Below are 1,152,984 nucleotides of genomic sequence, written 5' to 3' on the forward strand. Positions count from 1 at the left end.
AACATTTTGTAGAAGCATTTAAAACTGCGGACAATGATAATGTTTTGAGAAAACTTAAATTACGCATCATTTTGCGAATATTGGAATAATTTATAGATAATAATAATGGATGTGTATCCGAAAATTTCAGTCAAGCGCTCATTTTTTTGATAATAGTGTTGTATGTTTCATGCAAAATTACCTAAATTATTAAATTATTGAAATCGATTTAAAAATCGATTATGTTGAAGTAACAATGGACTTTATTATTACCAATAGAAGTAATGCAGATTTAGTACATCAAAAAGTGAGGTAAAACAAACAAAAATAGTTTAGTAAGGTTCCAAAACATACACATAAGTGATAAAAAAGTGCTAATATCATATTTTTTATTGTTATAATAAAATTAAATTATAGCCAAGAAAAAATATTTACTTAATTGGTGAGTAATTTCGGACCCAAATATAATAAGAAAATATAATTATATCTATTGATAGTAGTTTAATTTTTTATTTATATTTTCCTACTAAAAGTCATTTAATAAAGTTTACTTTTACATTTTTGGACATTCTGAGCAATACTTTAACTTTAATAAGTTCAAAAATTCTGAGTTACCAATCTTCCATACCAAAATTTTGATTTATAAATTTAAATTACAAAATCTTATCATTAAAAATGTTAAAGAAAGAAAAAAATGTAAATCGATGTTAATCGATGTTCATATTTAAGAAGATGGACGTCACTTCACTCAAACTCTGTCTATCCATGTGTGCACATATTTTATGTATCGTAGCTGTATGTTGTGTTGTGTGTGCGTGGTGATTTGTGTTAATGCTGATAGAAAGAAAAGAAATTAAATAAATCAGGTATAATTTGACGATGAAACTAACATAAATGTGAAGAAACAAAGTGTTTTGTGTTATCAAGTGCAAGTGAATCCGTCGGGAGGCGGTAATCGTGTACGTTTATTCGCTATTTGTGGATTCTGGATCTCGTCGATGTACCATAAACAAAAATGTCAGCGATCCCGATTTTTTGTTTCTTGCTGCATACCCATCGTTAAACCTTAATTAGATCACACGAATGATATAAAATAATGTTAGACGCTTTCTCCGGCGATGTCATCTCGACTCGCCAGCGTTACCAAAGCAATAAATCGGCCATAGTAAGCGTGCGTTTCGTGTGCTCGCGCCCGTCTACACCCGACCCATCTCATTGTTTATGTATGGATAATAAGCCAGGAATTTTTATGGGGTTTCGCAGCGTTTTCTCGTTCTAATTGAATATCTGGCCACGATCAGGGTTTTGTGTCGACGGAAGGTTGTGACGGGTCCGCTCATCGCCGCGAGCGTCCTCACCACACTCAAGGATTTCAGTGATCTCTATTTATAATATTCTCTCGATCATTTGCTGCAGTATAATGACATTCTTGTAATGAAGTGCCGTTCAGTGGATTCGCGGGACATGTGCCAATTATCGCGGACTTGACGAAAGCGCGCCGATATTGTATGTATACAAATATGATAATGTTTGTGGAGCTGATGGATGATCCTTCATGATCACGCAACATTCCCCTTAGTGCAGAAAGAGTTTGTTATGTCAGCCATAACCTTGATTATTCCACCCAAGTAGATGTAGGTTAGTTGAGGTTTTAATTACTTTGCTGGAATAATAAACAACGGTCTAAATACAAGATCTAGTGTTTGATGTAGTTGCAATTGAAATCATGGCAAATCTTTACTACTCAAAGTGTTAATTTCGTCTTATCTACCTGCATCTTTATTTTGGACATGTTTGAAACAGTAACCTTTACATCAGTGTCGTTAAGAGATCAAAAGGTTGCATTTTATATCAATTTGAAGTGTTCTTTATTTTGATTGGCTGTACATGACATCTCATATTATACTGATGAAGGAATTTGGTTGGTTGGAAAACTATATGGTTTGTTGTAGGATTGTATTATGAGAACTTCCTGGTTAATATACAAGATTTGAAATTAATATTGTTACTCATGAAGAATATTATAATTTAGTTATAATTCTAGGAAATATCCCATACAGTTTCTAAATGGCAATCCCCGCTACTCATTGATAAATGAATAATTCAACTTAATATTGTAAACAAACAAGTAAGTATCACTTTACTATTGTTTTGTTTACTTATTATGCTTCTTTGTTTTTGAATATTCAGTTTGGAATAACATCTAAATTATTGCATAGTTAATTAGAATTAATCGTTGAAAATTTAAATGGTTGTGGTGCTAACAACTATCTGATTATTATGAGGCTTTTAATATATTATTTTAATTAAATAAATAGCCTAATATTTGTATTCCTCTTTTCCTTGTGAATCACCATCATTTAACTAGGTCTATTTCTGTACAATCTGTTCATGTATTTACTATGAATAACTAATATTTAGGAATCTATTACTGTATATTTAAATTGTTTCCTAATTACCTATAGCTATAATACAATTAATAAACTAAGTAATGCCAAAATATCCTTAAAAGTTATTAAACCTTAACGCTGACTTAACCATTGTTTAATCTATTTTTTTCAAGGTTTACAGTAAACTGCTGAAACACATTCAGCCTGACAATTATTACTTTCTTGTGATAAAGTTTTCAATAAATATTTTTAAATAGTCTGCACCCATAATAATTTGGAATATCTTAATAGTAGCACACTACAGACTAAGTTCATATTATTTAGAATACTCAATTCATATTATCCAGTACAGGGACCCTGTGTGTAGGCCTACTTTCGATCCCACTTCTCACTGTGCGTTTCCATATTGATATTTTACCTACTACTACTACCTACTACCACCATTTACTAACCTTCCCCCCCTCCAATATTTCCCTGATTTTCAAATTTCATTTTCATCTGTCTTGGGTTTTGAATGTTGTCCATATTTTTGAAATATCTTCTACTGTAATTAACATTCAGGAAAATATTTCTCATAAGGAAACACTTGTTTGATTTAAAATCTGTTAAATTGTGTACTATTTTTAGTTTTATTTTTCACATAAAAAGTAACCGCTGACTAAATGAATGAAAAAAAAATATAATTTACTATTAACTTTATAAAAAATTACATATTGTTAGCACCACATATCATCAAGATTTGCTTAGATTCAATTAAATAAAATCATAATCGGCAAACAAAATGTAAAATAATAGTTACATTTTGGAACATACTGAAATATAATATTTTACATTTTGATTGCTTGACAAGCTCTTTTAAAAATGTTATTTTGAATCTTTTTCCATTTATTAAACAAGATAGCCAGTATTAGTTAAATTACAATAAAACATTGCTATTCTATTCTTAATACTGCTTTTTACACAAACACATAATAATAATACATGAGGTAGCGTGCGGTTAGGGAAGAAACTGCTCCGCCATTGGCCAGTGGTCACGTGACCACCCCCTCCCGCACTTAGCCGCAAGATGTCCTTATTTTTTGCTCTACCGTGCCAAAAGAACCTGGCAATTTTAAAGATACATGACGCCAAACAGCGCAAATTAATGTAGAAAATGATGTTGGAAAGTAAAAATGCTATGAATACTGAATTTTTTAAACTTTTTGTTCAACTAAATTTTTCCCTAAAGCCACTTCCTCTGTGCATTTAGTTTTTTTAAACTACAACCTCTTTTCCTTCCGATTGTAGAAAAAGATTTAGATCGTATAAATAAAATAATTACATTGCACCCATGCAATGCGCCTGGCCGGATTGGTTGCCAGTTTCTACTGGCGCGAACTATATCTGTCTCTCTCACTTATTACATGTAATTATTATTTATTTTTGTATGTGCAGTCAAGTTGGCGAAGGCACGCAGGGGTATGATAAAGGAGAAGGAGAAGGGAGGAGGCGCCCGCCTCAAAGACGAGCCCAGCGATCCGGCTGAGCCTGGTAAGAAATAGTTACAAGTCTTTTTTATCGTCAGGAAAATGCATGAATTTACATACTTTTAAAGGCCGGTCGATCTATTCTCATAAATAAAACACTAGATACTCAACTTTCACATTATATTGCCTTATTTTAATTACATTCATCACTTAGCACAAAAGCGCGCGGAGTCGTCTCCGCGCGTCCCTCTATTCTCACGTTTGATTCTCGTGTGACATTGACGTATTGTCAATGTCACTATGACAGCAACTCATTGGCCACAACTATACCGTTATTTTAACGTTTTAGATTTTTCATAATTAACAATACCCACCAACCGCAGGGGCAGCTAGTGGGTAATGTGGGGCTCTCCCTACCACAGGGGTTCACAAAGTGGGGGCGTGCCCACGATGGGAGGCGCTAAGACCTTTAAAGGGGAGCGCGGGCCATCTGTATAGCTAACGCCCGTATTGACAAACATTACTATGAGGTCTCACAGTGCGCGTGGACGCACAGGGTCACACACGAACCAATCACAGAGCTCTATTCAACGCTGTGCGCTCGGTTTGCTGCTTCACTTTAGCAAGCATTGTTTGTGAATACGGGCGTAAGTATTTAAAACCCTGCGATCGCAGAGAGAATACATTCCAGATTGCTCGATACCACCATCTTCTGACCACCATCTGGACTGGGGGATGGGGACGCAAATTTTTTTTTATGGTCGGAAGGGGGCGCATCTCAAATAAGTTAGGGAACCCCTGTCCTACCAGAAGGGTAGGGCCTACCCACTAAAACCGGGCTGTTTCCGCCATGAGCCATATGAGTAGAGAACGCGGGACATCGCCATTGGCTGTAGCATTCGTCCGCGTTCAAACTATGTATATGTCACCGTAAAATTGTGAATTCCGTCAGATTATAATCTGACGTAGTTAAATTACAATCTAACCTAACCTAACCCACTGTTAGTTTACAATCTAACGCGTTATATTATAAACTGACAGAGTTCACAGTTTCACGTTGACATATACAATCTAGGTTCAGTTGACAGCACTCCAGACAACATTACCACTACTTAAGATGCGATAGACTTTATTTTGATGTGCTGTCATCTGTACATTTACACAAATATCTTTGTTATAATATTCGTATGAATATGCATCCAGACAGTAATTAAATACTTACATTATTATTTATTTTATTGAATTGCAGTAGGTATGCAAAAGATACTTTTTGTTATTTTTGATTCCGTAGTTATGTCGTCGTCTGGTGTGTGATTGGTGAAATTAAAATATTTACACCATCCACACACACTCCACAGGTTTGAAACTGTTCTTCAGATGTTTTAGAATTCAACCTCCCTTAATAAACTAAGCCTCCCCTAATAATCGAGCTATCCCCTAGTAATTGACCAACCAAGCAACAAACGGGGCCTCCCACAGTCATAAAACACAAATTCACACAGCAAAAATGGGTGGATGATTCTTGCCAACCCCCCTATTGAAAATCATTTATTGCCTAGGCCTAAGACAGTTGTTGGTTAATTGTTTTGGAATCTAGAGCAGTAAAATACTCGTAAATAAATAATGCTCCACTGGCAATAGATCCCTGAAATAGTAAACAAGATTCTTTAATCGATTTCTCAATAGAAATAACAGTGATGGTGAAAGTTTTGCATTGGTACCAGCGATGCATGTAATCAATTCAACTCATTTATTGTTATTGCCAATAATCTTTAGAGACTATTGGCATAATTCTTAAATCAAGTGTACATGCATCATTTTAATAATAACTAATAACAATTACGTCTTCGCATGCGACCAATCAGCTCCTCATTAAAGTTGGTTTCAATAAAACATTTTGTTGAAAAAGTTGAGCGGGGATCATGGCGGACTTAGGGTTATCAACCCGGTTGGTCACTGCGAAGTAACTTTAGGTCTGATGTTTGACTTACAAGCAAAAGACACTGCTTCATTATCTGTGTATGGTGTATGTACCATGGGCCACAATTCTAGCTACCCATTTCAGTTTTTTATCTCGCTCTCATCAAATGGTGATTCTTTGCGATAGAACGAGACGACATGACCAGGAACTGTGGCCGATAGCACATCCATGGTATTCCATTGTCTGACTAGAAGTGGGTTCCTTATTATTTTGTTTGCCCCTGTTTGTGACGTACCCACATTTGTCACGGGCTCCTGTGTGGGGGCTGAAGTATATTCTGTACTGACCACCTTATCTGGTTGTAGCAGGCACCTTTAGAAACTCTTCTCAGAGGCTACATGTTGAGATTGATACATGAATGAGAAAAAGACCGGATAGGCAGCACTTACTTCGTCTCCCTTACTCCTGACCTGAAGCTTCGTGTCGAAGCGATAACTAAGAAGCGTTATTGCGTAACGGCAACATATTGGTCTCAGCTAAAAAAGGCCGATACTATAGGAGCGAGAGAGAGGCAAACACCGCTGATCCGGTCGACTTGACGAGGCTATGAAGCCTGAAAAATCCCATTAATAAATCTGTATGCGTAAGTTTTTTGAGAGCGTTCTCGTAAATTCGAAATAATGATCGACGGTCTGGCCGTAATAAGAATAAATTCACTACCAAAGTCCTTAATTAGGATTAATTAACGTTAATAAAGTTATGGGCGCCGATGCTTCACCCTTATAATCAACCATTGTGAAATCATTAAATATAGGAGAAGTTGGCGTTGTATAAAGTTAACATGCTAAGGGCAACGGACTTGTCACATTTGCTAAAGCAAGGATAACAGCTCCAATAGAAGTGTTCTAGTATTTATCAGCTCTAAGATACCGTATTAAGGATTGACATTCAAATCACTGAAAATGCGTCTGCGTCTTTTCTATGATCCTCAGCTTTTTATAATAATCCTTTGCTATGAATAAATTTCCCAGGTAAGGAATAGCAAATAAAATTATCCTTTATTTGTTTGCAATACTCTATTCTACATCATTCTGTTAAGATGTATGATGTTAAGTTTTGCGTTATATGAGTGTTTTATGGGATAATTGGCCTTTTATCATTTTCAACACTTTCTTAATGGTTGTTTATGTGCATAAATTATATGTACCGAATATACAGGGTGACAGGTACTCGACCTATTCCTTGAACGGGGTAATATTAGAGATCATTAGCAATAAATTATATGCAGTAAACATTTTCAAAAAAGTTAAAAGCTTACAGTAAATAAAAATATTTTTACTTTAGACCTTTTATTTCTGAGATTATGTTATATCAAGCGCTTTTTTTCAAAATGATCACAATTTTTTCAGCTTCAGAAACGTATCAACATTGAGTTTAGAATGGAGTAGTTTATTCACAATTGAAATTTTCTAATAATCGTAGAACCGTCATAGCTCAATAACCATCCAGTTTCGACCCCTGGTTCACTGGACTTAATTTGTTACTGACCTCTAGAATAATCCCTTTTAAGGAATAGGTCGAGTATCCCAATCACCCTGTATTACGGATGGCCGACGTTTACTCGATCACCGCTGTCTCTTATATTCAAATTCAGGGTCATTACACTGGCATGTGGAGGAAAACATATTTTTAATACAATAAATTATAAAATATAAATAACTTGCAGAACCTCTCGGGTTTGTTTCGGACTACAAAATATATAAAATTCGTGAGACAGTGTAGATAAATCACTGTATTTTTGCAATTCTGAATTTTATATTCAAATAGGCGCAGACGCATGCAAAAATCTAAAATTTAAATGCAAAAAATCGTAGTCTATCGGTGCTCCGCTTTAAAAGTATTTTAGATTCAATATAGCCCATCAAAATATTACTAAATCGTTGCTTTTTTTTCCTATACCACTATGTAACACTTGAAGGACCTGCCCCCTTAGACAAAACGCACTTTTTGATCGAATCGAAAATCGAATCCGTCAAAACTCCATACAAAAAAGGGGCTTTTCGACCACTTTTCGACTGGTTTGCGAATATAATTTGCACTTTGTCTAGACCCACTTTTTATATGATTACGTTTGATTGATGATTTTTCCAATTTAAAAGTTTATATTAAAAAAATAATTGTGCCCAACCTGCCGAAGCCAGGGCAGGTCAGTAGTTTTTAATACAGTTTCCTTCTGCTATTTATAAAATTGATGCGACATCTCTTGAGGCGGGAACCGGTTTCTTTCTAGTCCAGTGTATTCGTACTCGTATCATTCGCACTTCGAAACGTCGTGTGTGAGGACCTTATTAGAATCATACGTCGATCTCAATTTTGAGATTCGATTCAAATGTATCTGAGATATAAACGGTTGAATTATGCCGGTTTTCTATAATCAATCCCAACCCAAATCCGTCCCTCAAATATTTATTGGTCAAAATGTCCTCGGTTTCGATGTTTCACGTTTTCATATTGTTTTTATATCTATTTAAACATTATGAAGGTGTAATAGCATCGAAAATTGTGGATATTTGATCGAAAACACGTTGTAATTGTCAGTTGACGGACGCATTTGGAAAGAGATTGATTGTAGCAAACGGGCGTTAGGGTTAAACTTAACCCACTTGTTACTAGCGTTTGATATACGGATCAACATAAAAATTAAATTATTATAAACAATGAGGGTGGTTTCTGATAACATTGCTTATGTTAAACGATTCCTGTGGGGTCCCTTTGTCCATCAGAAGTGTTCTGTTCTCCATTGGGTGTCACATTTCAATAGTAAGCGTTTTGTAGTTTTTGTAAATTTTACGATGGCTTTTTCAAGGTGAATACAAACATGATAAGTATTTATTGTAAAGTATTTTTTGCCGAAATATGAAAGTTTGTAGCCAACTTTTTGTAAATCGATAACAAAATTATAAACATTTTTATAGTAACTGTTACTAATTCAACGTTAAACTTAGTGATCCGTATAAGGAACGCTAGTAATATGAACTGCGGTATTTTGTTGTTTTAGCGCCTGCCTTTGAGGCCCTTTCCTTTAAATGAAATCATTGAAGAATTGGAGAAAAATGAAGATGAGTGTATCCCTAACTAAATCACAATTTTCCCGCCGGAAAATCCGGAAAATTGTAATAGTAACTTAACCAAAGAGAACTCTGGTGATGAAAATAAAGTGTCAATAGATTTTCCTGGATTACAAATGAGAGCCCTCGTAGAAATCACTAGAGAATTCTTCATCCAGTGATGATGAAGAAGACTGCATCCTGTTAGCTTAGATAGCCAATTATGCCCTAGACAGGGTCAGTCATGTTTGAAGATATGAAGAAATTATTGTTTGTAAATGAGATGATTTAGTGTGGTTACAGTTGCTTCAAATGCATTGAAAATTGCGCCAACTGTCAAAACCAAGAGATTTTCTCCGCCACATAAACAGAGAAGAAGTATTTTAACATCTCAAATTCAGTCACAACACACAAGTTTTATTAAACTCACGCTTTGATACAAATGCAATGTTTTTTGCAAGAAATAAAATATTATCCTTGATCCCAGAAAATGTTTTGGGCATAATATACAGTTCACACTACTGGAATTAAATTTGAAAAATAATAAATCTAACTCTGAATATTTTTTTATTAATGAATATTCCATATTTTATGCAAATACTTTAATAACTTACGCAAGTCGCAAAGAGTAGGTATTATCTCTAAGTTCATACAAGTGGCCGTACATATTACTAGCGTTCCGTATATCAAACACCATTTTCCAGCGTTTCCGTAAGACCAATATTTTTTTTTGTATTTTTCCTGTTGCCTTGATGCATTAAATAGCCGATATATGTAAAATCACAGGAATCGTAAGAAAAAAGGGATATCCGTAACAACTGGGTTAAGTTGCAGTACCCGTTTTTATTGTGTTTTAGTTTACCCTATTTACTACTTTCTGATGTTATCATTTTCAGTAGGCGAGATTCGAACCGCTAAAGTTAAATTCTACGTTTTATTATTTATGCATGCTAATGATAAAAATGTCAATTACTTAACTTCCAGACAAGCAATTTATCGGTATGACCTATGATTGGAGTATCGGACAATGCTTGAAATTGTATTCTATAATAATTATACAATCGTTAGCCTGGCTGATAATCTAAGAACATACAACCAAAATGACTTACAAAAAATGAAATTGGATTGTGGGTTTATTTTTTACGAAATAATATTTTCAAAAGCTAAAGTTTGTATAATAACCCGAAATAATTGTAATATGAAATATTAAAATAACGATGCATGCAAAGCCGCGGTCAAGAGCTGCTAGTTAGAGATAAATTAGAGACTGTAAAAAATATAAGTTAACATCCACATTGAAAGCTTTATAAAATATACTGTTTCTTATACTGTCTCTCTCTCTTACATACTACAATCTAGGTTGATGAAGAGAGACGTAAGAAATAAAATATCAGACATCCGTATTCAGTAACACACCTCTGACATACATAGCAAACATTTTAACGTTTTAATATCTAAACTAAAGAATGTGTCCCTAATAGCGATTGCAACAGCTTATACCCGTTGAAAAGCTGCATTAGAGTGGAATAACATAGAATTATGTAACGTTTAATGAGTAGTGCAATTAAATTGCCGGCCAACTACGTAAATGTGACCCCTCTGACCGATATCTGATTTTGCATCGGGTACTTAATCGATTTGTGACGTCAATTTTTTTATCAAGAATTCTCTGACTGTATCATATACTTTATAACTATGTACTACATGTCTGACTATATGACACAAATGAGGGGTTTTGGGCCATTTCTATAGAATCAGACTTAAGGTTTACGTTTAACCGAGTCAGTGCCTGCTGAGGTATGGGATTAGCACGTGAGGGTGTTTTTGTGACTGTCAAACGGCAGCGAGACTTCATAACTTCAGATTTGTATGCTCTGTCACGTCATAATATGTCAATGTCACCCGTCCCGTGCCGCTTCCATACCTCAGACACTGACTGAGTTTAGTGCTAGAACTATAAATTGTTTTTTCAGGGCTAGAATTAAGTGTCCTATGTGTTAACTACCCTAAACCTACCCACTAATCATTGATTAACTTAACATCAATTCAATCACATCAGCTTAGAGTAGGCGCACACCGTTGATTTTTCGTCGGCCGATAGTTTAGTCGGGCAGTTGATCAGTATGGGCATGTATGGGAGTGCGCACACTACGCCGATTCGATTTGGCCGATTCTTCATACAATTTAAAATCGGGCACAACTATCGGCCAACTAAAAATCAACGGTGTGCGCCTACTCTTATTGTACAGTCAGTATCAAATATTTCGTAAAACCCAAAGTGGCCATAACTTAATTGGGGTGTCACTAATTGACTCTGACTGTAGTAGAACTGCCACATAACATCGTCGCCATGTCCCCAGGTCATGGATCGCGGCCGCCTTCAGCGTCGCTGCCGACGCCGGCTGCGCTGAAGAAGGAGCCTGACGAGCCCCCGCACAGGGTAAAAATGGAGCCCCACAGCCAGCCGGGCGGCGAGGACTCCGCCGCCGATATGGGCGTCGATGGCATCAAGACTGAAATTGACGGCCTCATGGATAGCGACGGTATGTTATGACCACTAACTACTAGAAAAAAAAAACAATAAAAGGGAAAAAATACAATAATATGCCTAAAAAAATAACTGTAAAATGTTAACTACATTTGTAAATTTAAAACCTTGTACATAAATAAACGTCTATAGAGAATGGAGACTACAAGTTTTCTCGTAGACATTAGCGAGAAACTATCACCACTTGCTATAAAAATACATTATTGACTTAATATTCAAGAAATTGTTTTGTTTGAAACCGAACTCCGGCAATTTCAGCCGGAGATTAAAAAAAAAACTTACAAGACTGTATGTCGGCCTACATTTTGTGTGGTAAAATTACACCTATTACAAACACATAACTCATAGAATTATTCTTCGTTGCCCTCGTCAATACCCATTACGCAAGTTCAGCTTTCCTTGCCGGGACTATTCCCACCTCTCGTTCCCACCGCTGCAACTCCTGTGTAGCCAGGATCTACAGCTTGACCGCCATAAAAACTCAACCAATGAAGGCTCAGCTTTCCCTAACACGCGGCTCCATCTGTTTCTGGTAAAATCGTTTGGTTGGGCCTCATGTGTCTTTAGAACTGTTTAGAACGGATTGCGATTGTGGCGGAAAAGTTTTCGAGTGGTTAAGATGTAGGCAGACAATTCCACTTGTTGAACCAACGATCTTGTGAAGGTTGGGTGCGAGCAGCGCCGGACAAAAAACTACATAAGATGCTACAGAGTTTCATTAAACTTGCCGTCACCACTACATTCATATCTGGTTCATAAGAAAGATTGTTTATATGCATTTTTGTTTACCCAGGTGACCCCACAAAATCCCCACAGTGTGAGCTGGGAGGACCAGGCTCACTCAAGTCAGAAAGGCTTTCCTCAGACTCAAACGACATATTGGACCCACAGACTGGCCTAAGAGGCTCTTCAAGTAACCTCCAGGTAAGATCTTTAAATTCAAATATATAAGTACGAGTATATGTCATAAATGGAAATACATAATACAAATAATCATCCTTTCATCAAACCGAGATTTTTGTTTGTTTATAAAACTTGTTTCATCTCTTTCTTGAATACGTATTTCTAGTTACAGTTAGTATATTATGCAAAATACCGACTATTAACCATGAAAGTGAAACGCAATTTTACAAACGTTTACCTCAAATAGCTGCAATTTCTCGAAAGCGTGAATGCATAATGATCGAAGATCCGGCTCGAAGGACCAATTATAGGAATAACCAGCGATATCTCTTGCAGGATGGCAACCAAAACTGCCGCAACCCAAACATGGGTCCAGAGAATATGGGGTCGTGTAGGATGGGTGGCGGCGGGGGTCCCATGGGCCCCGGCGTGTCTATGGGCCCCATGTCGGCAAGTGAGGCGCAAACTTTGCCGTCCAATGTCATCAGCAAACAGGCCGGCAGTATGGAGGTAACATTAACACATCTTATATCGTGTTAGCAACTACAGGCTCTATTAACAGCCTTGAACTGTATTTGAGATATTTATTATGAGACAGATAGACTTAAAACTTAATATAAAAACTTATATCCCACCATAAAATTAAATGTTGTCATATAAAATATTGCCAAAACGAGACCTCATGGCTTGCACTGTAAAAAGTTTTCAGATCTCATATAGAATAGAGCCAAGTTTTTAATACTAAAGCCTGGTCCGTGAGCACATACAATTTTGTCCAATGACCCCAAGCTACCCGTAATTATGTTGCTGTCGCGCTCGCACACTCACTGCGGGCGCCCGTCGCACAGTCGCGACAGCAATATAATTACGCGCGAGCGATAAGGATGGGTAGCTTGGGGTCATTGGACAAAATTCTACGTGCTCACGGACCAGGCTTTACTAGCCTTAATTCTACACTTAAGTCAAAATATTTTGGCCGCTTCGCTTCCATCAAATGGGCGTAAGGTGAATATTCGTTCATTACCTACTAACAGAAGAACTAGTTCTTGTAGTAAAGCGAAATCTTGTAAAATATTTCCAAAAGAAACTCTGATACTTCAAAACTTGTAGAATACTTACTAAAACCGTCATATCCTCCAGCAGCAGAGCCAAATCTTCGTGTTCTCAACACTACTGGCCAACAAAGGCGCCGAGGCCGTGCTGTCCGGGCAGCATCACTCCATCATAGCGTACCACTGTGCGCAGCCGGGGACTAAGAAGTATTTGGAGGTAAGCATTTTGTACCTTATGGGTAGATAGTAGAGTTGGGATTTGGTTAGAGTACGACTGTGCGCAGCCGGGGACTAAAACGTATTTGGAGGTAGGCATTTTGTGTCCTATGGGTAGGTAATAGAGTTGGAATTTGGTTTAGGGATCTCCCACAGTAGCGTCTTGAGCGCTGTCGTCTTGGCAGCGCCCGCGCAACGACGACGTCGAGTTTTTCAGTATAAGGCTGCGTTTCCACTGAAGTGGAGCTGCGCGGACTTGAGTGGAGCAGAGCCGTGTAAATAGGTAGGTGTTTCCACTAAAGCTGCCCAGAGATGAGCGGCGCAGGGCTGAGTTGTGTAGCTGGCTGAAGTGGAGCCGAGCAGTGTGATTGGTCAAGTTTTATAAGTCTATGCTCAGCTCCGCGCAGCTCTCAGCTTCTGTGGAAACGCAGCCTAAAGAGCGTTGGTGCGCCACGCCGAAGCTGGCGAAACGACGCTGTTCGGAGACGCTAGTGTGGAGAAGTCTTATCTATCACCAATCATTAGTTTAAATTAAAATGAGTTTGTTTCGGACCGTAATCCATTTAGTGTTAGTAGCAATTTTGTTTTAGAACTTCAATGAAACACTTCTTCTGAACAGTAATTAAGACTCTCTTTAATTATAGCTACTCGTTATAAATCTTAAAAATGTATTTCTTCCAGAAACACCCCCTAAAAATGGGCCAATTCAACAAACAGAACCCCGCACAGTGGTTAAACAACCTCGCCATGGCGAAAACCAGGGGCGGCATGCGTGGGGGGCCCAATATGATGGGCGGGCCCAACCAGATGGGCCACATGATGGCCGGGCCCATGGGCGGGATGGGCCCCATGCCCCACGGCATGGGCCACATGATGGGCCCCAGTCGCATGGGCGCGCCCGGCAACCAGATGATGATGATGAAGGGTGGGCCCGGGCAGATGGGCCAAATGGGACCCATGGCCCCCATGGATGGGTTTCCAGGGGGCACCCCGTCCTGTGGTGTCATGGACGGCCTCGGTGCTGATGGTGAAATGCCCTGGGACACCGTAAGTTTATCATTTGTTTCATTATTTATTTCTTAACCTTCCACTATCCTTTACAATAACAGAGCGTCCTTCAAAATAACAGCAAGTTCAGACGTAACTTACTTGACTTTGGGATCGCCCTTACCCGCGGAATAACAGCGTCATTTTTATCTAAACTTTACTGTTGTGTGTTGAGTGTAGTAACTAATCAGTCTCCGTTTCTGTCTCACTATCCTTCTCTGACTTTAAACGACCTAAGAGCAAAAACGACAATCTAATGACATTTCCAACGTCCTCTTTATAGAAAAACCCCTCAGTGATGTCGAACGGCATGTCAAACGGTCCCGGTCAGATGCCCGCGTGCTCGGAGGCAGGCCAGAGTGACACCGTGCCCTCCTCCGGTGCCGACGCCTCCTCCACAGACGCGCCCTGCCAGTCCGGACCTAAAGGTACCATACGAGTTATTAACTACAGGCAGCATCATCATCAGATCTGCCAGTCCGGGCCCAAAGGTAAATAATGTAAAAGTGTCAACTACAGGCTTCATCAGATCTGGTCTCCACCGCACGTGCCCTGCCAGTCCGGGCCCAAAGGTAAATAATGTAAAAGTGTCAACTACAGGCTTCATCATCATCATCAGGACTAGTCTCCACTGCAGGAGGAATCAAATCAAATCATTTATTCAGTCATCATTATCTCAGCCATAGGACGTCCACTGCTGAACATAGGCCTCCCCCAATGCTTACCATGTTGCCCGGTTGGTAGCGGCCTGCGTCCAGCGCTTTCCTGCTACCTTTATGATGACGTCGGTCCACCTTGTGGATGGACGTCCCACGCTGCGTTTTCCGGTACGCATTTATTGAGTACTTAGGCCCTTTCCTGGGCGCTTATCCACGTCCCATATAGCTTGCTCTACCACTACTTTGGGACAACATGGGCCGGTGCTGAAAATAAGTGTAATCCTCGTTTTCACCATCAATCCCTAATTTGTAAGTGACCCCTATGAAAACAAAATTTCTGTGTTGTGTTACCATAGGGGTCACTTAAAAATTAGGGATTGATGGTGAAAACGGGCATAAGACTCCCTAATTTACCAGGAGCAAATGGAGGCAACTACAAGCATAATACAAATAGATCAACTGAATATTTTCCATCTATAGGTTTGATAAACCAAAGAAATGTTTCCTGGAAACGTTCCCCATTTTCTCCGCTTCTCCGGGAAATTTTCCGATAAATTTCTCACATAAATTGATCGATCTCATACCTATCTCTTTTCCACAGGTGTTAAAATCCCCGACGAAAACCTAACACCTCAGCAGCGCGCACACAGAGAAGAACAATTAGCCACGATCCGCAAAATGCAACAAATGCTGTTCCCAGAAAGTGGGGGTAACGGGAACCCAAACAACGGGGACCAGCAGCAGCAAGACATCAACCCGCCCACGTCAGCACCCATGAACATGCCCTTCCCGCCCATGTCAATGGGGCCCAACGGACCCATGGGCTCAAACGGCCCCATGGTCTCCATGTCCGGCCCAAACAGCATGAACTCAGGCCCCAGCTGTACTATGTCCGGCCCCATGGGACCTAACGGCCCTATGGGTCCCAATGGCCCTATGGGTGGACCTATGGGCGGCCCCATGGGACCAAACGGCCCCATGGGAGGCATGGGTGGGCCACCTGGAATGATGGGCGGGCATGGATCTATGGGCCCCAACGGGATGATGGGGCCAAATGGACCTATGATGGGTGGGATGGGGCCAAACGGACCTATGGGGCCGATGGGTCCGTGCGGGATGAAGGGGATCAGAGGCCCGTGCGGGGGACCAGACATGAAAGGAGGGATGTGTACAGATATGCATATGGGGAGGGGGTGTGGGGGTCCTATGGGGGTGAGTGACCTTTTGTTTTTATGCATATTCATTGTTGTTTATATGTGCTTCGTACGCGTGGATCCCGTTTTATCCCCTTAGGGATGGAGTTTTGTAAAATCCAGTCTTAGTGAGCAACTACGTTCTAAAAGGAACCCTTATGCAAAATTAGAGACTCCTAGCACTTGTAGTTTCTGAGATTTCGTGATGAGTGAGTCAGTCAATCAGTGACCTTTCGCTTTTATAAATATAGATTTATTGTGGTTTTGTGTTTGCAGCGGATGCCAAACCCAATGGGCGGAATGGGCGGGCCTAAACCGTGTATGATGGGTGGACCACACATGGGGCCCAGGATGATGCCGGGGCCTAATATAAATGCAATGAATGGTATGTTATTTTATTCAACATTTATTGTACACGTTAATTTATTGATTGAAAGTAGGAAAAAGTTAACCCAATGTCCATATGAAGTTATATGTTTTTTGTGCATTTACATGAATGTAGGCATTTTAGACACCTTACTTATACAGGGTGTTGATTTCAATCCTCGCCATATTTATTTAGGTGATCTATTATGACTTATATAAACGCATTATCCACCAAAAAAAAAAATTACAAACTAAAGTAGAATTTTTAGCGAATATTTTCCGTGCGACATCAACTGTACTGTGGCTCGTAATACTGCAATACGTTTCAACTGCGGCGCGGCACCCATCGAGCTACGCGGATCGCTCGCTTATCATGTCTGATAGTCTACTGAAGGAAGCCACGTAAAATAGGTAGTGTAAATAGGTATTTTTGTTTGACTAACTAAAGTTAAAGTTCGTTTTAAATTAGTTTGCTGTTTCCTATGTGTGTGTGTGTATTGGAGCGTACCTACGCGCTTTCCGCCACTACCTACCGCAATCGCGGGAGTATTTTGTACACAAAATTACCAGATTATTTACTCCCTACATTAAAAAAAACACATTCCTTTAAGTTTAGAACTAGGTACCTACTCACCGATGCGACTTCAGATGCGTTTCCACGTGCCCTCCCGTAACAGTAAACCATGTTTACGTACTCACGAGCACTGTACGTATGGTTTGGCATCTTCCTAACACTCACTCACTATTATTACACTCACTATCACACTTTCACTCACTAAATACTCAAAACCGCACGAGAAAACAATCAAAAATCGCAAATTTGCAATTAGAAAAGTGCATTCGATGAAATACGTCCATCGAATGTCGTCGTGAATCGGTAGTTATCGTTATTCTTCATTTTCAACTAGGTACTTTACGTAATTTTTAACATCAGAAAAGTTTAATTTCGTCAGTTTAGTACAGGAAGTCTATCAACGAATGAGAATGTAAAAGCGGCGGGAAAAATACTTTGTTTAATCTTTGTGAACTAAAGATTCGTCCTATCATTAATGCTCTTAAAGCAAGCTTTCAAAACACTCAAATGCAAATGATTTGTAGATCTTTAATTACTAATCGACGTTATTATTAAAACGATAAGAATATCAATAAATTTTGGTAGTTATTTCGTGTAATGAAATTACATTCATTTAAAATAATCCCGAACATGATGATGAATTATTTTATGTAAGTTATGAAGAATGGAAGTCTAACCTGAACCTAACTAACATTCGTTCAGGGTATTTAAATTAAACGCCGATAGAAATGAAATTACGTTATTACGGTAGTAGGAAGTAATAAGTACTAGAAAACAGTTATCAAGCAGAGAGGAAGAGAAAAGTTGAAGTTACAAGGCAAGAAATAAGAAAATAGCGATTGAGTACTAGGTATTCTAAATACGAGCTAGATTTCGCGGAGCGTGCGCGCGGCCTCTCTGCGTGGATAGCAAAATCGGACTGATGAACAGAGAAAATCGATGATCCACGATTGAGCGCCGGCCGCCCGATGACGCCCGAAACACGAAGATGGGGAAGTACCTATTCCGTGCGAGCCCGATGTCCGTGCCGCGCGCAAGGCGGTGGTATTATTGTATTCAATTACAAGTCACCGCTCCAAATGAAAGATATGAAATTTTCTTTTAAGATATGAAATTTTGTTTAGGTACTGAAATCAATCGAGTTTAAAAACAAAATCTTGTCTTATCTCCTATCGAAAGTGAAGGAACAAGAGTTTGCCAGTGTGTTATTTCTAGGTGTTCAGTTTGCGGTATTAAGTAAGTTAAGTTTTATTTTAATAATTACTATCGTAAAGACGTAAAAGTTATTAAGGTAGAGAGCTGGAAATGTAAGGAATAACGAACCTGTATGAAAGAGCATTATTGTCACCTGTTTACAGTACTTTTGAATGATAAGTAGGTACAAGCTTATCACACACATAAAAACATGGTTCAATTAAAAAATAATAATAATGTAGGTTCTGTAAAAAAATTATTTTGCGGAAGGAAGCAAATTCGTGTAAAAGGTTTTTTTATTAATTAAAGAGTACTTAATTAATTTGTTTTTAGAACAACAAATAAACTCGTAACATGATAAGGTGTAAGTAACTAATTTACTCATTACATTTTTAGGGTAGATTTGGATTAAGCTCTGTCCAGTAGTCGTCTTTGAACTCACAGCTGATTGTGGCTGATAGTTGACTGACTCATGGGCGAGCGCGGGTAGTGGGGCGCGGGACGGGGGGCGCAGCGCTTGCCCGGGTCACCGGGTGAGCGCCGCGCGCCGTTTGCGTTGGGGGACTATTCTGCACTGTAGTGGTCGATTATGGAAATCGTAGATATTTAAAAAATAATAATAAAAAATTTGGAAGTCAGTTTTTTTGCTGATTCGTGATCAGAATAAGCTACTTAATCTACTCCCTAAATATGGCGGGTATTGAAATCAACACCCTGTATAGAAAGAAAAAGTGTCTAAAATTCCTTGTCAATAAATATACAGTATTTGACCCTCTGATTTGTACAGTCGCTATTACAAAAATCTACTACAAAATAGCCGGCAATACACGGACCGCTTGAAGCAGTCAGGGTCGACAGCTTCAAGCTGCGACTGCACAGTGAACTGCAGAGTTCTATGGACGCACATACACGAACCGCTCGAGCAGTTGCAACTGATTCGGGCGGTCGACAGCATGGTGAATTTTCATCGTGCGGTCAAGCAGTCGCCAGCCATACACTGACTGCTCGAGCTGCCGACAGCTCTCGCAGCAGTTATCATCGGCAGCTTCAAGCTGTTGACTCTTGACTACAAGAGTGGTCCGTGTATGTTGATCACTGACTAACTGCTCGAGCTGTCCGTGTATGGCGGGCCTTAGGCAGTTATTTTAGTTGAACAGAGTTCTATCGCCGATATTGTACAATTCGCCTGGAGGTCTTTATTATTTTATTTTATTTTTCTTTCTATGGTGGGTCTCAGATCAAACTCATACAATTAAGGGTTAATAAAATTGTTGCAGGAGGTATAATGATGGACGGAGGCATGATGGGGGGCATGGTGGGGCACGGCGAGTGCGGGCCCGAGCACCACGGCATGCCCGTCAACGGGCCCATGTGCGACGAGTATGGCCGCGGGAGGAATGTGAGTACACCTGCCATCACCAGGTCACTAGGGGGGCCTGGGGGGCCCGGCGAGTGCGGGCCCGAGCACCACGGCATGCCCGTCAACGGGCCCATGTGCGACGAGTATGGCCGCGGGAGGAATGTAAGTACACCTGCCATCACCAGGTCACTAGGGGGGCCTGGGGGGCCCGGCGAGTGCGGGCCCGAGCACCACGGCATGCCCGTCAACGGGCCCATGTGCGACGAGTATGGCCGCGGGAGGAATGTAAGTACACCTGCCATCACCAGGTCACTAGGGGGGCCTGGGGGGCCCGGCGAGTGCGGGCCCGAGCACCACGGCATGCCCGTCAACGGGCCCATGTGCGACGAGTATGGCCGCGGGAGGAATGTGAGTACACCTGCCATCACCAGGTCACTAGGGGGGCCTGGGGGGCCCGGCGAGTGCGGGCCCGAGCACCACGGCATGCCCGTCAACGGGCCCATGTGCGACGAGTATGGCCGCGGGAGGAATGTAAGTACACCTGCCATCACCAGGTCACTAGGGGGGCCTGGGGGGCCCGGCGAGTGCGGGCCCGAGCACCACGGCATGCCCGTCAACGGGCCCATGTGCGACGAGTATGGCCGCGGGAGGAATGTGAGTACACCTGCCATCACCAGGTCACTAGGGGGGCCTGGGGGGCCCGGCGAGTGCGGGCCCGAGCACCACGGCATGCCCGTCAACGGGCCCATGTGCGACGAGTATGGCCGCGGGAGGAATGTAAGTACACCTGCCATCACCAGGTCACTAGGGGGGCCTGGGGGGCCCGGCGAGTGCGGGCCCGAGCACCACGGCATGCCCGTCAACGGGCCCATGTGCGACGAGTATGGCCGCGGGAGGAATGTAAGTACACCTGCCATCACCAGGTCACTAGGGGGGCCTGGGGGGCCCGGCGAGTGCGGGCCCGAGCACCACGGCATGCCCGTCAACGGGCCCATGTGCGACGAGTATGGCCGCGGGAGGAATGTGAGTACACCTGCCATCACCAGGTCACTAGGGGGGCCTGGGGGGCCCGGCGAGTGCGGGCCCGAGCACCACGGCATGCCCGTCAACGGGCCCATGTGCGACGAGTATGGCCGCGGGAGGAATGTAAGTACACCTGCCATCACCAGGTCACTAGGGGGGCCTGGGGGGCCCGGCGAGTGCGGGCCCGAGCACCACGGCATGCCCGTCAACGGGCCCATGTGCGACGAGTATGGCCGCGGGAGGAATGTAAGTACACCTGCCATCACCAGGTCACTAGGGGGGCCTGGGGGGCCCGGCGAGTGCGGGCCCGAGCACCACGGCATGCCCGTCAACGGGCCCATGTGCGACGAGTATGGCCGCGGGAGGAATGTAAGTACACCTGCCATCACCAGGTCACTAGGGGGGCCTGGGGGGCCCGGCGAGTGCGGGCCCGAGCACCACGGCATGCCCGTCAACGGGCCCATGTGCGACGAGTATGGCCGCGGGAGGAATGTGAGTACACCTGCCATCACCAGGTCACTAGGGGGGCCTGGGGGGCCCGGCGAGTGCGGGCCCGAGCACCACGGCATGCCCGTCAACGGGCCCATGTGCGACGAGTATGGCCGCGGGAGGAATGTAAGTACACCTGCCATCACCAGGTCACTAGGGGGGCCTGGGGGGCCCGGCGAGTGCGGGCCCGAGCACCACGGCATGCCCGTCAACGGGCCCATGTGCGACGAGTATGGCCGCGGGAGGAATGTAAGTACACCTGCCATCACCAGGTCACTAGGGGGGCCTGGGGGGCCCGGCGAGTGCGGGCCCGAGCACCACGGCATGCCCGTCAACGGGCCCATGTGCGACGAGTATGGCCGCGGGAGGAATGTAAGTACACCTGCCATCACCAGGTCACTAGGGGGGCCTGGGGGGCCCGGCGAGTGCGGGCCCGAGCACCACGGCATGCCCGTCAACGGGCCCATGTGCGACGAGTATGGCCGCGGGAGGAATGTAAGTACACCTGCCATCACCAGGTCACTAGGGGGGCCTGGGGGGCCCGGCGAGTGCGGGCCCGAGCACCACGGCATGCCCGTCAACGGGCCCATGTGCGACGAGTATGGCCGCGGGAGGAATGTGAGTACACCTGCCATCACCAGGTCACTAGGGGGGCCTGGGGGGCCCGGCGAGTGCGGGCCCGAGCACCACGGCATGCCCGTCAACGGGCCCATGTGCGACGAGTATGGCCGCGGGAGGAATGTGAGTACACCTGCCATCACCAGGTCACTAGGGGGGCCTGGGGGGCCCGGCGAGTGCGGGCCCGAGCACCACGGCATGCCCGTCAACGGGCCCATGTGCGACGAGTATGGCCGCGGGAGGAATGTAAGTCTACCTCTACACCAGCGGTTCCCAAACTTATTTTGTCTGCTGCCCACTTTGAGAATAAATTCTTTTTAGCGCCCCCATTTGTAGTCGATTGTCGAGTGCTCAGTCGGTGTCTAAGAGTCCTCCTAGTAAATGACGCCTCCCAAGCCTCTACACAACGTCCCGAATTTTTTTTCTGGGTCTCTTACCGCCCCCCCTTTTAGCCTGCAGCGCCCACAAGGGGGCGTTATCGCCCACTTTGGGAAAGACTGCTCTACACCATAAAGTTAATATACCTAGCGGAATAAACCAACAAAGAACCGAGCGAGCGAGATGTCACTAGCAGCAACACTGTGATAAAAAGAGATGCGTAATGCCATCGCCGTCGCGCATGCTATCATCTTTGCGTGAGAGGGATGGCAACATATGAAACTTCGGAGAACGTTTTTCGGGGTAACCCCGCTAATTATCGTCATCATCAGGTCATTGCACTACAGGTTATTAAAAGAAATACCATTAGCCATACCTTTTTGTAAAAGTTGCATACTTCTCGAGTTCAGATGTCCAAGACGCTTATGCCACAAATCATGGGATGTCGTGTCTACTGCTGGCGACGCCACTATGGTACACTCCTGTTCCACAGTACTGGCGTTGTCTGACACCGTGTCGAGTTGATAAACACCGTTAATTTGAGTACCAGTAGCTAGAATTTCATCACCATTGTAAATAATACAAGAATTTCTGTCAAATTTGACAACATAACCCTTTTTTGTCAAAGCACTGACAGATAATAGATTAGTACTTAAGTTAGGTACGTAATGAGTTTCACTTAGTGTCCTTACACAGTCTTTTAAACGAACCTGAACTTCACCTAAGCCCGCGGTCGATAGCATTTCACCGTTTGCAATGCTCACTTTAAAAACCTTATTACGATCGCACTTCACCATCACTTTTTCACTATTACACATGTGGTTTGTGGCCCCAGAGTCTATGTACCACACGTCACTTTTCACCTTCACGGAGAGTGCCGACAGATTAGCCTTGTTCTTCTTCCATGGCTTCTTCTGCTGTTTCTGACTCTTTGGCTCGTCCCCGGAGGTCTGCTCTTTGGACGTTGAACTCCTTTTTGGACAGTCCCTCAGCTTGTGTCCTCTGGCACCACACCCGAAGCACATCTCATGTAGATGTCTTTGTGTGCTTGGGTTCTTCTTTGGGTTCTTCTGTGTAATCAGTGCCGTTTCTTCAGCTTTCTCTTCCCGTCTTTGGGTTTCCTGAAGTAACTTAGTCGAGATGGCTTCCGTACTTAGCTTGGAAGATGAGTGCTCAATCGCCATGATGAGCGGGTCGTAATCATCTGTGAGCCCACTCAGTATGATCACCGCAACGAGTTCGTCGTCCAGCGGCGATTCAATTTCACTCAGTTGATGTGAAATTTCTTTTATTTTGTTCAGGTAAACTTCCATTGAGCTACTATCAGATAATTTTGTATTGAAGAGACTCCGCAGCAAGCCCAATCTCCTGCTCAGACCACGTCCCTCATACGTTTTCTGTAGTATTGTCCACGCTTCGTGGGCACTTTTGGCAGTGCGTATATGCGGGATTATGGTCGGCGCCACGGACAGCGCGATGCGCGCTAAGGCCTTACCATCCTTCTTCTTGTTGTCCTCGTCGGCCACCGCTTCTACGCAGTCCCACAACTCTTCATGGATTAGCACCATTCGCATCGAGAACTTCCACGTGGAGTAATTTTCTGCCCCCTTTAGTCTCTCAATGCAATTCTGACCGATTCCCATCGAAGCCATCTTGAATACCGTTCGCCGCTTCCGGTACGGTAATAATTCCAAGTGCGCGATGTATGACCAATCTCGCGGAAATATGAGTGCTTTTCACTTCTTGCAACTACGCTCTGCTACCATGTTGGAGTTTGGAGCGTAAGAAGGAAAAGACCACGAAGATTACCACGGATTTATTTTAGAACATACAGCACACAGAGACTACATGAGATCGAGTGACTGATCCAGAAGTCTGGAAACCTTACATTGACAGCGGAGTGCCAAATTCAAATATTCAAATATGCTTGCGTTTAACCAAAAAGTTTCTAACTTTCCAACAAGGAGCACGTTTGTTTGTTTCAACAAAAGGACGTCTACTTCTAGACAAAGACTTCCTCCAAAGATTTCCACGACCGGTCGTGCGCTACCCGCACCCACTAGATTATTAGATCATCGATCCACCGACGCTGCTTACATTTTCTAGCGGCTGACAGTTTTATGATGTGCGAGCAAAAGCATGACCCTCTCTAATTCACCAGAGACCAAAGAAGGCCTATACTCTCCACGCTGGCCAATAGGTTGAGAAGGCCTGAGGTCATACAAAAGCTTTGAATATGAATATCCCTTTATCCTCTATAAACTTACTAAAGTTTTCATTGTTTGTTTCACAGATGGGTCCAGGTGACCCCGGCGGGTTAGGTCCAGGTGTGAACGTCGGCCAAAAAATGGGACTCCGGAGTCCCAAGAGTCCCGCAAACGCAGACATCGACTGGCAGAAAATACACCATCAGTTTTTTGATGACCCCAAATCTATGGATACAGAATTAAGTGAGTATTGTATAATAATACATATCATCCTTACACCGTTTAAAATCAGCTGTATTTTTGATTTAGAGACAAAAAGGCCGTAAAAAAGCAGACGGGAATGGTTTTTAAATCAAATACTAGCATATGCTTTGTATACTGCACTATAGAGACTATCTATCTGTCTGTTTAATGCCCGTTTTCACCATCAATCCCTAATTTTTAAGTGACCCCTATGAAAACAAAATTCCTGTTATATGTTATCATAGGGGTCACTCACTTAAAAATTAAGGATTGATGGTGAAAACGGGCAAGAATAACGCTGTAATTCGTACTTGCTACGTTTATAAATTGCGCGGCAGTATTTCCTGGCAAGCGAATGATCGTGGGTTCCAGTCACACCTTAGGCAGCCACTTTTTTCCCAAAACGATCGATCACCTAATGACGTAATATTGCAGGTACACAAGTGAAATCTCCCTGTTCAGAACGGGGCGGCTGCCTCCCGCCCCCTCCCTACGGGGCGTCTCCTCTACACCGGTCCGCCTCTGTGCCTATTGGTAAGTTTACTAACATCACAGTTAATCACTTCTTTATCTTCAAAAATAGAGTGGAGATAACGCTCCATGGAACAGCTAAACTGAAGAGGAGCGCGCGTTGTAGTGTGACGTCACGCATGCCTGTAGTCTGAAGAGTCCTTATACCACAGCTACACTACTCACTTCGATTAAAATTAAGTTCGAAGCGCATATGCACACACTCGTGCAACCTCGCGAGGAACCCATTCTCTCCGAGTCCGCAAACGTACTCATGGATGTTCAAATGGCAGCTGCCATTTCAGTGTGAGCCCAATCAATGTGCACTCTCACTTATAATGATAAAGTTCAAATACTAAGGACGATGTCTCGACGAGCTAGCAGAGTAGTATAGTCAGACGGTTTGTGCTTAAACTTCGGAACGCTTCGAGTCTTGATTCGGCCGCAAAACTGACAACGTTCGGAAGTCGGGCGAGATTGCTCGAAACGAAGTGAAAAGCGCGTCTACACTACTTCGATGAAGCTAGTGTAGCTGACCCGTTTTCCTAGGTGAACGACAACGCAACGTGATGCGAAAATATGAAGTAGTCGTTGTTAGTGTCACGTGTCATGACATGTGTCAACGTCACAAAGTATTGGTAACATTTCGCCGCGTCGCTTCATGTCGCGTTCCTTCGCTTACCTAGGACAACGGGTGAAGGGACATATTGAACAGGTGAAATCAGCATCAATTTCTCCCTCCAGCGACGCAGTCCCCTGGCCACGGGTCGGTACAAATGCCGATGTCTGCGGAGGGCTCGCGAGCGGGGTCAGGCCTCAGTTCGCCGCATCACGCGCTCACGCACCCGCCGCATTGCAAGCCCGCGCCCAAGGACGCGCCAGGTGGGTCACAGTCCTCCTCAATACAATGGGATGAACTCGGCACGCGTGAGCTAAAACGACAGTCGGGACGCTTGATAGCGCGTATTCAAATTCCTTCTTTTTTTTTCAGTAGTCATTCAATAACTTCATAGATGTAGATTTATTTTCTATTTTTTTTATTTTGTGTTGCACAAATTACGTTAGCCCGTAGTGCTCTGGTGGATTATCATTGTGTTACGAGTGGCCTCACCACAAGAGTTGCACGGTGACGGGGTTTGAACCCGTGTTCCTGTTGGCCAGTCCGACCCCGTCCCCATTCGGCTATCGTGGCTTCGAAATTGCAAGGAAATATCTAAGTGCCCGTAATATACATAATATTTATTCATTACGTTTAGGTGTGTGTCTCAACTTTAGGCGGACTGTCGACAAGATCGATTTAATCGTAAGAAGGCTAGAGCGCGACCTCGTATTTTGGAAAGGGTGCAAAGTTCCATCTTTGATTACTTGTATAAACACATTAATAAGATGCTTATTTATTTCCGGAAACCCTTTATTTTACTGTCCTTTTAGCTCATGGGTTAATTAGGTAAGTGTGAAATAAAACGCATGATTTTCTTAGTCACTTAGAAGCCATAGAAGTAAGCCAGCATGATTTGTGTTAGACATTTTCCCAACCACGGCAGATATTCCAACGTCTGTTGATGTTATTTATTTAGCGTTTTATTTTGTTTTAAATTTTGTTTTTTCTGTAGTTGTAATGCGTATTTTTTGTTTTCCCCCTCCCCCGCAAAACGCTTGACGCTTGAAATCCCGTGTGATCTCTCGGATGTTAATGTTGGATGGAACATTGGACCAAACGTTGGGCGAGTAGAGATACTAGAGAAGTTGGACGACGGCGTGTTTGTGCGAACACTCCAATGCCTGGCCGCGGCGCAGAAGGGACACAAGGAGCCCAGCCTCATGCCTGTCCCGTCGCCGCAGCAGATATCCTACCTCAACCAATTCGAAGGTAACGCTCAAGACGCAGAAATAACGGTTCTCATGTTATGCGACCATACGCGATTCGCGACTCATTTCAAAAAACTCCCAATTAGGATTCGTGTCAGTTTGGATTCTGAATAGCCTCACAGAACGATTACAAATTATTGGGAAAAACCTCTCAAGCTTAATACCGTCATACAGATATAACTATCCTTCTAGCGTAGTCGAGTAAAAAGACGCTGGAACGAAGTTATTTCAGAATTGAAACTGACTCGAATATTATATTCTCTAGGTAGGCAGGATTAAGGTACATACACATCGCTACGTGGCGAGTGTAGTCGGATCGCTTTTTTGAGATCTTTTTAGATATTCCGAGCTTAGTGCGTATTCATGTACACACGGGGTCCTCAAAAAGACATCATCTGAGGTGTTAAGTCTTCAAAAACATTATTTTATTTGAATTTTTACAAAAAGTTTCTTGAAACTCAACGTCTGTATGAATGCGAACTAACCATACAAAGTATTCAAAGGCATAGATGTAGTTTAATTTTGAGTGTAGTAAGCAGTTAATTAAATAATATTAACAGGTAAGTAATTCACATAATATGTAAATAATCGGATGAAAAAATAATACCAATAAGCATCTCTCGTTCTTACAGTGTGACGTGCGAGGGGTCGTATAGAGAAAGTCGTCACACATAGTTGGAAATGTAAATAGACCCATTACGTAATGGTTGCATAAATAGTCGTTATATTGCACAATCAATCTACATTGTAAACAAGAGATAACAGTTATTTCTGTTCGTCACTAATCGAGTGGAAAATTGCTTTAGTTTCAATGTTGTATTTTATAAATACTGAAAAGTGGCCATTGAAAAATATTTTGATTTCTATAAATTGCTACCTTTCTGTATCGTTCATTTAAATATTTATTTAAGTCATGATGTGCTTACATAAATATGTTACTGTAAATATATTAATCTTTAATATTTATGTGCGCACACGCATTTGTATTTAGTCAGCCTGATGTGTGTTTTAGAATTTTTATTTGTGTTTTTGATGTTATACTTTCCATTTTGGTGGTGGTTGGTGAAAATGTGCTAACATACGTACCTTCATACTCTATGGCTAATTCGTTCTATCACTCTGTCGTGTCTATGGTCGGTCGAGAGGCTAACGTGTTTGTCTGTGGTCTAGGTCAAGAGCTGACGATACAAAAGCAGCCGAACACGTCGTTGAAAGACAACGGGCCGCCGTCAAACAGCGGGGGGCAGACGCCACAGTCCAGTTCAAACCAGAAATCACCGGCGAGGTGAGCTTACAAAATCATGAACATCTAATAAGGTTGCTAAAAATCAGATAGGACTACTTGGTAAAAGCATTGCAACTCCTTTTACTTGTTATAAAGTGCGTGAGAGAGTTATGCAAAGTTTATTTAAGTGGTTGTTGTCTATAAATATTTGTGATTGTGTGAGCATGACCTAAGGAGAAGTCTGAATGTGTTCAGGACTTATTTAGGATCAATAGAGTTCAATCAAATTGTCATGTTTTATGTACATCTGAAGTCAATACTCTGAAATGTAGGTTCTGAAACGTATCTTACCCTACGGGAGACAGTAGAAACTTGATAAATTAAAGTCACCGTGAATTGAGAAGTCCATTCGTTTCATACAAACAAAGTACACATATTTATCATTAACACACACTGTTATGATTGTCAGTATGATGCCGGGAACGCCAGAGCCTCACTCGTCGCTATCGGAACAGAGGGCAGGCAGGTTTTCACTGGAACAGAGTCCAGGGTTCAACAACCCACAAACGCCTACGTCAGCCGCGAGTACCAAATGTGGTAAGTGGTGATATAGTGACACGTGAAATGTAGTGTAATCAAAAATTCTTCCTGCATCTTGAAACAAAACCCAGTGTGATCTAAAAGGGGTTGATTCTGGTGTTTATTACATTACATAGCATTTTACTATACCAAACTCTCATACAAGAAAGAAAATACTTGAGCACCAAAATTACCCTATTATTCATCGCATTGTATAAAACTTGTGTATTTTTTAAAAGTAAAAGCCGATTAATTTTGACACACATTTAAACTTGTCACGAAACTAACCCACCTAATTTCCAGATGAAAAATCAAGGCCAAGTCCGTCGTCAAACCGGTCGAGTCAAGACAGCGCGTCCAAAACGCCCCAACGGGAGTCGAACCTGAGTCAAGGACCCTACGCGCCCGCGTCATCTGCTGCGGCTTGCGCCAATAAGAGTAGCTGCTCGCGCACCACCGCGCCGTCGATGGACGACTCTATGGCCAGCACGGAGGTAGGCATAGATTACAGTCACAGAACCCTGCGGAGTAGAACCTAAGCCCACTCCTGCGCCGCCACCGTCGCTAACAAAAGCAGAAGTGTCCAAAAAACTTCTGCAAAACTTTTGGAAGTTGTATTTACAAAACTCTACTGACTTCCAAAAAAGTTTGTCCAAAAATCTCGGCACGTGTCTGAAACCGGAATCTGTCACGCTTGCAGGTTGTTGCCATTCGAGCCAGCTGCTACAAATTATTTAAAAAATATTGACGAATTTATAATGTTGCAGTTTATAACATTACTTATTTAGATGCTAACCATTTTTCTTGCTAGACAAACTGAATCTTACAATGCAACTTGCCTCATTCCAGACGACGTTATCAGGCGGGCCGAACAGCACGAGTTTACCGGGCCCCTTCCCGGGCTCCTGCGGGATGCGGCCCGACAACATGCCCATCAACCCCAACCAGGGCCCCAACGGGCCCATGACGTCGACCGCCTCCTTCGACCCCATCTCATCTCTCGCGCAGGTTCATATATTATTTACTTAACATCCAAAGAATGCACGCAAATTCACGCATACACATTACACATACATTATAGTCTGGTCTGCAAGCACGTAGAATTTTGTCCAATGATCCCAAGCTACCCATTCGCAAGCTACATCGCACAGTCGCGACAGCAATATAATTACGCCCGAGCGATAAGGATGGGTAGCTTGGGGTCATTGGACAAAATTCTACGTGCTCGCAAACCGGGCTTTACACAAACACACACTACACACACACACACACACCTATTTCTTGTAATTCTGATACGAGTAAGTATTAATATTAAAGTGAAAAGTGAAAGCTGATTGTATGGCACATAGAAGATACTTAGTGACCTAAGGTGGTGGGAGCCTGATGACCTGTAATACAGGTATACTAAATACCTAGCATAGGCAACAGATTCGCACAAGAATGAACATCAAACGTATCTTATACATTCACTGTTACATTTTTGTGTGAGTAAAATAAAGATTTATTATTTACTAGCTGCCCCCCGCAACGTGGATCCTGTTTTACCCCCTTAGGGGTAGAGTTTCGTAATATCCTTTCTTAGCGGATACCTACGTCATAAGACAAGATATACCTACCTTAAATTTCTTAACATAACAATTAACAATCAACTTAGACAGTGGCACGGCACTAAATATAAGTATATACAATTTATTTAAAACTACCACACGGTTTTGTTATGGTGCCTTGCTTTTCTCTCTAGAGTTTTCTTGCCTTGTCTCCTAAATAGTTTTATATCTGGCACTTAGCCAGAAGGATATCTTAGACTTGTCATGCTCACTAAAATGTCTCTGGGGTAGTGGCGTGTGAGGCGGGTCGTTACATTCCCTATAATATGGTCGAGTGAAGCGATGGCTGGTTCACACGTCATGTCTGTGAACAGGCGCTGCCTTCGGGGACTGGTCAAGGAAAGATATACCTGACATAAAATATATGTATCAAAACGCAACAATTAACCTAGAAATTAGCACGGCACTAAAGAAATATATTCAAAACTGCCACGCGGTCTCGTGCTAGATGGGCGTCTTAAAGGCCACCTTCTATCAACGGGAGCGCGTGGTAAGTTAACTTGCTTCTGAATGTATGTAACTTCCTACTTTTTTATATTTTTTTTATATTTTTAAACCGGCAGACAGTGGTGACTGAGTTTGTTGCGGCGCTTCTTCTCAGCACTTGCCAAATGTTTGTCTCGAAGCGCTGGTAGGGCAAAAAAAGAATGAGACATGTATAGGCTCCTTAAGAGCATTTGACGATTTGCAAGAACTAATTTAATTAGTCTAAACAAATAAAGATAATTTTGATTTTGATTTTTTTGATAACATCTACCTACATGCCAAATTTCAGCCCGATCCGTCCAGTGATTTGGGCTGTGCGTTGATAGATCACATGTCAGTCAGTCAGCTTTGAGCTATATATATTTAGACTTATTATTATTGCGCAGATGTCTCAGCAGCTGACGTCAGCAGTGGGAGCGCCGCCACAGGGCGCCATGCCCAGCGGTGGGCCCATGGGGCCCTTCCCGCACCATATGCAGCACCATCACAATATGCATCCGCATCAACATCCGCATATGATGATGAACGAGCTAGGTCAGTTGGTTTTCATATTCGTTTCAGCCAATGAGGGCTATCGTTTTTATACTTAACAGTTGGCACCCCTGGCGATTGACAGGACCTTACTCTACAGTGGCGCCATCTTGATAAGTGCAAATGCGATAGTCCTCCTACCACTTTAGCGCTCACCAGTTGGTGCCACTGTCTTCGCTACTAGCAAGTGACAGGACCTTACTCTACAGTGGCGCTAACTGGTGAGCGCTAAAACGATAGCCCTCATTGACGTCCACTGCTGGACAAAGGCCTCCCCAAGGCCTTCCATAAAGCCTATCCTGCGCTGCCCGCATTCAGGTTCCTCCCGCGACCTTTACCAGATCGCCGGTCCACCTAGTAGGAGTTTTCTTATATTTAATTGCTATTTGAGTGCAAACACACCTGATGTTTTTTGTTTGTGGCAACCAAACTTCTTTATGAGTCCTCGATGTTTCTAGTGAGAAATATTGTTGCACTACTTACAGTAGAACATGAATGTTTTAGTTCTATCTACCCTCTCTAATTTACCAGAAGCAAATTGACTGGCTTAGTCGCTTTTTACAACCACGCACAGTGTGTTATGGGACTGTATAAACGGACATTCTCATTGATTTGATGAAACGTATAGAGCTCAGTTATACAAATATGATAGTAAAACTCCCGTTTGAAAATTCCAAGTAGTTTTCACGGTATAAAAATTCAAAGTTACCTATTTTTTTACTTCAAAATTATGCAAAAATATTCTCACTCGTTAACTAATAACATTTAATTCAGAATTGTTATAATACTTCATAGAGCTCTTAAAACTACATGTAATAAGCATATTAACCCATTATAGACTGAGTTTTCTTAAAGTGTCAGATTTTTGTTTTTTTGAAATATGTTCATAATTATGGTCTACATAATGCTATACAAGCATTAAAAAAATGATCCGACCTGTAATCTAGAAAAAAAATGCTGGTACCATATGGTACCGCTAGCCTCTTACCGTGTCAGTCTGTTAAAACATAACTTTATCATGGGCTTTATAAAAATAGGGTTAATTATATATTTTATTATTATTATTATATGTATTAATATACAAGCAAATAACAGAAGTGATATTAAATGTAAAAAACTGTATATTGGGTAAGGAATATTCATTTTTATCTTTGAATATTCAAAAATTTGGAATGGAGCTTGGCATTGCACACTGCTCTTAGCTCCATGTAACATTTCCTATACTCTATATTGTTCGAGAGTTGCAATTATCTCAAGTTCGTTCTATAAATATCTGCTTCGTTTTGGGACCTTCATCGTCCTCCAAAACTGCCAATGTTTCGTATAAGTTACATCTAAAATAAATAAAAACCCATGGTTTTGTAAAGTATAGGAAACTATTTTACTTTATCTTCCTGCATACCTTATATACCATTGAATATATCACATACTTCCCAATAAATACAGTAAAAACTAAAAATCATAAAATAATTAAAAAGACACGGTAAGCGGCTAGCGGTACCGTACGGTACCAGTAATTTTGACATACAATATTTCCCATTATTATTATTTATCGACGTAATTTTACACCATTTCACAATAAGAGCACTTATGGAGAATACAAGATTGTAACAAAATCAGTATTTCACTATCACACAAAAAAAATATGATCACTTACTTGAATGGCGCGTCAATTTTTAAGAGAAAATTTTGATGCGCTCACTTCAATCATTAATTACACACAACTGAAAAGAATAACTGTAAATTTTTATTCCTAGAAGCATAGACCATATCTATTGGCTACGACTTGCATCAATCAGAGCACTGCATCTTTTCACGTGTTAATGTATAGAGCCAAATTAAAACACACATAAAAGTGGTACCATATGGGACCGCTAGTCTATAATGGGTTAAGTGCTTCGTAAACGCATTCAGTTAATTAGGAAAAATGATTTTAGTGATTTTTGTTTTTATTTTTTTTCTCAATTATACCTTAATATATGCAAACATTTTTAATTGCAAGATATAGTCTGATATTTAATCTAATTGTATTAATAAAATCAGCTTTAAACTCCGTGATATATTTGAGAAAAAACATAAAACGTCTTAATAAAATTTTTACGCGTCTAGAGTCGACAATTTTGGAAGGAATAATTCATGTCTAAAAAGTTTCAAATCCCGCCTCTTATGTGCATAGTGTTGAAGGTTCTAAAAAGTCACATTCACATTGTTTTTAACCGACTTCAAAAAAGGAGGAGGTTCTCAAGTCGAGTCTTTTTTCTTTTTTAACACTCTTATATTAACTTAAGTTGTATGTAAGTAACTAACTAAAAAAGTATGTAAACAAATCTAGGAAGTCGAATTTAGCCTACCTTTAATAATTTTCTCATCGATTTGAAATCTGTGTAAATCGGATGTCAATACAATAATTTCGTACAATCGAGCTGATGATATTTAAACATACAAAAGAAATATTGCTATTAAAAAGTGACGGGAAATTTACAATTCTCTATGGCGCATATTTTCAATTTGATTTTCCTCAAATATATCACGGAATTTAAAGCTGTTTGTTTTTATACAATTAGATTAAATATCAGACTATATCTTGCAATTAAAAATGTTTGCATATATTAAGGTATAATTGTCAAAAAAAATAAAAACAAAAATCACAAAAATCATTTTTCCTAATTAACTGAATGCGTTTACGAAGCACTTAATACGCTTATTACATGTAGTTTTAAGAGCTCTATGAAGTATTATAACAATTCTGAATTAAATGTTATTAGTTAACGAGTGAGAATATTTTTGCATAATTTTGAAGTAAAAAAATAGGTAACTTTGAATTTTTATACCGCGAAAACTACTTGGAATTTTCAAACGGGAGTTTTACTATCATGTTTGTATAACTGAGCTCTATACGGTTCATCAAATAAATGAGAATGTCCGATTATACAGTCTCATAACATACTGTGCCACGGGAGAAGAGTGAGGGTGGTCCTATTCAAATTCAAACTCTATTGCACATTGTTTTACATGAGATGTTATTATGTTCTACTCTGACGGAACCACAACCCACACTGAGGCCTCCCCAATGCATGGGTAGTGCAGGCCAAATCCTTCATTAGCCTCTGATAAATTAGAGACAGAGTAAATACAAATGAGTAGGTCATCTTCATAGAAACGCACCGAGCGCGGTTTATATGTGAAAAAACAACAAACCGCGCTCGGGCGTTTCTATGAAGATGACCTACTCATTTGTATTTACTCTGTTAGAGACTTGTGTTCCTGCAGAGGACACTGAATGACGATGATTTATTATGAAAGTGTATTGTATACCACATAGGACACAAAAGTGTCTTTTTTTATGCATAACAAGGCAGGTATTTGACCACAATTGCACCTGATGTTAAGTGGGATGCAGTCTAGGATGGTACATATCTGCCCTGTAAGTGCCTGTAAGTGTCTACATTTGCGCAGCTTCTTAATTAATAATTTCCGTTACATTAACCACTAACCTTGTATGTTTGGCAGGCTGCCACATGGACGCGCTGGGCGGCATGGAAGGTGTATTAGGCGGCGAGTTCGCGCCCGACAGCCTCAGCCCGAAGTTACACGACGCCTGCATGCCGCGTGCCAAGATGCCGCCCTTCAACGGCGCCAGTGTACAGGTACCTACTAAGGCCGTCCCTACGGGGCCCTGGGGCTCCTTGTACATTCATTTCAGCCAAATGACGTACACTTCACAATTCTGCCCCAAGTTGCACGACGCCTGCATGCCGCGCGCCAAGATGCCGCCCTTCAATGGCGCCAGTGTACAGGTACCTACTAAGGCCGTCCCTACAGGGCCCCGGGGCTCCCAGCCAAATAATGACGTACAATCCACAACTCAGTCTCAATGGTGCCAGTGTACAGGTACCAACTAAGGCCGTCTAATAGGGCCCCGGGGTTCCCAGTTAGTTAATTTCAGCCAGCAGTTCACAACTGGATAAAGGCTTTCGCCAAGGATTGACAGCCTCAGCCCTAATTTACACGACGCCTGCATGCCGCGCGCCAAGATACCGCGCTTCAACGGCACCAGTGTACAGGTACCTATTAAGGCCGTCCCTACAGGGCCCCTGGGACTCCCTGTTCTTTAGAAGTTTACAACTGGATAAAGGATTGACAGCCTCAGCCCGAAGTTGCACGACGCCTGCATGCCGCGCGCCAAGATGCCGCCCTTCAATGGCGCCAGTGTACAGGTACCTACTAAGGCTATTTTATGGGGCCCCGGGGCTCCCTATTTATCAGCAGTCCACAACTGGATAAAGGATTGACAGCCTCAGCCCGAAGTTGTACGACGCCTGCATGCCGCGCGCCAAGATGCCGCCCTTCAATGGCGCCAGTGTACAGGTACCTACTAAGGCCGCCTTATGGGGCCCCGGGACACCCTTTTCGTTCTTTTCAGTCAGTAATTCACAACTTGATAAAGGCTTCCACCAAGGATCGATAGCCTCAGCTCCAAGCTGCACGACGCCTGCATGCCGCGCGCCAAGATCCCGCCCTTCAATGGCGCCAGTGTACAGGTACCAACTAAGGCCGTCTTATGGGGCCCCGGGGCTCCTTGTACAGTCGCGGAATGAAAAGGTTCGTCACCTTAGTGTCGGTTTTCGCTTGCACTAGGTACTGTAAGAGTCAAACCTGCCAACATAACAGTGCAAGAAACAGTGCTGCTAACATTTAAATAAATATGACGTTTGCTTATGAATAAGGTTTTGCTTGTTTATTTTTCTATCCCATCAGTGCAATGCATTGATGACATTGACCAATTGACATTAAGTTTTTTTTATTTTATAAGAAATAATAATGGCAGGTTGAACCAACAAGAAGGTTTTAGTTTATGAATCATAATAATCTTCTTGACAAGATAAATCGTCAAACAACTTTGATCTGAATAATTTTGAACTTTACCGACGAACAGTTAAAGATTATTTTCTCTAACTCGAGATTATTCTGTAACATAGTTTCAAAAGGTAATATGTGCTCGCGATTCTTTGAAGGAATCAATTTGAAAACTGACGAACCTTTTCATTCCACTCCAACCAATTCTGCGCTGCCCGCATTCAGGTATCCCCAGATCGTTGATCCACAGACATCCAGCGACCTCCTAGATCACGGGGCCCTAGTCACGTGCCCAATATGAATGTAAACTGTCTCACTAAAACCTTTTTTCTATATTGTAAATTCAACGTAAACTTATTACGGAGCCCTTGGCGTGCCTCATATGGATGTAAATTGTTTTATACCTTTTTTTGTGTACACTTAATGTGAACCGTGTATGGTGTCAGGTGAAAGCGAGCGCGCCGAACACGATTCAGTACCTGCCGACGCGGCCGGCGGCGCCGTGCCACGCGCGCGCGCCGCCCAGCCTCGACTTCCTTCAACGCGTCACCAGCCCCATGCAGGTCGACGCCTCCAAGGTACAGCCACACACCACTCTAAAGTCCGGTCGCCGAGCAGATACAGTTTCGTCCAATGATCCCAAGCTACCCGGCCTTGTCACTCGCGCGTAATGAGGGCTATCGTTTTTATACTTAACAGTTGGCACCCCTGGCGATTGACAGGACCTTACTCTACAGTGGCGCCATCTAGATGAGTGCAAATGCGATAGTCCTCCTACCACTTTAGCACTCACAAGTTGGCGCCACTGTCTTCGCTACTAGCAAGTGACAGGACCTTACTCTACAGTGGCGCTAACTGGTGAGCGCTAAAACGATAGCCCTCATTATATTGATGTCGCGACTGTGCGACGGGCGGCCGCAGTTAGTGTGCGAGCGCGACAGCAATATAATTACGCGCGAGTGGGTAGCTTGGGGTCATTGGACGAAATTCTATGTGTTCGACGGCCGGACTTTACAGCACCAAATTTCCGCCCTACACCTATGCATTAGGTTGCGTTTCCACCAGAGTTGCACTGCCTCGGAAGCGATGAAGAAGATTAATGAAGCGATTCTATTGGTTCTGTACAAATACATACCTCGCTACGCATTAAGCATCCTTGCACACTGGTCTCTCTCACATGCCACTTGGGCAACATTTACGAACCAAATTTTTTAGTGAAATGTATTTTAATCATTGAAATAAAATAGTTGTGTATACTACCGCTATATTAAACCAATAATAATAATAATAATAATAAATCATTTATTTGCCAGAATACGGTTACAAATGGTTTTAAAAAGAGAAGTTTCCAACATATTCTATCGTACATACGATGTGCAAATATTACAAAAAATACGGTTATGTTTTTAATATTAAAAAGTAGTATCATTATTAATTGAATGTCATGCAAATGTCAGAAAATGATTATGAATTATTGAAATAGCACAAACATATTATTACATTAGATTCATACAATGTCAATGATACACAATGTCATATTTTAAGAAATTTTTAGATGTCAAGTACAAAATGTCAAAAAGATTTTTCTGTCAGGAATTCATTGACTGTGTAATACATCTTTTGTTTTAAGAATTCTAATAAATTATTTCTAAATTTAGTAAATGTCAATGTTTTAATATCTTCGGGTAATTTATTAAATATTTTTATTGCCATACAATACACATTCCTTGAGTAGAGGGTCAATCTTTGTGGAGGAATTCTCAAATTTTCAGTTTTCCTGCCTCTGTACCTATCAAAGTCTTTGTTTTTATCGAAGAGATGAATGTATCTTTTAACAAAAATCGAAATTTCCAATATATATAGGCAGGGAAGTGGCAAAATGTTTAGAGCCTTGAATAGAGGTTTACAACTATCCAAATAATGTACCCCACAGATTGATCGAATACATTTCTTTTGCACTTTAAAAGCTCTTGGCATATCCACAGAGTTTCCCCATAATATGAGACCATATCGTAGCACAGATCCCACATATCCATGATAAGCCATGACTGCTGCATCTTTAGATGCTACTTGTCTAACTCTGCGGAGGGCGTAAACAAATCTGTCAATTTTGCTAACTATATAGTCAATATGGTCTTTCCAATTACAAAATTGATCTATTTTTAATCCTAAAAACTTTGTCGAATTTATATGTTCTATTTTACGATTGTCACAATATATGTCAAGTAGTTTTATGTCATTGTTGAATTTTGCTTCAAATTTAATATATTTGGTTTTATTAACATTAAGATTCAAATTATTACATTCAAGCCATTTTATTATTTTACATAATTCAGTACTTGCAATACGATCTAACTCTTCTTTATTTTTACATTTAACGGTAAGAGTGGTATCGTCGGCAAAAAGTAAACATCGTTGGTTAGTGACATTTGGCAAGTCATTAATGTACAAAAGAAATAACAACGGTCCTAATACGCTACCCTGGGGAACACCGCATCTATTATAGCAGTATGAAGATGAGTATGTTTTCTTAACATTCTCAGATATTCTTGTGATTTCTACGCACTGTTGACGGTCCGTTAGATAGCTTTCTATCCAGGATAGAGCGTTTCCCCTTATACCATATCTATCCAGTTTGTTAAGTAGCAGCTTATGAGAGACAAAATCAAAAGCTTTGCTCATGTCTAAAAATATGGCTAATGTGTGCATTGCGTCATTTAGATTTTGTGTTACTTCCCTTATCAAATGAAAACAAGCAAGCGTCGTTGAGCTATTCTTACGGAACCCAAACTGTTCATCCTTTAATAGCTTTTCAGATGAAATGAATGTTGTTATCTTATTATGCATAACCTTTTCAAATATTTTAGACAATATAGGTATCAAGGTAATGGGTCGGTAATTACCTAGCTCATCATCAGCACCATTCTTGTAAAGGGGTTTCACAATGGATCGTTTTAGTTCTACCGGAAACCGACCCTGTTCGAGAGAAAGATTTACTAAATAGGCTAAGGGGATCGATACAAATTCAGCACATTTTTTTATGATTTCTGTGTTGATGTTGTCGTAACCTGCAGAATTAGTGTTTCTTAGACCTTTTATTATCTTAAATATATCATTTTCATTAACAGGAGTTAAAAATATGGTATTAGGGTGAAATGGTATATTGTTTAATGCTTGTTTGAGTTGCGTTTCCCTGTCATTTTTATTATTTTTCGTCAATTCTATATAATATTTATTAAATTCGTCACATATATCTTTAGGATTGTCAATTAATTTATTATTGTCAAGTTTTATATTTTGAATGTCTTTTCTAAAGTCTGTATTTTGTGTGTATTTTTTTAGGACATCCCATGATGTTTTGCAAACGTTTTTTGAATTAGCAATATAATGTGTATTTGTATTTTTTTGTGCTTGATGTATACATTTTTTTAGTATTCTAGTGTAGTTTAAGTATCTTTTTTTTGTTATATTTTTATTTCCTTTGGATAATCGATATTTGAGGTATAGCTGTCTTTTATGAATACAGCAACGCTTCAAACCTTTAGTAAGCCAATTATTTTTCAAAGGTTTATTTTTTACCTTTACTTTTATGATTGGAAAGCATAGATTAAAAAATAGGATGATGATATCATGGAAGTACTTAAATGCTTTGTTAATATCACTTTCCTGAATAACTTCCATAAATGATAGTGCAGATATACAGTCGATAAATTTTTTTACGTTCTCCTTGCACATATCACGCCTATATTCAAACCAAAACTTTATCTTTTTTTTATATTTAGGGTCTGTGTCAAGTTCAAAGGTTATACTTTGCCCCGTTTCATGATCCGACAAACATAAACAATGTATTTTTGAGGTCACGTTAACATTTAAATTACTTGTGATCAGGTCTAAGCAAGCGTTTTTACGGGTAGGAGAATTAATATGATTATTTATATTATAATTACTCAACAGACTTTTTAAATCTTTGCTGTGTTTATTATTTTGCAACATATCTACATTCCAATCTCCGCAAAGTATTATTTTCTTATTGCGTTTTTTTGATAACATGCTAAGAAGAGCCTGAAGCTGTTGGAAAAAGATATCTAATTTAGAATTTGGAGTTCTGTATATGCAGACAATTATAAGATTATATTGTATAATCTCTACTGCACAACATTCAAATGTGTATGGTAATGCCTGAGTTATGTCTAAGGTCTTGTACTCTAAATTATTTTTTACTAAAATACAAGTGCCACCACGTCGTTCCCCTCTGCAAAAAGAAGCGACCATTTTAAAGTTACTAATGTTGAGATTTTTCTCAGAGCCTTTTTTGATAAATGTCTCTGAAAGGCAAATAAAATCAACACCATTCAGTTCATTGTTTAGTTCATCCAATGTTACCATAAATAGGTCTTGTTTGCTAAGGATGCTGGCTATATTTTGGTGAAATAGTGTTAGTTTTGTCACCGGAACGAAAAAACTCAATGTCATTATTTTGGTTATTCTTTTTCACTATTTTAGGAAAATAATTTGTTATCAATGTTTGTGTCTTATTAATATTATCTCTCATAGTCATATCATTAGGAATATTTAATTTTGTGTGTGTAATGTTATTTTGGTATAGTCGATTTTTTACTTTCTGCGGTGCGAGATACTCATGTTTATAATGTAAATAGTCTATTTCAATATTTAATTTGAAGCATAATTCCTGTAAATACATCTTATTATTTTTAGTATCTATAAATTTACATTTTTCATAATTCCTTACTAATAATTTAATATTATAGTTCAATAAGCCTATGTTAAGATGTGTACTATTTAATACATTTACTATAAACACATTAAAGTTTCTTAGTTTATACAACGCTGCCCCTAATTCCGAGAGAAGGATGTAGGGATTTTTATCGTTTGAACCTATTGCTAAGATCACAACATCGTCTTTTCTAAGAGTTTCTTGAATGCTGTCACATGAATTCAGAACCTGGGTCGACGTTGCTCCTGTCTTCATCATGGTAGTGATTGTGTAAGGATCGTTTACTACATGATTGCGACTGACTGACCAAATTATGTATTAACAAAAATAATAACTGGTGGAGCTTTTATATGAATTTAGAATATAATAATAGGTATTTATTTCAGTAAAATCTTAACGTGTGATCTTTCTTTAGGGCGGCGTGCAATACTTCGGCGGCGGCATGGGCGGGCCGGGGGGCCCGGGCGCGCGCGGCATGGACATGGAGGGGGCCATGCGCGGGCCCATGCGGCCGCCCGCGCCCGGTCTACTACGCATGCCGCACTACCCCGCCGGCTTCAACTCCCCCCCCAAAATGGACCCCTTCGGACCCCCCGGGCCCATGTGCGGCCCGACCTTCCGCGGCGTCAAGGGCCCCATGGGCCCGGGCCCGCAGGTGCGCATGGGCGCCGGCCAGCCGCTGCCCCCGTCCATGGGCGGGCCCGGCGCCGGCTTCAAGGGCCAGGGCTTCGCGGTGCCGTCCACCGCCGACCCCAACTATGCGGCGCAGTTCCACAACTTCCAACAACAGTTGTACGCCACAAATTCGCGCGCTGCGCCGCCGCACGCCTACCCCTACCCGCCCAAGTGATGGCCGCCCGCCGTCGCCGCGCCCGCGCGCCCGGTGCGACTGTACAATTTGTACAAAAATATTCTAAACGTGTTGACTCGTACTCTACACGATCTAAAAGTACAGTTTTTTAGTTATTTTCTCGCTCACGGCGGCAAACTTAGTTTTAGACGATTTTTTACACGGACATGCCGGAATTTCAGTGTATCGGTTCCTTTTACTTAGCTACTTTATGTACGATTCCTATGCACGCAGATATCTAGTCAATTTTGAAATTAACGGAGCCCGATCCCGTGTTATATGTAAACCTCGACGATTGAATCCGCCGTTCGGTCACTTTTATATGCAGAAGTACACGACGTTGTAGATGTCCATTTTTTAGTTGTAGCTTAATTGAAACTGTTTAGTTGAATTGGTTTAATGTAATTTTTGGCTGACGGCCAGTATGACTCTTGAACTAGTGCCGGTCTGTTGTTGACTACATTCGTTTTGATCTGATAGCAATGTTTTTTCTGTCTTCCAGTACCTTTATAGGCTCTTAAAATAATGCAATACGATTGTTGAGAGTATGATGTGTGTACTCCTCTGATGCGCTTCGAAACTTACCAGACTGTAAGTTCGCGTAGTCTATACTTTAAAATAATGAAAAAGTACTTAAAATCTGATGCCATATTATTTGCCACATGAATTTAATTTCGTGATATTTTTTTACTATCTTAATTTATTGTTGTCTACGAAATCTGTATGAACAATGCGAATATTTTCCAAACGCAACACAATGTTATCGTTTCGTCGTAGGACTTAGGGCATTTTAATATGCTAGGCTAGTAGTCGCACATTGTGGATGTCACAGTGGCCTTCGATTTGTAATGCCTTGTTTGGAAAGCAATGAACCCCTCGGGACGCGGCGTCCCGGCAGCCGGGCCCGGGCCCCGCGGCTCCGGTGGGCGCGGGGCCCGTGGGCTCCGGCGGGGGCCCCGGGGACCGGGCCCCGTCGGCCCGAGTCCGCCCCCGCCGACATGAAGCGAGTGGCAGTTTCGTGAATAACAGCACAAAGTCCAGAATAAAAACACCCGCTAGCGATTAGATAGACTTAATTTAAATGTAATTATAATATAAGGTAAAGAATGGTTCTTGTTTTAGAATAAGCGAAGAGCAATGATATAAAATAGTTTGTGTAATATTGATAAGAAATGAAATTAAGATGCAAACTATTGGTTGTGATTCTGACACAATTTGTTAAGTTGTTCGTAGATTTGTCACACAGAGAATTGTGGAAACTTACTGACTCACGATAAGGCCCTTTTTATTTTTAATTATTTTGTTTTTGGATATTTTTACTTGTCGTTCTCGTTTGTACATCGCTAACAATAATTGTACAGAGTACTTTTGGACTTAATTTAAGGCAATAAATGTATTTATTTTATAACTCGTGATGTAAGAATTTATTCTTAATTATTATAAAAAAATATATGATATGCTTGTACATAATGTTTTATTTCTTTATTTTACCTAGACAACATGATGGATACATGAATAACATTAGGTACATCATCTCATCCATGCTTTTATTATGCATGCCAGATGCTAGGACAAATTATCAGACAGAATGTAGCTATTCTAAGCAAATCGAGACAGTTATATAGTGTGTAGAGAGGAGAATTTAAAACCAACAAGCAATCGCTGATCCACCAAGAACTATTTTATATCAGTAATTAAAAATACAATAGTACTTGATGAAGGCTTATGAAGAAGAACACTTTTCGCCACATTTGTTAGCAAGTCTACAAGATAATAGAAAGACTGGTGGTGAAGACCAAAAAAAGGCTATCTCCTAAAAAAACCTAAGGAGCCTGTAGTAGTGTTCCCGAGGCCTATAGGCTTTTAGGCTTTTTTTTAAGGCTAGCCTATGAATTAGGGGCTACAGCGGGAAAAAAGCCTAAAAAGGTCTTTTAGGCCTTTAGGCTGGGCCTTTTTTCATAGCCTTTTTTTTGTCCACCCGATGACTTTAGGCTTTTAGCCTTTTTGTAGGCTAGAAAGGCTAAAAACCTATAAAGATTTTTCGTCCTTTAGGCTAGGTCAGGGGTCGGCAACCTTTTGATTCGGAAGAGCCAAAAATTACTATTTACAAAATTTCAAGTTTTTAAAGAACCACAAAAATTTTTCTTGCCAACAATAAATAGCCTCTATACTTTCATAAAGTTTGTTGATAAAAAACAGTAATCTATTTATTCATAAGAAAAATATCTATTTAAGAAAAGCGAGTATAAGTAGCTGAGAGATAGAAGCAATGCCTAAACCTGGTTAATCGTTTCAGAACATTTTTTTTTATAAAATAAATAATATTTGCGAATGGAACTAAAGAGCCGCAGCCTCACATCCAAAGAGCCGCATGTGGCTCGCGAGCCGCAGGTTGCCGACCCCTGGGCTAGGTCTATTTTATTTATTTGTAAACACCTAATTGTACAACAGGATGCAATAAATTAATATGAATATGAATATTTATTTTTAACCGACTTCAAAAAAGGAGCAGCCTAGGTTATATGTTCGACTGTATGTTTTTTTTTCTATGTATGTTCACCGATTACTCCGTCAATTGTGGACCGATTTTCAAAATTCTTTTTTTTGTTCGATAGGGTACACTTCTGAGGTGGTCCCATTGCCATTGTCACCAAGTCAGGATCTGATGATGGGATCCTAGAAATATATAATAATAATAATGTATAACAATTAGGTACTTAATTACTTCCAATTTCAAATAATATTCGTTTTTATTTAATTTGAAAATAAATGCAATACAAAAATACTTGTTTAATTCATACTAAGCCATAACCTGAATAATGGCTATAGCCTTATAATAAGCCTACTACTCGAAAAAGACTAGTCTGAAATAAAGCCTAAAAGGCTATTTAGGCCTATAGGTTTTTTTTAAACCTATAGGCTTTTTTTTTATAATGAGTAGCCTTTTAAAAGCCTAGTCTAGTAGTCTATCATGGCCAAAAAAAGAACTAAATTTTAGGCCTAAAACCTAAAACACTAGCCTGTAGTACCTACACAAAATTTTGTACCATTATTGTTTTAGTTTAGATTGTTAAAAAACCTAATGAGTAGTACAGACGACAGCCCATCAAGCTAAACACTGGCATCGTATTTCGAAGTCATAGGTGTTTTATTTATTTTACAACAAAAAATTCTGTGTTGGTATTTGGTTCAAGCAATCTTAGAGAGTGCTGCCATCTAGAAGTGATAAAGCAAACTATTTCGTGCTAACATCGCCATCTGTTGACGGTGATTTGTACTTATTAACGCCATCTAGCGAAATTACTAAGTAACACCATCTCAGCAAAGCAGCCATAGACAATTGGGTCTCTAATCATACTCCACAAAAAACCTAAATTCTTGGATTAGATTTTTATTTTATTGTAAAATTATTTGGAAAATCATAACAATTTTTTATTGTAATTATTGAAATAAACATAATAATTAAATAAAAGAGAAAGCGGCTTCTTGACGAAAGTGGAAAATTACTCATTCAGTATTCGAAATTAAAAAGTATGAAGATTTGTCTATGGAAACACAGAACGGAATCTTGTAAAAGATTAGGCCATTTCATAAAACAAATGTATAGTAACTCGCAGAAAATATCTTCGGGACAGTTGTATTTATTTCAGCTTTGCATTTTATTTTAAATTGAATCGTGAGCCGTATTGTAGGTCCACTGGAAAGGATTCATCTTCGACTCTCGCGGAAGGGTTAGCAGTCTCGATTCTGCAATAGAAAAGATTTGCATTAGAGGAGACGTAAGGTAAACATCGATTTTAATTTTTTCTCCTAAAATGGGATCAGGTGATGAAACTAAAGTTTAGATGTTTCTGTACATAATAGGTTGTGTCTTGAGTGTTTATAGTGTATTTTTAGTGCATCCTTGTACGAAATGAAAGTTTGACTTTTGCCACATATTCTTTTGAATGGCAGCTGACGGACGTAGGTACATCTAGTTACGGATAGTACGTACGATAGATGCAACGTAAACTGTTTTCTATAGATTTATTGATGTTATTTTGGTTGTTGTGACGTTGATGAAGTGGTTATGATAGCTTTTACACACCCATTCAGGTGGAAGAACAAATTGTTTTTCCCTGCCTAAAATGTCAAACTGTGAACTTGTCAAAAGTAGGGTTGACTCATTGTTGCAAGTGTAATAGCGCCCAAACTATTCTATAATTATTTCTATTTACCTGAAAGACTGGAATAGTGCCTTGAGACAATACCTAACATATTGTGATCATGTTTTCTAGCTTATTGTAAAATTCTTACATGAATCTCTAATAGTGAATGTGTAATAGTAACAAAGACACCAATTGCTTTGTTTTGTAGTGATTAATGTAGAGAAATAATATTGCCAAGATAGCATTATTTGTTATTATAATCTACTCACATTCCCAGTATCTTGCATTATCTTGTTCCCAAAACAATTAAGAATTTAGGTATGTATTGGTTTTATAATGTATTCTGAATTTTACACATTCTGATAAGCTTCTGTGTATTTTTGAAATTATTCAAATGACCGGTGTGATTGTTCTGTGAAGTATTTTGTAGAAATTCATTCAACTTTAGACAATTTGCATAAGAATGAGTTGTATTAGAATCTTTAATGTAGTAACTTTCATATTGTTTTCTAATTATATTTTCTGTTCACAGGTTCATTTAATGTACTGCTTTTGAACATTTAATCAATGCATGTTAGATGTAGTTACTAATTTAATCTAAAATGATTAATGTTGGCAGTTTGGCACTCTGTTATAATGATACATACAATCCATCATTTTAAGTGCATAAAATCCAGAGTAAGTCTGATTATTCGTGAACACATCATTAACTTTTAAAATAATGGGGATGAAAAATAAATATGTTGTCACAAACTACAGCTTCACAGAATCTATCATTTAAAAACTACGGCATTACAAGTCTTGCTCATGATTTCAGGCGAAGATCTATTGTAATTCCTAGAGACCATACTCTATGAGGATTTGCATGCTTTTAATCTAAAACTACCATGATTTTATTTATCTTATGAGTGAGAATAGTAAAAATAAGCCTTGCAAACGATATCAGTAAAAACTGTGTAGATACTATTACTTGACACCAATTTATTTAGTTATGTGTTATTGAGATAGCTCTTTTTGTTCATAGAGATGTTAAAGCTTTTCTGAAATAGTCCTGTGACATAATATAATAATATCAGAAGCTTACTAAAGATTTCAATAGTATAATTAGTGAGATATGTATTAATTTGCATATTTCACTAACTAAAGTAGTTATCAGCTATAAATTTTGTATAATGAACTTAGCGGCTTCACCTACGTGAAATTTAGTTTGTCACAGATCGTCATAAATTATAGCCTATATGTTATTCTGGGATATAAAAAATAATACTGTAAAGTTTCATTAAAATCCGTTCAGTAGTTTTTGCGTGAAAGAGTAACAAACATGTTGACATCCAAACTTCCATACAAACTTTCGCATTTATAATATTAGTAGGATAACTTGCAGATTAGGAGAGAAGGAATAGCATTCTCAGAGCTAAATCTATTGGACCATTAAACATTTCATTTGTACATAAACAATGGTTCAAGTTTCTCACATTAGTCAGCTAAAATCTAAAGCAATTAATTAACATTTTTAAGACAACCAACAACAAATGTGTGACAAAACAGAACTACACTTGCGAACAAAAGTAATATTAAATACATTAAATTGATACCATAGATACATAAATAGTCATTTAGTTGGAAAGGTCCGGAACAAAACACAACGGGGTGATTCCATACTTTTGCTTGTTAGTATATTATGTTCAGTCATAGGGAGTTACAATCATTATTTCATTTTAATTTAAAATATAAATGACAAGACTATAATTGCATGAAGCTTTATTTTAATCCCTAAATTGAAGATATAAGGCAATTAACATAACTCTGAATCTTAAATCACTATGATGGACCACATCCAGTGATAGCAAATTCTAAGATGATCTCATAAAAAGTTACAATGTAAGTTAAGTCATAAAAAGATTTTTTTTACTCTTGACTTATAGTATTTTTTATAGTCAAAAGACTTCCAGTCCGGTAGCTGATAAGAAAACATCACAACTCTCATAGGTCAAATGCTATAAGTGTTTTGTCTACAGGTGTCATAAATTGTTGAACACCTGGATACCTAGCTTCTGTTAGATAATAATAAATAATCTTGCGCTTCATTTATGTTGACTCTTAAGGCATACTGTAGAATATTATTTTACTAGTGCCACTAATAGTCTTTGTACAAATTACAATTATGTATTTGCCATAATCACATAGGTATTTGTTTGTTGGTGTTGATACCTAAAGAGTTAATTCTTAGCTATTTTTATATCATGCAAATTACATTTTATTTTATTCAACGTCGCGTCACCGTCGTCGGCAGTGGCCAATTGATTTTCCGTTCCTTTAGTATGAACGTTGAAGTATGTTATTGTCACTTATCGCGATTTAATTCAAAAGTTCACATTTATCACTTTTCGCCTTATCATTTGACAATTCGATACGTAATGCTATCACCAAAATAAAAATAAAAAGCGGTTTTATTTGGTATCCTCAGTACATAATCGGTGCGTGGAAATAAACATATTTTTTCTTTTTTCTTTATTTACTTATTCAAATTAGAGAAAAGAAATAGCACATTACAAAACACTTGCTATTTTTTATCGTACAATGAACTTTTTTCATTGTTTCCTACATATTTCAGTTATTTTTAAGAATTTCTATCAACACAAATTACTTATAGCCATTTGTAAGTGTTTTTCATGATTATTCTTTATTTTATTAATTTAAATTATTTTATAAAGTAGATAAAGACTAACTTAGAATAATTTTAAATTGATTTCAATGTTTAATTTTTCCTAATATTCAAAGTAATCCAAAGTAAATAAGATTTTATCAGCCTAACATGCACAATTTCTAATTTTACAAATTCAAAATAAATATTTATTTGCACAATTTAAAAATTTTAATATGTTTTTAAATATTAATGTAAAACATGAATTTTAATTGTTTTTTTATTCTCATATTAGTAATTTGTGATAGGTCATGGTTATTTACATGCCTTATAAAACTGGTTGTTTGAGTTTGATTTGATATAAAAACTTATCGACACATGTGTATCTTAAAAACAACAATATCTCACTTTCTTTATCAACTCCTTTGCGTTCTTTTAATTTTTTTTTATTCGATTAGTCTCACATACGTCTAGTGAAAATTTATATTCTATATTAGGAATTTGAGGTCTAAAATTCAATGTACTACCTACTAACTGTGGATACTGGATACATAATGTGTACATTAAGTTTTTTACATTATATGTACCTAGTAATGTTAAGTTGTAATAATTAACCTGCCAGTGAACTCGTCCCCCTTTTTCTGAGACTATGCTGACCTCTGCAAGCCTTTCTAATGGTTGCATAATGCTCATCTTCGAATGGCGACTGTAGCTCCAAACAACATACAAAGATTGTTACTTTTATCATAATCATAAAGCTCTTTTTGAGTGACCTTGATCATCAAAAACATTGTCCTCCTTTTCGCAGTCGGGTAAAGGCCCTCGAATGAACCAATCATACTTGAACACTCCTGCGCATCGTCAGCGCTATTTCCTAAATGTACAAGAGAAAATAGAATATTGTTTATTTGATAATGTGTAATTAATTGGGATGTAGACAGCAAACAATCCAATTAATTAACCGTATGTATAAAATAAACATTACGATCTATTTAGATATTAATTAAATGTTTTTACAAGTTTGAAATCAAAGTAAAATCAGGTCAATATGTATTAGAGATGAATGAGCTAAAACATGTTATAGTAAGTTTTTTTATCCAATAAAAGTATCCAAAAACTTAACGACTGAGTAGTTTCAGGCTGACCCAGTCGCGGTGGTTCGATTCCAATTGGAAACGGTATAGCGAAAAGAGTCATGAATATTTCAGTATTTAAGTTGTCAGACTGATGACTTACTGTGACCCATTTTTACTATTGTCTACTTTTGGTAACTGACTAAATAGTAATTAGGATAATTTAGACACGCAATTACGGAAACACATTTGCACATGACTTGTCTTTATTATTTTATTACCCGACTACGCCAGAAGGAGGGTTATGTTTTTTAATCATAACTTTTTCCCACGGCTTCGTCCGCGTTAAATTCAGTATAAATTGTAGCCGTTAAGTTCCAATAATATTGTAAAGTTTTATCAAACTCCGTTCAGTAGTTTTTCCGTGAGGAAGTAGCACGCATATTGTACATCCTCACAAATATTTGTATTTACAATATTAGTGTGATTGTTATTGTTATTTCTTCTGAACTAAGAATAGCCCACACAATAATTATGTAGATAGGTACTTTTACTAGAGGGTATCAAATAGTCAACTAGGTATCAATGTTGTAAAGTAATTATTATGTCAATTTCCGATTAAGACTATTAATTTTACTGATTGATTGGTTTTGTTTTTATTAGATTAATCACACTTTTACAACTTTTCTCTTGTTATCGTGTATTATAATTGTTCCTATGGACTTCGAACTGTAGCAATTTTTAATTATACATTGTGTTGCAATTCACGAAGGCGAGTGAGCTTTACATGTGTGGTGGCTCGCTACTGTTTGGTTTTGATGATATTACACTATCGTTATGTGCATGTACACGTACACACACAATAAGCTCACTCGTCTTCGTGAATTGCTAGAACCATAACCACGCGGATTGTTGGATTCTCGAGCTGTGTAAGGTCTAAGTTTGATTCTTTGACGTGTCACATCAGTTAGTGGTGAAATCAAACGTAATTTCCAGTGGGCATGATTCATTATTTCTTATCAATTGTCAGTAAAGATGCTTCTTCTAAGGAAACCATAAGCGTTTGTGTTATTGTTTTGAGTAGGTATTCTATACATAAATTCACATCAAGCCTAACGCAAATAACAGCGAGTTTTACAGGTGTAGCTGTCTAAATACGCCTATAAATATTTTTTTTTGTTTGGAATAGTACTTCTTACAGCTGCATAAATTTGTTTAGCATCATGTGCAGTTGTCTTTATTTTTATTTTATTTATTTAACAGGACAACCAACAAGACATACACTAGAATAGAAGACAATAATAAATTAACAGCGTATTTAAACTTAATCTAAGTGCTCCCTTAATTATAGGTTGCCACGGCATGCAATAGTGGACTTATACATTTAAACAGTGTCTACACTAAAAGAAAAGAGGTTTTCTTCAGTGAGAATTATATAGCTGGAATAACATTTCTCCAGTGACCCGATGCAAATCAAATCAAATTTCTTTATTTGCGTAATAATTAATTTAGTTTAAGACTAATTTGTGTTTAAAGCATTGTATATTTACAGGATTGGTTTACATTGTCTTTTTAGTTCCTGTTTCTGTCTAAACTTTTGAACTAAATGAAAATAAATTATTTCTTTGCAATAAACGTACAACTTGTATTGTCCACAGGAGCGGATAGGGGGCGCTAGTTGTCTGGTTCACTGTTGGCTGGGAAACACTGAACCCTTGACTCAGGAATAGGATGTCAGTGCTGAATCAGAGTGGAGAAGAGCAGGTAAATCAAAACAAATCAAGTCTTTATTTGCACAATTAAATCACATGCAATAATAATTAAGGCACACATCATCAGTAGGCCTAGAATACGCGCCGGGATAGCTTTTACCGCACCATTTTATCGATTCTACGCGATAAGCCCATACATTTGTCGTCTAAAGTCATCTATTAGATTTTATCACGACGCGCATCCTAGCCCAGATGATAAAAAAAATGAATAGCGTTTTCGATCTTTAAGACCATCCACGGAAATGGTGGGGGGTCAAATTATCCAGTGCTTTTATTTTCAAAAATTTTTGTAGCAAAATCTGTCTTCTTCTTTCTTTGTTATTTCGCTCTCTCGTGACGTCACTTGATACGTGTATCGACGCTCATGCTAGTCTAGTAATTGCGCATGCTGCATGTAATGTGACGTCATGGTCATTCCACACATTTTTTATTTCCAGTACAATTTTAATACTGTTTTACAATAATCATGTAGGTTTTAACTGTTTCTTTTTGGCCTGTGCCACATTCCCAAGAAATAAATGTACATTTTTGATAAATTGATCATTTATAAAAATTTTAATGAATGGAAACGCAATCTGATACCGATTTATCGTATGATTACATAATATGTACACAACCTGTATACATATTATTTAGCGATTAGTTACTTATTAACAATATTACCAATGTTCTCTATTACTAATTTTATCACTGATTAAAACTTTATACTGTAGTGGAATAGTGGTTACTGATTTTCAAGCTTACAGACTTGACTTAAGGTCGAAAACAAACAAAGAAAACAATATAAAAAATAATATCTGCCTGCGTTAAAAAAATCCCGGTGGGGGCTCAATCAACAAGTCTTCCCCACCATATTACCTACTAGTTTCGCATTCCCGAATTTTTTGGAATCCCGGGATTTACATTTTAAAAATATGTGTTAAAAAGTCGCTTCCTCCCTTTCCTAGCCAAAAATTTACTTTAGGTAAATATGCATCCAATCACTGTTTATAACTCTATGGTACTAAAAATCCTAATAAGTATATTTTAATATTTTAAGTTTTTAATTATGTACTAATTCTGTTGTTTCAGGTGGAATGTCCCCTGTGTATGGAACCGCTCGAGGTGGACGATCTCCACTTCTACCCGTGCACATGTGGATACCAAGTGAGTAGAGCACACAAAACACGATCAGCCCGAGGTTCGATTCCTGGTCGGGTCAAATTGCCTTCACCAGATCACGTTAGAGAACTGTTAGACTGAAGGCAATACACCTATTTAAAGGGATTTATGTGAAAGAATCGATTCAGTAGCTCCAGAGGTTACTTCCTATAAACAAACTCACAACCTACGACAAATAGGGTGAAAATATCCCTAATATTTACTCACAAACTACGACAAATCTGGTGAAAATAGCCCCAATATTTACTCGCGACAAATGGGGTGAAAATGGCCCTAATATGTATTTACTCACAAATTACAACAAATCGGGTGAAAATGGTTCTAATATTTACTCACAAACTACGACAAATGGGGTGAATGGGGTGAAAATAGTCCCAATATTTACTCAGAAACTACGACAAATGTGGTGAAAATAGCCCCAATATTTACTCAGAAACTGCGACACATGGGGTGAAAATGCCCCCAATATTTAGTTGTTTTTCTATTGGCGTTGACTGTCAGTTAACTATAAATTGTTATTGCAAAGTAGCGCCTATAAGAATGATATACGATGCCACATGCCTTGTCCATACATGTCAAAACCACTATGAATATTACAAAGTGTGCAAACCACAATCCTCAATTCATGAAAAGGGTAACTGAGTTTTAATGGACTTGGTATCAATAATTCAGTCAGTTGATACGAGAGTCTGACGTCATATCTCGGTATTAACATACGAAAAATATCGTTCACATAAAAAGTATGCAAATTCATCGGTGAATGAATGCAGGGATTGCAAAAAAGAAACTGCTTTGACTGTTGCTGTATCTTAGCATGAAATTCATAGATGAAAATCATGCACTGTCATGCTTTTAACTAAGGGGATATACCTGCTATAGTTCTAGGGCTTAAATCAGTCAGTGCCTTAGGTATGTGGAGCGGCGCGTGAGGGTGTTTTTGAGTCGTCAACCGTCAGCGAAACGTCAGATATGCTTCAGATTGATATGCTCTGTCACGTCATAAATGTCAGTGACCCCTCCCGTGCTGCCATACCTCAGGATCTACGTGACATTGGCGGAACAGTGGCAAAAAAGCACAAGTTCATCGCCATCAACAAAAGAAGAAGAAGACTGAGTCTAAGCCCTAGGGCTTTTTTAAAAGATACTTTTTTTCCTCGTCAAAATAATAATTTTAATAAGGAACAATACATAAGAGCTAAATAAAGATTTGTCTTTGTCTTCCTTGTTATTTATGATGAGTCACATTTTCAAATGTTGAACTCACAAAGGATATCTTGAGAAAATGTTCCTTGGTTTTCAATGGCATACTTTTTAAAATTATATTTTTATTTATTTCAAAGGAGGTTTAAAATATGGAAATTAAATGTAATTCTTATCGACTTCATCACTTACTTTTCACTCACTTATGTCCTTTCTTATTTATTGTTCCCTCCGCTGCAACTATTGTGTAGCCGAGACCTATCGTCGAACTTAATAAAGTAATAAGGCACAGATTCAAAGTGAATTGCAGCTTCTCTTGATAGTTCCTTTGTTGGGCTGTTAACGAATGCAATGTACTAGCTGTGCCCGCGACTTACGCTTGAAAATAGTTTGAATAATATTTCCCGTTTTTTGCAACATTTTTCTTTGCTGCTCCGCCCCTATTGGCTGTAGGGTGATGCTATAATATATCTTCGACAAATGGGCTATCCGACACAAAAAAATCGGACTAGTAGTTTCTGAGATTAGCTAATAAACAAACTTGTTCAGGGAATTTAGTCGAACAATAAAAGATTTGGATTTTAGAATATTAGGTTTATAGATTTACCAAGTTTGAATATAAATACAATGCAATCAAGTTAATAGTTCGGGAGGCGAAAGAGGTCTGTCGTTGGAGTGCGAATTTGACAGCTCGGCGCGGGAGCGCCCACGTTACGCGCTGTGATTGGTCCATAGATCAGCAGCGACATTATGGCGTAGACATCTTGCCGGCCCTTGGAAGCTCTAACTAAATAGAGCTTTCAAAACTGGTTCTCTGATGTTGGTAAAAGGCAGAGGCGATTGAGTGCTCTCCTGATCGTTCCTTGCGAAGTGGTGACGTCAGCGACGCGAGGCACGCAGTCGGTTCCAGGATATATCTTGGCAATTCTGCCTAATCGCCAGCACAGGGGTGGGGTGCTGTCATCCTTGACGAGCACTAGATCATCTAGTTTCAAGTTAGTACAATTGGTTCGCCATTTTGTGCGTTGTTGTAGCTCAGCAACATATTCGGTGGCCCACCGCTTCCAGAAGTGTTGTCTGTGTTGTTCGAGGCGTTTGAAGCGGTCGAGGCGATTGCTGTTGTGGTCCATGAGGCTCGGCGACGGCAGCGATGTCAGCGACCTACCGATCAAAAAGTGAGCCGGGGTAAGGGACTGATAGTCATTAGGTGAGGAGCTGAGGGGACAAAGGGGGCGGCTGTTGAGGATTGCTTCAACTTGTGCAAATAGAGAACTGAGTTCCTCGAATGTCAAGTGAGTGTGTCCTTTTTTTTTTTTTTTTTTTTTTTTTAGAATAATAGGTTTCGTTTTGTTCAGGGAATTTAGTCGAACAATAAAAGATTTGGATTTTAGAATATTAGGTTTATAGATTTACCAAGTTTGAATATAAATACAATGCAATCAAGTTAATAGTTCGGGAGGCGAAAGAGGTCTGTCGTTGGAGTGCGAATTTGACAGCTCGGCGCGGGAGCGCCCACGTTACGCGCTGTGATTGGTCCATAGATCAGCAGCGACATTATGGCGTAGACATCTTGCCGGCCCTTGGAAGCTCTAACTAAATAGAGCTTTCAAAACTGGTTCTCTGATGTTGGTAAAAGGCAGAGGCGATTGAGTGCTCTCCTGATCGTTCCTTGCGAAGTGGTGACGTCAGCGACGCGAGGCACGCAGTCGGTTCCAGGATATATCTTGGCAATTCTGCCTAATCGCCAGCACAGGGGTGGGGTGCTGTCATCCTTGACGAGCACTAGATCATCTAGTTTCAAGTTAGTACAATTGGTTCGCCATTTTGTGCGTTGTTGTAGCTCAGCAACATATTCGGTGGCCCACCGCTTCCAGAAGTGTTGTCTGTGTTGTTCGAGGCGTTTGAAGCGGTCGAGGCGATTGCTGTTGTGGTCCATGAGGCTCGGCGACGGCAGCGATGTCAGCGACCTACCGATCAAAAAGTGAGCCGGGGTAAGGGACTGATAGTCATTAGGTGAGGAGCTGAGGGGACAAAGGGGGCGGCTGTTGAGGATTGCTTCAACTTGTGCAAATAGAGAACTGAGTTCCTCGAATGTCAAGTGAGTGTGTCCGAGAACTCTAGAAATGTGATGTTTAGCTGATTTGACCCCTGCCTCAGCCAGACCATTGAAATGAGGAGCGTATGCCGGAGAAAATTTAAATTCGATGCCCCGACGAGCTCCAAAGTCTAAAATAGTGTCTTTGTTGGACTCTACAAAATTAAAAATTTCCTTGGCTGCGGCAACAAAATTTCTACCGTTGTCACAATATACAATTTTTGGCATACCTCTACGTGCAATGAATCTATTTAAAGTTAAAATAAATGCATCCTTACTTAGTTCACTTACTGCTTCTAAATGAACACATTTGTACCGAAAACACACAAAAATACATAAGTAACATTTTGTGATTTTGCAGCCTCTCCCCTTTCTATCTGTAATGTAAAATGGTCCAGCAAAGTCAGTGGCCACTGTGTTAAATGGATAGTCAGGCTCAACGCGTTCATTGGGTAGATTTCCCATGATATTAGACATAGTCTTGCCCGTAAAGCGTCGACATACATGACAATTACGAACTGTTTTTCGTGCCAAGTTACGACCACCTATAGGCCAATACTGGTCTCTTATAGAGGCTAACAAATGCTGGGGACCGCAGTGTAGGAGTCGCAGGTGTTCCTGTTGAAACATCATTTTTGTTAGAGGGTGGTTTGCGTTTAAAACTACAGGATGCCGTTTTTCATAGGCATAATTTGAATTGTCTATGCGACCTCCCACACGCAGGGTTCCAGTTTGATCTAAAAATGGATTGAGGGATGAGAGATGCTTTTCAACCGACTTCAAAAAAAGGAGGAGGTTCTCAATTCGACCCGTATGTTTTTTTTTTTTTTTTTTTTCTATGTTTGTTACGCGATAACTCCGCCAATTATGAACCGATTTGAACAAATCTTTTTTCAGCGTATAGGTAATACCTCAAGGGTGGTCCCATTTAAATTTAATAATAAAAAAAACAACCCCCAAGGGTGGAAAATTGGGGATTAACTTTTTTATACGCAATATCTCCGCCGATTATGAACCAATTTGAACGATTATTTTTTTGTTGAATAGGTATTATCAAAAGGGTGGTTTCATGCGAATTTGAAGAAAATATTTCACCCCCAAGGGTGGAAAATTGGGGATGAACTTTTTTATAATAGGTATACATTAAGAATATGGTCTCAATGTACTGCCTACCTTCAGTGGTAACATCAAGGTAATAATTAGTTAACTAAAAAGCAAGAAATAAGTAAAATTTTATAAAAAAAAAATAAAACCGACTCCAAAAAACCTACACTAAAAAGTAGAAAAATAATTACTAATTACCTACTTATTTATTAGGACGAATTATTAATATTTATGTAGGTATACCATGATTGATATTTTTGGAGTCGGTGCAGGCAAACTTTACATGTTTCATAATCTTGGCACCGACTCCAGAAGTATCAATCATGGTATACCTACATAAATATTAATAATTCGTCCTAATAAATAACTAGGTAATTAGTAATTATTTTTCTACTTTTTAGTGTAGGTTTTTTGGAGTCGGTTTTATTTTTTTTTTATAAAATTTTACTTATTGGGTGAAAGAGACTTATTTAATTTGAGACGATTTATTTCGTCATGAAAGCATTCGTTTTGAGCTATAATTGTGAGCATTTCTTTTGATTTAGTTAATTCATTTACTTGGAGTTCCTTAACAAATTTATTTTTAGGATTTTTGCAATTGTGAATGAATCTGAATACCCAAGCATAGACTCTTTGTAGAGTAGAGAGTTTAGAGAATCTATTAAAATCGACCACCTGTTCCACAGGTGTCACTTCCGCCGCCAGAACGGTAACGGGAACAGTAAATGTAGGCCAGGAAGATTCTGGCTGAAGAAGGAATTTAGGCCCGTGCCACCATAAAGAACAATCTTTTAGATTTTGAGGATCTATGCCTCTAGAGGCCAGGTCTGCTGGATTGTCGGCAGTGGGTACGTGTCGCCACATAGAGACATCGGTGAGTTCTCCTATAATAGCTACTCTGTTAGCTACAAAGGTTTTTGCTTTACCTTCGGACTTGAGCCAACCTAGGGCAATACTAGAGTCAGTCCAGTAGAACTGCCTATCGATTTTGCACCTTAAGGCCTTTGTTACTGACGAGCTAAGCTGTGCACCTAGGAGACAAGCACACAGTTCCAATTTTGGGATAGTGATGGTCTTTATGGGAGCGACGCGCGCCTTGGCGGTAAGCAAATGAACTTGACTGTTACCTGATGTGTTGGTTGACTTTAAATAGACACAAGCGCCATACGCTTGTTCTGAAGCATCACAGAAGCAATGCAGCTCGATTGTCGATCGATCTTGCATTAGAACAAGCCTGGGAACATTTAAAGCTGAAATGTAATGTACATTTTGAGCAAACTTTAACCAAGTTGTTTGAATGTCATCAGGGACAGGTGCATCCCAATCTAATTTTAGAGACCACAGTTTTTGCAATATTATCTTGGGTTTTATAGTGCATAATGAGAGCAATCCCAGTGGGTCGAATATTTTAAAGGTAGCGGAGAGAATAGATCGTTTAGAGATCTTTTCGATGGGATGAACTTCGATTTCGAAGTTAATTTTGTCTAAACTAGGCGACCAGCCGATACCTAATGTACTAGTGGCATGACTGATTATTAGGTTATCTTTTTCAGTTTGCAATTCATTTGTAGGAAATAAATCAGGAAGGTTAGATCTGTATTTCCTGAGGTTAAAACAGCCTTTGGATAGTTCATCTGACACTGAGCGCTGAATATGACGAAGTTCTGAAGCCGAATCGCTTCCTGTAAGCAAATCATCACAATAGAAATCTCTTTGGATAATAGTTTTAACATTTGGATCATCACATTCCTCCCCCAATTGCCAGATACACCTTGTAGAAAGAAAACTTGCACTCGAGAACCCATAGGTTACTGTATTTAATTGAAATGTTTTTAAAGTTTCGCCTTCATTGTTACGCCATATAATTATTTGAAGGCTACGATCTGATTCTCTAACATTGATTTGGCGGTACATTTTCTCAATGTCCCCCGATAAAATATATTTGTGTTGGCGAAAACGAAGAAGAATATTAAATAAAGAATCCTGTACTATAGGTCCTACCATTTGCAAATTATTAATAGAGAAACCAGAGGAAGTGCGAGCTGATGCATCGAACACAACCCTTAATTTTGTGGATTCACTCTTTTCTCTAATAACCGGGTGATGAGGTAGAAAATAACAATTTGTAGGTAATAGTGAACTCTTAGTTTCAGAGAGATGACCGAGTTCAGCATACTCTTCAATAAATTCTGAATAGGCCTTTTTGAGTTCTGGTTGCCTTTTGAAACGACTTTCTAAGCTAATAAATCTTTTCTTTGCTAATTGATAGGAATTACCTAAACAATCTCTATCGTCTCGTAAGGGTATAGCCACACAAAAACGGCCACTGTCCTCACGAGTGGTGTTGGCAATGAAATGTTGCTCACAAAGTCTTTCCTCGCGTGTATAAGGCTTAGTGGGTGGAAGGCTCTCTAGCTCCCAAAAAACTGACATTTGTTTTTCTAGATTAGGGAAATCTTGATCATTTTGTGTGAAATTACATATGATTTGCTTATTAGGAATAGGTTTGGTAAAACTTGGCAGAGGACCTGCAATTAGCCAACCTAATTTTGAATCACGAAGTATAGGCATATTTTTCCCTAGAGTTATTTGTTTGGACCCTATTAGTTGCCAAAATAGATCAGCACCAATCAACATGTCAATAGTTGAAGGATTGTGAAAATTAGGGTCTGCTAGCTTGACATTAGGCAGATTTAGGACTTTTGAATCAATAGATATTTTAGGTAAGTTGTCTGCAATTTTAGGTATGACTAAGCATGATATGGATACTTTGAATGAACTTTGCTTGGATTTTAGACGAAGAGCACATCTCTCCGTAGTTTGCTTGAGTGGAGTTTGACCGATACCAATTACATTGACATTTGATGGCTGAGAAGTCAGTTTTAATTGTTGCATAACTGCTGAACTTATAAAGGATGACTGGCTTCCGCTGTCAAGTAAGGCTCGTATTGTCAAAGATTTGTTAGTGATAGGATTGGATATTATGACTTGAGCTGTACACAGCATAACTTCAGGGGCTGAAATAACAGACATTGAAAGCGAATAATTAGTGCTGGTATTTTCATTGCTTTTGGAAATGTGTAATAATGAATTGTGGCGCTTTTTACAGACACGACAAGAACCTGAAAGTTTACAGTTGTCAGTATTGTGTCCGGGCCGAAAACAATTTTTACACAAATTTAGTGACGTTACAATGGAGTTCCTATCTTCTGGAGATTTAGATTTGAATGTGGGGCACTCATAGAGGCGATGATTTGCCTGGCACACTGCACACACAAAATTTTTGTTATAATTAGGAATAGACTCCTTAGACGTAACGACAAGAGACCTTGTTTGAGTTTTAGGCTGAATTGGAGAAACTATAGGCTTCGTTCGGTCTTGCTTGTTAAGAAAAACAGTTTCCAAAACGTCAGCACGACTTTTCAAAAAGCAAAAAAAATCATTGAGAGTAGGTATGTCTGAGATAGAATTCCTATGTTCTTCCCATTTAAAACAAGTAATGCCATCTAACTTTGCTGTAACCATGTAGATTATTAGGACGTCCCATTTATCGGTGGGTAGTCCTAGCGTACAGAGGGCACGCAGATTTTTAGTTACATGATCAATTACATAACGCAAAGACTTGTCTGACTCACGCATTGGTTCAAAACTAAATAAAGATTTTAAGTGATTATTAATTAATTGTCTTTTGTTGTCAAAGCGCTCGCACAGAAGTTGCCAAGCCTCTGGGTAGTTTTTGGCTGTAACTTCTAAATTACAAAGTACTCGAGCTGCTTCACCTTCCAAGTAAGAATTTAAATAGTGAAATTTATGTATATTGTTTATTTTATGATTGTCATGAACCAATGAACAAAAAGTTTCTTTAAACTCTAACCATTTGTAATAGGTGCCATCAAAGCTGGGTATTTTGATAGTAGGTAATTTAAACCCGAGTGGACTATGGCCCTCGTCATGGCAATGGTGATGAGTGGCATGAGTTGAGGTATTTGAAGTTATTTCATCTTGAGAAGATTTGGAAGGTGAGTACTTTTTTATAGTTTGTTGAGCCAATGAAATGTAAGTATCAAAATCTTGTTCAAAAATATCACGAGTTGTTAGTTCGACACTTAAATCTGACACATTCATTAGTTCGATTTGGCTTTGCAGCTCGTCGAACTCAATGTATAATGACTCCATTCTAGATAATTTCATTGAAAGTTTACTAATTTCTAGTTCAGATACAGTTTCTAGCGTTAATAAATTATCAACGTGATTTTTAAACTTTGTTAGACGTCCCTTGGCTATTCCACGCCTAGAATTAAGCGAAGAATACCCTTCGGGGGTCTTTGAGTCATTAGACATTGTGGCAAAATAAGTTACGTTAATGGAAAACTACAAAAAATAATGAATTTGAATACGATACGCTCCTCACTTCGTGTTCTGGCTGAGATGCACGATGAATGCGCAGCGGGTCGATCAGCTGATGCGCTCGAGTCGTAGGTAGCAGCTGGCCGCGAGAACAATAGGCGCCGAGTGCACGTTCGTAGCGCGTGGTCGGTCGATGACCGCACCCGATCGAAGCACACTGGAATGTTATTTTTGTGCACTTATTATGCGGAAATTTAATTAAATTAAGAAGCGGGGCGATATTTATGCACGCGTAGTAGCTTAATAATATGCTAAAATCGTGATTTTGTCAATTTAAATATGCAAAATGAGTGCAAAATGTTTAAAATAAATGCAATTGTAGCACAGAATTTAGCGTAGGCGAGCAAATTATTAAGCTAGTGCGCAGTATGAAAGAAGAAGTGATGGAAAATAATTAAATTTGAAATGAAGGTAGGAATATAGTGCCAAAAAAAATCGAAAGTTCTTAAAATAATGGAATGTGGGCGATTTAAAGCGTGAAATTGCGAATGAGAAGAGTTAATTTGAATAGTTAGGCACAGAATATTGATTTGAAACTGCGAATTTAACGGTAAAACACCACTTGAATGCAAGTTACAAAGTTCACTAATATGCACAAGTCAAAGGGGACGAAATTAGGATAGAAGAAAAGGAACGGGCTCACAGTTAGAAGGGCAGGAAGCAATGCTGGGAAGAGTAGTCCCGGCCGTTGGCTGCTGTCTGTCCACCTCGTACGTAGGCGTGATCCGTTTTCGGTAATTTCTTCGACACTTCTGTTATGGGGCGATGCGGGGCGCGAACTGGCTGCGTGTGCGCTCCGTTGTAGTCACCGCTGATGGTTTCCGTCCTTGGTTAGGCTTGACTTGGCTGCAAATTGTTCCGCGCGCAGGCGATGACCTTTGTCCTCCACGCGTTCGGTTGACCGTTGGATTGAGACTTCGTGTTTTAGGCGGAATATTAGTCCTGTCACGGTTTTGTTCAGGGAATTTAGTCGAACAATAAAAGATTTGGATTTTAGAATATTAGGTTTATAGATTTACCAAGTTTGAATATAAATACAATGCAATCAAGTTAATAGTTCGGGAGGCGAAAGAGGTCTGTCGTTGGAGTGCGAATTTGACAGCTCGGCGCGGGAGCGCCCACGTTACGCGCTGTGATTGGTCCATAGATCAGCAGCGACATTATGGCGTAGACAAAACTCTTTAGCTTGATATAGATTTCCGTGTCATTCAAAGTGTAACGTTGCAGATATGCCGTTTCACATACAAATTGTAGACAAAACTACCTGCCTAGGGGAACATTGGGAAAATATCCCATTTTCCCCATGGAATTTCAAAGTATAATCTTGCAGATATGCCGTTTCTGTTGGAACCGCATACGGGAGGGCGAGAACGGCCTGTGTCCCGCGTGTCGGAAGGCGTATCCGGAGAACCCTGCAGACTTCACCCCGCTCAGTCAAGAGCAGGTAAGTACACTCTATTATAACTTCCACTCGATGGCCCGATGATCTAGTGAATGTCACGGGAAGCACCTGGATACGGCCAGTTTGGTTATTGTGGAAATCCTTGGCCTAGAAAAGATGCCTTTGACCAGCTATTGACGTCATTTAGCTGACACAAACCCAAATGACAGCCACTGTTGGATAAAAATTAAAAACCTCTCTCAAGGATTTTAACAACGACCGGTCCTACACTGCCCGCATTTAGGTGCTTCTCGCGGCCTTCACTAGATCGTTGATCCACCGAGTGGGAGACCTGCCTTCAACTATGTTTTCCTGTCTGTGATCGTCACTCGAGAATTTTTCTGCTCCAACGGCTCTAGTTCTACGAGCTATATGCCCCGCCCACTTAAGTTTGGTAGTTCGGCTATGTTTATTACTTTAAATCCTAATGATCTTCCCTTTCTGATTCGATCACGTAGGGAAACTATTATATTAAAGTGCACGAGCAATTTACTTACACATGACTTTTGATAATTTGAAAACTAAGTAATATTAATTTTATTAATTGTCTATGGCGATTGTCAGGTGGCAGCCATAAAGACGGAGAAGAAGGCACGCGAGCAGAAGCGGCGGAACAAGACGCTGGAGTCGCGGCGAGCGCTCGCGAACGTTCGCGTCGTGCAGAACAACCTCGTGTTCGTCGTGGGGCTGCCGGTGCGGCTCGCCGATCCCGAGGTGAGATGATAATTCAAAATGGCGGATAAAATTGCGTAGGGGGACATTGTGGACGTGATAACCCAATGTCCCCTTGGAATTTTGAAGGGGAATCAGGGTTATTGAGCGCCCCATAAGATAAAAAGCATCGAGTGAGTACAAATTTGTTGACCAAAGCCACCTAAGAGGACATTAAGAAAATATAACCCATTTTCCCCTTGGTATTTCGAAGAGAAGTTAGAGATATTGAGACCCCAATAAGATACAAATCAAAGTGGAATCCTAAGCTTCTAATATTATTCAGTGAGGACTTGTTACCTCTAATTTTTCAACATGATTAAATCGTAATCAACATATTTTTATTTTCAGATCCTCAAACGTCAGGAGTACTTTGGCAAATATGGCAAAATTCACAAAGTAGTTATAAACCAAAGTACCGCGTATGCGGGGTCACAGGTAAGATTCATCTTTTCTCCTTGTTTTGGTCAAAATAGTAAGGGACTAATTAGTTATTCTCAAATTGAAACTATCGAAAATTAATTATAACTCTTTTAGATAAATACGAGCTTACTAATTGTATGCAGGAGACTTTACTCAAATAAATGTACAAATTGTGCGTATATTTAAATACATTTCCTCCCTTATCAACATAGGATAATGAGAATATAATTTTTCCTTTAAACATTAGGCCACAATCGACGTTTTATTGCAGAAAAGATCAAAACTATTTATTGAGGCAACTCAATACAATTTACCTCAAGTTTTACAGAAACTTTTTATCAAGTGATTGACAAAACAGAAAACATTATTCAAAAGCGTTCAGTGTGCAATATGTCCTCTAAAACTGAATTGCAAATCTGAATCAATGATATTCATGCAAAACACACGTGCGCTTGCAACGAGACGAATGCCCCAGGTTTTTGTGAATTTAAGAGTATCGGGAAACGTTATTTTCATATTCAGTTGTATTCCAAACTAGCGGCCACCCGCGCTTCGTACGCGTGGATCCCGTTTTACCCCCTTAGGGGTGGAGTTTCGTAAAAACCTTTCTTAGCGGATGCCTACGTCATAACATCTACCTGCATGCCAAATTTCAGCCCGATCCGTCTCGGCCTGAAGTTCTTGTGCTTCTCTGTGATTAATATAATAAAAATATCTCACAGATGTCTTTAATCCCCATAAAATCTCATGGACATCTCAGCGCATCTCATCGTCCCTCAATTCTTTCGCTTCCCAAAAAATCACCGATTTAAATGAGCTTAAAGAAAATAAATTGCATTGGGGTGGTCTATGTTCAGCAATAGATGTTCTGTGGCTAAAATAATGATGATGAAATAAAGAAAAAAAAAAGATACCAACCGAATTGAGTAAAGTTAAGTCCTGGATCTACAATGAGTTCTTGGATCACTGATTGCTTGTCACAATGACGTACAAGGTTCGTTTAACATCCGCCAGGGTCCGTCAGCGTCGGCGTACGTGACATACGTGTCGCCGGCGGACGCGCTGCGAGCGATCCAGGGCGTCAACAACGTGTCGCTGGACGGCCGCGTGCTCAAGGGCTCGCTCGGCACCACCAAGTACTGCGCCAACTTCATGAAGAACCAGCCCTGCCCCAAGCCCGACTGCATGTACCTGCACGAGCTAGGTGAGCCATCTTGTGCCTTATGCGCTCGTGATAAGAGGCTACCCCGCGTGTCGCTGCGGCCGCGTGCTCAAGGGCTCGCTCGGCACCACCAACTGCTCCAACTTCATGAAGAACCAGCCCTGCCCCAAGCCCGACTGCATGTACCTGCACGAGCTAGGTGAGCCATCTTGTGCCTTATGCGCTCGTGATAAGAGGCTACCCCGCGTGTCGCTGCGGCCGCGTGCTCAAGGGCTCGCTCGGCACCACCAAGTACTGCGCCAACTTCATGAAGAACCAGCCCTGCCCGAAGCCCGACTGCATGTACCTGCACGAGCTAGGTGAGCCATCTTGTGCCTTATGCGCTTGTGATAGAGGCTACCCCGCGTGTCGCTGCGGCCGCGTGCTCAAGGGCTCGCTCGGCACCACCAAGTACTGCGCCAACTTCATGAAGAACCAGCCCTGCCCCAAGCCCGACTGCATGTACCTGCACGAGCTAGGTGAGCCATCTTGTGCCTTATGCGCTCGTGATAAGAGGCTACCCCGCGTGTCGCTGCGGCCGCGTCCTCAAGGGCTCGCTCGGCACCACCAAGTACTGCGCCAACTTCATGAAGAACCAGCCCTGCCCCAAGCCCGACTGCATGTACCTGCACGAGCTAGGTGAGCCATCTTGTGCCTTATGCGCTCGTGATAGAGGCTACGCCGCGTGTCGCTGCGGCCGCGTGCTCAAGGGCTCGCTCGGCACCACCAACTGCTCCAACTTCATGAAGAACCAGCCATGCCCCAAGCCCGACTGCATGTACCTGCACGAGCTAGGTGAGCCATCTTGTGCCTTATGCGCTCGTGATAAGAGGCTACCCCGCGTGTCGCTGCGGCCGCGTCCTCAAGGGCTCGCTCGGCACCACCAAGTACTGCGCCAACTTCATGAAGAACCAGCCCTGCCCCAAGCCCGACTGCATGTACCTGCACGAGCTAGGTGAGCCATCTTGTGCCTTATGCGCTCGCGATAGAGGCTACCCCGCGTGTCGCTGCGGCCGCGTGCTCAAGGGCTCGCTCGGCACCACCAAGTTTTGCTCCAACATCATGAAGAACCAGCCCTTTTTTTCGGGAAAAAACATCATGAAATTGCATACCTTCTATGCGAGGACAGGGTAAGTTATGTAGGGCTCCCTTCTTCAGAAGAATGAGGCATACGCACTAAAATAACCCCGGTGCTCCGTCGATGGAAGAACCATGGGAATCCGGACAAAGCCTTCAATTACCACAGGCAATGATAAACCAGCCCTGCCCCAAACACTGGACAGGCGGAACACTGGTATCGCATGTAGTTGTAATGAAGATATTTGCTTCAAATCTAGAAACTTGTTTCGATTGCTCCTACCATTCGACAGCCCCGCTAGCCTAGCGGCAGAATAAGTGAGAGGAGCAGCAGATTTGCGCATATTCTTTAAAGGCTTCCACAGACCAAACGCAGGTCAGAAGCAGTGCGGGTCAGTTGCAGCGCGGCTGAGGCACACTGAAAGCAGCGCAGTTTCAAAGCAGTTGCAACGCGGGCGGTTGTCAAAAATTTAAATATTCGAAAACCGCTTTCAACGCGCTGCTACCGCCCTGCGTCCGGTGTGTCATGCTAAATATGGCCGCCATAGTAATACAACAGCGCGGGCCCGCGTTCGCGCCGCTTCTGTCCCGCACCCGCGCCTCCTCGTTTGTATTTCGGCAGTTTCAGCGCGGCGCGGTTGGAGCGCGGGCCCGCGTTCAAATTTGGTGTGACATACTTCAAAGAGTTTCTTGTATTACAACTTGCGCGGGCCCGCATTCAAACTGCGCTGCTACTGCCCCGCGTTTGGTCTGCCCAAGGCTTAAGTGATAAGTGTGAGTCCCCGCTGTGACACAATCAAGTGTGATTTATGCTTCAGAAGAATTTCCAGCATAGATTACCATCCTAATCAGATTTTTGTCGGCAGGTGATCCGAAGGCGTCGTTTACGAAGGAAGAGATGCACGCGGGCCTACACCAAGTGTACGAGCGCAAGCTGCACCACCAACTCCTACAGCAGCAGCGGGACAAGCCCGCCCCCACCCCAGGTACAACCCCCACCCCCTTCCCCTTGCCCCTAACCCCTCTCCAGCGAAATCTATACTCGCGATCAGAAGTATGGAATCACACTCTTGTGTTCTAAGCGATTTTAAGAACTCGCTGGTTTCCGTCTAGTCACACTGTGTCTGTAACTCGTTGGAAAAAAACCCATCAAGTCACACTGTTACTCATTAAGACATCTGTTGACCTATCTTCCTAACGGGTCACACGTTTAGTACCTTTACTTTCATTGAGTCACAGTGATACACGTTACGGTGTGACTAAAGCCTGGTCTCTGAACACGTAGAATTTTGTCCAATGACCCCAAGCTACCCATCCTTATCGCTCGCGAGTAATTATGTTGCTATCGCGCTCGCACACTCACTGCGGGCGCGCGTCGCACAGTCGCGACAGCAATATAATTACGGGCGAGCGATAAGGATGGGTAGCTTGGGGTCATTGGACAAAATTCTACGTGCTCAGAGACCGGGCTTTAGTCACACTGTAACTCGTTGGGAAAAAACCCATCATGTCACATTGTTACTCAGACATATAAAGGGTCACGCGTTAAGTACCTCTAATTTCATTGAGTCACAGTGTTACTCGTTACAGTGTGACTAGATGGGAACAAGCCCAAAAACTAATGGTTAACTTAACTTTGGTTCTAGTCAAAAGTTTTTTTAAATGTGTCTCAATAATTTCGCTCGGACCAAATAGAGTGATTCCACACTTTGGCTCGTAAATGTACACAGGCTAGTCCTTTGACCACGCCTGCACAGAGGGCAAATAACTTTACTACACGGGCTAGTGACGTCAATCTTTTGTGCATTGCTGAGAAGTGTGGGAAAATAAAATGGTATCGGAGATCAATGCAGCAAGAGAAGTGGAACGAGGAAGAACGATCTTAGGGCTCTGTCATACCACTGAAAAAACAGGGAGACAATATTAAGACTTGTTATGTAATATGTTTTAAACTTTGTTTTAATCGTACTAATATTTTCAATATCACACAGGTAACTCTAGTACGAATGCAGAAAAAGGCAGTTCAAAAGATGGTAAGTCACACACAAATGAACTACTTTAATTTCTATTTTTTTACGTATATAACTAACGTAATTATTTGTTTTTAGGTAATCAATCGAACTTTATTCCGACAACAGTGGTCACATCGTCTCATATAAACGTAGTCAATTCAACTAAGTGAGTATCGTTTGACATTCGCTCCTACTTCAAATGCTACCAGAGTTAAAAATGTTTAACTAAAGCGGACGCAAAATTTTCAACTGGTAACACTTGAGGTATACTTTTTGCCTTTAATTTTGAACATTTCGAATCGGTTCATAGCATAAAGTTGATATACCTAGCGGAATAGAGCAACAAAGGACTGAGCGAGCGAGATGTCACTAGCAGCAATACTGTGTGATAAAAAGAGATGCGTGATGCGACGTAACAGAACCGTTGTTTGCAACTAAAGCCTGGTCCGTGAGCACGTAGAATTTTGTCCAATGACCCCAAGCTACCCATCCTTATCGCTCGCGCGTAATTATGTTGCTGTCGCGCTCGCACAGTCACTGCGGGCGCGCGTCGCACAGTCGCGACAGCAATATAATTACGCGCGAGCGATAAGGATGGGTAGCTTGGGGTCATTGGACAAAATTCTACGTGCTCACGGACCAGGCTTTACATATTTGACAGTTCGTTAGTACTCGTTGAAATCACACGCTGAAAATTTAAGCTTTGAGCTTTTTTCAGATTTAACGTGAGTGAAATCGTGGATGTTCATGAGAAATGTGCTTCAGAAACGTGGTGACTGGTTCAGTGATTGATTGTACCAAACAGTGAAATATTCCAGAAAACTGACATCCAGTGACATCCTAAAATCGGTTTCGTTTGACAGCTCGTGGTTGCTCTATTCCTAAGGAATATAAACTTTATGGTTCATAGATGAAATCTATTAGGCAACCTTCGCTCTTCATTTACTTTTATCTTTATAGATGTTTTAATATAACGTGGTTAATGTTGCTGTGTTGTCCTGTGGTGTCTTCTCTCTTCACTCAGTTTTTCTTGATCATATTTATTTACTTTTAATATTTGTATCAAGAAACACGACACAGACAAATTACCCGTCACATCTGTTGAATTACCTTTTCCATGTGGCTTTGACTGGCATTTATATGACCTCTAGAGATACATAATGTGTTGAGATTCAAGCTACTCGGTAGGGCAGTAAAATATTGGGCAAATGAGGTCAATCGCTCTTGACTTGCTATTCCGAACCATATGATAAAGCACTTTGGTTTAAATACATAAGAATGTCATATAATTTATTCTGAATCGACTTCCTGGCAGCAGTCGTACTTTAAGGTATTGAAATAATTACTAGATTTGCAGATGGTTTTGACCTTTTGCCATATTAATTTCTACTATGACCGATATCAATGTTGCTTTAATGGCAACACTGTTTTCGTTTCATGCAGAAACATTAAAAACCGGAACTTTAACTCTTAAACATCGACCCTTTACCGGTTTTTAGGTCACAGATTACGTGTAACGGAACGCAAATTAAAAAATCTATATGTCAGCATCGATGCTTTCCTGTCATATCCTTCATTTGTCAACGTCATTTTCACTTCGGTGTCGATGCCATTCGACGCTTTCATGATTAATTTCTACTATTTAGTAGAATTTTAATGGAAATACGGATAGGTTGACAACTTTTAGAAGAATTTTAGTTGAGTGTGAAAATAAATCCGTATGCTAATCAGAAATCCAAAGCTTCAAAAATACGTTATAAATGAATATTTTCAATACATGTGGCTCGTTTACTACTAGCTAGATGAACTATGCACCTTATGCGTACGTAAAACGAACCATATTACGACCTCTGCCCTGCCTCGCCTGTATCCGAGTAAACACAAGTTAAGTTAAAATGTCACTCAAAATCTCAAATCACAGACCTCACCCTCTACACACCAGGCATTACAAGTTTTAACGACTCGCGCGGTTTTCAGATCAAATAAAAAGGACCCGGCGAATAGCAATAGTAACGGCCACGGTAACGGTAACGGGCACGGTAACGGTAGCGGTAGCGGCAGCAGCAGCGGCAGTAACGGCGACGCGAGCAGTAGTGCGAGCAGCAGTAACGGGAAGGAGGCGTGGCCAAGCCTCGGATCGTCGCCACCGTCCGAAAGCCCAGCCAGAAAACAGCCGAGTCCGAAGCCACAACAGTCTACAGGTCAGTGGATTTGACTTTATAAAATACTAGCTTGGCCGATGTTTTCGTTTTGCACTTTAGCACTGAAATGGTTTTAAAAACTAACTTTTTGATCAAACAGAGCAGTCGTCTACTAAGCGAATGGTTGTCCCACCTGAGGCAATCGACTTTTTGATGGTTTTAAAATAAGTGATGCAATACAAATACAAAAATTCTAATACCTTTAAAATAATAATTCTTGCGTTTAAACTCCCTGCTGACCATCGACTTCTTGTCGGTCAATAGTGTGGTCAAGCTGTTATTCAGTATGAACCTGCATGGAAGTGCGCATATTACACCGAATTGGTATCGGCTGATTCCTCATAGCAATTTAAGCCGACCAAACTATCGGCTTACTGAAAGTTGAAACGACGAGGAGTCTTTTTCTTACCAAGTTTGTTTAAAAAATACTGGGTGGCGCAAAAGTACTGGCACTAAAGAAAATACTTTTTTTTTTTTATATGACATTTTCTGTCATTTTGTTGTTGAAAATTGTGTAGTGAACAAAATGTAAAATACACTGAAAATAAACATGGACCGTTTAACTCCCCAAGAACGTGGAATAATTGTGTCAATGTTCTTACGGAATAATTCATCAGTGATAAGAACACAACGTGAATTTCGTCGACGATTTCCCCACCGTCCGGCAAGATCACCCGATCTGACCAGTCCAGACTTCTTTCTTTGGGGTTTTTTGAAATCTCGGGTGTATGTGAACAAGCCACAGACTCTCGCAGCTCTAAAAGAAAACATTCGTCAAGAAATAACGAACATATCGCAGGAAGTGTTACGGCAAGTTATGCAAAATGTCATAAATAGGGCTCAAATGTGTATCAACTCTGGAGGTCACCATTTAAAAGACATCATCTTTAAATCCTAATGGTACGAAATTTAATGGCACAAATATACATTTAAAAAAACCTAAATCTAGTTTTCTAATTTAGAAAAAATGTTATAGCTGAACCAAATAGGGTCTTTACTTTTGCGCCACCCAGTATGTCTCTCCGTAATGCCTAAACGGGTTATGTTCTTTTTTACAGTTAAGTCACAAGAAAACGGCACATCAGAATCCTCAAGTCCCACACTTTTACAACAGCAGTCTCAAACAAAAAGCAAAGATCACACGGCGGACAAATCCAGGAGCAAAGAGAACGGCACAGCGGTACCGGCGAAGAGGAGCAAAAGCGATAAAAAACACAAAAACAACGACACAGACGACTCAGACAAATACACAAACACAAATATGAACACTAGCACACAACAGCAACAGTCTTTATTCGAGAACGACACACAGAGTTTCCTATCAAACGAATTGGACGAGTTAGAATCAGATAGACACAGCCTTTTAGAGAATCATGACTTATTAGACAATAGTGACCACAGTTTGTTGGAAGACGACAACACGCATAACCTTCTGAATGATGGGAACAACGAGGCGCTGATGATGCAGAGGCATAGAGAAATGCTCGCGGGCCTGGTCGAGCCCAACCATATACTGCCGCATATGAAGACTCCTTTAGTGAATGGTTATGGACTGTTAGACAGAGATGTGAGCTATTTAGGTAAGAATTACGTAATGTATTCTAATTTATTTTACGTAACTGTAACCTAGAGCTGTTTAAACAGTTTTAAAGGAATCTGCATCAGCTCATCACAGATCTTTATTCGTATTCTGGTGTTCAAAATTCATTCAAGTCACCTATCACCTGGAACTACTCGCTCAACCTTCATTGATTGCGTTTAATTAAATTAGTGCTCAAGCTAAAGTTCTTGACTATACCTGAGTTACACTTTGGCTACACAGTCCCGAATTCGTAATCTGTGTTCTTTGCAGAAATGAATTGCATTGCATATCTGTAATAATGTTCATCACCTTCGGTTTAGTCCTTTCAGCTGTCAAGTAAATAATTCCATTAGTCGAACTAATTTGACGATAAAGATAAAGTTGCCACTAAATCCTTGTGTCCACAGGTTGTTTATAAAAAAGGATAGGGTGTTTCGAGACTTATAGAGTAAAGGTGACGTGATCTCCCCAGGTAACGAAAGAGGGGTTAGTGAAATGAGCCAAGGCCTGCTAGAGCAACAGAAGGAACTGGCGATGCGTGCGCGCCGCGACCTGCTGCGGCCCGACGCGCGCCGCGACCGACGCTTCCTGCCGCTCGCCGGCCTGCCGCACGACTCCGCTAGTGAATTATTAGGTGAGCCCCCAGCGACCCAGTGAGATAGCTAGGCGGCCCATCGGCCTGCCGCACGACTCCGCTAGTGAATTATTAGGTGAGCCCCCAGCGACCCAGTGAGATAGCTAGGCGGCCCATCGGCCTGCCGCACGACTCCGCTAGTGAATTATTAGGTGAGCCCCCAGCGACCCAGTGAGATAGCTAGGCGGCCCATCGGCCTGCCGCACGACTCCGCTAGTGAATTATTAGGTGAGCCCCCAGCGACCCAGTGAGATAGCTAGGCGGCCCATCGGCCTGCCGCACGACTCCGCTAGTGAATTATTAGGTGAGCCCCCAGCGACCCAGTGAGATAGCTAGGCGGCCCATCGGCCTGCCGCACGACTCCGCTAGTGAATTATTAGGTGAGCCCCCAGCGACCCAGTGAGATAGCTAGGCGGCCCATCGGCCTGCCGCACGACTCCGCTAGTGAATTATTAGGTGAGCCCCCAGCGACCCAGTGAGATAGCTAGGCGGCCCATCGGCCTGCCGCACGACTCCGCTAGTGAATTATTAGGTGAGCCCCCAGCGACCCAGTGAGATAGCTAGGCGGCCCATCGGCCTGCCGCACTACTCCGCTAGTGAATTATTAGGTGAGATAGGTCAGTGAGCGCCGCGGGTCACTGCGGCCCGACGCGCCGCGACCGACGCTTCCTGCCGCTCGCCGGCCTGCCGCACGACTCCGCTAGTGAATTATTAGGTGAGCCCCCAGCAGTCCAGTGAGATAGCCAGGCGGCCCGTCGGCCTGCCGCACGACTCCGCTAGTGAATTATTAGGTGAGCCCCCAGCAGTCCAGTGAGATAGCCAGGCGGCCCGCCGGCCTGCCGCACGACTCCGCTAGTGAATTATTAGGTGAGATAGATCAGTGAGATGCAGGCAGAGAGAGACAGAGAGAGAGCATAGAAAATTCCATGCAAAGTTCATAGTCTTTACTAAACATAAGGGTATCTGATTCCCTTTATGTCTCGTGGACTCCCATTTACATCTCATCGACCCTCACTACATCTCATCGACCTTACATTTAATGGAAACCGGAATACATCGTATCGACCACCAATTACCATCTTATTGACCACCAATTACTTCTTATTGACCACCAATTACTTCTTATTGACTACCAATTACATTTTATTGACCCCCAATTACATCTTATTGACCACCAATTACATCTTATTGACGACCAATTACATCTTATTGACCGCCAATTACATCTTATTGACCCCCATTTATATCTTATTGACCACCTTATTGACATCTTATTGACGACCAATTACATCTTATTGACCACCAATTACATCTTATTGACCCCCATTTATATCTTATTGACCACCTTATTGACATCTTATTGACGACCAATTACATCTTATTGACCACCAATTACATCTTATTGACCACCTTATTGACATCTTATTGACGACCAATTACATCTTATTGACCCCCATTTATATCTTATTGACCACTGTTTCGACGTTTAATTAAATGAAGAACGCTGACTGAAGAAATAATTCGTATATTTCGATTACTTTTAAGATAAATTTTACAACCGTTGTTCGTTCGTGTTTTCTTGCTGGTAATCGAGTGAAGTTGACGCGGGCCGCCCCCGCGCTCCCCTCCAGGCTCCTTGCTCGTATACAACTTCAGACGTATTATGTGCGTGCGCTGATGCGCCGATAGATGGCGTTAACATGCCGCCGGCCTTGGAAGCTCCAAGCTTCCAAAATGATGATGATCGAATCTTCATGCGTGTGTCATCGAAGAGCTCCCCGATGATGCCGCAGGTCTCGACGAGGTCGCAGGCGTCGACGAGATTGCAGGCGTCGACGTTTCAGCTGCAGTGGGCAGTGGTAGTGGGCAGATCTTTGAAAAGGCCCGCTGTACTGTCCCCGTCGCGGTGCGAATGTCAGCGACTCGTGAAACTCCGTCTCTGCCAGGGAAGACGCGTATGATTCTCCCCAGGCACCACTTGAGAGGCGATCGATGATCATCTTTGATGAGGACGAGACTATCTAGTTTTATGTCGTCCTTCTGCGTTTTCCATTTTGTTCTTAGTTGAAGCTCTGCCACGTATTCTGTCGACCAGCGCCTCCAGAAATGTTGCCGTAGTTGCTCGACTCGGTCGTAGCGTGCCAGGCGACTGCTCGGCACCTCGGTGATGTCTTCACAGGCTGGAGCGGTCAACGGTCGGCCGATGAGAAAGTGGGCAGGAGTTAAGGGTAAGAGGTCGGAAGGATCTGTAGACATAGCTGATAGAGGACGGGAATTCAGGATGGCTTCAATTAGTACTAAAACAGTGCTAAATTCCTCATATGTTAGGTGAGCATTGCCTACTATACGTCTAAGATGATGCTTGCATGATCGAACTCCTGCCTCCCAAAGTCCCCCAAAATGAGCAGCGTATACTGGAATATGTTTAAATTTTATGCCATCGTTGGCAGTAAAATCTATAATTTTATCGATATTATCTTGAATTAATAATGGAAACTCTTTTTCTGCTCCAACGAAATTTTTTCCGTTGTCAGAGTGTATTTCTGCGGGTTTTCCGCGTCTTGAAATAAATCTCTTTAACGCTAAAATATAATCATTAGTGGATAAGCCACTTACTAATTCTAAATGAATGCATCTAGTTGTAAAACAAACGAATAAACAAATGTATGCCTTTATTAATTTTGACCCCCGACCTTTGCGGTTCAATATGAAAACTGGTCCCGCGTAATCTACGCCAGTGTACATAAAAGGAAAACCTGCCTCTAAACGTTCTTTAGGTAAATTACCCATTATTGGAGTTAAAGTTTTACCTTTCAGGCGTGAACACCTTACGCATTCATGCACTATTTTTCTGGCGAGATTCCTACCAGAAAGCGGCCACCAACTTTCGCGTATAGTGCACAATAGGTGCTGGGGTCCAGCGTGTAATAAATGTTTATGATAATATTTAAATAAAAGACCGGTAAAATGATGTTTGCTACACAACAATGCAGGATGCCGTTTATCATAATTAAACCTGGACGAATCGCATAACCTACCTCCCACACGAATTAATTTATTATCGTCAAGAAATACATTTAAACTTAAAATACCATTCGCTTCTTTACATTTTGTTAGTGGTATTTCGTTTAATAAGCTGTTGTATACAGTCGGAAACATCTGGGCTTGCGCGCAGCGTGTCACAACAACTTCTGCATCGTGTAACTCGGCGACTGATAAGGGACCGGTGCGCCGCGCCTGCTTATTGCGTGTATTGTGAATGAACCTCAGTAGGTACGCTCCAGTCCGCTTCATTCTATTAAACTGTGAATACCTTTTGAAGTCGAATAAGCTATCTGCATTTGTACAAACTGCACTAACTATTTTAAGTTTTAACTCTGGTAGATCTTCACGGATAGGTATCGCTTGATTATCCCTTGACCAGTCTGCACAATGTAAGAAGGTAGGCCCGTGCCACCACAGGTTATTGTTCTTTAGTGCATCGATGTAAAGGCCCCTTGACACTAGATCGGCTGGGTTTTTATCGCCGTCTATATGCAACCACAGTGAATCGCCTGTCAACTCGTTTACTTCTGTTATTCGATTTTGTACAAAAGTTTTTAATAAATGTGGGGACATACGTAACCACCCCATCACGATTGTTGAGTCCGTCCAAAAGCAAACAGAATCGAATTTTAATCTAAGTGACTCAACAATCTTTTTGTACAATCTCGCACCAATTAAAGCACCACAAAGTTCTAATTTTGGGATACTGATCGTTTTCAATGGAGCAACCTTACTTTTTGCACATAGTAGATTAAGCGAGACTACTGAATTCTCATCTATTGTACGAATATATGCACAAGCGCCGTATGCATCTTGTGATGCGTCTGAAAAAATATGTAGTTCCGTACGATGAGTGTGAGCTGCCCTAACACATCGTGGAATTTTAATGTCGTGTAAATGTTTTTGAATCGAATCTATGAATTTATGGAATTTTTCTGTGACGTCACTCGGTACTAGGTCATCCCAGTCGATTTTACATAGCCACAGCTTTTGTAAAATGATCTTAGAAATTATGACAACAGGCCCTAGGAGACCTAAAGGGTCATAAATTTGAGAAATGATTGACAACATCTTTCGTTTAGTTAATTGAGTGTTATCGCAGTTCTTACCTAACTCGGACGTAAAATGAAGTAGGTCATTTTTATTATGCCATCCTAAACCGAGTGTTTTTGTTTGTGTATGCTCGCCTATTGCCAACTCTTTTGACGAGTTTGTCGAGGTTACGTCACAGTTAAATGTCCATTTACGTAATGGGTAACAATATTGCCTTAAAATTTGTGATATTTTTTCGCAAATATTTATTAATTCAGCAGGATCATCGCATCCTGTAATTAGATCATCAACGTAAAAGTCCTCTTTGATAATGCGCGATATTATTTCATCGTCGCATTCCTGTGCTACCTGTTGTAGGCATCGCATACTAAGGTACGGCGCTGACGCAGTGCCATACGTCACGGTATTTAACCTATACACGTCTATCGGATCCGAAGAGCTTTCTCTCCAAAGTATAAGCTGTAAATTACGCTGGTCTTCATGAATGAGCGTCTGTCGAAACATCTTCTCGACGTCCGCGCTTGCTACCCAATAATATTGCCTAAAGCGTAATAAAATCGAGAAAATATCGTTTTGAAGCCTAGGTCCGATAAACTGTAAATCGTTTAAGGATTTATCAGAGGTAGTGGCGCAGCTGGCGTCAAATACTACCCTTAATTTAGTTGTAGTACTACTCTCGCGAAATACGCCGTGATGCGGTAAAAAATAGTGTGGATCACTGTACTCGTTTATTTTTGTCATGTGACCTAAATCCCTATATTCTCGTATAAAATCCGCATACATACGTTTATATTGAGGCATACGTTCTAACTTCCGTTCTAACGAGAGAAATCGTTTATAGGCAACCGAATATGAGTCACCCAACAAATCAGCTGACTCCTTTAGAGGTATTCGAACTGAAAACCTACCATCTATTTCCCGTTTTGTCGTATTTTTAAATATTTCCTCGCATTTACGTTCATCACAGGTAAGTATATTTTCGCGAGGGCTACTATCCTCCAATTCCCAAAATTGACGTAGTTGTAAATCGATAGTTTGTGTAAAATTGCATTGAATGTTTTGTTTACAACGCATTTTATTCGTATGAATTGGTCCGGAAATCAACCAGCCCAATTTCGTATCTTGAAGGTACGGACCACTTTTTAATCGTATTTTATTATCGTTTAAAATTTCCCAAAATAAGTCCGCACCTATTAATAAATCGACTTCCGAAGGTAGATAATAAGTAGGATCAGCAAGCTCGATGTTGTTTGGAATTCGTATAGTCTCAACATCGATACTCACGGGCGGTAAGAATGACGTGATACGCGGTAAAACAAAACATTGAACGCTCGTAGAAAAATCGTTTAACTTTGAGTGAATAATCAAATCGCATAATTTATTAGAGTGTGACACCGATTGTCCCACACCTGATATTCGAACAGTGGACTGTAAAAACTTCGTATACTTAATTCGTTTACAAAATGTTTCCGAAACGAAACAATGTTGGCTCCCGTTATCTAGGAGCGCTCGTGCCGTGTGTCGCTTATTATTATCGTCCAGTACCTCGATTAGCGCTGTAGATAATAGAACTGGTCGCGTCAACACCGGCAGAGGTGTATTTTGTGTTTGATTCAATGATGAATGCAATACAGTTGATTTTAATTGTGACGTACTGGATGCAGTATGTGATGACGTATTAACACAGTTGAGGGAATCTTTATGTAGTAAGCTGTTATGTTTTTGTTTACATTGCTGACAAGGGCCGAAAAAACAGTCTTTAATCAAGTGACCTGGACGTAAACAATTGGGACAAAGGTTGTTATCATTGACTAATTTATGTCGATCCTCAACAGACAAATTTAAAAACATACTACATATGTATAACGCGTGATTCCCACGACATAATACACAAACACGATTACGTTTAGCTGATTTATTGTTTTCCGATTTCGCAGCCACATAACTATAACTATGTGCTTGCACTGCTGGAGATTTCACATTTTGAGACTGTTTATTACTATTATTGAATTTATTAAAGTTGCTGTTATTAGAATTGCTATTATTATTATTCACGTTTATCATTTCTAATAAATCAGCTCGGTTCTTGAGAAAGGTCAGCAAATCGTCCAGTTTCAACTTACGGTTAGAACTATTTGTAATTAACGCGCCCTTGTGATTCTCCCACTCACGTTCAGTGGATGAATCGAGTTTACATACGATTAAATACATAATCAGAGTGTCCCATGACTTGGTGGGTTCTCCTAATGATTCTAGGGCACGTAAATTACGCAAAATAGTGTCAATTAGTTTTCTAATAAGTAAAGGTGATTCCCTATTCATATTTGGCAAAGAAAACAACGACTTTACATGGTTGTGTATCAAAAGACGATCGTTTTGGAATCTATTGACTAATAGTTCCCACGCATGAACATAATTTGCATCTGTTAATTCCAATGCGCCTATGACCTGAAGTGCACTACCGCTAAGCGATGACCGCAAATAATGGAACTTTTGAATCGCATCTAAATCGGTACGGCAATGAATCATAGTACAATAGGAATTTTTGAATTCTAGCCAGTTGTCATAAGAACCGCCAAAGGTGGGTAATTTAATATCAGGTAATTTAATTTGCATCGACTGACCTTTTTTGCATAAATTACCGCTATTCGTAACAATATCATCACTATTGTCTTCCAAAATCGATTTAGCAAGAGAAATACATCCGTAATACTGTTCCTCAAAACTTTCTCGATATTCAATAAGACTTACAAGATCATTTTCATCAGAGATTTCCTCTATTTTACTTTGTAATGCATTAAATTCATCAAATACAGACTCCAATTGAGAAATTCTTAATTTTAATTCAATTAATTGAGGCTTTGTCAAATCGATATTTTGTAATTTTGAAATATATTTATCGAAAGACGTTAATCGAGCTTTGAGTACTCCTCTTTGCCTTTTTAGGTCTGTAACGGATGTTTTTAAAGAAGTAGAACGTTCTTTGGAGGCTGACCGACTACCCTCCCTAGAAGATGTTTTAGGAATTCTAAGCTTAGGATTTGCAGAAACATATTCCTCATCGCTCATTATGGGAAGAAATTAGAAAGCAAGGAGTACGTACGGTTTTTTGCAGGATCACCTTATTCGCTTACGGCGCACAGTAGGCTGTGACGTTGCAGTTGTCACGAACACCACAAACGGCTGGAATTTTGAAAAATAACACTGTTTCAGCACTAATCGATTAGGATGGGACGTGAAAAGGAAGGATAACACCTGACCGTTGATCCGATTGATGTGTCTTGGCCTGGTTCCTCGTCTTTGGCTTCAGTTTCAGGATACGCGCCGGGCAACGACTTCCGTGCAATATCTTGAGTCCAAGGCTCCGTCCGACTCGTAGGACCAATGTTTCGACGTTTAATTAAATGAAGAACGCTGACTGAAGAAATAATTCGTGTATTTTGATTACTTTTCAGATTAATTTACAACCGTTGTTCGTTCGTGTTTTCTTGCTGGTAATCGAGTGAAGTTGACGCGGGCCGCCCCCGCGCTCCCCTCCAGGCTCCTTGCTCGTATACAACTTCAGACGTATTATGTGCGCTGATGCGCCGATAGATGGCGTTAACAACCACCTTATTGACATCTTATTGACCCCTATTACGTCACCTCATCGACCCCATTCACATCTTATTGACCCCTATTTACATCTCATCGATCCCCATTCGCACCTTATTGTCCTCTCGTTTACATCTTATCGACCTTCGTCCGTCCACAATGAGGGAGTGTAAAATGGCTTACAAAAATGTGATAGGAATTGAATTTCATTTGGATGAAATATGATTGGTTATTTAAAAATATTTCTCCGTAACGCTCCGCCTCGGTGGAAACCGAGCCTTAGAGGCTTGGACTTTTTTATCGACTTTTTAGACACGGATCAATGGATGCTTCATCATCATCATTTCAGCCACAGGACGTCCACTGCTGAACATAGGCCTCCCCTAATGCTTTCCACGTTGATCGATTGGTAGCGGCCTGCGTCCAGCGCTTCCCTGCTACCTTTACGCAATGGATGCTTATCGTTTACCAAATCGATTAAAATTGTTTATTATTTGTTTCCAGGTGCTAATTATCATCCAAATCCCAATATGCTTCCACCGTTCGGTATGCGGGTAGATAATTCAATGGGCTCGAGTGGGCTGACATCCGGGGCGCTGCCCGGGGGCCTCCCGTCCGGGGGCCTGGCGTCCGGGGTGATGTCCGGGGGCCTCCCGTCCGGAGGCCTGGCGTCCGGAGGACTTTCCGGGGGCCTGTCGTCTAGTGGGCTGTCCGGTGGCCTGTCGTCTAGTGGGCTGTCCGGCGGCATCCCGTCCGGGCCGCTGTCCGGGGGCATGCCGTCGATGACGGCCATGCCAGGCATGAACTATATGCTGAGCCACCAACAGATGATGCAGAATCAACAAGTGCAGCAACAGGCACTTGTGAACGGATTCGATGCGCCACAGTCGGCTGTGAGTTTGTATTCATATTTTACCTTTCAATGTTTTTTTTATGTTTGAATAGTATTATTCGTTAAGTTATTAGTATCAGAAAAGCTTACAATTCGTTTACTTTTAATATGTTGTCTCTTAAAAGAGCACTTTTGCACGTACTTATCATAAATGTTCTGCTTAGTTATGCATGCATGTTTCACCAGTGATTTCCCATGACAGAAAAAAGTTCATTTCCATTGGTGCCACGCGCCACTGTAAGGAGAGGGAGTAAAGTCCGTCTCTCATACAGTGGTGCCAACTACAAATACGTAGTCTTAATTATATGTATTATGAAATACACAATTTATGTTAGAATCTTATTTGGGCAAACTTAAAATGTATGCCAATTCATCTGTAAATGTAATATGTTGCTTGTGTGATGTGAAACAAAGTGTTTATCTGTCTATCTCTTTATCTTTTGCAGAGCGAAGGAAGGTACCTCGCAGAGAACATGGACAAGTTCTTCACAGACTTCCACAAGGCGCAACAGCTCCGAATCCTCTCGCGCGGCGCTGACGACTTCCGCCCGCGCGCGCCGCACAATATGCTGTCTGCTTCTAGCCTCGAGCGCGAACACAAGCACAGGTAATGACTTGTTAATACTGCAAGCACAGGTAATCCTGTGGCGAGTAAAAGTACAGCTGAAATAAGCACAGGTACTGTTGCGACTAGCACAGGTGCTGCGGTGACTAGCACAGGTGCTGCGGTGACTAGCACAGGTGCTGCGGTGACTTGCACAGGTGCTGCGGTGACTAGCACAGGTACTGCGGTGACTAGCACAGGTACTGCGGTGACTTGCACAGGTGCTGCGGTGACTAGCACATAAAATGCCTTGCTACTATGGCAAGCACAGCCTCTCCAAATACAGGCACTGACTCGCAGCTGTGGTGGGCACAGGTGATGTTGCGGTGAGCACAGGTACTGCCTCGCTGCTGCGGCGAGCACAGGTCCTACAGGTCCAGGCATCCAGTATCAGTGCCTCGTTCGGGGCACTGACACTGGACCCCAGAATAGTCCAGCGGTCGATGAGGATCGAACTTGCGTTCTAATGTCATATTGGCAGTCTGATGCCACCTTTAAGCTATGTATTTTATACCTTTACAACTGTCGATTTTTTTCTGAATTTTAAAGCTGTATGTATGTATTGCAAAGAAATTATAGCTCACATAACTTCTTGTCCGTTCCAGAATGAACAATTTAAGAAGCACAGAAGCCAACGGCGGCCGCGCCGCGGGTGACGGGGACGACGACTTAGACTTCGACCCCTTCAAGGAAACACAGAAAGCGCTCGCGGAAATGATGGAGTCGGAAATGATGCAGAACACAGTTTCTAGCGGGTATGTATGCAATATGAGGTGTGTGCATGTTGGCCTTATTTGAAATAATGGGGTTACTTAAGGAGTACCTTACCAGAATATCGTATATTCATTGCTATCGTGATTAGATTCTAGAATACTTTGAACCTCTTATTAATAACAGTTACACCCTAGTTGAACTCTGGTTTAAGTCGTCATTTAGTATGGAAATGTCATTTTAATTCAGTGTTCATTCCGGGTGTAAATTTTTATTTATAAGGGGGTGAGAGCGTTGACGTGCTTATAAGCTCGCCATGTCCAACAAGGACGGTAGCGGTTTCATACCAACATTTTAAATGTGCGAGCATGTTGGTGCGGCGTCTTTCCGTTCTATACATAGCCAGAACGCAAGGGTGTGAAACTAATCGAGTATAGTTTGGAGATGACTTTTTTTACTAAGCTCCTCCAAACTATACACGACCAGTACGCATATGCTGCGTACTGCTCGCGTATACTTTGTAGTGACTCAGGTCAATTATCTTACTCCAAAATATACATCGCCAGTACGCATACGGACTAATCATGTACAGTCGTGGTCAACTAATTAGGGACGTTATATGACTAAAACACAAGACCGTCTCTCCAGTCCAAAAAAAAATCTTCACGAGGCTTTGTAGCTTGTGCCTTTTAATAACAAGTAATTTGGCTAGTATTCTAAATATTTACAGGCCAGAAGAGAAACTAGATAGTTGCGATCAATATTTTTAAAATAAATAAATCATTGCCACCTACACATTTATTGACCTAGGGATGGACAACTAATTAGGGACACGTAACACTTTCACTGTAAATGTAAATAAATTGGAAATTATTTAAGTGTTTATTACATAAAAAGTTTTCATTAATAAATATAGAATACAAAACAAAATCATCAAACGTATTTTTATAACCAATATGGTTGGTTTTGTTGGTTATAACCATTTGACATTGGCGCGGCATGGATGCAATCAAATCATTACAGGTTTCTAAAGAAATATTATTCCAAACACCATGGAATGCCATGAAAAGCTTATTTTTAGTGCCAGTACGTTGAGCTGCAACTTTTTCCTTCGTTTCATACCATAAGCTCTAATAGGGCCTAAGTCTGAGTTGTTTTCGGGCCTATCTAGTACCGTCACTGACTGTTGCGCTAGGAACGATTAAACAGAGAACGCTGTATGTTTTGGGTCGTTATCGTGTTAAAATGTTCATGAGACTGGTAAGACTTCTTCAGCATACGATAGCATCGTTTTCTCCAATATTTATTTGAATTGGAATTGCTCAAGTTTAACTTCAGTTCTTTTTATAGGTTACACTCTATGTCCAGAAAAACAGCCCCAGATTTTAATATTGCCGCCACTATGTTTCAACTGCTTCTTCGTTTACTTTGGTATCATTTCGGACTTTACAGGTCGTCGCACGTATTGTCTGTCATCGGATGAAATAAGATTTATCTTGGTCTCATCAGAAAACAGCACATTTATCCATTGAGCAAAAGCCTAATGTCCATACTTTCTTGCAAACGCCAATCTTGCTTCTTTGTGATCCATCTTCAGTAGTGGAACTTTTCGAGGAACTCTTCCTACAAGCTTTGCCTCCACCAGTCGCCTTCTGACGGTCCTCGCAGATACTTCAGCAGTCGGTTCCGGTCCAAAAATCTCGCTCTTGATCAGAACGGAACCCTTAAAGGGGTCTCTCTTTGCGAGAGTGACCATTCTGCGATCATCTTGTGGGGTTTTTTTTATTGGCCTTTTCCTTCTAGGCATACTTTCTGTGGTTTCATGATTTTGAAATAAGCCACTGCATCGTACATTCATGATTTTGGAACATTTCAGATGATCTGCAATTTACCGGTATGGCCATCCACACTGATGAAGATTGATTATAACTTAGCGCATTGTTGCTTTTCTTTCAGCCCATTACCTTTAATAATTTGATGAGTTTTTAACTCGCAAGATAAGAATAACACTTTTCAAATTGACGTCGAAATTACAAATGAACAGAATAAAAGTTATTACTTTTTTTTTTTTAATTTAGAAGGAAAAACTTAAGCGTCCCTAATTAGGTGGCCAGACCGTCTGTACCATAATTACCGATTCATGTGATTTGATTAAGATTTTTTATTAAGTTAGTAAGTTTTTTTTTGTTGTTATTGTATTCTATAAATAGAGTACTTGATAGTCAATATGTGTACAAAGTAACAGTCAGTAATATCGAATGAAGCTCACAATAATAGGATATGAACACTTAGTATTGCTTAGTATTCTATCTGTCCCTAATTAGTTGACCACGACTGTATGTATTGTAATAAGTGCGTGATTACAATTTATACGCGAGTAGTTGCATGCTAGTCATTTTGTCTTATTGACCTCTCTTTCTATTACATATTAATTCATATCTGCGTGTCTATTTTAAACATTGAATCATCTTTCGACACGTATTCTGCCATAGAAAAGATATTTGTTTTTGGGGCTGATATTTAATTTTCACCAATTCTCGAATAACTCTTAAATTAAGAATTATGTAGGTATGGAAATATGTCAAAATGATTTTGTTCTTGAGATAAAAGTTAATAAATAAAATAAATAATAAATAAATATCCTTAGACATTTTACATTGCGCTTCTAGTCCCAAACTAAGCAAAGCTTGTACATAATACTAAGTATTAAACATACATACTTATTTTTTTTTGTAAATACATACTTACTATACATAGAAAACACCCAGTCCAATACAAACAAATATGTTCATGCACACAAATGTTTGTACTGTGCGGGAATCGAACCCGCTACCTCCGGAATAGTAGTCCGTTTCGAACCACTACACCAAACGGCCGATAATACAAACCTAGCATTTAAAGTCTCGCATAATGTATAATAATGCACGTTGAACTTTCTTCTCTCACTCTCTCTCATTTTAAATTAATTTATGATTACACTAATAATTGTTATTTAATTTGAAATCTACCTAATCAATTTAATTTCAAAAACCACTTACAATAGTGTTAAAAATCTAGATTTATTATAGATTCAGTAAAATAATAATATTTTATGTAATAATATCGAATAAATGTAATTTTAAATATAATTCCATATTTTACTAAATCAATATCAACTAAACACACTCTAGTCAAGTGTAAGTGGTGTAGTAGAAACTAATCGAGTATAGTTTGGATATGACTTTTTTTACTGAGCTCTTCCAAACTATACACGATCAGTACGCAAAATTCGTGTATAGTTTGGAGTCACAGATTTACAAACGGGCACTACAAAATATACACGAGCAGTTTCCTATGGGTGCGTTCTGGTCATGTATAGAACGGAAAGACGCGTTGGTGCGTGTAGACGTACCTTTTGCCACACGCGCAACCCGTATAAACGTGAGCCGCGGAGTTACCACTACCGGTTCAAGCGAACACGCCGAAATACGCCCGTGTACGAGAATTCCGGTTTTTTGAAGAGCGCGTGTAAGGTCCTGCATCAGACAGCGATAATCGCGCGGTTGCTGGACAGCTCTCATACATTTGCATCAAACCGTAACCGCACGGTTACCGCTTCAGTGCATCGCTAATGTGAACCACCCAGAAACCACGCGGTTATCGTGCGTGTGAACAAGCGCTAAACATGTTTACTGAAACCGCATATGCCCAGAAAAATACGCTACGCACGCGTATTCTTGTGTATGATGGAAGAAAATAAAGAAAATGGTGTACTAAATACTGTGCAGTATTTAACTGCCTAAATAATAATAAAAACACAGAATGTACTTTTTTAAGTTGCCTCAAGACACTGAGAGGTAAATAAGTAGTTAATATTATTCATGATAATTCATGCTAAATCATGTATTTCCTCCGCCATTTTCCGCAGTTTGGCACCTCACGTCACATCATTTTACCGAAGTCAGCCCTATAGCTTCGGCGCAGTGCCGATCACTGACGTTTGTCAACAAAATGGTGCTTGACTCTTGAGACAGGCTAAATTATACCATATTGTTAATGACATTCAGCACACATTTTTTTAAATACCTTCGCGAAGTAAAACTTTAGAAGTTTTTGTGTGAAAATAGCCTCTAACCGTAAGTAATAAGTGCGCTATCCGCTTGCAGGGACAGCATGGAGCGCATGCGGCGCGCGCGGCTGCCGCCGCCGGGCTTCGCCGCGCGCGCGCCGCTCCACCACGCCCACCACAACCACCACAACCACGCCCACAACCAGGGTTAGAACAAACACATTTTATTATCACTAAGGCTCAGTTGCACCATCATACTTTAACAGTAACTAAACAATTACCGGTGTTCTTTGTATGGAGTTTGGCAGACTTTTGACGTTTGTTAAATTTAAAGTAAGATGGTACAACCCAACCTAAGGCGGTTATCACACTGCGCCGCGCTCCGCCGCGGTACGCGGAACGACAGATTTAATCATTGTATGCAAGTACCTCAGTTTGTATAGAAAACACGCGCGACACAACACACTGACAACGCGTCTGCGCGCAGCATTTTTTATATGAAATCACGCGCTCCGCGGCGGAGCGCGGCGCAGTGTGATAACTGCCTAATAGTACGAGAAGGGACCGTAAGATACCCTACGTCACTTAATACTAAGATAAGCTCCATGGCACACGTTCAGAAAAGTTGTGATAAGCTTGGAACAATTAATGAATAAACTCCGATTTGGCCGAAAGTAACGTTCACCCACCCATAAGGTAGACGGATGGCGAAATGAAGATAGCATAGCAGTCAGCCCTATCGTATCGGCACAGTACCGATCACTGACGTATGTAAACGAAATCGTGCTCGAAGCTAAATTACACCATATTGGTGACAACATTGAATAGACATTTTTTTTAATACCTTCGCGAAGAAAACTTTTTACTAACTTTCTGTTAAAACTTTTTGTTTATACATATTATTATTCTGTGCCCGTATTTCAGCCGCGGCCATTACCGCCCACACACAGTTCTTTAAAGATAATGTTTCCCCGCAGGTTACAACACAAACAGCGCAATGTTCGCGGACTGGACGCAGATGGACCCCGCCATCATGTCGACGTCGGTGGCGGGCGCCGGGGGCCACGCGGGCGCGGGGGGCCACGCGGGGGGCCACTCGGGGGGCCAGCAGGAGCTGCTGGCGCGCTTCAGCCAGCTGGGGCTGGGCGGGCGCGCGGCGTGGGCGGCGCCCAAGCTGCCGTGGGCGGGGGTCCCGCTGCCCCCCGGCTTTGCCCCCTCCAAGCCCCCCCAACGGCCCGCCGAATGTGTCGACGCCAACTAAGTCGCCCCCCGATAATGTATTTTCCGTTCGGCCCTGTCGTCTCTTTCCGTTGGTGATGTGATCGATAAATCTTTGTATTGAGAGGAGCGTATTTTAAACGAGAGAAATATGATAACAAAGGAATTTGTAAAATAAATTAACCTATTTGTTTTATTTAAAGTTTGATTTTTCTTTTCTTTTTCGTTCGGTCCTCGGCTCGGCCTTTTCTATTATCATATTTCTTCTTCCGATTTCGTTCTTTCCGTGTCTCGGAGCGCGTTGTATGTATATTCGTTATATGTTATATATTTACTAGAATCATATCCCTGTTACGACAGATTATATTTTCTATATTAAAATGAGATGCCAATTTACTCGCTGTTCCATTTGTACCTTATTGAGCCAATACCATGAAAAGGATCATTAAAATTAAAACGAGATTATTATAACGCTCTCTTTTAATGACACCTGAACCTTTGATTACGAAAGGAATGATGAAAACGTGTTAAATTACAAATTAATTACAAGAGACAAAAATCAAACATGTTCATTTACCTATACAAAGATAAATTTATTATTTTAGCTTCATTCACTACACTATCATCAATGATAGATGTGCTCAAGTACATCTAAAAGTTACGCGTATGCTGAGATGCAAGATGCAAATAGACCCAAACAAGAGCTTAACAACTTTCTTTTTAACGCTGTGGATACCCGATACATTTTTCGAAATGCATACTAATACGTGTTGGTCTAACTGTGCCGGCTCGTCTGCATCTCAGTTTACGAGTACCTGCACATTTTGTAGATGAGTCATAACATTTCCCATGTGCATACACATTTTTACAGAAGATTACGTTTTAGATGACGTCAAGGAACGTCTATTGTGGTCTATATCACTGCCTTTAAGGGGCGCACATCAGTTGGCGCCACTAGCGAGTAAGGTCATGTCGCTTGTGACAGACAGTGGCGCCTTCTGGTGACCGCTGAAGCGGTAAGAGGTCTATCGCATTTGCAATCGCCACTGGCGATTGATAGGACCTTACTCGCCAGCGTTTCCACCAGAGATGTGCGAGGATGCGTAGCGAGGGATGTGTTTGTAAAGAACCAATAGCGAAGTAAATGAAGCTAGAATAGCTTCAATACTCAATACTTTTTGCATTCACAGTGTAGATAAGGTCTTACAGAAGGAGTCTTCCTTACAAACACATCCCTCGCTACGCATCCTCGCACATCTCTGGTGAAAACAGAGCCTGAGGAAACCCTCAATATACTCGCGGTCCTAGAGTTACATCTTCTTGTCAATAAAACCCCTCGGGTCCGGGCCGTCCCAAGGAACCACGGTGCCGTCGTGCCACACATAGAGACCGGTACCTGGGGGGTCCAAGACCAGCTTCAGAGCCAGTTGGGCCCCCTGTTCTGGAGTCACGGACCCCGCGCCGCGTGTCATGTCTGATATCACGTAGCCGGGGTGCATGCAGTTCACCGTGATGCCTGAAATGAAATTGGAAGATTATACAGGAGTTTTTGAGTAAAATTATTAACGCTGTTTTAAGTGAGATCTCGGTAATAATTTGCTGACATGCGTAAGTTTTTTAAAAAAACGTGAGCGTCGTTAGAGGCTGTTGATTTCAATATACGAGTATTTTAATATTTGGGGGTAAGTGCGCTACGACCTTACTAATTTTGTTTTGCATTTAATATTTTGCTTAAAGATTTATGCGCGTTTCTAGCCTATAGAATAGATACGTATTTTTTTCTTGAGAGCTATAGTCTGGTCCGTGAGCACGTAGAATTTTGTCCAATGACCCCAAGCTACCCATCCTTATTGCTCGCGCGCAATTATGTTGCTATCGCGCTCGCACACTCATTGCGGGTGCCAGTCGCACAGTCGCGACAGCAATATAATTACGCGCGAGCGATAAGGATGGGTAGCTAGGGGTCATTGGACAAAATTCTACGTGCTCACGGACCGGGCTTTAGAATATTTGAAGCAATTAAGTACTAATAAATATTACATTATTATACTTACCTTTATCAGCTAATTGTCTACTAAGCATAAAGGTATACGCGTTCACTCCTATCTTAGAGATCACATACGGCGAGTCACCCCATCCATCTTCTATTTCCCTTCCCTCCTTCACGGATTCCACGTAACCGTTCATCAGTTCCTTCAATTGTGGCAAAGATAACTCCTCCGATATAAATTTCTGTCTCAACACCTCTGAAGGGATCCGAGAGAGATGACCAGATGAGCTCGAAATGTTCAAAATTTTCCCGCCATTTTTGATCAGTGGCAACATTGCTTCAGTAAAGTTTGCCAATGCGAAAAAGTTGACTGAAACGGTCTGTTCGGCTTGGAACTCCTTCGGCTCTATAGCGTCTTTTAAGAATAAAATACCAGCGTTGTTAACGAGAATATCTATTTGTTGATGATTCTCTTCTATGTAGTCGCGGAAATTTTTGATGCTGCTTTCGTCTGTGACATCCAGCTGGTGGAAAACTGGTGATAGTCCCAGATTCTTTAACTCCTCACACGCAGACTGTCCCCTCCTTTGGTCTCTTGATGTCAAATAGACGGTGCCATTCCAATTAGAACACAGTGCCTTGACTATTGCGAATCCTAGGCCTTTATTAGATCCTGTCACTACAGCCACTTTTGTAGACATTTTTGAAGGAATATTGCTGGGAATCTAAAGTATGGAAATTAATACTTAAGTATGAGACAAATAACTGTCTTACTTTTGAGAAGTAGGCATTTAACCTGCTTATCTCATATTGTAACACAAATATTCCACATTGTTAGATAAGAAAACATAAATGTATATTTTCTCGATTTCTAAGTGGGTCTCTTTTACTCGTACAAAGTATCAATGTTAACCTGAAAATATATCTGCTTTTTAGTCTACTTATGTATTTATGGGCTCTACCAATAAGTAATGTGTTTGGTGTTTATAAGACGAAGGCCACTTCCAACCTACGCTATTGTGCGTACGCGCAGCGATTGCGTCATCTTCGAAGTTGTTTTGCCCCTACTATTTTATTCGAAGTCACTGAATTCTCACGGATCCATGAACAACAGACGGATGTTGAGACATCCACTTAATCCTTTTTATTAATGTATTGCTTTGATAAAGCAAGAAATACCTATTTACTTAATAAAGTTAGAAAAAACTATGCGCTTTTGTTAATCTAAGACTACGGTATTCGTTCATGCAAGTTCTCCAGATAAAATAAAATAAAATTCGTTTTAAATATTTATGTAGATTCATCTTCGTCATTTATTTAAACTTATTTACACAATGAGCAGGGTGCAAATGGCTAACTTAATACCATGACGCATTTTCCTCCAGTCAAAATGGTTCGATCGAGTTCTTGCAGTAGTGGTTTGAATCCGTCAATACCACAGACAAAGTAGAGGATCCTTAATACCACCCGAGACGTCGACGATTTTAATTTGCTTATCTCCGTGTAGGTGTAGGTATTATAAAAGAAAATTCTCTCAGTAGACCGACGATCTTATTACTACACTATATGCACGATAATGATTGTTCTGACTTTATTTCTCCCTTTATCCAACGATATTTTTTTTTATATCAATAAAAAGATCAGTAACCACATCGTAACTTGTAAACCAACCTTTTAACAAGACACTATCGAAAAAGCGCCATCTACATTAATCACAACACAACGCTTATCAACAAAGTAACAAAAACATTCTCGAATTGTTCATCGAAGTAGAACCACCAAGTTTGTGAAGATTCTAGAATAAATAGACAAGAAAATGACCCGTGATTTGTTCAGTCCTTTCGGAGATGAGGTGGTTTTGCGCTCGATAGACTGGCTGGAAAATTTTCCATGGAGACAGGAAAATTTAGCCACCAAAAAGGATTCTTATGAGGTTCACTTCAACGTGAAAGGGTTTGCCCCAGAAGAAATATCAGTGAAGACTGCTGACGGGTATATCGTGCTGAAAGCCTTCCATGATGAGAAGAAAGATGAATTTGGGTATATTTCCAGAAAGTTGATTAGAAGATACCCTTTGCCAGATGACTGTGTGAAGGAAGATGTGCTGTGCAAACTGTCTTCTGATGGGATTCTGACTGTGAAGGCGCCTCGGAAGCTGGTGAAGAATAATACAGTGATACCGGTGACAGTGAAGGCGAAATTATAAAGTGGTCGTCTTCAAATGTTGTTAGTAATGTGGTGAAGTTAGCTAGGTACTTGAAATCGATTTGTTTTGGACTGTGGACTCGATGCGTTAAACGTTACAATATTGATAGATATCGTGATCGGATCGTAACAGGTGATATTTTGCATTAAAAAAATTGTAAGGATAATGTGCTCTCGACTATTTAATAAAGAATTGTAAATATAGATATTAAAAAAATATTTTAAATATTTGCGTCCTGTTTTAATTTTCTATTTTAAAATTTATCAGTTCCTTTGTACACATAGTCGCAGGTTCGAATCCCGCGAATATTTTGTTTCAGTAGTAGGTACATACTTTAGTACCTACATAGGTATTCCATTGGGATGGGAAACATAATAATTTGATGAAAGACTATTACTGTCTGGTAATATTCATTGTAAAAATCAGCTTTTTTATTAAGCGTGTAAAAGATTAATATGGTCGAAAGAGATTACCTTATCGTTCAGATCGCCCTTATCTTAACACTTCACACCATGATACCTACATAATTATAACTTTAAGTTACGGTAGCTATCGAATCTTGAATTTTTTCCTCCAACTCGGCCTATATAAAAATGATCGACAAAAATTAACACTTATTGGTATGATCATGTTTTATGTAGCATGTGAAACAGGAGTCAAGAATGAAGCGAGAGAACGAAAAAAACATGGAATTCAAGGAGCCTTCTATAGGGTCATTGAGTGCATTTACTTACCCGCGACAGGTAAGTATGGCATATGAGACATACTCGTAAATGCAAGTAGGTATAATGCAATACAACGCCTTGAGTGTCATGTTTAATCTATCTATAGGATATTATACAGGGTGGTCACTTTAGGTACTGTTCAAACAAAAAGCTTTATCACTACAACTTCTTATCCAAATTCTCAGAAAAAATAAAAACATCCCCTAATTGGCTGAAACTGGTGACATTTTGTATGGAAAGGTTAATTAAAAAAAAATTTATACTTATTTCTATTGGGGAAACTGCATTTGAGCACTAGAATAATTTGTTTGTGTGATCCATCTTAAAGGACGCAGCACACTTATTATCTATCAACCCGGAAAGGACATTATGACAAGCAGCGACACCCTGTATCAACACAGTGGACTGGAAGTTCTTGGTAAATTATAAGGTTTAACACTCTTTGTGTACTTAGTTATCTTCATCAGCATGACGTCTTTAATTTCTTAACGAGTTCCGCAAAGTGAAGAGTTGTTTCTATGTTATTTTCGTTGCACGGGTCAATTACCATCCAGGCAAGCGAATCTCACCACTATCTTCAGATTTTTACAGTTGAAAATGCCCTTGTTACATAAAAACTGTAATCATGGATGGATCCTAAGTCGTGATAATTCAGTATGAGGGCAGCGATGGTTTGAAATACTCGTGTGTGTATTTTATAACGATATCTCTTGGACGAACGTTGACACGCAAAGGTAAGATCGATAAAAGTTTGTGTAAGTTTTGTATAGTTTTTTAAGGTTTTCTTTCATGCCTTATTAAGTACCGAAAAGTTTATATTTTACTCAAAGATTGCTGCCTTGAACTTTTATAAAAATAAAGTGGCCAGAGAAGTGTTTTAAACTGGTAAATTAGAACCGATTAATAAGACTGAATTTGTAAGAAACTAAAGGCTGTTAATTGAAAGAGTTAAGAAATAGGTATTCAGTAAAGCTCTTACTTAAATAACGTAGAATTTATTAAAAATAGAACTATAAATAATTACTTCCTTCGAGCTAAAGGCCGTTCGGTCGTTCACATCAATGAACGCTCTGTGAGTGGTCCAATAAGAAGATTCCTTGCTTCGAGCACGTTATGTTAATAAGGTCCCATCGAAGCATTTGGGATACTGAGAACTTACTTAATTGTTTTTTTTTTTCAAGTTTAACTGACTTAAACAAAAAGTTTTCGCTCGCTCTGAAAGTTACCTATCATAACTCATGTAGAGCCAAGCATCTAATTCCACTACACGTCCTAACTCTACTAAACCTTAACCAAAATAATATGGCAATTACCTACTATACAATTAACTCCACCTCTCTCTTCTTTGTCGCTACACTCTTACCAGAGTGGTCGTGGTCGTCACACCCGGTTCGGTGGCAATCCTCACAATCCATCGCCATTCCTCTACCTACTTATAAACTCCACCTACTTAGCATGAGCTTGACCTTATGCTGAAAAATACTAATAAAGTTCGAATATTAGCATTAACATCAGCGGTTCATTCGTCAATAAATTTTTGAAGGCAAAATGACTTCGATTCCAACCGAATCGCTGGCGGAGTACATCGTGGTGGAGTACCGATGGGTGATCGTGATCCTGGCGCTGCTGCCGCTTTCTTTGGCCTGGAAGGTGTGGTCCACCCTCAGGAACTACGTGGTCTTCAAGATGAACAGCGCCCCGAAGATGCACGATAAGAAAGTCAAGAGTGTGCAGAAACAGGTATGGCTACACATTAATATCAATAACTTATCTCTCCTTCACCCATCGAAGCTAAACGCTTGAGATGTGCTCATTTTAAGTCAGATTTTGCAACTAATGTACTGAAGTTGAAGTTTACTAGAGAATATAGGTAAAAGTCGATGAGAGGAGTTCCATTAAGTTCTTCCATCAGGCATTACTTTTCCTAAATTAAGTTAAGTTAAATTGTTTATAAGTACTTAAATGTTATTCTGAGCTTTGTTACGTCTTGTTTGAATAGTGTAATTGGTACTGCCGTTCTATTCATGAATAAATAAATAAATTTTATTAGTTTCTTTAAAAAACATTTTCACTTAAAACAGAAACAGTAAAAAGGCTAACTTACCTGGCATTCTCCTCCAGTGGCTCCAGTTAACCTTTGTTCTTTCTTTTTATTTACCTCAAGAGTCTAGAGGGTTAACTACTTACCTAGAGTTATTCTCTTTTGACCCTTTACATTCAGGCTAGACTCCTGAAAGGGACATCGAAGGTTTAGGATTTATTTCCGGTTTAAGTTGCTTAATTAACTTTTCAAATTTAATAAATAGAAGATGAGCACGTTCACACTGGAAATCTGGTCTCAATTCAGAAACCGGGTGTAAATCAATTTGATTGTTTGATAACAAAGAATTAATCTGAGATTGGTAGACACCTGTGTGTAGTACCAACAATGACTACTTCCTTAAGTAGGTACCTACCCATTTTTATGAGTCTTGTTTTTGGAGATGGTTTACTGGATTTGCTTTGGCCAGACATTGAATCCATAACCAGCAGAGTAGGTACCTAAGGTTAATCCATGCTATTAAACAAAAATATGGATTCTCGTTTTGGAGTCTCTATATTTTTTTATCCGCCTCTGTGGTCTAGTGGTAATTAAGACCACCTGCTTCAGACGCAGAGGTCCCGGGTTCGATTTCCAGTGGGGGCAGATTTTTCTGTTCGGTTTGGTTGGTGGTAGGGCTTGTTCTAAGTCCGCCTGGCTAGCTACCACCATCTTACCTAAGTCTGTCGCCATAACAACAATGTTAACAGCATTGTTGTGTTCCGGCAGTTAGAGGTAAGATAGCCAGTTCCTCCGTGTTTGAGGATTCCGAGTGAACCTTGCTTCCACCTTCGGCCTGATCATCACCTACCATCAGGTGAGATACAGGCTAAGAGCTTCCTCGTTGTGGATAAAAAAAAAAATTAAGCGAATCGAATGTTGCATTAGGTAACTTATTTATATTTATGTATTGAGGCCATGCAAGTAAAGTACCTGAATGGGTCATAGGTGCAGATAATCTTCCAATAAAGACATTGCTTTATTGGAATATTCCTAGATATTACCTCTTTTTAATGGTCCATTTACAATACCTATTGTGATAAGGGTGAATCGAGCCAAGTAATGTAAGAAATGCAATAAAAAATTATATGTGCAAAACGATTAAGGTACCTACTTAGTGACAAGTCGTGTGATGTTATCGTTTTATTTGGCCTTCTGATTTTTTGTCCAGACATCAGCAATTTACCGTAATACTTTTAAAAAGTGCGTGATACCGATTACTTAGCTATGCCACCTGTGAGATACGAACACGATAATTAATTAATAAGTCGATAGCAACGGAAGAAACTTGAGCTGCGATTATCATAATTTTTGACATTGTTTCTATATTTGATCACATAATTTTTCGATAAGGTATAATTAATTTGTAGGCATGACAATTAATGACGCTAAGTTAGCTCTTTGTTTTAATTAAATTTTTTGTAGGTACTCGTTTAAATTCGGAAATGAAAGCCTCGAAAACAAGATGAATTAAAAACGTACCTCCACAAAATTACAGCTCTCTTAGAGCTAATAATTTCTAAGCAAAACCTCGGACAGACAGACAGACGGGCATAACGAAACTATAAGGGTTCCTTGTCAGGACTACGGAACCCTAGAAACGGGTGTTTTTCTAAGTCTCAGACGGAAACTTCAGTTTTTTTCACCCTTCAGCTCAATGAGAGTTGATTTCAGTCAGAGCGAGAGAGCGAATGTGCTTTACCTATTGTCACCCCACCATGCATGTTAAACAGGGTGTTCATAGGGTCGACATTTTTCGTCGAAAACTTTTCTACGTCCTGCGTAACCTATGCGACACTTTGAACCTTTTTCCCGATGTCCGCGGTGGAAATGGTGGTCCCTCCTAGATGAAAATTTCCTATTCCAATATCATTTGCATTCCAGATCAAAGCCTGGCTCTCAGGCGATCGCAGCACGCAGCTGTGTACAGCTCGACCCACGTGGCAGACCATGTCCTTCCGGCAGGGCGTCTACAAGAAGACATTCACCAACATCAACATCAATCTCGTCGATGTGCTGGAGGTCGACACCAAAAACATGGTAACTACTGAGATATTTCCAGCAATGTTTTCGCTAGGTAACATTTCTTTAGTAAAGAGAAAATCTGCAGTTCTGTAGCAAGTGGTAACATTTCTATTTTAACAGAGAAATCTGGTAAATCTGCACCAGAAATGGGTAGATCTTGGGAATAAATCAGGCTGCCTGACACTACACTTCAAGTTATGTGCATAAAATAGCTGATTTCAAAGTGAAATAATCTTGAGGTGACTGTATAACACATTTTATACCTACTTCAGTCTATGTTTCAACAGATTTCTATCGTATTCTATTGAGTATTGACTGACATAATATTTCTGTCCTTGGTTTCCTAATATCGGAACGGACATAAGATCGGGTATCCTTCTGGATCATTCTTTCGCATATTCCAATGTTAGTAAAAGACAGTTAAGTCCTACGGGGCTATTCCCACCTCTCTTTCCCACCGCTGCAACTCTTTTGTAGCCAGGATCTACAGCTTGATCACCAATAAAAAAAACTCAACTAGTGGAGGTCATAGCCAGGTACACATAGGCCAGGTATACATACGGAAGCACGCTTAGCTAATGCACTAATATCATTATTATTTTTCCAGACTGTCCGCTGCGAGCCTCTAGTGACCATGGGCCAGCTGTCCCGAAGCTTGGAGCCCCTGGGCCTGGCCTTGGCGGTGGTTCCTGAGTTAGACCAGCTGACCGTGGGCGGGCTCGTCATGGGCACCGGCGTGGAGACCTCCTCGCACGTCTACGGGCTGTTCCAGCACATCTGCCTGCAGTATGAACTGGTGCTGGCTGATGGATCAGTTGTCACTTGTAGCAAGGTGAGCATTTTAAAAAAGGAGTTTGGATTGAAATCATCATCATATCATCATCTGCCTATAGCAGTCTACTGCTGGAGATAGGCCTTCCCCAATACCTGCTACTTTACCCTGGCACATCCAGCTTTTCGCAAATAGTCATTTCACCTAGCTAGACATCCTACATCCTTATCAAAAAACCTAACTTAACTTCCTAAATACAAATAAATAAATAAAAACCATTTGCTGGCCAGGATCTACTTCTGCATCTGTTTCCAGTCCAGGCAGTATTAGATAGGTACTAGGTATTCTTATGTACCTAGTTAGGTACAATATGTCCGAACCATCAGCTGAATGGTCACCACTTAAGAACTCATTGACCCATCGGTCATCGCTTCTTCTCAATTACGATTAATGTTTATCACGAGAATTGGTTTGCAGCCTTTTTTCGATTCGATCAATGAGTATTGGAGCCTGTTAGGTTATAATGTAGTTTCATGTATCGATCTCCTACTACTTACCTACCTCTTTATGTACTCAAAGGTAACGTTTTTTATTTCAGGATGAAAACCCAGATCTTTTCTATGCTGTTCCATGGTCTTATGGTACTTTAGGGTTCCTCACTTCAGTTGTCATCAAAGTAGTTCCAGCTAAAAAGTAAGAACCTATACCTACTTTTTATAAATTTTACTTACGGAATATTCTCAACTCCCGTTCCCACCGCTGTTACTCCTGTGAAGTCCTGTGTAGCCAGGATCTAAACTTGACAGCCAATAAAACCCATACTTAATATTTACTTATTACCTAACGCCAACTGCACTACTTACAAGGTAAAAGTTATTAATCCAATTATTAATTTTTCAGATACGTTCGTCTCGAATACCACCCTTACACCAATCTGGCGGAGCTATCACAGCGGTTCAGCAAAGAGTCTCTGGCACAGAAGCCTCACCAGTTCATCGAAGCCCTAGTCTACACCAAAAACACGGGGGTAGTCATGCTGGGCGACATGGTGGACGACGTCGGCTCTGATGGGAAGGTAGACAGAGATAAACATACCACAGAAACTGACAAATTGAGAAAAAATAAAATTGAAACGGCACAATTTACCCAAATAAATACCGGGTGCCCTCTTAGACGCATAACATTTTTCATCATAATTTAGTTTGGTATAACAGTATTTGCATAAAGTTTTTTTGCATAAACTTTGATATGCATAGTTTTCTAAATGCATAATGGTTTCTTAGGCATAATAATAACTTTCTCTAATTTTCAATACCATAATTTAAATAATCATAAATGTAAAGAACATAATTTTTATATACATAAAGTTTGTTTTTAATAAAATACTATAAACATAATTTAATTATTTATAACATTTAAAGTCATAAATATTGTCTATAAGAGCAACCAACATTGAAGAGTAAATAATTATGTATTTGTGATGTTGCGAACGATCCTCCTTCCACCTTTATACTCTTTCGGCCTATAGATTTGCAAAAACTAAATTCTCTGTATCATTGTCATTTTTGTTCTTAATTTTTGACCTGTTTCTTAGAAAACTTAAGCTCGTGAAACTACATTCTGTTTGATCTTGAATCCCTCTTATCTATTATAACGCACATATTATACAGTCCACATTTCTTTTACAACATTAAGCTTGCCTGGTCTGAAATTATGTTGATCCCGACTGGCCGTGGTCTCTTCCACGTGGTACTAGTCTGCCCTATACTAGAGTGTAATTTAAAAGCCGGAGGCGCGGAGGGAGTGCGGTCCTCGCTCGCTGTAACATATATCCGGCAGCCGTGCGAGCTGGAGCGGCTGAGGCTGGTCGCCGAAGGCGACCAGCAAGCCGAAGCTGCCGAAGCGAGCATGGCATGCCGGGTATATGTTACGCCAGAGCGGAAGGACCGCACTTCCCGCAGCGCCGGAGATAAGGCAATCCTAATGCTTGCTTGCATGCTTGCTTGCTTGCATGCATGCTTCCTTGCTGCTTGCTTGCATGCTTGCTTGCTGCTTGCTTGCATGCTTGCGTGCTTGCTGCTTGCTTGCATGCTTGCTTGCATGCTTGCTTGCATGCTTGCTTGCTGCTTGCTTGCTGCTTGCTTGCTGCTTGCTTGCTGCTTGCTTGCTGCTTGCTTGCTGCTTGCTTGCAGGCTTGCTTGTTTGCATCCTTGCTTGCATGCATGCTTACATGCTTCCTTGCAGCTTGCTTGCATGCTTGCTGTTTGATTGCATGCTTGCTGTTTGATTGCATGCTTGCTGCTTGCTTGCATGCTTGTTTGCATGCTTGCTTGTCTATTTATATTTGTTAACTTATAACATTTTTATATTTCATATTTGTTAAAATTATGGTATTTTGTATATTATGAATGATAATATTTATGGCATTGGTTTAGATGCCAATAAATGTTATGCCTAGAAATCGTTATTAAAAAAACAAGTATACAGAAAAAATATATACTAAAATATTATTATAATAATAGTGGTTATGGCAAAAAAAATATGCCTTATGAATTATTCTGTATGAACGTTATGCGAAATGATGAGTATGCCAAAAAACTTTATGCACTCTTAAATTATGACAATATTTTTTATGCAACCGAATATGGACCCATAAATACCTATAGTTTATTGTGGTTAACAACGCAATTCATTTACTAGTTAGTAGGTATGTTTTTGCTGATAGTTCTAGTGCCACTTGTTGAGACAAGTCTAAAAATATCTTAAGGATTTGAATTCAATTTCAAGAATGGCTTTTCAGTTTGGACTAACTTTTGAGGACGGAATCTATTTATAAGTACAGTATGATTTCAGCATTTAAATGCAGTGTCGAAATGCAGTGTATCTAGGTCTATTTTGTTAGGCGAAATAAAGGAATACCTACTTAATGATTGCGGCATTTTTGAACGTCCATTGTCTTCGAAGTGTCTTATAACGGTTTCTTGTATTTCCAGTTTAACCCGATCGGGAAATGGTACTCCGAGTGGTTCTACCTGCAAGTTGAGAAGCATCTGAAAAGCTACATGAATGGCAGCAACAAGACATCCGTGGAGTATATCCCACTGAGAGACTACTACCATAGACACACTAGGAGTCTCTTCTGGGAGTTGAAGGTTAGTCCTAGTTTGTCTTATATAGTCATTCTTGTCAAATAGCCCTCAGATACTAGGTACTCCGTCACAATTCGTCTGATCATAATGAAATCTACGAATATCAACGGCTTTTTAGGAAAACCAGAATGGAATGGAACTGCTTTCAGGAACGGATCATGGTAAACTGATAGTCTTATGTTTTTCCGAGATTTGCTATCTGATGTCTTTTGATCAAAAATCTGAAACCAACACAGCGCGATTTCTGTATTACAAAACACGCTATGATATCTCAAAATAGGTAAAAGAGACAAGTAGATAATGCAAAAAGTTACCGTTATTAATTTCACTGTGAGATCCTGATTGACAAATCCTTATTCCAGGACATAGTTCCCTTTGGCAACAACGTGATCTTCCGCTACCTGTTCGGCTGGCTGATGCCGCCCGAGGTGGCGCTGCTGAAGCTGACGCAGCCCGAGGCCGTCACCAAGCTGTACAACAAGGCGCACGTCATCCAGGACATGCTGGTGCCCATCGAGTGCCTGGAGAAGGCGGTGCTGAAGTTCCACGAGGAGATTGAGGTCAGTCATTTGATGGTCTTGTGATTTTTCGCCTTTCTCTAGGTATCAATGTGGGTCGCTGGTTTTGGGCAGACTTGGTATGAGCCGTCATAAGGGTTGATGATTAGACCTAATCGGAACGATGGCTACATACCCTCTGAGGCACGAGATTTTGCTCCTTTTCGGAATACCAGGTAGATGAATCCAGCAAGAGCTAGTGTCTAGTCCCATTCGAAAACGACGTGATGTTCCGCTCCTGCGGGGTTACTCCGAAAACGTTTTCCAAAGTTATGTTGCCATCCCTCTCACGCATATCGAGGTGCCAGCATGAGCGACAGTGACAGATAGACCCGAAACTACGTAAACAGCGTTTCGGAGTAGCTCTGCTGGTCGGCTGGCTGATGTTGCCCGAGGTGGCGCTGCTGAAGCTGACGCAGCCCGAGGCCGTCACCAAGCTGTACAACAAGGCGCACGTCATCCAGGACATGCTGGTGCCTATAGAGTGCCTGGAGAAGGCGGTGCTGAAGTTCCACGAGGAGATTGAGGTTAGTCATATGATTAACCTTGTGATTTGTCGCCTTTCTCTAGGTATCAATGTGGGTCGCTGGTTTTGGGCAGACTTGGTATGAGCCGTCATAAGCGTTGATGATTAGACCTAATCGGAACGATGGCTACATACCCTCTGAGGCACGAGAATTTGCTCCTCATCGGAATACAGGTAGATGAATCCAACAAAAGCTAGTGTCTAGTCTCCTTCGAAAACAACGTGATGTTCCGCTCCTTCGTGGTTACTCCGAAAACGTTTTCCAAAGTTATGTTGCTATCCCTCTCACGCATATCGAGGTGCCAGCATGAGCGACGGTGACAGATAGACCCGAAACTACGTAAACAGCGTTTCGGAGTAGCTCTGCTGGTCTGCTGGCTGATGCCGCCCGAGGTGGCGCTGCTGAAGCTGACGCAGCCCGAGGCCGTCACTAAGCTGTACAACAAGGCGCACGTCATCCAGGACATGCTGGTGCCTATCGAGTGCCTGGAGAAGGCGGTGATGAAGTTCCACGAAGAGATTGAGGTTAGTAGAATGGTCTTTCGATGTGTCGCCTTTCTCTATCATAGGTATGTGGGTCGTACTTGCAACAATTGGAGCACTGGTTTCGGGCAGACTTGGTATGAGCCGTCATAAGTGTTGATGATTATGACCTAATCGGAACGTTGGCTACATGCCCTCTGAGGCACGAGAATTTGCTCCTTTTCGGAATACCAGGTAGATGAATCTAGCAAAAGCTAGTGTCTAGTCTCCTTCGAAAACAACGTGATGTTCCGCTCCTGCGGGGTTACTCCGAAAACGTTTTCCAAAGTTATGTTGCCATCCCTCTCACGCATATCGAGGTGCCAGCATGAGCGACGGTGACAGATAGACCCGAAACTACGTAAACAGCGTTTCGGAGTAGCTCTGCTGGTCTGCTGGCTGATGCCGCCCGAGGTGGCGCTGCTGAAGCTGACGCAGCCCGAGGCCGTCACTAAGCTGTACAACAAGGCGCACGTCATCCAGGACATGCTGGTGCCTATCGAGTGCCTGGAGAAGGCGGTGATGAAGTTCCACGAAGAGATTGAGGTTAGTAGAATGGTCTTTCGATGTGTCGCCTTTCTCTATCATAGGTATGTGGGTCGTACTTGCAACAATTGGAGCACTGGTTTCGGGCAGACTTGGTATGAGCCGTCATAAGTGTTGATGATTATGACCTAATCGGAACGTTGGCTACATGCCCTCTGAGGCACGAGAATTTGCTCCTTTTCGGAATACCAGGTAGATGAATCTAGCAAAAGCTAGTGTCTAGTCTCCTTCGAAAACAACGTGATGTTCCGCTCCTGCGGGGTTACTCCGAAAACGTTTTCCAAAGTTATGTTGCCATCCCTCTCACGCATATCGAGGTGCCAGCATGAGCGACGGTGACAGATAGACCCGAAACTACGTAAACAGCGTTTCGGAGTAGCTCTGCTGGTCTGCTGGCTGATGCCGCCCGAGGTGGCGCTGCTGAAGCTGACGCAGCCCGAGGCCGTCACTAAGCTGTACAACAAGGCGCACGTCATCCAGGACATGCTGGTGCCTATCGAGTGCCTGGAGAAGGCGGTGATGAAGTTCCACGAAGAGATTGAGGTCAGTCATTTGACCTTTACTTGTTAGGTTTGGGTTGTTTTATTGACGGTAAAGCTGTAGATGCTGGTGGGAATAGACCGATAACCTTTTGAAATAGGATCTTGTAATTCGTAGTCTTCTTCTGCTGTAGGTTGCACTCGCAACTGGTATCAGTCTATTAGTGACATGTACGACTGAATCGGAACGATGGCTGAATCACGCTCTGAAGCACGAAATCTTACTCCTTTTCGGAAAACCAGGTTCATTAAATATCCAGGCCTATAAATGTCCAGGGAAAAATAGTTAGAAACTAAACTAAGCTAAGCCTACTCAAATTCTCTGTTTTGCCGTTGCGTTTTCAGGTGTACCCCATCTGGCTGTGCCCGTTCAAGGTGTTCAACGACCCTGGCCAGCTGCGGGTGAAGTCGGGGGATTGGCAGATGTTTGTTGACATCGGCGTCTACGGCGTGCCCAAAGCGAAAGGATATGAGACGGTAAACGAGTATCATTAAAAAATAGAGACTAAGGCTTAGTTGCACCACCTAACTTTAAAAACCGTGACTGTAACGATAACCGGTGATTGTATGGAGCTTGACGGATTTTTGACGTTTGTTAAAGTCAAAGTAAGATGGTGCAACCCAGCCTAAGTAGTTATTACATATAACCTTACATTGTGAAAAACTTCACTTCCCAAAAACTAAATTCTCTTTTTCGAAAACCTAACATTTCGAAAATAATTGTTAGAACACCTAACTTACCAGTAACCCAACTTTTCGAAACTTACCTTCCTGAAAACCCAACTTTATAAAGCCTCATTTTCCGGCAACCCAACTTTCTGAAAGCCTTTCCTGCAACTAAGAACTTTCCGGAAAATCAACTTTTCGAAAACCTAACTTTAGAAAAAGTATATTTTCGAAACCTTGCTTTCCGGAAACCCTAACTTTTCGTATAATACCTAACCTAACTTCATTTCGATATCCTTAAAGGTCATAGCAAGTAACTACTTACATAAGTACTTACATAAGTAAGTAATCAACACCGTATCGCCTTTCGCGAGCTGTCATCGCCTTTCGTGCGCTGTAAACGCGAGGCGAGGTGTATACGTTACGGTGGAGTGTCATACAAAGAAGACTGACCGCCTCAAGTTGATACGGTTACGATCCCTTTCCGGGATAATAAACAAGTGTGCTACGTTCTTAATTCTCTCTGAAACCCTTTGAAAAAACTTCCAGGTGCCATCAACTCGCCGCATCGAAAGCTTCGTGAGCGAGCACAGTGGCTTCCAGATGTTATACGCTGATACGTACACCACCCGCGAAGAGTTCCGCCAGATGTTCGACCACACGCTCTACGACAAAGTGAGGGACAGCCTGCCGCACTGCAAGGAGGCCTTCCCAGAGATCTATGGAAAAGTTAATAGGAGTGTTAGGAAATAGTCTTAGAAATAAACACTTTATTACTTTACTTTATCATTCAATCATTCGGTGCCTTCTTATATAAGTAGTATTATTAAAAAGAATATAAATACGTAAACCACCCGCGAAGAGTTCCGCCAGATGTTCGACCACACGCTCTACGACAAAGTGAGGGACAGCCTGCCGCACTGCAAGGAGGCCTTCCCAGAGATCTATGGGAAAGTTAATAGGAGTGTTAGGAAATAGTCTTAGAAATAAATACTTTATTACTTTACTTATCATCATTCAGTCATTTGGTGCTTTCTTAGTATTATTATAAAGAAATATAAATACGTACACCACCTGCGAAGAGTTCCGCCAGATGTTCGACCACACGCTCTACGACAAAGTGAGGGACAGCCTGCCGCACTGCAAGGAGGCCTTCCCAGAGATCTATGGCAAAGTTAATAGGAGTGTTAGGAAATAGTCTTAGAAATAAATACTTTATTACTTTACTTATCATCATTCAGTCATTTGGTGCTTTCTTAGTATTATTATAAAGAAATATAAATACGTACACCACCTGCGAAGAGTTCCGCCAGATGTTCGACCACACGCTCTACGACAAAGTGAGGGACAGCCTGCCGCACTGCAAGGAGGCCTTCCCAGAGATCTATGGCAAAGTTAATAGGAGTGTTAGGAAATAAGTCTTAGAAATAAATACTTTATTACTTTACTTTATCATTCAATCATTCGGTGCCTTCTTATATAGTATTATTAAAAAGAATAAATACGTAAACCACCCGCGAAGAGTTCCGCCAGATGTTCGACCACACGCTCTACGACAAAGTGAGGGACAGCCTGCCGCACTGCAAGGAGGCCTTCCCAGAGATCTATGGAAAAGGTAATAGGAGTGTTAGGAAATAAGTCTTAGAAATAAATACTTTATTACTTTACTTTATCATTCAATCCTCTGGTGCCTTCTTAGTACCTATTATTATAAAGAAAAGATAGCTGACACGTACTTATTACACCCGCGAAGAGTTCCGCCAGATGTTCGACCACACGCTCTACGACAAAGTGAGGGACAGCCTGCCGCACTGCAAGGAGGCCTTCCCAGAGATCTATGGCAAAGTTAATAGGAGTGTTAGGAAATAGTCTTAGAAATAAACACTTTATTACTTTACTTATCATTCAATCGTCTGGTGCCTTCTTAGTATTATTATAGAGAAATATAAATACGTACACCACCCGCGAGGAGTTTCGCCAGATGTTCGACCACACGCTCTACGACAAAGTGAGGGACAGCCTGCCGCACTGCAAGGAAGCCTTCCCAGAGATCTATGGCAAAGTTAATAGGAGTGTTAGGAAATAAGTCTTAGAAATAAATATTTTTTTGCTTTACCTACTTCATTCGGTCCAGCGCTGGACATTTGGCTTGTACCTATTAACTAGTATTACAATTTTCATCATCATTCAGTCATCTGGACGTACCTAATGTGCCTTTTTGTATTAACTTATTAGTAAGTATGTACTTACCTAAAATAGTAGAATACGAAAGAAGTGAAAATAATAAACTGATCAGAATCAATATAAGAATCGTCGTTCTGTACCTAAGTATTTATTCCCTGTTTCCCACCCCAGCGTATTCTTTCAATTCGAAAGTTTGATTCATATTATTGTAAGTTTAACCCATCAAAAACAATACTTGTCAAAAAAACCAAGTCTCGCAACTCAGTTGTTCTACGGTAAAAATTTGTGAGATCCATGTAATACCAAGTCCAGGCCAGGAAATCTTTAACGTTTTACATAAATATATTGACTTGGCCATCGCACTAAATAATTTAATTTACACGTGTTTTCATGCGATGGCCAAGTCAATATATTTATGTAAAACGTTAAAGATTTCCTGGCCTGGACTTGGTATTACATGGATCTCACAAATTTTTACCGTAGAACAACTGAGTTGCGAGACTTGGTTTTTTTGACAAGTATTGTTTTTGATGGGATCTCATTTCTTTTTGTATTTTGTAGATAGCAGTTATGTATCTAGAAAACTGGACCGAAATTGAAAAATTTTACTCGACTTGGCGGTTGCACTACCGTGCCCCCAAATCTCATTTCTTTTTGTATTTTGTAGACAGCAGTTATGTATCTAGAAAACTGGACCGAAATTGAAAAATTTTACTCGACTTGGCGGTTGCACTACCGTGCCCCCAAATATTTTAGTTTTTCCTTGATTCATACACCAAACACTACTTATATTCCAAATTTGAAGCTTCTAGGTCTGCTAGAAGTGCCTTAGAATTTTGATGATCGGTGAGTCAGTCAGTGAGTCAGTGAGTCAGTGAGTGACAAAATTAAGTAACTTTGACCCGTTATAATTCTTAAACTACTGGTTCAAATTGAATGAAATTTTAAATATACCGTGTCTTTACAATGCCTGCATAGCTAATGAAAATTCAGCCTTCTAGTTTTATCCACAACGAAGTTACAGGCGGTCGAAAATGGCCTGAATTGCTTCGAGAAAAGGATGGTACGGCCGTGCCGCTTTTTTGCTCGACTTGGTGGGGGCACTGCCGTGCCCCCAGATAAGTTATTTTTTTGTACTACTAGCAATAAAAGTTGTGTAGCCTAAACCGATTGTTATTTCTTTCTGCTACGCGATTATTTTTCAGACACCACAGGAATCGACCTTACAGCCCTCTAATCAGCAGTTCGTTGCCTGAAAGCCAGAGGGCTTAGTGTGTCTACATCAAACGTCGTCACAGCGTCGGCCGTTTGGTGTAGTGGTTCAGAACGGACTACTATGCCGAGAGGTCCCGGGTTCGATTCCCGGTCGGGCAGAAATTGAAATGATGAATTTTAATTTCTGTAACGGGTCTGGGTGTTTTCTATGTATAATATGTATGTTTTACAAAAAAATATATTTAAGTATGTTTATATCCGTTGTCTAGTACCCATAGTACAAGTTTTACTTAGTTTGGGACTAGCGGCGCAGTGTAAAATGTCAAAAAAAAAGAAAAAACTAGTGAGCGCGTAAGCGCCCCTAGCGGAAACTTTAAGGAACTAAATTTTCATATTTGTTTAACGCGCTCACTAGTGAGGACGTTTGATGTAAACTCACACTAAACCCTCTGAAGGCGTAATTGGGCTATTGTTAACTTGAAGAACGCTTTGATAGTGCTAAAGTCACACGCAGACTGAGCATAAAGCAAATAGAAACAATAATGCCACCTCGCTAAGGCAGTTATTCCTAATGTTTCCATTGGCATTCCTTCAGACCTTAACATTCACAAAGGGCGTGGGTGGTAATGATAAGTATCGTGCCTTATTAGACGCCATTTGTAAATGCTCTGCAGTCGACTACATTGTCTTCTAGGCATGTAATGCGTGACCCTACATAAAGTAATTGGCATAGCTGGGCACCGTTAATCAAATAGTTAACTTCGTTAATCGTTAAACCGTTAATAAAAAAATTAACTTCGTTAAACGTTAAAACGTTACATTTCGCAAGATTTAACGCAAGTTAACGTTAATCGGTAATCCGTTAACACATGATAATAAAACGAAAAAAATAATTGTATGCAAGGTTCAAATAATTTCGAAAGCTTGTATCGCGCATGGAATTTATTCTTCTTTTATGTTTGCGCTACAAGCTTTCGAAATTATTTGAACCTTGCATAAGTACCTACCTACAATTATTTTTTTCGTTTTAGTACAACTGCATTTCGGAATAAAAGCTTGTTTTTAAACAGTTTTTTAATAGGCTAGATGACAAAATTTCAATTATTTGTCCGTCAGACAGATAATTAGAAAATATTAGACTCATATTTTTTATTTTCTTTCATAATTAAATAATAACAGTGCTACATCGAGTTGAAATGGCGCGATACGTCACGCTTGAGTAGAATTTTTACTCAAAAGTGACGTCACGCGACATTTCAACTCAATATAATACTTAATTATTGGATTTGAAAAAAAAATTAAAAATAATATGAGTCTAATATTTTCTAATTATCTGTCTGACGGACTAAATAGAATTTCGATTTAATTACCCAGTCATCATCCCTATTATTATAATTTTATTTTACACTTTTTAGTAGTATCTCAATCTCAGAGCCTTGGTTCAATTACAATATAATTTAGCACCAAAGTGCTCGAAAAGACAAATCCAGCAAACCCAAACTCGATAAGTTTCCACCGTTTCGTTTAGGAATTCCTATGGCCACCTCCTGACTCCATTATCAGGACCCTGGACATCATCTAGTACTAAAGTGCTCGAAAAGACAAATCCAACGAACCCAAATTCGATGCGATGCCGCCGTTTCATTTAGGAGTTCCTATGGCCACCTCATGACTCCATCATCAGACCAGCTCAATGGTACCATAACATTGCATTGTCATCGTACTTACATACAAGTATACAAAATTTCAGCTCAATCGGTTGAGGAAAACTGGTCTTAAATTCAATTGCAAGAGTTGTCCCACACATACTAACAAGTGTCGTTAGTGATCTGGTCACAAAAACTGTTGTTTTGGGTTCTGGAAGCCCGAACGTACTTGTTAGAACGCGTTTTTCTAGCGTTTTTCAGCGTGCCTGCTGTATCTTTTTGGTAAATAGTAGGTACTGGATTAACGATTAACGGACTTAGGATATTTTAACGGAAGTTAACGAGTCCGTTAACATTTTTTAAAGTTAACTTAAAAGTTAATCCGTTAATAGAAATGTTAACTTCGTTAATTAACGATTAACGGATTAACGAGTTAATGCCCAGCTATGGTAATTGGAAGTATCTAAAGGAGAAGAATATAATAGAAAAAAAAATAGGGAATGAAGTTTGTGTGCATTACCCCAGCAAAATTTTTATAAATGTTGTGCTTTAGAGAGTCGAGAGTATAGCAGATAATTAGTCCATCGTGAGCAGAAATTTGTCCACTAATAGCTATACCAGAGTAAATACAAATGGACCTACTCATTTGTATTTACTTTGGCTATACTCTCGACTCTCAAGGCACAACATATAAAAATTTTGCTGGGGTAATGCACACACGTAGTAAGTTTCCGTGATTTTAAAAAATGTCCTGAAAATGGCTGAATCTAAAAACAAATTACTACAAACATTACGCACTACGTAATAATTCTAGGTTGTCTAAAAGAGATCACAATATAGCGATAAGACCGTTAAAATTGTGCCGTATCTTTTGTATAGTTCTTTCTCTTTCTTTTCTTGTCTTGTGACCTGGCCTGTGGACCAAGCTAAAAGTGGACCAAGTCACTGGAAGACTACAATAAAGTGTGTATCAATTCTATCTACATATAACATAATGGGTTTTCCAAATGTAATATATTTTTAGTGTCATCGTCACTGTTCCCTTAATCGTTTGAGAGGCTAATGTGCTTTTGTTGTACTTTGTATGGAAATAGGTCACCTGCTTTCAGTTTTTAGGGTTCGAAAAACAGATGGCTTTTAAGGTCACTTCACATGTTTCTGGCCGTCTAGTCTATCGCATTGGCGATAGTAGTAGTTTTACTAATTTGGTGTTATAAAAAGACCAGTCAGTCCCTATATATAGGTGTACCTATCTCTAGATACCTACCTACTCGTATGTATTTATTTTATTCATGATAATTTAACGATACATAGTTCGTAGAGCTGATGGCCGTTGGGGCAGAAAAGTTGTTTGTCGAGTGGCGGAAGACATAGTGTGGGCACTGGGCAGGTCCCCTACTTATTTAAGGTGGCCCGACGATCTCGTGCAGGTCGCGGGAAGTAGGACCAATCGTTAGGGAAATCTTTGGAGAAGGCCTCTGTGGTTAAGTAGCGGACGTCATTTGGCGGCGAGTGATAATTTAAGGGAGCAAAGATAAAAATCGTAAAATTTTAAGTAAGTAGGTACAGTCAGATTAATTTCTTGATTTATTTAACAACCAACTAGTTTTAATTAATTCCGGCTAGACTTATTACGTCACTTGCAGGATTGAGACGCTGTGATTGGTGCGTGATCATAAGGAATGTGTTTGTATGGATTTTATCTCTACGGAGTTTTGTAATCGTCTCCTATCACTCGCACTTGACCTATTGCCCGATTAACTTGTACATACATTGGTTTTGCCAATGGACATTAGTAGGTACTTATTTACTATCTTTTTAGCTACGCTAGTAATAGGTTTCTACTGAGATCGAGTTTTGAGACTCAATACTCAATAGTTTATTGCTTCCATAATGTTTACAAAAGATGTTATTGGTAAGTATAATCATCATCATCATCATCATCACCATTTCAGGCATAGGACATCCACTGTTGAACATAGGCCTCCCCCAATGATTTCCACAATGACCGGTTGGTCTTGGTGGCGGCCTGCATCCAGCGCTACCTTTATTAGGTCGTCGGTCCACCTTGTGGGTGGACGCCCTAAGTTGCGCTTTCCGGTACGTGGCCTCCACTCCAGAACCTTGCTGCCCCATCGGCCGTCAGTTCACCGTACTATAATCGAAAGGGAATGGAAAATTGGTTTTCGATAAATAAAACGAGCACACTAAACCGTGTAAGTATATCTAACTAGATTGTATGATATAACTACCTACTTCTAATACCATTGCAATTAGTTGTTTTGCTAAAGGGTGACGTAACGTATTCTGAGAATATGTTATCTTTTCAAGAGCTCAACATAATAAGCATTTTTGGACCACCAAGTGTAGGTTAGTGTTGTACAGCATCATAATATGATAAGTACCTGTGATTTAAGTGCTAATCTTCTGGACTTATTGTTAGGTACTTACTTATTACTATAAATGTAAACAATAGCTAGGTTGTATTCTAAAAAGGCGGAAACTTCTTCAAAGTCAATGCAATGAAATTGCAGCTATTAACATAGCTAATTACATATATGACAAAACGCACTCTTTCATATCAGCAATAATGATAAGATGTGCGATACGAAACAAACAATAGTGCGCTACCTTTCTAATGCTTAAGCGCTAAATAAGTTAAGTACAATCGATGTTAGTGAACTTCAACTACTAGGGTAAAGACCCCCTTTATGGTCACAGTACTATTTTTGGTAATTTAAGGTTTATTTAAAACTAGCGACCCGTCCCTGCTTCACACAGGTACAAACTAAGTACTTACCTACTTAAAAACCTTCCTCTTGAAAATGAAAATTATTTATTTGCAGAATGTGGTACATTAGATGTTACATAATGAAATAGAGGAGAACACATTCCCCAGATTTAAACCAGCATGCAAATGTTTTACACAAGTCAATTTTGTTATTAATTAAAATTTAAATAACATCTACCTAATTTGCTTACAGTCAGAATAATAGAATCAGTCCATCTAATAAAAAAACCGCATCAAAATCCGTTGCGTAGTTTTAAAAATATAAGCATACATAGGGACAGACAGCGGAAAACCAATTTGTTTTATACTACGAGTATGTACCTACCTAATTATTTCATAAATAGTTACAACTGGAGATTAATATAAAGATACACTAAGAAAATACATAATTTTGCAATTTCATAATGTTAGTAAATATTAATGGCCATGGATGAAAAAATAAAGATGCCGGAAACCAGTACTTCTGCCCTGCCAATTAACACCCCCTGGACGTTTCAAACAATTACAGATTGTTAATTGCAAATAGCAGTCTTTCTTCACGTTCGTCTTTATACATTCTTTAAGAAAACTTAAGTAACTACACATTATTTGGAAATAGGAAACGCATACAGGTTGGTATGTTTTTTTTTCTTAAGTTAAGGCGATACATTACCTCGCGAATAAGTACATTTAAGTATTTGAAAGAAAGAAAAAGTATTTATTCGATGCAAGTACAAAATTTAGCGTTTTAAAGAAGCGCAGAATTACTTAGTTTCGTGGTAAATATTCGTGGCAGAAAAGTATAAAATCTACTTTTTACCCGAGTAGGTAGGTTAAAAACGAGATGTTTTAATTAAAAATGTAATATCCACGGCACATCTAGGCGGGAGCGAAAATATACAATTATGCGAAGATTCGCGCAAAGCTGTTTCAAAATGAAGTCTCGGCGCGCTAGACATATTTTTAAATATTTAACCTCCCTGCGGCTACGTTAGGGTGCAAATAACGTGGCACCATGATTTAGGATGGAATATTAAAATATTAAACTTGAAAATGCGTTTTCCTTTGCACTTTCCCTGATGCCAAATTGCCAATGTTAGAGATGCCTCTCTCAGATGATCTTTCCTGTAAAATTACCAAAGCAGATTCAATAATGTTTTTGTATAAGTACCTAATTACGTGGCCTAAAAAATAATTTCCATATTCTTGACTAAGCACATAAGAAGGCTGATTTAATGCCATAGGTAAGCCATTTTCTGCCAGTTAGCCTTTGAGCTACATTATAGTTACACTATCCAGCAGTTAGAACTATCACATAAATAGGTAACAGTTACTATTTTATTTATGGATGTGTCTGAAATCTCAAGCAAGTAAATACGAATCTTCCTAAGCTGAACTATGGCCTGGCTCGCTACATGCGCGAATGTTATCAATCCTGACCTGTCTAGATTCATACAGAACAGCCACCACAGCCATCTTACATTGACTTTAACCAACGTCAAAAATCTGTCAAACTCAATTTAAAAGCACCGGTTATTATTATTAAAGTTACGGTTAAAGTAAATTAGTGCAACTCAGCCTTTTATTCGTAAGTAAAAGACATCCACCACTGTCGTCAATTTATTACAATTTTTATGATTGTCATCAATGTAATAATTATGAAACAATTTATTTATTAATTTATTTTATGTTTAGTTTAGTTGCTTTCCGTTTAATTATACAATTAAAAGTATGTCAATTGACTAAGAGCGAACAGACGTTTTAGATGGCGCCACCACTCTTTTGGTGGGGGTGGTGGTACTAGGTAGTTGCTCAGTTCTCTCTCGGTCGTTGAAAAGGTCGTGGTGCTTAGCAGTGCTCTTTGTACAGTCACAGTGTTTAATTAAACGTGTCATACTTGCCGTGTGTGGATTATAGTGTGTATGTTATAGAATTACATTATGAAACCTACTCTGCAAACAAGTAAGTTATCCTGTGTTTATTTCTTTTTTTGATAACTCGACCTCTATTTATTTTGCAGTTGAACTATAAAAATAGTGGAAGTCGTCACAAGAATATCCTGCCCGCATACAAGTGCTTCTCGCGATCTTTAATAGATCGTCGGTCCACCGAGTGATTAAAATTCATAAAATTCATAAAAATTCATAAAATTAAAAATTCATTTATTTTTGCAAATAGGCTTTTAGAAAGCACTTTTACACGTCCCAATATTAACCCTACCACTGCTTCGGGACAATAAATGGGCCAGTGCTGAGAAGAAGCAGCGCAAGAATTGAGAGGCCTTATTCTACTTTATAGTTATCCCCCAAAAATATTTTGATGTAAAATTTTAACAAGACGATATCAGAATGGCCTGTAAAAATGGTATCAAAATTCAAAGCTCATGTAGGACAAAGCTTCTAACTCTACACGCTCAAACTCCACAATCTCTACACCTTTTAATCAAAATATGTGGCTGGGAAGTTTTTTTACTACATATCCTGCCAAAAACCTGTAGAGCCAAGCTTCTAGTTCTAACTCTATCTACTACACATCCTAACGAAGTGCAACCGGGCTAGGATGCGCGCCATTATAAAATCTTATCGATGATTTTAGACAACAAATGTATGACTATAGGCTTATCGCGTAAATCGATAAAATGGCGTGATAAACGCTTATCGCGGTGCGCATCCTAGGCCTACATGGTAAATACGAGGACACTACATTAGTTGAAGGACGTGAACTATTATTAAGTATAACGTATCGTTTCGCATAGGTCGTTTGAAGCCACAAGGAAAATAAAAATATGTGACCTTACGCATCATCAGTAAATCAACAGAGTGGTCTGGCTTTTCTTTCCTAGCTACGTAGGGGCTCACATCGAGCTACCACTACAGAGCAAACCGTAGCAAAGGTAACCCGCGCGCCACCGGCAGAGATGAACAACTGTTTTTGTACTTAAAATTAATATTTTGGTCAACAAGTAACATTTTTGAACAAAAGTAAGATTACATTTTGTAACATGAGTGTGACAGTGAACTGTTTTATTTAATTTTTTAAAGGTTTTAGTGCACAAAATAGTGTTTTCGGCCTTAAAATGGGAAATATTTATTTATTCGTGTTGTTGTGTGCGTTAAACAATTTTGCGAATGGTGAGTAACTTTTTGGGCATCATCTGTTCAAATATTATTAAAAGCTGGTTCTCTTAAAATGCAACTGTTAAAAATAAAGATTAACATTTTTGTCTTTATTAATTTTGACCTCGACATATTATTAATTGAATTAAATTTTAATAAACTATTGTTGAGTCTTAAGTGGCAGTTAATAATTGAGTTAAGCGACTTACTGCGACAGTGTTAAGAACTGGGGCAAAACTTTAAGACGAGCGCTGGATTAAAAACAAGGTTAAAATTATCTATCAGATAAGTTATTTACCTGAACTCGCATTTAGCTAGCAGATCCATGTTTAGTTCATTTCAATAAAAATTACTTCAAATCGATTAATCTGAACTTTATTGTACCTAATTAGATTCCGTGTCCCATCTTCATTGATCATACCTACCTAGATATATGTAAATTGGAGACTCTACACAAAATACAAGTTGGAATCGCACTATTTAGGCGGTCTTAATGTTCGGAAGCGTTTACTTCTAGTAACCTTCTCGTAAGAGGAAAGCTTTTTCACATAAAAAGATCATAAGAAAATAAGCTAGAAAAAAGAACCCGCTTTAGTTGGTCTTATTTTATACTTTACTAAGTATCTATTACATCATTATTATCGTAGAATTGGGTCAGTAAGATGTTGACGCAACGAAACCCAAGATAGTTCGAGTTCGAGGCTCGGTGCAGCCAACCTCCCGTGTGTTTACTACTTACAACTTTATTGCCCATCATGGTAAACATTGTGGTATCTTATCTGGTTGTAATAAGGGTTATTTTGGAATAAAAATGTACAGTCTGATGTGCTGTTGACGGCACACGTGATCGATGACATCACAGGCTGACTGACGGCATTACAAAAAGTTAAGAATACCAGTCGCCTTATTTTTTGCTAATTAATTCCTAATTTAAATAGAACTCTTTTTAAAATCTTTTAATTTTTCCTAATTACCCACCAGGTTTCCATGGTATTTGTCACCTTACCAAATGACTAACCTAAGTTTGTAGGTGTTACTTAATGTTTTTCTTATTTTTTGGCCTCTTTGGCCATAAATATTACGATTTTCCTAAAAAAACACACTCGAATTGAGAACATCCTCCTTTTTTGAAGTCGGTTAAAAATATTGGGCAAAAGTATTTCAAATTAATGTAAATAATAGCAACCATTGCATACCAGTTGCTATCACCTTACGATATGTGCCCACGTCAATCTTGAACCCGCTACCGTACGTATTAAGTGTTCACTAATCTATGAATGGACGCTTAATCGAAACTTAAGGAGATTAGGCGGTTAGCTAAATGATGTAGGTCACAAGGCGAAGTAAGAATACGGTCTATAAAAACTTCTTAACCTTTTTAAAAAAGGAGGTTGACTGATAGTGATAGTTTAGTGCGATTATTATTATTCTGTACTAGCTGACCCGGCGAACTTCGTACCGCCTTAGCGTAGAGATTTTCTTTATATTTTTTCCGTAAAAACCTTGTACAGAGTATTAGAAAACTACAAAAAAAAAATCAGCCAAATCAGTCACGCGTTTTCATGTTATGTCGTGACAACGCAAAACGGGTTTCATTTTTATATATATAGACTAGCGATCCGCCCCTGCTTCACACAGGTAGATAGATACTTAAAAGCCTTCCTCTTGAATCACTTCACAAAAAAACCGCATCAAAATCCGTTGCGTTGCGTAGTTTTAAAGATAGTGCATACAGTATATTAATAATTTAATACCTGTACAAAATTGCTATATTGGGGACAGGGTAAATGGTAAACAAACGTTCTCTCTGAACCTACGAGTCTGTGTCAGTATTTTTTGTCGTTCATCATTGTTTTTTTATATATAATCAAGGAACAAGATAGTTTTATGAGAATCTGTGAGTTTATCACAAACATTCATAAGTATAATTTACTTAGTTCAGTCAGTGCATCAAGTAAGGTCGCCGGGATTATCAGGCCGCTTGCGATTTACGTCTTGTATGAACGGAACAGGAATCATTGATACAATACAATATCAAAATACATTCATTATTTTCATTTAAGTGCATCCTAATTCTTTTTTAATTGAAAAATCCAACTGTGAATTTAACCCAAGAACAGTCGCTTGTCGGGCGACTCATCTAACGGTAGAGTCTAAATAGTGAAGCATTTCTTTCAGACTCAAGCAAATATACTTTCATATTCATAGGTACGTTAGATCCTATTCGTTATTTATTTATAATCTTATTAAATAGTTTATTAATCTATAATTTTGTACCGCCTACGTTATTCTCAGTCTGGCCCTAAGTTAGTTAGTTAGTTGATTGGAGGAGAATGCCGAATGGCATTAAGTCCGCCTCAGGATTATGTACTGTGTTTTATGTGCATGTAATATTTGCTTATCCATGGAGGTTTAAAGTAACTATACGAGTACTTGGTTAGTTTCTCATTGCTCGGTGATACCACAAAAGTTAGGAACTCTACCTACAGTCAAACATCCATCGGAAGGACGCTAGTGGCTTTACATTAATGATGATTCATATGGGTCATTGAGTATTTCATAACTTTTTTTGTTTATCACAACTTCTCAATACATTGATTTAAGATTTTCCTCATACCGGCCTACATTCGTGGAATCTGTTGATTTTTTATCCCAACACTTACATTTAGTGACGTCCGCCATATGAAGGATAATTTACAATTATCTAAAAATAAATAAGTAGATAGATGAGCAAGTACGCACTCAATGACAATCAAGTATTATCATTTCTACTGTGACTGAAAGAAAATACCGTGGCATTGATTCAGCCTTTGGTATTATTTGTAATGTGCGATAAACTTTAATAAATTACATCTCCTAGAGTGATTCTAATAAATGATAATTTAAACTAAGTATTACGTATTAACTATAACGTTAAAGTATGTGGTAGAGTTAAGTGAGACGATGACATCATGAAATTGATTGTTATTGACTGCACGTATCATTTAAAATGAGATCAGTCTAAGGATTTACTGCCACATAATAGGTACTTAAAAGTACGCTAAACTACATAATTGTTGATAAAAAAAAGGTAGCGACTAGCGTAGTAAGTCAATTAGGTACTTATATTTATTACTAGCGGCCGCCCGCGACTTCGTACGCGTCGCGTGGATCCCGTTTTACCCCCTTTATCTTCTTACGCGGTTTAGATTTTTTCACACAAATGTTTTTTCCCGCTAACTCCCGTTGGGAATTTTAATATCCTATTGTAACTAAGCTTTAAGTTTACTAAGATACCTGCATGTCAAATTTCAAGCGTCTAACTTAAGCGGTTTAGATTTTTCATACAAAAGGACTTTCCCGCTAATTCCCGTTCCCATGGGAGTGTTGCAATATCCTGTTGTTACTAAGCTTTAAGTTTACTAAGGTACCTGCATGCCAAATTTCAAGCGTCTAACTTAAGCGGTTTAGATTCTTCATACAAAAGGATTTTCCCGCTAATTCCCGTTCCCTTGGGAATTCCTAAGTATCCTATAACCTGCCCAGGAGTATGAAGAATAATTGTACCAAGTTTCGTTAAAATCCGTCGAGTAGTTTTTGTTTCACAGACAGACAGACAAAAATTTTACTGACTGCATTTTTGGCATCAGTATCGATCACTAATCACCCCCTGATAGTTATTTTGAAAATATATTTCATGTACAGAATTGACCTCTCTACAGATTTATTATAAGTATAGATTTTATATTCACAAGATCGTTGCCGCTCAAGCTAACTTATCTAACTACCTACCTACCGAACTAGAAGTTCTTCGGAAATAAACTCACGTGTTGATTACTTACTCAGCTTTGACAGATAATATAAACAAAACACGGCGCTATGACATGTTCAAGTACGAGGATGTCGTTATTCACGTGATTTGTTTATTTAAAGCTCATCATCATCAATGCATTGGAAATTATCTTGAGATTTTCCTTAATTATAATGTCATTTTACGATGAAGATTTAATTAAATTGGTTTGTTTACTTAATCATTTTGCATAATGCAATTATTATTATTAATTCGCTCATTAAAGCAACTCCGGCAACCAGGTCGACTCTACAATCTTAGAAATGAAATCCGGAAGGATGATCCGGCTTCGTTATTATCTTCGAATGGTTAAGTACCTACATGGTACCTACCTACTACTAACACAAAACCTGAAAAAGTACCTCGTGGGAAGACAGACCTCATTTTGGTTAAGATTAATCGAAAGCAGGACATTTTGAATAGTGTGCCATGGCGTAAGCTCGCAAGGTGATTTACAGAAACTGAAATGACGATCCATTACCAGATATCTTTCAAAATAGATATTAATTATGTAGTTATAGTGCCGCAGTTATGGCAAGTGTTTATAATGTTAATTATTGAAAATTCAAGGCTAATTCCGTGTAGTCAGGTGCTGCATTAAAATTACTTAACTATGAAAATCATTGTCATAAGTAAACTCTTGAATACTTTTTAGGGTTCCGTAGTCCTGATAAGGAACCCTTATTAGTGGATAATGGCACTTTTTAAGACAGAAATCTCGGAAAAATCTTATTTATTTTAATACGTAGTTTACTCTCTACAGTTTAGTAAACTAGATAAGTAGTTATTCATAAAGTATGTAATTTTAAACCAAGTTCGCGTTTAAGGTCTCGCCCCCGCGCTTGCGCTGTCTAGACGATTGGATAATTCATATCACAATAACCGTAAGGTACTCTGGAATATGCCAAGAATGTTGCAGTGACCTGGAGATAAAAATGTCAATAAAAATTAAGAAGTTAATTTCTGTAGACATAGTTAATTTTCATCTAACGAAAAATGGTCAAGCCAAATACGCGCAACTGTAGACGATTCTGTGTCTCTACTTATAATGTACCTACTTACTAAATATCTTAACAATTTATATACATAAATACATACCTAGCTAGGTATGAACTAAGCTGAGGTACTTGAAACATAAGAAATGATGATGTAAGACTCTGATGCCCGTTTTCACCATCAATCACTAATTTTTGAGTGATCCATTTGAAAAAAAAAATCCTGTTATGTGTTACCATAGGGGTCACTTAAAAATTAGGGATTGATGGTGCAAACGGGCAAGAGACTCTTTAAAAATCTCAATGAAACACACAAAAGTTTATATTTAAAATCACTCTTCATCCTGACTGAGAATTTTCTAAGACCGCCATCTTCTTCTCAGGTCAATACTCAAACGAAGACGTAGACATACAAGATAAATGCTGCACACACGGCCAGACTTTCGCATTGACAGCAGCGTCTGCCGCTGCCTGCGCCGGAGCATCAGTACCTGATGAAATATCACCAGAACATCGAGAAGAGTGCACTACCGAGGCCACTAGCTGTTGTCGGGAGCATTTCAAGTAAGTATACCTAGGAACTAGCACTCACATAATAGCCCAATCAAGAGGCTAAGTACGGTTTGGTTGCTCTTCAAAAACTTAGGTACTTACTAGATAGACAGAAGAGAGTCTAATGAAATGCAATCCTGTAAAAATTATCCATGTTCCAACGAAACAAAATTCCCATTTTCAGGAACAAAGATGAATGTGTTGCTGGAATGAAGCATGCAGTGGAAAAAGGATGTGATGTTCCTAATACGGAGACTGGAAAGGTGAGAAATGTATCTATGATCTATGATAGATTGATTTCATTCAACAATTAACATAGAAAGCTAACTATGCAAACATTCTCCACCGAATTCACAAATTGGTAACGTGAGCTTTTTATTCCAGACTTGCTGTGAGGAGTGCTCCTTTGGACGATGGACAGGAGAGTCACAGGGTCGTGAAGGCTGCAAGGAACCGTCTGAAGAGGACAATATACCCTCACTGGCTCTAAGGAGTTACGCTTACTACAAGTGTTGCTTGGTAAGAATATGCCTACTCAATCTTTTGGCAAAGCACCTGCTTTGCCAAACCTTGAACCTTCAAGGCGTTGCTCTAAAGATACAAATTACCTATGATCTTTCAAAATAAAGAACAAGTCGGAACGGCTAAAAGGCAGTAAAGAGACATTTTGGTAAATTGTGTTACAGGAAGCCGCAGAAGAACAAGAAAAGACCACAACAGAAGCAGCTGTAGAAGAAACCACGACTGAGAAGAAAGTAGTAAAACAAAAATGTAGAGCGGACTCCTGCGATCAAATATGCAATGATGAAAGTGGAAAAGTTAGGTGCCAGTGCCACGAGGGGTACAGATTGCAAGACGATCAGAAAACATGTAAAGGTGAACAGGAGTTTGGTCCATTTAATAAAAAGTATTATTACGTACCTAGTTATATCGGAGAACAAAAAAAAAAGTAAACTACAGTACAATGCAGCACTACCGTTAGACATGTGGTTTTGGGAGAGTAGAATAGGATATGACCACCTCCACTCTTGTCATAGATGTTCAAGAGGCATTTAACATTCGTAGATGCAATTTTTCTATGGTTACATATGATTTGGATTAATTTTCAGATATAAACGAATGTAGAGAATCTGTTGATGATGTTTGCACAGAAGAAGACACTGTCTGCCACAACACGGCTGGGTCTTTCAAATGCGTCCCGATCAAAAAGAGGGAGGTAGGCGCCCTAACCTGCCCTCCTGGCTTTAAGAGGAACGTTCTGAACCAAGTATGTGATGGTAAGTAATAATACTCCACTCATTTCAGAAAGTTTACCCCAGAAGTAGAGTATTTACCGAATTCCTGGTTAATGAGGTTAATTTTTACACAGATGATATTTCGCTTCCTGATTAAAGTCAGTTAAAAGTATTTAGTTATTAAGATTTAATTTTCTTTTCGCAGACATAAACGAGTGCCAACTACCACGTCCTCCTTGTCCCAAGTACCTTTGCAAGAACACCATAGGAGGCTTCACGTGTGGAGGCAAGCCTGGGAAGCCGTTTGAAGAAACACCCCCAGGAGCTCCCACGCCACCACCATCGCCTAATCTAGAGCCGACCTCACCGAAGAACGACATCTGCCCCCCAGGGTTCAGGGGTGGAGATGATGATGAATGTGTAGGTACGTTTCAGTTGAGTTAAATCCTTTTATTACAAAAATTAAAAAAAAATGTCTAGGATATAAAAACATAAAGAGAGTAAACATGGAAATTATTACGCATGACACAGACTAAGTACAATGTAACAAGAAAATGTGCTTGCCAAAAGCCGTGCATTTCGATTGTAAATGTATGTTTAGAAATTAATTAATTAACATTTACAGTAGGCCTAAAGGCCTATTCAAACCTGAGCGATATTAGATAGATATATACAAGTATCGCGGCTAGAGCGACCTGAGCGATATTCGCTGCCGCTGTGGGTAGAGGTACATACCGCGCGGGTTTCGCTCAGGTATTTAGTATCAAGTATCGCGGCTTGAGCGGTATGGACAGTAATATTACCGCATACCCACTGGGTTTTCTCTGCCGCAGACGGTAGCGAATACCGCTTAGGTCTGAACAGTATTATTACCGCATACTTACCCACTGGGTTTTCTCTGCCGCAGACGGTAGCGAATACCGCTTAGGTCTGAATAGGCCTTAAAGCAATTGCCGTTTAGAAATTCTCACCACCTTATAAATTGTTTGTCTCATTGTGAGTTTTGTTGTACTTTTCATGGCTATCAGATTTGCTACTTCATATTCTCTTCTGGTTTCCAGACGTGGACGAATGCGAGGAGCATGCTGACGACTGCCAGCGCCTCTCGCAGCACTGCATCAACACCCACGGCGGGTTCTTCTGCCAGGACCACGTGTCCAAGCGCTGCGCTCCAGGGTTCAAGGTCAACGTCATCACTGGGAAGTGCGAAGGTAAGAAAACACCTACTAAACTGAACGAGGGAGAAGTAATAATTAGTTATCGTGTGGTGTGTTGTTATGCAAGACAAAGACGGCCGAAAGGGTAGCAAGGTACTGAAATAGAAGCTACGTACTGGATGTTCAGCGTGCGACTATGGTGAACAGATGACCTCATAATGGCTGCGGGAAAGCGGTCAATCTGGAAATCATTAGGAGTTGCCTATGTCCTTCAGTGAATTCCTGTGACTGATATGATAGTTGCCTGTCAGCTATCATCAGGATCAGTAAAATCAAAATTAAAAGCTGAAGACTCGTTATTTGTAAAAATGGTAACCAATAATTTTACATCTTTCAGATATCGACGAGTGCTTAGAAGAAGGTGAATCGATATGCAAGCGCACAGAGGTGTGCATCAATTTGGCCGGCGCCTACAACTGCAAGTCCAAAGTCAACACCCTACCCAAGTAAGAATCTCATGCACAATAATACTAGTTTACTAAGAATTTGTCGATTACGAAGGGCACGAGAAGAACAAGAAGTGGCCAAAGCTCATTCTGTCATAGCTATTCCTTTTAACTATCAGCACTAGTTCTTTTTATAGTAAAGTAATATTAAAAAAGAAAATCTAACTTTTTTAATTCCAATTTAGATACATGGCATTTTATTGTTATTGCTTCCAGGCTAACTACAAAGGCCTGTCAAGAAGGGACGAGGATGAGAGCCGGAGGAACAGTTTGTGAAGGTATGTTAACATACCGTTTTCAGTTTACGAATTTGAGGACCTCAATTTCCAATCCCAACAGACAAATTCCATGGACCAGCATGCTTACTTGGCTATTAAAAAATTCCAGACATCGACGAATGCCGAGAAGGCACGCACCTGTGCGACCAGTTCCAAAACTGCGTGAACACGTACGGCGGCCACGAGTGCCGCTGCAAGAACGGCTTCGAGCTGGACTCATCCTCTGGGTCCTGTGTTGGTAAGTGGAGTTACATTCTGCAAGTAGGCCAGAATATCAGCCAACAACTCATTGATTTTTTTTACCCACGACGGAGCTCCTACCCTGCTGGAAAGTAATCATCAGACTGCAGGTGAAAACGAGCATGATGTTTGAACAGAATTCAAATGGTAAACGTAGTCTACAGCTATTAAAAAGGCAACCAAATAATAAAACTTACATAACTGCCATGTACGAGCATGTAAGTTAAGCAAAAAAGTTACGAGTAAGTAGGTAAGTAATATGAAACCAAACATTTCTTAGCTCAATCAATAGCGTAAGTACCTACCTACTTAGGAGAGGCACAACTGATGTTTAATGCAGGCAGGGATCAGGCAGGTCTACTTCAGGATCGGGAATCTAATTACCATAGCATGGTCCACGAATCTATGATAGATTCGTAAATTACGAATCACGAATAGAAACTCCATTAATCATAATCATTTTAACGCCAATTTCCAGACGTCGACGAGTGCGCCCTAAAGCTGGACAACTGTGCCCCCGGACTGCACTGCCTCAATGTCCTGGGCGCGTACACGTGCACGCGGCAGCCGCCCGCCCCCGCCCGCACGCCCGCCCCAGTCACTACCACACTCCCGCCCTACGAGTATGACTATTACGATTCCAGGTAAGGCAAATCTTAACTAAGTAAGCAACAGGTAAGACTTTTTTCTTCTACACTATATTTGAGGCATACTGAAAACCAGGGACGTGGCTTTCCTCACCATGGGCCACGTAATATGCTGTGTAGTAGTAGTAGTGGGTGGTAGGGATACGCATCGACGCAGGGTGGCACTGCTCAGTTCACTTTCTCTTCCATTCTTATGTTTTGTATTATGTTACCTCTGTCATTTTTTTATTTACCTTTGTGGTCTTTGTGTGATGTCTATAGCAAAAAATGTTCCTTTCTATCTTTCTTTCAATTTTAATGCACACGCAAATGTTTTTGTTGTAACTTAGATTCGATGCATATTGATAAATATGATATTTTTCAGTGAAAATGACTCTAACACGGACTACAGAAATCCAGAACCAGTACCCACCACATCCACCAGTACGACTACACCTAAACCGACCCCACGACCTAGGCCCACGGAAACTCCCCGACCCCGACCCACTTACTACTACCCACCAAGGCAAACGACAACAAGAAGAACCCCGTACCCAGAAAGACCAGAACGCCCGAGGTACCTGCGCCCTACTACAACCAGTACAACAGAAGCCACGACTACAGAAGAAGTGTCAACTGAACCGACCACTGAAGAAACTTCAAGTACACCAGAGGAGCCACCGACCACAACTGAGCCACCGACCACGCCTGAGCTACCACCCAGGCCAGAACTTCCGCCAAGGCCAGAATCTCCAACAAGGCCAGATTATCCCCGTTATCCTCCTCACAGAAGAACTGAAGATAATTATCCTAGAAGACCCCACTACCCAAGTTACCCTCGCCCAACTGATCCTCCAAGACCGAGGCCTACTGAGCCAAGTCGACGTCCAAGTTTTACAGAGGTGACGCTTCCAGAACCGGAAGATCCAGTATTAATCGTGAAGGATAAAGACAAGGATGGAAGCTATGGGCTGAATACGAGCGACATACCTAAAAACTCGTGGACCTCTGTGACTGGAAGAGACAAACCTGAGGAACCCGATTTTGACATCAACAACCTTCACTGTCTGAACGGCTTCGAACGAGATGTGTATGGAAATTGCGTAGGTAAGTAAAATCATCAAAGCTATCCTGGACAAAGGTATTCCGCAATAATTTGCACAAGGACTGGTCTGCGTTGCCCGCATCCAGGTGCTTCCCACGATCTTCACTAGATTGTCGTTCCGCCGAGTGGGAGGCCTGCTTACCCTACTTCAGGGATGGCGAAACTTTAGGTATGCAGAAGTGCCATCAAATACCTTGGTCTGCTTAATACCCTTTCAGCGCTCTTCGGTTGACGCATTGTGACGCTTCTAGCGAGTGACTGGACCTTATTTTGCAATAGCTCCAACCTCATTCAAAACACATTATTTACTATTTAGTTTCATAGTGAATTTTGTGATTTGTGGCTTGCCCTAAGTAAATATTGTGACGCGTGCCATCAGTTACACGTGTGCCATTCGTTCGCCATCTCTGCCCTACTTACTTCTTCTGGTCTATTCTATTATTATTATTTTAGTACTATATTACTGACCCTTTATATTGATATAACGGTCAAACTATATTACTTACTACCTCTTTATCCAGATATCAACGAATGCGAGGGCAACCGCCACATCTGCAGCACCCTCGAGCAGTGCGTTAACATGGAGGGAGGGTACCGCTGCGAGTGCGTGGCGGGCTTCGTGCGCGAGCCCTCCGGCTGGTGCATCCCGGTCAGGCCCTCCACCACGCCTGAACCCACCACTCCTAGCACCACTACTTCCACGAGCACCACTGAGAGAACTACTACTGAAGGTATGTTTTATGAAGGCTCTATTTGCTGCGATAAGAGTATGATGTAGATCTTATTGTGGTAAACCCGATCGTAATATTGTCACATGTATCTTTGGCTCTTTGCAAACCTAAGGGCCTGTTTAAAACAGCTCTCTTTTTTTCATTCTTCTGTTTTCGTCTTCTTGTGCGTTACGTTATTAACTCCATAATACTATTTTGTGTCAGGAATGTATTAATAGTTCATCATCATCATCTCAGCCATAGGACGTCCACTGCTGAACAAAGGCCTCCACCAATTTCCATGTTGCCCGGTTGGTAGCGGCCTACGTCCAGCGCCTTCCTGTTATCTTTATGATGTCGTCGGTCCACCTAGTGGGTGGACGTCCAGAACTTTGCTGCCCCATCGACCGTCAGTTCTGCGTACTATGTGCCCTGCCCTGTACTGATCTGTCTTCTTTTATAGTGTCCACCACCGCAAGATGGCGACCATACCAGCCTCGTAGACCATACTATCCACCATACACTCCGCCGCCTGCGTCCTGTGAACTAGGATACACGTTTGATTCCAATGAAGGGCGATGTGTAGGTAAGTACAGTTCATCATCATTATCATCATTTCAGCCACAGGACGTCCACTGCTGAACATAAGCCTCCCCCAATGACCTTTATCAGGTCGCCGGTCCACCTTGTGGGTGGACGCCCCACGCTGCGTTTTCCGGTACGTGGCCTCCGCTCCAGAACCTTGCTGTCCCATCGGCCGTCAAGTACAGTTTAATTACATAGTTATTCAGTCATTTACAAAAATTCAAGGTAAAATCATGAATTACTTAAAATGTAACTATAACTTTCTTACAGATATCGATGAGTGTGCGAGAAACGAATACATCTGCGCACCCAAAGAAGAATGCGTGAACCAAGATGGCGGCTACTATTGCATGTGTGGTGCAAGGTGTCGTGGTACCACTGACAGGTCACCTTACGGTAAACATCAATTTCATCATTATCTAGAACAGAAACCCTTTGGTTTCAAGACAAAATATTTGTCAATATAATCCGTAAGTCATTGGGGAGGCCTATGTTCAGCAGTGGGTGGACGTCCTGTGGCTGAAATGAGATGATGATGATGATCCGCAAGTAAATTACCATCCATCCACGACGCTCTCTTCAGTTGTATCTCACCTGATGGAAAGTGGTGACTAGGCCGAGGATGGTGTGGGTAGCATCTAGAAGAGTAAATTTGGTAATCCTGATATTCCCTAATAGAAAATACACATGCACAATTACAACGTCTAATCGAATAATAACTATGAAGTAATGTCATCGTTCGTTCTTTCGTCTCAGCTAAATTACGTCCACTGCCGGTCAAAGGCCTCCCTTCAAAGGATTTCCATAACGACCGGTCCTGCGGCCCGCATCCAGGTTCTTCCCGCGACCTTCACCAGATCGTCATATTATCATCGGTCGTCGAAGTAATGTCATAACAGTTGTAAATCAATGTGTTTTCTTCTAGAACCCCCATCGCTACCACCATCAGACCCTTACCAACCTTCGGGAGGAGACAGCGACCCCAACATCATCACCGTGGGCGCCCAGTACGGCCAGAGGGGACCCAGATACTTGCGGCCCACCTTCACCAGGCTGCCCAACTCCGGGGCTATTGTTACATCTTGCCCCTGGGGATACAAACTGACTCCTGACAAGATGTGTCATGGTAAGTCGCTTATGCATGGAAAACGCCGCCAATAAATCTAAATTCTGCTTAGCCCAAAGCATAACCACGGCTTAACTGGCAGAAGATAATGCCTTGGGGCATAAGGTCTCATTCTCTCATAATGTGACATTAAAGTTTATGGCCGGGTTGCACCATCTTACTTTAACTGCAACAAACGTCAAAAGTCTGTCTGACTCCATAAAAAAACACCAGTTATCGTTATATTTACTCTCAAAGTTAGGTGGTACAACTCAGCCTAAAATAAAAGTAAAGATAAAATCTCTATTGCGCAGTTGCATCACACAAAACTGTCAAAAGGAACATATAAAATTGAAACGGCTCACTTTAAGTGGTCGGTCTTATCGTTAGGAAGCGATATCTTCCAGACAACAGGTATAACTTGTAATTTTTCCAGACGTTGACGAGTGCACGAAGAACGTCTCCCAGTGCGGCCCGATGCAACGCTGTGAGAACTTCTACGGAGGGTACTCCTGCCAGTGTCCGGCCGGACACCGGCTGTCCGGCAAAGACGGCTGCGAGGACGTAGACGAGTGCGCGTACGGCACGGTAAGTGTACCCGTTCTTTTTCTCAGCCCAAGACAGGCCTCCCACAAGAATTGGCATTACCTACGTCATAAAATCTACTGTACTCACCACTTTTTAAAACTCAATATGGGCACACTCGACGGACCGACGATCGTTGTGAAAGTCGCGGTAATGCATGCTGGCAGCGGCTGCGCAGGACCGGTCGCTGTGGGAATATTAGTCCATTTTCCAACAGTAGACGTCGTTGTTACCTGCACAAAGTATTCGTTATTTCGTGTGAAATCAAACCCAAGTTCAGATCAAGAAACTCAAACGTAACCACTGGAACACGGATGCATTTAACTAAAAAGATATTTGAAAGTTAGAACATAATAATACCTAGTAAGTAAGTTAGTAAGGATTAAAATGGAAACTCGTGAATTTTAAACTTGATATCTTCGCTATTCCCACCACTACAACTCCTGTGTTAGCCAGCTACAGCTTGACCGCCAATAAATACCCAACCAGTGAAGGTCAAGTTTGTCCTAGGGGAAATCCTCGAGTGAGTTAAATCAATTTCATGAAAAAATATTCCTTTTAATTTCCCAGCCATGCCCATACAACGCGAAGTGCGTCAACTCAGTCGGCTCATACCGCTGCGAGTGCGGCGCCGGCTTCCGCAACTCGCCGTCCAACGACAAGGTGTGCGTGGACGTCGACGAGTGCTCCGAAACGCCGCACGTGTGCCACCAGAGCTGCTCCAACGCCTGGGGCTCCTACCGCTGCTACTGCAAGCGGGGGTACCGCCTGGACAACGATAACAGGTGAATACATAAGTAGGGGTGCAGACTAAATCCTCCATTTGCAACGACAAGGTGTGCGTGTCAAAACTACTTACCTACTTAGTCCTCGAAACTCGTTCACAACTGGTTTGGAAACTGTCTAACGACAAGGTGTGCGTCGACGTCGACGAGTGCTCCGAGACGCCGCACGTGTGCCACCAGAGCTGCTCCAACGCCTGGGGGTCGTACCGCTGCTACTGCAAGCGGGGGTACCGCCTGGACAACGATAACAGGTGAATACAAACAAAAAATATTGGTCTTACGGAAACGCTGGAAAATGGTGCTTGATATACGGAACGCTAGTAATATGAACGGCCACTTGTATGAACTTAGAGATAATACCTACTCTTTGCGACTTGGGTAAGTTATTAAAGTATTTGCATAAAATATGGAATATTCATTATTAAAATAATATTCAGAGTTAAATTGATTATTTTTCAAATTTAATTCCAGTAGTGTGAACTGTATAATTATGCCCAAAACATTTTCTATGATAAAGGGTTATATTACATTTCTTGCAAAAAACATTGCATTTGTATCAAAGCGTGTGTTTCATAAAAACTGTGTGTTGTGACTGAATTTGAAATGTGAAAATAGTTACTTCTCTGTTTATGTGGCAGAGAAAATCTCTTGGTTTTGACAGTTGGCGCAATTTTCAATGCATTTGAAACAACGGTAATCACACTAAATCATCTCATTTACAAACAATAATTTCTTCATATCTTCAAACATGACTGACCCTATCTAGGGCATAATTGGCAATCTCAGTTAACGGGATGCAGTCTTCTTCATCATCACTGGATGAAGAATTCTCTAGTGATTTCTATGTGGGCTCTCATTTGTAATCCAGGAAAATCTATTGGCACTTTATTTTCATCACCAGAGTTTTCTTTGGTTAACACGTTGAGTGCGAAACCAGGTCTATAGACCTTGTGTACGTCTCGCTTACCGTGCGGCTAAGAAAATTATAGTCTTCCTTGTCGTGCGAAAGGCATAACTTCAATTGGGTCCGGTGTAGGAAAGTGATGAATATATATCTATGATGTATTCTTAAAATAGAATCCAATGATGTACCTACCTTAATACCAGGTTTTTAGACCTGGTACCGCACGGAAGTAATAAAATGTCTTCACAATGCGAAACCAGGTCGAAGCACCTTGTACCCTGCGCACCTGGTACCGCACCCCACGCTAGCTTCGTGCAGCCAGTGTTGCCTCGCATTCGTAAGAAACGCACATGTCGACATGGCGTCAAGAGAAACAAACAAAATCAAAACTGCAAATTGATTATAATTTAATTTGCTACACGATTTATTGCTAATTTAAATAATGTTTTTCGTGACAAACATTTGAAGTTGTAACTAAATGTTATTAAATAATATGTTTTCTTTAAATATAGCTTATTTAAGTATTTATGCACGTATGTCTTATTTGTAAAATGTTTAGACTAAATTATTAAAACATCTTTGTTTGTTACTTTTTTAAATTTTTATTAAAACTTAATTTAAACTATCGATATTTGTATTTCACATCCCTAGAATACCCACCAGACTTCCCTACTTCAGTGCGGCACAGGGTGCATAAGCCTTGTATTTTGAATATAGCTATAATTTTTATACTAAACAAGTTATTCACGAACGCCTTCAGGTGTATGTCAATAAATGCATTATTATTAATATTCAAAGAAAAAAAACACAATATCTATTAACATGAAGCCAAAAATAAAATTAATATATCTTAAATATTACAAGGTCTTTAAGCCTTGTGCCGCCACAATGTAAGTTTTAATACCAGGTTTACTGACCTTGTACCGAAGGAATGGAAAGTATTAGAAAGTTACTGCCGCAGCAAAGGTGTTAAGTCACCATTACAATTTTCCGGATTTTCCGGCGGGAAAATTGTGATTGAGTTAGGGATACACTCATCTTCATTTTTCTTCAATTCTTCAATGATTTTATTTAAAGGAAAGGGCCTCGAATGCAGGCGCTAAAACAACAAAATACCGCAGTTCATATTACTAGCGTTCCTTATACGGATCACTAAGTTTAACGTTGAATTAGTAACAGTTACTATAAAATACATTTACATTTTGTTATCGATTTACAAAAAGTGGGCTACAAACTTTCATATTTCGGCAAGAAATACTTTAGAATAAATACTTATCATGTTTGTATTCACCTTGAAAAAGTCATCATAAAATTTACGAAAACAACAAAACGCTTACGATTGAAATGTGACACCCAATGGAGAACAGAACACGTCTGATGGACAAAGGGACCCCACAGGAATCGTTTAACATAAACAATGTTATCAGAAACCACCCTCATTGTTTATAATAATTTAATTTTTATGTTGATCCGTATATCAAACGCTAGTAACAAGTGGGTTAACGACAAGGTGTGCGCCGACGTCATGAATACATAGGAGAGGAGGCCAAATCCTTCATCTGCATGACCCAATGATACTCATTGGACTCGCACTGCTGCGAGAATTGGCTACAATCGTGCACAAGTTGTGCGTGGACGTCGACGAGTGCTCCGAGACGCCGCACGTGTGCCACCAGAGCTGCTCCAACGCCTGGGGCTCCTACCGCTGCTACTGCAAGAGAGGCTACCGCCTGGACAACGATAACAGGTGAATACATAGGAGAGGAGGTAAAATCCTCCATTTGCAACGACAAGGTGTGCGTGTCAAAACTACTTACTCAGTCCTCGAAACTCGTTCACAACTGGTTTGGAAACTGTCCAACGACAAGGTGTGCGTGGACGTGGACGAGTGCTCCGAGACGCCGCACGTGTGCCTCCAGAGTTGCTCCAACGCCTGGGGCTCCTACCGCAGCTACTGCAAGCGGGGCTACCGTCTGGACAATGATAACAGGTGAATACGTAGGACAGGAGGCTAGGCCCTTCATTTGCCTTAGGTAAGTAAGACGTAGCCGTTTTTTGAGAAACGAGTCCTCAGAAATGTTCTTGTTCGCAACTGGTTTGGAGACTGTTTAACGACAAGGTGTGCGCCGACGTCATGGATACATAGGAGAGGAGGCCAAATCCTTCATTTGTATGACCCAACGATACTCATTGGACTCGAACTGCTGCAAGTATTGGCTACACTCGTGTACAAGGTGTGCGTGGACAAGGACGAGTGCTCCGAGACGCCGCACGTGTGCCACCAGAGCTGCTCCAACGCCTGGGGCTCCTACCGCTGCTACTGCAAGCGGGGGTACCGCCTGGACAACGATAACAGGTGAATCCTAAGAGTATATGCCAAATCCTTCATTTACCTACTTCTGGTAAATTAGATAGGGTCGTGCTCTTGCAGAAGAGACTAATGCCCGTTTTCACCATCAATCCCTAGTTTATAAGTGATCCCTATGACCTAACAAATAACATGAATTTTGATTTCAAAGGGGTCACTTAAAAATTAGGAATTGATAGTGAAAATGGGCATAAATTACCTGATGATTATGACGTGGTAAGGATTTTGATAACGTGGCTTGTGATCCTGCTATGGACACTAAGGCATGGTTTCCATCAAAGCGGAGAGTGGAGGAGACGAGAGCAGAATCAGATGACGTGTTTGCAATCAATCAAATTTTCATATTATTTCCACAACTTCTCTACGCTCATCTTCGGTCAAAAATCTGATTGGTTATTAAAAACACATCTCTCGTCTCTTGTCTCCTCCTCCCTTCGGTGGTAACCAGGCCTATATTAGCTGATGATGAATCGATACGATAGCTGATGATGTGTACGTAGACTGCGTGGACGTAGACGAGTGCGCGTAGTGGACGGTTGTCCGTCTAGCACAGTGGTTGGGACCATTTTACCAAATTTCTGTCTTGTCAAGGACCATTTTTTTTTTTCAAAATCCTACGAAAGGGGAGGTCGATTTCTCGCCCACTGTGCGCCGTGTTGACTCGACTCATCACGTCACGTCACATGTTTATTACGATGTCTTCGCGGACCACTTGGAATGCCTCCAGGGACCACCAGTGGTCCCCGGACCACCGGTTAAGAACCACTGGTCTAGCAGATAATAACTAACCGCCAAATCACGGCGAGCGCTGTCGTCCTCGTGCAGTTACATTACACTTAACACACGAGAATAATGAACCGTATTGCTAAATTACCTGGTGAATTATTCTTCCAGGACATGCGTGGACGTGGACGAGTGCGCAGAGTGGGCGGCGGTGCGTCTGCGCGGACGGCTGTGCGGCGGCCAGTGCGTCAACGAGCCCGGCTCCTATCGCTGCGCCTGCCCTGCTGGCTACCGGCTGTCGGACGACGGGAAGAGCTGCATAGGTCAGACAATTAAGTTATATTTTTTTTACAATTAGGTTTTTAAAAGTCGCTTTTACAATTATCACTGCTTCAGGACAAATCCCACCACCAGCCACCACCCATGGTTCTTCCTGCCTCTCGAAGTACGAACCGAATCTTGGAAGAGCGCGCAGGTACTTGCTCTGGCTGGGCTCCTTTCCCTGGGCGCTATGCTTGACTCCCTACAAATTTCTCTGATCCATATCCCTTCTCATAGTCAATTCTCCCCCATCTGGGGCTTGACACCACAAAAACGGTACTTACCTACTTCGCGTCGGGCTGCTATCGTTTATAATACTTATGTCATCACTTCTTCTCAAAACTTCGCCTGATAAGAGCGAGAGAAAAAACGGAAATGGGCAGCTGGAACTGTGACCGACGCGATAGTACCTATAAATGGACAACACCCACTCATTCAACGATGATCTTAGTGTAGTGTAGTGAAGGTCGCGGAGAACACCTAGATGCGGGCAGAACCAGCCTTTGTTTTTTGGGGGTCTTATAGGTACTTAGTCCAGCAGTGGATCTTTGGTCAAATCAAGCTCAGCAGCACTTCATCCTTATTAGCTTTCTTGATATTTGTTTATTCTTCCAGACATCGACGAGTGCGAGACGGGCGAGGCGACGTGCGCCGCGTCACGTGATCCCGGCTCCGTGTGCCAGAACACGCGTGGAGGGTACCACTGCCACCGCATCCAGTGCCCGTCCGGGTACCAGCTGGAGGCCAAGCAGTAAGTAATAGATAGATAGAAAAAAGTAAGAGTTCTTTCAAGTCACAATGATAGCCATCTGTGAACCTCGATAGTGGGGTGAAGAGGAAAATATGTATGAATGAATTCAAAATTGCGAATCATGAATATGATTCGATGGCGAGAGAATGCTCGCGAGCAAAATATTGTTCGCGTTCGTTCGGAGACATTTCCGCTACCACAGAGCCTGTGGTAGTGCCACGGCCGTTGGCAGTTCGATGTCCGTGCACAGATAGCGTCTGCTGGTAGCTATAAAAAAAAATCTCTAAAATCATATTAATTATCTACCCACATAAGTAGAGGTCCACATAGAGGTTAACACTTAGGCTGAGTTGCACCATCCTATTTTAACTTTGACTAACGTCAAAAATCTGTCAAACTCCATTACAAAAAGCACCGGTTATTGTCAAAGTTACGGTCAAAGGAAGTTGGTGCAACTCAGCCTTAGTGTATAATTTTATTCATAACAGCAGCTGCAGCATGATTCTCCAAGCTTAATTTTCGTTTGTCTTTCCAGCCGCTGCACGCGCATCCAGCGCTCGTGCCCGATCTCGGACTGGGGCTGCCTGCAGCGGCCCAGCGCCTACAGCTACAACTTCATCACATTCGTCGCTAACATCTACATGCCGGCTGGCAGCGTGAGTGGGAAATATTTAATTATTTACCTAACTGCTTTTATGTTGTTGGGCCAATTGATCTACTTATAATAGGTAGAAGTTGTGGTAGAAGTCATGTGATAAATAGCTGCGATTCGTATGTGAATTGAATTTCTATGCTTCAAACATAAACGTCTCCTCCAGTCCTTGTAGATAAATTGCCGGAATCTTAATACCTACACATACAAAGTATGAGAGCAACAAAACTTTCTTGAAAACGAATTGTTGTTCCGTACAAAACCTAACCTAGCGTGGGCAGGCCTCCCACTAGTTGGACCGACGATCTGGTGAAGGTCGCGTTGTGCCTGGATGCGAGCGGCGCAGGACCGGTCTTTGTGGAAATCCTTGGGGGAGGCCTTTGTTCAGCAGTCTTTCGGCTAAAACGAACGAACGAACGCGAACGAACAAAACCTAAATGTAACAAATCAAGTTTGGTTCAGATTAAGAAGATTCGCATTATGAATTACAAAAATTAGCTTACGAAAAATCAAAGAAATCGGGAGTAGGTAGTAGAACCCTAAAAAAAGTCTAAAGCGTAATAACTATGACATCGTGTCAAATATTCCAGGTGGACCTGTTCACGATGCACGGCCCGTCGTGGCGGGACTCGGTGGTGAGCTTCGAGCTGCGCATGATTGATGTCCAGGCCGGGCCGGGGGTCAAGCCCGCCGACCTTAGGTGTTTCGAGTAAGTTCCCAAGGACTATTTTAATGTCCCTCCCATAACACACAGACTGTTCGTCTGCGAACAGTAATACGTGGGGGCCCTTTTATAAAACCACTAAGATCATCTTAGTAAGATGACTGGACGTGCAAGGGCACGTCTCGTGTACCCTGCATTAGGTAGGTTATTTTCAGGTAACATAGGCACTAATCGTAGCGAACCATTGTAAGCTGATCAAACGTTTACAGTCCTCTAGTTAAAATAAGTAACATTTCTGATACATTAAATTTCGCACGATCCGTTCACGCAGCGAAGTATGTAGGTAACATAAAACTGACACGTGTTATTTTATCTAAGGAGGGTAGGCTTTCCCAACCCTTCTGGCCGATGTGGGAAGTGAGTCCAATTCCATTTGCCTTTGTAACAGAGTCGTGCTTCTGCATTCTGCAGTGGATACTAAATGAGGATTCTCCCACCCTTCTGGTCACCAAATCTTCCATTTGCCCCTGGTAAATTAAGAGAATAGTGCTTCTGCACTAGAATCTAAATAATCTAATGATTCTTTTGTTCCAGTATGAGACCAATGGACAACGTGTGCGTCATCTCCCTTCTATGCTCGCTGGGTGGACCCCAAGTAGCCGAGTTGGAACTGACGATGTCTCTGCACCAGCGCGGGCAATTCGCGGGCAACGCGGTCGCTCGGCTCATCATCATCGTCTCGCAATACGAGTTCTAGCCGCCTAACTTACCACGGTTTACTTAATTACTTTTGTACCTTGTTATAGCTGATCATACTTGTTTGCAAGAAAGAGTGCATGCGTTGCATGTTATAATAGGTACTTATCCTTGGATATTTTAACCAGTTCCAAATTTTCTAATAATGCTGTTTTTCGAAAAGGGCAAATTATCTAATAATACCCATTCGAAAACAATAGATGCAGCTCTTAGCTTCCTGACAGGAAGCATAATTACTTTACCTACATAAAAATGAGCGAGTCAAAACATGACTATTAGCTGCCCTTTTGAAAAATTACTTCTGATAAAAATACCTAAACAAAGGAAATAGCATACCTATTCCCTTGTTTCTATTATGACTCGCTTTGATGAACCTATATCATAGTATAAAAATGCACCCGGTAGATTTTTTGTGGGGAATAATATGTACATCGTTCTACTCAGTGTAGATGTAATTTATCAACAAATAAAAACAAATATCGGTAACAAATTAAAACTTTTGATTGCAAACAAGTATAATGTTCTTCGGATAATTCAATATGATCTGATATTGAGACAATAGTCTATTTATTTTGAAGATAGTGTTAGTGTATGGTCTTTGTTGTTCCTTGTCATTCCTAAAGGCCAGTATGTAAATAAAACGAATACTTTAAATTGGAATATATCTTTTTAATTTTATTTAAGCACAAGCGTTTTTCGCGCCACGACCGAAGCCGGGCTCCCAACGATTATATACATATACCTAAAGTAATGTGCACTTTACATTAGTAACTGATTAGATCTCCAGATCACAACATAATTAATATTTAAAATGATACCTAAACAACAGCGGCAAAACAACGTTCTTGTTATCACTACGCTCTGGTCCCTGAATCCTTTCCTATCATACCAACACATTAAAACATACACAAACAGCGTAAAATAATTGAAAAACATTCGTATGAAATTATACTCATTCTTAATGATAAAATTATCCCTTACCAAAAAACGCTGCAGCAAGTAAAATTACAGTGTTTCGTCTTCACCTATTAAATGATAAAATATCACTTTTAGAAGATAAAGAAATACATAAAAATCAACAGTATTTTTTGGTAAAGAATATTGTGATAACTCTGGAAGAACATTCCCTAAAATGTATAGACTATATTTCTACTGAATACAGTTTGTTGGCAGTCTCCAGAAACAATACTGAGCAAAACGTCTATACATTTTAGTTTCTGAACAATAAAATATATAATACTATAAAAGTATAGGCACTTATAAACCTACACTATTTAAACATCATGTTCTAAAAATACAATAAATGACAATATTATAAAATAATGACAATATAAATCTCATGGTGTAATAATTGTGGATTACAAAAATGCAATTTACCACAAAGTTAATGTTGCTTAAGTAAAGAGTTTAAACAATATTTGAAATATTTCTGCCATAGCTGATTTAATATAAAAAGAAAACAAATAACAATTTTAAGATAAGTATTGATTAGAAAGTAGTAAAAATAGAAGATATAGCTCATATAATCTGTGATATACATAAATATAAAAATATAGCTCCACGGCAAATAAAAACAAGCGAACGAAGACCAAATAACTACAACCTATGTTTCTGTAAATTGCATTTTCATAACGAGCCCAACAGAGGTCAACAACCAATGAATGTTAAAACGAAGGAACTCCGCTCGAGCTGCCCACCTAAGCGTATAGATACCAATGTGTGCGTGGCTTCAAAGTGGCGACGAGGATTCAAAATTATTTTGCTACGTAAAATCTCATTGTATTCTATTGAACTGCTTTAACAGATTAAATTCTATAGATGTCTCCACGAAATTGAGTGAGTTTTTATGTAAAAACATCATTATTAAATCTCTGAAATGAGGTAGCAACGTGAAATATCTTAAAATGACAAAATTACTTTTTCTTTGAACGTTTCAGTTGTAACTGATTTCATTAAATATTTTATTTTGTAGGTAAAGTTGCTAATACACTAACAAACGTTTAAAAAACACGCACACAATAACGCGCTAACCAGATGCACACAAAGAGCTAAGCTACAACTTGTAGTTCGTTTATCTTAGCTTACATTGCCAAGCTTAATCATACATGTTACAGTCACACGCCTATTTTTTTTTTTTTTTAAAAAAAAAAGATTATTAGTAATTTGTTATTACACAAATTACTAATACTCCCGTTAGCCCCTCGTACTAAGCTAAATATGCTTGTGTCACGAGTGAGCTCACCACAATAGTCGAGCGGCGGCGGGGACCGAACCCGCGTTCCCCGGATCACGAGTCGGCCAGTCCGACCCCTTCACCGTTCGGCTATCGTGGATTAAATGAAGAACACCATAATCTATGTGAACCAAATTAAACTAACTTAGCTTAGTTCTTCGTGTGCAATCACCTTAAGATTCTCGCCGTCACTTCAAAGCCACGCACCGTGTACTAAACATTAAAACACTGTACTTAAACAAATTTGTATTTTCTCTAATCTAAAATCTCCTACGTCCAAGTTTTGTATAGGATTTTTACAGATCTACAAAAGTCGAGGAACGATACTGCAGATAGGCGCAGTGGACATTACGTACCTAACACTTAGCTTTACAACTATATAGCAAGTATAGTCTGAAAACAACAACAACTTTACAATAAAATGGCATAGACAACAGTCTTCACAACATCCATAGATGACAACTAGATCATTTACAATAGACATGCGCACGCGGCGATACCAACGTACGCGCGTATAATCTGATATGATACTGTAAATTCGTACAATTACGGAGTTTCTGATAGGCTCTATAGTATAAAATACAGTCATGGTTAATAGTCATAACAGAAAAAGTGCATAGAAAGAATAAATATTAGATAAGAAAAGTATATGATTGATACCGCGACTGTACGATTTGTGACTCTTATTACACACAGCTGTTTGGTTTTATAATATACCATATTTAAAGCTAAACACGAAATTAGGTAGTTGCAAAACTTAACGAGATTTACTGCTGGTTTCTCAACAAGATTAATCTGTCACCATATCTACTGAAGATGTTTTTAAGCAAAACCCACTAAGGCTATGATCATACATTTCAATGCCGCATACTTATAGTGTATACTATACTATAGGCATTAAGTCCGCCTTATGTACACCGTTCTATGTGCATATAAGTTTTAAATAAATAAATAAATAAATATCTGCTCACTAGGTCAGTCAATCAACACTACATGGGTCTTAGCACCAACAAACCGTGTGACCTAGGCCTTAACATGTTTTTGCTCTCCAAAAATACAATACGTAATGAATTCTATATCACATTGCTTGATTTTGTGACTTTTTGCGTTCAAAATTACTTATATGGTTGTCATAATAAAACACCATTTGAAACAGTTGATATGACAACAGATATCAACATAATATAGAGAATGGATGAACCGATTTTGAGACAATCTGTATATTCCCTACAAACATCTGTATATTTAATACAACAAGCTGAAAACATAGATAGATGCACATATAAAACAGGTAATATTATAGTTTTTGAACTGTGTCTTGTTAACAACGTTCCATCAGTGAAACCATACAAAATGAATATTACATAATAACCCAAAATAAGTATTTTTCAAACGATTGCATATGGAAATACTCCTTTTACTCGAATATATGCGAACAGGTTGCATCCAACAAAAAAACTTAAGGTTAAACAACCACAAAATATATCATAATTTGATTTCATTTACAGTTAATGCATTTATTTATAACGTAATTATTAGTTATGAAAATTAAATCATTAAACAACAAATTGTCAACATAATAATAATCATATCCTTAAACAACGAAGCTCAATAAAAGCTAATGAAAATGGCATATTCATAATCACTTTAGTAATTTATTAAACTACAAAAATATTTCTTCTTATTTCCACTAAGAGGATCAATTGATTGTCTAATATATGACTTTATGTATAAGTAGGGCCACTCAATTCACTATAGTATAATATTGTTATTCATTTCATTTATTACTCTGTAACATCGGTAATATATTGTAGTTTAAAACACCATTTACATTACTACGATGATTGCACATATAACGAAATACTATGTAACTAGAATATAATATGATAAAATTATAATACTTTGATTAGTCAATCAATCGATCTGACCGCGGGCCATTCGCGGCAAGACTGCGTTAGTTTGTCAATAAGGTCAGCTTCAAAATTATAACTCGAGCACCATTTTATAGCCACACACAAAGTGTAGAAACTGCGAGGTCTAGCGATTTAGGACGACTCTCTATATTCAATTCTAATCCAAATGCGTCCTTCAGCTGTCAAACATTCAGTTTTAGATTAAATATCCACAATTTTCGATGCGTTCACACTTTAATATTGTTTAAAAAAATTGTCTTATAAACAATACGAAAATGTACAAAAAAAATAGAAAAATGTAAATATTTTGACCAAAAACCTATTGAAATTTGACAGTTGACGGACGGATTTGGATTAGGATTGAATATAGAAAACCAGCATTAGTCTTACCGCGAGTGGGCCGCGCGCACAAATCTACCACAAACGGCTTATCCGTCGAGATTACAACATTTAGGCTTGTCTTTTAATGGGGTTTCACGACACCTATACAACACTAATGTCGGCGGACTCGCTAGAACAATTTGTATGCAGAGTAGTTACTTGATATGAGTTCAATAGAAAATTCAGTCGATCGAGTTAAAAAATTTGTTAGGAAGCTTCCGGACGAACCCACCGACGGAGATAGGACAGTAGTGCTACGCACATGTTTACGACTACGGTATCTCTATGTACATACACTATGTACATACACTACACACACAAAATATGCCGGAGCGGGCTTGGCGATGGGCTTTGACACTTCTTTTAAGGCCAGGATTATAGCAAATCCTCCATCACGTCATCGATAAAGACAAAACTTAGTAAGGAGCGGCAAACATAGCAGCGTTCATGACAAAACTTAATAAGGAGCGGGATCAATAGCTTATAGATCCTGATACCTAGAGGATCTAAAGGTCTCAGACCTTTTCCCAGCAATGGGACAATAGATTGAAGAAAAAAAATGCACATTAACTTATTATACGACTATTTAGTTAACAACTTATTTTAATTTGGTATAACGTTGTCATTGTTCGTGTTGATTAAGACACTATTACTGTTACTGTTAGCTGCTTTGAACTTATCCAAACGAATACCAATTAAATTCCTTATTACATTTTGTCCTGATGCTTGTAAAACACGATGAAACCAGCATCGTTTCATAAAAACTACTCCTCAAAATTGCCCGTACCCGCGCCCGCTCCGGTCGACCGCATCACGTGCGAAGCGATTCACAGAGATCATTTCTTCTTCACGGTCGAGTTACTAGTACAACTACTCGAGCGAGTCTGCACACCGTCTTTCTTCAGTAAACTGACCCCGAAAGCGGGGCACTTTTTCCTTAGAGCCTTAATTTTGTAGAGTTTGTTCCCCTGGGAGTTATTCGTCTCCTCAAAGTTATCAGGCGTCACGTCGGCGGTTATGACCGAATTCGACAAGCAATCCATCGGTTCCGGGCTACTGGACTTGTCCCGTTTCCGCCTAAACCTGAACGGGGTTTCGAGCGAGTCCGCGGATATATTCGTAACGTTAGTGTCGCTGGAAGACAGATCCTGAGTGGCCTCGAGGTTGCTTTTCGGAAGATTACTCTTTGGCAGCTTCTTGCGCGAGTTGGAATTGGATCGGACGATGAGTTTTTTGCGGGCGGTCGCGTTTGGGGCCGTTTTGTTTTGCGCGACCGCTTTCAGATTCGGTTCGGAGGGTAGTCTGTTTTTGCCGTTGAGGTGGCAGTTTTCGGTTAAAGCGGAGAGCGTCGAAGTGACGTTGCTTAGTGAGTTGGCGACGGAGGTGTCACTGGCTGTGATTTTGGTGACTGTTTTTCTTGTGAGGGTTTTGAGGGGGCTAGCGCCGTGGGTGTAGCCTAAAGTGGGACGGGCGAGGTTCGCGCGTTGCCCGTGGAAACTGCTCTTACCTGTGAAGGGTTTGACCGCGGAGAGTTTGTTGGCTTGCGAGTTGGCACTTCTGGTGGGGGGGAAGGTGGAAGTCTTGGCAGCATAGGCTTTCAGCGTGGAGTTGATCCGCGGCTGGGGCTTGAGGTTGGTAGAATGCGCGTTGCGGACGTTATTAGTTGGCGTCATGTAGCCAGGCTTGGGCGCGAACACGGTCTTGGTTGGCAGCATTGGAGTGGGCGTGGTCTTGTACTTGCCGATGACGGATGTGACGTTATTCTCGTAGTCGGTCTCGTTGGCGTTTAAGACATTGGCGTTGTCCAACTGGAAAGAAAGGATGAATTATTACATTAAATTGTAAATAATAGTCATTAATCGCGGGAACAGGCAGCAATTATGTACACATTTTAAATAAAACATGTAAAATATTTAAGGACATGTCACATTGCATGCGATCTACGATCAGGTCAAAGATATCATACATGATGCAGGCTGCGTTTAATTTGACCTGATCGCGAAGCACATTCAGTGTGGCAAATCCTTTAAATTTAGCTCAACAAAAGACACTTTATAATGGACACGAGACGTCACACGCTCTTGCGTTCACCACTTTTTCATCCAGATGCAAGCTACGCTTGGGTCAAAGTTCCGTAGTCCGTGAGAAGATGTGTAGTGGCGTTTCATCCGCCTCATATGATCATATCACATCCTGCACGTTCTTGTTTTGAACACTCCCATTGTGGATAAGTACATGTCAAGGGCTCGAAGTAGGATGCGCATTTTGGTCCTACCCAGTTCTATGATTTCTTAGCCTTAGAGCTTTGCGCTTACCTTATCAGTGGGCTACACGTGACGTCAAACGCTTACCTTATCAGTGGGCTTGTTGAGAATAGCCTGGAGGGTAACAGGCCGGTCCGCCGGCGGTCGAACAGGTGGTAAGTCGCAGTAGATGCCTCTGGTGAATACCGGCAGCGACGTGATGTTGTGCCGCCGTCTGTACGCCTCACCCTCGGCGAGCATTCGCGGCTGGATACTGGGAACACGTATAAGAAAATATTTAGTATCTAAAGTGTGTTTATAATTATCCCTTTTAGATGTCAGGCAAAGGCTTATCAAGCTTTGAGACCAGGGTGGCTCACCCCTGGGTAAAGTGGGGATTAATTTACTTACAGAGAGTGAAACAAGAGGCTGGACAAGGCCAGTGAATACCTACTGTGAGGAGATGAAGGTCAGGTATGGTTATGTTCATTACACATCAGTACTCTGGAGAGGCGATTCTCTTTCCTAACCACTGCTGCTGCCCTTCTCAACTGCCCTTGCTTTCCAGGTGAGGGGTTGGTGTAGGCATGGAAGATGAGAAGGAATCCCTTACTTGAGATTGAAGAGCTCTTCAGTCTCAAGTAAATGATGCATGTTCTAATACTGCCAGGCGATGGCCTCGCGCGCCGTGAAGCGTGGTGCTTCATGTGGCAGCGACAGACCGGCTGCGACAGTGACGTCACTCTACTAACTTCTGCCGTGAAGCGTGGTGCTGACGTGGCAGCGACAGACCGGCTGCGAGTGACGTCACTCTACTCACTTCTCCAGGAACCACTGCTGGTGGCCGATGACGGAGCCGGGGCGGCAGACGCGCAGCCAGGCGATGGCCTCGCGCGCCGTGAAGCGTGGTGCTGACGTAGCAGCGACAGGCCGGCTGCGAGTGACGTCACTCTACTCACTTCTCCAGGAACCACTGCTGGTGGCCGATGACGGAGCCGGGGCGGCAGACGCGCAGCCAGGCGATGGCCTCGCGCGCCGTGAAGCGTGGTGCTGACGTAGCAGCGACAGGCCGGCTGCGAGTGACGTCACTCTACTCACTTCTCCAGGAACCACTGCTGGTGGCCGATGACGGAGCCGGGGCGGCAGACGCGCAGCCAGGCGATGGCCTCGCGCGCCGTGAAGCGTGGTGCTGACGTAGCAGCGACAGGCCGGCTGCGAGTGACGTCACTCTACTCACTTCTCCAGGAACCACTGCTGGTGGCCGATGACGGAGCCGGGGCGGCAGACGCGCAGCCAGGCGATGGCCTCGCGGGCCGTGAAGCCGTGATGCTTCATCATGTAGCACGCGATCAGGGTGCCTGTCCTGCCGAGACCGGCTGTAGACAATAATAATAATATAAGCTTTATTAGAATCGCTAAAATCAAGTGGCAGTGGGCGGGGCACATAGCTCGGAGAGCTGATGGCCGCTGGGGCAGAAAAGTTCTTGAGTGGCGACCACGAGCCGGAAGACGTAGCGTGGGCAGGCCTCCCACTAGGTGGACCGACGATCTGGTGAAGGTCGCGGGAGGTGCCTGGATGCGAGCGGCGCAGGACCGGTCTTTGTGGAAATCCTTGGGGGAGGCCTTTGTCCAGCAGTGGACGTCTTTCGGCTGAAACGAACGAAGCTTTATTTGACATCTCCGACTTTTGATTGGAAAATCCGACCCCGCGTAACGGGATAAGGCGAGGCTGAAGAACTTGAGCCCCTTCCTCCAAAAAGGGCTCGCTCTTTGACAGAACAGCAAAAAACACTGATTTTCAGCAGAACTTTTTTGATTACTGTGCATCTCTGCCAATGGAAAACATTGTACAATGACATCACGGTTGCTTTATTTCGCTGTTTACAAGGGTTTGGCAGGAAATATAACGATTTCTGGAGTTTGATAATGGCAAATAAGTCACGATACGATTTCAGAAGAAAGATACAAAAATTTTCTTAGTTAAACATTTTTAATTGTTGCACTTTGTTTAAGGTCTCATATTGTTTTAATTTTACATGGAGAAGCGGTAATGGTGAAGGAAACCTATTCAAAAACTGTTTTAACTAGTAAAACTGAACTAAGTTAAATAAGTTTTTACTGAACATAATTCGACAAAACAATTACATAATTTACTTTATAGTTTATGTAATAGACGCTCAAAATCAACGCGCTTTTGTTCAATACTGAATTTATCAACCACAGTCACGCAAGAAATAGCAGCACATAATTTTCATTAGTTAACAATTTGTAAGGATAAGTTGTAGTACATAACTATGTAAGTTTTATAACGTAAGATTTTTGGCAATTAAATGTTAGTATAACGCGAAGCACCACTCATGTAATCGCATTATGATGGTCACGTGGTGCGCTCGGGGGCGTGGTCACTATCAGAAGTCGGTAGCAATAATTATTACCCTAATGACTGGCAATAAGGTCCATTTAAGCCTGCTGTTATCTTCGTTCGTTTTAGCCAAATAATGTCCACAACTGGACAAAGGCCTCCTCCAAGGGGCTATATCCGTCTCTCTCTCACATTGCGAGAAAGTGATTTGGGTAGCAACTCTCATGTAAAACCTAGTAACCAAAATAAAATGAGCCGTACCTTTACAATGGACAGCCACTGCGCCCTTAGCAGCCTCAGAGATCCGTATAAACCGGTTCACTATGAGATCCGACGGCACAGGTCCATCCACGAAGAACAACTCCCGATGCTCGAACCCGTGGGCGGTGAACTGACGCGCGTCATACTTCTTGTTGAGCCGCACTATGGTGGTCACGAGGGAGCGTGGTCACTACATAGGCCGGTAACTATACGTGCCACCCTAAACACTACTTTAATGGCCGGCAATAAGGTCGATTTGAGCCTGCCAATATCTAACTAATATATTTCTGGACTAGCTCTTGTGTTCTGCAATCAACTCTCTGGCTAGGCGCCACACTCATATCCATATCTTCAGCTACATTAATATCTCTTACACATACCGAGGTGCTGTCATGAGCGAAAGCGACAAATACAAATGAATGTCTTACCTTTACAATGAACCGCCACTGCGCCCTTAGCAGCCTCAGAGATCCGTATAAACCGGTTCACAATCAGATCCGACGGCACAGATCCATCCACGAAGAACAACTCTCGATGCTCGAACCCGTGCGCGGTGAACTGACGCGCGTCATACGACTTCTTGTTGAGCCGCACTATGGTGGTCACGTGGTCACTAAATAGGCCGGTTTCTTAACGTGCCACCCTAAATACTACTTTAACAGCCGGCAATAAGGTCGATTTGAGCCTGCCAATATCCAACTAATAGATTTCTCGACTAGCTCTTGTGTTCTGCAATCAACTCTCTGGCTAGGACACCACACTCCATCTCATCATCAGCTATATTCATCTCTCTTACACATACCGAGATGCTGTCAAGAGCGAAAGCGACAAATACAAATAATTGTCCTACCTTTACAATGAACCGCCACTGCGCCCTTAGCCGCCTCAGAGATCCGTATAAACCGGTTCACAATCAGATCCGACGGCACAGATCCATCCACGAAGAACAACTCCCGATGCTCGAACCCGTGCGCGGTGAACTGACGCGCGTCATATGACTTCTTATTGAGCCGCACTATGGTGGTCACGTGGTGCGTCCTGAAGTATTCATGGTAGTGTTCCGGGCTGTGCAGGTGGTAGCCCCGGTCCACCCGGGACCGGTGGTGCGGCCCGGAGAAAGCCAGCATTTTGCCGGGGACTATCCAGTTGAGGTCGCCGTTTTCCACTTTCTGGAACGGAGATGGATAAAGGTTATAGTAGCTCATTTTTCAATCATATGCCTGTAGTATCTTCCAGTAAATAAATGAAAACGAACGAGATCAGAATCGTAATGATATCAGATGATTAGTTTTAATAACTTGAATATTCAAGTTCAGTTTAAAACAACCCTTTCTATTACTTAGGGTGTGACAGTTGACTCTTAGGCCGCTCTGGATAGATTGAAAACAAATAAAATCATATATCAATAATTAATGTAGTGGCAGGAAGAACACTAGACTATAACCCGTCAGCTAAGAGCGTCCCAGGACCACCTTCATGCCGTGCAAGACTTCCAGCAGAGATATGTCTGTCAACGGCGACAGGAAGGATACTAGACTACATCTCGTCAAATAAATAGCATGACAGAGTACTGATTATTCTCTTACCTCATAGAACAGGTACTGATCAGCGTCGAAGTGCTCGAAGTCGAAGAAGCGCGCGTCGTGAGCCACCTTCATGCCGTGTAGCACGTCCAGTAGAGATATGTCGAACAGCGGCGTCAATAAGAACCCTTGGCTAATACCCTGTCAGCTAATAGCGTGCGAAGACATTGGTTTTTAATCTCCTACCTCATAGAACAGGTACTGATCAGCGTCGAAGTGCTCAAAGTCGAAGAAGCGCGCGTCGTGAGCCACCTTCATGCCATGCAAGACATCCGGCAGAGATATGTCGAACAGTGGCGTCAATAAGAACGCTCGACTAAATACCCTGTCAGTCATGGCAGGACAGGACACTAATCATCCTCTCTTACCTCATAGAACAGGTACTGATCAGCGTCGAAGTGCTCGAAGTCGAAGAAGCGCGCGTCGTGAGCCACCTTCATGCCATGCAGCACGTCCAGTAGAGATATGTCGAACAGCGGCGTCAATAAGAACCCTTGGCTAATACCCTGTCAGCTAATAGCGTGCGAAGACATTGGTTTTTAATCTCCTACCTCATAGAACAGGTACTGATCAGCGTCGAAATGCTCGAAGTCAAAGAAGCGCGCGTCGTGGGCCACCTTCATGCCATGCAGGACGTCTAGCAGAGATATGTCGAACAGCGGCGGCCCGCCCGACGCGTCGCGGAAACTTAGAAGGGACCAGTCCGAGCCATCGGTCAGGTTTTTGCACACTACTGCGGAATATAGTGCCAAAAAGGACACTAGACTATTTCCTGGCAGCTAAAAACATGCCAGGTTTTTGCTCTCCTACCTCATAGAACAGGTACTGATCAGCGTCGAAGTGCTCGAAGTCGAAAAAACGCGCGTCGTGAGCCACCTTAATGCCATGCAGGACGTCTAGTAAAGATATGTCAAACAGCGGCGGCCCGCCCGACGCGTCACGGAAACTTAGGAGAGACCAGTCAGAGCCATCGGTCAGGTTCTTGTACACCGCTGCCGGACTGCCGTCCAGGTAGATTATCTGGAACAATAATTGCATGGGATATAAACTCAGAAGTCATTAAATTTGACCACCATATTGTACTCAATAAAATTTTAAACTTTCAAGTTCTACTACATTTGAGTCTGCTTGTGACCACGGCTGTGGCTATACGAAACGTCAAGCAGTAACTGACACCTGTATTCACAAACGATACTTGCTTAGGTAAGTGAAGCAGTAACGCTATGCGAAGTCGAAGGCACAGCGTTGAATAGAGCTCTGTGATTGGTTCGTGTGCCACTCAAGTATTGTCTATGAATAGGTTTTGGGACTCTGTGCGTCCACGCGCACTGTGAGATCTCATAGTAATATTTGAGAATACGGGTGTAAATGTCACGATTGAAAACCATTGTTCTCAGTCTCAAAAGAAAAGATCTCTACGTTGTTTTACTATCTCACAATTTAAGTTCACCAAGTGTTTTAATCCTTCTCTAACCAACAACAATGCTATGGGATTTTGGGCTGACATTATCATATCTTTATCTTTCACACAGCTACACTGCTGCTGCGCTTGCCAAAACACTCAAGAATTGTCATTAGGTTGCAGATTCTGCTTAAGAAGCTAAAGTTGCAGCGTTGGTCGAAATATCTCTATGTAAAATTCATTTACAAAGCACAGCACCTACGTAACATTATGAGTAAGTTTTTGAATGTTATTAATTAGATTATTTATAAATAAATCCTGTTTAAAGGCTGAATTCACTCATTCATTCATTCAGCCTTTAAGAGTGGATTCACCAAAATAGTTCAGCCATCTAACTCAACAACAGACCCTATGAATGCAATACATTACTGTCGCCTTCATAATAAGTAATGATATGCTAAAAAAAAAGAAAAAAGTGGATTTCGAAAGTAAAAAAATGGTATCAACTAGTTACCACAAAATCACATTACAACAAAGAAAACACAAAAAAGGCGATTGTCTCCACGTGGGTAGACGTGTAACGACAGCCGTCGTGGGAGGACTATGCCACAGCTTGTAGAGAACAGACCCTCTAATCAGTATAAAATCAAATCAAATAATTTTATTTGCAGAACAATCTTGAGTTTAGGTCACCAAAATTGGTTCACAAACTATTCTGAGATTAAATAAAAAAATACTTAAATTAATAATGGAAAATAGTCGTGCTTAGTTCAGGGTCTCAATTTTGGCATGGTTAAAATTATACTCTGCGCTGCTTTTACTGTTATAACAAAAGGGTAAATATGAAGTTAATTGACATATCAACCCTCAAATTTATTTGAGCCCCAAGACCTTAACACTGATGTCAGCAATTATCATCTTATTATAAAGCTACATAGAGTAATTACAGGCTTTGTTTGCAGTGAACTGGCTGTTCTAGTCGTCGTGCAAGTTAATATGCAAAAATAATGCGATCCAATTAACCCAGCCGACAAAACTGCACAGCAACAATGTACCCACTCCTCTGAATTGCAGTTTATTGCCCCACATTGAGTAATCTCGTATGCATGCGGCTCTGCAAATTTTTATTACGTCACGTCTCCATAAATGTAATTACGTTATGCTGTAATTTCTTTATTAACATTGTTTGAAATTTTCGTACATACTACTTTTTCATTAGTCCTTAACTTATTTTAACACACTCGCCCAAATTGTTCATTGAAACCAACCATCAATGGACATCCTTTTAATTTTCTGAGTTGTCACACATAAAATCTATGAGGAAAATGCCTCGTAGATTTTATACAGCAATCGTATGAAAACGGTGTCAACTACCAAATTAAGCAGGTAATAGCGTAGAATGAGAAAGTCTCCGTAGTCTCCAAATTAAGTTTTAGCCATAAAAGTGATTTGTGTTCCCGAATCGCATTGTATTCGCGTGAAGAGTAGGACCATCTACACAAATTGCGCTACTTCACACGCAAAACTGAATTGCGGTGCAAAATGCGTAAAATCACAAACTTTGTCCTCAAAATAAGGTGCGATATGATATTTGTCTTCAAATTAGGGCTTGTTCACACTGAGACATCTCGATTTTGCAGGATTCCGTATAGTACACACACGTGCTTTAATATTAACGTTCACACGAACAAATGTTTCGAAAAAAAACCGACCCCGTTCGAATTTGTAAGTCTAATTTCAAACACAAATAATTATGTGTGTTCACACGACAGTGTCCAGTTTTGCGGGATCCTGCATTACTGCATCTCGCAAAACTGGATTGCCGTGGGAGGGAATAAACCCTTACCTCTTTATTACAAAAAGTTAAACTCTAGAGTTTAAACTAGTTTAAATTGACATTATGGAAATGTCATTTTAAACTAGTGTTTATCCCGGATTTGACTTTTTTGTAGTAAGGCCGTTAAGGTGCCAAAACCAACAAACCGCTTGTCAAGCGCTCCCCAAGACATTTTTTGACGCACAGCGGCATAAACAACATAAAAGGCCGGCAGAATTACCATTTCTAGCAAAAAAGTTGCCCCACATTTCTCAAGCAAAGTCGGTTCGTTAACTCTCCTTGCGGTATACTGAATTAATAAGTTTCCAAGTCTGTGTCAGCTATTGCCAGGTGGAGTGTGAATCGGTTCGGAACGGAACACGAATGCAACTTAATTAAACGGTAAAGTTTGATCCGCCCTTGAAACTGCAGCCTTCGATTGACGTGCTCGAAACAGGCAATTTCAGAGTTCAATTTCAAGAGAGAGAATTTCAGCAAGGAAACCAATTTGTTCAACTATGCTATCAAACTAAGTCAGTTTCAGACTATTAGGTACTCCTGTGGGAGAAGCGTAAAGGTCAAGGTGTTATGTGACTTACGCTCGTTTTCACAAACATCACTGAGGTCTCACAGTGCGCGTGGACGCACAGGGTGACACACGAACCAATCACAGAGCTCTATTCAGTGCAGAGTCAGTGGCTGAAGTAAGGGATCGGCACGGGATGGTGCTTTTGTGACGTCAAATGTTAGCGAGACTTCAGATCATTACGCCCGTATTCACAAACATTACTATGAGGTCTCACAGTACGCGTGGACGCATAAGGTGACACACGAACCAATCACAGAGCTCTATTCAACGCTGTTCGATTTGCTGTTTCACTAAGCAAGCATCGTTTGTGAATACGGGCGTTAATCCCTTTGGTACGAGGGCCGGCTGATAATTTCGCGGCCTAAGGTACTTAATGAAATAAAATAAATGGTTTCTATTTTTTATTTTGTAATATAATCTCCCTCAAAAGAAATACATTTCTTAAATCTCGCATACAATGCCTTTTACCCACCCAAAAAATTTTTTTTCAAAATGACGACCAACCGCAGCTTTAATTTCGTTGTCATCTGCATATCTCCGGCCCCGTAAGTCCTTTTTCAAATCGAAAAACCGGTGTCTTTCAGGGCTTGGCCTCGCAACACGTGCGGCGTGAACGGGCGCGTTGTCTTGCGGAAAGAGCAATCCGCGTGTCAGTTTCCCCCGTCATTTCTGTACAATAGCCTCGCGAACATAAATAAATATTCTTCAGCTATCTGCCACGATTTAATTCTTTGGTCAGCCGGAACGATTTTTTCGACTTTTGAACGTTTCCTTCACTCAGTATCGTGACAGGGCGGGGGTCGTTTTCACAGGTCTCTCGTCCGTGTTGAAATAGTCGGGCCCATTTTTTAACCATAGTATATGAAGGTCCAGAATCCTGAAGAACCAATGACATCTCTTCAAAAATGTCTTTCGGTCTATTTTCCTTCTTTACGAGGAATTATGTCCGCGGCGCGCGGTGTCGAAATTCCGCAAATCTCCAGATTCGGCGGACATGGTGATGTCATTTGTTCGATAGAAATTGAACTATCAGTGCAAACTTAATTAGTGATTGCTTTTTAAAATACTACTGAGTGTCGCAACTAGTGATATGAGTAACAAGCTAATTACTCATCGCTAAGTACCTAAGGCCGCGAAATTTTCAGCCGCCTCTCGTAGATCTACCAGGATGCATTCTTCTTCTGTCAGCTAGACTTCAGATCTTTAGATTTGTATGCTCTGTCACGTCAAAATATGTCAATGTCACCCCTCCCGTGCTGCTTCAATACCTCAGGCTCTGACTCAGTAAAGCGCTATAAGTTTATTGTCTATTCTAACAGTTAAAAAATAAATAAAAAAGGATATATCATTGTGGGATCTTGTGAACGAATTATGAACACTTGATTTTGGAAAATATCGTCTTTTATTTGAAAAACCACACGCTCGTCTTTGCAGTAAAAATCAGAGTCTCGCCATCTTAGATTATTTGAATTTATATCCATTCATTCCATTCTTTCATTCATTCAAACCTTTCACTCACTCATCAACGTTCCGTTTCCCACATTCGGCCATCCTGCTAGCTGACTGTCCTCAGTCATACCAGGTCATTCATCATCGTCTTTCACACTTAAAACAATTACAGAATGCTTATGAAGCTATAATGCAATTATACAATATTAAACACTTATTATACTAAACTTTACTTTCAAGTGCTACTACTGCGCACTGTTACATTATACTTTGATTAACTAAAATTAGTAAGTTCATACAATAACTTTGGTAAATTACCATCTTTCAAATCGAAAACGACTTTAATTCAGTATACAATACTAAACAACAACATTTTATCAAATGTAGAAATGTTACAAGATAAGTATCACTTGACACATCATTATGCTATTTTGTTAAATTATACAAACATAGATATTTTACTCTTACCACTGTTGTTATGGAGAAATATATAAATAACGCTTTAGTTTAACATAAAATAATTTTAAGTCTTGTTTAAGTTAAGTTAAATCAAAAAGATACCTGTGAATATGAAAAAAAGAATCAATCAAGGTTCTGGCCACGGTTTCATAAAGTCTGCTGAACTAGAAGTCTTGTGGGGACCCTCCACCATGCTATGCAACTTTGAGACATCATAACGATCCCTACCCTTGATACTTACCACCTTGTAAGGTCCTAAAAACTTGGACTTTAATTTAGAATGCGTACCAAACTGGGTTCTCTTAATAGCAACTAGGTCTCCTACCTGATACTTCTTGCTCTGCTTCCTCTTTCTATTGTAGCTTCGCATATTTTCTTCCTGAATTTTCAAAATTTGTATCTTCGCAGCATCTCTTAAGTCTTCTCTTTGCTTGATAAATTCTTCATGATTTTCTTTTTCCAACAATTCTATTATCTGTGCATCTTCTTTCATCTTCATTTTCGTGCCAATCATCAGTTCAAATGGGGTGGTGGAAATACTTCTCTGGTAAGTACAGTTCAATGCTCTTTGCAACTTACTAACATGCTTGTACCAATGCCCTGGCTCTTCAATGCACAGTTTGGTAAGTACAGACACCATTACTCGGTGTACCCTCTCTACTTGCCCATTTCCTCGTGGAACTCCTGTTGTGATGGTCACATGTTGAATGTTCTCTGCATCACAGTAGTCCTTGAAGTCATTGCTCGTAAAGGCGGTACCTCTGTCGCTAATAATTCTCGAGGGGTTGCCAAAACATTGCTGGTGAATCTTGAGCTTGTCTAAAGTTTCTTTTGTTGTCGTACTTTTTACAGGATAGATCCATACAAACTTCGTGAAAGCGTCGATGACTGTCAAAATGTAGTTGTACTGCTTCTTTGTTTCAGTGAACGGTCCTATGTGATCTATGTGCAATGTAGACAATGGTATACCTTCTTTGTGGATAGGATTAAGGAAACCTTCTTGTTTACCTTCCTTCTTCGTAGCTAAAATGCATGGTATGCAAGTTAAAATAAAGTCTTCTATCTTTTTTGTCAAGTCTTTTATGTAGTAGTCTTTGCTTATGTAATCAATCATCTTTCTTTTGCCAAAATGTCCAATACTATGTGCTTTGCTGATAATTTCAGTTTCCATATCTTTTGGTATAACTAGCAGCTTTTGTTGAGTTTTATAGAGTAAGTCATTCTCTATAAAATAGTCTAAGTAAGGTTCCTTCTTCGATACTTCAATGATGGCCTTCAGCCCTTCATCATTTTCTTGTGCTCTCTTGATTCGCTCGTGTAGTTGTCTTGTTATCATTCCTGTGAAGTACTGCACTCTACTCAATGCGTCCACATGCCTCATTTTAGTTCCAGGTCGGTGCTCCACTGTGTAATCGTACTCTTGTAGCAGCAGTACCCAGCGCGCGACTCTAGTGACCAGATCTTTCTTCTTTAGGGTCATCTCGAAAGCAGCACAGTCGGTGACAATCTTGAATGGAATCCCAAGCAAGTATTTGCGGAACTTCTTCACTCCTTGAACAACTGCCAATGCTTCCAACTCGTAACTGGTGTACTTCTTCTCACTGTCAGTAGTCTTGCAGCTGGAATAATAAACTGGATGCATCTTTCCGTCGTCTGGGCATAGTTGCATTAGTATGGCTGCATGTGCATGCATTGATGCATCTGTATGCAGTTCTGTTGGTGCTTCTGGGTTGTAGATCTTCAGTACTGGCTTCTCACACAACTTTTGTTTCAGGATATGAAATGCTTCTCTTTCCTTTTCAGTAAATTCAAAATGTTGGTCTTTCCGGAGTAACGTCGTCAGTGGTGCAGCAATTAATGCGAAGTTCTCGATGTACTTTCTGAAATAAGAGGTAAGTCCTATAAAAGAATGCAATTGTTTCAGCGTCTTTGGTTCGGGGTAGTTAGCTACGGCTTTAATCTTGTCAGGTGTTGGTGTGACTTGACCATTCTCAATCACATGACCTAAGTACTCGACTTTAGTGGTAAGTAACTCACATTTCTTCCAATTAATTACCAATCCATACTCGCTAGCAACTTTCAAAACTTCTCTTAAGCGCTCTAATCCCTGCTGATAGCTGTCAGATAAAATCAGCAAATCGTCGATAAATATTAAAAGAAATCCTTTAGATATGAGGTCTCTGAAGATTATATTGATAAAACGGGTGAAATATTTTGGACATATCGATAAACCGAAGGGAGCTTTCAAAAATTCGTATTGGCCAGATGGTGTTACAAAAGATGTGTACTTAATTGAGTCTTCACTAATGTTCAAATGAAAAAATGCGTTTTTTAAATCTATTTTGCTAAATACTTTAGTGTGGGCCAACTTATCGATGTGATCCTCTATCACAGGTAAAGGGAATTCATCTTTTACAATTTTACTGTTAATTTTACGATAATCTACGCAAACTCTTACCCCACCATCTTTCTTCTTTACCAAAACAAGCGGGCTAGCATATTCTGAAAAACTAGGTCTTATTATCCCATCGTTGAGCCACTCACCTATTTGGTTGTCCACTTCCTTGGTCTCCATCACAGATAATCGTCTTGGTCGCTGAGCAACTGGAATGTCGTCCTTAAGTATGATCTTCATCTCGATGGGTGCCTCCTTGGATTGCACTGGGACATAACTGTTTACCAAATCATCAACTTCCTGTCTGACCTGTGGGTTAGAAGCATAGCATGGGGATTCGTAGCCTACAACACACGATATTTGCCCTAACCAATCGTCAGAGTTACTTTCAGCTGGGGAAAAAACCTTGATTGACCCCTTATTCATAACCACTATAACGTCTCTCAAGAACTCTTGCCCTAAAATTACATCGTAGGGTATTACGTCATCGGGAATAATGTGAAATAAGCATTGAAATTTATGATCGTCTACCTCAATTGGTGCAGTGAATTTGCCAAAAGAACTTACTTGTTTCTTTCCGAGCCCAGTAAACATTACATTTTCTTGGGTAAACTTCGTAATTCCTAAAGTGAAAAATACTTTACATGTTATTAAATTTACATCACTACCACTATCAACCAAACTTTGAAAAGTTAAACCTTGAATAACTAGAGTCTTTAAATTGTTGTTTACTTTTTCGACACAATTTTGGGTGCCGGACGCCATCTTCCTGTCATCTGTCAATGTAGCCGTCATTCCGTCATAGACAATCGCGCCCGCGCCGCCATTGGTCGATACGCAATACTGCTTTGCCGACATTTCTCGACCGTCACGAAGATGGCTGCGGTTTCCGCCGTCATCAGCGCCACCTGCCGGACGTTTAACTTTGGCACTTGCACTTATGTTCACGTCGTTGCTATTACACTGCGCAGCAATATGTCCGTACGAATTACAACGGAAACACTTGAGTCCTTTTGAACGATGAGGACACGCACTCGATGTATGATCCCACTCGCCACAGTTGAAACAGCGTACACTCGGCCCTCTTCTTGGTGTTGCGTTCCTATTTCGCTCTTCTTGACGTCTATTTGCCGCGTAGTTGTTTCGAGACTTCTCCTTGAAGGCTTCGTACATCTGTAGCTTCTCTTTCAGCTCTGAGTACGTCTTGACTCCGTATAGCATGATTTTGTTCGACTCTGAATCTACTATACCTTCGATTATGTACTGGATTGCAACATAATCGGCCAGCTTGCCTTTTTTCCCAATAGCTTTCATGTCAAGCATGTAATCGTAGCACTTTTCATCCTTCCTCTTCTTTCTACTCGCCATTAATTCGTGGATCTCTTTAGTGTTCGTGGTGTCTGGAAATTCTCTGGTTAGCGCCGTTTTCAGGTCATCGTAGGTTTTGAAGGGTTTTTCTGATCGTAGCCACGTTGCCGCCGTGCCAGTGAGCGACCTTCTAGCAATCAGAAGCTGCTGTGTTGACGTCAATCCGAATATTTCGGTATTGTCTTCAATCTCCTGCGCCCATCTTGAGACAGAGTAGGTTTTGTCGGTGCCACAGAATTTCGGAATGGCTTCTTCCACGAACATTAGATTTACTGCACCTGAATTCATTTTGCTTGGCGTCGTCGTCTGCTTACTAATCGTCGTCTGGTGATCGTTGTAATCGTCGTAACCGTCGTGCGCGTGGTCGTACTCGTGGTCGGTTTCACTGCTCCGACTTGAAACAGGTTCCTCCTTGCATTCGTCGTCGTCGTCGTCGTCTTTAATCGTAAGGAAGTCGCCGGATACCCGTCGCAGCAGAAAATCGAGCGTCCTCTTGGTAGCCACGGTGAAAATCTCGCGATGACTCGCGCCACGTGCCGGCCGTCGTCGTCGTGCACAAGTTGTTCACGTATTTTTCGTTCACGCTCAAGGAATACCGTCGCCAATATTCTTGAGAGATCCCGGACGAGCCCCCAAAAATGTTGTGGGATCTTGTGAACGAATTATGAACACTTGATTTTGGAAAATATCGTCTTTTATTTGAAAAACCACACGCTCGTCTTTGCAGTAAAAATCAGAGTCTCGCCATCTTAGATTATTTGAATTTATATCCATTCATTCCATTCTTTCATTCATTCAAACCTTTCACTCACTCATCAACGTTCCGTTTCCCACATCATCATCAACTAGAACATGTTAATTAAATGTTATATCCAAATACAAATACAAAATCGAGTGAACTGTAACACCGACGCGGAAGTAGCGACTAGCGACATCGCGCGGTAGACACGGTACGAATTCTTCCGCTAGCGACGTCCGCGTGGAATTGTATTCGGTACTGAATCATTTAATTCAGCATACATTTGCAGTTTATCCATTACTAGCTTCTACCCACGGCTTCACACGGTCTGTCACAGAATCTTTCATGTTTCATGAGATCTAAATCTGTTGATTTCTTACCGAAAACATTATCATGTTTTATTGAAGATCCACTGAAAAGGATCGATACACTCATTTTCAAGGTTTGTTTTTGGGATAAAATGTACCTCCTGATGCCCTTCTCCTATTCATCAAAACATTTAATCAATGGCTTCGATGTGAAGGGTAACAGAGAAAAAATTCTAAAAATGTTTAGCTTTTTTCCTGTATCCTGGCCCGTAAAAAATCCCCTTCAGCTATAAGACCAAAATTGTACATCTTATTGCCTAATTTTAGGCTTTTAGTAGATAAGTTAACGACGTGAAAGAAATACAAATGAACGTTCTTTCGCGATTTGAGTTTTTGCGTCCGTAATTGGGGAGTGCATAATGTGTTCCCACGCGGTTAATTGTCCAATAAATAACCGCACGAGAACCAGTGAAACTAAAGTACCTACTAGTGTATATGCTAGGGTTACCAGGTCTGCGAATCGACCTAGGAATCCTAATGCCTTATTATCGAGTCTATCTTTCACTGTAGCTCATGCTGGCATGTAAAGCGTATGAATGAGATGACGATTCAAATACTTGCATAGATTCAGTCCCGTAATATGTCATAAAATATTCTTTAACGTTTCATCAGTTTTTCCCATCTTCCCAGACAGGAGAAAGGGAATCTTCGTTTCATATTCACACAGAAAGTAAGACAAGGTAAAAAATGTCCGGGTTAATCCAGAATTTCAGCGCTTGGCAACCCTAAGTGCATTAGACACACGGTATTGTCATTTAGCTTCAATTCCGTGAAATAATAGAAATGTCATCCGCTCCCAGCTAAAACAATAACACGTATAGAGCATGCGTTTTAGTTTTAGCAAGAAACGACAGAAAATAAACAGCATGTGAAAGCTAGAAGACTGAAACTTTTTTCATTACCACTAACTTAGAATGTTAAAAGATTCCAAAATACACTGAATCTACCTCCCTTGAGTAAGAAACTAAATAAAATAACTGTCACAAACAGTATCCAATGAAGAGTGAATTGTAATGCAGTGCTTTGTACAAAGCATTGAAATGCAGACTCCATTTTAGTTTATGACTCAACAGTTCTTCAGATATTTCATCTGTTACCGTGAAAAATAATCTCTTTGTGTGACTTCATTCATAGCAATTTGCAACGACTTGCTATTCAAAAAGATTAAAGAGCATTCCGGTCTATATCTAGCACTAGCTGTGCCCGCGACTTCGTACGCGTGAAAAATATTATAGTTTAAATATTTCCCGTTTTTGCAACATTTTTCTTTACTGCTCCGCCCATAAGAGCCAAAACCAAAGCCTTTCTCGATAAATGGGCTATCCAACGCAACATTTTTCTAATCGGATCAGTAGTTCCTGAAATTTATGAACAAACAAACTCTTCAGCTTTATAATATTAGTATAGATAGTCTCACGTGTCACCAAGATGACTATCATTCATGGTCTACATTTAATACTAAATTGGAAATTATGTCACCGCATCGCGATTGGCGGGCACATACACTCGGCAATTGAGAATGTTACTAGGTATGCAAAATCACTTGAAACCTATGTTACAGTTAAGCTTTTACATTTACAAATACATTAGTTTTTATTTCATTCAAAAATACCCAGTAGTTATGATTTTATAGGCATTCAAAGTTCGCTTAAATATTGAGTCCCGCCGACGGTCACGTGACCCCGTGTGACGTACATTCACAGCGTCCGCTCACTAGAAAACGGATATAAACATACTTAAATTTTTTTTTTTTTTTAAATACAAACTTATTATACATATTAACACCCAGACCCATCACAGAAATCAAAATTGAACCAAACCCAAACTTGATGCGATTGTGTCGTTTTATTGCGAATTACCTTCCAGCTCCATCATTAGACCCCGATTACTATATAGAATTAAAATACTCATCAATACAAAACGAACGAGCCCAAACTCGATGCATTTAAGTCGTTTTATTATAGAGTTCCTATGGCCACCTACCAGCTCCATCATCAGATCAGCTCCATGTCATCATAATATTGCATGGTCATCCAAATCACATGTGTTTGCGAAATTTCAGCTTAATCGGTTGCCTGGAAGTGGGTCTTAATTCAGTTTGCAAGATTCCACCCATACAAATATGAGCCAGTCGTTGTAATATGACGTCACGCGCATAAAATGGCGGGCCGGCCGCCGCCCGCACTTTTAAAATTCAATATCTTGGAAACTAATTAACGTATCGAAATAATTCTTTCACGTGTATTTTTTATTTTTAACAGAGAATACAGAAAGCTAAAAAACAAAATTAGTGAACATTCTTCATTGTCGGTAACGCTATACGGGCAGACCCACGCGGTAAGGCTAGCTCGATTGCTAACCAAGGCCGAGGATCGATTAACAGATCAATCGATTTAATGTGAGAACTACAAATTGGAACAGCTAAAGTGGTGAACGAAATAATTCGTAATTGAAACGAATGATATAATTGCGATTGGGTTGTATCGGTTTGTTTTCGAGTAGGTTTAAAGATCGAAGGGTCTCCATTGTTGGCTCACTCAAAACACAAAACAATGATTGCTACGTCATTCATCTTGAATTCTTTTTAAGGTTTCGGGCACTTTCGGGTTTGCCATATTGTTTCACTCGGAGGAATGGTGAAAAATTTTTAGCTAAAAATTTCCCTAACTCCTCTCAAACGGTCAACTTTTAAGACCTGATTGGTTTTATTTTCTTTCTGCGAAGATAACTATGCAAAGGTGATAAGCAGATAAATACAAAAATATATTTAAAAATACTAAAAGTTTAACAGGTATCGCCAGTTCAGAGCAGAAAATTCCGCTTGAAATATGAGAGCTCCATTTCAGAAAGTTAAATTGGACGTTGTCAGTTCTCGGAAAAAAGTTACTTGTTCACGTATTTTCCGACTCATCCAGTTTTACCCACACTCATGCAAGCCTGTATGATTTATTTATCATATCATGTATAATTATGATGTATAGAAGAAGCATAGCATAACGTCATGTTTTTCTGCATTAGCACCTACCTTACATTTTATGTTTCTATTTATGACAAACGGTAATAAAACAAAGAATCAATTCATAAAACGCAGAGGACAATAAAAATAAACACTAATGGAACTGTTTGAAACCATATACTCTTCACAATTTAGAATGCCCAAAAGTAGGTGCTATCGTAGATTCTAAACTCGATGTGATTTAAAATTTGCATTGTGCCCTGTGTTTGGTCTACTTAAATGTCAAAAAGGCTCAATGTATGCTTGAAATTGTATCGAGTTTTGGCTTAGAACTGAATCTGTCTGTAGATCTCTGTAGATTTTCATGCTCTTGGGAACTGACAGATATTATGTATAATGTACAACTAACATGATGACAATAGTCGCATATGATCAGTGTTTACGGTCCATTGCTTTAGGTATTTTATGCAACGCATCGTCCGAAACGACTTTGCATTGTAGCGTGCCGGCTCAAGTTAGGGTTGTTGAGGATCGGATATTTCGGATATACATACAGAATGTTAGGAAGTTTAGTCCAAAGTTTTCATACCCTTCGAACTTTAATAGCTTTGCTTTGATTTGATTTAATTTTGTATTAAGATATTATTTTCTATAACACCGGATTTTAACAAAATTTCGTTAACTGTATCCTGTTTAAGGACTGGAAACCATATTATGATTTTTTTTAAATAATTGCTCTCGAGGAATTCATAGAATAAGTATCCTAGTAGAGCACAAACTTCTAGGACAGACGATGTTTTTAGATTTAACAAACTGATTCAGTAGAAGTTTTCGAATCTCAAGCCTTCAAGCATTCTTTGAGACATTTCTGCTTGAATCCACATTTTCGGATATTTTTAAATATGTATAACCGATAGATTCTGCCATCCCTGTACTCAATGCACCTCAGTGACAGGTGATAAAGCCGACGCGATACGGCCCTGCAGCGGTTCGGAAACAGATTAGATATGCAGTACTGATTGGGAAATTTGTAAATAGGAATCGATAATGTGTACAATGTACATAGACTTGGTACTTAAACTTTAATCTTTATTAATCCAGTTTAAGGTAATGCCATTACTTCTATCTTTGTAAGCGTTTTGCGGACTTGCGGTGTAATAGAGATGTGTATCTGTTACGGTCAAAGTGATAAATATGAAAATTATGAATAATAAATCGCCGGTTATTATGAATAATTACCGCATGAGTTGGTAAATGTGATTAATATAAGATCATTTATGTGTGTATAAAACGAAATAGGCGGCTTAGGGGTGGCCCAAGGGCCACCCCCGCCGCACCTTAACCTATTTTTCACTTTAAATCAAAACAATGTGTTATAGGCATTATGGCAAAGTAATGTTATGCAAAAAACATTCCAAACTCATTTTGCCAAATTATATTAATATATGATATCAAAACGTTCAAAATGTGAGGCTGTACATGAGCGCTGTACACGAGCCGGTGTTCTCTTTTATGGTATTTGTTAGTATTAAGGTTACATTATGAAATAATCACTGATAAATGTGATAAATTTATCACTTTTACCAAGCCTGTCGGTAATTGAGAATGTTACTAGGTATGCAAAATCACTTGAAATCTATGTTACAGTTAAGCTTTTACATTTACAAATACATTAGTTTTTATTTCATTCAAAAATACCCAGTAGTTATGATTTTATAGGCATTCAAAGTTCGCTTAAATATTGAGTCCCGCCGACGGTCACGTGACCCCGTGTGACGTACATTCACAGCGTCCGCTCACTAGAAAACGGATATAAATATACTTAAATAATTTTTTTTTGTAAATACAAACTTATTATACATATTAACACCCAGACCCATCACAGAAATTAAAATTGAACCAAACACAAACTTGATGCGATTGTGTCGTTTTATTGCGAATTACCTTCCAGCTCCATCATTAGACCCCGATTACTATATAGAATTAAAATACTCATCAATACAAAACGAACGAGCCCAAACTCGATGCTTTTAAGTCGTTTTATTATAGAGTTCCTATGGCCACCTTCCAGCTCCATCATCAGATCAGCTCCATGTCATCATAATATTGCATGGTCATCCAAATCACATGTGTTTGCGAAATTTCAGCTTAATCGGTTGCCTGGAAGTGGGTCTTAATTCAGTTTGCAAGATTCCACCCATACAAATATGAGCCAGTCGTTGTAATATGACGTCACGCGCATAAAATGGCGGGCCGGCCGCCGCACGGTGGGCTGATATTAGAGCTTCATAGACTTAGCGTCGCTCAAAAATCAAGTGCCTAATTTTGAAAAAAATAATATGCCAATGTGTTCCTTTACCAAAAAGGAATATTTTATGTTATGTAACGTTTCTTGATAAAGTTATTATTTAATAAGTTATTGACAATTTCCTTTTTTTTTGTATGGAGCTCAACATTTATTTTTATTTTATTCGTTATTCTTAAGCTTTCTTAAGAAATTGACTTTTGTATTATGTAATGCATCATATAAGCTATGTTATCACCAAGTGTCGCATTTCGGAAATCTTCGGAACATTGTCATTTTGGACTTTAAAATAAAAAAAATAAAAAAATTAAATAACCGCCAAATTTTGTAAAAATAACTACGCCAATGTGTTCCTTTGCCAAAAAGAAATATTTTATGTTATGTAACTTTTCTTGATAAAGTTATTATTTAATAAGTTATTGACAATAATTACTTTTTTTTTGTATGGAGCTCGACATTTATTTTTATTTTATTCATTATTCTTAAGCTTTCTTAAGAAATTGCTTTTTTATTATGTAATGCATCATATAAGCTATATTATCACCAAGGGACGAATCCCGGAAACCCTCGGAACATTGTCATTTTCGACTTTAAAATAAAAAAAACGAAAAAGAAAACTGCTATGTTATGTACTTTCTTCCGTACTACCCTAACGAGGTGAAGAACTAAGCGCGTTTTTTATAATGGTGTTCCCAGGAGGCCTAATCCACATGATTACTAAGGTTACTAAAATATAATACCTATTTGTTTTATGGAAATTAAGCCAGTTTGAAGTTAAGTTTATTGGTTAGACTCAAGAGCCACTTTCTGAATCTACAAAAGTAAAGCTTTCTATCTCAGTATCAGCCTAGACATCAAATTGATCATTTATAGTGGACTTTTTGGTGGTGTTGAAAACCTTTCTTGATGGCAATTACGTCTAAATTATTCATTTATTTTGATATGACTTTACAAATATCACATCGCTGGTTGTGTAGAGCTGCCATTTATCAACATTGAGTTATAATGTAATATTACTTCAATGTTTATCAACGATATTATTTTTCTATCTATCAAGTGAGAATCAGTTATTACGAGATTGTTTTGCTTCCAGAATTACGATCTATTAAATTTTCAAATTCCGCGTCCATTAAGTTTTTTTCATTGATAACATTAGGTCGACAATAACTAAATGCAGCTTATTTTGAATAAAAAAAATGGGTCTCCTTCATAAATTTGAAAAAGAAATGAGTCGATAGTAAAAAGTGGAGCTAGAAACCTTATTTTCCCTTATCCATTTTATCTGGAGACATCAAACCGAACGTTCATTTGGGCACTTACAAGTTGCCCTAAAACGCTAGAATCATCATTTTCGCAATTTTTGTTTCGCAGACAAACTATACTATAGATGACCCACGCTGAACTGTCCCACCAAACTCAATGACAGGGGAGCGCTACCATCGTTCAACTATATGGTTTCCAACATGGCAAAAATCGGAATCAGCGATCCGGTATTGACGGTGGCGCCCCACTGTCAATGTCATGCATAGGACAGTTCAGTATTTTGGAACTATACGTACAGTCGCGGAATGAAAAGGTTCGTCACCTTAGTGTCGGTTTTCGCTTGCACTAGGTACTGTAAGAGTCAAACCTGCCAACATAACAGTGCAAGAAACAGTGCTGCTAACATTTAAATAAATATAACGTTTGCTAACGAATAAGGTTTTGATTGTTTATTTTTCTATCCCATCAGTGCAATGCAATGATGACATTGACCAATTGACAATAGTTTTTTTTAATTTAATAGAAATAATAATGGCAGGTTGAACCAACAAGAAGGTTTTAGTTTATCAATCATAATAATCTTCTTGACAAGATAAATCGTCAAACAACTTTGATCTGAATTAATAATTTTGAACTTTACTGACGAACAGTTAAAGATTATTTTCTCTAACTCGAGATTATTCTGTAACATAGTTTCAAAAGGTAATATGTGCTCGCGATTCGTTGAAGGAATCTATTTGAAAACTGACGAACCTTTTCATTCCGTGACTGTACATGGAGCTCTACATACGTATATGCCTGCAAGCATACAAAATTATTGCTCACGGAAAAGATATTTACTTCCAATCAGAAAGTACTACACCACCTCGTTAGGGTAGAACGGAAGAAAGTACATAACATTGCAGTTATTTTTTTCGTTTTTTTTATTATTTTAAAGTCGAAAATGACAATGTTCCGAGGGTTTCCGGGAATCGTCCCTTGGTGATAATATAGCTTATATGATGCATTACATAATAAAAAAAGCAATTTCTTAAGAAAGCTTAAGAATAATGAATAAAATAAAAATAAATGTTGAGCTCCATACAAAAAAAAAGTAATTATTGTCAATAACTTATTAAATAATAACTTTATCAAGAAAAGTTACATAACATAAAATATTTCTTTTTGGCAAAGGAACACATTGGCGTAGTTATTTTTACAAAATTTGGCGGTTATTTAAATTTTTTATTTTTTTTATTTTAAAGTCCAAAATGACAATGTTCCGAAGATTTCCGAAATGCGACACTTGGTGATAACATAGCTTATATGATGCATTACATAATACAAAAGTCAATTTCTTAAGAAAGCTTAAGAATAACGAATAAAATAAAAATAAATGTTGAGCTCCATACAAAAAAAAAGGAAATTGTCAATAACTTATTAAATAATAACTTTATCAAGAAACGTTACATAACATAAAATATTCCTTTTTGGTAAAGGAACACATTGGCATATTAATTTTTTCAAAATTAGGCACTTGATTTTTGAGCGACGCTAAGTCTATGAAGCTCTAATATCAGCCCACCGTGCGCCGCCCGCACTTTTAAAATTCAATATCTTGGAAACTAATTGACGTATCGATAATATTCTTTCACGTGTAAATTTTATTTTTAACAGAGAATACAGAAAGCTAAAAAACAAAATTAGTGAACATTCTTCATTATTCATAATAACCGGCGATTATTCATAATTTTCAATTTATCACATTAACCGTAACATATCCATCGGATTTAAGTGATTACATTAGTTAAAAACCCTTATTTCCTGTTTTCTTGGGTTTAGAAATAAGGAAACGGAATACATAAGTTTTTGCATGTACCATGCATTTTTGGCAGGTCAGGTCAAAAGTCACCTCTACGAGTACGTTCTCAACCTATGTATAAAAAATGTTCAAAATTAAATTCATTTATTTTCTGTAAGAAGGCTTTTAAAGATCAGTTTTAGATGTCCCAACCCTACCATTGTTGCATTTAAGTACATACTATCTAAATAAAAGAATTTTAGGTTTATTCGTGTCTTCAACACTTTCCGAAGTGCAAATCGAATCCGACAATCGAGCGGCCTTGTACTTAATAAAAATACACAGTCTCGAACACAAATCGTAGTTGCAAAAATTACTGAACGTTGTATTTATTTAGAGAAGATATCAGACTTGACAGCTTTAAGGGCGCATAAGAATATCACGTCAAACATCTAGGCATGCGAAGCCAATCGGTAAAGGTATATTCGATAAATGGATTGGATTTCGAAGGAAAATAGGAAGGAATAAATGACAGATGAAAAATAGACCAAAGTTCCCATCAAATACAAAAAATGTTAGTCTGCTGAATCGTAGATTGAAGTTAGTCTGTAAAATAGACAGGCGTTTTTATTTTAGCTCACCCCTGGATTAATTTAGATGTTAAGGTAAAAAACAAAACTTATAAACTGAAGAAATAGGAAAAGGGCGTTAGGCAACTTGGCCAAGATTCCTTTGGCTGAATTGTCATTTCGGTCATTAAGTTACGTTTCTTACAGCTTAAAAACCAATCAAAGAAAGTTGCATGGTAAATAGAAGATAAATAACTTTAGTAAAAGAAAGAGGCAAAATCTTTACCTGATAACACCCGATGAGATACGCCGCATTGAGCCTGAGGGTTTCATTGTTGCTCGTGTAGTAAACGATTTTCTTCTTCGGGTTTTTCTCCAACTCCTCGTTGAGCTTCTTGCAGAATTGATACAAATGGCACAGGTGATAAGGTCCAAAGTCGAAGTAGAAGTTCTCGTAGACGATGTCATCCTCGATGTGGAAATACTTGCTGTTCCGCGTAGGCTTCGGTTTGTACCCGGTCTTGAGCGTCGCGAAGTAAAGTCTGTCTGGGAAAAACGAAACCATTATTTGAGTGGTCTATATGGATGATGTTATAATGTTATTTGAGAGTGTAACAGGACATAATTATTATTTAAAAAATATCTTATTATTGTAACAGGACATTTGAACTTTGAAGCAACTTCATTCTAAAGAGAAGTTCAGACTAGCATAAAAACTTACAGAAGTTGACCTCCGTAAGCTGTTTACCACCATGCAAATGATGATGAAAGCTTGCGGAAGTAAACTTCTGCGAATTTTATTGCTAGTCTAAACGTTGCTTATGACCCATTTGCTTGTCAAATAAGGAAATGTTGGTATGAAGGGTATATCAAGGTATTATTATCGCAGTCGACATAAAATAAAAAAAACTCTTAAACACTAAAAAGACGACACCTAAATAATTCCGAAATTGGTTAATTTATAGAAACCATTAAAAGTTTTAAGGATGTTTGAGTTTTGTTAGCAAATACTCAGAATTCACCATGACCTCGGGCAGCTCAGGAACGAGTAAATAACGAGCAGACATTACACAAGCTTTATAGCCAGATTTTTATTAGTGCCTACCACAATCGAACGGATGATTTGTGTGAAAATGTAAAGTGGACTCTTAACACGCACAACTTAAGAATAGCCTCATGAAAAATTAAAATAGCGAATTTATTTGCTTGAAACTAAATGATATGCATGAATAAAAAGCAGTGGGGTAGACGTGTACGTTATCGCATGACTGCCAGCAATATGCCGATGCATCGTCTAGACTTTTGGATACCCTCACATTTTAGGGGAAAACTTTATTTACCCTACTGCAGTTAATTGGGTCTGAAATCAATTTGGAGGGGTAGAATAACGTGTTGTTTTGATTGCTAGGGTGGATTTTCCGTTTTCGATTCAGTTTCTTAGTAACAATAAGCTATGTGTCCAAAATTATTGACAAAGTAAAGTCCGAAAGTGATCTATCTTCGTTCAATGTCTTTAGATTTTCTAATTAATCTCGATGACCTGATCCAATGCTTCCGATTTAGCGTACGATTTCTATTTGTTACATAGTTGAGTACACATCAGCCATGTTGCAAACCTACACGAGCACACTCGCGTGGATTCCCCACTTAAAAGTTATTTCTGTATTTCTGCCGGCGATAACTTCCGCGGATGACCCATGAAGTAATGGCTGGTGCACACAACCCTGAACTTTAAATGCCGTGTGCACACAGTGCAGCACGGTAGTGCTTACGTCAAGTGGCTATAATTGTTGTACAGTTTCGTGCTTATATGAACATCTTGAGGATGGCACAAGGCATGGCAATCAGCGAAATACGCTCTAAGATGGCATCAACCAAAAGAGGATCAAATGACACATCTACCCCTAGAGCTGACTGATTAACACAATATTTTAGCAATATGGTTTTGTCTGTCACTTCCAGAGCGTTTACCTCCCAAAGATACAACTAACATAGCGAGTCATCCACGAGAAAAACGTGTTTGAGAATTGAAAAACATTTTCATTGAAGAAGTGCTACGATTACTCGCCACAGTTGTAAAAATAGCAGCACATCAAGCTTAACGTTGTTGCCTAACCTTATGAAGCTGTAATACGTGCCTTTTCGCAACAAAAATGTATAGTCTGATTTGCCATCGACTTTATAAATTAAATTATCATGCATGAACGAAAGAACTGCCTTGAAAACAATACTATTGATCCAAACGTGTGCTTAAGAGTAATTTAGAGGTATTATTCAACAAGGTTCATATTCTGACACAGATATAACGTCCTTCGACTTCGAAACCATCCAACAATCCAGGCTACTCCGGAACGCTGTTTGCGAAGTTTTTGGTCTGTCACCGTCGCTCATGCTGGCATATCGCTTTGTGTGAGAGGGATAGCAACATCGAAACTTCGGATAACATTTTTCGGAGTAACCCCACAGTTCAAGCGAACGCCTACAAAGTACAAAGAACATCAAAATTGTAAGTCTTCCTAAGACGTAGGTACCAATTACCAAGGTTATCACATGATTAGTAATCAGAAACAGGTGTGACAGTATTCGACACGGTTCGTCGACCTGTCCTGCGCTCAGCACTTGTCGCCAGTTGCGCAATGGACCATGCAGATCAGTTCACCTTCAGGGCACGCCCGCGATTGTTTCCATGTTTTTATCAAACGATGAGGCCCCTACAACTAATTCGACCTTGGTGACGGTGATCTGCCTTTATCCAATTTACTGCTGCATAGACCAATCAATCTGTTGTTTCGAGTTTTTTAAATGGGGACCGTATTCACAAACTTTTCAAGTCGAATATGCATCGTTTCAAAGGATACAAATCCAGAAAATATTCTTTAGAGTAATCTTTTAGAATTCTATTGCATTTATGTCTCAGAGAAAATAATTCACTTGTGGTCTCTTTCATTACTTTTGTTTAATTAGCAATAATAAACAAATTACCTAAATCATTAGGCTCTTAGTATTCGAGACCAAGGGCGTAAACTAAAATGTTTAACAAGACCACAATGGTAACCTTGTTAATGGGGTTTTAGTTCAATGGCACCCTAATGGCGTGGAATATGATATTTTAAGGGCACTTTCCACAACCAGTCTATATTCGACTGTATTTTCGTCATCTCTCTTTTTATCCGACTGTGCCAGAAGGAGGGTTATTATTGTATGATACTTGAGAAAGAACATTAGTCCTGACACTGCTGGTACAAGCATCCGCTTCTCCTCACTCGGTGATGAAGATGATACACCAGAATGGCATCTAAGAGAGCGGGTTTAATGATGAAGATAGAGGTAACATAGCCAGTTTGTTTGCTTTCTCGTTGTGGATAAAAAAAGATGATACGAAAATGACATCTACAGAGCAGATTTAAGTTTGAGACCCGTGTTTCTCTATTTTAATTGAAATGGAACGCAAAAGTTTAAAATCTTGGTTTTAAGGACGTTTACAATAGACCCAACGGGTCAGCTCGCGCCCTTGGGCCGCACCTGGTTTGCATATTACGTAAGCAAGGTCGCGGACATAGCCACGCCTGCATGCACGAAGCCAGGTGAAATTGGAACCATTTCAGCACTGAACGATTCTTTGAGCTGGTAATTTCCGATAGCTAAGTGCCGGCCGTGAAGAAATTCGAAGGCAACTATCAATTTACCCGTAAGGAGGGTAAAGTGGAATGGGTGATCGAGTACTGTATCAAGGATGGGCGGAGTTGGTGTTTAGAAGGAAATATAAGGGTTAACCACTGAAATGCAGTAACAAACTTTTTGAAAGAGCCGTCCTGACATATCAGTGTATTTTAGGTGAAAAAATATTTTTTAAAGTCAAAGGAAAATGTTCGCAGGATTTTTCTATAAAAAAATCTTGTTTCGACCTTATACACACTACACACCTTTCGTTCGACACTCACGCATTAGACCAAAACATGATGTCATGTCCTTAGTTTCAATTAGATAATTTAATAAGACAAATTGTCTTGAATAACAGTCTCTTTTAATCAAAAATAAGATACTACAACAAAGCTTGCATACAAAGTATGTCTAGACCAGACTATTTGCGTTAGATATTAGCGTTTCCCACACATATATTTGGCATTAGCATAAGCACAGGAAACCTAGTACCTATGATTTACGCGACGCGAGACGAATAAGAAATAAATATCGTGCATCCATTTTATTTATGGCTCATAAATCGGTGAAGCGCGATATTCGAGATTCATCCGATAAAGTATCCATCGGCAGACATATCGAATTTGGGAATACGCTCGCAAATGTTTTTATATCACAGTAAGGTTTTACGAGACGTACCTAAACTTAGGGTTATCATTTGGTCATTTCTACGTCTTTATCTATGCTTTTTGTAGCATTAAAAATATCCAAAATAAATTAACTTTGCTCTGGTCTATAATAAGTAGATAGGTAGATTTTTACTCTCTGTCCGAAAATTCTTTTGGCGATTATCTTGTGATAAACCTACGTAATTAATAAATATTAAATTATTGTGCCAACAAAGAAAGTCCCGCTAGAAATACAAATAAAAATAATCATAAAATACAGGGTGTTTCCGTCTTTTGTTGGATTATCAACTTCGTTCCCCTAAGTATAGTTACTTATTAGTAATCTGTGGTATAGCTGTGTAATATTCCGTGTCTTACAACCATACCTATGCTATGGCTACGTCGGGCACTAAAATCAACACATAATGCGAAGCCTTAAAAGTGCCACACGTTTAACGTGTAACGGAGTGACGCAAACGGCGGGGGCTGTGTACACCCAGAAATGAGTATTCCCTGGCGACCACAAAGAAGGCACCACACAGTAGACCTACACTCAGTTTTTCAGTTAAGATTTTTAGCTTGAGCGTGCATGCATTTTTCATATTGAGTTCAGAAAATTAGCACTTATTTCAATTCGATGAGGTGTCACAGTTTTCATCCTGATTGTCGTCGTCTGATTACTTGCATTTACTCCGAAAAAAATAACAAAGAACAAGAATTTTAACACCGACTTTGTTTTAATATTTCTATAAGTAATGCTGTGATAAGTGGACGGACAAACAAAGTAGCCTTATTACAAAATAACCTTTAGATACGGATCCCTAGAATGTTTTCTTGTGACAGTTTTCGGCTTCTCCTTAGCGTTAAATAAGTAGGTACCTACTGTACCACAATTCAATTGTATGAATTTAAAGCTTTAAAACATGAAACGGAATTCTTTACGACTTGTAAATTTTCGCTTGCAAATACATATTGATTTTCCGTACTTCAGTTTTGTAGCACCTAGGCACGGCCTTAACTTGAACATTTCAATGTCGTTACCGTGCTTTTTACGTATAATAAATATGCTAACGGTTATTGTTTATTGTTGTTACATCTGCGACGTGCGAGAAATAAGAATGCCTTAATATACATATAGGGTGTCTTCAATTAATTATTTATAAAGGTACTTAAATATTATTACGCAAACGTTATAAAACTTACGTTAATTTTGTCGCAAAATAGTACTTATCACAAATAAATAAGATGCCAGGTTATTTATAACTTGATGATGAGTCGTCTTTACAAAATTCTAAAGTTTTAAGGGCGACAACCATTTTGTGTCGGTCGGAAACGACAACAAAACAAAAAATAGTTAATCTAAGACTTAAGTGAAACCCAAAGCAATCTGAGTAAATCTTAGAAAAACCAACCGAATTGAGAACCTCCTCCCTTTGTAGCAGTCGGTTAAAAAAGTTTTACACGTATCATTGTATTGTAAACTTGTAATTTGTCTCTTGAAAAGCGAATCTTGCCTTTCATTGAATCCACCTACGCTGTCGTACGTTATTGAATGAATAAGAAATGTCAATGTAAAATGTTTATCAATGAACTGTATTTAATGGTCGCGTATTTAATAACGGTGTAATTATAGCTATTAACCACAGCCTGTAGAGTAATTAAGTAATACATTAATTACCCATTGAATAAGGTTAACATTTGTGGTTTGGTTACTCTTCTTATCAGTGTTAATAAACCACAGGTAAAGATGTTTGTTTTTGTGTTTTCAAATAGGTTGTCTCTGGAACTTCTAAAGTAAATGTGTACCTTTATTCTATGAAATTTACTTGTATTTACTCTCGATTTTACGGGTCAAAGTGCAATATTATCAAAAAATGTAATGATAATGAAACTTTAGGGCTTCGAAAACCTTCATTGGATATTTTAATATCGTCGGCATAACCGACTATGATTGTTCAAAAGGCGAACATAATGGCATTTTCGTCCAGTTAATATTTTTTTAATTGTCAATCAAACAAATAATAATAATATAATAATATAATAATAATAATAAATATTTATTTCATTACCAGCGGAATTGCTTATAATTAATAATGATCGATGCCTCCTTTTAAGCTTAAAGAAGCCTGTGCCAGGAGACATCGCTCTTCCTTGGAATATAATGTGTGCGTAAATACAATTCAATAGGTACTTATACAAAAATAAAAGTAAGCACTAATACTACATAATATCAACTAGGTATACTAAGTAACAAACAAAGTAAGGGGGATGGCGCGCGCGGAGTGAGTGAGTGTATGTGTGAGTGAGTGTATGTGTGTGTGTGTGTGTGTGTGTGTGTGTGTGTGTGTGTGTGTGTGTGTGTGTGTGTGTGTGTGTGTGTGTGTGTGTGTGAGTGTGTATGTGAGTGAGTGAGTGTATGTGTGAATGTGTACATGTGTGTTTTATTTTTATTTATATTTTATTAGTTTAGTTTAAGATTGTCTCAATGTCGTCATAAGATTTTGGCTTCAGCCATTTCATTAAAAGTTTCTTGCACTCGAAGTAATTTTTGTCATAAATATTAATCTCCTTATTAAGTAAGTTATAGAGATACACAGAACGCCTATCATATTGCTTTTTTGCAAAGAAGGTTTTAAATCTAGGAGCATGTGCAACAATATCTTTCCTCCTCCTATTGGTGAAGTCAGGGTTATAAGGCATGGATTTGTGCTTTCTCAAAACTGTATGAAGCACATACAACTTCCTAACTGAAAGAAGGCCACTAATTTGATAAAGAATTTGTGTTGGAAATCTAATCTTTTTAAAATACATAACCTTAATTAGGCTACGTTGGGCCCGTTCTACATCAATGAAGCGGGTTTTAGCTGCACCACCCCATATTGGTACACAATATGTTAAGACAGACTGAACCAACGAAATATAGATCTCTGTGAAAAGATCTCTGTTTGAGCTCAGTAGATCAACAGCCGTTCCAGGCACCACATATCTCAAGGTCTTAAATATCCATGTCAGCTTCCTGACTCTTGAGATGACATGTTCTAGATGCGGATACCAAGACAGTCGCTGATCCACATAAACACCTAAGTATTTCGTCTGCTCGACCCTTTGAATTTTCGGGCAGCTGCAGTTCAGCCTATCAGCATCAACAGCATTGCAGTTGTGAATTTTTATGCTTAGATCGTCAGAAGGCTGTTTATTGCTGTAGATGCTATAACAGATATAGTTGGTTTTTGCGGTGTTTAATGTCAATAGATTATTACGTAACCACCTACTTATTAGTTCAAGTCCACTCTCAGCATTAGACTTAACAGCGTCCCAGGAATCAGCACTAAAAACCACGGCAGTGTCATCGGCGTATGAGAAGATATTGGCATGTTTTATGTTCATAGTGCAGAGATCGTTAATATAAACGAGAAAGAGTGTTGGCCCAAGTACACTCCCTTGTGGTACGCCGTACGACACAACAACATCTCCGCTAGTATAAGTGTCCAGTTTCACTCTCTGACGCCTATCAGACAGATAGTCCTTAAACAGATCAAGTGATGTTCCCTTTAGGCCAACAGCTTCCAACTTACGTACAAGTATGGGAATAGAGACAGTGTCAAACGCTTTTTGTAAATCAAGGAATACAGTTATGCATTTCTTGTTATTATCTAGTTGCTCTACCACTAACGAACTCATTGCAGAAACTGCATCTTCAGTGGATTTTCCCGGTCTAAAGCCGTACTGACAAGAGGATAGGATGTTGTATTTGTTAAGGTAGTTAAGCAGTCTAGAGTTAAGTAATTTTTCTATAATCTTTGAAATAGCTGGCAAGACGGATATAGGTCTATAGTTAGTTACACTGTCTCTATTCCCAGCCTTGTAAACTGGAGTTATAATTGACTTTTTAAGTGAAGACGGGAAAATTCCCTTGTTAAAACAGAGGTTTGCAAAGTGGGTTATAATCGGTACAACATGAGACCTTATGTGTTTGAGAAAGTTAGTAGGAATATTGTCCCAGCCAGGTGCACTGCTTGACTTAAGCGACATCAGAATACTACTAACCTCATCCTGATCTGTGTCCAATAGGACAAAAGAGTTAGGCTGACTTGGTAAGTCGCGTAAGTAAGTGTTCCGTTCATCATCAGACGTCTGCACGCGTTTAGCCAACTGCTCACCAATATGCGCAAAAAAGTCGTTAACAAAATCTGCAGATGCAGTTGGAGATGATTTGACATTAATTAGTTCCGAATTATTACTGTTACATTTGCTAGTGTGAGTGATATTTTTTATGTTCTTCCAAAGTAACTTGTTATTGTTTATAGATTTACTAAGTAATTCTCGTTCATATTGTCTTTTAAGTTTTTTGATAAGGTTGTTACAATAATTTCTGTATCTAATGTATGTTATTTTATGTATGTCGTTGTGTGGTTCGTCTTTTGTTTTTTTTTGCAGTTTGTTTCGGTTACGTATACAGCGAAGAATTCCAGGTGTGATCCATGGCTTAATATTACGTTGTTTTTTAGGTATCTTTTTAATAATTGTATTGTCCTTTATTGTCTCTGTTAATTTAAATATTAGGCCGTCAATCACTAAATTTGGATCGGTACAGTAAAGCAGTTCTGTGAGATTTTTAGATTTAAGGTCCTTTATGGCAGCCTCATAATTTATAATTGAAGTAGTTTTACTTGCAGTTTGGTGATTTTTAATTTTGCCTATAGTGAGAAAGGTCGTGTAATGATCAGTAATACTAGTCTGTAATACAGCTATAGTTGCACAGAAATTGGTTCTATCAATTTTTACCATAAAGTGGTCTAAGCAATTCTTTTCTCGTGTAGGTATTGTGTGACCAGCTAATATGCCGTAGACAGACAGCATATTCATGTAACTCATGCGGTTTTTTTGTTCATGTGGTGGTTCAATAGACTTAGATGCAATGTTAATATTGATGTCTCCCGCAATTATGATACATTTGCTAGAATTGATAGTCTCTAGATGAGCACCAAGAGAGTCTACAAAACCATCTGCATTAACATTAGAAGGCGATCGATAAATGCACAATATAGTCTGATTTAATATTTGAAGCTGGAGACAGGACGCCTGAGCTAGTTGTATCTCAGTGACTTTATGCTTCAGGTTATTATTTATATAAACAACAACACCGTCATTCTGGTTAAGTTGCGACTTCGTAAAAGTTAACCTTTGGACAAAACAAAAATGAACCTAAATTAGCACCTATTAATACGAATATCGAACTTTAAGTCGAGTGCTCATCTTGCAAAGTGCACAGTCTGTATCAGATCCTTACAATCTTACAAACTACATAAAGCAGGTACAGTTAAGTGTGAAATAGTTCGTGGCGTCCAAGTAGCTAAAAAGTTTCGCAACACGTCTTTGTTACAATAATAGGGATGTTTCCTGGGTCAAAAAGCAAGAGTTTTAATTAGTCCGTCAGTTAACTTATCAAAAAATACTCTACACGTATTTTTCACTTTTTCAAACTAATGAAAATTTAAAGAGATAAAGCGCGCCAAAGTTCATAAGAAGAGGCCCGTAACGTCAATGCGTGCATAAAAGTGCGGAACTTCAACGCACCATAACTATGTAATTATTTGTTAGATTGACAAATAAAAATATACGTGTCCAATATTTTTTGATATTAAACATGACGGACTAAAAAATTTTTTTTAGGAAACTAGCCAACTTTTTGGCCACTGGGTGTCACGAACTATTTGGCGCTGACTGTACCACGGTGTAGCTTGATATACTGGCGACTGTAATGAGTAGTAGGAAAAATACAATAAATTACAGCATCTTAAAGCCCATTCTGATGTCACTACCACGTTGGTCATTCAGCAGCGCCTACGCGCCTTAGGACTTGGCGGTCACCACAGCAGACAACAATAGCAGAAAATAAAGCCTTTTTCTATTTTCATTAAATTTAATTTAAAACTGCCTCTTTCCGAAATGTTAGTTTATCTCATGCAGGGTCACGATTAGGCCTAGGCATAGTGCACATCGACCCATTGGGATTTTAAATGCTTCACTTTACCTTCATTCCCAATCGTCCGCAAAAATCCTACCCATTATTTAATTTAAATCCCTGGGTGAGAAGGACCTATTCTTCTGGTACCAGATAAGTCGACCCCAGAAGACCCATCCTTGTTCATAACGTCATGCTCCGAAATGTTAATCGAAATAATTTCAAAGTTCTATGATACACAAACGTCGGCGCAGCAAAGTAAATAAGCTTCTTATCTAGCTGTTGCAACATCAATATGTTGTTTATTGTTCTGTCTACATGTGATAAAAATATGTTTCAAGTAGCATGCATCTTAATCTTCCTTTTCTAAAAATAAATATCTACGTAAATACTTAATCTATACTAATATTATAAATGCGAAAGTAACTCCAGTCTGTCTGTCTGTCTCTCTTTCACGCCTAAACCACTGAACCGATTTTGATGAAATTTGGCAGGGACATAGTTTGAGTCCCGGGAAAGGACATAGGATAGTTTTTATCCCGGTTTTTGAAACAGGGACGCGCGCGATAAAGTTTTTCTGTGACACAAAATTCCACGCGGGCGAAGCCGCGGGCGGAAAGCTAGTAGGGAATAATATCAAAACAGTATAAATGGCATAGAATTAGTTTACTCTATGTGTAAGTTTTAAAATCTCAATATTTCTTATAAGAATGCATTTCTACAAGCCCATAATAGCAAACGTTATGACCTACTAATACTAATGAGCACTGAAAACATGCAACTAGCTACCCCTGGGACGTTAAATTGTAATACTCAAGACTTTACAGGCAATTTTAATGTTAGTATAAATTCATTTAGATCAAAATCAACAGGGGGATTTAAAAATATGTCCTTTTACTTACCTTTAATTATCTCAGTGGACGATATTATAACATCGTTGTCATCCATTCTCGCTTTGTAGCACAGGAATGCTGATGATTTCTTTATTTTGACGGTTTTTAAAAAGTGTCTCGAACTTTGGTTTCGATGCTCACTTTAATTTGATTTTGAAATCGTTCTTATTACTGCAACCATGTTGATTAATTTTGGATAACTTCTGAGGGCTTGAGTTAAGTACCTGGAACATATTTTTGCGTAAATCAAAATTTTATTCATGATCACAATGTTATCAGTGATTAAATTAAGTCATTAAACTTTTTATCAATGACAAACCACTTTATTAATATTCTTAAATACAAGAAATTCTAGTAAATCAGTAAACACACTTGAGTGACTTTGATTTTACTTTTTATTTTGAAAACATCGTACTGCAGTAATAAATAGTAAGTTATATTTAATGCCAGAGTTCAGAAACCTGTGCTATTACTGCAAAGTTTATTGTGCTGTAAACAATTTCCTTTATATTTTACAAAAAGTTTGTATCATTATTACATTCTTACATGATTCTTAAATATTTCTAATTAGATTCTATCATGAATGAACAAAATGGTTCCATTTAAAAATAAATTTGCTTGTTACATTCTGATGTAGGAGATGTAATGTTAGTCGTTGAAAAGGTATATATTTATTCACAATCAGTTAAACTGTTCAGTTGGACCAACATAAATCCAACAACTGTGTAAGTTACACAGTTTTTGTATGTATGTTAGTCCAACTTAAATTGAAATTCCTTGCACATGGTCAATTTTTAGATGCATGCGAGTTCAACTGACGGTGAATGTCTAGCTTTACAGTGATAAACTTTAATAATTGTCAGACCATGCATTTTATAGAAACACATGTGACTAACTTGAGTCAGCAATCATAATATTATCAATGTTTTAGGTTTATTTACTGAGCAAAGTGTTGTGAGTTAAACAGTTAAGTGTGACCACATGGGTAACATTCCTAATATGCACACCTGTTAGAAAGTGGACATAATCCTGCAAGACTTGCTCAGATATTTTAATTACTTCTGTCAGACTTTAGACTTAATGTAGCTAAGGCATTTCAGTTAAAATTTTATTATAAAATTTTTTCAATGTAGCAAAAGAAGTTGCCTAAGTTTTTTATTTATAAATAAATAAAAAGGACTCACCAGAAAGACAGATTGAATGAAGAACTCCAAATGTTGATTGAAATACAGTAACCTTGACTCTTAGTGCAAACAACCAATTTAATAGCAAATTACACGGTAACACTTCTCAGCACCCACTAAGTTTGATAAAACTACACAGTTTTAATAAAAAGTAACTTTTACTTGTGAACAGACATGCACAGCATTGAATAACAAGTCGGAAGTGTTAGGATTTCGTCTAGTTTCGTTCTCATCGTAGTGTTTTGTGTCCGACGACGCAATTCGAAGTGGCGGCGCGTAGGAGTCTCTTTATTAACGGCGTGGGTCGATTTCTTTACTTGAAGATAAGGTCAGCTCTCCTCATACCGAAACTGTGAAGCCTCCGTCGCACGAAATGGAATTTGCATTCTACTTCAGCGCTTCCAATAAGCATCTGCGGCACTCAACGCGCGGGCACGGCACAGGCTTCAAGGAGACTCGAATTCAGTAAAATGTAAACAGAAGCACCGGGTGTGACAATGCATCACAAATCAAAGTCCCATTTGTTGCAAAGATACAAGGTCGCCGAACCACTTTCAGCCTGAATGCATTGTATCTCCTCTCCATTTACAGTATGACGTTTCGCTTTATTTTATTCACCGGAGCCGTTGGGAAGTCAAACACGAAGGCAAACTCGTTTTCTTTCAAGTTGGATTTTCACAGATTTACTCAGATTTGCGCACAATAAACTGTCACTCAAATGTCAGTCACAGAGCGACATCTATAATAAAATGCGACCAACATAGTCGAAGGAGGGCGCTGGTCTACGCCTTTCTTCCATTTATCTTAATTTTTAAAGCAATACCTTATTATTCAAGTGGTTTGAGTCTCTTTTAATAAAATGAAAATGAGTATTTCTCAAAAAAAATGTACGTAACGAAACGGTAGTAACGAAATAGTAAGGCCATAAGGCTTGTTATACATTGGCGAAATATTGTGAATGCTCTTCATTTATTCAATTCGAAATATTTGTAAGTATGCACCCAAATACGGGGTAATATTAAGGGGTTAGAAATAAAATAAGGGAGTAATCATTCATACTATTTTAATAAAATTATTTTTGTTCCATCATGTTTATCCATTTTGAGTCGTTCTCTGTAAGCTTTTTGCCTTTCGGCATTGGTTTTTGGCGGCATTCCTAAAAAAACAGAAGAAGTAATCACATAAAAACGTAATCTAAATGATTTGATAATTTTTTGCTGGTGGCACTTCTGTAAAGCAGATAGTATCCAATCCTTTTGTTATTAACGCTCTATATTTTTTGAAATAAATTAAGTAGTGAATATTACTATGCTTAGTCAGGTAATAACAGTATACACTCAGCATTATGTTGTACTTTTTCGTAACGTAACGAAATTCGTAAAAAACGTAACGAAATATTAGACAAAATGAGATCAGAAACAAGTATTTTTTTGATAAAATTTGTTACAGCAAATATAAAAGCTTACTAAATGTTCGTACCACACGTATTACAAAAAATGGTTAAACGAAGACTTACCGTTCTATATAAAATCGCTGATTTTACTGCCTGTTACGAAAAAGTAATCCCACAAAACACACACGTTTTCACTAATTTTCGCGATAGATGTAATGGCGGAGACGTCAGGCCAACAGCCATTCAGAGTGCAGCTATTGTTGTCCGTGTAAAATAAATACGAAATTGTTCAGAAACCATGGGAAAGTAGAAATAAATCGTAACTAAAGAGTAAATAACGAAATAGTAAATGAGAGCGACTCATTTTGTTTTTTTGCTTTAAATTGCCAATTCATTATGACACCCCATAGAAAATCAATTTGATACAGAAACTGCGATTACTGTAGAACGATAATACAAAGAAATTTACAATAATTTAGTTACGTATCGCATTTTATGAAACAAAAATACATGAAAAAGCTAGGGTGGCAAACAGGTTTTTGTATGAAAGGTAAAAAAGGACTATTTTTAAAATATCTAAATATTTGGTAATAAGTAGGATTATAGCTATAATTCTTCGTTATCTTAAAGATTAATATTCATACTTCAAAATTGTGTGTGTGTTTTTTTTGTGTGATGATTTATAAATATAAAACTTTTGAACTGTTTCAAAGCACACTTTTTTTTTCAAAATGTACATTTTTTTTGAGAAATACTCAAATGAGAAAACAAATTTTTTAACGTTCAAATTGCATGTTTATTCATTTATTTAGCAAAAAAAATATTTAGTTCCATTTTCTGCCATAAGTTGGTCGCGGTCATAATGTTCATTATTTCAGACCGAAAAAAGTCTATATTGTCTATCGATGATGTGGGTGAAAGTTTCAGTTTCTGTAACTAGATGGCGCTGTATAACTAGCTAGTTTTACGATAGATGGCGTTGTATAATTGAATTAGAAAATGGAAATAAAATAAAAACGCCTTAAAATGTAGATAAATGAATTAGATTATATTTATTTATAAGTAATATATTACATTCAGTAAAATAACGAATTAATTAATTGACAGTGACAATTGTTTATTAACTTCTTTACATCTTTCTTCAGCCGCCTTTACAGCACCAATTACAGCTGCTCGGAACCCTGAAATTAAAACATAAATATTGTAAAACCAAGAACTGTTAAATAACTTTCCTTAGTACACTTGCCAGTGTTTATTTTAAATAAGGTAGCCAACAAGATATTATATAGTTTTACGCACCGTTCTTTTCCAAATGATAAGTGCCTTCAGCTGTAGATCCTGCTGGGCTTGTCACATTGTCTTTCATGGCAGCTGGGTGTCCTCCACTCTTGAGCATGGTTGCTGAGCCCAGGGTCGTCTGAGTAGCCAATCTTAACGCCAGGTCACGTGGTAAGCCACACCTTACTCCACCATCAGCTAGAGATTCTATTAGCATGTACACCTGTAATACATAATTGAAGGAGTTTGACTATTATTAGAAATATATTCAAAGCAGAAAATGTTTAGCCACACTTCAACTTCATCGACTTTCGCTTCAGATAATCAAATAGAAATGCTTACATAAGCTGGTCCGCTACCACTAAGGGCTGTAACAGCATCCATCTGGTATTCTGGTACTTCATCACAAGTGCCCACAGCTTGGAACAGTTTCCTAGCCAGTTTAACATCTTCATCGGTAGTGATAGAGCCCCGGCATAGAGCTGCAGCACCTTCTTTGACCAACGCTGGAGTATTTGGCATGACGCGAATCACTCGCGCTGTTGGTGGAAGGACCTAGAATTAAAGTTGAGTTGGATTAGATTAAAGTATTAAACAGAACCATTGTATTTTACCCGTAAGGCAACATTGACTGTGGAATTATCTTATCTATTTATTAGGCCCCAATGATAAATTTTATGGGTTCATTGACATAACCATCACAATTTTTTAAAAATAGGACACACCAATGAGCAGTACAAAAGTTTTGGTATATAACATGGTGAACCCTGCAAAAAATTGACCTACCTTTTCTATACTGGCAGTAGATACCCCCATAGCAACAGATATGAAAAGTTTGTTGTTTGAGGCCTTCAGGTCCTTGACTTCCTTTAAGGCTTTGCCCACCACGTCTGGTTTCACAGAGACGATCACCACATCAGACCGTTCTACTACTGGCTTGTTGTCAGTTACTGCTGTTGCTCCAAGACCCTAGAAAATTAAGAAGCACGAAAAACTTTTTATAAGTGTTGCAGTAGAAATATTTTTTCTGTATTTTATTTGCTTGGTCCGACTGATTTCATTCGTGAAAGTGCTTTTTTTTAACTTAGCTTGAAGATAAAATGAGATAGAGGAATGTTGTTGTTTGTCTGTAACTATAGCTACAATGCTTGCTTTGATGTGATGCCATTAGTGGTACCTACATGGATAAGACAGTGCTTGTTGGGTTGGGTATAGCTGCGAAGTAAAGCAATGTTTCTCTAGATTCCATAATATCTCAGAGCAATATAAGTAACTTAAACTTATGAAGCTGCACCGCTGCAACTCCTGTGTGGCCAGGATCTACAGCTTGACAATAAAAACTCAACCATTGAAGGTTAAGTTTGTCCCGGGGGAAACTTAAACTGTCATTGAGCTCGCAACGAAATTAATCAGAAAAAAAATAGGAGTTCGAAGTCATGAGTAAGAGATAGGTCGTTTGTGTAATAATACACTATTATTTTGCTCAGACTCTCCGTATCTATCTTTATTGTAAGACGGACAAAGTCAAGGTTGTGTGACGCGCGAACTAAGTCCTCAGTTTGTTCGTTGATGATTGACTTAATATGTAGTTTATAAATAAATTACTGTATCTTTCGTGCATATATTTTTACATAAACTATCTACACATTAAAACTACATAGAAACAATAACAAGTCTTGCTCAACAAATTAATATAAAGTGACCAATAAATGGTTATTCATTAAGTTACCCAAGTAAAGAGTTATAAAATTAGGTGCCTATTACCATATTTAAACCTAATAATATGATGATAATATTATGATGCATAAACAGCTTGGTATTTAATTTTTCTCCAAATTATTTACCTTAAATGCCTCAGCACTAGTCACATCAGCAGGGTGGACACTGGCGGTGATTTCATCGGGTTTTGCTAAACCTGTAATATTGAGTAAAAGTTATAGTTGTGTAGGTAATTTTAAATCACGTAAAAGCTACCTACTACATTTCAATAGTTAAATTCTTGATGAAGTAATTTGCTAATGAAACCATTTTTAATTACTAAATTGTTTTAACTTTTGTATGAAATTGTTTTAATGATTCTTCATTACTTACCAGCTGATATGAATCCATTTGCTAAGGCGAAGGCTAGCCTTCCACCCCCGATAAATCCGATCTTCATTACTTCTTGAAGGGATACTGGAATAAAATTTTTATTAAATAGGTACCCAAGTAAACACTCATAATGTTGCTATAATGAACACCCACCGGTTCATCATAAATTTTAAATTGTAACTCTTGATAAGATCTGTCCGATACAATAAAGGTTTAAAAAGTTAAAACTGCTCTATTCAAGTAAGTAATGGCTGTACAAATTAAACAATAAGTGGCATTATCAGTTCGTTTCATTATGACATAACTACGAACCTACGTAAAGTCAAAGAAGTGACCCAGCAAGTGGTGCGTATTGATTTTTCTGGAGAGAGCGGTCACAATCATAAGAGTGTGTCATGAAATTTGTTCAACAATTTTGTAACTAGTGAACTGTCGTTTGAGTATGATACGGAACTATCTAAAAATAGAATCATTATGAAACTCACGAAGTTTGCTGAATAAACCGCACGTGTAGTCTGGGCCAAGATCTGAGCGCAACTAAGATGGGGTTACGTTTTATCATCACTATCAGTTTTTGTTTTTATTGCGCAATATAACAATGTTCATTAAATAGGCTTCAGCGATCGATGGACGAAATCTTCCACTTCAGTTTGTTAAGTGCATGCGGTTTTTGATAACATTCAATTAGCAATTCAACAATTGATAGGTCGTTATGCCGAAAGAACAAGAGTCTTACATTATATTTGTTATCATACATAATGTAGCGCTTTGAACTGAAAAATAATACCCTAATGCTTTGTCATACTTAGGTAAGTCTTTGTTAATTTCACGTAATTATCATAGTAGCAATGATATTATATAAAAACAAAAGCAGATATGTTATAAACGCTCGCGCTGTGAATACTCAAATACGTCCCAATTGGGACGTCTTGTGTTTAGTCTTCGTGTGGCCTGCGTCGTGCGCAATCGCGTGCGTACCACACCGTAAGTTCCTGTGTTCTTACCAAAATAAATAAAAAATGCCATCGTGTGTGTTTCGAAAGTGTACCAACGTGACTCTTAAAGTAAACAAAATACAAGGGATCTCTTACCACATGTGATTATGCAAAATTATTTAGTATTTATATTTTTAATTATTTATGCAAACAATCAAGACGCCATGCGCCATGTTCAAGTTAAGAAAGAGAAAGCGATCTTGTTTTGACGTTAGAGCGATAAGGATGCGTGCGCTGCGGACATAGATTAGTTAGTGCAGAATCGTTAAAACTATAGCTATCTCTTTCATTTGCGTGCTATTTCGTATCTTTTGTTTCACTTATCAGTTACATTTGTCAATGTGTGCAATTTGGAATAGCTCGGCACGGATTAAAATCGTAATTTCTATGAACGTAACATATCTATAGTTCTGTAATATCATTGCATAGTAGAGTCTATTTTTGTTAGAAAAGTATACAACTGTTGATGACTTGCATGACGTTTGACCAAACGTTTGTTGTTAGAGATAATATTTGGCTAATTTAAATAAGATATACCTACATTTAAGAAGTTTATCAGCAACTGGTATTTAGGTAATGATAGGAGAACCCCACCTGAGTAGTCCAGGATATGGGTGCACAGTGTGTTACATACATAATGAGAAAGTATGAAATTTCAAATAGGTACAACTATTAAACATGGACGCTTACAACTAGTACAAGTAATATAACCTTGTGAACAATGCAAGCAATAAACGCTAATAGAATAGTAAAATATTTGCTGATTGCACTTTGCTCCACACACGATGCATCGTATTCGTAAGGCAACGGAATCATGCAAACTATTTCAATTCCAAATGTTTGTTAATCTCACGCGAGACTTATTTGTAACTGTTTCAATGCTGTTTGTAAATTATTAATCAGACATATTCTGCAAGGATTGTTGTAGAGTAAAATTGATTAAATGAGTTAGAGGAAATCTATTGAGGTAATATAATTAATAGTAAAAAAGATACCTTGAGTGGATCCTGAAAAACTATCAAAAGCAAGAGTTTAGTTCATCATGAGAAATATCTTCGATAAAATAGACGTTTTTGATTCCGGACACTATAATAAATGCAGTACTCTGAAGATCTAAGCTAGTTGACGCTACAAATATCCGTCCTTATGTAGAGTCAAGGTATAATGTAAATACCTAGGTATCTAATAGATATGCAAGACCGCAACTAGTGGACCCTGATCTTTGATAGGTACGTTTATCGCTAGATGTTTATTTTTACATAATAACTATGTTTATATCACGTCTTTAATAGTAAATAGTGAGTTTTATGCAACCTACTTAGCTAGAAATAAACTTTAATCATTCGAAATCATTATTATCAGTCAAATTTTTTTTTTTTTTTTTTTTTTTTTTTTTTTTTTTTTTTTTTTTTTAAAAGATTATTACCAATTTGTATTGCCCAAATTACTAATAGTCCCATTAGCCCCTCGTGGTAAGCTAAATAAGCTTGTGTTACGAGTGGGCTCACCACAATAGTCGAGCGGCGGTGGGATTTTATTCGCCTTTTTATTATTGCTTAAAATTAAATAAATGGTCGGAGGTGCACAATGATCAACAAATATTATCTGTGTTTTTACGAATCTAAGGAGTCACACAATCTTTTATTATTTACCATTTTGCGTCGTTTGTTATCTTCAGTGTTCTTTATTTTTTGATATGTACCTATTAGAAATTAATTCTCTTAGTTTCGACTGATAAGTAATGTAAACTAACTAAATAAAGAATCGTTACATGTACCTATGTAATGTAGGGCAAGTGACCCGGTTGTGGCCACCGACCCCTTTGTGGCCATTTAGAACTTCAAATCGTTATAACTAAGGCAAAGACTAATATATTACTCTATGGTTTACGGGAATAAAAATATCTAATATTAGCCACACTGATAGCGTTAACAGCTTTGATGTGTCAAGCTTCACTTCAATCCAACAAGTCATTATTTTTTGAGCAGCGTTAATTGTTTTAAGTCTTAGCAAAAAGGCTAAGGCGAGCGGGTGAGTAAACAATCATTATTTTCTAAATCCTTCTTATTTTTTTAAATGTTTATGTTAATCCTTAATAAAGAATACACTGTCTAAGTGGTACTAATGATATTTTATCGCTATTTGTTTATTAAGGGGTTTATGAGAGGTGGCCACTAATGGAGCCAGAATTAATGAATTTTCCCATCTTTGGCCACATGAATGGCCAAAAGTGGTGCACGAAGAACCCCACTTTTGGCCATTTAGTTTTTATCGTGATTTTCCAATTTAATTACTTAGCTATTTTGATATAAGTAATCGATTCATTTTCAGAGTTACGATTATAATGCCTCCATCGAAACCAAATACTAAAAAAATAGGTTTTGTGAAAAGAAAATTGTTCCAGTACTAACCGCATAAACTTATACTATAGGTTAATGTTGATTTCAATTCAAGCTGAGATATTATATTTCGTACTAGCGGCCGCCCACGACTTCGTACGCGTGGATCCTGTTTTACCCCCTTCATCTATCTTACGCGGTTTAGATTTTTTCGTACAAATGTTTTTTCCCGCTAACTCCCGTTCCCGTGGGAATTTTGCAATATCCTGTTGTAACTAAGCTTTAAGTTATTTTATATTTAATAATGTTGTATTTTATATTTAATAATGTTGTTATTTTATATTTAATAATGTTGTTATAAAATTGTAATGTTGTAATTGAAATAAGTTGTAATTATACAGATCTCTAATATTATTATTTAAATTATAATACTTATTAGATTTAATCTCATGTTGCAATACCCTAGCAGGGTCCATGTTTTGGGTCTATGTCTATATGTAAGAACTTTTATATACCAACATTGGAGCAATAAAGAATTTGAATTTGAAAAAAAAAAAAAAAAAAAAAAAGTTTCCTAAGGTACCTGCATGCAAAATTTCAAGCGTCTAACTTAAGCGGTTTAGATTTTTCATACAAAAGGATTTTCCCGCTAATTCCCGTTCCCGTGGGAATTTCGGGAATTCTTTGTAACTAAGCTCTAAGTTTACTAAGGTACCTACATACCAAATTTCAAGCGTCTAACTTAAGCAGTTTAGATTTTTCATACAAAAGGATTTTCCCGCGAATTCCCGTTCCAGTGGGAATTTCGGGAATTCCCGTTCCCGTGGGAATTTCGGGAATTCCCGTTCCCGTGGGAATTTCGGGAATTCCCGTTCCCGTGGGAATTTCGGGAATTCCCGTTCCCGTGTGAATTTCGGGAATTCCTTGTAACTAAGCTTTAAGTTTACTAAGGTACCTACATACCAAATTTCAAGCGTCTAACTTAAGCAGTTTAGATTTTTCATACAAAAGGATTTTCCCGCTAATTCCCGTTCCCGTGTGAAATTCGGGAATTCCTTGTTGTAACTAAGCTTTAAGTTTACTAAGGTACCTACATGCCAAATTTCAAGCGTCTTAACTTAAGCAGTTTAGATTTTTCATACAAAAGGATTTTCCCGCTAATTCCTGTTCCCGTGGGAATTCCTAAGTATACTATAACCTGCCCAGGAGTATGAAAAATAATTGTACCAAGTTTCGTTAAAATCCGTCGAGTAGTTTTTGTTTTTTTTTTATGAATTTTGATGGCCAGAACTGGCACATGACTGTGGCCAGAAACGGGGTAAAGCTGGCCAAAAATGGCACAAATTCCCATTTCTTTTTCTTTTCTACAGGATTATTTTTCCATTGAATCATTATGAAAAAAAATGTATCCTTAGGCTAGATCTAAATATATTTAATCACTTTTTACAAGAAATAAGTCCGTGATAACAAAAACTGTAAAATGATATAGCCTCAAAGTCTAAAAAATTCTTAAAATGACCAAAACCGGGTCACCTGCCCTATTTACTACGTTTTGAATTTATTAAATTAATAAATTACTTTTGTTAAAATGTAACTTACTTACAATACCATTTGATTTATGTAGGTACTTAGGTACTTTGTACCTATTTGTTTTAATCTCATGTCCTAAAATTTTTAAACGCACATAAGAGTGCATCATGAAATATTGTTAAAGTAATAGAGCTTTTTGTAAATAGGTAGGTTATTTATAATTACTACAAAAAATATCAAACACGTAATACTTACATTTCAGCATGTTTATGGAATAAATATCTATTTTTAATATATGATAAAGTTTATCACTTTTATTTTACAACATAAAATATAACGACCACAGCCGTTAAAATTTCACAAAGTCCGAAGAAAAATCACTAACACTGGGTCATAAAATTGTATATTTACAATAATTTATAACAAACGTGTTTATCAAGTCGTTCCTATGCATCACACTGAGCGTAGTGCGAGCTTGTCCAACGCACCTAAACTGGGTACTGATAGGGAAAAAGGTCCATTAGTAATATAGCTGATAAAATATAACGGACATACGCTTCGTAAACACTGGGATGTATTTCACCTAATTAGTTGATTGATGTCATTTATTTAGCAAAATAAAACGCGCGCTACTATGATAATTATGATTCACGATGGCATCGTATTTACAAAAGTTTGAATTGTTTTACATTACGAGCTACATTTGAAATTATTAAATAGTATAAAATTAACGTTGAAGAATGCTGAAATCTGGACTGGCAACGTAATTATGGGTCAAGAGGCTACCTTGATATCTCCTTACCTACTACCTACATGCATAATCTATTGTTTTGATGTATTGTTTAGATAACGTAATCAATATTGTTGTACTTAATGTCGGTATACCAGTTAGTACCTACTTATTAGATAAAGTTATTCAAACTTAACTATTTAAATACAAAATTATATAAATCTTCATTTGTGAAGCATAGGTAAAAAGTGACAAGTTAGTGATATCACTATGTTCCACACAAAGAACTTACTTAATATTGTATTAATTTGTCATACAATAATAAAAGAAACATTAAAATCTATTACTAATTTTATTTTGTCTTTTGTTGTTCAATATTAAGTATATAAGTATGAGAACAATGCATTTTTTAAACTTACTAATAATTCAAAATAATTCTTGTTTACATTTGAAATACTATGAAACTGTAAAATAACGCCATCTACACAAAACTAAACGAACTATTAACTCCTTGAAGTGTTTGCTTTTGGGTGTTTCATAATGCACATTCTAGCTTGATAAAAAAAATATTAAGATAAATTACATAAATTTTATTATTTTAATTGATTTAAATATTCATTGGTTTAATCTAAAAAATATATAGGTATTTCCATGCTAATTACTTTTTGTTAATTTTAGCCATTGCGTGAAACTATACCACGACTATACCATTGTTTGTGATGTGGTCTATTCCAAATGAGCGGCAAAAAATAAAAGAAAACTGAAACTAATAAAAACAAACGTTTTATCATTATTTAGATGTTGTCTCTTTTCTATTTTATTTTTATTTTTAACTACATTACCATCGTTTTAAAATGGAATGAGATGTTTACTCTTCAATCAATGAAAAATAGCAAGTACGGAGACGCGCATGAAATAAACATTTAAATGTGAGTATACCTACATAAAATGTATGGTTGATTTTAGGTGAAAGCTGCTGTTGCTAAGTAGGTAACATAATTTATTTAGAATTTCTTAAAATAAAATCATAAATTATAAGTTTCGTTTGTGAATTAATAGTTGATTAAATTAAGTAGTCTTCTAAGTAGTAAGTATGATCATTAGATATTTATTTATTGTACTTTTATGGGAACCAGCAAGGGCAGCAAGGGAGCCCGTGAGTGAGCCCGGACTGATTCCTCTCTAGCTCGCTCGCTCCCTCTGCCTTATAGTTTCATTTTTCGTTTTTCTTTTCATTCGCGCTCAAGGCGTCGTCCATAGCGTCGTGTTTCTCGCGGTAGTGAATGACAGTTCGTTGATTGTCTATGGGAGTGCTCGCTCGTGTGCTCGCTCGTATCGAATTTGTGACAAAATATTCTATGTCCAGTGAAAAGGGCGAAATTATTGTTTATTTCGCATGACAGTGAATAAAATAATCACTTGAATATGGCGCTGGAGGGTGTGAAAAGTGAAAAAAGTGAGGAAAACAACGGCAATGTGCCGGACGGCAAAGCGAACGGGATCGACAACAAAAGTAAACAGGTATGGATAGAGCTTGTGTTTTTCACCTTTTTCCTTTGGTTTTCCGCGTTGCAATCATTTGAAACTCTAATGTATAGTTGCGGAAAACTGTATATCATCTGGAGTATTTTTCCTAATGTTATTTGTCAGTTTTCAGTGAAGAATTTGATGTTTTAATCATAATGCCGCATAGCAGTGAAAAGGTGATTCCGCGCAGTACAGTGGATCCGGGATACTTTGGGTAGAATCTAAACGGGGATATGACCTATTTTGGGCGTATGCGGTTCTGTGTGTACTGCAGATTTTTTCAGATATGATGTCATACTTTTTTCAGAGCGTGTTTTGTTTCAATTTTGTTTGTTTGCAATAGACGACGTAGACGGTAACAAATTCATTTGCGCGGTATTGTTTTTTTTGTAGTCTTCTCTAACAAATGGAATCACTTGCAATGCCAAAAACAAATGAATAAAATGTGAAGCTGAATAAGATGCTTGTTGTCTTAGGTTTGTCACACAAATCACTGGTGGGATCTGTGATCTGAGGTATTGTCACATGGGTTTCATTAGTCAATGCTATCTGGTATAGATATAACTGATAAGCTTTGACACTATCTTTCCTTTTACCGTCCGTGACTGATTACGCTGGATATTGTTTAGGGAAAGCCTTCAACCTACTTAAATCTCCATAATCCTGCCCTAAATAGCTAATTAAAAACATGTCATTACTCTATTGTGGTAATGAACATGATCTTATGTTTATCATTGATCTATAGGGCGTAAATTAAACGAGGTAAATAAAACAAAAGGATTCCTTATTAAAACTTCATTCATATATTGCAATTATAAAATCAATAATAATAGTGATAATTATCTAATCTATTGATTAGATAATTGTTTCAAATATTATCATCTTCCTTATTATTCTTTTTTAACCTTTTTCAACCATCTTCAGGCATTTCAATCTTCTGCGATCTTGCATAAATAATGAAATTCTTGCCAATTCATAACACATCAATGCTTTAATAATGCTGAAGCTAGTGTTAATAAGGCCATTTCAATTGACCCAGTCTAGTGACCCAATTAATGGCTCTGACTCTTGACGAGGATTGACTTGCCAATGTCCGTAGTAGGTGTCATAATATCATTAAAAATGACCTTGAATGAGTAGGTACCTACTTGAGATGCAAATGGAAAAAACATGTTTTGCATTCTATTGAATAGAATATAAAGGATGGGGTATCTGTATTCTTATCTCAGTTAACTTATTCATGATAGGTGGTACAAATTGTTTTGGAAAAATGAAAATATCTTTGAAGTAGGACCTATTACCTACCTACTCCTCTGAATTTTCTAGTTTTTCCAAATGGCATATTAGTAACTCCAGTCACTACTCCAGCTAAGGTACCTACCTACCTTATTTTCTATCTGCTAAATGGTTATCTGATAAATCAACCTAATATAAAGTAGTTGTGAATTTAATAGCATGACTATGACTTTATTATTAGAGGTTTACTTGCAGCAGTCTGATGCAGTAATGACATCATACGTAACCCTTGCCAGCATTGAATGTGCGATTTAGCCAGTAAAAATGATTTAATATTATCATATTAATCCACTATTGAAAATGACTAAGCTCACGTGACCAACAAAGTATTATTTACTAATATTGATTAATGACGACTACGAAAATCACGCACGGGAGCTCCTCGTAGTCTGACCGAGGGATGATGGATTGCTGTCTTATAAACTAAGTAGGTCACTTGCTTGAATCTGGAATCTTATTCCACATAAAGAAGGTAAAGTTCTGTGAACAAGCACCCAACCAGGCTAGCAGGTAGGTAAGAAGTACCCCAAATCATCAGATTTATTCGCTAAACGTCCTTGTCCTGTTCCTCTCTTTTATTTTAGCATCCTCTACTTCGTTCGATAACTGTGATAAAGTGTGATGCCTGCAATCTCGAAATTATCCAATTGGGCATGAGAACCTGACTTCAATCTGTTAAATGTCTCAATTGTAATAGCGGACTCCGATAATAATCGAGTTAGTGCGCTGAAAATTGCAGTCAATTCCGACGCCCATGTTATCACAAGTGTAGGCTACATAACAGGTTTCGATTTCACGTATCAGTGAATATCCTGCAGAAAAAGTCGTCCAACTAGCGAAGTAGATTTATATAAACAGCGGAAATTCATGAAAATGGTCCTTCTATTAGCCGATTTAATACGAACATCGCGGAAAGGTTTTTGTAGGCATGATGACGCGCATTAAATTGACATAATTCAACTGTACGGCCAAGGTCGATGCCGTAGATACGGTGACGTTATGGCACAGTACTGTACACGGGGCGTGGCTTGCCAACCTTGCGGTTTACCCATTGAAAAGCCCATAATCGTTACTGCGAGCTAGTTAGCTTACTTGCAATAAAATTTGAACTTTTATAACAGCTACAACTACATACAGTATTAACCTGTAATTGATTTCAGTTCTTTCACTTTGGCAACAAAAGTCGTAAAAATAAAATGGAATCGAAGAAATTCAAAACTCTGCGTAACCTTCAAGAGGCTCTCAACCAAACATGACGTCAGCCAGTAGGGAGAGGTAGTAAACCCCTCTATATTAGCAAACGAAGCAGACCAGTAAACAAGGGACTGTGAGTTATGAGTGGAAACGGAGAAAATACTCCGAGTCTTTGTCAAGGACAGACCAGATAAGATTGGTCGATATTTCGTTAGTCAGAAGAAGGAAAAATACTTTAGAATCTAACAAAAATATCCATGAGGAAATGTGTAAAGTTTCAGTTCGTAAATGAAGAACATAATGAAATAACAAATGAACTCTGACTGGGTGGTGCCGATCGGAAACAGTATTTCCTTTCCTGACATTTGATCTGTCTAATTCTTGAAAGGAAACCTTAAAACGCTTCGTAGCTTCTTAACAAAAGTTACACAGTTATTGGAGACGAAGTACTTTATTTCCATTTCGTTTTTAGGTCACCCCAGTCGCCACCAACTCCAACAAGACAACATTAGAATGTGATTTCGTTGCCCGTTTTAAAAGATTGATGGCTGTTGCAAAGTAGAATACTATTACTCGTTTCCATTTGAAGTTAGTGGTACATTTGCAATTCCAAGAAGATCAGAACATAAAGTAATAAATAAATAAAGATCACTCATACATAAATCTTATTGTTGGATTAACAAAACTATTATTTTATTTACTCCAACGTTATCATAGCGTGCAGATGACAGGAACGTCGTGTTTATGACTCGAAGAAGGGGAGGGAGAGCGTGTGCAAATTTGATTATCTCGCAACAGTGACTGGCACCCTCCAGGCCTGTGATACCCAGGAAAGGATATTAATACCGAGACGTCAAAGCGCTAAGTAATAGAATAACATTCAATCCCCTCGAGGAGACCTTTTACCTTGTTAACTTACTCAATATACCTAATTAGTTTTATAATAATGAAAATAAAGCCAAACTAACATCATCATGCTCCAGAATCTCAGTAAAAGTATGCTAAATGCCGTTAATCAAAACGCTTCATCTCCAATAAGCACGGTTAAACATGAGGGTTGCATGTAAGAACGACCAGTAACAACGCATATTTTCTAATCGTTAATTGGAGAGCGGCTACGCATATCAATTGATCCATTGAATCTGTAACAAGTTGCTGGCTTAACGATACAATTGTTAAGGAGTCCCTGCTGGCCGACTTGTCAATTGGAGACGAGAGATCCAATAGAGTACAAAGAGCTACGTTAATCTCGTTTATAAATTACTCAGTAATTGCCATAACTTCGGAAATTGAATGTCTATTGTATTATAGTTTTCTGCGCTTTTTAACGGTATGAAAGGCATGCTTTTCAAAACTTTTTGTATTGATAACAATAAGCAATCGACTTTCTCGTGTTACGAATGAGGTCGCATTGGATAACACTGCTTTATTATAAAAGCTAATCATTACAACAGTGAACCGTAATGTTTTGTTTAATATTCTTGTTTTGTTTTCGTATTCATCTCTTGTGTTTATTGAACGTACAGTGAAAGTGGTTCTGACATTTCGCTATTGTTGGTTCACTAGAGCTTTATTTATAGAACTTAATGAAAGTAAAACGGTGCAGTTAGATGACATTTTCTAAATGTCAAGATGATAGCAGCGTTTATAGACTGAGCAACATGCGGTTGCATATTGCTTGCTCTCATTCTTATGAGTGCTTTCTAGTTTTCTCTGAGGTGGTCAAACAGGAACCAATATAGAACGATGCGATTTTGGATTTGTGCCCTTGTGGAATTATGGAATAATGTTCAAATGTAAAATTCAGCGGAGAACCACAGGCACCGAGCCCTGATAATGTGCGTAAGTGTGGCATTACCAAAATAATCGATCGGTTTGCTATGGGGGCACGCACCGCAGACAACAGGTGGACGGTATTCTCGGTATATTTGCCTACAAACTATAGTATATTCTTGCATCCTATTAAGGACTTTTTGTCTTCTCGGCTGCTGTACTATTAAAAGTAAGATTATGCCTAGAAAGAGAAGATATTACTTTACAAAGACAAACTGCTGCAGTAGAAAAATAGAGTCAACTTCGGAAAGAAGTGACGACTAAAAACTTCAGATTTCAAATAAAATTGAAAGATATTTCTGGCGATCATCTAACTAAATTGCAGTCCTTGACAAATATATGGTTATGAAATCTGAAAACCATTAAAACTTTTACGAAATACTACATGGTAGTTACTTCATTAGCTACCGGCGCATCAATATGGCCGGCTGCGCGTAATGGCGGGCCTGGCTAATTTCGTTTGTTTTACGACCGGTCTGTTTACACTTGGCGCTGGAAAATTGTTCCTTGTCTACTGACCTACAATCGATCGCGCGTTTCTTTGTCCATTTGCTATGCCCAACTACGTTAGCTACACTCTGTTTATCTTTCACGGGATATCCAAATAACTGTTCAAAGGGAAAGTTACCTATATTCAAGTCTTTATTAGTTCAGAAAACCTTGGTGGATATTGAGGGCATTAAGCAAGTTACAGTTCACCAAAAGCTCAAATTTTGCATAGCGGTTATTGTATAAACAAAGGCTTAAAGAGACTGATAGACGATTAGTGAAGCAGTTCTTGGTTACAACCTTTTTAAAATGTCGTTTGTCAGCTTAAGTGCATCAGCCTTGCTGTTGTCCTAGACAGGCATAAATTTAGACAACATACGTTCGGGTCTAGTCTAGAATGGATATTCGTATTTGTACACGCAACGCCAAACGAGGACGTTGGCTCGAGCTACACAGCTGCAATGTCATTCATCATTTACTCATTTATTTATTCTTTCATAAATATTTTAAATGTTGGTCCAGGTTATATGGGACTAGGCATTGAGAGCTTGAGTGTTCGAGTTATAATATTTTTTTACTAAAAGTTTTTTGCCAAATCTTGTTTGGTGCATTGCTCATTGATATTCAAAGTGGTTCTTGACCGGATCAAGCCTTATGCGCTATATTTTCCTCAACCGTATTGCGTAGCTTCGCATACAAAATACTACTGGTACTTGATGGTTTTCCTTTCGCCGGGCAATCGTGGAGCCCCATCCACTTGTTCCATGCGAAGGTGGCGGGCCGTGACGTCATCAGATGGGCGGCCAAGTGGAAACAAAATAATGCTCCATGCCTCTGCAGCTCCGTGGCTTCGGGCGTTGGTCTTTATGGCTGTGTAAATGGTAATTTACGGCTTTGAATCGAATGACAGCAACACTGGCAACAGTTAGTAGTTAAGGAAGTTAAGTAATGATTCTGATTCAGGAATAGCTTAACCTAAACTCAACTGAGTCTCAAACAATTACACTGCTTGCTTCACAAATCCTTCATAAATAGACACATGTCTGTATCTTACGATATAAATGGACTAGCCAATCTGTAATCCTACTCTGTTATTAAGCCTTCAGCTGAGAGGAGCTTCATAAATATTTCATGTAGCTGCATTTCAAGTACGGATGTCTATTACGATAAATGAGCTCAACAATAATACTAGTATCACTTGAATCCCACCTCCATTACCCTGGATATGTCTAGCTGTCTCGTTTGTTGCCCAGAGATGGATTAAGGTCTCTGGAGAAACTGTAATACTTAACGCAACTTATGTAGTTTAGAATACAGTAATTTTTATTAAATCCCTAGCTATTTTGTGTTCTCGATTTTGTCTAATAACTTTGTTGAATATTTTAATGAAGTTTATTCACTATTTTAGGTCTTGAACCGAATCAAGATGAAAACGAATGAAAAGAAGTTAAAGATAAATTATCTTAGTGGAAGAGACGAAGTCTAGCAAGGAGTCAAGTCTGGATGTTGGAGGCCCTGAAGTCATTTAGTTCTTTGCGTTACTAGCAATCAAGACAGAAAAAAACTACCCAAAATTGTAAACGTATCAAAAAATTTAGATAGAGTATCAGAAGTTAGGTTTTGAGTAGGCTAGCGGAGATGTCTAACGCGTGACTGCTTCATCATGACTTGAGGGTAGGATGGGTTTGGCAAAATTTTGATAATGATTTAATGGTATACTAAACTTGGATCGCTGCAGTAGGTCGTGTACTTTGAGCCGCTCCTATTGTGATGTAAAGTAATACCGCGATATCCTCAGAGAGTGCACCGAGACAGCTACCGGTCTCCGGTCACGTAATGCCTTCCGGCGATTGCTTTGCCAGCTAATACAGCGCCGTTTCAGATACATAATATTATCTTCTTTTGTTGTTTATTCGATTTTACAAATTATATAATAATGCCGAATAAACCGATGACTTCTCCAAATTCAAATGTGTTGCATGTATAAAAGACTAGCTTTCCGCCCGCGGCTTCGCCCGCGTGGAATTTTGTCTGTCACAGAAAAACTTTATCGCGCGCGTCCCTGTTTCAAAAACCGGGATAAAAACTATCCTATGTTCTTTCCCGGGACTCAAACTATCTCTATGCCAAATTTCATCAAAATCGGTTGCGAGGTTTAAGCGGGAAAGCGTAACAGACAGACAGACAGACAGACAGAGTTACTTTCGCATTTATAATATTAGTTGGGATTAGTCATTTCGTTATTTGTTTGTTTAATTAATTTACTGAGGGGACTAACAATATTTGTTCCAAAACGTCCATAAATATTATAAAAATGTCAACGTTAAAAAAGGTTAGGCATTTAGGTTTGTCGTATTATGCCAAAAAGCTCAAGACTTGTTATTGTGTCCGTGATGAGATTATACTTTACGAGTGTTTTCTTCACATTTCATAAGTAGTAAGTACCTACGTACTTGAATCAATAATTTGCGTAATTCAGGTCCTATTAACAGATTTGTGATAAAGATAATGCAGCTTTTGCACTCATAAAAGAACACCATTTGCGAGCGAAAATGTACTTTGCTAGATACGGTCATGTGATGTTTGTCACTTACGTAATTTAATCAGCCTAATTGCAGTAAATTAGATGGCACGCCCATTGCGTGCGCAAAATGAGATTTGTGACCACTAGACACGTCCATGTCAAACTATTCCTGTTAATAATTTACGGTAACATTTTCTACAGAGGTGACTTACGTGAGAACATCGACTCTAACATTGTCAACAAGATTATAATTATTATTGTCTGGTAGGTATAATAATTGTAGTCTTCTTACTCAGAAAAGCGAGGAGATGAGTGGACTGATTGATGACATACTTAAACAGAAACGCGTTATTCTTAAAATGTCATTATTTATTAGTTAGTGCAAAACACTTAGCATTATCAGCATCGTTATTACTTACCCATTTTTTGTTTTTGCAAGCGTTTGTGCCATCCATGACCTTATTTTTGTTGAATAGCCCTCTGTTTGGTCGGCTGGTTATTTTTGCCTCTACCTATTTGTTTACTCCCTTTCGCGGAGATTAATGGTGCGTGTATAAAGATCCTTTATGCTGCTGTTTCACGAGAACCGACCTCTACTTTGTATTTTATCACCACTTTGTATTACATATTTGGGAGCGATTTTTACTTAAAGAAAAAGCTTTATTCAGTTATCATTGGATAGGAGTATTTTATAAGGAGACTGTTCGTGCCCTTTCGTTTTATGAACAACTTATTCCCAATCGTTAGTTAAACGCTAAACTCTATGCAACAGCACGTTGCGACAAAATCCGAACGAAAAGTTTAATTTATACCGATACTGCGGCAAATGAAATCGTCGGTTTGTTCAATTTGCATAACAACAACGGCGTACACATTTCAATTTAAAAAGTCTCAGCGAGTCTGACAATGCATTCAGATAGAGAGCGATTTGAATCGGTGTAGTTATTCAGAATAAATTGCTCTAAAACTGGCCGGAAATTAACGAAAAGCATCGAGTGGGAGGATACTGGCTGGATCGACCCCATCGTGCGTATGATCATAAGAATGGAATTATATCATCCTGTCGCACTGTCTGGCTCGGTGCATAATTTTTTCATTTGTTTTATCGCCCCATTCGGATTTTGTTTTGCCACATCGTTGCTTTTGGAATGCGGTGGGTGACCTTTTAAAGCGTATTATTCCGAACTTTTAGAACGTATCCAAATTCTACGGTTGCAATTCGTATAAATAAAAAAAAACAAGTTTTAAAATACCAAGTCGAAGCCAAAAAGGATAGGCCTTAATAGAGGCAAGAGAACATAAAAACATTATTGAAAAGTATCAAGTCCCATCGAGTTACTTGCATCGTCATTTACAGCGAGGTTATTTTTCCAAGCCGGTTTTATATGCATTTGACAGCTCGTAACGAGCATGCGCTGAATAATTTGACTTTGACCGAGCAGCGACGAGAGGGAAGCAAGTTTGTTGGAAGTTAGTTTATGGATGGATAATTGCGGGGAGTAATCAATAATGTCTAAGATTTCACAGACTACCCGCAGTTAAACTGGTTTATGGCGCCAGAGTCTCGGAGTTATGGCGCACGTTGGTGAATGCAAGCGTCCGTAAACGTCAATCAGGATTTCGACCTATATACGAATACGAACGGGTGACTTTAACCCTTTATAGGACGGCCCATACAAAGTGGCCAATAAACTGGACAGTCACTTTACGGCCGATAATTCAATGATTTTTGTAACAATGTCGAACCTTATGATCATAAACGATAGCCAATAAAGCACGCTGGCCTAGAAACGAGCCAGCGCTCAAGGACGTCGCACGCAATCAAAAATTCGCGCTCTTTTTTAAGGTGGCCTGTCAACTGGCCACTGTGCACACCCGTACTAGTATTTGCTGCCATTGCAAGCAGACGATAGATATTTCCGAGTGTAGTTCAATGTAAAAACATTTCTTCGTAAAGAAGATGAGTAAAATAATAATGTTATAGTATATACTTTATCATCACGTGAAAATATAGTCGAAAACCGTAAAATAAACATGTTATTTTTGCAATTAAAAACAGACTAGTGTGTTGAAAAAGCCTTGTGTAGAAATTACACATGTGAATTTGAGGTGGTCTCATATTTATATGTTTTGATTTTTACACACAAATTATATCGTTTTATACTGAGTATATTATTAATTTTTATAATACAATAACATAATAAGCCCAAATATACGGGTTCGGTAGTTATACCCCATTATTATAACTGTTTAGGTATTTTTTCGTACAAAATTATGTATATTTGTGGATAATGTATAAAATAATCCTGGGTTTATTGAGTTTTCATTCACGTTTTTTTATTTTATAACATAATATTGTCTCTAAATTATTAAATAATGTTTACTTTAGTTGACAAAACTTTCAATTTTGATTTTTTCATGTTATTTTTGGCTCAGAAGAAGAAATACAATCATTTTATTTGATACTTTGTTGAATATTATGTTTTTAGCCTAATTAAAGATTGATAACTAAATACGCAATTATTTTATTTAGTTTAATATGTAATTTACATAAAAATAACCGTTTTTTTTTATAAGTGTCCAGTTTACTGGCCAGTGATTTCACATGAATATTGGTGATTTTAGTGATGCAGAACGGTCAGTGGTCAGTATACTGACCACTAGTTTTTTTGTATTTTCTCGTAAAATATCTAGTTTCTGATAATTTTATTACTACATGTTGTTATAAATAACGCTATAGAATATATATCCACTTAGAAATATAGCGAATTCAAAAAAAAGTTAGGGTGTGCGTTAAAGGGTTAAACTCTATCAAGGTTCTCAAAGCGTGCCAATCTTTATTTTTAAAGTAGGTACGTGTCACTTTGTGATGAGTGTATTAAAACTTTGAATTTAAAATAAGCTGAGAGCTTCGATCTACGTTTAATCAGTGACTTCATATAGAAACATGACCGATAGACCTTGCTCCAGATCAGATCTGAATTTCAATTTGTTTATTTAGCACGCCATCATGTGTGCGAACACATCGACGCTGCTAACGTTTTAGCCATGTCAAGTCCACAAATAAAACTATGAGGTAACGTTCCTCTACCACTAATTCGAGCAATAAATTCTTGTAATAATCTATTTTAGGTGAGCTGGCGAATTCTCATAGGTCTTGGGTCATGGTCACTTTAGTCAACTGCGAATTATCATGATATTAAATCGTATATAAAATAATTCCGCATCGCACTTACTCGTAGGTATAAAAATAATTTCATCAATCACCAATACGGAGAAAGAATTTGAATAAAAATAGCCGTTCTAAGCTTTTCTAGCGAGTAGGTATGATAAACAAAGAATGTTTAAGCATTAAAATGTTAAAAATGCAAATTATTTGAGTAAACAAAAGAAACTTGAAAGAAAAGCAGAAACCGAAGAATCAAAGCCTAGCCTTAATTTTGACTCGCAAACTTTTGCTAACAAAGAAAAGAGGACGAAGCTTTGAAAATTTAATGTGTTGTCTTTAAGAATGGTATGATTTGTAAATAGAAAGTTCCAACTTTTACTTCAAAGTTGTAATTGTTGAATGTAAAAAGCACCTACCTATATTGTATTAAAAACTACATTTGTAGGAGGAGCTGCTACCGAAGTTCGGTTACCAGGCGCGTAATCTATCAAAATTTAGAGATCCACTTGCGATAACCTAATGCTGTAGATAAGTGGTATTTTTGCCGCAACATTGTGTACCGGTCTCGACGGACGACAATGCAGATTTGAATAAATTAAGATAAAAATACAAGGTCGCCGATTCCAGTTGCCTGATTGGGGCACCACTTGTTTGCAATTGTACTCCAATCGACCGGATCAAACGTTCGAGCACAGATTGGTAAACACTTTGGTCTGAGTGCACTTATTTGACCTCAAACATCGGTATTTTGCGTGTATATTTCGAGCTGGTAATGTAAATTTAAGAAAACCGGTTTGTTCTCAGCCACCATAACGTAATAAGATTATGCTACGCTCTCATGTGGAAAGGATTGCTTTAAGATGTTCTGCTCTGAATTTCAATGTAGTGCCAAGTGCACGACATTTTAGAGGAGATACGAATTTGTAATATTGGTCTATGGAGTAAACAATAACTATACGTTAGCTTTAAATAGTGTATTTGTTCAAAGCCTTACGCGTCTCCCCAAAGTTGCAACGAAAAGAAAGCTCTACCTACCTAATGGTTTCGAAAGGTTATTCGGACAGTTAAATGTAAGCTTCAGTAATTTAATGAATTTCTTTTTTTATTGTTACTAGCTTTATAACACATGAGTGTAAACAAAAATGTTCTACTGCTAATAGTAATCAAATATTTTACCCTGCCATTTTCCTCACATTTATCTTAACCATTCACAACAATCTTAGCTTATGCAAAGCTTAAATAAATATTTAATCTGTTTAATTCTGGCCAAGCGAAAATATGCTCATGGATTTCATTTCCCATACGCAGATTAACGGAGCGCGACAGCTGCCAGGCATCGACTTCATTGTCCCGCTGAAAAGAATATTGAATTTATGTTGTCACAGTCTAATGCTCTTATTATTGGCGATGGTTCGATTCATTCGGTCAAACTCCGAAAGTAGGGCGATGATTCGGTATGTGAGAATTCCCTTCATCGTTGCGTACCTACTCATTGTACACCCTTGCATACTCCCCGGAACTTCCAATCTGCTACACTATTAATCTAAACCTATTTATCGCATTCATGTCAATGTCACGTTTACTCTGACTCAGGGTGGATAAAAATCACGATTTTTTTATTTTAATCAAAAAAATCAGATTTTTTTGATTAATTTGATTTTTATTAGGTTCTGCGATCATTTCTTTAGTTTTTCTTACGGAATACATTTTTATTTACGTAGAATTGATGTATGGAGCAGGCAACACCGCCAAAAAAAAATAATTATGTGGTTATCTGAAAAACGCAAATGTGATTGTATGGAAAAATTAAATTTTTCAGATTCTCCATACAAAACGACAATTTCATACATTAACACCTAATATTAACATTGTTTTCGAACATTACAGTTGATTAATATTAACTCCCAGCCTTTCATTAATTCCATTTTCGGTCATTAATTTAAATCAATGATTTTTATTAAAAAAATCATGTAATAAAAATCGTGATTTAAATCAACTTGATTTAAATCATGCAACCCTGCTCTGACTACATTCAAAAGAATGCGTGATGATATATTGAGGTAATGCTGACATACACTTGTGCCACACACATAAATAATGCACAATCAACAGCTAAGAATGCCTTCGTAAATTATCGTCACGCTATGTCCGGAAATTGGTTTTTGGAATCGTGTAATTTCCTTTATTAAGGGATAGGTTTGACTTGTGATGGAAATTGTGTTATTTTACTGTTTTGCAAGTTCTCCTTCGAAACTTTTTCTTCAATAGGTTAGTTTTAAAAGTTGTCGACTAAAGCTGACTCTCCTGAATATTTTTGTCGCAACTTTGAAAGCTTCTGTCCATATTTGGTTTAGCGACATCCCTGTTTGCTTTCACAAATATGTTAATACACTTTCCACCTTTTTAGTCATGTTATTTTTTCCACGCTTCCTTCGCACTACTAAGAACTTTCCTCAGACATGACGTTAGGTCCAGATATGCAGCGGATCATCCACTTTTTCTAGTTTTACTGGTGTCTGGTCTGAATCCACATTACAGCAGTTATGGGAAGATGTACGCAGGTGTCTAGTTTTTGTTTGGTCTAGTTTAGAAGCTGTCTAGTTTAACAGGAATCTACCGGTTCTTGATCTTAGAATTACGCCTTACCATTTTGCTCTATGTCCTAATTTACTCAATCTTACTCGTTGGCGTTGGTTTTAGGAATAATTCCTGTAAGATATTAATCGTATTATCCAATGTTTGTTATGATTTGGGCCGTATAATCAAACATTACGTCAGTGGCCTCCGTTATCTCGTCCCTTGCACCATGTTACTTAATTGCCACGTCGGCTGCGGTCGTGGGAAGATCCCGATCATTGTTCCATTCTATAGTGCTGTCTGCGCATGCGTGATCTCATCCGTGTCTTGGCTAGCATCATACGTGTATAGGAGGAGAGATGAAAGCTTCTTTTAACCTACTTTGTCATTGGCGATGGCGACCTTCGTCTCTGAGCTGCCAGGCTCTCGACTCGATGGTCCTTCGTCTCGAGCATCTAACAAAGATAAAAAATCGCATCGCTTTCAATGTTCAGAACCAACATAACTAATATCGAGAAAATCGTGATGTTTATTTATCGATTCTGATCGAATTACTCGTGATTGCTTCTATTTCCATTTCAATTGAGTTCTATCGGATATGAACATCATAATCGTGCTCTAATCATTATGTTTCTCGAGTAACAAATAAGTATTCGTAGACAGATATAGTATTGTATCTATTTAATGTTATATTCCTGTTTTAATAGTCATTCATTATCTTAGTCATGCTTTATAACAGCAAGTAAGTAGTCAATATTATTGTAATAACATAGGGTTATTTGTAACTCCGATGGATTGATCCACATTATTTATGATCCAAAAATTGATGAAATGTCGCTAAAAGCTTTTTTTATGTCGTACTTAGTACATCATTAATTTCTGAGATTGCGACCCAAATGGTTCATTTCAATGAAATTATTTCCAAGATGATTATCAGTACTTCTATATTGATTTGATAATCTTAAATATCTATTGACAACTCCAAATTTTCAAACATGCATACAGTGTCCGTCCATCCATATGTTACTCTTTCCTATTTTAGTTTCCATTATAGTCCAGTCTTGGTTGTATTTTTGGCTTTTGTTCACCACACATGGTCGTGATGTCATCAACATACATTACGCTAAGCTCGCGTTTTAAGTGAGAATTAAAAACAACTTTCCAGTGCTTTGTTTTAGAGATTATTTAACTTGTGCAGCTTTATAATGTATCCTTTTTACTTTGTTTATTTTGTGTGGTGAAGAAAGTAAACATTAGGATATTTAAAGGAGTTAAACGCTAAAAGGTGTAAGTTTGCATATTATGGTATGCATCCAATAAACTTACAAAGTGTTTATACTCTATTCTGTGGAATTTCTTCTAGAAAACAAGAAATACTTTAAAATCGTGTAATAGCACTTACATGAATGCTTCTGGAGCTTCAATCCCAACAGGATTCAATTTAATATTCCATTTTCTTTAGTGCACCGTCCGAGTGCGCTGCTTTATTGTTAAGGGTAACTCGGTTGCGCCACAGATTTGTTTTGTCTGCAGTTTTGTTTACGGTGCACTTTGGTTGGTGAATGTGCAAACATTCAAGTCTACGTTTTGTTCTTTTACTATGTGTGACTTCAAGATATTTGAACCTTTATACTAATGGTAGCAGTTAAAAGGGCATTTTCAGACGTGAAAGCATGATTTTGGTAACCATAAATTATATTGTAGTCTGTTTTTGTTTAAGTTTGTGGAAAGATACTTTTACGAGTAAGCCGCTGCGAGCATAGTGTTCGTCGTTTAAGAGTGTACTTGCCATATTGTTAGATCAAAAATTAAGATATCCCTAATCTTGTACACTGGCAATTAAGCATGCATTGCATTGATCCCACTTACTGGAAAGTTTTTCGCTTCCACTTCCTTATATGGATAGGCGGTGTGTTGCTATCAGCTGCAACGATCAAATTAATAATAAATCGGTTAATAATATGTGCTCGGTACTTTGCTGTTTATGGCCATAGCACTGCGCATGCGTGACAACCTGACAAGTACAACGAATGTAGGTTGATGCGCGAAACCTTGCCGCAATATGCCGTTTATATTTTGCCCATGATTTTGATATCTAACCAAGGAGAATGTAGTTTCTTTGACTTTAATAGAGCCTACTATAACACGCGGGAGATGATGAAGATATGACGTATCTAACGACTCGTGCGTCACATTCAAAAATATATAAAAAGTACCCAAAAAGTTAAAGTTTAAGTGCGTAAGTCATGACGAGAGGTCACTGGTATTCTGGTATCTAAATGCCGTGCAAAAATAAGGAAATCAGTTAAAACACTTAACATCACCGAAGTTTTACGTCTTTTTTATGTACGTGATGCCCTACATGTTTTGCGAGATCGTATATTTTACTTTCACTAACTAAACGACGCAGTTACCCCTTATCTGTATTTGCCTGTGCTTATCATGGAAATATGGTGAAAAGTTGCTGTACCAACGTGTGTTGTCTAGATATGCGGAATGCATATCGTCGACAGTTCACTTTACACCTCACTTTGCATTCAAATGGGTCTCTTCACCTTGTGATGAAATACGTGTTTGTTTTGCATCGCAGAGTATCCTAGCTTAGAATAAACTGTCGTGTCTTGTCAGTATTAAATAACGTTAACGGTTGCAGTTCATGCTAAGAAGTCTGAATGTGTTAAAGATTTACTATGTAGGTATACGAGTACATACATTAAAGCCCTTTTCTCACAGGAAATAATCCGCCTGGTAGCATAATTTACGTCTTCATAATCCGACAAGCGAATAACGTCCACTATGTAACTTGATAAGCTCAAAAGAAATAGTCTATCTGGCTGGGAATTCAATTACTGTATAGTAGTCAAAGGGGAGATCCCGTGGGAAATATAATATCTAGACTTCTTTGAACCGAGCCCTCTTTGACTGTGGGACAGGCAAATCTGATTACGGCATTACGGATTAGTCGGGACAAAAGGGTCATCATGCTACTAATTTAGGTAAATTAGTAGGTAGGAAGGTTTTTGGAAAAATATGGTGTGTTTTTACAGCTTTCTCATTATAGCCAGTAGAATAGACAGGATTATTTTCACATGAAAACATAGAATTTTATAGAGAAACGTTTGATCCTTAGAACTGATATCTTTTAGGAGTTCTAATTTATCGGCAGCCAATTCTCGGCAAAGCTTTCTAAACCTACCTCTCATTAACTAGGAGAAGCTCGCCATCAGATAAACATGATAGATTATTATTGCAAACCCTAGTCGTGGACTTTCGAGCTGTCCGAGACCTTTCTCTTTGTTGTCTTACTTTATCTCCCGCCATCTGCTGATAAGACAATGAAAATGTCTTATAAGGATTCGCTAGACATGCATTTCTATAGTGTTAACTTACTATAGAAAACAGTTAACTTTCCCCCGGGACAAACGACCTTCACTGGTTGGGTTTTTATTGGCGGTCAAGCTGTAGAGTCCTGGCTACACAGGAGTTGCAGCGGTGGGAACGAGAGGTGGGAATAGTCCCGTTATTATAGAAATCTAATAAAATTATAATCGTGGATAGTTTTACACGTGTATTTGGAGAAATTGATGTAGGAATCTTGAGGAAACTACAAAAACAAAACGTAACGGTTCTAAATTGATAGCTCCGATAGTTTGACTAGAGAAATTGTTAATGGAGGATTTAATTTTAGTGCGGCAGTTTTTGTTCGCTGAACCAAAATGTCAGTGAAACTGTGAAATTCGACCTTTTCAAGCCTGTCAGTCGCATACCTATCACACGGAGTTGTGATCGAGCATGTAAACCGGCAAGTACTTTCGCTGTCCATACACTTTCGCCTTCGTCCGATGGTACAAGGGTGACTCATGCTCTTTGTAAGAATAAGATTGGTGTTACGTAAATGTTATGGTACAAATCGTAATCATAGTACATATCTACATTTATATGTAATAGTAAACGGTAAGTGGTAGATACGAGTATAAGCAGTAACAAAAACTTGATCTCCATAATAAAATTGGTTAAATCCTCCCACCTCTCGTTCCCACCGCTGCAAGTCCTGTGTATCCAGGATCTACAGCTTGACCGCCAATATAAACCCAACCAGTGAAGGTTTAAATCCTAAGTAGGGATTACTCGTGCGTACTAGTCTAAATCTTGTGTGGATGAAGAAATTAAGGGACCTTCACTTCGATCGAATTCCCTGATAAGTTATTCGCTCTGAAAACCACAAAAATTTAAACGAGGACAAACAAATGACCTCCAAAATATTGTGATAATTTTGAAATGCCGCGTATTTAATGGAATAGTGCCTTACTTCTCGTTAAAGCACAATCGAAGACCGCCTCAAACGACCACAACTATTTGAGAAACTGGAATGTGCAAGTTACCTAAGTTCTTGGTGTTGCTCCTTGCTCTCTAGAAAGCTGACAGTACTTTATTTATTACCTTTTCAATAATGTTCTGAATCATCTTGAAGTGAACCGTTAACACAACAGACGTTCACAATTTACTGTGACTGCAATGGGGCCAAATATCGGTCTTCCATCGCCATAGCCGTTTAAAAGTTGCAAGACCCACGTTCCCAATAAGGAGCTTGGTTTAACCATTTTGGACGACACACTAGTTTTATTCATCACAGTTGTTAAATTTATTCGCTGTCGCAGCCGTTACTTAGAAGAAAAATGTCACTTGAACTGGAGATATATTGTGAGTTGAAGTTTAAATAATTCAACAGCAAACTCTACGGTCACACTTCCCCGTTATTGCAAAATTATTCGTTCCATACCCGACAGTTGTACCGGTGAATACAGAACCAGACAACCAGTAAAGAAAGGCATGGTATGAAATACAGTTACTGTGACATGTGTTGACAGGACCCAAGGTAGGGCGGCACACTTGGTGATAGACATTTCCTATTTGCGACGTGATAATTCAATAAATGTCCTACAAATTGTGTAGGAGGCAATGTTAAATGTATTCTGGCGATCGTATCGGTTTGTTTTGGCAGTAAAGCTTGTTCCAAGTTGTCTTGTCTCGGCGTGATTTCCATGTCGTTGGGCACGAAATTTACTCGCGAAGTAAAAACAAAAGAAGTGAACTTTTGATAAGCTTGTTATTACTTTGTACTTTACGAGATCTGTTGTATTTGGTTGTAACTTTACTAAATTAATTATTTACCATTTTACCCCTTCTTTTTCATCCGTAGCAATCATATCTTTTAATTGTTTTATTAATTAATTTTCCCCAATATTTTACGTCTCACATTTTTTTTCATTCCTGGCCTGATCATTATTGTCGAAAATTGTATAGGAATCATTATGAAAAATTAAACGACAACCAGGCAACTAGCTCATCATGACACACATGTATAATTTGTAATTAAAAACACCATTATGAGAGTTTTCCATCCACTCCATATTCATGAAAAGTCATCGCGTGAGTTACTACTGCAATTTCAAACGACGCATATTAGGTCATGGTCACTTACGATTGTTATAATTATAACACAACGTGGAATTCTATAACTTCCTGAAATATCGCGAGACACGTCAATGAAATTAATTTACTTTTAGCTTTCTAGTAAGTACATTCAGGGATAAATGGAAATAGAATTAATTGACACTAATTCAATAAATGGCGCTTTTATAAATAGCGCTATATCAGTACTATCATGACATAATATCAGAATGAATAAGGCGGAAGATGTATTCATACGCATTGCGTGCTACTCCTACGTTCAAAACTAATGTAATTTGCCTCTTCAATATAATGACGTCAATTCGTCATCACATCCTAAGAAAAAAACGACGTATAGCAGAGTTTTTTTGACAATACAAACTACTACTAAGGAAGTAAATGTTGAATCTTCGAAGTAAGACGCACGTCCCTTTCTTTCATTTGCTCTGCATAAACTGTCTTCCGGTGGGCTCTCCCGTCTCGTCATCTGGACGACAGCTTTTGCAGATATGGATTTAACTTGCACATTGACAATGAACGATGGCAATTTGCCTAAAGTTACTCCGCTCTTTTTATGAATTACTCTTATGCTACGGCTTGTAGGACCTTTGTTTAACTCTCTATATTTGTTTGACGGGCTTAACATGATGCAAATATTTTTTTTTGTACACTTCTTATTCTCATAGCATTAATTGCGTAGAAAATTTTGCCTATTACATTAATTAATTGCCTATTACATAGAAAATTCAATAAAACCTTAGCGAGTAATATTGCTCATTGAGTAAATGTTGTTTTGCCTTTAATTTGTAACATTTCCAATGCTTTCAGCTAAATTTTAATCATGATTGAGTCGGTTTATTGGTCGATTGATACCCGATGGAAAATTCATCATGTTTTCAAACGTTAAAATTTAATGTCAAACATTGCCGGTTCGCGGGCAATTTGGCTTGAAGCCATTAAAAGGGATGTTCGTCACGAACCCTTTCAATTTCAACCTGGGGTGTGTAATCACGCGGTTTTATGGACTCGTCTCTGATGAAGTGCGTGCGTGTGACCTCATAAAGGATGAAATGTGAATTCTGGAAAAGAATGTGTTATTTTCCCATGCTATGGAAAACTAGACTTTAACTCTTCTGTTGCTTACATCACTATAATTACCTTAATAAATTGGCGTTAATAAGATAGCATGTTAAACACCTTTGTAGACTCAGGTAATCGGTAGGTAATGAAGACGTTAATTTTAATTCAGTCATGAATAATCATGATAAGTTTGTGGTAGGTAGCTACGATTCTTAATGCTTATCTTTATTCATGAAGATCCCTTTAGAAGTCAATTTTCAACTATGTCAAGTCAAGAGTACGACACTATTCACACTATTCATGATGGCAAAGAAGAAAAGCAAATGAACTACTAAATGACAGTCGGTAGCAGGCAACTCTAAAGTGTATCTCTATGTTACTGTTACTTATGTGGGAAACAATAAATTCATCACTTTCACAGAGAATAAACAGCATGATGGAGGACGTCCCAAAGGAACGGAACGGTATTGGAAAATGCCAGTCAATATGTTTTATGTGTGGAATACGTAAGGCCTTTTTGAAATTATAATTTGTAAAGTAGCTTGTGAAGTTGACTCGTGCTTAGAATAAAATTCGAATTGACTTAACAGCAATTTCTTACATCAACTACTTATACAACTATCCAAGTCTTTTCTGTTTTAAGTAGACGATCCCAACAGGTACTATGCAAATACAGTAAAGTTAGAGTCATCTTTGCCTAGAGCTGCGCGTGGGCAGACCAGTTGGGGAGACGGAGTAGACTGCCGGCGCTGACTCACTTGCTTGTTTTGTCAAAAACCACTTAAGTAAGACTTGTTTTTGTCGGAGTTTTATCTGAAGTGTTTAGATACAACGATTTGACATCATCAAACAACATTGTACCTTTGAACAGTAGCAAAAAATAAATCAAAACGTAATTTACGTACAATTTACCTCTATTATTTACCTTAAAACTACTTAGTGACTTCAAGACCACGATGTTCTACAATGCCAGTGCCTAGTTCTAGAACTAAAAAAATAACTTTAACTTAACTTTCAATAATGAGTTAAACATTGGTTCCGCCCTTAACTTTACTTTATTCTATACTTAGTTTGTTTTATCCAATCAAAATTCTGTGGTGTAAAGTGTAAGTAAACCAACATGAGAGTCCAAAGTTCATCCGGCCCTTTTGTGTAATTCCGATTAACCAAATAATCGGGTCCGTGCCCGTTAAATCAACCCTAAATGAAAGTGTGCTTTGATTATCACATGAATGGCTCGGCGTGTGGGAGGAAGGTGAAAAGAGAACCGGTTCTCATGCGCCTGCGCACGCGCTTTAAGGATTACTTTGGGCACCATAAGATGGTTGCAATCAACTTGTTCTCGCTTTTTTGGTGACTCGACAAATTCAAAGTGAAGGTTTTTATTCGTGTACAAAGCCTGTTCTAGTTAGTTCAAAGGAGTGAGCATCGCTGTAACTGGTTTCGATTCTGATCATGGCTATGTTCTATCTAATCCGCATGTATGATAAAAAATCCGTAAGGGAATAAAACTGTTTTCGTCGTTGTGAAATAGTGAAACCAAGAACTCATACGATTCGAACCACTAAAATATAATGCATTACCTATGCCAAAAGTTACTTTGAAGCTCTTAAAATTTTTAAAAATCGTGAATATACGAGTACTTATTCATGATTTATGAAGTTAATAAGTTAATTTTGAGTCAGACATCCTAATATCTGTGAACGTCAGAATGGCGGGTGTATGATCACAGAAATGAATAAAATAAATATGATTAATTAATACCTGAGGTGTACCTTGGTGTACCTTTAGTTATTTATTTTGTACTTCCCTAAGACGGGAACAATTACGATTACAAAATGAGCCGCCAACCTGATATCAGGTTGGCGGGTGTATGCTGAAATTGGACGAAACAGGTAAGTTATGGTATTCTAATATTTATCATTATTTAGTACCTGAGATGTACCTCACAAATATATTAATACGAACCAAATGCGACGAATAATTAACGAGAAAATCGATACGAAAAATTTGATATCCACCATTTTCTTGATGGCCACCATTTTTATAAGAAGTTAGAAAGTTTATACAGACACAGATAATACATACCGTAGTATTTTTAAAGGGGAACTATCATATTTTCTGTCAACAAAATTTATATTTGTCATCAAGTTGTATCACCAAATAATTAGATCTATCGCCACGAAACATTTTCGTTCTCAGATAAACAAATGTGTTCCTATTTATGAATTCCCTTTAATTTGTTATTTTGTCACCAATACACTGGTAACATTTTATTTCAATGTTGATTATTTCACGTAAACTATGTGTTTTATTTACTATCCTGTTAGATATTTCATATGTAAATACTGCTTTTACCTGTGGGAATTAAGATCCTTGGGGGAGGCATTATATGTCCAGTAAAGTAGCAGGTAGACTGTATTCGTGATGATAACTCCTAATTTTAGTGAAACTTTTTGAAATTTTCTAGCGACAAAAATATGATTTTTATATAATTGGTGATCACTTTAAATTAATTTGCTTCGATACTTATTAGGACAAACCTATTAAAATACACTCAAAAATATTTATTTGGTACTAGACCCTATATTATTATCTCCATGATTTTAGGTGTTTTTTCGTGGAACTGATTTTATATTGTTTGGTGACTTGATTTGGGTGACAAATCTATTATTTTGGGGACAAACTGTATTATTAAGGAAACAGAAAACGACTTTAATTGGTGACAGCTTAAATCATACCCTTTTAAAAAAAGTCTGTTTTTTATGACACGCACACTTGTGAATTTGCCAATACCATTAATTTGCACCTTGGACAACCTTATTTATGACATTTACACGTTAATTCCTCTACTATGCATTTACAGGTGGGCGCTGCTATCAATACTTTTTGATTTTAGCAAATTAATGGTATTGGCAAATTCACAAGTGTGCGTGTCATAAAAAACAGACTTTAAAAATACTACGGTATGTATTATCTGTGTCGGTATCAACTTTCTAACTTCTTATAAAAAATGGTGGCCATCAAGAAAATGGTGGATATCAAATTTTTCGTATCGATTTTCTCGTTAATTATTCGTCGCATTTGGTTCGTATTAAAATATTTGTGAGGTACATCTCAGGTACTAAATAATGATAAATATTAGAATACCATAACTTACCTGTTTCGTCCAATTTCAGCATACACCCGCCAACCTGATATCAGGTTGGCGGCTCATTTTGTAATCGTAATTATTCCCGTCTTAGGGAAGTACGAAATAAATAACTAAAGGTACACCAAGGTACACCTGAGGTATTAATTAATCATATTTATTTTATTAATTTCTGTGATCATACACCCGCCATTCTGACGTTCACTAATATCTAGGTCATAAAATTACAAACAGTTTTTATGAAAGTTTACCTAACTACTTACCTACTATCAGTGTTGTTCCTGACAAAGGACAATGACCAAAAGTGGTCCAAATGTCCACCATTAATGAGACCTATATTGGCTTATAGTCTATTAAATAGAGATTAACTTTCAGTATGGGACGAAAATAAAATAAGCTGTCAGTAAAAAGTTATGACCGTATGAAAAATTGTAGTAGTTTACGCGCTAATCTCAGGAACTACTGGTCCGATTTGAAAAATTATTTTGGGTATGGATAGCCCATTTATCAAGGATGGTTTTAGGTTATATAACATCACCCTACAACCAATAGGGGCGGAGCAGCGACCACCCGACCATAATTCCAATAATGTTGTCCTTCTTCTGAGCTTATTTTTTTTTTCTTTTAGCGATAATCTAACACGGCACACTAAGCGACATGACATAACATGCATAGATTAATCCAAAATGTGCGATGGATAGAATGATATCAAGAACATTTTTTGGATGAATAGGTTAAAAACATGACTTTTCATTCAGTCATAACTTTTTACTGACAGCATATTTTTGATTGCGGTTTGGTTATAATGAATCAGTATTTAGTAGACTATTTTACTACATAGGTCGCGTTAGTGGTGGACATTTGGACCACACTCCATACATTTTTGGTCATTGTCCTTTAGGGTTGCCGTATTCTAATTCTAAAATTGCCGGATTTTTAAGGAAAACTAAGAAAATTGCCGTATTGTATAAAATGTTTGTTTGGAAGGTTTAAATTTAAAAAAATACAAGTGATGTATTATGTATAGCCTGACCAGGAACATAAAAACCCTGGCATAGAGGCGCGTCAATTGCATTTGATAGTGCAACACTGAGTACAGTCGTACATGTGTTAAATTAATAGGCTAAATTTATGTATCAGGATTCAGGATTACGGGCTAATCTGATATTTTCATAAATTAACGAAAAAATATTATTAAAGGTAACCTGGTTTAAATAAATTAAATGAAACCATCAATCTAGCTAGTAGGATTTATTTTATTATTCATCAATAATCAAATTCAGAACTTGAATATTCAACTGCAATGTTTGCTCATTAACGCTTCAAACTCGGTACTTCTTTCCCAATTCCATAAAATTCAAAACTTAGAAAGTGACAAAAAACTAAAATAGGTAGTTGAAACAGACTACAGCTAATTTTCATAGTGGACTGTACTATACGATAAAAATGTCAGTCAATTTGACAACCTTTGTCGGAAACATTATTCAATGAAAATATTGTCCGAACCCTTAGTATTTCTCTTCGACAAATACATTAACACATTGTGAACCACTTTTCTTTCACGACTATAAAAATATTTTAGCAATTTAATTCACAAAATCAATTGCACACATTTAAAATAAAGTTTGTTTACACTTTGACAACAATAGACTGACATGCAAGGTGACATGTCAATGAAGTTTTCAGTTACTGTTGCCATTAAAAGAAATTAGTACCATTAGTTTTCCGCAACATGGCGAGGGTTTTTATGTTCCTGGTCAGGCTATACTATGCGTATACTACTTTTAAACTTACTTATTTTATTCTTCACTTTTTAAGGTTTTGAATAATTCAGTCCAAGAACCTACCCGAATAAAAGTGAAGAATCTACCAAAATGAGGAAATAACGATTTTAGACATTAAAATCTCGGAGATATGGTTGCATTTTTGGCGTTTCTTTTCGTGGCGCTTCTACTTCATCTATGGTTTACAAGTTTTTGCGTTCCATTAGACGAAATATTTATTTTTTGTTTACTAAAACTCATGAAAATCTCTAAAAACTCTACTTTACTCAATTGCCGTATATTTTGATACGGTAATCAAAGTGCTGCCGTATACCGTATTTATGGTGCCTAAGATGCCTGAATGCCGTATATTATGGCAATTGCCGTATCAAGAACAACACTGCCTACTATTTGGATTAAACGTTTGGGTTCCTTTGAAATGCGTTTTAATACCGCTATTTGCAAGTAATATAATAAGGTTTTCTCGTCGTAAAAAGCCCGTAAATGCTTTCATAATGTTTCCTAAGAAAGACTTGGCTCCAGTTAATGTTGTTCCACAAATGTCTTCTGGAGCTGGATGAAATGAAATCGGCTTTATGATGTATTTTATAGCATTCGAAGGTTCTTGGGAAGTAACTGTATCTAACAGTTTTAAATGTTGGTACGACGTCAGAGACAGATTTATTACTCGTAGTTTGATGCGTTGAGTGTTTAGGTGTTAGGTATTTAAAGTTTGCAATGTCCTATTGTATGCAAGTGATCTTGAGCTAATGTAGCTCATACCTCAGAGAGTTAGGTATTTGTTTTAGTTGAAGGTCGAGTGGCCTTGTTTCTGTGTAACATACAAAGGAACATTAGAAAACGTAGTGCATAAACGTTAACTTTGTACTTAGCTATAATACTTACCTACCTAGATAATAAATTAAGTGCCCTCACTTCTCTGCCATACCTTTTTCCATATACTAATGTGCTAGCAAAGTGCACGAAAGTGATTTATCAAAAACCTGCCTCCATCCATTACGTAATTTAACATTTTCGAGGAGTAACCACATTAATTAATAAGCCTTTGAAAGCAATTAACCAGATTAAAGTCCTCATTGTTCAGTGCAGTCGGCTTGTGCCAGAGTGCGGCGGCAGCATCCATTAACAAAAAGGAATGCGCCAGACTTTAATGTTTTACGGACCTTCAGAGTTACAAACCTGTTTTGGGACAATGCTCCCCGAAATCACTGAGTTTAAAACGTAAAACAAAGAATAGGAAATTGTGTTACGGACTGAGGAGTGCCGGTGATGGATGATAGTTAATGATAGATCGCCCGGAGTCCTGCCAGCAGGACTTAAAGTACTTCCGGTAGGACGCAAAATTAAAAGATCACAGTTTCGTAAGTATATATTGTAGAAATTTCAAATTTACACGAAAAAATAGAGTGTTTCTCTCTCTTTCACCCAATAGTGCCCAAGATCGAAAAACGCGACTAACCGTTAGTCGGAGCCCGATGGCGCACGAGTATACACGGGGGCAGCGCGTTCGCGCTCGCGCTACACATTTTGACGCGCCGGGCGTGGAGTCGGCAACATTTTGGCGATAATATTATAATGAATGTGAAGTATTCCAGCCTAATCAAACATTTATAATTTATTTCTTGTTTTTGTTTTTAATTTGTAGTGTATTTGTAAGTGATAGGTGTAATTTCTAATACAAAGTGATGTACCAAAGTAATTAATTTAAAGTTCCTTATTATAGTTCCTATTAGTTAAGTTGAAAGAAGATAAACAAGTTTATAATATATTAAGAAAAGTAAAATACTGGTTAAACAAAATGATTCTACGACATGACTTTTTATTTAATAAACACTAACCAAGTGTTTACTACTTCTGGTGAGGATGAGTTCAAATTTGAAGGTCACCGTACTGCTGGAAGGACCAGCAAGCAAACACGTACAAATTGCGTACTGCGGGCAGGACTTGCGATAATCTTCTGGCAGGACGTTTAGAACAAAAGACCAGTCCTTCCAGAAGAGCTTCCAGCAGGACAAAGCACCGGGCGATCTATCATTAAGAGTTAAAAAAAATTGGATTTACGAAACTCTATACTTTTTGTAGCAACTAACGTTACGCTAACAAGATCATTAGCTACATGTGCGTGTTATGTCTTTCTTTGATGGTAGTTTACTAACAGTAACAAACGTAGGTACTAACAGCTCATTTAGCCATTTATTATAATGTCCTGCTACCCATTTAGAAAATAGGTAGCTTACCTAGCTACTATTTTTCCTTGTTGTATTTTCCAGCTATTAAAATGGCGCTGTTATTAAAATCCACAAGAGCTTTTGTTCGACTTTCCAGCACAAAAGTAGGACGGAACGTAATCTTTTTACTGCGGACTGAAGAAGTTAAGCATTTGATTGTTTACGACGTAGATAAAACTTTTGCAGGCTGAGTTCGCGCTTATCAGGATCAAGAGTTCTTCGTACAATCTAGGATGTCCTGGAATTAAAAAAATCTAGTTTCGCTTTTGGAATCCTGCTTTGGGAGTGTACTAACTGGACATGTTTTGCAACATTGAGGAGATGAAAGGTTTAGGAAAAACAAACATTTATTTCCTCTTATCTTTATTTCCAATGCCATACATCCAAGCCACACCTATTAATTTAAAAGTTAACAGTTTCACGGCAAATCTAAACTTCCTTGAGCTCGTTAAAGTTTGGAAACTGCATCAGTGTATCTTCTGGAAATTTTCTAACTAGCGCACAATAGTTGAGCTGTAGTAAGTAGGTACCTATCTACCCAAGGCTTCATACGGAAAGTTGGTAAATTAGAAGGATCTGTTGGATGTAGCATAAGATGATTCTGCTGATATCATGCGACACCTGATAAATTACCTATAGAAATATGTAGTGCTATGAAAGAGTTAAGTAAATATAAACTTTATGTTTACGACACGGATAAAGCTTTCATTGCTTGAGTTCTTCCATTATCAGGATCACAACTTCCCACAATCTTAGATCGCCTTTATAAATTACAATCTTGTTCCACCTTTTGGAGCCGTCCAATAGAACGATAGACGCCATTACATTGCTATCTTCATTTTAAACTTAACATTGAAATACCAACTCTATATTCTGCTATTTTCATTATAGAAGTTGGAACTTGTCACAGTTGCGAACTGCATTTAGCACGTTCTAACTCTAGTTTACCTACAATAGTACCAAGTACCAACTAAGTCTTCATACGTAAAGTTGGCTAACTTAGAAGTAGGTTTCAAGGGAAGTGGCGTTTGATGTTTGCGGTTCTGTCGTTGTTATTCTTTTTATGTCTGTCTAGGATCTAACTGTCTAAGTTCGCAAGAATGTGGTGCTTTCATAAACTTTCTGATAGACTTACTAGTCAATAAAACTTTATGGAAACGAAGCAACGAGCTTTAACAAAAACCTTAACTCTACGAACGAATACCTACAGCTTTTCAATTTGTTTAGTTCACAAAATTTTATTAAACGAAATCAAACTCAAGTCAGCGTCTTTTTGGTGCACCCACAGATTAGCAATTAAATTTATTGGCCCGTACGTGTGTAAGGACTGGTTTAGACTGTTGCTAAGCTGCCTTTGAGCCCGCGACGTGCGAGGATTGTCGATGGTCGACTTTTATGTTTTTTTAATCGCACTCGGATATAAAAAGCTAACACAATTTCTTCCAATGCGATTACTATTTTAGGCAGCGTGTAGCGTTGGGTGTTTTATAGCTCATGCAGACCATAATAACACACCTTCATCATTTTTTTGTCATGTTTGATAGGTAGTTGCATTGCGTGTGTGGTGCTGTTACTAATTAATACTTAATTAAAATTCACAGTTAAAATGAGTTAACAGTTGTGTTTCCTATAATAATTACCTATTATAGATACTGCTAGGCCTATACATTATTCACGCTCATAAACTTAAATGAATACCGAAACCTACACTATGATCAGCTACCGAGCAGATTATCTCAGTGGCTATTAATCCACTTTAATCGTTCATTAGCGATCACCAGTTCAAAATAACGACATAATTGCTTCATACGCTCGATCGGACGAGATCAATCTGCCAATCATAACGTCCACCATAATTTTCACAAACAAGTAAAAGCAAAGATTGCTGAATGAAGATAAGGCTCAATCAACGAAGAAATACTTAGTGATTATTTCTGGTCTGCGTTGAATAGGTCCTCCTAACAACGACGCAAAGGTTTCCTTCAGCGATATTAGACTTGATTTGGGGATAAAAAACGCATATTTTTTCAGTGGCATCGAATACCTAAGCCATCCTGTTGAATGACAGCCTTAAGGAATTTACAGGATTTTCAGTTGAATTAAAATTAATTCTGATAAACTGTTTTGCTGAATAAAGTTGTAAGTGTTAGCTACCAGAACACGATAGTCTCATAATATGCGTGGTAGATGAATGCTCAAATGCTGCACCAAAAGTAAATATCGATGCCACTGTGCAGTCAAAAAAGAAAAAGAGAGCATCAACATAAAAAGCATAGGTAGGTAACCTACGCCTAGGCCAGAAATTGGATCCGCCAAAAATGGAACGGAATGAAATTGCTTGCTTTTTAACGGACACTGGACCAGAAAAACAAACAAGCTTCCTGCATTCACTTGTTTGTTTACTATCACTGACGCTCAGCGTAAACAGTGCTGTCGTGCTGACGTACATGCGACGTTAATTAATATCTATTACACAGGTTCTGCTTTGTTGTAATTACTGGATAGCTGATAATTGCATTCAGCACGGATGTTGGATTTGATATATTGTTTAATTTCATTAAATGTGACTTATTTTATTTGTTTCCATTTTCAAAATTAACTTGAAACATCACGAAACGTTTTTCAGGCAGACAGCGACTGAAGTTTGAAAATGTGTTCGAAAATTACTTCCTCAATGCAGTTTATGCAGCCCTGAATCTTGATTTAGTTTTCTTACAAGAATGGAAAACCTAGTACCACCATATTTGTAGGAAGTAAGAGTCAAACACCTCTAAGCTCCTCTTTATCTTACCACATTATCTAAACATTACATAATGTATTATTCAGGGGATTAGGTAGCTTACGAGTGTGGAAGGTATTTTCCAGCCACAACCACAGACCCTCGCCTACTGAGATTGTAGCTAAACCCTTTTTATGCTAGCGGCCGCCCGCGACTTCGTACGCGTGGATCCCGTTTTACCCCCTTCATCTATCTTACGCGGTTTAGATTTTTTCATACAAAAGGATTTTCCCGCTAATTCCCGTTCCCGTGGGAATTCCTAAGTATACTATAACCTGCCCAGGAGTATGAATAATAAGTGTACCAAGTTTCGTTAAAATCCGTCGAGTAGTTTTTGTTTCTATAAGGAACATATTACAGACAGACAGAAAGACAGACAGACAGACAAAAATTTTACTGATTGCATTTTTGGCATCAGTATCGATCACTAATCACCCCCTGATAGTTTTTTTGAAAATATATTTCATGTACAGAATTGACCTCTCTACAGATTTATTATAAGTATAGATATAGATAACAGTAAGTTTTCTGCAGTAATGTATATGATAAGAGTCCGTAAAATGACAGCTTATAGGTAATCATCGACCAATAAGAAACGCCGAAATTCAATTTGGTCATTTAATTTGATCTGTACATCTACTCTTAAATTCGGTTAATACAAAATCTAGCCTTCCCCCTGTGCCCCACATCCCACTTGTACGAGTAACGTCGCATTCCAATTGACTGCAGTGATTGGCGGCCATTACGCATCGTTACACAATCATTAAACGTTTGAGGACTGTACTGCCAGTGACACAGTGCACGTCATTTCTCCACAAGGTCTATGTCATGTCACTGGCACGCTGGTAAACAATACGCGGCCTTGAGCGAATTATGTCAAAGTACGAGAAACGTGGTTGTGTAACCGCATTGAATAGTGTTATGGCTGAAGCGTAATTCGAAGCTGATAAGTTTATGAATGAGTCAGATTTGCGGGTTTAATCAATCAAAATTTACGTCGGAGTTAAACTTGATTGCGCCCCTATATTGATAGGCATGCATTTACCTACTCGGCATTAATTAGTCACCATTTCACCAACCAAATGTTTAAGTTCAATGTCAGAAAACGTGGTATCGCTATATTATTCGCGACAGAATTAGCACTTTTTTTGCGAATTTAAATGCAAATTAACATTCTTATGAATCCAATAACGCTTCCAAGAAAGCCTGTTTCTATTTTGTGTTTTTTAAACTATATTATTGCATCAAACTTTCTGAATTTACAATATTAGATGTAGATACAATAATAATATGTGGTTCGTACAGTCTGACTACAATCCATATTTCCATTTGCTTGATTCGCGGTTGACGTTTGATGATGCGTCCACTTTCGTTGCAGCAGATAATGTCGCTTGCAATTAAGGTCAATGTGTCTTTAGTTAAGAGTTAAGAAAGCGATATATCTCTACACATAAGCTTAGTCATCTAAGAGCTGTTTAATGGTGGTACGAATGACCTAGTGTTGACCAGCTTGAGATAACACTTTAACCTGGTGGTAAGAGATTGAAACTCTCTTGACTCGGAGAGTCTTTGGGTTTTTTTCACACTGTCTAAAAAAGAAACCGTTCGGTGAATTCAGAGGGCAAGATGGCAGTGTTGCTACAATTAAATTCTCATCTTCCTCATCGATCAATCTCAGGTGTTTTTACAAAACATTAAAGAAGAAGAACATAAAAGTTATTATTTCTGACGTAAAAAAAATATAACAATTCTGGAAAATGTAGTCCATAAACCGTGTGAAAACATTACATAACACGAGTGATCTACAAAATCCGACAAAGTGCTCTAATCGACGTGAGACATCGCTTTGCTAGGTGTGTCGACAATTTAGAAAAGTGCAGAAGATTCTGTAAAGAATCATAGTCATTATCTGTATTTTATTATGTAGCTAGGTTACCATGTCTCAATCCTGTTTGAACATTCTAAAACATTACCCCTTAAGATCTCCTCGTGCAAATATTATATTTGCACGAGGAGATCTTAAGAGGTAGGGGTAGTCGCAATTCTGCAAATATAATAGTCTAAATTAAGAACTTCCTTCAAATTGAAACTTATTGGATAGAGTAATTAAAAAGTTGATAAGACAAAAAAATTATATAACGTATTCTTATAAAGAAGATTTATAGCTGGAGGTGCTTTAACCCGGCGCCAATGACGTGAAAATAATTTCAAAGACGATGACCTCGGGTCATATTGACCCTAATTTCATCGATCACTTTTTAGGAAATTGAACAAGTAATCTTAATTTTAATTACTGTCCATGTATATAGGGTTCATTACTGAGCTAATAAAACAAAAATAAAACGAATACATTACATAAATCATTTTTTTGAAAATTTTTAAACAAAACATGAAAAAATCGTGTATAGAAACACAATGAGTCTATATTTTTGGTTTTTGATAAAGATTTTTAGTATTAATAGGAATTAACAATGTTAAATAGTGAAAAAGAGATAAAAATCAACTTTTTTTATGCAGATACAATGAGATAAGTCTTCTACTTCATCATTCAGAGCCATGGAACTGCTGCAACTGGTGCAGTATGTAATCAAATGGTCTGGACATGTAAATGCGGCATGACGCACTTGCCGGCGTCGTACTAATGCAAGGTCGAGATTATTCAAAGACTGAGTCCACATCACTTGCGTCTTTTCACTTTTGTTGTCATTTTAACGTTCTGGCTATTACAGTCTGAAATTCTTCACTTTCGGAATCCGACTCTTCTAGCAACGTTTTATTCTTGCTGGGTCATTTAACAGACATTTTGACTAAAAACTTAAAAAAAGAACAACATAAACTAGCACTAAACACAAAATAAGCGAATAAAAGTAAGCCACAAAATCACCGCGCCACCGATGACGCCGGGTCATAATGACCCGTTTTAATTTGAAGCCTGTGTATCTCGTTATGCAAGCGGAGTCACACTGAGCTAACTAACGGAATGGACTTAGGGAGGTTGTATCTCCAGCTATACGAACGCTTGAACCACAAAATGGACGCAAAAAAAAATTATGAACGTTTGAAAATGCCTCGGGTCAATATGACCCAGCGTCATTGACGCCGGGTTAAATAAATTAAATCGACTAAAGCTCGGAGCTTGTAGAGTCCGAAGCCTTCTATACTCCTGTGTATTATGTTCCTAGGTGTCAGACGAAGTTATGGCTGCGCGGCGAAAATTGATCAATTTGCGGATAATGGACCGTGGCAGTAATTAATCGTAGTTAGTAGCATCATCGGCAATATCTATTCGATGCTCAATCAGTATTATTATCAGGAACTTTGAATAGATATTGATCTTCTTACGTCCATGAAAAAGTGTTTATTATTTTAGAAAGTAATAATACTTAATATGTTTGTTTTTACATTGCTAAGGGAAAAATCTTTACTATTGCTAAGTCTATCTTACTTATCTATTCAGTTTGATTACACTATGGTACAAGAATTCGCTACCGATCGGCCAATCTAGAAATCATTTAAGAAGTCATAGTTCATTCAGTTCAGTCGTGGTCCGTGTACGTCCTGAGGCCGAAATGATAATATGATGATCATTGAAACCTTTAAGACGTATGATCACTTTATTATGTTCATATTCCAATTAGACCTGAACTAATAACTATCTGAGACCAGCAATATTAGAAACGGTACACGATACCCAAGCGCTCCTTATAGTGGCAATGAAGATGATCTAATTTGGGCTATTTTGGTCAACAGCTTCAAGTCTTATGAGTTTATGAATTAAACCCGTCGAGCACCGTTTTGAACCTTTAAGATGTTCTATTTCAGGTCCTATAGGGGCGTGTTTATAAACATACATTACTGTAACTCCTCACTATGCTCTTTAATCCTACCACGTGCGTTTTATGATGTGTTGGTTTGCCGGCTTCCTGGTTATACCACAAAATAAGTACCTACATTATACTTAAAACCTGTGACTCTATACTTTAAGTTATACCTATTACTCGGACTTTCCACGGCGTTCATTGTTTCTAGATGAGTGATATTTTAGTGGCTCTAGAAAATAAAATTACCATCTGGGATTTTCAGGAGGCAGAGTTCTCTAGCTTCCTGAAATGTCAAATCATTCGTTGTGATTTAAGTTCACGTTGAGTAAGACCTTAGTGTTTAAGGGCACTAACTTTCTACTAAATGTAAATGACAACGTTTACGTACTGGATACAGTTAATAAATCCCAATAGATTGGATCATAAACCCGTGGTGAAGTCTAAACGCATGACCTGACCCAATTACTGGCTTTCCTCAAGAATAAGGAGCTTTTTCATTAACTGGACAGACTTCAGCGATGTGTCGCGTCCCTCGTAAACCTTTGTGTTTTAGATCGTTTTGAAATTCTAATTGATATCGTAAAGATTTAACGCGGTTTGTTTATGTATGTCTTGTTTTAAGTAAACTTAGAGTATAAAACCTGAAATCCAGTTAAAATTACCATAATTCAGTGTGCTAGAGTCTTAAACTCCGCCGTCTCGGACGCCATTGCAGTTTAATGAAACTTTCACAATGCATCGATCGACATGTATTCCAGTAGGCCGGCGCCCTTTACGTAAGTAGACCTAACAAAAGTATCGATCTTCAAAAAAATTGGGCTAGTGATGCTACGCACGGACTAACCAGCATCTTTATTGGCATCCCGCTGGTATTAAGAAATTGGGAATGTTTTTATTATCTACTAAATACGCCGTCTGATAGTTAATTCGAGTAACAGACTGGCTAAGTATATCAAAAAGAAAGTACGTTGATTGAATGTAATAATATTTTACTTAAAAGTCGATTTGTTTTTTGGAAACAAATACTTAACCAGTTTACTTTTATGGTAAATTAAAACATTAATAATAGTTAAATGCCCTGTCCAGTACGTTTATTTGACCAGTTATCACCAAACAAGTAACTACATTAAAGCTTGTTTGTACTTCTAACACAATTTGCTTGCGGCGCCTGCAAGCGTTTTGCCGGCAAACACACGTGCACTCAATTAATGTTGCGGTGTATTCCTGAAGAGGTTTTAGAATGCAAGCCGTTTGCCTACGCTACGCCAATTAAAGTTGGAGTACTTGTTAGTTAATGCATAAAATATGCTATGCAGGTCAATTGACTGTATTTCAGCGCGGAAACTAGGTGATGCATTAATATTTAAACACCAGCCATTTGCCCTTTTCATGTTATTTGTAGGTACTATACTCGTTAAACGTTATTTAAGAGTATTTAATCGTTACGGCGACAAACTGTAAATTATTTTTTTGTACCTAAAAAGTACTCCTAATTACCCTCCTCGTCCGCTCTGTGGCTTAGTTTTTGCGGGATGTCCTTCCTAAACTTTCCAGCAAAAAGAAAACGAGAGGTGTCGACTCGGTACGTGTATTCGTTGCAAAAGTGGACCTTAAGGCGATTAGAGTCCTCAATGACCTTGGGCGTTTGACCTTCACGCCGCGAGCAACACCCGCGTACCCCGCACCAAAAACTCCGATTTGACACCGATCAAAATTACACGGGCATAGGTAGATACAGAATAGAAGCTCTTTCTTCATACATTACTGCCTATTATTTTAAACTTAAATTGGTGAACCTTGATGTCGGTGTCATTTAACTCAGGCGTAAAGGTATTTAATAAAAATAACAAAATCCATGAACATTTTGTACGGGATAAAATTTTATTTTATTTTTCGTAAATTTTCTAATGCTTTTGTCGGTTCAGTCGTTCTCGAAATTTGAACAAACCCGACTTTATTACAAGCTTTTATTTAGCTTGCAATTTATGATGTATGTAGGTAATTACATAAATGTTTGTTCGGGTGGAATCTTGCAAGCTGAATTAGTTAGACCAACTTCCTGACGACAACTAGGCTAGATGACAAAATTTCAATTATTTGTCCGTCAGACAGATAATTAGAAAATATTAGACTCATATTTTTTATTTTCTTTCATAATTAAATAATAACAGTGCTACATCGAGTTGAAATGGCGCGATACGCCACGCTTGAGTAGAAGTTTTACTCAAATGTGACGTCACGCGAGATTTCAACTCAATAATATAATACTGTAATTATTCGATTATGGAAAAAATTAAAAAATATGAGTCTAATATTTTCTAATTATCTGACGGACTAAATAGAATTTCGATTTCATTACCCAGTCATCATCCCTATTGGAACGCATTAGTACCTAGTATTGTCTATGGCGTAAAAAAGCAAATGCTTTATCTTAATTTTTGAATGTGACAGGAGGCAAACGAGCAAACGGATCACCTGTTGGTAAATGATTACCGTCGCCCATAGACACCCGCAGACCCAGGGGCGTTACAGGTGTTATTTTTAATTGTGGTATTTTCGCGAAGAAACACATTGAAAATATAAATTGTTTTCTTCACGTAAATCGATTAAGTTACAGATTCTGACTAGCTCCTAATTTGGATACTAATTGCAAAGGCCTAGTAAATAAATAACGTAATAATTTTTCTACTTGTATTTATCTAGTGCAGTTGTTTTGGAGTCAATTATAGTTTTTTTACACTAATAGATTCTATTCAGGTAGAAAATAGCGTCTGAGCGCGTCATAATTCAATTGTATCGTCTGACTGCACGTACTCTATGAACAATTCTGACATAAAATCTATTGTCGAACGAAAGCTGGGTTGCACCATCTTACTTCAACTTTGACAAGCGTCAAAAGTCTGTCTAACTCCATACAAAAAACACCGGTTATCGCCAAAGCTACGGTCAAAGTTAGGTCACGTCAGGTGGTGCAACTCAGCCAAAGAAAAAATTCATTTTGATCGCTAATGTCAGTTTGCAGCGAGTGACACAACCTCCCCGTCTGAAGGCCAGCGGCCGACTGCCCACGGGGTGGAAACGCCATAGAGTTTGACAGCTCCATAGAGAGTGAATTTTTTTGACAGTTCCGAGAGGAAGTGACTTTTTTTATAGTTGTCGTTTGTATGCGACAATGGTCTTTTGCGTGTCTGGAATCAAGCTAGTAAACATTTTCGAATTACAACTCAACTTTTATTTATAAATTATTTTATTGAATCTATTTGCATTCTATAAATTAAATGATTACCTATATAAAAGTATATTAATTCAAAGTCGTAATTTTCACTTTAATCACTTTAGTTCCGTCTCAAGTCTACAACTGTGACATTATTAAAAAAAATAAACGTCAAAAATTTTCATCGAAAAAACGTGTTTGTCTTTAAACGAATTTTATCTAATTAAAATCAATAATTTCTCAATCATTATTAATAAGAACTACATGTGCATGGATTGCCTGTTGGATTGATGTTTGTTTAAGAAGGAATTTCTCTCTCAAGTAAGATATCCACTCGAGAAAGGTGGTTATTGCAGCTTGTAGCAACATCATGTTTTATCAAGTATTGAACCACACAAAGGATTAAATCTTCATTACAACATCATTCATAACTCCATTTAAATCAATGGAAACTAAATATGGATCGTTTCACGGAGTAACAACATACTTTGGAGTTTGGACCCAAAATACAATACACGTAGGTACATTGCAGGCATAAATTGCAGGACACAGTGAATGTTACGTGTTTTCTACAGTGAATCTAAGTATCTATTTGTTTCAGGTTAATATCGAACTTCGAACTTATAGTAAGGTGTTAAGCTGCAATTACAATAAAAGTGCTTGCTATGGAATCACCGGTGCTGCTCATTATTGTCAACTGTTACTTTTTTTTTTTTTTTTTTTTTGTTTTATGGTTTAATCATGCGATCAGTCCTCAAAAACTATAAGCAGATGGGGTGGATTCTTTTCGTCATTTAGAGCACTGCTCCCAGCGGAAACAGGCCTTTATTTTTCTTAATCTCAGGTTTATTTTCAGACTAATTGTCGAAGATATCCCGCCGCTTCTTAAGCCGCCGTATGGTTTCTGGGATAGTGAGCTGCCCAGCCAACTGGTTCGGGTGCTTTGACAGTCTTAGCTTGTAGCTGTTTCCATGGGTGTCTATCTCTTGCTTCACCATAGGCACGTTCAATAACTCGTGCAGCTCTGTTGTTCTTATAAACCATGGTGCATTCGATATTTGTTTCAGGATGTAGTTTTGCACTCTCTGAATTATCATGATGTTAGAGGCACTTGCAGAGCCCCACAACTGGATGCCGTAGGTCCAAATGGGCTTCAGAATCATTTTGTATATGAGCAGCTTGTTATCCAAACATAGTTTTGAATTCCGCCCCAGCAGCCAATAGAGACCCTTGTATTTTAGGTTAATTTCGTCTCGTTTGGTTTGTACATGTTTACTCCACGTAAGTCTACGGTCCAAGTACATGCCCAGGTATCTTACAGTTTCTTGGTGTGGTAATTGGACGCCGTTTAGGGTAACTGCAGGACAGTCTCCTTTACGGAGGGTAAAGGTTATGTGCACCGATTTGGATGCACTGACTGCTATTCTCCATTTGGCCAGCCATTTTTGAACTTCATTCAGGATGTTTTGCAGGATTCGAGAAGCTTCGATAGGACATTTGGAGGATGTCAGTAAAGCCGTGTCATCAGCGAAGGTTGCGACGGTGACTTCTGGGCTCTGCGGTAGGTCGTATGTGTACAGGGTGTATAGGATTGGTCCCAATACAGAACCCTGGGGGACTCCTGCCGATATTTGATAGAAGTTGGAGGTGCAGTCATTCTCATTCACTTGAAAGATTCTGTCAGACAAATACGATTTCAGGATTCCGTAGAATGTGTGTGGCAATATTGATTTGATCTTACACAATAGGCCTTTGTGCCAGACTCGATCGAAGGCTTGTTGGATATCAAGAAAAACAGATGAGCAGTATTCTTTTTTCTCCATTGAAGATCTGATTACTCTGCACACTCTATGTACCTGTTCAATAGTTGCGTGTTCTTCTCTGAAGCCAAATTGATGTTCCGGGATTATTGATCTTTCCGTTATCACTTTCATCATTCTTTGAAGTATAGACTTTTCAAGTAGCTTTGACATGATCGGCAAGAGGCTGATTGGTCTGTATGATGTGACTTCGTGAATAGGTTTCCCAGGTTTATGGATCATTATGATACTCGATACCTTCCACAGGTCTGGGAAGTATCCAATCCTTATTATGGCGTTAAATACCATTGTTAGGTACACAGCCACTTTACGAGGGGACTCTTGTAGGACCTTTTTGTCTATGAGGTCATACCCCGGAGCTTTATTGTTTTTGAGCGACCTAAGGTTTCTATGTATTTCTCTTGGTGTCACCAGTCTCAGGGGTAGATCAAGTTGGAAATCTTGATTCAGTACTGATGCGATTTCAGTTTCATCCATGTTCATTACAGCGTCATTTGGCGTGAACACTCGGCTGAGATGTTTTGCGAAGGTTTCCGCTTTATCCTGAGTCGTTCTTATCCACTGACCGTCACTTGTTCGTAAAGGTGGTTTTTGATGTTTCGGTTTATCAATGTTTTTGCATGCTTTCCATAGTGAATAATTGGTCGTTTTCGTGGCTGACAGGCCCTCCAAGTACTTATCCAGTGCAGCATCGTTAGCGTCTTTTATGAGTGTCTTAAGTTCTCGAATGGCTCTGTTTAACTTCTTTTTGTCGCTTGGATGTCTACTAGTGTGCCATACTCGACGTAGCCTTCTTTTTTCAAGTATCTTCTGCCTTATCAAATCAGAGTACGTTTTACTCTGTGGATGTCTGTTTGAATCTTCAGGCGTGGATAACCAACAACATTCCTGAATGACTGATGTTATTTTACGAACAGCATTATCAACATCTGATTTGGTTTTCAGATCTATTTTCATATCCAGTTTTTCGTGAACCAATTCCCGATAAGAGTTCCAGTCGGTACGCTTGTTGTAGAGTTTTGCTTTATGTTCTATGTTTAGAACTGTATTGCCGATAGTCAGGATTACCGGAACGTGATTAGTGTTAGAGTCCAAACAAGTTTGTATGTCATGAGAGAATCTTGATAGCCCTTTGACGATGAAGAAGTCTATGACGTCAGGAAGGCGATTAGGGTCAGTCGGCCAATTGGTCGGTTCAGTGGGCGAGATTACAGTCAAGTTGTTCTTGTCTATAGATTTCTTGAGCTCTCTTCCTCTCGTGCTGGTGAGTCTAGAGGCCCAGTGTACATGTTTTGCATTCCAGTCACCACCAGCTATAAAGCGCTTTCCAAGTGTGTTGAACAGTTCATTATAAAGCTCTTCCTTTATAGTATGTTTGGGGGGGCAGTATATGGCTGCCACATTAAATGTTCCATCCTGGTCATCCACTGCAACCGATGCTGCTTGTATATGTGGTTTTTTAAATTGTGGCAATTCATAATGTTTAATATTTGACTTTATAATTAGGGCAGCACCTGCATGTGCTGTGCCGTCTGGATGGTTTGTAGTGTAAATGTTATAATTCTGTATACGGATACTACTTTTATCAGTTAAGTGGGATTCAGACACCAGTAAGATGTCTATGTTGTGTGAATGTAAAAGAACCTCTACCTCAGCTAAGTTTGGAGATAGCCCGTCTAGGTTCCACGCAGCCATCTTTAACGAAGTCATTGTGAAATTTTAGCTACCAAGGTTGTTATGAGGTTAATTAACGTGCTCATTTGTTGTAATATGATGTCAAACTTTTCTGCTTGTTTGAGGAGCATTTCTTCGATTTTATTTGATGTTGTTGTTTCTTCGTTCTTATTCCTTCTCAATGCATCTGCGTAACTTACTCTCTCATTTTTGTTGCTGTCTGTTAGTTCTTGAGGTTGTGTTTTTTGCTTTCTGTCGGTTTTAGCACCAAGTGTCCGATTTACTAACACTTGCTGGTTATCTGTGTTTTCCGATTGTATTATTCTTCCTCTAGCCTTTATGTGTGCCTGTTTGTTTGACTTCCTGGATAGTATTTCCTTGTATACCTCGCAACCCTTGAAGTTGGCTGGATGTGCACCAAAGCATAGGGCGCATTTTGCAGGAGTATTCCGATCGGTTTTAGGACAGTCTGCTGTTCTATGTCCTTGAGCACATTTTACGCAGCGGTATGGTCGCATACAATAGTTTTTGGAGTGTCCATATTGCTGGCATTTTTGGCACTGAATAATTGTGTTTCGTTTTCGTGGTTGTTCTATGACAACTGATTGATGATTAATGTATTTGATGCTCCTAACGGCTTCGTTGTTGGGGTTTTGTTGTAGGGTAGCAAAAAATGTGGAGGTGGGTTTCTTTTCAGGTCCATATTTTGCATTTATTATCTCTCCAATAACTGTGTTTCCTGTTTCTTCAAGAGCTTCTATTATACTGCTAATAGGCGTTGAGTGATGAAGATTCTTAATAACAACTCTAAAAGGTCTGGTGTCTTTTCTGTTGAATGTGTGTCCAATGAGTCCTTTCTCTCGGATAACATTTAATATGGATTTATATACTTCTACATCAGCACAATTCAAGCGAAGTTGGTTTTTGTTAATTATTTTGTATATAAAGTCGCTTTTGCTGGCAACATTTTCTAGTAGCTCAGTGAGCTTAGAGAGATCTTCAATTCCATAAAGGATTATAGGAGGTGGTTTCGAGATCTTGGGAGGGTTTTCACTTTCGTTATTTTCCTCTGGGTCTACAGGAAGCGAGCTGAATTGATTTGTGACTATAATTCTTTCTGGCGATGGTGAAGAAACCGCTTTTCTTTTTTTGGCATTGTGTAGCACTGGAACTCTCTGCCACTTGGGGGGATTCGAGTTTTCGGATTCGGTATCCTCATTGTTGGAGATGGTAATCTGGCTTTGAGTATCTGCTATGGAGCTCAGGGATACACTTCTGGGTCTGGCCAGGAATAGGCCAGGGTGGAAGACTCGCTGTACTAGCTCCTTGTGGCTTTCTTTTAGACCAGTAGCATTTACTGGTAAGGGGGCCTGGGTACCCACCCTCTTACAGTCTTCGGTAACCAATTTCTCACTTGCAGGCCCGGGTACCTGCAAGCGCCGGGTGCTAACCGGTTCGCAAGGCAAAACATTCTCATTATTAGTACTCATTCTCATTTTTAGTAGTTGGGAGAATAGTGCAGTGCTTTCCCAAGGCACTACACATCAGGATATCGGGGTGACGCCCTAGCCTTTGATGAACCAACATCTTTCCACAAGGCAGCGGTTACTTTATTTTCGGAGTATGTATCTCCTAGACCAATTGCCGTTCCAGGGCTAACGAGGTAGGTCTCCCCGGGTCAGAGCTTTGATTTGAGTGGCGGCTCCTGCTCGCCACTGTCATCCTCCGTCATTGGGTTTCGTGCCTTTTTATAGAAAAATCCTCGCCACGAGTATTTCCCAGCACCCCTCGAGATAGATCGCCCAATTGTCCGCGACTGCCAAAGCAGCTAGCCTCCATATCTGGAGACCGATTCGCTATCCGCAACCTGCGACGCGGCGGGTGGCATAGGGCCATGCCCCTGGGAATTTTCCCCAGAACCCACTGTTACTTGAAATCCAGATGAACCAACCTTTACTTCCTGTTCAAATAAGTTTAGAAGAAACCTACATAAGCAATAAAACCAGACCAAGAATGCTCGATTACAAACGATGAACTCATTTCATTTGCAGGTTAAGCCATGACATAAATGCATTAAATTAGGAAGATTTGTATTGGATGAATTACCCAGATAACAATTAAAACAACTTCTGTTGATTAGTACATTTGGTAAGTACCTTTAAAATTTAAAACACCCTCAAAATGATTCTAACCCTATCCTCTGAGGCTTTTCGACTAGGATCAAATAAAAAGACCTAAAAGTTAATTATTTAATTACAAATGGTGGAATCCAGATTCTGTGAATGTACATGTAATTGATTGACAAGTACACATTTGACAAGGTAAATTAATTTTATTTAACAAAATAGTGCAAATCTAGAAACAAAACAGACAGTAAGTAGGTATGGTAGATAAGACAGATCACTTGTTTATCTGCTGTACTCTATATAATATTAGTGTGGAATATAGATGAAGTAGGAGATTACAGTCTTACGGTGACATGTGCATCTTTTTGCTCTATATTTACAAATACTTCATATTATTATATTTTACAGGTGGTGAGAAACGTGTAGATCTGGCCTGCTTACAGTGGCTATTGGATTGGACAGAACCAAAGTGAGAGTGAACGTGTGAATTTATGGAGAACATTAAACTATTTTACTATAAGTCATAACGCAACTTATTTTGTATGAGTTACATACAAATGTCAAGCCGTGAGTACATTATGTAAAAACTAAAACAATGTACTGTAATCACAATAGTAACTGTAATCTTTTAAAATCCAATAGTTTTAAAGCTTATTGATTTTCGTAAACAAGATATTTCATGTTATATTTCATCAATAAAGTTTCGTTTGATACTTCAATAGTTTTATTTTTAACCGCAATACATGAAAAGGAACGGATCTTAAAAAAGTATGACAGGTATATTTAATCTGTGGGCGGCAGACGCCATATTGTATTCAGCGCCACCTACTGGACAATCTAGCTCGGTACCAGTTTGTTTATCGTTTAACCAATACTAGGGCCGTTTCCTATCTGTCTTTAGACATACTCTCTAATCTGTGCGACTGCCGCCCGCACCCCGCGAAGGCCCCCTCAACAGCAAAATGTTCGGAATTTATCAAAAGTAAAATTTATGAATGAAAGTAATGTTCGATTGAAAAACGCAACGTGTCATTTAAAGATTAAAGAATTCCTAATCTATTCGTGTAAAAATCTTTTAAATTAACATAGCCGTTTTGGAGGAGTAGGGAATTTAAGTAAAAAATCGATGTCCCGTATTTATTTTTTTAATCCAAAACAAAGAGACGTAGCGAAAATTCAAACGTCACAAATGTAGTCCTTGAACTGTTGTATAACATATATTTTTTTCAACTATTTCTATTCAGCAGTAAAAGAGGAGTAGGCTTTACAAAATGCCCATTTGGCGCGGATTGAGGACTCTAATCGCCTTAAGCCGTAACGTTACCAGATACGCGCAGGTGGCAATCGATACCCATGGGACGTAACCCGACGCCGACCGGACCAAGGCCCGTTTAGCAGTCCATATCCTCAATGCTCAAGTGATTTGCGATTAGAGGTCTTATTGCTGAAGAGGCAAGGGTCCCCGTAAAAGAGGTGGAAAGGCTCGGATTGCGTTCGATTGTTCTAGAGGTGACAGTGCGGTGTAAAGCGAAGATCAGTAGCTAACGACTGAAGCTTTTTGTTTTTGTTTGATGCGACCGGACTTTTTTGTCGCTAACAGAGCGGCACGGAGCATGATTATCAAATTTCTTCAACAGTAACGAGATATTTACCCTAACTCTACCATAATTAAAAGACTTAAATACAAGGCTGCTTAATTTAAGACTTTTCAGAGGTATTTTAAACAATTATGACTTATAAAGTCAAGATATTTCTCCTTTGATCCTCTCATTTCTTTAGGCATACTAATTTTGTTTGTATTTTTTCAGGTAAGATGCAGTTCAAAACACCAAGTTGAGCCTTGAACCTGTGACAGGTTTGTTTGTTTGTTAAGATAAAGTTGGACACAGAAGTCAGACACTAATATGTACTCAGTCTCTAGTACTTATTATATGTAAATTAAAATCTTGCTCTTAAAATAAAAAAGAAGAAGAAATAATACTTTTATACCACTAATACATCTTTTACTTACTCAATGAAGTATTTACGAAATGATTTTTGTTAATGCATTAAAAATACTTACATATTTCTTAATATTATTTGGAAGCTATATTTTGGTATTACTCAACACTTTCCTTCTTTTAAATCACAAAAGTTAACTGGGTAGGTATTAAGAAGAAACTAATGAAATACTTGTAAGAATACCTAGTCGTTATTTTATGAAAGGTCACGGTCATAGACGTCCGCAAATAAACAAAAAAATATCCTACATACTTTTAATAGAAATTTGCGACAAAATTGTAGTAGCCTGAGTTTTATTAGGGCTTATACCGCCGACTCTACATCGAGTATTGCGTAACGAGTTCGCAGATTCTCCAACGCCTTAGATAGGTCAATTCGCGACAATTGGCCGATTGTTTCCTTGAACCGCAGTTCATTGGGTGCTATCGTCTAAATCTGAGCGTGGGTGGTTTGTCACGTTGTATGTCACTCAATAAGTAATTGAAGATTCTCTTTAGTTAGGTTACACTCTCCTAATAAAAGCTATACGAGGTGTCAGACGTCATCGTCAAACGTTCCTTCCTATAGATGTCCATACGCCGACGTCTGAAAGAGATCACAACAGTGCATTTGCACTTAAGTACAAGCATTGTGACGCATCCTACGGCGTTTAATCACAGAATAATAATAAGTACTGTTTAATACACATTCCTTAGGAATCATTTTAAAGTAAAATCATTCGGTTTTGGTTAGTCTCTGTTTTTGATCATTCAAACAGATTGATACAGGGCCCAATCTCTCTTAATTTAATCAACATTCAGGCTAATCTCCACGACCCAAGTTCATATTAGATTATTTTCCATCTCAATTGTTGAATTAACTTTGAGCATAGCTCTAACAGGCGAATCTAAATTCAGATACGTAGTAAAAACCAATTCTCCACATTTCGTTTAACTAGAAATGTTTATCTACCGAATTGCCTTTCTGCTTCTCTCAGTTTAGCGTTGATTGTTTCAATTCAATCAAGGTTTCACTTGAAAATGGACGACCTTCGTAACTCCTGTCCAATCAATCTTTGTGTTGTCCACACAACTCTTGCTCTAATATTCATAGGTCCACCACAACAAAGGGTATTGTTTGTAGTCCGTCGTCCTTCATCGTTTCTTCTAAAATTCAGGAGCACTAATTGGGTTTGGGGACCCTTGCTAGGGCTACCATCTAGATATGAAGTCCTGACTAAAAAGTTAGGAATTTCTGAAGGGTTTACAACTTGGTCAGTGAATGATTAACGCTGTCCGTTTTTCACTGATAGTGGCGCTGGTTTATTTTCCGTCTAATTAAGGATTATTATTTTATCATTTCTAAAAATTATAATGACGCTCAAGAATCGCTTCAAAGCTAAATCGCGCTTCATTGTATTCAGCCCATATCAGCTACGATTTAGTGGTTGTTAGTTCATCAAGCAGTCCGTCCTCCACTACGTTTGGGGACACCAATAGACATATCTAGATACAAGGCCAAATTCGGGATGTGTCCTTACAAATCCGGAACCATTGTAACCCGATCCTCACCGTACTTAGCGTGAGGGATGACAAAATTCGGGAGGAGTGACACCCTTTGCAAAGGTCGCCTAAGATCGGCGGCTAATGTGCCATGAGTGGGCTTTTTACGAAGCTCGTCGAGTGGAAAATCTTATTCATGATAATAATAAGATAATTTCTCATAAGATATTAAAGCGATAAATCAAAATTAACGAGATAAGATACGATCGGCTGAAAGCTACCCTGCTTTAATCAGATCTATGATATAGAATAAGTAGGCTATGTCCATTATGCATTGAAGTAACTTAGGTAAAGAAAGACTTAATTATTTAACCCTTAAATGCATGATTTTTAATTTAGTTATGAAAAAAATATTTCAATTATATTTTTAGTCACAGATAGGGGGAAAAATAATAAGAAAAATCTTAGTACGAAAAAAAAGTATGTTTTTGAAAATTAACAGTGTGCTTACCATGAGTTTACGTTAGGTGTGCTCGCTAGCGACTGCGTAAAAAAATGACATTAATTGTATGACATATCGTGCAGCGCCCCTAGCGGCTACTTTCAAGAAACAAAATCTTCATAGAGATTTTTGACGTACTCGCTAGCGAGCACACCTAACGTAAACTCATGGTAAGTACACAGTATGTAGCCAAATGTCTACACCATGCGTTTGTATGCCGTAAAATTGTTTTATGGTTTGTTTATTTGGCTTTTCTTTTCAGCATGTTTGGCTCGCTATCGGAAAAGGAAATTGAGGCAGCTCTTGCTGCTTTAAATGATGGTGCAGTCTCAGAAGATGATGAAAATTTAGATGATGATAACATCGATTATTACCCAAACGTACGGGATTTGTTGCATGATCGGGATGAGGAGTCCGTAGATCATAATCTACCCTTGGAACATAACGAAGACCCTGGAACATAACCCTCCCATAGTCTATGAAGAGGAGCATATATTAGATTTTATTAGCGTACGTTCAGAAACGCTTATAAAATGTGTTACTTTTTATAATTAAAAAAGTACTTCGTAGACATATGGCAACACTATGCATTTAAGGGTTAAACGGTTAAACTTTTTTTTAACTATCTCACTTAAAATAGAGCATAAAATTCTTCATAAATACTTCCAATACTTCATAAATCCAAAGCTCTGATCTGATTCAATTTAAGGCACTCAATTGTGAGTTTTCGTTGAACTTCTGCATAGCGGCCATCGGCAATGTGCAGCGCTGAGGTGACCCACATTCTGCAGGCCTGCAGCTGCATCCACGTGAATATTCTAGTATTGACGTTTGAAGTACGGCGTCTTATGTGCTGTTTTATTTAAAGTGTACTACTTATATGCAATTTAGTTTATTTATAGCGCTGGCAATCGATTTCGAATAAATACTTGATTTGAGTCGTTCTCTAGTTGTGTACGTTGCAGGATTCGAAAATATCCTTATGATAATTATATATCCGATACATATCGGATATATATCATAAATATCGGATATCCTTATGATATATATCAGATATATATCCGATATATATCATAAATATCGGATATTTTCGAACCCTGGTACGCTGTTTGTATTGTCATGCTTGGTGTTAGGCCGCTATAACTTTGTAAGATGCATTAAAATAATACTGATTAGTTAAGTAATAGTTTATCCGAGTAAAACTTTCAGTTAATTCAGCGGTTTTTATAGTTTTGTAAGAAATTAAGCTTTTAAAGCGTTTAAGCAAAGAATCATTTAATCATAATTTGTAACTTAGTAGGTGCGTTACTTAGTAGGTCGCCATGTCATATTATTATGCGCAATTAAAACAGTTTTATTCCATTCTCTACCCAAACTATCAGCGAGGCAGGAATACTGGCAATTTGTAAGGCAATTAGGTGCATTTTAAACCACAATTTCCCCTGACAGATCAGGCGCAAGTTCATAAACTTACCGGCATGTCTGATTTCTAACGGCACACGATAATCATACTTAGTGTACAAATTATACGTTACTGCTTCGCGTCAAATTCTTCAGTATTAGATTAGCTTTTGTTTTTTTGAATCAAAAATGATTTATTAACACTTTCTCTGCTATAGGTTACAAGTTCATTCGGTTATTAGTTATTTCTTATGATTAATAGATATCACTTTTAACCACCTGACTTGAGAAGTAATTAAGTGCGCGTTTTAAATAAACTAGAAGAATAAATCAATCTGCTGGAAGAAATAATGGCATGTCAAAATCTCACGTTTTACTTTGCAAGTGAAAAATATTTGTTAAACAAACGTTTTTTAAACTTATTGGCATAAAGTGGTACTCAATCATAAAATCTGCTTTCGCTAAACCAAATCAATTACATAATTATTTCAATATTTTTAGCTTTTCGTGTGACAATAATGATGTGTAGTTGTTGTTACTAAAAATATTTAAGTATCATTATATTTAGGTACGTACCTACTGGTCTCATTATAGTAATCTTCTGACTTTTTAATTAATATACTTTCAGGTTGACCCAAAGCCTGTGAAATGCGGATGGTATTACGGAACTTTAGGGAGTTTGCTAATGAAATAACTTCCTTAAATAACGGCTATGTCGCCTCTCCTGTCATACATTTTAAAAACGCATATTATACTAGCTTAAAATACAAAGATTTATCTAACTTTAAATAGATACGAGTTAAATAAAAAACTCTGATAAATTCAGCCGACTTCGCCATATGGAGGGTTATGTTTTTTTAATAACAATTATCACACGTAAGTTCTATGAAAGTCCTGAAAACTTTTCTTAACTTGGCAGGTTTAAATCCGACTTTCATCAGTAAACGCTACCTGAAACGACTAAAAATCTCATCTAATAATATTGTAAATTATTATTTAAGTCGACTGACGTCGTTTATGTGATATTTATAAAACCAGAATTGCCTTGAAAGGTGGTCTAATAGAACTTACATAAAAATAGAAATGGTATACATTGTATTGTTGAATCTACAATTTCAGTCAGTTAGTACGATTTCCTTTGTAACCCAGACAGAATAATGATACAGTCTGAGATTCAATTGTTGTTGTTATTTAGAATGTCGATATCGAAAAGGTGTTTTAGAAAGTAACCCGTGTTATTTGCCTTTTATTCTGTCGTAAAATAAAGGTGAAGCATTCACCGTCTGGTCTGGTCCTGATAAAATGGCGGATAAAAACTTTGCGAAAGAAACGTGGAGATGAAAACAGTATTGTGACGTTATCGTTTTACTTTAATGAAAGCATTTTTTTTTTATTATTTGTTTGTGCTCCTTGAAAAAAGATTCATTTAGTTAGTGGGTTCATAAAATCCTAACATGTTATTAAAATTTCTTAGCGAATAGAGTCGATTCTCAAACTAAATTTTAATTTTATAAAGTTTTTTTTTAATTCCTAACCTGTAATAAAATTTACTGATCAAAAATGCTTAGGATGCAGCTTAATCACTCTCTAGCATTTTGCACAGCTACCCCAATAGGTTCAAGTCAAGTAGTATACATAGATCGTCTCTGCCGAAAGTATCTAGTTTATAAATTCATCTCGTATTTTACAAGTATAAAACTATTTTGCTAGCTAGTTCTTGAGGGGCGGTATTCCATAAACGCCTTTGTTAGAGGTCTACTCACGTTTCGTAGCATTCCACTGTTTGTGAAACTTCACGAACTTTAAAAAAATCCTAGCTAGTTGAGAACTTGAGAATGAGATAGGTAAAAAATAAAAATCATAAACTAGTGTAATATGCAGAACAAACATAAGTAATCTTATGTAATTAAATATGGACGAATATTTTATTTTATGCTTTTAGATGAGATGTATTTTGTATAAATAGCAGGGTTGAGTGACAAAGTTTACATTAATACACGTAAGTATAGCCGCAGGAAACTTATAACTTATCTAAAAGTTTTGTATCTTATCTCCAGACCTTAGTAGATGACATAATGACTTAGAACAGAGTCCCGATGGAGTCGTCTATTTATGAAAATGTCGGAACTCGAGTCCTAACTTATAATTGACTTAAGACTAACTTTGCTCGCAAGTTATCGGATAAGACGTTCAAGTGAAACAAAATGGGCATTTAATGAGTTATTTGTGCCAATCACTGTACCACCAATAAGAGCAATAAAAGTCAATCAGTAAACTTTATTGTACGGTTATAGAAACAAAAGTATTGAATAAGAATTAAGTGAGAGACCTAATTTGTAACAACGACGATTTTTTTATACTTCAGCATCGCAAACTTCGAAATTTCAGCTCCAAAAACTTCATTGAGGGTTAGGTATTAAGTTTTTCAGCGACTTCGGAAAAGGCTCTTGGGCCATTTCTAATGGTTGGCGTAAATTCATAGTCCTGGGGGTCAGTCTTTAAAAAAGGTTTTAGTTACGATTAATTTAATTTAAATATCCTTAACAGCATTTTTTATGCTTAGGTATTGGTCAAAAGATATCGTTGCGACGCTAGATGAGGAAAATGAAAAAGTCCTAACTTTAGGTAGGTAATATGCGAGTATTTTCTGAATTTACTTCGCTTGTTTTTTTGCATCACGTGCCGTCTATTTCGGTCGACGGTCGAGTTGACGTTTCCTCATCCTTCGCCATTGTTCTGGTGGATTCTCCCATAACCTATTCAAAGTTGTTCATTACTCGAAGCGAAAACGCGGTAGGGCCAGAAAATCTAATTACTTGAGATGTTTTATAATCAGTCATGTGCTACTATTTTCTTTCTACTACTGTAAAGCACCTAGAACTAATGAAAAATCTTTTAATTTTGCCTTTTTTTCTGCCTTGAAAATTAAAGAAACCTAGAATAATTGATTGGCAAATCAAAACAACAGCACTTATCTGTCCACTTAACCTTTTTGCATTAATTTGTCTCCTCTATGCCTGGTTTCCAACTAGGGCAAGCCCTGTAAAAACTGTTACTATCGTGTATGGAACATGGGTAGAAAATTGCACGCGCGTGCTGTAATGCAATGTTAATAATATCTCGATGCTTATCGTATCACACATCTACAAGTAAAACTATCTGACTGTCATCTATACTTTAATACAGGACGTAAGGGTAAATTCAGAGCATGTTTTTAAGTTGGAAATCATTTCAATTTTCTCTTTGGAAATTCACAAACATCCTGTTTTTTATGTATCTTGTGACGTACTTTTAAACTCTCTAATAAAACATAGGTTGGATTTTATGTGAACCCGATCTAATACCAACATCTACATATAATACCTTCCGTTTGACTTATTAAAAAATCTAGGTACCTACCTACTTCTTTTTAATTGCGCTGCTATACGTTAAGGTTTAATAAAGGAATGGATGAAAATATACTCGTAACTAAAGCAACTTTTAGCAGAAAGCCAGCATAAAGCCAGTGACAGCATTTCACCGAGTATACGAGTACTCGTATACACTCGCTGGCTTGCTATTGACAGAATCGATTTTGATGTTTCAACTTGTGTGACACAAATAGGTTGTGCCTTAGATGTGTTCAGTCCTCAGTAATATTCATCCAAGGCTTAGATTTACTAGAAAGATAATATATTTCGCATTTAAGGACAATTTTGTAGCTTAAGTCCGCCAAGTAATAAATATTTGTCTCTATCCCAAATCAAGACATTACAGAAAAGAGTTTAGACCGACCCTTTCTTGAGACCCTTATTACAAAATGACGCAAAAAATTTATATTCGATCTCAGTCGTAGATTCTGTCCTACAATTATTGGTCTAAATAATGTGGTAGGTAGTTGTAGTTAGAAAGCTGCTTGAAATTGCACCAATGTTTAAGCTTCGTTCCTGAAAAGGCCGCTTATAACTCAATCTCAATGACAACTGATTCGTGGGGTTTTAGTGTTTGAATCGATCACAAGGCTAAATCTAAGTATAGCATTTGAATAGATTTTTTATTCCCGTTTTGAGTTTCCTTTTATAATAGGTCTAAGGTCAATAGATGTCGAAGATGACGGCGGGCAGGCGGATCCTACAAAACCACAAGATGAAAACCACTGAGTAATTGATGCGAAATGTCAGGTTTAAAGTAATGCTTTGAATGCTCCTGATGTGCACTTGTGCATATCTCTAGCTACATTTTTATGAGATTTTGTAGTAACTTTTTGCTTAGAGAGAGACATTTTCATCAATTTCTCCCATGCGATCTTATCCATTGTTAGAGTCTAGTTAGTAAGGTGTAAAATATGTTTATAATTTTTAATGATGAATAAAAACTTTCGTTTATCGTGAAAATTAACAGTATTTTATAGCGACATGGATTAAACTTACTGCAATGCAGCAGTTTATTACAATGCCACTGGTTTTGAATTTCAGACAATCGCAGCATTAAATGTATTTTTCGTACTAATAAGCGAGGTTTCAGTATATTTTGTTAGTGAACTGTAGTAAATAGGTTTCTTACTTTGTTTATTAATTTAAACTAGGTTCCTATTCTATATTCAATTGCTTCAGTTTAATTCTTTCAAATTCCCTATAACTGAAGGTCTTGACTTGATGTTGGTACGATAATGGGTCTTCAGCATTCTCACAAACTTCCCATATTTATGCTTAACTGGTTCAGTTACTTATTAATTTGAAATTTTCATTCAAGCATATCCAAGCGTAGTTAGATTGAAGAGTATTTTCTTCTCAGAAATCAAGTCAGTTATCGTGAATTCAGTCTGAATATTATAGATATTGTTCCAACTGAACTCGAATCCAAAAAATATTGATCTGTTTTTTTCTCTCAGCACAATATTCGGCATAATTACCTTACTACGTGCTTAAAGTCGCTCCGTCACGGAAGCACGACCGTAAAAACTGGTCAAGCGTGAAACGGGCTTGCATCTGCAGAGTTCCGTACAGTGTAATATTTAACTCTACATATTCTTGTCCGGCAATGCTGCTTGCCGTGCGGTTAGTTTGGTTTTTCTACATAACTCCTTGCAGGTTGCAGGAAGCACCCGAAAACTTGCAGGGCAGGACCAGTCATGTAAATCCTTGGGGAGGCTTTTGCCTATCTGTGGAACATCTTTTGGTTAAAATGACGATATATTCTTGTAATTTATAGAAGTTGTTGATATTATACTGGCCGTAGACAATCATATGACCTTAACTCCCTGACTGGGAGTGTGCCTTTGGTGCATGCAGAAATTAGAGCGGTGCAAGGCAGAGAAATAAACCACCTGAAAAATTCAAAAATGTCTAGTTTCGTCTACATAATGCGGTACAAAAATGCAGCTCATTGATAGACACAGCTTTTATGGGGTCCTGTTGACACTTTCACGGAACCCTATGAAGCTAGATCGCTCGCTAGCTGCAGCGGCCTGCGCTCGCGCAGCCAGTGCTGCGATGGCTGTGTGGTGCGGCGCGCGTATCCTGCCTCTAGAGCGGAGGGTCTACTCCATCACGCTCGTGGTGTGTGCATTGTGATTGTGTTGTGATAGTGCTGTGATTGAAAAGGATGCGATATTGATTAAAAAGTTCATAAAATTACAAACGAATTTAAAAAAAAAATTCTTCAAACAAGTTTTCTGCCTGGCTCAAGGGTTGCCTGGAAGAGAATGCTATGGCATTAAGTTCGCCTTTTGTAGTACGATATTTTGTGCTATTAAGTTTTTAAATAAATAAAAGAAAAGTGTCGGAAGGGCGCCTGCCCGCTCAGTTTTAGCCAGGACAAGTAGATGTCTATGAATTTCAGCAGTTATAAATCTTTAGTATCTACCAATCTATGTTTATAACATCAAAATTAGTTCGCTCTAATTAAAATAAACGTGGGAATCTGATTTTAAGTGAATTCCGATTTCATCCATGTAAATACTGACTTGGCGTTTTCGTGAGAAAATCGCTTCAACAATGCATGAGCGTTTTGTTAGACGTTTTGTTGTCGCTTGTATCACACTTGTATCGTGGTTAACAAATAAGTAGGTAGTTACCTACTCACTGTCAAATTGTTATTTTTGTGACGCCTACTTATTTTGCTCTACCTAATTTATTTTTTATCTACAACGAGGAATTTATTTAGTTATTTAATTTTTACTACAAACTAATTTGAAAATTATAAATAACTTGAAAAAATCGAACTGCCTAAGGCGGGAATTGAACCCACGACCACGAGGAATTTATTGTCCTGAATCTCACCTGGTGGTAAGTGATGATCAGGCCGAAGGTGGAAGCGAGCTTCACCCGGAATCCTCAACCACAGAGGAACTGGCTATTTTACGTCTAACTGCCGGAACACAACAATGCTGTTCACAAACAATATGAAAACCAAAAAAGCTACTTAGCTTGAGGCACGAAATAATATTTTCTCTAATTGAATGCGACTGAACATTTATAAAATGGACTTCGCGTGTTTCGTAAATTTCAGCCTGCTATAGTTTAGGGATAAGAAATAAATGTATCATTCTAATGTAGATTTTTTTGAAATCGGTATTTACAGTGGTTTTTGAGTTAATTCGTTACAAACATAAACGAGAAACCTTTCCACTTTATAATATTAGAATGATAATAAGTTCAGAGGACTGTTTTCGTCCCAAATAAGATTCGTATCAGGCGACCCTTTAATTGAACGCATAAATCGTTTAAAGTAAGCAAGATTAAAGTTCCGAGCCCTCGTTTATTTGTAGGCGGGATTGGACTTTGACGAGATTTTCATTTACTTTGTTTATTGTTTTCCACTTGAAAATTAATTTTGATTATGTCTTGCTTAGGCAAGAGTTCAATCCTGTTTAACTCTGTTTACTTAAGAGTAAAAATACAGGCTTGCTCTGCAAACGATTCTGAGTCGCTCCTAAAATTTTGACAACTGTTTTTTTCACCCTGTATAAACAGAAGAACATGTTACTACGATAGTAACAACCCACAGTAAAACGATATTCAAAGATAAGGTTCTTCAAACTATTACGTAGCCTGTGCTTTAGATTGTATAATTAATTGAATCGAATCTCTATGATAACAAAGATTGAGCAATATTTAGCTCAGACGTTAGCTGAACTACTATTGGGGAAAAGTACTACGAGTATTTAGGATAAAGTTGTAGCAAAGTATGATTTATTTATATCTTCATTCAAACAAGATCAGAATTCTTCTGCAACACAGATCGGATGGAAAAACATAAACTCTAAAAATATCGTGCCGTAGTCGGTATAGCGTTGGCCTATACTTTTTGCTGTCTGAAAAACTGAATTTACAGTTTTGCAGCACTGCGGGCATTTAGGTACAGCATCGAGCGTAGCGTAGTGTTGACCCGTCGATAATCTTTCGAATCGATTGATTCCGATGGCCTACCGTTCAGATTCCAACTCGACTCGGCTCCGTTTACTCAAGAATCAAGATGCTATCGCGATTTATAGTCTTTGTTGTACTAACTGTTGTTTTATCTGATTTGTCATGATGGCTAATGGAGATTGAGATGTTCGTTGCGGTTCGTCTAGAGAAATAGAACTAGAATATCAAAGCTAATTGATTATTATTTTTCATAAATAATATGGGTATTTGATTTGTCATTGTATTTTTTCTCAATCAATCGTGCGAGTCAGCTGCAGTAAAAGATAAATTGATGTTATATTACAAATCCTAACGTAGGTACGGTTACCTATTGATCAAAGATAAACTAAATTAAAGAGATTAATAATTGTTTACGCATCTAGTTTTTCATTATGACTTCTTTCAGACAGATCTTGATGATTTTTATATGAACAGCTTCTTGCATCAACTCGTGCATCATTTTTTTCTAATCCCGGAAAATTTTAAGCTCATGAGATAAAACTGGTATTTTAACGTACTCTTCGAATTGTGGCCTTTATCCAAGACTTCCAGTAAGTTTAGTATTATTTGTCTCTAAGAGTAGGAAATCCTAAATACAACTTGCCAAGAAAAACAATGCAGTAATCCCGATTCTTTCTGTCGCGTTTAATCCGGAATGCGTGCATGCCTTCCTGGTCGACAAATTATAGGTATCCCACGGCGCATGCTCATTATATGCCGAGTTTCCTTCTGGCTTTTTGTAGGAACGCCCTGACACGCATATTTGTGTAGTGCGATTAATACGGAATTAGGTCTGCGGATTATCGACATACAGGGTGAAATTTAAATCATTGGCATCTTTTTAATATAATACTACTCATGATACATGGTAAAATTCCCCAAATAACATATGAGACAAATTCAATGAGTGTTTTTGCCTTTACTATTAGTAGTCCTGTAGTTTTACAGATGTAAAATATTTGAAAAAGAAAATGTTTTGCACATCCTACCCAGTGTTTTGTTAAATGTGAATCATCATACTTACCATAAACAGACCCGTATGAAATACATTTATCATTTTTGTGCCTGAATTCTGCGTATGAATAACAAATGGAAAGGTTAGCTGAAATAAAAAGAAAACATTTTTCATCAGACGAATTCCATTTCAATTTGAAGCCGCTACAAAATTCTGGCAAAACGTTAGCTCTCATCATAGTCAACAGTCAGCTTTTTTAATTAATTTATAAAATAGAGACGCCCAGATTTAATAACGTATACATTTAAAAACGTCATTTCTTTGTATTGTAAATGACGAACTTCTGAAACGACGTTCAAATGTGAAATAAAAATTTCACTAGTTCGTTCAATTATTAAAATCAAACCAATCACATGCCATCTAAATCGAATTTTTTGCGTCTATAATAAATAAGTAAATTAAAATATTCCTCCAGTATAGAGTAGATAGCTAATGAGGCTATTGAGCGAAGGTAGCTTGCAGACTCAGTGCTTTCATTTTATAGAAAAGATCAATGCAAGTTTACTCAATACAAAGAGTAGCTTTAGCAAACGTTTGTGAGCCTTTGTTGATCGACCAGCCTAATCTGTCTTTAAAAAAAGATGAAATAAAATGATAACAAGGTTGTAATCGCAGCTGCTGCACTAAGCTGTGCTTGTGTCGTAGCAGGCAGCCAATTAAATTGTTATTTTAAATATTTCACATATCGATACCCAAAATACAAATAGTAATTATGGACATCTCTATTAGAGAAATAAAAGCTTCATCTGTGCGGTTTGAATCTATTTGCCGCTTTTGATACACGCATGTTTTGTGGTGAGGATAATACAACGGTATGTATTTCGTTATTGTTATGTTTATCTACCTAGATACTGAACATTGTGAACAATTTTGGCCTTAGTCTGTGGCGAATATTCAAATATGGTGAATTAATAAAATAATTTTAGTAGGCTACTGAAACAAACTGCGCTTATCTGGCACATAAAATCAACAATTTGAACGTGAACGTATGAATAATCAGCAGTTAGGCCTTTTAGCTAGACTAAAGAAAATAGAATTCTCTTAGAAACATTTCAATTTGAAATTAGATTTTGTTAAGATAAAAGTAAAGATTTCGGCTCCGTCTTTGTATTTAAAGCTTCAATTGAATTCAAATCAACTCTGATAAGCTTCGTAAATGGCGCCAGCTTTGATGAAATCAACCTGTCATTTTCATTGTATTGAATTTATAATACCTAACCTAAGACTACTTAGTTATGTAATTTATTTTATATTTTACAGATGTTCATAATATTTTACGTCCAAACTAGAACGAATGCTTTGTACAATGTGTATTGCGTAATATAGTGTCGCATTGTTTATATCTTTCCTAATAAAACGTGTCTAAATACCTACTTCTCGTTCCCATTTACGTAACCCCTGTGTAGCCAGGACTTAAGTATGACCGGAAAAAAATTATACATGCGACTTTATTGAGAATTTAATCTTATCCACTGAAAGATGACAAGCAAATATTTTTTTTCCGAATCGGTAACCCTATGGCGTTTCTCATTTTTTTCTCGACTCGACTAGCCTTCAAAGGTCATCGTGCGACGCGTGAAATCGCAGGGCACGTTTGTCGCCGGTTGTGGAAATTGGACTCTTTCGAGATGTGGTGAACTTCAATGGTCATCTAGTTGACGCCATGACTGATTTGGTATTGATCTGAATTCTGTAATTTTGAGAGTAAATAAAAATAGTTGCTTTTCTGCTTAAACGTTTAGTTGTAAAACACAGTAACAATTAACTAACTACGAAGTTTAAATAAAGAAAATTTTAGTATAATTTAGTACTCATAATTTGTAAACAAACAACCGAAATCTGTCATATTATCTGCTTTGGAGACGATACATCCTCAAACTAGCAATATTGCCACGATTTTCGTATTAATCAGAGACATACCTGTCTACATTTTCAAGAGACATTTCATCACATATTTTTAAAAATTGTGTTCGTCAATTAAAAGAAAAGACTTCCTGCCCAAATTGATTTCCTAGTACATAGTAGCCAATCACGCACTACAGCTAATGAACACATGTTTTTGATCGCGTGTATCACTAATTATCTTGTAATAATGACAGCCAATTACGAAACATTCCTGTTTACAAACAAAATGCTTAATTACGACCCAGGTTATGAATGAAGTAAGTCTTTATTAGTAAATGAATATCTAAAATTAGATACAAGCAAGATGGTTGAGACAGCGTGGGACGTCCACCCATAAGGTGGACCGACGACCTGATAAAGGTAGCAGGAAGGCGCTGGATGCAGGCCGCTACCAACCGTGGATGTGGAAGTCAATGAGGGAGGCCTATGTTCAGCAGTGGACGTCCTGTGGCTGAAAATGATGATGATTGACTACATAATGTTACATAACAATATTTGTCTCTACAATTTCTTTAAATGCTATTTAATCTTTTATAACTCACTATATTCGCAATTTTACCCATCCAATGTAGGTTATCACTTCACGGGATTTGAAAAATATAACATAATAGTTTAAAATATTATATCCAATGTAGGTGTACGTAATTTAACGTGATGGGTGACAAGACAAGTAGGCCTCTTGTTTTTCTATATTATTGTAAAAGTGCAGTATTGAATCTAATACTGTAGCACAGTAACGTTTCTATACCGGATCAAATTCTTCCGTGATTCAATGTAGTAGCAGTAAAAACATGTGTTGATCCATTTACTCACCATCATAAAATACTGGCAATTATTGATTGCAATACTTTAGTTAGTTGCGGTAATTAATGTGGGGTATCCTGTTGCATTATTTATAAACCTTTACAATTTGATGTTTATGTTGTATGAAATGGTTACAAGTTAATAAGTTATTAATACTTTTAAAAGTTTTTTAAAGGACCATGCCACATATTTTGGCTAAGGAGTTTGTGAAGTTAGGGCGAATAGAGTTAATAGCTTGGCTCTACATGAGGTCTGATATATTTTCCACGGTGCGAACCAATAAGGTCTCGTTTTGACAGTATTATACATCAAAATGTTTTGGTGGGATAATCAATACAGTGTAGGAGTATATTGCTATTTTTTCGTGATAGCGTCAATTTCAGTTTCTTACAGAAGTCTCAGAAAGACTTGGGCACGTATCCCCTTTTCCTAAACTGGAAAAAAATCCTAAGATGTTGTATAATTTTTCCTGATAGACAGGCAAAGTTAGGTACTACATTTATGGCATTTTTGAGTTACTACATATTATGGCACAAAGAATTTGATAACTATTCATGTCAATACTTTTATGGTTATTATGGTTAACTGTTGTAGATTGTAGAGTATGCAATTTTTGTGTGCAATAAAGATTTTAAATAAATAAATAAATGAGTATGGGTACAATACTGACATTTGTCCTCGTTGCCGGCAGATAGACCCCAACACAGCGTTCCTGCGGGCAGCGCGCGCCGGTCAGCTGGACACCGTCGTCGACCTGCTCGACTCCGGCGCCGTCAAGGACATCAACACATGCAACTCGGTGAGTCACACGATACAGTACGATACGATACGATACGATACGATACAATGTGAGCTCGACACCGTCGTCGACCTGCTCGACTCCGGCGCCGTCAAGGACATCAACACATGCAACTCGGTGAGTCACACGATACAGTACGATACGATACGATACGATACGATACAATGTGAGCTCGACACCGTCGTCGACCTGCTCGACTCCGGCGCCGTCAAGGACATCAACACATGCAACTCGGTGAGTCACACGATACAGTACGATACCATACGATACAATGTGAGCTCGACACCGTCGTCGATCTGCTCGACTCCGGCGCCGTCAAGGACATCAACACATGCAACTCGGTGAGTCACACGATACAGTACGATACGATACAATGTGAGCTCGACACCGTCGTCGACCTGCTCGACTCCGGCGCCGTCAAGGACATCAACACATGCAACTCGGTGAGTCACACGATACAGTACGATACGATACAATGTGAGCTCGACACCGTCGTCGACCTGCTCGACTCCGGCGCCGTCAAGGACATCAACACATGCAACTCGGTGAGTCACACGATACAGTACGATACGATACAATGTGAGCTCGACACCGTCGTCGACCTGCTCGACTCCGGCGCCGTCAAGGACATCAACACATGCAACTCGGTGAGTCATACGATACAGTACGATACAATGCGATACAGTACGACGATGCAACACCATACAGTACGATATAATACGATACAGTACGATACAAAACGATACAGTACAATACAACACGCTACGATATGATACAATACTCACCCAGCCACGAGGCTTGCTCTGACCAGGTCTCACAATTTTAAGGAATTACGCTCTGGGAGATAGGAAGGCTACAAAGTAGATAACATCCTGAGCTTAGTTTAGGAATATACGAGTAGATACCTAATCTCCGGAACAGTGATATTCTGATTCAAGACCCGAAGCATGGACGGGTATAATACCTATATTTATGTATTTAATCGTAGTTGTCTCATAATTTGGCTAGGTAAATGGTTTGAGAGTTAAAACCATTAATTAATTGCGAATATAAAACTATTAAGTAAAGAATTAAAAACAACAAATTCGTCATATACAATTTGTTTCCGAATCAATCCATTTTAACGAGGATTGTGTCAAACTACGTGTCCCGACAAATTAATTAACGTTGATACGATATTAATGAGCGTGACACTGCAATTACAAGTCCAGCTGACTTAATTGGAATTTCAGACATGGAATGATAAATAAAAATTATAAGAGGACTGAATTGATACCAAATTTTTTCCTTTCACTTTCAGGCTTTTGCGAATTCTCAGCAAATAACCTTATTCTTCTACGAAATATACGAAAACTTCATGCATTAGCCGCCGAGGCATCTGGCATTGACCATCTTAACCTGCCTTCCGAAACATGAAATCAACTGAATAACATAAAGCGTAAAAACTCCTATGTGCATCCAACTTGGAAATAGGACATAGAATTAAGCCGAGAAAGACTTTTAAGTTCTGGCTGGAACACGCGTCTCGGCCATAGGAGTGAGGGAAAGAAAATGTTTATTATTATTTCAACTTATTATTATACAGACAACTCATCAAGCTTTAGCATTAAATTAAATGTTTAGTCTGATCATGGCGACTGTTTCTTATAACGGAATTGTTGTGATAGAGGTCGAAGTAATAAAATTCTCACCCTACTTACCTATTATTTCAATAGATCAATAGTTTTATATAGTTCACAGTCAGTCAAAGCGAGTCCGTTCTAAAACAAAAGAAGTAGGTTGGTCAAGTCTCCAATGAGTCGTACCTCTTACCTTATTTTAAACCACGGGGGAGAAACGTTGCGGTATTGCGCATCGAATGTGCGCAATTCAGAGAGAATTTTACTAACCTAAAGTTATAGTAGATATCTATTTGTATTTATTTATAAGAGAAACATCTATAGCAGTGTTCCATATGAGTGACAAGTTACTTTAGCGAAATCTGCGCAGAAAAGAATTGCTATGAGATTAAGTATAGCCAGGACGTACACTGCAAAGAATCCTACTAAGAAGTATTATAAATGCGAAAGTTAGGTTGTCTGGATGTTTGTTACCGCGGGCAAAAGCTATAATGAAATAAAACTAATCCAACTTCATCAACGGTACTCGAGAAAAGTACGTTAAAATTAACCCTCTACAAACGAACCAGCGCTTTGAGACAAATATATTACAAGTGCTTCTTCTTCTTTTCGTGTCGACAACAAACCTACACAGTGTCAGCCCAAAACTCCGCCACAAGAGTGGCGTTGTCAGTAGCACTCATCAAATCCTCCTGAGTGCAGTTGCTTGGGCACTCAGGGCACCCACTTTTCAATTACGACCCTGTGCCTCAAAGGCTAAAAAGCCGAAGCAATTTCGTAAAAAGTGTGTCCCCTCTCCTTCATGATGATCGGTCAAAAGAGAGATGCAGGTTATGGCGCGAGAGAGCTGATCTCCCCTGCCCTTTTGTCCCTATGTCTGAGAGTCCTCCACCTGGACATGAGCTCCCCTGGCTTACCTGGAAGTCTTTAAATAGACTTCGGACGCAGGTTGGCCGTAGTAAGGACAATCTGGCCAGGTGGGGATTCTTGGATGGCTTGAACATGGAGTGCGGGTGCGGTTTTGTTCCCCAGTCGATGAGGCACCTGATTACAAGTGCTGAAATGTAATAAATATCTATCTTACACACGTAAATTCAAAGTAACGAAATGGCAATTGTGTTCAGGAAACAAAATGTATTAAAAAGACATCAACGAGTTCTGCCTATGAATTATGGATGGTATGGAGTTAAAGTGGACAAATTAACTTATTGTTTCTTTAACGATAGTGAAACGATTAACATCGATAAAGTGAAATCCGAAAATCTATCAAGTACTTATTATTCTAGATAGGATTTGCAACTGAATAATTCCAAAGTTACAATAATTAATTGATATGAAATTGCACGCGGCAGTTAGAATCATGAAAACTGATTCCCCATACAAGTTTTACCCCTCACCCCCTTATCGCCCATTAAGGGATGAGTTAAGGGATTAAAATTATCAAATCTTCTTCCCAGGGTGTGTTAAAAAGTTGCAGGCGGCGTTTCTCTCGCAATTTTAATAAAATCAGTATGGATATTTGATTAGATAACACTTATAAAAGTTATTTCCATCGCCGGAGGGAGATCACCGTCATGGCCGGTCCATGCGCTCGCGCATCATCAGATAATGCCCCACAATGAGCGCATCCTGACAGGTGTCGCGGGCTGTCAGGAAACTGACGCCATTTTTGCTGCGCTCGCGCTCGTTACTACACTACATTGTTTACTTTTTGTGTCACGGTGAAATGTCCAAACGTAATGGACAGCACTTTAGATTAAATAATTTTGTTGAAAAATCGTACTTATTATTACAACATAAGAGGTTATAGTGTTTCCAATGATGTGATGTCGTCTTCACAAAGCAATTTGTTTTCATTTTTGGTTATTCATTGACATAATAGGCTTACCTATTAAAAATTCGACACAACAAACTGACATTTAAAAAAATCAAGAACCATTAGATTTCCTATGAATGTTAATAAATAAATAGTTTGCCAATAATTGGTAAGATAATGTAGTAGGTATTTATTTATTTACGTAACTTATTTATAGGTACTGTGAGACGATAAGTAAAGAAACCTATGAAAGTAAGATTCTGTCGCAACACTAGTTCACCATCGCAATTTATTTCCTTCGTTAATTAATCGAAGATTTCCTTAGAAAAATGAATGCCTATTTGTTGTTATTATTAATTGCGCCTATTAAGGGCCTGGCCTTATCTGGGGTCCATTTAGCTAAGACTGAAACACATTAATATTTCTTAGTACTCATTCAGCTGGTCTGCGGGGGTTCGAGGAAAGTGCGACCCAATTGCGGACTCCCAGCGTAATTAGCTAGAAAACCAGAAAGAAAACGCTGTGCTGCGGAAAGAAAGTCTATTAATATTTGAAGCAAAAAAGAACTTGGTTTTTAAGAAACTTTTATTTATCAAAATTAATTAAATAAAAAACCTTTATTTAATTAATTTTGATAAAGTCTTTAGTTTAGTTGATGGTAGTTTCAGAACCGATATTTAGACTTGGCAAAGTCCGATTCTCACGAGTCTCATGAGAAATTCAGGTGGCGGTAAATGATTTATGACACCTAACTTAGAATTCAATGGTTTGGTTTGGTTGGTGGTTTGTTGTAGTCGTGAAAAAAAAAGGTCAAGTTAAGCAGACGTTCGCATTGATTATTCGCGTTTGGCTTTTCATCAAATAAGACTTTTTATTTATGTAGTAACTGATTTTCCTCAGGTTTTCCCCGTGTTTTTTTTTGATATTTTACTACGTATTCTGCTATTTGGAGCAGAGACGAATCCCACAAATCAGAGATCATTAAAATCAGTATAGCCGTTCTTCACGATCGTTTGTAAGTAATAACTTTGTTTCATATTAAAGTATTATTGTAGAAGTATGGATGGCTAAATAGACCGTGGCTATCGGCACGCGCCACTATACCTATTACCCCACAATGGTCAGCCATAACTGCGCAGTGGCGCCCCCAATGGACATTTTTTATCGCCACTGACACTCATAAACAGTTCCAAAGCTTTTAGATTGACTGTGGGAAGTTTTATTACCTAGAAAACGTTTTTAGTAGGGATGTACGAGTATTTTGTTAAGGTATCTATGTAGGTTTAAAGAACATTTATTTCTCATTAAAAACATTACAGTCACTTCAATAAAAAATTAACAAATTTTATGTAGGTAGGTAGGTAGATAATTTACAAGTTGTCCAATAGCCAATACAAATTAAGAATAAACACATTGAGCTCAAGTAATTTCTGGAAGTGAAGAAGACCTAAAGACAACTAAAAGCTCTGAAAGATGCTTTGGTTCAATTTCTGAAACATGCAATTTGCAACCCATACGAAAACAAGAATAATAATTCTGAGTTCGGTTGCTCGACTTTATTGCGAATATGCATTCAATTTACATCTAAAATAAGATATAATTATTTACTATACCTTTTGGAAATGTAATAAGTAGGTATATGCGAGTGTAATAATTACTGCGAAGATAAATAATACCTACTTATAAATGATGATGTTTATTACAATTTGATTGAACGCAGTTTCAATTTCAATTATTTCCGCGGTGTTTAGTCACGGCGTTTTTTCTCCTTCCATTGAAATATTGAACGCAGTAGGTATTCTATTAATATCAATAATAGACATATTAATTTCGCTATGCAATATCAGTATCGCGTATTGCAAGTGTGGTCGGCCTTGGACGTTCCGGATGGCAGAAGATATCAAGTTACAGGTGCGATATTAACACTGGCGCTACCTAGTATTAAGTACTAGGTACTGTCATGTAGTATAAATATTAATTATGTAATGCATTTGTTTAATTAATATCGTGTAAGAGCTCTTACAAAAATGACAATTACTTATGTTACAAGTAGTCAACAATATAAATTAACTAACTAGTGAACTACGAGTATTTATTCTTTATTATGCTTAATTTTTAACTAATAAGACAGATTTAGTGTTTCATACATCAATAAATTTTGTTTCAAATAATATTTACAACAAAAAAGTAGCAGATCCAAATCTATCTTTATAACTATGCCCCTTGATTGAGGCGTTATCAGACAAACTGACAGAGTTACTCGTACTTTTTCATTTAGTTACCATCTTAGGTTACCATAGGTTAAACAAAACAAAAACAATATACCTACCTAGGTAAATCCTAGCGCCAAAGAGATTCCGCTCTGAGGGCTGAGTGTGAGGTCTAGGCCCTCTGATGACAAAATCAATTCATGATATAACACATGCATCAATCCATTTGGCTTGGCATGTATTGAATGAAAATGCTTCATATAGGTACCGAGCTAGGTCAGGTAATTGATTGTAGAACTATTGGGCATACTTCGCATGTACACGCTGAGATTGGTATTTTAATTAAAAACCAGTCAAGTGCGAGTTCTACTTGAATATGACAGGATCCGTACCTACCTCTATATATATAAAAGAAAGTCGTGTTAGTTACATCACTTATAACTCAAGAACGGCTGAACCGATTTAGCTGAAAATTGTCAGGGAGGTAGTTTAGAGCCAGGAGAAGGACATAGAATACTTTTTATCCCGTTCGAAATTAAAAAAAAAGTCTGCTTATTTATTGCCATTAAGGCGGAACAAAGTTCGCCGGGTCAGCTAGTTTTTAATATAAAAACTGCTAAATGTTACCTGCCATTCAATTTTTGAGTTTTTAATGGTACACCACAGTTTAAGCTCGATTTTCTTGAGATAGACTGCATTTTTTTTATTTATGCGGTTGTGTAACAAAGGGACAGATAACATAGGTATGGGTCTTAGGGACCCTTCAAATACGGAACCTTAACAGCGACTCCCGTGCAATTTCTAGGCACATTATAGGCACATTGTTCCCGAGATTATTTCCTGATGAACTTTAGGTATGGGCTATTGGTTTGAATGGTTGTGAATAAAGCTTTATTGTCCTTGTGCTTCCACATCAAGTAGTTAATATCCGAGGGGTACTATCCGTTCGCTTTAAGTTTGCCGCTGGCGATATGAAGTCACTCGAAGGGAAGGGTCTATAACTTTAACAAACTATATTTAAAATATTTATTATTTATTAATATAGGTAAAAATTGTCTATTTGCGTAAAATAAGACACATTAATTGCGTTTAATCGCGGTTGGGAGAGGGGACCGGCAAACTTAGCGCGAACGGGTAGTAACCTAAGCTGTGTACCTTGTACGACTATGATCTCAGCAAAATGAGTTTGAAAAATATCAATCGGGATCGGGGATAGTCCAATAACGAGGGGGTTTATGCAACCATTTTAAAACTACATAATTGCTACTTAGAAAAACGTTCTTATTAAGATAGGTGATTTGGTGAGATGAGGTATGCCAATTTCAAATTTTACTAGTACTACGGGTAGTACCCCTTACTTGCGTAGTTACTAGGCCAGTAACCCCTCCAAGTAAACTTAAATGCTCCTAACAGTGACCATTGTGATATTGTCGCCCAAAAATGTTCTTAATTCAGATATAGAATGGTGACTAGGAGTTTCCTACTCTGTCGTTGCTTCAATGCTATTTCTCACAGCTACTGTACGACTATGACCAGTACTACAGCAATAAATATAGCTGTATTAACGACTGAGTTCCATGAAAAGCCGGGACAAAGCGCGGCCCGTTATAATAACGGCAATCATGGGCTGCTTTACTTCTGTTATAAAACTGCTACCTATATTTTCTACACTTTCACTATATGTTTACAATTGGAACATTTAGGGCGAGTCTAATAGTGGTTTAGTTAGAACTAAGAATAAATATGCGTGTTTATGTAGTGTAGATTACCTAGTCGCCAGATTAACTAGCTTAATTTGATTCTAGGTTATTAGGATGTTGTATGATAGTTGGAATAAAACAATCTCTCATAAACTTTTTGTATTTTTTAAACTCATAAAATTATTATCGTTTTTCAGAACGGACTCAACGCATTGCACCTCGCCGCTAAAGACGGCCACATATCGGTCGTAGAGGAGCTGCTAAAAAGAGGCGCCACCGTCGACGCCGCCACAAAAAAAGGTAACATAATATTCTGTACCTAGTTCTTTCTCTGATTTGCAAATTGTCCGAATCTCATGGTAAACTTAAAACAGCTACAACTACCTGTGGTACCTAATTTTGTGAAGTGTTGTGTGAAGAATAAGAAAAACAAGTGAGGACTGAGGATATAATGTCACCTTCTCTGCGTCATGGAATACTTATAACCTACTATTGAGTAGGTCACTATTGAGTGACTTGAACAGTCCCCATGGTTAAGCTTCAATGACGTATAGGCTCGGACTAGTACCTACTTAACGCGTAACCGATCCTCTTCATTCCTATGATTTGCCTCAAATATTTGCGACCATATTATTGTCCATAACGTTGATAAGTAACCAAATCTTTTGCAGGCAACACAGCACTCCACATAGCATGTCTCGCGGGGCAAGAATCAGTGGCGAAGGCGCTACTGGGGGCGGGAGCGAAGGCCGACGCGCAGTCAGCCGCCGGGTTCACTCCTCTATACATGGCAGCGCAGGAGAACCACGCGGGCTGTGTCAAGATGCTGTTAGCAGCGGGGGCTAGCCAGACCCTCGCCACAGAGGTGAGAATGTAACATTTAGATACTCTGACTATTTATTAATTTGAGATCTGGCTTGTGTGGAAAGCGTCTAAATGCAGGCAACATCTGTCCCTCGCTACAGAAGTGATTATTTGTTGAACTTGCTCCTGCGGAAAGCACCTAGATGCAGGCAGCATAGGCTGTGAAAATATTCTGCTGGCATCGGGGGCTAGCTAGACCTTCGCCATGGAAGTGAGAATCCGACATTTGGATACCAATTTTTACACGCTTTTATTTAGTTTCACATGTTCTTGGGAAGTGCTTGGATACGGGCTGCGCATAATCTGCGGAGGCTTTGTCCAGTTGTGGACTTGTTTTAGTTGAAAGAAAGATTATTGTTCTCAACCACTCACGGTTAGGTTAGGTAGGTGTCTCTACGAGTAAAGTTTTTCTTTTTTGTTATCTTTTGTGGAAAGGGAAGAAGACCAGCATTAATTGATTGTTCGCGATAAACAACGCTTTTTACCTAAATACTATAAGGAGCTCAGAAGATATTACTTACATAATAACTTAAATTATTTTTGTTTCGTCTCCAGGATGGATTCACACCGCTAGCAGTGGCCATGCAGCAAGGCCACGACCGAGTGGTGGCCGAGTTATTGGAGTCAGACACCCGCGGCAAGGTGCGGCTCCCGGCGCTCCACATCGCTGCCAAGAAAAACGACGTCAAGGCCGCCACGCTGCTGCTAGAAGTAAGTATAGACACAGAATAATAATAAGTACTACGTACAGAAGTTTTACTTCGCTAAGGTATTTAAAAAAATGTATGCTCAATGTCATTAACAATATGGTGTAATTTAGCCTGTCTCAAGAGTCAAGCACCATTTTGTTGACAAACGTCAGTGATCGGTACTGCGCCGAAGCTATAGGGCTGACATCGGTAAAATGATGTGACGTGAGGTGCCAAACTGCGGAAAATGGCGGAGGAAATACATGATTTAGCATGAATTATCATGAATAATATTAACTACTTATTTACCTCTCAGTGTCTTGAGGAAACTTAAAAAGTACATTCTGTGTTTTTATTATTATTTAGGCAGTTAACTGCACAATATTTAGTACACCATTTTCTTTATTTTCTTCCATCATTCACAAGAATACGCGTGCATGAGTCAATGTTCGCTCGTATGTGAGGCCTTGTCGAATAGTATCCTGTAGGTGGGCCATCGTGCGTGTTTTGTTTTCGATGTAAACTCGCGGAGATGAACAGGCCTGGTATAGATGTAATTTCTAATGTGGGCTTACTATTAAATATCGAATGAGGCACATAACTCGTAGAAGTACTGTCCATTAGTACAAAAGAACCAAGGGAGAATCCCTTAGCGATCACAGATCGGAATACATAATGTAGGCGGGGCTTCTGCTCAGTATAGGGAAGCGCCGGGATGCGGGCAGCGCAGGATCAGTAGTTGTGAAAATCGAACGATACCGCCTGAGCAAATGTGTCACTTTTTATGAAACAAAAGATGGGTATGCAATCTAATATGCAAGGGTGATAGCAGTGATCTCTACATACAGTATGTGCAAACCTAGGCTGCATCTACATTGGTGTGATGAAATTGACATACCTGCCCACTAGTCTTATCTTGAAGAAGCCATTTTGCTTTGGAAAACACAAATGATCTTTTGTCGATTAATTCACTTTTAAATACGTATTAAATAAACCTCTTATTTATTCCTCTTTCAGAACGAACACAACCCAGACGCCTGCTCCAAGTCGGGCTTCACTCCCCTCCACATAGCGGCTCATTACGGCAACGTGGGCGTGGCGCGGGCGCTGCTGGCGGCCGGCGCCGACCCGGGCCGCGCCGCCAAGCACAACATCACGCCGCTGCACGTGGCCAGCAAGTGGGGGCAGCTGGCCATGGCCGACCTGCTCGTGGAGAACGGTGGGTGGAGATGGGGACGAGCTGATAAAGATCTTGAGATGCGCGCAACGTTTTTGAGACGCCCGCTTACGTTCTTTAGACGCTCGCTCCGAACTTTCTTGAAACGCCCGCACACAAGGTTCTTAGGACGCCCGCTCACGCGTTCTTTGGACGCCCGCTCACGCGTTACTTGGACACCCGCTCATGCCCGCTCACGCGTTCTTTGGACACCCGTTCACGCGTTCTTTGGACGCCCACTCACAAGGTTCTTAGGACGCCCTTTCACGCGTTCTTTGGATGCCCACTCACGCGTTCTTTGGACTCCCGCTCACGCGTTTTTTGGACGCCCGCTCACGCGTTCTTTAGACGCCCGCTCACAAGGTTCTTAGGACGCCCGCTCACCACGTGGTGAACGTTCTCTAGACACTCGCTTACAATATTCTTTAGATACTAGCCTAAATGGGAACTAGAGCTCTATATTGTCTTAGTAACTTAGCTGCTAGAGCGGTCGCCATTAAATCACACTCGCGTCCCATCAGTCCGGCGTAGTGGGCGTGGCGCGGGCGCTGCTGGCGGCCGGCGCCGACCCGGGCCGCGCCGCCAAGCACAACATCACGCCGCTGCACGTGGCCAGCAAGTGGGGGCAGCTGGCCATGGCCGACCTGCTCGTGGAGAACGGTGGGTGGAGATGAGACAAGAGCTGATAAAGATCTTGAGACGCCCGCTCAGAAGGTTCTTAGGACGCCCGCTCACGCGTTCTTTGGACGCCCGCTCACAAGGTTCTTAGGACGCCCGCTCACGCGGTTCTTTGGACGCCCATTCACGGACGTTCCCATTCACATTAGGACGGCCCATTCACATTAGGACGCTCGCTCACAACATCCTTTAGGTAATATCCTCAATGGGAACTAAGAGCTCTGTATTGTCTTAGTAACTTAGCTGCTAGAGCAGTAGCCATCGAATCACACTCGCGTGACATCAGTCCGGCGACGTTGGCGTGGCGCGGGCGCTGCTAGCGGCCGGCGCCGACCCGGGCCGCGCCGCCAAGCACAACATCACGCCGCTGCACGTGGCCAGCAAGTGGGGGCAGCTGGCCATGGCCGACCTGCTCGTGGAGAACGGTGGGTGGAGATGGAGACAAGCTGATAAAGATCTTGAGACGCGCTGAAGTTCTTCCACTGCGCGCGCTAAAGACGCCCGCTCACATCGTTCTTAAAACGCTTGCTCTGAACTTTCTTAGGACGCCCGCTCACGCGTTCTTTGGACGCCCGCTCACGCGTTCTTTGGACGCCCGCTCACAAGGTACTTAGGACGCCCGCTCACGCGTTCTTTGGACGCCCGCTCACGCGTTCTCTGGACTCCCGCTCACGCGTTCTTTGGACGCCCGCTCACAAGGTTCTTAGGACGCCCGCTCACAAGGTTCTTAGGACGCCCGCTCACATTGCTCTTAAAACGCCCACTAACAACGTTCTTTAGATACTACCCTCAATGGGAAAAAGAGCTCAATATTGTCTTAGTAACTTCACTCAGAGCAGTGGCTATTGAATCACACTCGCGTGACATCAGTCCGGCGCAGTGGGCGTGGCGCGGGCGCTGCTGGCGGCCGGCGCCGACCCGGGCCGCGCCGCCAAGCACAACATCACGCCGCTGCACGTGGCCAGCAAGTGGGGGCAGCTGGCCATGGCCGACCTGCTCGTGGAGAACGGTGGGTGGAGATGAGACGCGCTGATAAAGATCTTGAGACGCGTGGTTGGTTTGCGCGCGCTAAAGACGCTCGCTCACATCGTTCTTAAAACGCTCGCTCTGAACTTTCTTAAAACGCCCGCTCACGCGTTCTTTGGACTCCCGCTCACGCGTTCTTTAGACGCCCGCTCACGCGTTCTTTGGACGCCCGCTCACAAGATTCTTTAGACGCCCGCTCACAAGGTTTTTAGGACATCCTCTCACAACGTTCGGAAAACGCCCGCTCACAAGGTTCTTAGGACGCCCCTTCACAAGGTTCTTAGGACGCCCGCTCACGCGTTCTTTGGACGCCCGCTCACGCGTTCTTTGGACGCCCGCTCATGCGTTCTTTGGACTCCCACTCACAAGGTTCTTAGGACTCCCGCTCACCACTTACTTTAGACGCTCGCTCACAATATTCTTTAGATACTAGCCTCAATGTGAGCTCTGTATTGTCTTAGTAACTTAGCTGCTAGAGCAGTAGCCATCGAATCACACTCGCGTGACATCAGTCCGGCGACGTTGGCGTGGCGCGGGCGCTGCTAGCGGCCGGCGCCGACCCGGGCCGCGCCGCCAAGCACAACATCACGCCGCTGCACGTGGCCAGCAAGTGGGGGCAGCTGGCCATGGCCGACCTGCTCGTGGAGAACGGTGGGTGGAGATGGAGACAAGCTGATAAAGATCTTGAGACGCGCTGAAGTTCTTCCACTGCGCGCGCTAAAGACGCCCGCTCACATCGTTCTTAAAACGCTTGCTCTGAACTTTCTTAGGACGCCCGCTCACGCGTTCTTTGGACGCCCGCTCACGCGTTCTTTGGACGCCCGCTCACAAGGTACTTAGGACGCCCGCTCACGCGTTCTTTGGACGCCCGCTCACGCGTTCTCTGGACTCCCGCTCACGCGTTCTTTGGACGCCCGCTCACAAGGTTCTTAGGACGCCCGCTCACAAGGTTCTTAGGACGCCCGCTCACATTGCTCTTAAAACGCCCACTAACAACGTTCTTTAGATACTACCCTCAATGGGAAAAAGAGCTCAATATTGTCTTAGTAACTTCACTCAGAGCAGTGGCTATTGAATCACACTCGCGTGACATCAGTCCGGCGCAGTGGGCGTGGCGCGGGCGCTGCTGGCGGCCGGCGCCGACCCGGGCCGCGCCGCCAAGCACAACATCACGCCGCTGCACGTGGCCAGCAAGTGGGGGCAGCTGGCCATGGCCGACCTGCTCGTGGAGAACGGTGGGTGGAGATGAGACGCGCTGATAAAGATCTTGAGACGCGTGGTTGGTTTGCGCGCGCTAAAGACGCTCGCTCACATCGTTCTTAAAACGCTCGCTCTGAACTTTCTTAAAACGCCCGCTCACGCGTTCTTTGGACTCCCGCTCACGCGTTCTTTAGACGCCCGCTCACGCGTTCTTTGGACGCCCGCTCACAAGATTCTTTAGACGCCCGCTCACAAGGTTTTTAGGACATCCTCTCACAACGTTCGGAAAACGCCCGCTCACAAGGTTCTTAGGACGCCCCTTCACAAGGTTCTTAGGACGCCCGCTCACGCGTTCTTTGGACGCCCGCTCACGCGTTCTTTGGACGCCCGCTCATGCGTTCTTTGGACTCCCACTCACAAGGTTCTTAGGACTCCCGCTCACCACTTACTTTAGACGCTCGCTCACAATATTCTTTAGATACTAGCCTCAATGTGAGCTCTGTATTGTCTTAGTAACTTAGCTGCTAGAGCAGTAGCCATCGAATCACACTCGCGTCCCATCAGTCCGGCGTAGTGGGCGTGGCGCGGGCGCTGCTGGCGGCCGGCGCCGACCCGGGCCGCGCCGCCAAGCACAACATCACGCCGCTGCACGTGGCCAGCAAGTGGGGGCAGCTGGCCATGGCCGACCTGCTCGTGGAGAACGGTGGGTGGAGATGGGGACAAGAGCTGATAAAGATTTTGAGCAACATTGTTCTTAGGACGCCCGCTCACGCGTTCTTTGGACTCCCGCTCACGCGTTCTTTGAACGCCCGCTCACAAGGTTCTTAGGACGCTCGCTCACAAGGTTCTTAGGACGCCCGCTCACAAGCTTCTTAGGACGCCCGCTCACAAGGTCCTTTAGATACTAGCCTCAATGGGAATTAGAGCTCTGTATTGTCTTAGTAACTTAGCTGTTAGAGCAGTCGCCATTGAATCACACTCGCGTCCCATCAGTCCGGCGTAGTGGGCGTGGCGCGGGCGCTGCTGGCGGCCGGCGCCGACCCGGGCCGCGCCGCCAAGCACAACATCACGCCGCTGCACGTGGCCAGCAAGTGGGGGCAGCTGGCCATGGCCGACCTGCTCGTGGAGAACGGTGGGTGGAGATGGAGACGAGCTGATAAAGAACTTGAGACGGGCGTAACGTTCTTGAGACGCCCGCTCACGCGTTCTTTGGACGCCCGCTCACAAGGTTCTTAGGACACTCGCTCACAAGTTTCTTAGAACGCCCGCTCACAAGGTTCTCAAGACGTCCGCTCACATCGTTCTTAAAACGCTCGCTCTGAACTTTCTTAAAACGCCCGCTCACGCGTTCTTTGGACTCCCGCTCACGCGTTCTTTAGACGCCCGCTCACGCGTTCTTTGGACGCCCGCTCACAAGATTCTTTAGACGCCCGCTCACAAGGTTTTTAGGACGTCCTCTCACAACGTTCGGAAAACGCCCGCTCACTAGGTTCTTAGGACGCCCCTTCACAAGGTTCTTAGGACGCCCGCTCACGCGTTCTTTGGACGCCCGCTCACAAGGTTCCTAGGACGCCCGCTCACAAGGTTCTTAGGACGCCCGCTCACAACGCTCTTTAGACACTCGCTCACTGGGCTCTTAAGGCTGCTTATAATATTCTTTAGATACTAGCCTCAATGGGAACTAGAGCTATGATTTATTGTCTTAGTAACTTAGCTGCTAGAGCAGTCGCCATTGAATCCCACTCGCGTCCCATCAGTCCGGCGACGTGGGTGTGGCGCGGGCGCTGCTGGCGGCCGGCGCCGACCCGGGCCGCGCCGCCAAGCACAACATCACGCCGCTGCACGTGGCCAGCAAGTGGGGGCAGGTGGCCATGGCCGACCTGCTCGTGGAGAACGGTGGGTGGAGATGGAGACGAGCTGATAATGTTTTTAAGACGCGCCGCTCAAGTTCATCTGCTTCGCGCGCTAAAAACGCCCGCTGACGTTCTTTAGACGCTCGCTCCGAACTTTCTAAAAACGCCCGCTCACAAGGTTCTTAGGACGCCCGCTCACGCGTCCTTTGGATGCCCGCTCACGCGTTCTTAGGACGCCCGCTCACGCGTTTTTTGGACGCCCGCTCACGCGGTCTTTGGACGCCCGCTCACGCGTTCTTTGGACTCCCGCTCACGCATTCTTTGGACGCCCGCTCACGCATACTTTGGACGCCCGCTCACGTTCTTTAGACGCTCGCTCCGAAATTTCTTGAAACGCCCGCTCACAAGGTTTTTAGGACGCCCTTTCACAAGATTCTTAGGACGCCGTCTCACGAGGTTCTAAGGACGCCTGTTCACAAGGTTCTTCAGACGCCCGCTCACAAGTTTCTTAGGACGCCCGTTCACGCGTTCTTTGGAAGCCCACTCACGCGTTCTTTAGACGCTCGCTCACAATATCCTTTAGGTAATATCCTCAATGGGAACTAAGAGCTCTGTATTGTCTTAGTAATTTAGCTGTTAGAGCAGTCGCCATTGAATCCCACTCGCGTGACATCAGTCCGGCAACGTGGGCGTAGCGCGGGCGCTGCTGGCGGCCGGCGCCGACCCGGGCCGCGCCGCCAAGCACAACATCACGCCGCTGCACGTGGCCAGCAAGTGGGGGCAGCTGGCCATGGCCGACCTGCTCGTGGAGAACGGTGCGTGGAGATGGGGACGAGCTGATAAAGATCTTGAGCAACATTGTTCTTGAGACGCCTGCACGCACTGTTCTTTGAACGCCCTCTCACGTTCTTCAAACGCCCGCTCATGCGTTCTTTGGACGCCCGCACACGCGTTCTTTGGACGCCCGCTCACAAGGTTCTTAGGACGCCCGCTCACAAGGTTCTTAGGACGCCCGCTCACGCGTTCTTTGGACGCCCGCTTACAAGGTTATTAGGACGCCCGCTCACGCGTTCTTTAAACGCCCGCTCACGCGTTCTTTGGACGCCCGCTCACATGGTTCTTACGACGCCCGCTCACAAGGTTCTTTAGATACTAGACTTCATGGAAACTAGAGTATTGTATTGTCTTAGTAGTAGCTGCTAGAGCAGTCGCTATTAAATCACACTCGCGTCCCATCAGTCCGGCGTAGTGGGCGTGGCGCGGGCGCTGCTGGCGGCCGGCGCCGACCCGGGCCGCGCCGCCAAGCACAACATCACGCCGCTGCACGTGGCCAGCAAGTGGGGGCAGCTGGCCATGGCCGACCTGCTCGTGGAGAACGGTGGGTGGAGATGGAGACAAGCTGATAAAGATCTTGAGACGCCCGCTCACAAGGTTCTTAGGACGCCCGCTCACAAGGTTCTTTAGATACCCGCTCACAACAGTGAGCGTAGTTTCAAGTCGTTCTTGAGACGCAAGCGGGTTGTTTCCGAGAAGCTTGCTCACATCTTGACAATCACTCAAATGACCGCTTCTTTACTTACGCTAGAGGAAAGTCGATATTGTATTTCAACCTCCTCCTATATTCTTCTGATTAAGGGTCTGGTGGATTCCAAAACATTCAGGTATCCCCATAGGACTACTCAACCTTCATTGGATGGTTTCATCGTCAAAAATGTGTGTAATTTAATGTACTATGTATGTAAGTATGTGTACGCGGAATTCTAATCAAGAACATGGTCAAAATACTTCAAATATCTGTGTTTCCTATTCTATGTATTCAAGACTTAACCCTAAACTATATTAACCAATTTGTCCCCAGGCGCCAACATAGCGGCAGTGACGCGGGACGGACTCACGCCCCTGCACTGCGCGGCGCGGTCGGGACACAGCAACGTGGTGTCCCGCCTCCTACAGCATGGGGCCCCCATCACTAGCAAAACAAAGGTACCTACTTTCTTCTATCGTAATACTAGAAGTTTTCTCACATTCCTTTAAAAATTTGTTGACTAGATAGGTTCCAGCCATAAGTGGATTTAAGATTGCTTGATTTGTGCAAAGCGGAGAGGCGTAGTATCAGAATACTGTCCCGAAGCAGTGGTAGGTATGTCAAAGCGCTTTAAATCCTTACGAGTTCTAAAGTTATGATTGTACCTATCTAACTAAAATTCTGCGTACTATGTGCCCTGCCCATTGCCACTTCAGCTTGCTAATCCGTCGGGCTATGTCAGCGACAGCGACTTTAGTTCGTTTACGGATCTTCTCATTTCTGATTCGATCTCGTAAAGGAACACTTAGCAGGGCAGGGCACATAGCACGCAGAACTGACGGCCGATGGGGCAGCAAGGTTTTGGAGTGGAGGCCGCGTACCGGAAAACGCAGCGTGGGACGGCCACCCACAAAGTGGACCAACGACATCATAAAGGTAGCAGGAAGGTGCTGGACGCAGGCCGCTACCAACCGGGCAACAAGGAAAGCATTGGGGGAGTTAAGCAGTGGACGTCGACGGACGAAAGATTTTTACATTCCTCTCTTTGTTTTGCTATCATGCGAGTAAACCCCTTTCCTTTCATCTTTTCCAGAACGGCCTTACCCCTCTCCACATGTCCGTTCAAGGCGAACACGTGGAGACGGCCAAGGTACTTCTCACAGAGGGCGCCCCCATCGATGACGTCACTGTCGACTACCTCACAGCGTTGCACGTCGCGGCCCATTGTGGACACGTCAAGGTAAAGTGAACTCTATTTTGTATGGTGTAAAGATGATTATGGCTTGGTGAATAAGTGGAGACGGCCAAGGTGCTGCTCATAGAGAGCGCCCCCATCGATGACGTCACCGTTGACTACGTCACAGCGTTGCACGTCGCGGCACATTGTGGACACGTCAAGGTAAAGTGAACTCTATTTTGTATGGTGTAAAGATGATTATGGCTTGGTGTATAAGTGGAGACGGCCAAGGTGCTGCTCACAGAGGGCGCCCCCATCGATGACGTCACTGTTGACTACCTCACAGCGTGGCACGTCGCGGCACATTGTGGACACGTCAAGGTAAAGTGAACTCTATTTTGTATGGTGTAAAGATGATTGTGGCTTGGCAAATAAGTGGAGACGGCCAAGGTACTTCTCACAGAGGGCGCCCCCATCGATGACGTCACCGTTGACTACCTCACAGCGTTGCACGTCGCGGCACATTGTGGACACGTCAAGGTAAAGTGAACTCTATTTTGTATGGTGCAAAGATAATTATGGCTTGACGAATAAGTGGAGACGGCCAAGGTACTGCTCACAGAGGGCGCCCCCATCGATGACGTCACCTTTGACTACCTCACAGCGTTGCACGTCGCGGCACATTGTGGACACGTCAAGGTAAAGTTAACTCTATTTTGTATGGTGTAAAGATGATTATAGCTTGGTGTATAAGTGGAGACGGCCAAGGTACTTCTCACAGAGGGCGCCCCCATCGATGACGTCACCGTTGATTACCTCACAGCGTTGCACGTCGTGGCACATTGTGGACACGTCAAGGTAAAGTGAACTCTATTTCGAATCACAAAGTTGATTGTGGCATGATGGCTCACAAAAGGTGCTCCCATTTATGACGTCACTGTCGAGTCTGTCGACTATCTTACTGCGTTATATCTCGCAGTTCATCTACATATGTAGTGAACTCTATAAATGACAAAGAGCATAATTTTGGCGATTGGCGAACTGCCTCCCAATCCAACCCTATAGCGTTTTGTTTGAGAGACTGGTACCTAAGATAAGTTTTATAGAAACCCCTAAGTTGGAAAAATAAGTAAATGCTCGAAATTTTCAGGTTGCAAAGCTTCTTCTAGACCGAAACGCAGACGCGAACGCGCGAGCACTAAACGGCTTCACGCCACTTCACATCGCCTGCAAGAAGAACCGGCTGAAAGTCGTCGAGCTTCTGCTCAAATATGGAGCTAGTGAGTACCTACTTACTTACGACCTGTAATTGAAATGTAACTGAACAGCTTAATTATTTAAAACCCTTTTATATACCTATGTATATGCTGAAATAAGAGATCTGAATCTGTACAATTTTATTTTATAAAATGACCGTAGTTAAGCTCTTTAAAATACATGGTAACTAAAAAAACGACGCCGCGACGTCTACTTACGGCTTATGTTGTTAGCTATACTAAATTTTCAAAAACAAACGGCGAACAAACCTCTTTTCCACAGTGCCAGCCGCGTGCTCAACCGGGCCCGGCGTATCTCCGAAATGCAGTTTGCTTGTGAAGTATTAGCACATATTGATGAGAAAGACCATAGTTCCATAGGGGCTGGATCCCGCACTCATTAGATTCACTTGATTTTGGAAATTGACAAACGCTTATGTGGTTGCCGAATTAAAGAACACACCGCTGTTGCGCACGGGCGTCCTTCCGAACTCAAAACTCTTGCGTCACTGGGGGGCGTCGCAATCGCAATCGCGAGCCTCGCTCCATAGGATTGGAAAGAATGTTGCCAGTTTGTGATTAAAAAATGCAATTAAGAAAAGAGCAAATTCCTTCCAGTTTGTGTTGTTTTATCTTAAAAACTAAAATTAAGAAACTAATAAATATATTTCGGTACGAAACATACCGCTCACCTTAAAAGTACCGAGTATCTTTTAACAAGACAAAACCTATGATAAGAAACTTACAAGTATCTAAGCTATTTGTAGAGTGAAACCTAACTATAAACCTAAAACTACTCTAGCTTAACTTAGATGCAAAACGTACCTACTCCCTACTCAACAGGAAGAGGACAAATCTTAACTACAGCTCGTTTGAAGAACGACTGTCCAATTTGTAAAGTAACGACCCGACAGATCCCGTCAGGACCTGGGTGTAAGGCGTGAACACGCGCAAGTCTCCACTGCAAGGGAGGAACGTTGTCTTCGCGTAACACCACAATCATGCCCTCACGTATCGGGGCACCGCGATTACTAAACCACTTGGTTGCTTGTTGAATATGATGTAAATACTCAAGACTCCATCTCTTCCAAAAATGTTGAGTGGACTGTTGGATGAGACGCCATCTTACTAAGCGGCTAGGATTCTCATCCACTAAAGAAATGTCAGGAATTGACGTTAAGGGCTCACCTATTAAAAAATGTGATGGAGTCAAAGGGAGAGGATCCCTTGAGTCTGCACTTAAAACACAAAGTGGGCGCGAATTGAGAATCGCCTCTATTTGACATAAGAGCGTATGCATCTCGTCATATGTCAAAGTTCGTGTGCCGACCACACGATGAAAATGATGCTTAAAGCTTTTAACACCCGCTTCGAATAGTCCACCAAAATGACTAGCGTATGGGGGTTGAAAATGCCAAGTGATGCCTTGACCAAGAACCTTTGAATTGAGCGTAGTTTGTACTACGTCATTACGCAAGAAACTATACAATTCCGTAAGATACCTATCGCATCCCACGAAATTCTTTCCACAGTCTGAATAAATATCGGTACACAAACCGCGTCGCGAAACAAAACGCCTAAGTGTAGCTAAAAACGCTTCTGTGGAAAGCTCCGAAACAATCTCTAAATGTATAGCCTTAACGCTCATACATACGAAAACTGCTACATAACATTTAACTATTTTAGCGTTACGAACCTTATTTGCCCGAACGTAAAATGGACCTGCGAAATCTACCGAAGTTTTTATGAATGGTCTGGCCGGTCGCAAGCGAGCTACGGGCAACAAACCCATTGACGGCTGCGTGTGCGCGGGGCGCGTACGAACACAACGGACGCATCGATGAATGCGTTGGCGGATGACGTCACGACTTGATAATATCCAATACTTTTGTAAAAGTGTATATTGGGTGCTTTGAGCCCCACTGTGCAAGTTTGAAACGTGAATAAAGTCAATTAGTAAATAAGTTAAAGGATGTTTTTTAGGTAAAATCAATTGATGTTTTGACTCAAAAGATAAAAGCGATTTATGAATTCTACCGCCAACGCGAAGCAACTTGTTTGAATCTATAAAAGGATTAAGACGTTTTAATTGATTTGATGGTGATTGCCCATTACAAATCTTCAAAATATCATCATTGAAAACTGAATGTTGAACAACTCGTATAAGTCGATTCAAAGCGAAATTATACTCTGATACAGTAATGTGTTTTGAACTAGAAATATTGACCTTTCTACACTTGTGATAGAAACGAAATATCAAAGCCGTAACACGAACAAGTCTACCGAGTGAAGAAAAACGTGAAATAATTTCTACGTCCTCGTTTGGAGTAGAAGAACTCGAACACAACACAACATTACGCTTTTCTTCATCAGTAGGAAGAACAGGCTTTGGAACAGGCCACATACTTTCATCCTCGCTCAACCAGCGAGGCCCATGAAACCACATCTCATGGTGCAAGAAAGCAGCGGGTAACATGCCGCGCGAAGCAGCGTCCGCGGGGTTGTCGGCCGACGGGACGTGCCGCCAACAATCCGCGGGGACAATATTCAATATCTCCGTAGTACGGTTTGAAACAAATGTTTTCCATTCATGGGGCGGTGAACGCAACCATGCTAAAACAATACTTGAATCCGACCAAGTATAAATTTGATCACTTTGTATTTTATCACTATAATTTTGTAACACCTTTTTAATAAGTTGTGATAACAAAACACCTCCCATCAGTTCGAGACGGGGAATAGATACGCGACGCGTAGGCGCGACGCGTGTCTTCGCTAACAATAAGGACACGCACACACTACCATCCTCGCGCTGCGCGCGGAGATAAACACATGCTGCGTATGCCTTTTCGGAGGCGTCTGAAAAGCCGTGAAGCTGTAATTTACAATTTTGAGGGAAAACATGACGCGGAAAGCTAATTTTAGATAACAGTGGAAGCTGACTTGTAAAGCTAGCCCACGAATCGACTATGTCTTGTGGTGGGGTTTCGTCCCAGTCCACAGAAGAAATCCACAATAATTGAATTAAATGTTTTGCAAATAAAGTCACTGGAGATAAAAGACCGAGAGGGTCGTAAATACGTGCAATTTCTGAAAGAATGGACCTCTTTGTACATTTTTCGGAGTAACTTTTCACACTGAAACCAAAAGTATCTAAGTTAGGGTCCCACTGCATACCTAGGACCTTAGTGGATGAGTCATTCTCCATGTGTGCGAAGGGCACACTTTCGCACCGCTCACCATGAGAAACTGTCGGCTGAGAACCGAGAAGTAAGGCGGGAGAATTACTATGCCACTTGTGCAACTCAAAACCTGCGGATTGACAAATACCTATCAACTCTTGTTGTAGGGCGAGAGCCCGTGACTCATCACTTTCACCCGATACGACATCGTCTACAAATACGTCGCGCATGAGGACCTGCGATGCGCGCGGGAAGCGTGCGGCCTCGTCATGAGCGAGCTGCTGAATGGTGCGAAGAGCAAGATAGGGCGATGAGCTAACTCCAAAGGTCACAGTGCAAAGTCTATAATCGCGTAGGGGCTCCTCGGGCGAGGTGCGCCACACTATACGCTGAAAATCCCTATCCGATTCACGAATCATAATGTTACGATACATTTGTTTGATATCAGCTGTGAAAGCAATTAAATGAATGCGAAATTTTAATAACACATCAACAATATCTAAATGAAGCTTTGGACCAATTAACAAATTGTCGTTTAGAGAAAAACCGTTTGTAGTCTTAGAGCTTGCGTCGTAAACTACTCTGGTTTTGGTGGTTTCACTAGATTCTTTGACCACGGCGTGGTGCGGTATATAATAGTTACCACCTGCAGCTGCTGGACTATCGACGGGCTCCATGTGGCCGAGCTCTAAGTACTCCTGGAGGCACGCGTGATAATCATGTTTGAGCTGCGAATTGCGCTCGAGTTTGTACTCTAATTTACGAAATCTAGAAATAGCAATATCCCGCGACTCGCCGAGGGGCGGTGCGTCAGGTTTGAAGGGAAGAGCGACCACGTATCGCCCACACTCATTACGCGTATGCGTGTTATCAAAAAAAGATTGACACAAAAGTTCATCAGGAGTGAGAGACTTTTGTTCAGAAATTGTTTCTAATTCCCAAAATCGCTGGAGGTCAAAGTCGTCGTTAACAGAGCTGTGACACACCTGGACCGGAAGAGAAACCTCAGTCGATGAATTCAAATCGAGTTTACCCAACAATAAATAACCAAAAATACTATTCATAGCAATTGGTGAACCTGGTAGACCCGTGATTGTGTTATGTAATAAAATTTGCGGAATAATGTCAGCACCTAAAAGCATTTCCACTGGTTGTGGTGTATGAAAACTCGGATCAGCTAAAGTTAAGTTTTGAATATGAGACCACCCTGTATAAGGTAATTGACAAGTAGGCATTTGTGTTGTAATTAATTTGGGCAAAATCAATGCATCAACATGAATCGAAGGTTGCGATTGATTTCTAGGCGCAATGAAGAAAGAAGCCACTCCCTTAGGATAAACCGGTTTGTTATTATTTATTCCATAAACTTGCGGAACGTTCACACGTCTACGTGAAATACCTAAACGTTGTGCACACGCTTCCGAAATGAAAGTAGCCTGGCTGCCCGTATCAATTAAACAGCGCACGGTTGATAACTTGTGATCATCAATATAAACATCGACAAGTGCCGTAGACAATAACACCGTACTCGTACGCACAATAGAATCGTTTTCCTTATCTCGAGTTGACGTTAAAGTTAGCTGGGCATCAGTCGTAGAAACAGAGACAACATTATTACACTCCGCCGTGATCGGGAGCGGGACGGACTGATTAGTACCGCTACTCGGATCGAACGCTTTGTTTACATTATTGTCAAAATGAATTAATGTGTGATGGCGCTTCTGACAATTCCTACACGAAAAATTGGATTTACATTGGCTCACGTTATGGCCGAGATGTAAACAATTGTAACAAACACTTTTGTTTTTAATAAAAGAAAATCGATCTTTTATTGAAAGATTCAAAAACTTAGAACATTTCGTCAACGTATGTTGAGCATCACATAACGAACAATGTGCCTTATCGCTATGCCGATTAGGCTGAGTATTGCCTGACACGTCAGAGGATTGCGGCGCGAAGTTCGCCGCGAAGGCTTGTCGATGACCGGCGGCCATATTGCCGCTAGGGGGCGCCGCTCGCGAGCTAGACTGTGAGCTAAATCTACCGCCTTTATTGTTAATAATTTTACTCGACTGCCCGAAATTATCGTTAGAAAACTCCTCAGCGACAAGTTCACGCTCTAAAAATGAAATGAATGTGTTGACCTCTGGAATGTCTGAAGGTGAACACAATGATAACTCGAATTGCTTACGAACAGATGCGGGAATTTTACGTAGTAAAATGTGTAACAAAACGAAACTCCATTCACTGGTGGGAAACTTCATTACTTCAAGAGGTTTAATGTTTTCTTGGAATGTATTTAATAAGTTACGTAAATCACTCGTTGATTTTACGTTACAAGATGGAATGTTGAGTATTTTATCAAGATGATTCGAAGCTATGATTCTTTTGTTTTCATAACGTGAAGTTAATATTTGTATTGCTACGAAATAATTAGCATCAGTGATTGGAATGGACTTTATAAGGTTGAATGGTTCATTTTTTAACGTAAGAAGCAAATACCTAAACTTTTCCGCATCCGTGTAGGCAGTATTGTGGTGAACGAGAGAACAAAACAAATCGAAATATGAATTCCATTCTGTGCTTTCGCCAGAGAAACTGGGCAAAGGCAAAGTAGGTAATTTAGCATTACTAGAAAATTCTGAATTAGCAAAGGGACGACTCATTCGTCTGCTTTGCTCCTGACATTGTTTTAATTTATCTACTTGAGTGACAATTGCATAATATGAATCGTCGAAGTCGTTCCTAATTTTGATTTGTTCCTCTTTATTGAATGATTTAGATTTAATGAGAGACTTTTCGACTTTAGTTTGCAATTTGCTAAACTTTCTTTGAAGAGCTGACAAATCTTTGGTACGTGAAATGAATTTTTGAATATCTGTAGTTGCAAACTGTAATGTTCTCTTTAAATCGTCTAAAATTAAATCTCGCTCGAAAATATCCTGAACACATGAACTACTACTCTCGCTATTGGAATCTAATGAGGTCTTGGAATCATTTTCCACTTTCGATTGCGCCATTTTGCGTTACAAAGATGGTCGCACGTGGAATGAAAAATGTGGTACGTATGTACGCTAAAATTACGATAAAACTACACAATTGGAAGGAAAATGAAAATTCGGGTCGTAGGACCAACAAATAATATGTTAGCTATACTAAATTTTCAAAAACAAACGGCGAACAAACCTCTTTTCCACAGTGCCAGCCGCGTGCTCAACCGGGCCCGGCGTATCTCCGAAATGCAGTTTGCTTGTGAAGTATTAGCACATATTGATGAGAAAGACCATAGTTCCATAGGGGCTGGATCCCGCACTCATTAGATTCACTTGATTTTGGAAATTGACAAACGCTTATGTGGTTGCCGAATTAAAGAACACACCGCTGTTGCGCACGGGCGTCCTTCCGAACTCAAAACTCTTGCGTCACTGGGGGGCGTCGCAATCGCAATCGCGAGCCTCGCTCCATAGGATTGGAAAGAATGTTGCCAGTTTGTGATTAAAAAATGCAATTAAGAAAAGAGCAAATTCCTTCCAGTTTGTGTTGTTTTATCTTAAAAACTAAAATTAAGAAACTAATAAATATATTTCGGTACGAAACATATGTTTATACCTACTACTAATGCCCGTTTTCACCATTAATCCCTAATTTTTAAGTGACCCCTATGGTAACACATGACAGGAATTTTGTTTGCATAGGGGTTGTGCCGGTATGCACAATACTTAATCTCTTCATATCTTATCTTGATCACGTTGTGTCAGCAAATTTATCACGTATAGTGCTGATGCTGTGACGTCATTTACCTTTAATATATATCGTATAAATAGTCACGCAGTTCGCGTTAATAAACAGACATATAGCAGAGACTAATACCAACTGTTGTATCATTCATACGGTCCCCCAACATGGCACGTTGTTTCGTATGTGCATACCGGCGCATACCGGCACAGGGGTCACTTAAGAATTAAGGATTGATGGTGAAAATGGGCATAATACTCCTAGAACTTTCAAAGCGGGCTTCGACAAGCTTATCAAGAGCTGTCCGTTTAAGCAAGAGCTTTGGCTCTTATTAGTCTTGTGTTTCTTGCACCTTTTCAGTAAACCACGACAAGTAATTTCTGCATTCGTGGCAAGATTTCTGTGGGAGATTATTGAGACGAGATAACTTCTATGCAAAATAAGCTAAGATTTCTGGAAGGTCTTTGCAAGATTGGGGTCTCTAAGTAAAATAACTATTTACACTATTTAATTCTCCAGGCAAATCAGCGACCACGGAATCAGGCTTAACACCGCTCCACGTAGCAGCATTCATGGGTTGCATGAACGTGGCGCTGGTATTAGTTGGCGCGGGCGCGGCGGCCGACGCGGCCACGGCGCGCGGGGAGACGCCGCTGCACCTCGCGGCGCGCGCGCACCAGACCGACCTAGTGCGGGTGTTACTAAGAAACGGGGCTAAGGTAAGCTAGAGATAAGAACAGCTCAAGCTAGGTCCAACGCCATGCTAGTTCTAGCAAGCTAGCGCCATGCTAGTTCTAGCAAGCTAGCGCCATGCTAGTTCTAGCAAGCTAGCGCCATGCTAGTTCTAGCAAGCCAGCGCCATGCTAGTTCTAGCAAGCCAGCGCCATGCTAGTTCTAGCTAGCTAGCGCCATGCTAGTTTTAGCAAGCTAGCGCCATGCTAGTTTCAGCAAGCTAGCGCTTTATTAGTTCCAGCAAGCTAGGTCCATCGCCAAGCTACAACCGGCGCCAAGCTACTTAGTTACTTCTCAAACCAAGTTAGGTTCAGGACCTAGACCTAGGTCCAGGGATAGGCTAGATCCTTGCACGCTGCACGTGGCCTTCATGGGCTGGAGCAAGAAGCTAGATCCCTGCAAGCTGCACGTGGCAGCTGCTAGGTTTAGGATCAAACTAGGTCTAGCTCCAAGGTAGGTCCAGCCGGATGCTGATCCAGCGCTGCTCTTGTTCCAACGCTAAGCTACTATGACTAGGTTTGGCGTCAAGTTAGGTTTAGGACGAAGCTAGGTCTAGCTCCAAGGTAGTAGCTTCCAGCGTCCATGGGCTGCATGAACGTGGCGCTGGTATTAGTTGGCGCGGGCGCGGCGGCCGACGCGGCCACGGCGCGCGGGGAGACGCCGCTGCACCTCGCGGCGCGCGCGCACCAGACCGACCTAGTGCGCGTGCTGCTGAGGAACGGGGCTAAGGTGGGTCTAGTGTCAAGCTAGGTCCAACGCCACGCTAGGTCCAACGCCACGCTATGTCCAACGCCACGCTAGGTCCAACGCCATGCTAGCTCCAGCAAAAGCTGGGTCTAACTAGATCCAGTGTCAAGCTGCGTTTAGGTCCGACGTCAAGCTAGATGCAACGCTTACCAAGGTCTAGGTACATCAACAAGCTCGGTCCAGTATTAAGCTACGACCAGTGCCAAGCTAGCTCCAGGTCTGGCACCAAGCTAGGTCCACCCCGATGTTGATCCAGCGCTAATCTTCCTCCAACGCCAAGCTACTATAACTAGGTTTGGCGTCAAGATAGGTCCAACGCCACGCTGGGTCTAGCTCAAGCTGGGTCTAGATCCAGCGTCAAGCTAGGTCTGGGTCCGGCGTCAAACTAGATGCAACGCCTAGCATGGTCTAGGTCCAGCAACAAGCTAGGACCAGCACCAAGCTAGCTCTAGGTCTGGCAGCTATGTCAGCCCCGTGCTAGATCCAGCGCAAATCTTGCTCCAACGCCAAGCTACTATAACTAGGCTCGGCGTTAAGCTAGGTCTAGCTCCAAGATAGGTCCATGGCTGCATGTAGCAGCGTTCATGGGCTGCATGAACGTGGCGCTGGTGCTAGTTGGCGCGCACCAGACCGACCTGGTGCGGGTGTTGCTGAGGAACAGGGTTAAGGTGGGTCCAGTGCTAAGGTAGATGAAATGTCAAGCTAAGTTCAGCATTTAGTCAGACGGAACGCCAATATAGACTAAGCTAGGTCTAGGTTTAGAACTATGCTTGGTCTAGTGCCAAGCCTTGTCTTGGTCTGGCGTCAATCTAGATGCACATGGTGCGAGCGCATCAACTCGATCTCGAAGAATAAATGGCACCGTGGACTCATCTAAATATGTTGTCTTTTAGTCAAAATCAACAAGCTCTTAAGACTTTTAACAATCTCCTATAATCTGATCTACTTGTTACCAGGTGGAGGCACGAGCCCGCGAAGAACAGACACCGCTACACGTCGCAGCGAGACTCGGTCACGGCGACATCGCAGCGTTGTTGCTGCAACACGGCGCCGACGTCGCAGCTGCCACCAAGGACCACTACACGCCGTTGCACATCGCTGCTAAAGAAGGTACCATCATCATCATCATCATCACGAGCTGGTGGACTTAGTCGTCTATTAGACATTGTACCAAATATTCCATTACTTCTTGGTTGTCTTGATTTACACAATACAGCTGTCAAAAAAGGTATCATCATCAGTTCTTGGACATAGATATTTGGTAGGATTTTCGAGAGATTAGCTGAATATTCTGACGCTTATATTTCAGTGCAAATGCTCCTGCTCGCACCGCTAGATTCTCGTCTCGTCTAGGTTCAAAACAATAGGGGATTGGACTCTGTTCATACCACGAAAAGTTGTTTTATCACGTATCCATTATTGTGATTAAACTTAATCATTATTTATCTTCTCCCCAGGCAAAGAAGAAGTCGCCTCCATCCTGCTCGATCACAACGCGCCAATCGAAGCAGAGACTCGTAAAGGCTTCACTCCACTACATCTAGCGGCTAAGTACGGAGATATGGGCGTGGCCAGACTACTCTTAGCGCGAGGAGCGCAGCCCGACGCGCCAGGCAAATCTCACATCACTCCGCTACACATGGCCACGTATTACGGACACCCGGATATAGCGCTGCTTTTGCTGGACAAAGGTATTTAGATTTATTGACTGTCAATTTTTTTAAGTTAGAAAAACATTTGGTGCGATTACGCGAATTAGAATTTTTATGTTTTAGTAGTTTTTGTTTGTAGTTAAGTCACGTTACTTAAACGTAACGTAAACTTAACCCTGGGTTCACAAGTAAAAATTGTGGAAGAAGTTTTGTATTAGGTCAAAAAATTTGAACCAAGGTTCAAAATAAGAAAAAATTCTTGAACAATTTCCAATGCACATTTATTTCTTAAACTTTATCACTCAAACACTAATATGCTAGACTAGATTTTACGCACTTATAACGTAGAAATGGAGAAGTTTCATGGTGATGTAACTTTCATACTTAACAAAGCAACGATTGAGAGATCAATGAGTGAAAGTTTTTTTTTATTTAAATACTGAGTATTTCATTGCGCAAAGATTTTTTGAGACAAAAAAAAATTAGCTAAGCACCAGAAGCACTACTTTCCTGAAAACTTTTATCGATGCTGCGCGATAAGCAAAATCATCGACAATATTTTATCATGGCGCGCATCCTAGTCCGGCTGATCAGTAAGGGTTGTTACATGTTGAGCCATTGAATCTTCTCCATTAACCGTAGCAATGTGCCATGTTTTATGTTTGTGTAAGCTAGCGGTTGTGTTGTAGGAGCGTCGCCGCACTCCTTGGCCAAGAACGGCCACTCGGCGCTGCACATCGCTTGCCGGCACAACCACCCAGATATCGCGTTCGCTCTGCTAGAGCACGGTGAGTTTATCAACCGACTTCAAAAAAGGAGGAGGTTCTCAATTCGACCCGTATGTTTTTTTTTTTTTTTTTTTCTATGTTTGTTACGCGATAACTCCGCCAATTATGAACCGATTTGAACAAATCTTTTTTCGGCGTATAGGTAATACCTCAAGGGTGGTCCCATTTAAATTTAATAATAGAAAAAACAACCCCCAAGGGTGGAAAATTGGGGATGAACTTTTTTATACGCAATATCTCCGCCGATTATAAATCAATTTGAACGATAATTTTTTTGTTGAATCGGTATTATCAAAAGGGTGGTTTCATGAGAATTTGAAGAAAATATTTCACCCCCAAGGGTGGAAAATTGGGGATGAACTTTTTGATACGCAATATTTTTAATTTTTAGTTTTTTTTTGTGTTCACGCATTTGAAGTCGGTTTTATTTTTTTAAAAAGTTAATTATTACATTACACTCACACTATAATGCTTCAACCACACCAACGCGTACAGATCGCCATCGCCGGCTTGATCATTTAAGCCAGTGGTTCCTAACCTTTTCAATGTCACTACCCCTGTGAACAAGTATGAGAATTGAGTTTACCCCCTAGCTAATTTAAAATAGTTGAAACCACAATAATCTCGGCGGTCTCCTGCGGCTCTACAGAATCTAAGAATTTCGTGGTGGAAGTAAATTTGCCCATCGTAAAATGTCTCTGTAACCGAAGGCAATTTTTTGCTAAATAAGTTTGGCACGGCCTATAACGTACTATTATTTTGTTTATTGATTGACGGAGCCACTGATTTAAGCCAATGACAGGTCGCGCGACCCATGACAATCCGCGCGACCTGTCATTGGCCTATGATCGCGCCGGCGATGGCGATCTGCACGCGTTGGTTTGGTTAAAGCATTAATTCATTGTAAATAGTTTTGTCACTCGACGAATGTGGACTCCATTCGACACACACACAAACACGGCATCACACACCTGCCCTAAAGTAGTTGTAAATATAGTATACCCCGACGATACACTACCGATATATGTACATACATAATTATATCGTTAATCTGTACCTACATTCTGACTTTGTATGAACCGAATAAACTATTTTTCTTTCTTTCTTATGAAACCAGTGGCATCGATAGCTCAGTAATTTTAGTTTTATCAAAACAGTATTCGAGAATACCTACGCTAAAAATATTTTCTACAGCCAGGCTGTACAATAGTAGACAACTGATCCACACTCCTACGGCAGAAGTTTCAATTAACTTTTTTCCGTCACAATCAGTTTAATTTGAAAAACAATCTACACCTCGCCTCCCTATCTGCACGACACGGCAGGCTTTTGTGTATGTGTTACATGTTTAAACTTAATCTTCAAGCCTTATAAACTGAAAATTCTAATAAATAAATATTCTGGAAATCAAGACAAGTTACTGAATATCGCGCAATATAGTCTGGCTAAAACCCATGAGGTCTAATGAAGGTCATCCCAAATCACTACACACGATTTAAAAGACTTCAAGATTGAGAAAGTAGCTGAACTAAACCTTTCTTCTCTGTTCTCTTAGATGCCGACCCTGGAGTTAAGTCAAAGGCAGGGTTCACACCACTGCACATGGCAGCCCAGGAAGGTCATGAGGACTGCGTGGAGATGCTCATCGAGCGAGGGGCTGATGTCAACGTACCTGCCAATAACGGTAAACAATATTGCGCACTATATCAACTATATTGCGTAGATATAAAATTAGGCTGAGTTGCACCGACTTCTTTAACATGACAGATTTTTGACGTTTGTTTAAAGTTAAATTAAGATAGTGCAACTCAGTAATTTTGTTTTTATCTACTCAGTAACTCTGGCGCAGTTCTTTGAATACTTTTTGAAGAATATAACGGTCAATGCCGAGATAATTGTGAAAGAAAACCAATTGTAGTTACGCAATAAACCATAAAAATTATGGCACTCGGTCATTAAACAGGATAATGATTTTACCATTGAACTAGTTGCATTAAAATAAAACTTATTATGTTATTTATATCACTAATCAGATTGGAAAACTGACTGGCTTTAAGAGACTCATTAAACATAACCAGACAAGTTTATTATCATATAATTTTATTGTCATTAAAGTGTCCTTTTATCATATTATATTTTTAATTTATAATCCAGGGGAATTATGCAGTGTACAGTGGCACTACAGTAGAAATTAACTTTCCGATCAGTCAATAATAGCAGCTTTTTTCAGGTCTAACACCCGTACACCTAGCAGCCTCCGAAGGTCGCACAGCAGTTCTGAAGTCTCTATTAGCTGCTGGCGGTCACTGCAACGCGCGAACTAGAGATGGCTACACTCCTTTACATGCTGCAGCTCATCATGGTCACCATGCCGCGGCCAGGGCGCTTATAGAGGCAGAGGCTGACGTCACTGCGAGGGCAGCTCACGGGTAAGTTGGGAGTAATAGCTGTATAAGTGACCAGTAGCAGGATGGCTGTATATGCAGCTAGTAACTGCTGGTGGTCTCTGCAACGCGCGGACTAGAGATTGCTACACTCCTTTACATGCTGCAACTCACCATGGGCACCATGCCGCGGCCAGGGCGCTTATAGAAGCAGATGCTGACGTCACTGCGAGGGCAGCTCACGGGTAAGTTAAGATAAGACTGTATATCAGTCCCTAGTAACTGCACTAGCTAGTAACGTGTTGTTTCTCAGAACCAAGAAAGTACCGGTAATCATCGTAGAGTTTTCTATCATGCTGCAGCATCGCCAAGAGCAGTTTTTAATTAAATTAGAAATAAATGCAGTATAAGAGCTATATATCAGGTGGCTGAAGCCAGCAGTAAAACTAAATACGCCCTATTTGTAAGAGCAAAGGCTACAAACTGAAAACTAAAGTAAAAGAGGGAAATAACACGCCTCTTTCGTTTCATGACACCGTTACTATTATGAATGATATCGTGATAACCGTCTGTCTTCCTTTTCTAACAGCTGATTATCATAGAATTTAAAAAATATTTTTTATTGTTTTGTTCAGGTTCACGCCTCTGCACCAAGCCGCTCAGCAAGGACATACGCTCATCATCCAGCTGCTACTCAAGAACAATGCAGACCCGAATGCGTTGTCAGCTGTGAGTATCATCTTAAAATACTATTTTGTAATATTATTATTATAAAAAATATAGTAATAACAACATTATTACTATAAATAGTGACTTGTAACTTAACACTGTTTTTGTCTCGTAGGCTGGGTTGCTCCATCTTAATTTGACTTTAACAAGCGTCAAAAATCTGTCAAACTCCATACAAAAAGCACCGGTTATCGTTATAGTTACCGTTGAAGTTAGGTGGTGCAACTGGTGACTGAGAGAGAGAGAGTGTATGAATGGTTAGACATTTTCGCGATGAGACATCACAATGATATTAAACAGATGGCCGCCTAATCTCATTGTTCGCTTACGGAATACAAATTCAAAACAAGTAAACGTTTTAAAGAAAGAAATATTATTTAATTACCTAACTTATCACTTTCGGATTAAAATGAAGCTTTTTTGTGTCTTGAATGTTTGGTTTTATATTATTCAATACTTTACCCAATTATTTATCTCTACTACTTGTTTCCCAACAGAACGGCCAAACAGCGTGCGCTATCGCCGATCGTCTAGGCTACATTAGCGCGGTGGAGGCGCTACGACCTGTCACCGAGAACACGCTCAGCCAAGCTGTTGGTGATACTGGTAAGTCTTATTTACATCTTCTAGTGCTTATTTATTACCTTTTTGAACCGTGTTTTGCCAGAGAAGAATAAGATTTCTTCAACTCTTCCCGTGGATGACGTAAGAGAGAGATAAATATCAAGCCTTTTGGGGAGTGTAGCCCATATCCTTTATTTACCTCCAGTAAATGACCTGGTGATGACAGGTGGAATTGAACTGTAAAGTTAACATGATTTGGAATCAATCACATTATATCGGTAGAAAATACTCAAAGACAAATAAAGTCGATGTTCTCCGATGTTAGTGAGCAACTTTTTTATTTGTTATTATGAAATCAGCGCGGACGAGTTGAGAGATTGAAATAGTTTCTACGTATTACATTACATTATGTTGCAAAGCATTCTAAATAATCATAATTTGAACAATCCTTTACAATATTGCACTTGAACGTGCAATACCAGTCTCACAAATAAGCCCGATGTTTGATGTGCGCGAGTTTGTTCGGTTGCGCAACTAAATATAATGATATCCCTCAAAGCGAGCATAAATTGGCCTCTGGAAGTGTGCCAGCGAGTCAGTACAGTCGGCTACATAAGTACGTGTATTTTATATGATTTTTAATTTGTTTAAGGATACACATTTGGCAGTGTGTGTTAGAGGCAAAGGAACTAATTGTTGTCTGTCTACATTGATCAGACAAAATACTGACTTATAAAGTATGTGGATCGTTTTACGATTTTCTAAGCCTATAATTTTATAGACTTGAAACCCGCCTAAATCTACCAAAATACCTACAAGATATTGATAAGAAGATAATTTCCTAAAACTTGTGAGTTAAGTTTTTATAACTTGTATTTCGGGTAGGTATTTTCGAGACAACAGGAATAGTTCTATATTCATTTTATAGTATATCTCATGAGAGGCACTGTACATATTGTTATTTAAAGTCAGTATTGCAATAGCAACATTGATATTTCTCAGAACTTTAGAGAAACTGCAGACATTTTTGTACACCACTGTACGTCTCCCGAGCTCAACTATTTTTAGTCACGGATATCGGGAGAAATAAAACACAAATTCGGAAATAGATGGCGGCTAGCTCCTTGTTATGACTGACTGTATTTATCGTCAGAAGGGTGAAAGGTGACTTGACGAAATCATTGATAATTTTAGTAGAGAAACAAGGAAGTAGGGACAAAAATTTTAGGTATGCCGATTACCCGAATGGTTGAAATTCTCTTACCATTTCGAAATTGTTTTTAAGAATAGGTTTCTAAGATTGTTTTATAAACAACATAGATAGATAGAGGGTCATTTCTTTTGCGTCAATCTCACAATCTCGACAGGGCATTTAGTAGGTTTAATGAATAAACCTACTCTATGTTTCATTCCATCTTAGAATCCTTCCTATATTATCTTACTATCACGATTGATATTGATATCAAACTCAAGTTTGGAAAAAATTATGAACAGCTCACGAGGATTATACTATTATCACCTTGGTGTAGTCCTTCAAGCACACCATAAAAATCAATTGTTACCATGGTCTCATGCACCATGGGTTCCACGGGACGCCATACTATTTTCTTTCTAAATAATTGCCTCCATAATAATTGGAAAGCTTGTTTATTCGGTTGCACCGTCATATATCAGCCTAATTTCCATTTCCCTAGCCAAAAACCCTTACAAACGAAACGAAACTTAAACAACAAACCACAGAGTCGGTTTTTAAACAATAACAGTTTCAATTAACTGCTTTCTCGTGTGGGCTACGTTTAACTTGGGAGATTATCTGATTTCGGCTTTGTTTACAATGTATTGTAACCTTGACACCGAGCACGACAAAAGGTTTCTGGGGCAGATGTTGAACGATATTGACCTTTAAGATCAAGGTGCTAAAGCGGGGCTTGTTACGTATTACGCGAGTGCGTGATACGGTTTGATCTTATCGGATTAAGGTGAGAAATGAAATTCCAAATTGGGGTTAATCTTTTAGAGTTTGTTTAATTTTATAACTTTAAAAGAACAAGTAAATAAGTCTAGTGTACTTTTACTGTATCTAGAGCGCTACGGACTTTCATATAAAAGCCATACATTTTCTGTAAATAGGCTCTTATAAAGCGCTTTTAAAGGTAAACCAACGACTTCATAAAGGTAGCAGGAAGGCGCTGGATGCAGGCCGCTACCAACCGGCCTTTGTGGAAATCACTCGGGGAGAAATATGTTCAGCAGTGGACGTTCTATGGCTGAAATGATGATGATGAAAGCGCTTTAAACCGTCCCAGTATTAATTTACCCATCTAAACTTCCGCACTATATTGCTTTCAGCGCTATTTCATCTACTGTGCGCTGAATCTCAATATCGGAAGTAAATAAATGTAGAGATATCCTAATGTTAAGACAACCTTGACTTAACAAACCGACCATTTATTTAAAATGGCTAGATGACTAATCGACTATCCTTCAGACGCACTAGAGTGATCAGCAGAGCAAGACCTTGTTGAATTATCGTGGCGGAAGTTCATAATTAATCTTAAAACTTAAAAGTGTAAAATAAATGATCCAATGATCTAACTTTTCAATTCATTTTGTTTGTATAATTTTTGCAACCATCCTGTATAAGTATTATGTCACTACATAATAATATATAGGATTACACTATATGAATGAGCAATAGTAATTTCCATGTAAATCAATAGCTGATGTTGACCTGTGTTTATGCAATAGATTCGTCATTCGCGCGTCATTTTACAAAATTTTATTGCTAACTACAAACTACGAGTAATTAGGTCTAACTGGAGGTTAAAGATAATAAAATTATTGACGTTTTTCTATCTTCTTGTGAATTTTATATGATATCATTATCTCTGGAATTATATCATCTCCAGGTTTTGAAATAAGACCACGTTATAAACTTACGATGAGTAATATGATGTGTCCAACAAAACGGAAGGCGTAATGCCATCTTCGTCGAACCGTTAAAATTTATTAGTATGTAAAATAACACTTTTTATAGCATTTGAGCTCACATTTGCTATTGTGAATCGAAAGTTATGTCAATAATACATACTTTTGCGACCACCCAAAGCAAATATATTTTGCATTAGAATAAATATAGTAAGGCTGAGTTGCACCACCTAACTTTAACCACAACGTTAACGATAACCGGTGTTTTTTGTATGGAGTTTGACAGATTTTGACGTTTGTTATTAGTAGGATGGTGCAACCCAGCCTAAGTGGGCATTTGATAATGTTTATTTTTGACTCATCTCCGATTGACAATTCTAATGTTAATCACAATGTTCAAAATTGAATTTAAACAAGTCTCATCAAAAGGGGTGTACCGTAGTTATCCGACCATTTTGTATGACCATTGTAAGCAAATCGATCAATATTGGCCCATACAATGGCCAAGCCGCCATGCATAATTCATTACTTAATCTAACATAGTACATTCGGTCTGTATGATTGATGCTATTTGGTTCATGACGAGTCTATGGAATCATAGACAAATTCCTTATTATTGTAGGGTGGCCATGGTTAAGGGAAAATGACAGACTGAATATATTCAAAATCCCTGAAACAACATATTAATTCGTGGAACCATAAGTGGTATCATGAGACCGCAGTAACAATTGGTTAATATTGTGTTTCAATTCGCTAGTACCTACTTGAAAAGTTGAGCCAATTAGGTAGAAAACTAGGTAATTTTAGGGAAATAAAACAGACTTGGACATGACGACAGTCAGATTTAAAACAGACTTTAGGTATGTCCTTCTTTTCAGCGCCGTCTCTTCATGCCAAGTATGTAGCAAATGCAATTAATAGTATTCTATAAAGTCTGTAATTATTACAAAGAAACAACAATGTTACATCAAGGATTGTTGACTATTTATTTACAGTTATTAGTTAATTTACAATGAACTAAAAATTTTAACATCAATGATAAAAGACAATGCCGGAAATTGGCGTCTTTTTTTTTTCGCGCGGCCATCGACCAAACTTTGTTTTTTGATTACAAAATAGTGTAATAAACCAAACTTACTATACCATGTATACCTCTAAACTCAGTCTGAACTGAGTTACGAGCATTAGAAGTTTGATGATTTTCATACTAGATTTGCTTTTTGCGCGCAAAGTTTTGTAAGAAATTGCAACAAAATAGTAAGATTGTATGTGTAAACAAACAATATCATCCATTAAAGGCTCCAGACATCAGTATGGAGCAGAATCAGCGCAATAAAAAAATAGCGCAATATTTTGTTGCAATTTCTTACAAAACTTGCGCACAAAAAGCAAATCTAGTATGAAAATCATCAAACTTCTAATGCTCGTAACTCAGTTCAGACTGAGTTTAGTTAGAGGTATACATGCCATAGTAAGGTTGGTTTATTACACTATTTTGTAATCAAAAAACAAAGTTTGGTCGATGGCCGCGCGAAAAAAAAAAGACGCCACTTTCCATACAAAATCTGGCATTGCCATTTTAGGCCTGAAAATGTTCCCATTTTAGAATCGTTAATGGTCACAGCATCTCCATTAGATGCTATTAGCATGATTTCATTAAAGCGACGCAGGCGCAGTCGTTATCTAATCTGTCAATGGATGTCACGAGTCACTGTGCCAGGGGTGCATGTTACTATTGTCTATTTTCGTAAGGCGAGGTTGAATTCATTCACAACTACGAGTACTACTCTTGTAGCAGTTTGTAGTATATGTTCGTGATTTTGAAGTTGTAGGATGATATCGTAATTTGAATGATGCTTGTAGTAATCATTAGCCTTCAGTTCTTCAGACCATCATCACTGAAAACTTAGGTATTTAGTATCTTGAAATCTGTACATCTGTATCAAGCGTTTTCGAGCTTTTATCTAAGAATGAGCGACAACAAAAAGGATATCTTAGGGAAAACCCCCAAAACCCCTTTAAACTTTCTTTAAATTTGTAGCTAATTAAGCGTACCTACCTAGCATATTCATAGCAAGTAACATTTAGATCTAAATACTCTCTCAAAGATAATTTCTGTGGAAAACGCATCAGGTTTAAACCCAACCCAGCCCAGATCGGCTTTCTCTCAGCAGGTGCGAGGACACACACAGTTCTTGCTAAACTTCGGAATTTCATAAACTACTAACTTACTGCCTTGACTTTGCCTTTGATTCGTACTGTGTTATAACTGAGTAAAAACAATGAAAAAGTGACTCTCGTTTTCTGTGAATCGCTGAAAAGTTAATTTTGGTAGAGATAGGCACATTGGACTAATATTAAAGCACACTTCTCAACGTGGAAATTCGGTCTATTCCACTATGATCACCTGGATTTGATCACCCAGGTAATCAAAAGCCGAACATTCACTCTAGACTGCGTACTTATCGTGAGATATGAGAATATGCGTCGTTAGATGGATCGAAATCTACCTGGCCCCTTGCCTTTTGCGTATAAAAGTCTCTAACTTCGCACAAACACAATGACCTTTAAGCCAAGGTGTTTCAAGGACAAACATTGCAAAAATTATACCTAAATTAAAATTAATTCCAGGGTTTATAATTATCTGCGTGTACTAGACATATTCACGCGGCGTTGGCTCTCTGCCATTGTTTTCAGGAGTTCGGAAACCAACGCGAAACTCGTAACATTTAAAATTAGCTAAGAAACGGTATTTCTGAACGGATTGCAGTTGATTATTTTCGGGGAACCATTTGGTTTGCAACTTCTACATAATCTGTTGATAAATATTAATTAACTGTGATTATTAAATTTTAGTGATGTCATTAGTAATTATTCAGTATGAAAATAGAAGCGATCAAACAAACACAGTCGTTAAATCTAGATGATTCTGTAGTCTGTACACTTGTGTATTATTTTCAAGCTCCTAAAATGGAGAAAAATATGAATATACAATTATTTGTAAAAAGTGATTTTAGGGAAAAATTTGCTTTTCTTTGGCCTCTGATGACTTCATTCCATGTTCATAAGATATTGAAAGTTATTATAATGTTTAAAAGATGAGCGGATGACCTACACGGTTACACAGATGACTGAAGTGCATCGCCCCAGATCACTGAAGTATGAAGAGAAAGGGACCCATTTGCCCTGCAGTGGGTCACGCAGCTAATAATAATATTATATTTATACTTTATACTTACCTATCAACTTCAAATGTGCATAAAACTAGACAAAAAATGCAAACAAAGATCATGTGTTTGACAAAATACGGTCAGCTGTTATTGTTTAAAATCAGCTAAATACTTTTTGTGTTAAATCTACAAAATTCTCATAATTATGTCATACGTTAGGAATTCCACGTTGGGTTATGAGTTATGAATAATATTATGTTAGAAATAATAACGTGTGTGACGTCACTTTCCTTGAATTAACATAGCTATAATATGCTTCGAATCGTTTTCGAAGCATATTGTTTTGTATTTTGTCTGTTTGCCAGAGTCACAAAATGTTTAGAATTGGCAAAAGTATTTCAAGATTTATTAATTTTATCTTGCAATTATTTTATCTATGGCATTTTATCTGATACTACTTGGATTAATGGATATTTAAGCCGAGTTTCTGATTTCTTGTTGACGGTTTTTTTTATTTTTAACTTTGACAGTGAAGTGTGGACTAATTCTGTGCAAGTTTATAGCTTTAAGCTCACCCTAGCGGGCCACGTGTCCACATTCCTAGTCGATGACGGCTCCCAGCGTGGGCTTAGCATTCTGTGAGAGTTCGAGTTCTGTGTAAAAGTTTTTGCATGCGGACGCACGTGAGCCGGCGTCAATGATACAGCGACCAGTCGCGCCGCGACCTCTCTACGCTTATCACGGCACAACACTACTCAATTCAATTAACCAATCAACTTAATCCAATTCGAATATAGAACAAATCAATTCGAAAAAGGAACTTCGAGTTCGCGCGTTCTTTTTTTTCGCCGTGCAGTGCTAACTGGCCATTACGGAACAACTGTTTTGTGTGTTTATGATAATTGTTGTGAAGTGTTTGAAAACTTCGCCGATTCCCGCGAATGTTCGGTGATGTAACTGTGAATCGCTGAATGGTTCCTTTGTTTAACCTCAAACTCAGTGCCCCATACAGTGTTCTTGGAAACTGAAAGTGTTTTAGGTGCTAAATCAGGAAAGCTCCCTGTTGCTGCCGAACTTTTTGGTACGTATTTCATAAAAACTCAAGCAAAGACATAAATCGTGGGCGGCCTAAGTTTGTTTACCATTTTGGTAGCGGTAGATTTTGTGTTTATTTATTAGTTTTGTTGTATGCAAATGGTTTGGTGCGCTTGCGTCGATGGCGTATTGCCAAAATTTATTAATAAACGACTGTCAAGAATTTTAATTTTGTTCACCGTGAATACGGCAAATGACGTTATTTTTGTGGCGATTCAAAGAATGATTCAGTCGAGTGTTAGTCATTCATAATTTCAATTGTAAATAAGTTTTTGCAGTAATTGTTCTATTTTAAATTACATTATGATCGTTTTGCTTTAATATAGGTACATGGAATTTCGACTCAGTCTATAAAACAAAGGCTTAAGTTTTAGGGGTCTTTAATGAACAAAGATATAAGTTTTCGTTTACAGATGATTGGCCTTCGTAGTTTTTGATACAGTGATGTAATCCGGCTGACCTCACAGTTATCTCCCGCACAGGAACCTGTTTCGCTATAGAGTTACCGACTGATTGTGCTGTTTGGATGTATGGCCAGATAGTTATATGATCGTAAAACTTAAAACATTTGGGTACAGACGATGGTGATGCTAAACACTGTAGCTTATGACTTATGTGGTTGTAATAGGAATTCTTTTGCAATAAATTATAGTAAAATGGCTGTTGCTGTTCTTTTAGAAATCTTCTGTACAAACTCTCGAAATCCAGGGTTAAGTTAACTGAGACAAGTTCTAAAGAATTTATGTGGATAATGAGGTTCTAATTAATCATTCTAATTACTAATTCTAAAACAAGAAGATTTCAAGTGATGTAATGTTTTCGATGCCATTATTTTTTATTTGACAGTTACAGACTTCCATAACTTTATCGACACCGAAGATAGAGTCTGTGTAATTTCATGGTTATTATTATGTAAAACGGTATTTAGTTTCACATTAAATAATACGCGTGAAGATCATACGCCTGTTCATCTGTTATTGAAAATGCAATGGCCTGTCATAAGTTGTTTACAATATTTGTAATTATTCTAACTTCTCTCCCATATATTCCTTTCTCCTTTAATTTTTGACCTAAACAGGTTCTGTCTGATATCAAAACTGCAATCGAAATCCTCTGGGAATGGCGTCAAATTTAGCATTTTTCGCGGTCATTACCATACGAGAGTGTCACAAGCCACTGGCCACCCTCCCTAAATAATTTATAGGTATCCCCTCTCAGTCCATGTACCGTGACGAGTGGTTATTTTCAACTGTTTCCAATGTCAATTAAATCCTCTTTTGTTGTGGCATTATGCTGGCTGGTTTTTAAGAAAAAAAATCTTCTATTTTATACACAGACAAAGTGAAAAAGTATTTATGTCTGATTTATACCTCTTTGGTTTGTGGCCTTTACGGATGACGTGGAAGGAAAATTTTTTCAAAAACCCAGGCAGCTTTTTTCCTACACGCGATGAATAAAAAGTTTCTACGTCAAACTAGTTAGGGATTTCCTAATAATGTTCCTGTTTTTGAATGATTGTAGGGTTGTATAATTTTAGTGTATGAAATAAGTTTTTGTAATAAACCGGTTAAAACCTGTAGATTCTTTAACTCCGAAATTAACTATTACCTCTTTCAAAAATACCTCTTTAGATCGTCATACTTCGAAACTAAATTCAGGTTTTGGCTACCAACTGGAAGTATGTCTCACTACATCCGATGGAGGTACGAAATTACTCGTAATTATTATAATAGATAGCAGACATACAAGTAGTGTTTTTTGCTCTCGGCTTAAACATAGAGTACCGACATAATGGTTCTTTTGACCCTGTACCTGGTTTTTTAAAGTTTAAAATGTGTTGAAATCTATATTTTGCTGTTTACAATGAGATAAACATTAAAGTGTTCAGGTTACTTCTTACGTAGTCAGTATTCATGTTAAATACAATATTTTAGCATGTATCAAGAAAAGAGCATTAGAATTATGTACAAATATGTAATACAAGTTTTCAAATGAATCATTGTTATCCTCGAGGAAAAGGTACATGTTAATTAGATAATCATTTGACTCGTAAGTACATTGATGTACTCGTAATAACGTACGGTATACGATGTGTAAACAACATTTACTAATCTGTCCTAGACTTGCAGACTGTTTATATCTATAAAACATTGCAAATATGTTTTATCTTGTATCAATAAAATGATTCACATTTCAGCCGCCAGTTACATTTCTGGGCGTAAGCACAGATTAACTAACGCCACAGCAGAACACGATTTCCCGCCTTTTTCACCTTTTCTGACAGTTAACTGCGGGCTCTTTTCTGGGTCATTCCATAAAAATCTGTATATTTTCGACGTCATTTTGTCCGTAACTTTTTTAAGATGCTTTTGAATACTTTATTAGTGTAAATTATAGTTTATTAATTAATTATGTTATGTCTAAAAGGGCCAGTCACTTTATGCTTTATTCTAGGAGAAATTATAATTTTCAATTTTTTCATACTACATTACTCCTATATGGGTCATTCCACAAAAATATGTCAACTCTTAGTCCGCGCCACATTTCACATGAAATATTTGTTAATATTTTATTCCAAAATTGTTAAATAACAGCTCGCAATGTGCTTTATTCATCACCCATTTATATTTTTTGAAACTATTTTTAAAACATCTTAAATTCCTTTTGAATGACCCAAAACGTCATTCCCTAGGCATGTCCGTACTCCAAAAGTTTGTGTTTTGGGACCCACATTTATAAAAACATCAACTTTATCCTTTGTTTTAATTAACGAATAATCTATTTAAATGTATATTACACCAAATTCTATTAATATTTTGCGGTTTCAATAAACAATAATTTGATTTTCTATAGTTGAAAAAGAGTCTACAGTTTTTAGCGTCATTCCCTCGCCACGCACTGATTTTATAATTTTGCGCTTTAATATGTATTTAGAGTGAATGACATTTAGTTGAGTTTAAAGTACGATACGAAGTTATCCTCAGACCATACTGGCTTTGCGGTAGCCGTTTTTTGAATTAGTGCAAACGTGACAGTTGTTACCGAAACATGTGTTAATCCAGTCACTTCGTCAGTCCCTAGTTGAGTAGCTGTATTGATTATAATAGGAAATTGTATATAATTTAATAGTATTTACGTGTAGTTTTTTGGCTATTTTCGGCACATGGTATTAAGCATCTTATAATATAAAGTTAATCTGCATTTGTGTTAAGTTTTACTCCAAATCGTCAGTCCCTAGAGCGTCAGGCCCTAACTTTAAATGGCACTTGGGACTAAATTACTAGTTAGGGAATGATGTTTTTTATATAGTGATAATAACAAAACAACTACATTATGTGTATTAACTTATCTATAAATGTTAAGGTTAAAAGTTTTATACTTTATTAGAAGTCATATAGGAGTAATGTAGTATGAAAAAATTGAAAATTATAATTTCTCCTAAAATAAAGCATAAAATGACTGGCCCTTTTAGACATAACATAATTAATTAATAAACAATAATTTACACTAATAAAGTATTCAAAAGCATCTTAAAAAAGTTACGGACAAAATGACGTCGAAAATATACAGATTTTTATGGAATGACCCATATGACTTCTAATAAAGTATAAAACTTATAACCTTAACATTTATAGATAAGTTAATGTACATAATGTAGTTGTTTTGTTATTATCACCATATAAAAAACATCATTCCCTAACTAGTAATTTAGTCCCAAGTGCCGTTTAAAGCTAGGGCCTGACGCTCTAGGGACTGACGATTTGGAGTAAAACTTAACACAAATGCAGATTAACTTTATATTATAAGATGCTTTATACGATGTGCCGAAAATAGCCAAAAAACCACACGTAAATACTAATTAAATTATATACAATTTCTTATTGTTATCAATAAAGCTACTCAACTAGGGACTGACGAAGTGACTGGATTAACACATGTTTCCGCAACAACTGGCACGTTTGCACTAATTCAAAAAACGGCTACCGCAAAGCCAGTATGGTCTGAGGATAACTTCGTATCGTACTTTAAACTCAACTAAATGTCATTCAATCTAAATACATATTAAAGCGCAAAATTATAAAATCAGTGCGTGGCGAGGGAATGACGCTAAAAGCTGTAGACTCTTTTTCAACTAAAGAAAATCAAATTATTGTTTATTGAAACCGCAAAATATTAATAGAATTTGGTGTAATATACATTTAAATAGATTATTCGTTAATTAAAACAAAGGATAAAGTTGATGTTTTTATAAATGTGGGTCCCAAAACACAAACTTTTGGAGTACGGACATGCCTAGGGAATGACGTTTTGGGTCATTCAAAAGGAATTTAAGATGTTTTAAAAATAGTTTCAAAAAATATAAATGGGTGATGAATAAAACACATTGCGAGCTGTTATTTAACAATTTTGGAATAAAATATTAACAAATATTTCATGTGAAATGTGGCGCGGACTAAGAGTTGACATATTTTTGTGGAATGACCCTTTCTAGAGATCGTCAGCCATTTCTTTATAATTTGAATTTTGTCAACAATAATAATCAGCTCTGAATAATCATACCTACAACAATTTCAGGCCCCCCAACCGATCTGGCCAGCTTGGAGGATGCAAGCCATCCTCCATTGAATTCTGGTAAATTAGAGAGGGTATAATGTACTCCTTCGTACAAGAATCTGTCAAAAAATTAACTTACGCGAATCCGAAGATGCTCAAAAGTATAAGTTAAGATTATAAATACATAGGAACACGCGGACTTTGCCTGCCATTAATTTCATATTGATCGACACCATATTGCCGTATACCGCATGGTGGCCATAAACTGCATAGCATACGATGTCTTGATTGCGTCACGCCATTGTTATGATGTTTGGCGAAAACATAGTTATTGGATGTCATTGGAGCAGTAAGTTATGTGCCAGTAGAGCCAGTAAACAATATACATGATAACATAACATAATCGTACAGATTGACACATAGCTGGGGCAGGAAAGTTCTCGAGTGGTGACCACGGGCCGGAAAACGTAGCGTGGCCCCTCACTAGGACCGACGATCTGGTAAAGGTCGCGGGAGGTGCCTGGATGCGGGCAGTGCAGGTCCGGTCGTAATGGAAATCCTTGAGGGAGGCCTTTGTCCAGCTGCGACGTCATTTGGCTGAAACGAACGAACAGATTAACATAACCTTTTCATATTGAAAAGCCTACCTACTCAGTTCTATGATAGTTTAACGTAAAGATCCAGCAGTAGAGTTCTAGTGATTGACAATGATGATGATGATGATTACCTAGTACAGTCAGCGTCAAATAATTCGTGACACCCAAAGTAGCCAAAAAGTTCGCAACACATCTTTGATACTTTTTGGCTACTTTGGGTGTCACGAACTATTTAACGCTGACTGCTTGAATGAATAAATATAAGAATTTTTTACAAGCAATATTTTCATGTTGCTTAAACGATGGTTTTACAGTGCGGCATTTAGAGATTTCATTATCAAACGATTAAATGATCACGTGAGTACCTTACAGTTCAAATAATGAAGTCATGGAGGTTATTACGAGTTATCAAGCTAGTTTAAACAGCTTTAAATAGTTTTTACAACCGTACCACACCAGAATATCTACTAACTACATAATGGTTAAATAAGTAATGTGACTATACTTTTATGATTCACATTTCACAACAACAACTGGCCATAAAAAACAACGAAGACCATTGACTGTACTGAATTAGTTCCGGAAAATTCCGCACAAACAAAGTGACGCTGCTGTAGCGAGTAGCGAATTGTATAGAGTTGCTATTATTGCAATATTTAAACTTGCAATAATACTATTCATATTTTTTTAAATAAACAACGTGTAAAAATCGAACTGCGTAAGGCAAGACTTGAACCCACGAATTATTTAGTTTGAGAAGCGACTCTATTCGCTAAGAAATTTTAAAATAGGTACTATTCATATTTTGGACTTCAATACTATGTTCTCTAATAAATTGGAAATCAATCTCTTCTTACTTAGCTCACCTTGTTCGTAATGTTTAAGTTAGATCATTTACTTTTACGGTATTATCTCGTTACCTAAAACAAAATACTCTATGTAGTTTGACCTACTATGTTCGTATTTAGTATGTAGGTAGGCATAACCGGTTTTAAGACTTATGTCATAATACAGATTTTTTATGACTACTATGGTATAATGTGTAGGAAAAATGTTACTTATCTATTTGCACTGTGACAAACAATCTGTTTGTGCATAGGATCTATTTATTGATTGAATTGTGTACTTATTTTCGATTTACAATAAACCCAAACGCTCGTAGTGACGGCAACTCTATATTATTTACTATCGGAATTGCATTGCAATGGATATTTATAAACAAACCATAGACACATGAAAGTGTAAACATGCTCGTATGTTAACATATCGATTATGTGCTTTCCCTCATTTACATTTACGACGGGCCCTTAGAAATGATGCTTAATGAGTTACGTCAAAGATTTCACGTTTTAATTTGTTAAACAAATACTGGTGACAAATCAAAATATTCAAGATTCTTTATTCATCATCATTATTTCAGCCACATGACGTCCACTGCTGATACATATGCCTCCAACAATGACTTCCACATCGCACTGTTGGTAGCGGCCTGCATCCAGCGCCTTCCTCTCTCTCTTTATTATTATTTGTTTTACATTGCAGCACTGTCCTAGGTATTATAAATATAAAAAAATATAACCCTCCTTCTGGCGCAGTCGGGTAATTAAGAAAAAGTACTTAGGCTGAGTTACACCACCTAACTTTGACGAGCGATTTTTTTTGTATGGAGTTTGACAGATTTTTGACGTTTGTTAAAGTTAAAGTAAGATGGTGCAACCCAGCCTTAATCCTTCAAGCTCCGCGAATCTAGACACAATATATAATCAATTATTATGACATTAATTAATGCCGTCTGGGACTCAATCGATTAATCACATAGCATTTTACAAAAACAAAGTATATAAACAAGGATGTAACTATTGAGATTTAGTAAGTACCTACCTTTAATCTTATGTCTTAAAAAAGCAAAACATTTACCTTATGTTGTAAAGATACTTAGTACATTATATGTATGTATATGAATATGAGCATGGTCATGTCCGTATAACCTTAACATTGTATTGGTCACGAAGTCGATAGCCTCAAAACGTTAAGTGTGCACTAAAAATAAATATTCTGCAGAAACATTGAGAATCAAAAGCATTAAGTTTAATAGGGTAACAAGTTAAGAAAAACAGTATGGTATGAGGTCATTTCTAATATGAACTCTACCAGCCGACCATATAAAAAATATTTTAAAAGTTTAATTTATGAAATAAATATTAAAATTAAAGTATCTATACGAATATATTTAACGTAAGTACCTAACTAACATTTGTCACACAACGAAAACCTGTAATCTCCCTGGGTAGCAGTTGACAGTTAGAGATCGCTTCATAGAAATAAGATTGACTAAATAAATAGTGCCGTTTCGATTTGTATTTGTTTTGTGTAGTTTACAATAAAGTACTTATTTCGATAAAGTGAATCTTGAATAAGACTAAACTTCGCCAACAAACTATTATTTGGCATAAGTGTAAGGAATAACATTGAAATCTACTTTTACTAGAAACACTCTAGTACACTCATCCCATGGCTAATGTTTTTTGGACAGTGGCCATTTTATCCCCACTACATATTGCAGGCCCCCCAAAATAATACCCCATTAATGTCCGCTTCTACGATTATACGACGTTTTTACTGCCCCTCTGAGTGTCCTATGTACTTAAAATTTATTACGAAAGGACACTAGAAGCAGCCAAAAACTAAAATAAAGTTTTAATTTGCATTGTTTTGTAAATAAATGACGTCAGTGACGCATGCAAAGGGAACTTCATTCCACTTTTCCCGCCAATGCGCGCCATTGAATATTTAGTTCGGCCGCTCTTCGATAGATGGCGCTATGCGACTCCAATATGCGCACGGTGGAAATCAGTGGAAATATTTTTCCTTTTTCTAAGCTATAAGCAGGTATTGAGTATTTATGTAATTTAATTATTATTCTGCAATTAAAAAATCGTCAATAATTATGACGAATAAATAAGCACTTTCTTCAAGACATGGTGTTTCTCTGGTTCCATTAATTTTTTTTAGTAAGGTGCTCAGCTTTAGAAGTTTCACATCAGGATTTTGTCTTCAGTTTTAACTAAGGTTTTAATTTTAACCCACACGACAAAAAGAAGTCCATATAGCCAGTGAAAAAAAAGAAGTAAACCTTGTCTTTTTTCCATTATCAACCAAATAAGTACGAGTAGTTATGTCCAAAGTACCAAACCTCAATCTGTCAGTGTTATTCTCATAAATGAGTAGTATAAATCACATGAATGTGCGACATTGAGAGGGATCACGGAAGCCTCGGAGTTTGTATGTAATTCATAACACAACTAACCGACCGTGGCTAATAGACTACGGCTACTCACGTGTTTGTATGATCGTATGATGAGAATTGAGTTTCAATCGCTGGTACAGTCAGCCCTCAAAAGATTTGCAGGAATATATCTTAGTAACTCATGGTTAAGTACTATGTGAGTTTACATAACTTTCAGTTTTATTAAGTGCCTGCACACTTTAAAATTCTATTTTCTTGAGTCCAAAAATAGAGCTGAAACTACCAAATCATATTAAGAATCACTTAATTTTTTGTAAAAACTAAATGTATGGAAGCTGGAAACATTTAATTTTTGGATAGATCTAGTTTATTCTGTAATCTATTTTGATACCGTTTGATAGAGTTCGTGAAGCACTTTCAGGATCAGTAACCAGTAACCATAGCTGGGCACCGTTAATCAAATAGTTAACTTCGTTAATCGTTAAACCGTTAATAAAAAAATTAACTTCGTTAAACATTAAAACGTTACATTTCGCAAGATTTAACGGAAGTTAACGTTAATCGTTAATCCGTTAACACATTTTCATGATAATAAAACGAAAGAAATAATTAAGCAAGGTTCTAATAATTTCGAAAGCTTGTATCGCGCTTGGAATTTATTCCTCTTTTTATGTTTGCGCTACAAGCTTTCGAAATTATTTGAACCATGCATAATGTACAATTATTTTTTTCGTTTTAGTACAACTGCATTTCAAAATAAAAGCTTGTTTTTAAAAAAGTTTTTTAATTATTATAATTTTATTTTACACTTTTTAGTAGTATCTCAATCTCAGAGCCTTGGTTCAATTACAATACAATTTAGCACTAAAATGCTCGAAAAGACAAATCCAGCAAACCCAAACTCGATAAGTTTCCACCGTTTCGTCTAGGAATTCCTATGGCCACCTCCTGACTCCATCATCAGGACCCTGGACATCATCTAGTACTAAAGTGCTCGAAAAGACAAATCCAACGAACTCAAATTGGATGCGATGCTGCCGTTTCATTTAAAAGTTCCTATGGCCACCTCATGACTCCATCATCAGACCAGCTCAATGGTACCATAACATTGCTTTGTCTTCGTACTTACATAAGTATACCAAATTTCAGCTCAATCGGTTCAGGAAAACTGGTCTTAAATTCAGTTGCAAGAGTTGTTGTCCCACACATACTAACAAAGTGTCGTTAGTGATCTGTGTGCCTACCATGAGTTTACGTTCAGTGGGTCTAGACAAAGTGCAATTTATTATCGCAAACCAGTCGAAAAGTGGTCGAAAAGCCCCTTTTTTGTATGGAGTTTTGACGGATTCGATTTTCGATTCGATCAAAAAGTGCGATTTGTCTAGGAGGTCAGGTGTGCTCGCTAGCGAGTACGTCAAAAATCTCTATGAAGATTTTGTTTCTTGAAAGTAGCCGCTAGGGGCGCTGCACAATATGTCATACAATAGTGCTGATGACCAAATTTCAATTAATAATAATTACGGACAAATAATAATATTTGTCCGTCAGACAGATAATAATTAGAAAATATTCGACTCATATTTTTTATTTTCTTTCATAATTAAATAATAACAGTGCTACATCGAGTTGAAATGGCGCGATACGTCATGCTTGAGTAGAATTTTTACTCAAAAGTGACGTCACGCGACATTTCAACTCAATATAATAAATACTGTAATTATTCGATTTTGGAAAAATTAAAAATATGAGTCTAATATTTTCTAATTATCTGTCTGAGGGACTAAATAGAATTTCGATTCCATTACCCAGTCATCATCCCTATTAATGTCATTTTCTTACGCAGTCGCTAGCGAGCACGCCTAACGTAAACTCATGGTAAGCACACTGGTTACAAAAACTGTTGTTTTGGCTTCTGGAAGTTCTGGAACCTCGAGCTTACTTGTCAGAACGCGTTTTTCTAACGTTTTTCAGCGTGCCTGCTGTATCTTTTTGGTAAATAGTAGGTACTGGATTAACGATTAACGGACTTAGGATAATTTAACGGAAGTTAACGAGTCCGTTAACATTTTTCAAAGTTAACTTAAAAGTTAATCCGTTAATAGAAATGTTAACTTCGTTAATTAACGATTAACGGATTAACGAGTTAACGCCCAGCTATGCCAGTAACCATCAATTTATGTAGACCTAACCTATACGTAGAGAATCATTACAATAACCAATTCGACTATAATAACCAACTTACCAAACACGTATAACATACTCACTTTGATCTGACTGTACTTTAAGTTATATTTGTATGTTGTCAGATTCTATTTGCAGATAAGTACTTGAACCACTTAGTTGGTACTTAGCAACTTTTTGAAGCGCAAAAAACAGGTCTGCGCCGGCGCGTATGTAGAACTAATAGTTAGTTATAGCAATCTATACTTTTGATGACATAACCTTAAACTTTAAAACATATATAACATAAGCACAGTTTTGTGCAGAAACCGCTAGAACAACCTCTTCTATGAACCCTATTCTTGGCAATAAAAGACTTAATTTTTACTTTACTACTATAAATTCTATCTACATTTTACTTAGCTACGAATCTAAAATTTTCTCCAAAAATCTATTCTAATACAAACAAAATTAAATGGCGTATAATATCTTAACACACGGATCTTATTTCATAACTAGCGGCCGCCCGCGACTTCGTACGCGTGGATCCCGTTTTACCCCCTTCATCTATCTTACACGGTTAAGATTTTTTCATACAAATGTTTTTTCCCGCTAACTCCCGTTCCCGTGGGAATTTTACAATATCCTGTTGTAACTAAGCTTTAAGTTTACTAAGGTACCTGCATGCCAAATTTCAAGCGTCTATCTTACGCGGTTTAGATTTTTTCATACAAATGTTTTTTCCCGCTAACTCCCGTTCCCGTGGGAATTTTGCAATATCCTGTTGTAACTAAGCTTTAAGTTTACTAAGGTACCTGCATGCCAAATTTCAAGCGTCTAACTTAAGCAGTTTAGATTTTTCATACAAAAAGATTTTCCCGCTAATTCCCGGTCCCGTGGGAATTCCTAAGTATCCTATAACCTGCCCAGGAGTATGAAGAATAATTGTACCAAGTTTCGTTAAAATCCGTCGAGTAGTTTTTGTTTCTATAAGGAACATACAGACAGACAGACAGACAGACAAAAATTTTACTGATTGCATTTTTGGCATCAGTATCGATCACTAATCACCCCCTGATAGTTATTTTGAAAATATATTTCATGTACAGAATTGACCTCTCTACAGATTTATTATAAGTATAGACTTAATCGTTGACAATTTGTTCTCAGATAAAATTTTTTGTCAGCTAGAAAAAAATAGTCATTAAACGCTATTTCGAACGCAGTTCATTTGTTTGTGCTCACTAATGATCAACAAAAGAAACGCTATTAGCGACGGATTTCCTTGAGTCATAGATAATTTCCTTATGGTTTTGTACGCAAACCTTTAGCTGAAAGCTGAAAACGTTAACCTAATCACTTTTTCAGATAACACGTTCTTCCTTTCAATTTTTTTACAAGAGAAAGAGGAAGATGGTAAAGCCAGCATTTTATATTTGAAACATGTAGAGTTTAAATTTGGAAAGCCTGGCCATAATGATAAATTAAAAGAAATATCATGAATTACTTAACACCTCAGATCATAGAAAGAGAATAGATATGAAGTCGCGCGTAACTACAACGAGAACCAGTGTCCCCACATTTCCCCCACCACAGCTCCCACACACACATTCAACTGTGTAAAAACAAAGCGACTGAGAGTCTACGACAACATGTGCAACCGGCTTAAAAGTGCTGTGATTGGCCAGAAGGCGTGCCTTATGGCCAATCAATGGCCGCGTGACGTGACGCACACTTTGAAAAAAGCAATTAGAGAGAAGAAAGATAAAATGGAGTCGATACGATATCGATACTTTAAATCCTGGGGGCAAGGCTCGAAATTGGTTTAAAAAATGCTTGTATGAAAACCTTTTTATTAATAATTATACGTTATTATTATGTTCTTTAACGATTTTTGCATAAAGGAGTCAGTTCCATTTTGTATGGACGAAAAACTCAGAATCAATTATTGGGACTAAATGAAGTTACCTTATATTAATTTACCCCAACCAAAGCTCAATGTCGTTATCGATGGAGTATAGAAGTTATAGACTGACAAAGTTTGTATGAAAAGTCATGGGTTAAGTAGGTACTTGCGATTTTTACCAGTATTTACAATATTGGTAATATATTATTATTTACTTTAATAATAATAACAGGATCACTGTAATTATTATTAACTACTATCGCGCATTAACTTTTTAATTATGGCGAAATTCGTACCGCCTATGTTTATCAAAAAAAATGCCTAGTAGTAGTAGGCTTTCAACTAGCTCTTATAGTAATTACATAGTTGACAGTTACTAATCCCTTCTACTATTGTTATTGTTTTTGTAAAAACTTAAAAATCGCAAGCAACTCATGATTTTTTCATTCAAAATTAGAAAATAGAAAATAATAATTTACTTCTATTTATCGATAATAGGAAACCGTATTAGAACACGAGCCCTGCACTATGTTACGACCGGCACATGCGGCCGTACTGTGTATTTTCACGCGTCAGTGGATATCGGAAGAAATAAAATACATTGCGCAGTAGTTACGCTTGACATAAAGTGGTTGCTAACTAAATCGTCAATGTACAACGTGTTTGAATTTTTATCACCACTAATTTCGATATCGCAGTAAATGTCACGGCACTGAATTCGTTCGTAAAAATGTTTAGTTTTTTTATTTATAAGCAAAATACCAACGGATTTGCAATACTTACATGTGGTAAATGACTTCATTGTTCCTGTAGTTCTTCGTTTCACTTATGTTATTGCACGTTACGACGCATTATCCAACAATATCGGAGAACATTTCCTCAGTACAGTAGTACACATTTAATAAGGCGCGTCGTGAATCTTCGGCCACGCAGACAAGGACAAAATTTTTCCGATTATGTTCCCCGTCGCACTTGCGCAAGCCCCGCCCATTTCATAATTACACTGCAGGCCAATTGTAACGGAATTACGGGGAATAAAATATTTATCTTTTTGCCAAAAAAAAGATAATAGAGTATTAAATAAATAAATAGACTTCTTAAAAAACTAATTATAAATACACTTCTGGTACCCGTCGTTGTTCCCGATTTCCATAACACAAGTGCTTTTGCTACATACTTTGGGATCGATCGGAGCAATGAACGCGTCTAATATGTATTTATTTATTTACTAGCTTTTGTCCGCGGTTTCACCCGCGTGAGATTTAGTTTGTCATAGATCGTCATAAATTATAGCCTATATTATGTTATTCTGGGTTATAAATAATAATACTGTAAGGTTTCACCAAAATCCGTTCAGTAGTTTTTGCGTGAAAGAGTAACAAACATCCAGACATCCAAACTTTCGCATTTATAATATTATTAGTAGGATTATTTTTGTGGGATGTATTTAATCCATAATTTAGAAATGTTAATATTTGTATGCTACATATTATAATTGTAGCGAATTACGATAATGCACTTTATTTTATTTATCATAACATCTTTAATATACTGTACTCTACTAAATGGCAAATAAATATTTGAATTTCCGAATGTGAGAAGAGTGAATGCTGAATCTATGAATGAATTGTGAATGTGTAGATGTACGGAAATTGGAGGCTCACAAAAATAAAACACTTTTTTTGCCACTAAGTGTACTTTTGTCTGCAACGCGTCTACGCACTCTAGAGTATGGCGGCTGACTAACATGTGTCACAGCGCGCGCAAACATGACGCGGCGACGGACCAATACCGGCACAGGAAGAAGACGCGCCGTGCGTGGAGTATCCCGATTGGTCAATAGCATTTCCCGCGCTACTTAAATTCGTCTTCTGCGCAGGTACATCGGTGAGCCTTATTAATTGTGTACTACTGTACGACTGAATCGCGACTAACCTGGCGTCGCGGGTGATGTTCGTTTCTGGGCATATCGCGGAGACACGCGCCACGCCCCCGTTTCACATCTATTCCCTTCTATGATCTGAGCTTAACACAAATCGCATCATTTCGACGGCTTCACCAACATTAGGTACGGTTTGACCTTTAAATGTGAAGGTTGCCTCCGTCCTTGGGGCTTGAACTATACGAATACTGCAAACCAAACGCATACTCCATACATTTCGTATCTCAACCTACGAGTAACTGTATCGGTTGTACGTCTGGAACTAATCGCAGCTAGTCACGCATCTCCACCGCTTTTGTATACGACTCGACCGCCCTTGTCGAGTAGCCGCTGCCCGTTCTAAAATTACCCTTATCAGCCTTCGAAAAATATCGATCGTGCCACTAATAGGTACCAGTATTAGGTAGTACCCTCCCTTTGATCTTTACCACTCAATGCCATTAGAATTTATACTTTTTATTACTTCCATTTCTAAAATATTAATTAGGAGAAATTAACATTCGGTTTAGGAAGTACAGCCATGAGGAATATTAATCCACTGGCCTTGATTCCAAATCGGGCATCCCATTTTGGCGGACGATGGAGTGAGCTCACTGGGCACGCCTCAGACGCGGTCTGCTCGTGTGCGAGTCGCTTTCGAGTGGCGAGTGACTTTCAGTAGGAAGCCTTATTGTCGACTGCCAGTGTTTCCTTGCTCGCACGCGAATGCAGTTAGCGTTGCTAGTCCCGCCACTAGTTTCCGAACGCGCATCTGCCGCGCGCCGTCGCCCGCGAGTCTGTGGAAAAAAATAAAAAAAGCGCGCGCATTTTCGTGTTATGCCAAAATGGGTGTCGTGAAACATCAAAAAAATAAAACGAAAAAGGAGGAGCTGAAGAATAAAAAAGTTAAGGAGATTGCGAACGGAAAAACTGATGATGGGAAAGTGAAAAAGAAAAAAACAGTGTCGTGTTTACAGTGCATCAAACCTAATAAAAACGATGGTAATAATTATTAAGACATTTTATTGAAACTTTTGCGCGGCATCTATGGCAGTTGATGTTTTTCCTTTTATTTTTATTATCAAGCTAAATAAAATTCGTACAAATATACGGTGTCTGCTGTAGTACAATAGTTTTGACCATTATACCTACTAAACAAACAACGGAAAGGATGTTGCGAACGCCGGTTTTATTGTTCATCAATTCGCTTTAGTGGCTGCATTAATTTGTATTTTCCGTTTTTAACCAAAATATTTCCTCTTTAATTATGTAGTAGAGTGGACCTACTAGAGGAAAATGATCGGAAAACCTTTACTGAACAGACCACAAAAAAGGCTGCTGTTATGAAAATGGTTTCACTTAAAGACTATGTAATACTAACAAAGCTCTTTCATGTTTAAAATTAAGTTTTTCATTAGTAATCAGCATCATCAAGGGTTTTCTTCAGTATATGAAAATTTCGTCCTTCAAAATTCATACAGATTTTTTCAATTCCTTATCAGTGAATGTTTCCTATTGAAAATGTTGTTTTGTGGATGGTTTTACATGTGTACATGTTCTCATAAACTACCCAAGCTAATGGATGTTATTCAAAGTGTACAATGTCACTGCCTAGATAACATTTATCAGCACTGTCAAGAGCAAGGCCTAATGGAAATGAGGCTTTTATTATTTTCAGTGTCTAATGGCTACTTTTCCCTGCGGACTAATACGTTATTGTAATGACGTAAATTTTTGTTTGTGTGTAGTGTTTATGATGAAAATACTTGGTATTATAATACAGGACAAAAAATAAATAATCCAACTACAATAAGCCCTGGATTTTTTATATACCTACATAGTCCCTGAACAAAAATTACTCGAAATCAAAAATGGCGTAGCCGCCGCGGGGATAGAGCTTGTTATTTATAATTAAAATACGTGTAAACCTTTTCTAAACTATACTCTAACGAGCTATACTATTAACGTCAGCTCACGAGAAAAATGTCAAAACATAAGATCCATCCGACAATAACATTTATCATTATATCACGTTAAAAAACACCGTTTTGCTGTTGATGCAATAGCTTTTTTGGTATTATTCTGTCAGATTTTCCACATCACTGGTTTTAACACCACAAGTTGGTGTTTTTGCGCACGCGTCATTAAATGTGTGGCAGCTATCGGCATTATAGGCCTAGCATTACACACTTCACGTGATATAGCTAGATCCATCATTATAGCGTGTTTTCAAACAAAATGTGGAGACAGTCTGATTGCCTTTTTTAGGGAATGTCGTAACTTTTAACGTAAATTGTAAACATAAAACTTTAGTGAGTAATAACAGTCACTAGATTGTGTTAACGTGAACGTGGCGTCAGTTTATAATATAACGCGTTAGACTGAAAACTAACATTGGGTTAGGTTAGATTGTAATCTATGTCAAATTATAATCTGACGGAATTCACAATTTTACGGTGACATATACACCCGTTATGTTTACAAAAAATGCTCTTTTTAGGGATTGTATCACGAAAATAAAAATCTTTATTCAATTCAGCCAATATTTGGCACTGATGAACGTCAAAATAAATAAATTAAAAAAAAAACTAGCTCTCTTCTCATGTGTCCTTATCCTTTGAGCCCTACCAGTATGGGGCATATTATTGGACTTTTAGAAATAAACCCATGCAATTCTAGTTTACATGTTATGGCTATCCAGCGATGCGATTAATCTATATCTGATTATGATCCACAAAACAGGCGTCCCCATCGCGTTCGACCCACATCCCGATGTTTACGTCTCGTTCCCGAATAGCTGAGGTTTCGTAACGCGTGCGTGTTCCATAAAAACCAGTCTAAGGGACCCTTTATTAGTTGGTATAAATAGATTTAAGAGTTTGCGGAGGCTGGGTTAAGGTCTTGAGTGTTATTTGGCCGATTTTCAATCAATGGTAATCTATTATAATAGTTGTTTTTAAATAAAGGTTATAGGGAGTTGAAGAGATGAGTGGAAATTGTATTCACCGACAAGAGAAACGCGAAAAGTCTTCAAAGATTTTAGTTAGAGACGGAAAAGTTTTGCTTGGAAATTGTTCTTCCTAGTCTATAATAATTGAAATTGCAATGAAAGGTTAACAATAAGTTATTATTAATCCACCATCGAATCTCTTTTTCGGTCCTGTAATTGACCTAAATATTGTTTAACTATAAACTCTTACTAATGCTCTAGATTGGATGGTAAATGCATTCTTTACCTATTTGGTTACGTAAACAATACCTTAGTTTGTTGCAATTTCCTTACTGAGTATACCTACTTCTAAACTAAACATAGAATTAATATTAACTACGCATTCTTAGATAATTCTATAATCCATTTTGTATTAGAAAAACCTTTACCGTGCATTAGGTTTGTAAACACCGGGTTTGTAAACAAACCCGCCGGTGTTTACAAAACAGTTACTATAAGTTACACTTATTTTTTATCCTAAAATGTGAGTCATGCATGAATCTAAATATGTATATTGGCCACCTAATATTAAGGTTATAGTTCTGAAGCTAGCGGAAGCGAGCGAATATTTACTTAATTTAGATGGCCAACATGGAGCAATAATTTGAATTTGATCTAAATATTGTCACCACGGCAACCTAAAGTATGCCATTTCTTCAAGTAGGTAACTAAGCTAAAGTTTAATGACCGTCAGGTCATCAGGTGCCATTTTAGAAAAACGTCGAACGTGATCCGACGCTGCTGTTTTTCCGGTGGATCTAATGCTTTTGAGTTGATGTCTGCTGATTTAAATTCCCCTCGTATTTACTGAGGTGACCTATTACTTATCACTAAGAATGCTTCCAAAAAGGTTCCCACCAAAAAGATTTTGCTAAGACGGCTCGCCTATCAAAAACTTATGATCACATTTCGAGCCAAGCTTTAACTCTACAAGCTTAACATCACAAACTAAACCCTAGTCAAAATATGTGACGTTTTTATGGCAAGGATTGAAAATAAGTCTAGGTATACCAGTGTAGGATTGACCGGCCCGCTCCGCTCTCGCCTATAGCCATGCTACCAAATAGTCGCGATGATGTAAAGCAAAACTCGGCCTTCGCACACACGTCACCGGGCCTCCCGCGAAGGCCGCCAATTACCACCAGGTTGATTGTCTGCTTGTTCTGCTGACCTTCCGGGTTATCAATTTATCTTCTGCGAATGTGGACTACTTTAGATGACATTTAGGGTTAGTGTGCGAATCGACTCTTTTTTGAACTAGTAGTATGCGATTACTATATAGTTCTCAAAGGGGTCGATTCGCACCCGTTTTTTAATATTTTTGATACATCCGGGCGAAACGCCTACTAAAAAAAAATATTATTGAAAGAGGACGTTGCGCACATTCGTGCGAAGGAAAATCGTGCGAAACTACTACTAACCCACATTTATAGCCAGTTATCCTAGGATGCGCGCCGACGGCGAGCCTCATGGAGGTAGACGCGGGGGCGTCTGCCTCCTAACATTGAGGCCCGAAGTGCGCGCGGAGTCCCCGCGCGCTTCGGAGAGAGTTGCCCTTCTAAGGGCGACAGTTTGAGTGAGGCTGCGGCCAAAGCGTGGGGGTACGCACGTGAACGACTTAACGGCGCCTTACGTGCTACCCCACTAAGCGCCACCCGAGGGACCCGTCAGGTTTTTAGTGGGTAGGCCCTGCCCTTCTGGCAGGGAGAGCCCCACATAACCCACCGGAACCCCCGGACCGGTGGGTATGCATTTCAATACATTTTCCTGACGCAAAAAAAAAAAAAAAAAAAAAAAAAAAAAAGGATGCGCGCCCTTATATAGTCTCATCGAGAGTTTTATCGATCTTAGACGATATGCCCATACATTTGTCGCATAGGGACGATAAAATGATATCGTGGTGCGCATCCTAGGCTGGCAGGTACCTAATTATTATCCTAATTATCACTTTTCTTCTGATTAATTTCGTTGCGGTTTCAATGACAGTACACTAGTATCTAGAACTGACTCAGCCTTCGCTAAAGTAGTCGAGTAAGTAGCAATTATGGTAGTTAAACTGTAGATCCTGCATCCTACAAAGTTGACGGAAACTAGAGGTGGGAACTATACTATTCCCACCTCCATTTGAAGAAGTGCATTATAGTCTCAGTTAGAACTTCAGATTTTGGTGATGTAGCAGTTGCAGACTCTAGATTTGTGTTGTAATGCCTATTTTAACTGAATAACACAATAATTAACGTGACGTACCATCACAAAAGTTAAAACCAAACGGTGCAACGTACTTTTACGATTCAAATCCACAAATTATTGCGACTGTTTTGTCTCTCGTGCCCTCTGAAAGTTAATGAGTGACATGACAATACTGTACTATTTTTGTTTGGCTTTTACACGATAACCAGTAATTATGAAACATTGAGCTTGAAGAGGCAAAGTCATCCCCTTGAAGTATCTTATTTATTGCTGTTACGTATCAACTCTATTTTTTCCTCCTATTTTCCCCATGATAAATTCGTGGAATCAATCCTCTTCCCTGAGGGGAAAGTTGCGTGTAGAATACCAAATTACAAAATACATAAATATTTCCGAATAAATGTAATTTTACCGGAGGAAAAATCAAAGGGAAATCTTGGGAAATTTCTCAGAACATAACATACTCGTAGTTATTTATTAACATAAGAGTGAACCACAAAATAAAATTCATAAACAAAACCAACATCTATTACTAGCATTTCTACCTACTTCTAACGGCACAAGGGCGTTGGAATCCACTTTGGCTCTAATATTGACATGCTGCGGGCAAATTAGAAGAGTCAACAAGGATGTTATACAAACGTATAGCTTCCGTATTTTCAAAGGAATATTTCTGACTTCTATCAGATTTCTTTTATTATTAAAATACTTTTACAAAAGAGTTTGTGAAGAGAGAGGAGTAAAGTTGGAAAGACGCACTCAAGACATACTTTTACTTATGATCTAACTAGCGGCCGCCCTCGACTTCGTACGCGTGGGGGATCCATCAGTTTTACCCCATTAGGGGTAGAGTTTCGTAAAATCCTTTCTTAGCGGATGCCTACGTCATAACATCTACCTACATGCCAAATTTCAGCCCGATCCGTCTAGTGGTTTGGGCTGTGCGTTGATAGATCACTATGTCAGTCAGTCAGTCACCTTTGAGTTATATTTAGATCTACGATATTCTATTGACATGACCATGAAAAGTGTAGGATTCCCATACTGTCCTGATATCGCACCTCTGTATGCTCTTAATATTTACTTCAATAAAACCAATGTTTGGCATGACCTAACCAAGTATTCATACTAAAATAACGACGCAAATCTCAGTTTAATAATTAACCACCTCATAAATAATCATGCAAAAAGCAGATGTATCAGCTACTTGTGCTCAGTTATGTGTACCTCAGTGAGATCATCATTCTCGTGCGTAATACTTAATCTGCCCGGAATGTATCCGACCTTTTTTATTGCTGTTGCAATCGTAGATATGACGTTTGCGTAGATAAACATACTTTTATGGAGATAGAAATGTGCATGTAAGCCTTAACATGACATGATATTACGCTCATTTACCTACAATGTTAATTCATATTTCATTTAATTAACTCATTAATTTAATGTGCTTAAGCGTGACCACAGTCGGCATATTATAGTTAACCCAATAAAAACTAACTTTTTTTTTATCAAATATCCAGAAATACCCTTTTAAATACATTCAATTCCTAAGCAAATTGAGTTATAGTAGATGATTTATTCACATGCCCTCTAAAAACATCTTCACAATAATAGTCGGATACTTTCCGGGCAAGCATCTAATTCTTACACGCGTATCTTCTGCATCACAATCACCATTAAAGTACATCCAGAGACAGTTAATTGTAACAACGTGATTTTTATTGGTACACACCACACAATGGTACCATTTTAGTTCAGTGGAACTCTACAGCTATCGTAGGTGGTAAACATCGGTACATTGGACTCTATTGCTGGTCACATAGGATTATTATACGACATTGTATTGATTTCTCACATTTCTTTAACCTTGGAATGAATGAATGAAGGAATGATGGAGTAACCTAGTGAAAGTGAAAATATAAACTTTTGGACAGCAGGTACAGATATTTAAATCTTGTGACGTCACATATTATTATTATTATACAGCACTAGCGGCCGCCCGCGACTTCGTACGCGTGGATCCTGTTTTACCCCCTTTTCCCGAATTTTCTTTGCTATAAACCTCACGGAGCCCGAGACCTTTCCAACGAATGCAAAACCGTGGAAATCGGTTTGTGCGTTCTGGAGTTATAGCGTCAGGGAGGAAAACCCGACTTATTTTTATATAGTAGATGTCTCTATCCATGGTTTTCCGCTACTACTTAAATGTTTTTGGGTGGGAAAACAGAGAAATAGATAAATAAACAGATCATACTCGCTAAAATAGGCCTCTGGGACCAGTGCAAATGTTAATAAATACCTAATTACAATACCATTCTTGTACCTCGATGACGAGTTTAGTGTTGATCAAAACAGGCATAACGAGACAGTTTGGCAGGTAGATAATATTTTATAAGGTAAACTGCACGTGGTGATTCACATAGTTTATTGCACTCCTAAAGCGAGAAGGCCTCTCGTACCCTTAAATGGTTAGGGAAGGTCCTCATTTCATCCCACGTTGGGTTTCAAATAACATTTCTGTTTAGGTAAAGATTATCCTTTTCGAAATCAACTACACCATGTTGCACCAGACCATTCGTCCCCTGGATGTCATAAAAGGCGATTAAAAGACAAATATGTCAAATCTTCTTATTCGTTACGCTCTTGGCAAAGCGGTCGTGGTCACGTTGAGGCGTTGTTCACATCGGTTGTAGAGGCGGATACAACTCTCCGCACGATCTCCCTCCATCTCTCTCTATTGGCAGACTGTCTGGTGCAGTCACATACGCCGTCTCCCACTGCTGATTTCACTTGGTCGGTCCAGCGCAATTGTGACCTGCCACGCGATCGGGTTCCTTCGACTTTTCCTTGGACGACCAGTCGTTCTATGTCAACATCAGGCATCCCCAACTCGTCTGGCCAGGGTGGGGAATGTTGGCCAAATCTTTAAAATTAATTTAGAGGTCATGCTCCTGGAGTGGAGTCAATTTTTTTTATTTTATTTAAAAACTAAAGAGCTTTAAAAACCACTAGGGTTTGAAATAACCTGATGTTTCTGATTGCACTTGTCTATGCCACCCAGTAAATCGAGTCAACCGCGTAAACTTGATTGCTTTCATATTAAACTGCGACTCGTGTCCAATAAATCTAAAATGAGAGCAATTGATTGATAGTTATGGGAATAGAACCCTGGTCCTCATACATATTTTACGGCATACCGTTAATGTACCGTATAATTGAGTCTTGTAGAATCATACCGATTACATTGAATTTAATTAATTTAAATGTGTAAAATGAGCAATGTGAACTGAAATTCTCTACCATAACTTAAATTTTATATGTAGTTACATATTTATTGAATTGCCTCTTCATTTATTATTTTAACGCCACTTAAAAGCGATAGAGGTCAATCAGATTGTGTCCTGTCAAAATAATAATTGTCAACAATGAATGCAAAATTTTTGACATCCATTGCTGCTGCTGTATTATACCTGGCTAGGTCGAAAAAATGCACATTGTAATTTTACATACAAATTACTTTTGTTCAGTACTCTTCCATACAGACCTTATCACATGTGACAATGGAATAATTGTTAAATGCAATACACACGTCAATCATTTGCCATCTGTGTATCATGAACAATCACAAACAAAACCAGGTGTGGAACGAACTACCGTCAAAACAGTTGCGTGACATTGGTGTTTTTATAGTGATCAGACAAGTATGATTGTAGGGAAATAGGTAAATAGTTAAAGCATTACCTGTGTTTCACACGGAATCTAATTGTAGTTAAAATGGACAAATTGATAGCGGAATGGCATTTAGAATTGGCAATTAGTACATCAGCCTACATTTGTGCTGCAAATTGCACTTATTACAATTTTATGGTGTATCTCTATTCCACTTAGAACACCAAGTGGGACTCCAAGCGACAATTTGGTGTCCTTTGATCACTCATGTATAAGATCACCTGGACAAGGGGTCATCCATAAAGTACGTCACACGTAAAGAGGGGGGGAGGGGGTTGACAAAGTGTGACATGGTGTGACAAGGGGTGGGAGGGGTCCTAAGTTTCGTGACATCACATTTCAATTGTTTCAAATATTTGATATAATGTTGATTTCATAAAAAAAGTACTTAATTTAAATGGAAATAAAACTAATTGCTGTTAATTTAATAAGTTTTCGATGATAATTGCAAAACATGTGACGTCACACTAGGGAGGGGGGGGTCTCAGAAATGTGACCACCTGTGACAAGGACGGAGGGGAGGTCAAAAAATCATGAAATTCGTGTGACGTACTTTATGGATGGCCCCCAAGACTTTGATCACCTGGGTGATCAAAGCCAGGTGATCAAAGTGGAATAGACCAAATAAGGCAGCCACAGGGTTGATAAGTTAAGCTTGATTTGCCGTCACACGATACATCTTTTGTACTTCAATTGCATTTTTCCCAAACTTTACTAAACTATTTTTATATTCTCTCTTTCCATTCATTGTGTGAAATGGTAACTCGTATAATAATAATATGTCGATGCTTGAACTTGCTAAAGGGAAAATGAAAATCTAAAAGTTTTTGTGACTCACAAATATTTCTTACATTATGTAGTAAGATAGAAGTGCTGATGTAAGCAGGTTTCCATCCAGTAAACACGGGCATTAACCATATCTATTTCTGCGACTGGCAGCGAAGGTTAAATCCAATTAAATTCTAACAGTCTATGGAGAAATGTACACTGCAGACCACATAACTATGCGACAGTTAACCTCAAAACTGAGATCTATATTGTAGGCATAGAGTTTGGAATCGTTAAGCATTCGTCCAATGATTCGTACGGGATGCTTAATTACTGCTTCCTAACCTAAATAACTTTTAATTACTTCTCTTTACGCTTCATATAGTCGACAGTAATCACCTGTTTATGATATGTATGGTGTTCATTTGAATTATCGCCGGAATCTAAATAATGTATTTACTGTTATATTGCATTTCACTCTTGAATTCAGTATGAAGGAGATCCGAGTAAAATCGATAATAATATCACAATATCACAAAAACAAAACTGTTATTTGAAATGCCAAATATTAAAAACATAATACTAAATCAAAATCGTTTATTATAATATTACAAGTGACCGTCAAAACATGTCCATTGTGTCCTACCACCTACTTCTAGTATATTAAATAGGCACTATTTTAATGTAGACCGCATAAATCTTTCTAGCCAGACTTCAGGATATTGGTGGAGGCGGCATTTCCCTGAACATTACCTCATTCTTACGCAATAGTCATATTTTAACGCATTCCAATATCATTTAGTATTAATTGCAAGAATCTACTGCATATGTTATTAGAATGATTAGATCATCTAGCTGGAATTGGATTAACATAATTCAGAATCTTTTTAAACTCAAATATATTAAAAAATGGTCCTTCGAGCCCGATTTTGAGACACTAAGAACTCTAATTCATATTAGTTATAGAACATGTTTGTTCCTTTTATGCTGCACTGATATTAGTTATTACAAATGGAAAACCCTTTCTCCACACAAACATTCTGCAAATGTGTAACATTTTATCAGCGTTTGCGCAGCTAATTGCCGGTCACAGTTACGGCTGTCAATTAGAATGCACAGCGCGGTAACCAAACATTGGTCAGCCTTCTGATGGTGATCTCACCACCGCGCCTTGGGCAAATAAAACTACCCACGTAACCGCTTACCCTTATTAGTTAGATTAGTTTCTTCCAGTGTGACTACCCGCTTTTGTGGGCTGTTCGTCCACTGTAATGGTCTGTTTGAAACTTATCGTGTGGGTTGTTACTAAGACGTTATGAAACTAACGCGATATTTTAAAGATTATGCAGAAGCAAAGTAATCTTTCAGAGTTACGGTGAAATATTTTTATTCCTGAAGACTATGAAACGACACTCACTCGTACTTATGAATTTACACTCAAAGATAATAATTAAACTTGTGGTTAGTTTGAGTAAATATTGAAATTCAACCAACCAGACTCGAGTCTGTGATTGATTTTGAATCGAAATTATAGAGGGTTAGACTCAATCTTGATAACATATTAAGTATGCTCTGTCAATTTTTATCACTCGTCTTATGACAAAATAGAGAGATCCCAAAAACGCTTTGTAGAATAGTCCTTGGTCTCATCTCTCTCACATCATTCCTCCTTTATAGGTCAAGGCATAGACACAATACTCAGCCTTCTTCCCACCCCTTACATGTCTGGGATTGTCAATAAAGAGAAAGTAATGCTAATAAACGTCCTAAAAAATGTTTCTCCTTCCTTCGAGTTATGTAAGACTTGGTAATAAAATCGTATGCCAAAATTACGTTTTTCTTATTCTTCATCCTTCCGTTCCTTACTCGTAATCATAAAAAGTAAGTATTTTACTTCACTACCACAAAATATTGTGATTGCGAATATAATTATCTTATTCAATTCTTTATAATAAGAAAATAAGTATAATCTCAGCAACCATTAGGTATTATGCTGTAACCATTCATTCATACGTAACAATAACTAAACGAATTCAGCTTTCTCGAAATCTGCCTAGACTTTTTCCGTGCAATTGTGTATCACTTATAGTCGCATATTAAAATGATCTTAGAATATTCTCGAAACTCGGAAGTATATTGCTGTTTTTGCTAAAGCCATCTTTTTCGATTTATTACTATTAAAACACGAATTAAAGTATCTAACTAAGTAACTCTAAAATGGCATTAATTGGTTAGGTTTTTATTGGCGTTCAATCCGTAGATCCTGGCTACATGGGAGTTGCAGCGGTGGGAACAAGAGGTGGAAAATGTGGAAATAGTCCCGTAATAACAATCTCTACCTCTGGTAGAGTTAAGTCAAATGATGCTGATTTCTGTGTTACTGCACTTCAGAGGGTATATTACACCCTCTTTGGTTAATTAGAGAGCAATTTTAATCAAGATTTTCTTAAAAACAAAATCATTCTTGCTTGACCTAATTCACTCGTTTGTAGAACATAGATTCATGTTGTAGATGTCATGTTGTCATCAACAAAAACATTGCCAAAAAATGCGTCACCACTTCACACATGACCTCGAAATTTAATAATAAACGCATCCTTACCTCATTAAAAATAAAGGTGACAACAAAGAGTTGTAAGATGTAGTCATCGACAGCTTACACACAATCACTTTTTGAGCTGATGTCAGCAGACAATTTTAGAGATCTTGTTTTATTGTTAAATAAAAGTAGTCACGAACAAGTTGCTTTTATATTTACGTGTAATTGCATCATTAATGAGTGGTTCCGTAGGGTTGTCGACTAAAAACACAATTAGAGAAGAGAAAAAATTGTTTTTTTGTTTGATCACTTGTGTATCACTCGTCTATGGAGAGAAAGTCGACTTACACTTTCTGTCAGGATATGAAAGTAATCATTCTATAAGATTATAAAAAAGATAATAGTATTTTCTTTTGCTATATCTTTACAAACTTCTTCTACATAGTAATAACATTTCGTAACTTCCTATTTATACCTAATGACTGTCGATCAATTAAGGATTTAGTCTTTCAAAACTTTTTGATTAAGTGTAATGACAACCCTAACCTAAATTAAAAACATCAACACACTCGTTGTATTTTATTTATTGATCGCAAGTTAGTAACGAGTTATATTTTATTTATATGATTACCTACTTTAAAACGTGTGTAGCGTAAAATTAACATTACATTCGTACACTTTACGTATTGTGAGTCGAGAACGATAAAACCTAGTAAATAAGTCAACTAGTTTGAAACTCATCTACGTAGGACGCAAAATTGCAATGACATCATTTTCTAGTTTTATAGATTTAATGATAATGTCCTTTACGTCCACACATTGTTTTCAAATGCCGTCATATTGATCACGAATGTTTAAACGAGATGTTTCCGTGTAGGGTTCACAAACAGTCGACAAAAAACTTTGTTTACAACTTGTCAGTGACAGTGAAACGACCTGTTGTTTAATGAGTAATCGACCAACTAAAAATACTTTTGTCAAACGACTGTAGGTCAATCGAATCACGAGAGTCAAATAAATCAATACTCTAAGGACGAGGCTAATTGTCAAAGATGCTGATGCAAAAATTGGTACAGATTCTTTTAATGAAGGGCAATTCTTTCGTAAGAGTCAAGAGTCGGGTCAGGTGGTCAATTGTCGGCCCACGCGTGCGCTTACATCAGAGGCGTGCGACCGCGCATTTCATAGATCCGCTCGTTAGATCATGAATGGAAACTGCTATTTTTTCCGGCTGATGTTTTTGATGATATGGCAACACGATGAGATGCAAAAGTGGAGCGAAATGCTCCATGATGGCAAAGGTTATGTTTCAATTATTCATCAAACTTTGACACCTAACTGAATTAAGCTGGAGACATTGTTTCAGCAGTGGACTGCTTGAGCTTATGATGATTTATTGTCTTATTTGACCTCGTATAAGTAAAAAATCTAACTATAATTTATATTTATAATAATTTAGTTTGATCAAATACGAGTAATGTGAATGGAAAAAAGCCATATAATGAATTTTAAACTATACCTACTAATTATAAACATAAAAATAAACTAAATAACCACATTAATCATTAGTAATCATATTGTTTCTCAGAAAAAACGATATAAACTATCAAGGTCGGCCAATATTGTAAATAAACAAACAGATTCCGGGATTACAGCAAAGTACGAAGTGTAAATAAACAAATCTATATCGGATTGAACATTGACCTACATATTACAAACATCTAAAAAGTATTTTTCTAAATCATAGAGAAACTGGGTAATACCATCTAATACCATCCAATAACTAAACTGGGTAATACCATCTCTACGACGAACAAACATCCGTGATACATGATCTCAAATCTCGAAAAATAGGTCTATTCCACTTTGGTATCCTTTGATCACCCATAGATAAGATCACTGCAGTAATCTCCTAGGTGATCTTATCCATGGGTGATCAAAGGACACCAATGTGTCGCCTGGAGTCCATTTTGATCCCCTGGGTGATCAAATCCAGCTGATCAAAGTGGAATAGACCGAAAAATTGTTTCTCATAGCAACATGTGACTGAGTTTCAGTCTAGATTTTTCTACAAATGCCTGTGCACAGGATAATCCAATTTGTGGACGCGTTATGCGACATTTATACAGCAGGTGCAAAGTAACCTGCACAATTTAGCTCTATGCCTGCCGCAATAGGGTTCAAAATATGACAGACTGAGGTTTACTGTACGTTACTATTGCGAATAGTGTCAAGGGTGCAGCTATTTGCTGTATGCTAATCGAATATTAAGATATTAAATATGACCGTTGTAATTGATTAATAACATCCTTTTCTTATAAATAAATAGAAAGAGCTTTAAATTTCGGCTTTGGAACGTTAGTAAATGCGTAAAATCTAAATATATAATACTCAAAACTGACTGACTGACTGACATAGTGATCTATCAACGCAAAGCCAAAACCACTGGACGGATCGGGCTGAAATTTGACATGCAGGATTGCAGGTAGATGTTATGACGTAGGCTTCCGCTAAGAAAGGATTTTACGAAACTCCACCCCTAAGGAAGTAAAACGGGATCCACGCGTACGAAGTCGCGGCCGGCCGCTAGTACATCATATAAGACAAGTTTAGAGGTATACATGAATTTAATTCTCGACTGGCAGATTAATACTTGTACCAATAAAATTGAGAGAATTATTGCATTTCAACGAACACTAGCAATTAATGATTGTTGGAGAAATAATAAGTGCCTAATGCAGTATTAAACTCAATATAATAATAAATAACTTTGATAGAAAATATTTTTTTTTTACTTTCATGAGCCTTGATCGAAATAGAATAGATTTTCATTTGAATTTTCAAATAAAACAAAACCCATTTACGTATGAAACGCTGAAGTTGTTATACAAACCTTTTGTGCAACAAAATGTAAATCACCTGTTACATAAAAGTGTCTAACTGTCAACGAACTTAACTGTACTTGACCGGAAAAGCAGACCACACCGAAAAAGCGGGATGGAAACACAAATCACCGAGAAAATGTTATCGCCGTCTCTATCACACGTGTTATTGGTTGTTATGATTTCGTATGCGCAGGGGCATCGTCGCCAAAATTATATTGTAATGTATGCACTTCCTCTACAATATTCGATGGGGACTTTCTCTTGAAAGTTCCTTGTCCTTTTGATGTGGTTTCGCTGTACACGTGTCAGACAATGCTTAGTCCTAATTGGATTTAGAAACTACGTAAGCAGACTAGATTGAATGACCTAGGCGTGTAAATAAACTAATGATCGTGTTATGGAATCACGTTCATGTATGAATTTATACTAATAGATAGGTTATTTAATCCACTGATCCAGTTTACGTAAATAAAAAGTATACGCGCAATGGATACAACCAAATACAATTAGAAACGCAAACCGATGTCGATATGTTCGGCTGTGTATCTATTTCTGTCACTTCCCTGCATCGTTTATGCGCAAAATGTCCAGCGGTCAAAAAATGACCAATTCGCAGTGTTCCAATTCGCAAAATGTCTAATTCGCAGAATGTACGATTCGCAAATGCTCTAGGTATATCCCTAAAAAAGTGAGTTACATGAATGCATCTTGCACTCCAAGACGTGCCCAATCATGGAAGATCATATAACGCAACGTCTTGAATAAGTTGTCTGGCAATTTAATTAACAATATTTTTTATTTGTTGCAGGTGGTTTGGAAGGCAAATATCGCGTGGCGGCGCCCGAACTCATGCAGGACACCTTCATGAGTGATTCGGAGGACGAAGGAGGTAAGGATTCACAAATACATACATAGATCTTCCGAGCAATTAGCACTGTAGAACAATACTTCCATCTTCGTCCTGATCGTCACTTTGCATCAGGTGAGATGCAGGTCAAGGACTTCCTCGTTGTGGATATAAAAAACTAGTGCCTTAACTCGGTAACTAAAGGCAAGGTTCTAGACCGAATAATAAAACCTCCTTGACTTTTCAAACACCTTTTGTGAAAAGGGGAGTAACTACCGATGTAGATGATCGATGTCAATGTCTTCAGTATGTCTCTGAATATAGTTCCTACCATATTTTGGACTCTATTACCTTGTCTTACGATCTAAAAACAATGAAAAATTGGACCTTTTATGCCCGTTAAAGACTTAACATTACCACAGATAACACTATTAAAGTATAAACTTCTTTCTTTTGCAGGAGAGGTGGAGTGTCCCATCCAACAGCAACAGCAATACCGCTACATGAATAGCGAAGCGGGAACACTGCACCGAGCGAAGCCGCTCGAGGACAGCGTGACAGATGGCCACCTGTGGCCCAGCAACAACGACAGCAAGGTGGCCACCATCGACCGCCAGCCACTCGACATCGGGTGAGTCTCACTAATGTTGGACAGCCACCACGCTGCACCGAGCTACCCGCTCGAGGACAGCGTGACAGATGGCCACCTGTGGCCCAGCAACAATGACAGCAAGGTGGCCACCATCGACCGCCAGCCACTCGACATCGGGTGAGTCTCTATACCACTCCGATAGCCACCACGCTGCACCGAGCCACCCGCTCGAGGACAGCGTGACAGATGGCCACCTGTGGCCCAGCAACAACGACAGCAAGGTGGCCACCATCGACCGCCAGCCACTCGACATCGGGTGAGTCTCTGTACCGCTGCGACAGCCACCACGCTGCACCGAGCCACGCCGCTCGAGGACAGCGTGACAGATGGCCACCTGTGGCCCAGTAACAGCGACAGCAAGGTGGCCACCATCGACCGCCAGCCACTCGACATCGGGTGAGTCTCTGTACCGCTGCGACAGCCACCACGCTGCACCGAGCCACGCCGCTCGAGGATGGCCACCTGTGACCCAGTAACAACGACAGCAAGGTGGCCACCATCGACCGCCAGCCACTCGACATCGGGTGAGTCTCACTAACGTTGGACAGCCACCACGCTGCACCGAGCCGCGCCGCTCGAGGATGGCCACCTGTGGCCCAGCAACAACGACAGCAAGGTGGCCACCATCGACCGCCAGCCACTCGACATCGGGTGAGCCCCCTCTCTATATGATAGCCTGGATTCACCACCATTCCATCTCCTTTGGAGTAAGGATCTACAGCTTGATAAAAATCCAACCAGCAAAGTCCACGTGTGTCCGAGTTTCCTCTCGGGTTTAACCACTACAGTGAACTGGTATCTGCTGGGATAGCTCACTCCACCATAATTATGTCACATCTGCATCAATCGGGTAAGACTTTTATCAAAAGTAAGAAAAAAGGCTCGAAGAGCTGATGGCCGCTGGGGCAGGAAAGTTCTTGAGTGGCGACCACGAGCTGGAAGACGTAGTGTGGGCAGGCCTCCCACTAGGTGGACCGACGATCTGGTGAAGGTCGCGGGAGGTACCTGGATGCAAGCGGCGCAGGACCGGTCTTTGTGGAAATCCTTGGGGGAGGCCTTTGTCCAGCAGTGGACGTCTTTCGGCTGAAACGAACGAACGAAGAAAAAAGGCCAGAGTGGGAAGTTGAACCCAAAGTTACATCAGAGAAGGTCGTACTCCTGCAGTGGACGCTAAATGACCAGTGTGCCTACCATGAGTTTACGTTAGGTGTGCTCGCTAGCGACTGCGTAAAAAAATGACATTTAAATGTATGACATATTGTGCAGCGCCCCTAGTGGCTACTTTCAAGAAATAAGATCTTCATAGAATTTTTTGACGTATTCGCTAGCGAGCTCACCTAACGTAAACTCATGGTAGGCACACTGATGATGATGAGCAGTAGATTAAGAGTGCTCAAGAAAGTGTGCGAAAAACACATGTCAGGCATGTCTTCCTGAGATCTCTCTTCACTAATCCTCATAAGTAATGCTTGGTTCACTAAACAAAGGGTATGACTTCTTAACATCCCATTCCTATTCCAGGTTCCTGGTGTCTTTCGTGGTAGACGCGCGCGGTGGCGCCATGAAGGCGAAACGACGAGGTGGCGTGAGAATCATCGTGCCGCCCGCCGCCTGCGCAGCCCCTACAAGGGTTACCTGCCGGTAAATATGGTTCATTTATTTGGTATAGATCAGTGTTTTTCAACCTGTGGGTCGCGACCCCCTGGGGAGTCGCCAAGCCTCAGTAAAAGAATCAGTAAAGTTATAATGATAGATTTATCCGAAATCTAATTTATCCAAATGCATAAATGTTGTATGGATCGAAATATTCGGTCCCTACAACATCTTTGTAACACTATAAAATGCATGAAATAAAAGCGAGCGGTCGGGGGGTCGCGAAATATTTTTTCATACCAGGGGGGTCGCATCATGAAAAAGGTTGAAAACCACTGGTATAGATCATAGAGGTCTATGATATATCAATGATGATGAAAGAGATATTATATCGATGCTAACTAATGCGCTGAGTTCGAAACTCAGTGTCACATTAGAAATTCATTGCTTTCACGAGCAATGTGTTCTGTTTTTGGGCATATTGCTGCGACACCGGCTCCGCCCCCTTGTCACATCTCCCTTTAGTTTCTGTGGTATAGATCGTGTCATCCACGAAGACGCGCCCCACCATTCTTCCGCTAATGTTTGAGTGTTATCGGTACACGCTAAATTATCCATGAGTGCACACGCACTCTACAATGACGCTCGAATTGCTCGGATCAAACTCCCCGCACCCCGCGCTTCCCTCGACCAAAAATTGGTGGGTTGCGTCTTCGTGGATGAAACGATCTTTAACTTGCTGTAGGAAGTACGGTGCTTGTAGACGAAGTATAATTCGTTTTTGTTTTAATTTTAAATACATAGTTCCGCAAAGTTACGTTTGGTAAGTCGTGATCATTTCATTACGGAATGCATGACAAAGTTTTTAAAAATGTTTTTAATTTATATCATTAACCAAACAAAAGCAAAAGAAAGCTAGCGTACACTAAAGTAAATAATGAATCAATTAGTACATCATTATGTTTCAATTAGTACCTTAAAATGAAAAATAAACAGTTTTTATTTCCTCCTGTTAAGTTTTTACAAATTGACATTTCAGTTTGAAAATTAGGCTGACGTAATGTTTTAGTAGTAGAATGTGTTTCTATAATTGGCTTATGTTCAAGTAGTATCTTCCTGCACATGTATGTACTTAAGTGCAATTAACGCTGTTGAAACATTGTTAAACAAATAAAATGAAAATAAATAAAATATTTTGTCAGACAATTAGAAATGGAGTTGCGAATTATTAACCTAACAAAAAATTTAATCAGCAACTAATTTTCATATGCGATTCTTATTGCAGATAGTGAAAGTTTTCGAGTTGTATTGATCTCATAAAGTAAAATCGTCCTTGAATATACATTGCAACGTGTTTTTAAGACCAAAGCAATTTGCTAAGCCGTGAGCGAATGCGCTAGACTATGCGACTACAATGAAACTTGGAGGCATTCAATCAATGTACTATGAATAGCACTTCCCTTGACGTCTATTTTGATGATATGACGTATACATGTATGACTACTGGGTTTCTTGATGAATCAAATCTCTGTTGATTGAAATTGAATGAAATATCCATGTTGTACAAAACAAAATGGCCGAATCGGTATCGTAAACATGCATTACCCGGTTATTATTGAGTTGCATTTAGATATGATATGGCAAATTACATTATTTGCCAACGATATAATGCGTGTTTTCGAATATTACATTCCACATTCTTCTCACTCAAAGTGAGATGCCTATATCAGTCGGTCGACAACAGAATAGACAACATAGAGAGTAAATAAGGCCTTGTAGACACCATACAAGCATACATTATTACATACAAGCATAAATCTAATAAATGTTTTAGGTAACAGTTTCGAATTTAACATCTAGTCATTCAAAAATGATGCCTCTATTATTAAAGATTCTGTGCCAAAAAGTTACTATAATCGTAACCTATAAATATGACCTTTAAACGACTTATATGTTAGTAGCAGGTGAAGTAATACGGCTATAAATCAATACCGAATGTTAAATTGTCTACCTACTACCTATTCTTTATAAAAATAGTCACTGTTTTTTTTTATTTTCTTATTAAATAAATTAACAAGTTGATTATAATTCCAGAGCGGCCACAAGACGAGCGCCGGCGGCCGCGCCCCCTCCACTAATGGAGGGGGAGGCCTTGGCTTCCAGGCTGCTGGAGCTACAGCCCCAAGGAGCCAAGTTCTTGGCGTAAGTACCAAAATTATCGTGGTTGTCATTGAATTTTGTACCTTAACAGACTCGACTAAAAGTCGAAACAATGAAACATTTCGTACAATGACCCTAAGCTACCCATCCTTATCGCTCGCGAGTAATTATATTGCTGTTGCGCTCGCACACTCACTGTGGCCGCCCGTCGCATAGTGCGACAGCAATAATATTACGCGCGAGCGATAAGGTTGGGTAGCTTGGGGTCATTGGACGAAATTCTATCTGCTCGGCGACCGGACTTTATCTATGAACCTATTTACGTTAGATCTTTATCAGCAACTCGCAAAACAGGGTCCTCAAAGCCTTACTTTTCTACAGGCCAGTAATAATCGAAGTGCCGATATTCACGTCGTCGTGCCGCGAGCGGGAGATCGTGATCCTGCGGTCCGACACCGGCGAGACCTGGCAAGACCACTACTTGCACAACAACGACAACCCTATGATACAAGTGAGTGGCACGTACGTTTTAGGATAAGGGGGAATAACGGTAAAGGGAAGCATAAAAGATCCCAATGGATCGACGTGCGTGGCCCTAGATAAGTGGCACGTAAACCACGGGGCACAGCTATCTATGTCTTTACTAGGAAGGCATAACATCATCACCCATCAGGTGCGATTGTGGTCAAATACCTGCCTTGTTATGCATAAAATAAAATAATAATATAATAAATACCCTAAGAATAGAAGCGAAGCTTGAATTAGTTTTTTTCCAAAAATGAGTAAAATTATTTAACCAATTCTACCAGGTAGGCTATAGATTTGTCATTAGACGTAGAATTTCAAAATTATTTCTAGTTACAATAGTTTCTTAAAAAAACTTAAGTACAGGCCTAGCGCATAACTGAGTGGATGCGGCAATGGAAGAGATGTAATATGACGTAACAAAGCTGCATACGTTTGACTGAATTATTGCAGCATTTGATATACCAAAAACATAATCCTGTCCCATCTCTCTACTATCGCAGGAACTTACTCAGCTGTTTAGATAGTTTAATCCACGAAGACGCGCCCCACCAATTTTTGGTCGAGGGAAGCGCGGGGTGCGGGGAGCATGTTCCGAGCAATCCGAGCGTCATTATTGTAGTATGCGTGTGCACTCATGGATAATTTAGGGTGTACCGATAACACTCAAACATTAGCAGAAGAATGGTGGGGCGCGTCTTCGTGAATGACAAGATCTATACGCTATGCCTATGCATGGAATCGGAACACATTATACACTGGCCTTATGACTTTTCAAGGACTTTGTTTTGTGGTATTTATTTCTATTCGTTCAACAGGAAGCCCTCCAACGCGAAAGACAAGAGCACGGCAGCAGCGGCGAAACCCTTGGCGAGAACGGAGAGCGGGTCACTCGCATCGTCACCTGCGACTTCCCTCACTACCTCGCAGTAGTGTCCAGAGTCAGGCAGGAGGTGCACATCATCGGCCCTGAAGGAGGCACCGTCTCCAGTGCTCATATACCACAGGTGATCATCATTTTAGCTCTTTACATCATCATCATCTTCAAGTTGTCACTCGCATCGTCATCTGTGACTTCATCATCACCTCACGATGGTGTTGAAAGTCCGGCAGGAGGTGCACATCATCGGCCCTGAAGGAGGCACCGTCTCCAGTGCCCATATACCACAGGTGATCATCATTAACTGTCCACATCATCATCATCTTTAGGTGGTCGCTCGCATCGTCGCCTGTGACTATATTATCACCTCGCTGTAGTGTCGAGAGTCAGGCGGGAGGTGCACATCATCGGCCCTGAAGGAGGCACCGTCTCCAGTGCCCATATACCACAGGTGATCGTCGCAGCATCGTCATCTGTGACTTCATTATCACCTCACATTGGTGTCGAAAGTCCGGCAGGAGGTCCACATCAACGGCACTAGAGAAGGCACCTTCTCCAGTGCTCATAGTTAGAGGCCTAAGTTTAACAGTTAATTTTCTGTTGCTGTAATGATGATTATGAATAATATTTACCCAAAATCACACATCCCTGGTATTTTTTGACAGATTTCAGCTCTCTACTGATGGAAAACGGAGCCTGATTTTATCATCATGTTAATTAATCAGGGCGTATTGTCCTGCAATAACACAACCTTTTTTTAATGGCAATACCTTTAATTTACTCTTATTAGCTAAGCGCATAGACGTGGGTTTTGGTCTGGTCACTGAAAGATTATATCTTGCGTTTTTACCCAAAAATACCAGGAAAAGTTATGCTTTTCACACTCATTGATTGCCCATAAAGGGTCACGTTTTCACACTATTAATCTGTGCAGGTCCAAGCGCTGTTCCCGCCGGCGGCTCTGACGAAACGCATCCGCGTGGGACTCCAAGCGCACGGCGCCGCACCAGCGCTCGCCCGCCGCCTGCTACCACGTCACGCTGCAGTCTCGCCCGTGTTGACTGTCGAGCCACGCCGCCGCAAGTTCCATCGCAGCATCACGCTCACGGCGCCCCTGCCGCAGGCCCAGGTCAGTAGCGGAGCGGAGAGGACGCTAGCGGAGCGGAGAGGACGTTAGCGGAGCGGAGAGGATGCTCGCCCGCCGCCTGCTACCGCGTCATGCTGCAGTCTCGCCCGTGTTGACTGTCGAGCCACGCCGCCGCAAGTTCCATCGCAGCATCACGCTCACGGCGCCCCTGCCGCAAGCACAGGTCAGTAGCGGAGTGGAGAGGATGCTAGCGGAGCGGAGAGGATGCTAACGGAGCCCTGCTGCCTCGCTATGCTGCAGTGGGAGGGAGAGGATGCTAGCGGAGCGGAGAGGACGCTAGTGGAGCGGAGAGGTCGCTAGCGGAGCCGCCTGCTGCCGCGTCATGCTGCAGTCTCGCCCGTGCTGACTGTCGAGCCACGCCGCCGCAAGTTCCATCGCAGCATCACGCTCACGGCGCCCCTGCCGCAAGCACAGGTCAGTAGCGGAGCGGAGAGGAGGCTAGAGGAGCGGAGAGAACGCTAGCGGAGAGGAGAGGTCGCTATCGGAACCCTGGTAGTGTTCGTCACGCTGCAGTCTCGCCCGTGTTAACTGTCGAGCCGCGCCGCCGCAAGTTCCATCGCAGCATCACGCTCACGGCGCCCCTGCCACAAGCACAGGTCAGTAGCGGAGCGGAGAGAACTCTAGCGGAGCGGAGAGGACATTAGTGGAGCCGCCTGCTACCCCGTCACGCTGCAATCTCGCCCGTGTTGACTGTCGAGCCACGCCGCCGCAAGTTCCATCGCAGCATCACGCTCACGGCGCCCCTGCCGCAGGCACAGGTCAGTAGCGGAGCGGAGAGGACTCTAGCGGAGCGGAGAGGAGAGGACGCTATCGGAGCCCTGATACCACGTCATGCTGCAGTCTCGCCCGTGTTGACTGTCGAGCCACGCCGCCGCAAGTTCCACCGCAGCATCACGCTTACGGCGCCCCTGCCGCAAGCACAGGTCAGTAGCGGAGCGGAGAGGACGCTAACGGAGCCGCTTGCTGCCTCGACACGCAGCAGTCTCGCCTGTGTTGACTGTCGAGCCACGCCGCCGCAAGTTCCACCGCAGCATCACGCTCACGGCGCCTCTGCCGCAGGCCCAGGTCAGTAGCGGAGCGGAGAGGATCCTAGCGGAGCGAAGAGAACGCTAGCGGAGCGAAGAGGACGCTAGCGGAGCGGAGAGGACGCTAGCGGAGCGCTTACTACCGCGTCATGCTGCAGTCTCGCCCGTGTTGACTGTCGAGCCACGCCGCCGCAAGTTCCACCGCAATATTTCGCTCACGGCGCCCCTGCCGCAGGCGCAGGTCAGTAGCGGAGCGGAGAGGAGGCTAGCGGAGCGGAGAGGACGCTAGCGGAGCCGTGCTGCAGTCTCGCCCGTGCTATAACCGTCGAGCCACGCCGCCGCAAGTTTAATCGCAGCATCACGCTCACGGCGCCCCTGCCGCAAGCACAGGTCAGTAGTGGAGCGGAGAGGAAGCTAGCGGAGCGGAGATGACGCTAGCGGAGCCGCCTGCTGCCGCGTCATGCTGCAGTCTCGCCCGTGTTGACTGTCGAGCCACGCCGCCGCAAGTTCCATCGCAGCATCACGCTCACGGCGCCCCTGCCGCAGGCGCAGGTCAGTAGCGGAACGGAGAGGAGGCTAGCGGAGCGGAGAGATGAGAAGAGGGGGCTGTAACCGAAAGTAGCCGAGTGGTTAGGAGAGAAACAGAGAGGAGAACAGCGAAGCAGACAAGACTGTAGCGTAGCAGAGAAGACGCGTAGTAGAGATAACAATCGCAGAGCAGAAATGAGAGTAACAGAGCAGGAGGATAGTAGCGGAGCGAACGCTGTTTAGAACTCCTAGCAGCTCGACTATAGCTTATTTAAAACACCCGTAGTGGTGGTAGAATAACTAAGCTAAGTGCCTTAAGAATGTACACACGCCCACACTGTTAACTATCCATTTCCGTTTTTGCTCTCGCTCTAATCAAATGGCGATTCTTTGCGATAGAACGAGATGACATGACTTTCAATGGGCAGTTAACACTGTTGGCGATAGTACATAATAACAAAGAATGTTCTTCTGCAGGGCATGCCAGCAGACAAGCAGGGCCAATCACTACGTCTCCTATGCTCCATCATGGGAGGACAAGCGCGCGCGGTGTGGGAGGACGTCACCGGCTCCACGCCGCTCACCATCACCGACGACTGTGCCTCATTCACCACCACCGTCTCAGCCAGGTACCACCATCACCAATCCTACTATATAGATCTACGGGGCACCGAACAGAGCAGAGGACTGTCCTGTCCACTGCTGGACAAAGGCCTCTCCCAAGGATTTCCATAAAAATCAGTCCTGGGCTACCACCCAGATGCTCCTTACGACCTTCCCGAGTTCGTCTGTTCACCTAATGGGAGGCCTGCACACACTACGTCTTCCGGCTCGTGGTCGCCCTTGAGTCGATTCGAGAACTTTTCTGCCTAAGCAGCCATCAGCTCTACGAGCTATGTGTCCCGCCCATAGCCACTTAAGTTTTGCAATTAATCCCCCATGATTAATCAGAGACATTAATGAATTATATTTAACCTACACGTCTTACGCTGGCCAGACGGGTCCTCTTAACGCCTCTTATAGCATCCACGGGTGTAGTGGAGATGGAACGAAGTTTGCCACGTCTCCCCAGTTGATATGAAACATGATATCCATCGTAATGAGCACGTCTAAATTATCAAATATATTTCAGATTCTGGCTGATGAACTGCCAAAACGTGAGCGACGCGACCAAACTGGCGACCGAATTATACAGGTATTACTAAAATCAAAATCAAAAATATTTATTCAGTTTAGACCACAAGTGGCACTTATGAACTAACGATCTTTTATTAACGTATTCACCCGTGACTTTGTACGTATTCACATGAATGGTTGTTGCAATGAGGGCTATCGTTTTAGCGCTCACCAGTTTGCGCCACTGTAGAGTAAGGTCCTGTCACTTGCTAGTAGCGAAGACAGTGGCACCAACTGGTGAGCGCTAAAGTGGTAGGAGGACTATCGCATTTACACTCATCAAGATGGCGCCACTGTAGAGTAAGGTCCTGTCAATCGCCAGGGGTGCCAACTGTTAAGTATAAAAATGACAGCCCTCATTCACGAAGGCGAATGAGCTTTACATGTGTAATAATTGTTTATTTCTCACCACATACAATACATATAAAACAATAAGAATATTATTAACAATTAAGAAATTGTGGTGTGTGTGGTGGCTCGCTACTGTTCTTTTGTCAAAAGTTTTGATAGACATTACCACAGACATTACCTTATCATCATGTGCATGTACACGTACACACACAAGTAAAGCTCACTCGCCTTCGTAAGTTACAAGAACTATAATTGAAAGTAAGAAACTATTCTATGTCTTCACAACTCACCTCTTTCCCCAGGGACATGTTACTGGTCCCGTTCGAGGTCCGGATCGTGGTCCTGGGCAAGCGCCTGGACGCTCTGGAGGGAAGACTACTTGTGCTTTACATCACTGACAGATATGCCTACGACACGCTATTGCAACAGGTATGTAATTTTTGTGCTCCTCCTAGTATTACCGACTTAAAAAAGAGAAAGTCACTTTGTCTGTATGATTTTTATTATGGTTGATTTCGTTACGGGACCAATACTATTTTAATTTTCCCGTTCGGATTCTATTAACGATCATGCTGTAGATAGGAGTTGCAGCGGTGAGAACGAGTGGTGTGAGTAGTCTCGTCTCGAACCTAGTTCTGTTTAAACAACGAGTGTCGTCTAATGAGGGCTATCGTTTTAGCGCTCACCAGTTGGCGCCACTGTAGAGTAAGGTCCTGTCACTTGCTAGTAGCGAAGACAGTGGCGCCAGCTGGTGAGCGCTAAAGTGGTAGGAGGACTATCGCATTTGCACTCATCAAGATGACGCCACTGTAGAGTAAGGTCCTGTCAATCGCCAGGGGTGCCAACTGTTAAGTATAAAAACGATAGCCCTCATTGGCTAAGCTTATTTCTATAGTCTAGAACTTTTTTTTTAAGATATAACCTTAAATTGGGTTTATATGTGATCATTAAACTTATTCTCTATTGGGATTGGATTGCTTGAAATATTGGAAAATTGTCTGTTGAGAAATTGTTTCATAAGTCGTGTGTAATAGTGACTGAGTTTCTTGCGCTGCTTCTTCTCAGCACTGGCCCATTTATTGTCCCGAAGCAGTTGTAGGGTTAATACTGGGACGTGTAATGTGCTGTTTAAAAGCCTACTTTCAAAAAATAAATGAGTTTTAATTGCTTAGGAGCTAGCTGTTTGTAAAGCGCCATCTATAATTCATCTTGCTTTAAATATAAGAACTAACAGAACAGTTTACGAAATGATTTAAATAGGGAATCATAGATGGCGCTGCGCACGTCCGTCCGTGCTGTGCACGAGTACGACCATTACTACACACTCTCTAACCAATGTGAAAGCAACATCTACTGCGTGTAGTACAAATACAACTTTACAAAACCGGCTCCAGAGTTTTTCTCCTCAACAGGAGCACTACACAGAGGTGGCACAGTCGACGGCGGTGCGGCTGCTGGACGCGCGGCCCGTGTTCCTGGAGTTCAGCGGCAACCTCGTGCCCGTCACCAAGTCGGGCAGCCAGCCCATGCTCAACTTCGAGGTGAGCTCATCATCATTATCATCATTGAAGCCAAAGGACGACCACTGCCAGACATGAGGTTCCACAACGACCGACACTGCGCCCGTCCTATCTGTCACCAATTCCGGCAGCCAACCCATGCTCAACTTTGAAGTGAGGCGTCCCTTCGTCATCATCAGCCAGAGGACCTTCACTGCTAGACCAGGAGTTCCACAACGACTGATACTGCGCCTGTCGTGCTCGTTACCAAGTCAGCCAGCCCATGCTCAACTTCGAGGTACGGCGTCCCTTCATCATCATCATCATTGCTTCCAAAAAGACGTCCACTGCTGGATAAAACCATTCCTCTGGCAGCCACCCTATGCTCAACTTCGAGGTGAGCTCATCATCATCACCATCATCATCATCACAGTCAAGAGACCCTCCTAAAACCCTCCCTCCGGCAGCCAACCCAGGCTCAACTTCGAGGTAAGGCGTCCCTTCATCAACATCATCATCATCACTGTACCCAAAGGACATCCACTGATGGATAAGACCCTCCCTCCAAGTCACCAAGTCCGGCAGTCAGCCCATGCTCAACTTCGAGGAAAGGCGTCCCTTCATCATCATCATCATTGCAGCCAAGGATATCCACTGCACGAAAGCTTTCCAAGGATATCCAGAAAGGCTGGTCCTGCGCTGCCCGTATCCAGGTCCTTCCCATGACTTTTATCAGATCTTCAGATCATCATTCGACCCTGGTCGCCACTTGAGAACTTTTCTGCCCCAATATTCATTAAATCTACAAGCTATGTGTCCCGCACACTGCCACTTAAGTTTGGTAACTGTGCGGACTATATCGGTTACTGTGTTTCTCCTAAGGATCTTCTAATTTCTGATTCGATGACGTAAGGAAACCCCAAGCATAGCACGACGCTCATACTAAGCGACCATGTCTCCGTTCGGCAAAACATAACGGTTGCCAGGAATGACGACACACTGGTGAAAGAAAAACTTTAGTCTTGAGATACTGCGGCAAGTGAATCGAATCATTAAAGCCCACATGCATACATGATTGCTAAATTAATATTATTGATTTCATTTCAGGCATTCAAAGACAACCGAGTCGAGTTCACGGTACGCGTGAAACACCACGAAGAGAGCCCATCTGGAAGGATTTACTTCATGAACGAACCTAAGGTAAATGGCAATGCCAGGTTTTGTATGGAAGGTGGCGTCTTTTTTTTTTCGCGCGGCCATCGACCAAACTTTGTTTTTTGATTACAGAATAGTGTAATAAACCAAACTTACTATGGCATGTATACCTCTAAACTCAGTCTGAACTGAGTTACGAGCATTAAAAGTTTGATGATTTTCATACTAGATTTGCTTTTTGCGCGCAAGTTTTGTAAGAAATTGCAACAAAATATTGCGCTATTTATTTATTGCGCTGATTCTGCTGCATACTGATGTGTGGAGCCTCTAATGGATGGTATTGTTTGTTTACATATACAATGTCACTATTTTGTTGCAATTTCTTACAAAACTTGCGCGCAAAAAGCAAATCTAGTATGCAAAATCATCAAACTTCTAATGCTCGTAACTCAGTTCAGACTGAGTTTAGAGGTATACATATCATAGTAAGTTCGGTTTATTACACTATTTTGTAATCAAAAAACAAGGTTTGGTCGATGGCCGCGCGAAAAACAAAGACGCCAATTTCCGGCATTGTCTTTTCTTAATGTTTATAAAGCCAGTTTCACTTTTTGCAATCAAAATAACTGTCAAATAAAAGAATTAAAATTTGACATTGGCAAATGCGCAAACCGCGCGAGCCATATATAAAAAAAAAAAAAAAAAAAAAAAAAGAATTAAAACATTAAAATGACACAACATAAGGGGTTTTATTACTAGGATTGGATTTTAAGGAAGTGATCGATCACTTCCTTAAAATTTAAGATAGTTGCCTTGCCTTACTTAGAACTCTATCTTATGTTATGTATAAATGTTGCTGATCATCGATGTCTTTCTTGCTGGATTACCGGATATGTTTATGGAATAAATAACTATTGACTACCGAGATCTGTGAAATCAATAGTAATTCATATACTTTATTTACTATTTTAACAGAGATTTTTTGAGCAAATGGCTCATAATAAACTTGATTATATTTTGTTAGGTGCCCAAAGGCGAACAGTCACAGACGCCGGCGTGCGTGCTGGACGTCGAACTACCGGATAGGATCGCGCCGCGCGCCGGCAAGAGCCAGGTCGACTACCTCAACCTTGACCAATCAGGTACGACATGAGTATACAGGGTGGAAACGATAAGTGATCTCATTCGATTATTTCTTAACTATACAAGATATCGAAAAACTGGTTACTGATCCTGAAAGTGCTTCACGAGCTCTTTCAAACGGCATCAGTAATAGTTTACAGAATTAACTGGATCTATCTGAAAATTCAATGTTTTCAACCTCCATACTAAATGTATGCCAGCCACACAATATTAGAAGTGTTAAATGTTTTTATTAAATAATTGGTTGGGCCTATGTCCAACTTTCTTCTCTTCCTTTTCTTCGGTGGCTCCAACTCTCAAATTATCTAGCTGCATGAGATGGTTTCCCACTAATCTGTTTATCGGATTCGGGGCCAGCACCTTCGCAGGAGCCAACCTTCGCGGAAAACCTCTATAGAAATTAAGAAGAAAAAACTCTATGTTGTCTTGGAACGTCTGTCAACGAAGTCAATGTGAAAAATCCGCTGAATATTTGCTGAAGATATTGAAATAATCAAAACCGCAAGAAATATCGACGGGTCGACCCTCGAAGCCTGGTCTCCGTCTCCTGATCCGCAGGTTGGTGGTTTCCGTTTTATGCAGCTGTATTTTTGAGTTGTTTGGAGTCACCAGCCGACCCCCGCATCATCTTTCTTCCCCGCAATTTTTTTATTCCTGGTGTGGCTATTTACACGCCACACCATTTGTTGGTCCTTTCGAACCTGGATATTCCAGCTTATTTATTTTTCAAATATTTTACTTATTTATTTTTGTTTCAAATAACGTGACGTTCATACACCGCCGGCCATATTTTTCTGCAATTTGTTTATTTTCGCACTAATTTTTTCATAGTATTTTGCTGTTTTGTCATCATGGCAAATACGAAATTAAATTCGAAATTAAAATTATTGCTTTCCAAAAAAGAATCAATATTCGAAAGAATAAATACTTTATTCAATTCATCGAAGAATATTTCCAATTTTGATTCAAGATTGAATCAGAAGTTTTTAGAGGAATCAGAAAGCATTTCTGAATTACATGAAAAGTTTGAACAGATACTAGATGAAATAAACGAAATTCAACTTGAAATTAACCCCAATTTTACCGTTACTTATAGTTCGCTCAGCGCGTTTGAAGATTTATATTCAAGCGTTAAATACGCGCGCAATAAGTTGTTATTGACGTCGCCTTCTACTAATTCGCAAAATGGTTCCTTTCATATTAAGCTGCCACCAATCGAACTGCCTTCGTTCGACGGCAAGGCTGAAAATTGGCCTATTTTCTATGAAATCTTCCGCACTAACGTACATTCTAATAAACAGCTGACGGATTCACAACGTGTGCAATATTTGATGAGTAAATTAACACACAGCGCCCTAAAAATGACCGCAGGTATCGTTCCTACCGGCGATACTTATAATATCTTGTGGGATAGTCTCGTCAAAAAGTACCAAGATAAGCGTAGTCTAGGTGTTCACTACGTCAATAACATCCTGGACATTAAAACATGTGTGGGTACCGCTGCGAGTCTTAATCCATTTGTTGAGAAGTTATCTTCATCTATTGCAGCTCTCAAACAATTAGATATTGAAAACTTAGCAGATTTTATTATTTTGCAATGTAGTTTGAGGAAAATTGATTCTCAAACGCTTCAGAGTTTCGAGATTTCTGTAGGTGATAAAGAAATACCTACGTATGATCAGTTCATATCTTTTATTCAAGACCGCGTTAAAATATTAGAGAGAACTCGCAATAATAGCAGTTCCAACACTACCGCTGCCTCTGAGCCCCGAAAAAATAATTATTATAATAATAATCGGGACGCGCCGCAAAATAATAACACTTATAAATCTTTCGTTTCTAGTAACGATCCGCACCCGCGAACTCAAACGTCCAGTCAGTGTATTCTATGCAAAGCTGACCATAGGTTGTATTCTTGTTCTCAATTTCGAGACAATTTTAACCCGCAAAAACGCTTCGAATTTATAAAATCTAAGGGCGGTTGCGTTAACTGTCTTAGTGTTTCTCATACTGCAAGTAAATGCAATTCACAACACACTTGCAAGAACTGTGGCAAGCAACATCATTCGCTGCTTCATTTTGACGTGCCCGCACCGCGAAAATATTCGCCCGCTACCTCTGCCGCGTCACAAACAATGTCAGCCGTAAACACCGCGCCACAGTGCACAGAGAAGTGCAGTAGTACTACTCCAACTCAACGATTGATGAATGATACTTCTATTACTCTCACTTCGGAGGTGAGACCGAGTTCTACCATATTATTATCCACCGCTCAAGTATTTGCATCGCACCGCGCTAATAAAAATAAACAGATTGTACGCTGTTTGATAGACAATGGTTCACAAAATCATTTGATAACTTTAGATTGTTGTAATAAATTGAACTTGCCCGTTAATAAATTGCATGACTCTTACCTGCAAGGCGTTGGCAAGTCTTCGAGACCTGTTCATGGTTTTACTTATTTTGATATCGAATCTCGTACTGATCCGAATTATAAATATCATATTTACGCTCTTGTGATCGACTGTATCACAGATCGTCTTCCCGCGAATTATGTTGATATAACAGAAGATATGACTTACCTCAATAACTTACCGCTTGCTGATTTATCCTGGAACATTCCTAGTGAAATTGATGTAGTATTGGGTGTTCAATTATTTCCTTATATTTATTTGGGGAATAAGGTGGTATCAGGTTCACGCGCGCCTACTGCTATACTTACTAGTTTTGGCTATGTGCTTATGGGTGACGTACCGGCTCGCTCTAGTCAATTGCCGATGCACTCAACTGCATTTTTTACCGCACTTCCGCATACGGAAATAGAATCAAGTTTACATAAATTCTTTGAATTAGAAGAGGTTCCTTCTAAAAGCTTTCTTAGCCCAGATGAGGCAGAATGCGAAAATATTTTTACCTCCTCGGTGATTTACCAGGATAAACACTTTAGTGTCGACTTACCGTTCTGTAAAGACCCATCTGTATTAGGAGATTCCCGTTCCGTAGCTTATAGACGTTTTCAAATGCTTGAACGAAAGTTTGACAAAGTGGATGGCTTACGTCAAAACTATAATAAAACCATAAATGAATATATTCAACAAGGTTATTTATCTGAAGCCCCCGAGGCAGACTCAGATGAGGGTTACTACATTCCGCACCACGCTGTATTTAAAGCTGGAAAGGACAGCGCTCGCGCCGTGTTGGACGCCAGCTGTAAAACTCAATCTGGTTTGTCACTTAACGATATTCTTTACGTTGGGCCGAACTTACAGTCTGACCTATTCTTACTGCTAATAGACTTCAGAATATTTCCTGTTGCAGTCACTGCTGATGTAAAACAAATGTTTCTTCGCGTAAGTGTGAATGAACACCATCGCAAATATTTGAAAATTCTCTTCCGTTTCGATCCTCAAGAACCTATACGCACTTATCAATTTAGTAGTCTACCCTTTGGACTCAAACCAAGTCCTTATATAGCTATGCGTACGATACGCAAGTTAGCGCACGACCATAGCGACCGCTTCCCTGATGCTGCTAAAGTAGTAAATACTCAATTTTTCATGGACGACTTTGTCTATTCGTTACCCGATGTACCGACCGCAATTAATTTATCCCGCGATTTAATTGATTTGTTCAAGTTAGGGTCCTTTGATCTTATCAAATGGACAAGTAATTCTCCCGCACTGCTTGAGGCTCTTCCAGACTCACACCGCTCACCTGTCAGTTTCTCTGATACAGGTAATAATAATTTTAAAATACTGGGATTGTCCTGGGAACCTGCTGATGATAATTTTTCCTTCACTACTGCCGCAGTCGACGGTAAATGTACAAAACGCAGTATTCTTTCTCTGGTTGCTCGCTTATTTGACGTTCTCGGCTTAGTTGCTCCCGTCGTCCTGTTTGCCAAGATTTTGGTTAAGGAACTTTGGTTAAGCAAGATAGACTGGGATGAAGTGCCTCCGGAATCCATTCAAAATCGTTTTGCTGCTTTCCTATTAGATTTGCCCGCTCTTTCCACCATGAGTATTCCGCGTCATATAGGTGTTAACTTGGATTGCGCAGTAAACATTGTTGCTTTCTGCGATGCTAGTCTCAATGGCTATGGTTCCTGTATTTATTTACACATAACTGACCCTGCAGGTAATATTGTTGTCAGGCTTCTATGTGCTAAATCTAAAGTCTCACCAAGTAAAATCCAAACGCTAGCACGCTTGGAACTCGTCGCTGCTTTACTTCTTTCGAAACTTGTGCGAGTAGTCCGAGAGAGAATATCCGAGCGCATTCCAATTGTAGGAATCTATGCTTTTTCTGACTCTACGATAGCACTTTCTTGGATACATTCGTCTCCTCATAGATGGTCTATTTTCGTTAGTAACAGAGTAGCCAAAATCCAAGAAAATTTACCGCCTCATTGTTTTCATCACGTGTCGGGCAAAGAGAACCCCAGTGATTGTATATCTAGAGGGATGTTACCTTCTCAGCTGATTTCTCATTCATTATGGTGGGATGGTCCAGTCTGGCTTCAAAGACCTGTCAATGAATGGCCTATCGATATATTTACTCCATTAGAGAGTGAAACTCTGCCAGAGTTTAAAGATAAAAGCAATACGCTTATTGTTGCTGCTCCTTCTGAGCCTCCCTTAATTGATCAAATATCGAACCACGTTAATTCCTGGAATAAGCTTCTAAACACGTTTTATTATATTCTGAAATTCACAAAAAGGTTGCCGAGTAATGAGCTCGTAGCCAATAGAAATGCGTCGGAGATTTTTATACTCAAAAGCATTCAGAGCGTTCATTTTAACAAAGAAATTGAATTGTTAAAGGCTGGTGAGTTGCCTTCGAAGCATCTCCGTGGCTTATCACTTTTCTTAGACCCTCACGGTGTAATTCGCATTGGAGGAAGACTGCCTAAATCAGACCTTCCCTATGAAGCCAAACATCCTGCGCTTCTACCCAAACGTGACCGCGTCGTTGAACTTCTTATCGATCATTATCATACCGCTAATTGTCATACTGGACCTGGATTGCTCATGTCTATTCTTCGTCAACGCTATTGGATATTAAATGCCAGATCTACTATACGCGCCCGCTGTAGACAATGTAATGTTTGTTTCCGCTTGAACCCGCAGCATCCATCTCCCAAAATGGCAGATTTACCCGCATTTCGCATTCAAGATGCTAAAGCTTTCGTACATACTGGTACTGATTTTGCAGGTCCTATTAGCTTCATTCCCACTAGACGAAGGGGACAACATTCTCAAAAGGCATACATATGTCTTTTTATTTGTCTAGTTACGAAAGCTATTCATATAGAATTAGTTTCTAATCTTAGCACAGATGCGTTCCTTTCCGCCTTTAAAAGATTTATATCTCGCCGCGGTCCAGTATCTGTTATGTATTCAGATAATGGCACCAATTTCGTCGGTGCTAAAGCCCAGCTCGACGAAATATATAACGTATTAAATAATACTGAATTTCAAGATGACATTAAGCGAATGCTCATTGATCATCACATAGAGTGGAAAATGATCCCTCCCCGCGCCCCACACTTTGGTGGTATATGGGAATCTAATATAAAAAGTATAAAAACGCATATGTACCGTGTTGTAGGTAAACAACTTTTTACTTATGAAGAACTTCTAACAGTTCTTGTGCAAATTGAATGCATTTTAAATTCTCGACCGCTTGTAGCGATATCAGCTGATCCACATCCGGACGTCTTGACACCAGCACATTTTTTAATGTCCACTCCTTTGCGTTACTTGCCTTCAACAGAACTGAAAGATGAAAAATTAACTTTAACCAACCGCAAGAAACTTTTAGACCAGCTTGTTTTATCATATTGGAATAAATGGCGCCTCGAATATTTGCACACGCTGCAAGTTCGTCAGAAATGGTGCACACCTGAACGTTCAATCGAACTAGGTACGGTTGTAATAATAGGCAATGATAATGTACCGCCTTTGCATTGGGTACTTGGTGTAATTACCGAAGTTTTTCCCGGTTCCGATGGTGTGGTCAGAGTCGCTTCTGTTAGAACCAGTACTGGTGTCTATAAGCGCCCAGTAACTAAATTATATCCGTTACCTACACAATAACAACTTATAACGCATGTATTTATTACATTAACTACTCATTTATTGCCTTGTTTCAATTTAAAATTATAATTTTAATTTTATTTCTTGAATATTATTCGCATTATTATTATGCATTAATTTAAATACTTTAAAGCTCTTAGATGTGAGGACTTTATACATTTTGTTTTCTTTAGGGAATTGATTCTTTACGGTTTCCTGGATGTATTTTGAAGTTTTTGTTTCTACTTAGCAAATTGCAATAATACGTCATGTTCCCCCTTTTCTTTCTTTTCTTATTAAAATTTCTTTATTGAAGTCCTAATGAACTTCAAGGCGGGGAGCATGGTTGGGCCTATGTCCAACTTTCTTCTCTTCCTTTTCTTCGGTGGCTCCAACTCTCAAATTATCTAGCTGCATGAGATGGTTTCCCACTAATCTGTTTATCGGATTCGGGGCCAGCACCTTCGCAGGAGCCAACCTTCGCGGAAAACCTCTATAGAAATTAAGAAGAAAAAACTCTATGTTGTCTTGGAACGTCTGTCAACGAAGTCAATGTGAAAAATCCGCTGAATATTTGCTGAAGATATTGAAATAATCAAAACCGCAAGAAATATCGACGGGTCGACCCTCGAAGCCTGGTCTCCGTCTCCTGATCCGCAGGTTGGTGGTTTCCGTTTTATGCAGCTGTATTTTTGAGTTGTTTGGAGTCACCAGCCGACCCCCGCATCATCTTTCTTCCCCGCAATTTTTTTATTCCTGGTGTGGCTATTTACACGCCACACCAATAATAAACACTTAAAATGAACTTTTAATGCATTTTTATTAAAAATTATTTATGAAAAACATTGGTTTCAGGCTTTATTTCCTATAATATTATCAAGACATGAGTGCCATGACTGTGGTAGTACTAAATGTATGGAAGCTGGAAACATTGAATTTTCGGATAGCTCCAGTTTATTTTGTAACTTATTATTGGTACCGTTGGATAGAGCTCGTGAAGCACTTTCAGGATCAATAACCAGTTTTTGGATAACTTGTATAATTTTTAATATTATGTGGTTTTACTAAATGTATGGGAGCTGGAAACATTGAATTTTCGGATGGATCCAGTTTATTTTGTAACCTATTATTGGTACCGTTGGATAGAGCTCGTGAAGCACTTTCAGGATCAGTAACCAGGTTTTGGATATCTTGTATAGTTTAGAAATAATCGAGTGAGATCACTTATCGTTTCCACCCTGTATACAGTAAGGATAGTCATTATTATGTTGGAGGCGTGCTCAGATGCATTCAAAGTGCCAGAGTGCGCCGCCAAGACAGCTAAGAGTCGAAGTGGTCGCCATCGCGAACCATCATCACAATTTGCAAGAACTGCTTGTTATTAATAAAGTATGCTTACTAATATTATGATTATTTAATAACATGCAGTGACTTAAGACACCATTTCCACCCCTGAAGATGCAAGATAAGCGGTTAGTATTAGAAACAAAAATTAAATAGGTACCTACGAGATGCGAAGCGAATGTGTTCCGATCGTTTTGTCGCTGAGCTATAAGCTTATGTCAGCAGACTGACAGCTAGTCAGTCTCAGGGCTCTTTCCCGTGGGATCCGATATTTGAATTCCAAATTCGAAGAGACTGGTTTTTTGCAGACTGTTAACGGGATGTTCGTGTAAATTTTAATGTTAAAACATGCTACAAAAAATGGGATGTCTCTTTGGGAAAGCTGCCTCTCTAAATCTGGCCAGCTGATAGGCCAAATTAAATTAAACCTGTTTTGAGACAAATACTTTCAATCTAAGTCCTCCATCTGCCTCAAGTATCTTAGAGGGTCCTGCAGTGAAAACTAAATGACCTGATGATGGATGATCACAAACATGTTTCCTTAGGCTTCGACGCGCTGAAAGACGAGCTGAGCTTCCACTGGGGCGGCGAGCACCCCAGCCTCGGGCCCGTCTCTGTGCCCGATGTTCCTGCGCATCTCAACGGACACGTAAGTAGCCTGATAGTTACTGTACCGCAAGGAAATCTTCGATATCTTCAAAAGTACCTACCTAAAGTCCGGTTGCCGAGCACATAGAATTTCGTCCAATGATCCCAAGCTACCCATCCTTATCGCTCGCGCATAATTATGTTACTGTCGCGCTCGCACACTCACTGCGGGCGCCCGTCGCACAGTCGCGATAGCAATATAAGGACTTGAGCTTTATGAAACAACATATTGGAAAAACTACGCATTTTTATTTATTAAGAAGAAATCGTATTAATTTCGCTTTTATTTCATAAAAGCTAGGTTAGGTTAGGTACTTTTGAAGATATTGGAGATTTTTAACACTTTTTTTTTACGGTCCAGTGTAGATGTTTATATTACTGTCATATAACTGGTAGTGCACAATAATACGTCTTACTGTGCACCACGCAAAACAGATATTATAAAAGAAATGAAGTCACTCCCCTTCCCCCATCTGTCCTTAAAAACTTTAGTAATACTTACTACTTTTTTAACCAGATACTGTTTGTTTTAATGTTTTCCACAGGTTTTTTCTAATTTAAAGAAAAACTTTTCGTTCGTTTGAATAAAAATTTAAAGACTAATTAGAATATTTATTTTCAGGATAAAATTATCTCCAATGGTGGCGTAAAATACACTGAGACAAAAGATACAAACGATAAAGACAGCAAACCTCAAGGTGAGACAAACAAATTGAAATAAAGTTTGATTGAAAATTAAACAATAACCCTTCTCCCGATGTATTTGTGCTAAATCCACACACTAATACGTATCCAGTGTTCTGTGTCCCAATACACCGATTTGTGTTTCTGCCAGGCATTCTCACAACCTGTTTCAAATACCCACAATAAATTCTTCCCTTTCAGTCAATGGAGACGCGTTGCACGTGGATTCTAACAAAGTGAAAGCCACCTTCGATTCAGACGAAGACAAAACTCCAATGAACACGCTAGAGAAAGGCAAGAAGAAGCCGGAAGGAGGCTTCCTTAGTGGCATCACAGACAAAGTCAAGAATGTGTTCAGTCATAGCGACGAAAAAGATGAAGAAAAAGAATCATCGCCCAAACCCAAGCCCAGAGAATCCAAAGAAAAGAGCCCGCCTAAGCCAGCACCTAGAATCATCAACGAGGAGCTTCTAGGCAAAGTTGATGATATGTTCAGGGATCTCCACTCTAAGCCTCACCAGAAAGAGGATGAGGACTTACAGAGCCAAGTTTACAGCACCAAACTAGTTGTGGACGAAGTAGACAAGCCTCTAAGTGAGGTAACTGCGGAGCTATATGACCAGTACGCCAACATGCAACCGGTTGACACGCCTCTACGTCAGAAAGTACAAGATCCATTCCAATTCCCGAAATGTTGCGACGGCAAATACAAACACAGCCACGACGAAACATCCAACGCGGTTGACATCGTTGAACACGTTAACTTCACAGCGCACGAAAAGTTAAACGAAGCAGGAGACAGGCTACACAGTGATCTGCACGAAGGTCTGGACAAAATCGAGGAAGAAAAGGAACTTATCAAACAGAAATCCAATGATATCAAGGACGATCTGACTCAAGGATTCGAAAATATCAAAGGTGACTTGATAATTAAAGAAGATGAAGTTAAATCTGGAGTGCAGGATAAGATTCGCGATGCTGAAAAGGAAGCTAACAATAAATTAGATGATTTATCTAAATCTGCAGATAAGTTAAGAGATGATTTCAGTGCTGAAGCTTCTGACGTCAAAGAAGACATTGCGTCTGGATTCGACAATATTAAGTTTTCAGGTAACGATGCATTTGGCTTCTTATCAAACAACGCTAGCAGTGCTAAGGATGAGCTAAGAAGTAAAGCCAACGAAATGGACTTTGCTGCTAGAGAAAGAGCCGAACAACTCAGACTCAAAACTGGTGAATTCGTCAAAGATTCCGCCAACGATCTCAAGCAAAAAGCTAAAGATGCCGAAGAAAATGTTAAAAACAAAGCCCAGGAAGGTTCGAATGCTGTTGTCGAATCCGTTCACGAGGTCAAAGAAAATATAAACCAAAAAGCTAAAGACTTAAAGTCAGATCTCAAAGAAACAGCCGACAATGTTGTTGAAACAGTTGAAAAAACTAAAGGAAAAGCCAAAAAGGAAGGCAAAAAGAAGTCTAAGGAAGGAAAGAACTTCTTTACTGGTTTTGTGAGTAACATATTTGGAGAGAAAGATAAGATTGAAGAGGGAGTCAAGGAAAAAATTGCGAAAGGAAAGCAGGCAGCTAACGACCTCGCAGAAGAAGCTGCAGCTAAAAAAGATGAGATCGAAGAAAGTGTGTCGAAAAAACAAGCCGAAATCAAACAAGACGCCGAAAATGTCGCGCAGAGTGTCAAAGATGAGAAAAATAAGCTAGAAAAATCTGTCACAGACAAAGTTGGTGAAATTAAAGAAACTGTACAAAACAAAAAGGAAGAAACCAAGAAAGCTATCCAAGATAAAACACAAGACATTGAGAGTACAATTGAAAAGAAGAAGGATGAGGTTTCAGATGCTGTTCACGCGAAGGCAGAAGAAGCGAAGAAAGCTGCTGAGGCGTCTAAACAAGCCGTTGAAAATAAGGCACATGAAATGAAAGATGCCGTCAATGATAAGAAAGATGAAATTGCAGATGCTGTAAAAAGTAAAGCAGATGAAGCAAAGAATGCTCTTCAAGACTCCAAAAACGCAGCGGTAGACAAGGCACACGAAATTGAATCTTCACTACAGAGTAAGAAAGATGAAATTGTAATAGCTGCTCATGACAAAGCAGATGAAGCCAAGAACGCGCTCCAAGATACCAAAAACGCTGCGGTCGACAAGGCACACGAAATCGAGTCTACACTTCAGAGCAAGAAAGATGAAATTGTAGCAGCTGCTCATGATAAAGCAGATCAAGCCAAGAATGCGCTTCAAGACACCAAAAACGCAGCGGTTGACAAGGCACACGAATTTGAGTCTTCGCTTCAAAGCAAGAAAGATGAGATAGTAACAGCTGCACATGACAAAGCAGATGAAGCGAAGAACGCGCTACAGAGCACTAAAGATGCTGCTTTGGATAAAGCACATGAAATTGAGACTGCTGCGCAAAAGAAAAAAGATGAAATTGCATCAGCTGCCCAAGACAAAGCAGATGAAGCGAAGAACGCGCTACAGAGCACTAAAGATGCTGCTTTGGATAAAGCACATGAAATTGAGACTGCTGCGCAAAAGAAAAAGGATAAAATTGCATCAGCTGCCCAAGACAAAGCTGATGAGGCGAAAAAAGCTTTCCAAGAAAAGAAAAGTCAAGTAATTGATTTCTTACAATATGAGAAAGAATCTATGTTTGATAAAGTTGATGAAGGAAAACAAGTACTTGGTAATAAGAAGGACCAAATTGAGAATGCATTTGTCAATAAGACCGACGAAATTGGAGCTGCTATAAACGATAAGAAGGGTCAAGCTGTAAAGTTTGCTGAAGACAAAACATTCGAATTAGGAAGTGCGATAGATAGCACTAAAGATGCCTTCCATGAGAAAGCAGAAAGTGCAAAGGGCATATTAAAAGATACAAAAGATAATGTTCACGATTTTGTACAGAATAAAACGCATGAAACCGGCAAAACGATCCATGACACAGAAGAAAACTTAGCGAACACATTACACGATACTAAAGAACATTTAGAAGCCAAAGCGGGTGATGTAAAGAGTTCTCTACTAAACAAAACACATGAAATAGGTAGCGTTGTTGAGAGTAAAAAGGATGAAATTCAACAAGGTTTGAGTAATAAGAAAGATGAAGTACAAAACGCCGCGCAATCAGAATTGGATAGGATACGACAAGAGGCAGAATTAACAACCGAACAAATCAAAAAGTCTGCAGAAGACGCCATCAACGCTGCCGCAGAGAAGAAATCAGAAATCCAGTCCAACGTTGCAGACAAAGTAGACGCCGTCAAAGTGTGTGGGAAAGAGCAATTTGAAAACATTCAAAAGGCTGCAAGTGACAAAGCGAACGATCTGCAGAGGTCGTCGAAGCAAGCGTTCGATCACGCACAAGATTCGACCTTAAGTTCTTTCGATAAGATCGAAAGTTCGGCTAAGGACAGAGTGAGCGACGCGAGAGACACCTGGGAGGACTTGCAGAGTTCGACGCGCGATACCTTCGCGGACTTCAGGGACGACTCCCACAGCCTTGCCGGCTCCGCGCAGGACACGCTTCACAGCTTCCAAAGCTCCGCTGGCAACACCTTTGACAGTCTCGACGACTCCGTAAAAGAATTCGCAACCGGAGCACAAGGGTCGATCCAGGAATTCGAAGACGGAACCAAGGGTGTGTTCGGAGACGCCAAACACTCTTTTGAAGGCTTCCAAGTGTCGGCTGACAACAAACTCGAGGATGTCAAGGGCTCGGCGAAGGGCTTAGTCGAAGATGGCAAAGCGAGGCTCGGCGACGCGAGCGAGAGCGCGATAGCTGGCGCGAAAGAGACGGAGCAAGCCGTCGTCGACGCGGTGGCGTCTGAGGCCGACAAATTCACGAGCAGTCTCAACGATTTGGGCAACTCAGTCTTCGGGTCCTCAGGGAAAGGTAAATTTTACCATAACGCTTTTTAATTACCCCTTGGTGTTGCTAGAATATAGCCTGTATTTAGTGTGTCGCAGCTAAATGGTAAGCTAAAATGTATCTTTTCAGGATTCATGAAAGATTCAAGCACCAAATTATTGGAATCGGAAAAATCACAATCCTCGCCATCGCCACACAAAAAGGGATCTGGGTAAGATATTTTTGCAAATTCATACACAATACACACATAATTCATATAAAAGTCATATTTTATGTCACGATTTTGTACAAATGTAAATAACGGCACGCAAGTTCTAGCACAGAACTAAATCACAAAAACGAATGTCAAATATGAAATGAATTATTCATTCAATTTTATACACAATCGACTTTTCACTGTAATTTCCATTATTTTAAAGCTGCGAAACCACATTTTGTTTTCGTAAAACTGCTAAGTTAATTTAAATATTGTTTTAGCTATATGAAAGGTTTTAAAAACTTATTTTTCTTCGTATTTTGGTTTCACAGTTTTCATATTTTGATAGGCGTGTTCCAGGAGTACTCTCATTTTTTATAGTCCTATTTTAATTACACTAGCAATTTGTTGCACAAAAGCTACAGAAAAAGACTACAATGTTTTATAACAGAACAGAATAATTGTAAAAGATTAAGCTTCTTTGAACCATAGACTACAATTAATAGACTCCATTATTTATTGGATAATACTCCTGTATCGCGCCATTTGTAAACTAATGCCTGCCCCTAACTCCACTCGCACGCATTTCAGAATCCCGAAGCTAAAGCGGAAGAAATAGACGCCGAACGAACGCTCCCGACCGATGTATGATATAGTTGTCTAGTTTTACTTGTATTTATTTATTGTTACGAAGCTTTACTACGGAATGGTGGTTTCAATGTCTATCGATGTATTTTCGTTGCGGTTTTTTACCACAAAGTAAAATTCGCTAATGTAGAGTTCATCAAATGTGATGAATCGCTAAAATAATCGAGAGATTATCATGTTTTAATGAAAATAACTACCTACATACTCTTTGCCACTCACTTGCACCACAAAGAGAGGTAGGTGTCTGACATTATGAAATTAATGAATGACACTAATTGACATTATTTTCATTTAATGGGTAGTACAATGAAACGATTATTCCGTGCGCACTTACTTAGGAGCACTGTACATGTTAAGTTCCAGTGATTTTTGATCTAAAGAAGTATCTGTATATCCAATCGGATTTTAGTCAGCCCAGTACTAAGCGTTGAGTACATTTAAGTATTTCACTGTGTCAAATTTGAATGTCTTAACTTTCGATTTCAAAGAAATCATTAAATTACAATGTCTAGTTATTAACTTCGAAAACGAACGATGGTTAATCTTAAATTTTAACAAACGTTTAATAATTTATCACAAATGTTTAACGTCGGTTAACGTCTTTCTTATAAGTTGTAATCTTGCCTGTAACTGATATTATTTTTATATTTTGACGAGATCTATTAATAATGTTGACATTTATATTACAAATCATTTTTGTAGAATTTTAACGCAATTTTAGTGACACCGAATCAGATTTTTTGCATTTTATATTTTATTTTAATTAAGTGTTTTTACAAATTAGATGCCATTTATTGGTGATTTATGTTGCATAATTTATTGTATTTTAATTGTGTTTCATTTATAAAGTTTACATTGCTTTGTACAAACATTTGTCTGCTTAGATCAAAATATATTTAATGTAAGCATGTTGCAACGCTTCGTAGGTAGATGTTAACGGATATCCTATGTACCTACAGTAGTCCTGACTACTAGAATAGATCTGCTAGTTTATTTATTTTCTGTAATAAAGATTACAAACACTATTTTTAATTTTATGTGGAATAAATTATTACAAATAGTGCTTGGAATGCTGTTGATGTCACAAAGCGACTTTCTTGTATTTTGATGTTAAATACACTATCGAAAGAATAAATATTTACTATTTATAACTCGTGTATGATACTTTTCCCTTTATTACACCTTATTTTAAAACGGTTTATATAAAATTCACTAGCTGATAAAGGTAGTTTCTGTAAAAAAATCTTGATTTATACCTAAATATTTACTATCAGTAACATAAAAATAAAAGTCATAATTTTACGAAAGAAATGGACAAATTCACTGTAAATGCACACATCCTATTATTATAATATCCATTGTTTATTATAGTAGCTCGATAATTTCTTTATATGCCTAAAATAAAGGCGAATTTTACATTTTGCAAGGACACATCAAATTAACAAACACATATTATTCATTTTCAACTATCACTGTTTGCGACACATCGCACGCACGTTTCACTTTGGGTAAGTTATATTGCCTCATTTTCTTTTTGTTGCATATTTTTTTGTAAAGTTTTTCGTCATTTTTCATTGCACTTTAGCTTGTTAAATGTAATGCCAATACCATAATTATAGCATTGCTTGCAATTTTAGAGAAAGAGAAAGATTATAATATTGTTTTATCACAAATTCTTACAGCCTTGACTCAAAATAAAGTTATTACATTACTTATGTTCCTCGAAAAACTGGTCATGAAAAAAAACGAAAATTTTACGACTAAATAAATGACCTTTTTGCGAGTATGGCTGTAAAAGTAACATTATATCTTTCCTTTATTGTAATATTAATCATGAAATAATGTTGTATAATAATTTCAGTTTCTTCAAGAAGCTCCGGCGTAACTGATGAAGGGAAGTTCATCGAAGGTCCTGACGCCATTTCTTAGTTATAGCAGTAACCGTAAAGTTGTTCACGTAGCCTAGACGAGTACAGTTCGAATAACATACGAAGAATTGCCTGTTTGTTACCTTTGTTCAAAATTACCTTTAACTTACAACCCTATCGAGGAAACTGCGCATCTCGTTGGAATGCGACTCTCTCTCGCACTTACCTGAGTTTTGCCCCGTCCGTACCAGAGCGTCGATTCACATCGTCACAGCTGTGACGTCACCGTCACAGCTGTTAGGTGCGCAGTTAATTCGACCGGGTTGTAAGTTTAGAACTTTGTTTTTGTAGGTTGCCAGTGCCATTAAAGTCTACTACAAAAGTAGGGTCTTTACAAATATGGCTGGGTTTACCGAAATGTACGTAGAATAGCGAAGTATGAGCAACCAGTGATCAAATTCGATTGTTTTTAATATTGTATTATATCCATCCTTGGCTCATTAAGGCAGTTACTAGTGATTTTATTACCACAGCAATGTAAAATTTAAACTGACATCGATTGCGATAAACTTCGAGTAAATAAATAAGGAATCAGATTCGTTGAGAGATCGTTCACTAAATTGAATGTCAAAGGACATTGTCAGAAACCGCCTAAAAAACCGCCCAAAAACATTAACCCATCATAATTATTTTCTATTTTTTTTAATACATTAAGCACCCTTTCATTCTAATGGACACTTAAGCATTGAAAAATTAAATAAATAAGTCTTTCAACGTTTATTCTATAATACTATTACAACTTCCGGACGTTTTGGTGCGTGGCATGGTCTAAAACCTATCAAGTTCCATAATTTTTGCCGATAAAATCTGTACGAGGCATTACCGTACTTTATTGCTGGGAGTCCATGTATAGTGATGTTCCTGCGGCCATCATAGACAATAAAATATCGATTTTGAAAATAAAATAAATCGATTAAACTGCTTTGAAGACTAGATTTGCGTTAAAAGCTAAAAAGATATTGACACTATTACAAGAAGCTATCTAAAGTGTCCAACTGGTCGAAGGTCGTAAATAAAATAAAAATAATTAGGACCATAAACTGATATTCATGGTATCATAACTGTAAAAGTGTCAGAATCCGATGTTGAATCCAATGCCAGTTGAAGTGTGAGAAACATATATCAACCTAGTATAGTTGCCAGTCTCTCATAATCTATGCCAATGAGGGTTTTCGCGATTGAAAAATCCGCCAGATGGCAATACGTAGACGTGAGGTCCAAATGCTGCATGATTGGTTATTTTTGACATGACATTGACAGATATCCACCAATCATGCAGCATTTGGACCTCGCGTCTACGTATTGCCATCTCGCGGATTTTTCAATCGCGAAAACCCTCATTCATAGCACATGTATAATAATAGACCAAATGAACTTTTATAGATTGTGAAAGAGAAGATAAAGATTTTATTATTTTATTAAAATCTTGCCACGAGGTAGTTTTTCAGTAGAAACCAGGATTGGATAATCGCTACAGGCAAGTATCAGAACATTTTATAAATATTTTTAATCGATTATATCCTTGTGAATCGTTTTAATAAATTGTCATTTTACTTTTTCAATCAAAACTTTTTCAATCCCTAGTCTTGTCAAACTGTCATAATGTCAACAAATTATAAATGTCACGTCAGTTGACTCAATTTCAGTCTTCTGTGCGTTTATTGTATTTTTATTTCAATGAAATAGTGCTAAAGGGTTAGTACTAAAAGTGAAAGCCTTTTTTCAGAAAGAAAACCAATGTGGTGCCCTTATTATTCATACTGTTTGAAAGTAACAAGTCAGTGATACAGAGTTGCCGACATTATAATTCCGTAGTGATACCATACCAAAGAAGAAGTTTTCCTAAACACTTGTGTTATTTTTATACAGTGATCAAATAAAAAGGATTAATTCTACTGCTCAAATGGAATAACTTATCCCAAGAGACCGAATATAAAAAAAAAACCTCTCCATAGAAATTATCACCATCACGAGGATGTGAATTTTTTTGAGAATTTGATATTGGTCCTGTAAGAAAAGTAGTTGTATTTCAGTAGTAGAATCAACCCTTCTTGTTTCATCAGCAAGAGTAACTATAAAAACGCCCTGTAGGTAGGTATTATTAAGCTGAAGAGTATGTTTAGTGTCAAAGACTGTCACACAGTGTAACTTAAATTGGCATATTATGATAATGATCATAAAAACTTAAATAAATATTTATGTTAATATTTTTTCTATTTATTTATTTTCCCAAAGCTTCACAGTGACAGCTGAAACAGCAATACTGTTGTAAAACTAAATTTGGAACAAACTTACAAATATTTTACAAATTAAAATAAAACCGCATGTTGCTTTACTTTCTCGTATAGGTAATAAATGTAATTAATGGCTAGATTATTAATGTTACTTTGTTACCCTCAATAGTGAGGAGATCTTATAAAATGGTAACTCTGATTTTCATTGTCATTCAAGTGCTCTTTCTTCGCATAGGCTTCTGTGATTTGGCCAAGGGCCACACACATTGCGATAACATTATGCGACATTGATTTGACAGCAGCGGAGTGAAGTCTTGCGACTATGCAAAATGATACCCTGTAATCGTAGCGCATATAGACATAGACGGGGCGGGGCACATAGCTCGTAGAGCTGATGGCCGCTGGGGCAGGAAAGTTCTTGAGTGGCGACCACGAGCCGAAAGACGTAGCGTGGGCAGGCCTCCCACTAGGTGGACCGACGATCTGGTGAAGGTCGCGGGAGGTGCCTGTATGCGAGCGGTGCAGGATCGGTCTTCGTGAAAATCCTTGGGGAAGGCCTTTGTCCAGCAGTGGACGTCTTTTCGGCTGAAACGAACAAACGAACGATACGTATTACCACTATTTACCAGACATTACTATTTATTGCATACTCGCCGGATTACACGTAGGAGCACGCGCGTTACAGCTTCGGCCTTGCATTATTATAAGATCTTGTTCCGCCCTTTTACGAACTTCCTCCGTGAGGATATCCCCGCCGAATTCTATGATGAACCTATCAAAAGTCATATTCTGCAATGTCAACCCACCACAAGGTGGACCGACGACCTGATAAAGGTAGCGGGAAGGCGCTGGATGCAGGCCGCTACCAACCGTGCGATGTGGAAGTCATTGGGGGAGGCCTATGTTCAGTAGTGGACGTCCTGTGGCTGAAATGATGATGATGATGATGAAATGAATGAAAATGACAAATCTTCGAACGTGTATAATACCGTGCCAAAGTAATCATATAATTTTGGCACCTTAATAACTATTGCCGTTTTTGTTGTAAAGATCATGCAGCGCTACTTGCGGATATTATTGGAAAGAAAACTATGTGGGCTCTAGATCTGAAGCCGCTTTAACGAACACGAAGTGCTCATACAATGCGGCGTATTTTCTTCCAGTCTTTAGTCAGGACTTTAGTCGAATTAAAACCCCGGTTGAACGTGATATAGCCGCACTAGAATACGATGCTTTTTTGTATAATCGCAAGACTTCGTTCCGGTGTCGACCGAATGTTATCATGATGTATGTGGCCCAGGGGTTACCGTAGCCGCTAAGGTTTGAAACTTCTTGCTTAAAATATTGTAGTCTTTGGCATAGACTACGACGGTAGTCATGGAGATAGGAGTTTGTTATCTCGTGTCAGATGTAAATGGTGAAAAGAAAACTCATGATTCGTGTTATTTTTATGCAATATGTAGGTATTTTATAAAAGTGGAACCCCGAGTGATCTCCAAAACCCATTCTATTATTATATACGATTCGGCTTCGATATCTATAATACAATAGGAGTTTATTTCATGTGTCAGATGACAAGGGTGGAAACAACCTACGATTCATGTTGTTTATTTACGTGCAATATGTGGGCATATTATAAAAGTGGAATGCCGAGTTGTATTTCTAAAACTTGTTCTATTATTTTATACTATTTGGCTGCGACTCGGCGTGACGACAATACAAAACATTTTTCGCGAATCGGTGTTCATACATTCACACAATACATTAGACGCCATGTTGTCATAAACGACATATTATAAAATCGCTGTGATTTAATATTCTTAATCATTAATTTTATGGCAAGTGTCCATCAGGAATCATTGTTCTTACACACAGAATCGTATTATTTCGCTTTCGGGTAGTAATATGTCAAAATTGTTGGTTCTTAGGCGAACAATGTATGGAGAACGAACATTGTCCTTTTTGATTATGTAATAATCTATAATTCACCCTGTATCTGATTTGTGATTAAAATAATGCCTCAATTTAAAGGATTACAAAATTAAACAGTAGGAAATATTATGCTGTTACCATAGGTGACTAAAGTAAGTTTAAAAAACTTTCATAAATTACTAATTAATTAAAGATATGCGATAGTTCTACGAATATTATTACGCTGACGTCTTTTCATAGCTCTTAGTTACTACTATCGATTCGTTTGTTTAATCTTATTAAAAAATTGCCCACCTAATTTGATATTAAAGTTCATAATATCCATATTAAGAATGCAAGTAAAAATTGTGATGAGAAATTCGTCTTTCTAGGCCACTTTGTATGAACCCAAAAATCCTTTTTATTTTTCATATTAATAGCATAGATTAGAGGTGCTTTGTAGTCTTCAATGGCTTAATAAATGGAAGAATGTATGTTTTCGGTCCGAAAATTACCTACCTAATAATTAACCCTTTGTTTGGGGGGGAATATAGTTCCCACCATATTTTTAATTTTTTTATGGTCCAAAAACAATGAAAAAAGGGCCTTTTTTGCCCGCTAAAGGCTTAAATAGGCTACGATATTTGGATCTTTGTCACTTCAGGATTGTAATGGGCGGATTCAGGAAAATGTCTTTAGGTTAGGGTCTAGGTTTGTATGTAACCTTATAATCTGATGTTCTTGTCGCATTACATCACACTATAATAATCCTATCTGCACCAATCTATGTACGTTTACCCTTTAAGAAATGATACACATTTAATCTTAATATACTGGTGAACAAAAAACCAGGTCAACTGCTAAAACAAATAATGAAAAAGTTAAAAATACACAACTGTTATATGTACCGCAATCATGGACTTGATTTTACGGTAAATATTGTAGATTGGTATAGGGTAGACCATTTTTTGTCCATCATTATTATTGATGTTTAACAGATGTTATGTAGAATCTACACCAGTTATATACTATATTATATAAAAGGTAGACTATATCTTAACAGTCTGCGCCAATGGGTATCGTTTCTTAAAGGCTCTATATTACGTATTACATATTTACTAGGTATCGCTATAATTTCAAGTTTTACGCCATGTTTCAAATTAGTTACAATACAAAATATGACTGTTTGATTAAATATGTAAGTAATTTCGGTGTGATTGGAGTTATATTTTAAAAAGTGCATTTTTTTATATTCATATACATGTACGTTAAGATTTTAAATTTTATAAATTTGTTAGATTATACATTATAGGGGTGTAAGTTGATCACAGTTCATTTTTTGGAGGTCAGTCATATAAAATATATTCACTAACATTGTATATTCAATGTTTATATAATTTCTGTTGAATAAATTATATACTTTTTAAGTACTGCAAATTATAAATGTAATGCCTAGTAGTGGTAAGTAAAAGAAACGAAAAGCAAATAATTTGAAATCTGGTAGTACTGTGATGCCAAAGTATATATTATGGAGTTGGTGAGTTGAAAATTTTGTTAATTTATTCATAGAGTCTACGTTCACTCTATTTATTGCTTTTTAGTAAGTAATAAATATTTTAAAAACATCAAGTTGTTTAATTATGTTCTCATAACTATTCTGCACATATACCTACATAGACAGAAAATTAAGCCCCAAAAACATAAGAAATACCTATGCGGGTAGATATAAAATAGTAAAAATAACGCCTGTCGCTGCTAGTATCAGTTTACGATATGGGTAAAATACTCCACTTTTGAACAAAATAATGAAGTTAAAACAATTCAAGGATATAAAGGTCTAGAGACAATAAAAAACGGGAATTTCATGAACATTCAATATATTTTTATGGTCACAGAATAAACTACACAGTGACAAATATCTTACATAAAGTAGGTAATTAAATTATCACAAAAGAGATTGCATCTCTTTTTCTAATTATAACTATTTATTAATCATTTGGAATGTCAAATTAACTTTTACACAAGTAACATAATAGTTATTTAGATCCTAATTTGCAATGGAAAAGAATCTCAATTCCATTAGGAAATAAAACATCGATATCTAAAGATACAGGTTTACGGCCGTTGCTATCGCTCGCACAGTCAGAGTCAAATAGTTAGTGATACCCAGTGTCCAAAAAAGTGACAATGCAACCTTATTCCAATAGGCTAGATGACAAAAATTTCAATTATTTGTCTGTCAGACAGATAAATTAGAAAATATTAGACTCATTTTTTTTATTTTCTTTCATAATTAAATAATAACAGTGCTACATCGAGTTGAAATAGCGCGTTACGTCACGCTTGAGATTTTTTACTCAAAAGTGACGTCACGCGACATTTAAACTCAATATAATACTTGTAATTATTCGATTATGAAAAAAAAAATGTGTCCAAAATTTTTTTATTATCTGTCTGACGGACTAAATAAAATTTCGATTTCATTACAAAGTCATCATTCCTATTGTAACAAAGACTTGTTGCGAACTTTTTGGCTATTGTGGGTGTCATGAAGTATTTGACACTGACTGTACCAGAATAGTCCGCGACATCAGAGACCGACAATCTTGCAAACAAAGCTGCAATCTCAGCAAAACAAATCTCGAAAGCGAATCAATTTATTCGCCAAGTTTTGTTCACATGGGAGCGAAGTAGAGAAGCGATCACAGTCGAATCTTTGAATGATACATAATCTAAATTAGATTGTTACTAGTTGTGCCGAATTATAGAAACAAATTATTACACAATAATATTATTTTAGTGGTTCCTAAATAAAGCTGACACATCATAATGCTTAATATAAATACAAAGTTTAGTAAAACTAACGTATAAGGCACTTATGTATAAATTAATGGCTTACATTTTTGGTTGACAGCACCAAAATAATTGGAATGTTTCAACTTAAAACTAATAAGGCACTTACAATGTACGTTTAGTATGTATCACATTTGTGCTTAGTACATTAGTAAAAACATAAAATCAAAATTTAATTAAATAAGTAGGTATATTATAAAATTGAGTAGATGATAGAAAGAAAGTAGAAGATTTGTAAAAAATAAGCATATTAACCACTTAGTAGTTAATTATTATTATAATTAATTGAAAAAAAAAAGTTATAACTTAGAATTGCATTAATAAGTCCAAAATTGATCATTACTCTGTATTAATAGTCTAAATCTGATATTAACTTATTACACTGCACAACAGCATTTCTGATGATTGGGTTATGTTACATGATATTAGTCCAATTTTTAATGACGATTTCAAATCTGTGATTGAAATGTCTGTATCAGCTCTGGTTAAGAAAATATGACACTTGGGTCTTTTTGTAAAAAAACACTCTTTTTTTAGAGATGATCCTATTTTATGAAGTTGTTAAGTTGAAAAAAAAAATCTTTTATTTGACTTCCTTGCTGATGCTGAAGGCAGACAGCTCTTCTGAATGATTCAACAGCAGTCAGCCATCATGTGTGCATTCCAGTGGCCCTGATAGCGTCCCTCTATCGTATGAAGGCCCTGGTGGATTTGCTCGCCATGTTCTTCACCTAGATCCTTAAGAGTTGTGATAAAATTGTTCAGGTGATTGCGAAGAGAGTGTAATTCGATGTTTATATTACATCCAAACAAAAAAACAAGTTTGTAAGTGACTCATACGTTGTTCGATGTGTAAGAATAGTAAGATTTTTTCGGATTTTCCAAAAAAAAATTAAAATGCCAAAATAACTCATTCCATGTCTTTTCGGAAAACTTGAAGATCCTAAATCTCTAAAACGATCGTTTAAACCATCTTGGCTACATGGTTTTGAAAATTTCGGGTCACATTCAAAGTTTCTACCACACTGACAGTTTTCGCCTCAAAATCCTCATGTGAAGTATCAACATGAGGTTCAGGTGACTTCTTAGGGTTGAAAAGACGTCTACATGCCAAACGTATGCAAGGAATTACCATTTAGTTCAATATTTTTTGGTTAATACCATTTCTGTTCAAAAATAAAAATAACAGTCGTCGCGATGGTTCAAGGGTTCCTTTCAGATCATAGCGGTTTCGTAACTAAATCTACACATATTCTTATTTGTTTATAAACGTAAAATCTCAACGCATCTTTTCCACGCCTTTTGCGGAATTCAAGGCTTATCTTTCATTTCCACTGGGTCCCCAAACTAATTTTTGTAAGCCAATTTTACGAACTCTGTCACATTTAAACGGATTATTTAAACATATCCTCTCCGCAAATGAAACAAAATTGATTTAGATCATTCACACAAACACTTCTTAATGCTACCATATTAAATTATACAAAGAAAACATAGTATTTTTTTAACTGTCGGCGAATTAAGACTGAAATTTAGCAATTTTTGATTGAAAGCTATAACACGTAACCAAGAGCTGCTACGAAAAAATGGACGGCAGATTCAGAATCAGCGACGTCAAATTAGTAAACATCATGTAATGAAAGTCAATCATCAGCCAAAAGTTGCAATTTTGTTGTGCAGTGTTATTAATCAACAATACGGTGTTATGAGGTAACCACGTACGGTAATAATACATTTAATTAAATTCTAATGTAAATAAAAACATTTTGTTGATCACCTAAATTACGTTTCATAAGTTAAGATCGGCTCTATGTCATAATATGACTCATAATTTGAACTATTCTTTCATACTTAATAATAATACATGTGTAATATTAACTCCTTTTAGAAGTCATGAAAAAAACGTAAGTAATGGATTTAAAAAATATTAAGTATAATTATGGAAAAAAATGGTATAATTGACCTAAAACCTAATGCACTGCTAAAATATAGACTGCATTAGATATTCGATTTAAGAAACGATATAAAATTGCGATTCAAAAATATAATAAAAGCTTTTTAGATTTACCAGTAAATCTATTATTACAAAATACAAGAAAAACATTTCATTTAAAATTGTAGAATACTGTAAAAAATCGACAGTAAATAAATAATTTGCCTAGTATATTATACTTTCGTGTATAAAAATAACTTTCTAAAATTGTCATAATAAGGTCGTAAATAAAATACTGAATAGTATAAATTCATTGACCCGTCATTGATATGGTTGAAAAGTAATACAATATACATCAACTATTGATAAATGGTTTGTTCACGTCTTCAAACAAGTTTAAATAGATCAGCTTTCTTTCCCCGAACTAGAATCAGAAGTAATAATAACTTCTTTATCAAAACTGACTGAGCTATCATAATCTAGGTAGTCCATATCTGTCAGTTGCCTTTTGATCATTAGGTGAGGAGTTTTCATCACTTTTTTCTCTTTCAAAAACTTAGGTATAAACTGCTTACTTTCCATCAGGAACTGTATTATAACCCTCTCAAAGAATAAAGCTACTATGAAATTAATTATTGCTAGTATAATAATCATGTAGGATAGCAAAGAATCTTTCGGCATTCGCAGTTCCAAGAACGTGGCCAACCATTGCGCAGGGGAGATCGTTACGTACGCACTTATAGCTGTCATGATGACAGCGCTTATCATGAGCTGTTTGTTTGTAATGACAGATTTTCTGTACGGAGACCCGTGACTGAAAACGATTGCTTGAGTAATGTACTGGAACATAGACACAGTAAAAATGGCGTAGTTCTCCCAACATTCGTTCGCTTCTTCTCCTGCATAAGTGTGTCTTTCGTACCAGGGGAACGTCGTCAGCGCGTAGTAGCTTAAATACTGCGTTATAAATATGAGCCCGAGTTGTCCTATAAGAGAAAATAGAGGGACTAACCCTAGCAAAGATGTTAAAGGTGGTATCTTACATAGTTTTCCGGTATAAGCCTCCGTCATGCCGAAGAAAAACGCGAAATTCACGATCAGAGCGACATCTATGTATAGGAACTGGAAGTCTGTGAGATTCGCGTCGAAATAGTAGAGGAATGCAACGGAGAGAAACTCGGTGAGTGAGTACGCGATCATGAACTTGAACACACCGAAAGATGTGGTGAGAGCGGCCCGGCCCTCCCTGGAAAACAAAATTATGTTTTAGATTCAGAGACAATGTATTAGTTTGAAATAGATTGAGCTATAATTAATTGATTAAGACAAATAAGCCTAATCGTTTATGAGTGAGCAACGGACTGCGAATTTGAAAGTACACTAGTTCGTTAAGGGTTTGACGCAGACACCCATTCGCGAAATGGTCACACTCAGATAAAAGTTAAAGCCTACCATTTTCGACACAATAGTTCAACTTGTAGGTTGAAAATTTTAAATCACTTTTATCCGAGTGTGACCATTTATATTTCAGGGCCAAGCTATTCTCTACCTGTCATACTCGAGTCCCCTAGGACTACACCACTGTCCCCTGGCCATTCATTCATTCAGTACCTGAGGTGAAGGGCGCGGCCACGCTGCTCTCAAGTTGTGGTGCCTAAGGCCCCTTGCTATACCCAAACACTTTGTCCCCTAGCTACACCTCGCCAGTTGTAACTTCACCCCCTGGCTATAGATGAGGGCATGGCTACTTGCCTTCAAGCTGTCATGTCTGAGTACCCTGGCCACACCCTGCCACTGAATCCCCTGGCTATTGGCACTCTTACCTGAGCACCCTGGAGAAGCAGACGATATCCGGATGAGCCAAGGTGAAGGGCGCGGCCACGCTGCTCTCCAGCTGTCATACCTGAGTTCCCTGGCTACATGCCGGAGTTCTCTGAGTACATCGCACTACATATTTTGTCCCCTGGCTACACCACTGTGTCCCCTGGCTATAGCTACTTCTATCGTACCTGAGCACCCTGGAGACACAGACGATGTCAGGATGCGCGGAAGTGAAGGGCTCGGCCACGCTACTCTCCAGCTGTTGTGCCTGAGTTAACTGGCTTCACCCAACCACTTTGTCCCCTGGCTACACCTCGCCAGTAGTAACTTCGCCTCCTGGCTATAGTTAAGGGGCATGGCTACATTGTCTCCAGCTGTCTGTCATGCAGTCATGCCCGAGTCCTCTAGCTACATCGAACCATTTTGTCCCCTGCTACACCAATGTGTCCCCTGACTACACCACTGTATCCCCTGGCCAGTCGTACCTGAGCACCCTGGAGACACAGACGATGTCAGGATGAGCCGAGGTGAAAGGCGCGGCCACGCTGCTCTCGGTCTGCGACAGCGAGATGCCGGTGTGCGCCGTAACACTAGTGTCCCCTGGCTACACCACTTAGTCCTCTGGCTACACCACTTAGTCCCCTGGCTACACCACTTAGTCCCCTGGCTACAGCCACTTACCTGAGCACCCTGGAGACGCAGACGATATCCGGATGAGCCGATGTGAAGGGCGCGGCGACTCTTCTCTCCAGCTGTCGTGCCTAAGTCCCCTAGCAACATACGCCCTGCTACTGTACTCCCTGGTTACACCAGCCACTGTGTCCCCTAGCTACAGTCACCTACCTGAGTACTTTGGCTATAGCTTAGGGCTCGGCTACACTGCTCTCAAGCTACCTTACCTAAGTACCCTGGAGACGCAGACGATGTCAGGATGAGCCGATGTGAAGGGCGCGGCCACGCTGCTCTCGGTCTGCGACAGCGAGATGCCGGTGTGTGCCGCCCGTAGCGCGCCGCAGTCGTTGGCGCCGTCGCCGCACATGCCTAACAAAAATATTACATTAATCATAACGTATACAACGGTGAACGAAAAGCGAGCAGGACCACAAACTAGAATAGAATAGTTATTACTAGCTTTTGTCCGCGGTTTCACCCGCGTGAAATTTAGCTTGTCACAGATCGTCATAAATTATAGCCTATATATTATTCTGGGTTATGAACAATAATACTGTAAGGTTTCATCAAAATCCGATCAGTAGTTTTTGCGTGAAAGAGTAACAAACATACATAAATCCAGACATCCAAACTTTCGCATTTATAATATTAGTAGGATCTAAAGCTTAAAACACAGTACATAAGGCGAACTTAATGCAATTAAATTAAATAAAACATACTAAGATACTTTTTTTGTTGATACATCCATGATCTGAAACAGATGCGTTCACGCACAAAAATATACAGGGTGTTAGGTAAATGGGTATATGAGCCGACACTAGCCCATGTTAACATGGTCATATAAATGGTATGGTGAAGTCAGAAATTTGATATCATAATTATTATTTTATTTTTTTTCATACAAAATAAATTTTATAAAATCCGACTTGTATGAAAATTAAAATAATTAAAATGAAGATATCAATTTTCTGACTTCACCATACCATTTATATGACCATGTTAACATGGGCTAGTGTCGGCTCATATACCCATTTACCTAACACCCTGTATAATCGAACCAGCAATTTCTGAAATAGTAGTCCGATACGCGAATTATTAAACTTATTCTGTCAATAAAACAGTCATGACGTAATTGTCCCAAACGAAAAGCGTGCAAAACTAGATATGAGCTATAAGCAATCCACAAGGTAGAGCGAATGTAGAGCTCTTGGCAAGTGATCAGACCGCAAAGCGATCATCATCAAAAGGACGCTACTTCGATCTTCATCGCTTGCTGGACTAATGTGCAAAATCTTAAAACTAGAACTCACCGACGTAGTACCCCAGCGCCTGGTACTCCAGTATAAGCTGCTGCTTCTGGTCGGACGTCATAGCTACATTAGTTATTAGTTCCCAACACATAGTGAGCCTTATCGCCCGGTACTAAGGTCCACTACTCACCGACATAGTACCCCAGCGCCTGGTACTCCAGTATAAGCTGCTGCTTCTAGTCGGACGTCATAGCTACATTGGCTATTAGTTGCCAACATATTGTGAGCCTTATCGCCCGGTACTAAGGTCCACTACTCACCGACATAGTACCCCAGCGCCTGGTACTCCAGTATAAGCTGCTGCTTCTGGTCGGACGTCATGCGCGTGCGAGTTTATAACAACCTAGTTGCAAACACATTGTGAGCCTTATCGCCCGGTACTAAGGTCCACTACTCACCGACGTAGTAACCCAGCGCCTGGTACTCGAATATAAGTTGCTTTTTCTGGTCTACTTAATAACCTAATTACAAACATATTGTGTAACTTATCGTCCAGTATTAAGGTCCACGCGCTACTTAATGACAACACATAGTGAGCCTTATCGCCCAGTACTAAGGTCCTCTACTCACCGACGTAGTACCCCAGCTCCAGGTATTCCAGTATAAGCTGGTATTCCAGCATAAGCTGCTGCTTTTGGTCGGATGTCATTCGCACGAACACTGCGCTACACGTTATTTTAATGACAACATATTTTGAACCTTATCGCCCGGTACTAAGGTCCACTACTCACCGACATAATACCCCAGCGCCTGGTACTCCAGTATGAGCTGCTGCTTCTGGTCGGACGTCATAGCTACATTAGCTACTAGTTGCCAACATAATGACAACATATTGTGAGCCTTATCGCCCGGTACTAAGGTCCACTACTCACCGACGTAGTACCCCAGCGCCTGGTACTCCAGTATAAGCTGCTGCTTCTAGTCGGACGTCATAGCTACATTAGCTATTAGTTCCCAACATATTTTGAGCCTTATCGCCCGGCACTAAGGTCCACTACTCACCGACGTAGTACCCCAGCGCCTGGTACTCCAGTATGAGCTGCTGCTTCTGGTCGGACGTCATAGCTACATTAGCTACTAGTTCCCAACACATTGTGAACCTTATCGCCCGGTATTAAGGTCCACTACTCACCGACATAATACCCCAGCGCCTGGTACTCCAGTATAAGCTGCTGCTTCTGGTCGGACGTCATCCGCGCGAACACCGCTCCTCGCTCCACTACGCGGCCTACCATGTGAGGGTAGGACGCTCGCAGCACCTGGTTGGGACATATTCCATTACCACAATGACACGAGTAGAGCGTTTACGCACTCAGGATTCAGATCAGAGGGCCTAGTGTGAGTTTACATCAAAAAATGTCATTAAATGTATGACGGATTGTACAGCGCCCCTAGCGGGAAACGTTCAGAAACTAAAATTTTCATAATTTTTTTATTAAACGCGCTCACTAGTGAGCGAGTTTGATGTAAACTCACACTAGTGCGTAGCGTTCTACTCGTGCGTAGGCAAACTAATGTAACAAAACAGTTCTTCATCAAATTCTCACAAGAAGTTAGCGTGTGATCTTTTAAAGTGTCACATTTATATCTTTATGAAACTCAATCAACAACATCATCATCATCATCTATTTATTTATTTGAATACTATAATTTACTTGATATATTTGGACAATTTCACACAGCGCCATCTAGCCCCAAAGTAAGCAATTAATATACTTGAGTTATGGGTCTTAACGGATATACTACTCATATACTTTTTAAATACATTATATTATACATAGTAACACCCAGACCCGTCACAGACATTAAAATTCATCATTTCAATTTCTGTCCGGTCGGGAATCGAACCAGGGACCTCTCGGCATAGTAGTCCGTTCTGAGATAGAATTGTGTAAAGTAATCGTTATCATTTGACAGTTTATAACGTACGATTATTCTGTCAAACGCTTTGTTTAACTGACTTTATCGTATGTTATGAACTGTCAAATGATTACGATTGCTTTACACAATTCCACCTATGAACCACTACACCAAACGGCCGGCTATACTAGCAAGCCGCACAAAGACATAAAGAAGAAATAAACAGTCCACTCACCCGCCAAGTATCGCCGCTCATCACGATCTTGTACTGCGGCTCCCGGGCGCTCGCCTCCACGTCCAGCGACTCAGAGTTGGAGTTGGAGTTAGAAGCTGAGCCGCGCCATGAGCCGTGTCCGCTGTCTACGCTGCGCCACGAGCGTTGTAATGCTGTCTTGCGGCCGACTGGCGCCTATAAAGAATTTGGTGTAAGTTGCACTTTTTTTTTTAAATTATAAATAACTAGCTGACCCGGCGAACTTTGTTCCGCCTTAATGGCAATAAATAAGCACTTTTTTTTTATTTCGAACGGGATAAAAAGTATCCTATGTCCTTCTGGCTCTAAACTACCTCCCTGACAATTTTCAGCTAAATCGGTTCAGCCATTCTTGAGTTATAAGTGGTGTAACTAACACGACTTTCTTTTATATATATAGACTTGAAAAAATCGCACTGCCTAAGGCGGGAATTGAACCCACGACCTTCCACTTAATTACACTTAACTTAATTTAGTTACACTTGCTGGTTTGGCGACTGAGTTTGACAGTAAGTTATTTATTTTGTAAATAAATAAAATAAATTCCTTTGACAGTATAATTTTAGCCTTCATGTTTCAAATCAAAAACGTTGGTTGAGAAAACTCATTCGCTGTTTTAAACTGCCACGGCACTCGAGAACCCATTTACTCCACCTTTTAAAAGTCGTGCGACAGATGAGGCTGGCCCACTGACACTTATAACATTTCTGTAGGAAGTTGACAGGGAATCAAGCAGACCATATCTAAGAAGCGAGTTAGTGCCTAACGTCCGTATTTACAAACATTACTATGAGGTCTCATAGTACGCGTGGACGCACAGGGTGACACACGAACCAATCACAGAGCTCTATTCAACGCTATGCGTTCGATTTGCTGCTACCAAGATTTGGCGCCAACAAGCCTGGTGAGCGTTGAAGCGGTAGGAATATAATTGCACTCCTAGAGTGGACGCCATTGTAAAGTCCTACACTTCAGAATTAGTAGCTACTGACTAGCTGTCTTGTCTGTTATCACCTTGTGCTTTTATGTAGAAAATCATGAGGTGGAGTAAAAAGGACACCATCCGGGCTAGGATGCGCACCGTGATATACTTTATCGACGTCAAAATGTATGGGTCATCAAAATCGATAAAATGGCGTGATAACGGCTTATCGCGGCGCGCATTCTAGGCCAAGGTGATGTTGTAGTACTAGCTTTCCGGCCGCGGCTTCGCCCGCTTCGAATTTTGTCAGTAACAGAAAAACTTTATTGTGCGCGTCCCTGTTTCAAAAACCGGGATAAAAACTATCCTATGTCCTCTCCCGGGACTCAAACTATCTATATGCCAAATTTCATTCATCAAAATCGGTTCAGTGGTTTAGGCGTGAAAGCAAGACAGACAGACAGTTACTTTCGCATTTATAATATTAGTATAGATTACCCCCCGAAGCGTGCTCTCGCAGTAGATGACGGGCGTCTTCCCGCTCGAGTCGTGCGTCAGGTGCACCACGCGCTCGCCGCTGGCCAGGATGAATATCTTAGCTATAATGATGATGATGATGATGATGATACTATTAGTAGGTCAGTATTACCCCCCGAAGCGTGCTCTCGCAGTAGATAACAGGTATTTTTTAGCTCAAATCGTGGATCAGATGCCAGAAGGACTGTCTTATCTGGAATGATGATGATGATGATGATCTGTAAGTCTGTATTACCCCCCGAAGCGTGTTCTCGCAGTAGATAACAGGTATTTTTTAACTCAAGTCGTGGATCAGATGCCAGAAGGACAGTCTTATCTGGAATGATGATGATGATGATAATAGTATCATCATCATACTAATAGTAGTAGGTCAGTATTACCGCCCGAAGCGTGCTCTCGCAGTAGATGGCAGGTGACTTCCCGCTCAAATTATGCCGTAAGATGCACCACTCGCTAGCCAAATGGCTAGTGCCAGGAGGACTGTCTTATCTGGAATATCGATGATGATGATAGTGTCTGTATTACCCCTCGAAGCGTGCTCTCGCAGTATGTAATAGGTGTCTTCCCTCTCAAATGATGAGTTATATGGATAATAATGATGATGATACCAGGCTTGTTCATCTCCGCGAGTTTGCATCGAAAACAAAACACGCGCGACTACCCCTCCTGAGGTACCTAATCGACAGGACAATCACGAGCGAGTATTGACGCACGCACGTATTCTTCACCCATTTGCATTGTAAAGACAATAAACAATTTGTAAAAACGATGGTGTAATTAATACTCTGCAGTATTTTTAATTGCCTGAATAATATTAGAAACACAAAATATAATTCAATCTTATTCATGTATTTCCTCCGCCATTTTCCGCAGTTTGGCACCTCATGTCACACATCATTTTACAGAAGTCAGCCCTATGTCTTCGGCGCAGTACCGATCACTGACGTTTGTCAACAAAATGGTGCTCGACTCTTGAGACAAGCTAAATTACACCATATTGTTAACGACATTGAGCATATATTTTTTTAAATACCTTCGCGAAGAAAATCTTCTGTACGAAGTACTTATTATTATTCTGTGATGATACTAATAATATATCAGTATTACCCCCCGAAGCGTGCTCTCGCAGTAGATGACGGGCGTCTTCCCGCTCGAGTCGTGCGTCAAATGCACCACGCGCTCGCCGCTGGCCAGGATGCCGCACTCGCGCGCCACGCTCACAGCGGTGTGGATGTTGTCACCTGCCAATAAACAGGCCTTATACTATCGACTTATAAGTTTACGAGTACTACAGTCCAGTCGCCGAGCACGTAGAATTTCGCTGACGCAACTGTGCGACGGGCGCCCGCAGTGAGTGTGCGAGCGCGACAGGAATATAATTACGCGCGAGCGATAAGGATGGACAGCTTGGGGTCATTGAACGAAATTCTACGTGCTCGGCGACCGGATTTTTAAGTCTAACATCTGGATTCTATAGTCCACGCCAATAGTAACTGGGAATTCTTAAGTTCTTCCGAACACGAGCATTATATTCCCTTATATTATTTAGCTAATTGGGGGGATTCGTGGAAATATAAGTTATATAATTGTGAAATTGCTTTTAAAAAAAAAAACTCCCAAATGAAGTTGAATAACATTCACATCTACCTATCTGTGTATAGTGATTTTAATAGCTATTTTTAATGCAAAGTGAAATAGTGTAATCGTCAAAGACATTAGGGGAGTTCGATCTAAGTATTTTGATTTGAAGTTAGTGTCGGCTATCTGTATATACTTCAAATCAAAAAGTTCAATCAATATTCTGGGCAATGAGTAGGTATAAAATACCTAAGTACATTCTTCATCAACTCACCAGTGATCATAACTACTTGGATGTTAGCCTCCTTCAGCTCCCGTATGATCCCAGTGGTGGCCGGTTTGAGCCGGTTCTCCATTATCACCAGCCCAAGGAATTCCAGTTCACGTTCAACCTACGATAAAAAAAAATTGACCCAAAAGAAGACATAACACAACTAGGCTAACACTGATTTGCGTCACCTTAACTTTAATCGTAACTATAACTATAAAGATAAACGGTGTTTTGTATGGAATGTAAGAAGGTGCAACCTAGAGTAAATGTTCTTAGGTTTTCACAGATACAGCAGTAAGGCCCAGAACAGACGGTGAAACGCAACTGCAACGAAACTGCAACTGCTAGTTACTTTTGAGTTGCATCTAAGTTTCTGCCATAGCGTCCGTTGAGAGACCACACATGACGCGACCAGTTTGAAACTTTCAGTTTCAGTTTCATTCATCAGAATCATCAGAAAGTTGCAGTTGCGTTTCACCGTCTGTTCTGGGCCTAAGGGTCCCGGTTTCCATATTATATGGAAAGACAAGAGTCATCCTCTTCTTCAGTCAGTCTTGCCAGAAAAATCAGCAATAATATTTTTTTAAAAATATGCCATACATACATGACATATACCTGTTTTTTTGTGTATCTAAAAAGGCATTAAAAAAGTTATTCTTTTTCAGGCAATTTGATGTATTTTCATGATTTTAGGAATCAATATCGGTTGGCATACCTCATCTCTGTGCATTTTCTGAAGCTGTTTGTGCGTAGTTTCCATGAGGCGCGTGGCGAGCGCGATGACGCGATATCCTTTCTCAGCGTACGAGCTTAGCACTTCGTTCAAGTTGTCGGGCACTGAAATATGGTTTGTGGTTAATGAAGTTGTTAATTACAGACGATAGTAAAATTTGATGGTAAAAATATTATTATGCCTGAATGAAGTAAAGCAAACAGCTTTTCAACCCATTCAGGAGTACATATTATGGTGCTTCCACACTGGGCGAATATGCTCGCGCGGTAAACTCGACATCTTGCTCACTCAAGAGCTGGGACGCACCATAACATTAAACTTTAAAGATTAACAAAAAATATAGAAAACAATAAAAAATATTAAAACAAAATCAAAAAGGATTGCTGGTGTAACTGGGCATTGAGTGGGTAACCGAATTGATCTTTAAGGTTAACCACATTGTACTTTATTTTACTGACTATAAATCCATTCCTTTTTTAAAATACTCTGCTAATTCTCTATCAGCTGTCTATTTCGCACCTGTCTCTGGCAAACACAGGGTCCGCAGCATCTCGGGAGCACCCTTGCAAAACACACGAAGGACATCTTCTCCTAACACCCGCGTCACGACGGACGAACGCTGCAGTGACGACACGAACTGGTGATACTAGACTACTAAGAGTATCTACAGAGTAAATACAAATGAGTAGGTCATCTTCATAGAAACGCACCGAGCGCGGTTTGTATGTGAGCGCGCCAATATACGTATGCGGCGCGCACGCACACACTGACAAAATTCGGCGCAACCACGACTGGCCCGCTAATCCACGCTAAATTTTGTCAGTGTGTGCGTGCGCGCCGCATACGTGTTGGCGCGCTCACATACAAACCGCGCCCGTGCGTTCCTAAGAAGATGACCTACTCATTTGTATTTACTCTGGTATCTATCTTCCCTACTAGATATCTGTCCCTTTCGCACCTGTGTAATCTCTCGAATGCTGCAGAAATGACACAAAATGGTGCTGCTGCACTATTTCTTTAATCACTTCCAGCGGCATCTTCTCTGCTAGCTATCTGTCCCTCTCGCACCTGTGTAATATCTAGCTATCTGTCTCTTTCCCACCTGTCTCCGGCAGACACAGAGTCCGCAGCATTTCGGGAGCACCCTTGCAAAACACACGCAGGACATCCTCTCCTAACACTCGCGTCACGACGGACGAACGCTGCAGTGACGACACGATCTGGTGTTGCTGCACTACTAGAGTATCAGATCCTCCCTACTAGATATCTGTCCCTTTCGCACCTGTATAATGTCCGTCTATCTCTCGAATGACACAAAATGGTACTGCTGCACTATCTGTACCCACTTGCAGCGGCATCTTCTCAGCTAGCTATCTGTCCCTCTCGCACCTGTGTAATATCTAGCTATCTGTCTCTTTCGCACCTGTCTCCGGCAGACACAGCGTCCGCAGCATCTCGGGAGCTCCCTTGCAAAACACACGGAGGACATCTTCTCCTAGCACTCGCGTCACGACGGACGAACGCTGCAGTGACGACACGAACTGGTGTTGCTGGACTATGCCGACTTCTAGCGGCATCTGGTGACAAAATCTAAATATATAAAAGGAGAAACTGACTGACTGACTGACAAATCAACGCACAGCCTAAAGGGCTAAACGTAGGCACTTGAAATTTGGAAGGGACGTAGCTTAGGTACCGTAGAGGTGCACTAAGAAAGGAATTCCCGAAATTTCCACGGGAACGGGAATTAGCGGGAAAATCCTTTTGTATGAAAAATTTAAACCGCTTCAGTTAGACGCTTGAAATTTGGCATGCACGTATCTTAGTAAACTTAAAGCTTAGTTACAACAGGATATTGCAAAATTCCCACGGGAACGGGAGTTAGTGGGAAAAAACATTTGTATGAAAAAATCTAAACCGCGTAAAATAGATAAAGGGGGTAAAACGGGATCCACGCGTACGAAGTCGCGGGCGGCCGCTAGTTCAAAATAAATTTATTCAAACTTGTTTACAGTTGATACGTTTCAGCCAAGTGAATATCACAGCTAGACAAAGGCCTCCGCTAAGGATTTTCACACGATCGGTCCTGCGGTGCCCGCATACAGGTACTTCCTGCGACTTTCGCCAGACCGTCGGTCCACTTAGTGCCAGTGGGAGGCCTGCCCACACAACAATACACTGCTTTAAACTATATAAGGTGTTATTTTTTATAGTGATCATACTTTACCAACACATCTAATAAAATCATACAAATACAACCCAAGTGTTTTTAAAAAAAAATTCAGGCTAGTTTTCGAGTAAAACGACAAAGAATGTTTCGAAAAAAATAAAAAATAAATCATCCTTTGAGCGCGGTGAGTACTCGTTTACGCACTATCGTAGTAGCCGGCCGAGGGCGACGACCGCTGCCACGTGCCGCGCCGCGTGAGTCGGCCATATTGATATCGCTGCCAGTCGCTCCGCGCCCACAGCCCGCGCCGAGCCGCCGATCGGCATGCGGGAGCGCAACAACTTACAACATCGTCCCAGTCCGTCCAATGTCCCCTAACGTATTGCAGTGTATGTGCGAGTTATTAAATGCCGCGCTTGATAAATAACAAAACGCAGGTGAAATTATGTTTCGGGCACACTGACTGGCCGACGAGAAACATTGACAAGTCGAAAACCTTCACACCTTGCCGTATCCTGACTTGACGAGATCCCGTGCGCTTCGAGGACGAAGTTCTGGATTTCAATTTCAATCACCGGCACAGTGCTGGCGGTACCCAGATGCGAGCGCCGCAGACGGCGGGTTTTGCGTAAAAATACGGAATGCCTTATCAAGGAGTTGTTGCCAGAGGGCCACGACCGCGACCGTGTTCTATCGATGGATATTGCGGAGTCTACCTAGCCTAGGTAACCTAGGTACATACCTACAGTGTGATTTGGACAGATGAGTGCTTGTTTACGCGAAAGGGACTTTTTCCGTAAAAAAGTTAGTGCGCGAATTGTGAATACAACATCCGACGTGGTGTCTAGTGAACAGCAAGCAAGTGTGCAGCCCGGAAGCATTACCTCAATTCGATCGTGGCTAGATTAGACAGTGCAAGACAGTGTTTACGTGAACAAAGTACAAAAAAGGCTTGACGTTCAAAATGTATTGTGATTAGTGTAATAATAACCTAGGAGCTTTAAATAACAACATTCAAAATCGGTAAATGTGTGAATAAGTAAAATCAATGAATCTAAAGTGTGATGGCAAATCATAATTTAGGAATTAAAACCAGGAAAATTGATCAGTGAGTTTTATTTACAACACCTGTTCATATTCAATATTAGGGTGCATTTCCACTGAAGCGAAGCGAAGTAGTAATAGGTATGTACCTATCAATTTTTTATTACGTCTCTAAATAAATTGCGTAGGCATTACGAAAACGTAGATATTGAATTCCAATTTCTATCCTTTTTTAAATTTCTAATTTAACTCGGATGATTCGCCTCGGTTCGTTGGAAAAATCCCCCGCTATTACACTAATGAAAATACACTTATTTACCTACTTATGTGGCTAGATTTTGTTTCTCCCAGCGCGTAGTACCTATTAACATGACGTAACATCGTACATACTCACGAGTGATAATTTTTGGTAACGTAGGTTTAGTGTAATCTAACCTTAATGTGTGTGAACGTTGAATGAACGCGCGCGGCCATTGTTCGTACTCGTGTGAATGAAATGAGTAAAGAAAGAGAGAGAGGCAGTGAGTGAAGACAGGATGGTTGTAAAAATAATATCTGTTTTTTGTTAGGAAAAGTAAAAACAAAAACTAGCCTGAATTTTTTTTTAAAAACACTTGGGTTGTATTTGTATGATTTTATTAGATGCGTTGGTAAAGTATGATCAGTATAAAAAATGACACCTTATATATTAACATAGGTAGATGGCATGATCTTGGTTGGCTTTGAACTAATGGGGGGGACAGAATTTTATTAACAGAGTTCTTTACTTTTAGACTCTTAAAGCATACAATGTTTAGGGGGTAAGGCCAGTGCCCTCTACTATACTCTGGTCTGTGAGCACGTAGAATTTTGTCCAATGACCCCAAGCTACCCATCCTTATCGCTCGCGCGTAATTATGTTGCTGTCGCGCTCGCACACTCACTGCGGGCGCCCGTCGCACAGTCGCGACAGCAATATAATTACGCGCGGGCGATAAGGATGGGTAGCTTGGGGTCATTGGACAAAATTCTACGTGCTCACAGACCGGGCTTTATAATAAATAGCTGTGAAAAATACTTACATTGACGTCATCAACGTTGATATTAGCAGTTTTCTTCGGCTTGACTATCGTCGGTGTCAGGACTTCGTAGTTGGTGGATTCCGGCACGTCTGGCTCTTCTAGCGTCCATCCAGTTGACTCAAACATCTGCAATCGAAGTAAAATACGATGTAATATAAGTATTGTTCATATTTGATACGACGAACGACGACGATTTGAAATTCGTCATCATCATCATTTCAGCCACATGACGTCCACAGCTGAGGCCAACATGATTTTCAGGTTGGCCGGTTTTAAAGTGGCTTGCATCCGTTATTTATAAATAAATAAATATCCTTGGACATTTTACACTGCGCCGCTAGCCCCAAACTAAGCAAAGCTTGTACTATGGGTACTAGACAACGGATATAAACATACTTAAATACTTTTTTCTTTTTGTAAATACATACATATTATACATAGAAAACACCCAGTCCAATACAAACAAATATGTTCATGTTATAATTTTTCTGCAATCTTTATAAGGTCGCCTTACACACGCTGCGCTTGCCGATCGATCGTTAGTCACTACTGCAATCCCAGAACGTTGCTGCCCCATTGGCCATCAGTTCTGCGTGCTATGTGTACTGCCCATTGCCATTTCAGCTTGCTCATCCGTCGGGCAGTCGGGCTATCTACCTAGAACTCTAGTTTGTGTGTCCTACCTTCAAGTCCAAGGGATCTCCAGTCTGTATTCAGTAGCGTAAGACTGTGTAATCTTCAGAGGGTGCAGGTCGTTAAGAACCTTTGGGTCTCTTAAGCCGCTCGAAGAGTCTACGCCCCATATAACCTGGTGTGTGTCCTACCTTCAAATCCAAAGGGTCTCCAGCTAACTCTGCGTCCAATAGGGTAAGACTGTGGCACGCTTCAGCGAGTGCAAGTCGTTAAGGGCCCACGAGTCTCTTCCACGATCCCATTCCAGAATCTTTCTGCCTCATTGACCGTCAGATTTGGGTGATATACTAGCTGAGCTAGCTGTGAGTTGCCCATTGGTACTTCTTCGGGCTATGACAGCGACCCTAGTTTGTGTGTCCTACATTCAAGTCCAGTGGGTCACTAGCTAACTCCGCATCCAGCAGCGTAAGGCTGTGGTACGCTGCCATGCCAATCTTTAGCGGATGGAGGTCAATAGTCAATAGGTTGTTAAGAGTCCACGCGGGTCTCTTACGCCGCTCGAAGAGTCTACTCCCCATATGACCTGGTTTGTGTTCTACCTTCCAGTCCAGTGGATCTCCCGCCAGTTCAGCATCCAGCAGCGTAAGGCTGTGGCACGCTGCCATGCCAATCTTTAGTGGATGGAGGTCAATAGTCAATAGGTTGTTATGAGTTCGCGCGGGTCTCTTACGCCGCTCGAAGAGTCTACGCTCCATATGACCAGGTGTATGTCCTACCTTCAAATCCAGTGGATCTCCAGCCAGTTCAGCATCCAGCAGGGTAAGACTGTGACACGCCGCCATTCCTATCTTCAGCGGGTTCCCCAAGGTTTTTGTGGTCCCATGATCACCAGATCGTCGGTCCACCAAGTTAAAGGTCTCGGAAACTTTTCAGCCCCAATATCCATCACTCTACAAGCTATGTGCCCATTGCCACTTAAGTTAGTCCTACCTTCAAATCCAGCGGATCTTCAGCCAATTCTGCATCCAGCAACGTAAGACTGTGGCACGCCGCCATGCCGATCTTCAGCGGGTGTAGGTCGTTAAGAGCCCTTGGATCTCTTACGCCGCTCAAAGAGTCTACGCCACATATGACCTGGTGTGTATTCTACCTTCAAGTCTAAGGGGTCTCCTGCTAATTCTGCATCCAGCAGGGTAAGACTCTGGAACGCTGCCATGCCAATCTTCAGTGAGTGGTCGTTTAGAACCCACGGGTCGCTGGTCCCGCTCGAAGAGACTACGCCCCATATGACCTGGTATGTCCTACCTTCAAATCCAGTGGATCTCCAGCCAGTTCAGCATCCAGTAATGCAAGACTGTGACAAGCTGCCATGCCGATCTTCAGCGGGTGTAGATCGTTAAGAGCCCTCGGGTCGCGGAGCGCGCGCCCCAGATGCGCTGGTTGTGTGGCGGTGCTTGATGGGACTACGCCCCACATGTCACAAAGGCCTTCCCCAAGGTTTTTGTGGTCCCATGATCACCAGATCGTCGGTCCACCAAGTTAAAGGTCTCGGAAACTTTTCAGCCCCAATATCCATCACTCTACAAGCTATGTGCCCGCTGCCACTCAAGTCACTCCTACCTTTAAATCCAGTGGATCTCCAGCCAGCTCAGCATCCAACAACGTAAGACTGTGGCAGGCCGCCATGCCGATCTTCAGCGGGTGCAAATCGTTAAGAGCCCTCGGGTCCCGAAGCGCGCGGCCCAGATGAGCTGGTTGTGTTGCGGTGCTTGATGGGACTACGCCCCACATATCACAAAGGCCTTCCCCAAAGTTTTTGTGGTAACAACCGGTCCTGCGCTGCCTGCTTCTAGGTACTTCCTGCGACCTTCGCCAGATCGTCGGTTCAATAAGTAAAAGGCCTCGAAAGTCGAGATCTTTTCTGCCCCAACAGCCAACCTAGGAGCTATGTGCCCCACCCACTGCCACTTAAGAAAATCATATGACCTGGTGTATGTCCTACCTTCAAATCCAGTGGATCTCCAGCCAGCTCAGCATCCAACAACGTAAGACTGTGACACGCCGCCATTCCTATCTTCAGCGGGTGCAAGTCGTTAAGAGCCCTCGGGTCGCGGAGCGCGCGCCCCAGGTGCGCTGGTTGTGTGGCGGTGCTTGATGGGACTACGCCCCACATGTCACAAAGGCCTTCCCCAAGGTTTTTGTGGTCCCATGATCACCAGATCGTCGGTCCACCAAGTGAAAGGTCTCGGGAACTTTTCAGCCCCAATATCCATCACTCCTACAAGCTATGTGCTCACTGCCACTCAAGTCACTCCTACCTTCAAATCCAGTGGATCTCCAGCCAGCTCTGCGTCAACAATGTAAGACTGTGACAAGCTGCCATGCCGATCTTTAATGGGTGCAAGTTGTTAAGAGCCCTAGGGTCGCGGAGCGCGCGCCCCAGATGTGCTGGTTGTGTGGCAGTGCTTGAGGGGACTACGCCCCACATGTCACAAAGGCCTTCCCCAAGGTTTTTGTGGTAACAACCGGTCCTGCGCTGCCTGCTTCTAGGTACTTCCTGCGACCTTCGCCAGATCGTCGGTTCACTAAATAAAAGACCTCGAGAACTATTCTACTCCAACAGCCATCACTACTACGAGTTATATGCCCCGCCTACTGCCAGTTAAGTTAGTCCTAACTTCAAGTCCAGTGGATCTCCAGCCAGTTCAGCATCCAGAAGGGTAAGACTGTGGCACGCCGCCATGCCAATCTTCAGCGGGTGCAAGTCGTTAAGAGCCCTTGGGTCCCTGGCACCGATCGCGAAGTTACTACGCCCCATATGACCTGGTGTATGTCCTACCTTCAAATCCAATGGATCTCCAGCTAACTCTGCATCCAGCAGGGTAAGACTGTGGCACGCCGCCATGCCGATCTTCAGCGGGTGCAAGTCATTAAGAGCCCTTGGGTCCCTAGCACTGATCGCGAAGTGACTTCGCCCCATATGACCTGGTGTATGTCCTACCTTCAAGTCCAATGGATCTCCAGCCAGTTCTGCGTCTAACAACGTAAGACTGTGACAAGCTGCCATGCCAATCTTCAGCGGGTGTAGATCGTTAAGAGCCCTCGGGTCGCGGAGCGCGCGCCCCAGATGTGCTGGTTGTGTTGCGGTGCTTGATGGGACTACGCCCCACATGTCACAAAGGCCTTCCCCAAGGTTTTTGTGGTAACAACCGGTCCTGCGCTGCCTGCTTCTAGGTACTTCCTGCGACCTTCGCCAGATCGTCGGTTCAATAAGTAAAAGGCCTCGAAAGTCAAGATATTTTCTGCCCCAACAGCCAACAGTTCTAGGAGTTATGTGCCCCACCCACTAGTGTATGTCCTACCTTCAAGTCCAGTGGATCTCCAGCTAACTCAGCATCCAGCAGGGTAAGACTGTGGCATGCTGCCGTGCTTATCTTCAACGGGTGCAGGTCGTTAAGAGCCCGTGGGTCTCTCCCAGGATCCCATTCTAGAATCTTGCTGCCTCGACGGCTAGATAGATTAGACTAGATTTGGGTGCTATACTAGCTGTGAGCTACCCATTGCTACTCCGTCGGGGTATGAAATCAGGCTATGAAAAACGTCGGGCGATTCTAGTTTGTGTATCCTACCTTCAAATCCAGTGGATCTTCAGCCAGTTCTGCATCCAGTAGGGTAAGACTGTGACACGCCGCCTTGCCAATCTTCAGCGGGTGCAGGTCGTTAAGTCTCTCCCAGGATCAAATTCCAGAATCTTTCCGGGTGCACACGAGTCTCTCTAGATCCCATTCGAGAATCTTGCTGCCTACTAGCTATGAACTGCTCAATGGCACTCTGTCGGACTATGACAGCGACTAGTTTGTGTGTCCTACCTTAAAATCCAGTGGATCTCCAGCCAGCTCAGCATCTAACAACGTAAGACTGTGGCAGGCCGCCATGCCGATCTTTAATGGGTGCAAGTCTTAAGAGCCCTTGGGTCCCGAAGCGCGCGCCCCAGATGTGCTGGTTGTGTTGCGGTGCTTGATGGGACTACGCCCCACATATCCAAAGACCTTTCCCAAGGTTTTTGTGGTAACAACCGGTTCTTTGCTACTCACTTCCAGATATTTTCCACGACCTTCGCCAGATCATCGGTTCACTAAGTAAAAGGCCTCGAAAGCTATGCGCCCCACCCACTAGTGTACGTCCTACCTTCAAGTCCAGTGGATCTCCAGCCAGTGCAGCATCTAACAGCGTCGCCGCCATGCCGGTCTTCAGCGGGTGCAGGTCATTAAGAGCCTTTGGGTCCCTAGCACTGATCGCGAAGTGACTTCGCCCCATATGACCTGGTTTGTGTCCTACCTTCAAGTCCAGTGGATCTCCAGCCAATTCTGCATCCAGCAACGTAAGACTGTGGCACGCCGCCATTCCTATCTTCAGCGGGTGCAAGTCGTTAAGAGCCCTTGGGTCCCTAGCACCGATCGCGAAGTTACTACGCCCCATATGACCTAGTGTGTTCTACCTTCAAGTCCAGTGGATCTCCAGCCAGTTCAGCATCCAGCAGGGTAAGACTGTGGCACGCCGCCATTCCTATCTTTAGCGGGTGTAGATCGTTAAGAGCCCTCGGGTCGCGGAGCGCGCGCCCCAGATGCGCTGGTTGTGTGGCGGTGCTTGATGGGACTACGCCCCACATATCACAAAGGCTTTCCCCAAGGTTTTTGTGGTAACAACCGGGGCTTTACTACCCACCTCCATGTACCTCCCGCGACTTTCACCAGATCGTCGGTTCACTTAGTAAAAGGCCTCGAGAGTCGAGATATTTTCTGCCCCAACAGCCAACAGTTCTAGGAGTTATGTGCCCCACCCACTAGTGTATGTCCTACCTTCAAGTCCAGTGGATCAGCCAGTTCAGCATCCAGTAATGTAAGACTGTGACATGCCGCCATTCCTATCTTCAGCGGGTGCAAGTCGTTAAGAGCCCCTGGGTCCCGAAGCGCGCGTCCCAGGTGCGCTGGTTGTGTGGCGGTGCTTGATGGGACTACGCCCCACATATCACAAATGCCTTCCCTAAGGTTTTTGTGGTCCCATGATCACCAGATTGTCGGTCCACCAAGTGAAAGGTCTCGGGAACTTTTCGGCCCCAATATCCATCACTCTACAGGCTATGTGCCCACTGCCACTCAAGTCACTCCTACCTTTAAATCCAGTGGATCTCCAGCCAGTTCTGCATCCAGCAGCGTAAGACTGTGACACGCCGCCATTCCTATTTTCAGCGGGTGCAAGTCATTAAGAGCCCTCGGGTCGCGGAGCGCGCGCCCCAGATGCGCTGGTTGTGTGGCGGTGCTTGATGGGACTACGCCCCACATATCCAAACCGTCTTCCGTGAGAGTTCCCGTCTGGGGACAACGTACAGTTGGGTTAGTATTGATGAATCAATTATCAAGTAATCGAACATGCTTCTTCGCTTTCCTTATTTATTTATTTTATTTTAATTACACAGGTTTTATACCTTATTACGTAATTAAATAGTTAAGTAACAATAAACATAATAACAACATCTTAAAGACTAAAGAAAACAAAAGGATTGACAAGTTGACAATATTTTGTGCCAAGGGTCCGCAAATATGTCACAATGAGGGTAATCCTCTTATGATCGATTACAGACTATCGATAGTATGGACAATTTCCATTTCCATGGTTAAACCTTCTTATTTCTTAGGATGAGTTGCACCTTTTATTTTATGATTAACAAACGTCAAAAATCTGTCAAACTCCATACAAAAAACACTGGTAATTGTTAAAGTTATGTTTAAAATAAGTTGGTGCAACTCATCTTTAGTTAGTAGTATAACCTCAATAATTGAAAATAACCAGTCTCGATTATTATTTCCGATAATAATCGATTGTTTCCAAAAATAATCGATTAATGGGTTATTTTCAGACCTCTTCGAACTATCGATATAATTACAGTTCTAGGACAAACTTGCCATTTTTGACCCAGGTATTAATGTCCAGTCTAAAATCACTGTGTGTGTCTTACCTTGTCAAAACAGATGCAGTCCAGCGAGCCGCTGACGTTGACAGCTCTAGTGTTGAGACACGCCACGCGCGCGCGCTTCAGCCGCGTGACAGCGTACAGCCGGCCTACCGTCATGGCCGCCGGCAGTGCCGGAGGAATCACGATCGTAATGATGTCCAGAGCTTTTAAGGTTATGTCGCCGGGGGTCAGGGATCTGTACGCCTGGAGGTGATAATAAATGCTGTATGTTATATAAAAAAAGGCGCAATTTTGCTAGTACAGTACGGCTAGCACGAAAAACTTTCGAGTTTGAATCGTTTGCGTATTCGAATCGCCACCAAAAGATTTAGTACGAAAACTACAACTACACCCTTGTGAACGTGTCGTAAAGTGAACCTAGTATGAGAAATGGTCGCACGAAACTTATTTTGAGAATCAAAATGGTCACATTATCGTTTAATTCGAAGGTTGAGTATCGAGTTTTGTCGAATACGCAAAGTTGTTCATGCTAGAGGTACAGTTGCGCAAGCGCAGAGGGTCAGGGATTGGAAATAAACGCTGTATGATGTATGTAGTAAAGTGCAATTTAGCTTGCCGGCCTACTGTCATGGCGGCCGGCAGTGCGGGAGGAATCACGATCGTGATGATGTCCAGAGCTTTTATGGTTATGTCGCCGGGAGTCAGGGATCTGTAGGCCTGGAGTTTATAAATTTTAATGTTATAAAAAAGGCAGTACAATGTAATTTAGCTTGCCTTCAATCAGCCCACTGTCATGTGTCATGGCTGGGAGTGATAATAGACGCTAAAAAAGACAGACAGCAAAGTGCAATTTCGCTTGTACATCTGCGCAAGCGACGGGATTATAGTTATGATTATCATGGCCTTGATAATGATGCCAGCGGGCGTCAAGGATCGGTACACCTGGAGATAATAGATGCTATAAGAGATATAGGCAGTTAAGTATAATTTAACTTGAACTGCTGCAAATAATGTTAGTCTACACCATTTGGCAATTAAGAGTCACAAGCCACTTGGCAAATAAGAGCAATCACGTGTATACGTATATCGTATTTCGTAGTCCAAAGCTCTGTCATTTTCTCTCATATTTCAGTCAGTCAGTTTAACACACTGATAACAGCTGCCAGTAAATGTGACATATGTTGAAAGATGCTCTCATTAGTTGCCTACATTATGTCACTGCCTATCCTATGGAATATCACTGTAGGCAACTTATTATTATCTACACTATTAAATTTATTTATTTATATTTATTATAATCCACACAATATCTATTTATACTTAACACATTTACTTATAATCACATACACCCTGCGATGCGTACTAGTTTGTCGATATCGGTATCGATACGCGTATCGACCTTTCGGCCGGACTAGTTCCGCGTCGTACATAAGCGTTATATACCTGCCGAGCGCACGGCGGCGCCCGCGCGTCCCCCCGCCAGTCGGATTCCTGCTACGACGCGAAGCGCACGCCGCTCTTACTAACCGCTTTAACTATCGATCTGTTATTTGCTCATATACTCCTACTTTCGCTTATATACTTCCTTCCTATTGACTTTCTGTGCTTTATGGAACTGTTTTCCGCGTGTGTATGTGCTCTTCTTATTCTATTGTGCCTTCTGAACTATATACTTTGTGCTGAGAACATTGTGGATGTACAATATAGCATTTAAACCGTGAGTTGCATTTATTTACGAGCATCACCTATCTCATCACACCTATACTGGTGACCCCGAGTTGGACATGGAGAAAGAATTTCAAGACGCACAAGGTGCCGCGGACTTTGGACCCACCGAACAAAATGGCGCCACGACCCGACCAAACCCAACGGAAATTTACAAAGTCGCCGTTCGAGTACCGCCGTTTTGGCCAGAGGAGCCCGAAATATGGTTTGCTCAGGTGGAAGGACAGTTTTCTATAAGTGGAATAACGGCAGACGCGACCAAGTTCAATTATGTCATAAGCCAGCTCGACAACAAGTACTCCCGTGAGGTGAAAGACATAATAATAAACCCACCAGCCACAGATAAGTACGGAAAATTGAAAGCGGAATTGATCAAACGCCTAACCGCTTCGAACGAAAAAAAATTAAAGCAGTTGATGATGCACGAGGAGCTGGGGGACCGTAAGCCGTCCCAATTCCTCCGCCACCTAAAAAGCCTCGCCGGCGTGGACGTCCCAGATGACTTCCTAAAAACAATCTGGATCAGCAGACTACCACACGGTGTGCAGACAGTGCTGGCAGGTCAACCATCGCACACAAGTATCGATGATCTCGCCGACCTCGCAGACCGCGTGAACGATCTCGCCACTTCAACGCCCAGAGTTGCCGCTGTTAGTGATGTGACACCCAACGTTTTTATCGACCTCAAAAACGAAATTGCGGAACTCAGACGTCAATTCCAAAACATGGCTTCAGGAAGAAACAGCAGAGCTCAAAATCGATCGACGCATAATTCCAACAGCAGATCGTCGTCTAGGCAGCGCTCAGACTCCAGCTACCGGAAGTACCCGCTGTGCTGGTTTCATGGTAAATTCGGAGAAAAGGCGAAGAAATGCGTGCGCCCCTGTGACTACAAGGCGGGAAATGCAACGGGCAGTCGATAATGGCGACTGACGATTGCCCACCAACTTCTGGTCGCCTATTCATCACCGATCGTACTACGAAGACGCAATTCCTGGTCGACACCGGAAGCGACCTCTGTGTCTTCCCTCGATCGGCCCTTCAAGATCGTCGTGCCAAGACCAACTTCAGTTTGTGTGCTGCCAATGGTTCGGACATTGCAACGTATGGTTATATACATTTTAATTTAGATTTTGGCCTACGTAGAATTTTTAATTGGCGTTTTGTAGTAGCTGATGTTTCTAAGCCCATAATAGGAGTAGACTTTTTAAATTTTTATCACCTTATTGTAGATTGTCGCAATAAGCGCTTGATTGATAACACTACTTCAATAGCAACAGTTGCAACTTTTGCCATATGTAAAAATGTGCATTCTGTAAAGGTTTCGACTGGCGAAACTCGATATCACACAATTCTTGCTGAATTCCCTGACATAACTCGACCAGCTGGTACACATCGCACTACACCACACAACACAGTACACCACATACGCACGACTCCAGGCCCACCAGTTTCATCTTCCCCCCGCCGTCTAGCTCCGGACAAACTAAAGATTGCTCGCCAAGAATTTGAAGCTATGCTAGCTAATGGCACAGCTCGACCCTCAGAGAGCCCGTGGTCATCACCCCTGCACCTAGCGCCAAAGAAAGACAACAGCTGGCGCCCCTGCGGCGATTATAGGATGCTGAACGCCCGCACAGTACCTGATAGATATCCAATCAGGCACCTCCACGACTTCGCCCACAGTATAGCAGGTTGTAAAGTCTTCAGTACACTCGATCTCGTCAAGGCTTACAATCAAATCCCAGTCAGCCCTGACGATATCCCAAAGACTGCAATTACCACACCCTTTGGACTCTTCGAATTTCCGTTCATGACGTTCGGTCTTAGGAACGCTGGACAGACATTCCAAAGGTTTGTGGATGAGTTGACCCGGGGACTCGATTTCGTTTACTCGTTCCTTGACGATTTCCTGATCTTCTCTAGAAGTGAAGCCGAACACGAAGAGCACTTGCGCAGAATCTTCTCCAGGCTACAAGAGTACGGCATGCTTGTGAACACGGCGAAGTGCGTCTTCGGGGCATCTGAGGTAACCTTTCTAGGCTATTCTATCTCGGAGAAGGGCACTAGGCCGTTAGACTCAAAAGTGCAGGCCATTAGGGATTTTCCAGCCCCTACCAACGTGAGACAATTAAGGCGATTCCTGGGTATGCTTAATTTTTACCGGAGATTTCTTCCGCAGGCTGCCCAAATACAAGCTCCATTGCATGCTCTTTTAACAGGCTCGTTAAAAGGATCACACCCCATCAACCTGGCGGGAGATACACTAGCCGCATTCGAAGCTTGCAAGGAAAGCCTCTCTCACGCTGCGTTACTAGCCCATCCCAGCTGTTCAGCCAAGCTCGCGCTAGTCACTGACGCATCAGACAAGGCGTTAGGCGCAGTGCTCCAGCAGCGTAATGACGACGGCGAATGGGAACCCTTAGCTTTTTTCTCCCGGAAATTAAGCCCATCACAGGTAAAATACTCGCCCTACGACCGCGAATTATTAGCCATTTACGAGGCGATCAAATATTTTAGACACATGCTCGAGGCCCGACATTTCACTGTGTACACGGACCATAAGCCGATCAGTTTTGCTTTTCACGAAAGGAAAACCAACTGTTCGCCTAGGCAGTTTAGACACCTAGACTTTATCGCTCAATTCACGACCGATATACGACATATATCAGGCAAAGACAATGTCGTCGCCGATACCCTATCGCGTATCGATGAGTTGAGCGAACCAGTCAACCTCGAGTCATTAGCCCAAGCCCAAGCCTCAGATCCGGAACTCCGAACTTTAATAGACGGAGGTTCATCTCTGCGCTTAGAAAAGCGACCAGTACCTGGAAGTTGTAATACCTTGTACTGCGATGTCAGCACACCAACTCCCAGGCCTTTTGTTACATCTTTTTTCCGCAGGCAAGTATTTAATAGCCTCCACTCATTGAGCCACCCTGGCGCCAATGCTTCGGCAAAATTGGTTGCAGAACGTTTCGTCTGGCCGGGCGTCAGAAAGGACTGCAGAGATTGGGCTCGTGCTTGCCTCCAATGTCAACGTGCCAAAGTTACCAGACACGTCAATGCTCCAGTCGGTACGTACCACCTACCACGCGCGAGATTCAAGCACATCCACATAGATCTCGTTGGCCCACTTCCGCTGTCGCAAGGCTATCGGTACTGCTTAACTGCCATTGATCGCTTTACGCGATGGCCAGAGGCAATACCGATAGAAGACATTACAGCGGAGACCGTATCAAAGGCCTTGTTATCAGGCTGGATCTCGAGATTCGGCTGCCCAACAGACATAACGACTGACAGAGGGCGTCAATTCGAGTCTTGCTTGTTTCAATGTCTATCTCGAATGGCAGGATTTGAACACAAGCGAACGACAGCATATCACCCGGCGTGCAACGGCTTAGTCGAGCGTTTCCACAGGCAACTCAAAGCGGCAATAGTCTGCCACGCCGATAGCAGGTGGACTGAATCTCTCCCTTGGGTACTGCTGGGCGTGAGAACAGCATTCAAGGAAGATTTGCAGACTTCATCAGCCGAATTAGTGTACGGTGAGTCCTTAAGGCTTCCCGGCGAATTCTTTGAGCCGACTACTCCTGTGACGACCGATATGTCAGAATTCATCGCTCGAATTCACAATTTCGCTGAAAAGCTACGCCCTGTTCCTACTTCTCGACACGGTGAGCCAAAGGTATTTGTTTATAAAGAATTGGCCACTAGTGACCATATCTTCCTTCGAGAAGATGCCTCACGTGGTTCACTAACTCCAGCATATTCAGGCCCACATAAAGTCCTGACAAGAGGCGACAAAGTTTTTAAAATAATACTCAATGGTAAGGAGGCCACGGTATCAATAAACCGTATCAAACCAGCCTTTTTACTGTCTGATGATAAAAGGGAACCGAATTTCGACAATGAACCCCCAACCATCATTCAACAAAAGGAATTCATTACACGATCTGGACGTCGTGTACAATTTCCGGACTATTATCGACCTTGACGGTCTCTGGAGGGGGGTGGTGTAGGCAACTTATTATTATCTACACTATTAAATTTATTTATTTATATTTATTATAATCCACACAATATCTATTTATACTTAACACATTTACTTATAATCACATACACCCTGCGATGCGTACTAGTTTGTCGATATCGGTATCGATACGCGTATCGACCTTTCGGCCGGACTAGTTCCGCGTCGTACATAAGCGTTATATACCTGCCGAGCGCACGGCGGCGCCCGCGCGTCCCCCCGCCAGTCGGATTCCTGCTACGACGCGAAGCGCACGCCGCTCTTACTAACCGCTTTAACTATCGATCTGTTATTTGCTCATATACTCCTACTTTCGCTTATATACTTCCTTCCTATTGACTTTCTGTGCTTTATGGAACTGTTTTCCGCGTGTGTATGTGCTCTTCTTATTCTATTGTGCCTTCTGAACTATATACTTTGTGCTGAGAACATTGTGGATGTACAATATAGCATTTAAACCGTGAGTTGCATTTATTTACGAGCATCACCTATCTCATCACACCTATATCACCATCATTCATTACCATACCTTAAGCGCCACAGTGTAAGCCAGTCCGATGAGCGCGATGACGGCAAGTATGAAGATGAACTTGTAGGAATCCCGGTCGAATTTGAAGTCTGCCGGTGCAGGGTATAGAATACTGCGTACTAGCTGACCTTTGCTTGTGTTGTATCCGGTTCGAAGGACCAACGCTCTGGGGACATGAAATTAATAAAATCATCATCATGTCATTTATCTACTTAGTAGCTACGAAGCGTGAGGTTAATGGGACTATTATAGATCTGGCGCTTAATTCAGCCAGTACCTGAGGTTTGGAAGGCGCACGGGAGGGTGTTTTTGAGACGTCAAACGTCAGTGAGACTTCAAGCTAGGCTTCTGATTTGTATACTCTGTCACGTCATTATGTCAATGTCACTGGGCCGCTCCCATACCTCAGACACTGACTGAGTTAAGCGCATTTGTGCAATATGCGCAATTTTTAGTCATTTTTATCTGTAAACACCTATGTTTCACAATAAATAATTTTGAATTTGAATAAAAAATTGGATTTGGCTGCCAACCAGTGAAGTCATATAGGCTTAAAATGGGGGCCAAATATATGGGAGTATCGCATATTAACAACAGCTCCAAACAGTATGTCAATGTTTCTATATCTACCCTACCTACAGGTGAACTGGTGTCTTCCCTACTAGACGCAGTGCCATATTAATTAGAGGTCCTTGTGGCTGCCGGACGCCTGATAGTTTTAAAATTGCGTAATACAATTATTTTATTTCTCACTGACCTAACCGGTTCATTATTGTAGTACCGCGTCTGTATGACCTTGGTTCCGCAGAACAGGATGCTGGAAGAGTGTTCCTTCATGTCAAAAGGGCGATCCGTTCGCAGGAGGGCAGTCTTCGTCACTGGGACTGATTCACCTGCGACAATAATAAATATATGAACTCGACTATTATTATAGCTCGATTATATCACTAATGCTGTTAAAAAAACCACCAATGTCACAAAGTCGCCAATGTCATATCGCCACCGCTGTCATGGAGCATCCAATGTCATAGTCTCCTATGTCACAGACCAACCAATGTCATAAAGACTGCTGACCCAGAGCAGCCAATTTCACAGACCTACCAATGTTACGAAGCGAAGCCGCCAATCTTATAGAGCCACTAATGTCATAGAGCCATCGCTGTCACAGAGCAGCCAATGTCACCGACCTGCCATTATTATAAAGTAGCCAATGTCACTTAGTAGCCGTTGTCATTTGTTACCGATCAGCTGCTGTTAAAGAGCCGTCTATTGTCAAAATGCCACCGCTGTCACACAGCCACTAATATCACAGAGTAACCAATGTCACAGAACAGCCACTGTCACAGACCTGCTTCTATCAGAGTTACCACTAACCAGTGAGCATGCTCTCATTGAGAACGGCGGCGCCGGTAAGCAAGACCGCGTCCAGATGCATGGTACACCCATGGCGTGGGATCACGATGACGTCACCCGGCGCCACCGCGCGGCTGTCTACTGTACGCCCGTCCCATAACTCTACGGTGTCATACGCTTCGACGGTCGCTCGGAGGTTTTGCTGGTTCTGGGAAACAAAACAATATATTTTTAATTCAGGGTAGAAAAGTTCTCGAGTGGTGAACACACAGCAGCCATTTTAATTTGTAACATTGCCGCCAATATCACAAAGCAGTTAATGTGACAGAGCAGCCCATGTTATAGAGCAGCCATTGTGACATTGCCGTCAATGTCACAAAGCAGCCAACGTTACAGAGTAGCCATTGTGATATTGCCACCAATGTCAATAACGACCAGCCATTGTGACATTGTCGCTAATGTCACAGAGCAACCATTGTGACACTGCAGCCAATGTCACAGAGCAGTAATGACACACTGCAATCAAATTCACAGTGCAGCCAGTGTCACAGAATAGCCAATGTCACAAAGTAGCCAGTGTGATATTACCGCTAATGTCACAGACCCACCAATATAACATGGCCGCCAATGTCACAGACTCACCAAAGTCTAATAAAAAAACATTTAACCTACCTTCTTAGTCTGTATAACGGACGTGGCCACACCAAACGTGGACATCAGCACCACCGCTATACAGTAGTAGTAGTACGGTTCTGCCAACCACACGGCGATGGTGAACAGTTGGAACACGTAGAAAGGGTTGAAGACTTCCAGCAGGATCAGCGTCAGGATGGACTGGACCGGCACTTTGATCTCGTTGAGCCCGTAGATGTTCAGCCTGGAAAGGTTAAAAATAGGTTATGAACTAAAAGGGAGAAGGGAGTCGTCTAGTGAAGTTCAGTCGGAAATTTAGGTTGAATCGACCAAAGTTTATAATAATACACATTATTATCGACTTCTACTGCTGGCCACAGGCGAAAAAATGTATTCGTCCACCCTCTGTGTGCTGTGGCTCCCAACCTGAAGTTTATAAGCCCCTAGTGGTGGTCTGATCCCTAGATAGGATTGGTATAATATCTACTCACAGGCGGACGCGATACCTACTCTTTAGACGGCCTCCAAGACTTGTAGGTGCGAACACGTGGTCCCACATAGGCCGAGCCTGCCTCTGTGTGGCCCGGCTCGAAGACAGGCGTCCTTTAGAGTGTAGCTATGCAACTCAAAGAGTCTATCTACTCACAGGCGTACGCGGCGCTCGCTAGAAGGCGCACGAACTCTAAAAGGCTAATGATTGTGCGCACCTGGCCCCACACTGGCCCTAAGTCTTCCCCAAAGCCCGCGCTCAGAGCCTAGCGTCATATAGAGTACAGCTAAGCAACACAATGGGTCTATCTACTCACAGGCGGACGCGGCGCTCGCTAGAAGGCGCGCGGGCTCCCATAGCTTGTAGTTGTGCGCACGTGGCCCCACATTCAAGGCCCGCGAGACGGGCCCAGTGCGCGCGCAGTGAGTCCCATATGAGAGACTGCTTCATGAGCCGAAATTAACGGTAGTGTTGAATGTCCGCAACGATATTACTGCCACACGAGGCCAGACCTCCTAAAGAGTGTAGCTTAGTAACTCAAAGGTGAACGCGGCGCTTGCTAGAAGGCGCACGAACTCTAAAAGACTTATGATCGCGCGCACGTGGCTTCTTTCTGGCCCCAAGTTTTCCCATGAGCTCGCGCTCAGTGCCTGTAAAGCGTAGCTATGCATCTCAAAGATTCTATCTACTCACAGACGGACGCGGCGCTCGCTAGAAGGCGCGCGGGCTCCCATAGCTTGTAGTTGTGCGCACGTGGCCTCACATTCAAGGCCCGCGAGACGGGCCCAGTGCGCGCGCAGCGAGTCCCATATGAGTGACTGCTTCTTGTGCCGAAAGTAATTGGACGTATGCAACGATATTAATGCCGCAAGGGGCCAGGGGTCCTGTAGAGTGTAGCTTATCTACTTACAGACGGACGCGGCGCTCGCTAGAAGGCGCTTAGTCTCCTAGTGCCTGTAGAAGCGCGCTAGTGGCCCCACACTGGCCCGTAAACCTCTGTGTGTAACTAAGCGACTTACAGTCGGACGCGGCGCTCGCTAGAAGGCGCGCGGGCTCCCATAGCTTGTAGTTGTGCGCACGAGGCCCCACATTCAAGGCCCGCGAGTCGCGCCCAGTGCGCGCGCAGCGCGTCCCATATAAGAGACTGCTTCTTGTGCCGAAAGTAATTAAACGTATGCAACCATATTAATGCCGCAAGGGGCCAGGTGTCTTGTAGAGTGTAGCTTATCTACTTACAGACGGACGCGGCGCTCGCTAGAAGGCGCACAGTCTCCTAGTGCCTGTAGAAGCACGCAAGTGGCCCCACACTGGCCCGTAAACCTGTGTGTAACTAAGCGACTTACAGACGGACGCGGCGCTCGCTAGAAGGCGCGCGGGCTCCCATAGCTTGTAGTTGTGCGCACGTGGCCCCACATTCAAGGCCCGCGAGACGGGCCCAGTGGGCGCGTAAAGAATCCCATATGAGAGACTGCTTCTTATGCCGAAAGTAGCGGTAGTGTTGGACGCTTCCAAAGATATTAGTGCCACAAGAGGCTAGATGTCCTAAAGAGTGTAGCTATGCATATCAAAGAGTCTATCTACTCACAGGCGGACGCGGCGCTCGCTAGAAGGCGCGCGGGCTCCCATAGCTTGTAGTTGTGCGCACGTGGCCCCACATTCAAGGCCCGCGAGTCACGCCCAGTGCGCGCGCAGCGAGTCCCATATGAGAGACTGCTTCTTGTGCCGAAAGTAATTGGACGTTTGCAACGATATTAATGCCGCAAGGGGCCAGGGGTCCTGTAGAGTGTAGCTTATCTACTTACAGACGGACGCGGCGCTCGCTAGAAGGCGCACAGTCTCCTAGTGCCTGTAGAAGAGCAAGTGGCCCCACACTGGCCCGTAAACCTCTGTGTGTATCTAAGCGACTTACAGACGGACGCGGCGCTCGCTAGAAGGCGTGCGGGCTCCCAAAGCTTGTAGTTGTGTGTACGTGGCCCCACACTGGCCCCAAGTCTTCCTCTAAGCTCGCGCTCAGAGTCTAGCCTCATATAGAGTACAGCTAAGCAACACAAAGGGTCTATCTACTCACAGACGGACGCGGCGCTCGCTAGAAGGCGCACAGTCTCCTAGTGCCTGTAGAAGCACGCAAGTGGCCCCACACTGGCCCGTAAACCTGTGTGTAACTAAGCGACTTACAGACGGACGCGGCGCTCGCTAGAAGGCGCGCGGGCTCCCATAGCTTGTAGTTGTGCGCACGTGGCCCCACATTCAAGGCCCGCGAGACGGGCCCAGTGGGCGCGTAAAGAATCCCATATGAGAGACTGCTTCTTATGCCGAAAGTAGCGGTAGTGTTGGACGCTTCCAAAGATATTAGTGCCACAAGAGGCTAGATGTCCTAAAGAGTGTAGCTATGCATATCAAAGAGTCTATCTACTCACAGGCGGACGCGGCGCTCGCTAGAAGGCGCGCGGGCTCCCATAGCTTGTAGTTGTGCGCACGTGGCCCCACATTCAAGGCCCGCGAGTCACGCCCAGTGCGCGCGCAGCGAGTCCCATATGAGAGACTGCTTCTTGTGCCGAAAGTAATTGGACGTTTGCAACGATATTAATGCCGCAAGGGGCCAGGGGTCCTGTAGAGTGTAGCTTATCTACTTACAGACGGACGCGGCGCTCGCTAGAAGGCGCACAGTCTCCTAGTGCCTGTAGAAGAGCAAGTGGCCCCACACTGGCCCGTAAACCTCTGTGTGTATCTAAGCGACTTACAGACGGACGCGGCGCTCGCTAGAAGGCGTGCGGGCTCCCAAAGCTTGTAGTTGTGTGTACGTGGCCCCACACTGGCCCCAAGTCTTCCTCTAAGCTCGCGCTCAGAGTCTAGCCTCATATAGAGTACAGCTAAGCAACACAAAGGGTCTATCTACTTACAGACGGACGCGGCGCTCGCTAGAAGGCGCGCGGGCTCCCATAGCTTGTAGTTGTGCGCACGTGGCCCCACATTCAAGGCCCGCGAGACGGGCCCAGTGCGCGCGCAAAGAATCCCATATGAGCGACTGTTTCTTATGTCGAAAGTAGCGGTAGTGTTGGACGTCTGCAATGATATTAAATCGTTGTTGTTGCGCCACGATATAATCTTATAGCTAATTTTAAATTACTTTATGGGCTTATGGTCGAAAATCGGTAAAATACCGCGATAAGATATCGTGGCTTACGGTCCTAGCCCTAGGACGTAAAACAAAGTTAAACTTGTGAAGAGCCACCAATTAATTTCGGCGACTCTTGGGTCCTGGAATATTGTACATTACATTAAATCAATCAATATTTGGGCATCTTGACTACAAAACAAAGTTTTTAAGACGGTATTTAAGTACTTAGGTATTACACATAATGCTTGATGTTAAACATAAATGAATCATTTAACACTTACTGAGAGAGGAGCCATCATCCAATATGACTGGGGTATGCAGGACGTCGGGGCTCTCAATTGTAGTTTTTTCACCTTTTTCTTCATCGTGGAAGCCCTCATTAAGTAGACCACTGGAAAAATAATTAAAACTTTAAAGACAACTACAGGGAACAGTACATTATCAAACTACAGGTCTAGCGATTAACTAAGGCCCAGAACAGATGGTGAAACGCAACTGCAACGAAACTGCAACTGCTAGTTACTTTTGAGTTGCATCAAAGTTTCTGCCATTACCGTTGAGAGACCATGACATGACGCGACCAGTTTGAAACTTTCAGTTTCAGTTTTTTTTTTAATACACAACGAGGAAGCTCTTGGCCTGTATCTCACCTGATTATACCTGATAGTTTCATTCATCAGAATCTTCAGATAGTTGCAGTTTCGTTGCAGTTGCGTTTCACCGTCTGTTCTGGGCCTAAGATAGTGCTTGAGGTATGGGAGCGGCATGGGAAGGTGTTTTTGAGACGTCAAATGTCAGCGAGACTTCAAAGGACATCATCCACGTTTCATATATTTTTGGTCCAAAATTAAAAGTGCCGGCCAACAAAAAAAAGTGCTGTATTCTGACAGAATACGTCTGCCTTAGCATTTGTTACTATGGCACCAAAGCCGTAGCTCCACTGTGCGTCGAGTATTTGAGATCTAAAATTCATCGACGATTCATACATTTTTTGTTCAAAATCAAAAATGTCGGCCAATAAAAAAAAAAGTGCTGTATTCTGACAGAATACGTCCGCCTTAGTATTTGTTACTATGACACCAAAGCTGTAGCACCACTGTGCATCGTAGTATTTGAGATCAAAGTCAGTCGTTTCATATATTTTTAGAGCTCAAATACTACGATGCACAGTGGTGCTACAGCTTTGGTGCCATAGTAATAAATGCTAAGGCGGACGTATTCTATCAGAATACAGCACTTTTATTTTTTGGCCGGCACTTTTGATTTTGGACCAAAATGGATGATGTCCTTTGTATGCTCGGTCACATCAATATATCAGTCACCCCTTTTGTGCCGCTTTCACATCCCAGGAACTGACTGAGTGAAACGCACATACAAAGATATACAGGGTGTCCCAAAAACAATGGATAACCCGGATGTTTTAAGGTAATGGGCACGATGGTCTTCCTACATTTTTTTTACACGTTGGCTGATAAAAAGTGCAAGACAATGAATTAATTTTTCCTTCTTCTCTGCAATTTCTTAATATTTTCATACTTTTAAACTAATTTGTTGAACTTTAATCTATTCTTTAGATAGCCCAACTATCCCTTGTGATAAGGGAAAAAACTAGATTGAAAAGTATCCTCATTTGTAGAAATGGCATGAGAAAAAGTAATCGCAGGTGGCAAATTTCTAGAAATGCACAAAAACTTAAAAATCTTGAAAACGGTGATATTTTTACTGGGGTCAAAATTGGACGTTAGGGAGACCATGGCGAGGCCTATCGATGGTTACAGGGTTGTCCATTGTTTTTGGGACATCCTGTATGTATTGCGAAATAAATTTCACTTTGGAGAAGAGGACTCAATAAGAAATAAACCAAACAAACCTTGTATCTGCAATGTTTTTCTCCAATATTTTATGAATAAAATAATCTTTGTGCTTCTTTTGGTAGGTTTCCTGTAAGTAATAAAATATGCATGTAGCTAGCTCATTGTGGGTTTAAACCACACCTGTTAAATATTAGTTAGTACTAAAGATATTATCAGGTTTATGAGTGAACATAAAAATTATCGTAAAGTAAAAAACAAAACACAATATTCTAAGTTACTTAACACATGCATGATAGTGTTAATAAAAAGTTACACCCTAGTTAACACTGTTTCAAAGTGACTTTTAGTATGAAATCAACTTGGGTGTAACTTTTTATGAATACGGCATATTTATATTTTAGGCTCAGTTATCTCCAGTGTCATTGTGACGTGCTAATTTTGGGACATCCTGTACAATATTCTGTTTTTAATTCTGCACGAAAGTAAAATGTTGCCTATGGCTACAATAAAACTAACTCACAACAACCAAAACTTGATCAGCTAACTGGAAGCAGCTCCTCACGGAAGTCAGATACAGGAACCAGGTAGGACACCAGTGGAACAACAGGAACGGGATCCCACACGTCAGGACGGAGCAAAAGTACACCAGCACCGTCCGCCATCGGCTTTTACGGTAACCATACACCACCTGGTAAAAAGTCGAATAGTTAAGGCCAGAGTAACGGAGGATTGAGCTCATTGGAAGGAGCTGGAGGAGGCCTGTGCCTATAGGCACCAGTGGCGTAACTGTAGGGTGACAGGAATGGCAGGGCTGGCAAAATTCAACGGGCCCCCGACCGAGGTAGCCCCGGCCCAAGACCCTAACCGCAACCCCCCACCCCCTCGCGATACTTCAGGGCGATGGTCCCAAGTAGGGTTGCCAGGTGTAAAGTCGAGCCACAGAATAATATGAAGCGCACGCATCAGGATGTTGGGCAACCGCTGATGATTGTTCTCACTTGTGAGCTATGCCACATTAACACCCCCCCCCCCCCGTCACATGTCCGGCTTTTAGGGGGGGTAAAATGTCCGGCCAAATGAAGGCAACCCTGCCTGAAAAATAAACCTTTAGATACGGGCCTCGGATGGTATAGTTACGCCACTGATAGGCACGCCAAATTACGAGACATACTCTAATTCTGAAGAGAAAGGCTTATTATTAGTTCCAGAGTCATCACTTAGTGGCTTTTTTTCTGTGTAGCGAATTTCGGCATGCGTTTAATCCGCATACGGGCTGCTCACATTTTATTATTTCATACATATTTTTCCTATTATGTGGGCTTTACAAAAGGCACTAACAGAAAGTCTGTGCTAGCTGTGGCTTTACTTTATAATAACAGGGAAGTTCTTGTTCATCAAATTTGTAACATTTATCATAACAAAAAACCTTTAAATTTAAATACCTATAAAAATTTAACTTAGGTATAACATTCAGTCATTTGGCTTCAAGCAGGATGTGTTCAGAGATATTAACATAATGCATTTTTAACTTCATTTCATACTATAATGTCACTATAGAGGAATTCCTACATTTTTAACTTCATTTCATACTATAATGTCACTATAGAGGAATTGTAAATTAAAACTAATTGTTATTACTAATAGATTAGGGTTTCAAATTGCATTTTTATATTCATTAGGTACAATAACACTGTTATATCGGCTTATCTTAACTTCAACCGTTGCAGTGACACACAATCGTACATGTGTGACACACTTATTCAGTTGATCCAACTTGTTAAATAATATTATTATCATGTACAAACATTATTTATTTAATCTACTTTTGCATTAATATAGGATGTCCTAAAATAGTACCAAGCATGATATACCTACTTGATTTCAAATTGATTTGATACTAAAAAAAAAAACACCAAAAATTATTTAAAACTATTAAACTTATTTTAAATTTTATTTTTAAACATTTAATTTTATATTGAAATGTTTAAATTTTATTTACATTAAATTAGTGATTTAGGTACTTATTGAAACTCTCCAAAACTAAACTTTAGCTTAAAAATAGTGGTTCGGACAACCTTTCTACATGTGAACCTAAATTTCAATGTTTATAACTTTTTATATCAGATTAAGAAAAAAAAACAAAGAATACACACAATAATTACTTACTTCTTTAGGTAGATAGGTAGGTAATCATTTTTTCAAGGTCATATTGCAACAAGCAGAAATAAATCAAACTTTATTCATCACATCAAACAATATTAAGATTTTTAGCACAAATGAAACATTACCTGCTCATACTCCGGGTCCACATTTATATTCTGGACGTTCAACCCCAGAAATAGGTCCCTGTTTCCATTAGATACATCTTCAATCAGAGGAACAATATCATCCTCCGACTCCATACTTTCAACTGACCAATACAAGCACTACTGAACCAAAACTACTTCTACGTAAGCAAATGCAACTAGCACTAATTTAAAACCTCATTCTAACTTTATTCAACACTTGAACCATTATCTTTTATTGATATCCATTGTATGGCAATAGAAACAGCATGAACTGATATTTTACCAATGGGCTAAGTTATTACCGTCATTCGGTTGAATCACGGTTGCATTGTAGCTTAGCTCTTTGAGGCATTATTGTTATTTATCATCAATCAAAATTACTCAAACAAAGAGAAAAATTACACTTTGAAAACACTTTGGCTAAGGTAAAGGTGGAAACAAATGTCATTTTATTTTAACGTTCCGTGCGATGTCATGTCATACCGTTACGTTATTGCTAAATAGTTGAAATATTTTAGTAAAAAAAAGTTTTAAAAAAATTAGTTTTTTTAACTAAACAAAACTTTAAAATACAAGCGTGTTTACGAGGCTACTATGCTAGCTGCATTTCTTCACTTCCTATTATAGCTATAAATAATTTATTTTGTTCAATAAAAAACTTGAATAAAAGAAGTTGCTAGATTTATGAGTAGAAAAGTTCTCGAGGGGTAAACCACAGGCAGGAACTGCCAGAAGATGTAGTGTGAGCAGATCTCCCACTAGGTGAACTGACGATCTAATGAAGGTCTAAAGAAATACCTGTCGACGCGGTAATCATTGGGGGACATCTTTGTCCAGCAGTGGACGCCATTTGGCTTAATCAATCGAACGAAAGAAAATAAAATTTATTAATAATAAAAATAATAAACTAAATAAAAATATTTTTCTCTCTTTCTTTCTTTTTTTCTAATACTCACAGTTTCAATATCATCCGTGGTTATGTATTGTTCCATGCTCAAAGTCATTTTTGAGATTTTTTAAGTCGTTTTTCAAATCTGAAACAGAAAAATACATAAAAGTTAAACTCAATTCTCAATTATTTATTGCATGGATTGAAATATTAATTTAATGTGCTTCTGATTTGCAGATGCAAATATGCTGCAAAACGTAAATATGATAAGATTATCATATTCGCTTTAAAAGATAATCATCATATGGCTCATTATCATAATTTTACTTAAACACAACATTCCCCAAAAATGTCCATTATACAGTAAAGTTAATTTCTCAAAAATGTATTGCATCGATTTTTTAAATACACGAGCACGAGCATCACTAAAAGTAATACCGATAAACCGTTATTTACCATGACACATACAAAAACGGTCTAGATAATCTGTGGCCGTTTGTTCCATTCAATCGTTAAAATAGCACTGTCAGACAATTGTCAAATTGACTTTTGCGTGTTTGTGTCGTGAGAGGATTTATTGTTTCTTTTCCACATAATAATAGTAAGTCATATTTTGTAGGCATTCATTGCAATATATCAAATAAATACTACACACAAGTCTAAATTACATAGACACCACCAGTAGCGAAATCATGTTTTTCCATAACCTCCAAAGTAGTTGTTGTTACTTTCAGTGCGCAATATTTCAATAATTTTCTTAATATTACAGGTTTATATGCCAAAATGATCATTCCCGTGCGTTGCTTTACCTGTGGGAAAGTTATTGGCAACAAGTGGGAGGCATACCTTGGGCTCCTACAGGCAGAATACACAGAAGGGTGAATATTTACTTTATAATATTTCGTACTTAGCCAAAACACAGTATATAAGTCTGTTTTTGGTTTATAACCACTAAGCGATTTGGCTTAAAAGTCCCAGGAGCAGGATTATTTCAGGTTGTACAATACCAATGTTGTCGGCATTATATTTTGCAAAGTAAAGCTAAATAAGTTTTAACATTTCTCTGAAGAAAACTCTCCTATAAGATTTGAAATTGAAATAAATATTTTATCAATTGCTTCCCAATATTTGTCTTTAACTGTAGTTTTAATGATGGAAGACCATTCGGCAAAATTAAAAGTTCGGAAACTGGACTCAGGCTTGATATAAAATTATGTACAAATGACAAAGAAATAACTATTAAGTAGTCTTTGTTTGCATATGGGCATTTCTCCACTAAATGGAAAATCGCTGTCCCAAGCTAAATTTATGTAGTAAACATTAAAATTTCTCAGGTTTTTGTATCAATACCGACATAGAATTAGGTATTCTTAGCATGACATAGCATATTTAGTAATTTAATCATGGAATATTCGAATAAATAACCTCAAACGTCTCAAATCACAGTCCCCTGGTACGTCCCTTTTCCAGAATTACACATATTGTTACAAATGTTTATTATATTGCTGTTGATATTTGAATAAAAAATATCCAAATACATTAACAATAACAGTTAGCATCTTAATACATCACAAACAATGTTTACAATATAATTTTAATCAAAATATCCTTCTGAGAATGCTGTCTTCAAATTATTAAAACATTCCCCTGTTAAAATTTTAAAACCGGTTTAAAGTCATATTTAGTTTTGGCGCAAAGCACTTAGATCGCGAAACGGAACGCAATAGGTGTTAAGGTTGTTCAGTTGTGTAACTAGTGGACAGCCGCTATTTTGTTTAATGCTACTACTGCGTCATCTGGTGAACCACGCGTCTCGGCCGTCAGTGAAAACATTCCCCTGGTGAGCCTTTTTTTTTACTATTTTAAGAGTTTCAGTAACGACAATTTGTTTAAATTAATAAATCTTCTAGTATGTAGCCACATAAGTTGCGTTTATTTTAATGTTTTTAAATGGTATTGTTTTATGAAGTATTCACGTAAAAATAACATTCCCCTGGCGAACATTCCCCTGTCATTTCATAGCACAGGGTACTGTTCATACCACAGGGGACTGTTCATACTACTGTTTTCCTAGGTTTTGACCACTAAAATAACGTCTTTTTAGTAGGTATTATCTCAAAATTTCACCGAAAAAGAAGCTACGTGAAACATGAGAAGAATTTCTAGAACAAAAACGTATAGCTGCTGCAATTATGATATCATCGACTTGAAACATTACCCTAAAAGAAAAATTGAAAAAAAGAAGAAAAAAGTAAAACTTTAAATAAAATCAGTTAAAGATATGAGTTGTCGTGAGCATAAGGCTGTAAAAAAGGTTTGGAGGGAGCACTGTGCTAAGTTTCGTGCAAAAAAAGAAAGTCATGAAGACATAACAAATAATTTGTGTTTCTTTACGAGATCGAATCAGAAATGAGGAGATCCGTAAACGAACTAAAGTCGGTGACATAGCCCAACGGATTAGCAAGCTGAAGTGGCAATAGGAAGGCACATAGTACGCAGAACTGATGGCCCATCGGCAGCAAGGTTCTGTAGTGGAGGCCGCGTGGACGTCTCACGCTGCGTTTTACGGTACACAAGGTGGACCGACGACATTATAAAGGTAGTAGGAAGGCGCTGGACGCAGGCCGCTACGAATCGATCAACATGGAAGTCTTTGAGGGAGGCCTATGTTCAGCAGTGGACGTCCTATGGCTGAAATGATGATGATGATAATGAACAAATAATTTCGGAAGGGAAAATACCTACATCTGATTCAGAAGATTTCGCAGAAGAACAACAGGCGCCTTTAAGATCATCTGACCCAACACGAAATAACAAGAATAGCGTTTCAATATTACATTCACCAGAAACGGGGTCAAAAAACAAAAATTTGCAGTAATAATGTTTTTTGTTTATTACTCTTTGTATATTTTTGGTTCTGTTTTAAAAGGCAGGATACTACATTTTTGATTATTATAAAGACTGACTTTAGTGTCATACAATTTAAGTCTTAAAACTTAATTGTTCGTTAAGTTTAATGCTACTGTTATTAGGCTTAAGAAAAGTCATTATAAATTAGTAATATTTGTTTTAATAATAATATTTTTTGTTTCAAAAACTTACATATTTTTATAATGGCAAAGAAAAATAAAGAGTTTGTTTACTCAAAGAAAAATACTAATTGTTTTTGTCCATAATACATTCCCCTGGGTGGTTGCAACTGTCCCCTGTCGCAATTTTGCGAAAAATCGCCAATAACTCAAAAACTAAGAAGAAAATGTGTGGGCTTTTTTGAGATATGAATTTAAATTACTATTGCCCTGAATTTCGTTAACAAAATTTCTCAACATTTAATAAAATTACTTCAGGACAGCCTTGTATGGACGATTTTCCAAATAGCAGAGAAACACCCATATAATATGATAATACAGGTCCTTATTTTTATTAGTATCATAAGTAGGTAGTTATAATATTGGTGGTATTTTCACATAATAATGTGTTAAACACAAATTGTTCATGAATTTAAAAAGAAAAATTAATTCATGAATTGATTTTTTATAAACCAAAATGACCAATAGGATGTGTCATGCTATTATTGGTAAATAAATACTTAAATAATAAAATAACTTTATTAAAAAATCTACTTAATAAGTAATACCAATTAGTTTTTGCCTTCAATTAGATTTTTTAAATTTATTGATCTTTAAATGCAATAAATAATTTGAATTAAAATTATGTAAATCTTAAATCAGAGAAAACGAGGCAATGATTGTAACAATGATATTATGTACTACTAGACAAGCATTACAATAACTAATTGATCATCAGTGTGACATCATTATGTGAACCCAATTACATAATTCTTTTGTTTGAATCTAACTAATGTACCTACGTACACACACATACATAAAAATCTGAATAATATGCGTTTACTGACCTTTCAAATGTATGAAGTAGGCTTAGCCTTAGAGCAAGCTGCTTCATCATTTATAATTATCTGTGTTAGTATAATATTCTGGCCAAATGGGTTTTTAATCTCTGTAAATTGTTGTGTATTTATTCATACATCAAGAGAATAGGTTTTTTTGTATCACTTTTAGGTGCACTAGAACAAGATAAAGAGCATAATTTGTCTCAGTTTTTATTAGACCTATTTTACTAATAAATCTTTGTATTACTTTTTGTTTTTACACTGCTTTTTAAATTTAAAAATGCGTCTGTCTCATCCGAGCTTCGAACTCATCATACTCATATACTCACATCTCTTTATTGAGTGACTAGCGGCCGCCCGCGATTTTGTACGCGTAGACCCCGTTTTACCCCTTATGAGTGGAGTTTCGTAAAATCCGTTCTTAGCGGATGTCTACACCCTATAAGGAATCTAACTGTCCAATTTCAAGTTTGTATGTGTAATAGTTTCTGAGATTTCGTGATTAATCAGTAGTATTTCGCTGCACACTTTTTCACCTCACAGTCGTTTATTTCAAGCAAATTATTTGCCCGAGTCAACAAGCATTTAACTTAAACAGTGCCCATTTCTTGCGCATGAGTACAATAATACGCTAGCGCGTCATAAACCGACGCTCTTCAGTTGTAAAACCATCATTACCCTGTGACGCGCCCCGCGACGCATCGACAGCCCTAGCACCGAGCGCAGAGATTTTGACAACCCTACGGCTGCGCGGCCGCACGCCGCACGGACCGAGCTAATATATGAGACGGCGGCGACCGCGGGCGCCTAGCATTCGCTCGGGAGCCATTGCAACAGTCAGACGTTCGCGCGCGCGTCTATTGTTCCCTCGGCTGCATTGCACAGAGTCCCTAGCGAATTGCTACCCACACTGTTCCCACTAACCCTAACTGTTCGGCTCTGGCTTGATTCGATACCTCGTTAACTCGGTCAGGTGATCTAATTGTCGATTCGAGACGTTCTATCGTTGATAGCCTATCGGTTCTCGTCCTTACCGAGTAGTGCATGCGATACTCACTCCCAACCTGCGGCAGCAATCCCGCTGCTACCCTTCCTGAACTTCATACCCCCTCGCCACGTAGGTCCGACGCCCTTTCCCAGTGGTATCATACTCATCAGAGGACTTTGGTCTCTGGCTCGAGCTATTGAACCACGTCCTACCCCCCTAGTTATAAGTATCCAAACTAACACTCGCTAAACCTCGCACAGGGCGCCGCCCCTCTCGCGGATACGTAAACTAGTCTCGGGACGCGAACCGGGCGCGTCGCTATTCCTCTCGTTGTAATAGATTAGTATATTGTGATATAACTTGTAAAGTACTTGTAAACTTGCTCATTATTAAACGATAGTAATTTAGAGTCAGTGAAACTAGAATAAGTAAACTATTGTGGAACCTGAATTACAAAGTGCAATTGTGTTATTAATTGTGCGTTTCCTTGGTCGAATATCCCTGTAGGCATCCTGGATAGGTACACATCCCTCATCGCAGAAAGCGAACTGGGACTTAGTACTAAACAGCGGGGTGTCAGACTGAGCTAGCTAAGACGCCCCGTTGCAATGGCGCCCAACTGAATAACCCACGGAACCTACAGGGACCACCAGATCACTAGAGAAGCGAAAGACCACAAGGAACGCAAAACTTCGTAATAATCACACATGTCAGAACCGACATCTTGGATATACAAACTCAAGAAGACAGAACTTGAGAACGAGTGCAAAAGAAGAAACTTAAAAACGGAGAACAGAACCGTACAAGAACTGAGACAGAACCTCACAGAAGTACTCAGAACCAAGCAGTCCCGTCAACCCGTCCAGTCCGCCAGTAAATCCTCCGAAGAACAGTCTAACAGTGAGTCAGAAACCGATTTTGAAGACACAGAGATGCAGCAAGAACCAAACATGTCGTACACCGTAGATCAGACTGAAAGCATAACGGCCAGATGGAACCTAAGTTTTGACACATACAACGACCCAGTGGAGTTCCTAGAGCAACTGGACGAACTCATGTCATCGGGCGAGGTCAAGCCAGATAAAGTGCTCAAAGTGCTCCCCAGATTCCTGAAAGGAAAGGCCGTACTGTGGTATAGAAATAATAAAAACTCGTTTACTACATGGAACGAATTCATAGAACTCTTCAAGTTGACATTTGTGAGCTGTGACAGTGACCTGTTAGCTAAAATAGTGAATTATAGGCAACATCACCGCCAAAAATTCACAGACTACCTCATTGAAATACAAACACTCATGCGCAGATACGCAAAAATGTCAAAAGAAGAAGAACTAAATAGAATCTACGAAAACATGAACAGAAAATACAAGTTTTATATCAAGAAATCAGAAGTCGACTCGATAAGCAAATTAATACAACTGGCAAACGACTATGAAAATGTCACAGCAGACCGTCAAACTAGCTTCATGCAAAGAGAACCACGAAATGACTACCACGAAACAAGCACAAATTTTAATCAAGAACACAAGGAGACGGCGTCATACATACACAATTACAACACAAATACTTGCTGCTGGAGCTGTGGAAAACAAGGACACTCCATGAAAGATTGCAGAAGTAAGAAAATACTATTTTGTAACGGTTGTGGCAGGATCGGCAAAATGAGTAAACAGTGTTGTAAGAAAACAAGTGAGTACACACAGTCCATGACAATAAACACAAGTCCGCAACTCAAAGATAATCGTCCATTCGTAGATGTATCGATACTAGGCGAAAAATATCAAGCACTCGTAGACACCGGCGCCACAAGATCATACATCAACGACCAAGTGTACAGTAAATTCGTGAAAAGAAACCTGAAACCGAAAACAGTAAGCATAACAGCTAGCATGACAGATGGGCACACAACTCAAATTAAAGAAGCACTCGACTTACAAATTAATATAAAAGGAAAAACAATTAACCACCAAGTGTTATATCATCCACAAATCACGACTATACTGATCGGCATGGACATATTGAACAGAATAGGAGCCAAAATAGAATGGCCCAAAGATAGTACCAAGCAAGAGGAACAAGTGGGAACAAAGTCAAGAAACAATACAGAAGCCAACATCGTACCTACATACGAAATGGCCGAAACACCGACAAGTAAGAAAAAACACAAGATCAAACTCGCACACGAAAAACCAATCAAGAAAAAAGACTATTCACGGAACCCTAAAAGTCAAGAAGTAATAAATAAACACGTAACACACTTAAAACAAGAAACAAAAGAAGACTGGATCCAAAAGAAAATTCAAGAAATACAAAAAACCGGAAACAAGGACTATAAAATGTCAAACAACAGATTATACAAGAAAATAATAAATCACGCATACGGACCAAGAACAGAAACATCATCAGACTGGAAATTATGCATAAACAACAATGAAAAAAACCAGATCCTGAAAGAAAACCACGATACACCGACCGCAGGCCATCTGGGAACAGCAAAAACACTGAACAAAATATCACAGAGATATTATTGGCCCGGTATGTACAGAGATGTGTCAACGTACGTCAAGAACTGCAAAACCTGTCAAGTCAACAACGCACGCAAAAACTGGAGCGTAGTGTCTACAAACCCGAGTAGACCACTACCCATATCATCAAACCGGTCCACAGAGTGGACCGAAATCCTCGATGTCGACACCGTCGACCACCCACAAGACCTGGATCGGCGCGAGTCCGGCCCTGGAGAGGAGCCGACCCGAGCCGAGGACCAGACCAGGAGGCGGCCGGGGAGAAAGAAGAGGCGCGGCCAAATCCAGAACCAGCTGAACAAGGCCAGTAACATTTACTCGTAGCTTAACTTTATACCTAAGTTAGGTTTCCAATAGATAGATAAAAAGTACATAGTAATTGTCTCGTCACTTCTCGTTTAAGTAATTTTCTCAGTATTTAAAGTACATAGCAATTGTCTAGTCCGTTCTCGTTTAAGTAACTTTCTCAGTATTTAAAAACAAGTCAATAATATATAAGTATTAATTAACATTACCTACATAATAACCCTGTATAATCTAGATTAGTCAGTTCTTGAATTTAATCTCGCTAAATACCACATATCAATAACCTATAAGTATTAATTATCATTAGATAATAACCCTGTATAATTTTAATAGTTAAAGTGTTCTATTTAATCTCGTTAAATAACTATTGACGCAAATCGCATTGTTATTTACTCGTAACTCGCAACCTAAACTCACATAAATAACAAACCGGTTTGCTACGCGTCAATAGTACTACCAGTTTCTCGATAACTTTTAAATAGTAAACAAACATTGTAAGAACGATTCACCGAGCGAACTCATTTGCATATTATCAGTGAAACGTATTTTTTCTATACGCCACGGGCGATCAACAGCACTCGCTTGCTAGATGACTCATAACTAGATTTTACCTGCCTAATGTTTGCGCGCCGCGCCAGGCTGCATTCCATTTACATTAAGAAATAATATTATTGTAATTAAAACTTAACCCCTTAACTGCCATTGTCTTGTATAACTTTTAATAATCGTAGAGATTATTAACATTAATCAGATGCCTATTCTGAGTATGCTAATTTAAATAATTAAACTAGTAAACTAGAAATAATAATAACAAGTGCCATGCATACTATTATTGTATTAAAGAAATATTTCAAGTAATAATTGAATACTCGTAATAACAAAGTAAACAATAGACTCGTTTAATTAGTTCATTGGTTAATTGTAAACAAAAGGTCAAAGGTATCTTAATAAAATTGTTTCAAAACTAAGTTAACTAAAATTAGCGTTTAATTAGTTCATTGTAAGCAAAATAAAATTAAAGGTATCTTAATAACATTGTTTCAAAACTAAGTTAGCTAAAATTAGCGTTAAATTAGTTCATTGTAAGCAAAAAAAAATTAAGGATACCTTAATAACATTGTTTCAAGACCAAATTAACTAATATGGTTATAAGTAAATAAATGTACTGTCATGTTTTAAATAAGGAGTTATTATTGGGCTAATGACCAAGTACAAGTTCAGTCATGTTTTATATTTTAATTTTTACTCGTTATGAAGTTACCCAAAAATAACTTATTATTAACATGAATTTTAGTTGTTCTTAAATAACCTTTATGTACCAGACTTGTGATTTTTCCAGGTAAAAATCTCCAAAACAAGGGAGGATGTGACGCGCCCCGCGACGCATCGACAGCCCTAGCACCGAGCGCAGAGATTTTGACAACCCTACGGCTGCGCGGCCGCACGCCGCACGGACCGAGCTAATATATGAGACGGCGGCGACCGCGGGCGCCTAGCATTCGCTCGGGAGCCATTGCAACAGTCAGACGTTCGCGCGCGCGTCTATTGTTCCCTCGGCTGCATTGCACAGAGTCCCTAGCGAATTGCTACCCACACTGTTCCCACTAACCCTAACTGTTCGGCTCTGGCTTGATTCGATACCTCGTTAACTCGGTCAGGTGATCTAATTGTCGATTCGAGACGTTCTATCGTTGATAGCCTATCGGTTCTCGTCCTTACCGAGTAGTGCATGCGATACTCACTCCCAACCTGCGGCAGCAATCCCGCTGCTACCCTTCCTGAACTTCATACCCCCTCGCCACGTAGGTCCGACGCCCTTTCCCAGTGGTATCATACTCATCAGAGGACTTTGGTCTCTGGCTCGAGCTATTGAACCACGTCCTACCCCCCTAGTTATAAGTATCCAAACTAACACTCGCTAAACCTCGCACAGGGCGCCGCCCCTCTCGCGGATACGTAAACTAGTCTCGGGACGCGAACCGGGCGCGTCGCTATTCCTCTCGTTGTAATAGATTAGTATATTGTGATATAACTTGTAAAGTACTTGTAAACTTGCTCATTATTAAACGATAGTAATTTAGAGTCAGTGAAACTAGAATAAGTAAACTATTGTGGAACCTGAATTACAAAGTGCAATTGTGTTATTAATTGTGCGTTTCCTTGGTCGAATATCCCTGTAGGCATCCTGGATAGGTACACATCCCTCATCGCAGAAAGCGAACTGGGACTTAGTACTAAACAGCGGGGTGTCAGACTGAGCTAGCTAAGACGCCCCGTTGCAACCCTTATCTTTACAACTTTGAGAATGTTTGCGTGCTGAGTTTTCTAAGAAATAATATACTTTGCACCTATTCGTATATTTTATATTGCTCTAATTAAGCATGACTTATGTCATTTTAACACTTTGGGATTCCATCCAGTTAAGTACCATTTCATCCTGCAAGAAGTACAAGACAGTCGAACTTTTGGAAGCAGGGCCGGATTAACCATCTCGGGGCCCCTAGGCACAGCTCGTTTTGGGCCCCCCTTTTTTTGTCGCGGAAGAAATGATTTGCGCACCGTCACCACTGCCGGGGGACAGGGTGGTGTGTGGGACTCAAAAGGACGGGGTATACCCACTAAAACCTCCACAGCGTTCCGTCATCGCCCAAGTGGGGGTGTCGCTAGTGTCTGGCCGTAGCCTTAGACTTCTGCCACACCACCGGCGACGGCTCGCCTACACGGCGGACCCTAGACGCCCACCTTGTGGGGGGCCGACGGGAATGGCCCGAAACGCCAAGCCGTTCCCGTCAGACGGAGGTGACAAGGGTGCCCCCGCACCCCCGGCCTGCTGGCCGCCACCTGGAGGGAGAGTAGAATGGTCGTACAACCGCCTTCTCCACCCCCTTCTGCGATGAGGCGAGAGGATCGTACTTCCTCTCACGCTCCGCTGCCTCTTTCTGAAGGATGACCTCTTCGCAAAAGGAGGCGACCGCCATCCAGCATCCCCGCGAGGGTGTGCTGCACCGCCTGCACCGTGTAATCCGCCGCGCCGCATTTGTGGCACAGTGGGGATTCCTCTCGCCCGATCCTATGCAGGTACGAACCGAAGCAGCCATGCCCGGTCAGCACCTGCGCCAGACGGAACGTGAGGAACTCGTGCGGTCGTTCCAACCATTGGTCCAGAACAGGTCCAATGGCGTCCAGATTGCGGCGGCCAAACTGCGCGCGAATCATGTCTTCCTTCCAGCGGTCGGCCATGATCTCGCGCTCTTCCTGCCTGACGGCGCCGCGCCGTTCTGGGACCGGGCGCTTTCCACGCGCCTTCTGATCTGCCATCCAGTGATAAATGATAAATGACAGACAAGACTCCAGCTTCTAGCTCCCAATGAGGAGTACCAGCGAGGACGCACGCCGCAGCGTGCCCTACCGTACGGTAGGTCCTTGCGACTTTGTGCGCTATGAGCCTATGGCCCGCTGGGGCCTGCGCAGAAGGGCGGCATACTCCCTCTTGTTGAGTGCGTCCGCCCAGATTGAGGCGCCATACAGCGCCATGCTCCTCAGAACGCCTGCATAAATTCGACGACACCTCGTTTGTGGCCCTCCCAAATTCGGGAGTATCCAACTCCGTGCGCCGGCTGCCTTGAGGAGGCGTGGCGCTAGCCTGTTGAAGTTCGGGCTAAAATGCCACCTCCCGTCAAGCGTGTGGCCCAGATATTTCAACTTTGACGTCAATCCTAACCTCCTCAACCACAATGTGGGCGTTGGGAGGGCCCAGAAAGAAGAGTGCCTTCTCCAGCGCGACTTTCAGCCGAGGCGTCATATTCTGCGAGCGACTAATGTGCCGCCCGCCGACGCCAGCCGTGCAGCGGGCCCAAATGTCTTTCCCCGGGCAGTGACCAGAGTGTCATCCGCATAGCATATGAAACTCATGCCCGCGAGAAGGACGCCCCCGGAGGAGCCAGTTGAAGCGGTGCAGTCCGGTCGCAGTATTGGCTAACAGACAGGAGTCCAACAACTACAGTGATCCTAAATGTAATCCAGTTATAAAGCCACCCAGAGCTAATGACATTCCGTACACTACCAATCACTACGAAGGCAGAGGAAGTGTCGTAACTGCCGGTGGGCCGGTGGTGGTATCTCCTACAGTATCGGCGAGTATTGACCCCGATCTTATCAATGACACGCGGCCTGACAGCGCTGCGAGGCCAGGTTGGCCCCCCTGGGGGAGCCAACAGGATTTCGAAATTTGTCCCCCCTGGCAAACATTGGGTATTTAGAAGCCAAATGTTTTTGTAACATTTAAGAAGTAGGTACTGGAGTACCTGACTAAATGCCATAGCCATATTGCCAAACTAAATACCTAAACGTATGTCAAATAATAATTAACATTTTGTTAACGAAAAAAATATAAGTTGTTGGTACCGGTAATATTTCTGACTATTCCAAAATCTGCTTTACTTGCTTTTAACAGATTGTTATGAATTATCCCTACTAAATAATTATTATACGAGCAAATGCGAAAGTAACTTTATCTGTCTGTCTGTTACGAATTCATGCATAAACCATTGAACCGATTTTGATTTTTGGTAAAGAGATAGTTTTCAGTCCCGGGAAGGACGTTGGACGGTTTTTATCCCGGTTTTTTAAACAGGAATGCGCCTTATATTTTTTTCTGCGACAGACAAAATTTTACGCGGACAAAGCCGTGGGCAAAAGCTAAGCAAGTATATGCCATGATGCCATTCTCATGTATAAAAAATTTTGTCTTCTGTAAAAGTTGACTAAAAATCCGTTTAGTAGTTTTTACGTGAAAGAGTATCAAACATCTATACTATTCCATACTCACAAATTTTCGCATTTATAATATTAGTAGGTAGGACGCTAAAACTGCATAACCGCAACTTCGTACGCGTGGAGTCCGTTTTACCCCCTTATGTGTGGAATTTAGTAAAATCCTATTACTTATATGCTTCGTATTATTTCCTATCCTCAAATAAATAGATAAATAAAATCCGTTCTTGGCAGATGTCTACACCCTATGGAACCTACCTGCCAAACTTCAAGTTTGTAGGTGTCAGTACCGGCACCAACACCTTACCTTTTATTTTCGTTATCAAAATGGTAATTATTATTTAACAAACGTTTAGGTATTCAGTTTGGGAATTTGGCATTCAGTCAAGTACTTCAGTATTTCACAAATTATGTTATAAAAATACATGGCTTTTAAATAATGTTTTCCAGGGGGGACAACAGTCCTCAAATCATTGATTAAAAATCCAGTCCTGTTGTCTCCCCTAGCCAGGGGGGACAACAGGATTTCGAAATCCTGTTGGCTCCCCCAGGGGGGACAACAGGACTGCACCCCTAGATTATGGTGGAATGAGGGATGGTATCGAATGATACAGCCAACACACCCTCCAGTCACTCCTCTCCCTAGCCTCCGCAGTGAGGTTTTTTAGCCTCTGAAGGGTGTCGACGGTCGACCTGTCATGTAAACCATAGCAGTAATGCCAACGTTACGAAAATAATTTAGCTTCCACAATATCGAAATAATTATGACGATTGAATGTGTAAACCAAAATAAGAAGAAGTTTTAAGGTGGTTTGAGGTTTTTTACATAAAAATAATCTGTAACTTTTTTTTTTTTTCATTTTTTTATCGGGAGTGCTGGGCCCCTGGTTATAGTGGGCCCCTAGGCACTGGCCTAAAGTGCCTTATGGATAATACGGCACTGTTTGGAAGCTCTATTTGGGAGTACCCAGCTACAAGCCCTGCTGGGCATTCTAGCTCAAAGAGGGAAGGGGGTAAATTAGATTTTTAGCCAGGCTCTCCCCTACGCTTAGACACAAATACGAAACAAGGTGGATTGGGATGTAAACTCCTCAGGGAGGACAGCTGCCCATTTTCTCTCTCTCTCGTTTTTCTACAGTGTAGAAGACTAATGATCTGTTCCTCTAGACAAGTGGCAAAACGTGACTGTTGTAATTTCCTTCGCTCCGTTTTTTTGTATGGAGTTACGTCGCCCTGTGAACTATAAAAAAGACGAACTTGTCTAGGAGAACCGATGATAATGAAATGACTTATTGATTACATAAATGACTGATAACTTTTTATTGGTTGCAGTGACGCCCTGGACGCCCTCGGCCTGAAGAGGTACTGCTGCAGACGAATGCTGCTAGGCCACGTGGATCTGATCGAAAAACTTCTCAACTACGCGCCCTTGGAGAAATAGTTTGTTTAATTATGTTATTAGTTTTAAGCAAGTTGATTGTAAGATATGAAATATATTTTTAAGGCAATCCAAATGTGTTTTCAGTTAACATTCTAAATCTGTTAGTAATATGATTAGTTGTGAGTGTGGCCGTTGGGGCAGAAAAGTTCTCGAGTGGCGACCACGGGCTGGAGGATGTAGCGTGGGCAGGCCTCTTACTAGGTGGACCGACGATCTGGTAAAGGTCGCGGGAAGAGCCTGGATGCGGACAGCGCAGGATCGTTCATTGTGAAAAACCTTGGGGGAGGCCTTTGTCCAGCAGTGGACGTCATTTGGCTGGAACGAACGAACGAGTGTAGGACTCTTCAAGGTGTTGTCGGTAACAAATCGTTGCCTTTAGGTAACCTTAAAATCCTTGTAGGCTAACATTGCATTATCGCATAAAACTGCATAGTCAGTTCGGACTTCAAAACCGCAAACGTGCTCAATAAAAAATAAACCTTTTGATTACGTTTTGACACCTTGTGGTTGCTCCAACTAGAGGGAATCCCTCAGAACCACTTCAATGTTTTTATGGTTTGGATTTTGTCGTATAAGGGGACTTACCAATTTCGAAATTAATAACTTCACTTAGGCTTTAAACATGAGAGCTTAAACTAGGCTTGAGGAAAATCGTGAGGCAAGCTGCGCAGGCGTCGCGCCCTTGTAACATTTTTGCTTGTTGCAAATCCTCCGTTGTCTAATAAAACCTTATAAATCATTCCTTTCTTGTACTTTTTTGGCAATTCTCTGACTAGGTACTAATTAATTTATTGTGAATCCATTTACAGCCCAAGTAACATTTTACTCCATTTAAGAGTTCACATTTAGTTCCAATGTGTACTTAAAGCATTAGTACAGTTCACTCGTGATGTATAAGCTGTATTATTGCAATTAATTACACCTATACCTGTCTAAGGGACTTATAGGAGTGTAGACTAGTGTAGAGTTATACTTTTATACGATTGTTGGTGTTATAATACTCTAACAACTATCCTTTAGTCAGCCATCTGACTAAGAGCATTATAGGAGGATAGAGATACGGCAACCGCTGTTTAACGGCCTACTTGTACGATGTTATAGAGCTAGCATTTTAATAGAACACACGTGGTCATTTATAAAGCCAAAGGCTGTTATGTTTACTTGTTTTAGACTGTTATACAGCTAGTAGCTGTAGTAGGACTTGTTTGTGATAATTAAAATAACCTTTTTTTACTATCTGTACAAAAGTGTTTCAATGGTTCGCATGTACACTGTAGGCTGTTAAAAGGACTATATGTGTTGTCCATTAACATCAATAGCAGTTTATTTGTCCACAAGTACTACTCTTATTTGCTTTAAGCTGAACACGAATGTGAATGTGATATTCTATTACACATTTCCCCAAGCCTGTTTTTAGTTGTTCATGGTGGTTCTGTACATGATGCAGAGGAAAATATTATGCCTGAACCTGAAATTTCCCTTCAAAATATACCAGATATCAGAGTGTGATGATTGCAGTTCTTGTGATAGTGAATACCATTTTGATTTGGACAATTATTTAACCTTTCGCAAAAAAAAATAAGAACAGGGGCTATTGAAAATCGTATTCCTCATTCCGCTTTGAATAAATTGTCAAGCATAATAAACGAATTTAAACCGGGAACACTACCGTCTGATGCTTTAGGTATTCATACTTGACTATTAGTACCTGGGCTAGGCGATTTAACGGACATTAATAATTTTTATTGCGGATCTCTAAAATTTCAGTATTTGAAAGAATTAAAGATACACAATTGACCTGAACTAGGTACATCTTAAAGCTGTACATAATTTCACATTAGAATAAATTTATAGACATTAGCGCTGTAGTGGTACAAATGTGGAACTTCATATAGATAACAGCATTCTAACAGAACACATGTGAACCTAATATACGCTCACCGCATTAAATTGGAGTTATAACAGTTCACATAGCCGTATTTCATTTCCACCATTTTGTTCTACATAACCTAAAATATTTACCAAATAAATCTCCAAAATTAATGCAGATTTATCACAAAATTCGCAGATAGAGCGATTGAGTTTTGGTTTCATGTTATAATTAATTACCGTAATATAATTATAATGCCAATCCAATATCAAAAACTGAAAATTGTAGATTTCCTCTCAGCCAGTTTTAAATATTTTAAAATGAATATCGCGTTTTTACAGAGGCGCGTAAATATTTTAGCTGTAAATATGTATACATTTCACGATAAAGTTGCATTCCCAATGGCATTAACATTATTAAGTATTTAAAACCCGTGTTATTATTTGCATAAATGATTATCCGCCCGAGTTGTTTCCCTCTTGGCACTCACGTACAAATACCAAACTAATATTAAAACGTGGAAATAATTTAAGACACACGTGAACTTTAGGTAGCATTGGAGTACTTTTGTCGGACTTTATAACTTTGAAAGCTGTGCATTTAGCCACTTGTTACTCTTTATTGTCCTCACGTACGTTGTATGGTTCACACTGCGTCCCATATAGTGCCGTAAGTCAGCCTTAAGTACGATGTTACTACTTAAACTGCTATTATAATGCTATTATACTGCTAATGTACAGCCATAGTGAACTTAAAGCTGTCTAATTTGTGCCCAAACTGGTTCTATAAAAGCATTATAGCAAGCTATACAGCTCGTATACAGCTGACATACACAGCTTGTGGAGTACATGTGAACGACTATTGAACTCTTAAATGGAATAAAATGTTACTTGGGAGGGGTCTTACTTTTTACTGGTATAGGTGCTGTGCTCTATCTAAACTAGATTTAGTTGGGATGGGGATTATAATATCATCATCATTTCAGCCACAGGATGTCCACTGCTGAACATACGCCTCCCCCAATGATTTCCACAATGGCCGATTGGTGGCGGGTGTGGCGGCCTGCATCCAGCGCCTTCCCGCTACCTTCATGAGGTCGTCGGTACACCTTGCGGGTGGACGTCCTACGCTGCGCTTTCCGGTACGTGGGGATTATAATTAGCTAGTTTCAAGGGGTTCGCTGTCACCTGGAAACTTTCAGGAGTTCGTGTAGCCGAAAGTTTGAGAAACCCTGATCTATACTAATTCTATAGCAACAAAATATTTAAATTCCACAGCTTAGGCGTTACCCATGCGTCTAATATTTATGAAATCTACATCACTGTTTATTCGCGATCTTCTTTTGTAAAACGAAAATATTTTTACGATGAAATGTTAAAGTAACGTAGGCGGGGGTTACCCCTGTCTTTTAAAAATGATTTTGATAACTCATCGAACCGTCCATCGCCATTCAATGTAAATGAAGCAGGAAAGCTAAATTATGCCTGAATAATGCCAATCTTGTTTTGGGTGTCAAGTTTATACAGAAAAACATATCTCATTGAATTGGAATTTTTCAAATCATCACGGTTGTTATTGTCGTTGCTTTTATTTTTCAATTCAGATGAAGTTCAAGACAAGTCCAGGCTATAGTCCAATAAAAAACACAGCATTTAATATGCTAAAATGTGTGGTCGAAGACTATTTTTTATAGAACACATGAACATTATCCGTTTCTTGACATCATCGGTTACAAAAAATGCAATTTGCAATCAAACCTAAAACTGCGTTCCTAGAATCTACCACACACCGGTTCCTAAGCGGTTTCTCTAAAGGTCAAAGATGCATCAGGACTATTTTGAGACTAAAGCCTAGGTACATTTAGTACATTTTGCAAAGTGCTGGATCCAGTCAGAACCTGTAAATCAAGTTGTCTAATACCGATTTATAGCTCTCAACTTGATCGTGGGTGACCTAACGTTAGCTCAGATTCTTATGCAAGAAAGTTTTTTGGGCAATAGGTATAAAAAGAATACCTATTAATCACTTTTTTAGAGTTGTAGGAGCACAGATTTAATAGTAAAATCGGTCTTCATCTTTTGTCGAAGGTCCGACAAAATAATCTAGAATCCTCGGAAAGAGAGGCATCTCCCATTAATACCCGACTTGAATCGTTGAGAGAGAACACTCTCTACTCAAAGAAGAACATGGCGAAAACGGAATACGCCCAAACAGGAATGTGCCGAAACAAGAATATGTCCAATCAGGAATGCGATGAAGATGGAAATAAATCTAACACCCCAGTAGGCCTAGGATGCGCGTAAGCGTTTTGTTCACGCCATTTTATCGATTTTACGCGATAAGCCCATACATTTGTCGTCTAATATCATCGATTAGATTTTATCACGGTGCGTATCCTAGCCCGGCTGGACTAATATTTCGTGGCACTGAGGAAGAAGCCTCTATTTGTTAAGCTGTTGTTACTTATGGGAAGCTAAGTCATGGATGATTCTGCGAAAATCCGTAAAAAATCTGACTTCTTTTCATTTTTTCTTCATTTTCATCTCGTTTCAAAACACCAGTGAATTATGAAGACAAAAGTCCCCTCCATAAATATGTTTTTCTAAAGAAATTATTACACGTCAATTATGTCGGGGACAAATTACCATAATCCTTCCTTGTCCAGTCATATAAAGCCACGTGTTCAAGTTTGTATTACGAGCCAGCAGCGAATGGTTAACCCATGAATGGAGAATTGGAGATAGGTAGATACTCGTATTTTGTTTTATCTGCGATGAACTGAACTTTAAACATTCTATGCCCAACTCCGATACTTTTCATTACACATTCAATGGTGAGCGACAAATGCAGATGGAATACGAAAGAGCGTGAGAGCACCTTTCTTCAATCATTTAGGATTTCATAGCAATGATCATTTGATAGCAATGATGTTAGGTCCTACAGGCTGCTGATATGAGTCACCAGGCCGAACCTCTTTCTACTAATGTGGGACTATACAAAATCATTTTACCATCGTCGTGCGTGGGAACCGAACACAGGACCAATCAGAATGATCAGCCAGTCTATAAAGTGAAGTCAATTTCAGATCGAAAGTTAGAACCAATGTGAACTCTGCTTAATACCGAAGGTTTGCAAATGCGTAAAGACACTATAAATAGCATAGCAAGTTCGAGAATGTTCTAAAGACGTTATTAGGTGACGTTTAAGTCTGTTCTGGGGTAACGATATACAATTAGGTGTAAGTGCTGCCCCCAATGGCGTAATGATCCTTTCAGCTCGATTTTAGCTGTCGAAAATATCTCGATAGTTTAGGCTTAGTAAGCACGTCAATGTCGCCTTTAGACAATTTAATATTCCTTAGCCTAGGCGCAGACCACCGATTTTTAGTTGGCCTAGTTGAATCGGGCTGTTAATCAGTATGGAGATGTATGAAAGTGCGCACATTACACCGATTTGTTATCGGCCGATTCATCATACAAATTGAATCGGAGCCAACTATCGGCCAACCAAAAGTTGGTGGTCTGCGCCTAGGCTTATTCGACAAAGTCGCAACTCCATTTAGTCCAGTCAATAAAGCATTATAGATGGAAATCCATGGAACACAATTTCTGACTTCGGGACTTTATTTAGACTAGTTAGGAGGTGAACATAGCAAAAGTCCCCGCCCTTAGCCCTTGAGCCGGCAGGGAGAGGGGGGTTTAAAGGTACCACTTTTCGGTTTTTCGCTTAATCCTCGGAAACTATGCATCCTAGTGACATGACTACTATGAACCAAAAAAAGCTTATTCAATTTGCTACAGGTGAGATATTCAAGTTTTTCTATATCTTGTATAGTTTTCGCGGCATCTGCTCTAGAAGGTCTGTAATATTGGAAATTTTATTTTTGTTCTACATGTTCCCATCAGGAGAAAATCGACTTAATCAACATTGAGCAAACATTCTAGACATGCGGGAGCATGTTAAGCCTAGTTCCAGGGAGGGGACTGCACCGTGCGTATATTTAGACGAACCACTTGCAGCCACTTTTGACTCCTCATCACTCAAAAACTACTGTGCGTTAACACTTCAAATTTGGCTCATGTGTTGAGACTTACGAGATAAACATCAGCTTCAAATTTCATTAATATACCTCAAACGGTTCTTTAGGTATTGACGTCCAAAAATCTACATGTCTGACCTATAGACCAAATTCTAACCACTTCCAGATGACTTTGAAGGTTCAAATTTGGCATGCAGATAGGTAGATGTGTAAATACAAAGGAAGAAACAAAAAACCAGTAAATTTTAACATTTCACAGGTAATAGATAGATTTTAGTGCCCTAAATGTCGATTTTTGAACGTCAATACCTAAATAACCGTTTGAGGTATATTTATGAAATTTGAAGTTGATGTTTATCTCGTAAGTCTCAACACATGAGCCAAATTTGAAGTTTTAACGCACAGTAGTTTTTGAGTGATGAGGAGTCAAAAGTGGCTGCAAATGGTTCGTCTAAATATACGCACGGTACAGTCCCCTCCCTGGAACTAGGCTTAACATGCTCCCGCATATCTAGAATGTTTGCTCAATGTTGATTAAGTCGATTTTCACCTGATGGGAACATGTAGGACAAAAATAAAATTTCCAATATTACAGACCTTCTAGAGCAGATGCCGCGAAAACTATTCAAGATATAGCAAAACTTGAATATCTCACCTGTAGCAAATTAAATAAGCTTTTTTTGGTTCATAGTAGTCATGTCACTAGGATGCATAGTTTCCGAGGATTAAGCGAAAAACCGAAAAGTGGTACCTTTAAACCCCCCTCTCCCCGCCGGCTCAAGGGCTAAGGGCGGGGACTTTTACTATGTTCTCCTCCTAACTAGTCTAAATAAAGTCCCGAGGTCAGAAATTGTGTTCCACGGATTTCTCTCTACACCGTCGTTAAGGCATTCATTGACTGGACTAATTGGGTTCATAAACATCATGTTGTGTGACCCACCTGTCAATCAAACTTGCAATTCATGGATCTTTAAACCAGAAAAATCCTGACTAAGGCGCTGAGTTCCGAGATATTAGGTTACAGAAGACTAAACCCTATAGAATCTTACATAGTTGTAATAGGGGTGATATTCCGACAAAAATGTGTATCCTGACATGCTCGCCTGTACAATTACATGCTCTCACTGCAGTCACGGTCCAAGCAGCCTGAAAGGTTGAAGGCTGAGCCATAAAGACCACCCATTAGACAGAACCATGACCGGAACGGCAACAACAGAATCGAGACTGCCAATACATGTTCATTATGTTAATTTCTACTTTATGCCCCATGTGATAAGACCAAGGTTTTCCTCGTATCCTTTGAAAAACGTCTGAAAGACTGAAATAATACATTTAAATATGACTCATCTGCATTGATAAAGAACAAGGTTTTGTATTTCATGCTGAAAGCATTTGTTCATTATTTTCGGCTGAAAATTTCTGTAATTTAAAAACAATGCTCCAGTACCTACGAGTTTATATTCAATGAGTATTGAAATTTTAAGCATTCAATAAATGAATCAAGCTGTGAACGTCGTTTCTAAAAATACATAAGAGAAATTATGTAGCCTACATGTACAGTAGGTATGTGCTAGGCCAGAAATTTGCCAGAGATATGCATGCATCGCCAGACTCAAAATAAGAATCAATTTGTTACATATCTGAATGCTTAAAAATTAATCAAGTTCTAAAGGTCATTTCAGAATTAATAAAAGCCACTAATGTGCAGAAAACCAAAGGCACAGATTCAAATGAAAATTAAGTTTTATAAAATGCTTCTTCAACTCCTGAAGTTTCAGCACACCGAACGTCTTTAACAACGCACGTGGAAGTCTCCACCGGTTTCCACGTGTCAACTCGCGTGACTCGGAATAAGAGATAATTTAAAGAAAAAGTTTTCATAAGTGCTTCTTCAAACCCAGAAGCATTTCAGCACTAACACTCGCTCTATTCAACTAAACTGCATTGCAATCCGTGCTCCTTTAGGTAGTACGACTTTGAAATTAATTTTAAGCTTGGTTAGACGACAAAACTAATGCAGCAGCTGCAGCTAACTTTAGATGTACTTCTTTCCAAAATGGAGCAGGAATTTAAAAAAAATCAGGCTTCTCTATCCTTTTTCATCCACGAAGACGCGCCCCACCATTTTTCCGCTAATGTTTGACTATTATCGGTACACGCTAACTAAATTATCCATGAGTGCACACGCATAATGTCGCTTGGATTGCTCGAATCAAATTCCCCGCACCCCGCGTTTCCTTCGACCAAAAATTGGTGAGGCGTGTCTTCGTGAATGAAACGATCTATAACAGCGAACGTCTTCCATACCGCGCGTGGAAGTCTCCGCCGGTTTCCACGTGCCAGCTCTCATGACGCCGGGTCCCGGGATCGTCCCGGGATCTCCCAACTCCGATGCAGACGGTTAATGGGCGCTTCCCCGCGACCTTGTCTCCCCCTCGGCCGCCGCTCTATGATATATGACAAACGTATTGGCAAATTGGCACGCCAGTTGCCAAGTCACATTGACGGGCTGGTTATTGGAATGTCACCCGCGGTGTTGGAGGTGACACCGTGACTAATGGTATTGTTGTTAGTCAACTGCAGTCCTTTACTTTTTATTGATAAGGGTACCTAAGAAGTATCTACTAATTGTGTTGCCAGAATTAGGACATTCTCCCTTAGAAAACTGTTCGCTCCGTTTCAGTCATATCAGAGAAGAAATCTTCTAACTACTTACCTACTTACTTCCTACATTTTCATCTTTTTTGTACGTAGGCTAACTCCTCTCCGTTAAGGTATCGCGGGAAGATTAACTTGCATTTCGTAAAATTGCTAAGAGAATAAGTTCCTAACTTACATAGGTACAGTCAGCGTCAAATAGTTCGTGACACCTAAAGTTACCAATAAGTTCGCAACACGTCTTTGTTACAATTAGGCTGGGTTGCACCATCTTTCTTTAACTTTGACAAACGTCAAAAATCTGTGAAACTCCATACAAAAACCACCGGTGATCGTTAAATTTACTGTCAAAGTTAGGTGGTGCAACTCAGCCTTAGAATATAGTGGTGTTGTCAACTTTTTGGTCACTTTGGGTGTCACGAATCACAAACTATTTGACGCTGACTGTACCTACTTATACCTACATACTGTTTAAGTTATAAATATACCGTCATGTCCATTCTTCCGTGTACGAAGGTTTTCCTAAATTTAAAAATAATTTGACTCTTAAAACTATTCTAAATTACACGTAAATGTTGTGACCTCATTAGTGGAAAAAAATATTACACCGAGAATAGGCGGAAAATTGAGGAAATTTTAATTAAATTGGCTGCTTTGTTTATGTTAATGTAGGTAAGCGATGACTCATTTATTCCTATTGAATTTATTGCAATTATTAGTAAGAATAATTAATGAACAGGGAAAGGGAATCTACTTTCATAGCCTGATAAGCCTATCTATTCAGGTTAACTATATCTTGGACGCCTATTTTAACAGCCCACTCACCTACTTATTTATTAAGTGGACCTGATTTACTATTAAGTAGTTAAAGTTTAAAAATACTTTAAGTTTTATGTTTGCGTTTAGGTAGTTAGGTACTCAATGGGAATGCAGTTTTATATCAACGCCAAGGAAAATTTTATTGAGCCCTTTAGAGAACACGCAGCAATATAATTTTATTCAAAAGCCAAGAACATGATTTTTCAAGCCCCTACCACCTACTTTCTTGAAGTCTTTCCATCAAGCAGGGGATCTTCCCTCAACCATGAGTTTACGTTACGTGTGCTGTGCTCGCTAGCAAGTACCTACTTGCGTCAAAAAAATCTATGAAGATTTTATTTCTTGAACTTTCAAGTATATTGTATTGTATATTCAACATATTGTGCAGCGCTGCACAATAATGTCATTTTTTTACGCAGTCGCTAGCGAACACACATAACGTAAACTCATGGTAAGCACACTAATCGTTTGCCGAAACATTGTCATCCATCGGTTCTGCGACAGACCTTTCCACGTATCGCGTCATTTGTTTTTCTTGGTCGACCCCTTCAATCCATATCTGTCTACGAATGTCCTTTGGGATAATCTGAGTCTAAATTCTCTAGTAAGTAAGAACTCCTTGTATTCAAGAATCAAGCATTTAGAGCACCTAGTACTCGAAAATACTTTAATCTATACTGATTACTGATATTATAAAGAGGTAAAGTTTGTGTGTTTGTATATTTGTTAAATTGTAAGGGGTAATCTCGGCGGGATCTACTGAACCGATTTTAAAAATTCTTTCACCAATAGAAAGCCACATTATTGCTGAGTGTCATAGGTTATAAAAAACCGAAAAATTCCACGCGGGCGAAGCCGCGGCCGGTAAGCTAGTGCTAGATAATAATAGGATAATGGAAATAGTTACATTATCCACTTCTACATATCCATACTGATATTGGGTAGTATAAGGAAATGCGTTACAAATAATGGTGCCATAGATAAATTAGCATTGCATAATCAGATAATGTAAGTAAACTTTTAGCGGGTGACTCACAGCGAAAGTTCGTGTCACCCACCTCTGGTTATGTAACACTGAACGCCGCCATTATGGTACAAGATAATTTGTTTATGTTCAGTGTGAATTATGTTGTTTGTCATTCGGTATAAATAATTATGTAGAGACGGTGCGAGAAGAAGCGTAGAGGCGGACACCCTGTCAAATGGACTGACGATCTTATGGTTGCGAGATGTTTGTGAACGCCGCCATCTTCCATAGAACGTTCGAGAAATCAGTGATACTTACTTAGGTTTTTTCTTTACATATGAAAGACTTATCAACAACTTGATGAGCAATAAGTATGTAAATTAATAAATGACTTGAAAAAATCGAACTGCCTAAGGTGGAAATCGAACCCACGAACTTTCGCTTGCCGGGCGATAAATAATTAAGTAGTAGGTAGAGTTCAGTATACTGTACTGATACAGCCTATACAGTATCAGTACAGCCTATAAAAAACCGTAGTTAATCGTAGCCGTAGGTCTTTAGTTGCCTTGTTTGTCGTTGTATGGTTTGTTTGTCCAGGGATATATGGTCCCGGTTCTTTTCTGGATCTATTACTAGCGAGTAATAAAAAATATTTGTCCATTCTCATACTTACGTGTTTTCTAGATTTACAAATAGGTAGGTAGGTACGTTATTATAATTGAGTTATTCTGTTGTTAATGACATTTAAACAAAAGCTAGGGGGCAGAACTATATAAATTGAAACCGTATAATAAATTCGTCTTGCTTTGTTTCATTCATTGATAAAATGTTTTCTTCTTTACATAAGAAAGAAATATTATTGCCGACTAATTAACAAAAATCTGTTTCCAAATAAGTTACCTACATTGTTTTTTGATTTCTTGTGAAATGACGGACGACTCATGTAAGTACGTCACGTGCTTATTTTAATGTAAATAAAACATCAGTTCTGTACTTAGTTCAAAAGATTTTCACAAAAGAGCCACAAAGGATAAATTCTGTTATAGTAATGTTTAAAAGACTTGTTAAAAAGATCTTCGTTTTACTGCTGCTACCTACTCGTATAGCACATTTGTTTTAGGCGTGAAGGCGACTGTTTTGCCAAATAAAGCAAATCTGAAAGTAACGGAGGATGGCCCCAAATGGCGTCAGACCAATCGTAAGAATTTATGTTTTTGCAATAATGGCTTTTAAAACGTCCTACTTTAAACCCTACAATTTTCGGACAAATGTGGACAAGTACTGAAAAGAAGCAGCCTAAAAACCTGTCACTTTTCTGAGGAATAAACTTCTAGTAAACTATTTATTGCTTGCTATCGTGACTCAGATAGCCAGAGCACCATGTGCGTAAATAACAATATAGTTAGCTTACTTCTGACAGGACAGTTTTTTTCTTATGCATAAGCCACAGAATAAAAGCCCTAAGTACCTATATTGAATTAATTTTCACATACCTAATCCAAACCCGCACAATCACCTTTTCGCTTTCGCATGGTCAATTTTTACTCAAAACCTCAACAAATAACATCGGAACCCTCTTGAATCACTATCTATTGATTAAAATCGCATTGAAATCCAGTCCGAAGTAAAAAGGTCTGAGCGTACTTTGTTTTAGGCGATTATCACACTGCGCCGCGCTCCGCCGCGGTCCGCGTGATTTCATATAAAAAATCCCGCGCGCAGACGCGTTGTCAGTGTGTTGTGCCGCGCGTGTTTTCTATACAAACTGAGGTACTTGCATACAATGATTAAATCTGTCGTCCCGCGTACCGCGGCGGAGCGCGTGGCAGTGTGATAATCGCCTTCTAGTGCTCGTTATATAGAGATTTTCGTAACCTATACGATCTGTCGCTCTCTTCCTCAGATCATCTATAATCTGAGCTCTCTTCTATAGTCTAGTTCCTAGAGTCTGGTAAACAGATTGTTGCATGGTCACCCATCGCATCCCAAATTCAGCGTGGGTAGCTTAACCTTACTTCCAAATCGCTAGAACACCTACGTTTGGGTTTTTACAATAGGTACCTGTAAAGATTACAGGATTTCAGTATATCAGTCTAAATGTAATCTAGTTTTCTCGAGGCATTTATCTCCGAGATAAGAGAACTTTATTTACACCGCTCGATCGTGTCATTGACGGCTACGGAAATAGAGATTTAAAACTATGTAAATTGTATTTAAACTACATGACAAACAGAAAAACAACAAAGTATGAGTGTTACAGAGTAAATACAATGGTGTTGTCGATATTGTATCTATTAAAGTATCTGGATTAGGACTGGATAGTATTTTTGAAAAAATAATATTGATTGATTTTATGACATTGAAATCGACAAAAACCGAAATAAAGATTTTATTTTAGTGCTTAGAGCTAGAGGGGGTTCACCACTAGAGCCTTGTGGTCACCAGGGATCGATCTACCGACCCTCGAATCGGCTGATCGCATTCGAATATAATTTTATGGTTGTAGATAATACTGTTTTAAAACATCGATAGTTTATGAATATTGAATGTGCAGCAACATTATAGTACGGAAATGGAAAGTACCATAATTATGTTATTACTTTGTCATAAATGTTATTTGGTTGGAACTGGAAATAAAAATAGACTAGTAATTCATTCATCTCACGCAAAAACCAAACATGAAACAATCCCTATTTACTCATTTTCTTAAATATTTAAATATTTTCTTGGTTATTAACATTCTACGTACTTATGTAGTTTGTTAAGGTCTATTAGGGTTCTTTTATTCGTGACTAGCTTTCCGCCCGCGGCTTCGCCCGCGTGGAATTTTGTCTGTCACAGAAAAACTTTATCGCGCGCGTCCCTGTTTCAAAAACCGGGATAAAAACTATCCTATGTTCTTTCCCGGGACTCAAACTATCTCTATGCCAAATTTCATCAAAATCGGTTGCGAGGTTTAAGCGGGAAAGCGTAACAGACAGACAGACAGACAGACAGACAGACAGAGTTACTTTCGCATTTATAATATTAGTTGGGATTAGCGACCCACCCTACTTTACCATTTTGACACTAACATCGGGACCTTCCTCTTGAATCACTTACATCACACAATAGATGCAAACTTGAATCCCTTGCATAGTTTAAGTCTCATGAACTGGCCCCGCTAAATTTTTACATTTTCAGGGCTGAAATGCTTTCACTGAAAGAAACCTAATGGTTATGATAATGTATTCAAACTGTGTAACACTATCGCATATTTGAATCGATGAAAAATTATTGGAATTTGTTTTCATAACAATTCATCGAAACTGGACGCGGAATTTCATGTTGGATGCGTGGAGAGCGAGATATCGATTGTTTTAACTGTTTTAAATGCTCGATTAATGTTATGGTGGAATGAACTCGATTCGATATAAATCGCGTGCCATGTTTTAACCGACTTCAAAAAAGGAGGAGGTAATGTTCAGCTGTATGTATTTTTTTTTTCTATGTATGTTCACCGATTACTCCGTCAATTGTGGACCGATTTTCAAAATTATTTTTTTTGTTTGATAGGGTACACTTCTGAGGTGGTCCCATTGTCACCAAGTCAGGATCTGATGATGGGATCCTAGGGAAATCGAGGGTAACCCTCAAATTGTATAGGCACGTATATCGTTTTTCATATTTATTCTAAAAATATTCAAGTATAGCATCTGGTATGCATCTGGTAGTCATCATCTAATGTTGATGAGATGATGATGGAAGGTAAAACTCCTTAACGCTTAGGAGTTGGAGAATAATTCTTTAAATATTTTAGGTACGTATGTACATACAGTTGTATTACTTCAGGTTTTTTAGGTGAGCTGATGATGAAAGGTCAAACTTCGTAAGTTAGGAGTTAGATGATACTTTTTAGTTGCCCATATTTAAAGTAGGTAGCCTGTATTTTTGTGTTGGACAACTATTCCATTGTAAAGTACAGATATTCGTAACCGTAACCGAAACTTTCGGATATCCGAAATAAAAAAATGTCCGTAACCGTATTACCGTATCCATAACCGAAACTTATGTAGTTTAACATCCTTAATCTCCAGTCGATCGGTGGAAGTAGAAGTCTTTAGACCACCTTGAGCGGTGGATTATTGTCGCCTCAACATTTACCTACTTTACCTACCTCTTCCAAGATTTGGATCATTAATAAGAAGCGTGCATTTTAATGGCGGTGTGCATGATACATTCATGATAGATATGCATCTGAGATCACTGAAATTTGCTTTGCTAGATTTGTATCATATCTTAATGTTTAAATGATTATCTAAGTGTTTTGACGCGGAGTTTAAACTTTAAATGAAGTAGGTATTCCGGAAGTGAAAATTCTAAGGAATATTATGATAAACAAAATTGTAGGTATATCTACATTTTCATCAGACAAAGTGATCTTACAAATTCAGCAAAAGTTATTGTCTATTGTCTTATATGTCTTATTATTTCTATAATGGGAAGAATTGAGAATTTAAATAATGTGTTCTGTATAATTCATTGCATACAAGTATAAATAACGATCATACCTACTTAGTTACAGAACAAAAATAGGCACGTTTACGTATTTGCCTGTATTAATTTTTATCTGCGTTTAAAATTTGCTCTCAGTTATATTTTATTTACAAAGACATGTAAGATACATGTCTTAAATAATAAAAACCAGTTTAGGTTTAGAGTCGTGCTTGCAAGATGACACCAAAGTTTGATCAAATCATTATACAGTACCCGTGAAAAGATTGACAAACATTGGCACCAATTCTAACAAGCTTTGCAAATAAGTGGAACATTTTGAAAATAATGTTTTTCTTGGTTCATGAAGATGAATCATTGTTACTTAATCTAAAAATGTAGAGAACTAATAGGTAGGTAATCATTTCATTTAGTGCTTCCAAAAATCCCACCTACTTGCTAAATTTGGTTTAACAATAACAAATGGGTGCCTGTGTTTATCTTATTCTCTGAGCTAATGTTCTGCTAAAAAGCACGAAATTACTATTTTTGAACAATCGGAAAAACTTTTCTTCTCTTCTTAACCAAACTCCATTCCAATTAGCATCGGCTCTGATAGTATAAATCGTGGTCATACTTAAATTTATGAACCTGGATTTTCATAGGTTTATGATTACAGACTCTATCATCTTCGGGTTTGGTCAAAAAGATGTTTATTGTATGTTTAAATCATTTGAATTTGAAACATCTAAAAAGGAAAGTATAGGTATAGCCAAATGTCCGGCTTCGATTTAATTTATTTGGATCTTGGACGAATAAATTTTGATTTAAATAAGTAATTTTAGAGAGTCAAAAATAACACATGTATATTTTTACTTGCCCAATATCAACCCATTGAGAGAAATTAATCTGAAGTATTGAAAAGTAACTTGTTGAAACTACATAACGGTGCCTTCTCCAAGTTTGATGACCTGCATCTTCTACTTACTGACATTTAAGGACTTTATTACAAACCAGAACCGGATTTAGAATGGCAGTTTTGTATCATGCAAAGCCTGCAATTTGAGGTTCATTCAACGAATAAAACCGTACGAAAGTGGTCTAACTTATCGAAATAGAGCACATAGAAATGATTTGCCTACCTTACGGATGTTTTGGAGTTTGTCTCAGGAAGCTTAATACATAGTATAATTTTGTCCTCGAGATTTTACATCTTATTCCTAAGAATTCTAATTAGTAAAGTCCGCGGCAAAAGGATTAAATAATGTTGTTTTTTTTTTTTCAGTTTAGTTCAGTTATTCTGTGGTACAGGCGCGACGAAATGTAACTTTTCATCGAGGAAAGTTGGTCCCGGTACCTACTAAGTATTTGTTTTAAAAAGTTACTGTACTTTGTAATTTTTATAATGGTTGGCTTCAATTAACTTTTTGAATAAGTATTTCATCATTTTCGATAGTTTACGATATGACTGTGTTTGATAATAGGATTTTAATAGTTTATTTTATAGTTGATCCAAATGAAACGAGGAAATACTCATTGCTTACATTTTACTAGACAGCTAAGATAGTAAATTATTATTTATTGGGTTTTGTCGCGGGTTTCTTAAATTTTTATGAGAAAGATTATCCTTATTTATTAGGTGTCAGAAATTAGTTTTGAGTGCATATTTTGAAGTCACGCAACAATATGTACGAAAGGTTTAAGTTTCCCATCCTTTTCTACTTATTAACTATCCTAGACTTTTTCTATGTAGATCGATGCTCTACCAAAAATATATGGTGTCACTTTTTGTATTACGCTCAGTAAACAACATCTTTTGAATATTGTTTTCAAACAATCGTTTGTGCAATAAGAAGTCTGTATTTAAAATTTAAATATCACCAAACACTTAATTGAAATGTCAGACTTACCAGAAAACAATTTACAAACAATTAACTCAGTTCACAAAACCATTTCCCACAAAAACACTTGCACAAACAAAAGCGCGCGCAAATCTATTTTGGCGCGTAAACTGACAGACGGCAGAGAATGGCGGACGGCGCACTGTCACACAGATCCGAACCCGACTGAGTGTCACTGCGTCGCTTGCGCACTCACAGTAACGCAATCGGGGAAGGTTAACACGACGTATCGCCTGAATTATAAGCAAAAGCATTTGCATGAAAATGAAGGCACGTAAACAAACAAAACTAACTTAAGTAATTTTCTTGCAAATGATCCAACCCGGCCGTCGTGGTCCGTTTCTAAGATGAAAGTTCATGAAAGTAGCGAAGCTAATACCAAATACTCAAACATGGAAAAAGTGGTTTATTTCCATCAGTTGAAAAATTTCAGTTGGAAAAACTTGTATGGGTTGGAAAATTACGACATTAAAATACCTACCTAATAGGTCAGTATTACGATGTAAAATTAAATTCATTTGATTTTAGGTAAGAAATGAAAACAGTTAGTAAGAACGACTACCTACGCTTTTTGATTGTGAGAGTTTCCATAAAACTTTCAGCGGGAGACTGAAATTCAGCAAATTCACGTAAGCAAAGTCGCAGGAAAAGCTAGTAAACATTATTTAAATACCTCTTCACATTAACTACATAGATGGCGGAAAATCGGGGTAGCAAAAAATAGTGACGTAGGTACCATATAATGATAATGATGAATTTGTATTCAGGATTTGAACGTCCACAGTGAATACCAGCAGGTGAAAAACCTTTATGACTAAGTTCTTTTCACTCCTCACGAATTCTTTACTGACCTTCCTCGATGACACTAATGCTCAGTAGTATAGGTACATGACATGGGTACTTTTACTGGGTAGGATTAACCAAAGTGACCGTTCATAGCTCGCAGAACTGCTAAAATCAAGTGGCATTGGGCGGGACACATAGCTCGTAGAGACGATGGCCGTTGGGGCAGAAAGTTCTCGAGTGGCAACCACGGGTCGGAAGACGTAGCGTAGGCCTGCCAGGGCTCCTACTAGGTGGACCGACGATCTGGTGAAGGTCGCGGGAAGAACCTGAATGCGGGCAGCGCAAGACCGGTCGTTATGGAAAGCCTTGACGTCAACTTCTGGACAAAGGCCTTCCTTTGTCCAGAAGTTGACGTCATTTGGCTGAAACGAACTATCGAACGAGGATGTCTAATCTTTTCAAGTCGTGGCACATACGAGTTAAGTAGTAGGTACAACGTAATGAATGACAATCCAAGTTCTAAACTGTGACAAGCAGAGATAAATGCAATTAAGATGTCACGTTCATGTATTGTGATTGCAATTTTAGTTACACAGCTTGAGTAGGTAAGGAATTTATTTTGTTATAATCGCATTTGAACAAAAAATACTAGACATGTACCAGACAGAATACTTTATCTAATTTTATTATGAATGTTACGTGAGATAAGTGCAGTTTTATTGATATTATCACAGTTAAATACTAACAGTATTTATATCATAAAGGTGACACCTCACTATAGCATTCTAGGCTCCATGATATAGTCACTCGCCTCGTAGTGTGGATGCACCGTTACGTTATGGGACCTAGGCAAACCACTACTACAATCTTCCATTGTTTGTTAATATTATGGGAACCAGAGACAATAATAATTCGTAACGCATTTCGCACTAGTCAACCAGTCCCAGAGTCCTACATACGAGAGCTAAGTAGTAGGTATCTACTTAGGTAATACCTAAGAATGGATAGCAAAGTCTAGTCAAAAGACTAGGCGCAGACCACCGATTTTTAGTTGACCGATAGTTGTGCCCGATTTTAAATTGTATGAAGAATCGGCCAATTCAAATCGGTGTAATGTGCGCACTTCCATACATGCCCATACTGATCAACTGCCCGACTAAACTATCGGCCGACGAAAAATCGATGGTCTGCGCCTAAACTTAGGCCTACATTTCCCGACCATTGCCATCGATGAGGGAATTTGACGTATTCGTCCTTTTCATCCCTCTACTTTCTAGGAACTAGGAACACTGAAACTAGTAGAAGTGCAGAGTGCTGATGGAATAAAGATTTAAAGAAAAAGAAGAGAGTGATGAGAGATAGACCGTGTATTTCCAAAGAGAGAAGAGAAGTGACAGATATAAACAAACAGAATAAAAGTCATATTTACATACTTTACAAATCACATTTTGTAAGGAGACTTCTCTACCTACAAGATAACGTTTTTAAAGTAGGTATTTACAATATCATCATCATTTCAGCCATAGGAAGTCCACTGCTGAACATAGACATAGGCCTCCCCCCAATGATTTCCACTAAGGCCGGTTGGTGGCGGCACTGGCGGCCTTCCTGTGCTGCTTCCTTTAAGAGGTCGTCGGTCCACCTTGTGGGTGGACTCCACTCCAGAACCTTGCTGCCCCATCGGCCGTCAGTTCTGCGTACTATATGCCCTGCCCATTGCCTCTTCAACTTGCTAATCCGTTGGGCTATGTCATTGGGATATTTACAATATTAGGGTAGACCGGGGACAATAGTACCATTTTTTGGAAATTGTTCAATATTGAGAAATCTAAATGAAATGTAACTTATTCTGTTAGGATGCTGTAAAAACTAGACTCTTAAGCTACAAATTTAAGCATGCAGAGTTGAACTATTATTTCGAATACTTAATGAAAAACGAATTTAAACTGTACGATGTCTCATGTTACAATTGACCCCTACAACGCTGCAACGGGTCAATTGTACCAATAATATATGAGGCAATAAAAGTAGTTATGTTTATCTAATCATCACCTTTATTGGTATTCTGTTCTCTTAATCTCCTACAATCATCAGTCTTTATTAATTGAGATCGAAAATATTTAGGAACAAGTATGAAAAATCAACACTTAAGTTTAAAAACAACACAATAACTTTTCTTCCATAAAAACGAATAAACTAACTGTTTCTACATAATATGCCATCTATTTGGCTCGGATATTGCTTCTGAAACAACAATAAGCATAATAACAATGATAGAAATATCAAAACTGAAAAATCTATTTTTGTATGAGGGTACAATTGACCCCTGGTACAATTGACCCCTGGTACAATTGACCCTGATTATTTATACCTACTACTGCTTCGACCTTTTAAGATTTTTTCATAAGCCTGTTCATAAAGGAATAGATCCGTTGATCCGCGATCCGTACTTTTGACTCTACGCCGAGGCATCTAAAACAAAATGTTCAAATACTTAGTTACTTACTGAATTAAGCTAAAATGTACATATTCAGAAGAGTTTTAGAAACCTATATTAAAACATTTTAAGTAGGCATTTAGGTACTTATATCACCTTTTTATCTACTTATTTAATAAAACACATTAAGTATGTATCTAATTAATGCTTAATGCATGCAACTATGAATGAGCCTAGACTATATTTTCAGTAGGTAGGTATGCCTGTAATTGTAAAAATATAATTGTAAAAATGTAAAATAACCACGTGAATGTTTTATAATAACTTATCTTATTATAAGTATAGTGGAGTACGCATAGCTGGGCATTAACTCGTTAATCCGTTAATCGTTAATTAACGAAGTTAACATTTCTATTAACGGATTAACTTTTTAAGTTAACTTTAAAAAATGTTAACGGACTCGTTAACTTCCGTTAAATTATCCTAAGTCCGTTAATCGTTAATCCAGTACCTACTATTTACCAAAAAGATAAAGCAGGCACGCTGAAAAACACTAGTAAAACGCGTTCTGACAAGTACGTTCGGGCTTCCAGAACCCAAAACAACAGTTTTTGTAACCAGAATGAAACGAAATAAAAATGCATTTTTTTTATTTATTTACAAGCTTTATATTGACTTGTTAGTATGTGTGGGAACTGAATTTAAGACCAGTTCTCAACCGATTGAGCTGAAATTTGGTATACTTATGTAAGTACGATGAAAATGCAATGTTATGGTACCAATAAGCTGGTCTGATGATGGAGTCAGGAGGTGGCCATAGGAATTCCTAAACGAAACGGTGGAAACTTATCGACTTTGGGTTTGTTGGATTTGTCTTTTCGAGCACTTTGGTGCTAAATTGCATTGTAATTGAACCAAGGCTCTGAGATTGAGATACTATAGACTAAGAGCTGGTGAACGCCAGACCTACGTCATTTTGTAAAAGCTGAAAGTTTGTCAGCGTATGCTCCCAATACGTGGGACACTATTTAAGTTGTGAGCCTAACTATGAAAACAAAGTAGTTTATTATAATGGTATTGATTGCGTTTATTGGTATTGTCTTTCATGATTTATGTACTTTTTAATGTGTCCAAAACACTTTTCATAGCATTTTTTCCACTCAGCTTGAGGCACCTCCAAAGCATGGTTTTTGACCGCACCGACAGTTGCTTCTGGCTACATAAATCGCTGTTCACGCGTTTAATTTTAATATATGGGTACCAAAAGAAGTGTTTAGATTCCAAGCAAGAATTTTGTAGCGTTGGACCTGTTTATTTCATATTTTGAGTGTTCAAATAGTCAGTTGTTTGACGAGACGTGTAAAAGCTCACAATTTCGTCACGAATGGCGATTCGACTATGCTGGTCAGTTTCCTTTATTAAACTGAAGACTTTTGGTAAAAAAGTGGCTGTTTACTATTAAGAATTAACCATTCTAAATTTCTCTAGTAACGTTTCTGTCATATAATCGGATATTTTGGAAAAATAGGCGACCGTAAGTTTCAAAGTGTTCCGAGCGCATGGGACTTTTGTTGGAATTGGTTCATCTTAAAACACCTCCATAGTCGATAGCTGTTTATTTTCAGGATCATTATGCATAGATCCTTAATTCGTCAACTGTCACAATTTTAAAAACGGCTTTTACAGCTTTTTAAACCTATTTATCAAACATTTCCAAGGATTAAACGACACAAGCGTCCTATTGAGCGTTAGAAAAATTTTGTGACATTCAGCGAGAAAAAAACGTATTAACCATAATAATATGGTCGTACAATATTTTATTACTGCTAGTGGAATTAATACCTAGGATTATCTCAATCCTACGATATATCACATGACGAGGTTTCTCTTCCATTTTTCTGACAACATCAATGTTTTCCGCCACTATTAGTCATTTTGGACGACTTTCGCAAAGTTGACTGGTGAGCCAATGACATACAATATTATTCTTCTTAAACTAGCGTTTTACAATGGTAAAGGATAGATCTTTATCACCAAAAGTAAAATTTAGCTGACCGCTTCAGTTTTGTATTGATTAACCACGTCGAAAATCATTATAAATCTTCGCGCGAAAATTTCCGCAAGTCAATTCCACGTTTTTGTACTCAAGATAATTTTCTATTCAATGTTTATAATACAAAACGTGCTCAAATGATAAAAAGTTTTGAATAAGGTTTTAGTCAAAAATGTCAAACTTTTCATTAAAAGTATAAGATGTCGTCTAACAACACGTTATGTTGTCGAGGCTCACAACTTAAATAGTGCCCTAGTATAGGTTAGGATGTTGGTGGATTATGAAGTTTGAATCATCGTTGCTTTGGCAGCTATCCTAAAAAACTGTCTGGCAAGGAGTTGGAACTGTCAAAACTGTGTGGCTGATGTCGAAACAACTTCTAATCATTGCCCAAATATTATAATTAAATATCAGGTTTCATGGTATAACGTAAATAGAATTACAGTCTATTGAATATACTTACAGAAAAAGCCACCGTAAAATTTAGGCTTACGTTATACCATAAACGCTGATTTTTACAATAAACGCTAAAATATTAGGGCAATAATTAGAAGTAGTTTCCTCGTCAGCAAGACAGTTTTGACAGTTCCAACTCCTTGCCAGACAGTTTTTTTAGGATAGCTGCTAAAGCCACGAAGACCCAATCATTATGATTCACCAACATTCTATCCTATATTGGGAGCATACGCTAAAAAAACTTTCAGCTTTTATAAAATGACGTAGGTCTGGCGTTCACTAGCTCTTAGTCTACTACTAAAAGTGTAAAATTAAATTATTAAAATACTTTTTTAAAAACAAGCTTTTATTCTGAAATGCAGTTGTTACTAAAACGAAAATAAAAGAGGAATAAATTCCGTGCGCGATACAAGCTTTCGAAATTATTTGAACCTTGCATACAATTACTTTTTTCGTTTTATTATCATGTGTTAACGGATTAACGATTAACGTTAACTTGCGTTAAATCTTGCTAAATGTAACGTTTTAACGTTTAACGAAGTTAATTTTTTTATTAACGGTTTAACGATTAACGAAGTTAACTATTTGATTAACGGTGCCCAGCTATGGGAGTACGTTTGACCAGTAGGTCTAAGAAAACGACGATGATAATATTTGATTTGATACGACGCAGAAAAATTGTATTGAGTTACAGACAAAAGCGAGCTGCGAAGACGTAAAAACAATTTACAGCTTTTTTTCCTTTTTTTCTTTTTTTTATAAAAATTCAAATCAGCCAGGATGCTGAGCATGGAGGTATTAAACGTACTCCATATTTTTTGTGGTCATTTCGAGCACGAATAGCTCTTTGGATTCTACAGTCAATAAAAAACGCTCATCGAAAACTCTAAAATTTCCAGGTAGCACTTTTTAGCACGCCATTGTTAACTTCGTAAGTCGAAAATTCAAACTTTATTGTATTACTTTTACGTTATTTAAACGTTGACTCAAGCAAACACAGTTTTACTTGTCAATTATTTCGTAAAATCGTAATAAATAACTCGTCTTTTCAAACTCATTTTCATCGTTGAAAACTTGAACATTAGGTCGTATTGTCAATATTCATGATCAATTCAATCGTTATTGTATTCGTCGTCGTCGTTTCAGCCGAAAGACGTCCACTGCTGGACAAAGGCCTCCCCCAAGGATTTCCACAAAGACCGGTCCTGCGCCGCTTGCATCCAGGTACTTCCCGCGACCTTCACCAGATCGTCGGTCCACCTAGTGGGAGGCCTGCCCACGCTACGTCTTCCAGCTCGTGGTCGCCACTCAAGAACTTTTCTGCCCCAGCGGCCATCAGCTCTTCGAGCTATGTGCCCCGCCCACTGCCACTTGATTTTAGCGATTCTGCGGGCTATGTCAGTCACTCTGGTTCTCCTACGGATCTCCTCATTTCTGATTCGATCACGCAGGGAAACTCCGAGCATAGCACGCTCCATCGCTCTTTGGGTGACCTTGAGCCTTCTTATTGTATTACTTTTACGTTATTTAAAAGTTGACTCAAGCAAACACAGTTTTACTTGTCAATTATATCGTAAAATCGTAATAATAACTTGTCATTTCACACTAATTTTCATCGTTGAAAACTTGAACATTATGTCGTATTGGCAATATTCATGATCAATTCAATCTTTATTGTTTTACTTTTACGTTATTTAAACGTTGACTCAAGCAAACACAGTTTTACTTGTCAATTATATCGTAAAATCGTAATAATAACTCGTCATTTCACACTCATTTCCATCGTTGATAACTTAACATTTTGTCGTATAGGCAATATCCAAAATGGATGATGATTCAAAGTTAACTTTACTGAATACTCGTCGGGAGTATGTATTTCGTGAGATTCAAATATTGTACGATTTATCTCAACATATTACCACAGACAGGAGCAAACTTGCGATATTTAAAAGTCGTTTCAAGCGCATAGATGCTATTCGAACTGAATTTTTCGAAATTACAGACGAAATAAACCGGTTAATTTTAACAATTAATCCAGACACACAAATTGATTACAAGAAGGTAGAATCATTTGATTTGTTGTATTATTCCGTTGTTTCGGTGGCTGACGAGGTGTTGCCGTCGTTAGCGCCACAATCTGCCGCGGCTGCGAGTAAGGTCAGTGACCCCGCGTCACCAAAACAATGTCCTCAGGTTCGTTTGCCAACTTAGATTAATAAAACCTAGATGGATAGTCTTCATACAAACGCTTCGTCAAGAGTGAGTAAGTACTACAATTCGACGCGTATTTTGCTTGAATTTGGCTTTCAAAAATTAAATACGGGAATGATACCAGTAACAAGAAAATTTATTTCCCAATTGTTCGCCGTACAAATACACTTCCTTTTTTATGAAATCGAGACTTTTTAGTCGATTTATCTTATTGTTATTGGGTAGGTACTTTGAATTCAATAAATAAGTAAGTACATGATGCGTTTTGTTTTTGTTAATTATAAAATAATTAAAAACGTATTAAAATTTCCCTACTTTCGGGAAAATCGCCTTCACTGTCTACACTCCCCAACAAAATTGACACTAATGACATAAGATTTTTGCCTCACTCTTGACGAAGCGTTTGTATGAAGACTATCCATCTAGGTTTTATTAATCTAAGCTTACTTATGAAATGTAACACTAGTCACTTTCTTTAGTTTTTCTGATGTATTAAGACACCCTTTCACAGCACAAACCGTCTTAATTAATTAAAAGTCGTCGGACGTGTTTACCAATTTTTCACTTTGACAGTTCATGTGACGTTTACGAGTAAGCCATTCTGGCTTACTAAAATCTGCCTCACCTTTCGTGCACTGACTATCTATCTAGGTTTTATTAATCTAAGTTTGCCAAAAATCGACCTACCAAAATTCGATGGCAATCTTGAGTTATGGCGAACATTTTATGACACATATCTTTCTTTAATTCATGAAAACGCAAACCTCAGTACTATTGAGAAATATCATTATTTGCTTTCTTGTCTCACTGGATCTGCATTGTCAATAGTTAAAAGCATACCAGTAATTGCTGATAATTATGAAATTGTCTTCAACGCATTGATTGAAAGATATGATAACAAAAGAATTTTAGCTGTCAATTACTTGGAAAAAATATTTAATTTCACTTCTTTGAAAACAAATAGTTTCAGTGAATTGCAAAAGTTAACTAACTTACTAGTAGAATCTGTTAATGCTTTAAAAGCAATGAAAATTTCAAATTTGGGTGAATTTATTTTGTTCTATCTTGCATCCAAGAAATTAGATTCTCAAACCCGTGAGCGTTTTGAGAGTGAGAACTTTAAGGTTGGAAATATAGTACCTGAGTTTGAAGACTTAAAAACCTTTTTGTTAAATTACATGAAAATTTTAGAAGCCTGCGGTCATTCTACTAAAACAAACAATTATCAAAACTCAAATTCTAAGCAGGGTGCAAAACCTAAAACAAATTACAATCAAAAATCTTCTTCTTTTCCTATTGAGTCGGGATCTCAGATCATAGAAGGGAATAGATGTGAAACGGGGGCGTGGCGCGTGTCTCCGCGATATGCCCAGAAACGAACATCGCCCGCGACGCCAGGTTAGTCGCGATTCAGTCGTATTGAGGAAATGTTCTCCGATATTGTTGGATAATGCGTCGTAACGTGCAATAACATAAGTGAAACGAAGAACTACAGGAACAATGAAGTCATTTACCACATGTAAGTATTGCAAATCCATTGGTATTTTGCTTATAAATAAAAAAAACTAAACATTTTTACGAACGAATTCAGTGCCGTGACATTTACTGCGATATCGAAATTAGTGGTGATAAAAATTCAAACACGTTGTACATTGACGATTTAGTTAGCAACCACTTTATGTCATGCGTAACTACTGCGCAATGTATTTTATTTCTTCCGATATCCACTGACGCGTGAAAATACACAGTACGGCCGCATGTGCCGGTCGTAACATAGTGCAGGGCTCGTGTTCTAATACGGTTTCCTATTATCGATAAATAGAAGTAAATTATTATTTTCTATTTTCTAATTTTGAATGAAAAAATCATGAGTTGCTTGCGATTTTTAAGTTTTTACAAAAACAATAACAATAGTAGAAGGGATTAGTAACTGTCAACTATGTAATTACTATAAGAGCTAGTTGAAAGCCTAATATAGGCATTTGTTTCGACGTTTAATTGAATGAATAACGCTGATTGAAGAAATAATTCGTGTATTTTGATTACTTTTCAGATTAATTTACAACCGTTGTTCGTTCGTGTTTTCTTGCTGGTAATCGAGTGAAGTTGACGCGGGCCGCCCCCGCGCCAGGCTCCTTGCTCGTATACAACTTCAGACGTATTATGTGCGCTGATGCGCCGATAGATGGCGTTAACATGCCGCCGGCCTTGGAAGCTCCAAGCTTCCAAAATGATGATGATCGAATCTTCATGCGTGTGTCATCGAAGGGCTCCCCGATGATGCCGCAGGTCTCGACGAGGTCGCAGGCGTCGACGAGATTGCAGGCGTCGACGTTTCAGCTGCAGTGGGCAGTGGTAGTGGGCAGATCTTTGAAAAGGCCCGCTGTACTGTCCCCGTCGCGGTGCGAATGTCAGCGACTCGTGAAACTCCGTCCCTGCCAGGGAAGACGCGTATGATTCTCCCCAGGCACCACTTGAGAGGCGATTGATGATCATCTTTGATGAGGACGAGACTATCTAGTTTTATGTCGTCCTTCTGCGTTTTCCATTTTGTTCTTAGTTGAAGCTCTGCCACGTATTCTGTCGACCAGCGCCTCCAGAAATGTTGCCGTAGTTGCTCGACTCGGTCGTAGCGTGCCAGGCGACTGCTCGGCACCTCGGTGATGTCTTCACAGGCTGGAGCGGTCAACGGTCGGCCGATGAGAAAGTGGGCAGGAGTTAGGGGTAAGAGGTCGGAGGGATCTGTAGACATAGCTGATAGAGGACGGGAATTTAGGATGGCTTCAATTAGTACTAAAACAGTGCTAAATTCCTCATATGTTAGGTGAGCATTGCCTACTATACGTCTAAGATGATGCTTGCATGATCGAACTCCTGCCTCCCAAAGTCCCCCAAAATGAGCAGCGTATACTGGAATATGTTTAAATTTTATGCCATCGTTGGCAGTAAAATCTATAATTTTATCGATATTATCTTGAATTAATAATGGAAACTCTTTTTCTGCTCCAACGAAATTTTTTCCGTTGTCAGAGTGTATTTCTGCGGGTTTTCCGCGTCTTGAAATAAATCTCTTTAACGCTAAAATATAATCATTAGTGGATAAGCCACTTACTAATTCTAAATGAATGCATCTAGTTGTAAAACAAACAAATAAACAAATGTATGCCTTTATTAATTTTGACCCCCGACCCTTGCGGTTCAATATGAAAACTGGTCCCGCGTAATCTACGCCAGTGTACATAAAAGGAAAACCTGCCTCTAAACGTTCTTTAGGTAAATTACCCATTATTGGAGTTAAAGTTTCTCCTTTCAGGCGTGAACACCTTACGCATTCATGCACTATTTTTCTGGCGAGATTCCTACCAGAAAGCGGCCACCAACTTTCGCGTATAGTGCACAATAGGTGCTGGGGTCCAGCGTGTAATAAATTTTTATGATAATATTTAAATAAAAGACCGGTAAAATGATGTTTGCTACACAACAATGCAGGATGCCGTTTATCATAATTAAACCTGGACGAATCGCATAACCTACCTCCCACACGAATTAATTTATTATCGTCAAGAAATACATTTAAACTTAAAATACCATTCGCTTCTTTACATTTTGTTAGTGGTATTTCGTTTAATAAGTTGTTGTATACAGTCGGAAACATCTGGGCTTGCGCGCAGCGTGTCACAACAACTTCTGCATCGTGTAACTCGGCGACTGATAAGGGACCGGTGCGTCGCGCCTGCTTATTGCGTGTATTGTGAATGAACCTCAGTAGGTACGCTCCAGTCCGCTTCAATCTATTAAACTGTGAAAACCTTTTGAAGTCGAATAAGCTATCTGCATTTGTACAAACTGCACTAACTATTTTAAGTTTTAACTCGGGTAGATCTTCACGGATAGGTATCGCTTGAGTATCCCTTGACCAGTCTGCACAATGTAAAAAGGTAGGCCCGTGCCACCACAGGTTATTGTTCTTTAGTGCATCGATGTAAAGGCCCCTTGACACTAGATCGGCTGGGTTTTTATCGCCGTCTATATGCAACCACAGTGAATCGCCTGTCAACTCGTTTACTTCTGTTATTCGATTTTGTACAAAAGTTTTTAATAAATGTGGGGACATACGTAACCACCCCATCACGATTGTTGAGTCCGTCCAAAAGCAAACAGAATCGAATTTTAATCTAAGTGACTCAACAATCTTTTTGTACAATCTCGCACCAATTAAAGCACCACAAAGTTCTAATTTTGGGATACTGATCGTTTTCAAGGGAGCAACTTTACTTTTTGCACATAGTAGATTAAGCGAGACTACTGAATTCTCATCTATTGTACGAATATATGCACAAGCGCCGTATGCATCTTGTGATGCGTCTGAAAAAATATGTAGTTCCGTACGATGAGTGTGAGCTGCCCTAACACATCGTGGAATTTTAATGTCGTGTAAATGTTTTTGAATCGAATCTATGAATTTATGGAATTTTTCTGTGACGTCACTCGGTACTAGGTCATCCCAGTCGATTTTACATAGCCACAGCTTTTGTAAAATGATCTTAGAAATTATGACAACAGGGCCTAGGAGACCTAAAGGGTCATAAATTTGAGAAATGATTGACAACATCTTTCGTTTAGTTAATTGAGTGTTATCGCAGTTCTTACCTAACTCGGACGTAAAATGAAGTAGGTCATTTTTATTATGCCATCCTAAACCGAGTGTTTTTGTTTGTGTATGCTCGCCTATTGCCAACTCTTTTGACGAGTTTGTCGAGGTTACGTCACAGTTAAATGTCCATTTACGTAATGGGTAACAATATTGCCTTAAAATTTGTGATATTTTCTCGCAAATATTTATCAATTCAGCAGGATCATCGCATCCTGTAATTAGATCATCAACGTAAAAGTCCTCTTTGATAATGCGCGATATTATTTCATCGTCGCATTCCTGTGCTACCTGTTGTAGGCATCGCATACTAAGGTACGGCGCTGACGCAGTGCCATACGTCACGGTATTTAACCTATACACGTCTATCGGATCCGAAGAGCTTTCTCTCCAAAGTATAAGCTGTAAATTACGCTGGTCTTCATGAATGAGCGTCTGTCGAAACATCTTCTCGACGTCCGCGCTTGCTACCCAATAATATTGCCTAAAGCGTAATAAAATCGAGAAAATATCGTTTTGAAGCCTAGGTCCGATAAACTGTAAATCGTTTAAGGATTTATCAGAGGTAGTGGCGCAGCTGGCGTCAAATACTACCCTTAATTTAGTTGTAGTACTACTCTCGCGAAATACGCCGTGATGCGGTAAAAAATAGTGTGGATCACTGTACTCGTTTATTTTAGTCATGTGACCTAAATCCCTATATTCTCGTATAAAATCCGCATACATACGTTTATATTGAGGCATACGTTCTAACTTCCGTTCTAAAGAGAGAAATCGTTTATAGGCAACCGAATATGAGTCACCCAACGAATCAGCTGACTCCTTTAGAGGTATTCGAACTGAAAACCTACCATCTATTTCCCGTTTTGTCGTATTTTTAAATATTTCCTCGCATTTACGTTCATCACAGGTAAGTATATTTTCGCGAGGGCCACTATCCTCCAATTCCCAAAATTGACGTAATTGTAAATCGATAGTTTGTGTAAAATTGCATTGAATGTTTTGTTTACAACGCATTTTATTCGTATAAATTGGTCCGGAAATCAACCAGCCCAATTTCGTATCTTGAAGGTACGGACCACTTTTTAATCGTATTTTATTATCGTTTAAAATTTCCCAAAATAAGTCCGCACCTATTAATAAATCGACTTCCGAAGGTAGATAATAAGTAGGATCAGCGAGCTCGATGTTGTTTGGAATTCGTATAGTCTCAACATCGATACTCACGGGCGGTAAGAATGACGTGATACGCGGTAAAACAAAACATTGAACGCTCGTAGAAAAATCGTTTAACTTTGAGTGAATAATCAAGTCGCATAATTTATTAGAGTGTGACACCGATTGTCCCACACCTGATATTCGAACAGTGGACTGTAAAAACTTCGTATACTTAATTCGTTTACAAAATGTTTCCGAAACGAAACAATGTTGGCTCCCGTTATCTAGGAGCGCTCGTGCTGTGTGTCGCTTATTATTATCGTCCAGTACCTCGATTAGCGCTGTAGATAATAGAACTGCACCTCTAGCAGGAAAAACTCTCGAGCTCGCCTCGTTGCGCATTCAAAGCGTCATCGAAAAACCCTGTATGAAAAATTAAACAGCGCCCCCTATATTATAGCCGCCCTAGGGGGCGCTGTTCAATTCCTCACACAAAACTCCTCGACGACACCCTGAATACGCAACGAAACGAACTCGAAAGTCCCTCCCACTAGAGGTACTGGTCGCGTCAACACCGGCAGAGGTGTATTTTGTGTTTGATTCAATGATGAATGCAATACAGTTGATTTTAATTGTGACGTACTGGATGCATTATGTGATGACGTATTAACACAGTTGAGGGAATCTTTATGTAGTAAGCTGTTATGTTTTTGTTTACATTGCTGACAAGGGCCGAAAAAACAGTCTTTAATCAAGTGACCTGGACGTAAACAATTGGGACAAAGGTTGTTATCATTGACTAATTTATGTCGATCCTCAACAGACAAATTTAAAAACATACTACATATGTATAACGCGTGATTCCCACGACATAATACACAAACACGATTACGTTTAGCTGATTTATTGTTTTCCGATTTCGCAGCCACATAACTATAACTATGTGCTTGCACTGCTGGAGATTTCACATTTTGAGACTGTTTATTACTGTTATTGAATTTATTAAAGTTGCTGTTATTAGAATTGCTATTATTATTATTATTCACGTTTATCATTTCTAATAAATCAGCTCGGTTCTTGAGAAAGGTCAGCAAATCGTCCAGTTTCAAGTTACGGTTAGAACCATTTGTAATTAACGCGCCCTTGTGATTCTCCCACTCACGTTCAGTGGATGAATCGAGTTTACATACGATTAAATACATAATCAGAGTGTCCCATGACTTGGTGGGTTCTCCTAATGATTCTAGGGCACGTAAATTACGCAAAATAGTGTCAATTAGTTTTCTAATAAGTAAAGGTGATTCCCTATTCATATTTGGCAAAGAAAACAACGACTTTACATGGTTGTGTATCAAAAGACGATCGTTTTGGAATCTATTGACTAATAGTTCCCACGCATGAACATAATTTGCATCTGTTAATTCCAATGCGCCTATGACCTGAAGTGCACTACCGCTAAGCGATGACCGCAAATAATGGAACTTTTGAATCGCATCTAAATCGGTACGGCAATGAATCATAGTACAATAGGAATTTTTGAATTCTAGCCAGTTGTCATAAGAACCGTCAAAGGTGGGTAATTTAATATCAGGTAATTTAATTTGCATCGACTGACCTTTTTTGCATACATTACCGCTATTCGTAACAATATCCTCACTATTGTCTTCCCAAATCGATTTAGCAAGAGAAATACACCCGTAATACTGTTCCTCAAAACTTTCTCGATATTCAATAAGACTTACAAGATCATTTTCATCAGAGATTTCCTCTATTTTACTTTGTAATGTATTAAATTCATCAAATACAGACTCCAATTGAGAAATTCTTAATTTTAATTCAATTAATTGAGGCTTTGTCAAATCGATATTTTGTAATTTTGAAATATATTTATCGAATGACGTTAATCGAGCTTTGAGTACTCCTCTTTGCCTTTTTAGGTCTGTAACGGATGTTTTTAAAGAAGTAGAACGTTCTTTGGAGGCTGACCGACTACCCTCCCTAGAAGATGTTTTAGGAATTCTAAGCTTAGAATTTGCAGAAACATATTCCTCATCGCTCATTATGGGAAGAAATTAGAAAGCAAAGAGTACGTACGGTTTTTTGCAGGATCACCTTATTCGCTTACGGCGCACAGTAGGCTGTGACGTTGCAGTTGTCACGAACACCACAAACGGCTGGAATTTTGAAAAATAACACTGTTTCAGCACTAATCGATTAGGATGGGACGCGAAAAGGAAGGATAACACCTGACCGTTGATCCGATTGATGTGTCTTGGCCTGGTTCCTCGTCTTTGGCTTCAGTTTCAGGATACGCGCCGGGCAACGACTTCCGTGCAATATCTTGAGTCCAAGGCTCCATCCGGCTCGAAGGACCAATGTTTCGACGTTTAATTGAATGAATAACGCTGATTGAAGAAATAATTCGTGTATTTTGATTACTTTTCAGATTAATTTACAACCGTTGTTCGTTCGTGTTTTCTTGCTGGTAATCGAGTGAAGTTGACGCGGGCCGCCCCCGCGCCAGGCTCCTTGCTCGTATACAACTTCAGACGTATTATGTGCGCTGATGCGCCGATAGATGGCGTTAACAGCATTATTTTTGATAAACATAGGCGGTACGAATTTCGCCATAATTAAAAAGTTAATGCGCGATAGTAGTTAATAATAATTACAGTGATCCTGTTATTATTATTAAAGTAAATAATAATATATTACCAATATTGTAAATACTGGTAAAAATCGCAAGTACCTACTTAACCCATGACTTTTCATACAAACTTTGTCAGTCTATAACTTCTATACTCCATCGATAACGACATTGAGCTTTGGTTGGGGTAAATTAATATAAGGTAACTTCATTTAGTCCCAATAATTGATTCTGAGTTTTTCGTCCATACAAAATGGAACTGACTCCTTTATGCAAAAATCGTTAAAGAACATAATAATAACGTATAATAATAAAAAGGTTTTCATACAAGCATTTTTTAAACCAATTTCGAGCCTTGCCCCCAGGATTTAAAGTATCGATATCTTATCGACTCCATTTTATCTTTCTTCTCTCTAATTGCTTTTTTCAAAGTGTGCGTCACGTCACGCGGCCATTGATTGGCCATAAGGCACGCCTTCTGGCCAATCACAGCACTTTTAAGCCGGTTGCACATGTTGTCGTAGACTCTCAGTCGCTTTGTTTTTACACAGTTGAATGTGTGTGTGGGAGCTGTGGTGGGGGAAATGTGGGGACACTGGTTATCGTTGTAGTTACGCGCGACTTCATATCTATTCTCTTTCTATGATCTGAGGTCGGGATTGTGTTCAGAGACAGGGTCGAACTCGTGCACAGGGCCGTATTTGACTTCCGATGATCACGGGGAGGATTTTAATTCTGAACCAGACTTGAACACAGGGGTGTATTCAGCATCAAATAAATTCCCTGGCTGTTCATGTTGTGGTTATTCTCATCATTCTATTTACAAATGTCCAGTTTTTCATAGAATGTCAACCATTGATAAATTAAGTTACATTAAAAGAAAAAACCTTTGCAGCAATTGTTTACGCCTGAACCATCAGGTAGATAATTGTTTTTCTAAATCAAATTGTTCAAAATGCAAGCAACGTCATCACACACTACTTCATGAGGATGTGACTGCTTGCCCCAGTACCTCTTTGACTGTCAAGCAGTTACCTAACACTGATACTTCAGTGAATGCAGTGAATGCTAGTGCCCATGTAACTCATGGCCAATCGCAAGTGATTTTAGGCACATGTGTTGTTCAAGCTCGTGGTCCCAGCGGTGTGATTAAGGTTCGAGCCCTTATCGATAGTGGAGCCCAAGATTGTTTCATGACTTCTTCGTGCGCTCAGCGGCTTGGCTTGCCATTGCGGCGCTGTAGGATTACAGTTGCTGGACTAGGACAAAATACTGTACACCAGGTGAAAGGTGTGACGTCATGCGTTATCCACCCCTGTTTATCTGAAGAACCTCGGTTTGAAATCTCACCAATCATAATGGATACCATTACAAATAAAATGCCAACAGCGCAAGTACCTTCACACGTTCGAGATTCTTTTAGACACTTGGTGTTAGCAGATAATCAGTTTGATAGACCTGCAGAAATTGATCTGTTGCTTGGAGCAGAGTTATTTCTTAACATCTATGATGGCCAACGTTTGTCTTTTGGCTCTGACTTGCCAGTAGCTCTTCACAGCGTGTTCGGATGGGTGATCAGTGGAAAATTAGATCTTTCTTGTCGACCACCAACTTCAACCACCTCTCTCTTCGCTTCTACACTTGCCCTAGACAATGTAGTCAAGCGTTTCTGGGAAGTTGAAGAACCTCCTATAGTAAAGATTGTTAACCCAGAAGACGTGAAGTGTGAAAACATGTTTTCTGATCTTGTAAGGCGAAACTCAGATGGTCGTTATGTGGTGCCTATAATGCTTAAGGATCCACTTGAAGAATTGGGTGATTCGCATCAAATGTCTATGTCTCGCTTACATAATTTGGAAAAGCGACTTATTCGTCACCAACAGTTGAAAGCTGACTATGTTCAGTTCATGCAAGAGTATTCTGATTTGGGACACATGACTTTAGTGGATTCACCTTCAGGTGCGAATGGAAACATCATACCACATCATTGTGTGATTCGCCCGGAGAGCAGCAGCACAAAACTCCGTGTAGTCTCTGATGCTAGCGCGAAGACTGGAAATGGAAAATCATTAAATGACATTGTTTATACTGGACCGAAACTACAGAATGACATTGTTGATATTATCACAGCACTTCGGCTGGATGGTATAGTTTTTACAGTTGACATATCTAAGATGTACAGAAATATTGATCTGCGTCCCGAGGACAGACAATATCAACATATATTCTGGAGAGACTCACCGGAAGAGACTGTGAGTGAATTTGAATTAAACACTGTGACTTACGGTGTGAGTAGCTCACCTTATTTGGCTATTCGTACACTTCATCAGTTGGCTCAGGATCATGGTGAGCAATGGCCTCGTGCAGCAACTGCATTGCTCAAAGACACCTTTATGGATGATATCGTGGTGACAGCTCCGTCGGTGGACGTTGCCTTAGAAATAAAAGACGAGCTAATAAACTTACTCGATTGTGGAAAATTTGAGCTACGTAAATGGAGCAGTACTAATTCTCTTGATTTTCTTTCACATCTTCCAGCTGATCATCGTCAAACACCTAAAGCGTTTTGTGATAAAGAAAATCAATGTACACTCAAAATTCTGGGCATTCAGTGGGACCCACTCAATGACAAGTTTACTTACACTCATTTAGAAATGAACCCGGCTTGTACCAAGCGGATTGTTCTCTCGAGTGTGGCAAGAATTTATGATCCACTCGGATGGCTAACGCCAGTGGTACTATTGGCTAAGATGTTTATACAAGAACTGTGGCGTCTACAACTAGACTGGGACGAACCAGTTTCTACTGAAATGTTACAGAAATGGCAAGATTTCGTACGAGAACTGACAAATTTATCTAGTATCAGTAATACCTCGGCAAGTAGTTCACTCAACTACTGCTAGATGTGAACTAGTGGGATTCTGTGATGGATCTTCCAAGGCGTATGGATGCTGCGTATATTTACTTACGTTAGATGAGCCCAAAACCTCTCATCTGCTGATAGCCAAGTCTCGCGTTGCTCCAATTAAGCCTGTGACTATTAATCGCTTGGAATTACTAGGTGCCGCACTGCTTTCACGCGTCCTCAAGAACATGTACCAACTACTGGAAAACAAAATTAACATCGTTCAGGTTACGGCGTTTACAGAAAGTAACGTTGTGTTGGCATGGTTGAATACAGCACCACACAAATTGAAAATGTTCGTTGCTCACAGAGTCGTAAAAATTACGGATGATCTCAGTGTTGATAACTGGAAGCACGTAGCAACGCATGATAACCCTGCGGATTTATGCAGCCGTGGATTTCGCTGTTCCCAGCTTGTTTCTCACCAAGTTTGGTGGCACGGTCCTGCTTGGCTTGTGACTGAGAAATCGTTGTGGCCCGTGCAAACTGATATCAGCCCTCCAGATATTGTACCCGAATTGAAACCGGCGGCTTCTCATACCTTAACTGCGTCAAAGGAAACTAATATTGATGCGATTAGAGAGCTCGTGGAAAGATCTTCATCATTTTTACGTTCTCAGCGTGTTCTCGCATGGTGCCTTCGGTTCATCGGCAACTTGAAAAAGAAAAGGGACGACCGTGAACATAACACGGATTTGACTACCACGGAACTTAAGAACTCACTGGTTGTTCTTATTCATAATGAACAGAGACGCCATTTTTCTGAAGTCCTGGATTCTTTTGCTACCAACTCCAGTTCCAGATGTAACAAATCGCTGCTCAAGCTCAGTCCATTCATTGATGAAGCTGGATTACTGCGTGTGGGGGGGCGTTTGCGTAATGCGCAGCTTCCATTAACAGCGATTCACCCATTTCTGCTTCCGAAGCACTGTCATTTGTCGAAGCTAATTATTATTGATCACTACCACCGGGTATACTTACACTGTGGGCCGCGTGTCCTTCAGAATTGGAACAAAGAAAATACTGGATTCTTGGTATTCGCAACATGATAAGATCCAGACTTGCGAAATGTGTCACAATGCTTCAAGGTCAAGCAATTACCAGCACACCCCTTAATGGGAGACCTTCTAGGCCCGAGAGTACAACCAGCTCGTTGTTTTCAAAATATTGGAATAGATTTCGCCGGACCTTTCACTGTCAAAGAAAGCACTAGACATAACGCACTTATAAGGCTTACGTTTGCATTATGGTCTGCTTGGCAGTTAAGGCTGTTCATTTGGAGGTTGTTACTGACTTGTCGACTCCAGCTTTTATAGCAGCCCTTGATAGGTTGTTTCACGCCGTGGACTGTGCAGGCTCATAATCAGTGACTGCGGTAGAAATTTCATAGGAGCGAAACGGTATCTTAACGAAACTCAAAGGTTTTTTTCCCGCTTTGAGGTGTATTATGTATATAGTTCTAGGGAAGTTTTATTTTTGTTTCTTAACTAATTAATTCGTTCATTTGTTAATGCAGGTGCTTATCCTTGCGACTTTTAAGTTGTTGCTAGAGTGCAATATAATTTAATTTTCACTGTCCCTGTAAGAATGCGTGCAGTGTTTTATTATTTCTTCTTTTCCTCTTGAAGAGGTTTAATTTACTTTTTTTTGAAATCCCTAAGTGATTTCAAGTGGGGGGGGGGTATGTTTAATACCTCCATGCTCAGCATCCTGGCTGATTTGAATTTTTAACTTACGAAGTTAACAATGGCGTGCTAAAAAGTGCTACCTGGAAATTTTAGAGTTTTCGATGAGCGTTTTTTATTGACTGTAGAATCCAAAGAGCTATCCGGCTCGAAGGACCACAAAAAATATGGAGTACGTTTGACCAGTAGGTCTAAGAAAACGACGATGATAATATTTGATTTGATACGACGCAGAAAAATTGTATTGAGTTACAGACAAAAGCGAGCTGCGAAGACGTAAAAACAATTTACAGCTTTTTTTCTTTTTTTTATAAAAATTCAAATCAGCCAGGATGCTGAGCATGGAGGTATTAAACATATAGGGACTTTAAAACCAATTTAAAATATTATGTAGTAAGTATAAAATAAGGTTCCGGGGGTTAATTGTACCACGGGGTTGATTGTACCGCTACAATTGACCCCATAGAGACTGGTACAATTGTTCCAAGTAGGTAGTCAAGAGAACTTCACCTAAAATTCAGTCATTTTCACAGTGAATGCCAATAATTCGCTGTCGATAGAAAGTTTAGAGCCTGGATAAACTATTGACAACAATACTTTGGTAACAAATAGCATATTAGGCAACTTATGGGCTCATATATTTGACATAAAAACTTACTGCGGCTGGGCAAAAAACAAAAATCCTTCCTGTACACCTTCGTTTCTCAGCACAAGCGCCGCCGACTGGTGAGCGGATGGAAACACAAAAAGCGCATATTCTGACGCTATGCACACAATCTAACGTCGCTTGTATGAAGAAATATCGCCGATGGTACTATTGACCCGTGGTACTATTGTACCCGGTCTCCCCTACCTTTTATTTTTCATCACTCTTGAAATGGTTAAAAGGGTATCCTTCCGTTTGGCCAAATTACTTTTCGCCAAATTTCACTTCGCAAACAACTTATCGCCAAAGTTTCATTTCCCAAATGAACTTTTAGCAAATGTACTTTTCGCAACTATTTCATTTGGTCAAATTATCATTTGGTCAAATTTTACTTGGCAAATGTTTATATAGCAAATGTTTTATTTTGCCAAATATTATATCCCAAATAATTTATTTGGTCAAATTGAAACTTCACATGCTTACCCACCGTTACCCACAAATCAAAGCACAAGGCAAATGATCATGGTTTTCACAAGAATTTTATGTAAAACAAAGAGATTGCAGAAAATAGTATGGATGCGAAAGTAGGTTTTGCAGAAAATAGTAGGTTAGGTTAGGTTAGAACAGTGACCCTTAACGCGCGAAGGCGAGCGAAGCGTGCCGCGGCAGCGGCCACCGAGCGCTAGAATCACCTCTATTGTTAATTAATCATTTAGTTTCGATAAAAATAATGAAATATGAAAATAAATTTAGAACAAATTTTATATTAACTACCCACTAAACAAAATAATAACCACAAGCTAATTTGTATTCCATTCTATGCACCAATCAAATTATTTTGTAAATAGTTTATCGTGAAATATTTTTGCCAAATGAAACATTTGGAAAAACATACTTTGCCAAACAATAATTTGCTAAACAATAATATGCCAAAAAAGACATTTGCGAATTAAAAGTTTGCAATAAGTTGTTTTGCCAAATGAGAATTTGCCAAATGAAAATTTGCGAAACGTTGTTTGCCATGTGATAATTTGGGAAAACATTAGATTTTTGGCCAAACATTAGTAATCCGGTTAAAAGTTTAACCACGTATTACTTTAAAATAACAAAATGAAAATGAATTCTTGATTTGATGTGCTACAATTTAAATTGGAATGCAATGGAAACAATGTGTTAAATATTATTTGTTACACTTTATTATGTTGTTACATTCAAAACGTGTCAAATTATGTGGTTTCCGATAACTTAGCACAATATTTTAGTTACCTATAGATAAAGATGTTTTTATTTATTTTCCCAAAGGTGTTTCATAGAAATACATAGTACCTGTTGTCATGAATGACGACACTGCTGGAATCAGCTATGAAATCATACTTTTTAAATCGCAATGTAGATTGATGCATTTACATTTATTTTGTTAGATACTCGTATGTATTTCTTATCAGTTTATCACTATACCTAATGTATATGTGCACTTGTGCAGGTTCAACCACTTTGTCAATTACCGCCGGCGCCCACGCGTCAATTCCTGTCCAGGAATAACTACCGCCATATTATTATCAGGAACTGCGCGACGCGAATAAAAATAGTTTGTGTCGACACATCATTTTCAAATCACATTAAACGATCGAAGTAAAGAAAGAAGGTAGACAGATTGATCTTGAATAAAAATAGCCCAATTTAGGTGGTCTTACGGTTGAGAAACAGTCACTTCCAGACAACCTAGAGGGTAAGAGATACCTACGATACCAACCTCGAATTGATGAAGATAAAAGGGGAGTAAGGTCAAATCATCATTTCAGCCACAAGACCCACTGCTGATCGGACTGACTATAAGTAGGCCTCCCCCAATGCTTTCATCATCGCCCGGTTGGTAGCGGCCTGATTTTAATAGGACATACACAGACAGCCATAGGACGTCCACTGCTGAACATCTAATAGGCCTCCCCCAATGCTTTCCGTGTAGCCCGGTTGGTGGCTTCCTGCTACGTCCACCTTGTGGGCGAGTGAGGATTTCTTTGATCCTAGGGGGTCTAGGGTTTATCCTCGTTGTTATTCTACTAAGCCATTATATTAGATTACAGATCTACAAAAATAGCACAACATATATTTTATCTCGCGGTACTTATCTGTCATCTGAAGAAGATTATTTATTATCTTAATTTTACTTAATCGTTATCATCGTTGTAGAGAACAAAGGCATTTCAAGGATTCGCATTTACATTACAGATTTTAATTTATGTATTTACTTAGGTATAATGGAGTTGAATCCAAAATATCTGAGGAATTTTGTAAATAACCAAATCGGTCTAAACACTTAATAATTTTGGTTTTGCGGGCACAACGGTCATATTAAAAATCAAAATATTTTGAAATGAAAAAGGCATTAAGTATGTAAATCAAAAAGTCCTTGGTTCTATTTTTTGTTAAAAACTTCTATCCTCTTTTTTACCTTAAACTTGTTTTGTTTTTATTGAGTCCAGTCTATTTATTTTGATAAAAACTAGTCTATAAAAAGTTAGTTTTCTTCAATGTTGCAGGAACTATCATTGTAATCGTTCTACAATTTTATCTAATGGCGCAACCAATTTCTAAACGCAACGATGATAATGCAATCACGTCGAAGGTTTGTAGACGATTATGTCGTGTACGACATCATTAAATCGGTCATCAACGTCTATTATTACAATTCGATTAGGTTAACTGCGCACCTCGCTGAGCGTCGATGTGACGTCACAGCTGCTAGGTAGGCTGGTAACTCTGTCGGGTTGTAGTACGTAGGTACTGCTTCTGCCCGATTCTCTCTTGTGTGGTTTTACAGACAATATTTAATTTTAGTCACGAACAGTTTTCATCATCATCATTAGATTATGTAGTGTCCACTACATGAGCATGACTCTCTCATAATACTCGTACTTGTAGATTTAGCCTAATATTCCCTAAGAATTACCAAACCCAATTTTATTATGGTTAAGCCTATTCCTCAATAAACTAATCTAATCTAACGATTAACTTAGTTTATTGAGAAATATGTAGGTTTCCTAAGGTAACTTTCACTCTCTTTAAGATTTATTATTAAAACATAAAAAATAGCTCTTTTCCTGTCCGTCTTTGTAGAATATATGTTACGGTTAATGTGATAAATTGAAAATTATTAATAATAACCGGTTATTATGAATAATTACCGACAGTCGCGGTAAAAGTGATAAATTAATCACATTTAACAGTGATTATTTAATAATTCAACCTTAGTACTAACAAATTTCTTAAAAGAGAACAACATCTTGTGTACGTGCTCGTGTACAGCCAAACTTTTGAACGTTTTGATATCATATATTAATTTAATTTGGCATAATGAGTTTGGAATGTTTCTTGCATAATATTACTTTTCCATGATGCCTATAACATAATGTTTTGATTTAAAGTGAAAAATAGGTTAAGGTGCGGCGGGGGTGGCCCTTTGGCCACCCCTAAGCCGCCTATTTAGTTTTATACACACATAAATGACCTCATATTAATCACATTAACCAAATCATGCGGTAATTATTCATAATAACCGGCGATTATTCATAATTTTCACATTTATCACTTTGACCGTAACATATACATATCTATTTATTTACTTATGTAAGCATCACTTTAGGGCTGAAAACTCACTTTAATATTTTAGCCGAAAGACGTCAAAGGACTATTACTTGAATAAAATTTTACAAACTTGTAATTTACTCGACACCGACTATATGCACTAACTGCACGAAGCCACAATACAAATAAAAACTACAGTCCTATCCCAGATAGCAAGCGAACTTGCTGCAAACATGATTTTTATTTGAAATTAGATTGTCACGTCAAATATGACAAATCAAGTTTGTGGCAATATTGCTGTAAGCTTTTTGATTTAGGTATGATGTTTCAAGGCTTTTTTAATTTTGAAGCAAGTTTGCATTTTGCGCTATGTTTCAAAGATGAAGTATCAAGTTTGTTTTTTGTTTGTTACAAACTTGCGTTAAACTGTCATACGCATGGAGCAAATAATCAGTGTTGCCAGAAGGTTACTTTTGTAACCTTTTAGGTTACTTTTGTAACCTTTTAGGTTACTTTTGAACTGCATTGGTTACACTAATGAAAAGGTTACTTTTAGGTGATTTTTCAGAAATTGTAGAATTAACTTTTACAGGTTATTCAGTAAAAATATTAATAGTGACAATTTAAAAATTATGTCATAAACTGCATTTAAACATGAATTTGATTTATTATTTGTTAAAGACAATGAGTTTTAGCAAATGTTTTTTTGATAATAAAACGCAAATCCATGAAACGGTTTTATACGACCGGTCACTTTTCGGTCTTCATGGAATGGTCAAAATTTCGAATTTAGGTAAACATGAACCATCCATGAACAACCTTACACAATCGCTCCGCAACCCCCCCACCCCTCCCGTATGAAGGTTACTTTTTATTCAAAAAGGTTACATTTTATTATATTTCTGGTAATTTCTGACAAGACCCGACTGGCAACACTGCAAATAATCACTAGTGGTCGACGATTGCCGTGGCGGGCTTTTTGAGAGTTGGGCGTAGTTAAATTTTCTCGTATTTTATTTTAATAAATAATTGTGTAGAAAGTTGTAAATATCGCAAAAACTGGCGATTATTCCACCGGGATGTCGTCAGATGACGACGGAGAAAGTTTCAGAGGTTTTTCAGCCGAAATGGTGGCGAACAAAAAACGCAGGATAGTTGAGCCAGGGAGGGAGGATGCAAGAGAGGAAAGCTCGGACGAATCTTCGAGGATGAAATACCAAATGTACACCAAGCCAGGGTACAAGCGTACGTACCCCGACACTATTACTAATGGCGAGTTCCCAGTCTACGTCGAGGGACTGCGCACTGAGGATAAAATCGGTAATAAAAATCCTTTACTTCTCTCAAAGATATTTAAACAAGTGAAAGGTATTCATGAAAGCAGACGATTGAGAGCTAACAAAATAATGTTAGTGTTTAAACAGGCTTCCGCAGCGAACGACTTTCTGAATCACAGCTGCTTAACGGAAAACTCAATGAAAGCATACATTCCTGCCTCATCGGTAGAGACAATTGGTGTGGTCCGATACATTCCGAAGGATCAATCAAACAAAGACTTATTTCTAAAGTTAACATCAGACTCGGAAATCATTTCTGTTCGACGGTTCATGAAGAAGGAACAAGATGAACTTGTTCCACTAACAACGATCACGGTCACGTTTGTAGGAACCATACTTCCTCAATATATTTATTTAGACAATTGGCGTTATAAAGTTTTCAAATACGTGCCTCCTCTAATGCAATGTTTTAAATGCCTCAAATTTAATCATTCAGCAAAAATTTGTCGTAATGAACAGGTCTGCTCTAAGTGCTCTGGTAATCACAGTCATAAGGAATGTACTTCTGAAGTCATTAAGTGTAGTAACTGCCAAGGTTCGCACTTGGCCATTTCAAAACTGTGCCCTTTCAAAACCCAAAAACAGGAATTGCATAAAAATAAAAACTCAAATAGAACTTATGCCTCTTTATTGAGCAAAAATGATTTTCCATCATTACCACAACAACGGTCCCAGGCAACACAAAATGAAATATCTCAAAATAACAAAACAAAGAGCAAACCAACATCAGCAATTGGTGATGTACAGAATATTGTAAATAACTCAAAATTATTAGATGCCATAGTTAAAACTTTAATTACTTTGGGCAATTCAAGCCAAATAAAAACATCGGCGCACATAAAAGAGGAATTAATTAAAAATCTTTCCTCTTCTTGAGAATAATGCAGCATAACATTCAGAGTTTATGTAATAAAAAGTCTCTTTTAAAAAGTACATTAATGAATCACAATATAGATGTGTGCCTACTTAATGAAACATGGCTTAAAAATAATAAACATTTTGCTTTGCCTGGTTATAATTTTATTTTTAAAAATGCAGATAATGAACATGGTGGTGTAGGCATTTTAATAAACAACAAAATTAAGTATTCAATTATTGATACAAATTTCTATCAAGATGTTCAAAATGTTGCAATTTCTGTTTTAACTGAAATGGGTCCTATTTCTATTTTATGTGTTTACTGTCCTCCTAGAACTGATAATAGAAGAAATATTAGATTACAGAAACTTAAGACTATAATCAATAACTTACCTAAACCTTGTTTAATTTCTGGTGATTTTAATGCACACCATGTAGTTTTTGGATGTAATAGTACTCAATCTCGAGGTAGGGAATTACTAGAAATAATTGATGATACAAACCTATGTATTCTAAATACTGGTCAAGTGACGACTGTCGGCAGGCCAAACATAAATCAGTCGGCAATTGATATTTCTTGTGTGAGTCCGGTCCTCGCTCCATTATGCGAGTGGAAAGTTGGTGATGATCCATTGGGTAGCTACCATTATCCGACATTTATTGATATAATAACATCCTCAATAAATTATAAGTATGAAAGTATGGAAAAGAAATATTTATTTCATAAAACAGACTGGAGTAAGTATCAAGCTCTTTCTAAATTATTAATAAAAAATTGTATTTTCAAGAATGACCCACTAGATTATTACAACTCTTTTTGTGATATTTTAACTCAATTAAGGCAGGAATGTGTGCCAGTTTTTAAGGGCAAACAATTAAATAATACTAAGAGTCCAGCTCCATGGTGGAACGAGGACTGTGATAAAGCAGTTAAGGACTCTAAGTTAGCTCTATGTAATTATAGAAATTGCCTTACTATGGAGTCATACATAGAATATAAAAGAATTGATGCTCTTAAAAAGCGTGTATTGAGTGATGCTAAAAGGAATGGGTGGCAAAATCTGTGTGCTTCGTTTAATAGAACAACTCCAATAGCTGTAGTGTGGAATTATATGCGTAGGTTTAAGAGAATCAATTCCTGTAAAAATGTTTATAGAAATGATGAGTGGGTTAATGACTTTATAAATAAGCTTTCTAATAACGTGAACTTAATTGATTTTAATATTAATGATATTTGTGATAATGATAATGTTGATGATAATAATGAATTTCTACTGAATGAATTTAGTATCAAAGAGCTTGATATGGTCTTGAAAACTAGAAAACACACAACTCCTGGTTTAGATAATTATCCTTATTTAATGCTACAACATTTAGATCAGACTGCAAAAGATGTTTTATTAAAGGTTTTCAATACTCTCTGGGTAAATCAAGTTATTCCAGAAACATGGAAAACGCAATGCGTTATACCGATACTGAAACCAGACAAACCTGTAAATGATTTTAATTCATACAGACCTATTTCCTTATCATCCTGTTTAGGCAAATTATTTGAACAAATTATAAAGTTACGATTAGATTATTATGTTGAGAACCAGCATCTGTTACCGGATTATCAATTTGGTTTTCGTAAAGGAAAAGGTTGTACAGAAAGTTTTGTGTCCTTTGTTGAAGATATGAAAAAATGCGTATTAGCTAAGTCTACTGCAGTATGTGCATTTCTCGATGTTCAGGGTGCGTATGATAATGTAAATCTTCAACAGCTAGTACAAGTTCTAAAGGAAATAGGTCTGCCAGGTAAATTAGTAAAATGGATATTTAATTTTTGCTATGATAGGACTCTATACGTTAAACGAAACATTTTACATGGTCCTAAAACAACTAGCAAGGGCTTGATGCAAGGTTCTTCATTGTCCCCTTTACTTTACAACTTATATACTTCTCAAATAAACAAATATGTAACAGGAGATGTAAATTTATTACAATTTGCGGATGATATTCTAGTGTACAGTGTTAATAGAAATGTAAATATAGCATCTAGTAATGTAAATAGTGCTTTGTATAAATTAAATGATTATTACAAAAATAAATTAAAATTAGATATTAATCCTAACAAAAGTTCAGTGTTAGTATTTGGAGATAGCTCTCCGGTAAATATTGTATATAATTGTATGAAAATTCCACAAGAAAAGGAGAAAAAGTTTCTCGGTGTTATCGTTGATGTGAAACTTCAATTTAGAAGTCATATAGATTATATCTGCCGCAACGCTATGAAGGGTATTAATATAATGAGATCTCTTGCTGGTATATCTTGGGGATCAGACCCTAAAATTTTAAATATGTTGTATAAAAGTTTAGTTCGAAGTCATTTTGACTACAGTTGTCTTGCCTATTTTCATGCGAATAGTGTAGTATTAAGAAGATTGGATGTAATTCAAAATATGGCTTTGCGAATAATTAGTGGTGCAATGCGCACTACACCCACCAACTCTTTGGAAGTAGAAACATGTATAGAACCATTGTTTCTGCGTAGACTTTATTTATCAGAAAAGTTTTGCTCAAAAATTTTAGCTAGGAAAGATCCTATAGTTTTAGAAAAATTTCACTTACCAACACCTCTGTATAATACCTTACTAAATTCTGCTTACGTTACAGCAAATGATGTTATAAATGGTAACATACCTGTTATGTTAAAAATAATAACTCATATTAATGATATGACTAAGAATATGTACAGATGTAATTTGTGGCCTATCTACACATGTAAATATGATTCGCTCTTGAATAAAATAAAAGTTGATATAAGTAGTGTAGATTCCAAAGAAGACTTTTTTCAGTTTATGAGTCACAAAACTATGGTGTATAAAATATATTCGGATGGATCAAAAAGTTTAAATGCAGTCAAATCTGCCCTTTATGATCCACAATGTAAATATAGTAAATGTTTTAAAATTAATTCAGAGTGTAGCATATTTACTGCTGAGGCATATGCTATATTACAAGCATTAATTTACATTAAGTCTTTAAGCTATTGTAGTTATAATGAGTTTATGATATTATCTGATTCGAAAAGTGTTTTGATGAGCTTAGACAATAATAATATCGCACCCTTAATAATGAATGGGCACAACTCCAAAATTCAGTTTTTTGGGAAAAGCCAAAAAACCAATCGGCGGATCGCGGTTTTTTACATAATTGGCTCTAAAATCTTTATTTTATCAGCTACAACTTTCAAATTAAGCATACTTCATCACTGGTATCTGTTATATAATTTGACATGAGACATTTTTGAAAATATTGATTATGAGTATGTAAAAATATTGTTTAAAAAAATATTTCAAAGTTAGGCCTTTATTTTACTATTTCTGTTGTTGTGATTTTGGGTATTACTTGTACTTGTGCCCATCTAATCCTTAGGCTGAATTGTTTTATATGGCATATTCCCTAATATTGCTCTCTAATATTTAAAAATAAGTGTATTATTCAATTTTTATATTGATTTACGCCCAATAACATTGGGGACAGTTATTGTGCGGTATAGTAGCTTATAGCCAATTCAGTATAAGAGTAGGGTGCTGAATACTAGAAAATTATTAGATATGTCGAATTAGATTAAAATAAAGACTATTAGCTATTTCTCTGAGAAAACCGACATGAAAATACTAATTTTAATGCATTCAAAATATTTTTACTTAGATAGATAGGGACTCTTACCCTATAAAAAATATGCTTTTTATCAAATAAAGAAAAAACCTACAAAAACTTTTTCTGTAAGGTTTTCTGTTATGGATTTGTTCAGGATAATCACTTATTAAAGTCCAACAGCCAGTACCTTGGTATCTTTTTTCCACTATCCTGCTGTCCTGGTGGAAGGAACCGTTCTCCTTGTCCCTTACTATAATCACCCACATTATGTGGGAATCAGTTCAAATGGCTATTGTAAAAAATACAATTTAATACTCAAATTGGCGTGTGTAATTTTTGAAGGATTTTAGCAACCAATTTTGAACACAAGAATATCTATTCTGGTGTTCTAACATTCCCCAAAAAATATTTTACTACTAAAGCACCTTAGCCATGCTTCAGATTCAATTTGTGTTATATGGTTTACAATTAATACAGTCTTTTATAAGAGCACGGATTTGCAGTCCATCGAAGATAGCTGCTTTTAATTTTTCCGTACTCATCATCATTTTGCTTTTGATCATTTTAGTGATTAGAAAGCTCAATACATATCTTTGGCCCTCCAAATAGAAGCCCTTTACGTCCTGCTTGACTTCAGTATTGCAAAGAGTCTAGGTACACAAGGTTTACGACGATATTGGTCACCCAATATTTATTATTTTGTACAATTTTTATCCCAGAGTATGCTTGGTTTGTTATCACAAACTCCGTGATCTTTTTTCTTTGCTTTTGTGTACAGTATTTGCCACATATTAATAAAAACTGGTGTTAACACAAGATTACATTACGAACTCACATTTTTAAGCCAAAAAGCACTTTAGAACTTAAATTTAGACAAACTGAAAATTTCAAGGTCTAATAGCTGATCAGTAAAATTGTAGTAACTTAATACGTGAAAAGATAATTTTAAAATAAATTCGATGTATCCGTATTTATGTGACCGTAATAAATTAAAGAATATAATTATAAATTATAACACTAACATTATTAAAGTAATTCACCTTTTGGCTGACTAGTGCGTTTATTCATGAAATAAACAAAGAAAAAAGCCAACCCGAGCCCCGAGCGAACGTTAATAGCCTTAACACGTAGGTATGTCTCTTATTTTATAAATCATTAGTTTATTTGTCGGGAAGTATTTCATAACCACCGCTTTATTTCTTAGCATCGCGATAAAACATTCTATAGGCTCCTAATCAACCAATAGGTATGAAAATTAATACCAAGAAGCAAATTACTTTTATAGGAGAGTTATAAATTTAACTACAAACACCCATCCATGGTCCGTCTAACTAAAGTTAAAGTTATATTTTATAATTTTCTATGATTAACGGGACTTTATCAATGTAATAAAAATGAAAATGTAACATATTATTAGAAATATATGGAATTAATTAGACTTAGCTCACTAACACTTACTTAAAAGTTTGTCACACAAAGGCACAACTCCAAATTTGACCACAGTCGCGGGGGCCGGATTCGACAAATATCGGCATGTCTCTGATTCAGCCCTTCTAGCGGGAAGATAGATGAAAGTATGGAAGGGGCACAAAATGTAGAACTCTTTAATCTGATCATTGTTTTCGATTTCTGTGAAAGCCATCTTGTAGAACTGACGAAAATATGCCTCTCTAGTACAAAAAGTAAAAAACCAAAAATTTTGAGTTGTGCCCCTATATTATTAAGGGTGCGAATGCACTTTAAAACAAATTATTTAATTTATAATATAAGAAACATTATTAATGAAATTAAAAAACCAATTTCACTCAAGTGGATTCCGTCTCATCGAGGCATACCAGGGAACGAAATTGTGGATCAAGTTGCCAACTCTGAACCTCATGAAGACCACTCGGAGCATTTTAAGGTCCCCTTCACGGACTTTCACACCATTATGAAAGAAAACTGTAAAGAGATATGGAAAAATTATTGGAAAATATGCTCAGAAACCAAAGGCAGATGGTATGCTGGGATACAAAAAGAAATACCAACGAAACCCTGGTATTATTACAAAGAGTATATAAGCCGTAGATTTGTAACAACAATTAATCGTCTGCGATTTGGACACCTCAGATCTCCCTCCCATCTACAGCGAATGAAAATAGTGAATAGCAGTTCATGCAATTTTTGTGATGAGGCTGATGCCGACCTGGAACATCTGATTATGAAATGCCCAAGATTTGGCCTTGAAAGACTTACACTAGTAGCCGATTTGAACCACTTATCAGAAGCAGATACAGATGTTAATGTAATACCCCGCCACATCCAGGAAATATTATCAAAACCTATTACTTATGAATATTTATATAAATATGTAATCACTACAGTTGGACATTTATAAAAAGGACAAGTTTAAAGTTCAAAACTGTGTAAAGAAGAAGCAAACTGGAAGCAAACATTTTATTTTAACGACATGAAAGAATATATTGACAACTTACAAGTATTCGGCCAATGGTACAAATTTCCAGGCCAGGAAGGATTTAAAAAAAAAAAAAAAAAAAATCACTAGTGGTCATACGCCAACGTCACTCGCCCGAAGCCATAAAAAAGAAAACAAAAACTTCCGGTCACAGATTAGAGAGTATGTCTAAAGACAGATAGGAAACGGCCCTAGTATTGGTTAAACGATAAACAAACTGGTACCGAGCTAGATTGTCCAGTAGGTGGCGCTGAATACAATATGGCGTCTGCCGCCCACAGATTAAATATACCTGTCATACTTTTTTATATTCCGTTCCTTTTCATGTATTGCGGTTAAAAATAAAACTATTGAAGTATCAAATGAAACTTTATTGATGAAATATAACATGAAATATTTTGTTTACGAAAATCAATAAGCATTAAAACTATTGGATTTTAAAAGATTACAGTTACTGTTGTGATTACAGTACATTGTTTTAGTTTTTACATAATGTACTCACGGATTGACATTTGTATGTAACTCATACAAAATAAGTTGCGTTATGACTTATAGTAAAATAGTTTTTAATGTTCTCCATAAATTCACACGTTCACTCTCACTTTGGTTCTGTCCAATCCAATAGCCACTGTAAGCAGGCCAGATCTACACGTTTCTCACCACCTGTAAAATATATGAAATATTTGTAAATTTAGAGCAAAAAGATGCAAATGTCACCGTAAGACTGTAATCTCCTACATCATCTACATTCTACACTAATATTATGAAGAGTACAGCAGATGAACAAGTGATCTGTCTTATCTACCATACCTACTTACTGTCTGTTTTGTTTCTAGATTTGCACTACTTTGTTAAATAACATTAATTTACCTTGTCAAATGGTGTACTTGTCAATCAATTACATGTACATTCACAGAATCTGGATTCCACCAATCTGTAATTAAATAATTAACTTTTATTAATTTGATCCTAGTCGAAAAGCGTCAGAGGATAAGGTTAGAATCATTTTGAGGGTGTTTTAAATTTTAAAGGTACTTACCAAATGTTCTTATCAACAGAAGTTGTTTTAATTGTTATCTGGGTAATTCATCTAATACAAATCTTCCTAATTTAATGCATTTATGTCATGGCATAACTTGCAAATGAAATGAGTTCATCGTTTGTAATCAAGCATTCTTGGTCTGGTTTTATTGCTTATATAGGTTTCTTCTAAACTTATTTGAATAGGAAGTAAAGGTTGGTTCATCTGGATTTTAAGTAACAGTTGACAATAATGATCAGCACCGGTGATTCCCATAGCAAGCACTTTTATTGTAATTGCAGCTTAACACCTTATAAGTTCGATATTAACCTGAAACAAATAGGTACTTAGATTCACTGTATAAAACACGTATCATTCACTGTGTCCTGCAATCTATGCTTGCAATGTACCTACGTGTATTGTATTTTGGGTCCAAACTCCAAAGTATGTTGTTACTCCATGAAACGATCCATATTTAGTTTCCATTGATTTAAATGGAGTTATGAATGATATTGTAATGAAGATTTAATCCTTTGTGTGGTTTAATACTTGATAAAACATGATGTTGCTGCAAGCTGCAATAACCTTTCTCGAGTGGATATCTTACTTGAGAGAAATTTCTTCTTAAAACAAACATCAATCCAACTGGCAATCCATGCACATGTAGTTCTTATTAATATTGATTGAGAAATTATTGATTTTAATTAGATAAAATTTGTTAGAAAAACACGTTTTTTCGATGAAAATTTTTGACGTTTTTTTTTTTAATAATGTCACAGTTGTAGACTTGAGACGGAACTAAATTGATTAAAGTGAAAATTACGACTTTGAATTAATATACTTTTAAATAATCATTTCATTTATAGAATGCAAATAGATTCAATAAAATAATTTATAAATAAAAGTTGAAGTTGTAATTCGAAAATGTTTACTAACTTGATTCCAGAATCCAGACACGCAAAAGACCATTGTCGCATACATACAAACGACAACTATAAAAAAAGTCACTTCCTCTCGGAACTGTCAAAAAAATTCACTCTCTATGGAGCTGTCAAACTCTATGGCGTTTCCACCCCGTGCTTCCGGTTCCGGAAGAAAAAACAGCCAAGTGTTTTGCACTTTTGCAGCATACTCTCTAATTTGTGTTTTGCAGTGCACAAAATCAGTGGTAGAACGTAGAACCTACAAGTTTTTTTGTTTTGCACGGTGTTTTATTTAATAAACGCTTCTGTTGTGCGAATTGGACGCGTGACGTGCTGAAGATTAAAGGTTAGTTCATTTAATTTTTACTTTTACAAACAGAATTAATGATAATAAGTAGTTCATATCTATCCCTTAAACCTTATTTACCTACTTTCAAACCCAGGCAACGTGTTCCAAGTGTTCCTAACCCTAAATAGTTCCTGCATGTTCGATCCTGTTTAGTTAAGCATATTACTCAATATCTATTTCTAATTATCTATGTGTAACAGAAAGGTGTTATTGTAAGTTGTAAATGTACATCGTGGACCCTGTCTTGCACTGCAATTGGAAAATAATACATAAATAGAACGTCTAAAATTAACAAATATCCTCAAATAAAATAAATTAATTGCTGTACAGTGATGGAAAAGTCATAGTTTTTCCTTTCAATAATTATCATGTTGCTATGAAAATGCTACACTCATAGCACTTCAAAATTGTAAATGTAAATATAAAATACCCCCTAAACATCCTATCCACCTTATCATGTACTTTTATCCTACCTCGTTTAATTCTTAAAATTGTTAATGTCTTAGCAAAGGTAACATAAATTTCCTCCTACATACCTATCTATTATTATATAATATAATTATAATTAATAGTGTAATTTGGTTTCAGACTTTGCATAATGGAATCAAAAAAATTTTTTTTGGTTACATTTTTAGATGAAGATGATGCTCCTGGCATAGTTTCATCAAAGTGGTTAAGATACCAACACTTGTTATTACCCTAATGTATGCACTGAAGAAATCAAAAACAAACTTGAAGAAGATGCCTGCACCTGAAGCAACATGGTCACAATATCAAATAAAAATACTTAAAAGTTATGGTAAAATAATTTTCTTTATTTTTGTATTGCTAAGTTATAACTAGATTTTACTATTGTGAGACTTTTTTATTTATTTCAGAAACTTATGGCGAAGCACGATTACATTTAAAAAAAGCGGAAGAAACCTGAAATTTGGACTCAGACGAAGCAGAAAATGATGTTACAAATGAAGTGACAGTGGACATAATGTCTGCTGTAAATTACCCAGTCACCTCCGGTTCTAAAGAGGCCAAGCAAACACAACTCAAAGCTGTTAACTGCCAATCAGGTAACAGGTTTTTATAACATGCAATGAGCTTCTCTCGTCAAAGATGCAATGCGACAAAATTTCATATTTTCACTTGTTTTAGTTATGACTTTTCCATGTTTTTTTATTTGTTACAGAGTGCATTACAAACAAGCAATATGCTATACAGCAGAGTCATATGATTCAGATTGTGTCAGACCTAGCTAACCAAATGGCTGAAATCAATAGAAAATTGGATTTACCGTTAGCTAGGTCCGAAGAAACATTTTCACCAACAGATGACAATGCAGGTCTTTCAGAACTTTTGGCAAGTCTACCAGTAAAGATATTGCAAGTTTTAATAATTTCGATGACCATTTAAAAATAAACAAGAATACAGGCAATAGTATGTATAAATTAAATACTTAAACACAGGGCAAATTTTATTATTCTATGAAAACATTCTAATGCTACTTTAATTAAATTTCAGATGTCATTTTTGTCTGGTATTGGCGGCAGAAATGTAAGAAGCCTTACGACTAATATGTTGAGACGAATAATTCTAGATGATGTAGCCGAGTTGTATTCGTTAACTGGGAAACAGATGAAAAATTCAAATAAAAAGTCATTTATGAGTACAGAAACCTATAAATTAATCTTTCGTAAGTACCTTTATTTTATTACAAACTTATACAGGGTGTAAATGAATTCATAGGCAACCTTGCAGGGGGTGGCTCAGACCATCATTATGAACTTTTCCTATGACCAATTTTTCCTGTTTTCATACAAAAACTGATCACGAAAATAAAGTTGTTCATAATGATGGTCTGAGCTTCCCCCTGCAAGGTTGCCAATGAATTCATTTAGATACACCTGTATATCTCTCAATATACCTACTACTATTATTTTCTGAATCATTCGTGTTTGTTAGTGTTAATTATTTCTATTTTATTTTTCAGAAATATGTAGAAAAATCAACGAAGATGTAACTGAAGACAGTCTAAAAGAAATTATAAGTGATTGGCTAAATCAAGCTAAAGTTAGACTTTCAAGAAGGTAAGATTTAATTTATTTACATTAGATGTATTTTATTTTACACTAGCGACCCGCCCCGGCTTCACACGGGTACATGTATTATACATATGTATAAAACAAAGTTGCTGTCGCTGTCTGTTCCTATATACATATGCTTTAATCTTTAAAACTATGCAACGGATTTTGATGCGGTTTTCAACAATAGTTAGAGGGATTTATGAGAAAGGTTATATAATAGAACCCCATACGAATCCGGGGCGGGTCGCTAGTTATACATATATTACATTATTATTACACAAGGGACAGACAGACAGCGACTTTCTTTTATACTATGTACCTAGTGATTTACAAATTTTAGATGTGCTCCTTTCAGAATTTTAACTAATAACCCCTTACCCTAATAGTAGTTTTTAAGGATTACTATAAATATATTTATTTCAGACATAGTTCATAATTTTGTTAGTAGTACCACAGAATAATTATAAGTACTACGTACAGAAGTTTTACTTCGCGAAGGTATTTAAAAAAATGTATGCTCAATGTCATTAACAATAAGGTGTAATTTAGCCTGTCTCAAGAGTCAAGCACCATTTTGTTGACAAACGTCAGTGATCGGCACTGCGCCGAAGCTATAGGGCTGACTTCGGTAAAATGATGTGACGTGAGGTGCCAAACTGCGGAAAATGGCGGAGGAAATACATGATTTAGCATGACTTATCATGAATAATATTAACTACTTATTTACCTCTCAGTGTCTTGAGGCAACTTAAAAAAGTACATTCTGTGTTTTTATTATTATTTAGGCAGTTAAATACTGCACAGTAAGTATTTAGTACACCATTTTCTTTATTTTCTTCCATCATACACAAGAATACGCGTGCGTGAGTCAATGTTCGCTCGTATGTGAGGCCTTGTCGAATAGTATCCTGTAGGTGGGCCATCGTGCGTGTTTTGTTTTCGATGTAAACTCGCGGAGATGAACAGGCCTGGTAGTACAGAAACTTATACAATTAAATGTAAAATAATGTCTTAACCTGTGGTAAATATACTTGTTTCTTTTTGTTTCAGAGCAGAAACACAAAATAAAGAAAAAAACCAATAGCGGCGACCATGAAACCGATTTTTTCTCATTTAAAGTAAGATAAGATAAAAGTATAAATAATAAAAAAATATATGTTATGTTTGTTGTTTTATTTAATGTCAAACATGCATATTCATTGCAAGTTTGTTAAGGCAAACTTACATATTATTTATACAGGGTGTTAGGTAAATGGGTATATGAGCCGGCAGTAGCCCATGTTAACATGGTCATATAAATGGTATGGTGAAGTCAGAAATTAGATATCATCATTTTATTTTTTTTAATTTTCATACAAAATAAATTTTATAAAATCCGATTTGTATGAAAATTAAAATAATTAAAATGAAGATATCAATTTCCTGACTTCACCATACCATTTATATGACCATGTTAACATGGACTAGTGTCGGCTCATATACCCATTTACCTAACACCCTGTAGAAGCAGACATAATGCAAGTTTGTTAAGGCAAACTTACATATAATTTATAGAAGCAGACATAATGCAAGTTTGTTAAGGCAAACTTACATATAATTTATAGAAGCAGACATAATGCAAGTTTGTTAAGGCAAACTTGCATATACTTTATAGAAACACATTAATGCAAGTTTGTCGCTCGGAAACTAGAAAGTTTGATTTAAACTTGCCTCAAGTTTATATACTTGCCATGGCAAATTTGAAACAAAGCTTCATTTTTGATACATCAAACTTACTGCAAGTCAGATTCAAGTTTAAATTGTTATCTGGGATTGTATTCCAAGGATTTATGTCTTTGCTGTATATACAGGTTGGAATTTTGTAATGCCACCTGGAGGGAAAGTACTCTTAATATTGTAGATAGAAAAAAAATCTCAAAGAAAACATTCCTTTATTTTTGAAAAGAAATAAAGAAAGAAACTGCATTCAAAGATTTCCAAAAATTTGCTTGCCACACCAGGGAATCGAACCAACTAAAATCTGTTACAAATTACACCCTGTATTTTTATTGCATCGATCGTTAGGGTTAAGTTTAAGGATGAAATCTCTCTAACAAACTTAATAAATCAAATGAAAGGAAAACCATGAAATCTTAAATTATTTAAATTATGTACAGAAAATTGTATGGTATGGTAGTGAATTTTCGAAAATTTTTCGAAAATCTATGAATGCAGTTCTCTTTCTTTTCAAAAATAAAGGATTGTTTTCTTTCAGTAAAATGTTCTATCTACAGTATTAAGAGTACTTTCCATCCAGGTGGCATTACAAAATTCCACCCTGTATAGTATATCAACAAAAACTTGGTGTAAGAAAAACAAAACGACTTATTTATATAATTCATTTATTTAAATTGTATAGTATTCACATTGTCGCTACGAGTTTCAAGATTTGAAACACCAGCTTTCACATACAAAATGAGAACACAATATTTCACAAAACTAGGTATAAGAGAAATGCAGCGGTCCAAAGAAAGCTATAATATAACTAGAGCGTCCGCTATATCGCATAGCAAATGACTTACTATAACTAAATGTACTTGGCAGTTACCGAGTTGCAGATTAGTGAGACAATTATAATACTGATCTGTGCCAAGTCCACAATGCGGGAGGATTGTTGTAGGGCACATCAAACTAAACACTGTGGCATCGTTCACGGTTGTATTAGAAGCAATTTTGCCACAAAAATGTGTAGTCTGACATGCTTTCGAGTTCAACAATTTGACAAATCGTACAGTATCAGCAGAGCAACGGATTGGCCTTGCCTTTCTCTTACATCTAGAATATTCTCGAAATGACTATTTGACGCTGAACGCGCCATAATCAAAGAGAAAATAACTAAGGATAAAGAGCAAATCATTATGCCGTTCTGGTGCCTTGTTGAAGTGTATAGCCATACCAATATGAACAAGTTGAAGACCGATGAGCATAGATTACACTAGTTTATGACAAAAAACAAGATGGTTATTTGCGAACAAAAAGCATTTTTCTTGTAAGAAAAGAAAATGTTTGTTACATTATGTCTCTAAACAGAAAAGTTAAAAAATATCAGTCGATGACTCGTATTATATTGTATGGCAATTGCTGAACTCGATATCGATAAAAGCGGGCCCTACTTCGCAAGACGATTACCTCATTTTGGACTCTATCTGTCCCTCAAACTCACGACAGAATCCCTGGATGTGCGAAAGAGACAGATAGTGTCGATAATAAGGACGCCCAACGGTGTAACCCCGCTGATACAACCCCCGCGGGAGGGAGAGAGTCAATATTATGTAAGGGACGTGACTGTCGCAAGGTATCACAATTATTGAAATCCAAAGGCCAAAGAATTGACTCAACTCAGCCCTCATGTTTTCAATGTAAAATAAAAAAAGCTATACAATAATTGACTAAATATCTTAAACCGCTATCAGGGGAGCGCGCCATCATTCATATCGAAATAGACTGAGGTGTACTCACTAATTTATACATTTCATCAAATAAACCATTAATTTACAAATACTTGAGCACCCATACGTACGGTTCGAAAGAAAGTTCATTATAATACAAAGCACTTAATTTAGTAATTCATTTGCGCGATATTTGTTCAGCGATTTACAAATCAACTCATCCGAAGATGCAATCGACTAGATCAACCTAAAGACTAAATTATCGATTATCGATTTCGATATGAATGATCACGCCTTAAAAATAAACAAAAATTAATGTCATCAAAATTTGTCAGTACCTAATCGAGATACGCTGTGGACCTACCGCGAAATGCGAGTGAAACTTACTAAATAGTATACGTTTCACAGCGTAGTTAAGTCTCACGGTAGTTGCACAGTATTAAACTATTGAGCATATTAATAAACAAGGCAGTCAACTTATAAAAATATCAAAATAAAAATGCTATTTTGAGTATAGTGAGATACTGTCAAAGAATAAAATTACTAGCGAAGCTTTACGCGACGAAACCCTTGCGAATTCGTCAAAAAACTAAAATTCGATTAAGTAATAGCTACTTAGGATAATCTAATAATCATAGTGGTAATAATAATAAACAATTACATTGATTTTTGGAAAAATATTGCAAATTCAATCACATTAATTAAAATAAACGTTACACGTTGTTTAAACTAATATGAATTACTAAAAATAAATGTCACACTCTGTCATTTGTTTAAAATTATGATGTTAACAATCGGCGTATTTTGTACAAATTAATAAGTCGCAAGAGTTTTGGGCGCAGCTTCCTCGACGCTGTTCAAAGCCACAACAATACAGTTGCATTTCATTTGCTAATTTATTCGTTACAATTTCTATGTACCACATACATATCAAAAGAAAAATAACTACAAACTAAAAATAAAAATGCTTTAGACGAATACATCGTAGGCCTTTAGTAAATCTTTAAGATAACAGGAAGACAAAATAAGTGATCAAAGAAAAATTTTTTCGTATTGCACCGATATTATACAAGTATAAAGACATGAGAGTCTTCGATGGATACACATTAGTATTATTTTTCAACGGCAAAGCGTCTAGAATGATATGTGTCAACAACCGAAAATAAATTAAAAAGGAACAATCAAATCATGCGCAATGCTCACAATTACTGTACTTCGCGTCAAACATAACAAATACCTATGGTCAGATACAATATAGGTATTCAACTACATAAATGATAATGTATAAACCATATACATCACAACATACACTATGCTATTCACAAAATAAAATATAGCATAGCACTTAAAACTAGCGAAAGGCCATGTATCTATCTACCCTTACATCCTTTAAGAATTCCAATTTTAAGGTCACTGTTTCGTTACAACTTCTATATCACTTGACAATGAACTAACACGATTGTAAACTTAAAGTCGAATTGTAAAATTAAGATTAAAACAAAAAGTAATTTGATTCCGTAGAAAATTGTTACACACATTAATAGTTTCGCTTACACTACTTGTTTTCGAGAGTGAATTTTTCGCTATATTACTTATATAAAAATTCGCTCGTGTGTCGCGCGCCGGCGCACCGGACGGGCTCAGAAACTTGTACTAAATTATATTCATACATTACATTTTATGCGGAAATGTGATTCGAACTTTTCGTCCGAAATACGTATTCCCAGTACAGTCTAAATATAATTCGTAATCGCTTCATTCAGGGGCAAATTCAGTGTAAATCTTGCGCATCGCTCGGCAAGACTCAACGAATTCACATACGATCGCGAGCGTTCAAAATTCATCCCTCGAAAGCTAACATGTCGTTTTTCGGTAAAATGTTCAAAGAGTTCCCTTATCAGTGGTCGAGGTTCCTAATTCTAATCCAGACTCAGTAGGCACTAACACGACACACCCGACTCGAACGTCCTTACGTTTACGTTACATGTATAATACATAGAAAACGGTAAAATACGTTAAGTCACTCGCACAATTCCACTAGACGTCCGTTATACTTATTCATAGTCTTTATTTTATTAACTGAGATCATTTTTGCCTCTATGCACTACATCGAGTCGGTCGCCCGTGAGCCGCCGCGGTAGGAACATGACAAACGATGTGCTGCGGGCCTTCGTCGCGGCTGTGGCCTCTGCCAGGGGTCGTGACCTCTTGCCAGGGGTCGTGACCGCTTGCCAGGGGTCGTGACCGCTTGCCAGGGGTCGTGACCGCTTGCCAAGGGTCGTGACCGCTTGCCAGTGGTCGTAACCTCCTGCCAGACATCGTAAACGCTTGCCAGACACCGTGAACTCTTGCCAGTGGTCATAACTTCTTGCCAGAATTCACGGTCACTGGCCTGAGCTCACAACTTTGAAATAGAAGCCACAGCCGCGAGGAAGCTACCCAGGTTACAAAAGTACGACGGTACATCGACACGAAACGTCAACGAACATTCGGCTACAAGGGGAATGTTCGGTGAATTTCGGTAATAAGGCGCGGGTTTTAAAAAAATGGCGGCGGCGGTCTCATACCATAACGCGAAGCGATGGATGCTACGGAACGGTCAGAAGAGGCTATCGGTACATCATATAACAAAATGGATTATTAATTAGACTATACGCGGTTTAACATTGATTGTTAAGATCTGTTGGCAGTGTTAATCTCACTATCTATTTCAATAAAAAAAACTTCCACGCTAAGCGGAACAACATCTAAAGTACGATTATATATTTATACATATACATATAGGGTCAACAAGCTCTTCTGACCGGGTCCGTAAGGGCACGGGGGCACTCACTCGGGCACAAGTCACTCGCATGTCACTCGCAAGTCACTCGCAAGTCTGTCTGCAGCACCACGGTTCACTCACGCACTATTGTCACCGGGGGGGACTTTTGGGGGTCAGAGACTATCAGGTCCAGTCGATGTCACAATATGAGAAAAGGCTAAGAGAGCTAACTTGGGAAAATCTTTTTTTGAGATATTTGGAGAGGTTTATTTGTAAGGAGTCTTTCATATTTAACTTCTAGATGGATCTACTATTTTCACATCTATATTCTGCTGCCGGTGGCGATGCTAAATAATCTAGATTTATTAGTTTTATTGGTTCTTATCTTCTTCAATAGAGCAGTGATTGCATTTTTTTTCTTTTTTGGGATGATGATCTTCCTTTTTAGTAGACAAGTCAATTCTGATCATTGGTACGAAGGATACTATAAAGTAACACATGAATTTAGGAACTTCTTTGTGGATCAGTTTTCGTCCACGATTTGGATGTCAATGGTTGCAATTCTTCAGCGTTTTCTTTACACTTTTGATTTAGCCTCTTTTGGTTAATTCATTTAAAAGCCTCTGGTTTTTAAAGTAGATTCTCTCCCTTTTTTAATTTGGTTCTTTCTGAAAGGACGCAAATCTTTCGTTTAGGGGTGTAGAGACATTTTGCTATGTCGTTATAGCTCACATTTTTCATTGCTCTTGCATTTATTTTGAATGATTTTGATCTTTTTCATTGTTGTTATAAATTCTTCAGTTTACTTCGCCTCGTTGAGGTTAAAAACCTTTCCATATTTACGAGTACATCTTTAAGGCCTCTAATATTCGTTATACCTCTTCGATTTACAATATCCCTTATAGACTGTATTGAGCTCTAACGAACTCTTAAGCTCTCGTAAAGGCCGTCATAAGTTCTCACAAATGCCTTCTTTTCACAAAGTTAACAACGGTCATCTCAAGCTCTTCTAAAGGGCTTTTCACGTTTCAAGTCACAACGTACCAGTTTGGCATCACCTCCATTTAAGATCACATAATCAATGTTATAGCTCACATCTCCCATTAAAGTCCCAGTATCTCATCTCTCCCATTCAAGGTTACATATCAATGTTATAGCTCTCACATCTAACGTAGTATCTCATTTCTCCCATTCAAGGTTACATATCAATGTTATAGCTCTCACATCTAACGTAATATCTCATCTCTCCCATTCAAGGTAACATATCTGTATTATAGCTCTCATATGTAACGTCCCAGTATCTCATCTCTCCCATTCAATGTTATAGCTCTCATATGTAACTTCCCAGTATCTCATCTCTCCCATTCAAGGTTATAGCCCTCACTTCTCCCATTGAATCTGACACCGTCACAGCCCTCTCCCCCTACCCCCCCTCCCCGGTGATCAGACGAGGTGGTCGCGGTCGTCCAGCGAGGCGTCAGAATGCGCATGCGGCGCCAAGTCGCGCTCCAGGTCAAGCGAGCGCCGCTCGAGTTCTAAGCGCGCGCTGCCCGCGGTACCGGCGCCGGCGCAACGCCGCGGCGCTTCTAGGGACGACACCTGCTGGAGAAAGAACTATTTAGAAAAGAAGTAAAGAGATTACGTTTTCTGGGAAAAAGATCTCAAGACAAAAAGGAATATAAATGTTGACATGATATTCTAGAAACATCTGACGCGAAAAATGTACAGTACGAGTAGTTTGGTATAGTCGAATGCCGGTTGCAGATTAACGCCCATATTCAGAAACATTACTATGATTTCTCACAGTGCGCGTGGACGCACAGGGTGATACACAAGCCAATCACAGAGCTCTATTCAACGCTGTGCGTTCGATTTTCTGCTTTAAGTTAGTTTAGCTTCGCTCGCATAGCTGACATAGTTTTCCATAGTTTGATGCAGATTTTAAGAATCCATTTCTTAAAATAGGATTTTAGTTACTTCAGCTATTCTCGAGAGACAATAACTGGGTGGGAAAGAGAATTTAAAATGGGGGCACTTTGGCACTCTTGACTCAAATCAAATCTAATTTCTAACCTCACAGTCTATCAATAAATATAAGGACCGTATGCTAATGATAGTAGGTCTAGATTACCTTAGCAAGGCGGCGCGGGCAGGTAATGGGGACCCTATGGCGAGGACGTAAGGCTCACCTTGGCGAGGCGGCGCGCGTCGGGCGGGCGCTAGGACGGCGCGGGCAGGTGGGGCAGCTTGGCGGCCCAGTAGGCGCCGCGGCCCCGCAGCCAGTGCAATGGGGACCCTATGGCGAGGACGTAAGGCTCACCTTGGCGAGGCGGCGCGCGTCGGGCGGGCGCTAGGACGGCGCGGGCAGGTGGGGCAGCTTGGCGGCCCAGTAGGCGCCGCGCCCGCAGCCAGTGCAATGGGGACCCTATGGCGAGGACGTAAGGCTCACCTTGGCGAGGCGGCGCGGGCAGGTGGGGCAGCTTGGCGGCCCAGTAGGCGCCGCGGCCCGCAGCCAGTGCAATGGGGACCCTATGGCGAGGACGTAAGGCTCACCTTGGCGAGGCGGCGCGCGTCGGGCGGGCGCTAGGACGGCGCGGGCAGGTGGGGCAGCTTGGCGGCCCAGTAGGCGCCGCGGCCCCGCAGCCAGTGCAATGGGGACCCTATGGCGAGGACGTAAGGCTCACCTTGGCGAGGCGGCGCGCGTCGGGCGGGCGCTAGGACGGCGCGGGCAGGTGGGGCAGCTTGGCGGCCCAGTAGGCGCCGCGCCCGCAGCCAGTGCAATGGGGACCCTATGGCGAGGACGTAAGGCTCACCTTGGCGAGGCGGCGCGGGCAGGTGGGGCAGCTTGGCGGCCCAGTAGGCGCCGCGGCCCGCAGCCAGTGCAATGGGGACCCTATGGCGAGGACGTAAGGCTCACCTTGGCGAGGCGGCGCGGGCAGGTGGGGCAGCTTGGCGGCCCAGTAGGCGCCGCGGCCCGCAGCCAGTGCAATGGGGACCCTATGGCGAGGACGTAAGGCTCACCTTGGCGAGGCGGCGCGGGCAGGTGGGGCAGCTTGGCGGCCCAGTAGGCGCCGCGGCCCGCAGCCAGTGCAATGGGGACCCTATGGCGAGGACGTAAGGCTCACCTTGGCGAGGCGGCGCGGGCAGGTGGGGCAGCTTGGCGGCCCAGTAGGCGCCGCGGCCCGCAGCCAGTGCAATGGGGACCCTATGGCGAGGACGTAAGGCTCACCTTGGCGAGACGGCGCGCGTAGGTGGGGCAGCTTGGCGGCCCAGTAGGCGCCGCGCCCCCGCAGCCAGTGCAATGGGGACCCTATGGCGAGGACGTAAGGCTCACCTTGGCGAGGCGGCGCGCGTCGGGCGGCCGCTAGGACGGCGCGGGCAGGTGGGGCAGCTTGGCGGCCCAGTAGGCGCCGCGCCCCCGCAGCCAGTGCAATGGGGACCCTATGGCGAGGACGTAAGGCTCACCTTGGCGAGGCGGCGCGCGTCGGGCGGCCGCTAGGACGGCGCGGGCAGGTGGGGCAGCTTGGCGGCCCAGTAGGCGCCGCGCCCCCGCAGCCAGTGCAATGGGGACCCTATGGCGAGGACGTAAGGCTCACCTTGGCGAGGCGGCGCGCGTCGGGCGGCCGCTAGGACGGCGCGGGCAGGTGGGGCAGCTTGGCGGCCCAGTAGGCGCCGCGCCCCCGCAGCCAGTGCAATGGGGACCCTATGGCGAGGACGTAAGGCTCACCTTGGCGAGGCGGCGCGCGTCGGGCGGCCGCTAGGACGGCGCGGGCAGGTGGGGCAGCTTGGCGGCCCAGTAGGCGCCGCGCCCCCGCAGCCAGTGCAATGGGGACCCTATGGCGAGGACGTAAGGCTCACCTTGGCGAGGCGGCGCGCGTCGGGCGGCCGCTAGGACGGCGCGGGCAGGTGGGGCAGCTTGGCGGCCCAGTAGGCGCCGCGCCCCCGCAGCCAGTGCAATGGGGACCCTATGGCGAGGACGTAAGGCTCACCTTGGCGAGGCGGCGCGCGTCGGGCGGCCGCTAGGACGGCGCGGGCAGGTGGGGCAGCTTGGCGGCCCAGTAGGCGCCGCGCCCTCCGCAGCCCGCCCCGCTAACCCCGCTGACCCCGCTCGCTGAACCGCTTTCTTCCGATAATGCTGCTTGTAGTTTCGCTTCTGGAAGATGAAGGAAGAGAGTTACAGTATGTTATGTAGATCTTCATTAAGAATATACACCAATTTAATTTCTATAAACAAAGATTTTATTATCAATTGGCAGTTCCCAGTCAGGTTAAACTTAAGTAATTTAGCTGTTGACATCTTCAATCCAGCCAATAGCATCAAGTGATGTACGCCACAAAGTACAATATCTAGTTTTTACATCCAACATATTTAGTTCTGTGAATCAAGAATTAGGAAGAAAAGCGTGTAGGTATTTAACCCTGTTAGATTTCTTCTTTTTATTTTATTTAGTCTCCCACTAAAAACAATTAACGTAATTTAGCCTACATATACAGCGTTTCTTTGTTTCTGTCTATATCTTTTTGTACATAATATCTGTCTACATCTTTTTTCTACCCAACTGTCTATATCTTTTTCCTACCTGACTGTCTACATCTTTTTTCTACCCAACTGTCAATATCTTTTTTCTACCTGACTGTCTACATCTTTTTTCTACCCAACTGTCAATATCTTTTTTCTACCTGACTGTCTACATCTTTTTTCTACCTGACTGTCTACATCTTTTTTCTACCCAACTGTTTATATATTTTTTATACCTAACTGTCTATATCTTTTTTCTACCTGACTGTCTACATCTTTTTTCTACCCAACTGTCTTTTTATACCTAACTGTCTATATCTTTTTTCTACCCAACTGTCTTTTTATACCTAACTGTCTATATCTTTTTTATACCTAACTGTCTACATCTTTTTTTCTACCCAACTATCTATATCTATTTCTAGCTGCTTTATAAATATGTACTCACTTGCGACTTGCGATGCGTTGAAGGTGACGGGCGTGCGAGCGAGAGGGGTGCGGAGAGAGCCGCCCCGCCCGCCGCCGCTGCCGCCCGCGCCCGCCGCGCCCCCCGCCACGCCCCCGCTCGTCTGTGGACAAACAACGAGTATAAACAAATAGATTAATGTTGTGATTTCTTTATTCTATTAAAGCTTCTACCACGCCAAAGCGTGCAGTGTACCTACCATGAGTTTACGTTAGGTGTGCTCGCTAGCGATTAAGTCAAAAATCTCTATGAAGATTTTGTTTCTTGAAAGTAGCCGATAGGGGCGCTGCACAATATGTCATAATAATTAATGTCATTTTTTTACGCAGTCGCTAGCGAGCACACCTAACGTAAACTCATGGTAAGCACACAGGTCGCCATCGCCGGTGCGATGAAAAGCCAATGACAGGTCGCGCGACCGATGACAGTTCACGCGACCTGTCAATTGGCCTTTGATCACGCCGGCGATGGCGATCTGCACGCGTTGGTGTGGTTGAAGCATAACAGACGGATTGTATGCTTCTTCCCATTTTCTTCTTGTTTTCTGGAGCCCGGTCTCTGAGCACGTAGAATTTTGTCCAGTGACCCCAAGCTGCCCATTGCTACGGGCGGCCGCAGAGTGTGCGAGCGCGACAGCAACATAATTACGGCCGAATAAATTCTGCCCTTAGTAATAAGTACTATGTCATCGTAGTTATAAACAGATTTGTTGTGATCTTTCAGCACACGTTGGACGTGGAATTTAGACAAGTTCTTATTCTAAATTGGCCCAATTAGGAATCGAACCTGTATCCCTAAGCACTATGACGACAAAGCGACGATGTAACACCATCACACCGAGTCGCCAACATAATTATGCCAATCTGAACACCTACCTACATACATATTACCATTATTTTGTAGAATTGTAGTTCAATAACGTAGTATCAAAATGGAAAATAGTTCAGTGGTAGAAGATACCAGCAAGTGGAAGGTCGTATATTCTAATCCCTTTTCCTAATATGATATATTTTCCTATTGTTAAAAAAATGTGACATAGTAGTCACTTAGAATGCTGTTTATCTTGCCTTTCTATTCTACATAACATTCTTCATTCAATATTAATACTTATGTTTAGTGTTTAAGTACTATAATGCTACAGCTTGACATAACTTGCAAGTTAATAGCATCAACTCAAAAAAAAAATCAATAACAACAGTTTTATATTTCCAACTACCATTGTTAATAAAAGGAAAACATTGCTTATTTATGGCAAAAAGTAACATCAAACAAAAATCAAACCATGCATGCACAAATTCAAATATTCAAACAAAAACTAATTACGCAGGCTGTTAAAGACATGCGTACGTTACTGTATTAAAACACCGATTAACAAAATACATGCATCCAGCTCCATTTTTTTTTCTAAAAGGCCAAGAAAAAGGAACAAAGGCCAAGCACAAGTTCGTAAAATACAGCTCAAAGGAAAAAACATAGAAATAAGAATAATTTACAGATAGCATGACAGTTTGTTAACGGAATAGAGAAAAATAGAGAAAGAATGGGCATTTCGATTTAAAAGAAAAATCGGTCACGTCCGTCGATCCTGAATGCCTAAAGAAATAAAATTAAATGCAACTTAAAGCAAAATAAACGGGACCGCTTGTGGCTATCGATTATTATAAAGAAATTATAATAATAATTAACAAATTACTAAAACGAATATCGTTGCGATTGGGTTTAGAATCTAAATAACGTAAGGTTAAAATGTGTCTAAAATCTGTCCAGATGGGGTACCATTATGTAATGTGAATGATATTATTAAAATACATAGAACTTTAGATTTGATCCTCAAGTGGGATGATAACAAATTATCCGTATATTCGTTCGCTTGTTCAATTAAGGTTTAGATCAATAATTATTCGTGAGTCGTGTCAGTCTCCTATGGCGGCTATTAAATCTTCTGACATAATTTGTAAAATAAACTAACATATTAGAATAAAGTACATCTTTATGACACTATCATAATAATGAATGGGGTGTCAGTAGCTACAACAACCCCCTTAATAGAAAAAGAACAAGAAGATAATACGAAAAAGATATTTAGCGCCTGCACTGAAAATTATAACCTTTCTTTTTTTTTTTTAAACCTAACCTAACCCAGTCGCAACTCCACAAGCGGCCCCAAAACAAAAAAGAAGCGGTACCAACAAACCTATTTGTCTGTGCATTTAGCGTGGGCGAGTCGTTTGACGTGGTGCGCTATACTAACGTGGTTCTGCTCCTCGTCGTGGGGCGCGCGCGGAAGGCGCCGGCGCAGCCACGCGTGGCGCAGAGCCGCCGCTGGCGTTAGCCGCTTCTCTGGGTCCCACTCGAGGCATCTGGGAATGTAAAGAATGAAGGATCAGTCAATAGAAGTCCACTGATAGATAGAACTCACTTTACATGTACACCATACATAAGAATGAAAGAGAAAAAAATATACAAAAGATACGGCACAATTATGACGGTATGATAGATAAAGATGAATCACCACATCAGCCAGCCACATGGAGTCCACTGCTGGACGTAACACACATCAAGAAGGGCTAGACAGCCAACCAAATCTCAACTACTATACCAACAATAGAAAATGTGGTTTTCTTTTACCGCAGGACGCTTAGCGGTCAAGGCGACTCACCGCGCCACTGCGTCATTGAGTGGTGAAATATTACTGCTTTTCTAAATTTGGAGGACAACTAATAAATATCTAATTGCTACATTAACTTTAAATACTAACCGTCTAATGAAATCAATAAAGAACTTATCTTGACAGCCCTTGAGGGCTGTCACAAAGCTCTTGGATCCTGGCGGACCTCGTGGCTTCCCTCTCCTCGACATTCCTGAAATTATAAAAAGGATACATGTTAATCGTAGACAAAAGTAAAAGTAGACGGGAGAACGATGGGCAAGGGTTCTAGAATCTTTGAGATGTTTTTTTAAACACATTCGTTTTTCGGCCAATATTTTGACATTAGATACTCTACACTACACTGCTGTGTTGCTTTTATTTACGTTATTCACGTAAACATTTCCAGTTTGAATGTAAAAAATAACAGTAGCTTATTTTTTTAGTCTAATTACAGCGCAATTTACTTTTTCAAATCGTCCATATTATAGCGATATAAATCTATTTTCGATTATAGCTTTTTCATAAAACCATAAGACAGCAAGGAAATAAATTTCTCCGCATTAAAAAAAAAAAGATAAATGTATCCATTGTTCTTCAGAGATTTGATTGTAATTACTTCAATTAAATAATTGAATTAATAATAATTAAGATGGAATACAATAGCATCATGAAGTAGGAATAGGAAAAGAGTCTAGAATACGGATGTGTCACTTTTTACCCGACTGCGCAAGAAGGAGGTAATGTTTTTAAGGAATATAATTGCGTTAAATGCGACGCTAACCTTTTGTTTCCCCAGGCTTTGTCATAAAATCGTCTTTTAGTTTATGTTCCTAATCCCTAGATTATTTTAACTCAATTTCTTCTTGTGGTTCAAAACATGTCAATTTGTTAACAAAACCAGAGTTCAGTTTATACTAGAAGTTAATGAATTAAGAGTGAATGTGAGTTTATTTTAGCTAAAAGTAAAAAGCAGAGTAATTTAGAGTGTGGGCATTTTTAATGGGATGACAAACTAGATGGGATTTACCAAACGATTGCGTATCAAATTGGATGGGGCCCAAAAAGATCAGACGGTTTAGCGACAATCGAGTAAACGCTGTATTTTTTACAATGTTTTCACAATCATAGAGGTTGGTAAGATTGGCGTAAATCTATAATATCTGTTTGTTTATTTATTACAAAGATTTGCCAACATAATTAGAATAAGAGTATTTTTTACGTATAATTAAACTATAAGTACTTTTTTGCCGGCATTTGACGAGACCACCATAAGTGAGATGCAGTTAAGTGTCAGTTTACATATAATTAACTATTCTAGATGTCATGTCTTACTATAGATTTATTACATTTCCGCACATAAACAATTTTTATAGAGATAATAAATTGGTCTTTGGATTGGTATTAAGTTCCTAAGACACTTTATCTGGTAAGAAAATTTAAGGGTAAATGAGAGGAAATGATTTTTTACGGAAAGCCCATCATTTCTTATATTATTTATGAAATCAAAATCAAATGTTTAAATTCATTCGATTGCACACCATGCTGAAAAAGTGGTGGGCAGAAGCTTCATTTATAAAAGTATCAAATGCATGACGGGTTTTTTGGAATCTAAAATATTCAGTAGAATTGTCCTATTACGTAGGAAGCTTACGCGTCTGTCTGACAAGCTTTCAAAAAAAGCTTCTGATTCAGATGGCGGGGCGTAGATCCCAGTCTGACGAAAAGTTAAAATTTATAGATATTGCAGCATGTCGTTTGGAATCTCTCTGATTCATACTTTCAGTCATTGCACATTGCAGTGTGACGTTTTGAATGTAGGCGAGTGGTTTTGTAAATATTTTGAAGGGTTATTTATAATGATGAGGGCATGAGGGAAGACTCGCGATAACAGACAAATTCCGATGATTTTAAGCTTAAAATTCTAGACTTTTTCAATTTATAGTTCAAGAGATGTATGAATATAACAGCATGGATTACTGAACACTAGCTACTTACGAATATTTGTAAACTAACCATACGAAACCATAATTAAACAACGAAAAAAGCAGCATTAATATACCTACTCTTCTCTACATAGATTTATTAGAGAGAGATTAGAGATTTAACCACTAGACTCGTAAGATTTATTCTTCAAGTGGTATAGAAGTTATTCTTCGAATTAGTCTGTTACTTTTAAGCAAGTTAATTTCAGCCTTTTCAACCAACTTCATAATCGTCGATCCATCAAGCAAGAGACGTAAGTGTCCACTCGAGCTGTTTACTACCTTCACCTTTCATGGGTTCTATACGGTCTGTTTCAGGTTTGTGTTATTCATTAATTTTGTCTTCTGTCGATCTATTTTTTTTCCATTAATCCTATACATTTATACATACTAGATACGAGTAGTTATTGACCCAATCATTTCCAATCTACCGAGTAGCTAGAATCATTTACGTCTGACTGACATTAATGTATTTTCGAAGTATGTGTACAATGAACCATATGATTTGCATACAATTTCCTAGTTTCCAATCTATAATTTATTGGTTTGCTTCGTAGAAAGATTTTTGGCAAGTTCCTCGAAGGGACACCATATATCTTCACAGATTCACCCACGTCCATGTTAATGTTTTCCTTGTGCGCGATTTTTTGCAGGATTTCAGATGTGAGTTATAATTAATTATTGTTTTGGAAGGCGATTCTTTTGTATGGTAATTTGGGGGTAAAGGACGGGGTTTTGCTTTTATGAGTGAGGTAATTGATCAATTTAGAAGTTTATTTAAATTACATATTTCGATTCGTTTAGTTTTAGCTTCGTAATAATATGGAATGTAACATTATTATTGGGGATTTTCAATGAATTGTTTCTACACAATTTAAAAACAAACTATAAATCTATAGAGCAAATTGATTTTGATTAGATTTAATAATACAATCAATATTGAATGACTTCACTATTTATTTAACCAACTCAATCGACTAACGTTTTAGCAAATTCCAAGCAATTAAAAAATTAAAGGAACTAAAAAAAATTGATTGAGAAGAAATTGAGTTTTAAGACCAGATTAATGTGCATTTCTAGATTTAAAGCGCTTTGGAATTAGTGATGTTGGTCACACCAATTCGCGCGAAAAAGTAAAGTTCCGTCACTCGCCAGTGGAGAGAAAGAAAGAAACATTTATTACGATGAACATCACTTAGTTAAGGACAAAGAAGGTACTTGGAAAAAAAAAACAGAAATTATAGCACATAAAACATTACAAGGAAATAAAAAGTGAACTGAGCAGTGCTACCCTGCCTCAACATGATGCCCATCGCAATGGGACCCCACTCGCATATACCGTGGCCCACTGTAAGGAAGGCCACGACCCTGGTTTTCAGTGTGCCCCATGCCGAGTAGCGCCAACTGGCAAGCGCATAAGGACACCTTCATTGTTGTGATAATAAAGCTTTTCTACCAACCTCCACTTAAAACAGTAGTGCCATCGGCCAGCGTGGTGGCCGTGCAATACCGCGGAAGCCCTTTGCTGCTGATGAAGTTCTTGGAGCGCTTGCCCTGCTCGATCAGCTTCTGAGGAGGCATGCCGAGCAGCTCGATGATGCAGGCCATCTGGTCCGCCTCATCCTCGCCGGGGAGTAGGGGGAAACCTGGAAAACGGGGTGAATTCAAAGGACATCTTCTGTTTTGGGGTAATTTTACCCTTCGGAATGTGTAACCTTAAATCAAATCAAATCATTTATTTACTTTCAGATAAGGTACAATAGATGGTAAAAAAATTAAAAACGTCTCGCCATGGTATGGCATGTAAAATTAATAAGTAGGTAATTTAGTAAAAAGGTGCTAGCTGGTGTAGTGATGGATCAATCAATGATGATGATAAAAGATTTAACGACCTACTATTATCTGATAATTAGGTGAAGTGAGAAAGAAAGTTAATTATATGTAGTACCTAGTCTTACCGATGCTCATGAATTTAAGTATGTGAGTTTGTCTATGCTCCCAATAAGTCACTTCTTCACAGCTGTTTCTATCAAAGTTGTACGGGACCAGCTTCCAGTAAACTGTTATCTCTATGTAGCTAGGATCTACAGCTTGACCGCACTTATAAAACCAATGAAGTGAAGTCTCGAGAAAAGTCAAAGGGTCATAGAATCCACAACGAGATTATTCACAAGTTTATTTCTATTAGGAAGATCCAATAGGATTCATAGGAGCCTGGTTTCGCTTTTGCAAAGGTCCTCATAATCAAGAGCAGTAACCAAATATAAAGATATGTTTACCTGTGAGTAGTTCCGCAAGGATGCATCCCAGGGACCACATGTCGATGGGCATCCCGTAGCGGGCACCCATCATCACCTCGGGCGCGCGGTAGAACCTCGACTGGATGTACGTATACACCCGCTGGTGCTCGTAGCACGAGCTGCCGAAGTCTATGACCTGGAATAGAAGAGGTTGAAGGTCAGATTCTATTACTGGTAAGGCAATAAAAATGAGGAATGGAAAATAAAGTCATGCATCAAGAGAAGAACTTAAAGCACTTTTTAGCAGTGCAGCAGTTACGGTTTTCTTACGAATTAAAGTTTTGACATTACTCTCGCAACTAGACTATTATTATTTTTATCTATCTATACTTATAATAAATCTGTAGAGAGGTCAATTCTGTACATGAAATATATTTTCAAAATAACTATCAGGGGGTGATTAGTGATCGATACTGATGCCAAAAATGCAATCAATAAAATTTTTGTCTGTCTGTCTGTCTGTCTGTCTGTCTGTCTGTCTGTCTGTCTGTCTGTATGTTCCTTATAGAAACAAAAACTACTCGACGAATTTTAACGAAACTTGGTACAATTATTCTTCATACTCCTGGGCAGGTTATAGGATACTTAGGAATTCCCACGGGAACGGGAATTAGCGGGAAAATCCTTTTGTGTGAAAAATCTAAACCGCTTAAGTTAGACGCTTGAAATTTGGCATGCGGGTACCTTAGTAAACTTAAAACTTAGTTACAACAGGATATTGCAAAATTCCCACGGGAACGGGAGTTAGCGGGGAAAAACATTTGTATGATAAAATCTAAACCGCTTAAGTTAGACACTTGAAATTTGGCATGCAGATATCTTAGTAAACTTAAAGCTTAGTTACAACAGGATATTGCAAAATTCCCACGGGCACGGGAGTTAGCGGGAACAAATATTTGTATGAAAAAATCTAAACCGCTTAAGTTAGACGCTTGAAATTTGGCATGCAGGTATCTTAGTAATTTTAAAGCTTAGTTACAACAGGATATTGCAAAATTCCCACGGGAACGGGAGTTAGCGGGAAAAAACATTTGTATGAAAAAATCTAAACCACGTAAGATAGATGAAGGGGGTAAAACGGGATCCACGCGTACGAAGTCGCGGGCGGCCGCTAGTTTATAATAAGAGAGTTACTTCATTTTTGTTTTTTTTTATGGTAGTGACTGCACCAGACAGTCTGCCCACAGAGAGAAACCGTGCGGAGAGCTGTATCCGCCTCTACAAACCGATGTGAAAAACGCCTCAACGTGACCACGACCGCTCTGCCAAGAGCCAAACGAATAATATGAAGATGATGGTAGAGGATCATATTGCAAAAGAGCTTCAATCTACACTTTATTTAGTCCTTACACAGAAACTCTAAAATGAAACAAACGTGCATTCAGAAACGAGTTCTGAGCATCATCGTAAACAATATTTATAGTTAACAAGCCAAGACAAATGTTCTGGAAGATTCTAAATTTCCCCGTAGCAAAACAAAAATGGAGGAAACAAACGTATAAACTGGTACATGAAAGGGCCCGTAAAAGAAAGATGTAGATGATTTGTCTCCGGTTGTTTTAAGTCATTTTGTTAAGTAAAACCGTATTTTTCGTATGTTATGCAACCCATAGTATAATCTGGGAATCATACAACATCGATTCATTTAATCTTCATCAAATTATAATACAGGACCTTTTAATCTTTCAATAAATTAAAATTAATGTAGGCGGCAGCAAGGTTTAAAAAACCGAAAAGATTACATCAATGGCGATTTACAGATAACGATAAAATATCAAGATAAAACACTGATGTATATTTATTGCAACAAAAATGTAAAGGTTGATGTGCCGGCGACTGTATACCTGAAGTAATGATATTCTTACATAACCTTCATTATACTTCGGTCATTATAGTCTTATCTAAAAGTTAAATCATCATCATTCAAGCTTCATTATGCACATCATAATTAAGCTTCTTACTGTCCTTTATTAGAAGGTCATCCGTCCATCGAGCATGAATTAATCTCTTTCAAGTATAATCTCTGTACTTGCTCAAATTGTTTGCGCTATCTTGCTATTTTATTGGGCTTCAGTATATTTCTGGTAATACTGTATGAAACTTCACGACTAGTACAACTATAGTGTCACTAGAAGTAAAGTCTGATACATATCTTCAAAGCCAACAAGTAAGTAGTTAAATCTTACAGTTATAGTTCCCTATTTACAATCATATTTGAAACTTCTTCATTCTGTCTCTAATGCATACTTTGTCACATTTTAATTACGGGCCGGATCCCCTTTTCACTCATAAAGAAAACTTATTTACGCCCGTATTCACAAACTTACCTGCTAGCCCGTATTTACTATGTCTCACAGTACCCGTGGACGCCCAGGGTGAGTGACACACGAACCAATCACAGAGCTCTATTCAACGCTGTGCGTTTGATTTGCCGCTTCACTTAAGCAAGCATCGTCTGTGAATACGTCCGTCTCTAATGCGTCCTTTGACATATTTTAATTACAGGTCGGATCCCCATTTTACTCATAAACATAACTTATTTAATTCTGAAAATACTGTTACGTATTTTTTCGTACTATAACACCTTAACCGTGTTATTCTCGGTGTTTACGAAACCAAAACCGATTTAGATCAACTCGATTAACGTAAACAAATCGATCCCGGCAGGATGTATGTACCTACCCAGGATCTGCTAAAACCCTGGAATATACTAACATAAATAAAGCCAAAGAAAAACAGAAGAGCGTCTTGGTTGTGTCATATAAAGAAATGTTATAAAAAGAAAATCTTGTAAGAACTAGGTAGTATTTACAAACAAATTGTCAGTAAAAGTTGTTGATTTTAAGTTATTTGTGGACGTGTTTTGATATTGAACAATGATAGATATCGCAATTTAAAGATTATTTTTTATTGTTGTAATGAAATAACAAATGATCGTAAGTTTTTGAAGATAATCAAACGTTATAAACAAATAGGACGAAATATAATAAGACAATTCCATAGAAATAAAGCTAAATGATCCTATTACAGCCGATTCAAAATGAACCCTAGAAATATAATTTTTGAAAGAGATGACAATTCTTTTATTTTTTGTCTTTTCCTAGCAAAATATAGCTTAATCTATTCTAAACCTACACTCTCAACCGATTGCCATAGTAACATTTCCCATTGATCCACCATATCAAATCTTAGAACGATACAAGCCATAGTAATGGCTGCCCATTCCCATAGTTCCGAGTACATGACGCACGTCCGTTCCGATGGGCCATTGTGCGCGTGCGCCGGTAACCATAACAAACGGCATTGTCTTAGTCAATCGCAGATTTTACGACTGTTTTTGAAGGTGCAAGGCCTTATCGGAAAAAGGAGGTGACATAAGTAATTGTAGTAAGAAAGATAAGAAAAACTTTATAACAAAAACAAAAGTTGCAGTACACATACTCGTACATACACATAACACACATTTCTTAAAAAATATACTAAAGAGGTCAGCAAAAACCGCGACATGACTTTGGTGTCAAGCTGGTTTTAGTAAGTATTTTTTATGGCGAAATGCATTACTGTTTGACTGTTGAAGGCTTTTTGTTTTAAATATTTTAAAATCTGGACATATTCACCATAAGTCTAAATTCACATAAACTGAACTGAAAATTATTTAATTTAAATGGAAATTAGGTTTAATAAGAACCGTATATTTGGCAATTCTAGAAATGACTCTTTTAAAAAACCCGATTATAAATAAGACACATTTCAACGCATTAATATAGCAATTAGTATTTTTCAACGAAAATCCAACCGACCGGGCCAAGAGGACAACTAATTCGAAAAGTCAACGAACCGCACACCGAATCTGTAATATTGCAAGTTTAAAATTTCCTAAGAAAATCGTCTATTAGAAAAACCAGCCAAATGATTCGGGGAAGCGCCATCATTGGCGTAGACCCAATGACTCGACTCTATGACTTAATAACGTCGTCAATGTAGGATTGTATTTATTATTTTAAGAGTTAAAAGCTCATAAAGTTTGGCAGCGGTTACGATTAATGTGACTAACAATTGAGATATCAACACCTCAACAGGCATCATTTCATTTAATTGCTCAAATGATAGTGGTGACTTATGCTTCAAATTCATAGGAAAAGCATTATGAATTTATACATTAGTCACTTTATTTGGTTGAGCTGACAATCAAAATAATGTACTAATGACTTCTCTATTCTTTTTTATTTACTCGCCATTTACTTTATTGTGTTCCAATCTACATTTTAATAGATTACATTTTAATTTTAAAAACATTCACTTTTTCCAAAAAATAGCAACCACGTAAAATTTTCGACAAAAAAATCGTCGCCAATACGCCAACGTTGGGCTAAACGTCATTCCAGTTGGCAAGTGTCCTCTCCAACTAATTATCCATAACCACTGTATCGAAAGACAGGTTCGAGGAAACTCTCTTGGCAGACATCATTGAGGTAATTAGGTAAATACTTCGACTAAGTCGGTAAATCTTTCTACAACTTTACCGTTAGGTTTAGTACATGACGTCGTGATGGGTACAATGTAACTTTTGTGTTACAATGTAAAAGGCTGAACTGAAGGTGAACTTTATGTCTAAAGCATAACCGGCCATATGCCGAGATTCCAGGCAACAAATCAAAACACATCCCAATTGCATAATTACCTACATAGTTTCCGCCTATGCCAATGCATTGAAATGCAATATCAGTTTGAACGCCAACGCTACAGCACTTGTATTCCACGTCCTTGCACGCTCATCCTATATTTGAAAGAGTTTTAATCAAAGCCAAATCACTACGTGTTGTGCTAGTCCATTCTTGCGGCTAACAAAACATCACATTCCATGCGTCCGTAGTAGTTGTTATGACTGGGTGTTATGATTCAATATCGCTTGCTTGGCACGGACGTGGTAGTACCGTCAGCCTAGGTCACAAATTAGGTGAATGTCACAGCGTCCGACGGGAACGGCGATTTATCGGCCCGTGACGTCACTGGAGTCCAATATCGCGTCGGTCACGTGACAGGGAACGTGTCAGGCACTTCGTTACGTGGAGAGTGTGCATGGCCCGTTATGGTGATTTGTTGGGATGTGGCAAGGTCTGTAGGCTACGTGAATAGTAGAGGATGGATGAAAATGATGTTTGTATACGATGATCCTATTGAGTGTTAAAACTTATTATGTGACCGACACTCAACTATAATCACCTTTTTACAAAATAAAGGCACGGGATGCTGGCCGCAGACCGATCGAGCGATGTGGAAATCATTGGGGGAGGCCTATGTTCCAGTGGACGTCCTGTAGCTGAAACGACGATGATGATTAAGTACAGTTTGGTTTGGATTATTTTTTTCAATACCTAATGAACTTATAATTAAAAATAGATTTGTTTCAGGACTAGACCACAAATTCTTTTATAGACAGGTAAAAAACAAGTTTCATATGAATTAACAAAGTAAATTCACTTTTAAGAACTGTTTAGCATATAGGTAACTACTCGAAAGAAATACCCACGTAAAATAAAAATTATTAGCTTAAATGCGATTTGGGAATTCCACCTGGCTCTTTTCAATTGATCTTAGTACTAATGTGCGTAGGAGAGTTTTAAATAGGTATTCTTTTAATGGTGCATATTTGTATAAAAACTACGAAGAAACTGTAAATACGTTTACAGTATTCAAAGCGATGGGAAAAAACTTGGGAAACCTAAACTTTACTGATTTTATCACTATTTCACGTCTATTTGATATGAGCTTGTGGTACTAACGATTATAATCGAAGGTTCATATTTTAGGACCGAACGTTAGTTTGAAGAATATCTGCAGTCAATAATATTAAAATTAACAAACAAAAAACTCAGCAGTAGTTAGTAAGTTATTCTAATAAGATACCTAGGTTGTATTGTCCTCACTTTTGATAGATAAGGACATTATAAAAGACAAGGACCCAAGAGAGATCTATAATTGATAGGTAGGTACTATTGAAGCCTATTCGTATAGCTGTCTGTCTAGACTCTAGCCAATTTTCTCATAAAACACTTGAAGTCTGGCGGAAAATTATTTTTTATGACCTTAAGAGACGAAATGGACGAAACATTAGGTGGATAATATGTATCTTGATCACAGAGCAGGCAGCGCGGGGATTCCATGCTCTGTGATCTTGACTTATACAAGTATAACGCTTCCACCTTCGGCTTGATCATCACTTTCTATCAGGTGAGATGCAGGCCAAGAGCTTCCTCATTATGGATAAAAATTCTGAAAATAGTAGACAGCAGTAATAATAATAAAAAAAACATACCGTAACAATAAAATTGCCTCAACTGTATATTGATATACGCGATAACATGCAATCAAAAGCGATTTCACGGAGTTTTAGTCAAATCCTCGGCATGTAAATATTTCCCCGGAATTTTGTTATGATCCTAGAGGCGCCATTGCCGTATTTCGAGCGGCATTCCTCCGGGAATCCATCAATGTCTGTGTTTACAATACGAGATACGCGTGCGCGTCGCGTGATATGAGAGTAAACGAATATGAGTGATCATACGAAAAAAAAAAGTGTAAAATGAAAATACTACTATAAATAAACACGAACAAGAAAAAAAATTTGGAACAAAAATACGAGTTTAGATAGCACAAAGACAAAAAAATGTGTCAAACGAAAATACAACTATAAATACAAAAAATAAAAAAATTGTGGAAGAAAATTACGAGTTTTGATACGAAAAAGAAAAAAATTGGCCAGTAATAGTGAAACAACACTAAAACAAAGTTTACAAAAGAAACATTCAATACAATAACGAATTAACAATGAAAGAGAATATCCGATATACGCGAAACCACATGGACAGTTGTGTGATTCGATGAATCAGAATAAAAGGGATTATAGTCCGCAAAATACGCTTTCATTTCATTGATTAAAGTGGTTTATTCATTTATATTCATTCAGTTAAAGAAAATAGTATTTTACCGAATTCATTAATAAAATACATTGGCCTGCAAAAATAAGAGTTAGACTTATCACTTTTAAAAGTGTAATAACTTTTTAAGTACACAAGGTATAATCACAAATTTTCAAATAAAAAGGACTTGAAAAGAGTTTAATTTTGCTGCTATAGTTTCAACGAAAGCTGATGAAATAATATTTTAAATGTTTTTCTTTTAAATCACTGACTTCTTTAGGTTAGAAAAAAATTTTTTTGCAGGCCAGTTGAGTATAAAAGATAGAAACTATGATCCATTAATCATCTCTATATTAATTTAAGCCACAATTTGTTTTAATAACATAAAACATCGCACCTTCCCATTAAATTAATCCACGCAGACAGTTTCGCGGAACCAAAGATAGTTTGTATAATTTTTTTTCGCCTATGTTTAGTTGTTTTAGACAGCCGATGATCAGCTGGAACCATGCCTCCTTAATAAAACTGTTAGTTGTTTGCAAACAACCGAATAGGACGTTGGGAATAGAACTAAATATTCGTTAGAGCTAAAAATAAATGTTCACTCTAATTCCGTTCTAGTGTCTTAGAGAATATACATACACACACTCGAATATTCGTGTAAAAATTGTGTTATAGACTAAGTTTTTTTTTTGTTAAATAGGTATTTGAAATCAAATTCAAGGTGGCGGCGTTTTCTAGCCTGTTACTACATTTACTACGTTATTAAAATACTGTTAATAATTTTAACACGTGATCACCAAACTACAGAATAATTGATTGTTTATGTGTAGCTCTCTAGTTTACTATTTATACAAAGAAAGTATTAAATAAGGAAGAAAAAAATTGACCATCTATTAATTTTCTATAACTCTTTCATGCACGGCAGTGAATGTATAATATTTAATAAAAGGGGCATAAATAGTTAACCGGTAGAATGTTAACAGGTATATAATTTCATTTATTGTTGTTTAAAGACCAATAATTCAATACAAATCACATCCGTGAAAAAGGCAATTAATAAAGATAAATAGTTATTAAATAAATAAATAAAAAATATGTTAGCGGATTTGTTCAGCACTCAATAGGGTAGCACAACCAGTCATCTAACTTATTTCATAGGAATAAAATAATTTTAAACTGTAAAAAAACGCAACCGTCTCATAGATTTTATGTATGTTTGGCCATAAACAAAATAAGAAGAAGATAATGTGCCTATGTTAAACACAAGTTATAATGTTTTTCTTTAAAAGTTCTGTCTTCGAATTAAATAAATGGTGTCAACTGCCTAATTCAGTCGATTCTTTGTTGAAAGAGATGAATCACAAACAACTCGAGTCCCGTAACAAAACAGTTACGCGCTACAGTACACTCACACTCGCACGTCACTCGCAAAAAACCGCGGCCTTCACCGAGTGTACACAATGGATGTGTGTACACGCATGTCACATCATGTAGGTTAGGGGTCGCGGTTCGTGTAACGGAACGTCAAAGGGCAAGAAACTGTAGACACCTAGAGAAATCGATCGATAGGCCTGATCGTCACTTACCATCAGGTGAGATACAGGCCAAGAGCTTCCTCGTTGTGGATAAAAAAAAAAAAAAAAAAAAAATAGATGTCTAAACTGTAGATATTATCAATAAATAATAAAAAAAGTAAATCTAGAATTACACAGGTAAGTAAATAACTGAAAAGAATGTGATCTATTTTTTTAAGTTGCTCATGTAGCTGTATCGATTTACATGCATATTTACAATGGTTAATCATGCGTGAAAGAACAATCCCATTTTCATGTGAACTGCGATTGTTTTCGAACTCACAATAAGAATCATATCGTGTTGAAACTCAACCCGAGCATTGCCATAGCGTTTTCTCATGTAACAAGTTTAATGTAAACGAACATTAAACGCTGGAACAAACTATTTTTGCAACGGACAAATAATTTCGCGGTCCCAAATTACGAAACTGCAGACTAATTAATCTATTACAACATTAAGAAACCGGGTCAAGAAAAACAAAACCGCAACAGAAAAACGACTTGCAACCTTCACCAGCGATCCGCGAAAAGAAATCGCGTATGAAAACATTAGAACAACAAGTTTACTTCCCTAGACAATAAAGTGTACAATGGCGCGGACGATTTAAGAAAAATAATGTCAAAGTTTCCCGCGTAACGGACAGATGTGGGCTACGGCCCCGTTGCTGGCTTGTAACGAAACTCGCGTAATTAAGACATGTCACTAGAAAAAGAAATTAAAACTTCCCGCCTACAGTCTGCCGCAGATATTGTATAATACACATTTTTCTTTAAAAAGTGGGGTGTAACGGGGGCATGCTCTTTGGCCATTTGCCCGGGGTGAATACTAGTTTGCGAAAAGGCGATTTGTCTTGGCCATTTCCATATAAAACGAATTCATATGAAATTGCGCCTGAGTAGCATTACGTGTTGCTGTCATTAAAGTGGGATACTTGGACAAATTGAGAAAAGTGTGACATAACTTCGCAGAATTAGCTTTTAGTTTGTTAAATTATCCTTCAGAGAAAGTGGAAAGAAACGTGTCAGCGCGCTAAATTAAACATTAACTCTCACTTCTGTCATTTTATAACCGTTTCAAGTCACGATCATGGTTTTACAATTATAATTTTAAGACACATAAAAACTACACATTATCTAAACCATTATAGGGTTTCATAAGAACATCAATATAACCGGAGAAGAGGCAAGAGGTAATGGATAAAAAAGGGACTTACAGAAAGCCTAGGTATTACCAGGCTGGACTGAATGTACCTACATTAAACTGGAACACAAATGGGTTTTGGTTGATCTATGAAGGACTTTCATCAAGGACACGGACCTTCAATAAATAAGAAGTAAAGAAGAAAACTTCCTACAACGACAGTTTTATTTAAAATAAAAATATCACTAGGAAAAGTTTACAATCCGCCATATTCGTGATCTATAGTTAAAACGAATCCAGCTGACCCAGTAATTAGGTCTCTGTTTGTTTACATGCGCGCGCGCACGCCGCCATTGCACTTTACACACGTGTTGACAGATTACGCTGATGATGTAACGTGCTGTAACGACCATGTAAATATTGTGACTGTTTGACACTGTTTCAGTATCCGAACTGTTACATAAAGAATAATCACTAAGAAACACCTAGGGATCTTTCATTGGAGGGTTTTGGTTAAGCCACATTGTCATACTATCGTTGTTTGAATGTTTTTTTCATTCACTAACAAGTCTTTCGTTTCTAAACGTATTTGGCAACAACGTGCCAATCATTGTTTGAAGAAACCATTTTTTCGTTCGCTAACAAAAGTCATTCAATATATTTTCTCGTGTCGTTTCTAAACGTATATCTCTAAATGTCAGATGCATGTAAACAGTCTAAATAACAGAAATGATAATAATCAGATTTCAGTCACTGTAAGCTAAGGCTGGTTTTAGTGTCACGCGGACCGTTAGGGAGTTAGTTGTCTGCTAGGGAGCGGAGCGGTTCCTCCGGACCGCATTAGCATTACTCTAAAACGCTCCCTAGAAGCTAGAAGTTCATACAGATCGGCTGTGCGGAGCGATCCGCACTGACAGTCCGCGTGACACTAAAACCAGCCTAAGTGACTAAGCAGATACGATTTTTAGCCAAGCCAATTATTTCCCACTGTTAAAGATAAAATGCACAAAGTGTGTACTTAAATTTTTATTGATCCGAACGTTTCCAACGAAGCTGAAAGCCGCTACATTTTAATTATAATTACACGTATCACCGGCAAACACACCGCAAAATAAAATAAAAATAAAGCACATCAGAGTATACATTTTTGTTCCAAAATAGCACTTATCACAACGGCATAAGAGCTCGATGATCGTCCATACAAACACGTTCCAGCTAAGGTCCGTCTGCGGCGACTTTTTAAATGTTTTTCGGTCAATGGTTTAAGGAATGTTCACACAATATGTATAATATTTTTGCTACAGAAATATCACCTGACAAATATACCTGACGGTATTATGAGGTCTCACAGTGAGACCTCATAATAATGTTTGTGAATACGGGCGTAAGACTTCTGCGACAAGACGAACCAACACCTGTCGCAAAGTCCTCCAAAAATGTAACATTCGTGACAAATTCAATTTCACGATTGCTTGACGAAGTGAAGCAAACAAGCAGTTCTGTGTAAAAAAAAAAACAGCGAAACAACTAAGGAATTCGCAATCAAAGGCTTACCTAAATTAGTAGTATCATATTAAGCTCAATGTCTTCCTATCTAGTTTGCAAGATTGTCGATGTTATATTGGCGCTGTATAACGCAGGAAATTACAGTCGTAATCATGGCACAAAATAGGTGAAATAGCAATTTTGTTGAACTAATGAGGTACACAATAATTGCAGTATACATCAAACACTTTATTTTATTAGATCTCTATTTATTTAATAATCTGGTCGCAGTAAGGAAACTGTAGAACGCAATATCCGATAGGAAATCAACTATAAATATATCCTTTTTCATATTTATTAGAACTACAGTTATGATACAGCTGATTAAATTGTCGAGAAACTAACTGTAAATATTTATAGATCTTTGTTAAAAGATAAAATCAATAAATATTTACAGTTAATGATTCTGTGTGAAGAAATAATGATTCTGTATTGAAAATTAGTCTCACGGATGTTTCATGCATCAGTTAGTTTTTTTTAGTTTAAGCCAAAGTTGTTCAACAGCGACAACGAATGAAAAAAAATTACGGGACCTACACCACCTCCTGAATAGTCAGGATCTTCAGTTTAACCATTAATGAAACCCAAATTGTGAATAGTAAGTAGTAAGGGATAAGTAACTCTTAAAACTTACATGGTTTACGGGACTATTTCCACCTCTCGTTCCCACCGCTGCAACTCTAGTGTAGCCAGTATCTACAGCTTGAACGCCAATAAAAACCCAACCAGTGAAGGTCAAGTTTATCCGGGGGGAAAGTTAAACCATGGTTGTAATGTATATTATTGAGAATATATAAATAAATACCGGAAAACGCAGTGTGGGACCTCCAAGGTGGACCGATGACATCATAAAGGTGGCAGGAAGGCGCTGGACGCAGACCGCTACGCCCGCTACCAATCGATCAACATGGAAATCATTGGGGGAGGCCTATGTTCAGCAGTGGACGTCCTACATTTGAAATGATGATGATGATGATGACATAAATATCACATATCACTCGCTTCGCATCACCGAAGCCAGTGGCCTAAAACCCCAATTTTCCTGCCCACCTTCCAAGAAACGCATCCCAAACACTGCCGGAACCGAACCCGCGAAACATAAAATCAACATTCCATATTTACGACTGGGATATGGGTTAACACATTCGCGCAACACGTTATTATAGCTTTACTTTTAAAATTAATTAATTTAACACATTGAGGTTAAATCTAAAACGACAAGCTTTCGTATTACAAATGAGTACATCAAAGAGTTTGTGTTTAGACATTTTTGTAGTTTAAACTTATTAGTTTGGCAATAAATTTTTCGAGGAACATTTTTATGAGTGTAATTATGTTATGTACAAGGCAGTACATCAAGCTTAACACTGTGACATTTATTTTAGTGGTAATAGTTACAATTTTACAAAAAAAGTAATGTAAAGTTGTGATGTCACTTTACCGCATAATACTGTCATTTGTGCTAGAATTTATTTCTAAACAACATTCATTTTGCGATAATACTAGCATTAATCATAACTAATTCTAACTTAATACTACTAATATTGATATGAAAATATTTTAGTGACAGAATATAACTTTTGCGACACACTAAAAATGGTTCATCTATAAATTTTTTTACAAAATTTTAGTACTTAATTAACTGTGTTTAAAAAAAACCTACCGATTTTTTCAATGTTTTTGAACGAAATTAAATAAACTTTTTTACATATTTTTTCTTGTAATCATTGACTAAACATCTTTAATGCCAATGCCCCTTGCATAGGGAAACTGGTACGTCAAAAATAAATACACGAACAAACGCAAAGCAAACAAACAGCTTTGCACTTAATTGCATAAGGCCGAGGGTCAGATTTCACAACAATCTTCAAACCAGAGTGACAGATAAAACGAGATATTTTTAGAATCCTCGTGAATCAACCTTAAGAAGTCAATTTCAAGGAAAAGATAATAAAGCTCTACTACTCAGAGTTCACTAACGGTAAGCAATATGAGGGAAGTACAGTCAACACACAGACTATTTACTGTTGCAAAATAACATCTATTGCAAGTACATGAGATGTCACAGGGTTAACTTTAATCGTAGTTCGTAGTTTCAGTTTTCGCACATGTATTGACTTTTGTTTTTTCTTGGGATAAGGCAAAGGCATAAAGTCTTGCAGCCGAGCAATGACATGTAAATCTTTTTCGAGCATTTAAATTTCGAATAAAACAAATAACAATCGACAAGGAGGCGCGCCGTCAAACCTTCTTATGGCGACCATTCCAAATAATTTTTATGTCATCCCAAATTGGATGCAGCCAATCAAAGATTTAATAAAATTGGCATTTCTCAACACCTCAGTGCCCAGATTAAGCCCGCTGCCCATATCGGATTAAGGGCAAGCGTTCATACAGATTGCGTTGATATTTTGGTTTTATTTCACATTGGCCGAAAAAAGTTCATTTACATAAGCACCTGCATGGTCAGAGAAATAAAAATCAACTCACTTTTTCCGTGAAAATAGCAAGTTTGGTTTTAATTTTCCACAACACCGCAAATAACAAAATGTAGAGTTGAGAGCCGAACTTTAGTATTTAGCTCTACTATAGTAATAACTAAGTAAACTAATTCTTATTCCATCCAGCTCTTAAAAACTCCACTGATCGCAAGATTTGTAGCATTTTTCAAGCTCCTCAAATAACTTTACCGCCAAAGACTGCGAATGAATTCTGCACATCACTAAAAACTTCTTTCCGCATTTTGAATTCAAAAATCGAATGCCACAGAACGTGAGAAAGGTTCCAATGTCCCAATGTCTTGTTGTCGTTAAAAAACGGTAATGTGATTAAATGGGGGCAGACACGATGCGCGCCGGCGCTTAGTAATACAAACAGATCGCGTGAATCACCCTTAAGGGCTGCCAACATCACAAAACCACCTTGGGATCATTAAGAACTACCGAATAGTTAAAAATGGTGATGAGCGAGATGATTGTTGTGTCTGCAAAATATCATCGTCTTTTTTTACAGTTATAAATACATAACGTATTATGTCTGAAACAGTTTATAGTTGTACATCTTGCTGTTATACAGATTATGCTTATTCTGTGACACAGAGAACTAACATATAATAACATTACTCGTTTTATTTCATTTCATCACTTTTCTGGCAATATCAACTGTTTTATCTGTTATAAGAAAAATTTAATACATTGAATTACTTTTAAAATATTTTCTCTAAATAAGGTAATAAATAAATTAAATCCCGAAGCTAATTAATGAGCCATTTCCAAGAAACGGGAAAACGTGACATATTTAAATAAACGGTCCAATTAAGATATCGCGAGAATGAATTATGCCCTCCAAAAGTAGGAAGTTAATTATTAAATTTTAAAAGGAATGCTCTTTTATACTATTATGGTTCTTGACAGTTATTTGAGCAATAAAAATTTTTTTTAAGCAAATTACAAATCATAACCTAGTGAAAAATAGTAGTAGTAATATATTTTCAAGAAACAACGAATCTTTTTGAGGTCGCCGAAAAATACCGTTTTATCTTGTAAAAAAAATATTGTTTATGTAAAGTCTATTAAAATCTGCGCATAGAATAAAGCGTGCATCATTTATTTATTAAATTAATTATAGAAACAAAACTTTAGATTAAATCGAAAAGTTAAAAAAAGAGCACCGAATTCCCGCGAAGCCTTTTAACCCGGCCAAATTAAGAAGTTTTCCATTTGCAGGATGAGCAGGGGTGATGGATGGTCTTTCAACAAAACGGTCGCCGTTGTAACAAACAAACATACTCAGAAAGTCAGAGAAGTCTATGAATGTAATGAAGATAAAATTATCAAGCCTACCCCGAACTTTTCTTTATTTCAGTAGGACTAAATATTATTTAGACTCAACTATCGCTGTAAAAAAAATATCAAACATATTTTTTCGATGTCTAACTGGTACATACGTAGGTACCAACTTTAAAATACAAAGAAATATACGCCAATAGATACCTGTCGATAACGAATGTCACTTTGTCTATAGGCTCTATAATTTTCCAAAGCAAACCTACCGGTACTGCACCACCTGTGATTACGTCGTATGTGGATTTTTCCTGCTCGCTTCATTAGAAGCGCCATGTCAGTGCCAAGCGACGTTCCCCGAAACGTGATCGCATCGTTCTGGCAACTGCAGGTGAGAAAAAAATCGTCGAAATATATTTCCGACGATTGCGAATAAAGAAACGAAAACTGAACTGAGTCTAGTTATGAAAGTGGTTATAGGACAATCCATTGAGTCACTTCAAAATAAACTTCAGTCTGGATTTTTAAATATTTTTTTCCAAAAACTACAAAATGCACTTGACACGATGATATTGTTAAGTAACTCAGAGAAGGAACTGTTGTGACAATAAAGAAAAGTTAAAAGAGTTAATTAATAACATCAGTGCAGCAGTGGTTTAACTGAATAGAGAGCACCGGATACATTCTCCCAAACCTAACAATTAAGTGTGCTTTTTGCATACGTATAACATTATATGCCTTTGCCTGCAAGCTTTAATTAAAAAAAATAAAAAGATCATAAGAAAAGAAAGGCAAGGAAATAAAAACGCAAGTGGTGGTTACCGGTCTAATAGCGCAGGCGCGGCAAGAGAGCGTGACGTCTCGAACGCGACTCGATCGAATTTGAATCGAGAACGGTCGCACTGGCTGGCGATAATGAATTCATTTTAATTTTCAGCTAGTGCGATTATTCAACCAGTGTTCCTGAATAATTTCAGGAAAGTGTTTTTAATTCGAAGTTTAAACTTTTTTGAATCGGAAAAATAATTCAAAATTGGAATGCCAATTTTGAAATTTTATTCTTAAAGGGGGCATCTGTTGATACAAAAGAAAGATGCTTAGGTACTATCTTTATTAAACAAAACTCTGGTATATTTTTGTTATCAATTGATATTACATTATCAAATTAGGCTTAGTAATGATCTTAGTAGTCTAGACAGACAGATGATAGACTGTAACAACAAATGTTTCAGTAACGTTAGACAGTAAATTGCTCAAAAAAGAAACTAAACCGCTAAGATATCTAATTTAAAACCAATTACCGAACCATTCAAGTCCGTGTAAAAACAATTAACAATTATAAACAATTCATTAGTAACTAGTACTACGTGGTTGCTATCACTGAATCAATAAACCTTGTTATTGTTTTGCAAGCAGTTATCTAACAAGAATGTATTTACTACTGGCCTACTCATCGTTAATGTCTTGGCAAAACACCAATCAATATGAAAGAAACAAGCTACGTGATGAAACGCATGCGGTATTTTTTCATCAAAGGATTCTGATGGAATTTAATATTGCTACGTTTAATTTGAAGTAATAAAAAGTTTAGAGATTGATGCTCTTGACTCCAGCAATTTCTCTAACAGAAGTCAGAAATCCAGGCTGTAAGTAGGGCACCGTTGATATTCCAGGTAAAGCAGACAGATGATATTTTATTGGTTACGCGGATTCAACAAGAGCAAGACTCTTGTGGGACCGACGACATCTTAAAGGTAGCAGGAAGGCGCTGGATGCAGGCCGCTACTAATCAGGCAACATGGAAAGCATTGGGGGAGGCCTATGTTTAGCAGTGGACGTCCTATAGCTGAGACGATGATGTTGATGAAGACTCTTGGGACGTTCAAGATTGAATGTGCACTCAATACGTCTTGAATCAATTCTTCAGTTTGAGTCAAGCTTTGAGCGTCATTTCAGATGACTCTATGTATCTTAGTCATAAATTCTGTCCTGTGATTAGTCCAAATGTTACTTCAACCAATCCAAATCCTCAATCTATGTATGCTTGAGATTGGATTGAATTTCCTACTCACTGATTAACCACGAAATCTCAGAAACTGTAACACCTACAAACTTGAAATTTGACAGATGTTCCTTATAGGGTGTAGACATCCGTTAAGAATGGATTTTACTAAACTCCACCCCTAAGGGGGTAAAACGGTGTCCACGCGTACAAAGTCGCGGGCGATCGCTAGTGTTTAATAATGAAGTCGATTAAAAACTGTATAATTAGTCTAGGTACACACTATTACAGACTGTAAATACAGCCGTAATAAGCCAATTATTTCGCGAAATCATCCATGGCAGTTCAATCCATAGAGATTAATGTTAATGACGTGCAGCGGACATGTTTGAATGGCATGCAAAGCAGCGGCGTTATGCTAACAGGCTATGCCGATGTAATGAGCTGTGTTCAGTATCCATCCTGATTGCTTTGGGTGATATATTTATGGATTTGGGATTACGTTGAAATCGCATTGTCCCTTTATTAAGGCTGGGTTGCACCATCTTACTCTGACTTTGACAAACGTCAAAAATCTATCAAACTCCATACAAAATGCACCGGTTATTGTCATAGTTACCGTTAGTTAGGTGGTGCAACTCGGCCTAAGTCTCCCCTCTCTAACTCTCGTTTGTTTTAGCCAAATGACGTCACAGCTGGACAAAGCCCTCCCCCAAAGATATCTACAACGACCGGTCGCACTCTCTCTTTATTTAGGCTTGATAGTTTACACGTTGGTCTAGTTACTTCTTCTTTTTTGCAACTGAAGAATTAACTCAATTCATACCAATTGCATAGAGAGCAATAAGTTATGTGGAGACCTTGCTAGAGCTTTTTGAGACAGCACGCGAGTGAGAGAGTCGTTCGCATAGTGCCCCCAACAGCCTTTTTCAGCGGGTAGCTCTCTGCAGGAAACCTTTAGTTGACCTCCCATGCCAAAAAATTAAGGCTAACCGTAAATAATATTATAAATGCGAAAGTAACTCTGTCTGTCTCTCTTTCACGCCAAAACCACTGAACCGATTTTGATAAAATTTGGATAGAGATAATTTGAGGACATAGGATAGTTTTTATCCCGGTTTTTGAAACAGGGACGCGCGCGATAAAGTTTTTCTGTGACAGACAAAATTCCACGCGGGCGAAGCCGCGGGCGGAAAGCCAGTTTTTAATATAATAAGAAAGTAAACGGGCTAGGGGCTGTAATCATAATATAACAGAACTCCTCATCCTTGCATTCCAATTCCGAACCTATTTGAGTTTGGAACTCCCGCGAGCATCCCCAATTTCCCAATCGCTCGAAACAATCACACATCGACAATTATCGAGCAAACAATTACAGTCAGTTTAAGCCGGCTGCACACGATACCTACAAAATAGTGTCGGCAATTACTTTGTTAAAAACCTTAGATTAATAAAACCTAGATGGATAGTCTTCATACAAACGCTTCGTCAAGAGTGAGGCAAAAATCTTATGTCATTAGTGTCAATTTTGTTGGGGAGTGTAGACAGTGAAGGCGATTTTCCCGAAAGTAGGGAAATTTTTAATACGTTTTTAATTATTTTATAATTAACAAAAACAAAACGCATCATGTACTTACTTATTTATTGAATTCAAAGTACCTACCTAATAACAATAAGATAAATCGACTTAAAAGTCTCGATTTCATAAAAAAGGAAGTGTATTTGTACGGCGAACAATTGGGAAATAAATTTTCTTGTTACTGGTATCATTCCCGTATTTAATTTTTGAAAGCCAAATTCAAGCAAAATACGCGTCGAATTGTAGTACTTACTTATGAAATGTAACACTGGTCACTTTCTTTCGTTTTTCTGATGTATTTTAGACACCCTTTCACAGCACAAACCGTTTTAATTAATTAAAATTCGTCGGACGTGTTTACCATTTTTTCACTTTGACAGTTCATGTGACGTTTACGGGTAAGCCGTGCCGGCTCCCTAAAAACTGCCTCACCTTTCTTGCACTGACTATCTATCTAGGCTTTATTAATCTAAGTTAAAAACTATCTAGATCCACACGGTCTTCGATCAACAGTACCAGCCAGATATCGAGTCCGCGCAAAAATTACGTCTCCGGAAATAAGAGCGCACTTGAGAAGTGATTTCTTTTACTGTAATGAATCTCTTTTTTCATCTGGCATCAATTTAATTTCATATTTTGTAGTCTTTAAAATTCCCATTTTCATCCCGCGAACTATGAGTTGGCGTTATTTAAATAAGAATACCTCTCAAGTGCGCTGTTATTTCGCGAGACGTAATTTTTGCCAACCAATATCTGAGGTGGGATTGTGTAAAGCAATCGTAATCATTTGACAGTTCATAACGTACGATAAAGTCAGTTAAACAAAGCGTTTGACAGAATAATTGGTTGTAATAACTGGTTGGTATTGTTAATCGAAGTACACGGTGGTTTCAGGAGTATTGGGACCAACGTTTGTACCAACGTGTGGCGCCGGCCTTAAAGCACACTGGCGAATTGCCGCGGTACGGAACACGTGTCGCCCACAAGTGGGTCAATACATTATTTATAGGCCTCACACGTCATCGCCACGTAATACGTCGGCCGGACAGGTCGTGATCTTTCCCAGTGACGTGGAAGAGTTAAAACGAGAGTTTAAGCGAGAAAAAGAGGTTAAAGTTCGTAAAACCCTTAAATCCTCTTTTCTAATTTTATTTTTTAGTCCGGTAAGCGCTGACACTGCTAAACAATGAATGAAACTCGTCACTATTGAAGTTAGGAAATGTGCAGTCCACGCCGAAAACTGCCGTAGCGATCGTCATTTTGCTTACAAACGCTTCCAAGCGCTTTTTCCCGCCAAACACACCCATTGTCTCGTCCATCCGTTCCATAACGTTTTTTAAATTAAATTCACATGCACAATCACTTCTAAAATATAAAGAAGGCTATATATATAAGTCTACTAAAACTCCCTCAGTTCTATTTATTTGTAACATCAAGAAGAAAGAAATAAATGCAAGAATCATACACAAGACCGCGTCTGAAGTCTGGACTGAAGAATCCATTAGTTCTCATAAATAAAACCTACAACATTATACAGTATTAGAAATTGGAAATTTGATCGAATCGAAAGTGAAGTGTTTACAATTCAAACAGCTGTATTGCTGCAGAATTATTTTTGTAAATATATTCCTAGTATTCGCTACCACAACTAGTAACTTCTGTCCAAAATTTGTTACAATACCTACATCATCATCAGTTCATTAAGTCTTTACTGCAGGAGCACGACCCTCTCTAATTCACAAGAACCAAATTGGGGATTTGGCCTGTATGTACTCCCCACGCTGGCCAGACGGGCTGGGGAGGCCTACATCTTAATACAAAACGGTCCCCACACACTGATTTAACTAGCTACTGATCTAGGAAGAGAAACAAAACAACGAAATAATTTGCAACTTCATTCACAACTTCAGTTTGTTGATTACTTTAGCTGTCTCAAACAAAAAGATCTTCAAAACAAAAGAAATTTAGAACCAAAACTGCAACAACAACAATGCAAACTATGTTTCAGCCAAACAGACAATACAGCACGTTATACTTACACATTTTTGTTGAAAAATCGCACTTATTACCATAAAATAAAATACTCTAAAGCTGCTTTATCCTAAGTCCGTAGACAAGACAAGATAGATCATTCTGGAACTAACAAAGTCGTTATGAATAAAACTAGTGTTCCATCCACGCCTTCTAATTACGTTTACATACAAAGCGGCTATTTATTATAATGTGTCTTGCTTGAGTCAGCCTTCTCTCCTAGTCTTTAATTTTACTCGTAGTATAATTTCTAAATTGTAATAATGCGAAAAAGATTTTGATTTAAATTTAAGTACCTAAAACAGTACCTTCTTATACCCAAGATAGCATAAGACATAGGACTCTTCATTTTGTGACACCTACATAACATGCTTCAGTATTTACCTTGATGTGCTGTCTTTAACTCTTTAGTACCTATCACAGACGAACACAGGGGATATCTTAAGGACAATAAAACCCTAAATCAAGAATTAGGTAACTCACAAGAAATTGGAGCAGACCCAAAAGATATAAACAAGGATTATTTAACAAAAGCGTAAATCACAGTTCTTTATGATTATAGGTGTACCAGAATCTCATGGCAAATAGGGAAAATAAACTTTGTTGAGAGCAATACTGGGGAAATTGGAATAAACGATCTTGATACTGTTTAATTTTTTACTTTTATGACTTTAATATTAATGAACATGAAGTACGAATATAGGTACATTTTAGGTAGGTATGTGATACCGTGTATGAAGAATGTTGTTATACATCGGGTTTTTAACATAGGAAAATGTATTGAAAAATAAATAAATCGTATATTACTTTAAGTAACTAATTTTATTATGCATCGTATTTTTAACTTATCACTTCATTCAGAACTAGAAAACGATTCTAAGAACTCCACTCGCATTTCTTGTTCTTCAATAGATGATCAAGATAAAGAGGTAGGTATTGTAAATAAATTTCTCTTGCAGCATTTCAATGCAGAAGTTTCCTGATGTTAAAAACACTATATTTCTCTGAATGGGATTAAAATGTATACCAAAACTAAAAAGAAGGTGAAGTTTTTTTTTAAATCGATCAAGAAATGTCTGGAAAATTAATTATTTAAATTACCTACATATTTTCGCGTGGAATTGAAACAGGCAGTGCCGTTTTTTTTTATAAAAGGCCAGGTCTGGGATATTTAAAAAAAGAGTTACAAAATTTTACTAAGAAAGAATCTTGAGTGACCCCAGCTGAAAAATTAAAAACTGCTAGATTTAAAAAAATATGGATCTGTCAACAGCACTGGATCAGGGGTGATTTACTGTTTGTACTCCGAATGACTGTCGTGAATACACCGATCAAAATGGCGCGAATAGTTATGCGCAACTTTAGGGCCCTGTAACTTCTTTATTTGTAGAGATATTTTCATGATTCTTTTACAATTATAAGTTTTATAGCCTGACCAGGAACATAAAAACCCTCGCCATGTTGCGGAAAACTAATGGTACTAATTTCTTTTAATGGCAACAGTAACTGAAAACTTCATTGACATGTCACCTTGCATGTCAGTCTATTGCTGTCAAAGTGTAAACAAACTTTATTTTAAATGTGCGCAATTGGTTTTATGAATTAAATTGCTAAAATATTTTTATAGTCGTGAAAGAAAAGTGGTTCACAATGTGTTAAAGTATTTGTCGAAGAGAAATACTAAGGGTTCGGACAATATTTTCATTGAATAATGTTTCCGACAAAGGTTGTCAAATTGAGTGACATGTTTATCGTATAGTACAGTCCACTATGAAAATTAGCTGTGGTTTGTTTCAACTACCTATTTTAAAATTTTTTGTCACTTTCTAACTGTTGAATTTTATGGGATTGGGAAAGAAGTACCGAGTTTGAAACGTTCATGAGCAGACATTGCAGTTGAATATTCAAGTTCTGAATTTGATTATTGATGAATAATAAAATAAATTCTACTAGCTCGATTGATGATTTCATTTAATTTATTTAAATCAGGTTACCTATAATAATATTTTTTCGTTAATTTATGAAAATATCAAATTAGCCCGTAATCCTGAATCCTGATACATAAAGTTAGCCTATTAATTTAACACAGGTACGACTGTACTCAGTGTTGCACTATCAAATGCAATTGACGCGCCTCTATGCCAGGGTTTTTATGTTCCTGGTCAGGCTATACTTATATTTATTTCAAGTTTATTTAAAAGAAAAAAAATGGAAACTTCTCCATTATTCAATCTTGCTTGATGAAATCTTTTTCAATTTTCTTTACCTGGTCATAACATTTTGACCATTCCTCTGCACCAATTATTGAGATATACCTGAAAACCCCGATAAAGCAGCTAAGTAAGAATAATATAAAACATAACCCTCCTTCTGACTCAGTTGGGTAATAAACTAAATGTATCAAAACATTTCAGTCCAACTTACTGTCAACTCGACGACGCGCTTTAGAATCAAAGATTGACTTTGAATTATGCCTTATTTTACAATTCACATTGAAAACAATATGACTTGCTTGAGCTTTTTCGACTTTTTCACAAAAATAACAAATAGTCAAGAAGAGATTACAAAATTTTTGCAGCGGCTGACAGATTTCATAATTTTCTTTGACAGGTGACAATTAAACCATAGACAATTGCCATATGAAAAACACACTTTTCCAATATTTTTGTTTGCCATGAGATTCTGGTACACCTATACTCTAATTGCTCGCGTGTCATAGACAACGGAGTTTTTGTGGTTTGTTTATGGTTGTTGTAAAAGTGACACGATGCAGTAAAATTCGATCCATTTGCAGTCATATTTAGGAGTAGCTCGGACATAAATCAGTAAGCAGCTAGTAATTTTAGATCATAAAATCATAATGTTTAAATCGATCTAGGTATTGATATTGATCCACCTAATCTCAAACTAAGGCTAAGCAATGAACTAAAAGTGGTGGTATGGCATAGTTAGACCAATCCCCATGAGACCCGATAAAATTCTCATGTACATCACTAATATTTGCTGCAGAATTCGAACCACAAGTTTGAAGCCTCACACTCCGGTCATCTTCCTCCAATTTCTAAGTTGTAACATGACGTTATTTTCAATGCCAACGCCAAGCCACGCCCATTCGATTATGTGAATGACACAAAAATCAAAACAAATCGAGGTTTACACACCTCTCGGCGATGTCCCGCGAAAAGCATTGTTTTTGTTGGTTACATCATTTTCGTTGACAACAGGCCAACTGTCGTGCGCGAAAATTACAAACAATTTGTGAAGACCGATGAATGGTCATGAATTCAGCCACAACACTAATTAGTACTTAGTACAGTAGGTCTAGAGAGGCCTTAGTAACCAACATTCAGATAATGGGCAGTCCACTATGCTGTTGTTGCGGACCGACGACCTCATAAAGGTAGCAGGAAGGTGCTGGATGCAGGCCGGTACCAACCGGTCAATATGGGCATCATTGGAGGAGGCTTAAGTTCAGTGGCCATCTTATTGCTGATATGATTATGATGATGACTGATGTTATACGTTGGGTCTCAGGTTTTTTTTTTATTCAGCTACTGCCATCTACCTTCTTAAGGGTCTTGATTCTTCTCAAATCACTATGACCATTCTGTCACATTTTACAGTTGGAGAAATACACCTACCAAACCTATCATCAGTAGGTGATATTTCGCAAGCCTAGAAAAGTATAGTAATGACAATAGCAAACCTTATCTTTGACTACTGCCATAGATGTCAGCCACTACGGTTCACGTTACAATGATTAAAATCAGCAGTTATCAGTAAGATCACCTCTGTCAAGGAAAGACAGGCGTCACGACTAGCTGACGACATGATAAATCAATAAATCATAGTATCGTTTTGGGAGATAGTGCGTAACTTATAGGGTTCCTCAAAAAATTAATGATATTTTGATGATACGAAGAGATTTTAAATTGAAACTCAAATATTTTCTGAACGCCGAAGTAAAAATCAATAAACAAGTTTCCCTCTTTGCAGAAGTAATCACAGTTCCACACACAGGGCATCACGTTCGTAACATCTGGTCCACACGATATATTTGAATGCAAACTTTCTGTTCACTCTAGCGTGCGAACATAATTGAGTCAACAAACAAAAACTATGCGAAAGCCGAAAATATCGGTGAACAACTAGAGGCAACAATTTAACGAATGAGTGCCGAATTCGGTTTTCGGAGAAATTCCGTTGGGTTTTGCGAATGTCACTTTTGACTTTCCACCTTGACTTTGAGGTAACCCTTGATCTAAAGTTGGTGTTACTTACGTACATGGTTACTTAAATGTACAAATAAGCTCACAGTTGGTAAGTCAAAGTCAAAATTTCTTGAACTCGGAGTAAATGAGATACAGTAAATGAAACTACATGAAATATACAGTAAATGAGAACTCTAAAAGCGAGAATATCAAAAAAAGTATTAATTTGCTATTGGATTGCAATTACAAATCAGTGTCCCTTAATAATTATGTCAGTCTGTAAAACGCCTAATCCCAGCGACCATAGTCATGATTTAAAGATAAAGAAATTTAAAGTGGACCACACTTCAGCATTTTTCATTGAGTGATAAATTAAAGCAGTCAGTATTGTTACGAAAGACGTTACACAATACTCCAAAACTAGATCAGTGTGAATCCTTTACACATTCTTTGATTTTAGTTACGCGAGTAAATATAGAACGCTTGTGTATACTGTGAATCAATTTATCGCCCCAACTTCGCGGTCAAAGACACAGTCCAATACTTTAATAGACCATTTGGAGTTATTATTAAACCAAACTATTTGTGTACCAGCATAAGTCCTTGTAACGATCTGGTCTTTTGAGTCCTACTTCTTGGCGATAAAGTTCCAAATTATGGGGACGTGAAATTTGAGGTTATTTACGATCAAGAAATTGTACAACATTTTAGACCTTAAGATGACGGTGGTAAGGCAGTTGAAGAGGCCGTTGTTGCAACAAACGCTGCGTTCGCGCATGACGTCAATGCAGTGAGTGCATCCGCTTGGATTCGAGTTGCACTTAACGACTAAACAACATTAAGGAGGTTGTAAAACGTGTAGTTGAAACTTGTTGGTTTGCATGCGATTTTCAACGACGAAGTATTGTAAAAATGATATTAGTTCTATAACAAACATGTGAAAAAATTACGATTATTTAATATACCCAGGATTCGTACCTAAATCTCATTGGCATAATAATATCTTACTATAAATTCTACCAGAGTCTGAAGATAAACATGAATCTACACATAGAAATAGATTTAAATCTGCGATTAAATTAACTGTAGTCGATAATTTGGTATTAAAACAAAAATGTATAGGATTTTAAACAAAATCATTAAAATAAAGACCAGTTTTCTCAGAAGAGAAGGCACAAAGGGGATGAATACACTGCGATCAAGAATGGTCGAATTTCTTAGGATTCTTATTTCAGTATAACCTGTTATTAAGAGGAAAATTATTATGCCAATATTTTATGCAACCATAAAGCAATTAAATGATTACTGGAACAAATAATTAAAACACAGAATTTAATTAACTACCTAGTGTTTATGGGATTTACCTAATCTCTTTGGGATTTTAGATTTCTTGTCTTCATCCTTCCTTATTACTTGCTGTCCCTGCAAACTTATCCTCTTTACCATTATTTCTTGAAATTATAAACAGTTTCATATAGTTCTAGCTATTGACTGGTTTTTAATCAATATTAATTTCGCTAGTTCTAGGTAATAATGCTTTGTTAGTTAATCAATGTTCATTTCGCTTCGATGAAAGAAAGAATCAGTGTTTAAAACTGTAATATGACTAACATTATCCCCTGTAATATTACGAGTACTTTAAACAGTGTTTGAACTAAAACTGAAGCACTATTAATCTCCTGTATCAGGTATCCATAATTCCGCACAAGTTTAAAGTTAAACAACAGTTTAACTGGAAGTTCAACACGTTCAAACTCACCTATATTACCAAGTTTCTAGTGAACTCCGCAAACGCTTCCCAGTGTATATTTATACCTGAATCATATACGACTCACGCACCTTTTGATGTAACATAGATTGATTCACGGACTATTCTGCTGAGTATCTTCAGCAGTTATGGTCGAATAATGGTTCTGAAATAGCCTAAAATAGCACAAAGATGTAAAACGCGAATGGATAAGCTCTCTTTTGTAAAAGCTGTAAATTCGCAAATCAAGACCATGGACGCCAAATTGATGAATTACTTGAAATTGATCAATTTTGATGCCAAATCAAATCAAATAATTTATTTTCCATTATTTTTAGTTTACTGTGAAAATTGTTATAAATTATCGTCAAATATTTCTTCCAGTCTTCTAATGCGCCTTAATTTCATAATTTAATAACGTAAACCTTAAAAAATTATGACATCAATTGTCTACAATTTTCACCTACCGTTTATCCTCTCTCTAAGTCTGGAAGAGATAGCTTCCTAGCGATAAGACCGCCTAAATTGTCCCACTTACCGAAAATGAGGTCAAAGTCAAATTCAGTTTCAAATGAAATTAAAACTAACAAAATCATAGACGTCATTTCGGAACAAACTACTATCATTTCACGGCTGTCGATTTAAGACGGCGCGGGCATCATACTAATCATTGCATCTTATGTACTAGGTATTAGGGGCTATTTTACAACAAAAATGAGTCTTATGAGCTGTCGATTATACCAATTACTAGTTATAAGTACACTTTCTAGATGCAAGATTGACGACCACTAAGATGGAATCTTGTGCGTAACTGCGTACTTACTAAATGAGTACGCGTCGCATTGCTCTTGATGTTCAGGACCGTGGATTATGGCATTAGACTCATTGATATTATCTGGGTCACTAATACTCTATTGAAAGAAAGAAAGAATGACACCTTTTCACGATCTAACTACCTGGCCAATAGTTTTTGTAAATCAGAGAAATTCATAAGTCTATCTCAAACTCTCTCAGTTAATTCTATTTTATATACTCATATCTCTTCATTGATAAATAAATATATTATTCAAATCCAAACTAGTACACATATGGGCCCTTTTTAGGGCACTTACTACACGTCCCGAATAAAGCTTACCCTAACGTGCATAAATACTCGTACTATAGCCATAATTAAAATGCCATGGCAGTAATATTTAAAAAACCTCAATAGGTACCTAAGTATGTTGCTAGTGAGCTCCATACATTATGTCAGTTTAGAGATCCCTTGTTACTGCTTTTCAAGTGAATTAGATGTCCTAATGGCCTGAAACGCCTAAATGGTCAAACCCAGTCGACACGAAACCGAAACGAGAATTAAGCTGAACACACTAGACCGTTTTAGACGGTGTTCCCCGAACTATGTTACGCGCCCCTCAAAATACTGCTAAGTGGAAGAGGTGAGCTTCCTCAAGCGCCCTCTTTGCCATCCTATAAATATGAAGCTGAAACACGTAAGCTTCAGTCGTGCAGGAACGCCCGGGAAGACAACCGTGCCAATTCCGAACGCTACAGAGTGACAACGTGTTACGATACGCTACGCGATCTTTGATTTGTAATTTGTGACTTGTGTTGTGCAGTGCAAGATTCAATAATGTTGGACCGGTCCATCCTTGGTGGCAGTTGGGAGAGCGTGGTAGGTTCCTTTTTTAAATTTCAAATTTAAACTTTTTTTATAGTTTGTATAAATGGCCAGTGCTAGAAGTTAAAATTTTAAATTAACTCATTAGGTAATCAAAAACAAGGGCCATTGTTCGCTCCAAACATAAATAATACGAGCAACTACATAATTAAAATACAGATTAAGAAAATAGGCGTGAGAAACGTCATAAACAAGCCGATCCCACCCATTTAATATGGTCACAGTGTTACGCAAAGTGCATGGCCAGTAATACGCTTAAAAGGCAAGTGACTTGTCTATGGTCGCTGTCATTGAACTGTGGCGCGTGCGTGCTGTTTGAATATGGAACGTTCTTTTTGTGGTAAAGCTCTTGACATTGCGTTCCGATTCACGGTTAAGACTTACATGTAATACCTTCCTTATAAGAAGTCGTAGGAGAATTTTATTTCGTAACCGACTGAGAGTCACGATAGTTAATAACTAAGCTAAGCCTGCTTTAATGCGGCTAATCAAAAGGTCACTAGACAGATATTGTGAAAGAGGTTCTAATTGCAACCTTGAATCAGCATAATGCATTTTTTCTGCAGATCATTATTAAAAACTATTGATTCAATAAAATGTTAAAATCCTGATTTAAAAATTTAACTTCGAATATTGTATTTGGTTAAGAAAAAAAATTAGAAAGTGTCAGCTTATCTTTTAAAAAAACTAATCGTCACAAGCCGATAATGGTATATCGATTTGATGATTTACCGGTTTCACAACTTGTCATATTCGCGTACCGGTTTGACGCGATGTCGTACTTTCACCACATAATGACAGGCGTATAAAGGGATTACAGATTTCAAATTGGTTTATTTAGTGTTGCTTAATGTAGATTTAAATTGCTTTTAAACATTTTCAAAGAATGGAGGTTACTTCCTTTAAAAAATCTATTAAAATTTTTACTCGTCTTATGCCCAAAATGATATTTACTGTTAAAAGGTTATTTACAGTTACATGCATTAACTAAACAAAAGCTTTTGCTGTTTATATCGACAAAGAACTGCTTTGAATCTATGTAAATTTCAATCACTGCTTCTATGTTTAAATTACGAAAAAAATGTTCGATCAATGGCGTCAATTCTTTCCGTACCCGTTGCTAACCGATTCATTTTAGTTCCAAACCGTCAAAAAAGGTTTCATGCCCTTTTTGTTCGAAAATTCGAAATTTAAACTGTTCAAAACTTTTTGGAGTGCGTTAAAAAGTCAAGAGATGAGGTAACCAAGTTCACGACACGTCCGATGTTGCAACAGGCGTCTGTCATTCCGGTTTATTTCGAAAGCCGACTCCGACCGGTATCTGATAAAGACAAATGACGTATTAAAACCGAAACAGATTATAAACGGTACAGCTTTAGATGGATTATTCGATTTTAAAGAGCTGTTATAATTTCTATTTAGAACTAGTAGTGTTGTCTTTTAAAAAACATAAATCATCAGTAATTTTTTAACTTCATTTTTTGTTTCCGCATGATCATTAAATAGTAGAAATGACAAATATTTACAAATAGCATGAATCAAAAACATAATTCACAGACTGCTTTCTCTACAGTGATGAATGCCACCCTTCCCTGCTATTTACAATGTCGTCAAAAGAAAAAATTTGACATTTATATTGTAAATGCTCACATTAACATCAATTTGTCAAGTTGCGAAATTGTGTCTTTTAAATCGTACCTTATTCATCACCGTTTGTACGGTGTGTGAGATTCACGATGTTTTATATTAAAACACATAATTTGATATGTTTACGGTGTTGAGGTATTACGAATGTGGGTCAGTGTTTTTAAAACAGGAGTTACCGTCTTTTATTGTGATGCTGTCAGCTGTTATTAAAGTGACATAACATTTACCCCAAAATAACATAGTAGCAACATCGCGTACTTTATTGAATTCTTAATTAAATTTTAACTTAAAATTTCATCATAATTGAACTTTAGAACAACACGTCACAGTTCATTACCCGAAAAAAAATATAGCGATGTGCAATACATTAAAAAAAAAGATTACTCATTGAGAAAAAACTGAGAAGTTAGGAAAAAATTCGCGTGGGATAATGTGAGTCACCACAAAGGTCGCGTTCACTAACCATACGTAGAGTTTATAAATAAACGGTTTTTAATTGTCACAGATTTCCAATCGGTTATCAACCTCCGGACCGAATGTCACATCCCTAAATAGGACGCTATATTTGAATTGGGTATAGACAATCGATTGACAGCTGATATAAATAAACACGTTATTTATTTATTTAACCTCACTGACTTTTATAGAGCTCTTTTACGCTCCAAAGTCAACCCTTCTAGTACTTTCTTTTGTAAAATAAAATTTCCTGTGTGAAGGGAAACTTCTAGTCTAACCATTATAATTAATTACTTCGGAACTGAGCAGGACGTGTGGACTAATGCCATAGCTGTAAATTCATTTTAAAAAGTGTGCCACAGTAACTGTGTGACTGAGTACCTAAGTAATATTTTTTGCGCGGGTCTCGCACATTATGAGCTAACGGTAAACTAAGCAATATAATCGAAAATAAACTTTGCCTCAATGACAGACAGTTCTCTTAAAAAGCTAGGTAAAAATCAATATCATAATTAATGTTGGCATTTCTGACCTTACCCCATCTGTAGGTCGCGGTATACTTTCAGCACGAAAACTATCGTTAAACCGTAATAGAATTGCATTGAGTCTTCTAGGTATTGTCCGAAATAGCCGCGACAAATTTAACCGTTGTTATCACCTTCATTCTATAATAACGTCCAGGAGTAACGCAAAGTATGCATAGAGACAGAAATACTATACGCATCTTAGTGTTACAACATGGTGTAGGGTTGCCATGGTTGACTTTTTACGGACTTGTAAGGCCAAATATTGTCTTGTCCGGCCTGTCCGGCTTTTGTTAGGCTTTTTATGTGGCTGGCGCGTGGCGTGCCAATCGAAAGTCGAGAGAGAATTCGAAGATGATAGTTCTCACTAATCGCACCCCCTGTTAAAAACCACTAGCTATTAAAAAAGGTATGTCCGGTTTTAATAGTAAAATGTCTGACCAAATGAAGCACAGAGTCCGGCTTTTGTTTTTGGACCTGGCAACCCTAACATGGTGGTCTGAAATAGGACACGGAGCGGGCGCATCGTGAGAATAGTATGGACTCACCAAGACCAACCGGCAAAGTAAATTACCTGAAAAAAAAGCACAAGGTTAGCAATGTTTTGCAGATTCAAATTCACAATTTTAATTAGACCGTGTTAACTAAGTCTATTTCGGATGACCCATTTTTGTCGACCCGAATTCGCAGTGCGCTTTTTTAACGCGAACACATTAAAAAATAACGTTACACAATCGAGCTGTCAAAACAAACTAACAGATTCGCCGTGTCACTGAAATATTCTTTCCAAGGTGTAACAGTTTGGGTTTCAAGAATTCAAGTGAAGATTTATTATTAGTTTTGTTTTAAAAATAGAAACGCTTTGGAGTTAGAATATTTTTAGAATGGGTTTAATTTAGAAAAAAACATACAGCCAAGGTAATTAATGCTGACAACTGACAAGCATTTAAGTCTCATCTCAATGTACGCTTACTTCATTTTATTTAAAAAAAAAAGGTTTTACTTAATCTTACAAATAACAAGATAAGAATTTAAGTTTTATATTTTCGAACGAAACGACAGAGAAGAATTAAATAATTTACTAAATAGGTAATATCCATAGAGTTCTAACGTTTGACGCGCCACACCATGTTCTAATGAATTCCAATAATAAACGCACTATTTCTGTGTGACCTATTATCTGACCAGTGCTGGACTGGCATTGTGGAATTTTAAGAAAAACATAAAAATATTGCACAATATGAGCGAGCTGTAACGATATAACCGTTGCGCAAGACGAAAGTCGTTAAACCCAAGAGCTTTTGGTACTTCAAAAAGATTTATAAACAAAACACCTCCCTTTTCAAAAGATGGAATATATAAATTACGTATAATCCGGCCCTTATCTCTGACTTGTTTATGATACGCTCATTATCAGGAGTGCATAAATTTTGTATCAGATAATACGTGAGAACTTTTAGAAATTAAAACTCGAGTGCGCATATAAAATGCTCAAAGAGAATTAATTGGCCCGGACGCTCGCCGATGGTAAAGAAAATAAACACGACAGATACAAACAAGATTATTAAACGGCAGAACTCTAATTTTCCGAGAAAACCTTGATCAAAAAAGTACAGTTAACTATTATTCTTATTCTACATAAACTTCCTTGACAGTTCACGGTTATACTCGTAACTACCAGTCTTGCCCTGCCAAGTAGTGGAACATATGGCCGCCTCGACAGGTGGCGTCAGACATCTGGGCACCACGAAGGGCTCGGATGACGAACTAGAGAGGGACGGCTGCTAATGCACCCTGTGACAGAAAGGGACAGCCGTCAGCCCTGCCACAAAGCCGCGAACTATTTATAATAGATTTACAGCCACTTAAAATAATCTGGGATATCTCAATGTTTACGAAATCTTTGATGCTGATCGTTTGTTCTCTCGTTCCAGGTGTCGAGAGACGACTACGAGATCGACTACAGCCCGAGTCCTAGAGGGTCTCCTTTGAAGGACACCTCCAACATCCAAGATGAGCAGTTCTGCATCAGCCGCCACAACCCTAACAAGACGTTCCGTAGGGAATCCGTCATCGCTTCATGGAAAAGTCTGAAGAAGGAGCGTGAGCAGGCTTTGGGGAAGAGGATAATCTACGTCGATGCTGACAATTATCAGGATTACTACGGCAGGAATAAGGTGAAGAGGTGCAAGAGCGAAAGGACACCCGGTGTGACCGTGAAGGTTCCCAAGAAGGTCAAAAGGACGTACTCTGTGTTGTACAGATATGACCCCAATGAGGAGAAGGTCGTTAAGGAGTATAAGTACCAGTTGCCGAAGGATTCTGAGCCATCTGAGGTGTCTGAGAACGTGTTCTACAGCCCTCCACTGCAGAAGTCTTATTCGGAGCCCTTCCTGAGGGCCGAAACGACCCCCAAGAAGAAGGTCAAGCGGTCCTTCACAACCCTCCTCAACATCAAGACGAAATTCCTCAACATCTTTTCGTCGAAAAGTTAAGATTACAATTTAGATTTAAGTATATAATTTGCTCAAGCTAGTGCATTTTTGGCGTCGTTTACATTTGATAGAATCAATTCGCCTCAAGTCTAGTCAAAATTTTACTAATTGGACGTAAAATTTCAAAACAAGGTATTGTAGATTCCAAACAATACCATTGCTTAATTAATATGAACAAAAGATTTTGGATGTGTAAACGATCTTAATTAGGTATACAATTAAGTATAGCTTTATTAATCAATGTATAATCGTACCAAATGTATTTCATATCAATATTAGAGGTAATTAGGTTAATGACAAGCAATATTCGTTTTTTTATTTGTGATACTGTTGTGTGTTGTGATATTATGAGTTGTATAATAGTTTCGGAGTTGTATATCCAAATCTATACAATTTTAGATAACCACATATTATTAAGTTGTTCAAAACATGTATTAGTATATTTTGGGGTACAAAATGTTTCCTCATAAGTCATTATAATTGTTTATATTTTTGTATAAAATATGAATTAATTAATAATCTAAGTTTTGTAACGTTGGCATGCACCTACTGATTGGAAAAGCTACTAATTTTTTAATTAAAATTAATACGTTGTTTCCGTGAAATGCAATTCAGTAAAATTAGCAGATAATTTATGAAATAATGAATACGTGTCTTTATTCTTTTGAAATAATAAAAAGAATAAAAGACCTTGTTATTTTACACTTTAAAGTAAAGCAGCCAACCAATTTAGTATTATTACTCCACAAATAATAATTTATTGTATTTATTTTGTAATTAAATAAATATCAATGATTTCTTTTTTTAAAGTAATGGTATTAAAAGGGTTTTTATCATTTTCATTAATGATAACAAATCTGATTTCTAACACTTTAGTGGAGTATTAAGTACCTACCTACAGCCAATAGGTACTGTAACTGTACTTTATAGTAAATCGTACCTTATTATAGGTACAATTAATTTAATCATTAATATTTTTAATAAATGAAGTACATACAATGACCTTTTTAAATTAACATAATACGTGTTAACCACCACAATAGATTAATTTTTATTCAGTACATAATGTATGTTTAATTAAAACAATAAAACCTCTAGATTTCTGTCAGCTAGTGTACAATTTGTATTTAATTTTGTACGTGACATTGACGAATAATTATAATTTGTATTATGTATGTTAAAAATAAGACATTATGAGGGAACATAATTATGAACATTCTCATATTCATAGACTGTCATTCAAAACCTTTGTCGGTCATGTAAAAATGATATCAATTTCGCAGAGTAACATTATTTAACTGATAAATAATGTTATTGATTTTATACTACTACTAATAACTTGGATATACATTTTTATTGCCACTTTACTTCGGAAAGAAAAATGAAAATCATAATAATCACCTGATACAAATCTATTGTTTGTCAAAAAAGGTACTTTTTTTTTCTTTTAGTCAAAGATAAATGACTACAGCCAATATAATATATATTTAAAATAATTCACAAAATAAGCAAAGGAATAAACTAACCAAAGCTTTGATATTTAGATTGATAAACTTCAATCTACATTAATATAATTTACTGGTTTCATTCCTATTGTGTAAGATATTATAAAATTTGTAAGATATTTTTAAGTAAGTTTATATTTTACTATTACCTAAATTGTTAAGAAGATGAAGTAATACTGGAAAATAGCATAAATTATAAACTGTATTATGATACAACAGCTAGAAATAAATTAATATACGGTTTGACATAATAGAGTTTTATTATAAAACACTTATGTAATTACTGAAATTACTTGTTAATGTAAAGTTATAATTATAAAAATAACTCTTTCCTGTAAAATGTAAGACCGTTTTCACACCAAATATAAAGTGAAAAAGCGCCTATCAAGAGCCTAATTACAAATGAGAGACTTTAATGAATCGATATCAGAATACCCAGTGACCTCTACCTCTCGTCTTCCAAAGAAATTAATAGTGTTATAATTATAACAGTATTATAACAATAACAATAGCACCCCGCATCCATTGTTGATTGTGACATTTGATAACGTGATACGACACTATTGTGACGTATCATGCGGGAGAGATAATGGAGGGATCGAGGGTTTCATATTGGGGTCCCTTGATAAGATGAGAGCTTGTTTCAGTAAAAGACTAGGAATTTACTGTAAAGGACTATTGAAAAACTGTTTCTGTAAGACCTTTTGACGTATTCCACTTGAGCACCCGCCCAAATAGCACCTGCACGAATAGCACCTATCGATATTTTGGGCAGGTGCTCTTGCCTAACAAAATTAGCAGCTAGCACTAGGCTGCTGTTGTAGGTGCTCTAAGTGGAATAGGCCAGGTGCTATTCATAGTGCTATTTGGGTGGGTGCTCAAAGTGGAATACGTCGACCTTTTTTGTAGACGTGCTTTTATTTCTTACTTACAGTCTGCCCGCAGTAGTTTTGTCTGTCCAAAGGCTTTGTTCATTTGGTCCTTTTACCATCAGTCTGAGTTCTGTCTAAATCGGTTCAGCTGTTTTGTATATTCATAATAATCAATCAGGTCATTTAGTGTCCACTGCAAGAAGACGACCATCTCTAATTTCATCATCATCATTATTTCAGCCATATGACGTCCACTGCTGAACATAGGCCTCCCCCAATGATTTCCATTTGATCGATTGGTAGCGGCCTGCGTCCGGCGCCTTCTAATTTACCAGAAGCAAAAGGAAAGATTTGTCTTATACTCCCAAAGTCCCAATGTTGGTCAAACTTGTGTAGATTTGCCGGAATAAATAAATACAAAGAAAAACAACATGTTATTGTTGTAACAACTTTATTATCTTTAAAGAGCTGTTATTTTGACATTACGAGCACTTCAATTAAATTTATTGCTAATTTAATTTCATGATTGAAATACACAAAATGAATCTGCTGATTTCTAACAGGCAATCTGTATTGTAGATATAAAAAACCAAACAACAAATTGCCCTAAAACATCGAAGCGTGTAATACCCCCGTGTTACGAGGTGTGAAAACCATAATACGCACACATTAGAAGTAACTACATCGTTATCTTAAATTTCCTTACCCTAATATTATTAGGGATGACCGAATAAATGGATTATCGATCTTTAAAAAATGTCGACCTTAGACAATCGATTCGATATTTTCAGAATTTTGAAAGAATCATGAAATGTTTCCATTCTGCATCTAAACATCTAGTGAACTTGCGTTCCTGCCTCTATGTAGTAACATCAATTGAATATGAAAAAGATATTTTTTTCTAGTAAAATAACACAATTGAAATCTAAAAGTAACAAATATGTATAAAGGTAACTAAGTATTATGATTTATTACATTTTTCCCGAATGTCGAATTCGGGTAAGAGCGATCTTTATGATAAATGTCTGTCTTCGATAAATCTTTTGATTTATCATCGATTCCATTCCAAAATTGGGAGTCACTCGCCATCCCTAGTGATACAGTTACCGTTGCTAAGTGCAACACCGTTGTTGTTCCTGAATAAACAAAGGATTAACATGCAAACCCACATTGCGGCCCGAATATCGACAGGGCACGGCATGATAACGATATCCTGAACGACCCGCTTTGGGGTAGACAGACAACCCTAAAGTAAAAGCGTATTGGGGGTCTACTCAGCAAGATTTCGATATCGACTCTACCTGTCTCTTTCACAAAATCAGCAAGCCGCTATGAGCGAAAGGATGGTGCGATTGAATGAAAATATTTTTCCAGAATAGTCCCTCTTTTATTCGTATTGTGTACTTATTAGTATTCGAAGTACATTAAAGGTTAGTGGGACAAGAAAATTAGATAAGTTAGGAAAATTACTAATAAAAAATGATGCCAAAATTATTTTAAATATAATGGAAAGAAAGATAACACAAAATTGTCCCATTAAAAAGCTCCAATCTGTGGAAGAATAAATTAATTATTAATACGAATTTTATGTTTAACCTAGAACTTAGATTCAATTTAATTAGTCTCAAATTAAGACTTCATTTAGCTAGAACAATCATGAAATGGGAATAAATGAATATTCATCTAGCTTTCTCTGTTTTAGGTGTACCTACATATTTATATCCCCGTATTTACAAATATTACTATGAGGTCTCACAGTGCTCGTGGACGCACAGGGTCGCACTCGAACCAATCACAGAGCTCTATTCAACGCTGTGCGTTCGATTTGCTGCTTCACGTTTGTGAATACGGGTGTGAAGATTCCGTGAGATTTCATTAGGAAATATTGATATTTTAGTACTGGTTCTGTTCTCCGTTGTTTTCTTATCCTTTTTGCAAGGGGTTTGGTTATAAATACGGGGCACTGAAACCGTATTTATAATACCAGATGACTCACAAGGAAGTCTAACTTGGGAGTGTAACACATATTTAATGATTCCGTTGAAACGAATTAGAATGAACATTGTGGTTAATGTTAAATTTAATATTAAATGTAATGAAACCGACAAATCGGTTATTACGCTTGATGTTAATGTTTTTATGTGTGACATAAACGAGTGTGCTGAAGTTGCTTTTTAATGGGCTACAGTTGATGAAAGATGACGTGGAAACAGAGGCGGCGTAAGGCGTGGGCGACGTGGGCCACCGCCTACGGCCTCGCGGTACAAGAGGCCTCGCGCATCAAAAATTTTGAAAAAATGTATATATGTCAACGTGAAATTGTGATCTCTGTCAGTTTATAATATAACGCGTTAGATTGTAAACTAACAGTGGGTTGGGTTAGGTTAGGTTAGATTGTAATTTAACTACGTCAGACTATAATCTGACGGAATTCACAATTTTACGGTGACATATACAAGGTGGAGATGACAATATCACAATACGACAATAAATGCAAACATTGACTATTAAATATAAATTCTTGATAGCTAAACAATGTAGTTAAAAATAAAAATATATTTTTTTCCAAACAAATTCAGCCATAATCAGACACAAAATTAAGCAACAACACGGTTTTAAGTGACGAACATTATTCTTTGGCGCAATATTCCTTTAAAAATAATCACTGAATCAAGAAATCAGAAACTGTCAATGTACATAGACCTTTGACCCTTTTTTTTTATTATTTCATAAAATCCGTCTTTAGGTCGCCACAGAACAAGGCCTCGCGAAATCTGGCTTGCCCACATCAAATTTAGGTCTTGCCCCGCCTCTGCGTGGAAATTACCATCAGATGGCGCTGTGGTAGGTACAGTTAGCATCAAATAGCTAGTGACACCCAAAGTGGCCAAAAAGATAGAAAGACAACAACCTAATTCCAATTGTAGCAGACGTGTTGCGAACTTTTTGGCTACTTTGGGTGTCACCAACTATCTGACGGTGACTGTACATCAGAACATATTTTTGTTACAAAGTCACACTTATTATTACAAGTATTACAACTATTGATGTGCACATCAAGACTGCAGTCAATACGTGAATGCACTTTGAACGCAACGACTCGCATGTCTTATGGAGACGTATTTTTGAACCACTAATTCGCACAAAAAATGGCATTTCGACCATGTAACTTGCCACTGTATTTTTGATATGTTTTCGTTCGTACTACGGCTACAAGACAACGTATTAACATCCTTAAATAGATGCACATAAAGTTCAATAGCATGACGACTTCAAACCAACCGCTCCTTCGATTGCCCTTTTATTTCACTACCTCTTCAACCGTAAAGCAGCAAATCAAATAAACAAACCACGAAACAGGATATGAACCTTTTTGAAAACGCCTGTATTTCAAAAGACATTGAGTTCAAAATGCAATGAAAGTAACTGTTCTGGAATGCGCCTAAATTGCACAAAGCTCGTATTTCTTGAGGGGTAGAGTTGGGAATTGATTGCGGGATTGCGGCGGGTTCGGAATTAAACGTTGCTTGCGTGGCAGGGTTGTCAACTGGCGAATATTCAGAGAAGACAAAATAAATAGCTGGAAATTCAATGTAAATGTTAGAACGAATGATGAAAACATTGGATTGAGAAGCTTGAGTACACAGACCAGTATAAATATTAAGACAAGGAAAGATGTAAAAGATACAACAAGATTAACTGCCAATCATTCAAGTACGATACCATGAAAGAAACAACACAAAATGTAATCCAAAGACAATCAATAGAATGCATACCATATTAACCCACAATAAATACATTTCAGTCAATAGGAATTGCAGAAAGTGACAGTTTGTAATAAAGAATTTCATACCTATAATAATTATGTAATTTAGTTTTTTATTCGGTGCAGTAACTAGTAAGAGTGGTATCTTTGAATCAATATCACTATCATTCGAAATTCCCTCATCATCCATCATCATCATGCCAGCCATAGGACGTCCACTGCTGAACATAGGCCTCCCCTAATGCTTTCCACATTGATCGATTGGTAGCGGCCTGCATTCGAAATTCCCTAACTAGCAGTAATTCGTATGCGATAATTCTAGATTTCCATCGTTTCAAGAATACCTCTCCAAATAACACTAGAAACGTTGACAGCCTTATTCCTTGGTTCCGTGGGAACAGGGGACACGCTTCAGGTCCGAAGGTGGAATGAATAAACAATGCCCACGGAACCCTAATGGGATAGGCTGGGTTCCACGAGACGTCCCCAAAAGGCTTGGAGATTGACCTCCATTACCGAGGAATAGGTTACCATAGCTTTGTTAGAGAACTGAAACCACGTTGAAAATACACTGGTCTGCAAAACTTAGTTTCACACTTTTTAAATTGCAATATTATTTAAATACACAAGATATTATACTTTAGAAATATAAAGGATTTGAAAAGAATTGTATTACTATAGTTACAAAGTAACTTGGTAAAATATTATGCTATTCAATGTTTTTTTATTTTAAATCGCTAACTTCTATAGCTTAGAAGAAATTGAAATATTAGTGTATTAGTTTTACAAGGTTTTTTATTTTGTCTATGTGGAGCTTAATTTTTTTGTAAAGACAGAATTTTGATAAGTTTTTATACATAGAGCTTTGCTGCGTGAGTTTCATTTTGTCACAGGACTCACATTTATCGTTGCTACTAGTTCTTCCTTTTGAAAGCCTTGTAATAACATTCCAGCTGTTACACCTACATTAGCCGTCAGCTTTAAAAATTCAAATTTCCATTGCAGCAACGCATATAAAATAGTGTAGCTGACTCAAATATTCTGTAAAGGATATAAAACCCGGGTTTTACTTGCCATTAAAATATGAGCATGTCATTGTTAGATAACTTTGTTTAGAAGACGAATATACAGACGTAAGGTTTAGGTAGTGGGAGTTTAACTAGCTGTGCCCGCGACTTCGTACGCGTGAAAATAGTTTGAATAAAATTTCCCGTTTAAGCAACATTCTGGACGCAGGCCGCTACCAATTGATCAACACGATCAACATGGAAAGCATTGGGGGAGGCCTATGTTCAGCAGTGGACGTCCTATGGCTGAAATGATGATGATGATGAAGCAACATTTTTCTTTACTGCTCCGCCCCTATTGGCTGTAGGGTGATGTTATATTATTATAGCCTAAAGCCTTCCTCGATATTCCATCTCACTCTAGAATCTAGATATTTGGTAGATCCACATTGCAACCGCTAGAATCCTTTAAAAATGCGTATTTGTTTGGAAGCAGGCTGTTAAATCTGTTAAAATTATCATAGTGAATCTTTGCAGTTAAGTATAATAATTACTTTTCAATAATATTACACACAAACGTAACCTCCTTTTTTAAATGATACTACTCTCTCATAATACGGCGTCACCTTGCCGAAGGCTAAACGGGGCCCTCACTAAACCGGCAGTCACGACCAGCCTTGAACTTGGCCCTTGCTCTACACTAGACTAATTGACGCAACACTGATTGATGACAGCATTCATGCTCTATTTTATTGCATAAACTTATAGTTGGAAAGCTATGACGGCATATTAGGTGTCTTATCTAGTTGTAATAGGTACTATTTTGCGAAAATGTATAGGCTGATGTGCTGCCTCATAATCATCAATATGTCATATAGTCTCCACTGAAGGAGTACAATTCTCTCTAGTACAGTCAGCGTCAAATAGTTAGTGACACCCAAAGTAGCCAAAAAGTTCGCAACACGTCTTTGTTACTATCGGAATAAGGTAGTGTTGTGAACTTTTTGGCCACTTTGGGTGTCACGAACTATTTGACGCTGACTGTACCTAACAAACGCAAATGAATGATTTGGCTTGCACTTAGCACGGAACATAATGGAAATTGAAATAGCCGTATGAATAAATCAGATAAGAAAGTTACAAAAATATCCTTTGTGAAATTACACACTCAAAACGATCCGGGTTTATAAAACCAGTACACACAATCGGTTGTTGTCAGTCGAACGGACAATCGAGAAAGTTGATTAAACAGTGTCATGTGAACCGGTATCAACGTCAAAGGTCAAGGATTAAATTAATTGCCAAATTAAACAGATAGTAAATTTAGTTAACGGATTGAGAACGATAATAAAATGTAGGTCACATTGAACATAATGAGATATCGCGAACTTGTAATTACAATGTACGAGTACATGCAGAGAAGGTATTATCAGAGTATTTCTGAGGACACAACGAAAAGGTTACGATTAAGAATTCCACAAGAGTGTTTATGCTCATTAGATGTTGTAGAGACAATAACCCAATTATCTAAATAAACAAAGAACAATTAGAAAGGGTTTCTCCGAAATTTCATTTAAAAGCAAGTGAATAGATATAGAAAGCACATACTTTAGGCCAAAAAACAACAGAGTCAAAACACTACCGTTAAAAAAATCATATATTTTTTTGCAAATCGAAAAAACAGCATCTATTGCCATTTGAAAGAAATCCAAATGCAAGTCCATTCACAAGTATTTTGAAGAGGGCAAGCTCAGTTTTCAACTTCTCGGCGAGTTGGCTCGCAAGTCACTTAACGAGTTAAATCAATAATCTTAACCCTGACTGATTCATACTTAATAAGCGAAACTTGCCCGTCTGCACGACTTTAAAACCGGTAATATAATTTTCTTCGATTTAAGAATTTTCGAAACGCGAACAGAAAGGAAAATTCATTCTAAATATGCAGTAATAATGCAAGGAATGTAAGAAATACGAATAATTGCAAAGGTCTAGCCAAGAGCGTGCAATGTATTATGGAAAATTCGATAGTAGCTAGCTACAAGGCACATAATGTTTTAATGATGGAAAATCAACCTTGAAATATACAGCCTAGCCAGTCAGGCCTAGCTTGTTATGTCAATATGAAAAAGAAGGTATATTTATTAAGTAACATCAAACAAAATCAAACATTGACTATGACAACGTTAGTTTTTAAAAACTATAACCTCCTACTTTAAACAAAACAGATTCTGCATGTGTACGTACAACAAAAAACGTGTTAATGACATCTTTAGAGTATTGACCATGAGTGACTGGGACAGAAGGTTCAAGGTTGAACCGGCGTTTAACCGTAAATTGTACAGACAGTGACGCAACAAATCTTAACTGTAATTACACCATAATCCGACCTCATTACTACCAGTATTTACGATTGGCATTGACTCGAATGTTATTAACAATAAATAAGAATAAAAGAACTCAACCTTGATGCAGACACGACGATAACTGCACGAATTTTAGTTTAAGGCTTTATAACCAATCGAATTGTTAATATCAGCCCCTATGTCCTTCTGTTTTATTGATAAACAAAACATTAAATATGAGCTACTAATTTAAAATTTTATGGAAATGAAAATTATTGGCAATTATTTTTTGGCACTAATTGGTAAATTAGTAAAAGTGTGAATTGGGGGAGGCTCAGTGGCGGATTTACAGTTTTGCCGCCCGTAGGCTAGGGTGGGGTTGGATCTTTTTAACTTTTATCTTCTGAAATCGAGTAAGCGTCATCTGAAATCTGCCGCCCCTAGGCCGCGGTCTATACGGCCTATTGACAGATCCAGGACTGGGGAGGCTTATAGGATAGGTAATAAAACAATGGATTGAAATAACACTGTAGATGATGATTGTTATTCAAAACTAAAATTGTCGGTTAATGTATAACCGAATCTAATTAAGTTCTAACACCTCATAAGGAATGAGCCGAATACAAAGGTGTATTAATTAACATACATAATCGCATTTCTAATTCTATGTATCACCTCTTGATAATTGCCACGCCATTCTCGTCCTATCCTACATATCTATCAAATAGGGGCGATGCGTGACAGAATAGCGTGTGGGAATTTGGTCATGCCGAAAAGGAAATGTAAGTCCTAAAGTAGTGTTATATTGTTTTTATAACGCCTGCGAAATTAAATGATTTCGTTTTATAGCTAGACCTAGCCTTAACAGAGTTGATATGAATTCAACGGTTATGGTCAAAATTGGCTATTAAAATATAACATGTTATAAGGTCGTTAACATTGTCTATTTTTACGGAAGTACATTAAAAGTTGTTTAGATACGATCAGATTGAGTCGCAAGTCTTTATTAAATTCATTAACATTTAGTTTATTTATTTGCTTGAACTCCAGATTTTACATGAGTTTCTTCATCAATGATTTCGGTATCATCTTCATGGAATACTAAATTGTTATCGTTCACAATTAAAGTTGATAACAGGATGATTTTATGATAAACATTGATTTCGAAGTTGGCGGTTTTATTTATACCATTGATTTTCGACAGTACATATTAATAAACTCTATTTGAAATATTGGCACTAATGCCTTGAAAACAGCATGCTTTTAAAGCTCAATCTAAATTAATAGTAACCTCTACCAGTTAAGATTTGACATTGACCGAAGGTGAAGTTCAAGCTGCCACTTAACTTTTTTCTTTTGTTTTAGAGCGATCAATTCCATTCCCTCTCTTAAACTTAAGGTCACGAAACTTCCGGAATATCATTTTTTAAGAATCAATTAGTAATAAACCTTTATTATTTATTTGAGTTCTTTACCGTTCACCTTGCTTTTTGCGCCATCCGAATATTTACCTGCGAACAAAGGGAACAAAAGATAAATATAAATTCAGTCAAGACACAAATTGAACGTCAATCACAAAGATCATCAATGTTCAGTTTAATTCTGAATATTATTGCTCAGACATTAATCAAACACAATAAAATTATGAACACACAATGACTTGACCAAGAATATTCTTGACATTCCAAAAGGTATTTTGAAACTTTAGAACACGAAATCACATTAACCTTATGGGACAATAAGTAGGTAATGCAATTTTACTATTATTGTCCAACTTTATGGTATGTTATTATTGAACAAACACCTAATAACACTTATATGAAAAAAAAGACCGACAAAATTTTACAACTCCAAGTTATGTTTCTTAAGATTTTAAATTTTGTTTCCATTTGCTCCTAGAGAATTAAAAGATAATGATGATGATTGTTAATTTTCTGTGGTGTAATATCAACAATAGGTATTAGCGTCTATTTACCTAATAATCTTTATTTCTCAAGAATGTACTTCATTTATTATCAGAACATTAAAATCAATATTACGTGCATCAAGATCCTATAACAAATCATGAAGACGCAATTTAAAGACACCCCTCTAGCAAGTGCACCCCTAGAGTTATTACGTTCCATAATATGTTACTTCAAGAGCTACACCATCAATAATACCATATGAACCGATAATGTACGATCGCGTGCTCCTCCGGCCTTGGGACCAGACCATAAAGTATGCCGCATTTACATTGCGATGGTGTCTTCGATACAATGTCAAATATGATGGCGTAGACGGTCTAGACTTGAATGCCGACTTTTCGATTAACTGTGGCATGAAACTTAAAATAGATAGGAAAAGTCTATACCTATTTATTTTGAAATAAATATAATACAAAAAGCCAAAAGTGTTGCTCTGAAAAGAGAATATTTATTTTTAATAAACTGCTTTAACAATCACATACCTATTTTACATAGAATTAAATAAGTAATTACCTACCTGAAAAGAGAAACAACATTTAAAGCTATTTGCTTCACAATTAAAATATTCCTTTAGTTTTCCGTACAGACGCCATTAAACAAAAACAATCTGTCAAATCTAACTTTTTAAAAAACCATAGTGTATCATTTTTACTCACGTGCCAGGGTTTGTACGCGGGAAGTTTGAATAACAATGAGGGTCTATAGTGAGTCTCATTACATCTCCCCCCCTCCAAGACTAGGGTTCCACCGATACTGGAATAAGCTTTGTAAGATGGTAAAGATTTGATTCAATTTTTTTATGTCCTGTGTTTATTCTATAAATCGAGTTTGAAATCTTTTCTACAATACTGTAAGGACCTATTTTTAATTCATCTAATTTTTTCCTGTTCAACCGGTTTCCATTTTCCACATATACTAGGTCTCCTACTTTTAGTTCAATTTTTTTTCTATTTTTATCAAATTTTTGTTTATTATAATTATGTGATTTTATGCTTTTTTCCAATGCAATTTTTCTATCTCTCATTAAGTCTCCACATGATATATCCTGTCTTAATCCATCCGGTAATACACCAACGGTCTTACCCTCTAATAAATATTTTGGCGAGAAACCTGTCACACTGTGCTCTGTTTCATTATATTTCTGAACACATTCATGAGCAACAGTCGTCCAAGCCAGTTTATTTTTATTTTCATTCATCCTACATCTTATTTTATTTATTAAAGTTTGATTTAATCTTTCATTTAAACCGTTAGAAAAAGGTGCATTTACAGCTGTGAAAATAATGGGAATCTTTTCTTTTTCCAGAAAACTTTTAAATTCCCTAGAGTTTATGCCTGGATATTGATCTGATAGAACCATACCAATTTTATTGTCCTGTGACACCTTTCTTACCAGTTTTATGAAATCATTCGAGTTTTGAGTTTTAGATGTCAAAATAAAGGCATATCTGGTGTAATGATCAACCAGAAGGTGTAAATATGTTTTAGTAGAACGTGAGCCACCAAGTCCACCTATGGTGTCTATTGACATTATCTCAAAAGGGTAAGTAGCTGGACCAAGATGAGACAAAAGCCCGAATTTAAGTTTGGTCCTGGATTTGTTTTTTATACAAATTTCACAAGTGTCACAAAATTGTTTTATGTTGTATGTTAAATTTTTAGCCACAAAGAAAGGTTTAATTTTGTTCTCCATTTGCTTTATCCCTATATGACAATAATTATAATGTATATTTTTAATAATTTCTTTACTAAATTCCTCCGTGAGCACAATTTTTTCTTTTTTTCCAAAATGATTATAGTAAATTTTATTTTTTAAACTAAGTTTATTTTTATTTTGTTTTATCTCCTCATTTTTCTCCTGGTCATTTTGGATGTCTACTATTTTTATAAAATTTACAATTTTCAAAACTTCTTCTTGACATTCATGCGATTCTAATACAGGATTCCTACTCAAACAGTCAGCTTCTAAGTTGTATTTCCCCGGGGAATATATTACTTCAAAATTGAATTGAGATAGATAATATTGTAGATCGCCGAGTTCCTCGTCTGTCCTAGCTTTAATATTTAACTTTTCTAGAGGTTTGTGGTCAGAGAAAACTGTAAATCTTTTTCCTATGAGCCAGTGTTGCCAATATTTTACTGCCTCTTTAATTGCTAAACATTCAATATAGATAGCTTTTTTCCGTTTCTGAGTATCACTTAACTTCCTCGAAAAGTAAGCACAAGGTTTCTCTTCTCCATTATGTTGAGGTTGTTTTAAAACAGCACCTATGCCCTGTAAACTAGCATCGGTATAAATATGAATTGGTAGATCTGGGTCAAATATTGTTAAAATAGGTTTTGAACAAAGTAGTTTTTTAATAATGTCGAATGACTCTTGACATTTATCTGTCCACACAAATTTTTGATCTTTTCTTAACAAATTATGCAAGGGATCTAATATGATTGATATATTAGGTATATACTTTCCATAAAAATTAATTTTTCCCAAAAATTGTCTGACATTTTTTTGTGTCATTGGTACAGGGAAATCTTTTATAGCAATTAAATTATCCTTTAGTGGAGTAATAGAGTTATTTCCTATTATATGACCTAAGTATTTTACAGATTCTTGAGCAAAACTACACTTAGAGAATTTTAGTCTAAATCCCTCTTTATTAATTGCTTCCATTAACAAAGATAAATGTACAATATGTTCAGAAAATGTCCGGGAAAAAATCAAAATGTCATCGACAAAATTGACAGCAAAATCCGATAAACCATGCTTCCTTATGATATTGCTGAGTATTCTTTGGAAAATAGCTGGTGAAGTTTTTAATCCGAACGGTAAGCAGGTCCACTGATAATGACTATCTTGGGTAACAAATGCTGTTTTCTTTCTATCTTCAATTTTTAAAGGAATGGACCAAAATGCAGAGTTTATGTCAAGCGTTGAAAAAAAATGACAGTTCCTTGTTTTTGCCACCAAATCATCGATAAGTGGAAAAGGTTGACATTGGGGAATTACAATTTTATTTAGGTCGCGAAAATCTATGCACAATCTCGACCTTCTCCCTTCATCTCTCTTATACGCTAACGTTACTGGGGCTGCAAAAGGACTATAAGATTCCTCAATTAGGTTTTTTTTTTAGTAATTTTGACACTTGTTCTTCTATTTCTTTTCTATCCTCAATATTACATCTATATGGTCTTTTACTACAGTATTTATCAACCAATAAATCAATATGTGCTTCATAACCATTCACTGTACCTATATCATATTTATCTTTAGCAAAAAGTGATCCATATTTCTCTATCAATCTGTCTATTTCCAATTTTTCATCGACATTTAAATGATTAACTGAAATGTTAAAGTTTTCTATTTGTATGTGTTCATTAAAGTTTATTTTACAATCATCATTTTCAGTCTCCACAATAGTGCTCGGATTCTCAATTCCATTTATTATATTTATTTTTTGAGTAACTTCTAAATTTTCATTTTGAATTAGCTTAAACTGTTTTATGCAATCTAATCCAATTAAAAAATCATAGTCAAAGTTTTCTTTATTTATGACAAAAACATTCATATTCTTTTCAATTTCAAAAATCTTTAATTTTAAGTTTACCATACCAATAGGTTTTTTTACACCATTAATCGTTTTTAAATTTGTTTTATTATTATAACTATCAAATGAATCACCTTTTAAAGATAATAACCTGGAACTTATTAAAGATACATTCGAACCTGAATCATAAATTCCTAAAGTATGTATGGTGTCATTTATAATTATTTTAGTTTTGATTAATGGTGGAATATCTAGTTTTTTGAATCTATCTCATTTAATTCAATCTCTAACTCTGAGTTATTGACACTCCTAATTTGCTCTCTCTTAAACTGGTTATTTTCTTTATTTTTAAACCAACATACAGATTCAGGATGATACCGACTTCCTTTGTTTTCTTTTTCACAAATCCTACATGGCCGTTCCCTTGTATTTTTATCTTTGATATTATTTTCCAAATTTGTTTTTTTGTCAAACGCCCTTTTATTTACTAAATGTTCCAAGCCTCTAATGTTATTAAATAAATCCTCAACATTTTTTAAGCTCCCTCTATCAATTTTATCTGCTATAAAATTTGGAAGTCCTGTAGCGATGAGATCAATCAAAGTAGGTTTATCTATAGTTTTATTTACCTCCAATAAAAGTTTTTCTTTCCTCAAAGCATAGTCCAGTAGTGAGCCCTGTCTATATTTAAATAACATTGCATACCTGACCGGAGACCAACCCTTGTCCACGTAAGTATCACAAAAACTCTTCTTCCAAATCAACCAATCTGAAATCACAGTATGTTTCATAAGCATAGAACTATACCAATCTAGACACGAGTCTTCCAAAAATAACTTCAATGTTTCAATTTTGCTGATATCTTCTTCAATTCCCAGACGAGCACATTCTGTTTCAAAAGCAGTCATCCATTGTATTCCATTTGATGTCTTTTTTGTAAATTTTTCTAGGACAAACCTTTCCGACAAGTTCTTCAAGTTCTGAGATCTCGGTATGTCCCTCCTCATTTCCACAAAACTCTCTAAGACACTTGTGAGAGCTGAGAGGGATTCAGTCGCGGGGGCTTGTTGTTGTGTTTCCTCCAATAAGTAGCCGTTTATTTCGAAGTTTCCATCCTCATCGACATAAGCCCTTTTTAATTCTGGTGACAGGGTTATCCACACCTGCCTTTTATCATGACGTCTTTTTAATGTCGTTTTTACCTTTTGGAAACTTTTTGTTCTAATTATTTCTTCGTGAAATCTTATAGGTTGTAATGATTCCGGAATTCCAAATGTACGTTGGTCGGCATCCGTGATAGAAGTTATGCAGATCGTATTAGTCTTCGGGTCCTCGCCCGATTTCATAACAAATTCAAATTTTAGTTTCTCCATTCTTGATTAATAGCTGAGTAAATGTTGTTTTATAATACAAAAAGCCAAAAGTGTTGCTCTGAAAAGAGAATATTTATTTTTAATAAACTGCTTTAACAATCACATACCTATTTTACATAGAATTAAATAAGTAATTACCTACCTGAAAAGAGAAACAACATTTAAAGCTATTTGCTTCACAATTAAAATATTCCTTTAGTTTTCCGTACAGACGCCATTAAACAAAAACAATCTGTCAAATCTAACTTTTTAAAAAACCATAGTGTATCATTTTTACTCACGTGCCAGGGTTTGTACGCGGGAAGTTTGAATAACAATGAGGGTCTATAGTGAGTCTCATTACATAAATATTTAAATAAACATGTTTGTTTTATTTTTGACAGCGTTCATCATCATCAATCAGCCATAGGACGTCCACTGCTGTACATAGGCCTCCCCCAATGATTTCCACAATGGCCGGTTAGTGGCGACTGCATCCAGCGCTTTTCTGCCATTTTGACAGCGTTATTGATTTCCAATAGTTCCCAAAGTTTATAGGATAATGAATATGGACAACACCAAATTACATTCTAAGACTTTTATTGTATTAAACAGTATACCTAATGGATTTACATATAAAATACCCGGGTATTTTAATCAACATTTAACAAAATTTGTGTCATATTTGTTGGTATTGGTCCGGACCAATACCAACAAATATGACACAAATTTTGTTATGAGGTATTCTGCGGCAGGAGGAATCAAACTGATGAATTTTTCAGTGTCTTGGCCCACTTTTAGCTTGGTCCACGGGCCAAGTTGCTGGTTTGAATTTTTGAATAGTTTTTCTTCCAGTGATTGGGTCCACCTTCAATGTTTTATTAATAAATTAAACATCAAATAAACAAAAATCTACTTTAAAACCTTAGAGTCACAGTCACTGGAAGAAAAACTATTTAAAAATTCAAAACAGCGACTTGGCCCGTAGACCAAGCTAAAAGTGGGCCAAGTCACTGGAAGACTCGAACTGGCGACCTCTAACATAGTAGTCAGGCACGCAACCCACTACTTTTGGTTTTATAATGAATTCGCACTTCCACACAATTAATCATACTTTCCATTATTGTTTTTGTGTATTAATGTTATTATTTATTAGTAACGTTCCTATCGTTCTCATAAGTCGGAAACTTCGACGAAATAATTCATCAAATCAAGTGATTATTGAATTTTAAATTAATTAAACTAGATATATTTTCTACGATATCTGCAGCACGAAGTCTTAGCGACTCAATTTCATAGTCCAGAATATGTGGGAGACAAGGTGGACCGACGACCTGATAAAGGTAGCAAGAAGGCGCTGGATGCAGGCCGCTACCAACCGTGCGATGTGGAAGTCATTGGGGGAGGCCTATGATCAGCAGTGGACGTCCCGTGGCTGAAATGATGATGATGATGAAGAATAAGCGTCTAGTCGCCGCGTCTGTTGTCCAGTGTGCGTTGTACTACTGAACCTAGTTAAAAAGATCTCAAAAAATTTAGGATATGTAGGTACCTATTCAGGTGATAAAATTCGAAATCTATTTTGAAAACTAGTCGTCTTGCAAGTTAGCTAAGAAGCGAAACTACATGTAACACACTGGATTCCAACTCACAAACAACTGAAATATCAAATCAAGACAAGTTTATGAATCAGTCTATAAAAACTCAGACCTTAACAAAAAGAAGGCAACTATCAATTTCTTGGAAGTTTTCAAAGGTCCATTATTCCGTGGCCGAGCTAAATCTAGTAACTAGGGTTGCCGATTTAGATTAAATTGGATTTTAGGCGAGTTATTTTAAAGCAAAAAAAAGTAAACCCTATTTTGGAAATACTTAGGGGAAGAATTTGTCCAGCAGTGGACGTCATTTGACTGAAACGAACACTAAATAAGTGGAGTTTGTACTATGGCCTAATTAAATGGATTTATAGACGCATAATATTCTATACATACTAACGTCTAACTCTGTGTAGGTACAATGATTAGGTGTCGAAGATTAGATAAGGATTCGAGCCCGCAAACGAATCTGGCGTTCCAATCAGAAAAAGGCTCATAACTTTTTACTCCTCGCCATCGCTTTTGTACATTGAATTAACTATTTTTTTATTGACATTGTGTTTGGCAATGTACTGTCCACAGCACAACAAATTTTGTTATAAAATAGCGTTTATTACTGTTGTAATAAGGTACTACAATGCTTAACTTGATATGCACTTGTCTTCCTGAAAAGTTGTAAAGATCTGGCAATTCTGGCAACCCTTAAGCTGCAGTCTAGACCGATATATCAGTCAGTCTGACCCAGGTCTGCAAGAAGAGGATATTAATGGATTTTAGGGGTTGACTAATGGGGTTTCTTATAGTTTTTGCTGTGAGAACCATCAATTACTTGGGGACATTGTGCTCATTCCAAAAGAAATCGGATTAATAGTGTTACTATAAATAAGTTAAATATGTAGGAAATATAACTTTTATATGTCAGACAATTGTTATCGTAAAATATTAATATTACAGTAGAAGTAGAAGCAATTAAGGCTCATAATAACATAAAAATTTTAAACCTCAACTCAATTTTAAGACCTAGATTCTAGACTTTGATTGAAAGATGATGGATGTAAATACAAGTAAGTATAAATCAAGTTTTACACTTAATTTCGTAACACTGGCCTAATAAATATCAATTATTGTAACAAATGAGTTTCTATCGATTAAAATCAATCGTAATGATAAAATCATGCAGTTATTACATCATATTTTATCGATAAATATGTAACATTAAAGATTCGAGGCGATAGAATTTTGCGTCATATCTCTCGATTATCTAATCATGAAATTCTTGTGTCACAGTGATTGTAAAAAATCTCCTCCAAACATCTTGACCGATTATCATGAAAATGTACATACATTCAGCATGTTTAAGAATAAGACGTAAACTAAACGTAGTCTTCTTTTCATACCCCCTAGATGCAAAACGTTTGCTGGGTCAGCTAGTTGTCATATAAAATTTTTACCGACCAATTTTCATTCACCAAAGCCCGAATAGTTTGAAAGAATGTAGTCTGATGAATAAAGAAAAGAAAGAATGTGTATAATAACCAACTTTATACTGTAATCCTTTTAAAAGCTGATAATTCAATATTCGCCACCAAAACAGTGCGCTGCAAAGAATAGATCAACAGGTGAAGCCCGTCTACGGATTAGCATGACAAACGTGAGACTTTAATGTAGGTTCGGCTGTCACCTTGTTAGTTTGCAGGAGAGAGGATTTTTAAATCAGACGAGCGATAGTTCGGTTTGAAATTGGTGTCAGTCTCAGTATTATTTATTTATTGATACTTTAATGCCAAAATTTTAACATTTAATTTGGCGAACTTAATTTATGTATTCACATACAAGGGAAAATGTTGAATAACACCACCACCACCACGAGATGCTGCTATGGATTTTGTATAGCTCGACAATGACGTCTCTACAATTAAAGATGACGGGATATGTTAGGGCAAGCAACATCCACCCACAAGTAATCACAACTGATGACGACCTACCTTAAATTTTTTAACATAACAATTAACAATCAACTTAGACAGTGGCACGGCACTAAATATAAGTATATACAATTTATTTAAAACTACCACACGGTTTTGTTATGGTGCCTTGCTTTTCTCTCTAGAGTTTTCTTGCCTTGTCTCCTAACTCCTAAATAGTTTTATATCTGGCACTTAGCCAGAAGGATATCTTAGACTTGTCATGCTCACTAAAATGTCTCTGGGGTAGTGGCGTGTGAGGCGGGTCGTTGCATTCCCTATAATATGGTCGAGTGAAGCGATGGCTGGTTCACACGTCATGTCTGTGAACAGGCGCTGCCTTCGGGGACTGGTCAAGGAAAGATAAAATAAGATTGACATAAAATATATGTATCAAAACGCAACAATTAACCTAGAAATTAGCACGGTACTAAAGAAATATATTCAAAACTGCCACGCGGTCTCGTGCTAGATGGGCGTCTTAAAGGCCACCTTCTATCAACGGGAGCGCGTGGTAAGTAACTTGCTTCTGAATGTATGTAACTTCCTACTTTTTTATATTTTTTAAATTTTTAAACCGGCAGACAGTGGTGACTTAGTTTGTTGCGGCGCTTCTTCTCAGCACTTGCCAAATGTTTGTCTCGAAGCGCTGGTAGGGCAAAAAAAGAATGAGACATGTATAGGCTCCTTAAGAGCATTTGACGATTTGCAAGAACTAATTTAATTAGTCTAAACAAATAAAGATAATTTTGATTTTTGATTTTGACCAAGATCAAGCTGTCAGGAGTTGAAAGACTGAGAAGAAGACAATAATGTCTCTATTTTACTAAATCAATTGTATTTATCAATGTCCAATTAACTTGTAGTCGAAATTTTCAGTTGGTTGAAGTATTGAGTTCTTTGAGTTGGAGTAAAGTGTTATTTTAGATAATTGTATTGTACCTATGCTGCCAAAAACCCAATTCGCCAATAAATATAAGATTTGGACACGTTAAGTCCTGCCAAAAACCTCAAAGTATCCAAGACTAGTTTGGAAACCACTGCCCTATACACATAAGTGTTATGGAATCAGTGATGTGTACGCACATCCTCGCAAACAAAGCAGACAAAGGGGCAGACGCACTAACACAAAGGACCTAGTGGGTCAGTGAGTACAGTCGGCCTCATATAAGTAACACTCAAACGGTGTGGGCGGATGAATCAGTTTAAATAAAATGGGGTCAGTCCAGTTATGACGGTAGAAAGTGAATGTCTTACAAAGCAACCTGACAATCACCAATAATTTCAAATTTTTATCACATTATGTAGTGTTTTTGGTAAATCCAATGAGATCATCATACAGCAATGAAAAACAAACACCTTGAAATAAGATGCAAATTGCTGTAACCAAATTTTTCAATTCAATGCATTTTTGACCATAATTATTAAGATCGTGTAACCACTATTGGTAACAAGGCCTATTAAACAAGCTCATTGATTGTGAATATTGTGATGAGCCATCATCAAATCCTTAAAATAATATCGTTTCAGCTAAAGGACGTCCACTGCTGGACAACTGCCTCCCCCAAGGATTTCCGCAACGACGAGTCCAGACCTTCACCAGATCGTCGCTGTACTGAGTGGGAAGCCTGCCACCATTAGCAACAGAGCCGAAACATCAAGCTGTAAGTACTCATGTGCTACATAAAAAATGCGCTTTAATCGCGTTGAGACTCATAACTCTCTATCTTGTAATGAAACGCGAATGTTTAAAGATTTTATATTGAACCCCTTGAATACCAATACCCTATTGTTAAAGGAATAACATGACTTTAATATTCGGCCGACTGTACGCCCCGTCTCCTGGATGTATGCCAAGAGCATCTATGTCATCCGGCGCGTCATCACATGATGGATTATTGCAATCAAGTTGGCTGTAGTTAATGACATTATGTACGTTTGCTAGCACTCAAGTCAATGCAGTAAGGTCGATAATTGTCCGAATATACAGGACCAGCCTTTGTATGGTCCTCGGAGTTTCTCTGCGTAATCGAATCAGAAATTAAGAGATCCGCAGCTTACTTTTTGAACGAAATTCTATTGTGTAGTTTTATGTGCCGTCGACTGTACTTAAAGTACATCAAAAGTACATTTTCTTTGTACATATTATAATTAAATCCACATAAACACTTGTTTCTTTTAATTAATGAGTTAATCAGTAAAACTTAATGCGCAGTATTTCGGTATTGCGCAGTTAATTCAGGATAAAGGGATGACACACCCCATCCCCTCCTGTCGGAGTGACGTCATCAACAATTTCGTGTGTTGTACAGACAGCAAGTTACACACTGTGACGTCTTTGTTGTTGGGGTAAGCAATATTTTGGAACAAAAAACATGTTTGGAGAAGACTTTTTACGTTTAAAATTTTCTGGCGTTAAGAGTCGCCTCTCAATCAAAATTTTTAAAATAACTTGAAAAAAATCGAGTTCGATTCCCATTTCGATTTTTTCAAGTTATTTTAAAAACTTTTTACGCTGTCACTACATGTTATATTTTTAAAACAAAGATTTTTTAATAAAAGTTATAGGTCAAAGTAGTCCCTGGCAAGCAAAAGGTCGAATTTTAGTGCAAATGCATTTTTTAAAGTTTTGCATCATAAAGCATGCATTTTAAGAGTTGGTAGGGTATCGACTCTACCGTTTCTAAAATATCGGCCTTATCGACTTTATACTATTAATAGTCGTTAGGCGATAGTTGACAGTCGATAAACAACGCCACAGATCACTATATATGTAGCAAGAACAACGCTACGTTACAAAAACAACGATTTAGGTCGTGGCTGTAACAATTAATATCTAAAAAAGTAAAATAAATATGGTCATCAGCGCGATAATGCAAAATAATATTTACAAATCATTATTATAATGACAACAAATAGCAACCTTCTACTTTTTCCTTAGTTTTAATGAGTATGGTTTTATACATATTTACTTCTAATTACAGTCGTAAAAACCTAATTATATTAATTTAATATTAACTATCGCAATATAAACCGGCTTCAAATAGATTTAACATTAATAATAACATATAAGACGATGTGTAAGAATATAATTATTATTTTAACAGCTAATTTTAACTCAAGGAATCTGTGTTAATATAAGTCTGACAATCGTTTCGTCTACTTTAATAAAATTTATTTACAAAATCATTCATAATAACAATAAAAATAATAACTCTGAACTCGGTCTAACTAAACTCATAAAAGCATCGTGCTCTTTAAAAAATCGCGCTTTTTGAGAGGCCAATTAAGCAAAGAGCACTAAAACATTAACAATAAATTATATTTCCCTTCCCATAGTCCCATAGGGTGCGTCCCTTGCCCTACACATCCCGTGGGAACTAGAAGTGGTTATATTGCACCTCTTAGGTTTATTATATAGTATTTAATAGCGTAATTTATCGTAAAAAATAATGCCATTTTTTACGCGAGCAAAAATAGGTTTTATGAAATAAAGATCGGTCGCATGCTGGCTGATTCTCATGATATGATAAGGGTATTCTTTGAGACACAACTTTATGAAGCTTTGATCATCATCACGGGCCTGCATCCAGCGTCTTATTGCCATCATTAAGAGGTCGTCGGTTTCCCTTGTGGGGAACGTCCCACTAGTTTACGTTACCAGACGTGGCCTATCAGTCACTATACAGAAGTTCTAAGTTGTACAGCGTGCTATGGAGAGGGCTATATCCCGTGTTTCTTTACGAGATCGAATCAGAAATGAGGAGATTAGCAAGCTGAAGTGGCAATTGTCAGGGCATAATACTCGTAGTACGCTATACGCAGAACTGACGGCCGATGGAGCTGCAACTTTCTGGAGTGGACCGCGTGCCAGGCAACTCAAACCTCGTTGGTTTTTTTATTGTAAGTCAAGTACATCCAAGAAATAATAATATCCAGAAGTTATGTTGCTAATCTGTAAGGTTACACCATGTTGTTATAACAATGGCGCAAGAGTCGCGTGCGCACGCAGCTGACCGCGAGAACAAAGCGTGATGACGAGAATTGTTGAACGTTCACAGTTCACGTGTTTGCAGTATCAGGCGACTTGTGACATAAACAGCCTTTGCAAGAGAATCGATACTGTGTGTAAAAATATAGTCAAGTAGGTAGTTGTAATATAGTCTTACGATTCTGAAACGTCAAGTGGCAAAAATCAAAAACTAACAACTCAGTATTGATAGTAGCGCCCTCCTCACAGTGTCATAATTATAAAATGGTTGTCCAACGTGGCAAAAATTGGAACTAATAATCCAGTATTGATAGTAGCGCGCCCTCCTGACAACGTCATATCTGGGACGGTACAGTGTTGGTCATCTTTAAGAGAGTTTTGAAAATAATAGTGTTTGATGTGCTGTCAGAGACGAACGATAGAGCTGACTGCGACTGTACTACGACAGCGCAGACCACCGACTTTTAGTTGTCCGATAGTTGGGCCCGATTTTAATTTGTATGAAGAGTCGGCCGATACCAAATCGGTTTCAAAGCCCGACCCAACTATCGGCCAACAAAAAGTTGGATTGGTGGTCTGCGCCTAGGCTAAAAGTAATATACAAAGTAAAGTAATTTTCTCAAGCACCATCGAATACTCGATTCAAATTAGTCATAAGCAGTATCGATGTGGCACCGATGAGCACGGCAACTAGCCCGAGCCCGAGTCATGGCAGGTTCTGCGAAGGACGGCGGGATGCGCGCGCGCAGCTAAACATGGCCGTCCTTTGTTTCTGATAGGGCTGTGCGAATCGAACGGGAACGATATAATTTGCAAAGTAAACAATGCTGCCTTTTGGGAAGCTTCAATGCAAGTTTTTAAAGCGTTGCAAGGAAAGGGTGAAAAACAAAATGATAATGTACGATCAGGATTTTATGATGACTTCACATGCCAGTTCGTGTCATCGACTGTTGCTTGTGCCATTACCATAGCTGGGCATTAACTCGTTAATCCGTTAATCGTTAATTAACGAAGTTAACATTTCTATTAACGGATTAACTTTTAAGTTATGTTTAAAAAATGTTAACGGACTCGTTAACTTCCGTTAAATTATCCTAAGTCCGTTAATCGTTAATCCAGTACCTACTATTTACCAAAAAGATATAGCAGGCACGCTGAAAAACGCGTTCTGACAAGTACGTTCAGGCTTCCAGAACTTCCAGAACCCAAAACAACAGTTTTTGTAACCAGATCACTAACGACACTTGTTAGTATGTGTGGGACAACTCTTGCAACATAATAATCATAATCATAATCATAATTTTATTGTCAAAACTGTGTACAAAAGGTGGTAACAATAATTTAGTGGCTTCAACAGTTATCCATTTCGGATGTACAATATGTTAATAGAAAATTTAAAATAATAATAAAAAACAAATGTCAATAAATAATATTATGTCAAAAGTTATTAAAATATTCATCTAGGTTATAAAAACATTTCTGCAACAACCATTCTTTCAATTTCTGTTTGAATTGCGGGTTTTCTAGTGCTTTTATACAGTTAGGCAAATGGTTAAACACTCGAGTTCCTGTAATCAAGGTACTCTTGCTATAAATATAACTTGATGATTTCAAAATACAAATGTTATAAGCATGTTGAGATCTAAGATTCTTTTTAATTTTACTTTTTTCACAGAAATGATCCTTATTATTCTTTACAAATACACATGTTTCAAGTATATAGATACCCGTCAAAGTCAGAAATTTATAATCTTTAAATACATTTCTCAAAGTTTCATATTTGTCAATGTGGTACATTACGCGAAGGCATTTCTTTTGAAGTATAAATGTCGATTGAACATTAACAGAGTTGCCCCAGAATATTATGCCATATGTCAATAGAGGATATATGTACCCATAGTATGCGTTCTTAGTTACATTTTCTGAGGAAATACTGCTTAAAATCGACAAGGCATAGCAACCACTTGACAATTTTTTATTTATTGTCTCGATATGTGCCTTCCAGTTCATATGAGTATCTATATTTAAACCTAAGAATTTTATGTCAGGCACTTTTTCTATTAATTTATTGTCAATTTTAATACTTAATTCTAGTGGATCATTTTTATAATTTCTAAATTCTAATAATTTGGTTTTCTCTAGATTTACATTTAAATTTATAGATTTTAACCAGTCAATAACAATGTTTAGTGTGTTATGAATTTCACCAACAAGTTCGTCATTTTTTGCTCGGTCTTGTGACATAAACAATGTAGCATCATCCGCAAACATGACACAGGAATGATTTATAATCAGGGGAAGTTCATTGATGTAGATTAAAAATAATAAAGGCCCCAGTACACTGCCCTGCGGTACACCAATGGATACTTTATCGTAATTGGATTGCACTGTTAATATACTTTTCGTTTTTTTGTCATATGTATCCAATATCGTGGACTGCATTCTATTTGTCAAATATGATTCCATTAATTTTAGGGCAATACCACGTAGTCCTACATGTTCAAGTTGCTTTAGAAGCACCCTGTGTACCACACAGTCAAAAGCTTTAGATAAGTCCAAAAAAAGGCCGATGCAACTTTTTTTGTCATTTAGATCAGTCCAGACTTGTTTGAGAATTTTGAATATAGCTAATGTCGTGTTTTTCCCTTTCCGGAATCCAAATTGATTTGTGTTTAATATTTCATATTTATCAAGAAATGATGTCATTCGATTTGCTATAAGCTTTTCAAAAATTTTGGAAAAATTTGACAACAAAGTAATCGGTCTGTAATTTCCTACATCATTTTTGGCACCTTTTTTATGTAATGGTTTTATTAGTCCTTTTTTTAAGTCGTCAGGAAATATTCCGGTCTCTAAAGTCAAATTTATAATATATATTAACGGTTCAGCTATATAATCTACACATGACTTTATCACGGCCATCGGAATTCCATCATAGCCTGTGCTTTTTTTATTATTTAAGTCTTTTATAACTTTTTTAAGTTCTGTTATATTTACTGGGTACATGAAAATACTATTTGCGTTTGGTTGGGTAATAGGTTTATATTGTAAGTCACTTTTAGTCTCTAATGGATTATTTAAATTTATGAAGTAATTATTAATGGTTTCAGCTATGTCACTAGGTTGGTTAATTAAAATGTCATCTTTTTTTATATAGTCAATAGTTTCTTTAATATGATTGAATTTAGTAGTATTTTGTTTTATAATTTCCCAAGTAGCTTTACTCTTATTTGTACTTTTATTTATATAATTTGTATTTGCAATCTTTTTTGATTTCCTTGTTACCGATTTCATTATTTTACAATATCTTTTATATTTTAATTTGGCAGCATTACTATTTGTATATCTGTTTTGCAAGTATAATTTTCTTTTGGTTTTACTTGCTATTTTTATGCCTTTGGTTTTCCAGTTTGGAGTCCTTTTGTATGTCATTCTAATTTTCTTTACCGGTACGCACAAATTATAGATTAAACAAAATTCACTAATAAATATGTTATATGCATTATTAGGATTGGATTGAGCATAAACATTTGTAAAGTGTATTTGCGATAAATATTTTAAAAATATTTCTAAATAAAAGCTTGGTTGTCTCTTTAAGATATACCAAAACTTCTCATTAAAACTAAGGCATGAAGGTATTGATATTATTTGTCCTGTATGATCCGATATACCAACATCCAGAATATGTGTATGATATTTTTTCATGTTAGTCATTATGTTGTCAATACAGGTCTGCGAATGAGAAGTGATTCTGGTTGGATCTTTAATTGTTGGATGCAATTTATAAGTCCTAAACATATTTAAAAACAATTCACTTTTATTACTCTTTTCAAGAATGTTTACATTAAAATCACCTAAGACGAAAACATTTTTGTAACTACTTCGGGATCTAATTATTACCTTTTGCAAGAGATACTCCATGTTGCTTAGGAATATATCAAAATCACTGTTTGGAGTCCTATATACGCATATTATCAGGTAGTTAAATCCAGATATAACGATACCGCAGCATTCAAAATGGCATTCAATGGACATCTCTGATATCCACTTGACTTCGGAACAATCAATTGTATTTTTTATATATATTGCAACACCTCCTCTTTTTTTACGTTTTCTACAAAAATAAGCTGCGATTTTATATCCGTCAATTTGAAGAATGTCCATTTCATGGCATCCTAAAAAAGTTTCACTAAAGCAGCAAACATCTATATGTCTTTCATGCAACAATATCTCTAGTTGATCTATTTTTGATTTTATACTTTGTGTATTTAGATGAATTATGTTAAAAATAAATTCTCCTTTGCTTGTGAGAAAAAATTTTGTGATTCATCTAAGTTTGATTTAGCTTGTCCTACTGATTTATTAACCTTATTTCCATCGCATCGTTTAATTTTTTGGAAATAGTGTAGAATAGTGTTCTGCAAATATTGTGATTTTTTTATGTCATCGGTAGTATTTTTTGTTGTTAATGTATTGTTTCTTTTAAAGTAATGCGTAATTGTTTTCTGTTTTGTTGTTTTAATATATTTATTTATGTTTTTTCTGCAATCTTTATTTTTATTTTCAAATAGAACATCAATGAACTCCTTTTTGTATCTAGGGAAGTCTATCTCTATGTTTATTTTAAAAGCAAGCATGTGTAAGTAAGAGCTTAAACCATAGTAATCATTCTTAATGTCAATAAATGTACAATTATTATATTTTTTCGTGAGCATGTCAATTTCATAATTCAATCTATTAGTATTTAAATATTTGTTGAATTTAACACTTATAACAAAACATTTACAATAGTGAAATTTGCATAATATATTACATAAATTACTGTAAAGCAGATATGGGTCTCTATCATTCGAGCCTACACATATGATGACTATATCATCTCTTCCAATATTACTTGTCAATGTGTCTAAACTTGGTAGAATATCACAGCTTCTTGCTTGCGGCTTGATTAAACTTGAAATTTTGTATAAGTCATTCCATTTTCCTTTTCGGGAATCGAGCAATTTTATAGCAAATCCGCGTAGATATTGGTCTCCAAAAATATGTATGCTTTTCTTGCATTGCAAAGTACTATTTTCTTTCACCAATACATCATCTTCACTGGCTGACGCTTCCTTGATAAGTTTTTCCGGTAATTCCATATTCAATCCTTCAAGACTTTCATTGATCGCAAATGAAATCATTGACTTAGATTGATTCGATTTTCGTTTCTTTCGAGGTTTTCGGTTTGAGTTACAGACTTGATTTAAGTTATTATTTAAGAACAACTGAATTTAAGACCAGTTTTCCTCAACCGATTGAGCTGAAACTTGGTATACTTATGTAAGTACGATGACAATGCAATGTTATGGTACCATTGAGCTGGTCTGATGATGGAGTCATGAGGTGGCCATAGGAACTCCTAAATGAAACGGCGGCATCGCATCGAATTTGGGTTCGCTGGATTTGTCTTTTCGAGCACTTTGGTGCTGAATTGTATTGTAATTGAACCAATGCTTTGTGTCGGACTCACGCACAAAGGGTTCCGTACCATTGATTTATGAATTTTATTTTTTTTAATTTAAGTTATTTGTATGAAATATTACGCGGTAATAAGCGGTTTACGATTTACGAGGTATTAAAAAAAACTACTTACTAGATCTCGTTCAAAACAATTTTCGTTGGTAGTTTTTATAGTAATGTACCTACATTATATGTTTTTTTTTAGATTTGTCATTTTCTTATTTTAGAAGTTAGAGGGGGGGGGGGGGGGACCAACTTTTTTCCACTTTGGAAGCGTCTGTCACGCAAACTATTCGGTTTAGAAAAAAAATATTTTAGAAAACTCGATATCATTTTTGAAGACCTATCCATAGATACCCCACACGTATGTGTTTGATGAAAAAAATAATTTTGAGTTTCAGTTCTAAGTATGAGGAGCCCCCAATATTATTTTATTTTTGCATCAAAATCTTAATGCGGTTCACAGAATACATCTACCTACCAAGTTTCAACAGTATAGCTCTTATAGTTTCGGAAAAAAATGGCTGTGACATACGGACGGACAGACGGACAGCCAGACAGACATGACGAATCTCTAAGGGTTCCGTTTTTTGCCATTAGGCTACGGAACCCTAAAAAGTGTAAAATAAAATTATAATAATTAAAAAACTTTTTTAAAAACAAGTTTTTATTCTGATACGCAGTTGTACTAAAACGAAAAAAGTAATGTACTTATGCAAGGTTCAAATAATTTCGAAAGCTTGTAGCGCAAACATAAAAGAGGAATAAATTCCATGCGCGATACAAGCTTTCGAAATTATTTGAACCTTGCATACAATTATTTTTTACGTTTTATCACAGAATAATAATAAGTACTACGTACAGAAGTTTTACTTCGCGAAGGTATTTAAAAAAATGTATGCTCAATGTCATTAACAATATGGTGTAATTTAGCCTGTCTCAAGAGTCAAGCACCATTTTGTTGACAAACGTCAGTGATCGGCACTGCGCCGAAGCTACAGGGCTGACTTCGGTAAAATGATGTGACGTGAGGTGCCAAACTGCGGAAAATGGCGGAGGATATACATGATTTAGCATGAATTATCATGAATAATATTAACTACTTATTTACCTCTCAGTGTCTTGAGGCAACTTAAAAAAGTACATTCTGTGTTTTTATTATTATTTAGGCAGTTAAATACTGCACAGTATTTAGTACACCATTTTCTTTATTTTCTTCCATCATACACAAGAATACGCGTGCGTGAGTCAATGTTCGCTCGTATGTGAGGCCTTGTCGAATAGTATCCTGTAGGTGGGCCTCGTGCGTGTTTTGTTTTCGATGTAAACTCGCGGAGATGAACAGGCCTGGTTTTATTATCATGTGTTAACGGATTAACGATTAACGTTAACTTGCGTTAAATCTTGCGAAATGTAACGTTTTAACGATTAACGAAGTTAATTTTTTTATTAACGGTTTAACGATTAACGAAGTTAACTATTTGATTAACGGTGCCCAGCTATGGCCATTACTGTAACATTAGTCCACTAGAATGTACAGATGACATTGGACTTCAGGGTATTGGCGTCTTATAAAACTGTTCTAATAGGTGCTTATTTTCAATTTAAATGTTATAGCTTAATATGCTGACGAATGTACTTCACATACGGTACTATACTATTATGACGTTATGTAGCAAGTTAGAGCATTTTTAAGCTTCTTTTTTTTAGTAATAAGTAAATATCACTTAGGACAGGATACACAATTACCTACAAAATAATCTAACGAAGTTTTTTAACCAATAAATAGCCTAAATTTTAATTTTAATCCATAAATAAATTATACGAGGCATCGTCTAATGCCAGCCCTAATAGCATTTCTCAACATGCGCCCGCGCTCGCTAATGTATTGTTTGACGATTCTTGATTTACTGCCTTTTAAATTAATGTGTCGTATATCATGCAAGTCCTAGACCCATGTTTAGTTAGAGGTTTAAATGTGTTATTGAATAATGGAATTGCCGAACACTATAGTTGCAAAGTTAGTTCGTGATTGCTTGAGCTTTATTTGCAATTGGGTTTATGATTCAAAGATTTTTTATCTGTGGGCTTTTTTAGTAAGAGTTATTTCTAGTAGTGGTTCTTCTTCAGTCCAATATTTCGTCACAAGAACAGTGTGACCATTTACTATTTGACTGAACGTAAAAGTATTATTATTATTGTTTTTTTGGGCCTTCATTTGCGCCAGCTCGACCAGGTTTGATCTATTGTGGTAGTCCTTGTGTTTAGAGTTCACTGCTTAGTCCCGTTGAGTCTATACATTTCCAGATTCTTTGGAGCGTGATATCTGCTATCTCATCAACATAAAAGTAACTGTCGGAACTGAATTTGAAATCATAATTTTTCCCATTGAAATTAAATTAGACTTACATTACTAATGGCTGAAATGAACCTTATGATCAGACAAGAAGTGTATTAGCTAAGTTAAGCTAGTCTTATTAAGCCATGAGACGTTTAGAGCGGCTGAAGTCCGCAACTCCGCACCAGAGATCCGAACCTCATTGCAGAGAAAACATCAATTTTCTTCAGTCCAATTGGGTCAAATTCCCATTTCTCTCCCCGCAAGTGTAACTCCCTGATGTTGTTTATTATTTATTATTAATTTAAAAAAAACAGTGCTTATTTTTCCGTACGCCCCGCGATTGTTAATTGGAAATCATTTATCAATCGGACCGCTCAGGGTTGTAATCTAAACAAATGAATGCCTACCCTCCACCCTCTCGGCAATCAATGATGAAGCGTAGGTATATCACGAGCACCTATGTCGGTTTTGTTATTGGTGGAACTGGGGCAAATATCTGTTCAAATTACCCGCAAATATAGGAGAAGGGAAGCATCACTTTTTTACAATCCAATTTGAGTTGTTTTTTGAGTAAAATAAAAAAATATGAGATGAAAAAGGTGTTTCATTTGGATTTTATGAACTGAAAGAGTGAAAGAATTATTGTTTTCGTTCTAATGGGCATCATGAATACAACGTTATCTAGGACCATGATATAAAGATACTTTTATTTATATCCCTACGGGGTTTAACGCAGAATGTGCATTGTGCATTTTGCAAAATGCGCACTTTTCCATGCTAAAAATTAAACAAACTCTTCAGCTTTAAATTAGTATGGAAAAGTGCGCATTTCGCGAACTGCACATTCTACGTCAGACCCGCGCACGTGGAACGTGCGAATTTCAGATGCACCGGGCACGACGCATGATCCTATATGAATATCTTACGCCCCGCAAATGCCCTGCATTGTAAGCATTCGCATTTAATAGTTTTAGCGTTAACATCAACGGGGAATGGGTCGTCAGCGATCACTGGCACCGGTAATGAGGATGTCCTGCGATCCCGAACGGGATTGTCGGGATTGAGAGAATACTTTCTTCCTTGATTGAAATCTTTTTGATGCTTTAGTCAAGTAAAAAGGGCATGTTTTAAAGAGGGGTTACTAGAACAGGCAAACTAACGCCCGTATTCAGAAACGATGCTTGCTTAAGTGAAGCAGCAAATCGAACACAGCGTTAAATAGAGCTCTGTGATTGGTTCATGTGACACCCTGTGCGTCCACGCGCACTGTGAGACCTCATAGTAATGTTTGTGAATACGGGCGTAACAAACTTAACAATAATAAACCAAGTCATAAACTAGCTCAATTCAATATTATGAAATGACATTGAAATATGGAGCTAAACTGAAGAATACTTTGAATTAAAGCTGCAGTATAAATCGAGCTTTGAACACTTCTATTGTCTTGGTGAATTTACCCAAAAACTTGTTTCAATCCAAAGTGAAGTAGCTGTAACAGCCTGTAAAATCTCAGGCTAATAATTTCTGAAACATTATGTTTACTTATTTTAATCGATTTCTCTTCAGTAATTTGTCCAATAACTCTACCTATAAAGTTAACCGTAAATGCGCAATAAACTACAATCCTAAACCTTTACAGCCATTAAAAAGATTGGCTCAATAAGAAGAGGGACGACAGCAGAATGTCTCCATTCTCAACTAAATGGTAATTCTGCGAAATAACTTAATTGCGACTGTCTGATATCCTCCTACGTTAAATCTGGTGCTAGGGTTGTCGACATGGATTATGTATTAGTAATCCCTCCAATAATGGTCTCAGAACAGAGGTAAACGTTCGCAGAGGTATTAATTTGGTGGTGACTTGGTGAGTGTCTAGGAGTCTTTTAGTTACTGGACAGAAGGATATTTTACTACAAGATTATAAAGAATCATTTTGAGAATAAGTCGTCGTTGTATTTGGAACTAAGTGCGCAGAACTTTTGTGATAATGTATAGGACAGGGGTGGCCAACCGGTCCATCGCGAATATTAGTCCAGTCGATCGTGGCAAGGCAAAAAATACTACATAATTGTGTACTAAACTATGCTGTTGCCTTTAAGATTTCAAGAAGTATGTAAGTGATAGAACACCCAGGGTTTCGTTAGTAAACAGTAGATATTATGTCTAATCAAGTTGGCCACCCCTGATATAGGAGCTACAAAGTAAAAAGGTGCTGTATTGAGAAGCAAATTTCATTTTCCATTCCATTTTCCAATATCTATACTTATAATAAATCTGTAGAGAGGCCAATTCTGTACATGAAATATATTTTCAAAATAACTATCAGGGGGTGATTAGTGATCGATACTGATGCCAAAAATGCAATCAGTAAAATTTTTGTCTGTCTGTCTGTCTGTCTGTCTGTCTGTCTGTATGTTCCTTATAGAAACAAAAACTACTCGACGGATTTTAACGAAACTTGGTACAATTATTCTTCATACTCCTGGGCAGGTTATAGGATACTTAGGAATTCCCACGGGAACGGGAATTAGCGGGAAAATCTTTTTGTATGAAAAATCTAAACCGCTTAAGTTAGACGCTTGAAATTTGGCATGCAGGTACCTTAGTAAATTTAAAGCTTAGTTACAACAGGATATTGCAAAATTCCCACGGGAACGGGAGTTAGCGGGAAAAAACATTTGTATGAAAAATCTAAACCGCTTAAGTTAGACGCTTGAAATTTGGCATGCAGGTACCTTAGTAAACTTAAAGCTTAGTTACAACAGGATATTGCAAAATTCCCACGGGAACGGGAGTTAGCGGGAAAAAACATTTGTATGAAAAAATCTAAACCGCGTAAGATAGACTCTTGAAATTTGGCATGAAGGTACCTTAGTAAACTTAAAGCTTAGTTACAACAGGATATTGCAAAATTCCCACGGGAACGGGAGTTATCGGGAAAAAACATTTGTATGAAAAAATCTAAACCACGTAAGATAGACGCTTGAAATTTGGCATGCAGGTACCTTAGTAAACTTAAAGCTTAGTTACAACAGGATATTGCAAAATTCCCACGGGAACGGGAGTTAGCGGGAAAAAAAATTTTATGAAAAAATCTGAACCGCGTAAGATAGATGAAGGGGGGGTAAAACGAGATCCACGCGTACGAAGTCGCGGGCGGCCGCTAGTATTATCTAAAATGTTCACGCCTGTAAATTCCATGGCCCAATTTAAAGAATAATCTACGCTGTCTATGCCAACCCTACAAGAGGTCAGTAGTCGCGTCGATTTGGCCGAGTTATAGTGCCTTTGTTGTCTCGCCCCAGCATTACGGGGCAGACAAAGAGGGAATTACACAAATCCCATTTTCATACTAGATTTACTCAATTCAATAGACGTTTCCCCGCGAGGGGTAAGCCATGGAAATTCAGTACTAAAAAAGCCACGTAGTATTTCAAAAGTGAATGAAATTAAACGTTCTTTTGTTGAAAGAGATTGGAGCACAGATTATAATTAACAAAGCTGACTTTCAGTCTTCATTACAAAGTACAGTTGATCGAATATATTCCTTTAACATTTGCGTACGCTTAAACAAGCATTAACGTAAGCATTTCGCAAAACATAATCACTATCAAATAATTTGTACAACGGTCTCGAAAAGCTTTTATAGTTTGTATGAAACAGACAAAAGATAACATCTTCGTATACAGGTCGCTGGGAATAATGTATGAAAGGGAGACGAGATTCTTTGTTTATGAGTATGTTCCGAGAAATTGAGTAAAGTGAGTACAGTCAGGTACGAGAACAGGTTAATTAATGGCATTTGTCAAAATATATTAGGTTTATTATGATAAGCGCTTTAGTTCACCGGTTAGGAAACATGGACGTCTTTTAGATCTTAAATAAATCTATACTTATAATAAATCTGTAGAGAGGTCAATTCTGTACATGAAATATATTTTCAAAATAACTATCAGGGGGTGATTAGTGATCGATACTGATGCCAAAAATGCAATCAGTAAAATTTTTGTCTGTCTGTCTGTCTGTCTGTCTGTCTGTATGTTCCTTATAGAAACAAAAACTACTTGACGGATTTTAACGAAACTTGGTACAATTATTCTTCACACTCCTGGGCAGGTTATAGGATACTTAGGAATTCCCACGGGAACGGGCATTAGCGGGAAAATCCTTTTGTATGAAAAATCTAAACCGCTTAAGTTAGACGCTTGAAATTTGGCAAACACGTACCTTAGTAAACTTAAAGCTTAGTTATAACAGGATATTGCAAAATTCCTACGGGAACGGGAATTAGCGAGAAAAAACAAATGTATGAAAAAATCTAAGCCACGTAAGATAGACGCTTGAAATTTGGCATGCAGGTACCTTAGTAAATTTAAAGCTTAGTTACAACAGGATATTGCAAAATTCTCACGGGAACGGGAGTTAGCGGGAAATTCCTTTTGTATGACTGACTCACTGACATACCCACGCACAGCCTAAACGGCTAAACGTAGGCACTTGAAATTTATAAGGGACGTAGCTTAGGTACCGTAGAGGTGCACTAAGAAAGAAATTCCCGAAATTCCCACAGGAACAGGAATTACCGGGAAAATCTTTTTGTATGAAAAATCTAAACCGCTTAAGTTAGACGCTTGAAATTTGGCATGCAGGTCCCTTAGTAAACTTAAAGCTTAGTTACAACAGGATATTGCGAAATTCCAACGAGAACGGGAGTTAGCGGGAAAAAACATTTGTATGAAAAAATCTAAACCGCGTAAGATAGATGAAGGGGGTAAAACGGGATCCACGCGTACGAAGTCGCGGGCGGCCGCTAGTAAGAAATAAAGTCTGAAATAATATTATAATTGATATGTTCATGTTCACTATTGTATAAATAAGAGTCTGCCGCAATTTGTATGATGTATGAAATTTCCAAGACAACGTTTTTTAACCTAATCGAAATCCACAGAGTATTTTTGAAGTAATTTCCTGTGTATTCTCAGAAACATGACTAGTAGCCGGCTGGAAAACTTGTATAAATAAAGTAAGATCGATATCTCTCCCTCCCACTAGGTGGACCGATGATCTGTTGAACCTGGATGCAGGTAGCGCAGGGCCGGTCGTTATGGAAATCCTTGGGAAGCTTTTTTCCAGCAGTGGACGTCATTTAGCTGAAACGAACGAACGAAGATCTTACGCCCCGCAAATGCCATGCAATATGTTATAACTTGTTATGAAATACATATTTTTGTGCCCGACTATACAGTCCTTTGTAACCGCTCCCAGCTCCTTTAAGTGAAGTAAATAAAACGTTATTATGTGTCGTGTGCGACAAGGGTGTTGCCTTTTCAATACCGATCCAGTGGAATTGCTTCAATATGAGTTACATAACGAACAATACGACTTATTGTTTTATTAAGTCAACTTTGCGAATTCAACATTGTTCCGTCACTTTTAGTGTATGTTAAGTTATGTAAAGAAGACGTCTAGCTAAGTCTTCCAGCGACTTGGCACACTTTTAGCTTGGTCCACGGTCCAAGTCGCCGGTTTGATTTTTTTTCTTCCGGCAGCCGGGCCCACTCAAATCTACTACAAAAATCGACTTCCTAGAATCTTAAAGTGGACCCAGTTGCTTTCCATTTCATTTTTTTATATTATTTATACAAATAACGTAAGTACGTATTTAATTTACAAATTTTCAAAAATTAAGTTGACATTTTTGTTTGTGCTAATATCATATTCAATTGTCACTATTTCGGGCGATGTATTCAAATTGTCATACTAGAGTATGCTATACAGGGTGTTAACTGTACGTAGAATATGGCTAACACCCTGTATTCAGCCAGGCTTTCAGCTGCAAAATAGGCTAACCCTATTAGCCGACCGCAGCCGCTGGCCTGCTAATAGCTTGCAACCAGATATACTTTGACACGGTGAATATGACGAAATATTTACAATTACCCTCATTTTGGTACTTATTACTGAGTTCTATGTATTACTTTTGGCTCTAGCTTTTGCTAGCTTTTGGTTCACCCGCGTGGATTTCCATCTGTCATAAATAGATACAGTTAGGCTGGGTTGCACCTTTTTTTTTTAGTGGCAACCAAACCTCTCTGGGAGGTTGCACCATCTTACTTTGACTTTAACAAACGTCAAAAATCTGTCAAACTCCATACAAAATACACCGGTTATCGTTAGGTAGGTTCTGCTTATGTACTACATTTCTTCAAGTGTCAGCTACAGTCGTTTACTAGCAAACATTGGACGTTTGCATATTTTATATCAAAATTTATCAACTTCTTGTTGGCGATCTTTTTTGCAAAAATAAATAAAGTATGGTTAATTGGTTTTGCGAGAAAACAGATAAAACTGATTCACTTTTTTATGATCCATAAATTTGTTTATAGCTATAAAGATATTTTCGAAAACAAAATCATCTATGGTCACCATACCCAAGTTAGGACTAAAAATAGGCAAAAATAAATACTAGATTTTAACCTTTGGACATTACCTCATTCACCGTGGCTGACTTATGGCCAGTTCATAAATGTTCGTAATAAATTTTACCCGTTATTTCCTTATATGCCTTAACACCGATTGTCAAACTTTTACGTTACATGCATTTTATTTATATTTTTCGCTGAATCAGGAAGAATTATGATTTTAATAGCAGAGAATGCATTATATCACTCAGTTTGCTTTATGTTCCGTGGCATTAAATAATAAATAAGGCTTCGTATTATGCAATATTATACTATTAAACCATCTACCACAAAGACGGTCTACCTACGTTTTATGTGCATTATACAAAAATAATGGATGAAAAGCTAATTTTTCTAGCTCAACAGGCATGGAAATATCAAATCTATTGCTGATGGACGTTTTGGTTAAAACTGTAAGTCCACATAGAATTAAATAAATAAATAAAAATATCATGGCCTCAGTTTTTTTTTATTCTCTGTACATAATAAGTGACATTTATAAGTCAAGCTACTCACAACAGACTTCTGGGCTGGTGGTTGACATAGTCAACCACTTTGGGAACCACTGCCTTACATATTAATCTCGCAAATATAACGACTTAACGGTACCCCCATTAGTTCACATGGTTAACTAAGGAAGTTATAAAATTAAAACAACTAGACTATCCAAATCCTGTTTCAGACAGGCATTTAGTTATTATTAGTTTCCATCAAAGAGTGTTTTCAAAATGAAATGTTTGCGAATTTACGAGTTCTATAGTTATGTATTCTGAAACTGTACCCGTAGATTCTACTCTCGTTCCATTTATTCAATTGTAATGTCCCCATAAATAGTAAAAGACTATTAGACGTGTATTGGTATTGTATAACATTCAATATATCAGTAACCAGGCCTTGTTATTGAATTATTGAAGTTGTTCAATTTCGTCTGCGTCAGTATAATTTAGAAAGTTATTTCTTTCATCGTGTGTGTATAACAATTTAGGTAACATTCCTGATGTTAGACTTTTAAGAGACGCTAATGTTCTAAATTCTAAAAGGACTCATAACAGATCGACCACTTAACGTACCCTTCAGAAAACAAAATCAATTCCTTCTGAACAATCAAGTTGATTCAACGCAATCGAACCCCAATGCAACAATTAACACAGTGATTCTTTAATCTGTCCTATCTAAGAATCGAACTCTGGACTCTGAGTGAGCACGTTACTATGTACTACGTACTTAGGCATAATACAAGGATTCCTTAATGTGTGTCCTATCTATGAATCGAACTCTGGACTGAGCGAGCACGTACTAACTACTATGGGTAGACGGAAAGCTAGACTTTGATCTTCTATAAAAACAGTTAACTGTTTTTATTTCAAAATTTCACTTTGCAAAATTAGTCCACGTTAATCATTAATCAACCTTATTTGTCGATGTTTAATGATGCTGACTATGCATCGATCACTGCCAAAAATGATATGTGACTTGTTTGTACATAACTTTGCTGAATGTGTGGTCAATGATCCAAAAAATACGTAATCAGCTGATTACGATAAACAATGTGCAGACATACAATCGAATGTCAATGACACGGGGTCAATGACCGCATCAGCTGTTTGGTGAATTACGTGCGAAAATTCGAGCGCAGCGCGAAATTAAAGCTAAAAAGCGCTTTTCCGGGAATTCTGTCTCTGAAATTGAAACATTTAACTGATAGAGCGGCAATTTAAAGTTGTTTTTATTCCTTTTTGGTTTACAGTTATTTTAGTGGCACATTTCACTTTATCTATTTGTCTATTTGAGAATTCACAACATGGTTTCAGGCTTTTTAAGCCGCCAAACGCGTCTGAAATAGATCAATTAAACCACAGCTTTCGAAGCACGGAATTACAAACAATCAGATTGTTTGATCCCTACAATAATGCTTAAGAAATTGTTTTATGCAAACTGGCAGGAAATACAAAAAACTCCACTCCAGAACCTTGCTGCCCCATCGGCCGTCAGTTCTGCGTACTGTGCCCTGCCCATTGCCACTTCAGCTTTCTAATCCGTTGGGCTATGTCAGCGACTTTAGTTCATGTTCATGTCATACCAATTAGCCGTATTTACCTCATTATGTGGGATCATCACGCGACCCAAACTGGCTGGATCACGAACGGATCGTACGCATGGCAACGACGGACAACGACCCAATTTTCTATTACATCTTGCACGTGAATTGCGTAATCGTTTTTGTGACGTAACGCAATCGTGAATAAGTTACGGAAGTCGGAAACTTCCTGAAAGTGTGCAGCTGAAAATTGCAATTATACTTGTACATATTATGTCAATAATTGCGTATTAGAAAGAAATAAAGAAACATTTATTGCTATGGACATCAAACAAACACAAAAAAGGTAATAAAAAAGACAGAGGTAACACAAAAAAAACAATGGAAGATAAAGTGAGCTGAGCAGTGTCACTGTTGCAACAGCGATGCCCATCATAATGGGACCCCACTCAGCATACGCCGTGGCCCATGATGAAGACCACGACTCTGGTTTTCAGTGTGCCCTTGTGTCAGTGTATTGAAAATAAGACGCAGTATGGGCAGGCCCCCATGTAGACCGAAGATCTGGTGAAGGTCGCGGGAAGCACCTAGATGAGGGCAGCGCAGGACCATTCGTTGTGGAAATCCTTGGGGGAGGCCTTTGTCCAGCAGTGGACGTCATTTGGCTGAAACGTAGAGCCGACGTTTATTATAATAACATAAACCACCTCGTATAATACTAGAGCTTTCAGGAGCTTGTAAATTAAGCATTTTTCGACCCCACTCAAATCCCCGTATGTATTTTTCATACAAAAATACAGGCTGTCACATGTCGTTAACCCTAAAAGCGCCGGGCATAATTTATGGGTGACCTTAATTGAAACACGTGTACCGAGTGGGGAATAAAAGATATTTTGGTAAACACAACTAGAAGTTCACACGATATTATAATAATACATAGGCAGCCAACCGGTACGCAGATAGGTAGATATTTAAAATTTTAAATACGTGTTACCAAAAAATACTTTTGAAGGTTTTCAGTTTTAGATTCAACACAAAGATTATAATTACGTAACTTCAAATCTTGACACCATATTATAAGAAAAAGGATGATGACTAATTGAAACATCGAATAATACTGTTTTTTTCATCACCCAAACAGGTTTATTTACTTTTTCAGTAATACGAAATTCCCTTTTTCAGTAAACCAACTCCGTTTTTAGTGGACCTATAAATCGGGACGCACAGACAAAGTCTAGTTTAAAAAGATTGTCCATTCTTTGTCTCAAACAAAATGAGAAAATTGTTTTGATATTTGATCTATTTTTTTATTTATTTTTTTCATTTCACTAAACTTTACTTACATGTAACTTTAAACAATTTTTAACTACAGGTATGACAACCAAAGGGCGTGGAAAACAGAGATAAGATAAGGATTGTCATTATAACAATGTAGAGTTTTAGTCAAAGCGCCAATTTTCCCGTCACGGACCCGTGTGCCGGACAATAGCGAAACTGTATCAACGGCACATCGAGTTTCACACTGTGTTGCATCTTGTGTGCTTGTGATAAGGGCTGTTTTTCAACAAACATGTGTAATTTGATGTGCTATTAACTGTATATTGGACAAAGCGCACAATTTGTGTGGTGGCGAACTGTTGGTGACGATACTACTATTACTACAAACATTATTTATTATGTGATAAGCTAAGCATACAGGGTGTATGAAGTAATAAATACAAAACATGCATAACTACATACAACCTACTTTTTATCGTTTAAAAAAACATAACCTAGCCCCTGGCATTGACGTCATCAATCTGTTAACGAATTTTAATCTATTTTTTATTATTAAGAGATTGTTCCCATAAATTCCAAGATACTACATAGCACCAGACGAAGCATATTCATTGCTTCCTTCGCAAACTGTGTGGATTTATTAATGAGAAGAAGCATTTTTAACCAGAGAAAAAAAATCTACTAGACCAAAAAAATATCAAGTGCTTACTGCCCACCTCGAAATATGTATGCCTGGCACTGTCAAACTTCCAACCTAAACTAAATAAAACGAGTGTAGTCACAAAATATAGATTTTCAAGCAATTATCGCCTCACATTACACCCTATATGAATGTGTCAATCGCTCCGGAAGTGTTTAGCGGCGGACGCGACACGCGACGCTGCGCACGAGTTCGTTATACGGAATCGGCTCAGGGTTGCCACAAGATAGTTTTTGTGATTTAACTAATATTGACAAAAGTAATATTTTTGTCACAGTTTGCAAAGAGTAGTAGGAAGACATTTTTCCAAATAAGAGTTTTACATTTCTTCTTCTTTCTCAGATTTGAGCACTTTTAGAAGAACAACGATATCTGTGTACTTGTAATATGCGTAATTATGATTAAATAGATAATTGATATGATAATGAGATTGATTTGGCTCTGTGCTATTAAACATATATAATTTCGTAGAATATCAATTTAGGACGACTTTTAAGTACTACAAGCTACAACAGTCTTTTATTTCATTGTAAGATAAACTGCTTTCTTTAGCAGCAACCAACCGTCTATTCTCTTTCGTTTATGTTGTTTTGTATTCTCGCAAATTGATTTTTTTTTTCAATACGTGACAGCCCTAACGCTCAGGACACGCGCGGAGCTGGAAAAAAGCATATATCGCGCAGTTTTAACGAGACCTATCTTTTCACTCGAAAATGGGCTTTATTCTTAGCGCGACACGATTTACCACCATTTCAGGCTCACCCTAAATTACTTAGCGAACTCTAGACACCCTTGCATTACTTAAAAGGTGACTGGTTTTTTAATCATTTAAGGTTTTTGTAAAGGAATAGTAGTTTATTTATGAAGTATCTTCTATGAAACATTTTAGTCGCTGCCGTCGTCTTTACATACTTAGCAGGTGAATCATTTTTGCGACGTGCTTACAGACTTAATCTGACACTTAAGTGACACATGACCATTTTGTACTCTAAACACATTCTAAGCGACTTATCGAAGTATTTCCTACTCGACAAATAGTGATAAAGCTAAATAATTTATTTGCTCACTTAAATTAATGCCATAATAAGTTACAAAATAATTAAATTGCACCGAATGTATACAATACAGTGATTCCTCATCAATTATCATCATAATCATCTACATCACCCTCTAATTTTTACCCGACTACGGCAAAGCAAAAGGAGGGTTATGATTTTGACAGGCTATGTATGTATGTATGTATGTATGTATGTTCATGTGTTCCCTCGTAACTTCTAAACTACTTATCAGAATTCGACAAATGACATATCATTAGAAGCGTCTTAATTGTCCGCTGGTTATAGGCTATATGGTTTCACAAAATCGAATGTGGCGCCCTCTAGCGGACAAAACATACAGAGTAAAAAAATAAAGTTAAGATAAATATGCCGAGTTTGGTATCATTTGAAAGCGCTTTACTTGTACATTTCGAATATATATATATTACTAGCATTTGCTTGTGACTTTACCTGTATTCATGGGCTGATTGCATATTATAATTCACATCTTTTCGTTCATAGCTTCTTTACTGCTTATAGTTCATCAATTTAACTTTTGTTAATTTAACACCAAAATAGTACAAATAATAAAAAGTAAAAAAACTAAAACCCAACTACGACAAAAAACGACGCTGAAAAAGTATAAAACAAGATTTTCAGAATACTGAACTGAACAAAGTTGCCAATGTAGTTGCATAGTAATTTTCATGTTTGGAAAGGCGTAGTCACACGTTACTTATACCTACCTACCTACTGTAGCACTTTGACAACCTAACCTAACCTAACCTACCTACCTACTGTAGCACTTTGACAACGTGTGACTGCGGTTTTCCAAACATGAAAATTACTATGCAACTACATTGGCAACTTTGTTCAGTTCAGTATTCTGAAAATCTTGTTTTATACTTTTTCAGCGTCGTTTTTTGTCGTAGTTGGGTTTTAGTTTTTTTTACTTTTTATTATACCAAAGACTTTTCAAACGATCGCTACGTCAATATTCAGCTGTACAGCCTGTTGACATGGCACTCATGGTAGGAAGCCGATACGCCATGTTAAACAAGGTTGATCTCATTATAGTGATTTCCCATTTAGTAGGTACAGTCAGTGTCAAAAAGTAATTTCCACAGTCAGCGTCAAATAGTTCGTGACACCAAAAGTGGCCAAAGTTCCCCGCGTGATCGAATCAGAAATGAGGAGATCCGTAGGAGAACCAAAGTAACTGACATAGCTCGCAGAATTGCTAAAATCAAGTGGCAGTGGGCGGGGCACATAGCTCGTAGAGACGATGGCCGTTGGGGCAGGAAAGTTCTCGAGTGGCGACCACGGGCTGGAAGACGTAGCGTGGGCAGGCCTCCTACTAGGTGGACCGACGATCTGGTAAAGGTCGCGGGAAGAGCCTGGATGCGGGCAGCGCAGGACCGTTCATTGTGGAAAACCTTGGGGGAGGCTTTTGTCCAGCAGTGGACGTCATTTGGCTGAAACAACAACAACAACCCAAAGTGGCCAAAAAGTTGACAACACAACCTTATTCCAAGTAACAAAGACGTGTTGCGAACTTTTTGGCTACTTTAGGTGTCACGATCTATTTGACGCTGACTGTACCAACTGGCTGAAGTCAAAATACGGAAATGTCTGCGCGAGCGCAGCTCACGCAATAGTTTAAAACCCAATGTACGAACTGCATATCAAGCTAACTTTGCAGGCTCTTATTCCGTTGTATTATGGGCGATTTTACAACGAAAATGGATAGGTTGATGTGCCGTTATCTGTGCCTAATTGACATATTTAATTACCTCTAAACGTAATAAAACACACTTTCGCCAGAAATGGGCTCGTTTAAATAATGTACTTACAGATTAAACATATAAAAGTTATTTGTGTAGTCGAGAGCAAATCAAATTACATCTTTAAGTCACTAAGATTGTAGGAGCGAATTTGCAATAAAAATTTAGCAGTCTAAACTGTGGGTAGATTATAGTTTTAGCAGTAGATAGGAATTTTTGTCATTAAAGCTAAAAATTAGAGTTAAAATTTAATATGGAAAATTGGAAACAGACTGATGTTACAGAGTGGGACTATCTATCTATACACAGAAACTTTTTCTCGTATGCCTCTTGAACTTTGTTTCTCTATGTAATAAAATTGATATAAATACGTCCGAAAAACCACTGAAAGTAATAAAAAGTTAATTATAAGAACAAAGCCCCAAACACCAACGTAATTAGAGTTATCTAAACACAGATGAAACAAATGACAGATTGACAGTGGAATTGACAGAGTATTTAGACGCTTCAAACGTTATAGAGTCGTAAAAAAAGGATTATTCGGTTTCAGAGTATAAAAAACTGACACACTACAGAAGTAGGTAAAGAAGGATCACTCTACCAAAATATACATAATAGGTAATTAACTAATTATAATGCCTCTGTGATGTCCTAAATTAATGAGTGTTCTTTCAGTAATTATACCAGGTAGCAGTTTGTAAGATCCAGAATAAAAAGGTAAAAGAAATACATACTAAATCTCTTTCCATTAATTCAAACACGAACAGTAATTAAATTGCTGTAGCTTTAAGCTTCTCCAACAATGGTTAAAAAATACCTTATTGTTATCAATGTTTTAAGTTAATTTAAAAATAATTGGGTTGATTTAATGTCCATTTTCCCCGTACACTTATTTTTTTACTTCTATTATTGTTATACACTTTCAGGTAAGTTACTACCAATTCGTAATTATTTTTATGACTTTTATCAAATTAAAAAGAATCCTAAAGTAACAATAAATTGATTTTGTTACTTTAATGACAAACAAACTTACTGAACACATCTTTAGTATACTTCATACGTTCAGCTTCATGGCCATAACCACTGAGTCGGTTTTTAGAATATTTTATTACTCTAAGGCGATCTTCCTAAAGTAACGTTTTAATTTAATGATACCACATCCTGTTTTTTTATAGCTGTGTGTATTTTTTCAGTTATAAGAGTACCATTTCATTTGAAATCGTAAACTTTATTTCACATGGCAACAATATGAGGATTCTTGTAACTGATCAAAAATATTGTCAGTTTCAAAGTTGAAGTAAAATTAAAGCTTTTGGTTGTTGTGCCAAAAGCAAATAACCAAACTGCTTTAATAAAAGTGACTAACAGGACTATTCCTACCTCTCGTTCCCACCGCTGCAACTCCTGTGTAGCCAGGATCTACAGCTCGACCGCCAATAAAAACCCAACCAGTGAAGGTCAAGTTTGTCCCGGTAATAAAAGTAACTAGGTAGTAATTCACCATCTGCACCGTGAGATTTAGCGTGATCCCTTCATAACACACTATTTAAATCTTCACATATCCCATTGGTTTGGTAGCATCTAAAATTATCCATTATAAACAAACAAACAACATGTCCCCTACTTTGAGTAATCAGTAGCCTATTCACATTAGATACACCATGGAGTGTAACCCCTATAACTTCAAAACACCATAACATAAATCATATGGCTTAATGCATTGATACAATCAGAATAACGAGGTATCACCCCGCCCGCTTGGATGTCACCTTTTGAAATTGAATCGTGTATAATATAAGCGCTTCTAAACCCGGCTTCTTTATTGGAGACATTAGAAGTGCCCGCGACTTCGTTTGAATGATATTTCCCGTTTTTGCAACATTTTTCTTTACTGCTCCGCCTCTATTGGCTGTAGGGTCATGTCAAGTCATGTCGATAAATTGGCTATCCAACGCAAAAATATTTTTTCAAATCGGACCAGTAGTTCCTGAGATTAGAGCATTCAAACAAACAAACTGTTAAACTTTATAATATTAGTATACATTTCTCCTACCGCAAAAAAGGCGAACCCAACGGGAGACAGGTTTCAACAAAACCGGTCAAGCGAGAATCTGGGGTCTCTGAAATGTTCTGCTGTAACGTGCTTTGTGGTAAGATATTTTTGCATTGCACGATGAAGTTTGGAGGATTTTTGTTGCTGATAAAGCACGTTTGTCTTTTTATTTCGTAACTAGATTTTGTTCGCGACTTTGCCTGTGATTTCGGGCTGTCAAACAAAAGTGACTTGCACTTCTTATTTGAATTTCTCTATTGTTGTTATAGTTTCTCAAACAAAGTATATATCATCTAGAAATTCATACTTTCGAGTTTTATTTTTTGGGACAAGACTGTCTCCCAGGTTTATTAAGATTCAGCGGTGGAAGAATTTATAATATCGATAGTGGAGAGTTGTGTAAGATATTCTACACAAATCAGCAATCTTCCATACACGGTCTATCAGATAAGTGACTGATAAGCATAACGTACCGATTACCTATTACGCTACGGAACTCCAAAACCAGAGAGCGAGATGAGGTTATCTTTATGATAGTATCTCCACGAGAGAGGGTGAGACAAATCGATTTAAGCGCATTCTACCAAGTCACGAAATTGACGAGAGAGACGGAAATATGCAAAGTCCTCAGGGAAGACAGGGACGAGGAGGCTGCACAGTGCAGGCAGCCAGAGGTCGTTGCTCGATGTAAACAGAAAAAAAATTAGAGATCTCTCGTATGAGATTAACCGAAATAAGGAACCTTTTTAGTAGACAAGGCGGTCTCAGACGTGCACGAAATGTAAAGTACTGAGGCAGCACATCAAGCTAAATACTGTAGTACCTTATGTAGATGGAATAGGCGTTATTTTGCAACAAAAATGCATAGTCTGATGTGGTGTCGACTGTTTAAAAGTTTGCGATCTCGCTCCATAAGAGGATGTGCGAGTAATTCCCAAAATACAGTTATAACAGGTTATTGTTATTTAGTTTGTGTATCAGTGTCAACAACATTCAGTCTGAGTCTTTCACTGTTACCAAAACTTTCATGCTTATGAAGAAAAAAGCACGAATGGGTAAAATAATAAATGGGCAACATGGAACACATTGTGGGAGGCCTATGTTCAGCAGTGGCTGAGATGATGATGATGATGGGTAAAATATAACACATGTGACATAAGTTAACCATTAAAAGTGCAGTGGGAATACAGTTTCCATATTATTAAAGAACTTTTTATATCCCGCTTCGAGGGTTACACAGAAAAAAGAAGATATCGAATGATGTCAATACTTATTGCAATTACTATTATACTGTTCGTAAATGCACTGGAATTGCATAGGACCTGTCCATTCTGTCCAATACCAATACAAGCTAAACAGTTCTCAAATTAAATCAAATAATAATTTAAATAGATTTATAAAATTAACCTTATATTGGAATGCATAGCTTAGAAGTCTGCTGCTAAAGAAAAACCTAAGAAATATTGTCCTAATTATGAAAACACAAAATAACTGAACAATCCTTCATAGGAACACTTTCTACAAAATCTCCAGGGTCATGTAACCAATCTCCATAAACAAAATTAAATGTATTTTACGGTCAACTCCAGTAAAAAAATATGGCAGCTCACAGCAGGAAGATGCATAAAAGCGCTTTCAATTATATTAAAGTCTACTGCAATTTCTATTTCTTTTTTGCAATAATGGTTCTCAAACCTATAAAAAATAAGCATAAACTCCCCAATTTGAATTTGACGAATTGACACTTTCCCCTTTTATGGGGCACGTAATGGGGTTAGCAACACCCCATGGTGTCGGAGATTCGCGAGGGTCTGTCGATCGATTTCGGGCTATTTTTGGGTCCATGGTAATGCGTATTTGATATAGAGATTCTCGTTGAATGATATGGGTTTATGGGATTTACACCCGAAGATCGTCGATTGAATTTCTTATTATTTTGAATATGTACATGAATCAGTGGTCTATCTTTGTAAGTAACCTCTAGAGTTACTAGATCACAAAGGCGTCCAATACCGTAATAAAAATAACTTACATAGGTATGTTAGAGTCTGTAGGAAATAAAAGTTAAAACGAATGATGGACTTTACCCTGTCGAATTGAACTGACCAATGGTTTTTTTTATCTGCCAAGAACTCAGCATCATTTACCTGTAACAAGAAAATAAACATTATTAGCAAGGAAATCCCGTTTACAATCACACAAAATAAGTACGCTTTTTAAATAAATATTATTTTATCATGTAGCATTATAGGCACTTAAACCACTTTACTAAACCTTTGAATAATCTTACTGCGGCAAAAATATAAGCTTCTTAATCCTTAATGTCCGTACTTTGGGGTAAAACTAAAACTGTCCTTAAAGAAATGAAAACTGTACAACTTCTAATTGTACCTCCTTGACCTGAGTATAAAGCTTACATAATTCCAGCAAACTAGTGAAGACATAGAATGTTTATAAATGTATCTAAAGATGTTTTAGTATAATGTGTCGCAACATTTGGTGTAAGTCCAACGGTTTATACAATATTTTCTTGGATATTTTTATGTTTGATGTGTCTATAAAAACTCATAAAACTCATTTTATTTTTGCAAGTAGGCTTTTAAATTACACGTCCCAGTGTTAACCCTACCGCTGTTTTGGGACAACAAATGGGCCAGTGCTGAGAAGAAGCAGCGCTAGAAACTCAGTCACTATTGTCAGTCTAACTAACTAGAGCCAATTCTGCGAAGACACATACGTATTTATTAATACAAAGCTTATCTACTCAAATTCAATCTTAGATCTAATCGCAACAATAAAATCAATAACAATCATAAATCTACTTTTGTGTAGATTCACAATTTTCATAATACATTTTTATCATGATTTAAGAACTAGAAGCTGTACAATTTTAAATGCCATCTCGTTTATTAAAGTGAGATATGAGAATAGAAGACAGATTAGTCTCATGAACTGTTGAATCAAGCGAGCGATGCCCCCGCACTGCATGTTAGTGCGGTTGGCTCAACGGTGACGTCATCGCTGGCACATGTAAAAACCTACCCTAATAATAAAGAGCTGTTTAGCTCAAACTGCCTAAGGAAATAGAGCAACAAGAGTAGCAAAAGAACTATTTAAAGTAAGAGAAATAGCTGTGAAATACACTTCTTCATTCATAATATCATTTATTGGGCGATTTTTTACGTAAAGTTATGTAATCGTCGGTAACTCTAGCCGGAATAGGATGTCCACCCGTGATAAAATCTTATCCACGATTTTAGACGCACATGCCATAAGCTTATCGTGTATAAATACAAGTGCTCAATGCACTAGCATTTGTGGTACCAGTCGGTATAGTTAGCAGATTTTTCCCTTTGCAATTTTTTAATAACACTGGAGAGAAGCTACTGAATCTAATTTCAGGTCCATTATAAGTCGTCGTCCTTGTCTAGCGAAATAATTATGATTTATAGTTTTATCTGCGCGAATTATCACACATCGCACTTGTTTTAAGACATTCATATCCTTGCATCTATAGTTCTTTATGGCATATTAATTGGTTTAGGTTCTTTATTGGTCAATTAATTAAGTCGCTGAATTGATTGGGCCGATCGTTATCAGATTTATTTGTCATTTACTGTTTTATTATACTACACCGGTTTCAATATAGGACTGAATGATTTTGTAACTGAGTTTTAGAGGCGACTTACGATTTTAATTTTGGTTTTGTGAGGAGCTATAGCTATTATTTACACAGGTATTGTTACTTTGTTTCACTCTACAATAGTTTTGTCAATAAACAATTCAGAAAGAGTTCAAATTCTTTATACAACTTCACATATTAAATGCGAACTTATATTTACAGAAGCGCGTTAATTATTGCAAATAAAGAATAAATAAAAGGTTTTAGCAATTTTTTGCACAAAACTAAAATGCAGTGCATGGATTCTAAGGCGGATTGCTATCATAGTGTATTTCATGAATGAAGTCACAATTGGTATCAGTTAACAGCTGACAAGTGCGTTACACAATCACAAACTAGCAGATAATAGCCAAAAGAGGGTCCAGAGTCCAGATACTAAACTAGAATTATTAAATAAAAGGTTTGTCCTCGCACATCCTTTTAAACAGCATTATCAATTCTTTGACATGTAAAAAAACCTTGGGTTTGTTTGAACCTTACTCCATGTAAATAAAGTTGAATATACGCTGGCAACAATTAGAATCTACGTGGAAATAACACGTGCGCCCGCGCACACGTCTCGTGAAACACTAGGCTAGTGTACTGTGTACCGCCACACGTGATACGCTATTTTTAATCTGTATCTGCGCGGACGCACGGGCTTGCATGGCGATAATAAACCGATCCTGTAGTGATGGGACGTGGTCGATAGGATTTTTATGATTTATATACTTTCTTCTACAGTTTTTAGTAAGACAAACTGGAGCACAATTATTATTATAACATAAATAGGTACTCTAGTACTTTCTATGATAATAATAATAAGCAATTTAAGTTACAGCTCAATAAAAAGTGTCTTTATTTGGACTAATTAAAGTAGTACTTGCAAATCGTCTTCGCTTTTTTGTCCCACTAGCACTTAAGGCTGATTTACACGTGTTAAGTAGATAAGTAGGAAACTAAATTTTTACTTGATTTTTCTGCCAAGTTGGTGGGCGGGGCTTGTCACTTGACACGTTTTGACAAGCAGTTTCATAGTAAACAAGAGCCTGACGTTTGGAATTAAGTTAAAATTTTGTTACCTACACTACTTAATACTTGTAAACCAGCCATTACGGACAGACTTCTGGTAAGTGCTGAGAGTGGGAAACCAAAAGCCTAAGATTTTAGAAAACTGAAACCGAAAAAAATTGTTTAATGAAACTTAATTAAAGTTTTGGATTAATAAGATGAATAAATGTACATGAGGTGCACAAAATACACTAAGTACATTAATATTTTAATTAATAATTTATATTAACGATGTCGCAACGTGTATAGATAACAAATGTGTAATATATGCTGATGACATATCTGTAGTTTTTCCATGTGCCAACAGCCAAGAACTACAACAGCAACTTCAGAGTACACTAGATAAAATATTGAACTGGTTACAGGACCACAATTTAGAAATTAACATATCCAAGACAAAATTATTGCAATTTAAACCAAGGCAAAAACAACCCCTTAAAATAGATGTAACATTTAATAACAGTAACATAGATTTTGTGACCTCGTCTACCATGTTAGGGATAGAAATAGATACAAATGTTAATTGGAAACCACATGTAGAGAAAATAGCCGCTAAACTATCGAAATTTACTTATGCAGTATATGAATTAAAAAAATGTACAGATTTAAAAACTGCAACCAGCGCCTATTATGCATATGCTCATTCTTGGTTAAACTACGGAATTATTCTTTGGGGTAATAGTACAGAAGTAAATCAATTATTTATATTGCAAAAAAGATGTATTAGAATACTCGTTAACATTACAGATATGAAAAGTTGCAGACCTCACTTCATAAAACTTAACATTCTTACACTCGCCTCTTTGTTTATTATAGAAATATGTAAACTTGTCAGAAAAAATTGTCATGAATATTCCCAAGCCAAAGATCTCTATCCTCAGGAAAGAAACCTTAGACATAGAAATAGACTAGTTCCACCTTTCACTAAATTACATCTAGTTAGCTCAGGAACCTATCATCTATAATATAAAAATGAATCGCAAAATGTGTTGGTAAGCGCATAACTCAACAACGCCTGGACCAATTTGGCCAAATCTTTTTTTTAAATGTTCGTTGAAGTTCAAGGATGGTTTTTACGGCGAGAAAAATTAGAATTATTGCTGGAAAAACCCTAAAAATAGCCCTTTTCTTTTTCCCATACAAATGATTTGTAACTAAAACGTAGTCAATTTGAGCTTTATTGCTATGGTATAAAGTTCATATTAAATTACAAGCACTCACTGTTGTCTAAGCAATGTAGGTGTGTTCCTAACGTCAAAGATCATATTATCTATCAAAACAATGTGCGTGTGTGCGTGTGTGCGTTGGAGCACAGAATACATATATACATAGTTGGAGGAGTTTAATTGTTTAATGAGGGTAAAACGGGATCCACGCGTACGAAGTCGCGGGCGGCCGCTAGTATGTCAATAAAAATATATAACATGATACCTAAGAAAATAAAAGGCATTGAAAAAGATAATTTGTTTTGTAAAAAATTAAAAGAATGGCTACTAAGTAAATGTTTCTACACGTTAAAAGAATTCTTTGATCTCAAATCTAGATAAATAAATAAATATACCTAAGCAATTGTCTGTAATATTGTTATTTTGATAATTTAGATTTTAATATTGTATGTACCTTTAATGTTGCAATGCCCTTACAGGGCCATGTTTCGGGACTCTGTATTAATATTTAAGATCCAAATGTACCAACATGATGCAATAAACATATATGACTATGACTATGACTATGACTAATGAACCGAATTAAAAAGATAGGAAGTCTTGGAACATAATTTTACTAGAGGGAGAAACACTATAAATTATTTGCAACTAGCTTCAGTTTTTTCTATATTATATTATTATACTGTAGTAAATTATACTTTCGATGATCGCGTGAGTGAGTTCGATAAATAATTATGTTAATCATCAGACACATTAGTAATGACTTTAGAAGCATTATCACGAAACAATGTTGCATGGACGAAGCAACGTACTTGTTTAGTCACAATAATACGAACTGAATGATATTTCAGTAGTAGAACAAAATAACAGGTAAGGGAGTATACTTTGCATTGACTTAACACGCAAACGATGTCCACTTCACCACTTTTTTGTTTGTTTTTTGGGCGAAAATTTTGATTGACAAACAAAAACGTATGGATGTGACAAAGTGGCACCTATTATACGAGTATATCTAATGTAAGTTATAATAGCTGCAATTTTAAATAAAAAAAGGTATGACCTGTAATTTAGATTTATTTTATAGATTTTTCCCAAATCACAGACAAAATTAGTGTGATAATAGAAATTATTAACGACATAAAAATACGAAAACCATCGATAACAAGAGACCATCGACAACCGTCCATCGACTTACAAACATCACTCGTTCTAAAATTAAAGTCAGTCTTGGGCGAGCTCTCGCTCGGAGCATACGTGAACCAATATCAGTGTGCGATGCAGCGTTGCAAAACCGCCTAACTCCCAATTGATGAATATTTGGCACTGCTCGCATTCAGAATGTGAAACGGCTCAGCTGATTGCCCATTCGCAAGATAGCTGTTGAACTTTTGTAGTTACGTAACAACATCAAACTTCTACATGAAAATTAAAAATAGAGTGAATTTACCATACAATTTGATTTTTAAATGAGAGCTTATTCGTGATTTCAGTGTTCGAAATGGCTGCACTAAAATAGTACTTGCCTATTGATATTTAGATGCTAGTTTTCTATCATTATTATGACCTACTTCCATCCGTCAACTCCCACGATCGAGTGTGATTGCTATTGGAAACCTATTGGCTTGAAATAATGTTCCAAGATATTAAATTATGTTCCAATCCATTACTATTGACAATCTAAAACGTGCCCTTTTCAGTATGTTTTGAATCTTAGGCCAAAGACGTGAGTTACCGTATTCTACATTACTATGAGGTCTCACAGTGCGCGTGGACATATGAACCATTCACAGAGCTCTATTCAACGATGTGCGTTCGATTTGCTACTTCACTTAAGCAAGCATTGTTTGTGAATAAGGGTGATGGGGTACTTATTTAGAGAGAATACACAACAAAATTACACACTTTTGCTATGATGACGGTTTTCAAAATACAATGAGAATACATTTATAAGTAACCAGGCAGACAAAACACACGCCTACACAGTTCGTAATCTAGATCTATGGATAGCACTCGCCTGTAGTCTGGTCTAGACTTGAATCAGTGAGTTTTCTGAGAACTCGGTGAGTTGGTTAGTGGAATTGTTTTACACTCATTCGTTTGTCTCGAATCTTCATGTTTTATGTGAGATTTGATTTTAGTATGCAATTTTAATGAACACGTTTCATTTCTTATGAATAAACTCTTAACTAGATCTGTCAATTTGCATGCATTGTATAAAATAAATAATTGGTTTTACTTCGGCACATAATTAGGTTTTATTTTTCAAAATATTATATCAAGGTCTACCTATCGTCGCCTTTCACTCTAGTGAAAACCTCGTGAATGCATTTTTCTCATATTTATGCATTTCGAACAGTCTCTCAGAATATAACAGTTGATCTTCATCCTCAAAAATGACTTCTTTTACACTTAAGAGGTTTTCACTCGGCGTCGCTAGGTATATGCCCAGTGCCCCACTAGGTGAACCAACGCTCTGGTGAAGGTCTCAGGAAGTACCGGAAATCCTTGGGGGAGGCCTTTTTCCAACAGTGGACGTCATAAACGAACTACATGCTATGCTCATACGAGACCCGTATCACGATTTTTCGGGGCACACAAGTCCCAAATATAGCTTGTCCTACCACTTCTGTCTGTAAACTACTACCACTAGCGCCTATCAACCACGGTTCAGTCACGCATTTTGACCTTCTTCGGCCATGTATCTCGGCGCAATAATGACTCCATAGAGCGTCTCGTAGTGCAAGGAAAAGTTGAGGGCACCAGACCACGTGGTCACCAATGAGATGGACGGACCAGATCAAGGCCGCAACTAAGTGTTCGGTTAGCGAAAGTACCTACCCGGAAAGCTGCAGTCCATGAGGAATGGCGCCGTGTTGCGAGGAACATCACTCATCGTGATTCACAATGATGACCACGACCACTCTTACAAGAATGTACCGACTGAGAAGAAGACCACTTCTGTCTGGGCAACAAATTGACTGGCCAGTGCCTAAATAAAGATAAACGTAGGTTTGATTCAAAGACAAGCTAGTAACATAACAGTATTGTTAGGCCGTTCAATACTTTCAAGGCTATTGTTTGGTGCCTGTATACATTTGTAATTCCTAATGTTTGCCTAGGAACTAATGAACCTCATATACTATTAACTACATCAACTCTTTATTGTATTAGCCCATGGTGCGATCTGTGACGGACTCTATCAAAAGGTCTTGATTTTCGAGAGTGTATAGGTACCTACTTGTCGACATTCTACCAGCTCGCACTAAGCGCTTTGCTAACAGCTAGGAAGCAGCTTCGCTGCCTGCTGCAGTCTTTCCAGAACACAATCCAGGCCTTTTCAAGGCGAGAGTGAATAGGCACTTACAGGGCAGGTATATACGAGTACCATCCTAGACTGCTTCTTACTTAACCAGGTGCGATTGCAGTCAAATACTTGCCTTGTTCTGCATTAAAAAACTAATTTGTGTGGCCCAAAATAAGACTGGAAGAGTACGCCATACAGTTTTAAAATCTTTTTTGAGTCTGCTTTTATGTGCAGTATAGTTTTAAATAAATAAACATGGAAAGGATTTACAGACACGTGCCACAATTCCCCTGCTTGACCATGCGCAACAAAACGAGTCATTGCAACGGGTCACAACACTCACAATAACAAATGGGGATACACGAGCCTGTGGTCAATGAAGGGGCAAACAGACGTCTCTTTCACTCATACCTACGTTCTAGTGAGTGTGAGAGAGAGCTAAAATTGGGCATCGTTTTCCGGATAGGGTCCTCAACTCCTCAGATGGTGGTACCGATATCTCTGTTGACAGATGCATGGTTTCGCTGTCAGCAATTTTGTAACTACCCGTTCAATAAATGACAATATAGTCGAATTCATTATCTTCCATTAAAACGCATAAAACTTATGTATATTTTGCAAATAATTGTATTTTTAAAAGGCGCTTTTACACGTCCATATATTACCTTAACCCTACCACTGCTTCGGTACATTAAATAGGCCAGTGCTGAGAATATACATACAATCAGCAAAGTAACATTGTCAGCCTCATTTTAATTCAACTATTGGTAAATTATCTTGCAGTATAACTGATCTAAAGTAGAGACAGCATACTTTTAACCCTAAAATACACGCTTAATAAAAACATTTCACACACAACATTCGTTCATTATTTCAATCAACTTATAAAACTGAGATTTGTATCTGTATATCGTTCGTAAATATTTCATATTCCAAAGCAAAGAGACCGTTTTCGTCAATGCTCAGCGGAGCGTTGGATCCATTACCCCTAATTAATATAATTAAGGCTGGGTTGCACCATCTTACTTTAACATTAATAAACGTCAAAAATCTTTCAAATTCCATACAAAAATCACCGGTTATTGTTATACTTACGGTTAAATTAAGTTGATGCAACGCAGCCTAAGGGAGTTCCAATTCCAAGTGACGCGCTACCGATTTTTACTAGATGACGAATAGGAAAGTATTAACATTAACATTCTTTTAGTTACGATATCAGATATCAATATCAATAATTATGGATATAGTATTTCCTTTTTTAAAGCAAATCGTTGTAAAAAATTGTCGCTGTTACCTTATTATATGCTCATTTGATGTAGGATAAGTAGCGTTAGTAATTAATTATTTACTTAAGAACTTACAATAGAAATGGTTAGATAACTAACCAATAATAATAACAGAGATTTACACTTTTTTAGTTAAACACGATCGACAAACAACAATTATATTATTTGCTCGAGTTTTAGTTAAAACAAAATTATTACGAGTTATATTACTGCCATTCCTACAATCATGACTTAGTGTTAACATACAATGTTTTATTTTTGTAAGATACACAAGCAAATCACTAATTTGTTAGTTAGTTGAAGTGAAAATATAATACAAATGTGATCAATCACATAATAATTGGTAAGTTTAATTAACTAAAAGAAGATTATTTAATTAAGCACGCAAGAACAATATTTTTTTTATTTATAATACTGTGTTTTATTTATCCATTTTTAACAGTTCTATGACAGTAAAATTGAAATATTTTCGCGACAAGATTTATAAATGTAATTAAATGTATGTTTTACAGTTTCAGTTATTTGTAGTTGTTACTTCTGTTTTAATTGATTTCGTATAATTCAACTGTACTGTACTTTAAAGACTGCTAAGAAAAGAAAATCATTTCTGTTTGATTTCAATTACTTTTGTACATTCGACTAACAATCGTATGAAAACAAAAAAAACAATCGACATAGGGTAGAGTTACCGTTTGTGGTAATTTTTTTTTGAATGAGTAACATAGATAATGTGATATTAAAAAATATATTCCCAAATAGTTTGAAAATTAATATAAAATATAAAGATTTTCAACAATAATTTAGTAAATTCATTGAGGCAAAAATTACATTTAATAAATATAGGGGATATTTTTACCGACTGCGCCATAAGGAGGGTTACATTTGTGTAGTGTCACATCACATCCCTAGTTCCTAGTAAAACTTCATCAATTTTATTTATCTATATCACATACATCGATAGTTATCTGACAACACATCAGCCATCAAGATTATAGTCACCGAAACCAGCCTTCACGGGGTCTGCCCACAAAATTAGGGGCTTTCAAAAAATGGCCGAACAATGATAGAGCTCTCAAAAACGAGATCTGTCGAAGTGAATTTTGCACAACAATAGCGAACCACTTTCTACGTTGCGCAAGCGTGGGCTATGGTACAGTCGGAATAATGTACGTAGTGTTAATTATGAAAAATCTAAAACGTTAAAATAACGGTATCGTTGTGGCCAATGAGCTGTTGTCATAGTGTGACATTGACAATATACGTCAATGTCACACTAGGGTCAAACGTCAGAATAGCGGGACGCGCGGAGATGATAAATTGTATCTAAAATAAGGCAATATAATGTGAAAGTTAAGTATCCAGTGTTTTATTTATGAGATAGATCTACCGGCCTCTAATAGTAGGTACGTAGGTATCATTGTAATTGAGCACTGAGCAGCCTTTTTTTTCGGAATAAGACCCCCATTTCTCGTGAATGTTAAGACTAAGGGACAAATACGCGAACATGACTTTCCACTTCTCCAGACCGACCCATCTGGCCAGATGGGGAGTGTGAGCCAAATCCTCCCTCTTGCTTCTAGTAAATTATAAAGGGTCGTCCTCAAAGGATGACAGATGAAGTCGCCATATTTTTTTTTAATAAATAAATTAACATTGTAAATGATTGTAACCTGTAAGTGCACTTATTAAATATAATAAATGTACCTATTTAGTTTTAAGGGCCGTTATAAAAGAGATTACTGATGATGGTCATTATTATAAAGAAAAGCTGTATAATTTTATTTATATTTTGTGTTACAAAACTGTTTCTGTTCTTTATTAAATGTTGCGGTTACAGTATGACGTTAACGATAGGTGTAAAATTTATGTGCATGACTGTACTATGTATTCACTATTTCAAATTCACCGGTTCCAAATATTAAATAAAATGAAACGCAATGTGTGTTCCGATACAATCAGATTTTCTACGAGAGCTTGAATAAAATGGAAAGTCTTTATTTTACTTTATTTTTCAACTGATATTGCACGAATATTATGCAACGATGACAGTTACCTAAAAGCCGTACGTAAATAAAATAGAAAACCATCCAATAGAACGGTACTTAAATCTTCCGTCTGTAATTTTTTTAATTCAAAAACACAATTGTATGTAGGTAGGTATACCTATGTATGCCTTATTCTACCTCATTTAAAGTTCCTACAAATCACCAATAAAGAACCTTTTAAAATTATAGCCCAAGGTACAGTCCTAGCAAAAAATCCCCCACTTGATGCTTGAATTAATATGCCTAGTACAGACGTGTAATTAGAACTAATAAAAGAACAAATTGTTTGAAATACCTGCACCAGTGTTGTTCTGGCGGCTGGTTGTAAAACAGCTTCTAGTCCGCAAAAAATCAGTTCAATTACCTGCAACAAAAAACGGTATAGGTTAAAACCTCGTAAGAGTACATACAATAGTTATGCAATAAATAAAAACTTTAGGGATCGAAAAAGTTGTTGCTACGCCTATAAAACATGTACGGACGAGAGCATAAAAAGCATAACACAGTGGCGTCTTATTTCGTTGTAATACAGGCTAGTTTGTTACAAAAATGTATACTTTGATGTGCTGTCGACTGCATGCTCTGATAAATTGTAATAAAGGAACTTATAGTAAATTCATTTATTATAATTAAATTAACATGAACTATCGTATTAATTATCCCCATTGAAAAGTTGAATTTTTGAAGAGTGTTTTCTCCCTTTTCGTCGTAATTTCACATTCTCTAGGTTTGCCATATTTTGGGAGAATTTGATCGTTAAAAGCTAGTTATTTGTTAAAATATAAATACAATTTCGTTTTTGCCTTAATTATCCCTAAAGTCTTCTTATACATATCTTACTATTCTTTATTGCTTTAAGATTTCCACAGATGAATAAATCGGTATAATTAATAGTGATTTTCATTCATACATAGTCACGTAAATATTTCGCAATAGCACTGTTATTAACAGAATTGCCGTCAGAGAGCCTTATTATATCAGTGTCTAACAAGCGCCAATAGCAACAAGCCCCGGATATCTGGAAAACCGGTAGAAAATCCGAGCTTTTACCTTACGGGTAAAATTCTGAGGTCATTTCGCAAAAATTCGGCCGATCGTGTTGGTGGCAGTTTTATAGTGAAAATGTTCGGAAATTCTACGTTTCAAGTCAACCATTCGGTACACGTTGCATTCATGAATAAAAGTATCCAGTTGCAATTAAGGTAAATTCACATTAAGGTAAGGTAATATTAGTGAATGCCACAGTCTCTCACGGGCACTGAACCCACACTCGTTATTCCACATGGAATGTCGGTTAGGTTTGTGGTCAAGTTGATAGAATGGAAACTATAGGAAATAGTTTTATCTGGTGTGAAGATTTATTACTTATCTTGCTTTGTAAAAATGGTAATGTTATTTCAAATCCAAAGTTACAGTGTGCTTACCATGAGTTTACGTTAGGTGTGTTCGCTAGCGAGTACGTCAAAAAAATCTATGAAGATTCTATTTATTGAAAGTAGCCGCCAGAGGCGCTGCACAATATGTCATACATTTAAATGTCATTTTTTTACGCAGTCGCTAGCGAGCACACCTAACGTAAACTCATGGTAAGCACACAGTTCTAGAAAATTTACGTACACAAGAATAGCACGTCAAGAAGCCGTACCTATGTAGTTGTAACTAAGTAGGTGCGATTTTGTAAACAAAAATGTTTTAAAATCTACAAAGACATAATCTTTACAGACTGTTACTAATTTTATGGGCTTATCGTTCAAATCTCTCAATAAATAACCAAATCCGTTGTTCTATAAATAAATATTCATATTAAATACAAATCATCATAGTTCAATAACCTGGGCACATTGGGAGGAAAACCAGCTCGTTAATATTTAATAGGTACCTAATTACTATCGATACCACACCGAATTGATCTACACTAATATTATTAAGAGGAAAGATTTGATTGTTTGTTTGTATTAAATAGGCTCCAAAACTACTGGACCGATTTGTAAAATTCTTTCACAGTTACAATACTACATTATTTCTGATGAACATAGTTTTGTTCCCCGGTCGATGAAGCACATGATGTCGTGCCCTGCGTGCCCAAACAACTGCACGCAGAAAGATTTAATGAATGCTACTGACAACGCCACTCTTGTAGCAGAGTTTTGGACTGACACTGTGTTTGTTGTCGACACGATAAGAACATGTACGAAGTTCGCCAGGTATGCTAGACAAACATAATAATTAAATAACAAGGTCCAATCATCAAGTTTGATCATTAATTTCCATTAAAAAGTATTGCGAATTAATTTTCAACTTTGAAATTAGTTTTACGATTTAGCTGCATCACCATAGGAGTGTTTTTCCTGTGGTATTAACTCACAAGCTACGCTTCTCATCTTAATTGAATCTAGAGTCAAATTAATAAGGCCTGAGGCCTCCTACATAGAACTTACAATACCTATACATATTTTAATTGAAAAATGGTTCTTATACATGATACAGTGTTAGCTTGGCATAATGTCGTTTGAACACTTTTGAAATTAGATAGGCATACTTTTAGCGTATAAATGACCATCAACATTTTGGAATGTAATCACGACCAAAACAGTATCTATTTACTTCAAAAGATTATAAAAACTCCAATACCCAATCTAAAAGCCTCTATTTGACTACAAAAAGTAAGGTATTAACCCTTTTACATCCAAAAAAAATGACCAAAAAAAGTAATCTGAAAAACGACAACTCTACATGTGGCAAAAAATTTGTTGATTTGAACTTGTTTTAATCTGCCATAAAGCCTAAACATTGAACTTCCACCGAGTCAATGACTTGGCCCACTTTTAGCTTGGTCCACGGGACAAGTCGCTGGATTGAAAGTTTTAAATAAATTTTCTTCCAGCAACTGGGCCCACTCTAAGACTGTAGAGTACCTAGATTTTTGTCGACAAAACGACACCTATTGACGGAGCTTGAGACTGAGTTTTAAATCCAAGCTCAAGATTGAGTTGGGTCTCAAATTTTGTAACACAGACCTAAGGACCCCCAACCTTCGAGGAGTCAAGCACTCGGCTAGACCGGTCGGTCTCTAAGTGGAATAGGCCAGGTGCTATTGAAGGTGCTATTTGAGGTGCTCAAAGTGGTGGAATAAGTCTTTTCAATCTAAATTGGCCTCGTAACCAGCCAGCATCACAATCGATACTTGAGACTGAATCTCGTCTCAAGCTCCGTTTTATAATCCGGACCCCCAGCCTTCGAGGAGTCAAGCACCCGGCTAGACCGGTCGGTCGCCGACCCGTGACGTGACCTTCCACTTGCACCATATTATTTCCTGCTGCGTCATGTTTATGACCTTGCTCCGAGGTAGGGCTGCCCAAGTTTTGCGGTTACGCAACCGGTTATTTTACTTGAAAAGAAAGAACTAGAGCATTATTTTAGCAGTCGACTTTATGTTATTGTATGTAAATCGTCTTTCGAATCTTAAAAGTAAAGATTGTTTAACTGTTGGAATTGCTAAACCGAGATTTTTCATTCCTTCATTGAGAATTTCATTTTAAAATTAAGTACTTGGTTCAAATTAACGTTGTAATATTGAATCATAAGGGTTTACACACTTTACACATCACAGAACTTGCAAACCAATTATCTTAACACGTTCAGTGTCCTCAAATGATAAGGTGTATACACAGTACATGGACTAAAAAACTGTAAAAATATTTTCAACCTAAATAAAGTAATAATCTCATTATTGAAGTTCGATGGCAATAAATAATTATTGATTTTATTATTTCTCATTCAAATATACTATTTCGCTTATACATTTATAGCAATATCTTAAATCTTGTTCCAATAGCTATCACCATTAACGTCAACCCTAGATAAACCAAAAAAATGGCCGCCACGTATTCGTCTATCCCAGCTCTTAATTTGCCACGAGAGTCGTTATCCAATCTGCCGGCAATCGCCTTTGATAAATAGGTAATAATAAAACATACTAAGTACAGTCAACAACACATTTTTGTGCCAAAATAGCAGCTATTACAATCATATAAGAGACCAATGTTTACGTTGACGTGCCGTACATTTTTTATCAAGGCCGGATGGTTAACACGCTAGCAAATGGTTTCTGCGATAGCTATTCAGATAGCATTTATAAACCCATAAAAACTCTATGATTTTTTTGTGATGCGCTCCGCAATTTATTTTGCATATTATTATGGGGAGTTTGACTCGTATTTATCTCGAGGTATAAGGCCATATTTTTGGTATAGTCCGTGGCAATAAACTTTTAGAAATAAAGAAATATAAGAAAAGCTACTATGGAATAGACTGCTATCTATCGAATTTAAATCACTTTGCAATCAATGATACCCGAGTAGGGACTTAGATAATTTAGCGTCAATGCTAGTCGATTTTTATTTTTGCAAAATTGCTTATCTATATTAGCACAGACAGACTAAACTTATTACAAACTTCTTTGCAATTATTATTTAAAAACGGCTGCCAATAAATAAAAACTCTTATAAGTGATATTTTGCTATTTAATACATAAATAACAAATGGCCGGGCGAGGCGATAGAAACTGTATCGTATCTCTTCTCTATCGCATAGGTAGGTATTTTATTTACAGCAAGCCTTTCCTCTACCCACAAATACATACAAAAGCAATTTACAACATCAACAAAAAACAATGCATCACCGTCGAATAACGTTGTTTAATTGCTCACCTAAAATCTAAGTCAGATTCCCACACATGACCCCAGTGACACAGTCACCCATCTGTCACAAAAAACTAACAGTTATACTGAAAATGCGTGGGCGCATATAAACTAGTCGGTCAGAATGGTACAATAAACCACAGAACGTTGACCTGCAATTAGTTTCGTGACACGGAATCAGCGAGTTGATTTTGCACGCGATTGTACAAGATTGAGATCATCGTCCTGACAGTTTACGCGTTTTGACAATTTTGTTGCATTAGGATTTTTTAATTGAGTGTACTTTTCGACTTTCATGCTTCATAAACGTTTTGGTAACTTTATCAGTATACTATAGCTGCTAACCGCGGGTCAGTCTCAGAGGCTCCTGAATTCTTGATGATTGTTGAGATAGTCATAAAATGCTATCAATGAAACAAAGGTACCGGTACTGGTGAACTCTCTGTTAGAGACCAAACCCAAAAGTTATAGTTTTGTCCAACAGATATTTCTAATTAGCTATCACGAACTTTACCAGTAGGAAGTGAAGCAAGCCATTAAATTCCTAAATTGCAGTTTCGTCATTTTTCATAAATTAAGAAGAAAATGTTCACCCTAGTCTAGCATAGGAAGTTTAATAGAATTACCACATTATCTGATCCTAGGAAGAGTCAATGCCTCAAGGCATCAAAGACTCACAAAAACCTAATTAAAAAGATTTGTCGCGGACCGGTCTTGACGCACGGGAGGAGACGTGCGGGAGGAATCCCACCACCACGAGCAGCGCGCCGTCCGCCGTGCGCGTCACACACTCGCTTGGGCCCCCAGCCGTACATAGCACGTACTACTCATTCGGACCTCCAACTCGCGATCGCCATTTTATATCACCACGTCGTTTAGTTTAGTACTTAAACCTAATTGTAAACGGCTATTAAACCAGCCCTATCGAAATACAGTCCACTCTTTCATTTAAGTTCCCAGTAGGACCCTTTTCATTGGTCCTTCTTCGCAAAAAGTCGCGCGATTAGGAAATAGTATCGGACTGTCGACGTACGCAAGATTTCAAGAGCTCTTCAGGGTGGTCTTCAGCAGCAAGATTTCTTCGGGAACCTGACAGGTCTTATCCCTGGTGAAGAATCCACGCATCGCAGCCACTGAAGCTCAAGAAAGAAGCTTTTTAGCCGATCGACCAACGAGTTGGACTTTGGACCCGTCGATTGTTCGAGGCGTAGCGAGGAAACGAACTTGGATCGGAAGCCGGTTTGGGTATTTTGTGAGTTCGTTCCAATTTATTTCCTTCTTTTTCCCTTTCTTTTCGCTACAGAATTGCTAATAGCCCGATTTAGTGAGTGCATATTTTCATTTCATTGCAATTTAACATCTTCTTCTTGTTTTATCAGTGCTTAAAGCTTACGTCAAAACCGTGCGAACGTCAAAGTGCATCTTGTAAATAAATAATTACGTGCACAAATCTATTTATAGCCACCGGCCGGCTCGCACAGCTGTTCTTTTGTTCGCCCGAATCCTTATCGCACTGCTTGCCGCATTCTTTTGTCCCGTTAATTTGCATAAAGTAACCTTTCCATTCATAATTCTTATCTATATTTTTTGCCGTAGTTTCGTTATTTATTGATAATTTGGGCAATAGTTTTTGTTTTTTATTAATTAAGATGGCTCAATCAAAGGAACACGAAAGATTAACAAAGAAACGTAGCTGTTTGAAATCAAAATTAACTATTTTTAATAACTTCATTTCCCTTCTCAAGACTTGCACTGAACCTAGTCAGGAACAATATTTAGACCTGGAAGGGCGCTTAAACAAGTTTGATGCCATATACCCTATTTTTGATGATTTGCAGTCTGACATCGAGATGCTTACGGAGGATTCCGACGCTGAAATGAAGGAACGCGAGCAGTTTGAAGACCAGTACCACAAGCTGGCCGCGGCCGCGCGGGGCTTGCTCAGCGCGCGTCGCTGCCAGCAGCGCGATAACGGTTCCGTTTCGGGCAACGATGATGTTCAGGCGAGTAATTCTCACTTACATAATTGCGTTCAACTGCCTAAAATTGACTTGCCCATTTTCCATGGTAATTATCAGCACTGGCTTAAGTTTAGAGACACCTTTATTTCTTTAATACACTCTAGACAAGATATGGATAACATAAATAAATTACATTATCTTCACGCTTCTCTTAAAGGCAGCGCTTTGCTCATTATTGATAATTTAGATTTTAAAGCAGATAATTATGAAGCTGCTTGGAAGTTGCTATGCAATAGATACGATAATAAACGATTGTTAGTTAACAACCACGTTCAAGCATTATTTAATATTGAACGCATGCAAAAAGAATCTTTCACATCTATTCGCCATCTTATAGACGTGACTAATAAAAACTTGCGTGCCTTAGCTTCTTTGGATCAACCCACTCAGCACTGGGACACTTTGGTCATTCATATGATCTCTGAAAAGTTAGATAGTGTTACCTACAGAGTTTGGGAAGAGCATAGAAACACATTATCTGATTCTCCGTCTTTAAAGATATTTATTCAATTTCTCAGTAATAGAGCAGACTTATTGGAGACCATACAAGAAAAAGGTAACATGCATAATAATAATTCATACAAACAAAATACTTATTTTCTAACACAAAATACAAACAATAATAAAAATAGCACTTATCCTAATAATAATAAATCAAATAATAATCAAAACATAAAATCAAATCAAAATAATTATAATCAGAAGTCTTTTAAATGTTCTCTTTGCAATGAAAGTCATTATTTATTTAACTGTGAAACATTCAGGTCCCTTTCAGTTGAGGAGAGAATTAAAAAGGCCAAAGAGACAAAAGTGTGTCTTAATTGTCTGCGTCCTGGTCATTATGAAATTAAATGCACTCTAGTCCCTTGTCGGTACTGTAAAAAGAGACACAACACACTTTTGCATCTACATGAGCCAGAACCTACTCCTATAACCGCCATTCCAGTCAATGTAAATCATTTTGCTAATGATTCGAATGGTCTTACACAGTTTACTACTCCTGCGCATGTATTACTATCCACAGCGATCGTGCGGGTGTTGGACGGCAGCGGCGCCGCGCACTCCGCGCGCCTCCTGCTCGACAACGGAAGTACCGCGAACATTGTGACGCAGTCGTTGTGCGGTAAGCTGGGTCTGTCGCGCCGCGATGCGTACTCCATGGTGACAGGTATTAATAAAAATATTTCTCAGTGTACACAGTCTTGCAGCCTTACTATAATGTCAAATCATGACGACTTTAAATTTACTGTAGATTGTCTTATATTACCTGACATTACCAAATGTTTACCGTCTTCCTTCATAGACTTAGAAAGCATTCCTATTCCCAAAGGAATTCAACTTGCTGACCCCACCTTTAATATACCATCTGTCATAGACATATTAGTGGGGGCAGAAGTCTTTTGGTCCGTTCTGGGCAATAATCATATTGACTTGGGTAAAGATCAACCCAAGTTATATGAAACGAAACTGGGTTGGTTAGTGTCTGGGCGTGTGGCCCGTCTTAAACACTCTTCTCCTTCGCCCGTTTGCAATTTTTTAAACGAGCAAACCAATCCAGACTTAACTCGTTTCTGGGAATTAGACACTGTAGCAGCCAAGCACTCCTTATCCCCTGAAGAGCGTGCCTGTGAGAAAAGCTTCCTCTTAAACACCAAACGCAAGGATGACGGTCGCTTCGTTGTGACTATGCCGCTGAAGGAAGACCCTTCAGTCTTGGGCGATTCGTTTCAACAGGCAAAGTGCCGTTTTCTATCCTTAGAACGTAGGTTCAGTAGAGATCCCGTATTTAAAGGCATGTACTTAGATTTTATGCTCGAATATGAGCGCTTGAATCACATGACTGAAAATAGGGAGCCTTCAGCTAGCTGTCTTCAACAGAGTCAACAATATTTTTTACCGCATCACGGTGTACTTCGCGAGGCGAGCACTACCACGAAGCTCCGAACGGTCTTCGACGCTTCAGCCGCCACTACTTCCGGTTTGTCGCTTAATAGCATCTTAATGGTTGGTCCCACTGTACAAGAAGATCTTTTTTCCATTCTTATTCGCTTTCGGCAGCATAAATATGTCGTAACTGGCGACATCGAGAAAATGTACAGGGCTATTGAACTCGATCCTTCCCAACGTCCCCTTCAACAAATAATTTTTCGCACCGATGTTAAGGAGCCCTTAAAAACCTACACTCTTAACACAGTTAGCTTTGGTACTGCATGTGCCCCTTATTTAGCCACCAAGTGTTTGGTTAGTTTAGCATCGAGTGCTCAGGACGAGGACGTGAAACAGGCTATTAAGCGAGACTTCTACGTCGACGACTATTTAGGAGGCTCATCTTCTATAGAGGACACGGTAAGAATTTGCAAAGGCGTCATAGCCACGTTAGAAAGTGCCAAATTTCATCTTAGAAAATTCAAATCAAATAGTCAAAAAATACTTGACCAAATTTCACCTTCCTCCCCTGAATTAACTGAAGTATTAAATTTATCAGATATTGATTTAAATTCAAGCTCTAAAACACTTGGATTAAATTGGATTTGTAGTACAGATTTTTTGTCTTTCTCTATTGATATTAATTTAAATAGTAAAGTAACTAAACGGCACATACTTTCAGTTATTAGTCAGATATTTGACCCTTTAGGCCTTGTAGGTCCATGTGTCGTTGAAGCTAAAATTATCATGCAAAGTTTATGGATAAAACAATGCACATGGGACGAGGAAGTTTGTCATGAAATAAAAAAATCATGGTTAGCCTTTGCAAATACACTGCCCTTTCTTAATCAATTAAAAATACCTCGTTGGATACTCATAAACAACTCCGTGACGCACGAAGTTCACGTCTTTTCAGACGCTTCAGAACGAGCGTACGGAGTATGTATATACATACGTTCAATCGATAATTCAGGGTCAATCAAAGTTTATTTGCTCACTTCAAAAAGTAGAGTAGCACCCATCAAGCCCCTTAGCATTCCTCGTTTGGAGCTGTCCGCTGCTTTACTGGCCACTAGACTGTGTACAAAGGTTCTAGCTTCCTTAACCATACCTATTCACAAATGTACCTTTTGGTGTGATTCCACCATAGTGCTCGGATGGTTAAAAACTGCGGCTGGTGAACTTAAAAGTTTCGTTCGGAACCGTGTTCACGAGATACAGGAGAGCACGGAGGGTCACACGTGGAGATACGTACCGTCGGCCGACAATCCGGCGGATCTTGTTTCCCGGGGGCTGAAGGCCGATCTTATCAGCGGTTCTACTTTGTGGTGGTCAGGCCCCACCTTCTTATTACGGGATCCAACCCATTGGCCTAAAAAGCCCAATGAGAAGCAAGATCTACCAGAGTTGGTTTCTTCAGCAGTAGCGCGCAATGATCAACCTAATGCTTATTTAGTCGCTTTGGTAGATAGTAATGCTGAGGACGTAGTTAGCTGCTTTATTCATAAAAAATCAAATTTCATGTCATTACAACGCTCAATGGCATACTTATTACGATTTATACACAATTGTAAACATAAAGATAACAAATTAGTCGGTCATCTTTCAACACAAGAACTTCAAAATGCATTAAATTTAATAATTCGTAAAGTACAAATTGAAGTATTTCCAAATGAGTATGCCATTCTTAAATCACAGCAATCATTACCTCACAAACATCGCTTGCTTTCTCTATCCCCATTCTTAGACTCTAACGATATTATTCGTGTCGGCGGTCGCCTGAATAATTCCCCCTATACTTATGATGTTAAGCATCCTATTTTGCTTTGTAGTAAGCATCATTTTACTACAATTCTTTTTGATTATTTTCATAAAAAATATATACACGCAGGCCCCCAACTCTTACTTGCAAATATTAGACAGAATTATTGGCCGTTGGGTGGCCGCAACTTGTCAAAAAAATGTGTTAATAAATGCGTTCGGTGCTGTAGGTATAGAGCCAAAACTATTCAGCCTATTATGGGTCAATTGCCATCGTCTCGCACCGAACTAGAGTACCCATTCTTACATTGTAGTGTTGACTACGCTGGGCCAGTTCTGATAGCCGATCGGAAAGGGAGAGGTTGCAAACTCATTAAGTCATTTTTAGCCATATTTGTTTGCAATTCAGTTAAAGCCATACACATCGAGCTCGTTACGGCTCTGTCGAGTGAAGCTTACTTAGCCGCTTTAAATCGTTTTGTGTCACGTCGTGGCAAGCCTCAAAGCATCACGTCTGACAATGGAACTAATTTCGTTGGTACTTACAATGATCTTTCAAAATTCTTAATTCAGTCCGATGTTGAGGGCGTAACAGCTCAGGAGGGTATTGACTTCAAGTTTGTTCCAGCGTACAGTCCCCACTTTAACGGCTTGGCAGAGTCAGCTGTTCGTTCCACGAAGCACCACCTTAAGCGGCTGTTAGACGTCACTCACCTTACTTACGAGGAAATGTCTACGTGCCTCACGCAAGTTGAGGCTATTCTCAATTCACGTCCCTTGACCCAGCTTTCATCTGATCCTTTTGACCTTTCCCCCCTTACTCCTGCTCATTTCTTAATTGGACGATCACTCATATCCATACCGCATCCGCAAATCATAGACGATCACATAACTCGCCTTGACCGCTACAAAAGAATCGAGCACATCAAACAGCATTTTTGGCAACGCTTCTCGCTGGAGTACGTTAGTCAGCTGCAACAAAAGCTCAAGTGGCAAGACTCTAGGAGCGAGATAAAACTCGGCTCCCTGGTTCTCATTAAGGACCGTACTCTTCCTCCCCTGCTATGGTCGTTAGGAAGGGTAATCGCAACCTACCCTGGGAGTGATGGAATCGTCAGAGTCGCCGAGTTGAGGACAAAAAGAGGAACCATCCGAAGGGCCTTTAATAACATCTGCCCTCTTCCAGAACTTTGAAGCCTTCTTCAGCAGCCTTCAACCCGGGGAGCATGTCGCGGACCGGTCTTGACGCACGGGAGGAGACGTGCGGGAGGAATCCCACCACCACGAGCAGCGCGCCGTCCGCCGTGCGCGTCACACACTCGCTTGGGCCCCCAGCCGTACATAGCACGTACTACTCATTCGGACCTCCAACTCGCGATCGCCATTTTATATCACCACGTCGTTTAGTTTAGTACTTAAACCTAATTGTAAACGGCTATTAAACCAGCCCTATCGAAATACAGTCCACTCTTTCATTTAAGTTCCCAGTAGGACCCTTTTCAGATTCCTCAATTAACGTCTAATGAAGAGAGAATTTCACGCCAGTAGTTTTTGTTGTCATAGCTATGCTTTGTCCTCGACACGGCCCTTCCGTTCATTACCACTTCGTTAAGCGTGGTTCCCGGATTTTTATCGGGAATGGGGAATCTAGTGATGTTCTGATATCGAAAACTGATAACAAACGCGTTCATAGTCGTGTAATACGCCTCTGGCTTAAGTTGTAATAAAAGTACCTACAAGAGAAATAATGAGCATAATTGATTACGAAAATCCACCGGCACTTTATTAAACGATTATTTTAATAGAACAGCAATATTGACCGAATAACTTACTCGTAATATCAAATAATAATGTTGTCATTATGTATTTTTTTGAAAGGCGACAAGTGTCGGTGTCAGACTGCCGATTCCAAGGTCGATAATTCTAACCCCTGAACGATTACCTATAGTAAGTTTTCTACTACAATATGTAATTACGATATATTTTATTAATCTACAAATACCCTGTTCGTCACTAAAGGAAGCCTACGTGACTATAGAGTTCTGGACAATGCCCTCACGGTTCAACACTCTTGAATCACGATCGACAGTGACCTCTCGCGGCGTGTCACAACACTTTAATTGGATGACAACTCGTCCGAATCCTTAGGCCAATAGCCCAGACTACAGCTCTTAGCTACGCTTCTCTATCTAATTGGTGATAACTGAAGTCATCGTCCAGATTAAGTTGTTGACTAGACTAGTAAAGAACTAGTTGACGCCACTGGCGAATGATAGGACCTTACTCTACAGTGGCGCCACTCTCTCGAGTGAATGCAATCACGATAGTCCTCCTACTGCTTCAGCGCTCACTATTTGGCGTCACTGTCTTAATCACTAGCAAGTGACAGGATCTTTTTCTACAGTGGCGCTAACTGGACAGTCAGACAGACATCTGGCATGGGCGCATGGCTCAATCGGATCATCGCGAACTTGTGCCCTCCGAAACAAGGAATCTTATTTCTTTGTCGAACAATCAGGTGGTAATCAAGCAAGGAATTAATGTCCTACCTGAGAATAATAAAAATCATTTAGCGCACTTAGATAAACATAAGTGTGACTCTACCTAGGAATTGTACCAAAAACCTCCGAGTAACTAAAGGCTCTCTACAGGACATGGTGTGATATAGGCCTCTGTTAATAGAGTTTTCTAGAGAAGTCCACAATAGTAGCAGGAATAACGCTTCACTTATCTCAGCATGCCACCCATGGTGATTTACTTGCTATCTTACTCAGCATGATCCATCAGAAACTTTTGGCTGAGTGGTTTCTACTTAACCCCTTGACAGCTCATTGACCGAATCAAGGATCACTTTACTAACGGTCTCACTCCAGTTATAACATTTTACGTCTTGTTATACCATTTTTCGTATAATGAGACAAGCAGCGATGTTTATCAGCTAGTTTAATTGGGGGAAGCTATAATAACTTCGGCGATATTCGCCGTTTTACAAATCCTTGAATATTGTGTGTGAAAAATTTTCTCTTACTAGTGGCCGGTTTTTAAACTGACGGATGCTCGTAGTTTTTAGGAACATATTCGTGTAGACGTAAAATAATATGCTATATTTTGTCAGTTACATGGTAACTATTCTGTTGATATTTTCCATGTTTTCGTAATGGCCTAACCATTACCATAAACCATTAATTTAAATTCTACTCGTCACGCCAATGATTCTAGTGCTGTTTTAGCCTAGAATACAACATCGATTTAAAACTGAAGATTAGCCTACCCGTATCTATGCAACAATCGATCAAAGGTGATCGATCGCATGAAACGATTCGCATGTAGGTCACGGATGACGTCACGTGCGTGCGCGCACCCACACGCGCGCTAACGTTAACGGTCGACTGGTGGTGGAAAGTTTCAGTGATCAATTGATGATGACTAGTGAAAAAAATCATTTGTATACCTCCTACATACCTGGTAACTGTTATTACGGATCCTTGAACTCAAAGCATGTTAGCATGATATTTCAAATAATCTAGAATAAATTAACAACATGAGGTCATATAACTGAGATTTCTTTTACGGACTAATTAAAATAAAAACTAAAAATAGTTGTCAAAAACAGGATTATCGTAGAATAAGATTGATACAATCGTAAATTATAAACGGGTGTTTATTCTAAACTAAGGTTCCTCAACTTAATTAACGTTCTTCGCTTTTGTTGTTTTTTAAAATGAATGTTTCGATCGAACAAAATTAGATTCGTAGATAAAGAAAAGATACAGATCATTATAGTATAGTAAAGTTATTCTACAGACAGACAGAAGTTAGTGGCAGTATAAAGGGCCGGCTTAGCACCGCTCGCCCCGCAAACTTGAAGCTCCCATTGTGTGCTATTGTCTATGCCTCGGCGGCGAACGGGTTAACATTGGCATCAATTACGGCTGGTATAGATGAATAACTGCGATTTGAATGCAAGAATGTCAAACAAAAGCTTATTTGAGTTCAGTGTGCTTACCATGAGTTTACGTCAGGCGTGCTCGCTAGCGAGTACGTCAAAAAAATCTATGAAGATTTTATTTTTTGAAAGTAGTCGCTAGGGGCGTGCGCGTTTAATGTCATTTTTTTACGCAGTCGCTAGCGAGCACACCTAACGTAAACTCATGGTAAGCACACAGTAGGTACTGGAAAAAATATAACCTATTATTACACCAATTCATTAACAATAAAATGGGTATTAAAAAAATTCATGATTTGTTAATAAAGAAATAAAAATGTTAAAATTTTTATTGCAGCGAACCGTATTTTATTTTAATTCAGAATCAGAAATTGTCCAAATTTCAGAAAAATCCGTCCATCTCCATAATGTAAAGTACAGTGTACGCTCTATGTCTATATTCTATGTTCTTAACTTTCTATGATTTATGTCCAAGTAAATGTGATAATTAAACTCACACATACTCGTACCTCCGACATAGTTCAACATCTCATCTCATCTCATTAAGATAGCATAATTACAAACTACAAATCACTACATTCAAATCAATTAGATAACAAAACGCAACAATGATTTAGTTGTTGCATGCTAGAAGCCGCCTGATAAGGAGGAGCGTTTACACGCGGCGATTTTTGCGTCGCAATCGCTATGACGAATTTAGAGCTTTGTGATTTTTTAAATTTAGCTTGGTGCGGTTTGATCACAAGTAGGTGCACAATACAGCAACCCTACTGGTCTTCTTCCCAACTGGTCGTCCAGGGAAAAGTCGAAGGAACCCGATCGCGTGGCAGGTCACCAATGCGCTGGACCGACCAAGTTAAAGCAGCAGTGGAAGACGGCTTATGTGACTGCACCAGACAGTCTGCCAATAGAGAGAGTTGGAGGGAGATCGTGCGGAGAGTTGTATCCGCCTCTATACAACCGATGTGAACAACGCCTCAACGTGACCACGACCGCTCTGCCAAGAGCGTAACGAATAAGAAGATTAAACCTCTGGGAGTGATGTAGACCACTTTAGGCATTACTAACGATACGAGCGTTCTATGTTGTGTTAATTGATTCACTTGTTCATCCAATTAAACATTATACTTTCATAATGCCAGTGTCTACTGCGCTGTTTATTTGAAAGTTAAATAATAAGGCCCTGTTTACATTTTGATTAGTTATTTCCAGAGGGGGCAGCTGCCCTCTCCTTCTATTTGATTGCTGAAAACTCGTATCGTGTCGTGTAAACGCACTCAGTGCACTCAATTAGCTACACCAACCGTGATAAGGGCAAGTGGGCCGTTGTACGACCTTTTAAACCCTCCAATTACCTACAAAATAAACTATGTTGTTCGGAGAGTTATCACCCACCTAGTTACGACTGATAAGGCGGTTGTGATTGTGTATGTTGCACAAATGCGTAATGCAATTGCATATGCAACTAACGGTATACGAGTCTTCCAGCGACTTAAATTGGTGCACTTTAAGAGTAGGCGCACACCGTTGATTTTTAGTTGGCCGATAGTTGTGCCCGATTTTAAATTGTATGAAGAATCGGCCAAATTGAATCGGCGTAGTGTGCGCACTCATGGGAGTGCGCATGTATGGACATGCCCATACTGATCAACTGCCCGACTAAACTATCGGCCGACGAAAAATCAACGGTGTGCGCCTACTCTTAGCTTCGTTCACAGGTCGCCAGACTGAATTTTTAAATATTTTTTCTTCCAGCGAAGCCCACTTTTAGCTTGTATTGTGAAGCTTGCCACCAAAGTCACCAAACCACGTGTGACGACCACGACCACTCTGGCAAGAGTGTAGCGACGAAGAAGAAGCTTGGTCCATGGGCTAAGTCGCTGGAAGACTGTATAGGCACAAAATAGGAATAGGAGAGGCACGGGAGGATGTTTTTCTGACGTCAAACCCATTTGGCCAACGTGGGGACTTGAGGAGTGTAAGAAACCAAATCCTGTATTTGCCTCTGGTAAATTGAAGAGGGTCATGGTCATGCTCCTGTATTGGAGATTAAATGGCATGATGACGATCTCGATGAAGTTAGTAGAATCAGAGTATCATTACTAAAAAAACCATAACCAGTATCATACATCAGTAGACAAAAGTCCACCTGAAAATTAGATCTGGTTATGAATTAAAACTACACGAATGCCACTTTGTCTAATCATAAAACTGAGGAGAACCTATTTAAAAACTTACAAAGGGGCACAGCACAGTTAGTTTTCTAACAAGCAAATAAAACATTTATTTTTATAACTATCGCAAATCAATCGCGTAAAACAAATGCATCTACGGATGCACATTGAATATATTGCCCGTTTTTGCTCGTTTTATCAAACGCCATTTTTATTTATGACGTCTCCCGATTTTATGGGATAGTCGGCTCGCAAAAAGGTGGGACGGGAATTTACGGCATCACAGACCATCCACCGTTATGGGACTTATGGGAATGTATCTGCATTGTGATGTTTCTAGCTGGAGAGACAAAATCATTCGGCTGGTGTTTCAGTGATTCACTCATTCATGTTAATGTATTTAAAATAAATAGGTATACTTAGGTTCTTTTAATGTGTGGGTTTTAACAGCTAAATATGGTAGAGACAAGAGAACAAGAGAAAATAAGAAACTTATTCGTTAATTAAGTTTGCGAAAAAGTGACAGAGTGTCATACGAAATCTATGAAAAAGCGCGATATGACGCTGGCAAAAATATCAACTGCTATTGCACCACTGAAACGTACTGAAGCCTGTTAAGTAATTTCAATTGAAAACAATACAAAAAGTTTTTCTTTAACCTACTCTCTAATCACTAGGCGGTATACTCATTAATAACCACCTCAGTTGCGTAACTAGCAACTACCTTGACGATCTGGCTAGACGTTTTGGAATTACTTTACATATTCAACACTGAATTTAGTAACGTTATTCGCGAACTGTGACGTTTCAAGATCGTATGGTCACTAACAACGCAAGTTTGGTTTTAAAGATTTTTTTCCTATCTAAGTGGCAGTAGAAATTGGCAATTTCTCTAACAATAGAGTGACTAAATGATCATTAATTGCAAGTGCAACGTAAAATAATGCAATGCAATGATAACGAGACAGTTAAATCTCTGCATCATTATCACTTAATAATTAGACCAACCGGCCATTGTGGACATCATTGGGGGATGATGCAGGGAACGTCCTATGTCTGAAATGATGATGACGATGAATTACACACAAAAAAGATGTATCTTATTTTAGGAGTTACGAGACTATTCCCATCTCTCCTACCGCTGCAACTCCTGTGTAATTAAAGGCCAAGTTTGTGCCAGGAGAAAATTAAATATTAAGAGGGCTGCACTGGTGTTTAAAAAAATATTTGTATTGCGCTTGAGACGTGAGTTGTTACCGTATCGAAATATGATTATTTCCTCACCAGTAGCCATTGTGGACAGCTAATAATAGCCAGCTAATGGCTGGCGGAAGCGCTGATCAGCGCTGACAGACTAACTTTCTACTGGTAATGATCTGACAACTGAAGGAAGTCGCTGGAATGCGCTTTTGAAACACATTTATTATGACCATTGCTTTATTGTTTTGAAGTTCAGGAGATTGTGATAAAAATAAATACCGAATTTTTAGGCAGCGTCATGCGTTATCTTCTCAAAATCAAAGCAACGCTTGTATGGGTGCCAGGCCAGACAATGAATATAAACGTCATGTAAATGCTTTTTTTAGTTCCAAAAAAGGTTTGAACTTAAGATAAAAAACTCGGAAAAATTCAACATCTATTTCATGCACAAAAATGTCTGTATTGTACGAGGATTTAATCTGCGAACCGCGATCTCTGGCGTTGTATTTTGAAACGGGACTATTCCCACCTCTCGTTCCCACCGCTGCAACTCCTGTGTAGTCAGGATCTACAGCTTTATCGCCAATAAAAACACAACCAGTGAAGGTCAAGTTTGTCCCGGGGGAAAGTTAAATTGTCATTGTGGTAGTTTGTAACCGAAACATCAGGCCAGGCAACGGTCAAAAATAACCCTTCATGTGAATCTCCTGGAAATCGAACCCAAGACTTAGTCGACAAATTCAACCACTACACCATAGAGACAAATAAATGAAAATCAAGTGGTATTTCATGGTGCTACCGACAAGTTAATCCGGTAGTTGCAGCGTAAACGGAAGCCCCTTGCATGTGCAATCGCATGCATGATTAGCGGCAACCTTCGGCGGTTATCTTTTGTCGGTTATTATACAGGGTGTCGGCGATAACTTGGCTATAAATATTAATAAATATCAGTTATAAATTGAACTGTAAACAACAGTAAATATCATTTACACTGCGTTATTTAGTAGCAAACAAGTGCTATGGCAACGAATATTGTTACAAATACATGTTACCAACACAAGCTTGATGGGTAGGTATAGAAAGATACGCTAAAATAGTCTTATATTCTGAACTTATTTTATAAATAGGTTCTGTGAAAAGTGGTAATTCAATATTCTTAGTGAAGAATCATTCACACTTGAGAGTCCTTTCATAATAGGTACGATATAATTAAACATCATAGTATGTACTGTGTTATGTACTTCATTTAATCTACAAAATCTATTAATTCAACAATACCAGAAATTCTAATAAGAATTCTGAAAAAGGGGGAGAAAATTCCCTTCAGGATCCATTAACACCGACAAAAAAAGTCGAAATAATTGAATTCATTTGTACTCGCTGTCATCTACACCCTGTGCAAGACAACTTATTCTTATTTATTTACGAGTTATTATTAATTGAAGTAGAATAAACTTGTTGACGTACAAATGACAGCGCAGCAGATTATATTTTTATTGCAAATTCGCCTTTATTACAACTACGTAAGAGATGTGTTTATCTTCATATGCTGTATCTCACTTCCTGATCAGCGCAAAAGGAAAAGCCAGGACTGGTTCCATCAAATCGATTAGTCTCGCTAATGACTTGCGATTAATCGATAATCGATAACAGCAATCCATTTTTCAAACATCAATAGTTTTATAGGTTCTAAACTTTCAAACCATATCGATACAGCCAGAACAGTGAACTTGTCAGGAATAGAAGAGATAGTTTTAATAGGATCAATCTCTCACTCTCTCATATCGCCATATTGCTTTGAGTAAAAGAGTGGGTGGGATAGATCCAAAAACTGAATGCCGGAAACGGAGTCGAGGATTTGTCACACTAAAGCCGTAATGTAACCCTTAAGACCTTGCCACACTGGATAAGTTCTGCAGTCAGTCAGGAGGTCAAAGGCCTGACCTGACCACAAAACGCATCCAGTGTGAAAAATTCTTTAGGATTACATTAGGGCTTCGACGATCGTAGTGTTCTTAAGTGCTCTATGACACGTCAGCTGAAATTACATAGTATTTAGTTTAATGCTGAATTTAGCAACTTTTTGCTTGTTACAGCTGAGAATAAGCTGCGCTAGAGAAACTTAATCATCAGAGAGATTTGCGCAGAACATCAACATTCATTATCATCATTTCAGCCACAGGACTTCCACTGCTGAATATAGGCCTCCCCCAATGATTTCCATATCACCCGGTTGGTAGCGGCCTGCATCCAGCGCCTTCCTGCTACCTTTATGAGGTTGTCGGTCCACCTGGTAGGGATCATCATCCAACTAAAATTATATTTCATGTCAACAATGTCAAGTCAACTTTGTCTTGGAAATTTTCCATGAGATTAAATTATCCAATAAAGATTTGTTATTATTACCAGCTGTTGACTGTTGTTTTGTCCACCCTTTCTAACAGGACACTTGTATATGAGTCACTGAACACAACAAATGGATATGTATTAGATAAGTATTGCCCTTTACTTGTATTTATCTTGTGATTATTATTATGACGAATTGATTGACGTGTAATGGCTACAAGAGAAATATACAGGATGATATTTTCAAGGAAGAATGACATATTTTTTGTTTTGTCTGATAAAGCCGTAGCTGTGAGTGAAAATAAATGTGATGTGTTTAAAGTTATTTAATTTAAAGTGTTGATTTTTTTAAAGAAAATACACGCCGTGTATTCTAACATTTAGAAGGAACAATAAATAAATACCAGTAATTCTAATGAAAATATGGACAATTCATAAGGTATGTACAGCAAAATTATCCTTAATTGATACCCTTTTAATTCCCAAACCCTCATCCTTTGTCATGTGTACTTATTATTTATAATTAAGTCTTCAAAGCGTATTAAATTAATAATTCATTATTGCCTTCGTGGAAGAGATAAAAGGTTTTTAATTGTATATGTATTATAGCAATGTCCTTATTTGTAATAATGTAATTATTATCAGTCGCAAACCAGTTCATTTAACATTATTTATTTTGTTATATTATTTTAATATAACAACTGTCTACAGTATTTTTGCGCACGGGTTATGCATAGCTTATTTTTATTGCTTTATAACCTAGAAACAAGAATAACAACAAAAAATTGTTCTGAATTTGCTTTTATGTGTAAAAAATAAAAAAATTCATATCAATGAATGTATGAAACATGAACATAGAGATGATGTAATTTGTTGCCAAATATATTTTTTTCTTTCTTTCTTTCATTCTTTCTAATTATTAAAACATAACAAACATCCATTTAAGATTCATTCTCACAAGAGAAAAATTAAAATAGAGTCCAAATATTTATTAAAAATGAAAAGTTCTAATTTCCTGTCATGTTCCATAGAAGATTTTTTTCATAAAAATCTAACCCTATCATGCTTTTAGTATACTGGCCTTGGTAATGTCGTTTCTCAAATCCCACTATATTTTGATGAAAGCGTGCCCCTTGTTCTTGCGAATAAGCCCCCATAATTATTTATAAATACATCCCAATGAGAATTTGACGTGCATCTTGAGAGTCATTCTACTATGAAGATGGAAAATTCAAATCGCTATAACTTCTTAAAAAGCAAATATTTTCGATTTGTAATCGCACTTTTTTATATACATTTGCTTATATAATCAGAATATAATAAGTAAAATCCATGCGCAAAAAAAAATTTGTTTTTTGTTGACCGGTGTAATTAACATGTAAGAAAAGTTTTCTTGGACATTGAAAATATTGTATTTGTAATTTTTTAATAAGTAGAGTCACTGTTCTTTTAATTTAGTCTCATTGCAGTTTTTTACTAAAATAATTTTACACCTTAATATTTTCAAACATAATATCTACATTTCGGCATCTAGGAGCGTTAACCCCTCGCGGATGCCCGCTCCATTGCGCAACTCCCGCGCATTTTATGACATGTCACTGTCCGACCAATAAAAATGGCGGCGGACGTCAAAGAGAACAATTTTATTTTGAGACGCTATTCTATTTGACTAATAAACTTGTAAATGATATGGGAAATGATCCGCTAGTGTCGTCAAAAAAATGTAAATAATGATCTCTTAGCACTTGATTATCTACCTTAATTTGAATTTTTGAGTTGCTCTGTGTTTATATTGTTTTGTGTCATAACGAATATGAATAAAAAAACGTTAAAACGAACAAAAAATATAAGTAGTTCCTTTTTTTTTGCCTTTCACAGTGTAATGTAAGTAAGTAAGTATATTACAATAGATTTTAAGCAAAACACATTAACACATGTCTTAAACTAACTCTGCTAAATTATGTACGAGTTAGTTGTTGTAACTAAAAATAACACAAAACAAACTATTCTGAACATAGATCGAGAACGGGTTTAATCTTTTTATTGACAGAATGATTGATTTTATTGACGCTTAATGTATGCAATATTTATGGTTTGTTAGCATTTATTACCACATCGACTGGTCAAAAGCAGTTTTTGGTATTAATAAACTTTATGTTTAGCGACAACAATAGATGATATGTAATTTAAATCATACAAATCAAGTTATTACAGAAAATACAAATAATGATGAATTGAAAGAAATAAAGTAACTCAATGACTTACTGAGGATATTCATTACCGTTCTATTCATAAATAAAAAAATAAAAAATATACATCGGGTTCAAATACCCCCAGCGGTATTTGAACCCGCAATAACAGATCTGGAATAATGTGCCAGTAATGCATCTAGCAAAGAAAAGACTGATGGTATAAAAGAAATGATTGACTTGCGAGAGTTATGAATTTATAATTCGAGCTTTTAAAGCTTGCAATATACATTTTGTGATTTTTATTTTTTATTTTATGAGCAATATTTTGTCTTAAAAATCTCTTTATTACTACTAAGTGCAGACTTTCTAGTAATCTAAGCAAGAAGCAACGGACACCTACGTTTCCTCGCTGAATTAAAACGTGTGATAAAAATGCTAATGCCGTATCTCGTGCTCACAGGGCTGGCGAGCTGACTAATTAAACAAATGCAATTATTTTGATATGAATATAGATAAATGATGTAACAAAAAAAAACATTAACGTCTTTCCGACAAGTCTGTTTTCACTATTTTATCCAGTCAGCGGTCTGATCCAAATACAAGTTGGTAAAAAAAAAGGATTTGATCCAAAACTTTGTTATGTGACTAAAATTAAAATTACTTTCAAATCTTAAAATTACTTATAAGATTTATAACTATTAATTAAATTTTGTTTAAGTGCAATTTACTGGATGTTATTCTGTAGTTAGGCCAATATGAAATTCATTAGAGCTGAAATGATGATGATTCTGTAGTTGCATCTATTGCGAGTAGAAAGTAGACATATAACGTCCCGATTTTTAAGAGAAGAGGTCCTCAAACTATTTGGTACATATTTGCAACGTTTTTGGGTAAACCCACCGCGTACAGATAAGTTTGGTTCTTGAGCAGGAAGGAATTGAAGTCCTTCACTTCATGGACTAAATTAACAACGAGGCATTGTCCTTCTCTTGGAGATCTCAATCGACCCCTGGGGATCAATATACATTATCACTGTTACCACTTTGATTATCACTGGACTAGCTAGGGTTTTAGTTTTTGTTTTCCCTCGAATCTAAGTTCTATTCTCAAATGGGACACGCAAATAAAAAAAAACAGTTTGTGTAATTCTTCCTAGTTTTTGTAAGGACAAGCTTGAAGAGACCAGCAATTTATAAATTAGGTGGAGAATTTTGCAAAATAACGTCTTAGTGAGTCAGTCAGTCAGTGACCTTACGCTTTTATAGATATGTAAAAAAAAATCGCACAACCCTGCAAGCAGTGCGCCGCACGTACCGTTACAACTGCATTCGTCTTCTAGGAACTTTAGTTTTAATAATACCGGTTTTGATACAAGCACGTCACGATACGCTGGTTTTTATGCAGTTGTATTAAGGACTGATTTGCAATAACAACGTGTAGTGCGAATGTGATGTACTGTCGTCTGTGGTAGTATAATGTTTTTATAGTTGTTTTCACAGTGAGTTTTTTGGCAAGAAAACTACAAATATAACGTTGTTTTAGAATTACGTATGACGTTTAACTATAGCACATACAAACTCACGTTGACGCAATACTTAAAAAATGTCCTTTTCAGGGCATTTAAAAACACTTAAACTGCGCGAAAATTGATTTTCTAGTCAGTAATTTTCGGTTTACACGTTCGAAAATTTTGATAAACTTTTCTTATAGATTTGTAACACAATGGGACGATTAAAAATAGTAATAACTTATTACATTACCCAGTTTTACATCTGATATTGAACAGCAATGAATATTGTAGTGTATCTCGTAAAAACTGCATTATTTACCTGTAACAAGAAGATAAACATAATTAGTAAAGAATATAACTTTTCAATAAATTAACAAAAATAGAAAATGCATTAATAAATCTTTCTATTGCTCCCATTTAGGTATAATGTGACCATACACTACTGTAATAAATACAAAAAAAATACATAACATCAATTTCTCCACAAGGAATCTCATTACGGGCCCGAACGCATGTTTTACGAGGTCTGTGAGGCCGAGATTACGGTATAATTGAATCAGATTCGGTTTCTGGCAAAAACCTCGTTACCGAATCAGGAGGGGTAATCGAATATCATTTACACAAAGTTTCGAATGTTTCTGTCTCTCTCACACATATCGAGAGCCCGCAAGAGCGACAGTGACGGGTATAAACGCGTTCAGATTCTTGCAAAGACCTCCTTGTCGAATCAAAAAGACTACTCGAACTCTGTTCACACAAAGTTTGAATATTTCTATCTCTCTTGCATATAAGGAAAAGCCCGCATGAGCCATAGAGACGGATATAAACTGGAAATACGTAACGTTGTTCGGAGTAGTCCCTCAGGATCTTATTATACATGATTTTCACTCGAGATGCTGCGAATCGTGACCTTTGGTGGAAATATATTCTATTACGATGTTTCCTCGTGGAATATTGATAAGAAATGTACGTTTCTTAAAGCATTCTTCTGATAACGGTTCCATGGGATGTTTACGAGTATAAGAATGATTTCGTTCCTGGGTTCAATGCCCAGTGGGGGCAGATTTTCTGTTTGGTTTGGTTGGTAGTAGAGCTTGTTCTAGGTTAGCCTGACAGGCTACCACCATTTTACCTAAGTCTGTCGCCATAACAACAATGTTAGCAGCATTGTTGCTGGTAGAGAGGTAAGATAGCCAGTTCCTCTGTTTTTTAGGATTCCGAGTGAAGCTCGCTTCAACCTTCGGCCCGATCATGAGGTTCTATCTATGAGGTTTATTTTACTTATTATAGTGGTTCTAAGACTGATAAGTGCAATTTTGCAACCAAAAAATATTATTTGTCCCAGTACGAATTTATGCAGGTCAACAAATTGTTTTTCCTGTCAATTCTCCTCTATCAGAAATCAATATTGATATAATATTATTAATATAATATTGATTACAACATGTTGCAGGTCAATAGCTTTATCATTTTGTCGGTAAATAATTTTATCGCAACCTACAAAGACAAAGTGGTCTAGACAAATCAATCAAGAATAATATTTATTGTAAAACATTTAGCCAAACAATTATAACCTTTTTTGCTATGACTGTAAGTCTGAGATTGCGTCATGAAAATACTATCCCATCAAAAACAATACTTGTCAAAAAAACCAAGTCTCACAACTCAGTTGTTCTACGGTAAAAAGTTGTGAGATCCATGTAATACCAAGTCCAGGCCAGGAAATCTTTAACGTTTTACATAAATATTGACTTGGCCATCGCATGAAAACACGTGTAAATTAAATTATTTAGTGCGATGGCCAAGTCAATAATTTATGTAAAACGTTAAAGATTTCCTGGCCTGGACTTGGTATTACATGGATCTCACAACTTTTTACCGTAGAACAACTGAGTTGTGAGACTTGGTTTTTTTGACAAGTATTGTTTTTGATGGGATCTCATTTCTTTTTGTATTTTGTAGACAGCAGTTATGTATCTAGAAAACTGGACCGAAATTGAAAAATTTTACTCGACTTGGCGGTTGCACTACCGTGCCCCCAAATATTTTAGTTTTTCCTTGATTCATACACCAAACACTACTTATATTCCAAATTTGAAGCTTCTAGGTCTGCTAGAAGTGCCTTAGAATTTTGATGATCGGTGAGTCAGTCAGTGAGTGACAAAATTAAGAAACTTTGACCCGTTATAATTCTTAAACTACTGGTTCAAATTGAATGAAATTTGAAATATACCGTGCCTTTACAATGCCTACATAGCTAATGAAAATTCAGCCTTCTAGTTTTATCCACAACGAAGTTACAGGCGGTCGAAAATGGCCTGAATTGCTTCGAGAAAAGGATGGTACGGCCGTGCCGCTTTTTTGCTCGACTTGGTGGGGGCACTGCCGTGCCCCCAGATTTTTAGGTACTAGAACATCCTTAAACGGTTTTTTTAATTGCTTTCGTCTAAATTTTAATTATAGTTGAGTTCAATGAACTTACAGAAATTCTAGTATGTAACTCATTTTATTAGGGGTGCCAATCGAGAATCTATAGCCCCGTTTAGGCCATAATTACAGAAATTAAGAATATTATTTACTTCAACGGCCGATTAACTAAAATATTTACAAGAATTTTGACAGTATAGTAAAAAATAAATAAAAGTACATAATACATAGACTCGATCTAAAATATGTACTAATATTTAAGGCTTTCCAGCAATAAGAATCATCAAAATTTTACAGCATTAATAATTTACAATTCAGTTCCATCACTTCCATCCTTTCCATGAATTTTTAAACCCGTCTACTTTCATCCATCCATCCATCAATAAAACAACAAGTACATTTTTACGCGGCAACCCTACATTTGACAATCGTGTGACATAGATCTGACACATTTGCGTATCTCGTTTGACAATGCGCAAGCCGTTAGGGCAGCCATTGTTTTTTTTTTCGCGCCAATTTCGGGGCATGTAGGTGTTGAGGGTTCCGCAATCAAATCACAATATTGCAATTAAGGATGGACAGTTGGACAGTTTTGAATTTGTAATAAAATTGTTTAAATAATTGAACTTTTTTGTGTAGCTTGATTAGTGGTGGCTACAGGCACGTGTGATTCGTTAACGTGCCTGTATTTTTAATATTATGTAATGCTCATAAAAAAAAATCAAAATTAATGACACTTATTTTTTAACTTATTAAAGGATTAACCTATAGGGTTAGTGCACATCACAGAAAGTGCGACCATAAATAAATAGTAGGTAAGTCGGGAGTGCCTCAAGGTTCTACAATAGTGAGTCCTTTTCTTTTACTTATAACGAACGAGTTCTTTTGCTGTTCCTTGTAAATTATAAGACTCCTTGGTTTAGCCAGTGACTATAAGCCAGTGACAATAAAATACTGAGAAAGTAGAGATCGTCAAGTTACCTGTTAGTTAAACACGCTTGGTCAAGAGACCAAGAGTTCAAAACAAAGCGTTAGTTTGGGAAACTGCTCTCAATTGGCAACCCTGATTACGATGGTGATGACGAATTGATTGACCGAAATGAGGCCGGCAGATTTGGATGTGGGTGTGCAGGTTAATGATTCGGAGGTCTGAGGATGAAAAGGACCGTTGCTTTGCCCCAGTTCGTCAATTGCTGATGACCAGGTCAGATGACCGGATTAAAGCGTTTCCCGGACTTTAATCGGCCCTGCTGATGGCTTTTTTATTGACACAAGTTATAGTGAGCTGTAAAAGGTTTAGCTAGTCGTAAAACAAAGGGTCGTTAATGGTGTAATTGAAGGAATGATTTCCTTGTTTAGCTTGAAAGTGTTCTGAACAATAACGTAACTTTCCGCGTTACAGATCTAATATTTTTATGATATTTATGATGATGCAATAAAGTTAATGATATTAGGTACTCGTATTTGATTGAAATTGTCAGGATATGGAGAGAAATGGCGGAAATTAGATATTTCTAGGGTTCCGTACCTCAAAAGGAAAAAACGGAACCCTTATAGGATCACTTTGTTGTCCGTCTGTCCGTCCGTCCGTCCGTCTGTCAAGACCCTTTTTCTCAGGAACGCGTGGAGGTATGAAGCTGAAATTTATATCAATTACTCAGGTCTACTGTCCCTTGAAGCAGTGAAAAAATCAAACTTCTAAACCAACGCTACAGAACGCTAGATCAAAAGATACAGACGTTTATGCCGCAAATTTTCGACACTTGCAAGGGAATCAAAACCTACAGGGTGCTTCCCGTGAACTAGCATAGCATAGATAAAGGAAAAATTACGAAAACCATAAATTTTTAGTTACATCACATAATATTTTTTTTTTAATAATTTTAAACTTACTACCCATTTCCTTATAAACGCGTAGAGGTATTAAATTGAAATTCATACCAAATACTCAGGTCTATAATACCTTTAAGCTGTAACAAAATCAAACTTCTATGTCAACGCAATCAAAAGAAACAGCAATTTAAGCTGCATATTTTGAAACTCGCAAGTACTCGCAAGGGAATCAAAACCTAAAGGGTACTTCCAGTCGACCTAGAATCTTCAAATTTGGCATGAAGCAACGTTTTATAGCACACATAAAGGAAAAATTCCGAAAACCTTAAATTTTTAGTTACATTACAAAATATATATTTTTTAATAAATATAAACTTATGAATTTCATTTTGCAATAAAAATACCATAGTTATGACTCGATTGTCGTAATGAACGAACTTTGTAAACCTTGCAGGTTTGTACGGAACCCTCGGTGCGCGAGGCCGACTCGCACTTGGCCGGTTTTTTTTATTTCCAAGAGTAGGTGCCTAACAACAATACACAGATTTTAAGGATAAGACACTTCAGAATGCAGCTAGTCAATGCCAAAATATTGAAGAACTACATGCAACTTAAGATGTAGAAGGAAGAGTAACCTCTACTGATTCCCCAATCCCCAAAAACTTACAACACTGTTACAAAACACACGTAATCCGAAACACTCACGAATCTCTGCTTATCGATTGTATTCGATACATAAAGAATTGTGTCACGAGTCGTAATAAAATTTTATCGAGCCGTTATCGTGTGGTTAGGTATCGGAATGAAAAACGCCAAATGTTTACCCACTTGCCACGATTTATCTTGCCACTCGACCCAGTTAGGAATGCAAGTTTCGAAAGAAAATAAGAATGTGCAAGTTACAACAAGTTCATGTGGATATCGAGTTGAAGATAGGGGGCAGACAGTGCCAGACAATAGATTTATCGTGATTTAGGCAGTAGGTACCTTATTCAAGCTAAAGATTTTCATCCACTAAGTTCACGGGAAAATCTGCAGATTTAATAGATTCAGGATCGGGGGTGAAGCTAAGAGTGACATTGTTCACAATAGATAAGACTGACCGATCACAATGATACTAAAAAGCTATATTAATCAGCAGTCACTTAATCAAATCGCAAAGAACAACTATACTATGCACAACACAATGCACATATCCTTAAAGATGTCATAAATATTACAACAAATGGTACTAATGAACTATTGAATAGAACTTCTGATGCAAATACTTCAAAAGAGGTAAGAAAAGTCGATGCAAAAATCACAAGCCTTCGGAACAAAAGAAGTCTTTTAAATAAGCAAAATCGTACATTTCCTTTACACAGACCTCGGTTTCTCACTTCTACGGTCTTTAATGAGCAATTACACCTCGATTCCAAACATAACACTCAAGGCTTTATTAATATTTGCCTCCATAGGTGTTTGCTAATTTGCATCGCTTATTGCCTATAATGCTAATGACCACTGATTCTTAGCAAATATAGATAGAGGTTCTCATTAAAACAACTTCCTTATTTTATTTTGTTTCCCTGTTAGTTCTTAGAGAAAATTAGTAATCACAGTAGCTGGTATTTAAATGACGTGAAGGTAAAAACTTGTGTTTAGAGAAATTGGACAATGAATCATAAAATTTACGCTAATCAATCTCGATTAAAATGAATTTTCCTTTTTGGTGTTCAAAGCTGTCTTTTTTAGCCCTAATTACCAATGACGCTCAACATCATGAGTAAGTTGCACGCAACATTCTTGTTATTTCCATGCTATACTTACGTAGCACTTTAAATCATAACTGCGCGTCTTATGCCCGTTTTCACCATCAATCCCTAATTTTTAAGTGACCCCTATGGTCACATACACGAATTTGTTTTCATAGGGGTCGCCTTACCATTTCGAACACAGACCTCAGTAATGTCATCGGAAAAATTTCCAGTGCGTAAAGACATCAAGGCCAGTGCTGTGCCGAAGTCATGACCTCAACCAATCGCGGCCTTGCCCTCGCGCGGTCACCCACCGGTCACTAGCAGACACACATTCGTGTTGGCATCATTTGAGCCCTTTATTGCATTACGATTGTCTTTACTATACGTTTCTTGACCATCACTGGGTGGGTTTTTATTGGCGGTCGACTGTAGATCCTGGCTACACAGGAGTTGCAGCAGTGGGAACGAGAGGTGGGAATAATCCCGTAAACGTTGCTTCAAACTGTACAATATTTGTCCGATACGCTTTATCACAATCATCAGTACTTTCGTCGTCTCAGCCAAATGACGTCCACTGCTGGACAAAGGCCTCCCCCAAGGTTTTCCACAATGAACGGTCATCAGTACTTTATCAATGTTAAATTGACTATTATAGTGTTAGTGATTTTTAGAGTACCTACTGAAATTATTAATTATGGTGTAGAGATAGGTTGTGCAGACATGAACTTTATACAGAAATAATTGGCAAAATAAATATTTTAGAAGCACGAAGGTCGTCGGGGAAGAAAAGTAGAATGGGGAAGGATATCTATAATATAAAAATGAATCGCAAAATGTGTTGGTAAGCGCATAACTCAACAACGCCTGGACCAATTTGGCCAAATCTTTTTTTAAAATGTTCGTTGAAGTTCAAGGATGGTTTTTACGGCGAGAAAAATTAGAATTATTGCTGGAAAAACCCTAAAAATAGCCCTTTTCTTTTTCCCATACAAATGATTTGTAACTAAAACGTAGTCAATTTGAGCTTTATTGCTATGGTATAAAGTTCATATTAAATTACAAGCACTCACTGTTGTCTAAGCAATGTAGGTGTGTTCCTAACGTCAAAGATCATATTATCTATCAAAACAATGTGCGTGTGTGCGTTGGAGCACAGAATACATATATACATAGTTGGAGGAGTTTAATGTCGCGTTCCGAAACTCGCGTTTCTTTTGTATTAGTTTCTTTATCTATACTTATAATAAATCTGTAGAGAAGTCAATTCTGTACATGAAATATATTTTCAAAATAACTATCAGGGGGTGATTAGTGATCGATACTGATGCCAAAAATGCAATCAGTAAAATTTTTGTGTCTGTCTGTCCGTCTGTATGTTCCTTATAGAAACAAAAACTACTCGACGGATTTTAACGAAACTTGGTACAATTATTCTTCTTACTCCTGGGCAGGTTATAGTATACTTAGGAATTCCCACGGGAACAGGAATTAGCGGGAAAATCCTTTTGTATGAAAAATCTAAACCGCTTAAGTTAGACGCTTGAAATTTGGCATGTAGGTACCTTAGTAAACTTAAAGCTTAGTTACAACAAGGAATTCCCGAAATTCCCACGGGAACGGAAATAAGCGGGAAAATCCTTTTGTATGAAAAATCAAAACCGCTTAAGTTAGAAGCTTGAAATTTGGCATGCTATTACCTTAGTAAACTTAAAGCTTAGTTACAACAGGATATTGCAAAATTCCCACGGGAACGGGAGTTAGCGGGAAAAACATTTGTATGAAAAATCTTAACCGCGTAAGATAGATGAAGAGGGTAAAACGGGATCCACGCGTACGAAGTCGCGGGCGGCCGCTAGTTGGTAAATAAAAATATTAAGACCTTGTAAGACTACAAACCTCTTATTAGAAGATGGAGAGGTATTTCTACTGTCTTGATCATTCTTGATTGACAGTTTTAAACGTCTCAAATTGGTATCCATCAATGCTTAATGTTAAATGCTGGACGTTGAACTTTTGCTGCCATACATCGATGGGAAGCGTCCGTCGGATCGTTAGCACTTTAGCGATTTATAGAATAAAGTTGGCAGGCACGCGATGCTTGAAATGTCGAGACTTATCCCGCTTGGAACGCAATGTTTTCATACTTAAAGGGATTAACGGCAGTTGAGTGATTATAAACAAACTTTTCGATATCAGATGCACGAGTAAGATATGAAAAAAATGGGAATGCACTTTTTTCTTTGACGAGACCAGTACTTACAAATAGCGAAAGGGATTAGGGACCAATACAAGATTCAGTCAACCTTTCTAAGCGTGATGAATGTGGTAAAATCATGACACTAACATTTGTGCTGGAATTCGAACCCAAAACTACTCTAGCATTATTATACTTACGATAGACAAATCACAAGGTAAGGCAGCCGATAAATGTGTCATGTTTTTTGAAATGAGTGTAATTTTATATGACTGCCATTTTTTCCCCTTTTTACTATTGCAATTTGCTCTTCCAATTAATTAATTAAACGTGCTCGAAATTAAAACCACAGGCAACAGTAACCAAACACTAAAAGCTTGTTAATTGCACTGCTACACATAGGAAATGCCGCGCATACCTAAAGTCTGGCACTGCGCCGACCAACTCACAATGTCACTGGGTTTTTCAACAACAGAACAAACCTGTTCTGGAACTTTTAAGAAGGGCAGGCAACCTTCGAGGGAGACCGGTGCTATAATTTGGCAAGTTTACATCGGTTATTGAATGCATTTAATAATATTTTTTTGAATACGAACCTAAAATCTTTCAAGAAGAGAGCGAACTGGCCGGCAACCTCTGGGACTGTGGTTGACTATGGATGGCAGTAGTCACTTAACATAGATGATCTATCTAGTTTGCCTTCTATCCCATAAAAAAGAATACTCCTGAAAACATTGCAGGATTCGCTAGAATGTCCAAGGAGAATATTCCTGGATTCTACAATTGAAGTGTAGTTACTTGGTCAAATGAGATGTCTAAACTTTGACACAATGTTAATTGACAAATAACCTGCTCAATTCAAACTGTAACTGTAAATAAATAAAGTTCTTCTCTAGACCTTATCATGTGAATCTTCCCACAACACTCAAGGATATCCACATTTTGAGGGAAACTTTACGAGCTTGTTTGCTCGAGTAAATCTAGACACTACTTAAAAGTCAAAGTCAGCCCATTTGAATTCGCCTCGGTGTCCATAATCTGTTACTGAGAAAAACAAGAATGTAAACGAATCTCGTGGAAGTTTGGAAGAAAAGAATACAGATCTGCGATATGTAGATTTTCAAGGCGAGAGTGAATAGGCACTTACAGGGCAGATATGTACCATCCTGCATCTCACTTAACATCAGGTGCGATAGCGGTCAAATACCTGCCTTGTTCTGCATAAAAAAGATACTTTTTAGTGGTCTATTGATTGAAGAGTTGGACTCTTTCGATCCGGGGGTCTTCTAGGGTTCTATCCCTGAGGAAGGACATAAATGTAAATTGAAATAAGATTTCGTTAATCTGTCATGTTGTTAGGGACATTGTAAACTTTAATGAACCCGATATTTTTTTAAATAATATTGCGTGATTCGGAGAGCACGTAAAATTGTATTAAGCCAAGTCAGAAATCCATGGCTTATTAAGTTCGACGTTAGTTTCCACTTCAGTTGTTAGTTTTAATAGTAAACCATATTGACGTGACATTATGGAAATTAATATGTTTGTTTATCCGCCATCTTGTCGCCATAGCATGAGTACAAATTCTTCTTAGACTAAGAAGTATTAGAATAATAACCTAGTTTTTGTGATAGTTAATAAAAGGCATAGTAGATGACTATGACACGTCATGCTACTTTTTAAATCCTAGTCGAGTTCCATAACAAAGATAAGTAAACCAGTCATAACAAAGTCATACATTTGAAGGTGAATATGAGTATTTTTCAAAACAAGGAGTGTTAGTCAATTTCGTTCGACACAAAGAAAGATCCAAGGTAAGAAGCATCAATGCCGGTCCATTTATGGGCATCCGATTGTGCAATCTCTACCGGAAGAATCACTTACCCTACCGTCAAGGATGTTACTCATAACTGAATCATTAGGACAAGTGCAGTTCCTACTTCGTGTCAGAAATCACGTTCTGACGCTACCAATCAGAATCTGCACATCCTTAATCGGTTTCAGGAAACTTATCGAGAGTTTCGGAATATTCGATGACGATTCGCGCACGTGTTCTGATAACGGGAGATGATGCGCCATAAATGGCAGTGTGAGCATGAGCATTTTTATCAGAAGTCACTGACGTTTATTTAAAAGCAATCACAACAATTATATTATGTAGCCCTGAACAAAAGATTGTGCTAGATTCATATCAATATGAAATCATTATCGTTGAATGTCTTTTCCCTTTAAAAATCGACAGCTTTTGGTAATTTTGTAATTTGTTAACGCAAAAAGGAGATAACAGAATATCTCAATTGAAGATCTCTATCAAAACTATCAGTAAAAGACAAGATAACATGAATGCCCCATGAAATCCACAACGAAATATGTAATTACATAGAATCGAAGATTGATCAGGGATTAGTTCACTTAAAAAGGAACCTCTAACCTGGAATTCCACAGATGTTTTAGGTCAGAAATAAACCAACGTCACCTATCGCGAGTTATTTTAGTCCGCGATAACTGCCCCACATTTGGCGCTTAATAGTTCGTTCCATATTTAACCGCGATTAATAGCAGCCTAGAATAAATGGGAAATCAATAGTGTTAATTAATTCACACGCCACTGCATGAATCTTGGGATATTCACACCAATCATTTCCAAAACGAGCAAGTAGCTTTGTCCGGTATTGTCCAGCCTTTTACAATTAAAGATATAGAGCAACACTGACATCTTTTGTAGTTGTTATAGAGGCTAAATTGCAACAAAAATTAATAGCCTGATCTGCTGTCGTCTGTACAATAGGGTCACTAGACTTAGCGTAAATCTTTAGTTTGTCTTGCTTGGGTCATTAAAGTCATAGACCATCTTCTCATTAATACATTCCACGTTTTTCCACCAAACATTCTCACATCGTTACTACCTGGACGTGCTAATTTAATTAGAATCGTGATTAACACATTAACAACTAAAGATGTGTGAACTAATTGTTATCAGAAGGAACTAGGCGCAAGGATTATGAAGATAGCATGTGACGTAGTTTTTGTATCTTATCAAATATTATATGTACGCTCATTGTGGCGATCGAGGGCACAGCGTCTGTGTGTGATAAGTTGTTTGTTATTGTTTTAATGTTTGCACTGAGGAATCATTCGAATGACATAATTAAAGAAAATGAAATTTAAAGCTCAAGAAGGAAATAATGGATGATATAGAAGAAACTAAGTAATAAATACCCAACGACACATTTATTAAATGAAACTCTTGATCCGATTGTCAAACCATTCCATCAGTTGACATGCAAGCCAAGAGCTTCCCTGTTGTAATAATTAAAAATAATCTGGGACACATAACTGGTAAAAAATAGTCTCACCTCATTGACCGAGAAGAAACGTATAAATCGGTGCTTTGGACGGCACGTTAAACCCTCGGTCCGATTGAAGCATTTCTGGTAGATTTCTGTCAATCAGTTTTGTCAGCACAATCGACAAAGATGGAAAGATCAAGGAGTCCACGTTTTTCATTACATAATAAATAGAGTAAGGCAGTGAGTGCTATCGTCTGATATGTAAAAAAGATCAACAAAACGAATCCAAAACTAGATTGGCTAAACGGCATCAAAACAGACGGCGAAACAGTTCCAAATAAAAATCACTCGGCAACGTAGACCCATGAATATGTATGGGCAACGGAAAAATGTAAATTCCGCCAGACTAACCCATCGATCCGTGCCGACTGTTGAAATATTACAGAAGTTCAACTGAGCAAGGAAGTGGCGAAATTTGAAGGGTTAGAATTAGAATAACTTATTAGGCGAACAAGTTAAAGGGGCAAAAAAAAGAATCTAGAGTTAAATAGCTGTAAATTTCCGATTTTCTGGAAGATATTCCGAGATAAGTTAGGGGTCAGGATTAGCTTTGGGACATCTCGTTACCACTAATTCAAGTGTAGCCAGGACAAATCCAACTAGTTAAGGATTCCTCAGAAAGTTGGCTTAAAGTTATTTGTTTTTCTTGTATCTAATACTGCTGTGTTAAATGTGGAGCGTCTTATCGTCAACATTATGACTGGTTGTGGTCTTAAAATAGTCTGTAACGAATATGTATACTCAGATAAAGGACAATACATAGATATGTAGGTGGTTACATCGTGGTTTACTTTATAAATCACAATGATCATTATTCATTAGTCACAAACGGAAAAACGCATATTTTTTTGAGAATAAGATTAGAAGTTCCTTCCAGAACAAATTAATATTTCATGATGTTTAAGTACACTATTAAAACGCAAATTAGGCAACGCTTCAGATGTAGTAATTGAAATTTGAGGGTCAACGGCCTCTATTACGGCTATTGTGTGTTTTGTTAGAGAAACTCAGTTTTTTAAATTAATTTCCACATCAATACGTTCAGTGTACACGTGTACTCGGTGTACTGCTGACTCAGGATCGTAACAAGGTCACGTTCAAGTTACGCAACTATACTTGATAAGTAAGCGTAGGGCTTAGAAAATAAGAACCTCAATATACTAGTAAAATTACATACTATTGAAGGGCTTGTAAAAATAAACTATTTTAGACGAAAACTAAAACTTACAAGTTGGTCGAATTCTTAATTAATTAATTTAAAGGAATTCAAATTAAGAACTGCTCAATATTAGGTTAAATTAAAGCCTGTATGTCCCACCATTTTTACCCTACCAAGAAATTGCATCTATGCGAATACTGGTTAAACTTGAAAGCAACAATGTAAATATCTGAGAGCCTGGTGAAATCTACATTGCCCAGTTTCTTAGTCTGAAATTAAAGTTGTTCGAACCTCTAGTACTACAATACAATAGGTCAACACACAATCGAGGAAAGTACCAAGTGCCTGTGGTTAACAGAAGGTGCAAATAATAGAGGTCTCAGGTCGGCGGCCACTTCATTCCGCGTTTCAGGTCAGACCTTAACAATAAGGCTGGGTTGCACCATCTACTTTGACTTTAACAAACGTCAAATATCTGTCAAAGTCCATACAAAAAACACCGGTTAACGTTATAGTAACGGTTGAAGTTAGATGGTGCAACTCAGACTAAGGGATTTTATTGTGCTCGGCTTTCTCGAAACGTGGATAAAATTGCATTGCCTCTTCAGATTGCAGACTGTTGAAAACGATATGAATTTTTCTGGCAAAGAAGAGAAAATATGCCGTGGAAAGAGGTGAAACTTTGGAATATTTTCCTCAAATGCTAAACCAGGATGTGGCTTTGAAGCGGTATTTAGTTGAGCTCAGACAGCTGTGTACAGACGGCAGCACATCAACATATACATTTTTGTTGCAAAATCATCCCTATTACAAGTAGATAAGAGCCCACAGTGTTTAGTTTGACGTGCCGTCGTCTGTACATAGCCCATTGTAGGTAGGTTAGGTAGTAAGCTGACTATATCAGATCGTAGGTAGCACTCTTCCTGCTCAGATTCCTCGCTTTTCAGGGCATACATAGTAACGTGGGCGTCCCAAATATAGCTTGCTCTACCACCATTTCGGGACAACTTATGGGCCGGTACTGAGAAGAAGTGGCGGAAGAAACTCACCAGATTTTTCCACTTAGCAAAGTGAGGCTTGAAAAATGCAGTGATCGGTGTCATTTTTCTATAGCTAGGTCAGTTGGTGAATAAGCAGCCTGAACATCAAATTCTAGGACAAGTCATTTCAAAGAATAACGTTTTTATCTGCAAAAAATCTAGATTAGGATACGTGCATGACTGTCTACGCCTACATGGAATGTACTGTCCGATTTACTTATCAAGAGTTACGGTGATAAGGCTAGATTTCTATAAGATCTAGATTCTAGACCGTGTTAAAACCCACGTGATCTAGTCCGATTTGTGCAATGGGTTTGGATTTATTAGCGACCGGATTTCGAAAATCGATTTCGAGGTATGAAATTATTGTATTTATTCTAGTTTAGTGGACACTAATCCTATAATTCCATTTTGCACTATTAAATATGACTAAAGTAGTATCTAAAGGCATATTTATTTATGAATGAATTTGACTAATTTGATACAATTTAATAATTTGATTTAATTTAACTTATCTGATATGAATTACTATTGCTAAACTGTTGCTTTTAATCTAACCGAAGTCACTGTTTTATAGTGGTTATAATAATTTGCCAGATGCAAACAAAGAACAAGTCACACAAGGACAGGGAAGAGAGAAAACACTTTTTGTTTTCTAGAAATGTAATAAAACCAAGGACTTATACTATTTCTAATAATCGTATAAGCCACAAAAATCAATGTGTATCAGTACAGTAACATCCTTAAATATTTACCTATAATCACGGGTAATAATTCACATACGGGCAAGTTTAAAATAAAATCATAATCAACTATAGTAAATCCCAGATGCAAAGTCAAAGTCAAAGTCAAAATTTCTTTATTTGTTTAGACTAATAAATAGTTCTTACAAATCGTCATTTTGCTCTTAAGGAGCCTCTACATGTCTCATAATCTTTTTACCCTACCAGCGCTTCGAGACCAACATTTGGCAAGTGCTGAGAAGAAGCGCCGCAACAAACTCAGTCACCACTGTCTGCCGGTTAATATAAATAAATAGAAATAGCAGTAGTAGGTACATTCGATTCAGGAGCAGTTCACTGAATTTACCATGCATTCTTGTATAGTGTATAATGGGTATACAAAATTGCGTGGTATATTAAACAAGGTAGTGACGTGCTAATATCTAGACTTACAGATTACATACTTAAATACTAGTAGAAATGACTCGCATACATAAATTGGAATAACTTGGATTGACCAGTCCCCGAAAGCAGCGCCTGTTCACAGACATGACGAGTGAACCAGCCATCGCTTCACTCGACCATATTAGAGGGAATGTAACGACCCGCCTCACTACGCCACCACCCCAGAGACATTTTAGTGAGAATGACAATACCAAGTTATCTCTTAGAAAAAAAAAAAAACAATGATAAAGCTAAGTAACAGTCCAGATTGAGAAGCATGACACTATAACATTTTAGAAAATTAGATTAGTTTATACATTACTTTTCATAGCACTATTTTAATTCTTTTTAGTGCGAGCATGAGAGGACCATAATCCTACTCCCAGGATGACTTATCATTAAGAAAATCTCGAGTTGTATAATAGGCTTTTTTAAGCATGTGATCTTTAACTATACCTTTAAATTTATTGTACGGTAGCTCTTTATATTTATCAGGGACTTTGTTATAAAAATGGATACCTTGTCCCATAAAGGTGGCAAACACTTTATTAAGTCTAAAAGCGGGTATAGCCAATTTATTTTTATTTCTAGTATTGATTTGGTGAATATCACTTTTCTTTTTGAATTCATTAATATTTTGTTGAATAAATAGAATACAGTTTAAGATGTATTGTGAAGCGGCCGTGAGAATGCCAATTTCTTTAAACAATTCTCTAAGGGACGCTCTTGCTTTCATTTTATACAAGTATCTTATGGCACGTTTTTGCAAAATAAATATTGTTTCAAAATCTGCAGCTTTGCCCCATAGCATGATTCCATATGACATTAGGCTATGAAAGTAGCTAAAGTAGACTAAGCGAGCTGTTGAAACATCGGTTAATGACCGTATTCTTTTTATTGCAAAAGCCGCTGAGCTGAGCTTTCCCGCCAGAGTTTCTATATGGGGGCCCCACTGGAGTTTTGAATCCAGGGTAATTCCCAGAAATACAGTAGATTCTACCAGATCGATTGCATTATTATTAAGTTCTATTTGGGTACTAACTGTTTTTACGTTAGGCAAAGAGAATTTTATACATTTTGTTTTCTTTGCATTCAGTTGTAGATTATTTGTAGTGAACCAACTTAAAACTCTTGTTAGTGCATTATTTACATCGTCAAAGTTATTTTTACTTCTATCAATATTAAAAATCAAAGATGTGTCATCAGCAAATAACACGATTTCGCAAGAGTCTTTAACAAAATATGGTAGATCATTAATGTATATAAGAAACAAGAATGGACCCAGAATGGACCCCTGCGGAACTCCCATTGTCACAGGTGACCCAGAAGACAAAACACCATTTATGTCGACTTTTTGAACTCTAAAGTTTAAATAGGATTGTATTAAATCCAAAGCCGAGTCCTTTACCCCATAATAGTGCAGTTTGCGAATTAGCGTTTGATGTTCTACGCAGTCAAAAGCTTTTGAGAGATCACAGAAGACCCCTAGTGCATTTTGAGAATTCTCCCAAGCCTCGAAGATATGCTTAAGTAGTGCAACCCCGGCATCGGTGGTGGAACGACCCTTGGTAAAACCATATTGTTCACTATGAAATAGTTTATTAGAGCCAAAGTGAATCATAAGTTGCTCCTGTATGATTTTTTCAAAAATCTTGCTCAAAGCGGGCAAGATAGAAATGGGTCTATAATTGCCAGGGTCGGTTTTGCTACCAGACTTAAATAATGGCATTAGTCTACTGTGTTTCATGAGGTCGGGGAAGATTCCCTTATCTATGCAATTATTGTATATTATCGCTAACTGTGGGGAAATTATATCAATAATGTGTTTGACTATCTTGACAGAGATGCCCCAGATATCAGTTGTACTCTTTACATTTAAAAGATTAAAAGTTTTAGTGATATCTAATGGAGTAATATGTTTAAAAGAGAAGTGCGAGTCACAGGGTGTCACGTGGGTTTTCAATATTTCTTCAGCCTCGGAGGGAGATGACTTTAAGTTGGCAGTTGTTGCTGAAGCTATATTAACAAAAAATTTGTTAAAAGCTTCTGCTACATCTTTATCTGCAGATATCAAATTATCGTGAACTTTGAGAGAAAAGTCATTATCTCTTGGTTTTAGTTTACCAGTCTCTCGGTTGATAACATTCCAAGTTTCTTTTATTTTATTACTGGCGTTCCCTATCTTGTCCCGAATATAAAAAGACTTAGCCATGCAGCATCCGGCTTGCGCAACGATCATCCGCGCTGCGCCCGCGCACATAGAAAGTGGGCGTGCGCTAGATTATTTGCACAACTCTTTTATGTTTCAGCTCTGCCAGTTAACCAGGGTTCGCGTAGTACTGATAAAGTAAAATCACTTAAATATAATTTGTAATTGTAAATGTTAACAATTTTTTTAAAGAAATAATTGACAAAAATATTTTTTTAGTTAATTATGTCTTACTAAATCTATTTGCCTTTAAGGCCCGATTCGACCAAACTTTTATCCGAGAATACCCTCCTGGTATGACTGGCAAATTGACAGTTTCAGTATTATGGGATATGGGAAATAATTATGTCAAATGACAAGTTTATTCTGAGATTAATTTTTATTCTTGTTTGGTCGAATCCACCATAAGTTAAATGGAATCTATTTGCATTTTGCTAGGTCTAATTTATTTTAATAGCCTTGCTAATTAGCACAAGCAAATCCATTCATAAAATCTGTTATTAAACTGTTATAACTACAACACTGTTTTATTTACCATCGGATATTAAATGAACATTTATTTTGAAGTTTGTATGGTGATCCATTCACTCTCATTTTTCAGATATGAAAATTTATTTTATGCTTTTGGTGAAAAATAGGTATTTCGGTTTCAGGAAGGTAATAGAGTTCGACACAGACAAACGACATTATTATGGTGAAATAGATACAGAACGTGTGCCGAACTGTATGTAGGTAATAAATAGCACCTTTTGCTGAACGACTCGTTTCTTGCTATGAAAAATGGCTATATTTTATCGAATACCCGTAGATATTGTAGATAATAAGGGTGTGTATCGATTTAACAAGAAGTTTATGTGTTAGATTGATTAAAAAGACACTTCGAAACAAAAACTTGGTTGCTATCTATCAATTCATCTTACTTAACTTTGACAGACGTCAAAAATCTGTCAAACTCCATACAAAAAGCACCTGTTATTGTTACGGTTAAAATTAGGTGGTGCAACTCAGCCTTAGTCACTTTTGCAAATAGAGAAACCATTTTACAAACGTTCTTAATAAACAAGCAAGTACTGTAGCCTATAAGGTTATAATTATTAGCAGAGAGAATAGTATGTATTGATGTTACCCACACTGATAATACCAAACTCGGCACCTAAAAGCCTTCAAACATGTCACGTCGGGCACAAAAGAGTAGTCAATTCACCATTCCTAAGCGACTTCCTAAGAATACAATAGTTCTAGCAACCTCGTATAGAGACCCTTTGTCCGTTGACCTTTACAAATAAGGACGAAGCTCAAGAAAAATCACAAAAACTCAATTCAGTCCAGTTAAGGAGAGGCCATGTTTTTTTACTTGATTACAATCCTCTTAAACTGACAAGTGCTGTAGATGGAAAGAATATTGTTATAGCATTAGATACGGTATGAAGTCGTAAGCTTGAAGATTTCAGTTTTAGGCAGCTTAATATAGTTCCAATATAATATTAATTACAATGATTATAAAGGTAGCAGGACAGGAAGACGCTGGATGCAAGGCGATGTGGAAATAATTGGGGGAGATCTATGTTCAGCAGTGGACGTCCTGTGGCTGAAATTATGATGATGATTATTTACCATACTATTTAGTCAAATACGTGTAAAGAACTAGTCTTTATTTATGTCTTCAGCGTGTATTTCGATAAATTAAAGCCTATGTACTATTAGAAGCACTAACTAATGGTATACTAGCTTTCCAGCCGCGGCTTCGCCCGCGTGGAATTTTGTCTGTCACAGAAAAACTTTATCGCGGGCGTCCCTGTTTCAAAAACCGGGATAAAAACTATCCTATGTCCTTTCTCGGGACTCAAACTATCTGTATGCCAAATTTCATCAAAATCGGTTCAGTGATTTAGGCGTGAAAGCAAGACAGACAGCCAGACAGAGTTACTTTCGCATTTATAATATTAGTATAGATTGTCGCTCTATTTTCCCAAGGCGTTACTCACGCTCCTATCTGATTCCCTATTTAATTATTCCTTGTATATCTTATACTTCATAAGCAGTACTTATTTCCCCAGCAGCCTGCCCTTAAGCCGTTCGAACTGGTTTAATTACTGCAATTAAGGCTTCCTGAGCGCAAGGCTAGGCCGGATTTAATACCGCTTTATTTTCGACTTAAAAACTGACAAGCTGCAACTTACACAGCATCATGAAAACTCAAAGGAAGTTTATGATGAGATACAGACAATAACTTTATATTTCCAAGTTAAGTAATAAAGAGAGACTGCTTCCCTTCTTATCCATGTAGAGAAATCAAAATATTACACTTGGAATAGAGACATCATCAGCTCTACAATTAGTAATTGTGATGTACGATATGTACCTTCGGAAAGTAAAATAGTGTTGTTATTCTTTAGAAATTAAGTATTTAAATATGTATTTATACATAACAAGACAAATATTTATTTTACAAATTCTGAGAATCAGGACTACTGTAACAAGCTCAATTTTGTTTTTAATTAAAACGACGGCAGGTGTCGTCAATTAACATAGAATTCTGTCTTCATCCGCCGCGAGTACATACAATCAAAGGTACAGTCAGCGTCAAATAGTTCGTGATACCCAAAGTGGGCAAAAAGTTGACAACATCTTATTTCAATTGTAACAAAGACGTTGCGATTTTGGCTACTTCGGGTGTCACGAAATATTCGACGCTGACTGTACACTTAACTGAATATCAGACTGCACATTTTTATTGAAAAATCGTGCTTATTACGACTGCATACGGTGCAAGGTTTTAGCTCGAACAAGCCTTCCTAATTGCCGCCGAGCATCTTGAGACGGCTTTTCAGATTATCTCGGAAATGGAGATCAGACTGTTCAAGAGATTTTGCAAGTCTTTTGGAAAATTTTACAAGTAGATAATTAAGTAAAATAGGTATTAATTCAGCTCCAGGGGATACTTAGTCATAAGAAAGTAACGTAGATACTTCATAGTATCCAAGTAATGCCATAAAATAATTTTTAAGGAGAAATTACATTCTCCTTAAAAAATGTGATTTTTTAATAGAATTTCGTTTTCAAGTTGTTTGATATCGGATATTTAGACGTCATCCATTTCTAAACTTATTACCAAAATATTTCAAAGTTACATAAAAACGAAGTGACGAGGAAGAAATAGGATATTTCCTATTTAGATAACTTAAGTCTTAAGAAATAAATGTCTAAAAATTTCAATGTCACTTTTAAAGATGACTTTAGTTCAGTGTATCAAATATTGGGTGTCTCTAAGAGAGATCCCAAATAAATAGCTAAGTACTATATAATAAGTAACCGTTCATTTCAGAGCTCATCATCGCCTACTATCATCGAAGCAATTAAGGTTAAAGATCCAGTTCCAGTAAAAAACTCAATACAACCAAACATACTTTATCGCCAAAACCTGTTACAATCCCTACCCTGCCCATAATGTGAAGTACAACATGACTTTATAAGTAATTTATGAACTGCAAGTGCGCATGCGACGAGTGGAGAGCACACTTAATGTGCGACAAAGACGTCATTACATGTTACGCTTCGTTTAACAGAAGGGCTGGTAGTCCAGTGAAAGCTAGGCGAAGCGAATACCTAACTCGAACTTCACTGCTTGGATTTTATAGTAGATTTTTGTGTCTACGAGAGTGTTATATGTTAATATAATGGTTAACATGTTACGACCAAAGACATAATTAAACTAAAGGTGCATAATAATAACCCTCCTTCTGGCGCAGTCGGGTAAAAAGGATTGCAATGGTGAATGGACTGATTTTGTTTTAAGGCTGAGTTGCACTACCTAATTTAACGTTAACCGGTGTTTTTTGTATGGAGTTTGACAGATTTTTGACGTTTGTTAAGATAGCATTCGGATCAAGACGACCGCGACGAGAGACCACGACCCGAGACCGCGACAGGCAACCGGTCGCAGGTCGCAGGGCGACAGCTACTTACGAATCTTCGCGACACGAGTCGTGCGACCCATACGAAACTCAGTGCGACTCATTTCGTGCGAAGAAAACACGGCCATTTTGCATCTGTCGCGTCACGGCACTGCCTTGTGAGCGACCGAGTCGCGCGACGCAAGTAGCCGGCAAGCCACGCCCACACGTCGCGCGACTCGGTCGCTTGCATCCGTCAGCACTTCCTATTAATTCATATAAAGCAGTGGGTCGCGGTCGCCGGTCGCGGTCTCGAGTCGCGGTCGTCTTGATCCGAATGCTACCTTTAAAATTAAAGTAATTTTACTTGCAAATTGCAACACGGTTGTTATGTTTTAAATTACAGTATCACTGAGATCTAAAGTATCAAAAGATTACGTCTTTACCATAAGTCTTACCGGCAGACAGTGGTAACTGGTGACTGAGTTTATATATGGCACTTTTTTCAGCACCTGCAAAATGTTTTTCTCGTAGCATTGTTTGCAGAAAAACGAAAAAACGTCTTAAACACTCACTTACTATTGTTGTCCTTTATTTTCACAAATTAATGGATTGAAGTACATAGAAAACTAGGCTAACACATTGTTTTAAATCACTCTATCATGTAGTGGATAACAATCTTTCCAAGTTAACTCGTTCCCCTTATGCGTGAGTATAGACAGGGCGTGTGGAGACGATGCACGCCATGCATTTACATAGCTGTCAGCAATATTTGAGAGTTCTGAGACCTTCGCTCCCGGTGTATGGTGCTTCCCCGATTGGGGCTTATTGGGAGCATTTTAATTGAATAAGTTAAATAAATAAACATCGAGGAATTGTCAGTCAACAGCACATCATACTATACATTTTTGCAGCATAATCGCACTTATTTCTATTGCATATGATGAAGACAGGATTGTACAATGAATATGGAAACATCACTAGGAAGAATAGGTACTTTGGGAATTTTCGTGGACTAGACAGACAACCGTTACTGTTCTTGAATATAAAAGGGTACTTTCTGAACTTGATCTGGGAGGAAGATTGCCAATAAAAGTTAAAGTCGGCCAGATGCCCAATCATTAGTTCTTATTTTGCTAAATCTACGAGTAAATCGCTTCCAATTTCTCAGATGAGTAATTAGGTATGACCAATAATTCGAAAATAACTCCATTTAACCATATGGTAGGCTTATGGCAAGTGAACAAGGCTACCAACAAAAGGATAAACGCATTTTTATCATTACCCAGTAATTGTCAATTCTCAGGAAGTCAGCTGCGCGTGCGCGTGCGACGGAATTTTTATGGATTTGACATTCGTTTAATTCGCACTAAGTTCCGACTCGCACTTCCGCGGTGTTTACTGTTTTTAGGGTTCCGTACCCAAAGGGTAAAAACTAAAAACCCTATTAATAAGACTTCAGTCTGTCTGTCACCGCTATCATAACAAACTAAAAACAGAATAAAATAAGTAGTTATGGGGGCTCATATACAACAAACGTGATATTTTTGCCGTTTTTTGCTCGATATTAATAACGGCAACAGGTAGACGCTTGAAATGTTCACAGAATTTAGTTGCATAATATTTGAGGAAGCCCCCCCTCAAACATACAACAATAAAAACGGTACGGAACCCTTCGTGCACGAGTCGACTAGCACTTGACCGGTTTTTATTGAATGACTATTGTTTGTGCGCAATGCAAATTAATTGGTAGCAGGAAAATGGCGGGCAGTTCATTATACTGCGTTAACCTACAACCTCGCGAGTAAAAAGTACGTTTTTATCCTTATTCATTCTAATTTAAATAATGTATCACATTCATTTACACATTTTTACTTTAATATACCAACCTAGTTACAATTTCCTTTTTCAAAAACAACTAAATACCTACATGTAGTACATAACTATTGCAATTAAAACTAATGATGTATCAAACTCTACATACTACGAGTATGTATAGGTTGGACCCATAGTACTTATGATATGGTAAAAAGCAGACATTAATCATGAAATAAAACAGTTATTTGTGTTTCTAGACATGAATCTAATAAGCAGATTGAGTAGGTAACAATTAACACTGTCACTAACTGGGACACACATTTATTTTAGTAAGCTATAATTCTATGAATGCATTCTTTGCCAGTTATAAAAAGTGTAAATTTTTTTTCAAACAGGTCATATAACAGACTAATCAACTCGGAAAGGGATCGACACCGTATCGCCTTTCGGGCGCTGCTGTCAACCGCGAGGCGAGGCGTTTACGTTACGGTGCGGATAAGTGTGCGTTGCAGTATGGAGAAAGAATTCGGTTGATACGGTTACGATCCCTTTCCGGCTTACGTCTTTAAACGTCTCAGTATTACTTTTATCCTACTTAGATCATCTGTTACCACGGTAAGTCTTCATTAACACATCACTGGAAGCCCCACTGCACATCGCGGAGCAATTATCGCTGTTATGACGCCAGCTGCGTACGCGCATTAGTATGCGTCGCGCAGGTGCACGCATTGTTCTAGATGGATGTGGTGAGAACTGTTTCAATAAGCACGATGGCAGACGCGGTGTGATATTGGATTGTTGTTACTATAACTTAAAGTAAGGTCTGGCTTCAACCCAGCAGGTTGGAGACGCGGGGGCGCCTCCTCCTGCACTGCACAGGCTACCACCGCCATCGGACGGGATTGGCCTCGTGGTCCCGGCTAATCCTGTCGGTCTCCTATTAAGTGGGGGCGTGTTGGGTCCCGCCGTGTAGGGTGGTGGGACGTCCGCGGAAGGCGTCTTGGTCGTTTCTAGTACCCAAGGCCACCACACCACTATGCGGCAGAGGGAACACCCCAGGTTTTTAGTGGGTTCGAGCCCCACATAACCTGCCGTCCCCCGGCGGTAGGTATGGAAAGGCCATTTTCCTGGGTAAAAAAAAAGTCAGGCTTCAATAAGGTTATTGTAAGGCCCTTTTTACCGGACTGCGCCAGAAGGAGGGTTATTAACTACTGCTCTTTGCAGCGATACATCAATCGTCAATCATATGATATCGGAAAATTTATTGTGGAGGAAGACTTACTACATAGCCATTGTTGTGATTGGGTAGCCACAGTCGCACTCTCTGTTACAACTTCCCTAAGGAAAACCAAACGTTGGGAGAAAGGGAGACATATTGTGGGATCTATGAAGGTCCTTCATTAAGGGCAGGACATTCAGCAAAGAATTTAGATGTATCGACACTCTGTGACAGAATCATTCCAAGTCTCAGGTTCGCGATAGAAGGGGACATGGATTTCGAATTGTAGAGCCTCAGTTTGATTCTTTATAACTCTATCAATACATTGGTTTAATGGCACCAATATGTCGCATTGTAAAGGTCCGAATATGGTCAACGTATGGCCATGGCGACAGAGACATTACACAAGTTGACATCTTGTTTTAAGTCGCGAGCGATCTGTCACGTCGCGGGATTGAACAAAAAACTGATTCAAGGTGTTACGTGAATATTCGTGTCGCTGACAGCCGCTGTCTTGTACAGGTATATCTGAATTAATTACAAGTTAATTGTCGAGGTATTATTCAGATAGGTAAATTCGAAGGACGATTGCGTAGGTTACCAAAATGAAGGTTTCAAAGCGGCTTGAAGAGTCAAATTGAGAATCGAAGTTCATTCCAAAGGACTATGTCCAGTGGGCTAACATGAGATGATCATAATGAAGATAGCAATGTTCTGGATGGCTTAAATATATAATATCTCACCCACCAGCAAGGTAAAGTACGGCCAACTAGCAGCGATACAAAAGGTCGATACGACTGTCGAGTTGACAATATATTCTGTCTCTTCCCATCTTGTGTATTTGTCGTAATGTCTCGTTCTCCCGCCAAAATATGTCAAATTCAGACGGGTTCACCCATGACATTGGGTTTGTTTACATTTGGTATCGCTTCTCGTTGGCCGTACTTTAGTTGACTTACATAAGGGTCAGAACTGTTAAAAGAAGTCTCTAACAAAGACCACCTCCACTGCCAAGACTGTAGCTTCCAGAAACGAATTTTACGACGAATGAAACTACTTTATGGGTCAAAGTACTTATTAAAGGCATGATTCGTATGACGCATTAGTCATAAATCCAATAAATGCGCAGTAGGAATCGGTAAACAATATTGAATTATGGACGTCTATTAATAAGACTTCATTAGTCGATAACTCATATTTTCAGTAGTTTACAGTGTTATTAAAACAGAAACTCAGGGTAACTAGACAAAATCGGACAATGAGACTTGACAATGAGATTCGTTTTACAAATCTGCACTGATCCTAGTGGTAGAAGAACCATCAAACTGGGCAAATATATTTTGATAGGTGATTCAGAACAAGTCTATAGCTGATCGATCGAGACGGTTCTAACGTGTGTCTTTCTTGTACTTTTTTTTACTAAATCATGCAACAACCGAGCTTTAGTGGCCTTAAAGTACTACCTGAATACCTGATCTGACACTATTGAAACCTTTTTATTCTGGTAGCAATAAGTCCAATAAGCCCAGGCATTCATTCGCAGAAATCGTAAAATAGCTTCACATATCTTAAATATGATTAAAAAATTCGTCATAAAACACCAAATAAAGTCGTGTTATTTATAACCTCCTCCTTTTTTTAAGTCGTTTAAAAATTCTTGCCAGTCTAACTAACTAAGGACAAACAAACACGTACGTATCTTGCCACAACATTAGTAGTCTGTTTGCGCGAGCGCAACAGGTGTAACGGTCTTCCGAGTTCCGACCGTTGAACTGGTTGAACTGTGCTAACATGTTTTCGGTTTTCCGACCCACTTGCGAGTTTTCTATACATGTTGTCGAGTCGAGTCAATAACTCGTGATCGTGATGCTACTGTTTGGTTAAAGCGCGGAAATGATGCGCATACGCACACAAAGAAACGAAGATACGTTATGACCAATGACGTATGCCCATTACCATGAGTCGTTTCCAAAAAACTGAGAAAGTGATTGTATTGACTCAAATCAAATGTTACTATTTTAATGACACTTGTATCTATAAAAGCGAAAGGTCACTGATTGACTGACTGACTCACTCACTCATCACGAAATCTCAATAACTTCAAGTGCAAAGAGTCTAAAATTTTGCATGGGGGTTCCTTTTAGATCGTAGGTGCTCACTAAGAACGTATTTTAAGAAACTCCACTCCTAAAGGGGTAAAACGCCGTCCACGCGTACGAAGACTACGAAGTCGCGGGCGGCCGCTAGTGTCATTATAAAATGTAAGCTTTCTATTACAATAATGTTCATTAAATTCAACAGACTTTTGTGATAGTTATGAAGAGCCAAACCCGACTGAAGATAAAAGGCTATCAAAACGGGATCAGAAATATCATGATGTCATGATACTGTCATTATCGAATTATAACGAGTCCCATGAAAAGAACATTAATCGCCCCCTTGCGAATGCTAAACACCATTTGATATCTGGGTCGGATCCCTAAAATCGTAAAGAAGACGTCATTACTAATGAAAACTGAATTTAGGTTTTAATAATATAAAATAATAGTCGCTCTACTTACGTTTGATTTGATTATTAGGTATTATTAAGTAAAATAAAACTGAAGACTTAGGCACGATGATTGGAAAAATAGTTGACGCAAAAATTAAGCAACACTTTTTATGTAATAAGAATAATACACCACTAATGCATTTTTTCTATTGAAATGCTTTAAAAAAGTGATTTGATTTCAACTTTATTTCGATTTTACATGTAATAATTTTTCGCATTGATTATTACTTGTATAATAATAATAATAACGTTAGCTACCGTCAGGGTTGTAAATAATAATTGAATACCTATCACCTAAGATTTTATGACAATTTATAATGTCCACTAATGCTAGAAAAGACGTCATCAGAAGTAAAATTAAATATAGAAATCTACAATCATTAACCAGAATATATTTTATGTACATGATTAATAACAAATTAATGTAATCAACAATCAACGGAACCATGAATATTGAAACTTACGAGAAACGAAAGCGCTTCGTTTGACAGAGATGGGCTTAGGAACATATATTTATTTAGTTAAACCAGGTCCAGGTATGTAGTAAAATAAATAAGGACACACATCATACATGACACGTGCGTGCCCCATAGATCATTGAAGATACAAATGAAATAATTAACATTTAGCAAGTTGGCAATTTAAAAGTTACATTCATAAAATTCTTAGGATTCAAAAATTTTACTTTGGATTGGGATGAGGGATGCTCAGTAACTTATAGAAAATTACCCAAATACATAATTTGGGCTGGGAACTAACTCGCAAAAAAAGTTTAAAACTGGAAAATGTAAAGTAATATAAAAATGTAATGTAGGTAAAGAAGAAACAATAGTAGCTAGTGAAAGTAATATGTCTTCAAGCTCTTTCGTGCTCTCATTAACGGACATGTGATATTCAAAGCGTACATCAAATTGGATTACCTGTAGGTAACATAAATATTAGGTTGGAATGAGAATTTAACACAATAAATAAAGAAGCTGCAATCGGCTTAAAAATTACGTTTTTTGGATGGCAAAATAAATATTCATTTCCAAGATTGTCTATGGTAGAAAAATCCCCTCAATCCATCACTGGGCGACTCTATCCATATTCATAGTCTCTGACCTTGCCATGACATGTCGCCGGCGCCGCCGGAAAAAAACACGATTCCGCCCAAAAAGCGAAATCCGACTCATTGTCGACAACACTTTCACCATTCAACACGCGTGTCTTCTAGTGATGTGGATTGTCGGACACAGGCGAACTTTCAGCAACTGCTTGTTTTATTTTAGTTACGTTCTACGTACATGTAAAAGACTCGCGATATTTCATCATCTGAAAGATGGATTTATTTAAAGTAAACAGACAATCTGGTAAAATGTAGGTACATAACTACGAGTACATAAGTATGTCGTTATGGGGGCCAATAACATTATAAGTAGTTAATATGCCTATTGGACTATTACAGCAGTGGACGACGTCGTATGACTGAAATGATGATGATGAATATGCCTAAATACCTACTTCCAAAAAAGTTTAATTTATTGCTAGGCACGCAAAATACAAAAAATCAATTGCTTCCTATCGCGACAACTCTGACTTCGTTTTGGCGATAAGGCGTTTTCCAGGCAATTCAGAAATTCAGAATGTGCAAGGTATTATTATAAGATCCACGAATCGGGGAAAACTATACTTTACATATATTTTTGTTGCAACTAATTAAGAAGCCACTGTGTGTAGCAATTGACGTGCGTACTCGTACCTACATCCCTATTGTGCGTTTGGAAAGCAGCGGCATTGTAATAACGAAACATTGAGTTTCGGACTTTTGATGGACGCTCCGTATTGTCGTAGGGCTTGCGTAAATATAACGGTAAAAAGTTTTAAACTGCGTAAGAGGCCATCACGACAACAAAGCGAACAATTTGGAAACCTCTTTAGAGTTGCCATGAATTGACGTTGGCAATTTAATTTTATTGCCTTTAATATTTTGCACAAATACTCTTAACTGACTAGAGTTTAATTACAAAGGAACGCGTAAACAATTCGATTTGGAATTAATGTTAAACGATTGTTGTGATTTCGAAAGATTTAATAATCGATAAATACTGTTAGCAAGCGGTCTGACCATAAACAGTATTCAAGATCAAAGCTAGCGTATTCGATGCAAATAAAAGTAAAGTTCCATAAATATTTATTCAATGGACTGCTGGCGAGGTTATACAATGTTGCCAGTAAAACAGGTATACGTAGGAAAATACTGAAATTTACAACACACGAAACCACATTTTGAAGTAAAATCGCTCTTATTGCAGCTACACAAGATCCTATAGTGTAAAGCTCGAAGTGCCGTCTGTCCATAGCAACCGCAACAAAGTAACTAGGATTGTTCTAGAAATGATTCTAGACAAGAGCGTCCGTTTGTGGTCGTGTGGGAAAGTTTGCATGGAAATTGTGTAGTGTCGACGAATATCGATAATAATTTGATTACCGATTTGTAGTACGACATGGAAGCATCATTAGGTCTATCACTGATTTAGTGAAGTTTTCCAGATTGTCGAGAAAAGATAGCATCTTGGACAAAGAAAAATGACGGTTTCACGAGTACTTGTCGTAAGAAAAGTGGAATAGCAATGCTAAAAAGTTTTTAAAGCCCCTACTGCATGCCGAATACCTTCTGAAATTACTACGTATTTTTTGTCAAATCCTAAACAACTTGTTAACAATCGATAACAATCGAGTGGCATCACTAATCGCAAGCTTTGCTTTAACTCGATTATGACTGCAGCGTCCATCTTTCAGCGGACTTGTTTATAGCTGCCAGTGAAATTATGCAGCACGTCTATTCCCAGATAGTGTTGGGAAAAATATTAAAAGTGCGGAGCTTTTTCCACTTGAATAGGCAATCGTTCCTTTTAATACGTAAATGCGGACAGATTCAGTGAACTGACAGAATGTTATAATGGTCAGTAGAGAAAAGGATGGATAGTTCTTTATAAAATACAGTGATTGTGTACACACACAGTAAGTTGTTGGTAAACCAATAAAGAAAAATAAGATAAACGGTGTCGTATTACGGTAAATTTTTCGTTATGTTCAAATCTATCTAATGTAACTATACAGTATTACGTATTCTTGACTCTATTTAGCATACAGTTATGATTACATAGCTGTATCTATATTAAATAAGCGTCAAAAACAAACGTACGTACTATGTAAATGTTTGGCAACGAAACTGGGCCGTCAATTGGAATACATTACCATAAATTCGCCGTTCCTTCTTCGATGTCTGTCTTGATTTGGTTGTCTATGGTTTTCAAACTTTGGGCCAACTTTCTGTTATTGTATGTAATAAAATCCATTTGTCTGACCAAAGTTATGTTATGTTATTATTACTATTTTAACTAGATTTATATAAACTATATTTAACACATTTAAAGCCTATAACTAGTTTTAACACGTCCGTCCTATCAGACCGATGTCAATACAAAGGTAATTGTTTGAATTGGCCGCTGCGATACAAGCTTTCTAGCTTAGTGCAGAGACCGCCAGAATAAATTATACATGTGACATATTTGAGAAATAAATACTTTTTTACTTTTTTTTTTACTTTTTATTAGTGCAAGCTTTGCATAGTTTGGGACTGGCTAGCGCAGTGTGTAATGAGGGTTTTCGCGTATGAAAGATCCACTAGATGGCGGGACGTGGATGTGGGGTCTGACTGCTGCGTGATTGGTGGATTTTGACATATCTGTCAATGTCATGTCAAAAATAACCAATCATGCAGCATTTGGACCTCGCGTCTACGTATTGCCATCTGGCGGATTTTTCATACGCGAAAACCCTCATTATACACGATTTTTTTTATCCGTCAAGGAGTTAATGGAATCATCATCGAAAACTCAAAATTATTACCCATTCACAACCTCAGCCTCTTGATAAAATAATAATAGTAAATAAGTCCTTCCTAACTAATTAATTTTTAAGACAACAACGTATGTAACATTTTGAGAGTCGCTGCGTAGAAGTTTACCGGCAAACACGCAATCAAATTGATTAAACAATAATTAGACAATCACAGAAACTGGGACACAACGAATTTAACTGATTGGCCTGACAGATATCGATGTTAATCGGTTCTTAATAACTACCATTTTTGCAATCGATTTATTTGTCTTCAAACTTAAAATTGTTAAAAATAAGTTTTTAGCCTTGACAATGAAGACAGAGTCGAAAATGGTATGAAAGCTAGTAATAAAATAGCCTTCGACTTTGCTCTAAAAATATCGAATCGAAAGACTGATTGCATAACTATAGAAAAACATGCGAATGTCACCAAACCACAGACTTACGTTACTTAGGGGCTGCGCAAACACGGCCACAGATAATATAAAAACTAGACACTACCACATTATTAATAAAAAGTTACACCTAGGATGAACACTGAATGAACAATGTCATTTCCATACTTTTAATGACAATTTAAGCCAGAGTTCATCATGGGTGTAACTTTTATTAATAAGAGGGTTTCTATTGGTAGCAGGAAGACATGATGCAGGCCACCACTAACCGGTCAATATGGAAACCATTGGGGGAAGCCTTCAGTGGACGTCCTGTGGATGAAATGATAACGATGGTGATCACGACACATCATCTAAAGAAACCGAGTCACTATGGTCAAGTGCAAAATTTTTAAACTACACAAGACACAAAACTGACTACATTTGCGCGGTCACCAAAAGGCATTTACGCTAACATTTCAATGTTATTCGCGTATAACTTAATAAAATGCAATATTGCAATATTGAGGACGTGACTCTGATGCAGTATTGGCCGTATTGTGGCCAAGGCCACTCCGAAGCACCTATCTTAAAACAATAATTGACAAAAATAGAAACTGTGTAGGCTGTTATTGCCGTATCTCCGCTTCGATCGAGCCGCTTTCTACATAATAGTAACGACAATGAAACGGTTAGCTACAATTTATAAAGATAAGTCACGAGACTGACTGAGACTATTCCCGCCTCTCGTTCCCACCGCTGCAACTCCTGTGTAGCCAGGATCTACAGCTTGACCGCCAATAAAAACCCAACCAGTGAAGGCCAAGTTTGTGCCGGGGGAAAGTTAACATTGGACCTGCAACGAAATTAATCAGAAAAACATAGGAGGAGCTCGAAGTTAGGGTGACGTGACGTAATAAGAAAATGAAAAGATTAATCTGCACATTAATGTTGTAAATGTAAATAAATAGAAACTATGACATTTTAAACTGTCTCCAACGATCTATGCAAATTTTATAATATCAATCAATGTATTATTTTAATTTGGCAAATTATGTTCAACGTTGATTGATTTTTAACAGCTTTTACCATTTATATACGGGTGGTATTAATAAATCGTAGAAATCTGAGGAAAATATCTAGACTTGAATCATTTCTCACAGCCACAGATTGAATTTATTGATCTTTAAATCTTTAACGGTGTTTTATTTTTTACCGATCTTTTCGTCTAGTGGTTTTGCTATAATTTTCAATAACATTATTATATTTTGATAAAGAAAAGTGCTATGATTTTTCTCTAATTACTTACATAGTTTGATAAATAATGCTCTGTTGTTAGACGATTTATATACGAGTATAGTTTACTCATTAAACTAAAGTTAAGTACATATATCCCAAATGTAAACACGTTTATTAAAGAGGCATCAGTACATTTTCATCAAACAAAATAACCGGTATTATTCGCATCAATTACGTTCTTAATAACTGATAATTACTCGCTCGTTCCCTTTGATATTTATCTGAACAATGTACGGCATAATAATGTATGATCTATTGGTTAATTACTCATTATCAATTTGATATTTTAACGGAATTAAATATGGTATAATAATGCATTCTAAGTGTCATGCACAACCTACAATTAATGTGACTCGACATTTGAAGGGTCCAAAGGTCTGGTAAATGTCAGTAGCAGCGAGGATGCGCCTATACTCGTATGTGCCTATGAATCTATACAGGGCGAACTTGAAATCGTTGTCATCCTTTGAAAATAAGAACTCTCTCTACTCATGATAAGTTAACTTGACCTTCACTGGTTGGGTTTTTATTGGCGGTCAAGCTGTAGATCCTGGCTACACAGGAGTTGCAGCGGTGGGAAAAATAGGTGGGAACAGTCCCGTACTCATGATAAGTACATTCCCCAAACATGAGACAAATCTAATTAGATTTTTTGTCTATATTTTTACTATTTATTTATAAAGAGTTTAAAACGATTGTACAGTCAACACTACATCAAACTATAAATTTATGTTGAAACATAACACCTATTACATTGAAATAAGATGCCATAGAGTTAAGCTCGATGTGCTGTCGTCTGTGCAAGGTATTTAACCTCATTGGATTTGTCTTATATTCAGTACAAAGTATACAAGTCTTATTTTAAAAGGATGCCAACGATTTCAATTTCACCCTGTATACTGTAGGACTATAATATTTAGATTCTCTTGTTAGTCACGCAAGGAATGCACCGGCTCCTCAATATGCAGCCGACGTAGACCTGATTAAATAACTTACTTCGCTGTGGTCAATGACATACTTGGCCGTTGTTTTGTACTTTAATAGACAATAAAGTTTTGGATCTTGGGCTATGAATTTTAGCAAGATCTTTTGTAGCTTTAGTTCACGATTGGAATCACGTAGTTCTTGTCAGGGTCGATAATAAATGCAGTTGACCCTTGGGCACTTCTTGAAGTTACGTATGCTCTAAATCTTTTAAGAATTGAACTCTGGAGGGAAGTTGATCCTTAACTTGAAATTCCTTCTATGTTCTTCTGATTAATTTCGTTGCGGGTTCAACCAATGACAGTTTAACTTTCCCATGAGACAAATGTCACCTTCACGGATTGGGTTTTTATCGGTGGTCAAGGCTATATAGGAGTTGCAGCGGGTGGGAAGAACGAGACATGAGAATAAGTTAGTCAAAAATGCATGTGTCAACGTGAAATTGTGAACTCTGTCAGTTTATAATATAACGCGTTAGATTGTAAACTAACAGTGGGTTAGGTTAGGTTAGATTGTAATTTTACTACGTCAGATTGTAATCTGACGGAATTCACAATTTTACGGTGACACATGCATTGCTTACAAAACTCACTTGGTTTTAAATTCCTATTCTTCTCATGTTCTTCAGTTTTGATAGGTCCCTAATCATGGTCCCATTTAGTCAGCTAAATGGCCAGCATATAGGCCGAAGCCCTATTTCTGTTCTTCAAAATGTCACGTATCTTGCGCAAGCGCTGGTTACGCCGCCAAAACAAAGTTTATATTTACGACACTGTAAATCTAAGACGATTACTTCTTATCATGAGAAAAGAATCATGTCATTGATGACAGATAATATGATCTGATGATGGTCATCTGTCCACTTACTCTGTTTTGTGTTTGGATAATAAAACAGAATGTAGGTGCTGAATGCTGATGGTAGAGTAAAAAGAGTATGAGACATGTAATGTCCTTTGATAATCTTTTATTTTTTTCTTGAAAAAATTGACGTTTGTAAGCACTAGGTAATTTAATAGTCCATACTCACAAATAAATATTTTTTTTACTTTGATGAAGGAAGAATTGGCAATAAAAGATAAAGGTATATCCTATACATACAATAATATCAGAAGGATGAATCATGGATAAACATGGATATTCCTAATTCTGTCACGTGAACCCATTCCCTCTAGCCAGGGAGGCCAAATCCTCCACGTTTCTCTGGTAAATTAGAGACGTTCATCATCCTGCATGGAGACTAAATGACCTGGATCATCCCTGATTTGTGTCACCAAAGGACACCTTCATTTTCATACAATAACCAACAATAAACTCATAGCCCGTGCTCCGTAAAACTCTATTATCTAATATCCTTTGACCTCTGGCCAATGTCAAATTCATAACGCCGGTGAATTCATTGTTCATTTTATTTAGTTTTCTTTTACTACAATAAACAATATTATCTCAAGGTTAGCCTTAGAAGCCTAGATGGCATAGCATGAAACAAAGTCTCAGATATCTTTACGACCATAAACGTGACCTTTGGAACCTAAACGAAATGGAGGACATTTATAATAAATGTTGTATTGTGGATAATAAGTTTTTATAGTTATTTTTATCTAAATTACGTAACAGACATAACCAGTTATTTGTTTTTGCCAAAAAATAACTTTTTGGCGTGCCAAAAACTTAATTTTTCAATTTAAGATTTTGAACTCTCGCTTTCTATTTCGATTAAAATAGAAATAAAAGGCGTTAATAACTTAAGACCCGTGTCTTTCTATTTTAATTTTTCAATTTATTTGTTTATTGGATACTGTTTTGGATACTTTTCTGTATAAAACACTATTGTTGTAACATTTATACATAATATTATCATAGAGCCCCTGCGTTATAATTCAATGAAATTAATTACTATAATAAAGTCTGATTACAAAACAGAAACCTGTTCTAACTATAATAAGACATTAATAAAACAATCTCACAAGAATTTATTCAGTAATAAACCTTTGGTTAAAATATTGTGTAAGTTTTACCTTCTATTGCCTTGCGTAGGCTTTGTAACAGAATATCAGAAACCGGCTTAGGATGTACAGTCAGCTTCATATAGTTCGTGAGACCCAAAGTGGCCAAAAAGTTGACAACACAACCTCATTTCAATGAGGGCTATCGTTTTAGCGCTCACCAGTTAGCGCCACTGTAGAGTAAGGTCCTGTCACTTGCTAGTAGCGAAGACAGTGGCACCAACTGGTGAGCGCGAAAGTGGTAGGAAGACTATCGCATTTGCACTCATCAAGATGGCGCCACTGTAGAGTAAGGTCCTGTCAATCGCCAGGGGTGCCAACTGTTAAGTATAAAAACGATAGCCCTCATTGTAACAAAGACGTGTTGCGAACTTTTTGGCTACTTTGGGTGTAACGAACTATTTGACGCTGACTGTAAAGTGACAGCAGATCATACTACACCTTTTGGTTGTAAAATAAGATGCATAAGATGCAACAATGTTAAGCTTAATATGCTATCGACTATGCTTGCCCGTACAGTTCACGTTATTTCGCCGACGTCTACGAGTTATCTTCATTACCTGAAACAAACAAAGTAAATATTAGTTTTGTTGAAAAGAAAACATTGTGTAACATGCGCTAGTTAATTTATATTACTGTGCATAACCTAGTAAGATAGCGGAAATCTACAAAGAATGTCTTTGTTGATTTAACGTAAACATTATTTGATATCACTATCAAACAAAGTTTCTAACCGCGTCTGTCTGTCAGTTCGCGATAAATTCAAAAAAAATTCATGCGGTTTTCACCAACAGATAAGGAAGGTTTAGGTTCCTATATGATTTGTCAAGGAGAAAAACTTACAGTTTAACCCGGTTTTTTACCGACTTAAAAAAAGGAGGTTCTTTTATGTTTGACTTTATGTAATTTTTGAAAGAGTCTGTGACTGACCGATATACACGAGGGTGAAGCCGCGGGAAAAAGCTAGTACCTAGATTATAAACGTATATTGTTGTTATCTGCCACAGCAGTAGGTACTTACACGCTGCTTTAAAATACTTATAAGTCAAAGTCATAAAAAATAAACACGTAAAATTTTCACCTCTGAAAAGACCCTCTTAATTGTTTTTACACTTTCCATCTTGGCAAATACTTATTTGTTAATTCGTGACTCAAAATTCTGTTTTGCATTTGACAGGCTTGACTGAACTTTTGATCTCCCTTTGCCAAAAATAGTCTTCTTTAATTTCCCAACTCATTAATTTTCTGTTTTCATTTATATTTCATCGTTGAAGGGTTACTTCATCAGCGAATTGTGAGTGAAAGAGTACCTTTAACATTTCAACATCAGGCTTTACATAATCACGTTTGTGTTTTGGCAAAATTTCGTATACCTATACTTGTTGTTTTTGAGGTTTTATCATATTTTACAGCTGAAGAGTTTAATTGCTTGTACGCGCTAATCTCAGGAACTACTGGTCCTATTTGAAAAAATATGTTTGTGTTGGATAGCCCATTCATCGAGGTAGGCTTTAGCTATAGGCTATATACCGTCACCCTATAGCCAATAGGGGCGGAGCAGTAAAGAAAAATTTTGTAAAAACGGAAAATATTATTCAAACTATTTTCACGCATAAAAAGTCGCAGGCACAGCTAGTAAATATTATACGTTAAAGAGTTAATAGTCAATTAGCTTAAACTAGTAAACGATGTTATTAAAATCATATCGAAATGAATGCAACAATTTATTACGTAATCATTCAAATTTTAATTATTTAACAGCTAATTTAAATCGTTATTAAAATAATAAACTTGAAACTTGATGAAGCTGAAAATCAATATTACATAATTTATTAAAGGGTGCCGGGGTAGGATGCGCGCCGTGATAAAATTTTATCGATAATTTTAAAGACAAATGTATGGGCTTATTGCGTAAAATCGATAAAATTCCTCGATAAGTCTCTTTTATACAGAATTCTCTAGCGGACGTAGATTTTAACGTTAACCTCGACTTTCTCCGCCTAAACTCAAACGTAAGCACGTTAAAATCAAATTCCGACCTAAAACAAACAGTAAAATGAATGGTTAGCTAAAACCTAGGCCAATGAAAAAGCTAGGTAGCGCTATTCAGCACTTTCGCCCGGTTCGCCGACCGAGCAATGTGGCTGCCCGCCAAATTTCGCGCCGGTCTGGATATTCAAATCTCATACATCAGACAAAACAATTTGACCAAACGACAGTGAAACCATTAACGGGACTTATCCCACCACTGCACCTCCTGTATAGCCAGGATCTACAGCTTGGCCTTCAATGAAATCCAGTCAATGAAGGTTATGTAGTCCCGAGGGATAGCTAACTGTCTTGGAAGCCGCAACGAATTTAGTCAGAAGAATATAGGAGGAATTCGCAGCAAAACCATTAGAAATTAACCACTAAAATACCCTAAAACCTTTAATGACCTTAAACTCCAAACAATACGAATGAAAAAAAAATTAACGCGAAATTGAAAACGGATCCAGCGGAGGTTAATAATGAATACGGTCCAATTAAGTTGTGGAAACTTTCCCCTGGATTTTACGGTTTAAAAAGTTGTCGTTTTCTTAATGAAGCATTCGGAAATAATTAATTTGAATGTCAATCCTCTAAAAAGCCGGGTTTTCCTGCGGAGTTGTTTAGTGGTGAAATAATTAACAAAGTTCTTAATGTGCTCGTTGAAATACGTTTATTGAATAGCAATTGGCAATAACTCGAGTCCAGATTGGTAGGGCGAAGGTTTTATTAGAGCTAAAACACTCCGCCTACTACAGAATTATTGTCAGCCTATAGATTGGTCGAGATATTAATCAGTATGAACTTTTAAGGATGGTACGCACATTACACCGATTTGGTATCGGCCGATTCCTCATCATACAAAATAATACAAATTAGAAGCCGACCAAACTACAGGCCGACTAAAAGTCTGTAGTCTTAATTCAGCTGATTCTATGAAGGTTATGTAGTATTTTTGTTAAAATTATGGTCTATATCGGTGAGCATAACCGTTCTTTCGTCGTAAATAGGGCAAAAAGGTCAGCGAAGGCCCCAAGCCACGCGTGCAGTTCACGCGTGAGCTATTGGTTCCCTTTGAGCGTTCGCAGTCAGTGGGACTGTCCAGGGCACGCCCTTAGGCCCGAAATAACGGGGTAAAGTGTACAGAGCCTAGCGTAATCGGATAGAGCGGTATTATTTCAACGCATAGTATTTTGTTTTATTTATGGCTACAGAACCTTTTTCAAAGCACCTTAATGAAAAAGGGCTACTATAAAGTTGATGATTATATAAAGGATAAAAATGTTTGGAATGTTTAACTACCTAGCTCGCATTAATACTTATGACTATAATTTGTATATTTTAAAGACTGTAAAACCTTGAAAAGGAGGCTGACAATAGTGACTGAGTTTCTTGCGCTGCTTCTTCTCAGCACTGGCCCATTTATTGTCCCGAAGCAGTGGTAGGGTTAATATTGGGACGTGTAAAAGCGCTTTTTTAAAGCCTATTTGCAAAAATAAATGAATTTTATTTTATTTTAGATTTTATTGTAATTACGAATTCAGATGACTAAAAGATACGAAAAATTTTGTCAACAATAACCTTTAGTTTATTTGTTTATCCGACTTTTCCGACTCAGCAGTGGGTCACTATGTAATGTCAAGGTATACTTTACAAAAGTCTGGGTTACTTTACAAAAGAGGGGTCGTGTTATCGTAGAAAATCTAAATTTCGATTAGACGCGTCATTTCGACTACTTAAGAAAGTTTCCCCTTCTTTATTTACCTTCAAAAGAGATACAAGTGGGTCAATTACGAAACCAAAAACACAATTAGCGTAATATTTCTCTGACTAGTAAAGTTTTTTAACTGTTACAATAACACTAACCGGTGCTTTTTGTATGGAGTTTGACAGATTTTAACGTTTGTCAAAGTTAAAGTAAGATGGTGCAAGCCTTAGAACAATTCGATTAATATCTATGAATAATTGCCAGTATTTTGTCTAAAACTTCAGCAAATAACGCTCGTTTCAAGTGTCGTGCCTCAAACATTACAGCCCGGTTATGCCTCCGTGCGGAACGTGGCAATTGGAAAACACCTTTTTGCCGCCGGCCGTCTAGCTAGTCGATGTGGCAACTGGATCACGCGACGTCTATGACGTCTTTGTGTCCATGGAAATATTGTCTTTGGTTTGCATCAAGTTGGTCACTTTTCTTTTATTTGTAACTAATATGTATGCCAAATTGCCAATGTATGCAGATGTAGGTCAATCATCATCATTCAGCCAAAGGACGTCCACTGCTGAACATAATTTTCACATCGCCCGGGAGGTAGCGGCCTGCATCCAGCGCCTTCCTACTTGCCACCTGTCGTCGGTCCAACTTGAGGTCGATACTTCTTTGTGATTATAGTTAATGATTAAACGAACTTACCAAGTGAAGTTCTATCATAATTATACGAAGCACCTCGTCCGAAGAGATAAGTATCCTGAAATTAATATATTATTATTCACAACATGTAGTAACGCATATTAGTTACCGATCTTGTACTATGGTTGAGAGATAATTTAAAAAAAAAAGAACTAATTTTCCGCTATGGTCACCCCGGCCTCACCAGTCCGCCATCTTATATTGTCATTTAGTTTAGAGATGTTGTGATATTACCGAAGCCCATACTTTTGGGTCGGGTTTCGGGAGGGTGATGGATACTTATCTCTTCGGACGAGGTGCTTCGTATAATTATGATAGAACTTCACTTGGTAAGTTCGTTTAATCATTAATTATACTCGCACCTCGTCCTCGAGATAAGTATCCTGAAATTAATATATTATTATTCACAACATGTAGAGGTTGAGAGTATTTGTGTTTCGGTAATATCACAAAAAGTAGTCGTTGTAAATAAAAGTTAATTGATTAAATCAATATTGTTGTTTTATTTACCAAAATTAACAAAGAATGGACTTATCTCATAATTATATTTTTATATAATCAGTAGAAAATCTCATTACAGATATGTAAATATGTAAATAATAGGTTTAGCTTGTATGATAATAGAATCAGTACATTGTAACTTATGTTAAATCAAAATCATCGCCGCTATTTAATCCTGATTAAGGACAGCTCTGGCTAAAGGAGTCTGATCCTCGTTTCTTATTATTCTTTGATAGAATTTACCGAATGTAGTGGAAGTACCACTCCATCCCGCAGTCTTTCGGATGACATCTATACTGACACCCTTTTGGTAAGCTTTAGAAGTGGCAGCGTGCCGGGTACTGTGTGCCGTGAATATGGAGATATCAATTCCACAATCTTTGAGAGTGTTCTTGATCCATCGACTGATGGTTTGAGTAGTGACTGCTTTATAGGGTTTTTTAAAAGTTATTAATAAGTTTTCTGTTTGGCGAAGTGAAGCTGTCTTTTTAATGTAGCACAGTAGCGTGGTAGCTGGGCATATGCTGAGTTTTTCAGTGAAGAATGGTATGCAAAGAATAGGTTGATTGGTACCTGGCTTCGATGTTTTAATTAAGTCTGGTATTTTAATGCTAATATGGTCTGTAGAAGATTCTATATTACTTATGTTTATTTTATGAAATGTTTGTGATCTATGCGCCGTTGTTATGGCCAGTAAGGTAACGCATTTTTTGGTGAGTTTCTGCAGAGAGAGAGCTTCATTAGGGTACCACTCACTTAAAGCATCTAGCACTTTAGAGGTGTCCCACGTGACATTGTATTTAGGGGCTGGGGGTCTGAGTCTAAAAACCCCTTTAAAGAACCTTTTGATTCTATCATCTGTGGATATGTGTGAACCTACTATAAGAGAAAGAGCACCTCTGTAACTATTTAATGTGCCATATTGCACGCCAGACTGATAAAGTTGGGTAAAAAAATAGATGATTGTTGGAATTGAAGCTTGAAAGATATTCCGGTTATTGTGAACACAAAATTCGTGCCATCTTCTAAGACAAACGTTGTACTGCTTGATGGAGTTGTCGCTTAGTGACGCCAGCATGATATCTATAGATGAAGGTGGTACACTACGTCTCAGCAACGCCGTCCGCACAAGATTCCGGCAGCCAGGGTAAGGTTGGAGTGAATCTTGCCTTTGCTGGAATGGGAGATAACCACATTGTCATTCGGTTTAAAAATTATTAAGTCAGATATCAAAAGACTCGTGAATATTGGGTACCAAGCTTGTGTAGGCCACATTGGTACCACCACGATGCCTTTAGCTTGGTCTGATATTACTTTTCGGAGGGTTTTTAATATAATTGAAAACGGAGGAAAGGCATAGAAGAAAAAATTGGCCCAATTAATAGTAAACGCATCAATAGCGAGTGCATCAGGATCCTTTTTCCATGACACATAAACGTCACATTTTTTATTAATGCGACTAGAAAATAAATCGATTTCAGGGAAATCAAATTTGTCTGTAATAGCTTTAAAGGCAGAGTTTTTTAATTCCCACTCAATGTCTGGGTGAGTTCGTCGTGACTCCCCATCCGCGATGTTATTGTCACTAGATTTTATGTATGAAGCAACTACAAAAATACTACGTTGTTCACACCATTGCCATATAGATTTTGTTATGGCCGTTAAGTGGGGGAATTGTATGCCCCCCATGCGATTAATGTAACTAATCGCAGTGGAATTGTCTAGACGCATTAGTATTTGACAATTGATGCAGTTTTTAGCAAATATTTTAAGAGCTATAAACGCGGCTAAAAGTTCTAATTGGTTAATGTGATATTGGCGCTCTTTGTTGGACCACGGACCAATGGCAGTATCAGATCCGCAGGCAGCCCCCCACCCCGTTGTTGAGGCGTCAGAGAAGATCTCTAGTTCATGGTTGTCGTCTTTTATTCGTTTTACGGAATGAGGGACAGCCTGTAACCACCATTCCAAGTCCTCATGTAGGAAAGGCGGAAGTATCATGGTTTTGTTGTAATCACCATGCCCTTGAAGATTCAAATATTTACAACGTTCTAGTTGTTTTGTGTAGCGCCAGCCATATTCTATCGCAGGGCAGGCCGATACTAACAGTCCAACAAATTGTGCGAAATATCTGATTTTGCATTGGTTTAGTTCTATAACTTTTTTGGTTTCATTGACTATTCGAATTCGTTTATCGGAAGGTAGTTGAATATTCATTTCCTTTGTGTCAATTACAAAGCCCAAATATTTGCATGTTGTTGAGGGAGTCAAAACGCTCTTTTTCAAATTTATTATGAACCCGAGACTAGTGAGCAGTTTTTGCGTTGTTTCTACGTTATTCAGGCAGCCGTGATACGAGTCGGACAGTAAACATAAATCATCTAGATATATAGATGATAAAAAACCTGCTGATCGTAGCAATTTTACTACCGGTTTCATCACTTTGGTAAAGATGTAAGGTGCCGTGTTAAGACCAAATGGTAAGGCGTTGAATTCGTAAAAGGTATTATTAAATGTAAATCTCAAATATTTTCGGGAAGTTTCGTCTATTTTTAATAAAAGGTACGCGTCTTTTAAGTCTAAAGTAGCCATTAGCGAATCTTTTTCTATGATTTTTAGGACTGTACGTATGTCTTCTAACTTGAAATGATAAGTGTCAATGTGTTTATTTAAGTTTTTTAGGTTTAGTATTAACCGCATCTTACCATTTGGTTTTGGCCTTAGAAAAATACTTGATATAAATTGGTTGGGACAAGGTTTACATTTAGAGATAGCTCCAATATTGTAAAGTTCTGATATAGCACCCTCAAATTGTGTAAACTCTTTAGGAGAGAGTACAGGTGGTTTCGGAATAGAACATTGTTTTACAATACTATTAAACTCAATTTTGTAGCCCTGGATCCAAGATAGGACAGTCTGATTGTCTGTGATTCGTAACCATTGGGAGTAATATTTTGATAAGCGTCCCGCGTAGTTTACCTCTTCTAACGTCGATAGTTGGTCGTCTTCTGCCGTTGCGATGACGTCTTGGATGATCCGGCGGGCCGATTCTGGTGATAGACAGGTGGTTGGGTCTTCCTCGTGGTCGCAGGTGATCTCTGAGGCTGAGCCACCTGGGCTTTCACGTTTAAAGTACCGGCTTTGGATGTTGAGGGTTGGGGTTTTTTGACGTCCTTTCTAGTATTCGTGTATTTTATTTCAGCACCGGACTTAGACACAGCTTTAGCTGTTTTTAGTGTATCAGCAAGATTTTCACTAAATAGAAATTTGTCAATTTTGGAGTTCATTATTTGGGATTTGACGTCTTTTTTAAGTACTGACGTACTAAACATTCGCCTGGTCACTGAATCGGAATGCTGTATGTCGCACAAAAGTCTATTTGCGTCCATAAGTTTCTTCAATAACTCCTTGTTTTGATTTTGGGGTTCCAGCAAATATGAAGTAGCTGATGCTACGCAGGAGATGGCCGATGCCAGGAGTTTTTGTTTAGATTCTATGGCTTTGTCGCGATTGGCTAACGTTTCAGGCAAAGCTGCTTTAATCTCCGGATTCAATGCGGGAGCGCCTAAAAGAATTGCATTTGACGGAAGCAGGTATTTTTGTTGCAATTCTTTTCTAGCTTCTTTGGTTAAGCCAGAGGCTGTAATATGTTGTAACCGGGTTGCGAGTTCCTTATGGATTTCTTCTCCGTACTGTACAGTAGTGGAAGGGTCGTCTCCAAGGACCTCTAAAATGTCTTTGTCCAACTGTGTGTTTTCACATTCTTTATTGGCAGTCTCGCTCGAGATATGTTCTAGATTGACTAGGTCACTTTCGGGTTCTATTTCTGCATTGGGCAAAACTGGGGCTGTGTTCGTGATTTCGGCCAAGTTTTGGTTGGATTGAGAAATGTTAGTACTATTTTCGAGATCGATGATTGGTTCTTCTGCTAGCCCATTATCTGAAAATAATGGTTTATGATTGTAAACAATACCTGTGATGAGTAATTATTTACATTCTGATTTGTAATCATTATGTAACTTGATTTTTATCATAATAAAATTATTAGAATATTGTTTACACAATATTTGCAGAATGTAGTGGAGCAGTCCAAAGATCAGTCCGGTTACATTCTTATGTAAAAGAGATTTAAGCATAAATGCAGTGAAACAGACCACAGTACAGTTCGAGTTGCATTTTTTGCTTTTTTCGTAAAAATTTCAATTTTTAATGTAATGTTATTTTTAGCGTAGATACGACCATTAAATGCGTTGAGACAGTCCGATGATCAGCTCGAATGCATTGTGTCGTATAATAATTTAAATCACCAAGTAAACCCGTACAATTTCTAATTGAGGGTAACTGAACAATTTTTATGTGCTGTGGGACAGTCCAAAGATCAGCCCGATTGCACCTAATGTGAATATTAACGGATGCTTTTCATATAATTTGTTAACACTTAATAAAAGGTAACAGTGGGTACGTACCGTTATAGCTATTTTTAGATTCAGAATCACTATCCGAAGAAATTGTGTTTTGTTTCCGTGCTCGTTTTAATTTCTTTTTTAACTTCTTGATTTGATCACTGATGTAGTCAAAATCCTTTTCACGCTTACGTTTCGGCATTTTAACTGCTTAATTTTGAATGTAAAGAAAAAAGTGCAGAACGGTTAAGCACTAAAATGCGAATGACAATATAAGATGGCGGACTGGTGAGGCCGGGGTGACCATAGCGGAAAATTAGTTCTTTTTTTTTAAATTATCTCTCAACCATAGTACAAGATCGGTAACTAATATGCGTTACTACATGTTGTGAATAATAATATATTAATTTCAGGATACTTATCTCGAGGACGAGGTGCGAGTATAATCAGATATTTCTCTTTTAGTTTATGATTACGTTTTCATATTGATGTCAGCTTGACCATAGAAAAAAAGTAGAATTGTTGAATTTTATTCTTCATAATTTATTGCTCATTTGCGTTCCTATTTTGTTTGATATACGAGTAGTAGCAGATCCACCAGATCATCGCTCAATTCTTGTTAATGTTTTTATGTAATTACAATCCCACCAAAAACATTCTGTAAAAATCTAGCCAAGTTTAGATGGAGCTGCTTGTTTATCTCTAAAAAGTAATGAAATCTAGACAAAGTCGTGCCAAGTCTATGGTTCCTTACTGCGATTTCTTTATTATTATAGTTAATGTTGTGTTACTTGGCCGTTGAAGGGTACAAAACCAGGTGCTCCATGACACCATTGCACCAATCTGTCACCAGAACCGCTACCCATTGACGATGGAAAATAAATTGCCACTTGGAAAACGTTGAGCGTATTTCAATAATACTTAACCTATGATTATCTTAATAAAGATTGTTCAACGGCCAAGTCACACAAAATTAACTATAATAATAAAGAAATCGCAGTAAGGAACCATAGACTTGGCACGACTTTGTCTAGATTTTTTCATTACTTTTTAGAGATAAACAAGCAGCTCCATCGAGACTTGGCTAGATTTTTACAGAATGTTTTTGGTGGGATTTCACTTCTTTTTGTAGAAAGTGGGATAATTATTTACCGTCATCGTCTTTTAATAAGTATTATCGACATTTTTTTACGATATTAAACACAAATAAACTTACCTTTAAAATGGACAACGAATAAGAATCGTTTTAATAACTTAACCTTAGCTAACCTCACGATGTAATAAACGAAATCGACGAAATGCAAATTACACAACATTCAACTTAATCGTAGGGGGGGTCTAGAAAGGAAAAATAATCTGGACACCGCGGTGCAGAAGTTCGACACTCAAAGTGCTAGCGCCATCTACCGGTAAGCGGTACAGGCGAACACCACGGTGCCAGTGTGGCGCTAGTAATACTGATTATAAATGTGGTGTTACTCTAAATCTTCGATTTTCCTAGTTTATATAGTTTTCCCTTTATGTGGCCATTAAACCCTAACTCTGTACCAAATTTCAGCTCTCTGAGTTTATGGGAAGTACTAGTTCTATTTTGATGATCATCAGTGAGTGAGTGAGTGTCGTAAATGCGAAACTTTGCTTTCGCTTAACTTCGGAACTAAATGACCTACAGACCTGAAATTTTGGATTTTAAGTATGTGATTATAGCTTACTAGATGACGAAAATTAGCTAGACCTTTAGATCTTATCTACAAATATGTACAATGTACATTCATCAGTCATTGATGGAATTTGCTAAGAATCTAGTGCCAATGCTGATATTTTAAGAATAAACCACTTACCAAACCTTGAACACCACCTCAAACAAACTATAGTGTACTACGTGCTGTGTACTTCCTTGTCGATGTCAAACAACCTCCATTATGTGAAACAAGCCTAATAGCATATGTAAATGACCATCGATCAATGTCCGACGATCGAGACGTGTTAGGAAAAGAGCCATATCCGTTTCCGCTAAAATCAGGCGCACATCTCCAAAGCACAAACAAAAGAGACACATCAAGACGTAGTCCACTTAGAGCACTCGTCCATTATTTTTTACCCAGGAAAATGGCCTATCCATACTTACCGCCGGGAGACGGCAGGTTATGTGGGGCTTGACCCACTAAAACCTGGAGTTATTCCCTCTGCCGCATAGTAGTCGGCGCCTGGGGTACTCGAAACGACCAAGGCGCCATCCGCGGATGTCCCGCCCTACGGCCTACACGGCTGGACCCAACACGCCCACACTTATTGGGGACAGCACCCGCCCAAGTAGCATCTGGCCTAGAGCCTAGTCTATAATTCCACATAGAGCACCTACCGATATCGCTATTCGTGGATTCAAATTTTTACATTTTTGTCCACGAGAGAACAAAATATCGATAGGTGCTCTATGTGGAAGCCAGGTGCTATTCGAGCGGGTGCTATTTGGGAGGGTGCTCTCAGTGGACTATCAAAGGTCAAACTCACTTGAGTTGTAGTCGAAAGCGTGAAGTAGGTTATCCATTCATTCTATACGAGTGACATGAGACAGCCGTACCTAACTATGATTGAGACTTGAATTAAGACCACAATACAATCCAATATACAATCGACGGAGATCAAACTGGTGACCTTTTGAATCGGCAATTTGATGCCCAAAACCGATGTGCTGATAGAGCCTCTTAATCAAACACCACAAGTGATTTTAGTCATTTCATTATGTATGTCAACAGCACATCAGTCAAACTTATACATATATTTTTGTTGCAAAATAGCATCCCAGATAGCAAGCGAACTTGCTGCAAACATGATTTTTATTTGAAATTAGATTGTCACGTCAAATATGACAAATCAAGTTTGTGGCAATATTGCTGTAAGCTTTTTGATTTAGGTATGATGTTTCAAGGCTTTTTTAATTTTGAAGCAAGTTTGCATTTTGCGCTATGTTTCAAAGATGAAGTATCAAGTTTGTTTTTTGTTTGTTACAAACTTGCGTTAAACTGTCATACGCATGGAGCAAATAATCAGTGTTGCCAGAAGGTTACTTTTGAACTGCTTTGGTTACTTTTAGGTTACACTAATGAAAAGGTTACTTTTAGGTGATTTTTCAGAAATTGTAGAATTAACTTTTACAGGTTATTCAGTAAAAATATTAATAGTGACAATTTAAAAATTATGTCATAAACTGCATTTAAACATGAATTTGATTTATTATTTGTTAACACTAGAAAGGCCGCCGTCCCATTTTTGTCCCACTCGCGAGTTTGATCAGCTCTAACTTTTTTATTTTTCAACGAAAGTCCATGAAACTTTTTGACTTTTTCTGATTTATTGATTTTTATCATTTTTTAATGTTTTTGATAATATAACATTAATAGAAAACATTTTAAAATCGGTTTTACCTAGAAGCGCCACTGGGTCAATTTTGTCCCACCCTGGTATTTGCCACAATAATTCGATGAAGAGTCCTTTTTTCGAGGAGATACGAAAGTGGAGAGGTAAGGAGAGTTTAGGTGACTCGTGACAATTCAGAAATGTAAATATATTGTACTAGTTTTTGCCTGTGACTTCGTCCGTGAGAAATTAAGTTTATCATAGAAAGACCTAATTTCTTGACACCTATCGTTGCTTTTTGACCAAATAACTGAATATTATTCTAAATTATAGCCTATATTATGTTATTCTGAAGTATTAACAATAAAATTGCAAAGTTTTATTAAGATCTGCTTAGTATTTTTTGCGTAAAAGAGTGAAAAAACATCCATCGATCTATTCATGAATCCATACTCACTTAGTTCAAGTTCCAGGCATATATCCACCTATTCATCCATCCTATCCATTCATCAGTCCATCCATCCTTCAATTCATCAATATTTATTAACTTTTACATTTATAATATTAGTAGGAAGATGGCCTCTAGACATAAGCCAGTTCATACATTGTATGATTTGATACATTTTTAAAATGTGTGACTTATAAAATTTTGAACATTAAACGTACATACTTTTCATTGTAATTGGTCAAAAACTTCATTGTTTGTGTACAAATAACAGAAAAATAACCATACCTATAGAAATTCCTAAACACATAGTACACCAGATAGACAAAAAGCCATACAAAAAAACTTTATGCAAGATGTGCACTATTATTTTTAAGATATTTATTTTTTCTTTAAAAATAATAATGACTAGTTAAAGCAGTAATTTCATGATTTTAATACAGTATAACACCACGTAATATGTGACTGTTTTTAAATGAAACCAAAAATATCTAAATTTTTATAATTCCAAATTAAAATTGAATACATTTAATATTTTTAAAGAAATAAGTACATATTGTTTTAACCACATAGATAAACCTTTTTTTAAGGATACTACAAATAGTTTTAACTATAATATTCATGTCTGAAACTAAAAAATGTTACAAAATACATGCTGGGACAAAATTGACCCAGCGGCGCTTTTAGGGGGGTCGTAATCTTCGGCACTTCTAGTGTTAAAGACAATGAGTTTTAGCAAATGTTTTTTTGATAATAAAACGCAAATCCATGAAACGGTTTTATACGACCGGTCACTTTTCGGTCTTCATGGAATGGTCAAAATTTCGAATTTAGGTAAACATGAACCATCCATGAACAACCTTACACAATCGCTCCGCACCCCCCCCCCCCCCCCCCCCCGTATGAAGGTTACTTTTTATTCAAAAAGGTTACATTTTTTTATATCGATACCTCTGGGCTCAAAGGTCGTAAAGGACAAAATACCGAAAATGAGTTATTTATACAGTTTTACTCAGAATTTAATTCTCTATCGATCTGTATATTTAGTTTGTCGAAATTCCCAAAAAAAGTGCCTTTACGACCCATCATATTTGATAATCTAAACAGAATTAATCGTGAAAATTGGGATGTAAATACCATTTGATTTTTGAGTACAGTTACCATGGTAGTAAAGAACAAGTAAACACAAATTTTTGGGCGTATAATGTACATGTAGTATATCTATTGTCCTATACAACCTTGCATTTTCATACCCAAGTCTAAATAATTTGTCCTTTACGCTCTTAGATTATCTAAACAAATATTTTAAAAATCTACACAGTGAGGATATCAAAATAACTGTGAAGGTAAATTTTATAGACGTTTCTTATAGTATTTAAGTATGTGCGTTTGGAACAAACGAAATAACCTAAAAAATCATCAAAAATATAATAATAAAACTATTTTAGAGTGTAATTTATGTGATTTGTACATATAAAATGATGACATCTACCCACATCGGGTAAAGTAATGTTGCTTTTTATTATTTCTCATATTTGAAGAAACTAGGTATTTGTCAGGTAAGAGATAATTATTAAAAGATGATTTAGGAAAATAAAAACATGCTATAAAATAACGTATTACCTAATTAAGTTAGGATAGTCAATAGTCATCATAAAAATTGAAAAAGTGAAAAAGCTAAATTTGTTAAAAATATTATGAGAAAAACCTTAGATGTCATTATTTTGTATGCACAAATCACACAAATACTACACTTTACAATTATTTTTAATGATTTCCTAGTAATTTTGACTAACGCCCTTGGTCAAAACCACTTTTGAGTTTTGACTGTTACAATTATAATAAATTAGTATAGTTTCTAAAGTTATTTGGATCAGCTAATAAAGAATAACTAGTAGGAAAAATATTAAATATTTTTACACAACATGGGAAAATATAATGTTGAGACTAAGAGTAGGCGCACACCGTTGATTTTTCGTCGGCCGATAGTTTAGTCGGGCAGTTGATCAGTATGGGCATGTATGGGAGTGCGCACACTACGCCGATTCGAATTGGCCGATTCTTCATACAATTTAAAATCGGGCCCAACTATCGGCCAACTTAAAATCAACGGTGTGCGCCTACTCTTAATCAACTAAAAAGCGTGAATGCAGTTTTTTTCGAAGTTATATTTTTATATTAAAAATAATTGGCTTTTAAAAACGGTATTATGTAGGAGTAAAGTAAGTGGATGTACTTTACTGGAATGAAAATCTTCCTACTACTATCTTACTTACCTAACTTTTCTACTTTTATACCAAGTACAATTAACTACAATGACTCGAAGACGAACGAACGAATAAATAATTAATATAGTTTGGTTTTCGTTTGTCCTTAATAATTCTATTATATCTGCATTATCATAAGGTCAACTGGTGGACAGACTGCCCTATGGAATTAAGTCCGCTATTTGTAATTTTTCGAAACAATAATAATGATTAAATAAATAAATAAAATTAATTTGGTTTCAGTTTTTCCTATAAAGTAGACATTTATGAAGTTTTATTTAAAAGCGTCATAATATTTATTTTCTAAATTTGCTTTTATATCGGAAATAGTTTCTTCTAGTTCGAAGATATCAAAACTTCTACTTAAATAGTTTCATAAATTATGTGCATTAAATTATGAAGCTACGGAAAATCATTTTATTTCATTTAAAAGACCAAAATTCATTAAAAATATGTGAAGAAATGGTATATTACATATGAAATACCATAAAATATTAAATATTTAAGCTAAATCATCAATTTACCCTTTCATAATACCTTACCTTGGTGTCCCGTTACGACCCATGAAAACCTACAAAACTTTGTAAATTGTCATTTATTACCTTAGTTTTGTAGTTTTGTGAAATAAAAATAGACTTACGACCTGAGTAACTTGCCTAGGACGAATATTTGAGGGGCGTAAAGGTCTTTTTATTGTAATTTTGAGGGCGTAAAGGAAATCTATCTCAGTAAATACAGCTCTAGTCCAGTTTTTCAATACCTCTTCGGAAAATGCTGTGAATTCTAAGCAATTTCTTCATAAGTCATAATTTAATAGCTCAAAAAACAAAAAAGTTATCGTCAAATAAAAAAATAAAAAAACGTTTTTTGCTTCTCCTGAAAAGTCGTACTTTGTCCTTTACGACCTTTGAGCCCAGAGGTATCGATATTTCTGGTAATTTCTGACAAGACCCGACTGGCAACACTGCAAATAATCACTAGTGGTCATACGCCAACGTCACTCGCCCGAAGCCATAAAAAAGAAAACAAAAACTTCCGGTTCCGGAAGAAAAAACAGCCAAGTGTTTTGCACTTTTGCAGCATACTCTCTAATCTGTGTTTTGCAGTGCACAAAATCAGTGGTAGAACGTAGAACCTACAAGTTTTTTTGTTTTGCACGGTGTTTTATTTAATAAACGCTTCTGTTGTGCGAATTGGACGCGTGACGTGCTGAAGATTAAAGGTTAGTTCATTTATTTTTACTTTTACAAACAGAATTAATGATAATATGTAGTTCATATCTATCCCTTAAACCTTATTTACCTACTTTCAAACCCAGGCAACGTGTTCCAAGTGTTAAAAAACTCATTAAAACTCTCTCTAACCCTAAATAGTTCCTGCATGTTCGATCCTGTTTAGTTATGCATATTACTCAATATCTATTTCTAATTATCTATGTGTAACAGAAAGGTGTTATTGTAAGTTGTAAATGTACATCGTGGACCCTGTCTTGCACTGCAATTGGAAAATAATACATAAATAGAACGTCTAAAATTAACAAATATCCTCAAATAAAATAAATTAATTGCTGTACAGTGACTGACATTGATGGAAAAGTCATAGTTTTTCCTTTCAATAATTATCATGTTGCTATGAAAATGCTACACTCATAGCACTTCAAAATTGTAAATGTAAATATAAAATACCCCCTAAACATCCTATCCACCTTATCATGTACTTTTATCCTACCTCGTTTAATTCTTAAAATTGTTAGTTATGTCTTAGCAAAGGTAACATAAATTTCCTCCTACATACCTATCTATTATATTATATAATATAATTATAATTAATAGTGTTATTTGGTTTCAGACTTTGCATAATGGAATCAAAAAAATTTTTTTTGGTTACATTTTTAGATGAAGATGATGCTCCTGGCATAGTTTCATCAAAGTGGTTAAGATACCAACACTTGTTATTACCCTAATGTATGCACTGAAGAAATCAAAAACAAACTTGAAGAAGATGCCTGCACCTGAAGCAACATGGTCACAATATCAAATAAAAATACTTAAAAGTTATGGTAAAATAATTTTCTTTATTTTTGTATTGCTAAGTTATAACTAGATTTTACTATTGTGAGACTTTTTTATTTATTTCAGAAACTTATGGCGAAGCACGATTACATTTAAAAAAGCGGAAGAAACCTGAAATTTGGACTCAGACGAAGCAGAAAATGATGTTACAAATGAAGTGACAGTGGACATAATGTCTGCTGTAAATTACCCAGTCACCTCCGGTTCTAAAGAGGCCAAGCAAACACAACTCTAAAGCTGTTAACTGCCAATCAGGTAACAGGTTTTTATAACATGCAATGAGCTTCTCTCGTCAAAGATGCAATGCGACAAAATTTCATATTTTCACTTGTTTTAGTTATGACTTTTCCATGTTTTTTTATTTGTTACAGAGTGCATTACAAACAAGCAATATGCTATACAGCAGAGTCATATGATTCAGATTGTGTCAGACCTAGCTAACCAAATGGCTGAAATCAATAGAAAATTGGATTTACCGTTAGCTAGGTCCGAAGAAACATTTTCACCAACAGATGACAATGCAGGTCTTTCAGAACTTTTGGCAAGTCTACCAGTAAAAGATATTGCAAGTTTTAATAATTTCGATGACCATTTAAAAATAAACAAGAATACAGGCAATAGTATGTATAAATTAAATACTTAAACACAGGGCAAATTTTATTATTCTATGAAAACATTCTAATGCTACTTTAATTAAATTTCAGATGTCATTTTTGTCTGGTATTGGCGGCAGAAATGTAAGAAGCCTTACGACTAATATGTTGAGACGAATAATTCTAGATGATGTAGCCGAGTTGTATTCGTTAACTGGGAAACAGATGAAAAATTCGAATAAAAAGTCATTTATGAGTACAGAAACCTATAAATTAATCTTTCGTAAGTGCCTTTATTTTATTACAAACTTATACAGGGTGTAAATGAATTCATAGGCAACCTTGCAGGGGGTGGCTCAGACCATCATTATGAACTTTTCCTATGACCAATTTTTCCTGTTTTCATACAAAAACTGATCACGAAAATAAATTTGTTCATAATGATGGTCTGAGCTTCCCCCTGCAAGGTTGCCAATGAATTCATTTAGATACACCTGTATATCTCTCAACATACCTACTACTATTATTTTCTGAATCATTCGTGTTTGTTAGTGTTAATTATTTCTATTTTATTTTTCAGAAATATGTAGAAAAATCAACGAAGATGTAACTGAAGACAGTCTAAAAGAAATTATAAGTGATTGGCTAAATCAAGCTAAAGTTAGACTTTCAAAAAGGTAAGATTTAATTTATTTACATTAGATGTATTTTATTTTACACTAGCGACCCGCCCCGGCTTCACACGGGTACATGTATTATACATATGTATAAAACAAAGTTGCTGTCGCTGTCTGTTCCTATATACATATGCTTAAATCTTTAAAACTATGCAATGGATTTTGATGCGGTTTTCAACAATAGTTAGAGGGATTTATGAGAAAGGTTATACAGTGTGTCCGGGCATGTAGTGATCAAACTTTAAGGGCGTGATCTATGGACAATTTTATCGGTGAAAATACTTTAAATTTGGGGCTTGACCCATTTCTCGCATATTTACAAGGATTTAAGTTTTTAATTTTCAGTTTTCACCTATTCCTTCAAAAACAAGTGATAGCGTGGGTAGTTTAACATTAATAAGCAAAAATTTTATATCATGCGATAGCCAATAAAATTATCTATTAGTAGAAGTAGAAAACAGATACAAGTATCATACATTTTAAGGGTGTAAGAATGGATTTAATTAGAAATAAACACGATTTTTTTCACATCTTTTTCAGTTATTTCCCAACACAAGAAAAACCAGGTCGTTAAGGTATGTTTTATTTGCATTTTATTATTAGTATTTGAGCTATTCTACAAAACGAATGTAAATTTATTAGTCTACGTCTATCAATTTCGACGTAATTGTTGAACAGAGATACCCATTCCCAGCGATTTCCATAGTAATCGGAATAGGTTGTGTGATTCTTTCAGGCAGTGCATTTTCGCATGTCGCGTGCGCTATGGAAACCGCTGGGAAGGGGTATCTTTGTTCAACAATTACGTCGAAATTGATAGACGTAGACTAATAAATTTACATTCGTTTTGTAGAATAGCTCAAATACTAACAATAAAATGCAAATAAAACATACCTTAACGACCTGGTTTTTCTTGTGTTGGGAAATAACTGAAAAAGATGTGAAAAAAATCGTGTTTATTTCTAATTAAATCCATTCTTACACCCTTAAAATGTATGATACTTGTATCTGTTTTCTACTTCTACTAATAGATAATTTTATTGGCTATCGCATGATATAAAATTTTTGCTTATTAATGTTAAACTACCCACGCTATCACTTGTTATTGAAGGAAGAGGTGAAAACTTAAAATTAAAAACTTAAATCCTTGTAAATATGCGAGAAATGGGTCAAGCCCCAAATTTAAAGTATTTTCACCGATAAAATTGTCCATAGATTACGCCCTTAAAGTTTGATCACTACATGCCCGGACACACTGTATAATAGAACCCCATACGAATCCGGGGCGGGTCGCTAGTTATACATATATTACATTATTATTACACAAGGGACAGACAGACAGCGACTTTCTTTTATACTATGTACCTAGTGATTTACAAATTTTAGATGTGCTCCTTTCAGAATTTTAACTAATAACCCCTTACCCTTATAGTAGTTTTTAAGGATTACTATAAATATATTTATTTCAGACATAGTTCATAATTTTGTTAGTAGTACAGAAACTTATACAATTAAATGTAAAATAATGTCTTAACCTGTGGTAAATATACTTGTTTCTTTTTGTTTCAGAGCAGAAACACAAAATAAAGAAAAAAACCAATAGCGGCGACCATGAAACCGATTTTTTCTCATTTAAAGTAAGATAAGATAAAAGTATAAATAATAAAAAAATATATGTTATGTTTGTTGTTTTATTTAATGTCAAACATGCATATTCATTGCAAGTTTGTTAAGGCAAACTTACATATTATTTATAGAAGCAGACATAATGCAAGTTTGTTAAGGCAAACTTACATATAATTTATAGAAGCAGACATAATGCAAGTTTGTTAAGGCAAACTTGCATATACTTTATAGAAACACATTAATGCAAGTTTGTCGCTCGGAAACTAGAAAGTTTGATTTAAACTTGCCTCAAGTTTATATACTTGCCATGGCAAATTTGAAACAAAGCTTCATTTTTGATACATCAAACTTACTGCAAGTCAGATTCAAGTTTAAATTGTTATCTGGGATATTGTAACGACTTAATAACCGCTACAGTATTTACCTTAGTGTTGTGATCCGTGCATAACTTTTTAGTAGTGATATTTAACTTAATCAAATCATCGCTTCCAAATTAAATACCAAATAGGCGAAAATTTAATTATCTATACTAATAACTATAATATTATAAATGCGAAAGTAACTCTGTCTGTCTGTCTGTCTCGCTTTCACGCCTAAACCACTGAACCAATTTTTATGAAATTTGGCATAGAGATAGTTTGAGTCCCGGGAAAGGACATAGGATAGTTTTTATCCCGGTTTTTGAAACAGGACGCGCGATAAAGTTTTTCCGTGACAGACAAAATTCCACGCGGGCGAAGCCGCGGGCGGAAAGCTAGTGTTATTATGAAGGATGAGACACGCATGTAAAGTTAGCGGCGATGTTTGTGGAAAGATGTGGCTGTTATTTTTGGGTCGTGTACATCAGACGCGACCTCTGCAGCTGTCAAACAGACGTCATAAGTCGAGAAAGTCTGTTTATCGATAATGATATTCACGGTTCTCAAAACCAAGCCGTCGCCAAAATAAAAGAAGAAGAAGAAGAATCGATAATGATGCCGGTTTCCGATATTGTTCCATAGGCTTGCCAAGTGCCAAGTACGGCCACTTGAATATAAAATACCGCAATAAGATGTAACGTGACGTCATTGCGACCTTTGACCTCATGTGAAAAAGTGAATGTTACTATAGAAACAGAGGGCCAATATTTAGCATTTTGTGTATTAAATCTGAAAATTATAGAAGAAACTCAAGAAAATTCATGATAATATTGTACTAACAATACATATGATGCAACCAGTGTTTAGCGTGCTGCTGTCTAAACTAGGTGTAACGTTTTTAATACTATTTTTATGAGTTTCTAAGAACATTTTCAATCTACTCTTTGACGTTTATTCGGCCCACATCTTAATTTCGAAAACTTATAGATAAATCAGTTCTCTGAACATAGGAATAGAGACTAAGTTATAAGAGACTGCCTGGTAATTACCTATATGTAAATAGGAATACAAGTCGAAAACAATTCCGGTCATTGTTTAGAACTCGAGTGACAATCGCCGGAAAGTCAGACGCCTCTTTCGATTGTTCTGGTGTCTGATGTCAACAATAAAGACAGTTCTGAGGTATTGACCAATGAAGAGATAGTTAAATTCAGTATTAATCTATATTTTTCCAGTAAACTGATAAATGACCTTACAGACAGTGGGGTTTGGGTTACTAAACCTTTGTTTGTCACCTGTCATAATCTTTGCACTCGAACTCCTCCTTTATTCTTCTGATTAATTTCGTTGCAGGTCCAATGACAGTTTATCTTTCCCCGGGACAAACTTGACCTTCACTGGTTGGGTTTTTATTGGCGGTCAAGCTGTAGATCCTGGCTACACAGGAGTTGCAGCGGTGGGAACGAGAGGTGGGAATAGTTATGTGTAGACAGTTGGAATGAATTCCAATTGATGTGGAAGTTAATACTTACAAAATATTAAATAATTTTAAACATTTTCTTATGAATTCCACTCAATTTATGAAGCGCAAGTTGATGAGAATTTTTTTCATATTAATTTGCAGTAACTAATTTTTTCTCCTTTTTATTTGATTTTTTTGTATATTCAAGTGTTTCCAAGTACGCAAGTTATTCATCCATCACTCATTTTATTTCAGACTTTAACTAAAGCGTCACTTTCGATTTCAACTTTGCAATAAAAAGAAATAACCAAACGCCGCAAAAACTTAGTCGTGCCAATTTTTAAACGGTTCGCAAATCGAAGTGGTCGTTGCCAATTTCCATATTCGATTTGAGGACCGATTTGAAAATTACTAAACTCTTTGCGTCGGGTCGTGACTCTGTCCTAATATTGCGGTCAAATATTTCATCACATGGACAATTTATCACTCCACAAACTTTCAAATGCACATCAACTTTCTTTATCTTAAAAGACTAAGGTCTAAAGTTGATTGCAGCAGCTCAAAAGCAACCGTGTGATTGGCACAAACGTTCTCTGATTTCAACGGACAGACGGCAAGTGCGGTCAATTGAGATGTGAATGAAACTATTGTGATTGGCCGATCGTATCGTTTGATCGTCTGAGTAATAACTGCAGTCCGTTGGACTCGAGAGCCCGATTTAGAATCAATAGAGCTAAAATGATTCGGACCTGAAAAGTTGCGATTGAAGATAATATCGCCGGCGGTTTTTACGCTACTCCGTCTATAATTACATTTCTGGTTACCCATTTAGTTAGGGACCTTGAAGCTAGTTGATCGTGACTGAGCGGACGGAGGTGTATGTAATAAATAAGCATGATGCCTATTGAACGGTGGTTTTCAATTATTGACGCTCCGGACCGCAGCCATTACACGCCGAATTCAGACAAGGAAAACTACAGTCGATTTATTTTAATAACAAAAGAATTACGAAACACAACTCTGGTAATGAAATCTGGACTCGTTGCGAAATTGTTATTAGCGAATAACTTGATAGATACAATGCCGACTGAGATAAGTAAATCAATAAAGTTCTGAATAGTTATGACAGCGTCAGATAAAGTGCCCCGAGCGGCCGGTAAATGATCGTGCACCATTTTAGAGTAATTTATGGTAACCTAACCTAAATTACGTAACGTTGGAGCAACAGAGCTGGCATCTGGTGTTGTCTTTTCATTTGCTTGATAAAGCTGACCCAATTATGCTGTACAAATCATGAGGTTGATTATAAAAAATGTATCTCAGAGCCTTCGGCGAGTGGTCGCGCTCATTCGGATGAATTGAAAGCCGATGACTGGTCTGGAAATGGGAGCAGGTCAATTAACGGCTTTCTTTCAATGTGTTTTGTAATTACACGTCTGTGTGCATGTGATATTAAAATTTCGCCCACGCGAGTCCTCGGAGGTAACGGGTCACGCCCGACATCTCACCGGTAAATGGCTGATTGATTGTCGGTGGTTCGACGACAAACGACCTGACCAGGATTAAGCTTCGTCGAGCTAAAGCTGTGAGAGTGTACACGGAAACTCCATTTTGTACGGTGCTGGTATCGGGTTTAACGGGCACAGTAGTTTGGATTAACATATTGTGGGAGATACACATGACATGTCTTGTGTCAAACAAGGCTGTATGTTTCTTTAATAAAGATAAATAAAATAAAATGACTTTGTGTACGGTGCACAGTGAATTAACTTTAGGAGGTAGACAGTGGGTAGTACATAACAACTTTCAGCACTGATTTTCTACACTTCACGTGCCTACTTCCACGTATTCCGAACCGATAGGATATAGGCTTTGCTTAACTGCTTATTCTAAAGGCACTGCTTGCCTCTAAGTGTATTAGAAACTGTACTCAATGTTTTTTCTTTTTCTATTTTACTTTGTTATTATAGTCCTAACGTCAACCTTAAGCAGCAAAGCATATACTTACAATGACAGAAACTTGAAAGTAAAAATCCTATTTAGGAACATCGTCATTATAACATCTTCTTGTTACGTCACTTTAACTCCCATTGTCACGTAAGGCAATTTTGAGCTGTCCATTGAAAACTTTTGCAATGGACATCACAATCGAATTGACAATAGAAAATCTTTTCAAATTGAGTTTACAAAACTCATACATTGCATAATTCAAATGGCCAATTATCTGTTATATTAACCTGCTCCATAAAAGAAATAGACCGTCCATGATATGGTAAATTCGTGAAAAAATAGTAAATATTTTAAGACAAGCCAGAGACTATGAATGAATATGTATCCAATAAGGAATATTAAGGCGAATATTAATATACCATAAATTATTAAACTGAAAGCGAATAAATCAGTAACAATGGCGTATAAGTTATAAATAAGTAGAAGGTAGGTTCTAATTCCAACTACTTACTGCTTAAACCAATAAAACACCAAGTATAGACAGACACAACCTAATAGCTCATTCATTGCCATCAGCGATAATTTAAGACATGAAAAAAAAAGAACACGAAAAGAAAATAAATGTAGTTTGCTAGTTTGTTTTAACGTCTTTCTTCTGTTTATAATAACAGCTAAATAATGTAGGCTACAGGGGTAATGACCTTTCCATAAACGCTCTGATTAATTATTTATAACATTAATTACCGCGTAAAAGGACGTGGAGGAAAAACAAGCGGATCAAGTATGATGGATTGGCAGTTCAATTACATCAAAAACAACCATATAAGCCCAAGATCCTACGATGGGCTCATCGTTTACTAATGACCTCATTCTGGCATTCCCTGCATCCCTTTTCAACCAATGGTCATTGCTGTAAGAAAAATAAAGACGACAATAGAGTCCCATAGCGATAACAAGTTGTCAGTCAATCGTTAGTAGGGTCACCATTATCCTGGAGCAGTCTGACTAAAGAAAATTCAGTCCGAATTAGTGCAAACCGAGAAACTGCATTTTATCGCTGAAACAAAACGTAGAGTACTGTTAAATGTCTTAACTTATCGTTGCAATTAGACACAGAGCAGTCGCAATCGCATGTCGTATAGTGTGCAGCGCCGAATCTTAGATGAAATTACACTCAATTTTATTTTCGGGACTTATTCGCCCGTCTTTTTGTCAGTACTGTGGCAGTAGGACTTACCTTTTTACCAGTCCTTTGTCAGCACTTTTTATTTCTAGATGGTAGGTAACCCTAATCGTGGGGATCAGGTGGCGTGGGCTTGGCATTAACCCACTTACTAAGCCCGTGGGAGGCCGTTCTAAAATTAAGAAGAAAAAAACCGCCAGCAGTTGTTTGCTGCGCGTACGCAATCGGTTACCGCAACTGTTAAGAATAACGTTTAGTTCGGCATTGAAAGTCTAGGTTGGCTGACTAATGAAGCGGTTAGGAAATAAATCCGAGTTGACGAGATCTCTTGTGGCAAGAAGAAAGTTGTTTTGAATTGGTTAGCGTTTGACGTTTAGTCGTTTAGAAAAACGCGAAAGCGTGTTTTTACATAACATGATTCGTCTTGTTTTGAGACGAATGGCTCTCTCTCATTTGTTTTATCTTGTTTTTAACATTGACAAGGTTTTGTAAGAAAAGAAATAAAACTTTTGGCAAAATGTCATCTCAACTTCAACAGTTACCGTAGCGTTATCGAATTTGATCACAACAAATGCTCAATGTTGTATCTGTCTGTGGATTTTGTAATTTTTCTACTACAAAAACTTCAGTGGTCGGATATGCAAACAATAACTCACTGAGTGCCGTGCATAGCGGAGTTTGACTTGGCAGTTCTCCAGACCAGTGCAGCGGGGTTACTTCGAAAAACATTACCCGAAGTTTCGAGTGTTGCCATCCCTCTCACGCAAAGGGATATGCCAGCATGAACGAGGGTGACAGATAGACCCGAAAGTCCTGAAACTACGTAAATAGAGTTTCGGATTAGCCCTGCAGTGCATGTGTTGGGAGAATGCTGAGCACTTTCTTATCTTAAAAATTTACTTCAAAACGTATGTGACGTTTTCCAAGGCGTTTAAAAATTTTAATGAGTCTCTGGTCAGTGGCCAAGACACTGAGTGTTTTATGAGGGCTATTAGGCTTCCTTGCAGAATTTTAACGCGTGGTCTAACAGTTCCATGCACAGGAGAGGCATGTAATGTAAAATTATAAAATCTGTATAGAAATTTCGTAGTTGTCCACAGATTATTACGACATTGCTGTTTACTTCATAAAGCTCTATGTTGTTTATTAGTTGTATCTTATTTCGTTTGTTCGTTCTTTTCAGCCAAAGACGTCCACTGGACAAAGGCCTCCCCAAAGAATTTAATTTAATTAGATATTATTTACTGTGTCTATTTGGAAAATTACGAATCTTCTGGTTTTCCTTATTTAGTTACAACCTGCTAACACGATGAATAGCTAGTTTGATTAAACTAAAAGACAAAAAATGCGTCCGTAGATTTAGCAATTCAGCGTACCACTTGTTACTTTTACAATGCGCCTTCTAGTTCCAAATGAAGCAAAGCTTTGTACTATTTCAATAAAAATGTTATATTATGATGCTAACTGTACTTGAAGATTGTTTGTAAACTACGATGCGTGCCTAAACCGCTTACGTTAACTACAATTTGAAAACTGCATGTTTACTTAACTTTTGCCTGAAGGAATGCCGAATGTTGATTGGGAAATTCATTGCGGCCATTTTTTTTTGTTTCAATCAACGTAACATTAACGAACTAGATATTCGTAAAGACGACTGTACATCAAGCTATGTACCGTGGCGCTTTATTAATAGTTGTTGTAACATGTACGAAGAATATATTACAAAAAAATGTGAAGTTTAATACTGTTGACTGGTCATTCAGAGTAAACTCTATAATGTATATTAACTCGATTAACATTAATATTTATTATAAATAATAACGAAAGTCATAAACATTTAACCAATACAAACATTACCCTTGCAATCAAATTATCCAATTTGTCGATACTAAAGTTACTTACATGAATATACTCGTACTTGTTAGAACTTTTAATCAACTTTAACAAACACTCCAATGCAGCTGCTGTGCGATTTTAATAGAGCAGCTGTATACTTGATGTAGTTTGGCTTTTATAGGGATGGCAACTGCAAAGTTTTTAACAGTAGCAAGTTTTGGTTTTTCTATGGTTTAAACCGTAGTTAATTTTATTGCTTTAATTTATAAGACAAATTGTCTAAACTTGCTCAGTGCCGTGCCCCCAGATAAATTGCCAAACAAACAATATTTCGACAATGGTCTAGAGTTAGAAGCTTATCTCTACATGAGATTTGAACTTCTAACTGCAAGGCAACATTTTACATGAAATGTTTTTGGTGATACGGGATACCTAACTACTGTTTTAGATTGTTTTCTTTTGTAATTATTTATCTGGTAATAAAATTAGTATTCCTGATTTGATGCCTTAAAGATAACGTATTATTTAGCCAATAATACTTTTTGTTCTCCCTAAAATCTAGGAAAGTTTTTCGCAACTGCCAACCCTGCCACCGTGTTTCAGACCACTGGCAACTTCGCAAGGGCTCTCACCTCACTCTGAACCGCTCGAGTCGACAGTTGATACCGGACCACTTACGCGATTGCCCGCAAACATCTATGTTTTAAACATGGCGATTGGTTACCCTAAGAAAAACACGATATTTTAGAGCGAAAAAGCATCTTTAATAGCATTAAATTGTGGCGTTTTAACTTGGTACTTCTTTTATTCTATTTTGTGTGGTGTCCAATAAAGTCTATGTATCTAAAACTTTAGAAAAATGCTATCGTATCACAATTTTTGGCATGCAAAATTGCAAAGTCATCATCACCATTCATCATTTACCTGTCCTATTTCTTATCGCAGTATTTTCATTCTATTTTCAGCTCAATCATCCTTTAGCCGCATTTAGTCACCAGTTCAACGGTTCTAATCCCGACGAGGTCAAATATTTGTGATATGATCATGTCATATTTATATCTGGACTAATGCACGTTTTTGTTTATATATTTTTATCAAATAAGTAGATAACCTAACAAAAGATTCTGCTAAGATTCTCTAAGCTACCAAATCCGTTGAAAGTACACGAAATCGGAGTAAGGCACTTAAGTGGGTTATCAATTTGCGTATACGATAACGTCCCAGCGCGAGATCTGATTGCACATCACTCTCTACATTTTTGTTACAAATTCAACCCTATTACGACGACATAAGAGACTTCAGTGTTTAGCTTGATGTACTGTCCGTACTCCGTACACACTTCTCGACGAAACAATTCACTCAGAAACAGTTTAGATTACATTACTGAACGAATTTTAACGTTGCCAACAAATGTTACAGAAATAAACTGAAGTTAACGGAAGCTACGGAATTTTTGAATGCAAACAAATGAATTGAACCGGGTTTATTCTTTGTTTCCACTGGGCTCTTTCATGAGTTCATCAGATGTCATCTTGATTTAATTCAAGAGATTTATTATATTTTTACAAATTAGACGATCAAAAGTTAAGGCAACATTCAGCAAACATATTTTATCTTTTAAAAATATTTGCGTGAAAATTCAAAACTTTCCACCCGGAAGCCGTTAAACGTTTCGAACATGCCATTAATAAAAAAAGTGTGGAAAAAGCAAACATCGAGTGCATCAACCTCTCGATATCTCGATTGCGTGTCGCAATCGATCGGTCCCTAGCTCCCGTCTGTCAGTGCCCTACTTACTGTCGAGTCTACGCACTTTGACAAGTACGCCGCGGGGATTCTGGCTCGCCAGTGCGTGTACTGTCGGGAAAAGTTTTCGCTCGTTATTCGATTTCTTTTTTCTTTTCAGCCAGTTCATTTAGTCCTTTGAACGTTCGGTTGGTTGCCGCCGAGTGACATTTATTTTGAGATCTTTGTTCTTTTTTTAAACGGTTTGCTGTTTACACGTTTTGCGAATTTCGTCTTTATTATTATTGTCTTTGAATAAAAAATAAATAGATTTATTTCATTGTTAAAATGTTTGACATTAATCAGTTTGGCGTCTGAATCTTTTGTTCACTCGTTCTTAATTCAAATCTTAACGGTTTCAGCCGTTAAGTACTTATTCTTATTTCAAAAGCACATCTGTCATATTGAACTAATTGAACCATATTGTTGTCTCGGACATTAACTCAAAGTGGTACATACCAATAAACAGAACTATGTATGCCATTCAGCAATTGACCTAGTTCCGGTTCTAAGAACGTAAGCAAAACAGATCCTAAGTGCATGCTATAGTAAATTAAACGCATTTTTTGCTAGTCCATTTACATACAAATGTGTATTGAATAAAGGATGTTTATTGAAAAAACTGTGCTAGTGGGTCATTGTTTTCGTGAATTAATACTTTGTCAGCTGCATTCGCCAGTAGGTTTAATTATTGCAAATAAATTGTTATTTATTACCACTGAGTATTTTGAGGGAAATAAGCAGCCAGCTGTTTAATGTATGCGTATGTCACGTTGTTGAACAGTAGAATTAATTTACAATAATTTATTAGAGAAATTGAACAAGTGACATACTTTAATATTATTGATTAGCAATGTAATAGTTGATGGTATACTCGTAGTATTGAGATGGCAGCCTTAGGCTGGGTTGCACCATCTTACTTTAACTTTGACAAACGTCAAAAATCTGTCAAGCTCCATACAAAAAACACCGGTTATCGTTACAGTTACGGTCAAAGTCAGGTGGTGCAATTCATCCTTAATGTTTAGAGAACTCGACCAGTAAGCCCTTCAGTCAGGCAGAATAACTCTAGCCGTATTTATTTATTTTACGGTTAATTCTACAATATTATAAAATAATAACTACTAACATCAAACACTAGTCAGATTAACAGAGGCAGCTACAGCTACAATATTGCATTACCGCCATCTTAATTTTCCATTTTAATCCGCCCTGAACGGGTTCATCCCCCGATATTAAGTAATAACTTACCTCCATTATGCTGTAATACCTAAATACCTAGGCTGGTCTACTTTCCTTGGTATTACTTCATTAAAACTCCCTGGATTGTTCGCTTAGAGATTAGGAGATGAATGAAAATGTTAATTATAGTTTTCAGGGGCGTAGTGTGAGTTTACGTCAAACGCATTCGATATCGACTGCGTAAAAATGTCATTAAAGACGGATTGTACATCTTCATATATTTTTTATCTAAATTGAGAATGTTACTAGGTATGCAAAATCACTTGAAACCTATGTTACAGTTAGGCTTTTACATTTACAAATACATTAGTTTTTATTTCATTCAAAAATACCCAGTAGTTATGATTTTATAGGCATTCAAAGTTCGCTTAAATATTGAGTCCCGCCGACGGTCACGTGACCCCGCGTGACGTACATTCACAGTGTCCGCTCACTAGAAAACGGATATAAACATACTTAAATACATTTTTTTTTGTAAATACAAACTTATTATACATATTAACACCCAGACCCATCACAGAAATTAAAATTGAACCAAACCCAAACTTGATGCGATTGTGTCGTTTTATTGCGAACTAGCTGACCCGGCGAACTTCGTACCGCCTTAGCGTAGAGATTTTCTTTATATTTTTTTCCGTAAAAACCTTGTACAGAGTATTAGAAAACTACAAAAAAAAATCAGCCAAATCGGTCAAGCCGTTTTCATGTTATGTCGTGACAACGGAAAACGGGTTTCATTTTTATATATAAGGTGTTATTTTTTATACTGATCATACTTTACCAACGCATCTAATAAAATCATACAAATACAACCCAAGTGTTTTTAAAAAAAAATTCAGGCTAGTTTTTGTTTTTACTTTTCCTAACAAAAAAAAGATATTATTTTTACAACCATCCTGTCTTCACTCACTGCCTCTCTCTCTTTCTTTACTCCTTTCATTCATACGAGTACGAACAATGGCCGCGCGCATTCATTCAACGTTCACACACATAAAGGTTAGATTACACTTAACCTACGTTACCAAAAATTATCACTCGTGAGTATGTACGATGTTACGTCATGTTAATAGGTACTACGCGCTGGTAGAAACAAAATCTAGCTTCATAAGTAGGTAAATAAGTGTATTTTCATAAGTGTAATAGCGGGGGACTTTTCCAAAGAACCGAGGCGAATCATCCGCGTTAAACTAGAAATTTAAAAAAGGATAGAAATTGGAATTCAATATCTACGGTTTCGTAATGCCTACGCAATTTATTTAGAGACGTAATAAAAAATTGATAGGTACATACCTATTACTACTTCGCTTCGCGTCAGTGGAAATGCACCCTAATATTGAATATGAATAGGTGTTGTAAATAAAACTCACTGATCAATTTTCCTGGTTTTAATTCCTAAATTATGATTTGCCATCACACTTCAGATTCATTGATTTTACTTATTCACACATTTACCTATTTTGAATGTTGTTATTTAAAGTTCCTAGGTTATTATTACACTAATCACAATACATTTTGAATGTCAAGCCTTTGTTGAATGTTCACGTAAACACTGTCTTGCACTGTCTAATCTAGCCACGATCGAATTGAGGTAATGCTTCCGGGCTGCACACTTGCTTGCTGTTCACTAGACACCACGTCGGATGTTGTATTCACAATTCGCGCACTAACTTTTTTACGGAAAAAGTCCCTTTCGCGTAAACAAGCACTCATCTGTCCAAATCACACTGTAGGTATGTACCTAGGTAGACTTCCGCAATATCCATCGATAGAACTCGGTCGCGGTCGTAGCCCTCTGGCAACAACTCCTTGATAAGGCATTCCGTATTTTTACGCAAAAGCCGCCGTCTGCGGCGCTCGCATCTGGGTACCGCCAGCACTGTGCCGGTGATTGAAATTGAAATCCAGAACTTCGTCCTCGAAGCGCACGGGATCTCGTCAAGTCAGGATACGGCTGCGCTCTCCCTGAAACGCTGCGCGGCTCCAAACAAGCAAGGTGTGAAGGTTTTCGACTCGTCAATGTTTCTCGTCGGCCAGTTAGTGTGCCCGACCGAAACATAATTTCACCTGCGTTTTGTTATTTATCAAGCGCGGCATTGTAATAACTCGCACACACACACTGCAATACGTTTGGGCACAACATTGGACTGACTGGGACGATTGTTTGTTGTTGCGCTCCCGCATGCCGATCGGCGGCTCGGCGCGGGCAGTGGGCGCGGAGCGACTGGCAGCGATATCAATATGGCCGACTCACGCGGCGCGGCACGTGGCAGCGGTCGTTGCCCTCGTCCGGCTACTACGATAGTGCGTAAACGAATACTCACCGCGCTCAAAGGATGATTTATTTTTTATTTTTTTCGAAACATTCTTTGTCGTTTTACTCGAAAACTAGCCTGAATTTTTTTTTAAAAACACTTGGGTTGTATTTGTATGATTTTATTAGATGCGTTGGTAAAGTATGATCAGTATAAAAAATAACACCTTATATATAGATTACCTTCCAGCTCCATCATTAGACCCGGATTACTATATAGAATTAAAGTACTCATCAATACAAAACGAACGAGCCCAAACTCGATGGATTTAAGTCGTTTTATTATAGAGTTCCTATGGCCACCTTCCAGCTCCATCATCAGATCAGCTCCATGTCATCATAATATTGCATGGTCATCCAAATCACATGTGTTTGCGAAATTTCAGCTTAATCGGTTGCCTGGAAGTGGGTCTTAATTCAGCTTGCAAGATTCCACCCATACAAATATGAGCCAGTCACTGTAATATGACGTCACGCGCATAAAATGGCGGGCCGGCCGCCGCCAGCACTTTTAAAATTCAATATCTTGGAAACTAATTGACGTATCGAAATAATTCTTTCACGTGTATTTTTTATTTTTAACAGAGAATACAGAAAGCTAAAAAACAAAATTAGTGAACATTCTTCATTGATTTAAAGTAAACATTTGAAGGTAATTTACCATGCTTTGACCAATCAAAGGCTTTAATCTTTAGTTTGAGTGTCATTAATCCTTCAAGCTCCGCGAATCTAGACACAATAGATATAATCAATTGTTATGACATTAATTAATGCCGTCTGGGACTCAATCGGTTAATGCTTTTCATCATGCAGGCTATAGAATAATTTCTTAGTGTGAAGAGAATCTAAGGAAGATCACCTTAAAGTGATTAAGAACTGGTAGCGAAACATGAGATTTGAAATCAACAGGTAAAATAACAACTTCAACTTATAACTAACAGTTTTAATTTATCTTAGCTGTTTGTTACTAACTTTAAGATTCCTGAAAACTGTATTAGAATAAAATAAGCTAGTTTTAACTTCATTGGTAGATAAAATCAGAAGCCTCTGCCGTATCTTTCTACTTTTAGACGTTCGGTTTCGCCAAATTAGTCGCAGCTGAAAGCTGGAAATGCTGGAATCGTCAAAGCCTGCACAAATGACTGCAAGTACAAGCCAGCTGGAGACTCTTCACCCGTCTTTGCTGCTTGAGAGAGCTAGTTTGGGCTCGCTAGTGATGCTAATCTTTAAAATAAATATCGATGTATCGATATTCTGGAAAATTTATCGAATCATAAATTACTGCGTCAAAAATACAATGTCACATGAATAGTTAAAATACAATTTTTGTATTTAGAACATGGAGGTATATGTATAAATTAACGATTTTACAGACACTTGTGAAAAGAGAAACACGACTCATATGAGATACTATGTTATTTCCTACCTGTAAGATTTTTGTGAGCTAATTAGTTACCTACTATAGTAGTACAGTTAATACCAGACTTGAGGTAGAATACGTTGTTTCAAAAATAAGTAAAACATCGATATATTCCTCGCGTATCTAATAGAGGCTGTATACCAAACTTAGCCCAGCTTTAGCTTTGACGTTTCATAACGTTTCAGCAGCCACTAGTGCAGGGTTTCCAGTTTTCCACACATAATCTAGTATAATCAGTGGCTTTTGAGAATAAAGATTAATGATATCGACCTTCACAACATCATCTCGTCATACTATTTAGTAAAAGTAACTAAGTAGTTTTAGAAGTTTGATGTAATTACTCTACAATATTTACGATATTATTAATTTGGTAAAACTATCGATAGAATATCACTCAATGTCCCACAAATCTATTGGATTAAATCAAGGAGTATCTTTAGGGTTCAGGCAAATAAATCTGAATCAAGATATTATTTGCTCACCGAACCCTAAAAATACAGAAGCTGCATGAGAAGGAAGTGGATCGCGATTGCACACGATCGCGATATAAGTTCATGGCGGGCGCCTTGACCTTATCGGGGACCAGAACAAATAATATTGCTTTACGAACGACCACAGTAAAAGAACATTCAGTAAACTTCGACTGACCAAATGGCTAGTGGTTAAATGACACTAGTCAACTGATATAATTTTTGAGCTGTCAAAACGCGGTTATCCTTTAGATTTTGTATGAAGACAAGATATGAAGTCACTTTTTCGCCGATACTAAATCGAATTTTACGATCATTTGAAAATGTATTGTTTATTGGGCAGAATGTTGTTGTTAATTAGAAAAGTAACTGTGTCTTGATATTATTCGATTATGGTGTCAACTATCTAATTATACACGACTTTAAATAAATAATAGATTTATTTTCTCTTTCCTTTCATATGCAATGCAAACATTCAACATAGAAGAGAAAATAGACACATTTTTGCCTATATAGAACACGGATCTGAAGTGAGCATACTGAAGTGATCTTCGTAGTGGAGAAACAGATGTTCTGTTGTTTTATATGAGATGCATTCAAACGATTTGCATAGATCAGTGATATTTGAATGGCTTTGATCATCAATGAAAATATTTTTTATTCGGCATTTTAAAATATTGATCCGTTTTCCGTGGCATTAAGAAATCACAATAGGTTGATACAAAATATAACACGATAAGTACGTGTGGAATACACGCAAAAGATACTACGATCGATACGATCACCGACATAAAAATATCAATGACTTCACTATAAATATTTAAAAATATCAGGTTCAGGTTGAACGCTTGTTAAAACAGGCGGACGTTTTAAAACATCGAAGAGTGCTTAATAAAAGAAACAAAATTTTCGATTCCAACCGAAAAATACTAACTTTAAAAACTACAAAAAACGTAAACGTCTTTAAAGACATCAATATTCGCATCCGTAGTCTAAAATAGCATGAACCTGGGTTATGGAGGGCGTTCCTCCCGCACCAAACATCGACCTCGGCAGTTGCTACCCACGGTGACCTGATTCCTGATACTCAGACCTGTGACGTATTTAGCACAGTTACTTTTATCACCGGTTACCGCGAGGTGCGCAGCGATCAAAATATCGCGTTGCTTGCGACACCCGACGCGCGGGAAATTTTGCAACGATGCAAAGGTGCGAATTAAAGGTAACCAGACTCAGCTGCTGATAAAAGATTGCTCTTAAAGGGCAGATTAATAGATTCTACTTACTTCTGTTATCTCAAAATTATGTATAGACGGCAAACATATTCAAATTTTGCGTCAAATCATCAGTGCCTGAGCAAAACGGGTTTTCGTGATGAACAAACCATCAGGGATTCGAACTTTCTTAATTCAAATAATAGATCTTGTTTGTTTTAAGTAAATCCGAAGTTAGAACAGGATTCATTGTTTTAATTATATTCCAACATAAGCTTAGTTATAAACGAGAAATAATTTGGATAACAGTTAACTTCGTAATAATGCGAACATTCGTCAAATATTTAACCACACAGCGTCTTCTGAAAGAAATATTTTAAATAAATAAAAGAAGAGAAACGAATAAACAAAATGAAATGTTAATAAATACATTACAGAGCTCATGTCTGCTGAATGGTTTGCGTAAGACGGCAAAATTGATATAAGGCGTCGAGACCCGAGACCGTATGACCTAATTCATCCCAGACAGTCTCCCCATGACAAACATCTTGATAACTATGTCGCCTCTTAATATTGAACTTGCCAGTCTTCTAGTAATTGTCTATTCTAAGAATTTCTACAAAATGTAATACATTAAATTAAATTCCGCAAATTCGATTCAGAATTTGCCATCAAAGAAAATATCTGATTCTGAGAATTTGGTTGAAAATTGCTATTCCCAAAGGTTATTAAGGATCTTTTCCAAGGAATACACAAACAGACCCAGGCTTGATAGTCTATTAGACTTTTTGAGATCAAAAGTTTTATTTTGGATTTTAATTTGACGCTTAAAAATCGCGAAATAACGTGACGTAGGTTCAATTTAGCCTATTCAAATAATTGCTTACTGAAATAAATTAAAATTGTTTGAAGTCAGTTTTAATTTAAGCTGACCTTTACAAAGTATGTAAGTCTGTGTTTAAAAAGTTATATCAAATGACAATATACCGAATTGATAAACAGTTATAACATAATTATTAAGGATTCAAACATGCAAAATCGTGAAGATGCCATCAGCAATTCGTCGTAAAAGTCACAGAGAACATAATAAATAAATACTAATAAAATAAAAAAGATTTTCTAAAAACCTCGTCGCCAATTAAATTCTAGAATGCTAATCGTTTTATCGGTATTTGGTAAGAATCGAGTTCTCGCTTAGGTCAATCAAGTTCATCCCGATAAATAATTAGTAGTAAATAGAATAATGATTAGTTCCAACTTCGGTTAATATTGATTTTGGTTTAGGATTTACATTTCGCAGAAAATCGTCTGCAATTTAAAGCAGTTGCAGTCGTGTCTCGATGGGATCGCGAATAATCGTGATTAAACATCGATGTGAATATCGATTACATGTACTTAATTAATTTATTGCGATTGGAAATGTGATCAGACAAACTACACAACGTAAATTTGTTTTGACTCGTTAGACTTCATCATTAATATCTTTAACTTGGTCTGGATGATTACTCCCATATAGCTTCGAATATCTACATAAAAATAAACATCTAAAAAATACCATAATAGACATCTATTAATAAGAACGACTTAAATGATGATTAAGGGTTCATTAGTGAGAAGCCATAAGTGCCATATTGCATGAGAACTTCACTAGAAAGCTTACACTCGGTCTTAATAATCATAATTAATGTTTGAAGGAGTCATAGACAAATTAGTTAATAGAAACCGTGTTGATTTCACTTACAAGTTCTCTGTAATATACAGGGTGGAAACGTTAAGTGATCTCACTCGATTATTTCTAAACTATACAAGATATCGAAAAACTGATTACTGATTCTGAAAGTGCTTCACAAGCTCTTTCAAATGGTACCAATAATAGGTTACAGAATAAACTGTATCTATCCGAAAATTCAATGTTTCCAGCTTCCATACATTTAGTAAAACCACATAATTTTAAAAACTATACAAGATATTAAAAAACTGGTTACTGATCCTGAAAGTGCTTCACGAGCTCTATCCAATGGTACCAATAATAGGTTACAAAATAAACTGGATCCATTCGGAAATTCAATGTTTCCAGCTTCCATACATTTAGTACAGCCACAGTCATGGCACTCATGTCTTGTTAATATTATAGCAAGTAAAGCCTGAAACCAATGTTTTCCAAGAATAATTTTAAATAGAGTTCATTTTAAGTGTTTATTATTTAATAAAAAAAATTAATACCTTCCATTATTGTTTGGCTGGCATACATTTAGTATGAAGGCTGAAAACATATAATTTTCGGATAGATCCAGTTAATTCTGTAACTTAATATTGGTACTGTTGGATAGAGCTTGTGAAGCACTTTCAGGATTAGTAGTAACCAGTTTTTCGATATCTTGTATAGTTTAGAAATAATCGAATGAGATCACTTATCGTGTCCACCCTGTATACGTCTAACGTAGGTCAAATTTTAAGTTCCTTGTCGTTTTCTGGAAAACTTACCTGTTTTTTTTTAATTTAAAACACGGGTCTTGCTTGTATCATTTAATTAGAGTGTTGAGAAGATATCGTCACTTAAAAATACACCTTATAGACCCACATTAGACGCTACTTTACGATAGAATAAACAAGATTTTTTCTTCAGACAAAGTACGACGTCTATCATGTTGATTTGTCTATGGCAAGGATTCTACACACGCACTCATTCCATGTGTCTGCTCAATATTAGATGAGCGGCTAATCACAATACATTATGTTTTATTTACAGCAAGTACATACTTCCTTGTTTGACCGCGATGTGGATACATGACACTTCATTAAAATAACTAACAATGTAGGTAATATTATCATTACTAATGTATACAAACGGGCATAGCTTTTGTCTGACTCTATAGCATTTTACTATAAATACTTTGATTTATGAGTAATCCGGTCAAACGTCTACTGTTGGAATAATGTCATTACAACAACATGGTGTTTTTAATCAACCAACCAGTGAACCTTATGCATTCTTGGAGAACAATGTTTTAGAGATAGATGCCCTTAATTTTACGAACCGTCCATACAATACCAACTTGACTACAGTCTGTATGTAGTCAAGATCTACAGCTAGCTCCCATCAAACCAGTTAGAAATTCCAGGCAACATGTTAAATACAATGTAGAAGAGTATACAAATTGCTTTTAAACGGTATAGAAATTAGAAGAAATTATTTACTACGCTGTAGATGCGGTAATGTTAATAGTCCCGATCATTCTTCAGTCGTTTTTCACTATTTTATAGCTGACTGCGTTCGTCTCTATATTTTTCTACACATGTGTCTGTCAGTCAACATAATAATATATTCATAACATTATTATCTCTTTTGGAATTCGAAGAAGCAACCACATTTGGTGGTTCGCCATGTAGCGGTCAAATCAAGTATACTATTCCAAACTCAAGAATTTGCTCGACCGTTTTGTGAAATAAGACACCACGAAGAAAGAAGTAATGGAGAAGGAAATAAAAAGGTTAATATACATATTCAAACACATAATTAAAAAATCATCGAACATCCCATAAACTATACATTGCTACCGGTCGAACTGTTAATAACGTGAAAATTTTAAGCAACACTTTCTCCAGCTGACCTGCGATATCTTTAAAACCGGTATCGTAAAGCTTTGTGGATTCCTGTTTGACTACTGAATAATATAACGGTATGCCAACTAACTTGAAGCCGAAGTTAACTCTTAATACTGAATACCCATGGCAATAGCAAGTTAAAATAGCATTAAATATAGTTTCATAAGCTGATATTTTTTGTCTGTCATTATTGTTTCACTATATGTTTTCCTACTCTTCCCACGGGTGTCGTAAGAGGCGACTTAGGGACTACACATCAAACAGAGAACGGGCAGCAGCGCTCTCTGACAAACATCAATATTTTAAACTGCGATCTCCAACCCGCCTGCCAAGCGTGGGGATTATGGCAAAACCCTCCACTATATTGGAGGAGGCTCATAGTCCAGTAGTGGACTGTAAAGGGCTGATGATGATGATATGTTTTCCAAATAAAAATTATGCTCTTGTTTTTACAAATATACGCCTGGTTTATAAGTGTTTATTTTTCTTTTGTTTTAGGAAACATTTTAAAGTGCTTACCTTTATGAACTTAGTTTTCTGCAGTGTCTTCTACTCTTTTTGCTTTTCTTCTAATAACCTTCATGTAGCTCTCAAGCGGAATATTTAAAGAACTCCAAAAGGAACTATGAATATTCATATTCATAAGAAACTAGCTGACCCGGCGAACTTTGTTCCGCCTTAATGGCAATAAATAAGCAGACTTTTTTTTTAAATTTCGAACGGGATAAATAGTATCCTATGTCCTTCTCCTGGCTCTAAACTACCTCCCTGACAATTTTCAGCTAAATCGGTTCAGCCGTTCTTTAGTTATAAGTGGAGTAACTAACACGACTTTCTTTTATATTGTATATAGATAATGCGCTTCGCAAAGAAACTTTTATCTAATATGTTCACCTGTGCAAGTTTTATTTACGACGAAACATCTTTCTTAAAGTACTGTATTATTTACCTTACATTAGAACTTAGATCTAAGGTATCTCTAAAAAGCGTTTGTTTTGACCACGTAACAAAAGAATAACATTTTTCATTATATTTTTAAAGTTCAGTAAATAAATTACAACATAATCATTTGTTATGAAAGTCCCAGGTTAATATTGTAGTCTGAACTTCTTTTGTTTTTAATAGGTTATTGTTAAATACAATATTACGAAAACTGAAGGGCGAATGCAATTGCTGCCACTTGTGGACTGACATTTACGATGTATGTGTCACCGTAATATTGTGAATTCCGTCAGATTATAATCTGACGTAGTTGGATTACAATCTAACCTAACCTAACCCACTGTTAGTTTACAATCTCACGCGTTATATTGTAAACTGACGGAGTTTACAATTTCGCGTTGACATATGCATTTTGCCGTCGATAACATCTGAGTTTACAATAAACTATTTGTTTAATAGCACAACAGTGAGGAACTTTAACATAGTATAATCAGTTGCAACATGTACCACATAGATGGCTTTAGAACTATGATATCATAAGTTACATGTAATCTAACTGTAAATCTCCATAAAAATATGCGAAAATTTTCATTACGGAAAGAAAAACTTTTTTTTTTTTTTAATGGCAACCAAACCTCTCTGGGAGGTTTATTTCTGCCAATGTCGAGTGAAAATTGACATAGTTAACAATAGAACGTAGGTGTTTCAGTTCTATTGATTTTTCATGGATTCCGTGGAGTTAAGTATGCCCGTAAGCAGGTTTCAAGACGCCACCGCACCGGGTCCAAAGCGGGTTGTTCATACGACAACCCACTCGACACTCGATGCGCGCTTAAATTCGAAGTATTTCAATGTTTTTTATAATTTATCACTTCACTGCACTTTAGAACACCAAATAACACCAAAGTACACTAAAGTCCATTAAATAATAAATTGAAACCATTAAAACAGATCGACCATGCTTCCCGTTCAACTACCCTCCACGGAATCCAAAGAAAAACTTAAGCGGGTGTTATAGGTGATTGAAATTAGTCATCTAACAGACAGAAACTAGAGTTAGGAAAATATTTTTATAAGGACCATGACTAACCGAAAATTTTTAAAATTGGCTAAGGGCGCCTTGATTTTTTATCACTAACTTTTTCACAACTAAACCATTGACTGCAAGAATGTCAAAGCGTTTTTCTGTCAGTAAAGTAGCCCTTCAATTAAGTGACTATACAACTGGGGCCAGTTGAACCATCGCAGATAATTGCCGTTTCACGTCAAAGCCTTGGCTTAAAAGAACATTGAGAGTGCTTGTGACAGGTTTTTCAACTTTAAACACCGGCCATCATAACCAAACTACAAGACAAAAGAGAAAAGTACAATTAAAATCGTTTTTATGTACAGTCAGTTTAAAGATCTCCTGTGTCAGCTTCTTTATTAAAATCTTAATACATCATGTTTTGTTTATGGTCGACTTTTTATTATCATTCGTATAAGAAGGAACGTAAATATTCGTACACACGCAACTAATAGTAGTATGCAGATGACTTACTATCTTACTTTTACTATGTGCATACTGGACAATGTCCTTTTAGAAACGTTCTCTCTGTAATTAATTTTCTAGTTAGGAACACGTCTCGCAAATTGCCGGGGACATCGTACGGGAGCCGGGAATGAAGAACAATTAGACAGGCCACATTCGAACAGTTCCATTTGCAGTAATTATACCAGGAATGCAGAGTCGGTTACGTTTAAATGTAAAATGAAGACCTATTTCACTTGAAGAGATGATTTTTATTCAAACTTTTTTAGTGACAAACGGTAATTTAATTTATTGAAATGAAACATTGAAAATAGTTGAACGGGCTCTTTGGTTTACAAATCCCTATCTCATCAATATTTAAAACTTTAAACGCAAGTTCAGAGTGACCGTTCACAAAATAACACCCACACTTCATCCGAAGGACGGCAGCCGGTTAAAAATGGAAAAACTGTCTGCTACAAGAAATAAAACCTTAAAAGGCGTGTAGCCTTTCTACAGGCCCAGTGGGGAATATCCCAAGGTTCGTGCGACCTGCTTCGGTTTATTTATAAGCTACCTGGAGCAGGTGGGTTAGTCCCGGCTATTCGCAGGTTGGGAACACGTGTTATTGCCGCAGCTCTGGAGCAAAACATTTCGTTCTCTTGTTGGAGTTTTTTTATTCAGGTTAAGTTCGGATGCAGGTTACTGTTTGTTAGAATGACAGATGACGGTCGGATATGATGGAAATGTGCGTTTTGTCAGAAGTACATAATAATATTTGTGACTACATGCACTGCGAGTGAATTTACATTGAGTAGTCTCTATCAGATTTAATTATTTGTAGGCACTTAAAAGTAATCAATGAAATACGCCCGAAGCAATAAAATCTTTATCACGAAACTCGTACCATCTACTCCATCTGTATGTAGTAGGTGTGTGATTCGCATACATATTATACAAATTAACAGTGTCTGCATGAAACGTACATAAGAAATCTTAAATGTTCGCAATAAGACACGTCACCTTACGCCAGCGAAACTACTAAGAGTTTCTAACGAAACATTAGCAAGGATCTTGTGCGGTTGCGTGACACTAACCGCACGATTGCGGCGAAATGGCATAGCATCAGAAATAGCTGGCTGGGATTGGCGGATTCGCTCACCGCTGGCATAACACAACAATCAGTTTACCGAGGTCTATTCTATAAAATTCTGAGATAAATCCATTGGTTTACCAAGCTGGAACAATACAGGAGAAAATTTTCATTTCTAACAGACTAGAAATGAGACACCAAATATTTCACTACTTCAGCGGTTATGATTATGCCCTTCACTGATTGGGTTTCATTGGAAGTCAATCTGTAGATTCTGGCTACACATGAGTTGCAGTGGTGGAAAAAAGTTGGGATTAGTCACCGGTTACGAGTGTTAACGATTTTGATATCGGATATATCATTCTCGCTAATCAGACTGATAATGCACTAGCCGAAAATACTCGTAATAATCAGTTCGCTTTATAGGTCCAATAGTGCCCCAATCATCAATTAGGTACCTACTAAGTAAAAAACCTTTTTTGAGATCTCACAGTTGATAAGGCTACATTTCCTGGCAAAATCGACCCTATTATTACTACTAAATAAGGCGCTGTAATATTACCTTGATAAGCCGTCGTCCGTGCAACATGACATAGTAATGAATTAAGAATATAAAAACAAATAGAACGTGTATTTTCTCCGCCGGTGTCCGAAGCAGATCGTGTAACGTTTTGTGATTAATTAGTCAATATTTCATACTAGCTTATCGATCACACTTTCTGATCTCTAATGCTTAATTTAGCACTTCCCACAGTGTTTTGTTTAATTCACAAGAATAATTGGACAGGCTTCACTTGGTAATCGGCTGGTGGAAAATTTGCGTTCACATGCATACTATCAAGTTCGGTTTAAAAACGTTTCTTATTGTTATCATTTGGGTTTTTGGGTTATGAGAACTAGTGGCCGTGTCGATGTTAAGCCTTATTAGTCTCCTTTTGTTTGTAATTCGCCTCTCTTCGGTGACTCACTTACGGAGTCAATTTGAATTCGACGCCCGTAATACACGTTTCTTATCCAAACATTAGTTGTCATTACGTTTCCTTGTTTAATGTACGATTGCATTACCATTCAGTCAATGATCTTTTTTTTGTGTTTAAAACGTTTCTTTGACTCGGTTTCTTTACATAATTTATTTACGATAAAAACATCTAATGGTCGTGTATTTCTATGAAATAATTGAATATGAATTTCATTAATAAAACTAAAATGCAAGGTACGGATTGAAATACGTTTCACGCGTAAAATTAATAGAATCATCTACTGTACTAGTTATTATTTATAATAATAATATTGTATAGAAAAAGACAGTTAATAAAAATACACTCCGCAGGGCACTGGTTTCACCCACACTGCTGGTCTTTCAGCCCCGATTGAACAACGTCAGTTTTTGTTTTGATGAATTGATGAGTTAACCGCAATAGGCATTTGATTTTCACCAAAGCTATGTTTTTCCTGCCTGTTAGTGTAATACCACAGAATACATAATAGTACGACCAATGTGCCTACTTCTACTGGTGACTGCGATTACGTTTTTAGGTATTGTTTTGAAACAATGATAGAAAATATCTTCGGCAAACGGCATCATGTCCCGTTAGCGCATGCGCACCCGTCTCTGGTGAAGCGTAGCTTATCTGTGGGCATCTCGCATGATCTGGGGCTCAGCTGTATAAATACGGCTCAACACGAACGTGGCACATATGGTTAGCACGCAAGCACCTGGTTACATTGTCAGGCTTTTATTATATTTATATACTTATGTTTTAAAATTAAATAAGTCCTTCCTTGTTTTGTGAAAGAAGCCGCAAAACTTTGGTGTCAGACTTCGTGAGCCGATATTAGGCATGTATGACAACGGCTCAATCATATTTACTTTCTTCGGACAAGTTAAGCCTACATAAATATCAAGATATAAATAAATATTGTGCATATTCAAGTTAATTAACTGTTTGTGTCTCATCTGGCAATGAATTTGTCATTCGAATCTAGAGAGTCCACTGGTGAAAAAAACAAACAACGTTTTTGTCTTCAATCAATCCATTTAATGTCTCTTTGAATCACAGTAGGTATGTACCACAGTGGAACACGATATCATGGAAAAAAGTAGCAAAATATTTTGACGTACATTTCAAAACTACGTCAACAGCGATATATCGAACATGTAGTTTGACACGCTCGACGTAGACCTGACGCATTCGAATATTTATTTAGGTGTCAACCTGAAATTGGTTAACCACGAAATATGTATTACACTGTTGAAATTGATTACAGTGAGTTGAACGCCCGCTGTTCTAGGTAACAATGGTTGTCGAAGAAAACACAAACGCCATAGGTTATGTGTGATTACCAATTTTATAAATAGCCTCCACAAAGGAGTTATACATTCAGTCAATGTCCGACACGTACATTATACGACCTATTGTCCTTCCTGTGTTCAGAAATTATCACTTTGAATTTTTGATGAAACTAGTGGATAACTCGTCTTCATTTCTAAATGGTTTTGGGATCATTAGATGTGCGTGAATCAACACATATTTGAATTAATTTGATGCTTTAATTTGCGATAGTTTTATTATGATAGAAAGCGGAATAACAACTTTAGGATAAATTAGAATGGGTGATATGGCAAAAAAGATTTTTCGCTACAAAGTGGTCAATTTCACGGAATTATCTTATCAACTTTTCCTGTCCGAAAGGATTCGGTATTCGTTCACCACAACAAAGTTGCTGTAATTATTAATTGCGATTGCAGCCAATTAATTGAAGGATGTGGGCAATTTGAACCGTGGAAATTGCTACTTCGCCTCGGTGATTGAAGCCCTCGGTAAAATGACGATATTAATAGCCGTTGATTAATGACGGATTTTATCTTTCTGCTGTCGGTTGTTTTATTAGGCTTTTGCTCTTAATCAGCCCCTGTTATGACGCTACACTTATTCTGTAGTCAATTTTTGACTTTATAACATGATTCTGAGCTTCCAGTTTACAGGATAACACTGTTTACACTAACACCATTGAGAGTAAGAAATAGAAACGTCAAACGTTAAAATTTATATTAACTTATTTCTGACAGACAACGTTACTAGGAATGTGTGTAATGTGAAACCTTGAGTAGATAATTCGATGATAGTCACGATATCAAATGCACACATGCATCGCAGTTACACAGTAACTAATGACACGTTCGGAATCATATTTCGCCTGCATTAAACATGTTTGTTACGCAAATAAGAGATATACAGTAATGACGCGCCGTTACGTACTCTGTCGATGGATGTTATCTCCAAACCCGAGTCGCTCACCCGAAACTGTCTATTTTAAAACTCCCACATTGTGGCTGGCCATGTGATGCGCGTTATTTACGTCACGACATGCCGTATTCCCCAAAACACAGCCAATGTCATTGAAAACTCACAAACAGAGATTTGAGGTTACAAAAACGGGCCTTCGCCGGTGAGCGGATCAGTCTTGACCCACAAGTCTCCAACAATGAGCGGTGCAAAATTAATTCGCTGTAAAACGGTAATTTGCCCGAATTCTTCGCCAAAGCTTCAATGCCAGTTTTCAAGATTCGATATGTTTGCACTGCGATAACTGCCAGCCCGATCGATTTCTTATCTCGCCTGTTGGTCAAGGATTGGTTAAGGGCAGCAAAAATATACACATTTAGGTAAATATTAGTGCTGGCAATCTCGACAAATTAATTATACATAACCTTCAACTTCACTGAAGGATTTCGAAACAAAATGCCTGAATTGAAATCGTATAATATTATTTGGATACAATTCAATTAGGTAGGTAGGTACTTACTCTACTATTTCTGTAATACAAGTTTATTTGATCCAACATCGTCTGGAGAGCAGCTCGATGAAATGTTAGTTTTGAATGGAAATAAAAATTCTATCGATCGTCATCTTCGGTCGCTTCAAGTTCTTTCTAATCTAGCGGGAAAAAGATTAAAAATAAATGATCAATTAAAAAACAAAAATTTTCGACCATAGTTTTAATGTTGAAAAATAAAAGGAGTATTTTATGCCAGATACAATTTCAAATTTGGAATGTCTATTCGGGCGTAAACGAGTCGAGGGGATTTCGGTTAGGGTGGCCGGGACAGGTAAGGCGCAGGGCGGGTGTGGCCAGCTGATCGGGGTTCGGGACCACGCACACAGCTGTGCCTGTTTACGAAAAATTACACCGCTATTGATTTTTATCCGGACAGAGCGAACTATCTAAACAGGTGTCAACTGTCAGTTATTCTGATTGTTTTCTAATTGAAGATCACTCACCAAAACATGCAAAGGGATCAAGTTCAAACAGCCTAGTTTGACATAGATAAAGTATGCGGGAGGAATGTGCATAACACGTTCAGAAATGCGATAATACTGACCTTGATTCCGGAGCGTCCCTGTTGCTTCAGCAACACGTTCTCCGGCTTCATATCGCAGTGGATGATCCGGTTCTTGTTCAGCGCGTGCAGGCACTGCAGCAAGCTGTGCGAGAACTTGCGCACAAGCTGCAACGAGAACCCTTGGAACTTGTTCTTCTTTATCAACTCGTACAAGTTTATAGAGAGCAACTCGAACGTGATGCAAGTGTGGTTCCTGAACGTGAACGAGTCGAACATGTGGATGACGTTCATCGTGTTGTCCTTGTCTTGCTCGCGGAGGTGCTCCAGGATGCGGATCTCCTCCTGCGCCTGGCGGTGGAACCGCTTCTCGTTCCGCACCATCTTCAGCGCGACGTTCTCTCTCTTCTTGTGGTCGTACGCCTTGACGACCTGCCCGAAGCTACCTTTGCCGATAACTTTGAGCACCTCGTATCTGTACGCTATGTGGTCGTGCGGTATGTGTATGTAGGAGCCCTGCTCGTTGTCGTACTCGCAATTGTTCGGGAACCCGACGAGCCCGGGCCGTTTCTTGGCGTTCGCGCCTATGAAGTACACTTGGGGGTAGTCGAAGATCTCGCGGTGTTCGTAAGGGGTGAGTTTGTTCATGTAGAGCTTCATGACCTGTTCGGGGCTGGCGGCCGCGGCCGGGGGGCGCTTGTCCGGGGGCTGCGCCGCGGCCGGCGGGGGCGCGGGCGGGCCGGGCTCCAGCGGCGGCAGCGCCCCGTCTCTGAGCAACGCGCGCCCGAACGCGTGCGCGCTCCCCAAAGGCATGTCGCCAGTCATGGCCGAACGGCCGCCGCCAGCTCCGCGCACTTCGCTCGCCGTGGCCGAACCGACACAAGCTCCTTCGCACACACCACTGCACCTCACTGCACTTGCACTCGATGAAGGCGCCACCCTGGCACACTACACATTTCACATCGACCGGGAGGAGCGAGACCCACGCTTCCACTTATGCGGGCACATTCCGTCTCGGAGATACGATGGAGCGCGACCGCGATGATACCGTGCGACGCGAACGTGAAACGCAAACAAAGACCCCCTTCTTTGCTGGCCGACCGGACGACAGAACCAGAGAGAAAATAGAAACGGTCGACAAAGTCATTGAACCGTTCATCCGCGCGGAGCGCACGAGTGCGAGTGAGAAAGAACTACTTTTTGTAGTAGGGCGGGGCTGTACTAGATGGCGTTAGCGAACAGTTGATAGGAGTTCATTATTAGAGACCCAAACGTTCTGAAATTGTTAACCCAAACAATTTAAATCTGAAAAAATTTTGTTTTACATGAGATGAGAAAGATGATTCAATATTTATGAATGAAACTTTTTTAAATATGCATTTGAACTGTACCTGTACCAAGCAATAGCTTTAATTATATTTTAATCACTAACTCAATGATTATTTTATAAATGGATACAAACAAAACTACAAGTTTTTACTAAAAAACCACTTTAATAAGTTAACTGTAACTTATCAAAACTTGTTATAAATATTTTTATTTGTAAAAAGGAAAAATAAATAGCTTACCTGACTTATTTCTTATTCCTTTTAATGTTATTTTATGTACTTATTTCAGACAGAATATTATTAAAGTATCAAAGAGCCTTCGCAGCTTCCATTGCTGATTAGAAGTATGTAATATTAAATTAAACAATGAACTTCAAAATTATTTTTTATGTAAAAGTATAATTTTGGGTCCGATTAAAATAATTTTTTTCATCTATTTCGTTTGTTTTGATTAGAAGTATGTAATATTAAATTAAACAATGAACTTCAAAATTATTTTTATGTAAAAGTATAATTTTGGGTCCGATTAAAATAATTTTTTTCATATATTTCGTTTGTTTTCGACACGCACTTGACTGGTTCCCAAAACCAATTTTAGTTTGGGTCTCACAAAATACTTCTGTTGTCTATGGCTACAGATTTGCAGACAGTCGCGCCATCTGTCGAAAAACTTTACAAGTTTTGCGTTCATCGTCCATCCCACACGTCTTTTTCTATTCCGTTGTTTTCTGTCATTTTATTACATTCGTAATCTTGGGATTAAATAATTCTGTGGTGTAAAAGTTTCGTAAAACATGCATGAAAAGACTGTTGTGTAATAAATAAACGTCCTTACTAAACTAAGAATACCGTGCTGATAAGTGAATGTAAGTAAGTTCTTTTTTTATTTCGTTTGTTGCGATTTCTTTTTTTCCATCAATTTATTTTTAAATGTGCATTTAATTTTAGTGTTACTGTGGTGTAAGTGGCCAGTATCTTGGCGTAAATATAGCTTCACATTGATTCCATTCCTCGAGTGCGGCCTGTCAATTGAAGAGTTCGAGATTGGAATCGGAATGAATATTCAGTCGCGAAGTACATTCTATTGTTTCTGTTTAAATGTACGTTGTTATTAATTTCATTATCATGAATACGTGATTATATGTAGTACAATGGCATGTACGTCACGATGTAGCAATACATGAGCCGCCAAGGCGGTGTTGAGGGCACTTATGGACTGGTTATTGTAATGTTTGAACACCTACTTCCTTGTTCATTGGCTTACCAAGGCCTGCTTGTGTGAGATTTGCGTGATCTTGGCGGTTTGCCAGTGCAATTGCACTTCGACTGGCAAAGGGAATAAGTGACTTTTCATCCTTTGTTTATTTTTTTCTTGTGTGAGTCACCGGGGTATCAAACACTGGAGCTTTAACACTGCTCTGAGACACCTCTTAAGGATAATCTTTAACCTTTGTGTAGTAAATAATAGTAAATACACATCTGTATTTATTTTGAAAATGAACTTTTTATTTATTTACCAATGCCTATGAATTCGCTTAGCAGACCAAAGTTTTACTAAATAATCCTGTTGACACTTTCATATACTTAGTACCTGGTTCCACTGTAAAAACAGAGGTGAAATTCTTTTTATCTTATTATAAATCTAAACTGTTATCAATCCAAATTGGCTTAGATTTAAAACTGTCTCTTTATACACAACACAAACTTAAAAATTTTAGATTATTGTTATCTACTATATTTAAAAAAAACTTGTGTTGGATTTAAATGGGCATGGTTTTGTCATTATTTATTTTCCTTAAATTACTAATAATTATTATTGTTCCAAATTTAAATAATACGACAAACAAAATAATCAGCTGAGTCAATGCTATTTATTTTGTTATTGGTATATTAATTGTAATGTTCCTATTAAATAATAATATGTTTATTCTAAAGCTTCTAACAACTTGTGGTTTTTGCGATTAGTTTGACTAATAATAAAATTAGAATTTTTCAAAAGGAAATTTTAGTATTGTCATCCATAATCCTAAGCATATAAATCTCATTACCATATGATACTTTGAACCTTGAATAGTTATTAGTTACTTTAATATTATTGCCTGTCATAGAAGTCCGTCTGTGTGGATATTTGCATCATTAAATTTAAAGCAATTTTTCAATTTATAGAGAAAACAAAATTAAATGTTCACTTTTGATAATTAGTATTAACGAACAAGAAGCATAAAGATATTATTTTTATTAGTAAACAGGTGATATAATAATTTATTATATTAATCTCTTGTTATTATTATAGTTTAGCTCCTGATTTTCATATTTTATCATTGCAAAGCAAATATATTCCATATTTTTGTACAATTTCACATTGCCTTTAATAATGGCATCACAGATTAAATAATTCAGAAGGTAGGTACAATGTAATCCATTCCTATACAGGACAATAACATATTCTACCTAAATTCCTTTTTATAGCAGGCCAATGAACAACCTTTTTATATCATCATAATATTAAATCTATGCTGTCTATTTCAAATAGTCATTATATTTCAAAGCATAAGCTGTTATTTTTACAAATAGTTATAATAATTATCTTTCAAAGAAAATAGTTTAGAATAGAAACTACCTGGATCATGCACACATAAAAAAAAAACATAATATTTATCATCATTATCTTTGATATCTGGTGCCTTTCACGGAATCGCCGATACGGTCAGTTGGTTAAATATCATTGGAAACACTCGATTAGATAATTTTACACTGGTGTCATTACATTTTTCTTGTAACTTAACTTAATGGTGTCAGTTGTCGTTTCCCAATATTTTATTTATTTTTTAATGCATATAAGGGTACTTAATTACGTAATTAATACATAAGGCGAACTTAATGCTATTGGGCATTCTCTGCCAGATAACCTTTGGGCTAAACGGAAAAAATCTTTTAGCAGTTGGCATTTTAGTGTTTCTAACTGACATTTAAATCTAATTTGCACTAAAATAAGTCTTTAGTTTTATAACTATCAAGTTCAAATTGCTCATCTAAAGTGCGTTTCTAAATTCCGCCTGCAAGTGACAAAGCTACGTTTCTCTCCCTTCGAATGCATCATACCCACGGCCACATACCTACATTATTTCTTAGTCATAACGTGTGTTGCGTTCAATTTAGCATTTTGATAATATTATCACGTACAATTGCTTAAACATACTTAGCGTTGTTTTATATAGCCGTCGACACGATTATTTCAACAAAACTGTGACGTAGATAATGCTAATCAATGGCCAGACGGGCTCATTTAGGTCAATGGGGCAGGCTACTAAGTTATGGGACCTATTACTCCTATTCCCACCTGATAGGCGTCTAGAAACTTCGTTAAAGCTAGAAAATGGCCAATATCGACGATACCTCATGGATTTCGATGTTAGGTGTACAAAAACACCCGTATTCACAAAACAAACGATCCTTGCTTAAGTGAACGGGAAATCGAACGCACAGCGTTGAACAGAGCTCTGTGATTGGTTCGTGTGTCATTCTGTGCGTCGACCGACGCGCACTGTGAGACCTCTTAGTAATGTTTGTCAATACGGGCGTAAGAATCTTCTTATGGTTGAAGAACCATAGTAAGTTATTTGACTCATAGAATCGCTTTGTAGAAGGAAGTTAGCTTAAATTATATCGTGCGTACGATAATTAGGTATAATAATAAGTATTATAATAATAATTTGTTATAACTTCTGTATTGTATATCCTCCTATGGATATATCGTCCAGTCATCATTATGGTTAGACGTTCTCTTGTGTACTTAATTTGTCTTAATATTTGGTGTTGTACACTGTTGCTATGCTCACCGTGACTAACTACAGCGTTTGATAGAGATCTTAAATGAATGAGATTTTTTTCGTTGCATTTTACATTTACATTTTCCTGTTAAGTTTTTATGTTAGGTTCAAAAGTCAGATAATATTTACATACCTACTACTGAGACTGCTGTACTGCAGTTTGTTTAATCTATGTAGTTTTTAAAAGTGTCAACTGTGGTTGTGGTTTATTTACTGCCATAAAATCTGCACTATAAATGTGATTCCGTCTCCCACGACGCGCGTCCTCCTTACTACATTGTTACCATAAATAGATAGCTATCATTCAATATTCATTGAAGTATCAGCGGCAGAATCAGAAAACGCCCACGGTCTTACAAAAGTGAAAGTCGGAGTCAAAAGGGCGGGCAAACGACTAGTCTGGCTTAGTTTTGTGTCCTACATTCAGGATTTCTTATACCTAATCATAGACAATACATTTAAGATGAGAACTTTGGCGGGCTGACTCAACTATAGATCACGATCGTTCGAAGTTCAAACGCGTGTCATCAACATTATTTTAATATTTTACTCTGTGGGCCGTAATATCAGACCCTGGCCAGAAACAAAATAAAAAAAAGTATTATTAGATGCTTGCAAGTAACTTACCTTTAAATTACCGATAAGTTAAAACTCGACTGCTATTTGACGGATAATTCTTTTTATTAACCTTCCTGTGTCCTGTTTATCTAACCAATTTAATACGAGTACTTTGAAATCAATCCGCATCATATCGTTTTTAACGTAAATATTGTCAAACTCTAAACAACTAATTTTAGGTGTGACGACAGAAATTAAATTAATTTAGAGGGTGACCTGGTGATTAACATTCTGAATTTCTGAATTAGAGAAATCATCCTAAATTATTCCGTACCTAACTTACACCTACGTAAAATGATTTATGGACTTTTAGACTTTGATCCAAACGTTTTTGTGGTTTAATGAAATATTTTATTTGAGTATGTTGAATATTAAAGCGAGGTATAGAAAGGTATAGGATAGGATAGGTAGCGTAAAGTACCTGAACGTGGGACTGGTCGTTGAGAAAATTCGTGGGTGGTTTTTGTCCAGCAGATTTCGGCATCTGAAACGAACAAATCTTTATTAAGCAATATGGAAATCGGATGTATCGCGCAAAACGCTTCCAGCTGGATTTCCTGCACTAAAATGTTGTTAAATGAACTCAACGCGTAAACAGATTTATTTATGTTTTGCAGATTAGTCTGGCTAAAAGAGTTAGCCAGCAAATCCGTTAACGCAATTGTGCTGCGACACAATTAATCGTATCAGAGGATTGCTCAAGCGAACACCTGGGGTTTCACGTGCTAGATAACCGCTGTGGCAGCCATTTGTAGGCTCACGATCCGTCTGGATTTGTATTTTGTACGGACTTTTCCTATTGACTTTGTACGGCTTTTTAACTTTCCCAGACGGTGAAAAAACTTGCATAAGCAATCAAGTAGGTAAAACTTGAATGCTGTTTTTCGACTTGTAATAATAGAAGGTAAAATTTTCCGGCAAGGCTTCAGATTCCTATAATAAGATAACCTTAATTATGTTCCTTGCTATTATTAGTACGATTTATTTTGTCTAGGATGAGACACAGGATTAAGAGACTTTATGAGACATCAAACGGCAACCGTAACAGTAGATATTGTAAATGTCTGTAACAAAAGATTAACCAATTAATTAAATACAAGATCACTACTGCTAACTGTAGTATTTACGACTACTCGAGTATTTACGACTGGTTTGTGAAAGGCTTAACTAACACCAGGATTTAGTCCCTTGCAATACTAATAATAATGTAGCCATACATCTAGAACTTGGGTATTTATTTATTAAAACGTAAAGCACACAGCAGCAACGCTTGAATAAGGGGCATCGCATAAATTCTTTACCTTATTCAGACAACCACCTATTTAATAATATCTTTTTTGCCTTTTATAAACATAAATCCTACTGTAGTGTATAAAAGCATTATAAAATACTAGCTAAATACTACTAAATGCTGACTTAACACCTTATGTACACATGTTTGAACAAATAAATGTATCTTTATCTTTAGCTTTCCGCCCGCGGCTCGCCCGCGTGTAATTTTATTTGTCACAGAAAAACTTTCTCGCGCGCGTCCCTGTTTCAAAAACCGGGATAAAAACTATCCTGTCCTTTCCCGGGACTCAAACTATCTCTATGCCAAATTTCATCAAAATCGGTTCAGTGGTTTAGGCGTGAAAGCGAGACAGACAGAGTTACTTTCGCATTTATAATATTAGTATAGATTGCCACAACAATCTAGATAACCATAGCATAGTTAGTGCTTACGTCCGCCATAGTCTGACACTAATTATACTTTTCCTGCGCATCTGGTTCCGGGATCACGATCATTGTTGCGCGCGCGCAGAATGACACTCATTTTGGACTTTCATTTTGGTTTTAGGTCACTGAATCAAGCTAATTGTGCGCCCAATTAATAGTTTTTCTAGTCTAGTAAATTGGTCAAATTGTTTTGTATCTAGATTAGAGAGGTTTACTAGGTGCTTTTTAGTTAACATTTCAAGCAATTCGATGATTTTTTTTTATTAATAACTGGGAAGCTTTTGATACAAAGTAGTAATCAGGCTGAAGGAGGAAGCGAACTTCACCCGGAATTCTCAACTATAGAGGAACTCGCTATCTTACCTCCCTTTCTGTAACTGCCGTAATGTATATCAAATGCGAAACGTATTTAAATAGATATTGATTGCTGGTGTAAAGCATCAATTAAAACCAGATAAAAGTAGATCCTTTCGTCCCAAAAAAGCACCAGTCAAATAACTCCAGTCACCCTTAAAGTCGACTTACAAAATAAACCCTTTTTCTAGACTTTATCAAATGATACGCAAAACTTTCTAGGTAAACTCTAACACAATTCCCTACAATAAAAGGCGAGGTATTCAGACCAAGTAATACGCTTTAGGGAGGGCCGCCTCAAAGGGCTAAACAGATTGTTGTGCCTAACAAGCCGTGAATATTTGATCTGCGGGTAGGCTAGGGCTGACAAAAATAGGATTTAGCTTGGTAGATAATTGGCGACGAAAATAAAAAAAAAACTTTAAAAAAGAATATACCGTTAATATGATATACAGTCGTGGTCAACTAATTAGGGACGTTATATGACTAAAACACAAGACCGTCTCTCCAGTCCGAAAAAAAAATCTTCACGAGGCTTTGTAGCTTGTGCCTATTAATAACAAGTAATTTGGCTAGTATTCTAAATATTTAAAGGCCAGAAAAGAAACTAGCTAGTTGCGATCAATATTTTTAAAATAAATAAATCATTGCCACCTACACATTTATTGACCTAGGGATGGACAACTAATTAGGGACACGTAACACTTTCACTGTAAATGTAAATAAATTGGAAATTATTTAAGTGTTTATTACATAAAAAGTTTTCATTAATAAATATAGAATACAAAACAAAATCATCAAACGTATTTCTATAACCAATATGGTTGGTTTTGTTGGTTATAACCATTTGACATCGGCGCGGCATGGATGCAATCAAATCATTACAGGTTTTTAGAGAAATATTATTCCAAACACCATTAAATGCCACGAAATGCTGATTTTTAGTGCCAGTACGTTGAGCTGCAACTTTTTCCTTCGTTTCATACCATAAGCTCTATAGTGCTTAAGTCTGAGTTGTTTTCGGGCCAATCTAGTACCGTCACTGACTGTCGCGCTAGAAACGATTAAACAGAGTACGCGGTATGTTTTGGGTCGTTATCGTGTTGAAATGTTCATGAGACTGGTAACACTTCTTCAGCATACGATAGCATCGTTTTCTCCAATATTTATTTGTATTGGAATTGCTCAAGTTTAACTTCAGTTCTTTTTATAGGTTACACACTCTATGTCCAGAAAAACAGCCCCAGATTTTTATATTGCCGCCTGTATGTTTCACCTGCTTCTGGTATCATTTCGGACTTTACAGGTCGTCGCACGTATTGTCTGTCATCGGATGAAATAAGATTTATCTTGATCTCATCAGAAAACAGCACATTTATCCATTGAGCAAAAGCCTAATGTCCATACTTTCTTGCAAACGCCAATCTTGCTTCTTTGTGTTCCATCTTCAGTAGTGGAACTTTTCGAGGAACTCTTCCTACAAGCTTTGCCTCCACCAGTCGCCTTCTGACGGTCCTCGCAAATACTCCAGCAGTCGGTTCTGGTCCAAAAATCTCGCTCTTGATCAGAACGGAACCCTTAAAGGGGTCTCTCTTTGCGAGAGTGACCATTCTGCGATCATCTTGTGGGGTTGTTTTTATTGGCCTCTTCCTTCTAGGCATACTTTCTGTGGTTTCATGATTTTGAAATAAGCCACTGCATCGTAGATTCATGTTTTTGGAACATTTCAGATGATCTGCAATTTACCGGTATGGCCATCCACACTGATAAAGATTAATTATAACTTAGCGCATTGTTGCTTTTCTTTCAGCCCATTACCTTTAATAATTTGATGAGTTTTTAACTCGCAAGATAAGAATATCGCTTTTCAAATTGACGCCGAAATTACAAATGAACAGAATAAAAGTTATTACTTTTTATTTTTTTTAATTTAGAAGGAAAAACTTGAGCGTCCCTAATTAGATGGCCAGACCGTCCGTACCATAATTACCGATTCATGTGATTTGATTAAGATTTTTTATTAAGTTAGTAAGTTTTTTTGTTGTTATTGTATTCTGTTAAATAGAGTACTTGATAGTCAATATGTTTACAAAGTAACAGCCAGTAATATTTAATGAAGCTTACAATAATAGGATAATGAACACTTAGTATTGCTTAGTATTCTATCTGTCCCTAATTAGTTGACCACGACTGTATACCTTTGCCTACCTAGCTCATGTTCATCATTTTAGCCACAGGACGTCCACTGCTGAACATAGGCCTCTCCCAATGATTTCCACAACGCCCGCTGGGTAGCGGGCAGCGGCCTATCTATTTATTATTTAATTACTGTACTTGTTCTCTTTTAAAGTACGTTTCAGCAGTTTTGTACGTTTGGCAGCCCTAAAAGTTGACTGGCCAACCTCATTACGTTTTCAGACTGTTCTGACCTCTACGCCCTTGGTAATAAGCACCCTTAGTGTCTCTGAGGGAGCGTGTGACTGCTCTAGTTGGACAACACAGGCTATTTATACGAGTTAGTTCATATATTATCGATTTTGTTTTGAAGGATACTTTCCATGGTAGATAATAAGGAATATTATATTTTATTGTGACTATATTTACCTAGAATACTTAATGAAAAGATATATTATGTATTAACTTAAACACCTCTATCTATTCAATTTATCCATATCCAGAAGGTTATTGTAACAGCCATTTGTTTATCAGTTCATTAAAACTATAATAATTTATTAAAAAGCGATAAGCAAACTAAAAACTTGTTACTACGTTAATGCAGATATAAATATTGCTATTTATGTAACAGAATGACTAATGAGCATGCAGTATAGTTACGAATGATATTATTTTTGAATGTTTTAAGGATAACCCAGTCAGGGAAAATCCTTAAACATTGTTTGTTCACCGTTTAATCCTTTGTGATGAAGATAAAATGTAAGGAACCGCCATACCACCACGGTGCCAGCCAATAATTTAGCCAATCACAAGCTAATGCTTGAGTTTAAAATTTAAATCAAGTTTTGAGCTTCGTGTCTTAATACAAGCCTTAGTTATTGACTGAATTCGTGTTTTTTAGACCTGGTTTCCACTAAAACGGAGAGGAGATGTGTTGAAATAACAGTGGAGGCCCTCCACTAAGGTTTAATGGTCTATTTACTTTGATCACCCAGGTGATCAAAGTGGACTTCTTATCCATGGACACCAAATTGTCGCTTGGAGTCCACTTTGGGTGATCAAATTCCAGGTGATCAAAGTGGATAGACCTATTCTCAAACACCATCTTCTCTGGAGGGAGTGGTAGTATGGAAATAACGAACTCTGATTGGTTATTTAAAGACATATCCTCTCCTCTCCGTGTCTCCGCTTTGGTCAATACCGGGCCTTAGAGCACAGTGACACCACTGCTTTGATAAAACTATAGTTTTTCTATTTACAGCTTTATGACCGTCATATTCGGCGGAGTGTGCATTAGCGAACGTGACGCGAGCGTACACTGTGTAGACAAGCCATTCGGGCCCACTTTACGGCCTTGTTGCAATGTTCGGCACGTGGCTAACGAAAGTTACCTATAGTTCGGCACGTCCAAGCTGAACACAGTGGCCTTGCGCGCTTTGTAATAGAGGCGATTTTGCGAAAAACATGTATAGGCTGATGTGCTGTTGACTACATTTGGTGGGTTTCCTTCCATTAAATTCGTTGAAATAACTAACGAGTTCCGGAGGTAGTTAGGTGTGTTTTTGAACTGGGAATGCAGAAAAGTTGTAAGACTGTTTTGTTGCACGTTTTGTTGAATTGTTATGTACCTACTGTTGTACAACAGAAATGGTTTGCATTTTTAACAAAACTGTTAATATCTCTCCACTCTCTGTGACTCACTCTTAAGAGTGAGTGAGAGTGACATTAATGTCACGTCGAACTTTTTTCAGTCAGTTATCCCTTCTTTATTTATAGTAAAAATTTCCGTGTTCAGCTTTTGTCGTTTCCTTCCAAACTATAATAACGTAGTACCTACCTACCAAAGTGATTGACTTAAACCTTGAATACGACAGTCTACAAATCGATCCCACCCCTCTTTTATTCCAAGAATCAAGTATTTTCACTCATGAAGCGAAAGTTTGATCATGTACGGTTACCATATATTTGGATCTATCGAGACTGGTTAAATTTAGAATTTGTCTTGACCGTTCAAGATTTCGTTGTGGAAATCCTTGGGGAAGGCGTTTGTTCAGCAGTGGACGTCACTAGGCTGAAACAAACGTTCAAGATTTATGAAATGAAATGAAATTATAGGCCAAGCTACATTTACATTTATTACAAATAGATTTATTTATAAAGAAAAAAGCTGAATAAATTGATTATGGAATAGTTTATTTCAATTACTGAATTATTTTTGCCTGGACTTCTAAAATGTCCCGAATTTTGCCCTCTCTGCCAATTTCAAGATGGTTACTCTAATCACGGGTGGAGTAGACACTTATGTAATGTATTACCAGCCGTCATTTCGGCCATAACAGCGTCTGGATCATTATAGGTCGTGAACTTGTCTAGCTATCGGGCTGCATGTTCCGCCCTGTTCTTAAGAACCCTTAGTACATAAAGATAACGTTAGTCTGCCTTCAATAAGTTTCCTTGCCAGATTTTCAGCACCAAATATCACTTATTTTGCTCCGACATTTCCAAATTATTCTCTTGATAGCAAATCCGTTACAAATGAAGAGTTTCTATCTTTATTATTATGTGATTCATTATGTCACCCAAAGTAGGCATTTCCCTGGATTTTCGTGAGCATACCTAATTCCTGTGGTTTGTTTGTATCTTGTTATGTCATTATCATCATAATTCCAGCCATAGGCCACTGCTGAAAATAGGGCTCCCCCAATGATTTCCATATTGAGCAGTTGGTAGTGGCTTGCATCCAGGCGTCTTCCTGCTACCTTTATGAAGTCGTCGGTTGTTATGTAATCTTTGCGAATCAAAGCCAACATACTTATAAATCGTTTTGACTCTCAGCTGGCATGACCAAAGCCAAATTCCCCAATTTACGTCAAGTTACAGAACCCATTTGGGCTCCGCAGCACACGACGTGTATACTAAAAGCATTACTAGGCGCTGTGCCCATAATGCCTAAAGTTTGGAGGGTAATTAGGCAGCCTACAGAGTTAGGGCAATTTCATAGACCTAGCATCAAGCTAAAGACTGTGGAATCTTATGTAGTTTGTAATAGATGTTGTTTTGCAACGAAAATGTGAAGTTTGATGTCGGTTCACATGGCCAAGAAAGTGTGCTTCTTTAGGCCTCAGCCTCGAACTTAGCGGGCAGCGGGGCGGGAGCGGCGGCGGCGCTGGAGCGGGGCGGGCAACGCAGACCCGTTCTCGAAACAAGCGGGCAGCTCGCGCGGCGCTTTAGCGGCGAAGTGTTGTGTTCGGGGTTGTGTTGTCGAGATATTTGTTTTTATTCGCAAACGAAATGTCTGAACAACGGCGACAATTTTATTATGATTCAAATTTATTCCTAACGCTCGATTTATTGTGGGCAAAAGAAGGAGCGCGCTGCCCGCTCGTTGCCCGCTCCCTCGCCGCTGCCCGCTCGTTGCCCGCTCCGGCGCCGCTGCCGCGCCGCTGTTTTCGAGAACCGGTCTATTTGATTTTACGCATAAGATCCTGCCGCTCCCGCGCCGCCGCCGCCGCCGCCCCGCTGCCCGCTAAGTTCGAGGCTGAGGCCTTAAGGAACCTTAGACAGGATTTATGTACATTTTATTGTCCATTTATTCAACATCTTTCGCATTTGTGCTCAAAGTGATTGTGGTCGTGATTTCAATAGCGAATCTTCCTTTCGTATCTTCCACTTTGTAACTTCACTTCAACTGCTATTATGTGGTTCAACTTCATGTTTTCATCGTCAAAAACCTTAAGAAACCAATTAATAATCTTAAATTATTTAGTTTGATAATAATCTAAACTCGAAGTCAAACTGTTGCGGCTTGCGTTTCCTTGCCAGAACTCACCCTAATGAAAAATGATCCCCGCTTCTTGGAAAATGGGGGGTGAAATTTCCATTTACATAGTCCTGAGAGGGGGGCGTGATGTTTGCAGCAATGGAATGACGTACGGTGGCTAATTAGTGTGTTATACAGAATTTTACTTAATCTAAAATTGATTAGTGAAATCGATTGTTGATGGGCAGTATTTTTGTGCATACTATTCAAAATGTATATTGATTTAATTACAGTTTTACCCGAATGGTCCTATAAATAGAACAAGCTTGCCTTATAGCTTTAAAACATTAGGGTTGAATAGGGGTTGTATTTATACATGCAGGCAGGGAATTCCTGGCTTTCACCCTTTAGCTAAGATGCGATGGTATGTGAATATGTCAACCATTTGCGTTGTTTAGCGAAGCAGACGTAATGTAATGCTTTCTGTAAAGGAGACACATATTAGCCTGGTAGGTCGAGTCATATGCCCCGACATTGTCACATTTTGTTAACGTTAAAGTGAGCACTGTTGTCGCACTGGAGTACAGAGTACCTACATTTTGGGGTCACATCAAAATACATTTGTGTGTGTGTGTGACAGTGACTGTGTGACCTTTTTCATCGATGAAGTATGCTGAAGCTTTTTTCAACTTCCCTTTTTTCGCATATTAATCCATATTAGGTCAGGTTTTTATCAAATCAGTTGCATAGAAGGTTGAATGAAAATGATGATAGCTAGCTCTAAGTAATAACTACTATTTATAATATGTATACTTTAAGTAGTGAATATGACATACATTCTTACAGTGCTTCTAAAAGTAAGTCACCAATAAATCTGTCGCTGTAATTGTGCTAGAAGACGATTCATTGCGCCGAAGAAAGTTTTATACAATCTAACATTGTAGGAATTTAATAACGTGAATTACGATGAAAATGAAAGAAAAAGTGTGTTGACTTGTTTTTTTTTTCAATTTAAGTCTTTTAAAAAGCGTAATTGGTTTTATTGTGCGAAATAATATACGGACAAAAACTAAGCCTTGAAAGAATTCGTAGGTAACATTTCACTTATTTTTTGTTGTGGATTTCCATTTCAATTGAAGTGCTCGGATTACAGAGGTGAGCATGAAGGCCGTGATAATTATGTATGGTCATTATACATAGTCATTTGTGTTTGATTAGTATAATAACCCGGTCACGTTATGGGGCCGCCATAGAGGTACTTTCGCTGCTATTACGAACCATACTTATTGACAGAGGTATGCGAATGATAGGTCGCCATAGTTATGATCACGATGGACAAGTCATGGAGTGATTAATATTTACAATGTTTTAGATATTTACCGTACTATATTCTCGTAGAGTTACTCGTGGCGAGTGCCAATGCGTGTCAAGCTTAATACAAAGTTGTGTTCCATACTTCGCTTCAAAATTTCCACAACAATATTACGCATTGGTGCCTACTTGAGTTACAGAAAATAAATGAGAATCAACGTCCGACTTTGTGAGCCTGTTGACCACGAAAATATACACAAAGTGATTTTTATCTGGGCCCATTTGAGATCTGTAGTCCATATCTCTTATAGCTTGATCAATTACATTATTAGTGAGCATTTCTTTCATTATTAGCAGTGCTAATCAAGTATCAATATGAGAAGACCGTTTTAGAATCAGGAAAATATTCGTTTTGGATAGACTAATGGCCCATCATCACGGACAATAGCTGGTGAAAAGATCTGATAGGTATACGGTATCAATATGTGAACACTCATACATTTCCTGTTATGTTATCCATGGGTTATTAGGTTTAATAAAACAATGATTCACGTCCTCAATAACAACATTAAGTGGGAGTGAAGTTATAAACTATACCGTACGACAATTAATCACCCAACACTTTAAATAATATAACAGTACCGTTTGCTGAGGAAATTGTGCTGTACTGTGCCTGTGGACTGACTCACCCAATCACTGTTAAAGATTATCTTTTTCTCTTTCACTCTTGCCAGCATCCCAGTGAGAGTGAAAGAAACGACCAGTTTTGCACAGTAGGGCCTCTGTAATAGCGGTTAAGTATGCAAATTCATAAGTGCTCTCTACCTTAAATGGTAAGGACGGGTTGAAATCCCTTGAAACGAATGAATCTCAATCGATAGAATTATATTGTTATTGATCCGCATATTTGGTGCTTTATAACTGCTAAAGGATCTTTTTATTCGAAGGACCAAGTTGGTCCTTCGAAAATTCGAGTCGTTCTAAGAACTCTAATCTGGTAGGTCGACTTTTTGTTTTCAGCTTATTATTTTTTCTTCTCTTGAATTTATTCTGGACGTAATACAACATAATACCGGCGTAATAAATGTAATGAATATGATATACCTCTAACCTAATTAATTGAAAGGCGTAGGTAGTCCCCACAACTCAAGGGAGTTTTTGTGTCCATATAATTCACTAATAATTACCATGAAAACTTAATTTAATAAATTACGAAACTAAGTCCTTTATTTCTGCGCATAACTTAGCTATCTACTATTTTCTAAATGGTATTAATTTCATAAATTGCTAGAAAAAATATTTTAAGGTCCTACTATCTAGCTAATAAGTGAATATACAATACATACGAGCAATATCTGTTAGTTAATAACCGTAAAACGCAACAGCAATAAAGAAAAATAGCAAACAATCGTAATCTTTGACATAATTAATTCAATGCTAATTAACTGGAGGACATAATTACAGTCAATGGTTGATAATATGACGTTTCCGTTGTCTCTGGTCAACGGTCTACGATAAGGATAAAAAATGTACCAGACAGACGGCAAGGGTCAACCCCAGTAGGGTTGTCAGTAGGGCATGAATATCGGAATCTCGGAATCTCGTAATATCGGAATCTCGGACTGCGAGATCCGATATTTCAATTCCGATATTGAGCGACCCAATATCGTAATATCGGAATCAGATAAAAGTTTTAATTGAGATTTTAAACAAATTTAAACTCGCCACAACCTGCCACAAAGCCCAAAGTACATGATTGGCAAAGACCAATGATTTTCTCATGTCTCTCACCATCACTTTTTGTTCCACTACAAATATTTTAATATCTTTACTATTTATGGTTAATTTAACTTGTTCTAAATCAATTTTAGCATTTGCCATAGGTACTTGGTCAACAAAGAACGACATCTCAACTACCTTTCAAACATTAATTTTACTGGACTATGGACCGTCAGTTCTGCGTACTATGCGCCCTGCTCATTGCCACTTCAGCTTGCTAATCCTTTTACTGGACTATGGACCGTCAGTTCTGCGTACTATGCGCCCTGCCCATTGCCACTTCAGCTTGCTAATCCGTCGGGCTATGTCAGCGACCTTAGTTTACGGAACTCCTCATTTCTGATTAGATCTCGTAAAGAAACACCAAGCTTATCCCTCTCCATAGCACGCTGTGCCCTATATTCAAAGGCCACGTTTTCGAGCCGTATATCATCACTGGTAACACACACTAATTGAAGACTTTCGTCTTCGTATTCGACGATTTACATCTTTCTCGAAATTGCATCTAACTACCTAGCTCAGGGGTCGGCAACATTTTGAGGCGGAAGAGCCAAAAATTACTATTTACAAAATTTCAAGTTTTTAAAGAGCCACAATTTTTTTTCTTGCCAACAATAAATCCGTACCGCGCGGGAATAACTTGACATCTCGACCTGCACTTTTTTTTTTTTATTAGCTTAAACGTTTCCTCTACCTTATACCCTTCTGGTATAAAAAACTCAACTCGAAATACCCAAAAATACTTGAAATACAGCTCTTGTTCATAAGTAAATATCTCTAATTTAGGCAATAAATATTTGACATAACGATATATCCAATTAATATTATTCGTATAAACATTTATATTTCGATTTATCAATGTATGTCAGAACATGTATTTGTTAATATCTCGACTTATACATATATGGATTTTCGTTTTTAATTTGACAAAAACAGTTATCAAGTTATGATCCCCTCTGAGTACTAAACATATCCATGATATGTGCAGTTGTCTAGTTATGCACACTGTCAAGAGTTTGGATATTTGGAGTTATCCAGCTATTACATTCGTATAATCATATTTTTTTATGTGTCATTAGCAGTTTTTTAAATATAACATTGTCAGGATTTCGAGTGTCTTTAAATATTTTTTACTTAGCAACCCCTGAAAATATATTTTTATATATTTAAGCGTTAATTATTACTTTTATTACTATTTTCAATAGTTTAAAACTAAATTAACGTTTAAATAGCAAGTTGAAAGTAGAAGGATAAGTTTAGTCAATAGGTAGGTATCTACTAATGTTTTTTCATAACAGACTAAGATTTCGTTTGACAACCGAATATAGTAAGTAAAAAATCTAATAATAAACTTTTAGGTCAACTTTAAGTTCCGGATATTTTTTATAGTCTATTGACATCAATGACATTAATTAGGAATAATGATGAGGTAAGTAGGGTCGATACGCCAGATCTCGTCCATTTAGTGAGTTGGTAGATTTGAGGAATAAAAATAATATACAATTTTTCGTAATCATTTTGAACGAAAAATTGTTGTCATTATGCTCCCTTTAGTCTTTATAAGTATAGTATTAAACTTGCTCTAAACCATTAGAAGTTTTAATATCTTTGTAATATTAATATAATATAGAAAAAATGCATTCAAAATCACTAATAATTAATAACAGCATGGAAATTAAAAAAATATAGATAAAATCTTACTAATTGGTATTCAAAATATTTAGGTATCACACTTAATAATTATAAACATACATTTATATTTTAGTTTATTTCATTTTTTTAAATTTCAATAGTATGGCTCAATTTGCAATATGGTCTCCTCTCTAGGCACAGTTTGCTTTTTAATATTATTTACAACGTCTGTATTTAAAAAATTGTCGTGATAATGTGGACGCAAATTGGCTATCACAAAGGGTAAGCTACATTTGGAGCGTGTATTAGCGTCCAGGAAAAGGCCTAAGTACTGAAAAAAATCTTTGTGTTCGATAAGTCATGTAAATAACGTTTTGAATAATATACAACATGCATTGTTTTATATATTTTAATATCTTAGACCCAGTTAGACCAGACCGCGATCACTTCTGACGCAAAGTGGAAATTTCATTGTAGTAAATTCGCATCCACCTTATTTTAAGTGTCATTAAAATAAAGTACAATCACCGATATCATTATCCGTATTGTATGGTTCATGGTTAAGGCTTAGAGACTGCGGTAAATCCCAAACTAGACCTAAATATATTAAAAACTTACCTTGAAACGCGCACCTGCTCACGTGGGATTTATTTTTGGCAAAAACGGTAGCATGCTATAAGATTTTTTTAATGTGGGTTTACCTGTCATACATTCAGGGAATCATAGCAATAGCTTACGTTCTAGAGTGATCCATCATTTGGACGTGAACTGGACGGTGGACGCGAAAGGGCGTGTCGACATTACGCAAAAATATATCCAGTTAATTTTAATAATTTTAAGCTTAATGGTAAGCCTAAAATAATTAAAATTAATTGTGCTTGTTATGAAGCATGGCTTTTGTTCTTTTATTTGTCTTTTTTTTTAATTTTAAGCAAACGTACAATTATCTGATCAAAAGCAATCATAATCTGCGATTATATTTGATTTTTCTAATAAATTTGTTACTATTTCATTGCAAAAGTGATAAAAATATGTTCTATTTTTATGTTTTGTTTTTTTACTTAAACTTCATTCAAAATAATTAACTTAAATCCAATTTTTACACCTTAAATATTTGTTTTTCTTTGGTGAATAACTTGACAAGTCGTCGGTACACAACTTGACAAGTCTTTTTTTTAATAGATTAAAAAGATAATTTAATCAAATTCTTACGCCAATCGAAAGATACGCATCAAATTAGCTTATTTCAATCATAAAAATATCAATTATCATTAATTCCGATTTACCAGAGAACTCTAAACTTTAAAATCGCTCCCCTGAAAAGTACGCAAAAATGACATGTCAAGTTATTCCCGCGCGGTACGGAAATAGCCTCTATACTTTTATAAAGTTTGTTGATAAAAAAAAGTAATCTATTTATTCATAAGAAAAATATCTATTTATTCATATATAAGTAGTGTTTTTCACAACAAATTATCACATGATATAATGAATAAGATAAAAATGAAAACAATTAAACATTTACTTACTTACAACACTAACTTGTAGGAACTTCAACAACAAACAATTGAGCAAACTGCTGCGGTGAAAAGCGAGTATAAGTAGCTGAGAGATAGAAGTAATGCCTAAACCTCGTTAATCGTTTCAGAACTTTTTTTTATAAAATAAATAATATTTGCGAATGGAACTAAAGAGCCGCAGCCTCACATCCAAAGAGCCGCATGTGGCTCGCGAGCCGCAGGTTGCCGACCCCTGACCTAGCTGATCGTTTGTCCGAGATATTACACATACTTACTTGTCAACAATCTCGATAATCGAGCTCCTAACCGAAACTGGGTAAGGAGCAACATGGACATTCGACATAAGCTTCGTTTTTTCCATATTCATCCGAAGGCCTACCTGTTGGGAAACTCGATTAAGGTCTTCGAGCATTGTGATAAGGTCTTCCAACGGTTCTGCCTTAGTACGCAAAACAGACGGACGATGAGGCAGCAAGGTTCTGAAGTGGAGGCCACGTACCGGAAAGCGTAGCGTAGGACTCATAACCACAAGGTTAGGGCATGGATACCGGTATACCGGTATACCGAAATACCGGTATACCGGTCAAAATTTTCGGTATTTCGATACCGGTATTTAAGGGGAAAATACCGGTATTTCGGTTTTTCGAAAAAAGTCATCTAATTTTGCAATATCGGCAGTTTTTCAACTAATGGAAAGTCATTGATAGGTTTTACACCATCTCTTTTTATTTTTATACTTATTTTTAATATTGATTCAGATGATAATGATTCGAATCATCATATCGATTCCAATAATCGATTGAGTCAAGTCAGAGGTGGAATTGTGTAAAGCAATCGTAATCATTTGACAGTTCATATCGTACGATAAAGTCAGTTATACAAAGCGTTTGACAGAATAATCGTACGTTATGAACTGTCAAATGATAACGATTGCTTTACACAATTCCACCTCAGTTCTGCTGATATCATTGAAGCGAGCACGAGCATCTTAATAAGCACGAAAATATACGTATTAATTAATGACCCTCTCTACGCTCAATGGCTCGTCACCACACGGCCCCCAAATCTTGAAAAAGGCCGTCTTAACCAGCGTATCCCTGTCAAGCCACACGAGTTGGATTTGCCTATCCTTGTACCCAGCCGATCCTTAACTACGGTTGCTGAAACTCTTCCCAGCACTCTCTTAAACGACTCTGACTTATCTACTATGGCTGCTCCTCTTCCTTGCACCCTACTGCACGACTGCGTTGCCTAGCCGTATACCTGGTCCAAGGTTCGACGCCACGAAATCGACTTTGTACACGTGAAAATAGTTTGAATACTATTTCCCGTGCTTGCAACATTTTTCTTTACTGCTTCGCCCCTATTAGACGTAGCGTGATCGTATAATATCCTATAGCCTTCCTCAATTTACGAGCTATCCCACACAAAAATAATTATTTAAATCAAACTAGTAGTTACTGAGATTAGTGCATTCAAACAAACAAACTCTTCAGCGTTATAATATGAAACTGTTGTTGTTGATTATTGGAGTCGAACCTTGGACCAGGCATAAGAATAGGCAACGCAGTCGTACAGGAGGGTGCAAGGAAGAGGGGCAGCCACAGTAGATAACACGAAAATCGTTCAAGAGAGAGCAAGGAAGAGGCGCAGCAACCGTAGTAAAGGAACGGCTGGGATGAAAAAGGATAGGCGAATCCAACTCGCGAGGCTTGACAGGAATACGCTGGTTAAGGTGGCCCTTTTCAAGGCTTGGGAGCCAGCGGATGACGAGCCATTGAACTTGAAGAGGGTCATTAATTATACGCATATTTTTTACTTTGTCGAAGATAAGCACGAAAACGGTTTGTCTAAAATATATGAATTTCGTCTTATTCAATGCAGGATTAAATGCCCTTCACCTGCCATGAAGATCAATTTTTAACCGACTTCAAAAAAGGAGGAGGTTATATGTTCGACTGTATGTATTTTTTTTTTCTATGTATGTTCACCGATTACTCCGTCAATTGTGGACCGATTTTCAAAATTATTTTTTTGTTCGATAGGGTACACTTCTGAGGTGGTCCCATTGTCACCAAATCAGGATCTGATAATGGGATCCTAGGGAAATCGAGGGCAACCCTCAAATTTTATAGGCACGTATATCGTTTTTCAAATTTTTTCTTAAGTTATTCAAGTATTTGCTCCTGGAAATCATCTTCTCATATTGATGAGCTGATGATAGAAGGTAAAACTCCTTAATGCTTAGGAGTTGGAGGATAATTCTTTTAATTTTATAGATAAGTATAGTTTCTAAAGTTATTCAAGTGTTTACATCAGATATTCATCATCTCATCATGTTGAACTGATCATGGTAGGTACAACTCCTTAATGCTTAGGAGTTGGAGGATAATTCTTTAAATATTATAAGTACAAATAGACCAACAGTTGTATTCTTTCATGTTTTTAAGGTGGGCTGACGGTTTAAGATATTTTTAGGTTTCCTATATGGTAACCTGTATTTTGTAGGGAATATTATTTTACACTAGACATGAAGAATATGGTCTCAATGTACTGCCTACCTTCAGTGGTAACATCAAGGTAATAATTAGTTAACTAAAAAGCAAGAAATAAGTAAAATTTTATAAAAAAAAATAAAACCGACTCCAAAAAACCTACACGAATATAACCAAATATTAACTTTATAGCACATGAACTCAATTCCGATATTAATATCGGAATTCCGATATTGAGATCTAATATCGGAATCCAATATCGGAATTGAAAACCTTCCGATATTACATGCCCTAGTTGTCAGTTAAATTATTAAATAAAGAGTGATATGGAGAGTCCATGTTCAACTGGCATGGTTTTTTATTCACAACAAGGAAACTCTTAGCCTGCTTCTTACCTGAGATGGAAAGTGATAATCAAGCCGAAGGTAGAAGCGAAGTTCACTTGGTCTTGGAGGACCACAACAATGCACAGCATGTAAACAGTTACATTATAATATGTCATTCAAGTCTGTATATTGTTGAATCAGTGATATTGAGTTTCAATTCAGTTTTTAGTGTCGTTTCCTTATTTTCTCCGCCTCATGGATTAGGTGTTAATGTCAGATCAACTGACTACCATTATCGTATACCTCTCTTTGACCCAACATTACACGTCAAAGGCGTGTAACCAAAGGAGGACCAAAAGGGAAATGATGACGTCACGATACCATTTGGCAGCCCTAAACGAGCGATGTGGGTCAGAGTATTGTCTCCATTGCTCGTAATCGTAATACAAAGAAACATAAGTGTATTATAGTAGTGTATGATATTTGAGTTATGACCGCTGCCTGCTGGAATATTTATTTTTTATTTTTTTATTTTCTTTATTAGGAAAACATATAACGTCAGTATTGCCGGTTCAAATTCCAGTGGGGTCAAATGAACTTGAGTATGTATTGTATGGGCTGTTTTAGGTTTTGCTAGAGTCTAGAAGCCTTTTTTTTTCTAAAGGTGGCTGATTTTTGTACGTGTAATAAATGGCATCTAACGCTAAAGTTTCACCACCAAACTTTAACCGTATCTACGATAGCCGGTATTTTTTGTAGGAGTTTGACAGATTTTTGACGTTTGTCAAAGTTGAAGTAATATGGTTCAACCCATCCTAAGTTTGGTAAAGTGGCAACCCTAGTAACTGAAATTGTAGTCTCCAAATATTACGTTAACAGAACTGGGTTATCCTGTGCCAAAACTAGAGAAGATCGTACTAAAGACGGGACAGACACTCAAGTATGTATTGTCTCCAGACTTTGAGTTTGAATAAAGTTCTTCTAAGTAGCTCAGATGGAAGAGCAGTCGCCTGGCAAGTGAAAGGTCGTGGGTTCGATTCCTTGGGAAGTTCGGTTTTTTCAACATAATAAAAAAAAGATCTTCTAAAGTTTTTTTTTTCATTTAGGACACGGGTCACCTAGCCATTAAAATTCCACCATAAAGTAAACGAATCATAATAATATTAGAATGCAAATTGCATTTTTACGGAAGAGAGAAAACAAAGGTGAAAGCGGGCATTGTGAGCAAGTAGCGCGCGAACCGGCCATAGACAATGATATCTGTCTGAATTTTGGCGGTGAATTAGAAATTGAAATTGTCTTTTTGTCGACCTAAATTGATAAATGCAACTAATGTTGTTTATCTAGTATATCCATCGTTACCTCTTTAAATTGAATGATTTGCCTGTAAATACATTGGCTGATGGATAAAAGTTTGTATCACTCTCAGATCATAGAATTCTATGATCTGAGGTATCACTGAATAGGCAACGCAACAATGTTTTCGCGACAAACTACTTATACCTTAACCAGACTATAAAAAACATTGGTTTTCAACCGTATCTTCACAGCATAAAGTTCAAATTGATGTGATTGTGGACTCTATAGGTACCATCGCCTGGTTAAGAAGGGTTACTTAAGTCTAGTCTCTCTCCTCACCAAAATAACTTCAGCTGTCTTCTTATACTCGTCGAAATTGACAGTCTTCCAGCTTTTCAAGGGTCATGTAACGCCACATACAGAATAACAAATATCCAGTCTAGGTAGTAAAGCCTCTCTGTCTAACGTTGAAAATAAATTGTTTTCCTACTTTGTATCGTGATCCCTTAATACGCTGGCGGATTTAAGCTAGATTTATTCCAAACATGTTCACCTAAAAGGCTTGTTGGGGAATAGATTTTGGTCTTCATACTGTTCTGTTAAGAATATAACATCAGAAAAAAATCGTTGTTTAGTGAGTCATCATGGTTCATTATACATATTGTTATCTGATGGGAAATACATGTCATTGTGTTATTAACAGTGAGATACATTCTTCCATGGACAAGACAAAAATCATGTCTAATGTCCGTGTTGCACCCACTCCTCTGAAGGTTGGAGACTCTACACTCGAAGTTGTTGACAATTATGTATACCTGGGACAAACAGTCCAGTTAGGTAGATCCAACTTCGAGAAAGAGGTCAATCGTCGAATCCAACTCGGATGGGCAGCGTTCGGGAAGCTTCGCCATATACTCACGTCCGAAATACCGCAGTGTCTCAAGTCGAAAGTATTCGACCAATGTGTGTTGCCAGTGATGGTAGCTATACGGATCTGAGACGTGGTCGCTTACTATGGGCCTCATAAGAAGGCTCAAGGTCACCCAAAGGGCGATGGAGCGGGCTATGCTCGGAGTTTCCCTGCGTGATCGAATCAGAAATGAGGAGATCCGCAGGAGAACCAAAGTAACCGACATAGCTCGCAGAATTGCTAAAATCAAGTGGCAGTGGGCGGGGCACATAGCTCGTAGAGACGATGGCCGTTGGGGCAGGAAAGTTCTCGAGTGGCGACCACGGGCTGGAAGACGTAGCGTGGGCAGGCCTCCTACTAGGTGGACCGACGATCTGGTAAAGGTCGCGGGAAGAGCCTGGATGCGGGCAGCGCAGGACCGTTCATTGTGGAAAACCTTGGAGGAGGCCTTTGTCCAGCAGTGGACGTCATTTGGCTGAAACGACATTCTTCCAATAATTACTAAACATAAGCTAATGAGTGCCAATTTTGGACTATCAGAACTGAACTGGATCTGCAACTTAATCAAACATTTATTCAGCTAAAGTATTAAGAATAAGAAGACCACAACTTCCAACAGATGCTTGATGCTTTGATCAGACTACAACACCCTTAACTGCAGCTGAGGATTTGAATCCCGTAGGGGTTAAATATAGGTCAGGAGCACAGCACACTACAGTCTGGTAATGTTTATTAATTTCCTTCGAGATTAAATAAAGTCTGGTACAATCGCCAGCACATCAGTCTACTTACATTGTTGAAGCAAAATATCACCTTTTACAATACATAAGATGCCACGGTTAGTTTTTGGTGTCCAGTCTGTACCTTTGTCAAAGTCTGCGAACCAGACGACCGCCATTAATATGAAGAAACGATATTTCGCCCTCCGCTCGACCCCAGTTCAGAATTGAGCAGACCTCAATCCGTGTTCGAGAATAACGAGTGACTCACAAACCGAATTAAGACAACATCGAACTGATTCGATTGTGTCGATGTCGATAGATATTAGATAGGTAACGTTTTGGGTCGAATGCTCAACCAAATCTTTCCGAGGAAATGAAGATCCAACCAAAAAGTCATATGGTTTTTATAGACGATACGAACATTGAGTTCTTCATCATCAACTCATCTCATGTCATAGGACGTCCACTGCTGAACATAGACCTCCCCCAATGCTTGCCAGGTTGGTAGTGGCCTGCTTCCAGCACCTTCCTGAGTTCTGCATTGAGTTCTAATGATGGTAAAAGATCACTAGCTGCCCTTTGAACAGCACCAAAAGAGTGGCTTATTGCGAAAAGCAAACTAATTTGACGATCGAAACGATAGACCAATAGCCAACAGGATAAAAAATTCGAAATAAACCTACCTAAATAACTTTTTATGCAAAATATGGCCAAATAAAAAGGAATACCTGTTCTCTCAGTTATTATAACTACCTCTTTCGTACCTATTTACTGGCTGAAATTCCCCAGTCGAGTTGTTATTTACCAGTTCAGCGATGTTGTGCCCTAAACAGGCTTTTGATTAATTTACTTGATATCCGACCGAGTCTTCCTTCCCACGCTTGATCATATTTGACGCTTATTTTAGGTGTCGTAAACACGCTTTTAATTTACTTCATGAATATAGGTAGCAAAATCTATATTACAAAAACGGGACCTTTGAAATTCATGTCTACTTATTCAATTCAATGACAATCAGGTGTAGTCTTCTCCGAATCTAGGCCCTACAAATCAAGTCTTGTCTTGTCATTTCTCATTTTCTTTTTACTTTTGCTGAAACTCCTAAGGAGGGAATCCAAGAACTTCACAATACAATAGAAGATCTTTGAAAGAATCTTTTTTAAGCACACCGTACAATTCTCTTCCGCATGTTGTTTACTCTCCAACCGTCCACTCACCGAGGGGCGATAGTACATTCAATTCGCTATTTACACCCATTCGAAACGTCCTAAATATGCCCTTGACACGGCCGCGATTCAGTGACCCGGGAATTACATCATTAGAGACTAAAATAGAAGCACTCTGAAGCCTAACTCACCTAACTGTTGAACTTCGCTCTCTTTGGTCACATTGAACCACTCATAAAAGTTTTTTTATGCAGAACAAGGCAGGTATTTGACCGCAATAGCACCTGATGCTGTCTAGAACTAGAATAATATCTGCCATGTAAATTAGACGATGTTTTCTTTCTTCAGTAACTCTGGATTTATTTTTCCAAATATGTTGATGGAACAAATAATGGTTATAAATGGTCAGATAATGTGACTTTGGTAATTCTAATTCCTAGATTGTGGATGGAACTTTATTTTTCAAAGATGTAGCTAGAATAAATATTGGGAAGATTTATGGTTCGATAACGTCACTTTGCCAGTCCTAATTCCTAAACTATTGATTGTACAAACAACAGGTTTATGGGCCTTCCCCTTAGACTTAAAAGTAATCGAATCCCAAAGTTCTTTACCCGAGTCCTTCTCAAGAAAGGCTAGACCCTACCTCACCCAATTCCCAAACGTTTGCTGACCAAATTAAACGGACTAAGTAAACATAGACCTTTCAGTTTTAGGTTTATTTTCTTTAGAAATAAACTGCGTGGATGCCGTTTGTTTCTGTTTTCGAACTACCTAGTATGTAGTCCTACGTACATTTTCAAGATCCTTTGGGAAATTCGTATGATACTTCGCGGCTGTTTTTCGAAGTGGAAATACCTCCACCTTCTTGTTATGTTTTATGGAAAGAGGTTTGCGTTTGCAATTTAATAATCTATTGCTATTGACGTCAGGTTTGTTTTGACGTTTTGTGTCTAAATTTGCCGCTTAGAAATTAAACAAATAAAGGCAGTTTACTAATAGTTTTTGTATTAGTTAAATGACGAGGTGCCTTAACATCTGTTTCTTTTTGTTACAGAAACGAAGGAATGGCGAGACCGACGCCGCCCGATGCCTCGTCAACGAAACCGTTATGAATTGACGCGAGAGCATTACGAAGCCAGTTCCTTGTTATGTCTGTGATCCCGGCTTAGCTTGTGATAGATATGGATACCCTGCACGTGGTGCATGCCCACAGCAAGGGCTCCAGTCGGAGCCAGTCGCCGTCGACAGCAGACCTGGCGAGGGACCCGGCGGTGGTGACGGATGACGCCGTCATCAGGTCCAGGGTCCAGTCGCCTTCGAGCGTGCACCATGTCGTCAGCGTGAGTAGACTGTTTTATGTTCAATCGTTATTAAAATTTCTTATCGATTAGAGTCGCTTCTCAAACTAAATTTTAAATAAACAACCTAACGTTTTATGTTCTACATGCTCCCTTCACCATCATGTTATTTGGTGTCCATTTTAGAAGCACAGCCCTTTCTAATTTTCCGGAAACAAATAGATAGAGGACTTGGCCTACCCTCTGATATTATCCAGCAGGTCATTATGTCATGTGTTGTGACTTGATATCCCAATTGTGAGTCGTAAAGCATGTACAGAAGTATAATTTAATAACATATTTTATTGCTCTACCTATTAGTTAAATGAAATTAACTTTTTAACGCCACTTAACCCCTCAAATTATTTTACTACATTAAAATGTGGGAAAAATTTCACCGCTAGTAATACAAAGACCCAAAATAGCCGCCGTAAGTACCGCTTCATTCATTTTAATATGACTTAATTCGTCACACTTAGCAAACCATTCGGGACCATTCATGGATTAAGTCACGCACTTTCCCTTAAGTGCTGGTTAGGGACAGCATTGTGTATAAAAGTTATTATTTTTTATTGAATTATTATAATCTATAGGCGTAGGCCAGATGACGGTACACAGAACTTGACACTGTGGCATCTTATGTTAATTGAATAGGGGCTATTTCTTAATAGCAATCAATAGTCTGATGTCATATGATATTCTTCTGTCTTATATTCACCCTAATATTTTATCAGGGTCAGTCAGGGACTCTGCCTTAGTTTTAGCGGGTGTACCAGTGTACCTATACTGTAGTAATGTATAGGTACACTGGTAATGATCTATATTTATTAAGTTTCGGAATATTAAAACAACTTCAATAACAACCTATTTCTAATAACCTATTTCATAATCTAATACACATTGTCATTAACCTACCTAAAGATAAATAATATGGGCGTAGAAGACTAATAGCAGGTCCACTAGTTTACCACAGCTCTGAAATAAAATGATTTTGTAGTAATTACTTACGTCATTTATTATGACATCTTATTATATCGCGTGGGCTGCAAAAATCTGGTGACAGACCGTATGGTTATGGCGTCTGATATAGCCCAAGTGCCTTCTGAAGTACAGAATCGACTTAGACAGTCAGAAAGATCGTAGAAATCGTTTAATTTTTTGCAATTAGACTTTTAAAGGCGTAAAACGTCCACAAGGACAACCTCACCTCATAAAGGTAGCAGGAAGGTGCTGGATGCAGCAGGCCGTTACCAACCGGTTATTATGAAAATCATTGGGGGAGGCCTATGTTCAGCAGAGGACGTCCTATGGCTGAAATGATGATGATGATGATGCTTATAAAAGGCGCTTGTACACGTCCCACATACCCTGCCACCGCTTCAGGAGAATGATGAGGGCCTAAGCTAAGAAAAAACAGAACAAACTCAGTCACTATTGTCATTTGATTATTTCTAGCCAAATAGGGACCGTTCGTTCGCTCACATCCAGGTTCTACCCGCGACCTTTACCAGATCGTTGGTTCACCTAGTGGGAGGCCTGCCCACGCTACGTCTTCCAGCCCGCGGTCACTACTCGAGAAATTTTCTGCCCCAACAGCCATTTCTGTCCGTCTCTACGAGCTATGTGCCCCGCTCACTGCCACTTGATTTTAGCAATTCTGCGAGCTATGTCGGTAACTCTGGTTCTCCTGCGGATCTCCTCATTTCTGATTCGATCACACAAGGAAACTCCGAGCATAGCCCGCTCCATCGCCCTTTGGGTGACCTTGAGCCTTCTTATGAGGCCCATAGTGAGCGACTACGTTTCAGATTCATATACCATCACTGGCAACACACACTGGTCAAACACTTTTGTCTTGAGACACTGCGGTGTTTATTAGAGACCGACAACATCACAAAATCACCTAGAAAAATTAATTTTAGTTAATCGTCTCTCTCTATATTTACTAGATAACACTGTGGATAGAAACCAATATGTGAGATTGACGCAGATAGGTGTCTCCGAATGCTAAACGGCTAGGATTGGTGCCAAAATTCTGCACGATAAAAATTACTCTGCAGATAATCTTCCGACGCATTCATTCATATCGTGATTAATTAACGATGTTGACTTAAAGCTAAACACTGTGGCTTTTATGTAGTTAAAATAAGGTCGAATTTTTAACAAAAATGTAAATCTGATATGCCATCGTCGTCTGTACACTGTGTTGAGAAAAATTAGCTGTGTGGTTTTGAACTTCCTTCCCGGGGAGATATTTCGAAAATTAGGAGGCTTTATTTAAATAAAATAATGATGAACTTAAATTGCCTGATTTCCATTGCTATTTTCAGCAGTCTATCTATACTTCAAATACGTGAATGACTTATGACCCCTCTGAAAAGTCTAGAGATCGTAATCTATCCAAGTGATCCAAGGTCTATTTTGGAATTTCTGAAATTCTCCTCATTCTACATAATTTTAGTAAAACTTAATACCACATAGTATACTGGGACACTAACTTCTTCGTCTGGATAGACTTAAAAAAAGGACACAAAGTTCACGCTCTCAGAGATTTCAGGTACTTTGAAACTACTTGAAACTTGCGAAATACATTTTCTACTTGATGAACTCCAATTGGATTTTCTATTTAACAATACGATGATAAGATTGTTCATAGTGTACATTATTAATGATCCTTTCAATTTGGTATTCTATTAACAATTTCATGATTGGTTGAATAGCACATAGTGTGCATTATTATTTAGCCAGTTACGGCAACAGTGAAAGTTTTAACCACGAATGTGTTTAGATTTCACTCATAAATAAACACTTATCACCTTTTCTTAATTACATTTAGGTTCTATAATTATGATATTACGTTAATTATTTTAGTAAATGAGTTATTTCGTGTCATAAGTTGACGTCTTTTTATAAATAGCAAAAAACGCGAAGTCTATTTACGTAATTATGTACTCGTATGTGTAAGATGTTGAATAATTTACTTTCAGCTTATTTAAATTCGTAAAAGGCATGTTACCGTCAAAACTTAGGCGTGTTCAAAACACTTTAACATAATATACTAGCTGGTACCTACATCTCAAATATACAGTTCGAGACAATACGAGTATAAAGGTGGATAAAATTTTTGCTTCAAATTAAATTATTAAGACAGAGTGAGAATAATATTTGCTAAATCCATAGTATCACAATACACATTTATTCTTACACTACAGCAAAATACTAATTTAAAATATTTTGTTGTATGTCAAAAACTCCTGTCTCTTTTTGTAGAATATCCTTTGTTTTATACAAAGCCTAATAATTACTTATGCAAAACCCTTCAGAAAATCTTGACACTAATGCAGCTTTAACTACAAAATTGTCATAGCACGATATATCGACAGCTGAGTACGTATGTTACATACAATATATCGCCTTTTATAATGGTCTTGGCACGGCCAGTGGTGTTGTTATAATTTACATGAAGAACGCCTGAGGCGACGGTATTTTGTTGGCGCCAAAACTATCCAATCGGTATTGCTTTTAAAACGCAAGCCGTAATTTGTTTTAAGTTTTATAAATCTACTAGCTTTGCTACCCTTGGCTTTGCTCGCGCGTATTTTGGTCTGTCTCAGTCTTCTTCAAAATATGTATGAAAGAAATGTGACAAATAAGCGAAAATTGTGTCTCCCTAACCCAACCCGTGGAGAGTGTTGGCCAAATCCTTCATTTGTCCTGAAAATTGGTGATGAATAGTATAAAATGGATGATATGAGTATGTATGATATGATAACGTTTCTCCCATACTGCCAGTTGTGCCCTGGAAAGGGCCTATGCACTGATGACTATTTCATTTCATTTAAGATTTTGACCTTAATCTTCCTATTTCCTGGTCCTCATTGAACCATCGTCAACAGAAACATTGAACCCTAGTTTACATTACAAATTCGCTCTAAAATTGATATGAGCAATATTGTTCTAATTCTACGAGTAATACTCGGTTATTTAGCACAAGTGTAGAAACATTGTAATCGCCAAACGGTTTGTTCAAACAGATTTATTTATAAACGGCTAGTTTAGCGGCTGTTGTTTGATGTTTGATTTATACTGCATTATCCTTGGATCTGTGTATCATTTTGAAATCAATTGGAGGTTCTGTAACTGTTGTAATCTGTGATTGTAAAAGGATTTCAACTTCGAAGTCTAATTGATGCGTGTTGGTTTAATCTATTGTTAAGTTTAGGATGTTTGGTTGTTTTAGGTTTAGGGGAGTTAAGAAATTCACTTCGTAATCGGACTACTTATGGGTTCAGACCAAATTAGCTTCTGTCTCGATTGTTCGTAATACAAAGATGACTATTTATGGCTCAAAGCGGGATTTTTTAACACCAATCAAAACCGATACAGATGTTTTCCCGAGTCGTTAACTTAAGATTAAGTAAACAATACATAGAAATATTTGAAAATAAAGGACAAGTATTTGCCAATACTTCATTAAACTGTCATAACTAATATCTTCGAGACACATACATGTATACAAAATTCAACTTACGGCAGTTTCAAAGTTATCTTCACCGACACGTCTAAAAGTTTATCTGTCAATTAAAGTTCACCACTGGGTGTCTCAATTACAGGGGGTTCGGTCATTACCCCCGCAGGGCTATGCCACAAGCTATGCGGGTATCTGACATCTTTGGCGTAGGGTTGGCAAATTAACCTTCTTAAAGCTGGTAAAAAAAAAGTTATTCGTTAGCTCATTAGTATCAGACTAGCTTATAAAATATAACTTAGTACCTATCGCAATTATCAATAAAGGTTCCTAAAAATAATATTCGCCGAATAAAGAATATGATGATTAATTAGCAAAAAAATGTATGGCAGATTATGTGTATTATTGTCTAATGATTGTCTGACATGCCTACGCCTTTTTGCTGACTCAACTCATTAGGGAACAATACTAGAAATGATGTACCAAATAATTAATGTATTTCTTTCACATACAAAACGACCGGCAACCCTACTGCCAGTCGCTACCGACTGAACTTGATAACATCTAATGAACATGGTGTGAAATGTGACATGTTTGTTGGAATACACTGATTTCTTTGTAATGGCGTCAAGTTTGAAGGCTTTTAAATTAAAGTACTTTATTTTCTAGCTAGCTTCTGCCCGCGGCTTCACCCACGCAAATTCGATTCGTGAATAAGTTAAAATATCGAAAATAGTTTAAAACGTTTATTTAGGCGTAGAAACAGACACAATAAAGACGAATACATAGAAAAGGCACAATAGGATTATAGGACGTTCTGTCGATTAAATTCCAATCCCAAACATTGTGGGCACAAAGTACTAATGAAGTTTGAAGTTTTCAAAAGACGTCCACTGCAGGACAAGGATTTCTTTATATCTATATCTACCAAAACCACTGGTCTTGTTGCCAGCACGCTGCCCGCGTCCAAGCTCTTTCCCTAAACTTCACAAGATCATCAGTCCACCGTATTACAGATAGTAGGATATGAATATTGATTAGTTTAATAGCAAATATCTTGTTTCTTTTTCAGGAGCCGTCTTCGACGTCGTCATCAAGGCATGGGGAGAGGCCACATCACGTCAAGTCGCACTCGAGGGACCTCGGCAACAGTCCCCTGTCTGCTAACACCACCGGCAATAGCACCAGAGAGTGAGTAACTTTATTTAAACCTCCGCTACACTCGCGAACTTGGCCTAAGTTAACGAAGCCAAAGTTGCCCCCTAAGGCTAAAGTAATCCACAAATACAGTATTATACCTAAAAAGAATAAGAACTGTCGTTTGTTTTAATTAAAGTTAAAAAAAAAAACAAAATAAGTCCACCAAATTGATTAGTACAGTACTAGAACCACGCCAGATATGGCGACGTGGTGCATACCAACCTAGATGGCGCTCTCTCTATACTGTTAGCTCGCGATGTTAAAGATTTTTCCCATCTTAATACCTTCGCTACCGCTACACTACTGGCTGGCATTTCGATGAAGACTTCGGGGTAGTCAACCAAAGTCCGAAGCGCGTAGCCACACACTCGTGCAACTTCGCGAGGAACTCTCGGAAGGCACGCACGCCTTTTTTTTAAATGCATAACAAGGCAGGTATTTGACCACTATCGCACCTGGTGTTAAGTGGGATGTCTAGGTCTAGTCTAGGATGGTACATATCTGCCCTGTAAGTGCCTATTCACTCTCGCCTTGAAAAATCCTTAAAATAAATATCCTTTCTGTTCCAGTCTGGAAGACTCCCCACAGAAGAAGATACTTTCCAGCGTGATAGCTCCTGGCGACTACTCGAGCGCGGTGTTCAGTCCTAACGTTTCGTATGCGTTATCTTCGGCAGACGAATATGGCTCCCCGGCGTATAGAGGTATACTTTTTAGTTTTATTTGGATATAATAAGACTCAAACTAAGGTTTATTGCTAGACTCACAGCACTGAAGCTGTATTTGCATTCACTTGTCGCTACTGTAGAGTAAGGCCCTGTCTTTCGCTAGTGGCTGAAATAATGGCGCCAACATTTGTTGAATTCACCAGGTTGGCTCCACTGTAAGCCTTGTCAATCACCAGCGGTGCCAACTGTTAAGTATAAAAACGATAACCCTCGCTGAGTAGTTGACATGACTTGAATTTACACATATAAAACGAAAGATTACGAATTAATTATTAAAATAACTTTGACCTAATAACAATAATCTTTACTTTTCAGGTCAAGACGGCGATTACACTAATCAAGGTAACAGTCTTATCTAGTTTTACAAATTTATAATATTAGATGTAATAGTCATTAAAATTCTGTATATTTAGCTTTTTTTTCTTGACAGCTTCTGTGTATTTTTGTTTATTAAAAAGAGTATTCCGAATTTGACAGATGAGAATGATGGTGGCACAAGCGTGACGTCATCAAAGGCGTTAGCTGCCATTGCGCACCTCAACTCCAAGATTGAACGCACGAAGGACTTGATACGGTTCGAACAGACTATTAGGGATGGTGAGAAACAGTTTACATTTTTAATGCGATAACTGCAAACTGACATTCACTGCTTACACTCGTTTGTCTCCTCAAATAAAAGAATTCCCAATCATGGGTGTGATGTGAGGTGAGCCTAAATTTTAAATATACTCTTATGTAAAATATCTATCAGCCTCGGACCTCCTCACTGATTCAGAAAAACAAAATCCAAAGTACCCCTCTGAGTCAGAGACTAAAGAGTACAGTTCTGGTTCGATTCCCAGTTTGGTTACAAGATTTCTGTAATCTTCCTGATTGGCTGATCTGATCATAATAAATACTCAGTGCTGTTCAAATAAAGCTACCTAATTTGTTAAAATTTAAAACTAAATGCACAAATTGACAATCTAATCAACCTTAAATCGAAAATATATTCTTTCAGATAACGTAAATGAATACTTGAAACTAGCAGCGAACGCTGACAAGCAGCAGTTACAGCGCATCAAAGCGGTTTTCGAGAAAAAAAACCAGAAGAGTGCGCTCTGCATAGCTCAGTTACAGAAGAAGTTAGAAGGCTACAACAAACGCATCAAGAACTGGGAGGTGAGACGCTGTCCCGCTCACACACACCCTCTCGCTCTTACACCGTCTAGCTTGGGGCCACGCCCACTTTTCGTCTCTGTCACTTTACTAACACTCTCTTTCATACACACATTTCAACACTTTAAAAAGGTAGATTCTAAAAAGTATATGAAGAAATTCCCGATCAGCGAATACGCAGAAAGAATTCAACGGTAAGAATGGTATGGTTAATCATATAATAAGTAGTGTATCTACGAAAACTACTCGTATAGCATAATCTCATAGCTTGATATTAGTGATAGGAATCAGGCGATTGGAAGTTGGAACGGATTCTCAAACCATTTAGACGTTCCGAGAGGGTAGAGGGTGAAAGGGAGGGCAGCTACTGAATACTGCATACATAACAATGTTATTGTTCATAAGTGTCTAAGAGCTGGGATCTTGCCTTAAATATCTAATTTGCCCCAATCACACTGCCACTGTCCAAATCTGGGTACGCCCATAAGGGCCCTCGCCCACGGCGACTTTTTGTAGCGATGCAGTCGCGCTGCTATAACGCGTTAGTAGCACGTTGGCATCACTTCTGTAGCGAAATGCGACTAACGCGAATCAGAATCATCATTTATTTGCTATAAATGTGGTACAGGAGATGGATACAGTTAAAGGTTAGGTCTCACAATTAGTCATTTCTGACATGCAAATATAAAATTAATTAATTATTAAACATTTCAATAAATTCCAATATTATCAATGTAAGATGTCGCGCGTTAGTAGCGATGCTGTCGCTCGTTTACGAAACTCGCCATAAAACTCGCCGTGGGCGAGTGCCCTACAACCAAGTAACCAAAACAATACTGCACATTACATACAACAGCTACTCATATAATAATTCCCTAACACATTAACTCAAGCCTCCAAATAAGGCGGCTTTTTTGCTCAACGCATCAACATTAACCAAGTACTTAGTACTTAGCCTTCGGTCCCGTTAACTTCCAGCTGCTGGCAGCGAGCACAGTCGTCTCGACTGACGGCGGACGACCGCTCAAACTGGACCGACGACTGATGACAAGCCTCACTCGAAAACAACTTGCCGTAAGCGCAGCTTAAACAATCGGCAATGCATATTAACATGACCGACTTTAGACACCAATGAGAAAGCGAGATCAATGAAAAAGAAGTCTTAAAATGTCCAGAGACTTATTGATTTAAGATCTAGTATAAATAGCAAATGATTGGATATTAGAGATGGGTTATACTAGGTAAATTTGATACTAGGTGCACCTGTTCCTAGTATTTATTAATACTCGATCCAAATACCTATTCCACCTAGTACGTAGTAATAATAGCATACTTGACGCGACTAGTGCGGACTAATCCATGTAATATGACTTTAAAATACAATTTTCTTTGAAAAGATACAACCGTAGTATGAATAATGCAATTTGAAATTGACTAATAATTCCTCCCTTCATACTTCAACAGGCTTAGGACTGTCAACTTAAAAATTGGCGTATTTAAAAGATATCAATTTCATAAAATTATTTACATATTTTTTTGCTTTTTTACATGAATATGGTTTGACTACGTTTGTGTGCGTTTGCTTCGTCGCGCTCAAATTTGTTTGGTCAGACAGAGACGGAGTGAATCTCTACGTTCGCACATAAGCTTAGCGAGAAATACTAGGTGCGCGTAATACACGACTACGGATTACGCAATAATAACCTCTATTACTTTGATGGTAGGGTCGTAAATAGTGTAATTTATAATATACTAGGTGGATCAAGTATTTAAAAAATTGGAATAGGTGCCGCCTAGTACTGTAAAATACCTAGTGTGTGGATCTGTTCTAGTGTCCGACCGAAACTAGTTTTACGACCGAAACCGAAACCGAAAACGAATTTCGGCAACGGTGTCTATTTCGGCCGAAACCGAAACCGAAACTTCCTTACAAGGCTCATATTTTGAGGGAAAAATAAAGAAAACGTTATTATAGTCAGGCAGTCTTTATTGTTTTCTCTTTAAATTGCATTAAAATTGAACTTATAAAGCGCCTTTTTACTCTAAAAGGTGTCAAATTATGTACCTATTAAAAAAGAAAAAGAAGGATTTATCTATAGTCTAGATTTTTTTAATTACTCGCAATATTCAGGACATCTACATAACCCGTCCCTTGGTCGGGTCTTTTCTCAAAACAAAATTGGTAGTAGGTACGTAAGTTAGTATCTAGGTGTAGGTACTTGCCACTTGGATACCTTGGTGATAAATACTAAAATGAACTTTGAAACTCTGAATCCATAAATTATCACCATGAAAATATTTTACTATGCACTATAGTCATTACTAACTACCTAACTAATGTTTGTTTACATATGGCATTTTCGGACCAAAAAATAAAATTTAATTAGATTAAACTTGATTATACTTTTATCAGTCATATTGAATATTTTTTTTATGTTTACTACCCGCTCTTATGTTATAACGACATAAAACGAGATAAAACTTACCAAATTTAAAATAAATCACTCGAAAACTCGCCACCACAACAAAACAAAACTAACAGCAAACAAACAAGCGAGCGAATCACGACATTGGCTCTGATCGGATTCATAATCATCATCATCAAAATCTGTAATACAGATTTTCTTAAAATCTACAATAGGCACCAGCTCTCACAATGCTAATCTATAGTTTAACAGATATCTATATTATACGAAATGTTTTTCCTAAATGTTGTAAGAGAAATAAATAAATAAATTATTCACTCATTCAACGCGCCGAACATGACCGATAACAGTGCGGAAACTCCCGAATGCACATTCGGTTTCGGTCGTAGTTTCGGCAAGTTTGCCGCCGAAAACGAAACTAAACCGAAACTCGTGTTTTTACCGAAACTCAACCGAAAACGAAACCGAAACCGAACATTCGGTCGGACACTAATCTGTTCTAGTAAATACGTCTCATCTCTATTGGATATAATATAAGAAACTAAGTAAATATTTCAGTAAATATTTGGTGTACCTAATAAATAAATAAATAAATAATAAATCGCCTCTCCCAAAAGATGCGACATAACTTAATATCCCGGCAATGGACATGGCGCACAATTTTTGTTGAAGATGCCAAAAAATACTACAAAAAATTAGAATGAATACTGTATTTTTACTTTTTTGATATCTTTAAAAATGACTGAAATATTGAAGCTCAAAGTGCGCTCTCCCGCTAGGAGCGATTTTCCGCGCGGATTTTGAAAATGTGACGTAGTAACATGAAAAGCTGCATGTAAGATATTATCTGTGTACAATGGTTAGAATGGTTAGTAGGGGAGCCGAAGCGGGGATTTCGGGACTTACTAAAGAGTGGCAGACTAACATACAAGGAAATACTTTGTACCTGGTTGAGTACCTCTAAGTATGAATTTTTGATATAAAACGGCATTAGTTCTTATGCCTCTCACCCAAAAAATACCTCAATTAAGCCCAAATTTGAGACCGCAGCCAAACTTTGAGTGACGATGGAAACTAGCCTAGATGGAGGACACATGAAAATGTCTTTCATTGATAAAGACTTATTATTTACCATACCTTATCATTTTGTATTCCATTTTCAAGTCACTTTTTTTTCGCTTACTGTTTAAACAAAACGTGGTGATTTTTTAAATCTCAGGTCTTTTGAACGCACATCAGATGTGCGATTCTGTACGATGTCTGGTTTTAATTTCTTCAGTTACTCCGTGATCATGGCGCTTGCAACAGTGCCGAAATATTGGAAACTCAGAAGGTACATGGTAGCAATCCCGTCAGTAATAATAATAAGAAAATGTCTTGAAAAATAAGTAAATCGTATATTACTTTATGTAACTAATTTTATTAAGTATCATACTTATAACTAATCACTTCATTCAGAACTAGAAAACGATTCCAAGGATTCCACTTTTCTTCAATAGGTGATCAAGATAAAGAGGTATTTATTTTAAATTGCTCTTCCAGCATTTCAATTATTCTATCTTACTTAATGAAATCTTTTCAATTTTATTTACATGGTCATAACATTTTCACCATTCCTCTGCACCAATTTGTGAGGTACACCTGAAACCCCCGATATAGCAGCTATTATAAGAATAATATTAAAATAAAAACCTCCTTCTGACGCAGTTAGGTACTAAACTAAATGTATCAAATTTCACTCCAACTTACTGTCAACTCAATGACGCGCTTTAAAATCAAAGATTGACCTTGAATTATGCCTTATTTTACAATAAAAAACAATATGACTTGCTTGAGCTTTTTCATTTTTTTCACAAAAATAACAAATAGGCATGAAGAGATTACAAAATTTCTGCAGCGACTGACAGTCCACTTGATTTACTTTGACAGGTGACAATAAAGCCATAGACATTTGCCATATGAAAGACACACTTTTCCAATATTTTTGTTTGCCATAAGATTCTGGTACACCTATACCTATCATTTTAATGAAAAGATAAACTAATTTTTTTCAGCACAACGAAAATCTGCTTTGGCGCGTAGCAATGCAACGTGACAACTGCAGTTCGGACTTCTTTATGCGTCCACTACACATACAATAAAATTCGAACTATCGCACATTTTTTTTTAATTCTAAGTCAGTAAAAAATGTTTTTGAAACCTTCATTTCAAATTCAAAAGTTATTATCATATGACAGAACTTATGACCAGACTATGTACATTGAATAAAATATTTTTCTTTTTATCGTCAAGCTTAGCAGCCTAATAAGTTACTATGACACTCGAGTTAATCCACATTCAGCACCATAGCCTCCCCTTCTACAAGGCCCTCTACAAATGTCAAAACGTCACTTAACCCTTTTAGCACCGGTTCTTTTGTTTTTGAGAAGATGTACCCAAATTTTTATATCAATTAAATTATAGTCCAGTCATTTGGTACAAATTAACGTGGTTACCTGGAAAGTGTACCGGGAGTTTTGAAAATTGGTGATTAAAATAGATTTCGCTATGCTCTCTGTTAGTATGTTAGTTAAGTGTTATTGCCGCGCTCGTTGCGAAATTGGAAAAATGCTGCCTTAGAAAAGATTTTTGATAGTTAAATTCTTTCCTATTTCGTCGTTACAGCCAAATGACGTCCACTGCTGGACAAAAGCGAGTGGCCTTTGGGTTTTCCATAGGTTTTTCATAATGAACAGTCCTGCGCTGCCCGCATTCAGGTTCTTCCCGCGACCTTTACCAGATCGTCGGTCCACCTAGTAGGCGGCCTGCCCACGCTACGTCTTCCAGCCCGTGGTCGCCACTCAAGAAATTTTCTGCCCCAATGGCCATTGTCTCTACGAGCTATGTGTCCCGCCAACTGCCACTTGATCCATCCAGACATCCAAACTTTCGCATTTATAATATTAGTAGGATACAATTATGTAATGTAGAAACAAACAAGACAAAAAAAAATTATACTTCAGCAACCCGAATTTTTTTATACTTCAGCATATTTAGGACACCCGGCAGCGTGTCCTGCCATGATAAAAGAAAAAAAAACTCGCAATTTAGCAGGTACATTAATTTGACTGTTTCACAACTCTAAATCTATTTAACTTACATTACATTAAATTTATCACATTTTTATCAAAACTTATTAGCTTGTCTATGTCCCAAAAATTATAAAATGAAAAAAGTAGTTGTCAAAAACCTTTTTTAAGGCGGATTTTTTTCAATAAGGCGGGCGCGCGCGCGGCTATAAACGAGGTCACAAAATTCGGAAAGAACATAGCGAAATCTATTTATTCACCAATTTTCAAAAATTCCGGAAAACTTTCCAAGTAAAATTAACAAATAACTGGACTATTTACTCGTTATTGAGCACAGACCAGAGACACAAACTTGGTTATTTTTCCAGAAAATTTATATTTAAGTGCATAAATGTAAAAATAGCTTCATAGTGCACAAAATTGGCAATAGGTGGCATAATAATGGTTACTTTTTTAGCGCCTAGTTTGAAATGTGATTGAACGATGACAACTAACAACAGTTGTCAGTTAGGTAAAATTTTATTTTAGTTGGAAAAAGACAAAAAGTGGTAAATGGGTTAACGTTAGAGATGTGCCGCTGAGAAAGTTCTCGTTCCCGGCAATATTCCCAGTGAGAATATTCTCGAGAACCGAGAACGCTCCCGGGAATATTCTCAGTGTTCTCGACAGAATACATTTAGTTTCAATTTTAATTTTGTTGTTTATATGTGATATTATTTGTAATGTTTCGATGTTTTATTAACTGGGCGTTAAGACTAGTCGTTATAAACAAGGCATGAAACGTGTGAGTGAGATATTGCTGTCTTGCTCACTCTTTTCGTGGCGAACGCGTACCGCGGCTTTAGGGCTCGGCTGCGGTATTTGAACATCAGTGTGCCTCTGAGTTTTAAGGCCCTTGCCACCCTGGCGGATTGCAAGTGGATTCAAAGCGGATTCAAAGTGGATTTAAAGCGGAGTGGTGACGCGACGGAGAAGCCGCGTGAATATATCGTGAAGCTTCCCTAAGGCTGCCCAGCCCAGCTGGTTTCGATGATTGACCTTTTTTTCGAAGTTGGACCTACCTAACTGGACTGTTTGTCCCAGGTATACATTATTGTCAACAACTTCGAGTGTAGAGTCTCCAACTTTTAGAGGAGTGGGTGCAACACGGTCTTTAGACATGATTTTTAAATCTTGTCCATGTTCATTTTGAGACCCACTTGTTGAGAGACTCTATTGAGGCCATCGAGCATTGTGCCTAGATCTTCCACGATCTCAGCCATGACTACGATATCGTCTGCTGTCTGGGTGATGTACTCGCCGTTGATATTTATGCTGAATCCACTCCAGCCCAGAAGCTTGAAAACATCTTCCAGGGCGGTGGTGATGATGTCTTCCTGTCTCACCCCTCGCTGCAACTAGATAGGTTTCGGGTCCTGATTTTAAAACTGACTGTCACTGTGGCGTGTTTGTACAACCCTTTCAACACTTTAATGTATGCATAGTCAATTTGGCACAGTTGAAGAGACTGAAGCACTGCCCATGTTTCAAACGAATCGAAGGCTTACTCATAGTTCACAAACGCAAAGTAGCTGATTATACTCCTTGATCTTCCGTATAATCTGCCGTTGCGTATATTATTATGGTATATGGTAGTAAAGCCTTTTCGGAAACCGGCTTGTTCGGGGGGCTGAAAGTCGTCGAGCCTGCTAGCGTGACAATTCGTAATGACTATCGAAAACAGCTTGTAGACATGGCTTAGAAGCGAAATGGGTCTATAAATTCTTCAACAAGGTTTTGTCAACTTTTTTGAAGAGGAGTATTACCATTCTTCTAAGTGTCGGATCAATCTAAGTAGCACGTATTTTCTATAAAAATGTGTCAAATGATCCGTCAGACAGGCTATCCAAAACTTATCCAGAAGTGGCGAAACAGGCCCTTAGTAAGCGATTGTGAAATATGCCCTTAATGTCAAATAAGAACAGTTTAAAAAACTAAAAACACGCTTTAAATTACTAACAGCACTAAAAAGCCAAAAATCATCAGGACCCTGGACATCATCTAGCATTAAAGTGCTCGAAAAGACAAATCCGACGAACCCAAACTCGATTAGTTTCCGCCGTTTCGTTTAGGAGTTCCTATGGCTAGGTACCTCCTGACTCCATCATTAGGACCCTGGACATTATCTAGCACTTAAAGATCTCGAAAAGACATCCAATGAACCCAAACTCGATGTGATTCCGTCGTTTCGTTTAGGAGTTCTTTTGGCCACCTTCCAGTCCCATCATCAGACCAGCTGGTACCACAATATTGTGTTGTCATTTTTAATTTACATATAATTGCCAAATTTCATGATGATACAAGACTTAGAAGTGCGTGTAATTCAGATTCTAAGATTCCATTACATAGTTAGTTACATACACGACGACCTAATAAGAGCGTGTTAAAAACGAAAAAATTTATAGTTAGATTATTTAATTACGTGTAAAAAGAAATTTCTGTCATCTTACATATCATTAAAACGACATATCACGACGAAAAAAAATAAAATATAATAAAGGTGCAGTTGCCAAGAATATTGCCGAGAAAGTTCCCGAGAATATTCTCGGGAACACTGAGAATATAGCCTTTCACTGCAAATAGAGTGTATTGTTTAATATACACTTATCTGTTGACTTAATTTAATACTATTTTACTTAAGAAAGTTTGTTTATTTCCATTTGATAAACATGATTCTCAACCTTTCTCACTTAGGAGAACGCTCCCGGGAACGCTCCCGAGAATATTCTCAGCTGAGAGAGCGTTCTCGGGAACGGCACATCAATAGTTAACGTGCGGGGGCTGCAAAATCATGTTGTGACGTCACGCGCGAATATTGGAAATTTTTGAAAATTTTAAAAATTCCGTAAACTTCTCGAGGCTCTATCTTCGGTAATACTGGATGGATTGAGGTGAAATAAAAACTAGTGTAATGTGTGTGATCTAAACTTTAAATTAAGTCATAATTTAACTTAATATTACAACTTATGCGTGTTGTCCATTGAATATTCGGACGTCCCTCCCAATTTTTTAATGAATTATTACAACTGGTATATGAAAAAACCAAAAACCGACACATTTGAAAACGCGATATTTCTTCCAAATTCATCGACTTTCACATATCTGTACAACCAAAATTTTATTTACTTACTAATTTATTGATTCTTGTTGCAGCAACATGGCACAAGTGGGCAGGCGCACAGACAACCGAGAGAAGTGCTACGAGACATGGGACAAGGACTGAAGTAAGTTATATCCAGGCCTATTCATCTCCGCGAGTTTACATCGAAAACAAAACACGCACGATGGCCCACCTACAGGATACTATTCGACAAGGCCTCACATACGAGCGAACATTGACTCACGCACGCGTATTCTTGTGTATGATGGAAGAAAATAAAGAAAATGGTGTACTAAATACTGTGCAGTATTTAACTGCCTAAATAATAATAAAAACACAGAATGTACTTTTTTAAGTTGCGACACTGCGAGGTAAATAAGTAGTTAATATTATTCATGTTAATTCATGCTAAATCATGTATTTCCTCTGCCATTTTCCGCAGTTTGGCACCTCACGTCACATCAATTTACCGAAGTCAGCCCTATAGCTTCGGCGCAGTGCCGATCACTGACGTTTGTCAACAAAATGGTGCTTGACTCTTGAGACAGGCTAAATTACACCATATTGTTAATGACATTGAGCATACATTATTATAAATACCTTCGCGAAGTAAAACTTCTGTACGTAGTACTTATTATTATTCTGTGTTATATCTTAAAATATAGCGACTAATAATGGACAGCTTGTCTACTAGAATGGATGACTTTGCCATTTCAAGCATAAAATCAAAGTTTTGGGCTGACTGCAAAATATAAATATCGCAAGCCCCGCCCACAACCCTTAATGTTGTGGTTTATCTATTTTGGGTACACCCCTTGGCGTAGATGTATGCAGTATTTATTTCGAAATTGAATCATTAATTAATTACATGAATTAGCGACACCTCTGTGGTCCAGTATTAAGAGAGTAACATATTGATTCGGAGACTGGGTTTCTTCCGTGACCAACATGCATCCCTAATTTTTCACTTGTAGATCCCTCGCTGAAGAAATCACCCTGAGATACCCAGAGTATCTCTGCTGTATCTGTTAATGACCGTAAAGTCCAAAGCACTAGTCTATGTATCAAGCCTCCAAAGCATGTTTGTCTATGCCTCTAAAGGTAGCCTTTCGAAGCGAGCATCTATCTATAGCGACAAATAGATGTGCAAATGTATGAAATTCTAGGGAACGTCATTCGAACGCAGAGACACTGTCGCGGCGTTAGTGACGTGGCGTTGGTGGCACTAAAGGTAGCCTTTCGAATTAAGCGTCACAGACGCATCGTCTTTAGCTTTGGTCTTGTGCCACCAGCGCCGCGTCACTAACTCGCTTCGAAAGGCTACCTTTAAGACCAAAGCTAAAGACGCTGCGTCTGTGACGCTTAGTTCGAAAGGCTACCTTAAAGACCAAAGCTAAAGACGCTGCGTCTGTGACGCTTAGTTCGAAAGGCCACCTTAAAGACCAAAGCTAAAGACGCTGCGTCTGTGACGCTTAGTGCGAAAGGCTACCTTAAAGACCAAAGCTAAAGACGCTGCGTCTGTGACGCTTAGTTCGAAAGGCTACCTTAAAGACCAAAGCTAAAGACGCTGCGTCTGTGACGCTTAGTTCGAAAGGCTACCTTAAAGACCAAAGCTAAAGACGCTGCGTCTGTGACGCTTAGTTCGAAAGGCTACCTTAAAGACCAAAGCTAAAGACGCTGCGTCTGTGACGCTTAGTTCGAAAGGCTACCTTAAAGACCAAAGCTAAAGACGCTGCGTCTGTGACGCTTAGTGCGAAAGGCTACCTTTACTCTTAACAACCATAACCTCCAAACCACTTGTTGCACAGAAACGTGGGCGGCAACATTAGAGACGGCATCACGGGTCTCGGAGGCAGCGTAATGGCGGCGCCGCGGGAGTTCGCGCATCTCTTCTCGCGGTCCAACCGCTTCGGATCGGCCGATAACATCGCGCAGCTGGCCGGTGGGTGACTTTCAGTTTGTTAACAATAGGGATGTTTCCTGGGTCAAAAAGCAAGAGTTTTAATTAGTCCGTCAGTTAACTTATCAAAAAATACTCTACACGTATTTTTCACTTTTTCAAACTAATGAAAATTTAAAGAGATAAAGCGCGCCAAAGTTCATAAGAAGAGGCCCGTGACGTCAATGCGTGCATAAAAGTGCCGCACGTTGTGACGTCGTGCGGAACTTCAACGCACCATAACTATGTAATTATTTGTTAGATTGACAAATAAAAATATATGTGTCCAATATTTTTTGATATTAAACATGACGGACTAAAAATTTTTTTTAGGAAACTAGCCTATTATCATTCACTTTGACAGCTTAATAGGTCACGTGATAGGTCCCTAGGATTAAGAGTAGGCGCACACCGTTGATTTTTAGTTGGCCGATATTTGTGCCCGATTTTAATTTTTATGAAGAATCGGCCAAATCGAATCGTCGTAGTGTGCGCACTCCCATACATGCCCGTACTGATCAACTGCCCGACTAAACTATCGGCCAACGAAAAATCAACGGTGTGCGCCTACTCTAAAGATGTTTTTAATATCATGCAGGTTTGGGTATTTGCCACCACTCCCCACTATTCTAAAGCACAACTATTTTAAAAAGGCACTTCATTCTGGTCTTAAAATCATAATTAATTTTAATTACCTGTAAAATAAGATTTTTGGTTGCATTGTAATTGAAAAAAGTAGTTTAATGAGGGTTTTCGCATATGAAAGATCCGCTAGATGGCGGGACGTGGATGTGGGGTCTGACTGCTGCTACCCCACATCCACCATCCCGATTGGTGGATTTTGACATATATGTCAATGTCATGTCAAAAATAACCAATCATGTAGCATTTGGACCTTGCGTCTACGTATTGCCATCTGGCGGATTTTTCATACGCGAAAACCCTCATTGAATTGACAAAATAGTGGCTAGTGGCCATACAAAATCTATGGGAGTGTCTCGTTTTGACTGTTTTAAAAAGTACGTCAATTGATTGGTGGTGGCAAATACCCTATTCACTACGCACGCGGGATTGCCACGCATGCGTGACACCCGCAAGTGTCCTTTTCATACAAGTAAGCATTGTAATGCATAGAATACGCACACAGGGGGAACGCGAATCCCGCGTGCGTGATGAAATCCGCACGATATTAAAAACACTTTAATAGCATAATATTAAGGTCTATCTCTAAAAAAGTCCAACAAGCATAACGGTCTATAGTCTGGTCCTGGTAGAATTTTGTCCAATGACCCCTAGCTACCCATCCTTATTGCTCGCGCGTAATTATGTTGCTATCGCGCTCGCACACTCACTGCGGGCGCCCGTCTCACAGTCGCGACAGCAATATAATTACGCGCGAGCGATAAGGATGGGTAGCTAGGGGTCATTGGACAAAATTCTACGTACTCACGGACCGGGCTTTAGTTAATGAATTAGATCAAACTCAAAGTCAACCCATATGCATGTTTGACTTTTTGAGAGTAAACTCAAATTGGCTACACATTATTTTGGTTCAGGTTCAAAATAAAAAGTTCAGTACCAATTTAGTTCAGATACTTAGTAAAGTCAAATTCTTTATTAATATTATTTTATTAGGCTCTTTTCAAGGAACTTGGACACGTCTCAAATATAACTTGCCCTACCACCACTACTCCAAAATTATTACATAACCAATACAATACACACTTCAGTAATTGCTTAACTATACCTTAGTTCTTTAGAAATTTCCCTAAATGTAAACAAATATGGCCAACTGACATTGACGAATTTTTAGTCTATGTCAGTTGATCTACTAGTGATGCGACAAAATCTCTCGTTAATCGCAATTCTGTAAATGTCATTTACTGGACTGCAACAGACGATTATTAGATTTTCAAAGATCGTTTGTATAATTATTAAGATCAATCCCTCTTCTGATTGATGTTGAGATCAGTAATGTGATCGTCAAAATAGGATCTTCTTAATCAAAGAAAATTTAATTTTCCCTTTTTTATTTGTTTAGGAAATATAATTTATGTGACACGCGTCTGTATAATAAAGCTGAATAAAAGACTTCTTCGCAAAGTGTGTTGTTGCATTCAATGAGGAAAAAATACATTGTTGAATATAACCTCGTTTATATTTATTTTAAATGAATATTACCAAAGTAATTGGTAATTGAAATAATTGAATACTTGAAATAAAATCGATTAAATTTACAGATTATTATCTATGAATATTGTCTATGACTTACAGATTTTCCAGAGATAGGACCTAAATTTAAATGTCAAATGTCGATGTGACATTTTAACATGTAGCACAAATTTTCACCATCCAAATATTTTGATAAAATATTTTGTTTTCAATGTTAGATTTTATATTTGTTTCATCATGAGAATAAAGTTGGTTTCATGAGCTTGTGAAATAATGAGTATGATATTAAGAAAACGTGAGTAATTATAGTGTAATTGTGTGCACAAGTGTTTGTTTACATCGATGGAAATTTCTAAAGAATTAAGGTTTACATTTATTTATACCTACTTTTATATTTATGTATTCGTATTGTGTACTGCAAAAAATACATACTCAATTCAGACGGCTTTTTTGTGTAATTTTGCCAACAAATATATTATTTTAGTCTATGTGCTAAGCAGCTTAAGAGCTTTTTGCATTATTATCTTTCAGATGTCTATTAATTTAAAATATGTGCTAAAAAAAGATATAAATTACGATAATATACATTAAAATATATTATAGCTCTCATATTATATTATTTATATTTTAATTAGCCATAGATATATTTTCTATTTTATAAATGTATGTATTTATTTTGTCACAGAGAACACGGGCCCTTGTGAGTATTCGTTTTAGAGTGGCTATATCACTAATATTTATAACAGTTACTTTTCATCGGCCGGAAACATTAGTTAACGCTAAATAATCCTACATTAGTTTAGAGTTTGAAAGTTAGTGATTATTAGTTACTAAGAAAGTACATATTATTATACTTCCATAGAAATAGGGTATGAGGTTTCGTAGAGCCATATTTTAGTTTTTAGTCGGACTGTTTTTAGTTTTAGTAAAATAATAGTTATCTTCCGGTCGACTGTCACTGTTAGTTAAATTTTAAAGCACTTTTAACACTACTAAAATTTATTTAAATACTCACTATTGATCAATTTTATTTCACTATCTTTACAAACATTTATTGATTGGTGATGGAATTTATATAACTATTCTTCTCACAATTTAAACTTATAATAGCACTCTTAGTACTTAAAATAAATATTTTTTATTTTGCAAAATAACAAAACACGATATTACTAAATATACACTACTTTTCTAATAAATAAACACTACTGTCCTCTAACACACGCCCCATTAAGTTTTTGTACAAATATGTAATATTAATATTATATCTCAATAATATTTATTTATATCAATTATCTTAACTTCTAACACCCACTAGAAAAGCAACTTGACAAATTCTTAGATATTTATTTAGAAGCATTAAGTCACTCACGTTTAAGTTCACACAAAAAGTATTTACCCGTTTTAAATTATGCAAAGACGATTTATTAGCTAATTAATGATGAACATTAAAATTGCGATCACCTTATTTGACTTATGCACGTTAATCACGCAAGTGCGCTAAAAATACAGAGTTTGTGTTTCCACAATAAACTTGTAGTGTGAAAAACGGCGATTAGTTTGAAGATTACCGTCGCAACACGCGAGATAACGTCACTCAATGTCGCGTTAGTCATTTGTTTTGCTTGGGCCATTCTCATGCTAAGTCAGAAAATTACATCCGCTTACATGTAGAAGATTTTTACATGTAGAATAATCGATCAGGTTTACACGTCTATTTTGACTTGTACTTTTGAAATTACTTTAAAATACAGAAAGTTACATAGTAAAGAAATGAATTCCTACTTCACTTTTAAGTTTTATAACGTTTAATGTACAGCTACAATAGTATGACAACATTTTTTCATTATTCGTATCGTTATACGAAAAAACATTTCATCATTAGGTATTATTGCACAAAAATATTTTTAAAGTGGATTAAATTGTGTGATACAACACAAAATTAATTGATCAAAATGATGTCAGTTAGCGTGTTCGTTATACTCACGTATAATTAATATGCTATTTAATTACTCATATTAATATTAAAATTAATAGGATGACAGACACCGAATTAATATCAAACTAAGGTTATTTTGTATGTCGACTTCTATCGACACTATCTTATCTATTAAGAATAACCCAAGTACATATTTACGTAATTCTTCTAAAGTGTCAGAATATTTACTTCATATTTCTAGTTGCGAGCGATTTGTCGTGCAATAATGTGTGTGGATAATAGATAATGTTGTTTAGAAAGTGCAGAAAATGCAGGAAAAAGTGTAAATATTTATTGTTAAATGTTATATGATCATTTCGTGATCGGTTAAAGTGTTTACAGCATCTTCTGAGTAGATTTCAATAGCTTAGCCTGTTTTTTATATTATGTAAACTACATTGTATAGTTTCATCAAAATCAGTGTAGTTTTTCGTGAAAACAAACATCAATCCATTCACAGAAACTTTCGCATTTACCTATCTTATTAGTATAGATTTCATAGACTTCGTTATTTCGCGAGAATAAGCTTTGTAATAGAATCCTATCTTTTTCTATTTTTTTTTTGATAGAAACAATATTCACATCATCTCTAACACATTGTACCTACTTCAGACCGCTCATTACTCACAAAATAAAGACTACTTCTGCAGTGCCCGTGTACATAATGTGACGTAAACGTTAGTTAGTAAACATGTATATTTACACCTTTACATCACCTTCGCTTATACGAGTAGTTACAACTGTTTTAAAATACTCTTTACATAGTATAAAATAAGCATTGTTTATCAGAAGAAATGCATTAAAAAGAGTTAGTTATGCTGCAATGTATCTGTTAAAAATGCTTGTTTGAAAAAAATCTAAAATAACTACTTTTATTAAAACCATTACGAACTTGAACCTTGTGTATGTCACATGCAATACTTTGTAAATGCAATATGTGAATTGTTGCTTATCATGCTGTCTCCTTCTTGCACGCTAGCCCCACAACACGCGGAACTGAGAGGTAAATAGTTGCTGCATCACTATTGTAATACACAATGAGAGTTTTATGTCTTCTGTGAGATTGACATAAATTATGTGTGCTTGTTACACGCTAAGCTTCTTTTTTACTTGATTTGGATTGCCTTTGTAAAATTTTAAAATTTATTTACCTTAAAATGAGAAAAACGATATTTATCAAATTTTTTTCAATAACTTTCTCAATCTTAGTTCTGACTTGCGCAGACGCATCTCGAGTAAAATTTTGAATTCTCATGTAATTCACTTACTGAAATGAAGCTATAATCATTTATAATAGCGAATGTGGAAAAACCAATGTCATTATAAATTGTTTTCATTCAAGAGCAATGACATTTCTACTGACTCCGTTGGGTAGTTGATACTATTAATCAGTTTAAGTCACAACTTTCTAAAAAAGCACATCTTTGTAGACTTAACGTCATAGATTCCTATTGCTCAATAATCAAGGCGGAGAGGGCCTTTCCGAAAGGCAAACGTCAATGAGGGCTATCGTTTTTATACTTAACAGTTGGCACCCCTGGCGATTGACAGGACCTTACTCTACAGTGGCGCCATCTTGATGAGTGCAAATGCGATAGTCCTCCTACCACTTTAGCGCTCACCAGTTGGTGCCACTGTCTTCGCTACTAGCAAGTGACAGAACCTTACTCTACAGTGGCGCTAACTGGTGAGCGCTAAAACAATAGCCCTCATTGGTTGGTGGTGTCAATTACTCAACTGTAATTTTTGCTCTCCCACTGCCATATCCTCGTATTGAGTGTTCCTACAACGGCAGCGAACGCGTCGTCGGAAGGCTCGCGCGCGTCCGAGGCCGGCGAGGCCAACGCTCCGCGCGGCTCCACCCTGCCCCGCGCGGCCACCTCCCCCGCGCCGAAATACTCGCCCGACGCCTCGCCCAGCTCCTCCGTCACCAGCGAGGGAGCGCCGTAAGTACCGCCACAGAATAATAATAACTAGCTGACCCGGCGAACTTTGTTCCGCCTTAATGGCAATAAATAGACTTTTTTTTTTAATTTCGAACGGGATAAAAAGTATCCTGTCCTTCTCCTGGCTCTAAACTACCTCCCTGACAATTTTCAGCTAAATCGGTTCAGCCGTTCTTGAGTTATAAGTGGTGTAACTAACACGACTTTCTTTTATTATACAGGGTGGAAACGATAAGTGATCTCACTCGATTATTTCTAAACTATACAAGATATCGAAAAACTGGTTACTGATCCTGAAAGTGCTTGACGAGCTCTTTCAAACAGTACCAATAATAGGTTACAGAATAAATGGGAACTCTCCGAAAATTCAATGTTTCCAGCTTCCATACCTTTGGTAAAGTTACATAATATTAAAAACTACACAAGATATCGCAAAACTAGTTACTGATCCTAAAAGTGCTCCACGAGTTCTATCCAACGGTATCAACAATAGCTTACAGAATAAATTGGATCTATCCAAAAATTCAATGTTTTCATCTTCCATACATTTAGTACTATCACAGTCATGGCACTCATCTCTTGATAATATGATAGCAAGTAAAGCCTAAAACTTATGTTTTCCACAAATAATTTTAAATAAGATGCAAGTTACGAGTTTATGTAACCGACTTTTTAAGTTTATTATTTAACAAAAAATAAATTACACTTCTAATATTGTGTGGTTGGCATACATTTAGTATGGAAGCTGGAAACATAGAATTTTCGGATAGTTCCCGTTTATTCTGTAACCTATTATTGGTACCGTTTGAAAGAGCTCGTGAAGCACTTTCAGGATCAGTAACCAGTTTTTCAATATCTTGTATAGTTTAGAAATAATCGAGTGAGATCACTTATCGTTTCCACCCTGTATAGATAATAATAAGTACTATGTTCGATCTCGTTTCGCTAGAAAGTCCCGAGTACCTGCATGCTAAACTGAGATTTTCTGATTTCCATAGGCGTTACGGGCCTGGTCTGCCCAGATCTGCCCGTGTACCCCTAGCGATGCACAAGCACAGAACTGTAGGTTTCACAGGCAGTTTCCGCTACCAGGCTACTAAGTGTTGGAACAATATACCACCTCCAATAAGAGCAGCCAAATCAAAGCATGCATTTAAGACTCTGCTTAAATCTGCATTATTGGAGTCGCAAAAACCTGTAACCTGATTGCGCCTTGGTAGTGGTTTCTGTCCAGTGGTTTCATGCGTGGTTGTTTTGTTGAACCCTGGCATAATTTTTTTTTTTATCAGTGTATTTTCTCCTTTCCTCTTTATCATAAATATCTTAATCTATTTAGTTATATTTATGTACTTAAACTCACCACACCCCAACCGTCACGTTGACGTGTTACGCGCGTTCTTTCGTCCTTAGGCTATAGCTGAAAATCAGTGGTTTGCTTTTAAGTAAACCAATTACTGAGCTGTTGCCACATTTCTGTATAAAGTGTGTACCTATATTGTATGTCATACTGTTTTATTTTTCTTTTTTATTTCTGTCTTACCATGTCATATTGTCCTGAGGGTACTATTTTATCCTACTTTTGGTACTTTCTGTTTGTAATGTGTGTTTCTGTTATGCAAATAAACATTTTATCTATCTATCTACTACGTACAGAAGATATTCTTCGCGAAGGTATTTAAAAAAATGTATGCTCAATGTCGTTAACAATATGGTGTAATTTAGCTTGTCTCAAGAGTCGAGCACCATTTTGTTGACAAACGTCAGTGATCGGCACTGCGCCGAAGCTATAGGGCTGACTTCGGTAAAATGATGTGACGTGAGGTGCCAAACTGCGGAAAATGGCGGAGGAAATACATGAGCATGAATTATATTTTGTATTTCTATTATTATTCAGGCAGTTAAAATACTGCACAGTATTAATTACACCACCGTTTTTTTCTACTTTCCATCTACATAGTTTATTAAATAATAATAATAAAATAATAATATACCCATGTAATATTTAATTAATGATAAAATATAATATGATGATTTCTATAATTATGTATACCTACTTAATGCTATAATGTAAATATTTCTACTCCACAAGTGGCAGAAGGTGCTGAACCCGTTCTTATTTAATATCTTGTTACCACTTTCTAAGAAATAAATGTTTTTGATTTGATTTGATTTGATTGCCTTTACAATGCAAATGGGTGAAGAACACACGTGCATTTGTCAATGCTCGCTCGTGAGTGTTCTGTCGATTAAATATCCCAGTAGGTGCCGTCGCGCGTTTTTTTTTCCATGCAAACTCGCGGAGATGAACAGGTCTGGTTCTATGTATAAAATGTAAGGCTCAACAATGTCCCTGGTAGTCCCTGGAGGGCCTCGAGCGTACATCGGGCACGTCATAAGAACAAACGTATCTTAATATGCATCTCCAGCTGTTCCGTTACTAGCGAAAGCTGTTATAACGTAAGCTGACAAGTTGCTTGTAACTTAGAAGCCATAAGCCAACTCACTACGCCACGTCTTCAAAACGAAGCACATGTAGTCTCGCCCAGTTCAGGTTTGGTATTGGAGATTAGAAGGTGTTCAATCAATTCAATCTTCTACAAAGACACGGTTTCAGTGTGTACGCCTAAAGTTATTAACGTTTTATCTAGCTCAATTTAATAAGGTATCTTGTGATAATTATATTTATGTTACTTTTGTGTCTCCAACCCGTCAAGACAGCGTGAGTAATGTAGACCAAATCCTCCATTACATCTAGTTAATTAGGATAGTCATTCAATGGAGACTAAATCACCTGATAATGATGATCTTTCTTTACCAGGTACCCGACGCAAAGCGGTTCCAACAACATATCAGAAGCGACGTTCACGATCAAGCCGATCCTCAACGAGCTGCGTGAGCGCCGCGAGGACTACGAGCGTTTGGCCGAGAAGATTGACGCGCTCAAGGTAACGGCTCCCATGTAGGGTTGGCAGGTCCAAAAACACAAAAGCCGGACTCTGTGCTTCATTTTAAAGCTAGACATACCTTTTTAAAATAGCTAACGTACCAATACCATGTCACATGTGCAATTAGCGTCATAGCTCATGAGTGGGTACTATTATCTTTGAATGAACATTATTCTGTGGCTCGAGTATCGACTGGCGCGTCAGCCACATAAAAAGACGGACAGGCCGGACAAGACAATATTTGGCCGGACACCTGGCAACCCTACTCCCGTGCGAAAGAATATATAACGCCAGAAGGAGGGTTATAATAAGATAATAACCCTCCTTCTGGCGTAGAAGAGTAAAAATAAAGAGACGTTTATCACATTCAGGTATATACAAATAGGCATGGGCGATTTTCGGTGCCAAATCCAATAAAATTTGGGCTCACTCAACCATTATGTCGTGACCCATAGTGATGATAGCAACGATGCTGGTTTTCAGTGTGATCTTTTATGCTTCTTTAAGCGATAAAGCCATCCACAATATAGTTGTGTGTTAGTTTGGGTTCAGATACTACAAAAGCCCAAAAAGAACAGGTGTTCTGCGAGGGCTGATTAAGCCATCCGACGATTTTTTACAGCAGTGTCAAACGCTAATGGCAGTTATTTATCTGCTTACAGAACTTGTCACAAGAGGTGTCATTCTTGTCGGCTGCACTGCAGGAAGAACGCTTCAAGACGGAGCGGCTAGAGGAACAAATCAATGATCTCACTGAACTACACCAAAACGAGGTAGGTATAATAATTATCTTCTATTTTTAGGCTGGTTATTTTACTTTAACAAAGGTCAAAAGTCTAAGTCAAACTTCATATAAAAACACTGGTTATTATTATAGTCACGGTTAAAATAAGGTGGTAATATAGCAGATCTCAATGACTGAGTAGAACCAAAATGCGCATCCTAGTTCGAGCCCTTACTGAACATTGCGACTGTCTGAATCAAGAACGTGTAGGATATGCCATGAGGCCCGGTTTCCACCAAAATGGAGCGGAGCGGAGAAGAGATGTGGAAATAATGAAATCTGGTTATTCAAAATACGTCTCTGCTCCGATCCGCCTGGTTGAGACCGGGCCTAAGGCCGCAGCCTCGAATTTAGCGGGCAGCGGGGCGGCGGCGGAAGCGGCGCGGGAGCGGCCGGATCATATGCGTAAAATCAAATAGACCGGTTCTCGAAAACAGCGGCGCGGAAGCGGGCAATGAGCGGGCAGCGGCGCGGGAGCGGGCAACGAGCGGGCAGCGCACTCCTTCTTTTGCCCACAATAAATCGAGCGTTAGGAATAAATTTGAATCGAAATAAAATTGTCGCCGTTGTTCAGACATTTCGTTTGCGAATAAAAACAAATATCTCGACAACACAACCCCGAACATAACACTTTTGAATTGCCCGCTTGTTTCGAGAACGGGTCTGCGTTGCCCGCCCCGCTCCCGCGCCGCTGCCCGCTAAATTCGAGGCTGAGGCCTTAGGTGGATGATACGCCACTACATATCCTTACAGACTGCGGAGTCTGTGGACCGTATTTGTACGATGCGTAAGCACAACTTATAGTTAAGCAAAGAGACCATCAATCCCTAATTTTTAAGTGACCCCTATGAAAACAAAATTCCTTGATAAGTGTTACCATAGGGGTCACTTAAAAATTAGGGATTGATGGTGAAAACGGGCATGAATTAACAATGTGTACAAAAATCCTGCTTCTCGAAAATAGAGCATCATACCCTACATTCTTAGCCATGTTTTGTTTTCAGGTGGAAAATTTAAAACAAGCGTTGACTGACGTAGAAGAGAAAGTGCAATACCAGAGCGAGGAGCGGATACGAGACATCCACGAAGCGCTCGACCTCTGCCAGACTAAAGTGAGTCTTTTACATTCAATAGCTTGAAGATATATTTTTTTCATACGAAAGATAATAATCCTTTTTATTTTTTCGTATGTGTTGTATTATCAAATTAATATTTTTTTCTGATTACTGGCACACCAGCCAATTCATATACTCTTTGTGAGCTGTAAAACGCAGCATAGGAGTGCTGCGTTTATAATTATTTATTGCATAATAAATCTGAGTTATGACGTCGTATTTTTGCAAACTAAATTGAGTGTTAGGTATTTCTTTTTAGTTGTTGACTTGAAACATAGCGGTTGAAACGCAACGTTATTTTTCAGATGATTTGACCAATATTGACAGTCCAGTGTGACGTCCAAGGCTATGACAAAAGCGCTGGTATCGGTTGTGTTTGTGTCACTATGTGTGGCTTAACATAGACGTTATGCCAAGCGCGGCATAATGGCGGGCATTTAAAATCCACCTGACCTATTGATAGATGACGTCAATTACCCATCGTCAGACAGCAGTCATTATCATCATTAGCTCATAGGACGTCCACTGCTGAACATAGGCCGCCCCCAATACTTTCCATGTTGCCCGGTTGGTAGCGGCCTGCGTCCAGCGCCTTCCTGCTACCTTTATGATGTCGTCGGGCCACCTTGTGGGTGGACGTCCCAGACACTTCAATCTTCGATAATTTCAATTAAATATTTCAATTCCAGATTAGCAAACTAGAGCAATGGATGGCGGGAGGCGGCGGCGGCGGCGTGGCGGGCGGCGGCGGCGACACCGGCGGCGCCGCCGCGCTCCCGCCGCGCCTGCTGCTCGTCAAGCTGCTCAACGTGGCGCTCACGCTGCTGCAGCTGGCTCTACTGCTGGTGGCCACTGTCGCCGGGGTGGCCATGCCCTTCCTGCGCACCAGGTGAGTGGCTAGCGTCTGGATACTTAACGCAAACGAATGCTTGAAACAAGTGGCCAAGGCCATGTTTTTCCTGTACACCAGGGTTGAGAGAGTAGACCATGGGGTAAGGTCACAAGAATGAGTCAAGCTGCTCAATTAGCGCTCACGCTGCTGCCACTGGCTTTGCTATTGTCATGCCTTTCATAATAGTGCCGATGCCTTTCATATGCACCAGGTGCTAGGAAGTTAAAAGATAGTGGCATAGGTATGGTGCGTCAAGCTGCTCAACGTGGCGCTCACGCTGCTGCAGCTGGCTCTACTGCTGGTGGCCACTGTGGCTGGGGTGGCCATGCCCTTCCTGCGCACCAGGTGAGTGGCTCGAGGCTGAGATAGAAAATACACTATGGGGTTAGGCCACAAGAGTGAGTCAAGCTTCTCATTAGCGCTCACGCTGCTGCTACTGGCCTTGCTATTCCTCATGCCTTTCATACGCACCAGGTGCTAGGAAGTGAAAAGATAGTGGCATAGCTATGGTGAGTCAAGCTGCTCAACGTGGCGCTCACGCTGCTGCAGCTGGCTCTACTGCTGGTGGCCACTGTGGCTGGGGTGGCCATGCCCTTCCTGCGCACCAGGTGAGTGGCTAGAAGCTGATAGAAGATAGACTGTGGGGTTAGGCCACTAAATCTGCTCGATTAGCGCTCACGCTGCTGCCACGACCTTGCTATTGTCATGCCTTTCATACGGACCAGGTGAGTGGATTAAAAAGATAGTGCCATAGCTATGGTAAGTCAAGATGCTTAACGTGGCGCTTACATTGCTGCTCCTGGCCTTGCTACTGGTAGGCACAGTAGTCGGGCTGGCCATGCCCTTCCTGCGCACCAGGTGAGTGGCTCGAGGCTGAGATAGAAGATACACTATCTGGTTAGGCCACAAGAGTAAGTCAAGCTTCTCATTAGCGCTCACGCTGCTGCTACTGGCCTTGCTATTGTCATGCCTTTCATACGGACCAGGTGAGTGGTAGCTAGGGACTAAAATGTAGTATAGCTATGGGGGTAGGGTGAGTCAAGCTGCTCAACGTGGCGCTTACATACGCAAACGAATGCTTGAAGCAAGGCCAAGGCCATGTTTTTCCTGGCACCAGCGTTGAGAGGGTAAATAGACCATAGGGTAAAGCCACAAGAGTGAATAAGCTACTCGATTATCGCTCACGCTGCTGCCACGACCTTGCTATTGTCATGCCTTTCATACGCACCAGGTGAGTGGTAGCTAGGGACTAAAATGTAGCATAGCTATGGGGTAGGGTGAGTCAAGCTGCTCAACGTGGCACTTACATTGCTGCAGCTGGCCCTACTGCTGGTGGCCACTGTGGCTGGGGTGGCCATGCCCTTCCTGCGCACCAGGTGAGTGGCTAACGGTCGGCATCTGTCCAGGCCGCCGCGCTGCCGCCGCGCCTGCTGCTCGTCAAGCTGCTCAACGTGGCGCTCACGCTGCTGCAGCTGGCTCTACTGCTGGTGGCCACTGTGGCTGGGGTGGCCATGCCCTTCCTGCGCACCAGGTGAGTGGCTAACGGTCGGCATCTGTCCAGGCCGCCGCGCTGCCGCCGCGCCTGCTGCTCGTCAAGCTGCTCAACGTGGCGCTCACGCTGCTGCAGCTGGCTCTACTGCTGGTGGCCACTGTGGCTGGGGTGGCCATGCCCTTCCTGCGCACCAGGTGAGTGGCTAACGGTCGGCATCTGTCCAGGCCGCCGCGCTGCCGCCGCGCCTGCTGCTCGTCAAGCTGCTCAACGTGGCGCTCACGCTGCTGCAGCTGGCTCTACTGCTGGTGGCCACTGTGGCTGGGGTGGCCATGCCCTTCCTGCGCACCAGGTGAGTGGCTAACGGTCGGCATCTGTCCAGGCCGCCGCGCTGCCGCCGCGCCTGCTGCTCGTCAAGCTGCTCAACGTGGCGCTCACGCTGCTGCAGCTGGCTCTACTGCTGGTGGCCACTGTGGCTGGGGTGGCCATGCCCTTCCTGCGCACCAGGTGAGTGGCTAACGGTCGGCATCTGTCCAGGCCGCCGCGCTGCCGCCGCGCCTGCTGCTCGTCAAGCTGCTCAACGTGGCGCTCACGCTGCTGCAGCTGGCTCTACTGCTGGTGGCCACTGTGGCTGGGGTGGCCATGCCCTTCCTGCGCACCAGGTGAGTCGCTCGAGGGTACGGGACTATTCCCACCTCTCGTTACCACCGCTGCAACTCCTGTGTAGCCAGGATCTACTGCTTGACCGCCACAAAAACCCAACCAATGAAGGTCAAGATTGTCCCGGAGGAAAGTTAAACTGTCATTGGACCCGCAACGAAATTAATCAGAAGAACAGGAGGAGTTGGAAATTAAGGTTCGACTTCCCTCCATTGCAAAGCGGATGACAGGTGACAAAGGTTTCAAACCTTAGCTGGCTCGAGGATAGTAAAGTATGGTGGCGCTTATAGTGGCCATAGTGAGGGCCACAGAGACTTTGTTGCTGGTAGCCACCGCGGCTGGATTAGCCATGTCTGTCCTGTGCACTAGGTGAGTGGCTACACAACATCTTTTCTTCTAAAATACCATGCAGGGTTGACGTCCGATAGGGCAACAATGAAGGCCACGGCTGAGCAGCCAATCTTAAAATCCTTGGGACAGGCATGTATTCAGCAGTTGACGTCCTGTGACTGACATGATGATGAAGAATTGAGGAGCTTGATACTATTAGGTGACATTGCTGTAAAGAGCCACTAGAGTGAGTCGTTAAGCTGCTCCACGTGGCGCTCATACTGCTGCAAGTAGCCTTACTATTAGTAGCCTTGGCTGGCGTGGCCATGCGGCCGGCATCTGTCCAGCCGCCGCGCTCCCGCCGCGCCTGCTGCTCGTCAAGCTGCTCAACGTGGCGCTCACGCTGCTGCAGCTGGCTCTACTGCTGGTGGCCACTGTGGCTGGGGTGGCCATGCCCTTCCTGCGCACCAGGTGAGTGGCTAACGGTCGGCATCTGTCCAGGCCGCCGCGCTGCCGCCGCGCCTGCTGCTCGTCAAGCTGCTCAACGTGGCGCTCACGCTGCTGCAGCTGGCTCTACTGCTGGTGGCCACTGTGGCTGGGGTGGCCATGCCCTTCCTGCGCACCAGGTGAGTGGCTAACGGTCGGCATCTGTCCAGGCCGCCGCGCTGCCGCCGCGCCTGCTGCTCGTCAAGCTGCTCAACGTGGCGCTCACGCTGCTGCAGCTGGCTCTACTGCTGGTGGCCACTGTGGCTGGGGTGGCCATGCCCTTCCTGCGCACCAGGTGAGTGGCTAACGGTCGGCATCTGTCCAGGCCGCCGCGCTGCCGCCGCGCCTGCTGCTCGTCAAGCTGCTCAACGTGGCGCTCACGCTGCTGCAGCTGGCTCTACTGCTGGTGGCCACTGTGGCTGGGGTGGCCATGCCCTTCCTGCGCACCAGGTGAGTCGCTCGAGGGTACGGGACTATTCCCACCTCTCGTTACCACCGCTGCAACTCCTGTGTAGCCAGGATCTACTGCTTGACCGCCACAAAAACCCAACCAATGAAGGTCAAGATTGTCCCGGAGGAAAGTTAAACTGTCATTGGACCCGCAACGAAATTAATCAGAAGAACAGGAGGAGTTGGAAATTAAGGTTCGACTTCCCTCCATTGCAAAGCGGATGACAGGTGACAAAGGTTTCAAACCTTAGCTGGCTCGAGGATAGTAAAGTATGGTGGCGCTTATAGTGGCCATAGTGAGGGCCACAGAGACTTTGTTGCTGGTAGCCACCGCGGCTGGATTAGCCATGTCTGTCCTGTGCACTAGGTGAGTGGCTACACAACATCTTTTCTTCTAAAATACCATGCAGGGTTGACGTCCGATAGGGCAACAATGAAGGCCACGGCTGAGCAGCCAATCTTAAAATCCTTGGGACAGGCATGTATTCAGCAGTTGACGTCCTGTGACTGACATGATGATGAAGAATTGAGGAGCTTGATACTATTAGGTGACATTGCTGTAAAGAGCCACTAGAGTGAGTCGTTAAGCTGCTCCACGTGGCGCTCATACTGCTGCAAGTAGCCTTACTATTAGTAGCCTTGGCTGGCGTGGCCATGCGGCCGGCATCTGTCCAGCCGCCGCGCTCCCGCCGCGCCTGCTGCTCGTCAAGCTGCTCAACGTGGCGCTCACGCTGCTGCAGCTGGCTCTACTGCTGGTGGCCACTGTGGCTGGGGTGGCCATGCCCTTCCTGCGCACCAGGTGAGTGGCTAACGGTCGGCATCTGTCCAGGCCGCCGCGCTGCCGCCGCGCCTGCTGCTCGTCAAGCTGCTCAACGTGGCGCTCACGCTGCTGCAGCTGGCTCTACTGCTGGTGGCCACTGTGGCTGGGGTGGCCATGCCCTTCCTGCGCACCAGGTGAGTGGCTAACGGTCGGCATCTGTCCAGGCCGCCGCGCTGCCGCCGCGCCTGCTGCTCGTCAAGCTGCTCAACGTGGCGCTCACGCTGCTGCAGCTGGCTCTACTGCTGGTGGCCACTGTGGCCGGGGTAGCCATGCCCTTCCTGCGCACCAGGTGAGTGGCTACAAGATGGACAGGTTATATGGTAGAATGGGCCCACAAGAGTGAGTCATCAAGCTGCTCAACGTGGCGCTCACATTGCTGCAGCTGGTTCTACTGCTAATAGCCGTCGTGGCTGGGGTGGTCAAGCCCTTCCTGCGTACCAGGTGAGTAGCTAGTTCGTTCGTTCGTTTCAGCCACATGACGTCCACTGCTGGATAAAGGCCTTTCCAAAGAATTTCCATAACGACCGGTCCTACGCTGCCCACATCCAGGCTCTTCCCGCTACCAGGTGAGTGGCTAGCGTCTGGATACTTAACGCAGACGAATGCTCGAAGCAAGACGAAGCTCGAAGAAGGCCTTGCTATTGTCATGTCTTTCATACGCCCCGCACAGTGGTAACTAAAAAAAGATAGTGGCCGTGGCTGGGGTGGCCATGCCCTTCCTGCGCATTAGGTGAGTGGCTAGAGACTAGTTGGATCAGACTATGTCGCAGGGGTTATAATCTATGAGATAAGGCCACAAGAGTGAGTCGTCAAGCTGCGCTTACGCCGCTGCTGTTGACTTCGTTACTCGTTACTACCGTGGCTGGAGTCGCTATGCCTTTGCTGGGCACCAGGTGGTTGATTATTGCGTTTAATGTTACTAGAATGATTTGTCAATTTTCTCAACATGGCGCTCACATTGCCATGAGTTAAGGTGGCCGTATAATGAACCTCATAAGGGGCCATATATTTTGCGCACAGCTCTGTTACAATCTCACCCCGCTTACAAGGTGACACCAGTGTTAAAATTGAAGTTTATTGATGAAAATAGCACTAACATTTTTATTGCAACTTGTCAACCTCAATATTTTAGTGTAACCAAGAGCTGCCTTAAACAATACCACTATAATAATCTCATATAGTTCAATTTCTAACAACACTAACTCCCCAGAGTGCGCGTGCCAACCCTCGTGGTTAGCACGCCTGGCAGTAATGCTGAGGATAATCCCAAAAACCTAATAAATTTTTCTTTAATATAATAATCCCTTGTCTCCCCAGAGTGCGCGTCCTAACCACAAGCCTGGCAGTAATGGTGGGTGTTATGGTGCTGAAGCAATGGCCGGAGGTCACGCAGCTGTCGGAAGCGCTGGTGCGCCGCCTCAAGGAATACATCCTCGACTCGCGCCACGACAGGTAATGGGCGGACGAGGGGAGGGTTGTAACTGCTGAAGGGAGCGGGAATGGCACGTGCTCTGTCACGTGACAGGGGGAATGACAAGAGTATTGCCACGTGACAGGGAATGAATGACACGTGCTATGTCACGTGACAGGGAGAATGACACGTGCTCTGTTACGTGACAGGGGAATGACACGTGCTTTCACGTGACAGGGAGGAATGACACGTACTCTTGTCATGTGGTAAGAGGAATGACACGTGCATTGCCACGTGACAGGAGGAATGACACGTGCTTTCACGTGACAGGGCGAATGACACGTGACAGGGAGGAATGACATGTACTGTTGTCACATGGCAAGAGAGGCATGACACGTGCATTGCCACGTGACAGGAGGAATGACACCTGCATTGTCACGTGTCAGGGTGAATGATACGTGACAGGGTGAATGATATAAGGGTGACAGGGAGGAATGAGGGAGTAGGTATTCTCGCGCAAGTGTCCCTGCCATTTCCCCAGCAATAACTCTGTACTCAGCGGTTACTGCCCGACTATTCACGTTTGCCTTATGTGACAAGAGGGGTGGTGTGGCGGGATTATGTTGTACATCATAATATGTTAAAACGATCGTTACATTATGTAATTTTATAGTCTATAGCAATAATATTTTTTTAAATAAAAATTTACTTGAGGACGTCAAAAAATGTCATTGATTTCAGAGTGGTCGCGCCCGGTCAAGGCAAACGTCTTTGGCGGGCTATGTCTGACAACAGCTTATACATTTAAGCTTCAACCACACCAAAGCGCCATCGTTGGCGCAATCATAGGCCAAGGACGACCCATGACAGTTCACGCGACCTGTCATTGGCTTATGATCGCGCCGGCAATGGCGATCTGCACGCGTTGGTGTGGTTGAAGCATTACTTTTAAACTTTTTTTAATACAGTCAAATTTCTCTTTGCCTAAAATTTCGTTTCGACATACAGTCTGTCAAATCGCTGTCAAAAAATAAAATATGACGTCTATTCCGTGAAACTTAGATCGTAGTGAAACATCTGTCCTTTATAATCATTTCCGTCCGTTCGCACTCTATGGCGTACAGCATAAGCCCCGCCCACTCAGATGTAGCGTTACAGGTCCAGGTAGAAAACTAACAGTTGATTTCAGAATAAGCTAGAACTATACGAATAATAACGGTGTTGGGAATGTAATGGGTGACATTCAGGAGCCTTGGACGGTTAAGATCTAAAATTATAACACAATACACGCGTTGGGACATGCTTATAATTTACTGTCAAAATGAAGTCGGTTAAAAAGATTCAAATGTATGTGATTGGTCTTATTAATGAAACTATCACAATATGTTTTGGGGTCCTTGCATTATTAATACAGATTTGGAAGCAATAAACTATTGAGTATTGAGATTTTGGATATAAAAATGCAATAAAAAATTTCCTGGAGGATAAAGTATTTCTTTGGTTTAAATATTATAATTTAAATATGTGTTTTTAAACAACTTGATTTGTTGAAATGCTGGCCAAGGGTTTTGAATGTCAGCCATCTATTAGTTCGTTTCATATTTTTGTTACATTCACTCATGGCCACAATGTAATTTATAGTATCCAATTATGTATAAACTGGCGCTTCGTTATGTATAATATTGTATATGTATGTATAGCGAGGGTGAATCATATCACAAATATTGTATGTATGTTATAAATAAGCTGTTGGAGCAAATAATAATTTTATATATTTAAATATAAATGCTTAAGAGTTGATAGAAAATATCTATTGTCATACGAATGCCGCTGGACGCAATTGCAATAGGTTATTGTTTTGTTTTTTTATTTTTTGTTTATTTTAATTTTGCGTTTGTTTTTTTCCCTTCAGGTATGAGTGCAGATCGTTATGTGGTTGATTTTCGGGCGTTTTAGAGGAATTAATATTGCAATTTTGTCCTTCTCCGAAACGCCGCAGAAACGGCGCTACAGTGATATTCCTATTTAATTTAAGGCAGAAGTTGTAAGTAAACTCTTCTGTTTTCATTGAGTTTCAGGAAAGTGACATTTGAACCTGTCAATGTCATTCAGCGCTAAAATGTATGCTCAGTCAATCGAAAAAAGTGACAGTTCAAATGTAATTTTTCTGACTCCATTATAAAATTAGAGTAAACACTCTGATACACGTATCAAACAACATAATATTTTGATGTCATAAATGTAGTATAAATGTATATTCGCAGACATGGAACTAGTATCGATTTAATTTCATACTCATTGAATAGAGAATATTGATCATTGATATGTGTATCAGAGTTCGGACTGCCTATTTTAATTATTTTTATTACTTACATGAACAATAAATGTGATTATAATCGGGCTGGCACCCTGAACTTTTAACTGTATAATAGTATTGAATTGCAAAATGATTTATATGAAATGGCCGTTGAATTATATGTTCAAGTATGTTGTATGCTCTTTACAGAAATATCTAGGTTTATTCAAGAAATAAAAGCAATAAGAAAGATTGATTCGTAACTTTATCTATGGAATAAGCGACATCACATGTATCAAAAGCATCTTTAAATGCTTCTCTTAGAAAATTTCACACGATATCGTTTTGGAAAACTATTTATTATTAGCGATTTAGTTAATACGAGAGTTCATTTTTGTATATCTTTAAAGAAAAGGCTGAGTTAGTTGAAATTCAACAAAAATGTCTAAATATCTCGAATCGCCGACAGATAGAGGTCGATAACGTTTTATTGTTGTATTATTTCATTTGGTGACGGAGTTATGTTGTAAAGGTACGTTCACACTGTTACGAACGAGCGTCATTTGTTAGAGACACAAGGCCTGTTTCCTATGGCTATTAGGAACTTATCTGTCAGATAACTATTTAAACTGTTAGCGAGTTCAGTTTAACCAAGTCTTCTTTTGCACCAGTTTAGTTATGTCTTTTACAAAAGTCGCCACGTAGCTATGTGAATAGTCCTGAATTTGAAATGTTGATGTTGCGTTGGTATATGCACATGTATATAGTATAGTTTATCAGAGAGTATGTATTTCTAGCACGTTGTTGATTTGTGTTCGTGCGTACTGCTTGCGATGCCGGTGGTTGGTTTATATTTTTGTTTTGTTGTCATTTTCTTTCTATTGAATTTTCTTTTGGGGTGTTGTTGCCGTTCGACTATTTTTCATTCGATTTTCATTTTTTTGGATTGAAGTGATTTTTTACCTACAGTTCATGTTTGTGGAAAATTACTAGGGCGGAAGTTTCAACTTCCAGATAAATCCAATTAGTAAGATGCCAGATTGTGAATGAAAAATGTATCCCAATATCGAATGAATTTGTCTGATAGTTGAAAAATTTTCCCTCAATGTCACAACTCGCAAGCATGCCAGCGAACAGTCAAATATTTTTAGTGTTGGTCAAGGCAACTGTCAAGTGACAGACAGACCTTTGAATAATCGAGTATTTTTATTATTCTATAGCTTTATTGAACTGGTGATGTTGTCGGTTCGGAACGGGATCGTTATTATTAAAAACTTATTTATTCTATTTTAAATTTAACTCGTGTTGAGTTCAGCAACACCGATGTTGTCAATTTGTAATTTTAAAACGAGTCGTATACAAATTCTAAACTTTATTATTAGCTAATGAACCAAGCTAGATAGAGAGGCGGTTTGTGGATCACATGACCATTATTTTTTACTTACGAGTAGTTAGCTATCGATTGTTATATTTTAACTAAGTTAAGATTTTTATAAAGTATACAATAAAATATGCTTTAATACATGGTATCGGCAGACACAAAAGTAAGCTTATATCTCTGTACGTCTTAATATTTGTAGTGTTAATCTGTAAGTGTAACCATCTTTTGTTTCTGACTGTACCGACGTAAAATTATACTTTTTGAAACTATTTACTCTTGAGGTTGAAGTTAATCATATGACATGTTAAAAATATTTCAGTTACAAATTCTGTAAATTATTTTTTTAATCGAGGCTAAAATCGCAATAAAAAGTAGACAATTAGCCAGCGAAATCACAATTTCATTATTAGGTGTAATTGTATAATGCTCAATATTTATTTTAGTGATATTCGTATGGTCCATAAACCACCTTTTCTCGTTATTGGTGAACTACTTAGTGAAATCTTTTTTCTATTAACAAAACTATACATGATATTGATATTTATAATGTGAACATTCCAAAATTTCTTACTGAATTAGAACATTAGCAGCGGAGTTAGCGTAGATCCAGTTATGGCATTGTTGATGTACAAATAGATGCTTTTTACGTCTCCGATTCATGTTGTGTGTATATTATGTAAATATTTTTTTACACAGCGCTGTATAATTATATTGAAATGTTAATTTTAACGTTGAATACATCCATGAAAAGTCGCATGCAGAATATATTTTTGTAAGTATTCTGATTTTACTGGAGTAAATTATTGATAATGTGTAGTTTTATACTTTGAAAACTATCGCTTTGATATCATTGTCAGATCTAGCTCGTTCTTTTTGTACATGCATACATATCTTGAGCTATGTTTATGTGTTGTGTATTACTATTTTAGCAAAAATTGTGTTATTTATAATTTTAATGAGTAGGATAACTTACTCCAGTGAACAAGGTCTACCATAGCATCTGTGTACGATTTCTGTATATCCCAATCACTTTCGTATAAACCCTGTATATTTTATCTGTGTTCAAGCTGACCCATCGAAATTGCGAAGTGTTTATTTTCTGTTGCCGGCTATGAATTGAAATAAATCATCACAATTTTATTCAAATTGAAAATTCTTTTATTTCATTTTACCTCAAAGGAACTGACGAAATCTCACAGTGGTATGAAAATTACTCCCACCAAACTCGTAATTTGGAGGATGATGGTGTCGCCTGCATCTCACTTAAGATCAAGTGTGGTTGCTGTCAAATACCTGCCCCGTTCTATATAAAAAAATTAAAAACTACCTCTACCTTTACGTGTTTAAGGAGATAGGAATGGATATAATTGCTAAACTAAATAAATCTTCTAATCGTTCAAAAAATCATCGAGGGGCCCTCACCGCTAGGGGCTAACGATAAGTGACTGGACTTATCTCCCCCATAATCCACTACCTTGTATTCACACAGCGGATGCGGGTAATATTCATCATGGTGAACCACCACACCACGGTGGTAATTTTATGATTCAGAAAAGAGATGAAGAAAGGGAACATTGCTGATTTCTACCACTATGAACAAAAAGCGCACTCACCCGTTCTGCAATCCACCAGCACCAGCAGTTTTAAGACGTGAACCACGGCTCCCAATCTTTCCTCTGCCCTCGAAGATGGAAGATGATGAGACCAGCCTCGAGTCAATCGTCATATATAAAGCGCACTTCACAAAACACACTCGACAATATTTCAGTTCTCAAAGTTGGCTGAACAATTCAGGCCTAATACAGAACATCGGAGTGGACTTCTACGATAGAAGGTTCTAGAAAGAAGAGGCGGTAACTCCGATGCGGCGCGACGGCAGCCGGAGTGAGCCAAGTCAGTTCGTAGACTGGTATAGAATGCAGCGATTAATAGCGGAGTAAATTATTAGACAGAAGCGGGTAGGTAAAAAAAATACGAATGCCCAATGGCATTAATATTATTGAAATAATATCATCAAGTTATTCAACACAATTTTATTATTTATATAAAACATAGAAAAATAAATAAAAACTGTTAAAATAAATTAAAAGACAATAAAAACGTGGTTGTTGATTAATAAAAAATGCGGGGTTTATATAAAAATAAATTATTACACACATTTCATTCGATCAAACTAGATAGTTATCAATCGGTTATGTACTCAATACTCCACTAAAATGAGGATCAGTACTGTTGTAGAAAATTCAATAAAACTAGTATCTACGTTAATCTTTAAGACATAAGAAAGATATATCTTTTTGAATTATCCAAGTCGGACCATTACTTACGAAGATATTAAGTAATAAACATAGGCCGTTTTTGCCGCTAAAAGTCAACGTACGCAGGGCCGCGTGACGTCACTAATATCCGAATCGAGCGCAGCCGGCGTACTATTGGGATGGAAAATATTTTTTTCCAGCTAAACTATCAGTTTTAGAAAAAAACTTTTAATAACATTTATTCATCAAAATAAAGTAACCTATCGACCAGTAATTTTTAAAAATAAAAATTGTGAAAAATAAGTATCGCTATGTCCAAAAACCACATTTTCATAGGATTCGATGCAATGCGGAGACGCGGTTGGGGTGAGTGTAACTTAATGATTGTTTGTATTGAACATAATAATACATAATATGATGATGCTAATACCCAGTTTCTGGCGGTTCTGGCGGGGGGGGGGGGGGGGGGGGGTAAGTCATACCCAGCTTCTGGCCGAGGGGGAGTCATACCTAGCTTATGCTTATGGACTGGGGGAAGGGGCTAGCAGCCTTACCCAGCTTCTGGCCTGGGGGGGAGGGGCAAGCCTTACCCAGCTTCTGGCCTGGGGTGAGGGGGCGGGGTCAAGTCATACCCAGTTTCGGGCCTGGGGGGGGGGGGGTAAATCATACCCAACTTCTGGCCGAGGGGGAAGTCATGCCCAGCTTATGACCTGGGGAGAGGAGGGGGGCGGGGGAGTCATACCCAGCTTCTAGGCTAAGATTAAATAGATTTCCAGGAGGGAGCAGCTGTCCTTTCCCGCCCATGGGAACGGCGAATAGATAGGTAGGTACGTAGGTTTAACTCAGAAAAACTAAATAACAGGTAGGTATTGCGTGTACATCGAAATGATCTTCATAGCAATGTCTTGTAGCCTAGGCAGAGTGTATCTGCCTCAGCTATACCTTATTGTTAGAAGTAAATAAATTAATACTTATACATTTTTATATTTTACTTGGAAGAAGATATGACTCTAACAACACTTATGAACACTTTATTTGAATAAATCGCCAAATATACCACCGCGGAGACCCCAATCGCGTCTCTGCGTTCCATTGAATCGTATGAGCGTATGGATTTTTTGCGTTATTTTTCACAATTTCTATTTTTAAAAATTACCTATCGATAGCTTACTTTATTCTGATAAATAAATGTCATTACAAGTTTTTCTCTAAAACTGATAGTTTGGCTAGAAAAAAATATTTTCTATCCACGCAGTACGCCGGCAGCGTTCGGATCGGATATAGTGACGTCATCGTCCCCGCGCCGGGCGGTCAGTGAACTTTTTTAGTAATTTGGCCATAACTTCGTCAATTTTTGTCGTAGAACAAAAATTTTTGGACTGTATTAAGGATTTCTTAGCCCTATAAATCTGCATTCACAGCTAAAAATCGAAATGATCCTCATTCGGTCTGTAGTATGAAAATAATTTATCTAATTAAAAATCGATTCCCAAACATATTATAATCACATCATATCGACTGAATGCACATGTATAATGGCGAGAAATCTATGCACTATCTATACAATCACATACAACTATGCAATACATAATATTATCCAAAAATAAAATATGGATCATTCTATAAAAACACTTTTAAAACTGACTGGATTGACCTTACGCGATATTATTCAACATGTGACATGGATCTAGCTATTTGGGACAATTCTGGTTTAGGAGGAAGGGGGGGTTTCTCCATGCCATATCCAGAGTCATCCAGGTCACCCACGATTTGTATGGCACCTGCAGAATCGTCGTCATGATCTACGATCTCTATGGACCCCGCAGAATCATCGAGGTAGTCCGACAGCTCTGGTGGTCTGTAAAAAATATTTGTTCTAGCAAGATATTGATATTGACAATTTTAGTTAATACATGGACGTAAGTTTAAGAATGAATTTGAATATTAGAACAGTTATCTCGTGTAGGAAGTATACATTTTATTACACAAGAAAAAGTACCCAAATGTGTCTCCCACAGATAAAGAACAGTATGCCCATAGACAAGACAGAACAACACCCGTTACCTACAGCTGCTTGCAGACCAAGAACAAAGCTAATTTATAGTTTCACAAATTGAGGTTTTGCATTTGTGTGCAGTCGCAAACGATGACTAAGAAAGTTTTTTTCATTTATAATACTATCTCAAATAATATTAGTATTTTTGAGATAAGCAAAAATGTTTAAAGCAGTTTTAACGTAACTTCAAAGCTTAGCACTTGGTCTGCAAGTTGCTTATTTATACCAACATTCAGGACAGAAACAGACGAAAATATACATAGTAAATTAAAAAATACTTACATAGCAGTAAATAACCCGTGCTGTGATATAGACAAACAGTGCGACTCCAATATCCATATGTTACAGCAAGGTTCTGTATGTTTTATATGTAGAGGAAATATTTCAAAAGGAGAGAAATAATATAAATACTGTTTTACCAATTCCTTTTTATTTATAGGCCTTACACATTTGTATTTAACATTAAATGACGCTAGCGTACAGCTCTAAATAGTATGCAAGTAGGTATTATTAGTCTATACTCATCGTATCAATCCGACATTACCTTTATGTTAAAATAAATTTTGATTAAACGATCAAGATCGAGTGAAAAAATATTCCTTAAAATTATAAAAAAAATATTTTAATAAAACCTTAAAATGTCTAACAAAATAAAAATTTACAATTAAAATATGATTTAAAAATAAATCGTTGCTTCCCGAGAGGAATGTCACAATATAAAATGCTTTACAAAAATATTTCACAATAAACTTATGATAAAGTAATATACATTTCGATTAACTAATAGGGGTATTCGAAAAAATGGAAATAAGAATGGAAAGGAATGCCGAAATCCAAGGGAATGTTGGTGAAACTATTGGCAATATATATACTTAGATATAAATGGTTTTTGTGTACATATTTATATTATTTGTATATGGCTTTCTAGTAAGACTTATCACATAAACAATCCCACATTCACATTATTGCCAATTCCCACACACAAGCGATCGACGACACAATGTCAACCTTGTAAGACACGATTACAAAATGCAAGTAAATATTATTAATGTTTATAAAGTGCAAAATGATTATTAAATCTTGCAAGAACAAGAATTTTTTAATTTTAAAATACTTGCAAAACGAAGAATGCCTTATATACTGCGTCAAACTTGAAATATTTGTAGAAGTCAAGATTTTGTAAATTATTAGTTTTGCTTGAAAATTCTTATCTTAGTTGGTAACCCCATCACCGTTCAGTCTATTATTTTAATGATACATTAAGTTACCAGTCTTGTTCAATAAGTTAAAATGTTGAGTGTGAAAAATAAAATTTATGAACATAAATATTTATCTCAGGCATGACGCAGTAGAAACATAAAAAACAATACACCCTTTACAAGAATGTCAACTTTGAATCAATGGAAGCCAAAACGAAACCTCTATACACATGTGTATTATACAAGTATACACAGCTGTGTAGGTTGGACAGATAAGACAATAAATAAGATGCAGAGACACCCAATAGTAATTAGATTAATATTATATCTTAACTAAGCCGATTACTCAACAATACGAGTTTGTATCTTTCGGTAAAATTTCCCAAAAAGTTACAGTACTCGCCAAGAAAGAAAATTATTTACATCAAACAAAAGCTCTTCTAGAAAGTTTTTTCTTAACTGTTGATAAAATAGGCACGATAGCAAATCTATTGCTTGATGCTCACCGGGAGCCCCACGGCATCCAACGTGTTATATATCAGTTGGCATATTTATTTTTTTACAAACCCTTTATCATTTCTTATCTAATTAACAAGGTGCGCTGTATATTTTGTTTCTTGACGAATACTGAATGCATATTTAATTGAAATATTATAGAATAATAGTTTAGTGATACTTATACGTAGACAAATGCTAAAATCCTTGATAAATTCTATCGAAAGATCGTGTAAAATTGGTTAAATATTTATTATACCGTCGCGTAAAAACTCAATTCGTTGTATAAATTTATAAAAAACATTGACACGTCTGTAATACTAATCCTTCATAAGTACTAAGTTGTATTTAGCCGTTAGATATTATTAATAATACGACTGTTAAATTGTATTATTACTTCAGACCAGATTTTTTAAGGATTCGTGTACACTGGACTCCATGAGAAAATAATGCAACATTTTCTTCTGAGGATTTTAATGTAATAATGAGATGTTTTTGTCGAATTTCCAGAGAGGGTCCACTGTATACGAGTCCTAGGTCTTACCCTATCATTAATAAGTTACCCTTACAATTACGAGTGTTACGTACATCATATCCCACCTGACAGCACAAACCCACACCGACCGACTGAAAACCAGCCCCAATGCACTGCCAGCAAAAACTCAAAACAAAATTCTAGAACAATGAAAGAACTATGTATGATGTAAAATAAAATCGAACTTTATTACTTTTTGCTGACAGTGTAATTGTCAATAGCCAGAACTTATTTTAGTAATGGAATAATTTAAATATACTTTCTTGTACCAGTAGGTGGGCTGTTTGTTTAAAAATTGAACCTTAGTTGTAAACACTTGCTAGCAAAATAATGAAGATTGATAAGTTTGATTTGTTATTAAAAAAACAATTGAAATATATTCGTAGATTAATGATTTTGTCAGCAAGTGTACTTTTTAAAATCGCATTTTTATCGATTAGACGTTGCCCCCAAAGTAAAGATCAAATTATACGTCACACTTTATTATCGTATCGAGACAAAACGTAACACTGAGCGGTGGGCTTGAATATAAATTGAATGTAATTTGATTAAATAATATTCGCATAATGTAAATGTTACTGGCACTGTTTTAACAATTCGATGAACCATGTAGTGATGTTTTAAATTATTTTAACTCATCAATAGTGTCAGTTGTTTTGGACTATTCAATTTTGTATACCATAATTATCAGGTTTTGGTGGATACGACCTGCCCTTCCACATAACCCACCCTTGATAGATGGTTCATACTTTCATAGTCAATTTTCAGCAAAAAACTGACAAGGTGTATATCGAAGCCCACCGCCAGAAGGCTTTTAGTCTCCCGTAGACTTTAGACTTTTAGTCGGCCGATAGTTCAGTCGAGTTGTTACGTTTATGAAGTCCGCATATTCACCGATTTGGTGTCTGTTGATTTCTCATACAAATTAAAAGCCGACCAAACTATCGGCCGACTAAAAATCTGTGGTCTGGAGGGAGTCTTATGCCCGTTTTTACCATCAATCCCTAATTTCTAAGTGACCCCTATGAAAACAAATTGTTACCGAGACTGTGTTACCATAGGGATCACTTAAAAATTAGACATTGATGGTGAAACCAGAGGTGGAATTGTGTAAAGCAATCGTAATCATTTGACAGTTCATAACGTACGATTATTCTGTCAAACGCATTGTTTAACTGACTTTATCGTACGTTATGAACTGTCAAATGATTACGATTGCTTTACACAATTCCACCTCTGTTTTCATTAAGCTTGTAGATCTATCGTAATAGTTTTCATAAAGTGTGACGTAGGGGGTCGTGGTACAGACTTACTGTGTGGGCGCGATGTGTCCAGGCGCTGGGATGTAGTCGAGCGCCATGAGGCAGGCGAACACCGTCATGATCATCTTGGGCTTGCGTTCTGTGATGTCCTCGGGTAAGGCGTACACACGCGCTCCCATCCGACGCGCCATGCTGATTGCGTATTTCGCGTTTGCGTGCCTTTCCTGGAAAAACAAGCGAAAAGAAGAACGGTCACGCCCCATACAAAAAAAAAACCCCCGACAGAAACGAGACATACCTCAGTTTTTTTGTTATGTCTTAATTAGTTAAATTATATATTTTTAATATTCGAAATCTATGTATAACACCAAAATTGAAACCCTTTGTTTTTGTTCAGGCGTTATACAAAAACTAATACAAAATGCCTATTTATATTCCATAGCAGCTGTAATAGACATTGGGTACAAACATTTACCAATTTTGGTGATAAATAGGCATTTTGTATTAGTTTTTGTATAACGCCTGAACGGGTAATATTTTGGTGTTATACATAGATTTCGAATATAAAAAATATATAATTTAACTAATTAAGACATGACAAAAAAAACTGAGGTATGTCTCGTTTCTGTCGGGCCCGGGTCACAGATGACCGTTCTTCTTTGCTTAAGTACGTCAAAGTAGGTGTCAAATACTAAGCCCCACTGTAGGTTACAAGTTACGCCCCACCTTAGGTCACAAGCTATGCCCCACTAAAGAAATACAAACATATTTAGCTTGCCAAGTGGATTAAGGGGGCTTTTCTAAAAAAAAACATAGATGTGGATGCAACCACGTCCTAAGTTTGTTCAAAATCCAATGATGATGAGTAAATATTTTTCAGATAGTGCTGACAAAGCTGGACACTAGCAAAATTACCGAAGAGTTGTTTCTACCGTAGTACCGTACCGCATTTCAAAATATCCGTATATAAAATAAAACTTTTTTTCACGGAGTAATTTTTATAAGATGAACAAATATCTGGTGAAGGTCGCGGGAAGTACCTGGATGCGAGTAACGTGGACCGGTCGTTATGTAATTTTTTGGAGGATACCTTTGTCCAGGAGAGGACGTCATTTGGCTGAAACGCATAATTTCTATAAATTAGCTTACCTCCTGCTACCTTTATGATGTCGTCGGGCCACCTTGCAGCAGGTAGGTAAAAGGTAAAATAGCTGGAAGGCGCTCGACGCAGGCCGCTACCAATCGATCAACATGGAAATCATTGGGGAGGCCTATGTTCAGCAGTGGACGTCCTATGGCTGAGATGATGATGATGATGATGATGATGATGATGATGATGATGATGAGCGTACCTCCTCGTTGGCGCCGGGCAGCACGAGGTCGTAGTTGATGGCGCCGGGCTTGATGGCGTCCAGCAGGTCGATCACCACTTTACCGTCAGCCAGCACTTCGTCCTGGAAACAATAAATCATTGGTTACTTGTTTGATATAAAATCTTGAACATCATTAGTACATCGTATTTTTTTTCTAGGCTTTCGCGGTTTGCCTTTAGCCACAACGGTACACATGAGCACATCAAATTAAACACTGTAACGCGGCAACGCTATTTCATAACGTTTGTAACGTTATCGCGCGCGAACAACGCAACGCGAATCACGCGGAAGTATGGTGCCGCGCCCTTTCCTCGGCCAATCGGCGCGAGGCAGTCCCCCCGCGCGTCTCGCGACTCACGCGGAAGTTCTAGAAGTTTCCTCTTTCCTTCTTCCCGGTGCGCGACGCCAACGTGAACGGTCGATTTTGAGCTAGCCTATTTTATATGTGGAAATATGTAAATTCCCATGATTGTTTGCCACGAAAAGTTTGTTTAGTCGTAAGCTTATGTTTCAATAAATGATTATTGTGAAACCACGACTAAAACACTTATTTATAGGTTCTTAATGATACATGTAAAATGAGTGATCCCGGGATCTGGTCTGGTCCACGGAGCGGAAAACGCAATATTGAAAGGCCTCTCACATGTTAGACCAACGAGACGAGCAACGTAGGACCGGTCGGTCGAAGTCCTTGGGGTAGGTCCTTGGCACGGTTTTCACCAAAGCGCAGAATAAATATCAAACACATTTCCTCTCGTCACCTCTCCGCTTTGGTGGAAACTGGGATACGTTTAAGAATCTTTGCAATCAGTTGCTAGTTGTACAATGGTTACGCAACTGCTACGCCAGTGACAGCGGCGCGACAAATTACAGGTGGCACTAGTTTCCATACATTTTCCAGTTTTCGCAGTCGTATTCAAACTGTACAATTAGCAGTAGCTAAGATTTGTGATAATCCCGTGGGTCTTAGGCTGAGTTGCACCATCTTACTTTAACAGTAAATAATATAACCATAACAGGTGATTTTTATATGGAGTTTGACAGACTTTTGACATTTGATATAGGTAAGATGGTGCAACCCAGCCTTATGCCTGTTTTCACCATCAATCCCTAATTTTTAAGTGACCCCTATGAAAACAAAATTCCTGTAATGTGTTATCATAGAAGTCACTTAAAAATCAGGGATTGATGGTGAAAACTGGCATTAGTCTAGCAGAGGAGATCCTTTGAAATGAGGGTCTGTTTACCTGGAAGCTTCTGATGGAGGAGGCCTTGCCAGCCGCCTGCAGCTTGGCGTTGACCCAGGCCACGATCTCGCGCTCGATGATAGGGCTGCCGGTATTGGCCAGCCGCGTCAGCACAGATAGTGTGTAGGCTCGCATCAGCTGCCAGATCAGCGCTGCGGAAGAGAAGAGAAGATTAATTTGAAAATTATAAATAACTTGAAAAAATCGAACTGCCTAAGGCGGGAATTGAACCCACGACCTTCCGCTTGCCGGGCGATTGAGATGCGACTCTTAACGCTAAAAATTAAATAACTAAGAGAAGATTAGTTAATAAGAAACGTCGGCCGTTTGGTGTAATGGTTCAGAACGGACTACTATGCCGAGAGGTCCCGGGTTCGATACCCGGCCGGGCAGAAATTGAAATGATGAATTTTAATTTCTGTGACGGGTCTGGGTGTTTTCTATGTATAATAATTATGTATGTATTTACAAAAAAAAAGTATATAAGTATGTTTATCCCGTCGTCTAGTACCCATAGTACAAGCTTTGCTTAGTTTGGGACTAGAGGCGCAGTGTAAAATGTCCAAATATATTTATTTATTTATATTTAGTTAATATAAGGGGTGGAATTTCCACTTGATTTACTGGCGTTTGCACATGCATCAGCTATAACTCAGACTCAACTCAGAACATATTTTACTAGATGAAAAAATGGATGAAATTACTACTTATCAGCAGGGGAAAGATTGAGAGTTCAAAAACAGCGCATCAGCTGCCAAATCAAAGCTGATAAGGGAACACACAAACTCTAAGGACCTAGACAGGTTTCTATGTCCGGAATAATAATAAAAATAATACTTGGCTTGGCCCGTATCTGGTCTAACTTTTACCAGCATTAATGCTGAGATATAATATATATCACATATAAAAATAATAATAATGTACGGAAATGCATGAAATGTGGAAACCCGTCGCACGCGTCCGCGCCACACTGCGCTGCTCATACTATTTTTTGATACGCGTGCGGAATACCCGCTCGAGTTTAGCGTTTAGCGAAGACTCTTGGACGAAAAAATTTTGAAAGTTACAAGAAAAAACACTCGATTAATGAAGCATCAATCATTACAATGTTCTTTATTAGAAGTCAGCCGTAATAATTTAAAGAATAGCGTTGTGTAAAATTTACAATCGATTTATAGATCTTAACCTAACCATGCAGGTGCGGCATTCTATGGTGTATAAGTGTGAACGTAGGATCATTAGGCGTAAGCGTGGCGCCTTATAAATGCTTGTATGGTGTTACAGACGTGGTACACGTGACATCAGTAAGAATCAGCCTGTCGTGACATAGCTGTGAGCGTGGCATGTGTTACCACGGCGTAGTTGTGACGTGGCATGACGTCACGAGCGTGTGCGCTAGGTGTGAGCGTGTGTTACCGAGCGTGAGCGTGGCGTTGCCCTCGTTGATGTCTGCGCCGGCGATGCCGACGAGCGAGAAGCCGAGGCGGCGGCCGAGCTCCACGCGTAGTTGTGACGTGGCATGACGTCACGAGCGTGTGCGCTAGGTGTGAGCGTGTGTTACCGAGCGTGAGCGTGGCGTTGCCCTCGTTGATGTCTGCGCCGGCGATGCCGACGAGCGAGAAGCCGAGGCGGCGGCCGAGCTCCACGCGTAGTTGTGACGTGGCATGACGTCACGAGCGTGTGCGCTAGGTGTGAGCGTGTGTTACCGAGCGTGAGCGTGGCGTTGCCCTCGTTGATGTCTGCGCCGGCGATGCCGACGAGCGAGAAGCCGAGGCGGCGGCCGAGCTCGACCGCGTAGTTGCAATTCTCAAGGCGCTCCATGAACTTGCGAAGCTTGGAGAACTGTCGGTGCACCTGCAGAAGTTTTTCATATTTGTTTAGTAAGTGAATCAAGTGAATCACTACATAAGTCATCGAATCTTGTGCTTAAGAAGCCTTTACACTTTTTGGAAAGAAACGATTTATTTTTCAAACTGGTTTTTGGCATTTATTAAGTGTGGTACAATACTCATTATTATACTATGGTGGTACTGTTAGGCAGCAATGAAGTACGTGTAGTACTTGCATGGGTAAACAAGAATAAGAATAAGAATAAGAAATTTATTCATAATGTTCATTACAGTCATGTCAAACTTTCAAAATTTATGATCTAAAACAGAGATGGTGGATTTGAATCCTTTCGGGGTCAATTTTGAACAAGCTGGCATTGAAATATTCTTTGGATTTGTTTGACAATGTGTCATACTCGTATATGTAAAATTTTTGTGAATGCAGACCAATGAAACCTTGTTGGTGATCTTAACTTTTTAACGGATCTAGCGAATTAGGACCTTAGTGTCACGATTTACGAGCGACTTCACGACAATAGTCGAGCAGTAGCGGAGATCGCACCCGCGTTCCTTGAATTACGAGACGGCCAGACTGACTAACCGTAAAGGTAAAAGTTTTGAAGCATAAACAAGCAATAGTCTACCTTCTTCCAGTCGACGATGCCGGGCTTGATGATGTCGTAGAGCTGGAAGATGACGAGCCCGTCCGTCAGGTCCGAGTAGAGCCAGTTGACGTGCGGCGCCACGCCCATCGAGTTCATCCAGTTGCGGTACGCTGGAAAATGGACGCTTATTATTGTAACGCTAAGGAAGCTAATTGAAAATACGATTTCAGGGTCATCTCTAGAAGTATGAAATACAATCGATTGGATTTGCACGAAAGGAAAAAAAGGATGAATCGAATCGATTCATCCTTTTTTTCCTTTCGTGCAGTTTGCAAATTTATTTTATTTATTTTTTATTTTATTTGTTAACAATGTTTACCTAACACTGCTGTAGTTGTTAGGTAAAAGAGAATGTGGCATTTTACTGAGACCTCATGCGGGAAATATTTCTCACCAAGAAGTATGTCTGATGTTTTATGTCATGTTCATAGAGTAGCATTGGGTGAGGGACAAATACTGCCCTGCTTGAGACTGGCTGTTGGTACTTGTATACTGCTCATTCTTCTCCCCTACATGGACAAGACGAGGAGGACAAGACTAGTGTCCAGCTCGGCGGCTTATTGCAGCATCAGCTTAGCATGAAACAGGCACCGCTAGGATCTAACTAAGGTCTCATCCAGCTGCAGTACTGCTGTCCGACTTTCTGTCTGGTCTTGTCGAGCTAGAAGCAGGCGTCTTTGAGGTCCTGTATCTAGTCCATCATCGTCGGCAGTAGGACAAGTGACTAATGCCTGTTGTCACCATCAACCCCTAATTTTTAAGTGACCCCTATGGTAACACTTAACAGAAGTTTTAATTTCATAGGGGTCGCTTAAAAATTAAGGTCTGGTGGTGAAAACGGGCATAAGGATCTGGCTAAGAAACTCACTCTTCTCCTCCCTGGTCTCGTCCAGCTGGTGGTACTCCTCGGTGTCGGCCTGGCGCTGCAGGCCGGGGTGCTGGTTGAACAGGTTGGCCACGAAGGCCAGGTTGAGCTTGTACACGCCGCCCACCACGTCGGCCGGCGCCACGAAGGCCCGGCAGCGGAGTTTAGCGGCTTGTAGGAGTATCACGACGAAGCAACGGCTTTCCAAATGTGGCTGAGATACTATGGGCTACTCACTCTTCTATTGAGCTAGTTAGCCCCGCCCACCACGGCAGCTGACGTCACAAACGCATCTCCAATGGCAGGATGCTGATTCTCTATTCGCTTTGGCGCGACTAAAGTAGGTACTCGCTCTAACTTCTCCTTGGTCTTGTCGAACGGGAATCCGCTTAATGAAGCAGGCACTTTTAGGATGTGTCCAAAGTCTCGTATACTAGTCATTCCTCTCCCCCTAGTCTAGTACAGCTTGGCGGCTTATTGCAGCATCAGCTTAGCATGAAACAGGCACCGCTAGGATCTAACCAAGGTCTCATCCAGCTGCAGTACTGCTGTCCGACTTTCTGTCTGGTCTTGTCGAGGTAGAAGGAGGCGCCTTTGAGGTCCTGTATCTAGTCCATCATCGTTGGCAGTAGGACAAATGACTAATGCCCTTTTTCACCATCAGTTCCTAATTTTTAAGTAACTCTTATGGTAACATATACCAGAAGTTTTGTTTTCATAGGGGTCGCTTAAAAATCAGGGACTGATGGTGAAAACGGGCATAAGGATCTGGCTAAGGTACTCACTCTTCTCCTCCCTGGTCTCGTCCAGCTGGTGGTACTCCTCGGTGTCAGCCTGGCGCTGCAGGCCGGGGTGCTGGTTGAACAGGTTGGCCACGAAGGCCAGGTTGAGCTTGTACACGCCGCCCACCACGTCGGCCGGCGCCACGAAGGCCCGGCAGCGGAGTTTAGCGGCTTGTTGGAGCAGCACGACGAAGCAAGGGCTTTTCAAATGTAGCTGAGATACTATAGGCTACTCACTCTTCTTTTGAGCTTGTAGACCCCGCCCACAACAGTAGCTGACGTCACAAACGCGAAAAGTATCTACAGCGACTGGTGGTTACTTAAGTTTCACGACGAAGCAAGGGATCTCCAAATATGACCAAGGTACTATAGTCTACTCACTCTTTTTTGAGCTTATAGACCCCGCCCACAAAAGTAGCTGACGTCACGAACGCGCTAAATGTGTCTCCAGAATGGTGCTGTCTGATTGCCTTCTTTTGAGGCGACCAGAGTACTTACTCTTGTTCTAGCGTTTAAGCGAAAGATTTTCCAAGTGTCTTTCGCGCAAGCGTCTTATCGCGCAAGTGCTGTCTGATTCCCTACTTACTTTGACGCGACCAAAGTACTTACTCTCATCCTTGCGCATCAGGAAACTTGCCTGATATTTTCCAAGTGTCTTTCGCGCACGCGCGTAAACGTCTTTTCGTGCGCGCATATGGCTTTTCACGCCATTGACTTTGCGCAATTGCCTTTCGCACAAGCATACCAGAATCCCTCCTTGTTCTCGTCAAGTAGAAATTATCTTTACGAAGCAGGCACCTTTAGGATCTGGTTAAGGTACTCACTCTTCTCCTCCCTGGTCTCGTCCAGCTGGTGGTACTCCTCGGTGTCGGCCTGGCGCTGCAGGCCGGGGTGCTGGTTGAACAGGTTGGCCACGAAGGCCAGGTTGAGCTTGTACACGCCGCCCACCACGTCGGCCGGCGCCACGAAGGCCCGGCAGCGGAGTTTAGCAGCTTGTTGGAGCATGACTTCGGCACGGCGGAGGAGGTCGCTCTCCTGTGAAGGTTTACAGTCTATTATAGACACTATTTTAAAAACCCACGGTAATTTAGATAGATTAATACTACACCAAATATTTTACAAAATCCAGAACCTTGCTGTCTAATTGATCGACAGTTCTGCGTGCTATGTGCCTTGCCCATTGTCACTCAAGAAGAGACACTCAAAAATAACAGTGAAAAATGTTCAATAGTGCCCAATAGGTGTCAATTTGTTTTTTATCCTACGAGTAACTTACCAATATTTCATTTATCTTTATAAATAAAACTTGCGATTTTATCCCCCAAAATTTGAAGCTCTTGTCTGCATGGAAAGTGATAAAGGTCGTAAGCAAAAGCAAATTTCACCTGGTATGCTCAACCATAAATGATCAATATCCAAGTTAATCTCAGCCTGAGCGCGTCCAGAGTGACGCCCGCATCTTCAGGAGCGATCTGCTTGAACAGGTGTGAGTAGATCTCAGAGTCAGCCACGTCCTAGAGATAGGGAGAGAAGGTCTACTCCAGAAGTCCAAGACTCACCCTGAGCGCGTCCAGAGTGACGCATGCATCTTCAGGAGCGATCTGCTTGAGCAGGTGCGAGTAGATCTCAGAGTCAGCTACGTCCTAGAGATAAGGCGAGCAGGTCTACTCCAGAAGTCCAAGTTAGACTCACCCTAAGCGCGTCCAGAGTGACGCCAGCATCTTCAGGAGCGATCTGCTTGAGCAGGTGCGAGTAGATCTCAGAGTCAGCCACGTTCTAGAGATAGGGAGAGGAGGTCTACTCCAGAAGTCCAAGACTCACCCTGAGCGCGTCCAGAGTGACGCCAGCATCATCAGGAGCGATCTGCTTGAGCAGGTGCGAGTAGATCTCAGAGTCAGCTACGTCCTAGAGATAAGGCGAGCAGGTCTACTCCAGAAGTCCAAGTTAGACTCACCCTAAGCGCGTCCAGAGTGACGCCAGCATCTTCAGGAGCGATCTGCTTGAGCAGGTGCGAGTAGATCTCAGAGTCAGCCACGTTCTAGAGATAGGGAGAGGAGGTCTACTCCAGAAGTCCAAGACTCACCCTGAGCGCGTCCAGAGTGACGCCAGCATCATCAGGAGCGATCTGCTTGAGCAGGTGCGAGTAGATCTCAGAGTCAGCTACGTCCTAGAGATAAGGCGAGCAGGTCTACTCCAGAAGTCCAAGTTAGACTCACCCTAAGCGCGTCCAGAGTGACGCCAGCATCTTCAGGAGCGATCTGCTTGAGCAGGTGCGAGTAGATCTCGGAGTCGGCCACGTACTAGAGATAGGGCGACGAGGTCTACTCTAGCAGGATCGCCTCGGAAGCTAGAGCGAAGAGGTCCAAGTGTACTCACGCTAAGCGCGTCCAGAGTTACGCCTGCATCTTCAGGAGCGATCTGCTTGAGCAGGTGCGAGTAGATCTCGGAGTCGGCGACATCCTGCTGGAAGTTGGTGCAGCGGCGCGTGACGCCCGCGCTCTGCAGCTGGTGGTAGACCAGAAGTCCAAGACTCACCCTGAGCGCGTCCAGAGTGACGCCTGCATCTTCAGGAGCGATCTGCTTGAGCAGGTGCGAGTAGATCTCGGAGTCGGCGACATCCTGCTGGAAGTTGGTGCAGCGACGCGTGACGCCCGCGCTCTGTAGCTGGTGGTTGACCCAGCGGAGCAGGATCGCTTCTGGAGATAGGGCGAGGAGGTCTTCTCCAGCAGGATTACCTTGGGAAACATGGCGAGGAGGTCTACTCCAGCAGGATCATATCGGGAGATAGCAGAATCGCCTCGGAAGAGAGAGTCAACAGGTTTACTCCAGAAGTCCAAGTGTACTCACCCTGAACGCGTTCAGAGTGACGCCTGCATCTTCAGGAGCGATCTGCTTGAGCAGGTGCGAGTAGATCTCAGAGTCAGCCACGTTCTAGAGATAGGGGGAGGAGGTCTACTCCAGAAGTCCAAGACTCACCCTGAGCGCGTCCAGAGTGACGCCCGCATCTTCAGGAGCGATCTGCTTGAGCAGGTGCGAGTAGATCTCAGAGTCAGCCACGTTCTAGAGATAGGGGGAGGAGGTCTACTCCAGAAGTCCAAGACTCACCCTGAGCGCGTCCAGAGTGACGCCCGCATCTTCAGGAGCGATCTGCTTGAGCAGGTGCGAGTAGATTTCTAGGGTGAGGAGGCCTACTCCAGCAGGATCGCCTCAGAAGCTAGAGCGAGGAGGTCTACTCCAGAAGTCCAAGTGTTCTCACCCTGAGCGCGTCCAGAGTGACTCCAGCATCTTCAGGAGCGATCTGCTTGAGCAGGTACGAATAGATCTCGGAGTCGGCGACGTCCTGCTGGAAGTTGGTACAGCGGCGCGTGACGCCCGCGCTCTGCAGCTGGTGGTTGACCCAGCGGAGCAGGATCGCTTCTGGAGATAAGGCGAGGAGGTCTACTCCAGCAGGATAGCTTCAGGAAATAGTGCAAGGAAGTCTACTCCAGCAGGGTCACCTTGAGAGAGAGGGCCAGCAGGTCTACTCCAGAAGTCCAAGTTAGACTCACCCTGAGCGCGTCCAGAGTGACGCCAGCATCATCAGGAGCGATCTGCTTGAGCAGGTGTGAGTAGATCTCACAGTCAGCCACGTTCTAGAGATAGGGAGAGGAGGTCTACTCCAGAAGTCCAAGACTCACCCTGAGCGCGTCCAGAGTGACGCCCGCATCTTCAGGAGCGATCTGCTTGAGCAGGTGCGAGTAGATTTCTAGGGTGAGGAGGCCTACTCCAGCAGGATCGCCTCAGAAGCTAGAGCGAGGAGGTCTACTCCAGAAGTCCAAGTTAGACTCACCCTGAGCGCGTCCAGAGTGACGCCAGCATCATCAGGAGCGATCTGCTTGAGCAGGTGCGAGTAGATCTCAGAGTCAGCTACGTCCTAGAGATAAGGCGAGCAGGTCTACTCCAGAAGTCCAAGTTAGACTCACCCTAAGCGCGTCCAGAGTGACGCCAGCATCTTCAGGAGCGATCTGCTTGAGCAGGTGCGAGTAGATCTCGGAGTCGGCGACATCCTGCTGGAAGTTGGTGCAGCGACGCGTGACGCCCGCGCTCTGTAGCTGGTGGTTGACCCAGCGGAGCAGGATCGCTTCTGGAGATAGGGCGAGGAGGTCTTCTCCAGCAGGATTACCTTGGGAAACATGGCGAGGAGGTCTACTCCAGCAGGATCATATCGGGAGATAGCAGAATCGCCTCGGAAGAGAGAGTCAACAGGTTTACTCCAGAAGTCCAAGTGTACTCACCCTGAGCGCGTCCAGAGTGACGCCTGCATCTTCAGGAGCGATCTGCTTGAGCAGGTGTGAGTAGATCTCACAGTCAGCCACGTTCTAGAGATAGGGAGAGGAGGTCTACTCCAGAAGTCCAAGACTCACCCTGAGCGCGTCCAGAGTGACGCCCGCATCTTCAGGAGCGATCTGCTTGAGCAGGTGCGAGTAGATTTCTAGGGTGAGGAGGCCTACTCCAGCAGGATCGCCTCAGAAGCTAGAGCGAGGAGGTCTACTCCAGAAGTCCAAGTGTTCTCACCCTGAGCGCGTCCAGAGTGACTCCAGCATCTTCAGGAGCGATCTGCTTGAGCAGGTACGAATAGATCTCGGAGTCGGCGACGTCCTGCTGGAAGTTGGTACAGCGGCGCGTGACGCCCGCGCTCTGCAGCTGGTGGTTGACCCAGCGGAGCAGGATCGCTTCTGGAGATAAGGCGAGGAGGTCTACTCCAGCAGGATAGCTTCAGGAAATAGTGCAAGGAAGTCTACTCCAGCAGGGTCACCTTGAGAGAGAGGGCCAGCAGGTCTACTCCAGAAGTCCAAGTTAGACTCACCCTGAGCGCGTCCAGAGTGACGCCAGCATCATCAGGAGCGATCTGCTTGAGCAGGTGTGAGTAGATCTCACAGTCAGCTACGTCCTAGAGATAAGGCGAGCAGGTCTACTCCAGAAGTCCAAGACTCACCCTGAGCGCGTCCAGAGTGACACCAGCATCTTCAGGAGCGATCTGCTTGAGCAGGTACGAATAGATCTCGGAGTCAGCCACGTCCTGCTGGAAGTTGGTGCAGCGGCGCGTGACGCCCGCGCTCTGCAGCTGGTGGTTGACCCAGCGGAGCAGGATCGCTTCTGGAGATAGGGCGAGGAGGTCTACTCCAGCAGGATCATATCGGGAGACAGCGGGAGACAGCAGAATCGCCTCGGAAGAGAGAGTCAACAGGTCTACTCCAGAAGTACAAGTGTACTCACCTTGAGCGCGTCCAAAGTGACGCCTGCATCTTCAGGAGCGATCTGCTTGAGCAGGTGCGAGTAGATCTCAGAGTCAGCTACGTCCTAGAGATAAGGCGAGCAGGTCTACTCCAGAAGTCCAAGACTCACCCTGAGCGCGTCCAGAGTGACGCCAGCATCTTCAGGAGCGATCTGCTTGAGCAGGTGTGAGTAGATCTCACAGTCAGCTACGTCCTAGAGATAAGGCGAGCAGGTCTACTCCAGAAGTCCAAGACTCACCCTGAGCGCGTCCAGAGTGACACCAGCATCTTCAGGAGAGATCTGCTTGAGCAGGTGCCAGTAGATCTCAGAGTCAGCTACGTTCTAGAGATAGGGAGAGGAGGTCTACTCCAGAAGTCTAAGAGTACTCACCCTGAGCGCGTCCAGAGTGACACCAGCATCTTCAGGAGCGATCTGCTTGAGCAGGTGTGAGTAGATCTCACAGTCAGCTACGTCCTAGAGATAAGGCGAGCAGGTCTACTCCAGAAGTCCAAGACTCACCCTGAGCGCGTCCAGAGTGACGCCAGCATCTTCAGGAGCGATCTGCTTGAGCAGGTGTGAGTAGATCTCACAGTCAGCTACGTCCTAGAGATAAGGCGAGCAGGTCTACTCCAGAAGTCCAAGTGTACTCACCCTGAGCGCGTCCAGAGTGACACCAGCATCTTCAGGAGAGATCTGCTTGAGCAGGTGCGAGTAGATCTCAGAGTCGGCCACGTACTAGAGATAAGGCGAGCAGGTCTACTCTAGAAGTCCAAGACTCACCCTGAGCGCGTCCAGAGTGACGCCTGCATCTTCAGGAGCGATCTGCTTGAGCAGGTATGAGTAGATCTCAGAGTCAGCGACATCCTGCTGGAAGTTGGTGCAGCGGCGCGTGACGCCCGCGCTCTGCAGCTGGTGGTTGACCCAGCGGAGCAGGATCGCTTCTGGAGATAAGGCGAGGAGGTCTACTCCAGCAGGATCATATCGGGAGACAGCGGGAGACAGCAGAATCGCCTCGGAAGAGAGAGTCAACAGGTCTACTCCAGAAGTCCAAGACTCACCCTGAGCGCGTCCAGAGTGACGCCAGCATCTTCAGGAGCGATCTGCTTGAGCAGGTGCGAGTAGATCTCAGAGTCAGCCACGTTCTAGAGATAGGGGGAGGAGGTCTACTCCAGCAGGATCGCCTCGGAAGAGAGAGTCAACAGGTCTACTCTAGAAGTCCAAGTTAGACTTACCCTGAGCGCGTCCAGAGTGACGCCTGCATCTTCAGGAGCGATCTGCTTGAGCAGGTGCGAGTAGATCTCAGAGTCAGCCACGTTCTAGAGATAGGGGGAGGAGGTCTACTCCAGCAGGATCGCCTCGGAAGAGAGAGTCAACAGGTCTACTCTAGAAGTCCAAGTTAGACTTACCCTGAGCGCGTCCAGAGTGACGCCTGCATCTTCAGGAGCGATCTGCTTGAGCAGGTGCGAGTAGATCTCAGAGTCAGCCACGTTCTAGAGATAGGGGGAGGAGGTCTACTCCAGCAGGATCGCCTCGGAAGAGAGAGTCAACAGGTCTACTCTAGAAGTCCAAGTTAGACTTACCCTGAGCGCGTCCAGAGTGACGCCAGCATCTTCAGGAGCGATCTGCTTGAGCAGGTGCGAGTAGATCTCAGAGTCAGCCACGTTCTAGAGATAGGGGGAGGAGGTCTACTCCAGCAGGATCGCCTCGGAAGAGAGAGTCAACAGGTCTACTCTAGAAGTCCAAGTTAGACTTACCCTGAGCGCGTCCAGAGTGACGCCTGCATCTTCAGGAGCGATCTGCTTGAGCAGGTACGAATAGATCTCGGAGTCGGCGACGTCCTGCTGGAAGTTGGTGCAGCGACGCGTGACGCCCGCGCTCTGCAGCTGGTGGTTGACCCAGCGGAGCAGGATCGCTTCTGGAGACAGGGCCAGCAGGTCTTCGATGCGTTCCTGGAAATAGATTGGTGTTTTAGATTGTAGTGGGCCAGATTCTAATGCCAGGACAAGAATGTACCTCGCTTGCACTTTTCTGTGAAGACACAAAGATAAGTTTGTAAGATCTTTGTAAAGGCAAGCTCCTGTGCCCTGTTAAGATCAGAATGGAAATCAATTCCTCTAGTTCTTTTCTTCTTAGACAGGAACTAAAAGACAGGTCGTGTTGGGAATTTATCGTTTTAGTTCTACAGATTTAGTTCTTTAAAGTATGTTATAAGGCTAAGCGCTTGTGCCCAGTAACAGGTCAAGATAGTAATCTACCTACTAGTTAGTTTTTTTTCTGCAAAGAAACAGATTGTAAAGCTTTAATCACACCAACGCGTGAAATCGCTATCGCCGGCGCGATCATAGGCCACCCATGACAGTCCGCGCGACCTGTCATTGTAAGACAGGTTTATCTATCAACACTGGAATGTAGTCATTGAGAACGTGTAAGGCCAAGCTCCTGTGCTGTGACTCACCTGGTCGTTGAGGAGTTCCGTGAGACCAGGACAGTGCTCCAGGGTGATCTGGTTGAAGAGACCGATGCGGATTATCTGCCAAAGAAGACCCAACACCAAGTGGGGTTTGCCTGCGAAGAAAGAAGTCGAATTTAGTACCTAAGTAGTCAATGCGTTATTTCAATAGACACAGCATTATCAATAAATGCTACATCTTTTGCCAAGCCAAAGAGTGGATTATTATGTCAGCCCATGACAGAGAGAATAGGTATTTTCTGGGCAAGCTCATATCTGCACCCCTCGGGAGAGTTTGTTACCAAGATTATAACATACATTCTTCTGATTGAATTCGTCACGGGTTCCAAGCCAAGACACTCGGCCATCGCTGGGCTACTCAACTTTCACTGGACTGTGATCTTGACTGTACAAGAGCTTTATGCCCGTTTTCACCATCAATCACTAATTTTAAGTGACCCCTATGTAAACAAAATTCCTGATAAGTGATACCATAGGGGTCACTTAAAAGAGTGGGATTTAGACGGGAATAAGAGGTGGTATTGGGTCTTATCTTTAGCGAGACCGTGTGCGTCTATATTGACGATATTGCACCCGATGGCCTGTGAGGCCACCAGAGGGCGAGGATAAGAGGTATATTAGATCCGTATCTTACCCTTAGCGAGACCGTGTGCGTCAATATTGACAATATTGCACCTGATGGCTTGTGAGGCCACAGAAGGCTGGTTATAAGAAGTGATATTAGACCCGTATCTTACCTTTAGCGAGGTCGTGCGCGTCTATATTGACGATATTGCACCCGATGGCCTGTGAGGCCACAGAAGGCTGGTTTTAAGAAGTGATATTAGACCCGTATCTTACCTTTGGCGAGGTCGTGCGCGTCTATATTGACGATATTGCACCCGATGGCCTGTGAGGACACCAGAGCAAGCGTCAAGTTCTCGTGCTTGGTGTATAGCGTCAGGTTCTTCTTGTTGATCGCGCGCTCGTCTATCGTGTCTGGGCAGGAGTGGTTGATTACTTTGCTGGAAAAGAAAAAGGGATTTTAAGTAACAGGTGTGTTAAAGAAATGACATTGAAAGAAACACAATAACGAAGAAGGTAGGAAGGCTTTATCAAGTACCAAAGATTTTGTGGGTTTGGAAGATTGTGGTAGATTCCTATAATAACATTACAGGGGTATCAAAAAAATACTTGAACTTGTATACCAACCTAGTGGGTTATGTGGGGCTTTCCCTACCAGAAGGACAGGGCATACCAACCAGCTAAAAACCTACCAGTGTCCTGGGTGAGAGCCATTAAACTTGAATTAACCTGACTGACCGATAAAAATAAATTTTTTTTTGTGCTTCGGGGGTATCAATAAGTCGGCGGTTCGATTGAGCCATGTCACCATGTCAGATGGCTCTGACACCTTACTAAGTCTGACATGATAGAACAACCATGGTATTGCCAACCATATTTCGTTTCAGCCGAAACGAACGAACGAAGAGAGCTGGAAGACGTAGCGTGGGCAGGCCTCCCACTAGGTGGACCGACGATCTGGTGAAGGTCGCGGGAGGTACCTGGATGCAAGCGGCGCAGGACCGGTCTTTGTGGAAATCCTTGGGGGAGGCCTTTGTCCAGCAGTGGACGTCTTTCGGCTGAAACCATATTTACAATACAACAAAAACGGAAGAAATACTACTTACCACAGTATAAGACCATCCTTCAGCTTCTCGTACAGCTGCTTGCCCTCGGGATCGATGGGCAAGAGGTGCTTGAGGTCGGGGTCGTGCTCCAGGTTGCTGTTGATCCACCCGGAGAAAGCCATCTGTTCCTCCAGGCGAACTGAGTGGGTTGTGCCTGGAATGACACATTAGAATATAGTTTTGGTCCAAAATCGCACCTATTACAAATAATATTAAGACTAGCGGCCGTCCGCGACTTCGTACGCGTGGATCCCATTTTACCCCCTTAGTGAGAACCTATGTTCTAAAATGAACCCCCATGCAAAATTCGAGACTCCTAGCACTTGTAGTTTCTGAGATTTCGTGATGAGTGAATCAGTCAATCAGTGATCTTTTGCTTTTATAGATATACATAGATGCCAGGGTATAGTAGCTTGAAGGTAAAGCTCTCAATATTTAAGAATAAGAATAAGAATAAGAAGCGTTTATTTGCCAGAATACAGGTTATAAGGTTCTTACAAAAAATTTTTAGTACAAGTATTCAACCTGCATGCAGGTGTGCAAATACATTTTGTCAAGTGGTAAGTCAGTAGGATCACTCTTATTAACATTACATTCAATTATATCATTACATTACTTTAGTCAATTTATTATTTATCTACATTTACATTGTCATATTTTTATAATCCATAAATTCATTCACGCTGTAAAAACAGTACTCAAATAACCATTCATTCAATTTTATTTTAAATAGCTTACAGTCCAAAGTTTTTAAATTGTCTGGAAGGTTGTTAAACAATGTGATACACATATTGAATACATTTTTTCTATAAATGTAAGTGGAACATTGAGGCTGATATAACAGATTCACATACTGAGCCCTTAGTTTCCTTGTTTTTACTTCATTAAGTTTCTGAAATAAATTAGGGTGAGACACTACAAATGTGCAAACGTTCCTTATATACATGCAGGCTAAAGGCAGAATTTCTAATTTTTTAAATAGGGGTTTGCAGCTGTCTGTAAACCACGTACTTGTGATGGCTCGAATGCATCTCTTTTGGAGCTTAAAGACTCTTTCCACGTCTACGGAATTTCCCCATAAAATTAGGCCATAGTTGAGCACTGATGATACGTGTCCATGATAAGCAGTGATGGCTGCTTCAATGGAAACAGTGTTCTTTAGCGTTTTAAGGGCATATACGAACCGGTTCAATCTATTACATATTGTGTCAATATGAGTCTTCCAATTTAAGTTACTATCAATATGTAGTCCGAGGAACTTAACACTATCTACCTTTTCAATTGGATCACTATCGTGAATTAAGTTATTTGATAGATTTTTGACGAAGGACATGAAATACCATTATGGCTAAGTTTAATAACACTAGTTTTTCGCTTAGTCGCGGTAAGAAAAGTAACAATTCTTCTCACCACCGATAGATGGCGTTGCTTGCTCATTAATTCACAATGGCATGTCGAAAAGAACCTCGATTATTTAGCCATAATCTAGACGAATTCGGAGCGTTTCTAACGTTATAAAATAACAAAGAATATGAGTCATTCTGTACAAATCTATTTTTAATTTAGTAAAAACCAAAATTAAGTATCTAGTCATCATTATTAGTGTGACCGTTATCTTAAAGACTAATAGGACTAGCGCTTAAATCAGTGCCTGAGGCATGGGAGCGGCACATAAGGGTTTTTATAACGTCAAACGTCAGCAAGACTTCAGATCACCTTCAAAATTATTATGCTTTATCAGGATACGAAAGGATAATTATCGTGATAATAACAAATGGATAATTATCGGTTGATAATAACGAAAAAATGCGCTCGCGAAAATGACCTGTATTTGAAGTTTTCTAACGTGTACCTATTTCCGCACTTGCGTCTAGTGGTGGGCGTTAATCAACATAGTTATAAAACCTATCTATTTAGCTCCACAATGATCACTAGTTATCTAGCGTGTATCTTATTCTGTTGATAATTATCCGATAATTATCATGAAGCGTAATTATCTTGATAATTTCGAACCCTGTGCTTTATCATGTCACAATATGTCCTCCCGTGCCGCTCCCATACCTCAGGCAATGACTGAGTTAATAGCTAAATATATTTTTGATTATCTACGTAACTCACCATCACTGGAAGCTTCGCTCATTCCGCCTAAGTGCTCCAGATTTTCCTTTTTACTGACTGCCTGCTTGAATGTGCTGGCGACCTGCAAGTTCACATAAATCAATTAGGTATTATTACGGCCATCAATTTATTCTAATCACCATACATTACATTGTTATGTCATCACTCAGTTATCAATTGGCTTGAGTGGAAATGGGTTATGGGTTCGAATCCTAGTAGGTGCTTAACCCTTTCAGACCTGAATTATTTTTTTTCACCCGATCAATTTAATTAAATTTATGCAACTAAAGTATAGTAAGATATCTAAGAAAAAAATCATGAAAAAAATCCTAGTGTTATACTTTTCGAGAAAATGCATTTTCTTTTTATGTCTACAAATGTGGCCATCCGTCCCACGTGAAAAAAAACTTAAGGATTAACAGTGTTATTGAAATAATAGAACGTACTATTTTGGAACTCTTTTTAATTAGTTTTTATAAAAAAAAAACTTTTTTTTGTCTAAATAACAAAATTAAATCTCTTCTTTCATCATCATCATGATCATCATCATCTGAACCATCCACCGCTGAACATAGGACTCCCCCAATGGTTCCCATGTTGCCCGTTTGGTAGCAGCCTGCGTCCAGAGCTTTCCTGCTACCTTTATGATGTCGTCGGTCCACCTTGTGGGTGGACGTCTCACGCTGCGTTTTCCGGTACGCGGCCTCCTCTCCAGAACCTTGCTGCTCCATCGGCCGTCAGTTCTGCGTACTATGTGCCCTGCCCATTGCCACTTCAGCTTGCAAATCCGTCGGGCTATGTCAGCGACTTTAGTTCGTTTACGGATCTCCTTATTTCTGATTCGATCTCGTAAAGAAACACCGAGCATAGCCCTATCTATAGCACGCTGTACAACTTTGAGCTTCTGTATAAGGCCTATAGTGAGAGGCCACGTTTCCAAACCATAAGTCATCACTGGTAACACATTGGTTGTACCTACACTTTAGTCTTCAGGCACTGAGGTCATCATCATCATCATCATCATCATCATTTCAGCCATAGGACGTCCCAACCGAGTTGGATTCGACGATTGACCTCTTTCTCGAAATTGGACCTACCTAGCTGAATCGTTTGTCCGAGGTAGACATACTTGTCAACAATTTCGAGGAATCGATCAATGGCTTCTCCATTCTCTTAGTTATCTGAAGATAGCACAAAATCAGATAGATTTCCGTCATCTCAGTGTTCTCAAGGCCTCTGGTAAGGACATTTTGACATTATATTATCTGGACATAAAAAAAAATGATTTACATAATTATTTAATACATAAAATAAATATATTATATTATTTCTAACATAAATGTATTTCTGAACAATAAAAAAGTTGAAATAAAAATGAATTTATAATAAAACCGTTATCACTTGGAACAATTTCAAAATGCTTAGTTGCCTCCTGATGGGATCATTTGAGTACAAATCTAAAAGTCGAGATTAGTAATACAAAGACAACACAAAATACACAAATTGTATGTTCCATGTGTCCCTTGTAATAATAAATACACGCTAGTATTTATTACAGAAGATATCTGTTACTATTTCATATTTTTCCGAAATAGAATAAAGAGCTCACCTGCACAGTTCAAATCACGCTCGGGCACTGGTTGAAACTTGTCAATTAGTGCTATTATACCACGAGAGATGGCGTTAAAAGTACTGAATTAGGTAGTTTATTATGTGAACAAATGAAGACAACCATTTTAAGTTTCAAATGTACAGAGTTAAGTTTATAATTTTGATTTATATTTTATGTCTACAATTGTGGACGCCAGGTCTGAAAGGGTTAATAATATTTATTATCATGAGTAGGCCTAAGATGCGCGCCGTGATAACTTTTATCGACGTCAAAATCTAAGGGCAAAATCGATAAAATGGCGTGATAACCACTTATCGCGGAGCGCATTTTAGGCCTACTGGTCATTAATCCCCGTTTTCAGCATCAATCCCTAATTTTTAAGTCACCCCTATAGTAATACATAACAGGAATTTTGTTTTCATAGGAGTCACTTAAAAATTACGGATTGATGGTGAAAACGGGCATGAGTCTCTTCTACAGGAGAACGACCCTCTCTTATTTTCAGAGGCAAATAGAGGGTTTGGGTTATACTCCCTGGCCATATGGGTTGGGGATGCCTGATGTTTTCGCATATTTTTGTCCTATTGTCGCATTTTACGCAATCCATGGGAAGTGAGAAAAATTTTATACTCTTGTAATCCTATAGTGACCGACTGTTACAACAATTACTTCATTAAATGAATAAAAATAATACATTATGTATTATTGCTATGAGTCAAACTTATTACACATTTTTCTCTAATCAAAGAGTTATCAATTTATTATTGTGAATTAAGCCCTTATCATTAAATTTTAGATATTACTTGTACGCCTGTTATCTTATGATATCTTTTCCTTGATTCATAGTAACTCAATAACGTAAAATTAGAACTCAAATTTTGAATAACTAATAAAAGTTAGATATTATTTCAAACGAATAGATCAGTTTTATTTCGACACCGAAAAAAAATTTTAATTTTACAGACAACAGCACGTCAGACTATACATTTTTCTTGCAAATTAACCTCTATTACAACTTCATAAGAGACATCAGTGTTTACCTTGATGTGCTATCGTCTGTATAGTCAGCGTCAAATAGTTTGTGACACCCAAAGTAACTAATAAGTTCGCAACACATCTTTATTACAATTTGAATAAGTTTATGAACTTATTGTCCACTGTGGGTGTCACGAACTATTTGACGCTGACTGTAAGTGTACATGACTGAAGCAGGTACATTTTTAATTATAGTCTACATGTGTGTACTCTGCCGTTTTATTTTACTGTGATTTCGCACCTCAAACAAAAAACAAATAGTGGTGGGAGCGTTGACCGAACGATCAGGGTTACGTTATTCATGCGAGAGCCGAGATGTTTTCACAAAACAAATAGAACAGCCAAACAGCTTTTAAAAAAAATAAAAAATATCGCTGCTATTTTAAAATCTCTAGAAACATTTATTCGCAATGTAACTTGCAGCAATATTTATTTAATAGCAAATTAATGTTATCATTTGCCTTGAGCCGGTAACTTCTTTAATTTCCATTCCATTCCAAGTTCCCTGTCATGTGTAATATTTTTTCTGGTCAAAATATGTACATGTGCACGCAAAATATGTAATGGAGTAAAAGACGATTTTTTTAGGGGATTTGAAAATTTATTTTAAGAATAATAGTAGACTTCTCCGGGTAAAATCCATTTAATAAGTTATTTAGTTCATAACAGCCTGTCTGTTCTTATTGAGCTGTGTCAATGTGAATAACTGATTAACTTAACCATCTATTTGACCTGGCAATTTATTGGTTTATTGCTTTATTGGCCCGTGACGGGCTTAATCTGAGTAAACAGCTAACGTGCTTAGCAATGAACGGGTTAAGTGCTCAATTAAATAATGAGATAAGGGAATACAAACAAAGTTGATGACAATGAGGAATTTAAAGACCGCGGTTGAACGGAGAATTTTAGGGCGAGAGAAGTTACAGTGGAGCGGGAGATGGAAATTGTCCCATACATATCCAAGCTAAATGCATGATTTTCGACTGGAGGTTACCTGTTGGGCCTTGAGGTTGGCGCACAGCTCCTCGAACTCGTTGAGCGAGATGCCATTCTTGCGGGCGTCTCCGTTCACGTTGCCGTTGACGCCGCGCCCGTGCCTCGAGCTGTAGTACTGACTACTGGCCAGGGGACTGAAGGTTACCTGCTGGGCCTTGAGGTTTGCGCACAGCTCCTCGAACTCGTTGAGCGAGATGCCATTCTTGCGAGCGTCTCCGTTCACGTTGCCGTTGACGAAGCGCCCGTGTCTCGAGCTGTAGTCCTGACTACTGGCCAGGGGACTGAAGGTTACCTGTTGGGCCTTGAGGTTGGCGCACAGCTCCTCGAACTCGTTTAGCGAGATGCCATTCTTGCGGGCATCCCCATTCACGTTGCCGTTGACGCCGCGCCTGTGCCTCGAGCTGTAGTCCTGACTACTGGCCAGGGGACTGAAGGTTACCTGTTGGGCCTTGAGGTTGGCGCACAGCTCCTCAAACTCGTTGAGCGAGATGCCATTCTTGCGGGCGTCTCCGTTAACGTTGCCGTTGACGCCGCGCCTGTGCCTCGAGCTGTAGTCCTGACTACTGGCCAGGGGACTGAAGGTTACCTGTTGGGCCTTGAGGTTGGCGCACAGCTCCTCGAACTCGTTGAGCGAGATGCCATTCTTGCGGGCGTCTCCGTTCACGTTGCCGTTGACGCCGCGCCCGTACCTCGAGATGTAGTCCTGACGATTGTCCAGGGGACTGAAGGTTACCTGTTGTGCCTTGAGGATGGCGCACAGCTCCTCGAACTCATTGAGCGAGATGCCATTCTTGCGGGCGTCTCCGTTCACGTTGCCGTTGACGCCGCGCCCGTACCTCGAGCTGTAGTACTGACTACTGGCCAGGGGACTGAAGGTTACCTGTTGGGCCTTGAGGTTGGCGCACAGCTCCTCGAACTCGTTGAGCGAGATGCCATTCTTGCGGGCGTCTCCATTCACGTTGCCGTTGACGCCGCGCCCGTGCTTCGATCCGTTGTCGTAGTACTCCTCGATCATGCACCGGACCTGAAATCATTGACGTATCATGAGGCAGGAGCAAGACTACCAGAGTTAAAAGGAGGATTTGGTCTAAAATCCCCGGGGTTGGGAAGGCCTGATGTTCGCCGCATGTGTGTAGAAGTATTTGGAAGAAGAAAGTGACGGTGGAATTTCCCCAACAACCCTTTGACTGCATTTGTTGCTCAATTGTTGGTTGGTATAAAAGAGTAGCCCTTTCTTTGGTTTTTCCAAACTCCTACTGGTTTATTGTTATCAAGTTAAAATAAATAGTGGCTATGACGCAAGTGATCAAGGGGATGAGAAATGTTCCAAGCATAGGTAGCCATACTAGTCATCTAGCTCCGGGAACGATTCTACTTATTCAAATGTCAGCTTGCGATCTATTAATTTTAATAAACCACTACAATTGCGTCGTATTCCCAACGTTATCTGACAAATAAACTTGACAACTGCAATTGATTTTGATAAATATGGAAATGTATTACGATCATTCCAATCCAAATACATAAAACTGTATTTAATTAGCTTATGTAATGTGGTCAGGGCACAGCAATCGGGCTAAGTGACATCAATTTGCTGGTTGATTAATTAATAGCTATAATATGACTAGTTCCACATTAGCTACGAATCTATGATAGTACATTATAGTACCTAATTTGATGATTCACGCAATTAGTAACTTTAGCTTTGGTATTGGTATTGTATTTTTATGTGCGAAGTAAATATTACATTTCGCACTTTTTTATGTGTAAGAAATAATAATAATTATTATGTAAGTCATATATTTTAATTGAAACAAATAAATCTGTTCTGTATCAATCAATTAGCTAAAGTTATGAAATCAATACCAACACTATAAAATATTTTATACTTTATGGTCAATTAATTGCTCAGCTAACAATCGCTCCATTCATGATATCGAGTTGAAAGGCATGCACTGAAGTGTACTTTTTACAAAAAAAATCTGGTATTTTTATTTATTTTAAATTCCAATCTACTTTCGCTTTTCATTAACCGACTACTGTATAAACTTTCGTTTGCATAAAAGGTGTTTTTAAGTGTTTCCGCATATTATCTTTATAATTTTTGTAGCCCAATATAATTTTAATCTCGGTTAAGTGGCCCCACGCGTGCATGCCAAAATTAGCCAACTTGGCAAAATAAGCGAAAAAAAACTGTACTTTTAAATAGTTGTACACTGCGGGACAAAATATTAGGGCACCGAATAGTTTTCTTTGGTTGTTACATTTTCTTACATAAAGAAATTACATAGTGTATGTCTTGTTGGTTGTCCTATTAAATAAATAAAAGAAAAATACATTTTATAAATATACATGTTTGATAGCTGTGAATGCATATTTCCTGTTCTTTTTCTTCTCAATTAAGTGATTGCCTGTGTTTTCACAATTTATTCTGCCAATATCAAACATGCAGCAAATTACATACAACTAGCACAGTTTTGGCAGCAAACACAATATTTAGGTCGGTCAACTGTCAAATGCTGTCTACTCTACAATCGATATATTGATTATTTTTGGTTAAATCGATACTGTAGAAGTGTAGAACATCGCTCGATAGAATTGTTAATTAATTTATCGATATGTAGCGTTTGATGGGTTTTCCGTTGTTTTCTTACACGTATCATGGAATTAATGTAGATGTATACAGTTTTTATCTTTTTTTTTACAAAAATAGAACATACATAAATATTTGTTTTTAATTAAACTTAAAGTAGGTCTAGTATGTTTTAACAAGTTTATCACGGGATTTCTCACCCGAGGCAGTTGTTTTTAAGGTGAAATATAATTTTCAAGATATTTATTTTGCCATTATAAATGCAAAAACTATAATAAAGATTGCATTTATACCAGTATTCAAACGGTAATCATTACTGCCGCGGGGTAAAAACTATCTTTCATTTTGGTTAATAGCGTCTAAAAGCTTTTTCTATGACAACTAGTAAATAAGAAATAGTTTTGCTTTTCTAAATAAAAGTTTTTTTCAGAGACATTTTTGTCCTACACAGTGAAGTTGTTTTAGAAAAAAAAGTTGTCAAGTAAAAAAATCCGGCACCAAAGTCCTTGTGATGTATAATTAAATTAGTTATTTCACGTAAATAATGGAAAAAAACTCGTGAAGTCATTTAATTTTCTTGTGCATTTTTTTTTAAAGATTTGTATTGCACAAATTAGGTTTATAAACACATCCCAGTAGAAGTTTAACCCTGCCATTGCTTCGGGACAATAAAGTAGGCCACTGCCAAGAGGAGCAGCGCAAACCAGTTTTACGTAACCATCCTGTATTTAAACGGAAGGTTAAACTGTCGAGACTCACCTTCCATTGTGGAATTTTGTATCCGACGCTGTCGAGGGCATCTTTCAGTTCTTTGAGGTCGATGAATCCGTTCCCGCTGGAGTCGATCTGAAACAATACGAGATAAAGTTTAATTAAATGCGCACTTAACACGTTGGATGCTATGCGGCTTAAGTGTGAGCTTGGAACCATTAAGTATCTATTGTGTCTAGTGTCTCGGCAGTCAAAGACTTAAAAATATAGTGTTAGGAATACTGCCTTCTAAACTGAAGGTAGTATGACTTACTGCATTTTTGATTAAGATTAGAAAAAATGATGGATACGCCGTGCAAAAAAGACGCTAAGGACCTTTTCAAATATTTTAAAACATATCTCCATAGTTCAATTAACTTTACTCGAATATCAAAGTTGTTCAATATTTAATTAAATTACTTTAGCAAGACTGTCTGAATTAAATTACATGAAACTTATTAACCTCATTTTATTCAACATAATAAAAATTCATACAACAGTACATTATCGTATCCTTCAAATGATAAAATATTGTTTCCAAGAACAAGCGAAACCACTCTCGATTTCAAAACGTTAAATCATAACATAAATCATTGTTAAATTATTACTTTAATTGTTACAGAGGGAAAATTAAAATTCAACTTTTGATCTTTACACTGCCGGCCGTGAAATTGTCTACAATGTATTCGTACGCGGTTTGGCCCGAATCTCTTTTTAGCCGGTTTTTATAAATTAAAACAGACTTTTAATACTATTTTGATTAAATACAGTGACAGGCAGTACTTATAAAAAATTACAAGCATTAAAACTATTTATTATCGACAGATTTTTATTTCTGTAGGTTCATCAAACGAATGTCTCCTTGTCAAAATTTTGCACGACCGAAACAACAGTATAAATAACTTTTATCGACTCTGCCTAGGTTGAACAAAAAAAATAAAGGACAAGGAAGTGTCGACCTTGTCGCGCCTTTTACGCCACTTAAGAGGTCTTGCACGTATATTTATGGTAATCAGGATTCGCAATACAAATGTATGTGAAAACTGTATGTAATATGCGATCTGTGTTGTTGAAAGTGATGTCAGTACTTCGGATGATCGAATCTTAAGTAAGACTGAAAACAATCGTTTATTTGTCACCGTTCACTTCACACAATAGAACTGTACGCTATTGGGTGCTGATTTAACACTGAAGATTTTAAACTATGGCCGTGTGTACTTTAAATGGAGACGCTAATTCTTTAAACATAGACAGAAGTGCTAGTATCTTAGATGCTACTGTACTGGTATCTAAATGAATAGAACCTAAAATATTTTCATTTTGGAACGAGTAGCTACTTATCTAAATGTAAATGTATAATTTAACTTGGAAGAATTCCTCGAAACTCAGGCTAAACTGCCTCATATTTTAACAACACCATTCATGGTGAAGCACAACGATATGGATTGATATGAATTCACCAATTAAACAATTGGCGAATGTTTGTTTAACACCAATCAGATATAATGCCTTCGCGTTACTCACGACGATGATGTAATAAACTTAAAATTTGTATGGCACTTTGACGTAGGAGGCCCAATCACATACACTTGGCACGGTCATTAAATGCTATTCAATAAGACTATACATAGTATATTAATGGAGTCTTCAACAAATGATTCGTTAGTTAACTTTATCTGTAATAAAGCAATCATACATGAATGAATGTATTGCCCGCGGCTTCGTCCATTGCCCACGTGTTTGGCTTGCAAGATTTTTTTTATTAACAGAAGCATAATGTTTTCATATAGCTCACATAAGAAATCATAATCCCTATTCCGAATTTTTTTTTTCATTCATTCATTTAGCATTTGAGTGGGACCAACAGACTTACTTTCGTATTTTAATATATTTAGTATGGATAAGACAGTAGTTTTTATTTTGAATCTCGTTAGCACAGTACAGTACAGTACCACTTGAACTGGTGGGCTGAGTTCGTATGACTCATAAGTTGGGCATTTGATTCTTAAAGGTTTTTAACTTATGATAATTTGAACTTGACGAACGTCACATTAACATTTATTATATTCATTGGATGAATCTTGTACTACATGAGTCATTTCTTGACCATTAGTCGTATGGTAGCTATCATATCTTGACTATCATGGTTTTAATAATCTGTCAAAAACTAGGAAGCTGGAGTAGAGGTTGTCAACAGGTTTAGGATCTATTGACATTTGTGACTATTCTCACTATTCCTTATACTGGTTCACTGCACAGGAGTTGCAGGGAACTCCAGCCAGGATCTACTTACAAGACTGCCGTATCAGAATAAATATTTTTTTTTTCTTGCCAAGTAGCATTAACACATTGGCATCCCACGAAATAATAACTAACCGCGCGTAAACTGTTATTCAGTGCTAATTAAATTGTTTTAAAATACTGTTATTGCAACTCAATTAAACCAATGTAGCTGTTTGAAATTCTTTAAATTATAAAATATCATCGTTCATTCATTACAGCCGTTTCATCATAGACATTACATACGTCTGCTGCATTTATAATGGGCTGTGTTCACTCAGTTGAGTGCTGAGTAATATTATTAACTCAAAAACATTAGTTAACACCGAAAATGTTAATTGTGTCACGCTCTGCATACAAGCTATGTAGGGGCAAGGTCAGTGGTAGTAGTGCGGCACACTTGTTGTTTTAATTTCAGTTAGTTTTTACAATTCGTTAACATCTTTTAATAGCCAGATTTTTTCGAGAATAGAAAACACACTTTCTGACATAAAAACTGCCAATTTCTCTAATATCTGTCATTTTGCAACTCTTAAAATTATATCCTCAACCGTTGGTTAGACATTCTTTGATAAAGTGTATAAATATGTATAACCACAAATACAATAGAAATTTTAATGTAACTGTTCCTGTTTTGTATAAATAAATAGGATAAATGATTAAGTAATAAAGCTTTAACAATAAATTAACGGCTGACATTATTGTTAATTTAATAAAGGATAATCATTATGAAATTATTAATTAAATACTTATTTATACTAACTCGTCGATAAATGCGTAGCAACATTATGAAAGCTAATTAACTATTTGACCTTGTGCAGTAATATTTTTAATTGAAGAGCGGAGTGTACACTTAAAATGGCCGGAAGTGTACTGACCCAGTTTCTATTGAATTTTTGGCTTTGACACAATTTAATTTACTTCAAAGAAATACATTGTTTCACTATACATTGTTTATTTAACTGTTGTATACTTCAGTTAGACATCGTAAAGGGGATTATTGTCAAATCATATGTTATCTTCAAAAATATTTTAAGCAACAATCTTAAGTTAGCGGCTAGTTCAGTGAGCTACCATATTTTAATGAACATAATGTCTATTATTTTTGCAAGCGCTCTTCAGTACTATAATATAGCAATTATATTACCCTACTGACTGGCATTATCTAATCACTATTCTAAATACCAAGCTAAGTATTTGACGTAATATTGATAACAAAAACAAACTGAAAGTTCGGCTGTAGAATGCAAAAGTATTCATAATTTATTTTCTGACTTTCAAACACACTCTTAATAAGTGTAGGCCAATGTGCCTCTATCTACAACAATTTTATTCGTCTATTTTTATTTTATCCAAAGAGGTTCAGTAAACAACCACTAGCTTATTTGTATACTAACAAACATGGCGCCCAACTGTGACAGAAAAGGTAAGTACAATTTTCAAGAGCATATAACATGTTGTCCCCCCTACCAAGGTCTTCGAGAGCCAGCGTCGTATCACGACTCTACGATCACGACAGAGACAGAGTGCATGAGTCATCGCTGATTCACGACAGCCTGTTTACATAACATCCCTAGTACGATAATGACAAGCGCAATCATCTCGTTTAGACCTCATGACGGACGTACGAGGGAAAGATCATGAATGATCTTACAGTTACTACTTTTGAAGAATGATCTTACTATGTTTGAGATGATGATCATGCAAGCAATTCAAGACCTTAGGATAACTCAATTGGAGTGAGATTCTAACTAAACTTTCGCGTTCCATTACAATAGGGTTTTTGACACCATCAATCGACTCCCCCAGATTTTGTCAGTCTATGACGTCACTATTGTGCCAACTCAATTCGCTAACTTACCAAAAAACTTAAGTACAGTTAATTAAATGGTGTGTTTTAAAAAAAAAGTCCTTAAAAATTGTTAGTTATTATTGGTGTCAAATACCCAATTGTTTTTGAAACTTTCAAGAGGGTAAAACACTTAAATTACTCGTGAAAATTCATAATAAGAATTTTCATTGCAGACAAATTCCAGGCGAACAAAACCACGAATGAAGTGATAATTAAAAAGTAATTATAATTAGAGGTCAAGAAAAATACCTCTCCAGCTGGCGCGATATCCATCCATTTTGAAGTGCGAATATATGCGAAAATTACATTAATCGATGCCCGTTTTCTTTACTTGGGCATGATGACTTCATAGCTGAGTTTAATAAAAGCTACGAGGCCTCAAAATGTTTTATTTTGTGGAGGTTACACATCTTCTTGAGACAGATTGACAGGCAAATGCAAGATTTTTTTCATCAAGCAATGGACCGTCATCAGACATGGACCTGAAAGGCTAATCCCACCTACACCAAAAACATTTCCTTGTCGCCAAGATGAAGCGTATAGCACTGTGAAAAAGTTATCAGGTCTCAAGTAGAGCCAAGCTTCTAACTCTACACACCTTAGTTAACAGTTTATGCAGCATGGCCGTTTCGCTGTCGAATAGTTCTTGTGACGAAACGACAAAGACACATCTAAAATCTGATGACTTTTTTTTGTAGTGCGCTAGTACGGTTCGTCTTGGCAACATTTTCTTTAGTCTCTCTCTCTAGAAAACGTATGAAATTGCACACAATTATTGCAAAAAAAAACTGTGGTTAAAAATGCTGTAAAAACCTACACCGATACAAATATATAGCACTCTACTGCTTCAATACCTAACGATCGCACCCTATCTGGCTCCAGACGAAATTGATTGTCTAGTGACTGTCTAGGTCTACACGCCCGTCGAAGTATTCAAGTTTCTTGTTCGTGCCTTGTGGAGACAGATGGCTTGGTTCCCTTCATTAAATAAAGATATAAAACACTAATAAAAGTTCGGGTGTTGAACAATATTTTAGTGACGGTTGGTATGGAAATGTAACTTTAAACTAGTGTTCAACGTGCGTGTAACTTTTTATTAGCAGTATTGGTAATGAAAGAAGAATATATGTTTGAATACAAGTTCTGTAAACATGTAAATAAACAAATTACAAAATTTTATTCTTACTGCTGCAGTATTATCTGAAAAAGCCAATGATTGTGTCAGACACAATTAAATTACTTTCTAATGTCCACTGAATTATTTATTTAGATTAGATTATAAATATTCATTATTTATTTGCATATTCCTACTGATTATGCATGTTATCGTCTTCATTCGTTATTTTTTGCGCTCTGCTTTATTGAAGTTTATTTGCGATATTGTATTTGTAAAGAAAACCAACGGTTACTTAATTCATTACACACATAGTAATATTTTATGAGTTACAGAAATAAAGAAATAGGCTATTCTTTCATATTCTCTGGTCCTACCTAAATATATTTTCTGACACGGGCGGCGCCGGTAGCGTGGGCAGACATTTTGGTAATTGGCGTTTCACGTTGATTTGATCGATTGCCTTATTTGCCTTGCGGGATAGGCTTCATGATATACAACCTTTGCCATTTTTTTCCGAACAGATTAAACAGCCTACGTCAACAAAGTCTAAAGAGTTTCAATGTTCGTCCAGTTTGTCCAAAGAACTTTTTTTAGAACTTGGAATTGGAGAAGTTCTAGAATCAACAAGACATGATTGAGGAGTACATGTTTTAGTACAGTTAGTATTCAATTGAGGTACCCCGTACCCGCCAAATACGACTGTATTGTGTTTAGGCGGGTTCAACGACCCGCGATGTGATGCTTATGCGATTAGAGGACCGTTGACCCGCCGGGAATACGAACCGGGGACCGAGTGACACCGGGCTTTGATTTTTTACAGGTGTCAAGTTTCCTTATAAGAGTACACCTGGCAATATGGCAGACAATGGGACAAGGCAGAAAAAGATTTCTTACTAAAAGCAAATTGGAGGATGTGGATATTTTTTTCTATCGAGGAAACTCTTGGCCTGCATCTCACCTGATGGAAAGTGATGATCAGGCCGAAGGTAGAAGCGAGCTTCACCCGGAATCCTCAACCACAGATGAACTGGCTATCTTACCTCTTCTAACTGCCGGAACACAACAATGCTATTTCAATCCGGTTTTTACCTACAGAATATTTACCCATATTCCAATATTTTAAACCAAAGCTAAGCTAGTAAATCAGCATTTGGTCCACAGGCAGGAACCAATAAGGTTTTAGCCAAAAAAATTGAAGAAAGTGAAAATAGAGTAATGTACAAACTTCGCTAGTGGGAAGGTAACCTAATACAATAAGCTACGTGGAAGTTTCAATCAATTGATTGATTGAGGCTTCCTTCGATGACAATAGTAGACACTGACCGCATTATTGTAATCGATACCACATCCAAACTTCCAAAACCCATGAGAATCTTGTTAGAAAGGGGAAAAGGTAGCCATCTTTTGTAGGTATCAATAAATAAATTGTTTAGGATGTAAATTATATTACATTCATAAGATATTATGCTTTTTGATAGCGCCAATCAATGGCCTGTGTAGTTTATTTATATTAATGAACAAAAAGATCTAGAAAATTGATTACTAATTTACAAGAACGACCGGCAAATAAAGGTGACATAGCAGTTTTCATTAATGTAGGTTCCTTCCAAAGCCCATTGAAACGAGACAAACTGTGTAAAAACCACCACAAAAACTTTTTTTGTAGAGCATTGCCATTATAATTCAGCGTAGGAAGCCTAGGTCTTATAAGTACGATTTATGGCGTAATAGACGTCGTTAGGGTACGCCAGACTATTACCAAGCAAGTGGATTTTATGTAGAAAATTCATGGCGTCCCGAGCTGCACAGTGAAATTGGATAGGGTTGAGTATGTGGAGTATTTTCCATTACTTTTGTAAAGCTGCGCAAAACCGTGGAAGCCGGGGGATGAGGGTAGGTGCTACAAGGTACCTACCTAATTGGAGTGGAAACAAGCTAAATTAAGTAAAATAAATATGAAAATTAATGTGGGTGATTATTACATGTTGCATTTTAATATCTTTCGTAAAGTCACCAGATGGAAAGTGATGATCAGACTGAAGGTGGAAGCGAGCTTTATACGGAATCCTCAACCACAGAGGAACTGGCCACTTATCTTACCACCTACTCCCTAGTCTCCACCTATAACGGCTATAGGTACCTAATCTAATAGATTACCGAAATAGAAAAGTCGAAACTTTCTTTAATTCTTTCTTTTGCATGTGATGTCAAAACTAAGTCTGGAGTTGTAAAATAAAGTAGGTATTTCTTCGTGACTTCTAGACAGACGGACTTAATAAGACTCAGTCACGAATCACGATTAGCTTGAGCACAAACATATACTTCCACCTACGTTAAAACATTTAAAACAACCAAAAAAGTGTGCAATAATAATAAAAAAAAGCAATGGAATTGCAAAGCCAATTGGTAAAGTAAATCTTATTAACATAATGCAGAAGAGTTTTAAAAAAGTAGTTTGAGCAGTTTTTTATTCCATACTAACATGATAGCATGTTTTTTTGTTCAAAACACCATCTAAATAGTTTAGCATTATTATGCAATACTCATTATTATACTATGGCATTATGTGCTGTTTCTTGCAAAACCCAATAAAAAAATCAAACAAATTCTACTAACACTACTGTAAATAACAAAAGTTTTGGTCTTCTTCTTTTCTATTAAAAAAAAAACTTGTAAAAAAGAAATCCCAATTAACGTACCCATTGTGAGTACTTAACATAGGTACTTTTACAAATATAAAAGCACTCGACCATCTCGCAGCTAATGCATCACCTGTTTATAGTTAACCATCAAAGAGTATTATAAACATACATACACAAGTATCAGTGTTTATGAAGTCTATAATTCTTGAACTAAATGGAGTACCGGATGCTTAAGTGGAGCATCGCGAGAGGTGCACAGAACCTGGTCAGGGCTTCCCAAACTTTTGGCAGAAAAAAGGGCAAATGGTTACCCCTCGGACATAAATTCTTTTTTTTTTCAGATTTTGGACCTTAAGACAAGGAAATAAGGTTTAAAAATTTGTGGGAAATATATTCCCATTACAGTAGAACGCCGATTATCCGAACGCCGATTAACCGAATCGCCAATTATCCGAATCGGTCCTAAGCGTAATATAAAAAATTAAAACCAAGATTTTTTTTTATTTGTTTGTTGGAATTCGGATATATTTCAACTTAGCGTTATTGTAGCAGTTCTACAATAACGCCAAGTAGGAATTATATCTGTTTGTCAAACTAATTAAAGTTTATTCTATGTGTAACAGTTGGTTTTTCCCTATTACCAGTCTATGTCCGATTATCCGAATTTTCGATTATCCGAATCGACCCCGGTCCCAATTAATTCGGATAATCGGCGTTTTACTGTACTTCATAAAGGGTTAATGATGATATGTGACATAGAAAGTTTAACTTTTCATTGTTTTTGGTCTTTACGACAAGGTTTAAAACATGGTGGGAACTATATTCCCTTTACCTATTACAAATAAATAAATACCCTATAAAGGGTTAATGATATGTGGTGTGCTAAGCAATCGATACCGTCCATTCAGATTAGCAATATCCGGAATCCGGACTTGTACGAAATTTTACTTTAACATTGAGTAACAAACGGCTAAGCGTTAGGTTTGGCTTCCTCTCGAGTTAATGAAGCAACTGACTGACTTAAAAAGTTGTCGCCATAACAACAATGTTTTCAGCATTGTTGTGTTCCGGCAGTTTGAGGTAAGATAGCCAGTTCCTCTGTGGTTGAGGATTCCAGATGAAGCTCGCTTTCACCTTCAATTCAATTCAATATCTTTATTGCATCTTCGACCTGATCATCACTTACCATCAGGTGAGATACAAGCCAAGAGCTTCCTCGTTGTGTATGAAAAAAAAAACTGTTTATCTGAAGAATATCCTCACCTGTGAAGATTAATAACAATCAACTGACTATACTAATGTAATGTTAGGATGTTAGGATTTTGGGAACCATTGTCTTGCACGAGTTTAAACCAAACATCCAGCGTTCAAATCTAGGGCAATAGGGACATAAATGTCCATCACATTCATAGGGCCTATTATCGAGGGTCCAACGTTGATTGCAGCAAGATGGTTTTAAGATCACAATGTAGAGTCGTCAGCTGAACTAGACTGTATATTTTCGTTGCAAAATTGATCTTATTACAATTACATAGAAGCTACACAGGGTTTAGATTAGCGTGCCATTGTCTGTAAACAATACAAAGCTTGCCAAACTTAATAATACTGTATGTAGGCTGATTAGTTCCACAAAAGGTCTAATTGTATCGGGCAATGCTTATGCAGAATGGCAGATTACAATTCCATCTAATGCCATTCAGAAATATACAATCAGTGCCGTAACTAGCCTTTTATGCGCCCGGTGCGAGCTTTCAAAACTGCGCCCTGTCGGGTCTGTGCGTGCGGAGCGATTGTGTAAGGTGTAACAAAACTAGATACAGAGCCCCGATTACGGTAATTTTTAACGTCTACAATCCAGACACGCTTCTCGATTCTGCGATACGATTGGTCGTTCAACAGCGTACGTCAGCTGTTTTGACCAATCGTATCGCAGAATCTATGAAGCGTGTCTGGATTGTAGACGTTAAAAGTTACCGTAATCGGGGCTCTGGTCTGGTCATTTCTGCGCCCCTCCAGGGTCTGCGCCCTGTGCCTGGGCACCGCTGGCACCGCCCTAGTTACGGCACTGTATACAATGTATGACATTACTACCTAAATAATCCCGAAATCGATAAATTCATGGTCACAGAAACATCAAATTTTATTGCTCGTGTATCTTTTTATTATGAGCATAAGCTGTCGGTCATTATAATGAAAGTCGGCAAATATGCATTTCATAAAACGTACAAGGACTAGGACTAATAAAAAGTAATGTATCGATATTACAATGCAATAAAGCCGGGTCCAGACGGGTGTAATGTAGATTACGTGTAGGTGTAATGTAACACGAATTCTATGTGTGGACGGCACTACGAGCATTACATGAAAGTGCTGCCCATACTATTTCCATTACATTACACGGTACATTCCATTACGCGTTACACCCGTCTGGACCCCGCTTTACGTAGTAATAAAGTGGTATCAAAATTTTTAGGTACAAAACACACAAGCGCAAGCACTATGGATGGGTGAAGATGAAGACCAAATTGCCTACGTCAGCCACATTCCACTGCCACCTCCCCTCACCCCTCAGTTCCTGGTTTCCACGAGCACCTGCTAAGGTCAGGTCGGCAACAATGACGCGAACCAGAGCATGGGAAGCTAGCGGTGACTGAAGAGTGCGCCCGCACCGGCTGGATTCGCACGGAACCGGGCCATAGTGGAGGTGGGAGACAGTAATCTTGTGAAATAAAAACATATGGTCACTGTCATAACGGTTCAAACAAAAGATGACTGCCGAAGAAAAACCTCCCTAAAGGTTTACAACGAACGACCGATCCTGTGCTGCCTACATCCAGGTGCTTCCCGCGACCTTCACCATATTATTTATCACTGAGTGGAAGGTAGACGTAGGGTATACTGAATCGTGATCGCCATTCGAGAACTTTTCTGTTCCAACACCTCTTTTCTCTCTCAATTTATTTGACTCAAGTCCATTTTCAATTTTGGAATCAGTGAAGTATGTTTGACAGTCAAACTCCCATAGATGGTGGACTTTACGTTTGAAGTTTCAGGATCAATATAAGCTTGACAGATTCGAATATAATACCTACTGGGCTGTTAGTAATTTTTTGGGGAAATTGAAGGGAACAAGTTTATGAGCGCTTAGTGGTTCTACTGCACCCACTGCTGCTGTGAAGGAACAGACCACCAACTAATTACCAACTGTTAGCGGGTTTTTCTCGCAAATGGGACCATTAGTGTTATAAAACGTAAAAGTAATGACGCCATTTTGTATGCGCATGTATTAGAATTTATCAATCTCAATATGTATGGGGTCTAGTTTGACTACACAGCGTCTAATAGATAAAACGGGAGTTGAATCGAAGTGATTTCGATTATAAATTACATAGGTGTTTGATTGAAGACTTTCTCATTCAATGTTACCTAACATATATTTTGCCAAATCCATCCTACAAATATCATACCAACAAAATTACCTCTATACGGCAAAGTATTACTGTCGGGCTGTATCATGCATGACTATCATGAATAGAGATGTGCCGCTGAGAAAGTTCTCGTTCCCGGCAATATTCCCAGTGAGAATATTCTCGAGAACCGAGAACGCTCCCGGGAATATTCTCAGTGTTCTCGATAGAATACATTTAGTTTTAATTTTAATTTTGTTGTTTATGTGATATTATTTGTAATGTTTCGAAACTGGGCGTTAAGACTAGTCGTTATAAACAAGGCATGACATGTGTGAGTGAGATATTGCTGTCTTGCTCACTCTTTTCGTGGCGAACGCGTACCGCGGCTTTAGGACTCGGCTACGGTATTTGAACATCAGTGTGCCTCTGAGTTTTAAGGCCCTTGCCACCTTAGCGGATTGCAAGCGGATTCAAAGCGGATTTAAAGTGGAGCGACGGAGACGCCGCGTGAAAATATCGTGAAGCTTCCCGAAGGCTGCCCAGCCGAGCTGGATTCGATGATTGACCTTTTTTCGAAGTTGAACCTACCTAACTGGACTGTTTGTCCCAGGTATACATTATTGTCAACAACTTCGAGTGTAGTCTCCAGCTTTTAGAGGAGTGGGTGCAACACGGTCTTTAGACATGATTTTTAAATCTTGTCCATGTTCTGTTCATTTTGAGACCCACTCGTTGAGAGACTCTATTGAGGCCATCGAGCATTGTGCCTAGATCGTCCACGATCTCGGCCATGACTACGATATCGTCTGTTGTCTGGGTGATGTGCTCGCCGCTGATATTTATGCTGAATCTGCTCTAGCCCAGAAGCTTAAAAACATCTTCCAGGGCGATGGTGATGACGTCTCCCTGTCTCACCCCTCGCTGCAACTGGATAGGTTTCGGGTCCTGGTCTTGAAACGGACTGTCACTGTGGCGTATTTGTACAAGCCTTTCAACACTTTAATGTATCGATTGTCAATTTGGCACAGTTGGAGAGACTGCAGCACTGCCCATGTCTCAATCGAATCGAAGGCTTTCTCATAGTTCACAAACGCAAAGCGGCTGATTATACTCCTTGATCTTCCATATAATCTGCCGTAGCGTATATTATTATGGTCTATCTATGGTACTAAAGCCTTTTCGGAAACCGGCTTGTTCGGGGGGCTGAAAGTCGTCGAGCCTGCTAACGTGACAATTCGTAATGACTATCGAAAACAGCTTGTAGACATGGCTCAGAAGCGAAATGGGTCTATAATTCTTCAACAAGGTCTTGTCGCCTTTTTTGAAGATGAGTATCACCATACTTCTTTGCCATGCCGTAGGCGTTATTCCCTCGAGGATGACGGAATCGAGCAGCTTCTGAAAACCCTTTAGTGCCGGCATTCCGCCTGCTTTCAGAAGCTCAGCCGTGATTACGGTGCCTTGCTGTTTTTCAGCTGTTTGAGAACCATTCTAATCTCGTATAGACTAATGTCCGGGATATATTCGGTAAGTGTCGGATCAGTCTAGCTAGCACGTATTTTCTATAATTTTTATAGTCAAATGATCCGTCAGACAAGCTATCCACAACTTATCCAGAAGTGGCGAAACAGGCCCTTACTAAGCGATTGTGAAATATGTCCTTAATGTCAAATAAGAATAGTTTAAAAAACTAAAAACACGCTTTTAATTACTAACAGCACTAAAAGGCCAAAAATCATCAGGATTCTGGACATCATCTAGCATTAAAGTGCTCAAAAAGACAAATCCAACGAACCCAACTCGATGAGTTTCCACCGTTTCGTTTAGGAGTTTTTATGGCCACCTCCTGACTCCATCATTAGGACCCTGGACATTATCTAGCACTTATAGATCTCGAAAAGACAAATCCAATGACCCCAAACTCGATGTGATTCCACCGTTTCGTTTAGGAATTCCTTTGGCCACCTTCCAGTCCCATCATCAGACCAGCTGGTACCACAATATTGTATTGTCATCTAATCTACATTATAATTGCCAAGTTTCATGATGATACAAGACTTAGAAGTACGTGTAATTCAGATTCTAAGATTCCATTACATAGTTAGTTACATACACGACGACCTAATAAAAGCGTGTTAAAAACGAAAAAATGGACAGTTACATTATTTAATTACGTGTAAAAAGAAATTTCTGTCATCTTACATATCATTAAAACGACATTTCACGACGAAAAAAATAAAATATAATAAAGGTGCAGTTGCCGAGAATATTGCCGGGAAAGTTCCCGAGAATATTCTCGGGAACACTGGGAATATAGCCTTTCACTGCAAATAGAGTGTATTGTTTAATATGTTGGAAAGTTAGAAACTTTTTGGTTAAACGCAAGCATATTTGAATATTTGAAGTTGGCACTCCGCTGTCAATGTAAGGTTTCCAGACTTCTGGATCAAACACTCGATCTCATGTAGTCTCTGTGTGCTGTATGTTCTAAAATAAATCCGTGGTAATCTTCGTGGTCTTTTCCTTCTTACGCTCCAAACTCCAACATGGTAGCAGAGCGTAGTTACAAGAAGTGAAAAGCGCTCATATTTCCGCGAGATTGGTCATACATCGCGCACTTGGAATTATTACCGTACCGGAAGCGGCGAACGGTATTCAAGATGGCTTCGATGGGATTCGGTCAGAATTGCATTGAGAGACTAAAGGGGGCAGAAAATTACTCCACGTGGAAGTTCTCGATGCGAATGGTGCTAATCCACGAAGAGTTGTGGGACTGCGTAGAAGCGGTGGCCGACGAGGACAAGAAGAAGGATGATAAGGCCTTAGCGCGCATCGCGCTGTCCGTGGCGCCGACCATAATCCCGCATATACGCACTGCCAAAAGTGCCCACGAAGCGTGGACAATACTTCAGAAAACGTATGAGGGACGTGGTCTGAGCAGGAGATTGGGCTTGCTGCGGAGTCTCTTCAATACGAAATTATCGGAGTGTAACTCAATGGAAGTTTACCTAAACAAAATAAAAGAAATTTCACATCAACTGAGTGAAATTGAATCGCCGCTGGACGACGAACTCGTTGCGGTGATCATACTGAGTGGGCTCACAGATGATTACGACCCGCTCATCATGGCGATTGAGCACTCATCTTCCAAACTAAGTACGGAAGTCATCTCAGCTAAATTACTTCAGGAAACCCAAAGACGGGAAGAGAAAACTGAAGAAACGGCACTGATTACACAGAAGAACCCAAAGTGCTTCGGGTGTGGTGCCAGAGGACACATGCTGCGGAACTGTCCAAAAAGGAGTTCAACGTCCAAAGAACAGACCTCCGGGGACGAGCCAAAGAGTTAGAAACTTTTTGGTTAAACGCAAGCATATTTGAATATTTGAATTTGGCACTCCGCTGTCAATGTAAGGTTTCCAGACTTCTGGATCAGTCACTCGATCTCATGTAGTCTCTGTGTGCTGTATGTTCTAAAATAAATCCGTGGTAATCTTCGTGGTCTTTTCCTTCTTACGCTCCAAACTCCAACATGGTAGCAGAGTCAGAAACAGCAGAAGAAGCCATGGAAGAAGAACAAGGCTAATCTGTCGGCACTCTCCGTGAAGGTGAAAAGTGACGTGTGGTATATAGACTCTGGGGCCACAAACCACATGTGTAATAGTGAAAAAGTGATGGTGAAGTGCGATCGTAATAAGGTTTTTAAAGTGAGCATTGCAAACGGTGAAATGCTATCGACCGCGGGCTTAGGTGAAGTTCAGGTTCGTTTAAAAGACTGTGTAAGGACACTAAGTGAAACTCATTACGTACCTAACTTAAGTACTAATCTATTATCTGTCAGTGCTTTGACAAAAAAGGGTTATGTTGTCAAATTTGTCAGAAATTCTTGTATTATTTACAATGGTGATGAAATTCTAGCTACTGGCACTCAAATTAACGGTGTTTATCAACTCGACACGGTGTCAGACAACGCCAGTACTGTGGAACAGGAGTGTACCATAGTGGCGTCGCCAGCAGTAGACACGACATCCCATGATTTGTGGCATAAGCGTCTTGGACATCTGAACTCGAGAAGTATGCAACTTTTACAGAAAGGTATGGCTAATGGTATTTCTTTTAATAATTCGACTTTTCAGCAATGTGTGTCATGTGTTGAAGGGAAACAGAGTAGGCTGCCATTTCCCAAAAAGTCGTATAGTAGAGCTACAGAGGTGTTAGGTCTAGTTCACACTGACCTTTGTGGTCCCATGCAACAGCCATCTCTAGGGGGAGCTAAATATTTTCTTAGTTTCATTGACGACTACACAAGGAAGCAGTTTGTTTATTTTTTGAAATTCAAACATGAAACTTTTGAATATTTTAAACAATTCAAAGCTCTTGTGGAAAATGAAACCGGAAAGAAAATAAAGGTACTTAGAAGTGATGGAGGCGGAGAATATATGAGTTCTAAATTTCAGGCTTATATGAAGGCGTGTGGGATCAAACACCAGAAGACCATACCAGGCTGTCCACAACAAAATGGCGTCGCAGAACGAGCCAACAGGACTGTGATGGAGAAGGTCAGGTGCTTGCTGCGAGATGCTGGCCTCGGAATGAAATTCTGGGCTGAGGCAGTGAATACAGCGGTTTACCTGAAAAACCGAAGTCCTACGAAGGCCGTTGCTGGAGTGACACCTGAAGAAAAATGGACAAATAAAAAGGTAAATCTAAACCATTTAAGAATTTTTGGTTGCGTCGCATATTCTTTAGTAAAGAATAGAAGAAAGCTAGACTCGAAAAGCAAACCGTATATATTTGTGGGATATGAGTCTAAGGGATATCGGCTGTTAGAGCTACATAATCCGACAAAATGTGTCTATTCTCGCAATGTTGTGTTTTTAGAAAATAAATTCTCTAATAAAAACATGTCAGATGATGAAAATGTTGATCAACACATAATTGTTGACTTCAACAAGAGTTCTGTTGAAATTCAGCAATCAGAGTCATCCAATGAGAGATCTGATATTTCTGATGACATGAGATTATCACAGGAAGTCAGCACGAGTACAACAGAAGACTCTTCTAGCGATGACACAGAAAATTGCTCGGATGAAACCTATGTTCCAGGTGAAGACTCTATTGCTGAGGCGGAGATGTCAACAGACACTTCATATGAAGATGTTCCAGAGTCTCCTCTGCTGGCCAACCTTGTGGGATCGGTCGACGGCTACCCCGACGAACCACGTACTGCAGCCGAGGCCCTGAGTGGAACTGATTCAGACAGCTGGCGGAAGGCGATGAATGATGAGTATAATTCATTCAATAAACTCAAATGTTGGACTCTAACAAAGCCTGAACCAGGTCGTAAGCCTGTTCAATGCAAATGGATCTTCAAAAGGAAGTATGGTGCTGATGGTGAGTTATTGAAATATAAAGCTCGTTTGGTTGCCAAGGGATACACACAGAAATATGGTATAGATTATCAAGAAACCTTCTCACCTGTGGTTAGATACTCTACTCTCAGGATGCTTTTGGCAGTAGCGGCAGAGTATAACCTTGATATTGAACATTGGGATGTAAAAACTGCATTCCTGAATGGTGATTTGGAAGAAACTGTGTATATGGAGCAGCCAGAATGTTTCAAGGTGAAAGGTAGTGAAGGAATGGTATATAAACTTAATAAGGCTGTTTATGGACTTAAACAGGCCTCCAAGTCTTGGTATGACAAGATTACCAAGGTTTTATGCAACAAGCTGAAGTTCAGTCAATTGAATTCTGAGCCTTGTGTTTTCTCGAAGTCTGAAAATGGATTGATGATGATCATTGCATTGTATGTGGACGATCTAATTGTATTTTCATCTCCAGGTTTTCCAGACAGGGATAATATAAAGAAAGGATTGCAGGATGAATTCGAAATCACTGATCTAGGGCCAGCTCAACACATACTTGGGATGAAGTTGATGAGGAAAGATGATAAAATTTACCTCACTCAGTCAAACTATATACAGAAGGTATTGAAGAAGTTTCGAATGGAGGACTGTAAACCTATTGCAACACCCATGGAAACGGGACTGAAACTTTGCAAGGAACCTAAAGATGAGACCTACGACTACAGAGGTTTAATTGGTTCACTGATGTATGTGGCAGTTTGCACGAGACCTGATATAAGTCATGCCGTAAGCTACCTTAGTCAATTCAACGATTGCTTCGGAGAAAGTCACTGGAAAGCTGCGAAGAGAATTTTACGTTATTTGAAGGGTACTAGTAATTTTGCTCTTGTGTTTTCTAGGTCGGGCATGGATATTTCAGCTTATGCTGATGCTGACTGGGCGTCAGACAACATGGACCGCAAGTCATACACAGGCTTTGTGTTTACTATTGGTAAGTCAGTCGTTACTTGGGAGAGTCGCAAGCAACGTACTGTTGCCTTGTCCAGTACTGAGGCGGAGTACATGGCGTTGTCTGACACATGTAAGGAAGCTCTATTTATTAGAAAGTTTATATGTGAGATTTTTGGTACCATGCCTAGAATAACAATTTACAATGACAATCAATCTGCTATAAAACTATGTAAAAACTATATGTTTCATTCTAGAACTAAGCATATTGATATTCGTCATCATTTTATTAAAGAAATTGTAAACAAAGGAATAGTTGAAATTAAATATTTGTCAACTGTTGTTATGTTAGCTGATGTGTTAACTAAAGCACTATGTAAAGAGAAACACAATAAGTTTGTGTGTCAATTGCTAACTTTAATTTAAGTTACTTAATGCTAACAATTGAATTAAAGCTAATTGTAACTTAAGTTTTTTAAAATGTTAACTTTGTATTTGTGTTGTGTTTCTTTAGTGTTAAGTGTTTTATAAATGTATTTATTGTAAGTTTAGCTTGCGTTTAAGGGCCAGTGTTGGAAAGTTAGAAACTTTTTGGTTAAACGCAAGCATATTTGAATATTTGAATTTGGCACTCCGCTGTCAATGTAAGGTTTCCAGACTTCTGGATCAAACACTCGATCTCATGTAGTCTCTGTGTGCTGTATGTTCTAAAATAAATCCGTGGTAATCTTCGTGGTCTTTTCCTTCTTACGCTCCAAACTCCAACATAATATACACTTATCTGTCGACTTAATTTAATACTAATTTACTTAAGAAAGTTTGTTTATTTCAATTTGATAAACATGATTCTCAACCTTTCTCACTTAGGAGAACGCTCCCGGGAGCGCTCCCGAGAATATTCTCAGTTGGGAGAGCGTTCTCGGGAACGGCACATCAATAATCATGAACAATATTAATTTAATTCAAATTAATCGAGCTTTGACGTATTAAATAAATAAAAACGTGAGAAATAATTAATTCAGTAAACACTTTAACGCAAAGACACAGATTATTGAGTTATGTTGACAGTTTGCAACAATATTGAAAACAAGTTAAAGTTAACTCCATCTAAAGAACTCGAGTTCCCACACCTCAGCAACCTTTAGATGTTTATCTTCATTTTCATTTCCATTTATTGCCCGATTGAAACTCTATGCACAATAAATCAGGCGTATGTAACACTATGATGTGTGTCTATGATGCATTATTAATGATCCGACGCTAAAGCCCAGAGGGTTTGTCTTTGTCTATGACAAAGAGTTTATAAAGTGGAACGCGATGCAGGAAATCTAAAAGTCAAGGCACTACTGGGCAGTCACCAGGCGTTTCCAATTTGCAGGACATAATTTATTTTTAAGTTAGGTCTATGTACTCGTATTTGGAAAGACAATGTAAGAATTGGCATAAAATTAAATTGGAAATAAATGAAAAATCTTTTTAAAAAGAAATCCTTTTAGTATTAATATTAGGAGTATTCCATTTAGATACTCTACAGTAGTCTACAGAAATAGCATAAGCTGAAGTCAGTGTTTTCGCTAGAAATACAAATGTCTTCCAGGCAATATGTAGAGAAGACAGTCTCGCTTTGTACTGTAATAAACTGTAAAATAATACTCGTATCATTCTGAACTATCATTCCAATACTTTAATAACCAAAAAATCGTATGACAAAAGAGTTATCATATCTGAATCGCATATCATCTGCTACTTTATCCTTCCATCCATCTGAAACTTTAGTCCCAAAATAGCCAATCCAGAGTCTGGCAACACTAGTTCCAAGCCCGACAATACTTGCTCGTTACAAAACAGGCCCAAACATCTAGATCTCAATTAATTGTGTAACAAAACCTTTCGCTTATGTATTCCAGTCTTATTTCGATTTCAAATTCGAGTAATCGTGCGTGTTCGCGTGCCGAACGATTTACGCAACAATCGAGTCGACAACTCTTAATTTCTTTTATCGATACTGATTACTGATGTGGCTTGTCATTGTTTAATTAAAGACTGTCCGTTTCATGATTAATGTAATTTATGGAACGGTGAGTAAATTGACTCGTCGCATTTTGTTATTTGGGAAATAGTGCATCAATTAATAAATTTTCTTTAATTGTATTTTAGTGCTGTTTTTTTTCTGTTTCTTACAACGTAAACTAAGTATTTTGCGTTGCTTTTAGTAGACTGTGTACTTATTTATAATCATACAATGTATAATTTATTTATTAACGTAAAATGTTAGTTTTTCATGTTTTTTTATTTGTACTTTTGTATGAATAATAAGAGCCTTTCTTGATTTTTGTATAAAAAAAGATTTAATGTGGCATAATCCTAACCTAGGGAAAGTCAAATTATAATGCGGAATAAACGTAAATAAATGAAAATATCCACTGTAACATAAAATTTCCTGTAAACAATCGATTTATTAACAATTTCATACATAAATAAATTAAAAAAAAGTACCTATTTCGCATTCAGATAAAAAGAACAAGAACAAAATGGCACAGATAAACGACAGTTTTTAATCAAACAATTTTAGTTAAATGAAGCACACAGCACTAACCACAAATGTGTCTGTGTTAATTGGATAAGACAGTCTGAGTCGTTAAGAGCAAGCTTTCCGTGAAGGATTTTACTAAACCTTTTAGACGGCTTTAAGACCCGGCATTAACATACTTTGGAGATTTTACAGAACTTCAAATGAGAAAGTTAAGGAAGATATTTTTTTTTATTATGACTGATATTAAAAAAGTGATTGAAATGGGTAAAAATAATTATTGTAAAGGGCTTATTTTAAACCAGGACAGACAAAAAGATGAAAAAAAAGAAAAGAAAGGAAAGAAGAGGGGAAAAAGAGCCAGGGAAAAGAAGAAGAAGAAGGGCTTAGTGAAAACTTAAATAAATAAATAAAATAAATTAATTTAAATACATGACATTGGCAAAAACAGTGTACTCCAAATATGCACCAGACAAAATAAAATTCAATGCTGCTTACTAGTCATTAGGTCGCACATGGTTCCAGCTGTCATTTTATATAGAAAATGTGGATACGTAATACTGCGTTCAAGCATAAACTTGATCATGACTGATTCGCTAAGCTACACGTCATAAATACATATTATAGCCCCAATATTATTGCAATATTATTATCTGAACCAAAATCCATTAGAGTTTATCCGTATAAACAATATTCTTTTATCTTCGCCTAAATGCGCAAACCAGCTGTAGTCGTATGCAGCTGTATCTTTTATGACACCGTTATCGAACGGAGATAAGCAGCTGATTACAATAATATGGGTCTTACAAGCCTATGATGGAACAATTTCATCGTGGTATTATCATGGTTTTAGTTTAAAAACCGAAAAATTACAATAAGAAAAAAAAAACAAATACAATTTGAAATAACACAACAGAAAGGTAATAAAAGAAACAAAAAAAAACACGAAAAAAAAAGACTGGTCAATCAGAAAGAAACTTGGCAGTGAAGTGGTTAACAGCTGATTTCGTTTCAGCCAAATGATTCTGCTGCACAAACACCTCCCCAAGGATTTCTATAAGCACTGTTCCTGCGCTGCCCGCATCCAGGTACTTCCTGCTACCTTCACCTAGAAAATGTAAAGGAAAAGATTTGTCATTTTCAGGGTGAGAAACTGACGAAAGCATTACAGAACTTCGTTGTGCAATAGATTTAGAACTAGTCACAGATTACTCAATAGTTACCTATTGCTATACGGCTTCAGTCCAGTCTTTATGACTCACGACAGTGATATAATACAATACAACATAAATAAATAAATAATTTGATAAAAAAATGACACAACTTATTCCAACAAATTACGGAATTCCCCGCTCTGTGACCACAACGACTAAACTAATTAGGTATGTTATTGACCAATAACATAAGTACCTAATTAGTTTATTACTCAATGAAATTAATCCCTAAACATGGAATAACCTTGCTAATTTAATTCTTTGAAAAATATAATACCTATTCGCTTTTGAATTTTATTTTACTTTGTAGTAAATTATTATGTTTCTGAGAAGAAATAATGATTCCTTCAGGGAATACCTACTCATTTCAAGATATATACCAAATTATTAGAATGTTTGATTATTAGATTTTTGAAATTACCTTTCTACTGAAAATGCTGATAGGGATATAAAAAATAGTTAAAACATCTTATTCTCAGGCACACTACGATGTCTTGGTTGGCTAGACGCCATGTTAGAAAACGACTTCCAAACGTAAAGTCATGTAAAGTAACATAAATAACATTGAATAGATCACACTAAACGTCTTACAGAGGGGTGGTGATGTATAATGATGGCCACCCCTATTGCCCTTATCGTGTATACCACGTCGCACCCCAGCCCTAGTATCATTTTACATAATAGTACATTAACTGTACTAATATTATAGATAGATCTTTGTTTTAACGCAAAATAGGCTGATCCAATGACTGCTGTCATACTCGTACATGAGCTATGGACAATTATAGAAGGTAAACGATATAGGGGATGAATTTTTGTGGAGCTCTTTTTAAAGCTAGAGATATTATTATGAAGATTCATATTTATGCTCTTGGTAAGCAATAAAGAGTGTTACAAGATATTTTCAGAATTTTTCAGAATGGATTTTACAAAACCTTTTTATTGGCATTAAAAACAGATATATCACAGAAAAATGATACAGGAAGAATGAGCTAAACGATACGTTAAAAATGTATGAAGCCGAACATTTGAAAGTTATGTAATAAGATACATTAGCTAATCGTTAATTTTAATTAATTAATAATAATATGCGATGTTTCAATTTGTACATTTGCTGAGTATAAACAGGAACAAGTTACACATTATGTTACAAAACAAAAGAAGCGCAAGTGAGTTATTGACTCATTAATAATACAGCTAATAAAATTGAAATTAATTTATTGTTTAAAAACATAGTTTAAGATTTTTTGTGTAAAGTCTTTGAATAAAGCCGCGCAACGACAATCAATATCCTGATAATAATAATAGTGAAAGTTGTGACGATGGACGGATCTTTTTTCTTTCAATAGAAAACTTCTGAATGGATCGACGATCTGGTGAAGGTCGCGGGAAGCACCTGGATGCGGACGGCGCAGGACCGGTAGTTGTGGAAATACTTTGGGGAGGCCTTTGTCCAGCAGTGGATGTCATTTGGTGAAACGACGAACGTAGCAAATTGACAGTCTATAGGCGCAGACCATAGATAAGCAATGTTATCGTCACGTAGCTTCATACAACGGATCCGGATGCCATGATAATATGACAATACATACAGTCATTAACTGGTTTGTTGTAGGTGCTCCAGCCTATCCATTTGATAAGGATTTCCTATGCAATCCACATTAAAATAGTTTCACTTTAAGATAGAAGAAGTCAAGGACTTGACTTATCTAAAGCAGATTCTAGGTCTTTTGTGGTATAGGCAATAAGATTTATTGCTAAATGACGCTCAAAATTCTATTTAAGATTAATCTCAGAGATTATGTCCTATGATTGGCCTAAAATTTAAATTAAGTAATTTCAATTCTTCAATAATAATTTATTGAATTTGTATTGTACGAATGACAGCACGTCAAGCTTATCACCAAATGCTGTATCTTCTTACAGTTGTATTAAGTTCCATTTTGCAACAAAAATGTTTGATGTAACAGTACTACATGCCCAATTATATCTCCTATAAATAGTCTCGGATTGTTTACGTTTAAAATTGCAATAATTATAACTGCCGTCTCCACAATCGTTAGCGAGTTTCGTTTAAACTAGGTCACACTGGGAGTCATAACAATGCCGTTTAATTTAAGCCACCGACCCTTTAAAAAGCAGTTTATTATCCTCTTGAACCGAACAATGGGCTGGCTTTATAACAATGTTACAGACTACAGTTATAGCATAGATTAATAGTACTAAGTGTTAAAGGTTAAATAACACTGAACGTATTAGTCATTGGAGTCGATTTATAAGGAATGGTATGACTAATAGACAATAGCAGATAGTATTAAATCAAAATAGATTAATTCTAGAATAGAAATTATACCATTAGCGTTTTTGCTTCGGCCTCTTCTTACTTATTACAGACAAAAGAAAATCAAGCGCAGACCTACCAGTTTGGCAAGTTAGGTACCAAAAGCGCTAGCTGAACGATACTATAACCTGCATTAAGGCTAGGCCATAGGCTTTTCTACTTCCACAGTGATGTCACAGCTATGGTGGTGTGGTATCTGACATCATGAGCCGTCATGAACATGAATTAAACTGATGGCTAATGTAAGGGATCAAGTAAGACCTCCCTAAACACCAAACCACGAAGTTATTATGAGACTAAAGCCAATATAAAACAATACAATAGTTATTGGAGTAAGAAGGTCCTATAAGGTAATATGGTACTTCCAAAGTCGCCTCAATACTTATAAAAGAATGATTCTACACAGCAGTGACTCGACAATATTGGCTCCAATCCAATCCGATGCAATTGTTCTCCTTAATTTTGGAGCCAGCTTGGGCATTCACAGGTGCAACCAACCGGTTTTTGGCCGAATGCAGCTCAGAAACGTTTTTCAATTTTGTTTAAAAAATATTAATAAGTTTTTATATGGTTGTAAAATAGATTTTATAAAATAGACATTAACATTTAGATATCTTCATTTGCCGTTATGATTCACCGTAACAGAATAATCAGGAAAATATTAACAATACTAAAGAATAAATTAGCAATCAATTTAATTAATTTATGTACTTGGGGGGCGTAACATCAGTCAGTTCACAAGTTAACTTGCCAGTTAAAAATACTTCAAGCATAGATAACTTACTACAGCTTGTATTACTCATATTGTGTAATTTATTGTAATTAATGCGTACTTCCTTACGCGCAAATGAAATCAGTGACTAATACATATTTTTGTTTAACTCACATAACAATCCTCAGACATCTAATAACAGTTATAAAATAACAGTTTGATACAGACATTAATTAAGATGCTATTAAGACCATAATAGAGTCTTAACTTAAGACGTCACTAATTATTCGTTTAATTGATGTATAGCAAATTGCGTTTAACTCTTATAAATAATGTTAGTTTTAGAAAAAGTAAACATATCAATCATTATTCGTGTGATTGGTGTCAGGTAAATCGTCCGTTTTATTTACACAATGGTTTTTGAAACAAATTAGTTCTACACCTCTATTCTTTAAAACTCGGCCACTATGGTACAGTCAGCGTCAAATAGTTTGTGACACCCAAAGTGACTAAAAAGATGACAACACAACCTTATTCCAATGAGGGCTATCGTTTTTATACTTAACAGTTGGCACCCCTGGCGATTGACAGGACCTTACTCTACAGTGGCGCCATCTTGATGAGTGCAAATACGATAGTCCTCCTACCACTTTCGCGCTCACCAGTTGGTGCCACTGTCTTCGCTACTAGCAAGTGACAGGACCTTACTCTACAGTGGCGCTAACTGGTGAGCGCTAAAACGATAGCCCTCATTGTAACAAAGACGTGTTGCGAACTTTTTGGCTACCTTCTTAGGTGTCACGAACTATTTGACGCTGACTGTACTAATGTAACCAATTAGGTTGTCAGCTAAATGTACAGAACACGCTTTATATTTTGATAGAAACGCTGGTTACATTAGTGGACCCTCTGTCAAAGGTGTATACTGAATTAATTAAATTAAAGCTCAAATCAGGGCTTGTATCTAAATATGGTAAGGTATAAAGCTCATGAGTGGCAAATCTAATTGAAAATCTCCTTAACAGTCCCATTAAGTTTGTAATCTGTCAGTTAGCTAATTCATTTTAATGATAGGCGAAGATTTAAGACATTTGAATTATGACTACAGAGATACTGGAATTCGTTGCCTGCTGCTGTCTTTTCCGAAGACTATAATCCAGGCCTTTTCAAGGCGAGAGTGAATAGGCACTAACAGGGCAGATATGTACCATCCTAGACTGCATCCCACTTAACATCAGGTGCGATTGTGGTCAAATACCTGCCTTGTTATGCATAAATAAAATTTTTGAGGGATTATGAGGGCAAGCTCTCTTTCCACCAAAAGACGCAGTTCAATCTAATTTTGTAGCTCTACTTTTTTCTCTAATACTATTTCTACTTCAAATCAGTATGTCAAACAGAGTGGACTCATAAAACCGTGTGCACATTAGTTCGAACCTGCTGAACAAACATTCGCTTAGAAACGACACGGACGAACGGTCAGGCGATTAGATGCGAAAGTTATTGTGACATTTGCATCGAGTTAGTTGAACTAAAAACAATGTTGGTTTGTGCGTGTCTCTGACAAATTATGATGATAGGTCTTGCTATTATTCGCGAGAGCTAGTGAATGTGAAATCCATTCGTGGATATTATAGGATAGGACAATAAATAACAAGAGTTAATGGAGCCAAAGTCATTTATTAATAGAATTTAAGATAGCGGAACCACTGCTATTTGGGCGATTCTCTGTAAGCTCGTAATCGGCTGTCCCGGCCGATTTTTTCAAAAAGCAATTGAAATATTTAAAAAAAACACACTCGTAATGAAACTTTAACCCCAAAACTTTACGGGCCCTTTGTTTTTAGAACCATAACTATTTTTAGTTTTTTTCTAGACTCGATTGAAGCCCGAAAAATACAGTCCCCTGGCTGTCCCCATCACTGTTTTTCATCCTAGAAATGAGATTTACGAAGAAGATATTGAAACTACATACATCTGGCAGCTCATAGCATAAAGAATAATAATGAAATTATATTATTTTCGTAAAACAAGCTCTCATTACCAATTTTATTTATTTAGTAAACTCCTGTAAACTTTGTCCCCAGAATTTTAATACAGTCCCCTGCCAAAAATTTAAATTCATAATATAAAAAAACTATAATAGCTACGATGTTTTTTTTGAGTGAAATGAAATGCAATTGCTATAAAATAGGCAACCTTGCCGAATGCGGCGTTGAGATGCCTATTTTTTTAGTGTCAGAGCGTCATTTGTGAGGTGAACACGCGCTTGAATCGCTACCACACACAGTCCTCTGGTAAGTCATAATATGCATGTTAATTACTTAATAATCTCTAAATAAAGTATAAATTGATATAATATTTACGTCTCAATTGATCGGTAGATTCTTAAAACACTATTTAACATCATTTTCGTAAATATTGTGAAATCTAGCCGAAATACACAGTCCCCTGGCAACAGTCCTCTGCCTGAAATTGCACAAATATGTGCATCAGGTCGCTAGTATTTATTCCTGGTCCATCCTCGGCTTTCCAAATAAATATAAAACACTAACAATGAGGCAGCAAGGTTCTGGAGTAGAGGCCATGTACCGGAAAACGCAGCAAGAGACAAGCGACACCGAGCCACCTTGTGGGTGGACCGACGACCTCATAAAGGTAGCAGGAAGGCGTTGGATGCAGGCCGCTCTACCAACTGTGCGATGTGGAAGTCATTGGGGGAGGGCGGGAGGCCTATGTTCAGCAGTGGACGTCCAGTGCTGAAATGATGTTGATGACTAACAATGAAAAGTGTCAGCTGCTTTTGCAACAGTGGTTCTTGTGAGCATTATAACGGAAAATCTTTAATCTACTGAACCTGAATTGACCACAAATTCCCCTCAAAGATTTGATGATGAAATAGCAGGAACGGGTGGTACTCGGAATTCAGTGCCTCAGAGGTTAAGGTTAATTTTTGATATGAATGTTTATTAAGGAAAGTTGTTATTTCTGTTAATTTTTTATAAAGACATTTTGTTTACTATTGATTTGCTATAAAATAATAAATAATTGATCAATTTAAAATGACTTTTTCTTAAAGTATAACAGTCCTCTGTCTCAATTAACAGTCCCCTGTCATGATTTCTTGGAAAATCGCTAATAACTCGGAAAATATTAATAATTTCAGTGGGACTCCTTATCTAACTAAAATAATAGTCAATTTTCTTTGAAATGGATCACGGTTTTTTGGAAAATGTTAAAAATAATTGCCAGGACAGCATTTGTATGGGACCTGTACGAGCTTACAGAGAAATGCCCATTTATTAATAAAACAAAAAAAAATATCAGTCCACACCAAACCAGTTTAAAATTTTGTATCATCGTAGGTCAAATAAATTTGGATACTAGAAACACAAATGATCTTCTGACTTATAATTGTAATGTCTTTCGTTTGTACTTCAATTTTGCATCCAATGGGAGGGAGAGAGACGAGAGCCATCAGTCATCCCTCGATGTGGAATACGACTCTAATTTACACATGTAATGTAATTAATTATTGTAGAGGCAGACATAGCCTTCATCGAAAATACGCAATAAAAAGATAAGCACCAGTGCATGACAGAAAACCCAGACAAAATAAAACAAAGAAGCACGCTAATCCGCATAACGGCACTATCAATGGCTCGACATCAAAAGTATTAGAAATAATAATTCCAATGACACGCGACGTCCAAGCCCAAGATTCGATCTCAATATGGTCACGGCTCCAAATGCGACCACATAAAACGAATTTACCGTTACCAACATGCCAACGTGCAATGCAATAACCAACATGGTTAGCTAAATCAGTCGCGATTAGCTATTTGTAGCCAAACATTGCACGGCGCGCGCGCACCATTTCCGCCATGTTGGAATTGCAAAGGACCTTTGAAGGCATCTCCGGCAGACAATTATGGCGTTTCTATTGTTAGCAACAAGGAGGATATTAGCTTGCCGAGCTCTAGTTGAGTTTGAGGTAAATAAACGCCACAAGAAATATTTCCTTGTACGTAGTTCCTGGGAGAGCTCAGGCGATGCAAGAATAAATAAGTTGGCATTAACTGTTTTGACGTTTGTAATATTTATTATTGATTCAATAACAAATTGAACAAGTATTGACTGAAGGAGAACTCTATTTGATGCTTGTCTCAACTCAAAATGCTTGTTTGATTTAAGTATCTCTGGAAGTGCTGATCGTTTCAGTGCTCTCCATAACTGTGTGTATACTTCACATACACATTACTCGAACTATCTCATAAACTTATCTTCGGTTCAAGTTCCCTTACCTTTCATTTCAATGCGCAATGACTCACCGAGCTGACCTACGTGTGTATGTTAATCTTGAAAGAACTTTACTACTTTCTCTTAGAGAACAAATTCGGATGAGAGCTTCTCGAATTCTTGGTTGACCGTGCCAAAGTGAACACGCCTACAAAGTATCGCTCGCGTGTTGAAACGAACTCTTCGGATCTTATGAGCGCCTGGTACTTCTGACACCACTGAAGGATCAATATCGGTTTGTTTCTTCGAATTACTTCAATAAATTTACATATTTTACTATAGATTTAAAACGAGTATTTTCCACGAAAGGCAACCGAATGTTCAGTTATAAATTTTTTTAAAGCATGTTTTATAACGCAGCAGAAAATTGAATTACATGTAAGTTCACGTGTCCGCATCCAAGTAGAAATGTCCACATGGCGAGTACGAAGTATTGATTTTTCAACCCCTTCTTCTAACCCTATGAATGGCAAAACTGACACCAAACCGGTTGTGACCATGACGCAAATTATGTAGAGGCGAGTTTAAAATATGACTCATTGCCAACATGTGGACTACTAACTGTGTAGTTAGTTACTCATTGGTACCTGGAAACAATGAGGGAATGGCCCGTGACGTATTTAAAAATTACTATTAAAAAAAATCGATTGATTTCTCTAAAAATAGTGAATAATAAAATTATGGCATGAGGTATATGACCGCATGTTTATGACACATAATCATATTTTATTCACAATTCAATGCCGACTCCAATAAATAAAGCATCTAATCATTTGATAGCCAAATAATTTTATCGGACGCTGATAAAGTGATTATAAATCGCTGAATTTCTGAGAACAAAACGTACTAAACTGTTTTTTTCGAAGATGTTGTTCACCTAACAAAGTTTCACTCTTCAAAGCGGTTTCAACTAATTGGAAATCATAATTAGCACTGTTCGACATGATGTGCACGCAAATGAAAGATGCTATAAATTATTTTACCCAGGACCATTACACTATCAGGCATTTCACAGATGCAGTCCGATTAACAGATAGATAACCAGTCGTTAAACTTATCTTTCCTAAGAATGTGAAAGGGGAAAATTTTGTTTTAATAAAGGTGGTTTCAAATTCAATCTAGAAAGGGCTATCCGATGTATTCTCTACAAACTCATCTGAAGTTTTGGATCCATCCATTTCTGACAATATAAGAGAGAAATCGGCACTAGTGTACATACAGGCATATCCGAAAATTCGGGAATGGCTACCAGACGCTTCAAACTCGATTCCAGCTTGATTTAAATTCTTTCTTGAGCATGTTTCGTTCGGAATAAACTGGCTCAAAAATATTTCCTCTCCTCTCCATAATCCTTTCTAATGTTCATTCATAGTCTGGAGGAAGAACAACGAACAATTAACAAGCAATAAGCAACAATCTTAACCATGTAATACGAATTTTAGGTTAAAAACGTTATCTCAAACACTTCCGAGAATTTACTGTGAAATGTCATTATTCTAATAGTGACATACATTATGATAAAGTAATTGAATTCTTATCTACAACTATTATTTATTGTGTCGTCCGTCATTTTAACATCAGGTTCCTGTAATACTTATGGGGACTGTGTATTGTTTTCCCCATGATGTTTCAAAACAGTTTGCGGAAACAACAGCTGATTCATGGTTCGTAAACAAGCATAAAAATTTTGTTTCTCTTGTGTAATAAGCCTTTGAAAATGATTCATACCTCAAAACCGCAGGACTGTAGAACTATTGCTTATTCAGTGATTTACTTAACAATTTCGCCGATGCCATTCGAATACGGAATTTAATTTTGTCACTGGAAAGTTGGCACTTCCCAAATTGCGCAACTTTCAATTCAATATTCCGAATTGGTTTCTTACATGAAAATCGAAATTATTTTAGCATTCACTGGAAATAAACGTTCAAGTGTCAAGTAGGTATCACAACGAGCTTAAAACTTACGAACCTTGGAAAAGTCAGCTTGTTCAATAATTCAACAATACCACAAGGTTTTGAAGAAAAGGTTGCTGCGGAAAGCAAAATTATATTTCCGACTTATTTAAAAAAATATCTACTTCAACGAAGACGATGATACTCGTCTGGCCTAACAAATGTCCATTTAGATACATTATTTTGATAGGACCGTGGGCGTCAGTATTATACGTTGTAGATAGTGAACTTGCTAATGATAATATTATGCTTTTAGAACAACGGCACATCATTATAGCAATGTAACGTTATGCGTCGCTTTTTACCAGTGATCCACTGCGCCGGTCGTTACCACTGAACTATACCGCCCAATGTACCAAGAGCTGCCAGAGTTCAAGTTCATAACGTATTTCGAAGAGCTAGAGTGAAGGTTGGAGGTCTGAGTAAAGTGGTTTCGTTTCTATTTAATTTTTTTCTCGAGCAAAGATTTCATGCAATGCTAGAAGTAGCCAGAAAATCTGGAAAATAATTTATCAACAATACAGTTCGAAGAAATAGATTTTTAAATAAAACTTTGCCATAAAATCACCTTGCCATAATGTTATAAGGTTAAACCGTGCAAGACTGCATTTATATGGTAATGTATTCACATGGTTACGTCTCAGAACATCGGTACATGATTGCGTTGATGATGCAGTAGCCGTCATCGCAATGAATAGCGGTCCTATGGGGCCGTCCATATATTACGTCATTCTAAATTAGGGGGGGGGGGTTTGGTTTGCGAATGACGGTAAATGATAGATAGGGGGGAGGGGGTGTTTCGAAATTGACGTCATTCTTATTTATTTATTTATTGTTCACGTACAATAAGATTATTTCTAAAAAGAAATTTCTTCCAGCACACCTAGTAAGTGAGGCTGCAAATGTGAGAGGCGGCTAAGGCGCGTACAATACTAAAATAACTCATAATAAACATACATAATGCAACATAGATGTACACAAATACAGTAATAACTACAGATAAAATACTCTAACAATAATATTACATAATAATATACACATTGCATGTTTTAATCATATAATACCCTATTTTTCTCAAATCTGCAATGTTTTAATTTTGTTAAATTGGTAATGACGTCAATTTTGGAAGAAGGGGGGGGGGGGGGTCCATTAAGGAATGACGATAGGATGATTGTAGGGGGGGGGGTCTAAAATCTGAAAAAATCGATGACGTAATTTATGGACGGCCCCTATCAGGACTGTGGTTTAATGAGAACATTGATAATTTTAACGACTTAACCATCCAAGCCCTTACAATCTATTGCTAGATAGATATACACGTAGGAGCAAAAGAAACGCATTTAAATACAGCCATATAAGACCTTAATACGTAGTAATAAGAGTCCGCAAGGAGCATTCTTAGGACCACATTCTTTCCTCAAGGTCGATGCACATCGAACTACGCATAATGTCGAGTTTGTGCAAATAAATAGCAGTAATTATAAAAGCGGCAATTAAATAATTGTACTTTACTAAGGCTAAAGGGCTTCTGGGTTGGGAAATGCGGTGACCTCAGATCATAGACTATGATCTGAGGCGGTGACAATGTCCTTTGAACAGCTAGTACTAACAACAGAGGGTTATTTTTGTTGCTAATTAAAATAAAACAACGTCCTGTTTCTACTTTACATAGATTTAACAGTGATTATATTTGACAGAGATTCAGTAAGTTTCAAGAACTTTTTTGACTTTAATTTTACGTCTAAATAAAATACGCGGTAATTATAATGACACAACTGATGGCAAACTACTTAATTCTTTAACTCCACTGTCATTTATTTGGATTACAAGTTGATTAATATTCAAAAATACTGTATGATATTTAAAACATGTTCAAGGGAGTGAGTCATACACCGGAACAACGCGCGACCTAAGAAGGCTGCCACCTCGGTGACCGCATTCTTATGCACTCGAGTGATTACCATTAAAATTTTAAGGCCTCGGCATGTCAATCTTCCTTTTGACCTAAATCTCTACCTTATAAAGATTACTTACTAGCTGCTGTGCGTGCGACTTCGTACGCGTGAAAATAGTTTGAACTTTGAATCATATTTCCCGTTTGTGCAACATTTTTCTTTACTGCTTTGCCCTTATATTGTCTGTAGGGTGATGTTATAATAGCCTAAAGCCTTCTTCGATAAATGATCTATCTAAAACACGAATATTTTTTCAAATCGGACCAGTGGGTAGGTAGTTCCTGAGATTAGACTGGTACAAAAATATTACAAAATTAATTATACTACTGCACAGGAGTGTTACAGAATGATGGCACACTTGATTAATTATTATACATTTTCATCAATTAAGTAAGTTCTTTTTGCCGATGCAATAATACCGAAAAACGACTTTTGGTAGACATTAGGGTTTTTTTCTGCTCTTGAGCTTAAAAGCATATTAAACAGATGTAAAGTTAAACTAACGTACTGCTGACAGGTATATTGCGATCTTTGTTTACATTGCCTGCCTGCATTTCTTCACGTCTTGAACATAAACTTTGGGTTACTTAGAAATTATTTGAAGGTGAACTTATAAGCATATTATTCAGCAAGTTTAAGTCGCATTTTAAGAGGCCAAAAATTTTGTATTTAGTTAATTACTATTTATTTAAATGCCGTGAAATCTTGATGATGTTTGAAGAATAATGGAATTTTGTTTGAGTTTTTGCATTACGTAAAACACAATTTGATTAGCAAAACAATTAACCGAACTGAACTTGAACCAAATGAGTGTATCATATCAATTATTGTGCCTAAAAATAGCCTTCTTTGCATCTCACTGATAAATGGGTGAATAAGTTATAATAAAACAATTTCAATTAAATTATAAAAAGTATCTTTTAAACTTGCAAAAACATACATAATTAACAATAGTAGTACTTGCCTATCAGTCTTAAATGCAATAGACACCACCTATCCCTCCATGTCATAAAGTCTAAACTTATTTCACCCGTGCATGAGTTGCTTGTTCTTGGTTGTCATCCAATGATTAATATCATTGTTGTCATCTGTCTTCTATTTTATAGAGCTTAGATATAGAGTTTATAAACTGTATAAAAATATGTTCAAGTTTCACGTAGGTAGGTAAATGATGTTGATTGATGTTTCTGAACTGGCATCCGCAGAATACCAGTGGTCGTGACGTGCTCTCTGCCGTCACGGCTTATACTGAGCAGATGCCATTTTGGTGCGTGTACTCTGTTTTTAGTGTTTAAGTTGTTATTTATTTGTAACGCTTTTAATACTCGCATCAAATAAATACTTTCTTTCTTTCTTTCTTTCAATTTATCAATTTCAAAAATATATTTCTAGTTAAAAGTTGTAATAAAGTTGTGTTTCATGACACATCACACATTATGACTCAAAATCCAAGCATGTAAAGAATAAAATAATAATTCATAGAAAAATAACATTCAACATTCCTCTATGTAGTTGTAGATGATTCATACACATATTTCATACAAAAATTTAATGGGTTTTACGTCTAACATTTGACATGAAAAGACACTTCGAAATCGTTCGGATTACTTAATATTCTAATACTAAATTGATCATTCCGTTGCCATACCTAAGCCATGTCAAGGCAACTGATGTTGAACTTGCATAGAATACTAATACGATTGTTGCAAAATAGCTAGCCTGGAGTTTAATTAAAATATTGAATATGTACTTCAGTTTTATTCGTAACTTCTTGACATTCCTTTTGAATCTGATAGTTTGGTAAAATGGATCTCAACTTATTATTTTCTTCGATTACCGAAATTATAATGAAATAGGAGCTAATTAATTAAATCGGCTATTAATAAACATTATGTAATTATGAATAATGATAATTTTATGGCAATAAATGTAATAAACAAATATGTTATTTAGTATGAACTGATAATGCATATCAATTTCCTTTGTGCTGTCTCTCAAACTACCTATATCCTTAAACCTTTGCTTTGTAACATAATTAATTTTTTATTTCAAATAATTTAATGGGTTTATAACACTACCTACAGATTCAATTAATTCTTGCCTTACTTTTGGTCTCGAGGAACATACTTCAAAGAACATTTTTGCCAAATAGAGAATCTCTTAATTTTTTTAAGTTGGTTAAAAAATTCCATCTCCAGGCTTTCAGTTAGCTGGTTTTTTGTCTTCATAACTTTCATAAGTTGCCTGTAGAATACGAATGGGGTTAAATATCAATTAAAATGTACAAATTAAAGATTTTTGTACGATTAACACAAGAACCAAATTATGCTCTTTCGGTGATAACTCGTGGCGTGGCCAGTATGATGTCAGTTTTAGCTCACCTAAGTAAACAACGCTATTGACAAAGTGTACATGTGTTCATGACGTATACATCATAGGCCTTGGTACAGATAATTTCACTACTTTTGTTTAGTTCGTACAAATGGTTTTCCTAAGTAGTTTTAGACACAAATTGCTACTAAATGAGCTCTTAGTTTAATGGTCTTTACAGCACTAAATGATTTTTCTTTTGTTTTTGACAATAAATTACCTATTTGTTAGAAGAGATTCACTACACAATTTTTTTTTTGTTTTATTCTTCATTATAAGGTGCCAGTGACATTTTTATTAAAATAAAATAAATTATGGCTACATTATGGGGTAAGTACCGACTTACTTAGCTACTGTAATTACTAATAAAATTTAATGATTTCGTGATTAGCAGAGTCAAAGATACGCGACTTCGCAAACACATTGATAATAAAGAATCTTATCATTTGATAACAGCTTCGATATAATGTAGTAGATCGACAGGATGAATTAAAATGATCAGAAATGTACCTACAATACTTAATTTTGTTTCGTAAAGCACGTACAGGTTACCTAGTAGTAGCCCCCAAGGCAGACCACACGCGGTCTCTCACAGAGACATGCTACTTACGCAAATACTATGTCAGCAAACCTGCATTTACAAAGTAAGGAGTCGGCAACGTGAGGTCACGTCCCGAATTCGTATCGATCAATTTGAATCTTACAAGACCGGTAGTTATATGTAAATACCTGTGAAAACTGCTCCCTGATCTCGGCCCTTTCCTCGTCAGTCAATTTTGAATTGTCTGCCATCGTCACACAGGTAAAATCACAAAAACAAAGATCACAACATCGACGGTAAAACGGCAATGTTTTGATCAAATCTTGTCCTGTAACACTGTTCACTTAAAACACTTTTCTAATGTTCGTATAAAAATAAAGAGGAATACAAAATCACAGCACAATAACTCTATCGTTACCGTTTGACTTAAAAATACGAAGTTTGTGAGGGAACAATGCAAAACACTACGATTTACGAAAGCCGACCGCGACCAATGAACGGTAAACTTTGCTCAAGCAAGAAGCTGCCGCGCCGCCCGCAGTCAGTCGCGACAATTGGTGTTGCCATAATATTATAATCATAATTTAAATGATTTTTACATTTTATAATTTATTGATCATTTATTTGCATTTCTAGTAATCTTAGTTGTTTAAATAACACAAATTAGATTTAAACAAATAAAGGACAAAATAAAGCAGTTCAAATTAATTATGATAACAATATTTTTGTCATAAGGCAACATTGTTATCACAAAGGTTCTATTTTTCAAATATAGATGGCGTTCTTAGCTACTTTTCAAACTATTTAGTACATGAAAGAATCACTAGATGTCAGAGTATATTTTAATTACAACGTAGTATTCTTACCTCCCGCTAGATGGCACAATTTAAGACTATTAAACTTAATATTGCTACTCCCCGCTAGATGGCACAAAATACAACTACTAAACGTAATATTGCTACTCCCCGCTAGATGGCTCTAAAATAATTATTCTAGAATGTTCTGGCTATGGTTTCTGAAGCGCCTTTTATTCTAGATCTTTCATTCAGGGACTCTTAGAATATGGGCCGCATTTGTCACAAAAGATTTATTAGCAATGTGTATGAATCCGCGGGTACTTCTTATCAAAAGTATTGAACATTACACTGCGTTACACGATTTTGGTACCCATTAAACTGATAGCTGGAATGAATAGGTAAATAGTCATAGATAAAAAGTTCCAAACATATGTGGTATCCATCACGTCTAGTTCTCGAGGTACAAGTTAATCATTATTTTAACTACCCTCACTTTAGGCGTATAAGAACAGTTGAGGTTTTCGATGATATTATACTTTTTTATTGTTTTATTTCATATAAAATCGTTTCGATTCTCGATATCTCTGAGCATATTTATTTGAAAATCCAACATGACTACTGAAGTAAGTGGCCGTCGCAACTGCAAAAATGCACCAAATAAGTTTTGTTTGTGGTAAACACCACTCCACATAAAACTTGGTCTGATGAAAGAAAATTTTAAGGCTAAGAATAAAGAGGGAGATGGATTTATATACAGGGTGTTAGGTAAATGGGTATATGAGCCGACACTAGCCCATGTTAACATGGTCATATAAATGGTATGGTGAAGTCAGAAAATTGATATCTTCATTTTAATTATTTTAATTTTCATACAAATCGGATTTTCAAAATTTATTTTGTATAAAAATTAAAAAAATTAAAATGATGATATCAAATTTCTGACTTCACCATACCATTTATATGACCATGTTAACATGGGCTAGTGTCGGCTCATATACCCATTTACCTAACACCCTGTATATTTGAAGATGGTTTTTTCAAAGTTAAGTGACGCAAAACTCAAAGAAGGGACATTAATGAAACCACAAATACGCACATTGATGAAATACCTAAATTTTGATAAAAAGCTTACTTACAAGGAACTCGATTCCTGGTTATCACTGAAAGCAGTTGTAAAAGGGTGTTTAGGAAACCATAGAGCCGAAAATGCTAAACAGCTAGTTAACAACATGTTAAAAGCATACGAAAAGTTGGGTTGTAGAATGTGGTTAAAAATTCACTTTCTTCATTCCCACTTATCTTTCTTTCCATCTAATCTTGGTGCTGTCAGTGATGAGCAGGGTGAGAGAAGTTCCACCAAGATGTAAAGAAGCTTTAAGAACGATTTCAAGGCCGTTGGGACACAACTATGCTAGGCGATTACATCTGAAACGAGAAGATTTTTCATAACACAAAAGACAAAGTTAAAATTTAAATTAAATTAAAATAATTAATTTTTCTTATATTTGTTATACCTAATTGATAAAAAATAAAGTCAATTAATGTATAAAATCAGGTATATTTTATCAGATTTCTTTAAATTATGTTTGATTCTTTCAGTTTTAAGCATAATTTGGCACATCCTCGCGGAAAAATGAGACGTGATGGGAAGAAAATATCCATGTATTCTTACTAAACGATAGAAATGAAAAAGAAAACGCGACATTTCAAAGCGGGTACTTAATTTTTTTTTTCCATTTGTAACGCAGTGTTATATTTTGTGTATTTTCAAGATTATTACGAAATAATATAAATTAATATAAATAATTGCCATCACAAAACGTTCTTACAAAATTGCTTATTAAACTAAAGACTTATTCATAATAAGACAAACAACCTATTTCGAGCAGCGCCAAGTAGTAACGAGATAAAAACAGTGTAATACCTAGTTAAAATAGGTTTGATAAGCTGTTTGCATTATTAATAATAAGGATGTTTATTAAAGCCTAGATAGATAGTAAACGCAAGAAAGTAAGGCAGGGGACAATCTAACAGCTTCCTTTTTAAGATGGCATTGGATGACAATTAATACGATTTTTGCCTCTTATTAGACGAATGTATGAAGGAACTAGGAAGTCTATCCATTTAAGCTTTATTATTCATTAGTCTAAGGCTAAAGGACCGTATTAAAACTTTGAACCTAAATTAGTACCTATTAAGCGACTTCATCACAGAAATTCATAAAATAGTATCCCGATTGAGACCCTTTCTTTCCCATTGAGCATTTAAGATTTATTCTTGTAAAAACAAGAATGTGAAAAAAGCCTATCCAAGATTAGGTAAAGAAAACCATTGAGTTATAATGTACTACGTAGTAATATTACTTCAATGAAGAAAACAAAACTATTCTCCACCATTCACCATTATCACATTAGTGACAAATTAGAGAAAAGTTAATATCTCAATGAAATTATAACAAGTTCCCTGGAAAGATTAGCAATAACATGAATAAATAATAATAATATTTACGAACAACATTCAATTTCAATTATTGAACAAAACAACGCGTCATTACTAATATACACACATAGAAAGCGGCCCGCCAACTAAGCGCCCCTGGCATCTAGAAAGCTCCAGTAAATTCTTCCCGATTCTAGATGGCGCTACTGAGTTTAAAATACTCGATGCGCGCGCCGATCGTCATCAGTTGAAAAATACGAAGAGCGTGAGACGAACCAATTCAAACAGAAGGAATCTCAGGAGCGATCTCTGCATTTCTGCGATAATATTCAACTTGAAGTCTTTAATTCGTGAAGAAAGAAGTATCAAGAAGCTAAGAAGATGTCACTGCTTCCATTCCTTGTGGATTACGAGTTGGAACGCCCCCGCCGCTTGTTGGACCAGCACTTCGGTTTGGGGCTGACTCCGGATGACTTGCTCTCCGCCGCCGTCGGACCCCTGGTGAGCAGGGAGTACTACCGCCCGTGGCGCCACCTGGCCGCTGCAGCGCGAGACATGGGCTCCAGCATCAAGTCTGACAAGGATAAGTTCCAAGTGAACTTGGACGTGCAGCATTTCTCGCCGGAGGAGATCTCTGTGAAGACTGCGGACGGGTATATTGTGGTGGAAGGGAAGCATGAGGAGAAGAAGGATCAGCACGGGTACATTTCGCGGCAATTTACTCGTCGCTACGCGTTGCCGGAGGGTTGCACGGCAGAAACCGTGGAGTCTCGTCTGTCGTCTGATGGCGTTTTGACCGTGACTGCCCCGAGGACGGTGCCGCCTGCTGTCCAGGGAGAGCGCAAGGTGCCCATCGCCCAAACCGGACCGGTTCGCAAGGAGATCAAGGACCAGGCAAACGGCGACAAGGCTTAGGATACCTACCTTCAGTCATTCCTAATGGTTACCCGTTTTTCTTTGTAAGACTGATTTGATTTAAGTTTGAATAAATAAGTTCATAAATTATTTCGGACTTTCTTTTATTACATTTCAATAAATTGTCCTTTACATAGCTAATTAGTAGAAGGTATAGTAGGTAGGTAGGAAGGATAGATAGGAGAATACGAATAGAACACACTTCAGTCACAAAATATATTTACACAACTACACATCCTACCTACACTGATACAGTTATACACACTTATGACACAGTATACAGTGTGAGTCACGTTAAAGTGTCCATATGAAAATAGATGAAACTAGACCTATTTTTATCGACAAAAAAGTGGTCAAAAAATTTTTGAGATTTTTTTTTAATTTTTTATAGAATTTTTTTTCTTCCAATTACTTATTGTAAAGAAAACGTAATAACTTTTAAACTAAGCGGTATATCCTGATAAAATAAAAACAGTAATAATGCTAAATAACAGGCGATACTAAAAAAATACATAAAATACACAAAAAAGGCCAAGAAATAATAAAAAAGGATACTTTTTGAAAAAAATCTGCTTTTAAATTCGTGTTTTTTTGGTTATTTGATAAATTTCTCCAAAAAATGCCCCTATAACCAGTGGTTTTTATTACTTTGTATTATTATCTATCGTATTAGCTTCGTAAAACCAAAAATCGCATATCTCTATCCCTATCACAACGTTTGCAATGATCGTTTGAACTAAGCCTCTCCGGGCGCGCCATTCAACGCTTCGTTAACAACGAAACTGAAAATGGCTCTAGATTTGTAATTTTGATAAAGGCAAGTTAGATTTCAAATAAAAACAAAAAATTTCGAAGTAAAATAAGCATTTTAGTTAAAATTAAAATTGTCTCTACCTATAGCGGAGAATAATGTTGTGGCAGGCCTCTGTTCAAACGATCATAGCAAATGTTGTGATACCGATAGAGACATGCAATTTTTGGTTTTACAAAGATAATACGATAGAGAATAATAAAAAGTAATAAAAACCACCTGTTATAGGGGCATTTTTTGGAAAAAAATATCAAATAACCAAAAAAACACGAATTTTGAAGCAGATTTTTTTCAAAAAGTATCATTTTTTATTATTTCTTGGCCTTTTTTGTGTATTTTATGTATTTTTTTAGTATTGCCTGTTATTTAGCATTACAGTAGAACGCCGATTATCCGAATTAATTGGGACCGGGGTCGATTCGGATAATCGAAAATTCGGATAATCGGACATATACTGGTAATAGAGAAAAACGAACTGTTTTACATAGAACAAACTTTAATTAGTATCACAAACAGATATACATATTGTTACTTGGCGTTATTGTAGAACTGCTACAATAACGCTCAGTTGAAATATATCCGAATTCCAACAAAAAAATCAATAATTACTTGGTTTTAATTTTTTATATTACGCTTAGGACCGATTCGGATAATTGGCGATTCGGTTAATCGGCGTTCGGATAATCGGCGTTCTACTTACTGTTTTTATTTTATCAGGATATACCGCTTAGTTTAAAAGTTATTACGTTTTCTTTACAATAAGTAATTGGAAGAAAAAAAATTCTATAAAAAATAAAAAAAAAATCTCAAAAATTTTTTGACCACTTTTTTGTCGATAAAAATAGGTCTAGTTTCATCTATTTTCATATGTACACTTTAACGTGACTCACACTGTATATATGAGCTATATGACAAGAAAAGATAAGAATATAGGTAGTAGGTACCTACCTAGGTAGGTACAAGAAAGAAACTGTATAATTTAGGGGATCTTATCGCTATAAAGCAATCTCTTCATAGGTAGACTATTACTAACTACCTACCTTACTAAACACTCACAGGAGAGAAGACAAGCTGCAGGGTGGTCACTAGATTTTTAACCGACTTCAAGAAAAAAGGAGGAGGTTCTCAAATGGAATGTATTTTTTTTTAATATTCAGTCAGTAGGTTTACCGTAGCTAAGCCTAAGCACCATTGTAAGTAGCTATTTTGAAGATTGGTAAGGGTCCAGACATCCTGAGCTAGGTAGGTACCTACATTGTTATTCCCTTTGCTGATAGGTACCTACAAGCCGTAAAGTTAAAGGGCCAGAAAGTGTCTCGCAATTCTCGGTAGGCAGGCGTGGGTAGGGCGCTAAAAATAACTTGTTTGTAGGGGAAGCGCTAAATTCAATAACCCACTTAGAATTTATTGTTACCTATCTGAGAAGCCTGTTACCTACATGAAACTTGCATACAAGTGTCTGAATGCATAGCTTTCGCCCGCGTGGAATTTTTCGGTTTTTTTTATACAGGGTGTTAGGTAAATGGGTATATGAGCCGACACTAGCCCATGTTAACATGGTCATATAAATGGTATGGTGAAGTCAGAAAATTGATATCTTCATTTTAATTATTTTAATTTTCATACAAGTCGGATTTTATAAAATTTATTTTGTATGATAATTAAAAAAAAATAATTATGATATCAAATTTCTGACTTCACCATACCATTTATATGACCATATTAACATGGGCTAGTGTCGGCTCATACCCATTTACCTAACACCCTGTATCTAGCTTTTGCCCGCGGCTTCACTCGCGTGAAATTTAGTTTGTCACTAATCGTCATAAATTATAGCCTATATGTCATTCTGGGTTATAAACAATAATACTGCAAAGTTTCATCAAAATCCGTTCAGTAGTTTTTGCGTGAACGAGTAACAAACATCCAGACTTCCAAACTTTCGCATTTTTAATATTAGGTAGGTAGTAAGATGACATTGACGTATTTAAGATGAGACTCAGCAATAATGTGGCTTTCTATTGGTGAAAGAATTTTTAAAATCGGTTCAGTAGATCCCGAGATTACCCCTTACAATTTTAACAAATATACAAACACACAAACTTTACCTCTTATAATATTAAGTATAGATGAAGGGACATCTACACATCGCGTACGGAGCCTCCTCTCTACAGCTTCCGCAGATAGGTAGGTAGGTACCTACTAAGTAGGTACTAACCAAACCACTTAAGTGGAATGTTTTACATTCGACGCACCGAAATTTTACCCGACTGCGCCAGAAGGAGGGTTATTTCACATGCACAGTTGCATCTTGCATCTTTTAGTAGGTATAACATATACAGGGTGGAATTTTGTAATGCCACCTGGAGGGAAAGTATTCTTAATACTGTAGATAGACTTTTTTACTGAAAGAAAACATTCCTTTATTTTTGAAAAGAAAGAGAACTGCATTTAAAGATTTTCGAAATTTTTTCGAAAATTCACTACCATAACATACAATTTTCTGTAACACCTAATTAAAATAATTTAAGATTTCATGGTTTTCCTTTCATTTGATTTATCAAGTTTGTTAGAGAGATTTCATCCTTATACTTAACCCTAACGATCGATGTAATAAAAATACAGGTGTAATTTTTAACAGATTTTAGTTGGTTCGATTCCCGGGTGTGGCAAGCAAATTAATGGAAATCTTTGAATGCAGTTCTATTTCTTCTCAAAAATAAAGGAAAATTTCTATCTCCAATATTAAGAGCACTTTTCCTCCAGGTGGCATTACAAAATTCCACCCTGTATAGCAAAAGTATGTACGAGTAGGTAGGTACTAGGTATAGTTCCAAAATACTGGACTGTCCTGTCGATGACATTGACAGTGGGGCGCCACCGTCAATACCGGATCGCTGGTTCAGATTTTTGCCATGTTGGAAACCATATATACTCAACATCAAATAAACCGCACCTTCCGCAACGCGAACTTTAACGATTTTCTTCTGACACAATCATGGTGCCCTAACAATATTGGTGTTATTTGAAAGCCCAATAAATATCCTTAAAGAAAAACACATTTAATTTCTTAATAAATTATTAGCATATACCATAAATGTGACTTGAAAAAATACCTCATTTTGGGCCCACCTATGGGATCAATTAGACCAATTTTTATGGTTATAAAACCAAATAATGATTTCACGTGTCCTCTTTAACAGATGGATAGCAATTAAACCCAACTTAACAGTTTTATAGCCATAAAAGTTGGCTCTAGCGTAACTACCTATTTTTTGAAGAAGTGACTCTGGATCCTTCTAAAGACACATTTTTGGGGTAAAAACCTTTCCTTTAATGAAATGAAGGTTAGAACTAGGCTTTTAAATGGTACCAATATTGGTGGGAAGTGGGGATGCATACGTTTGAAAATGCTTGTCGCGGGAGGTGCGATTTATTTGACGTCGAGTGTAGTTGAACGATGGTAGCGCCCCCCTGTCATTGAGTTTGGTGGGACAGTTCAGCGTGGGTCATCTATAGGTACCTATAGACCGGTCACAGAAACCAGAAACATAAAAGTCTTTGTCACCAAAATAAAAGCGGAACGGTTTTTTTCCATATTTTCTTTCATACATTCGTCAATGTACAGTTGCCGGCGCATCTATCTGAATGAATGGGTATTAATTTTTGTTGCTTCATGTGTTCATCATCATCATCATCACAGCCATAGGACGTCCACTGCTGAACATAGGCCTCCCCCAATGTAACAACATACCCGGTTGGTAGCGGCCTGCGTTCAGCGCTTTCCTGCTACCTTTATGATGTCGTCGGTTCACCTTGTGGGTGGACGTCCCACTCTGCGTTTTTCGGTACGCGGCCTCCACTCCAGAACCTTGGTGCCCCATCTGCCGTCTTGCTGCTTCGTGTGTTATAGCCAGAAAATTTAAGTTTTTTGTTATGATATAAATAATTAAATACTCTGTTGAAGCTTTTAAATAATAGATAGGTAACAATAGTCTAATTTAAACAAGTTGTAGGTACCTACCTACTCTAGGAATATTTTTTAAATAAAAATTCGTGTAACACGCAGTCTTTAAGCGTAATTTGTGGCATAATAAACAAATAATGATTCTATAAAATAGGTCATAAAAACATGGCCTTATATTAGTATTTCACAATTTATGTCAAATACAGTTAAACGATTTTTCCATGGATTACAATGGCAAATTAAAATAATAGTTATTATTACTACAGGACCCTTTTGGCTTAATTTCTATCTCATGTAACACCCAATGTACCTACCTACTATTAATGAAACAACAAACGTTACATTTTGCGTTTCTCGCTTGATAGAATATTATTGTTCAAAGTTTATTAACCTATTAGCCGCCAACGAATATCAAAAGCGTTGTATGCCAGGCTAGGCGCCAAGCTATGACGCTATAAACACCGTGGCGCTGAAAAGGTATTTTTTGCTTCTGACTGTACATGAAAACCTTCCACAAAGGTAATGAACAGTTAATGCTAATTATTATTACAGACCAGAAACAGACAGTCCGTGGTATGAAATAAACGGATATTGTTACGCTTAACGTGTTTATTATTATGAAAACAAATGAAATGTTAAGAACTATCAAGTTTTCATGAAACTGAGGTTATTTGTGTGAAAATGGTCAGAACAGTTGTGCCTAAAGTATCTTCGATTTTACTAAAACAAGTAAGTTCTTAATTAGTTCCAAATTTTAATTCTATTAATTGATATCTCATAGTCATAGTCATTTATTCCATAAACAATAACATTATCGTATTGGAATTACAAAAAACATGAAGAATTAAAAAACATCAACCGATATAAAATCACAAATTATACAACACAGCATAAAACTTTAAGGAAGCATTTAACAAAATGAGATCTTAACTTTTTATAATTTAATCTTCTTTAATAAAAAGCTGAAGAGTTCGTTTCTTTGGTTTAACGCGTTAATTTCAGAAATAACTGGTCCGATTTAAAAAATATTTTTGTGTTGGATAGCCCAGCGCTTACAGCTGGGCATCAATGAAAAATGTAGCGAAAACTGGATAAATATTCAAACTATTTTCATGCGTACTAAGTCGCGGGCACAGCTAGTATTTTATATTCCGAGAATAAATTCTAGCAAGAATTTAAATTAAGTTTTACTTAATGAGTAGGTAGATACACTGCACTACTTACATATTTAGAGGCGGATTAATTTCCTCAGTGTTTGTTAACACACAGTAGTGTTTTGACGATAATGATAAAAACCAAAAGACTCAACACAGCGCTATAAAATGGGTATATTAACCTTACAAGGATGGTATCCCGTGGTAAGTTGGAGGTAGTTGTTCAGAGGTGGTGTACATCACTTTATTATCTGACTCTAGTCAGCCAGTTCCAGTCATAGTCATAGTAATTTATTCCAAAAACAATAATAAGTAGATTCTTCTTTCAATTCCAGGTGCTCGTTGCTATTTCCTGCAACTTCTTCTGCATCGGAGTTGGAAGCACCTTTGGATTAAGTGCTGTACTCTTGCCCCAAATCAAAAACGAAACAAACTTTATCTACGATGACAGCTATGACTCTTGGGTTGGTAAGAATCTTGATTTTAATTATCCTCATAAACTCCCAAAGATTGATTGAAAATGATTGCATTGCATTCATCGAAGGATACGTTTAAGTTAAGCCATGTAAGACATCTATGGTAGTGGGTGTTAAATACTGACACCACACTTATCACGTCTGTGGTCACTATCAACACGAACACGAAATTCCTAACGCCCTGATAAAATTAGTGATGAAGTTACTAGTATATACTTAAATATTCCTGAAAGAAGAATAATAAACTTACTTTTTAACCCCTTAACTGCTGGGGTACTTAATTGTTGCCACCGTATTTAGAACTTTTGATTTACCATTACATTTTAACTTTTCAGGTTCCAGTTCCTGCCTTGCGATGGCATTTGGCTGCATCAGTGCCGGCGTCATCTCCGATCGGTTCGGCCGGCGATTCGCACACCTCCTCGTCGCCTTGCCTTTCATAGCTGGCTGGCTCATCCTTGGCTTCGCAAAGAACATCACAATGATTTTAATTGGGAGGGTCATAACAGGGGCGTGTACTGGCGCCCTTAGATCTTTAGGCCCTGTCTACCTCGGAGAAATCGCAAACCCAGCCTACAGACCTTTTCTAATTTTCTCACTGTCACTTTCATCTACCAGCGGAATTTTCCTCGGTCATTTGTTCGGAGGATATCTCAATTGGAGGACTGCCTGTTTCATCATGTGTGTGCCCACTGTCCTGGGCTTGTGCTTACAAGCAATTTTAAAAGAAAGCCCTTTGTGGCTTTTATACCAGGGAGAGATTGGTAAAGGCACGGAAATATTCACATGGTATAGGGGTGACAGCGAGATTGCTCAAAAAGAACTCGCAGATGTGCTGACTGAACAGAAAAACCGACCACAAAGTTTGTCATTTACAGAAGGTTTAAAAACCACGTGCAGCACAGCATTCGTAAAGCCGTTGTTAACGTCTTTCTTATTGTTCACGACTATGCAATTCACAGGAGTTAATAGCATGAGTTTCTATGCCCAGGATTTGCTGAAAGCCACATTCTCTGGTAATCTAGACCCAATGATGTTGATGCTTGTTACGGATGCCACAAGGATTTTTGGTATTTTTATACTGTTTTTCACTTCAAAATTTATACCTCGAAAGAAATTTTACGTGATTTCTTGTTCTACGCTTGTATGTATGTTGTTATCATTGATTGCATACATAGCACTTGAACCTAGTGGGGTAGTTTGGTTTTCCATTATCATTATACTATTGTTGGTTTACATAGGGTTAGGTAGTATTATGATTAGTTTAAGTTGGTCTTTTGTTGGAGAGATCTTTCCAAGTAGCCTTCGCGGATTAGGTTCGGGAATCGGGTGTTCCAGTTCGTTCTTTCTATTATTTTTAGTAGTCAATGTGACGCCAATAATAATGGTGAATCATGGTATAATAGCTGTATACTCCATGTTTGCGGGTGTGACTCTATTTGCTGTATTTTTCCTGCATTTCTTGTTACCGCAGACAGACGGGAAGACTTTGCAAGAAATTGAAAGTGGTTATGATGACAAAAAAATAAACCAAGGGTAGCTAAGCTAGGTAATTATGTTAAGAAAAAAGTTTAAGTCAGTCAGTAAGGTAATTCGTATAAATGGTTTAGTATTATACCTAAATGTAGGAAATAAAGAAATCCTTTTTGTGTACCTAAAGTTTTCCCTCGGCTGTATCCGAAAATGACTAAGAATTTGTTATACCTACTTGAAATTATTATATTTAATTTCAGTCAATCTGTAGCAGTATTAGCTTTAATTCAATTCAATCGTTCGTTCGTCTCAGGCAAATGACGTCCACTGGACAAAGGCCTCCCCCAAGGATTTCCACAATAACCTTGGATAACAATATTGAATTAAATTCATTAATAATAAGTAGGCATAGGAAAGATCTTTGAAAACAGCTGAAACTTGAAAACAAACGAGAGTATACTTACATTAAACAAAAATGTATCCATGAGACTAAAAGGAACATGTAATTCGTCGCAGCATTGCTATCTTTAGCTACTAAAAAACTAAACACACGTGACGGCATTGAACGTGTTAAATACGAAAATTTCATAACTAAGTAGGTACCTAGTACCTACTGGGTTTCCCTGAATTGATTAACTAATCAGATTCAGGATGTGAGTAGGTGCTAAGTACCTATCTAAAAATACCAAATAATTAAGAATGTAAATGAAATACAAATTTATGTACACTCGTCTCTTTAATTAAAATAATAATAGTTTCTTTCTACGCAGAACACGTCGACAGCGACACGCTCTGCGATCCCAATTTCTTAAATTCCAGTGTGTTTTAAATATTAAACAGATATGGCAAAATAGTGATCGTACCTATAGTTAATTTAAAAGTTACACATTTTGTACCCAATATTGAATTATGTGATAATATGGCGCAAGATCTATAAAAATGGTGAATCAATCAACATTTAAAAATGTTATGCCTAAAGTTTCCTCGCCTTTATTAAAGCAAGTAAGTAATTAATTTAATTACCTGTTGTACTATGCTAATACTAACTTCGAACTCCTCCTATGTTCTGATTAATTTCGTTGCGGGTCCAATGACTTTAAACTTTAAATTCCCTCGGGACAAACTTGACTTTCACTGGTTGGGTTTTTATTGGCGGTCAAGCTGGATCCTGGCTCTTAAAGAGAGGTGGGAATAGTCCCGTGCTTAGTAGGTATATTGCTGTCCTACCTAAAATACCACTATCGACTCTATTGGCTATAGACTTGATTTTGACTCCTTTATGTATTAAGTACCTAATTGTAATGATCGTCACTTTATTTCAGATGCTTGTTGCAATGTCTTGCAACATGTTCTGCCTCATAACTGGATGCACGTTTGGGTTCACCGCCGTTCTTCTGCCGCAGATTAAGAAGGACGATGAGTTTCCTTACAGTGACACCTATGACTCATGGATTGGTACGTAAAATAATTTATACCTACCTACTTATCTAACTCTGCAATACTGCAGAGTTGAAACCTGGAGCTTTACTTATCAATCATCATTATTCAGTATCATCCCTCTCTCTCTCATTTTATTTTTATTTTTCTTTATTAAGGAAACAAACAGCATGAATTGATACTTATGTGCCAGTAGCCTAATCAGTATACAGTAGCCTAATCAGTTTCTCATACGAACTTCAACGGGTTTGAGAGAGAAACAGAGATGTTACTTTTTCAAAGCACCTTCGGAAAGCCCCCATCCAGTTCATCTCGATGATAAAAGATACGAATCTAAAGATCACTTTGTTATTTTTTCAGCTTCGAGTTCTTGCCTCGCAATGGCAGTAGGCTGCTTCGCTGGAGGCCTCCTCTCCGACAGATACGGGAGAAGAATCACGCATCTCATCGTGGCAATGCCTTTCTTGGCCGGATGGATCGTCCTGGCCTTCGCGAAAAACGTCCTAGCCCTCCTCATTGGAAGAGTTCTCACAGGACTGAGTTCTGGCGTCTTTCGGTCCTTAGGCGCGATTTACCTCGGAGAAATAGTAAGTCCCATTGACCGACCAGCTTTTATATGGGTGCGTGACAGTTTATATAAGTTTATATGATATAAATTCATTTCAATAACGTTCATATTGTATAATAAACGTATGTTATAATAACACTTGATATAATTTTTTTACATATAATGTTTACTTCATATAATAAATCATTTCTAATAATGTCATTTCAGATACCAATCACAACGCATAAAGACATTTGATATAAACCTTACTTAATCTAAGACTCATTTGATGTAATTTTGTTTAATATAAATAATATTTCACATAACCATTACTTGTAATAAATATTATTTGTTATAACGACGATATTTGATATAATTTCTGATAGATATAACTTTTAGTATGTTCTTCTTTAGCTTGACTTATAAATGACTTTAGTGACAAAAACGAATCGCCGTAAAACCGAATCCACGTAGTCTTGTCTGCCCTACCCCTAGAGTGTAATTTAGAAGCGCGTAGGCACGGAGGGGCGAGGCGGCCCGCGGGCTGAGGAGCAGGTGGCTGGAAGCGAGGCGCCGCGGCTGAGGCTGGCCGGCGAAGCCGGCCAGCAAGCCGAAGACGCGGTGTCGAGCGAAAGCCATCTGCGACGATTAGCACGCGAGGGACCGCCAGAGCCCCGCAGTGCCGGAGCCGTGACAGAAGTCTCAAGTTTTTAGTCAAATTTGCATGCTGCATGCCTGCATGCTTGCTTGCTTGCCTGCTTGCTGGCTTGCTTGCCTGCTTGCTTGCTTGCCTGCTTGCTTGCCTGCATGCTAGCTTGCTTGCTTGCTCGCTTGCTTGCTCGTTTGCTAGCTTGCTTGTTTGCTTGCTGCATGCAATGCTTATTATAACAAATGAACTTTATTTACAATTATTATTGTTATATGATTTAAGTTTTATAGGAAAAGAATTTTATCTCATTTGATTGTTCGACATTTTATTTTTATATGATTTGAATGTTATTTGTTTTAAATAGTATACATTGTAAGTTTTATAGAAAATATTCATTATATCAAACCATTTTATATCAGTTAAATGTTATTTGTCTTAAAATTATTCGTTTTAAAATTATATTATTCGTTTATTATAGTAAATAATTATTATATTAAATGATTTTATATAATTTGATGTTATATCCTCTAAGTATTATATGATATGTAGTTATATCATACATTACACACCCCTTTTATATTCACTCTGTCGGTGTCAGGCAACAGTGGTATCTTGTTCATCCATATCCTCACCGGATATCTCAGCTGGAGGCTCTCTTGTTTCATCGTTTGTCTCCCCGTCCTTCTCGGTATTGGTCTGCAAGTTTTAGCAAAAGAAAGCCCACTCTGGTTCATGTCTAAAGGCAAAATCGGCAAAGGGACTCAAGCCTTCAGGTGGTTTCGGGGCACTGATGAATGTTCCCAGAAAGAACTTGCAGAGATTCTAGAAAAACAAAAAGATCGACCACCAGAGTTGACTTTCAAAGATTGTTTAAGAGCTGCCTCCAGTAAAGCATTTTTGCTGCCGTTGTTCACGGTGATTTGTCTGTCCACAACTGTGCAATTCAGTGGTGTCAACACCATGAGTTTCTTTGCGCAGGATTTGCTTGAGTCCACATTCTCTGGACAAGAAGATTCCTTTATGGTGATGCTTATTACAGATTCCAGAGTTTTCGGCGTTTTTATCATGTTCGCGTTTTCAAAATATATCCCTCGAAGGAAATCTTATTTCATTATTTGTGGTAGTCTTTTACTTTTATTGATAGCATTGATTGTATACACGTACAGTAGTTCAATCCGATGGATTGGCTTGGCTGGCCATTACGATTTTGATGGTTTACATGGCGTTAGGTAGCATGATGGCAGGATTAAGCTGGACTTTCGTGGGAGAGATATTTCCAAGTACTTTGCGTGGATTGGGTTCAGGTATTGGTGCCGGATTCTCCTTCTTCCTTTTATTTATATCGGTCAATATAACACCAGGAATAATGATGAACTATGGAATAATAGCCACATATGCGACATTTGCTGTGGTGACTTTCCTTGGCTTAATATTACTGTACTTTTTGCTTCCGCAAACTGATGGGAAGACTTTACAACAAATTGAAAATGATTATAGTAAGAAATAGTAAAAATTATGTGTCATCTCTATTTTCTTATAAAAGATTGACTTATTTAACAAGCACTGTTGCATTAAATGTTGTGAAAAGGCGTGGATGGCTATTGATAGATAGATCTTAAGATAGACAGCCACGGGTTTTGTGTTTAACTTTTCCTCATTTAGATACGTATAGCACAGCATATTCAGAAACTTATTCAGGATTGATAAAAGTCAGACGTTCGCTAGTTGCAAATAAACACAGAATATTATACGAAAAGTATTTATTATTTTCACTTAAAACTTAAGTTAGCAGTCTTTAGAATTTACACATAATCAGACTGTTATTGAATGATAACAGTCTAGTTTTATCACTTTGAATACCTTAGCTCTTATAAAATAATGACTGTAGTTGGTGACTGTACGCTGCATCTTCAAATTCACTTCACTTCTGGCTTAGCTTCGTCCACTAACTTCCTGATAGGTCCCGTTTGGGTTATGGGAACAGAACGTTCCCCTTTCACTGAATCCGCTTTCCTGGGTGCGACGACAGTCAACACGCCATCCGAAGACAATCTGGACTCCACTGCATCTGGGTTACTATCTTCTGGAAGCTTGAACTTCCTCGTGAACTGCCTGGATATGTAGCCATGCTCATCTTTCTTTTCTTCATGTTTACCCTCAACTACGATGAACCCATCCACTATTTTAACAACGACTTCATCTGGAGAGAAATGCTGAACGTCAACGTTGATTTGCCACTTGTCTTTATCAGCTTTGATTGTAGATCCCACGCCTTGTGCTACTTCTGGCCACCAGGGGCTGAGGCGAGGGAAGACTGGGCTGGTGACAGCTGACATGACGTCTTCTGGTGTTAAGGCCAGTCCGAAGTTCTGGTCCAGGAGCCTCCTCGGCCATTTCGGCCCGGCGTAGTCGAAGAAATGCGGGATGATAGACATTTTGCCTGTGTAGTGTACTGTAGTGAACTAGTGTTAGGTCGATACTAGTGGAATGCGCTCGAGTCCCGGGTTTATATGCGCGCGCGCCGTTTTATTTGGCACATGAGTCGTATTTAGAACGGGCGAGAACGTTCTCGGCAGGAGTTCGTTGCCGCGCATTGCGCCCCCAAAGGTTAATGTAATGACTACAATTCTGTAAGATTATGACACGATTATTACAATGTCGTCACATTGAAGAATCCAACTTTCGTCTGATTTACTGTAAAATAAAAAATTGGCCCTAAGGAACTTTGGCAACGAGTGAATTAGGATTATCAATTTTAATTAATTAATATGATAAGTTAACTTGCTCATTAGTTCAGAACAGAAATTTCTACAGGCAGGATGTATTATAACAGTTACTGGCACTAGACAGGTAAATAAAATACCTACTGATGAGTAAAGATTCAATTAATGTGTCTATTATATTGATAGGATTTTCCTAGATAACTAGGTACTTCTTTGTAAATGGCTTACATAAATCTGTTTATCATAATTCAGAAATTTCAGGAAGGTCAGGTGGCTGAGTCACATTGAATCAAAAATAGCGTTTGTAGTGTTTACGTAAAATGATTATTAACGTATTTATAGCACCCCCTACGCAACTGGACGTGGAAAATAATTCTGTAAAGAAGTTATTTATATCACAATTCGTAATAGTTAGTATAGGTAGATAGTTTTCCGCGAAATTATGACGTAGAAGTGTAGGTTTGAATGAATATTTTTTTAGGAATAAAATTGTCTATTGAAGATTGTTCTTAACCTTTTCAGAGCCACAGTCTTCTATAGAAGACAAACGTTTGCGTGCCCTCTTTTTGTTTATGTATTTTCAAAACAGAAAATATTTTTTCTTACTGTTCGCAGCAGGCGCCATAGCTTGGCGCCTGGGATACTGCTTTTTATATGGGTTGGCGGCTAATAGGTTAATCGCTAGCTTTAAGTACTCCAGCTAGCGATAATATCTTGAGTGTTATTATTTGAACACAACAAAGATATTTCACAGTCTGGTACAGTCTAGAAAGTGCGATGAGTCAGTCAGTGTTGTAGACGTGTAGACAAAACATCAGACTGTATTTTTGCAAAATTGCATCTATTACCTGTGCTATTACATAGTTACACATATAGACACTAGTCTTTAACTTGACGTGATGCTGTCACACATCCGTACCATAGGTACTATTCATTTAAGTGTATACCATAATACCTACGGATTTTACTCATCATCATCATCATTCCAGCCACAAGATGTATTGTTCACTGCTGAACATAGGTCACCCCCAATGACTTTCACATCGCACGGTTGGTAGCAGCCTCTCTGCTAGTACTGCTACCTTTATCAGGTCGTCGGTCCACCTTGTGGGTGCCACGCTGCGTTTTACGGTAGGTAGGTACGTGACCTCCACTCCAGAACCTTGCTGCCTCATCGCGGCATCGGTCGTCAGTTCTGCGTACTAGGTATGTGCCCTGCCCATTGCCACTTCAGCTTGCTAATCCGTCGGGCTATGTCAGCGACTTTATTAGTTCGGAACTCCAAAGGTTTTTACTCAGGAATGCATTAAAATGTTATGTTAAACCATAATTTTTCCCTTTTAGTTTACGCGAACCAGCTGCGGCAATATTTTTGTTATAAAAAAAATTAAAAGAAAGTAAGTAGGTAGTTATTTTCAAGATACCTAGCTAGGTCTGGAAATTGCTCGACACGATTGATATTGATTTGTGATAAGAAAAATGAGGAATGACTTGTTTACGTTTAAAGTTATTTTTAAATGGACAATATTGATATTATAGTACTTTTCCTCCTTGCTATCTCTTATCCATGACCTTTTGATATTAAATTGTCTTATTATTATTCGTTACGTCCATGTGCAAAATGTAGACTACAACTATACCTACCTAATAGCTGGTGAACAAAAGAAACCTTTTACCGTAAATATACCTATGTCTTGAATGGTGTATGGTAGTGGCTAGGTAGATATTAATGTAGTTTAGTTAGTCACAGAAACTACAAATCATCACAATACAATATTTATTACCGTTTTACAGACTATCAAAATTATTTCTTTTCATCCTTCGGTTTCTCAGCCGTTTTCTCGACGATATGCTGCACAGCCTCCAGGGTCTCCGTTTTGACCTTCGGCTCAGCTGCTGATATGGGGATGACGGTCTCACAAGGCAGGTTCTTGTCGCAAGTCTGTCTTGGAGCTGTGACTGTGAGAATACCGTCAGGGGATAGGTGGATCTTCATTGTTTCTGGAGTGCAACCGTAGGGGAGCTTGAATTTGCGGACGAACTGTCTGAAAAAAGGTAATATTTTGGGGAGTAAGTATGCCGAACTGCTTTAAAACATTGCCTTATGCCTAAAGGCTTTTTCGAATAACGCGTTTTAACAAATGCGTTGAAATTAAAATAACAACATTAGTAACAGAGTGTACGGTCTTGTAAACGTACGAAGAGCATGACTAACGTCTAAGGAAAAGGTCTAAAATTTGAAAGAGCCTTATGCATAATTATGACTATTAGGTAATTGTGTCATGTACGCTGTATACTTAAGTATGTTTATAAGCATCATAATGCGAAAACAAAACTCGTTTTTCATTCGTATTTATCAGTCGATGTGTCAACTGGCTCGATCAACGATCACCTTACTTCCCGTCCTGCTGATTGTGGTTTGCAATTGCATATTGTTTGCATACCGCAGGCAGTTAGCAACTCGGCCAATCTACAATATTATGCACTAATATGAACGCGATAGCTTGTGTCCGTTTGTTGCAAGTTTTTTGCACCCAATAATAGCGCTCTCAGCAGCGCGAGCGCCTACACAAATTACACCGTGCTACAATGTTACGATCATCTGCAATCTACATAATAGCCACAATAGCTGATCCAATTCCAGTGAGCTTTGAATGGATATTGTGTAAGTAGGTTATGTCTCAGAGAAGGACGTTTCAAGAATAGGGGAATAGGGTATCAAAATTAATGTTTAGGAATAGGACGTAGCGCGAAAGATTTTGTGATAGACAGAAATCCTTGGGCAGACATGGATCACTGGCAGAAGCTAGTGTTATTACTGAACTATAATACTGGTCATCACAACAATCGGCCCACCTACGTTTTACAGGAAAACTCGTTTCTACTGACACAATCATGGTGCCCCAACAATATTGGTGTTATTTGAAAGCCCAATAAATATCCTTAAAGAAAAACACATTTAATATCTTAATAGCAGCGTTTTACCTGAAATAAAACGTATATTAAAATACTTACCTAATTCGAGGCTTATAAATTGAGATAGGCATATCCGTTTCCCGTAGTCTTTACCAATTTTAGTACTCTTTTTACACTATAGAGGGCGTGTTTCCGGTCTCATTAGGCAGTGGCGCCACCTATCTAAAGTTTCGTTAGTTTTAACCGCGCCATTTTTACTCATTGGCTTCGAATAAATGCACCAGGCAGAGTTAAAAACTAAGCCTCGAATTAGGTAAGTATTTTAATATACGTTTTATTTCAGGTAAAACGCTGCTATTAAAAGTACTTGACCGTAATTCGAGGCTTATAAATTGAGAAGTGTCTGTTATCGCCTGGTGAGACATGGAAACACCTGAATTATACGCCAATGTGACCTAAGATTTTATAATAAAACAATTAATATTCTGTTTACATTTATTTATTAACATAATGTATAATTTATACAAACATAATATAAGATTCTAATCCGAGTGTAAATCATGTTAGCAATTGCACTTTAATTATTAATTATTATTGTATAATTGTATATCGATCAAGTTCTAATTTATTTAATCAATAGGATGAAATAAACGAGATACTTGTGTATTTGTTGGGTTCCTATTAGGAATAACTTCGCGCCTATAATACTTTTGAAAGGTATTAGCGGACCTCCAATTCCCGCGCGCTAAAATTTCATCTAGAGGATAACTTAACAAATTTTTTGAGGCCACCGCTGACCGCACACTACCAGGGGAAAACTGAATATTTGCTTCTTTAAATAAATGTTTTATCCAACCTGCTATAACAGTTCGAGATGCTGGTTTAGCAGGACCCCTAACAGTCATAAACAAATTAAATTTCTTAGCTGTATCCCGTCTAGGTTGCAACAGTGATATAGTGTGCTCAATCCAGAAAACTGGGTTAAGATTAACGTTGTCATTATTTGTCATTAATTTCCAACCGGATTGCCTATAGTCCATATTATCCGTTTTGGATCCAAATTCTGGCCGAAATATAACATAATTATCTGATTTTATAAAATGATCAGAATCAACTCTAAGCAACGTTAAGTCATGAATCCGCCGCCCTGAACATAATAGCAAGAGAATAGCTGTGTGTCGTGAAGTCTGGTAAGCGTTGTTTTTGTCTATCGAACAATTGGACAAGTATTGAGCTAAAATATCAACATCCCAAATATTTGATTTTACTACTTTTGGATTCTTTAGAGATATTGATTTAAGAATATGCTTGACCAGGACGTGGGAACTTAACTGACTGGACATATCCGCGTTACACAAGGTGGATACCACCGATTTATGCAGCAGTATGGTATTATATGACAAGCCATGAATTAGATGAAGATCAGCTAAAAACTGTGCAAGTTGAGAGCCTGTGGGTTTTTTAGGGTTTACCTTATTCGATCTTGCCCATCCTAACCAGCGCTCCCATGCTACTTTATATGTTTTGAGAGTAGATTGTCTCCAAGAATGTTTTAGTAGGGATACCTGACTATCATTCCAGTCCGTTATTTCGTCGGTCCACCCCCACATTTCCAGACTCGAGTGTCAGGTCCTCTATATTCGGAGGAGGAAGGCCTGTTGATGTGTCCACTAGGTTCATTGACAGATTCTTCAGAACAACCGGAGCTGCAAGGGCTCTTGCTTTGAGGTCTGCCCTCCAAAATACCTTCTGCCACCGAGGCACAACTATTAGGAACACACCTGTCGATTGGTTCAGATGTGCCAGAACTTTGGGCACTAGGAATGGCGGAGGGAATATCCACGCTAGAGGATAATTCCACAACATGCTGAACGCGTCGTAGCACAGTGCTTTGGGGTCTGTCTGGTCTAGTGATACATAATTGCATACTACGTGAGCTCTCTCCGACGCAAACAGGTCTATCACAGGGGTCCCCATTTTTGTGAATATCCTTTCTAGACATTTTGGCAACAGGTGCCATTCTGGTGGACGTCGGTGTCTCGATAGGTGATCGGCATGGTTGTTGTATCGCCCGGGAATGTAGTGGATAGTAAAAAATATTTGGTGTTGGTCCAGTAATGTCAATAACTCTTGAGTTAAGTCCATCAGTGGTAACGATTTCGTCCCCCCCTCTTTTCGAAGGTGAGCTACTACCGTTCTGTTGTCGCATTGTATTAAGAGAGAACTGTGACTCAACTTGTGCGCATATAGCCGAATGACGTGTAATATAGCCAACATCTCTTTCATGTTGCAATGGAGATTTTGTTCCTCGGGTAACCAAGAGCCTGTCAGAGGTACATTGTCCAGTTGTGCACCCCACGCGAGATCCGACGCGTCCGTCGTGAGGAAATGCGACGGGGGAGGGAAATGTAGTAATGACGAGTTGTGGCAATTTTGAATCCACCACTTTAACTCGGTTTGGACTTCTAGGGGTAATGCAAATCTGGCCTTTGGTTGTTTTATTAAGGCATTCATGAATCTCAGGAGATGACGATGATGAAGTCGGCCTCGTGGCACTGCAAAGCTGGCAAAGTTTAAAAGTCCTACGAGACTTTGTATTTCGCTCAGTACTACATGTCCCTGATTTAGAATTTGACGAACCTTTTCTATGATTGTGATGATCTTTTCTATTGGCAACGACTTGAGGTTGTCCCAAGTTCTCCACAATACGCCTAGGTAAGTTATGCTCTTTTGAGGAGTTGTTATTGACTTCTCGAAGTTGACACACCAACCGAGAGTCTTTAGAAGTGCTAGGGTTATTTTTACATGTTTCTGGAGCATAACAGGACTTTGATGAGCGATAAGGAAGTCGTCTAGATAGACTAATATTCGTACTCCCTTTTGACGCAACGTCTGGGCTATCCAGTTGGTGAGTATGGAGAAGGTCTTTGGAGCCGTACTCAAGCCGAACGGTAGGCAGGTCATTTCTAGTAGTTGACCGTTGTAAATTAGCCTCAGAAAGCGCCGATGCGTTTCCGTGACCTTCAGGTGAAAATATGCTTGGCTCAGGTCTATTTTGCAAAGCCAGTCGCTTGGCTGGAGGAACTCTGGAATCCGGTACATGTTTATGAGTCGAAATGGCTCTGCTTTTACATATTCGTTGAGTTTCTTTAAATTGAAAATCGGACGATGCGATCCGTCTGGTTTGGGTATTAGAAACAGGTGTGATACGAAACTGGGTGTCACAACATGTACTGGATTTAGAATGCCTTGAGCTTTCATTTTTTCGACAATTATTGTCATTTCTTCTGATACTTGAGTGTGAAACAAGTTGTTTGCATTTGGCATGGACAGAGGAGGCTTCGAAATGAACGGTATGCGATAACCTTGTATTAATTTTATTATTATTTCGGAAGCGCCCATTTCCATCCATTTTTTGTAAAAGTGGACTAATTGCCCGGCTTGGAATGACCTCGAGTCATTGATCATTACGTTTGAATTGACCTCTAGAGGCATGAGAAGATGCTCGTCCTCTTCCTCCTCTTTGTGAACCACGAGACCTCGAGCCTCGGTATTGAAATGAACCCCTTACATTTTCGTAAGCCATGGTGTTGTGGCAGTTGTGTTGATTCATATTGTTGTACGCAACCCTCGAGGTTGGTACTGTATTGTGTGATTGACAAGAGGTGCCAGAAACACAACAAGGAATTTGAGGACCACTCGATGGTCCCGTAAATTTCTTGACGCCTGTTCCCCTCGAGGGATGGCGTTGATTTTTATTAATTCCCCTTTGTGAGGAATCAGATTTAAGTGGCCAAAAGGCCTTACGTACCCCCCCGGCTTTTTCTAATGCGGACGCAAAGGCATCAGCCTCAAAAATGTGTGTATTCGAAGGAGGGATCTTATTGAGAGATACCTTAACCACAGGATCCTTAACATGTTTTAGAATCGCATCTCTTTTAATTTCTATAGTCTCAGATCTATGGCCGCATACTAATTGTATCAGGTCGCTTGAGATTTTATGAAAATCCCCTTTTAAAAATAAATCTTCGATTTTGGCATTTAGGTTATTTAAATTACCTGAATCGGATTTAGCCCAAGTTAGTAAGCTCCGAATATTCTCTTGTAAACATTCTTTTTGTTTGAGGGCACAAAAAGTTATTGCGGCATAAGCCTTATCGGCTTTGGACAAATGAGTAAGGGAATCGTAAGATCGTATTTCACCATTAGTTTCGAGTTCCACGAAACCCGGGGTATGTGTGTCCGCATACCTAACTTCAGACCAAGTTGAATTACCGAAACGTTGAACATCGGCTAACATTTTAACATAATTATCGGGGGCCTTGGGAACAGAAGGTTCCTTTAGTTTAGTTTCTAAATCAAAAATAAAGTGTGGTTCCGGACCATCAACAATCGTATTAAGTTCATTACTGCCCACTTCATCCTCATAGAGATCCCCACTGACCCGCGAATAAATTGACACTTGATCATCTAAATCACAATTATGTTGAGTAGGAGGCTTTGAAATCAAATTGCGCAACTCACTAATATCTTTTGTTATCTGACGCCATTTCGAATGACGGGTTTTATTTTTCTTATGGCGGTGTCGCCGAGATCGCTTACGTTTTCCCGATGAGGAAGAACTCGAGCTGGAGCTACTGGAGGTGCTGCTAGTATCGGTGCTACTGCTGCGAGCCCGCTTCCGACGCACACCACTTGGCCCAGGCCTCGGTTCCTCTTCAACCAGTGGAGACTTTGCATCACTCATTCTGAAATTTGCTTTATGTTACAAACCATCCAAGGAATTCAGGCAGAAAAATTGCTATAAAGTTGTATTTTGAAAAAGTCGAACGGAAAATCCGTTAAAATAATTTGTTAATAATTATTTCGTTCATTTGACGTAAAATTTAAACACTATTTTGTAATTAGATAAAAGAATAATTTACGTAAGAAAATTATTTCACTTTGAGGGTAGTAAATTATTTTATATAAAAAAAAAAGGTTAACTTCTTAAGAAATAACACACTAAATATTCACTTCTAAATACATATTTTATAATTCACTATGAGGGTGAATATTCGTACGTAATAATTTGAAATATAATATACCAATAAACATTCAAAACGAATAATCCTTGCAAAAATGTTACTTTGTAGGTACTTACATTTTTTCCTGTTAGATGTTCCAACACTTATAATTTTAACACTTTATTTTTCCGTAGGTAATGCACTAGGTAACTCACAATTTTTTAAGAAACGTTTGTACGCTTTTTAGCGAACAACTTACTGCTACGGGAACAAGAACGCCAATGAGTAAAAATGGCGCGGTTAAAACTAACGAAACTTTAGATAGGTGGCGCCACTGCCTAGTGAGACCGGAAACACGCCCTCTATAGTGTAAAAAGAGTACTAAAATTGGTAAAGACTACGGGAAACGGATATGCCTATCTCAATTTATAAGCCTCGAATTACGGTCAAGTACTTTTAATAAACAATTAACATAAACGCATATCGCGTTTACGTTAATTGTTTATTAAGTATACATATAATACAATAAATGTGACTTGAAAAAAGACCTCACTTTGGGCTCATCTCCGGGATCAATTAGACCAATTTTTATGGTTATAAAACCAAATAATGATCTCAGGTGTCCTCTTTAACAGATGGATAGCGATTAATCCCAACTTATCAGTTTTATAGCCATAAAAGTTGGCTCAAGCGTAACTACCTACTTTTTGAAGAAGTGACTCTGGATTCTTCTACAACCACATTTTTTTTGGGTAAAAACCTTTCCTTTAATGAAATTAAGTTTAGAACTAGGTTCTTAAATGGTGCCAATATTGGTGGGAAGTGGGGATGCATACGTTTGAAAGTGCTTGTCGCGGGAGGGTCGATTTTATTGATTACCAGTGTATGAGTAAAAATGTAACTAGTACATAATATTGTGGTATTGTGTACATAAAATAGAAACCTTATCACGTATCCTTTCTTCGACTTCTTTTCTTGCTTCCCTTCGATAATGACATACTCTGGCCTTGCTTTTACCCTTAGTTCTTCCTTCTTGAACTGTTTCACGTTCAGGGTTAGCTCGAACTTCTCTCTTCCTATCCTTATTGAAGGTCTGACACCCCGAAATTGAACCCAGGAGTTGCTATTAGGCCTAAAAACCCTGTATAAAGGACTCAAGAACATAATTTACCACACATTTTACATCTGTAGGGCGCCTAATTTATTTTAACATTGTAAACAAGTTTTGAAAACATATCGACATCACGGTGACCATGCCAAAAGTGACACTAGGTACCATAAACTAAAGTTTTATTGAGGAGTATTTGTGCATAAAGGATGCATCATCATTTTTGTGTCCTTGGTCGCTAGCGTGTCTGTCTGGCATTGGAAGTGCAGTGAACTACGGCGTGCACAAACATCAGCGGTTCTCAAACCTACAATCCACATTGAGAAATTAAAAAATGTGCCTCCTATTGCTCCTATTCAGTTTTTTCACGGGTCATTCACTTAACTGAGACACCAATGACAGTGATAAAGAAAAGATGTGCAAAAGGCATCATCACGTTTAGCTAAACACTCTTTTCATGTTATGTAGGTAGGTCTTTATAATTTTAATAAGAATATGTAGGTAAGATTTAAATTTTTGGCCGCTCTTTTGTGCCATAATGCTTCGTGTCCCAAGCGCCCACAAGGGGGCATGCATAACGCATTCTTGGAGAACATCTGATGTTTATCATTCAACGTGTGCAATTGCATACATGCACATTCAAAAGATAGGGGAAGAGCACAGCTCAGGTGGTGGTGTGAAACTGGTTATGCGTGCACCTTTCGCCCGTTTATAAATTTAAGAATAATATGCAATTTATTTTTGGGACAAACTATCTATACTTACCTATAACAAGCACGTCGCGTCAGCTCATATCGTGTGACCAATACAGGTGTTGTTGTTGTGGTCTAATAACTATTTAGTTTAGACTAAAAATAAATAGCGTCTCGTGTCTAGCTATCTCGGTATTTCACAAAGGATGGACGTTGTCCATTCGTCTTATCAATACGGAACTAATCTCAATTCCCACCACTCGTTCCTCCACCAACTTTTGCAAATTCAGCTCCTAAACCATTGAACTAATATTACCAAGTATTAAAACTCAAATGTCCTGAACTATTATCGACCGGGTAATCCAACAGCTAGCCCTTTACCTAGCTAGACTAGCCTCTCTCTCATGCATTTGCGTGCATCTCACCGGGCGATCAATGCAGCCGCGCCCAACGCATGGCAATACCTACCTATCTATATTCTGCAATGCAAGGTCAATCAACTTCCACGTAATCCAGACAGAAAAGTATTCGTCTAGAATGAAACGAGTTCAATCAGTTATTGGAATGTGAGCTGTGTGAGGTAGGTAGGGTAATAAGTAGTAGGATCGTAATGACGTGTAGTGTGGGTAAAACTTTTGGTGGTTTAACCCTTATTCAAACAAAGGTAGATATATTACCACTTGGTTTACTTTTAAAAAAGGATCCTAATTTTCGATATGGTAATACTTAAAGATATCGTGGTCACTTATTTATATTTTTAAATATATTTTTTAACTTATCTATGCCATATTACTACTTTTCAATGTCATTTGTCACTGTCAGGTAATGTCAAAGTCAACCAAACGGTTTTGGTGTGAAAAATTTCATGTTTTTAGCGCTCATTTTTTTGGTATTTTTGAAACTTTGTTCAACGAAAATTCTGATAAGTGTTTTTTCGATTCAAATTCCTAAACTATAAGATTTATTGTATAATCTCACTTATAGGTCTGCAATTGATTTATTCATATAATTTAGACATTTTAAAGAAGTGGTAAATAGTTTACCATTGTCCGATCCCGTCTTGACAAAAGTGTGTTGATATATAAAAAAACTGTTGTTTTTTGTATGTGAACAAATAAAACTAAATAAATATTTGGAGAAATTTTAAGTTATTTTGATAACTATTTACGTAACGTTTTGACTTTACGTAATTAGTGAATTGTTAGTGTCAGACTCAAGGTAAGCATAATAATTGTAAGCATAATAAATATATTGTTTTATAAAAATAATAAATTTATTTCATTCCCAAAATATTTAATAAAATATAGGTAGAACCTAGAGGAAGTCACTAGTCAAGAACCAAAAATAAACCAAAACGGACAATGGTAACTATTTTACCACCAACAATGATATTATATAAAAACAAAAGCAGATATGTTATAAGCGCTCGCGCTGTGAATACTCAAATACGTCCCAATTGGGACGTCTTGTGTTTAGTCTTCGTGTGGCCTGCGTCGTGCGCAATCGCGTGCGTACCACACCGTAAGTTCCTGTGTTCTTACCAAAATAAATAAAAAATGCCATCGTGTGTGTTTCGAAAGTGTACCAATTATGACTCTAAAGTAAACAAAATACAAGGGATCTCTTACCACATGTGATTATGCAAAATTATTTAGTATTTGGGTCATTCCATAAAAATCTGTATATTTTCGATGTCATTTTGTCCGTAACTTTTTTAAGATGCTTTTGAATACTTCATTAGTGTAAATTATAGTTTATTAATTAATTATGTTATGTCTAAAAGGGCCAGTCACTTTATGCTTTATTTTAGGAGAAATTATAATTTTCATTTTTTTCATACTACATTACTCCTATATGACTTCTAATAAAGTATAAAACATATAACCTTAACATTTATAGATAAGTTAATATACATAATGTAGTTGTTTTGTTATTATCACTATATAAAAAACATCATTCCCTAACTAGTAATTTAGTCCCAAGTGCCGTTTAAAGCTAGGGCCTGACGCTCTAGGGACTGACGATTTGGAGTAAAACTTAACACAAAATGCAGATTAACTTTATATTATAAGATGCTTAATACGATGTGCCGAAAATAGCCAAAAAACCACACGTAAATACTATTTAATTATATACAATTTCCTATTGTAATCAATAAAGTTACTCAACTAGGGACTGACGAAGTGACTGGATTAACACATGTTTCCGCAACAACTGGCACGTTTGCACTAATTCAAAAAACGGCTACCGCAAAGCCATTATGGTCGGAGGATAGCTTCGTATCGTACTTTAAACTCAACTAAATGTCATTCACTCTAAATACATATTAAAGCGCAAAATTATAAAATCAGTGCGTGGCGAGGGAATGACGTTAAAAGCTGTAGACTCTTTTTCAACAAAAGAAAATCAAATTATTGTTTATTAAAACCGAAAAATATTAATAGAATTTGGTGTAATATACATTTAAATAGATTATTCGTTAATTAATAACAAAGGATAAAGTTGATGTTTTTATAAATGTGGGCCCCAAAACACAAACTTTTGGAGTACGGACATGCCTAGGGAATGACGTTTTGGGTCATTCAAAAGTAATTTAAGATGTTTTAAAAATAGTTTCAAAAAATATAAATGGGTGATGAATAAAGCACATTGCAAGCTGTTATTTAACAATTTTGGAATAAAATATTAACAAATATTTCATGTGAAATGTGGCACGGACTAAGAGTTGACATATTTTTGTGGAATGACCCATTTATATTTTCAATTATTTATGCAAACAATCAAGACGCCATCGCGCCATGCGCCATGTTCAAGTTAAGAAAGAGAAAGCGATCTTGTTTTGACGTTAGAGCGATAAGGATGCGTGCGCTGCGGACATAGATTAGTTAGTGCAGAATCGTTAAAACTATAGCTATCTCTTTTATTTGCATGCTATTTCGTATCTTTTGTTTCACTTATCAGTTACATTTGTCAATGTGTGCAATTTGGAATAGCTCGGCACGGATTAAAATCGTAATTTCTATGAACGTAACATATCTATAGTTCTGTAATATCATTGACCACCAACATTTAATAATTTGTAGTCATGAATGGATAATGGTAAATTATTTACCACCCAAAAAACTACCCCTTCCCCTATTTTTTTATAAATTTTGATCAAAAATATGAAATAAGTGACCCACAATTACCCTAAATCCACTTCAACTTTGCAAAAAAAATGTATACCTACCAGCTCGCATTTGAATAAGGGTTAAAAAGCCCCCCCATTTTAATAAATCATCCCTCAAGAGCTTAATTTTGTGAATTTCGCTATAAGTAGGTAGGTAATGTATGATTTTATGGACTTGTATGTGGGCGACTACTTTATTAAAACAAACAATGTAGGTACCTACCTACCTACATTAAATATATTCAACTACCTACCTAAATTATTTCATTAGGGATGTAAAAATTCAGAGGTCAATAAGAAAAAACAGGAGTAAAAGACGAAAATGTTTAATTATAGCACATAACATGACTATTACAAATTGTATCAAACTTAAATTAGTAGTAGTTCACTAGCACTGCTAAACTTTGGATTAAGGAATAAATACGAATTTTAAATGCAACGCATCACGAGATTACAAAATCAGTTAAAAAAATGAGATCCTACTTCTCTTCCTCCTTCGGTTCGTCAGGTACAGTCCGGTCCTTGATCTCCTTCCTGACTGGGCCGGTTTTGGCGATGGGTACAGGACGCTCAGCTTTGGACACGTCTGATACTTTCTTCGGCGCCGTGATGGTCAGCACTCCATCCGACGACAGCTTGGATTCCACGGTCTCCGGGTGCGTTCCCTCCGGCAGGGCGTAGCGGCGCGTGAACGAGCGGGAAACGAATCCATGGTCATCTTTCTTCTCCTCGTGCTTGCCCTCCACCACAATGTACCCATCTGCAGTCTTCACGGAGATCTCTTCGGGCAAGAAATGCTGCACGTCCAAGTTGATCTGGAACTTGTCCTTCTCCACCTTAATGCTGGATCCCATGTCACGAACGGCGTTTGACAGATGCCTCCATGGCCTGTAGTATTCTGATGACAGTGAAGGTGCCACGACAGCAGTCAGCAAGTCATCAGGCCCGAGCGCCAAGCCGAAATCTTGATCCAAAAGCCGACTGGCTGGCAACAATGGGTGATGAATGGGGCGTCGAGGAACATGAGGAACATCCAGTCCCAATACATACGGTAGCAGAGACATTTTTCGTGGATAGAAGTTTAACGTTGGATTAGAGTAAATTATTTATCTCGCTTTCGTGTACTTCGGAGCTTGTTTACAAATGCAATATGCCGGCCGGCGTTCGACGTCATTACTTATACCCTTCGAACAACGCCATCTAGTAGCGAGTAGAAAAATCTCGAACTTGCCAGACGATTCGTTGTATTAATTTGTAGGGGTGAGGGATGGTGAAATACGATTCATCGAAAATTCGGGCTTTCCGTTTGATATTTTTTTTAATACAATTTTTGGGTGGTTCGAAAAATTTACATTTAAAAAATTAGGCAGTATTTTTTATTTTTTACACGAATTGTGCATAAAATCATAATTTTTTTGCAGTAAATTAATTGTAAATAGCTGTTGGCCAGTTAGTTTGTGTTACAAAGTGGGATTTTTTTTACGCAGAACAAGGCAGATATTTGACATCAATCGCACTTGATGATAAGACGTGAGATGCAGTCTATGATGAATGGTTAAAAAACCTAAAAATATAGGTATCATCTCTTTGATTGGTCTTTAATTTGATTGACCAAAGTGAATTTTATAGTGTTTTATTCAGTCACGATCAACAATAATTTTAGATTGCATCTTTTTTTCTCGTCTTTTTCGGATCTGTCCTGAATTCCTGATTTTGAAACCCGAAATAAAAAAACGAATATCGAAATTCGGAAAATCGGGTTTGAAATCCTTAGTCCTAGCACGCCCTTGTCGCAAAACAAATTACGTGTTGGTGTGAGTATGGAAGCTACTAGATGTTCGTCTTTCTTGCGTGTGTGTGTTTTTAGGGAGCAAAAGGGCGAAAGGACAACCTAGGTCGAATTAAAACTACGCAGTCGGCTGTACTAATTTTATGAGCTTTACCTATTTGTTTACATTGAATATTGAGAGCGCAGCAGATCGGAACTGGGCAGTAAAATGACTAAGCCACGACTTGACAAAAATAGATTTTAAGGCTGTGCGTACGTCGGGATGTATTTGAAGAAAAACTATTTAATTTAGTTTAAAAAAAATCCCAGTTAATTTACACACATACATGACTGGACTACTATAGCGGACTAAGGGGAGATATTTATTATGAAACCATGAAACGAGCAAACACATTGTAATAAGACATAATTTAGGGATAGGATAGTATCCAGGAATCCTGTACCAACAGCTGCCGCCCCTTCCCCTGTCTACGGTCACACGGAGGGCGATCAATACTTTAGTCTGGAGACCTATGTTTACATCGTTTTGTTTTGACTGAAACTCAACATGATATCAACATGTGGGTAAATTAGTGCCTAAAGGCTCTTTGTCACGGCGATATCCGGTTTTTTACAGGTAGTGTTTTTTGCTAGATCCCGTTTTTAGTAGTTTTTAATACTTACTAAACATTCACATAAATATCGCATTTGATTTTGCAGTCCTGCAAAAATGCAAAAATCCGATACGTATGAAATTTAGAATTTAGAATTCGCCTTTGTTATTAAAGTGGACCAGTAAAAAATTGGAAAAAATTAGATTAAAAAAAAAAAATGATTTCAATAGAAGTGTTCCCACTGCTAGCAACTTATTATTATCCTATGCCTATGTTATTTATTTACCACGTTTTTTCAAGCGAATAAAATATTTTATTCTATTGAAACTTTTTTCTTTGAAATTACTCATATTTATCTTAATAGATAAAACACGTAAAAGGGACTCAAACGTAAAAGATAATCATTGTTTCATCATTAAAAAACCACCCTCCTGCCTGCAGTCGGGTAAAAATTTACGACACACCTTTTCGCGCGGCCTTGTAGCATGAACTCGAAACGAAGACGAATGTTCTACGTATACATGACCTACCCGAACATTCGATAACGTTCCAGACGATGCGTGGCGTTATTCACTGACGCGACTGCTGCGCAAGACCAGTGGAGCTAAATTCGCGGGCCGCATTCATTTTGCGTCTTATTTTTTTGTAAAACATTGCTTAACAATTTATTGTTTGTTTAACCATAATATTGAGAGTTGTACATTTATGAATTATACAGGGTGTTTGGCGCATCGTGTGCCAAAATGATTTGGCGGATAGAATGGGTCATTTCCTATATTTTCAGCCCCCATAACACGTTCCATGCCAGGCCGCTACTTTTATATTAATTTTTTTAGTAATTTCACCAAAATACCCAAATCGCATCATTTAATTTCGATTTAAAAAAAAACTACTAGGCGTAGCTTCAAAGTAAATATTTTGTTTTGACGTGCATTGATGTAGGGTTGCATCAAATCTAAATTTACTGGCAAATATCATCTAGTTTTTTTTTAATTCAACTTTGAAGTTTTCCGAAAAGTTAAAAATGAACTGAACATTTAAGTTTACATGGCTATAAAAAAAAAAAAAATAGACATAGCGATCTTCGGATTTTATCAAAACTTCTCTAGTCTATCCCCATTCAAATGGTATACTAATCTTGTTTAAATAATAACAACAACTTCACAAATTCCTTAAATTAGTGCATAGTCAATGCACTGATCATTTTGAACAAAATTTGTAATAATTAATAAACGATCAAAATAATTATTTTCGCCTTTAATTTCAAGAAATCCACATTGAAAAACGATAGGGAAAAGATTTTTACATTGCATAAGATAAGTATTTTTTACCTGTTAGGTGTTTAATTAAGTGCTATTAACACAAAAAGGGGCTATAAACACAAATTTCGCAAATCAGTCCGAGTAGAGTCAATGCACTAATTTAAGGAATTTGTGAAGTTATTGTTATTATTTAAACAAGATTAGTATACAGTTTGAATGGGGATAAACTAGAGAAGTTTTGATAAAATCCGAAGATCGCTATCTCTTTCATTTATTTTTTTATAGCCATGTAAACTTAAATGTTCAGTCCATTTTTAACTTGTCGGAAAACTTCAAAGCTGATTTAAAAAAAAACTAGATGATATTTGCCAGTAAATTTAGATTTGATGCAACTCTACATCAATGCACATCAAAACAAAATATTTACTTTGAGGCTACGCCTAGTAGTTTTTTTTAAATCGAAATTAAATGATGCGATTTGGGTATTTTGGTGAAATTACTAAAAAAATTAATATAAAAGTAGCCGCCTGGCATGGAACGTGTTATGGGGGCTGAAAATATAGGAAATGACCCATTCTATCCGCCAAATCATTTTGGCACACGATGCGCCAAACACCCTGTATAATTGTTACCAATAAATACAATTTTGTTTCATTTTAATGTTACACAAAATAAATTTTTCATAAATAAAATTTTAGTTTTAGCGTTAAGAGTTAATAATTCATAAATAAACAATTTTCAATATAATTTGAAATAAAGAGATTCTTCCAAAAAAAATTATTACATATTTATTAATTGGTACTTGATTACTTCCTACTTTCTGTTTTTTAAAGTCAATGAGTTTTAATGAGTCGTAGCTTTTTTATTTGGGAATAGGGTTATTATTATTTATGTCTATTTATTTATTGAAACTCATTGAGTTTGGTATAAACAAAAGTTAATAATTTTATTATACATTCATTCAGATTTAGGTAGCAAAGGTGGTGCAGGACATAGCCGAATATTCGAGCGTATTTGTATGGAGTTAGGACTTAGAATTTTTTAAATCTTTTTCTATGTAGTGTACTGTGAATCCAGACTTAGAACATTTTTCTCTCTGAACAAGCTAGTCAAACCCTCTCCAGAGAGGGTCCTAAATTCTAATTTCTGATTCATAGTACCACTCCCCAAAAAATACCGAGATGAAGGTAAAAGAGTTCACGAATAATTTATGAGTATACGGTGTAAAAAATAAGATTAAAAACATAAAAATCAAACAATCACTAATCAATAATATTCCTTAAATACATAAAAAAATAAGTAACCTGGGATTGCTCGAGCAGTATTTCCACCACTAAACACTTCACAAACTTTCCTCGAGACGTCTGCTTACTGCAGAGGTTGGATAGCGACTGACTCGAATTACAAAAAAGTGAACGATCGAGTAAGTAATAGAACTTGAATGGGTAAGTGAATCGATGAAGTGAGTTTGCGGATCTGATGTCAGTCGATATTTAATACTTATAAAAAAATAATTGATCTCATAGGAGATCTATCATAGGAGAATTGTTGTTAAAATTATTATAAAACAAGAGCAATTTTATAAATTATCCTAACACAGGACTCGGAGGCGAACTGTAAGGAAATTTGTAGCGATCACAACAGATCAATAAATATCGGTCGCATACTAGGATTTTATTGAACTAGAATAGCCGCTAAAAAAACCGATATAATCATATTTATATGCTGCCCCTTATCTAGGCGCCCCTGGCTACATTGGAGATAGCCGATGTTCGAGAAATTTCTACTCGATACTAGATGGCGCTGTTCGCGAGTATAAATTCCACCGAAAAAGGCGCCACTGTAGTCATTTGGAAACAAGCAAAGCTAGCGAGAAATCAAGCGAAGCGATTTCAAGCGGTGTTTACAACTTCAAGCGATTTGAAGCGATTGTCTACTGATTTCTATCGAAGTTCTCAAGTGTTCAAGTTACCAAGCGCATCAAGATGTCTCTTCTACCATATTTCTTGGACGACTTCGGCTTCCGCCGCCCTCGCCACTTGATGGAGCAGCACTTCGGTCTTGGTCTGACCCCGGACGATCTTCTGAGCGTGGTGGTTGCGCCTGCGATCACCAGAGAATACTACCGGCCGTGGCGACACCTTGCAGCGGTCGCTCGTGACGTAGGATCCAGCATCAAGTCCGAAAAAGACAAGTTTCAGATCACGTTGGACGTTCAGCATTTCGCGCCGGAGGAGATTTCTGTGAAGACTGCGGACGGGTACATTGTGGTGGAAGGCAAACATGAGGAGAAGAAGGATGAACACGGGTATATTTCTCGTTGTTTCACTCGGCGTTATGCGCTGCCCGAGGGAGCTGCGCCGGAGACTGTGGAATCCAAGCTGTCTTCGGACGGAGTGCTGACCATCACGGCGCCGAAGAAGATTCCAGATGCCATCAAGGGCGAGAGAGCTGTTCCTATCACCCAAACCGGCCCTGTCAGGAAGGAAATCAAGGATCAACAAACCAACGGAACCGAGCAGAAGGAAGAAAAGAAGTAAATTAGTGCACTCTAATTAATTCCGTGAAGAAAAATCTACAGGTTTTTGTTCAGGTGCTATTGTAAGATAAAGTTACTCGATTGTATTCGAATTCCAAAGTTTTGGCAGTGCCATTTCGAGACTGATTTTTGTTGCTTATTTTTAAATAAATGAAACAATTTAATTAAGTATTATTGTATTTTATTTTCTTACCTTCTACATAATTATCTCGTATACCTATAGAAATATATTATTAAGTACACGCAATAATAAATGAAGGTAGGTAGGTAGGATAGGTTTTTTCCCATACATAGTAGGTAACACCTCCAGCTTCTTGTTATTACACACTGACACAATAATATAGGTAGGTAGGTTATAGGTGCTAGGTTAGTAGGTACTCGTAGGTAGGTAGGTACCTACCTCTACTTAATTAATCTACCTACACCCCAATAGACTATGGAAATCTTGCAAATTAACGCTAAATAATTAAATAAGTCTAATTCTAATTTTGGGTCCATTTATTTATGACTAAACATTAGGGTCCCCCCCACACGGGCCACCGATCACAAAACGACGCCACCGGTCATTATTTCCTGTAATTTTCATACATTTTCTTTGTGGCCTAAGAGTAGGCGCACACCGTTGATTTTTAGTTGGCCGATAGTTGTGCCCGATTTTAATTTGTATGAAGAATCGGCCAAATCGAATCGGCGTAGTGTGCGCACTCCCATACATGCTCATACTGATCAAATGCCCGACTAAACTACCTATCGACCGACGAAAAATCAACGGTGTGCGCCTACTTTGTTTGTGGCGGCCACCGGCGTCAAGTGAGCGGCGAATCCTTATCACAGATGAGACAGACCTTATTCTATTGTATGAAAATACAGAAAAGAAAACATGCCTGGCGTTGTTTTGTGGTTGTGGTCAGTGGCCCGTGTGTCCCTTTTTTTTGTCGCGGAGTAAATTTAATCCCATCAAAAACAATACTTGTCAAAAAACCAAGTCTCGCAACTCAGTTGTTCTACGGTAAAAAGTTGTGAGATCCATGTAATACCAAGTCCAGGCCAGGAAATCTTTAACGTTTTACATAAATTATTGACTTGGCCATCGCACTAAATAATTTAATTTACACGTGTTTTCATGCGATGGCCAAGTCAATATATTTATGTAAAACGTTAAAGATTTCCTGGCCTGGACTTGGTATTACATGGATCTCACAACTTTTTACCGTAGAACAACTGAGTTGCGAGACTTGGTTTTTTGACAAGTATTGTTTTTGATGGGATCTCATTTCTTTTCAACCGACTTCAAAAAAGGAGGAGGTTCTCAATTCGACCCGTATGTTTTTTTTTTTTTTTTTTTCTATGTTTGTTACGCGATAACTCCGCCAATTATGAACCGATTTGAACAAATCTTTTTTCGGCGTATAGGTAATACCTCAAGGGTGGTCCCATTTAAATTTAATAATAAAAAAAACAACCCCCAAGGGTGGAAAATTGGGGATGAACTTTTTTATACGCAATATCTCCGCCGATTATAAACCAATTTGAACGATTATTTTTTTGTTGAATAGGTATTATCAAAAGGGTGGTTTCATGCGAATTTGAAGAAAATATTTCACCCCCAAGGGTGGAAAATTGGGGATGAACTTTTTTATACGCAATATCTCCGCCGATTATGAACCAATTTTTTTTGGTCTCAGTGTACTGCCTACCTTCAGTGGTAACATCAAGGTAATAATTAGTTAACTAAAAAGCAAGAAATAAGTAAAATTTTATAAAAAAAAAAAAAAACCGACTCCAAAAAACCGGTGGTGGTTTGGAGTCGGTGCAGGCAAACTTTACATGTTTCATAATCTTGGCACCGACTCCAGAAGTATCAATCATGGTATACCTACATAAATATTAATAATTCGTCCTAGTAAATAAGTAGGTAATTAGTAATTATTTTTCTACGTTTTAGTGTAGGTTTTTTGGAGTCGGTTTTTTTTTTTTTTATAAAATTTTATTGTATTTTGTAGACAGCAGTTATGTATCTAGAAAACTGGACCGAAATTGAAAAATTTTACTCGACTTGGCGGTTGCACTACCGTGCCCCCAAATATTTTAGTTTTTCCTTGATTCATACACCAAACACTACTTATATTCCAAATTTGAAGCTTCTAGGTCTGCTAGAAGTGCCTTAGAATTTTGATGATCGGTGAGTCAGTCAGTGAGTCAGTCAGTGAGTGACAAAGTTAAGTAACTTTGACCCGTTATAATTCTTAAACTACTGGTTCAAATTGAATGAAATTTTAAATATACCGTGTCTTTACAATGCCTGCATAGCTAATGAAAATTCAGCCTTCTAGTTTTATCCACAACGAAGTTACAGGCGGTCGAAAATGGCCTGAATTGCTTCGAGAAAAGGATGGTACGGCCGTGCCGCTTTTTTGCTCGACTTGGTGGGGGCACTGCCGTGCCCCCAGATGCTTTGCGCACCGTCACCACTGGCCGGGGGACAGGGTGGTGTGTGGGACTCTCGGCTCAGGGCGCTGCTCTGTCCTGAAAAGGACGGGATACCCACTAAAACCTCCGCGGCATTCTGTCATAGCCCGAGTGGTGGTGTCGCGTATTGTAGTAGTAGCGCGGTGTAGTATCCAGGCGTAGCCTTAGGCCTGCTATACACGGACAGCTTGAAGCAGTTAGTGTCGGCAGCTTCAAGCTGCGACTGCATAGCAAACTACGGAAACAGTTGTAACTGCGCTCGAGCGGTTCCGTGTATGTGTGTACGTAGTGTACTGTAGTTTGCTATGCAGTCGCAGCTTGAAGCTGTCGGATACTAGCTGCTTCAAGCTGTCCGTGTATGGCGGGCCTTGGACTTCCGTGACAAGCCCGTGTGTCACTACCCTTAATTATATTATCCATGCCCAGAGTCACATTTCAAACAAGTATTAAATTGTACGAGTGTAAGTAGGCATAAAGGGTAGAAAGTATATTATAGGTACGAGAATTATAATGGAGACTGGTCACTTTTCTATGAATAGTGGTGTAACTATCATAATTCACATTCATGTAGAGAACTAGGGTTTTTTCCCAAAAAAAAAATGGATTTTGTGGGCTAGAAGTAGGTATGTAACCTAACTTCTTGTTTTAGATTTTTCGGTTCTAATGAAACACTTTTTATACGAACCTCTTTATTTAGCTACAACAAAATGAAGAGCCGTCACATGACGTAAATAATACCATATATTTAATGCTATTATATGTAATGGTGTATAAAACAATTTCTTTAGAAGCTCAGTTACGCATATCACTACTGTGCTGTGTATTCACAATATATTTTTACTTTAATTTCAATATCGGTTTGGAAGGTCTATACAAAAGCTTATTTGAAAACATAGTTAAGGCAGAGTTGCAAAAGTATCAAAAGATTTTTTCTTCGAAAGTATCATTGTACTTATATTTTTATGTACACGGAATAAAATTATATAAAAAGGTATTTTAAAAAAATTAAGAAGGGATGAAAAAATATGATTCAAGTACTAAGTAAATTGTTTCTCCCAAACCGGTATTAAAGAAACCCTACTATTTAAAGTATTGCTATACATTGATACTACTAAAATCTGTCGCCAGACATTTTTTCTAACACACAACAATTTTATTTTCATAAAAGCGACTGTTGAACAACTGTTACTGATACCTTAAGAGTTAAAACATAAAATAAATAATATTTCATTTATTTATGTACGAAACATTAAAATGAATTTTATTATAACAATTTGCTGCAAAAATATTGTAAACATCTAACGAGAAAAAATATGACAAAATAAACATTAACAAAAATATCAATTTTATAGTTGACACCACCAATCAATTTGAAATATCATTTTTATATACAGGGTGGAAACGATAAGTGATCTCATTCGATTATTTCTAAACTATACTAGATCCAAAAACTGGTTACTGATCCTGAAAGTGCTTCACGAGCTCTATCCAACTGTACCAATAATAGGTTACAAAATAAACTGGATCTATCTGAAAATTCAATGTTTCCAGCCTCCATACATTAAGGAAAACCACATTATATTAAAAACTATACAAGATATCCAAAAACTGGTTACTGATCCTGAAAGTGCTTCAGGAGCTCTATCCAACGGTACCAATAATAAGTTATAAAATAAACTGGATCTATCCGAAAATTCAATGTTACCAGCTTCCATACATTTAGTACTGCCACAGTCATGGCACTCATGTCTTGATAATATTATAGCAAGTAAAACCTAAAACCAATGTTTTCCATGAATAATTTTAAATAAGAACGCAATTTACGAGTTAATTTTAACTGCTTATTATTTAAAATAAAACAATGTAACACTTCTAATACCGTGTGGCTGGCATAGTGGCATACATTTAGTATGGAGGCTGAAAACATTGAATTTTCGGATAGATCCAGTTCATTCTGTAACCTATCAATGATATCGTTTGAAAGAGCTCGTGAAGCGCTTTCAGGATCAGTAATCAGTTTTTCGATATCTTGTATAGTTTAGAAATAATCGAGTGAGATCACTTATCGTTTCCACCCTGTATTTGTTTTAGCTGTAATTCTACCTTGGATTTGTAAGGCAGTAGGCACCAATAACTAAACTCTGTCACTATTTTGCGAAATTGAAAACTTTGTGGTTGGTAGACCTAAAGTTAAGTGTTTTTTTAAGTTATGACTTGGAATTATTGGTAAATGGTGTCAACTATCCAAATCTACCTAGGAAAGATCTATCTAATTGATCTCATTGTTGAAATGATAATAATTCCCTAGTTTTAGAAGTGCAATATTTATTTATTTTATACATAAGAATTATTTTCTTAAACCAGTTTCTCTGCTTGTTAAACGACTTTATAACTATTTTCCTATAATTTATTTACATGGAAGGCATGTGGCAAGTGCACGAATACATATTTTTTTATTTATTTTTCATATATTATTTAATGTACTGAGTAAAAGGACGTCCTTCACAATGAACCATTCAGTTTTCTAATCTATAAATTCAAAATTTAACATCGTAAAAATGAAGAACCAATTTTACATATACATTTTCTTTTTTTTTATATAAAACTTTAGCAAATACAAAAGAAGTTCTTTTCGTCACACCTACAACAGAAACAATTTAGAAAAATTATTTCCTATTTTCTTTTATAAATTTATTTTAGATATATCTACATACGTTCCTAACTCTATGCTACATAAAGATGTACGCTCATACTTTTGCTTTGCAACATCTAATGCTAGAGATACGATAGGTACAAAATTGAGCTTTATTGATATGTATCGTTAGAATCACTTTTGCGAAGTAAGTATTAGTTTTTAGCGTTTTTTTTTAAATTTCGAAGCAAACAATTGCCTGTGCTAAATTTAGTTACATAGTGTTAAGGCTCTCACAATATACTCAAAATTCGTCACAAATAAAAATCGTTTTAAACGCTAAGCGAGCAGTAAATAGATGAAAAGTCCAATACATAATAAAATTACATTACACAATATTTAAACACAATAAAATAGTTAACATTAATGATAAAAAAGATTGAAATTCAAAATTGATTGATGATTGAAAATTTTACTAACGTGAAGAATTTAAAATGTATGTTTAATTGGGCACAAAATACAATATGCCATCAAAACAACAACTAAAAGCCATAATTTAATAAATTTAACATGACATAATAAGTAGGTACTTGATTATGTTGATACCTATGTCTAAATTGGCTAAGTAATAAAAAAGGCATAAAACTTTCTGAATTTTCACTATAACAAAAAGGATACAGTTTTGTTAGCCATAAGAAATAAAATTTTAGTAACTAGTAATTTATTTTCAAATATGATGGCCTTTAATTAAAATACGCCATGTTTTTTTTCAATGATAAATAAATAAAAAAATTGCCAGGGATAGCTATTTCAGCCAAACGTAAACAAATTTTAATTATTAAAAATTTATATCTAGTATTCTAGTTGATTAAAAAAAATCCTTCTTGCGATCGACTGGTCATAAGGCCATTAGCTATCCCTGAAATACACTCGCGAGCAAAACTATGGAATCACTTTCATGAAGTTGTTTCCACGCAATCTTATGTACTAACGAATTTGTTAGCAACAAAAAAAGTGGCACCATTTTAAAGATTAAACTTTTAACTTTAAATTGATACCAAATTCATTTAAATCACACCAGTATTTAAAAAGATATCACGGCTGACGTGAACAAGTAACGAAAAAGACATGTATCAACTGTTTGATACGTCGCGAGTTGCGGCCTATTTACCCCCTTTAAAAGAACGTGTTTTCGGATTTTTGCTTTCACACGTTGATCCATACACATCTCCGCTTCTTTTGACACATTACCTGGGATTCTACACCTTCAGAAGCAGCACAAATCGTTGCACTATTGCAAGAAGGGCTCAGCCAGCGGGCTGTCGCACGTCAGCTCCACATAAGACAGTCCTGGGTTTCGAAAGTTTTAAGACGCTTTCTGGGGACTGGTGGCTTTATCCCGAGACCAAGTTCTGAACTGCGCCAGTGCACATCGCAGAGGGATGACCGTTTTTTCATGTCAACCTCTCTATGAAATCGTCATTTGACTGTTATCGACGTCCAGCAAGAGCTCAGAAATGTTCGTAGGATAGCTGTTAGCGAGTGGACAGTTAGTCTATCTAAGATATAAGCAATAGAATTTGGCTCCAAAAAGGCCTGCCACAGGCTCGAAACTGACGGCAGGTCACCGATAAGCACGCTTTCAATTTGCTCGTACACATCGCGATGGGAAGTCGAGCAAGCCACCCCCATAAGCCACTGTTTCAGCGAACCAGCACTGCACAAATCGCTCCCCAGGCCGCCTATAGACCCGACCTCTTCGACTGCTGCACTGCAAACACAGTCTGCATTCACCGGAGAACAAAACTCGCCTCCATTACTCGCCTTCCGATCAAAATAAGTGCGAGCTAATTGAAAGCGTGCTTGTCGGTGACCTGCCGTCAGTTTCGAGCCTTTGGCAGGCCTATTTGGAGTCAAATTATATTACTTATATCTTAGATGAACTGTCCACTCGCTAACAGCTATCCTACGAACATTTCTGAGCTCTTGTTGGACGTCGATACCAGTCAAATGACGATTTCATAGAGAGGTTGACATGAAAAAACGGTCATCCCTCTGCGATGTGCACCGGCGCTGTTCAGAACTTTGTCTCGGGATAAAGCCACCAGTCTCCAGAAAGCGTCTTAAAACTTTCGAAACACAGGACTGGCTTATGTGGCGCTGACGTGCGACAGCCCGCTGGCTGAGCCCTTCTTGCAATAGTGCAACGATTTGTGCTGCTTCTGAAGGTGTAGAATCCCAGGTAAAGTGTCAAAAGAAGCGGAGATGTGTATGGATCAACGTGTGAAAGCAAAAATCCGAAAACACGTGCTTTTATAGGGGGTAAATAGGCCGCAACTCGCGACGTATCAAACTATTGATACATGTCTTTTTCCTTACTTCTTCACATCAGCCGGGATATCTTTTTAAATACTGGTGTGATTTAAATGAATTTGGTATCAATTTAAAGTTAAAAGTTTAATCTTTAAAATGGTGCCACTTTTTTTGTTGCTAATAAATTCGTTAGTACACAAGATCGCGTGGAAACAACTTCATGTAAGTGATTCCATAGTTTTGCTCGCGAGTGTATAAATAAATATTATCTTATAGGTATTTATTTATTATTGCACAATCAAATGTTACTTAGTGTTATTAATATTATTAATAAATATAACTTTGAATAAATAAACTTAATTCACTATAGTTTTATTTCATGATCATAAATAAATAATTGTGTGCAATTTAGATAATATAGGATTTATTACGAGTTTCATATTTTTTTACTAAATAATGTAGATGTAATATAAAGATGAAGGTGTAGGTATTCCTCAAAAAAGTTCCTACATACTCTGCGTTCAATTTATAGAACTATATAATTTTAATAAAAACAACGAGTCAATATTGATATAAACTAAAATAGTTGTAATAAAAGTGTGACTAATGTATATTATAATTTCATTTTAAATAGGTACTTAAATAGATGGAAAGTGATATGTAAACGTTCAATACAAGACTTTATCACAGAATACATACAACAATACCTACTATATTTTTATTATAATAATATGTGATATGTGTGTTTTTGAACCGTGAAGGTATCATTTAAGTGTAACTTATAAAACGAACTTAATTCTAATTATCTATTTGAAACAAAAATCTTTCAGTGAACGATAGTAGTGACTTGTGATTTTATTTTTTATTTATCATTTTAAAAAACTTAAAATTCCACGCGTGTTTTTGTTCTCTAAAAATATTTTTTGATTCAAAAAATCGATTTTGCAATCCATGATACCAAAAAAGTTACTATTTAACGGATTTTGAAAAAAAAAGTCACCCATTTCAATGACAATATAAGAAAACAAAAAAAAAAAAGAAATAACATCAATTTAAAAAGTAGAGAACAAGATATAGTCACTTTTTACATAGTGTCCTAACCGTAGCTTCAGTTACTACCACCACTAGGATTTAAAACTCTTTAGAACACAAGAATCTATTTCTACTTCAAATTAAAGCTTCTTGTTTTACCATTTTTAACACGTTACATTATTTCTAATCGTGTAATGTCCCAGAAATACATTTATCTAAGTGTCTTCTACAAATCGTTAGTGCAGTGACGGACAAAGAAAACATTTTGGAAAAAAAGAAATCTCATATAATATGATAAAAAGATATATTATATCTTTGATATTTGTAACTTTTTTTTTATCAATTGTTGCATGTTTTATAGTATTTTTTGTATTTTTGATTCTAGTTGAAATACCTATATGTAAAATAATAATTTAGTTTATGCAACGTTAGCTTTATATGTTTTTTATTTATTTTCTTGTTTTACGTCATAATAATTTGTTTTCCATTAGCTTTTGCCCGCGGCTTCACCCGCGTAAATTTATTTTGTCACAGATAGTCATAAATTATGGCCTATATGTTATTCTGGGTTTTAAAGAATAATACTGTAAAGTTTCATCAAAATTCGTTCAGTAGTTTTTGCGTGAAAGAGTAACAAACATCCATGCAGACATCCAAACTTTCGCATTTATAATTTTAGTAGGATTAGTTAAAATTTTTTGTTTATCCTTGACGGGTTACCACAACATTATAACATTATCTAATATTTTTTATATTTTTCCAGTTTCTGCCCGTCACTGTACATTATAAAGGTGCTTACACATTGATGGATATACGATTTCCTAAATACAGTCTAACAGAAAGGCAATCTACTTCAGACGACTACAACTTACTGTAAGAGAAATAAAAGGATAATTTGTTTCTGCTATAGATCCCGACTTCTTAATATTTAGTTATTTTAACTTTAAAAATATTCAACAGTTAACGTTATTAATGGAAAAAGATTTTAATGTTTGTGCAATATTTATTTTTACTTGCAAAAATAAGTAAATTGTAATAATGATGATATTTTTCGAACTGTGTAGTGTTTTAATAAGTTTTTGCTTTTCTACCACTATTAATATTTTTTCTATAAAATCCTGAATGCAGAACATCTCAAAAAATTAAAATCGTGTCTATAGCAGATAACTATTGTATATGAACAAAAATTTACCAGTGTAAAAGGCGTACACTTATTTACAAAACCCAGCCTTTAAGATCCACCTACAAAGCACCAGTCTAAGTCGGAAACAAACCAAATATATTAACTATGATATGTTTAGTTCATAATCTTCAGTCTTCAAACTACTACTAATTTCAGACCTAGGCTATCGGACTCAAGTTCAACTCTAGAAGAGGACGCTCTCTCAACAAAGAAATAAAAAAGCAGTACAGTAATAGTACATCCAATCTCATAGTACACGTCTCTAGAAAAATATTTAAGTATAATTGCATCAGCAACAAGTTTTTTAAAATTATCAAATATTGTAATATTCACAGCTTTTATGATATGTATCATTTCCTTATAAATATTTACATCTAGATCACTTACATCTACTTTAACTTCGGTGATAGTTTCGTTTTGTGCATTTACATAAGCGTGTGCATCGTGCGATGTTTGTACATATATAATTTCAGTAAATTCTTCGTTCAAAATAGATAGAAAGTTCAAAATATTATATCTCTCGTTAAAGAAAGGAACGACGTTCGAAGTTGTTATATAATCGAATAAATTCGATATAAAATTGACGATTTTGTCGGCGGGGATGATGAATTCGAGGTTGTATAGGATGGTGATGAGGATGATGAAGAGGTAAAGGAGGCTTTGAGGCCGATGGCTGGTGATGGCCGAGCTAGGGGGTGCGGGGTAGACCACGTCCACTTCAGCGATCTTGAAGATAGAGAGAAGTAGGTGAGAGGAGATATCTTCGTGTTGGGTGTTGATCCTGGTCTTGACCTCTTTCAGGACGTCAATACATTCCTCCTGAGAAAGAATGAGACATGAAATTATACAAATAGTGTAATGATTTTGGATGGAGCACTTGACGATGCTGTAGGCATGGAAACAACAAAAAGAAAAAATACCCAGATAGATTGTCTCTCAAGAAATTAAACAATTAAATAATACCTTCTCCCGATCCAGTAAAGCTTCGCCAGCCTCCCGGAGGGACTCCTGTTCCCTCTGCGGGACGCTCGCCGAGATGATCACGTTCTCGTTGCTGATGTTGAACAGGGTCAGAGTGCAGTTTGTCTGGAAATGTACACGGTAAAATATAAGAAGGGATGAATGGTTATATACATATATCGTTACTTCATCACGCTTTATTGCTGAACATCCAATGATTTTCATATAGGCCGGTTTGTAGTGGCTTGTATCTTGTATCCAGAGTCTCCCTGGAACCTTTATAATTTATAATATATCTGTCCACCTTGTGGGTGGACGTTCCACGCTACACTAGTCAGTACATTGCCTCCATTCCAGATGCCCCACCGACCATAAATTCTGCGTGATATGTGCCCTGCCTGTAATTTTGTCTGTTTGGTGGACATTACACACTGCACTTGCTTGTACCTAACATCCGTTCCAGCAGAAACTTACTCCGAAAAACGTTAAATGTTGTCATCCCGCTCACGCAAACCGAGATGTTAGCATGAGCGACGGTGTCAGACAGACCCGAAAGAAACATTTCGGAGTAGACCTGCAGAACTTTGGTACTTTATCGGCCGTCAGTTCTGCGTAATTGTGGTTTTCTTTCTAAAACTACTGACCCCATCATTGTGCACAGTATACAGATACTGCTGGAGTAGACGGACAGCATCTTCAGCGCCGAGCCCGGTGTGCGGGCGCAGCAGAGCCTCGTCTACCGCGCTGAAGCCCAGCAGCAAGTACACGCCTTCGGGCAGCTTGTATTCACCTGGAAAACAATTATTTCACTCCTGAAGGCTCGTATCTTGAAAAGAATCACCAAACTCAAGAACAGATTTAAGACTGGAAAATTTAAGAAGCGTTGAGACCCGTGTTCTTCTATTTCAGACTTAAGAAAGTGAAAGAAAGGAAGGCGGTATCCTATGAAAAGAAACATTTCAGTTACCAGGATTCGGCCTCATGCAGATAAAGGATCCAGAGTAGCAATAGCACCGACCCCCGCCTGTACGCTTGATACGCCGGCGCGACGTGCAAGTAGTGGAAAATTAAGAACAGTTCGCTAATAAGTAAAATAAACATCAGTATCACTTACCAGGATTGGGCCTCATGCAGATAAACGATCCAGAATATCAGTAGCATTGGCCCCAGTAGGCTTGATACGCCGGCGCGACGTGTATGTAGTGAAAAAATAAAAACAGTTTGCTAATAAGTAAAATAAATATCAGTTCACTTACCAGGATTGGGCCTCATGCAGATAAAGGATCCAGAGTAGCAGTAACAACGCCCTCATTATGCTTGATACGCCGGCGTGACGTGCAAGTAGTGGAAAATTAAGAACTGTTCGCTTATGAGTAAAACAAATTAGTTTACTCACCAGGATTCGGTCTCATGCAGATAAACGACCCAGAATAGCAGTAACAACGTCCCCTGTACGCCTGATACGCCGGAGCAGCGTGCGAGTAGTGGGCAAGTCGGGACGAGCAAGGCGCTCGGGGGACGCAGGCCACCTTGCAGGATACTTGAAGCGACGCCTCGCAGACGCACAGGTCTGTACATTCGGCCAGCTCCGCGGAACGGTACAGCTGGAATTGTGATGTTTTGGTTATAAGATTAAAGGTCTAAAACTGTTGCTATATTTCTGTCAACTAGATGATCTACTGCTAAGGCCTTCCCTCAGAATTCACAAGTGTTTAAAAATTGATGATTACGAGTTTGAGCAATATTTTTGATGTTGAAAATGTTTAACACAGAAATTGATTATTTTTACCCGACTGTGTCAGAAGGAGGGTTATGTTTTTCGAGTGGATGTATGTATATTTTTCGAGTGTAAATACTCTCTAAAAAAACAATAAGTAAATCTTTAAAATCTTATTGGTGTAGCTATTGTACAGACGATGGCACATAAGTTGACCAGTGGCATCTTAAGTAGTTGTATTGGTACTAATTTCACAACAAAACCCTATGGTCTGATGCTGTACCCAATTATCGATGTCATACGTACCCGTCTCGTTTCCCCCATCTTGATATACTGCGCCTGATCATCACTCTCCGGCTTCTTCACGATGCAGTACTTCGTCGGCTCAAGCGTCGTCGTGGGCCGCGGCGTCGTGGTCGTCGTAGTCGTCGTACGAGTGGTAGTGGTCGTCGCGCGAGTCGTGGTCGTGGTCGCGACCGTTGTGGTCTCGGTGGTGGTTTCAATGATAGGCTCGGAGATCTGCTGACTCTTTGGTTCCGCAGTCTGCTCGGATTGGGTAGTGCTGGGCGGCTCGCGGTTGTCCTGCTTTGGAGAATAGATTTATCTAATAACTAGTAGACCCAGCGAACTACTTCGTACCGCCCACATTTTTTTCTTTGATAGGTGCAAACCGTTTTCTCCCCTATTAAACCTTCCCTGGACTACAACACACATTTCAAAACCAAAATAAATCCGTTCTCGAATTTTTTTTAAACCTTTCCTGGACTACAACAATAATTTAAAAAAAAATTACATGACATTTCATGACTTCCATTTCAAACTGAAAATAAAGGGTCTCAAATGCGACCTACGGTATTTACGAGTATAGCTTGTATTTTCGGCTTTGTCGTGCTATACATAGCTGTAGCCGTGGTCAAAAGCAGACTGGTGGCTATTTTCCTTGTTTTTACGACTTACCTCCTTCTCAATGACCCTGGAGCTACCACGGTGGGTGGTGTGCCGGTTGTGGTGGGTGGTAGTGCGGTGGATGATGGCATTCTCTGGCGGTACGGTCATGTAGTTGATGCCGATCTCGGCCACGGTGGTCGTCATCAGGGAGCCGTAGGTCTTCACGTGGTAGTCGCTTTGGGATTCCACTGGAATTGGAAGAAAGAGGTTTTGAGCTAGGTACTTAGTCTTGAACAAACACCCTTCAGACCGTAACTTAATTACTTTGGGTTTTACAAGGTCCAGCTGTAGATTAACGACTGCATAGCATATTTTATTTTATTTTTATTTAAAAAGAGAACCTGTCACATAAAAAAACAAAACAAAAAACTAATCTAGATATGTACAACAACAACATTTGGTTTCATGCTAAGTGTAAGGTTAATATAAACTAGAAGTGGCCCTAGAAAATCCCCTTTCTCTTATGATCTTCCAATGCACAGCAGCCTCTGCCATCCCAGGCAGTCGTAGAGTTGAGCGAAATCAGTGCCTCGGCAAGCACAGGTCGCTCCCAGCTGGGTGCCTAACACGGCCACCACTAGGGCATGTAATATCGGAAGGTTTTCAATTCCGATATTGGATTCCGATATTAGATCTCAATATCGGAATTCCGATATTAATATCGGAATTGAGTTCATGTGCTATAAAATTTATATTTGGTTATATTCGTAAGAATTCTGGATTGTTTACAATAAAATAATGATTTTAATCAAAATCTATAATTTGGTACAAAACAGCACTTCATAAAATTGAAGTATTTTAAAACAATTTTTACGTTATGGGTATCCATTGCATTTGGTTTTTTATGTGACAAGAGGCAAACGAGCAGACGGACCTATCAAATAATTAAAGGGTTTTTGTAAAATCACAGGTATTAAACAAACTTTTACTCCTTCATTATATTACCCTGTTTTATGTTGGAGGAATTAATTTTAGAGTCATTCAAATCACGTGTTACAAAAATTGTAGAGAGTGGTAAAAAACTTGAATATGCTTGTTATTTGTTCCTTTTTCATTATCGATGTACAACTCACAAAACCACGAGCCATCATCATCATCATATCAGCCATAGGACGTCCACTGCTCAACACAGGCTCCGATGCTGATTTTCACAATGGCTGGTTGGTGGCGGCCTGCATCTAGCGCCTTCCTGCTACCTTTATGAGGTCGTCGGTCCACCTTGTGGTTATGAGTCCTACGCTGCGCTTTCCGGTACGTGGCCTCCACTTCAGAATTTTGCTGCCTCATCGTCCATCTGTTTTGAGTACTAAGGCAGAACCGTTGGAAGACATTATCACAATGCTCGAAGACCTTAATCGAGTTTCCCAACAGGTAGGCCTTCGGATGAATATGGAGATGTTAAGTATGAGAGGCGAGAGGGGCACGAGTGAAACTATAAACGCGCTCGCCCTGTTGTAGACTATAAGCGTTTCTTTTAATGTTATCATACTTGTTGGGGGAAAGATGTTATATATGCATACATGTATGTATACCTAGGTTAGTTGCGCGGCTGCGCCCGCGGTTTATTATGAATACGCTTATAGTCTACAACAGGGCGAGCGCGTTTTGACCTCTCTTCGATTCTGGGTAACGCTTCCTCGACTTCTGCAACATCATAAAAATCATCGTCGTCCGATTCCGGTGGTCGTCGGACGCCTCTGTTCATGGTCACAAACGAGCCACTCGGCACTTCTGTATCGACCGGCGGGGATGGCGGAGAAACCGATTCTGGTGGCCGTCGGACGCCTCTATCCATGTTTACATAGGAGCCGCTTGGTGGGGACAACGATGCAGTTGCTATTTCTTCCCTTTCCCTTTCCTCCCCTCCGTCGCTGGATATTTCGTCAGCCTGTAGAGAGCCTGGTTGAGGCTCGGGTAGTGATGTTGCAATAATGTCGGCCAGGTTATTATGGTCATAGGTACACTCGTCGCTGCCCTTTAATAAATGGTCGTTTGATTCAAAGTTTGAGCCTTTATAATCTAATATTTGATCTGCGTGTTTTTTTATTAAATTTGTAGTTATACAGTCTTTAATCATAAACAACCTTTTCCCTAAAGCTTTAACAATTACTCCCTTCATCCAAGTAAACTTTTTATTATTTGAAAATTTCATGTACCACACATATTGTCCTATGGTAAATGTTCTATTTTTACCGCCATGTACTTTAGTTTGCAAACACTGTTTGGAGACAACATGATCAACGAGTGTGGCAGAGGAGGGCGACTCCGGCGGCGGACGCGGGTTCAAGAGGTCGAGCCGCGACCTCAGTTTACGGCCGAACACTAGTTGAGCCGGGGACGTTCCTGTTGTTGAATGGACGGAATTACGATAGTCAAAAATATACTTTAACAATTTTAATCTACTCTCCCTTAAATTGTTACTATCTTGCAAGCTACTTTTTATTCCACGTTTGACAATTTTTACGTACGATTCTGCTTGACCGTTACTGGCTGGATGGTAGGGCGGTGATGTCATATGGGAAATTCCATTTAATTCACAGAATTTTTTAAATTCTTGAGCACAAAACGATGTCCCGTTATCGGTTACCAGGGTGTGAGGTAGCCCAAAACGAGACATAAATTCATATAATTTGTCTATTACATTAGTCGTCGTGCAGGCATTCATCTCGTATATCTCTAGCCATTTAGTGTAAGCGTCTATAATGACAAGGTACGTTCGGCCGTTAATCGGACCTAAAAAGTCGAGATGAATGCGATGGAACGGGTGTGAGGGGTAGGGCCACGGCGACACGGGCGCTCGCGGCGGCGACGCCCGCAGCCGTGCGCACACGCCGCACTCGCCTATCATTTGTTCTAATGCACTGTCAATTCCTGGAAACCAAAAGCGGGCTCGAGCTTCGGCTTTTGTCTTCACTATACCTAAATGTGATTTATGGAGTTCTGACAAGATTACTCCGCGCAATGATTCAGGAATAACTATTTTATGTCCACGCATTAGACACCCGTTTTCATAAGACAGTTCCTGTTGACATAACTTATACGGTTTTAATTCAATATCAGAAACTGATTTCGGCCAACCATTTAGTACATATTTAATTATTTTTATTAAGTTACGGTCCTTATTAGTTGCATCGCGTAACTCATTTATAGTTATCGGGAGCGAGCCTTGCACGACGAAGCATACGTAAGCAGCGCGGTCGCATAAGTCCGCCTCTGCGCGAAGTGTGCGGGCTGCCGCGTCTCCCGCCAACTCGTTATCTATTACGTTTGGCAAACTAGCGCGCGATAAATAGTCAGCGGTATTGTCTGCACTCTTAATATATTCAATTTTATAATTGTATCCACTTAAAAATAGGGCGTATCGTTGAAGACGATTTGCAGAGACTTCTGGTATACCTTTATGTGGGCCAAAAATTGAAAGTAAAGGTTTGTGATCAGTGCGCAGAATAAACGGTACCGACCGCCCGTATAAATATTGATGAAATCTCCTGACTCCAAATACAATGGCTGTAGCCTCTTTTTGGATTTGTGAATATCGGCGTTCGGCATTATTGAGTGTACGAGACGCAAAAGAAATAGGTTTTTCTATGCCACTTTCACATTTTTGTGATAAAATTGCACCCAAACCGTTAGGGGACGCGTCCACTGTAAGAATAATTGTAGCATGGGGATTAAAATGTGTTAAAACTTGGTCTGACGCTAGCATTTTTTTTATTTTATTGAATGCCTCGTCCTCACTATGAGACCAACACCATTTTTTGCCTTTTTTTAGCAGTTCATATAAGGGACTTAAAATACTGGATGCGCCGGGAATAAAACATCTGTAATAATTTACTAGTCCCAAAAACGATTGTAGTTGACTAACGTTTTTTGGAGTCGTTGCATTAATTATGGCTTTCACTTTATCCGCTGATTTTTTCAATCCCTCTTTGTTTATCACATATCCTAAATAACTAATTTCGTTTTGAAAAAAATCGCATTTTTCACGTTGCAACGTTAACCCCGCATTTTGTAATCTCAATAGCACCTGGTTTAGCCTATCCAGGTGTTCAGAACGGTCATGTCCAGTCACGAGGACGTCGTCAAGCAGTACGAGCACACCGTTTATGCCTGCAAGTAAGTTTTCCATGGCCCGCTGGAATATTGACGGCGCGCTGGCTAACCCGAACACCAAGCGAGTATACGCAAACAAGCCGCGGTGCGTATTTATGCATGTTAGTCTTTGGGAGTCCATAGAAAGACAAAATTGGTTGTAAGCCATGGAAAGATCCAATTTTGTAAATTGATCCCCCCCATGAAGCTTAGAAAATAACTCGTTTACTGTCGGCAGCGGGTACTGATCGATGTTCAATTGTTTGTTAATAGTTACAGAATAATCAGCACAAATACGCACCGAGCCATCGCGCTTTAATACCGGCACGATCGGTGACGCATACTCTGAATGATCAACCGGCCGAAGCACGCCCAATTCGACTAAACGTGCTAATTCATTTTCTACCTTATCTCTTAATGCAAAAGCCACAGGGCGCGCTTTGCAAAATATGGGTTTGGAACCTTCTTTTAGTGTTAAATTTACTTCATATAGGTTAAATCTACCTAATTTACCAGAAAATAATTCGGGATACCGTAATTGAAATGATTTAACAGTGGTACTATCTTGATCACAAAAGTGTACTGGAGTAAATTGTAAATTGAACTGAGCTATAAAATCACGCCCCAGTAGCGGCGGCCCACCGCCTCGCACCACGTACACATCTATGTCGCGCGTACGGTCGTGCCACCGCAGAGACATTCGTGCTAGCACCTCACCCGTATAGCTTATAAGTTTTTTATTTGTTTTTGACAATGATACATTCGCAAAATGTAACCTAAAGGTTCTTTCTGATATGACAGTCACCGCCGAGCCGCTATCAATTTCAAATTGTAACTGTTTCCCGTTAACGAATACCGACTCAACTAACGGCTCACCTTTGACGGAACGAATATTAAATAACTCACCGTCGTCGTCGTCGCCCTCGTTTACCTCACTCGTGGTCGTAGCAACGAAGTTCACTTTTTTGCACATACGCGCTAAATGACCTTTATTATTGCACTTTCGACACGAATAATTAACGAAACGGCACGCTTCAGCTTTGTGGTTATTATAACCGCACACTGAACACTTCACTTTCTCACGATCTCCACGACGCGGCCCGGTGGGCGCCGCGGACGCGGCGGGGCGCGCGATCCTGTACAGCTGGTCGGCGGGCGCGGGCGGCGGCCCGGCGGCGCTGGCGGCGGCCCGCGCGCTCCGCAGGCCCTCGGCCAGCTCCACGGCCCTGGTCAGAGTCAGACCCTCCAGCTCTTGCACATACATTTTTTCCTTTTCGGGTCCCGCAGACATGCCCATGATGAACCGGTCCCTCAACACTTCCTCAACATTCGTGAACCCACAATGTGAAGTGAGGCCACGTAACCTGGCGGCCCACTGCGACGGTGTCTCTGTGGCCTGCTGCGTGGCAGCGTAAAACCGATGACGCTCGCTGAATCCGACTTGTTTTGGTGTAAAGTGGGTGTCGAGTAGTTTTATGATGTCTTCGAAGGGCACCTCGTGAAGTTCCTTGGGCAAGGCAAGATCCTCTGCGAGCTTGTACGTGCCTTCCGTGAGTGCGCTGAGGAGTATAGCCCGTCTTCTCTCTCCCGTTGGATCTTTCTCAACGCCGATGTCATTTGCAATAAACAATTGCATTAACCTACATTTGTACGTCTTCCATGTATGTACTTCATGATCAAAAACCGATAATACACCGAAATTTGAGAACGACATTTTTTTTTGTTACAACGCGGGTAGAAACGTCGCCAGTGTTAAGTATGAGAGGCGAGAGGGGCACGAGTGAAACTATAGACGGCTGTCAACGCACTCGCGTTTATTCATAATAAACCGCGGGCGCAGCCGCGCAACTAACCTAGGTATACATACATGTATGCATATATAACAGGAGAAAACGAAGCTTATGTCGAATGTCCATGTTGCCCCTTACCTTGTTTCGGTTAGGAGCTCAATTCTCGAGATTGTTGACAAGTAAGTATATCTATCTCGGACGAACGATTAGCTAGGTAGTTAGATGCAATTTCGAAAAAGAGATAAATCGTCGAATACGAAGATGAAAGTCTTCAATTAGTGTGTGTTACCAGTGATGATATACGGCTCGAAAACGTGGCCTTTGAATTTATGACACAGCGTGCTATGGAGAGGGATAAGTTTGGTGTTTCTTTACGAGATCTAATCAGAATTGAGGAGCTCCGTAAACTAACCAAAGTCGCTGATATAGCCCGACGGATTAGCAAGCTGAAGTGGTAGTGGGCAGGGCACATAGTACGCAGAACTGACGGTCCATAGTCCAGTAAAATTAATGTTTGAAAGGGAGTTGAGATGTCTTTCTTTGTTGACCAAGTACCTATGGCAAATGCTAAAATTGATTTAGAACAAGTTCAATTAACCATAAATAGTGATGGTGAGAGACATGAGAAAATCATTGGTATTTGCCAATCATGTACTTTGGGCTCTGTGGCAGGTTTTGGTGAGTTTAAACGCTTTGTTTAAAATCTCAATTAAAATTTTTATCTGATTCCGATATTACGATATTGGATCGCTCAATATCGGAATTGAAATATCGGATCTTGCAGTCCGAGATTCCGATATTACGAGATTCCGAGATTCCGATATTCATACCCTAGCCACCACTGCAGCACTACAAGTATCAGGGGCCCTGTTTTTATTAACTTACCAACGCAAGGGTTCAGCCACAGCAGCCTCTGCCAGCCCAGGCAGTCATAGACCTGAGCGAAGTCAGTGCCACGGCAAGCACAGGTCGCCCGACAGGCAGCCGATTACCCAGCACAGCTACTCCGGAGACAAGAAGTGGAAAGTCTCGATTATCTTAAGATCTTACCAACGCAAGGGTTCAGCCACAACAGCCTCTGCCAGCCCAGGCAGTCGTAGAGCTGGGCAAAGTCAGTGCCACGGCAGGCACAGGCCGCTCTCAGCTGGGTGCCTAGTACGGCCACCACTGCAGCCCGACAGGCTGCAGGGGATCCAGCACAGCCTTGAGTCACGGCATCCACAGCGCACCATTGCTCATAGTTCTCGAGACGGATCCTGAAATTGAAATTTTGAATTTTTTTCATCATCAGATAATTTAGTCTTGCAGTAAGACAACCCTTTCTAATTTGTCAGAGGTAAAGAAAGGATTTGGCTTACTTACACTGCCCACGCTTACTAATACTGTGGGGCCAAAAAAGCTGTTATCGTCATCATCTCAGCCATAAGACGTCCACAGGGGCCTCCCCCAATGATTTCCACGTTTGATCGATTGGTAGCGGCCTGCGTCCAGCGCCTTTCTGCTACCTTTATGATGTCGTCGGTCCACGTTGTGTGCTGTACCTACTACTTTTAATGTTATAATTTCAGTTTCTATTTTATCAGGCCCGTGTCAAAAGCGATCGACGATCCTGACGTCATTTTCTAAATAATTCAACCAGTCAAAAGCTTAAATCTAGAAGTAGGTACTTGAGTTTGAATCGACTTTAGAGTTTCCTAATACGGACCCTAGAGTGTTATTTATGAATAAATAAAGTAAGGAAAAAAGGAATATACTCAGTGGATATTGCGCACCACATTTTATACAACTGTCACAACAATTATTCCGGCCCCGCATTTCCTCGAGAAGTAAGCATCAGACATATTTTTATCCACATGTATTACATTGTGTATACGCGTTATTCGACGCCATAATAGAAAATGTTATGTATTGAATTCTTACACTAAAGAGATGTCTCCCGATGTTGTAAGACGGGGACGAATATGAGAAATCTTTCGCGAAATAATTTCACATACGCTCGCGTAAGTCACTGTACCTCTGTAGGCAGCCAGGTATGCCAAAGAATGGATAGTGCAGCAGAATTTTCTCTTCTGAATCTTTCAAATATGAAGGATATTTTTGAACCAGAATCAACCATTTTCTTTGAAATAATGTTTCTATTTTATGGGTTATGCTCTGGTTTCGCTTCAAATAATTACTTGTTGGCAGTAACGTGTGAATAATTCAATTGTAACGTTGACTATGTGCTTAGCCGGTAAAAACTGTGTCTTTCTAGCAATGTTTAAATGATTTATATCGAGTGGGCCTTCTGCGTTCCACGATGATTCTATGAGCTCTTACTGTGAGCATAAAATACTGAGAGGAACTTGTAAAATAAGAAAAAAAGATGAAAAAAAAATGGATGCACAAGATTACCTACTGCTCGGCTGTATTTGACTGAGCTTTTTCTCACGGCCCTGACGCTGCATGCAACCCAGTGTAGGGAGGGATGAAACACTAAGTACAGGCGACAATTAGCACATCCTCCTTCACACTGTGGCCTCTTATTTTAAAATAGCGGCCGCCCGCGACTTCGTACGCGTGGATCCCGTTTTACCCCCTTAGGGGTGGAGTTTCGTAAAATCCTTTCTTAGCGGATTCCTACGTCAAAACATCTACTTGCTTGCCAAATTTCAGCTCGATCCGTCCAGTGGTTTGGGCTGTGCGTTAATAGATCACTATGTCAGGTACACTCTGATGAGACTGTCCATACACAAGCCTTTAAGCTAGGTATACCTTCTGTATTCTTTGTATTCTGTGCTTTAAGTCAACTGCGCGCGCACAGGGCCGCCTCAAGGGCCCTCATTCCGCGTCACGGACACGAGGGTAGTTGTGGAATGATGGTGGTTACTTACGGTGTTTAAGCATAGATTGAAGTTATGCTGGATCAGCATTTAGAGCAGACAAAATTAGTACTTAGCAATTAATTTTAGGAGATACGTCTGAATTATTATCAAACAATGCTCTAAAATTCATTATGTTATGTTTGGATCTGATTTAGGGTTTAAATTCGATTCAAAATTATTTCTTAATTCCCTTTTTTCAAAGACAATACTTACACATACATACTCCAAAAAGGCATTGAGAAGAAATTACTATAAGAGAGACTCTGTCACCTTTGTCAACCCTTTGTTACCGATTTTATTTATATTTAGTATGTCCCGTACCTCACATTTAAAATCCTTCCCTGTCTGTAAACCGCAATATATTTGGAAACTTTTTTACGGCAGAATTTAAGGGTTATTGCTGTCATATAATGGAGGGATTGCTGCGGTTTGCGGGCCGGCGACAAATATGTGCTCATGGAGCTCAGGTTAGGGTGACCACCTGTCTTCGCTGACATTCGGAGCCAATAAAACTCAGGTTTGATGACTATTTCGTATTATTTGAAAATGTATTACAATAGTGCGTATCGCGCGGCGACTGGAAGGTAAGTGAGTTTGACAGTACAAAATAGTATGAAGTTTAAAAACGCCTGCGATAAAGCAATAGCAAACAATTACACGTACCTACTAGAAATTACGATTTAGTTAGGAAAGGAAGTTAATTGATTATTTAATTATAAGTTATACAATTAAGTATTAGAGACGCTTGATAGACGGATTGAGCCGCAAGACCACCCTTTAGGTGTAAGTTCGTTGCTGACTCCACACAGCAGCAGCAAACGGCGTCGCTGTGACACACTACTTTCTATGTATTTCTTTATAAAAACTTGCAGACGACGTGGTCGCTAGCAACGGATGCTTTTTCATAGAAATACATAGAATAGACTGCGGACGATTTAAATTCATTCAATGAAATAATCTATTTACATTTTGCTGTACAAAAAAGAAACTTAGAAAAAGGATCGGAAATTGAAATCTCAAAGCACCACGCATTTAACGGCACACGTTTTACACAAAATATTCTGTTCAATATTTTTTTTACAGTTAGGAGAGTCTTGAAAATGTCTTAACAGTATGGCAACCCCAGCTCCGTGGGTATTATTTACAAGAACTTTTAAATGGGCCCCAAACTCGAGCCCTTTTGGGCCGAGGACTTATTTAATGAACGGAAGTGAGTAGTGCGGAAGGGCACTCATACTTTTAACTTCTAAATTCAATCGTAGTTCGATATGACCTTTTTAAATGGTTGTATCTTTCGTCTTCCTTTAGGTTATTTAGCTTCTTTTCTTGGGAAGTATGCTTGCTTAAGTATTTATCTAGAAGTTAATATTGAACTATAGAGTTTGTACTCCTCAGTTTTACTAGTAACCTGATCAAAGGCAGGGTGTGGCAGGACTGGCATGCTGGCTAAGAGATCTCCCGTGCCCAAATCAGACTTCGGATCATAATAACTGACAAGGTGACAGTTGGTCTTTTGTTTCTAGGACGATAGTCACAATATAAGAAGAAGACAAAAAATAATCCTGGGATAGTATGGCAGACTGTCAGAGAAGTAGGGGAAATTCGACGGACAGCCAGTATGAAGATCGCTGCTATTGGCGCTGGCGGGGACTTTTAAATATCTCACCTGCACTCAGGGTCTTCGTGGCAGGCATGGGCTAGGGTTTGACAGGCAGGTAGGGAAGATTTGGCAGACAATCGGGTTAAAAATCACTCCTATTGGCGGGGATTTTTATATAATCTCACCTGCACTCAGGGTCTTCGCGGCAGGCATGGGCCAGGGTATGGCAGGTAAACAGGGGAGATTTGGCGGGCAGTCGGGATTAAAATCACTCCTACTGGCGGGGATTTTTATATATCTCACCTGCACTCAGGGTCTTCGCGGCAGGCATGGGCCAGGGTATGGCAGGTAAACAGGGGAGATTTGGCGGGCAGTCGGGATTAAAATCACTCCTACTGGCGGGGATTTTTATATATCTCACCTGCACTCAGGGTCTTCGCGGCAGGCATGGGCCAGGGTATGGCAGGTAAACAGGGGAGATTTGGCGGGCAGTCGGGATTAAAATCACTCCTACTGGCGGGGATTTTTATATATCTCACCTGCACTCAGGGTCTTCGCGGCAGGCATGGGCCAGGGTATGGCAGGCGGGCAGGGGAGACCCAACGGGGGGTCGCTGCGCGCACGACGGATGGAGACGCTCTTGCGCATTCATACAGGAGTCCTCGCGGTTGTCAGTTTTCCTGTAAATGATGAAATGTTATGCTCTAAGACTGAAAACTTAAAGTGAAAAAACAGCTCGCTACGCGTTATGTTTATATTACTGTAATACCTATTACACATCATTACAATACATATTACAAATCGCGTCATGGTTCTTATAACAACGCTCACTCAAGGCGCATTGTGATAATAAAAAGAAAGAAAAGTTGGACACTAATAAAGTCGATTGAAATAGGTCTTTTAATAAGTTGGCAAATCGCTAAGAATCTTAAGAATATGTTCAGAAATATCCACGTATTGACTTCGTTTGTTCGTTTCAGCCAAATGGCGTCCACTGCTGGACAAACGTAATAGACTTAACGTTGCCTTTTTTCAATTATTAATATTTTTTATTGCACAAATTACTAATAGCACTAATAGTCCCGTTAGGCCCTCGTACTAACCTAAATTATGCTTGTGTCAAGAGTGGGCTCTCCGCAACAGTCGAGCGACGGCGGGGTTCGAACCCGCGTTCTTCGGATCACAAGTCGGCCAGTCCGTCCCTTTCAGACTATAATTTGTCTAGCAACTTCTCAATAATCAAAACAAACTTACTTGCAAAGGCAGAACGCGATCTCGGTGTTCCACCTCACGCCCTGCTTCCTGTAGAAGCCTCGGAGGGCCGCCATGCATCCCTCTCTGTCGCACTCCATGGAATGACACTTCTGCAGCACCGGCGTCAGTGACGTCATGCACTCCCCATCCTTGATACAAGAGTCCAGGGCCACGTGGCACGTTGACTGCAGCGCCACCTTCTCATCACCTGATTTACCGTTCTCTTTCGCAATCCTTTCTGTTGGTTTTTTATTGTGTTAGTCCGTGTTGATGTGGGTGAGGTTTAATGATGTGTGCGGGTGTTTTTTGATCAATTTGTGAAATGGACTTAGTATAGACACATTCTTTAACAGCTCCTTTACTGTTTGGGTCAGTTGTTAAATAGAATTTTGTTTAACTTTTTTATTTTCTGCTTTACCTTCTTTTAAAAATAATTCTGTATTATCTTCTTTATTGTTGCTAAGTTTATTAATTGCTTTTCCAAAAGTTCCTGGTGTGGCGTGTAAATAGCCACACCAGGAATAAAAATTGCGGGGAAGGAAGATGATGCGGGGGTCGGCTGGTGACTCCAAACAACTCAAAAATACAGCTGCATAAAACGGAAACCACCAACCTGCGGATCAGAAGACGGAGACCAGGCTTCGAGGGTCGACCCGTCGATATTTCTTGCGGTTTTGATTAATTCAATTTATTCAGCAAATATTCAGCGGATTTTTCACATTGACTTAGTTGACAGACGTTCCAAGACAACATAGAGGTTTTTCGCGAAGGTTGGCTCCTGCGAAGGTGCTGGCCCCGAATCCGATAAACAGATTAGTGGGAAACCATCTCATGCAGCTAGATAATTTGAGAGTTGGAGCCACCGAAGAAAAGGAAGAGAAGAAAGTTGGACATAGGCCCAACCAGTTCCCTTTCACATATTGATCAATTATCTTGATGATGCTTAGTTTAGTGGTATCATTTGGTAAACAATTTAAATCAGTAATCAGTTTTTGACACTAAAATCATGGACCTATAAAAAAAGTCGGACGGATTCTCATCAACAAAATACTGTGACATTAGGATACACCAGCTTGCCTGTAGGTACAGGCCGGCACGCACACATTCACACCCTGATACACCACTTCGAGTGCAAACTTCACACAGTTGACACATTTAAGCAGCGAAAAAACAACACGAATACGACATGTCTTGTGTGATGAAATTGTGTAAAAACCGTTCTGTTCGAACAAACAAAAATTAAGGAATCACATTTCACAGGCAAAATAATAATCCAATCACTTATTTCCCGACATTAAAATATTGAAATTAATTGAAATCAAACGTCATTCACTCGAAAAAATAATACGTCAAAGACCAGTGTTCTCAGTTATTTACGTGGGAAAATTACCCGAAATATGGGAAATTAATAATAATTTTAGGACTTTTTAGTTATTTATTACGCATACTATGGAAATAAAATAATTTATCATAATAATTGTGTTTTAATGGGATATATTTTCATAGGCAAATTTGATCCTTCCCAAAAATGTGGAACTGCGAAATTCAAATTTTCTTACATTGATTGCAAGTCAGTGTCAGGTTGTATGTTAAAAAAAATCTATCAGAGATAATAATAATATATTGATAATGCATAAGATTATGATTATAATGTACACAAGATTCGTAATTTGTAACTGCGTGAATCATTTTTGATCAACATTATGTACATACCCTGACACACTGACTTGCAAACAATGTAAGAAAATTTGAACATTGAAAATTTCGCGCCTTCCTCAACGCATTCACCTTTCATCCTTTTAAAATGGCACGAATAATTCTGTCTACATTTCCAAGTAACATCTGCCGATCTATGTTTTTCTTAAAATAAATGGGTAAATTGTTAAGGCTAACATGGCATCCCTAAATTCACTCACACAATAGACAAACGCCAAAATTTTGCGTCACAGTTTTGTTGTAGCGCGAGTTCCGTCCGCCTTTTTTTATAGGTCCATGACTAAAATGTGTTCTTTAAACACCATAATTAGAACATCCACGTAAACAATTTAATTCACAGAGCAAAATTGTTACTCCACTATAAATGCAAACCAACTCCACAAAATGGAGATTTATAACATTGTATTTAAACTGTTAGTTTAGTTAAATTGTACACACTAGTATGTAATTTTCAAGCCTGCAATAAAATTCATAAGGTACACTGTCCATTTTGTTAAAACCGCTTTCAATTGTGTTTGTCCGGAAAGTTTATTTTCCGATCCAGTTAAAGATTCCCTAATAAACTTAATACCATATAAAGCCAGAAAGTATTTCAATACAGATTAAGGGAAAGAATTCCTTCATAAAACAAATACTTACATAGATAAAATAATAAAGAAACTCAATCCAAATATTAGTAAACAAAATTAAAATAATATTAAGTATAATATTCGAAAGTGATATTATACATACAGTAAATTACAATATGCTCATGCCATGACAAATATAATTTACAAATAGTGGTAGAGTTAATAAATATGACACGTGAGGAAATCTTCAAAATATTGCGGATCGTGAGAAATACGATGAATTGCCAATGGTATTTCAAAACAAAATACGATTTGGAAATAACTAAGCGGTACCGATGTTCGATCATGCTCAAATTTCAATTGGAATAACTCGTACGTAAAATCGATTAGAAATTATTTAATCGAACCACGCAATTGTATCGATGTCTTCATTGCGTCCGATTCCATTAAACAACCTCAAATTATAATAATATACTCGAATAATGGTCTGAATTTCAAAATCTGCAAAGCTTCCCTGTATTCTGTGTCTAAGCGTTTACTAAATCCTTTGTCTTACATCTAAATCTTCTACGATTTTACTGTGAATCTCAAGGAAAAGGAAGCAAGTCTCAAGGGTTCTAAAGCGATGCTAGGAGGATCCCTTCTAAGTCCTTTGACTACGCAAAGCTTTACTTTGTTCGTTTAATATCAGTTGTTCTTTAATCCTACGCCGTTCTAATGTAAATAGTGGGGTCTAGACTAAGAAGTGCTCCAAACTGGGATTCAAACAAAAAGGGGGAAAATGAGCACTCGAATACATAAAATGATAATTATTTCAGTGCCTTCAGTAAAACCACCCGTGTCCCGACTGACAATGTCCCAGAGCTGTACAGTTGAAAGCCCAAGTGAGTGTAATACGATATCTATGGTTGTACTGTCTGTTTTAGGTGTAAATTTAATATGGCCTAATTTTGACATGACGTTAACTAACATCTCTAGATTTTTTAATAAAACCCCGAGTCTCCTAAACTAAATTTCTAGAAATATGACCTAGGGAGAAGATGAGTATTAGTAGAAGATTATCAATATACTATTTTAGATAATAAGAGAATATAATAAATATACCATAATGATAAAACTAGAAGCCGATCTCGAGAGATTAGTCAACGTCCATGGAAATGAACCATACGTACGGTTTTCATCAATGTATCCAGGCCCGTAGACGGTCTTGGTCGCGTAGAGGGGGTCCTCGCTGCCCCCCGGTTCATGGTTCCAGCGGTGGTAATGGTGCCCGTGGGGGTTGTAGTGGGGGCTTGCGTATCGGTGGATGTGGGTCATAATTTTGTCCGGCGCAATCAGGTTCCCGTCCTGCGTTATGGACATACCGCCGATCCATGACGTCACTGCCGTACCGGTTCGGTTGCCGGAGCGTCCGTCCGTCATCAGCTTTACTGGAATGGCATCCATCGAATCGCTTAGCTTCGGGTACCGCGCGACCGGCCCGCGATGCGACTCCGGTCGATCATACACATCGATACAAATTACCCTAATGACGATAAAAACGACAATCCAAACAACAACGAGATCGAAACGTTACGATTACGACACTCATCTGGCATTAATGAAAATTTTCACAAATTTAGAAAATTCACGTCCCGATCAAAAATAGCAAAGCCTCCGGTTCGCAGGCCCGTCCGAACTATTGTTCCAAGCCAAGTCTATGCCGCGCAGTAACCATAGAGATCGTAGAAAATAGAAGATGCAGAAGAAAACATGCACACATGCTCATTTCAAGACTTATACCCATTTTGGACTTTTGATGAGACACAAACGATTTTCGTATTGCTCAAATTGATAAAAGTCTAAAATGGTTAAAATAGGGAAAAAAGGGAAACAACAGATAACTAAAAGCATGCAGGCATAAAGTAGGAGCGAATGATCGAAAAGCTAAATCTGGTACCTAAACTTAAAACCTAGCTCGTTAAGTCGAGTTCACCTTTCCTTTTGATAAGCCATTTTAGGAACAGTCTAGTCGGTAGATTTAAAAGTGTAAGATTTAAAATTAGCTCGTGTTGATCCGCTCGTGGTCTATCCGTGACCATCAAAGTCCGTCATCGATGGTGAGGCGCTCCTACCTTACGAAGCAGTGCGAAGCGTGCAGTGCAAGAGGCGATGGAATCTGACAGAGACACAGAGATTTAGAAGAGAAGAGAGGGTGCGGCGGCGGCTCACCGTGGCGGGGCCGAGGGGGTCGCGGGGAGAGGAGGGCGGCGCGCAGGAGGCTGGCGGCGGCGGCGCGGGTCATCAGCCTGGTGCCATTTTCAGTCAGCAGCAGGATGGTACCGTCGGGCGCGGCGTAGCGGGTGAGGGGCGGGGCGCGCACGGGCGCCCTTCTTGGTACCTCGAACAGCGCCCTCACGTCTGGCGGACACTCGCCCCACGTGGCCGCTGCCCCACAATAACGTCACCAACTACCCACCTACTCCAACCGCCCTAAACACTACCCTTATGGGACCACAATCCCCTAAGAGTAGTAGCACAAACCAGTAGTTCGCCGCCCCATTCAGAATCTATCGGTAGGCCTTCGAGGCTGAAGGTGTGGAAGCCAAGAGTTGAGGTAACTGCGGGCATTTGTACGGTGTGTGAGGTCAGGAGTACACTAAAAAGAAGCTCAGTGTCCGTGAAACATAAAGGTAACAGCCTGGTGTGGTAAAGTAGTGATCTAAATCAATCCTAAGGCCTAGGCATCTAATCAGTGTTGAAAATAAATAGGCACGTATAAGAAAAGAATAGAAAAAGTAAAATAAATACGTAAAACAACTAATAAACACTTTGACGGCTATTTGAAAGTGAGTCTAGTACTCCTTTAAGCGTTTCATAGTGTAGTGTTACTGTTTCGTAGGTTTTGTTTATAACTGACTGTTGGATATAATGTTTTTACAATGTGATATTAGCGTTAGTTGATGGTAATATTAGACACGTTTGTTAAATAAACTTAAGTTTAAAATGAGGCGTTCACATTGAGGGGCTTGTACAGGGCACCACACTAGGTCCCAGTGATTTCCTTATAGATAAATATACATAATACAGTTCAGGTGTAACTTTCATTACGCGTGTTCCTATGCATTGCCTTTAAACACTTAAAGCTATATCTAATATGTCATTGACATCAGTTTACTGGTTCTGAGTGAGAAATCGCTACAAATTGTACAAATAATCGTCAAAAACTCTTTTATAAACGCTTTCGCGACATTTTTATCTTCTTAATTCCTTACATTCGGTATAATTAGTAGGTGTATTAAACAGATTGAGAAGTTGACCTAAACAGCATGAAAAGTTCCCAAATAGCGAAAAACTGGCGAAAGAAGAAAAGTTAGACAAAAAGATACAAAGCCACGAAGTGACCGCGAACCTAAAATCTGCCAAAACAACAATAGGTACCAAACACTCAGTACACGAAGAGCCGTGCAAATATAGTAAGTTTCTGGGAGTTGAGATTACTCTGAACACAACAAAGGGTGTTTCCAATATTTTTCTGGGCGCGGTGAGTTACAGAGCAATTGGTGCAGGTGTGTGTGTTCCCTCGGTGTGAAAGACCGGCGTAGGGTTACCAGCATTTCAAATGATATTTTTGTCAAAATAAAATACTGACTGCAGGAACGCTGTCGTAGAATGTCGTAGGTTTGTATAAAATTTATATGAAGAGTATAAACATGATTTGAGAGGTTGGAGATGGATTTAAGTCTATAAATTCAAATTCAAATTGTTTTATTGTGAAATCACACATAAGTCTGGTCATAAAATTTTTGTTATGGATCAGCTGTGTTCCGCCGCATTATAATTAATTTCTTTACTTCTTTTCTTATCAGCATTTGAATTTTTCCTATAAGATGTAGTATTAATTAATAATTATATTTTTAGCAGTTGCAGATTTTATAGATTCCTGCCGGAAAAACTTCTAGACCCTTGAAAAAGATTATATTATTGATCAGTATGAAACTGAAAACCAAACAGATTGTTTTCTAATTGCCATGCCCTAATAATGTTATTTAAATAGCTTTTATTTTCATAATGGAACTAATAAATAATTGAGTATGTTCGCCAACCCTACCATTCGGATCGTGGCCCGGGTTCCGTAGCTTTGTTAAAAACTAAGGTTCCCGGGACCCGGTCACATTTTCGCTCACATTTCCTGTGGGAAGGGGACTGAGGGTTTTTATTTTATCAGATACATACCTACGAGTTATAGTTTTAACTGTGACTTCTATTGAGTGGAAAATTCGCGTTTTCTTATTTGAGTTTTGAGTTAATAAATTAAATGTTTCTTTTACAGTTGTACGGTCAACAGCATATTTATAATATTAGCTTAATAATTAATATGCAACAGTGTCAAGCATGGTGTGTCGTATCATTGTAAATGTCCTCCTCAACAGAAGGTCATTTTTTTTTTAACCACAACAAGGAAGCTTTTGGCCCGTATCTCACTCACCTGATGGTAAGTGATGATCAGGCCGAAGGTCAATTCCCATATTAGACGTTGTGGTTCTAAGTACGTTTTGGACGGGGATGGATCTACCGACCCTGGAATCAGCATTTCAACACTGAAATCATTGGGTTAGTGTTTTAAATATATAAATAAAAAAATCTTTATTTTACTTACACAAAAATCGAACAGTTACATAGGTAGTGAATGTATAAGATACGTTTGATGTTCATTCTTGCTAGGTATTTAGTATACCTGTATTACATACAGGTCATGTTTTGTTGCCTTGAAAATACTTTTAATTAATAGTATGGGGTTAGGAGGCGCTGTGTAAAAAATGTGATACCTATATACCTAGTTATTATAATTACTTCGTACACATTATAGCGAATGCAATCTCCTTTTGAACTGAAGCGAAGTAAGCGGTTTTAATCGGCTAATTAAGGAAAATGCCTCGTTTAAGTTCATCTTCCTACTTTTAATTGCGTAAAGTTACAGGTTTGAGTTTTGCTAATTTGGAAAAAGCGAGGAAGAAGCTTTTCATAGATTTCCAGCTTATTTTGTAATTATATTTTTGATTCCTTTGGCAGAAATTGATGTTTTTATTTAGGAAATATTTTTTTAACTAATTTGTTTTTTTTTTACATGATGGAAAATGAATTTTACCTGTAAAATGAAAAAAAAAAGAATAATACCTGTCTCGTAGATTAAAAATGAATGAAAATTGAGATTCAAGCATTGGACTATCTACCAGTTTTGTGATCGAATCCCGTATGCTTTAAAGAGTGTAGTGAACATAATGATATTTTGTGTGACGGCCATAGAAATGTTTACGGCAGTCACGTTAGGGCTCTTTTCCACGGAAACATCCCTGATTTTTTTGCAGAATCCTGTTTAGTTAGTATATTATGTTTTAATATTAAAATTCACACAAACATCCCGTTTGCAGTGTCAGTTTTGCGATTTTCTACAATACTGGATGCCGCAAAAGTGGGTTGCCGTTGTAAAGGGCCCATATTTTTATTACCATCGATTTTGTCACAGACTTGTATGAAGTTGTATGTCACTTGCATGCAGCCTAACGCCCGTATTCACAAACGATGCTTGCTTAAGTGGAGCAGCAAATCGAACGCACAGTGCAGCGTTGAATAGAGCTCTGTGATTGGTTCGTGTGTCACCCTGTGAGCCTGTGAGTCCACGCGCACTGTGAGGCCTCATAGTAATATTTTGACGGTTTAAGGCTGGGTTGCACCATCTTACTTTGACTTTAACAAACGTCAAAAATCTGTCAAACTCTATACAAAATACGCCGATTATCGTTACAGTCACAGTTAAAGTTAGGTGGTGCAACTCAGCCTAAGTAATTACTATGATAAACCATGTTTACTAGAGCCACATTTCCAGTAATATCTGGTTTGTAAATATATTTTTAACGCGTTTTGTTCCTTTTTGAACAACAAAAAAACCCGTTCCAATTTATTAACATAATCACAAATAGAGGAAGGGAAAATTCCTTGTCAAAGGGAAGAAAAAAGAAATCTTCAAAAAGCCTTACTTTTGCCTACAAAGGGCTGAACGGATCACCCCACCTATTGTTCTCCAAGCGGGTACAGTCAGCCCCGAGAAAGACTTAGTAATTTGTTTCTTAGCTTTTCTCATTCGTGTTTTTGCCGAGAAAGAAATGCGTGCAACAACTGTCATAATTATAATTGTGAATCTTATAACTCAAAAACTTGCCATTTTTTATAAACATTTAACTTAATTATTAACCAGCATTCAGCATTACCGAGTAATTTTACCTAAGAAATAAATGTTAAGAAACAAAAGTCAATGGTTTTTCTATAGAAGAAGAAACAAGGAACATACTGTTATGAAGTAGCCTGATGAGTTATCAGATCACCATCACCCATTGATATTAGCAACATGAGAATATTATTTATTACAAGCTTTATTTTAAGAGTCGTAGGTACGCTTTTTACTGAATAAAAAATGTATAACACCTGCATGATGGGAAACACTCAAAAACCACACCGAGGTTGAAAATTCTTTTTGTGGCAAGTGCGAAAACGAAAAAAGATTTTATAAAACGTTGAATAGCATAAATTCAAAGTACAGGTTAAAAAAATGCTTATGAAAAAGGATAGGTACTATAAAGTAAACGATTATTTAAATGTCAAGAGGCAGGTAAACTGCCTAGCTCCAACTTATTACGTATCATTTAAGCTATAAATTACTGTATTGGATTGACTTCTCAGTTATACCTACCAGCCCATATATTGTCCCGAAGTGGTGGTAGGGCAAGCTATATTTTGGGACGTGTATAAGTGCCTTGGAAAGGGCCTATGTACTGAATAAACTATTTAATTTCATATAATTTAGTGGCTGACTGTACCTCGCTCTAAATTAATGTTCGATTGATGTTATTGTGTTGTGAGGGGCAAGAACTCGAGTAGCATTACGGTGTGCGTAGAAAGTGAGAAATAAAATTTTAGGTTGTTTTTTAATAAACAACAACATTTGTATTATTTAAGCATTCAACAATAAGATTTAATATAAAAAACTAGACTTAATATTTGCCATGAATTTTGACAAAAAATAAACTATACGAGGGGCGGCTGAAAAGTTTTGAGCCTAGGGTATTAAAAATGCCGATAGAAAAGTGTAAAAAATATATTTTTCTATTTAATCTCCCTCTACTACAACGGACTTCTTATATTTGTGTAAAAGAGCTTTTAACCCACTGAAAAAAAATTCGCAATATTTGCCTTCGAAATGAGCCTTTAACACCGCCTTCATTTCTTTGTCACTCAAAAATCTTCGTTCCTGGAGGTCCTTTTTCCAATTTGAGAATTAGACAAAATAGCTAGGGATTTGGACTAAACTGTGTGGTGGGTGATTAATTTCTTGAAATCCAGTTTTACCCGGGGCAAGCCATGCAACATGCGCGGTGTGCGCGGGTGAATTGTCTTGCAGTAACAGATTTCCTTTCGCCAGTTTGCCTCTTAATATTTCAACAACCACTTGACGCACTCCTATCAACAGTACAGCATAATAATCCCCGTTTATTGAAGTTTTTTGTAAGTAGGTAGTCAATGAATAAAATTTCTCCAGAATCCCAAAAATAGTGGCCTATGAGCTTGGGTGTCGATCGCTCCACTTTGAATTTCCGCGGCGGCGTTTTCCCTTTTGAATCCATTTCATTGACTCTTATTTTGACTCTAGATCGTACTGCCGGATCTATTATTAATCAATAGTGATAATGTGAGAAAAAAAATCTTAGGATTATGGCCAAAGATGTCCTAAAACTCCTGCGAAGCTGTGACTCGACGCTGGTTGTCGAGCGGCGTGAGCATTTTTGGCACCCATCGCGCGCACCCCTATTTCATGTGCAAATGAGTATGAAAAATATCGCCGATACGTTCCTTGCTACTGCCTATGGCTTCAGCTATCTGTCACAGCTTAATTCGCTGATCTTTAAAGCAAGATTCTTTAAATTTTCATTATTTTATTCGTTAATGGCGAAATCTGGCCACCCTGGTTTGCGGTCATCTTTTAGAGACTCCCTGCCATGCTTGAACTATCGGATCCAATCTTTCATGATGGCAAATGAAGGCCCAGACTCCCCAAAAACTGTAGAAATCTCTTCAAATGTTACCGTCAGCGTTTTGTTCCTCTTTTTGAGGAATTTTATGACAACTGTGTACTTTAATTTCGTACATTGCGCGGATGACTGAGACATGATGATGTTTACGGATTAATTACTAAAAGCGTGATGACGCTAATGAAATGAAACTTTGTACATATACTAAGGAGGATATTGGCAAATTAATTAAATTTAGCACGAGTCAATAATAGCACTTGAAGATACTTAGGCTCAAAACTTTTCAGCCGCCCCTCGTAAATCCATTTATGAAAACTTTTAGGGCTTGTTTCATCATTCGCATGTCCCTGATAGCTTGGTTTATTTGTTAGATAAATGTCCATTTGTTTGTGGGTAGGTCTCAGATAGAAATATCTGATAGATAAAGTCACCGGAATGCCCCCCAGGCTTATGTACTTAGGTATTATAAGTAAATAAGAAATTATAACGGAGAGAGACAAGGACCAAAACTGTAATGCGATTTTGTAATTTTCTTGCTTAATTTGATTGTGCCATTTATGCCCATTTTCACCATCTTAAATCTTAAAACTGGCATTAATCTTTGTACTGTAAAAACCCTTTCTTTTTACTCAAACTCCGTGTACCGTGTCCCATCATCAAACTCATCCATGACTTGTTCTTCAGTAATATCGTTAGAAATACGAAACCCGCAAATCGCAGACCCCATAGCCGTAAAAAGCTATAGACGAATCCCCATAACAAGAGTAGTTTTTTTCCTCCAACTCGCCACTGGGGAACGCTTCTCAAGCCGCCATAACAAGCCTCGGTAGTTCGTCAGTTCGTCGATACTCCAAATATTTGACGCGAAGTTATTGAACTGGGATGTGGGGCGCCGCGTCTTTCCGTTCTATACATGGCCAGAACGCACCCATAGGAAACTGCTCGTGTATATTTTGGAATGTCCCTTTGTAAATCGGTCACAACAAACTATACACGAATTTTGCGTACTGATCGTGTATAGTTTGTATCGTGGACGGATTCCGTCTTCGCTCCAAACTATACTACACCACTTACAGTTGACTAGAGTGTGTTTAGTTGATTTGATTTAGTAAAATATGGAATTATTACTTTTATTAGATATTATGCTCGTGCTTTGTCCTCGAGATTAGAAATAAGAACTACCTATGTAGTATCACGTACGGTGATGCCATTTTTAAATTAATTAATTATTACATAAAATATTATTATTTTACTGAATCTACATATAATAAATCTAGATTTATAACACTAATGTAAGTGGTTTCTGAAATTAAATTGATTAGGTAGATTTCAAATTAAATAACAATTATTTATTAGTGTAATCATAAATTCATTTAAAATGAGAGAGAGTGAATGAAGAAAGTTAAACGTGCATTATTAACTAAAATTGTCGACCGTTTGGTGTAGTGGTTCGAAACGGATAACTGTTCCGGAGGTAGCGGGTTCGATTCCCGCACAGTACAAACATTAATTTGTGTGCATGAACATATTTGTTTGTATTGGACTGGGTGTCTTCTATGTATAATAAGTATGTATTTACAAAAAAAAGTATTTAAGTATGTTTATATCCGTTATCTAGTACCCATAGTACAAGCTTTGCTTAGTTTGGGACTAGAAGCGCAGTGTAAAATGTCCAGGAATATTTATTTTTATTTATAAGCTTTTATCTCAAGAACAAAATCATTTTGACACACATAATTCTTAATTTAAGAGTTATTGGAGAATTGATAAAAATATCAAAAGTAAAAGTCTATGGCAGAATACAAACACCAAAAAACTCAGTTATGAATTAATATGTAATAGAAAGAGAGGTAAATAAGTCAAAATGACGAGCATGCAACTACTCGCGTATACAGGGTGTCCCGTAATGTAACGTCAAGCCGGAACTGGGTGTTAAGGCAAGTTGTGCTGGTTATCAGAAAAATATAAAAAAAAATCTATGTGGCATATTTTAAAAATAATAGGCATTTAAAAAAAATCAAAAAATTCTACTACAGGTGACGGTCCTTTTGCTCGTGTTGCCACAAATCTTCACTTTTTCCAAATTTTTTTTTTGTTATGTAACCCTGAATAATGCTTCTCTAAATTGTTATCAAAATTACAAAACCAGCTGCTCCAGCTTGGATGAAAAAAATACATTATTCTCAAAAAAAAATTCAAAATAAAAATTTTGCCTAGTTTAAACTGACTCTACTGAAAAAAAAATGTACTACGCGAGTGTGGCAAGTGACGTCATAATTTGGCGCATTTAGTAAGGATTCCAAAATGGTATAACACTTGGTAAATTTTTGCTGTAATTGTCGTCAATTTTTGTTTTTTTGGAAATAGTCCCGTTTTTTACTTTATTTACCTTGGTTAAAAATTATTATTCTAATGTGCCCAAAATTCAAGTTTCTGTGACTGACTACCGTACAGTCAGTCACAGAAACTTTTGTCACCATGACAGTAATTAGTAGTTGACATACTGTGACAAAAGTCACCCGTGCGCGCGCGCCTTCACTACCTGCTCTGCCTGCACTTGTACTTGGTAACAGGGATAATAAGGATAATTGAAGTTTCGGTTATGGATACGGTTACGGATATTAGAATAATATTATACCGGTTTCGGTTACGGTCACGGATGTGAAATCATTTCAGATTATCCGAAAGTCTCGGATAATTTCGGTTACGGAATTATTAGAATTTCAAAAATGTAGGTATAATACAAATAGCAAGATGCTGCGTGAGCGTGACCCACATAGCTACTTTATGTACCAACTAAGACGACACCTATGTATGATAAAGGTAAAACAGGCTGGCATATTAGATGGTGCCAGCGAATGCCAGACAAGTTGGTAACAAATATTAAGATTTAAGGTACAATTCCAAGACGGGCCGCAGACCGCAAACTGCAAAACTATGAAATCGGCAGCGCGGCATTGCAGCTGCAGCGTGTATACTGCAAATTTCATAGAGTTTTGCAGTTTGGCCTTTATCCGAAACTATCCGTAACTTTTGAATCAGTTTCGGTTACGGTTATGGACATTTTTTTATTTCGGATATCCGATAGTTTCGGTTACGGTTACGGATATCCATAACATCCCTGCTTGGTAAGATGACCCTCTCCGTCCCGCTCATACCTTTTAAAATGGCTTCTCCACCTCACTTAAGCCAGAAACTTAAATTTTGGGCACATTAGAATAATATTTTTAACCAAGGTAGATAAAGTTAAAAACGGGATTATTTGCAATAAACAAAAATTGTCGACAATTAAAGCAAGATTTTACAAAGTGTTATACCATTTTCGAATCCTTACTAAATGCGCCAAAGTATGACGTCACTTGCCACACTCGCGTAGTACAATTTTTTTTTCAGTACAGTCAGTTTAAACTAGGCAAAATTTTTATTTTGATATTTTTTTTGGGAATAATGTATTTTTTTCATCCAAGTTGGAGCAGCTGGTTTTGTAATTTTGATAACAATTTAGAGAAGCATTATTCAGGGTTACATAACAAAAAAAAAATTTGGAAAAAGTGAAGATTTGTGGCAACACGAGTAAAAGGACCGTCACCTGGAGTAGAATTTTTTGATTTTTTTTAAATGCCTATTATTTTTAAAATATGCCACATAGATTTTTTTTTTATTTTTCTGATAACCAGCACAACTTGCCTCAACACCCAGTTCCGGCTTGACGTTACATTACGGGACACCCTGTATATTATAATCGCGAACTTATTACAATACATACATGATTAGTCCGTATGCGTACTGACGATGTATATTTTGGAGGAAGATAATTGACCTAAGTCACTACAAAGTATACGCGAGCAGTACGCAGCGTATGCGTACTGGTCGTGTATAGTTTGGAGGAGCTTAGTAAAAAAAGTCATATCCAAACTATACTCGATTAGTTTCACACCCTTGCGTTCTGGCTATGTATAGAATGGAAAGACGCTGGGGGCGCCATGATTTGAGCAAACGTTTGTGGATAAAAATCTTTTGGCAGACATTGGACAGGGAAACAAGTGACGATCGATTGCGTAGATTCTTTTTTGTTTTTGTAATTGTTGAGAAAAGGTTTGCATGACTCGCACAGAAAAAACAAATGACGATCGATTTGGCTGATTCTTTTTTGTTTTTGCAATATTTGGGAGAAGGTTTGTATGAAGTTTCGCGCAGAAAAAGCTGCTGATACAAATATTCCACCAAAATCAACGCACTGTGCTAAAGTAATAAGATATCAAGTAGAGTCAAGCTTCTAGCTATACACGTCCTAACTCTACAAGTCAGTACACTAATAAAGAGGAAATATTTGATTGTTTTGTTTGTATTGAATAAGCTAGGAAATTGCTTGAACAATTTGAAAAATTCTTTCACAATTACAAACCAAATTAATTTCTGATGAAAGGCTGAATGTAGAAAAATCTTCAGTAAATATTGTGGAAAGAAATAAGAGGGAAATAGAGGACATATTCGTTCAGTGTTTGAAATTAGTCCCAAAGTGTGGCCACCCCAATACAGCCAGACAAAAAGAAATCATTTCTCCGAAACTGAAATTTGGGTGCAAATGTTAGGACAGCAGAATTGGGAAACACGTAAGTGGCAATGAACAGACAAACAGTTATTGTTTTTATTACACACTAGTTTTGGCTCGTGGTTTTTCCTGTATGGAGCACAAAGTTAAACCCAGCGGAATAGAGCAACAAAGAACTGAGGGCTGAGTGTGAGTTTATATCAAACGTCCTCACCAGTGAGCGCGTAAAAAATTACATTAAATGTATGACGGATTGTACAGCGCCCCAAGCGGAAAATTTCAAGAGCTAAAATTTTCATATATTTTTTAACGCGCTCGCTAGCAGCAACAACAAGAGATGCGAGATGCCGTCGCCGACACGTCAAACTGAACCGTTTTTTTTCAACTATTTGACAGTTCGTTAGCACTCATTGGCACGCTGAAAATATGAGCTCTGAGATTTTTTCCGATTTTACCTGAGTGAATAAAACTTTTATTCAGTAAAAGCTATTAAAACAGATGCTATATTTTGTCTTTACACAATCCAGTTGAGTTCTACTCTTTTTGCACAAAAATATTATACAGGGTGGCCAAAACAGTGAGGTCTAAAAGAAAAATTTAGATTCCTTACATCAAGGTGTACCTAAATCACCCCCATGTATGTAATACGATTGTGCTTAGTTTAGGAGATAGAGTTAATTTTGTGATATTTTAAAATTTTATGACCTAGTAGGCTTTAAACATTTTTATCTTTTTTTTGGGTTGACTTTTTTCAGATTTCTTTTTTTCGACAGATTTGTTATTAATTGTAAATGTTTGAAAAAAATAATCACCTTCCTATCTTTGATTCAAGATACAAAAGTTTTGCTAGAAACATTAAAATTATGCTTTTATCAGAACACTATCAATTTTTCAACTTAAAAGTTTAAGTAAAAAAAAGAACTTCCATAGGTCCAAAACCATTTTAAAAACTGCGCCGTTTCCTGAACATTCATAATAATACAAAAAAACATGTACTTAATGGGCCACTATTTCCTGTAATCGGTCCACTAAAGTGGGAAGTCGGAGATTTCGTTACATGTTTTTGACTTTCTTAGAGTGAATTAATATTGGGAATCCTCTAAGTTTACATTACGTAGAACAGATTTAGAGCAGTAACAGGACAGAACATGTTTTTATTCTCAACGAGGAAGCTCTTGCCCTTCACCACACCTGGTGGAAACTGATGATTAGGCTGAAGGTGGAAGGGTACTTCAATTACAGAGGAACTATGGCTTCCTACCTCCAAATGCCGGAATACAGTAATGCTATTAACATTATTGTTATAGTGACAGACTTAGGAAAATAGAGTTGCTAGCCAGATAGACTTAGATCAAACCCTACCACCAACCAAACCGAGCAGAAAATTGCACCTCCACTGAGAATCAAACCCGGGACCTCTGAAGCTTACATCTTACCACTTGAAGACAGAGGCATTTGTTACATTTTACTATGACCTTGAAATACCTACTACAGTGAGAAGAAGAAGGAGGATATTTGGTTTATGTTAATTAAAACTTACTTAAAATAAGAATGTGTTCCGGAATTTGGAGGTAGGAAGCCATAGTTCCTCTGTAGTTGAAGTACCCTTCCACCTTCAGCCTAATCATCAGTTTCCACCAGGTGTGGTGAAGGGCAAGAGCTTCCTCGTTGAGAATAAAAACATGTTCTGTCCTGTTACTGCTCTAAATCTGTTCTACGTAATGTAAACTTAGAGGATTCCCAATATTAATTCACTCTAAGAAAGTCAAAAACATGTAACGAAATCTCCGACTTCCCACTTTAGTGGACCGATTACAGGAAATAGTGGCCCATTAAGTACATGTTTTTTTGTATTATTATGAATGTTCAGGAAACAGCGCAGTTTTTAAAATGGTTTTGGACCTATGGAAGTTCCTTTTTTTACTTAAACTTTTAAGTTGAAAAATTGATAGTGTTCTGATAAAAGCATAATTTTAATGTTTCTAGCAAAACTTTTGTATCTTGAATCAAAGATAGGAAGGTGATTATTTTAATCAAACATCTGCAATTAATAACAAATCTGTCGAAAAAAAGAAATCTGAAAAAAGTCAACCCAAAAAAAAGATAAAAATGTTTAAAGCCTACTAGGTCATAAAATTTTAAAATAACACAAAATTAACTCTATCTCCTAAACTAAGCACAATCGTATTACATACATGGGGGTGATTTAGGTACACCTTGATGTAAGGAATCTAAAGGACATTGTCAGAAACCGCCTAAAAACCGCCCAAAAACATTAACCCATCATAATTATTTTCTATTTTTTTTAATACATTAAGCACCCATTCATTCTAATGGACACTTAAGCATTGAAAAATTAAATAAATAAGTCTTTTAACTTTTATTCTATAATACTATTACAACTTCCGGACGTTTTGGTGCGTGGCATGGTCTAAAACCTATCAAGTTCCATAATTTTTGCCGATAAAATCTGTACGAGGCATTACCGTACTTTATTGCTGGGAGTCCATGTATAGTGATGTTCCTGCGGCCATCATAGACAATAAAATATGATTTTGAAAATAAAATAAATCGATTAAACTGCTTTGAAGACTAGATTTGCTATAAAAGCTAAAAAGATATTGACACTATTACAAGAAGCTATCTAAAGTGTCCAACTGGTCGAAGGTCGTAAATAAAATAAAAATAATTAGGACCATAAACTGATATTCATGGTATCATAACTGTAAAAGTGTCAGAATCCGATGTTGAATCCAATGCCAGTTGAAGTGAGAGAAACATACAGTGTGAGTCACGTTAAAGTGTACATATGAAAATAGATGAAACTAGACCTATTTTTATCGACAAAAAAGAGGTCAAAAAATTTTTGAGATTTTTTTTTAATTTTTTATAGAATTTTTTTTCTTCCAATTACTTATTGTAAACAAAACGTAATAACTTTTAAACTAAGCGGTATATCCTGATAAAATAAAAACAGTAATAATGCTAAATAACAGACGATACCGAAAAAATACATAAAATACCCAGAAAATGCCAACAAATAATTAAAATTGATACTTTTTGAAAAAAATCTGCTTAAAAATTCGTATTTTTTTGGTTATTTGATAAATTTCTCAAAAAAATGCCCCTATAACAGGTGGTTTTTATTACTTTGTATTATTCTCTATCGTATTATCTTTGTTAAACCAAAAATCTCATGTCTCTATCCTTATCACAACATTTGCTATGATCGTTTGAACAAAGGCCTGCCACAACATTATTCTCCGCTACAGGTAGAGACAATTTTAATTGTAACTAAAATGCTTATTTTACTTCGAAATCTTTTGTTTTTATTTGAAATCTAACTTGTCTTTATCAAAATTACAAATCTAGAGCCAGTTTCAGTTTCGTTGTTAACGAAGCGTTGAATGGCGCGCCCGGAGAGGTTTAGTTCAAACGATCATTGCAAACGTTGTGATAGGGATAAAGACATGCGATTTCTGATTTTACGAAGCTAATACGATAGAAAATAATACAAAGTAATAAAAACCCCCGGTTATAGGGGCATTTTTTGGAGAAATTTAACAAATAACCAAAAAAACACGAATTTTTAAGCAGATTTTTTTCAAAAAGTATAATTTTTTATTATTTGTTGGCCTTTTTTGTGTATTTTATGTATTTTTTTACTATCGCCTGTTATTTAGCATTATTACTGTTTTTATTTTATCAGGACATACCGCTTAGTTTAAAAGTTATTACGTTTTCTTTACAATAAGCAATTGGAAGAAAAAAAATTCTATAAAAAATTAAAAAAAAATCTCAAAAATTTTTTGACCTCTTTTTTGTCGATAAAAATAGGTCTAGTTTCATCTATTTTCATATGTACACTTTAACGTGACTCACACTGTATATCAACCTAGTATAGTTGCCAGTCTCTCATAATCAATGCCAATGAGGGTTTTCGCGATTGAAAAATCCGCCAGATGGCAATACGTAGACGTGAGGTCCAAATGCTGCATGATTGGTTATTTTTGACATGACATTGACAGATATGTCAAAATCCACCAATCATGCAGCATTTGGACCTCGCGTCTACGTATTGCCATCTCGCGGATTTTTCAATCGCGAAAACCCTCATTCATAGCACATGTATAATAATAGACCAAATGAACTTTTATAGATTGTGAAAGAGAAGATAAAGATTTTTATTATTTTATTAAAATCTTGCCACGAGGTAGTTTTTCAGTAGAAACCAGGATTGGATAATCGCTACAGGCAAGTATCAGAACATTTTATAAATATTTTTAATCGATTAAATCCTTGTGAATCGTTTTAATAAATTGTCATTTTACTTTATCAATTAAAACTTTTTCAATCCCTAGTCTTGTCAAACTGTCATAATGTCAACAAATTATAAATGTCACGTCAGTTGACTCAATTTCAGTCTTCTGTGCGTTTATTGTATTTTTATTTCAATGAAATAGTGCTAAAGTGTTAGTACTAAAAGTGAAAGCCTTTTTTCAGAAAGAAAACCAATGTGGTGCCCTTATTATTCATACTGTTTGAAAGTTACAAGTCAGTGATACAGAGTTGCCGCCATTATAACTCCGTAGTGATACCATACCAAAGAAGAAGTTTTCCTAAACACTTGTGTTATTTTTATATGTGATCAAATAAAAAGGATTAATTCTACTGCTCAAATGGAATAACTTATCCCAAGAGACCGAATATAAAAAAAAACCTCTCCATAGAAATTATCACCATCACGAGGTGAATTTTTTGGAGAATTTGATATTGGTCCTGTAAGAAAAGTAGTTGTATTTCAGTAGTAGAATCAACCCTTCTTGTTTCATCAGCAAGAGTAACTATAAAAACGCCCTGTAGGTAGGTATTATTAAGCTGAAGAGTTTGTTTAGTGTCAAAGACTGTCACACAGTGTAACTTAAATTGGCATATTATGATAATGAACATAAAAACCAAATAAAATATTTATGTTAATATTTTTTCTATTTATTTATTTTCCCAAAGCTTCACAGTGACAGCTGAAACAGCAATACTGTTGTAAAACTAAACTTAGAACAAACTGTTACAAATATTTTACAAATTAAAATAAAACCGCATGTTGCTTTACTTTCTCGTATAGGTAATAAATGTAATTAATGGCTAGATTATTAATGTTACTTTGTTACCCTCAATAGTGAGGAGATCTTATAAAATGGTAACCCTGATTTTCATTGTCATTCAAGTGCTCTTTCTACGCATAGGCTTCTGTGATTTCAACGCCAAGGGCCACACACATTGCGATAACATTATGCGACATTGATTTGACAGCAGCGGAGTGAAGTCTTGCGACTATGCAAAATGATACCCTGTAATCGTAGCGCATATAGACATAGAAGGGGCGGGGCACATAGCTCGTAGAGCTGATGGCCGCTGGGACAGGAAAGTTCTTGACTGGCGACCACGAGCCGAAAGACGTAGCGTGGGCAGGCCTCCCACTAGGTGGACCGACGATCTGGTGAAGGTCGCGGGAGGTGCCTGTATGCGAGCGGTGCAGGATCGGTCTTCGTGGAAATCCTTGAGGGAGGCCTTTGTCCAGCAGTGGACGTCTTTTCAGCTGAAACGAACGAACGATACGTATTACCACTATTTACCAGACATTACTATTTATTGCATACTCGCCGGATTACACGTAGGAGCACGCGCGTTACAGCTTCGGCCTTGCATTATTTTAAGATCTTGTTCCGCCCTTTTTCGAACTTCCTCCGTGAGGATATCCCCGCCGAATTCTATGATGAACCTATCAAAAGTCATATTCTGCAATGTCAACCCACCACAAGGTGGACCGACGACCTGATAAAAGCGGGAAGGCGCTGGATGCAGGCCGCTACCAACCGTGCGATGTGGAAGTCATTGGGGGAGGTTCAGTAGTGGACGTCCTGTGGCTGAAATGATGATGATGAAATAAATGAAAATGACAAATCTTCGAACGTGTATAATACCGTGCCAAAGTAATCATATAATTTTGGCACCTTAATAACTATTGCCGTTTTTGTTGTAAAGATCATGCAGCGCTACTTGCGGATATTATTGGAAAGAAAACTATGTGGGCTCTAGATCTGAAGCCGCTTTAACGAACACGAAGTGCTCATACAATGCGGCGTATTTTCTTCCAGTCTTTAGTCAGGACTTTAGTCGAATTAAAACCCCGGTTGAACGTGATTAGAATACGATGCTTTTTTGCATAATCGCAAGACTTCGTTCCGGTGTCGACGGAATTTTATCATGATGTATGTGGCCCAGGGGTTACTGTAGCCGCTAAGGTTTGAAACTTCTTGCTTAAAATATTGTAGTCTTTGGCATAGACTACGACGGTAGTCATGGAGATAGGAGTTTGTTATCTCGTGTCAGATGTAAATGGTGAAAAGAAAACTCATGATTCGTGTTATTTTTATGCAATATGTAGGTATAATTATAAAAGTGGAACCCCGAGTGATCTCCAAAACCCATTCTATTATTATATACGATTCGGCTTCGATATCTATAATACAATAGGAGTTTATTTCATGTGTCAGATGACAAGGGTGGAAACAACCTACGATTCATGTTGTTTATTTACGTGCAATATGTGGGCATATTATAAAAGTGGAATGCCGAGTTGTATTTCTAAAACTTGTTCTATTATTTTATACTATTTGGCTGCGACTCGGCGTGACGACAATACAAAACATTTTTCGCGAATCGGTGTTCATACATTCACACAATACATTAGACGCCATGTTGTCATAAACGACATATTATAAAATCGCTGTGATTTAATATTCTTAATCATTAATTTTATGGCAAGTGTCCATCAGGAATCATTGTTCTTACACACAGAATCGTATTATTTCGCTTTCGGGTAGTAATATGTCAAAATTGTTGGTTCTTAGGCGAACAATGTATGGAGAACGAACATTGTCCTTTTCTTTTAGACCTCACTGTTTTGGCCACCCTGTATGTATAATATGTAACACATTTAACCACTTTCGCATTACAGTATTTTTTTTACTCGACTGCGCCAGAAGGAGGGTTTATTGATTGAAGACTCTTAATATTCATTTAAAGGTCACAGTTGTTACTATTTTTAAATGCAAATTAATAATCATATTATTTTAACCGTATTTACAAAGCTGTTTACATGTAATTGGTTTTATTAAAACTATACGTTGAACTTTGGCCTAAAAATAAATAACTAAAATACGAATTCCACTTGTGTATTTTGGTATATTATTATTGTATCGGTAATTTCATAACAAACGAACAAAGACTTCAAAGGTTCTGATAATTATATCGCTATTATCGATAATTTGTCACTCGTTTTATTATTTACCAACTAATTGACTTAACCTTTCCTTTTTACCCGAAGATTGGGGAAATGTCGAAGTTATTGGAGTTGTTATAGGGAAGTAATTTAGTTCACATTTAAATTATTAAGTTCGAAATAAAAAAAATACCCTAGTTTATTTACTTACTAGTTCCTTTGTTAGTCTTATTAGGGTTCCATACATAAAGGGTGCCAACGGTACCATAGGTAAAATAGAAATAAAATCAAATTATTCATCAGTATTTTGATGAAAAGCTGATTAAATATTACTTAAGTTGTTTTCTGCTTTTTCAATGATATTGATAATATTAATCTAATATACCTATAGACATAAGTTTTAATGTATTAGCCTAATAAATTAATTTGTAATATCTAATTACTCTGTACCTACTCTGGACCACCCCGAACTTCATCATTTTAGTATACAAGAAAATCATAGACTAATTATTAAATTCCCCGCTATTAATACTCCGTTGCTAATCCTAGCTTCAAACCGGGAGATTGTATTAATAAATGAGTAGGACTTTTAATTTGGCAAATAACTCGTATTTCCAGAACGATGGGAGATTTGAGTTACGTTTTCTATTTATATTTGTTTGTTGAATTCTGCTAATCCCTAATCCGTCGCTTCTCGTTACAATCCCAACTCTGAGGTGTGGTCTAAAGTTGGAGAATTAGCGATTTAGTATGAAAAAGTATTGAAAAGTACATCAACATTGGACGCAGCCCCTTGACAGATGTATCATCTTTTCCACCTATCAGAAAAAAAATGCTCCAAATAAAGAATAACTCTTTTTTTTATTTTAATAAAAAGTTATTTAAAATAAATTAATTTTGCGCCACCTTGTGTACCTGCGAGTGCGTTTCTTCAATATTTAAATTAATGAATTTTATTTTTCGTATTTAGTTTATGATTAGAAAAAATTTTAAAAGCTAAAATTTTTAATGGTGAAATAACAGAACCATTTTAGCTAATATGGTTCGTCACGTTCTGATAAATAAAATAATTGCAGATTTACACCCGTATTCACAAATGATACTTGCTTAAGTCAAGCAGCAAAGCGAACGCATAGCGTTGATAAGGCTCTGTGATTGGTCCATGTGTGACTCTGTACGCTCAGAGTCACACGTGGACGCCCACGCGCACTGAAATACGGGCGTTAAGTAATGTTAAGTATCAGAAGTTCGTTCGTTCGTTCGTTTCAGCCAAATGACGTCCACTGCTGGACAAAGGCCTCCCCCAAGGTTTTCCACAATGAACGGTCCTGCGCTGCCCGCATCCAGGCTCTTCCCGCGACCTTTACCAGATCGTCGGTCCACCTAGTAGGAGGCCTGCCCACGCTACGTCTTCCAGCCCGTGGTCGCCACTCGAGAACTTTCCTGCCCCAACGGCCATCGTCTCTACGAGCTATGTGCCCCGCCCACTGCCACTTGATTTTAGCAATTCTGCGAGCTATGTCGGTTACTTTGGTTCTCCTGCGGATCTCCTCATTTCTGATTCGATCACGCAGGGAAACTCCGAGCATAGCCCGCTCCATCGCCCTTTGGGTGACCTTGAGCCTTCTTATGAGGCCCATAGTAAGCGACCACGTCTCAGATCCGTATACCATAACTGGCAACACGCATTGGTCAAATCAGAAGTTCAGAACTGTAGAAATATTTTTTTTACCGAGGCTCGTTTTTGAGTAACTCTGAAAATACTTAAGTTTAAAAATACTTTTTCGTTAACCTCTCGTGGCCTAGACCACACCAGACGAATCTGGTGAATTCAAACGTCTCAGCTTTTCCTGCGAAGCAAGTCGCTTGTCGCATTTTCAAGATGGATGAGGTAAAATTTTGTACGTTTAAATTTTTTTGCATTTTCGTTGAAGAATTTAAATCTTTTACGTATATTTTAGTCATTAATGTTGAGAGATACGAACTGATCTGTACCAGGCCTGGCTCACTCCGCGCGGTACATCCGATAATTACCTACAGCGAAGCGCCCCGCCGGCGGGTATTATATCAGTCGAGTGTCACGCGCGCGCCCGTCAGGACGCTGGAGTGCGTTGTAGTAGTATGATTATAATTCTATGATCGAAGTATTTTTTAAAAATGGACATATAGGCCAGTAGAATTAAACACAAAAATGAATTAAATCGGAAATAATTCCTACTAAAGATTTTAGTGCTTTAATGGCTTCATTAGTTGCCCATAAAGACTCTCCTAGGTTTTCGACTTCGACGGAGTTGTGCTTAAGTGGTGGGGGCCCCCGAAAGGGGCGCTTTTTCGGTTTTCCGGTTATACCGCGTAAAGGACTTACCCTATCGAAAAGTGGTCTTCCTGACGGTTGAAGGGCATTTAATCCTGCATTAAATAAGACCAAATTCATATGTTTTGAACAAACCGTTCTCGTGCAAATGTTCGGCAAAGTAGAAAATATGTGTATAATTAATTACCCTCTCCGCGTCCAATGGCTCGTTACCCACAGGCTTCCAAGTCTTGAAAAGGAGCGCCTCAACCAGTGTAACCCTATCAAGGCTTACGAGCTGGATGCGCCTATCCTTGTTCGTCCCAGCCGTTCCTTAACTGCAGTTGCTGCACCTCTTCCTGGCGCTCACCTGAACGACTCTGTGTTACCTACTGTGGCTGCTCCTCTTTCTTGTATCCTCCTGCACGACTACGTTGCCTAGCCGTATGCCTGGTCTAAGGTTCGACGCCAAAAATCAACAACAACCAGTTCATATTAAAACGCTGAAGAGTTTTTTGTTTGTTTGTTTGAACGCGCTAATCTCAAGAATTACTAGTTTGATTGAAATAATTATTTTTGTGTTGAATAGCTCATAAATTGAGGAAGGCTATAGGATATATACAATCACTCTACGACTAATAGAGGCGAAGCAGTAAAGAAAAATGTTGCAAGCACGGAAAATAGTATTTTAACTATTTTCACGCCTACGAAGTTGATTTTGTGGCGTCGAACCTTGGACCAAGCATATGGCTAAGCAATGCAATCGTACAGGAGGGTACAAGGAAGAGGGGCAGCCACAGTAGGTAACACAGAGTCGTTCAGGAGAATGCCAGGAAGAGGTGAAGCAACCGCAGTTAAGGAACGGCTGGAACGAACAAGGATAAGCGAATCCAACTCGTGAGCCTAGACAGGGATACGCTGATTAAGGCGACCCTTTACAAGGCTTGGGAGCCTACGGGTGACGAGCTATTGGACGTGGAGAGGGTCATTAATTATACACATATTTTCTACTTTGCCGAACATTTGCACGAGAACGGTTTGTCCAAAACATATGAATTTGGTCTTATCTAATGCAGGATTAAATGCCCTTCAACCGTCAGGAAGACCACTTTTCGATAGGGTAAGTCCTTTACGCGATATAATCGGAAAACCGAAAAAGCGCCCCTTTCGGGGGCCCCCACCACTTAAGCACAACTCCGTCGAAGTCGAAAACCTAGGAGAGTCTTAATGGGCAACCACAACCAATGAAGCCATTAAAGCAATAAAATCTTTTGTAGGAATTATTTCCGATTTAAAAGCTAATTCTACTAGACTAATAAAGAGAAAGAAATATTGTGCGGCGTTCGGGTGTTTAAATTCGAAAAGAAATCTACCGGATTTATCTTTTTTTTTTCGCTTCCCAAAGATGCTGAAAGGTATGTTGGCCATGTAGGTAATCAATAATTCTTAGGATAGTATAGGAACCTAACCTACCATGACTACTGCTCAGAATTCGTTCGTTCGTTTCAGCCAAATGACGTCCACTGCTGGACAAAGGCCTCTCCCAAGGTTTTCCATAATGAATGCATACTTACCTACATACGTACCACAGTAGATATATGAGCTAAAGCAGTACGGAAACTTAGCCCTTTCGGCGAGTTAAATACCTACACTTCAACTGAGTGTTAGGGTTGGCACTCTTAATCTTTATAAAATTAATAAGGTTCTGACTTACTTATTTATTAAAACGTTTATTTAGGTTTTTTAATTATCAAATACCTAATGGAATAAATGAATTGACTAAGTAGTTAACATAAAAATAAAACGTTAATTAGGTTCTATAATGATCGAATACATAATCGAATAAATTGATTAAGTCTATCTACTATTAGAGGCCGGTAGAAGATATTCTATTCTCATAAATAAAATACCCGGATACTTACTTTCACATAGCTATTGCCTCATTTCAAATACAGTTCATCACTTAGTACAAAAGCGCGCGGAGCAAATTACTTTATCAAATAGAACACTCATAAATTGTTAAAAAGCGTAATTACGTAATTTAAAAAGAACTATTACAAAATCAGATGTAAGCACTTTATTTAAAAAGTAATAATATTTAATCATTTTTACAATTCAGAATTATTACGAAGTTTAAAAATGAAAGTTCTGGTTTTGAAGATGCCGAGTTCAAGCAGCCATAAACTACGCAATACACTCGTGGCATGTTTTTTAAAAATACAGCGGACAGTGCATGCAATAAAATTATTATTAAAAACACAACGCGCGCGACACTCGCGACGGATGGACTGCGAGGTTCGCTTAGAGCTCGTGTAAAGCGTGCGTCTGTGTGCGTGAGTCTGATTTCGAGCGTTTGTATGAAGCTTCCGTACTGTTTGATTTATCTACTGTGTACGTACCTCATTACAAATACATAAGTAGATTAATTATTTTTTCACTAGACAGCAACCCTAACAGCGTAAGAAGAGTTCAGAGGCACGCGATAGAAAGAGACAAAACTTGTAGGTGAATAAAATTGTAGGTACGTAGTGCTGTGCGAGCTGAATTCCACTGTATCGCGCGTAGCAAGACTCGCATTTATTTAAATCGTTTTGCGGAGTAATCCTTCTGTACCTGTACTATTACTTATTCTGTGTCTGTACTTTTTTATTTAACTTGTTTAGGGAAACCACGTTTTCATATATTTTTAGTTATTTCTTGTAAATTGTAATAATTTTTTTCTTTAGAGAATTATTCCGAATTCTTTAGCCCTTTAAGAGAAATTACAAGACCAAAATTTTGCAATTCACACTTACTAGATAATCGCTATTCGTTTCAATTTTCATTCGTATTTATTTATACTTTGTTGTAAGTTTCCTGTTAACCTTGGTACCAAAAAAAAACTTGCTAACCATTCATAGAATTAACAGGGCTTACAAAAGATTGAAAGTTGATGCGGTCGCAGGATGAGCGCGGGATTACCATCCCGGCATTCCCGCATCCGGGATTTAACGCGGGATTTCCGGGACTCGGGATTCGCAATAAGAAATCGCGGAGATTATAAGAAATGAATCAAATACACTATATTGAATCCGAAGTTATGGGCTCCATTGCTTTCGGGATACTTCGTTACCAGTAGGGTGGCAATGAGTTGTGTTTTAAACGGGATTGCGGGATATTTCGAGCGAACTCTCTCTAATAAAAGTTGCATAACACTAGGACAGATATTGTAGGATGTCGATAATATAAACATATTTATTACTTTGATTCGTATGAAACAACGTGTCACAGTGCCTAAGATCCCACAGCTTCTACACTGTGGATCGCCGGTTCGATTATTTATCGCACGATATAGACCAGGGGTGGCCAACTTGATTAGACATAAGATCTACTGTTTCCTAACGAAACCCTGGGCGATTTACCACTTACATACTTCTTGAAATCTTAAATGAAACAGCATAGTTTAGTACACAATCATGTAGTATTTTTTGCCTTGCCACGAGCGACTGAAATTATAGTCGCGATCGACCGGTCGATCGCTATCAACCGGTTGGCCACCCCTGATATAGACATTTTTGTAAATTACGACTTGACTCAAAATGTCCAAGTTATGGTAATTTCGTTATAATTTAATTCCTTCAGCTTCAAAGAACATATCATGCGTGAACAGCGTTTTTTCAAGGAATTTGCGACTGATTGTTGTCCTACGAGTCCTACGACGTCCCAAATCAGGGTCAGCCTACCCAAGTCCATTATATTAGGTCTGAGTGCTTACGGAGGGCTCTGCGATTCGGTATATTGGTCTAATGAAAATAGTTTGCTGAAGGGTTATTATATGTATAAGAAATCCTATATGTTTGCTTGGCTCGGCTTATTGAAGAGGTCTCTCTAGATGGCTTATTATTGGAATTAGACAAATGCTTTTTGGAGTTTGGAGTTAGATAAGATGTTGTTTGTTGATCTTTATTATGGATTATAGATAAAAATTGCTTTGTGTTTTTAAAAGAAGCCGCGATCACATATTATTGTGTAGTATGTGTATTATTTTGTACTGTAACTGTACCTAGATAAATCTATTAACTCTAATCTAAAATAAATAAATATTCGACCAAACTTTTATCCGAGAATAACTCCTGGTATAACTGGCACATTGACAGTTTCAGTATGGGAAAATGTCAAAATGTTGAATAACTGACGATTTATTCTGAGATTAATATTTACTCTTGTTTGGTCGAATCCACCCTAAAGAAGATAAATATTCGAACATCAAGGTGCATCAAGTCTCCATTTGCCTCTGGTAAATTAGAGAAGGTCTTGCTCCTATAATGGAGAAGATATGAAAAAAATATTTTTTCATTGATTTCGACGGTAGTTAAAGTTGAAAAAATTTTTTTCCACACTCCTACAAACGAATTTTATGTTACTTTCAGAACAGTTTGGGATCTAAGTGACAAACATTACTTTCAAAAACTAAATACGATCATCTCAACTTCCTCTCTTAGGACGGGGAGAATCGGGAAAAAAATTCCCTGGAAAATTAATTACGAAGCACTCAGTATCAATTTGGAGAATTAATGTCAGCTCCACGGTGATATTGTAGGTATTTGTTTTTCTATATTTATTAAGCATTGCCTTCATTTAAAAATAAGACATAGTGTGAAAACGTTTCAGGTATCAAAGTATCAGTTTAAGTATTTCCTGATACCATAGATTTAAGCAATCTAAATATATTTCTGCCAAAGGGACTGGCTAAACTTTATCATAAAACTGTTTTCTTCAAAATTGGAGTACTAAACTGCCTTCCTACCTGGTTATCTGAAGATTTTTTAATGTATGAACCGTATGATATCACGGCTTTGATACGATGATATGTACGAAGAAGCAGCGTAAGAAACAGTCTCTTTTGTAATAATTCCTAGTGGTATGAGCTCTAGGTTAGTAATTTCAATTCCGCACATTTTATCTATTAAATTAACTCTATCAATGTTTATGAGTCAATTAAGCTATGCTTTTATGTATAAAACTTCTTAGATATTTGATGCTAATAGTAGCATAGATCTACAATTTCTTACAAGGCAAACTTCGAGTCTTTTTTCAAAGTGGGCAATCTATCTAAATAATTATGTCATATGACCCTTTCAGATTTTAACCCTCAAAAATTCTCACTCAGAACCAGTCCATCTTGCTAGCACGGTGCTTACTTACCAACGCAGGGGTTGTGGTTGACCACCGCAAAGATCCTGTCGCATCGCTTCTTCATGTGGGTGTTGGGACAGATGCAACCGAAGAGTGGCGAGAGCCGGAGACCAGCCCAGGCTTCGCGGCACGCTTCCCTGGAGGAAAATGGAGTGTTAAAAACTTGATTAAGGCCTGGAAGTGGAGTGTTAACAACCGATTGAACGATTAACCCTTAACCAGGCTCTGGTGGCAGTAGAGCCTACATCAATTTGAACTTTATAATAGAGATGAAACGGATAGTTGTTTGGCCGGATACCGGATATCCGGCCAGCTGCTAGGCCGGATAGCCGGATATCCGGCGGCCGGATAGTTGGCCCATTGTCTCGTTGCATGTCGTGACGAGTTTAGCGCTGCACAGGTGCTTCGAACGCGATCAGTGGGTCTATTAGTAGACTAGACTAGTCACACTTTTCGAAAATCGAATCCGTCCGAATAGAATGTCAGATTTTGCCACTTGTCTAGGGGGCAGATCAATTCAGGTGATTTCGGTTGCTATAGTGAGTGTGTGATTATATAGCGGAAATTAAATTAGTTTACTTGCTGCGTAATCTAACTGAACTGCATCATCATATTGTCACCAGAACATCAGTGAAAAAAATATCGCCTTTTTATTTGGCAATATTTCGACATTAACAGATGTTTACTATTTATGTATTCGTCATTAGAGTGAATAGCCCAGAAAAAAGAAAGTTTTTTGAAAGGCCTTAATAAAGACTTTTGTAACTTTTTGGACTTTAAATAAAAGCCGTCATTATTATAAGCCATTCTACGTCAAAGATTAATGTATTTCATTGTATTAATAGAAAAATGTCGTAGTTTTTTAATATCCGGTATCCGGCCGGATAGTGAGTTACTATCCGGTATCCAGCCGGATAGTAAATTTAAGCCGGATATCCGGCCTACCGGATAGTTACCGGATATCCGTTTCATCTCTACTTTATAATGGTGAAGATACGGTCGCAAACCAATGAATTTTTGGTGACACTTTTCACTAAAGCGGAGAGGAGATTTGTGTTTGAATAATGAATCAGATTTCATTATTCTACAACACCTCTCTTCGCTCAGCTTTGGACTAATTTAACCTAACTAATACTTGAGATAGCTTGCTGTCTTGAAACCAGCTAGGAATTTAAGCAGAAAATTTAAAAGGAGTTTAAAATACATATATCGACTTCTCTTCAGTTCCATAGCGGGATAAGTACAGATGACTGAAAAGGTTTTTAGATTGGGCAATAGTTGGAAATCTTCTTCCATCTTGGGTTGATTTTTCTTTCGATAGACCAAATTATCACGCAATTTTTTAGTCACATAAATAAAAGTAAAATTTAATGGAGGTATGTCAATTCAAGCAACATAAAAAGTGGATCGAAAGCTTTACCTCCGCACCAGATAACGTCGTGTAAAATGCCGACAATTTTAAAACTGGCTGTCGTTTTGGGGAAATGTATTTTGATATTTTCGTGCGACATCTTTTCGGTTGCACGCAGTTTTACAGGTAAATAAAATATTTGATTCATACAGCGGTATGGTAGATTAAGTACTAAGTAAATATTTACCTTCTAGATCAGTCTTTCCCAAAGTGGGCGATAACGCCCCCTTGTGGGCGCTGCAGGCTTAAAGGGGGGCGGTAAGAGACCCAGAAAAAAAATGGGACGTTGTGTAGAGGCTTGGGAGGCGTCATTTACTAGAAGGACTCTTAGACACCGACTGAGCACTCGACACTCGACTACAAATGGGGGCGCTAAAAAGAATTTATTCTCAAAGTGGGCAGTAGACAAAATAAGTTTGGGAACCGCTGTTCTAGATGATTGACTTTTGACATTTTACAGGTAAAGGTAATAAACATTATTTCGATAAAGAGAGCACTGTCTCAATTAGGGCTTCCAATCCCGCACCCCATGCTCGATCCCGGTATTGGCGGGAGTTGGAATTCAAATCCCGCGGGATCCCGGTATTGGCGGGATCCCGCATATAATTATGAAAAATATTATGTGAGGCAAATAAAACAATACATTAATCAAATTAAATCAACGAAATTTCACTTTAATTAACGTTTTAATGAGATCAATCAAATTACACTTCAATTACTGAGATCAAATATAAAAATACAATCAACTTCAATCAAGTACAATAAAAAAAAACAGTTTCAGCTGAATGATAAAGAATTATTTAGTGTCTTTAATATTTTTTTTATCATTCAATTGGAAATGTTTGCGAAGGAAACATAGCATGTCTAAAGTGTCGTCTGCCAAGCTGCAGCGTATTTTAGAGGCAATATAGCCAGCAGCAGAGAAGGCTCTTTCGGCTTCCACACTAGTCGGTGGTATTCCTTTTAAAGAATTATATGTAAATGTGAGATATTTCCCCATTGACCCTCCGGACTCATAAAGAGTAATTTCTTTTTTTATTATCGATTCGAGACTGTTAGCACGAGATGGTGACGGGCAAATTACGTTACATGCTGATGATATAGTTAACTCCAACTCCTCTTGTAAAGTAAGATCAGGATCAGATGGCGAAACTTCACAGTTGTTTGTCCCTTGAAGAAGACCTTCCTCGTCATTGCTCTCCGTCTCAGGTGAATTTAAAATGCCGAACTTCATTCTCATGACGAATTCTTTAATTTGTTTTCGAAGTAAATTTTTCGATGGAAGAGAGAATGTTTCATCGTCATTTGACGCACAGTAATTACACGGATTTTGAAGGTACATCAAAAGTGCATTCAAATTTGTTCGTCGTTGTAAAATCCGGCGGCGCAAAGATAAAGCTAGTTTTGAAGCCAACGCTGAATTATCGTCTTCCAGCTTTTTAATCATGAATTTTAGCGTAACCTCAGCGGTAATCAGCGTCGCATCTTGACGACAAAGTACTTCGACAGCAAGTTTCACCGGCTTCAGGGTATTTTCTAAATTCACTAATGCATCAAATTCATGTTGTGAAAATCTATACTCAATATTCGCACTAAGACCCAGGTCAATTAAGGTTTTAGCAATACACAATTTTAGTTTGTTAAATTTTTCAACTATCACAGCTAAACTACTCCATCTTGTCTTGCAATCTCCATCTAACTCAATTTTCCGTCCAAATTCATTTTTGACGTATTTTTGAAGCACGTCATTTTTAGTGGGTGAACATTTAAACATACGTACAATTTTTCGAACCTTATTGATGATATCTTTAAAATCAGGTATTATTTCTCCTTCTGTTTCAAAAGACACAGCTTCAACCGTAAATCCACTATTTTCAGTTATATTTGGCCTGCCGTCGTTGTCATTTGTTTCAGCACTTTCAGCCTCAGAATTGTCAAGTATATCATCATCAATTGGTTCTTGTCGAATAGACTCATTATTTTTATAAAGTACGTCTAATATTCCAAGTTGCAAACCATGAGCGTAACAGAGTTGTTGAAATGCAGGGACCAAACTACCGGTTTTAACCATAACTGACGCTCCATCAGTTGTAATTGCTACAATATCTTCATCTAAGTCAATTTCAAATTTCTTTAATTTCTTTCTTAAAGTCTCTACGCAAACGGTTGCTGGCATACTTCCAAAAATACGAGTAAGTCCTAAATTCCAAAACAAAGCACGATCATTTGCGTAGGTATGTGCGTTGATGTTTAGATACCGCCTGTTACTTGAAGATGTCCACTCGTCAAAAGTAAGCGAGAAACGGTGGCCAGTTTCTTTCAATTGCATCAATTCATTGACAACTTTCATACGAAGAGTCATACCGTAATTCATAACCATCATTCGAATAGTTGTTGACGATCGAGGCAGGAGGAAGCCCTTAGCTTTAAACAATTCTCGTAAATCTTCTGAGGTGACGAAAACACTCAAAGGTAATCCGTCCTTTGCAGTCATACGTGCAACCCTTTCTTCCATTGAATTTTCACTGTTTTGGATTGGAAAATGATGGGTAATTTTCGTCCTCTTTGAAGGCGACGGTAATTCTGGAGATAACATGGACAAATTTGTACTCACACTATTTATTTATTTATTTATTTATTGCACATAATGGATACACTGTATATTGTTAGGTACTAGGTACTAACATACAAATGCACACCCGGTTGGGCACAGCAATACAAAATAACAGTTATTAAATATTATTAACAATAATTAAATTTATAAATCTTAAAGTCTACCTACTTATAACTTTTATAATATATAATACAATTGCAATTAACTTAAAATATTATAATGTTAGACATTACAGTTAAAACAATATTTATTTATCAACTTAACATGAAATACTATGTTTTTCTTGATGACGATGCAGCATTTTCGGGTACTTTTTTGTTTAAGTCCTCTATTTGATGCTTGGATTTTAAATGCACATGTAATCCCTTCGTGGACCTAGCAGTGGTTTTGATAATAGTCTTGCAACGTTTACATTTTGCAGATAATCCATCTTCAGATTTAAGAAAATGTTCCCAAACAAACGAATTACTCGCAAAAGAATTATATTTCACTATACTGGACATTTTAATGTTTAATCATAGTATAACTAGCACCAATACACTTTAATAATATACTAGAAAAGCAATAATTTAAGTATTTATCAATTTTTCGCGCCGTTGAATGAAAGAGAATATTTGTTTACCTTAGCAGTTGTAAAAAATATAGACAAATGACACTCGTTCGCATCACAAACCACTCCCCGCTCCCCGCCCCCGCATTGAGAGTACGGCAGCGAGCGACACGCCGAGCCGCGCCGTGCCAGCAGTCAGTGGTGCCAGATTAGGCGAATTTTCGCCATTTAGGCTACCTTTGGGGGTCAAATGGCGACCAAAAAATGCAAACGGCTACCGGTAGCCATTTAGGCTACCTAGAAAAAAAGATCGGGCTATTTAGGCTACTTCAGGATTACCTTGGAAAAAGAAATACGTAAATGCTGTATGCACATCCATTGTAACACTTAATCTGAGACATCCATCGTTATTTCCATTTGCTCACTCTTTATAGGAGTGAGATAGAGCTATTGCGTACACTGCCGTACATACGGCCACATTGTTCTATCCATTTCCGTTTTGCTCTCGCTCTCATCAAATGGTAATTCTTTGCGATAGAATGAGACGACATGACCGGCAATACGTAGTTAACACTGTTGCCGATAGTACGTATATCTCATGGACTTGGTGTAACTTTAAAATAAACGTGCTCAGACTGCTCAGTACATACATAACGCACACACTTACAAGCAGCACACTTAAAATATAGTCTGGTCTGTGAGCACGTAGAATTTTGTCCAATGACCCCAAGCTACCCATCCTTATCGCTCGCGCGTAATTATGTTGCTATCGCGCTCGCACACTCACTGCGGGTGCCAGTCGCACAGTCGCGACAGCAATTTAATTACGCGCGAGTGATAAGGATGGGTAGCTAGGGGTTATTGGACAAAATTCTACGTGCTCCCGGACTGGGCTTTACACGATTTAAGAAAACAACATGGCCGCAATATAGGCAATCAGCTGACAGGTTTGTGTGTGTGTGTAGTTGTTAGCTGATTGCCTATATTGCGGTCATTGTTTTCTTAAATCTTGTATGTACTCGGCACAAGTCAGGTTGTTAGGGACGTCACATTTTCACACGAAAATGTTGGCAGAATGAGTACTGACCAAACATTATCTATAGGTGTACCAGAATCTCATGGCAAACAAAAATATTGGAAAAGTGTGTTTTTCATATGGCAATTGTCTATGGTTTAATTGTCACCTGTCAAAGAAAATTATGAAATCTGTCAGCCGCTGCAAAAATTTTGTAATCTCTTCTTGACTATTTGTTATTTTTGTGAAAAAATCGAAAAAGCTCAATCAAGTCATATTGTTTTCAATGTGAATTGTAAAATAAGGCATAATTCAAAGTCAATCTTTGATTCTAAAGCGCGTCGTCGAGTTGACAGTAAGTTGGACTGAAATATTTTGATACATTTAGTTTATTACCCAATTACGTCACAAGGAGGGTTATGTTTTTTTATATTATTCTTAATAGCTGCTTTATCGGGGTTTTCAGGTATATCTCACAAATTGGTGCAGGGGAATGGTCAAAATGTTATGACCATGTAAAGAAAATTGAAAAAGATTTTATCTCTTTATTTTGATCATCTATTGAAGAACAAGAAATTACAAGTGGAGTTCTTAGAATCGTTTTCTAGTTCTGAATGAAGTGATAAGTTAAAAGTATGATGCATAATAAAATTAGTTACTTAAATTAATAATACGATTTATTTATTTTTCAAGACACTTTCCCGATGTATAACAACATTCTTCATACACATACCTACCTAAAATGTATATTCGTACTTCATGTTCATTAATATTAAAGTCATAAAAGTAAAAAATTAAACAGTATCAAGATCGTTTATTCCAATTTCCCCAGTATTGCTCTCAACAAAGTTTATTTTCCCTATTTGCCATGAGATTCTGGTACACCTATATCTTTTTTTTCATACGTCACCATGGGTAAGTTAGAAAGAGATAAACAGCTGTTTGTCATTAATGTGTCGATTTGATATGTATTTGTATAAGCAATTTTTGTATACTTAGCTCAAAATGTTAGGCGAATTTAGGCTACTTTAAGAAAAAAAATATTAGGCGATTTAGGCTACTCGGTAGGAAAAATTAGGCGAATTGAGTTAGCTGATATCTGGCAACCCTGCCAGCAGTCAGTAGCCGACCGATCGCGGTCGCGAATGGTCGTGCGCATGTCTCTTTACAGTCCCGCAAATCCCGCGGGATCCCGCACCCGTAATCCCGCAGCACGCGGGACTAAAAAATGATGCGGGATCCCGGAATACCGAGATCTCGGTATTGCGGGATTGGAAGCCCTAGTCTCAATAGTGTCTAAGTTAAAATGAAGATAATTTTTATGTTTTCGAGCGAATCTCGTTTGCAAATGTTAAATTAAATTAAGAAAATATTGCGATTTGATTCGAGGAGAGTTGTAACAAAGCTGCAAAGGGGAGTTATCATAGAGCCAATTTCTCTGCGCCTATGACAGTAGCTGACAATTTCGCGCAAACTGTGGAGTGTTGAATGAGCAACGAATTTTTGAAGTTTCTAGCTCGATAAACAGCCAAAGGTTTAGAGACATTGCCTTTGTTGCAATGAACCGGTTACAACTCTCCTCAGTCTCCCCTAAAGTATGATCATACAGGGTGATTTTGTTATCAGTATCCAAATTTTTAGGAGCGACTCAGAATCAGAGCTTATTAAAAAAATTGATACTGATTACAAAATCATTCTGTATAAAATAATTGTACCTATTAAAACACCTTGTTCAAACAAAATCTATGCTAGCCACTGCTTTAAGCATACTTACATACATTTCAGCCCTGCATTAAAACAGTTTCAGTTGCATTTCGTCCCGGGTCAATACTAATCTCCAAATTTAAGCCTGTCCTGTCCTGTCCTGTCCTCCGTACCGGAATAAACGGAGGACGGTGACCTCCCGTTTAAAATAGACCTTTACACAACTGGGCTGATGCTTCGAAAATAACTGCTCTATTAAATTTGAAAGGCTATTTGGAAGTTTCATTGGTCTGACAAAGTGGGAGCCATTTTGAATATTCTAATTTTTGTCAAATTGTATCATTCTGTGAGCTATACAGGGTGTTAGGTAAATGGGTATATGAGCCGACACTAGCCGATGTGAACATGGTCATATAAATGGTATGGTGATTATGGTGAAGTTAGAAAATTGTTATCTTCATTTTAATTATTTTATTTTTCATACAAATCGGATTTAATAAAATTTATTTTGTATGAAAAAAAAAAATGATGATATCAAATTTCTGACTTCACCATACCATTTATATGCCCATGTTAACATGGGCTAGTGTCGGCTCATATACCCATTTACCTAACACCCTGTATATCAGTAACTTATTAGAAATCTGTGCTATAACTATGACACAAAGACTTGTTCCTAGCTCGAGGACATAACATAAAATTAAAGTAAATTATCATATTTTTTTACAAAATTCATAACTAATAATAACGTTATAAACCTTTGTTACAATGTGAAATTAAAATAAAACTACTTACAAGTTACCCACTCACACACAATACAGAATAAGGAAAATGAATACCATTAACCAGATTATTTTAATTTTTCAGTCCCGAGAATAGAATTTCCCAGTCCAGAGTATAAAAAAGGATCACAGTCACATCACAAATTACAACTAATTAAAATAAGACCTAAACTTCGAAAAATTCACTTCATAAAATTCAGTATTAATCGGCTGAATCCCAGAATTTTCGAGCTTATTTTTTTTCAAGTTTTCTAGGTTTGAAAGGCCGAAGTTTGGAATAACTTTGCTTATTACTTAAGGTCTAAGTTCAGATTAACTGAGTTATTAATGAGACACACACTGATCCTCAGGAGTGTAATTACGGGTAACTGATGTGCTGTGAAAGTCTGAGTTGGATTAAATGACGATTTTTTAGCGGAGATAATGCTTACTGTTTTATGATTTCTCACATAGAGCGTATATGTATGTATATATTACACACTTAGATAAGTATGATTGATACGCTTACTTTGCACAAGTTACTTTTAGTTAGATATCTAGTAGCCACGATGTAGGTACCGAGCTTCTGTATTCCAGAAACTGATACACATATCTACACAAACTTGCGGTTGTCAATATGTTTGAGTCATCACATCACTAACACAACGTCCGCTGTGTGACATAAACTTTAAGGCAGTGCAATGTTGCTAATATAGCCTAAATAACATCCAGGGCAACAACATCATCATTATAATAGTCAGGTGTGTCGATAAAAGATTTGAGTTCATCTTCGACATGAAGCCAGCCTGCCAAAATCCTCTTTTTCTTTGAAGACATGGTTCTCAGCAGAATATACTTAAAGACTTGAATTATCTATTTTCCTCTTTTTCTTCAGTTCTTTTTTTGTTAGTTTTGTGTGATGTGCAATAAAGAGTATCTATCTAACCTGTCATCCATACGGCATTCTCCGTCGCGAGCCTTGCAAGCATTCTTGAACCGGTCGAAGAGCACGGAACAGGCCTTCTCGTTGTGGCAGACGCTCAGGGCATAGGTGCAGGTCGGCAGGGTCTCCACTGGGTACGGGTCTTTCTCTGGAAGGGTTAAGAAATATTAGTAAAAAATACCAAGAATACCAAGTAATTTAAAGATTTTAGAGCTGAATAGGTCAACTCATCTCTTCCCAAGGTCGATGTCGCTTCGTGGAAGTGAATGACGTAAGAGGCGACAGAAAGCTGCCTATATTAGTCAGGCTAGGTAATAGCATGGGGAGTGTAAGTCAAATCCTTCTATTTCCTCTGATATATTGGAGAGGGTCATGAGATGGTGTTCCTGCTGACTAAATGATCCGATGACGATCAAGTAATTTGTAACAGTTTTTATTCCCAATTCTTCCCATCAACGCAATTTATTGTTCTGCGTAGCCAATATCAATAAAACCAAGCCTGCAAAGGCTAAATAAGTTCTGTGGGATAACTGACTCATGACTGGTAAAGAAACAAACCAGAAGAAAATAGGAGGATTTCGGAACACACGATAGAATCTCTTCTAATCTTTTCCAATACAATGCAGAAGAAATTTTTTTTAAGAATTATGTTGAGGTAGGGTCAGTTTTTAAGATATCATGCATGTATGTTACGTACCCTTCTTCATGACGAAAACGCAGGGATGGTCGAACAGGAAGTCGCGGAAGGAGTTACACTCAGGATCCACGTTCGGTTCCCGGCAGAGGCAGGTCGGCTTGAAGAACGGGAACGCTTGCAGGGTCTTCAGGGCAGCTTGGCATTTCGTCACGGTCACAGTCGAGCAGGCAACTGGAAGAAAAAGGTTCATTTATTTATATTCTCTTTATTATTATTATTTAAAGATAAAGATCTAACAACAACACATCTTTACACAAACAAGACAAGTAATGCATGCAATGATGACAAGACCAAAAGAAACAACCTCTTACAAACAAAGGAAGGTATTTTGAAGTTTAATATGCTGGGCTGGCTGAGCTGGGTCTTGGTGAATACTGGTACCTAAGATTTGCTAATCTTTTTTTGATTGAAGCTCACTTCCACCTCCAAGAGCTTCCTCGTTGTGGATAAAAAAAAATCGGTTAAAAAGATTGTCGGAATCAGGACATTTGCCAGGTCTTTTATATTTCTTGGAACGTCCATCAAATTCACGGGACTTTTCCCACCTCTCGTTCCCACCGGTGCAACTCCTATGTAACCAGGACAGGTAACATCTAGGTACAGCTTGACCGCCAATAAAAACCCAACCAGTGAAGTTCAAGTTTGTCCCGGGGGAAAGTTAAATTGTCCTTGGACCCGCAATGTAAATGATTAGAAATTAGTTTACTTCTATGTTTACTTCTGTGACATATTTTATTCAGTACAGCTTGTATATTAATTGGAAGTCTTTGATTAAACCAAATCACCATGAAACTGCATGGGATTTCTTGCTACACCTCTACACTTATAGGCATCTGTCTCCCAACAAGAAATATCTGTCACAATGATATGTATTAATCTCCCCAAATTAGGAGTCCACAAAAACGAACACCGCTAGAGGTCCACAGATGACAACTGACCTCCCAAACCCCCCACAAAAAGAGGGGCCGCGTATCGCACGAATTAGATGATTTTTTCCCGCGAAGTCATTAGGGAGTGACCGAATCTATTTGTTAGGCGGGTTGCACACTGTTGAGAAATGACAGTCGAAATTTTATATTTTAAAAATCAACATGTTGAATTTTTGTAACTAATTAAAGATAGTGGTGGTGAATAAGCAGGAATAGTCGCGGGTTTGGCTCCTGCTAGGGTCAAATATTAGTTGTGATGGTGAAACTGAAGTCGAACTTAAAATAGGTTGTCCTGTAAATGGTAATGATAACTTTGACCAGTACCTTATGAAAACACTAAAAATTCAGCACAATAGATTTTTCTAAAAAAAATAGTTATTTCAGAAAATGTGCTACTTTGCATCACAATTGTATAGACTGAGATGCTGTCGACTGTTCTTTAGCTTGAACAAGAAAATCTCAGTACCAGACTAACTATTTATTTAGAGACTGGACGCTGCTGAATATTTATGAATCTCTTTGCAGCATGTATGCTTTATGTTTTAACTTGATACAAAGAAAGCATGTATAAATTTCAATTTAAAAATATGATTTCCCTTGCGGTCTCGGTTTCACACTAGTGTAGGTACTCGTAGTATACAGGGTGTTAGGTAAATGGGTATATGAGCCGACACTAACCCATGTTAACATGGGCACATAAATGGTATGGTGAAGTCAGAAATTTGATATCATAATTTTATTTTTTTTAATTTGCATACAAAATAAATTTTATAAAATCCGATTTGTATGAAAATTAAAATAATTAAAATGAAGATATCAATTTTCTGACTTCACCATACCATTTATAACCCACGTTAATATGGGCTGGTGTCGGCTCATATACCCATTTACCTAACATCCTGTAGACTGGGTACGACAGTCTATTTTATAGTTATAATATTAGAGGGGTTTGTTTTTATGTATTAAACTCATGCATGTGTAGCTCAATTCAGTGATTTTTTTTGTATGTTTTTGGAAGCAGGATTTTCAGACACTGTTTTTTATTTTTTAACAACAGATTAAAATTCATGGCTTATTCAATTTTACTCTAGGGATCTAAGGTAGGTCTTTGCCCAATGAAAACAATCTTTCGTTTTTAACGTTTAGAATTTGTAACACAAAAATTACTTGTAGTTTTCATCATCTGTTTATCTGGTCTCCACTTCAAGAGCACGACCATCTTTCATTTAAAAGAGGCATAAGGCTTTGAAACTAGTTGTTTCATAGTTCAAAATAGTTAATAAAATATAATAATTACCTAATAAATATCCTTGGACGTTTTACACTACGATTCTAGTCCCAAACTAAGCAAAGCTTGTACTATGGGTACTAGAAAACGGATATAAACATACTTAAATACTTTTTTATTTACTTAAGTAATTTATAAGTATGCACACAGCCTTATTTTTTATCTACTGTCGTGGGCGTTAGGGATTTGATTCTATTTTGGGGGAAGAGATATTCTTCTTGTGAATTATTGATTTGAAATAGAACTGTCTATAATGTTTGATTTGACAAATAATACGTAGAAAGTTTTTTTTACGTTCATCCTCCTCTGAAAAGCCAGAAACTTGAATGAAGTTAGAAATACAAAACTTCTTAACAGTATTAAAAGTATAGTTGTGGGTCTATGTCTATTATCTAAGAACCTTTATACCAATAAAGAATTTGAATTTGAATCTTTTAAAATTATACCGTTTCTGAGTAATGTTCCAGTGCCTGTCTTATAAATGCGAACAGTAAACATTAAACACCTGCATTCACAAACAATGCTTGCTTAAGTGAAGCAGCAAATCGAACGCACAGCGTTGAATAGAGGTCTGTGATTGGTTCGTGTGTCACCCTGTGCGTCCACGCGCACTGTGAGACCTCATAGTAATGTTTGTGAATACGGGCGAAAGACTGTAGGGTAGATATTATAAACATTGAATTATTATTACCAAACCAAAACCTTTTTTCGGCGCAGACTCTAAGTCTCAAGTTCTCAACCATTTTGTCAAATGGTTCCTCGAAGTTCCTAAATACTTGTCTAATTCCAGAAACACTTCAACTGAGCGCCAAGTGACCTAACCCTTATTGTCCGAATCAATTTTACAAGCGTAAAAAATGTCTATTCCAAAGCGCCAATCTCAAAGGCAAATCTGAAAGTAAGGCTTAGTGCACAACGCGGTCTCATTACACTCGTGATGACGTGACGAGGGTCCAATAGACATTAATGCTCGAAAATTTCGACGGTTCCCCTAATTTGCCACTTGCCCTTTTGAGCTCGTGAAATATTGGCCCATTTCTCATTTTCCGATAATTTTTCTTATGATTTTTTTGTTTGCGTCATCACTAAAGAGGAATATTAAGCGGTGATATTTATTTTAGACTTTGAACTGTTATTTTGAAGTAAAAGACATTGAGATAAAGTGCATAATCGGTTAATTAAATAATATAAGAACAAGAATAAGTACACTGATTTATAAAAACAGTAATATGTTGAAAATCAGCGCTGAATTTGCAGGATTTTCCGTGCTAATCCGAGCCACTTCCATTTATTTATGTTTCAACTTATTCTTCTATGCTTTAATATGGCTATATCTATCTAAGTAATTTCGATCTCTAATTAATTTTAATCCATTTGGCATAAACTGATCGGGTTTTTATTGGAGGTCAAGCTTTACGAGTAGCGGTCACGCGGTGAGAAAAGCTAATTTTACATACCTAATTTAAAGTACATAGTTACAGAGGCTCTAAAATCCTTGAGTAAACATACTTACGCACTTACAAACAACTTCTACACATAAATGGCGTTAATTCCATGGCCCAGAAAGCAAAGCCAATACTTATTGTTTGGCTTTATATGTTGCACTCCCTGTCTTCGCACCATGAAAGGATCCGAGACAATGAGCCTTTCTCTTGGCATGACTTGGGCTTCCATTGTCTAGTGTGAACTCCGCCTTACAGGCATTTATCATGCGTAGAAAATCGCGGGAACACGGAGGTTTGGTGAATCTATTTTTTTTAATCTAAGGCTTGTTTTGATAAGAAAATACCTAAAACTCGTTCAAAGCCTAAAAAACCTAGTGTAAAACTGTTACCTTGGGTTGCTCCTTCTTACTTTCTACTAATATTTTAATTGCGAAAGTTTGTATGGATGTCTGGATGTTTGTTACTCTTTCACGCAAAAACTACTGTTCACTATAAAACTTCTAAATATGTACTGTCAAATTCCATATAAAACACGGGTTATATTTTATGGTTAAAGTTAAGGTTGTGCAACTGAGGTTTATTCGTGTAGTTCATGTAAAACTTGTAAAGAAACTTGATAAATTTAATTTTTCAATGAAAACTATCTTTTTTTTTTTGTAAACAAACGAGTTGGCATTATTATATGCCGTGAAAATTCACAACCAAACTGAATATCAGTCTGCTTTACATTATGCAATTAGTTTGATTCGGTAATTAGTAAAATTCGATACAAAACTACTAACTGTTCATATACTACATCCATGATGTATGAATTGTTGTAATGCATTCTCCCCTGGGGTTACACATTGGTAATTAAATAATCATGACGCTAACGAAGCGTTGTATGTGAACAAATAAGAGTATCCAATTGTTTTGTTTTCAAATTGATGTATTGTATAATATCTACTCTGAAAGTTATTTCTGTTGAAAGTGACATGAATTTTACAAAGAGCTATCGATTCTGTCGCCAATCGCCATGTACAGTCTATATTGACAAATCCCTATAATTCATTTTGAACCATATTTCCCTGGAATACAGTACACAATCCGTGGTCAGAAGTTAGGGTATGATGTGGAAAATTTTCTTTCCGATGTATTTTTTATTTCGAACGAATCGAAGTAATTATTCGATTCGTATCGAATCTGCTCAGTTGAAAATGGATAATAATGTGGTGTGGTGACAATTATGAATTTGTTAGACTTTTGATTATATTATAGGAAATGGTATGAGGAAGTCAATTATTTAGAATTTTAGAACAATGCAATTTGTAAACGAAAGACCCATTACTTATCCTTTATTAAGTGACTACCTATTTATAGGAATTAAGCTCTAAAAAAACTTCTGGATTAATCATTAAAATTACTGTCGATGGAAAACAGTTTTCACGTTAAATGGTAGCCAATGTTGTTTGATAGACAAAGTTCACTTTTTATTCTAGAAATAAGAGACAGTAGGTGTAGGTACTTTTTCTTTTGTACTTAACCCCATCCAACCAGGAAAACCACGTGAAAAAAAGACTAGCTAGTCTTAATAGTTAGTAAAGTAGGTTATTTTAAAGAATTAAATACTCCAAACCAGCAAAGGAACGTAAATTCTTCAACAACCTCAAACACAATAGCTTGGCCTTTGACTCGGCGCCATTTTGTCAACGCTCCCAAAATGGCCGCCGATCTCAGAAAGCGCGCGAAGCAAACAATGGCGGGGTGCCTGAACGATTTGTCTTAATTATCCCCCTTTTTAAAAGCGACTTATCAATGTCTGGGATGCTGGGAATGCATCCAACAAATAGGGTGAATTGAGTCTGACCTGGTTTGGGTTTAGCTCGCTTTTGGGAGTAAACGGGTTGCGGTGTAGAGATATGCCGACGTTGGAGTATATTCGCAATAAAACATTATTTTGGCGGCTGAATAATAGACATAGTAGCTAGGTCATTATGAATGCTTTTAATTTCATAATTATAAACTTCATTTATTATTTTATCGTCATTGTAAAAAAGCGTTTCGCTACTGAAGATGTAGTTAAGTAGTAAGTCTAGGTACTTACTACATAATTACTTAGTAGTAAGTGTTAGATAAATACCTGCTCTTTACCACGCAAAACTAACAAATAAAAGAAAAAGAAAATTGCAACGACACAGCTAAGGCTACTTTATAAAAACTCTTGTGGAAATTTTTGGGAGAGGCCTTTGTCCACCAGTGGACGTCAATTGGCTAAAACGATCGAACTAATAAAAACATTAGACAATGTGTAAAGTTCTTTTCTCTGTGAAGAAAACAGAAAAAATGATTATTTTTATTAATGAAGAGCTAAAAACATACAATTTTACATTCCTCATATTGCAAAAAAATTATCATTGCCCAAAAACGCGAAGGTCACCAAAATTAGTAACATGTCTTCAAAACATTTTCGCATCAAATTCTCGTTTCCCGGATCTCTTTCTTAAATTAATATTCTGAGGGGTCTCTTAGAAAAATCTTGAAGAGTCTTCAGGCATGAGAGGCTCTCCACATCAAATTTATCTTTAAATCTAAGCCGAGGCGATGACCCTGGGATTGCGGGTAGGCGGGGATATTTGACGTGACAATACATATTATAAGGTTATTCAGCATAATTTGTCCTACAGATTCTACAAAAAAATGTAGGATCTAGGTTGTTAGCTGCTTAAATATTGTTGACATTGAAGCATTGTTTTAAGTGAATTGATTGGATTTTACTTATAGATCAAAATAAAGTCAAAGTCAAAATTTATTTATTTGTGTAGACTATTTTGCTCTTAAGGAGCCTCTACATGTTTCATAATCTTTTTATCCTACCAGCGCTTCGAGACCAACATCGAATAAATACTTTTTCTTTCTTTCTTTCATTCAACATAACATTAGTAGAATATTAGGAGGATGTTGGACCCCTATGTCAAATGGTTTATATTTCCTATAATTACAAATTTAAATCAAAGTAGCCTTGAAAACTAACTTACAAATACCTAAACGGCATTTAAATGACAATCATCATCATCATTTCAGCCATAGGACATCCGCTGCTGAACATGGGCTTCCCCAAATGCTTTCCATGTTGATCGATTGGTAGCGGCCTGCGCTTCCCTGCTACCCTTATGATATCGTCGGTCCACCTTGTCGGTGGATGTCCCACGCTGCGTTTTCCGGTACGCGGCCTCCATTTCAGAACTTTAAATGACAATGTCCTCCCTTAATATCAATTCCAATTCACGCCCTCCCAGAGTCCCACTACAAACTACAAAGTTAACAATCAATTGCTTCCCAAATGTAGTTCAGGGACTCAAAAATCAACATAATAGTTCAGTTTGAAACAACTCTTAAGTTAATAGAGACTATTATTGTTACTTGTTTGGATTTATGGTATGACCTTAGAGTTTCTGTCTTCAATTTATGGCAATTTAATGGTCTGGCGTGGAGCATGGGTTTGCTCTTGCTCTTATGGCTTTTGAGTGAAAGCAATATCTACTAGTTACTTCAGTATAAAAAAAACATGCACAGGCAACAGCCACTATTTATTTACATTTTAAAATCTTTATAAAAAACTTTTCATAGCAAATATTTGAAACTAAAATGTACTTGAAAATTCATAATTCAATCACAACGCGTCTCTGAAAGAATAACAATAAATTCCAAAAACTTGAACTACACTTTCATATTTAAATTCAATTGTTTTTAATCCAGATTATCCTAAATTTTCATTTGATTTCATTTACATAAGTAAATTATTTATACTGCAAAGAATTTTCTTTTTGAGATATTACAGGGTACGTCGACACCTTGACCTTACAGACCAATGTGTTTGTACCCTTTTATGCTCTTCACGTAACCTTGATATACTCGTACATTTATACATAATACTTGTATACTATGAGCACATTCAAGAAATAACCTGGACAATGCAGAAACGAGTTTTTTTAGGTTGGGTTCTGTTTTCAAATGTGCAAGAGACTCAGGTTCCATTTATTGGGTTCATATTGAGTGGAAATTTTAGACTGTAATTAGGTATTATTTTAAGTCTTATGTAATAAGACGGTTTATGTTGAAACATCACACTATTTTGTATGGAGTTTGACAGATTTTTGACGTTTGTTAAAGTCAAGTAAGATGGTACAACTCAGCCTAAGCTTTCCCTACCCATTGATAATTTCCCGGCGTTTTTCTCCCATCCTACAGCACCCAAAAGCTCCCCCTGGTTTTTCTTCAAGAACAATACATCAAAATATTAATAACAGCACGAGTGGCAGCCAACAATGGATGTGGGGCGAGCCTGCGAACAATGGCGAAGCGGGTCACAGCGATCAGTTCGTCTATTGGGTTATTTTCACATGAATCAGTCATATTGTGGCTAAACCACATAAAAGTAGAGGTCTGACTTTTAGGTCGAATTCCGAGGCAAATTAAGCACTCAATTTTATGTACATTATATTGAAATTGTAGCTCTGGACTTCAATTAATAACATTCTTTATCCCTTCGTCTAAAGTGAGGCAAAAATCATAAGTCATCCAATGTCAAATTGTATGGGAAAAACTAAGTCAGTAGGCTAGTTTTTTTTTGCCTCAATTTTCTTCCGCTTACTATAAGTACATCTAGGCTTTATTAATCTAATAAAGGTTTGTGCTTCGGCTAGAAAAAGTGACTCACTTTTTTGTACTTTCAAAAAAGTGAGTCATGTTTAGAACTGGCTTATTAGTCCAGTCAATAAAGCATTATAGATGGAAAACTGTAGAACACAATTTCTGACTTCAAGACTTTATTTAGACTAGTTAGGAGGTGAACATAGCAAAAGTCCCCGTCCTTAGCCCTTGAGCCGGCGGGGAGAGGGGGGTTTAAAGGTGCCACTTTTCGGTTTTTCGCTTAATCCTCGGAAACTATGCGTCCTAGTGACATGACTACTATGAACCAAAAAAAGCATATTCAATTTGCTACAGGTGAGATAGTCAACTTTTTTGATAAATTGTATAGTTTTCGCGGCATCTGCTCTAGAAGGTTTGTAAAATTGGAAATTTTATTTTTGTCTTACATGTTCCCATCAGGAGAAAATCGACTAAATCAACATTGAGCAATCATTCTAGACATGCGGGAGCATGTTAAGCCTAGTTCCAGCTAGGGGACTGCACCGTGCGTATATTTAGACGAACCACTTTGAGCTACTATTGATTCTTCATCACTCAAAAACTACTGTGCATTAACACTTCAAAGAAGAACGGTCATCTGTGACCCAGGCCCGACAGAAACGAGACATACCTCAGTTTTTTTGTCATGTCCTAATTAGTTAAATTATATATTTTTTATATTCGAAATCTATGTATAACACCAAAATATTACCCTTTGTTTTTGTTCAGGCGTTATACAAAAACTAATACAAAATGCCTATTTATCACCAAAATTGTTAAATGTATGTACCTAAATGTCTATTACAGCTGCTATGGAATGTATCTAGGTGACCTGGAGATACAGCCTGGATTATAAAGGGTGGAAACGAGAAGTTACAAAATCCAAAAATTCAATGTTACAAGCTTCCATAATCTGTAACCTATTATTGGTACCATTTGAAAGAGCTCGTGAAGCACTTTCAGAATCAGTAACTAGTTTTTCGATATCTTGTATAGTTTAGAAATAATCGAGTGAGATCACTTATCGTTCCATATGTATAACCACCCTGTATAATCCGGCTGTATCTCCAGGTCACCTAGATACATTCCATAGCAGCTGTAATAGACATTTAAGTACATACATTTACCAATTTTGGTGATAAATAGGCATTTTGTATTAGTTTTTGTATAACGCCTGAACAAAAACAAAGGGTAATATTTTGGTGTTATACATAGATTTCGAATATAAAAAATATATAATTTAACTAATTATGACATGATAAAAAAACTGAGGTATGTCTCGTTTCTGTCGGGTCTGGGTTTTTTTTGTATGGGGCGTGACCGTTCTTCTTTGGCTCATGTGTTGAGACTTGTAAGATAAACATCAGCTTCAAATTTCATAAATATGCCTCAAACGGTTCTTTAGGTATTGACGTCCAAAAATCTACATGTCTGACCTATATACCAAATTCTAACCACTTCCAGATGACCTCGAAGGTTCAAATTTGGCATCCAGAAAGGTAGTTCTGTAAATACAAAGGAACAAATAAAAAACCAGTAAATTTTAACATTTCACAGGTGATAGATAGATTTTAGTGTTCTAAATGTCGATTTTTGAACGTCAATACCTAAATAACCGTTTGAGGTATATTTATGAAATTTGAAGCTGATGTATATCTTGCAAGTCTCAATACATGAGCCAAATTTGAAGAGTTAATGCACAGTAGTTTTTGAATGATGAGGAGTCAGAAGTGGCTCCAATGGATTCGTATAAATATACGCACGGTGCAGTCCCCTCCCTGGAACTAAGCTTAACATGCTCCCGCATGTCTATAGTGTTTGCTCAATGTTGATTTAGTCGATTTTCTCCTGATAGGAACATGTAAGACAAAAATTAAATTTCCAATTTTACAGACCTTCTAGAGCAAATGCCGCAAAAACTATACAAGATATAGAAAAACTTGACGGTCTCGCCTGTAGCAAATTGAATAAGCTTTTTTTGGTTCATAGTAGTCATGTCACTAGGACGCATAGTTTCCGAGGATTAAGCGAAAAACCGAAAAATGGTACCTTTAAACCCCCCTCTCCCTGCCGGCTCAAGGGCTAAGGGCGGGGACTTTTGCTATGTTCACCACCTAACTAGGCTAAATAAAGTCCCGAGGTCAGAAATTGTGTTCCACGGATTTCTCTCTACACCGTCGTTAAGGCATTCATTGACTGGACTATAATTATGTTGAAGTTCCAAAGCATACCTATATACAAATGAGAACTCTCCCTTGGCTAGAATATTATTTATTTGCCCAGAAATTGTTGCACTAGGTAATACTAGGCTATAGTTTTTATTTATAAATTCAGACAAAAGATACAAGCAGGATTTTGTACTAAACAATTTATGGAAACGCAACATCAAAATACACAGCCTTACTATTCACAGTAAATATTATTATAACCTTTAAACAACTTTGAAGTCGGATTGCAAAACACAATCAGTGCAAACCCAGTTTATCCTGTAACTTTTAAACTCTCATTACTATGCGAAGTTTGTGTAACTACCCACGAACCGAGGAGCGAAACCAAAGGTTTCTTTTGTCAGGGACATCATTATGAATGAGTATACAGTTTGGCAATGTAGGGAGAGAGGGTAGCCTCATTTTCTTAGATGAATCAAGACAACTAGAAGATAATGAGGCTCCTATCTGAAGGATTTCAAAGTCATCTAATGTCAATATAACTAGTCAGAAAATAAGGAGACCAAAAAGTGGCAAAAGTTGTGGTCTTAGGCTAACGTTTGCTGGACTACCACCGGCTTTAAGTCCTCATTCTATTGACGTTCTATCATTATTCTCTACTTTAGGGCCTAATCGCATTTCGAAAAGATCATATTGTGACCGATCAGATCTATGAAACTGGTGTCTATCCTAAGAATTACTAGCAAACTTGAATTACAAGGTATAAGGCCCGGATGGGGATTCAACTGTGAAGACCTACTGTTTATTAAGAATGACTGATAAAATAGGATGAAAAATCTACCTACCTATCTATTCATTCTAAAGCATACAGGGTGGAATTTTCTAATGCCACCTGGAGGGAAAGTACTCTTAATACTGTAGATAGAAAATTTTACTCAAAGGAAACATTCCTTTATTTTTTAAAAGAAATAGAACTGCATTCAAAGATTTCAAAAAATTTGTTTGCCACACCCGGGAATCGAACCACTAAAATTTGTTAAAAATTACATCCTGTATTTTTATTGCATCGATCGTTAGGGTTAAGTATATGGATGAAATCTTTCTAACAAACTTGATAAATCAAATGAAACGAAAACCATAAAATCTGAAGTTATTTTAATTATGTACAGAAAATTGTATAGTATAGTAGTGAATTTTCGAAAAAAATTCAAAAATCTTTGAATGCAGTTCTCTTTCTTTTCAAAAATAAAGGAATGTTTTCTTTCAGTAAAATTTTCTATCTACAGTATTAAGAGTACTTTCCCTCTAGGTGGCATTACAAAATTCCACCCTGTATACATATGTTTAGGCTATTACTGTTTCAACTTGTATTGTGATCTAACCATGATATGCACCGTATGTAAGCGAAAATAAAGAGATGATGTTCACACCGAAGTCCAAAAATTGCATTTCATCCCCTTTTACTTAATTAAAATTACTGAATAAGTAAGTAATGATCGACGTCGGAGATAACAAAGAATATCATATCATCATCATGATTTAAGCCATAGGACGTCCACTGCTGAACGCTACCCCTAATGATTTCGATAATAGACGGTTGGTGGCGGCCAGCATAAATAGTCAAATTCAATTGATTTTTTAGGTTCGAAATTTTGAGTAAATAGGTCTTAAAACTAGAGAGATATCTAAAATTTGCTGTTAATTTGATAACATTTCATAAATTCACGAGCTCATTTGTATATGATAAATCAGCCTTAATTTTCATATAACGTAAGGTCAAATTACATGTCGGTGTGACCGGCGGTCATTCGTTCTGACCCCGCCACAGCAACGTTCTCAGAGAGGGAATAAAACATCAGAGGATCTTACAGTAAGTGAAAACGTCATCAAATAATCAGTGATGTATGCGAGCTCGTCACCCTTATTATATACGTAAATATGTATGAGGCAGCGCCAAAGAGTGTGGTTAATGTTTGCGAAAAGTCCACTGATGTATGTGCTGCAGTACTTTTATGGGGCAAAAGCCATAGCCATAATACAGTCATAATACAGTTTGTAGTTTTTACTCTGTGTCACACTGTGTGATAAGTATTTTTGGCTAGATTCTTAAAGCTGTTCTTGAATAGAGTGGGAATAGAAGTGGACCCAAGATACAGCCTTGTGGTACTCCACAGTATTGATGAAGATGATTTAATATAGATTGCGTTGATAAAGATAGATGTATTTCACACCACACAATACTGACAAACAAAAGAATAAGTGCATTTTAGGCGATCAAGAACGGATATGGTACCGAAATCTTGCAAACTATTTGAGGAGAGATTTTGAGATGTTAAAACATTAACAACACATAGAAATAGGCATGTAATCTTACAGCTGTAAATATCCACAACGAGTGCTGTACCTTTTTGTGGTATTGATATTATCGATAGAATCTAAACAGTTGGTTTAGCTTTCACTATCGCTACCCTATCTCTATCGGACCAAGTGAACTAACTTATAACCGTTTTAATCTCCACCGAAGTTGACCCATTCGGTAACTTACCAAACTATAAGTTACAACTTGCCACGATAGCCGAACGGTGAAGGGGTCGGATTGGCCGACTCGGCATCTGAGGAACGCAGGAACGAACCCCATCATTCAACTATTATGGTAAAGCGTAACACAAGCATATTTAGCTTAGTGCCAGGGGTTGTTTACTATGAGCCTCATAAGAAGGCTCAAGGTCACCTGAAGGGCAACGGAGCGTGTTATGCTCGGTGTTTCCCTGCGTGATCGAATCAGAAATGAGGAGATCAGCAGGAATAGCAAAGTGACCGATATAGCCCATAGAATGCTAAAATCAAGTGGCAGTGGGCGGGGTACATAGCTCGTAGAGCTGATGGCCGCTCCTTCTTCTCGAGAGGATCGACAATCTGGTGAAGGTTGCGGGAAGTACCTGAATGCGGGAAGCGCAGGACCGGTCGTCATGGAAATCTTTGGGGGAGGCCTATGTTCAGCAGTGGACGTCCTATGGCTGAAATGATGATGATGATGAAGACTTACCAAGTTCGGATCCACAGACGCGCGGGATGATCTCGAGGATGGCGGAGCAGGAGGCGTCTTCGAAGCACAGCTGCCGGGCCAGCAGGCAGTTGAGGATCGCCATGGCCTTCAGCCCGGGACCTGAGGACGAAGGAGAAAAAAGGTTTATATGATTTCTAAAGTGAAATACTAGTAAGTATGCAGGAGAAAAATCTGGATGTTTTTTTCTAGTGTAGAATTTTTTGTTTGAGTCGCTTTGTTGTACCATGCTCCATAAAGAAGACAGTGTAGGCAACAGATCTGCCGTTACCGCTTACCTTAGTGTGTTTTAAGCTACTCTAGGAATTGCAGACTTGAATCAATCTAAACGACAATTTATGAAAGACTAGCTTTTGCCCGCGGATTCACCCGCGTGAAATTTAGTTTGTCACAGATCGTCATAAATTACAGCCTATATGTTATTCTGGGTTATAAACAATAATACTGTAAAGTTTCATCAAAATCCGTTCAGTAGCTTTTGCGTGAAAGAGTAACAAACATTCAGACATCCAGACATCCACACAAACTTTCGCATTTATAATATTAGTAATATAGTAAGAAGTAAGATGATTCAGAACCAGACATGTTCTTTTATTTTTTCTATACATTGCTTTTAGTAGTACGAGTACCTACCTATTTCTATTTTAACATGTCAAATAATTTCCAACCTGTACTATCACTAAACTTATAAATATTATGTAACTATGTAGTTACCTAGTTGAATATCATAAGGACATAAAGACATAAAGTCCTTGCTTCTACTACACTTTCTTTTAGCACAACGAATTTCATCCGTGTCCACGGTAAAAGCAGGATTAATTTGAACCCCTCTTGACTGAAACATTATGTTCTCCAACTCCCCCCACTTCCCCGTAATTATCAGGTTATTATCTACCCTGTGAAGGTAGGTTTATAATGCGTTTACTGAATGACTTCATATGCCATGTGTTTATATTAATTTACAAAAACAAGAAGAAAAATCAAGAGAACTACTATTTTTTCTGAGCTGTCAAAAAGCGATACGCCCTTTAACACCTACTGTATGGCAATATTAATCTATGACGTCACGTATCACGTGTTAGATTTATGATATTACTGAATGGTCTGTTTATTTTCATAACAATTAAAACCTAATTTTATAGTCATTAGAAATGAAATTAGTTTTTGTAGGCTAAAATGGAGTGTAGTTAGAGCACAAAACCCTTGACCTATCGCTTGCTAGCTGACTGCTGGTGAGTCCGTAGCCTAGTCAATACAGTCGCCCGGAAAGCAACAGCTCATGGGTTCGAATCCCAATAATTATTATACTGCCGATACTGATCCACCGTTACCGATGTGAGCGAACACTCCGGATTCACACACAGCACACATTTAAAAAGTCCAAACGCAGCGATTGGGTCACTTTTCGGAAGCTCGACGCAGCGACAGCGACCGAATGCATCAAGTCGCGACATCGCGATACTGTATGGATAATCGCAAAATCGTCGTACGCCGATGCTAGTAGTGTGTCTACTGTGACCCTAAGCCCATGTACGCAAGTTTGGATTTTTGAAGCGCAAAATGTAGCGCGCGTTTAAGCGCCCAACCGAAAAACCGAATATGCGCAGAAAAAATATTAAGCGGTCTAAAAACCGCTCTGATGTGCAGTCAACTATACATGCCAGTTCAAAACAGCCACGAATAAATGCCTAAGTGCCAATCCACTAAATTAATTAAGTAGGTATTATATCATTCACCAATTACCAGTGCAGTCGTCTAAATTCGTTTAACTCCATCTACCGGACGTCTGCAGCTTCACACGTAAATAGCTTACAAGCGAAATTGAAACAAATTGCCTTCGATCCGACCGAAATAGAGGCGAGTATCGATCGAGATGCACGCTCAAGTTCGCAAACGAGTTCTGTGCTAGACTAGTTTGAGTCTATGGCTCTGATTGGCTTGGTATTATTAGGCTTTGCGCAACGGTTTATGATAAAGGTCGCGGGTTCGATTCCCGCATAACAATTGTATGAATGAGTAAGAATTTTGTATAATACTAATTTGGCGTTAGTGGTTGAGAAATGGACTACTACGGTAGATATCTAGGGTTTGATGCCCGCGCATATAAAACAAATTGACATGAAAATCTGGATATGATTTCCAAATAAAGCTTGAAGTATGTTTTAATATACTAATAAAATAAATGAGCAAAGCTTTTATAGTAGCTATAAAAGTTATGCTCAGTTTGGGAATAGATAGCGCAGCGTAAAATAAGCAAGGATATTTAATTTAAGTTATTCAGATAGGTATTGTCAATAATCCACAGTAAACAGGTCATTATGAAGCCGAAGAAGATTGGCTTTGTTTTAATTATTTCTATTCTGTTGCTTAACTCTTCCAAAATCCCTAAGAAGAAGAAAAGAAACTACATAAAACATAGAAAAGTTTCATCAAAATTAGCCGAGAAGTTTTGTGCATGAAGTCTACGGATATCCATTATCCATCCTCACTTTTAGTAAGGACCATTATTTTGTTATATTATTGCTTACTAAACTTATAACAAAGCATTTTACGTAGAGAACAAAACTAAAGTAATTATAATATTCGTCACGGAAAGCTTGAGGTGACCCAATTCACAGTTTAATAGCCACACGTTATATTTTGTGGTCGGGTCGGTCGGTGCAAGCGACGTGGCGCCATTTAATTTTATTAAACAATAATGCAGATTAGTTTCCTGGATTGTTTAATAAATTAATGCAGTTTTATGTGCTATTAATATAGCGTAAACATACCCTATTTCTGAGGGATATAAGAATTTGTTTTCTTCGGCTTCTTTTATAGTGTTATTTTATAGAGCACAGCAAAATTAGTTGAAGGTCAAGAAATAATAGCTTCAGAACTAAGGTAGCAATAGGTATAATAATTAGTTAAATTGTATATTAATAATTTGGCAAAAGTAAAATCCCAAGCACCACAAAGTGGAAACGTAAGAGTAGGTGCACACCGTTGATTTTTAGTTGGCTGGAATTTGTGCCCGATTTTAAGAATAGGCGCACACCGTTGATTTTTAGTTGGCCGATAGTTGTGCCTGATTTTAAATTGTATGAAGAATCGGCCAAATCGAATCGGCGTAGTGTGCGCACTCCCATACATGCCCATACTGATCAACTGCCCAACTAAACTATCGGCCGACGAAAAATCAACGGTGTGCCGTGTGCGCCTACTCTTAATTTTGCAATTATTATTAAGCTTGGTGTACACTGAACCGATGCGTGAAGTAAATACCAATTTAATTGTTACGCGACACTCTACCCCGAGTGAGATTTTAATTTGTTATTAGTTTTTACAATTTTTCCTCCTTAGTTTTTGAAAATCATCATAATTTTATGTCAACCCCTGCAGTAAGTTACTGCTTTCTGCAATTCACGAATTTCAAAAAATCTTTTCAACACCAAATAAAATAAGCACATTATTTTCAAAATATGTATTTTGGAGTCTTTTGTAGTATAAATTTTGTGTACTTGTCAAAGTACTAGCCTTTGGCACTACAGTCGTACAGACAAGCTCGAAAGTGGCTTTACTCCCCGCCGGACGACGCTGCTTGAATAATTTAGCCGCTCAGTTATTCGTGAGCTGGTGTAAATATAGGGACTTATACTGGAAATGTACGGAACCCTCGAATTTGTCTCAAAAGGATTAGTCTGTTTGCAGTACTGGTGAATGATATGCTGAGTTTTCGCTGAAAAATATGAGACATTTTTCTTTTTCGTCACTGATATTCTTTGAAAGATTGAACTAACCTAGTTCCAGACTACTTAATATGAGTCTATTTCTGAAAGCCTATTAGATCGATCGAACAGATATAAATATAACTTGTTAGTTAACTAAAGCCAGAAACACTTTCATTACTACATATGTACTTTATGTGATCCACTTTGTAATCGGGTCAAAGATTGAAGTCCTAAATAAAGTACTTTTATCAATAGAATGTTCATAGGTTGTTTGGAAGAGCATTCCATATGGCTTTAAGTGCTTTATTGGACAATGTGAAATAACATTTATACGAAAAATAGGATCCGATTATTTTATTACATTTACAACTTCAACTTTTAATCCTTTACTTTTTTTGCGTTTTTGCTTTCGTGTAGACTTTGCCTTACAAAAACCAAATGTTCTAAAAAGTTTTTACATAATTTCTATACATTCAGCACTGGCCGCAATTTTTTTTGTAAAATTCGAATTCAAAATCGACAATCGAACGATGTGTTTTGATTCGGCTCATTTGTTTTAAGTCTGCTTGTCTAGAAGGTCGAGATATCGGTCGGTGATTTGTATTTGAAATAGAAATAAATAATTAGTAAAGCGTAAATATGAGGGAAATAGTGCATATTCAGGCTGGTCAATGCGGCAACCAGATTGGTGCTAAGGTAAGGTTTAAAAATTCGTATTTACTTTGTTGCTGGAGCTACCTTGGTAATTATTTTTCTAAAAAATCCGCTACACTAATTTAGCTCTATTAATCCAGTAAAATATTGTATAAATCACCTTGTAGATCAGCAAAATTGTTGTCACCAGTTTATTTTGAGCGTTTTAAGCCTTATGACTGGTTGCTGTTCAGGTATGATCTTTCAGTTGGTCACTGACCTAGAAACTGACCAAGTAAACGTAGGTAGTTATCGCCATTAAAGCCCTCTAGTGTCAAGTATTGAAATTTCTGACACTTTATTTGTGTTAAGTCTTCTTGTTTTCGTTCAGTTTCGTAGATCTAAGGCTGGGTTGCATCGTCTTTTTAACTATAAAAACGTCAAGTCTACTATCAAACTCCATACAAAAAGTACTGGTTAATGTTACAGGCTTCGGCTAAAGATAGTGCAACTCGGCCTTAGTCTCTCTATTGTAAATGTAATCAAGACGAAATTGAAAACCTGCATTGTTTATTAAGCTTTTCTATTGTTACAGTTCTGGGAAGTGATATCAGACGAGCATGGCATCGATCCCACTGGCACCTACCACGGAGATTCCGATCTGCAGCTGGAGAGGATCAACGTGTACTACAACGAGGCCACGGGTGGCAAGTACGTCCCCCGAGCCATCCTGGTGGACCTGGAGCCCGGCACCATGGACTCCGTGCGGTCAGGGCCCTTCGGACAGATCTTCAGGCCCGACAACTTCGTCTTCGGCCAGTCGGGAGCAGGGAACAACTGGGCAAAAGGCCACTACACTGAAGGCGCGGAGCTGGTAGACTCCGTTCTGGACGTCGTCAGGAAAGAAGCAGAAGGCTGCGACTGTCTCCAGGGCTTCCAATTGACACACTCGCTCGGCGGTGGAACCGGTGCTGGTTTGGGAACGCTCTTAATCTCGAAGATCCGAGAAGAATACCCTGACCGCATCATGAACACTTTCAGCGTCGTCCCATCCCCAAAAGTGTCTGACACTGTTGTCGAGCCCTACAATGCTACCTTATCCGTGCACCAGCTGGTAGAAAACACTGACGAATCATACTGCATTGACAACGAGGCGCTTTACGATATCTGCTTCCGAACACTAAAGCTGACCACACCGACCTACGGCGATCTGAACCATCTCGTCTCCGCAACGATGTCTGGCGTCACCACTTGCCTCCGATTCCCTGGTCAACTGAACGCGGATTTGAGGAAACTGGCTGTCAATATGGTGCCGTTCCCTCGTCTGCATTTCTTCATTCCTGGATTCGCGCCTTTGACATCCCGCGGCAGTCAACAGTACCGCGCGCTGACAGTTCCGGAGTTGACGCAGCAGATGTTTGATGCGAAGAACATGATGGCTGCATGTGACCCTCGCCATGGCAGATATCTGACCGTGGCAGCCGTATTCAGAGGCAGGATGTCCATGAAGGAGGTCGATGAGCAGATGATGAATATCCAGAACAAGAACTCGTCGTACTTTGTGGAATGGATTCCGAATAACGTGAAGACTGCCGTGTGCGACATCCCACCGCGAGGCTTGAAGATGTCTGCTACCTTCATTGGGAACTCGACGGCTATCCAGGAGTTGTTCAAGCGTATTTCTGAGCAGTTCACTGCTATGTTTAGACGCAAGGCCTTCTTGCATTGGTACACTGGCGAGGGTATGGATGAGATGGAGTTCACGGAGGCTGAGAGCAACATGAACGACCTGGTGTCTGAGTACCAGCAGTACCAGGATGCCACTGCCGAGGAGGAGGGCGAGTTCGACGAGGAAGAAGAGGGTGGTGATGAAGGAGACTAGACTATTTTTGTTAAGGTTTTCATTATATTATATTGTATTTTTATATTTTATCGTTTTATTATATTTTTATGCATAGCTTAGAATGAGTTTTCATGTCACTATTTCTCAATGTGTAATACATTTGAGACTAGAATAGGAAACTTTATGAATGCGAAAACGGGTCCTCTTTTAGCGAGTGCAGGTCCTCTTTTAGCGAGTGCAGGTCCTCTTTTAGCGAGTGCAGGTCCTCTTTTAGCGAGTGCAGGTCCTCTTTTAGCGAGTGCAGGTCCTCTTTTAGCGAGTGCAGGTCCTCTTTTAGCGAGTGCAGGTCCTCTTTTAGCGAGTGCAGGTCCTCTTTTAGCGAGTGCAGGTCCTCTTTTAGCGAGTGCAGGTCCTCTTTTAGCGAGTGCAGGTCCTCTTTTAGCGCGTGCAGGTCCTCTTTTAGCGAGTGCAGGTCCTCTTTTAGCGAGTGCAGCCCTCTTTTAGCGAGTGCAGGTCCTCTTTTAGCGAGTGCAGGCCCTCTTGTAGGGAGTGCAGGCCCTCTTGTAATGAGTCCAGATCCTCTTTATGGGAGTGCAGACCCTCTTGTAGGGAGTCCAGATCCTCTTAATGGGAGTACAGGTCCTCCATTAGGGTGATATCGTTTTTCTGTAACAGACAAAATTCCACGCGGGCGAAGCCGCGGGCGGAAAGCTAGTAATAAATAATAATAAATCTTTGGACAATTTCACACAGCGCCAGCTAGCCCCAAAGTAAGCAACTAAATGCTTGTGTTATGGGTGCTAGCTTAACGGATATACTACTTATTTATATACTTTTTTTTTTAAATACATACATATTATACATAGTAACACCCAGACCCGTCACAGCAATTAAAATTCCTCATTTCAATTTCTGCCCGGCCGGGAATCGAACCCGGGACCTCTCGGCATAGTAGTCCGCTCTGAACCACTACACCAAACGGCCGACAAACTAGGTTATCCTGTAACGAGCGTAGGTCCTCCAGTAGGGAGTGTAGGTCCTCCAGTAGGGAGTGTAGGTCCTCTTTTAGGAACCGCAAGTCCTTATGTAGGGAGAGCCTTCCTGGTGGTCCTAACTAGTAGGACAAATTAGTAGGACCACGAGGAAACAGGCGTATGTGGTTGTGGAAGTCCTCTAGAAAACGTAGGTCCTCCTTTGAAAAGTGTAGGCCCTCCAAACAGAGTGCCTGTAGGGCCGTTCTTCTAGTCTGCAGTACCTAGGTTTGTAATTTATTTATCTTCTACATTCTAAATCATTCAGGTAGGTACATAATGCCCATTTTCACCATCAATCCCTATTTTAAGTGACCCCTATGAAAACAAAATGCCTGTTACCCTGTTATGTGTTACCATAGGGGTCACTTAAAAATTAGGGATTGATGGTGAAAACCTACTCATATTGTTAACAGTCACCAAGGTTGGTATATTGACTGTAATAATAGGTTTAGCATTAAAATCTGACTCAGAAATAGACACAATATCCTCACAGTGCGGTTGAGTGTGGTCAGGGCCTGAATATGAAGTTTGGTTCAAAGACGAGCCTCAAAGGGACCATCTTGGGTATAAGGTACACTTAACCACAAAATTGCGTAATATTTTTTAGAACTTTTTTTTGGAAGACCATTTTTCAGGAATTGCTAGTGATTGCTATTATAAATTACACATGAACATTCCATTCATTAGTATAGAGTCTAGTACCCTAGTACTCTAACAGTTACATACTAAGTTTTTAAGAGAATGCATGTTTTACTATATTTTAAATTAGTAAACAGCTACAATGTTTGTGTTTTTAAGGCTGAGCAGCACCATCTTACTTTAACTTTGACAAACGTCAAAAATCTGTCAAACTCCACACAAAAAGCACCGGTTATCGTTATAGTTACCGTTAAAGTTAGATGGTGCAACCCATCCTATGTGTTTTTGTTTCCAATAAAAACAATTTACTTATGAATATTATTTATTTAAATGATAAGTCTTGGTGTTTAAGACGCTTAAAACGATTCACGCGTACGAAGTAGAAATCTCATTAATTTCAAAGTCTTTAAATGCCAGCTATTAAACTTCAGTCTTCCAAAGCGCTAAATTATTTAAAAATCTCGTCAAAACTTATCAAATCATACTAAAGCTTTTGATCCATCACTAATTTATTGAATCATTTCATATTCCAAGCTTCATTGACCCCCTCTGTATAGTTGAAGTTGAAACAGTAAGCTCTCTCTAATGGGTCACTCGTTGGAAGCTTCAACCAAGATTCAATTCTCAGATGAGACATACGTATAAATATTAAAAAAAAAAATACTACGCCGGACTTATGATTCAACCACACCAACGCGTGCAGATCGCCATCGCCGGCGCGATCATAGATCAATGACAGATCGCGTGGAATGTCATGATGGGTCGCGCGGCGTCTTTCCGTTCTATACGACATGGCTAGAACGCAGCCATTGGAAACTGCTCGTGTATATTTTGTAAATGCTATTTGTAAAGTATACACGAGCAGTAGGCATGTAGTGCGTACTGCTCGTGTATGGTTTGGAAGAGCTTAGTAAAAAAGACATTTCCAAACTACACTCGATTAGTTACACAGGGCGTTCTGGCTATGTATAGAATAGAAAGACGCGGTCGCGCGACCTGTCATTGGCCTATTGCGCCGGCATTGGTGTGGTTGAAGCTTTACTATGCCACTGGCCGGTATCATGCATAGGAGATCAAATAACGAAATCAGATTGGTTATTTATAACACACTCATCTCATCTTATGCCCTCTTTACTTTGGTGCAAGGAATCTTAGCCTAATTTATAATTAGTCGTATTTTAAAAAAAAAACAAGGTGCAGCAGCTTATTTATTTTATTAAATCGTTTACTGAAATAATGGTGTGTGTGTGTACTTTTTTTTCTTTATAAATGATCACTCATAGAAGAGGGCCTTCTGTATTATTCCTCTTTTATAATCCAACTTAAACTTTAAAGCGCATTTTTATGTGGCAGTAACTTTAAAATATGAGCGCTCAGTTTAACTAGCCGTTTAAAAAAGATAAATCTTCTATTTTTATTGAACTGAGGATATGGCGATGAAATTTCGTTCATGGTTATCACTACTGCTTTTTTATTATTTATGTGAACTGTAATTTTTGATTTCCCTTTTTTCATTCGCTATAAGATATTGAACGATTGAAGATAATTCACCCATATTATTATGTGAAGACTTTCATGAATATTTTGAGTTATATTTCAATGATTCATTCGGAATGCAAGAAAATAAGATTTTTTTTTGACATCAAAAACACAGACACAAAATCTACGAGAAAGATAAAAAAATCAGCAGTGCAAAAGTTGATCCAATGATTCAACAATCGCAAGCATAATTTAATCTTAGAATAAATAATGATATTTCCACTTGAGAACCTCACAAAAATCTAGACAGGCTTTGTGTAGTTTATTAATTAACACTCTTCATACACAAAAAGTTGTATAACACTACCTTAAAAAGCTAGAATTTCCCAAACTGTCTTCACATAATTGGGCGGGACAAAGCGCCATTGTACACTCGCGCACAAAAGGCGAAATAGTTTTTCCTTTTTACAGCCATAAACAGACATTTTGCGCGGAATTAGTAATCCGAGTGTACATCTGAATAGTGTATGAGAGTCCGTAGGCCCGAGAAACCTTTTGAACATGCCGACTTTCGCGGTAATTATACAGAGTGGGTAATACGAAAGTTAATTAGGAACGGTATTAATTTGATTTGTTTTGTATGATATTGACGATTGATGTGGTGTCATTGGTGGAGAATTTAGCTCTACAACAGAGGTCGCAGGTTCGATCTTATACAATACAAAAAATGTATTGTTCTGGGGTTCAAACCGTGGTTTTTGGCTTAGTAGTCTAGTACGCGAAAAAATGGACCAAGCAGCTGTCAAATAGAAATAAACCTTTCTTATTGAACGTTATTTTAATTCGCACAATAAATACTGTGATTTAAAAAATACCGTTTGACAGGTATGCAGTGACTTACTTTATTATGCACTGCACGCTACTGCAGTGACAGCTCTATATGATTCCCCAATTACTCGAGTGGGCAATTCACCGGTTGAAGTCAGCTCTCGCAAAGTCAGTCATCTGATGTGTAAATGATGTGCCAAATATGCGTCTCGCTCATAACCCGCCTGTGTGAGGAAGACAGAAGATGACCTTTTTGCTAACAGTGTTTATCCACAGCTTGACCCATATATTTTATTTAATGGGCATTTTAAAACTAGGTTGTTTAGCTGACACAGAGAATAAGGTTCAGTTTTGATTGACAGGGGAGTTTTATGCAATTTCTTTATCCAGATTTTTAAGGATGATAAGGTTAGGTAGAGTTTTTGTACGTACTTATTGGGATTGCCAGCCCAAATACCCCTTAATCCCTTCTGATGTTCAATTTAATTGATTTAATAAATAGATGTAAAAACTTTGTCGGCGATTGTACTTTGATAAGAGTTTAGTACTCAAATGTTCATCAATGATTTAACTTAATTTAGCGGACTGTAGTTCTCAAAATAAATAAAACCTAAAAACAAGGGAAATAGGGTAAATGTATTTATTTCAGACTAGCTTATGGCTGTGGGTCATCTGCGTATTTCATTCTGTCAAATTAAGATTAAAAAATGTTGTGTAAGCAGTGTATAATATTTACATGTGTTATGGTATAATTTTTAGTTCTAATTCTAGCTAAGACTTCAATTTCTCAGTAACTTAAAGTCTGAAAAACTAGTAAAAAAATATAAATTGTCCCACACACAATACATGTGGGTTTTACAAAAAAAGTTCTTTAGACTCTATTTTGACATATAGAAAATCTACCAATTCAAGTACCTACTTGATGAAGTAGTAATCTTACTAACTAACTTTGACAAACGTCAAAAATCTGTCAAACTCCATACAAAAAGCACCGGTTATCATAATAGTTACGGTCAAAATTAGGTGGTGCAACTCAGCCTAAGTGCCTTTGCATTATGAATTTCTAAAACCATTTGATTGTAATTTAACTGAGTTCCCCATTTCCGTCTGCCAAAGCGTCACAACAACTAAAACGACCTATAGAATGGGCATTCATTTTAATGAGTGGGTCAAAACTCAAACAGAGCCGATTGGATGTTTTATCTGATTAATCAAGGTAAGTGCGTTTTGTGGGGACAGTTTGGGGGGTCGTCGTGACCCCCCTGAATGGCTGGGGGGTCATGATGAAAACCCTTTCTCTCTGGATGTGTAGGATTAAACAACTAACCTGTGATTTTTCGTTCGATTAAAGAACCCCAAAACTATCCACTATTTTCATAGCACTGCCATACGTTGATTAATGAGGAAATAGGGTAAAAGTCACTAATTCGAGAGGCGAAAATCAGATAAAGTGGGGTGAATAAATCATTGAGTTACGTTTTCCTTTGATGGTTAACAATAATTGTTATTTATAGGCACAGCCGATGGGCGCGTTGATAACACGTTAATGTTGCCATAGCGTGCCTGATTATGAATTGGGCTTACACTTAATACGTATAGTGTGACTTGATGTGCAGTAAGTAATTTCAGGGCAATTTCCAAAAGAGTTCCCCATTGTCCTGCAGCTGACTCAGAAAAATATTCCTTATTCTACAATATTTTTCAGAATTATTATTGATTTCAATACCAGATTAGTTTATTTAGTAAGTTAGTTGTATAAAAATGTAAATGCGTGACGTGCGATTCGAACTTGGGACTGGGACTTTGTGCTACAAAAATCTAACGCCCGTATTCACAAACAATATGAGATCTCACAGTGCGCGTGAACGCACAGGGTGACAAACGAACTAATCACAGAGCTTTATTCAACGCTGTGCGTTTGATTTGCTGTTTTACTTAAGCAAGCATCGTTTGTGAACACGGTAAATTTTTAAATGTAAAAGAAGGGGTATTCTCAAACAGATAATTAAATTGTTATTAGAATCTTTGCCACTAAATAATTACTATAAAATTTAATACGCAACAAATTATCCATAATTATGTGTATTAATTAATCCTAAGAAAGCTTAAAACCGTTTACTGATTAAATTTAGGCATTTAAACAGTTTCCTGACAATTTTACTAATAATGAACTCCCGGTTGCTACTACAGGGAGAGCTACCTTATTTGTTACGTTCGTTCCTTAAATAATGTACCTGTATTTAATGATATTACTTTATTGCTTGGATCTAATTAATTACGAAAAAATATGTACTAACCATCAAAATACTCTTTAAAAAAACATTGACGTTTTTTTGCCTGTCGATGTTGTTCGGACGCGGACAGGCAACCTGACCTTATTTTCGGGTACTACGAGCAGTTTTCAGACTCTACATAGTAAAAGTGTATATGTTACGGTTAATGTGATAAATTGAAAATTATTAATAATAACCGGTTATTATGAATAATTACCGACAGTCGCGGTAAAAGTGATAAATTAATCACATTTAACAGTGATTATTTAATAATTCAACCTTAGTACTAACAAATTTCATAAAAGAGAACAACATCTTGTGTACATGCTCCTGTACAGCCAAACTTTTGAACGTTTTGATATCATATATTAATATAATTTGGCATAATAAGTTTGGAATGTTTTTTGCATATTATTACTTTTCCATGATGCCTATAACATAATGTTTTGATTTAAAGTGAAAAATAGGTTAAGGTGCGGCGGGGGTGGCCCTTGGGCCACCCCTAAGCCGCCTATTTAGTTTTATACACACATAAATGACCTCATATTAATCACATTTACCAAATCATGCGGTAATTATTCATAATAACCGGCGATTATTCATAATTTTCACATTTATCACTTTGACCGTAACATATACATTATTATAAGTAATGCGTAACTTTTTAGGTTATAAGGAGCGTAGGCGGCAAGAAGGGACGAAAATACCTAAAAATATGTACATAACAATAGAAATACTACAACCGAATAAAAACGAATATTATTTCTGTAAGATATCCTGTATTGGGTGAATTTCAACAAGTGCATATTTTTGCCTAATTTTGGTGGAAATTGTTATTTGTGTATTTTTATTCTTTAATTATAGATCAAATTTATTGGAAACTTATACTGATTCTAAAATGATTAAGACATTAAATTTTGTCCAGTAGTTTTTTAGATTTTCCTTACACCAAAATTAAGAGAACACCAAAATTTATATTAAAGCACCAAAATTAGAAAATATGCTGTCAGTCGGTCATATCTTAGTGCCAAGCTCAAGAAATGGTTTTAAATTTACCAGCACCGACTCCAAAAATATTAATCATGGTATATTGTCCTAATAAATAAATAACGACGTACTTATTTTCTACTTTTAAGTGATTGTTGGCGTCGGTTTTAATTTTTTTGTTAAAATTATTTTTTTTCATGCTTTTTAGTTGATTAGTCCTTGTTATTGTCACTGAAGAGGGACAGTACAGACAGTTTAATGTGATTAAGACTATAATTTTCCATTTTGTAATGGAAAATTATAGTCTTAATCACAATCCAAGTGTAAATAATCTTCCTAGCAAAATACAGGCTCCCTACTTTAAATATCGGCAACCAAAAAGTATCAATGTATCATGTGTCAATGTATGTATCAACAAATGAGTATTGAGTATCATCTAACTCCTAACTTATGTTGTTTGACCTTTCATCATCAGCTCATCTTAAATACCTGAAATAATACAACTGTATGTACATACCTACCTAAAATATTTAAAGAATTATCCTCCAACTCCTAAACGTTAAGGAGTTTTACCTTCCATCATCACCTCATCAACATTAGATGATGACTACTTGAATAACTTTAGAAAACGTATTGCATTCCTACAAAATTTGAGGTTTACTCTCGATTTCCCTAGGATCCCATCATCAGATCCTGACTTGGTGACAATGGGACCACCACATAAGTGTACCCTACAGAACAAAAAAAGAATTTTGAAAATCGGTTCACAATTGACGGAGTTAAGTCGGTTAAAAATGCTTTGGTGCACCACCAAAAACACCAAAATTGACTCACCAAAATTAGATTCTCGTTGAAAAAGCTAAATTATATGAAATCTGTTTTAAATATAACCATAACATTTTAACACATGGTATGAAAACAGTTCCTTTACATTATACGAGGAATTCAATTAAAAATTATAGCTTAGAAATCTTATACAAAAAGACACCAAAATTGCAGAATTGTTGTCCGTTTAAAAAAAAACAACACATTTACGTTTTTGGCGGGAAGACGCAGAGGTCTTGCACCCGTCTGCCGTCACTGCTCGCGGGGGCGGTACTAAACCTAACAAATGATGGGAGTGTTTAAATCCTGTTTGATCTTTAAAGAAACTGACGAGCTATATCATTATTGACACCAAAATCATAAATTTTTCGCGGACAAAACTTAAGGACGTGACTTAATCACAGTTATTTGGGAAACTTGCTTTATTTGGTAATCTTAGATAATAGATAGATTGTATAATCCAAAAATATACTTTTTCCCTAAGTTCTGTTTTGATCTTCAGCTAAAAAAATACATATTGTAAGAAATTAAGGATGTGGACACTGCACCAAAATTAGAAACGCTTAGTTCAATTATTTTTTGTCGAATTTGTAAAAGAAAATACTCATTAATAATGTTGTCCTCAAAATGGAGCCTCTGTATATTTTCGTGTAAAAAAAAATCAGAGTTCTATGTCATAAAAAACATATGATTTTCAGCTACGCCGCTCAAAAAATGTGTTTGGGAAATTGACCCTATTGATATGAATGATTTGATCACGTACCAAATAGAATTTATTGTATTTATACTGTGAAATTTGAAGGTTGGCTGCCATAAACTAAGTGGAAAAATGTATTGAATATACAAAGCAAAATACCTCAGTGCCTGAAAACGAAAGTCTACAATCAATGTGTGTCTACCAGTGATGACTCTTATGGTTCGGAAACGTGGCCTCTCACTATAGGCCTTATACAGAAGCTTAAAGTTGCACAGCGTGCTATGGAGTGGGCTATGCTCGGTGTTTCTTTACGAGATCGAATCAGAAATGAGGAGATCCGTAAACGAACTAAAGTCACTGACATAGCCCGACGGATTAGCAAGCTGAAGTGGCAATGGGCTGGGCACATAGTACGCAGAACTGACGGCCGATGGGGCAGTAAGGTTCTGGAGTGGAGGCCATCTACCGGAAAACGCAGCATGGGACGTCAAACCACAAGGTGGACCAACGACATGATAAAGGTAACAGGAAGGCGCTGGATGCAGGCCGCTACCGACCGTGCGATGTGGAAGTCATTGGGGGAGGCCTATGTTCAGCAGTGGACGTCCTGTGGCTGAAATGATTATGATGATGATGACAAAAATGACAAAAAAGACACCGACAAAAACTACATTTATTTGTACAGGACATGAAATCAAAATGTATCAACCCTATACCACTTCTATCAAAATAATCTCGCTCGCTTCTTCATTATCTTATTTACAGGCTTCCCCCATTAAAACTTAATAACGTATTCATTAAATCATATAGGATTTTAGCTCTTAATGCCGGTTGGTAGAGTTTCGGGCCAATCAATGGCGGGTAGCGGGCTTCCTCTTGAATTATATATGAAATCAATAACAGTCGTGCACTTAACAAAGCTCAGGAGTAGGGTTGGCGATGATGCTTTTATTTCAGAACAGACAACGGGACTATTTCCACCTCTCGTTCCCACCGCTGCAACTCTGTGTAGCTAGGATCTACAGCCAAAAACTCAACCAATGAAGGTCAAGTTTATTTTAAACTTTTTTACTTTAAGATACTGACGAAAGTATTGTGCAAATGCGGGTGGGTGAAGAAAATTCATCGCGCCGGAGCAGACGACGCCGCATCTCTTCAGTCTGCCCGCGACCATGACTCGTGCAACCGAGTTGAAACGTCGAGAGGGTAAATATCTTATATACCGTTTTAAAAAGATTTTGTTGCAAAAATCCCGTGAAGTGAAAATGTTAAGGTTAAGTTTGTCACGGGGAAAGTTCAGATATAGCCAGCTTAGGGGCAGAAAAGTTCTCGAGTTGCGACCATGGACCAGATAAAGTATAGGCAGACCTTCCACCCGCTGGACCAACGATTTGGCTAAAGTCGCGGGAAGCACCTGGACGCATCCAGGCAGGCAGGGTAGCCTAATGTCATATGGAATCATGCTATGGGGCAAAGCTGCAGATTTTGAAACAATATTTATTTTGCAAAAACGTGCGATAAGATACTTGTATAAAATGAAAGCAAGAGCGTCCCTTAGAGAATTGTTTAAAGAAATTGGCATTCTCACGGCCGCTTCACAATACATCTTAAACTGTATTCTATTTATTCAACAAAATATTAACGAATTCAAAAAGAAAAGTGATATTCACCAAATTAACACTAGAAATAAAAATAAATTGGCTATACCCGCTTTTAGACTTAATAAAGTGTTTGCCACTTTTATGGGACAAGGTATCCATTTTTATAACAAAGTCCCTGATAAATATAAAGAGCTACCGTATAATAAATTTAAAGGTATAGTTAAAGATCACATGCTTAAAAAAGCCTATTATACAACTCGAGATTTTCTTAATGATAAGTCATCCTGGGAGTAGGATTATGGTCCTCTCATGCTCGCACTAAAAAGAATTAAAATGAAAAGTAATATTGTATAAACTAATAATAATTTCTCAAATGTTATAGTGTCATGCTTCTCAATCTGGACTGTTACTTAGCTTTATTATTAGTTTTTTTTTAAAGAGATAACTTGGCATTGTCATTCTCACTAAAATGTCTCTGGGGTGGTGGCGTAGTGAGGCGGGTCGTTACATTCCCTCTAATATGGTCGAGTGAAGCGATGGCTGGTTCACTCGTCATGTCTGTGAACAGGCGCTGCTTTCGGGGACTGGTCAATCCAAGTTATTCAAATTTATGTATGCGAGTCATTTCTACTAGTACCTTAATATGTAAGTCTAGATATTAGCACGTCACTACCTTGTTTAATATACCACGCAATCTTGTATACCCATTCTTATGATACACCATACAAGAATGCATGGTAAATTCAGTGAACTGCTCCTGAATCGAATGTACCTACTACTACTATTTCTATTTATTTATATTAACCGGCAGACAGTGGTGACTGAGTTTGTTGCGGCGCTTCTTCTCAGCACTTGCCAAATGTTGGTCTCGAAGCGCTGGTAGGGTAAAAAGATTATGAGACATGTAGAGGCTCCTTAAGAGCAAAATGACGATTTGTAAGAACTATTTATTAGTCTAAACAAATAAAGAAATTTTGACTTTGACTTTGACTTTGAGGACCGGTCGTTGAAATCCATGACCCATAATTGGACGACTTACGGTAAAAACTATTTTTCTGTCATTCGCTAGATATCCTATAATAGGTTGATTGGTAAAAGAGAGCGACACTCAAAGATATTTGGATTGTGGGTCGCATATAGTGTAAAATCACTTTATTTACTTGTATTTAGACGTTTTAACACAAAGCAAACATCGCGAGTAGTATGAAACGGATGTTAAGAAACCTATAATACTTTTAAAACTCAACAAAAAGGCTGCGTAACGCGTTAGGGGTATCCCTAAAAGTATTTACGTCTGGAAGATGATTGTATTGACACAAATAATTTTGTCTCAGCGAATCAATAGCCCAGTCTTACCTTTCGGAGGGAAAAGTCCTCTAAAGAGTGATTTATCGGTTATATTTGTGTCACTTTTTACCGGATTTGACGTTCCTTTTTGGGTCAAGTAAACTTTCTAACTTTGATTCTGAGAAGGCTTTTCGTCGCTTTTCTTTTTAGGTTTGTTTTAACTTTGATAGTTGTGGATGAAATCAATACCTACTAGAAAAGACGTAAAAGCAAACTGTGATTCGGTATGTGATTGAGTGGTTGTTTAAAGAAATAACAGATGACAGTTTTATTAAATTTTCGATTTGTATTACGAGTGATTTAGGTTTTCCATTTTTGCTTAAAAGCGATTTCTGAGCGTGTAGATAAGCTAAGAAATAGTAATATTACACAGTCGCTCTCCTAGACACATTAAGTAACATCAAGTCAGACAGACAGACTCGTATGTGTCTGACGTAACTCAATCAACTTTTTAAAACTTTTACAGGGCTCTATCACATGCTTTATAACAAGTACATAGATGTCACCATAATTACATACATACTTGTTAAAAAGTTGAAAACTAATGAATAATTTCCTTAGCGGCTTAGAATTCTCAGAAACACGGAGACGGAGTCGTATCGTATAACGTGTTGCTCCTCGGACAATCAATTTGATTCAAGGCAGCAATATCTTAACAGATAAACATAGTTACTTTACACCATGTTTGCCCTCTCTGGGAGTCGAGCCCACAACCTTGGAGTCGAATGGCTCTTCAATCACGGAGTAAGTGATACTCCATACGACAAGGGTACGTGGAAAATTCCTTCCCTTGTTGCTAGGGACCTAATGTACGACTTTATGCCTAACCTTTTGTATGTTTTTATAAGGTAAATCATGAAGTATTCTGTAGCTGGTTTAATAATATTACATAATAATTATTCGCTTCTTTACACGTGTAAAGACTCTGACAGAAGTTGGATGCGAAAACGGGACTATTCCCACCTCTCGTTCCCACCGCTGCAACTCCTGTGTAGCCAGGATCTACAGCTTGACCGACAATAAAAACCCAACCAATAAAGGTTGGTTCAGGGGAAAAGTTAAACTGTCATTGGACCCGCTACGAAATTAATCAGAAGATCATAGAAGTGCGAAGTTAAGGATCGACTTCCCTCCGAAGACGGGGTAAAATGGTGCTCATTGGAAGAGGCTTTTATCCAGCAGGGAACTGCTATGGCCTAGCGATAATTAATGAACCGATTTTAAAAAGGAAGGGTTATCTAACGGGCACTTCTGAATTATTAACGGGCACGGGCGAAAGCTTTTTAAAATATTTCTATTTTTTTTATAATTGACAAAAACCAGAACGATGTGAACTCAAACGTTCAAACCTCTTTTTTATCCGTTCACAACATCGAAAAGTGCTAACAAAACTAGCTATCCAGTTTTATACCCAGTTTTAAGCAATCAAAACAGTTATACAATCGCCAGTAACTGCACCGACCGCGGTCCAGAAAACAATTTTCCATTGAATCTGCTGTAGATATTTGGTTAGGGACGTTCAAGTGTACCTATTTCAGATTTATCCAGAATCTGGGTAATTGAAGTCTTCATCGAATTTTTATCGTGGATCATCATCATCATTTCAGCCATAGGACGTGCTCTGCTGAACATAGGCCAAATTGGCCGTTTGGTTGCTTACATCCAGCGGCTTCAAGCTACCTTTATGAGATCGTCTGTCTGCCTTGTGGGTAGGTTTTATGGTAGGTTAAGTACAAATATCGGTTTACTGTCAAAACTAATGTTATTACAAATGTATTAGTAATTCTTTCTATTGCCATAGGAAATATCGAATTTACTAGTCTGCTTTTAAATATTCTAAATTCTTTATTGAGTTTATTTTTTCTGTCAAGGCAAACTTTACCTAATATTTTGCTCATAATCTTTCTTTATTTCGTACTAGCTTTCCGGCCGCGACTTCGCCAGCGTGGGTCTGTCACAGAAATTTTTTATTGCGCGCGTCCCCGTTTCAAAAACCAGGATAAAAACTATCCTATGTCCTTTCTCGGGACTCTCTCTATGCCAAATTTCATCAAAATCGGTTCAGTGGTTTAGGCGTGAAAGCGAGACAGGCAGACAGACAGAGTTACTTTCGCATTTATAATATTAGTATAGAGTCTATACCAGGTCTATATCCACATATCCCTACAAGATTTATAAACATTCCACAATTTCAAAACTCACACAAGTTTGCTCGTTATATAAATTTCGGTGAATTTTATAGTTGGAAATATACTCTAGAATAGAATTCCGCCTGGAGAGGTGGGGCGAGTCATAAAACACAGCGGTTTAAAGTTTGAAATATATCTTATGATGACTTGGGAAATTGGACTTTATTTTATGGACGTTAAAAACCGTGTAAGCGATAAAATACTTGAGGTGGAAGGATTTTACGGGGTTGGCCTTAACTTGCACTTTTTGACTGCAAGGTGAAATATAAATATGTTATGACTTTGTGGTGTTAGCATTTTTGTAATGAATGTTGTGTGATTTTTGAGTTTTTAATTAAATAGGTTGAGTTTTTAATAGAAGTAGGTCGAAAGACAGATGTAAATAAAGAAAAAAAATCTAAATGCCAATAAAGTTTAGTTGATGTTATCATAGGTCACTTATGAACACAATCGCCCGTATTCTTCACAAACATGAGGTCTCACAGTGTGCGTGGACGCATAGAACGACACACGAACCAATCACAGAGCACTATTCAACGCTGTGCGTTCGATTTTCTGCTTCACTTAAGCAAGTATCGTTTGTGAATACGGCCGAAACTCTCTTATTAATAAAAAGTTCCATACGCGTAGTTTAAAGTGACATTTCCATACTTACTAAACGTAACTTTTTTAAACTAGTGTTCAACTGACTCTACAGGATGTTAGGTAAATGGGTATATGAGCCGACACTAGCCCATGTTAACATGGTCATATAAATGGTATGGTGAAGTCAGAAAATTGATATCTTCATTTTAATTATTTTAATTTTCATACAAATCGGATTTTATAAAAAATATTTTGTATGAAAATTAAAAAAAATAAAATGATAATATCAAATTTCTGACTTCACCATACCATTTATATGCCCATGTTAACATGGGCTAGTGTTGGCTCATATTTTATACCCATTTACCTAACACCCTGTATATGTCTATAGAGGCATAAGTAAAAGCCTTCATCCCGTGCCATGAGCCTGAACCGTTCGGTGCAGCCAAATTGTAGCTTCTATATATCTAGTAGTAGATAGATTCTAGTAACAGCTGGATTCGACCTACTTGCAGTATTCGAACAGGGCCGGACTCAAGGTCACGTGGGGCTCAGAGGTTATTGTAAACATTTACCTATGTTGAGTGAATATTTAAGAAATAAATAATAACAAAATATGGAGATCCGGGACTAAAACATATTTCGATTAAAATATGACCTATTTTTATAACGTATCTTAAAGTGTAACATACAACTTCAATTATTATAGTGATTGAGTTTCTTGCGCTGATTCTTCTCAGCACTCGCACACTTATAGTCCCGACAGTGGTAAGTTTAAGGTTATACGGAGACGTGTAAAAGCGCCTGGGGTCCTTTGTTGATAAAAAATCTGTCAGTGAGCTTGAATCAAAAAGGTACACCATGGGCTCTATCGGTCTAACATACAGTTTAACGTCAAACCTTTTTTTTAAACAAGCAGCTTAATTCTCTAGTCGAAAGTTAATGCGTGAAGTCGAAGTGACCTTATACCGTCCTGAATTCGGCCCTGGCTCATATCCCAGACCTAGGCTACGGAAGCGTTTTAGATGAACAGGTATTGATCTTGCGGCCGCTAATCGGGCGTGCGGCTCAGATTAGATGAACCTGTTTTGTACGGCTCAGCCGTTAAGCCGAATTGGGCAGCCATTTTGTCCAATTGGACGGCTCATGTCCGTATTTTCGGCTGTCGCTTTTGTCTGACAGCAGAGTGAGAGAGATTTGAATATAGACCGCTCATTGAGTGAGAGAGAGACTTGAATATAGGTCGCTCGTTCTCTCAATCATTTGATCAGTGAAACACGGAATGCTACTTAAGAAATTGAGAGTTAATAAGAGACAACTTGAGAATGGATTTTGCGATATAATTTAGCTGGGAAAGGGGTTTTAAAGAAAATCTTTTATCATTTTGAAGAAAAATCAAGCGCTTTATGTTCTTTGTGTCAAAAATAGCTTTTTTAATTTTTTTTATGCATAACAAGGCAGGTATTTGATCGCAATCGCACCTGTTGTTAAATGGGATGCAGTCTAGGATGGTACATAATCTGCCCAGTAACTGCCTATTCACATTACAGTTTTCGGGAAAGACAGCAGCAGGCAACGAATTCTAGTCCCTAGCTATAATAGTCTTTCTCTATATCAAAATTGGGTCAGGGGTTTTGATGTGAAAACATAATAATCTATACTTATAATAAATCTGTAGAGAGGTCAATTCTGTACATGAAATATATTTTCAAAATAACTATCAGGGGGTGATTAGTGATCGATACTGATGCCAAAAATGCAATCAGTAAAATTTTTGTCTGTCTGTCTGTCTGTCTGTCTGTCTGTCTGTCTGTCTGTATGTTCCTTATAGAAACAAAAACTACTCGACGGATTTTAACGAAACTTGGTACAATTATTCTTCATACTCCTGGGCAGGTTATAGGATACTTAGGAATTCCCACGGGAACGGGCATTAGCGGGAAAATCCTTTTGTATGAAAAATCTAAACCGCTTAAGTTAGACGCTTGAAATTTGGCATGCAGGTACCTTAGTAAATTTAAAGCTTAGTTACAACAGGATATTGCAAAATTCTCACGGGAACGGGAGTTAGCGGGAAAAAACATTTGTATGAAAAAATCTAAACCGCGTAAGATAGATGAAGGGGGTAAAACGGGATCCACGCGTACGAAGTCGCGGGCGGCCGCTAGTAATTGAATAAAGGAAATAATAATAATCCCCACGCAAGCCTTATAAAGGACCGGGTCACTTTTGACCCGTGAGCTCTAAAGCGTATAAACATAATAATAAATAAATCTTTGAACAATAAACATAACTTTTGCATTTACTAGTAAATAGTTTACGTTATAAAGTTATAACGAATTCCACAAAATGTTTTAGTGAAACGTGCGGTTCATGAAACAAAACGGTCGGTTTTATGAGTATTTCCCCGAAAATATCTTTGAATATCTGTATGATTTTACTCAAAATATTTCACATTCGCACCATCAGGTATAGTTTTGGTTATCACCTAGCGTAAAATTTTATGGCACCTGCGTGGTGTATGGCAGCGACTATCGATAAATTATGTAGAGACTCTCTCGATAAATTTTGTAGACTCCATTATTAGGTGCTTTCTATCTTTATTTATTACATAAAATATGAGGCTTTTAAAACGTTTCGACGAAAAGTAGCGAACTTATAAGCCTTCACTGTAACTAATTTAAATTGCACAACGAAGAGACAATGGTGAGAACTTTGTAGTATATTTTGCACTAAACACAAAAAACTTAAAGCTGAAGAGTTTGGTTGACGCTACGACCTATAGGAGAAAAATTTTTGAACGATTGAAAATAGTTTTACGAAATCACTTCAACGAAGTCATTTGGCACGATGCAGTACATTCCTTCATAGAAACAACGTTGCACGGCGTACTAAAACGCCATAAGCATCATGCCACATCTACTGAAAGCTTCAGCCAAACTTTAGAACACAATTATCTCCCAACTAGCAAACTTAAATGCATCTGCTCTATCGATAACCATACAATTATTGCTTCCAGCATCCCTAGCTTACAAGGGCTTAAGACCTAGTTAAAATTGTTAGCAGTTATAGCGACGCCGAAGTTGCAGTAACTATCTTCGTACGTGTACTGGAGTTGACAATTCCCAGTTACAATGTAAGGTCTTGGCTCAATGATTAGAGAGTAGACTCTAGAATCGAAGATATAAGTTCGATTCCCATGGCATGAAATTTATTTGTATATTATTTTGTTTGGCTTAAATTAACCTTAATTCCTAAAAAGTACATATGCTTGCGTCTTTCAGAGGGCATGTGATCTTTGTGCTTACCATGAGTTTACGTTAGGTGTGCTCGCTAGCGACTGCGTAAAAAAAATGACAATAAATGTATGACATACTGTGCAGCGCCCCTAGTGGCTACTTTCAAGAAATAATATCTTCATAGATTTCTTTGACGTATTCGCTAGCGAGCACACCTAACGTGAACTCTTGGTAAGCACATTGATTGGGCCATAGCAGACATCTACAACGGCTTATCAAGTCTGTCACTAAGTTTCTGATACCCGATTGTGACTGCCCTGCAATGGAAGAAGGTGAAGAAGTTATAGTGTAAAGAGTTCGTTAATTTCAGCCAATTGATGTCCACTGCTGGACAAAGGCCTCGCTCAAGGATTTCCTCAACAACCGGTCCTGCGCTACCCGCATCCAAGTACTTCTCCTGATCTTCACCAGATTAGTTCCAAGTGGAACTTGTGGTTCCAAGTGGAAGTCGCCAGAAGATTAAAACTCAATACTCGATACTTTATTGCTTCACCACATTAGCATTTAGGTCTTACAATTCAAGCAGATCAATGTGGACCCAGTTAGGGCACAGCAACCTTTGGAAGGAGGCAGAACTATCTCAGTAGTTTATATCGATTGAATTTAACCAGTTGAGTATGGTGGAAATGTCAACTCTCACAGATAATCACAATATTTATTTACCATAGCTATACCATAAGCTAAAATGTCCGTGAAACTAAGTCATTACTACATGAAACCTAACATTTGCTGTCAGCAAGACTGCGAGTGCATTATGGGTAAAGTGCATTGCTCTGCTCGTTCTCATGATAATGTATGAGGCTTGATTACCTAATCACTCGATAAATCTCTACGAGCTCCAAAAGACTAATATAGTTTGATGTTTATTATTAGTTACCTGAAGTTATTGTTAAATCTAGGTGTGTGTAGGTGGTAGGGCAGGAAAGTAGGTGGTCTACATCTAAACGGTGATAAAAATCTTAGACACTATTTCCAAAATTAGTTTTGCTTATTAATTTGACGAAAAGTGAAGACTTATTTACATTTTTCAATTCAAATAACGTCAGTTTCTAAAAAAATTTTTCAACATGTCATGAAGTATCAAGTACATAATGTAAACATTTTCAAAAAACGTTGGTTTGAAACATAGTGTCTATTTTTTCAATTCCGTACGATATCGTTTCGTATCCGTTAATTCGATCATGGGTCCATCAAGCGTTACCCTTGCTGACTCTCAACTGTTTTACGGCTGATCCAATTATTTTTATTATCGAGCGACTATCTCGATCGACTCCCGAATAGGGTCTACGACGGACATGCCTCCTGGGGCACTGAGTTGATTATTAGTGAAATTCGAAAGCAGGGAATAGCTGTCTCATAGCTGGCTCGGAACAATTTTGTAGTTACAGTCGGTTAGGTTGAACATTGTTGTCTTGTTTTACATTCTGCAGGCAACAAAGATATAACAAAAATGATGTTTTATTATTATAGACCTGTCCGATTTGAAAATTTCTTTCTGTGTTGGATAGTCCATTTAACAAAGATGGCTTACGTTAGCGTTACGATTAGCATCACGTTACGACTAATATTATAGTACTCGTAGCAGAGCATCGAAGAAAAATCAAATTCAAACTTTTTTCATGCGAACGGGCACAACTACTACAATAATTATGTAGTGTCACCTACTTGCTACCAAATTCCGTAAGTTTCGATGCTTTTGTTAGTTTCATTAAAAATAGGAAAACTATCACAGCTACGTACTATTTAATTTATTACTACAAGCTCTCAAACAAATAGAGTTACATGTATTTTAGGAATACTAAAACTCATCTGTTCCAGGCTCCTAACTCTGTAATAAAATGCGCATTAACTCTCTCGCTCGGAAAAATAGTGTTTACTTTCCTTCTTTTAGCGAATGACGAAAATCGATAGCTACTCAAATCAGACCATCGGCGTTTTCAAAAGATCGAAATATCGCTTTGAGCATTTTTTTCTTTAACCTTAACTGCTTGTCTCGTTGACGTCGAGAATTGGCAATGAAGAGGCCTGAGATGGAAACGGGCAAAGTGTTGCAACAGCATTCCTGCATTTTGCGGAAAAAGCAAATTGCCCGAGGTATTTGAGCTATTTTGTATGGAATATTGACGGTTAATGCAGTTTTATGGCATTTCATGTCCTGGAATAAGGTTGCAGTGGACTGAGATTGCCTGAAATAATAATGATGATGATGAATACGTATAATTTTATGGGATGGGTGAACGAATTTAATTTCTACTAGTCTATGAAGCTAAAGAGGTTTTTTGTTTTTTTGTTTGGTTGAAACTGCTAATCTCAGGAACTAACTACTAGTCCGATTTGAAAAAATATTTTTGTGTAGGATAGCCCCTTTATCGAGGAAGGTTATTGGCTACATACCATCATGATACAACCAACAGGAGCGGAAAAATATTCACGCGTATGAAGTTGCGAGCACAGCTAGTAAAAAGTACACTTATATGACAAAAAAATATCCAGAATTTAAAAACGATATAGTATTATATACCTGTGTGCTTACCATGAGTTTACGTTAGGTGAGCTCGCTAGCGAATACGTCAAAAAATTCTATGAAGATTTTATTTCTTGAAAGTAGCCGCTAGAGGCGCTGCACAATATGTCATACATTTAAATGTCATTTTTTTACGCAGTCGCTAGCGAGCACACCTAACGTAAACTCATGGTAAGCACACTGAACGTAGAAACTGTGTGTGTTGGCCCAATTGGAGTCCAATTTCCGTGTCCATCAAATGCCCCATACATACGCATTACACAATACATTGGGCACATTACCTCCGGGTTGATTATGCCCGGGCCGGGTTGACCCGGGAACATGGGGTCCGGGAAACAGTAGGACGTAGGTCTTTTCTAAATTATGTTTATTTGGCACTAGCTTTTGCTCATGTGAAAAGACTGTACCTACCTAGCGCGTGTGTTCCGCGAAAAACCGGGATAAAAACTTTCCTGTATTTTTCACCCCGTTTCTGACCCAGGAGTCACAAACTGTCTAGGTATGTACTAAATTTCATCCAAATCGGTTCAGTGGTTTAAGTGTGAAAAGGTAACAGTCAGAGTTACATTCGCATTTATGATGGGTAGTATATCTATTCGAAATACGTATGGGTTTACAAAATTTCAGTTTACGGGACAGCATGTAACGTTCTTACGTTCATACAAAATATAACTACCTACTACAAAGTTGTACTGCCAATAGACATGGTCCACAAAACATACTTGAAGCTCCGAATGCACTGCACTGCAAATTCAGCGCTAAAATGTTGATATTTGCAAAACATTTTGTTAGCTTTAAACTAGAAATGATCTATACATGAAGAACGTTATTATCGTGAAAATTTCAAACGTACGTTCATTTTAGAACATAAAACATGTCAATATAATTTAAAGGGTTAGTATTATGAAAGTTTACCACTTTTAGATGTCCAAATTGCCAGTAAAAGTTAACCCTTTCACTGCTGCAGTTACAATGTTGCCCAGTGCTGAGTACTAAAAGAAGGAGCAGCGCAAGAGACGAGAACTATCAAAAGCATTCTGATTACCGTTCCGAAGCCGAAGCCGAAACCTGTCACGTTCTTTTATCTAAATCCAGGCCTCGCGAAACCATCAGCGAACGGTATCAATCATCATGGCGGTAATTTATTTAAAATGAGCCATTTGTTCCGGAAAATACGAAAGTAGCAGGAGCTGGAAAACAGAATGAAAATCGCTGAACGCCGGGACCGTGTGTGCTGACTCAATTGGATTCCAATTTCAGTCCCATGCATATGTAAACAGCGCGTTGTGGGTAGAGGTCACGGTGATAGGCGGTAGCGGATGAGAGTAGATGCCAAGAAGAGAAAAGACAGTGGCCATGTAAGGAACACTCTACATTCAGGCTCAGGAGAAAGCGAACAGCATCAATCTGAAGAGTTATTGTAAAAGAATCGAGGTGACACATCATGGGATGTGCAGAGCCGGAACTGTCGTTATTAACAATTCAATCCATCGCGGATAGAATAAAAGAGAATAAAAAAAAGTATGGAACATAGATTCAAACTACTAGCTTTTTTATCCACAACGAGGAAGCTCTTTGTCTGCACCACACCTGATGAAAAGTGATTATTAGGCCGAAGATAGAAGCTACCTTCAACCAGAATCCTCAACCAGAGAAGACCTGGCGGAGCCTCTAACTGCTAGAACACAACAATGTTCAAAACTTCACTCGGAATCCTCAACCAGAGAAGAACTGGCGGAAACTCCAACTGCTCGCAACAATATTTTTGACATTGTTATTATGGCGACAGACTTAAGTGATGGTGGCTCATATTTTACAATGGAATTGACGAAGCCTTCTTTTTATTATTATACGCTCTTGCAGAGCGGTCAAGGTCACGTTGAGGCGTTGTTTACATCGGTTGTAGAGGCGGATACAACTCTCCGCACGATCTGCCGCCATTTCTCTCAGTTGGCAGACTGTCTGGTGCAGTCATATAAGCCTGTGAATATAAATTTCATTGGGAAATTTAGCATCTAAAATAGCAACCTATCTAAAAAAAACGAGTCGGCAAGGTACAGATGGCAGCACTTTAATCTCACCTCTTGTCCCCACCGCTGCAACTCCTGTGTCGCGTTTTATTTATATTGTAGTCTGATGGCGACATTAGTACTGTACACATTACACATTCAGCAAAATGCTTGATGACGTGAACATCTTGATTTTCCCGCTCCTTTACCGCTTCCGCGCCCGCTTATACCGTGCAATTTCCCTACGGGGAAGGAGAGTTTTGACGGTTCATTAGAGCCGAGTTTTGTTTACGAATCGACAAAGGGTGGACGGAAATCGGGGGATTGGTGGACTTTAACGCCTCAATTGTTAGGGGTTAAGCGGGGCAAACCCGTGGTTTACCTGAGTATAGGTTAAATTATCCCGGAGATCAGCAGTTTGGGGACAAAAATCCAGACGAAAGTTGGTAAAAAATATTTCGTCGATGATGGTGGAAAAGACCACATTTTTTTAGAACAACTCTTAATCCAGACACATAGATTTCACAGCAACACATCCTGGCAAATTAAAAAAAAGTAAATAGTTTCTGAAACACAACAAGAAAGAACCCATTACTCATTTTCACAAGTCTTATCTCAAGATTAAAGCTATCAAATCACGAGCAGAAAAACATTCTCGAAAACTTTGCACTTCAAAAGAGACGCTTTTTAATTAATTTATTCAAGAACTACTCGCAAAACTTTCAAAAGTAGAGGATCATCCGAGCATAGACAAATTATATCAATAGACAGAGCAGCTACAATGTTTCACAGATTTGAAGGATTGTGAAACGCCATCGACACATTAAATTGTGGATTGTACCAAGTTTTGTTCTCGTCCCTTGTCTCTGTCACGACGCGTACCCCTTAAAAACTGTCTTATTGCCCATCTTCAACTAGCCCCATTATCATAAATATGCCACATAGCTATGTTAATATTTTTTGCGACAATAGTAAAGTTTCTTGCGCTGCTTCTTCTCAGGACTGATAATTATTGTCTCAAATCAGTTGCGACGTGTAAAAGTGCTCCTTACACAAAATTAATGAATTTTGTTGCGTCAATTTTAGGCTGAGTTGCACCACCTACAACTGTAACTACAACCGGTGTTTTTTGATAAGTTATGATCAGGTCGAAGGTTTGTTATAGTTATAATTATCTTTGTTTGTCACCTGTCTTTCTCTTTGAAATGGAGGGAAGTCGAACCTTAACTTCGAACTCCTCCTATGTTCTTCTGGTCAATTTCGTTGCTGGTCCAATGACAGTTTAACTTCCCCGAGACAAACTTGACCTTCACTGGTTGGGTTTTTATTGGCGATCAAGCTGTAGATCCCGGCTACACAGGAGTTGCAGCGGTGGGAACGAGAGGTGGGAATAGTCCCGAAGGTGTCTATTGTTCTAAGTTGTCTACAGCCTGAAGGTGCCAGTGACGGGATCTCAAGTTGTATAGAGTAAACATCTGGCTTATTTCGCTGCACACAACTTGAGGGTAACAAGTTATCCCGACGGCGGTGAACTCAATTGGTGCATTGTCTGACTAAAGTGTTATGTTTGTATCAGACTGTACATTTTTGTTGGAAAATAGCATCTATTGCAAGTAAATAAGAGGCAATGTTTAGATTGTCTGTTTAAAGACTTCCTCCAACAAGTCTCACTTTCTCTGGTATAGTTGTTGCAATTCACGAAGGCGCGTGAGCTTTACATGTGTGGTGGCTCGCTAATGTTCGTTTTTCAAAAGTTTTGACAGACATTACACTATCGTTATGTGTATGTACACGTACACACACACCTAAAGCTCCTTCGCCTCGTGAGTTGCAAGAACTATAACCGTATACAGGGTGGAATTTTGTAATGCCACCTGGAGGGAAAGTACTCTTAATACAGTAGATAGAAAATTTTACTGAAAGAAAACATTCCTTTATTTTTGAAAAGAAAGAGAACTGCATTCATAGATTTTCGAAAAATTTTCGAAAATTCACTACCATACCATACAATTTTCTGTAAATAATTAAGATAATTTAAGATTTCATGGTTTTCCTTTCATTTGATTTAATAAGTTTGTTAGAAAGATTTCATCCTTATACTTAACCCTAACGATCGATGCAATAAAAATACAGTGTAATTTTTAACAGATTTTAGTTGGTTCGATTCCCGGGTGTAGCAAGCAAATTTTTGGAAATCTTTGAATGCAGTTCTATTTCTTTTTAAAAATAAAGGAATGTTTTCTTTGAGAAAAAAATTCTATCTACAATATTAAGAGTACTTTCCCTCCAGGTGGCATTACAAAATTCCACCCTGTATATGAGGCACGAGAGGTGACGTGATCTTGCAGTGGAGATTCTTGGTGGAGTGTAGGCCAAATATTTTATTTGACTCTGGTGAATGAGAGAAGGTTGTGTGTGAGAAGCAGTGGATACTAAAATGACCTGATGATGATAAGTTATCAAGCTAACATAATATCAAGAAAGAATTGAAACACAGATTGATCTGTTATAAAATAAATACAGTAAATTGTTTAAGTCATAAGTCATAAGTCATAAGTTTATTCCATTTAAAAACAATATACATTGTAATATATATAAGTAACATTATCAGGAGGACCTGTAAAGAATCTTAGTGCTCCGAAGTTAACTTTATTATTATTTAAAAAAATAGTTACGTCACGAAAATACATACGGCAATCCAGTTTTGCAGGATCCAGTAAAGCAGGATACAGCAAATTGGACTGTCATGTGAACACTCATGGCAAATCTCAAAAATTGATTGAAATTCGAACGACGATTTTTAGCGGGACACTGCGAACGGGATGTTCCTGTGAACGTTAATATAAACACCCATACTACTAAATGGGATCCAGCAAAAAACGGTTCCTGCAAAAAACGGGATGTCTACATGGAAACAATCCCTTATAGGGATATAAAGGCAATATTGCTTTTACCCAAAGTATGTTGCCATTAAGCGAGGGGGCATTAAGTTACATTACTGGGGCCAAAACAGATGATTTTAATAAAATTGATTCTGGACATAATTCCTCGTTAATATACATTGATTAAGAGATACTAGATCTGCTACTTAAAAAAAGAAAAAAACTAAAACAAATCTTTTAAGAAGACCTTGTTTTTTATATTGCAAAATACTAAGGGTTACATTGCAATAAAACGATTATAAGCGCCTTTATTTAAATATTTTTTTATAAAAAAAAAGTATTTCAGAACGCAATTTGCGCGCCTCATTTGGTTTTTAAATCCAGATATCTACCAGAAAGATGTATCTGCTTAGTTGTATTTAATTAGTTAGGTGAATATACAAAAAAATAGACACAGTAGGTACTAGAAACATTATCTGCCAGCTAACCTTACTTATCATGCTAAAAAAAAGGTTAGTAGTATTTTTCTTATATTTTATTTGTTCGTTGTTTTTTTTCTAAGGTGTTTCTAGATTTTTCTATATCTTTGGAGGAGGCTAAATTTGCCGGGCAAGGGTCAATAATTTGCGGGCCCATTCTATGAAAAGCAATGGGAGTTTTTATAGCCAATTTCGGAGGCTCAGCCTTTGGTAAGGTGATAATGGGCATTTTTAATTATTTCTTAATACTTCTTAAAGCACCAGGAATTGTAGATCGGTAACGTTTTTCAATTTATTATGATCCAAAAATTTAAAGCACATTCTATCTTTCGTACGTTTCGTAGATGTACTTTCTGTTTGTATGTTTACTAAGTTTTACTTTAATTTTTCGGTGTTGTTGCCGAACCTACTACAACATAAATATATTTTCCCATTCTTATTCTTTAATTCCGTCTATAAATTTTTTTTACGAAGTAATTCTAAATGAAAGATTTTTCTTGGAAATAAACGTAGGTAGGTACCTAACCATAGAAAAAACATCGATGTCTTTTATTCTTATTCTATTCTTTTAATATGGAAACTTGTGTCTACTCATCTTCTTTTCGCTTCATATTCCATATATCACTCTGATGTTTCCTCTATAAACCTCAGTCTATATCCTTCTGTCATGAACAAAATCACGGGAAAATCCAGTATGCAAATGTTCTGTAGACCATGATGCATAAAATAGAATTCTAAAATTGGACCGAGCCACTGCGAGGAGTTTAACTCGGAGCTAAATAATATATTTTTCTTCAAGACGGATGAAATGCACTGCGAAAATATATTTACTGCTGCAGGCGTGTGTTCAATTTGCTCGTGTTGATAGAAAAATAACTTGTGGGACGTCCACCCACAAGGTGGACCGACGACATCATAAAGGTAGCAGGAAAGCGCTGGACTCAGGCCGCTACCAACCGGGCAGCATGGAAAGCATTGGGGGCGGCCTATGTTCAGCAGTGGACGTCCTCTGGCTGAGATAATGATGATGATGTGTTGATAGAAAAATAAATACGTATTATGTGTGATTCAGACTGTGTTTGTTGTATCTAGATAAGAAGATAACAGGCTTCTTAAATATTTGCTATCGCAGAGCTGATGGCCGCTTGGGCAGAAAAGTTCTCGAGTGACGACCACAAGCTGGAAGACGTGACTGACGATCTGGTGAAGGTCGGATGCGGGCGGTGCAGGACCGTTCTTTGTGGAAATCCTTGGCTTTTGTCCATCAGTGGACGGTCATTCGGCTGAAACGAACGAAGAAGATGACAGACTTCTTAAATATTTGTTGTCATCATCATCGGGCCATTTGGACGGCTACTCTGTCGAAACCACCAAATGTAATTAATATGTAATAATATTAATTATTTCACTCTGATTGAACCATGTCAGAAATCTTGGTGGTTAATGAAATTTGACACCAGGTTGGTAAACAAAGTTAATTGTAACAACCAGTAACAACCCACTTGACTAACATTATGAGCAGCTGAGCACTATGTCATTCTTCTTTTTCTGTCTAGCAATATAATACTATTTATGACCTTGTTTACTCTGAAATAACTGAAAAGCTCAATACGTAAATAATTTGATAACACCGCACATTACAATGGCGGCCGAAGTTAATTGGCGACTATTTAAAAATGCATAGAACATAAATTGGCCGAGTGACTCGCCGTCGTTAAAACTTCGTAGAGCGTAGTGACGCCGAGAGTTGAGTATCGATAGTGTGATTTTTGTCTCGATAAAAGAAAAACTTACTTGGTAAGAAGATTTGAAAGACTTTGATAAATAAAAAAGACAATTATTGTAATGTAAATGTGTGAGCGTATTACGGAAAATAAATACAGTATAAAAAAGTTTAAGGAAAAATGATACCACATCTTACCAAAGACCTTCGTCAAAATAAGCACATTTTAGATGTTTTGATTTGTGTAAAAGCTGGTATCAATAAGCAGTCAGCTATTTCGTTTTGTATTTTCAGACAGTTATTTGATAAAATAATTCACAGTTTTCGATTTTTCAAGCTCCACTATTGATAATCTTATGGGCATCACTATCCAATGGCCGATTTGATATTCCGATTGATTTAGCCGCGGGTTTGTTCGCCCAATTTGAGTCAGAATGGAGTTGTATAATATTTTCGGGTTAACTAGACTAATGGTTATTTAAACGTCTAGACAGGGTTAAATGAACTTTAGAACCGAAACAGTTTAATACAGACGTTTCTTTGCACTATATTGACCTATAATATGCATACAAATATGACTGTATTTAGTACAGAATTAATGTAATCTAGTAGCTTTTGCCTGCGGCTTTGCCCGCGTGAAATTCTAGTGAGATAAGAGCGACTCCGAAAAAACTTTTTTTTTATTCGGAAATTAACTGAATATAACTCAAATTATAGTCTATAATATTATGTATGTATGTAACGCAAGCAACGCAGCGTGGGACGTCCACCCACAAGGTGGACCGACGACCTGATAAAGGTAGCTGGAAGGCGCTGGATGCAGGCCGCTACCAACCGTGCAATGTGTAAGTTATTGGGGGAGGCCTATGTTCAGCAGTGGACGTCCTGTGGCTAAAATGATGATGATGAACGATGATGAATATTATGTATGTTATTATGACAAATACTGTAATGTGTCATAAAATTCGTTCAAAAGTTTTTGCGTGAAAAAATTAACAAACCTCAAAAGATTAAAGTTATAGAGAACATGACGTACACATAACATTTTACAATTCTACAGTTTTATGTCTACGTGTTAATGTGTTTGCATTAGCAAGCCATGCATGAACAATTATTGGATTAGTCCTTGCTATTCAAACAACGAACACGCTGTTATATTTACTGTAGAAATTCCCAGTTCCCTTGCCACGAAGTGCACGGATTTTCTTTAATTTTTTCGTATACTTTCTTAAGCATTAAAGTCATACCTCATACCGAGAAGTAATAGGTACCGCATTGCGGTTCTTATGTGGGAAACTTTCATTCGATAATGGCTCTTGTCGCTGTTGTAATAGAGCGTTTGTGAGAGGCAAAGAAAAAATTTTGTTTTCAAAAATAAAAAAGGTGGAGTCACGCACGATTCCGTGACGTCGGCCCTCAATACTTAGGCTGGTACAATGTCGATTGTTATTGCCGGTGCTGTAGGTCAGGGAGAACAGACAGACTTTATACGCAATATTGAATATCGCTTGCTTTTACTATCCGTCCTAGATAGATTTTGACAATTTGGCAAGTGAGATCAAATTCGAATGAAATAAAGACTATTTAGGGTCAGTACAATGTTGATTGTTATTACCACCTATGCAGTAGGTCAGGGAGAACAGACAGGTAACACACGCGGTATTGAATATCGTTTACGCTTATTAAACGCGCCATTTTGGAAAATTATGTTCATGTGAAATCGAATAAAAGAGAGCCTACGCTATCTCATTGAGACATAAATAATACGTTTACCCAAATTACTAGGGCCAGAAAAAAGAGCAGGAGTTTAAATAAGGCATCAACACAAGTATCACAACGAAACACCCAAAACTTAACTTTTGTTTGGCCCGGTAATTATTTTTGAGTTAGCCGTTCTTGTCAAGCTGTACCTGAACAAAAGAGCATGACTTTTACAATAGTTTATACAATACAAATAAATAGTTTTTGAAAACTATTTTCTACCTTCAAGATAAAAATGTAAAAATATTTTTTTTCTTTAAAAAATGCCAATTACATAATTGCTTCGATTTTCGCGTTTATGTCAATAAAATCATACTAAACGTCAAGACTTTTAAATGAACAGCCTAAGAAAAAAATAAAGATCCCCATAATAATAGTATAATGTCTGTAGAAAGTTTAGAGATTTACTTTCCAAATTATAGAGATATTTTTCTCAATATTTTATTTCTAACAAGCCCACATGAAGAGCAACTTAGAAAAGCAAAAAATACTTCAAGAAAACTCTATTTGTCGAAAGACAAAACATATTATTGTCCATCGACCTCTCGCCTGTTGGCCGTCTGCAAACCTTCAATAATACTAATATAATATGTGCTTTATGTTATTGGTTTATCCTCACATAACCAGACCAGACTAAAAACGTAAAATGAAATTGCAACGTCTAACATTTTGAACCGATAAAACGTTTTATATATTTTGTGCCCTTTCTGTGTCCAGAAGTGTATATTATATTATTTGCACAGACGAGAATGTAATACAGCAAAATGCACTTAGCGTCACAAAAATGTAACACTGATATTTTCGTACAAATTCTTCTATTACAGTCATACTAATGTAGAATATCACTCGAAATCTATGCTAATGGATGGTCAAATAAAATAAAAGTAATGATGAAAGAAGAAACAAAGAAAAAATATTTATTTGACAACGAATACACATCAAAACAATGGAGAGAAAAGAGAGAAACAAAAAAGATAAAATGTTGTCAAAGAGGTCACCCACTAGTGACATGTTACTGTCAAGTGCCAAGACACTGGTTTTCAGTGGGCACCTTGTACGCAACGATGCTTTAGTAAGCCTTGGTAATTTATTTTCAGGCTGTAATACATAAGCATGTTTTTATATGCGTTTCTATTTTTGTGGCGTTGAGGGTACTATAACAAATGGACACAATGTAAAAATATGTAAGAGACCGACGAAAAGTGTCTTGGCAAATGTCATCTCGTGTCCCTTACTTGAGGGACCGACGACCTTAGGTCTATCTATCTATTTATTTGAGGTCATGACTCTTAAAAAGCGATTCAAAAACTTTCAACTCCTGTGTAGCCAGGATCTACAGCTTGACCGCCAATAAAAACAAAATCAATGAAGGACTATGTGAATGATATGTCTATTATCATTTGTTGATTTGAAACTCAAGCTGCATTTTAACTGCTTTATGGTTTTTGTCCTACAAACCCAATATTTCCCCGTCAGTTCCAAAACCTTTGACCCCGACTAATGTTTTGGGTCACTGGCCTTACACTTAATGGTTTTTTTATCACGACACCCAACGCTATTATTATTTATGAGGTGACTAAATGATTTATTGATTCATATCTAGCCCAAATCTCGAACAAGCACCTTTCATTGTTGAGTGACTAATACTAAGTTTCGTGGTAACTTGTTAATGTATTACTTGTGTTTAAAACATGATTTAATTTTCGTATATAGGCCATTTGATATGGCATTACCTTGTTTTCTAGTCGCAGTAAAGTAAGAAGTATCTTGATAAACCATCCATAAAATATGATGGTTAGATTTCAACTGAAAATACAAGTATTTTGTCACCTCATTTTATTATCATCATCAGCCTTATGCATCATTTTGTCCTGTTTTTGACCTGTCACATTTAGGCTGAGTTGCACCACCTAACTTTAACAGTAACTATAACGGTAACCGGTGTGTTTTATGGAGTATGATAGACTTCAGATGTTTGTTAAAGTTAAAGTAAGATGGTGCAATCCAGCCTTAATTTCTGACAACATAGTAGGTAGTCAGTTCACATAGCTTGAGAGTCACAATAGTCACTATCCTAAAATTGATGCTATTATTTTATTTGTATTCTAAGGAAGAAACTTTCGTTCCATGAAAATAGCCTTTTTGGTAATGTTGGGAACCGGTAGGTGGACCAACCTCTTTTGATATTTTTGTCTATGTTTTTATACTTTTTTTACTCTTTTTGATACCTTTTGTTTCTAGTTTTGAAGTATGTGTTTTTGATAGCCGTCTGGGCATTTAACGCAGAAAAACATCTTTATTTAAACCGAAGATATTTTCTTATTTCCGCACGCCCGAGCGGCTGCCCGCTACAAGTAACCTGAAATTATATCAAGCTTAGAGTTCAGGTAAGTTTGCCAAGTAGAGTCAAGTTTTGTCTTACAAATCTTACAAGTTGGTATAAGAAGTAGTAGGTTATGGAGAATACAAGGCAATGTTGTAATGTTCTAAGCATGTATTTCATTACTGAATTAATCCCAATACGAAATGCTAAGAAGTTTGTACAGCTCAGTTCTGAGTTCAACTGGCTGGCTAGTGTCAATTTTATGTTGGGCAATAAGCCGTCAGTCAATTGAGCCATATCAGATGGACAATTCAAATTCTTTATTAGTAGTTGTAAGCCCTTTTCAGGCACTTACACATGTCCTAATATAGTTTTCTCTACTACCACTTCGGGACAACCAACATACCGGCTGATGCTGAAAAACAGTGGCGGACGAAACTTGTTATGTCGCGAATATAGCTGAGCGGACGCCTCTTCAGCATAGCTTGCAGTTTAATATTATATGTACTGTATTTTTGTTTTGAATAAAGTATTCTTATTCTTATTCTGAAACTCACACGACTAAAGAAGTGACAATAAGTATTTGATGAAAAGAGCCAATCCAAATGCAGAACGATCTTAGAATATTAAAATAGGTTTATCAAAGGAACTAAATGGCATTCGGCCTCGTCATCCGATCTAGGGCATTAGCTGGAGTGCCCTAGCTACGTGCCAGAGTGGCGGCTATTTTGGGGCTGGCTGAAGCAGAATTAAAACGATCCAGCTCTAAAATTTATGAATATTGCAGACGGTAATTTTGTCAGTTGTATTTCCGTGATTTAGGAATTAAATCAAAAAACTTCGTCATCAATTCTGCCTCTAAAAAAACTAGGCAGAGTCGATCCAGTGGTAGAATTTTTTATTCTGAAAGTCTGTTATTCAGGCAATTAATTTAGATTACATAATAAATTCTATTAACTTTTAAAAAAAATAAAACCGACTTCAAATGCGTGAACACAAAAAAAAAATAAAAATTAAAAATATTGCGTATAAAAAAGTTCATCCCCAATTTTCCACCCTTGGGGGTGAAATATTTTCTTCAAATTCGCATGAAACCACCCTTTTGACCACCACCTATTCAACAAAAAAATAATCGTTCAAATTGATTTATAATCGGCGGAGATATTGCGTATAAAAAAGTTCATCCCCAATTTTCCACCCTTGGGGGTTGTTTTTTCTATTATTAAATTTAAATGGGACCACCCTTGAGGTATTACCTATACGCCGAAAAAAGATTTGTTCAAATCGGTTCATAATTGGCGGAGTTATCGCGTAACAAACATAGAAAAAAAAAAACATACGGGTCGAATTGAGAACCTCCTCCTTTTTTGAAGTCGGTTGAAAATTCAAGAAAATCGCTGCCTGGTGGTATAACATTAGTAAATATACAATATTAAAAAATATGTCTGAATATTCGTGAAACAAAATAAACTACCTAACTAGAAATCGTTGAAAAAACCATCCAAATCCGTCAAATATTTGATCAAGATTGAGTAAATATCGATACCCCTGATAACGTTGGTTACTATTATTTCAGTGTTTATTTTATACAAATAGCTTTTAGTTTTATATCATTCATGATTCATTTTTGTTTGCACCATGATGTATGACGTTCTGTTTTAAAAGTCGGTTAAAAAAATACAGCAATAATGTGCCTACGAGTCAATGAATGTCTTGCCCTATTCACGAACGATGCTTGCTTACGTGAAGCAGCAAATCGAATGCACAGCGTTGAATAGAGCTCTGCGATTGGTTCGTGTGTCACCCTGTGCGTCCACGCGCACTGTGAGACCTCATAGTAATGTTTGTGAATATGGGCGTATTAATGATTAAGGTAGCGGGAAGGCGCTGGATGCAGGCCGCCACCAACCGGCCATTGTGGAAATCATTGGGGGAGGCCTATGATCAGCAGTGGACGTCCTATGGCTGAAATGATGATGCTCATGATGAATGATTATCATTTGTATTAAAAAGCCCTAAACAAACATCAAACGAACTTGTGACTGTCGCTCAAAATGTTGTGCATTTGAATGTGCTAATTTGCGACTGTCGTTAAGATTTTGTACATTTGAAGACCAAAATTCCAGTTGAAGATTTCAAATGGGTTTGCTGTTAGACAACTCTTGTTAACAAACTATTGTTTCTAAAGGCTCTTCTGGTATGTAACTAGATGCTTCCAAACATTTAGTGCTAAGCAAATGCTTTCGGCTAACGACTAGACAGCGGCAGACTTAGCTTAAGTTTGGGCAACTTAGAAATGGCTTTTAGCTGTGTTTGTACAATTAAATTCAAGTGACGATTTGTGTATTTAAAGTAAGAAGAAATTCTTGTTTGCGCGGTCTTTCTTGGTGGAAAATGACCTCTAAGGTCTAATATTCGTCATTTATTTATTTATTTCATCAAAAATGAATTCCCAATTTCCCTTGGTCACGGCATCACGCGTGAAGGGCTAGACAGATTTCTCTAATATTGTTTGTTGTGTTTGTTATTGTCAAGAGTAGGTTCTTACGTAAAAATAAGTTCGTTCGTTCGTTTCAGCCGAAAGACGTCCACTGCTGGACAAAGGCCTCCCCCGTAAGGCCGTAAAAAAAGTAATTGAGTAAAATTAACTTACAACATATTAACTTTTGTTAAGACTGGACAACGTCTGTCGGGACAGCTAGTAACTTATAATTCAATTTGCCAATTTTTATTTTGAACTAGCGGCCGCCCGCGACTTCGTACGCGTGGATCCCGTTTTACCCCCTTCATCTATCTTACGCGGTTTAGATTTTTCATACAAAAGGATTTTCCCGCTAATTCCTGTTCCCGTGGGAATTCCTAAGTATCCTGCCCAGGAGTATGAAGAATAATTGTACCAAGTTTCGTTAAAATCCGTCGAGTAGTTTTTGTTTCTATAAGGAACATACAGACGGACAGACAGACAGACAGACAGACAGAAAGACAGACAGACAAAAATTTTACTGATTGCATTTTTGGCATCAGTATCGATCACTAATCACCCCCTGATAGTTATTTTGAAAATATATTTCATGTACAGAATTGACCTCTCTACAGATTTATTATAAGTATAGATTATGTTGTAATTCAAAAAGAAAAGAATAAAATTATAATTTTGGCCAAAAGACTATAAAAATGATGTAATGAGTTTTGTATTATTAAAATTATAATAAAATTCATTACGATTCAATTCGAAGGACCTACAAAAGTATAGTCATTAATCTTACTCTATTCATGCACAATACAGGCCTCACTATTATTATTACCTGAAATTGAACCCTGAATATACTTAAACCTCAACTTGCCTCAACTTGAACTATCGGAAAAGCCTGCTAAATGCACCGCGTAAATCCTTAACTCTAAACTACGAGCTCTGTCAGCTATTGCAACAATAACCGCTTGGAATAAATCCAAGATGGCCGCTTTGCATTTGATAGCTAATCCAAGGGCCGGATTCTGAGCTGGTTGAGTTACAGGGGCCACTCTGGGGAATAAAAATAGAATTATCCTGTTTTCGCCTCCGAGATTTATTTTACCGTGTAGTACCCCTGTACGACAAGCCAATCCGCACACAATATTCAGCGTAGTAGTAGTAAAAAACAAAAGAGCGGGCAACCCCACCCCTACCACGCTGTGGGCTCGGTGTCCGAGCGGTCTCATTCCTTTGTGCGCACGCGCAACGACCGCACGCAGTATAAGAAAAATGCTTAAGTGACGTCACCAGGACGTTTTTTACCGACAAAAAACGTAATTATTTTAAGTTGTGCAGTGTAGTGACGAGAATTAGAACAAGGTTGGTTGTAACAAATATTTTGTGCAAGTGCTCGTACATTTTTATTATAAGCGTTGTGACACGACGCGTAACTTTGACCCATTTATAGCTCCAAGTTAACGCGCGATGTTAACCAGTAGCCATTTTTTGCTCCGAGGTAATGCGAGATGTTACCCAGTAGCCATTCTTTTGCTCCGAGGTAATGCGAGATGTTACCCAGTAGCCATTTTTTTCTCCGAGGTAATGAGAGATGTTACCCAGTAGCCATTTTCTGCTCTAGCGAGTTAATACGAGATATTAACCAGCAACCACTTTATATTCGGTCATTTTTGCGGGTAATTTTTTAACCAGTAGCGTTAATACGAGATATTAACCAGCAGCCACTTTGTTCGGTTATTTTTTAACCAGTAGCCGTTTTTTGCTCTAGCGAGTAAAAACGAGATATTAACTACCGAGATAGCCAGGTATTGTAATATTATTCACTTTTACGAGTTAAGTATCTTCTTTTCGGCCATTTTTAAAAGCCGTAAAAACAGAACATAATGAGCTCATACAGAAAAATGTTGCGTTTGTACGAAACTACCCACATTAAGAGCTTGCCTTCTTGGCCTTGCACCTTATGAACCATCAACCGTCTTGGAGCATGATGACCCGGCGCCGCGGACGCACTCGCCCCAGTCGAGCCTCCGCCTACTTTTATAACGACCGATGACCCTGTGGCCATACACATTGTTCAATGCTACAAAGGGTAACTGAATAATTTTGTTGTTTCGTATTTTTATACATTACACCAATCGATATTGGTCTAAATACAAAGGCTAGTAAGAAAGAAATAAGTATTAGATCAAAATGCATTTATGTAGATTCATTACTTGCTATTATAAGGTCAGAATAAAAGATCCTAAATAAACCTTAGGCCGGTTTGTTGACCGAACCGAGTCGAAGTGGAAATAAATGCCTACTTTATATATTATGAAGTATGACAATATGTCGTTTTTTCTATGCAACGACTCATATTAACTGACATTGTGATTGTGAGTACTTATCAGTCTCACATTTTTTTGTTGGAAACTTACAAAGATCTTTCTACATTTCCGGTCGGTCGACCAATTACATCGACGGTCGACAACTATAACTCATTATAATCCTCTAAAACGGGAAAAGAGGTATTTATTTGATATGACAACTAATCCAGGCTGCTGCACTGAATATATAATTTAAGCTTTAGCCGTTCGCATAACTGTGTGAATCGAGGCTTTATACAGAGGCCGTACCGACAAGCTACGCCCTGCTGTATGGTATGATGGGCTAAGACCTATCACCCGCCCGCGGCGCAACCACGCCGCCTTCCACAAGCGCAGGCGCCTTTATTTACGCCGCAGCGCCGCGCCGCCGCCGCCGCATGCCCAGCGCTGCCAGAGCACCGCGGGAAGCGCCATTAAAGACCGACCAGAACACCAAGGTAACCCGCGTCCCTAGACGACGCGCCATCTATGTACAGGTATGTGCTGGCCGCTTAAAATATTGTTATTTTAAATGCAATGTACCTAATATCCGGTTACAGAATTTATTGTACCGAGATACCTATTCGATTCCCGATTCGAACCCAGATGATTTTTTTCATAATCATCATAACCATGCGAGTAAACATAATTAATTATACATAACAAATAATTATACACGTCGGCGCAGAGACGTTGATATTAAGAATATTCTTAATCGCATCCGTCGACACGAGTACATTCTGAGATTACCCACTTGTTAAAAAAAAAAAAAAAGTTCCTAGATGGTGGACTTAGATAGCGTTTATATAAGATGCTAAACAAAGTTTATGTGGTTTAAGCACTTCAAAAGGGATGATATTTTAACCGCAATTAAACTTTTAACAAAAGATTCATTTATGGTTTAAAGAAACTTATTAATATATGTTTATTACATAAACACGATAGCCACTGAAAAGCAAATAGAATTATGGTCTTATTTTAACGGATGTTTGTTTTGTATCTGAACAAACAGGCAACATTTTTGTTTAATTGTCTCTTTGCGGCCTTTCTTTAGCCCTGATATTTTTACAAAGTTTATTTTTTTATTCATGACGTCTCACCAGCTTGTATCTATAAATAATAGATAAAATCTAAGAGCTTCCTTAAACTGTATCGGTAATAAGATGACGTCATTTTTTTCTTGTATTGGAAAAACATTGTTATGTAGGTTTGTACATACTAATCAATGTATGATTAATGCTAATAATACTATTGATAGTCTTACAAAGTAAGGCTTCATCATCATTATTATTATTTATTTACTAAAAAAAAAAAAAAGGTCAGTTTTAACTTCATGTACTGTTTTACAATTGGTTCGTATAAATTATTTATGTATAACGTTAGAATTCTCATAAGAAGAGATGCGACATCATGAAATACATTGAATCATTTCTTATCTTGCTAAATCTTTTAGACAAGCAAAGTATCTTATTATGCGTTAAAGCGATAATAACTATGCCTTTATAAATATAACACAATAATAATTACATTGTAATCAATGTAATAGAAAATTATTGACGCATCAAAAAAGAAATCGGGCCGCTTGTAATAACAACCGGACTAGTGGACTTTGGTCAGTCAAAGAACGAATCAACCACATAAAATAAACTATGTATTATGTAGGTACCTACCAGTACTACCACTACTTGTAACCTTTAGTTTAGATTAAGGTCATTTTTTAATAATACCAAAAAATAATGCGATATCATTTTACGAATCGATAACGCTGCCACAAACTCATAATAATGAATGAGTCTTTCTTCCCTTTCTATGAAGTATAAATTGAGAATTAGTATTTTGTTATTTTTTCTTAACATGATTATAAAAATTCAATCATCACAGTCATAATACTGAAGCTGACTGAATCAAGGTGTCTGAATAAAGACACGGAGTAGGAGCTTGGTTTAATATTGTCTCAGAAAATGTTAGACGCTTTGGTTTCAGTACATGACATAAACCTATTTTTTGTTTCTTGAACTTTGTTTGATATTTAGTGATAATTCATATTTTATCGTCTGGCGTAGAGATTTCTACACGATTAACATGAATTAGAATGGCGAACATTTTTTTTTAGACGTTAATACGTTTTTTCACTAAAAAATAAATAAATAAAAAATAAAAAAATAGAATGCTGGGGCAACAGGTACATCAGTAGTACCATATTGCCCATTTAAGCTTACCTTTCCTTGGCAGTGAGTTTTGTATTTGGCAGTCGTGGATCAAACAAAACGTACCAGACTCCGCTATACACTCCGCAAATAATAAATAAATATCCTTCCTTCGACATTTTACACTACGCTCCTAGTCCCAAACTGAGCAAAGCTATGGGTCTTAGACAACGGATATAAACATACTTAAATACCGTTTTATATACATAAGTACATATTATACATAGTAACACCTAGACCCATCACAGAAATTAAAATGTATCAATTCAATTTCTGCCCGGCCGGGGATCGAACCCGGGACCTCTAGGCATAGTAGTCCGTTTCGAAACCACTACACCAAATGACTGACAAATAAATATTTTTACAGTGCTCAATTACATCATTGTACCTACCTTACTCTATTTTCTTAGCATATTCTAAAGTCGGGTGTATCCTATAATAACATTAAATAACCACCGCTTAGCAATATCGTTAGTGAAATCATATAATTTATTGAAATATATAATTATTTAAATAAATATAATAATTTATAGGTCAGGTTTCAAGAATCAAAAGATTGCTATTAAATAGAAACCAAACTTTTTCCTCGCAACAGTGTTACTTGGAATCCAAATTAATACTGTTTTGGAATACTGGTCAAACTGTATCCAAATAAATTAATAAGTTTTAATTAACCACATTATTTATTTATTTAATTAAAATGCAAGTGAGCTTATATTTTACAACAAGCAGCTGTTAGCCTTGCAGTCACTGTGATCGATTCGGTGTTAACCACTACCGTCGTCAAGCTCAGTTCTGAGATGAAACTGGATAAATACATATAGGAAAGGAGTGTCGACACGAGGGTGTTCGGCCCACACAGCACGCGACACGCGGCAGTATTGCCTGCGGTTTGCGCCGCTGTCAACGTTGACACAATTAGCCAGTGTGCTGGATAAACAGGATGCTCTGTCAACTGTCTTGGCAACTTTTTACAATCAGTAGTCGTACTTAACAGTTAATAGAAGTACAAATAAATGTATATAATAATACTCTATAATGAACAAAATCTTGTTGAGACCGTGATACTTGTTATTGTTATGAATAAGTGATGCAATACGATTATAATACAAAAATATTGCTTTATTATGTATTTAGTACATTGACATTTACTCTCTTAACCATTTAACATGGACATTGATCCATGCTCTAAACATCTACACGGTAAAATAAATCTCGGAGGCGAAAACAGGATAATTATATGATCAAACGAACTTACCAAGTGAAGTTCGATCTGAATTATCCTGTTTTCGCCGAAGAGATTTAAGGTCCCTCCCAACCCGAAGATTTCTTATCTTCTTCCCTGGAGGTAAACGTCAATGTCATCTCTTCTCTAAATATAATGAGACCGCTCGGACACCGAGCCCACAGCGTGGTAGGGGTGGGGTTGCCCGCTCTTTTGTTTTTTACTACTACTACGCTGAATATTGTGTGCGGATTGGCTTGTCGTACAGGGGTACTACACGGTAAAATAAATCTCTTCGGCGAAAACAGGATAATTCAGATCGAACTTCACTTGGTAAGTTCGTTTGATCATATAAAAATATATATAGTAGGAATAATCTTTAATTTTCCTCATTAAGGTTGAGGTTCTAAATGCTGAAACTATAAAGACTGACATTATAAAAATCATGTACTACGAGCACTGAATTAAGACCATTAATTTTTATATCTCCTAGTCAAGATTATGTGAAAATTCGCAAAAACCCATCAGAGATCGGACATTTTAAAGTTAATAAATGACCGTGTTAAATCTTAAGCCATGTAAAACCACCTGATATAATGATATGCTACTACTGATGACAATAATATATCTAAACTGAAAAAAAAACTTGAAATCTCTGATCTCTGAAAGTTGCATGAAAAAAGTGGGACCCTCAGTGCCCCTTGCTACGGCCCTGTCCAACCTGTGACCCCATTCGACCAGGTCAGGTTTAGTTGGGCAGACGCCAATGACGTCGTAGGCCAATCTAAAAAGACTTGCGTGTTGTTTTGCTGTGGATACGCAAAGCAAAGTTACGTGGCAGGTGATAGAGCTGATTGAAGTTTTTGTTTTTATTTGCAGTAAAAACCTGTCGCTTTTGGCATCATCTTCAGGTCAGTCTGCAGTGTAGGAGCAGTAATTTTCCAGAAGCAAATGGAAGATTTAGTCTGAAACTTAGCTCGTAAACTGATGGCCGTTGGGGCAGAAAATTTTCGAGTGGCGATCATAGACCCAAAGACGTAATGTGGACGGATCTTCTACTAGGTGGACCGACTATCTGGTGAAGGTCGCGGGAAGCATCTTGATGCGGTCAGCGCAGGACCAGTTGTTGTGGAAAACCTTGGGGGAGGCCTTTGTCCAGCAGTGGACGTCATTTGGCTGGAACACAATGGACCCACCACCCTGGCCAGATGGATCGGAGAGTTTTTCAACATAGAGGCACAAAATTATAGAGTCAAAATAGGATATCATAGTTTTGTATTTTATTCCTTCAAAAAAAAAGTATAGTACTAATTATTCGTTTAAACAAAAACTGTTTCTCATAGACTTTTTGTTATTAAATCTAATATTTTTTGAAGGTATATAGTTGCAAACAATCAGTCCATTATCTGTCACGTACCTATTGAGTACCTTCTATAATGTATTCATGACAAACCTAAAAATGAGCCGTATTCCAGACTTCAGATCTAAGTCTACTTTTAAGTAAAGAACCTTAATGGCAACATTCAAAAGAAAACGTTGAGATGTTGTATTAGAAGTTAAAATGCCATGCATATTTGATGAGGTCTCTTGTGGATGTGACCTAGCGGGTAGGCTAGGTCATGTTTGAAAAAGTCTAGATTTATCAGAGTTTTGAAGATAGATGCGAAAGGTATTCGGAATTCTTAAGTGACAGTACTGTTGCTAAACTTTTCTTTTAGGCATTTGTTTTTCTCGTATTTTTTTCATTTTGCTGAGTCAAAAAGGTTTTGTGTCAGCTACCTACATGATGTTGGGGTTAATTGATTAGTTTTCTTTAGGATTTTTATGTATTGTGTTTGCTGGGAAAAAAAATCTTGAAGGTACACAATTAACTTATTCATTTGAAATAGATTTAATGTAATATTATGTGAGAGAGAAATGACTTTTGACCATTTGCCATTTTAGAGTGGGAAACTTATTTCATTGAATTCGCTTCAAGCTTTTTGTTGAATCTGAAAAATTCTTAAAATTATAAATAAGTATTAGGTACCCACTACACACACAAACTATACTTTTTATCTACTTTTTTTAGTTACTTCTATCCCGGTGCTATTACCGTACTGTTTCTATTTTTATTCAAAACATAGCTCAAAAGTTCGAACGAAACTAATACTAGCAATATTTCTTTTCGTGCGATTTGATAATAGTCGTCCTGGATCCGAGCCAGGTTTCATCTGATACGGAGCAATAGGAAAAGGTTAAAATGTTGATTTATAGTGCCAAATATAGCAATAAAGGGTTTGTTTTGTACTGTGACTAAAAATATGCATGTTTTCTAGCTTACTGGGTCAATAAAAAAATACAAAGTATATCACACACTAGCTTTGCTGGTGAGATAAGTTGAGCTGCAACTATATTTTACTACCCTTTTATTATCTTATTACCTTGTCTCGGTGACTAAATGATCTTTTAATCTTTTTACTTTTACTTGCCACGTTGTTCACCTGGTGACCATTAGTAACAAAAAAAAATACAAAATAACTAACACAAACCCATGATTGTAAGGTAATTTATTGTATGGTAAAGCCATCTAATTAGGACAATAAATAAAAATGCGCTTTCTAGTATTTGACAGTATTTAACAAAAAATCTTACTTGAATTGGACAATAAGCAGTCTTTATTTAGATCCAGTGAAGTCTAAAGATATAGGTATTTACTGTCTGTAAATGTGAAAAATAATATCAGAAAATTAAGATTTTTAACTGAAAATCTTTTACCTACATTATTTGTCAAAGTTATCTTAGCTTTAAATCTAGATTTTAAATAAAATAAAGTATATAAATGTGTCAATATCATAGTAGGTATAATGTAACAATGTGTTCACTAACACACGTTTCCGCGAACTCATTAGCGTAACAAACAAACAACGGACAAGAATAGCGGACCGGGCCTTCAGCTGTTTGCATTAGGCTCCTGGCTTTTACACAGCACGATTTAACAACTGCATAATGTTACAAAGGCTTTACCATATAGAGAGATGCCAACTAATGCGCTGAGTTCGAAACTCAGTGTCGCATTAGAAATTCACGCACACAAATTAATCAAAATATATCCACTGCGGTATTAGTACTCATTGCAACGTTCGAATCTCAGATCATAGAAAGAGAATAGATATGAAGTCGCGCGTAGCTACAACGAGAACCAGTGTCCCCACATTTCCCCCACCACAGCTCCCACACACACATTCAACTGTGTAAAAACAAAGCGACTGAGAGTCTACGACAACATGTGCAACCGGCTTAAAAGTGCTGTGATTGGCCAGAAGGCATGCCTTATGGCCAATCAATGGCCGCGTGACGTGACGCACACTTTGAAAACTAGTGAGAGAACAAAGACAAAATGGAGTCGACAAGATATCGATACTTTAAATCGCTAGGGGCAAGGCTCGAAACTGATTTCACAAAATGCTTATGTATGAAAACCTTTTTATTATTATACGTTATTATTAACTACTATCACTAACTATTTACTTTTTAATTATGGCGATCTGCGTACCGCATATGTTTATCAAAAATAATGCCTATATTAGGCTTTCAACTAGCTCTTATCGTAATTACATAGTTGACAGTTACTAATTACTTCTACTGTTATTTTTTTTTTGTATAATCTTATAATCGCAAGTAACACATCATTTTTTTATTTAAAATTACAAAATAGAAAATTATAATTTACTTCTATTTATCGATAATAGGAAACCGCATTAGAACACGAGCACGGCACTATGTTACGACCGGCACATGCGGCCGTACTGTGTATTTTCACACGACAGTGGATATCGGAAGAAATTAAATACATTGCGCAGTAGTTGAGCATGACATAAAGTGGTTGCTAAGTAAATCGTCAATGTACAAGTGTGTTAGAATTTTTATCACCACTGATTTCGATATCGCAGTAACTGTTACGGCACTGAATTCGTTCGTAAAAATGTTTAGTTTTTTTTATTTATAAGCAAAATACCAATGGATTTGCAATACTTACATGTAGTAAATGACTCCATTGTTCCTGTAGTTCTTCGTTTCACTTGTTTTATTGCACGTAACGACGCATTATCCAAAATATCGGAGAACATTTCCTTAGTACGACTGAATCGCGACTAACCTAGCTACGCGGCCGATGTTCGTTTCTGGGCATATCGCGGAGACACGCGCCACGCCCCCGTTTCACATCTATTCCCTTCTATGATCTGAGGTTCGAATAATCTTTACTACGCAAGCAATGTAAACTGTTTACATTATGAATGACGTCGCTGCTGTCATCATTGCATTCACGAGCAATGTGTTCTGTTTGGGCATATTGCTGCGACACCGGCCACGCCCCCTTGTCATATCTCCCTTTAGTTTCTGTGATCTGGGGGCTTTACTTATGTGCTGTAGTACTTTGTGTCATATCGCTGCGTGATCAAATCAGAAATGAGGAGATCCGCAGGAGAACCAAAGTGACCGATATAGCCCGCAGAATTGCTAAAATTTAAGTGGACATAGCTCTCAGAGCTGATGGCCGATGGGGCAGGAAAGTTCACGAGTGGCGACCGCGGGCCAGAAGACGTAGTGTGGGCAGGCCTCCTGCTAGGTGGACCGACGATCTGGAGAAGGTCGCGGGCGGTGCATCCAGTGGCGGCGCAGGACCGGTCGTTGTATAGCTTTGTGGAAATCCTTGAGGGAGGCCTTTGTCCATTTTGTGTCAATGACTAATTCTTTTTAAGAATAATTCACTCCGTTCTGTCCTTAAATCCTAGATACGACGTTTTCTCGTGCCCTTTCTTATTTACATATAATGGAGAGAGACCGAGACGTGTTGACAAGGTATAGTTTAGGATGCCCCCTTTTCGATGGATCGACGACCTGAAGAAAGCCAAGAAAGAAAGTGAATGGATGAAAATAGAAAGGAAGGTACTGGAGATCAAGCTTTGTGCAGGCTTAGGTACGTTCAGCAGTAGACTTTAGGTAGAATAAATTTTTGTTGCGAAAAAATCCCCACAAGTACAGTCACGGAATGAAAAGGTTCGTCAGTTTTCAAATTGATTCCTTCAACGAATCGCGAGCACATATTACCTTTTGAAACTATGTTACAGAATAATCTTGAGTTAGAGAAAATAATCTTTAACTGTTCGTCAGTAAAGTTCAAAATTATTCAGATCAAAGTTGTTTCACGATTTATCTTGTCAAGTAGATTATTATGATTGATAAACTAAAACCTTCTTGTTGGTTCAAACTGCCATTATTATTTCTTTTAAATAAAAAAAACTATTGTCAATTGGTCAATGTCATCATTGCATTGCACTGATGGGATAGAAAAATAAACAAGCAAAACCTTATTCGTTAGCAAACGTCATATTTATTTAAATGTTAGCAGCACTGTTTCTTGCACTGTTATGTTGGCAGGTTTGACTCTCACAGTACCTAGTGCAAGCGAAAACCGACACTAAGGTGACGAACCTTTTCATTCCGCGACTGTACATAAAGTGAAGGTGATATGCCTTTGTCTGTACATATAAATACTGCCTTTACCAACGACATTCACCGGAGTCAGAGCTTACGTAAACTACATCTCTGACTTCCTAATCGCTGGCATAATGTATGCCAAACCCTGACCTAGAATAAATTATCCCTATTATGTTCAGAAGTCCCACTCGGTTGTATTGTTGTATATGTATATTGTGGAACGTAACATGTAAACAATAATGAGAAACAACGAGGAACGAATTGGTGCGAACTGTGAGCATTAGTAAGTTCTTAGGCAGGGTCATACCGTCATACGGTCATAGATTTAATATTATAAAGTCCAGAAGGGACAGGATGCTTACCACAAGCAACCTTAAGAAATACGTTGGTTGTGCATAAATGCATGATTTTTTAATTGAAAAGTGCATTAGCCTAATTGAAAACATGTACTTAGGAGGAAGCGACAAAAAAACTGGCGCTTTGGCATGATAAAAGTCTTCGTTTGTAATAAGATCAGAACCCTCTCTCTCTGTCTATCTTTTTCTCTCTCTGTAGTCCTCCATATCTAAGGGTCATCGACTTAAGTTACATTTGGAGAAGATGATTAGTTTGCATTGATTTCTGTCAGTGCAACCTTTATGATCGTGTTGATTTTAGAGGATGATGAAGGTCACCGATTCAGCAAAAGTTCTAGGCCTCACCGCTGTTATTTAGCCATAATAAACAAAATAATAAACATTATAATAAGTTCAAAGTCTCCACAACTCCCGCTAAGTCTGAGCACACGCCCTCCCAAGTGGGAAGTGCTCGCATTAGTGACGTCACATCCCGACGAAGCTGCTGAGTTACTGTCGCCGCTAGGCAGGGTACGGACACACTGGCACTTCTGTAAATTAAATCATCTTTGTACTTACGATGCCGTTTGCAAAGGTGGAAAGTTTGCAAAATATTTGAAGTTTGAAACACGGAAAATCAATCCAATAGTTTGCCTTTTTCCAAAGAGGAAGTGAAATGACACACATACCTATTTGCAGTAGGTTCTGTAGAATATGGGACTCCTTGACATATGGAGAATAGTAGAGAGATAGAATTAAGCACAAAAAAGAGAGCTTCTATAGATAAATATTGTTGGATGCAATCGGTACTAGATAAGACAATACTCTAGACTTAGGTAGTTTCACAGTTAATGAGTAGCTGTAGAGTTCCTGAAATTGCTTAATTGGCCCAACACAGCGATATTGGCTTATGGCTCGAATAAACGTATTCTTTTTGAGCAATCGGATTCATTCAGTCCTAACAAAGTACTGGGAATTTTGAATAATGCTATTTCAATTAAGTTAGGGCCCACTCAACTATAAATTCAAGGCTTACTTCAAAGCAAGACTCTATTCATTTGTCTTTAGTATGGGCTTTTAATAAAATCTTTGGCACGTGCCAATAGGTAGCATGGTAAAATGTAAGCTATGCTTGAGGCAAACAGCTCATTTGTTGAGATGATCAAGCAAGAGAAAGATCGTTCCTGAACCTGGAAAAAAGCAAACGATAGCGCGAACTAACGAAGTACAGCGCCATCTATTATCCAAATGAGTAAATAAATTGTTATTGGTGGGTTTGCTTTTGCACTCACCCAACTTATACATCAAAATCCAAAAAAAGCGGCTGTTCTTATAGTTTGGCTGGGTGTGCTTGCTTAAAAATGTAAAGGCTAACGCTGTTATACACGTAGCCTTAGCCCACAATAACGTAAATCTCCACTTGGATACAACTAAGGAGCTTCAGCGGTCACGTACTGGGGCCAGACTTTTGTTATTTGTTGTGTTTTAGTTGTTATTGCCAGCTAATGGCGGAAATATGACTCGTGGTGATCTTTCATCTACATAAATATTCTTTCTTTTAAATATATCATACAAAACTGATATAAGGAATACATCTTCGAAACGGGACAATTTAGGCGATCGAACTTATAGCTAAGAAGCGATCTTAAACAATATTTATACAGGGAGAGAGCAGAGTATAATTAATTCGTAATTAATTGCATAATAGAGGCTAGTAAACACATATTTTAACCCACTTTAGATCTTGAAGCAGTTGATTTTTGAGTTACACCTAGCTATGGCATAGTTGTCTGGTACCCGAACTACTATGGACTAGGCGAGTGATGTTAAATAGTACGTATAGTGCAGGGGTGGCCAACTTGATTACACCCAAGATCTCTTGTTCAGTAAAGAGACCCTGTGTGATCTACCAATTACATACTTCTAGAAATCTTAAATTAAACAGCATAGTTCAGTATACATAGTGTATACGTAGATACAGTCCAGACTAGATCTACCTGCTCACTCTCGCCTCCAAAAGGCCCAGACCATAATATTATTCTAAAAAGGCATCAGCAGACAGCAAGAATAAATAATGCTGTTACGGGGAGTGTATTTTCGAATTTGACCTTTCGAATGCGTGCGCGACTCATTTTCGCACACGAATTTAATTACGAATGCGAAAGGTCACGTTTCTTTTTATTTAGCTGATAGATGCTGAACTGAGTGATTGGATTTGATACATTCGTTTGTAATGTTTCTGTCTGCTTCTATAAATAAATCTCTTTATCATCAAGAGAATAAAATGTATTTATTTATTTTACCCCTCGCCCTGTATGGTTTATTTTCGTAAGGAGACCTATGCCCGTTTTCACCATCAATCTCTAATTTTAAGTGGCCCCTATGAAAACAAAATTCCTGTTATATATTACCATAGGGGTTACTTAAAAATTAGGGTTTGATGGTGAAAACAGGCTCTAGCCTAATGTCTTTTTTAGAACCTACCTACTCGTATCTATCTCTTCAATAAGGTTAATCGATATTAGTTCATTGTTAGGCCACATAATAAATACTGGTAGGCGTGAAAACATCATAGATAGAGCTACTTGCAAAGTTGTAAAAAGGTTCTTTTTGTAGTAATAATAAGGCTGTATGTTTCTTAAATATACGGGGCAAAGGACATTGTCAGAAACGGCCTCAGATTCCTGGGCACCTCAGTAAAGTATCAAAATTGATCTCTTACTTTTTGAATACATAAATATTAATTAGATTGTAATGGACACTTGAGGATTAGAAAATGAAATAATAAAAGTCTTTTATATGTATTCCATAATACTATGACGACATCCGGACATTTTAGGGCGTGGCCTGCTCCATATCCTATGAAGTTCCATAATTTGTGTCGATAAAATCTATGTAAAATCGGCACAAGGCAATGCCGTACTTCATTGTTAGGAATCCACGTAATAGTGATGTTGATTGCGGTCATCATAGACAATAAGATACCGATCTTGTAAATAAAATAAATCGTCCAAATTGCTACAGTATGACTAGATTTTAATTAAAAGTTAAAAATATATTGCACGATACTACAAGAAGCTATCTAATGTGTCCAACTGGTCTAAAAGGTCATGAATAAAATAAAAAGAATTGTGATCATAATACTGATATTGACAATGACATAAATATGGGATCATCTTTAATATATCTGTAACAGTTTCAAAATCCGATGAAAAATCCAATGCCGCTTAAAGTGAGAGAAATGTCTAAAGTTCTAATAGAATTGAAAGTTTTATTCACTCAAAATGCTTATAACAATAATTGGTAATACATTTCAAATATTAAGTACCTTTATAATGTATCGATAGAACCAAAATGATGTCCTCTCAGCTTGGAAAGGGAAAACCCAGGATTGGGGGAGCGCTCCAGGCAATTTTCAGAACATTTCATAGGTGGTAGTAAATAATATTTATTTTATTATTAAAATTGAATATTTTGATATTGATAAAATTGAATATACCTTTCGATTCAAATACCGAATATTTTTCAATCGATAAAAATTATCGAGAATTGTTAATAATATTCAATTAAAAGTTGTTCAATCCCTAGTCATGCATAGACTAAGACGGTAACCATGGAGATAGTTAGTTTGGTAAGTCACGTGTTAAATGTCAAGAGTGGAAAGTAAACATAGGATTCATGTATTTATTTACGTGCAAAATGTAAGTAAGTAAATCATAAAAGTGGAACGCCGAGCTATTTCCAAAACCCGTCCAATATTATAATACAATTTGGCTGCGACAACTACAATACAGAACATCTCCCAAATCGATGTGCATACAATATTATAATACAATACTAGTAAGTAAGAGGTTATGATAACAATATTGCTATCAATAAGTTTATAGAATTGGTCCGCCAGGAATAATTGTTCTTACATAAAGATTTGTGTCATTTAGAACCTAGAAAGTATTTTTTCGGCACTGTTGATCTAACGGCGAACAATGTATGGAGAAAGAACATTGTCCTTTACAAACCTAAAAGATTAAGCTGCAAAGTTTAAAAAAAAAATCAAGAAATAAGTTGAATTACATTTTCAGTATCCATTAGTAAGAGAGGTGTCTCATAAAGGTAGCAGGAAGGCGCTGGATGCAGGCCGCTACCAACCGGTCATTACGGAAATCATTGGAGGAGGCCTATGTTCAGCAGTGGACGTCCTGTGGCTGAAATGATGATGATTATGAGGAATAATTAAGTACTAAGTGACGACTACACAGCAAATTATGGAAGAGACCGCATCTTGGCTTTTTTGCTACCAATTTAAAGGTGCTACAAAACTGGTCACAAATTCCAATAAACAGCGGAACAAAAGGAAAAATTTCAGTCCCGCTGTTACGGAGGAGCCTGTATTTTACGTCAGACATAAAAATAGTTCCGGGCTTGTTCCATGGAGTTCTTACAAGTTCGGGATTTACTGTTACGAGTATCGAACCCGGGACCTTACGATGCCAATCCTTTGTTCGAAGTTGATAATTTGTCTTGGAGATTGTATTTGCTTCACTACGTGTTAGGTCGTTATGGAAGGAGGCCTTTGTCCAGCAGTGGACGTCATTTGGCTGAAAATAACGAACTACCTTAGTTGTAAGGTTAGGACGACGGTCGGCAATGAAAAATTATAAGTCCCAGTTTTTTATTAAAAAATAATTACAGACAGTTTCAGATGTCACATTATTAAGTAGGTACCTACTTAGCATACTTACGCCCGTATTCACAAACATTATTATAACGTCTCACAGTGCGCGTGGACGCACAGGGTCACACACGAACCAATTACAGAGCTCTATTCAACGCTGTGCGTTTGATTTGCTGCTTCACTTAAGCAGGCATCGTTTGTGAATACGGGTGTTAATATACGTCTTAAAAACTTGAAAACGCACATTGATGTGTTCCACAAGTATGTACTTATATTGTGTACTTTCATGCCACTAACCTAACTCGGCGTATGCAAACAGTTTATGTAATTAAACTTGAGCTAATATGCTAATCATCCCTTTGTTGCTAAGAACTAAACGCAAACTCTTCAAAGGTAGTAAACAATAACAATCATACGGAATTAGCAATTCAAATTCAAAAACCTTTTTTTTCTTTGATGGTAATGGACAAGGCGAAGTTATAGAAAATGTTCTGTTCCGTATTGTTACTTATAAGTCGTATCGTACTTATTATTTTACTAGGAACGATTAGCATCTAAGTACAAGTTGTTTCAATACTTTGATAAGAGATGGCGTTGTTCGCTTTTAGTTCGCGGTAGTAGTGTTTGAATTTTTTGGATCTTTATTAGGTTTATTCTTTTCAGCTGAAAAACGACCGCTGCTGGACCAAGGTTTTGACAATATTCTAAGAATTTGAGGCACATTATACCAACCGGCCATTGTGGAAATCATTGGGGGATGCCTATGTTCAGCCGTGGACGTCCTATGGCTGAAATGATTATAATGATGAGGCACATTCATAAGATTATAGCGATAAGCCATTATTAAAGCTATTTTAACCTTCCAAAACCTTTTAAAGGCAAGGATAATATTAGCCATACCATGTTTCTTTAAACGTCTTTCATGGGATATGGTTGTTTTTCGAATTTGGCTTTCCAACCCACGCATTGACCCCCAAAAGGGCGGCAGAAAAACACAATCATATTAATTATATCCGCGAAGATTCCAGAGAGCCCGCTGCGATCTGGTTTGCATATTTTAGCCAACTGTGGGAACTGACAGCTGAAGTTATTATTTGTAGAAATCTTGTATTTTTGGCGCTTCAGCAACTCGGACTGTGGGTTTTATGTAGGGTTGCCATCCATCTGGGTTTGTTCTAGTTTAAGGTCATAGCAGACTTATCAACTGGGAAAGCTGTATTCGCCTTTCATGCGCTGTTAACCGCAAGGCGAGGCGTTTACGTTACGGTGCGGATAAGTGTGCGTTGTAGTATGGAGTTACATACAAATACTGTTACGGTCCCTTTCCGGGTTGATAAGTGTGCCACGTCCTTTAGAAGAAGAAAAAAATTCAAGTCTTAGGCCAATACTAGCCGATGCGCCTAAGTTTATAATAACCTGTTGATATCCGGGTCCTGGGCTCCAAAATCCGGGGTGTTCTCGTGTCTTGTCCTGGCTGCCAAATTTTAGATATGGCAACCCTAATTTTATGGATATTTCCAGGGTTGTACCACCCACGGATTAATTCGTGCGTTGAATCCGTTATTGTGATAAGTTGAGGTTGTTTTAATTTTATTGGTTTGATAAAAATCCGATAATATTGTATTAGAGTTAGAGGTCTGTGCTCTGCAGTAGGACATACATAGACTTAGCTTTGTTTGTTATAAGTATTTTGCCTACAGCAATATCAATTCATTGGTTTAATTAGCTAATGAATGCCAATCTCAAATGACAGACCCTTTTCGGGCTCTGCATTGAAAAAAATGTTTGGTTACTGCTTACACAACAAAAGTGACCACCGAACGCTGGGTATGAGGAACAAAATGTTGTGTAAATTAAACTAATAATTCTGTAGTGAGCTAGACTTAGTTTGATTATAGTTAACACTTAGTTCGGTCGGTTATCACGATAATCATCATTTCAGCCACAGGACGTCCACTGCTGACCACAGGCCTCCCCCAATCATTTCCAAATAGCCCGGTTGGTAGCGGCCTACATCCAGCGCCTTCCTGCTACCTTTATGAGCACTTTATTAACACTATAATAACATTATAGATTTTTTTACCTAATCTATACTAATATTATAAGGAGGTAAAGTTTGTGTGTTTGTAGGTATATTTGTGAAATTGTAAGGGGTAATCTCGGGATCTACTGAACCGATTTTAATAATTTTTTCACCAATAGAAAGCCACATTATTGCTGGGTGTCATAGGTTAAAAAATTCCACGCAGGCCAAGCCGCGGGCGGAAAGCTAGTCTAAAATACAGTAGGTATCTTCTGATAACCAAACTTCGAACCAAAACCATTCAATTTAACCATTAAACGACACCTTTATCTCCACAAACAAGTCACTAAACCGAAACAAGCGTTTTCGTCATTACAAAATCATTACATTTAACCATAACCGTAACCGAAACTTTCGGATATTCGAAATAAAAAAATATCCGTAACCGAAACCGGTATAATATTATTCCTATAACCGTAACCGTATCCGTAACCGAAACTACATATCCATAACATCCCTAGTCCAGCAATAACTCTTTATTTTCTTAGTTAAACCTTTGGTGCATGACCAGGGGACTTTTATAACCTCATGCTATATTATTACGAACGATCGAAGCGATAAAGAAGTTCTGAGGCTTTGACATTCTAAGGGCATATTTGCGTGCCCCTTACGAAATAACGAAGGAGTATTAAATATTAGGTTATTTAATTTTAATTGTTGGTAACGTTGTTTTATCTTTTAATAAAATTAAGGACATAGCATTTAAGTTATCAACTAGGCTGATCTTTTAGTTGAAACTTATAAAATGTGTTTTTTGAACTTAACTTTTAGGTTAAAGTACTTGGAAATCAGACGTTTTCTTATCGAAAAATCATATTTGAGTGATAGACACCAGAATTGTAACCTCGGCTGTTACAGTAGGTATATAAAGTACATTTAATTTTTACAATTAGACTTTCAAAAAGCACTTTTACACGTCCCAGTATTAACCCTACCACTGCTTCAGGACTATAAATGAGGCAGTGCTGAGAATAAATAAGCAGCGCAAGAAACTCACACCCGTATTGACAAACGATGCTTGCTTAAGTGAGAAAGCTACGATATGCGAAGTCGAACTTGTACATACATTGGTTTTGCCAATGGACATTAGTTGGTACTTACTATCTTTTAATAGCTACGGTAGTAGATAACAGGTTTCTAGCGAGATATAGTTTTGAAATTAACGCCCATATTCACAAACGATGCTTGCTTAAGTGAAGCAGCAATCGAACGCACAGCGTTGAATAGAGCTCTGTGATTGGTTCGTCTGTCACCCTGTGCGTCCACACGCACTGTGAGACCTCATAGTAATGTTTGTGAATACGAGCGTCAGTTAATATTCATGTCACAAGAAGACTAAAATAATGCTTTGTTGTATGTTTTCATCACAATATTTCGTCACATTCGTTTAATAAACGTGTTTGAAGTCAAGCACCCTCCACGGGAGAGTGCTCGATTGAATCGCGAAAGTTTCGTATCGACCGAGTACTCGATTTCTTGTAGTACCTTAATATGTAAGTCTAGATATTAGCACGTCACTACCTTGTTTAATATACCACGCAATCTTGTATACCCATTCTTATGATACACCATACAAGAATGCATGGTAAATTCAGTGAACTGCTCCTGAATCGAATGTACCTACTACTACTATTTCTATTTATTTATATTAACCGGCAGACAGTGGTGACTGAGTTTGTTGCGGCGCTTCTTCTCAGCACTTGCCAAATGTTGGTCTCGAAGCGCTGGTAGGGTAAAAATATTATGAGACATGTAGAGGCTCCTTAAGAGCATATGACGATTTGTAAGAACTATTTATTAGTCTAAACAAATAAAGAAATTTTGACTTTGACTTTGACTTTGTGCTCCGGTAATAAGGTAACGAGTCGTAAAATATTTGCTACGAGGCTACTATCTTCTTGCTACGAGTCGTAAAATGTTTGCTACGAGGCCACTAGCTTCTTGCTACGAAGCCACTAGCTTCTTGCTACGATGCCACTAGCTTCTTGCTACGAAGCCACTAGCTTCTTGCTACGAAGCCACTAGCTTCTTGCTACGAGGCTACTAGTATCTTACTACGAGTCGTAAAATATTTGCTACGAGGCTACTAGCTTCTTTGTACTACCCTGTGGCTTTGCTCTCGTCGATTTCTAGAAATGATTGTGCCGATGATGGAAATGAGGTATAATCTAAAACATTGCAATGTCTATCTAATCCGCCCAGTAGTTTACGATTGAGGAATAAACACCATCTATTTAAACCATTTATACTCGCAAACTTTTGAATGTACCTACCTACGTGTCCTACGTACACCTAGTAAAATTATTTGTAGAATCAAAGACTTTGTATGGCTTAATGCTAGTTAAATAATATGAGAACGATACTTTAAATTAATACGAGTATGTCTTGATTGAGAGATGATGGGCTCCCCATGCAAATTCTCAATCCTATTTCCCAGTCTTCTTAAAGATACAATTACTACAGTCGTTTGACCTTTTCTAGGCCATCTACGAGTATATCTCTTCATCAAAATAGTTCAGTGGTTCAATTATGATTATTTTGTAGTAGGTACGTACCTATCTTAAAATACGATATCCATTTTATTTCATCATAACTGAACTGTAACTTCGTATCTAAAAGTAAAAGAAACACCTGCAACAACTAGCTCTGAATCTAGAGCTAAAGTAGAGCAAATAAGAATGAATAAATGCTGGAAAACTGGTGCTGTGATTTCACAACTTTTCAGCAATGAAATACTCGTAGAGTCGAGTTTAACTTTATAAGTTAAACATTAATTCTTTCAGTGCTAATATAACTCTATTATTTTGAGTTCAGTTGGTTCAGATAAGTGGGAAGCTTTGGCACGTTTTGAATAGGTGAGAAATTCTGTTTTAATTGAAGCGTATTTAATGCAGGAGTTATTTGAGTTTCATTGACTGTTAGGATGTAGGATACATTTTAGCTAAAAGAGCTATATTATTATTTTTAATTAATGTTTAAAAGAATGTGTAGGTTGAGCAATTTTAAGATTAAAGGGAATTTTTAGCTTTGTCTAATAGACAATTCGTTTACTATGGATGGACTACAGTGCCAGAGCTCGCTGATTCGATTCCCACACAATACGAAAATGTTTCATGGTCATATTACTATGTTAATGTATAATTTACTAATCCGTTTGCTTATTTTGGCACTAGAGGGCGCTATGTAAATTGTCTAAAGGTATTGTTTGTTTCGTTCGTTTCAGTCCAGGATTTCCATAACGACCGGTCCAGCGCTTCCCGAAACCAGGTTTCCAGCGTTGGGCATAAAAGTTCTCGACAGGCCTCCCACTAGGTGGACCGATGATCTAGTGAAGGTCGCTGGAAGATTATTTATTATTTATCTGTAATTTTTCTAGGCATGACACTGTGACTATTCTTCTTCTTCTTTGCCTGGCCCATTCCCATTTTATTTGGGGTCGGCTCTCCGCTTCATGCGTCTCCAGGTGGCTCGGGCCTGGGTTGTCTCCTTGTTTCCTTGAGCTGCTTTATTCTACACTGTGACTATTCTATGTCATAAAAATAAACCAGCTATCTGAGTATACCTACAACTTACTTATTATCCTCCCACGAATACGTATTGAACAGCCAAGTCATCAAAGTAAAAGCATTCATTGTACTGCTTTATAGGTGCTTTACTCACCGAATTGGGCGGCCATTTTACTATTTACTCGTATTTTTATAGTATTGGTCTGGCAAGGCCGAATGATTACTGATTAGTGACCTTTGATTGATTTGATTCTACTAAATACAGGGTGGTTTTGTGAACAGTATCCAAATTATTTCAAGTTCTATAGAACAATACTACTTCATCTTAATTAACCATACTACTTCATCTTAATTATTTTTAATCGTGGTATTTTTATAATAAAGCTTATTTTCGCGCACCAATATGTCTATTAAGCTTTGCAGGTACTTTATACGTATTTTTCTATGAACGAAGTAAATTATCCACGTTTGTCAGTTTTGAAACCGCAGCGGATAAAATTGACTACAAAATCATCCTGTAGGTCGATATACGTCGATACACGAAACTTCGTATATGGGTGTAGATGGATGTTTATTGCTCGTTCTTACAAAAACTTACGGGCAGATTTTGATGAAACAATTACGGTAGAATAGGACTCATGGACTACATTAGTTACGCTATGGTTTATATAAAATTACCCGAAAGAAGTCGCCGTATATAGCGTTCAAGTAAGTAAGAAAACTTTATAATTTTACAGCACATTTGTGACTTTTAAGGCTTGTTTTCAAACAATTCGTTTCATTACCAATTAGGCAACAAAATCAGCCTTTTACTGCATCTAAATAAACTAGGTCTTCTACTTTGACCACAGCAACCAAACAATTAGTGCAAACAAAGTTAACAGTTTCAATATAACTTTCTCTCTTTATTACAATTTCCAGGTAGTCTGGATTTCTGGAAGTTCCAAACTAAATATTCCAGACGTTATTCGAATAGGTTAGGAGACGGGCTAATTTCTTAAAGGCATCCGGAGTTCCGGATGGAATTATCGTGCCGAGAATTCCGGATGCGATTGTAATGACGGACCCGGAAATCTGCGGCGATGAAAGGTAGACAATATTTCCTCTTATTTTGGAGAGATTGATTTGGAAACGGCTGATTTAAATGGTATGCCATTGGAAACACGTTGAAAACATTGATATACGCGGAGACATATTCATTAAATTAGTTGCATTTATTTCACTTAAACAGTTTTTTGGTGTGCCTTGGTGTCTAAACTTAAAGACAATGGTTTAGAATTTAGATCGGAGCTTACTAGTGTGTCCTTTGAAATCCATTTATATTAATGTTGTTATTTATCAATCAAATATTCCTAATATTACCAAATTAGAATCTCCATATAAAAGAAGCCCACAATTGGGCATTGAACTCCAAGAAATCTTATTTTCTTACTATGTATTAGACTATTGGGGGATTGATAAAGTTATAGCGACTGTGAGGATGCTGTACCTCTTGTAAGTGTATTTTGTTTGTTTTCATCCAGTAGATATGAAAAGAGAAAAAGAGAGATAGTAGTTTTGTAAAAATACTACAATATTATGCTTACACTGTATTGGTGTGGATATACCTTTATAATGAAATTGGAAAAGCGTGTCCCCAGCTTCACTGAAATTACAAAAGCTTAATACCTTTTTATCTCAACACTGGCAGTGACGTAACACGTCCTGCCTTAGTACGTTAGGTTGTTTTCAAGATTTGAGGTAGTTCCGATAAAAAGAACTGGAAACCTGTTTATTGGTTCCTTTTAGGGATGTTCGGTATCGTTATCGATTAAACTCATTATCAAAAAAATTAACCTTACAGAAATAAACTTAATTGTGTACGAGAATATAGGTGAAGAGTGAATTTTAGAGTTAAAAACAATTGTTACGTCCACGGATTTCAATTAAGTTAATGGTTCATGACCTAAGTCCTGTTTTCCATAGTAATTATCAAATGAAAGGAAATGGTTGGCTTAAAACACAATGGATTGAAAAGAAAAAAATGGAGTTTTAGTTTTTCACAAGTTAAGTCGTATAATCTAATTGAGCCATAGCCTGGTTGGCTCGTAGAGTCTGGCACATTTTTTTTCCTTGGTTGGTGTACAGTCCACAAGATAGAAGAATAAGAAAAAGAGCACCTAAATTATACTAGTTATATTCTAAGATTACCTTCCCGTAGATATAGTCACTCTAGAGCTCCAAGAAATAAGTGTTAATCATAAACAATGATCAGTACAACAACATTTCACAATTCTTGGAGAATCCACCTGGTATACAAATCGATATTTATGCTTATGGAAGGAAGAAGATAATTTTATTACGATAGCACACCGTCTTCTATCGATCTATCGATATTATATGGATGAGCAACCCTAGCTCCTATAGGGGGGTGAAATAAATCAGCCGGCAATGGGTAGGGGAGGGACGACAGGGCAGGACTAAGGTCTCGGGGTTCTGTTGAGGAAGCGAAAGGGGTTGAAAAGATCCTTTATTGCTTTAGTGTATGAATGTGGGGGTATTTATTAGATTAAGTTCTTTAAAGAGTTTCCAAGCTGCCTTTAGATAGGTACTTCTAATGTCGCTGAGTGAATAAGTGAAATTGCATAAACTAAATTGGCAAATTGCATAAACAACAATTTTACCTCACATTATTTTCCAATCCATTGAAAAGTAATTTGTGAAAATATATGAGTTCAATAACAGATTTTCAAAATGTTATTATTATTTAGGTCAGATAAATGATGATAATTCATTGTTAAATTCATTTAACACCAAACTGAATATTGATTAAGCTTATTTTTAATGTATGAAAACTCCATTCCATTTACTTTTTTAACATTATGACGTGTGGATGAACATATCTGTTTAAATTATCTTGGATGAATAAATAAATAAATACGTTGTTACAGTTATCAGCATCTGCTGGATGACCTCGTATTTCATGCCTTAACATAAACCCACACATCTACCTTTCCATAGCTCCAATTGCAAGTAGAAGGAAAAAAATACACGAGACAGTAATGCTGGCTTATAGTCACGTGTATATTTTCAATAGGTAATCAATATAGTAAGTAGGGCGTACTACTTATTCTAAGTACCTACTCATTTTGCTATAACCGGACATTGATGTTTGTATCTCTCTTGTTCACAGTGATACATATTCAACCATTACAAAGAGATTTCTTTAAATACAAAAATCTTGAAATGAACACGATGATAATAATTATTTATTAAATTATACAAACCCGCACCCTTTGTACGGCCCTGTCCAGATGTTTTACTGTTATCTCGATTTTTTCTCCTGAAACGACCTGGAACATTTTTTCTTAAGTCAATACTATTGCTTAAATCTAACGGGGTTCCGATAAAATATAAATAACGTTGGTATTTCACACTTTATTTCGACGGCGCGTGGAAATAAACATCGACATCTTGAAATTTTTTCTAAAAATATTACGGCTTCTGCGAAATCGGTTTATTTCTGTTGTTAACCGACTTTATTTCGTTATTTTTATTTAGTGATATTATTTGATTTTTCGTACAAAAATAAAGGTAATAACTTTTTACAGTGGTTAGTGTACCTACACCAATATTATAAAGAGGAAAGATTTGATTGTTGTTTGTCTGTATTGAATAGACTCCAAAATTATAGTGACTGAGTTTCTTGCGCTGCTTCTTCTCAGCACTGGCTTATTTATTGTCCCGAAGCAGTGGTAGGGTTAATACTGGGACATGTAAAAATTATTTTTAAAAGCCTATTTGCAAAAATAAATGAGTTTTATGTGTTTTATTACTGGACCAATTTGAAAAATTATTTCACCATTAGAATCCTACATTATGTCGCCGGGTCAGCAATATTATTAATATATTAAAGTTTCCTTTTATTATACAGGTTAAAATCTAACTTAGGGACAGTTTTAGTGTAGTTTACAACTCTGGAACATTGGAAATGTATTCTTCTTCCGAAGATGTTTTTCTAAATTCTGTTTAATTTTATAGTAAGGTCGGACAGACTACTAATCGTGCCTACTATCCGAAGCAAAGAATCGTTATTTTTAACAATCACGTTCATTCAAGTCTGTCCCACTCACACACCTCAGACACTAACTTAGTTAAGCAGTAGACCTATCATCATCATCATCATTTCAGCCACAGGACGTCCACTGCTGAACATAGGCCTCCCCCAATGACTTCCACATCGCACGGTTGGTAGCGGCCTGCATCCAGCGCCTTCCCGCTACCTTTATCAGGTCATCGGTCCACCTTGTGGGTGGACGTCCCACGCTGCGTTTTCCGGTACGTGGCCTCCATTCGGTGTTTCTTTACGAGATCGAATCAGAAATGAGGAGATCCGTAAACGAACTAAAGTCGCTGACATAGCCCGACGGATCAGCAAGCTGAAGTGGCAGTGGGCTGGGCACATAGTACGCAGAACTGACGGCCGATGGGGCAGCAAGGTTCTGGAATGGAGGCCACGTACCGGAAAACGCAGCGTGGGTAGACCTATAGCAAGTCTTTTTTAATTTTCTGTGTCCCATTTGAGAATCGAACCTAAGACCTTCGGATCAAAACAGTCCCTCAACCACGGCGACATAATCATTAGCTATACCTCTACTAGCGGCCGCTCGCAACTTCGTACGCATGGATCCCGTTTTACCCCCTTAGGGGTGGAGTTTCGTAAAATCCTTTCTTAGCGGATGCCTACGTCGTAACATCTACCTGCGTGCCAAATTTCAGCCCGATCCGTCCAGTGGTTTGGGCTGTGCGTTGCTAGATCACTATGTCAGTCAGTCAGTCAGTCACCTTTGAGTTAGATTATTATCATATTGAACTTTCCATTTCTCCAGTAAGTACAATTCTATTAACTTTATTACTAGAAACCAGTAACAAAACAAATTCGTGTCTGAGCTCCGAGATAAACATAAACAAACAAACAATACAACGAGAGTAAAAAGTACGAGTCGACTCCGCTTTGTATTCATGACTTTCAATAAATAACACCTACCGTGAGGAAGGTGCGGGTTACTACCTGTTCTCACGGCAAACTCGATTTTCAAGATCTTTTATCGAATGTACGGCTAGCACGAAAAACTTTCGAGTTCAAATCATTTGCGTATTCGAATCGCCGTCAAAAGATTTAGTACGAAAACTATAATAGCGCCCTTGTGAACTTGTCGTAAAATTGTCAAATAATCGTTTAATTCGAAGGTTGAGTACCGAATATTGTCGAATACGCAAACGATTCGAAGACGAAAGTTCTTTATGCTAGAGGTACTGGCATGTCAGTAATTTCAATGCACAAAAAATTTGATGCCAAACTACATTGTTTTGCAATACAGCACCTAAATTGTTTAAGATGCCCGTGTGCTTAGTTTTATCATCATCATCATTTCAGCCATAGGACCTCCACTGCTGAACATAGGCCTCCCTCAATGATTTCCACAATGGCCGTATTAAAACCTCTTTCTTGGACATAAATAGGTATAATTCATTTTACGCAGGGAACGTTACGACATCAAATTGCCATGATCCCTACAATCTTTACTAATTTTGAGAAGAAATTAGTGACTGATAATAAAATTTACTCGTAATTTAAGGTACTACATTTTTTACCTAAAACTTGTGCAATAAAGGTTAAAATAAATAAATATAACCAATAAAATGCACACACATAATATTATTTTACCGCCATAAAAATAGCGCACATTGAAAACTAGAACAATTTGCAACTACCCCACTTCCCCGTAATGCATCTGGGTCATTCCACCGGCCAAGAAAATCACGTGTCCGGGGCCAAAAAGTACCCGAATATCATAATATTTTAGTAACAAATATTTTTATCTAATAGTATAACTTTGGTTCTTGTTGTTAAACCACAGAGATAGTTAATAATAGTTAATTAAATAATTAAAAACAAATCGTAAGTCGTCAAAAATTGATTACCACGACATGTCCGCGCTCCCGATTTCAGAACAAATTTGCTCGTATAAATTAATCCGTTATTATTACCGCTTTCAATGCTTATGTAATCGATTACTTATTAAATAAACATTGATAAATTAAATACGATATAACTATATCACTAAAAGGTTTTGTAAAATAACTATTTGAAGTTGTGTCCGGGCGTTAACCGTGATTACCCCGACACGTCGCTAATGTGCGCCTACGTCCCTAGCTACGCAATTTAGAAACGAGCTCAATCCTCCCCCGTGAACCTTTAGTGGTGGCCTGCGTGCCGAGGTGATCGGTAATGCAACTCGTCGCAGGATTTCGGAGTTATCGAGATAAGAATATGATTACCCCGACCTTGGTTCAGTGACGACTGATTTACTCTATCCTGTTTTTTTCGGTTTCTTTACATGGAAAGTTCTTGAGAATGTACAGGAATAATGGTCCATGTAACCGCATTTTTGTGTATTAAAACATATGGGATTCAACTTACAGATTGGGCAGGGCTCAGGATAAACCTTAATTTTTTGACTACCCCGACCTTGATTACCCCGACTTTTGTCACCGAGTAATCAATAATACTGCAATTTTACTAATGAATGATTAACTAAATAACGTTTAATAAGCAAAATTACCCTTTACTAAAATGAAATCCTATCTCCTATTAATACATAATATTATCCCTCAAAATTGGCAAGACCCCTGGACTTGACCTTATCACCGCTGAAATGCTGTAAGCCGATGTAAACTCCGCCGTTAACGTCCTGATACCTGTCTTCGAAAACATCTGGATGGAAGAGGAAGTCCCAGACGACTGGCATAAGGGGCTTCTAATTATTGTGCCGAAAAAAGGGTAAAGCAAGGGTATCAGTACCGGAAGACCCAAGAGATGCGATCTGGAGTTAGGAATTGAACACCGTTGGTGTTGGATGTCCAACGAGTCCACAATTTCACTTACCTCGGGAGCATCGTTTCAGAGCCTGGAGGTACCGAAGAGGACATCACTTTGCGCATTGCCAAGGCCAGAGCTACCTTCGCACAACTTCGAGTCGTATGGCAGTCACGGAAATTGACCCAAGCAAGATTCGGGTCCAACGTCAAACCAGTTCTGCTCTATGGGCGTGAAACGTGGAAGGTCACTAAGGTTATCTCGCACCAGCTGCAGATCTTCTTCAGCCGCTGTCTTCGCCGAATTCTCCAAAATCTTCAAACGATGAACTTTTGGAACGCTGCCACGAAATACCGATCGTTCAGCAGAATAAACGCTGCAAGTGGAACTGGATCGGCCACACTCTCCGAAGGGACCCCGATTACATCCCCAAGCAGGCTCTAGATTGGAACCCCCAGGGAAAATGCAAACGTGGTCGCGCCAAAAAAACATAGCGGCGCACTGTTAAGACTTGGAGCGAGATCAAACGCGAAGCTCAAGACCGAATGCGATGGAGGACTGTTGTGGACGCCTTCTGTCCCATATAGGAGACATAGGACATTGAGTCACTAATATTATATGTATAAATGTATATGTATGTTTTTTACTCTTTTACGCAACAACTACTTAACAGATTTTGTTGAAACTTTACAATATTGTCGTTTATACATCAAAATAACAAATGGCTAGTTATAATAACATTTATTTTACCATAACTTAAAAAAAACCTTAGAAAATAAAATATTTTGTTTTATTTTTGATTACTCTGACTCCCAACTTTGATTACCCCGACCATGAAAATTTTTATGTCGCATAACTTTTTATTCCTGCTTGCTACAGATGGGCCAATATAAAAAATATGCTCGTAATAATGTCTATTTTGAAATGTTTTACCTAAACTTACTCTAAATTCAAAAATAAAAAAGGTCGGGGTAATCAACAAAAGAATCCAGATCCGGAGAATGACCGATCTACCGTCATGTTCCCCAAATTACCAGGGCCGTCAGCGTCAGATTTCTCCCCATTAACCGGGTGTTAGGGGTAATAAATCAGGCTATCCACAAAATATCTACTCGTTCGCTCGCGGGCGCCGTAGAGCATGCTAATCAGACGGGGCGACCGCAGACGAGCGACTTTGTCTTGCGACTATTATTATGAAGGTTTTGTCTTAGTTAAATTCGCTAGTCTGTCAAAGTCTAAGTCAAAACTTTTATTCCGGACTTAGATAAAAGAATGGGCTAAATAAAATTTAACTTGTAGTCTGAGTATCTGAATAAAAGTAGGAGACTTTTTACCTCTGTCTCTTTACCTTTTTTGTCTTTGTGTGATGTCCATAATGTTTCTTTCTTTCTTTCTTCACCGCTTCTTAAAATTGCTTAGCTTTAAGTGGCGAGCAGTGGACGAACTGACTTAGATTATAGAAGTGGAACTGGAGGCCACGATATTTCAATTGCTGGGAGACTGCTGGGACTTCTTACTGGGCTAAGGAGAGATTCGTAATCCTGTCGACATATCGTCGACAAACGCCAATCGGTGTCGGTATTAGGATTGCCGTTACTAGGGGCCCTTGTTAGTTTCCCGTCAACAGCAGAATTTGTTTAAACAATGATTAATGTACAATAAAGATAAGACTATCCAAACAAGAATTTGTCGAGGTTTCTTAGCTACATTAATTAGTAACGCCAGATCGCAACAACACTGACACGACCAATCATACCGTTACACAATAGTCTCTCCATTCTAGACAATCTACCGTCTGCGGACAGCCTTAACCGTATCGATCTCGCAGCGAGCAATAAATCGACTTCGACGAGTATTCGTTTGAAAAAGTTTAAGCCCAGACGAATGAAATAAAAAGAGCTAAGACCATCATTTGCGCCAAACCTTATATTTGCGATTTATTTTTCACACTTGCGGCCAACGTGGAGATAACTGGGTTTAGGTTCTCGGTGACTTATTGGAGAGATAAAAACTGGATCGCATCGGATGCGGTTAACACATTGCCTGAGTACAGCCGGCGTCAAATAATTCGTGACACCCAAAGTAGTCCAGCGCCTTCCTGCAACCTTTACGATGTCGTCAGTCCACCTTGTGGGTGGACGTGCCACGCTGCGTTTTCCAGTACGCGGCCTCCACTCCAGAACCTTGCTGCCCCATCGGCCGTCAGTTCTGCGTACTATGTGCCCTGCCAATTGCTACTACAGCTTGCTAATCCGTCGGGCTATGTCAGCGACTTTAGTTCGTTTACGGATTTCCTAATTTCTGATTCGATCTCGTAAAGAAACACCGAGCTTCTGTATAAGGCCTATAGTGAGAGGCCACGTTTCCGAACCATAAGTCAACACTGGTAACACACACATTGGTTGTAGACCTTAGTCTTCAGGCACTGAGGTATTTTGGACGAAAACATGTTGCGTAGTTTCCCGAACGCTGCACAGCCGAGTTGGATTCGACGATTGACCTCTTTCTCGAAATTGGACCGCAGGCCGCTACCAACCGGGCAACATGGAAAGCATTGGGGTAGGTAGTCCTATGGCTGAGATGATGATGATGATGATGATGATGACCCAAAGTAGCCAAAAAGTACGAAACACGTCTTTGTTACGATTGGAATGAGGTTGTGTTGTCAAATTTTTGGCCACTCTGGGTGTCACTAACTATTTGACGCTGACCGTACAAGCGACAGTGAATTGGTGGGTGAAATCTTTGTTGGATTTGAATCGGCATTGGTGCTTGATTCCTTTACTTTACGTAGTGCCATAAATAAAGTTAGGCCTTGATTAGTGAAGAAGTACTTAATAGGTATATCGTTCTACTTCCTACTTACTCGTATATTATAAACGCAAAAGTTTTTATGGATGTTTGTTACTCTTTCCCGCAAAAACTACTGCACGGATTTTGATGAAACTTTACAGTATTATTGTTTATATAGGTAGTTATTTTTACATGCTATACTTTATAACGATCTGTGACAAGCTGAGATACACGCGGGCGGAGCAAAAGTTTGTAGTTGATATTTTGTGGTAGGTTGATGAACTGGATTGGCTATAAAATTGACTCTACTATAAGTAGGAGCACTTATCTAAATAAATGACGAAACACTAAAACGTTGCTCTTTATTTCCTAAAGATCATTTAAAAGCGATACAGTTACATAAAAAATGTTATTTTCATGCTCTAGGTAAGACCATTTTCTAGCTGCAAAATTCTTGATGTAGAAATTATCTTACCTAAAAGTAGAACACTAAGAATGAATCACAATCGACCCGACGCGATGACCTTGACCTCTGACCTTTTTGAATTAACTAACATGAGGTCCTCACTTCGCTTTAAACTCATTCATCAATCTATATTAACCCCAGGCGTGTACCTGTAAATAGTTACAGGACAGGAGAAATAGAACAGCCAGTTTATTCTGAATAGCTGATCCGGCGAACTTCGTACCGGCAATGTTCATCAGAAATAATGTAGGATTCCAATGGCGAAAGTATTTCAGATCAGTCTAGTAATTTCGGAGCCTATTCAAATAATTAAATCTTTCCTATTTTACAACGAATGCCACTACTATCGTCATTATCATCAGGCCATTTAGTCTCTAGAGCCAGAGGACGATCTTGTCCAATTTACAAGAGACAACTAGAGTATTTGGTCTACACTCCTTAACGCTGGCCAGCTAACTTGGGGCCTGAAGTTCTTAAATATCTTTGAGGGAAGAGAGGGGGTGGTGTGGTCATATTTATAATTAATTATATAATATAATTTTAATAGAAGGTTCGTAAGTTTTTTTATATGGGGGATCTGAGTTAAAAATATTTTTACAGTTGAACTAAATAAACTTTTCAACCCGTAGTGAAATGCAGTTTATCAATGCACTTTTTGAAATGAACTGACTTCAGTCCTTAGCCTGTGTCAAAGGTCACATTAACTGAAGTGGAACACGCCGAATGATCGATTTTCTGATCGAGATAGCATCGTTCAATGTTAGTTTTACGTGACAATCGAAATGATTTGTAACTGGAATCGATTACGGTGGCTTACTCGTAAGTTTCTAGAAACTTAGCGATAAAAAGTGGTAAAGTATAATTAGTACTCGACCTTAGAAGGCGTAATTATATTTTTAGCATGAACTTTTTGCTACACACGACGGTTCATTAAGTGGTACAGTTGGAAATAAGCCCTTATTCCGCAAAGAATAAGAGCGAAATTATTTTCTGTTACACATAACGGATCATTCGCATACCTAATGACACAGTACAGTTGCAACAGGTACGATATTCGCTCTTATTTTGTAAGAAATAAAGGCCAACTCTAGGTGAACAATATGTTACGTTTGATGTGCACTTCAGTGTTAATAATTCAATGCTCGATATAAGTAATTAACCATTCTTGACGTTTTATTTTACAACTAGCGGCCGCCCGCGACTTCGTACCTAAGTTTAAGTTTTACCCCCTAAGTTTAAGTTTTACCCCCTTCATCTATCTTACGCTGTTTAGATTTTTTCATACAAATGTTTTTTCCCGCTAACTCCCGTTCCCGTTGGAATTTCGCAATATCCTGTTGTAACTAAGCTTTAAGTTTACTAAGGGACCTGCATGCCAAATTTCAAGCATCTAACTTAAGCGGTTTAGATTTTTCATACAAAAGGATTTTCCCGGTAATTCCTGTTCCTGTGGGAATTTCGGGAATTCCTTTCTTAGTGCACCTCTACGGTACCTAAGCTACGTCCCTTATAAATTTCAAGTGCCTAGGTTTAGCCGTTTAGGCTGTGCGTGGGTATGTCAGTGAGTCAGTCATACAAAAGGAATTTCCCGCTAATTCCAGTTCCCGTGGGAATTTTGCAATATCCTGTTGTAACTAAGCTTTAAGTTTACTAAGGTACCTGCATGCCAAATTTTAAGCGTCTAACTTACGCGGTTTAGATTTTTTCATACAAATGTTTTTTCCCGCTAACTCCCGTTCCCGTGAGAATTTCGCAATATCCTGTTGTAACTAAGCTTTAAATTTACTAAGGTACCTGCATGCCAAATTTCAAGCGTCTATCTTACGTGGCTTAGATTTTTTCATACAAATGTTTTTTCTCGCTAATTCCCGTTCCCGTAGGAATTTTGCAATATCCTGTTATAACTAAGCTTTAAGTTTACTAAGGTACCTGCTTGCCAAATTTCAAGCGTCTAACTTAAGCGGTTTAGATTTTTCATACAAAAGGATTTTCCCGCTAATGCCCGTTCCCGTGGGAATTCCTAAGTATCCTATAACCTGCCTAGGAGTATGAAGAATAATTGTACCAAGTTTCGTTAAAATCCGTCGAGTAGTTTTTGTTTCTATAAGGAACATACAGACAGACAGACAGACAGACAGACAGACAGACAGACAAAAATTTTACTGATTGCATTTTTGGCATCAGTATCGATCATTAATCACCCCCTGATAGTTATTTTGAAAATATATTTCATGTACAGAATTGACCTCTCTACAGATTTATTATAAGTATAGATAAACGGTGTTTCTTTACGAGATCGATTCAGAAATGAGAAACTCCATAAACTAAAATTGCTGACATAGCTCTACGGATTAGCAAGCTGAAGTGACAATGGGCAGGACACATAGTACGCAGAACTGACGGCCGATGGGGCAGCAAGGTTCTGGAGTGGAGGCCACGTACTAACAAGGGCAGCGTGGACAAACGACCTCACAAAGGTAGCAGGAAGGCGCTGGATGCAGGTCTCTACCAACCGACCAATCTGGAATTCATTGCGGGAAGTCTATGTTTAGCAGTGGACGTCCACGTGGAATAATAATATTACATCTTTCGTTGTGACAAGCGCTTTTTTTATGGTTATGGTTAAAGACACTTTATTTCTCATAAGAATACAATTGATTCACTTACTGAGAAACTAACATTTTAATACATTTTTTATAAGCGACACGAGCTTCGCTAAAAACAAAGAAATAATATCACTAAACTAATATTTCATAAAAGACGGTAGTCTTAAAAAACCCAACCAAACAGTCACAGCGCGGACCATTCCCTGCGAGTGTAGAAACTTGAACACGAATGCACGAACCATTGAAAATGGATGCGGCATTGTTGGCATTGTCACGGCAGAGAGAGACATGATTAAATTATTACATTTTTTTTTTAATATTTTATCAGTTTCCAAAATTTTGTTCTTGTTTTTTTTTTGTTGATTAAATTATTAATTAATTTTTAATGAATGGTGAATTTAGTTTTAGTACATGCAATATGGTAGTCTTTTTTTTTCCTCATATTTTATTATAATTATAGTTATGTGTGTGATATATTTATTTAATAGTATTTTAGTAGGCATTATATTTAAGTATGTTTATACATAGTTATATATATAAATATTTATGCACGACAAGGCACGCACCCGGTGTTAAGTAAGATGCAGTCCAGGGTGGTATAATATGTTTTATTTGTACTTATTAATTTATGTTTAAATATTTATCTGGCCTGTTACATAGGATTTTAGCTGTCGTTTGAAGCTGGCCATACATTCGGACGATTTAATATTATTTGGTAATTTATTGTATAATTGTACACCTTCATATTCGATATTCCTTTTGCCGTAATTTGTTTTCGGGTGCCTTGGAACTAAGTTATTTGCATTGCGTAGATGAATCCTTTGTACTGTGTTGTATTTTGTGAAGTTAATATTAGTATTTATATCATTTTTTAATATTTTATATATAAGTATGCATGTATTATAAACGTATGTTTGTCTTATATTCATTATGCCTGTTTCTTTATAGATTTTTTTGGTAGATGTGCGATAGGGATAGTTAAACAAAATTTTAATTACTTTATTTTGTGCCGTTTGTATTATTTTTAGATTATTATTAGATGCAGTACCCCAGATCTCAATTAAATAGTCTAAATGTGGTTTGATTAACGAGTTGTAGATAAGATAACGTACTTTTTTTGGGAAACATCTAGTGATACCATGAAGTGATCCAGTTAATGATATTAATTTTGAGTGGATTTTTTCAATATGAGGTTTCCAGTTGAGTTGATTATCCAAGATTATTCCAAGATACTTTTCTTTGTAATTTCGTTGAATTAACTGATCGTTGATTGTAAGTTGTATATTATCTATAATTTTTTTGTTTTTTGCATGAAATATGACGTAATTTGTTTTATTTGTATTAAGTGTTAATAGATTTTGCTTAAACCACTCCCCCAACATATTCAAATCCATTTGAACTTGTGGTAGAATAGATTCAACCGAGCGACCAAAATAAAATACACTCGTATCATCAGCATATAATGTGATGTCACCTTTTAGCTCGATCTGGTAAATATCGTTAATATAAACCAAAAACAAAAGTGGTCCCAAGATTGACCCTTGTGGGACTCCACACGTAATAGGTTTAGGGGTACTGTGATTTTCGCCGATTTTAACCATCTGTTGTCGATTTAGTAAATAGGAATAAAGTATTTTGTATGCTTTTCCTTTAATGCCAATTGCAAACAACTTTTCCATAAGTATTTCGTGACTGACTGTATCAAATGCTTTCTTTAAGTCGATGAACACACCAAGGCCCACCTGTTTCTGGTCTAGATTATTTTTTAATTTAGTGATAAGATCAATGGTCGCCGAAAGTGTGTTTGATTTTCGGCGGAAACCATACTGATTCTTATAAAAGAAATTTATTGAATTTAAAAATTCTTCCAACCGAGAGTGTAATATTTTTTCGAAGATTTTTGATAACGTAGGCAAGACTGATATTGGCCGATAGTTACTAGGGTCAGATTTGGTGCCAGCTTTATAAATTGGACTTACTTTTGCGATTTTTAGGCTATCAGGAAAGGTTCCTTGCTCGAAGCAACAATTTATGCACTTGGTGAGTTCATCGACTATTAATCTCTTAACGCATTTTACTGCCTTCGTGCTAATACCATCAATGCCACAGGCTGTGTTAGGATCTAAGCTATCGATTAATTTAGAAATTTCATCAGTGGTTGCTGGTGTAATATGATCGAGTTCAATGCCTTGGGTTGAATTCGGTATGGTTATTGGTGGTCGGTGGCTGTGATATTTGGTTGGGATTTCATTGGCTAGCGTTGTACCTATTGATGAAAAATAACAATTAAATTCTTCGCAAATTGCTTCTCCGTCTGTTATTGTTTCTGTGTCAGTTATAAGTTTGTCAGGACCGGAGAATTCCCTTATTTTATTTTTAGACAAGTCATTTATCAATTCCCACATTTTACGAGGCTTTTTTGCAGTATCTTCAAAACGTTTATGGTAGTAGGCACTTTTCGTTCTCTGTATCAATTCTGTCATTTTACTTTTCTGTATTTTAAAGTTTTTTTCAATGTCCTCGTTTGAAGTATCTTTCTTATATTCTCGCCATAATTTATTTCTAGTTTCCAGGCCATCTATAATTTCCTTATTAATCCAGTCCTTTCTAGGAGCATTCAGCGTTTTTCTTTTCATTGTTTGACTGTTTAATATAGAACAAGTTAGCTTTTCTTTTAATCTTTCATAAGAATCCTCGCCTTGAATCTGTTGCATGCCTTCAAGTTGTTTGTATAGTTTGGCATAGTCTAATGTCATGTAGTTTATTTTGTTTAACGGTGGAGGTTGGTAGCTCTGTATTTCAAAATATATGTGCTTGTGGTCAGACATAGCTGATTCAATGATGGCTAAGTGAAACTTATTCTCCTTGAGGTTAGAACACACATGATCTAAGATGGTCTTAGTTGTTTCTGTTTCACGAGTGCAGTGCTGCTGGTGTATTTTATTTATGATTTTATAACTATTTATCTTGTAGATGTTCTTATATTTTTGAGTGGAATGGTCGTTATTTAATAAATTTACATTGAAATCTCCGAAAACAACAGATCTCTTCATCGTCTGCAGTTGAGCCGAGTAGGAATCTAGAAAGTTGTTTAGATTTGTTCTTTCTGGTTTATATACAGCACCAATATTTAATGAGAACTTGCTCACATGAACCCAAAGGAAATGATTATCATCTTCACATTTTTCTTCAACTAGACTATGTTTCAAGTTGTTATGAACGAAGATTGAGACCCCACCTCCTCTGTTGTTTCGTCTGAAGTTGAAGTAATGAGTATAACAAGGAATTTGTAACATTTTTGCTTCGTCTTCGTTCTTGATCCATGTTTCCGATAAAACTATGATATGTATCATTACATTAAGCGATTTTATGACACATTTTAGTTCGTCTAGTTTTCCTTTCTTGACAATACTTCGGACATTGGCATAAACACATTTAAGAGATTTCTTGGTTTTTTTTATATCCGAATACGTTTCAGCTATTTGGTACGTTATTTGATCACTTAAAGAAGTGCTTGCTGGCTTAAAAAAGTTGATGTGCTATTCTTCGAAGAGTTTGCCTTTTTGTCAGTGTTATCCGTGATTACGGGAACTCCTTTTTTATATTTGATGCAGAGATTTGGTTCTCCTTTTGCAGTACGGGCTTTTAGCTCTTCTTTACGTTCTTGTAGGTATTTCCGTTGGTTTACTGTTTGGTCTGAGTAGATTTTTATATTTTCAGTGGATTTGTTTTTGTTGCGCAGTAGTGCTTTTTCACTTAGCAAACTAGCTTAATCTCCATTGGGTGAATCGATGTTTTCTCAAACCAATACCAGTCTGTATAACAAAGTTCAGGCATAAAATCTACCATTACTTTATTCGTACAAGAGCCATTAGGGAGCAGAGTTGCAAGACATCGATAATTTGGCTGTCGAAAGTTTACCTCGAAAAATAGCCACAGTATCGATGCGTCGGCTCTATCAATAATATTTGTATGAAGTGAAGACAGTGAAGATTTATTAATAGGTACTATTTGTATGAAAAATTAACGATAGCTAAATTATAGCCTGACCAGGAACATAAAAACCCTCGCCATGTTGCGGAAAACTAATGGTACTAATTTCTTATGGCAACAGTAACTGAAAACTTCATTGGCATGTCACCTTGCATGTCAGTCTATTGCTGTCAAAGTGTAAACAAACTTTGTTTTAAATGTGCGCAATTGATTTTGTGAATTAAATAGCTAAAATCTTTTTATAGTCGTGAAAGAAAAGTGGTTCACAATGTGTTAAAGTATTTGTCGAAGAGAAATACTAAGGGTTCGGACAATATTTTCATTGAATAATGTTTTCGACAAAGGTTGTCAAATTGACTGACATGTTTATCGTATAGTACAGTCCACTATGAAAATTAGCTGTGGTTTGTTTCAACTACCTATTTTAAAGTTTTTTGTCACTTTCTAAGTGTTGAATTTTATGGAATTGGGAAAGAAGTACCGAGTTTGAAGCGTTCATGAGCAGACATTGCAGTTGAATATTCAAGTTCTGAATTTGATTATTGATGAATAATAAAATAAATAACTCGATTGATGGTTTCATTTAATTTATTTAAACCAGGTTACCTATAATAATATTTTTTCGTTAATTTATGAAAATATCAAATTAGCCCGTAATCCTGAATCCTGATACATAAAGTTAGCCTATTAATTTAACACAGGTACGACTGTACTCAGTGTTGCACTATCAAATGCAATTGTCGCGCCTCTATGCCAGGGTTTTTATGTTCCTGGTCAGGCTATACTGTCGATAGTGTTGTAATATCGGTATTCAGATCAGTCAGGTCTTAATAAATATATACTTTGTGAGTGTGACACTTACGCCCGTATTCACAAACATTACTATGCGGTGGTGCACGTGGACCAGAGGGTGACACACGAACCAATCACAGAGCTCTATTCAACACTGCGTTCGAATTGCTGCTTCACTTAAGCGAGCGTCGTTTGTGAATACGAGCGTTAAAGTAGCCAAAAAGTTCGCAACACAACCTTATTCCAATTGTTTTGTCAACTTTTTGGTCACTTTGGGTGTCACGAACTATTTGACGCTAGGCTATTTCATAGTATCGATAGATTTATCGATATTTTATACTTTTACTTGCACCACTATTAAGAACCAGTCAATATTTCACTCTGATTAATAGATTCAAAGCGCTGACTATTCACTTTATAAGTGCATTTTACTCCGAACTTGTTTTCGTGAACAATACGAGCAGAATGGGCGAAATGTTGTTTCAAGTAGTTTTTATATTTAGTTTTATTTTATGTGGAAAAACATTTTTGGTATGACTTTAAAATGGGATAGTTAACTCCAGCGAGGGTATTTTTTACTTTTGCTATATGACCATCCATTGCTTCTCTTAAAAAAACTTAAGGCTCTCTTCGGGGTATGCCTGTGTCATAATAACTGTTATGCCTCTGTGTCATAATAACTATTATGCCTTTTAGCGTAATCCATTCATTAGTTAGTAGATCTTCTGATTAATTTTGTTGCGGGTCCAATGACAGTTTAATTTTCCCCCGGGACAAACTTGACCTTCATTGGTTGGGTTTTTATGTCAGTCAAGCTGTAGATCCTGGCTACACAGGAGTTGCAGTGGTGGGAATGAGAGGTGGGAATAGTCTCGTTAGATAATAGATCGATAGAGAAGTCACCGAGTTTAAAAAAAGTTAAAAGACAGAGAAGGATAAGTAAGATGTAAGATAACCTGTTCTTTTGTGGTTGAGGAGTCTGGATGAAGCTCGCTTTCACATTCAGATCATCATTTTCCATCAGGTGAGATGGAGACAAAAAATTTTATTACGGCAAGAAACCAAATGTTTCATACACATTGTTTATTTAATTACATAAACAAACTTGTGAACAATGTAAAAGTAATATCGTTCGGAAACGTTTCATTTATTCGATATACGTTTTGTTTTTAGAAATTAATTCTATTTTTACGCCCCAACAATATGGTTTTAGGAAGAACAAATCAATTAATATGGCAATTTACAAATTTCTTCAAGAAGTGACCACAAATATGGATCAACGGATACCTACCGTTGCGGTGTACATGGATCTATCGAAAGCATTTGATTATGTGGATCACAGAATTTTGTTGAATAAATTATATAAGTATGGTGTTAGAGGAAATGCACATGATTTGATAAAATCTTATTTGACAGGTAGGGAACAAGCAACACAAATTGATAAAATTAATTATGCAACAAAAACTGAAACTATATATCAATCAGAGTTTAGGGAAGTCAAATATGGAGTCCCACAAGGAAGCGTACTGGGACCATTGTTATTTTTAATATATATTAATGACTTGCCATCAGCAACAAAATTAACAAATATGACATTATTTGCGGACGACAGTACTCTTCTTTTTACTAATGACAATTATTATTTTAAAGAATTGGAAACTGACATTAACAATTCCTTGACAACAGTTATAAATTGGCTTGATAATAATAATCTTAAAATAAATTTGGACAAAACTTTACTAATGAATTTTAGACAGCGAACAAAAAATAAAGAAATTAACATTAATATTAAATATTCTAATAAAATAATCAATGAAACAGAAACAACAAAATTTCTAGGACTTTATATTGATAATACATTAAAATGGAAAAATCATATTGAACATGTGTGTAAAAAGTTAAGTCAGTTTTCTTATGCATTATATAATTTGAGAAAAAATGCCAATGAATCCACTCTATTGACTGCCTATCATGGCTATGTAGCGTCGACATTGCGATATGGTGTCATGTTTTGGGGAAATTCAACAGACAAAGATCTTGCGTTTAGAGCTCAGAAACGATGCATACGAGCAATGTACAATCTGAAACAGACTGATTCATGTAAACCATTTTTTGTAAAGCTTAAAATTTTGACCGTACCATGCTTGTATATTTTTGAGTGTGCAATGTTTGTTAAAACTAATTTAGATTTATATTCTTTTAAAACTAGAGAGCGTCATAAGCACAAGTTATGTACAGTGGCCAGCAAGACAGCTTTGCTTCAAGGAAGTGTCTTCTGCAACGCACCGCGTATCTTTAATAAAATTCCCGAGTCCATTCGAAACTCTGAAGATCTGATATCTTTTAAACGAAATCTTAGTGATTTTTTGACAGAAAAATGTTATTATAAGACTAGTGACTTTTTGACGGATCAAATTGTTTATTGATCGATTATTTGAAAAATTCTGAATAATTACTTAATATGTTTGCACCTAACCTTCAGCATAAACTTTAACCCTAGAATTAAGCACTAACTATTGTATGCCTTCAAGGCGGAACGCAGCCGATCTGTATCCATTTATAATTTGACAACCTATGTACCTGTGGTTCACAATAAACGTATTTTGAATTTGAATTTGAATTTTTCTTCCATCGGCCGCTGAAAGGCCATTAAATTGCAAGTTTCTTTTTATAATAAAAATTCAAAAGAGTTGTGTGTTTATGAGCATGCTCCTGCCTTCAGCTTCACCTGTGTTTCCTATTAGACAGAATTTACCTACCTCACGTCGTTATAAAAACTATTGCAAATCTTTTAAAAGCTTATAGGGAGAGTTCGGTATATTGTACCGCCGGGTAAATTGTACCACCCTCATATTTCGTAAATTATTTATTGAATGCCTGTAATTGCAACACTCAGCGATACACAACTAAATTCAATTAATATCGGCCATGTTGTACGGGCTAACCGCACATAAAAATTGTACATTTCTTACTTGACCTAGTTTAAAATTAGCTAAGTTAGCTTTACGTCATTGCTCGTCACTATGCGTTACAATATTGGTGAATTCAATAAATCAGTGTACGTTCAACACTCGTCGGGTTTGGTTATTAGCTCTCCTTGGAGCCACAATCCCTTCAGCGTCCCTTAGCGAATCCTTAATGTGTGGTTTATTACCGCCACATTAGTTTTGGTCCTTCGAGCTTACGAACAAGCAGGACCCCACGCGAGTGAAGTCCTGTGTTCTGATCTAAACTAGCGATAACTGTGGTTGAACTTTGTACGTGACCTCATTCTGCGCACGGCCACGTGTCTGCATCAGCGCCAACTCCGTGACTGTGGATTGTCACTCAGCAGCATCAGCGTCATCCAGCGTATAGCGTGAGTCGGGAGACTCGTCTTGCAGCAACATTCAAGTAAGATCGTTCATATTTTACTAACACATCGAAAACTACCATGTCGAACTTCGAAGCGTTATTCAGCCGTCAAGGTGAACTTGTAACTGAAATTCAGCGTATTGGATCCAACTTCGGAAAGGATCCAGCACATCGTAAAACCTCAGCGTATCTGAAGCTACGTCTACAATCGTTAGATAGCTTATGGGGAGAGTTCGATCGTAACAATGAGCAACTAGAAACTGTCGAGAGTAGATCTCAGCGATACTTTATAGAGTCTATCTACGAGCAAACGAAAAACTATTATACAGAAATAAGAGCGAATCTTTTAGCATACGAGCCGTTAGGGTCAGGGTCAGGTTCAGATTCAGGTAAGGTGAAAATGGACAAGACTGACTCTCCGAGCAAGATCGACGAACTTATGTCCTACCAAAGGACCAACTTTCGAGCGTTTAACCGATTAACAACGAGCATTCAGGTGAGTGAAATATCGGATAAGTGGGAGATCGAAGATGAACTGCGAAACATCCAATCGAGATGGCAGGACATTGACAAGCTACATCTGAAAATAGACAACATCCTTGAAGGTGAGGATGAGCTCTATCAATACGAGTTCCTCAAATACGAGAAAATATTCAAACAAACTAAAAAAGCACTGTATCAAAAACTTAATGCTACAGCGCATGTGCAGCAAGCTACTCCTCTACTGGAGATACCAACATTCACTGGTAAATACACGCAGTGGCCTACATTTTTCGACTTATTCACCGAATCGATACATAACAACACATTTTTATCAAAAGCACAGAAAATGCAGCATCTTAAAGGTAGAGTAAAGGGAGAAAAGCAGAGCGTTTAATTCAGCACTTGAATATTTCAGCTGAAAACTACGACGTAGCGTGGGAAATTCTGACACATCGTTTTAATAATCCTCAAGTGCTATTTACAACGCAAATCGAAACGTTATTGAATCAGCCTAACGTGAGCAAGCAGACGTCATACGAGATCAAACGACTCTATGACACCACTACGGAGTGTATCCATGCCATACATAACCTGGGCGTGGACACCAATACATGGGACCCTCTACTAGTTCATCTCCTAACAAAAAAACTAGATAGCGACACCTACAGCGACTACAAAGAAGCACGTAAGTCTCCTAGAGATTTAGCTTCGTTAGTAGAGTTTATGAACTTCCTCGAGAGCAAGTTTATGGCCCTCGAACCCATGCACAAGCGAGAACGAGATAACACAGCCTCCACAGCTTCCACAAAGCCAGCTCCTGCATATCATCAACCTAAAAATCAACACTACTCGAAACAATACAATAGTAAGTTCGCATCTAAAGGATATCAATCAGCCATCGCATCTACGTGTAAATGTCCTTTATGTAATTACGATCACGAGCTCTATAAATGCAACAAGTTTAACAATATGACAGCGGAAACGAAATTGAGGACAGTGACGAAACTGAAACTTTGCCAAAATTGCTTATTCAAACACTTACACGATAAATGCACTTCGATCAAAAGGTGCAAGGAGTGCAATAGCGAACATCATACGATTCTACATGACGCATTCATCGGGTCATCGCACTCAACCTCGATGCCTACAACCGATTTAAAGGCGAAATCTACCATAGCAACACCGCCTATATCTAAATCACTTAACAAACCCTACGCTGCCAATCACGTTACTGCCAGCGATGAAGAGGTTTTATTAGCGACTGTCTTACTGCAGGTTAAAGCCATTGATGGTAATTACGTCACGCTGCGAGCTCTTCTTGACCAGGGTTCGCAGATTACACTTATATCTGAAAACGCCGCTCAGCTTCTAGGGTTACCACGCCGTAAATTTAGCGCATCGGTCTCTGGTGTAGGTAACAGCCCTAAACAAAGCAAAAGCCTTGTGACCCTCGAATGCAAGTCCATCTACGACGATCACAGCTTCAATACAGAGGCATCTGTCATTTCTCGAGTGATTAGCGATCTACCAAACATTTCATTTTCAAGGCGATCATGGCCTCACATCCAACATATGCAGCTAGCAGATCCCGAATACAACGTTTCGAAACCAATTGACATATTATTAGACGCATGTGTTTACTCTGACGTCATCATGAGCGGACTAGTTAAAGGTGAACACAACGCACCAATAGCGCAGCAAACCAAATTAGGTTGGATTTTATCGGGAAACGTAAAAACTTTCAATTGCAGCGTAGTTATAAATAACTTAGCGGAGATAGAGAAATATTGGGAGATGGAAGAGATTCCTAGCGCAGCATCAGAGCTTACAAGCGAAGAGCAGCTTTGCGAAGAGCATTACATTGCCACTACTAAGCGTCTAGCAGATGGTAGATATGAAGTAGCGTTGCCTATGAAAGAAAGCTATAACGAAAAGCTTGGCGCATCTAAAGCCAAAGCAACAGCCCAATTCAAGCAGTTAGAAAGCAAAATGAATAAAAATAAAGCATATTCAGAAAGCTACAAGCAATTTGTTAACGAATACCAACAGCTGGGACATATGCGGCCGAGTAGAGAGAACCGCAGTCCTTCGTGTTTCTTACCACACCATGGCGTCATGAAACACGATTCCACCACTACAAAGCTTCGTGTGGTCTTTAACGCCTCTTCTAAAACAAGTACTGGACTCAGCCTCAATGACGTAATGGAATGTGGTCCGAACTTGCAGCATGACCTACAAACATTAATATTGACTTGGAGACAGTACAAATACGTCATTACTGCGGACATAGAGAAGATGTTCCGTCAGATTATGGTCAGAGAAGACCATCAACATCTTCAGTCAATCGTTTGGCGAGATTCACCTCAGGAGTCGCTACAGGAGTACGTTCTTACAACCGTAACTTATGGCACTAAGGCTGCTCCATACCTAGCAATGCGCACCCTGAGACAGCTAGCTAAAGATGACATGTCAAGGTACCCCCTTGCAGCCTCAGCGTTAGAAAAAAGCTTCTATATGGATGACCTACTCAGCGGACAAAATACACTAGCAGCGACTAAAGAGTTACAGACTCAGTTAATCAACATCCTCAAAGGCGCGGGGATGAATCTAAGAAAATGGTCAGCCAATAACCCTGAGCTTTTAAAAGACTTATCTACAGAACAGCTCGACAAGCCCTTTGACTTTAGGTGTTCGGAATCCCGAAAAACCTTAGGGCTTCAATGGACACCGTCGTCTGACTCATTTCTATTTACAAACAAAACAGAACTTTCTAGCAAATGTAACACGAAACGAGAGCTACTTTCACAGATATCGAAACTGTTCGACCCATTAGGCTGGCTCTCACCGTTGACAATACGAGCTAAAATACTTTTTCAAAAAACTTGGTCAGCAGGATTAGACTGGGACGACGAAGTTCCTGAACTAATTCAAAGCGAGTGGACTGAACTTCAAAGCGACCTTCAAAAAGTAAGTCAGTTCAAGATACCTAGATATTTAGGAGACACACAGCAAACGTTCCAATTACACGGCTACAGCGACGCGTCAGAGAAGGCATACGCCTGCGTTGTTTACTTAGTAGCACGTGACAGCAAAGGCGAGCTCACATCGCAACTTGTTGCAGCGAAAACTAAATTAGCGCCACTAAAAAAGGTCTCCCTGCCACGATTAGAACTCTGTGGAGCCCTACTTCTTACTCAATTAATAAAATTGATTAAAGCGTCATTAGCGAACACAACTTGTCATGTATACGCCTGGACTGACTCCATGGTCGTATTGGGGTGGATACATGGTGACGCCGCTCGATGGAAACAGTTTATTGCAAATCGAGTTCGGCAAATTGTTGATGTAATTCCAGCTTCGAATTGGAACCACGTTAAGTCTGAGGAGAACGCAGCTGACTGCGCCACCCGTGGATCATCCGTCTCCAAACTACAGAGTAGCTCCCTCTGGTGGCAAGGCCCAGAATGGTTGCTTAATTTCGACCCAAATAACACAAAAAATAATACTTATGAAGCGCCAAATCTGGAAACAAAAAAGGTCAGTGTGAACGTAGCTTTACAAGAATCAAATTCATCATTCATAAATGAATTGTTAATAAACAATAGCTCCATCACTCGTGCCGTAAAGATAGTGGCATGGGTATCACGTTTCGCCGCTGCACTTCGTCACAAGGCGTATAGAACGTGAAACTTACCTATCAGCTGACGAAATAAACAAAGCGTATCTATTAATAATTAAAAATACACAAGCTCAAGAATTTGAAAGCGATTTAGAAAGCATAAGAAGCAACGGCCATGTTCGATCAAACAGCAAAATAGCGACCTTGAATCCCTTTTTAGATAAAGACGGAATTTTGAGAGTGGGAGGACGCCTCAGTAACTCAAACGTCAGCAGCGCAGCCAAACATCCAATAATACTATCTAGTCACTGTCGTTTAAGTGACCTAGTTATCAACCAAGCGCACATCACTACCTTACATGGTGGACCACGTTTGACCTTATCCTACATAAGAGAAAACTACTGGATTTTAAGCGGCATGAGAACAGTCAAACGACAGCTGAGACAGTGCATTCCATGCCGACGCTTCAGTTCAGAAAAACACCATCAAATAATGGCTGATCTTCCTCGAGCGAGAGTGACCCCCTCCCGCCCCTTCGCACACACCGGTGTAGATTTTACCGGTCACGTGGACTTGAAGCTAAGCAGGGGCAGAGGAGTAAAGACGTACAAGGGATATGTAGCTGTATTTATCTGCCTAGCGACAAAGGCTGTTCACCTAGAATTGGTGTCAGACCTTAGTACTCCAGCGTTTTTAGCAGCGTTCCGCCGTTTCTGTGCACGGCGAGGGACTCCCTGCCGCATGTACAGTGATAACGGTACAAATTTTGTCGGAGCGAAGCGAGCGATAGATAAGGAGTACAAAGAAATCTTACGTACCTTGAATACAGATTTCTTTAATAGCATCAATCACATGAACATTGAGTGGTCGTTCAATGCACCAGCATGGCCAAGCGCAGGTGGTTTATGGGAAGCCGCCGTGAAAAGCTTTAAAAGGCACCTAAAACGAGTCCTAGGTGAGCAGAAACTTACATACGAGGAGATGACTACTCTAATTCAGCAAATCGAAGCCTGCTTGAACTCGCGTCCTTTGTTTCCTTTAACAGAGAACCCAGAGGACACGTATTTAACACCTGGTCACTTTCTCATAGGTGACTCCTTACTATCAAGACCTCAGACTGATCCAGATAACGTTAGCTTACCTGCACGATGGCAACTGGTGCAGATCATGAATAAGCAATTCTGGAAGCTTTGGTCGTCCGATTATCTTCAGCATCTTCAGGCCCGGTCTAAATGGACCAGCCCTACTAAAAACTTCGAAGTTGACGATATCGTTATTATAAAAGACGAAAATTTAGCTCCAGGAAAGTGGGCACTTGGCAGAGTTCAAGAATTACACCCTGGAAAAGATGGATACGTCAGAGTTGTATCTATAAAAACCGAGAACAACGTCCTTAAACGTCCTGTAACAAAGCTCATCCCCCTTCCCGTCGAAAAAACTATCGATGATACCCCTACAACGAAGCCAAGCGATCAACAACCCCAAGTATCTTCAAACAATGAGAAAAGGGCAAGCAGAAGCAAGCGTAGCGTATTTACAAACTTCATCTCTCTAGCATTGCTCTTATTGACTATGTTTATATCTCCATCGATGCAGCAAAACATTAATAGCAATGTGACAGCACTAGAAGATAATAGAGCGTTATATTTTGACACGATTTCGAATATACAGTACATTCGAGATGAGTGGCGATTGGTTGTGTACTACAACCTTACTAGCTACTGGCAAGCATTGGAAGACATGGAGATGTACATTCGTCATTTAAAGAGCTTAACTTTGAATTTAAAAGGCATGTCAATCCAATCTAATGCACAGTATATGAGTATTGCTAACCAACTAGCGCATGAACTTACGGAAATTGAGCACTATAATCGACTCCTACAAAGCAGCAGACGCCAAAAAAGAGGCCTAGTTAATGGTATTGGGTCCGTAGCGAACTATCTATTTGGTGTTTTAGACGACAACTTTGCTCTTCAATATGCTAAAGATATTGAAAAGATTAGCTACAACGAAAATCATGTTAAACAACTCATCAAGAATCAAACAACAATTATCGAAGCGGAATACAACATAATACAGCGAAACGAACAAATCATGAACAAACAATTCTCATTAATAAATACATATTTAAGAGAAACAGCAACAGAGCTAACTCAATTACGTAATGACGTCCACAATGGACTCTACATAACGTCGTCGGCTTTAGCAGCCAACATCATCCTAGAGAACCTGAGACGTATACAAACCTCACTTATCGATACCGTTACTGACATCACTCACGGGCGCATCGATACGCACCTGTTGTCTAGCGAGCAATTAGAGCAACAAATAAATTTTATATCAGGTCAGCTACATGGTGATCTGAAAGTACCTGTAGAGACACATAACATTCGTGACCTATACAAGCTACTCAAGGTATTCGCCAAGGTCTACAAAAAATACCTTATCATCGAAATTAAGGTCCCACTGGTCAATAACGATATCTACGAGCTTGATAAGATTATCACCGTTCCACGCAACACAGAAGCAGTTTCCTACCTGACTGTACCTACTTACCCTTACCTAGCGTTTAATCTAAGAAAAGAAGCAGTTATATTTTTAACTGAACATGATCTGCAAACGTGTCTTCATGCATCTGAAGAGAGAATGCTATGCTCTTTAGATAAACCTATCTATGATTTAGATCTCAAGCAAAATTTATGTAACCTAAGTATAATAGATGCAGGAAAAATAACTTCGCCCTGTATGTACGAGCAAGCTCCTTGTAACAATAGGTGGATCAAGTTACACGTACAGAATGTCTGGTTGTACTCATGTTGCCATGAGTGCAACATTCGCACATTTTGTCCAGCTGGTATGACAGTCAGCACAATAGCGGGCAACGGCCTTCTCGATATAGGTCAAGGTTGCACTCTCAAGGGAGACTCATTTACGATATATGCTCATAACGACTTTGTGAAAAAGGTAAATATAGACTTAAATATCGAAGCCCCAAAGATATCAATTCTGAACAAACTGATAAACACCTCAACAATTAGCGATCTTACTACAGAAAGTCACCAGCAAGCTTATCATGAGATAATGGATGAATTAAATGTGGTAAAGCAAGAATCAGCATCGGATCTCAGCGTCCATGACATCCACCAGTACTCAATCAGCTATGGAATAGTTGTAGTACTTCTGATAGCAGCGCTAGTGGCAATCTTTCTTCGAGTCCGAAGGAAAAGGTCTCGGCGCGTGCAGCTTTCGAGACATCCAGCTGTCCTTAGGAAGGGACATCCGGTGAACATCGAGCGACAGTGTGTGTCTAGTGAACAAGAAGTGCAACCTCAGTGTAGTGAATTGCGTAAATCAGTGAGCATGGGCGTGTTAAGTGTTGACAGAGGCTCGGCGCCTCCTAAGCCCCCGCGGTCCGTGTCGATCTCTATTCCTTGTGAATCCCTCGGGGAAATAATTGAGTCATCCGATTAAGTGCTATTTATTTACTGGACAATATTATGGACACTAAGTTCACTATTTAAACTCTTATCTAACTCTATTACAAATCTTTACGTATTCAATAACTTCTTAAGCGTCTTATCAATTGTTTTTATATCAATCAACTAGCATAAAGGACATCATCCACGTTTCATATATTTTTGGTCCAAAATCAAAAGTGCCGGCCAACAAAAAAAAGTGCTGTATTCTGACAGAATACGTCTGCCTTAGCATTTGTTACTATGGCACCAAAGCCGTAGCTCCACTGTGCGTCGAGTATTTGAGATCTAAAAGTCATCGACTATTCATACATTTTTTGTTCAAAATCAAAAGTGTCGGCCAATAAAAAAAAAGTGCTGTATTCTGACAGAATACGTCCGCCTTATCATTTGTTACTATGGCACCAAAGCTGTAGCACCACTATGCGTTGAGTATTTGAGATCTAAAATTCATCGACGATTCATACATTTTTTGTTCAAAATCAAAAGTGTCGGCCAATAAAAAAAAGTGCTGTCTTCTGACAGAATACGTCCGCCTTAGCATTTGTTACTATGGCACCAAAGTTGTAGCACCACTGTGCGTCGAGTATTTGAGATCTAAAATTCATCGACGATTCATACATTTTTTGTTCAGAATCAAAAATGTCGGCCAATAAAAAAAAAAGTGCTGTATTCTGACAGAATACGTCCGCCTTAGCATTTGTTACTATGACACCAAAGCTGTAGCACCACTGTGCGTCGTAGTATTTGAGATCAAAGTCAGTCGTTTCATATATTTTTAGAACTCAAATACTACGATGCACAGTGGTGCTACAGCTTTGGTGCCATAGTAATAAATGCTAAGGCGGACGTATTCTATCAGAATACAGCACTTTTATTTTTTGGCCGGCACTTTTGATTTTGGACCAAAATGGATGATGTCCTTTGAAGTTCTTAAGCGTTTCTATCAATGTTTTCACCTAGCATATCCTTTTGAGCTTAATGTACAAACTAGCTTCTGATTTAGCATATTACTTTGTATAATTTTAAGCGATTTGTCCTTTTTCTTCTCTGATTGGCAAGATGTACGGGCTAACCGCACATAAAAATTGTACATTTCTTACTTGACCTAGTTTAAAATTAGCTAAGTTAGCTTTACGTCATTGCTCGTCACTATGCGTTACAATATTGGTGAATTCAATAAATCAGTGTACGTTCAACACTCGTCGGGTTTGGTTATTAGCTCTCCTTGGAGCCACAATCCCTTCAGCGTCCCTTAGCGAATCCTTAATGTGTGGTTTACTACCGCTACACATGTGGTTTTTGCCGTGACAACGAACTCGTGTGTTTTATTATGAAAAGTATTTTTTCATTGTTTTCAAGTAACTTTTGACAATGCATGTTTAGTTTGTAATTTTGTTAAATTTAATCACAGGGTGTTTCTAATATATTATTTAAAAGCGTAAATTAGTGTGGATTACAATTATTTCAAACATTTTTCGGTATTTATAAGCTATATTTTTTACCGATTTTTTAAAAGCACTATCACCTAGTCGGCTAAATTGTACCACATCAAGTTGTATGGAACTTTACCAAAGGATTTTGAAATTTTTTATAGTAAATCATATTTTGAAGTTATAATAGCGTAGTTATGTTTGACTAACAATAAATGAAAGCAAAAGACTGGCAAAGTAGATTAGTTACAAGTGTGCGTTACGATAATTGGAATTACAGAACTTTTATTCAAAATCGTAATAACGTGTAAAACAATATCGATTGTCTATGTTATTAACTACTGGTCCTTTTCGTTACCTAATTTGTTAAGAATGTATCGTATAATATTTTGTCATAGTTTTTTTATAGGCTTGAAATTTATTGAAATCCAATTTAGTAACCCTGTGGTACAAATTATCGAACCGGTTGGCTAAATTGGACCGAAGCTCTGAACTCGTATTTTGTTAATTTGTGCTAAATATACAACAATTGTGTTGATTAATACCTATGAAATAGTAAGTTGAATAATTTCTTTTTAATTATATACCATGAACATTAGCAAAAACAAAAGAAAACTATGTGTAAAATGGGATTGAAAAAAAGTGGTCCAAATTACCGGACTCTCCCTTATTATTAAGAATATTATTTTTCATAATTCTGGACATCATGTTAACGGATCCATTATGTAGGTATTCAATTACGAGCATGTTTTTTTAAATAAAAAAAACGTAACCACAATCCTTGACCAATGTCCCAGTCTATCTCTTCGTAGATTCATCAAAATTGGTTTGATGGTTTAGAACTTGAGATATATTTTTTTTACGAAACGAACAGTGTTTGTTACTTACGGATTTTAGTATTAATATATGATTAGATTACTTACACCATAACTGCTATTTCTGAAAGAGTTCTTCCTGTGTCTGCTTTACATACCTGAAAAGAGAAAATCAAATGTTAATTTCATAATAATAATCAAATTCAAAATCATATTAGTAATGTAGGCCATTTCAGGGAATCATTTATACATTTTACCTTATTTTGAGGTTAAAAGTATGAAATAGTTTATAATTTACTTCCATAATAAATAAATATCGTTTCTAACGCTGTTATTTTTGCATTAATTCCCGATTGTTTTCAAATATCAAACAAAACATGCTTTATTTGATGAATCCACATCAAATTACGAACAAATATTTTGCGCGATTCAAATCAGTGGATTGAATTTGCGTGACATATTTTGTCAGGACAAATAGATACTACAAATATTTATTTATGTATGAGGTATTCTGTTCGACGTACTGTTGTACAGTCATATACGATAAATATGTGGGAAATTCTACGTAACTGAATGTAGAGACAACGGTAAATCAAGCTGAACACTTTTTGTCGAATTGAGAACCTCCTCCTTTTTTGAAGTCGGTTAAAAATGTAATCTGATACATTGTCGACAGTACAACTGTACTGTACTGTTAATAAACCATAACCATAACAGTCGGGTAAAAAGATGTGAAAGAACATGTAGTAGAGCAGAATTATGTCCTCATATCACTGGTTAACTATACATAAAAATCAATGTTCGTGCTTAAAACAATTATAGAGACTTCGGGCAGTTTGCACATTTATGCAGTCTTAATATAATCTTAATTATAAATTATAATAATATCAATTCATATAACAATGGCATTTCAGAATCTATAAAAAAAGACTGATTTAAATAAAAGAAAGAAAACTTTATTGCTTATTGCAATATATAATCACATAAATACAAATCGGTCCATGAAACACATAAAGGTACATTAAAACACTTCTGAACATAGCTCGAAAATTCGAAAAAATGAGAAATAATCAAATCAAAAATCAAAATCAAAAATATTTATTCAGTTTAGACCACAAGTGGCACTTATGAACGTCAATAGAAAATAATAAAAAAAGAAAAGGTAGCCCCTATGGGGCACTTTACATGTCTCCTTATCTTTTGGGCCCTACCAGCGCTTCGAGACAAACATATGGCAAGTGCTGAGAAGAAACGCCGGAACAAACTCAGTCACCACTTATTGCCAGGAATTATCTAACGGTAAGAATAGTCAAATTTAAGTACATCAAATATGTGCAGACTGAACTGACCACGCATCCTTGTCATCAATATAGTCTCGAACCTTGTAGAACCCTTTGGACATAAGGGTATTTTTTATATGTATCTTAAATTTGTTTATTGGCAATTCGACAAGGTTGTGTGGTATTTTGTTAAATATGGTAATACATTTCCCCAAGAATGAATTACCTATCTTATGCAACCTGAATGATGGAACAGCAAGTTTATTCTTATGTCTCGTGTTAAATGAGTGGACGTCACTTTTCTTAGTAAATAAATGTATATGTTTACGGACATACATAATGTTATCAAATATGTATTGCGAAGCCACAGTCAATATATTGATTTCTTTAAAAACTTCTCTAAGCGAGTCACGTGGTTTAAGACCGTATATTGGCCGAACAGCTTTTTTCTGTAAAATGAAAATCAGTAAAAGACCATAAGACATAATACTATGAAAATAACTAAAATATACAAGCCTTGCTGTTTCAACATCAGTCAAGTTTCTGATCTTTCTCACCGCAAAGGCAGCTGAACTAAGTCTTCCCGCCAAGGCAGCAATATGGGGGCCCCATTGTAATTTACAGTCTAGGGTAATACCTAGAAAGACAGTAGAGTTTATCAGTTCAATGCGTTCATTATTTACTGTAATATTAGTATTAACTTGTTTGACATTAGGCATAGTAAATTTTAAACATTTAGTTTTTTTTGCGTTTAATAGCAAATTATTAGTTGTAAACCAGTCTAATACTTTGGAAAGAGTATTATTCACGTCGTCAAATATTTCCTGATGCCTGTTAGTTTTAAAAATTAAAGAAGTGTCATCAGCAAATAATACTATCTCACAAAGGTCCTTTGTATAAAAAGGTAGATCATTTATATAAATCAGAAAGAGCAATGGTCCCAGTATTGAGCCTTGGGGCACTCCCATTTTTAGGAGGGCGCCCGAAGAGTTAGTTCCGTGAATATTTACTTTTTGTAATCTGTCTGAGAGGTAAGAGTGTAATAGGCTTAAGGCCTTGCCTGATACGCCATAATGTTCTAGCTTAAATAACAGAGTTTGATGATCAACACAGTCAAACGCCTTCGATAAGTCACAAAATACACCAATAGCATCTTTTTTCTCCTGCCAAGCATCGAAAATGTGTTTGATAAGAGCAACCCCTGCAACTTTTCCCTTTTGTGAATACATATTGTTTTTCATGAAACAGTTTATTTAAGTTAAAATGAGACAGTAGTTGATTGAAAATATTTTTTTCAAATATTTTACTGAGCGCAAGTAGTATCGATATAGGTCTAAAGTTGGATGGGTCACTTTTGTCTCCTGCTTTAAATAATGGTATGATTTTACCATGTTTCATCAGGGTAGGGAACTGACCTTCGTTAATACATTCATTAAAGATATGAGCTAAATGGGGAAATGGCGAATGGACTTTAAAGTGCAATACATAATACATCAAATATTCTTTCTTTCCTAAGTTAATTGCAGGGCGTCACACATACACCTGTATCTTTATTACAACACCACTATTGTAATGTGACGTGCAATAAACTTTGAATTTGAATTTGAAATTAGGTTTATAATAGCTCTTTTACACGTCTCAATATAATTTTAACCTTACCTCGGTCAATAATGTAGGTTAGTGAAGCAGTAAGAAAGTCGGTCCTTTTCAGCATCTATTTCAGGGTTCACATAATAAGTAAGCAGTTTTAATAATAAGTCTTATGTAATTTTTAAGTTTTATAGGTCTCTACATATGAAACTACCGTTTTGTATGGAGATTAACGCCCGTATTCACAAATATTACTATGAGGTCTCACAGTGCGCGTGGACGCACAGGGTGACACATGAACCAATCACAGAGCTCTATTGATTTACTGCTTCACTTATACAAGCATCATTTGTGAATACGGGCGTAAGTAAGTATTGTTGTGTTTTTCACAGAAATTATAAATCTAATTTATTGAAATACTTATATTGTCTAAATTCAACAACAACATAAGCATTAATATAAATGTTAAGAAACGTCACGGTCGCCATTTAAAGTCACTCATTTTTGAAGATTTAAATACATAGTCATAAAATTCAAAATAAAATTAAATAATATGATTGAAAATGAAAGCAAAAATCGGTAAATTCAGAGTTAAAGACTACTAGTTATGTGTTACTTATTCGTCAATTTACAAAGACATAATTTTCAGTAATAATATGTTTTAACTGTTTGATTGTAAGTATTACGGATGGTAAAGCACGAATGGAACGGTCGTTGGAAAATATTCCCTATTTCATATCTTTTTACATTTCAAGGTCATCAAAATATTGGACTAATGAAAAAACTTAATCAAACCAAACTTGCCCATTTCCACCTGCCAGCCCTGCACGCAATCAGAAGGGCTAGAGTTTCAACCCCCGTTTCAACCCCCGATTCAACCCCTAGATTTGATAGTGCGATAGATGACTGATCCCCGAAAAGGTCGAGGGTCTATAATAAAACAAAAACCGTATATACATCGTGCAATGAATTACGGATTGAGGGTCACGTCATACCACCTTAATCCAACGGGTTGAGGTCCAAAATCAGACAGTTTTGTGAAGACACCTATACTTCACTTTCATCTTTCGAATAAGGGCGCTCGTAAACGCACGAAGTTAATTGCAATTCGTGTTCGACAAGATTGTTATTGTCGAAGTAGTGTATTGGTACTTATATCTTGATTTGATAATGCCATAAAGATGGGATCCAAATAAGGCATTGTAATTGCTAGAAAATTTTATTATCGAATTGTCGCTTCGTTGGCGGCTTTCTTTAATTCTTTCTTTCAAATAATGAAAATCGTAGATGACGTCGTTCACCCACAACGTGGAACGACGACCTCATAAAGGTAGCAGGATGGCTTTGGATGCAGGCCGCTACCAATCGGTCATTATGGAAATCATTGGGGGAGGCCTATGTTCAGCACTTAGCAGTCCTATGACAAAAGTGATGATGATGATGAAGTAATGAATAAGGTAATAGGTGTCTACATAGACACCATCAGTAATAATGACATTCTGACGTATCGCATACCTACTAAGACTAGTTGCACCACCTAACTTTGACCGTAACTAAGTACAGAGTAAATACAAATGAGTAGGTCATCTTCATAGAAACGCACGGGCGCGGTTTGTATGTGAGCGCGCCAACACGTACACACTGACAAAATTTAGCGGTGATTAGCGGTGAGGTGCGCCGAATTTTGTCAGTGTGTGCGTGCGCGCCGCATACGTATATTGGCGCGCACACATACAAACCGCGCTCGGTGCGTTTCTATGAAGATGACCTACTCATTTGTATTTACTCTGGTAACTACAACGATAACCGGTGTTTTTTTGTATGGAGATTGACAGATTTTTGACGTTTGTCAAAGTTAAAGTAAGATGGTGCAATCTAGCCTAAATCTATGAAATCGGTTCCCTTCTGATACGTCACGTCAGACAAATATAAACCCACCTAGACATGTATAATCCATTTTGTACACGTAAATGTATTTACGGCAAAGTGACAGTAATACTATGGTGTAATCCCCACAGATTGCAGATTAAGCACTCGAGCTGGTGTATTAAATAATTGCTGCCGCTGTCCAAACAGAATTATCTTCGATTTTCTTGAGTCTCTGGAGCAAAGATTAAGACATCGATCTGTGTAGGTATTATGCCTATTTTGTGGCATCTGAAAGGATTTGTTCTCTTTTTCTTGTGGCGTGCAAAAATTAAAGCTACAACCTTATTAAAATGTATACTCTTAATGGCACATGACTTAAAGGGGAATATGTATATGTGGCGTCGTGGGCATAAAGAACTAATAGCAATAAGGATCCTCTACTAGTCAAACTACGATAAGATTGTAATGAAACAACACCTTAACACAAGAGCGTCACCATGACGTGATCGATCAGACGGCAACTAAACCACGGACTTTTTACTGTGTTTCTAGATTATCAAGTTAATCCAACTTTTAAAGAGGCGGTAAAATATAAACATGAAAGATTAATATTGAACAATCTGCATAAATCAATTTCATATTAAAGTAGATCATCATTATAAGCTTAAATTAGCAATCTTAATCCCTATAGAATACTGTATCTTTTATTTCAAATTGAATTTAGTTCTTACAATAAAAATCTAATTTGAACAAAATATTAATACTATGTCCATTAAAATGAATAAGTAATGCTCTTAAAATTTAAAGTAGGCAGGAAACTTTAAATATTGATTCACTTAATCTATGGTTAAGTAGATATAGGGCGCGACTGGCAAAGTGGCAAGGTTGTGAGATGCCAAGAGTGTAACAGCCAGTCCATTTAAAAATTACGCTCGTAAAGTCTGGTCGCCGAGCACGTAGAATTTTGTCCAATGACCCCATGCTACCTATCCTTATCGCTCGTGCGTAATTATATTGCTGTCGCGACTGTGCGACTGGCAGCAGCAGTGAGTGTGCGAGCGTGTGGATGGGGTCATTGGACAAAATTCTACGTGCTCGGCGACTAGACTATAGTCGCTTTAAAGGCCTATTTGTAAATTTTTTAATGTAAGTTCTTTGGGTTAATTGGGTCGCCATTTTCTTGTCTGTGCCAGCTGAACTAAAAAGATTGAAATCGAATCAAAATCAAGGAGACGTTTTAGTTACAGACAGACTTTCTTCTTTCTAGGGGTAGTATATTTTGATTGATTTGGTTTTTATTGTTCGCTTACGTCTAAAATATCACTTGCCCTATTACCACTGAGCTGAAAAATGGCAGAAGAAGCTTAATACCTTTGCAGCCTATAAATTAATACAGTTTTTTTTATTCTTGAGTGGGAGCTAACCCGATTGCATTAATGTCGGTTGTTTTAGAATGGTGTGGCTGATCTCTCCACGCTATGTTTGTGGACCCACCTAATTGCAAAGTTGACAATCCACCGTTGACTGAATATTTTAGCCCCGATGAGGCCCGAGTGGAATTCATTAATACAGGATTCGGATTATAGATGTGGTACAGTCACCGCCAGAAGCGGTGCGTGTCAAGTTTTCAAAACACGTCGTTGATTAGGGAAAACAAACCTTGATACGTTTGATTAGAGTTTACAGGAGTAATTTTGAAACTTACGGCACTTCCTTGCTTCATTCTTGGTGTACAGTTACTTAAAACAATAATGACAGACAATTATTTGTCTTATTCCTTAGCAATAAGATCTAAGTTTCTGTAAAAGTTTAAAGGTAAATTGTAATCTAAAAAGGGAAAACATTTTAATATGCATGGGCGTTGTTTCCAAGCTGTTTCAAATATGTAACAAACTGTGTATCTATTTAAATTTGGGTCGAGTGTAATCTTTGTAGTTCCTTGTTTAGGGTTAACATAAATTAGATAGAAAACATAATTCATGTCTGTTCTGTTTTAGCTTACTCTGTGCTATGTAACTTATAAACTGTAGTTTTTTATCTTGTTCTCTTTCTAAAGGAGAAAAAGGGAAGTAATATTAGTTACACTACATTACAGTATCAGTGCGATTGACCTACATAAAAAGTGACTCATGAGCGAACATAAGGCCTTCCCAACCCATCTGGCCAGCATATACAGGGTGTCCCAAAAAGTAATGTCAAGCCGAAGCCCAGAGGTAGAGCATCACTAGGGCTATCGGAATCACGGCGACTTTTGATAATGATGATGATGATGATGAAAAAAGGTGGCTCTCATACAGTGAAATCAAGGTTGTAGTAACCGCAATTCACACGTCGGTATTTGAGATGCTTACTCTGTATTTTTTACACTTCCCACCATTTTAAATTGGACCCGCACCCCTGAATAATAACGTGGGTAATATTTTCCCTCTTATTTTATTATAAAAACCAACTGAGACCTTCACTGGCTTTGATTTTCGCTTATTATTTGCATCACAAAGAATTTTTTCACTTTATTCAACGAAACCCCGACATCTCTTTAAAGATTTGTTGCCATTAATATATGTAAGGGGGCGTTCACATGGTATTTTAGAGGCCAGACTTTTAACAAACTTAAATTCATATCGGAGACGTGCATAGCCTTATGTATTTCCTACTAATATTATAAACAAGCGGCCGCCCGTGACTTCTTACGCGTGGATCCCGTTTTACCCCTTTAAGGGTAGAATTTTGCAAAAACCCGTCTTAGTGAGCATCTACGCTCTAAAAGGAACCCACATGCAAAATTTTTAACTCCTAGCACTTGCAGTTTCTGAGATTTCGTGATGAGTCAGCCTTTCGCTTTTATACAGGGTGTTAGGTAAATGGGTATATGAGCCGACACTAGCCCATGTTAACATGGGCATATAAATGGTATGGTGAAGTCAGAAATTTGATATTATCATTTTATTTTTTTAAATTTTCATACAAAATAAATTTTATAAAATCCGATTTGAATGAAAAATAAAATAATTAAAATGAAGATATAAATTTTCTGACTTCACCATACCATTTATATGACCTTGACTTGTAACACAAGCATATTTAACTGACCACGAGGGGTTAATGGGACAAATACTTTAAAAAAGAATTCTAAAAATGTGCGCCAATCAACACGCGCCTTTACATGGATAAAGGGCCTTACATTTTTTATTTCGCAAATAAAAACAACGGAAAGATTATAACATCATCGCGATAACGGTGGAGTGAATATTTTAGAATATCTTCAGACCGTGCATTTATTATTCATTTTGTGTAATCTTTAGGATTTATTTATACAAATAATATTAGGATTACCGGCAGTATAATTTTGGAAAAGTCTAGTAGTTATTATAATTTGAGTAGTACTTATAAGGAAAGCTTCCAGCTATTCTCCCATTTCAGGGATTAGGGTAACATTTTAGTTTAAAACTGTTTGATAAATCGATTTATAGTGGGTTTAAGTACGAGTACTAACCCTAGTACTTACTAATAGAAAGTCACATAAATTCATAAGTGAAGGACAAGTCATTTATTTCGTTTGAACCTAATGCACTGCTGGACAAAGGCCTACCCCAAGGATTTCCATAACAATCGATCCTGCCCTGCCCGTATCTTGGTGCTTTTCATTGACCTTCACCAGATCGTCGGCCCACCGAGTGGGAGGCCTGCCTAAGCCATCAGAGATTAAAATATATTTCCTCGAAATTAAAATTAGTATTCTAATACCGATACCTTTGGCCTTTGGTCGCTTATTCCGAAAATTGAAAGATGGAAATAAAGTAATTCAATTCGATGTAATTTTAAATGATATTTCCACGTAGTCTCTATAAATTCGTGTTGAACTCATTAGTAACTTTTATAGAGGTGTGTAAATAAGAACCTAGAATAAACACAGACCGCCCTTGACTGTCCATTCCGAAATCACTTCATAGATAACAAACTCCTACTATTTGCTCGCGTGCTCCTCGATAATGTCAAAAGTTGAGTTTGCCCAAACATTTGGGCAGTGGACACAACAAACGAACATTCGGAATGGAGTGGGGTTGCGGCAAATAATGGCTTAAGGTCGGTTATCCAATGGAAAATACATTAATTACCTATGTGATTATTGCAAGTAAATGTAGTAGTTATTTTCTTAGGATTAAAGGTGACAATCCCAATGGTTCTGGCATTGAAAATGAAAATGAAAAAAAAAAGTAAAACTAATATAAAGTAGGTAGGGGAGACCGAGGAGAGTTGCAACAGAGGAGAGTTGAGACATTGGCGATTTTTTGGAACTTATTAACTACTAGCGAGCTCGTAACAGTGTGCGCTTTTTAGTTCAAGTCTCGAGCTAAGAAATACGTGCTGTTGCGAGCAACAACTCTCCTCAGTTACAACTCTCCTCGGTCTCCCCTAATGTGTGTGTCATCGAAACGGTATCCACTCAGCAACATGCCGAGGTGTCTTAAGGGACACTACGACGCAGGTCTTCCGTGGATACTCGAAGAGCAACAGGCACTGCTATGACACAGCAATACTACTTCGATTGCAGTACTACTACGGTTGGGTTGTCAATTCTCTAGTAGTCAGTTCAATCTCCTTCGCCGGATCTACGGGATTTCTACTATGTACAATCCTCTCCTACGCACATAGTACACAGAACTGACGTACCGGAAAATGCAGCGTGGGACGTCCACCTACAAGGTGGACCGACGACATCGTAAAGGTAGCAGGGAAGCGCTGGACGCAGGCCGCTACCAATCGATCAACGTGGAAAGCATTGGGGGAGGCCTATGTTCAGCAGTGACGTCCTATGGCTGTAATGATGATGATGATGATGATGATGACAATCCCCTCCCGTATGTGCAATCCCGTAGATAACTATTCTAATGTTAGACCAGGAAAGTTTAAATCAATAAACTGTCTGTCCTACAGTCAATTGAGAATGTTACTAGGTATGCAAAATCACTTGAAACCTATGTTACAGTTAAGCTTTTACATTTACAAATACATTAGTTTTTATTTCATTCAAAAATACCCAGTAGTTATGATTTTATAGGCATTCAAAGTTCGCTTAAATATTGAGTCCCGCCGACGGTCACGTGACCCCGTGTGACGTACATTCACAGCGTCCGCTCACTAGAAAACGGATATAAACAAACATACTTAAATATTTTTTTTTGTAAATACAAACTTATTATACATATTAACACCCAGACCCATCACAGAAATTAAAATTGAACCAAACCCAAACTTGATGCGATTGTGTCGTTTTATTGCGAATTACCTTCCAGCTCCATCATTAGACCCCGATTACTATACAGTGTGAGTCACGTTAAAGTGTACATATGAAAATAGATGAAACTAGACCTATTTTTATCGACAAAAAAGAGGTCAAAAAATTTTTGATTTTTTTTTTACATTTTTTATTGATTTTTTTTCTTCCAATTACTTATTTTAAAGAAAACATAATAACTTTTAAACTAAGCGGTATATCTTGATACAATAAAAACAGTAACAATGCTAAATAACAGGCAATACTAAAAAAATACATAAAATACACAAAAAAGGCCAACAAATAATAAAAAATTATACTTTTTGAAAAAAATCGGCTTAAAAATTCGTGTTTTTTTGGTTATTTGATAAATTTCTCCAAAAAATGCCCCTATAACCGGTAGTTTTTATTACTTTGTATTATTCTCTATCATATTACCTTCGTGAAACGAAAAATCGCATGTCTCTATCCCTATCACAACGTTTGCAATGATCGTTTGAACTAAGCCTCTCCGGGCGCGCCATTCAACGCTTCGTTAACAACAAAACTGAAAATGGCTCTAGATTTGTAATTTTGATAAAGACAAGTTAGATTTCAAATAAAAACAAAAGATTTCGAAGTAAAATAAGCATTTTAGTTAAAATTAAAATTGTCTCTACCTGTAGCGGAGAATAATGTTGTGGCAGGCCTTTGTTCAAACGATCATAGCAAATGTTGTGATAGGGATAGAGACATGCGATTTTTGGTTTTACAAAGATAATACGATAGAAAATAATACAAAGTAATAAAAACCACCGGTTATAGGGGCATTTTTAAGAGAAATTTATAAAATAACCAAAAAAACACGAATTTTTAAGCAGATTTTTTTCAAAAAGTATCATTTTTATTATTGGTTGGCATTTTTGTGTATTTTATGTATTTTTTTAGTATCGCCTGTTATTTAGCATTATTACTGTTTTTATTTTATCAGGATATACCGCTTAGTTTAAAAGTTATTACGTTTTCTTTACAATAAGTAATTTGAAGAAAAAAAATTCTAAAAAAAATTAAAAAAAAATCTCAAAAAAATTTTGACCTTTTTTTTGTCGATAAAAATAGGTCTTGTTTCATCTATTTTCATATGTACACTTTAACGTGACTCACACTGTATAGAATTAAAATACTCATCAATACAAAACGAACGAGCCCAAACTCGATGCATTTAAGTCGTTTTATTATAGAGTTCCTATGGCCACCTTCCAGCTCCATCATCAGATCAGCTCCATGTCATCATAATATTGCATGGTCATCCAAATCACATGTGTTTGCGAAATTTCAGCTTAATCGGTTGCCTGGAAGTGGGTCTTAATTCAGTTTGCAAGATTCCACCCATACAAATATGAGCCAGTCGTTGTAATATGACGTCACGCGCATAAAATGGCGGGCCGGCCGCCGCCCGCACTTTTAAAATTCAATATCTTGGAAACTAATTAACGTATCGAAATAATTCTTTCACGTGTATTTTTTATTTTTAACAGAGAATACAGAAAGCTAAAAAACAAAATTAGTGAACATTCTTCTTTGTCGTTCTCAAGTACACCATTTCGAGTAATAAAATATTAAAAAACATTTGGCCTTTCACGGGGTTTTATGCTTTTGTTTTAAGAGACAAGACCTTTGAAAGGTTTGAATGACAAAAAACATTATTTACCGGTTGTTCCGTAAACATTTAGGCAGAGTTGCACCATCTTACTTTAACGTTAACAAATGTCAAAAATCAGTTAAACTCAATACGAAAAACACCGGTTATGGTTAAAGTACGAGAAAGGTGGTGCAACTCAGCTTTAGAAATTTTACCATACCTAATTGAATCATTATAGTTTCTATTTTCCTATCGATTTTGAAGCAGAAGCAATAGGGACCTGAAACCTGATTGTATACGGTCTTTTGTGACATCTTTGTTGTTCGTTCGTTTGATTGTTTTTTTCAGCCAAATGATGTTCACTGCTGGACAAAAGCCTCCCCTAAGGATTTTCATAACGACCGGTCCTGCGCTGCCCTAATTCAAATTCATCATCATCATCATCATCATCATTTCAGCCATAGGACATCCACTGCTGAACATAGGCCTCCCCCAATGCTTTCCATGTTGATCGATTGGTAGCGGCCTGCGTCCAGCGCTTCCCTGCTACATTTACGATGTCGTCGGTCCACCTTGTAATTCAAATTACTTTGCACCAAACCTTTCCTGCAGCTTTTATACTTAGAAACAACCAAGAACACTGGAAATAACTCTCCAAGCTATATCCGGGGCAAGACAGAATGTGTCTCTTGTTTATAGCCCAGCATTAACTGGATTGTGAACTTTAAACACACATAAAGCTGGACTGGAGCGCCATAAAGTATTCATTTAGTTTCGCTTTTGAACTAGTCAGTGGTGGAACAAAGAAACAGATGTTCCAACTCGTTGTTTGAGTTCGCTCGTAGTTTGCGATTAGGTTTTTGAGTTTGCGAACAGGAGTAAGAACATTTTTGGTGGAAGATCGTTAGGTTGTCATTAATATGTAGATGTATGAGATGGTCAAGCAAGATCTCTGGAACTACAGAATATACTTTGAATCAGATCTACTATTGCTTTGATTAGTAGGAAACTAAGTCTGTCGCCAATGTTAACAGAATTGTTGTGTTCCGCCAGTTAGAGGTAAGATAGCCAGTTCCTCCGTGGTTGAGGATTCCGGGTGAAGCTCGCTTCCACCTTTGGCCTGATCGTCATTTACCATCAGGTGAGATACAGGCCAAGAGATCCTCGTTGTTGAAAAAAATGACCTTTTTGGTGGAAGATCGCTAGGTTGCTATTACTATGTAGATAAATATAGGTAGGTAGTACTTAGATCAATGTGGTTCCTTAGGGGAGGCCTTTGTCCAGCAGTGGACGTCATTTGACTGAAACGAACGAACTTAGATCAAGCTGTATTTCCGTATAAACTTATTATTTTTATCATTATCCATCTTCTATGAAATAGGTATAAAAATACTATGTTTGTAAAAGAAACTCTTTGTAGGAAGTAATCACTGAAAGTACAGGACCTGTTTTGAAAACTTTAACTAGTAGAAAACTCAATTTTTCCTTAGTGACAATTTAATTAATGAAATATACACGGGTGAAGCTGCGGTCAATATAGCTACTAGCTTATATTTGAAAGGATAAAAAGATTTAAATGTCATAAAAACCATAAACATAGTACATCAATCTCGTGTTTCAACTTAGGTTTCAACCTCATTTCATCATCGTCATCATCATTTCATCAGCCACAGGACGTCCACTGCTAAACATAGGTCTCTCAATGATTTCCATAATGACCGGTTCGTAGTGAGTGGCCTGCATCCAGCGCCTTCCTGCTACCTTTATGAGGTCGTCCTCATTTACAGCATGTGAAACTTCACTAAAGCCTGGTCCGTGAGCATGTAGAATTTTGTCCAATGACCCCAAGCTACCCATCCTTATCGCTCGCGCGTAATTATGTTGCTGTCGCGCTCGCACACTCACTGCGGGCGCCCGTCGCACAGTCGCGACGGCAATATTATAATTACACGCGAGCGATAAGGATGGGTAGCTTGGGGTCATTGGACAAAATTCTACGTGCTCACACGGACCAGGCTTTCGATGACGACACATCGAGTTAAACACTGTGATATCTTATTCCGTTGTTATAGGGGTGATTTTACAAAAAAAAACTGAAAAATCGTAGTCTCTTTTCAATACCGTATCTTTCCAAATAAATGTCACTCACGGTACAGTTATTCCCAAAAAATATTAATAAATGATAAGAGCGTATAATTGGACCCAGGATTAATATTTGATGGTGTTCCCCAATCGCTAAGTATGTTTGACAGTTAAGATCTCTCAGGGATTACCTGTTTATACATAGATCCGGCCTTGTGATGGCTTCCGGGACCATAGAAAACACCATAGAAGGAGAATTTACACAGAAAATGTGTGAGATTAAATGTGTTGTAAAAAAAAATTGTAGTCAGTTCCATTGAAAAAATGTTTGGTCACAAAACAGTGACTTGTGAACTGGAGGTCACTACTAACAACTAACGTTGGTTATGAGGAACATAATATTTTGTAAATTAAACAAACAATTTTGTAGTGAGCTAAACTTGGTTTGGTTATAGTTAACACTTAGTTCGCCAGTCACTTTTTTGTGTACAAGCAGCAACCAAAATTTTTTTTCAGTGGACTATCATCATCATCATCATTAGTCTCCATCGCAAGAACACTACTACCCATACTAATTTACCAGAAGCAAATGGAGTATGTGGCCTACACTCCCCATTGGGTTGGGAAGGCCTGATGTTCGCATATTTCTGCCTTAGTGGTATCTTATAATAATAACATCCACGGGAAGGCACAGTTTGATAATCGAATGCAGCCTAAAAATGTCACCGGTTACGTAATTATAAAACTACTTCTATGTTTTAATCTCTCTTTCTCCCCGCAATAAAATAAATACAAGTTAGAATCGAACTTGTATTTATTTTATTAGTAACTTTTACATTACGCCGACCTGTTTTGGGAGTTATAGTGATATTTATTTGTATTTGAGTCTTTTCTATGATTCGCTTTGGTTTTCTGATTTCACACTACGCGTGTCTCCAATTGGGATCAAACCCAGAACCTGTGGGTCAGTTAAGATTACTCGGGTAATAGAAGAAGAACGCGCTAAGGTTAGGCTCTATCTTTTATACGAAAGAGCTTTTTCACAATTCAATATTGTTACATAAAAAACGAATCAATGTAACATGTACAACGACATATTATGTATCTCACGTTGTATATGCCGTGTTGGGTCCACGGCTCGCCTGCGTGATCGATGGCAGTTCACATGTGTGACTTTGTCTCAGAATGGCGTGATAGTGATGTGCCGATGGTTGTGTCGATTGTTTTATAAAATACTATAATATTTTCAGCCACTGAAGGATTTCCACAACAATCGGTCCTGCGCTGCGCACATCCAGGGGGCTTAGTGTGAGTTTACATCAAACGTCGTCACTAGGGAGCGTGTAAAAAAATGTCAATAAGGCTGAGTTGCACCATCTTACTTTAGCCACAGAATAATAATAAGTACCTACTACGTACAGAAGTTTTACTTCGCGAAGGTATTTAAAAAAATGTGGTCTCAATGTCATTAACAATATGGTGTAATTTAGCCTGTCTCAAGAGTCAAGCACCATTTTGTTGACAAACGTCAGTGATCGGCACTGTGCCGAAGCTATAGGGCTGACTTCGGTAGGTAAAATGATGTGACGTGAGGTGCCAAACTGCGGAAAATGGCGGAGGAAATACATGATTTATCATGAATTATCATGAATAATATTAACTACTTATTTACCTCTAAGTGTCTTGAGGCAACTTAAAAAAGTACATTCTGTGTTTTTATTATTATTTAGGCAGTTGAATACTGCACAGTATTTAGTACACCATTTTCTTTATTTTCTTCCATCATACACAAGAATACGCGTGCTTGAGTCAATGTTCGCTCGTATGTGAGGCCTTGTCGAATAGTATCCTGTAGGTGGGCCATCGTGCGTGTTTTGTTTTCGATGTAAACTCGCGGAGATGGACAGGCCTACTTTAGCTTTAAAAAAACGTCAAAAATCTGTCAAACTCCATACAAAAAGCACCGGTTATTGTCAAAGTTACCGTTAAAGTTAGTTGATGCAACTCCGCCTAAATGTATGACGGTTAGCGCTCCTGCACACGACGCCGTCACCGCGCCGCCGCCGCGCCGCGCCGCCGCCTCGCCCCTACATTGTTCATACGCGGCAGCGGCGCGGTGGCGGCGTCGTGTGCAGGAGCGCTTACAGTGCCCCTAGCGGAAACTTTCAAGACCTAAAATTTTCATATATTTTTAACGCGTTCACTAGTGAGGATGTTTAATGTAAACTTACACTAAGTCCTCAGATGAATTTGTTGAAACTAATCATAATTGACACTCTCTCTCTCTCTCGTCTCGTTTCAGCCAAATGACGTCCACTGCTGGACAAAGGCCTCCTACTAGGTGGACCGACGATCTGGTAAAGGTCGCGGGAAGAGCCTGGATGCGGGCAGCGCAGGACCGTTCATTGTGGAATTGACACTGTGATGAAATAAGTGTAGACTTTTTCACTCTGCTACATTGTGTGCCTCAATGTGTGTTGTTAAGTCTTTAAATACTTATTACGTTAATCAAACTTGAAAATAACGTAAATCCCTAACAATCAGAATCAGGTGTAATAAACATAAGAAACCAAATGGAAGTGACAAATCTTCAAGCGAGATGTAAACAAAACCGAATTGGATCGACACTCTTTCGTATAAATATCGATAGTTTTTCACTGTTTCAGCATTCCTCAACATCGATAAGTCACCGAAACAGCCTGCCCGTGTTAGGTTTTAGGGTACGACCTCACTGTGACTATAAAAGAAAAGGACTGGATACTTTTATTAGAAAGTTAGAAAACATAAGCTGTGTGGACCGCAGACCTCACTGCGTTTGACCATCTCTTCGGTGTCCTGCTTCGAGCAGCTCATGAACGCAGTCTGTGGAGGAACACTATAATGTGGTCGCGATCCTCATCAGTGAGGGGCCGAGGAAGAAAAGAAGAAATATACTGTTTCATAAATATCAATCATGCTTTTTAAGACAGATTAAGTTTTTAGATGTCACTGTGTGTAATGTCACTTCCTCTGCCCAATCTTGCTTTGAGGGCCTTATGCCCGTTTTCACCATCAATCTCTAATTTTTAAGTGACCCCTATGGTAACACATGTCACTTAAAAATTAGGGATTGATGGTGAAAAGAGAGAGACAGTTCGAAGAGTTTATGAACACAATTTTGCATTAGTGTGACGTCGCCTTAGTTTCGCAGGAAAACATCGTAAAGATACGTATACAATGATTGAAATGGACTAATTATTCTCTGAGGGATAACCGTGGGTTTCCTTATATTGAATTAAACGTACAGAATTACGGAGCACATTTTTGTTAATAATGCCATATTAAATTGATAGATAGGTAAAGATGATAGAAGATGATTGAAATGAAAGATATTTACTTACTTCATTATTATTTCAGAATAATTTTGTCTGTTGAAGATTTAGTTCGTTGTTAACCTTGGTTATAATTAATTGCCATAAGTGTCATAAGGACCAATGGTTTTAAGTACCTAACTGTCCTTTCCTTGAGTTTTGTGGAAGTGATCGCTTTCTAAAGACTAGACCGCCTAGATTGTGTTGTTTCCAACTTATATTTCTTCCATTTGTCAGTTTGGTTTGGTGTCCAATAAATATTTTTAGGAATCAAATCACTGTCAAAATATCCGATCTGAAGGCAATCGGTACCTAAGTGATTTTACATTATTTTTCCTATCTGGAAATCGCACTTCTTGGGTCGAGAATGAGACAGTACAATTAACTAACTACTGGACTACAAAGACATTCACTTCCCCATAACGACAGAAGTTATCTATCATGTATATTCCCAATACTTCCAAGTAAACAGAACCTCTGTCAACAGAATGTAACATCCATCATCCTGTCAAAAATAAAAGCACTACAGCTGGAACCGAACAACGTAAAACTAGACATAACAAGTTACATTACCCCGGCATTATACAGAGTGTCGCAAACAGAGGCAAGTCCCGGTTTTTGTATTTGTACTTATTTGGTCACTTCTGTACCAGGAGGGACCTCATTTATTTAACAGGGCAAATGGAGGATTTTACCTACACTCCCACGCTGGCCAGACGGGTTGGGGAGGCCTGAATCCCATATTTAGAACACCGAAAATTCTTTATTTGAAACTAAGGCAATAAATGTACAAAAATTAAAAAACAGATTTTTAGCGGGGGCCCTTTGTTGCGGCAGTTGCGTTAGGTAAATAGCGATTAGATTAGGAATGACTTAAAATTTAATTCATCATCATCATCATCATCATCTCAGCCGTAGGACGTTCACTGCTGAACATTGGCCGCCCCCAATGCTTTCCATGTTTCCCGGTTGGTAAAATTGGATTACATTACAATTAATTACATGTCATAAATTGACCAAATATAAACAAAATTTCATTACATTATAGAAAGAGATTTCTGCTTTAATCACCTTACGGCATCCACGAAAAAGCGTGGGTGGTCCTATTCTAATTTTACATGAAATCTTATTTGCCCAAAGGCTAGCTTTTAAGGGCTGTTTCAACAACACCCTGTATTCAAGTTTTGCCAAACCAACCCTCACGTATACCAGTTGGCAACATTGTTAAACCCGGTAGCGTTGCGTCATCCGGCAATTTTCTTTTACGTGACCCTTGAAGTAGTTTTAACTTGATGCAAGCTGTTTGGGATCATGTTTTGGAGTTTTTATTTAATTTACCCTTGATACTTGAAGAGTTTGGGATACTCTAAATAGGCCTTTACTGATAAATTGCCGTTTTCTATAAGGAAAAACTCAATGGTCAGTTCAAACATTTTTTGTAGTTTTTTTTTGTCCTTGGCACTTAAGATTTTGGTTTTATAGAACCATTTTTGGTAGTTATTAAAATTTTTAAAATGCTGATAATTATATCTCACACATATGCTTAGTTGCACCACCTAACTTTAACGATAACCGGTGTTTTTGTATGGTATTTGACAAATATATATGACGTTTGTTAAAGTTATAGATGACCCACGCTGAACTGTCCCACCAAACTCAATGACAGGGGGGCGCTACCATCGTTCAACTATATTGTTTCCAACATGGCAAAAATCGGAACCAGCGATCCGGTATTGACGGTGGCGCCCCGCTGTCAATGTCATGCATAGGACAGTTCAGTATTTTGGAACTATACAGTAAGATGGTGCCAGCCATAGTATCGTTCAATAAGACCGAATTAAAGTTATTTATTTACGAAATTGGCTTTTTCGCGTTTTTCTTTTACAACAAACTTGTTTTTCCCTAGCTCCTTATTTAATTCAACATCCAATAAATGTGTTTTGATCTGTAACGAATTGGTAAGTCAGTTAAATCGGCCTAGATTTACTGAGAGAGCGTTAAGAAAGAAAACTTCGTAAAGGATTGGAACTTTTGGCAAAATTCGCTCGAATTTCGTTAGAAATGAAACGAATTAAGGATAGGCAAGTTTCTAACTTAGATATCAGGGAGACAGCTGGAGATTAGAATTTGCTACGGCTTAGAGAATTTAAAGTGGCTTTATGGAAATAACTAGCGGCCGCCCGCGACTTCGTATGCGTGGTTCCCGTTTCATCCCCTTAGGGGTGGAGTTTCGTAAAATCCTTTCTTAGCGGATGCCTACGTCATAATAACATCTACCTGCAGCCCGATCCGTCCAGTGGTTTAGGCTGTGCGTTGATAGATCACTAATTATATAGATTAGCAAGCTGAAGTGGCAATGGGCAGAACTGACGGCCGATGGGGCAGCAAGGTTCTGGAATGGAGGCCGCGTACCGGAAAACGCAGCGTGGGACGTCCACCTAAACCGACGACACCGTGAAGGTAGCAGGGAATCGACTTATTCATAACTTTGTGGACTAAAAGACGTAATCTCCCACTCGGCGGACCGACGATCTAGATCTCGAGAAGCATTAATGATCCGGACAGTGCAGGACTGGTCGTTATGGAAATCCTTGGGAGAGGCATTTGTACAGCAGTCTTTTGTCTAAAATAAGTACCGATGATAGGGTATCAAAGTTATGGCATATTATCTTTAAATAGTAGTGAACGATTATTTTGTAATAAAAATGTACAGTTTAGTTTTATCGACTGTAGTTGTACCTTTGATGTCTCGAACCACTTGACCAGATGAGCTATAAATTTAAATTTACACTCTACCCAATAAGGTCCACTTTCCATAATCATCAATTACGTTCTGCCACTTTCGATGCTGACTGTACGACATTAAAATAGTTTTTCCTCGACGTGTCGTAAAATAGCTTACGTCACAGTGACAAGGGTCAGAATAGTCAACTCGGACAAATATTGTATTTACGAGTCATAAATGCTATTGAATCATGGGAGATCAATATTACTCCGTAAAGGACTTACTGTACGAGTATTAGAATAGTTACATGATTTATGTATTTGTATGTAAGTACCTCTCTCAATATAGGCTTTATAAATAAGCTCAAAATTGCACAGCATGTAATGGAGAGCGCTATGCTCGGTGTTTCTTTACGAGATCGAATCAGAAATGAGGAGATCCGTAAATGAACTAAAGTCGCTGACATAGCCCGACGGATTAGCAAGCTGAAGTAGCAATGGGCAGGGCATATAGTACGCAGAACTGACGGCTGATGGGGCAGCAAGGTTTGGAGTGGAGGCCGCGTGCCGGAAAACGCAGCGTGGTACGTCTACCCACAAGGTGAACCGCTGACATCGTAAAGGTATCAGGAACGAAAGGCGCTGGACGCAGGCCGCTACCAACCACTAACATAACAGCCGCTGGCAACATGGAAAGCATTGGGGAGGTCTATGTTCAGCAGTGGACGTGACTATGGCTATGGTTGAAATGATGATGATGATGATTTGACCGCAATCGCACATGATGTTAAGTGGGATGCAGTCTAGGATGGTACATATCTGCCCTGTAAGTGCCTATTCACTCTCGCCTCGAAAAGACCCGGATTATAATATTCGGGAAAGACAGCACAGCAGGCAGCGATTTCTAGTCCCTAGCTGTTCGCATTATAAAAGAGTTAGCGAAACGCTTAGTACGAGCTGATGGAATTTCGACAATATAGGGATGGTAAGCTAACAGAGAAACTTTTGGCCTGCATCTCATCTGATGTAAGGCGATGATCAGGCTGAAGGTGGAAGCGATCTTCACCTGGAATCCTCAACTAAAGAAACTGGCTATTTTATCTCTAACTGCTGTAACATCGCAATGCTGTTGTGTGTGTGTGTCACACGTCAGCACATTATAATCCAGACATCGTCCTTATTTCTCTCGGAATAAGAGTGACTTTTACTGCTATAGAACTCGATATTCCGTTCGTATATGCAGACGTTTTATAAGGAACTAGCTGACCCGGCGAACTTTGTTCCGCCTTAATGGCAATAAATAAGCAGACTTTTTTTTTAATTTCGAACGGGATAAAAAGTATCCTATGTCCTTCTCCTGGCTCTAAACTACCTCCCTGACAATTTTCAGCTAAATCGGTTCAGCCGTTCTTGAGTTATAAGCGAAGTAACTAACACGACTTTCTTTTATATAATATATAGATATACGACTATAGCTAAGAAGGCATACAAAGTTAAAGATATGCCTGTGTGACCGACTCCTCTGCAATGCAGTCTGCATCGACAAACCATGTAAAGCTGAAAAATACGAGTAGCTATTGGTAGAGATAGCAAAATAATACTAACATTTTCTTTGAAATTTTGTATTTAGCACCGAAATATGTTAACCAGTTTGATGGTACAATCAGCGTCAAATAGTTTGTGACACCCAAAGTGACCAAAGTAACCAAAGTAACCGGGTGTCGTAAGAGGCGACTTAGGGACTACGCATCAAACAGAGAACAGCGCTCTCTGAAAAACATCAATCTTATAAACTGCGATCTCCAACCCGCCTGCCAAGCGTGGGGATTATGGCAAAACCCTCCACTTTAGTGGAGGAGGCTCGTAGTCCAGCAGTGGACTGTAAAGGGCTGTTGATGATGAGGAAAGTTACCAAAAAAATTATAACACAACCATTCAACCATATTCCAAAATAAATGTAACAAAGACGTGTTGCGAACTTTTTGGCTACTACGACTTTGAGTCATCATCATCATCATCATCATTTCAGCCACAGGACGTCCACTGCTGAACATAGGCCTCCCAATGGCTCCCAAATACCCAATGACTTCCACATCGCACGGTTGGTAGCGACCTGCATCCAGCGCCTTTCTACTACCTTTATCAGGTCGTCGGTCCACCTTGTGAGTGGACGTCCCACACTGCATTTTCCGGTACGTGGCCTCCACTCCAGAACCTTGCTGCCCCATCGGCCATCCATTTAAATCAGAAATGAGGAGATCCGTAAACGAACTAAGGTCACTGACATAGCCCGACGGATTAGCAAGCTGAAGTGGCAATGGGCAGGGCACATAATACTTTGAGTGTCATGAACTATTTGGCGCTGACTGTACAGATGAGGGCTTCTTAGGTATTGCTACAAAAATGTGTAGATGTGTGATATGCTGTTGACTGTACTTACACTTGGCAACGCCTACACTAATATCAGTTTGGTCCAAAGGTTGACTGGAAAACAATGCCTTATGGTATTAAGTTCACATTTTGTACGTTGTTCATTTTTCAATTTTCTAAGTGTATTTCAGTGGCACTAATATAAAAAAATGTTTTGAAATGTTAAAAATTATTTTCAAACATCTTAATGAGTAGGTAGGTTTTTCTAGTTTTCCTGAGCTTCAGCAATTTTAAAATTAAACCATAAATTCTAGACGTATGAAATATGCAAATGTCTGCATAATCGAAATTGGCAGTCAGTAAAACGGATAGAGTTGAAACTGAACAGCTGAAAGCTAAAATTGCTGATTGCTTTTCGACCTTAACACAAAGCGATATAGTTCAAACTACTTATGGTGGTCCTGGTAAGCTCATGCAGGTTAAATAATTAAGTGGTTTTAATAATAATTGTCCTTATTCAACAGGTTTTATGGTTAGACATTTAAAAAATTGATAATAGTTAAATTATGTACAAAAAATATTTTTCAGAACCTCTCCAGTCAGTCAAGACCTCCATTTACATAGGATTGCAAGCAGCAGAGAGGTCAGGCTAATTTTGGTATATGAATTTTCAGTAGTGTAAATTGAATTACTTAAAGCTAAACCTAGCAATACGTTTTTCAAAGTTTGTGTTAAGGTACTTCTAAAGTTTAAAATCATGAAGTACCTAAGGCTTTTTAAAGAACCATTTGATTTTGCTGCAATACCCTAGACATGCCGACGATTGGAGACTCAGAAATTTTATCAGCATAATGTGTTCAATCAGTGCCTACTTTTGCTAAGGCAATAAAATCTATTAATGCTGCAGTACACGAAATGTGGCATTCAAACTTCACATACTTAAACCTGCGTAATAATCATTTTATATCTTTTACTTCGTCTTCAAGGTAATCACAGTATAAAGTTAGACCCGTAAACCGTTATTCGCCTGACAAAACTAATTTCCAACTAACGCACAGTAACGCAACTTAAAAACAGCCCACACACGCCAACATTCGTTTAGGCAGCAAAGACACCACCCTCAAAAGAAAATCTTCATTTAAACACACACACAAAAAGTAAACATACACGCGAAATACATCCTTATCATCTACCAAATAAAGTTCGACGGCAAAAACCGCAGATAGAAAGACCTTGTTAACGAAATTTCAAACCACCGGGTGTAGGCCTAAAGTCCAATTTTGTTGGTGTAACGAAAATACAGCAGTGCGCATCTATGGAATGCAAGCAATTAGGTCTTTTTCAATGCAGATGAAGTAATTTATTAGCGTTCTATACTCACCATCCGTAGTTGACGTTATATTCATCTTGACGACCTTCTAAAACACCTTTTTTTCCCGCTTGAACTGCTCAAATCGTTCGAATTTCAAGTTTCGAATGTGAATCTCAATTAGGTTCTTTTTAAAGTCAACACTCACGGGTATACGGGCAAACGCCCGGCTCTACCGTATTGCAGATAAATCTGCGTCTTGTAAAAACACCCAATCCGCACTTAGTAAAACACCTGCTAATGTACTTGTTAGCACTCGCGGTTCAAGTTTTCGAACGCGCGCGGTCAAACGTCAACTATTGGCGCGAACACTTGACAGATCGGTGATTGATTTGATCGGATACGATGCAGAAGGCTGCAAACACTCGAGGACACTGCAAAAGCGTTCGGATACAGACAATTAGTAAGGAAGATCCTACTTTGCTAGCAATCCGAAGCTTTTTGATAGTGTAACGACAAAACAAATAGTCCGGAATGAGTGAGGCCCGGGCATGCGCAGTGGGCACTGCCGTATGCGTACATTGTTAAGCCGCGGTTACTGGCATCCAGAATTGCAATTTTAACCAAATAAAATGTTTTAAATGTAAAAAATAAGTATTTTACTGAACCTAAAAAATTAAATAAATTTTCACTTAAATCTTCTTAAACACAGAATTAAATATTTATTTGTTCTCACCTCTCTCTGGTCAAGTGGTGAAAGATTTAGCGAAATAGAGACGTAAATCTTTAAACAACTTACCAATTTGTATAGTGAATTTTACTTACTTATCTAAGTTAGGAATTAGGCTCTGCTAAACATATTAAATGGTTTAAAATGTTATTATCATAAGTTTGCGACTTTTTTAGGTCAATCATCGTATTAAGGTGCTACTTTAGAGTTTTTTTGCGATTGAAAAATCACTGGCTTATGAAATAATAATTTAAAGCTTTTATTTTAGATAATTTAAATGCTTTAAACAATACTCTACCGAGTTCATGATCAAATTTACTGTTTTTATGAGAAAAAAAAATCACAGAAAAATATTTAAAAAAATACAGGCTGGTTTTTCAAAAAGAAATAAATTAAACCGCGTTCCATTTTCAAAAACGTCTCCATGTGGACGTATCTCTATATCTGCAGCTTGGGTAGGCACGTACCGCGCAGGGCCCGCCACTCTTGAGATATTTATCCGCTGTGACGGATACCTGACATAGCTACGGATATATCCGTACGTATACGTCCCTTAGATACGTACTTATACTCGCCTACTAAGATTTATGGTGTAGATACGCGCTGTTACTTGTACGATCTCCGTAATTGATGTACGGTGGGTGAGTTTTGAGAAAGTTCTTCAGGTATAATTTCGTTTTGACCAACTTTAAACGGTATGTATGTATTGTACCTACGTTGTTATGGTAATTAGCATTATTAGCATACAGTAATTAACGTAATTAAAACAGGCTAATCTGGGCAGATTACATTACAAATTAAAATAAGTATGTATGATTTAAAAAGGCGCGTAGGCTTAGTGACTCAATCCCCCTAAATTATTTTAACCGCCTCTGTGGTCTAGTGGAAAGACCACCTGTTTCAGAGAGAGGTACTGGGATCTATTCCCAGTAAGGCTAAAATTTGTTGGTAGGACTTGTTCTTGTTACTCCACCTGACTAGATACCACCATCTTACATGGTCTACGTCTTCGGTTGTATACGGATGGGTGACCGAAACAAATGAATCCATCAAAAAGTCATTGACTTCTACAACATGCAATGCTGGCATTCTTATTATACTACTTTACTTTACTATTTGCAATAGTCATTATTCACCAGTCACGACTTTTGATGTTTAGTATAATTTATACATTTTATGTTTATAGACGTCTAGAACGTCAAAGTTATTTTGGTATTTATTATAATAAGATAGGTTTTATGATTGCGAACCACGTTTATTATTATCAAGATGGACGTTTCGTAGGGACTTTTTGGCGGGAAAGTGAAACGTCATGATTATCAGATTTATTTTATTTAACTGTGTTTAATTGAATATTAATGTGTAAAACTGGTGGAGTACTAACCATTTAGTGTTCGTGAACGTGCATAAGTGTAGACAATTGAAACAAAACAGCGTATCACTTGACGTTGTCTCAAGAAGTCTGCGTGAAGTCTCGGTAAAGTGCCTCATCTATATTTACAAAAAGCGAAAGTTCACTGACTGACTGACTGACAACTCACTCATCACGAAATCTCAGAAACTGCAAGTGCTAGGAGTCTCAAATTTTGCACGGGGTCTCCTTTTAGAACGTGCTCACTTAGAACGGATTTTACGAAACCTCACTCCTAAAGGGGGTAAAACGGGATCCACGCGTACGAAGTTGCGGGCGGCCGCTAGTGGTTACTAAAACTCAAGAATATCATAATTAATCATCATCTGTTTGTTTATCATTAATTGTAGAATATTATATCATTTATTAGAATCTTATTTATTTATTTGATTTTAATGTAATTTACTTGTCACTGACTGCATAATATAGTAAGCGCACGAAGTCGTTAAGTTCTGTGGCAAAATTTTAAGTTTTTGGCGAATCGCGGAAATTTGCGGCATAAACGGCTGTATCTTTTGATTTCGTTGGCTTAGAAGTTTGATTTTTTCAAAGCTCCAAGGGACAGTAGACTTGAGTATTAATTTGTTATAAACTTTAGCTTAATACCTCAACGCGTTCCTGAGAAAAAGGGTCTTGACTGACGGACGGACGGACGGACAGACAGACGGACGGACGGACGGACGGACGGACGGACGGACGGACAATAAAGTGATCCTATAAGGGTTTCGTTTTTTCCTTTTGAGGTACGGAACCCTAAAAACATAAGAATTTCTTCAGTAAGACTGATTCCTAGAATCTTAATTTAGCGAAAATATTCAGATATTTATCTTAAAATCAACCCTTACCGTAGTAGGTGTGCCCACGATGGTATCTCTACCTTTACCCTGACCTTATTAGTTTACCCTTTAGGTTGATTATTGAATGTACTTAACCGTAACAATAGGACCCACGACCTTATTTTCTTAGCCATTGAGTTTAGTTTGGAGTATCCTTGTTGACAGTGCGTTACCATAATTCCATATGTATTTATACAGGAGGTTCGCAATTTGCAAATTCCGTGTAGTGTGTGCTCTAGCAATACATTTATAATAAGGTGAACTTCGTGGATTTCGAACTTGTTTTAAGCATTGAATTTTAGAACTTTTAGAGATTGAGAAGAAGTGAATCTTTCAAATTATTAGGAAATATACTTAACCTGTTGATTTCATGTAAATTTTTGGAATAGGTCTGTCAAAGGCGATTTTTTTTAAGAAATAAATCCTTGAAAAATTGATATGAAATTTATTTATTTACTAATGGGTACAGTTACAGTGCATAAAATACCACTTATTTAGGAAAAATACAGTGATTTTTTTTCCAGTGTTACTCGTTTCAGCGTGGTGACTCACCACTACTTTAGTATGAAACAAGGCTTATTTCAGGCTACACGTGTATTAGCTAGTTTTAATCATTCCGCCACAAGTTGTCGGCAATTTCTCTCTAATATGTGTGATCTAATTAGCGCACATCCTGTTAATTACGGCGGTTAATAGGCTGTCCTAGATAATCCTTCGACGATCTGGTACTCGCTATTTCAATTATTCAGTATACAGGGTGTCCAGTTAAAGTGACTTTTGGGAAGCCAACAACAATGGAGGAGACGTGCGGGCGGCGTACGATGACTAAAGTCACCTCGGGCCGACAGCGTCATCATCGGCGGCGCTCGTCTCACACACTTGCCTTGGGACACCACGGTCGACGCACGAATACCGCGTCTCTTAGATATTTGCTTGTAAATTAGGCTGGTGAGAATTACAACAGCAGTATACAGTCCGCTATTTTTATTTCACTAATATTCGTTAGGACCCTAACAGTGACACATTATGACACTATATGACATTTAATAATTAAGGATTTAATTCAATCTAAATAGCCCACATCCTGTTAATTACGGCTGTTAATAGACTGTCCTTGATAATCCTTCGACGATCTGCTCGCTGTTTCAATTATTCGGCATACAGGGTTTATAAGCGCATTTTGAGCTATCTCAATGAACCGTCGCAGCAGTCATATTTTCCGAAAGAATAAAAAAAAAATTAAAATGATTTTATGATAAAACGGAACAACGCCATCTCTTGACAAAACAAAACATGCTAACTTATTCATAAGCCGTGATACCAAAATTTGCCACACCCTGTATAACCATTAATCAGATTGCCCACTATTCGCTGATTACGCTGCTTGAGACGGCGACATTATTAGGGAGCTGTTTAGTAAACATGGCGTCGCTCGCAGCCGACAATCTCGTTGGTGATCCCGTCTTCCAGTGGAAGAGACGCTGAAGATATCATAAAGCTACTAAAATTACCTTAAGGTAAGGGAGCGAAGTAGGACAGCATTTGGGGTGAATATCAAGTTTACCCAAATTTTAATGCATTCTAATTGCAAATTAGGGCATTCTATTCGAACCATGTTATCGCTTAGATATTTGATTACTACATTTGATAAATCATCGAATCAGATTATTTAGCCTGACAGGACATTTACAGTCAGTTAAACTGTTTAGTTGAACTGATATACTCGTACGTCCATAAAACTGACAGTATACAACGAATTTTACCACAAAATTTCACACACACTGCTAGTATTTGGTATGTCAGTTCAACTGATCAGTTTAACAGACTGTGAATGACTAGATTTAGGTTTATTAGCATATAAGAGTATAAATATTCTATACATATACAACAAAATGTTAACAAATAACTACTAAACTAAACTATTACTAAATAAAAAAAGGGTAAAAATTAAAATATACAATCTTTATAAATAAAAAATTTCATCTAAGTCGCTCCCTTGGGACGGTGCCCAAAAGACTGGCCACATTGCCACGCTGGATGGCAAGGCTGATGCGTTGGCCAAGGTAAAGGCCAGCCTTTGTATCGTAAGATGTCTCAACTAAGCGCTGAGATATCTTACGAAACAGTTTGTGGGCGCTTGGTCCCCACGGGCCCAGATTTTCAACTCCAAACGGCTCAAATATGTAAGTCTCATTGAGATTTTCATATTTGCGCCGCTTGAGGTCCTCTGCAGAAGCAGCATTGTTTTTTTTTTCATCGTCAGAACTAAAATTGTGTTGATAGGAATAGCTGGCGCTTAGCTCTCACTGTAGCTTCAGCATTGAAACAAGCCTAGTCAACGCGGTGCCTCAGTTTTCGATTGTCTTTTGCTTTACAGAAACCTGCGATACATACAAATGCAACGAAATCCGTCTAGACGACAAAGAACGTAAGTAAATTGTTAGCATTTTCAGAGCGAAGACAATAACATCTGTTTAGAACCGCTTTAGAGGGATTCGTCTTAAGTTATAATGGAATTAGTTAGGAATTATTATTCTTGTTGTTTTTACAATAGTTTCTGATTGGTTTTTGGTTCAAATAAACGAGTAGATGATTGGATTCTGTTTCGGATTTGTAAATAATGAGTTAAAAGCATTTGAAGTGCGGTCGTCTCGGTCATAAAGGACGACATAGAGTTTTTAACCTTTGACCAGTACTTAGGTTGAAACGTAGATATTTTTTATTTTATGCATTTGGACTCTATGTATGTCTTTTCATTTATTTTATTTAAAACTTTAATGTCAAATAAATTTGTACAAAAGGCGAACTTAATTCACTAAAGCATTCTCGACCAGTTTAGCTTTGGTTTATCAACCAAATAAATTATTATTTACCAGTTTATCTATCATCTTTATTGAGTTAAAATAACGATTGCTTTTAGTAATACCCAGGTAAATGGTAAAGGCCATTCTTGGGAAGCGACAGGACTATATATTGATGTAAAAATCAAGTTCTTAAATTTGAATGAAGTGATTAAATTAGCCTTTTAAAATGTGAAATGACTCTTAAGTCGTATGAAACTACACCTAATAATAGATTCAAGACTTAACTATTTCAATACAATCCTTAATGAGCTCTACGAAGCACGAAATCGTAAACAATAACCTTAACATAGCTTTTATTGCTAACGGATAGGAATAACTAGGTCGTTATAGAACTGTTTCTAATATTAACTAACGACAAATTATTATTATTCTATTATGACTGTCTTCTTAAATTACTCCATCTCATTTAATTATTGGTATGAATTGAGTTTTGGAAGCTACTGGCATAGAGACTGGATTTCCAAATGTTTTTAAAGGAATTAAAATTATTTGTGGCTGAATCAAACTAATAAAATAACACAAGTAGATGCTGAGTATACAGCCAAAACTCATAATCGGTCAAAACCACTTTTGACTGCAAAAATCAGTCAAAAGTGCTTTCGCCTGATTTAAAATTTGACCAATCAGTCTAAACTTCATACAAAGTAATGATTTTACTTATATTTTGTCTGACAAATACCTAGATTTCATAAAAATATGATAAGAAATACAAAACAACATTACTGTGGTACCTAAGGTAGGTAGTATCACGTTGTATGCACAAATCATATCAAAGTTAGACTTTAAAATGGTTTTATAACATATTTTTGATGATTTCCATGTAATTTTCACTAATCATAACACTTTGTATGAATTTAGATTGATTTTTTGCAGCTTTAAGTGATTTTGACTAACACCCTTGGTCAAAACCACTTTTGACTGGACAAATCAGTCAAAAGTGATATTGACCAAGGGCATCAGTCAAATCTTTTGACTGATTTTTGCAGTCTGATTATGAGTTTTGACTGCAACATAATATACAAATAATAGAAAATTAAAAAGAAAATGGGTACTAAGTAGAATGGAAAACTGGAAGAAGGCTCGTGAAGTTTGTGATTTTGTGGGAGCCCAAATTCCTAAATTCGGTAAATAAAATGTCAACTATTTAACAACAAAATGTAAACAAAACATCAACTATAGCGTCAAAATGGTGATTAAACATTGAAACTAGTTCCCATTTCAATTGAGATTAGTAAATTAATCGGACAAAATCCTTCGTTAAAATCGTTTTGACGTCCACTCTGACACATTTGGGTTGGAGTGACACAGTTAACGCATTTGATCCACTAATTTGCGTTGCGTGACGTTCTGACGAGTAGGAATGTGGAGATGTCGATATTTTATGTCGATATCGATATTTATAGAAAAGAAATAAGTTGCAACGGGCATGGCGTAGCTATAATGTAATGTTGTTTTGGATATCACAAGAAAATTCTAAGAAATAGCACCAGTTAAGATAAATCTTTCTTTGATTCTGATAACTAATCTGATTAGTATTAAAGAAGTATTTCAGTATATTTTTGTAAGCAATATTTGAAAACAGATTATGTTCTAAGTTTGACATATTCTATGACTTTTATAAAAATAACAAGAGAGTCTGAGGATCATTTTTTTATACACAACGAGGAAGCTCTTAGCCTGTATCTCACCTGATGATAAGTGATGATCAAGCCGAAGGTGGAAGCCTAGGTTATTTATTGCCTTTACTTTCGAGGCATATGTTTCGTGCGCACATTGTCTTATGCATCAATGCGTATCTAGGTCACTCGTACAAACATCGATAAACTATCGACAATATAACAGTCACATCACTACGAAAGACCTTTCCAGATCGCTTTATCGGATTTAATGTTCGCGTTCTAAGTTTACTATTAAAACGTGACCATTAGAGCTTGGAGGGTGGTTAATGAAATTCTACAGTTATTGGTAGTATACTGAACAATATTACCGTATACTGAACAATATTACCGCTGAGCAACGTTCCTGAGCCGTTATGTGCACTTTACGTTATGTATTTAACAAGAATAATAATCCATACTATGTCTTCATTAAGTACAGTAAAGAGCACAGACTATGCACATTTTTGTAGCAAAAACCTTCTTATAAAGAATACTTGTGACTCTAGGTTTGGAGAGGCCTAAGATGTTCACATACTTGTCCCTAAAGGTCATAGCACACTTATCAGCCCGAAAGGGATCAACGCCGTAACGCATTTCGTCGCGAGGACAGGCGTTTAGGTTACGGTGGTGATAATGTACGTTGCAGTACGGAGTTTCATACAAAGAATACTGACCGCCTCGAGTTGATACGGTTACGATCCGTTTCCGAGTTGAATAGTGTTGTTCGTCATTTATTCGCCTATTTTACGACATCCACGAGACGAGGGGAAATGTCTTATTCTACTCAGATTTCTAATCTTAATTCGATTTTAGAGAAGTTTAATGACAGTTTATGTATAAAATTAATTATTTAAATGCATATTTGGAGCCTTACTAGATTAGCGAATCAAAATTTGCGTCTTATTCGTGTGTAACCCATCACAGAGTTGGAATTATAATTAATAATGGAAGCTTATGAATTTTGCAGCTTGTTACAAACTTCAAGGATCCAACAGTCGTGGAACGTCGGTTTACATGTGAACGACTTTATGTATCTAGATGAATGTATAGATGTACGAGTTTAAAATGCTGGCTGGGTTCGTTCGTTCGTTCGTTCGTTTCAGCCAAATGACGTCCACTGCTGGACAAAGGCCTCCCCCAAGGTTTTCCACAATGAACGGTCCTGCGCTGCCCGCATCCAGGCTCTTCCCGCGACCTTTACCAGATCGTCGCCACCTAGTAGGAGGCCTGCCCACGCTACGTCTTCCAGCTCGTGGTCGCCACTCGAGAACTTTAAGTTCGCCTTATGTTCAAATTTATTTTGGCATAAAAGTTTAAATAAATAAATAAATAAATAAACTTTCCTGCCCCAACGGCCATCGTCTCTACGAGCTATGTGCCCCGCCCACTGCCACTTGATTTTAGCAATTCTGCGAGCTATGTCGGTTACTTTGGTTCTCCTGCGGATCTTCTCATTTCTGATTCGATCACGCAGGGAAACTTCGAGCATAGCCCGCTCCATCGCCCTTTGGGTGACCTTGAGCCTTCTCATGAGGCCCATAGTAAGCGACCACGTCTCAGATCCGTAATGCTGGCTGGGTAATATAGCTGAAAACACTTAGGCTGGGTTGCACCATCTTACTTTGACTGTTACAAACGTCAAAAATCTGTCAAACTCCATACAAAATACGCTGGTTATTACAGGCAAAGTTTGGTGGTGCAACTCAGCCTTACATGTGGGTCCAGCAGTGTACGTGCTTTAGTTAAACTGAAGAGTATAGAAGACATTTGATCCGGCGTTTCTTCCCAGCACTTTCCATATGTTTGTCTCGAAGCGCTAGTAGGGCCCAAAAGATAAGGAGACATGTAAAGTGCCCCTTAAGGGCTACCTATTATCCTAGACTGCATTCCACGTACGAGTAACACCAGGTGCGATTGTGGTCAAATTCCTGCCTTGTTACGTATATTTTTTTTATTATTATTATTTTGACGTTCTAAGTGCCAAAATATTGGTTTAAACTGAATAAAATATTTTTAATTTTGAAATGTTCGACAGTTTAGGCAGTCTTTATATCTTGGATGCGATATTTTCTAAGCAATCCAAGATGAGTACACTTGTTTAAAATAATATAAAAGTAATAAGCTCACAATAGAGTTCAAGCATTTTCGGTAAAGCATTTATTGCCTACAAATTGTCAAGCACGGATTTTAACTTCAGAAAATAACTTGAAAAATATTTTCTCACTGAAAATATTCGAACAAACGACCCCAATTTCGCGACTTATTCGCAATTGATGTCTGTGTTCTTTATTTTCCAAAGTAACACCAAAGTCGACGCACTTAGTGGGTAATCCGGAGAAATGTCCCGGGACAATCCGACTGTTGACAGGACTTATAAGATTGTTGTTGTTTACGAAGTTACCCTGGAGACTTGGTAATCGATAGGTGTGAGTATAAAGTAAAAGATCAGTTCATCTTTGTATAGTTGATAATTCTTTGAAGGCCAAGACTGTTCGTAGTGTCTTAAAGATCGTAGACTTATATGCCACACTTCTAACTGTACCTACCCGCGATTTTGTACGCGTAAAGTGTTTGAATTTTTTTGATCCCGTTTCGTAACATTTTTCACTGATGCTCAGCCCCTATTAATCGTAGAATGATGTTATATAACCTATAGCCATTCTAAATAAATGGGCTATCCATAACAAAATCATTTTTTCAAATCAAACCAGTAAACAAACAAATTCTTCAGTTATAAATGTATATTAGTATAGGATATGAATACGCTAATTGTTTGCATTTACTAATTTCAATAAGCAATGGAGACCCCAAAATCGTAGCTGCTACGAGCTCGTAACTCGTAGTCCGTAGTATTTGCCGTAGCTTAGAGCGCTGCTCCATCCGTAGCGTTGTCGTAACGCTCTCGTAGGTACCTATTTGCGATTGGAATGTAACGGTAATCATGGTAAACAAGTTTAAGGTAGAGAAGTAGAGAAGTCTATACAGGGAGGAATTTTGTAATGCCACCTGGAGGGAAGGTACTCTTAATACTGTAGATAGAAAATTTTACTCAAAGTAAACATTCCTTTATTTTTGAAAAGAAACAGAACTGCATTCAAAGTTTTCCAACAATTTGCTTGCCACACCCGGGAATCGAACCAACTAAAATGTGTAAAAAATCACACCCTGAATTTTTATTGCATCAATCGTTAAAGTAAGTATAAGGATGAAATCTCTCTAAGAAACTTGATAAATCAAATGAAAGGAAAATCATGAAATCTTAATTATTTTACAGAAAATTGTATGGCATGGTAGTGAATTTTCGAAAAAAAATCGAAAATCTTTAGATGCAGTTCCTTTTTTTTTTTCAAAAATATAGGAATGTTTTCTGTCAGTAAAATTTTCTATCTACAGTATTAAGGGTACTTTCCCTCCAGGTGGCTTTACAAAATTCCACCCTGTATAGTATGGATATGATAGGAGTTACTTAGGTTGATAGTTTAACTAATAGACTAAACATTTAATTGTGTAATAAGTATTTGTGGCATAACTTATGCTATACTTACGCCCGTATTCACAAACGATGCTTGCATAAGTGAATCAGCAAATCGAACTCACAGCGTTGAATAGAGCTCTGTGATTGGTTCGCGCACTGTGAGACCTCATAGCAATGTTTGTGAATACGGGTGTCAGTGTAGGTAATAGGTAAGAATATTTACTTTTATTCTCATTTTAACCAAAGGTATTTTCACAGTCTACAAAAAACTTAAATTATAAAAATAATAAAAAGTAAAAAAAACTAAAACCCAAATACGACAAAAAACGACGCTGAAAAAGTATAAAACAAGATTTTGAGAATACTGAACTGAACAAAGTTGCTAATGTAGTTGCATAGTAATTTTCATGTTTGGAAAACCGCAGTCACACGTTGTCAAAGTGCTACGGTAGTAGGTAGGTATATGTAACGTGTGACTACACCTATAACTAGCGGACAATTAAGACGCTTCTAATGATATGTCATTTGTCGAATTCTGATAAGTAGTTTAGAAGTTACGAGGGAACACATGAACATACATACATACATACATAGCCTGTCAAAATCATAAAGGTAATAAAAATAAGGTAATAAGTAGTTCAGAATATTTACTTTAATTCTCATTTTATCTTAAGGTATTTCAGTCTACAAAGCTAAAATATAAAAATACTCTTTCTAACATGCTTTATTATACAAAAACGGCAAAAAAATCACATTATAGCTAATTTAATGCCTATGCCGTGTTTGTTATCACAATGGAACCAGTCATATAGGGCTATGACCTAGATTCGCTATCAGATCCTAAAGCTAGCACCAACTTTCTATCTAGGGCACCGTGCTTGTATAGTTACATGATTAAATTGACTAAACTTTCATACTTTTAGATTGCTGGAGTATCATTTAACATTGTAATTAAACTTTTTCTGGTGCTAGTTAATTAAAAGATTGCCAATTGAACGAGTGGGGTTTTGGTCGACAAAATACTCAAAAATTGATAAAGTCATATAAAAGTCATGGACATATTTATTATGAGATTAGTTTAGAGGTTTTCTAATATTGATGATGCCATGTCACAATCAGATTATTTTCTATTAAAGTATTGTTTAATCAAATCCAATACTTTCCGTTGTTGTTATAGGGGCGTTAAGTACAAGTATTTAAACTAATTTTGAATGCAAGACATACTTTTGGTATCTAGGAACTAATAAAAAAAATCGTATGAATCACACAATCACTCTAATTTACAAAGGCGAAAGTTTGTGAGTGTGTGTTTGTTACTTCTTCACGTCTATGGGCGACGGTAATCACTTACCATCAGGTGATCCGTCTGCTCGTTTGCCTCCTGTCACATAAAAAAAAAGTCTAAACGGCTGGAGAGATTTTAATAAAATTTGGTATGGAGTTAGCTGACACCCTGGATTAACACATAGGCTACGTTTTACTGCGGGTAACACTGCGGGGCACAGGTAGTTTCAAATAATACCACTAAAACTATCAATGTGGTATTATAATAAGTAATCGGTTAGTTCCTAACTCACCTAGAAACCTCGTTCCTTCTATGAAGAGCTAAAGGCTGAGCTAGATCGCTTCAATGAATAATTATGTCACTGTAATTAGAAGCTGGATAAATATTTATTAGTTTTTATAATGGAACAGCGAAAACAACGGGTTTTCTATCCGCAGGGATTAATTAAGATCTAGATAAAAGCTTTCGTTACTGTTATTTCTTTTTCTTCTGCTTGTCAATGATTTGATTTATGATTTTCTTGACAATTTAATATGTACCTACTTGTAAAGACATATTGTTTATAGTAAAGTCAACTATTCAACATTTCATGGTCTTTCTGCCTCTACTGAAGGAGCATGACCTTCTCCAGTATACCAGACGCAAATGAAGGATTTAGCCTACACTCCCTACACAGGCCAGAAGGGTTAAATAAAGAGGCCTGGCATACGCACATTTCTACCCTAGTCAGCAGTTATTATCTATGGTATAAACGGGAAAAGTGCAAGCTTATTTAGTTGTGAGGTTTACTTGGTTATCATCATCATCATTTCAGCCATAGGACGTCCACTGCTGAACATAGGCCTCCTCCAATGGTTTCTACAATGGCATGTTGGTAGCGGCCTGCATCCAGCGCCTTCCTGCTACCTTTATGAGGTCGTCAGTCCACCTTGCGTCGTCCTAAGTTGCGTTTTCCGTTCCACAGTTGACGATAGTCTGTCTTTACGAAGGTCTTTGAGGATGGATACATTGGTGCGATATGCCGTTCACTGGAGAGCTTGTTGATATGCTATGTGTACAGAGACAATCTTGACTTCACACTTTTATTATTCTTGCGAAGGTAACTTCAAGAAACTTCTGCGTGATCAGCGATGCGCAGAGCAAGTTTTATCTCGGCCCAAGAAAATTCAAAGGAATGTTTGTGAAGTGGAATATTTAATTTAATGACGGCCAATTTGTTACAGGCCAATGGATTGTCTTGATAGACTGTGCGTGAGTTTTGTTGATTTGAAGTAGGAGGAATCTTAATCAATTTTGAACTAACTAACTAGTTTTTGATTGTTCATAAACGCTTAATACAAAATCGCGAAGCCCACACTCGACCTCGTCGGCACGCGCACCGACGATCGCCAAACGGCTAGAGTACCTTCTGTACTCGCCACTCTGCCCGGTGAAGCTGGAAAAGCTCCTCAAGCTACCAGCGCGCGTCCCTTCAAAAAAAAAAAAAAAAGCAAAGTCACGTTGATCACTAGTTTAAATTATCATTTAGTATGGATATGTCATTTTAAACCAATGTTCATCGCAAAGAATAAGTATTCCCATTTAAAATTCTACATCTGATAAAAATCATAGGTTGCAAAGCTTTAAAAAAATGGAGATAAAAACTGGATGGAAAAGACTCGAGATGTATTCTAGCAACTGAAACTACTAAACTTAACCATTTTAAGATACTTATCTGACTGAAACATGACATATACTCGTTGTATATCAAGTATAAAATAAAATCTGACCAGATACTTATATTCCCAAGCAAAATATCAGGTTGCGTCACGCATACTCTCACCGCGACAGGTGTAGTGGATGAGCACAGTGTAACTTGATTCAGAAGTCACAGAGTCAGTGTCTGCCGTGACTGTCCGTGGGTTCAATTCCTATCTCAGTCAATTTTAGACCTACAACTAAAATGAGTACGATTGAAATGTTATAATTAAATTTGGATATTATCGATTTTATGTAGTGAAAATGGTAATGAAAACGTTTCTTCTTCTTCTTCCTCGGTCCCTCACTGATAAGGATCGCGACCACATATAGTGTTCCTCCACAGACTGCGGTCATAAGCTGTGTGGACCGCACTATGCAAGCTTCCGCCCACCGTCTTCCTCACCGCATCTGACCATCTCGTTGGTGCCCTGCCCCGAGCACGTCTGCCTTCCATTTGTCCCAAGATAATTTGTTTCTCCAGACAATGTGTCCAAAGAAAGCGTTTAACTAGTACTAAAACTCTGACAGCAAACACCAGCTGGCTACTCGCAAACTTAATAGATCATCGGTCTGCCAGGTCCCTATTCAGGAAAATTCCACTTATAATCTTTATTTCCCAAAGGTTGTTAGTGCCTCAAGCGATCTAGTTGTTTGCTGGATCTTCAATATCTATGACTGGCCAGTTCAAAAGACAGTGACTTGGGCTTTTTTGAGAATATCTTCATTGAAAATTTTATCACGAAAATAAATACCAAGCTCTTTTTCATTGCACGTATACAGGGTGTTCTTTGCATCCTTGCCATATTCACAGAGATGAAAGTAGGGAACTATTTATTTTAGATAAACAAGAGACTCCCGTAAAGAAAGCACACTGAGTTTTTAGTAATTTAGTTTTGCAGTACAAATTGAAAGAAACCAATTTTGTCTCGCAAATTCAACAGGCGCGATTGGAATAAACAGTGGGCGTCAGCTTTTTACAAAAGTATTAAAATAATTTTAAAAACTACAATAGATATTTACAAATAGAGAAGATTGTCGATTAAATAAAATACTCAAGTTTAAAAAACAAAATCTTAGGACATTGATTTTTTACTGATTTGTGTACCTCTGTAAATATGGCAAGAATGCAAAGTAACACTGTGTATTGTACCTAATATTTTAGGTATTTCAGTGAGCCTACTCTATCTACCTTCACTATTGTCGTAGTAAGTGAGTAACCGTCCCCGACAGCCGGTGTAAAAAGTGAGGCGCCACAATATGGCGGCACTAATATGTCAAGAGGCGTGACGCGCACGGCACCTCGAGGTATCAAGTGAACAAATGTAAGGTTTCTTGGAATCAGAGTAACATAGCTTTGTATTGCCATTTTAAGTCACGAAATAATAGATATTTATTTGACTACTGTCTCTACCAAGTCAAATTAAAATTCTTTATTACGTAGGCCCTTTTTGAGGTCATTTTTCTACACTATATTGCAAGCTATTTTGGAACATATGTCTACTTAGCTATCTACGCAATTATGCTATCGACAGTAGTATACCAGTACAAGTTTTCGATGGCAAATTATGGTTGAGATACTGAAAAATCTTCGATTCACTTCTTCGTCTAATAGGGTAGATGACCTTTAAATTTTGGAGCGAGCTTGCCTTCTATTAGATTGTTAACTGAGAACCTAAGATACACATACAATACTCGTAAAACAAAAATTAAAAGCATAAAAACCGATGCGACTAAACTTTTATCCGAGAATAACTCCTGGTATAACTGGCACATTGACATATGTCAAAACTGACGATTTATTCTGAGATTAATATTTACTCTTGTTTGGTCGAATCCACCCTTAGTCATACAAGTTGTCCGTAATATAATAAAGCATATTTTGTGGTTTTTTTCCACCAGTTTTCGAATGAAAACATACTGTGCCATTGACTTCCGTATTATAATTTATTTCCGTATGTTTCACCACTCTTACTAATTAATTTCGCCTATTAATGCATTGCGTATCGGCTTACATAGAAACATCGAGCGTTTCTATTATGTACCTACCCCAAATTATGCCAAAAATTAATTAACAGATAGCTGAGACATGGTTGAGGATTCCGGGTGAAGCTCGCTTCCACCTTCGGCCTGATCGTCACTTACCATCAGGTGAGATACAGGCCAAGAGCATCCTCGTTGTGGATAAAAAAAAATGTCACTGAATAATATAATTAATAGAATCATTAAAAAAAAATATATTTGTTTAAGAAAATTGCAACCGTGTTATATTTTTTGAACCCATACCCATATTGATTTAACTGATTGCTTTAAGTTTTGCTTACCCAATTAATACATGCGTAGGATAGCAGACAACGTAGGTATGTGGTGGCACACACTGTAGGTACATACCTGTAAGAGAAGAAAAAAAATTGGTTAAAATAATAAGTAAAAACCGCGAGAATTAAAAAAAATATAGTACTTCTAATTCTACTTTAATTCTATCACTGGCATTTTCGCAGAAAGATAAATGTCTGAACTTAAACTATGATAACTAAATAAGAATATGCAGTTTGGTTATCATTCAAGCGGTAAGTGTAAAATTAAAGACTCATGCCAGTATTCAGTATTCGATTGATACCAATCCTATTGATTAGTTAGGAAAATATTCAATTAAAAAAAGATTTAAACGCTACATTATATCCCTATTCAATACAAAGACACATCTAGAACATACAGCTGTATCCGTGACAGAGGACGTGGAATAGCCTCCTTGAAATTAGCCACGACGGTTTTTATTGCGCCCCTTTTAACACGGAAATCCGAACGAGCTAGGGCTGCCAAACACGATTCATTAATTTCAATATACCCTATATTCACTGTATATTCTTCACGAGATCGAACTAGAAATGAGGAGTTCCGTAAACGAATTAAAATCGATTAGCAACCTGCAATGGTAACTGACGGCCGAACGAGCAGCATGGTCCTTGAATGGAGGCCAAGTAAGTATCGGCAAGCACAACTTGTGACATCCACCAAAGGCGACAGATTACCTTATGAACGATTTCAAAATTGAATCTGTGGCGAATGTTTTTTCTAAGGAGCAGGTACCCGTATTATAATACATCGTGACAAAGGTGACTAGAGTTCTTTCCGAGAAGCTTGATGAAAACGCTGCCGTCCATAGACCACACCCGCCTCATACCAAAGTGCCTTCGCGCATTCAGGAACAGAGTCTGCCTTGTCCGCGTCAAAAACTCAGAGATGACAAATGGGGTACCTTTCAGCATTGTCTTTCTTCTCCAGACGAGTGATCGGGTTTCCTGGCTCGCGAACCCCACAATAACTGGCCTGCTGCGTCCTTCCTGGGATCTCCCGAGCCTGTGGCATGTAGTAATTGAGGCCGAAGTGATGTCTGGGAGTTCGAGGTTATCCTTCAATACCGAAAGAGTAGATGACATCAGGTTTTCACTGTCAAGCTCCGGTACACCAGTGATTAGGATGAACTTGCGCCGGTGCCTCGCCTCGATGCTGTCCACGGCCCTGCTGACCTCCTGGATTTGCCGTCTCAGCAGGTCTACAACTCCCCAGCCAAGGACCCCCGCTGCCTTTTATGCGTAGCGGCTGGGAAGGCGCCGGAGCACATTCTGGGGGCAAAAAACTGCCCCCAGCCGCCGCAAAAGCCTAAGTCGGTGCCACAGAATGGCACGGCGGCTAACCTTATGTCCACCTCCTAACGATGAGGCCCGAAGTGCGCGTGGAGTCCCCGCGCGCTTTGGAGAGAGGGCGTCCTATTCAGACGCCTTATGGGAGAGGCTGCGGCTGTAGCGTGGGGGCACGCACCCGAACAATCTGTTTGACTCGCGGTGTGCCCCACTAAGCGCGACCAGAGGGACCCGACTGGTTTTTAGTGGGTAGGCCCTGTTCTTCTAGCAGGGAGAGCCCCACATAACCCATTGGCCCCCCCGAGCCATTGGGTATGCAACTCAATGCATAAAAAAAAGGTCTACAACTCCCATTGTGTGATCTCGAAACGTATAGAACTCGCGAGCAAGTGTCTTCAGATTCTCTGATTGCGCCGGGGATGACACCTTTGTGGCTCGGAGATGTGCTTCGAATTCAGTCATCCTCTTCATGAGTGACTGCTCCAGTGCTTGTTGTGTTTCCACGATGCTACCGAGGTTGTCCATGATAGAGTGTTATTTGAGTTTTTAGTGAAGTGAACGTTAGAGATAGTCACCGGCAGGTATGTGCACGTATTTTACCAAACACACATTGAACAGCTTTCACTCCAGTATATGTTATCAGGTGACGTGTGATGAATAATTTTTGATTGAAAATCGGTTCAGTGGCTTAAGCGTGAAAGAGAGACAGACAGACAGACAGAGTTACTTTCGCTTTTATAATATTAGTATAGATTGTTTATCTAATTTAACTTAGCTAAAATGGGATGGTGGCAGCCCTTGGTTGCATAAGTTGTCATCGCTCGGCTCTCCATTCGGCGCACGTACGGAGCACAGCCACACGGTGCGTCGCTATAGAAGAATTGGCGATAAACATGTATACTGCAGGATGCTGTGTATCTTTGGCTCTCTGTGGCTAGCGCTTAAAATAACATCGGCATGAGTAGCCAAAATAAATGAAGATAAACTCTATATAAAATAGCTAGCTATAGTCTGGTCTGCTCGCACACTCACTGCGGGCGCCCGTCGCACAATCGCGACAGCAATATAATTACGCGCGAGCGATAAGGATAGGTAGCTTGGGGTCATTGGACAAAATTCTACGTGCTTACAGACCGGGCTTTAGTCTTACATAAGTAGGGGCCTTCAAATCAGAGGCGTGAGGAAGAGCTTTAGTGGTACCACTGTCACTACTGTGACAAACGCGACGTGCAACTGTACTTCTAGAAATTGTATGAAAACTAGTAGTGATAGGAGCAAACGCGCCACCCTGGCGCCATTGCAGCGCTTCCGCGCTTCTAATTTGATAGAGCCCAAAAGATACGGAGACTACTTCAGTTCATCATCATCATCATCATCTCAGCCATAGGACGTCCATTGCTGAACATAGGCCTCCCTCAATGCTTTCCATGTTACCCGGTTGGCAGCGGCCTGCGTCCAGCGCCTTCCTGCTACCTTTATGATGTCGTCGGTACGTCGGTCCACCTTGTGGGTGAACGTCCCACGCTGCGTTTTCCGGTACGCGGCCTCCACTCCAGAACCTTGCTACCCCATCGGCCGTCAGTTCTGCGTACTATGTGCCCTGCCCATTGCCACTTCAGCTTGCTAATCCGTCGGGCTATGTTAGCGACTTGAGTTCGTTTACGGATCTCCTCATTTCTGATTCGTTATAAAGTTATAAATAACTTGAAAATATCGAACTGCCTAAGGCGGGAATCGAACTTACGACCTTTTGCTTGCTGGGCGAATGCTCTTCTGTCTGAGTTACTTCTGGATGAACCAGTTATAAAGGTTCGTAATTAACTGGTAAGAGTTGTTTTTGCCTAAATACAAAATCATTTGCACAATGACCATCAAACTTACTACGCTACCCCTGGGTTTGGTTAGGTATCTTATTACGTATCTTACTCTTCTATTAACATTTCTTTCGACCAATCGTATCGAGAGATGACAATGCAAATACTTGTTATTGTCTAAATAGAAAATCATTTGCACAATCAACCAAATAGACGAAGAGCTAATGAACGCCAGACCTACGTCATTTTATAAAAGCTGAAAGTTTGTCAGCGTATGCTCCCAATATAGGATATAATGTTGGTGAATTATTAGGTTTGGGTCATCGTGGCTTTGGGAGCTACCCTAAAAAACTGTCTGGCAAGGAGTTGGAACTGTCAAAACTGTCTGGCTGTTGGAGAAAATACCTACTTCTAATTATTGCCCAAATATTATACATAAAAATCAGATTTTATGGTATAACGTTAGTAGAATTACAGTCTATTGAATATACAGAAAAAGCCACCGTTAAAGTTAGACAATTTTGACATTTCCAACTCCTTGCCAGACAGTTTTTTAAGGTAGCTCCCAAAGCCACGATGACTCAAACTTCATAATTCACCAACATAATATCCCATATTAGGAGCATACGCTGACAAACTTTCAGCTTTTATAAAATGACGTAGGTCTGGCGTTCACTAGCTCTTAGTCTAAAACCTACCACTATTTGGTTACGTAACTTATCATCAGTTGTCTCTCAATTCCGCGCACGTCTGCGCACGGCATCGGCCCAGCCTCGCGAGATTACCGCCTCGGGGAATCGAATCTGCGACATCATGGGATAGCTACCTAATTAACAAGATAAGACTCCCCCATTTGCATATTGAGACTTTTTATCGCCGTATTACCATAGCGTTGGGGAACGCCGAAGGAAAAAGGATCCGCTATGAATTTCAATGGGACATGTAGATTGTGTAGACTTGTTATTTAATGATATTGAACATAAATTAGGGAATGTAAGTAATGCAACATATTTTTTTGTGTTATCATCGTCATCATCATCATCATTTCAGCCACAGGACGTCCATCACTGCTGAACATAAGTCTGTAGCCGCCAGCGACTCTTCTCAGAGCTATGCAACGGCTCTTGTCAGGGCCACAATCCTGTTTCTATGATGATGACGAATGTGGTGTTTCTGTGCAGAAGGTTGCTTGTGGCTTCGGCTGCAAACATTCATTGTTTTTATTCGAAGACGTTTTTTATTGTGGTCGCTGGCGGCTACAGGCCTCCCCCAATGACTTTCACATCGCACGGTTGGCAGCGGCCTGCATCCAGCGCCTTTTTGTGTTAATCTTCACTCAATATAGCGAATCACAATAGCCAAATAAAATAAAATAAAATGCCGTCCCCAAATGAAATGGGAATGGGCCAGGCAAAGAAGAAGATGGAATCACAATAACACAAGTAAAGGTTGGAAAAGCTGCCAATATCTACGCAACACTATACAACACACAATACGATCATCATATTAGTAAAGTAATGCCCGTATTCACAAACAATGCTTGCTTAAGTAAAGCAGCAAATCGAACGCACAGCGTTGAATGAGCTCTGTGATTGGTTCGTGTGCCAACCTGTGCGTCCTCGCTCACTGTGAGACCTCATAGTAATGTTTGTGAATACGGGCGTGAGTATCTATTCATTCAAACAATAATGCTTTACTTCATTAAATATTTACAAAGTGGAAGTTAAAGTTAACTATCTTTATAGCGCCTAGTTCAAAAAGCTTCAGTATTTTTAACTGCAGCGTAAGTAATTTAAAGCGGAACTAGCAGCCTAAATAGTATCATCACTATCACACGAAAATCGCAAGTCAGGAGGAAGTTATTATGCCATCGCTCGCAACGAAACAAGATTCATTTTATTTTGCGACCACTATCGTTGAAAAAGATTACTCGTAAAGTTTTTTTGCTAGTAGTAACTATAAGTGGAGTGAATAAGCACTTAACATATTTTTCAGTGCTTCTCACTCACACTAATCGTCACCGTTTCCAAATAATATTCAAATACTCATTTTCACCATCCATCCCTAATTTTTAAGTGACCCCTACGTAAACAAAATTCCTGGTTTTTGTTACCATGGGTGCAACTAAAAAATTTGGGATTGATGGTGAAAACGGGCTTAAGAGACTCTCTCAGGTTTCTTGCTCCTTATCCAATCTAAGATATTTACTTAGTTAACTATTTCTTTATTGCACTATGAACTGTGATCCTAGTGCATCAGTGAATGTCAAAAGCATACTTTTTATTATTAGTCCTCACTCTCTTGAGGGTTGTATCTCAGTGTAGCTATCACGAAAAACTTTCGTCTTCGAATCGTTTGCGTATTCGACAAAATTCAATACCCAGCCTTCGAATTCAACATATATGTGACGATCTCGACTGTCAAAATTAGTTTCATGCTACTATTTCTCATACTAAGTTCACTTTAGGTCACGTTCACAGAGGCGCTATTAATTAAGTTTTCATGCTAAATCTTTTGATAGTGATTCGAATACGCAAAAAATTCGAAGTCGAAAGTTTTTCGTGCTAGTAGCGGTTCTACAAACAACAAACTGAAAAACCTAATGGTTTTCAGTTTGTGGAGTATTGTCCGTTCAAATTATTTAACCCTTAAGTAACATCGTTATTTTTGGTTACACATTGAACACCCTGGGGTAAAAAAATAACCCCAAGCGGAAATTGAAAAATTTTACGTAAATATTTAAAATCAATTCAATTTGTGATTTATATGTATTAGCGGGCTCACTAAATTATACGATTGCTTTAAAAAATCGTCTATCGAGCATAAATAAACATCTAAAATCAATCACAACAAAAAACAAAGAATTTTTCATTTGCAACTAATAGTCTCCACAATGGTCTTCTAGAAAAATCTTGGAAAGTTCTTATGGGGACCAAAAACTAACACTAATCGGACATTGAATAGACGCTTTATACACATTTTAAACTCAAAGTTAAATAAAATGAAAATTTTTGGACTTACAAAGCAAAATAAAAAAACTTGTTTTTTATAAAATTAATAGAAATCATTTTTTATTTTATTTTATTCCAAATTATTGTTTTGGGGTAATTTTTTACCCCAGGCGCATAAAAATGTACATATCTTTTTTTCTAGCGAATCTACTGTAATGTCGTTTTGTGTATTCTCAATGCAGAGCGTGCGCTTTAAGCTCGTAGACGCGGAATGTGATAAAAATCATCCGTTTGGCTTTTACAGGTAGGTGGGGTAGAAATTTACCCCAGGGTGTTAGTTACGCAAGCTTTAATTTATCATCACCTAACATGTTATTAATAGGTTTTTATAATATTTAAACAAAATGAGTCAATATTTAAATGAATATCAAGTAGCCAGTTGTCTCGAGAATGCAGAGAGATAAATAGAGCCTGATTTACATGATACTTTTCGAAGTTTGAAGACATCCCCTCAGAACAGAGCGTTCATAAATTCGACACAGAAATAGAGCTCAAAAGTGATTATTACGTAATAATTCAGTGTGTTTGATGTATTTTGAAAACAATAATTTGGAATAAAATAAAATAAAAAATGATTTCTAATAATTTTATAAAAAACAAGTTTTTTTATTTTGCTTTGTAAGTCCAAAAATTTTCATTTTATTTAACTTTGAGTTTAAAATGTGTATAAAGCGTCTATTCAATGTCCGATTAGTGTTAGTTTTTGGTCCCCATAAGAACTTTCCAAGATTTTTCTAGAAGACCATTGTGGAGACTATTAGTTGCAAATGAAAAATTCTTTGTTTTTTGTTATGATTGATTTTAGATGTTTATTTATGCTCGATAGACGATTTTTTAAAGCAATCGTATAATTTAGTGAGCCCGCTAATACATATAAATCACAAATTGAATTGATTTTAAATATTTACGTAAAATTTTTCAATTTCCGCTTGGGGTTATTTTTTTACCCCAGGGTGTTCAATGTGTAACCAAAAATAACGATGTTACTTAAGGGTTAAATTGTTTATTACCGTCATTCCACTGTTCTCTATGCGATCTTCTCCTTCTTTAATAAATGACAACCAAAAGGTTTCCTTCGTTCGATAATATCAATAAAAGTATTCTAAAAGAAGCGAGCGACACGAATTAGCTTTCGAGCGATTTCACAATAAGAACGAGGATTCTTCCATTATATTTTTTGTTTATTTTTAGCTTACGCGACTCTGTGAAACTTCGATCAGCGAGTGTTCGCTACACCGTTAGTCCATTTATCAATTGCGATTAAGTAGATAATGTCATTTGATTGTTGATTTGGAAAATGTGAAAATTCAACTACTCGTAGTAGGACAACGAAAATTGTGCCCTGGTAATGTTTCCTTTACATTGAATACTCATCAGTCAAATAGTATAGAAGTTTTTTTTAGTTTTAATTCCTTTTATTCCTAATCCTTTACCAAAAGTAGTTGTATTTGAGCACCCAAAATCATTCCCTTTTAGATCGGAGTATATTTTTTACATGGTACTTAGAGGTAAAAAAATTAATAGTACCTACCTACAGTGTTTTTTACGTACTTTAGAAGCAGACAAATCATAAACTTCCCATTTCCTCCTAAATACTGAAGTAACGACTTTGAATTCAAACTCAAACCAAAAGGGTCTCTTTGCTATAACTTAGGCAGGTCAAGTTTACATTGAGCATTAAGGTCGCGGAGTGTAAATAAACAGACAGACTGATTGTTACAATTTCGATTGTTATTTCAAGGCTTTCTTTAATAGCCTCCTAATAATTGTTAGGCCAAGGTCTGTATTAAATTGTGATGACTTGCAAGGATGAATCGTGCTACCCTTAAGGTTAAATGTTAACCCGGTTCTATTGTAATTTTAAGTACGATTTGTTGGAAGTAATTTTCTCAAAATCCGATTTCATGTCAGCCATATAGGTACTATGTACTGTGATTGGTCTACATATTAAGGTAGCCTATACAGGGTGGGATTTTGTAATCCCACCTAGAGGGAGAGTTCTCTTAATACTGTACATAGAAAATTTTACTGAAGGAAAACATTTCTTAATTTTTGAAAAGAAAGAGAACTGCATTCAAAGATTTAAAAAAATTTGCTTGCCACACCCAAGATTCGAACCAACTAAAATCGGTTCAAAATTACACCCTGTATACTGTAAAGTTAGGCTAGAGTTATTTAGAGACGAAACCCTCCTATCTGCAGTCGGGAAATAAACAAAATTTCAACACGCTACCAATAAGACAAACAACAAATAACCTGTCAAAAAAACCTACACTAAAACGTAGAAAAATAATTACTAATTACCTACTTATTTATTAGGACGAATTATTAATATTTATGTAGGTATACCATGATTGATACTTCTGGAGTCGGTGCCAAGATTATGAAACATGTAAAGTTTGCCTGCACCGACTCCAAAAGTATCAATCATGGTATACCTACATAAATATTAATAATTCGTCCTAATAAATAAGTAGGTAATTAGTAATTATTTTTCTACGTTTTAGTGTAGGTTTTTTGGAGTCGGTTTTTTTTTTTTTTATAAAATTTTACTTATTTCTTGCTTTTTAGTTAACTAATTATTACCTTGATGTTACCACTGAAGGTAGGCAGTACACTGAGACCAAAAAAAATTGGTTCATAATTAATCGGCGGAGATATTGCGTATAAAAAAGTTCATCCCCAATTTTCCACCCTTGGGGGTGAAATATTTTCTTCAAATTCGCATGAAACCACCCTTTTGATAATACCTATTCAACAAAAAAATAATCGTTCAAATTGGTTTATAATCGGCGGAGATATTGCGTATAAAAAAGTTCATCCCCAATTTTCCACCCTTGGGGGTTGTTTTTTTTATTATTAAATTTAAATGGGACCACCCTTGAGGTATTACCTATACGCCGAAAAAAGATTTGTTCAAATCGGTTCATAATTGGCGGAGTTATCGCGTAACAAACATAGAAAAAAAAAAAAAACATACGGGTTGAATTGAGAACCTCCTCCTTTTTTGAAGTCGGTTGAAAAGATGATTTATAGATGTTAAAACAAATGAAACGGAGGAACATAGTATAGTTCCAAAATACTGAACTGTCCTATGCATGACATTGACAGTGGGGCGCCACCGTCAATACCGGATCGCTGGTTCCAATTTTTGCCATGTTGGAAACCATATAGTTGAACGATGGTAGTGCCAACCAAACTCAATGACAGGGGGTCATTGAGTTTGGTGGGACAGATTAGCGTGGGTCATCTATAGGCCTCATAGTACCTAGTAGTTGGCACTAGGCTGAGTTTCCTATCTGGCTAGTAACCAGTCAGAGACGGTACTCTCCTTTCTGGTTTCCTTTTTTAGCAGGAAGGCGCTGGATGCGGGCCGCCACCAACCGGTAATTGTGGAAATCATTGGGGGAGGCCTATGTTCAGCAGTGGACATGAAATGATGATGATGGTGACTCTCCTTTCTGCAGTCGGGTAAAAACCAAACTCAAACAAAACTTGATAAGCAGCTCGTTGACTGGTCAAGCCAGGCTAGTAATTTTAGCCTGATAGGAGGTATCTAGCAAATAGGAGTGTAAAGCCAGAGACAATTTAAACCGTTTCTAAATTGTCCCTAGCTTTACTCTCCTTGCTGCAGTCGGTTAAAAACAAATTCAAATTTCAAACAAGCTGCCTACTTGACTACAGCTCGTCGAGTCCGGTCTAGTAGGCCTGCGAGACAATCCAGAGACGCTGAGACAAATGAAACGTACATAGCCGCCGCTTGAGCGCACTCCAGCCCGTGCTGTAGGGATGGGAGCGAGTCGATAGATTTATCGATGTTTTGCTTTAGGATGAATTTTATAAAAAAGAGTTTTGTAAATCTGTAAAATTGTACCTACTTTTAAAGTTGAGTAGTAGGTATTATTATTTTGGCAGATTTTTACTTTTCGGTTTTGGCTTATCTTTCTAGATTATCGCCCACTCTACTGTCTGCATTGCCTAAGGTGTTAAAGTTCTTGAGCAATAAAAATGTTTCTAAATTTAATAAATAAAAAGATCAGTGGCGATCTGTCAAATTATAGCAATGGACAAAACTCAGCGGCGAAAACATTATTTATAATAGCAAAATACTAGGTTTGGGAAAGGACTCCTATTTACTAAGTGAAAAAAAATATTTAGAGTACAGACATGAGCTTAACAGCAAAATTATAACGAATTCAAAAGCTATTTTTATCTTAAGGTTAGAACTCATTAGTCAGAACTTACTACATTCTTCCCAAGACATTTGTAGTAATACTCGTATATTTTACAAAAGGTCACATCCAAACCAAAAAACCGCACAACCTTTCTGTCCGAGCCAATTTCTAAGCTGAGGCATTTCTAAATAGAATCCGTGTTCACAACACCTCCCCAAGATTACAACTCAGCAAAGTCACGAGTCATCGATAACCAAATCCCGTCCCTACCAGAAATACAATTGCATAGCGCGCCCCAACCTAAATGCGCTCCATCTAACACAATGCGATATAGAAACACATGACTATGCCCTCTAATCTTATTTCGCATCGCAGGTGCGCGAGGGAGGGGACTTTTATCGATATATTTCATCGACATCTTCCATTCCATGTGTCGTCAATACGAGGTTGCTGTGGAGTTGAAAAAATGTTTTTGTTGGTTGTTTTGTCATAGTTGTTTTAGTTGCTATAGAAATTCCGAAACTGAAACGGGAATAGAGAGAAAAATACATGTCAAACGAACTGCTGTGTCGAAATGACGGAAACTGGGTCTACTTTAATCCGATATTGCAAATTGTAAGATAGATATTTTGGTTTCAAAACAACTTAGGTGTTTTAGTAATTTAATTTAAATATGTAGTTAAATGATTGTGAAGTAGAGTATACGTCCGGCAAAGCAAAAGGCCATGGGTTTATGTCCCACTTGGGGCAGTAGATTTTTTCGCGTTTTAAATAATTAAGCCTGGGTTACAGCATCCTACTTAACAAACGTCAGAAAATCAAACTCTATACAAAAATACCGGTTACAGTAGGATTTACCGTTAAGCTAAGGTAGCTAAATCAACCAACTAGACCCAGCTGAAACTGCCCATCATTTGATGGAAATGGAGTCTCCATTTCCATTCTAAGACTTTTATCTGTACCTTTAATCACTTAGTTATCTAAACGACACGGCCGAAAAAGTTTAACTACGTCGTAATGGTGTAGTGGAACGCATTACCCCGGTTAGCGGCAGGCAATCCACCACTAATTTGATAGCTCGGACAAACGAGCGGGCATTAAGGTGTAGGCTAAGATATTGGACGCAGCGATTTCACGCACCGACCAAGATATGGTCTTTGCGCGACTCTAAAATCGTTGTTTTAGCCAAATGACGTCCAAAGGTCTTCCCCAAGGATTTCCATAACAATCGGTTCTGTGCTGCTCGCGTAAAGATTCTTCACTAGATCGTCGGTCTTTCGGCTCGTGGTGACCACTTGACAACTTTCTGCCCTAGGGCCACTAGCTCTATAAGCTATATGCCTCGTCCGCTACTACTTAAGTTTGGCAATTCTTCGGGCTACGTCAGTTAATTAGGCTTTCCTGGGGATTTCCTCATTTCTGCGAATCACTCGAGCTAAATTAAAATATGCTTGTGTTAGCAGTGAGAGAGATCACTACAATTATTGTATCTATCTAATCTAGTTACTACTACTGGACTATTATAGTCCAGAGCATATACATACAATAGTCTACTTTTAGCTGTCAAACTGTTATTTTTTCAAAGTTGCCAACTGCTTTGCAAAAATGGCAGCAAAGTCAGGTCTTGCGTATGGGACACCGTTTACATACCTACCCAATAAAACCTAGATTCACTCTCGCTTTGAAGAGGCCCGAAAAGAGTTAGCAAAACGTTTGGGGCGAGCTGGTGGAATTTCGACATTATAAAGATGGTACGCAAGCCCTGGCGATGGAAGGGGCTGGTGAAATTTGCACAGATCCATAATAATCTCAAATCGCTTACTCCTCTAAAACCGCTTATCGCTCATGACTCGTGCCACCCACATTAGCTGGCGCCACGCCCAACGCGTCGCCCGGCAGTGTGTCACTTGTGTCACTTGTGTCACGATATGTGACCCCGCTTGATTCATTTGCTTGTCCCAATGATTCGTTGTGTCATTCTGTGACAATTGAAAATCGATTTGTGACTGATATTTTTCAGGTATTCGGAATGATAGGTAGCGTAGCTCCTAGAATTGGTAGTAAATGAAACGACTGTTTGTTTTACGAAGGTATTTATGAGTTACTTTCAAACGAATTTCTTTGTTCAACGGTTTATCGGAATCAAAAGTGGTGGGCATGTTCAATTCGGGGTAGTTAATCTCTCTTTAGTATACCAGGAGAAAGCTCTTTAAAATAATCGGAGAAGAATGGTGGATCACTCGAGGCCGGACAGCGAACCAGAGCCTGAAATGCTGCGGACGAAGTTAAGACAAAAATAACCACCGTCGCGTCGATCAACGATTTATCGGAATCAAAAGTGGTGGGCATGTCCAATTCAGAGTAATCTCTCTTTAGTACACCAGGAGAAAGCTCTTTAAAACAATCAAAGGAGAATGGTGGATCACTCGAGGCCGGTCAGCGAGCCATAGCCTGAGACGGAGCTGCAGACGAATGTCCAAGTTAAGACAATAAGTAGCTCGTGGCTCCGGTGGACACCGTCAGGTTTTAGTGGGTAGAAAAAGGCCTACATAACCTCTAGTCTTCCCCATCAGCCAGTAAGTAAGCGCAAAGCTATTCCTGACGAAAAAAAGGATCTCTTTAGTACCGCAACCCTTAAAATGTGCTATACCCACCGCAAAAACACTTAAATCCGAATTACTGCATTCTCCGACATAGAGCTATCCATTATTTAGCAGCGGCTTTCACAAAAACAACAGAATAGTAACTGAACGGCTTTTTTTTATCCCTATTTAAAACAGAGCGCTGGGTGAGCTTTGGCTGAATAAGTTATAAAGCTTTTCCAACCGATTCTACGCTTTCGACAATTCGAAATAGAGACGAATTTGGATTATTTTTGGGCACTGAAATAAAAACACTTGAATGCATTCACTTTACGCCATACTGTTTGATGTTCACATGCTCTACAAGTGAAAATTAAAAGCGATACATTTTTCATGATTGTTGAATGGTATGAATGTACGATTCATATAGCTTTTAATTCGAATTTTATGTATATTTTTTTTATTTTATAGTTGACTTGTTTACATGGGTCATAAGCATTTGCCTCAAAAATCTGTACAACTTATTCAAAAATGTTTCGACAAGACAAAACTAATGCGAAAGAAAGAAACAACCGTTTATTTTTCTGATTATCACTTCGAATAACAGTTTGAACAGTTTTGATTTAAGGTTCCGACTTAATTTAAAAAATGTAGAATTGTTTTCTTTTTTCATAATACCAACATTGTGACTTATTTTTATCAGTCTTTTATAACTCTCATCATTACCTACCTAGGGAGTTATTACCAGTCATTTATGAATATTAATCCACAATCCCCTTCACAAATCACTTCACAATTTCCGTCACAAGTCATATAGCCCGTCAATTCAAACGCGAAGGTTATTATTTTAATAGAGAGTTAAAGTCGTTAATGTCATTCTTCCAAATTGCAGACACCCAGAGGGTAACCGGGCTAATTACCGGCTTCCCTTTTACCCGGACAGACCCCCTTAACCCTTCCAGTACCGGCGAAATTGGGGACAGGTAGATGTAGACCACTTAGGTGAGTAGACGTTGCTACTGTGATTTTAATTACAGACGACAGCTTCTACAGGTGTCCCAAAAAGAGCATGCCAAACTTATGGCGATGATAGACTAATGGATGACCATCTATACAAAAAAATACTTTAGTAAAAAATACATCAAGTTTGGCACGCTTTTTTTGGCTGGAAAGGGCCTATGTACCGAATAAAATATTTGTTTTTGTATTTGTAACGTTTCTGTGGTCCAGTACTATGATGGTGAGAAGAATTTCTCGACTTATTCTGGTTTCATATCTCAGGTGGGAACCAAACATAGTGCTTATTCACTTAGAGCTGGTCAAGATGACGCGTTTTTAATCTTGCGTTTTTAAAACGCGCGACTGCATGTGGACAGAATGTATGAACCTCTAGTATCTCACTACGCGATTCGAAACGCGCGAGTAAAAACGTACCAACCGAATTGAGAACCACCTCCTTTTTTAAGTCGTTTAAAAACGCGTCGCCTCTTAGGGAGTCGATTTTTTCACTTCATAAGTGTATCGATATAGTGTCTAATTTCCTGAGTTCAAAATCTTTCTTTTTCTTTTATTTGGACATAAGTTGTCTGTGAAAAAGGCAAACCTTTAAAAATACATTTCATAATTGCTAAACCCATTAATTGTGTGCATGTATAATTAATATTGAACTAATCTTATGTTTTCATGTACAAAGTGACATAATTTATGTTTTATTTATGCAACCGAGTTATATGGCGCACTATTTAAGTGCGGTTGAGAATTTATAATTAATTTTAGGTGCGCGCTAAAAATGAAATGTTTATGCGAACGAAACATTTAAGTACTACTTGTGCGATGTCCAATTTATCAATTGATTTTAGACCTTAAGTAATTTAAATTCTAGTTTTAATGAAATCAATTTGAGATATTTTAGTTATTTTGTAGTTGGTCCGAAAGACTCTGCACAGTGGTTAATGTACCTACCATAAAATCAATTTCAACCTTAAACGAGAGTATATGTGTTATTTTTCCATTTTATTCTTTTTATTTACAGAACAGGCAAAGGCATAATGCCACACAACCAAGTCGTCAGTTGTTAATAAATCTAGTAGATTAAAGTACTTGTACCTTTTCCATTCCATGATATATCTACTCGTAGGTATGCCATCAAAAGGAAAAATAGAACTAGAAAGTCACAAGAGTCGTTTATTTTCTGCAAATACTTTTAAAAAGCTTGTTTATACGTCCCAGTATTTAACCCTACCACAGCTTCGGGGCAAAAAATGAGCCAAGAAAACTATCCCATTACTTTCCTTGCACTAAAAAAAAAAGTCGTCCAGTCAATTCCATCTTAACCCTCCATTCGTCTCCGTCGAAATGGAATTTGGCGAGCCTCTCTATAAATGGAATTAAACAAATCCCGTATCAGTGGCAATGAATACAGCGTGCAAACATGTGGGTTATTTTTTGGGGCGCCACCGTCTACAGTGGGCCCTTGGGAAATTCACTGCCTAGTCTAATAGAGGTGAGGAAGGGGTTAAGTTGGAGGACGGAGCGGTTTTGGGGAAATTATTATTTTTGTAGGCACCTTTAGTAAAAACGTAAATATAGCATTATTGGAGCACCTACCTAGACCTAACCTGGAAGACTGTTAAATTGTCTCGTAGCAGATCGTAATTTTTTTTATCAGTGAGAATGCGTGGTCGGTTACAGTTATTTGCTTCTAAATATTTTAAAACCTCCTTTTTCGTGCTTTTAAACCGGTAGACAGTGGTGTCCGAGTTTTTTGAAAGAAAGAAAGAATTTTTTTTTGCGGCGCTTATTCTCAGCACTTGCCAAATGTTTGTCTCTGAGTCATAAAACAACTGACAATTTGCCTAATTATATTAGTCCAGATAAATAAAGATATTTTTGATTTTGATTTTGTTGATGACAATCTTACGATTTACAATAAAATTTGCAAATGGTGTACCTTCTATCCACCATGAAAATAACTTTTTTCGTTATTGACACAATATTAAATTAACTGTAATGCAATAAAAATACCTAATAGAAACTAAATGATACATTATATTTTAGCATTTTTAATGATAGACGTTGTGATGAAATTTTTTTGTCAGCAAACGCTCCGCTCATGACCCAGATCGCAGTGCACGAGGTTATTTGGCATAAACAGATAACGAACCTCAAAAATCTTGGTTCTCTGTGTAATGTTTCGTGCAATACTTCATCCAACGCTCTCATTTCGAGTAATTATTAAAACCTATACTTAGAGATCGTTTCCACGGCAAGTACCTATTCTTTGAATTTCTATAATTGCGACACTCAACGATACGCAACTAAATTCATTAAAATCGGCCATAATAGTTTTTGTCGTGAAAAATAACACGAATTCGACTGGGTTGCACCAGCCGTGGTCACACTGACTGACAGAAAACGTCAGGCAAAAACAGGTAATATTTTATTATTACCTACGAGTACCTTCCGCGTATGCATCGTATTAATACCTGTGTAAAACGTTACAATAATTAAATCATGCAACGCGAAGGTTTACAAATCTATCTAATATTATAAATGCGAAAGTAACTCTGTCTGTCCGTCTGTCTGTCACGCTTTCACGCCCAAACCACTGAAGCGATTTTGATGAAATTTGACATGGAGATAGTTTGAGTCCCGGGAAAGGACATAGGATAGTTTTTATCCCGGTTTTTGAAACAGGGACGCGCGCGATAAGGTTTTTCTGTGACAAACAAAATTCCACGCGGGCGAAGCCGCGGGCGGAAAGCTAGTAGGTAATTAATAAATAAAAATAAACACTCAAAACATTATTTCCAGGAACCGACCTCAAGGTTAACAGCTAATACCACATTGTCACCTCCACTTAGCCGATCGTTTAAGGGCTATTATTAGATCTCTACCCTTCGACAAAAGGTCGCTATGCACCGCAGTGTTCCTCCAAACACAAATAGTCTCTAAGTCACAGTACAAAGGTCGATTATCAAGTGAAAGCTGGAGCACATCAATCACTTTCGACGTTGTACTACTCACTCCCTTTAACACCTTGTTGGCTACTTATTATAATAGGAATGGAAGTAATTGTTTCCAGTTGATAGAAAAACCTCTGGAAAAAACATAACCTCCTTTTGGCGCAGTCGGGTAAAACCTTAGAGCTTTCCTTTTATTCTTGGAGTAATCTAAACCGCTCTGAACGGGACTATTCCCACCTCTCGTTCCCACTGCTGCAACTCCTGTGTAGCCAGGATCTACAGCTTGACCGCAATAAAAAAAAACCTAACCAATTAAGGTCAAGTTTGTCCCGCCATACGGTGGCATCTCTGTTGATTTTCTACAGGTTACACTTCGGAAAATGTGCAAAGGATTTCAATCTAATTCCACCAGCCCCCTTCCATCACCGGGGAACTAAACGCAGGTTAGCGTACCATTCCTACATTGTCGACATTTCACCAGCTCGCACTAAGCGTTTCACTAACTCTTTTATAATTCGAACAGCTAGGGACTGGAATTCGCTGCCTGCTGCTGTCTTTCTCGAACACTATAAGTCTCTTCAAGGTGAGAGTGAATAGGCATTTACAGGGCAGGTATTTACCATCCTAGACTGCATCTCACTTAACATCAGAAGTGATTGCAGTCAAATTGTTCTGCATAAAAATACTCATGAAACCATAAGGTCTACGCGTTACGACGCTACGAGGCTACTAAAGAGTTGCTACGTATTTGCTACGATATCATTCGTAGACCCGTAGTACGTTGCGCGATTTGCCGTAGTACGGAAAGTGTTTTGCCATCCAATGCCCCATTACAAAGAAGTTTTTTTTTTATTTGATACCATTGATCTATAACTAATTTGCTTACATAGCCCGACGGATTAACAAGCTGAAGTGGCAATGGGCAGGGCACTTAGTACGCAGAACTGACGGCCGACGGGGCAGCAAGGTTCTGGAGTGGAGGCCGCGTACTGGAAAACGCAGCGTGCGATGTCCACCCGCAAGGTGGACCGACGACATCGTAAAAGTAGTAGGAAGGCGCTGGACGCAGACCGCTACCGGGCAACATGGAAATCATTGGGGGAGGCCTATTTTGAGCTGTGGACGTCCTATGGCTGTGATGATGATGATGAATAAACTAACATCTGATGATTGTTCTTTCTTATTTGTGAGTAAAAGAACCATAGAAAAGATAGCGCTGTTTATTACACAAAGAAATTGTACCACCAAATTATCCACCAGTATAAAGAAACAAAATATCTTTCAACATTTTGTCTTGACCTCCAGATTATAATGTAAATTGACATTGTTATTGAAACGATTTAATAGGGAGATTCCCTCCAATCCAAAATCGTAATGACTTGAAATAAGATTCTTTGCTCGAGTCGTAAAAATAACTTTAAATGCGACGAACTTCTAATGGGAAGTTAATTTTACTGCTAACGATCCTTGTGAGGAAACTATGTCATTCTTTCTCATAAATATTCTTCTAATACGAGTATATGAGTAAAGTTTACAATGTGTATGTAGGTAATTCCATGAAATATGATATGGAACATGGAATGATACTATTTGAGGATACTAAGTTTGCGAATTCAATAAATACGTTCATAAACCTCAGTTAAATAAAAAGTCAAGAATTTCGAAAGTAAAGTAAATTCTAAGCCACACCATACTATGGCAATGGTAAAACAGTTAAACACACTCGTGACTTTGACCTCTTATATGAGGTTGCCCTAAGAGAGCCCTTGTCACCTCATTACTGCCCTAGGGCAGACATTTCCCTTTTATTGCTACACCCGACATACCACTCAGTAAAACTCCAGGAAAACATACCTACTTGGTATGTTAAATGCAACGCTATAGACAGACAAAAGGTCAATAAGAAGATTAGAGACAACTCCGGTGCTCTAAGTCCGGTTGCGACACTCAATCAATTTCAAAATTATATCGATTCAGTGTCGATTCCTGCGATTTGATTACAAAGTTCGCAAAAGATAAAAAAATAGAATAAAAATATCGCTTGAAAATAACTGAAATTACAGTATATTATAAAGAAATAGATGATATACTTATAAATGATCCACCTCTAAGCAAGCAATGCAAAGTACAAACTATTCTCTGGACAAACATCATCAGCATAAGCCTATAGCAGTCAACTGTTGTCCTCACGGAAGGCTTAACACGCCAAAAAGTGCCACTACAACGATATCCCGCTTTTGTCTGTAAATATCATCATCATTTACAACCTTGGCGGACTTACGTCCAAAAGCTCCAAAGAGCATGATTTAAATTTCTCATCAACGTTTGCCATCTTCTTAGGGTCATCTTCCATCGGACCTCAATAAAAATAATATCGTTCGTATTAAATCAAAGTACAAATAGATACCCAAATCTTCCCACCCCACACTACCCTAATTGCAGAAGTTAACAGCACTTTAACACGGCCCATTTGTAGGTACATGTGTGACTTAAATACACCCTTGTCACCTAATAAACGCCCTTAAGCTGACCATCGCCCTTTTAGTGCGGTAATTCATATACTTTGTCTTATTACGCGGAGGGCACTAAAGAGAATACTACTGCAATTTAGGAAGCGGCCGCGGTTTTGGTGAGAGCGGGGAGTAATAGTTATTTGAATAATATTTGTTCGTAGTTCATAAAGAAAATGTAACTAAAAGATAAATCGTATCTGTAGGCAATGAAACAAACGATATCAATTTTTATTTAATAAAGCGCATATTAGTTTGTACTGTTTTGAACCTAGTTAGTTTTGCAGGGCAATCGGATACCGCACTTAGCCTCACGATTGGGCCATTGTGCGCGAAATGTGGTTTATCCTCCTACTACTACCACATGCAGCGAAGCTGATTGGATGTGGAGCTAGTTTTGAACCTAAATTACGGACGTAGCAAAGCGATTACGAAATTGAATTACAATGACATTTAATGTCAAACGGCTCAAGTACCTTCTGTACTCGCCTCTCTGCCCGGTGAAGCTGGAAAAGCTCTTCAAGCTACCAGCGTGCGTCCCTTCAAATAAAAATAACAAAATTTTCTAAAGGCATCTCATAAGTTCACTCATCATCAACACATCGCTGGTCACTACTACGCATATAAGATGCTGTCTTATTGTAGTTACTGATTTTTATGGTGAAATTGTGAAATGTATTAAAATTTGTTATAGGTATCAAAATATCAGGTTTCTAGAAGCTTTCTTTTTGTATAAAGATAAACAAAAAATCACTATCACATAATAATGAAAACAAGCCACACACTACAGCTCTAAAAGAGTCTTAAAAAAACTTCTAAAGCCCTTCACGCAATGACCGCTACAATAAAATAAGCCATCTTTTTAGAATTAGATGTCTCAAATCAAAAATTCAACAGTTATATTATTATATTATGTTTTATTCAGCGACACAAAACAACATGAAGAAGATAAAACTAAAACTAAATAAAGTAATGTGCGTGTCACTGAAACGGTATCCACTCAGCATCATGCCGAGGTGTCGCAAGGGACACCACGACGCTGGTCTTCCGTGGATACTCAAAGAGCAAAAGGCACTGCTATTACGACGCAGCAACACACACTTGATTGGTGTAAAAATATACTTTAATTACAATAACGCTCCACGCTCCAACTCAAGCCGCGACCCACATTTATTACAGCCCACATTATTCTGTACTAGACTGTTATTAAGTCAAAATATCACGCGCCCACTAACGAGCGGGTTATTAGGCCAATGGCTAATCCCAGCGCTGGGCTTTCCAGCGGAAATGGCGTAAGTTTGTGCCCAGATTACGACGAGTTAGAGTTTTCTGTTTATCATTTTGATGTACTTGTTTTGTGTGCAAATACTTGTGTTCTGTATTTTGATTGGGTTTGTGTTGGAATGGTTTAATCGTCAGGCGATTATCACACTGCACCGCGCTCCGCCGCGGTACGCGTGACGACAGATTTAATCATTGTATGCAAGTACCCCAGTTTGTATAGAAAACACGCGCGGCACAACACACTGAAAATGCGTTTGCGCGCGGGATTCTTTATATGTCGCCACGCGGACCGCGGCGGAGCGCGGTGCAGTGTGATAATCGCCTAAGGATGACGTTGGCCAGATCTTCCAATAGCCTCTGAGAAATGCTCTTTTAGTAAAAACCGAATGACCGAAGGATGATGATGATGAAAAGATGACGTATTTTTAAAGAGATTAATCGAGTTTTGACACGCTAAATGCTAAGATAATAGCACAATGCCTACAGTATTATTTGCATTATCATCTGCGTATAATATGTTTCATAATATAACAGTGACTTGCTATTTTTGCGCTGCTTCTTCTCAGCACTGGTCCATTTGTTGTCCCGAAGCAGTGATAGAGTTAAAAAGTAATACTGAGACATGTAAAAGGACTTTTTATAAGTCTACTTGCAAAATAAATGAACTTGAATTTGTAATGAACTTTTGTAATGAAGATGTAACAAAAAACATTCATCTAACAGCGTATTTTCTCTATATATTTGCACTTCTTTTTTTATGCAAGACAAGGCAGGTATTTCACAATTGATCTTAAACAATTTGAAGAAAACATGGCGGTTTTATTGAGCTTTGCCGATCTTTGTAAACCTAGTCTTATCCATAGCTTAACTATTCAAACACAAAAGCTGACCTCAACTTTAAAATCAAAGGCCAATTTAAAAACCTCTTTATTGAATAAAATACACAATAAAATAAAATATTTCTCAAGCCACATTCAACCTTCACGAAACCTTCTAAATGTCCTTTAGGATAAATGTGAGAATTTGAAATTTCTGAATAAAACGAGCTGATTGCGTGATACATTGTAGAGCTTTGAAAAACGTTACTTGACAAAAACCTCATTATCATTTAAGGACAATGCGAGGGTAGTTGAATAAAATTGGATTTCGTGTTAATAGAGCATGGGATAAGCTCAGCTGTGAAGGTGAAACTGAATAATTTACTTAGGTATAGTTATTTAATTTTTAGCGTTAAGAGTTGCTCAAACTCATTTGAAAATCATAAATAACTTGAAAAAATCGAACTGACTTATTTCATTTCATCCAGTGTCTAAATAGCTCAGTTGGAAGAGCAGAGACCCGGCAAGCGGAAGATCGTGGGTTCAATTCCCACCTTAGGCAGTTAGATTTTTTTCAAGTTATTTATAATTTTCAAATTATTTGTATGTATCATAGACGGCCATAGATAATTTTGAGTTGTCAGTTTGTCCATGAAACGAGGTTAGTTCATAGCGTAAAATACACTCGATATGTCTCCCTAGCACAGTTGTCCGGAGAATAAAATGTAGTAGGTTCAATTTCTATCTAAGGCAAGACTTTGCAATTTTTACGCCCGTATTCACAAGCGATGCTTGCTTAAGTGAAGCAGCAAATCAAACGTTTGATTTGTTGGAATTATGCCATGGTTTTTTTTTTATTTGACATTTGATGTCATTCTCTCATTCATTCAATCCCGCCTTTTTCGGTTGTTGTTGTATGTTTTGGTTTGCTGAAATATAAGTTTGAAGCTGAAGAAATCTTCTTTTATCATTTCAAAAGTGAATAGAATAGAGCTCTGTCATTGGTTCGTGCGTGTGCCACCCTGTGCGTCAACGCGCACTGTGAGACCTCATAGTAATTTTTGTAAATTTCATGTTTCGAAGGACATGTTAAGCTGCCCGGTCGTCATTTATGGTGGCTCATAAATTGAGACCTTAGGTCTCATAACCTAAGACCATCCAAAATAAAACAGTATTATAAAAATTCAAACTGTGGTAAGCTTTGAAAAGAAATATTAAAGAAATTCTCACCCGTTACGTCACTCAACCCTTTCTTGACCGATTAGCACAATTTCCCCACTAATGAGCCCAAAAATAAAGCCTACCTACACAAAGCGATCAAATTTATTTCGCCCAGTAAAACCGGGCCACGTAGAGTTTGTCGCAAATAACATAAAACTAAGGACAAGTAGGTAATTATGGCTTATGATCGATCGCCTTTACTACCGGCGCCACGAAGTCCAGCTGGGCTTATTAAAACTACCCTCACACAAACAACCTTATTCCAAACACGGTAAGGTCTCAATTTGTACTAAAACATGATGTAGTCACGCCAAAACTTATTAAAGTTACATGAATTAGGAAATTAGACTCTGTTACGTTTGCGTAAAGTTCAGAAATCGATGGTTGCATGGAGTAGGGTTGCCATGATTTCGTGAATAAATATTGAGGCCTTGAAAAATTCGGTCTCAATGAAAGTTTTTGGGTCATCGTAAAGCGCTTATCGCTTAGGATTAACGTCTGTTGTTTGTTTTAATTAATACAGAATTATCTCGACTTGGGCCTCAATTATAAAACGATACTGAAAGTATGAACACTGTATGAAAATATATATTTTATATAAATACTCAAGCTGTGAGCTATGAATTTTGGAGGAAGGTATTTCTAAGCCTATCTTTTGTTAAATCTTGTTAGTTGTTAAAAAGAAATACTTTAGTAAAATTATCACTATTACAGAAACGATTTTTTCCATGTTTTTTAAAATCCCCAAAGAGCCTATTTGTTATTGATGTGTACAAATGAGCAGATATTTTTCAAGACGAACAAAAAGAAGAATAAGAAATTATCATCAAGGATGAAGAATAAGCATCCTTCATCATCTATCATCTATTACTTGATCATCTCCTTAAGTTTGGCACGCTTTTTTTGGAACACCCTGTATATGTACGACACATTATACCCTTCGGTACCTTTATATTTATTTACACCTCACGAAAAAACAACTAAAGATTCCTTCCAAACTTTGGTTCTAGTTGTGCAATAATGTTTTAAATTACAATAACGAAATATTGTGTGTTACATTTCGTTATATTTTGCTTACTTTTCTAAAAGAAGTTTATTTATTGTTCTTCTTTAGACTGTTCTAAACGTCTAAAGGTGATGCATTGCTAACATTAACAAAGTAAAAGAACCCAACAAAGGCAATTCTAACGTGAACTGAAATAAAAAGCTTTTAAATCTTTGAAGAAAAATAGGTTTTCCACAGAAAAGGTGGTTAAATCTTATTAAATAAACAATATTTTGGTACTTAACGAGTTTAGTTTTCACAAAGGGGGATAATTTTCCTATTGTATTTTGAAAAATTATGTTTCATATATTCAAAGACAAGGTTTTTCTCGCTGCTTCGTACGATTTTTAGTCTGTTGCAAAAATAAAATAAAATTATCATGCGCATATCTTTAAAAAAAAATATACAAAATCTGTTTTTCCCTGGGTTTCAAACTATCCCTATAACCAAATTTCATCTTAAATCATTTGTGGTTTAAACGTAAAAATGCTATACGAAGACGAGTTACTTTCGCATTTATATGTAAGTAACTAAACGTAAGTTGATTGATGGCAATTCCCGCACAATTACATCTATTTTTGACAACTACTGGACTATGAGTTATTGACTGACTATTTTTCTCATGGACTGAATGGTTTTTAATGAGAAATAAATATTCTTTAAGTAAGTACTAGTAATGTACTTCCTTAAAGTAAGTATGTGATACATGTACCTATAGTATTGTGGTATTTTTCTCTCTTTTGACGATATCGTGTGGTCATTTCCACTGAAGGCACACAACGCTCCGTTACGCTGAGCAATAACGAACGAGCAATATGTGATAGGCCGTTATTAACAAAAACTAAGTCTTAATATAACTTAGCAACGTTATAATAATAATATGTCGTGTAATATTATAGCTCTACCAAAGCGATTGGTCGGCAAGCAATATTTTTATGGCATCACTCGTTCAGAAACTTTAATTTACATTTAAGTGCTAATTAATCCTCAATTACCTACTTAAATCGATTTCATTCGATTATCGTTTATTGTTGAAATACAGTAAGGATCGGAACGCCACCAAGAAACTCCGATAGACCAGCAGATCAAGCGCCGCAAGTGGAACTGAATCGGCCACACTCTCCGAAGGGACCCCGATCATATCCCCAAGCAGGCTCTGGATTGGAACCCCCAAGGAAAACGCAAACTTGGCGGCGCACTGTGGCAGATGAGGTGAAGAAAATCGACAAGACTTGGAGCGAAATCAAACGCGAAGCTCGAGACCGAACGCGATAAAGGACTGTTATGGAACCTATCTAGGGGACATACTTAGGACCTTAAGTCAAGTAAATCACAGTTACTTAATAAATATATCAACTCTATCTACTAACTCGTTGTTTTAGATTAGTGTCCGACCGAAACTATTTTCACGACCGAAACCGAAACCGAAAACGAATTTCGGCAACGGTGTCTATTTCGGCCGAAACCGAAACCGAAACCGAAACTTCCTTACAAGGCTCATATTTTGAGGGAAAAATAAAGAAAACGTTATTATAATCAGTCATTCTTTATTGTTTTCTCTTTAAATTGCATTAAAATTGAACTTATAAAGTGCCTTTTTACTCTAAAAGGTATCAAATTAAGAATAAGAATAAGAATAAGAAATTTATTCATAATGTTCATTACATGTCAAATTTTCAATATATTTTCTTATTAATAATAAACAATTGCAGTATTAATAAGAAAGAAATACACATCATGTCCAAATAAATTAATAATACAAATAGAATTAATGTCAATTAAATGTCAAAATAAAAAATAGTGGGTAACAGTGTCAATAATAATTAAATTCCAAACAGTTCGTCAATTTTATAGAACGCCTGCTCGATCAACCACTTTTTTAATTGAAATTTGAAAGAATGGAGTGATACCGCTTCTTTCACTATTTTAGGCAATCGGTTGTATACTTTAGGCCCCAATACGTGCGTCAAAGAGTCAGACTTTCGTAGTCTACCTGCAGTCGATACTAGTGCTTCGGCAAAGCGAGTATTATAGTTGTGACGATCCCTATGTCTCTATAGATTTTTTTAATTACTTGCAATATTCAGGACATCTACATAACCCTTCCCATGGTCGGGTCTTTTACCTTAATAATTTCTCAAAACGAAATTGGGAGTACCTAGTATTATATTATCTGTGGTAGTACGTAAGTTAGTATCTACTGTACTTGCCACTTGGATACCTTGGTGATAAATACTAAAATGAACTTTGAAACTCTGAATCCATAATATCACCATGAAATGCACTATAGTCATTACTAACTACTTAACTAATGTTTGTTTACCATTTGCATTTGCGAACCAAAAAAAAAATTATAGGTTAGATTAAACTTGATTACTTATACTTTTATCAGTCATATTGAATATTTTTTTTTATGTTTACACCCGCTCTTATGTTTTATCGACACAAAACGAGATAAAACTTACCAAATTCAAAATAAATCACTCGAAAACTCGCCACCACAACAAAACAAAACTAACAGCAAACAAACAAGCGAGCGAATCACGAAATTGGCTCTGAGGTGGAATTGTGTAAAGCAATCGTAATCATTTGACAGTTCATAACGTACGATTATTCTGTCAAACGCTTTGTTTAAGTGACTTTATCGTACGTCATGAACTGTCAAATGATTACGATTGCTTTACACAATTCCACCTCTGATCGGATTCATTCACTCATTCAACGCGTCGAACATGACCGATAACAGCGCGGAAACTCCCGAATGCACATTCGGTTTCGGTCGTAGTTTCGGCAAGTTTGCCGCCGAAAACGAAACTAAACCGAAACTCGTGTTTTTACCGAAACTCAACCGAAAACGAAACCGAAACCGAACATTCGGTCGGACACTATTTTAGATATTTTAAATTCAATTGCTACACAAGATACACAGTATACACAGTATTGTGAGATTAAGTTACGAGATCAAGAAATTGCGTAATTAATTTAAAAAAAAATCAAATACTCGAGTGTTTTTGTCTGGCCTAGACTTATGGCTCAGTAATACATTATAGATAAATAATTAATTTATACAAGGAACATCTCCTTTGATTCGAAGCCTTATTTTTTCAGAAAAACCCACAAAAATTACAAGTAATTTTGATAACAACTTTAGATCAGACAACATTAATCCTCATTCAAAAAGCCTAAAAGGTAAAAAATCTCAATATTTTTAATCACAAAATTATGCTCACAGACATAAAACTAAATAATTAGGTACTTTTTTATATCCCAAGGGAGGGAAAGGCAAGTGTAATTCTAATATCGTAAAAGCAAAAAGCTACCTTTGAGGCGGCGGTACACATAAAAAAATAATAAAATGTAGTTCATTGTAATGAAGGGATAATAAAGTATCAATTTTTTCGGTCGCCCTAAAATGGGGAATTGCCCAATTATTAAACAGGCTTTGGAAGATTCTTTTATACCGACAGTTTGGGGAGAATTTAGCGTGTTCCAAGGAAGTTCTCTTTTTGTTTATACAAAATAGAGGCTACGCGTGTATAAAAGGAGGTTATTTTCTTGTGTTTATATATGCCTGAATATGCTTGACTGATTTTGATACAGTTTTCTGTAAAGGGTCTTTCCGTCTCAATAATAAAATAGATATCTTATTTTTACTTATAGGTTCGTTCGTTCGTTTCAGCCAAATGACGTCCACTGCTGGACAAAGGCCTCCTCCACTTATAGGTGCATACATAAAATTAATTTGAAGGTAAAAAAGTCTTACCGCATCTTCCGTGCTGATTTTTTGCGATTGATTAAAGAAAGAATTGGATTACCTGTGGACAAAAAAAAAACAATAATTAATTTTGAATTCATCTAATGTATTTTAATACTTTATTTCTTTTGACTATGTATTTATAATATGTATTTATAAGAAATAAATCAAAGTATATACGAGTATCAAAGCCCTTTTAAGTTTCCTGCACTTATACACGTCCCTAATATAGCTTACTCTACCACCACCATAGTATTAGAGGAATTTAATTCTCTAAGACCACCACTTAATACCGCCTCTGTGGTAAGACTAGTGGTAAGACCACCTGCTTCAGACGCAGAGGTCCCGGGTTCGATTCCCAGTGGGGGCAGATTTTTCTGTAACAACAATGTTAACAGCATTATTGTGTTCCGGCAGTTAGAGGTAAGATAGCCAGTTCCTCCGTGGTTGAGGATTCCGAGTGAAGCTCGCTTCCACATTCGGCCTGATCGTCACTTACCATCAGGTGAGATACAGGCCAAGAGCTTCCTCGTTGTGGATAAAAAAAAACTTCGGTTTGGAGAAAAACCTATCCTGCATATCCTGATTATCACATTTAACAGTTGATGGGCAGAGCAAAACAATGTAGTTGCCTACTAATTTATAGAGCCTTTAGCTTTTTAATATTCATTTCATCCTTTCTTCATATTTCGTTCATTTCCAATAGACCTTCGATATTCCCTTATCAAAACCGAGTAATTTACCAACAATACAGGGAAAATAAACAACTAACGAACAAGTGGGGTAAATCCATACTTCACATACAATAGTCCAGTACTTTGCGGGAAGGGATAAGGCTCTACGAGAGCCCTTGAGGGGACAGCACGATGATAACGAACCTCTCTATCTATCATTAGGTGTGTGAAAGAGATGACAGGAGGTTTTTCAGTTCGTATTGTCGATTGATTTGGTTGTTATGCCGACTATTATATTCTTTATGCATGGAATTGTCTATGCTAGGTTTTGTATGGCCTTGTCACGAGGGCTTTACTAAGAACAAAGTGAATTTATTATTTATTCAGTTGTCAATAATAGTTTGAAAGAAAAAAAAAGTTTATTTAGTAGGTACCAAGTTTGAGTAACTACCATTTATAAAATACTAATTAGTATTAGTACTCATATCATAGAGAAATCAACTGCTTTTCCTAAATTTTCGGGTGTCTGAAAATTATTCATAAATTAAGGAAGAAATTCCCTACAAAAATATTTGACTATATTTGTGGGTTGGGTTTTTATGGCGGTCAAGCTGTAGATCCTGGCTACACAGGAGTTGCAGTGGTGGGAACGAGAGGTGGGAATAGTCCCGTATATTTGTGGGCGCTTATAAATAAGGTAAACGTTTCAGAATTCGATTTCCAAATGTTCACAAAAATTCGGTATTTTTAAGACAAGAGTTGACTTATAAAAAGTATCATTATTTATTTCCTAAACACTATAATCCGGGCCTTTTCAAGACGAGAGTGAATAGGCACTTACAGGGCAAATATGTACCATCCTAGACTGCACCTTACTTTTCACCAGGCGCGATTGCGGTCAAATACCTGCCTTGTCTTGCATAAAAAAACTTATTGTCCTGGAATTGGTCTTAATATTGAAATTAAACTATGATCCTGAACTTAATCCAGATTTAACCTTCCTGTAATACCTGTTTAGCCTAAACTAAACCTGTGTTGACGACATCATATAATTTAGCAGGAAAGCGCTAGACGCAGACGAACATGGAAACCATTGGGGGGGGCCTATGTTCAGCAGTGGACGTCCTACGGCTGAGATGATGATGATGATGATGAAACCTGTGTTACAGACCTGTCATCTACAAAAGAATCGACCATTCTACTTGTATAGCCACTTTCTGAAATAGTTCCTATACAGACTATTATAACTGAGTTTATTAAGGGTTGGGCTGGTAATACCGGGCTGATTTATTGCCCGGAATGATATAGAGCTGTTATATCCACCTGCATTATATGAGAAGTCTCTTTTAGCACTATGTCGTTTAATATAGAATGGAAGTAAAAAGAAAACTAACGTGAATAAGGTAGGATTGTGATTGTAACATCATGTATCATCAATAACAAGGCTTAAAAAGTGGACCTTATTAATACCGTTAATTGTGAAAAATCCAAAACGTAAAAATAACGGTAACGTTATAGCCAATGAGGTGCTACCATAGTGACATTGACGTAATGTCAATGTCACACTAGAAACGTCAGAACACTGAGGGACGCGCGCCGGACGACTATTAAGCAAGTTTAGTATGAGAATATAATTTTTGATTTGAATTAAAAAAAACTTCGTTCCTATATTGTACAACTCAGATAGAATCATTTAAAAAAAAACAACCACTATTTCACGGAGTATTCTTCGTTTATTTATTTAATAGCTACGAGTGTACCTAGCAGAAAACAAACAAACAGATGGCAGAAGCAATCGAAAATCGATAAATCGAAGATGTACTCCGAATTAACCTTCCAAAAAAGCAATTCCATTCCTGACAAATGCGTCCCACAACCTTCGGTGGTTCGAATAACTTTGCCCCTTTGAAAAATGACGTCACTAACGCCGAAATAACGGAGTGGATTCACAGAGCGTCTCGAGTAATGGAGCGTTCACAGTGACGTCACTTTTTAGGACGTTTTTATGTTGATTGTTATTTAGAGGCCATTTGTAGAGCTCTAGTTTTTATGAGACAGGGAAAGACTGTAAACCAGCACTACATAGATCTAGTTTCGTACAGCCTATGCTGAGCTGAATATTCGTATTACATACTAAACTTATTTGATTTATTTATACATTTGATCGATCTGTAGCCTCAAACTTTGTTTATAAAAAGGTCAACATTAAAATGCTGCTTTTTATTAGGTCTATTTTCGAATTTCAAGCAGTATTTAAAATATTTGTATGTGTATTAGGTATTTCTCTAAAATGTACACTTTGTCAATGTCCGAACATTCGTCCCAATTTCTTTCTTGATAACAAGGGAAATTAAGATTAATATAATAGCGATTCTTATAAAAGTTATTATCACATTACAAATAATTTCCCCACAAACTCCAGTGTGGATGCAGCGTACGATAAGAGATAGGGCTCAAATAAATACCAGGGTAACTTTAACTCCCCTGCCTTCTTCGATCCAGGGTACTGATAGAAATAAAGGTGCGTCATAATTGGCAGACGAACGTGCATATTAAACAGTTTCTAATTTATTATTAAAGTTGGCTTCTCACTGAATAAAGATGTTTCCTGGGTAAAAAAGCAAGAGTTTGAATTAGTCCGTCAGTTAACTTATCAAAAAATACTCGACACGTGTTATTCACTTTTTCAAACTAATGAAAATTGAAAGATAAAGCGCGCCACAGTTCAAAAGAAGTGGCTTGTGACGTCAAGGCGTGCTTAAAAGTGTAGCACTTTGTGACGTTACGCGGTATTTCAACGCATCATCTTCGTAATTACTTATTTGATTTACTGTAATTACGTCGTCCAGCAAGTGAAAGGTCATGAGTCCAATGTGGGACATCAACATGAGACAGTCGAATACTTTAGTAAAAGTCACGTAAGTATCTAAATTGACCTTTCCAGGTATTGAACCTAGTTCACTAATCAGGTCTCAGACGTGCATGTGCCCTAAGAGGAACACTGAGACCTTAACGACCAATGTGCAACAGTCGATGTTTAAGTAAAAAATCATGCATTGACCTGACTAGGAGTAGAACCTAAATCACTTACGAGTCTCAAACATGAATGTGCCCTAAGAGGAACACTGGTAATGGGGTGGGTCTTCGTTTAAACTGGTCTCAGCTTCGAGTACTTGGGTAAAAGTCACGTAATTACTTAATAACCATACCAGGTATTGAAATTTGTTCTCTAACGAGCCTCAAATGTGGATGTGCCCTAAGAGGAACACTGGTAATGGGGTGGGGTTCCGTTTAAACTGGTCCCGGCTCGAACTGACGTTGCCTGGAAGGAACGCAATTGCCAACCACTTTTCTACTTGGTTGATTTATTTCCTCATTACAAGATGTACAGAGCTGCTATTACCACCGTGTTGCTTTTTGGATATTGTTTGAGGCGCCATTTTGGTGTGGTTCACTCTTAACATACTTAGTTTATTTTCAAGTTGATTTGTCAAAGACTTTTAAGTACTAGGTACTCAATACTCAATATTTTTTGTTAAACTTAAAACTACACTCAACATCAAATAAACCGCACCTTCCGCGACGCGAACTCTAAAGATTTTCTTCTGACACAATCATAGTGCCCCAACAATATTGGTGTTATTTGAAACCCCAATAAATATCCTTAAAGAAAAACACATTTAATTTCTAAATAAATGATTATCATATACCATAAATGTGACTTGAAAAGAGACTTCACTTTGGGCTTACCTCTGGGATGAATTAGACCAAATTTTATGGTTATAAAACCAAATAATGATCACACGTGTCCTCTTTAACAGATGGATAGCGATTAATCCCAACTTAACAGTTTTATAACCATAAAAGTTGGCTCGAGCGTAATAGCCTATTTTTTGAAGAAGTGACTCTGGAACCTTTTAAAGACACATTTTTGGGGTAAAAACCTTTCCTTTAATGAAATGACGTTTAGAACTAGGCTTTTAAATGGTGCCAATATTGGTGGGAAGTGGGGATGCATACGTTTGAAAGTACTTGTTGCGGGAGGTGCGATTTATTTGATGTTGAGTGTAGAACATTACCCTTTCACCATCATCATCATCATTTCAGTCATAGGACGTCTACTGCTGAACATAGGCCTTCCTCAATGATTTCGAGATTGGCCGGTTGGCAGCGGCATGTATCCAGCGCCTTCCTAGTAAGGTTGTCTGTACACCTTGTGAGTGACGTCCTACGTTGCTTTAGGGCACGGCAATCAGAATTACTTGGTACCCAAAATCTGCCCGAACAAAATCATTGCTCACCAATTTGTTGATACTATCATAAAGGTATTTCTAAGCTACGGCTAAAGGCAAGTATTTCTTCAGAATTGTTTCTCACTTTCCATTTTGCAGACACAAACAAACGCAATTTTTCAAGCAAGCCACCGCTAATTCGAAACAAGCAGTCGTCAGGCTGACGAAATAGGTCAGGCTGGTGCCACAGTGAATAAATATACAGTAGGTTCCATCCTATGAACATGTGGGCATTAGCTGTCATTGGCATAGGTATTCGTATAAAATGGTCACGTAAAATGTGTCAATATGTGTTTTACTCTTTGCAATTACGAATTTCATCAAACATTATCACATATTGACACTGTAGGATCAGTTAAATTGGTCAGCATATTTTTTTGCCTTTGTTCACTCCAACCAAGTAGTCAGAGCTATGCTTTCTTGCACTGTAATATAACCACCGAACTCTTAGGGTTATATTCTTTAATCTATCTAGTATTACTTACAAAACACAGCATCTTCATTGAAATTTAAATAATAATATAGCGGAATAAATGACCTGGTACGTACTATTTTATACTCGTGATTGTACAAAAGAAACCTACTGAACGGATCTGAACTGTACTGACACCCGTCTCTCGTGTTATCTAACCGCTTCCGGCTAGTCTTGCTTTCCATACAATGCCCCTTTTCAGTGGTTATGTGTATGTGCTTGTAGCTCAGTACTGGCTTCTGTTCCGTTGTGATTATCGAAGCTAAGCAACCTGCCTCATGGCTGTGAATAGGTTAATAGAACATAGTAGGTAGGGTATTTGTCGAAACCATAGACTTCTAGAGGTTCATTCATAAAAAGGTGGACTGACGACATCTTAAAGGTAACAGGGAAGCGCTGGACGCTACCAATCGATCAACATGGAATGCATTGGGGGAGGCCTATGTTCAGCAGTGGACGTCCTATGGCTGAAATGATGATGATAATGATGATGATTCATAAAAAAGCCCTCACTACATCACCCTCAAAAGGTCAGAATGTCAGCGAGAATTCGTGTAAATCCCTGCTTTCATCGCCAAATCATCATCATCATCTTAGCCATACGACGTCCACTGCTGAACATAGGCATCACCCAATGCTTTCCATGTTGCCCGGTTGGTAGCGGCCTGCGTCCAGCGTCCTGCAAGGCACATACCTAGTACGCAGAAATGATGGCGGATGGGACAGCCGAATCAATATGTATCTTGGTCTATGTTATCTAAAGCTATGGGAGATGTTTACTTCTACAAAGAATGAAATCAGCTGATACTCGTATACTTATTGCCTACTGAGTTGTTGGTAATTGTAGTTATTTTGGGAAAACTAGCGCACACCCGTACTAGACGCAATTTTTATTCTAAAAAGCTTGTTTAGTTGTTCTACTTAGGGTGGATTAGACCAAACATGAGTAAATATTAATCTCAGAATAAACTTGTCATTTTGACATATTTCCCATCTAAAACTGCCAATGTGTCAGTTAACCTAGGAGTTTTCTCGGATTAAAGTTTGGTCGAATCGGGCCTTAGAAGAATTGGTTAAAATGTCGATCTAACCAACAGCCCAATTATTATTTTAACCTTCTCATTTATCAAAGCCACTTAAAACACGTTGTTGGTAGAATTAATTTATGAGTTAAACTGTGGGTATTCTTAGCATCCGCCTACACATTGAAACATAACCTAAACGCTAAGTTACTAATTATTTTATCCAGAGGGCGGTCCCAGATATGACACATTAATGCCGTGTCTTAGCGGTAATTACTATGCGTAAGTCATTTATATTCACAGCTGACTTTTCTCACATATCACCATGTCAAAAATGTGGCCTAACCTAACGTCATCATGATCATCATTAGGCCGTTAAAGGATGAAACACACTTATCAACCCGGGAATGGTACCTATCGTAATCGTATCAACTTGAGGCGGTCAGTATTATTTGTATGAACCTCCGTACTGCAACACACACTTATCCTCACCATAACGTAAACGCCTCGGCTGACTGACCTTTCCAGGTTGAGAAGTGTGCTATCTACCTTAAGTCTCGACAGCAGACTGTGAAAAAAAAACACGGCAAATATCGATATCTATTGAGCTGAAAACCTAAACCTATTGATATCGCCTCACGCGTTCTTCATCCATCCCTAAACCCACTCTATTGCCCTAAACCATGACCCGTGACCTTCAACCTGAAACTCTTTATCTGCTACCGAAGTGGATTGGTTGGTGAGTGGCCCAGGACACGCCATGTCGATACCGGGTGACTGATGCCCTATCAGGCAGATAATGGATGCTTGGCAATTGATATTTGGCTTTTGACCTATGGGATACTTGATTTTAGACCAGAAAACATTTAGGTCTGATTTTTCAATCGTCGGATAACTTTTAGCTGAAGAATAAGTTTGGCACATTGACAGTTTCAGTATGGGAAATATAAAAATGATAAGTTTATTCTTCAGTTTTATGCTCAGATCATAGAACTATGATCTGATAGACTAAGAGCTAGTGAACGCCAGACCTACGTTATTTTATAAAGGCTGAAAGTTTGTCAGCGCATGCTCCCAACATAGCTAAAAACCATGGCCAAACATGAAGTTTGGGTCATGGTGGCTTTGGCAGACAGACGGTACTAAAGGTGTGTAAAATACCAACTTAATTACGTCAAAGTATAAAGGCTGATTTTTTGATATTTCCTTCAAAATGTTATTAGAAATGACGTCATTAATTGACAGACACCTACCATGGTGGCAGCCTTTAGCCAGACACCTTAAAGTTCATGAAAATGTAGTCCTACTTACGTCATACTATAAAAGCTGATATTTACATAAAATATTTGAAATATCATTTGATGAAGTTTCCTCATCAGCCAGACACTTCTGATGGTTCCTTTGCCTTGCCAGACAGCTTTTAAGGTAGCTGAAAGTGCGAAATTTTGTGCTTTTTCTTAAGTATTTGAGTCTGTAAATCATCATCTCATGTTGATGAGCTGATGATGGAAGGTAAGTACAACACCTTAAGGCTTAGGTAATCCCTAATTTTAAAGTGATTACCTCTGAAAGTTGCCTAGAGTAAAGTTCTTAGCAACATTAGCATTACCTATGTTAATGGTAATGTTGCTAAGAACTTTACTCTAGGCGTTTAGCAACTATTTTGAAGATAAAATTTGTGGCACCACATTTTCCGTGTATATAAATTCTAGTGAGGATTTGGGGGTCCTAATTCAATATAGAATTGTTATAGTATTATTTGATACTATAAATTTGATTATACTATGCATAGTAATAGCTGATATATCGTGATGGTTTCGATGGAAGGATACTCTGCAGCGCAACCACTTTCAATAACAAAATACGGCGAAACCTGTGACATAGTTTTTTTTAAAAAGGACTAGAATTTTATAGACATTTCAAAGATTTATTTTAAAAACTTACACTAGTTAAATCAAAGGTAGTTCCGCCGGGGAGCATGACGTGAATTATCCTACAACTCCTAAGCGTTAAGGAGTTGTACCTTCCATCAACATGGGATGATAACTAGCTGATGCAAACACCCAAATACCTTTAGAAACTATACTTATATATACTGGTTAAAGAATTGTCCTCCAACTCCTAAGCCTTAAGGAGTTGTACTTACCTTCCATCGTCAGCTCATCAACATGAGATGATGATTTACAGACTCAAATACTTGAGTAACTTAAGAAAAAGTACAAAAAACAATATTTATAGTGCCTCGCGTTCGCACTTTCAGCCACCCTAAAAGCTGTCTGGCAAGGCAAAGGAACCATCAGAAGTGTCTGGCTGATGAGGAAACTTCATCAAATGATAGTTCAAATATTTTATGTAAATATCAGCTTTTATAGTATGACGTAAGTAGGACTACATTTTCATGAACTTTAAGGTGTCTGGCTAAGGGCTGCCACCATGGTAGGTGTCTGTCAATTAATGACGTCATTTCTAATAACATTTTGAAGGAAATATCAAAAAATCAGCCTTTATACTTTGACGTAATTAAGTTGGTATTTTACACACCTTTAGTACCGTCTGTCTGCCAAAGCCACCATGACCCAAACTTCATGTTTGGCCATGGTTCTTAGCTATGTTGGGAGCATGCGCTGACAAACTTTCAGCCTTTATAAAATAACGTAGGTCTGGCGTTCACTAGCTCTTAGTCTATGAGGTTTTATGATATCTGGCGGTTGAAAAATCAGTCCTGTCAAATAGACAGCGTTTTACTTGAGAAAATGGAGAAATCTGCGGATATAATAACCTTTCCCATGGCAATCCAGTTTGCAGGCTCCAATAATGGCAGGACGTGTAGACGTTGTGTCATTTGAAATTCGAATTACATAAATTTGATTTAAATTTGAACGGATCGTTTTCTTTTTTTGCAGTGTCCTACAAACGGGATATTCGCGTGTAAACATGTACACTACTAATAGGATCCTGCAGAAAACAGTTCCTGCAAAAAACGGGATGTCTGCATGAGAAAGAGCCCTCAGTAAACCCACCTCTAACACAAGTATATTTAAACTAGCTTTCTGCCCGCGGCTTCGCCCGCGTGTAATTTTCTCTGTCACAGAAAAACTTTATCGCGCCTGTCCCTGTTTCAAAAACCGGGATAAAACTATTCTATGTCCTTTCCCGGGACTCAAACTATCTCTATGCCTTTCATCAAAATCTGTTCAGTGGTTTAGACATGAAAGCAAGACAGACAGACAGAGTTACTTTTGCATTTATAATTGTTAGCGACGGAATATTATTGTATTATGTAACGGTAGTTTAAGAACAATTTTTATTTTCTATTGGAGGGTAACTCGGTGTCGTTGGTACGCGACGCGGCAGTTTTATTCGCACACAATTTCACGCGTCTCCCAGTCTGCTGTCAAACGCCCTCGGAGCGACACCGCGTTAGCCTACCGCGCGCAAGAAACACGTGTTTGCCCAAAAGTGTACTGAACTTGCAAATACTCGCAATAAACTGTTTTGTGAACATTAAAACGGCGTTATTTTTACATCGGAGCGAACCTGACCCCCCACAGCTGGTCATTCGGCCGGATCAGTCCGATGTATCATTCGCCACGTTGTACGAGTAAAATGGTTCTCACGCGTAGTGACCGTAAAAAACTGGTGTCCGCAAGTGTGCATACCGAGACAATGAACGATACTCATCTCAAAAGCAGTGTAAAATCCGAGCCCGTGAAAACGTCACAAGTGCCACCGCAGCATGCAACGTCGTGTCAGTGGCCACACCCGACACGTCAACCGACCGCAGAGGCAGGACCGTCGCACATATCAGTTCACAAACTGGACCTGTCTCCTGAGGAAGCACCACGAGACCTCACGTCACGAATATCGACGTCATCCTCAGCTAAAGCAAGGCGAAAACGGTTGGAACTTGAGGCAGCGAAGGAAAAGGCCAGGATACAGATGGAGTTGATCGATAAAAAGCTAGAAGCAGACCTAGCTGACCTGGAAGATGAATACAGTCCACCAAATGGAGACCGCGAGAGCATTCATACTCGCACCGACGTCGAGAAGTGGCTGGACCACAGCCAGCATGAGATGGAGAAGGAGCAGCGAGCCCCCCACAATGGTAAAACCCCGGGCGAGCTGAATCCACAAAATGGTGCCATCGAGATGCTGACGAGCGCACTGAAGCAGCTAGCCACTACTCCCATTCATGGACCCAACCCGCAACTACTGAGCCGTATGAGCATCCCAAAGGACTTACCTGAGTTCGCTGGAGACCCCCTGGAGTGGCTTCACTTTAAACAGTCCTACGAGGAGTCAACACAAATATGCGGCTTTACCGACAAGGAAAACGTCTGGAGGCTTCGAAAATGTCTTCGAGGACCTGCAAAAGAAGCTGTATCTGCATTATTGATTTGTGCAACGTCACCCGATCAGCTGATGTCTACATTGGAGCTCAGATTTGGTAACCCAGATTTTATATTGACTAAAATCACGCAAGATGTACAGAAGTTACCACCGTTGCCATTGGATTATCAAAGTGAAACAGTGCCTTTTGCTGTTAAAATCCAGAATTACGTAACAGCAGTACGTGCAGTGGGGCGTGACGAATACCTACGCGGTGTTCACCTAGCGAATATTATTTTGGCCAAGCTGCCCACTGTACTAGTTTCCAAATGGGCGGATTATTGTTACCCTAGATTGAAAGGAGAAATTGATAAGTCAAGAATTGACATGATTTCCGATTTCCTTCACGAGGAGGCACTAAAAATGTCAACCACGGCCAACGTTACTATATCAGCTCAACGTTACAATCAAAACAAATACAGGCAGCACGAAAGTAACGCTAGAAACTCACAAAGTATACTACTTCAACACTCCGACGCTAAGAGCGAGCATAGTGAAAAATGCAACTTTTGTAAACAAGATGAACACCAGCTGACAAGTTGCAAATCATTCAAGAAAGCATTACGCAAAGATCGATGGCGCCACGTCAAGCGATACGGCTTATGTTTTAAATGCCTACTATCGCGGCACGGCAGAGATAACTGTACTGCGCCCGCTTGCGATCAAGACGACTGCGGCGGGGCGCATCACCGGCTGTTACACAACCCTCCGCAGCGGCACGGGGCCGACGCGGCCGCCGAGAGCAAGAAGACCTCATCGAGTACGTCAAATACCGAGACTGTGGCCCATATGAGTGTTACGGACAAAAAAGTGCTGTTGAAAGTAGTGCCGGTCGAAATTCACGGTCCTAACGGTAAAATAAGTGCGTGTGCGTTATTAGACGACGGGTCTACAATATCAGTGATAAGCTCGCAGCTGGCTGCGCGCGCAGGGCTGCGCGGCGGCCGCAGCGAGCCCATGCGTGTGCGCGGCGCGTGGGGCGACGATGCGCTTGTGTGCGCGTCGACAGCGCTCACTCTGGACTTGTCTAGTAAGGGAAGTGATAACAGATTGTTTACAATTAATTTGCGAAGTGTTGATAACTTAGATTTGCCTGTTCAAGAGTTTTCACTAGCTAAATGTAAAGAGTATGATCATTTGAAAAATGTAACTATAAACTGTAATGATTTGTGTAAGCCAGAAATATTATTAGGTCAAGACAATTATCATTTGTTAATGCCTTTAGAGATTTATGTTGGTAAAAACAATGAGCCGTCAGCTACACGAACCCCCCTGGGCTGGTGCGTGCACGGAGTAATGCACTTGCCGTGCGCTGGTTCTTCTTCTCCCTACACCACCTTACTCATTTCAGCATCAGCCTCTGATGATGAACGTGCTCTTCGGGACCTCAGTGATGTGGTGCGGCGCTCCTTTTCTATAGATGCTTTGGGAGTGACAGGTAAACCACGACAGAACAAAGACGAGGTGCGCGCGGTGGCCATGCTGGACGAGGGTGCGCAGCTCATTGACGGCAGGTGGCACGTCAACTTGCCGTGGAAGGACCCAAACTGTAAGTTACCTGACAGTTACCCTAATGCACTTTCCCGACTGCACAGCGTTGAGAGGAAAATGTCAGCTGACCAGGAGTACGCGAGTAGGTACAGGGAGCGTGTAAAACACTTGCTAGAAAATAATTTTGCCCAAGAAATGCAAAATACCGAACGGTCGCCAAGAACTTGGTATTTACCCCATTTTGGGGTAAATAATCCTAATAAAAAAAAGTTGCGACTCGTGTTCGATGCGGCCGCTAAAGTCTATGGTAAGTCATTGAATGATTTTCTACTCACAGGGCCTGACCTACTAAATTCTTTATTTGGCATAATGTTACGTTTTAGAATAAATAAAGTTGGAATCACCGGGGACATTAAAGACATGTTCCTACGCATTAAAATAAAACCTGAAGACCAATCGGCTTTAAGGTTCTTATGGAGGGATGAATCTTCAGGTGAGATAAAGACGTATTCAATGACGTCACTAATATTTGGAGCAAACTGTTCGCCGTTCGTCGCGCAGTTTATTAACCCACTTACTCCTACCAGGTGCTATAACACCGCTAAAAAGTAGTTCGGAATATCCTCAGATAAATTATAAAAATATCGAGAATTTATTTACTGTTCCTTGTATTTTCTCTTCATTACGAATCAAGTTGTAATTGAGTATGTTCGATATCGCATATTTGCTTTGTTTTTTTAGTTTTTTACTATTTTGAATTCTGTTATTTAGTTTTGTGCAAAAACGTCTTATAAAAGCTAAGATATTTCATAAACTTGCTAGTAATACCTCAGATTATACTAGTTATTATTTTAGGTACTACTGTTAGCTACAAAACTATAAACTTATGTTTTTGAAAAGCTTTACATTTTTGATACTTTTTATGACAAAATTACGATCGGTGTTTTAACACCTGGTCGCATAATCGACGTCTAACTTGTATATTCATTAAAAGTCTAGGCCACGATATAAAAGACCGCTGAGACTTCACGAAATAGTGGAAATATTAGAAAACATTGACGACGATGATCAGATACCGAATTACATAGCAATTTTACCACCAGAAAATGCTAATGCAGAAGCAACAGATGAAGATTCTGGTGAAGAAGACCACGTTACCTTACAAAATCTTCCAGGTTAGCCTGCTTCCGTTTATCTAACTACAGTTACTTATAGCGTGTAAGTTTTCTATTGCTATTTTTCGTGAATTTCCAGGTTCTCAACTAAGAGCCGAGGCAGAAGTACAGTACGACAAGTCTTCTTCAGACAAAGAGAATAACATCCCGCTTTCTGAATTTTTTAAAGTAAGACGAAATGAATCTAATGATGCCTCCAATGCAGCTAGTTCTTCTGCCATGAAAGTACCTACCGCAATCACAATTATTACAACAATGCAATATAGTACAAGTACCTTCTGTTAAAGTTTGTGCCAAAATGTCTAAAATATACATGGCAAAGCAGCTATGGTACTCGAAACAATATTTATGAAGAATGGCGCCACAACCAGGGTCTACGGAGCTTACATCCCTATGTATGTACTACTTTAGGTACTACATGCAACTGACATGTAAAATTTGCAAGAAAAAATCAATTTGGTGTAAAAAATGCGCCACGTACTAAAGTATCCTGGGTTATGATTTGTGTCTCCACTCTCCACCATCCTCCTACCTCCTCTGAATAAGATTTTGGTATTTTTTTAAATTAATTTTTTACACCTTACAACTCGTTTTTAACTCTTAAACTTAACAAAATCATAGTATAATTTTTTCTCGTAGTAGTAGTCCATTCTCCGACCAGGTGTTAAAACACCACCCATTTTCCGGCTTTTCCAGTTGACCAAGAATTTTTCTAAAAATTTTCTGTGGATACTTGACCTCTATTTAGAAACATACTAAAAATTTATAAAAATTAACAAGGATAAAAAGTTTCAGGAGTATCTGGGTTAAAAACAAAAATGCGCAGCTGCATGAGTCATCACAGCCCGCCGCCGCAGCCGCTATCTATATGCAGCACTATATGGATGACTATATCGATAGTCTACCGGATGAAACCACAGCCATAAGTATGGCACGGAATATAACGGATATTCACATGAAGGGTGGTTTTGAGATCCGCAACTGGACTAGTAATAGCCTACAGGTGTTAGATAGCTTGCCAAAGGAGACCTTAGGTGACGCGGCCGTTAAGTTTAAATCTAACGAACAATACCAAGGCGAGCGAACGCTGGGAATGATTTGGTACCCGGCCCAAGATGAACTAGGTTTTGACGTTTCATTGAAACGTATTCCCGACGGCATTGTAAAAGGTAAACAAAGACCGACTAAACGTCTGATGCTTGCGGTAGTCATGTCTATTTTTGATATATTTGGTTTTCTTACTCCATTCACCATACAAGGCAAAATAATGCTTCAGGATACCTGGAGGCATAACATTGGCTGGGACGAAAAAATCTCAGACGATGTTTATCAAAAATGGTGCAGCTGGATTGATCTATTAAAAGAAATACCAAGTATACGCATTCCACGTTATTACGTAAGGGCCGGTGCGAGCGAGACGGAGTCTGCGTTTACCACGAGTGAGAGGGAGACCGATAGTGCATCGCCTACGCCGCTGCTACGAGATTCTACGCGGCATCGAGTCAGTGAACACGTTACGGATAACGAGTGTGCTACGGGCCATGCTACGAACGGGTCTACGACTGGTAATAATTATAATAATTTGCAATTGCATGTTTTTAGCGATGCTTCATCGAAGGCGATGTGTGCCGTAGCCTACTGGAGATGGGAACACAATGGAAACATACACATCGCGCTTATAACCAGCCGGGGCCGCGTTGCTCCGTTAAAGCCGACTACGATACCTAAAATGGAGCTGCAGGCCGCCTTGTTAGCGGCTAGACTCGCAAAGACAATCGCTGAGGAGCACGGACGCATGAAAGTCAAGCAAAGGTATTTTTGGTGCGACTCGACCACAGTGCTACAGTGGATTAACAATGACACGCGGCAATATAAAACATTCGTAGCAAACCGGCTCGGCGAAATAGATGACTTAACGCGAGCTACTGAGTGGAGGTATGTGCCTACGAAGTTGAATATCGCTGACGTTGGTACTAGGGAAACTTATGACGTCACGGTGTTTAGAAATGAATGGTTCACGGGACCTTCATTTTTATACGGAGATGAGACTACTTGGCCGCGCCGTGATTTCACTGCTTTATGTGACAGTGACCTGGAGAGAATAAACTTAATTAAACAGGAAAGTAACAACTTACCTATACTCGACGTTAGTAGATTTTCATCATGGTTGAAGCTGGTGAGAGTGATGGCTACCGTGTTGCGCTTTATTAATAAATGCAGGAAGGTTGTATCGTCGAGCCTGTTATCAGACATGGACCTAGCTGAGCGGTTTCTGATTAAACAAGTGCAGTTGGATAGTTTCGCCTCGGAAATATCTGCAATAAAGAAAGGAAAACGCATAGAAAATAACAGTCGACTACTTACCTTGTCACCGATGCTCGATGAACACGACGTGCTGCGTTGCGGAGGCCGCATTGACGCCGCCACCGGAGTCTCACCTGAAACTAAAAGGCCTGTAATTTTAGATGGAAAACACCACGTCCCTCGTCTGATAGTGAAACACTACCACGAGAAGGCTGCTCACGGCAACCAAGAGTCGGTAGTCAACCATCTGAAACAAAGATTTTGGATTATAAAATTGAGACCAACTGTTAAATATGTCTCATCGCGATGTATGGTATGCAGAATAAGGAAGGCTAAGCCCGAAATACCAAGGATGGGTAACTTACCTGCCGCCCGCGTAGCTCACCACCAACGTCCATTCACTCATTGTGGGATTGATCTGTTTGGCCCAATGACCGTGACAGTTGGCCGTCGACATGAGAAAAGGTATGGTGTAATTTTCACATGTCTTACGGTGCGCGCTGTCCACTTAGAAATAGTCCATTCAGTCAGCACAGATTCGTTGATTATGGCACTCAGGCGCATGGCAGCGCGCCGCGGCTGGCCGCGACATCTGATGTCAGACAACGGGACTAACTTGCGAGGAGCTGACACAGAACTCAAACGATCGATCAAGGAACTGGACGAAGGAGTGCTCCGCACTGAAGCTGCAAACAACGCAACTGAATGGACATTCATACCACCTGCGAGTCCACACTGGGGTGGGGCATGGGAGCGACTTATACGAAGCATCAAAACTTCACTTAAAATCATCTTGAAGGAACGTGCACCTAGGGACGAGGTTTTGAGTACCCTTCTTACAGAAGTCGAGAACATCATCAATAGTCGTCCTCTCTCTCATGTCTCTGTGGAACCTGGCAGCGACGAGACACTAACACCCAACCATTTCTTGCTTGGAACTTCTTCGAATCTTCCAACTCCCGGTAGGTTCAGTAGCGATGACCTGTACCTGCGCAAACAGTGGCGTAAGTCTCAACTACTTGCAGATATGTTCTGGAAACGCTGGATCAACGAAATTCTCCCAGACCTCGTACCGAGACGCACGTGGAACCAGGAACAACAGTCGTTGAAGGTAGGTGATTTGGTTCTACTTGTGGATCCAGGAGCGCCACGCAACGTGTGGCCCAAGGCAGTAGTTCAGCAGGTGTTCCCAGGGGCAGACGGTCGGGTAAGGGTGGTTGAACTAAGAACCAAGTCAGGTACGCTGAAGAGGTCTGCAGCGCGCGTCGCAAGAATCCCTTTAATTGATTAGTGCTGTGCCAGCACTGGGGTGGGGAGTGTTAGCGACGGAATATTATTGTATTATGTAACGGTAGTTTAAGAACAATTTTTATTTTCTATTGGAGGGTAACTCGGTGTCGTTGGTACGCGACGCGGCAGTTTTATTCGCACACAATTTCACGCGTCTCCCAGTCTGCTGTCAAACGCCCTCGGAGCGACACCGCGTTAGCCTACCGCGCGCAAGAAACACGTGTTTGCCCAAAAGTGTACTGAACTTGCAAATACTCGCAATAAACTGTTTTGTGAACATTAAAACGGCGTTATTTTTACATCGGAGCGAACCTGACCCCCCACAATAATATTAGTATAGATAGTATAGATAGCACACATGGAAGGTTTCACGGAAACATATTGAATGTTTTAACATTAAAAACCTACACAAAATGTTGAGCACTACAAGTGTAACGTGTAAGTACGGAATAACTGAAAAAATAAAATCAGTCAATACCGCGCATTCGATACTGCCTTTAGACACGCGACGTCAATACCTTGCTTGGGCAGGGAATGACGTATCGCTCGGCCATTATCAGTTCAGACTTTTGACGATACATTTTTATAGTACCTATTTATCTATTGGGAAATTCCTTTATTCTAACGTTAGTTTATTCTTCATATTCTGTGTACTTTGTAACAACTATAGCTATGATCCTGGTGTCAGAATCGGGCCGACTTAAGTGTTCTCCGGAGTACAGAATCTACTCTTTTGGGATAATCAGGTAGATTCTCAGAATACGGAACAAACCAGAAACCGTCAACGGGCGTAAATGTGTATTCATATAAATTACTCCAAATCGCACTAATTTGACTTTAGAGCAATTAGTCAATGGCCGGCGCGCGCATTGTTTACATATCCGTCAGATTGACACTTTATAATTAAATTATGCCGTCTTGTGCCGTTCCAACATGTAAGAATGCTACTGGAATTACGAAGAAAGTGCATGGGATCATGTTTTATCCGTAAGTAGCACATTTCCAATTCATTTTAATTAAAAAATAATTTTAAAAAAAAATCACGGTTGTATTTTGTAAGTGTTGCCACAGGTCAACGGAATATTTTACCCTACTTTTTTATATTGAATTACATTTGTCTATAAAAAATTCACGCGTTAATTTTGTTAGCGTTATCACAGAATAATGGAATATTTTCCCCATCCTTTTTGTTTTAATTAGTTTTTAGTGTAATTTCATCCATGACATGACAACCTGATTAATTAAATTATAAGTGCCACTTGTGGTCTAAACTGAATAAATATTTTTGATTTTGATTTGATTTTAATATATTGAATTAATTTATAATATTACTCCCTAATAATGAGGAGATAATAAATTACTATCGTGAATTTCATACTTTCCCATTTATTCAAAAGTAAGGCATTGGTCTCAACAGATCAGCAGCAGCAATATTTGTATATTTAATAATAATTTTAAGTAATTAATTATTGCTTACATACTTACTCTGATTTTCTTTCAGGATACACAGCCAGAGTTGCCTCAAAATCAAATTCAAGTATTGGTGATGTTTTTGATTTGGATTCTGTTTTTGACTCCAAGAAAAGTTAAACTAAAAGCACTACTGCGCCGTAAACAAATGTTTTGTTGTCGATATGTTTACATAATAAAGAACCTTAAGTTTCTTTTTTGTTTTACTTGGCATTCTAAAATTTATATTCGACTTTTGTAATTGACTTTTAAATAACATATTATACCTACATATAGTATATTACACTATTTAATAGAAATAAATAATAATCATCTACTCTAATTAGTTACTTCGGAGTAAAAATTAAATTCATAGGTAGGTAGGTACTATCTATATGGCCAGTCATGTCGTCTCGTTCTATCGCAAAGAATCACCATTTGATAAGAGCGAGAGCAAAAACGGAAATGGATAGTTAACACTGTAGCCTTGTGTACTTATTTCACTTACTTGTTTTTTACTTGTTTAACATCTCTTTAAAAAATTACATAATTTTACCCCAAAAATGGGGGAGTCACACGGCGCTAGTAACACTAAAGGGGGTAGAGGGGCGCGAGAGGGGAAGTATTTTGGACACAAGTTGCCGCGTAGAAATGTTATCGAACACTCCTTCTGGTTTGTTCTGTATTCTGAGGGTAGATTATAAAGCCTAAAATGTCATTATGAATTATATTGTCCATTTGAAAATTGAGCCCAGGGGACAGAGGTCTTCCCCTGATAATTTAACATTCCCCTGTCAGTCAGTCATTCCTTTGAAACCAACTTTGAATTCACTGGTTGAATAATTTATTGGTGGTTATCCTAAAGGCTACACAGAAAAATGGCAACTTTCGTTAGGTCTATTTGGTTTCCATTGCAGGAGTACGACTCTACCTAATTTACCAGAGGCAAATATAAAATTTAGCTTGGCCTGATGATGTCTGATGTTTGCATTTTTAATCCACACCGAAGAAGCTCTTGGCCTGCACCTCATTTAATGGAAAGTGATGATTAAGCCGAAGGTGGAAGTGAACTTCACCCGGGATCCTCAATCACAGGAGAACTGGCTATCTTACTTCTAACAGTTGGAACACAACAATGCTGTTAATATTTGTCTTATTACCACTGTATTCATAGAAAGAGGGCGAATGTTCTTTTTTTTTCTTGGAGGAGCCAATATTGTGAGATAACAACAAATAAATCTCACAGAACCAATTACTATTGAATGACGTTCCCAGTAAATAATTCAGGCGTCCACCGGTCCGTCTACCCACGTCTAAAACGGCTGAGTGCTCATAGCTAATACAAACATTGACCTTGGGATGGGACGTAGTAAACAATTAGTTTCAGTAACTTCACTATCTTAATTAATCGTATTTTCAAGGTGAGGGTGAATATGTACAAGGTAGATTGTTGCTGTAGTTAGAGGTAAAATAGCCAGTCTCTGTGATTACGGGTGAAGCTCGCTTCCACGTTCAGCCTGATCGTCACCTTCCATCAGATGAGATTGCTGCTGTCTTTACGAACGAACGAACGAACACTATAATCCGGGCCTTTTCAAGGCGAGAATGAAAGGCACTTAATATAGGGCAGATAACTACCATCTTGGACTGCATACTGCATCTCACTTAACATCAGGTGCGATTGCGGTCAAATACATGCCTTGTTCTACATCCAAAAAGAATCGCTTCTAACTAGATAATAAGAAGCTGTAGCATCAATCAATAATAAAAGACTAGCACCAAATAAAGCCAAACTTATTCCCTAATTTAGTGACTAGGTTATAAAATATGCTCATCATCTTTTACCCCTAGAGGACTTCGAACCTGCAACCGCTTCTGGCATTGAAAGACTTCAAGGCCAGAAGCGGTTGCAGGTTCTACTAGACAGTAGTAGTACTTAGTAGTACTAGACATCATCATCATCAACAGATCTTAAAGTTTTCACACTAACATTCAAAATCCATCATTGAATATAATTAGGTCTTCATGTTTATAAAATTTTTCTTTCATGACATTGTGTATAAAAGATATTGCTACCTTTTTATACTGTGGCATAGAAAATTAGATACCATACAAATGATTCCCAGAAAATATACGTATCAGGAATAATAAGTAAACGAAATAGTATCGATTTTACGATTCTTCCTTCAGTTGCTAACCAGCGAAAAACCTTGAAACGTAATACTAATTGATCTGTCCCAAAAGATCTTGAGCAGATTTAAAAACAAATGAGTGGCATTTTGTTTATTATAGGTCGCTCAACGAGAGTTGAGGCCATCAACACAATTAATATGAACATGAATCATAGTAATTTGAATATGAAGATATATTTTTTCTTGGCTGTATCTCACATGACGGTAAGTGATGATCAGGCCGAAAGTGGAAGCGAGCTTCACCCGGAATTCTTAACCACGGAGGAACTGACTATCATACCTCTAACTGCCGGAACACAACAATGCTGTTAACACTCTGAACACTGAATCCCACTCTTAGCACTGCATACGTAAGTGCCCGTTCCCAAGTTAATCCAGTTTTGGTCCAGTAATGTAGGATCCCGCAAAACTGAACCGTGTGAACACTGTGTTTGAAATTCGAATTCCAAATTCGAACAGATTGTTTTTTTGCGGGACACTGCAAACGGGATGTTCTTGTGAATATTAGTATTAAAAGACTTTCAATATCAAAGTTTTCAATATCAATCCCTAATTTTTAAGTGACCCCTATGTAAACAAAATTCCTGTTAACACACTTAAAAATTAGAGATACGCAGTATAGGTACTACTAAACGAAATCCTGCAAAAAACGGGATGTCATCGTTAGAACAAGCCCTAACAAAACGACTGCATTTCTTTATTGATCCCTTCAAGATGATGGTAATGAGATTCTGGGGAGGATACCTACGTTTAATTTAACACTTCCTTTGATCGAGGAGTTTTTGTTTCTCCCTGAGGACTCACTTCAAACTCTAGGTAACTCGGATCAGCGATCTCTAGTTGGGAAGACCTCGTTTGCATGTTGCTTTAGGTTAGATAGGTGTTGATCTTGGCATAGTGTTTTATTTTTTTTATTTCCCAAATTGACTTTTATCGCATACTTAGTTGTAAACGCACTGCATGCGATCCGAATGAGGGTTTTCGCGATTGAAAAATCCGCCAGATGGCAATACGTAGACGCGAGGTCCAAATGCTGCATGATTGGTTATTTTTGACATGACATTGACAGATATGTCAAAATCCACCAATCACGCAGCATTTGGACCTCCGTCTACGTATTGCCATCTGCCGGATTTTTCAATCGCGAAAACCCTCATTGGAGAATGACAGATAAAATCAGAAGTATTATTTGTATGAATTTTGAAGGATTAGAATTGCATTTCATTTGACATTTATGGGACAGATTCAGTACTTATGCGTCCCTTAAGTAGGTAGGTATATTTATTTCACCATAGTAAAGCTCTGCTTAGTCCGGGACTATGTAATTGGTAATATTGAAATAGTGGGAATAATGTATCATTATGGTCTTGAGTGTTCATACGAAAAGTATTATTGTAAGGGTACATGATATTAGGCTTATTACTTGATCGATGACATATTATTTCTATCCTATTACTATTATTCCCCTATACCTCTCTTACCAACTTTTTAAGTATTACTATTTTTAAGTATTACATTGGATCGTTTGATAATTACCATCAAAGAACTGTGACAAGGGTCACCATTTCACGCTACTCACAATCCCAACCGTGCTATTGGCTCCAATGAATTAATAACAGATAAAAAGGTTCTATTGTCGTCCTTCAAAAGGCCAGTAAATTTCCTCGTGTCTTTCCCTGACGTTTTCGACTGGCGATTCAACTCTCATTACTTGGGCTCGTGCTCGTCGCAGTGGCGTAGCTAGGTAACCAAGGGCCCTGGGGCAAATAAAAAAGGGGGGCCCCACTGCTATCTATGCTGGTTTTATCAAGTTTATTGACATTAGCTTACTTATTCACTGATACAGCATTTTTTTTTAACCGTTCTCTTCTCTTCACAATTAAACGCACATTAATGAATAATAAAACGCACATATCGCTATCCGTCAAATTGACAGCACTGCCAACCACAGAAAGAATTTAGGGGAATTCCCTTGGTATAACTTTCGAATTTCTCTCTATTTATTTTGAAAATGAAAGAAAATTGTAAAAGTTCAGATCGATTGAGATTTTCTGGAAAGGATTCGAGGGCCCCCTGAGCTTGAGGGCCCCGCCTAGCCCCTTAGTAGCTACGCCACTGGCTCGTCGTGAGACGGAGGTTGACAAGTCGGAGCTCTCCGGAATCCAGTGTGGATCGGGCGCCAATCTTTAGTTGTACGCTTTATATTCTGTCAGGGACTGTATGTGGGTGAACTTTTTATGTTCTAATACTCCCTACTGGTACTTTCTAACTCGATAAATGGGCTATCCAACACAAAAATAATTCAAATTGGACCAATAGTTCCTGAGATTACCGCGTTCAAGCAAACAAACTCTTCAGCGTAATAATATTAGTATATTACTATAAAATAGATCTCAGTTTATTTTTAAAAGATTTAAATGCCCTAAAACTTTTCTCAAAATACTAAATTCTTCTAATCTGAACTCAACTTCTTTGAAACAATAGACTATTAATCGTCATAATGTTTGAAGGAAGCTCGTTGAAGTAATTTTGCTTTTTATTTTCGTAGGATGCCGCTTAGGTAAGGCGATCAAGGATCAAGGCGATAATACTGCCTATAGTTTAATTGCCAGTTTCTGGGTGACGTTAATTTGTTTCGTGGTATTTGTCTTATTCCTTTTGGATTTGATAGTAGGGGGATCGGGGTGTCAGGTGGGACCGTTTCCGGGACGACATCCATGCGCGCATGGGGGTACTTACCTAATGTTATTCTTTAGTAAATTATAAGATTTAAGCTTCTCAGCCGTAGAATGTGAATGGGTAATATTTCATACAATTAATTAAGCCTTCAGAAAATTCCTTTAAGGCTTTTGAACATAACACGTGTACGTCCTCGGCTTGTTAAGATTCATTAAGTTATTTAATAAAATCACGGCTTTAACTTCAAGAAGAAACTTAATATTATTCTTAACAATATCCTCGTTATTTACGCACAAAAATCTTGTTTATCCGTGATTATGAACCAAAAACGGTGAATACCAGTTTCCAAGAAAATCTTCAGCTTATAAAAACTACATTAACGTTGAACACTTGTTCTGAGAAAACCCTTGGCTTTTACAACCTGGATTTAGTTGATGTCAGGTACGAACTTATCTTATGGGTAAGATTACATCATAAATCCCATCTACACCCTTCAAATGTGGCTAGTTTGCGAGTTAAATGGCTCTTCATAAAGTAATTGTTTTTTTTTTTCTTTCTGGCATAATTGCCTGACATAAATTATTATAGTCAGCTAGCTAGGTAGGTACCATGGACTTACAGGTAAGTACATATGGATTTTGAAAGATTTTTAGTAATTTGTGATTTGTGTGGTCCATGAACTTACTTAAGTCACTTGTGATAGAGCATAAGTAAGTCAAAGGATATGATCCTATGTTAATGAGATGATACAAATGGAGAACCTTAACATTTTTCCTCGATAAATTAAACGTAATAAATTACCACAAGAGTTGTAAACAAAACAAACAAGCGAATAAAACTCAAACAACCAAGGTCGCACCATAGATCTTGTACTAACAACCTCCCTATACGACGACCTGATAAATGTAGCAGGAAGGCGCTGGATACAGGCCGCTACCAATGTGATGTAGAAGTCATTGGGGAAGGCCTATGTTCAGCAGTGGACGTCCTGTGGCTGAAATGATAATGAAGAACTGTGAGTGTTGTGTGTCGTGGTAACATCATTAGTGGTAGTGTAACAAATGACAATATGAGGGTAGTTGAAAATTTTCAAGCCCGCCCGAACGGACGACGCACAGTAGTCGGCATGCGGAAAAAAGTCCAAAATTGGAAGGTTCTAATTCATTAAAATTTGCATAGTAGCCTTATTGTAGAATAGTTATGGGATCATAATCACAAAAAAAAATATCAATTAAACGTTATTTCAAAGGAAAATTATGCGTCATAAGTTGATCAAATATGAAATATTTATTTAAGCGTAGTTTCTACGCTCGGATGTCTACGAAAGTATTTCTTAAGACATTGATGATATCAACAATATTTCTTTTTAATTGTCTTTTAGGAAACATTATGTATTTACATTTAAACTATATTTTGCAAATAACTACTGTCGTCATATCCTACTTGACCTATATAAAAGACACTCTTTTATATTCGAAATTATTGCTTTTCTTGGACCATAACTTTTTTGCCTTGTCGATCCTAGTGGAGATGTATGTATCAAAAGATTCCTTAGTCCTTCTAGTAACTAGCCTATTATAAATTAGCTGCTAATATCTGCTACCCTTGACATACGATTCATTTATCTAATGAGGTTAAGTGATTGGATATGACGAGACGGGGATGAGAGAGTAGGTACTCTCGGTGCAAATGAGGATATTATGAACATTCTTCTGGCTTCGTCTGATCCATTGATCAATAAATTTAGAAGTAAAATCAGCAAAAAATGTTTAGTTCTAAACCAAGAAGTTTTAGACCTGATAAAAAAGTTACATTATTTGTTAGTAATTTCTGTTATGTATTAAAACATAGACATTGCAATATGTAACATTTTTTTTATCATTTTAAAGCAATATTATGAAAAGAAACATGACAACACTGAAAAATGTAATTATTTCCGCTCTCCCATACAAAGTCGACCACTGTGCGACGCCGCGAGCCGTCAGTCTGCTTGTGACCACGGCTGCAGCATCGCAGCCGAAAAGTCAAGCCATGAGTACATAATGTAACTCATTAATAAACGTTGCGTTAAGACCCGTGTCTTACTATTTTAGAAGAACCTCCCTATCCCTAAATAGGCAAAGATTACCCAAAACTAGTTGTCGCAAATCATTCGCAAATACAATTTGGCCGAGGAACATTAGTTTCCATTTCAATAAGCGTTACCACTGAGGATATTAGCTGAGATCGATAACACGCATGACCCAAATAGTATGTTTATGCTCCTCATTAGTGATGGAGCGTGATGTCCGGGACTTGTTATCGATAAAAACTTTACGCTCTAAGTTAGGTTAGGCATAAGAAAACACCAGGATCCTCGATAAAAACAATCAGAACAATCAGAGAGTTTTCTGAATAGCCTTTGTTCAGAAAACTCTCTGATTTTTTTATCGAGATTAATTCATCAGAAACCTAAAGTTTTAGTTTAGGTACCTAACTGTCAGAAAAGTTATTAGACTATTAGGGGCTTTATCAGCACGTGATCAAAAAAGCCCAAAGTATTGTGAATTGTTATGTGTCACAGAGATAAATATCAATAGTCTGGAGGTTGTTCTTTAGATTCAGAAATGATCTATCAACCTATGTGGTAATACTTAGGTAGCAAACGATTAGGTACAATCATCATCAATAGGTTCAAAGCGTTCATTAAATGCACAATAGCATTCATATGGGAAAGACACTATTGAACAACATAAAAAGAATACAACTTATAACAAACCCAGATTTTTTGTTCGGCAGTCAAATTAACCCTAGTAATACAGAAGTTGCACTGATAGATACGTGCTACGGATCGCAATTTAGTAATCGTGCCCCGTTGCAAAACTTACCGATGTGGCCTGTAACTATCGAATATCGATAGAACGTCTTGCCCATTTCCCATCACTAGTCCTAATCATTCCACGCAATGGGAAGCCCACAAAATTGTTCAGCAGTAACTCGTTTACGGATTTATGGTGCTAAATTACTAAGAATTTAGTGTGAGCCGTTTTTGTAGTGTTATTTAACTTTGACAAAGTTGGTGGGCGTAGTTGAGTAATGGCTATAATTGTGAGCTAATTGGCTTTTTAAATCAATTCTCCTTATCTTAAACGTTTATTTCTGGGCTCTTTATAATCCCTACTAATATTGTGTGAAAGAAACTATGTCTGTTCGTTACGTTTAACTGAACCAATTTTGATGAAATTTAAGTATTATAGATGGAAATAGAGATCTTTAAGAAACCTTTAAAAGAGGTGCAATAGAGTAGTACTTGTACCTATTGGAAAGCGTAGCGTAGGACGTCCACCCGCAAGGTGGATCGACGACCTCGTGGTAAAGCCGCTACCAACCGGTCATTATGGAAATCATTGGCGGAGGCCATGACTGGAACAACCCATCATTTTTCATGTTAGCAATATTAAATTAATTTTTAACTCTTTAGGGTAACTTTTAGTCGATAATCGCAATGACAGTCCAAAATTCAGGCATGTGAGGCTGCATGCAAAAACTAGTTGTATCAATATTCTAAACGTTTGAACTGGAATACCAACATAGATTTTTCTCGGAGACAGAAACGTTTACAATGCTATTGTGTTCTGTACGGATGAGAGCACATCTAGTTAACCGCTGTAGTATCTTAAGCAGTCGTAATAAGAGTGACTTTGCTAGACCATTTTCCGATGTACTGTGCTGAACAAACTATAAAATGATATTACAGACTAATAAAAGAGTTTGCTTTACTAGCTCAGACTGTACTGTAACGCAACTTTGTTTTATTGATGCAATTTGTATAGTTTAACCGTATACACATTGTCGTGACATGGAGCCAGTTAACGTTTGTGTAAACATTGTGTTGTGAATCTTATGGTGTGGGAACAGGTGTTAGTTTGAAAAAATCACTAGCTTAACAAACATTCTAAAAAGGCAAATAAATGTTTCTGATTCTGATTGTTATTATACTTACACAAAAAATAGGTCCTACTAAAAGTACATAATATATTATCATATGATACTGTATTTATTCTGATGTGCTTTCCAAATTACACTATCATTCAGAAAGCTTAAAAATACGATTATGTATTGTGATTTGTGATAGATTTTCTGTGTAGTTAGCACAGAAAATCTATAATAACTTTTTATAGCTCCTTTTTTAGACTCTCAAGTAATATGTAATACTCGTAAATAGGTATCTACCTATTCTTGAGATTTATTGCACCAATCTGTAGCCAAATTCCTAGAAAGAACGAATCAAATCAATACAGAAAGTCCAATAAATTCCGTACCATTCCATATAAAGTTATTCGAAAAACCTTATGATCAATCTACACACTTCAGAGCGAAACTTCCAACGATAAGGACCCGACTCCATATCATGAAAGTTGGGAGCACTCCCCAACGTTATCATTAACAAATTGTATTGAAATTAACTTGCACGAGATCCCAAGTTTCGAAGTTAGGGGCCGATATTTTATAGCACTTTTAACGGTTGCCGATACCGAACTATGTCAAGGTAAAGAATATCAGATCTGTATTTTATTGCGAGCTTTGAATTCGTTGCAACTGGCACAAATGTTGCATTTTGCTTGCTTTGATTTGGTGGTTGGTTTAGTAACATGCAAAGCACAACCTGTTGTTATTAGAAATGACTATTTTTAGTAAAAATGGGGCCATGTTTGAAAGTAAGGGTCACAGGTAATTTTATGCAAGGTTAGGAAAAACATTTATTTTAATTGTTTCGTTTTCGTAATTGAAAGGTTATTGTTATAATTATCATAATGATCGTGATAGTCCAATCAAGTTTTTATAATAGGATATCTATTTAAACACACAAAGGATAAACTTCTCATTTTGTTAAAGTAAATCGACTAACGGTAAACTATCTACAAAAAGAAGATAATCAGGCCGAATGGCATCGAAAACAGTCTTTGCAATCGTATTCGAAGTGAATTTCGAATTTCTACAACCTGAAATCGAAAACATCGATATCTGATAAAACCCTGAAGCTAACTCAAGATAAGACGTATCGAGTTTTACAAACTCCTTTATGTAAGACAGTTGTACAACTTTCTCGCGTCGTTACTCAGTACACCTGTTTGTTTTATTTGACGATGCCTCATACGGAGTTTTTCTAAGACTTGGAAATTTTCTGTTTTGCGCGAGTTCACACGAGTCGCGTAATTGCACGGTAACTTTTCCCATGTCGTTTCACTACGGCAGTTCATGGACGTTGGAGGGGATTGGTACTTTCTTAGCTAGTTTGTTGTTGCGTCTTTATTTATATTTATTAATAATCTAGGATAGTGTTGAATTATGAAGTCTGGAGTGTTCATGAGTTCCTGAGAGATGTTACTTAAAAAGCAGAAGAATAAGCAATAATAAAAATCTTTAAGGAATTGGCTGATATTATTTGAAAGAAATACACCAGCTTCTTACATTTTTCATTCTAGACATTATTTTCTTTAATTGCCAGGTCATTTGTCAAAGGAACTCGTAAATGAAACTAAACATTGAAATTAATTTAAAGATTTCATCAAATTGCTAACAAAGACTTCATTTAAAATAGCCCCAAAAGAAAACAACACGAATTTCCGTTGTAATGCGTAGGATTTACATAAAATCATATAATTCGAAACCTTAGTAGATATAATTATAACACTTCTGCCGAGGTAGAGTATACATAGCTCAATAAGAACAGTAGCATTGAGAATTTTTAGATAGAGACTTGATTTATTCAATACTTTTCAAAATATGATGATAATGAAAGTGAAAGTAAAATTACTTATTTTTGTATCTCTATATTATCTGTCAATCTAGTCGTTGCCTGGTACAAACTTATCTTATGAGCTTAAAGATAACTCTGTAAGACAACAACGCTTGCAACGGTTCGATAAAGCTGAAAGTTTCGAGTAAAAATGTGTTGTCTGTTCCCTTAACTTCCCGTACTAAGCTAAATATTTGCTTGTGTTACAATTGGGTTCACCCACCACCACAATAGTCCAGCGGTGGCAGGGTTCGAACCAGCGTTCTTCTAATCTCGATTCCGCCAGTCTAACACTATCAGCGTTAGGCTATTATCGCCTTTTACTTTAAATTGATGTGGCTGTTCTATCCGAGCTGTGTCCCTCACGGCCCAGCCTAATACATCGCGTGACAACATATTTGGGCTGAAACCCCTCGTTAAAACTTTGCCAGTTTTGTCAACGCATTAAAATATTTTCTGAGTTTTTAATCCTAATTAGATAATGATGTTTTCTGTCCATGATATTTGTAGGCGCTTTGACTTCTACTTAACCTTTGTAAACAAGCTTAAATAGGTAAATATCAAATGTGGAATTATCAGTAATAATCACTACCAATTTGTTTGTGGTGACCGCCAGACCAAAAGACACGTGAATGATAGAAAGTTTTGTTTTTTTAAACTTGTGTGAATTCTTAAACAGTCCCAGTGGAGGGATCTAACTAGGTCAATATTTTTAAGGATATATAGATAATATGAGCTTTTTATTAACCAAAGGTGAGCTTAATCGAACCCCCCAAAAACCGGTCAACCACGGAACCCTCTGCATATCAATAAGCAGACAGACAAACTAGTATTTCTATATATTTCTATAAAATAATACGAAAACCTTGACGAAAGAATCAAAGCAATACGAGTAATCCCAGGCGTACAGTCATAGCCAAAAGTGCTAGCGATTGTAAACCTTATCACTCAGAGATAAGAACAAAGATATCCCCAATTTTTGAGCCAACCACCTCACGTTCGACCCCAGCGACTCCGAAAGCAATCATACAGTTCAAATAATATCTAGAATATAGACTAGTTTGTCTATGGACGCTTCGAGCAGGAAATTTTCTCGAACAACTCGTTTGTGAATTGAGATATTGGTAATTCAATCATCGGTCTTTAAGAAAATAGCTTTACTACTCGATACGAGAAAATTTTGAAATTGGCTTGCATCTCACCTGACGAAAAGTAACAATAAGCTGAAGTTGGAAGCGAGCGTTACCCGGGATCTGACTATTATTATTATTATTATAAAACTTTATTGCACAATAAAATAGTACAAAAGGTGGACTTAATGCTATTTAAGCATTCTCAGCCAGTCGACCCCTGGGTTATGCAGAAAGCTGTGAGTGCGAAGGTAGAGGTAGAAGGGTAGAAGTTAAAATTGAAGTTAAATTTTTAATTGATATAATATTTAAGATACATTCATTCCTTCAACTTCCAAAACAATGTTGATCATTGATTTAGGTAATATGGAGGTAGCTAGAGGATTTCACGAATTCACAAACATTACAATGAGGTCTCACAGTGCGCGTGGAGGCACAGGGTGAACTCAAACCAATCACAGAGCTCTATTCAATTCTTTCTTCTTCTTTCTTTTCAGCCAAATGACGTCCACTGCTGGACAAAGGCCTCCCCCAAGGTTTTCCACAATGAACGGTCCTGCGCTGCCCGCATCCAGGCTCTTCCCGCGACCTTTACCAGATCGTCGGTCCACCTAGTAGGAGGCCTGCCCACGCTACGTCTTCCAGCCCGTGGTCGCCACTCGAGAACTTTCCTGCCCCAACGGCCATCGTCTCTACGAGCTATGTGCCCCGCCCACTGCCACTTGATTTTAGCAATTCTGCGAGCTATGTCGGTTACTTTGGTTCTCCTGCGGATCTCCTCATTTCTGATTCGATCACGCAGGGAAACTCCGAGCATAGCCCGCTCCATCGCCCTTTGGGTGACCTTGAGCCTTCTTATGAGGCCCATAGTACTATTCAATTCAACGCTGTTTAATTTACTGCTTCACTTAAGCAAACATCGTTTGTGAATACGAGCGTTAGAACAAGCACTACCTACTAAGCAGAGGTGACGAAAAATTTGCCCCTACTGGGAATTGAACCCTGGACCCCTGGGTCAGGACAGGTAGTCACAGTAGATCGTTAGGTTTTCGGCAAAGAAAACAATTAGTGTGTAGTCAAATCACTAATTGTTTTCTCGGTATTCAGCCTTCATACTTTAAAATACATACTAAGTACTCGTATCATGATCGTTTTAATATTTCTGCTGTTATTTTATTACCTACATAAACATTTAAAACACATTTACACGTTACGACCTTTAAAATACAGCAGGTAAAAGTACCTACCTTAAGCCATAAAGAAACACAAAACATGTTTTAACAGCTATAAAATGTTTATTTTATTTATAGTTTGGCACTCGACAGAACGTTCACCCTACAGAATGATCTCAGCAGTGAACATGTCTGATTTCCATAACTTACTATGTCTAGCCAAGAACATTGGCTGAGGCTGGTGAACGGAAAACTCTAGAAACACCAACACAGAAATATAAACACACCAGTTCACCTTTCTTTGAGGTATGTTTTAGTAAAACAAAACGTATTTCTTTAATTTTTATTTATTTGTTGATCCCGCGTTGTATAATAAGTTCCCAAAACCCTTAAAGCCCACCTTTTAATAAAGGCCAATGAATTATGAGCTCTCAAACATTATTTCTTATAAGATTTTATTGAAATTTGTGAAAAAATACTTACAAACTATGTAATTTAACTTAACCTACTTTAGGAGTAGTTACATAAAATTAATTCACCTTTTTCAACTTACACAGTTAGATATTACACGCTACACTCATCATAGGTCATACCCCACCACTTTTTGATAAAGCTACATTAAAATGAGACTCCAATTCAAATTATTTATAGTGAATTCTCCCTTCATGACATATAATCATGACCCACGCTAAAGTAAATAAGTAGAAAAGCTATTTCAAAATATTCTTTGAAAATTTTTTCTCTTTGTTTACGCATTGTGTGCAAAATTTGAAGCAGTTTTGTACGCTTCTATGCTTCTATCGTTCCCCAGCTGGGACCGATACGGCGAGATCTGAGATAGCATTCAGGCATGCCTTGCATGGCTTGCATATGCATAATTTTCAGCAAAATTACCGTTTTGGTTATGAATTGTGTGGCTGACTGTACAAACGCTGGAATGCTAGAAAGCTGAAATATCAACTGCAAAGTTGTAAATAACTTAGGTATATTTACTATTTCTATTAGTAGGTAGGTAGTGTTAATTGTAAAAAATATAAAACGTTAAAATAGCGGTATCGTTATAGCCAATGAGCTGCTGTCATAGTGACATTGACGTATTGTCAATGTCACACGAGAACCAAACGTCAGAATAGAGGGACGCGCGGAGACGACTCCGCGCGCTTTTGTGCTAAGTGATGAATTGTATCTAAATTAAGGCAATATAATGTGAAAGTTGAGTATTCAGTGTTTTATTTATGAGAATTGATCGACCGGCCTTTAATAGTAGGTACTTTTATCTTTTAGTGCTTACGTGGTTTGAAGCTTACACAAATATTTTAAAGTTACTGTAATTCGTTAGTAATAATATTTAAAGGTTTTCAATCTATTAGACTTGTCAAATAATATTGCGATGGCTTTTTATAGTTTTGTTTTCGTGTTTTATTTATTACTTGAAGAAGAATATTATTTGGTTTTTAAAGTACAAAATAATGTCATAAAAGTAATTAATTTTCTGTCTAAATATGCTTTTGCAAAGCGCTTTTACACGTCTCAGTATTACCATAGAATAATAATAAGTACTACGTACAGAAGTTTTAAATGTATGCTCGATGTCATTAACAATAAGGTGTAATTTAGTCTGTCTCAAGAGTCAAGCACCATTTTGTTGACAAACGTCAGTGATCGGCACTGCGCCTAAGCTATAGGGCTGACTTCGGTAAAATGATGTGACGTGAGTTCCCAAACCACCACCACCACACCATTTTCTTTATTTTCTTCCATCATACACAAGAACACGCGTGCGTGAGTCAATGTTCGCTCGTATGTGAGGCCTTGTCGAATAGTATCCTGTAGGTGGGCCATCGTGCGTGTTTTGTTTTCGATGTAAACTCGCGGAGATGAACAGGCCTATTGGCCTATTATTAGGCCTATAACTTTAACCTTACCACTGCTTCGGGACAATAAATAGGCCACAGTGCTGAGAAGAAATAGCGCAAAAGCTCAGTCACCTTTACGTGTGCTCATATCCATCTATGATATAAAAGCGAAAGGTCACTGACTGACTCACTGACTCATCACGAAATCTCAGAAACTTGGACTAGTGCTAGGAGTCTCAAATTTTGCATGGGGGTTAGTTTTAGAATAAAGGTGCTCATTAAGAACGGATTTTATGAAACTCCACCCCTAAGGGGGTAAAACGGGATCCACGCGTACGAAGTTGCGGGTGGCCGCTAGTTTATGATATTAACCTTACCTATTCTGTGTATTAATAAAATCAATAATAGGACTGAATTAGGCTACTAGTTGTCAATTCAGTCTTTATTAGTTACAAAGGCTATGTTACACCATATCAAAAATTAAACCCACCTTAAAACCGTAGTACCTAAGCCTAGACCCTTTAAACCTTAACCCTTAATCCAAAACTTATCTCCAAAATTCCCTTACAAGGATAGTCCCAATTAATTTTAAAATCACATCGGCCAAAACGGCAAGAGGCTATATGTGCGCGGTCCAAACGCTATTGGTATTCGTAAGCCGGCCCAGGCCTGGGCCAAATGGCCAAATGGCGGGCGGGGTCTCACTACAAGATGATGCCGATATATTTATTCATTGGACGCCATTCGGCACAAAATTGGGGATATTTATAAGCTGCCTATTAACCGTTTAGTTTACTGCCTTCTGTTAGAAAGAGGATTTTTGTCTGCCACATTTTTGTAAACTAGATTTTGCCCGCGGCTTCACACGCGTGAATTTGGGTCTAATAATCTTGTCTCCCCATACAAGCTTTGGACTCCCGTTTCAACCCCTTAGGGGCTGAATTTTGGAAAATCCTTTCTTAGTGCTTAGACTGAGTTCTGTTCCCGCGTTTCTTCTAAGCCCTTGCTGAAAATATCTTTGGTTGGAAGTGCAAATAGAGTCCAAGAGTTAAGAAAGTACCTAAATTTTTTGCATGGCTTAGGCTGGGTTGCACCATCTTACTTTAACTTTGACAAACGTCATAAATCTGTCAAACTACATACAAAAAGCACTGGTTATTGTTAAAGTTACGGATAAAGTAAGTTGGTGCAACTCAGCCTAAGTTATGGACGACAGCACAACAAAGTAGACTTATCGCTCCACAGTTGAATTTTGGTCCAATCTGGTTACAGCTTGATTTTTTAAACCAAAAAGTAACTACCACGGTGTCTTTGAACAAAATACCTATTTACGTAAAGTATTTTTTTTACCAATCGCTATCACGAACAACACTCCCCAACACTCCCCAAACTACCCAGTCGATATTCGCCTTAATGTACCACTGATTTGCTCGTGAAACCCTTTAATAGCCGGCCATTTTCTCGTGACCATGCACGTTCAAAATATCGAAATTCTAGACCGGCATTCAGGCTGCCATTTAGTCCCGCTGTAGGTCTAATTACTAGGTTGATGTGATGTGGAGCTGGGATTCGTTTTAAGTATTGGTTTCGATTCCAGTAAAAGTTTACGTTGTTATTTTGTACCTTGCCTCATACCTATCGTTTTTTTTTTCTTGTTATTTGTCACAAATTTTATATTACTGGTCACGAGGCAAATATCATGAGCTGCCATAGGCGTCAGGTATTTTGAATTGAAGCCACGAAAGCCGAACGGTGAAGGGGTCGGACTGGCCGACTCGTGATCCGGGGAACGCGGGTTCGGTCCCCGCTGCCGCTCGACTATTGTGGTGAGCTCACTCGTGATACAAGCATATTTAGCTTAGTACGAGGGGCTAACGGGACTATTAGTAATTTGTGTAATAATAAATTACTATACCGTATATTATAATTAATATACCGTATTGGAGAGGTCTATGTCCGGCAGTATCTAAAAACTTCACTTTCTTCACCCAGGTGACTGTTGAAAGTGGATTTTTAGTGTCCTCATTTCACCTCGCCTCGGAACCATTTGAAATGGTTAAATGGAAACATTGAATTTTCGGATAGATCCAGTTTATTATGTAACCTATATTGAAACCGTTTGAAAGATTTCGTGAAGTACTTTCAGGATCAGTAACCAGTTTTTCGATATCTTTTAAAGTTTAGAATCGAGTTAGATCACTTAACGTTTCCACCCTGTATCCCTACAACTTCACAAAAACTTCCGAGAATCGAACCCACGGCCTTCAGACATTAAAACCGTCAGCGTCAATTACCGACGGGCACAATTTGTCTCGGCGACCATCAGTCATCGGTCCGCCGCGGGAACAACGCAATCCCCTGACGTCTGACACAGGGCAAAGAAATACGCCAGTACACGTGAGACAATTGTAGCATTTAGTTTATTATGATGATAGATTTAAAAAAATCGAAATTAAGAACATTTATTCATTCAGAAATTGTTTGATTGATTGATTAGTTACCATTACCATAATATTGTGGTAATGTTAAATTTGTGTCATAATTACACAAGTTAGAGATAGAACTGCAGACGCAGTGGGTGTAAGTGACAGAAACCCAATCGTGATATAAAAACTCACGATAAGGAAGAACGCAGTTTGATTTAGAAAAATGATGCAGATTTGGATTGTGCGATAAGAATTAATTTTCTAATCTAAAGAGGACACTACCAATGGTTCCCAATCTTTTAGATAGCAGCTTTGCCGTAACAGGTAACTTAGATGCAAATGCGATAGAGGTCACACAAGCTTGCTCAGGGTCAATTAGTGCCAGTCAGAAGAAAAAGAAGAAAGATAATTACTTACAAAAACACTAACGTGGCTTTTTGAAAAATAAATCTTATTTCTCTTTCGTTTCAAGCCTGCTCCTATAAATTCCATTTCTGCCAACTAAATTCTGCTCTGTGATGGCTGTCCTGGCCAGGCTTAGTATCTGTGACGTTGTTAATTGTCGCGACCAGCCAGTGACTGGCCACTATTACTCTTTCTTTGACTAATGGCCAGTGTTGCCAACTTGGAATACACCTGTATGAGACTTGCCAGTTTAGTTGTTGATGACTAGCAGTTTTGCAATCTCTTTCAATATCTTTCACGAAATTGGGTTAATCTACGCGTTTAACCTTAATATTCTGTTGTTTTTATAGAAGACACACGCCCGTATTCACAAACGATGCTTGAAATCAAAATCAAAATCTAAATCTAAAATATTTTATTTAATTTAGACCACAAGTGGCACTTATAAACGTCAAAATAGAGTAAATAAAAAAAGGTAGCCCTAATGGGGCACTTTATATGTCTCCTTATCTTTTGGGCCCTACCAGCGCTTGGAGACATACATAAATGGCAAGTGCTGAGAAGAAACGCCGGAACAAACTCAGTCACGCAAATCGAACACACAGCATTGAGACACAATAGAGCTCTGTGATTGGTTCCTGTGTAATTGCATAGACGAGAATTCAACACAGTAAAAGTACAGTTGTAAAACATTAAACAGTCCCAGCTATGACATTAACAGGGGGTGCTATTATCAATAGTGGGTTATTAGTTCCGATTTTTACCGCGTTGGAAAACACTAAAATGACATTTACAGGAGGGCGCTACTATCAATACGGGGTTACTATTTCGGATTTTTGTCACTTGACGTTTCAATATCGTTGGACTATAATAGGAGTTACTGGTGATTTCCTGTATTTTTTAAAAAGCTTTTACTATTACAAGATGGCCGCCTCAAGCCTGGTGGTTATTGCAAATTGCAATGTCAGTTGCGGTTTCCAGTTCGATTCCAGACTTATGAATATTTTTATGCCAATATTTACATTTCAAAAAATAAATAAAAAATCAGGCACGATGGGAAACATTTTTTAAACGAACTAATACCTACACAGGAATATTGATAATGGATTTTATTTAACAAAAAAAAAATGTTTTTGCGAAACAGTAACTGTAGTGCCTATTCACATGTTATGTAAAATAATTTTTCAGGATGAAAATTCGATTCGACGTTATATTTTTAGCATCGCTTAAAACCGACCGCCATTTTTGTCAAGTTGCGCCAAAAAAGTCAAGTTCCCTTTGTTTTATACCAGGAAGTGTCCCATTCATGTTTTCTATACCGCTGTTACTTTGGCCCAGTCTACTTTAATTCACACAAGACGATATTTTTAAGTTGTAAAATTGTTTTTAAGTAATTTCTCATAATTAGATCATTCCACAAGAAATAGAGACATTAATCACATAGTTATTCGAGAATAAATTTTATAATAATACATTAACTTAAAATGACTTAAAAACTAAAATTTAAAAATTACTAATTATAAAAACTATTTACAAAATAAAAAATACTTCACCCCCAGCGCCGCAGTCAGGAATGATTATGATTATGATAGTTATGATTAAAATAAAATAAAAGATAGTTAAACTTTAAGACCTAATGTACACTGTGAAATGCAATAAAGAATTGAGTATTGAACTTTTTTGTAGTCTTTTGTCTATTTTTATGAAATTATTTTCATTTCATTTTTATTTGCGAAATTGGCATTATTTTTAAGGCACCAATTTTTCCCTTTATTACAATTTTATTTTTATTTTATTTGGTGCACAAAACAGGGATACAACAATATAACATACAAAGCGTTTAAAGCAGGTTATACCGTATAAGTAAACTTATTTTTGACAGTGGTCAAATAATTATGTTAAACATTCTGTTTACAAGATTTTCGCCATTTTGTTGCACATTTTACTTAAATGCAATCATGTTTACTGTTAAAATCATATTAATTTTTCTCACGACATTTTATAAAGGTTCTCATGACACAAAAATCTATTGCCTAAAATAACTTCATTATTTTTATTGTATTTTCAATTCCCTATGGATAAAATCTGTAAATGTAAATCCCTTAGCAAACCGCGTGGGTGTCCCGAAATATCAATTCGGGAACCCTCGAATTGGCGTGTATGGTCCGATGCGCAGGATCTAACAAACATTTGTGTGTGTGGGATTGTTTATATTCACCCACAGACACATTATCCTGAAAGTCACGTTAATGCGTGCAGTAGCCTTCGGCGAATTGTACTCCCACTCTATTTTTGAATTCATTCTTTTTACATTTTGGGTTTAAATAAAAATGTGTACTTCAATGTCCAGGCAGGCAGGCGGTGCTATTAATAAGGTGTCGAGGTTTTAATTAAAGTAGCTCTTATCATTTGAAAAAATCACAGACACTTCAAGAATTCAAGTTAGAACAGCGTCTTATGTACTGTCAACTGATGTATTTTTAACTGTACAGACGACAACACATCAAGGCACAGAATACATAATAGTAACAAACTAAGGTATATTATGTATGTAGTTGTAATAGGGGCGAATATACAACAAAAATGTGTTCTCTGTAATAACTGTGTCTAGTACATATGTAAGGGAATAAAATAAAAATAAAATCTTACCTGCAATTTTGCTGATAGGCGGCGTGACCGGCGCCGCAGCCGTCGTCGCGGTATTCGGCGGGTATACTGGATCGCAGCATTCTCGCTCCGGGAACTCACTGCCGCCCACCCACGCTGCCAGGCACACCACTAAACCCACTACCGGCCACACACCATCCACGCGCCGTAACATCGACGCGAACTCACAAAAAGCACACTTCAACCCGAAATGCAACGATCGTGCTATCAAACTTAACCCTGTTATTGCCGAACTCGCGCTTGCAAAGCGAGATCTGAACGCACTCGCGCTTCGAATCCAAGGTCTGGATGAACTCGCGCTCCCAACACGATCGTGCGAACTCGTTTCGAATCTTAACCCCACTTGTGCTTGCACCCGAAATATTTCCTGCGTTTTCTTGTCCCTCTCTTCCTTTTCGATTTCATTGCAACCGTCCTTGTCTTTCATCGGACACTTATCTCATGTTACACTTTTTTCGAGTCGTATTTTTTTATTTTTCTACTAAAAATGATATGTTTCTCGTCTCCTTACGCGTACATAATTGACTTATTTGCACGATGTATATTTAGGTATGTGTAAATATTTCTCTTTGTATGTATCTGTGAAGGAACGTGAAATTAAACAGAGATTAGAAAATGGATTTCGCTCGAGAAAAATGAGAAATGAAGGGAAAGCAACGTCCAAATTGTAAGCCCTGTCACACACACTCGGCAGTCAATTAATATTTGTAATGTATCACCTGCTCGTTTTCACGATCAACTTTTAATAAAGCTCCAAATTTTTATGTTCATCAAACAAACTTTCATTCGGGACATATTAAATTTTATGAAATCACTTCGCTTTGGGCCGGCTTTATAATGGATTTAGGGATCCGTGGCGGGAAGTATTTTAATGGTTTTCTAACGCAATGATTGAAGGATAAATAATTCTTTTTACGATATTTTTTATAGCGCAGTACCGTCCTAGATTTAATGAAAATGCTCAACTGTCAAATTCAAGGTAGGTAGAATACCAAGGAACTAAGGCTATGCACCATCTTTTTAACAAACGTCAAAAATCTGTCAAACTTCATACAAAAAACACCGTTTTTTTTTGTTATCATTATAGTGACATCATCATTACCTATAGTTAAATATTTTACTGATTGGTATATTTTCTGCTATCATACTAGTTTAATTTGAATTATTTTTAACGGATTTGGCATCAATGAAAAAATAACGAGATATTTTTTAGATAAGTAATATTCTTGAGCAAATCAAAAGAGGGACAACAAAAACGAACCTCGAAGATTACAATAATTATTTGTAATATTCCTCGGCAGTGCGTCCCTCGCCTAAGGTCAGAGGGCATTAAACAAATTGAAATCCTAATATGCTATTTAACTTTGAGAATCCCCACGCATATTACTTTTCTTTCTAAACTTGCCCTATTTAAGCGAAATTTCATTAAATGGCCCCAAATTCCTGAGACTATTACATTGCCTTATTTCAGAAGAATAAAGACTTTTTAGACGCGATAATTTATTTTAATTGTGATGTCGGACGATGAAAAAACGTAATTTTGCTTTTTGCCGGCACTTCGGGCGTCCGTTGAGAACTATTTGTATTTTGAACGGAAAAGTTAGGCACTCCATCGTTTGCTGACATCAATCCGAAGTTGTATCTGTACTTTTAGACTTTGGACTTAAGTTGTGGTAACTTTGAAATTAGGTGATCCTTGAACTGTCTTTAAAATATTTAATGTGGGCTGATGGATGATAGACAGAGGCCATTTTTGAGTTAGTCATCTTCAGGATTAAGTCATAATTTGAAACCAATAAAATTGAAAATTTTACTAGCAACCACGAGAGACTGTCCTACGTGATCTAAAATATTGAATCCTATCGCACTGACAGGTGACAGATCCAACTGTGAATCTAAGGCTGGGTTACACCGTCTTATTTAAACTTTAACAAACGTCATAAATCAGTCAAACTCCATACAAAAAGCAACAGTTATCGTTATAGTTACCGGTAAAGTTAGGTGGTGCAACTCAGCCTAAAGAAGTCGCAACAACACTCAAAAGAGGCCTATGTTCAACAGTTAACGTTTTGTTGCTAAAATGATGATGACGTATCATTTGGTTATATCACATTTTCGATCATTACTGATTCCCAATTTTCCAATAATCCACTTAAGAGCCATTTCACAAAAATATTCCGCGCGAATTTAGGTAAAAGCTGTCAACGCAACGTCAAAAGAGTAAAAAGAACGCTGAAATGGACAAAAAAATCTTGAGCCGTGACCGTATTAAGACTTGATTTAAGTTATTAATTTTAAGGTAGAATGAGGTATTCAAACTTGATTAATTAATTTAAATTTTTAATAGAGTTTATTAAGTCTTTTATATTTCGATTTATAATGAAACACGAATAGGTATAATATGTAAAATATATATTAAGTACAAAATAAAGACAGTCACATAGTGAAAAATAAATCTGCCCCCTTACAGCTCCATCATCGGACCCTGGATAAGAAATATTCGTCAAGGCGAATCACACAAGCCCAAACTCCATATGGTTCTATTGTTTTGTTACGGAGGTGGCCATTGCATCTCCTCCAGATCCATTATCAGACAGAGCTAAGAAATAAATAAATAAATATTATTATAAGTAAACAAATAACTAAAATAATTCATCTTACTATCTTACTTTTTACTAGTCTTACTAATATTATAAATACGAAAGTTTGTGTGGATGTCTGGATGTTTGTTACACTTTCACGCAAAAACTACTGAACAGATTTTGATGAAACTTTACAGTACAGTACAGCAGTACTAGGCAGTCTGTGTTCAACTATCTCTCGGGTCGGACGTTCCTATCGCAAGACCTTTGGTTCACTCAGTTCCGATACGACTCTAGTGCTGTGTGTAATTATTTTCGTTAATACACTGAGTTTATTAATTTGTACGAGTGGATTTCATTTTGCCTGAGACCTACGCCATGAACCCTGAACCAGAAGACCCTGTCGCCAGCGACAGCGACGCTCATCCATCCCTGGCGTCGACCAGAATAACAATGTACAGGCTATAATTTATGACGATCTGTGACAAACTAAATTTCAAGCGGGTGAAGCCGCGGGCAATACTACATATTTCATACTAGCTTTTTGCCCGCGACTTCTTCTGCGATGAAGTGGAAAATGGTTCTAATAGAATTAAAATATTCTAAGAAAATTAATTTTGTTAAATGATTATATTTTTTGATATAAAATCTACACATCATTATGTTTAAATATTTGAATACTTACAAAATTATGAGATCTTTCTAAAACAAAATTAAAACACTACACCTGCCGCAGATTTCTTTGTAAACAATGTTTTTTTGTTTTTCCTTCAGGTGCTAAAATCACCAGGCTATTGTGTGCGCATACTCTGGAGTATTCCACATACAACTGGTCGTCGGAAAAGCATAGATTTCCATTAAGTCTACTCCCGCTACCATATGGAACTCCGCTAAAACTCGTGAGGGCGCCAACACTTGCTTTTGTATCGAAAATTAGTATGAGCAGCTGCGCACGCGGTTGCCCGTTGCAGGCTCTATGCAACCACACTATTTTAAACCGTGGTCCCTAAGCATGAGATGGGAAACTGCACTCTCTTGAATTCTCTTGAATTTGATGGTGTTAGGGGAATCCTAGGAATGAATACAGACTTTTCAATGGAATCTCCTCATCAATATTGCGAAATTGCGAGTTGCAATGCAATGTTACGTTTTCACTTGTTATTTTATTGTAATCTGACCTTGATTTTTCAAACACGTGTCAAAAAAAAAATTAAAATCAAAAGTACTAAGGAATATTTCATTGATATCAACTTAGAAACAAGCACAGATCACAGAAACTAAAGGGAAATGGTGACAAGGGACAAATTGGAACATATTGCTTGTGAAAGCAATGATGACAGTAGCGACGTCATTATGTAAACAGTTTATATTGCTTGCATAGTACTAAAGATTATTCGAACGTTGAATACTGATACCGCAATGGATAATGAGCAAATAATTTGATTTCTTGGTGTGTGTGAATTTCTAATACGACACTGAGTTTGGAACTCAGCGCATTACTTAGCATCTCTCTATATTTCTATCAACCAAGTTATCTCCAAAATAACATTCCACACCTTTTTAACCTAGTCAGGTAATAATTTAATTAAAATACGAAGCACGTCATCTATCAATAGGATATATGTATATTTTAGAAGTTAATAAATTATGCATAAAATATAAACACTTTAGAAGTTTAGTTAAATCGTAGAATTTCTGGAAAACAGGTACCTACTAAAATCGTACTGAAAAAAAAAAGTATTAACATGTTATCTAATTTATTTATTAAACGTCGAATTTTATCAAAGATTTTGGACTAAAGTTTTTGAAAATATTTTATAGCCTACATAGAAAAAAATTAGGATTCTAAATCGTGAAAGAAATTTTTTTCGGAGCCTATTGCCTCCAAACAAACAAACAAACAAACAATTAAATCTTTCCTCTTTTATTAGTATAGATTTAACAACAAAACAAAACGCTTCTTTTTCTTCTTCACGAAACAAAACTCAAAGCGGATAAATAAATAAACAAATCTTTGGACAATTTCACAGCGCCATCTAGTCCAAAAGTAGGCAACCAATATGCTTGTGTTAAGGGTGCTATCATAATGGATATACTTTTTTTATAATTTATTTATTAAATTAAATACATGATACCTACATATTATACATAGTTACACCCAGATCCGTCAAAGAAATTAAAATTCATCATTTCAATTTCTGCTCGGCCGGCCGACTCGAAACAGCCTCTCGGCATAGTATCAAATGTATTTGGTCGCCGTACAAATCACCGCTTTACGACACGAACGCACGTAAACGTCACGGCGGGAAAAATGACACAGGTCCTGCCTTGACGGGCGCTCGCGCCATAGTAATCGATGTCGGCTTGCGCATTGTAATTTATACTGATATTCACATCAATATTTTGACAAAGTGGTTACTAATATTTAAACAATAACTGTAGAAATTAATTCTACAATGAATATTCTTTATTTTGGGATACTTTTATTGCAGTTTATACTGTGTTTTTAAACCAAAAACCACGATCAAAATGTGACGTTAATCTTCAAATTTGCCAAATTATTTTTAGATTTTACTCAATAATGGTAATGAAATTCAAGAATCTATTTCATTAATGGACTACAAGAATATATGTCCGATGATTACTATATATTTTTAAGCTTATTATATGAGCATAAATAATAGATACAGGACTTTGAAAATGAGTCTGCGGCAATTTTTTCGTAAAATGGTTGTGGGAGATGGGGCACTGTGAATTAAGCAAAAGAGTTTTAGTAAATCCGTTTCATTAATGGTCAACAACAAGGATTGACCTATCTTTCGCAGTTATTAAATAATCTCTGGGTGTTGCTTAAGATAGTAATTCATGCTTCCAAAATCTTAGAAATTCGCACGAAAATGTAAAATGGCTCTTAATATGGCTTAAAGTGACATTGAACTAAAAACAATTTTAAATAAATTCTGAAGTTTACTCACTATCCATCATCATAATTATCGAAGTCAAAAGTTCAATCCAAAATATTCAAACTTATTTATTAACAAAACTTAAACTAAAAGAAACATCAAACGTCTCAACTTATATCAAAACTTCGCAAACAACTATTTTGGGTAAATTCTAAAAGTCCAAAGTTATGATTGCTTTTAATCATAATTATATTATTAGGTAATTGACTGGTTTGCTAAGTGAAAAGTGTAGTTCGGCTTCAGAAATATTTTCTTTTAACTTTCACGAAGTCGATTTGAAAAGTTCAGAATATTTTTATTAAATAGAAGCGTAAGTAATTTGAAAAGTATCAAGTTGGTAATGGTATATTGACATTAACGGTAGATATGTACATATTTTGAAATATAAAATGCTGATATGTCACGATATTATGTTCATTATATCTTGCATAAGTCTATAGTGAAGACCGTCTGACACACTTTTATCGGTTAAAACCGTGGATGAATTTACGGCTAGTGGCCGAAACCAAACCTTTATGTCAAGTGTACGAAAAAGACATCTACTTCTTCACGCCTTGCCAATTTGTGTTATAATTATTATACTTTTTCAATAAGTATGATGTATCTTCATAAAGTTAAGTGTGCTTGAAGATTTTGCTCTCAGTTAAGTATGCTTGAAGATTTTGCTCTCATAATGTCCCCATATCGTCTTCAAAAATCCCTTAAAATTATTTCTAGAAATAGTTCTAAATAAGTGAACGAAACGGATATAAATGGATACTTTTGATAGAACCTGCAGTAACTTAAATGGCATACAAAGTTTGGACTCCATTAAGCCTGGAGTTGGATCATTTACTTCTCTTCTACATTCCCGAACCTAAAATCATTAGTGCGGAGCGAAGGCGCCGAATCGAGACGAAACGATGTGTTTCGGCTCGGCAGTAATACTACACTAATAGGAGCCGTAAGTGCCTCTTCACACTAGCGATTTGTTCAGCGATGCGAGATCGTGGCGAGGACGTTGCGAGATGGTTGCGATCTCACCGCGGTATCCTAAACAATAAGCTGCAGTCTGCTTTCCACGATATCTCTCTAACGTGATATTTTTGGACGAAAAGGTAGTGTAGTGCTTTAGCTAGCTAGCTTTTAAATGTAGAATATAAACAATAACGTCTTTTACCTAATTTTGCATATAGAATTGAGAGGTCTTGAACTCTTTAAAGTTCTCTTTCCTACAGAACTTTCAGAACTTTGGCTAACCTAGTATTTATTCTGAGACTTAGGTATATTTTAGTGTTTTATTTAATTCGTTTTTTATGTAATTTTAAAAGTTTCTAGTATTTTTTCCTCCATCTCATAAAGAACCGCAAAAATATTGGTAAATAAAACTTAGACTACAAACTTCGGAAGTCCCTATTCTATTGCTGATTCTACAGTCAACAGCACGTCATACTATACATTTTTATTGCAAAATGATGCTTATTACAACTGTGTAAGATCCTACAGTGTAAAGCTTGATATGCAAACCGTAAACCATACAACCCAGCTAATCAATATCACCCGAAAGAGCAACGACAATAAGAAGGTTCGAATCGACGTTACTTGCAAAAACCGTAACATCAGTTGTCATCCCAATTCCGCGCCCATTCCACAACCCGTCCGCAACCGACAAAAGGTGGGAAAATACTTCCCATCCGTCTTCCCAATCGATAACCATAAAAGGTGTTGCCAGTTGTTTTTGTGAACCCATAAATAATATATTCCCACTTCCGGTCAAGCTCGCCCGGCAGGGAAATTTGCGAATAAATTATTATACTTGAATACGTTTTAGTATGTTTTACAGTGATAGGGGTAAGTGGTTGGACTGCTGGAATTTGTTGGGTTTAATCCTGGGATCATGAGTAATGCCGTCTTAAATTTCCATATTTTTGAGTGGACGTACCAAGAATTGGACTTTCCGTTTTTACTTATGTATTTGGGTTTGTCTACACCTTAATTAGTTTATCAACTTGATAAATATATTAACAAAATTGTCATTTGTTATATAAATATTATCATGGCTCAAACACAAACACTGTAAAAAAACTTATCATTCTTTGACATAATTTACCTTTTAAAACAACCTAGTTTTTTGTTTAGAGTCTTGAGAAGAGAGGAGTCTGAGAGGCTCCAGGTAGGTGGTTATGTGACTGAAACAAGAGGTAGGTGGTTAAGGGTTAATAAAGCATTTTTACAACAGAGAAGAAGAGGGAAGAAGAGAGTAGAGGAAAAGGAGAAGAGAGGAGTCTGAGAGGCTCCAGGCAGGTGGTTATGTGACTTAAACAAGGGGTAGGTTAAGCGTTAATAAAGTATTTTTAAAACAGAGAAGAAGGAGAAGAGAGGAGTCTGAGAGACTCCAGGCAGGTGGTTATGTGACTGAAACAAGAGGTAGGTTAAGAGTTAATAACGCATTTTTACAACAGATAAGAAGAGGGGAGAGGAGAAGAGAGGAGTCTGAGAGACTCCAGGCAGGTGGTTATGTGGCTGAAACAAGAGGTAGGTGGTTAAAGGTTAATAATGCATTTTTACAACAAGTACACACGGCATATGCCGACGTTGCAAATATTAATGAGAAGCGATACCGGTATTGATTTCGTTGCCCTTGTATGAATCGATTGTACGTCGGCACTTCAGGCTGTACATTTTTTGTTGAAAAATAGAGCCTCTCACAAGTACATAAGATGCCACAGTGTGTACCTTTCAGATTGAAGTGCCATAATCTATATTATATAAAGGTCGTCTATATCTATAAAAGCGAAAGGTCACTGATTGACTGACTCACTCATCACGATATTTCAGTCACTACAAGTGCTAGAAGTCTCAAATTTTGCATGGGGGTTCCTTTTAGAACGTAGGTGCTCACTGAGACGGGATTTTGCAAAATTTAACCCCTATGGGGGTAAAATGGGATCCACGCGTACGAAGTCGCGGGAGGTCGCTAGTTACGTATAAATGATCATTTCTATCTAAAAACTATGAGATCTCAATAAAAGTTAAAATAAATGTAATTTTGCTACGAAAGTGACATTTATTTTGTTTTCAGCCTCTATCTACACTGATGTTATGTCCAACGAATGTAAAGTTTCAGTTAGTTATCTGACGGATAACTCTATCTAACAATTAAATAATATAGATTGATTACTACTTTATGAAATCTCTCTCATAGGTGAAGGATGCTGATTTTTTTTCCAAATGTTCATAAACGAGACCTATGACATCAACGCCCGTATTCACAAACATTACTATGCGGTCTCACAGTGCACGTGGACGCACAGGGTCACACACGAACCAATCACAGAGCTCTATTCAACGCTGTGCGGCTTGTTGCTTCACATAAGCAAGCATTGTTTGTGAATAAATAGTGGTAGCTTAGGGTTAATATTGGGACGTGTATAAGTGTTTTTTTAAAGCCTATTTGCAGAAATAAATTAGTTTTATGAGTTTTAATGCGGATGTGAATCTTTTTGTTCAACTGTCAGATAAGTTCCTAATAAACTAACAGGGACTTTATCATTATATGAAGCTGGTATTTAGCGCTGCAAATGATTGATTACATAATAAAACAATACATTAATTACTCCGCTATCGTGGTTTGGTTCACTAGTTTGAATCTGTCATAATTATACGTTTTGTTCAACTCAGCCTGTGTTGATAATGATGTTAATTACACGTAATATCGTATTTAGTTCATTTACGAATTTAATCTGTGGGGTAAGTACTTACTATTTAGTCCAGTAGAATTAGCTTTTAAATCGGAAATAATTCCTACAAAAGATTTTATTGTTTTAATAGCTTCATTGGTTGCCCATTAAGACTCTCCTAAGTTTTCGACTTCGACGGAGTTGTGCTTAAGTGGTGGGGGCACCCGAAAGGGGCATTTTTTCGGTTTTCCGGTTATAACGCGTAAAGGACTTACCCTATCAAAAAGTGGTCTTCATGACGGTTGAAGGGCACTTAATCCTGCATTGAATAAGACCCAATTCATATGTTTTATACAAACCGTTCTCGCGCTAAAGTTCGGCAAAGTAGAAAATATACGTATAATTAATGACCCTCTCCATGTCCAATGGTTTGTTACCCACATGCTTCCAAGTCTTGAAAAGGGCCACCTCAACCAATGTAACCCTATCAAGGCTTACGAGCTTGATGCGCCTATCCTTGTTCGTCCCAGCCGTTCCTTAACTGCGGTTGCTGCACCTCTTCCTGGCACTCACCTGAACGACTCTGTGTTACCTACTGTGGCTGCCCCTCTTCCTTGTATCCTCCTGCATGACTACGTTGCCTAGCCGTATGCCTGGTCTAAGGTTCGACGCCAAAAATCAACAACAACAAGTTCATATCAAAACGCTGAAGAGTTTTTTGTTTGTTTGTTTGAACGCGCTAATCTTAAGAATTACTAGTTGGATTGAAATCATTATTTTTGTGTTGAATAGCTCATACATTGAGAAAGGCTATAGGATATATACAATCACTCTACGACTAATAGAGGCGAAGCAGTAAAGAAAAATGTTGCAAGCAAGGGAAATAGTATTTAAACTATTTTCACTCGTACGAAGTTGATTTTGTGGCGTCGAACCTTGGACCAGGCATATGGCTAAGCAATGAAATCGTACAGGAGGGTACAAGGAAGAGGGGCAGCCACATTAGGTAACACAGAGTCGTTCAGGAGAGTGCCAGGAAGAGGTGCAGCAACCGCAGTTAAGGAACGGCTGGGACGAACAAGGATAAGCGAATCAAACTCGTGAGCCTTGTTAGGGTTACACTGGTTAAGGCGACCCTTTACAAGGCTTGGAAGCATGTGGGTAACAAGCCATTGGACGTGGAGAGGGTCATTAATTATACGTATATTTTCTACTTTGCCGAACTTTAGCGCGAGAATGGTTTGTCCAAAACATATGAATTTGGTCTTATTCAATGCAGGATTAAGTGCCCTTTAACCGTCATGAAGACCACTTTTCGATAGGGTAAGTCCTTTACGCGGTATAACCGGAAAACCGAAAAAACGCCCCTTTCGGGGGCCCCCACCACTTAAGCACAACTCCGTCGAAGTCGAAAACTTAGGAGAGTCTTAATGGGCAACCAATGAAGCCATTAAAGCAAAAAAATCTTTTGTAGGAATTATTTCCGATTTAATCAATTTTTGTGTTTAATTCTACTGGCCTAATTACCAAACAGTGGTTTTTCTATAGTCTAGTTTTGCATTTGTGAGAGGTTCATATTATTTTAAGGACTTTTGATGATTAATAGTTACACATTATTATACAATAGTGACTGAGTTTCTTACTTCTTCTCAGCACTGGCCCATTTATTGTCTTGAAGCAGTGTTAGGGTTAATACTGGGACGTGTAAAAATGCTTTATAAAGACTACGTGCATAAATAAATGAATTTTTCTATTAGTTTTATTATTTCTTTATAATATGTATTTATTTATTTATTTGAAAACTCAACAGCTTTGTCGTGTCGTGAACAATTTACATGTTACAGAGTAGTACATTTCATAACTCTAGCCAATTACAGAGTCTCACAGCTAATATAAGTACGTAAGAACAACAGAATAGTTATTTTCTTCAATGTAAACGTAATTCTATGTATGTATGAACATGAGTACATGAGAATATCAATATAATATGAGAATTAATATATCATTATTATTATCGTTTATCGTTCAGTGACCGCAGCAGAGCCTTCTCTTATTTACCAGAGGCAAATTGAGCTTTTGGCTTTTCTCTCTATGTTAGCTAGATAAGTACATAATACGTATAATTATGTAACAAAACTACGAAGAAATAAAATACATATTTTTTACCTTTTTTTAAGGATGCAAGTCTGACGCCCGAATTCACAAACATTACTATAAGCTCTCACAGTGTGCGTGGACGCACAGGGTGACGACACACGATCACGAACCAATCTCAGAGCTTTTCAACGCTGTGCGTTCGATTTGTTGCTATCGTTTATGAATAGTATGAATTGGGCGTGAGAATTGAATTGTGAACACTACACTAAAATACCAATATTACAAGTTGTATAATATTCGTGAAACAAAGTTGTTTTCCTAAACAGGTACAACAGATGTTTTCTTCAAACGGTACAGCGACAATACATCCTTGCCTCAGGCAGAAACGGGGGAAAAATAGAATAAAATATGGTTCACACAAAAACTAAAACATCTAATGTTATTGCCCTGAAGTCAAACGTAACGGTTTCTCTGAATTTGCTTGTATAGTTCACACTAGCTTTTTCCTCCGGTTTTTCCCACGGGAATTTTGTCAAAATCAAAAATTTCATATGGACTATTATACAATAGTGCTTACAAATAATAAATATTTCAAGAAAAAAAGACGAATAAAAAAACTTAGTTTTGCTCTTTTAGTCTTTACAGTCTCATTCTCTTTTTTACCTACAAGCGCTCAGTAGCTCTACCCTACCCTAATTTTGGTCTACACAGAAAAATTTGAAGAGAGATGTTTCTTTTCCTTTCTTTCCTTTCTTTCCTTTCTTTCCTTTCCTTTTTCTTTCCTTTTTAAAAACAGTGAAAAAAAAACCTCTGCTTTCCCTGGGTCTCAAAATATCTATATCTGTCCAGTGGTTTGAAAAGCGAAAAAAGTGTTAATATTTTGGGACATTTTGTATTTAACCTGCACCGCACTCTCAGCTTTCTGCATGGCCCAAAGGTTGACTGGTGGAGAATGCTTTTAACATTAAGTCAATATGTGTTAAACTGTAAGCTGTGTATGTTTTCCAAATAAAGAAAATTAAAAATAAGTCCACCTTTTATACGTTAGGTATTGTGCAATAAAGTATTTTAAAAGAAAATTAAGGAGGTAACAAAAAGACACACAGAGTTACTTTCACGTTTATAATATTAGCACAGATATTTACTGGCATTTTCTTCGAGAAAATTCATTTTGTACAGAATTTTCCTTACTATTCGCAGGGTAAGTAAGTAATATAATACGGAGACCCCAAATTTGTTCAAAGAGAATCTGTAGGTTATATTTTATACCGATGTGTCAATCACATTCACTTGGGATGGGTGTAGGGTAAACATGCCACCTATTTTCTTTTATAAATAGAAAATAGAAAAAAGCTGATACAAAATATTCGTATATGTTGCGACTTGGGCATTTTACTTTGATTCGTTGCAAAGATTCTGGTGCGTTGTGTTTATACATTTGGGGTATGTTTACTAGTTGCTGATAAAGTCCCTGATAAGTTATCAGGAAGTTATCTGTCAGATAAACTTCAAATTCTTTTTTGATTGCTGCTACGTTAAATCTTTAACTAAACTTATTCCAAATCTTATCATTTTTGATTTTCAAATATTTTATTTTTAGTAAAAGTGCTTTATAAAAACCTAATTGCAAAAATAAAATGAGTTTTTACCTTGTTTTTTTACCCAGAAAGTTACTCGGTTACTATTTTTAGATTCCACTCAAACTTTTTACCGAATTTTAATGTAAAAAGGTTTCAAACGTTCGATCAGACTTTTCCTTTTTCTTAGAACCTTCCTGAAAGCTTTAAAAGAGCCTCGTCATATTTTTCTCAGAATGTATAACTGGTGGGTTTTAACGCGATTAACAAAAACAACACTCTTTGAACATACACTTCAACGTTAATAAATCTGACAAACCTTATTTCTTACTTCGTAATAAGTGGTTATAATAAATAAAATTAAACCTGCCAATCAAAAGAATAACCTCATAAAATGATGAACCATCATCAATATCATCAGAGGTGGAATTGTGTAAAGCAATCGTTATGATTTGACAGTTCATAACGTACGATTATTCTGTCAAACGCTTTGTTTATCGGATTTTATCGTACGTTAAGAACTGTCAAATGATTACGATTGCTTTACACAATTCCAACTCTGGTCATTTGGTCTCCATTGAAGCAGCACAAATACAATCCTCTCCAATTTTCCAAAAGTAAATGAAAGATTTGACCCTCTACTCACACTGGCCAGACGAAGTTAAGAATACATCATCATCATCGTCATTGTAATTTTTTTTATTAGCAATTTTAGATAAAAATATGGTTCGGTGACATATTTACAACTATTAAGTACAGGTACTTTCTTGTACACCACAAAAACAAAAGTTGGAAACTACGAGTACATTAAGGCCCAGAACAGACGGTCAAACACAACTGCAACGAAACTGCAACTTTCTGATGATTTTGATGAATGAAACTAAAACTGAAAGTTTCAAACTGGTCGCGTCATGTGTGGTCTCTCAACGGACGCTATGGCAGAAACTTAGATGCAACTCAAAAGTAACTAGCAGTTGCAGTTTCGTTGCAGTTGCGTTTCACCGTCTGTTCTGGGCCTAAGAGCGCTTTTATCTATTTTAAGAATGATTTAAAAGTTACAACATTATCTTTATTAAGCCCGTAAAAGTTCAAGAATCTTACGCCTACGCATCTACGCCGTAGCATTTACTACGAGCTACGAGGCTACGAGCTACGAACTTTCGTAGACCTTTCACATGGCATTATAATGTGCCACACTCGCCACATTTCTTTTTTATAGCTCAAATGTCGCCAGTAATAAAAATAAACAGAGTATAAAATAAATTGGAGTGCTTCGAGGATCACCGCGGTCTACGTAATTTGTGTACTAAATATACTTTATAGAGTGCATACTTTTTAAAAATAATGTTGAGGTTGTTATTTTTGTTTATGTGATCGATTGAACTGTAAACGATAAGAATTAGAAATAGTAGAAAGATATTTGAAGGAAATGAAAATGTTTTATTTTAGTTTTGCATACTTTTTACAAATATTTACATGATTACATGCGTTATTTCATTGTTCTAACATTCTTTTTGAGTTTTTAATAAAATACTGGGTGTCTTTATTATTAATAGTACATTAATATCGTGAAAAGTGGCTACGTTCTATTTCAATTGTTACGTAACATTTAATCAAATGTTACCCAAACAATAAACAGTAAAACACGATTGTAATTATTCTAATTTATGGATAAATACACGTTCATTAACAACGGTACCTAGTGATGAAACTAATCTAATTTCTAAAACCAAATTGTGGCATTAATATTTCAACTCGGATTCGATTTTATTTTAGCTCTACCAACTTATTATGTAACTTTCAACCCGATGTTGTTATTTCACGAATAAATAAAAACGTACAACTTTATGAAACTTTTTCATACTTAACAACAAAGTATACAAAATTACAATCTTCGCCATGAAGTTTATAAACCTTAAATATTTTAATTCCCAATCTACATCGTTTCGAGTCAAGAGCAGTATTACAGAACAATACCAATTTTAAATTCTATTTGAAAATTTAATAAGAGAACGGAACGCCCGGTATACATACTTCCCGCCGTTACCCGTATGTGGTTTCCCGCGCTTTTGAACAGACAGTTGTTTTTTTCACAAAAACATCAGTAAGCAAAGGAATAGAAAAGTATTCAGGCTATTGAAGATTAAATTCCAGGTTATCATGAACCCAAGTAGGTCATACATGCACTGATCACTGCCATCCAATTTTCCATCACATAACTCACAAGCACAGCAATAAATGGGTGGTGACTTAAAAATAAATATGAGGACATGAACGAAGGAATGTAATTACGCTTTTAAAAAAATCGAAAAGCGCAAGCGCGTTTCTCCGCGCGCCATCCGTGCGTGCGGCGGGACCGACGCGATCATACTAACGTAGTAAAGACCTGGAAAGGCTTTAGCTGCCCCAATGCTTCCCCCCGCTTCCCCTTACACCCCTTTCAGCCCTCGGCCGTGGCTACTACTCCGCTCGCGAAAGACCGTAAAACCGAAATCGATATCGCTTGAATTGCGACTCTATACGAACTAAAATACAAGTGAGTTTAGAGTGCGCCCGAAAATGATTTCCCCTCGCTAAGATTGTACGTTACGAAAAGCGAATACACACCGTCACACGAGTCAATAGGTTGTACAATTCAAATTCATTATACACGACTCTCGACCTAATTGTATTCCAATAAGAATTATTTTTATTCCAAACCGCTGGGGAGAGGTGACTGAAAAGTGTTTTGTGTGTGTGCGTGTTCGAATGTCCGAATTCGATTACGTTATAATTGTTATGGTCGGAGCAGTTTAATAGTTCTTATTTGTTGATAAATAGAGTGGAAATTCGTGTAACAGCTTCAAAATTTCAGAATGTACCGCTTGCGTTCCTCAGTTCATAAGCTGGTAGTGGGTTTAGGAAATGTGGTGTTTGAATTGGTGCCTTAATGCGGGGTGGTAAGGTTGTTTTTGGGGTGTGTTTTCGTGGTGCTGAAAAATCGAAATTTAACACCAACAGACTGATATTAATGCCGAAGTGGATTTTGTCAAATGAGTATCATAAGCTGTGCAATTTCTTAGTGAAAGAGGGTGCATTTGCATCCAGCTTATGCATTTAAAATGGGAATTAGTGGGGTTGCCATGTTATTCAAGTAAGCTAAAGTGTAAATGTGCTGTGGAGCTGTAAACCTTTTACACCGTGTGGTAGAGTTCGTAGCTGGTCCGTAGTACACATTTTATAGAGGAGAAAGATTTTTCCCGCCATTTTCAATATTGTATGAGACGTACTTTCGAAACATACCTACCTATTTGAGAATAGAATATTTATTTTGCAAGATAGCAAATAGTAAAAAGGTTTTCTACAACTGTCAATATTTTTTGTGCAACTCAAATGCAGTGTTGCTACATAAATATAATGTATTATTCCAAAAGGAAATATTTAAAAATCGAAAGTCGATTTTCCGTTCCTCATTTTTAACCGACTTTAAAAGAAGGAGGAGGTTTTCAATTCTAGTGTATGTTTTTAGGCAGAAATGATATTTGGGTACCTAAGTACAAGGTAATTTAAATTACTAGCGATCTCGACCACTTTTTTGTGAGTTAAAATAATTAGGATTCTTCTGGTTTCATTTGGGAATGGAAGTGGAATTCTTCACCTTGTATTTGAAAGAGCCAATGAACCCCACCAAACCTCTCCAAACCAAAGGTACACATACAAAACCATATACGATACAATCAACAGTACAATTCATATCCATAATGTATATCGATTATCATCTCGCAAAGAAATATCCGAGAATCGAGATAAAATCTGAGCATCATTCGATACGGCGTGCGACAAATTCGGACTCGTCAAAGAAAATGTGGGAAATAAGGAAAACTGACAGAATAAGTTATTTCTTACAACTTTGTCCTCATTCCCAGTGCCAGGTTACTTGGTTGGTGAAATGACGATATACAATCTGAGAAAATATGGGCAGTATAGACCAGTATAGACCGGAAAACGCAGCGTGGGACGTCCACCTACAAGGTGGACCACGACATCGTAAAGGTAGCAGGGAAGCGCTGGACGCAGGCCGCTACCAATCGATCAACGTGGAAAGCATTGGGGGAGGCCTATGTTCCGCAGTGGACGTCCTATGGCTGAAATGATGATGATGATGATAGACCTATTATAGACCTATACTATACATATTACTGAAAGAATACCTCTGGTAAACCTGCCTACAAGTCTTGTTCGTCACTATAAGGTTACACCATGTCATGACGATTTCGTGATGAGTGTCAGTAATCAGTGACCTTTCGCTTTTATAGATATAGGTAAGGGCAAATCCACCATTTACCTCTGGTAAATTAGAGAAGATGTGATCCTGCAGTGGAGATTAAAGGACCCGACGACTCTATGACATGTGTTCAGAAAGGCCAATGTCCAGCAGTGGACTGAGGTTTTCTGAGGCAAAATATCTCCTTTTCCTAAAAATTTGGATGTAAACAAGATACTTCTAAAATCGGAATGATCCTCAGGACGTCTTGTAGCCCTCGTTATGATAATTTGTTGCGAAATTATCATATTAAGTACTAAGTTACGGACCAAAAGAAATTTCGGTTCGTACTTTTTAATTGTTGATTTACTTTAAGGCAAAAGAATTTTACGACTATAGCGATGAATTTCGACCTTATTTCTTTATTAAAAAGTAATTTTATTCAGCGCTATTTATATTGTTTATGTAGGTAATTTTTTGAATCTTTTGGAAATACTTAACTACTTACTAATAATTGCTTAAGTAAATTAGAGTTTTAAGTAAACACCCAACAACCCGACATAGTAAACTGAAATGACTAGTGGAAGCCCCCGGCTTTGTTCGCTTTTCAGTCGAAATGTATAGAGCACCTCGAGATCATTTTTACCTTCTTCAAATTTTGGAACCCTCCTGTTATCAATTTCTTAATTGCTTTTCCTGTTATAACGTCAAGAATTAGTCAACTAAGATACAAACAGATTTACTTTCGCATTTATAATATTTAGTGCAATACTTATACAATATGCTAGCACACTGACTATAACACTTTGTATTACATATTAAAACAAGAATAATAGAAATAATAACTGGTGTTTAAACACAATTGTATTGCGAAAGAAACGGAGTGTGAATACGAAGTTAACCAACTGTAGATTCAGCGGTATGTACTGACACAATGTAAACAGACCTAGTAAGCTAATCTCCAACATGATTAGGATATTTATGGACGTAGCACATTTATCAACCCGGAAAGTGATCGTAACTATATCAACTCGAGGCGTTCGGTATCTAAATATACAACTCAAAGGAGACTGACTGACTTACATAGTGATCTATCAACGCACAGCCCAAACCACTAGATGGATCGGGCTGAAATTTGGCATGTGAGCAGATGTTATTATGACGTTAGGCATCCGTTAAGAAGCGATTTTACGAAACTCCACCTCTAAGGGGGTAAAACGGGATCCACGCGTACGAAGTCGCGGGCGGTCGCTAGTTCTTTGTATGAAACGCCATACTACAACGCAACCATCCGCACCGTAACATAACCGCCTCGCCTCGCGGTTGACAGGCGATACAGTGTTTTTCTTTCCGAGTTGATAAGTCTGCTATGATCTTTAGTCTCCACTGCAGGAGCACGACCTTTTATATAATTTATCAGAGGCATTAGAGGATTTCGCCTACATTCCCCACGATGGCCAGATGGGTTGCGGAGGCCTGATATTCTTCTTTTTGTCCCTTAGTCGTCTTTTACGATATCCAAAGAAAAGGAGGACTGGGGGTGGTCTTAGTCGAATCTGCTGGAACTATATTACGATAATAAGTCACAACTACTTTAGAAATCCACAATGAACGGTCCTGCGCTGCCCGCATCCAGGCTCTTCCCGCGACCTTTACCAGATCTTCGGTCCACCTAGTAGGAGGCCTGCCCACGCTACGTCTTCCAGCAGGACCGTTCATTGTGGAAAACCTTGGGGGAGGCCTTTGTCCAGCAGTGGACGTCATTTGGCTGAAACGAAGACGAAGACTTTAGAAATGCTATAGAAGAGGAAAAAACTCTCCAATGTTCTTGCATCCCTTGCTAATCCTGAGTGACTGTTCAAAACCAACAAAACTTACGTAAAAAAATGATCAGACTTTCTTAACGTCTCTGCTTTATGTCACAGAAAAGAGATTTAACCCCTCCCCCAGGGACACATGGGCAAGAGAAACAAAATTTTGACGTGAAATTACGTCAAGTAAACGTCCAGTAAACTGTCTCACCGGACGGAGACCTCCATTGAAATCAACGTTACTGGTTATTTTTTTCTTTCATGAATTATTCTTTTTTTAGTAGTTGCTTGAAGGCTCAGTCCATTTTTTTTGATTAGCTACCAAATATTTGATATTTTCAAGTACCTGTCTACTAAGTTGAATTTAGGTACTAGATAAGACAAAATTTTGATTAAGCGTGATTTTGATCGAATGGGTCATCATTGGGCGTGTGAACAGTTCTCGAGTGGCGTTATTTATTTATTTATTAAAGTATTTTTTGCGAAGTTGTTTTCAGAAGTTTTTCATCAAATATTACACATTTTTATAAAATAATGAGTTCTAGATAATAATTAAGCATTAGCACTAGTTAATATGAGTTTAATTTATAAAAGCTGGTAAAATTATTTACAAATTAGCAACCCTGAAACTTGTTCAAATAACAATAATTTCAAAGCGTGAAACGAGAGTATTTAATTGTACATAAAATTATCATATTTAAATAGAGCTACATCCTAATCAAGTTGTGTGCGTTGATTACATGCTAAATGTTTGGTATAATAAATACAGTAACATAAACAGATAATGAGCATAACTTTTTTAATTCTCACATGAATTCATTTGTTTTATTGTTCCAAATAGGTAAGAAAATGTTTTTTTACCAGATTGCCAAGGAAGGTGTTTTCTAAATTGCCAGTATTTGTGCGGTTAGAATACAATAATACCTATTACATTCTATAAGTATCTATTTAACCATGTGAATCATTGTTATCTTTAAATTAATAAATAGATTTTTTTTATCCACAACGAGGAAGCTCTTGGCCTGTGTCTCACCTGATGGTAAGTGATGATCAGGCCGAAGGTGGAAGCGAGCTTCAACCGGAATCCTCAACCACGGAGGAACTAGCTATCTTACCTCTAACTGCCGGAACACAACAATGCTGTGACATTCGACATGTAAAGTGAAATCCATCATCATCATCAATTTAATTTAGTTTACATTGCAGGAACAACACTCTCTCCAATTTAGCAGAGGCAAATGGAGGATTATAGCGAACTTACTTACTTATTCTCCTACTTCTTATGTATATTTATATGAAAACTATGCCATGTTGATACATAATACATATTCAACAATTTAATTTAACATCGGAACAGTACA

The 1,152,984-nt window shown here is 38.2% G+C and overlaps 32 protein-coding genes and 5 long non-coding RNA genes across 48 annotated transcripts; 23 read left to right on the top strand and 14 right to left on the bottom strand.

The window, feature by feature from the left end:
* Positions 1-731: 731 nt before the first annotated feature.
* On the top strand, positions 732-43,652 carry LOC135084087 (collagen alpha-4(IV) chain). Its single transcript, XM_063978830.1, has 23 exons — positions 732-938; positions 3,804-3,899; positions 11,224-11,406; positions 12,205-12,335; positions 12,651-12,824; positions 13,455-13,583; positions 14,264-14,629; positions 14,913-15,057; positions 15,890-16,500; positions 16,758-16,866; positions 19,893-22,228; positions 24,777-24,933; positions 25,369-25,467; positions 26,188-26,325; positions 27,176-27,313; positions 28,483-28,597; positions 29,007-29,134; positions 29,420-29,610; positions 29,966-30,124; positions 31,596-31,743; positions 35,251-35,387; positions 37,044-37,175; positions 41,748-43,652. Exons 2-23 carry the CDS (start codon positions 3,830-3,832, stop codon positions 42,180-42,182), a joined length of 6,231 nt encoding a protein of 2,076 aa, XP_063834900.1. The 5' UTR covers positions 732-938; positions 3,804-3,829; the 3' UTR covers positions 42,183-43,652.
* An 18,539-nt stretch (positions 43,653-62,191) lies between these two features.
* Positions 62,192-73,708, top strand: LOC135084033 (uncharacterized). The gene is made up of 16 exons (XM_063978776.1): positions 62,192-62,197; positions 63,117-63,230; positions 63,792-63,941; positions 64,290-64,376; positions 65,376-65,565; positions 65,603-65,722; positions 65,760-66,041; positions 66,079-66,357; positions 66,395-66,517; positions 67,506-67,625; positions 68,631-68,672; positions 68,748-68,817; positions 70,629-70,852; positions 71,911-72,432; positions 72,907-73,068; positions 73,677-73,708. Exons 1-16 carry the CDS (start codon positions 62,192-62,194, stop codon positions 73,691-73,693), a joined length of 2,508 nt encoding a protein of 835 aa, XP_063834846.1. The 3' UTR covers positions 73,694-73,708.
* LOC135084034 (uncharacterized) lies at positions 73,706-88,276 on the top strand. Its single transcript, XM_063978777.1, has 6 exons — positions 73,706-73,783; positions 81,265-81,653; positions 82,099-82,259; positions 82,862-83,011; positions 87,113-87,222; positions 87,993-88,276. The coding sequence occupies exons 2-6, from the start codon at positions 81,291-81,293 to the stop codon at positions 88,274-88,276; spliced, it is 1,068 nt and encodes a 355-aa protein (XP_063834847.1). The 5' UTR covers positions 73,706-73,783; positions 81,265-81,290.
* A 419-nt stretch (positions 88,277-88,695) lies between these two features.
* Positions 88,696-91,332, bottom strand: LOC135084256 (carbonyl reductase [NADPH] 3-like). Of its 2 annotated transcripts, XM_063979032.1 has the most exons (3): positions 91,137-91,332; positions 90,288-90,948; positions 88,696-89,749 (listed from the first exon to the last, which is right to left on the bottom strand). In XM_063979032.1, exons 2-3 carry the CDS (start codon positions 90,922-90,924, stop codon positions 89,544-89,546), a joined length of 843 nt encoding a protein of 280 aa, XP_063835102.1. In that variant the 5' UTR covers positions 90,925-90,948; positions 91,137-91,332; the 3' UTR covers positions 88,696-89,543. The 2 variants fall into 2 exon arrangements, with proteins under 2 accessions (XP_063835102.1, XP_063835101.1); XM_063979031.1 differs by having other exon boundaries at positions 90,288-91,332.
* Positions 91,333-93,757: 2,425 nt separating this feature from the next.
* On the top strand, positions 93,758-106,433 carry LOC135084254 (delta(24)-sterol reductase-like). The gene is made up of 10 exons (XM_063979028.1): positions 93,758-93,888; positions 94,698-94,894; positions 97,119-97,274; positions 97,867-98,091; positions 98,630-98,724; positions 98,932-99,106; positions 101,025-101,183; positions 101,543-101,740; positions 104,216-104,347; positions 105,086-106,433. Exons 2-10 carry the CDS (start codon positions 94,703-94,705, stop codon positions 105,287-105,289), a joined length of 1,536 nt encoding a protein of 511 aa, XP_063835098.1. The 5' UTR covers positions 93,758-93,888; positions 94,698-94,702; the 3' UTR covers positions 105,290-106,433.
* An 8,802-nt stretch (positions 106,434-115,235) lies between these two features.
* On the top strand, positions 115,236-137,559 carry LOC135084257 (fibrillin-2-like). The gene is made up of 24 exons (XM_063979033.1): positions 115,236-115,482; positions 120,675-120,855; positions 121,028-121,106; positions 121,228-121,362; positions 121,530-121,719; positions 121,953-122,120; positions 122,284-122,502; positions 123,140-123,289; positions 123,633-123,741; positions 123,958-124,019; positions 124,129-124,257; positions 124,738-124,903; positions 125,271-125,992; positions 126,512-126,721; positions 127,164-127,286; positions 127,556-127,681; positions 128,211-128,411; positions 128,827-128,978; positions 129,546-129,760; positions 133,927-134,078; positions 134,692-134,827; positions 135,363-135,483; positions 136,070-136,188; positions 136,738-137,559. Exons 1-24 carry the CDS (start codon positions 115,428-115,430, stop codon positions 136,898-136,900), a joined length of 4,083 nt encoding a protein of 1,360 aa, XP_063835103.1. The 5' UTR covers positions 115,236-115,427; the 3' UTR covers positions 136,901-137,559.
* A 4,524-nt stretch (positions 137,560-142,083) lies between these two features.
* Positions 142,084-146,893, bottom strand: LOC135084255 (uncharacterized). 2 transcript variants are annotated; one of them, XM_063979029.1, is made up of 4 exons: positions 146,721-146,893; positions 144,490-145,045; positions 143,778-143,943; positions 142,084-143,234 (listed from the first exon to the last, which is right to left on the bottom strand). In XM_063979029.1, exons 3-4 carry the CDS (start codon positions 143,928-143,930, stop codon positions 142,263-142,265), a joined length of 1,125 nt encoding a protein of 374 aa, XP_063835099.1. In that variant the 5' UTR covers positions 143,931-143,943; positions 144,490-145,045; positions 146,721-146,893; the 3' UTR covers positions 142,084-142,262. The 2 variants fall into 2 exon arrangements, with proteins under 2 accessions (XP_063835099.1, XP_063835100.1); XM_063979030.1 differs by lacking the exon at positions 146,721-146,893 and adding an exon at positions 146,293-146,411.
* A 70-nt stretch (positions 146,894-146,963) lies between these two features.
* Positions 146,964-148,211, bottom strand: LOC135084088 (dual specificity protein phosphatase CDC14AB-like). Its single transcript, XM_063978832.1, has 3 exons — positions 148,062-148,211; positions 147,879-148,016; positions 146,964-147,461 (listed from the first exon to the last, which is right to left on the bottom strand). Exons 1-3 carry the CDS (start codon positions 148,209-148,211, stop codon positions 147,105-147,107), a joined length of 645 nt encoding a protein of 214 aa, XP_063834902.1. The 3' UTR covers positions 146,964-147,104.
* Positions 148,212-148,225: 14 nt separating this feature from the next.
* On the bottom strand, positions 148,226-180,377 carry LOC135084089 (dual specificity protein phosphatase CDC14A-like). Its single transcript, XM_063978833.1, has 6 exons — positions 179,683-180,377; positions 178,508-178,722; positions 167,620-167,879; positions 148,667-148,895; positions 148,427-148,608; positions 148,226-148,381 (listed from the first exon to the last, which is right to left on the bottom strand). Exons 2-6 carry the CDS (start codon positions 178,551-178,553, stop codon positions 148,226-148,228), a joined length of 873 nt encoding a protein of 290 aa, XP_063834903.1. The 5' UTR covers positions 178,554-178,722; positions 179,683-180,377.
* A 1,725-nt stretch (positions 180,378-182,102) lies between these two features.
* LOC135084320 (uncharacterized) lies at positions 182,103-189,802 on the bottom strand. Of its 3 annotated transcripts, none has more exons than XM_063979121.1 (7): positions 189,564-189,802; positions 184,445-184,528; positions 184,198-184,268; positions 183,140-183,322; positions 182,696-182,908; positions 182,375-182,576; positions 182,103-182,256 (listed from the first exon to the last, which is right to left on the bottom strand). In XM_063979121.1, the coding sequence occupies exons 1-7, from the start codon at positions 189,571-189,573 to the stop codon at positions 182,168-182,170; spliced, it is 852 nt and encodes a 283-aa protein (XP_063835191.1). In that variant the 5' UTR covers positions 189,574-189,802; the 3' UTR covers positions 182,103-182,167. The 3 variants fall into 3 exon arrangements, with proteins under 3 accessions (XP_063835191.1, XP_063835193.1, XP_063835192.1); XM_063979123.1 differs by lacking the exon at positions 189,564-189,802 and adding an exon at positions 186,435-186,535; XM_063979122.1 differs by lacking the exon at positions 189,564-189,802 and adding an exon at positions 184,930-185,027.
* Positions 189,803-233,907: 44,105 nt separating this feature from the next.
* Positions 233,908-234,488, top strand: LOC135084293 (uncharacterized). Its single transcript, XR_010259809.1, has 2 exons — positions 233,908-233,970; positions 234,184-234,488. It is a non-coding gene; the product is annotated as an uncharacterized LOC135084293 (long non-coding RNA).
* Positions 234,489-251,295: 16,807 nt separating this feature from the next.
* Positions 251,296-266,810, top strand: LOC135084090 (ankyrin-1-like). Its single transcript, XM_063978834.1, has 15 exons — positions 251,296-251,718; positions 258,614-258,716; positions 259,088-259,281; positions 259,836-259,991; positions 260,987-261,232; positions 261,707-261,835; positions 262,150-262,288; positions 262,408-262,586; positions 262,734-262,862; positions 263,402-263,540; positions 263,996-264,124; positions 264,664-264,839; positions 265,083-265,265; positions 265,847-266,014; positions 266,619-266,810. Exons 1-15 carry the CDS (start codon positions 251,296-251,298, stop codon positions 266,808-266,810), a joined length of 2,685 nt encoding a protein of 894 aa, XP_063834904.1.
* Positions 266,811-267,055: 245 nt separating this feature from the next.
* Positions 267,056-322,849, top strand: LOC135084091 (ankyrin-3-like). The gene is made up of 16 exons (XM_063978835.1): positions 267,056-267,082; positions 267,182-267,320; positions 267,801-267,925; positions 268,561-268,707; positions 269,795-269,924; positions 277,337-277,536; positions 279,253-279,406; positions 279,754-279,987; positions 280,638-280,736; positions 282,292-282,420; positions 282,967-283,165; positions 283,756-283,849; positions 284,347-284,455; positions 321,899-321,979; positions 322,397-322,568; positions 322,732-322,849. Exons 1-16 carry the CDS (start codon positions 267,056-267,058, stop codon positions 322,847-322,849), a joined length of 2,157 nt encoding a protein of 718 aa, XP_063834905.1.
* Positions 322,850-322,915: 66 nt separating this feature from the next.
* On the top strand, positions 322,916-328,924 carry LOC135084092 (ankyrin-3-like). Its single transcript, XM_063978836.1, has 7 exons — positions 322,916-322,985; positions 323,138-323,240; positions 324,111-324,230; positions 326,277-326,384; positions 326,724-326,853; positions 327,686-327,874; positions 328,682-328,924. The coding sequence occupies exons 1-7, from the start codon at positions 322,916-322,918 to the stop codon at positions 328,922-328,924; spliced, it is 963 nt and encodes a 320-aa protein (XP_063834906.1).
* A 13-nt stretch (positions 328,925-328,937) lies between these two features.
* LOC135084093 (titin homolog) lies at positions 328,938-350,401 on the top strand. The gene is made up of 15 exons (XM_063978837.1): positions 328,938-329,057; positions 329,593-329,959; positions 330,078-330,160; positions 330,358-330,471; positions 330,925-331,076; positions 331,580-331,642; positions 332,277-332,403; positions 333,387-333,515; positions 334,581-334,673; positions 335,653-335,770; positions 343,738-343,841; positions 344,463-344,538; positions 344,726-348,430; positions 348,536-348,617; positions 349,194-350,401. Exons 1-15 carry the CDS (start codon positions 328,938-328,940, stop codon positions 349,219-349,221), a joined length of 5,361 nt encoding a protein of 1,786 aa, XP_063834907.1. The 3' UTR covers positions 349,222-350,401.
* An 8,069-nt stretch (positions 350,402-358,470) lies between these two features.
* LOC135084205 (polyamine-transporting ATPase 13A3-like) lies at positions 358,471-428,661 on the bottom strand. The gene is made up of 21 exons (XM_063978941.1): positions 428,500-428,661; positions 397,888-397,965; positions 395,164-395,331; positions 394,700-394,770; positions 393,111-393,220; positions 392,612-392,774; positions 389,261-389,465; positions 388,610-388,796; positions 387,993-388,128; positions 387,236-387,401; positions 380,991-381,191; positions 380,146-380,346; positions 374,342-374,467; positions 371,490-371,643; positions 370,049-370,170; positions 369,337-369,454; positions 368,592-368,725; positions 365,980-366,181; positions 365,066-365,140; positions 362,830-362,971; positions 358,471-361,355 (listed from the first exon to the last, which is right to left on the bottom strand). The coding sequence occupies exons 2-21, from the start codon at positions 397,933-397,935 to the stop codon at positions 360,515-360,517; spliced, it is 3,570 nt and encodes a 1,189-aa protein (XP_063835011.1). The 5' UTR covers positions 397,936-397,965; positions 428,500-428,661; the 3' UTR covers positions 358,471-360,514.
* On the top strand, positions 398,548-411,830 carry LOC135084192 (DNA-directed RNA polymerases I, II, and III subunit RPABC5). The gene is made up of 2 exons (XM_063978930.1): positions 398,548-398,698; positions 411,655-411,830. The coding sequence occupies exons 1-2, from the start codon at positions 398,604-398,606 to the stop codon at positions 411,761-411,763; spliced, it is 204 nt and encodes a 67-aa protein (XP_063835000.1). The 5' UTR covers positions 398,548-398,603; the 3' UTR covers positions 411,764-411,830.
* A 17,586-nt stretch (positions 428,662-446,247) lies between the features above and the next one.
* Positions 446,248-447,792, top strand: LOC135084094 (uncharacterized). The gene has a single exon (XM_063978838.1). The coding sequence runs from the start codon at positions 446,248-446,250 to the stop codon at positions 447,790-447,792; it is 1,545 nt and encodes a 514-aa protein (XP_063834908.1).
* A 13,496-nt stretch (positions 447,793-461,288) lies between these two features.
* Positions 461,289-462,018, bottom strand: LOC135084289 (uncharacterized). The gene is made up of 2 exons (XR_010259806.1): positions 461,786-462,018; positions 461,289-461,491 (listed from the first exon to the last, which is right to left on the bottom strand). It is a non-coding gene; the product is annotated as an uncharacterized LOC135084289 (long non-coding RNA).
* A 494-nt stretch (positions 462,019-462,512) lies between these two features.
* On the bottom strand, positions 462,513-463,805 carry LOC135084288 (uncharacterized). Its single transcript, XR_010259805.1, has 4 exons — positions 463,441-463,805; positions 463,045-463,356; positions 462,876-462,939; positions 462,513-462,668 (listed from the first exon to the last, which is right to left on the bottom strand). It is a non-coding gene; the product is annotated as an uncharacterized LOC135084288 (long non-coding RNA).
* Positions 463,806-464,109: 304 nt separating this feature from the next.
* Positions 464,110-615,935, top strand: LOC135084187 (uncharacterized). 3 transcript variants are annotated; one of them, XR_010259780.1, is made up of 7 exons: positions 464,110-464,295; positions 464,887-465,097; positions 465,177-465,365; positions 465,482-465,729; positions 465,814-465,985; positions 466,283-466,379; positions 615,919-615,935. It is a non-coding gene; the product is annotated as an uncharacterized LOC135084187 (long non-coding RNA). The 3 variants fall into 3 exon arrangements; XR_010259779.1 differs by lacking the exon at positions 615,919-615,935 and adding an exon at positions 467,427-467,537; XR_010259781.1 differs by lacking the exon at positions 615,919-615,935 and adding an exon at positions 467,427-467,537 and having other exon boundaries at positions 464,934-465,097.
* LOC135084178 (dual specificity tyrosine-phosphorylation-regulated kinase 2) lies at positions 476,561-684,726 on the bottom strand. Its single transcript, XM_063978916.1, has 7 exons — positions 683,513-684,726; positions 484,462-484,618; positions 483,643-483,828; positions 480,309-480,411; positions 479,745-479,910; positions 477,533-477,653; positions 476,561-476,721 (listed from the first exon to the last, which is right to left on the bottom strand). The coding sequence occupies exons 1-5, from the start codon at positions 684,293-684,295 to the stop codon at positions 479,745-479,747; spliced, it is 1,395 nt and encodes a 464-aa protein (XP_063834986.1). The 5' UTR covers positions 684,296-684,726; the 3' UTR covers positions 476,561-476,721; positions 477,533-477,653.
* Positions 512,530-519,573, top strand: LOC135084279 (uncharacterized). Its single transcript, XM_063979069.1, has 2 exons — positions 512,530-512,689; positions 517,257-519,573. The coding sequence occupies exons 1-2, from the start codon at positions 512,648-512,650 to the stop codon at positions 517,815-517,817; spliced, it is 603 nt and encodes a 200-aa protein (XP_063835139.1). The 5' UTR covers positions 512,530-512,647; the 3' UTR covers positions 517,818-519,573.
* LOC135084035 (uncharacterized) lies at positions 533,073-534,531 on the bottom strand. Its single transcript, XM_063978778.1, has 2 exons — positions 534,337-534,531; positions 533,073-534,252 (listed from the first exon to the last, which is right to left on the bottom strand). The coding sequence occupies exon 2, from the start codon at positions 534,192-534,194 to the stop codon at positions 533,073-533,075; it is 1,122 nt and encodes a 373-aa protein (XP_063834848.1). The 5' UTR covers positions 534,195-534,252; positions 534,337-534,531.
* LOC135084297 (defective in tip formation protein A-like) lies at positions 583,523-589,320 on the top strand. Of its 2 annotated transcripts, none has more exons than XM_063979104.1 (2): positions 583,523-585,339; positions 589,045-589,320. In XM_063979104.1, exons 1-2 carry the CDS (start codon positions 583,800-583,802, stop codon positions 589,050-589,052), a joined length of 1,548 nt encoding a protein of 515 aa, XP_063835174.1. In that variant the 5' UTR covers positions 583,523-583,799; the 3' UTR covers positions 589,053-589,320. The 2 variants fall into 2 exon arrangements, with proteins under 2 accessions (XP_063835174.1, XP_063835175.1); XM_063979105.1 differs by having other exon boundaries at positions 583,523-585,294.
* Positions 652,723-656,799, top strand: LOC135084188 (uncharacterized). Its single transcript, XR_010259782.1, has 6 exons — positions 652,723-652,999; positions 653,626-653,836; positions 653,916-654,104; positions 654,221-654,469; positions 654,554-654,725; positions 655,023-656,799. It is a non-coding gene; the product is annotated as an uncharacterized LOC135084188 (long non-coding RNA).
* Positions 684,727-685,460: 734 nt separating the features above from the next.
* LOC135084177 (transmembrane and coiled-coil domains protein 2) lies at positions 685,461-752,184 on the top strand. Of its 3 annotated transcripts, XM_063978915.1 has the most exons (16): positions 685,461-685,664; positions 711,472-711,757; positions 717,295-717,413; positions 717,992-718,125; positions 718,465-718,491; positions 718,627-718,746; positions 719,150-719,310; positions 727,994-728,064; positions 729,749-729,882; positions 735,822-735,972; positions 738,791-738,917; positions 739,580-739,690; positions 740,706-740,813; positions 741,506-741,705; positions 747,261-747,395; positions 749,267-752,184. In XM_063978915.1, the coding sequence occupies exons 2-16, from the start codon at positions 711,599-711,601 to the stop codon at positions 749,292-749,294; spliced, it is 1,785 nt and encodes a 594-aa protein (XP_063834985.1). In that variant the 5' UTR covers positions 685,461-685,664; positions 711,472-711,598; the 3' UTR covers positions 749,295-752,184. The 3 variants fall into 3 exon arrangements, with proteins under 3 accessions (XP_063834985.1, XP_063834983.1, XP_063834984.1); XM_063978913.1 differs by lacking the exons at positions 747,261-747,395; positions 749,267-752,184 and having other exon boundaries at positions 685,461-685,668; positions 741,506-741,725; XM_063978914.1 differs by lacking the exons at positions 747,261-747,395; positions 749,267-752,184 and having other exon boundaries at positions 685,462-685,664; positions 735,840-735,972; positions 741,506-741,724.
* A 2,515-nt stretch (positions 752,185-754,699) lies between these two features.
* LOC135084186 (plastin-3) lies at positions 754,700-820,169 on the bottom strand. The gene is made up of 15 exons (XM_063978927.1): positions 819,821-820,169; positions 784,107-784,193; positions 781,635-781,778; positions 777,112-777,193; positions 774,994-775,147; positions 774,164-774,327; positions 773,309-773,418; positions 772,608-772,802; positions 766,422-766,632; positions 763,930-764,060; positions 763,163-763,310; positions 761,457-761,608; positions 760,189-760,290; positions 758,888-759,060; positions 754,700-755,147 (listed from the first exon to the last, which is right to left on the bottom strand). Exons 1-15 carry the CDS (start codon positions 819,881-819,883, stop codon positions 754,955-754,957), a joined length of 2,109 nt encoding a protein of 702 aa, XP_063834997.1. The 5' UTR covers positions 819,884-820,169; the 3' UTR covers positions 754,700-754,954.
* Positions 820,170-823,101: 2,932 nt separating this feature from the next.
* On the top strand, positions 823,102-823,873 carry LOC135084183 (protein lethal(2)essential for life-like). The gene has a single exon (XM_063978924.1). It carries the CDS (start codon positions 823,250-823,252, stop codon positions 823,781-823,783), a length of 534 nt encoding a protein of 177 aa, XP_063834994.1. The 5' UTR covers positions 823,102-823,249; the 3' UTR covers positions 823,784-823,873.
* A 5,233-nt stretch (positions 823,874-829,106) lies between these two features.
* LOC135084179 (facilitated trehalose transporter Tret1-2 homolog) lies at positions 829,107-831,736 on the top strand. 3 transcript variants are annotated; one of them, XM_063978917.1, is made up of 3 exons: positions 829,107-829,290; positions 830,051-830,183; positions 830,527-831,736. In XM_063978917.1, the coding sequence occupies exons 1-3, from the start codon at positions 829,243-829,245 to the stop codon at positions 831,729-831,731; spliced, it is 1,386 nt and encodes a 461-aa protein (XP_063834987.1). In that variant the 5' UTR covers positions 829,107-829,242; the 3' UTR covers positions 831,732-831,736. The 3 variants fall into 3 exon arrangements, with proteins under 3 accessions (XP_063834987.1, XP_063834988.1, XP_063834989.1); XM_063978918.1 differs by lacking the exon at positions 829,107-829,290 and adding an exon at positions 829,826-829,919; XM_063978919.1 differs by lacking the exon at positions 829,107-829,290 and having other exon boundaries at positions 830,113-830,179.
* An 839-nt stretch (positions 831,737-832,575) lies between these two features.
* LOC135084182 (facilitated trehalose transporter Tret1-like) lies at positions 832,576-865,826 on the top strand. Its single transcript, XM_063978923.1, has 4 exons — positions 832,576-832,666; positions 832,987-833,119; positions 833,462-833,688; positions 865,304-865,826. Exons 1-4 carry the CDS (start codon positions 832,604-832,606, stop codon positions 865,415-865,417), a joined length of 537 nt encoding a protein of 178 aa, XP_063834993.1. The 5' UTR covers positions 832,576-832,603; the 3' UTR covers positions 865,418-865,826.
* On the bottom strand, positions 836,041-836,787 carry LOC135084184 (protein lethal(2)essential for life-like). Its single transcript, XM_063978925.1, has one exon. It carries the CDS (start codon positions 836,730-836,732, stop codon positions 836,214-836,216), a length of 519 nt encoding a protein of 172 aa, XP_063834995.1. The 5' UTR covers positions 836,733-836,787; the 3' UTR covers positions 836,041-836,213.
* LOC135084280 (protein lethal(2)essential for life-like) lies at positions 850,222-851,068 on the bottom strand. Its single transcript, XM_063979070.1, has one exon. The coding sequence runs from the start codon at positions 850,973-850,975 to the stop codon at positions 850,391-850,393; it is 585 nt and encodes a 194-aa protein (XP_063835140.1). The 5' UTR covers positions 850,976-851,068; the 3' UTR covers positions 850,222-850,390.
* Positions 855,397-856,268, top strand: LOC135084318 (protein lethal(2)essential for life-like). The gene has a single exon (XM_063979120.1). The coding sequence runs from the start codon at positions 855,541-855,543 to the stop codon at positions 856,093-856,095; it is 555 nt and encodes a 184-aa protein (XP_063835190.1). The 5' UTR covers positions 855,397-855,540; the 3' UTR covers positions 856,096-856,268.
* Positions 865,827-865,835: 9 nt separating the features above from the next.
* Positions 865,836-935,226, bottom strand: LOC135084037 (uncharacterized). Its single transcript, XM_063978779.1, has 15 exons — positions 935,187-935,226; positions 933,838-933,957; positions 920,294-920,464; positions 919,600-919,744; positions 910,608-910,735; positions 880,949-881,186; positions 880,234-880,374; positions 876,281-876,486; positions 869,358-869,536; positions 868,854-868,982; positions 868,707-868,784; positions 868,080-868,287; positions 867,328-867,473; positions 866,687-866,809; positions 865,836-866,542 (listed from the first exon to the last, which is right to left on the bottom strand). Exons 1-15 carry the CDS (start codon positions 935,224-935,226, stop codon positions 865,859-865,861), a joined length of 2,736 nt encoding a protein of 911 aa, XP_063834849.1. The 3' UTR covers positions 865,836-865,858.
* Positions 935,227-938,105: 2,879 nt separating this feature from the next.
* Positions 938,106-940,125, top strand: LOC135084277 (tubulin beta chain). The gene is made up of 2 exons (XM_063979068.1): positions 938,106-938,261; positions 938,794-940,125. The coding sequence occupies exons 1-2, from the start codon at positions 938,205-938,207 to the stop codon at positions 940,078-940,080; spliced, it is 1,344 nt and encodes a 447-aa protein (XP_063835138.1). The 5' UTR covers positions 938,106-938,204; the 3' UTR covers positions 940,081-940,125.
* A 163,586-nt stretch (positions 940,126-1,103,711) lies between these two features.
* Positions 1,103,712-1,106,318, top strand: LOC135084172 (uncharacterized). Its single transcript, XM_063978910.1, has 2 exons — positions 1,103,712-1,106,140; positions 1,106,191-1,106,318. The coding sequence occupies exons 1-2, from the start codon at positions 1,103,864-1,103,866 to the stop codon at positions 1,106,227-1,106,229; spliced, it is 2,316 nt and encodes a 771-aa protein (XP_063834980.1). The 5' UTR covers positions 1,103,712-1,103,863; the 3' UTR covers positions 1,106,230-1,106,318.
* The last annotated feature ends 46,666 nt before the right edge of the window (positions 1,106,319-1,152,984 follow it).

This window comes from Ostrinia nubilalis, chromosome 25 (assembly GCF_963855985.1).
Source record: "Ostrinia nubilalis chromosome 25, ilOstNubi1.1, whole genome shotgun sequence".
Lineage (NCBI taxonomy): Eukaryota > Metazoa > Arthropoda > Insecta > Lepidoptera > Crambidae > Ostrinia > Ostrinia nubilalis.

Excerpts from the sequence above, each read along its gene's own strand:
- LOC135084280 (XM_063979070.1), bottom strand. The coding sequence starts at position 850,975 with ATGTCTCTGCTACCGTATGTATTGGGACTGGATGTTCCTCATGTTCCT.
- LOC135084277 (XM_063979068.1), top strand. The coding sequence starts at position 938,205 with ATGAGGGAAATAGTGCATATTCAGGCTGGTCAATGCGGCAACCAGATT. Across the intron at positions 938,262-938,793 it reads GCAACCAGATTGGTGCTAAG|TTCTGGGAAGTGATATCAGA; the intron begins GTAAGGTTTAAA and ends CTATTGTTACAG.
- LOC135084090 (XM_063978834.1), top strand. The coding sequence starts at position 251,296 with ATGCAACTCGGTGAGTCACACGATACAGTACGATACCATACGATACAA. Across the intron at positions 264,840-265,082 it reads TAAAGATTTTGAGCAACATT|TCCGGCGTAGTGGGCGTGGC; the intron begins GTTCTTAGGACG and ends GCGTCCCATCAG. Across the intron at positions 266,015-266,618 it reads GATGGAGACGAGCTGATAAT|TCCGGCAACGTGGGCGTAGC; the intron begins GTTTTTAAGACG and ends GCGTGACATCAG.
- LOC135084089 (XM_063978833.1), bottom strand. The coding sequence starts at position 178,553 with ATGGATGACAACGATGTTATAATATCGTCCACTGAGATAATTAAAG. Across the intron at positions 167,880-178,507 it reads GTCCACTGAGATAATTAAAG|ACAGACTTTACTTCGCGACG; the intron begins GTAAGTAAAAGG and ends CGTTTTTCCCAG. Across the intron at positions 148,896-167,619 it reads ATCTCATCGGGTGTTATCAG|ATAATCTACCTGGACGGCAG; the intron begins GTAAAGATTTTG and ends TTATTGTTCCAG.
- LOC135084033 (XM_063978776.1), top strand. Across the intron at positions 68,673-68,747 it reads AAAAGGCAGTTCAAAAGATG|GTAATCAATCGAACTTTATT; the intron begins GTAAGTCACACA and ends ATTTGTTTTTAG. Across the intron at positions 68,818-70,628 it reads AACGTAGTCAATTCAACTAA|ATCAAATAAAAAGGACCCGG; the intron begins GTGAGTATCGTT and ends CGCGGTTTTCAG.
- LOC135084279 (XM_063979069.1), top strand. The coding sequence starts at position 512,648 with ATGTTGGACCGGTCCATCCTTGGTGGCAGTTGGGAGAGCGTG. Across the intron at positions 512,690-517,256 it reads GTGGCAGTTGGGAGAGCGTG|GTGTCGAGAGACGACTACGA; the intron begins GTAGGTTCCTTT and ends CTCTCGTTCCAG.
- LOC135084094 (XM_063978838.1), top strand. The coding sequence starts at position 446,248 with ATGGATACCATTACAAATAAAATGCCAACAGCGCAAGTACCTTCACAC.
- LOC135084092 (XM_063978836.1), top strand. The coding sequence starts at position 322,916 with ATGGCCACCTGTGGCCCAGTAACAGCGACAGCAAGGTGGCCACCATCG. Across the intron at positions 323,241-324,110 it reads CGCCAGCCACTCGACATCGG|GTTCCTGGTGTCTTTCGTGG; the intron begins GTGAGCCCCCTC and ends TTCCTATTCCAG. Across the intron at positions 326,854-327,685 it reads ACGACAACCCTATGATACAA|GAAGCCCTCCAACGCGAAAG; the intron begins GTGAGTGGCACG and ends TTCGTTCAACAG.
- LOC135084091 (XM_063978835.1), top strand. The coding sequence starts at position 267,056 with ATGGTTCTTACGACGCCCGCTCACAAG. Across the intron at positions 269,925-277,336 it reads TCTGCTCAAATATGGAGCTA|GCAAATCAGCGACCACGGAA; the intron begins GTGAGTACCTAC and ends TTAATTCTCCAG. Across the intron at positions 279,407-279,753 it reads GCACATCGCTGCTAAAGAAG|GCAAAGAAGAAGTCGCCTCC; the intron begins GTACCATCATCA and ends TCTTCTCCCCAG.
- LOC135084172 (XM_063978910.1), top strand. The coding sequence starts at position 1,103,864 with ATGTATCATTCGCCACGTTGTACGAGTAAAATGGTTCTCACGCGTAGT. Across the intron at positions 1,106,141-1,106,190 it reads CACGACAGAACAAAGACGAG|GTGGCACGTCAACTTGCCGT; the intron begins GTGCGCGCGGTG and ends CATTGACGGCAG.
- LOC135084178 (XM_063978916.1), bottom strand. The coding sequence starts at position 684,295 with ATGACTGGCGACATGCCTTTGGGGAGCGCGCACGCGTTCGGGCGCGCG. Across the intron at positions 483,829-484,461 it reads CCTTGCGGAACTACTCACAG|GTTTCCCCCTACTCCCCGGC; the intron begins GTAAACATATCT and ends CCCGTTTTCCAG. Across the intron at positions 480,412-483,642 it reads CACTACTGTTTTAAGTGGAG|GAATGTCGAGGAGAGGGAAG; the intron begins GTTGGTAGAAAA and ends TTATAATTTCAG.
- LOC135084035 (XM_063978778.1), bottom strand. The coding sequence starts at position 534,194 with ATGGAGAAACTAAAATTTGAATTTGTTATGAAATCGGGCGAGGACCCG.
- LOC135084192 (XM_063978930.1), top strand. The coding sequence starts at position 398,604 with ATGATCATTCCCGTGCGTTGCTTTACCTGTGGGAAAGTTATTGGCAAC. Across the intron at positions 398,699-411,654 it reads CAGGCAGAATACACAGAAGG|TGACGCCCTGGACGCCCTCG; the intron begins GTGAATATTTAC and ends TATTGGTTGCAG.
- LOC135084034 (XM_063978777.1), top strand. The coding sequence starts at position 81,291 with ATGCTTCCACCGTTCGGTATGCGGGTAGATAATTCAATGGGCTCGAGT. Across the intron at positions 81,654-82,098 it reads TCGATGCGCCACAGTCGGCT|AGCGAAGGAAGGTACCTCGC; the intron begins GTGAGTTTGTAT and ends TATCTTTTGCAG. Across the intron at positions 83,012-87,112 it reads CAGAACACAGTTTCTAGCGG|GGACAGCATGGAGCGCATGC; the intron begins GTATGTATGCAA and ends ATCCGCTTGCAG.
- LOC135084186 (XM_063978927.1), bottom strand. The coding sequence starts at position 819,883 with ATGGCAGACAATTCAAAATTGACTGACGAGGAAAGGGCCGAGATCAGG. Across the intron at positions 774,328-774,993 it reads AAGGATGGTCTTATACTGTG|CAAAGTAATCAACCACTCCT; the intron begins GTAAGTAGTATT and ends TTTCTTTTCCAG. Across the intron at positions 759,061-760,188 it reads TGCCCGGCGCCAACGAGGAG|GAAAGGCACGCAAACGCGAA; the intron begins GTACGCTCATCA and ends TTGTTTTTCCAG.
- LOC135084093 (XM_063978837.1), top strand. The coding sequence starts at position 328,938 with ATGCTCGCCCGCCGCCTGCTACCGCGTCATGCTGCAGTCTCGCCCGTG. Across the intron at positions 335,771-343,737 it reads CCTCAACCTTGACCAATCAG|GCTTCGACGCGCTGAAAGAC; the intron begins GTACGACATGAG and ends ATGTTTCCTTAG. Across the intron at positions 343,842-344,462 it reads CTGCGCATCTCAACGGACAC|GATAAAATTATCTCCAATGG; the intron begins GTAAGTAGCCTG and ends ATTTATTTTCAG.
- LOC135084255 (XM_063979029.1), bottom strand. The coding sequence starts at position 143,930 with ATGCTCGCCGAGGGTGAGGCGTACAGACGGCGGCACAACATCACGTCG. Across the intron at positions 143,235-143,777 it reads TCAACAAGCCCACTGATAAG|TTGGACAACGCCAATGTCTT; the intron begins GTAAGCGTTTGA and ends CTTTCTTTCCAG.
- LOC135084297 (XM_063979104.1), top strand. The coding sequence starts at position 583,800 with ATGGCTCAATCAAAGGAACACGAAAGATTAACAAAGAAACGTAGCTGT.
- LOC135084087 (XM_063978830.1), top strand. The coding sequence starts at position 3,830 with ATGATAAAGGAGAAGGAGAAGGGAGGAGGCGCCCGCCTCAAAGACGAG. Across the intron at positions 16,501-16,757 it reads GGTGTGGGGGTCCTATGGGG|CGGATGCCAAACCCAATGGG; the intron begins GTGAGTGACCTT and ends TTGTGTTTGCAG. Across the intron at positions 16,867-19,892 it reads TAATATAAATGCAATGAATG|GAGGTATAATGATGGACGGA; the intron begins GTATGTTATTTT and ends AAATTGTTGCAG.
- LOC135084182 (XM_063978923.1), top strand. The coding sequence starts at position 832,604 with ATGGTGAATCAATCAACATTTAAAAATGTTATGCCTAAAGTTTCCTCG. Across the intron at positions 833,120-833,461 it reads CACCTATGACTCATGGATTG|CTTCGAGTTCTTGCCTCGCA; the intron begins GTACGTAAAATA and ends TTATTTTTTCAG. Across the intron at positions 833,689-865,303 it reads CGATTTACCTCGGAGAAATA|TTTCTGCCCGTCACTGTACA; the intron begins GTAAGTCCCATT and ends ATATTTTTCCAG.
- LOC135084320 (XM_063979121.1), bottom strand. Across the intron at positions 183,323-184,197 it reads CTAGTGCTGAGGCATTTAAG|GGTCTTGGAGCAACAGCAGT; the intron begins GTAAATAATTTG and ends TTAATTTTCTAG. Across the intron at positions 182,257-182,374 it reads TTATCATTTGGAAAAGAACG|GGTTCCGAGCAGCTGTAATT; the intron begins GTGCGTAAAACT and ends TTTTAATTTCAG.
- LOC135084184 (XM_063978925.1), bottom strand. The coding sequence starts at position 836,732 with ATGTCTATCATCCCGCATTTCTTCGACTACGCCGGGCCGAAATGGCCG.
- LOC135084183 (XM_063978924.1), top strand. The coding sequence starts at position 823,250 with ATGTCACTGCTTCCATTCCTTGTGGATTACGAGTTGGAACGCCCCCGC.
- LOC135084254 (XM_063979028.1), top strand. The coding sequence starts at position 94,703 with ATGACTTCGATTCCAACCGAATCGCTGGCGGAGTACATCGTGGTGGAG. Across the intron at positions 94,895-97,118 it reads TCAAGAGTGTGCAGAAACAG|ATCAAAGCCTGGCTCTCAGG; the intron begins GTATGGCTACAC and ends TTTGCATTCCAG. Across the intron at positions 101,741-104,215 it reads AGTTCCACGAGGAGATTGAG|GTGTACCCCATCTGGCTGTG; the intron begins GTCAGTCATTTG and ends TTGCGTTTTCAG.
- LOC135084205 (XM_063978941.1), bottom strand. The coding sequence starts at position 397,935 with ATGACTTTGAGCATGGAACAATACATAACCACGGATGATATTGAAACT. Across the intron at positions 389,466-392,611 it reads AGCGAGCGCCGCGTCCGTCT|GCTGAACATCTACGGGCTCA; the intron begins GTAAGTAGATAG and ends TAACCTTTCCAG. Across the intron at positions 362,972-365,065 it reads GCAGCTTATACTGGAGTACC|GCATGTGCGGCGACGGCGCC; the intron begins AGGCGCTGGGGT and ends TATTTTTGTTAG.
- LOC135084088 (XM_063978832.1), bottom strand. The coding sequence starts at position 148,211 with ATGACTGACAGGGTATTTAGTCGAGCGTTCTTATTGACGCCACTGTTC. Across the intron at positions 148,017-148,061 it reads ATCAGTACCTGTTCTATGAG|GGTATTAGCCAAGGGTTCTT; the intron begins GTAGGAGATTAA and ends ATTAGCTGACAG. Across the intron at positions 147,462-147,878 it reads ATCAGTACCTGTTCTATGAG|AAAGTGGAAAACGGCGACCT; the intron begins GTAAGAGAATAA and ends TCTCCGTTCCAG.
- LOC135084179 (XM_063978917.1), top strand. The coding sequence starts at position 829,243 with ATGGTCAGAACAGTTGTGCCTAAAGTATCTTCGATTTTACTAAAACAA. Across the intron at positions 829,291-830,050 it reads CTTCGATTTTACTAAAACAA|GTGCTCGTTGCTATTTCCTG; the intron begins GTAAGTTCTTAA and ends TTTCAATTCCAG. Across the intron at positions 830,184-830,526 it reads CAGCTATGACTCTTGGGTTG|GTTCCAGTTCCTGCCTTGCG; the intron begins GTAAGAATCTTG and ends TTAACTTTTCAG.
- LOC135084037 (XM_063978779.1), bottom strand. The coding sequence starts at position 935,226 with ATGTGTGCTGTGTGTGAATCCGGAGTGTTCGCTCACATCG. Across the intron at positions 868,288-868,706 it reads AGATGGGGGAAACGAGACGG|CTGTACCGTTCCGCGGAGCT; the intron begins GTACGTATGACA and ends TCACAATTCCAG. Across the intron at positions 866,810-867,327 it reads ATACTGTGCACAATGATGGG|ACAAACTGCACTCTGACCCT; the intron begins GTCAGTAGTTTT and ends GTACATTTCCAG.
- LOC135084257 (XM_063979033.1), top strand. The coding sequence starts at position 115,428 with ATGGGAAATATTTATTTATTCGTGTTGTTGTGTGCGTTAAACAATTTT. Across the intron at positions 125,993-126,511 it reads TGTGTATGGAAATTGCGTAG|ATATCAACGAATGCGAGGGC; the intron begins GTAAGTAAAATC and ends CTCTTTATCCAG. Across the intron at positions 128,412-128,826 it reads TCCTGACAAGATGTGTCATG|ACGTTGACGAGTGCACGAAG; the intron begins GTAAGTCGCTTA and ends TAATTTTTCCAG.
- LOC135084177 (XM_063978915.1), top strand. The coding sequence starts at position 711,599 with ATGGATACCCTGCACGTGGTGCATGCCCACAGCAAGGGCTCCAGTCGG. Across the intron at positions 718,492-718,626 it reads CGGCGATTACACTAATCAAG|ATGAGAATGATGGTGGCACA; the intron begins GTAACAGTCTTA and ends CGAATTTGACAG. Across the intron at positions 719,311-727,993 it reads AACGCATCAAGAACTGGGAG|CAACATGGCACAAGTGGGCA; the intron begins GTGAGACGCTGT and ends TTCTTGTTGCAG.
- LOC135084318 (XM_063979120.1), top strand. The coding sequence starts at position 855,541 with ATGTCTCTTCTACCATATTTCTTGGACGACTTCGGCTTCCGCCGCCCT.
- LOC135084256 (XM_063979032.1), bottom strand. The coding sequence starts at position 90,924 with ATGTCTACAAAAGTGGCTGTAGTGACAGGATCTAATAAAGGCCTAGGA. Across the intron at positions 89,750-90,287 it reads TAGACAATTAGCTGATAAAG|GCATCACGGTGAACTGCATG; the intron begins GTAAGTATAATA and ends ATTTCATTTCAG.